Source organism: Triturus cristatus, chromosome 4_2, assembly GCF_964204655.1.
Source record: "Triturus cristatus chromosome 4_2, aTriCri1.1, whole genome shotgun sequence".
In the NCBI taxonomy this organism is placed as follows: domain Eukaryota; kingdom Metazoa; phylum Chordata; class Amphibia; order Caudata; family Salamandridae; genus Triturus; species Triturus cristatus.
The window spans coordinates 857,638,354-858,640,844 of record NC_140586.1 but is presented as its reverse complement, the minus strand read 5'-3'; the positions used below and the strand labels follow the sequence as shown (position 1 = coordinate 858,640,844).

Below are 1,002,491 nucleotides of genomic sequence, written 5' to 3'. Positions count from 1 at the left end.
CCTCTCTCCTCCACTTCTGAAATGCAAGGCTGCACCATATTTACAAGAATGTGGTGCAGGTTTGCTTTTCCCCCTGCAATGGCGCTAAATTTAGCAACTTAGCACCAATGCAGGCACCCTTGCACTATGGTGCAAGGGTGTCTGTGTGCAGGGGAGGATTGTTTATGTGTAGGAAGGTGACCCTTCCTGCTCATAAACAATCCTAGAAATGCCATCCTGTCACTTTCATGTGTGCTGCTTCATGCAGCACGCATGAAAGTGACAAAATATTTTTTTTTTTAAAGTTTGTTTATGTGCTGGAAGGGACACCTTCCTATACATAAACAAACAATGGCATTTTGCTTTTTCCGCAGAATGAAATAATGCATTTCTCGTTTCGCCATCTTAAGGCCAGTTTTTACCTGGTCTTAATTTTGGCGCTGCTTCCTATGTACTACACCCTTGTACATAGGGAGCAGCGTCAAAATGAATGAATGTTGCCGTGGAACGCCTACCACAACACCCACTGTCCACCTCTTTCACGCTAACCATAGCGTGAAAGGCAGCCTTATGTACAATGCAGCATTAAGCCATATTAAGTGCCTTAGCGCTGCCTTTTACAAAAGGTGCAGCCCCTATCGCCACCACAACGTCAACATAGATAATGTTGTGGTGGCGATAGGGACTTGTACATATGCCCCATTATGTGGAGAAAAAAATTGAATGCACTGGTTTCTTGGTATATTATACATCAGCTTCCTTTTCATAGTTATTGATTAGCAAAATGGGGGTTGAGGGCTGAACATATGGGTGCCTTTTCTCAATAAATTTAGATCAGTCCAGCCTTAATAGAAGGCTCTTTCGGGGATGTGTGTATGCTAATCCAACTCATTCAATAGGAAATTAATGTTAAACTAACATTGCACTATTTCAGTTAAAATTGGGCTTCCTGCTTTCTCATTCGCGATTTTATTGATCTGTATTTTAATTATCATAGAACAATAGTACAACTGGTAGGGTGCCGCCCATGACCCACTCCTAAAGAAACACTTTCCGATTGGCAGTAGCTATGAATCAAATCTGAGCTCCTCTACTCACGAAATGTTATAAGACTGGCCACGTGGATGAAGCCTCCTGAAGATTTCGAAGAAATTAGATAAGAATGCAGTGGTGGAGGTGAGACAAGTTCTTAGAAAGGTAGAGGTGAGAATGTAAAAAGTATAGATGTTTATAGAATATAATGGTGCTTGGTCAGATGTCTAGAGCCTCTGGAACTTAGGAGCAACCGGGCAACCCTTGTGACAACTACTGGCTGCTGTCTCTAAAACCATAGGAACCATAAACTCTCACGAACTTAATGAATCAATCAGTTCCTTCTGTTTTTAATCTTATTCATTTCTGGAAAGAGTTTGGCCTGCTTGCTCGTTGCAATATGAGGATGATATGTATGCCTAAACTAACTCAACTGGATTATCTCTGGGTCCCCAAAGGTGGGCAGATAAGTAATCCCCTGGGAATACATGCACTCACCCAGGAATGCACATTTAACTGAATGGGGTGCTATTATTTCAATTTAGCTCACATAGTTACTATACCGTATCACCTCAATTAGTAAGTGTTTCTCTATGAGTGGCCCATGGGTGGCATCCAACCAGATGGCTATTTTTCCTTGAAAAGTAAAATACAGATTGAAGAAATTGCAAATGAGAAGAAAGGAAAGATAATTTTTAATTACAGGATAACAAAAAAATGTGTTATGGTGACTACTGCTGCTCCTTTATTAGGTATGGGGCAGATTTTTTTGTGGCAGGTCAAAGATCCTGAAGTTATAAAGAACTAGATGCAGTTCATGGTTGGCAGTGTAAATAGCCTATGGTCTGTTGGAAATGAGCACTCCTTTTTTACCTCTTCCTCCCTTTCGGATGCCTGCCTGCTTGCTACTCACCAATAGGGTGCAGCAGTTGAAAGAAGAAAAAAAAAGCAGAGGAAAAATGCAGGATATTTTAAAAAGAAAGAGGTGAGATCCAATCCTGAATCACATAAAAAGTAAAAAATAGGTAAAAGCCATCATATAGATCCTGGACCTATCAACAGATCACATCTTATGTCTTGGGTTGGGGTTAGTAAAGGGGTGAGGAGCAACAAACCTATTAGTTGGAGATTTCACCAGAAGGTAGGCCACCTGAGTGTTCCATGTATTGGTTAATTTCCAGATTTAAAATCCTACAACCAGTCCGTTGGCTCCTAGATATCAATTCTAGAATTAGTGAGGTTATGTGAATTTTGTGAAAAGTCAACTGTCACCCTGGTACATATTATGTTTCATTGCATTTTAGTAAAAGAGCAGATGAACTATCACATCTTATACATTTTTAGGTCGAGCCCTGAGCCAGCGTGCAAGAGATGCTCTCGGGTTGTTAGGTCGAGCCTTGAGCCAGCGCGCAAGCGCTGCTCTGGGGTTGATCTGTGGTAGTTCACTACGTAAGGGAAGCCCCGCCCACTCCCACCGCCCAATCCCCCCACCCATCTTTTTCTTTGGCTTGTGTCTTTGTCCTTCCTAAATGCTGCCTTCCGATTGGTTTATAGGCTTGTTAGTCCCTCCTTATGACGGCCATGTCGTCATTTGTATCCTTCCATGGCTACTGGCCCCTTTACTTCGAGTGTTGTGTGGTATGTGTTCAGTGGCGTCACTATGGGGGTGCGGGGGGTGCGGACCGCACCGGGTGACACCCTCAAGTGGGGTGACACCAACAGGGCCTGTCAGGGGCCGGCTTTAGGGCGGTGCGACCGGGTGCTGGCTTCCTGGTGGCGCCGTGTTTCAAAGTTTATTACGCTTTTGAAGCACCTGCTGCAGCGTTTCTTTCCGCCAGCAATTACCAGGCCTCACATAAATGTCAAGAAAACTCGTGTGATTAATTATCTTCCTGGAGAGAGATCAGTGTTTTGTAAAGTTGAGGTTTTAACTTAGGTGAAGTTAGTGCAGAGGGTTAATATGCCTGCTGCAAAGAATGTGTGCCAAGTAGATTACAGAGTGCAGATCAGCAGGTTACTGCTTTCAAAAGAGACATCCTTTTGTTGCAATTTATAACTTAAAGTCCTAATATTCAACAGTGAGCTATTAACTTTCATCCTAGAACTGCATACACACCTCAAAATATACATTATTAGAACATTGATTAATGTTACAAAAAGGGTTAATTTGGCTAGAAATAGATTCTTATTATTAAAGAAAACTCCCAACTATGCTGTTTCTTTTTCGACTCTGCGTTTGTGCTTCTCCACACCAAGCACTATACTGCCTACCAGTATGGATGACATGTGACTCCTACACTTTCAGTCCTTTGGTTTATGCATCATTTCCTATACACGGATTTACACACCTATGATTGACTGTCTCTGTGTAATGTGTGTGTGATGCAAAGTGCTCGGACACCCTACACTGGTATGAGTGGCGCTATATAACTAATTCAATGCATCTGGGAGAGTGTGGTTATGGTGACTTGGTCACTGTTAAAGGGTGCTAGTGAGAGAATCCGTGGTGGAGGTGGTCATTGGGGGGGCGCCAACAAACATTGTCGCACAGGGCGCCACCAGCGCTAAAGCCGGCCCTGGGGCCCGTGTGCGCAGAGCAACCTAACCTTTTAGGAAGAGGACGTGCCTGTGCGCAGTGCACACTGTTTCCTCTCCTTTCTTTTATTTGCTTCCCTGTGAAATGGATCCAAAAAAGAAAATCACTTTTGCTGGAAATCAATGTCGTATTTTTCTGACATTTAATTCCAAAATGCAGCATCAGGAATAAAAGTTTAAAAATATGAAAAATAAATAACTAAATAAAGTAAGACAGAGTGGTAGCAAACTGTCCAGATTGATTTATATTCACACCCAAACACATTAGCGCCACTTTTACAGAGTTTGCCAGTGAAGCGCTATTTTTGTTGTCTTGGCTTTGTTTTCCCTGGGCTTGGAGCTAGTGCACCAATCCTGGAGGTACTGCAATGTGAGGATTGAAAAACAAAATTTGTACTGCTGCTCTGTATCTAGGGATGTTGTCTTTTTTTACCATACTGCTTACGTTTTGTGAGGATATAAGCAATGGTCATTGAAATGGGTCCATTCAGTGCCCTGTAGTCATGTCCTTAACTTTTCAGGCAAAAGCACTCACTGATTGATGAACAGTGAGTGTAAAAGCGTTAAGGTAACCATGTTGTTCCTGCTTACATTTCACATGGTTTGCAAAATGTTGCATTCCCTTTGATTGTTTGCTTTTTCCAGGATGCTGTCACTTTTTTTTGTAGGCCACATATTGCTCTTGCCCAGTGCGTAATTTAAATTGAGCCGCATCCAGGTGTTTATAGCTGGCAACAATTGGGTTGTAGTTGAAGGCAGTCTGAGTTTTTCTCAGTGGGGCAGTATGGTGTTCAGTGGGGGAGAGGATGTGGCACTATGGCCAGAGCTGCTGAATTTGGAACTGGGGAACCAGGTTCAGCCTTAATAACCAGTCCGCCAGACCACTCTCCTGAGAGAGCACTATCTCATGCTAGACCTTAGAAGGCTTCGCAAGACATTAGAAGCCCCGGTGTCGTAGCACCAGCAGGTGGACCCTAGCATGACAAGTGTAGGTTAACCTTCAAGGCTTGTCCACCACTATTCATACTGAAGTTCACCTCCAGTTTTGCGGCAGGCCTATGAAGCAGTACACCCTAGAACAGTGACCCTGTCACTGAGATCACAGGACCCTTGAGAAGGGCCAGCTCTAGGGCGGTGCAACCGGTGTGACCGCACCAGGTGCTCACTTTCGGTGGAGGCATCATTTTTGCAAGTATATTATGGTTTTAAAAGCGCTTGCTGCCTCTTTCCTGGCCTTCAGTAATTTTCAGTAACAATAAAAATGTCATGATGACTCTGGTGATTAATGTTCTTCCTAGAGAGAGATCGGAATTTTGTCTAATGGAAGATTTGACTCATGGAAAGGTAGCTCAGAGGGTTAATGTACCTGCTGCAAAGAACATGTACCATGCAGATCACAAAGTGCACATAATGTAAATAGGCCAGTGGGCTACTGCTTTTGTCAGACAGATCCTTTTGTTACTTGCAGTTTATAAGTTAAAATCCTAACATAGAACAGTGATCTATTAACTGTCATCTACTCCGCAGCAACACAAGTCAAATTTTTTATTAATTTTTGATACGTTTGAGCAACAAACAATTTATTAGTTTAAATGGTGAGATCATGCTGCAGATCTTGCATTATGAGGCATATATGGCAGAGCCATTATTATTTAGAAAACATTTGCAAACTAGGATTTTTAGCAATTCATGTTTGAACTGCTGTTTTGGTAAAGGGAGAAGTGCTGATGACAGAAACTCCATGGCTCGGAGACAAATGGCTTGTGCTTCCACATTTTATTGTATTTGGGTACATTCTGTGATTAGAAGCATATCCCACTTTGTGAACACATTTTACTGTCAATAACTCATTATAACCTTAAATAATCATGTGTATCCATCGGTTGATAAAACTGGGCAGTGAAACCAAACAAATACAAAAAATTGGGATGTTTGCGCATTCTGGCCACGCCTCTGGCTCTGCCCACTGATCCAATCCTTGGGTTATTCCCGCCCTTTGATTCTCCGCCCACAGTTCCCCTACTTTTTTTCCCCCACTTAGACCACTGATATATCGTGTTGATGGATAGTGGGAACACCACACCAGTAAAAAGTACCATACCTATGATATTATAAATTCCAATAAACTGTTGACTAGCAGGTGGCCCACTGTACAACCTGATTAATGAATCATTATCACGCTGTTGTTAACAGGCACATTTTGTAAATATAGGACCTACATTTACAAACGTTACTAAGGATTCTGTATGGTCCCGTTATTTGCCAACTGTGTCCACTGGCGGACTCGGGCGGAGGAGGTCCATGCGGTAAGTCGTGAGGGGGTGACACCATGAGTTACCCGCACCGGGTGACACCAACCCTAGTGACGCCACTGTATGTGTTATTTAGATTGTGAGCACTATTTTCTTTAATAAGGTTCTCTTACTGGCTTCTTCTCCCTGCCCCATGTCCGTGCCTTATCGCTCCCCCACTCCCATTGTTCGTGCCTTCTCGCCCCCCTGCCCCCAGCCTCCCTGCACTCCCATTTGCAATGCAATAGGTCTCGCGTAAATGCGAGTCCTACTGCATTGCAAATGATTGTTTTCTTTGTTTTAACATACCAAATAATGGCGGCCGCATGTCTTATTGGGCTCGGCTCGCTGAACTCGTTTTTCTTTTATCTCTGTCGGTGTTGCACAGCCCTTCTACCCGCACTTCCATGGTACTTGCCTGGGATGGGTGCTCTCGCTTTCCATTTCATACTATTCATGTGCCTCTGGGGCATCTGTCAGGGAATATGCACCATAACATTCAGGTGCTCCTGGAGCACCCGCCAGGCTGACTTTGCAGGTGTCTTGGGGGCACGGTGCAGGCTGGGCGCTGGGGCTGCTCCTGTGCCATGCGCCGTCGCTGCTGCGATGGCGGTGCTAACGGCTGTGTTGCCAAATCTTCCTTCACGAACCCAGCCATCATCTGCCCTCCATGCCCCCTCTCAGACTGCACTGCTGGTAAGCATGCCTCCGGAGCAGGGTCGTTGCCTCTCCTGGCCCTGCCCAGCCTTTCCTCGCTCAGCAGTGTCTAGCGACCAACTGCCACCGAAGAACACTACAAACTGCACATAGTCTGTGGTGCTCAATACACACCTGGAAAGAAATGAATACACACACGTGTTTTCTGTGAATGTACAGAGCAAAGTCATTGCTCTGAGAAGTGTGTCGTGTTTCACTTTGTCAAAAAAATATGTTTTTAACTTTGTTTTTCCACCCCACACTGAAATGGTCTGGGTTCTAAGCAGTTAATTTTACCTGTCCCTGGTATTATATTTAAGGATAAATGTTTTTACTTATGCTGAGTGAAAGAATGACGTTATATTTCCTGATCTTTTCTTGCATATCCTTTTATTTTGTCTTCATCAGGCAGTAAATTAACAATGCATTCGGTCGGACGGTCTCATGTTTTGTTTCGATTTTAAAAGCGCGAAAGCTAACTTTGGGGCATATGTGCAAGCCACTATCGCCACGAGATCGTCACTTTTTGTGATGCTCCTGTGGCGATAGGGGCCTTGCCTTATGTACAAGGCAGCGTTAAGCCACATAATGATTAGCGTGAAAGGGGTGTGCAGTGGGTGTCGTGGTGGGCATTCCACCGCAACACCCATTGTATTTGACGCTGCCCCCTATGTACAAGTGTGGCATACATAGCAGGCAGCATCAAAATTAAGACCAGAAACATCCTGGCCTTAAGTTGGCGAAACGAGGAGAAATGCATTATTTCTCCTCGGTTTTGCTTTTTCCATGTGTGCTGCCTTGTGCAGTAGAATGCAGCACGCATTGAAAGAGGAAGAAACGAGGAGAAATGAAAACATTTCTACTTGTTGCGCCTCGCTACGCCACCTCTAGGGTGGTGTAGCATTCAGACGCATCTCCAGATTTACGATTTCTCGTAAATCTGCAGATGTGTCTTGTTCCATGGGTATTGCGTGGGAACACCCAGAGCAACACCCATGGAACGCCCCTTCAAGGCAAAGTGCTGCGTGTGAAGGGGCCTTATTTACAAGGAGAGGAAAAGCCACGCAGGGTGGCTTTTCCTGTCCTTGTAAATATGGGGAGTCCCCTGCGCCACCAGTACGTCACAAAAAGTGACGTACTGGTGGCGTAGGGGGCTTGTAAATCTGCCCCATTGTTCTCAAAATGGAGGTTTCTGTATAAAAAGCGTTCTTGAGCAATCCAGTGAGACAATCACTGAGTCAATGCGATAACTACAGAAATCGGTGAATAATATGCAACCAACTGACTCAACTCAGCTTTTCATTCATTCGCTGTTGATAAAATGTGCATTATTGATTTGGTTCGTAGCAGTCTTCATTTAAAGCAACAGGTTTCGTACGTGGTTCACATACCAGAAGGTTCATGAACTCTTGGCCTTAAAGTTTGTCTTTTGCGCACAAACAGGTTCTTCCTCTTGCCCAATAATTACTCCTTGTGGTCCCAAAAGCCATAACTGGGACTTATAAAGACGATCATTTTTCCACAAATGCCCCCTAAACTATGGCCCCTAAGCTATAGAGGGCTCTCAGATGCTTATTCTCTGGCCCAAACCGAGCCGTTTTTAGACCAGCGAAAATTCTGTGTTTTAATAAAGATTTTTTGTTTTATTCGGGTTATAGATTCTGGCAAGTGTTGTTTTCGGGGTGGTTACATTTTATAGCACCAAGGGGCATATCAGCAACAACCGGCAATAATTATCGCTAAGCGCACTTAGCGCTAGGATAGCGCTAACTGCCTAACGTGAGATTATCGCTGGAAACCCAGCGATAATCTCACAAAATGTGGCGTTAGCTTGTTGATAGGGACTCACAAACTTAGCCATGATATCCACCTCCCATAGGATATCATGGCTAAATCAGTCCTGAAGCAGGCGTAAGGAAAGTAGCGATAACAGGGGTTATCAGTACTTTTCCTGCCGCTATGCTTCATAGCTGGGGCTTGATGTTAGGAGAAATGTCACTTAGCGACATTTCTCCTGTCATGTCAGGTCAGGAACGCCCACTTTGCATCTCATTAGAGATGCAAAGCTGGGCATTAAGAATACGTGCGCTAATGCAAGATTTTACACGTTATCGTGACCTTGCTAATTAGGCGATAAAATTATCGCCGCTTTTGCGGACGTTTTCTATCGCCGTCTTTTAAATATGCCCCTATGTTTGGTGCTTTGGCTACAAATAAATATAACAAATTAATAAATAATTGTTGCATCAGTGACCTTCATACCACATTAACTAAGCATCAGGCTCCCGCTGGCATCCTTTTACACACCCTGTTACTAAGAGCTGGAACCTAAAAATTAAAGGAAAGGCTGCTAATTATACTGCTTTCGATTCCATTGCTACTTTTTTTTTTTCACTATGGGGCATATCAGCAATGAGGCGATATAAAATTATCGCTGCTTTTGCGTCCGTTTTCAGGTGAAAAGCGGCGATAATTTTATCGCCTAATTAGCAAGGTCACGCTATCATGTGAAACCTTGCATTACCGACCGGATTCTTAACGCCCAGCTTTGCATCTCTAATGAGATGCAAAGTGGGCGTTCCTGACCTGACATGACTGGAGAAATGTCGGCAAGCGACATTTCTCCTATCATCAAGCCCCACGCTATGAAGCATAGCGGCAAGAAAAGTAGCAAAAACCCCTGTTATCTCTACTTTCCTTACACCTGCTTCAGGACTGACTTAGCCATGATATCCTATGGAAGGTGGATGTCATGGCTAAGTATGTGAGGCCCTATCAACAAGCTAACGCCCAACTTCGTGAGATTATTGCTGGGTTTCCAGCGATAATCTCACGTTTGGCAGTTAGTGCTAAGATTTTTATTGCTTTTGAGATAAGCGTTGCTAATAGCACGCTATCTCAGCGATAAAAATCCACGCTAGCCGGCGATAATTATCCTAGCGCTAAGTGCGCTTAGCGATAATTATTGCCGGTTGTTGCTGATATGCCCCAAAAAATGTACTGCTGCAGACTACTTTCAGCCAAGTTTGATCTCTGTAGTCAGGGCACACCTGCTCGCTTAGGGTTACTCACCGAGTCAAACAAAGAGTGGTGGGTAGATACTTGATTTAAACTCAGCCCCCGGTAAATACACAGAGCTACATTCCAGTCCATCATTTTTTTGCTAACTTTTCCACAAAAGGCATTGGTGAGCAATATTCTAATTAATACTCTCAGGGCCCCGCCCCACAAGGGACAAGCCCTCCTGAAGTGCTGGGCTTTTCTTTCCCGACACAACCGCAGTCACACGTGGGAGCATATGTACAAGAATTGGCGATAACTATCGCATAACACTAGTTCGCGGCAGTTTTTTTATCGCCGTGTACCGCAAAAAACTATCGCCATGTTAGCGGCGTATTTACAACAAGCCGCTAAATAGCAATAGTTTCCCTTACCAGGTGAACTTTCCGGCGTTAAGAACAGCGGCATGGCGAAAAAAATCCTGACGCTAACGTGGAAAAAGTGGCGATAGGCCAATTAGTGGCCAGAAACTGCACGCTAATTACTGTGAGGCCATTTTTTTCATGTTAGGCCGGAAAAACCATTATAAAACATCCGCTTTGTAGCCCAAACACACAAAAAAATAGAAGAACCATGGAGGAGGGTGGGCATAGTTGGCGGAGTACCACTACACAGAATTCTGTGGAATTGATCAAAAACTCTGTGAATTCCGCTCCGCAGCTCCATTTCCTCTCACCACAATTAATGAAACAGAAACCTCACATACCCTTGATAAAACTACAAGTAACTCTATTATTACATACTAAAATGCATATATCACCTCACAAAAGAGAAATAAAAAAATACAGCAAGCAGTGAGAGAGGTGATGATTTTGATGTCCTCACTAACCTAGAGAGAAAACCAAGCAGATGCCTTGAACACAAGGAGCACATCAACCTGAATGATTAGTGTTGGTCCCATCCTCCTAGGGCCACTCCAAGCAAAGTTATGGGCAAAAAATACAATCTCAACCAAAGGCCCTGCAAAGCATTATGGGACAATACTCTAGGGTGCAGTGAATATTATAGTATCCAGTATCAAAACACTCCTCAAGGGGCAGGCTCTCCGGCTCAGCTGAGAGCTAATACTATAATATTCACTAAACTCTAGAATCTCGCCCCATAATGCTTTGCCCTGCCTTTGGTTGGCATTGTATTTTTGCCCATAACTTTGCTTGGGGTGGTCCTAGGAGGATGGGGCCACCACCAAATTGTTCAGCATGATATGCTCTTTGTGTTCAAGGCATCTGCTTAAACTCCCCCTAGGCAAGGGGTGACCCCAAAATCATCACCTCTCTCATGGCCTGATGATTTTCAAAGTTCACTTTTGTGAATTGGTTATTTGCTTTTTTTTTGTATGTAAGAGGTAACTCCATTGCATAGCGAATCTCTGCAACTTTTGTTAGCGGAGCAAAGTTCAATGCCCAGGGTTAGAAGCTGGACCCAGTACCGAAGCAAACAATAACGCCCCCCAAACACCCACCAAATTGTTCAGCATGATATGCTCTTTGTGTTCAAGGCATCTGCTTACCCTCCCCCTAGGCAAGGGGTGACCCCAAAATCATCACCTCTCTCATGGCCTGATGATTTTCAAAGTTCACTTTTGTGAATTGGTTATTTGCTTTTTTTTTTGTATGTAAGAGGTAACTCCATTGCATAGCGAATCTCAGCAACTTTTGTTAGCGGAGCAAAGTTCAATGCCCAGGGTTGAAGCTGGACCCAGTACCGAAGCAAACAATAACGCCCCCCAAACACCCAGAAAGACCAGGCAGAGACCCTGGGGAAGGGCAAGGAGAAGAGGAAGATCCTGATTGAGTAGGTGACAGAAAAACAACAACAGCTTTTTGTCAGCTCCACAGTGTCATTAGGAACAAAAAATGCAATATGGCAGTCCGTCGCAGCCAAGCTGAATTCTGTCGGAGAGGTGAGGAGGACTGTGGATGATTGCAAAATGCGCTGTCATGAGGCTAAGCGCAAGACCAAGGGGAAATTTGCAGGCAATCTCAAAGCAGCAATACAGACTGGAGGTGGGAGTCCAGCGCCACAGGAGGAGCTGGATGCATTGGAGGAACAGGTGTCCGCTATCATCAGCGAGGAGACAGTGGTTGTAGTTCTGAGACAGGATACTGCTGAACATGACCAGACACATCAGCAACAGGGTGAGTAACAACCAGGTACTGGGGGGACAGGGGTGGATGGGCCCAATGGCACTCATGCCCAATTAAATACCTCTCAGTGCACACCCACAATGACTGCGGATCATGTCCCGGACACCGTTATCACTGGTGGCATAGACACATATCACCCTACTCAATCAATACATTGCAAGACACATATTGGTGGGCTCACAGGCTTGGAAATATGCACAGAAAAGTAACTAAAATATAGTCCAAGATTCACATCAGACCACAAAATAAGGGCAATATGAAATAGAAAAGGGCCACATTGACTGGAGATAAAGCAGGGTGTCAGACTGGACTATGGAAACACCCTACATATAGACAAGTCTGTGCTCTGCATACTCCAGACTATACAGGACACCACCGCCAAACTCGGCCTTGTGTTCTGTGTTCATACTTTTCTCATAGGTACAGACCCTCCATCGCACCTACTTGGTTCCCACCTCTCCCAGCATTTGTAAATGTGTTGCGGAGGGGCTGTGCCTTTGGGGATAGTCTGCAAGTCTAGCCCCAGTAACCGCAGTCACTTGGGTTGTTGTGTATGGTAGGTGGACATGTTACTAGGCATGTTGTATGAAATTTGCTAAATGTGCATTCTCACATTTGTGAGTTCCATGATTGTGGACTTGAGGTGTGTGGTGTGTTCAGTTAGCACTTACCAACAAGCAGTGCATTTCCATATGTGCCATCCTGAAACTGCTGGTTGATGATGGACTTGCAGGAGATATAAGAATCCTGCACACTCCCTGGGAACTTGGCTACAAAATTGGTGAACCAGCCCCGGTGGTCCACAATTGCCTGCACATGGATGGAATGTGTGTGGTTCCTGTTGCAGTATATGTGTGCAGTGTCCGCAGGGGGCACAAGTAGGACGTATGTGCAGTCAATTGCCCCCAACACCTGCGGGAAGCCAGCAATGGCATTAAAGCCTTGCTTGGCCTCAAGCTGTTCTTGCGCAGTGTTGGGGAAGTGTAGGTGCTGGGGTGTCAGGCTGATAATGCCATCCAAGACAGTTGGGAGGAACCTTGATAGGGATGACTGTGAGACTCTCCCGACTCTGGCAGTTGTTGGTTGGAAGATACCAGAGGCCAACATGTGCAATACTGCCAGCAGCTTTGTCTGCGGAGAGATGTTGGTTCTCTGCTCTGTTGGTGCCTGCAGCCTGGGGGCTATCTGTGTCAGGATGCAGAAGATGGATGACATTTTGAGCCTGTAGTGGGCGATCACATCCTCTGGCGTTAGGTCTGTGAGGGTGAGGCGTGGGCGATGGACCCGCTGTCTTCTTCGGTGCTATCTCTGTGGTGGTCCTGGGGGCGGTGGCAGTGGCGGTGGTTGTTGTGGCCTTCTTGGTTTTCCAAGCTGCATTAGTAGTACCTCCATGGCATCAGTGGGTCTTCAAATGAGGCTCTGGGCTAGTCTCCCTTATGTACTGTTCTTTTTTTTGTTTAACTTTGTTTTTATTATTTTTCAACCAATTTGCAATTTACAGTGCATTTTCTATTTTGCCATTGTGTATAATACAGTTCAGACCACAGCTTCATAGACACAGAGCCCTTATTGATAAACAACATTCTGGCCAGTTACATCTGTTATAGTCTGTCTGTTTCATTTACAAATCTAGCAACATAGCTCACTGTGAAAAAACGTACATATTGCTTGTATAACAACATACCATGGAACGTTGTACCATACACCTGAAACATTTACAGTAGAATTATACATTTCCTCGTGTGCCGCACCAGTGACTCCCCTTTCGACCACGTGCTAGACCTAGCATATCGTCGTATCTGTGGATTGTGTTGGCCCAGTCTCCCATTCTATGCAATGTGTATTAACTATAGTTCGGAGGGCATACCCTGTCGTTATGTGAGGGCTAAATATGTGCATGGGAGGGAGGGCAGAGAAGACATGCATGAACTCGCGCAGAGCAGTGGGACGAGGCGCCGAAGACCAACCCCATTCCCCATACTATGAGCCATCTGCACTCTCATGCCTGTCGACAGCCGTTGGTGTACCGGGAATCGACTGCGGGCAATCGCACCAGGCTTTGCGAAAGTCTGAGAGAATCGCATCCCATGCCGCAGCTATCGGTTGTTTACGCAGCCCTCTGGTGTCTTCCCGCTGAAGAGCTGCACCCTCTTCCTGCGCCCAGCATAGCATGGACTGGTACCAGGCTAAGACCACTGGGGGGGTAGGAGACTTCCATCGGCACATGAACAGCCGTTTGGCGACTATGAGTCCCAGATCTATGTACCTGGAAGTCACCTTGTGTCGTTTGGGTCTGGGGTACAGTATCAAGATGCATCTGCTCCCACGTTCAGTCCAGCCCCGTTCCATGCATTGAGATAAGCAGCTGGTGACCGCGCCCCAGTATGTTTCAATGGCGGCACAAGGTCACAGCATATGTATTAAGTCTGCTCCCACTGCATCACATCTCGCACATTTTACATCAGTGTGACCAAAATACTTATTTATACACTCCGGTGTCAAATACGCTATGTGAATGATATAATATTGAAAAAATCGGAATTGACCGTTCCGAGGAATGCGCACCGGACTTTAGAGAATATTCTACCAGTCCTGGTCGGAAGTAGGTTGCTGCCGGTCCGCGTCCCATTGGGTCCGGAGGGAGAGCAGCGGCGGCGCTGTGTGTGTTCGGAGAGATTCCACAAACCACTTTGTTAAATACCGGCCTGTGCCCAGTTCGTGTAAGTATTGTATAGTTAAAATGGGTAGCAGGCTCCCGCGTTATGTCTCCCCACAGTGCGCTTAGTGAATGGACTATTGCATTATGTAGCAGGAATTGACCCTGCGGCAAGTCCGAGTTCTCAGCTAATTCTGCAAACGGGAGGAGCAGCCTATCAGTATATAAATCAGCCAGCGTCTGTACCCCGGCTTCTTCCCAGTGAGCAAGCTCGGTGCCTGATACTGCCCGGAGCCTTCTTGGGGTACCTAATATCGGGAGTGATGGCGCGTACGGTATTACACGCTGTGTAATGTAAAGACTGTGCTGATAACATTGGTATGCCACCCCCACCAGGAGCTGTGTAGGTGGACTGCCCGTGCAGCCCGGGTGGAACAGGGTCACAATCTGGGTATGCGTGGCGTGCGCCAATCCAACAGACCACCCATTGGAGCTGTGCAGACTAAGTAATATTATTCCATGTGGGGCAATGAGAGACCGTCCTGGCTGGTCGGCGGGTACATTTTGGTTAGTGCCACTCTGCTGCACGTCCCATGCCATATGAAGTGCCTCATGTCTGTGTCCAGAGACTTAAAGAACGGAGGTCTGAGGTGCAATGGTAAATTTGTGAAGTAGTAAAGCAGGCACGGCAGCGCCACCATTTTTAACAATGCGATTCTGCCCATGACCGTCAACGGCAAAGTAGACCAAAATGACATCTGTGCTCTAAGCACTTGTTAGAAATTGGATTTCTGGTCGGCTAAGGCTTGCACCAAAGCCAGGCAGAAACCACCACTCTAGTCAGGGCAAGGGAGTTACACACTGATGATAACCCCTGCTCACCCCCTTGGTAGCTTGGCAGGAGCAGTCAGGCTTATCTCAGAGGCAATATGTAAAGCGTTTGCGCAACACACACACAGCAGAAACCCACTAGGCATACCATAAAAGGAACTCCACACAAGGTTATATAAAAATATAGCCTTCGTATTGTCATAAACACATTAGAAACATAATCACACATTTACACTGTGCCAACTGGCACTAGGCAATATTCACAGGGGATTATATACAGGACCGGGCCAATCAGGCCATGGTCAGAACCATCAGAAAAGGTAAGTAAGTGTAAACACAACTAGTTACTACTGGTGAAATTAGCAACTTAGCATCTTCCTGCAACATAAAACATAGGATGCACAAATCACCTTGCGCATGAATCATATTAGGCATAAAACTACATTAGGCCCAAACCTAGTTAGCATAAAACAATACGTACTAGGCATCACAGTAGGCATCACAAGCATAAATACATTATGCAATACCTGTAAGCATGAGCACCATCACATAAACACATTGGGCATCACATTAGGGCCTTCCGCCCTACCAATACTCACTGACCCCCGGGCCAACTGGCCTTCCAATGGGGCTCAAATGCCCTATGTCCAGAAATGTCAGGGCGTAGGTAGGGCTACTCAATTATCCCTAGGGCGGCAAAAAGCAGCAAAGCCAAGGTGCGCAATGGCACTGGGCATTCGGTGCTTCTCACCCCCTCATCATCAAAAGGGAGTGCCCCCGTGATGCAGCTGCCCGCTCTCTTTTGCGGTACAGCTAGAATTGGGCCTGGCACCACTGTGCCTCGCAAAGGAATGCCCCCAAGTCCCACTACGGGACTCCTAAAAGAATGCTCTGGCCCAAACATTACAGCGACCCGACCTTGCGGCGCTGCTGTGGGGACTGAGGCCAACAAGACTCTGGCCCGACTGGGCACGCTGGAGCCCCACTCCGGGCCTCCCAAAATGAAAGAGCCTAAATGTTGCAGCTGCCCGCTGTCAGACGGGGCAGCTGAAAAGACAGCACTGGGACCACAATGCCCCTTGAGCATACAAAAAATGCTTGCACCTCAGCCCCACTCACCGGGGCCCTGCAGGGGCTCCTCAAGGGCTCTTCAGGCTTTTGCGGCGTTTCCCCTTCAAATGCAGTGGGGGCAGGCAGCGACAATGTGCCTCGGGCCCCCTCCGCGGTAGTCACCAAATGCTGCTGCACTCAGAGCTCTCCCTCACGCAGGGGGGAGCTCCGTTCTTTCCACGGCCGCAACTTCCGGGTGGCTCAGCAGGGCCCGCCCACCTCCAGGCAAGGCTGCCTGGCTTCTGCGTCGCGGCTGCAGCGCTCCTTCTCCCCGGGCTGTGGCGGTGATTCCTTTGCTCGGCGGCAATGCGGGGTAGGCTCCCGCCTTACGGTACACCACAGAAGCGGGGTGGACACCCGCTAATAGAATTACCTCAGTGCTTCTGCAATCGCGGGGTGGGCTCCCGCTGAAGAATACAGACAATGCGGGGTGGGCTCCCGCTCGGCTCACAAAAATGCTGGGAAATCTCTACGCCGGGGATTCCCTGTTCATGATGAGCAGCTCAGTGCTGCAGAGCCCACGCGCTCCTCCGATAAGAAAAGCGCTCTTTAAAATAAAATCAAAGCTCTCCCAAGGCGCTAGAAGTGAAGTCCAAAGGGGCAAAGGCTGAATTCAAGAGTCTTTGGTGCTGGGGAGACCCCAGCAAAGCGCAGCCAGGCAGGCCAGCATGCAGGGATCACCAGGAAACAGCAGCTGGGTCCCGCGGCGGTTCCTCCTGGCAGAGTGTCCCCCCAGAGTCAGCACAAGCACACCATTTTCATGGGGTCACATCCCCTATATTTATACTAGCGTTTCCCTTTGTGTCACAGCGCAGGGCTTGGGGATACCAGTCAGAACTGGTTTAGGGAGGATTTGCAGCACTTTGTTTTTGAAGCTCCTCTTCCCCTTTGTCAGGTGGGGACTCTGTGATCAGACACACCACAGGGGACGGAGCCAGCATTGTACAGCCTGGGCTCAGTCCTATTCAGAGTCAGGGGATTACCCCTCCCACTACTCTTAGCCCAGGTGTCCCATTCAGCCTAGCGCTGACTCACCCTGCCCCTCCTGGAGCCACCCACACCCCTCACCTCCTGTCAATCACAAGCCAGACATGCAATTCACATAAGGCAGGCAGATACATAGCTCATAGAAATGCCAACTTCTAAAAGAAACAACAATCTCGGGTCTTGGCTCAAATGGCAGCAAGGCCTAGCCTAATAATATCAAAAAACAAAAAGTCTGCCAATACTGCACTTTAATCAGATCAGCTTCTCACAAAGTGTAATGACTGAAACACTAACACTGGTGACTACTTTTTCTGTCAAATTTAATCATGAATGACTCAAAATAATATCAACATTTTACACGAATTATACCACAAACCTAAAAACACATCTCATAGTGATGTCCCAAATATTTTTAGAACACATATTTATTTTTGTGTGTTTGAAACATCTCCTAACATTTTTCGACAATGACCAAATACAGGACAAACATTCAATCTATCACTCATACCCATTCACCCAACTCTTATTATTAGGACACATCCAAACTAACATGAATCATTTACATACAAATATAGAGACCATCAACATAAATTATATTAGTGGTTCTTTTTAACAATATGAACTCAGTTGAAACTCGTGGCTGATAGATTGGCCTCAGACAAAGGTCGACGCGTTTCAGATCCCTTTTCTTGGTGGGATCCTCATCAGGACCAGTATCAACTGAAAAAACAAAAAGAACTCTGTTTACCAAGTGACCTACCTACTTATTTGCCTCAACACTCTACCAATAGTTTGTATCGCTTACCTGCAACTCAATGCAGTGGCAATCAGGGGTGAAAAACATCCAGATCAAACCTAGAGGGTACAAATTAAAATCCAATCTTATTGCAAATGGCATTATTTAGAACTCTCTGCATACCCATTCTCAAGCTGTTAAGTCAAGATGTCAGTCAAATCGTCTTACTTGTAATGTCCGTGGAGGTTTGTGGACCCGAATCCGGGCGTGTTCTCAAATCCCTATCGAACAGAAGGGTGGTCACAGAAATATCAGTGCGATCGTGTGGGCGCCTTTGACAACAGCCGTCTTTTTTAGGAAGAGGCCAACAAAAACCACGGGCAGAATGAGATACAACAACCAGCCGTGGGAAATGTCAACAAGATGACACAACTACAAGAATTAAACAAATCACCGATTTACAATCTATCGGATAAAATCTTGACCGATGTCGAAATAAGCATCCTTGAAAACGGTTTGTCATTTGTTCCCTCAAGAGACACGAACTTCATTCAAATAAAAACAGAAGTCATTGAATTTTGTAGAAAAGTTCGCCTAATCACCTACTTCAAAGAGAATCCAGCTATAAACCAGGCTGAAACAACAGGACTTAGAAAGAAATCCGTGTTCTGTCCTCCACCAGGCAAAGTACCCAAGGAGGTCATCATGTTTGAAAAAGTAGTGCTATCTGCCATTTCAGAGTTTGTAAAAAAGCGAAAAAGAAACACCAAAGTAAACATCACAAAAGTACAAAAGGAGGCATTGATCGAGTTAAAAAATGATTCATCCATAACAATCAAACAAGCCGACAAGGGCGGATCAATTGTAATCTGGGGTACAGACCGCTACACAGCAGAAGCAAACAAACAACTTAGTAATGAACGCTGCTATAGAAAGATAGCATACGATCCTACTTGTGAGCTTCAGGGCAAATTATTCAACATTCTGCAAAAAGGTTTTGATCAAGGCTTCTTGGGCAAAAAAGAACACGACTTTTTAAGAAACAAACACCCTCGCACCCCAATATTCTATGTACTACCCAAAGTACATAAAGATCAATCTTGCCCCCCGGGAAGACCAATAGTTTCGGGCTGTGAATCTCTGTTACAACCAATCTCTAAGTTCGTTGACTTTTTCCTTAAACCATTTATCCAAGAGGTGAAATCTTTCCTGCAAGACACAACAGATTTCCTCAAAAAAATTTGAGAAAATGGATTTCGAAGAAGGAAACATTTTTTTAGTCACACTAGACGTAGTGTCATTGTACACAGAGATACCACAGGATGAGGGCCTAGCAGTTTTGGAAAGCTTTCTTAACAGCAGATCTAAACCAGAAAGAGTGCCTACACAATTCATCATGGAACTAGCCACCTTTCCACTAAAAAACAACTATTTCAGCTTTAACAACGAATTCTTTTTCCAAATAAAGGGCGTGGCATTGGGTTGTCCCTTCGCCCCTGAATTGCCAGTTCTCTTTATGTCAAAGTATGAAGAGACCTTTGTATACAACAACAATCCTTTTGCAGACAGGATCGGTAGCTGGGTCCGATACATAGATGATGTTTTTATGATTTGGACCGGTGAGGAAGACCAACTACAGCCTTTTGTCAACTGGCTCAATAACAGAACAGCGGACATTAAATTCAGTTTGAACTATTCAAGATCAAAAATGTCATTCTTGGACGTCGAAGTCTATGTTTACAGACGGGACGTTAGCGACAACACTCTTTAAGAAGAAGACAGATAGGAACAAAGCTTTACACTTTTCCAGCAATCATCCAAGGAGTCTTAAAGAGAATTTGCCCTATGGGCAATTCTTGCCAATAAGACGAAATTGTACATTCAAGGATGAATATTTTCCCATGCAGAGCTGCTTAAAAACAGTCTCATAGCTCGAGGATACCCTAAAAAGCTTCTTAAAAAGGCAATCAAGAGAGCATGGTGGACTCCACGTGATTCATTACTTGAGAGAAAAGTTAAAACCTAAACAGACAGAATTGTCTGCGTGTCAACTTTTGGCCCCACATCCAACTGGCTTAAAAAGACAATAAATCAAAATTGGCATTTGGTAAAAAACTTGGACCCAACACTCAAAGAAGTCCCTCTATTTGCTTTCAAAAAAGACAAAAGCATTGCCAATCAGATCGTGCGAGCTGCCCTACCAAAACCTAAAAACACGACAATCAGAAGTTTTCTCAACCTACTACCTATACAAGGACATCACAAATGTGGTACTTGTGTGTGTTGCGAGTCTACCATTGAAGGGGATCTCTTTACATACAAAGGAATCCATTGGAAACACGACATGTTTACAAATTGCAAATCCAAGTATGTAGCGTATGGGATATTGTGCCCATGTAACAAGCTATACATTGGCAAGACAAATCAGGAGATCAGGTCTAGAATTCAACAGCATAAATCTAGAATACGTAAAAATGTCCAGAATGCACCTTTGGTCAACCATTGGTCGGCCAATAACCATACTGAAAAAGATCTAAGATGGACCATTATTTCAAAAGTGGAACAAGATGCTAGAGGAGGCGATTGGGATTCGAAATTATTGAGACGGGAAGCAATGCTCATCATTAAATTCAATACATCAGTCGATGGACTGAATGAAGTATCTGAAATATATAATCTTTAGACATCTTTTATGTAAGAGCTTGATTCAATGGAGGTGTTTGCAGTAGATCATACATTTGAAAGCATGAGTATCACAAGTGCTTGCAAAAATGTCGGTGCATTAGCTAAAAAACTGACCAACTCTTCAGGATGGTTTCAACACGAAGCAATTTACCGCTAGCGTAATACGTTCTTCAATAAGAATATGAGTCAGAACAAACGATAAGGCTAGTATTGGTTGACATCTGTGTCCATGTTCGATTTAGACCTGTTAACGCATATTAAGTTTTTCTGGACAAAGACATAGAGCTTTTGTATCCATGTATTGATAACATCTCCATGAAAAGACATTGTCAATTCAATAAAGTTTTTCCAGCGCACTTTATTAAGCGGAGCTCCGCATTAGCAACTAGACTACAAGCAGGTTTCATTGAACTACAAATCCCAGAAGGATTAATTAGGCGCGCGCGACACACGTCACGCACATAGTAAAAACTGGAAAAGACGGACAACATTTGAAAGAAGCGGTGTAGTTGATACGTCGGACGACAATCAACCGAAGGTGAGGTCCTTAGGAGTACATAATAGATGTCGTATTAAAGGGAGGTGAGCCAACTCGCCGTGCTGCTTTCTAAACTATTTTCAGTGCAAAACTATAGGTCGATATACGTCCTCAATGGTGCATTTTTCTGTTGCGCTTACAGATAGTCGAGGAAAATTGAATTGGCAACACCGGCCACTACCTCTCCGACTGACTAAGCGTAATTACAAGGCTTCCCAGAGCTGTGAATTTTGGGGACAAAGGCGCCCACACGATCGCACTGATATTTCTGCGACCACCCTTCTGTTCGATAGGGATTTGAGAACACGCCCGGATTCGGGTCCACAAACCTCCACGGACATTACAAGTAAGACGATTTGACTGACATCTTGACTTAACAGCTTGAGAATGGGTATGCAGAGAGTTCTAAATAATGCCATTTGCAATAAGATTGGATTTTAATTTGTACCCTCTAGGTTTGATCTGGATGTTTTTCACCCCTGATTGCCACTGCATTGAGTTGCAGGTAAGCGATACAAACTATTGGTAGAGTGTTGAGGCAAATAAGTAGGTAGGTCACTTGGTAAACAGAGTTCTTTTTGTTTTTTCAGTTGATACTGGTCCTGATGAGGATCCCACCAAGAAAAGGGATCTGAAACGCGTAGACCTTTGTCTGAAGCCAATCTATCAGCCACTAGTTTCAACTGAGTTCATATTGTTAAAAAGAACCACTAATATCATTTATGTTGATGGTCTCTATATTTGTATGTAAATGATTCATGTTAGTTTAGATGTGTCCTAATAATAAGAGTTGGGTGAATGGGTATGAGTGATAGATTGAATGTTTGTCCTGTATTTGGTCATTGTCGAAAAATGTTAGGAGATGTTTCAAACACACAAAAATAAATATGTGTTCTAAAAATATTTGGGACATCACTATGAGATGTGTTTTTAGGTTTGTGGTATAATTTGTGTAAAATGTTGATATTATTTTGAGTCATTCATGATTAAATTTGACAGAAAAAGTAGTCACCAGTGTTAGTGTTTCAGTCATTACACTTTGTGAGAAGCTGATCTGATTAAAGTGCAGTATTGGCAGACTTTTTGTTTTTTGAACTTCTAAAAGAGGCATTTCTCCACCAGTCACCATAAATCTGTGCACACCATTGCGCAGCATTTATCCTCACGAGTTCATACATACTAAACTCGACCCTGCACTCCTCTCATACCAGAAATTACCATGGACACCTCTATCCCCATGCATTCCTATGGGAGGGCAGGCCAATCTCACCACACGCACTCAGAGAGCGCATGCACTTTACACTGTGCCACAGTGCTAAAGTGCCCAGATGCCTAAAACCACGACCACCATGTCAGAGTTTAAGGCAAAAAGTTCACGGGAAACCTGCCAAAAAGGGCCAAGTCCAACAGCGCTGTAACAGCTCGGGTCAGGTTTCCATCAAGGAGGTCCCGTGAGCTCCTATAGATCAGGATCCCCAGGTATCTAAACGCCTCGGTCTGCAAGTGGACCCCTGCCACTGAAGATCAGGTGCGGATCAGGGGAAGAGTCTGCGAATGGATATAAGCAGGACTTATCCCATTTCACCCTCAATCCTGACACTGCTGTGAATTCAAGGAGCGTTGTCTCAATCACTCGATGTGTTTGCCCCACATCTTTGAGATAGATCAGCAGATCGTCCGCATATAAGGAGACTGCATGTATACCGTCCCCAAGTGGTATTCCCAAGTCATCTTGCGTAAAACAGAGTGCCCTCGCCAATGTTTCAATGGCAAGCACAAATAAAAATGGGGAAAGCGGACATCCCTGCCTCGTACCCCGTTCCACGGGAACACTACCCGAAACATATGGGCCTGTCTTGACTCTGGCCGTGGGGCGCGTGTAAAGCAACTTGACCAGGCTCAAGAATACATCTCCCAGGCCATAACGTCGCAGTGCTGCAAACAGTAACTCTCATTCTAGGGTGTCAAAAGCTTTCTCGAGGTCTAACACCAGACACCCAGCTTGCGGCCAGTCATGCCCTGAATAATGTGCCACGCCAAAGACTCGACGCAGGTTTAACAAGGTACTCCGTGTTGGCATGAAACCATTCTGATCCGCATGTACCAGCTGCGGCACCAAGGGGTCCAACCTGCTTGCCAGTATTTTAGTGAGTATCTTATAGTCTGAGTTGAGTAGTGCTAATGGGTGATAGGACCCCATGAGTTCCACATTCCTGTGTGGCTTGGGCAGAGACACCTGCAGGGTTTCGCGAAGCGAGTTCGGGAGAATGCCTACCTCCTGCGCGTTTTTGGATAATGCGAGGAGATGCGGCACCAGGGCCTGTTGATAGACCTTATAATACTCAGCCGGGTAGCCGTCTGGCCCCGGGGCCTTTCCGGTAGCTAATGAGCTGATGGCCAGTCGCACTTCCTCCAGCGTGAGCGGTTCGCTTAGCTCGTCGCACTGGTCTGCCGTGACCTGCCGCAGGGGTTAGAAACACATCTATATCTGCTGGCGTTGCGCAGCTGATCGAATGGTATATTCTGGTGCAATGAACGATGAACGCGCTATGTATGTCATGCTGTGCAGTAAGCACCTCTCCCTCCGCAAATCGAATTCTCATTATGGGCGTCTGCGCGGTCTCCTGCCGAATCATGCGCGCCAGCAGCCTACCTGCCCTATCCGCCGCTGCATGCGTGCGCGCAGCATGTGATGCATAATTCAAGCAGCGCAGCCGCTCCATCACCTCAGCGTGTTTCGTTCGCTGCGCGTCTAAGTCTTGCTGCACCCCAAAGCCCCGCCCCAGGTCAGCCTCCAACCGCGTTAAGGTGTCTTCAATGCTCTTTACCTCTACATCCAGCTGTCTCCTAATGCTCCAACACAACCCCATGCTGTGGCCTCTCACTACCACCTTGCCCGCGTCCCAAAGTGCGCCCACATCAGCAACGGACCCCCCATTATTTTTTAAATATGTTTCTAGCGCTGCGTGCACTACCTCTTGGAAGGGCGGGTCTTCCAGTGCCAGGGGTTGAAGTCGCCACAGATGAGTGATGGGTCCCCCTGCCTCACCCTGCAGCGTCAGTACATGCGGGTTATTGTCCGAATGTGTCTTGCCCAGGTATGCTGCCTTGGTGCACTGTGGAAGCAGTGAGGCGCTTGCAGCGAAATGGTCACTGCGAACATGTAACCTATGCGGGTGCGAGTAGTGTGAATATCTACGTGTCTGTGGGTGGAGAGCCCTCCAAACGTCCGTCAGTCCCCACCTATGCAGCCATTCCCCCAGCAGTCTGGTGTTCATTTTCGCAATAGTCTGTGTTAGTGGCGGAAATGACCTATCTAGTGACGTGTTCAGAACCGCATTAAAATCCCCTCCCAGGAGCCAGGGAATATGACACCAGCGCGCTTCGCCTGTCAGAACGTGTGGATTTGGGCGGACTTCAGATCCCAGGGGGCCTGCTGCTATCGCCCGCACCTGGTGACACTTTGCCTTCCTGCCTGCGCAGTTAAAGCGCCTCGCCGCTCCCGCTGCCGCGGGAGCCGCTTCGCCTGTCAGAACGTGTGGATTTGGGCGGACTTCAGATCCCAGGGGGCCTGCTGCTATCGCCCGCACCTGGTGACACTTTGCCTTCCTGCCGGCGCAGTTAAAGCGCCTCGCCGCTCCCGCTGCCGCGGGAGCCGCTTCGCCTGTCAGAACGTGTGGATTTGGGCGGACTTCAGATCCCAGGGGGCCTGCTGCTATCGCCCGCACCTGGTGACACTTTGCCTTCCTGCCGGCGCAGTTAAAGCGCCTCGCCGCTCCCGCTGCCGCGGGAGCCGCTTCGCCTGTCAGAACGTGTGGATTTGGGCGGACTTCAGATCCCAGGGGGCCTGCTGCTATCGCCCGCACCTGGTGACACTTTGCCTTCCTGCCGGCGCAGTTAAAGCGCCTCGCCGCTCCCGCTGCCGCGGGAGCCGCTTCTCCTGTCAGAACGTGTGGATTTGGGCGGACTTCAGATCCCAGGGGGCCTGCTGCTATCGCCCGCACCTGGTGACACTTTGCCTTCCTGCCGGCGCAGTTAAAGCGCCTCGCCGCTTACGTGCAGCGGACGCGCGCGGACGTCGCCGGACGAAGCCCGGACTAAGGGCGGACAGTCTGTGACAGTCCGGGACAGGAGGGGGCAGGTGGGAGCAGCAGACTGGGCTATTAATAATCGTGTTATCTAATTCACCTTTTTTCATTCTTCTGTGTGTATAGATTGCCTAGTCATTGTTGATTACCGTTTAATGCTCATAGGTGTACGGAGGTCGTATGTGATAACCCATTGGGGAAACATTGGTATATTGTTGTTTGGTGTTTACAAGGAGAAATTTGTAGGGGGTGTGGGACCCTGATTTGCTAATTATGCCTAAAGCCAAGACAGCAGCCTCAACCACAACCATGGACAATTACCTGGTTAAGATGGTCGATAAAATTAATCAGGAACGTAGGAAATCTTTAGGTCGTCCAGGGTCACAGAGTTTGGTATCCCCCCCGCCTAATTGCTTGGCCTCTGAGCCCGCCCCTGTTCAGGGTCTTAATACTCCCTTATTACCCACTGATTGTATAACTGAGGGAGTTGTAACTGATATTATTAGTTTGGAAAGTGATACTCCTGAGTCCGCGAATGACCCTGAACCAGGCCAAGCTTTTATATCTGACGTACCTATCCCCAGCCAGTCTGTATCCAGACGCCAAAAATTTACACGCACCTGTAGGAACACCAGCAAACCTATACAGTCTAAGCGAGGAGGGAATCGCCTTGCCAGCAAAAAGGACACCCTCCCCCAGATTGATGTCCCAGCTCAATCTGTGTTAACGGAAGGAGCTAAGGTCATTTTAGATAAAGAACAGCTGGATCTTATAACCCAGGCTATAGTTGCCAAGTTTGACATATTTGTTAAACCTTTATTGACCAAACTTTCCACTCTAGCCGACGAAGTAGTCAGATTGGGAGGCATCTTGGATTCTTTTATCAAGGCTAGACCAGCCCCTAACAATATTGCTGGTACACAGGTGCCAGAGGAGACTTCTTCTTTAACTACATCTAATACAGCCCCAATGACGGTTGAGAACAGTAGTTCTGAATGTAGACCTGGGTGTGCCTTTGGAAAGACCGATGCGGTTCTCAATGTACCATATCAGCGGCAAGACAACACTAAACCATCCTCCGGTTCAGTACCGGGGGAATCGCTGGGCTATAATGTTAACACCCCTAGCTCTAGAAACCCCCAACCGGACCTGCCACCTACGTGCGCACCATTTGTAGCAGTTCTTATGAATGTCCCCCCTGTTAAGAGGTTTGATAGCAATCCTGCTAGTGTAGAATCACACTCGTCATTAAAGAACAAAACTGTGGACTGGCTCCACCGACAGTGTGATTTCCCTGTAGCACTATCTAGGGATATACTTAGTACCAGGAGAACTAACTGGGTTGGTAAATCCCGTAAGACTTGCGAAGGTGACTGTATAGTCATTAACTTTCGCAACCCCCAACTTACCTCCACAGTTTTAATTAAAGCCGCTTCTCTCCCTGCGAGTGAACATGGTATATCCTTGCGGCCGCTTGGGTACTTCTATAGAGATTTTGCAACCCAACCTGTTATTCAATCTGTTGATGAGCGCCATTGGTATAGGCCTAGAGTTCAGGATTTGTGTGCTACTCCCACTATCCCCACGTTTAATAGATTCCAGCCATTAAGTGGGCTTGATTACAATGATTGACTGGAGCCGACCATAGATGGTGTCAGGTCGGAGGACTTGGACCCGAGTAAAGTGAGCTTTAACTTGGCCCCTAGGATATCAACAATTATTACTAACAATATTGGTGTAAGCCAACCAGACTCTACTGTGGCATGCGACCACGAAAGTCTGGTTAACGTGAGAGGGGATAGGTTTTTGTCGAATCCTTCCACCTGCTTAGTTAACCTTGGTTCATGTGTCATAGCTTGTTGGAATGTTGCGGGACTTTCCCACAAGGATGAATGCTTAGGTTGGTTCGATTTTATCAATCTTTTTAATATCTTATGTTTCCAGGAAACCTGGAGTTTGGTCCCCATTAATTATAACGGGTTTGTCTCATATCAAATACCAGCAGTGGCTTCGAACTCAGGAAGAGCCAAGGGTGGCCTCCTGACACTGATTTCTGTTGACGCTCCGTTCGTAGTAAAGAAACATGTCCCGGTGGGGGACCATTCCCAGATCCTTTGGCTTTGTAAGGAGCAGGATAGGAATATCCTTTTAATCAATTTTTATAATAATGTTTTTGATAATTCTAGGCAACGGATAGCTTTTGCTTTGGAGGAAGCTTTGGTTAAAATTGTTACAGGAAATGAAATCGCTTTTGAATTTATCTGGTTGGGAGATTTTAATATCTCTACCTGTACGTCCTCTGCCCATAGGGTCTGTGGTTTCTTAAGCTCCCGAGGTGAGGGAGTCGCCCATTTTCCCCATAACCCATACGGGGATTCATTAAATAAAATCCTGATGACATATGATATGGAGATCATGGGGAACGCGAGGGGTGCCCTTGATGAAATTGTCCCCACCTTCACGGGCAGAAACGCTAACTCTGTCATTGATTTTATTTGTACTTCCTCTAGCCTTATTCCATGGTGTTCTGCCCCTTTGGTAGTAGATAATTTGATTAGTGACCACAACTGCCTGACCATGGAGATGGTTTTTTGGAAAACTAATATAGGTCCCAAACCAAGTATTGTGGATAACATTGAACCACATAGACCCAATGGTTTTAGAATTAGGTGGAAGGGGAGAAGGCAGACCTTTTGTCTAGTTCCATCATTGAGAACTGCTCTAAAGAAATTGAAACTATCTTAGTGAGTGAAGAACCGGCAGCTGTAATTTTGAATACATTTGTCGATATCAATCACTCTATAGAAGCAGTATTCACCAAACATTTTAAGGGCGATTCAAATCGGCAAAGGGGGTGGTTTGATCATGCCTGCACTGCTTCCCTTAAGAGCCTTAAAGAGGCATTGGCAGTAAAACAGAGGGACATTAATCTTATCAGGCATCTTAGGGCTACCTACAAGGCAGCAGTATCAGAAAGAAAGGCAGAACTTAAGCGTGAGGCCTGGGATAAGTTTGACCGGGCCGCCGAAACCTCTGATTCCTCGCTATTTTGGGCCACTGTCAACAGCCCTTTCTTAAGGGACGAGGTTACGCCTGTTCTGTCAGCTAACGTTAGCGTGGGAAGCTGGGTTTCCCACTTTTCCCTGATTTTTGATTCTGATAAACATATGGACAATGGAGGTGGGGTCTGGCCAATTCTTCCCTTAGATATCACACCTACCGAGGTTAAGAAATGTATCATTGCAAGTAAAGGTGGGAAGGCTCAGGGACCAGATGGTGTACCGGTGGATATTTATAAAAAAGAACCTGAAATCTGGGGCCCGTTATTGACTAAAGTATTTAATACTGCTGTGAGACATGGTGCACCGCCCACATGGGAGGAATCTATCATTATCCCCATCTATAAGAAGGGGGAGAAGGGTGATGCTAAGAACTATTGGCCTATCTCCCTTCTTGATTCGTCCGTGAAAATTATGAGCCGGGTGCTCCTTGTCAGACTAGAAGAATGGGCAGAAAATAATAACATCCTGGCCAATTCTCAATACGGATTCAGGAAGGGCAGAGGCACAGTAGAACAGTGTCTCAACCTAGAACTACTAATTGGGAAATATACTATGGCCAAGAAAGGTTCCCTCTTCCTCTGTTTCGCCGACCTTAGTAGTGCCTTCGATATGGTTAACCATCAGATTCTTTGGGAGACACTACTGGGAATGGGGGCACCGGAGGGTATTGTCTATTTCCTGGCCAGACTATATGCTAATCTTAGTTCTAGTGTTAGATATGGCCCGGGTGGGGAGTGTACTCCAAAGTTTCCTGTTAAGCGTGGCATTAGGCAGGGGTGTGTGCTAGCCCCCTTGCTTTTCACACTTTTTATTAACGAGGTAGACTCTGTCTTAAGGTCTGTGGGGGCGGATGCCCCAATCATTCTTGACTCCTATATCCCGGTCTTACTATATGCGGACGACGCAGTACTTCTTTCTAGGACCCCTGTCGGCCTCCAACGCCTCATGGACAGGTTTTCCTTGTTTATTGGGGAAAGGAAGCTGGTCATCAACAAAACAAAGACTTTTGTCATGGAATGCGGTAAGGGCCGTAAAAAACCTCATTCCTTCTTTATGGAAGGACAGAGGGTACAGACGGTAGATACATTTAATTACCTGGGTATCACCTTTTCCAAGACAGGTAGCTGGTCCAGCGAAGTTACCCACGTTAGAGCAAGAATGGCGAAATGTGCTCACGGGGTATTCACGTTCGCATCTAAGATCGGGGATAAACGGATCAGCGACATGCTGAAGATCTACCAGATGAGGTGCCTCTCAATCGCCCTTTATGGAGCAGGTGTCTGGGGACATGTTTCGGTTGGGAGTCTCCAAGTGGAGGAAAACCTGTTTTTAAAAAGATTACTTTGTTTGCCTACTTCAGCATCCACGCATCTGGTGCATAGGGAATTTGGAATATCCCATCTCCTAGATTCCATTGCCCATAGACCTTTAATGCTGTGGCGTGCTATCTGGGCTAAGGAGGAGACCTCCATGAACAGAGCTATTATTAAGGACTGTTTATCATTAGATAATTATTCGAAGATCCCCTGGGTAAATTTTGTTATGCACAGTTTTAAGGACATATATGGTCTTAATTTATACGAGGACTGCTATGCTGCCAACAGTATGTCCAAAAGCGAACTGAAGTCTGTTTGGTTGTCGGTAAAGTATGAGCAACATTTGAAGGCCAGTAGCAATTTATCCACCTGTAAGCTCTATGACAGCTGCTGTGAGTTGTCAGGTTATCAATCATATTTGAGCTTTGTTACTAGACCCTCTCATAGGTTCGTTTTAACTAGACTGCGCTTTGAAATTGTTCACCACCTGGTGGCGTTTCCTAATTCCAAAAAATACCCAATTGGTCCTTGCCCCTGTGATGGAACTACAGCTCAAAGGACAATGCACTTTCTATTGTTCTGCCCACTATATGGTAACTACCGTATTGCTTTCTTAAAACCCTTGTATAAGAAACTCGGTGTCAGAACAGTTAAGGATGTTATGAAACTGATATTTAACCCCTCTCCCGATGTTTGTTTCTTTACAGCCACATTCCTTTTAAAAGCTATTAAGGCTAGGCCTAGTATTATCATTTTTTAATATCGTTATTGCTGTTTTTACGTATTACCTGTTTTAACTCCATTGATGAAGTTTTTATGAATTATTCTCGCTATTAGTTTATGTGTATCATTGATGTTTTTTTTTCTTTTATGTATGATCTGCTTTTATGGACTTTGTTGTCAAGCTCCGAATAAAGCTTTATGAATTGAATTGAATTGACACCAGCGCGATAATAGGCCAGTCAGCGACTGCCAGAAGGGGCCCTGTTCGGATCATAAATGGAGCCCAGTATTACCTGTGTTCCATTCAACCGTCCTCTGACAACTACATACCTGCCATGAATGTCTATATAAGTGTCTTCAGATATGAAATGGGTACCCGGGCGTATCCATACCAGGGCTCCCCCGGCACATGCCGAGTAGCCGGTGGCAAAAATCTGCCCCTCCACCTCTGCTGTAGCCTACAAATGTCCGGTTGCGAAATGTGAATTTCCTGGAGGAGCGCCACATGCGAGGCATACGTGCCATATCTACGGGCCGGTGTGTAGAGCCCCTTAACATTCCAGGTGACTACATTTCTGGGAGACATAGGGTGTGTAGATGGTGGTCTAATTTACACGGGTCAGCCGCAGGAGCATAGGGGCGACCCAGGCAGGCTCTAGTCAGTACTGAGTGCGGTTATATCGACCAGAGGTGTAGGGATTTAAAACCTCGAACAGGGGGTAGGAAAGGAAACCTAGTCAGGGTTAACTGGGAGAGAGCAGATAAGCAATTTATACCCACCCAAACTAAGTAGAACGCCATGAGGCAACACACGGCTAGATACACCGCTTAGGTCTTACTGAACGGTGGGGTGAGCTTAAAGCTAGTCGTAAAGGGAGTGCATGTTGGGAGATCCGCTCTGTGTTTGCAGATGCGTGCGTAACCTTACTTTGTACATCGTGCCCCAATAGGTAGCCGTCTGGTATGTTACCCAATCTGCTAAGGCTCACCCAGTCATCGCGCTCCAACCAATGGCACAAGACTATCACCTCCTAAATCATATACGTGCTGCAAATGTCACATTAGTATTTAGCTTCTCTATCTGATACTTGCGTGTCCTGTAACTGCACAAGAATGTTGCATCAAGTCGTCCGCAGTCTGTGGCATTACATTTGGAAGCGGCTGTGAATCTTCATGTATCGGCCACCCCACATGCGAGCTATCCTCGCTGGGCGATTGCTCAGCCGATGCGTCAGTGTCCCTGTTACTCCTACGGTCACCCATGTCCGCCACTGCATGCAGTGCATCCCTCTTTTCACGTAGTACTTGTTCATGATCGGGACCCGCCGCCGACTGCACCAATGCTCCTGTCGGCTGCAGACCACGCCTGGCCCGCCGATCTCTGCGAGTGCCCGTCTGTGGGCCTGTACCCCCGTGTCTCTGGCTCGGCGAAGTGTTGTGACCTTTGGATTCAAGTCATTCCCATGCGTCTTCCGCCGTGTAGTAGAAGTGCGTGGATCCATCCGCTACTACTCGCACTCTAGCTGTGAAAATGAGAGAATATTTGAGGTTAAGCTCCCCCATTCGTCACTTGACAGTGAGGAAGGTATTCCGCTGCCGCTGCACACCTAGGGCATAGTCCGGGAAGAAGAGGACTTGCGAGTTATTCACTTTGATCACCTCCAATTTCCTGGCCTCACGGAGCGCCGCATCTCTATCCTTAAAATTATTGAGGCGAACCAGGAAAGGCTGCGTTCCAGCTCCCAGCAGCGGCCTGCGTGCCGGTGATGGAGATCAGGGTGTGTACAATATTCCCACTACCACGGATAGAGTAATCTTACAGTTACACGCACATGCATACATCATACGCTAGGGCCCATTTCACTAACATACGGTCAAAGACTCTACCAGTAATAAACCTGTGGAAGGAAAACACTCCTAAACACCCTGCATCTATATGGAGGTCGATAAGACCTGGTTTTTGTGACTGTCCCTAAGCATAGTCTATACAATATATACAACAATAATCATTAATGCAAACTCAATAATTGACAAGAAAGAATATCCAACACCATGTTTAAAATTATATTGCTTTATCTAAAATTAGTCAAGAAAATCAAGCAGAGTAAATCATTTCTCATAGTTACCTATTCTAGCTAAATGTCAGAACGGGTCAGGACAAGTCTCTTGGTAAATGTCTCTCAAGACGAAGTCCCTTCAGCATCAATCCTCAGCAACGCAGGTTCGATACACGGCAAAGGCAAAATGGCAAGTGGCAAAAGACCCTCTCTAGGCTAACATCTTATAATACTCTAAACAATAGAAAGATACATTGAGAACATAGAAAAAGCTGTAATGTCCGCCGGACTTGCTGAGCAGAGCGAGAAGGAAAGGATGTAACATTGCTACATTTGTGAATCTCCGCTCAGGAAAAATACACATAGCGAAAAACTACGGAACAGGAACCAAGAAAATAAAACATGTATCACAATTATCCTGCTTTTCCTCGGCCATCGAGCCACAGTTCAGAGCTTCTTTCTAAGGCTCCTTTGTTTCCCAAGGCTGCCAAGGACACTTTCACTTCTCTTGGAGAACTCCCAAAAACTGCTGCCGTCCTCATGGAAAGTTTTTCGACAAGGACCATGGTCAGTTAGCTTCAGGACCACTTCCAGCAGGCGTCTCCCTCGTCTCAGTTTTCAAATTATAATCACAGCCAGGCTCACTATTTAGCCATCTTTCTCAGGCCAACATAGGCCTTAATAGACCATCTTAATTAAAAGAGACAAAAAAACAACGTTACTACAGCATAGTGATTAAACAGTGTTAACCCCACTAATACCCTTATGTGTATGCATTTATCTAGCACTTGCAACATAGAAAAGCATTAATTCAAAAAGCGTTTTGTGCTCAAAAATAAACAGCAAATAGCAACGTTTAAACATGAAAACACATTTAACACACGCGTTATTATCAGTCAGCACATTTAAGCACACTCACGTGTAACTCTTTCTTGTTAAAACAAACGGATTGATTAATATAAACGCACTTGCACAAGACAAATAATTAATTATTAATTATTAATAAATTAATACAACGAATAGACATGCCAGAGCTTCAAAAGCCCCAGAATTTTCAAACTGAAAACTCTGCTCCAGCAATCCCCCCTTTGGTGATTTTATCACCAAATAAACCCAAAAAAAAATTAGTAAAAATTTAGTCCCATTTTAGGAGAAATCGGAAATGTCTTTTCCCCTTTACACAACATTAAACACCAGTCACTCTTTCATCATCCCTTTTTGTCTCTAAGTAAACACTCTCCCTCAATTCTTCTAGTTCAATTTCTTGAGGTTCTCTCTTCAACCTCTTGTTTTTCTTTTCTTTATTCAATTTCTTCCTCCCTCCCCTGTTTTTACAACACACACACACCAATCTTATTATTAATAAAGCCACAATTATACAAGACAAGGGAAACAATATTCTACCTATAATAGTACTACCTATCTTTGCAATAAAATCCTTAACAGCTATCATTTTATTAGCTATTTTAGTCCACAAACTCTCAGCTTCAAGTGGTACTAATTCTTCATGCAAATCAGTAATATTTTTGATATAGACCTTTAGGTCTCTGCTTTCGTCTAGAATGTAAGTGCAACAATGTTGAACTTTCAGCATTCCACAGACTCCACCCTCCTTGGCCAATAGAATATCAAGGGCAAGTCGATTTTGCATAGACATGGCACGTACGGCACTTAATTCCGTATTTACCAAAAGAAACCCTCCAGCGGTATTTGTCGATAAGCGATCAACCACTGTAGACAGTTTCCGAATTCCATAAGCATTCAAAGAAATTCACACTGCTGGAATCAAAACCCCAAAAATATCACCCACTATTTCAGACCAAGTTTCTCTCTTAAAACGCATTAGTAAGTTAACATCTTCTACATCTGTTACTTTATCTATATGAAAAATCTTTGGAAAAACTAGGCCCACATAACACGTGCCATACCAATGGTCAGGCAACTTGTAATAAGCCTTATTCCCACAAACATAATATACTCCTGGAAAAATCGTATCTTCTCCACATCTGAAACCCCAACCTGTTGCAATGAAGTATGTATCATGGCACTCACTAGTCCCAACAAAATATGTATCATATTGGGATTTCCTTCTTGTAATACAAAGTTTACCCTTCTGTGGTGCATCTAGAGCTAAAGTTGGACTAGCCCCATTCTTCAACTCTTTTCCCATCTCAATGTCCCAAATTGTCTCACTCACTTTATATTTCCCTGCTTTCTCATGCATGTTCAATCTCCTTTCTTCTACCATATCCAGGAAAGCTTTCTCCTCTCCTTTCAAACTGCAAGTTAAATTATTCTTAAAAATATAATCTAATGTTAATCCTTTTTCTTCAATAAAAATCTCACCAAAAGTGTTAGCTTCTTTAGCTGGATTCAGCTCTTTGTTCATTGGCAAGTGCCCAAAAATACTATCTCTGTTAGACATCTTATAATCTACTTTCCCTAACAAATAAAAAACATTACTTAAAATACTACAGGAAATACCATATGTAGCTGGTAAATGATGATAAGTAACACCCTCTGAGACGGATGCAGGTAATTGCATACAGACGTAGCAATCCCTTACTTCCATTGTCTTTACATATTCATATAACAGTTTCGAAAAAACATTACTAGAAAAATTATTAATTGACCTATCTTTGTGTGTGTAAGCATTACTAATTCTAATTGGAACTACTTTTTGTGAATTCTTCTCTACATTTGTCACATTCTCCGTATGCATCTCAAACTCTACTTTAAAAGTAACTAATAAAACTAAAACACCCCATAGAAGCATTAATAATCCAGTACAGCAGCAGCACATCCTACACCACCTCTTAAAGAAGGCACATCTATTTCTATTATCCTCTATGTTAGCCATTTTAGTTTAGCCTCTACTACTCCACTACTGTTTGAACTTCTTCAATTCTTCAGCAATTCTTCAGCTTTCAGTTTATCCAAATGATCTCTTCGTTCACTTGATCCAAGTGAATCCTTCTTTCACTCAGTTTGGATACTTGTCATTCTTCACTTCAATTTCTTCAACATCAAATTGTATCAGATCTCCAACATCAAAATCCTCAGTACTCGACTCTTCTCCAATGTCAGTCAAGAGTACTTTTAGAATTTCACCAGTATCTTCCTCAACCACTTCTCTCAAGATCTCTTCCGGATTATCTCGAGTCACTGCTTCTTCTTTTCCTCATTCAGACAGTGCCACATAAGACCATTCCGGTGATCTGTACTTTTGGTTGGGTCTTCTTACTCTTTTTATTTCCACTGGTTCGTTTGACTCCTTTAATTCTTCTCCTTCAGCTTTTGAACTTTGACTCGAAACTTCATTCACTTGTTCAGCTTTCGATGTATTTGCTCTTATTATTTTGTATCTCAGCCTCTTAACTCTGTTGTTAGGCCAACGATCTCCTCTTAACACTTTTTTCGGCTTTATTTCTTTATTATTTCTTTCTCCAATCCAAGTTCTCTTTCTCAGAACTCGACCCTCTGTTTGTTCATCTTCATCATCTGTTTCAAGTGCCTCTTGTTTCCGTTTTCCAGCAGCTCTCTTCTTCTCCACAGAATTTTTCACCACTGTTTGAGACTTCCCTACTCCTGTCCCTCCTCGGGTCTCCGACACGCAATCTTCTTGCTGTCTACTTGTCCCTTCACCTGACTCATCAAGAATGTTCCCTACACCTCCTCGGGGGTCTTCCGCAATCTGTCCCTCTCTATCTTTTTCTGACCCTACTTCTTCAAGTATAATCTCAAGTGGTTCTTCAATCTCCTCCTCTTCTGATTCAGGAGTAGTCTCTGTGTGATTTCTTTTTTCTTTTCTTTTTCCTTCGCTGCTGTTTGAAACTTCAGGCTCTCTTACAGAATTTGATCTCTTTTCTGATACTCGCAGTGGTTCATTCGAAGCTCTTCCTACTTCTTTCCCCACTGATTATGTATCTTCATCATCGCTGGAATCTGATTCTTCAAAATACTCTTTATCAGTCCCTTCTTTCGGGTTTGGAACTCTCAGAGTATGACTTGCATGTACCCAGTGCTTCACTCCAGCACACTTTACTGCAGTCGTCGTAGTCAGAATAACTTGTCTTGGCCTTCCCCACCTTGGAATCAAGCAATTTCTTCTTCTGTGAACTTTTATCCTCACCCAGTCTCCTGGACTCAGATCATGGGCTTGCTTCTTCTCAAGTGTGGTAGCTTCTTCTCCAACCTGGTGAAACACAGAATGAACTGCGTCAGCCAGGCCTTTACAGTAATCCAAAATCATGTCATCAGTTATTGTCACCAACTTATTGACAGGCACGAATGCATGGCGCATAGCACGTCCCATGATTATCTCGTGCGGACTTAAACCAGTAGTTCTATCTGGAGTAGATCTCATTGTCATCAGAACTAGAGGCAAAACATCTGGCCATTTCATGCCAGTGGCTAAGCACATTTTTCCAATTCTATTCTTGATTGTGCCATTAATCTGCTCAACTACACCAGAAGCCTCTGGTCGGTATGCACAATGTAGCTTCTGCTGTATTTTCAATGCTTCACAAATCAAACCCATCAGCTCATTTTGAAAGTGTCCACCTCTATCAGACTCAACTGTTACTGGAAACCCGTACCTAGGAATCAACTCCCTTAACAGTAACTTTGCCACTGTTAATCCATCATTTCTTCTAGTCGGGTAAGCTTCCACCCACCTTGAAAACAAACAGACTACCACTAGAACATACCTCAGTCTGTTTACTTGGGGCATTTCAATGAAATCAATCTGCATTCTTGTAAAAGGACCTCCTTCTCTGCCTATTGTTCCCAAACTCACCACTGTCTTTTTCCCAGTGTTAAATTGCTGACAAACTAAACACCTCTGACAGATGCTTTCTGCAATTGTCCTGAACTTTGCATTGTACCAGGTCTGCTTGAACGACCTAACCATCGCGTCCCTCCCCAAATGTCCCTGGCCATGATACATCCTTGCCATTGACGACAAGATGGAATTGGGCATTACTGGTCTGCCATCTCTGTAGACCCAAACATGGTCTGTTTCTCTTGGAGCACATCCTGCCTTAATCCAATCTTTTTTCTCTTCCTCTCCTGCCTCATCTTGCAACTGTTTCACTTCATCCCAGGTCTCTAGGACATTAGTAAACATCACAGAGAGAAAAGACATTTCCCCTTCTCTGTCCCTGTTGATGGACTGATTCGTCTTGGCACAGTATTGCGCAACATCGTTGGCATATCTGTTTCCAACCGTTATAAAATCCTCCCCTGGACCATGGGCAGCACATTTTACAACTGCTAACTCCTTAGGCAGCTGTATCGCCTCAAGCAATTTACCAATCATTTCAGCATTCTTTATTGGAGTTCCACTCGATGTCAAGAAACCTCTTTGTAGCCAAAGTTGGCCAAAATCATGCACCACTCCAAATCCATACTGACTATCAGTCAACACACTCGTCCTCAAATCTTTCCCAATTTCGCAAGCTTTTGTCAATGCTATCAATTTAGCAACTTGCGCAGATTTCACCCCTTTCAATGGTGATGCTTCCATGACCTCTGAAACTTTGCATACCGCATATGCTGCACATAGCACACCATCATCATTTCTCAAGCATGATCCATCCACAAACAACACATGATCACTCTCATTCAAGGGTAGATCTCTTATGTCTGGTCTTCGTTTTGTACAGTACTCAAGCACATCCAAACAATCATGATCATCTTCCATTTTCACACCCACATTTTCAATGTCTGGCAAAAGCGTCGCTGGATTCACATTCACACATCTCTCGAGAGTCACATTTGATGCTCCCAGTATCACTTTTTCATATTTGGTCAATCGACTATGTGACATGTACTGAGTTCTGCTTCTTGTCAAAAGAATTGCCACATTGTGAGGTACGAATACCCTTACAGGATATCCCATTATGATTCCCTCACTTTGTTCCAGACTTCTGCATGTTGCAGCCACAGATTTCAGACAACCTGGTAAACCCACAGCTACAGGGTCAAGTGTCGATGAGAAGTACGCAATAGGCCTTCTCAGTAATCCATGTTTCTGAATTAACACTGAAAGTGCACATCCATTTCTTTCACTGCAGTACAGCTCAAATTCTTTCTCATAGTCAGGCATACCCAAAGCTGGAGCCTCACACATTTTACTTTTAAGCTCTTCAAATGCTGCCATTTGTTCTGCATCTAGATCCAATGGATCTGTCATTTCACTTTTTGTCAGTTTAATCAGTGGCTTTGCTATCAGGGAAAAATTAATTATCCACTGACGACAATAACCCACCATACCCAGGAACATTCTCACTTCTCTCTGGGTCTTTGGACCTTTCATTTCTCTGATTATTCTAATTCTGTCAACAGTCACTTTTCTCAGACCTTTTTCAATATTGTGTCCAAGATAATGCACCTCTTTCTTGCAAAATTGCAATTTGGCTGGAGATACCTTTAACCCTCCATCTGCCAGATGATTCAGTAAAGCTATGGTATCTACTTCACAAGCTTCACGTGTCTTCGATGCCACCAGTAGGTCATCAATGTACTGCACTAGCACTGAACTTTCGGGCATGATCAAACTTTCCAACGATTTCTTCAATAACTGATTGAATATCGAAGGACTCTCCGTATACCCCTGTGGGATTCGACACCATGCTAAGATACGCTGGCCAAACCTAAATGCAAAAATCGGCTGGCTATCATGATGCAATGGAATTGAAAAGAACGCATGACACAAATCAATCACTGTATACCACTCAGCATCATGTGGAATTTGATACAGAATCACTGATGGATTTGGCACAATAGGACAACATGCCACCACAATTTGATTAACTTTTCTCAAATCCTGTACGATCCTAAATTTCCCATTGGGCTTTTTTAGTCCCATTATCGGTGAATTACACGGACTACTCAGTAGTTCTCTCAGGACTCCTTGCTGAATCATTTTCTCAATTATAGGAGTTATCCCTTCAATTATTTCTGGTGTCATTTTGTATTGAGGAATGTTAGGATATGTGATTCCCTCCTTTACTGCAATTTTCACTGGATCTACATTATTCATCAATCCCACATCCTCTCCAGTAAAATCCCAAACTGTCCTTTTCACTGTGTCTCTCAGCTCTTGAGGCAAATCCTCCGGATTAAACACAGCAAATGCACCAATTAACTCACTCTCTCTATTTTCTAGAGTCACTCGGTACAAAGCATCTTCATCTGGTGTCTCAAAGGCTATTCCATCCGGTGTACAAAACATTGTACAATTCATCTTGCACAACAAGTCCCTACCTAATAGGTTCACTGGACTCGTGTCACAGACAATGAATCTATGCATGTCTGAAAATTTCCCTATCTGTACTCTTACAGATTCAGTAAGACGTGTTTTGATTTGTGTATTGGCTACACCAACTACTTGGATTGCTTCATCCGAGAGAGGAAGATTTCTAACATCTGTTGACCTGACAGTTGATCTTGTCGCACCTGTGTCTACCAAAAAAGTAACACTCTCCTCATTTATTTTCCCATCCACAAATGGTCCTGCCTGGTCTATTTCTAGAGTTGCACCAAGTATGCACTCTTCTTCCTCTCCTCGGCACCGTCAATAATCACCCTCAGACTCACTCCCTTCACTCTTTAACAAGTACTGCTGTACTTTGTTAGAACGTCTTGGTTTGTTTACCTGCTCATCATTGTAGAATCCTGAATCCTGATTATACTTTTGTAACCCTCTATTCTGCGGCAAGGGCGGTTTTGGCTCTTGACTCTGCTGACTCACAACTTTCTGTTGTTGCTGTTGTTGATTATTTCCTTCGTTCTGGTTCTGCACCTGTTGATTTAAAGGTTTACTCTCATTACTCACTAATGGTGGATTAGGACACTCCGATCTCCAATGCCCCAATTGGCCACAGTTGTGACAAGGGAACTTTTTCTTCGCTTCCTCAAGACTTCCTTTTCCTTTTCCTGCATATCTTGGTCTATTTCCTGCATTATTTCCTGGATTATTCGCCTGTTCCACTAACTGTGCTTCCTGTCTCTCTGCAACTTTCACTTGTGCCCACATTGCTTTCTCTTTCAGCTTTCTTTGTTTTGCTTCAATTTCATCACTGAAGTATTTTGCATGTCTCAGGATCTCATCTACTTTCTTACTCTGCCAATCCACTGTGTGCTCACGAATTCTCTCACCAATTTCAGGTCTAAGGCCATATACAAATCTGTATACAAAGTGACTCAAATCTTTGTCACCCAGGTGTTCATCTCCACTGAATTGTTTAAATGCCAGTATCAGCCTCTCGTAAAAAGCATGAACTGATTCTTTCGCTTCCTGTTGTGTTCGATCTATCTTTACCCAGTCTGTCTCTTTTGCAGGTACTTTACTCTTCAGGTATACCATCACCTGATCATACTTTCTCATTACCTCTGGATCTGGTGCCCCTGTTCTTGGGTCTCTTGGGTATTCCTCAGTAGGCCAACTCACAACTATTTTACACTCAGTCCACAAGTCCGCTGGAACAATTATATCAAACAGACTATTCAGGTCAACCCACAGCACTTTTGACAATTTCACAAACCTATCTACCTGCCTATACCACTCGACGGGCTTTTCTCTCAATCGAGGGAAATCATTCGTAAATGATAAAATATCCTGTCTGGTCCATGGAACATGTACATATCCTCCTCCAGGTATTTCTCTCATGGGATAATTATCCACTGGTTTCTCCTTTTCTCTCACTGGAAATGCTGAATAAGTTGTTCTATCTTCAGTCTCATCTCTTTTCTTATACCACCTATCCTTCCACTTTTCAACATCACCCCATCTTCGTAATAATGCTACCATTTCCTTAATCTGTCCTGTTCTACCAGTAGCATTCAAATTTTCAATGTCCTTCTCTGTAAAATCCATCTTGTAAGTTCTCTGTAAAGCTTTCACTTTATCAATGTCAACTCCCTGTTCATTTGCTATTGCTCTTAGCCTGTCATGTGTATTCCTTGCTCTCCAGGTAACACTCTTGCACATAAACATTAGTTCACCATCATGATGACTCTTCAGAATTTCTGTTGGAACTGTTCCTGTAACAAGCTCTTCTAGTTCTACACGTAACTTAGCTACATCAATTACTTGTGAATCTTTATCTTTTTTCTGTAGAACCTTCATCCAATCATTCAAATCATCAACTGTTATTTCAGCAGTTTTTCTCACTGGAACCACTCTCTTTTGCGGTTCTAAAATCGGCATCCCTGAACAACTAGCTTCACTAGCATCCAATATTTCACTACATGTGTCATGTCTTGATTGTCTCAGGTCATTTCTTTCTGCTCTTTTGCCTGAATCTCCTGAAGGACCAACTGAATTTGTCAGATTATTCCCAACATATGGAATCACCAGTCCATTCTCACCTGCTCTCTGTTTGTCAAACACAGGCATAACTGGACCTATTGTTACAGGCACCGTAACAGCTTCTAGATTCTTCGTTAACTCCCTAATCTTCTCAGTCAACTCTGTTGTAGTTCTGGCTAATTGTCTGGCATTCTTATCAAGGTAATGATCACTTCTCACTTCAGGTGTCTCATTTTCTGTCTCACTAACACAAACGTATCTCTTATCGGAGAAACAACTGGTGTACTTTTGTCCGGTTCTGGTCTATATGGAGGTGGTCTTTTGTAAATCATGTCATTCAAGACCTCATCCTCATACTCATTAACTCCATATTTTCTTATTTCTGACTCAGGAACCCTTTCTGCTCCTCCTTCAACTGTTCTCATCGGATATAATCCCTCTGACATACTAACATCTCGCCACCTTTTCATTCGATCATGATGAGTTTCACGATCATGTCTCCTCCCAAACATGTACCTATAATACCCTCCTGATCTTTGTTTCTCTCTCTCATGTACTTCCTCTTCCCATTCCACTAAAGCCTCGAACTGTGCAGGTCTCGGTTTCGGGTCAAGACATAGCATCTTTTCCCGTAAGTTTCTCAACACGGCCAGATTAAATGAACCATGTTCTGGAAATGCTAGAACACCATCTTCTTTAGTATACCTAACCCAATTCTCCAACCATATACAGGTATGAAACCCATGTCTCGCAGCCATGAAGGATGCAGGTGTTTTCGGTGGAGGTAACAACTCGCCCTCTCTTGTTTTAACATCTTTATCCTTGCTAAACCACTTTTTAACTCTACCAAAAAATGTTTTCTTCTTCTTCTCTTCTTGATAATACATTTTATCGTTTACAAAGAACTCTCTACTCTTTCCGTATTATAAATATACAATACGAATTTTCAACCAATTGCAGCGCGACTCACACTAACGCACCAATCCTGGAACGTCTACGTCACTAGATAGCTCTTCCAATCCTTGCGCGGCTCACACTAACGCACCAATCCTAGCGCGAGCACTATTCTGATCTACCATCCAATCAGAGCGCGGTCTTTCTGACGTCAACAGTCGCTGCAGTTTGTCTCTGTCTTCTGTCACTCGTCTACCCCTCCTTTACAAAATCTTTTCAGTAGACTTCGTGTCAAAATTTCTACAAAATCTATTAGTTACAACATAAAAACATCTCCATTGTCTGCTTCGCTAACCACAGAATAGTAAAAAAGAGTCTATTTCATAAGAAACCTTTCATTGACACAGTAGCACTTCTTCTACTCTGCCCTACTAACATACATTCATTAACTGTTTCCTCTAGGACTTGTCCAAAGAGTCTTACAATCAACTAAATGTACAAACATTCACGCACATTCATACAAAGGAAATATAGTACATACGCACAGAATCCTGCTTCCCCAGAACAGACAATCTGCTCCACTACAGAATTATATCATACATCAACTAAGCAAGCTTTCTTTGCCCAGTTCTTCAAATAAGCTCAGAGAATACCTATTACTCCTCCCGCGATAAGCTTTAACGGAAATCCTTACGGATCCCTGGGACTTAAGACCAGAGTTTCACAGATAACCTTCACTATCATTCACACTCCTTATATACCAGAAATATCTAATAGTAACATACGACGATGTCACTGATTCCGAACCCAGACAATGTGACGCGCAACTTCAATTGTCACACGTTATTCCCCAATTCCGTCTTTCCCGAGAGCAGCATATACTTCCCTCTGCCCTACTACGGAACTGCTACAGCTTCCAAGTTCCAGAAGCACTACATATAACTCAACATTACGACTCCAACATATAGTATTAGTACATATACCAACATGAACCAATAATCAATAATCAATAAAACAATCTTATCTAATCAAGACAATCATCAAAAACCATCCTCTCTCTGCTACCAGGAAATTGATGGAGATCAGGGTGTGTACAATATTCCCACTACCACGGATAGAGTAATCTTACAGTTACACGCACATGCATACATCATACGCTAGGGCCCATTTCACTAACATACGCTCAAAGACTCTACCAGTAATAAACCTGTGGAAGGAAAACACTCCTAAACACCCTGCATCTATATCGAGGTCGATAAGACCTGGTTTTTGTGACTGTCCCTAAGCATAGTCTATACAATATATACAACAATAATCATTAATGCAAACTCAATAATTGACATGAAAGAATATCCAACACCATGTTTAAAATTATATTGCTTTATCTAAAATTAGTCAAGAAAATCAAGCAGAGTAAATCATTTCTCATAGTTACCTATTCTAGCTAAATGTCAGAACGGGTCAGGACAAGTCTCTTGGTAAATGTCTCTCAAGACGAAGTCCCTTCAGCATCAATCCTCAGCAACGCAGGTTCGATACGCGGCAAAGGCAAAATGGCAAGTGGCAAAAGACCCTCTCTAGGCTAACATCTTATAATACTCTAAACAATAGAAAGATACATTGAGAACATAGAAAAAGCTGTAATGTCCGCCGGACTTGCTGAGCAGAGCGAGAAGGAAAGGATGTAACATTGCTACATTTGTGAATCTCCGCTCAGGAAAAATACACATAGCGAAAAACTACGGAACAGGAACCAAGAAAATAAAACATGTATCACAATTATCCTGCTTCTCCTCGGCCATCGAGCCACAGTTCAGAGCTTCTTTCTAAGGCTCCTTTGTTTCCCAAGGCTGCCAAGGACACTTTCACTTCTCTTATAATCTTACAGTTACACGCACATGCATACATCATACGCTAGGGCCCATTTCACTAACATACGCTCAAAGACTCTACCAGTAATAAACCTGTGGAAGGAAAACACTCCTAAACACCCTGCATCTATATCGAGGTCGATAAGACCTGGTTTTTGTGACTGTCCCTAAGCATAGTCTATACAATATATACAACAATAATCATTAATGCAAACTCAATAATTGACAAGAAAGAATATCCAACACCATGTTTAAAATTATATTGCTTTATCTAAAATTAGTCAAGAAAATCAAGCAGAGTAAATCATTTCTCATAGTTACCTATTCTAGCTAAATGTCAGAACGGGTCAGGACAAGTCTCTTGGTAAATGTCTCTCAAGACGAAGTCCCTTCAGCATCAATCCTCAGCAACGCAGGTTCGATACGCGGCAAAGGCAAAATGGCAAGTGGCAAAAGACCCTCTCTAGGCTAACATCTTATAATACTCTAAACAATAGAAAGATACATTGAGAACATAGAAAAAGCTGTAATGTCCGCCGGACTTGCTGAGCAGAGCGAGAAGGAAAGGATGTAACATTGCTACATTTGTGAATCTCCGCTCAGGAAAAATACACATAGCGAAAAACTACGGAACAGGAACCAAGAAAATAAAACATGTATCACAATTATCCTGCTTCTCCTCGGCCATCGAGCCACAGTTCAGAGCTTCTTTCTAAGGCTCCTTTGTTTCCCAAGGCTGCCAAGGACACTCACTTCTCTTGGAGAACTCCCAAAAACTGCTGCCGTCCTCATGGAAAGTTTTTCGACAAGGACCATGGTCAGTTAGCTTCAGGACCACTTCCAGCAGGGGTCTCCCTCGTCTCAGTTTTCAAATTATAATCACAGCCAGGCTCACTATTTAGCCATCTTTCTCAGGCCAACATAGGCCTTAATAGGCCATCTTAATTAAAAGAGACAAAAAAACAACGTTACTACAGCATAGTGATTAAACAGTGTTAACCCCACTAATACCCTTATGTGTATGCATTTATCTAGCACTTGCAACATAGAAAAGCATTAATTCAAAAAGCGTTTTGTGCTCAAAAATAAACAGCACATAGCAACGTTTAAACATGAAAACACATTTAACACACGCGTTATCAGTCAGCACATTTAAGCACACTCACGTGTAACTCTTTCTTGTTAAAACAAACGGATTGATTAATATAAACGCACTTGCACAAGACAAATAATTAATTATTAATTATTAATAAATTAATACAACGAATAGACATGCCAGAGCTTCAAAAGCCCCAGAATTTTCAAACTGAAAACTCTGCTCCAGCACCGGCACCCTGTGTGCCCTTTTTACCATGAAAAAGGGCGAGAGCACACCCTCAGGCAGCAGCGACTTCAGCCGGTCTTCAGTATATGCAAATGCATCAGCACCTTCCTTGCCCTCCGGCAGGCCCACCCCGCATACGTTATTTCGCCGTGAGCAACCTTCTGCATCTTCCATTCTGCGCTCCAGGGAGTGAAGTCTGGCCGTGAGGTCACGTACTTCCTTGGACACCACGTTGGCCACCGGGGATATCTCTTTCACCTCTTTCTCCAGTTCGTGGACCTTGCCAGTTAATTTTCTGAGATCGGCGTGTAAAAGCGTGAAGTCCGATGTAACTTTATCAATGCCTTCCAGAGACATGCGGGTCTGAGTCAGCGCCTCACCGATCTTCATTACGGCCTGTAGTACTGAGTCTATCTTGGACTCCAAGCTTGCAGTTCTGGAGACATCCATCGACTCAGTCTCTTGATCCAACTGGGTGGGGCCTGATGTCGAGTGCATGGGCGCCGCCCCCACCCCTGTGCGTTGCCTGCCCATCCCAAAGTGAGTGCAAGTCTTCTGACACATGACAGATGGGGTAATGTTTCGTGCGTGACTCCCTCCTGCACACGCCAAGGCGACCAATCCCGTGCGGTCCGACAAGTAGCCACGTGCCCCGGTTGCTACCAGATCACCGAGTTAGCTCAGACTGTGTTGCAAGCCTGTGTATCTCTTAAGCCAGTCCAGGGCAAGCAAGCTGGTTTCGATCATACACGTGCTCTGGGGCCATGAATGCCCACAACGCCGTTTGCTGCGGGCTTGCCTGTAGTGTTCGGGCCTCCGACAGTGCACCAAGCGTTCCGCTTTCGATGAATGAATACCCACTTGGTGTCAAATTGTTGTGGCAGCGGGCTCACTCGCGGCAGGGGTCCATGCTATTCAGTACATTAACCATGCCTCACAGGATCGCATTGTCACCTACAGCACACAGACACTGTACTGCCAGTTATATTCAGACATCAATGCTGCTAACTCCTGTAAGGCTTTCAATCTGATTGCTGTATTTGTGGCGCCACAATTCAGGGCCTCAACCGCTTTCGGAGTACACAGGAAAAAACAAAAAAAGAGGGGCGGGCAGGTGGGGGAGGGAGGGGTAGAGAAGGCCCCGGAGTCTGAGATCACGTGCTTGATAGACAGGCAGTCAAGAACCCAGCGACTGCAGCTTCGCCTGCTCTCACCGCTCCCACACAATTGTAGCAAAGAGGGGGAAGGCACAGGCCATGACATCACCTGTTTCCTCAGTCTATAGCGGCACTCACTGCATACGCTGCGCTCGGGAACACCTCTGGGTGTCGACCGCTGATCTCCGGGGCAGCACCTCACATCACCATAGTATGCTGCCGGCATCCGATAGGAGGTCGCTGCCCCCGTACCGCGGCTCAGCCCAACCAGCGGCAGTGATATTCAGCACCTCACTCCACTGCTCAGGGGCCACGTTTGAAGTATACAGTCAGCTGCACACGATCAGGAAGCCTCAGTGCGTCCCGGACTGTCTGGACCCAGCTTCTGGGTGGTCCCGCGGGCCACTCCGGTTCCCCCAGCGGCTTTGCCGAAACTCGCCTCTGCGGGGGCTAGGGCCCGCACTAATTCATCCGGTTGCCAGCTGTTTCATGTCGCGGTCACATGCCGCCGCGCAGCTCCTCAGAAGGGCCCATTGCACAGCCCCAGAAGCCGGGTGTCTGGCAAGGCCGCACAGCACTCAGTCCAGGCCCCCACGTCGTTAACTCCTCGATGGCGGACCTAACAGGGCAAAAACAGCAGTGAGCCAGCTCAAACTCGCCGGCCGTGTTCTGCAGAGGATTTTCTCACAGGTAGGCGATAGTAACCGACACCATGGCATTGTTACGGGCAAGATAGATGTTGGATCTTCGGATCGTGGGATGAAGCCTCGCTAGAGTGAGTCCACCATATTGGCTAGCTAGCCACGCCCCCTCTTATGTACTGTTTTATGGTCTTAAGGCCCAGCCGCTAACGGGCATTAGCAGCTGTTTTCCGAACGTATGGCGGGCCCGGGCGATCATTGTAAATATCGTGAAGGTGGGTTAGCGTGCATTTTTGCACGGGAAGGCCTACCTTACATCTCATTAGCGATAGTTATCGCTAACATAAGTGGCGATGGTGAAAACGGATGGTTTCACCTGAAATCTGTTGGCAACGGCTGTTAGCGTTAGCTTGTGAATACGGCAATGAAAATATCGCCGCATTAGCGGCGGAAAAGTGCGGCTAACGCGGCGTTAACTCCTTGTACATATGCCCCTTGGTGCTATAAATAAAATGACAAGCTAAGCGCTTAGAGTCTGTTCGGCTCACAGTGTGTGCTACATGCAAGGCACACAATGTGTAGTATCTAAACCCGGCCCGTTCTGATGCACAGTTATCTGAATGCTGTCCAAATTTATTTATGTAGGTTTTTCATCGAGCACTGCGCATCTCCTTAAGGCACTCCAGTTATAACTTATTCACCAATTGTCTCAGTGTCCTGCCGCGCAGTTCTGAATCTCTTCCACGCCAGGGGTAACCTTCCGGTGGATTTTCCGAGGCCTGCAAAAAGGCCACAGTACAAAATCCCAAATTCATAGAAAAAAAGCATTTGTAATTCAATAGGTCTCACATTTGAAAGGGTTTGGGCTATTGGCATTTTAAGAGGCGCAGTTACTGCCAGCCTTGCTTGCCGTAAGCAAATATTAAAGTACAAAGTGTTTTCAAAACACATAAATAAAAAGGCATCGTCAATTACAATCTCAAGTGCTCAAACTCTCAAAATTGCCAGACCTATTACATTGCAAATGCTTGTTATACTTTGCGGTTGTGTAATGGGGAACACACTCGCAGTTTGAGGAATACAAAAAAACTTTTATTTTTATTTCAGGTTTTTGACTCACTGCTTAGGTTACCTCTTTGATGCTGACCGAGTTACCCTACCAGCATGGTTGTCCTGCCCTGCTAACACTTCCACTGAAGTGCATATTGATCTCGCTGAAGCTATTTGAACCATTCAAACTCCAGCTAAAGTAGAGAGGCTTTATACCGCGGCTCGGTACTTGAACACTTAAGGGAGAATTGGGGTGAAAGTATAGGCTTCCTCTCAGCATAACTTTTAAGAAGCAACGTCCCCAAAGGTTTTATACACCAGTGTCTTGCCCTCATTTTGGTGACATTTTTCTGAGATCATGCAGTTTATTCAAACATTACCTTCATCACAGCTTTTAAAAGTAGGCACCCGCTGTACTTTAAAGTCTGGCCTGAAGACAGCTTTAGCTGTTTTGAGAGCCTCATTGTTAGACCTGGCACCTTGGCGTGAGTTTCCCTTCCACTTTTTGATGGTGTGCCTCGACTGTTTTGCTGGTGTTGTCCGCTCAGGGCACTGCGCCACGGCTAATCCGTACCGCAGTGCAAGTGCTCCCTAAGTAAAGTGTACCTGTAATTGATGTCCCTGATTGGTTGATTGGATTCACTGTCAGTCCCCAGTAGAGTGCACCAGGGGTGCCAGGGCTTGTGAATGCCAATGCTGCTGGTGGGCTTGCAGCGCTGGTTGCGCCACCCACGGAAGCGGCCTTGTAAAGTGTGTCTAGGGCCTGCCACCGCAGACCCTGTGCGCGGTCCGGGACCGTCGCGCTGACTGCGCAAGTGCCCCCACTTGCCAGTCCCTAAACCTTCCCTTACCTACATATTAGCCACCCCTCTGGTAGGCCCAAGGGCAGGGTGCATTGTAGGCATAAGGTAAGACATGCCCTGGTGTGTGTGGCATGTCTTAGTAGTGAATTACAGCCCTTTCCGTTCTTCACTATTGAAGGCTACCTGCTCTCCATAGGCCAGAATGGGCTGCTGGAATCACGCCAACGCTGTGACCCCAGTGGACTCAGAGAGCATGGTAGAAGTGTCAAGTTTGGTATGCCTGAACTCAGAATAATAAAATACTTCTTGTAGTCAAGTTTATTTTAATATCCTGGGTTTGTAAATACTACTTTTAGAAAGTTAGTATTTACTGACCTGACCATCTCAGTCCGCCTCTGCTGTGTGTATGTGTTCTGCCTGGCAACAGTAAGGAGCAGGGTTGGGGAATCCCCAGAGACAGGTTGGCTGCCAGGTGGTGGGTAGAGAGATTACACCTGGATGGGTGGGAGGAGTACACCTTGACTCTTGAATAGACCTGTGCTCTGCCACCACAAAGCCGGCGCCACCCCCTGTGGGGCGGCTGATGTCTCTGCCCTGCTGCTGAAAGGAAAGAGCAGAGTCACCATAACAAAGTGCTCCAGAACTGGACTGAGCCAGGCCTAGGCCCCCTGGCGCTAAAGAACAAAAGAATCATGGTATAAAAGTAGGAGCCTGGCTCCTAAGAAATCAGAATCCTGTTTACCACAAAGAACCTCTGCCCGACTAGAAGGAGAAGAAGACGCTGGAGGAGCTGGCCTGCTGCTTGCCTTGCTGAGAAAGGAGAGGAAGAGACTTACGGAAAAGACTTTGCTACTTTGTGCTTGAACATTCTCCAAGGGCTTGATCTGAGCTTGCCCCCTGAACTGAACCCCAGGACCAGTGGGTTCTCTGTGCTTCTTGCTCATCCTCCAATTCGAGCCGTGTGTGCATCCCGCTGGAAAGAGACTGCGCCCCTCATCGCCCCTCCTAGGGCCGTGACACTCAGAAGCTCGCCTGCCTCCAACCCGTGAGAGCCCCGCTCCGTCCCGAGCCGCTCTCTGTTCCCGGGCCAGGCCGCCTGCATCCCTGTCACCGCCTGCCATTGGAGTGCGCTGAACGCGCTATCACCCCTCCTGCCGGAAGCCGTCCGACGACTGTGATCTACGCCGGGTCACCCAGCTGCACTAACTGTGCCCTGCGACCCCGCTTCACTACCCCCGGACACCTCAGGCCGCGCCGCCCCCGCTGTGGAGACCCTCCTGCACCGCCGTGCTAAAGGGTCGCGGGCCGCGCCTGCCTACGTGCCCACACCTGCTGATTGAGGACCCAAGAACACTTCCCAAGCTGAGAGTCGCACCGACCTGTGCCGACTCTCCACATCACGACAGAAGTTCCAGTATCGGGCTCGGGGCCCGCAACGCCTTATTTCCCCGTTCGCAGGAACCGATCTCTGTGAGTACTGGAGCTACAAGTAAAGAAACTACGAACCAAGAACATTTGCCTGCTGTATAACCCGGTGGCCTAGCGAAAACGTTATTGGTCTTGTGATAAGTCTGTTGAGATATATATACCTTATTTTTACATAAAGAATCGTATTTTTATATATATCCAAGGCTGGTGTCCGTTTCTGGGGGGATTGATGTATTTACTGTGTGTACGATTGTAAGTGCTTAACCAACAACGCCTGAGGAATCGCCTTGGCTGCTCACGCCACGCACCTAGAGGGTGAGCAAGGGTCATTCGCGAGGGGTTATCCTGCGCCCTGACGTGGAGGAGAGGGTTCCTGCTTGACACAAGGGCAACCTTGCGCCAACCAGAGATCCCCGACTCTAACATTGGTGGCAGCGGTTGGGATTTCGGATTTGCACTTGTAATTTGCATACAGTGAATTATTAATCACCAGATAGTGAGAGCAGACCAAATAACGCAGCCACAGGTTTTTAATTGTTGAGACATCTGCCATTACTGCAACCATGCCTGGCTCACACTCCGCTGGGAGAGCACGCTCTGTGATTTCTGGAATCGATGAGGTGGATTGGGAGAGACTGGAAGGTTACACAACGGAGCAATTGAAAGGCTACAGTGTAAAATTCAGAGTTCCCCATGCTGGATTCAGGAAGAAGAACCAGTACCTCAAGGCGCTGAGAGCCTGGAAGGAGTCACGAGACCCACGGAATGCGGGGGACATCGTTCCACCCGACAATCTCGAGGAGCCCAGCAGAGTCCGGTCGCCAGAGGAGCTGGCAGACCGGGCAGCCGACAGGGCGCATGCAATGGAGATGGCAAAGTTGGCAGGACAAATGGAAATGGAAAAGCAGAAGTTGGCCCTGGAGGCACAACAACGCCAAATGGATCATGATATCAGATTGAAGGAGTTGGAGCTGAAGGCGAAAAGTTTGGACACCACTCCTTCTGGTGGCAGCACTCCACCAGCGCAGGTAGAGTCCAAGGTATACATCCCCAAAGATGTAGTAAAGGAGTATTTTAGAAAGGATGACATAGGGCAGTGGTTTAGGGCCTACGAGGTGGCCATGTCCTCACACCGGGTCCCTGAGAAAGACTGGGGAGCGGGGTTGTGGGGAAGGTTCCTTGCTGAAGGGCGTGACACACTGTTAGATTTACCCTTAGATCTCCAAACCTCATACCCCCATATGAAGGAAGCTTTAATGACCAGGTATGGGTTAACTCCTGAGCTATATAGACAGAGGTTCAGGGAGACCAAGAAGATCCCTGAGAGTACGTATGTGGAATATGTGACCTTTTTCTGCAGAGCGCTGGATGGTTGGGTGAAGGGTAGCAAAGTGAATGATTATCAAGGGCTGCTTGATTTAATTGCATGGGAGCACTTGTCCAGTCAATGTTTTCCTGAGCTACGCCAGCACCTGATAGATAGCAAGCTGTCCAACCCGAGGAAGCTTGCTGAGGAGGCGGACCGCTGGCTCAGCACCAGGGTCCACAAGGGTCAAGTGGGAGACTCCGCCAAAGGTGGGCAGGGTCCCCAGCAGAAGAGTGGGGGGGACAAGGGTAAACAGAAGGGGTTCCAAAAAGGCCCCCAAAGTAATTCCCAAGGGAACCAGCAGAAGGGTTCTCAGCCTCCCCCACCCCCGCAGCAGAACGGGGCCCCGACAGGTAGACCTGTTCCAAAGGGGCCCTTCAATTGTTATAAGTGTGGTGATCCGGGTCACATTGCCTCTGATCCTAAGTGTCGCCTGTTTGGTAAGACCGCACCCACTGGTGCTCCACCCCGGCAAGTAGCTAGTGTTAACTTTGGGGAGGAAGTAGCAGTCCAGGAGGGTGGGGGTCCCGGGCAGATGACCCTAGTCTCGCTAGGAGACAGTGAGATGGTCCCTGTAACCTACCTGCCCTCTAACACTAAGAAATATGGGCAGGTGGTGACCATCAATGGAAAGAAGGTTGAGGCTCTTAGAGATACAGGAGCCAGCGTGACCTCGGTGAGGCAACACCTGGTGTCTCAAGAGCAAATTGTACCCAATGCCTACTGTAGGGTTGTCAATGCTGACAACGTAGAGAGTCGTTGTCCAATGGCTCAAGTTCCCTTTGAGTGGGGGGAGGTCTCTGGTACTCTACAAGTCGCTGTGAGAACTGACATGCCTGTAGACTGTCTGCTAGGGAACGACCTGGAGAGTTCCCCTTGGGAAAAGGTGGAGAAGACCACGCATCTGAGGATGGTGGGTCTACCCGACTGGGCGTGCGTGACCACCCGGTCCATGGCAGCCAGTAGGGGTGTTGAGAGGGTCCTGGAGCCTGAGGGAGAGGTCCAGGAACCGGCCTTAGGGAGAAGGCGCAGGAGGCGCGGGAAACCGGCCCCCGAAGTTCCCACGGCCCAGGAGGAAGTAGACCCTGAGGGGGATGCTCTGGAGCCTACCGGGGAACAGATTGCCGAGCTGGGAGATCTGCCTGAGCTGACCCATTGGCAGCAAGAAGGAGGTCCCTCCAGGGAGGAATTCTGCAGGGAGCAGAAAGAATGCCCTTCTCTCGTGGGTATGCGGCAACAGGCTGCAGACCAGGCCAATGGTGTTCAGGCCAAAACACACTACGTGTACTGGGAGAGTGACCTCCTGTATTCCGAGCCTAAGGCTGCTGAACCTGGGTCAGCCCGTGTGCTGGTGGTACCCCAGAAGTTCAGAACCTTCCTACTGGGGCTGGCTCATGATGTGCCTTTAGCAGGACATTTGGGGATGGACAAGACCTATGACAGGCTTGTCACCCACTTTTACTGGCCCCAAATGCACAAGAATTCCGATTCCTACTGCAGAACCTGTCAGACTTGCCAGGCAAGTGGTAAGAGCGGAGGGAAGCACAAGGCTCCTCTGCAACCTTTCCCTGTGGTCGGTACGCCATTCCAACGAGTGGGTATTGATATTGTGGGGCCGCTGGACCCCAAGACAGCCCTGGGCAACAGGTTCATCCTGGTCTTGGTGGACCATGCCACCCGGTACCCTGAAGCCATCCCTCTGAGGACAGTGACGGCCCCCGTGGTGGGACGGGCATTGATGGGAATTTTCTCCCGAGTGGGATTCCCTCTAGAGGTGGTGAGCGACAGGGGGACCAATTTCATATCCACGTATATGAAATCCCTGTGGAAGGAGTGTGGGGTAACTTACAAGTTCACCACTCCTTACCACCCCCAAGGAAATGGGTTGGTTGAGAGATTCAACCGAACCCTCAAAGGCATGATCATGGGCCTGGACGGTCCAATGAGGCGTAAGTGGGACGTCCTCTTGCCATGCCTGCTCTTCGCTTACCGAGAGGTGCCGCAGAAGTCTCTAGGGTTCAGCCCCTTTGAGCTTCTGTATGGTCACCCGGTAAGAGGACCTCTGAGTTTGGTAAAGGAAGGCTGGGAGCAATCTCCCAGGAAACCTCCCCAGAATGTATATAGTTACATGCTGGCCTTCCGAAACCAGACTCGGCGTTTCAGGCAACTTGCTGAGGCAAATCTGGAAGCCAGCCAGGAGGAGATGAAGCGGTGGTACGACCGGAATGCCACTCTGGTAGAGCTTCAACCTGGACAAAAGGTGTGGGTCTTGGCCCCAGTGGAGCCGTGTGCACTTCAGGATAAGTGGACAGGTCCATTTGAGGTTGTGGAGCGCAAAAGTCCTATCACCTACTTGGTGGACATGCAGACTCCCAGGAACCCTTTGAGGGTCCTACATGTTAACCGCCTTAAGCCCCACTTAGAGAGGACCGAAGTGGGCATGCTGCTGGCCACTGATGATGGAATGGAAGAGGAGACCGAGCCTCTTCCTGACCTCTTAGTGGCCTCTGAGAAAGATGGGTCAGTGGATGGAGTTAACCTCTCACCCACCCTGACGCCCGAACAACAGGAAGATTGCCGCCACTTGCTGGGACAGTTTTCCGACCGATTCTCCCTGGTTCCTGGTATCACAGATTGGTGCGTCCATGATGTGGACACAGGAGACAGCTTACCTGTAAAGCACAAGGCTTACCGGGTAACTGACAGGGTCAGAGCTTGCATTAAGGAGGAGGTCTCCAAAATGCTTGCGCTAGGGGTGGTTGAGTCCTCCAGCAGTCCTTGGTCCAGCCCCGTGGTCTTGGTCCCAAAGGCTGCTGCGCCGGGAGCCACACCTGAACTCCGGTTCTGTGTGGACTACAGAGGACTCAATTCAGTCACGAAGACTGACGCGCACCCCATCCCCAGAGCTGATGAGCTCATTGATCGGCTGGGGGCTGCCCGGTTCCTCAGTACGTTTGATTTAACGTCCGGGTACTGGCAGATCGCCTTGACCGATGGGGCCAAAGAGAGGTCCGCATTCTCTACACCAGATGGGCACTTCCAGTTCCGAGTCATGCCATTTGGGATGAAGAATGCCCCTACCACCTTTCAGAGGTTGGTCAACCAGGTACTGGTTGGGCTGGATGCGTTCAGTGCCGCCTACCTGGATGACATCGCAGTGTTCAGTGCCACCTGGCCTGAACACCTGCGCCACCTCTGGGAAGTGTTGATGGCGCTGCGCCGAGCAGGCCTCGCGATCAAGGCAAGCAAGTGCCAGATCGGGCAGGGTTCCGTGGTGTACTTTGGACACCAAGTGGGGAGTGGCAAGGTGGCACCCTTGCAACCCAAAATTGAGACCATCCTGGCTTGGGAACCCCCCAAGACGCAGACCGCAGTGAGGGCCTTCCTGGGGCTCACTGGGTACTACAGGAGGTTTGTCAAGGGCTATGGAACGATCGTTGCCCCCTTGACAGAGCTGACTTCGAAGAAGCAGCCCAGGAACGTGATTTGGACTGACACCTGTCAGAAAGCTTTCGACACCCTGAAGACTGCCATGTGCACGGCGCCCGTGCTCTTGGCCCCTGACTTCTCCAAGGAATTCCTAGTCCAGACAGACGCTTCAGAGCATGGTGTGGGGGCTGTTCTCTCACAGATGACTGAGGAGGGCTGGGACCAACCCGTAGCCTTCATCAGTAGGAGGTTACTTCCACGGGAAAGTAGGTGGAGTGCAATTGAGCGAGAAGCATTTGCTGTGGTCTGGGCGCTGAAGAAGCTAAGACCCTACTTGTTTGGGTCTCACTTCCGGGTTCAGACGGACCACAGGCCCCTCAGATGGTTGATGCAAATGAGGGGTGAAAACCCGAAGCTGTTGAGGTGGTCCATCTCCCTACAGGGTATGGACTTTACGGTGGAACACCGTCCTGGTACCGATCACGCCAACGCTGACGGTCTGTCCAGGTATTTCCGCCTTAGTGACGAGGAACCCCCTGGGCAAGGGTAGTTCTCCCCACATTTCAGCTGGAGGGGACACGTGTTAGACCTGGCACCTTGGCGTGAGTTTCCCTTCCACTTTTTGATGGTGTGCCTCGACTGTTTTGCTGGTGTTGTCCGCTCAGGGCACTGCGCCACGGCTAATCCGTACCGCAGTGCAAGTGCTCCCTCAGTAAAGTGTACCTGTAATTGATGTCCCTGATTGGTTGATTGGATTCACTGTCAGTCCCCAGTAGAGTGCACCAGGGGTGCCAGGGCTTGTGAATGCCAATGCTGCTGGTGGGCTTGCAGCGCTGGTTGCGCCACCCACGGAAGCGGCCTTGTAAAGTGTGTCTAGGGCCTGCCACCGCAGACCCTGTGCGCGGTCCGGGACCGTCGCGCTGACTGCGCAAGTGCCCCCACTTGCCAGTCCCTAAACCTTCCCTTACCTACATATTAGCCACCCCTCTGGTAGGCCCAAGGGCAGGGTGCATTGTAGGCATAAGGTAAGACATGCCCTGGTGTGTGTGGCATGTCTTAGTAGTGAATTACAGCCCTTTCCGTTCTTCACTATTGAAGGCTACCTGCTCTCCATAGGCCAGAATGGGCTGCTGGAATCACGCCAACGCTGTGACCCCAGTGGACTCAGAGAGCATGGTAGAAGTGTCAAGTTTGGTATGCCTGAACTCAGAATAATAAAATACTTCTTGTAGTCAAGTTTATTTTAATATCCTGGGTTTGTAAATACTACTTTTAGAAAGTTAGTATTTACTGACCTGACCATCTCAGTCCGCCTCTGCTGTGTGTATGTGTTCTGCCTGGCAACAGTAAGGAGCAGGGTTGGGGAATCCCCAGAGACAGGTTGGCTGCCAGGTGGTGGGTAGAGAGATTACACCTGGATGGGTGGGAGGAGTACACCTTGACTCTTGAATAGACCTGTGCTCTGCCACCACAAAGCCGGCGCCACCCCCTGTGGGGCGGCTGATGTCTCTGCCCTGCTGCTGAAAGGAAAGAGCAGAGTCACCATAACAAAGTGCTCCAGAACTGGACTGAGCCAGGCCTAGGCCCCCTGGCGCTAAAGAACAAAAGAATCATGGTATAAAAGTAGGAGCCTGGCTCCTAAGAAATCAGAATCCTGTTTACCACAAAGAACCTCTGCCCGACTAGAAGGAGAAGAAGACGCTGGAGGAGCTGGCCTGCTGCTTGCCTTGCTGAGAAAGGAGAGGAAGAGACTTACGGAAAAGACTTTGCTACTTTGTGCTTGAACATTCTCCAAGGGCTTGATCTGAGCTTGCCCCCTGAACTGAACCCCAGGACCAGTGGGTTCTCTGTGCTTCTTGCTCATCCTCCAATTCGAGCCGTGTGTGCATCCCGCTGGAAAGAGACTGCGCCCCTCATCGCCCCTCCTAGGGCCGTGACACTCAGAAGCTCGCCTGCCTCCAACCCGTGAGAGCCCCGCTCCGTCCCGAGCCGCTCTCTGTTCCCGGGCCAGGCCGCCTGCATCCCTGTCACCGCCTGCCATTGGAGTGCGCTGAACGCGCTATCACCCCTCCTGCCGGAAGCCGTCCGACGACTGTGATCTACGCCGGGTCACCCAGCTGCACTAACTGTGCCCTGCGACCCCGCTTCACTACCCCCGGACACCTCAGGCCGCGCCGCCCCCGCTGTGGAGACCCTCCTGCACCGCCGTGCTAAAGGGTCGCGGGCCGCGCCTGCCTACGTGCCCACACCTGCTGATTGAGGACCCAAGAACACTTCCCAAGCTGAGAGTCGCACCGACCTGTGCCGACTCTCCACATCACGACAGAAGTTCCAGTATCGGGCTCGGGGCCCGCAACGCCTTATTTCCCCGTTCGCAGGAACCGATCTCTGTGAGTACTGGAGCTACAAGTAAAGAAACTACGAACCAAGAACATTTGCCTGCTGTATAACCCGGTGGCCTAGCGAAAACGTTATTGGTCTTGTGATAAGTCTGTTGAGATATATATACCTTATTTTTACATAAAGAATCGTATTTTTATATATATCCAAGGCTGGTGTCCGTTTCTGGGGGGATTGATGTATTTACTGTGTGTACGATTGTAAGTGCTTAACCAACAACGCCTGAGGAATCGCCTTGGCTGCTCACGCTACGCACCTAGAGGGTGAGCAAGGGTCATTCGCGAGGGGTTATCCTGCGCCCTGACGTGGAGGAGAGGGTTCCTGCTTGACACAAGGGCAACCTTGCGCCAACCAGAGATCCCCGACTCTAACACTCATGTTTTCCAAAACATATAATACAACTGGAGCAGCACCCATTTGATGAATACTTGGCCGTGGTGAGGCCTCAGCCCCTCAGACCTATACGCTGGGACCTGGCACACGATCGTCCACTGATTGTCTCTATTGCACTCTATGTGCACTTGCCTGTCTGGAATGTGAAGAACTGCGAAGCGCTGAGACAGTGCATCTCTCTGTGAGTGACTGTCATTGCCCCTGCTGTTGCATATATCTGTTGGTACACAGTCTGTGCACCACATACCTGTTTCACCTCTACATAGATACGGCTGCTCCTGCTGCCGTGTCTGTTAGACTCAGAAGGGGCAAGCAAGCGGGTCCCCCTCCATGTCACTGCCATGCTACTGCTCACTCATTTTAGCCCACTAAGCTCACCAGGAACTCCTTCAGAGGGGATTTGAATGCGGCTTGGCCTATTGAGCACCTCTTTGCTTCTCCACTGATTCCTGTGCCTACTTACCTCTGCCATGACATTGGGGTCTTGGGGTTGCACATGCTGCCAATCTCCTTAACTCACTGAGGGTTGGCAAGCGGGCCCTCTGTGGTGAAGCGACATCGTATTGACCTGCAGAGTCACATTGTAGCAATATGGGTGACCCATGCACAGTCACACAAGGAGCGACTACAAAACCCACTACTGAGCGTGAAAACATTGGCTCACCAGAAGACACCACTCCCCTACTCTCCATTAGTGACAAACTAGACTCTGTCCTTGCAGCAGTTGAGAAGATTAGCACCACACTGGACTCCACACAGACATCACTGGAGACTAAGATAGATGTAGTGACAACAGACCTCACACTGCTACATGCGGATCACTGCAAACCTGCTGGTAGGGTCCATAACACTGAACGGAATTTAGAAGACCTTACAACGAAAAACAGCAACATGGGGTCCTTGATATGAATGTTATTAGTGTGTGTGGAGGTCCAAGAACACTGAGCGGAGGACACGGAGGGATGCTCATGCCACAAAAATGTGCGAGTGGTGGGCCTGCTGGAAGTGACGAAGGGATTGAATGATGTGGGATATGTAGAACAATGGCTGCAGCAGCTGTTGCCTCAAGATACTTTCTCATAGTTCTCTGCGGTGCAGTAAGCACACCATGTTCATGTACGCCGCCGACTGCCAGGCTCCAATCCCAGACCTTTTTTGGTTCATGTGCTCCATTATAGAGACAGAGGTTCTATTCTGCGTTAAACAGACAAACTGCGGGAGATCACTTAGACAATGCTAAAATAATGATTTTCTCTGATTACACTATAGAGGTGCAGAGACAGCGCAGCTCCTTTCTTGCAGTTAAACTCCAGCTGCGGGAAGTGAACATTTGCTATGCTCTCCTCTTTTCAGCTCGTCTAAGAATTGCAATGGGGTGAAAGACACAATTTTTTCGACTCCCCTGAAGATGTTTGGGACTGGCTGGAGGCAACAGAACACTCCACGACTGGCTGATCTGTAGTACTTGAACTCATAACTATAGACAGGCTGGCTAAGCACTGCAGTAGCAGGCAGCAATGAATGCAGTGCTCTTCTCAACTAAAAACTGTGTCGAACTTGTAGGAAATTATACACGAACTGCGAAAGGCCTTCCAAAATGCAGCAGAGATAGGAGAGCGTGGCCGGAACTCAGAGCCTGGAATGGACTCTGTCAGGTCATTCAGTGAGTAGGGTTCCTAGACCACATGGCCCTTCGGGTCAGATTCCTCCGCCTTGCCACAGATCACACCGCAGATTTCAGACAACATTATTTGACGCTTATTGTAGCTGTATTCTATCACCTGACGATTTGCCTATGGCTAAGCTACATGTTTAGCCTTTCTGCCCCTACTAGTTTGCACTATATTTGTGTTTGCTCTGTGTGGATGGGGGTTCAGTGTCTGGGAGCTGTCGCCTGGCCCAGGTGTTGGCTGCTAAACTTGTGACTGTTGTGGCAAACAGGTACTGCAGGTTTGTAACAAACACTGGGTCCCTTGGCATCCCTTTGCGCTATGTGGGGTGTGTTACTGCTGACTGCTTGGCTTTCCCACATCAGTTCTACGACTGATTAACTATTGCTGAGTTTATGTCTACTTGTTTGGGCGGAAGTATGTTGTGCCTCTGCTCTATTGGTATTTTTGTTAGAATGTTATTGTCTGTATTATTTTGTTCTTACCTGGGGCCCCATCGGACTCAACACTTCATTACACACTATTTGCTCAACACATGCCACTACACCCTCACTGTCACATGTGCCGTTTCCTGGAGGTTGAATGACATGCTCCACCACTAATGGTCCACTTTAATATACTTGCATCGAATGTGAGGAGTATGCACAGTCCTACAAGCTGCTACTCAATTTACCCTTACTTAAAACGTTGCTCAACACACATTGCGCTGCTGCAGGAAACTCATCTTAAACACACACATAGCATCAGATTGCAAAGATGCTTGCGAGGTCTGGTGTTTGTCACCAACTATTCCAGTTATGCCTGAGGGGTGTTGCTGTGGGCCAGGCCTGGGACCCTGTATGTATCAGAAGACACAATACTAGATCCAGAGGGGTGATAGGTCCTTGAGAGGGGATGATTGGATGGCTGACTTGTCCTATTGGCTCTATTTATGCCCCAAACACTTACTGGACCAACTTTTTTCACGCACTCTAAGGCACACTTTCTCAGTGGAGTAGTGTGCCGTGGCTCATTGAGTGGAGACTTTAATAGTGTATTGGATACCGCCCTTGATTGGCCCTCTCCCCTGTTAGCCCAAACAACTAATCAATCAATCAATCAGTCATTTATAAAGCGCACCACATACTGGTGAGGGTCTCAAGGCGCTGGGGGGAGGGGCGCTACTGGTCGAACAGCCAGGTCTCGTGCTCTAATGCACAGATGCTAACTGATTGGGTCCAGCAATGGCAATTAGTTGACACATGGCTATTCTGGAACCTAGACACGAGGGTTTATTCCTTCTACTCTGCCCCCCATAACCTACACATCCGCATCGACAGATTGGTGGCCACACCAATATCGCTCCCCTCCATTACATGTGTATAATACATGGAATGCACCCACCCTGAACACTATCCTCAATTATTGCAATTACAATAGGCGGTTGAGCTACCCACCCTTCCCACCTGGTGCTTTTAGCCTGCATTGCTGGAAGACCCCCCATGTAGAGCCACCCTGGGGAGAGCAATCACAGACTACTTTCACAACAATGCTGGCACGGCTTCCACTAAACTGGTGGAGTGGGGTGCCTTCAAAGTAACATTGCCAGGACACTGTCAGTACTGGGAAAGAGGACAGAATGGGGCAACTCCTGCTGTGGCTTATCTGCCAGGATCAACAGCAAAGGCCCATAATGGCACTGCGATCAGAAGCAGACTCCCTTCTCTACACACAGAACACTATCCACGAAGAGCTGACACAACAGTATACAAGGGTATACCAGTCTGTTGTGGAAACAAACTTGACCATATACTCTGCTTTCTTTACCGACGTCACTATACTCTGCATTCGCCTAGATTAGTGGATGGAATTAGATAAACCTGTTACATTAAACGAAGTTAAGAATGCAATTAGGGCACTAGCCATTGGCATGCCCTGGGACTTGATGGTTTGCTCGCAGAAATGTACAAGGTATGTACACCTCATATAGCCCCGCAGTTGGTTACTATGTACGAAGAAGCCCAATTCATCAGCGTGCTCTCTGCCTCCCAGAGAGAAGCGATGGTCATCTCCCTGCCCAAGCCCAACAGAGTCCCGGAGCCAGTTGGTTCTCATAGACCACTGGCATTACTAAACACTGACTACAAGATATTGGCAAAGGTACTTGCGGATCGTCTTGTGCCTTTGGTCCCGTCTCTGGTCCACCTGGATGAAAATGGTTTTGCCCCCACATGCAATACCTCCCTGACCTTTTGCTGCTTCTTTTGGATCCCAACTGACACCCCTTCTACCTCACCTCGCTCCGGGGTCTTGTCTTGGACCTTGAAAATGCCTTTGACTCCCTGGAGTAGGATTACCAGTTTTATGCACTGGCCATATACGGTTTAGGCATTCGCTTCCCTCATCTGGTGAAACTCTTATATACTGGCCCCCTATTCAGGTCACAACAGGGCCCCTCCTATCAGAAGCCTCCCTATTCACAGAGGTACTAGGCTGGGCTGGCCACTATTGCCCCTGCTGTTTTCTTTGGCGATTGAACCACTGGCATTGTGACACCAGGGCACCCAATGGGGCATTCCTTTAGGCGATTGGAACACGTCATGTCATCAGATGCAGATGATATGTTACTGTACACGAGAGACACTCATAACATTCCTGCAACGATTGCCTTCATTTTGTCGTGGTTGGCAGCTATTTCCAGGCTGTGGGTTAACTAGACGAAATCTTGCTTACACCCTTTTCTCCCAGATACCACAAACCCATGCTACTTGATAGGAAGGGCGCAATTTGATTGGCAACAGCATACCTTTAGATACCTAGGCATGAGGATCTATCACTCCATGACGCACCTGTTTGATGGGAATGTCACTCGGGCAGTAACGTCCCTATGTGCCCACATAGCCTTTTGGCAAACATTGACACTGAAGGTAGCAGGGAGAGTAGCTCTATCAACAATTGTGTTTCTGTCCGCCTCCTCTATTTCTTCGCTAATCTTTCTATCTACAGTGCAACTGCATTCTTTCAGGTGTTTGATCAACAAGTCAGGGACTTTGTTTAGAATAAGTCAAGATTTAGGGTGACACTGACAAATGACTGCTCATTCACAGAGAAGAGGGGCCTAGGTGGCTCATATTTTGAGCACTACTGCCTGGCTACCCAAAGCCAATGGATTGCGAAACAGCTAGCCGATTTGCACCTATTGTGATAGGCTGGCCATGAGATCACGCTGAACACAATATTTGCCAAACTTCCAATTTTTTTCTTAAAATATGGTAATTCACTCAGTCTTCTCCACATGGGAATATCTCCACACCAATGCATGTTTTGTTTTTCTGGTTTTATTGAGCATTGAAGTACTAGCCATGTATGGGTTTTCTTTGGGTTCAGAAAGCTCTCAGGTGATAAAATGAGTGTAGTGGACTTTGGATATCTAGAAAGCAGCTGCAAGCGAAAAGATGGGGTGTATGGGGACAGGCCACAATAATAAATTTTTCACATCTACACATCCTAAAGCTTTTCTATTCCTTGGTGACAGACCTGCTTCATTCTGATTGGTTGGCAGTGATGACCTATTGAGTGTCCAAGCCCATCAATGACTGAAGTAGCACTTAACATTTATAAGCCAGAAATCATACAGACTAATGGCAGAAGAGGGCTGATCCAAAGTCCCTCTCTTCAGAAGCATATATATGTGTGTGAGTATGTGAGTTTGGGGGTGTGTGTGTGTGTGCGTGTGTGTGTGTGTGTGTGTGTGTATATATGTGTATATATTTATGTATATATATATATATATATATATATATATATATATATATATATATATATATATATATATATATACACTTTCGCTACCGATTCCTGCTTTATACAAGGAAACCCGCACTCACGGGGTCAGATTGCAGCAAATATCCTTTATTTGGAACGCGCAACAAACAAACGCGTTTCGGAACTTGTCCTTCATCAGTGTTTGCAGTTGACGAATGCCGGCAACATGTTTTTAAGCGTCATGGGCATAAAAACAGAAGAGGGTTGATGCTCGTAAAAATACAAGCGCCATATTGTAATGGTATTTCAATAATAGCATTAAAGCCTTAATGTAATGTTTATACAAACGTTTGACAATTCATGGTGTATACAACTAATTTGTTTGTCATAATGATATTCATAAACATAATCAATATACCATTAAAATCAATTAATCTTGGGGGCGTGGCTTCACCGAGCTGCGAAATGGCCGCGCGTTAGAGCTGCTCCGCCAGCTGAGTTATATTAATCCGTCCGTAATCCGCAACTACTGCCCCAGGTGAGAGCCTGCTACGGAGCAAATGCCCTGTGAGTGAGGAGGATGAGCCGATGAGCGGAAATTCATAAAGCTGGAGCGCGAGGCGGAGTAATGGAGAGTGCGGCCTGCTGACACCTTCGAAGTGAGCAGCCGGGACCTCGAGTGGGCGAGGCCCGGGGAGTCCCTGTCTGGCGATCGGGGGAGCTGCGGTGACATGCCACAGATCACAGCTGGAGGGCCCGGGGACAAACTTGGAGGGAGATTGCGGACATCAGACGGCCGGAGCGGGCGTCGGAGTGTAGCCCCGGGCAGCGGCTGGAAGCGTGGACTGCGGAGCATCGCCTGAGCCGCGCTGAGGCCCAGAAAAGACAAAGAGGGTCGGCAGCGCTGGAGACGGCGCGGGACATCTCGCTAAGGGAAAATACCAGCACCACCATTCATAGTAAGTGCGCACAGCAGCGCTAAGTCCCCTTAGGTACTGGAATTTGCAGCCTTCACTGATGAGGCTCCGCTCGGAAAGCACGCTAAATGTCTGGATAAGTTGGTGACTGTGGACAACGAAGAGCCTGTGCTGGTGCACTGTGGCCGGGCTCTGCTGGTGCGTCGCTGAGGTGGTGGGCCCCATACCATAATTTAACACCCTCCAGAGCCAGAGGTGCCGGCGTGTGGCGGCGGCAGATATAGCGGTGCGGGTCTAGTGGATGGTCCGGACTAGGGTTCGCTGCCTGGTGCGGAGGTCCTGAGACCTCTGAGTGAGGACGGTGGGCTACTGACCCCAAAGTAGCAGCTCAGAGAGGGAGCTTTAGTGGAGGAAGTCATTGCTGGGAAGATGTGGAACAGGGCCTGCTCCTGCAGCTGAGCTGCGTCATAGGAAGTAGATGGCGTAAGAGGCTGCATTAAACAGATCACATTCCTGGGCATTGTCGGAGCCAGCGGACAGAGGAGGATACGGTGCATGTGGCGCTTTGACGCGGTCCGGAGAGACTGACACGAACTGCAGATCCGCAGGCAATGCCACGATAAGATAGACGGCGGTCTCCTGGTGGTGCGCTGTCGGGCTGTGTCTCCATGTTGACCCGCGGCACTGGAATGTACCTGGCACGATCGTGAAAGGTCGAGCCTTGCATTGTACTGAACGTCCTGCCCTGCTGATGTACTGGAGACTATCCCTGGCAACTAATAGTAGGATCTGATTCAGACTGCAAATCACGCCTGGAGGGGGACAGTCACACAAGCAGTTCACTAATCCATAGCCAATATCGCCACAAGACCTAAAAAAACGGCCAAGATGGGGAAGCCTGACACGAGGCAACCCCGGATCACATTTGAAAAAAATTCTAACAAAGCGATAGAGGGTGAGTCTAGCCAGCAGAGCCGAGAGGCGGAAGAAGGGGCTTCGGCGATGCCACCGGAAGAGGACATCCGCGCCATGCTCAAAGATCTGAAATCAAGCCTCCAGGGCCTCGACTCCAAGATGGATTCCCTTGCAGAAAGAATGGACAGGATAACACACAGAGTAGAAAAACAAGAAGGCCGTATGGTCATAATGGAAACTAGAGTAACGGAGGTAGAAGAGGTGCACACAAAATTGGACAAGAAACTGTGAAAAAATGAAGGGGGTGCTGCAACTCATTAAGCTAAAGAATGAGGATTTGGAAGCTAGGTCGAGGCGTAACAACGTACGCATCACGGGCATTGCATAAACCACGGACATACAAAATATGGATAAATACATAGAGACCATGATGAGAGAGCTCTTCGGCCCTGCCTTGTCCGCCATGTTCCTCATAGAACGGGCCCACAGAACGCTGGGTCCTAGGCCGCGGCCGGGGGCGCCGCCGAGACCCATACTGGCGAGAGTCCTCCACTATAGAGACCGGGACATGATCCTCAGAATGGCACGTGAAAAAGGGGACATACAGTACATCGGTAATAACATCGCCATGTATCCAGACTTCACGCTACAGGTGCAAGCGGCCCGCAGAGAGTTCATGCCAGCCAAAAAGATATTTCAACAGATTGGCACTAAGTATTCGTTGATCTACCCTGCCAAGCTGCGAATCCAGGGCCCTGGAAACCCCACCTCCTTTACAGATGCGAAAGCTGCTTTGGCATACGCAAAACTGATGGCCAATGAACAGAGACAGAGAATGCCATCGGAAGATCCTAATGCGGAAAACAACCTGAGTGATAATGACTGATAGACCCAACTCATAACGCCGAATGTTCAGATAAGTTCACTCATCTGAGTTACTGTATGGCCAGGTTGATGTTGATTATGATGTCTTCTGTCTGTATACTCATGTAGGGTTTCTATGCTAATATCCCTTTAGGTTCCTGACCTTTCAGGCGCACAGGTTTAAGTTGCTGATGGCACATAATGGCTCTGGTTTTAGTATCGGGGCAGTACGTGTAACACTCGGCCACCCTGCCACGAGTGCAGGGCTGTTATGCTGGTGGACCCACGTTCCCCATGGGATGATTCCCTTTGAGTTCCTCATATGGAGTTATTGTTCACAGTTGAGGGGAGTTGGGGGGGACATCACAACCTGTTTGGGGGGTTGGTGTGGGAGGGAATGGGGGAACCGGGTTTTTTTTTTTAGGAAACCTGCTAGATTACGAATGTACACCCAATAGTCGATGGAGGGTACGTTGTGTGGTGGTTTCTACAACTGGCCATAGAAACGTAAATGGCGCAGACAGCCAATAGCCGGAGGAATTGTTGACCGACCGTTAATCTGATGGGCCCTACGCCGCCTATAGGTTGTAAGCAAATCAAGTCTTGGCTCACACTATGACACAGCTGATATGTATCACATGGAACGTTCAAGGCCTTAATGACCGCCGTAAGTCGAGATTGGTGCATTCATACCTCTCTAGACATGGAGTGGACATATGTCTACTGCAAGAGACACACTAAACGGTAGGCACGGCGAGCATGCTCCGGAACAATAGATGGGGGAAGTGGTGGACGGGGGGTACTCCAACTACTCTCGGGGAGTGACTATATTGATACGCGGGGGCTTCAATGGCGAACGCATCATACAATGATAGACAGGGAGGGACGGTACATTCTATTGCAAGGTACACTGTATAACACACCCACGGTGATAATAAACACATATGGCCCAAACCCGAACGCACCCGACTTTTTTCAACATATCAGACACTCAGTCCAATCACTGACTAATACCACCGTTATTTTGGGTGGGGATTTTAACCGTGGTTCTCTCGGATGCGGAGGACAGGCAGGGTGCGACAAGGGAGCATCATCCGAGAGCGGCCGCAATACTACAAGACATAGTCTCGGACCTGCACTTAGTGGAGTCATGGAGAGCGTTGCATCCCACACTCCGAGAAGGCACCTGCATGACACATCACCGTAGTGCCTGGTCGAGGTCAGATTTTTGGGTAATATCTAAAGATATGCACGCCTGGGTTATAGCAGCCGAGCACCACCCACACACATTATCGGATCACTCACCAGCACTGCTGACATTCAAAATGCCAGGCCCATACATAACTCCGTTCAGCTGGACGTTCCCTTCAGGGGCACTACTAGATCAAGTCTTCAGGGAAGACCTATGGGGGAAAATAGAAGGTTATTTTACACTGACTGAGGGAACTGTGGAGTCACCCGGTATGCTATGGGAGGCTTTAGATATACGCACCACATTGCAGAAATTGGAACGAGAACTCGGTGAACTGGAGCGTACATGGGCAGACTCCTCATCCCCGGCCATTGCAGCACAGATTAGGTCTAAAATGTCAGAATTTCAGGCAGAGGCGGAGAGGGAAACAAGATACTTATACAAGCATGCACAGGCGCGGCGCTACGGGGAGGGGGACAGGGCTGGGAGGACATTAGCAGGAATGCTTAGGCCGCCAAAGGGGGCGGATTACATTACTGAGATGCACACAGCATATGGAGAGATGGTTAGAACGCAGCCAGAAATCTTACACACAATGTCATGATATTATGAAACACTATATGCTTCAAAGTCTAACCCTTCACAGTCAGATATAGTGGATTATCTGGACACCGTAGCTCTGGCATGGTTTAGCGACAGAGCTAGGCAATATATGGAGCTTCCCATTACAGTAGAAGACATTAAGTAGGTAATAAGTGGTATGCCGGCGGGGAAGGCTCCGGGGGCTGACGGGCTTACTGCGGCCTTCTACAAGGAGTACTCTGATCTGTTGGCTCCACGTCTGTTGCAGGTGTACCTAGAGGCAATTGAGATAGCTATTCTCCCTCCCACGCTACGAGAGGCTACTATAGTCGCTCTGTTGAAACCTGAAAAGGATCCGGCTGCGCCTGATTCCTACCGTCCACTCTCTCTAATAAATCTTGATGCTAAGATTTATGCTAAACTCATTGCCAACAGGCTGCAACCAATGCTGCCGCAGTTAGCATTGCCTGACCAGTCTGGTTTTATACCGGGTCGCCCAACCGCCCATAATTTAAGAACGCTCTTCGGACTTTTGCACTATCTAGCTCCACATGTGCAAGCAGTTGCTGCACTTTTAGACGCCACGGAGGCGTTTGACTCCTTGGAGTGGAGGTTTCTCTTTGTTCTGCTGTCCCGCATGGGGTTTAGCCCTTTGTTTCTCAAAGAGATTCAGCTGCTATACACGGATCCGGTGGCACGGGTCACAGTAAATGGGCAAATGTCGGAACCTTTTGCCATAACAAGGGGGACTAGGCAGGGATGTCCGCTTTCACCGCTGTAGTTCGCCATCGCAACGGAGCCATTGGTGGCCAGACTTCGCCAGCACCATACTCATAGGAGCATAGGGTTCACGTCCAGAGGGCTGTTGATCTCAATGTATGCGGATGATATGATAATATATTTAATAAATCCGAAGGAGAATTTTGTAGAAGTCATGCGAGAGGTAGTCAGTTATGGCGGACTCACAGGAATCCAGGTAAACTGGTCTAAATCCATGATATTTCCACCTACTGAAGACACCATTCAGGTTGACACGGAATTTCCAATACAGTGGGCTGTGGGGGAAGTTAGATATCTGGGAATACGGGTGAGCAGATCACTGCATGAAATTTGGCTGGCTAATTACGATACGCTGATGGACTGGATCGAAAGCAAAGTAAAGAAATGAAAACAGTTGCCATTGTCATTGATGGGACGAATAGCTATTACAAAAATGGTGATCCTGCCCAAACTTCTGTACTTCTTTGTAAACATACCGATGCCGCTTAATACGCACTTCTTTGGGAAACAAAGATCCCATATTCTCGAACTGGTTTGGGCGGGAAGACAGCCCAGAGTATCCTGGAAGCTGTAGATATTACCATTCACCCAGGGTGGCCTGGGGGCACCTGATTTCGTACTGTATGCCTACAGTGCTCAGGCGCAATTTTTGCATTTCTGGCAGCACCCCACACCCTTTCAACCACACGTGGCGGTCGAAATTGATAGAGTAGCTCCTCTTCCGCTGAACGTGGCACTATACCAGCCCTACAAAATACCACATTTAGAAATAGACACGGTAGAGACCATGAGGTGGGCCTGGAGAGGAATTGCACAGAGGGCCCATATCGGGGAATTGTATGCTCCATCCATGCCACTGGGGGGTAATCCATTGCTCAATCCTTTAACGGATAAAGCAATCGCATCACGATCTAAAGCACATGCGTTGGAAAAGGTTGGCAACTTATATCCAAACAACACATTCATAACCCTACAACAGATGTGTAAATCGCGTGCACCCACGGCCAGATACGTGTCCTTTCCACAGGTACCTGCTGCATTGCCAGCGCTGGAAAATGTTTTGGCAAGTCCATCACCTCGTAAACTGATCACGCGTATCTACAATATAACGCAAAAAGAATCGCCGGTCATTACATGCACATCAAGGGCAGAGTGGGAGAGTGAATTGAACCTGGTTATCACGGACAGGCAATGGCAATACTGCTGCTCGCAGTTACAAGAACTCTCACCTAATTACAGATTGCAGTTAATCCACTTTAACATCCTGCATAGGCTTTATCGCGCGCCCTCCCAGTTGCATCATATGGGTATCCACCCGGATGCGGGGTGTTGGAGATGTGGGGCCCTGGGCGCCACGTTTTCACACTTGGCATGGGACTGTGGACCGATGGCAAAATTCTGGGAGGAAGTCATTGAGCACGTCAGGAAAATTACTAACAATCAGCTACTGGCCGCCCCACTGACTGTACTATTGGGCGTTTATATCCGAAGTTCCAAAGAGCTCCAGGAAGCTCACGGCCATGTTGCTACTATTGGCTAAGAGACAGGTGGCAATTCATTGGAAGAAGCAGCAGCCCCCTACAATAGCTGCCTGGGTGAACACGTCATTTATTGTAAAGACCAGCTTTCGAACTAATGGGAGTTAATGCCTAGCAGATCCAGGCCTAAGGACATCTGGAAACCATTTGTAGCTTGGTTGGGAGCAGGGGGGTCGGACCTTCTAAGAACCTCAACGGCATAGAATCATTGACCACACCGTGCACTAGGGGTCATGGTCAACTAATAGCGCCTGAAGTGCGGAGTGAGGGGACGAAGAGGTGATTGGTCCGCAGAATTGTGCCATAGAGAAAAGAGTAAGAACGGCTGGGGCTAGATAGTCACACACATTACACGACAAATAGGGTGACACCATAGATCTTTGGGTAGAGCAGGAGGGGTGGGAGGGAGAGAGGGGGGGGAGTTATTAGAGTAAGATTTCTTGAGTACAGAATCATGTTATAAGCTGTAGTACTACTAACGGATCGAGAGGAGCACGGCATCTACGTACTTCAAAGCACTGCCGGCCCAATGGGTTGTAGGCAAAAAAGCTGTGTAATGATGCCAAGATATTACATAATATTAGCTGCCGGCCTCCGGGTTGTAGGCAAACAGCTGTGTTGATATAAATTGTCTAATAATAAAAAAAACAATTAATTCACGAGAAATTGATTGCCCGATCCCCCTCTGCAAATTATGCCGTGTATCGGCTTGTTTTCCAATATACATATTGTAACACAGATGAAAATTTCATTAAATCAAATATTCAAAAAATCATACAATTTGCTTAAAATCTGTTGGTCATCCCGCTGTCTAGGTCCCCAGATGTACTGTCAATTCTTCCCCACTGTTTAGCCCATAGGGGGTCTTTGTTTGGAGGTCAATAATGTAACGTGACTCTAATCTTCTTAATTTTAACACCTTATCTCCCCCTCTGATGTTCACTGGGACACAATTAATGCTAAAAAACTGTAATAGATCCCTATTAGTCTTGTGTTTAATAACGAAGTGCCTAGCAACTGGATAATTTAAATCCTTTTTTGCTATGGCACGCATATGTTCCGAAACCCATACTTTCACACAGTGTATGGTGCTGCCTATATACCTAAGGCCACATGGGCACTTTAGGCAATAGACAGCATGAGTAGTTTGACTGCTCATGACTTTATAGATTCTTTTTCCTGTTTTTAGTCCTTGTACTTCATAAGTGAGAACCCATTTACTAAAGGCACAGGCCTTGCACTTACCACATGGGTAAAACCCCTTCAACTCATTTAATGTTCCCTTACGTGCAGGTAAGTTTTCTAAGTGGCTATGAACCAGATTGTTTTTTAATGAGCGAGCTCTCTTAAAAGTGATTAATGGGGTTCTTGGAATGTCCCCTCAAATTATTGTGTCAGTTTTTAGTACATGCCAATTCCGTTTCATGATCTTTTTAAGACTATCTGCATCCTCTGAATAGGTTGTCACCATACGGAATTTGCCTTCTTGTTTTTTCTGTTCCAGTTTATTAAATAAACCCTCTCTTGGTAGTTGTTTTAATTTCTTTAAGGTATTTTCCAAGAGATCCTTTTGATACCCTCTGACTAAAAATCGATTAAAACTCTCTTCTGCTGCCATGTTGAAATCGCATTATCTTGAACAATTGCGTTTCAACCTGAGAAATTCCCCGTAAGGGATGCAACTTTTGAGTTTCGGTGGGTGATTACTTGTAGCATGCAATATACTATTGCCTGCTGTAGGCTTTCTGTAGAGGGCTGTTGTCAATTTCCCTGGGAAGCAGGTGCCCATCGCGGTCCCAGATACCTGCCTATATAGATCTCCCTGAAAGAGAAATATATTGTTTGACAAACAAAATTCAATCAATTCAAGTAGCATCCCATTATGTTCCACAAATTTCAATGATCTTTTCTGTAGGAAATATTTCACCGCATTCAAACCCTGCACATGATTTATACAGGTAGTCGACAAATGCGCATGCGCGGGCGGCCGTGCATGCGCATTTGTGAGGAAGTCGTCGGCGAGAGAAAGAAGAGGGAGCCCCCTGGACGCCGCAGCTCAGGTAAGTTATTTAATTTACTTAAACCTTGTTTTTTAAAAGTTTAACATTATTCTTAATATATTTTAAAAGCGGGCGGGAGGGAGTGGCGGTCAACTCTTCTCTGCCGTGGGTGTGCATAGTTTGCATGCCCTACGCCTACTTCGCGGATCGCGAAGTAGGCAAAGCTACGCACACTCCGCGGCCGGAGCGTAGCACTGTGCCCAGGGTTAATATATATACATATATAATTCATTTAATAATTATATACACACATGCACAAACACACACATATAGGTATTCAAAGATGAATGGGCGGTATTCTGCTGTGTGCTCCTAATTGTCGGTGGTGCTTTGCTGGACACACATCCTCCAATGTATCTTAAACAAGATACGTTCTCCTCCCCACATGCACGGACAAAGCAAGCACTTCAAATGCTGGCTCAAAAATCTTTTATTGTATTTCCATGGCTGAAGAATCATGAGATCAGGTGTTAACATGATGCAAAACAATACATCTATGAATGAGATGCTTTTTAAATTAAATGATTGTGTTCCAAGGGTAAGAAATTAAACATTTCCCTTGTGTTTAACTGGTTTACCAATTGGATTAAGTGTTAACTAAGGTGATTGTGGGTGAACCACTGTGATTTATTGTGGTGAACGATTACACTTGGAACACAATGAGTTTTTTCCTTTGGACACATGCATGTTTTGAAAAATCTGAAAGACTTCAGACAACTGACACGGGGATGACTCTATTTTTTCACCTGGTCATTACACTTTATCTCACAATTTGGTGTACTATGGGGCATATTTGCAAGAACCTCGTTAAAATTATCGCCGTTTTAGCGGCAGGAAACTGCTGCTAAAACAGCGATAATGGACTTGCAAATATGCGTTATAGAATTCCAATAGAAGCCCAGGTTAGATGTCCTGCACATCTAACCTGGGCTTCTATTGGAATTCTATAACACATATTAGCAAGCCCATTATCGCCGTTTTAGCGGCAGTTTCCTGCCGCTAAAACGGCGATAATTTTAATGAGGTTCTTGCTAATATGCCCCTATATCTTTTCATAAGCAGCATGAGACTTCCTCCCCATTTTTTGATCTGTGGGTGCACATATTAGTTTGTGTACTTTTTAACCCTATTTTTAGGTCTCGCCTGAGCCAGCATATGCGTTGCTCTGCAAGACATTTAGTATTGGGGTTTTCAAAGTGCTGCCAGACCTCGCTGGCCTAAAGCTTGTGTTCACTCGAGCGTGCACGCACGCAGCCGCCATCTGCCTCCATTCCAGCGCGATCACTAATGCGCGTGCACCACTCCCGTGCTTTTGAAAAAAAATTCCTTTTACTGCTTAGCGAGCGTGCTGGCGGCAGCACGCAATCACTTTCACTTTCGCGCGCACTACTCGCACACAACTCCCGGGCTTGTTTAATTTGTTCTTTCTCCCAGGGTCAGGTAAAGCTTGTTGGTGCAGTATTTTATGTCCCTTTCCGGGGTTTTATATTTTTTTTATGGTTATAGTTTTACAGTCTGTTAAAAGTGGACTTCCTATTTGAAGGCACTTCAGAACTTTGTCCGGGTTTATGCCATTACAATAGATGCCTCTTCTGCTTCCCCATTGGTTGTCACAATCCCTTCTGCCTGCCAGCCTTCTTGGTGGCCCTTCCCCTTGTCTTATATTATAATGAAAGTCCCATTTACTCTTACAGTTACGGTACTCTTTTTAATCTATGTCTTTCCTGTTAATATACTATAATCTTTAAAATATTTTGAACTGTAGAACGTACTTGGTAATTAAACAAGTATATATGGTACACCATAACGTTGTTTAGTGGTTAAATAAATGAGTTTTTGGCAGCTTCCTAAAACGTATCAGGGATAACTCCTACGATCCTATCTCAAGAAATATTGCAAAAAGCGTTCTAAGGTCTGTGTCAGTAAGAGCTCCGCCTCCAGCTAGCGCTGGGATACTCCGTAGGGAGTACGCTGTTTTTTGCGCTATTTAAATATCTGTAACATCACATACGTTTTTGCCACGGCAATAGAAAAAGCTACGATTCCGAAGGATACTTACTGTTGTTCAGTATTAGTACACTTGCAGACAAGAGAGGCAGATGGTGCATGGCGTCACCACAGGCTCAACTTGCATAGAGTCCTGCACATGTGAAACTTACATTGTACAAAAAAGTAATACAGACATTTGCTGCTCCAAACAAGTGGATATATAAGCACATGTTAGATTTACTCCTGCAGACAACCTGGCCATAAACTGAGGTATCCACAGCCATAACCAGAGGAGGTGCTGGAATGTGGGCATTACCAGGAAGTGCAGGGGGCATGCACAATATGGTAAACAACCACAAACCCATACATTTTATAAGCACTTACAAACATTTTGCAGCCTTTTTCCTACACTGCATAGGCACATAAATTTACTCCTGAGAAAGCTGGAGTAAGAGTGATAGGATGGGGCAGGGTGAGTACTTGCCCTAGAGCAGAGAAAGGCTTTCTTCCCTGGGAAAAAATATTTTCCTTATGGAATATTTTGACATTTATTGCGCTTTTGCACACTTCAGCCGTGTGTATACTCCAATGGAAGGCTAGGTAGTACACAAGGTAATCTATCATTTTCAAGATAATTAACATAATGTAAGCAGCCTTTCAGCCACTAATCTCAGCTCCAACATGAATGCTGTTAAGGCCTCTTCGTGAATCCCCGCACCTCCAACATTCCAGAACATACCAGAGTTGCATGCGGGAAGGGGAAAGAGAAGCAAGAGAAAGGAAAAGGGTATAGAAATAAACACTTCTTATTAAATTCAACTGTTCAAACCACGTCACATTTCCCTTCTTCAATAAAGCATGACTTGCTGTCGGCGGCGTCGAAGTCGAACTAGGACTCACCAAGCCTTGGCAAGCGGAAACCACGAAGAATGGAGGACTTGCTTCTGGTGCAGACCAGGAAGGTCTGGGGTGCTTCTCTTTTGCAGAGGAGCGGGAGCCAGTCTGGAGGAGCCAAACCAGCAGTGAAGATTCAAAGGTGTGTCGTCGCAAAGGCCGCTAGCCAACGGGCAAGCAACCGGACAGACGCGGCAAGCAGGAAAATGCAGAAGGGCCCCACGCAGGACTCGTGGAGTGTGGGGGGCTGATCTTCGGTGCAGATGGTGCTTGGGGTTGGGGCTTCTCAATCCCCAGTGCACAACTTCGAGGGTACCTCAGAAGCTGCGCTGGAAGATACTTGCCACTTTTCCCAGGTAGCCGGTCCCACGTCTCTCGTCACCTCCATGGATCTCAGCTCGGCTGTGGATGTGGATCAGGGTCGGAGAAGTCTGGAAGTCAAGGCTCTGGACTGGCTCTGCAGTCGGTCCCTCGTAGAACTTCAGCAAAGCAAAGGGTAAGTCTCTTGATGGTGCCTGTTTGCACAGGGTAGCCACTCCTTGGCCACAAGGGAGATTCTTCAGTCTCCTTCTTTCGTCGAATGTCGAAGGTCCAGAGTTTCTGTTCAAGTTGCAGGTTCAGGATAATCTAATCTACTGGTGCCCAGCTACCACTCTTATACTAATCTGGGGGGCTGGGTTGCCTGCTAGGTCACGCCTTATGGGTGGGACCTGGGAGGGGGGTGGTTACACCCCCTTCCCTTTGTCCAGTTTCGCACCAGGACTGGGGCTGGTGTGCCTCAGCACCGGTTTGAACTGGACTATGCATGGGACACCTTGTGTGCTCCAGGCAGTGTCTCGTTTCTTTCATCCCTCCCTGCCCCAATACACTAAGGACTGTCTGGGGTGGTGCTCGCACCTCCCAAGGCAGGAAACCTATTGTCCAAGCCTCCCGTGCCGGGATCACTCCCAGCAGCAGGAGGTCAGACTTGTGTCGTGGCAGCAGCATCCATTTTGTGATGCTGGGGCTCTGGTTATCTTTAACCGGGTAAGTAGGTTTCAACATGTCTTCTCCCTCTAGAAGGGAGGGATAATATCCTCATCACCAGAAATGGGATGGGGGTATTATTCCAAAGTGTTAGACACCTTACACAACATGTTTTGATAAAGCCAAACCATAGTTACCATAACCGTTTAAGATTATAAGGCACTTTAAGAGTATATGGTAGGCTATATCATAGAACAGCTGTAAGGACATGGTTCCGAAAGCTGCACACAGGCTCAGCTCATGCTAGAGCACCATCTCACATGTTACCAAGCACTCTGCCTCCAGGATTGTTAAGGCCTGCCATAGGAGTGGCTGATAGGTACACATGTGTCCATATATAAGATGGGTATAGGAATTCTACACCTAAGCAAGGGGTGATTACACGACCTTGCCCCAGCTGAGTGATCAGCCAGTTGTGTCATAATGGAAGGCCAGGCCAGGGGTGGCATAATACATGCTGCAGCCCCTGGCAGGCCTAGGGTACACCTATGCCCTGGGTACCTAAGGTACACTGTACAGGGGCCAATAAGGTGATCCTATCCAAATGGGTTATGCACCTAAAGTACATAGTATTAATTTAGAGAGAGAACAGCAGGGCTGTGGGTCTGATTAGCAGGCCCACAGCCACATCTAAGTCGAAAACCAGTAAAGCAAAAGCAAAAAGTGGGGGTGAACATAGAAAGCAGACCCTACTCTCCTACACACCCTTCATTGATCTTCATCACTCTAACAAGGCCAGGGAATCTGCTTCTACCTTTATTTACTCTCCTGGGATAACGAAGTTTGACAAAGTCTCCTATTTGAATGTTCATACTTTTGACCATATGGGAAACATCTTAATAGGCTTTGGATTTATGCTGATGTCTTCCTACTCGCAAGAGAGCAGTTTGTGTGATTTGTGGCGCACCCAGTACTAGTAAAATGGGAATTTATTTTTGAGCCACCATGGGCAAATGGCAGAGGCAGGCTCTCTTTCCTTCAATAACATCAAGCATTGGCATAGCCAATAGGTCTCGCTTTTGGGACCTTATACGTATTTAGTTATGCAGCATAATATCCTTGGTGCAACAACATTAACTGTTGCATGGTTAAACACTTATAAGGTCCCAAAGGCGAGACCTATTGGCTATGCCAATGCTTGTTGTATGTGGGGATTAATTAGGGTCTCATAGTGGAAATAGGATAATGGGGTAACATGAGTTTATGTTTGGATTGTGATATATTTTTTTATTTTATTTTTTTAAAGAAACCTTTATTTGACTTCAAAGAGTTACAGACATGGGCCTGCACCCACTTGGGCTGGCTGCTAATTAGTACGAGATGTGTTATTACACCGTTATACAGACATGTCGATCAAAAGATCCCGTCAGTCCATCAGCACTCCGAGTGAAGGCAGCGGTTGTAATCGAATAACAATATTAAAAACGGTTTCATCTTTCAATTTAAAGCTTATAAACATTTCACACAAACAAGGCAAAAAGAATTGTAAGTATCAGTACGTGCTCCCCGGGGTAGGAAATTCCACTTTATATAATAATCATGAATGGTCTGTGACAGGGGAGGGAGGGGAGCCTGGGAGCAGAGGAAAAGGCAAACTGTATCATACTCATAACATAGCAAATTAGGAATGTTCAGCTAGGGGGAGAAAGGAACATCCGATACTATTGCCAGAGGAGGGGTGCAGATGTCTCCGCGATAAGAATTCCACGGACCCCACACCCTAGTCCATTTCCTAGGCTTGCCTCTCGCCACATACACCGTCTTTTCTCTAAACATGCACCAGTCCATATTCTCCTTCCACACCGAGACCGTGGGTGACCTCTGGGAACCCCATAACTGTGCGATGTTGTGTTTAGCCACCATATTCCCCAAAGTCGCCCACTGCGTCTGTGCCACATTATAATCATTTGGCTCCCACACGTTCAGCAGACACCTCCTAGCTTCTGGAAACAGAGCAACATGTGTGACCTCTTCCATTACCGCATGCACCCGATTCCGAAAGTGAGCCACCTCAGGACATTCCCATAGGACGTGAAGGAAAGTGCCCAGCAAACCGCAGCCACGCTTACACAATCCATCCACGGAAAAACCCATGCGCATCAGGCAGGGTCCAGTGACATACACTCTATGGAGTATCTTTAGTTGTACGAGCCGAAGGCGGGCCAGAATTGCCACCTCCCTCGGGGAGGCTACTGCCGATACCCAGTCCTCATCATCTAATTCCAAACCGTCAGCTACCCAGACCTCCCTCAGGTGGGTCAGCAGGTCCGCCCGTTCGTTTATAAGCTTTTTATAAATCAAGGAGATTGTGCTGTCAGGCACGTAGCCATCGAGCTCCCTGTCCTCCAGTGGAGAATTTTCCGGGATAGCAGTAGCATCAGGGAAAACCGAGCACAACGCATGGCGGACCTGAGCATACCGGAAGTACTCCCTATCATTCAGCTTATATTCCACTTGCAGCATTTCGAACGTTTTAAACTTCCCTTTCACCCAAAAATCACTCACCTTACATATGCCAATCATATCCCATTTCTCAAATCCTTTAGTTTTCCACAAACAGCCCAGCCTTTCTGAAGCATACAGCGGAGTCGCTCGAGTCAGGCGGTCCTTCCATCCCATCGCAGCATTAGCAGCATGCCACACACGTACTGCGATCTTTTTTGGGCCTGTCAACTGCACACCGGGAGACTTCGAGTAGAGTGCCCTATTGTAATCCCCACCAGGCAATAACATTTAATCCATCTCAAACGCCGGGTTCAGGGCCGGTCCGTACATCCCGTGGTTCACCGCCGCCAATTGGGACGCCCAATACCCCCATCATACCAAGGGAGTGTAAATTTTGTGAGAGCGATTCGCGATCGCCCGTCCCAGAACAATTGCCTCTGCAAACTCTCCTCCTCACGGAAATAGCGGGCCAGTATGACGTCGAGTGTATTTTGTAGTGCATACAAGAATCGTGGTAGCGACATAATTTTAAACAACGCCGCACGTCCGAGCGGCGAAAGCGGAAGCCGTCGCCAACCCGAAACGTCGGCCTTTAGTCGTTGAAGTGGGGGGAGTAAGTTCCGCTCATAACGGGCCACCGGGTCTAATGTTATGAAGACTCCCAAGTATTTAAACCCCGACTGCGAAATCTGGATAGGGCAGCCACGGGGAAGGAGAGGAGCATCACCTGAAAGAACGTAAACGCATGACTTAGTCCAGTTAATGACCAAGGAGTTACGACCAAATGAGTTTAGAACATCAACTAATACAATTAAAGACTGCCAGGGAGATGTGAGGTACAGGAGAATGTCATCCGCATAAAGAGAGATGCGGTCCTCAAATTCAGGCGTCCACCTGATGCCTCGCAATGAGGGCTCCCATCGTAACCAGGCAGCCAGAGGTTCCAAGGCAAGTGCGAAGAGGAGGGGCGACAACGGACAACCCTGCCGTGTGCCTCTTCCCAACACAAAGGGTGTCGACACTCTTCCATTCACTACCACCTGAGCCAACGGTTCCTCATACAACAACTTTACCCAACCGATAAACCCGGGGCCAAAACCGAATTTCGCGAGCGCCGCCCAAAGATATGGCCATTCTAGAGTATCAAACGCCATTGTTGCATCCAAGGACGCCAAAATGGCCGGCTCACGTATGTACGCCGCTCTGGCGAGCACTCCATGAAGGCGCCTCAGGCTCAGAGCCGTGTTACGGTGAGGTATGAAACCGGACTGGTCCGGATGGATCAAGTCGCCAACGACCCTAACCAGACGAATAACTAAAACCTTAGCCAGAATTTTGGGCTCAGTGTTTAACAGTGAGATGGGTCTATAAGAAATACATCGATCCTGCGACTTCCCCTCCTTGTGAATAACGACTATTGTAGCAAGACGCTGATCATAGGGGAGGGAGCCCACGTCTTGTGCTTCAAGAAACATTTTGCATAGATGAGGCGCCATCTTGTCCGGGCGCAGTTTATACAGTTCGATGGGAAGGCCATTAGGACCCATGGCCTTGCCGGAAGCGACCGAGCGAATGGCCAAAGCAATCTCATCAGGCGACAACGTCGCATCCATCAGTATCCCATCCTCCTCCGACAAAGACGGCAACGCAATATCTCTCAGCAATAGATGAGAGTCATCCTCAAGGCAATCCGAGACTGGAGAATATACTTCGCGGAAATAAGCCGCAAAACATTCAACAATTTCCACAGGGTCAGTCACGCGCACGCCATCCGCTCTCTCGATAACCGGTACCACTCGACTCGCTCTCTCTTTCTTGTCCAACCATGCAATCAATTTTCCAGCCTTATCCCCCACATCGTATAAGCGCCCTTGTTGCTCTCTACTCATCACTTTGGCGGCATCGGTGACCAACGCTCTATAGTCAAGCTGCTTGAGACTGAGAACGTGCAACTTATCATTCGTAACACCCAGCTCCAGGTCCCCCTCCAACTCAGCTATTTCGTTTTCAAGGCGAACCACCTCCTCAGTCTTGCTTTTCTTGGTGTGGGAAATTAGAGAAAGAGCTTGCCCACGGATCACTGTTTTGAAGGCTTCCCACAACGAGACAGCAGATGATACTGACCCCACACTTTCATTGAAATAGTGTTCGAGAGACTTGACCAGTTCAGCCCGGATTTTAGGATTACGCAGGTACCAGGGGTTAATCGGTGCTACCCTCCCCTCAGCCCCGGGGGTGACCTCCATGTGCAACAGTAGTGGGGAGTGATCAGAAATACCCCGGGCCAGATGTCTTACTTCCCTAACCATCACAGCTTGGGCCGCCGGCATAAGGACATAATCAAGTCTCGATAGACTTCCATGAGCTCCTGAGTGGAAAGTGTATTGCGCCTGTCCCGGGTGCATTAATCTCCAGCAGTCTATCAGTCCGAGGGTATCTATAAACCCACTCAGCCAGGCCTGTGCCCCAGGGAGATCCCTGGGAGGGTGACGATCCGCTCTACCGGATACGACAGAATTAAAATCGCCCCCCATCACCAGAACCCCCCCCCGGGAGTCCCAAGACCATTCGCCCCAAATCAGCAAATGTTACAGTCTGCAATCCTGGTGGGACATAAACAGAAACTAGCGAGACGGTTCTGCCCTCCCATCTTCCTACGAGTGCAGCATACCGCCCTCTGTCATCAAGAATCATATCGTCCACCTCTAACGGGAGCGAGTCTCTAACCAAGATGCCCACCCCCCTCGAGCCAGAAGGGAAACCGGAATGGACAGTGAGACGATATCCCCGCCTATTCATAGCATGGTAAGAATTCCCAATTAGATGCGTTTCCTGCAGAAAGACAATGTCTGGCGAAAGTCGTTTCAAAAACTGCAGCACTACCCCACGTTTAATCCTGTCCCCCAATCCATTCACATTCCATGAGAGTACTCTCAATCCCCTACCCCCATCCCAACCCCGTGCACAACCCCCTCCCCCCAGAGAACACGACCCCGACCACCAGTCGTATAGCGTTATGTTGCCTTGTGAAACATTCAAACATTCCCCAACCCCCCCTCCCCACCAACGTTTCCGTTACAACTCCCCCCTCCCTGCACCCCTGCATGAGCCCATGTAGCCCCCCCAACTTGCAGTGTGCCTGTCGCCCAAGCATTAACTAATCTACAAAAAGAAACCCCAGAGGAGGAAAGAGCCTCACTAAGCACCCCACAACCCCCGGGCATTTAAGAATAAGGCACTGAATAGAAACATCGAACCAAAGTATGGAAGTGTCATCGCAATGTTCAGTCACCGGGAACCAAGAGTCTAGTCCTGCTCCGCCAAGCCCTGTCCGTTCTCCTCGGTCTGTCCCTCTCGACTTCGTCGCTGGGGCAGAGTATCAAGCCAATCTCCAACCACCTCCGGCCGATCGAAGAAATGTGTACGATCCTCAAACTCAACACGCAACCTGGCCGGAAAGAGCATCACATATTTCATCTCCATGTCTCTCAGTCGCCGTTTAACACCCATGAACCCCTGTCTCTGCTTTTGGACCGATTGTGTGAAGTCCGGGTAGAAGCTTATATTAGTGTTCTCAAACTTCGTCGGCCCACTCACCCTCGAGGCCTGCAGGATAGCGTCCCTGTCCCTAAAATTGAAAATTCTGGCAATGATAGGCCGCGGGGGAGCGCCCGTTTTCGGCCTACCACCCGGAACTCTATGGGCCCGCTCGACCGCAAAAAATTTACTCAATCCTTTGGGTGCGAGATGGTTGATCACGAGGTCTTCCACGAAGAGGTCGGCCGCAGGAACCTCCGATTTCTCCGGCACCCCTATTATGCGCACATTATTCCGCCGAGCCCTACTTTCAAAATCCTCCAGCCGACGGACAGATAAATCATTGGATGTCCGCAGATTATGGACCTCGGTTTGCAGGTCGGACACGTCCGTTATCAAGCTCGACGTTTTCAGACACAAGGATTTGACCTTTTCATTCGTTTGTGAAAGGTCCGCTCTGACTAGATTAACGTCGATCAAAACCGCGTCCAATTTATGGGCCAAGGTGTCGAATTGCTGACCAACCGCCGCTTTCATCTCATCGATGGCACCCATGACGTCCTGCAATGTTAACTCTGTGGACGATCCCGGGCCATCCTTGGATCTCTCCGGTGACTTATGCAGTCCACTAGGGGATCCTTTTGACTGGGCATAGCGGTCCATGTTATTAGCTCGGGTATAACCTCCCCGCCTAGTCGTCTTGGATTTTTGTTTATCTCCGTCCAATCTAGCCGCCATTGTCTGATGGCCACCAAGGTTGTCGTCCACCAAAACGATTAGTAAACCCCGGACATCCGATCTTGTGAGCCTCTGCGATAACGAAATGTAGTCCAGACTAGTGTCCAAGATCCAGGCAGGATTCCCAATCTTCCCACTATCGATGTGTCGCTGACAATCCAGGGCCCCTCAGCCAGTTTCAGCGAGGAGATTTGAAACCGAAAGCGAAAGTGTGGGGTACGCACCAGCCCTGGTCCTGCATGCCGTTGTTGTTCACTTTCTGCCCAGGCACCACGCCAACTCGAGTCTGGGGCAAGGTCAGGAGTAGGCCGCCAACTTAAAGTCGATGCTATCCCGGTTCCTGAAGTCCGATTTAAGTTTGGACAACGGGTATCACCTCCGCGTATGTTCGCCTGTAGAAGCCCGTCGATAGAATCAGGATATATTCAGGATAGACGTGGGAGGTTGCGGAGACCCTCGGGAGCCCTGTGCCTACGCGGCCATCTTGGTTGCGCGCTAGGCTCCTCCTCGGATTGTGATATTTGATGTTTCTTTTGCTTGTCGCCCTGAGTAAGTCGGTGGTGAACGTTGCCACATTGACGAAACACATGTTGGCTACTTTGTTTACTTCTATGAATATTTACACCTGTCGATACTTCTTTGGAACTAAAGAAAGAAAGAGAAAAATGAAAACTGCATACAGTGGACAATACAGTGGACAACTACAGGAATTGATATTTATTAAATCTTTAGGTGCTCAGGGAATTGTATATTTGTTTTCAGGAGTTCTTCTTCTCATGATAAAAGAATGAAGTGGTGGCCGCTTTTTCCCTTTGTAGCACTAGATATATGTGTGGTGAAATTAAGATATTGGGCACACACAAGGTTTGCACATCTGGACAACCGTGCCACCATTCCATTGTATCAAAATAATAGCACCTTAATTTAGAAACTGTGGCAAATGATTAAACGATTATTTACTCTGTATTAAATGGATTACTGCACAACACTTTTTCTTTATAAAAAGTGATGCATGATAATACAGTATAAACCTGGTGATGCCACCTTATGCATTGTAGGATCTTCATTGATAGTCTGAAATGCTAGAAAAATTCCCCGCTGCATGTGTGGATCCCAGAGCACTTTTCATAGATTTAGGGCCTTAATACAAGTTTGGCAGTCCAACCGCCATAGGACTGTGTCTGCCCCCAGCAGTAGCCCACAGTGCTGGCAGTCCAAAGACGGACTTGTTATGGGTTGACCACAGGGCTGGCTGTGTGAAGGCAGGGATCTTGCAGTGCTGGTGAGTACTATTACCGACTATATTGATACCTGTCTGCGCAGGGTTGTTGTCATCGGGGTGAAGATCCTGCTGTGAATGGAGGACCTTGAGAAAGGGATCCACGTTGGAATATGCCTGGAAGGAGAAGAAAGGAGTGAGTACGCACCCCAAATCCATCATGACCACCACCTTGAAGCTGACAGTTGGACCACCATGGTCCACTTGTGGAACAGGCAACTCGTGAAATGCATGGCAGTGCAGCTCCCCTCCAATGCTCTGCAAAGCTTTGTACCACAACTTATATATCTTAAGCTTTGTATGTGTTCATTAATGAAATTCTGTCAAATTAAGTAATTTTCTGCCTTTTCTGACAGATTATCACATCTGATATGCCTTCCCTTTTTGAGAAGTGTTCCACCTGTGAGAGAAAAAAGGCTGTCTCTGACAAGGTCTGCGTAGTGTTTCTGCAGGTCTCACACTCGTCAAAGTCTGTGAGATCTGTGAAAAAAGGTTCAAAAGGACTTTAAGAGACTGAAAAGGCATCATATTCAGAGGAATGATGCAGGACATAAGAGCAGAGGAAGAAAAGAAGAAGAAAATACTGAAGCAGTCATCGTTTTATGCATTCTCTGAAAAACTGCCTGCTTCTGAGAAGTACTCCCAAAGAGCAAGGATTCAGAGAAGGAAGATCTTCAGCATCTGCTCTGACCTGCTGTCTGTCAAAGTCAGTCTTGATATCTACTTTGCATCAACGTCATGGAGAGCAGGCCAAAGAAACACCCGCAGTCTGAAAACCTTACCCGTTGACGTCAAAGACCATTAATCTTTTGACATTGAAGGCTGTCCACCAATCAACATTGTCAAAGCCACCAGTGATATCAATGTCTAAATAGTCTTCAATTTTCAACGTCGGTAGGATACCCGTTACTGACATCAAAGACAGAACTGATCTACATCACACCTCTTGGCATCTCAAAACAGACACCATAGTACTCCTTCTAATTTAGAGCCTCCATTGATGTTGAAAAAGCTTAGACACGGGATCTCCAACCTTTTGATTAATAAGAGTTACTTATGTTAAATGAAAATCATTGCAAGCTACTAATATTATTAGTGTTGTAATAGTCAACACTATAGGGAAGATTACATTACTGACCACCATGTCCAAGATTATCAGCAGTAATCACCTCAGTGCATCAGTAGGGTGCAAATATATACTTCTACATCGCATGCGTTTACAACGCATGCGATTACAACTTGGTTGTTACAACGACTGCGTTGTTACATCGCAGTACCATTACTACGCACGCCATTGCAACGACTTGCTGTAGGGGGTGCTGGATGTTGGAATAGTATAATTTACTATTCCAACTCCAGTGTGTGCATCAGTAGGGAAGGTGTTGGAATAGTAAATTATACTATTCCTTATCTTAGAGTGCCCCCTACAGCATGTCGTTGTAACGACTTGCGTAGTAAAGATACTGCGATGTAACCACCGTGTTGTAATTGCATGCATTGTTACGCATGCGATGTAATGGCTGTTTCCCGTAGGGTGCCAGCAGTAACGTAAAACAGGCTTTGTCAGTTTGGAATGCCTATACTTAGGTAATACATGCCAGCAACAGCTGCAGTGCCCCTGGCACAAAAGTAATCATATTAGGAATACGTTTCTGCACATGATTTATCACTAAACAATCACCATTAAATATTTTTGGGAAATTCAAGCCATTTTTCTTCAAACATCAGTGTAGTAACTTAGTCCAGACGTGTAGAGGATCTTTAGATGTTTATTTGTAGTTGATTACAAGTCATCCAGTTCAATCCAATACAAGACCAGTACAAGACCCCACCAGGAGCAGCCAGCATGCTGCTCAGCCCTTCTTAACTGATATCTCTGGCTCCCAACATTCTGTAGCACATCATCGAATGAAGATTCCACTGGTAGAGCAAGAGATTGCATGAATACAAAAAAGTCAGGATATAGCATATCCCCTTTCCTTCCTTAAAAAAACAATAATAAATGAAAAGAGAAAGAAAACCACGTCAGAGGAAAGACAAAGGGTAAATGCGAAACATCGCAAACCAATGAGAGAAAAGAGCAACCAAAAGAAGATGCGAGAATACAAGTGAAGAAAACAGAGAAGAAAGACAAAAGGTGAGAATACCATTCTCCCTTCTACCCAACACCAGAAATGAAAAGAGAAAACACCAACGCGTACCTCAACATATACTTGCTGGACAGGCATGTATAAAAAGAGACAAGTCATACCAGACGCTGACAAAAGAAGAAGAAGAAAACCTCCAAAGGACAAAAGAGCATAACAGTTAGAGAAAAACAGAGAAGAACATAGAAGAAAAGAAACCAGAATCCACAGATGACACCAATAAGAGATATCACAATGAAAACTGGGCTGTAACAGGAAATAGTGAGACAATTAAAATAAATCACTCATACTTCCCATTAACTTAAAATCTGAATATAATAAATGATGACGTTGAATACCAATTGAAAGCTGTAAACAAAACACATTAAAATTGAGAAAAACACCAATTGGTATTCAGAACAAATACCCTGTGTGAAGGTAATATTAGGATAAACATGTGGTGAACGGGTGCACACCGTGCACTGAATAGATGAGACCAAACCCATCAAACAAACCACATAAAAGAATATTGTGCACTGTTGTGAAGGGGCAAAACTCATACGACACACCCTAAGTAGGGTAAAAACATAAAATTGTTGTGCACTGTTGAGAAAGAAATACCCTGGAGGTCATTTCCTGTGCACTGAACAAATGGCACTGTAACCCATGCTGTGCACCATAGAGAATGAGGATAACTCATGTGAGACATCTCCTGAGAGACAAAAAAAATTGTTGTGCACCGTAGAGGATGGGAATGTAACCCATGTGAGACACCTCATGTAGAGGTCAATGTTGTGCACGAGTAGAAGATGGGACTGTGACCCATGTGAGACACCTCATGGAGAGGTCAGTGTTGTGCACTAGTAAAAGATGGGAGTGTGGCCCATGTGACAATGTGCACTGTAAAGACGGGACTAAACCCTGTGAGACACCTCGTGTGGAGGTAACAACAATGTGCACTGTAATGACGGGATTAAAACCCCTGCGAGACACCTCGTGTTGAGGTAAAGATTGTGCACTGTGTGAAGGTAAAAACCTTAGACACCCTATATAGGGTAAAAATAAAAATAAACAGAACCCCTACCCCGTGTGGAGGAAGTGATATAGTGCATAGTGTGAGGTAACTGCAGAGTATTAGAGTATAAACATCCTCGATAGATGCAACAACGTTGTGTACTCAAGCAATGCGACAGGAACCCTCACGACACCCTAAGAAGGGTAAAGATAAGACATAAGTGTGGCATATGTCACTGTTTCTTTGAAGCTAAAACAAATCTGAACAGGTTAAACACATTAAGATTTTAGTAAAAATGGACTGAACCAGGGTGGTGAGTGAATCTGTCACATGACAGTGTAAGAGGCATGAAGAAACAGACCTTTAATGTGGTGCGGGACAGTCATATACCTCACAGTCCAGTTCAGCAGAGAAACACAAATCCAGGTATAAAAGTAAGGTCGAGAGTGCACCCATGTCGTCAGTTTAAGCTTCTTCATTCCTACTGATGTGTCGGTAGACACTGCGAAATACTTGCGTTGTCGCTAGATGTAATTCAATATCGCCGTAACTTTATTACTCAAGCACAACGTGGTTGTCAAAATAATGCAGGCAAAGAAAATAGTGTGACGCCAAATTCTAAATGGCGGCACGTTGCAGACAAAACGCCGGATGACTCCCGGCGCGTCTGTGCATACCCCCTTATGGCACTGCAAGCGTTGAATCACCATGATAGAAGGAGCCTCGTGGCAACGGCGCATCACCAATGCAGGTGAGATATTGCGCAGTATCGAACGCTCGTGCCCCAACAATTTTAAAATTTGAAATAGGCAGTTGAGACCGCGGACGTACGGTCCAAAGATGATACAAAAATAAAATTGACACGTCTGAGCTGACTTTAACCGAAGTTACTACTGCATACAAAAATGTGTCCAACACGTTCCCACACTTGTCACCACACAGTCGAAGGACAAAGTCAGGACCAAGAGTTGGGTCACTGCACTCGCAGCAAAGGTAGACCATCTTGTGGATGGGCACAAGCAGTCAAATTAAAAATGCAGGAAGCTTCACTTAGTGAAAAGCCAAACACGTAATGTCACCATGCACCATTCTGGCAGCCACAAGAAACTTACAATGTGATGTAGCGATGCTGTGTATATACACGTGTACATCGTATATTCGACAGGCAAGCTTTCCTTGTTAGCGTAGATTCTGTAGAAGTAGAGAAAAACTTGCAGGCATCTGGCGGAAGAAAAACGTTACTCCACACTAACTGTAACACTGTGTGCCCGTGAAGAAAACGCAGGATACCTAGGTTGAAGTAGACAAATTACGTTGTAATTGTCCAATTACCATGCACTGGTATAAATCTGTGCTAAATGCCCATTCATTGTAGAAAAAGCTTAAAGAAAACCTAGACACAGCACGGGAACAAACGTTGTTGAAAGTCAGATGCACTGGAACAACTGGCAGACAGAAATTACCCTGCTTGTTGAGGCTCTGTAGATACAAACGTAGGCAAGGAAACTTGATCTTGTGAGGCACATGCAGGAACAGGTTTGTGAAGATACAGATGTACAACACTGGTGACAACAAGCACAGGCAGCTGTTGATTCCCTTGCTTGTAGAGACACCGCAGACAAAGCAGGAACAGGCTTGGGCTGCGGTTGAAACAGACTTGCTTGTAGAGGTGCTGCATGCGTTGGAAAAACAGACCTTTTGAGACACTGTAGGAAGAGCAGTCAGAGACATGAGCTGCGTAGACACTGGAACTGGCACCTTTGCGTTGAGGGCGACCGGTGGGAGGTCACTGGTGGGGTCAAGGGTGCCAGTTGAAGGTAAAAACAGCTTCAGTTACTGTTAAGTCTGTAGTAGAGGTTGATTGAAGTTTGAAGAGGTGGAAGTAGCAGGTTCTTTAGAAGATCGTCGCCAAAAATTGTAATAACTTAGTCCAGACATGTAGAGGATCTTTAGATGTTTATTTGTAGTTGATTACAAGTCATCCAGTTCAATCCAATACAAGACCAGTACAAGACCCCACCAGAAGCAGCCAGCATGCTGCTCAGCCCTTCTCAACTGACATCTCTGGCTCCCAACATTCTGTAGCACATCATCTAATGAAGATTCCACTGGTAGAGCAAGAGATTGCATGAATACATAAAAGTCAGGATATAACAATCAGCTTATAGGTTCTGAAAATATACAATTGTCATTATGGATTACACAATTTTGTCTTACAAACATACATTTAACCAAGCAAAAAGATACAGTTTGGAAGGCTATGATGCACACTGGAGAGCTACTGACAGGTAGCTGGTGAGCCACCAGTACCTCAAGAGCTACTCGTTGGGGAAGCCTGGCTTAGACTGTCGCCATCAGCTATGATAATGATACCTATGCTGGGTACTCTTTCTAAGTTGATTATGACTTTGTCCTCAACATCACCTCTACATTTACTGTGACAGGCATTACCTTATCAACAAGGCATGTCCGGTCAGATGAAAACACGTTTTAACCTAGTATTTGACTTCGAAATAAATTGTAGAGTCTTTATATAAGCTTTCTCAAACTATGCATGATTGACATCTACTAGTGTTCAAATCAATAAGGCCAATAATGTCCTTTGAAGATCCACCTCAGGTTCCTTTACAACGCTTTCAGCTTCCTTTTTGATATAGGGCCTTATTTATGAAAAGCGACGCATCGCTGCGTGAAAACAGCGATGCAGCACTTTTCATTGCGCCCTCCTTGCGACATAATGGATGCGTCATGTTTACTGTATGGCGCATCATGTCGCAAGGAATTAGAGATACATTAGTTTTACTGATGTATCAGTAAGGCATAAATGACGCATTGCTGGAGTTGTGTCAGAAGCGTTACCCAACTCCACAATGCAGGGGGGCGTGCTATGAATATAGCACTGCGTCACCCTTACGCCTGCTATGAGGCAGGCGTACCGTTTTGACCAATTGGTGTCCTAGAAGTGGCGCAGCTAAATCTCATAGATTTCACTGCACCACTCCTAAGACCCTTTCTTGTGGGGGAATACCCACCCTGCAAACATTATACCTGACGCAGGTATAATGTAGCGCAGGGGTTTACGAAGTGACGCATCTGCCTAGGTGCGTCTCTTGTTAAATATGGCGCAACATGGCGCATTATTTACGCCGCAGCTGCGTCACTAAAAGTGATGCAACGGTAGAGCAAAAGTGACGCAGGCCTTCATAAGTAGGGCCCATAGAGTCCAACATCAATGTCTCTGCTGCTCTGATACTAATCCATCTTTATGTCAGCCACATCTCCAACTTGTGTCTCTGTCTTGGATAGCATCACAACCATCCACAAAGTTATAGCCAAGGGAGCGCCTAAACTGTACATTCCTTTGAGCGCACCACAACTGACAGTTTCTGTGATTTTAAAACTTTACATATGGGGGCAGCTCCGAAACCCTTGCTGCCTCTAGTACCAGCCTACATGGAAAAGCTCCTTACCCCTGCCACTATAAAAGCTGTCACTCCACATCAGTTGAAGAAATATAAGGTACCACAACAAAATCCTTAGTTTCTAAAAACTGAACAAAAACCTAATTCATTTTTGTAACCTTGATGAGAAGGAGGCATGATTCAGCTGGGGAAGCTAGGCTCCACCGGAGAAAGAAAGCAAACATCTAGATGCTACTGGCAGGAAAGTATATGGAACAGCAGCTAAAAATTTAGAAAAATGCCAGGATGGTGGCACTCCTCAGAAGGTATCCAATGGAAATTTACAACAGCATGCAAACCTTTATTGATGACCTGCTAAAACATCAGCAGGAAGACTTCGCTGAAATGCTGCATGAAAAATCACTGGACTCTAACCAAATTGTAAGTGCAGCAGTTGATTTGGCAGAATTGGCAGCTGAATCATATTGTCATGATGTATCTATTTGCAGATCCTCCTGGCTTCATCTTATACCTTATAGCTGGAGGCACAATTAAACCTATGGGGCATATTTACAAGCCCCTATCGCCACAGAAAGGTCACTTTTAGTGACGTTCCTCTGGTGATAAGCCCTTCTACAAGGTGGCATTAATCCACTTAACGTGGCTTAATGCCGCCTTGTAAATAAGGCACCCTTTCACGCTATACTTAGCGGGAAACGGGTGGGCAATGGGTGTTGTGCTGGGCGTTCTGCTGCAACACCCATTGATTTTGACGCTGCCACATATTTACAAGGGTGGCGTAAATATGGGGCAGCGCCAAAATTAAGACCATGGAAAACCTGGTCTTAACATGGCAATATAAGGAAAAATGCTGTATTTACCCCCGTTTTTGCTGTTTGTATGTGTGCTGCGTTGTGGAGCACACAAAGAGACAGCAAAACGCCATGAATGATTGTTTATATGCAAATGACAATTTGCTACTTCTATGTGTGCTTCACAAATGCAGCACACATAGAAGCTTCAAATTGCCATTTGTGATTGTTTATGTGTAGGAAGGGACACTTTCCTGCACATAAACAATCATTCTCTCAACGCCGGCTCCCTTGCACTATGGTGCAAGGGGGCCTGCGTTGACACTAGGAGGCTTAATTTAGCGCCAGCTCTAGGGAAAACGCAGGGATGGGCCGTATCTTTATAAATACGGCTTATCCCTGCATTTTCAGAATGGCAGAGCGTTACGTTGGCATTTTGTGCTTAATGCCACACTCTGCCATTCTATTGTGAATATGCCCCTATGAATCTCCAGTTTTCGTGATCCGATTTGTTTGGGCAACACACAGAGAAAGAGATGCTAAAGATGAAGAATGGAGTGGATCCTCTGACGGCCTTGGGCCTTAAAGAAAGAAAAAAGGTGCTTTAAACAGCTATTCATACAAAAATATAGGAGGGTTCAATTCCCTTGCTGATCTCTTCAAACTCAGCAACAGCAATACCAACAAGGCCAGAGGTGCTAATAAAAAAGTCACCAAAACCTAAATTTATCATAGTCAAAGCATCCCACTTACATAGGACAAGCTTCCTCTGATGATAGAATGCGATGATCTTATGCCCCCTTCTGTTTCTCACTCAAGTGTGGTAGCTGTTTCTTTGCATCTGGCAGAGTGGACTTCAATTAAAAGAGACAAATAGGTACTAGATATACTAGATATAGTAGCTCACAAATACTTTCAATGTTTCAGGTCCATTCTACTGGCAGTTTCTCCAAAGCAATACTGAAGCATCAGGTACCATCGTAAGGAAAGAAACCTCAATTCTATTGGAAAAAGGGGGTATCAAACGAGTGCCGGCTCAAGGGGCATATTATCAAGCCAGGCGATAAAATTATCACCGCTTTAGCGGCAGAAAACTGCCGCAAAAATGGTGATAATGGGCTTGATAATATGCTCTATGGAATTCCAGTTGAAGCTCAGGTTAGATGTCCTTCACATCTAACATGGGCTTCAATTGGAATTCCATAGAGCATATTATCAAGCCCATTATCATCGTTTTAGCGGCAGTTTTCTGCCGCTAAAGCGGCGATAATTTTATCGCCTGGCTTGATAATATGCCCCCAAGAGAGTAATGGGCATATCTACAACATGGCGATAGAAAATTATCGCAGCTTTTGCGGCCGTTTTTGGCCGAAAAGCGGCGATAATTTTATCGCCTAATTAGCAAGGTCACACTAACGCGTGAAACCTTGCATTAGCGCACGAATTCCTAACGCTCAGCTTTGCATCTCTAATGAGATGCAAAGTGGGCGTTCCTGACCTGACATGACAGGAGAAATGTCGCTAAGCAACATTTCTCCTATCATCAAGCCCCACGCTATAAAGCATAGGGGCAAGAAAAGTAGCGATAACCCCCGTTATCGCTACTTTCCTTACGCCTGCTTCAGGACTGACTTAGCCATGATATCCTATGGAAGGTGGATATCATGGCTAAGTTTGTGAGGCCCTATCAACAAGCTAACGCCACATCTTGTGAGATTATCGCTGGGTTTCCAGCAATAATCACACGTTAGGCAGTTAGCGCGAGGATTTTTACCGCTTTTGAGATAAGCGTTGCTAATAACACGCTATCTCAGTGATAAACATCCACGTTAGCCGGCGATAATTATCCTAGCACTAAGTGCGCTTAGCGATAATTATCGCCGGTTGTTGCTGATATGCCCCTATATGAGTTGACTCAAGGTATTTCCTGGTACAGATAAAAAGCCCAAATGAGGAATACAGAGTGATGTTCAGCCTATGGTTCGAAAACAAATTTATGATTAAAGAAAAATTTCAGATGCTAGCTTTGCATTAGCTCTATCCACACCTACAGCACAGGGAATAGATGTGCGACCTGGGGGCATATTATCAAGCCAGGCGATAAAATTATCGCCGCTTTAGCGGCAGAATACTGCCGCTAAAACGGCGATAATGGGCTTGATAATATGCTCTATGGAATTCCAATTGAAGCCCATGTTAGATGTGAAGGACATCTAACCTGAGCTTCAATTGGAATTCCATAGAGCATATTATAAAGCCCATTATCGCCGTTTTAGTGGCAGTTTTCTGCCGCTAAAGCGCCGATAATTTTATCGCCTGGCTTGATAATATGCCCCATAATTGCCAATGAGCAAGGTTTTTTACTTGCTTTGCCATGCTGTTTTACACTGCGCTGATCCATTTTACTAAATAGGAGGAAATTGATTCTTTTTTTAACCCCTCCTCTGCTATGCTCACCCCCCTACTAAGCCTCCCCCCGCCCGCTAAGCCTTTTTTGGGTTATTTGGGGTAGGTCGCGCTTCTGCCCCCATAACATTTTGTTCACATAAGGTATCAATGCCAAATTTGCATCCTTTTTTTCCAACATCCTGGGGATTCTAAATATATCCAGGGTTTGTGGATTTCCCTGGAAGAGACCAAGACATTAGCCAAAACACAGTTACATTTTGGGTTTTTGGAAAAAATGGGAAACAATTGCTACAGAATAAAGCGGCTGTGTATTTTCTCTCCAAATGACATCAACAAAGTGTTTGTGGTGCTAAAATCCTCATCTTCCCAGCTTTCAGGAACAGGTAGACTTGAATCAGAAAACCACATTTTCAACAGTTTTGGCATTTTATTGGGACATAGTCCATTTATTATATTTTTGTGCTTTCAGCCTCTTTCCAGTTAGTGGTAGAAATGAGTGCAAAACCAATTGGGGACATCGGACAGCTATACATTTCTGTAAAATAGACAAATTTCTGAATTCAGCAAAGGATCAGTTGTGTAGATCCTTTAAGCTATTCCTATGGAAAGTAATAGTTGAAATAAAAATAAATAATGAAATCAGAAAACATTGTACAGACATTTTCATCTGCAACTTCTTCTAGCTTTGGCAGATTTTTTAAACAATAGATCATTACGTCCGCTGGATCCTTCAGGTTGCAAGGATATGTAAGGCTTGAATATTCACCAGGAACACAAGGTAACCAGAGCAAATAACCGAGCGGCACCTTGCAATGGTTTTTCAGTGTGTACTGGGTATACAGGAATTAATTAGGTGAAATATGAAAAGTGAAAAGCAGGTATCGAGGAAACCTATTGTACTTCCGAAATAGGCACAAGATATGGAGTTTAGAAGCAGTGGTTATTTGCACATATCTGAATTTGTGGGTACCCATACTTGCATTTCAATTAGAGGGCATTTTTCAAAATAACTTATTTGTTAAACACTGTCTTACATTTGGAAGGCACAAATGCAGAGAAAGACAATTGGTAACAACAGTTGTTCTACTATTCTGTGCTCCCCTAAGTCTCCCAATATAGTACCTCACTTGTGTGGCTAGCTATAGTGCCCGCAACAGGAAACGGGCCAAAACTCACTGTGGGCACATAATATTTTTCCACTGAAAACTGACCCTGTTTTAGCAATGTTGGATTTTGGGCCCTAGCTCAGCTGGCACAAAAGGAAACCTAGCAAACCGGTACATTTTTTAAAACTAGACACCCGGGTAAATACAGGATGGGATGACTTGTATGTCTTTCATCAGGTTCTGTTAACCAGAATCCCTTGCAAACGTCAAAATTTGTTTATAAAAACAAATTTTCCTCACATTTCTGTGATGGAAAGTTCTGGAATCTGAGGGGAGTCACAAACTTCCTTCCACCCAGCATTCCCCTAAGTGTTCTGATAAAAAATGGTACCTCACTTATGTGGGTAGGCCTAGTGCCTGCAACAGGAAAAGGTGCAAAACGCAACATGGACACATGACATTTTTCCACTGAAAACTGACCCCTTTTTTGCAATGCGCTTAGCTGTGGATTTTGAGCCTTAGCCCAGCTGGCATCTAGGGAAACCTAGCAAACCTGTACAATTGTGAAAACTAGACACCTAGGGGAATTCAGGATGGAGTGACATGTGTGGCTTTCACCAGGTTATGTTACTCCAAATTTCTTTCAAACATCACAATGTGTCCAAAAAAACAAATTCTTCTCAAATTTCAGTGATGTAAGGTTATGGAATCTGCAGAGAAACACAAGCTTCCACACTCCCGCCATTCCCCCAAGTCTCTTGATAAAAATGGTGCCTCACTTTCCTGGGTTGGCCCAGTGCCCACGACAGGAAGCGACCCAGAACGTAACATGGACACATGATATTGTTCTACTGAAAACTGCCCCTTTTTTGCAACGTGCCTAGCAGTGGATTTTGGGCCCAAGCTCAGCTGGCTTCTATGGAAACCTAGCAAACCTGTACAATTTTGAAACCTGGACACCTTGGATAACATAGGATGGCTTGAATTGTGTGGCTCTCACCTGGTTCTGTTACCCAGAATCCCTTGCAAACCTCAAAATGCACCTGACAAAACACATTTTCCTCACATCTCTTTGATGGAACGTTATGGAATCTGCAGAGAATCAAAAACTTCTACCCACACAGGGTTTTTCCCAAGTCAGCTGATAAAAAACTGCACCTCACTTGTGTGAATAGGCTTAGTGGCCGCAACAGGAAACGGCATAAAACGCAACGCGGACACATGACATTTTTCCACTGAAAAATGACCCTTTTATTGCAATGTGTCGAGCTGTGGATTTTGGGCCCTAGCTCAGCCAGCATCTATGAAAACTTGGCAAAGCTGTACATTTTTTAAACCTATACATCTATGGTAATTTTAAATGGGGTGACATATGTGGCTTCCACCATGTTCTGTTACCCTAAGTCTCTTGCAAACCTCAAAGTGTCTAAACAAACACATTTCCTCATATTTCTGTGATGGAAATTTCTGTAGTCTGTGGGGAGATACAACCTTCCATGCTCCTGACATTCCTGCAAGTCTCTCAATAAAAATGGTACCTCACTTGTGTGGGTAGGCATGGTGCTCGTGATAGGAAATGGCCCAAAGCGCAACGTGGACACATGACATTTTATCACTGAATACTGACCCATTTTTGCAATATTTCTAGCTGTCGATTTTGGGCCCTAGCTTACCTGGCAGCTAGGGAAACCTCACAAACCTGTACATTTTTAAAAACTAGACACCTAGAGGAATCAAGGATGGGTTGACATTTGTTTGGCTCTCATCAGGTTCTATTACTCAGAATCCCGTGCAAACATCAGACTTTGTCTAAAAAACACATCTGTATCACCTTTCTACGATGGAAAGTTCTGGAATCTGTAGGAAGCCACAAACATCCACCCACCCAGCATTCCCCGAAGTCTCCCGATAAAAATGGCACCTCACTGGTGTGGGTAGGCCTAGTGCCGGTGAAAGGAAAAAGCCCAAAACGCAACTTAGACACATGACATTTTTCCACTGAAAGCTGACCCTTTTTTTACAATGTGCCTAGCTGTGGATTTTTGGGCACTTGCTCAGCTGACCCCCAGGGAAATCTAGCAAACTTGTACCTTTTTGAAAACTAGACACCTAGGAGTAACCCAAATAGGATTACTTGTTTGGCTCCCACCACGGTCTGTTACCTAGAATCCCTTTCGAGCCTAAAAATGTGCATGACACAACACATTTTCCTCACATTTCTGAGATCAACACTTCTGGAATCTGTGGGAAGCCACAAACTACCAAGCTCACTGCATTCCTCCAAGTCTCTCGATAAAAATGGTACCTCACTTGTGCGGGTAGACCTAGCGACCATGACAGGGAATGGCCCAAATCCCAACGTAGAAACATTACATTTTCCCACTGAAAACTGACCCTTTTTTTGCAATGTGTCTAGCTGTGGATTTCGGGCCCTAGTTCAGCCGGCATCTCAGGGTACCTCACAATCCTGTATATTTTTAAAAACTAGACACCTAGAGGATTGTGGTAAATATTTAAATTACCTGTACTATTTTTTATGCGGTAAAGTCTAGTAAGAATAACTCAGTAAAAATAAGAGGCAGAATCCGTGGTATTAGAGGTTCTGAAAGGCTTTATTCCTTACAAGGAATTATGGTTCGAACCATGGCATCTTATTCCATACCCACGAAGGTTCAGGAAGGGATAGGCAATACATTATTGACAAGTAATGACATATATAAGAAAAGCATTACATTGAGACAGATGCAGGAGGCGTAACAGCTGATAATACAGATAAGAATACACATACGTAATGAAAAAAGGCGTAACAATAGGCGTATACTAGAAACGTCATTAAAAATGATGTCACAAATGGGTGGATCCATAAGAGAATCCTGCAATGTCAGCAGAAATACTTGGCAGAGATGCGCGCGCAGTCGCATGACGTGTGATTGACGTGCAACTAGAGGGTGAAGGGGACTTGTCATTTAGCTCTACATGTGGAGACAGAAGTCTGGGGGGTTAGGTCAACCTAATCCCAAATCATATCTAATATCTTATGTTTAAGGAACTGTATTATCCAAAAGGAAAGGTCTCTCGGACAGAATCTATTCTATACTAACTGTTAGTGCGTGTACAAGCGTCTAAGTGTCTACATGAGATGCGAAGGGGCAGGAATCTTCCATGGTAACAGGGGCTATGAATTACTTGCATGAAGACAGTGAGGCCGAGCCCTTTGCTCGGTAGCTGGAAGGATGTTTACCTAAACTGCTAGACAGGAATGCATTGGATGAGGAGCGGAGCAGATAACTTGAAGGCTGAATACAGTTTTTGGCAGGCAACAGGCCGTGTCAGGCACCGTTAGCCGCGCAGGGAGTAGGACAAAGTTCATGGATACAGATGCGAGCTCAGGCTGGAGCTTTCAGAGGCAGAAGGCAGGAAAAGGCTTGATGGCAGAATTCAGGGCCTACTTGCCTGAACTGTAAAACGTGGAAAGTGAACCACACAAAGTCGGTGGCCAATCATACTTAGGAACGGAATATCAGACCCATTCATGGCGGATCTGAAAGAGGACATGTTGACGTTGGACGCACATGTATTTGCGTCTTCATAGCTGGAACTGGAGGGAACATACATGTACTTGTAGCATGTACATGGAGCCGTTGGGGTCTAAGATAGGGGACATAACTGATCATAAAATTCATATTTCCTCATTCCCTCCTTGTCCCCTACGGACCCTTCATGAAATATCGATCTTCAGTAATCCATCAATCTGTTCATATAGCATCATCTGTTCTTCTTTCTTCTTCCGGGATCTTGAATGAAAACTTGAAGGCGGGATACACGATGTGGCACACAGACCACAAATCGCTGGCCCACATTGTAGACACAAGCAGCAACTGAATAGTATGAGAAGGCCAATACCTAGGAAGGATAGGATCCTCCATCCCCAGGCTGACAACACGCTCCAGAACCAACCGGACCAAGTCCAGGTGCCTGGATTCTGGTGTATCTGGCTTACAATCTTATGAAGGCGAGTTATGGCCTTATATACTGACGGCGAGTTTTCTGGTATGAAAACGCAGCAACTTGATCCGATGACCCTACAAGCTCCGCCCCTATCGGCCAGGATGACGTCAAGGACAAGACGATTTTGAAGAACAACAATCCGCATCGCAGACTGCTCCTCTGTTAAGTTGCCTAGGGCGGAAGTAGTTTCATTCACTACTGCTTCAAGGGTTCTAGTTAATCTACGTATCAGCTTACTATTAGTGACTGTACCTATGTAGGGAAAGAAACCTTTATTGAAATCTGTGTATTGTTCCCATGCCGTTTCAGTGTAGTCGACAATTGGGAGATCTCTCTGCTGTCTATTGTGTACTAAATGGGTATTTCTGTGATAATCAGGAGGGGCTAGGAAAACAGGTGGCAGAAGGAATGCAATGTAACAGGTACCATCCCAATCTAGAGGTAAACGTATATATGCGGTCTGGCCACTTATGAAGTAGGAATGGCGCGAAGCTCTAAATGTAGACTTGCCTTGATCACTGAATTCGATTACAGTGGTACATTTACTATGGCCCATGTGTATTGAACCATTCTTTCTTACACATAATTCACCTTTAACTGGAAATACTGACATAGCGGGCAAGACTGGTACAGTTTCAGATTCAACATTCAGAATCATGAGGTTAAGTGTAAAGTTACCTAATCCATATACTTCATTTTCTAGATCAGTTCCTGTTCTTTTGGGAAGTTCCTCCTTGTTAGGGTAGCAGACTTTAAGTAAAACTAGGTTCAGGTTTCCCCTACCCAGTTGTCTTGATAAACTACTGAATTTGAATCTAGGGAATTAATCAAACTAAACCATGCTCCACAGGAGCCATTGTGTGTGAATGGATACGGAAAGAGAGGCAGAACTCCCTTGTAGTTCTGATAGGGAAGGAGTCGGCCACATATCCAACAATTTGTAGCATTGCTGGTCTGGTGGGAATGATGTAACATACTAATGAATGTGTTGTTGCGCAGGGCAAATCTATAGGACAACTCATGCAGGGGTAATTCGCTAAAAGAATGTTCGGCAGTAGCATTGAAAGCACGCTTAGAAATAGGGTAATACATGTGTAACAGTATACTTGCAGTGATGATCAGAAGACTTAGAAAAAACATAATTAGTAATGTCACTATGCAGTGACTACGAAGTGATTTACAATACGCATGTTTCTTGAGCTGTTTCTGTCTATTTCTCTCGCTATTTCGGTCTAGAGGATACATGTCAGAGACAAATTCAACCGATTCACCTTGGAGAGGACTTAAACAATCAAATTGTCTGACTTGCTAGACCTTAATTTCAGTTTATAAAGTTCACTCTCTGTCTGTTCGACCAAGGGGAGTTTTGAGTCAGTCTGTGAGGGAATGCAGGGCTGAATGTTCACGTCTGACGGTAGTCCATAAAATTTTTTGATATGGCTCGAGTGCAACCACCCTTTACGTCCCTCAATCTTCACGGCTGTCCTTGTGGTCAGTAAAACGAGCTTGGGAGACTGCCACCTAGGCTCCAGCTGGCTCCTCCTGTCGAAATTCCTCACAAGCACGAAGTCTCCGGGAACCACTTCATGCGGCTTCACCTCAGTGTTATCGGGAAAAGCTGCAGCTACCTGTGAACGACAAGATTGTAGTGCAGACATCAAGGAAGCCAGGTAATCTGTCAGCATATTACAATCAACATCAGTGATTTTACGAGGTATAGGCGTCCCCCACATATTTGGTGGTCTACCGAAGACCACCTCATATGGGGATAGCCCTGTTCGAGAGTGCGCTACCATTCTCATGTAAAAGAGTGCAACTGGTAAGGCTACTATCCAATCGACACCTTTTTCTCTACATACTTTGGACAGTCTAATTTTCAGAGTTTGATTATGCCGCTCCACGAGACCTGCTGCCTCGGGATGTCGGACACAGTGGAATTTCCATTGGTAGCCTAACAGAAGTGAAACGTGTTTCATTAGCTCGGATGAGAATGGCTGGCCGTTATCTGAGTACACAACACGGGGCAAACTGTACCGTGGGAAGAATTCTCAAACTAACTGTTTGGCAGTAGTCGGGGCAGTGTAATCTGAAACCGGGTAGGCTTCTGTCCAACGGGAAAGAGCACAGACAACTACGAGAACATATTTGAATCCTCGACATCGTTCCATCTGGATATAATCCATCTGGAGGACTTCAAAAGGGTGATCGGGAGGTTGAAATCCACCTTGCTCTACGGGAATGCTTTTACCTGGATTGAACTGACAACATATCATACAGGTACGTACTTTTTGTTTAGCTGCTGCTCGCAAGTGTTTGTTGAACCAAATGTGTTGAATACTATCTAGCATAGCTTTCTCTCCTAGGTGCGCTGGACTATGTATTGTGTTAATGATGACTTGAACCATGGAGTCGGGGAGAAACCATATAGATTTTCCCTTTGTCATCCATCCTTGATCCGTTTGGATCCCTCCTAATTCAGTCCATTTCTTTATTTCTTCTGGTGTAGCATGGGTCTGTATGTCAATTACATCAAGAGCGGGATCCTTAACTGTCATGCAGTGTGTTGGTGTCGGAACTATTGTCTTTGTCATGTCAGTTGTAGGAGTCTGATTCTGAGCAGTCTGTTTAGCTGTTCTGTCAGCTAGGTCGTTACCCTGGGAAATGATATCGGTAACTTTTGTATGGGCTTTGCATTTCATAATCGATATTGCAGTAGGTAGATGAATTGCGTCTAATAGAGCCTGAATGAGGGGTCCGTGTTGGATGTGGGCACCGTGAGAAGTTAAATAACCTCTCTCTCGCCATAGCACGCCGAAGTCATGGACGACTCCGAACGCATAACGTGAATCTGTGTATATATTGACTTTCTTATTTTTGGCTTGAATACAGGCTTGTGTCAGAGCGATGAGCTCTGCTGCTTGAGCTGACAAGGTGCTAATACAATTTGTTTCAATAACTTCAGTGTCTGTTGTGACTGCATAAGCGGCCACTAACTCTCCTGTACTTGTTCTCATGCATGAACCATCTACATACAATGTCAGGTCTGAATCTGTTAATGGAATATCTGTCAAGTCTTGTCTGGGTTTTGTCGTAATAGTAATGACTTCAATACAATCATGTGCTAATGGGTCTGTTCCACTTACTGGCAACAGTGTGGCAGGATTTAATGTACTACAACGTCTGATTTCTATGTGTGGCTGGAACAATGTCAATTCATAACCCGTCAGTCTTGCTATAGTCAAGTGTTGTGTTTGTGTTCGGTTCAAGAGAACCTCTACTGCGTGTGGTACTTGTACTGTCAATTGATGTCCTAACACTATGGCATCGCTTTGTCTGATTGCTAAAGCTGTTGCTGCCACTGATTTCAGGCACGCAGGAAGAGCCTGAGCTACGGGATCTAATGTACTGGAAAAATAAGCACATGGTTTGTGTGATCCTGCTTGTTCTTGAGTGAGTACTGACAAAGCAGTACCTTCGCGTTCTGTAACAAAAAGTGTAAAACGTTTGCTGTAACATGGTGTTGCTAAAACAGGTGCTTGACATAAAGCTTTCTTTAAGCTTTCAAAGGCTTGTGTATGTTCTTGAGTCCAAGGGAGGACAGTCGATGTGGCTGCCTCCTGTGTTGTCAACTGAATGAGTGGTTTTGCTAGAAATGCATATTGAGGGATCCACTGCCTACAGTACGAAGTGAGGCCTATGAAAGCCCGCACCTCCTTTTGTGTCTTGGGTGGCGGCATGTTAACAATTAACTGGATGCGGTCAGGTGTAAGCTGTCTTCCCCCCTTGGACAGCAAGTGCCCAAGGTACACAACTTGCTGGACACAGAATTGCAGCTTAGAAGGGGACACTTTGTGCCCCTTGTCGGCTAGGAATTGTAAAACCGTCAGTGATGCTTTTTCACATTCAGGTTCGCTTCGGGCGGTGATCAATAGATCATCGACATATTGAAGCAGGGCAGTGTTAGCTGGCATGTGGATACTGTCAAGTTCTCTTTTCAGTGCTTGGCTGTAGATGCTGGGGCTTTCTGTGAATCCTTGAGGTGCGCGTGCGAATTTAAAACTACGTCCATTTAAACTGAATCCCAACAAATATTGACTTTCCGGATCGATTGGGACGCTAAAGAAGGCGTTCTTGAGGTCAATTACAGTAAAGAACGTTGCTTCGGAATCAATAGCTGTTAGTAATGAAGAGATATATCTGGGACCACGGGGTATTGTGGTACAATGCATTTATTTAATTCGCGCAGATCAATAACTAATCGATATACTGGCGGTGCTTTTGGATCAGTTCGTTTAAGAATCGGAATTATCGGGGAATTACATACATTGAAGTCGGTTTCCACAACCACTCCTTCTGCAATGAGCTCGTCAATGATTTGCAGCAAAGCCACTACAGCATCTGGGGGTAACTTGTATTGTCGCATTCGTGGTAGTACCACTCCTGTTTTGAGTGTGACTCGATATGGTGTAATGTGCATGCAACCAACATCAGTGGGGCCTTGTGCCCATAAATGTGTAGGTAAATTCTGTAACCGGTGATCCATGTCTCTGGACACGTAGTGACCCTTAAAGTCACGTAAAAATAATCGTACTCCTTCCGGAGAACAACATATTATAGCTCCTAGAGCTTTCAGTGTTTTTATACCTAACAAGTTTTCTGGACATGATTTAGTAAGCAATAAATCTGTAGTTCGTGTCAATGGACCAACCGTAAGTGGAAGAGGTTGCGATACTTCATTAATAATAGGCTTTCCTGAGAATCCAAGGGAAATATTCTGTGAGCCTGAGAGGGGTGCCCCTGGAACTTCGCTGCGACTTATAGTTGTTCTGCTTGCCCCTGTATCAAGTAAACATTTTCTGTCTTTCCCTAATACTTGACTATGTACATAAGGTCCCTCCTGATCTACAGGAACCTCAATAAGGGGTAAGCCAACTTCCTTCTCTAGGCTATTTCATGTGTATCGCTGATAATCGGGATAGTCAGCTTGTGCATACTGGTACATCTGTTGTGTCGTTGTTTGTGTTGCAGCAATAGGCTGCGCCTGTGATGTTGCTACGGTCTGTTGTGGAGCTACCTGTTGTGGAGCTGGCATAGATTGTACATGCTGAGGGACTTGTTGTTGGATCTGATCCTGTCTAGGTGGACGTGGTCTCTCCTGGGTTTTACCCGTAGAGATATTATGTTTCAGAACTGCACAATCGTGTATGTAATGACCTGGCTTTTTACAATAGTTGCATGTCCCTTTTACAGGACCCGCTGAATCATTGGACTGTGGCATACCCTTTCTATGACCGTCAGCTGGAACTGACTGGGCAACAAGCATTTTCATTTTCGTGTCTTTCATACGTCTTTGTTCATGTTCTTGTTCTTCCCTGATTCTATTGTGGTGATATTGTAACATTTGTAACATCTGTGACGGGGTGTTACCTTGCCAGGTACTCTCGAATTTCAATAATCTATTCTTAACTTGGGGCAGGGAATTTTCAACTAATTTTGTCACAAACAGATGTGGATACGACTCGCTACTTGCTTTTATGCCACTATTAATACCAAAACATTTTTCAAATGGGGAATAGAAATCACTAGTGTCTTCATCTTGTTTTTGTTTGCAGGCTGAGATTGCACCCCAGTCTTCCTTTTTCGTAGTTAATAAACGTGGCAATACTTGCACTAGTAATCCTGGTAATGCTGTAGTCTTTTCCCCAAGCCCTGAACCTGCAGCTCGGGCCTTGTCTTCGTTTTCCAATGCTGTCCAATCTATCTTTTGGTCTCCCACCTCCCATTCCTTTTCTTTGAGCTTCTCATAAATACCGGCAGGCATTAATACTTTTAATATTTTCATAATGTCAGGGTAGGTATACTCTCCCATGAGTAACATGTCTTTTATCTCATGGTGGAAACCTGCTGGGTCTTTGTCATGGCTAGGTACTACTTTCTTCATTTCTAATAATTCAATTTTGGTTATGGGCGTGTACACAAACACACGTTTAAAATTATTGTCATCACCTTTTATTGGGTGTACTTCGCGTAAGGGATTCTGTCTGTCTATGTAATACGTTTTTCTTTCCTTGATGGGAACTGAAACATGTTCTGGGCATACGAAAACAATATACTGGTTTCGAAATTCTAGAATTTCTTTAATTAAATCAGTACCTGAACCTCTCCATTTATTCGTGAGTAATTCTGTCAATATGTCAGGTAGGGGACCAGGATCGGAGTGTTGGCTTCTATATAATATAAGGAGGTGTTGAATCATGTATATACCAGCTAAACGCTGTTCGTCTGGGGTAAGATTTAAAAACGTGTGTGCTAGCGCATCATCACTGTATTTTCCAGGACTGTCAGCCCATTGTACTGCCGACCTGGCTAATTCTTGTTCATCCATAGAATCGAGCATATGATACCCCCTTCGGTCTCGGAGTAATTTATCAGCAGCCTGGAATAAGTGTTCAGGAGATCTTGTATTTAACATAGGGGCTTGAAAATTTCTGTTACATTCTGGACGTATCGGACGTATTGGATCATTAAAGCATCTGGTATTATTAAAAGATCTTCCTTTACCTACATAAGCCATCGTTTCTAATTGTCCTGTGGGCAATTCTGATTCTTCCTCCTCCTCTCCCTCTGATTCAGGTTTGTCTGCCTCTAATCTGTCTTTATGTATTCGTTCTACTTCTTTGCGGATCTTTCGGTTCATAACTACTATACACGTCTGTTTATCATGTTTCCCATCTGATATATTCTGACCCCATCTGGTAAGGATTTGCATTTCATCCTGATCTACCCCAGGCCTATCTTGGTTTCTGATCACGCAGTTTATGAAGAAGCGTAACAGTTGTCTCTGTACATCCACTTTCTGGTATTCCATGGCTTCGTCAATACTTTCAGGGCCTCGCCCTGATTGGACAAAGTGATATATATTGTCTAGATGCTCAACCATTCCTGGTAGCGTCGTTAAATACATTGTAGCTCGTCGTATACGTAGTGATGACAGCAGCATTCTGTCCTGTTTACCGGGCACTGGATCATATCTACAATCCACAAGATGTTCCTTAAACAAGTCGGAAGTTGCTAGTTGGGGTGTACGTTGGCATGCTAAATCTCTAAGGGACAATTTATTTCCTCGCGGTGGTGTGGCAAAAATTGCTGTCGCACCGTCTGAGGTGCTAGGCACGAAAGGATTTGTTGGATGTAAGGTAGAAACTGTAGATGCAGGAAAAGCGGTAGAAACAGATGGACCTGTGGGAATGTGCGGAGCAGTTTGTTGTTGCGGAGGTAGGGACGGATGATCTTGGCGTTGAGCACCATCGACAGGCGGTGCGTGTGGTGGAACATTAACATATTCGGGAGCTACATCGTCTAAATAGGAAGAAAGGAAAACATCTTTTGCGGTCTTGGGATGTGCTTTTATCGGGAGTAATGGAGGTGGCAGATCTTTCGGTATTTCCGGGGTGGCCTTAGGTAAACCTTCGGCCAGAAGAGGATACATACCATTCATAAGAGTGTTTCGTTGTCTATCTACTTGTTCTGCTTTTACTCGGGTACCTTCCTCAATTAATAGATTTTCTCGGGCTTTATTTGAATTCTCCCTACTTTTCTCTTCTTGTCTGAGCGCTTTCTCTGTGCGTCTATGCGATTCTTTTCGCCATAATTCAATGGCATCTTTCTGTGACTGTCTGGCTTTCTTTTTCCATAATTCTTCTTCTACTCTCATGATGCAATCTGCATCCCATGTCCCAGCTGCGGGCCACCTCTGACTTTCTGCTAGATCCTTGGTGTAGTCCACCCATAAATCAAGAAACAATACGGCATCTAGGCCATGTTTATGGTACATAAAGTACCCTGGGGTGTCCCTAGGCGGAATGGGAACAGCTTCTTCGAGTACCCCTTTTCTAGTTTTGATCTGTCTTAATTTTGAAAAGAGCGGCATCTTTAAACCTTGCTACTTGACTTTGAACACAATTAATACAATAAACACAATAATGAACACTCATTCATACCACAATTTCTAGAACATATTAAAACATTTAACATTTAACATTTAACGAACAATGATAATTAGAAGAAAACTAGTTACTGACATAACACTAATACTAGAGAATACTGGATTATACACAAGACATACTAGATATACTGCTAAAACAGTACAGATACACTGCTGAAACAGTGCAGACCGGATCTGTGTACCCAAACCCGTCTTGACCGGCACAAACTAATGTGCACGTCTAAACGCCTCCCCAGCAACGGTACTCACCGGGTAGCACGGAACGGAAGGCCTCGGAACGGAACTGAACTGGACTGGGCCGGACTGGACTCGACTCGACTCGGAACTTCGGAACCTGGTGGGCCTCTGTATACCTCGGATCTTGCTCTCTCAGCTAGGCTCTGGTCGGGATACTTCGCACTTCTCACCGCCTCGTCTGGGTGTTGATCGCAGCCTCAGTCACCCCCGCTTGGCCGGAGGGAGATACAGGAAATCCTGCGGGTACGCGTAGTTGTCCGTCCAGCTGTGGCCGGGCCTGCAACGCACCTCCGGCGCGTGAGATGGGAAAGTGTCCCTGTTCGGGCGCCAATTTATGTGGTAAATATTTAAATTACCTGTACTATTTTTTATGCGGTAAAGTCTAGTAAGAATAACTCAGTAAAAATAAGAGGCAGAATCCGTGGTATTAGAGGTTCTGAAAGGCTTTATTCCTTACAAGGAATTATGGTTCGAACCATGGCATCTTATTCCATCACCACGAAGGTTCAGGAAGGGATAGGCAATACATTATTGACAAGTAATGACATATATAAGAAAAGCATTACATTGAGACAGATGCAGGAGGCGTAACAGCTGATAATACAGATAAGAATACACATACGTAATGAAAAAAGGCGTAACAATAGGCGTATACTAGAAACGTCATTAAAAATGATGTCACAAATGGGTGGATCCATAAGAGAATCCTGCAATGTCAGCAGAAATACTTGGCAGAGATGCGCGCGCAGTCGCATGACGTGTGATTGACGTGCAACTAGAGGGTGAAGGGGACTTGACATTTAGCTCTACATGTGGAGACAGAAGTCTGGGGGGTCAGGTCAACCTAATCCCAAATCATATCTAATATCTTATGTTTAAGGAACTGTATTATCCAAAAGGAAAGGTCTCTCGGACAGAATCTATTCTATACTAACTGTTAGTGCGTGTACAAGCGTCTAAGTGTCTACATGAGATGCGAAGGGGCAGGAATCTTCCATGGTAACAGGGGCTATGAATTACTTGCATGAAGACAGTGAGGCCGAGCCCTTTGCTCGGTAGCTGGAAGGATGTTTACCTAAACTGCTAGACAGGAATGCATTGGATGAGGAGCGGAGCAGATAACTTGAAGGCTGAATACAGTTTTTGGCAGGCAACAGGCCGTGTCAGGCACCGTTAGCCGCGCAGGGAGTAGGACAAAGTTCATGGATACAGATGCGAGCTCAGGCTGGAGCTTTCAGAGGCAGAAGGCAGGAAAAGGCTTGATGGCAGAATTCAGGGCCTACTTGCCTGAACTGTAAAACGTGGAAAGTGAACCACACAAAGTCGGTGGCCAATCATACTTAGGAACGGAATATCAGACCCATTCATGGCGGATCTGAAAGAGGACATGTTGACGTTGGACGCACATGTATTTGCGTCTTCATAGCTGGAACTGGAGGGAACATACATGTACTTGTAGCATGTACATGGAGCCGTTGGGGTCTAAGATAGGGGACATAGCTGATCATAAAATTCATATTTCCTCAGGATCTCAGGATGGGGTGACTTGTGTGGCTCTCGTCAGTTTCTATAACTCAGAATCCCTTGCAAACATTAAAATGTCTATATGAAACACATTTTTATCACCTTTCTATGATGGAAAATTCTGGAATCTGTTGGGAGTCGCAAACTTTCACACACGCAGTATTCCCAGAAGTCTCCAGATAAAAATGGCACCTCACTTGTTTGAGTAGGCCTAGTGCCCACGACAGGAAATAACCCAATCCATAACATGGAGACATGACATTTTTTCACTAAAAACTGACCATTTTTTGCAATGTGCCTAGCTGTGGATTTTAGGCCCTAGCTCACCCGGCACACTGAGAAACCTAGCTAACCTGTATAATTTTTAAAACTAGACACCCAGGGTAATCCAGAATAGGGTGACTTGTGTGGCTCTCACCAGGGAACGTTACCCAGAATCTGCGAACCTCAAAATGCGCCTGAACTAACACATTTTCCTCAAGTTTCTTTGATGTGAAGTTCTGGGCTCTGTAGGGAGCCACAAACTTTCACCCTCCCAACATTTTCCCAAGACTCCCGATGAAAATGGTACCTCACTTGTGTGGGTAGCCCTAGTGCCTGTGTCAGAAAATTGCCCAACACGCAATGTGGACACATGACATTTTTCTACTGAAAAGTGACCCTTTGTTTGCAATGTGCCCAGCTGTTGCTTTTGAGCCATAGCTCAGCCAGCATCTAGAGAAACATAGCAAAGCTGTACATTTTGTGACTCTAGACACCGATTAGAATTTAGAATGGGGTGACTTATGTGGTGCCCATCATGTTCAGTTACCCAGAATCCCTTGCAAACCTCAAAATGTGTCTCAAAAACACTCTCTCGAAAAAATTGGTACGTTACTTGTGTTTGTAGGCCTAGTGCCAGTGACAGGAAATTTTCCAAAATGCAACGTGGACACATGACATGTTTCCACTGAAACTGACCCTTTTTTTTGCAATTGTTGATTTTAGGACCTAGCTCAACTGGCACCTAGGGAAACCAAGCAAACCTGTACATTTTTAAATACTAGACAACTAGGGAATAATCCAGGATGGGGTGACTTGTGTAGCTCTCACCAGGTTTTGTTACTCAGAATCACTTGCAAACATAGAAATTTGTCTACAAAATATTTCTCACATTTCTGTATGGCAAGTTCTGGAATCTGTTGGCGTCACAAATTCCCACCCACCCGTCTAGGGTTCCTAGCAGACCAGTAATTTTTTTTTTTAAACTGGACACCTAGGGGAATCCAGGATGGGGTGCCTTGTGTGACTAACACCAGGTTCTGTTACTCAGAATCCCCTGCAAACCTACACATTTTTCTAAAATAACCAATTTTCTCACATTTATGCAATGGAACGCTCTAAAATCTGCGGGGAGCCACAAACTACCACCCACTCAGCATTTCCAGAAGTCCCCTGATGAAAATAGTACCTCACTTGTGTGGTTAGACCTAATGCCCGCAGCAGGAAAGGCCCAAAACGCAATGTGGACACATGACATTTTTCCACTGAAAACTAATCTCTTTGGGGGAATTTTCCTAGCTGTGGATTTTGGGCCGTAGCTCAACCGGCATCTATGGAAACCTAGCAAACCTGTACAATTTTTTCAAACTAGACACCTTGGGAATCCAGGATGGGTGACTTGTGTGGCTCTCACCAGGTTCTGTTACCCTGAATCCCTTGTAAACCTCAAACTTTGACTAAAAAACACATTTCACTTACATTTCTTTGCTGGAAAATTCTGGAATCTGTAAGGAGCCACAAACATCCATCCAACTGGATTCCCCCCAAGTCTCCCGATAAAAATGGTATCACACTTGTGTGGAGAAGTGGCAGGAAACAGCCCAAAACGCATTGTGGAAACATCAAAATTATCTATCACAAAATGACCTGGTTTTGCAAAGGGGTCACCTGCATTTTTGGTTCCGGGCTCAGCGGCCATCTTGAGAAAACTACAAAACCCAGAAAGTTCTGAAAACTAGATACCTGGCGAAGTCCAGAGAGGTGTGGCTTCCGTGGATCCCCTAATGTTTTCTTATCCACAATCCCCTGCAAACCTCAAATTTAGCTAAAAAATCAAATCCCACTTTCTTTACATTTCTATGTGGGAAAGTTGTAGAATCACTGGTTTGGCACACATTTCCTACCGCTTTGTTCGCCATAAGTTGGCAGGGTATGCTCAGACGTGAGTCCCTTGCTCACTTTGCCACTGGATTCAAGCAAGCCTGGCTGAAGACGGCTGAAATGCCAGAAACCGGTCCTAGGAAGCTTGTTTCCGGTCCAGGGAAGGCATGGCTTGGCAGTTCGGGCTGGACTGTTCCCATGAGGCACAGGGTCAGACTGATTTGCATATGGCCAAGTCTGAACTGGGGTGGCAGAGTGGGCTAAAGAACGGTGATGGATCAAACCCAGATCTGTTGACTGGGTGTGAGTGTTTGATTGGTTCTGATGCTCCGTCCATCACCACCCCCTTTTGTACCGCTTTGTTCACCATAAGTTGGCAGGGTATGCTCAGACGTGAGTCCCTTGCTCACTTTGCCAATGGATTCAAGCAAGCCTGGCTGAAGATGGCTGAAATGCCAGAAACCGGTCCTAGGAAGCTTGTTTCCGGTCCAGGGAAGGCATGTCTTGGCAGTTCGGGCTGGACTGTTTCCACGAGGCACAGGGTCAGACTGATTTGCATATGACCAAGTCCGAACTGGGGTGGCAGAGTGGGCTAAAGAACGGTGATGGATCAAACCCAGATCTGTTAACTGGGTGTGACTGTTTGATTGGTTCTGATGCTCCATCCATCACCACCCCCTTTTGTAACACATTTCCTAACACCCAGCATTGCCCCAGGTCTCCCGATAAAAAGACTACCTCACTTGTGTGTTTGGGCCAAGTGTCCATGACATGGAAGGGCTCAAAACGTATTGTGGAGGAATCAAAATTATCTACCACAAAAAGACCTGGTTTTGCAAGGGGGTCTAAATCAACAGTCGTATGCAGTTCCTAAGGAAGGGGAAGGTAGGGGCTCCTGATGTTAGAGGGAGGGGTGAAGGGGGAGGGATCAGGGGACCAGGTAGGAGAAGGACCTAAGAGGAGGGAGAGCTCTAATAAGGAGCAAAGGCCCTCACGCACGACGAGAAGTGTCATGCTTCATCATAGGACAGTTCTTCGTTGGGCCAGCACTCCTCCAATGCCCATTGGGCCCCGCAGAGGGGCTCTTTGCCGGTGGTTTTCTGTGTTGTAAGCCAGGAGACCCTATGTGTGGAGGTGGTGGGGCAAGAGGGTAGTGAGTAGAGTGGGTACAGTGAGTGTGTTTAAAAATAGATATGAGTGCCCTAGGGAACCTTTATTAGTTGGACACTAATGCTATGGTTAAAAAACGAGACTACAAGAGTGGTGGCTGGCAGGGGGAATTAGACCTGCTGCAGCTCAGTATGTGTGGTGACAGGTGCTGGTGATTAAAAGGTCGACAAGTTTCAGGCCTGTAAACTCCTAGTGGATGTGCAGAGTTTTTCAGGGGCGGGGGGGGGGGACCTGATCTACTCTTAAATATAGGGGACGGTAATAAGGTGTCCTAAAGCGTACCGTCCCTGTTAGTAGATTTCAATTAATCCAGATGGGGGACAAGCATGAAATGCAGAATAGTTCATCCTTCTAGCGAACCTCTGAGGGTATCTAGTGGAACTTCAGCCAGGACATCCAGAAGCATCCACAACAAAGGTGGAAGGGAGTTATCACCAACATGGTGCTCTCGCTCTTGGGGCCTACCCACGTCTGGACTCCTGGGCTCGTGTCTGGGAGGTCACCATCATTTTTGGTTCCTGGCTCGAAGACCATCCAGGGAAATCTACCAAACTCAGACATTTCTAAAAACGAGACACCTGGGGGAGTCCATGGATAAGCGACAGGAAACGGCCCAACACGTATTGTGGAGACATCAAAATAATATATCACAAAATGACCTGGTTTTGCAAAGAGGGCACTTGCATATTTGGTTCCGGGCTCAGTGGCAATCTATGGAAACCTACAAAACCTAGAAATTTCTGAAAACTAGATACCTGGCGAAGTCCGTAGAGGTGTGGATTGCATGGATCCCCTAACGTTTTCTTACCCACAATTCCCTGCAAACCTTAAATTTAGCTAAAACATCAAATCCCACTTTCTTCACATTTCTATGTGGGGAGGTTGTAGAATCACTGGGTTGGCACACATTTTCTACCACCCAGCATTTCCCCAGGGCTCCCGATAAAAACACTACCTTACTTGTGTGGGTGGGCCAAGTGTCCATTACAAGGAAGAGCCCCAAACGTATTGTGGAGGAATCAAAATTATCTACCACAAAACGACCTGCAGGGGTCACCTGCGTTTTTGGTTCCGGGCTCGGAGTCTGTCTGGAGAAACCTACCAAACCCAGAAATTTCTGAAAACTAGACACCTGGGGAGTTCAAGGAGTTGTGGCTAGCGTGGTTCCCCCAATGTTTTTTTACCCAAAATCCCCTGCAAGCCTCAAATATAGTTAGCAAATCATCCAGGCCTATTGATAAAAATGCTAGCTCACTTGTGTGGGTGGGACAAGTGCCCGAGACAGGGAAGGGACCAAAACATGTTGTGGAGGCATCATAATTATTGATCACAAAACAACCTGGATTCGCAAGGGGGTCACCTGAGTTTTTGATCCCGGACTAAGCGGCCATCTATGGAAACCTACCAAACCCAGGCATTTATGAAAACTAGACACCCAGGGGAGTCCAGGGAGGTGTGGTTTGCATGGATCTCCCAACGTTTTCTTACCCAGAATTGCCTGCAAACCTCACATTTAGCTAACAAAATTCACATTTTGGTCGCATTTCTGTGTAGGATCACCACACCAGCATAAATTTCCTACCACCCAGTGTTCCCTTTGGACTCCAGATAAAAGTGATAACTCTCCTGTGACACTAGGACAAGTGCCTGCGACAGGCGAAAATGTGTAGAGCTTGAGGGGCAACAAAAGAGGATCCAAAAGTGTTTTTTTTTAATACACTTTTAGCCTGCCTCTACTTTGGACACCAACACAAGTGAGATATCTTAAAAAGACATACACAATCAGGGTGATCTTGTGGCAACGCTGAAGCATTATCAACAAGATGCAGCATCCAAAGAAGAAGCAAATACTGATCACGACTAATGGTTGCAGGAAATATAGCCTTTGCCATCAAGGGACTTGAAGACCAAAATGAAGACAGCGGTGGCATCCTTATTAAGCCCACTAAAAAAGTTAAATCCAAGAATTTCTTCAACTCATCCAGATTTGTCCACCGGGTATCTCTAGAATGGGGCTTAAGTACGGGACTGTTGTTCCTCAAATTCTGTTCATTGTACAAATTAGTTTGGTCAACAATCTCCTCCCAAAATACATCGTTCATAAACAACTGAAAGAAATTTATATGAAAAAAATATCAATATTTACTCTACACCCTGCCACACCACTAAAGACAGGAAATGCCAGCTGCACCATGTTTGGACAACCCAGAGTTCAGTTCTTCCAACAGGAAGCCTTTTATCCCAGGCTGCAATTCAGATGCCTCCTACTGTGCCATTGTTATATTTCATATAGGTAGCCCGGTACAAGTCTGGGTATCACCATAACTCTTCACCTACAGTCAGTCCTATACTACATACATAACAGATTTGGAGGACTGACCTTTTATCCAGTTACAATGCTACACATAAGTACGTAGGGTTTTCCCCTGGACACTGGCCTCATAAATTGTGCATGAGTATTCTTAGTTTCTTGGAATCACAGCAGGACCATCATCTCCTGCATAATAACTGTGTATAAAGTTCATTCCCGACGTCATCCTAAGTCTGACACTGGCACAGCAAGGAAGAACCCCCTGGGGATACCTTAAGGTATATAAACACCACATCTTGCTGAGTTGGAGAGAGGAGATCACAACGTCCATGCTGACACACTGACGTGAGACGCTGAGTTTCCCGCATGCAGATACTCCAGCTCGTAGGGGTCTGACATCCCTTGTGGGGTGTTCAGCTCGAGACCAGACCAGGGTCCCCCAGTCTCACATAAGGTAATGGGGTTGGCTTTATCCTAGAGGGATTCTTGGCTTTACACATACTCACATGCTAGGTACACTTAGGTACATCTAGTTAGGGTGCATCGTAGGAGTATGGATTTTATTGCCATGTATTTTATATACCTGCCTATATTTATGGTTTTAGCAAAATGGTAGAAACCTACCATCTGTTTACTTTCTTAGGGGCATATTATCAAGAAACTGCGTTAAAATTATCGCCGCTTTAGCGGCAGAAAACTGCTGCTAAAGCGGCGATAATGGGCTTGATAATATGCCCTTGAGAATTCCCATAGAAGCCCATGTTCTGGTGTCAACATGGGCTTCTATTGGAATTCTCTGCGGCATATTATCAAGCCCATTATCGCCGCTTTAGCAGCAGTTTTCTGCCTCTAAAGCGGCAATAATTAACGCCGTGCTTGATAATATGCCCCCAAGTGCTGCTACTCATTTATCTATGCTTATAACAACAATAACAGTGGAGCCTTCAATTGACCAGCACCTAACCTAATATGACTCTCCCTGTACTAACCCTCTGTTTTAGGGAAAATCGTGTGCACACTCAGTAGCACCCACTGTTACAATGCCTATTCCCTTAGGAATCAAAGTATATGTCAACAAAAGAGAGGTGCACCACACGAGGAACTTAGGATCACAGAATTCATACGTAGTTATACATTTTCTTCAAAAATCATTTCTTATATTCATTTTATTTTCATTTCCATGATAATTCCAAGAGACATAACATTCAATTCATATGCCTCTACGAAAAGACCAGCCGACGCGTTTCGTCCTGAACAAGGACTTCTTCAGGGCTGTTAATCATAAGTAGAAAAGTACATATAAATAAAGCACATATAAAAATACATATACATATACAAAAAAAACACTTATACATATATAAAAACACCAAACAGACAGAACGACATTGTGTATTCGGGAAAAAGGAGGGAAAATTCCCCATTCTGCAATACATTTACAATTAATAGCTACAGTTTTCCTATGTTGAAAAACCAAGCAAGACATTCCATACATTATATTATATTTGGTGAAAAGTCCAACATAGTTATTTATATATTTTTTTGTATATTTGTATGAAATTATATATTTTTATAGTTTTCAGGGGCCAAGCGAGAGAGAAATGACTTGTGTTAATAACTAAAACCAAACAAACCACCTATAGAGGTTGTGTCATAAGGTAAGGAAGAGGAAAAAGAAGAGAAAAGTTAAACAGAAAAAGTAGAGAGAAGGTAGAGAGGTCTAACCTACCACTGAGATGTAACAGAGATCATAGAAGGAAGTATCTTTTTTTTTTTTTTTAAGTTTTATTGAAATTAGACAAATCAAATAATACAGAGTTTACGGCTGTGTGATCAACAAAAAGCAAATCAGTAGCAACATTGTGACACTTCCGGTCCTTACATGAACAATACCACATCATCATTGCAACCGACAACAAGACCCCAACTACCAATCCATCATCAACATTTGCCCGAGCCCGAACCAGGGGGATCTCTGACCCATGATCTGTCTCCAGGGTACTAAAGCCGTCCCCCTCCCCCGCTCCAATCTCTTAGCATGGGGAAACACCATTCGGCGAACAGTACCTGACCCCAAGAGCTGAATATCCCTGCGTCTGCACCCCCACAGGACCACTACATCTGCCTAACATTGGGTTGGTACGACCTACCCCACTCCAGTGGGAGCTATTCCGGGACTCGGGGATGGCGGGGTCGAGCCAGGCAAGCCCGCAATGTATGTTTTATAAGGGCCCCAGATGTCCCTAGGACGCGCTATCATGGGGAGGAGACTAGCGTAGATCTCGCTATTCGTGCTACAGAAAGCCATGGCCGTAAGCCACGTCTTGGACGTGGGGGCTGTCTTCCTCCCCCAGTGCCTTGCTATCTCCCTCTTGGCCAGCAGAAGCCCCAGAGAGGCGAGTTTACGGACATTCTTTGGGAAATTGACGGTATAACCCAACAGTGCGACCTCAGGAGTGGGAATCAGTGTAAGCCCTAGCATCTCTTCTAGGATCTTGTGAACCTGTGCCCAGAATGTCTGCAGTCTCGGGCATGTCCAGGACATGTGTGCAAAATCGGAATGTGGTGCAGCGCATTTCCAGCAGGTGTGTGGCCGCGCGGGATCAATCGCGTGGAGTCTAACAGGGGTCATATACCAACGGCGTAGGAATTTATAGTGTAGGAGTTTGTGACGACTGTTCAGTGATACCATGTCGGTGACCTTGCAACATGCCGTCCATTGTTCGTCCGTGATAGGCCTACCCAGGTCTGTCCCCCATTCCTCCCGCGCACGATCGTCCGCGCAGGAGACCCGTGCCGCGCACGCCTTGTACAGCTTGGAAACAATATGTGCCCCCGTATCGGTGTCAATCAGGGTGGTGAGGGGTTCCAAGGAGGCCGGCTCGAGGGGGAATCCCTGAATCTCCGCCCGGGCGGCGCAGTAGAGCCGGCGAAGAACGAACCGGTCCATGAATGTAGCGTCACTGAATCACGCATCCTCCGACGCTGATAAGATGTGCCCACCCGGGTATAAGTCCCCGATCTTGGTGAGGTCAAATTTCGTCAACGTACGTCGCACTAGTGCTTCATCCGTGCCCGGTAACAGCCCAGGGTTGGGTATCGGGAGGGAAGACGAATACAGCAGAGGCTGAGCCAGATAGCGCGAGAGCCTGCTCCACGCCCAGCTGGTGGTAGATACCGTTTGAATGTCCTTTGGGTCTCTGGGGACACCTTTGGGCAACACCGTCGACAAGCGACCCGGGAGGACAAAGTCCGCCTCTGGGCGAAGGAATGGGATCCGAGCATCAGGGTGGTACCAGGCATAGGCGTGCGCACACTGAGCGACTAGATAGTATAGATATAAGTCAGGCACTCCAAGGCCACCACGCTCCTGTGGGAGTATGAGAGTCGCCCAGCGGATCCGGGGGTGTTTCCCGCCCCAGACCAGTCTAATCATGAGGGACCGCAGGGTAGAGAAAAAGGCCCGGGTCAGGGGGATAGGGATGTTATTGAAGAGATACAAAAATTTGGGGAGCACTATCATTTTAAGAATAGCTATCCTAGCGGACATAGAGAGCGGGAGCCGCAGCCATCCATCCACCTGAGTCTCCAGTCGCGCAATCGCGCGGCCATAGTTGAGGCGGATAATTTCGTCCGTGTTCAAATGTATTTGTATGCCCAAGTACCGCACCGAGTCCGGGCACCACTCCAGAGGGAACTCACACTGCCATGGGGAGGTGCCGCTAGTCAGTGGGAAGATGATGGACTTATGCCAGTTTATGCCCAGGCCCGAATGGCTACCGAAACGAAGGATCTCATGTATCAAGGGGGCAAGGTTGGCCTGCGGCTCCCTGACATACAGGATTGTGTCATCGGCATAGAGAGAGGCCAGCAATGGGCCCGTCCGAAACTGGAGACCCCTGTGGAGGTGCCGCTCTTGGAAATGCCGAATCAGGGGGTCCATCGCCACAATAAACAGGAGCGGTGAAAGCGGGCAACCCTGCCGCGTACCGCGCGTGAGCGAGAATGGGCGAGATAGCGTGCCGTTGAGACGCAAACGGGCCGTAGGGCGACTAAAGAGGAGTCTGACAGTCGCTAGGAAGTTCGCAGGCATGCCCATGCGCTCCATGACGGAAAGAAAGAAAGGCCATTCTAAGGAATCGAACGCTTTTTCGGTGTCTAGTAGGATCGCTGCAGCCGGTGTGGACGGGTTAATTCTGTGCAGAACCGTGAAGAGCGTACGCAAATTCAGCGACGTTGATCGGCGGGGGACAAAGCCAGACTGTGCGGGCGATATAATGAATTCCATTAGCTGGGAAAGCCTGTTGGCCACTATTTTGGCCAAGATCTTATAGTCAGTGTTTAAGAGGGAGAGGGGCCTGTACGACCCACACAACGTCGGGTCCTTATTCGGCTTCGGGAGCAGCACAATGACCGCCTCACTCAGAGTGGACGGGAGGGAGCCACGCTCCAAGGCCTCCGCATACACCTCTATTAGCTTGGGCGCCAGCAGATCAGAAAAGGCCTTGTAAAAGTCAGCGGAGAAGCCATCAAGGCCCGGGGCCGAAGAGCCCCGAAGCACTTTGATCGCCCCCCGCACTTCCGCCACCGTGATAGGTTCCGCCATGAACTCCTGCATGCCCCTATCCAGGAACACAAGAGCAATTTCCGATAGATAGGCCGCACGAGCGGCCGCGAAGTCACCCAGCTTGGTGGTGTATAGATCTGTGTAGTAGGCCAGGAATTCGTCCCGGATCTCAGCGGGCGTTGTGCGGAGCTCCCCGTCCGTGCCCCGCACCTCGGCGATCAGGGATTTGCTGTATGGTTGTCGCAAGGCCTGCGCTAGCGTGCGCCCTGGTCTGTCCCCCTCTCCATACCTACGCGCAGCCTGGTATTTCCCTAGATAAAGGATCTCCCTGTCCGCGGCCTCCCGAAAGTCAGACAACAGGCGTAAGCACCTGGCAAATACCTCATCAGAAGGTGCCTGCTGCGCCTCAGTGTCTAGCGCGTCTAGCTGTGTCTCCAGTCATGCTATTGTGGCGCGCAACACTTTCAGGACCCCCGCGTGCTTAGCTATGCAGACCCCTCTAATATATGCCTTGAACCCATCCCAGAGTACTGCCCACGAGGCCACCGAGCCAGTATTTATGGTGAAGTAGTCCTCTATCGCCTCGGAAACTTCGTGCACAAAAAGGTCATCCAGTAGCGCCCTCCCAGGGAAGCGCCACTGCCGCTCAAACCCCTCAGGTCGAGGAACGTCTAAGTCAAGCAGGACCGGCGAGTGGTCCGAGTACGTCCTCGGGAACGTCCTCAACGCGCGGAACCAAGGGGACAGGCCCGGGGAGAGGAGCCAGTAGTCGATTCTGGTCCAAGTGTTGTGCTGCCCTGAAAAGTGTGTGTAGTCAGTAGTGGTCGGGTGTCGCCTGCGCCATATATCCGTCAGCGAGAACCGACGGCAAAGGTCCTGGAACGCGCGCCTTGCCCTAGGCTTAGAGTCTGGGGCCCCAGAGGTGCTATCCCGCCCCACATCCAGCAACATGTTTAGGTCGCCGCCTAGCAAGACGCCAGCCGGCGCTAGGGTTACCAGCTGGGCCGCAAGCGCGTTGAAAAAGTCCGGGGAATCAGTGTTGGGGGCATACACACAGACAAGAGTGACAACGTGGCCCATCAGGACCCCCTTTACAATACAGTAGCGCCCCTCCCTGTCTCCCAGGAACGTCTGGCACTGAAACGGGACTCTCTTATGGATCAGCACCGCAGTGCCTCTGGCGTAATTACTGAAATTGGCAAAGTATCGGTGAGCGCCCCAGGAAGCTGCAAAGCGGGAGGTCATTGGGGCGTGCAGATGAGTCTCCTGAAGAAAAGCAATGTCCACCCGGTGACGATTTAAGTAATGCAGTACATGTTTGCATTTGCTCCGGTTGTTCAGGCCCTGGACATTCCAAGTCATTAACGATAGATTGAGAGGAGCTTCATTCAGACCTATGTGGGCCATGGATGCCAGCCAGCAAGTGATGGGAGCAACAAAATCGGGATGTCACTGTGGATCAATAAAGTTCGTTCACACATAGCCATATTAGAAGAATCAAAATTGCTTACCCCTACCCCCCTCCCCCCACCCAGCCAAACCACGCAAACGTGAGGCAAACCCAATCCTGGAAAAAAAGAACATAGCTCTAGATAGTAATACCAAGTGTAACCAAACAGCAAAAAGCAGAGCATCGCAACAAAAAACGATCCCATCGGTTTCAACCAAAGGGGGGTGACAACGATCCGCAATCAACCCAGCGCTGCAGCACAAATATACTCCGAATGTTCATACGTCCTCAAAGAACCAAAGTCTAAACAGTGCAAAGTTCGGAGACGGGCGCCGACTCAGCCGACACCGGAGGTCGAGAACAGGTCCTGGCTGCCCGCAGACCCACTACCAGGGGGAGACCGTCCACCCTCATCCCCCCCCGGCGGGCCTCTGCGCGGCTTGTAGGTACGGCAAAAATCCTGCACCGCAGCGGGATTGTCAAATAGCCGAGTTCGGCCATCCACATCGACCCGGAGCCGGGCCGGATAGAGCATGCCATATTTAAGGCCCAGGTTCCGGAGCGCCGCCTTCACCCCCGCATACTTACGCCTGGCCTCCTGGACCATGGCGGTGAAGTCCGGGTAGAATGAAAGTCTTGAGCCTTGCCAAGTAATCTCGCCCTTCTCTCTGGCAAGCCGCAAGGCAGTGTCGCGGTCTCGGAAGTTCATAATGCGGGCAATCAGCGGGCGAGGCGGAAGCCCCGGGTTAGGCCTCAGCCCCAGGGAGCGGTGAGCACGCTCCACCACGAAGCCAGGCGTGAAGGAGTCTCTCCCAAAGATATCTGCCAACAGTTGTTCCACAAAAACATCCAGCCTGCCCGTGGCCGTGGACTCCGGAACCCCAATAATCCGCACATTGTTGCGCCGACTGCGCGATTCCAAATCCTCGTTTTTGCTGGCCACTTCCTTCAGTATGCGCTCCAATCTGTCCACCCTTTTGATCTCCTGCACCGATTTATCCTCCACTGCAGAGATCCGGGCCTCCGCCTCTCCCAAACGCTTGTCGTGGGCCTGGATTTTGGCCCCCATAGTTTCCAGCGTCTTATCTAGGGCATCAAAGCGACCATCCAGGGCCCTGAAGCCGGCCCGCATCTCCTGCAGCCAGTCCGGGGACGGGGCACGGGCCGTCGAGCCCCCGGTCGCCCCACCAGCCGGGTCCGGCATGTCAGGGGGGTTTTCCGCGGGCTGCTCAGACAGTTTCTCGAACTGCAGCGTTTTCTGTTTGGGGTCTTTACGACCCATGCCCACAACCGCCAGACGGCCACTCGCCAGTCGTGTGTAGAGCAGGGGAGGCGATGGAGCGATGGAGCGTCAGGCAAACGGCGCCGGCCAACCCTCAGCCAATCTGGTCTGGAACACTGGCGATGGGGGGCCCACCGGGCACCGGACAGATCTCGACGTCACCGTGCAGCAGGCAAGGGCCACAACTCCATGTAGCCAGCAGGGCCCCAAGGGAGCATCAAGTGCGCCAGCGCGATGTAGTCAGCAGCCGCTACTCGGCGCCTCCGGAAGGGGCAAGGTAGGATCGCACAAACCGGCCGTGGAGCACATGGCAAACCCCGAGAGGGCCCAATGAACGAGGCAGAGACAACCCGGGTACCGGGCCCAGCGCGGAGCCCCAACCGCCCCCCCCACCGCCAGCAGGCCGTCTCGCCACCCCCCCCCAGGCTCCCCGACCGAATTAGCCCGGGGCCCCCAGGGAGGAGATAACGAGCGAGGCCGCGGCCGGAGCGCCGGGCAACAGCCGAGCGCCCGGTCGTCCTCCGGTCCGCAACGGCGCAGGGAGAGAAGCGGGCCCCCGCCAGGCAGCACCACGGTGCTCAATGCCCCCCCCCCCTGTGCCCCCTGGGTACCTGTCTCTCGGCCGGCCGCTCTCCTCGCACTCGGGTCCCTCAATCCCGGATCAGCCCGCCATCTTAGGCCTCAGGATAGTGTGGTCGTCGCCGGGCGCCCCCGCGGCCCGGGAGGTCCGTTCTGCATCCCAGCGCACTCCGGGGCTGTAGCAGGGTCAGCGGAGGTGTCTGGCGTCCCGCGCCCGCATCAGGATGGCGAGGAAATCAGGGCTTGCGCCGGGTCGATGGCGGAGCTTCAACGCCGTGCGGCCATCTTAGCCCGCGGCTTGGCCACGCCCCCTAGAAGGAAGTATCTTCATATATTTTCACCAATCTTTTATATTTTCATACTGAAAGGCAGAGTTCCGTCCAATCAGCTCTATAGTAAAGACACAAACAAAGCGGGCACCTAACATTAATAATAAAACTAGAGTGTCAAAAAGTCATAAAAGAAGAGTGCTGACACAGTATTATATATGTATCGAACAAACTACATATAACTCACAAATTCACGCCAAAACTGCGTTATCACTGACAGGGCTGAGATCCAATGGGTTCACGTCACAAAGATTCCACATTCACAGGAACCAAACACCCTTTGGTACATGGGATGTAAACAATTGAAAACGTCCCAATATTCTAGAAGGAAATAGGAATATATATCTTAGATAGACTCATTTTTTTCTCAGAATATAAAAGGCTATACTAAAATATACATATTTCTTAGATCGAGTGATCATGATAACCTACAGCTTTACACAATAAGTAACTAGATAATGGGAAGAAAAAACGTTTCTAGACCGGGCAGCATCCAGACTCGATAAGTGGGGAAAGTGTCCAAATCAAAAAACGGGGCTACACACAGGTTGTTAAAAATAATATATGAATATATCTCTATACCCCCTGCCTCCCAGGTCGTTACTCCAAAATCCAAGGCGCACATAGAGTGTACAGTGCACATAAATATGAAAATAGGGTCGGACTCGGGGGCCCAATTACAGGGTTGGTCAGAATTCCATATCGAAGTGAGCACGAGGAAGGAAAAACGTGCTCATTGAACTTAAGAAATAAACGGCAAAGAAAAATGTGTCCCCATCTGTAAAGTGAAAAGCCTGCATAAGCCTTAGTAAGCGGGCGGTGTATCATTCAAAGCTTACCGCAATATGATAGTTGCAGGTCAGCGGAACAAACGAAAACTTCAACAAACGAATTAGAGGTCCAATACCTTGGCGCGAAACCTGACCCAATTGAACGCGGTCTTTAAATAATGCGCGTAACGGGTCCAGGTAAGGAAACCACGTGGGTAGTTTCCGTGGCAACTTATGTTGTAAAAGCCGACTCGTTAGTTACGGCAGCCATGTTAGTATTACCTATGCTCAGGGCAATAATATAATGAGCATTTGATATGTATCCAACAAAGCGAGAACAACCTAAATGTATCGTAAAATACTATTAATTTAGTCACTGCAAGTATAAGGCAGCCAGTTTTAGAAGCGGCACATCACCGAGTCGATGTACGGAAAAATGTGCGTTCCTCTAACACCAAGGTGGCGGCCATCTTAACATATTGAGTGCTATCTAGTCTGCAAGCATAAAATAGCCAGTTGTAGAAACGGCACTACACCGAATTAATGTACGCCAAAATAGGCGTTCTTCCATCACCATCTTAACATGTGGAACACTATCTAGTTTGTAATGGAAGTGTAACTAGGCATAAACTGAGGCATAATATAAGAAAGCATGAAAATCGCAATTTATTTACTCGCAGTATTTCCAAGTACAAATCTAATCCAAAGGTCATACTTATATGATAATAGGAATAGTGTCCCTCGGTAAGGAAGATTGTATATCTACCAGTATTAAAATCTCCCACCGCGGAAGACAAAGGGAGTCAGGGACAAAAAGGCATGCACCATGCTACGCATATAGATAGAACATTATTATTAATGGTGTTTATTAGAAAAGTGTCCAAAGAACCCCCTTCATGAACACATATTCCTCTATAGATAATCCTATTCTAATATGATAAAGTAGGAACCGCTATAAAACCATACGAAGGAGAAAAGATAAAGAACATAGAAGTTCACAAAGAACACATCTGCTTGGAAGAACTCCAAATAAGTTAAATCTCAGGTTCAGCGTTAGTAATACATTAAATATCCAGTCATTAATGATGGGAGTAGACACATAAAAAACATATGTATAACTAAACATCTAGAAGAAAGAGAAAAAAAAAAAAAAAGGAAATAGGAAGGAACCATATGATGAAAGTAGGTTCTTACCAACCTATGTATGATAGCAGCGGGGCTGGACACATGAGCGGTTATAATGGCAGAGTCCTCAGCTCACCTATTAGTAAACTGGATGTACCTTAATTTGATATAACATTAAAGGAAAACTAATAATGAAATATAATCTTTCAAAGTGGAGAAGAACAGTGAATAAGAGAAAGTTAAGACATAAAAAGAAAAGCATGTAGTGACTAGGATAGCATGGGTAAATGCCAAACACAATGTATTTACAAATTTCAAACAATCATAATGATTTCTTCAGCTTTGGTTATGCATGACAAGTTGCTTATTTCCAAACAGAGGAGTGAAAGCAGAAAATCAAGCCACTGATATTACAAAAAGTAATGCATTTCGTCATCGCTATATGTAAATTGATACTTGTATAGCGCACTACTCACCCGCAAGGGTCTCAAGGCGCTTGTATGAATACCGCTGTGGAACCCATCCTGGCTTTCCCTGTGAGGTGTCCACTCCTGGGCACCCCCAAGGTGGAGGCCAGGCATCCTTAGCGTTGTGAGGGACGTTGTGGAGATTAAGCAAGCTATTTCCCAGGGTTGCAGAGTGGGACTCCATGATTGGAATGGCACCGAGGCGAGAATTATCAGGTCCGTGGAATTTTTGAGCCCAAGACCCGCCGAGGCGGGGAATTGAACCCTGGTCCCGGGCTAGACCTCTGCATCAGGGTCTGCCGCTCTAATCATTGAGCCACACTTCTCCACAGCTATTGTATCCAAATTCCACACTACGTAATTTACAGATCCATCCTGCCTCATTTCTTCTCAGGGACAATTCCCGATCGCCACCCCTCAAGTTGGCAGGTATGTGATCTAATCCCATAAACCACAGTTTTTCTTCAGTTGTGTGATTTTCCTGCATGTGATAGGTGAATGGATATCTAAGATCACCATTACGACGGGCTCGAACATGCTCCTGAATTCTACTTTCAAAGTCCTTTTAGTGCTGCCCACATATATCTTATCACAGGGGCAGCCTAACACATACGTTACATATTTGGAATTGCAATTGATTAGATGGTTTATTGAATAGCTGCGTTTGGTGTTAAAACTAAAAATGTTGGTTTTGTTTTTCCCCAATTTGCAAACATTGCATTGATTGCATGTGTAAAAACCAGTCATCTTGGATTTGAGCCAGGTGTGTGGTTTCGGAGTGGTGACATAACTTGGGCATAAGATATTTCGTAAATTTTGCCCTCTTCTGTATGTAACCTTAGGTTTAGTTGGAATAATATCCTTCAGGCATGGTATCTCCGTCAACAAATGCCAATGTTTTCTTAGGATATTATATACCTTGTTGCTTCGATCGTCAAATTGAGTACCGAACGCAATAGGAGCTTTCTGGGATTCACTGATTGGCTTAGTTGTTAGAGTGTCCTGTCTCGAAATTTGCAATACCTTTGTATGAGCTTTTTTCAATACAGTTTCCGGATATCCCCTGTCCTGGAACCGTTTCTTGGTTTCTTCTACATTATGGGCAAATGTCTCATCCATGCTACAATTACGGCGCATACGGATCATTTCCCCATAGGGGATGTTAGAGATAACATGTTGGGGATGTGAGCTTTGGTAGTGCAATGTGCTATTACAAGCTGTGATCTTCCTGTGGGTACGGCTATGTATATGTTCATCCTAGATGAACAAAGTAATATCCAAGAAATCTATTTCCCGCTGACTGTAACTGATGGTAAGTCTCACGTTAAAAGGATTATCATTCAGATAGTCATGATAATCCATAAGTTTGGCGATGGGTCCATCCCACAGCACAATTACATCGATGTACCTACTCCAAAAGATTACATGCTCTATCCAGTTGGCCGCATGTCGGCCCCAGGCATGTTCCCGCTCAAACCAGCCCATAAAGAGCCCGGCGTAAGCGGGAGCAAACCTGGAACCCATGGCCGTACCCTGGATTTGATGAAACCATGTTGAATCATGCAGGAAGAAATTATTTGACAAGATAATGTCAGTCATTTCAAGTAAAACTTCATTATGAGAGTACTGATCAGTCGTTCTTTGTCCTAGGAAGGATTGTAATGCTTTCATCCCAAACTCCTTCTTGATGCAGGTGTATAAACTGGCAACGTCCATCGTCACAAAGACAAGGGACTCAGACCATTTAAATCCCTCAAACTTCCCCAAGATATCTTTCGTATCTTTGATATATGCAGGTAAATTTTGCACCAGTGGGTGAATATAAGAGTCAACATATTCGGAAAGTTTTTCCCTAGGTGAATTTACTCCAGATATAATGGGGCGGCCCGGTGGAAAATGGCCGCCCTTGTGTATTTTCGGAAGGATGTAAATGCACGGAAAGGTGGGTTCTGAAATTGTTAAGTACCTGCATTCTTCCTCACTTAGGAGACCAACTTCACACCATTCAGTGAGTCTCATGTTTATATGTGTGTTGAGAGCGTTGATAGGATTTGTCAAAAGTTTAGTGTAGCAGGATGTATCAGCGAGTTGGCGATCTATTTCCTTCATATAGTCTTGCTTTTCCATAATAACTACATTGCCCCCTTTGTCAGCCTCACGTATAACAATAGTAGAGTCTGATTTAAGATTTTTTAGAGCCGAATTTTCCATAGAAGTAAGATTGAATTTTCTATGATGCGAGGGTATGGGATGTTCCAATAGATGGTAAAAGCCTTGAGTAACTCTTTGTTTAAAGATGTCAATATTGGGGTGAGTACCAACATGGATGAATTTAGATTTTGGTTTTAGGCCACTATCAACAGACACATCTTCTACAATCTCAAGTTCATTTCTGACAAGCTCAATATTTATGGATGTTTCAAGTTCAACAGACATCATGCTTTGGATTGCATTTATTTCATGAACAGTGTGTATTGGATGCACAGTTTCAACATAAGGTCCATCACAGATAGACGGATTCCGTACAAAATGATCCTTGAGTTTCAACAGACGAATACATTTAAACAGATCAACAAATAAATCGAACTCCCCACTCACTTGATTGGGACAAAACCCAAGTCCCTTGCTTAGAACAGAAGTTTCATCATTAGATAGTGTCCTGGTTGACAAGTTGACAATAGTGAGCTCCTCATCTGCACTGCTTGCTACATTCTCCAGATGTGTTAGTTCTCTGTTTTCTTTGATCTGGTCATTCTGCTCACTGGTTCCGGTCTTGTCTCTTTGTTGATGTTTCTATTTGAGGTCCTGCCATCTCCTCCCACCCCTTCTGACTTTTGATCTTTTACTCCTGTTCTTGCTCCTAGTCTGAGTCGTTCCATTTCCAATAAAAAATTGTTATTGGGCCTGTTTTCAATTTCTGTACCTTCCACTAAGTCCTCTGTGGCCACAGAACTGGCCACTGATGACAGTGAATTTATGCTGCTAGATTAAGTCAATTCCAGGGTATCCTCCCTTGGTCTTTAACCCTCTCCTGGAATCTTAACATTGTCATACTTGTGGGAGAAGGTGTATACTCTCCCATCCTTGTAATCCTTATCATCTCTCCTAATCTTCTTTACTTTCTTGTCCCTCAAGTATGTTTAGTATCCCTCCAGTATCTCATCAAGTATCGCATAGTTTTTCTTTACTGTTTCCTTTAAATCAGAATTTGCTATTTCCTTCTCTAATTCTTCAATTTCCTGTTGTAATTTGAGTCCCTTTTTCTCTGCGTTTCTTGATCAAGATCCGCATCATGTTAATAGAGGCATTACGAAGGTTTCCCTCCCAATCCTCCAATTGTTCCTTGTCTAAGTCCTCAAACGTTGGAAAGATTAAAATTCGTAGGCCCCGTGGTATTTTATCATTCTCAATATATTTTTTCAGGGTGGTTCCGTCCCACCATCTGGACATTTCATGTTTTTTCAACTTTTCCAGTCTTTGAAACTTTAGTTTCAATCCCTCTACCTTGGGAACATTAGCATCTGAGCCTCTTGGTCTTAGACTTGTTGCAAAAAGGTCCTGAGCTAACTCCTGTCGTCTGTCTTTAAAACCCGGCATTGATCAACTCTAACCGTAATATCTGTGAGTGAGCTTATAATAATTAATTTACAAGAGTAGGTTAGTGCTAAGGAAGGGTCAATAAATTTATAACAACAATAGCAGTGGAGCCTTCAATTGACCAGCACCTAACCTAATATGACTCTCTCTGTACTAACCCTCTGTTTTAGGGAAAATCGTGTGCACACTCAGTAGCACCCACTGTTACAATGCCTATTCCCTTAGGAATCAAAGTATATGTCAACAAAAGAGAGGTGCACTACACGAGGAACTTAGGATCACAGAATTCATACGTAGTTATACATTTTCTTCAAAAATCATTTCTTATATTCATTTTATTTTCATTTCCATGATAATTCCAAGAGACATAACATTCAATTCATATGCCTCTACGAAAAGACCAGCCGACGCGTTTCGTCCTGAACAAGGACTTCTTCAGGGCTGTTAATCATAAGTAGAAAAGTACATATAAATAACGCACATATAAAAATACATATACATATATAAAAAACACTTATACATATATAAAAACACCAAACAGACAGAACAACATTGTGTATTCGGGAAAAAGGAGGGATAATTCCCCATTCTGCAATACATTTACAATTAATAGCTACAGTTTTCCTATGTTGAAAAACCAAGCAAGACATTCCATACATTATATTATATTTGGTGAAAAGTCCAACATAGTTATTTATATATTTTTTTGTATATTTGTATGAAATTATATATTTTTATAGTTTTCAGGGGCCAATCGAGAGAGAAATGACTTGTGTTAATAACTAAAACCAAACAAACCACCTATAGAGGTTGTGTCATAAGGTAAGGAAGAGGATAAAGAAGAGAAAAGTTAAACAGAAAAAGGAGAGAGAAGGTAGAGAGGTCTAACCTACCACTGAGATGTAACAGAGATCATAGAAGGAAGTATCTTCATATATTTTCACCAATCTTTTATATTTTCATACTGAAAGGCAGAGTTCCGTCCAATCAGCTCTATAGTAAAGACACAAACAAAGCGGGCACCTAACATTAATAATAAAACTAGAGTGTCAAAAAGTCATAAAAGAAGAGTGTGGACACAGTATTATATATGTATCGAACAAACTACATATAACTCACAAATTCACGCCAAAACTGCGTTATTACTGACAGGGCTGAGATCCAATGGGTTCACGTCACAAAGATTCCACATTCACAGGAACCATACACCCTTTGGTACATGGGATGTAAACAATTGAAAACGTCCCAATATTCTAGAAGGAAATAGGAATATATATCTTAGATAGACTCATTTTTTTCTCAGAATATAAAAGGCTACACTAAAATATACATATTTCTTAGATAGAGTGATCATGATAACCTACAGCTTTACACAATAAGTAACTAGATAATGGGAAGAAAAAACGTTTCTAGACCGGGCAGCATCCAGACTCGATAAGTCGGGAAAGTGTCCAAATCAAAAAACGGGGCTACACACAGGTTGTTAAAAATAATATATGAATATATCTCTATACCCCCTGCCTCCCAGGTCGTTACTCCAAAATCCAAGGCGCACATAGAGTGTACAGTGCACATAAATATGAAAATATGGTCGGACTCGGGGGCCCAATTACAGGGTTGGTCAGAATTCCATATCGAAGTGAGCACGAGGAAGGAAAAACGTGCTCATTGAACTTAAGAAATAAACGGCAAAGAAAAATGTGTCCCCAGCTGTAAAGTGAAAAGCCTGCATAAGCCTTAGTAAGCGGGCGGTGTATGATTCAAAGCTTACCGCAATATGATAGTTGCAGGTCAGCGGAACAAACGAAAACTTCAACAAACGAATTAGAGGTCCAATACCTTGGCGCGAAACCTGACCCAATTGAACGCGGTCTTTAAATAATGCGCGTAACGGGTCCAGGTAAGGAAACCATGTGGGTAGTTTCCATGGCAACTTATGTTGTAAAAGCCGACTCGTTAGTTACGGCAGCCATGTTAGTATTACCTATGCTGAGGGCAATAATATAATGAGCATTTGATATGTATCCAACAAAGCAAAAACAACCTAAATGTATCATAAAATACTATTAATTTAGTCACTGCAAGTATAAGGCAGCCAGTTTTAGAAGCGCCACATCACTGAGTTGATGTACGGAAAAATGTGCGTTCCTCTAACACCAAGGTGGCGGCCATCTTAACATATTGAGTGCTATCTAGTCTGCAAGCATAAAATAGCCAGTTGTCGAAACGGCACTACACCGAATTAATGTACGCCAAAATAGGCGTTCTTCCATCACCAAAGTGGCGGCCATCTTAACATGTGGAACACTATCTAGTTTGTAATGGAAGTGTAACTAGGCATAAACTGAGGCATAATATAAGAAAGCATGAAAATCACAATTTATTTACTCGCAGTATTTCCAAGTACAAATCTAATCCAAAGGTCATACTTATATGATAATAGAAATAGTGTCCCTTATCTATGCTACCGTCCACTGGTTATTTCAGTGCACTTATTTTATGCTAGAATAACGACTGTTCAATAAATACTTATGGAAAACGTCCCAGCCGTTTATTCTGTGTATCTCTCTGAGAACAAGCGAGCACGAGTGACTGTAAATTACCATTTCCACGGTCCTGAGGGATCAGGGTTGTCATGTTCGATAGTTGTCAAGAACTATTCTCTCCTTGCTAAGAGGAGGTTACAGTGGCATTGCAAACTAGCTGGTACAAAGGCCAACATACCCGGTGGGGGTGTCTGGAATCAGTCTGGACACCAGTCCTGCAGTGTATGTTGTCTAAACAATCAGATCTTCTATAGGTTGTATAGGAACTACACAACACTATCTGTGTCTTCCTCTGAAAGAGGCCCTTCCTCCGCATTGAGAGTGGTTTCATTATTAAATGATTCCTCTCAAACAGAAAATCCTGGACTTCCAACTCTGCCTCAGATGTAGAGTCAGTCTCAGAATCATGGTCAGAGGAAGATTCGGAAAGCATACTAACAGCCTGCTGAGCGGTATTCCTGTGGTTAGCCATAATCTTTACTCCCAAAAGTAACTTGACAGATCAGTCTACAATAACCAACACTGTGTAAATAAATTAATAAAACAAAATGTGGCAAATGTAACCAACTGGCTCAGTTTTTCGACACCAAAATACGGACCATCTTAGATAGCCTTCCCACCCCCTGTCCAGGAATTATGGCCATAACAGTCCCCGAAGAGGCGCCAGTTGGGAGTGGACTAGACACCATCTCTCCCATTACTAGGGAAGACTTCTGTAAGGAGCTTTCAGCGCTGAAGAGTGGCTCCCCTTCGGACCCCATGCCCATCCGGATCCTCAAACAAATCGCTGATCTCATTGCTGGTCCGGCAACTGACCTCCTGAATGCCTCCTTCACCTATGGCATAGTTCCACCTAGCTGGAAGCAGGCCACTGTCAAGGCTCTTTTGAAAAAGCCCGACCTTGACTCTGCTGATTTGGCAAACTACCGTCCCATCTCGCTTCTGCCTGGCCTGAATAAGATCGCTGAGAAGTTTGTCAACCACCAGCTTTCCTGTTTCCTAGAAGCTAACAACTTACTAGGTCGGACGCAGACTGGCTTTCGACCTGGCCAGGGAACCGATTCGGCTCTGATAGCAATGGTTGAAGAAGGCAGACGTATCTTGGATTCAGGAGGATCTGCTGCAATGGTCCTCCTGGACCTAAGCTCTGCTTTCGATACGGTGGACCACAACATCTTGATCCACCGTCTGGGAAAGTTGAGAATAGGAGGGTCGGCCCTCCAATGGCTTCAGTCTTATTTGAGTGATCGTTCTTATCAGGTCTGCGATGGCGATTTTAGATCTCTGCCTACCCCCCTCCTATGTGGAGTCCCGCAGGGCTCCTCATTGAGCCCTACGCTTTTTAACGTCTATATGGCTCCATTGGAAGAGGTGGTGGCCCCCTTGTCAATGGCAACCTTTGCAGACGACACTCAACTGATTGTATCTCTGTCCCCCTCGGAACACCAGGGGGCGAAGTTTGCGGCCTGCCTTACCAACATTATGGCATGGATGTCGGACTCCCGGCTAAAACTGAATGGGACGAAAACGGAGCTTATGCTCCTTGGTAATCTATGCTCATCATTGCCTAAAGGTATGTGGCCAGCTAGTCTAGGCGCCCCCCCAGCCCCTAAGGACACCATTAAAAGTCTAGGCGTATGGCTCGAACCAGAGCTGTCTATGATCACACAAGCCAAACGAGTGGCAGGGACATGTTATGGGCTGCTCCGGTCAGCCCGAAAAGTCCTGTCGCTTCTCCCTGACAATTTCAGGAAACTATTAGTTCAGGGATTGGTGCTTTCCAGGCTTGACTATAGCAACGCCCTTTTCTTGGCGGCACCTGAATACTCACTGAATGTTCTCCAAAGAGCTCAAAATGCAGCGGCACGGATGCTCACTGGTACTGCTAAATGCTCCTCAGCCCGGCCTGCCTTGAAGACCTTGCACTGGCTCCCTATCAGAGAACGCATTAAATTTAAATCTCTCTGCATAGTGTTCAAAGCCTTACATGGATCGGGTCCTCCCATTCTAAGAGATTTGGTTCTCCCCTATAAACCTATGCGAGCCCTTCGCTCTGAAGTTGGGAATCTAGTAATGATACCCAGAGCTAAAAAGGCGAGATCAGGTGGACGCCGGTTCTCCATTAATGCAGGCCAACTATGGAATGCTTTGCCGATGGACCTGCGTAAAGAACCCAACTTGGCAAAATTCCGCAAAGCTTTGAAGACTCACCTCTTTCCTCTGTAGGTCTCCCCTTGTGTCTTGGGGTAGTGGCTCAGTACATTGTCAGCGCTGGGACGCTCTAGGGCAGCCATGCGCTTTAGAAATCTCTTTTCATTTCATTTCATTTCATTTCAAATGGAAATTAAAACTACTTGTGATCTGAAAAGGAAAAGGCAATCAATACAAGCATACAAAAACCTATATATTGAAAACGATCCCACTCACTTGCCAGAGACAGCTAGAATCACCAGCACCTTTACTGCACAGACAAAGCAAGCAAGAAATGATATTCCATCAGAAAGGAAAAACAAAAGAAAATTACACACAAGACAACACAACACACATTGTGCACAAATCCAGGGAGAATTTCATGCACAGTAAAACAGAAGCTAAATATGCTCCTATCATTACAGCATTTACAAAAATCACATTCATGCAGGAAAATGATACTCATTTACAGTAAACAGTACAAAAACGTTTTCTTACCAAACACATGCAACTACACAAACTGCAGATCTACCAGTGGCAAACCACAAGCAGGAGTGGCAGCGAAGTAAATCAAAAGCTCTGCACTAAAATAAAAGGGAGAAATAAAACATTACAATCACAAATGCAAATGATGATTGTTAACATTATAAAACACTGTCTGCCCATCACCACCCAAATGCCAACCACACACATTGCCAGCCAGAAGCCAGTCGACACACAAAGCCATCAAAATTCCCAGTTCTAACACACCATTAGTCAAACGCCAGTGCACACACACACCACCATTCCAGCGCTAGTCCACACACACTGCCAGCCAAACAAACCACTAGCCAACGGCCAGTCCATGCCCACCACTAGCCAAGCTCCAGTTCATGCACACTGTCAAGCAAGCACCAGTCCACATACACCGTCAGCCAAGCACCAGTCCACACACGCCGCCAGCCAAACTCCAGTCTTCACACACTGCCAATCTAAACACACCGGCCAGCCAAGCGATAGCCCATACACACCAAGTACACTCACACTGTCTGCCGAACTTCAGTTCACACGCAGAAACGTTCCCTGGTGTCTACTAGTTTTCTGCCCCCCTTGGGGGCAGCGGTCCTACAAATTTGGCCGATCCGGTCTTGGGGGCGGGGAGAGAAAATGGTTCCCCAAAAAAGGGAAGTAACCCTTGCCCAAGGGGCCGCTCCCCAACATGTGAAAAACTACAATCCCTGGTGTCTAGTGGGCTTCCGCTCCAACTCCCCTCAGATGACAGATCAGCCTAAAAGCGGCCAATCTGCCGGGGGGAGGATGGAATTAATAAAAAGAAGTCCCAGAAGGGGAGTGACCCTTGCTCAAGAGGTCCCTCCCCCTAATCATTCTCATAAAATATATTCCTGGTTTCTAGTGTGTTTTAACCACCCCAGGGGAGCAGATCAGTGTAAAATGAGCAATTCAGCCCCCCAGAAAAAAATATAAACCCTTGGGAGCGGCACTTGCCTGAGGGATCGCTCCCCAAACAATACATAAAACACATCCCTGGTGTCTAGTGGTGTGGGTTCCTACTCCACAATTGTGCCCCCACCCGCAATCATGGAGCAGGAACCCACTCTATAGAGACGCAGGTGGAAGTTCTTAATTGGTCTGTTTTAACTTCGTTGTTTTAGATTTCAATTAATTATTTCCTGTGTATTTATTTTTGAATTTGATGAAATGATGGGCTGATTAGTTTGTTGACTGGTTTGTTGCACCTGCACTTTAAAGCACAAGGTATATTTTTGCTTAGAGCACCTCGGCAACTGGCAGACATTTTTACTACTACACAGACAGTATTAGTCTCCATCTTAGCCAATCAGCATTCTAGTGTTTAAAGTCTTTAAAGTAATGCCATTAGCAAAACCCTTTAAAAGTACTGCAATGGTGCGGTTGCAGCGGGCACACCGCTGGCGTGCATAATGGAAGCCCATCTGCAACTATCTGCTTCCCTCCCGCAGCCAGCGTCAGCCGTGCTGCCCATTGGGGCACAAACGTACACTGAATAGCCTATTCTGATGGGAGATTCCGAGGAGATGGGAAAGATATTAAGTTGTTGGAATACCTGACATGGCCATTCTATATTCCGGCCTATATGCTGTAGTAACTACCACAAACAAATCTCAATTGAGGAGAAAAGAAAAGTGGGTGCTTATAAGTACTCACCAGATTGCCTGAAAGCAACGTGCTCATGACATTAACAATTTGATTATATTCATTAAGCCAGATATCTTGTTTATCACCGAAACGTGGCTTAAAGAAGCCTCTCATCCTGGCATAGCATATGCTACGCCTGACAAATACTTAATCCTGGACAAAAAATTGAGAAAAGCTGAGTAACTAGCTTTTGTATTCTGGGATATCTATCAGTGTGCTTCATTTACCCTGGTGGGTTTGTCAGGTGCAGAAAGTTTAGGCTTCAGTTTGAAAACCTCACACCAAAGCGCCTTTTCAGGAGCTTTAATTTACAGAATTCCTGGTCTATCTATCCAATCTATTGAATCACTGGGAGAGGTCAAAGCCCAACACTGTGTTCAATTGACTTCATTCACAGTGCTGGGAGATTTTAACATCCAGTTAGATAATCTGAATGACTCCAATACACAATTCCTTCGAGACACATTCACAGTCTTAAATCTGAAGCAAATAGTCCAAGAACCCACACATCTAGCTAGACATACACTAATTTTAATTTGCTCCAACCAACATAATCTTAGAAAAAAAGAATTAACTGAAATGCCTTGGACTGACTACTGGTTGATACATTTCAGCTGGGTTCGCAGTAAATTCAATTTAGATACCAAAACTAATGCTAACTTTCAATTCTAAAGTGCAATCAAATAGATGATATGGATCTTATCCATAACTTTCAAACCTCAAGTCTCGTTCTCTCTTGGGACATTGAAGTGGATGCGCAAGCTGTATTTTCATGGTTGAACAACACCACGTGTAAATTAGTCCTGGCTGTCCATCGGACTATGTACAGGAATAGAGATAGGGCTCCCTGGTTTTCGACTGAGCTAGGACTGGAAAAAACAAGATGCAAAAATCTAGTAAAGAAATGGAGAAGGAATAATTGAATAGAAGTCATATATAAGGCAGCCCAAATCCTTTAGGAAATCAATTAAATTAGCTTAATCCAATTTCATTCCCTTGGAGATTAATACGTTCAAGAATGAGCCTTAGCAGATTTTTCGGGTGGCCAATCTGCTCTTGCTACCTGTTAAGGTTATACCCTAGTTAGAAAGTTGCCATAGTCTGTCAGATTTCCATAGTCTGTCAGATTTCTTCGAAGACAAATTTAAAAAAAAATTACAAGTCAGTTTCGACAATCAAGAATATGCAGACTCGTAACTCGATTCAATAAACTTTATTTCGATTCATAAGTAGAATCATAAAAGTATACACAGATTTAAAAAGATTACATACAATTATTTTAAAAAGAAAACATGTTATATATCCATATTAAATTTGCAATACATTTAGGCTAAAGGGGTCACATATATAAACATATTGTAAAGTGCTTGTGCATTCCATTAAAATACAAATCCACAAAGTAATCTATTACAATAGGTTTCCAATAATAATACTGTTAAATATCGATTTCTAATATTGAGTGCCAATCTAATAAAACTAAGCACAGCACTACATATTGCTGGAGATGACAAGGACAGTAAATACTCATAACCCTCTTTATAGTAACGGGATCCAAGGGTTAACAAAATAGGCTTAATAAACCGGTTTCTTGGATCTTTGTACAAAGCACAAAAGAGGATGAGGTGCACTGTGCTTTGTGAGGCCTTATCATTACAAGGGCAAGGGGGTAGTCTCTCACACCACCCCCCTTGTTTTGGGAAAGCAAAAAGAAAGTGCAAAGAGCTGAGACGGAACCTTGTCAAATAAAAATGCCATTGGGTATGCATGATATTCGATAGGTAAAACTGCTGCTGCAGCTTACCCCTATTATATAGTGCATGCTCACTATTTCTTAACATGCCTAACCTGGTGCAGTAAGCGTTTTTAATCATTAGCTTAGATTCCTTGCCAACCATTTCTGGATTTTCAAATATGTGTCCCATCCCAATCTTATAAAGGGTTTCCCTTACATACAACAGCCATGGGATCTCCATAGAATAATCAAGCTTAAGGCAGTCTTGTAAAATTTCCTTTCTGAGTTTCAATTCTTCAGACCGCCAAACCTTGCTCCATAGCAACAGAGGAGAGACATGGATAATATCACTCACAAAATCAATACCCACCTCAGTATGGCAGAATCTATTTGAAGTACCAGGTGGGACAGATAGAAGGCACTTTATAAATTTATTTTCCATAACTTGTCACAATTTTGTGTCCCCCACACTCCTGCACCATATGTGGCAACAGGGAGGCATTTTGCTTTATATAGAGTTTTTAGTTCTACAATCGGCTTTTGACCCAATTTACTAGAAAAACGAAAAAGGGCCTCTATAGATTGTGTAGCCTTTTGGGCGCGGGCTGCTATTAAAAAGTCCCAACTCAACGTTTTATTGAATAAATTCCCCAGATAATTAAAATTGTCCACTTTCGCAATAATTGAGTCATTCACCATAAACCTGCGAGATTTTACCCCTTTGGGACCACAGGTCATGGCAAAAGACTTTGTGAAGTTGACCCTAAGATCTAATCCTTCCATGAAAGTATCAAAGGCATTCAAACAAATTTGCATACTATTGGCAGTGAGGGTCATTAGCACAGTGTCATCTGCATAAGATAACATCGGTATCCGTGTGCCATTTACCTGGGGGAAATCTGCACCGCTGTCCAAGAGACGGAGCGTTTTCTCCGTCCGACTCATACCCGGGAAAAATACCTTACAAACATGCAAGTACGATTCGTACGCAAACACCATTTGCGTACGAATCGTAAAAACCACCGACCGACCTAAAAATACCCACAATTCCGATCCGGGACACCGCGGACGTGACGTCCGGACGGAGTCAGGCAGCGTTTCACGAACCAGCAAGTACGATTCGTGCCGACGTCACTCCGCACGGACAATATTTTACGGCAGCCAAAAACAGCCGGGAAATCAGGACGACGCGCAGAAGGAGCACCTGTACGCGACGGACAGCCATGGACCCCAACCTACGTGTCATCCCGGCCCTCATAGCAGTCCACCTGGTGTACAGGAATCGACGCAGACGCCGCAGAACGTCAGAACAACACCCAGGGGCAAAGGGGGGGGCAGGGGCAGGAAACATAACCCCCACCCAAGTCCAAAATCACACATGCCCTGTACATACCTGACTCCCAGGGCCTGGTCACTTCGGGGGTGGGGGCGTCTCCACCAAGGCCTGCGTCCGCCACAACGGAAGTCAACATGGACACGAACCGGCATCACAACTATTGTGGTACGCACCGTCCCCATGCCTTAAGAGCGTGGGTACGGGTCGTACCACGCTCACCCCTACGTCAGCCCAACAATGGCGGTACGGCCCGTACCCACGTCCCAAAAGCATGGGTACGGGCCGTACCGCCATTGTTGGGGTGACGTAGGGGTGGGCGTGGTACGACCCGTACCCACGCTCCTAAGGCGTGGGTACGGGCCGTACCCCTACGGCACCCCAACAATGGCGGTACGGCCCGTACCCACGTCCCAAAGGCATGGGTACGGGCCATACCGCCATTGTTGGGGTGACATAAGGGCACGAACCGTACCCACGCCTGAAGAGCGTGGGTACGGCCCGTACCACGCGTACCCCTACGTCACCGCCACAATGGTAGCACGGCCCGTACGCAGGCCCCCCGAGCGTGGGTACGGCCCGTACCACCATTGCAGTGGTGAAGTAGGGGTACGCATGGTACGGGCCGTACCCACGTCCTAAAGGCATGGGTACGGAACGTACCCCTACGGCACCCCAACTATGGGGGTATGACTCGTACCCACGTCCTAAAGGCCTGGGTATGGGCCGTACCTCTACGTCACCGCCACAATGGTGGTAAGGCCCATACCCACGTCCCACAGGCATGGGTACGGCCCGTACCACCATTGCAGTGGTGATGTAGGGGTACGCTTGGTACAAGCCGTACCCACGTCCTTAAGGCATGGGTACGGTACGTACCCCTACGGCACCCCAACAATGGGGGTACGACCCGTACCCACGTCCAAAAGGCATGGGTACGGGCCGTCCTGCCATTGTTGGGGTGTCGTAGGGGTAGGGCCCATACCCAGGCCGTAGGACGTGGGTACGGCTCGTACCACGCCAGTGGACAGACACATAGGGGGGTGTGGCCATCAGCCCCAGCAGTGCCCAGACATAGGAGGGTTGGGTGCCTATCACTCCCAGCAGTGCCCAGACATAGGAGGGGTGTGTGCAGAGTCCCCCCAGCAGTGCCCAGACATAGGAGGGGTGGGTGCAGAGTCCCCCCAGCAGTGCCCAGACATAGGAGGGGTGGGTGCCTATCACTCCCAGCAGTGCCCAGACATAGGAGGGGTGGGTGCAGAGTCCCCCCAGCAGTGCCCAGACATAGGAGGGGTGGGTGCCTATCACTCCCAGCAGTGCCCAGACATAGGAGGGGTGGGTGCAGAGTCCCCCCAGCAGTGCCCAGACATAGGAGGGGTGGGTGCAGAGTCCTCCCAGCAGTGCCCAGACATAGGAGGGATGGGTGCAGAGTCCCCCCAGCAGTGCCCAGACATAGGAGGGGTGGGTGCCTATCACTCCCAGCAGTGCCCAGACATAGGAGGGGTGGGTGCAGAGTCCCCCCCAGCAGGGCCCAGACATAGGAGGGGTGGGTGCAGAGTCCTCCCAGCAGTGCCCAGACATAGGAGGGGTGGGTGCAGAGTCCCCCCAGCAGTGCCCAGACATAGGAGGTGTGGGTGCTTATCACTCCCAGCAGTGCCCAGACATAGGAGGGGTGGGTGCCTATCACTCCCAGCAGTGCCCAGACATAGGAGGGGTGGGTGCAGAGTCCCCCCAGCAGTGCCCAGACATAGGAGGGGTGGGTGCAGAGTCCTCCCAGCAGTGCCCAGACATAGGAGGGGTGGGTGCAGAGTCCTCCCAGCAGTGCCCAGACATAGGAGGGGTGTGTGCAGAGTCCCTCCAGCAGTGCCCAGACATAGGAGGGGTGGGTGCCTATCACTCCCAGCAGTGCCCATACATAGGAGGGGTGGGTGCCTATCACTCCCAGCAGTGCCCAGACATAGGAGGGGTGGGCGCAGAGTCCCCCCAGCAGTGCCCAGACATAGGAGGGGTGGGTGCAGAGTCCTCCCAGCAGTGCCCAGACATAGGAGGGGTGGGTGCAGAGTCCTCCCAGCAGTGCTCAGACATAGGAGGGGTGGTTGCCTATCACTCCCAGCAGTGCCCAGACATAGGAGGGGTGGCTGCAGAGTCCCCCCAGCAGTGCCCAGACATAGGAGGGGTGGGTGCAGAGTCCTCCCAGCAGTGCCCAGACATAGGAGGGGTGGGTTCAGAGTCCCCCCAGCAGTGCCCAGACATAGGAGGGGTGGGTGCCTATCACTCCCAGCGATGCCCAGACATAGGAGGGGTGGGTGCCTATCACTCCCAGCAGTGCCCAGACATAGGAGGGGTGTGTGCAGAGTCCCCCCAGCAGTGCCCAGACATAGGAGGGGTGGGTGCAGAGTCCTCCCAGCAGTGGACAGAGATATGGTGGTGTGTACACCATCCTACAATTAGCAAAACACCATGGGTGCATGAAGGCATACACAAAGTGCGACAATATTGAGAGTGGCATGCCAACACATCACTGACAGCAGTGTCCCACTCCCATGAGGGTGGATGTCCATCCCCCACTGCATGACACACCACATGTGGGTGTGATGACAAATGACACATGCATTCCCACCCCTGGTGCTGGCAGCACAATACACACAATGAGAGCATGCAACAAGACTGTATACTCATGTGCCACCCTACTAAACTAAGAGACCCAAGGGGAACACACACTGTCACGCACATTCCAGGACTGATAGGAATGTACAGGTGCTGGGGCAGCCAACAAGTTGTTGCCTCCCATGGAAGGAAAAGGGTGGAGTACCCGCAGATACAATGCCCACAATTGTCAGTCAGGTGACCAAAGACCCTGCAAAACACGTAACACATGTGTGCGAGGCTGGGAGTACACACATGCATAGGGCGTAAAAAGGAACATGTCCACATTAAGTCATGTCAATATACTCCATACACTAGTACAGTGACCACCAAGCATGCCACAAATGATGCAGGTGGAGACATTGCTGAGCATGCATGGCCAAAGTTGAAGGGATCCGTCACACACCCAGGATATGTAGACACAGCTCAGCACAACAATTGGGAAACAGCCTGCAGGGAAGATGTCAGGGTCCACAGAGGAAGGAACACACCTTGGGACAAAATCACCATACAGTAAGAGCACACATGACCAAGGATTATTTGCAGAGCCCTTGTGATGGCACACAGATACCAGGGTCCACCCCATGAGCAGCACACTACAACATTTCCCAGACACCTAACACATTATCACCACCCCAAATCATGGAGCAGCACCACCAACAGCAAGTCCAGGAAAGCATTAGTGTGCAAAAGAAAAACAAAATGCTTTATTCAGCAGAAAATAATATTTGCTAAATGAATGTCCAGAATATAGAGGGCCCATAGGCCAGGCCATGTGAAAAGTCCTGGTGGGGGACACTTAGGGACGTGTCTCCCCTAGCTTGCCTGCACAGTTCACTGTTCCATTTCATCCACAGAAGGGGGGGCATCATGGGGGGGGGAAGGACCAGGCACCGCAGGGACAGGAGGGGCAAGGGTAGGTGTTGTGGGTGCAGGGACGGACGACTCCACCACAGGGGGTGGGGCAGCGCCAAAGGTGGTGGTGAGGATGGCGCTGCATACGGTGGCAAGGTCTCCCAGCGTCTCCCCTGCACCCGAATGAACCACAGGCCCCAAGGAGGGGGGGGGGGTCAGAGTGATGGGTTGCAGCGCTACTGGGGGAGGGTGTGGACAGGGGGGGGACTCAACTCCCCTGCCCGGGGACTCTCTCGACCGCTTGCGGGGTGGTGTCACACTGGGGCTGAGGGACAGGCTGGCCATGAAGGACTCCTTGTCCAAATGTTGGGCAGGGGAGCTAAGGGGAGTGGTTTTGGAGGAAGTGGGTCTTGAGGACTGCGGACTCCCACTGTGGCTGCGTGCCTGCCGTTTGCCCCCAGACCCAGTGGGTGTGCCTACTTCCCCCTGTGTGTGCATGACTGGAGGAGTGCGCTTGGCCTTCCCTGGTGGTGTGCTGCCTGTGTCTGGTGGGGTGCGTGCATGGGGACGTCTGGGTGTGCGTGGGACAGGCATGGGAGTGGGAAGTATGGATGGTGCAGGGGTAGGGGGGGACGGAGCGCTGCGGGAGATCCACTGCTGCAGTCAGTGACGAGTCTATGGACTTCAGCAACATCCATTGATCAGACATCGCTGCTGACATGCCCTCCATGTACGACACCATCTGTGTCAGCAGTCTGGTGTGGCCATGGAGGACATTAAGTACCGATGTCTGACCAACCTGCAACTGCCGCAGAATGTCCACAGACTCGGCATTGACGGCAGCAGGGGGGGGCAGGGGGTGCGGTGACTGGCCCGAAGGAGACCTGTTGGCACCTAGCACGGAGGGAAGGGACCCGAGCAAGTGGGAGGCCGGTGATGGGAATGGAGGGGGCGGCGACAGATGGAGTGCTGCTTTCAGCTCTGGGAGCAGCATCCGCCCCCTCTGGGAGTTCAGCCTCGGACCCGTCAGCGTCATAGTCGGTGGTGGGACTGGACAGGTCCTCCGCTTCACCCCCCTCGGCCTCCGTGCCACTCGCTGAGCCAGACTCGCCAGCACTGGTGGCACCGCTGCTGGATCCCTCCTCAAGGTCCGTGCCAGTGTCTCCCTTGGTTTCCCCCGACGATGCTGTGGGCAAGGTGAAGAGATAGGAAATAATCAGACACCTGTATACATATGACACATGATTCAAAACTACATAGGTCACAGTGCATAGCATGAAAAGCAACATGAGTAACATCTACAATACTACGCACATATGTAGGCCCTGCACCACACAGTTGGTTGACCCACCATGCCACTGAGAAACAATGGAGAGCATGACACAACAGCAAAGAACTTGATATCAAATTAGACAGAGGAGCTAGTCTCTGGGGACAGTCGAGTACTGCATCTGGACCACACACCGTAGCCAAAAAAGGGATGAGCAGGAACTATGGGGCCGATTCACAGAACTAACTTAAGACAAAATCCTAAACTTACTACTTTTGGTATTCACAGAAGTTAGGATTTTGTCTTAAGTTTGTCTTAAGACAAACTTAAGACAGACTTAAGACAGTCTTAAGACAGACTTAGGACAGTCTTAAGACAGACTTAAGACAAACTTAAGACAGACTTAAGACAGACTTAAGACAGACTTAAGACAAACTTAAGTCAAAATCCTAACTTAAGTCTGTCTTAAGTCTGTCTTAAGTCTGTCTTAAGTTTGTCTTAAGTCTGTCTTAAGTTTGTCTTAAGTCTGTCTTAAGACTGTCTTAAGTCTGTCTTAAGTTTGTTTTAAGACAAACTTAAGACAAAATCCTAACTTCTGTGAATACCAAAAGTAGTAAGTTTAGGATTTTGTCTTAAGTTAGTTCTGTGAATCGGGCCCTCCGTCTTTTAACTTTTATCACACATGCTGCTTAGCAAATACATTAAACCCTGCCCAACATGATTGGGTCACTGCATGTTGAGTGTATGTTCAGACAATCATCACACACAGGCCAGACCTGGCAAGGACACATACGGTTTGGACATGTAGGCCTTGCCCGCACAAACCCCCCCTACCTGAGACAATGTGAGTGACACAGAGGAAGTACTTACACCTCTTATTCGGGGATTACTAAAATGCCCTTCAATGAATCCTGAATGTACACGAACTAACCCTCGTGCGCCTGTCCACACATATAATTGACAAACAACCATCATCAGATAGTTGTACCAAAACACACAGGCACCGGCCACTGTGAGTATGCACAAGCCAAATTGGGTCACCCTGTACAGTGGACACATTTAGCACACTTAACGTTAATACAAATGAGGCCAGGGTACAATGCCACAGAGCCCAACCTATGCTGAAGACACAAAGAATGTCCACATCGTTGGATGACACACATGATACCTAGGAAAAGGTGCCCCAGGGGACTGTAGTGGCCACACTCCTCCATGGTCCTGGATGGATATGACTGCAACAGAAGCAAACGTCCCTGCACTATGCATATCTCCCACTCATGCACATCATGTCTGAGGGCACAACATTGGTCATACATGCTGTAAGGCAGTACACTTTTCAGACACACTCCTATGTTGGGACTCAGCATCAGTGTCAACTAACATGGACCCCACATTGACTGAACTGGCCAGGGCACAGGCAAGGACCCAACACATGTTACACACCACCCCCACACATGATGCTGCAAGCATTGGGCACTTGGATTAACTGGCAGCCTAGATAACCTTGTGCAAGAGTGACTACACACAGACCAGGGAACACATGTCAAGGAGGGGAAGGGAGGAAGAACAGCACCGGTTAACTGGGGGGAACAGGATATGTACTGCACATATGAACCCTGGCAGTGTATCCATGCAACTGCACACTTCCAAAAGCTGGTGACACACAACAAACACACATGTACCTACCCCCTTCCTGCTGCTGCTTCTCCGCTAAGCGCCTATCCAAGTCAGGGAAGACCACCGCCAGGACACGCTTCATCTGGTGGGTCAGACGCCGGCGCCCACGGTTCTTATGGCTCTCTGATGAGTCCCCCAGCAGGACCCGGGCGATCCTCCTGGTCCAGCACCGGATATCCTGCCAGCGTTTCCTCACCTGGGCCAGGCGCCGCGTCCGACCCTCCACCGACCTCACTGTACTGACGGCTTGCTTCCAGATCTCCCCCTTGGCATAGACGCCTACCTGTGAGGATGACAAAGTGAGACAACATCAATACACCTGCTCCATGTCACAGAGACACACATTTGAACAATTTGGCTGGTTGGAACAGGGCATAGTATGCAGCAAACTCATTGCACCTTTGTCATAGGGACATCATCCTCTGGGGACGGCCAAATGCACTACGTGGCATTGAAAGTACACAGGTGGAATGAGGGGTGCAACACAATCACTGATCCCGGCTCACACTGTGCATCACAAGCTACACCACAATTATGTACAGCACCTCAAAGCAGTCACATGCCCCTGGCCACTGACGCAACCTCAGCAGGGTACACAGACACACACAGGCACAGGACAATCACCTGCCATTGGCAACAGCGGGTACAAACATCACTCTGCACATGTGCCACTAGACTGGGGGGTGTCACAGGTGTGGGGCAGGCTCAGCACGTCAGACATACAGCACTGCTCCCTGCATACATCAGATGGGTAGGGTATATGCATCCCTCATGCAGCTGGGGTGCAACACTCCACATAGACACTCACCCACATGACAGGGGACTTACACGCACACCAATGTCCAGGGGACGAACACATCATTTGGACACTCTCACCACAGGTACACTCAACTCACACACATCTGTGGGTACAGTCACCTGTCACACTGGGGGGACCACAGAATCACATCAGGACTGTAGAAACAACATTCCCAAGAGGATTAGCCAGGCTGAATGTGGCATGCACCATGCAGTGATTGTCACAGTAAGCACTATGCAAGTGAGGAGTGCAGACATGCACTACAGCATGCTCTGCATGGGAGACATGAGGCATTCCCCCCCTGGGACCCACTCCAAAGAACATATGTTGGAAGGCGGACCCCGAGGAGTCGGCGAGACCACCAAGGGGGGCCCTCACACTGTACGAAGTAGCCGAGCGCTGCCGAGAAGTCTCCTGAGAGATCCTTCTCCTATCACGTACTAGCACAGTAACACCACCACACAGGACTCAAGGAGGTTGTCTCAAGACAAGCAATTCTTTATCAGCAATGAAAAGGTTACGAGGTCAATATTTACACGAAGGGATCGAGGGATCCACCAAAAGTCTCAGTGTCTCTTTGGAAGGGTAGGGGTAGCGGGACAGTCTTTGGCAGGGGTGCGGTACGAGGGTACCTGGGGCCCAGTTCTTCTCCTCAAGCTGGAGGGCCTCCGGATCTCGGAGGGGTCGAGCCGCGACGGCGTCCGCAGAGCTATGGCGTATGGTTCGTGGAGAGCCGCGATCAAATCAGCAGGGCTCTCAAGATGGTTTCTGCTCAGCTCGAGCCGCGACGTCGTCAGCAGGGCTCCGAGGGAGGCTTCAGCGAGGTTTGGGCCGCGACAGCGTCAGCAGGGCTCCGATGTTCCGGGTGGCTTCAAAGTGTTCACAAGAAGGAGCCGCGACGCAGTCAGCAGGGCTCGTGATGGTTCCGACAAAGGTTCTTCTCCGTGGGGTCAGCCGCGATTCAATCAGCAGGGCTCTCGACTCTGGGATACAACTGCCGGTCTGTGGCGGGGTCGCCCCAGATATAGGTCTGGAGCCCTTTGATGTCCGGACCCAGGCGCCTGGTGGGGGCGGAGGGGCCGGGTGGAGGTGGCCAGACGCCCAGCAGGAGAGGCGCCAGGCCCAAGAGATTTGCAGGGCGATCACACCTAGAGAGGGGAGGACAGTTGGGGGTCCCATCGATACTGTCCTCCGCCGGGGGCGATGAATGGTTCCTGCGGCACCCCCTGGCCAGTTCGTGGTGCCTCGATGTCGGGGCTTCGCTGGGGTCGAGGCCGTGTTGAGCGGGGTTGCACTGGCTGGTGCACAGTGTTACGTGGAGGCCAACAAGATGGCGGAGCCACGAGGGGTACGCGACCTCGTGCAGCTCAGGATGAGGGGTCTCGGTGCAGTTCAGAAGGGTGGCCCGTGAAGGCCGGGGCGGGGAACGGGCACAATCCACGGGGGTAAGGACCACGCCACGAGGCCGGGTCCAACAGGCGTCCCCCCCAGCCGAAGGCATGGAGAGTCACCCATCTCCTTGGGGATTCTCCTCGTCAAGGCGGAAGAAGCGGGACAGGCCGTCGGCGTTGGCGTGGTCATTACCGGGCCGGTGTTCAACGTCAAAGTCCATCCCTTGTAGCGAGATGGACCACCGCAGCAGCTTGGGGTTCTCGCCCCGCATTTGCATTAACCACCGCAGGGGCCGGTGGTCGGTCTGGACCCGGAAGTGGGTACCGAAGAGGTAGGGCCGGAGCTTCTTGAGGGCCCATACTACCGCGAAGGCTTTACGCTCGATGGTGCTCCATCGTTGCTCCCGGGGCAGTAGCCGTCGGCTGATGAAGGCCACTGGTCGGTCGAGCCCCTCTTCATCGGCCTGGGACAGGACGGCCCCGATCCCATACTCGGAGGCGTCCGTCTGTACCACAAACTCCTTATTGTAGTCAGGGGCCTGCAGCACCGGGGCAGTACACATTGCTGTCTTTAGGGTGTCGAAGGCTGTTTGGCAGCGGGGTGTCCAGTGCACCTTCTTGGGCTGCTTTTTGGACGTTAGCTCCGTGAGGGGGCCAACAATGCTCCCATAGTCCCGGATAAACCGCCGGTAGTATCCGGTGAGACCCAGGAAGGCCCGGACAGCGGTCTGGGTAGTGGGGGGTTCCCAGGCCTGGATGGCATCTATTTTTGGTTGGAGAGGGGCCACCTGCCCGCTCCCCACTTGATGGCCCAGGTAGGTCACGGATCCGTGGCCGATCTGGCATTTGCTGGCCTTGATCGTGAGCCCGGCCCGCTGGAGGGCGGCCAGGACGGCTTTGATGTGAAGGAGGTGCTCTGCCCAGTGGTTGCTGTACACGGCAATGTCATCTAGGTAGGCCGCGCTGAGCCCGGCCAAAACCTTGTTCACCAGTCTTTGGAAAGTGGCCGGGGCGTTCTTCATTCCGAAGGGCATTACCCGAAAGTGGTAATGCCCATCCGGGGTAGAAAAGGCGGATCTTTCTTGGGCGCTGGGGGTGAGCTGGATCTGCCAGTACCCGGCGGTGAGGTCCAGCGTGCTCAGGTAGCGAGCGGCCCCTAAGCGGTCGATGAGCTCGTCGGCCCGGGGTATAAGGTGGGCGTCCGTCTTGGTCACTGCATTCAGGGCTCGGTAGTCCACGCAGAATCGTAACTCCGGGGGGTGGCCGGGAGCTGCGGCCTTTGGCACCAGGACGACAGGGCTGGCCCACGGGCTGTCGGAGGGTTCGATGACCCCCAGGGCCAGCATCTTTGCTACTTCGGCCTGGATGCATGCCCGCACTCGGTCGGGTACCCGGTAGGCTCTGTGTCGCACGGGAGGGCTCTCCCCGGTGTCGACGTCGTGGACGCACCAGTGGGTCACCCCCGGGGTGAGGGAGAAGAGGGCTGCGTAGTCCTGCAGCAGTTGCTGGCAGTCGTTGCGCTGTTCCGGAGTCAGGGAAGAGGCGAGTTGGACACCTTTGATTGATCCATCATGGACGTTGGACTGCAAGAGGTCGGGCAGGGGCTCGGAGTCGTCCTCGCCCCCCTCGTCGGTCGCCAGCAGCAGGCTCAGTTCGGTCCGGGCAAAATGGGGTTTTAGCCTGTTAGCATGTAGGACCCGGAGGGGGTTCCGGGGGGACTCCAGGTCGACCAGGTAGGTGACGGGACTTTTCTTCTCCACTACCTTGAAGGGCCCCGTCCACTTGTCCTGGAGGGCGCCGGGTTCAACCGGGCCATGACCCATACTTTTTGACCTGGCTCGAATTCTATGGTAGAGGAGTTCCGATCGTACCACCGCTTCATGTCCTCCTGGCTGGCCTCGAGGTTGGCTTCGGCCATGGCTCGGAACTTGCGGGTCTGGTTTCGGAGGGTCAGGAGGTATCGGTAGACGTCAGGAGGGGCACCTTGGGGCTTCGTCTCCCAGCCCTCCTTGACCAGGCTGAGCGGTCCGCGGACCGGGTGTCCGTACAATAGTTAAAATGGGCTGAACCCCAGGGACTTCTGCGGGACCTCCCGATAGGCAAACAGGAGGCACGGCAGCAGAACATCCCATCTCCGCCTGAGGGGCTCTTCCAGGCCCTGGATCATTCCCTTTAATGTTCTGTTGAACCGCTCAACCAGTCCGTTCCCCTGAGGGTGATAGGGGGTCGTGAACTTGTACGTGACCCCGCACTGCTGCCACAGGGACCGCATGTACCTGGAAATAAAGTTCGTGCCTCTGTCGCTCACCACTTCGCGGGGAAATCCCACTCGGGAGAAGATCCCCATTAAGGCCCGGCCTACCACGGGGGCCGTTATTGTTCTCAGCGGGACCGCCTCCGGGTACCTGGTGGCGTGGTCCACGAGGACCAGGATGAAGCGGTGGCCCAGGGCGGTCTGGGGGTCCAGGGGCCCCACGATATCGATTCCGACCCGTTCGAACGGGGTGCTGACGGCTGGAAAGGGCTGTAGGGGGGCCTTGACCCGACCCCCCGTCTTCCCGCTGGCTTGGCAGGTCTGGCAGGACCGGCAGTGGTTGTCCACGTCTCTCCGCATCCGGGGCCAGTAGAAGTGGGTCACCAGACGGCTGTACGTTTTGTCTTGCCCCAAGTATCCGGCGAGGGGCACATCATGTGCCAGGTTGAGCAGGAACTCCCGGAAGCGGAGGGGGACCACCAACACTCGGCTGGCCCCGAGTTCTGCCACTTTTTGCTCACTGTATAGCAGGCCCTCGGCCCAGTAGACCCAGTGGGGGCCGGTCTGGTCTCCGTTGGTTTGGGCGGACGCTTGTTGGCGGCCCCCTTCGAGAGTGGGGCAGGACTGCTGCTCTTGTTGGAACTGCTCCCGGGTGGGGCCCCCTTCGTGTCGCCATTGGGTCAGCTCTGGTAGGGCGCACGGGGAAGCCATCTCCTCGGGGGAGGATTCACTAGGTCCAGGGTCGGTGTCCGCCCCCCCCTCGCTGATGGCGGGAGGGGGTGCGAGCCCCTCGGGCTGGGCGGCCCCGGAGGCCGAGGAGGAGCGGGGGGCCCGGGCGGTCATGGACCGGGTGATGGCGCAGGCCCAGTCGGATAGTCCCAGCATTCGGAGGTGCTCTCGTCGCTCTACTTGAGCCCAGGGGGAACTCTCCAAGTCGTTCCCCAGGAGGCAGTCGACGGGGGCGTCGTCGCGTACCGTCACCTTCAGCAGGCCCGTCACCCCTCCCCATTCGAAGGGGACCAGGGCCATCTGGCACAGGCTTTCGCTGTTGTCGGCCGTCCGGACGGGGCACAGCACATCCGGTAGGATCTGTTCGGGGGTCACCAGGTGGCAGCGGACAGCGGTGACACTGGCGCCGGTGTCACGAAGGGCTTCGGCCCGTTGTCCATTGACCGTGACCTGCTGCCGGTACTTCTGGGTGTTGCTTGGGATGGGGGTGCAGGGTACCATTTCTCGGCTACCCAGGCAGACCAGGGACATGGCTGTCGGCTCCCATTCAGTGGTCCCTTGGTCGAGGGTCTCCTCTTCCTCTTCTCCTTCTCCCAGGGCGGCGGCCGCCAGCTGTCGGGGCGGGGGCCTGCCGGCCCCGTTTCGTCGGTTCAGGGGGCAGACCGGATCGCTGGCATAGTGTCCGGCTTGTTGGCAGCCGTAGCACGTTACTGGTGGTCGAGGTCCGGGTCTGGCCGGGGGCGCCCCCCTTCGGGCTAGGCTCGGGGAGAGTTGTTGCTGCGGTGGCCCTCGAGGGGGGCTCCTGGGGGCCCCGGCGGGAGGGTCTCGGTTCCTGTTCGGCCCTCCCCCTCCACCGCGTTGGCGGGGGGGGTCCGGTGGGGTTCCTCTGGTACTCCCCCATTGAGTTCCGGGGGACTCGGGAGTTGACCCATCGATCTGCCTCGACGGCGAGTTTTCGCGGGTCGGTCATTTTGCTGTCGAGGAGGTGCTGTCTCAGTTCCACGAAGCAATTGTTGGAGAGATGTTCCCACACGATGAGGTCGACCAGCTGCCCGTAGGTTGTTACTTTGCTGCCTTTGATCCATCCTTCTAGGGCCCGACTGAAAAAGTCCACATACTCCACCCAGGTGGTACCCGGGATTTTCTTGCAGTCCCTGAACCGCTGGCGGTACATTTCCGCTGTTAGCCCGTAGCGGGTGAGCAGGGCCTCCTTCATGTGATCGTAGGAGGTCATCACCTCCTCCGGCACCTGGAGCAGTGTGTCTCGACCCTCACTCAGGAACCGCCCCCACAGGCCCGCGCCCCAGTCTTTTCGGGGCACCCGATGAGAGGTCATGGCCACCTCGTAGGCCTTGAACCATTGTTGGATGTCGTCATTCTTGTAGTACTCCCTGACGACCTCTTTCGGGATATGTACCTTGGTCTCGGAAGGCGGTAGGGTGTCTCTAGTACTGGGGGCGTTAGTCCCTCCGTTCTTGGCCTTGATTTCGAGCTCCTTGAGACTGCGCTCGTGCTCAAGGGTCAGTTTCTTTTCCTCCAACTCCCGGTGTCGTCTCTTCTCCTCTATCTCATCTTGAAGCCGTAGCTGCTCTAGGGCCAGTTTCTTTTCCGCCAGCTGGAGTTCGCCGTCCAGCCGTAGTCGTGCGAGCTCTAGCTCATGGTTCCGGACCTTCTCCCGCTCTCGTATTTCTTCTTCGGAGAGGCCGGTTTCTAGGCTCTTTCTTCCTCCGGTTGCCGGAGTCAGTGCGGTTGATGTGGTCTCAGTCAGGGGCAAGGGACCCTCTTCCTGGGAGGGGCCCGTCCCGGCCTCCAGCCATGTCCTCAGAGCTTTCTGCATCTCCTCTTTGGTACCTAGGCCGGTGGTTGTAATGCCTTTGTCTCTGCAGAACTGTTTTAACTCTTTGTGCGTATATTCTTCCAGCCGTTCGGGCTGGAACTCCATTGTCGCGTTGTTTTCCTGGCTGCTCATGATTACTGTTCGTTTGGATGGGTAGCTAGTGGGTACTGGCTGGTACGTACTGCGTTCGGCTCGGATCCCGTCGCTGGCCACCAAATGTTGGAAGGCGGACCCCGAGGAGTCGGCGAGACCACCAAGGGGGGCCCTCACACTGTACGAAGTAGCCGAGCGCTGCCGAGAAGTCTCCTGAGAGATCCTTCTCCTATCACGTACTAGCACAGTAACACCACCACACAGGACTCAAGGAGGTTGTCTCAAGACAAGCAATTCTTTATCAGCAATGAAAAGGTTACGAGGTCAATATTTACACGAAGGGATCGAGGGATCCACCAAAAGTCTCAGTGTCTCTTTGGAAGGGTAGGGGTAGCGGGACAGTCTTTGGCAGGGGTGCGGTACGAGGGTACCTGGGGCCCAGTTCTTCTCCTCAAGCTGGAGGGCCTCCGGATCTCGGAGGGGTCGAGCCGCGACGGCGTCCGCAGAGCTCTGGCGTATGGTTCGTGGAGAGCCGCGATCAAATCAGCAGGGCTCTCAAGATGGTTTCTGCTCAGCTCGAGCCGCGACGTCGTCAGCAGGGCTCCGAGGGAGGCTTCAGCGAGGTTTGGGCCGCGTCAGCGTCAGCAGGGCTCCGATGTTCCGGGTGGCTTCAAAGTGTTCACAAGAAGGAGCCGCGACGCAGTCAGCAGGGCTCGTGATGGTTCCGACAAAGGTTCTTCTCCGTGGGGTCAGCCGCGATTCAATCAGCAGGGCTCTCGACTCCGGGATACAACTGCCGGTCTGTGGCGGGGTCGCCCCAGATATAGGTCTGGAGCCCTTTGATGTCCGGACCCAGGCGCCCGGTGGGGGCGGAGGGGCCGGGTGGAGGTGGCCAGACGCCCAGCAGGAGAGGCGCCAGGCCCAAGAGATTTGCAGGGCGATCACACCTAGAGAGGGGAGGACAGTTGGGGGTCCCATCGATACTGTCCTCCGCCGGGGGCGATGAATGGTTCCTGCGGCACCCCCTGGCCAGTTCGTGGTGCCTCGATGTCGGGGCTTCGCTGGGGTCGAGGCCGGGTTGAGCGGGGTTGCACTGGCTGGTGCACAGTGTCACGTGGAGGCCAACAAGATGGCGGAGCCACGAGGGGTACGCGACCTCGTGCAGCTCAGGATGAGGGGTCTCGGTGCAGTTCAGAAGGGTGGCCCGTGAAGGCCGGGGCGGGGAACGGGCACAATCCACGGGGGTAAGGACCACGCCACGAGGCCGGGTCCAACAACATTGCATGTCTGTCACACCTGGACACAATGCCAGAAGTGACAGTCACAAAAAAGGGGCACAGTCTAAGCTAATGGAGTCAGCACTCACCTGCTCCCCTGGTCTCCCATACAGGCAAGGGTACTGTGGGAGGATCACATCCAGCAGGGCCTGGTTCTCCTCCTGGGTGAATGGCTGGGCCCTCTCCACAGACCTGGACATGGTGCCAGAGGAATCACGAGCAGCAGCAGTGGTGTGGAATGAAAGGTTGTGCAGGCAAGTGCTCTCTCATGGGGTCTGGCTGCCTTATATTTGCCTTGCTGGCCAGTTTCATTTACAGGAGTACAGAGTGATTGGTCAATCTCATTTGCATCCTACGTTTCCTCCAATCCCTTTAAACCTACCCCAGTGGGTGCCTTTGCATGTTTTAAATAATGAGCATGATGTCAAGTCAATAACCACTTTGCAACTTTGTATATTGTCTCCAACCGACTTCTGCTGGCCACCTGATGAAAACATTTGAACTTGAAACTGGGTCTCCATGACAACCAGCATGCATTTAGGCCCTTATAATTGTCCCTCATGTGTCCCCTATGTAATTTCAGTATACACACACAGGTACGGAGCGTTCCACGCCCCTAGGGCACCACTACTCCAGTGATACGGTCCGTACAGGCGTCTGTAGGGTCCGTATCACCATGGTTGTGTTGCCGTAGGCGTACGCCCTAGGGATACGGTCCGTACAGGCATCTGTAGGGTCCGTATCACCATGGTTGTGTCGCCGTAGGCGTATGCCCTAGGGATACGGTCCGTACACGTGTGTGTAGGGTCCGTACCACTATGGTTGTGTCGCCGTAGGCGTACGCCCTAGGGATACGGTCCGTATACACGTGTGTAGGGTCCGTATCACTATGGTTGTGTCGCCGTAGGCGTACGCCATAGTGATATGGACCCTACAGATGCCTGTACGGACCGTATCCCTATGGCGCACGCCTACGGCGACACAACCATAGTGGTATGGGTCCTACACACGCGTGTACGGACCGTATCCCTAGGGCGTACACCTACGGCTGCACTACCATAGGCCCTACACACGCGTGTACAGACCGTATCCCTAGGGCGTACGCCTACGGCTGCACTACCATAGGGATACGGACCCTACACACGCGTGTATGGACCGTATCCCCATGGCGTACGCCTACGGCGACACAACCATAGTGGTACGGACCCTACACACGTGTGTACGGACCGTATCCCTAGGGCGTACGCCTACGGCAATACAACCATAGTGGTACGGACCCTACACACGCCCTCAGAGCGTGTGTACGGTGCGTTTCACACCTTACACTGGTGACAGGCGGCACACAGAAAGGAATTGAGCTGTCATACTTGGCCGAGGCTGGACATCAAGTCATTGTCAGTGCAGTCCTACATGTCTCGGGCCTAGGTGTGTCAGGCTGTGATGTGGCACAAATCTCCTCATGTTTGAACCCAATGGATGTGTGATTAGCTGTGTACACATGTCATGTGTCAAGGTGCATATGTGCCACACATCCCCTTCACACCTTTGACATGTGTGCATGTAGTACAGACTTGTTGAGCACTGCGTCACTGGCATGGCACAGTCGCCAACACCCGCAACTGTCCCCTGATGCCAGGTACATTGGTATGTGTATTGACCTTCAGCCCGAAAGCCAACAAAGTCAAACAGATTATCTTGAGGAACTTGAGATTACTGGACCATCTAAATATTCCCAAGCCACTGTTCGCCTTCAGGCGTGGTAGGAACTTGAGAAACCAGCTTGTTAAAGCTTCTAGGCAAGCACCTATGCCCACAGATACTAGAGGTCTACTGGGGTTACCTAAAATTGTAGGACACTTCAAGTGTAACAATTGTGCTGTATGTGTACATACCAAGGATTCTAAAACAGTCACGATTCATGGTAAAATACATAGACAGCTGATGTTTTCAAATTGCAATACGAAAAATGTCGTATATTGCGTAACATGTCCGTGTGGGTGTTCTTATATAGGACAGACCACACAAGCAGTCAAAATGCGGATTATCCAACATAAATCCCGCATTCGGTGCAAGACCTTGGGGGCTCCCATGGTCCAACACTTTTTGGAAAAAGAACATGGTGAAAACGAGCTGGAGTGGACTGTCCTTGCAATAGTGAAGGCTACTACTAAAATACTACTACAGAAAAAACTTAATACTCTAGAAGCACGTCTTATTGAAAGATTTCAGACCTCTAGTAGTAGGGGGCTCAATGACCGCGATGAGGTTTGGTCGTTGATTGGAAATTAATCCTGCATAGATTTGATTTCCCCTAGGCAATTTCTGACTGGATTTGCTATATAATTGTCTAAGGGGGCTCCTGCTTTCGTAAGGTTCTGTATGCAATTTTATTCTTGGCCAAGACTATAAACTGACCGTTATATGACCTTGATGTACCAGATGGATGAGCCACCTGTAGGGCGCTTCTCCTCTCAGTTGTGGCTATGTACTTAGATTCTCTGTAAGTATATTTGTTTAGTGTAACTGTATATATTATACAGATCCTTTGTATATTATTGAGTGGTGGGGTCTCCCTGGTGTGTTAACCATGTTGTGCTCACAATGCCCACTCTAAATTTTCTTTTCTCTGTTCGAGGGACCGAGTTAGTAGCTGTAATGAGTGTATCTGAGAATTCTTTTTGCTATGGTGTTGTTATTTCAATATATCTTCATTGAATGGTTCTGTATATACTGTTGCCCCGTGTTTGTCTCCTACTTATGGAACTCGAAGACTCGAGATTTCTATGAGCCTGAGATTCCTTTCGCTATGGTGTCGTTATTTTAAATATTAGTTTAAATATACTTCCACTGAATGTTCCTGTATATATTGTTGCCCTATGTTGAATATAATCAGAGGAGTTTGTCTTCAACTCATGGAACTCGAAGACCCGAGATCGCTATGAGCCTTAGATGCCTTGTAGTCCCCTTTCTATATCCTTGTCTTCGTTGGCAGCGGGAGGGACCCATGTATAGCGCGAGTATTTAGTTCCGGGTTGGACGCGTCTGGCTCCGTTACTTCGGAACCCGCGTGTGTTTGGATTGGCGTGCCTTTGAGAATTCGAGTTAAAAAACTGCCCGTGTTTGACCTAGTAAGTGCCTCCCCCTCTCCCCGGACAGACCGCCTTAGAGAGGCTTGGTAAAAACGGAGCACACGTAATAGTTGTCTCCATTCTTATTTTAGAATCTGTTGGTGAAACGGTGCTTTGATCATTGTCGAAGGCAAAGTGGTGAAGCGCGATTCAGTCGGTGAAACGGTGTCCCGATCACTGCCGTAGGCAAAATCTTGAAGCGCAATTAAGTCTCTACTAGGTAGGTGCATTTTGATGTTTGTGACGATAGTATGCCCTGTGGACATTATACCTCCTCCCTAGCAGCCCTGCTGACACGTTGTTGCTCCTTTTTGACCTCTATTACAGAACGCTCCCATCGATTGCGAGTGAGCTTATTTTTGGATCTAAATTTGGAAGATACATGTGAGTGTATCTATGTTTTGTATGAGTAGGGATATAAGGTTTCTAATTGGGCACATATATACAGCACGCCAGGATGGTGGCTATATAAGAGATTTTATTGGAAGTTTTGTCTGCACTTTATTAATGCCTGTTCACACTAGGGTTAGGGTTGTTATTAGATATTCCCAGGCACCTTGCGTTGCATGACTAATATTTATCCCTTTCTTCTCTTTATAAATCATGTTGGCACACAGGGTGTCATCTGTTCTTTTGTTGGCTACTGGGCTTGTGCGCACGACTTGGGAACCACCCTTAGTTCCATATCTTTGTAAATATTTTAATGGTAAACCCCCCTCATATATATATATATATATATACATTTTTTTAGTTGCCATTTAACCCCTGTCCTGAAGAGGCCTGAAGTTCACTGTGGCTGAAACGTGGTCACGTCGACAGATATTGAATGGAGGAGTCACTTGAGTTTCAGTGATTTACAGACTGCCGCTGGGACACATCTAACAAAGTTCGGGTTATATTTGCCCACATTGCTTGTGTTCCCCATTATTCAGTTTGACTACCTCCGAGTGGTCCGCCTGATACCTCTTAAGGGGACACTCTCATAAAAATGTTTTTGTTTGGGTTAATTGTTTGTTGTTATATATTGTATTGATGGTATGTGATATATGTGTCTGTATCTTTCTTTGTATAAACGCCTGTTTCCTTGTGATATACTGTAAATGATGCCAGATGTATGCTATTATTATTTAATAATTTTGAAAGGGTAATTAAATGTGCTCTCTCTATGAATAATTGTACGTATTTTTTCCGTGATACTCCCTTTTCTATATATATAGGTACACGGATAATGACACCTGACATGTGACTACCGGCGTTGCACGATGTGAGTATGTCATGTGTGTGTCATGGTTTCCCATAAGCTTGCTGTTGGTGTTCCGTCAAATGTATCTGCAGTTGCTGCATCCAACATGTGCATGTGTGTGGATGGGCATGGCACACTATTATGCACACCAGGACACATGTGGAATCAGACGTAACGTGTGTATGTATGCATCGAACATGGACTTGCGAGACAAGGACATATCTGCGTAGTATCAATGTATGTGTGATCAGTTTTGACATGTACCCCTTCATGGCAAGGTGTGTGGTCTGTCCTTTTTTCAGGGACATGTGACCTGTGCCTCTAGTGTTCCGCAACCTGTCTGTATGATGAACATCCTTACTCTGCACACATGTGGATGTCTGTCACTCCTGTAATGCGTCTGCCTGTTCACTTACACTGGCCCACAGCTAGGTTCATGCCATGTCATGTAGAGCTTGTGAATCCACGTTTGTAGCTGGCTCTTGGTAGGAGTGTCACCTGCCTGGCATACGTGTCCAGGATATATTGCACAGACCTGACTCTGCATGTAGCATATGTGTATTGGCTGTTCAACATGTGCTCAGTACATTGACAGTGTTGTTGTACTGTACTCACTCTTTGTTGTCCCTTCCAAATTACTGCAGGGCTCCGCCTCTCCCCCGACCAATCCCAGACTTGGCTGCCCTGAGGGAACGTGACTGTATACGCCGCTACCGCTTAACCCAACGGTTGATTCTGAACTTGACAGCAAGGCTGGCACCACACCTCCAACCGCTACACAGGTATCCTACTGCACTGACACCCAAGATGAAGGTGATGGCAGCCCTACATTTCTTTGCCACGGGTACGTTTCAAGAGACCATAGCTCATGTTGGTGGCATGTCCCAGACCATGTTCAGCCGTGTCCTGCATGATTTTTTAGAGGCCATGTTGCTTCACCTGGATGAGTTCATTCATTTCCCAACTCCTGAGCAGTTGACAGGTGTCAAGGGTGACTTCTATGCCCTGGGAGGGATGCCCCATATCATTGGGTCTATTGATGGGACACATGTGGCTTTGGTACCACCACAGGCACAGGAGGTAGCCTATAGAAACAGGAAACATTACCACTCCATTAATGCCCTTGTGGTGTGTCTTGCTAACATGGTGATTTCCCATATCTGTGCTCGTTTTCCAGGATCAGCACACGATGCCTACATCATGAGGCGTAAAGCGTTACAACAAACAAATGATGGACGGAATGCTGACAATGCAGACATTCTCCCCCAGTCAAGAGATCTGGGTTAAATCCATCGTTCTTTTGCCCACTACACCACCCCAGTTTAGACATGGCCATATGCAAATCAGTCTTGACCCTGTGCCTCATGGGAACAGTCCAGCCCGAACTGCCAAGCCATGTCTTCCCTGGACCGGAATCAAGCATCCTAGGACCGGTTTCTGGCTATCAGCCGTCATCAGCCAGGATAGCTTGACTCCAGTGGCGTAGTGAGCACGGGTCCCACGTCTGGGAATACCCATCCCACTTAGGGCGAAAAGCGTTACAACAAACAAATGATGGACGGAATGCTGACAATGCAGACATTCTCCCCCAGTCAAGAGATCTGGGTTAAATCCATCGTTCTTTTGCCCACTACACCACCCCAGTTTAGACATGGCCATATGCAAATCAGTCTTGACCCTGTGCCTCATGGGAACAGTCCAGCCCGAACTGCCAAGCCATGTCTTCCCTGGACCGGAATCAAGCATCCTAGGACCGGTTTCTGGCTATCAGCCGTCATCAGCCAGGATAGCTTGACTCCAGTGGCGTAGTGAGCACGGGTCCCACGTCTGGGAATACCCATCCTGGTGCCAGGATTAAAAACAGAGCAAAATACAGTCTGAAATGATAACTGCATATGATGGACGCAAACAAGGTCAACATGTTTCAGCCTACAGGGGCCCTACAAGGTGTCATAGCTTTTGTCAGGACCAAAAGATAATTATGCTACTGTGTAGAAACATGCATAGTGATAAACAAAGAATTTAAATACAAAACCAGTAATCCCACAGTTGTTGTGTTCGATTTACTGGTTGTACCTGTGGAAGACAGAAGCAAAAACAGAGATCAAAAATGAATACGTCTCTTACAACATACATTGAGGCGTAGCAGGGTGCCTGAATTGATGCTGCAGCTGCGCAACGAACGAGCATGTCTTGTTGGTGGGTATACACTGTTACTCCTGTATTTAGCGTCATCTTTCTGTCTTACTGCTTCTCCTGACCCACTTCTGTTCATGATGTTTCCATGTAGGGGACTCTGGCTATCCCAACATGCCATGGCTGATCACGCCTCTCCGCAACCCCAGGACGGCTGCCGATCACCGGTACAACAACACCCATGGGCAGACCAGGCGAGTGATAGAGAGGACCTTTGGCCTCCTGAAGAGCCGATTCCGGTGCCTCCACAAGACCGGCGGCGCACTCCCATATGCACCGGTGAAGGTCTGCAAAATCTACCTTGTGTGCTGCATGCTGCACAACATGGCAGTGGAGAAAGCTGTGCCACTCCTCCTGGATCCGGATGAGCAGGAACATCCACCCGTGGAGGACGAGGGGCTTGGTGACGAGGCAAGTGATGTTGAGGAGGAGGAGGAAGAGGACATCCGGAGTCGGCTCATACGCAACTTCTTTGCTTAGTGGTGAGTTGCAGTGTCTGAGTGTGCACGCATTGAGCCTTGTGTGGCATGTGTTGCAATGTGTGGATCCATCTGCATGTATGGCAAGTGAGTCAGAGGTGTGTTTGGATGTGTCACTCGAGTGATGGTGTAATAACAGTAAGTCTTACCTGAGACACTATTTTCACCTAGCATGTTGACAACCTTTTACGTGTCGAGTACATGGCCATGCATGCGGATGTGCTTCTTTTGGCTCACTTCTTGTGTGTCTCTCATCCCCAGGTATTTGCGCATGCTGTCTGCTGGTGGCATTGTTGTGCTCCTGCTATTCCTCATGAATACAGCAACGTGTGCTGAATCAGCGTAACATGCACGGACATGTTGAAAAATCACCTTAGGGTAAGGGATGCACCACGGCTTTTTGGGTGTGCTATTTGTTTGGAATGTGTGTGCACTGCTCCTGTTCATGTTTGGTTACTTAGCATACATGTAGAATCACCATGGGTCACATGACATGGAGCTGGATTCACCTGCATTGATAGTCACACTTGGTGACAGTCATCTGTAATGTGATTGTGGATTGTGATGAAGGCATCAAAGTGTGTAACACTGCCCTTGGAAACATAAGGGATGCACCGGGTTGACATAGTGTGGGTAGTGTGGGACATCCCCATTAGTGGCTCAATGGTGAATTGCAGCCTCTCCGTGAGCAGCACGGGGTGTTTGCCTCAAACCCGTCACTTGTGTGCCAGTTCTATGGGTTTCCTGCATCTGTGGTGCAAAGGGGGGTGCCAGTGTAGGTTCCACATGTTCATCCACATGACCTGTGCATCTGTTAATATAGATGCATTTGCCTTCCGGCAAACATGACTAATAAAGGTGTCCCTCAGCCTCCAAGGTGCCTCATCTCTGTCAATGCAGGTCTCTTGCCACTGTGCATGCGGCATGTCTGGCATAGTTGTCACAGATTGTGCATATGAGTCTATGTGTAGAGTAGCAAGATGCAAGCTGTTTGTCAGGGATTATGATATGTATTGTGCATGATGTACATGGCTGTGTAGGTATTTTGGCATCTCAGTCCCCACAACGGCCACTTTGCTGCATGTGCATCCATTGTCTGTGTGTGTGCCATGTTGAACCAGACACTCCTCCCTTCTCATACATCTTTTGCGGTAGTCCTTTCTGACATGCTTGTGTTAGTGTGCAACTTGTGGCATGGTTTTCAGGACATGGCGCCTGCTGCTGCAGGCCCTGCAGCAAGGGCACACAGAGTTTCTATATTTGCCCTCACACACACGCCTCTAAGACGTACCCCCCTTCCTCCCTCCACCCATTCATTTTGGTGTAATCTGCTTGTGTGTGACACAGTTGCAGTGGGAAAGGCTGGACCGTTTGCACATGCTACGTGCACATTGCACGTGACTCATGTCCTTGCATGTGCCACATCACGCTACACCATGATGTTGAGGCCACCCACCAAGCACTCAGGCATTCACTCATCGCCCACACAACACCTTTGCATAATGAGTGTGCAACTCCAACTGCCTACACAGCGCTGGCACGCCTTCCAGGCCCTATCACACCAACCAGGTCATGTCCCTCTGACTCCCCACCGGCTCTGTACCCCAACATGGCCATGTGAGTGGTACTCCAGGCCTCTGCATGTAGTATGGTGTCGTTGTGGAACACATGGCAAAGGTATCATGTCTCAGCGTGTCAGTCTACAATGTGTCCAGGATCCCCCTCTACACCATGACATGCGCACTGCATCTCATCATCATCTGGTGTCTCATTGACAGACAGGTGCTCCTCACCCTCCCCAAAGACGCAGTCCTTGCCAGTTCTCATATTGAATAATGCATGGTATCCATTGGCAGATGGCTGCATGTTGGCCACCTGATGCTGGACTTGTACACGACTGAGGTGTTCATCTGCGGATTGTCCCCTTACAGCTGGGTCAACTGCTTGTGTCCCACCCACAAGGGCCCTGCACAGGCACACAGTGTCCACGCACACGAGCTGGTGTGCATCATGGAATGCTTGCTCACATGTGCTATGCTGATCACCAGCATCTGAACCTCAGGCTTCAGCACACTCTGCATTTTGCACAAGATCCACAGTTCGATCCACCTCAAGGCAAGACAGACCATCCCCCAGGTCAACTTCAACATCCGTGTCTAATCCTACCCTGCACTCTAGGGAGAAGTACGTTACAACTCCCATGAGACTTGTCCACATCCAGGGTGCATCTGCACAGCTCTGCTTCATCATCCGGCGACCCAGCCACATCACCGTCCAACAGAGATAGCTGCAATGGATCACTGTCAGCTGCAGGATGACCTTCACCATCCACACCCACACTCAGGATGCAGCCCACAACCACGCCCCCCAACACAACCTTGTGGCACTGTCATCCAAGACCCCATTGTGCCATCTCCATGCATCCAACCTTGGCCTGGCCACCATTCTCCACATCCACCTGAGTCCTGCTTGCAGGACATAGTTCTCCCACCTGGCTACACATACCTGGGACTCCCACCCCAGGACACTCCACATGATCCCTGACCTCTGTGCATGACTGTTGCTCTTCGAAATAGGTCTGTCCGCACAGTTGTGCAGGCACCCCCTCAGCTGGTTGGGCCCATCACGGGTGAGTATGGTGCTCCATGTCTGTATTTGATGATACATTGTGACCCATGTGTGTCCTGTGCCAGACTCAGACCCCAGGGTATGCATGGTTGGAGTTACTTCAAAACTCAGGCATGGTTTGACTTTCCAACACACACATGTTATGGAATAATGCAAAATGACGGCATCATCTCGTGATTTCTAAGATTTTAATTAGTGGTGGGGTACGTGTTTGGGGGGATGTAAAGTGGTGCTCGCCGGGTGTCTGTAATCCAAAGTTCACAGGGGGAGTTGGGATCCTTGCCATTGGAAGTCATCAGAGTCCATGCCACAGTCTTTGTCAACATTGGTCAGACAGTGACCAGCAAGTCCATGTGGCAGAGAATGTCATTGGATGAGGTGCTGCTGTTGCGCCAGAGGGCCAGGTGCCAGGCCAGGTGACCTGGGAGATGGTGATGGTCCGCTGACTCTCACGGTCTTTTGTGTGGACGACCCACCTTCCTCCGGGGACCCTCAGAAGCAGGCCGTGACGATGTCTGGGATGCTCCGTCGGACGAATCCTCCTCCTCCTGATCCCTCCCTGTGGCTGGTGGTGATCTACGCTTGGTGGCACAGGGAGGGTTGCCCATGTTCTCGGCAATCCGACGGAGTACACGGGTCATGCCCGTTTGCACCGCCACGAGCTCAGCCAGTCTTGCCTCCATCCGTCCTTGGTGTTGCTGTTGACTGGCATATTGCTCGACCTGCACATTCTTAATCTGATTGAGGGCCTCCACGGCCTGGCTGATGCCCCTGGTGTCACCCCGGTATGTGTCCAGGATGTTGCGGACGTGTGACATAACCGGTTCCTCAGCTGTCTGGTTAGGTTCGCGCCTCCACCGTCCTCCACTCCCACCACCCCTGCCCACTTGATCCTGGCCTGCCGTTGTGGGCACATCGGGTCTCTGGGACCCCTGAGGGATGGCATTTGCGGGGTCGCCTACCTCCTCCTGGGTGCCCGGGGTACCTTGTCCCTCCTGGTCAGACTGGCTGCGTTGTGTGTGAGCAGGGCTCCTGTGTGTATCCTGGGATGTGGCAGGAATGGGGGTGGTGGTTGGCACAGTTGTACCTGACGCAGGTGCTGCAGGTGCTTGGGCACCAGAGGGGCCAGGTTGGTCGGGGTCATCCATGGTGTGGTGAGAGTCGTCGCTGCCGGTGGGATCATCGTCACGCCGAGCCTGGTCCTGTGATTCTTCCCCCCCAGTGTTGGGGGAGATCGACGATGTTGCCCTGTGTGTGAGAGAGAGACAATGTTAATGGTGTTACATGCGTCATCCATGTTTCATACATATTCAAGTTGGCACAGTTCCTCTGGGTAGATGGATATGTCTAGCATTCCTCTCACAGTGCACTTGTGGACGGGTATGTTGTGGGGGACAGATTGATATGTACTCCTGGTTATTTGGCCTGTCTGATGAGTGTTGGGATGCTTATTTGGCTATGGATTGGTCTTGTTGTGTCACATATCCATTGTGGGAGTGCCAATTATCGTTGGCTGCCCCGGGGGTGTGTGCTTGTGTAAGGGGGGGTGTGTGTGACCGGGCATGCTGTTGGGTGTGGTGTGATTTGTCATTGGGTCTACCAGGTGATGTGTCTATCCCCTCATGGTGCCTGCTGGCATGACAGTGAATGTGAGTTCCTGTGGTAGGTAGGTGGCATGTGGAGTTGGTGTTTGAGTGTACAGTGGTCACAGGTTTGCCTTGTGCTGTCTACAGCAGGGCCAAGTGTCATCTACCTTGTCTGTACTTGGCAAGTCCCTGTGCATTGTGCATGGTGCATGGGTATGTCCCTTGGCCACAGCTGTCAACACTTTTCCTATGTGTGACACACTCTTTGTTGTTGCATCAGTTTTGAACGCAGTGAGCAGTGTAGCAAGCGTGCATAGCGAGCGCTGCAGAACCGACTTACGTGTTGCACTGTACGTGGCCAAATGTTGCTTTGTCATGTCTATTGGAGAATGCAGGTGGGTAACTTATGCATTTGTGACTGGGTTCTAACAAACACAGTGAGTGGGTATACTGGGTGTGAGGTTAGGTTTGTGCCTGCAGCAAGGATCGACTCGTGCACAGTTTGACACATGGCCCAGTTCTTTCCAAACGAATGAGGGGTGTTTCACGCACTGCCAGACCTTGTCAACATGCACACAGTCCACCTGCTGATGAGCGGACATGCCCACACCACCCAAGGGTGATTTTGTCTCCCTCTGTCTCCCTCTCTCCCTCCCTCTGTCACCCTCCTCCCTCTGTCGCCTTCTGTCTCCCTCCCTCCCTCTCCCTCTCCCTCCCTCTGTCTGTCTCCCTCTGTCGCCCTCTGTCTCCCTCACTCTCTCTCCCTCTCCCTCCCTCTGTCTGTCTGCATCTGTCGCCCTCTGTCACCCTCCCTCTCTCTCCTTCTCCCTCCATCTGTCTGCCACCCTCTGTCGCCCTCTGTTGCCCTCTGTCTCCCTCCCTCTCTCTCCCTCTCCCTCCCTCTGTCTGTCTCCCTCTGTCGGCCTCTGTCTCCCTCCCTCTCTCTCCCTCTCCCTCCCTCTGTCTGTCTCCCTCTGTCGCCCTCTGTCTCCCTCCCTCTCTCTCCCTCTCCCTCCCTCTGTCTGTCTCCATCTGTCGCCCTCTGTCACCCTCCCTCTCTCTCCCTCTCCCTCCCTCTGTCTGTCTCCATCTGTCGCCCTCTGTCGCCCTCTGTCGCCCTCTGTTTCCCTCCCTCTCTCTCCCTCTCCCTCCCTCTGTCACCCTCTGTCGCCCTCTGTCTCCCTCCCTGTCTCTCCCTCTCCCTCCCTCTGTCTGTCTCCCTCTGTCCCCCTCTGTCTCCCTCCCTCTCTCTCCCTCTCCCTCCCTCTGTCTGTCTCCCTCTGTCGCCCTCTGTCGCCCTCCCTCTCTCTCCCTCTCCCTCCCTCTGTCTGCATCTGTCGCCCTCTGTCGCCCTCCCTCTCTCTCCCTCTCCCTCCGTCTGTCTGTCGCCCTCTGTCGCCCTCTGTTTCCCTCCCTCTCTCTCCCTCTCCCTCCCTCTGTCGCCCTCTGTCGCCCTCTGTCTCCCTCCCTGTCTCTCCCTCTCCCTCCCTCTGTCTGTCTCCCTCTGTCCCCCTCTGTCTCCCTCCCTCTCTCTCCCTCTCCCTCCCTCTGTCTGTCTCCATCTGTTGCCCTCTGTCGCCCTCTGTCTCCCTACCTCTCTCTCCCTCCCTCTGTCTGTCTCCCTCTGTCGCCCTCCCTCTCTCTCCCTCTCCCTCTGTCTGTCTGCATCTGTCGCCCTCCCTCTCTCTCCCTCTCCCTCCCTCTGTCTGTCTCCATCTGTCACCCTCTGTCGCCCTCCCTCTCTCTCCCTCTCCCTCCGTCTGTCTGTCTCCCTCTGTCCCCCTCTGTCTCCCTCCCTCTCTCTCCCTCTCCCTCTGTCTGTCTGTCACCCTCTGTCACCTCAGCCCAGCTTCCTGGGCACACACACTTTGCAGGTCTTTCAATGGCCATTGGCTTGTTCATGTGGCTTTGTTTAGAATCTCCCGGACCCCATTGGGCAGAGTGTCTCTGAGTCTGCGCTGCAGCGGCGGTGTGTGCTGACACTCTTTCACAGTGATGCCTCTTCATTGGCTGCTGTTATGTGCAAATTGGGCCTTCATACCCATGTCATCCTGCGACGCGGCCGCCATTTGCAGGCGACACAGTACAGTGTCGGGACACTCTGTTTGTATAGCTGTGCCCTAGGCCATATGGGCTGAGGGCATTGGTGTCTGCTTCTGAGTTACACAATGTGATTTTGGAGGCCCCCCCTCCCGGCATCACGGACATCCTGTCTTGTGTTGGTGTTTTGTGTGGCCTGTGACTTGGCATGGCCTTGCTTGGTGCATGGGGCATGGAGCCGCTAGTGGCATGTGCGTGTTTTTGGAGTGTGGTTGTGTCCGGTGATGGCTTTGGGGTAGTTGCGTGCATTATTGTGAGTTGGGTTGTTGATGCGGTTCCCCCCATGTGGGGTGAGTTGTTTGTGTACTCACCAGGCTCGGCGACTCCTCCTACTCCGTGTACTCCCACCGGCGGCAGCGTGCGCATCACCTTCTCCTCCCAGGGATGGTAGTGTACCGGTCTGAGGGGCGGCCCACCTCCAGTGATGTTCCCCTGGTTGTATTCGTCTGTCATCTTGCGGCGGACCGTCCTCCGCAGATCGTACCACCTGGCTTGGCATTCATGCCTGGTCCTTCTGATGGGCGCAACAGCATTCACCCTCTCGATGATCCTCTGCCACATGACTGATTTAGCTGATACGCTGGTCTGTCTGACCAATGTTCCAAAGAGCTGTGGCTCGACTCGTTGATTTCGTTGACAAGGATCTCCAGCTCCGCTGTTGTGAACTTTGGATTCCTGTCTGTGGGCATGGTGTGGGGTGTGGGTGTGGATGGTTGTGGGTGTGTGTGTGTGGTTGTGAAGGTGTGTGTGTGAATGTGATGAGGGGGTGTTTGTAAAGGTGGTTGTGTGAAGGTGAGTATGGTGCTCCATGTCTGTATTTGATGATACATTGTGACCCATGTGTGTCCTGTGCCAGACTCAGACCCCAGGGTATGCATGGTTGGAGTTACTTCAAAACTCAGGCATGGTTTGACTTTCCAACACACACATGTTATGGAATAATGCAAAATGACGGCATCATCTCGTGATTTCTAAGATTTTTATTAGTGGTGGGGTACGTGTTTGGGGGGATGTAAAGTGGTGCTCGCCGGGTGTCTGTAATCCAAAGTTCACAGGGGGAGTTGGGATCCTTGCCATTGGAAGTCATCAGAGTCCATGCCACAGTCTTTGTCAACATTGGTCAGACAGTGACCAGCAAGTCCATGTGGCAAAGTGTAAGGTGTAGTAAAGGTTCAAGTTTGGTGCTGTGGGTTGTCTGTGGGGTCTGGCAGCAGTGGGTCTGTTGCAAAGGCTCATGGTTTGTGTGTGTGGGCCCTTTTTATTGGTCCATTTGTGGGTGTGGCTGTGTTTGAACTTTGGGTGGGTGTGTTATAAGGAGTGGTTGTGTTTGGGCCTCTGTTTACCTGTTTGGCTGTTGCAGGTCAGTGTATTGGATGTATTTGGGCTTGTTGGACGTCTTTTGTGGTGTTGTGCGATACGAATTGACTCTCCTTGTGGTGTTTTGCAGTGTCCTGGTTCTGTACGTGTGTTTTTCGCGTCTGTGAGGTGCGTACATCGGCCATGTTGTTGTACAGTGCTCACATTTGCTATGGCTTGGTACGACTCGTACATGCGCAAGGCTGGGTGAGGGTGCTGGTGTAGGGGCCTCGGGTAGGGTGCGTACAGGCACGGACAGGGTGTAGGGGCCTGGGGGTACATATCGTACATACGTGAACCGAGGGTACGGCGCGTACATGGGGGGGCTGGGGGTACGGCGCGTACATACGGGGTGCTGGGGGTGCGGTGTGTGCCCCCACCCCCGTATGGACGGTGCGTACCCCCACCTCCATATGGACGGTGCGTACCCCCACCTCCTTATGGATGGTGCGTACCCCCATCCCCCCATATGTACGCACAGTACCCCCAGCCCCCGTATGTACGCGCTGTACACCCGCCCCCCCTATGTACGTGCCATACCCCCAGCCCCCCCTATGGATGGTGCGTACCCCCACCCCACCCCGTAGGTACGGAGCGTACCCCCACCCCCCCGTAGGTACGGAGCGTACCACCACCCCCGTAGGTACGCTGTGGACCCCCCAGCACGTAACGCACCGTACATAGGGGGGGGTACGCTCCGTACCTATGGGGTGGGGGTATGCTCCGTACCTACGGGGTGGGGTGGGGGTACGGCGCAGACATGGGGGGGTGCTGGGGTACGGCACGTACGTGGGGGGGTGTGCTGGGGGGTGTTCGGCACGTATGCGGGCAACTATTTGGACGTCTCCATAGTTGCTATGGGAGTTCGCACCGTATGGTGTTTTTTCCATACGGTTGTGCATTCGGACAGACGGGACGGATCGTACTTGCGCGCTCGGACTTCAGTTTCCCGATTCGTAGGTAAAACTGTCTGGGAACGTGTCGGACACTTTTTCCGACCCGAGGACGTGTCGGGGAATTTTCCCAATGCGATTCGTATGGATTTTTTCACATACGAATCGTACTTGCCAGTTTGTACGGGACTTGTACGATTCGTACGGGAAAAAAACGGATACGATTTGTATGGGGAATATTTTTCACGGATCGGAATCGGCACCTAGGTGTCTCACACTTGAAAATGAGATAATACAATTGGAGGGTTGGGCGTCGGGCAGTGTCCCCAGGCAAAGGCTGATAAGCAATGTTTAAAGATGTGGCAAAACGAATTACGAGATCAGCAAGAGGACAATGCCAGGATACAAGCACCAGCTACACAACATAAATTATACAATGTAGGGGATAAGGCAAGCAAGCTGCTGGCCTGGCTAGACAAGAGTTGGATGAGTAGAGGATGGGTTCCCGGACTGGTAGATGAGGGGGGTAACAAATACGAAACTGGGGCTGAGGTAGCAGAGGAATTTGCCAAATGTTACGAAGGTGTTTGTACATCCCGCTCAACAAACACAGAGGACTGTGCAGATTTCTTGCGTGACATTTCGCCGTTGAGACTCACACAGGGGAGAGAGAGAGAGACGCTAGAGGTTGACCTCACTGTTGAGGAAATAAAAGTTGTTGCCTCCCGAGCAAAACAATGCTAGACATGACAGCAGAATATTTGCTGAATATGTTTGAACAAGCACAACAGGATAGCGTATTCCCTTTGGATCAAAGGAAGGCAGTCATAACGGTAATACAGAAAATAGGCAAACCTCCAACAGAATGCAGATCATACAGGCCAATCTCATTACTCAACTATGAGATTAAAGTGCTGGCCAAACTCCTGTCTAGAAGTTTGTCCGGTGTGATTACTAAACTCATACACCCTTACCAATCTGGCTTAATGTCCCCTCTGGGCACCAGATTGAATCTCCGCAGGCTGTTCGGTATACTTCATGTGTGTTAGACCCGGCCTCGTCCCTGTCCCCGCACCACATATCCTGACCCATGCACCTCATGCAGCCCCCGAGCACACGGCCTAGCCGATCCTCCCCACCAGAACACACACACACCCGACCCGGACTTCCCCGTCCGTGGCCTTCCTCCTTTCGGCCACACCGGGCCCGCGTGCCCACTTCATGCACCAAGATGGCCGCCCGGCCCCAGCGCGACCCTGGCCTAGAGGCGCCACTCCGGCTGGAGGACATTGCGCTCCCATTGGGATGAGAGAGGGAGGAGCAGTTTCCATCGCACCTCTGAGCTCCCCTGGGAAGGTGGGTTTCGATCGGCCCTCCGGCCTCCCCGATGGCTGGCTCCACGCCTGCTGTGTGTCTGGGACTCCTCCCAACCCGGCCCTGAAAGGATCAAAAGACAATGGCAGGAAACCCCGACAAGTGACCCCCCAGGTGACAAGACCCCTGCCTGCATGGACTCCGGACATCAAAGAGGAGTCGACCTATAACAAGGGGTGCTCTGGGACTATCCGGCAGATTCGCCTTTGGAAACACCTGAGCCCTGCTGAGTGACTCGCGGCTCCCTTAAGATCGTAAGACCTCCGAACTGGTGCTTGAGCCCTGCTGAGTGACTCGCGGCTCCCTGAAGATCGTAAGACCTCCGAACTTGTGCTTGAGCCCTGCTGAGTGACTCGCGGCTCCCTGAAGATCGTAAGACCTCCGAACTTGTGCTTGAGCCCTGCTGAGTGACTCGCGGCTCCCTGAAGATCGTAAGACCTCCGAACTTGTGCTTGAGCCCTGCTGAGTGACTCGCGGCTCCCACAGACTCTCCTGGTCCCGCCAGACGCCGACGACAACAAGCGTATCCCCCAGCTCGAGGATTGTGAGCTGTGCGCTGGGTACGCCCCTGCATTTGATCCATATCCCCAAAGACTGTCCCGCTACCTCCTACCCCCCCCCAGACTCTGTGAGCCCGTGCTCTACTTGTATATATTTGCCTTGCTGATCATAAAGATCCTACGACTCCGATTCGATAAAGATTTGTTCTTAAGAACTCACGGTGTGGCGTCTCTTTGTCGTGTGGTGCCGAGTGTACGATCCTAGATACGAGATTCCTCCCCTGAGGAGTCTCCCGCCAGTGCCCGGCTACGATACCTCGAGGGTTGGTCTCAGGATAGTCAGGGCCCCCTCCGGGCTTCTCTGAGGTCGCCTTCTAACAATGTGACTGAAAAATACCCAGACGACATATCAGCCCTCCTATCCCTGGGTGCTAGAATGGCATTCGACAGCGTGGAGTGGACTTACCTCTTCGAGGTTCTCCAACACTTGGGATTGGGCCCCAAATTCGTAAAATGGATTACTTTTGTTTATAAACATGCTTCCTTCACCCTGGACATTGCTATTGCCATCCCGGAATGATACAAGATCCAGAGGAAGGACCGCCCCAACCACTTGGGAGGAAGACTCACCATCACACACATAAAGTCACTCCACCTCGAGCAACACCTTCCCCGCACTTCTAGGTCCAGGCCAGCACCAACTCCACACTCCGTGTCCCCCTCGTCTACAGACTCCCTGGCCCGAGCCCTTTTCGCCGCCACCATCACCGACTTCATTGCCCCCACGCCATTGCCTCTATAGACTACACGCTCATCGGAGACTTGAACTTCCACTTCAACAACCCCAGCAACCCCAACTCCACCACCCTCCTGGGCAACCTCGCCTACATCGGACTGAAACAACTCATCACCACGCCGACCCATAAGAAGGACACACCCTCAACCCCATCTTCGCAGGAGGAAACAACATTCATTTCAGCCACACCACACAACCCCCATGGACTGACCACCACTGCGTACACTTACTCATCGACAAACCTACCCTGCCCAATTACACTCCATGCCCACCGCGAAGGAACTGGAGCAGAGTCACCGAGGAGCAGCTCAACTCCTTCCTCAACCACAACACCCCCACCGCCGCAACCGACGCCAATCTCCCAGACAGCGAATTTCAAACATGGATCTCCAACTGCGCAAACAAGCTTGCCCCGCTAGGTAACTCCGACAGACACCGCCATAAGAAAGCCACCTGGTTCACCACTGACCTCTAAGAAGCCAGACGCACATGCAGACGCCTGGAAAAACAGAAGGACACCAGAAAACCACACCACCTACAAGAATGCCAAGAGTGAGTACCACCAGCACATCAGAACCACCAGAAGAACCTTCATCCACAACAAAATCTGTGCCAACTCCAGCAACTCCATGGAACTCTTCAGCGTCATCCAGGAATTCACAAAGCCCCCCAGCGAAGCCACGGACATCACCCCTTCCCAGAACCTCTACGACAAGCTTGGATCCTACTTGCACCTGAAGATCAAAAACCTCTACGACAACTTCAACGACCAAACTCCGAACTCTGAATTCAGCAACCATCCTGCCCTCCGACAACACCAGACAGCCCACCATCTCCTCCTGGACCCCAGTCATGACTGAAGAGACAATGAAAGGCATCCTCTGAGGGGCCCCTACAGACCCGTCGCGCCAGAATTAAGATGCACCATCAACACCACCTTCGATACTGGCATCTTCCCCAATGACTGTAAGAGAGCAGAGGTCAAACCCCTGCTCAAGAAGCCCTCAGCAGACCCTACGAACCTTAAGAACTACCGGCCCATCTCGCTCCTCCCCTTTGTGGCAAAAGTCACTGAGAAGACCCTCAACGCACAACTAACTAGGTTCCTCGAAGACAACGCCATCCCCAACCCTTCTCAATCGGGGTTCCGCAGCAACCACAGCACCGAGACTGCCCTACTCGCTGCCACAGACGACATCTGCACCCTCCTCGACCAAGGCCACACTGCAGCCCTGATCCTACTCGACCTGTCAGCAGCATTCAACAGTGTCTCCCACCACACACTCGCCGCCACACTACACAATGCTGGCATACAAGGAACCGCTCTCAACTGGATCCGCTCGTTCCCCACCGGCAGAAGCCAAAGGATCAGACTGCCATTCTTTCTCTCCGAACCAACGGACATCAACTGTGGAGTGCCCCTGGGATCATCGCTCAGCCCTACCCTCTTCAACATCTACATGCCCCTCCTCGTCGTCATCGTCAGACAGCACAGCCTCAGCATAGTGTCCTGCACCGACGACACCCAGCTCATTCTCTCCCTCACCAAGGACCCCACCACCACCAGACGCAGTTTCCAGGAAGGACTGCAGGACATCGCATCCTGGATGAGCAACAGCTGCCTGAAGCTCAACTCGGAGAAGACAAAAGTCCTCATCCTTGGAACCACCCCGTCAGCATGGAACAACACCTGGTGGCCCATCGCCCTCGGCACCCCTCTAACCCCCACCAACCACGCCATAAATCTCAGCATCATACTTGACCCCTCCCTCTCCATGAACCGACAGGTCAGCGCCGTCACCTCCAACGCCTCAACACTCTCCACATCCTCCGCAAGACCTTCAAATGGATCCCCCTGAGTTAAGGAAGACAGTCACCCATGCACTCATAACTAGCAGACTCGAATTTGGAAACACCCTCTATGCCGGCATCAACAAGTCTCTACTCTGCAAGCTCCAGATGATACAGAACAATGCTACCAGACTTGTCCTTGGCATCCCTGACACAAATACATCAGCTAACACCTACAGAACCTCCACTTGCTCCCCATCGAGAAGAGAATCACCTTCAAAATACTCACCCACGCCTACAAATCCCTCCACAACACCGGACCCCAATACCTCAACGAGAGAATCACCTTCCACGTACCCAAGAAAACCCTCCGATCTGCCAACCACATGCATACGCGAAGCCAGAACAGGGGGAAGAGCATTCTCCTACATCGCGGCCAAGACCTGGAACTATCTCCTGATCAACATCAGACGTGCCCTCTCCCTGAACGTTTTCAGGAAGGCCCTCAAGACCTGGCTATTTGACTGAACAGAACTGCAGACCACACCCCCCCAGCACCTTGAGACCATCGCAGGTGAGTAGCACGCTTACAATTCCCTGATTGATTGATTGATTGAATGCCACGGTGTTCCGGGGGTTTGCTCTGAAAAGGGGAACTAGAAAAGGATGCCCGCTGTCCCAAATCTTGTTCGTGCTGGCAACTATGGAGGGAGTGGGAAGATCGAATTTCACTTTATGCGGACTACGCCTCTTCCGTACATATGGGGAATACTCGGGTATTGCATAAGTCGTTGCTATACCCCTTGTCAGGAGGTATGCCCATAGAAGAAAAAGGTTTTAGTCCACATAACGAGAGACGCCCAAGAATTCCACCAAAGGAATGTGGGCCGACAACTCGAAAGACTGATAACAGATGCCATGCCCCTGACCATGTTGGGTCGGCAGGCCATTTTAAAATGATGGCTCTCCCCTGACTACTGAACGCACTTCAAAATTCCCTTTATGAAGTGCCCGCATCGTTCTTAAAGCAGGTAAACACAGAACTCCGAGCGCTGCTGTGGAGTGGAGCGACCCCGCGAACAGAGCTGGCTAAACCACCACATGGGGACAGTAGTCAAAGCATAGAGAGCAACTACAAAATACCTGGGCTGGGAGGGCCGACACCCCTTTGGGTGGGCGACCACCTGAAGGGAATAAGCAAGCTAAGAAGCTTCGAAAAATGGGACCTATTGGGACTAGAGATGCTAAGAGATATATGGAGAGGGCAGGCATACATCATGTTTGCTGTCTTGCAGACGGAATATGACTTAGGCAATGAAGAATGGCTCAGATATATCCAATTAGGACATGCATTGAGGGAACACTTAAGAGAAGGTAATACTTTGGAGGCTTCCTCACCTCTGTAAGATAGGATCCTGACAGAACACATACAAGAAAAAACTATTACTCTTTTTAATAAAAAAATAACAAACTATGCCCGGACCTCCTTGGCATTCTAAGAGCAACATGGGAACAAGATGTAGGCCCCTTGGAAGAAGAGGAATGTGTGTAGGTGCTCCAGAGCCCAAGGGAAGTTGCAATACGGGCGCGATTCCGACTAATACAATTGAAAGTGATACACAGAGTATACTACCCTAGGTCTGCGTTACATCGAATGGGAAGATGAAAAAACACATTGTGCAATAGGGGGTGTAGGTCAGAGGGTACCATTTATCATCCTATTTAGGAGTGCCCGAATCTACAGATGTACAGGCAGAAAATCACCGAAACAATGGCGACAGTAGTGGGCATCGAGGTCCCACTAACGCCAAAATGGTTCCTGCTGGTAACTTGGCGGATTGACGAGTGACAGAGGCATGTAAAACAATGGATGGCACTGTCAACAGTGGTAGCAAAAAGGAATGTAGCAAGGAAATGGGGGTCAACCACTGTCCTGACACTGGAGGAGTGGAAAAAAGACTTAGACTGGTGTTGGCAAGCAGAATCGACGATATATAAGAGCAGAGGGGGCCCCAAGAAAGGGGAGAAAATCCAGGGGGCCTGGAAGACTTATCGAGGACAATAAGATTGACACTATGATGTAATGTGATTTTTTTTGTCATTTATGTTAAATGCAAAGTTAATAGAATGCAGAAATGTAAAACGGAACGAGGCAATGCTATGTTTGCTCCATGTTTGTACAATTATCATATAAGTACCAATAAAAAGAGTTTTAAAAATTCTCCCAGGCTGTCACCATCTTTGTAACGTTTACTGATCCTTGCTAAATGTTTGGTTTAAGAGAAATCTTATTTATTCAGAGTATAGCAGGAGCAGACAGGCAAACGTACTACAAGCTTCTCCTCAGTCAACTGTCCCACACCGTCCACGCGCTCTCCACCTACGAACCTCCATTCTACCCTCAACCACACATTCCATCCTGACACTAAATACATCAGATCCATAACAGGCCTATAGGTCCCTTCTGTGATTTATACCCTTGACTAGGGCTAACTGAACAAGAGACACCGACATAGCAACAGGAACATTCACAGTAGCGACTCATGAAGGGGGAGGTTACAGTTAATAAATGTTGGATAGAGGGACGGCAGATTTTTGATGTGTTGTGATAACAACTATGGAATATTATGGGCATCTAAAGAGAAAAGTCTATGTGTTTAGTACTGTGTTGTGCTTTAAAACTCAATAAAATTTGATTACAAAACAAAGTCAAGAAAGTGTACTTTAAAGGGGTTGGATTAACTTTTGCCTTTCCAACTCGAGCTACAGTAGGGAACATGTTGAACTTAGGAGAGGTCCAATTTGCTATTTCCACACCAATGTAAGGAAAAGATGGGAAAGTGTTGGACTTTGGAGGGGTCAGATTTAATATTCTCACTTCAACGTAAGCAATAGTGGGGAAAGTGTTGAACTCTGGAGTGGTCAGATTTGGGGCTTGGTTATGTTTTCTGGCGGTCTACGGGTCGCCAGACTCTCAGGGGCATGTGGGGGGGTGCCCTCCCGACCGCCATATTACAATTAGGGCAATCAGACCACCATTGCCCCACGCAGCTGCCAGAAAAACGCCTTTCCCTGGTTGTAGTGCAGCGATGTAGAGGTAGTAATATGCTTGGCGGGACCGCCGCGGTCCCACCAGGCATCCTACAAGTTTCTTCTCCGCCACGATTTTCATAGCGGTTTCTCCTCCATGAAAATCGTGGTGGAAAGTAAACAAAGGGGCCTTTATGCCCTGTGGTTGCACACAGGCGGGCACAATATGTGACCCCGTGTGTGCATGCACACCAGTTCCTGCATGGCATGGACTAAACAGGCCATGCCATGCACAAACTGTTTTTGGCGATCCCATTGCGGTGCCCATTTTTAAACGCACCACCGTGGGAACACCAAAAAAATGCCTGCCAGACAGGAGGAAACTAATCTGGCAGGCGACCCTACCATGGTTATGTTATGTTATGTTATGTTATGTTATGTTATAGCGTTCTTTTATAGCGCACGGCTACTCGAAAAGAGTGTCCCGGCGCTTTCCACCTGCATCTCAGAATAAAAATAACACAACACAGCAAAAGAATGAGAAAAAGAACTGAAACTGAAGCAATAAGAACAGCCTAAAGATTAAAAAGCCAGGTCTTCAGGCTCTTCCTGAACTGGAACAAATTGACAGTGCTGCGCAGCGAAAGAGGAAGCGAGTTCCACAGCTGTGGGGCTTTGCAGCTGAAAGAGCGCCCTCCCGTGCGGGCCTTCCTCACCCGAGGGACCACCGCTTTGTAAAGGGATTCCGAGCGCAAGGAGCGGACTGGTCGATAGAAGGCTAGTCTCCGCCGCAGGTATCCAGCCCCTGATCCAAACAGGGCTTTGTGCATCAGAGTCAGGGATTTAAACTGGATCCGCTTCCGGACAGGCAGCCAATGTAGCGCCTGAAGCAGCCCGGAAGCTCGGGCTCGTCTACGCAGGCCAAAGATAGCCCGGGCGGCAGAGTTCTGTACCACCTGTAGGCGCTGAACTAGGTAATCAGGGAGGCCAAGGAAGAGGGCATTAGCATAATCAAGCCTCGAACCGACGAGAGCCTGCACAGTAATACGCCTGTGCTCCTCAGACAGCAGGGGCAGGAATTTACGGAGCATTTTCAAAATTCCATAACAGGTGCCAGCCAGACCCAGAATGTGTGTTCGCAGCAATAGCTGGTTGTCCAGCTTGACACCCAGGTTTTTAGCCACCAAGGAAGACTGTGCAGGAGGGCTCATGTCGGACGGCCACCAATGCTGCCACTCCGGATCGACACCGCAACCAAAAAACAGAACCTCGGACTTGCTCGAGTTGGCCCTTAGACTGTTCCGTTGGAACCAGTCAAAGACCAATGTAAGACAGTCCCGAATTCTCCCTCCATCAAACTCCTGGTCTTTCCCGCATGTGAAGAGGAGTTGCGTGTCGTCGGCGTAAGAGATGATCTGGGCCCCATATGCTTCCACCAAGGCCGCCAAAGGGGACATAAAGATGTTAAACAACGTGGGGCTCAACACAGATCCCTGTGGAACCCCAACTCCCAATGGCGGCATCTCGGCAGAGCTCTGGGAAACCCAGACCGTCTGGCGGCGGCCTTCAAGGAAGGATGTAAACCACCTGAGCGCCGTCCCCCTAAGGCCGATGTCATAAAGCCTCGCTAAGAGCGCCCTGTGGGGGACGGTGTCGAAGGCCGCCGATAGATCTAACATGACCAGCATCGCCCTCCCGCCGACATCAAGAGTCTCCCTGATGATCTCAGTGACCTCTAGCAATGCCGTTTCCGTACTAAAATTAGGACGGAAACCGGATTGAGATGGATGGAGCAGATTGTTAGCTTCCAGAAAGCGCGACAGGACACCGTGGACGTGTTTTTCCGTAATCTTCGTGAGGGCCGGAAGAAGTGAAATTGGCCTATAATTGGCCAGAACCTCGACGTCGAGACCCGGTTTCTTTAGGAGGGGGATCACCATCGCTCTCTTCCAAGAGCTGGGGACCCTCCCCTCCCTCAGCGAGGCGTTGAGGATGGGATTAACCAGCGGATTCACCACCTCCGCCATCCCAGCCAAAAATTTGGCGGGGCAGGGGTCAAGTGGCGAGCCAGATTTCAAATTGGCCAACAGCTGCCTGGACACATCGCTGGAAACAGCAGGAAAATCAGACAGCACCGCCGTCGGTGTGTGCGGAAATCCGCACCCAGCCCCGGTGACGCCGCTTCCATCCTCCGGTCCTTCCACAAAGGAGGCCTGAATCGCCTTGATCTTATTAGTGAAGAAGCCGGCCAGATCACCTGCCCACGTATCTGAAGAAACTAGAGGGGGCGATTGGGAACTAGGGGTCGTGAACTCCTTCACAATGGTGAAGATCTCCTTACAGGAGTTCGCGGATGCCTCGATCCTCCTAGCCAAATAGTCCCTCTTAGCTCCCAGAATGTCCCGATGGTAGGCCTTCACCACCGCCCTGTAGGCGAGTTTAGCCTCCCCATCATACAAACATCGCCAGGCCCTCTCGGCCACCTTACATTGGCTGCGAGCCACACGAAGAGCCTCCGTAAACCATGGTGCAGATTGCCGTGCCACCGTGGATCGGAGGGCTACCTTGGGGGCCAGATCGTCCAGCCTATCAATGAGCCACCGCTGCAGAGCTGTGGCCGTGCTGTGGCGCTGCACCTTCAAACTTGTAATCATACCCTCCAGTCTTGGCAAAAGTAAGGAAAGTGTTGGACTCTAGAGGGGTAAAATTCACACTCTAATGTAAGCAAAAGTAGGGAAAGTGGTACACGCTGTACATATCAGATTTACTATTACCATTCCAATGTAGGTAAAAGTAGGGAAAGTGTTGGACTTTACACTGGTCAGATTTAGTATTCCCACTCCTATCTTTTCAACTACAACAGAGTACATTTATTCATAAAATATAAAATAAATGTACTAAAATTTTAAAAAAATGCTAATTATTCACCGAAAATAAAAATAATTGAAAATAAATTATTAAATATTTCAAATTAAAATACATCCTTCCCATGCCCTAAATTTGAACACTGACAAACCATTAAAAATAATTACATATAAAATTATAAAAACAAAAAAGGATTGATAAGAATTAATTGTCATATAAAAGGTATAGTTAATTAACACCAATTGATAATTAAATTACATGATTAACCAATTAAGAATAATTATACAATCAACAAATGAAGTATTTATTCATTATTCACATAACTGAATATCAATTTAAAAATTAAATTACATAAAAATAGTAATAAATGAAATATAATAATAAGCATTTTTAAAAATGTCTCACCCTAATCCCCTACAAACTGAACAATCCACTACTAAAGCAACAATTTCTAATTAAACAAAAAATAAATAACTTGCAAACTAAATACAATATTAAGGTAATTGTAATGATTCCGCAAATACCGTTATTGTACTTGGCGAAAGCTTTATTGCTGACAGTCACAAGAGTGAGGCTCCCTCGCCTGCTAATGGCCAACTGTTACTCTAGGCTCCCTGGAGTCTCATTCAACACCAAGATTCCACCAGGCACTTCAGGAACCACATTGGGCATGACGGTCAGCCATCAAGATTACAACAATAATACTAATAACTTATAATACTAAAATAACTAATACTTATCAAACCAGTTAAAAATGATACTTTATCATCATTTTTTTTTAAAGCAAAGATTGGCAATGAGTTCTCCATGTTTAAGTTTATTCAACTTTCTTCATTGGTTTATAGCCACCAAGGGGGAAGTGCCTGGAATTGGGAACTAGAGCTTTCTTTACAAGATATGAGACTTAAAAACAAGGAGGTCTCAAAGTGGTATGGGAAGCTTCTGAAGGCAGATGAAAAGGACTGTGCACCTCCTTGATCAGTTTGGAGTGGGTCCCCTTTTGATTGTAACATTAAGGTAATCTGGGACCAATCTTTGAGGCTCCTTTACAGCTCAGTGAAACTCTCCAATCTGAAGAAAATGTTTTTACTATCAATCGCTTATATTGGACCTCAGCAAAAATCGTAAACTTTGTCACCAGTCCCCCTCCACAGTGTCCAAGATGTGGATCGGAGCAATGGACCTTCACATTTACTTTGACTGTATGAAGTTGAGGGAATATTGGAGCGGGATTGAGATTGCGTTTAAGGGTATCTTTGGCAGAGAGAATTATTTCAATACTGCTCTCGTACTATTTGGAGGAGACGAAGAAGTATGTAAGCTGTTGGGCCACACTTACAGAGGGTTGTTACTCTATCTGATCCTGATTGCCAGAAGAGAAATTTGCATAAAATGGAGGGATCCCCTGCCCCCGAAGGTAAAAGACTGGGTTAGGACAGTCATTAGAGTAGCACGCCTATACTAGAGAGCGGAGAAGGGGATAACCCCTGTGATTCGGTCAGATTTTTTTTGTCTGGAGCAGATCCTTGGGTATCGACTTCTCAGTCCAATGATTACACCAAGGCACCGACAAAGGTGTTGGTCTGGTATGGTATTTAGACCAGAGCAATTGAAGTGGCTGCTGGGTGGACAGTTGCCGGAGCGGCTCTACAAAGTGTTGCAGACACTTTTTGGTGGTATGAGGAAAAAAAATACAAAAAATGATACTTTATATATCTATATTAAATAATACAATTTCATAAAAGGACTATATTTAAAAACTTTGGAAAATTAGGCAGCATGTTTATGTCTGGGTTGCATCGCTCTTGTCCCACAAAACGTGGTGCAAGTGCAACACAAGTTCGAAAGGCAATTTATGAAGCCACACAAGGCCACCTTGCGTGTCCCTGAGTGGCTTCATAAATCTGTAGTAGTGGCAACGCAGTGCAAATTGCTGTGTTGCATTACAATGCCCCAGGAAGGCGTTCCTCTCAGGATTGTTTTTGTGCAGAAAAGTACCCCTTCCTGCACAAAAGCAATTCTGTGTGCAACAGAGGCACCCTTGCTCCATGGTGCAAAGGGGCCTACGTTGGTGCGCTGGAAGCCAAACAGCACCAGCAAAGGGACAAAGGCAGGAATGTGCCAAATCCTTCTAAATACAGCGCATCCAGTCCTTTGCCTGTCACGCAGCGCAGCAAGGTGACTCTTTTGTACTGCACGACATTCTCATAAATATGCCCCTATATTCTTTTGTTCTATTGTCTGTTACGATCATTTTGACATCATAATATTCTTGACAGAATATTTTTGACCCACGAGATTTGTAACCCATGATGTTTTCAGGGGCAGCTCCTCCGTAAGAGCTGAGAAGAGTCGCCCTGCTAACCAAAATGCCCCCAGGCCCCAGAGATGAAAACTGAAACAGTAATAAAGGTTACTTATTACCATTTTATTCTTCACCTGCCGAGAGTCATTACGGGGCGGGCTTGTTAAGAACAGCAGCAGGGGGAGGGAGGGCTGCCGGGCACTTAATTTCAAAGAGTGCATGTCCCTTTGAAACCTCCATTCCAGCTGACGTAAGACTGGTGGGTTAAAGCAAGTGCAGGCATCCAGAGCCCTCGGGAACGCAGAATGCATGCAGCATGAGAGCAGCGCCAGAATTAGAGTACCAGAAAAACTATGATTTGGAGGCAGTTCGTTTACTTTTTTTCACCCCTGTGTGCAATAGAAAGGCATGCACTGTAAGAATACCAGATGTATCTGTCTATAGGAGTAATTACAATAATAATGATTTAGATAGCCCTTACTATTGTTTTTTCAATTTCTTTTATAACGCTATTCATTCGAAGGAAGTGTGTCTGGGTGTTTCACATCCGACACACATTATACGGAGACAAGGACACATACACGGGTTTAAATTAATGTACTAGAAATTTTAAATACCACAATCACATCATCCCTACTGGCAGGCATTATGGGCCAGATGTACCATGGATTTGTGCATGCGCAAATGGGTTTTAGACCCGTTTGCGCATGCAAAAAACCAGAGGGCCATGTACTAACCCTATTTTGCGAGTCCCAAACAATTTGCGACCAAAATAGGGTTTAGCGACTCGCTATTAAGAAGGGGCGTTCCCTTCCTAATAGTGCTCCAAAAGCCATGTAAGAATGTTTTGCGACTGCAATTGCGGTCGCAAAGCACTCGCAGTTTACCACCCTTCTCAGAAGGGTGGTAAAGCACTAGCAAACAGTGAATGCATGCACAAACATTTTTTAAGGGCAGGCAGTGGTCCCAGGGACCACTGGCTGCCCTTAAAAAAGGAAAATGAATAGTTACATTTTTATTTTTTAAAGACATCCTGTTTTCCTTTAAGGAAAACGGACTGCATTAAAAAAAAAAAGATTTATTTAAAAGCAGTCCCAGACATGGAAGTCTGCTGCCACAGCAGGCCACCATCCCTGGGAGTGCTGGCCATTCTCAATGGGGTCATATATTGCAACAGCCTCTTTAATATTCATGAGGCATGCAATTTGCGACCCCATTGGGAATCGCAAACAGTGTCTCAGATACTGTTGTACATTGGAAATTGCGACTCGCAATTAGTGGGTCACTATTTACAATGGTTGTACATCTGGTCCTATATGTTAAGAGTTCTTGGTCTGGAGAAACACAACGTTGGGGTATAGTATAGTGGAGCACTGAAATCATCTCTGTGACAAAAAACAGTAACGCACTGAGGTAGTGGCCTGAATGTTACATGGGTCAGCAGGCACTTTTTTTGGGGGGGGGGGTGGGGGGGGGAATGTGATTTATCGCCAACTTCACCCTAAGGTATTGGAGCGCTTTACATGAGCACCAGTTACGTTACAGAATTATACATTCATTATTATTTATTTTTTTGGGCACAGAGAGATTACACGATTTGCCCAGAATCACAGGATGTTGAGCCATTGTCGAGACTCAAACCTGGTTCCGAAGTCGGCGGCTCTGACTATTACGCCACATCAACCCTCGATGCTACTTTGCGAGGAGTCAAAACTGTGACTACTCAAAGCTTAGATGTCTCCAGCAAGCACATTAATAATCACAGCTAACCTACCCTTATTATTATTATCTCATGAAAATTGATGGGCACACAAAGATCTCAATAACATCAAAGGGAGGGAGAGGGAAGGTATCACTCTTACACCCCCTGGTAAACTATTCATAAACAACGGAAGAGTGACTAAGAAAAAGGAAAAAGGACAACAGCGTAGGCAAAACCAAACGGATGTAGTAGAAGAACCCTCACTCACCAACCTAGTTGGTGACCTGCTTCATCATCGGGTTCCCACCAAGGAGGCCGAGTGCCTCCTTGGTGTGCTGCGACGCCTGAGTTACAGCGGAGCTGGTTTTTGAGGGATAGGTGAGTGTGAATTTGAAAGGTAAATGGTTTGAACCGACCACAATTTTAATCAAGGCAAACCATTCACTATTAAAATCAATTGTGACGGACTAGAACTAGGTAGGTTATGATAACCAAAGAACGTCCGTTTTAAATTAGTGATCAGATGCCTAGCCCATAAGATATTTTTGAAATGCAACCTATTTCATATACGACAGAGCAGATTTACTTTCATGTGCATCCGTGTTGATAATTTCTTTGTGGTTGAGTTAAAAAATATATATGTATAAGATTAACACAATATCCCACTTGTTATAACTTTGCCCCTCCTTGTGACACCACTCACTTTCTGCTGCCACGCCTTGACCACAATGTATGGGATGTCAGAATATTTTTTTAATTTTCCAGGGCTGATTGTCAACATATTTCTACAACAATTTGGGATTCACTGACATTCACCTGGTCATAATTTCTAGGGCCAGATGTATCAAAGGGTTTTACCCATTCTGTCTATTGGAAAATGTGTTCGTACATATCGCCCCTAGTAAGGTAGGTGATACAAGGGCAAACTTTTGGGAGTCACAGGTAAAGATGAATGGGGTAAGAAGAGATAGTAGGAAAAGCGTCCCCTGCAAGTCTCAAGTAAAGGTTAGTATGGTAAGAGCCGGTAGGAGGGAGACAACTTTCTGTGAGTCACATCTAAAGGGAAGTGTGGTCGGAGACACCAAGCGGTACAGCTCCATCTGTGAGTTGCAGGCAGGGTTAAGAGACAGGGAGGCCTGAAGTAAACAAGCATTTGCAATGCAACTGGTCTTGCCGGTGGTACCTTATGTGTATTTAGCTATGCAGCACATTAGCCTGGGTGCTGAAACATCTACTGTTCTTTAACATGGAGGGAAAGTATGCACCAAACGGCATGATACGCCAGGTATGGGAACACATGGAGAGATATATAGCCTTTCAGCTGGAGATGGTATGGTCCAAAGCTCTGTTTTTATTATAAAATCAGGGTCTTCGGTGGTCATATCACTAAAAATCCAAGATTTAAAAAAAATATTATTGTCTACGGGTGCTCGTGGAAGACAATTTCTATGGACTGGAATCCAGAGAATGCTAAAGTGATTCTGGTATTTTACTAACGTCTATTGGTCGTTTTTTATCAAGACAGTTAAATCGAGGCATTTGAACAGAAAACATGACCTTAAGGGAAAGCATACAAGACGGGGCGTGGCTAGCTGCATAAGATGGCGGTCGGTCCTGGTAGAGCTCCGGACCCTTGGGGGGGACTTACTTCTTCTTCACCGCCTTCCTCGGTCTGCTGACGGTCGCGGACGCTGGTGCCTGTGTGCTGTGGTCCCCGGTGTGGACTGGTGCCTTTGTGGACTCCCTGAGCTGTGTTCCTGCGGGGCACTGGGGAGGGGCCTGCCTGCTGCTGGGGCCGAGCGGAAGCCGCGGACTTGCGTGGGACGTGGGCGGCCTTGCTCACCGTGAGTCTACCTCCTTAGCGGGCCTGGCGCCACCTGGTGAGACCCGCCGTCACATCTGCTGCCCGGCCTGCTCTGTGGTGCTGAGTGATGAGGGCAGTGACGGCTGCGTGAAGACCCTGGTGTGTGGCGGACGGGCCGGCGGGCCGCACAGAAGTGCCCAAGAGTTGCCTGCCGCGGGCCGTGCGTCGTTGGACTCGCTCCTGGTGGGGCTCAGATGCGGTGAGGACGCCCTGGGGGCGCCGGACTGGATTAGGTGCGGTGAGTCATTGTGCCTGTGCTGCGGGCTTCCTTTGCCCTCCGGTCCGGTGTTGCTAATACCCCCGCCCCTCCCCCGCGCTCTGGGACCCAGTGAGGCACTGGAGCTTTGGAGCAGGAATGTCTGCAGCCGGGGTGGGACTGGGAACGATAGACACTCTTGTCCCCTGGCTTCCTTGGACCCTCCCCCTCCCACCGGAGTCTACATCACTGCACTGGGGCCAGAGCCGTGAACAGATGTCCCCTTCTTTCCCCGCATTGCCTCGTGGTGGGCCTGGCTCTGCGATATCGTTGACGCGGCGCCTCAAGACTGCCTGAAGCGACCTGGCTGCACTGCCCTAAACGTCACCAATCTCTACACCTGCATAAGGGGAAGTGGCCGCTTGAGGTCGGTCAGCCTAATATATCTGCTTTCTCCCTCATGGCTGGGATAGACTGTACATGATCAGCACACCTCCTACAGTTGGCCCTGGCCTTCCCTGACTTTCTAAGCGCAGCAAAATCCCCTGCGTGCCACCCCTATTGCGGGATCTCCTCTGTTATCTGGTCCCCCACTGGATGAGCGGACCTGACAGGGAAATACGGGCACGTCCCTTGAGGTGACACCTGCGCGATCTCCCGGGGGCTGTTACTACTGCGAGTGTCCTCACCACATACGGATATTTAATTCTTGAGGTCCTACTGCAGGACTGGGGTGCTGCAGCGTGCAGTAGGCCCTCCTCTCCCATCTATCGTCCTGTCCGCCTGCCCTGAGTGATCAGAGCCTGCTACGCTGCATTGAGATCGACATACAGAATGGGCAGAGTCAGAGCAAAAACGAAAGATGGACACCAGAAGTCGGGCGCCCCGTCTTCTGTTCCGGGGCTCTCCGGCCGGCCCCCATCGACGGGGGCTGCATCTCTGGAGTCTAGCGAGGAAAACGCCCGATATGCTGGATTTATCCTGAAAGAAATCCGTGACTCTAGGGCGGCACTTGAATTGCAGATCGGCTCACTTACCTCAGGCCTTACCCTACTCAAGGCGGACCAGGGAAAATGGGCGGATTCCGTTAAGGAACATGGACGTGCCCTCGAAGACATGGACCCCCGAATAACTGAGAATACCTCAACTCTGCACCGGCTACAGCAGCAGGTGACTGGCCTTCTGGATCGGGAGGAGGACGCGGAAGGCAGGAACAGACGCAATAACATCCGCGTAATTGGTCTGCCGGAGCGCAGTGAGGTTACCAAGGCCGCGGAATTCATGGAGGCCTGGTTTAGAGACCATGTTGCACTAGAAGGACTATCTACTTACTTCTGTGTTGAGCGTGCCCACAGAATACCAACCGGGGCACCTAATCCCGAAGCACTACCTCGCCCCCTAATAGTTAAAATCCTGAACAATAGGGATCGCGACTTACTGCTCCACAAGGCAAGGGAAAAGGTGCTGATCCAATACGAGAACCATTGCATTTCGCTGTACCCCGACTATACCGTCATGGTCCAAAGGCAAAAATCGTCATATCAAGCAGTGAAAAAGAGACTCGAGAAAGCGCAACTCAAATACGCCCTCCTATACCCAGCGAGGCTGAAAGTCATGTACGACAGGAAACCCCATTTCTTTGAAAGCCCAGAGGACGCCGAGGAATGGCTTGAGGTCCTGGGCCTCGGCTCGAGCCAGAGCGGTCGCTCAGACGGCTCTTCGCAGGGCTCCGGCAGACTGCAGGGATTGGATCACCAGCGAGCCCAGAAGTCCACGCAGAATCAAGGCGGTACAGGGCCATCACGCGAAAAACAGCGACTCGACCAGGAAGAGGCTTTTGCCGTGGCTGAGACGATCAAAGAGGACTCCACTAGGATCCACACGGACTCTGAGGATAGCACCATACACTCGGACTCAGAACATAGCATTACTTTGTTCCCTACTATCACACCTCGAGCTGCAGATGACATACTGGACGACTGACTCTCGGAATGACCATGCAATGTTTTTCGAACAATACATGAACCGTAGTATTTTGAATTCTTGCACAGCGGATGCAGACCCCGGCTTCCAGTGACCATTGTATCCTTTTACATGTATTGACCATTAATATCAAGAGATATGTTTCCATTTATGTGCCTATGTAATATGTGTCGATCACCTATACCACTTATACTGTCAGACGACTTTTGTGCCCCAGTGGATTTATAACTGCTCTACCGAACCGCCGGCCGCGGCCTGTACTAGATCAGTAGGGCGGTAGGGATGTCTTGGACATGCTCATTGATACGCCCCCCCCTCTGGGTTCCGTAGAGCTGCCAGGGCTCCGACCTCAATACGGACTCGACAATGGTTGGAGGCAGCGACCAACCCTTGTAAGCGTATGCACCGTTATCTGTTTTCTGATTGTAGCAAATTGTTGTTGGGCCCAGCTTAGTTTAGGCGCCTCCGGTCTATTGGTTCCATCCACTATGGAGACCTACCCAGCTTGTTAGTGCATGCATAGACCCTCTACCATCTTAGGGTCTTATAACCTGCTAACATGGAATGTACGGGGGATGGGGGCGATTCAGAAGAGACACCGTATACACGTCTACCTCCTCAGGTGCAATGCCCATATAGTCTTTTTACAGGAATCCCATCTAACCGAGGCAGAAACACAAAAAACACGCAGAAAATGGTGAGGACAGATATACTCTACTAATTATTCGGCATTTGCTAGGGGTACGACCATTTGGTTGCGACATGGGGTTCCATTTATCGAAATGGAGCGCCGAGTCGACGACCAGGGACGCTTTATCCTACTGAAGGGCACACTAGATGGGTCATTGGTGATTCTGGGCAGTATCTATGCCCCTAATGGGACGGTATCCCATGGGTGTTGGGAGGTGATTGGAACGCTGTCCTCAACACAAACATCGATAGATCTCATCCTTCCCTTCATAGTACAAATGTCCGTAGGCTTACTGACATATTCAATACCTGGGCAGATGGTAGGGCGCTTTCTGATGCATGGTGACACCTACACCCTACACACCAAGAGTACTCCTTCTATTCCCCTGTACATACCCTACACACCAGGATTGATAGATTCTTCTGCTTCTCTTCCATTGTTACACAGGTCTGCCAGGCTACTTATCTGGCTAAAACCTTTTCGGACCACAATCCCCTAGAGCTGACACTAACATGGGGCAAGGTGCCAACCCCGGTACCCACCTGGACACTACACCCGCAATTACTAGAGGATGCTCCGTTTAAGACGTCACTTTCCACTACCAAAACAAATTACTTAGCAGAAAATTGGAACACAGTCTCTTCTAATTTAATAGAGTGGGATGCATTGAAGGTAGTAGTACAGGGGGCATCAATAGGGCAGATAGTAGGGGCCGGGGAGGAGATGCATCAACGCTTGCTCAGAGTGGAACAACAAATGACCACACTAGAACAGGAGGCAGTGACGGACCCAAATAAAAAGGGAGCACTGCAGACTGCTCGTATTGACCATGCGGAGATATTAGAATCCCTAAGGATTATTGATCATAGAGCATACATGCAGCGAAAACACTCAGAAGCGGATAGAACCGGTACGTTACTAGCGAGACAGTCCAGACCCACCGACGATAAACCAAATTCGTAAACCGGACGGCAGTATGGCCCACACACAGCAGGAGATTAATGTAGCCTTTTACACTCATCTTAGTACCCTCTATGCGGCACCCGCAATAGTGGAGAGCGCCTCTATCACAGAATTTTTACAGGATCTTACCTTCCCTGCACTACCAGATACCATACAAAAAGACATAAACGGCCCCATTACACAACAAGAAATTAGAACTGCAATAAAAGGGCTGAATCGTAATAAAGCACCCGGGCTTGATGCATTGTCGAATTCTATCAAGCGTATTCAGACACACTTGTACCCATATTAGAGACAGTATATAGGTCCGCCCTCGAAGCCGGCCATCTACCCCAATCCACTGTGCAAGCTTTGGTTACATCGCTGCCCAAGCCGGGACGGGACTGCCTTGATATGTCTAACTATAGACCCCTCTCCCTGCTGTCGACAGAATATAACATTCTGAGCAAGGCTCTGGCTCACCGCATTCAACCCTACCCTCATACATAGTGATCAATGCGGGTTCCTACCAAACCGTAGTACATCCCTTAATAGGAGACGGCTGAACTACGTTATGAGGGCTACCCCCTCGCTTACCAGTCTGCAGGATGCTTGGCTCTGGACCTCCGTCAGGCCTTTGATTCCCTCTCCTGGGACTTCATGTTTGCGACACTCCAGTAATTTGGGTTCCCAAACACTTAACTTAAATGGGTGCGCCTATTATACACTTCCCCCACCGCAAGGGCCTGTACAGGCAGACATATCTCGAGCCAGTATAAAATACATAGGGGCACCAGACAAGGGTGCCCGTTGTCTCCCCTACTATTCGTACTTGCACTAGAGCCCTTGCAAATAGCGCTTTGGCGGTCAGCAGACCGGTTCGGGATTCCCATTGATGGCATGACCCACCTCGTCTCAATTTATGCGGATGACATCCTTCAATATTTATGCGATCTGACGGCCAACAATTCTCCCCTCCCAGATATCTTTGCCCATTTCAAACGGGTCTCGGGCCTAGCTATAAATCCACGAAAATCTTTGGCCTACTTCTTCTAGGAACTACCTTACCCTGATGTCATACGGTTTGCCGCATATGAATTGTCAGTAGCCCCTACTACCTTTAAATAATTAGGCATTCAGGTCTATCGTACACAGAGTGACCAACTCGATGGCAACCTAGTGAAGGCCATAACAGCTCTCCGAAACAGTGTGGCTTTTTGGACCTCGCTGCCCCTATCGGTCATGGGGCGTATCGCCATCTCAAAGATGGTAATGCTCCCGCGCCTACTATACTAGTGGAGCTCATCTGGGGGACTGGCCGTAGGAGAGGAGTCTACAGAAACTCCAGTTAGAACCTCGATGTGGAGGTCTAGGGGTTCCTGGTTTCAGAGCCTATTACTACGCCAGCCAGCTCCAATGGCTATCTTATTGGACTGCCGGTAGGAATCTACAGGAAATTGGCTACTTGCCTAGGGACTTGGACCGGGGCGCACTACACTCCCTGCTCCTGCCCAAGGCTAAGATCCCAGTGGATAGACCGCCCCTACTGAAGACAGCGTTAATGTGCTGGAAGAAGGCACTGTCATACACTTCTACAGCGGCCCCATACTCGACGAACATTCCCTTGTTGGGTATTCCCACACCACAGGGTCACAGGGCAGACTTACAAGAACCAGGATCCGTGATTGGGTGGAGAATGGTGTGGAGGATGTGGGGGCTTTTTTCAGTGAAGGGGCTCTGCTTGATCATGACTCCTTTATACAGTCTACAGGCCCACCCACACATTTATACCTCTAACATGCTGCGGTCTCTCATTACATCAGGAACACATGGGCTCCGCAGCGTACCGAACCCTCACTACATACCCTGGTCCACCTCTTATATTACATGGGGAATGGGGGACACTTAGTCAGATGGTTATATACGGGAATACGGACACACGCTGCAATCACACTCACATCCCTTATAAAGAAATGGTCCGATGACTCCACTACTGAACTCTCAGATAAAGCCTGGAAGTGCATGCTTGAACACCCTAAAAGAGTGTCTCGTAACGCCAAACTGAAATTCATACAAACAATGGTTCTTCATAGGTCATACCTAACCCCAAAAAGGATCCACCGTATGTTCCCTGATGCACACCATAGCTTCCCTCGATGTAAAGGAGACGAGGCGGCTCCAGGACTACTGGAATGGCGTCCGCGGATCCCTGAGTGAGGTCACACACATTCCTGTCTCTGATAACGTTCTGGACTGCCTCATGGGCCTCCGCAGACGCACGAGCACACAGAAGGTGCAGCTGAGATTTGTAGACCTGGCCCTCATTCTAGCAGTTAGAGCCCTTACAATGAGATGGAAATCTCCTAGATGCCCAACGCTATCCAGCTGGCACGATGATATGATACAGTGGGGGAGAGCGGAGAGCATGGCCCTTCGGAGGGAAGAAGAGAAAGGGCTACGGAAACAACCCATTTCAATGGATTGGGATATCATGTTACACGACTTCGAACTTCTTGACCTCCTACCACCAAGGGGTACCCCAACACCATAGCCGGTTACACTGCTTAATGGGCACCTGAATGGAGGCTCCTGGACCCCAGTACCCCCCCACCCCCCCATTCTGTCATTTCAGGAAAACATAGACCCCCAGGAAACACCCGGCTAGACCCCCCTTTTAGGTACCTGTGGCAAAACCATAAACAGACCAGGAGCTCGGGTGGGAGGGTTAGGGCGGGGGGATAGTTGCTGGGATTGTTTATTTTAGTTAAACAGGAAATTTATGTTTTATGATATGGATGTTTTTATATCAAAGATGTTTCATTTCTGGAAACTGTTGCATTTCTCCGAAAGCAATTGCAGTACTCTTTCAATGCCTTGTACGTACCTCTGTAGAATGAACTCATATATTGTATCCTTTACGGCTGCCTTAAAAGGAAAAAAGACCTTCCGTACTAATTTTCTACAATGTTAAGAAGTCACGGTCCTCAATAAAGTTTGTTTAAAAAAAAAAGAAAAGGGAAAGCAGACAAATCCTAGGGCTGGTCTCCAGAGCCCACAAAGTACATACACATATAAGTATATAATACGTATATACTAAAGAAAATACTAGAGGTCTTGAATTGCCGACCTAAAAATGTAAATGAATAAAGATAGAGGCCTTTTGCACCTCCAAGTCAGGGGAGAATTAGGAGCAGATTCAGTGTTCTCCTGGACCATCTGACACAGTGAGTCTCTGGCCCATGAGTCATGTCCAGCCAATAAGGAAGGTCTCATTATATAAGATGCCAGAGGCTGTGGGTAACCAGACAGGCGTCATTGTTGGTCGCACTGGGCAGGGCCTCCAGAATAGCAGAGCAGCCCTCACCGCCCGAGTTCCATGACAAGGCATGGAATGTCTTGGAAAGAAGCTGCGTCTGCAGTTGCCTGGATACGGCAGACTCCACAGCTGCAGAGAGGGAAGGGAGGTTAGCCACAGAATGACAAAGAAATGGCATCTTCACATTCAAAGATGGCCTCTTCCACATAGGAATGCCCCGGGGAGCTGGCAGTCTATGAACGCTAGCGCGGTGACGCGTGACGTCCAGGTAAGAGTTGGGCCCACAAATGAAACCAAGACTGTCTAGTATAGATCGTAAAGAAAGTTCGGTTGGTAAACGCTAGTGATCGACTCACGCGCTTCTAAGCAGGGGCATGGGCACCGGGCAAGAGAGCTACATCGAATTTTCTGACCTCTTTCGTTTGATCAGACAGGGGGCGCCAACTGAGCTTTCTCAAAGTCCCTCTTTCCTGTGTCCGCATGGATCATCCGTAGCGTTTCCCACCCGCCACGTGCCCCTCGTTGTCTCTATTATTCCTTCATCCTTTCGGGCTTCGCCAGCCAGAGTTGTCTAAGGTTTCTGCCGATTAATCAAAATGTGGAGGCATAAACGAGATCGCACGCCTTTAGCCAACCAGCGGCACCACGTGACAACCTTATTGCTCTCCCCTTAACCACTGAAGACTTTAGCTGAGGGCCCCGCAGGAAGGGCAAGAGGGCAGACAGCAGAAAGTAAGTAGAGCTCGTAAAGGAGGATTTACTTCCTGTTCCTGTCGCTGCCGTCACCAAGCTTGAGATCAGGGTGGTAATGGCAGTGCACGGTGTGTCAAAGAGCAGGGTAGTACCACCTCTGGCCACGATCTGCATAGGAACTGGTGAAGTTACTAAAGGGAAGATAGGGCCTCGCCAGGTCCTGGGAGCTCCTTGCTGAAAATCCTCCATCCTAGCGGAAGGAAGGATGCCCTCTACAGGCAGCACTAGACCTTTTGCATGCATAAACACAGCCGCCTCTGTTGTCTGTCCTTCCTGCCCCTCAGGGCTCCTGGAGCAGGGCCGGTTCTAGAATTTTTGGGGCCCTGGGCTGAAAGGGGATGTGTGAGGGCCCTCTAATTTGCATAAATGACACCTTCTGCGCTCGGAAAGCTTCTTTGAGGAGACTCTCCTGGGCAGCAACTCCTCCTCTCAGCCACCTACAAGCACCTCTTTTACAGCCCATTCGGGCTGGAGGTGTGAGAATTGCTTGGGGGATGAGAGTTAAACCTGTGGGCGCTAAAGTGCTGACAATGAGCGTCCCACAGTGTCTCTGAATGGGCAGCGGGGCAAGAGGCCTTATTGCAGGACAGACCTGCAAAATGCGTCTCCTTGCAACTGGGACACCACCCCTAAGAGGCCCACGGAGGGCCCCCTTTCCTCCCTCTCATGGGCCCAGTTGCGAAGAGACGCGTTTCTTTCAATTGAATCAACCGTTGACGAGGGCTGTTGGTGTGTTAAACTGGTGCAGGGTCCCATGCTGGTGGGCTAAGTGCGAGGCCCTGGGCAGCTGCCCACACTGCCCATGCTTAGCACTGCCCTTGTCCTGGAGGGTATTGGAGAAGCGCTGGAAGGGGCAGCTTTACTTCTGGCTGTCCGGAGATCCAAGCTGCTATGCCCTCCAAAGGCAGACAGCGCTCACAGGAGCTACAGGAAATGTCACAGAGGCCTGAAAGGCTGGGGCACAAAGTATAAAAGCCAGCAGGCTTCAGAGAGGGATATTTTCTTGCCAGAAGGTTTCCTTCTTGCAGCTCTGGCAGAGGACGAGCAGACAGGGCAGTACTCCCTGTACTCAGAGTTCCGTCATCTTCAAAGCATGCACAGACTGGCTACACCTTACAGGCACAAGCCTACGTGTGCAAGGATTGTCATGGTTGAATAACGCATGTTCGTAAAAGTATAGCATCCATATTTTGGTTGACCGAAGAACATTTTGGCATGTGATTTTTATTCCCACCATTAATGATGACTGATTGTGGAGGCCACAGCACACACTGAATTGTCTACAAGTAGAAATTGAACAGTGCTCCAGTGAATCAGCACAATCATGCTCATTTGTGTAGTCTTTGACTTGCTGAAAGACTGAATAAGCCACTACAAATAAGCACTCCAATCAACAGGTAATCTTTATTAAAGCAGAGTGACAGCAGGACGAACTATGCAACATCCTCCTCCAATAATCCTCTTCCAATCTTCACTCCTTTGCCCCACCATTCCCTCACCAAGGGGACATGCACATTCCACAAGCTAGAATATCAGGATGTAAGAACCCAACACATCCTTCCCCTTATAGCTAACAAAAACAATTCCTCTAAAATGTAAGGTAATTCACAATGCACATTCAAAGTGCAATAATAGAAATAATAAATAACTATGAATATACATGATATATTGTAAATTTACATAATGCCACAAAAGAACCCATTTTAATTAAAGAATGTAATCCTGCAACTTGTTTGGCAGATTCCTCATCCTAGTGGACACTCTTAGCTCCACACTTCCTTCCTTAACCTCCTCACTCTCCTCAACCTTACCTCTCACACTCCTTCTGCTTCCACTGATGGCTGTGACAGTACTGAGACCGCCCTTCTGGCCCCATGACATCCACTCCCTCCTCGACCGGTGAGAAATGACAGCCCTCATCTTCCTGGACCTCTCGACCGCCTTTGACACCATCTCCCACCGCACCCTAAGCACGAGACTCCACGACTACGGAATTTGTGACAAAGCACTGGACTGGATTTGTTCCTTCATCACCGGTAGAACACAGCGTGTAAGACTACAACTGCTCCTCTCAGAACCCACAGAGAAAGGCTGTGGAGTCCCCTAGGGCTCCTGCCTGAGCCCCACCCTCTACATGGTCCCGCTTGCAGCCTTAGTCAGGAACGATGGACTCAACATCATCTCCTACGCCGAAGACACCCAGCTGACCCTCTCTCTCACCAATGATCCCACAATTGCCTGAAACAACTTCCACGACATGATGAAGGTCATTACTACCTAGATGAGAAACAGCTGCCTCAAGCTCAACTCAGACAAGACCGAAGTCCTCATCCTGGGGCCCAACATCTCCGCTTGGGATGACTCCTGGTGGCTTGCCACGTTAGGAACCCACCCCACACCCACTGATCACGCACGAAACCTCAACATCATCCTGAATTACTTGCTCACGATGAACCACCAGATCAACGCCATCTCCTCACCATGCCTCCCACACTTTGCCTGCTTCGAAAGACCTTCAGATGGATCTCCACTGAGACCAGAAAGACTGTCACCCATGCACTCATCAGCAGCAGGCTCGACTACAGAAATGCACTCTATGCATGCGCCACCCAGAAACTCTTCAGGAAACTGCAGAACGTTTGAACGCCACAGCCAGAGCTGTCCTCAATATCCCACACCGCAGCCACATCTCCGAACACCTGTGAGAACTCCACTGGCTCCCAGTCAACAAAAAAGTAATGTTCAAGCTCCTCACACACGTCTACAAAGCCCTCCACGACGCCGGACCATAATACCCGAACCACCACTTCTCATTCCACATACTCACCAGACACCGCCGCTCCACAGAACCGGCCCTTGCCACTATCCCTTGGATCCGCAAGGTCAGGACCAGAGGAAGATCCTTCTCCTACCTCACGTCCAAAACCTGAAACACCCTGCCTCTCCACCTCAGGCTATCCCGGTCGCTGACCCAATTCAGGAAGGATCTTAAGACCTGGCTCTTTACTGAACCTCAGCGCCCATCAGGACCTGCAGCCCCCCAGCGCCTTGAGACCCTCACAGGTGAGTAGCCGTGCTTAACATACCTTATCCTTGTTCCACCACTTGTCATTTTCCAGCTTCACAATGATTTTCTTACCTCCACCACCTTCTTGGGTGCAGTCCCCTGGGGCACTATCTTAGGAATCCTGATTCTCACAAAATCTCCTGCAACTACCCTAGACTCCCTTCTTTGCTTGCCCACATATCTATCCTGAGCTTGTACTCTTTTCCTACCGGCATCATCCGCCTTGTGCCTCCAAATGGCAAATTTACCCATCCGCTGTCTTGTCATTTTGGATGCAGGCGCTCTTCCTCTCAATAATACAAAGGCTGAAACCTTTGTGTCTGCATTGGGAGTAGTGCATACAGCCCACAATAACTTACTCAATTCCACCTTACAATTCAATACGTTGACTCTTGCTAGCTGTATATTACCCTTGATAACCCTGTTTACTCTCACAACGAGACCATTATTCCTTGGATCATATAACAAAGTATTGGTATGTTTAAAGCCTAAAAACTCCATGAACTCAGAAAATTGCTCAGACGTAAACTGACACCCATGGTCTGATAAAATCTCATAAGGAATACCTTCCTTATCAAAAATGGACTCCAAACACTCTATGACCTTTAAAATGTTGGGAGGTTTTAACAAACTTTACTTCTGGCCAACGACTATAAAAATCCACTATGACAATTCCACACTCCAATCTGCCACCAGACAGAACCATGGGACTGATGATGTGGATGGCCAAATTGCTCCAAGCCTTAATTTGCACTTCAATTACCTCCAGAGTACCAGGTACGGTGACTTGTGATTTGTCACTAATGGTACAATTGAGACAGTCTCTCCGTTAGTGTTCCACACTTGTGTCCAAACCAACCCACCAAAAATACTCTCATATCCTACTCTTCATCGCCCTCATCCCTGTGTGTCCCTCATGTGCCAAGACCATAATCCTGTTCCCAATCTCTTCAGGCACTACCAAGAAATTTGCATGGAACAACTGTCCTCTAACTATGGACAATTCCTCAAAGATATTCTTATACGCTTCACCCTTCTTCCCATTTGATTTCCATCTTGGCCACCCTTGAAGAACACTGTCTCTTGCTTCTTTCAATTGATCACACAAATCACATGCAGTGACCCATTCACTCTACGATATAGCACCATCACTATGACGTTCAACAGTTCATACCAAATCCACCTCCACCTCAACCTCATTCAAGATCACACAGTCTTCATTTTGATCACACGCTGAAGGGTGAGAAAGGCAATCTGCTAACACGTTCTTAGCTCCATGCACAAACTTCACCCAATAATCATATTCCTGAAGCCTATACTCCCATTTGGCAATTCTAGGAGTAGCAAGTTCCATAACTTTGGTTGTCAACAATTGTACCAGGGGCTTGTGATCGACTCGTACAATGAAGATCGCGTCCCATAGATACATTTTAAAATGGACAATGCCCCACCAACGCGCTAGAGCTTCTCTTTAGATAACAGAATAGGATGATTCTGCCCCCCTCAAACTCCCAGATGCAAATGCAACCACTTCATCTCTGCCATCTCTCCGTTGCATGAGAACAGCACCTAACCCCTTCCGACTAGCATCTGTCATGATTATGCTTTCGTCTTGAGTATCAAATGATTTCAAAGGAATAGCATGCATGAAGGCTTTTTTAATCAACTCGAACTCTTGATTACACTCTGCACTCCACACAATTCCCACATTCTTCTTCAAAAGATTCCTCATGTTATATGTTTTTATGCACACTTGGGGATGAACCAAGTGTTGAATTCAATCAGACCTAAGCAAGATCGTAATTAATCTTTATTTTCCAGAGGTTGGAAATCATCAATTGCCTTAACCAAATTAGCCTTGGTTTCTACTCCATTTGCAGATAAGTTGTATCATAAGTAATCAATGCTGTGAGAGTTTAATTTGCTTTTTTCTGTACTGAGTGTCACACCTCTTTCTTTCAAGATGGACAAACCCTGCTGCACCCTTCTGTCATGTTGTTCTTGATCCTTGCCGAATTTGGATGCAAATTAATTTGATGAAATGCCAAAGTCATATCAAACAAACTAAAAAATGTTTCCCCCCTTCAAGGTAGACAATATCTCTGTGATTTTGCGAAGGAAATGCTGGTCAATCCAAATTTGATCATTAAGATCGCGTAGGTCTGTGGTCATATGAACGCATCCATTATCCTTGTGAACTAAGTCAATCAGAACAACCCAATCTGAACACTTCATGGGTTCATTGACCACTTGCTCACACAAGGGCATATTATCAAGGACGACATTAAAATTATCGCAGCTTTAGCGGCAGGAAACTGCCGCTAAAAGCGGCGATAATGGGCTTGATAATATGCCGCAGAGAATTCCAATAGAAGCCCATGTTCTGGTGTGAACATGGGCTTCTATTGGAATTCTCAAGGGCATATTATCAAGCCCATTATCGCCGCTTTAGCTGTAGTTTCCTGACGCTAAAGCGGCGATAATTTTAACGCCGTCCTTGATAATATGCCCCATAGTTTCTTCAATTCCTTCCTTAATTCAGCGTGCAAGGCTAAATGCACCCTTCTAACTTTATGCACCGCTGGTCGTGCGCCTTCCATTACTCTTATTTTGTGTTTGTAACCCTTGAATATGCCCAACTTTTCTTGAAATATTTCAGGAGACTCCTGTGAGAAGTTGGCCTGATATGTAGTGCTCACTATTCTAGTGATCACTGTGTATCATTCCAAACGACCCTTATTGATGATTGGTTGTAAGTCAACCTTATAGACCAGCTATCCTAGTAGCGTGGATACGAGCAGTCTTAGGCTAAACTCTAGAGGGCGTGTTAAGCCAGCTGTTTACCATCACATATACCCCTTGAACACCAAGTGAAAGGACACCACACAAGTTGTTATGAAAATAAAAGGATATTTATTTATAACAAGACTACCCTGGCTCTTTATGAGTCAGGGAGCTAAGCACACTACAAAACTCTTAGGAAAATACTTCAGTTGCACAATTTACACAAATGCCCGAGGGGCACGAGAAACCATCTACACTAACAGTGAAATGCGAATGGTTAGAGTCTGGAGGTACTGATTCCGGAGTGTTCCGATCAGTGGGACTAAACGAAAAAGGAACTGGACACTTGTAGAGCGAACCTGCGATGGAGCACCGAAATGCTCGAGTTACCTAGCCCGGAGGCTGCGGCTGCGTGAAGTTCGGCAAGATGTCGGGAGTCCTCGTGTAGTCTCAGGAGCCTGAAAGAAGAAGTTGCTGGCAGGCGACCAGTGACGATGTTCAGAGCGATCCAAGCCTGGATCGGTGATGAAGGAAACCTGAAAGCAGAAGGGACTCAGTTCTCAACCGCTAGCCAGCGATCGTGTGGGTACCAGGGGGGTACCGACTGAAGTCACCTCGACCAGGTGAGTGGGTGACATCGGACTCGGCTGTTCCTCGGACCAGGAGGCGCGGCGGCGACCAGGATGGAGGGCGAGCTGTCCCACGAAGGTGTCTGCTGTCGATGATGCTGGGCCCAGGAAGGGGCAGCGGATCTTGGCAGTGGCAACCCAAGCGGGGGAGTCAAGATGGCGTCGGGAGTGGACCAGGAGGGTCCGTGGTACTGCTCTGTTGAAGGGGAGCAAGAGCCAGTCTGGAGCAACCAGACCGGTGATGCAAATAATCTTGGAGCGTCGTGAAGAGGGCCACAAGCCGGTCGGCAAGTGGTCGGACAACGCGGGGAACAGCAAGAAGCGGAAGGGCCCCCACGCAGATCTCGTGGATGCTGGGGAGACAGACTTCGATGCTGGAGCTGCTCAGGGTTAGGGCTTCTCAAACCCTAGGTGCACTCACTCGAGGGTCCCTCGGTGGGCGTGCTAGATAAGCGTCGTGCAGGTTCTGAAGATAGCCGGTCCCGCAGGTCTCGTCACACCTACGACTCTCAGCTGGGCTGATGAGGTAGGTAAAAGGTCAGAGATGGCAGGGAACTCGGGTCTCGTCGAGCTGGGTAGTCTTGATCCATAGGAGACGTACAGCAAACCGCAAGCGCTTAGGTGGTGCCTGCTGGTGCAGGGTGGCTACTCCTTAGCCACAAGGGAGAGTCTTCAGAAAATAGTCAAGAGTTCCTTTCGTGGAAAGTGGCTCGTGATTCGGAGTTATCCGATTATCTGATTATCCAATTTGGGAAGGGGACTCGCTCCTACCTTTATTCTAAGAAAAGGGGCTGGCCCGTGACTAGGTTCTACCTATGGGTGGAGCCAGGAGGGGGGTGGTTACACCCCTATCCTTTGTCCGGCTTCGCGCCAGCTCAGGGGCTGGTGTGCCCCCAAAACTGGTTTGAGCCGGGCTATGCACAGTGAGCACCGGGGTGCCACTTGCAATCACCTTCCTTTCAGCCCTGCCTACCTGGGATACACAAACCCTGTCTGGGATGGTGCTAACACCGCCCTCGACAGGAAACCCTTTGTCCAAGCTCCCCTTGCTGGAAGGTCCCCCAGCAGCAGGAGGTCAGACTTGTGTCTGGTGGCAGCATCCATTTTGTGATGCTGAGGCTTGAGTCAACTTTAACCGGGGTTCAAGGTTACTTCCATGTCGTGTCCCTCTAAAAGGGGGGAATGCTAACACCGTCGCCAGGACTGGCGAGGGGTTCGTATTCCCATTCGTATGACACCTTACTCGACATGTGTAGGTGATGCGATGCCAAAGTTAGCAAATAACCGCAAGGATTATAATGCATTAAAAGTAGTTGGCCCGCGTCACCATGGAACGGCTATTAGGACTTGGTTCCGCAAGCCGTCGACGGGCTCAGCTCGCGCCAGAGCACCGTCCCACATGATTCCCTGCACTCTGCCTTCAGGATTGATAAGGCCTGCTATAGGAGTGACTGATAGGAATCCATGTGTCCATTTTAGGGTTTAGGTGTAGGAATACTACACCTACAGCAACGGGTGATTACACCACGTGGCCCCAGCTGTCGTGCAGCCAGTTGTGTCAGATTTGGGCGGCCATTCCAGGGGTGGCATAATACATGCTTCAGCCCCTGGTAGGCCCTGGGTACACCGATGCCCTGGATACCTGTGGTATGCTGAGACAGGGACTGACAAGGCGGCCCAGTTCCAATTGGTGGATGCACCTAAGGTACATGTGCGTCAATTGTAGGGAGAGACAGCAGATAGGCTAGGGTCCTGGATAGCAGGATCCCAGCCAGACTAGTCAAAAACCACTCAAATACCAGGCAAAAAGTTGGGGGCAACCATTAGTCAGATTCCACTCTCCTACATAACCCCCCCCAAACGAAAGGAGATAAGGCTAACCTTGTCCAGATAAGCCTTTATTTCCTGAGTGGCCATATAAGGAAGAACCTGCACTAGCATGGTTGCTCCCTGTCTCATGGTCCACTTGGGAAATCTTACCCCAAGGGGTTCTAGAGGTTCTCCAAAGTCTAGGGAAATTACCTGTATTGGTTTTTGGGTCAGAGGTGGGCTGGTGGGGTGTCTGAGTCTGGAAGTGAGGCCCTACTTGGGTTGGTCTCAACCTCCTCAGATCACTGGCCACTATGGAAGCCTTTCTGCCCATGACTGTGTCATATCTGGCCCTAAGGGTCAACCTCTGGCTGCCTACAGCTAGGGGTCGTATCCCTTTGGCTGGAATAGTGGAGGGCACTGGAAGGTTTGGGGCACCTATGCCCCAGGTTTCCCTGTGCTCCACATCATCCACTTGAGGGGTGCCTATACCTAAGGGTAAGGGGGGTCCCTCAGTTTGTAGAGGAATATTCACCTGGCTGAAACTACTCTGCTGGGTGTCCCTAACCTGCTGATGAGGGGGTTCCTCTGGACAGGGGCCCTTTAAGGGTCCACTGACCTCCCTGACCTCCGCAGCCCTGGGCTGACTGAGGCAGGGTAGAGAGGGGCAGGATACCTGCTCCAGACTGGGTACCACCTTGGAAGGGTCCCCTGCCATCAGAGAGGTGGACAGGCCAGGCCGGTCCACTTCTGGGGCAGTTACTCCACAAGGGGCAGGATCAGTTCCCTGAGAAACTTGACCTTTACCTGTAGTCTGGTGGGGGGAGGACTGCTCCTCTTCCCCTATGCTCTCTGTTTGGGTAGAGTGATCCATAGTTTCAGGCTTCACTCGTTCTATTTCCTCCTGGGGTGAAGGTGAGGCCCTCAGGGTCTCATCCACTCTCTCAGGGATTCCTACCATTTTCAAATGGGCCTTGTGGTCGACCTCAGCCCAGGCTGAGGTTTCCAGATCATTCCCCAGTAGACAATCTACAGGCAAGTTTGGGGACACTGCCACTCTCTTTGGGCCAGTGACCCCTCCCCAGCTGAGATTTACCACTGCCATGGGGTGGTCTGTCCTGATTCCATCTATGTTGGTCACCTGGTAGCTAAACCCAGGTAAAAGCTGTTCTAGGGGCACTAGCCTCTTGGTCACCATGGTGACACTGGCCCCTGTGTCCTTATAGGCCACAGCCTTCTGACCATTGATCATGGGCTCTTGTCTGTACCTGCCCAGAATACTGGGGCTCATGGTAAAGTTGGCAAACCCCATGCCACCATCACAGACTAGAGTTGCTAATGCCGGGGACCTGGCTAGGCCAGAGTCCACTGGTGTTCCCAAAGAGCACCCAACTAAGTTTTTGGGTGCACTCCCACCACCTGGGGGATTACTACTAGTAGTAACAGGGGGTGTTGGAGTTGGTTTTGGAGGAACATTTTCTTTATTGCCATTCTTTGGACAGCTGAAGTCAGTTTTCCAGTGGCCAGGTTGCTTACACACATGGCAATAGGGTTTCTTGTTATTAGAGGAAGTATTTTGGGACCCACCCCCAGCACTGGGTTTTTGGGGCCCTTCAGAGGACTTTTCTTGTTTATCATCCCCACCTTTCTCTTTGGGCTTAGTGGAATCCTTCTTCTGGTCACCAACTTGGTTCTTAGGCCTAATCCTGGTTCTGACCCATTTGTCTGCCATCTTTCCCAATTCTTGGGGAGAGGTCAGATCAGAGTCCACCAGGTGCTGGTGTAAAAGTTGGTTCTGACAATTATTAAGAATCTGCTCCCTCATTATGAGATTATACAATCCTTGATAATCATTAACCTTGCTACCCAGCAACCAGCCTTCCAAAGCCTTAGTGGCACAATCGACAAAGTCAGCCCAATCCTGAGACTGAATTTTCTGGGTGTCCCGGAACAGCACCCGGTACTGTTCCGTGGTTAAGCCGAACCCATCAATCAGTGTGCTCTTCAGGACTTGGTAGTTGTTAGCATCCTCAGCTCTAGTAGTGAGGAGCTTGTCCCTTCCTTTACCTTCGAAGGAAAGCCACAGTATAGCTGCCCACTGACTTGGGGGGACGCACTGGACAGTGCAGGCCCTCTCCAAGGCAGTTATCCACTTGTGGATGTCGTCCCCTTGTTTAAAGGGGGGCACTATTTTACTCAGGTGTCTAGTGTCTATACCCCTGTCTTTCTCTCTATTGAGAATGCTGCCACCAGTGGGATCTAACCCACTTAATTTCTGCTCTCGGGCCAAGGCAAGTCTTTCTTTGGCGAGGGCAAGTTCTTCCCGCTCGATCCTCAGATTGACCTCCCGCATCTTCGCTTCATGCTCCCTCCTCTGAGGGGAAGTCATTCCTCTCTGAGAAGATGCCTGAGAGACATGTGTATGAACCGATCTGCCAGAGCCTCTGGAGAGAGACCTAGCTCGTCCGTTCCCAAGGTTAGGCCTGCTTGAGCGTGGGCCCGGGGCTCCCCCAGTTCCATTCTCATGCCTGCTTAAGTTGGTCCTTGTAAGCCTGCCGACTACCACTGGACCTTTGTCTGCCTCGTCTCCCGATAACTCGTCCTCGTCCTCCTCCTCTGTGTGGAGGTCGAGGTCGGGGTCACCGAGGGTTCCCTCTAAGGGAGGCATGTTCCCATCTGCACTGGGGGGACCTGGGTTAGAGGACCTCCTAGCATCGTACGCCTCTAAGAGACCTATCAGTATTGCGATGGTAGGGTTAGAACCCTGGTTTAGCTTCCTGGAGGCACACAGTTGTCTCATCTCCTTGAAGCTAAGAGTTGCATATCGTGACACGACCTGTGGAGGGTCACTGACCACTAAGGGAGTCCCTGCAGACTCTCCGTGGACCGACATGCTTTTCTAGTGAGGTGTAAGTGTTGCACCTACCTACACTATGGGTTTACCTACTGATCCCTTGCTAAGAGTTGTAGTCAGGGTGTGCTAAGCCCTGTTACACTACAACAGCCGGTTCAGTAGAACTCGGAGTATTCTAAGTTAAGTTATATGTACCTGGGTACTTAAGTGATCTTTCACTGCGATATTCTTAGGATACGTGTGTGGTAAAACAACAGCAAGCTCAAATCCCAACCGCTGCTCACCAATGTGAGAAGTTGGCCTGATATGTAGTGCTCACTATTCTAGTGATCACTGTGTATCATTCCAAACGACCCTTATTGATGATTGGTTGTAAGTCAACCTTATAGACCAGCTATCCTAGTAGCGTGGATACGAGCAGTCTTAGGCTAAACTCTAGAGGGCGTGTTAAGCCAGCTGTTTACCATCACATATACCCCTTGAACACCAAGTGAAAGGACACCACACAAGTTGTTATGAAAATAAAAGGATATTTATTTATAACAAGACTACCCTGGCTCTTTATGAGTCAGGGAGCTAAGCACACTACAAAACTCTTAGGAAAATACTTCAGTTGCACAATTTACACAAATGCCCGAGGGGCACGAGAAACCATCTACACTAACAGTGAAATGCGAATGGTTAGAGTCTGGAGGTACTGATTCCGGAGTGTTCCGATCAGTGGGACTAAACGAAAAAGGAACTGGACACTTGTAGAGCGAACCTGCGATGGAGCACCGAAATGCTCGAGTTACCTAGCCCGGAGGCTGCGGCTGCGTGAAGTTCGGCAAGATGTCGGGAGTCCTCGTGTAGTCTCAGGAGCCTGAAAGAAGAAGTTGCTGGCAGGCGACCAGTGACGATGTTCAGAGCGATCCAAGCCTGGATCGGTGATGAAGGAAACCTGAAAGCAGAAGGGACTCAGTTCTCAACCGCTAGCCAGCGATCGTGTGGGTACCAGGGGGGTACCGGCTGAAGTCACCTCGACCAGGTGAGTGGGTGACGTCGGACTCGGCTGTTCCTCGGACCAGGAGGCGCGGCGGCGACCAGGATGGAGGGCGAGCTGTCCCACGAAGGTGTCTGCTGTCGATGATGCTGGGCCCAGGAAGGGGCAGCGGATCTTGGCAGTGGCAACCCAAGCGGGGAGTCAAGATGGCGTCGGGAGTGGACCAGGAGGGTCCGTGGTACTCCTCTGTTAAAGGGGAGCAAGAGCCAGTCTGGAGCAACCAGACCGGTGATGCAAATAATCTTGGAGCGTCGTGAAGAGGGCCACAAGCCGGTCGGCAAGTGGTCGGACAACGCGGGGAACAGCAAGAAGCGGAAGGGCCCCCACGCAGATCTCGTGGATGCTGGGGAGACAGACTTCGATGCTGGAGCTGCTCAGGGTTAGGGCTTCTCAAACCCTAGGTGCATTCACTCGAGGGTCCCTCGGTGGGCGTGCTAGATAAGCGTCGTGCAGGTTCTGAAGATAGCCGGTCCCGCAGGTCTCGTCATACCTACGACTCTCAGCTGGGCTGATGAGGTAGGTAAAAGGTCAGAGATGGCAGGGAACTCGGGTCTCGTCGAGCTGGGCAGTCTTGATCCGTAGGAGACGTACAGCAAACCGCAAGCGCTTAGGTGGTGCCTGCTGGTGCAGGGTGGCTACTCCTTAGCCACAAGGGAGAGTCTTCAGAAAATAGTCAAGATTTCCTTTCGTGGAAAGTGGCTCGTGATTCGGAGTTATCCGATTATCTGATTATCCAATTTGGGAAGGGGACTCGCTCCTACCTTTATTCTAAGAAAAGGGGCTGGCCCGTGACTAGGTTCTACCTATGGGTGGAGCCAGGAGGGGGGTGGTTACACCCCTATCCTTTGTCCGGCTTCGCGCCAGCTCAGGGGCTGGTGTGCCCCCGAAACTGGTTTGAGCCGGGCTATGCACAGTGAGCACCGGGGTGCCACTTGCAATCACCTTCCTTTCAGCCCTGCCTACCTGGGATACACAAACCCTGTCTGGGATGGTGCTAACACCGCCCTCGACAGGAAACCCTTTGTCCAAGCTCCCCTTGCTGGAAGGTCCCCCAGCAGCAGGAGGTCAGACTTGTGTCTGGTGGCAGCATCCATTTTGTGATGCTGAGGCTTGAGTCAACTTTAACCGGGGTTCAAGGTTACTTCCATGTCGTGTCCCTCTAAAAGGGGGGAATGCTAACCCCGTCGCCAGGACTGGTGAGGGGTTCGTATTACCATTCGTATGACACCTTACTCGACATGTGTAGGTGATGCGATGCCAAAGTTAGCAAATAACCGCAAGGATTATAATGCATTAAAAGTAGTTGGCCCGCGTCACCATGGAACGGCTATTAGGACTTGGTTCCGCAAGCCGTCGACGGGCTCAGCTCGCGCCAGAGCACCGTCCCACATGATTCCCTGCACTCTGCCTTCAGGATTGATAAGGCCTGCTATAGGAGTGACTGATAGGAATCCATGTGTCCATTTTAGGGTTTAGGTGTAGGAATACTACACCTACAGCAACGGGTGATTACACCACGTGGCCCCAGCTGTCGTGCAGCCAGTTGTGTCAGATTTGGGCGGCCATTCCAGGGGTGGCATAATACATGCTTCAGCCCCTGGTAGGCCCTGGGTACACCGATGCCCTGGATACCTGTGGTATGCTGAGACAGGGACTGACAAGGCGGCCCAGTTCCAATTGGTGGATGCACCTAAGGTACATGTGCGTCAATTTTAGGGAGAGACAGCAGATAGGCTGGGGTCCTGGATAGCAGGATCCCAGCCAGACTAGTCAAAAACCACTCAAATACCAGGCAAAAAGTTGGGGGCAACCATTAGTCAGATTCCACTCTCCTACAACTCCTTCTTCCATACAATCTTCTCCTCTACTGGCAGAACTGGTATATACTCTTTCCTTAGTACAATTTAAGCCAGGTTGTTGAGATCTAACAGTATTACCAAGTTCTTCTGATCATGCCAACCCAATAAACAAGCATTAACAGTGGCTACATATACCACACCTCTCGTGATACTGTTCTTGGAATTAAATTCTGCCTCAAATTCTCCCACAATACCTATAACCTTGCCTCTGTAACCCACAGGTCGCATTCCAGACTTCCTCAATTGAATTGCCTCTAAGGCGCTTTTCCAAATTTTCGCATTTACCATTGTGAACGGGGACCTTGAGTCCACCATGACTTTTACATCAACACCATTGATGTTTAGTGTGCAGAAGGGTCTTTTTAACATGTTCACAGGGACCCCCACACAACCTCGATATTTTCATTCATGAATATATATCCTCAACCATTAATACCTCTTCTTCGTCACTCATGGAAACCTCATTCTCAGTACACTTGCTGTCATCCCCCCATGTATTTTACTTTGTTGCATTCTGGTTGACGATCTACAAACCTTGGTATAATGCCCCTTCCACATGCATTTTGCACACAACCATTCTTTGGCAGGACACACACTAGCGTTTTCTAAATGAGATGTGCTACCACACCTATAACAATCTAACTGTTTGAATGGTAGTTTTTTTTTGGTTTTGTTAGATACTTTTCCTATCTCCTCTTTGACTTTACCTTTCTTGTATTTGCTCTTCACCGCTAACACATCCGGAGACTGAGACTTCCCATCTTATACAGTTATTTGATTCCTAAATGAAATCGTACTCTCAATCCTTGTTGCTATCTCCACTGCTTTTCATAACTTCAGATTGGGTTTAGACAACAAGGCTTCTTCAACCTTTTTATTGTTAGTTTTCTCAACTAGTTGATCCCTGATAATTTTTTCCTCAAAATCCTTGTATTCACAGGAGACCACCAGAACTCTTAGAGCTCCAACATAAGTAGCAGCCGATTCACCTGAGATTTGTGCCCTCCTGAGAAACGTTTGTCTCTCCATGATGATATTCTTCTGTGCTTTAAATCTTACATCCAGGGATTTTATGGCTGATGCGTAATCATCAAAATTACCATCGACCTCACCATCAATTACCATGGCAACCTCTTTGGGAATATGTTTCAAGATCTTTCGACCTTCAGAGCTGCCCTAAACAGTGACAAAGGATGGCAAATTTATTTTTGTGGGTGAATCACCTTCTTAGGGATCCAGATATGCCTCAAAGGCTTCGTGTCATTGTTCCCAAACCAACTCAGGTGTGGTTGGACGCGAAGAGAAAGTTCGAGGTGGTAACAAGGCATGCTGCATTTTGACAATCTAAAAACGTTGAATTCCCAAATAGTACTAAAGGAGGACACAATGTAAAAATTGCAAGACACATTGTTAAGTGTGACTTAATGCAAGTGATTGCACAGAGACAACCAGGTATGCCTGTCACTGTGTGTACAGCTTCCTTCACAAATGTTAATACTGATGAGCTGAATGCAGAACGGAGTGAGCAGCCACTGTATATGTGCCTGAACATGCACATTGTACCTTAAGGATCTGGTGTGCCTCTCACCGTATGTGCAGGCTCCTTCAGCGTTATTTAAGAGATACGTGCAGACGAAATTCCGGCACCAATACCAATAAAATTAGTAAGTGTGTGTGTCACTGAGAGCACGCTAATAGTACAAGTAAAATCTAAAAGTGTGCGCACCGCTGAATGTGCTGTGATCAGTGGTCAAAGTGGGCGGGAACGGCAGGGCACAGCGTGCTCTACTTCTTTAATTCTATAGATACCGTTCCCCTACTTTTTTATTTTGAACATGCGTCCCGGGACGTAAGTAATATCCACGGCCTTGGAGAAGGCTCGGCATTAGTGGCAGTTCGGGGACGGGCGGGAAGCAGGGAAGGAAAAGGTCTCCGTCTCTTGCTTCCTGCCCAGACAAGACAATGAAGGTGTCCGCTTCTGCTCAGCCGCTGATAGCTGCCCCCCCTCTCTTTCTTACTCTTATTCCCTCTCTGTCTAACTCCTACTCACTTACAGAAAACCGTGACTCAAGAAATGGTTCTCACCCTCTCTTTCTTCCTGTCGTTCATTTGTTCCCCTGTGAAATGGATGCAAAAAAGAAAACCACTTTTGCTGGAAATGCCGTTTTGACATTTTTCTATTCCAAAGTGCAGCCTCGATAATAAAAGGTTCAAAATATGAAAAATCAATAAAGAAAGCAAAAAGGAGTGTTCTTAAAGTGGCCAGATCGGTTTTATTCAAACCCCAAAAACATTAGCGTCACTTTATCGAGTTTGCCAGTGAAGCGCTGTTTTCCCCCGGTGGGGAAGTGCGCCAAACCTGGAGGTACTGCAATACCTGGTTGATGGGTGGATTGGAAAACAAAATGTGTACGGTGGCTCTGTGTTCACGAAAGTGGTCTTTTTAAACCATACTGCTTACGTTTTGTAAGCATATAAGCAGTGGACATTGAAACGGGTCCTTTCTGGTCCTTGTAGTTTTCAGGCAGAAGTACTCACTGATTTCTGAATAGTGATTGTAAAATCGTTAAGTTCACCATGTTGTTCCTGCTTACATTTCACAAGCTTTATTTAATCTTTCATTCCCAATGAGTGTTTGCTTTTTCCAGGATGTTGTTACTTTTTCTTTTAGGCAGCATATTGCTCCCGCCTAGTGCGTAATTTGAATTGAGTTGCAACCAGTTATTTATAACAGGTCAAATTGGATTGTAGTTGAAGGCAGTGTGAATTTCTCCCAGTGGGGCAGTATGGTGTTCAGTGAGGGAGCGGATGTAGCACTGGGGGCAGAGCTGAAGAATTTAGAACTGGGGAGCCAGGTTCAGCCTTCATGAGCAGTCCCCCAGACCACTCTCCTGAGGGAGCACATTTCCATGCTAGACCTTAGAAGGCCCCGCAAAACTGGAAAAGCCCTGGTATCTTAGCACCAGCAGGTGGAACCTAGCAGTGGCAAGTGTGGGTTCACCTTGAAGGCTTGTCCACCACAATCCATACTGAAGTTCACCTCCAGTCTTGCAGGCAGGCCTACGAAGTAGCAGACCCTAGAGCAACAGTGAGGTCACAGGACCCCTCAGAAGAGCTGGTACTAGGGTGGTGCGACCGGTGTGACCGTAACAGATGCTGACTTTGAGTGGGGGTATTGTATATTATGGTTTTAAAAGCACCTCCTTCCTGGCATACAGCAATTGTCGGCAATAATTAAAATGTCATAATAACTCTGGTGAATAAACATCTTACTAGAGCGAGATCGGAGCATTGTCTAGTGGAAGGTTTGACTCATGGAAAGATAGCGCAGAGGGTTAATGTGCCTGCTGCTAAGAACATGTACCATGCCCATCACAAAGTGCACATATTGTAAATAGGTCAGTGGGTTGCTGATTTTGTCAGTAAGATCCTTTTGCTACTTGCAGTTTATAAGTTAAAATCCTAACAAAGAACAGTGAGCTATTAACTTTCATCTAAGAGCTGCATACAAACTGCAAGGTAATAAACTCTGAGTTTGTGTTTCTCGAGATCAATCACTATTAAACTATACTGCTCACTAATATGGTTGTCATGTGACTCCTACACCTTGTAATCCTTTGTCTTATGTAACATTTCCCATACAGTGATTTACACACGTAAAATTGATTGTCTCTGTGTATATTGCTGACAACAGAAAATCCATGGCTCAGAAACAAATGGCGTGTGCTTCCACTGTTAAGCATATTTGGGACATTCTGTGATTAGAAACATATCCCACTTTGTGAATACATTTTAATGTCAATAACTCATATTAATCGTTAAATAATCATGTGTATCCATTGGTTGTATTACATAACATAATAAACTGTAACCGGTCAGTGAAATGCCAAACAAATACTAAAGATTGGGATGTTTTGCCAATCCTGGCCACACCTCTAACTCCGCCCACTGATCCAATCCTCTGGGTATTCCCGCCCTCTGATTCTCTGCCCACAGTTCCCCTACTTTTTTTTCCCCACTTCGACCACTGGCTGTGATCAACAACTCTACCTACAACATCGCCGTGATGCATGCAGCATGCTTGAAACGTCATACCGTATGCGTGGCCAGACAGGGAATATTGTGTGCAGGCCAGACGGAAGATTCGAGTAATAATCGATTACGGAGACCCTTAGTTTAATAGTCACAAAAAGTGCAGTACCTCGCTACATACTAGAACACCAGGTTCCAGATGCTGCAGGCAATTACCCGTAGAGTCGATCGAGACTGCAACAGCTCACCACAGATTGAAATTGGCTGAACTTCAGGCAGAAACTGGCACAGACGAGTTCCTGAGGGTGGGTTAAATTCGTCCTGCTGAAAAACCCCAACTTGTTGCCAATACATAGAAGCACGTTGATCAGCAGGTAATCTTTATTAAAGCACCAGTTACAGCAGGACGAAATATGTAGCCTCCACCTCCAATGCTTTGATTCTAACCGTTGAACTTTCTCCCCAACATTCCCTCACCATGGAGCCTTGCACATTCAACACACTAGAATGTAAGGATGTCAGAACTCAACAGTCACCAGGATCGAAAGTGAATTGGTATATAGGGGCTTCCTCCCTTGTATATATTCATTGCTAACTTGGTGCCATACTTCAAACTTTACATAGAATGACTGCAAACAAGACATTACCATCATTTGTTTGCTTTGGTTCAATGAGTCATCAACATGATAAAATGATTTGAACAGGCGTTGAAAGGTGTATATATGGATATATATTCACTGAAAAAACCAAAGCTTTCAGGGGCGTTATAGTTAGGAATTGGCATTTAAAAAACCTTAGAAATTCACTGAAAAAACCATAGGTTTCAAGGGTGTTATAGTTAGCTGGACATTTCCCTCATGCAAAACCCTAGAAATTCCCCTGTTATAGTTAGTTCAGCTAACTATAACTTGCGCCCCCGCAATGCACTGCTGATGACGTCACATATTACATCACTCATGACATGGTCAGTGACATCACTGATTACATCACTGATGACATCTCAAATGACATCACTGATGACATCACTGATGACATCATCCATTGAGTACCCACCAACATCACACCACTGAACGAGCATAGAAGTGAAAACCACGCTGTATTCATACAGGATGTGTACAAAGGCCAGTCGTTGGTGTTGTGGGATGTCTGCGACCGTGGTCATCATGGATGAGATGCCCAGCATGTGGCACATGGTCGAGTTCACTGTGTGTTATGCTGCCAAACGGCTGCTCCTCCCTCCCACGAGCCCCCACACTTTTGTACAGTGCGCTGTTGTATCTCGTGCACTCGTACAGCACACCATTGTAATGCCTATTTGCGCATGTCCTGCTACATTCCAACGACACCATCACAGTGCCGTTTGGAGGTGGTGCATGCCACTTTACAACATTGACTGCTGCGGCTCTTGTAACAGGCCACACCAGAACACAGAGACACACTTACCGCACTTCCTGTACACGGACATGTCCGAGACACCCCGTTCCCCTTGCCGGATAGGCACACCCCTCCACTGACCTGTGAACCCCAGACCAGCACACGCCAGTTGTGCATGCAGGAGGATGCGTGCGTAGCTACACATCCAGGCTCACTGCCAACGCTGAGGTGACAGCACACTGTGATGTTGCAGGGCTCGTGCCTATCATGCTAAGACAATGACCACAGGGACACACTTACTAAGATGTGGGTTTGGGGGACATTGGTGGTCCTGGAGTTGTTGAGATAAGTCTTCTGGCCCTCATGGGTATCCCTGTATCATGCTCATTGACTCTATGGCACCTGTGGGTGTTCTGGTGTGGCTCTTGGCTGTGTTCCCTTTAATGGTGCAGGTAGTTGTCCTGCTTAACACCAGCAGAAAGCAGGTGTAAAATCCCTGGTGCTAACGTGTCTTATCGCCGGAATTTGTTTCGCATTGCAATTGGTGTGAAAGTTGTGATGTGATTTTTTTCGTGTGCACAACAATATACGAACTGAGCAGTGTATCTCTTCAAGATCCAGCACCTGACGCACTATTCCCAATCAATATAAATACAATGAGATTTCTTAATAGATTTTGTGTGTACACTGTAAGTGCAGCCAATACCTCGGTGCAATACAATACAGGATTTTAGTATTTAGAATAAATCGTAAAGGTGCACCTCGTGTCTTTTTGCACGGGAACGGCTACTCTCCATTTCATTATCAGCACTTTAACGGAAGTAAAGTTGAGATAAATCTAACACACTATTCAGAAGTTGGTGCAAACCGCAGATATCACCAGTATTCCAGCGATAAGTGCCCCAAAATTTAACACCATGGTGGACTCCATCAAATAACAGTAATAAGAACAAGAAAGAGTCACACAGCAGTTAAGAGAACAACCAAAAACATTATACATTTTTTTTTCAAACGTTATTTTTTATAATAATAAATATATAAACGATAAACTATTTTCAAACTTTATTTTTTTATTAACATAAATATAAACAATAAATTATTAAACAAAATGTAACAACAATAATACAAAACAACAAGGCGGAACACTCCTGTGGGAACCACGGATGTCGACGACAGACCTGGAAATTCAGAAAGATTGTTAAAAAAAAACCAACATGGTATTCTCAACAAAATACCACAAGAAACAAATCACAGATATATAAAATGCATATAGCTAACAAAATGTTATAAGTTTAACTTACAAAAACGGTAAATGTTGCCGCTTTAAAATATTTACCGAATCTGAGGAATTTTTTTTGCAGAAGGCACCACGCCCACAACGTTTTTCTTCAGTGGTGAGGACATTTTTTACTTTTTCCAAGGGGCAAACAAAGACCAATGCCACCTTCGTCACTCGCAAGATTTTCCAAAGAGTTCTGTTACAAGGGGATCCTAACAAAAAATACTCGTGCGGCACAGCAAGTATGATGAAACACCTAAGGACCCATCATCCAAACAATCTTGCACGAGAAGAGTGCAAACAGATGAGAAACACTCCTGTTCTGTATCTGTTAAAAAGAATCACAAATAAATGTATATTAATAACTTTCAAATTTATACTATTCGATTACTGTACAAACACATTTTATATAAAAACTGACTAAGAAACTATAGCCCTGAACCACAAGTGTGACGATCGTTAAAACACTACATGCATAGTACATACTACTTTGAAGCACTTCATGCCCTAAAGCCTACCTTACTAAAAGACTACATGCTAACTGACTAAATTATTACAGTACTATAAGGAGACACACTGGGTGAGTGACAGGGTGTTTGCTAGAAGAGTATGAATACTAACTAGGGAATTGAAGGTGTGAAACACAACTGTGTAGGTGATTTGAGGACTGCATCCAGACTGCATAGGCATTTAAAGCAGTCCATGTGCTAAGGCCTGGCTCACTGCATGACTACTTGGATACTGACTGAATGATTAGAGTACAGCAAGGAGAGTGCCTAGGTGAATTTATAATTGCTAGGCTTTTCGCACAGGGAATGGATTAGTATTTGGTACTGAATGGGTCACTAGAGGAGTGCAAAGGCAGTGACAAGTGCTGGACTGTATGGATACTGACTAGGAAATTGAAAGTGTGAAAGACAAGTGTCTAGGTGGTTAGAAGACTGCATGATTAGTGCATAGGGGTTTGAAGCAGTCCATGTACTAAGGCCTGGCTCAGTGTATGAATACTTAGACACTGACTGAATGATTAGAGTACTGCAAAGATAGTATCTTGGTGAATTTATAAGTGTTTGGGTTTTAGCACAGTGAATGGATTAGTACATGGTGCTGAATGGGTCACTAGAGGACTGCAAAGGGAGTGACAGGGTATTTCCTGGAAGTGTATGGATACTGACTAGGGAATTGAAGGTGTGAAAGACAAGTGTGTAGGTGGTTAGAGGACTGCATGCATAGTGGATAGGGGTTTGAAGAAGTCCATGTGCTAAGACCTGGTTCAGTGCATGAATACTTAGGCAGTGACTGAATCATTAGAGTACTGGAAAGAGAGTGTCTTGGTGAATTTATAAGTGTTTGGTTTTTGGCACAGTGAATGGATTAGTACATGCTGTTGAATGGGTCTCTAGAGGACTGCAAAGGAAGTGACAGGATGTTTCCTGGAAGTGTATGGATACTGACTAGGGAATTGAAGGTGTAAAAGACAAGTGTATAGTATGTTAGAACACTACATGCATACTGCATAGACATTTGAAGCAATCTATTTGGTACTTAGAAACTGACTAAATAATCAGACTACTTCTAGAACAGTGCTTAGGTAAAACTTTTAAATTTTCAGTTCTGCCACAGTGAACAGAATAGTACATGGTACTGCACCTTAGTGTCAAACCCTGACTCATTTTATCAATGCATAAGCAAAGACTAACTTCTAATGCTACTAAAACTTGACAACATGAGAGGTTTTAAATTAGTTATCTGTCAGCAAATACACGATGTTACCAAATGCTTCTCTCAAAATGGTTCTCAAATGCACACAGACTCACAGTGTGATTCTAGACAACAACGACTATACCTAGGAGTTTACCAAAAATCATTCACTACTGTGGAAGTGGTAAGGGAACTGCACACAATCTTCATATTTCAGGACTGCACTTTTATGTCAAAGCCTGACTGTCGGGTGTCAGCGGCTCAAGAAGGAATCAGAAACCACTAACCTCTGCGTAGCAGCCAGCAGGGACGATGTCGAGCTGAGTATGTTCCCTTCTCCACCGGACGCAGTCTCTCCCCAGAGTGTGATGTGATACAGCTATGAGGGAGCACATCCGGGGGAAAAGGAACAGAGAAGAAAACAAAAACTCCTGGGGCTCTTGCGTAGGGGGTCTGGTCTGAGAGTGAGTACCGGCTATCTGCAGGGAGTGCACAGAAACACATAAATCGTGGATTAATACGTCTGCCTAACCCCTCAATGACACTCTTCTTCACTTTTCCTGGTAACCTATATATATATACCTGAGTGTATTTGGGCTATGCCTTAATCACAGTTTTCCCGTTCCAGAGAGTTCACGACCTGTGCCTGTGGTCCCCACATTAGCATGACATATGCCCCTTCTGCGCTGTTTCCTCACAATGCACAGGAAAGTTCCTTGAATATGTTTTCCACCACTGTATTCACCCAGCATCAGTTGCGACTCTCTCTCTCTCTCTTCCAGGTTCCAGCACTCACTTAGATGAAAGCCTCTAAGTGCAGACTGGAATCCCCATACAAGCACAAGGTCTGGATCTCTATCGTAAAAATAAAAGGAAAAAGAAAGGGGATTCTTACATGCGTCTCGGGGGAGTAAAGTCACTCGGTACCTGTCTGTCCTGTGCTGGACACTGGAAACCGGTAAGCGTCACCCAACACGCCAGAAAAAGAACTTCGGATGGGCGTCCGTGGATTATGGCTGCTCTGCCATCGCCAAAAGTTTCAGGAGATGTGGAAATGTAGTAAACAGTGAAGTTCCCGTAGTACGAACACTTCTCTTCTGAAGTCCTCACAGGAACGTGACCCTTGGATGTGTTTCTTGTGAAGTCCTCTCGGGCTCGCTTAACACTGGTGAATTCAAGACGATGATCGGCTTTCTCCGATCCGCGGGAAGGAAAGCGTCCGCTCGCCGCCATCAATCGGAAAGGATTGTCAAGCGCCTCCCCCTCGCCCCGGAAGCGCTTTTGAAGGCAACCGCTTGCAACACGGGTCGCTACCGGGAAGCGGCCCTCGGCCTTCTGGGAGTTGTAATTTTGGAGGAGATTGCCTACGCTCTGTCGCTCGGGGAGGGAAGACGCAAGAAACGCGACTCTGCCTATGGCTCCATAAGTGAGGGAGCATGACACTGACTCATATAATCAAAGCATAAGCAAAGACTGGCTTCTAATGCTACTAAAACTTCACAACATGACCGGTTTTAAAACAGGTATCTGTCAGCAAATACGCGATGTTACCAAATGCTTCTCTCACAATCCTTACCCAAATGCACACAGACTCACAGTGTGATTTTAGACAAGCAACACTATCCTAGGAGTTTACCAAAACTCATTCACTAGTCTGGAAGAGTTAATGGTACTGCACACAATCTACATATTTAATTACACCACATCAGTGTCAAAGCATGACTCATTTAATCAACGCATAAGCAAAGACTGGATTCTAATCCTACTAAAACTTCACAACATGACAGGTTTTAAAACAGTCATCTGTCAGCAAATACATGATGTTACCAAATGCTTCTCTCACAGTGATCCCAAATACACACTAACTCACAGTGTGATTCTAGACAAGCACCACTATCCCTATTAGTTTACCAAAACTCATTCACTACAGTGCAAGTGGTAAGGGAACTGCACACAATCTACATATTTCACAACTGCAATTTACTGTCAATGCCTAACTCATATAATGAAAGCATAAGCCATAACTGTCTTCTAATGCTACTAAAACTTGACAACATGACATGTTTTACAACACTTACCTGTCAGCAAATACACAATGTTACCAAACACTTATCTCACAATGGTTCCCAAATGCACACAGACTCACAGTGTGATTCTAGACAAACAACACTATCCCTAGGAGTTTACCAAAACTCATTCACTACAGTGGAAGTGGTAAAGGAACTGCACACAATCTACATATTTCACGACTACACTTTAATGTCAATGCCTGACTAATTTAATCAACGCATAAGCAAAGACTGGCTTCTAATGCTACTAAAACTTGACAACATGACAGGTTTTAAAACAGTTATCTGTCAGTAAATACACGATGTTACCAAATGCTTTTCTCACAATCCTTACCCAAATGCACACAGACTCACAGTGTGATTTTAGACAATCAACACTATCCTAGGACTTTACCAAAACTCATTCACTACTGTGGAAGGGGTAAGGGGACTGCACACAATCTACATATTTAAGTACAGCACATCAGTGTCAACGCATGACTCATTTAATCAACATATAAGCAAAGACTGGATTCTAATGCTACTAAAACTTCACAACATGACAGGTTTTAAAACAGTTATCTGTCAGCAAATACATGATGTTACCAAATGATTCTCTCACATTGATCCCAAATACACACTAACTCACAGTGTGATTCTAGACAACACCACTATCCCTATGAATTTACCAAAACTCATGCACTACAGTGCAAGTGGTAAGGGAACTACACACAATCTACATATTTCGCGACTGCAATTTACTGTCAATGCCTGACTCATTTAATGAAAGCATAAGCCATAACTGTCTTCTAATGCTACTAAACCTTGGCAACATGACTGGTTTTAAAACAGTTATCTGTCAGCAAATACACGATGTTACCAAATGCTTCTCTCACAATCCTTACCCAAATGCACACAGACTCACAGTGTGGTTTTAGACAATCAACACTATCCTAGGAGTTTACCAAAACTCATTCACTAGTCTGGAAGAGTTAATGGTACTGAACACAATCTACATATTTAAGTACAGCACATCAGTGTCAAAGCATGACTCATTAAATCAACGCATAAGCAAAGACTGGATTCTAATGCTACTAAAACTTCACAACATGACAGGTTTTAAAAAAGTTATCTGTAAGCAAATACATGATATCACCAAATGCTTCTCTCACACTGATCCCAAATACACACTAACTCACACTGTGATTCTAGACATGCACCACTATCCCTAGGAGTTTACCAACACTCATTCACTACAGTGCAACTGGTAAGGGAACTGCACACAATCTACATATTTCAGGACTGCACTTTTCTGTCAAAGCCTGACTCATTTAATCAAATCATAAGCCATAACTGTCTTCTAATGCTACTAAAACTTCACAACATGACAAGTTAAAACAGTTATCTGTCAGCAAATACACTATGTTACCAAATGCTTCTCTCACAGTGGTTCCCAAATGCACACAGACTCACTGTGTGATTCTAGACAAACAACACTATCCCTTGCACTATACCAAAACACATTGCTTCATCTAGAAGTAGTATTACATTTTAGTATAGAAACATAACATAACTCATTTCACAAATTCATAAACAATGACTGGTTTCTAATTCTACCAAAATATAAAAACAGCACAGTTATCTGTCTACAAACACATGAAAAACACAATTTCTTATCACAGAATGGTTTCTACATGCACACACATTGTAGAGAAAAAAAGTACTCCCTAAACTTTAGCAGGAAAAATACATTAGTCTGATTAAAATAAAAATTGTCTACATACATCCCCTCACAATTAAATAACTCATCTTTTAAGTTCTTTTGTAGGTTAAGAAGTATATCAATCACTCACCATATTTTCTTTTACAGAATATCTGCACTGTGCACCTCTCAGCAAAAGCAAAGAATGGAAAAGTTTCCCTTTCATTTTCCACACATATACATGTAAACATCAAATCACAATCCTTCGCACATAAACTCAAAAGCAAACACACATTTTTATTGGTTAAACATTTCAACCCTTTCCAACTGAAATACATTTCAACCCTTCCCCCAATCTGCCTTCTGCCTGTTATCATAGAAACAGGTCATGGAACACTGCACTGAGCTCATAGGTCACAAGTTCAGCACACAATGTTCCTACACAAGACAGGAAGTGTGCTTGACTTTTCAACATATCAGCTTATCATATATAATGTTCCTTACAATCTGTTTTTGTTAATCAAGAACAATCATACCTTTAAAAACAGAAATATACACCCTACCTTTCAGTGTAGAAAGTTGTCATACAACCAATGATTTCTTGTAGTTTTTCAAAAAACGTTGCCGTGTATCCGCGCACCCACCGCGAGAGAATCCGTGCAACCAACGCGGTAGGATGCGCGCACCGTGCGCGCGTTTTTCCCCGGCTTTTTTTATTAAAAAGGGGGCCCCAGGGGGTCCTTCTGGGACCCCCTAAGCACCTCTAGAGGGTCAAAGTATTTCCACTCTGCCCCCTTTATATGTTTTACACACTTATTCCCCTTGCATCTTCAGCCTCGCTTCTACCGAGGCAGAAAATGGCCGCCAACAGTTCCTGGTTTCGAATGTAGAGAGACGCTCGACAGCCAATTAGCATTCAGCGCGCGATCGGGAGGGTGCGCGCTTGGTTCGGGAGGGTGCGCTTACGGTGCGGGTAGGGTCCGCGGATCCTCTCCGGCCATAGATATCACTAACTTTTTTACCCTCATTTTCTCAGGAACTACTGAACAGATTCACACCATATATACAAAAGGCACGAGTCCGAACTGAGTACTACCTCTTTGCCAAATTTGGTGTCATTCCGTTCAGCGGTTCGGGCTGTAGTTGCGACAACAGATCCTATGAGAAATTGCATGGGGAAAACGTGTTTTGGGACCCCCCTTTTTTCTCGGCCCCCGCTTGACGGATCACCGCAAAACTTTTAGGGTAGGAGCGGAGCGGAGCTGGCCAAAAGTTTGGAAAATTTCGCGAGGATTCATCAACCGGCGCCAACGTTATTCCAAATCGAATGTTACGGATTTCCTATGGAAAATAGGTCCTAACTATAACTATCTACTGGCGACCGCCAGTAGATAATATATATATATATATATATATATATATATATATATATTACCTACTGGCGGTCGCCAGTAGGTAGTTATAGTTAGGACCACGTTTCCATAGGAAATCCGCAACATTCTATTTTGAATAACTTTGGCGCCGGTCGACGAATCCTCGCGAATTTTTCAAAATAGGTGGGGCGCTACGCTCCGCTCCTACTCTGAAAGTCTCGGGGGGATTCGTCAAGCGGGGGCTGAGATAAAAGGGGGGTCCCAAAACGCGTTTTTCCCATGCATTTTTCCATAGGACCTTTAGACAGGGCTACAGCCCGAACGGCTGAACAGAATTACTTGAAATTTGGCAGAGAGGTAGTCTACAGGTCAAGGAAGTGCCTTTTGTAGGTTTGGTGTAAATCTGTTCAGTAGATTCTGAGAAAATAGCCTTTAAATCAATATATATATCTGAGCCAGCTTACGGTGCGCTTACGGTACGCTTACCGTACGCGTACGGTGGCGTGCGCGAGCGCGATTCTGATTGGCTCTTAGATCTTAGTAAACATTCGAATCGGCCGAAACCAGGAAGCGGCGGCCGCCATTTTCTCTCTCGCACTGAGAGTGATGATTAAAATACAAAGCTCAAAAACATGTAAAGGGGCTGTTTAGACAGCTCCCACACACATAGCCATGTTGAGGGAGTCCCCAAAGATCCCCCAAGGCCAAAAACTGAATTTTTTTTTTTCGCCAATTTCGCCGATTACGCTTACCGTACGCGTACGGTTAAAAAATATTAAAAAAAAAAAAATTATCGACACTCTCCCCACCCCGTGTGCAAATGGTGCCCGAAGGGCACCATTTGTGCATAGAATGTAATACATGCGAAAAACTAAAATATAAAAAAAAAAAATAGTAAAAAAAAAAATTATCCACACTCTCCCCACCCCGTGTGCAAATGGTGCCCGAAGAGCACCATTTGTGCATGGCTTATAACAAGCATGAAAAATTAAAATATTACCTTTCAAAACGAAGTGCATCATATGTCCTCCATGTGCGCATGGTGCGCGAAGCGCATCGTGCGTACATGGCCCATCTAGCGTAACGTGGGCACGCGGTGCGCGTAGCGCACCGCGTGCCCACCGTGCGTGCACGGCACTAACTGCGTAAAGTGGCCGCGCAGTGCGCAAAGCACACCGCGTGCTCACTGTGCGCGCACGGTGCGCGAAGCGCACCGTGCGCGCACGGAACGAACTGCGTTAAGTGGGCGTTCACGCCACGAATGGCGTAAAGTAACTTAGCATTTAAAAAACCGTACTAATTCACTGAAAAAACCATAGGTTTCACACACGTTATAGTTAGGAATTAGCATTTAAAAAACCTTGCAAATTCACTGAAAAAACCATAGGTTTCACACATGTTATAGTTAGCGGAAATTTTACTGATAAAAAAACCAATGAAATTCCCCCGTTATAGTTAGTGCAGGCAACTATAACTCACGCGACCGCAATCTTCTGCTGATGACATATGTGTCTTTATGAAAAAAAAATATTTGTAATATATGTATAGCTAAAAATGTATGGAAGAAGACATGGGCAAATAAGTGTCTAAATACAGTATTAGCATCAGCAGAGGATTGCGGTCGCGTGAGTTATAGTTGCCTGCACTAACTATAACGGGGGAATTTCATTGGTTTTTTATCAGTATGTGTGAAACCTATGTTTTTTTCAGTGAATATATATATATTCAACACAAGCAATTCTGAGAAAACCACATTATCATAGTCTAAGTGATGAAAAAATATACATCTTCTTTTGATGTTTTATTCTTATTTTCTTTGAAGTCAAATTTACAAGAGGTATCACAGTAATGCAAATATATATATATACTTGTTTAGCTGTAAATTTGAATATGAATATACTAGTATTTTGTATATGTATAACTACAATAAGTTGGTTTAATTTTTCTATGATTCTAAAGTATATTAATTTCTGTTTGTATGACAGTCCTGAAGAAGCGCAGTGTGCGCGAAACACGTGTTGGCATTACTGTGATACCTCTTGTAAATTTGACTTCAAAGAAAATAAGAATAAAACATCAAAAGACAAATGAATAAGATGTATATTGTGGTTTTCTCAGAATTGCTTGTGTTTATTATATATAAATAACACTGGTGGGGGACCAGTGTCTGAGATTGTGGGGCGCGCCGGGCAATTTACCTGTAACCCATCTTGTATTACAATATATATATATAGATATATATATATATATATATATATATATATATATATATATATATTCACTGAAAAAACCATAGGTTTCACACACGTTATAGTTAGGAATTAGCATTTAAAAAACCTTGCAAATTCACTTAAAAAACCATAGGTTTCACACATGTTATAGTTAGCTGTACATTTCACTCGTAAAAAAACAATGAAATTCCACGTTATAGTTAGATCAGGTAACTATAACTTGCGCGCCCACAATAAACTGCTGATGACGTCACATACTACATCACTCATGACATGGTCAGTGACATCACTCATCACATCAATGATGAGATCTGAAATGACACATTGTGGATTGCGGTCGCGCAAGTTATAGTTACCTGATCTAACTATAACGTGGAATTTCATTGTTTTTTTACGAGTGAAATGTACAGCTAACTATAACATGTGTGAAACCTATGTTTTTTTAAGTGAATTTGCAAGGTTTTTTAAATGCTAATTCCTAACTATAACGTGTGTGAAACCTATGGTTTTTTCAGTGAATTTGTACGTTTTTTTAAATGCTAAGTTATGTATTTTTTTTTTTTTTCTGGTTTTTCACCGTGCGCACACCCGAATGGCTGAACAGAATTACTTGAAATTTGGCAGAGAGGTAGTCCTCAGTTCAGGGATGTGCCTTTTGCAGGTCTGGTGTAAATCTGTTCATTAGTTCCTGAGAAAATTGCAGTTAAAAGCATATATATATCTATAAGCGCGCTCCGTGCGCTTACGGTAAGCATACCGTTTGCGCACGGTGACGTGCGCGAGCGCAATTCTGATTGGTTGTTAGATGTCAGTAAACATTCGAATCGGTCGAAATCAGGAAGTGTCGGCCGCCATTTTGTCTCTCGCAGTCTGAGGCAATGAAAAACAAAGGGGGAAAACGTGAGAAGGGGGCAGGATGGACAGGTCCTGACCCCCTAGCCTTTGTCAGGGGGTCACTGAAGGACCCCCGAGGGTAAAAAAAATAAATGTTTTTTTGCGAAAAATCGCGGGGTGCGCGCACCGTACGCGCATGGCACGAACAACGCATCGTGGGCGCTTGGTGCGTGAAGCGCACCAAGCGTCCACAGCACGCGCACGGTGCGCGAAGCGGTGAAAAACCTGAAAAAATTAAAATATTAATAAATACATAACTTAGCATTTAAAAAACCATAGGTTTCACACACGTTATAGTTAGGAATTAGCATTTAAAAAACCTTGCAAATTCACTTAAAAAACCATAGGTTTCACACATGTTATAGTTAGCTGGACATTTCCCTCGTAAAAAACCATTGAAATTCCCCCGTTATAGTTAGTGCAGGCAACTATAACTCACGCGACCGCAATCCTCTGCTGATGACGTCAGATATTACATCACTGATTACATATGTGTCTTTCTGAAAAAGAAATATTTGTAATATATGTATAGCTAAAGATTAATGGAAGAAGAAATGGGTAAATAGGTGATGTAATATCTGACGTCATCAGCAGAGGATTGCGGTCGCGTGAGTTATAGTTGCCTACGCTAACTATAACGGGGGAATTTCAATGGTTTTTTACGAGGGAAATGTCCAGCTAACTATAACATGTGTGAAACCTATGGTTTTTTAAGTGAATTTTATATATATATATATAAGATATATAAGACCTACTGCCACTCGCAAGTAGGTAGTTATAGTTAGGACCTAGGCATTATTTGACTTGCCTATAACTTTGAAGTCGTTTGATGAATCTTCGTGAAATTTTCTTTAAAAGGTTTCAAAGTAGGTTCTGTGTGTCATGGAAAGTTTGGGGGTGATTCGTGCAGTGGGGGCCAAGAAATAGGGGCACAAAGTAAGAGTGCGTATGTGATGTGAATTCCCTTAGGAATGTGTTTTCGAATCTACAGCTTTAACCGCTGGACGGAATTACACCAAATTTGGCAGAAAGGTAGATGTTGTTATGCAGATTGTGCTTTTAGTTATTTGGTGCAAGTCCATTCAGTAGATTTGTGAAATTAAAACTGATTTTGCTATCCAGATTGCGCTTTTAGTTATTTGGGTCAAATAGGTTCAGTAGTTTTTGTGAAGTTACAAAATAAAGTAATATCTCTGGTCGTGGATATTTTACAGCGGTTTTGCGGTGATCGCTGTGAAATCGTAATGTGTTCAAGGTAAATCGCAAAAGCACGCGCCAGCAAGGATGCTCTGATTGGCTGGCGTAACCTGAACAGAAAGTTGTGGTGGATTCGTGGTGATGGTGGTGAAATCACGATGTGTTTGAGATAAACCACGAAAGCACACCAGGGGGACTGCTGTGATTGGCTGAAAAGGAAGTTGCTGCCGCTATTTTATTGACCGGGAACAGTTCCTGGGTCTGAACATTTCTGTGAAAGTTAAGATAAGAGGTCAAGGTTGAGATATTCTGAACCCATCTTTGAGAAATGGGGGTATTAGTGACACAAGTTATGTGTCCAAAATATATATTTTTAAATTGGTACGATATTCTCGATGACGCTGCTACCACCCTCTGTGTACCATCGTGGGTTATATCATGAATATCGGTCACTGTCACAGACTCATGTACGCACTCAAGCTCACTCAGACACTTATACACCCATTCACATACCCACTCACACACTTATACATTCAGTCACATACTCACTCAGAACATAATGGACCCACTCACATACCCATTCAGGTACTCGTGCACCCACTTACAGATTCACTCGGGGAGGCACCCATGTACAGACCCATTCAGAGGGTCACACACCTACTTAGAGACCCATTCATAGACTAATGCGCACAGTCTCATACCCACTTAGAGACACTTACAGCCACTCACAGACCAACCTGGGCACTCATGCACCCACTCACAGACCCACTCAGATACTCATGTACTCACTTTGAAACTCACTGAGAGAGTCAGGTACCCACTCATAGATTTATGTGTCCACTTACAAACCTACTCACATACTCACATGCGTACTGACAGACCCATTGAGACACTCACACACCAACTGACATGCCCATTGAGACACTCATACAACCACTCACAGTTCCACTCAAACACTCATACACCCACTCACAGACCCACTCAAAGACTTATGCATCCAGTCACTGATACACTCAGAGACCCATGGGGCATATCAGCAACAACCGGCGATAATTATCGCTAAGCGCATTTAACGCAAGGATAATTATCGCTGGCTAGCGTGGATTTTTATCGCTGAGATAGCATGCTATTAGCATTATCTCAAAAGCGATATAAATCCTAGCGCTAACTGCCAAACGTGAGATTATCGCTGGAATGCCAGCGATAATCCCATGAAGTTTGGCGATAGCTTGCTGATAGGGCCTCAGATACTTAGCCATGATATCCACCTTACATAGGATATCATGGCTAAGTCAGTTTCAAAGCGGTACAAAAGGGGGTCGTGATGGACAGGAGCATCAGAACCAATCAAACACTCACACCCAGTCAACAGATCTGGGTTTGATCCATCACCGTTCTTTAGCCCACTCTGCCACCCCAGATCAGACATGGCCATATGCAAATCAGTCTGACCCTGTGCCTCATGGGAACAGTCCAGCCCGAACTGCCAAGCCATGCCTTCCCTGGACCGGAAACAAACTTCCTAGAACCGGTTTCTGGCATTTCAGCCGTCTTCAGCCAGGCTTGCTTGAATCCAGTGGCAAAGTGAGCAAGGGACTCACGTCTGAGCATACCCTGCCAACTTATGGCGAACAAAGCAGTACAAAAGGGGGTGGTGATGGACAGGAGCAGCAGAACCAATCAAACACTCACACCCAGTCAACAGATCTGGGTTTGATCCATCACCGTTCTTTAGCCCACTCTGCCACACCAGTTCAGACATGGCCATAAGCAAATCAGTTTGACCCTGTGCCTCATGGGAACAGTCCAGCCCGAACTGCCAAGCCATGCCTTAAGTCAGTTTCAAAGCAGGCGTAAGGAAAGTAGCGATAACCTCTGTTATCGCAACTTTTCTTGTCGCTATGCTGCTTTGCGTGAGGCTTGATAATAGGAGAAATGTCGCTTAGCGACATTTCTCCCGTTATTCTGGGGAGGAACGCCCACTTTGCATCTCAATAGAGATGCAAAGATGGGAGTTAGGAATTCAGGCGCTAAGGCAAGGTTTCACGCAATAGCGTGACCTTGCTGATATAGCGATAAAATTATCGCCGCTTTTCGGCTGAAAACAGCCGCAAAAGCGGCGATAATTTTATATCGCCGCCTTGTAGATATGCCCCCATGTATCCACTCACAGAACCACTCAGACACTCACGCTCCCAGTTATAGACCCACTGAGAGACTCATGCACTCACTCACAGACCTACTCAGACACTCATGCCCCCTCTCACAGATCAGAACCAGTCAGACAGTTATATACCTACTTAAAAATGTATAAAGGTACTCATGCACCTAATTTCTAATTTATAATTTAAAACATTTATAAAGCGCAGCGTGCACCGAACGGTTTCTTGGCGCTAATAGAGGGTAATGGCTACAGAGACAAAAGTGAGAACCGGTGGTAGAGCCGGGAAGGGAAGATTACGCATGGAAAGCCTGTTTAAAAAGGAACGTTTTTAGATCCTTACGGAAGGATACATAATGGGTAGCCGCACGAAGGTGGTCTGGGAGGGAGTTCCAAAAAGTGGGGGCCAAGGTGGAAAAGTTGGACCCACCCCACTTTTTGCATCTGAAGCGTGGGATTTGAAGGAGGGACTTGGTGGAGGAACGAAGTTCTCTGGGGGGAACATATTCTTTTAATAATGAGGAAATGAAGGCGGGGGCGGTGCCTTGACGGGCCTGGAATACCATGCAGGCGGTTTTAAACAGAGAACGTTCCTTAACAGGGAGCCAGTGGAGCTCCCTGAGGAGGGGTGTGGAGTGATGATAGCGTGGGAGACCAAAGACCAGCCGGGCGGCTTGGTTTTGAACCAGCTGTAGCCTCCTAAGACTGTATGCTGGTATGCCATTGTAGAGAGCGTTGGCATAATCCAGCCGTGATATCACTAAAGCGGCCATGATCATTTTGAGTGCCTGAGGGGAAAAGAAACGGGCGACAGTGCGAATAGTGCGGAGGGTGAGGAAGCAGGAAGAAACTACAGAGCTAATTTGAGAGTGAAGGGTGAGCTGATTATTCATTTTGACCCCCAGTGTTTTGACCGTGGTAGAAGGGGTGGGGGCGGGACCAAGGGTTGAGGGCCAGAAGAGAGAGTTCCAGGGACTGGAAGAGCCTCCGGTAAGAACCAACTCGGTTTTATCCGGGTTCAACTTGAGATGGTTATGGTTCATCCAGTCCCTGATGAATGTCATAGTGTGCTGGAAGCTGGAGACAGAGAGGGGAGAAGAGGATAGGTCAAAGATGAGCTGGAGGTCATCCGCGTAATTATACACGGTGACCTCCAGCTGCTGAAGAGCAAAGATGAGGGGGAAGATATAAAGATTAAATAGTAGAGGAGACAAGGAAGAACCCTGGGGGACACCACACGTCACGGGGAGTGGGGTGGTTGTGAAGTCCCCTAGTCGGACCGCCTGGGTGCGGTCCCTCAGGAAGGAGGAAAGCCACACCAGGGCTGATCCCTCAATTCCAGCCGCCTTGACACGGGACACAGATTGGCTGAGAGACTAATGCAATTAATCACAGACCCTTTGAGACACTGATGTATCCATTCATAGATGCACTGAGACTGTCACCAATTTCATTACAGAACTATTGATAGATTGATGCACCATCTCACAGTCCACTGAAATACTTATACTGTGAATGAGAAACTTACTGATACAGTGATGCATGCAGCTACAGATTCCACTGAAATAGTTATAAACTGTGTTATAGACATATTAAGGAAGTTATACATGCTATTATAGACTCTTTTAGATAGTAATGTGTTTAGTGTGTTGGTTATAATCTCTTTTGCAGTTATACGTTTTGTATGTGGTGGTGGCTATTGAATGTGTGCTTTTGATTTGTCATTTTTCGACGGATTCTGGGTAATCGTGGCTACCGATATCAGATATCGAAAAATCTGTTTTAAAGATGGTTTTTATACAAACGCTCTACAAAAATATGACTTTAAACAGTCCACTATTAAACCACTAATGTCTAAAATATTGTAAAATGTGTGCTTATATGTGTTTTACGCCCTCTTAAAAAAGGCGCGATTTTCGCGGTTATTGAAGGCATCGCACCACTCGGCATCATCGCGAAGACGGGTAGCAGGGTTCAAACACATTTTTTTTAAAACTTACTGGAAAAATATGCGTACAAACTAGGGGTGGGCGGAATTTGCGAAATTGACTTTCACAAATTATGGCGGGGAAATAATTCTCCAATTTGCCCATGCGGTCGCTAATGGGCGAGGCCATCTTGCTTGCGATGCTTATTTCCTGTTCCGGGTCGAATGACGTGTCCGCGAGATAGTGCGACCGGCTACGAACAATCCAACATCTCATGGAGCACGCGAACTGATAGGAAAAGTCATCGGCGAACGCAGGGAACCGGTAAGTCGTGACCACGCGCGCAGACCACGCGCGCAAGAAAGCATTTTTAAAGCGTGAACAAGAAAAATACTTCCGTTTCGCGGCAGATTGCGAAAGTTTTGACATTTTTGCGCTCTCCGCGGAACGCGAAAATGTCACAATATTGCAAATTCCGCGAGTGGAACGAAATTTACCGGCCAGGCCTAGTACAAACATGTTTTTTAATCAGTGATGTAGTTAGTAATATGTGTATTATAATAAAAGTCATTTTTAAAGTTAAAATCTTTGAAAGTGGTAGTGGTCGTTGAATGTCTTTTGTTTTGCGATTTCATGATGGGGTCACGATCATTGCGATGTTGTCGTGAATTAAATGTTTTTTAAAATAATTACTTAAACAGAAAAATGAAGTAAATTTTGGGCTTTTGGGTGGCTCTGACAAAAGTCTTTGTGTTGAGATTGTGTATAAGACAGCTACAGATAAGAATGTATGTGTAGTTTCAGGTTGCTTAGAAACACCCTGTTCCCGTCGTCTGTGAACTCCATCACTATAGATTCCATGCATGCTAAAACACAGGTTGTTGTTGTAGATAGAGCCCATGTTATGGTCTCTAAAGAAAGCAGAAACAGTTTTATTAACATCTTTCCTGGCTTTGTCAATATGTAGACAGAATTGATTTGACCACTTCCATTTCCTTCCTTGGAGTGTATTAGAGTGCACCAAGAAAGTGAGGGGGAAAAACGACATCAGTTTTGCAAAGGTATCCTTCATAAGGATGTGCAACCCTACCCCAGTCAATGTGCCTACGTCATTTCCACCACATTGCACAATCATGAGGTGTGGAGCTCGGCAATCCAGAATGGTTTTAACCAAAGCCTGCAACTGATGACACTTTTAACCCTCTCTGGCCACACCAAGTAATCTCTACATTTAGCAAACCCAAGTACCTGTCAATACCTCTCTTTTTTGCAGCCTCTTTAGCTTAATAGACATAGCTGTGGCCAATAATCCACACGCTAACCATTTTGAAGTGAAGAAGCCGTCTCAATTCAATTTTTATTATGATTTGGAACTCCAAGGAGTTCCACATAAGATATACAAAGAAAGCTCCTAAACAACAACTCATACAGTTCTTAATAGCAAAGTAAAATACGTTCTGGAACCTAACAATTAAAAATCTCAATATATAGTGCAAAATTCATAGCAGCAATGATCAAAGTAAAACATACTCCATGTATAGTTAAATTCCTGACGTACAGAATGCAAATGCGCCAGAACAACATATATTGTATTGTATTGTAATTGCATTTGTATAGTGCGTACTACTCCATACGATGCGTCGAAGCGCTTTCTTCTGCGAGTAGCACGCTACTCCGGGACCCATAGAGGATTAGTGTTGAATTAGTATTGTGAAACATGCAAGTACATTTTAAGTGGTGGATATGTTTGTCTGTTATTTGTATTCAGAAGGATAGCAGAAGGATAGGAAAGGAATAAAGGTTTGTATTTATATAGCGCTTGTTACCTCGAATGGGGTGTTAAAGCACACTACTGCAGAAACCCATGAAGGATTAGTGGTGAATTAGTATGGTGAAATATGAAAGTAATTTGAGTGGTGGGTATTAGTCAGTTATTTGGCGTGAGAAGGATTGCAGGGGGATAGAAGGGGAAGAAAGTTTGCATTCATATAGCACCTATTACCCTTGACGGGTGTTGAAGCCCTTTTCTGGCAAGTAGCACGCTACTCCGGAACCCATAAAGGATTAGTGTTGAAAATTAGTATAGTGAAATATGAAGTAATTTGAGTGGTGGATATGTTATTCAGTTATTTGGATAGAGAAGGGTAGGTGGCGGGATAGAAGAGGGAAAGGTTTGTATTTATATAGCACTTGCTACCCCTGATGGGGTTTTGAAGCACTTTTTTGGCGAGTAGCACGCTACTCTGGAACCCATAAGTATTAGTGTTGAATTAGTATGGTGAAACATGAAATTAATTTGAGTTGTGGATATGTTAGTCAGTTATTTGGATTGAGAAGGGTTGGGGAGGGGAAGAAAAGAGAAAAAAAGGTTTGCATTTATATAGCGCTTGTAACCCTGATGGGGTGTTGTAACGCTTTATTGGCGAGTTGCATGCTACTCTGGAACCCATAAAGGATTAGTGGTGAGCTAGTATAGTGGAATATGGAATTTGAGAGGTGAACATGTTAGTCTGTAATTTTGGTTGAAAAGGATAGTGGAGGGATAGAAGAGTGAACATTTTTATTTTTTTATTTTTAATTTTGTATTTCTTGTTTTAGGTGATATCAGTAGGAGGAGGCTTTTGGATGAGTAAAAAGGGTTTTTTAAGGGGAAGAGTCAGAGGGAAGAGTTTAAAGATGTTTGTTTTTGGGTTTCTGTATAGTAAAAGAGGTGTCAGATGATACAAGGAGGGGTAGGGTAGGAGAGTCTAGAAATTGTTCTTTTGGGGATCATAGTAGTGTTATGGTGTTTGGGATAAATGAGAGAGTGGATGTAGGGGATATATATTGATAGATATATAGGGTGAGAGATAGGGTTGTGCATTGGAAAGAGTTGTAGAAAGTAGTTTGAGATGTGTCAGAAAGTTGGGCTAGAAGATATATTGAGAGAAGTATAGGCTGAGAAATAGGGTAGTGCATTGAAAATGCCAAATTAGAAGAAAGTGATAAATATTATAGATCCATAAGTACATTGAAAGTATATAGATGCATAAAGCAGGTAAGTATATGTAGAGTAAATATAATGATAGAGGTAAAGGATGAGAAATAGGGTAGTGCATTGGATATGCTTTTTCAGTAGAAAAGTAACAGACACACAGATCGAAGTACAAGGAGGTACATAGATGCACAATGGAAGCAAGTACATGTAGACCAAAGATGACATAATTATTCTACATGTTTATACAAAGCAATACACAAAGATAGGTACATATCTATAGTGAAAATAAATGCTTATATACAGAGGGATATGCAGTACATTTCTGTTTGTGTATGGTGCTTGTGTGGGGAAGAGCCAATTCTGGAGTAGTTTTCTGTAATTAAGGTAGTTGTTGGTGGATCTTATGTTGGGGGGTAAAGAGTTCCATAGTTTGGCTGCTTGAACAGAGAAGGATGTGCCACCAATGGGTTTTTTCTTGTATCGTGGGATTTTGAGGAGAGATGCCCCTTTAGAGTGGAGGTTTCTTTGTTGAATGTGTTTGGTGATTTTATTCCTGATGAAGAGCGGCCCCATTCCATGTATTGCTTTGCGGGTGATACAAAGTAGCTTGAACATGGATCTTCTGGCAACCAGTAACCAATGCAGGGCTTTCAAGGCAGGTGAGATGTGGTCTCGTGGTTTGATATGCAAGTGTAGGCTGGCAGTAGAGTTCTGAATCCGTTGTAGTCTTTTCATGGTCGTTAAAGGAGATCCGTGGTAGAGGCTATTGGCGTAATCGAGTTTGGACAGAACAAGGGAGATGGTAGCTTGGACTTTGTGTGGAAATCCCAAATGAGGGAAAATTTGTTGCAGCGTTTTTATAGTGACAAAGCTTGATCTTGATAGTTTGTCCACTTGGGCATTCATCGACAGCTTGGAGTCCATGGTCATTCCGAGGGTCATAATGTTTCCAATCGCCACACGTGAGTATTTCCGTTTTTCGAAGCATTCAATTTGAGACGGCTCCAAGTCATCCACTGATCCACGGCTCTGAGACAATTGAAAATTGGGGATTTTTCCACTATATTTGGGGCATTCCAGTTGAAGGAGTATTTGCGTGTCATCTTCATAGTTATAGCACGTGAAGTGAAATTGATTGATCAGTTCCGGTAACGACTTCATGTAGATGTTGAAAAGCATGGGCGAGATGATAGAGCATTGAGGGACCCCTGCTTTTGTGGAGTATGGTTTGGACGAGAAAGGTGGGGTATGGATGACATTAGTTCTGTTTCGAAGGTAGGATGCGATCCAGTCTAGGGCAGTTCCCTCTAGGCCGGCTTCATAAAGTCTTTGTTTCAGAGTGTCATGGTCAACCGTGTCAAAGGCAGCCGAGAGGTCCAAGAGGAGTAGCGCAGCAACCCCGTTGCGGTCTACTGTACTCTTCAGGTCATCCCAGATGGCAAGGAGGGCAGATTCAGTGCCTCTTACCGGACGGACTCCTGTTTGGAAGTCTGAAAGTACGTCATTCTCTTCAATGAATTGTGACATCTGGGCGAATGCTGCTCTTTCTATCAGTTTGCCCAGGAGAGGTCCATTTGTAATGGGTCTGTAGTTGTCAGGGTTTAGCGGGTCCAAGATTATTTTCTTCAGTAAAGGGAGTATGTGTTACTTTTTGAGTTCTTCTATAAATAATCCAGTAGTTGAGGAATCGTTGATGAGTCTTCTTACTGGAGTGGCATCAGAGGTTGTTAAAAGAATTGTCTTGAAAGTTTGTGGTGGACAGGGGTCTGAAGGGCTGCCGGCAGGCCTGCTTGCTTTGATCAGGTCTATAAGTTCATTGTGTGAGATGTGTTGGAAGGAACGGAAAGGCTGAGTTAGAGTAATCCCCTCACAGCAGCATCACTCCCTGGACTCTAGCGCCATGAAACCGTTTGGTGTACGTGCGCTTTATAAGATTTTCTAACATAACATAACAAAAGTCCCTCTCTGATTGATTTGCTCCAAGTGAGTCACCCACTTCAATCTTATGTTAGTATAAACCCAAATGCGGGAATAATATCGGATCATAACTTTGTCGATGTTTAATAGTGCACAGTGGCTACATCAGCCGTCTGCGTTCTGTAGTTGGACCTTTGATCGGAAGCTGTATCTGGAGGAGGAATATACCAGTTATAAATAATAGCTTACGGGAATATCTATATATTAACTTTGGCTCAGCATCAAGAATTGCGGTCTGGGATGCACTTAAGGCCTTATGTAGAGGGCGAACGTTGACTTTCTATATATTATACCTTGTATATTAAACCTGGTACATAACGAAATTTTGAATGCGGCACTCTTACCTAGATCGAGGTCAGATTGACCCAAAGGATAATTGATCAAGATTGGCAAGAAGCCTTAGAAGTCTTGGAACAGTTGCTGAGTCTGCAAACAACTTTAAAGAAAACTATTTGAGACAGGGCTAACAATAGGATCCAGGCAAGGCAAATTTTATCTTTTGAGAATAGCGAGGAGATGGGCTGTTTACTTGCCTGTAAAGGTAAAGCAGTAATTGTGTAAAGTGGTAATCTAATTTATATGACTGTCAACAAATGGGGTGAGTCAACTGTTGGAGGAGTTTAGAAAAATCTACCAAATTCTCTACAAAGAGGAATAGGTTGCCCCTTTAGAAGACGTCAAAAATATATACAGAAATTTCACTATCGTAAATTAAGAAAATAACAGGTAGGTCAAAGCTATCACCAGTTGGACAATGTCCCTACCAGCAATATGAATTTATTATCTAGCAGCTTTTGTCTTCTGTCTTACTATGGTTTTGGGTAGGGAATTTTGGCCATTGGGATCAAGCTTCTCTGAATGCCTACCTTGGGGGCCGGACATTAAAGCATTTTCAGGCTTTATCAGTATGGTTTATTTCAAGAGGACAAGATTCAGGACACTACGGGCCTATAATCTGATATGGGCCTTTGCTCCTTATGATCAATATATGTTATTGTGGTATAATCCGAACTTGCAGTTATCGGTTTATCATAGTTCGCTTCGATGCTGGAGGAACTCAGAACATTTCACATCAGAACAATTGTTTGAGTACACAACTTTACTATCCTTCGAGGCGTTACAGCAGCAGCCACCTCTTCGTTTATGTTTTTAGGTCTCGCCTGGCGTTAGCAGCGCGCATGCATTGCTCTCGCCATGCAAGGGCCTTTTGGAATCGATACAGATTCTGAAATGACTTAAAGCCACGCCCTTGTTTTTAATTGGTGCGCGTCATAATTCATGTTAAACAGTGATGCGTGATTGGAAAACGGCCTTTGGGGTTACCGCTTAATCCACTTTTAGGACGGTCCATGTGGACAGGCCGACACCATCTTGGTTTTGCGTGTCGTTTGGAGGGTGTGCCGGTAGCTTGTTTACTGGCTACTCATTGGTAATCCTACCTGCTCCTCCCTTCCCTTCCCTTCCTCCCATCCCAAACCAAACTTCCCAAAGTTGCGCTGTTCATTTTGTAATCGGCTTCCCGAGGCGGAGGGCAAAGTTTGCTGCGCCGCTTGTTTATTTATTTAATTTACAGCGTGGTCTGCTGCCTTTAGCGGCCGCGCTACGTTAAATTATTTATTTAATTTAGCGCACGGGGTGAGGTGTAAGAGAAAGGCACTGTGATCCAGCGAGGAGGCGCTACACAAGGAAGTTGGCTAAAGAGGGTAAGGGTTAAAGAAAGGTACTGTGATGCAGATTTGAGGTGCCACCCTAGCAGAGCTTGAGGAGCATTACAGTTTCCACCGTCTTCACATGAGTAGACAAACTGGGCCTGCCTCGCACCTTTCACATGCTCGGTGAGGCGCTGAATTTGGGAAAATAAGGATTGTGGTCAAATATGAAATAATACACCCGCTCTAAGAGCAGAGGGTGAAGCGCCCTGACTCCTGACGTCAGAAGGGGCTCATCATAGTCAAACTCTATTTCCTGAACGCTGAACTGGGGTCACTGCTTGCACTGGAGGCAACGGCTGCTTTAAACCGGAATAAAAATGTGTGTGACTCATGTGCAGGTGAAAATCAGGCCGCAGTTCTTCCTCATTCTGCCAGCTTGGGGCCTCAGGGGTCAAAGGTCAGGCCGTGCACGGAGAGAAGCAAGACCATGTATTTTTTATGAATGAGCAGCGCGTTTTGGTAATAGCATAGCTCCAACGTCACGTCTAAGGCAGTAGGCGCTTTATAAATGCAATTACAATACACGGCAACACAATGAAATGTTTCATTAGTACAGAAGCACGTGCACGGTTGGGGGAGCCCTAAGCTTTTTGCAAGAACTGCTGGCTAATTAGGGGTTGCAGCTGCTATCCCTGGATAGCGATTTGGTACCCCTGGCATTGCTTTCAGAACACCAGGGCTCACAAAGGCCGCAATAAAAACAGAAAGTAAGCAGGGGTCTCAGAGTCCTGTTTCCTTTCTCTAGTTTCTGCTCCTTACCCAGGTCCCTCAATAGCAAATATATGTTAAGGAGCGGGAGATTAAATAAACAGTCAAAGGGTCAGTGATGTCACTTCTGCTACCTCTGCCACGTTGGTGAATCTATGTTACTGTTGACTACCTGGCATCCAATTACTTGAGATCCGTTCGCGAGGGCAAGATTGAGTCCAGAGGCCCGTGTTTTCTAATCAGGCGATTATGATGTTTTCTGATTTGTGCCTCATGACCAGATCTGGACAGGAAGGCTGGCTTTTTGCTCTATGCCTCTACACTCAACGATGATGACAGTTTCAAGTAAAAACACGCATTAAAAACGCAACAAGTCCTGCCCTCTACCAAGCCAAAGCCATCCGCCTTGCTATACAATACCATTAACAAAGCAAATGGCTTCAACCCAATCAAAGGCGAGACCCACTGCACCTTCAATGCTTGTTTTTGTAGATATCTCTAACTTCGTCAGTTCTTGTTGGGCTTGGAGGAAGAGGTAAATTGTGCACAAAATAACTCATGAGTTACTTATAGAATTGACTCGTAAGGGGAATATAAGCTTGTCCTATAAAACGATTCTTGCAGCTGAATTTGAGTGGGAAACAGACGTATTTCCAATTAGGGCTGAAAAATTGAGCGGTCACGTGGGGTCTGAGGCGACACCTCATGATACTGAGAGTAGAAACATTCTAGAACAGACAGTTTTGAATGTGCCTCAAGTCAAGGATCACCCTAAGGTTCTGAATGATTTGTACCATACACAGTATAGCTTACATAGCTTGAAGATAAGGCAGGACAGTCGATGTTTCTGATGTGGGGTGGATGGAATGGGAGCGGTGCATGTTAATGCTGTATGTATTTGTATATGTGGGTTTGCACTATCTTTCGAGAAACAAAATTGTCTTTTTTCCATTAAGCATTTATGGGACCATAATTTGATAATAGTTGGCCACTTTCCTCTTATTCAACCAGTAGTAACTGGGATATATTTCTTTCTGTCTCCCTGGCTAGACTGGCCTTGGCCAACCACTGGCTGCTAATCAAAGCACCCGACCCAAAGACACGGAGGCAAGAATTTTTAAATGTTTTCTCACTTGAAATGCCCATTTTAGATAATGTTAGGTGTCAAACGAGATTAAAATGTATTTGGCCCCCTTAAGCAGTGTGGATGTCAGAGGTATGGGATGGCATGAGTTGTCCCACGACACCATAGGGGCATATTATCAAGACAGGCGATAAAATTATTGCCGCTTTAGCGGCAGAAAACTGCTGCTAAAACGGCGATAATGGGCTTGATAATATGCCGCAGAGAATTCCAATAGAAGCCCAGGTTCACACCAGAACCTGGGCTTCTATGGGATTCTAAAGCGGCGATAATGGGCTTGATAATATGCCGCAGAGAATTCCCATAGAAGCCCATGTTCTGGTGTGAACCTGGGCTTCTATTGGAATTCTCAAGGGCATATTATCAAGCCCATTATCGCCGCTTTAGCGGCAGTTTTCTGCCGCAAAACGGGCGATAATTTTTAACGCTGTCCTTGATAATATGCCCCCAAAATACCAAGGGCCTCATTTACGAGAAGTGGCGCATCGCTGCGTGAAAGCAGCGATGCGCCATTTCTAAGTATGCCCTCCTTGCGACACCTATGATGCGTCATATTTACAATATGACCCATCATGTCGCAAGGAACGTCAGATATGTCAGTATAACTGACGTATCTGTCAGCGCAAAAAGTGACGCATTGCTGGATTTGTGTCAGAAGCCCGACGCAACTCCAGCAATGTTCCTTTCACATGGGGCAAGCCCCATGTGAAAGGGCCTGAGTCACCCTTACGCCTGCCATGAGGCAGGCGTAAGGTTGTGACGCATGGGCGTCCTAGAAGTGGCGCAGTGAAATCTCATAGATTTTGCTGCGCCACTCCTACGACCCTTTCTTGCGGGGGAACACCCACCCTGCATACATTATACCTGACGCAGGTATAATGTCGCGCAGGGGCTTACGAAGTGACGCATCTGCCTAGGTACGTCACTTCGTGAATATGGCTCAACATGGCGCATTATTTACGCCACCGCTGCGTCACTAAAAGTGACACAACGGCGGCGCAAATCTGGCACAAGGGACTCATAAATAAACCCCCAAAAATCTACTCCCATGGAAGGTCATAAACCTCAAGGTATAAATTTTGGAAGTCAGGGGCATATCAGCAAGAACCAGCGATAATTATCGCTAAGCGCACTTAACGCTAGGATAATTATCGCCGGCTAGCGTGGATATTTATCGCTGAGATAGCATGCTATTAGTAACGCTTATCTCAAAAGTGATAAAAATCCTAGCGCTAACTGCCAAACGTGAGATTATCGCTGGAAACCCAGCGATAATCCCACGTAGTTTGGCGATAGCTTGCTGATAGGGCCTCACATACTTAGCCCTGATATCCACCTTCCATAGGATATCATGGCTAAGTCAGTTTCAAAGCAGGCGTAAGGACAGTAGCGATAACATAGGTTATCGCTACTTTTCCTGTCGCTATGCTGCTTTGCGTGAGGCTTGATAATAGGAGAAATGTTGCTTAGCGACATTTCTCCCGTTATCCTGGGGAGGAACGCCCACTTTGCATCTCATTATAGATGCAAAGATGGGCGTTAAGGGAAATGGCAATAAGGCAAGGTTTCACGTGATAGCGTGACCTTGCAGATAAGGCGATAAAATTATCGCCGCTTTTCGTCCGAAAACGGACGCAAAAGCGGCCATAATTCTTTTTACCTGCTTGCTGATATGCCCCTCATTTGTAAATTGTCCCCAATGCATCCTGCCCAAAGTTATTGTCTCCAGTTTTTCTCTTTTGGTGTTAATGCTCAAGTATTCTTCTGCTCTAGTGTCCTTTCTTTTGACTTTTACTCCAGCGGGTCCCTATCGCCTACTCTCTCATAACCATGTCAGTCTCACCATGTTCCAGTACAGATATATTAATGTCCTTCTCTCAGTATCTCTCATTGTTAAAGCATTTGTCCCACCTTGTCCAAGTTTTACGGTTTTACTGTTCCAGTTGTAATGTCCCAGACCCCTGGTTTTCTCATTCTTGTGTATCCTGACACACCTCCACACCCTTCTGAGTCCCAAGTACTAGCGTTCATGCCTCATTGTCACAATTTCAGCATCCATCCTCTAGTGTGTATTTTACAGTACTAGTGTCAATATCACTATCTCCTCCTTAGTGGCCCCATGTAGTAAACTTGTGCTCCTCGTAACATGGTCACCTGTGGTCAATAGACCTTTCTTTGTGTTTCCACCTCCCACAATACCTGTGTGCCTTCTACATTCCTCTTGAGTGTTCTGTTCCTGTCAGTTGATGGTCTGGTCAGCTGACGAGGTGATGTGCTCTGCTGTGTCTTAATAAACCTATCTTGCAACTTAACTAGAAGTATCCTGTGATTCACCCACAACACCCCACCTCCCCCAAGCCTGGTGTCCTTATCTCCAGACCTCAGTGTCCTGCCAAGGAAATATATTTCAAGAATCAGTAGCTCTCAAACCCAGTGTAATGGGTAGGGAAGGTTGTCCTGGTGTCTGGGTCTCCATATCACAATCTCCATGCCTTATGGCATGCTCAAGTATTCATGCTTTCTTGATCCAGCTGAAGTATTTGATTCTAAGTGTCCCAGTTTCCCTGTGCAGTGTCTGAGTCTTTATGTGCCAGTGTCCAAGTACGGACCTGAAATATTTGCGAGATCCTGTCTCGGAGTCAATTTCCTTGCCTTGCTGCCCTTTCCCTTGTCCTAGTGCCCTGCTTTCTTTGATCTAGGCTGCGCATTTTCTTATCCTAGAGTCTCTGTTGCCTTCTTATCCCCTTCATGGTTCTCTCTATGTCCATGTTTCTCAGTTTTCATGGCTTTTCATTCCTGTGTCGTGTCTCCTATCCCAGTATCAATGTCAGGTTTGGCCCAGTGTCCAGGTCAGGCTGGTGTCAGGGTATCTGGTGTCTCTTTGAATATTTCTCCCTATTTGGGTGTCAGGGCTCCTTGTCCTGAGGCTCGTGTTTCCATTTCTGGGTCAGCCTGTCCCATTGTCAGTTCTGTCCGGTTCTACTGCCTAAGACTTGACTTATATTTTATTTCCTATAGTGCACCCACGATGGGGATTTTTACTTGGAGTGATTGATGCTGTTGGGAGGGATTCATGAAATGCTTTTCAGAGGGCCAAGCTTACCATGCCACCCGTACAAGCTACAACGACACACACAGAATAGGTACAAAGCGGCGCTGCAATCCTCCCTCATACACAGATCACAGACTTTTTGTTAAAATCCTACTCTTGACAATGAAAGCTTATTCTGTGCCTGTATTTTCTGCAGCGGATGCTTTCCACAGCAATCAGCAAGGCCACACATTGGTTACTTAGCAGTTGTGCCAGCCTCGTCACTGGCTCTCTCTTCAGCAGCTACCGCTGAGTGTATTCTCAGAACTCCTCGTTAACATCTACTGCTGATGTTACAGATCATTAAGAAACATTTTTTAAACTTGTCAAGAATAAAATAGAATAAAACAGCTGAAAAGTAAAATAAAATAAAGCTGCTGAGAATGTAACAAAAGCATTCAAGACAAATTTGCAGCTGAAGGTATGATCTTTTTACCCATTAACTTACACTGGACTGTCTATTCCTATTGCAAGTGGACTAATATCCCAATTGGCTTAGTCAGCATGGTAGAAGAGAAAAAGGTGGTGGAAAGACACAGTTCAGATGGAAAAAGTCACTTACTGCATCTTCTGGATCTCATCTTAGTCCACTTTCTGCTTTCCCTCTTTCTTCTCTTTTGTCTCCAGCTTTATCTTCTTTGCATCGGGATGCTTATCTGACGAGTCATCCCTTTCTTCACCTTCTACTGAGGTGTCTGCTGCTGCAGATGTGGAGGTAGATGGAACCACGGGGCAAATTATCAAGCACGGCATTAAAAGTATCGCCGCTTTAGCGGCAGAAAACTGCCACTAAAACGGCGATAATGGGCTTGACAATATGCTCTATGGAATTCCGATTGAAGCCCATGTTGACACCAGAAAATGGGCTTCTATGGAAATTCTCAAGGGCATATTATCAAGCCCATTATCGCCGCTTTAGCAGCTGTTTTCTGCCGCTAAAGTGGCGATAATTTTAATGCTGTTTCTTGATAATATGCCCCAACGTCTTCTGATGATGTGACATGAGAGGGCGGGGCTTCAGAAGACAATAGTGGCTTCTCATCGTTTTCTTCTATATGGGGACAATTGCGCAAATCAATTACAGGACAGTGCAAGGTCAGTGCCAGTGGCTTTAAACCATTTAAGTAGTCAAGTCAAGTCAACAGTAGCTTTATTCGATTTCTGTTTAGAGAATCATAAAATCACATAAAATCACATAGGTATTACACAAGATAGCACAGCAAAAAATGGAACATACGAATAAAATAGATATCATAGATTGAATCATGTAGTTCTCAGACGTATAGAGGTCACTTTTTTGAGTCCTCTTTACATAATTAGTTTTGGACAGTAAAACAGTCACATTGAAATCGATTTACTATATTTCACTATACTTTTTAAATACATTGATAAAAACGATACTGTATATTCATTTTCTAAAAACTGTAACACTAAAAAAGCAGGACGGGATTGTCTAAAACCTTGCTTTGTTAAAAAGGGGTAAAATCCATTTTTTCCTTTGCATATAATAAAATTTACATAATAAAACCAGGTGGAGTGATCGTCACAAGGACACAGTTGCATAACTCTCGACCAATCATTCATATTCGGGAAACTCATAAGTTTATGCAGTGTCTCTAGTCTAAATCTTATCAGAAGGAGTCTGTCTTATGTGCCGTAGACTAATGTGAGATATTGTTGAATGCTATGCATAGCTAAGATTATCTGGTTATGCAATACTGTAGGCTTTGATATTTCTACTCTTAGTCTGAGGGATTCGAGTAGGGTTAAGCTTTTCACTTTAGCGCTTTTCTTGTTGAAGAGTCCATTATACTCGGCTTAGTGTAGAACTCTGGGTGGCCTAGATCAGGCATAAAATCCCGCACATATTTTAGCCACGCAATTCTTAAAACACTATCCAGTTTAAAAATATCATTTAAAATATCCTTGTTAAGGTTGGTTTTATCCAGATGTCCATATCCTATGCCGTAACAAGATTGGTTCCACTTTTAATAAAATCTATAGTAGATGGAACCATTTAAGTATTCTAACAGCTTCAACAGTACAATTCATATTGCCCTGAGATTCTGCCATATTCAACATACTAGAGCTAAGCACGATGTAATAATCCTCTCCAAAAAATATTTAAAAATTGTTTAAAAAAGCAACATAAAAAAGAAAGTGCTAATTCAGAGGGAGGAGCCAAAAGACAATTCCGGGCCTCCACCGCTGTAGTGACGTTATGCTTTCAAAACATTTGTCTTAATAATCGACGTCTCAATGACTAGTGGGGGACAGACAAATAACACATAACTTAATCCTACACCCAGTTTCCACACAGGTCGCAACGTCTATCCTCTCTGGCTAATCCCTTCCATGCTCCTGCCATCATTCGCAAGGGGAGCAAATTCAGCCTTAGTAACTGGATGGTTCTACGCACTCAATGGGGAATGTTCCATGCGACATAAGGTTGAGGTTGTTTGTACATACTACTCTCCACTATTGTGTAATTCCTAAAATGCTTTAAACACAGTACAGTATCTCATTTGCAACTGGCTACATAAATAGTTTTTTTAATAGAGTTTTCAAGACCTGCTTTGGAAGAGGGCATTCTCCTCTTTGTCCAATTTCAAACAGGTCTAATGCTTTCTCTGCAGATCTCCTGTCTTAGCGCAGCCCATGTAGACCGTACATCCCTATTCAGTAAGACATTACCCCACCTTAGGCTTGCTGCTATGGCAAACACTCAGGTTGAAAGGAACCTGAATTCGAGCCGAAGGGCCGCGGGAGTGGCTGCATGATTCTGGTTACAGATTTGGCGCCAAATGCACCCTACCACCTTCTCAAAAAAGTCCCAGTACTATTAATCCACTGACTTGCAAGCGTAACTCAATGAAGGTGGGATTATAATTTTGTAAACCGATAAAACGTGCAAAATGTCTTTGCGCACAGCATTTATATAGCCTGCCAATTGCGGAGGCCTGAGATATTGCCTTACTTCTACACTGGTCAATGTGATCACTGCTAGAGCACTTGCTAGAAACAATTCTACCTAAATACGGGTACAGCTTCGCTGCATCTACCTTATCTTTCCCCAAAAAACTGTGCATATTTTTCCTAACCATACATTTCCAGGACCTAAAAAGCATGATTTTACAATTTGGAGATATTTATTTTCAAAAAATATTTGTCAGCATAATGCCTAGCTCATTAATATGTCGTTGTAAACCTATCAGGGGCACATCTAACAGGATGAAGTCATCCACATAAAGTAAACAGCTGAGTTCCATTGCTCCCAACTTCGGTGGGTCCTCTTTACAGTGTGCCACCCAACTAGGCATGTCATTGATATAAAGAGAAAAGAGAAGAGGTACCAGTAAGCATCCTTGCTTCAACTCATTATGGGTTTCTGCTTTACTCGACAGGCCCTCATTTCCTCCCATCAGGACCTGTGTCCAAGGTGAAGAATGCAATGCAATAACCCATCTAAGCAGATGTACAGGAATCCCCAAGCGACCAATTTCATCTACTGTGTTCTTCGGTTAACCTGGTCGACTGCCATGGAGAAATCTATAAAGACAGCATACAAGGCCATACCCTTGCTTATTGGATATTTTTCAAAGTTTGCAGTGCAGCAATGTTATCTAAGGTACCATTATATTGATGAATCCCCGCTTGCTCTCCATGTTTAAGACCATTACCAATGGCCAAGTCCTGAAGGTGAAGAAGTATACTCTAGGCAAAACAGTTTTCCGATTGCATCTAATAATGTGATCTGCCAGAAACTGGCAGGAGAGGTTTTGAGACCCTTTGTATATAATGGTACCACTATGCTTCCTTTCCAAGAGGACGGAATAGTCCCGTGTGCATAGCAGTACTAAAACACCGAATAAAGAAAAAGAGACCATGCAGAGCTATCTTGTTTAATAATAGTTTGTCCGGGCCCATTACACCAGAATAGCTTGCTCCTTTAATGAAGCACTCTATCTCCTTACAGGTGTGGGGGGGGGGGCATAAATACCCAAGGGAGACTCACTGATTGACTCCAAGTTAAACCCGGCCCTAGAATTTAATGCATATAACTGTGAGATATATAGAATCCATTTGGCATCAGTTAATAAAATGGCTTTAGCCTTAATTCTATAGTCACAGTATTCGGCTATTAGAGCCCAATATTTACGAGTCACCAGAATGTGCAACCTCTCTTAGTTTAATCTATTTTAAATCCTCCACTCCTCTATATTTGGATGCCTTCAATCTCGTTGTTACCCGCTTCGGTCTATTGATTTCCCTTTGTCTCATCAATCATGACTGCTTGAATTGGTCCCTTACTAAGGAATTCAGCTCCCGATTTAAATTTTGTACCTCCCTGAAGGTAGCCACTGAGCAGTTAGTACCATTAGCTTGTTTCCTACTTCCACATGATCTAAATAAAGCCAAGTGCTTATCAAATCAAACAATGGGATGACCAGAGTTTGCATTTTTAACAAGCCCCCCTAAGCATGTCTAATGTTTATTAGACCAAAAAGTACGGCCATTTGTTTTATTTTACATAATATTATCATCTCTAGGAATCCAGGGCTCAAGCATCTTGAGTTCCAAATTGATATTCACTGATAAAATGCTTTGGTCACTCAAATTTGTCTTCAGTACCTTAAATTGAGTACATTCTACAAAGAATTGATAAGATACCATGATGTAATCGATTGCTTTTTATTGGTTTTATTCCTCCTTCTCCTCTTGTACTGCTATTGTGCCCTTTTGCCTTCTGTACCCTCCGCCCGCTCTAACCTCCCACTTTCCTGCCCTGCTGTGATTGTGCATTCTTCTCTTGTGTTGTATTTGGTTTTATTCCCCCTTATTCCTTTTTTGTACTATTATTGTGCCCTTTTGTTACCTTCCGTATCCTTCGCCGCTCTACCCTCCCGCTTTCCTGCTGCTGCGTCCCCTGCGGCCCACCCCCCTGCTCACCCATTCGTCCGCTCCCACTTCCCAGCTGCTCCTCCCTCCCACCTCCCCTTCTTATGGCGGCCGTTGCCCGGTGAGGAGAGCGACTCTTGACCATTTTCCAGGCAGGTCTCTCCCCTCGCCGCACAGCACCACCTGTGTGTCCGTGTCCTTGAGCCTGCAGCTGACGGAAGTTCGAGGCCCTCCTCCACCCGCAGGCCACCACCTGCGCCTCATCCCTGGTGGCCAGTGGTAGGCTGTAGGTTTTGCTTTTGTATTGTATTGTAATTGCTTTTTATTGGTTTTATTCCTCCTTCTCCTCTTGTACATCTATTGTGCCCTTTTGTCTTCTGTACCCTCCGCCCGCTCTAACCTCCTGTTTTTCTGCCCTGCTGTGATTGTGCATTCTTCTCTTGTGTTGTATTTTGTTTTATTCCCCCTTATTCCTTTTTTGTACTATTATTGTGCCCTTTTGCTGCCTTCTGTATCCTTCGCCATTCTACCCTTCCGTTTTCCCGCCTCTGCATCCCCTGCGGCCCTGCCCCTCCTGCTCACCCATTCGTCCGCTCCCACCTCCCTGCTTCTGCTCCCTTCCACCTCCCCTTCTTATGGTGGCTACTGTGCAGCTGCTGACGCGCTTCTGGCACGCCAAATGCGTGCCTAAGGCAAGCCTTTCTGCGCCTGTCCGCACCTGTATCACGCCCAGCGCTAGAACCCCTGGCCCTCGCGAACGCCACAACACCCGACGCCGCTGCGATGCCAGCACCCTCCATGCACTGGACGTCGGCCGATTACACAGCTGCATCCGAGCCACCCCGAAGCGCACCCATGGACCCTACTCCTGCAGGAACTACACCAGCCTACAAACCACCACCACGCTCACCGGGGTAGGTCGCAACAGCCTCCGATGCCTTCTGCTCAATACCCACTCCGCCCGCAAACACACCATCGAACTCTGGGACCTTCTCGACTCCACCTCCCCAGACGTCGCCTTCCTGACGGAGACCTGGATGAACCGCTCCTCGGCACCCAACATCGCCATAGCCATCCCAGACGGCTACAAGATCACCCGCAGGGATGGCACCAACGGAACAGGAGGAGGAATCGCCATCGTCCACAGAAACACCCTCAGAATCTTGACCAGCACTGATGACACACTTATCACCGCTGAACACATGCGCTTCCAGATCCACACCGACCCCAACACCACCCTCAGAGGAACCCTCATCTACATACCTCGAGGCCCCGACCGCAGTTCAGCGACTCCATCGCCGACTTCGTCAGCGCGCACGCCCTTGCGTCCACGGAGTGTATCCTCCTCGGAGACCTGAACTTCCACCTCGAGAACAACAACAACAGCAACTTGCTTGACAACCTCTCCAACCTCGGACTCAAACAGCTCGTCACGACTCCCACCCACTCCGCCGGACACTCGCTCGACCCCATATTCTCAGCTAGCAACCATATCACCTTCAGCCACACCACCGAACTCCACTGGACCGACCACCGCTGCATACACTTCTCCTTTGAGAAGCCTACCATGCACCACTGCACACAACGGGCCCCCCACCGCAGCTAGGGCAAAGTCACCGAAGACCAGCTAGTCACCACCCTCGCCCAAAATCCGTCAACAGACACTACCGACACAGACTCCGCCGCCCTCAACCTCAGGCAATGGATCGACGACTGTGCCAACACTCTCGCCCCGATCAAGAAACCCTCGAACAGACGCACCGACAGAAAAGCCATCTGGTTCACCGCTGACCTCCAAGCATCCAAGCAGGCCTGCCGCAGGCTCGAGAAGAATTAGCACCAAGAACAGACACCGGACAGCAACACAGCCTACAAAAGCACCATCCGCAGACACCACCAACTCATCCAAACCGCCAAAAGGACCTCCTTCAAAGAACGCATCGACAACAACGCACACAACAGCAAAGAGCTCTTCAACATTGTGAAGGAACTCTCCAACCCCAGCTCCAACTCCAACGACATCCCGCCATCACAAGACCTCGGCGACGCCCTAGCCACCTTCTTCCACCGCAAGATCGCAAACATCCACGACAGCTTCAGCAACCAGGCCCCCCCGACAGACACAGAGACCTCAGACACCTCAGACTCACCGCCCCCAGCCACATTGACCCCCTGCTCTTCTGGACCCACCTCAACGACGTAGACACCAACAAAATCATGAACACTATCCACTCCGGTTCTCCATCTGACCTCTGCCCGCACCACATCTTCAACAAAGCAAGCTCCACCATCACACCCCATCTCTGCAAGACCATCAACAGCTCCTTCGAGACCGCGACCTTCCCGGAGAGCTGGAAGCCCGCCCAGATCAACGCCCTACTCAAGAAACCCAAAGCTGACCCCACGGACCTTAAGAACTTCCTGACCATCTCCCTCCTCCCGTTCCTAGCGAAAGTCATCGAGAAGATCGTCAACATGCAACTGACCTCCTTTCTCGAAAAGAACAACATCTTGGACCCGTCCCAATCCGGATTTCACAGCAACCACAGCACCGAAACAGCGCTCATCGCCGCCACCGATGACATCAGGGCCATGATGGACAACGGAGAAACCGTTGCCCTCATCCTCCTGGACCTCTTGGCCGCCTTCGACACTTTCTGCCACCACACCCTCCACACACGCCTCCACAACGCAGGGATCCGCATTAAAGCACTGGACTGGACCACCTCCCTCCTCACCGGCAGAACCCAGAGTGTCCACCCCCCTTTCCACTCTGAAGACACCAAGATCATCTGCGGCGTACCCCAAGGATTTTCCCTCAGTCCGACAACATCTACATGGCACCGCTTGCCAACATCGCCAGATCACACAACCTCAACATCGTCTCATACGCTGATGACACCCAGCTGATCCTCTCCCTCACCAAGGCCCCCACCACCACCAAATCCAACATCCACAAGGGAATGAAGGACATCGCTGAACGGATGAAGAACAGCCGCTTGAAACTGAACTCGAACAAGACGGAGGTCCTCATCATCGGATCTACCCCCTCCGCCTGGGACGACTCATGGTGGCCGGCCGCACTGGGAGCTGCACCGATGCCCACTAACCACGCACGCAACCTGGGAGTCATCCTGGACTCTGCGTTGCTAATGACCCAGCAAGTGAACGCCGTCTCCTACTCCTGCTTCAACACCCTCCGCATGCTCCGCAAGATCTACAGATGGATCCCCAGTGGTACCAGAAAGACAGTCACCCAGGCCCTCGTCAGCAGCAGAATGGACTACGGCAACGCCCTCTGCGCAGGAACCTCAGCCAAATTCCAGAAACGACTACAACGCATACAGAACGCCTCTGCACGCCTCATCCTCAATATCCCCCACCACAGCCACATCTCAGCCCACCTGAAAGACCTGCCCTGGCTCCCCGTCAACAAGAGAATCACCTTCAAGCTCCTCACCCACGCTCACAAAGCTCTTCACAACACCGTACTAGCATACCTCAACAAACGACTCACCTTCTACACCCCGAACTGCCAGCTTCTCTCTGCTGACCTCGTATCCGCATCCGCAGAGCGACCGCCGGCGGCAGATCATTCTCCCACCTCACCGCTAAAACCGGAAACACCCTCCCCATCCGCCTATGACAGACCCAGGACCTGCTGGCCTTCAGGAGACTCTTCAAGACCTGGCTGTTTGAGCAGTAGCAGCACCCCTGCACCCCCCCAGCGCCTTGAGACCCTCACGGGTAAGTAGTGCACTCTACAAATGTATTGGTTGACTTCTTGAATTAGTAACTGCCCCCGGGAAAAATGAAAAGTAGAGGAAGCTGAGGAGCGCTCTGTGGCGCTCCCATTTAAAATAACAAGATTATTAGTTCTCAGACAATCCAAAAAAGTCAACCCTCACCTATCTGATCTGATATTACTGGACAAGGTTGTTTCAGTGATGTTCCATACGTCTTCCAACTCCTGGTTACCTAAACCCAAAGAGGAGCAATTTGAGATTTTGCCATTAAAATCTCCAACCATAATTATCAACATGCATTCTTCTGAAGAACAAATTTTATGCACACAAGAGAAAATGGATTCAACAAGAGAGTCAGACGCCCTCCCAACGGGAATATATATGTTTACCAGCAAAAAAGTTGAGTACTGGCTTCCTATAACATTACCCAAAGTCAGTTTTATGCACAGAGATTTGAGGGATGGACAAGTACCAAAGGATTCCAATTTATACTGATGCTAAGTAAAATAGCTAGACCTCCATTTGCATGACCTTTTACTGAAGGTTTTGCTGCAGAAAACAAAATACTTCTCAAGGATAAAATCTGCACAACTCCATGTTTCCTGTAGGCAAATTATCTTTGGATGAAATATCAATAATGAGCTTAGCTTAGAGCATGGGTGTCCTAAACCTGCCATGTTCCAGGACAGACGTTTTCCCAGGGTGCTTCCTCTGCAGCATAGGGAGTTTTATGTTTTCTTTAGATGTGTTCAGAGAACCAGCTACCCAACTCCATTGGGTCAACTCTTCTTCCCCTCTGGATTTGCTGACCCTTTGGTCATAATATCCAGCAATATTAAACACTCTTTTCCCAGTGATACTGCCAACCTAGATTTAATATCTTTCGGAATTACAGCTCCCCTTTTATTGGATATAACTCTACCTGAGCCCTTGCAGTCTTTACTATGGGATTCTATCCGAGTAATAACTGGCTCCGCAAACGGGAGAACATCAATCCTATTTTTCCAAAAATGATCAACATTATCCAGGATTAGCATTTCAATTATCCCAGAGCTAAAAGTTTCTCTGGAATTCGAGAGTCCACTTCGAGGATCTAGGAATACGCGCTCAATATCTCTACTTGTTACCAATCTCAGATCCTCGATATCAGATAATAGTTTCAGTAGAAAACTTCTATTAAATGGACCCAATTCCCAATCGAACAGGAAAACAAAGATCAGAGTGTTGGATACTTGTCCTAATCCAAGGCCTGCAAATACCCTATTGCTCTGCCTTTGTTCAGCCCCAGATTCTAAAATGTGTCCTGATGGAGAAGTAAAACCAGCCCCCCATCATAAAACCTCCCTTGATTTGGATCAATCCTTCAGGGAGTGAATCCATACGAGAGAGGGTTATGGGAAATCTATCCACGGTCTGCCCTACCTCTGGCTGAACTTCACTTACTTTTACTGCTATATTCTCCAAATCAACCAGGTCTATATAAGGTTCCTCAGAGGCATTACGAAACCTCAATTTTTTTGTGTTACGTTTTGTAATGCACCAAAACATTTTCTTCTCCTTCGATACTTTAATCCCATTACAGTCTAAACAAGAGGCACCCTCCCCGGGGGGAACATCATCTAATTTGGCCCTTAAATGTTTGACAATGGGAAGGTCATTCAATGGGCTCTTAACACTAGACATACAGGTGATCCCTTTTTTAAAAATAGGGAAAATCTGCAGAGTATTCTTGAGTACAGATGCATTTACATTTTCCCCCTTGAACAACAAGATGATGATCCCCGGATATCTGATTTTGGGGGACGGAATGAAACATATTACCTTGCATAACAATGTCTTCAGACAGTTCAATTGAAAAGACCCCCGGGTCATCATAAGTTCCCACTTGAACTCTCATTTCATCACCCCAGATAACGTCACTATTGTAGTGTGGGTTGCCTGAGATTTCAATTTGATACTCGTTTCTGCCTTTCTTAAACAAGAACTAGCAGTGGTAAGGTGCTGCACTCCCATTAACATCGGGGACAGTGCATCCAACATATGATCAGAATTAGCAATTGATTTCCCTAACAGGGTTAAAATTGAGGCGAGAATCCTCTCTAACGCATAAAGAGTATCAGAGTTTGCCCTACCTCCCCCATTCCAGTTAACATCCTCATTAGGCCGTTGCCATAAAGCTTGGGCCCCTTTATTTGGGGATGCCTCTAGTTTTGATAATCCCAATTAGAGTGAAAAAGATACACTTGAAGGAGTACTGCTGTACAAAGCTGGCATAAGAGGGTAACTGATATGGCGGTCCGATGACAGTCTCAGAATCGTTTCTTGGGCAACCGGTGATTTTAAATTATGCTCAATAGGGATGTTTTGCATATGTATAGTATTGTCTGGCAATGAGAAATCCTCTAAATCCCCAGGAACAAAACTGCATTCATCCCCACGTTGCTCATTCGAGAAAGCTCTTTGTGAGAAGACATCACTGGTACTGATTCAGCAGCATTTAAGGGGGGGTTGTAGCCACCAGACTCATAGACTCCAGCGTAACCACAGACTCGGACATCAACTTAGTGCCAACGCTGTTTGTTTCTGGATCAACCTTAACATCCTCCACATCCATTTCCATTTCTTCAACTGCTTGAGCTGAAGGATATTGGTCAGTACAATGAATACAAAAAATGAATACAAAAAAGGGGGTCTCTACCTGTAGTTTTCCAAACATACACAGTATCGTTATTGAATAGATCAACACTAGGACTAAGACAAGGAAAGGGAACAAACAATTAAGTCAAAGCATAATCAAAGGAACAATTTTATAGATGTAATAATATTTTTTAATTTTTTAATTTTTTGTATATATTAAATCAATTTCAAATGAATGGATTCAGTGCATAATCAGATAAATAATTAAAGCTAAAGAATTTTCAGAATAACAATAAAGATACTGAACAAGGTCCCAGGCGTACTCAAAAACTCAACGACTTACACATTCATACCGGGATCAATCCACAACATCAACATTCAACATATACATTCACATATAAAAAGAATGCTCAATTAAAGAGCATGGCTCAGTATGTACACAAAATCAAATGAACATTCAAAATCGTATTAGGCGACATATGTTCAATTTTGAGGAATAGGAACTTGGGTGGGCCACATGTAGACGCCGACGCGCGTTTCGGTGAAAGCACCGAAATGTAGGTGTCACCTTCCTCAGGGCGAACAAAGCCTTGGTCCTAATATGATTAAGTGCTGGGACCTGAGAGATCACGTACGAGATAAATACAGGATAGCTCAGATGGAGGTCATTCAATGCTAGAGCTGGAATGCTTCTAATAATAATTTGACGAGCCACCTGAGCCTTGCGTTATTGCCTGAAGTCTTCTGGATCCCGCGCCAAGCATCTTTTTCTCGACACGTTAGCAGATTGGCCCATCTGAACAGCACCTGCCTTGCGTTTGCTTCTCGGACTGATCAATCCTTCCTGAACCCGTCGCTTCTGCCCGGAGCACGCCGGACTGACTACTCATTCTCGCTACACCAGCGCTATAGCCTAGTCGCTATAGCCCAGTCCCCTCTCATCACGAGGAGCTTTCCCGCGGTTTCCACAATGAAGACGCTATTTCATCCATCCTAGGCTCGTCAAATTCAATCTACTCAGGATCGGTAGATACCTCTTCCCGCACCCGGAATTCCTTTAATTAGGCTCTTGTACTTGATTTCGGGAACTCATCCTCGATTATTAGAAGCATTCCAGCTCTAGCATTGAATGACCACCATCTGAGCTATCCTGTATTTATCTCGTACGTGATCTCTCAGTTCCAGCACTTAATCATATTAAGACCAAGGCTTTGTTCGCCCTGAGGAAGGTGACACCTACATTTCGGTGCTTTCACCGAAACGCGCGTCGGCGTCTACATGTGGCCCACCCAAGTTCCTATTCCTCAAAATTGAACATATGTCGCCTAATACGATTTTGAATGTTCATTTGATTTTGTGTACATACTGAGCCATGCTCTTTAATTGAGCATTCTTTTTATATGTGAATGTATATGTTGAATGTTGATGTTGTGGATTGATCCCGGTATGAATGTGTAAGTCGTTGAGTTTTTGAGTACGCCTGGGACCTTGTTCAATATCTTTATTGTTATTCTGAAAATTCTTTAGCTTTAATTATTTATCTGATTATGCACTGAATCCATTCATTTGAAATTGATTTAATATATACAAAAAATTAAAAAATTAAAAAATATTATTACATCTATAAAATTGTTCCTTTGATTATGCTTTGACTTAATTGTTTGTTCCCTTTCCTTGTCTTAGTCCTAGTGTTGATCTATTCAATAACGATACTGTGTACGTTTGGAAAACTACAGGTAGAGACCCCCTTTTTTGTATTCATTTTGCCTTTTCCCCTGAATCTCTACCTTCATTCATGCTACAGGGGTTCCCCTCGTTGTATTGGATATTGGTCAGTAAACTGAGTTGGAAGAAAAGGTTCCGCAAGATTATGTGTAAGGCTTCCTGTTTCCGTTTTTACAGATTTTTACAGATAAATACAGACAGAAAACCATGTTTTTTCCTGTCTGTATTTATTTTTAAATGTGGTTGTTTTTGAGAGATTCTAAATGCTGTCAATCATGACTGCCAGGACAATTGCTGTGCGGATTGACAGGCAAGGGGATTAAACAAATATAGGTTGTTTTTTTAAAAACATTTTTATTGGCATTTTACAATGAACTAGAATCGGTACATTACAGTGTTATTCAATGGTGCATACATGGTGTGTCAAATTATTATACATGAGTTGTTTATCTTTCGCATTAGTCAGTAAGGTTTGCCTCTTATGCATTACTGTATAGCTGTAAAGGGTCACATTACACAGCACATTACCCTCTCTCTGGTCCTTTAGTCATGGACATCTGACAATGTTTCCTCTTGTGGGGGCTCACAGATATTACCCCGGAAAGCATTCCACCTGCCCCATACCCGAGTCGATTTTTTGAGGCAACTCCTGTGGACATAGACTGATTTCTCTATTATCATTGCATTATCCATGTCACGACACCATTGGCGATGGCTAGAAGTCTGGGTCTATTCCCAATACTGGGCTATATTCCGCTTTGCCAAGGCCATACCTAGTGTCGCCCAGTCTTGAGTCGTATGATTGAGGTCTGTAGGTTCCCAAATGTTAATTAGACATCTCTTCGGTTTCGGCGGAACCATAACTCCAGTAACTTGCGAAATTGTACTCATGACCGCCTCCCAATAAGGTATGATTTTCGGGCAGTGCCAGAGCGTGTGCAAGAATGTGCCTGATGCGCCACCCTGTCTCAGGCAGAGCGGTGTGTCGTAGTGCCTAATTTATGTAAAAGTAGGTGCGGTGCAGAATTTTCAATTGTATCAGTTTTAGTTTTGAGGGTATCGCTACCTCTTTTGGGGACACAATTGCCTCCTGCCAATCTGTTTCGTCCAGTGTTCCCACCTCTGTCTCCCATCGCTCCTTAAGGGCTGCCGTGGTGTCCGGCTGATTATTTATTTTCCGGTAGGTTTGGGAAATGGCTTTTTTACTCAAGTGGTCAGTCAGAAGCCTGTCCTCTAGTGGTGAGGCCTCTGGTAGTTGTGTGCCTAGTGAAATTACTCACATGAGTGTATGGCAGATCTACATATATCGGAAAGTTTCCGTCTGTGCAAGCCCGTAAGTGGTCTGTAACTAGGCAAACAGGACGACCTCTCCTTTCTTCCATACATCTCCCACCTTTGAGATGCCTATCAGATCCCACTGTCTAAATCCCTTGGTATTTCGCAGTTTACCTAGCCTTCGGGTTTCCCATAGGTGTGTGGCCTGCGTTATGACCCCCTCTCATCCCATCGTTCGTTGTGCCTCAAACCGGACTCGGATGGTGTGTGCCGTTGGACCTGTGAGTGCTGTCCTCCTAGATTTATTGTATAGTGTCCCCATAATCCCTTCAGCTGCTAGGAGGTGCCTATCCATGCGGAATGCTGGTTAGTCTTGGGGTGGGTGGCTACACGGAAGAGAGCGCCTACACTTCTACGAAGAATAGATCCCCGGAGCTTCCAAAGAAGTTCCTTGAGAGTGCACACGCCTCGTTTGCACGGGATTAGCTGTGGAAAGGATTTCCCTACACCTGGATTTTTTGCACGAACAAACCAGCGCTTTTGCTCCTCGCCTCCCTGAAGAGAAGGGATGGGGGAGACACAGCGCTACCCAACTGTTTAATTTTGACACGACTACTCCTTTGCCCTCATCTGACTGAAAGGTCGGGGCGAGAAAGAGCGTTTCGCCTGGAAGAATTTTGAGTACACATTCCAGTTTTTGCGCAGAGGCTGGTACAGTCACGTTCTCCCTGGAGTCTAAGGGAGGCGTTCTTGCAGATCAAGTGCCTCTACGTGGGTGAGCGACAACGTTGTTATATGGTCTTCCTCTTCAGGCAATATTGCCACTGTTAACCTATGGGTAGATGTGCAGCCGATATCTGAGTAAGTACCTACACATAAGATGGGAGGGAGAAGGAGTGTAAGGCATATGATGTACAAGTGTTAACGAATGTGTGGTCTCTCTTCCAGGGCACTCAGGGTAACAGATAAGACGTGAGAGAACCATTCCCTCCGAAGATTCCCTAGTCTGGAGGCTTCCCAGTGGCGCTCCAGTTTCTTTATCCCTTTCTTTTCTGTTGTTGTTGACGTGCCTCCACCTTTGCTGTTTCGTCACTTTCATTATTGCTTGCATGGTGAGGTCTTTCCTTGTCTCCTGTTCCAGTTCTTCCATTGATATCGTTGCCGGTGTGTTGTGTTTGAGTGCGAAGTTTAGGTATTCCTCCGCCATGGTTGTTACTTGAGATGTTTGTGGCAGGGGGTGCCTTAACACATAATCAGCCGGATTGTGTTCCTTCCATGGTTTGTGTATTATTTTGAAGTTGTAGTCCATTAGCCGTATCCCCCACCTCTCTATCCTGGGTGGTATTTTTGCATTTGGATTTCCGTATATTGTTATCAGTGCTTGGTGATCTGTTATTATTGTGAAAGGTTTTCCGTAAATGAACATGTGGTAGTGTTCACATGCCCATACTACCGCCAAGCTCTCTTTTTCTGGCTGGGAGTATCCTTTTTCGACATCTGCTTCCATAGGCTACTACATGTCTTGGGGAGTCTTTTCCTGGTTGATGTTGCGCCAGTATTGCCCCTAGCCCCACTGGGCTAGCATCTGCTGTCAGTTCAGTACACAGCCTCGAATCAAAGTATGCTAGGTGATCTACTGCCGTTACGGCGTTTCTTATCTCCTCAAAAGCTTTGCTGCATTTTTCAGTCCATGCGAAACTTTGTCCTTGTTTTGTTAATTCCCTCAGCGGTGCACTTACAGTGGCGAAGTCTTGAATGTACCTTGCACAGTAGCTGGCCAGGCCAAGAAATGACCTCACTTCTGCCATATCGCTTGATAGTCATGCTCTTTCCAGCGTTTTTACCTTGTTGCGATCCGGCCGCATTCCTTTCTTGGAGAAGATGTGGCCAAAGAATACTAGTTCGTCTCGCTCCAGCTCACATTTCTCTTTATTTAGTGTCAGACCCGCCTGCTCTAAGTGAGAGCATACCTCTCTTAGCGTTTTGTCGTGCTCCTCGTTTGACTTTCCAAACACCAGGATGTCATCGCTGTAATTCAGGCTGTTTTTTACCGGCCTTATTACTTGTCGTATTGTCTCTTGAAATATTTCCGCAGCCGACGATACACCAAAGCTCAAACGTTTGTATCTGAACAGGCCTAAGTGTGTGGAAAACGTCGTGATGTATTGAGACTGAGGATCTAGTTCTAGCTGGAGGTATCCCTTGCGCAGGTCTAGTTTAGAGAACCACCTCATGCCTGTTAGACAGCTGATCATATCATCAAGGTGCGGTCCGGGATGTCTCTCGCGTTCAATGGCTTTGTTTGGTATCCTCATGTCAACACAGATTCTTATTTTTGACGTATCTTTCTTTGGTACGGCCACGATCGGTGACACCCACGGCGTTGGTCCTTCTGCTCGTTCTATGATGTCTTGCTTTAGTAATGCATCCAATTCCTCTTCTACCTGCGGCTGCAGGTGTATTGGTACCCTCCGATGATGTTGCGCTACCGGTCTTACTGTTTCATCAATGTTTAGTGTTATTTGCCGCCCCTTTAGCTTCCCTAGTCCTTGCAGTAGTTTGGGGTATTCATTCAGGATGCTTCCTTTATCTGATACATTGTAAGTCATTTCAAAAAGACCCATCATCTGAGCCGTGATGTTGCTCAATAGGCATGGCGCTGGGATGTCACTCTTTAACACATGAATTTCTTCCATCGTCTTTTGGTCTTTGTATGTCAGTTCTTCTGTAAACTTCCCCATGTTTGTTACTGGCGTTCGGGACCCCCAGGTGAATACTTCAACTCGGGACGGCCTCAAGCTTGGCTTTATTTCCATTTTTTCGTATTCCGACACACACATGATGTTACATGTTGCGCCACTGTCCAGGACAAACTTTGCTTTGTGCAACCCTACACCTATTGTCACAGATTCTGTCCTTTTTATCTTGCTTTTGTCTACCAGACATATGCTTTCTCCGCTTTTACCCTCCTCAGCATGTTCGGTAGTGACATCCGACATGAGATATAGTCGTCCCGTCGGTGCCTCTTCTTTTTCTTCTTCTTCTTCAGATTCTATTGAGGAGCTCCTTATTCCTGTTTCAATGTGTCGGACATGTCTGCTTGCTGATGCTCGTGGTCTTCCTGTTCTCCCTCTATCGTTCCTGAATTGCATTCCTTGACACACACTGGCATAGTGATTTCTCCCATTGCATTTCCGACATGTCTGACCAAACGCCGGGCACAGACCTCGATGTGGAAATTCAAGTCCGCACCTGTAGCACGTTCCTTCTGGTCGTTTCTTCATTGTCTGGTCATTTCTCTCTTTTTTCCATCCACTTGTGCGGTTATTGTTTGTCATTCGGTGCACTTGGTCCACTGATCGTTCCTTTCCTCGTTCCATTTCCTTTGCTTGTGCTGTCGCTCTTGCTTCTGCTCTTGCTAGTGATAGGATGTTTTCTAACGACGTTGGTTCCTTTAGAATTCTTGCGCGAAATTCCGTGTCACGGCAGCCCTCAATGATGCGCAGTCTGATGGCTTGTTCGTTATCGAATTTGTCAAACTCACAGTGTGTTACGAGCTTTCGCAGTCTCGTTGCGAAATCAACCAGCGTTTCATCTTGTTGTTGGAAAGCAATCGTGAAGGTGTATCGCTCAAAATCGACATTTCTTTGTGGGTCAAATTTATTTGTCAGGCACGCCTTTAGTTTGTCGTAGGTGGTAGTCTCTTCTTTTGGCAGTGTCACTAGTAGGTCTTCAACCTCATCCCCTACTAGGTTTAGGAGTAGGCCTAGTTGCTTCTCTGCTGTCACATCGGTCGCTTCCGTGTACCTTTCAAAACGCCTGATCCATTTCTCCCACCGTATTCCTGCTTGTGGCTCTGATAGGTTAAATGGTAATGGTCTACGATATTGCGCACTTTGTCTTTCTGCCATCCTTTTCTTTTATTGCTGCCTCTTTATTTGCCTTTGCCAACGCTTGTTTTGTCACTTCTGGCCCTCTTTTTTGTTTTTTTTTGTCTTTGCCAATGCTTGTTTTTTCCTTGTACTTCTGGCCCTTTTATTTGCCTTTGCCAACGCTTTTTTTGTCACTTCTGGCCCTCTTTATTTCTTCCCTTTTTTTTTGTCTTTGCCAATGCTTGTTTTTTTCCTTTTACTTCTGGCCCTTTTATTTGTCTTTGCCAATGCTTGTTTTCTCTTTTCGGTGTTCTATTTGGCACTTTTTCCTTTGCCTGACCTCAAAATGGCCGTCGCGCTGTTCTGTCTTCTGATTGGTCTGTTTTGCCTGACCTCAAAATGGCCACCGGTGGTCTCGTGGTACTTTTTCTCCAATCGGGGCGCTGCCTGACTTAAAAATGGCCACCCGCTATTTCTAATGCTTATTGTCCCTCCTTCTGCCTGACTCCAAAGTGGCTGCCCCTCTTCTCGCGATATTTCGCGCTTCAAACTGCTCACAGCGTGCGTTTACTCGGCTTTCCAGTCTCCTTACCCGGTGGTGCAGGACAGTCTTTTTTTTGCTCGATGACGGTCGGGGTGGGCTCTCGCGCCGCGTCTCCTTGTGTGGCCGCACACACGAGCCAGGGTGGGCTCCTGGTCTCGATGACAGTGCCATAACGCGACGGACCACCGCTCTTCTTTCCTCTGCTGGGCACACGATCACGCACCTTCGTCGCCAGTTGTCGTGTTCCTGATCCCACAGAAGACACGAGAGACACAGGATCGTTCAGGTACTCTTTATTTCACATGGGCTTGTTCCGTTCCTCGTCCCCGACCTCTCGCCCTGAGGTCCTGCCCTCGACTCTTTCCTGTCCCCCTTGTCCCCTCTCCTTACCGGACCTGGTGTCCAGTGTCCTCTGCCCTTTGCCCCAGGGTCCTAGTGCCCCATGTCTGGTCAATACACCTCCCAGTCTAGGTTCCAATACCATTCTGGTGGTTGTGGATCATTTGACCAAAATGGGTCATTTCATCGCCCTTCCCAAACTTCCTACGACAGCGGAATTGGCCTCCATCTTTTTGCAACATATCGTTAAATTACATGGAATACCCGCTGTGATCATCACCGACCGAGGAACCCAGTTCACCTCCAAGTTTTGGACAGCGCTCTGTGAGAGTATGAAAATCGACGCCCGGTTATCTTCTAGTTATCATCCGCAAACGGATGGTAAAACAGAAAGACTCAACCAGACCCTCGAACAGTACTTGAGATGTTTTACATTGGCCCAGGCGGGAGAATGGAGTCAACTGTTATGGACTGCTGAATTCGCCTATAATAATGCGACACATGCCTCCTTGGGATGTTCTCCCTTCTTCTGTCTTCTAGGGTGGCATCCCAATATATTGCCCTTCGACCATCCTGCACCGCCCACTCTCCCATCCATACAAGAACACCATTCACAGCTCAAAACAGTTCTAGACACCGCCAAGACCCAATTATTAGAGGCACAAGACAAGAACAAGAAACAAGCAGACACAAAAAGAACATCTGAGCCAGTATATACCATAGGTGATAGAGTATGGCTCAGCACCCGATATCTGAAACTTAAAGGAAATACCAGGTTACAACCCAAGTTCATTGGTCCCTATACTGTAGACAAGGTCATCAATCCCGTAGCCATAAAACTCACCCGTCCTTCTTCTTGGAAAATCCATCCCGTATTCCACGTCTCTCTCCTTAAACCCTGTCTCCCAGGGACACGTCTACCGGTTAGACCCCTAGCTCTAGATATCACCGGAGAAGAGGAATATGAGGTTCAGGGAATACTAGATTCCAAATACCATAGGGGGAGGGTACATTATCTGATTGAATGGAAGGGATATTGCCCCGAAGAGAGATCCTGGGAACCCAAGGCCAATTTGCACTGCCCCGATCTCTTACAGAAATTTCACTCTCGATTCCCCACTAAGCCTGGAGGACTGCCGAGACGGCGGGCATTGCGAGGGGGTTCTGTCATAACTCGGCGGAGGTAGACCCCAGCCTGTAGGTGCGAGTAGGAAAAAACTACGAATCCCAGGCGCCCTAGAGGCGGAAACCGGACATTCCCCTCGGGTACAAAAGCTCCGCCCACGCTCCCAATGAGGCTTGTCACCTGAGTACGTGTTGCCTACCTTGGTGAACGCAGTACTCGTGCTGCCGCCACTTCGCCCTGAAGTACCCTGAAGATATTCGCTGGATATTTTCCCCGTGCTCCGCTCTTGGAGGTCTATCTGAGAAGCCACGATATTGGATTAGTGCCTGTCTCCAGTCCCAGCTAGGGATTGCTGGAGCTTCATCGTACGCGGAGAAGACCCCGCTGACTTAGGTGGCCACATCACTGCCTGCAGGCTGAGCGACGCGGCAGGATTCAGCTTGTCTCAGCCCGCGCCCTATACGGAAGAGAGCGCCTACACTTCTACGAAGAATAGATCCCCGGAGCTTCCAAAGAAGTTCCTTGAGAGTGCACACGCCTCGTTTGCACGGGATTAGCTGTGGAAAGGATTTCCCTACACCTGGATTTTTTGCACAAACAAACCAGCACTTTTGCTCCTAGCCTCCCTGAAGAGAAGGGATGGGGGAGACACAGCGCTAACCGACCGTTTAATTTTGACATGACTACTCCGTCGCCCCATCTGACTGAAAGGTTGGGGCGAGAAAGAGCGTTTCACCTGGAAGAATTTTGAGTACACATTCCAGTTTTTGCGCAGAGGCTGGTACAGTCACGTTCTCCCTGGAGTCTAAGGGAGGCGTTCTTGGAGATCAAGTGCCTCTACATGGGTGAGCGACAACGTTGTTATATGGTCTTCCTCTTCAGCCAATATTGCCACTGTTAACCTATGGGTAGATGTGCAGCCGATATCTGAGTAAGTACCTACACATAAGGTGGGAGGGAGAAGGAGTGTAAGGCATATGATGTACAAGTGTTAACGAATGTGTGGTCTCTCTTCCAGGGCACTCAGGGTAACAGATAAGATGTGAGAGAACCATTCCCTCCGAAGATTCCCTAGTCCGGAGGCTTCCCAGCGGCGCTCCAGTTTCTTTATCCCTTTCTTTTCCCTTTCCCCGATTAGAGATATGTCCTTGTAGTGTACTTCTAAATTACTCCCGGATATCTCTCCTTAGGGGAAGGGGCAAAATTGCGTCACCATCGTTCCCGCTGTATCCGGCTGTTGTTGGCAGGCTCTGCCTTCCTCTGTGTGACAAAGACATATAGAAATATGGGAAGCGCCATCATCTTAAAGAGGGCTGCCCTTCCTAGTAGCGTGAGCGGTAGCGATCGCCAGTGTTTGACATCACGGCAGAATCACGCCAGGGGCTGCGTGAGGTTTTCCGCGATAAACTGCGTGTTTTGATGCGTTATATATATGCCTAGATATTTGAATCCATCGGCTGCAATCTGTATTTCACAGTTACGCGGGAGCCTCGGCGGGGGACCGCGAAGTACATAGAGGAGCAATTTTGTCCAATTTATGGTGTAGCCTGAGATCTGCCCATATGCCTCACGAAGTATTGCTCTGTTGCTTTAATAGACCTTTCCCAATCTTACGGTTTTTGAGATATCCGGGGTAAAGCGGAAACAGACAGCGTCGTCCCGGGGTGTAGGATGCATACTTAACAAGCACTGGTGAATGGTCTGAGATGCCCCGTGGTAAGTGTGAGACCTCTATTACCCTTTATAACCCCGTTGTCAAAGTAAATATGTAGTTGATCCTTAAAAGACTATTATGAACGCTCGAGTGGAAAGTGTATTGTCGCTCTTGTGGATGTCTGGCACGCCAGATAACATTGAGACCAATTGCATCAGTGAATTCTACTAATTTAAGGTTTACACTGCTGTGGTCCCTAGGGGGCTTTCTATCAATGGATGCATCCATCGTAGCGTTGAAGTCGCCCCCCCACAATGAGTTCGCCCTGTGGGAGTAATAATAGGAATTTTCCCAGGGCCGGCAAGGTTGTCTGGGGTAGTGTCGGTGGGATATAGATAGATACCAGGTTATAAGACCGTCCCTTCTATTGACAAGCTATTGCTGCAAGTCGACCCTGGTCATCCGTCCAGGACCCTTTCAGTATCAGTGGAAAGCGTTTATTAGTTAAAATCCCTACACCCCGAGAACCGGAGATAAATTCAGAGTGCACCGCCATTTTGTAACCCCATCTATCCAGGGCCTTACACGCTTAGCCCACCAAGTGTGACTCTTGTATCAGTGCGATAGACGGGCTCTTACGTTTGATGTATTGGAGGACCAGTCCCCTTTTTGTTTTGTCACCCAGACCATTTACATTCCATGATATCACAGTGAAAGGAAGGTGTGATGTCCTAGAGGTTGATAACTGTGTGGTTGAGACGTCCGTCGGTGTGTCTATTCGCGTCGTGTGTGACATTCCGTATGTAGGAGTGAAGAGCGCCCTGTGATATGCGCGTCATGTTGTCACCATGTATGCCATCAAGTATCGTACCATGTTTCTGTACCAAAACAAACGATAACCCATTTAACTGATACCATCCCCCCGCCTCCCTGCAAAGCGGATTTAAAACTACCCGCCTCCCCAACTTAGCAGAGTGTTTATTTCCCATAACTGCATACTTGCGTAAGGGGGAGAGCTATGCAGCGATCTCCGTAAGTCATCCCCTTAAACTGCAGTCTATCGCAGCTAAATGTTCACATCAAGATGTCTCTGCCCCAACAGCGAATGTTTCTGGTGCCGCCATGCAGGATGTTTAGCGCAATCCATGTCAATGGATTTCCAGCAGTGAAATGTATTGGTGTCGGTTCCTCGCATCCCTGCCATTGGGTTGCCCCCGAGTTAGTCCTAAGGTCCCTTAGGTGTGATATTAGTCTGAGTTCTAATCAGCGTTCAGTTATGAGCCACCTGATGCTTCCATCTCCCTCCTTGCTGACGACGCCGATATCGTGGGTTGGTGCTTCTGTTTCTGTCCTTGCCTCCTGGGTCCTGCGGCAGGGTGCCATCCCTCCAGCCAGTCGTGGGCTTCTACCGGTGTCGAACCAGTCTTTTCCCTCTGCCTCTACCCTCAGTTTTGCCGGGAACAGCATTGCGTACTTAAGTTCTCGATTGCGCAATTCTTTCTTGATGTCTAGAAAATTGCGACGCTGCTTAGTCACAGCTATTGTGTAATCTGGATAGAGGGTTACAGTGCAATTGTCCACATGTAGTGGGGGGGGGCAATGCGCGCCGCCTGCAGAATCGTAGCCCGATCCCGTAAGTTGAATATGCGTGCCAGAATAGGTATGGGGGGACTCCCGGCCAGGGCCGTCCCCCATGTACTCGGTGGGCCCTCTCCACTGAGAAGAAGCTGGATAGTCGACGTGGCTGTAGTTGAGTTTTAATGAGGTCTTCTACAAAGAGATCCAGGGCCGGCCCCTTGACGCTCTCAGGTACCCCGACCAGGCGTATATTGTTGCACCTCGATCGGCCTTCCTGATCTTCAAGCTTGTTCGCCATTTGTTTATTTGTTCCAGTTGTCACACCTGCCGCTCCAAAGCTGCCGTATCTGTGGAGAGAGCTGCCGTGGTAGTTTCTACCTCTGGTATTCTTGTGCTCATTTTTGAAACATCGGCACGCAGTAGTGTAATGTCTGTGGAGATCGTACCAATAGATGTTTGTGCCTGATGCAGGGTGGTCATTATATCCTGCAGAGTGACCTCTTTAGGTTTTTCAGTCTGTGGACCACCTCCACTTTCTGCAAGCATAGCTGGTGGGTCCGGCTGTTCCTTGTGGAATGCATATATTTACAGCTTGTTGCTTTGGACCGTGCGTTGGCCTCAGCCTCCCATGGTGTCCCGTTCGCTGGGTGGCACGGCAGGTCACTGGGGGGGGCGAGTACAGTAGTTGCCGCTGCCTACCAGCGGGAGTATCCTCCACGTGCGTCCTTTCGGTTTTCCTGTTTCCCACTAACACTCCTCCAGGAGTGGGTACTATCATATGGGTTCTTCCCCAGCTCTGTCGTATGTTCAAGGCTGTACCTCCGTCTCCACTCGGTATCTCCTGCTGACTATATAGCGCCCGAGAGTTTATTGGGTTCCACCGTTGTCGCAATGCCCCCTGTTCCGTCGCCCTTCAATTGGGTTAGTATTTATCCCACCTCAGGTGTCGCGACGGTCCTTTACCCCAATGAAGAGCTAAAATCGAGTGCAGGTGGGAACCTCAGACCCGCAGAACTTTGCGTCACCCTTCAGTGCCCCCACAGGATGGACCAGGAGTTTATGGCTTAGAGGGTATGGGGTCCCACCGCCTTGGTGCTGTCAACTTCGAGGATATTCGCGCAGCAGCGCCTACATGTGCGGGCCTCTCTCTTCCACAGGCTCGTGCCCTCACTGTCTGTTCGGATATTCAATACTCGGGATTTGCTTCACTTGTGTGTGGCGGGTAGTCCGTGGCACAGCGGCGGTTTGAGGGCCTTCTGCCGGTCGAACAGTTACCCCCGGGATCCCGTCCACGTCCGAGTTGTGCTTGCGGTGCAGGTGACAACGCTTGGCCCTGGCCCGGGTCCCAGTGTGGTTCTCGAGTGCTGTTTACCCCCTCCGGCCCCTCCGGTGAGTTTGGTACCTGGATGTTGTGTCTGGTCTGGACCGCTGCTCCGGTGCCCCGCACTTTGTGCCATGAGCCCTGTCTCGCTGTGGCCAGTGTAGCTCTTCACATTTCCCGGATCCCATCAACAATTGCGGGGGACCAGGCTGATCCCGTCTCCACCGTGGGCGGTGCCTGATTCACGCCAGGCCCCGGCCTAGTTTCAGGTCATGGGCCGCGACTCCGCCCCGTGCTCTCAGTCGTCGCCGGTTGCTTGCACGAGGTCAAACTTGCTGCAGCCATGCCCCTGTTACTCCGGAGCTACCTTTATCGCTCTGCGTTGATGTTGCAGCCGGATTAATTACAGGATTATAGGGGAAAGTGCTGTCAATCGTGGAGCTCTCTCAGGCTGCGGGCATTTTTGTTGGCTGCTAGCCACGCCCCCAAATATAGGGATTTTAGTAAAGAGCTTTAAACAGTAGTAGATTTGCACAACCTTGATACTAAAATGTATATATTTTCTTACAAGTGCACGTTTTACCACCTGAGTGTGTATATATCATTGAAACCTGTCAGGCGTTCCGGCAGGAGTGCACCTTAACTGGTTAAATAAATGGAGAATAATACACATTTCAGCTTCATTGTTTCACAAAACTTAAAATAAATATGGATAAAAACAGGTAAAAATGTGCAAAAAATAAATATGGATAAATACAGACGGAAATGACAAAAATATAAATACCATAAAACTGGGAGCCCTAATTATGTATGATGAACTTAAGCTGATACCAGACTATATCCTGGGAAATTACACTAACTATTCCCAGCTCATCTTCATTAACTGCACCTGGAGGCATCCCCAGTTCCTTATTTCTTACCGCTGTACCCCTTTGTCCTTTAGAGAACATGGATAATATAGTAGTATTGAACTTCCGAAGGGACAGATGGACTTGGGGCTTCATGGCTTTTAGCAGTTTAGGGGAACTGATGTGGCTAATTGTAGATCCGGCTGAACCCGAAGGGGCAATTAATCGACCAGATCGCAGGCACCTATAGGGCATCTTCATCCTTCAGAAACTAAGAGGATCAGCCACAGACCTCCACCTTACTATGCACCCGCAGAAGCCACAGATGCCACTGATGTCCTCTGCCCATCACTCTGCAGCACTTCCCTTCTCCAGCAATAAATTCAACCTCTTCAAAGAGTGGAGCAGAGGCTCACAAATGTAGGAGGGAGAGGAACTTACAATAAATATGAACTGGGCGCAAACCCCTCCCAAGAGGCGCAAACCACACCAACCTAGTGCTGGCCACTTTCGCGCCACCAAGGAGATTGGTTGCGGCCTAGGCCTCCCCAGCGCACATAATGCACGGTGCATGGTATAAGTGTTGATATATGTCAATAACCAGCCTCCTTGTGACTGCTAAATTCTTACTCAATACCTGCTGCCACCTGCTGCTGCTTACTACTTGATGTTTACGGCTACTTGCTGCTTGCTTCTTGCCCGTCAAACCTTTATGTACTGTAATCAAGAGTCAGTATTTCATCTCCCCCGCTCTCTCAATTACAGGATGACTTTACTCACTTGGGATGAGACAGTGAGTCACAAGATGACGGAATGAAACAGACAGGATGATGTACTAGAGCCAAAGCCCTAGTAATGTTAATTTTTCAGCCCAAGCAAACAAGCCCTAGTAATGTCAATTTTTCAGCCCAAGCATACAGAGCTCTAACTCGCAACTTGCGATATATCTTGCAACATATCAAGGGCTAAATAGCCTAGGACCAGATGGCAGCTAATAGCAAGGCAGCTAATGGCAAGGTAGCTCCAGTGACCAAATAAAAAACAAAACGGAGCAGAGTCTCCCTCTTGTAAAGGAGTGATAAGAGCGGCAAAAAATTATATTAATTCAGCAGCGGGGTATGACGATGAGGCTGTAGGCAGAGGCAGAAGGCAAGAAACATGAGTTTACACTCCAAGGAGTGAGGACGGAGACTCATGCGCCCTCCAGCTCTTGTCTTCTCCACCACACTCTGCTCGGCAGCACACAGTCATCTGTCCATCCACCTCTTTACTCACACAAGTGAAGGAGCAATAGCAGTCAGGAGAAGACTAGAGCTGAATGAGGTAGTTTTCCAAATGAAAAGCAGTTAAAATGGAGGTGTTTTCTTTTTTTTTTTTTTTTTAAAGATATATTCGATTGGATGCTGTCAGCAGGTAAGTGAATAAAATTAGGTAGCGTGTTGAATGCAATACTTGGAAGTCCTATTGTTGGCTGTTGTTTAAAAAAAGAAATATAATACAGACATGGATATGTTTTTTAATCTGTGGAGTAGACCACTCCTACTGTATCTCTTTTTGAAGTAACATGTTCCTTCTAGAATGTGCTGTGACGTTGTGACCTACTGGATTCACTGGGTTGCTAGGTTCAGTGAGCTAAGAGTGTATTGGGGAAGGGTGTTAAAGAGACAGAACATTTTTTTAAAGCTGAGGAGTTATGACACCATTTAAGTATGGTAAACTTTAATTTCCAAATCAGGACTATGTAATAAACAGTTGTGCACTATTTAAATACAGAAACCTGAAGCTGAATATTGGTTTGGACTCCCAGATCACTCCACGATCATCACAAAGACCTGGAGACAGGAACTTTGGGGCATATCAGCAAGGAACGGCAATGAATAACGCAAAGCGCGCTTAGCGCTTTGTTATTCATCGCTGTCTATCTCTGGAATTTATCGCCCTGGTAGCGCGTTATCAACAACGCGTTGCTCCAGGGCGATAAAAATTCCAGAGATAGCGGTGGAAATCGCCGTTTTGCAGGGAACATCACTGGTTTTCCAGCAATGTTCCCTGCAAAAGGGCGATAACCTTGCTGATACGACCCTGTGGTCGTAGCAGCATAATCCACCCCCTATGTTAGGGATAGGTAAGTCGGGATTTTAGCAGACGTTAGTTTTGGGAGAAAACAGCGGTTTTCTCCAAAAACTAACGTCTGCTAAAATGCTGGGGCAGCCTTGTAAATATCAAGATGTGCACATCAGCGATATTTGCAAGGCTGTACAGTGACGCCCACTTTGCATCTCATTAGAGATGCAAAGGAAGGCATCGGGGAAAAAGGGTGCTAACATGCGATTATGCATGTTGGCACCCTCTTGTAAATAGGGCGATAGTTTTATCTCCCCTTTTTTGGCTTTTAAAGCCAAAAAAGGGGAGATAAAGCCCTTGTTAATATGCCCCTTCGTTTTCAAAGAGTCGGAAAGGGTTAATATATGCTAAACATTCACAAGTGGAGATGCAGTAGTCTAAAGTGAAATAGTGACAAGTTGAAGAGGTTGCTTTCTATGGGGCATATCAGCAACACCCGGTGATAATTATCGCTCAGCGCTCTTAGCGTGAGTATAATTATCGCCGGGTAACGTGGATTTTTATCGCTGAGATAGCGTGCTATTAGCAACACTTATCTCTTCAGCGATAAAAATCCTCACGCTAACTGCCTAACGTGAGATTATCGCTGGAAACCCAGCGATAATCTCACGCAATGTGGCGTTAGCTTGCTGATAGGAACTCACAAACTTAGCCATGATATCCATCTTATATAGGATATCATGGCTAAGTCAGTCCTGAAGCAGACGTAAGGAAAGTAGCGATAACAGGGGTTATCGCTACTTTTCCTGACGCTATGCTTCATAGCGTGGGGCTTGATGATAGGAGAAATGTCGCTTAGCGACATTTCTCCTGTCATGTTAGGTCAGGAACGCCCACTTTAGAGATGCAAAGCTGGGCGTTAGGAATCCCGACGCTAAAGCAAGGTTTCACGCGTTAGCGTGGCCTTGCTAATTAGGCGATACAATTATCGCCGCTTTTCGGCCGAAAACGGCCGCAAAAGCGGCGATAATTTTTTATCGCCTGCTTGTAAATATGCCCCCTCAAGAGTGCTGTACCATTCTTGTGCTTGGTGTTTACAAATTTTAACAGTGTCAAAACTATCCTGAAAGAAGCTAAAACAACAATATAATCCACAAACTCAATTCACTGGTGTGTATATAACTTTTTACTGATTTAAAATATGTACATTAGAAATGAAGATGTATATGGGAGTTTGATTAAAAAAAAGAATTTCACAGTGATGTGAAAAAGAATAATCAGATGAATTTAAGATGTTAGTACTGTTGATAGTTACCATGAGCAATGCCTTTAAAAATTACAATGTTTTAAATGGCTAAGCATTATATGCAGACCAGACAGATCTATGTTATTTGCATTCTGGGAACTGTAGTACTTTTAGTCACATTAATAAACATGAGTAGTGTAGTCATGAAAAAAACATAAGAAAATGTTCCATGCCTGTATATGAATGATATATTCAAAAAACAAGGGAGTTACCCCAATGTGACACTCACAGAGGGACGGGGTACTAGAATACAACAAAACACAGATGTCCCTAAAAAGAGAAGGCCTAAGGGATTGTCCCAAGCCAAGTGTCTAATATTCATCGATACTTCTCTCAAAAATAAAATACCCTTTGATCTGTAAGCAATAACTAGTATATGCACTAATAAAAGTCTATTAACAAAACTTATTCATAAAAGTCAGATTTCTTTATTATTAATAAACATCAAACATTGAATCATATTAGAATATCCTTCCCTCCCATATTGGGTTACAATCTTAAATGAATTTCATTAATAGCAATTTAAAATTTGATCAATATGAGCAAAAGTCATAACAATATAAAATTTGATCAATACAAGTAAAAGTCGACGCAGCGTTTCGGTGATTGCACCTTCTTCAGGACTAAAAACGATTTAAAGCGATTTCATCAAATCTAAAAAGAGGGAAAAGGTTTTTTCTTAAAACCAAAATTGACTATACAGTGCATATACAGTCCTACAGATCATTGTATCAACATCCATAGTAATTTTTTCAATTATGTTTCATTTCTAAACAAACCTTAAGTTTCCACAGTATTAAGAAGACACTTGACGTTACAAAGAGATAATCATTATTAACTCGTTTTTTAATGCAAGAAACAAGGACTACATTTATCATAGTTTTCTAATTCACTAAACATTCTTCAATAACCCAGAATAAACATACCTCATATATTTGAGAAATTAATGATGGATATTTTCATGGGTTATCCAGATAGAATCACCCTTCTAAAAAGAGGTATTTTCCTGCTGATAAATGAATCTATAATGAAAAGGAGGTATAAACATTTAACATTTCTTCTATTTCTATTCTTATATGTTAAACATTATTTAAGCTAAATTGCCATACCTTCTTAGTGGTAAAACTCAGTTAATTGTGTCCACAAGAGCCACCGTAAATGTGTCCATATGTCGAGACAAGTGCCTTTAAAACTTTGGCGACTGTTTTCTCTAAAAAGACAAAGGTTAGAGAAATTGCTCATTCGAACACTAAATTTTTCTCTCTCTCTATTAGACTCTTGGGTTTAGTGGATTCTAGCGTTATAAGGCTTGTGCTCACCGTATTAATCAGGTGCATATAAATCCTTTCTTCAATTATTTCCATATGATAAGGAAATTATATCAGACAGATCTGAAGTAGTGATTATTTTCAATTTTCCACTTTTTCACTTTCTTCTAGTCAGTCTTCTATGTGAAAAGATCGGAATTCATTATTACTATATTTATTCCACTATATTAGACATCTATTCAAGTAGCACGACAATATTTCAGTAATTAGGCATCATTTTATTACTATTCAGTGTTCATGATTCAATTTCCTAGACCGCAATATTTTATACTACTTCATTTGCTCACATCATTGTTATTAATACATCCTTTTCGTTTTCTTCCTTTTTCTATTAAGTTTGTGCCGCATTTGCATGCCTATTTAGTTCTGTATTGCTTAGAAAAACTACAATGGCGGATTTCGCTAGTAATTAGGCATCATTTTATTATTATTCAGTATTCTTGCTTCAATTTCCTAGACCGCAATATACTAGACTACTTCGTTTGCGCACACCATTGTTAATACTACATCCTTTTCGTTTTCTTTTCCTTTTTCTATTAAGTTTATGCCGCAATTATATGCTTATTTAGTTCTGTATTACTCAGAAAAACTACAATGGCGGTTTCCGCTAATAATGGAGACGGGGGTTACTCTCTACTAGAGTATAAAGGTACTACTCCCGGCGTAGTCAAAATCTTTTAGCAAACCTGAACTATCGTTACTTAAAAAGCGCTTTAAGCTGGAGCTGATATCGGGCTAAGAAGTAAATAGAGTTTCCATTCCCGCTTACCTTAATAGATCAGATCGGCCTCCCTGCTCTTGTGGACCCTTCGATATCGGCATATCAAAGGTTTGTCTTTTTGGTCTCGTTATAAATCTTACACGGCCGGAAATTGCCGATTACGCAGTTGTGTCATTTCCTGTTTAGGCTCGTATGTGAATCGAGCTTTCCACTAGTGTGACCGTGGTGGCCATCTTGGAAAGGTGTAAAGATTAAAGTTTTTCATAATATATTCTCACCGTATCTACATATCTTTATAAATAAGAACTAGTTTTATATCTTACTTATTAGGGTTTTTTTGTTTTTTTTATTTTTTGGAAGTTGTTCAAGGCTATAAATGTTTTTGTACAAGAGAATAATATATATGTTTGTCGAGAATACCACCTATGATACCAGGGCGGCCATCTTGAAACGGTGGAAAAAGTAATAAGCGTTCCATGCCTCTTGTGATGTAGGCTTATTTAGAGCCACTTAATTTACAAGTTATTCAGTGCAATGAGAGCTCTGCCTCAGAGTATGTGATGATTATGTGTTTCAAAGAGGCAGCAGTATAATACATAATTGTTGCATAGTTGCCGCGTGCATTGGCAAAAAAGGCCTAATTGATTAAATGTTGATCAGGCTCATACATATTGCCTAAAGAATGGGCGAGTATCTTTCTATCATATTATTGCAGTTTAGTGGACCTAAGGTTGGCTATTATTATCCAATCTGTAAAAGATACATAATGTGTCTACTACTCTGTCTAAATCTTACCTACAGACATCTTAAAACAGTGGCGTGTTAAACCATCTCAAAGCGGTCGACTTTTACTTGTATTGATCAAATTTTATATTGTTATGACTTTTGCTCATATTGATCAAATTTTAAATTGCTATTAATGAAATTCATTTAAGATTGTAACCCAATATGGGAGGGAAGGATATTCTAATATGATTCAATGTTTGATGTTTATTAATAATAAAGAAATCTGACTTTTATGAATAAGTTTTGTTAATAGACTTTTATTAGTGCATATACTAGTTATTGCTTACAGATCAAAGGGTATTTTATTTTTGAGAGAAGTATCGATGAATATTAGACACTTGGCTTGGGACAATCCCTTAGGCCTTCTCTTTTTAGGGACATCTGTGTTTTGTTGTATGAATGATATATAGTAATACATGTTTGATATGTATCGGGAAGTGTTTTTTAATGTGATATTAACTTATATGACTGGTTTGCATATGTTTAGATGGTGAGATATGGTTTTTCTGGTTGCAGACAGTTATATGTACGGTGAGACTCTTGAGTTTACTTAAAGATGTAGAGAACTATGGGCCTCATTTATGAGAAGTGACGCATCACTGCGTGAAAGGGCCTGCGTCAGTTTTACGCCTGCTGTGATGCAGGCGTAAGATATTGACGCATTTGCACCCTAGAAGTGGCGCAGTGACATCTCGTAGATTTCACTGCGTCACTTCTACGAGGCTTACTTACGTGGGAACGCCCACCCTGCATACATTATACCTCACGCAGGTATAATGTAGCGCAGGGGTTTACAAAGTGACGCATCTGCTTAGATGCGTCTGTTTGTAAATAGGGTGCAACAGGAGGCATGTTTTATGCTGCCGATGCGTCAGAAAAAGTGACGCAACAGTAGCGCAAAACTGTCGCAAGGCCTCATAAATAAGGCCCTATATATTTTTGGAAAGATGGCCTGTAGGTGTATATCTTTTTTAAAATCACAAATATGTTTAAATAGTGATCTATATTCTTTAAGGCTGTTGAAAACTTCATGTATATGGTGACGGTGTTGCATTTCTTTAAACAAGCTCTGTTGAAAATTTAGGAGGTTAATAATACAGAATATCTCTTGAGAGTTCTTGTGCTAGCTTCACTTTGTGTGTAACATTTCTTTGAGAAATGCTTAATATATGTTTTAAAGACACAAGAAATATTTGAGAAATAATGTAGGTATGCCAATAAGAAAAGGTTTTGTGCTTTGAAAAAGTGAGAATTGTTGTTTTTCAGTTTTAGAAACTTGCTGATGCATGTACATGCTGAATAAGAGTGATGTATGCTCCTAGAGAGCCATGTATCCAAATATATATCAAATGTGATATCTAGACTTCACTCACACATAGCTCAGTAGAAAAGGATAGATACACGAAAACGGGTAGTTTCATAGTGACAGGAGGACTTAATGAGTCATAGACATAGTCACAACTGTTATGTATCTAACAACAATGGAGGTACTTCCACAGTAAGCCAGGCACTCATCAAATCAGTCATTCACTACTAAGGCATTCTTTGAATCACTCATGCACTGTTTATGCACTAATTCAATTACCCAGGCACTACATATACACTCTTGCAATCACGCATGCACTAATTATGTAGTCATTGAACTATGCAGGCACTTTCAATGCATTCACTCAATCACCAAGCACTATTCATTCACTTATACAATCACCAAGGCTGTACCTATGCAGTCATTCAAACACCCAAACACAACCCATGCGCTCATCCAAACACCCAATTACAACCTATGCACTCATCGAAATACTGAGGAACAATCTATGCATTTATCCAATTACATAGGTAGTACCATTGCAGTGAACCTATCACCAATCTAGCATCTATGCATTAATTCAATTACTGAGGCAATACTGTTGCACTAATACAATCACCCCAGTAGTACTCTTGCTTTCATGCAATCAGTCAAACTTTAACAATTGACTCATGCAATCAATCAGACACTAGTCATGCACTCTAATCAGCCAGTCAGTACTGATGCACTCATTCAATTATCCAGGCACTACCCTTGTACTTATCTAAAAACTCAGGCACTACCTGTTCACTCAACCAAAAACACATCGACAGCAGCCATGTACTCATCCAATCACTGAAACACTACTCATGCACTCATCCAATCGGCTATGTGCTATGCATGCACCTAAAAAATCATGTATGCACTAGCCATCTACTCTCTAAATAACCTTTATAATATGCATGCACTTCTGCATTCATCCAGGCACTAGAGTCGCACTCTTTTAATCATCCAACCACTATCTCTGCATGTATTGAATTATTGAGGCATTAGTTATGCACTCATCTAATCATCCAGGCTCTACTCATGCACTCATCCAAACGCCCAGATAGTAGTGATATACTCAAGCAAACACGCAGGCAGTAACTATGCAGATATGGAACGACCCATGGCGTTCTCATATACTCAGGGAATCATTCCGCCACTACCTGTATCCTCAGATAATCAGCTAAGCACTATCTATGCAATGATTCAATCCTCCAGAGAGTACACATGTATTTGCAAGTTTTAGTGAGGGATATGTAGTCTTTTAGAATCATCTGGTGAATTATATAGGCAACCTGTCACACACTCTTTGCATGTACTCAGAGGAATTAGGGCCATATGTAGGTAACATACAATTTACCGATTCATAAATACCGAATTTTACCGAATTGGTAATTATGAATCGGTAAATAGTATGTAGGTAAACAATCGGAAAAAATTACCGAATCGGTAAAATTCGGTAAATGAATACCGAATCCAAAATACCGGGCGGAATCAGGATTCGGTATTTACCGAATCGGTAAATACCGAGGTGGTATTTACCGAATTGGTAAATACCGAATCGGAGTTTACCGAATCGGTAATTCAAATATACATCACTTGATGAATCAGCCAATCCAGTGCAAGGCCAACCCCACCCAACCAGGAAGTGGCCACACCCAGGCAGGTGCACACAATCAACAGACTCTGGAGAGCCTGGGAGTGCAGAGCAGAGCAAGGGAGCCAGTGCCTGATTGTGAGCCTCAAACTGACAATGTCCAGCCAGGAGACAGAGAGAGATGGAGGGGAAAGGAGGAGGGAACAAAAATTTAGCCCAAAGGAACTGCAGGTACTAGTGGAGGAGGTGGTCAAGCAGCACCAGAAGCTGTTTGGAAAGCAGTCCCTGCAAGTGCCTGAGTCGGAGAAGAGGAAAATCTGGCTGGGAATCCAGGCGCAGGTGAATGCAATCGGAGTGACCCCCAGGGACATAGACGTGCTGAAAAAGCGGTGGTATGACCTACGCATCGTCACCAAGAGGAAGATGGGGGAACTGCAGAAGGAGGCCAGCCGGACAGGAGGGGGAAGGAACAGGGCACCTGCCCTTACAGAACTGGAGGAGCTGGTGGAGTCCACAATAGAGCCCGAGAGTGTCATGGGGATTGGGGATGCCGACAGCTCTGCCAGAGCCGCCACCAAACAAGGTAAGACGCATGCACAGCAATGTGGCCCCCCCTACCCCTATCCCAACTCCCCAAGTGGGCAATGAGTATCCCACTCCAGTCCATGTGTTAGTGCATACTAGCAATGCATTATGGGAGATGTAGTCCGGGAAACCCCAACCATGAACTGAATAGCACAGAACAACAAGGCATGTTACACACATTAGCGAAAAGCAGGCAGAGGACAATGTGAGAGTGTTTCAGAATTGTATCGTGATGCTAGCAATGCAGGGCTTCAGGTACACTGAGCTGATGTTGCATTTCTGTCCACAGACGATACATTGCGCAGGACGGCACATGAGACGGGAGAGAGGGCGCACCGGAAAGACAGCTCAGGGAAGGCCACCACCAGTTCTGGCCAGAGATCAGCACCACATGCAGCCTCACCACCACAGCCAGCATCACCACCACAGCCAGCATCACCACCACAGCCAGCATCGCCACTCATGCTGGAGTCACCGGCATCATCACCGCCTGCATTGCTCAGGTCGAGGAGGCGTGCTGCTTCCAGGTTGCAAGTGCCGGAGTCCTCATCCGAAGACTGCAGGGGGCCGGAACCATCCACTGTGCCCCTGGATGGCAGCAATGTCAGTGTGCCCTCCGCCTCTGAGGGAGCACACAATGATGTCAGTGCAGCGGCAAATGCGGGGACTCCAAGATACATTTGTAAATATGGACAGGGGCATCAGCGCTATGGCTGAGGGAATGAGTGAGATGGCTGCGGGCATGCGGGACATGTCCCAGTCCGTCATGCTGCTGTGCAGTAAGTTTGATGCAGACAGAGCTGCACGGCGCAGGGAATGGCAGAGAAGATACAATCATACACGGGCAGTCAACCGGCTGGCAACTGCCACTTCGCTGCTCTGCAGGCGCTCTGTGGCAATGCAGGAGGGCCTGACGCACTGCAGCAATGACGTCTCAAGGGGGATGGTGAGGGTCACCAGTGCACTGGAAGTGCTACTGACAAGCCAATCGGCCACAACTGGTGCTGGGGATGCTGTGGACAGAGTAGAAACCACCAGCAGGAGCAGCAATACCCCCCCTGTCCCAGATACACGGAGGAGCAGCAGGCGGCATGGGGCTGCCACTAGCGAGGATGCACAATCAATGGCATCCCGCACTGTAGTGCGTGGGCGCAGACACTAATGCTGCCCAGTGTAGCATGAGACATTTGGGTGAAGTAACCCTTGATTTGCAACTGGTTATTGCACAATATTGAGAGCACATGGTGATTCGGTAATTAAGAAATCCATGAAATTCGGTAATTAAGAGTCGGTAATTAACACGGATTGAAAGCAGGTGGGAAGCATCAGCAGTGCATATAAGCAATCCCAAAATGCAACAGCGTGGACAACATGGCCGCTCTGTATGTCATTGCAAGGCGCCTACGTCTACAGGCAGCAGGTCTGAGGATTTGGAGACGGGAGGAACGCAATGGACCTGATCAGGGACCTGCACCCACTCCTGGACCAGCCAACAAGAAGGGCGCATGCCATACCACCACATGTGCAGGTGCTCTGCAGCCTACATCTACTAGCATCTGGCAGTTACCAGGGGGTGATAGCTGCGGTGGGCGGTGTATCCCAGAGTTGCCTGTCCCGTTTCTTCAGGAAGTTCCTGGATGCCATGATGCAGAGAATGCACCACTACATCAGCTTCCCAAACACACAGGCTGAACTGCAGAAAACTAAAACTGACTTTTATCACATGGGACAGTTCCCCCATGTCATTGGCTGTATTGATGGCACACACATCCCAATCTGCCCACCAGCTGCCACTGAGCACATCAACAGGAACAGAAAGTCCACCCACTCCATCAATGTGCAGGTAATCTGCGATGCAGGGAACATCATCACTGATATTGTAGCGAAGTTTCCTGGGAGCACCCACGTCTCCTACATCTTCCAGAACAGTGGGATCTACACACGACTGCTTTCTGGAGAATTTGGAGACGGATACCTGCTAGGTAAGTAACAGTGACGCCCCATGAGACTTGCAAATCATAGTGTATTGAGACATGTGACTGATGGTTCACTTTCACTCACCTAGGCGACAGTGCATATGCCGTGCGGTCATTCATCCTCACTCCCTACCTACACCTATCAACCCAGAGTGAGAGACGATATAACGTGGCACACAAATCTACACGCAACGTGGTGGAGCGCACGTTTGGACTATTGAAAAGCAGGTTCCGCTGCCTCCACAAAAGCGGAGGCGCACGCCAGTACACACCCATCATCTGTTGCAAGATCATTGCCACTTGTGCAATGCTGCACAACCTTGCCACAAAGAGAGGTGGAACTAACAGATTTTGAGGACAATGAGGATGATTCAGGTCAGCCAGAGGACAACGCTGCTGGAGTGCCAACAGCAACAGATGGGAGAGAGAGACGGGCAGAGATCACATGCAACTATTGTGCTCTATTGTGGCCTCCACCAGCTCCTCCAGTTCGGTGAGGGCAGGTGCCCTGTTGATTCCACCTCCAGTCTGGCTGGCCTCCTTCTGGATTTCCCCCATCTTCCTCTTTGTCACAATCCTCAGGTCGTACCAGCGCTTTTTGAGTACCTCAATGTCCCTGTGGGTCACTCCCACAGCATTGACCTGCGCCTGGATACCCAGCCATATAGTGCGCTTCTCAGACTCCGGCACTTGCAGGGACTGCCTCCCAAACAGCTTCTGGTGCTGCTTCACCACCTCCTCCACTAGCACCTGGAGTTCCTTGGGGCTGAATTTCATCTTCCTCCTCCTTTCCCCTCCATCTCTCTGTGTCCTCTGGCTGGACATGATGATTTTGAGCTGCACAAACAGGCACTGGCTCCCTGCCTCTCCTCTGCACTCCAAGCCTCTCCAGAGTCTGTTGATTGTGTGCACCTGCCTGGGTGTGGCCACTTCCTGGTTGGGTGGGGTGTGGTTGCACAGGATTGGCTGTTTCATCCAGTCATGTGATTTTCTTTTCCCGATTCGGTAAATACCGATTCGGTATTTACCGAATCGGTAAATACCACCTCGGTATTTACCGATTCGGTAAATACCACCGCGGTATTTACCGATTCGGTAAATTCCGATTCTTGAATACCGAATGTTACCGATTCGGTAAATATTACCGAATTATTACCTACATATAACTTACCGATTCTTAAATACCGAATCGGTACGGTTCGGTATTTAAGAATCGGTAAATTTTATTTACCTACATGAGGCCCTTAGTGAGCTATCTGCTCTAATATAGATGAATGTGAAGAATGTTATGTGCATCTTTTCCCAATATTTAAATGTGATACATTAAAGTAGAAAAGTACTGAGTTAATACCCAGTGGGATTCTACACCAAAGAAGGAACTTGACCACATAAAGAAACTAACTGTCCTCATGAAACAGGGATCGAGATGAACGCTTGACACAAGTCAATCACTGTAACCCACTCAGAGCGTGCCAGAATCTGAAACAATATTACTGTAGGATTCGGTATCATGGGACAGCAAGAAATCACTATATCATTTTTCAAGGCCCTGTACTATTCTCCAAATACTACTAGGTTTCTTTATTCCCATATTCGGAAAGTCACATGGGCTCCCTAATACATCTTTTTGAATTCCCAGAAACCACTTTATTAATAACAGGTGACATCCCTTCCCCTGCTTCACAAGTAAGCTTGTATTGAGAAGAATGGGAGTACACTACATTGCATTGAGGTTTACAGCTATCTCCACTGGTTCTGCCATTTTTATCATTCCCGTTTCTTTTCCTAAAAAAATCCCAAACCTCTTTGTTCCCATTATATCTTAAATCTAGAAGTTAGTCTTTAAATCTGGAGGTAAGTTTTCTTCTGTGAGAACTGAAAACATTTTAACTTTTGTTTTGTGTGATTTTTTTTTAAATTTGGAATCTTCATCATTTGTCTCAATGTTGACATCATTAGTTGTGCAGTAAACTACACATTTGAGTTTGCATAACATATCTCCTTGTCCTAACAAATTAACTGCACTTTTATTACTGGTTATGAAGTCATGATTTTTCCGATTTGGACCATTTCTTACCAGGACATTAGTAATAATTTATTAGCCCCTTGTTTAATTGAAATGCCTACAACCTGGACTTCTTTTCCAGAGTGTGGTAAGTTGGGAACCTCCACCGATCTTCCTGTGGAGCTGGTAGCATCTGTATCAATCAGAAATTATTAGCCATTCATGTCTCCTTCTGCAAAAGAGCTTCTGGTGCACCTCTAGGACTGCATCAAGCATGAAACCCTCTCCCTAGACACAGTCATTGTTTCAAACTCGGTCATGTAGGCACTCGGAGCGTTGCGGCAAATTGTGGAAAGTTATCATAAAACAGAATTTTGATGAAATCGGAAACTTTGTTGAAAATCCAGCATGTTATTTTTCATTGGCTGTCGCATATCTGGTGCTAAAAGTATGTTTCCATTGGACCATGTTAGAGTCTTCATGATCTGTATGCAGGTCAGTTGGGCTGCGGTAGAAACACGTTCCACTATTTGTGAATTGCTTCAATTCTATTTGGATGGAACCTACAATCTCGTTTCCAGTGATGCAATTTACCACAGGTATATTACAGGGGATTTTTCAGTTGCACATTATTAGTATTAGTGTTAGTAAATCATTTGCCTCCACAATGAGTGCCACTATTTTCAGCTTTCACAAAAAGGCCCATCATTGCAGTGCCAGAATACCAAAAGCAACACTTCAGCAACACTACCACTAAAACGAGGACTGAAACTGAACCTGACACTTGAATACCCCTTTTTGGGCTAAGTACAGGGGACTATTGTCTCTCATTTTCGATCTCTATAGCCTTTTGCCTCCCGCACTGTTAAAGCGCTTTTGCACATCTTTCTTGCACACTGGCGATATTTGCACAATACTCTTTTAAAGAAAAAGTATTTCGTGTTTATACTTTTAATTGTTTTTAGCTATTGTGTGTTTGTTACCTACCTTTGCTGCTGCGTGATAGTCCTGTTTCCATGCTGCTGCACCGGCGCACGACCCTAGCAGACCCGGAAGTTAGGCGGGTCCGCATTGCACCTGGGTTGACGCGTCAGTCTCTCTCGCCGCCGGATGCATACAAAAGGTGCGTTGGGGCGTCCGCGCCGAAGGCGCACCTAAGGCAAGCCCGTCTGCGCCCGTCCGTGCCCGGAGTGCCCCTGCCCCTTTTGAGGTACACAACTATTGTAGAGGACAGTTGATGGCTTTGGACAGAGCTTTGTGTAAAGCCCATGAGTTGGACTTATCTAATGGATATATTGAAAGGTGGGTCTGCAGCAAATGCACCTATCAGATTAGGCGGGATAGAGAGGGTGGGGGTATAGACAGCCTGTTAGATAGGACGGCCATAGCCTGTGCAGAGGATACTGCCAGATACAACTCTCAGATTGAGACTAAGGTCGGTCAGTCCCAAACCCTATGCTGTATTCTTTTAAACGTTCGTTGCCTATATAGAAACAAGTATCAAATTGCTGACATGATTGAAAATCTCTCCCCAGATCTAATTTTCTTGACCGAGACTTGGACCGACAGCACCTCTGGCCCGGACTGGAATACAGCTCTACCAAGTGGCTATGTGGTCACTACGCAAGATAGAATAGGCAAGAGGGGTGGAGGGATAGCGATTGTTCATCAAGCTCACTTAAAGCTACGAGTGGAAACGTATTTAGACCTACCTGTGGAAGCATTTTATTTCACCATCTATTTAGGGAATTCTTTCAAGTTTCAAGGTTTATTAGTCTATGGCCCACCCAGGCCTAAGTCTTCTTTTCCACTGAGGCTTATGAATCATCTAGAATCCCGGATGGATCCCCATCCCTTTATTCATCTTGGCGATTTCAATTACCACCTGAAACTTATCAATCATCCAGACTCAGCCCTGTTGGTTGAGAATCTGGCAGTTTTAGGCTTCAACCAAGTAGTTAATGGCTCAACCCACAGAATGGGCCATACTCTAGATGGCATATTTGTTAACAATATGGATCTTGAGGTGATTAATATCACCGCCCTTCCTTGGTCTGATCATAGCGCAATCCATTTCAATATCATGTCAGGATTATCAATAGCCCCTTCTTGCCCAAAGTTGGCAAAAATAAAAATCAGACAATGGTCTAAAGTTGATGCGGATAGGCTAACCATTGCACTGGGTCACTCACATCCTACTCCCAGTAAGGATAACTCGGAGGCTGCACTGTTCTTTAATAAATGGCTGACGTCAGCAGTCGACGAAGTAGCACCTGAGAAGTTGCTACCCATTAGGAGAGCTAAGCCATCCGCCCCCTGGTACAGTAGGGAACTTAAGGTCTTAAAGAGCACTTGCAGGAGGGCCGAGTGCCTTTGGAGGGTTGACTACAGTGCCGAAAACAAAATTAGGTATAATTGTTCTCTATCAGTATATAGAGATGCAATAATCGCAGCAAAAAGTTCATTCTATGCGACAAGGATCAGGGATGCAGGGAATTCGGCCAAGGAGCTCTTTAAAACAATAACTGCTCTTTCTAAGCCACCCCAGGACAATACATTCCGGCCTGATCAAGAAATGTGTGAAGAACTCGCCTCCTTTTTTCAGGATAAGGTCCAGTTAATTTACAAAGACTTTATAAATTTGTATCCGGATCCAGAGAACTGTGGGTAGTTGTTGACAAATAGAACTACGAGCCACCCCGGTCTTAGGAAATTTCCCCCTATTACGAGAGAAGAAACTCGCAGACTGATTATCTTAACTAAATCAGGGTCTCCTAAAGACCCCTGGCCCCCTTCAATCATGCATCTTGCGGCAGATGTGATTGCAGGAGAATTATCACCTTTAATTAACCAAGTACTCGAGTCTGGTAGCTACCCTTTAAGTTGGAAGACAGCTACAATCAGACCGCTGTTAAAGAAACCTGCATTGGACCCCCACATACCGAAGAACTACCGTCCTATTGCTGCATTACCTATTGCAGCCAAATTTTGGAGAGAGAGGTCAATAGATCACTGACAGAATATTTAGACTCCTATAATTTGCTGGACTCCACTCCGCACGGTTTCCGTGCACAACATTCAACGGAGTCAGCACTACATGTGGCAGCAGAGGAGATTCGTAGCATAGTGGATAGGGGAGGCAGGGCGATCCTTGTGATGTTAGATCTGTCGGCTGCCTCCGACACCGTGAACCATACGGTGCTGATTCAGAGACTTCAGGAGATTGGCATTGAGGGCTCAGCGCTGTCCCTTCTCTCCTCCTTCTTGGAAGGAAGGGAGCAAAGTCTATACTGGGACGCCCTACAGTCTGACAGCTTTCATCTGCCATGTGGGGTGCCGCAGGGTTCAGCGTTGTCACCTACGCTGTTTAATATCTACGTGACTCCTCTGGCCAAACTCATTGGGAAGCATGGCTTTACTCTAGTCTCATATGCTGACGATTCCCAGCTCGTAATTTCCACTGTTAAACAATCTAATGACACTGCTTTTAAATTTCACAACTGCCTGTCTGAAATTATGATCTGGATGCAGGAGAGCTTCCTGAAGATTAACACCTCGAAGACAGAGATCATCGAATTTGGCCAGGGGAACCCCCTGTGGAACAACTCATGGTGGCCTTTAAGGGCCGGGGAGTGCCCCTGCCCTGTGCCTAAGGTGAGAAACCTGGGCGTGCTGTTTTACTGCCAGTTAAACTTTTCAGCCCACGTTAATAACCTTGCATCATCCTGTTTTTTTTTAATAAGGACTCTGCGTAAGATTTTTCCCTTCATTATACCAGAGCTGTGCAAGACCGTTGTAGTAGCGCTCGTGTTATCCAAGTTGGATTATTGCAACGCTCTACTGTTAGGGATAAACAAGACGCAGCTTAAAAGGCTGCAGGCTTTGCAGAATGCTGCAGCGAGATTACTTCTAGACATCCCCAGAGACCAATCTGTCTCTGGGGGAATTAAAACCCTACATTGGCTCCCAGTCCAACAACGGATAGATTTTAAGGCCATATGCTTGGTTCATAAGGCTGTTTTTGGAGGTGGAGCCAAGGACATCCAGAAAATACTTATCCCCTACACTCCTGGCCGTGTGCTAAGGTCCAGCACCCGGAGCCTCATCAAGATCAGCAGGATTAGGAAAGTTAGGTGGGGAGGTAGAGCCTTCTCAGTCCGTGCTGCTGGACTCTGGAACAGGCTCCCCTGTTCACTAAAACTAGTAGACAATCACCAATCCTTTAGGAAACTGCTAAAGACCCGGCTCTTCCAAGAAGATCGCACCTGAGGACAATGTTCCCTCTGTACTTACCAGCGCCAAGACGCTCCGGCAATCGAGCGCTATATAAAATTATATCCTATCCTATCCTTATCATCTTTCTGAAAGAAGTTCGTCTGAGCCACCAACAATTTCTCTTTAGTATTTCTCTATTTGGCCTCACAATAATCACTACAATACTTCACATAGGGCAGGAATAAATCCAACGATTTGGCCTGGCAGCACATTATGCTTTGTTGAATATGCGGGCTAATTTATGGGCGCACTCCCAGCATAAAAACCGAAACAAATCCTGAAATGCCTTATTTCATGAAGTCTTCAACTCTCCTGTGCTGCCTATACATCTGCACCAATCTCTCATGGCAAGCATTCACTCACCTAATGCCACTATTGACAAAACGTACAGGAACACACGTATACATCCAAATGATTCCAGGACATGGGGATTAGGGGTAAAGTAGGGAATAGTGGGTGCTGTATTAATAATGTTAGTTTTATTAGAATTCTATTACAATTTCAATTAATGTTTCCAACATTGCTTTACAAAAAGTCTGTAGGTGCTTTACACAGAAAGCTCATTTATTTACCAGCGTGTAGTTTGCAAGACCTGGCTTTTGTGAGCCACTACAGACGACGTGCCAATAACTTGAATTCTAAATCAAACCTTTACAAGACAAAGATTCAAAACATTACAGAAGGCAAAAGATTGTGAGTTCATCTGGTAATTCAGCAATTCATAATAAGCAAGAGGTCTATAAAATATAAAAGCACTAAGTCAGCAAGAGGCTCAACATGAAGTCTGCCTCTGAAGAATAGGCAACAAGTACTGGCCCTTGTCCTATAAAGGACACTTTTGATTTTCAGACAGTAAAAGGCACATTCATGACATGTTAGAAATGAGGTAATAATGACTACACCCAGTAGATTTTCATAAGCATATGGGGCCGTATCTATCAAAGTTTATAGGATGTATAATTAATACTAACCCTCAACCCAAAGGAAGAGCAAGACGCATCATCTTTGCACCTATTACTATAAAACAGACCCTTCGGAGCCATCCACAGGAACCGGGACAGTCCTTGGTTTTGTTGCAAGAGCAAGTACGGTTAGGTCATAACTCTCACCAAAGCTACAAAAATGTATTTAATTTCAGCACAACACTACAAAATTGATCCTGTTTCTGTTATTTTCTGTTATTGGGAAGAACTCCAACAAGCCTTTTAACCATCAAGAATAACTAAGAGGCATGTTATCAAGGACGGCGTTAAAATTATCGCCGCTTTAAGCGGCGATAATGGGCTTGATGATATGCCGTAGAAAATTCCAATAAAAGTCCATGCTCTGGTGTGAACCTGGGCTTCTATGGGAATTCTCCAGGGTATATTATCAAGCCCATTATCGCCGCTTTTAGCGGCAGTTTCCTACCGCTAAAGCGGCGATCATTTTAAGGCCGTCCTTGATAATATGCCCCATTGTATTTCTTCTATGATTACAGAAGTGCATGTCATTACAGGCAGACTGTGAGCCAGTTATGCCAGCGCTAGGCCTGCTTATGCTAACTTAAAACGACAACTAATAAAACATGATTTTAATTAATAAATCTTCTCCAACAACACTCACAGAGAAGACTCAGGTTGACACTCATTTGTGCTTCAAAGTCCTTGGACTTCTGGTGGGTATTTTTCACTTCCGTGTTTTACTAGTTCAGGCTAGTATTACTAGTGTGTGGAAAAATAAAGGGCATTAAGGGGCATATTTACAAGCTCCTATCACCACCACAACGTCACTTTTAGTGACGTGATGGCGATAGGGGCTTCGCCTTATTTACAAGGCAGAGTTAAGCCACTTAATGCGGCTTAACCCTGCCTTGTAAGGCCCCCTTTTATGCTGTATTTAGCGTGAAAGGGGGGGCAATGGGTGTTGCTGTGGGTGTTCGACCGCAACACCCACTGATTTTGACTCTTCCTCCCATTTACAAGGGAAAAAACCTTGTCTTAAACAGTCAAAACGAGGAGAAATGCTTTTTTCTTCCTCGTTTTTGCTGTTTCCATGTGTGCTGCCTTGTGAAGCACACATAGAAACAGCAAATTGCCTATGATTGTTTATATGCAGGAAGGTCTTCCTTCCTGCACATAAACAATCATTTTGAAAAAATGCTATTTTGCAACTTCTATGCATTATGCAGCACATATAGAAGTTACAAAACGGCATTTAAAGATTGTTTATGTGCAGGAAGGGGGATCTTCCTGCACATAAACAATCTTTCCCTCAACACAGGCACCCTTGCACTATGGTGTAAGGGTGCCCTCATAGGCACTAGGCAGCTAAAGTTAGCACCAGCGCAGGGGGAAACGCAGGGCTGCACCATATTCTAGTAAATAAGTTGCAGCCCTGCATTTCTAAAGTGACGAAGCGTGTCGTTAGCCGTCTTGGCTTAACGGCGCGCTTCCCACTTTATCGTAAATATGCCCCTAAGTTTGGATCATCTGGGCACCAAACTGTTTTGAATTTTTTCTGGTTGCTTTCATGTTGTGTGAGTAATTTTGTTGGCTCATCATGATTGTTTGTTGTTTCCCTACTTTGATACATTTGTTATGGTACAATAGTTAGTGGCACAAACTTGTCCATTGTTACTCCAGCAGGTCACCTGTAAAATGGAAGATGTGGTACAGGAATTTTGAGAATTACTTGATTGCCAAAGACTTAAAGAAATATAATCTAGAGAGGAGAAAGCTTTTTATTTGGTTGTTTAGGAGCAGCTGGTCACGGAATATTTTATCACCTGCTTGAAACTGAACCACCACAGAAGAGTTTTGGATGGTGGGACGAATACCGTGGAGCTGTGGAAGTGCAATTCGGAGAGTAACCCTGCGCAGTGGTTGAGAGGTTTAGGTTCTTCTCAAGAAAATGTAGAAAGCATCAGTAGATTGAGGATCGTGGCTTCTTCCTGTGACTTTGATATTGATGTGGCCATGTATTTAAGAGAACACTTTGTTTTAGGTTGTTTTAGCAAGAAAGGTCAGGAGAGGTTATTATGTTCCTGTAGCCCTACTTTATCTGAATCTGCCTGCCTAGCCAAAGGGAGGGCCAGATGTGTGCTTTCAATAGAGCTTTGCAGAGCAACCACAGGGCAGCAGGAATGCCAACTATAGGTCAAATGGGGTGAAGCAAAGCTGGATTCATGTTTTTGATTTAGTTTACGTTCACATCTTGACAATGAAACTAACTGTCCTGCTGTGCACAAAAGGTACTTGAAAGGTTGTAATTGGGGCACTTTTCCAAGATTTTGCGAAGCTGAGGAGAGCAGTGGAGGCCAAACCAGAAGATTAGCCAATGTCTCTACTGTACAAGTGCAAGAGGATCCAGCGTTTGAAAAGAGTGAGGTGAAACTTCCTAATGAGAGTCGTAAAGGGGGGCCTTTTGCAAAGTACTTATTGGTTAGATTGAGGTGACAGTACTGCTTGATTCTGGTTCTCCAATCACAGTGTTGGCTGACCAGGCAAATACATCGTTAGGTATGATGTTGATTTGCAAATGTCTGAAGTGAATCCTAAAGCATATGGTGAATTTGAGATACAAATGTTGAGTTTCTTCCAAGATGCGTTAATGATAAGTGACATGTGTGTTCATAGGAACATTTATGTGTGGGGTCAATGAGAAGGATGTTTTTGATTGGCTTGACTAGGGAAGGTGGTGTGATGTATTTAGACTGGGTACTAAGTATCCTGTCACGTTACATCATGTTTGGAAGGGTGAAGTGCTGCCAGTTGAACACATTGGCAAACAGAATATTTGTAAGGAATCTTTGTTGAATATGGAGATATGTGTTGAACAAAACCTGGATTCTTTGTCGGATGAATGTGAGGAAGTATTCTCGAACAAGGTTGGTTGTGTCAAAGGATGCCCTCCCTCTTGCGCGTAAGGTCAAGGGTGTGCCCTATATGGTATGAAGTCTTGAGAAAGATGTTGTTTGTTTTGTGCAAAGATGGTATAATCAAGCCCCACTGTCCTGAATGGAGTTTGAGCATTGTTATCGCACAAAACAACTGGTGCGGTTAGGTGCTCAGTGGACTTCGGAGCCCTCAACATAATTATTGCGGCAGATTGTCATCCTCTGTCCAAAATAGATGAGATTGTGGTGCAAAAGGGTGGCACAAAGATTTTCAGCACTATCAACCTGAAAGCAGCTTTCTATCAGCTAATCTTACTAAATTCATCATCCCCTTTGGCTTGTTTAAGTCCCTTGTACTGCCATCTGGACTTGCATCAGTAAGCATGGGAATGGACACATTAGCCAAAGACATAAGGGGTGCACAGATATTTCGGGACAATAGGTTTGTAACTCCATAATGGTATTCTGTGGAACATTTTGGATATTTTGTGTGTCCACTAAGTTGGTCACTTAGGGTACTGTATCACAAAACTAGGCATTGAACCTACGGAAGACTTGGTTTGAGCTATTCAGGAGGCCCCTAATCTAGTGGACGAAGAAACTTTCCCTTCATTTTTAGACTTGAGCGAGTACTCTGCTTGTTTTGTTGATATGCTATGGTGTCTGAGCCATTAAACAACATGTTAAGAAAGAATAAAAAAAATAACTGGAAAGAGGAAATCTTAAAAGAAGTTAAAAAGTTGATTTTATTGGACAAAGCCTTAAAATTGTATGTCTATGGCCATATTTATGAAGTTATTGCGAATACAAGTTCAGTTGGTTTGGGACCTGTTTTGTGCCATTGGATTGATTGCGAGGGTGGTACTGTTCCATTTCTTTCTAGAATGCTAACAAGTACTGAGTTCAACTACAGCACCATCGAGATGGAAGCCCTTACTTGTACATATGTAAAACATGTATCTGTGGGGCCATAATCTCAGGCTATGTACTGATCATAAACCATTAGTTTTCCTAATGGGTGAATGTGGTAGTTAAGGCATCTAATCGCTTGATTTGGTTTCTATCGAAGTTACATGAATTTGATTTTGACATTTTTTACAGCCTTGGTAGCTCAAATGTTAAATTAGACTGTCTCTTATGTTTACCTGTTGTATAATCTCCTACTGAAAAAGAGCTTGAGATTTTCCATGATGATTGTGTGGTAGTTGTGCTTGATTATTCCACTAATGTGTGTTCTGGTGGTGTTTCACCAGAGGAATGGACAGAGGAGTGTAGCAATTTTCACATTTTCAGGAGCTGATTATGTTCATTAAAACTGTTTGGCCTAAACTGGTTAGGAATATTCCTAGTGCTTTAAGAGGTTAGCATCAGGTAAAATTTGAGTTGAGTTGAGTTCTAAGTCTGAAATAGTTTTTAGTGGGGCCTATTTGTTTCACCTGAGTCTTTGAAAATCAAAGTGCTGAGTACTTCTCCTGATGGACATCTGGTTGTTATCGCTACCAAGAAAATTCTTAGGAGCCAATATTGGTGGGTGGGTCTGCACTGTATGATAGGAAAATATGTTCATTTGTGCTATGAATACCTGCTGTTTGACAAACACTGGAGGGTTAACCAACCTCCTTGGAAGTACATACTTATGCCTGAAACACCGTCGGTCAAGATTTCTATTGACTTCTTAGGACCTTTGCGGGTGTTTGCCTTTGCATCAATGTTTCATAATTGTTGTTATTTATTGCTTCTCTAGATTGATTCATTGTATGATTGTGAGTAGGATTTCTACTGATGCTGCAATCACATTCTTGATGATAGTGTTCTCATTGGAAGGTATGTTTAGAATGTTGGTCCCTGATGATAGTGTGCAACCTATGGAGAAGATGAGGCATTTTCTGAAGCTCTTGGTGTAGTGCATTATACTGTTGCTTGGTATGCACCACAATCAAATGGTTTGGATACACTAGTGAAGAGTTGCATTAAATAAGTTGTGCACATTTCCATTGCAGAGGGTTTCCACATAGAGGAATAATTAAAGAATAACATTTGGAGTTTTGTAAATTCACCCCAGGCCCCCGCAGATGATAGGATATTTGAGTTGTTTGCTGTTAGAATGGCATGTACGAAAGGAGCCCCCAGTTGGCTGTCTGACAGATGTAAGTTTCAAGGTACTGACATGGATGCAGTGTTGTGAATACTGTGTCAGTTCCCATTTGAGCAACTCTTCTTTTTATTCTGTGCTGCCTTTCAGATTCAATGTCTATTTTTAGAAATGTTGGCATCAACTCTATTAACTATCAGGGCTAATATATATTATGGTTTTCAGTTATGAATGATGTCATAGCATTATGGACGCTCACTTTATTAACTGGCATGTTTTATTGTTTTAGGAGCATATAATCAATCTGTGAATCAAGATGACGCATTTATCACCATGTTTGTTCAGTCGTGTTGAATCTTTAGTGTCTGCAAGTGATGTTTTGTTTTATGAATATACGTTAAACTCAGCAGTCAGCTGGTATAAAACCCCATGTATCTGGCCACAGGGTGAATGGACTTCACACTAGGATTATCAAGCCAGGGTGACACTGGTTTATAGCGCCAACCAGTCTCAGTCGGAGGCGCTGCCGTGAGCAGTGCAGAGATGTGGCCTTAAGCCGAGCACTGTTTTTCACTGCCAGGGACAGTTGGTACAGGTAATAGCCAAATTGCTATTTTCCCAATGAAAACAGATATGCTTTGGATTCCATCTTAAGAAACTTGAACAACAGGCTTGTGAGTTACTGGTTCTGGTCCCATATTGCGTAGCACCTAGAAAGAGCTTTAGGTTGTTAGGATGCTAAGAACTCGTTAACCATGGTAGAAATGTTCTTGCTGTTTTTGCTGACCATGACATACATTGCTGCATTTCTTTTTGCTTTCTGTGTGATTACATTCATATTTTATGCACTAGGCTAGGATTTTAAAATAAACACTTTAAAGTATCTCTCTTATTTTAGTGCTATTTTAAGTGTGTTTTTCATAGACGAAAGAGAGTTTGGTGTTCCACAGTGTCCCTAAACAAATCTAATGGCACTTATCGTTACAAAACAAATTTCTTGCACAGTTTTGCCCAGTAGGCTGTTTATGGGTTGCAGTCCAATTGGATTTCTCATTCTTATTGGTGCATTGACTGACCCCTGCTGCTCTCGCGATTGGGATGCCCAGATCATATCACAGCTAGGGATAATGTTTAGAAAGGCAAAACAAATCTAAGGCATATTTCAATAAGAAATTCAGAACAGAAATACAAAGGAGCATGTTGGTGATTGGGTCATTTTAAAGAAAATGGGGTGGACTGTCAAAGGTCCTTCAAAATTCATGTGCCACAGCTGGTAATGTATTTTGAGAAATTTTGTCCTGGTCAAGGATAAAGGGTGATGAAGTTTTGATCGAATGATTCCTATTCTATATGATCAGCCAAAGATTTTGAATAAAGAGAGAGGGGCATATTCTCAAGCCCCTATCACCACGGGAACGTTACTTTTTCTGACGTTCCTGTGGCGATAGGGTCAGTGCCTTATTCTCAAGGCAGCATTAACCCACTTAACCCGTCTTTAAGCCATGTTAAGTGGCTTAACGCTGCCTTGAGAATAAGGCCTCTTTCACGCTAAATTCAGCGTGAAAGGGGTGTGCAGTGGGTGTTGCGGTGGGCGTTCTACCGCAACACCCATTGTGATCGACGCTGCCACCTATTATCAAGGGCGGCGATAATAGGTGGCAGTGCCGAACTTAAGACCAGAAAAATCCTGGTCTTAAGGTGGCGAAACGAGGAGAAATGCTTCATTTATCCTCGTTTTTGCTTTTTCCATGTGTGCTGCCTTGTGCAGCACACATGGAAAAAGCAAAATGCCATGGTTTGTTCATGCACAGGAAGGTGCCCTTCCTGTACATGAACAAACCTTTTCAGAAATGCCATTTTGTAACTTTGATGTGTGCTGCACGAAGCAGCACATATGGAAGTTACAAAATTGTATTTTAGGATTATTTATGTGCAGAAAGGGGCACCTTCCTGTACATAAACAACCCTCCCCTGCACAAAGACACCCTTGCACTCTGGTGCAAGGATGTCTGCGTTGGCGATAAGTCGTGAATCTTAGCACCATCGCAGGGGGAAACGCCAGGCTGCACCACATTCTTGAGAATAGGGTGCAGCCTTGCGTTTCCGAAGTGGCGGTGAGAGGCGTTAAGTCAAGGAGGCTAACGCCTCTCACCGTCACTTCCTTGAGAATATCCCCCAGAGTATTTGATGGGGATGGTAACTACCACCTGCTGCATGAGGTACCAGCTGACCTCTGAGCATAGTAGACAGCATGGTGGGTCAAAAAGAAAATAAGCTGATGGCACTGGAACAAATTAATCTGTGTTTAGTCCTGTGGTAGCCAAATTGAATTTAAGTAATGTATTTTCAGGACTGGATACCTTTGCTGATACTGGTACCTCCAAGGTGCATAGGACCACATGGAATAAGATTCCAATCAGGAAATGTCAGGATATTATTCTAGGGGAGTTTCTGGGTCAGGATTTGGTTCCTTTTTATAATGCATTGCACTTCACTCTGGATGCATACTTATCCTCTTGTGTTTATGGTATCATGCTTTCTCTGTCTCAGTGCCAGTCCTTGCTGATTGTTGTGCATTCTGGAATGTGGGGGTCAGGGTTTACGGATTGGACTGGAGGCTGCTTGAGATGGGCACCATCAGCAAGGGCTCCTTTACTTACATTAAAGAAGTTCTTTCTTTTCCATAACTATTGAATTCTAGGGAAGGTCCTTCAGACACAACACGCATACTCAAAAGCATTAAATGAGTTGGCAAAGAGATTGTATTTATAATGCAAATGAAAAGTGAAAAGTTTCAAAAGCTTGTCTCAAATAGCTGATTAACTCAAACATTGAAATGCTGTTTCTCAGTGGGTACGGGTCATTTTGTTATTGGACTTCTTAATATATAAAATCTTTTTTAATCTTTACTGCTAACTCATGTGCTGACTTGGTGCACTCCACACATTACAACACTAGAAAAAAACAGTTTAGTAGAATGAGGGAGTGTAAGAGGGCACTTGCTTGCATTTTGACTTATACAACCATCAACCTTCAAGCTGGAATGGCACTGGGTAACTTGGATAATTTTTCTATTGCAGAAATATGCAGTCTGATGGGTAATTGGGGGACAGAGATCCCGGGTACTCTTTGTCTAAGAAGGACAGGAACAGAGGCAGTGGCTGATGGGTAGAAAGGGTAAAGCTGCATATGAAGGATATGAGAAATGAAGGGAGTGCATGGTGTGTGGTGAATAGAAGCACTCTGACTCACAGCAGATATCTGACATGGGGTGCCTAGAAGCACTGATGATGTATATAGACCACATACACAGGGAGGCCTGATATGAGTATATTCAGTTTGGGGGAGCTCAGATTCGTAGGCACTGGAGGGCCTGGAACAGTACATGGAAATAGCACAGTGTAGTGATAAATGCATTTCCTTAGATTCAGCACAAGCACTATTCAGTAATAAATCCTGCCCTTAGCACTAAAAAGAGAAGAAGCCTGTGGCACAAAAAGGGCACTGACATTGCACAGCTGGTTCATTGTTTCTATTCCATACCATAGACAAAGGATTGTGTGGTTTGTTTTTCAATGCATTCCCTTCTAATAAGACTCGAAGCCACTCCAACCTCTGACAAGTCTACTTCTGTCTGACTTTCGTCCGCAGGACTCAGGAGTAGGAAAGACTGACCGAGATGCCAACCGAGCAGCACAGCCTGATCACTATGTAAGACTTTGTTATAATGGGAGGTGGGGAGAGGGCATCTCTCATTGTTGGAAAAATGTCACTAACAGATGCTGAAATCATAAACAAGTAGAAGTAGCCCATGTCACCTGTACCAGCGTATACAGTGCTGAAGTGTGAAAGAATGCAGCTTTTCAAAGCTAGTACAGTGAAGGAAAGTCCTGATTTTATTAAAGACATAGAGGCAAATATTATGCTTTCTTAACGTACTACATTTATTAGAGCAGCAACGAATCACATAAAACTTCTTCTTAGCAAACCCAGGTTCACAAACTATAGGTTGAGCGGTAGTGAAACCACCAATTCAGTCATGAATGTAGTCTATCTATAGAAGTCACTAGTACGTAATAGCCTCTTTTCTTGATTTAAAAACAAATTAAATTCCATAAATAAAATGTAAGAACAACATCAGAAGAAACTCAATAGAAACAAAACATCTTCATGAATCTCCAGGCACCTTGTCAGGAATATGAAGGAGTCTGGACACTTTATCTTCAGAGGTGTCCCATTAGAATGAAGTTTTGGAAGAACCACGAGTTGTGGGAATTGAAGCTGTAAGAAAGAATCAAGAACATTTGTAGAGTAGGAAATTTAATGGAGGGAAAAAAACATCTGACAAGGTATAGACAGTGTACACATGTCTTCAATAAACTTTCCTTCACTATTCTAACAAGTCAAATCTGCTATTTATTGCTAGACCGGAGAGTCATGTCATGCTAGTTGACAGCACATTCACTACTCCTAAATTGGCATGAGCCGCTGGTTTGCAATAATCCATCCTTAATGTTGATACTCTGGACCACTTAACAGCTCTAAGAATATTTTTTTAAACCTTTCTCAACCAAAAAGGTTCTGGGGGCCATATCTCCTCTAATGGGAAGAACCAACCCAAAAGGTGTTTGTATATATTTCAGCCAAAGACATAGCTTAAGTCCATCTGATCAGAGTAGAAAAAGATACTTTTGTGTGGTTTCTCTAAACGTATACAGGATATGCACATTTTCACAACATGGACTGTGGGATTGGTGTCCAGACTGATTCCAGACACCCCCACCGGGTATGTTTGGCTGTATACCAGCTAGCTCACAGTGGCACTAGAAACCCCTCTTACCAAGGCCCATTATCGCCGCTTTAGCGGCAGCGTTCTGCCGCTAAAGCGGCGATAATTTTAACGCCGTTTCTTGATAATATTCCCTTAGGTCTTTGTACTGCTAGGATGGAACTTGCCTTCCTGCATACGACCCGTCACAATTGCACATGCGGCGTTAGATTGTTGTTTACTTCCTACGGCCGGCTGAGCAGAACCGTCAGTGTAAATAATATATACATACTGAGCTAGAGTCATGATTTCATTCAGGAGAGGATATTCTTGTTCCTATTGCAGAAATGCTTGCATCTTAAGTGTAGAGTCAAATTTGTAATCTACAGCTGTTGTAGTGAGAGAATTAGCCCATTGTATCCATCTTTGATGTAAAGCTTTAGCATTTGGAATGCTTGCTTTTGTAACAGCCTCTAAAGCTGGTACTGGAGTTATGACAATAATTTGTTTCCCCTGAGCTAGTGCTCTTTCTCTCACTACAGCAGTCTGTCTGTACTGCTGTCAGAATTCTTTCTGTAGAAGCAAAACACATTTCAGCGTTTGTGTACAAGTGTGTTTTGTATGCTATGGGTACTGTTTCACCTTCATTGAAGATTAGGTAAGTATACCCAGATTGACCCGCTATAACACGGATCACCAAATTTGTGGTGTTGACACGTTTGTGTTGGTGTTTTGAAGCTATCATGTCAGCTTGAAAGGAACAAAGGATATCTGTGTGTTCCTGTGTTCAATGTCTAACTGAAAAATCAGGTCTTATTAGGTCGCATAAAGGTTTTACTTTTTCTGCGTAATCTAAAATGTTTGTTCAGCAAAAATTTAAGAATCCCAATATGGACTGTAAGTTTTTCAATGATTTAAGAGGTTGGAGCAGCGCACACTTTTGTAAAAAGTTAGCTGCCAGGCTTTTCCCTTCACTTGAAAGCTCATATCCCAAAAATAGGACATTGAGGTGGACTATTTTTGATTTTTTTGAAGTTGAATTTGTGGCCCTTAGAGGCGAATCCCAAAATGATGCTGCTCACCCTGATCACGTAAGCCTTCAAATCATCATCTGACAGATAAATATCATCTACCTAGGACAATGCCTCTTCATCCAAATTCTGAAGTAACTCTATTACCCTAGATGAGAACAACCCAGGGCTATTCTTATACCCTTAGGGTAGTCGACAAAATTGACACTAAGAATCAAGTGCTGAAAATGCTTTCAAATGTCTGCTTTCAGGCGCTATATTCTGGCAGAAAAATCCATTTGAGATATCTAGTGTTATTTTGTAGTTTTTTACTTACATTGTTATTCATTAATGCAGCACTATGTGCATTCTGTACTGCAAATGTTTTAGAGCATGTTTTCAAATGTCTGTAGTCTAAAACTAGATGGTATGAATTACCGGTTTTCATTATAAGAACCAAGGTTGAAGAAGTGCAAGTTTCAATTACACCCTGGTATTCAAGTTGATCTAAGATCTCCCTGACTTGTTTTTTCGCTTCTTGTTTTTTGGGTACAGTCTCTGTGGAGTTGAAGTAGTTTTTACTGGGATTTCATGGTGAGTTGACTCAGCATCCCACCCAACATGGTTGCAATATAATGCGGGAGCAAGTGCTATCGCCCACTCCTGCGCGTATGTATGTTTTAAGTATATTGGAATGAGGTTGGAAAAAGCTGGTAAAATTACTATTTCTCCCTTTGGGCAATCCATAACAATTTCAGGCGACCAATCTTTTTCAGCTAAAATGATGTCATATCTATAAGTCAGGTTCTCACAAAAGAAACCTTTAATTGTTCTGGGTTTGTCCCCCTCTATTTGAAGTGTTATTTCATGTAACTTATGTGGGACACTTACCCTTGTTACTGGTGTCTCCACTGTGATATGTTCATTCAACTCCACTCTCCTGAGAATTTACATCCGATTCTGGCGAGCTATTGTTACTTCTGCTGCACAGTCTACCATCGTCAGAGCCCATTCCCCGTTCAGAAGTTGAGTCCCCAGAATTTTGGGCATGTCTAACTTTAAGACCTGCTACTTTCTTCTTTTTAAATTGAAGTTTTGATTTTGGCTTCAATTTTTTTTTTGGAGCTGTAATCTGAAGTGTGTGGCGTGTCTCTGGACGTGGTACGCTCTTCTTGCCTGTGTTCTGATCCTCCTTCCCTCTCTGAGTTTTTTGATGAATCCTGAAAGGAACAAAAGGAACGTGAGGAGACCCACCCCTGGATTATGATCTATTCTCTCTAATCTTCTGTTCTTTACTGTTATACCATTTCTTCTTGGAAGAATCAGGTGCTTGCTTGGAGTTCCCTTTTTCAGGACCACCTTGAGTTGAGGTTTTGTTGCTTTAGCTCCCAAACTATCTCCACCTAATTCAGCATAGGTGTCTTTGATAATTCACATTCCTGTTGTAAAGTAGTGAAATCCCTCAGTCATTGGCATATTGCCACTGCTGCAGCCTCCCCTTTTATGTTTGCTAATTTAATAGTTGATACCTGGCAACATTTCCTAACAATTTCATCCCTAAGTTCAGAGCAGGTTCTGCTCCATACTGATTCTGTATCTGTCTTAATACATGTGGTATTACTACTATTGAAGGGATGCCATGAGTTCTGGTATAAATGGCAGTGAAAACTGTACCCCAAGAGATACAATCCTCTATCTGGGGAGCTATCCCCATTGGCAAGTGGATTGTTAGCATTCTGTGTTTTTCTTGAGGGCTTGTGTGTGGAAATACTGCTTCTAGCTGTGTTATGTTTTTAGCTGTCCAGAATGACATTTCCTCATGTCTAGTGGACATTTTACCCATAATAACGTGTAGCGTTTGTGGTGTTATTTTAGTTGTAGATTCCTGAATTTGTCCTGTAGATGTAGCCCTTGCTGGTTGAAGTGTGAGTGTTCTCATCACAAACTGTGTCAGGTTTCTGTAATGTTTTATTACTTCTTTATGAAGTGGATGTCAGTCTGCTACTGGCGTTGTGTCAATGTCTGGTTGTGGTATGTATGCTGCTAGGACTGGCCAAGTTGCTCCATCTCTTCCGAATGGACCGAGTCTCACTTTTTTTTGTGTGTGGGAGGGCGCCTTAAACCCAGTTTTTGTGCTCCTGGTAGGTGAGCGGAATTACAATGTCCTCATACGGACAGTATTCATTTAGTGTTTCATCTTTAGTATAAGAATGAAATGTATGTGTTTGTGCATCTGCTTGTGGGATGAATAGAATACCTCTGTTCCGTATAATTCATGTGCCTCAATCACGGATGTGACTGTCCCACCTCTAGCTGTGACTCCATAGTCTGCTAGTTTCAAAGTAAGGGTAGTTCTGACATTTTCTGAAATGTTTATTTAATCTTCTTCTTCCTCCCTTGCTGCAACTGCACGATGTGCTGGCGAAGCAGCGTCTTCCTCAGCCATTATTTTTTAGAAGGAAAAACTTTCAAGGTAACTGAGATAAGGTTTTATGCACAATAGGAACTATTAGTCCTTCAAGCTTGATGAACCTACAGCCAATACATAGTATATGCCTATTTAGAGCCTATTTAGAGCTCTCCCTAGTGAGAGACGCTAGGGCTGCGAGCGTTTTTACCTGGAACTTACTAGCTGGCATAGGTATCTGTGAAAATTGTGATTTAAAACTGCTAAAAGATCGTTTTTATAACTTTTTACCTGGGGGTTTTAAATTGAATAGTTAGCTGGGGAATTGAGTTAGGCACACTGACATTTCTCCAACACGCTGATCTTCCTCTCTCTGCCTCGCCCAGCCGTCTTGTGTTATTTGCTGTTGGAGGCGGTGGGCGCCATCTTAGGTAGGGCTGGGGGTGTGCTCTAGTCTCCCCGCCCTCCCAGGCTATTTAGAGTTGCTCTGTGAAGCCCTCGCTGCCTATTTAGAGCTCTCCCTAGTGAGAGACGCTAGGGCTGCGAGCGTTTTTACCTGGAACTTACTAGCTGGCATAGGTATCTGTGAAAATTGTGATTTAAAACTGCTAAAAGATCGTTTTTATAACTTTTTACCTGGGGGTTTTAAATTGAATAGTTAGCTGGGGAATTGAGTTAGGCACACTGACATTTCTCCAACACGCTGATCTTCCTCTCTCTGCCTCGCCCAGCCGTCTTGTGTTATTTGCTGTTGGAGGCGGTGGGCGCCATCTTAGGTAGGGCTGGGGGTGCGCTCTAGTCGCGCCGCCCTCCCACCCTCCTCACACCCTACATAATGTGCATCCCTGCCAGACGGCGCAGCGGGCTGGCGCAGCGGGCGCGCCGGATGCGCGCCAAAGCCAAGCCCGTCTGCGCCCGTCCGCGACCGGACACGGCCCAGGGCCCCAACCCCTGGCCCTGATCGTAAGCTGACCTGGAGTAGGAGTGACTTAGTAAGTTTATCCTCGATCGTGTGCACCCGAGGCCACCATAGTGTAAGGGTAGGGGAGAATGAAGGGTGTAGCTATTGTCAATTCCGCTTTAGCTCAGCCCTACCAGACACCAGGGCAAGCAATCCCTCGCTGTCCTGCGGCCTCGTTAATGTTAGGTCGCTTAGCCGTCACAAACATGACGTTTATGACCTTCTCACTGATAAACATTATGATCTGCTGTTTATTACCGAAACGTGGCTAGACGCCAATTCTGATCCTGATACCATTCAGGCTTTACCTGATGACTATCAGATGGTGTGCCTGGACAGACCGATAGGCAGAGGAGGCGGGATTGCGATTGCCTTTAAACAACAATGGCCATGCAAACTAGAACTAGTTGACCTGGCGGGATGCGAAGCGGGTGTTTTCACCATAGCAATTGATGGGAGCATGACTATAAAGGGCCTGATAATTTATCGCCCACCGGGACCTATGGCCAGTTTTAAAAGAAACCTCCTAGAGTGGGTCACAGAAACAGCGATCAGGAGGGACAAGTTTTTGCTGTTGGGAGATTTAAATATACACCTGCAAGACGCACTAGACAAAGGAGCAGTGGAGTTCCAGGAAGAACTTCACACCCTACAGCTAGAGCTAAAAGGTCAGCTGCCAACACACAACCGTGGGCACCTGCTCGACCCAATATTCGCCAATTGGGAGGGTGTTTTAGCCGCTCCCCCAGTGCCCTTGCCCTGGACAGATCATTTTCTCGTTCCGTTTACTATTTACTTGTCTAAGCATATAGCTAGCGCTCCCACCCCTCTTAACTACCCTCGACGTAGGTGGGCAAGATTCTCCCTGCGAGAGTTTAATAAGGCTCTTACCGTGGAAGGGCCCCCAGGAGGAAATGACGTGACAGCGGCTAATAAATTGCTGAATGACCGTATCACGGCTGCTCTGGACCACACAGCCCCATTGGGTTGGTCTAATAAAGCTGTCCACAGACAAAGAACTGCTCCCTGGTTCAGCGAGGCGCTGCGCTGTGCCAAAAGGGACTGCAAACGAGCAGAAAACAATGGAGAATGGCTTATGATGATCGGATGAAAGAGGCTTACCTCACAAAACGACGATCCTATCATAATAAAATCCGTATAGAAAAAGCCACCTACTATGCAGATAAAATTCACGTGGCAGAAAACTCGACTAGGGAATTGTTTAGCATATATAAATCCCTTTCCACCCCAATAACCGTTACTCGAGATGAAGATCACTCAGTAACAGCATGCAATCGCATTGCTAACTACTTCGGAGACAAAGTGCGCAAGATTTACTCTGCTTTTCCCGACACGCCACCCTTAGCGGAAGAACCTGCAGATTTAGCAGGAGCTGAAGCTGACTCAGATCTGCTACTTCATTTCACCACTCCCCTATCGGAGGATCTCGTTAAAATCTGCAGATCCGTCCGATCTGGCTCCCCACGCGATCCTGCTTCCCCAAAAAGGCTGAGTGACAGCATAGAGACACTGGAACCTTACATCAGGCATTTGCTAGATGTCTCCTTTCGATCCAGTTCTCTACCTGTGGACTGGAAACAGGCTGTGGTGCTTCCCCTCCGCAAGAAGCCTAACATTGGCCTCGATAAGCTGGATAACTTACGCCCCATCTCTCTCCTGCCATATTTTTCGAAGGTAGCAGAGAAGGTGGTAAATAAGCAGCTAATGAAATATGTGGAGGACAGTAACCTTCTTCATCCGACTCAATTCGGGTTCCGGCCACGCCACTCCACCGAGTCTGCCCTTCTTAGGGCCTCCGAAACTCTCAGGCAGGGTGCTGACGAGGGTCAAACCATGGCTCTCATCCTTTTAGACCTTGTGCTCCTTCGCAGGTCTAATATTGATTGTCTCAGCGTACCCATTCCTTCCAAATTGCCTTGCTGACTCGGCGCCAATCATTGGACCCCTATTTTTCGGATCCAATCCTTCCGATTCCGGTCAGTCTCCCTTGCCTTCCCTTCACCGTTCACGACGTCCGCAATTCACCACTAATTCTTCGGCTCACTGCCTCACTCTTAGCCATTGTCACGCCACTTAGTGACACTCCACTTAGTGACGTATGTTCATACTCACTCACAGCTTTCGTTACGCATCCGGTACCGCTGCAGATTTTTTGATATTCTGCATGCCTTCTGCATGGATTATTATCGGTAATTCACACCTCCGCATCTTTTTCCTCATAATCAAATTTCTTGTAACATGCCAACAGCACCAACTATTCATTATTAAAGATCACTGCGGCTCACTCCCCTTCACCCCCTCCTTGGCCTCACGACGAGTAAATACAAGACGATTATCCCTTCACGTAAGCAGAATCGCATAGTGGTCAGTCAGACCTTTACTTCATTGTTTTTCTCTTACTAATTAAACATTTTTTTCCTTTCCATCCCTTTTTTTCTCTCTCCACCTTAAATTCTCTCCTAATGCTCCTATAATTATTCAGGTCATATGCACAGGCTTTGATTATGTTGTCCTGATGATGATCCCAGTATTATGTGTGAGGATCGAAACGTCGTCGACAATTGCATATACCCTATATGTTCCTATTGACATCATACTATGTACATAAGGGTTTCTATGTAATGTTTGTTAATTTTATTCTCCAACCTTTTTCTCATTGCAACAAACATTTTTTCGCCTGAACAACTTCTTTTGTAAAAAACGTTCTTCCTTATCTGTTGTACGGTACACAGGCTTGTGTCCTACTTTGCGAATTCTTTTGTATTTTGTTGTTTACATTACCTTATTAGTAAAAATTTATGACCACTGTCCGGCTGGACAAGTCTCTGAAAATAAGAACTGATTGGGTCCTTATTTACTCCCCTTTTTACTCAACTCATGCCTAGGGACCCCTGTTGTTTATAAGTTCGACACTGTGGCACATTCCATCTTGCTACAGTGTCTGAGCAAAGGTGGGGTGAGAGGGGCAGCGTTGAAATGGATTTATTCATTTCTCGCAGGCCGAGGCTTCCAAGTGAGGCAGGGTGACTATTACTCTGAGCGAATTGCTCTGGACCAGGGGGTGCCGCAGGGCTCGTCCCTGAGCCCAACACTTTTTAATCTCTACGTAGCCCCGATTGCCTCCTTCGTAGAGAGCTACGGCCTCCGAATGGTTTCCTATGCCGACGACACGCAGTTGGTGATCTCCCTGTCGCGCGCACCCGATCTTTCGGCGGACATCTTCAGAGCCTGTATGCAAGACCTAGCTGCCTGGATGTCCGCAAACTGCCTTAAGCTTAACGGAAATAAGACCGAGGTGCTTGTCGTAGGGGGAGACCGATCGGCGTGGACGTCAGCATGGTGGCCTCCATGCCTTGGCTCAACACCTATCCCATGCCTGAAAGCAAAGAACTTGGGCATTTGGTTCGACTCCGACCTGACCTTCGGCCCTCAGATCAACCGGGTGGTCGGATCATGCTTTGGGACCCTCAAAAGTCTCAGGAAGGCATTGAAGTTTTTACCTGTAAAGGCCCGTCAAACCCTTGTGCATGCACTAGTCACCTCAAAGATGGACTATGGCAACCTCCTCTATCTAGGGACTCCGAAGAAGAATCTGAGCCGTATACAGGTCCTACAGAATGCCGCTGCTAGGCTAGTACTTAGACTACCCAGAAGAGCCGCATCCTCGGTGGCCCTTCGGTCCTTGCACTGGCTCCCGATCAGAAGTAGGGTTGATTTCAAAGCACTCTGCATGTGCCATCGGATCATCAACGGGAGGTCTCCTCTCCCTTTGAAAGGACTGCTGACACCTTATGAACCGTCCCGCTCCCTCAGATCTTCTGGCTCGGGACGCCTTGTTGTCCCCAAGGTGTCCAGAGCACGGATGGGCGGAAGATCCTTTAGGTACCTTGCAGCCGTCAGATGGAACACATTACCCTTAATATTGCGTCTCGAACCATCTGAACTAATCTTTAGAGCCAAGCTCAAAACTACACTATTCGAACAGTAAAGTATTCCACTTCTGTAGGTTCCAGTTAGCAGCCGCTCCTTAGCGCGGGGACACGCCGCTGTGCGTCACCAAGCGCTTTACAAAACTCCCTAAATAGAAATAGAAATGCCTACTCAAGAGTGTACCTTTCCCACTCCAGACGTCTCTGGGAAAATGCGACTAGAGGTCTCTGAGAACAGCATGACTGAACTACTCAGATTTGACCGTTAAATAAGTGCCAAACCAACGTTGGTGGCACTATGTCATCTAGTACCTATGAACCTACATAGGATCTGCGCATTTTGACAACATAGAGTGTGGGATTGGTGTCCAGACTGATTCCAGACACCCCCACCAGGTATGTTTGCCTGTATACCAGCTAGCTCACAGTGCCACTAGAAACCCCTCTTACCAAGGAGAGAATAGTTCTTGGCAACTATCGAACATGACAACTCTGTCCCATCAGGGATCTTGGAAGCAGTGCGATACTTTTCGCTCGGTCACTCATGCTCACTTTGTCTCAGAGAGATACACAGTATAAACCGTGGGGACTTTTTCAATAAGCATTTATTGAACCAGCATCATTCTAGTGGAAAATAGGTGTGCTGAAACAACCATAAGACAGAAACTGATATAAATGACTGTAAGCACCAATAGAGTAAAAGGATGGTACATTCCTACCATAGTGCTAAAACAATGAATACAGCCAGGTATAAAAATACATAACAGTAATAATGCGTACTCCCACGATGAGACCCTAACTAGATGTACCTAAGTGTACCTAGCACGTATGTAGGTGTAAAGCCAATAATCCCTCTAAGATAAAGTCAACCCTATTACCTGAAGTGAGAGACTGTGAGACCCCATCTTGGTCTCGAGATGGACATGCCGCGAGGGATGTCAGACCACTGCGGACTGGAGTGTATGCGATCAGGAACCTCAGCGTCTCGCATCAGTGTGTCAAAGTCCTTTTTCTCCTCTTCCTGTCTCAGCAAAGATATGGTGTTTATATACCCAAAGTGGTACCCCCAGGGGATCTACCTTGTTGTGTCATGTCGGACTTAGGCTGACGGAATGAATAACCCTTACACATAGCTATTGTGCAAGATAGTCCTGCTGAGTTTCCAAGAATCCTCATGCATAATGGATGAGGCTAGTTTTCAGGGAAAAACCCACGTCCTATAAGCAGTAACATAACTAGGTAAAAGGTCAGTCCCAAGAACCGTTATGTAGTGTAATGGCAGGGCAAAATATAGGTGAAACGTTAGGTTGCTACCTGAGCCTGTATTGGGGTACCTGTATGAAACATAACAATACAGGAGCATGAGTTTTACAGAAGCATTGACAAATACAGAGAGGACATTCTTAAATTAGTGGTCTTTAATTCATATTATCCAAGGTCACACTACACACAACTTTGGATGAGAAGGAAAATAAGGATAATCAACATTACTGGAGGCATTCTTCATGTATCTGGTAACGGAAATCAACACCACTGAAGAAAAATATTTTTGGGAGAAATGTCTGGTGCACTATTCCAAAAGAAAAATAGAAGAGTGGAAGTAAAAAAGTTTGTGGGTGACCATGCAGAGAGGGCCAAGCCCAATAGCTATCATTTGAGACTCTTTCAAAAGGAAAATAAGCACAATAGTTAGGTTTGACAAGGATAGGATGTCAATGTCAGGGCATCTTTAGAAAAACTGCAGAGTTAATGTACCATCCCTTGAAGTGGAATAACATTTGGAGTTACTGCCAACTGTAGATCAGGTGACGGTGAAATGGAAGCAATACAGGAAGATCTGTGGCCATTTTGAGGAGCAATCAAAACCAAGACTTTAATATCCAGAGTGGGAAAATTAGAACCTATGTCTTCTGTCTAGGAATTTGAGCCAGACACCTGCAGATCACTACAAAAGGAGGTAAAGCAGTGTACATGTGACCAGATTGCAGCAGATTGCAGCAGATTGCACCTGAAACAGAACCTCCCAGATTGCGAAGGTTAGGCAGCACTGAGTCTGTCAGAGTATTTTAGTAAAACCTTTTATGTGATTTTAAATATATAATTGTTCGTATTGACTCCTGCTGCTCACCCGTATCTCTGGTGTCCCCCTGGTCCGTTGCGCCTTTTGGCGATTGTGCGGAGGGGCAAAACACCAATTTCACAAAATACTCACTTCCTGTGTGAAATGCAAGGTCAGCGCCCCACACACTGCTTATGCGGCCCCGCCCACTCCCTGTTTAAAAGCGAGTGTGCAGAGCGGACGCGCGCAGCAGATTGCACCTGAAACAGAACCTCCCAGATTGCGAAGGTTAGGCAGCACTGACTCTGTCAGAGTATTTTAGTATAACCTTTTATGTGATTTTAAATATATAATTGTTCGTATTGACTCCTGCTGCTCACCCGTATCTCTGGTGTCCCCCTGGTCCGTCGCAGCTTGTGCCGATTGTGCGGAGGGGCAACACATCAATTTCACAAAATACTCCCTTCCTGTGTGAAACGCAAGGTCAGCGCCCCACACACTGCTGATGCGGTCCTGCCCACTCCCGGCTTAAAAGCGAGGGCGCAGAGCGGACACGCGCAGCGGCATGCCAAAGGCGCGCCAAAGGCAAGCCCGTCTGCGCCCGTCCGCGCCCGACCGTCGCCAGACGCCAGGCACTCTGTTCGTTTGCGCCCGGAATCCTTACCCTACATACCCCTAATGGCTGTTCTCAAATACTCAAGCCAGGAGCTCCACTCCTTGAACACAGGTCGCACAGCCTACAGTCCACCAGATAACACACCTGTCCTCTCCATCGATTGCTTCTCAGCCCAGCCTCCCTTCCTAAGCCGGTATCAAACGAAAGCGTTCAGCAGTATTAAATACCCCGAAAGTGAGTGCGCCCCTCCAACATCTAAGCTAGTAACATGCTTGTACTGCAATGCTCGGTCCCTCCCTAAGCACTCGCTAGAAATCTGGTCATTATTAGACTCAGATAAACCAGATATTTTCTTCATCACAGAAACTTGGCTCCTAGACTCATCATTACCTGACATTGCAGTAGCCCTCCCCCTGGACTATAAAATAACCAGATTGGACAGGACTGATAGAAGAGGAGGAGGAATTGCGATTGCCCACAGGTCTAACACTAAATTACATCTTATAGACACACATCTAGCAGACTGGGGTGAAATGTGCACCTTCACAATAACGCTGGGGAGTAAGGAGTCTTGGAAAGGCGCCCTCCTCTATAGGCCCCCGGAAATAAAACGAGTTTCGTCAATAAGCTCACTGAAACTATTGCACCACATGCTCTGTCCTCGGATAACTTTTTCCTATTAGGGGACTTCAATTACCACGCCGAATTACTACAGGACCCCCACACCAGTAACCTTATCACTAGCATGAATGCGCTAGGCCTAAATCAACTGGTGGCTGGCCCCACCCATACCGCGGGTCATACCCTTGATCTCCTATTCACAAACTCACATAAAGTGGAGATTGATCAGCTTTTACCAGTCCTCTGGTCTGATCACTATATAATCAAGTTCCACATCCACGTAAACTCAACTCTACTCCAACCTAGGAAGGACCTGAATCTGAGCAGACCTTGGAATAAGATCAGCCTAGAATCCTTTTCTACACATTTTTCCCCCTCCCCTATTAATTCGCTCACTGACCCGAACCAGGCAGCAATTGATTTAGATCTCGCGATTACCATAACCTTAGATACCATTGCCCCTAGCAAACTTACCAGATGTCCCAACAAACACCAGAATTATAAACAACCAAACTGGCTGTCAGGGCAGATGAACGCAAATGGCGACGCACCAAAAACTCAACGGATAGATTACAATACAAAAAATCTCACCGTCAATACATGAATGATATAGCCATAGCCAAAAAAGTTTATCTGGGGAACAGGATAGACCAGGCCGCAAACTCTCACAGAGAACTTTACAAAATAGTTAAGGAATTCTCAAACCCCCCTTCTTGCCAGCTGACAATAACTACATCCCAAGAATGGGTCAACACTCTTTCATCCTTTTTCTATAATAAAATCAACGACATCCATAAATCATTCCCTCAACCCACTGACACTAATCTATTATCTGAGCAGACAATTAATGCAACCCTAAAAAAATCCAATTGGCCGCACTCTGCTCGTCCTACCAGCATGTTACCCCAAGGAACTGTGGTCCATGTAGTGGCGACGGCGATTAAGCTTGTGCCAAAAGTATTCAAAGAAAGTAAGTGTTGCATTAGCCATCCCTGGACACGTGTTTCGAGGTAGTTGCCTCTCGTCAGCAGGGAGTAGGTGAGTGTGTGGGGTTGCCGCGTAGACTGCCAAAAAAGTATTATCAGGTAAAGTACCACTCATGGCACGCAGGTGCTGGTCCGGGGCTCGTCAGCCCAATGGCTCAAGGGAGCCTTAATACAAAAAATCCAATTGGCCCCACTCTGCTCGTCCTACCAGCAAGTTACCCCAAGGAACTGTGGTCCATGTAGTGGCGACGGCGATTACGCCTGTGCCAAAAGTATTCGAAGAAAGTAAGTGTCGCATTAGCCATCCCTGGACACGTGTTTCGAGGTAGTTGCCTCTCGTCAGCAGGGAGTAGGTGAGTGTGTGGGGTTTCCGCGTAGACTGCCAAAAAAGTATTATCAGGTAAAGTACCACTCATGGCGCGCAGGTGCTGGTCCGGGGCTCGTCAGCCCAATGGCTCAAGGGAGCCTTAATACAAAAAATCCAATTGGCCGCACTCTGCTCGTCCTACCAGCATGTTACCCCAAGGAACTGTGGTCCATGTAGTGGCGACAGCGATTACGCCTGTGCCAAAAGTATTCGCAGAAAGTAAGTGTTGCATTAGCCATCCCTGGACACGTGTTTCGAGGTAGTTGCCTCTCGTCAGCAGGGAGTAGATGAGTGTGTGGGGTTGCCGCGTAGACTGCCAAAAAAGTATTATCAGGTAAAGTACCACTCATGGCGCGCAGGTGCTGGTCCGGGGCTCGTCAGCCCAATGGCTCAAGGGAGCCTTAATACAAAAAATCCAATTGGCCGCACTCTACTCGTCCTACCAGCATGTTACCCCAAGGAACTGTGGTCCATGTAGTGGCGACGGCGATTACGCCTGTGCCAAAAATATTCGAAGAAAGTAAGTGTCGCATTAGCCATCCCTGGACACGTGTTTCGAGGTAGTTGCCTCTCATCAGCAGGGAGTAGGTGAGTGTGTGGGGTTGCCGCGTAGACTGCCAAAAAAGTATTATCAGGTAAAGTACCACTCATGGCACGCAGGTGCTGGTCCGGGCCTCGTCAGCCCAATGGCTCAAGGGAGCCTTAATACAAAAAATACAATTGGCCGCACTCTGCTCATCCTACCAGCATGTTACCCCAAGGAACTGTGGTCCATGTAGTGGCGACGGCGATTACGCCTGTGCCAAAAGTATTCGAAGAAAGTAAGTGTCGCATTAGCCATCCCTGGACACGTGTTTCGAGGTAGTTGCCTCTCGTCAGCAGGGAGTAGGTGAGTGTGTGGGGTTGCCGTGTAGACTGCCAAAAAAGTATTATCAGGTAAAGTACCACTCATGGCCCGCAGGTGCTGGTCCGGGGCTCGTCAGCCCAATGGCTCAAGGGAGCCTTAATACAAAAAATCCAATTGGCCGCACTCTGCTCGTCCTACCAGCATGTTACCCCAAGGAACTGTGGTCCATGTAGCTCTGAAGGAATTCCATACATTCACTGAAGACGAAGTAACCCTCACAATAAATAGAATTAAATCAGGATCCCCAGCCGACCCGGCATCATCTCAAATCCTATCCAAAATTGCGTCAGCCTTTATCCCCTACCTGACCAGAACCCTTAATCTTTCACTATCCCACTCCATGGTACCCTCACACTGGAAAGAGGCTATCATCAGACCTATTTTGAAAAAACCCTCTGGCGACCCAAAACAACCTTTAAACTATCGCCCAATCTCTCTCCTCCCATTGTTTGGTAAGGTCATGGAATCCCTGATAAACACCCAACTTTACAAACATCTAGAAGATAATAAGCTGCTAGACCCTTCCCAATCAGGATTTAGAGCGTTTCACAGCACTGAAACAGCCCTACTTGAAATGGTGGACAATATAAGACTGGCCCTTGATTCTAAACAATCCGCCATCCTGATTCTACTTGATTTGTCTGCTGCCTTCGACACCATCTCACATGCATTCTCCTAAAACGTCTGGCTGAGGTTAGTGTGGAAGGCCCAGCCCTACTATGGATTAAAAGCTACCTGACTGGGCAAATCTCTAAAGTCCAAATTGGAAAATTCTCCTCTAAAAATCAGGAAATCGATAAGGGTGTCCCCCAAGGATCGATACTAAGTCCTACGCTCTTTAACTTATACGTGTCCCCTCTAGCAAAGATAATCAAAGCACATGGCTTTGAAACCGTGTCTTATGCAGACGACACACAACTGTTAATCACCTTAGGACCTGATTCCACCAACATAAAATTTAGATTCCAACAATGTATGCTCGCAATAAAAGACTGGATGACAAACAACTATCTGCTACTCAATGCAGGCAAAACGGAGATACTGCTCTTTGGAAACGCACACAAGCACTGGACAGATGAATGGTGGCCGCCGGCTTTAGGACCCTGTCCCCCACCTAAATCTGCCGCCCGAAACCTAGGGATAATGTTGGATAACAAACTTTCCATGGCCGACCACATTAACAACATGGCACGCACCAGTTTCGGACTAATACGCAATCTTAAGAAAATCTTCAAATGTATTCCCCTTCCTGCCCGTCTGCCCCTAGTGCAGGGACTAATGATAAGCCGCTTGGACTATGGCAATGCACTTTTCGCCTCCATAAATGAAACCCTCCTAAATAAACTCCAGGTCCTGCAAAACACCGCGGCCAGGATGGCTCTCGACCTTCCCCCCCCCCGTCCCCCCTCTGCCCCCTGTCTGAGGTCGCTACACTGGCTCCCCATAAAAAAGCGCATTAAGTTTAAACTTTGCTGTCTGGTCCATAAAACTCTAAACGGCCAAGGTCCTATATACCTAGCTAAAAAGCTGATAGATTACCGCCCGACTAAAACGCTCAGATCTACTAGCAGGCACCTCCTCACCGTTCCCAAAGTACGCACAGTTAGAAACGGTGATAGATCCTTCTCTAAAATAGCCCCAGAAACCTGGAATACTCTACCCTTATCTATTAGGTTAGAACCTAATCACCAGAAGTTCCGAAGAAACCTAAAAACCCGGCTATTCTAGCACTGCCTGACTTCCTGTCTATCAATCTGAGTATCTGCTGGCGCTATGAAACCTAAGGGTGATTTATGCGCCTTACAAATACCAAATACAAATACCAGTTAATCAGTCTTGCAAGAACTTTTCTATGGCTAGCAGAAGATGGCACTGTAAAATCGGGGCAATTGTAAGTGCAAACATGAGACAAAGATTCTATTGGCAACAGGTCCCAAGGAGGATTCTGTGTTTGGATATCTACTGGATGAAGTCTCATCTCATGTAGGTGCCTCTAGCACCAACCTGCCACCATGTGTATGCTAGGAAGAAAATCTGCCCTACCTGATTTTTTGATGGGAAAAGAGCTAAAAAAATGACTTTGCCATTCCACTACGCACCTCCCAGGTGGTTTATTTATTCAATTGTGGAAGAGTTGTAGATCTGAAGAAATGGTACGCATTGACAATTCATTAAAGATTATGTCCCAACAATTGAGTACTAGACACTACAATTACCTCAGCTCCACACATTAGTATCTGACTCTAATGCAAGAACTGGGAATCTGGTGAAGATGGCAGACCATTGAAAGAAGCTCAATGGCCTTGCCACCATGTTATCTCTTCTCTTGTATCTTTGTCTAAGGGTACTTTGGGGCAGATTTACAAGCCCCTTACGCCTCATTTACGCCGTCGTTGCATCACTTTTGTGACGCAGCGGCTTCGGAAATCCTGTGCCATGGTGCGGGGTACTTACAACGTGACGCATCTGGAAGATGCGTCACGTTGTAAAGCCCTGCGCCTCATGCAGGCGTTCCTGCGCAGGGGGGGTGCATTCAGGCGCAGGAATGCCTCCTAAAAGTGGCTGAGTGAAATCTACAAGATTTCACTCAGTCACTTTTAGGCCCATGGTGCGTCAAAACCCTGCGCCTGCTTGAAGCAGCCGGAAGGATTGATGCAGCATTAACAAGATAGGGCCCCCCAGAGCAAGGCGCCACTTTTACAGCACAGATGCATCACGCATCTGAGCCGTTTTTGCTCCATGGTGCGCCGCAATGTAAATGCGGCGCATCCATGGTGGCGGAGCTGTGGCGCACAATAACTGGCGCATCCCTGCTGATATGCAGGGATGCACCAGTTATTGTAAATATGCCCCTTTGTCTCTACAGAGATACCCCTCTAAACATTTCTGATCTTAAGAGTTTAGCATGCATGAAAACAAAGGTGTTCTGCTAATATGTCCTAAATAGACAATGTCAAAAACGCTACGATTCTGGACAACAGCCTGAGAGATTTATGTAACATCATATTAAACTTCTTTTTGATAAGCATTATCTTGGACTCTTGAAATTGTACAATATGTTGGTAAACCTTGGTTTGCCAGTTAAATTAAAGGAACCTTCTGACCGGACAAATTGGAACAAAGAGGTAAAAGAACTTCAGTTCGGGCATCACCACTTCTAAGATATCAGGCCAGTACGGTCATAGGGACAGATGTCAGTGTACACTGTCTAGCCTAGGATTTGTAAGAGAAGCTTACCCTTCCAGAAAAAAGTCCTATGTCTACACAAAGACAAAAAAATCTCATGCTCTGGATGTGTGCTTTGCACATCAGCACACATGCAATGTGTGTTTTATTTTAGAAATGAACATATTTGTCCTTATTAATGCCACCTTGAAGGAAACCTAATTTTTTTACACAAAGACCAGGCTTTGCACCAATTCCTGTGGATGTTTGTGCTGATCTTTCCAAGCAGTACTCCAGTAACACATCCTTGACACAAAGAGATGCAAAGCAATGGAAAACGTGTTTGTGTTCGGAAAAGAGCACCTTTCGATTGGAAAATAAAGTATTTGCACTGGAAAGTAAACTCCAATGTGATGCTTTGCATCACTTTACAACAGCACAAACCCATCGTAAATGTGAGACCACATCTCTGCCTAGCAGCGTAGTTAAAGGTTTATTAAATGACGACTCTGCTTAGCAGTCTAGTTAGACATCTATCAGCCTGTCCTGCATTTAAAGTCTGTTGTACATGCACATCATAGTAAAAGCTGGTGATGATATACTTTTTAAATATACTTATTGGAATAACAAATATTTATTTATTTATTTATTTATACAACGCAACATTCATCGGTAAGGATATCAAAGCGCTAAGGAGAGTGCATCCTAAGTGAGGGAGGGCTTCTGAGAGACGATTTCTAGGTTTCTGGTCAGATCTTCGGAAACAGGTGTGTTTTACATTTTTTCCTGAATGCCAGGTAGTCGTCAGTAAGAATGCCAGGTAGTCGTCAGTAAGCCGAAGTTCTAATGGTAATTCATTCCAGTGGGTTTCTGCTAGGTGTGAAAAGGAGCAGCCCCACTGCCCTGGTCTTATTGATGCGTTTAGTTTTTGCCTGTGCCTGGTGGTACGACCTCAAGTTCCGTGTGGGTGCGTAGAATTCAACTCTATCCTGAACAATTCTGGGGCCAAGATGATGTAAGACTTTGTGCTCATGGCCTAACAGTTTGAATTTGGCCCTTTGTCGCGCAGGGAGCCAATGGAGCTAAAAAATATCTTCATGACTCTATGCCCTTTACTACATTCAGGAGTATGTTCACAAGAACGTGTGATAACTACCGCAAGAGTAGCCTAACGCAACTTCCAACATCGCAGGCCAATCCGAGAAAATTACACCATGCCAACCAAGTATTCGCAACGTGGCGGTAGCATGCGATAGTCACCAGATAACGCACCAAATGGCCGCGCAAAATCCAACGTCACACCGCAACGTTGCGAAACGCGAATGCAAAAAAACATGCGGCAAGGCCAATTGCGGTACAAACCAGCCACAGGCCTGCAAATACGCATCTGACGGGCAAATGCACCACCAAAAACACAGAAACAACACACCAGCAACAAGCCAAAGCACGTAGCAACATGGATGCAAACTGACCCAGCGCAGAGGCCAACGCGAACCCCACAACCTCCACAGACCACCAGCAAGGAACAACGGGGTCGGGAAGGCTAAGGAGAAGAGGGAGAGGAAGACGGGGTACAGACCGCAGGAAAACAAGACCAGTGTCATGGAGGTGACAGAACACTACCAGCAACTGACCCACAAGCAGACCACCTGGAATGCAGTCAGCGTGCCGAGGAGGCCAAGAGGCGCCGGCATGACGTGACAATCCGAAACCAGACACAAACCCGCTGCCAACAGGAAGGCATCAACGGTGACAGGAGGTGGCAGTCCAGCAACACAGGAGGAGCTGGGGGAAAGCGAGGCCACAGTCATCAGTGTGGAGACGGTGCAAGGAGTTGGGAGTACGGACACAGCTCGAGAGGACCTGACACCATCAACAGGGTGAGTAACGAACAGGGACTGGGGGGACGGGGGGTAGATGGGCACAATGGCACACAGGCACAACGAGGTGTAGCACACTGCACACCCACAATTACCCAGGATCATGTCCCTCAACCCCTTGGCACACTGCAGCACACACACATAGCAAGAACAGCACACCCACATTGACGACAGCGTGGTACAATGCGCATAGCCGACACTGCAGAACAGAGGACACAACTGGCTTCGCACATGCACAGCAACATGCCTACTACATCTGACAGAGCTGGAAACTGTGAAATGAAAATGTACGCGTACAACCGCACATCCATCATGTAGTCCAAATGTACACTGTCCCGCAGAAGAATCCAGCACCTCACAGTCACAATGTATATTGCCATACAGTCTGCATGTAAACCAGAACAATGCGCCAACATACATGTCATCACAATGTCAACATGCATCTCCCCTTCACATTTCAGAGGTGCACACAACACCTCCAGCAGAGCACAGAAGACAACACATCTGTGATGCCGGAGAGGACCACCACACCATCGACCCCCTACAACAGTCACAGAAACAAAAATGTATGTTATAAGATTAACTGACTTTTGACCTCTGTTTCTGAAAGCAATTGTGACAAGATAACAAGATTTAATGGCATTTGTATTGCTCTTTCACTTTGTGAGCAATAAAGATGCCTTTAAATCTTATCTTGTCACATTTGCTCTGCTTTCAGAGACAGAGGTCAAAAGTCAGTTTGTCTTCCCTGAAGCTAGAGGATTTTCAACTCAGAAAGGGCGAGTAGTCTCTAAAAATAGCTCGACCTGAATAAATCTTGTGCGACAATGCCAGTGGGCGAGTGGATTTTTCCAGCCCAGCAGTAGAACCGAAGTTATGAATTTTTAAAGTTTTAGGTTCAAAATAGCACCTAAATGATATATGCCCCAACCATGGACATATGGTCGCGCAAGACCAGTTCAAAGCCAAAAGTTAAGGCCACCCGCAATGGAGCGCAGTTTGGATGCAAGAAGTGAATTGGGCGCGGTCAGCACTTACCGGTCGAACTCACAAACATTTTGAGAGAAAAATGTCTGGAAAGGTAGAAGTTCAGCTTGACAAGGCTGCAGGAGTGTCCAAGGAGGGAGTGTCATCATCCGATGGCCGTGGAGTGAAGCTGTGGTGAAGACTTATACCTTTGGACTTAGTTGCTGAAAAGGAAATTGAAAATCTCCAGTGGGACGACGCAGAAGGCTGTAGCCAAAGACAATTCTACAAGGTTGGATACCCCTTTGGGAAGGACAGCTGAAAGAGATTTGATGCTGCGAAGAAAAACATAGTTTGAGAAGTCGCAAAGTCAATCTGACCAGTGATGTGCCTTCCGTGGATAGGTGAGCAGATTGGTCCCAGTCTCCACCTGGTTCTCTGAGTCCTTTTTGGCCAGTTTTGGGAAATGGGTACTTTTAGGGGTTCAAGACTTACTCATGCTGGGTCCAAGTAAGGATTCAAGATGGGGGCAATCTATTATGTCCCTGTGGCTCTGAATAGGAGTCAAGCACACTAGCCCTTGAAGTCACTTCTGGTAGTCCAGGGTGCAGGTGTAGATGCAGGGCTAAACAGCAGAGCTGGCCTCTGAGGATTCAATGCAAGCCCCAGGCAGCAGCACAGTCCTTCCAGGTACAGCAGGAGGCAGTCTTCTGAGAGTCCTTCTATAGGTCCAGTAGTGAACTGAAGTAAGGGTTATGAGTTCCATTTTTATTCCATGGTGCCCTGCTCTTTGAAGATGCCATGGCTTCAAGCTGGTTGCAGTGACAATACAGTGCTGTTAGGACTATTGTGATGAGACAGGACACAGCATATACAGGTGCAAGTGGAGGTGTGCTTAGCTCCACCCCCATCCTGCCAGATGATGGCCTATTTGAGGCTCAACTAATCCCACAAATATGTAACTTTCTGGGAAGAATTAGCAAAGTCTAACTCTCAGCTATACTCAGTCATGTGACCCAAGACAGGCAGCACAAAGGGCAGGAAAATGGCAACTTTCTAAAAGTGGCATTTTCAAAATTGTAATGAAATATCTGCCTTTATCATTAAAGAGGGGTTATCATTACAATTCTACGGGTACCAAATATTATATATCTACCTCCTCTCAATTAGGAATTACAGCTTATTAAATGTAATAAGGAATCCCCAATGATATTCTATGAAAATGGTAGGCCTCACAGTAGTGATAAACGAATTTGGAAGTTTTTAACTACCAGGAAATTTACAACTTAAAAGTACATGCCCTAACTTTTAATTACACAGCACCCTGCCCTATTTGTTACCTATGGCCTACCTTAGAGGTATACCACATTACAGGGGGCTTACAAGTAAATTAAACATGCCAATTAGATATATGTCAATCAGACCATGTTTAGGGGAGTGGGCACATGCACTTTAGTACTGGTTAGCAGTGATTAAGTGCACAGAGTCTTACGACCAACAGAAACATAAGTGTTGGGGAAGACCACCCTAAGGCTGACAGGTTTAACAGCTTTCATTAGCTAAGGGTTCTTCAGGCAGCCGCTTGCAATGGATAATAATTCAAAGTCACCTGCAAGATGGAGGGAGAGAGAAATGGATCAGTCTGTCATACTCCTAAAAAGACTTTGGGCTAGATATATCAAGGGATTGAATTTTCCTTGCGTCACACAGAGTGTTGCAAGGGCAACGCAATCTCTAAGTCACATTTACCAACGAATGCAAGGCCACCTTGCATGGCCCTGTGCTGTTTGGTAAATCTGGAGTAACACAACACAGCACAAGTCGCTGCCTTGCATTACTCTGCTCTAGGCAGGCATTCCATGGTTGTTCTCATGCATCTGCCCATGGATTGTGGCACATTTACAAATTTACCAACACTAGTAAACCTGGAAACTCGTCAAAGGCCTACACCTTCCTAGGGGTCACACCATCAGAATAAATGTCTTTATTTCTCCCTGTTGCTTCCTCTTTGTACATGTGCTGCAGAATGCAGCACATGTAGAAAGAGGAAAAAGCCTCAGAGGTTTTGTGTAGGAAAGTGCACCTTCCTGCATAAAAACAATTCTGCCTGCAGCGCACACACACTTGTACCATGGCACAAGGGTGCCTGCATTGGTGCTTGGAAGCAGATTGTGTGCCAGCGCAGGCAGAGAGCAGGCATGTGCCATATATTTGAAAATATGGCCCATTTCTTCCCTCTCCCTTTCATGCAGCTTTGAGCAACAAGTTGCCTTGCTGAATTCCGTTGTGTGAACTACTGATAAATTAGGCCCCTTATTTGTGGCATACTGGGGTTCGGTGTTAAGTAAGCAAATGAACCAAGGCTGCTTCAAGGATGATACCAGGGCTAGCATAAATACATCAGGTGAACAAAGAATTAATTTATTTAATTAACTCAATGTTTCATTTTCAAATGATGTAGTGCCCAACCTGACTGCTCTGGTTAGAAGTAAGAAGGCATCAAATGGGTTTCGAGTCACCGTTGCAGTGTAGGTTCATTGAGAGATCATTAATAATTGCTGTCTTGCGTTACCTTGCAATGCAAAGGCATTCCATGGGTGGAGCATGGGCATTCCCATGCATTCACTTGATAGATTTTGGCACAAATCCGATATTTTGAAATACATGTAAACCTGGCAATGCATCAAAAAGCTATGCCTCGAGGGGAGGAGCCTAGCGCGCAACCAAGATGGCCGCGTAGGTGCGAGGCTCCCGAGGACCTCCGCAACCTCCTACGACTATCCTGAATTTATCCTGTCTCGGATGAGGGGACTGTGTTGGTGAGCCTGAGCTGAGGTGGCACCCGTTTCCCGTTTTCAAATCGGACCTCGGACACCGGAGTGAGCACCGATTGAAGTTTGCGGCCTTCTCCTCGCCAGACCCCGGATTTGCGCTGAGGGGTGACCCAGTGACAAAGTGAACAACAGCGGCGGGCCGGGCCTGGCGAGTCGCGTGCCCCGCACTTTCGCTTTCGCTTTCGCACCCCCTTGCCGTCTCTGCAGGGTTGGGTCGCGGGGCTCTTTGTGTTGGTGTGGCCTCGCTGGGAGACCCTGCCTGCCCGCCGGCTGTGACCCACCCCGCCGATCTGGGGTGGCCCCCCCGGAGCTCGTGGCCCTGATTGCCTGCCCTTCACGACGTGGCTGGTGCGACTGGGAGACTGGTGGCCATGGCCACGAAACAAGATGGAGACCGGGCAAAGACCAAGTCGACCCGGCGTGGCACCGTCCATCAGGCCAACAGTATGGACCGCTATACCCTCCAGAAGGGATCTCCCGGCGGACCGCACAAGTCCCCTGAGGGCCCTCCTGATGCCCCGGACCTGCCCGCGGATCTGACTCTGCGGGATGTCATGGGCGCCATTGCCGAGATGAAGGCCTCGGTGGGCCAGCGGTTCGACACACTGGCACAGAAGATCGACTCGGTCCTCGTGGATGTTGGCCTGGTGAGGGCTGATCTTTCCAAGACCAACGACCGAGTTGATTCTTTGGCCCACACCGCATCGGGCCTCACGACTGAGGTGGCAGCACTGCAAACAGAGGTGCGCCGGCTTAGTCAGGCGAGCGCGCTTATGGATCGGCGCCTGGAGGACTCCGAGAGTCGGGCCAGGAGGAACAACATCCGCATCATCGGGGTGCCCGAGGGACGGGAGGAAGCGGCGGCGGACCTATTTGTGGAGGACCTGATCGCTACCCATCTCCAGCCACGGGGGCTGAGTAAATTCTTCGCTGTGGAGAGGGCCCACAGGGTTCCCGGGGGAAGGCCGAAGGTCGGAGCCCCTCCGCGACCTCTCATTGCCCGGATTTTCAACTTTCGGGACAGGGACGCTATCCTGCAAGCCTCCAGACTGCATGGGCCGGTTAAGCTTGACAATATGGAGGTGAACTTTTACCCTGATTTCACCCCAGCGGTCCAGAAGCAGAGACTGAGCTTCCTAGGCGTCAAACGCCGTCTTCGGGACCTAAACCTTAAATACGCTATGCTCTTCCCAGCCAAGCTGCGAGTGGAGGTAGAGGGTCGCACGCACTTTTTTGATCGTCCCGAAGCGGCCGGGGACTGGCTGGACACTCTGTCTGGGGATCGTGATCGAGGGGGCGGGGGGGGCGGCGGGGGGAGACGGCACACTGGATCGGGACTGAGGGGTTAATATTGGGCCTCACTCTGGACGAAAATGTTGCCACTTTCGATTAAGCGTCTGTCTGTATAATTTCCCCTCCTATGGAGGTTGTGTGGGGTCTACTGGGGGTTCTCCTTCCTCCTCTAGGGGGTTTAGCTAGTTTTACTATATATGGGGCGACAGGCACACTGCTCGTTGGGGGGGCTGTCCAGGCTCATGCAGGGGTGCAGGGAGGGGGGAGTTTTGTTGGGGCGGGTGGGTAGGGATGGGGTGTTGTTCGTTTTCACCACAAGGCAAAAGTATCATTGTGTTAGCTCTATAGTGCTCTCCGGGGGACAAATGATGGCTTCTGTCTATGATGGGGGGTAGGGAACTAACTTTGTTGTCCTGGAACGTGAATGGACTGGGGGACAGGATTAAACGAGGTGTGGTCCTGCAGTTCTTGAAGCGAATCTCGCCTGATATAGTTTTTCTGCAGGAGACGCACCTCATTGGCAACTCCTTCTGCGCCATGAATCGGCGGGGCTATCGCCTAGTGGCCCATTCGGGCTTCACGTCTGGCTCAAGGGGTGTGGGCATCATGGTTAAGAACTCGCTCCCGTTGGAGATTGATGAGGTGCTCCATGACGACAGGGGACGTTACACGGTCTTGGTGGGAAGAATGGAGGGCAAAGTGGTCGTTTTTGTATCAGTATACGTCCCGCCGGGGCTGCAGTCGACTACCGTTGTGGACCTGGGGTGCCTCCTCCTTGGCCTTCCAGGGGGGATTCTAGTGGTGGGGGGGGATTTCAATGCGGTGGTTTCCGGGACTGTGGATCGTCACCCCCCTAGGGACCTCCCCCGGGCCCAAGCGTGGCTATCTGGCCTCTTGGATACTTTGGGATTGGTGGATTGCTGGCGTTTAAAACATCCCACGCAGCTACAATATACCTTCCATTCGGGGGCCCATGGTAGTCTCTCACGACTAGATTATGTCCTGGTCCCGGCGGCCTATGTTGGGAGGGTGGGAGAGGTGCGCCATTTGGCACGGGGTATCTCGGACCACTCCCCGCTCTTGTTACACTTTGATATTTTTCCGAGGGGTGAGGGTAGGGTGGTCCCGATCAATCCCTGGTACCTGCGCGACCCCACCATTCGCGCTGAATTGATTAAATCCCTCCAGCGCTATTTTGATGAGAATGTGGGGTCCGTGCCTTCGGCTGTCTCACTGTGGGAGGCATTCAAGACAGTACTCCGAGGAGAGGCCCTGTCCCTTATTTCCCACACCCGGAGGCGCGAGCGGGAGGAGGTGACCCGGGTGGAAGCTGAGATACCCGAGTTGGAGGGTAATCTAGAATGTGGGGTGACGGATGCCGCATTACATGTTCTCCAACTCAAGCAAGCGGCCTATAGGGCCCTCGTCACGGAGGCGGCCAGGGGCCTCAGTAGAGAGCAACAGGGGAGACTGTATGATGTGGGTGATAAGGCTGGTAAATTGATTGCGTGGCTGGACAAAAAGGAGAGAGCGAGTCGTGTAGTCCCGCTGATTGAGAAAACGGATGGTGTGTGTGTCACTGAACCGGAAGAAATTGTCTCCTGCTTCGCGGATTATTTCCGTGGGGTGTATTCCCCGGTATCTTCCCGCTCTGAAGAGGATTCCCGTGCCCTGCTCAGGGATATCGCGCTGCCTTCCCTTTCGGAGGAGGACAGAGTGTCGTTGGACGCCGCTCCAACCTCCGACGAAATCGCCCTCGCCATACGTTCGGTCGCTTCCGGCAAGGCCATGGGTCCTAATGGTCTCCCCATCGAGTTGTACAAGTTGCGACCGGATACGCTGGCACCACATCTCCGAGCTATGTTCCTGGCGGCCCACTCGGTGGGCTCCCTCCCGCTGGACCAGCGTCTGGCTACAATCGTGGTTATCCACAAGGAGGGGAGACCTCGGGACCGGGTTACATCCTATCGGCCCATTTCGCTACTGAATGCGGAGCCCAAAATTCTCGCCAAGGTACTGGCCAATCGGCTGGTCGGCGTAGTGGGCGACTTGGTTCACCAGGACCAGTCCAGCTTTATTCCCCATCGCAACACAGCCCTTAACTTGCGGCGTTTGCATGGGGTGCTCGCACGTGTCCCGTTCATACGGGAGCCGGCCATTTTGGCGTCCTTGGACGCCACCATGGCGTTTGACACGCTTGAATGGCCATACATCTGGGCGATGCTTGCGAAGTTTGGATTTGGCGCAGGGTTCATCAGTTGGGTCAAATTGCTGTATTCGGGCCCATTGGCGCAGGTGGTGGTGAACGGTAGAGTATCGGCTCCGTTCGAGTTGGGCCGGGGCACGCGGCAGGGCTGCCCCTTATCGCCGCTCCTTTTTGCGCTTGCCTTGGAGCCCCTGGCGGAGTGGCTGCGGTGGCATCCTTCTATCCGTGGTCTCCGTTGGACCCCCGAGTATGAGGACCGCGTCTCCCTATACGCTGATGACATCCTCTTGTACCTAGCTTCCCCACGTAAATCACTGATAGTACTGGTTGATGTTTTGCATTCATTTGGTCGTAACTCCGGCCTTGTCATCAACTGGGCTAAATCGTGCGTGTATGTTCTCTCCGGGGAGGCTCCTATCCTCCCGCGGGGCTGTCCGATCCAGATTGCCCCGCAGGGATTTAGGTACCTGGGTGTCTTCATTACTCTGGACCCGGAGGCCCGGTATGATCGGAACTTGCTTCCCCCCCTCCAGCACCTGAAGGAGGATGTCGCGCGCTGGCGGCGCTTGCCGCTTTCGCCGCTCGGCCGGGCGGCATTGTTTAAGATGATGTCGCTGCCGCGTTTCCTGTACGCTTTGCAGAATACTATGGACCTCGTCCCAGCGCGCTACTTCCGTGAGGTGGAGAGTTTGCAACGCCGCCTGTTCTGGGACGGGAGGCCGCGTATCGCCCTGGCGAAGCTGACGCTCCCATGGTATGACGGAGGGATTGCCCTCCCGGATATCAAACAGTACTATTGGGCCTCCCAGCTGGCTGCGATTAATCACGGCCTATACGGGCCCGCCTTAAACCCGGCATTCGAAATGGATAAGATGCTACTCCCGGGTGGTGACTATAATCGAGCGCTCTACTCCAGCGCGCCCGACGCTCGGCTAACGGGCCCCACACGTGTCATGGTGCGAGTGTGGCACGCGGCTAATGTGGCGATGGGGTGGAAGGACCGTTTGACCCGGGCGTCACCACTATACGCGTCCGAGCAGTTGGGCTCCCTGTGGACCTCGAAGGGCTTCGAGAAGTGGGACATGATAGGCATCAGCAGAGTGGGGGATCTCTGGACGAGGGGAGGATTTAAAACGTTTGAGATGCTGCAGACGGAATTCCAGTTGCAGGACAGGGAGTACTTTCGGTATTTGCAGATCCGTCATGCACTATGCTCCGTCTTCCCGGACGTTGCCTCCATCCCGGAGTATTCCCCCCTGGAGGATAGAGTGCTGGATGGACACGTTCCGGACAGCACGATCTCACTGATCTACAAAAAACTGATCAATGACCGCTCGGGATTGCTGACTGCCCTTCGTGAGGCTTGGGTTGCCGATGGACTGGAGCTGGACGACGAGGACTGGACCTCTGCGGTGGCCTCCCCGAAAGAGGTGGCCATCCCGGCCCGCCTTCGCTTCGTCCAGCTCAAGATACTCCACAGGGTCTACATGACGGGGCCAAGGCTCCTGCGTATGGGCTATGCTGTGGACGGGTTGTGTAAGCGTGGGTGTGGTGCTTTGGGGACCTTCTGCATATCTTGTGGGAATGCCCGGAGGTGGAGCGATTCTGGCGTGGTGTGCATGAGGTCCTGCGAGTGGTTACGCATGTGGCGCTGCTGCCCGAAGCGAGGAGATGCCTGTTGAATGTGTGGGAACCTACCGACTATTCGGCGCCACAGACGTGGTGGGTGACTCTGGGATATATGGTGGCCAAGCGCGATATTGCTCAACTGTGGGGATCCCAGAGGTCCCCGACTGTCTCGGCCTGGAAGGAACATATGGATTGGTGCATGTTTCGGGAAAAAGTGGTGTATGTGGCGAGAGGTAAGCCTGGGACATGGGTGAAAGTATGGGGCCCCTGGAACGCCTACCGCGGGGGAATCTGTGCTCCGCCGTTATTGCCCGATCCGTCGCCTGCCCCGTCCCCTTAGCCGACTCATCTCCCCGGTACCGGGCATTGAGTTTACCCAGCCCTTGTCCTGATCTCTTCCCCTTCTTGATACTCCTATGGACTGGTAGGGTCCCCCTTCCAGGGGAGCACATGCTGCTATTTCCGATTGTGGATTGCCTTGTGGGTTTGTTTTTCTGGTTGTTCTTTACGTTTAAAATGAAACCGTACAGTGGGGTCCGGATGGTGTGGCTATCAACGCTGCTAACTCCTGTGCATCTTCCTCAGCCGCAACACGCGCTCTACAATGTGTATCATATGCTCCTTTTGTCTGCTAGCGGCCGGCCGGAAGGTTGTAGGCCCATCTTTGTATATTTTTTGAGTTTTGTAATAAACGGTTTCAAAAAAAAAAAAAAAAAAGCTATGCCTCCCTGAAGCAGGTGTAACACAGAGCAATATCTTAATTTCTTGTCGTTAATTCCTCTTTCTATCTGTGCCGCATTCTGTAGCAGGCATAGAAAAGGGAAAATGCCTTTAAGGATTGTTTTTGTGCAGAAAGATGTCCCTTCCTGCATAAGCGCAATCCTGCCTGTAACACAAGCACCAATGCACTATGGTGTGAGGGTGCCTGCGTTGGTGCTAGGCTACCACAAGTGCACCAGCACAGGGTGAGAGCTGAAGGGCATCATATCTTAGTAGATATGGCACCTTTCAGCTCTCTCCCATTCATGCAACGCAGCGCAACAACTTGTCTTATCTGCACTGCATTGCATGAATTTTAATTAAATTTACCCATATTGTTTTGGCAGAAGATGCACCTTAAAGTGGACATGCCTACAGGGATCACACATTAAAACCTGGTGGATCCTGATAGACTTGGCTCATCCCTGTGAGAAGTTGGCCTGATATATGATGTCACTAGTTCTAGTGTACACCTTGTATCAGTCCAAACAACCCTTATGGTGATTGGTTGTAAAGTCAGCCTTATAGACCAGCTATCCTAGTGGTAGCATGGACAAGAGCAGTCTTAGGCTAAACTCTGTATGGCATGTGAAGCCAGCTGTTATACCATTTGTAATCCCTTGAATACAAAATGAAAGGACACCACAACAGATATATAAAAATAGAATGCATTTATTCTAGTCAAAATACCCTCAGCACTCTTTATGAGATTCGAGGTAAGTACAACACAGTCTTATTTAAGCATACATTAAGTCACACAGGTAAGTAATACAGTTAGGCCCTGGGGCCACGCAAACCATATACTAAGTAAGTGGTATAAGAACCACTGTCACGAACACAGGATAGGCCTAGGCCTAGGGAATCGCTGGGGCTACACTATACTACCAAAGGTTAGGAAGTGGGAGGCCCACTGGTTTCAGGTGCAGATTGGAAACACTCACGTGTAATGCTTAAAAGTCAATAGAAATAGTAGTTATTAGAAAGTAAGAGTTTTAGGACACTTCTGGAATAGCTAGGAGTTCGAGACTTGGAAACTAGACCCTAGGATAGTCAATACCCTTGTGAGCACCGGAGTACTCAAGTTACCTAGCCCACGGGCTGCGGGTGCATAGGTGGGAACTTGTGTCGGGTTTCGTCGTTGACTCCAATGGATGCCTGAAGGAAAGTTGCTGACAGGCAGTCAGTGAAGAGTGTCCAGTGGATCCCAAGGATGGAATCAAGAAGGAAGGATACCTGCAAGCAGAAGGGACAGAGTCTAGGTCACCAGCCAGGAGCCGGGAAGGAACCAGGAAGGAACCAGGCGATGTCGTACAGATGCAGGTGAAGAGGTGAAGCTTGTCGCAGCAGCCACGGGTACCAGGAGAAGTCGAGGACGACCAGGACCAGGAGGCGAGCTGTCCCATGAAGGCTCTTGCTGTCGGCGGCGTCGATGTCGAGTTAGGACCCAACAAGCCTTGGCAAGCAGAACCCACGCAGAATGGAGGACTTGCTTCTGGTGCAGACCAGGAAGGTCTGGGGTGCTTCTCTTTCACAGAGGAGCGAGTGCCAGTCTGGAGGAGCCGGAGCAGCCAGGTGAAATCAAAGGTTCGTCGTCACAGAGGTCACTAGCCAACGGGCCAGCAACCGGACAACACGTCGAGCAACTCAGGTGCAGAAGGGCCCCACGCAGAACACGTGAAGTGTGGGGAGCTGATCTTCTTTGCAGATGGTGCTCGGGCTGGGGGCTTCTGAATTCCCCAAGCACAGCCTCGAGGAAGCCTCAGAAGTCGCGCTAGTCAGTTACTAGCCACTTTTCCCAAGTCGCCGGTCCCACGTCCCTCGTCACCTCCACGGGTCTCAGCTTTGCTGTAGAGGTGGATCTGGTTCAGAGGTGTCTGGAAGTCTCGGCACTGGTCAGTCTCTGCAGTCGTCCCTCGTAGGATCAGTCGCAAAGCAAGCAGCGGTCGCTGGATGGTGCCTGGTTGCCCAGGGTGGTCACTCCTTGGCCACAAGGGAGATTCTTCAGTCTTCTTCCTGAGGTCGAATGTCGAAGGTCCAGAGTTTCTGTCCAAGTTGCAGATTCAGGATAATCTAGTTCTGCAGGGCTCAGCTACCTACTGATATACTGGGCTAGTGGGCTGGGCTACCTGCAAGGTCCCTCCTATGGGTGGGACCAGGAAGGGGAGTGGTTACACCCCCTTTCCTTTGTCCAGTTTCATGCCAGAGTTGGGGCTGGAGTGCCCCAGCACCGGTTTGAACTGGACTATGCATGGAGCACCTTGTGTGCCCCAGGCATGTCTCATTCCTTTCAGCCCTCTCTGCCCCAATACACTAAAGTCTGTCTGGGGAGGTGCTAGCACCTCCCCAAGCAGGAAACCTATTATCCAGGCCTCCCTGGCTGGGAGGGCTCCCAGCTGCAGGAGGTCAGACTCGTGTCTGTGGCAGCAGCATCCATTTTGTGATGCTGGGGCTCTGGTTAACTTTAACCGGGTAAGTAGGTTACAACATGTCTTCTCCCTCTAGAAGGGAGGAATAATATCCTCATCACCAGAAATGGTATGGGGGTATTATTCCAAAGTTTTAGACACCTTACACGACATGTTTTGATAAAGCCAAACCATAGTTACCATAACCGTTTAAGATTATAAGGCACTTTAAGAGTATATGGTAGGCGATATCATAGAACAGCTATAAGGGCATGGTTCCGAAAGCTGCAGACAGGCTCAGCTCATGCTAGAGCACCATCTCACATGTTACCAAGCACTCTGCCTCCAGGATTGTTAAGGCCTGCCCTAGGAGTGGCTCACAGGTACACATGTGTCTATTTTAAGGGTAGATATAGGTATACTATATCTAAGCAAGGGGTGATTACACGACCTTGCCCCAGCTGAGTGATCAGCCAGTTGTGTCTGATTGGAAGGCCAGGCCAGAGGTGGCATAATACATGCTGCAGCCCCTGGGAGGCCTAGGGTACACCTATTCCCTGGGTACCTAGGGTACACTCTACAGGGTCCAATAAGGTGACCCTTACCAATTGGGTATGTACCCAGGGTACATGGAGTCCATTTTAAAGAGAGAGCAGAATGGCAGGATCTCAGGCCAACTAAGTCGAAAAACCAGCTAGACATTAGGCAAAAAGTTGGGGGTAACCATAGTCAGATATCCACCTTCCTACAATCACCACCAGCCTGAGTTATTTCTTTAGAGCAGGCCTAGTACCTTCTGTACAATGCTCCTGTAGTCCACTTAGGCAACCTTACAGTGACTTGGCATGAACAGCCATGTACCCCGCTAAACATTGACATCCCAAGATAGTCACTGAGTGCAAACAAAGACACTGTGTAGCAGCCACTCTTGACTGACTATGTCACAATTGACAAGTATAAAACCTGAATTCAAACACTCCAACATATACATATATTAGCACTGAAGATCAAAACTAGTGAAATGGACTGTTAAATATTCCCCAGACCCAGTGTGTGATCCTGGATGTGACAAAGTACTGCAGGCAGCTATTGAATGAGCCCTACAGATGTGTTTCAGAACCCATGGTGATTGTTTTTAGCCTGTTCAAAAACATTCCTCCCCCTGGTGTTTTTTCCAGGTCCACATTACAACTGGCGTGGAACTGACCCCAAGCTGGTCTCCTCTCACCCAGCTACTTGTTCTCTCTCTCACTAATGTCTTTCATTCACAAACAAACATGAAGCTCTCCATATTACATTGCTTTGCGCACAATATTACACCATGTTGATGTGCTTGTGTCTGATGATCTCCTTTGATCCTTTAACAGATTCTCTCTTTGGAACACCATGATGGGAACCTCCCTGCTCAGCATCCCGTGGGCCTTTTCACAGGTAAGTACAACCCTCTCCTCTTTGCATATGATGAACGGTGGATGAGGTGAGGCAAAAAGGCTGGGCTTCCTGCAAAATGTGCTCACCAGACCCTAAAATACCAGCATCCTACATATGCAAAGGCATTCAACTACGAAGAAGCCCCAGAATGTTGGAGCCTTTTACTGCTGGAGTGTTCCAGGAGTCTCACTTTAGTATTAGATGATAGCAATGTACATGAAAAACAGCTGCTCTGAGGGCTCATGGGCTACAACTGTAATGCTGTCAGTGAAAGGAGGCACATTAAAAACACTTTGTGCAAAAATAATCATCGAGACCCCAAAATCATAGCATTCTCTCTGCTTTCTGAACCTATAGGGTCAGCCACTGTAGATGGTCCAGTCATTGTCCCTGGGACAGTAGGCATACTTAGGTAACAATCCCCGGTGAACTGTTTCGGAAGCATGAGGATGGCAGTGGGGGAGGGATGCAGCAGTGGGCACTTGGTAAAGAGAGAAAGACATTGCTTTGGGTAAAAGATTTGAATTTGCCCAAAATGGAAATAAAGGCAAAACTGTGCAATATTACCACACAGGGAATTACCGATAATAAATGAATTACTTACCTGTAATCTTCATTACTGGTTGGTAATTAGTTAATTACTCCCAGGTAATTAGTTTATTACTTTCACGTCTATCCTTCTCATTATTGTTCTAACTCTGTGAGACACAATTATATGCTGCTTAAAAAACATACTGTATTTACAACAATTATCTCATTGCTATCTTTATAACAGAAATACTAAGGTGGTCAGTACCATTGGCAAACATGTCCAATTTATAATGAGAAAGAAAAATGTTCGCACACGTAGCAGCTCTACAAATTTCCTGAAGGAAAACCCCATCTGATGTTGCCACCGCTCTGGTTGAACTTGTCATCACATTACTAGATAGATCTAAACCCATTCAAGCATAAGACTGAGAAACTGCTTGTCTAACCCACCTCCTAATAGTTGAGTTTGAGGCTTAGTTCTCTCCAAATAGGCCAAACAGCTTTTTTTATGTGTAAAGTTCAATCAATCAATCAATCAATCAGGGTTCTTATAGTGTGCAACTACACACCTGTAAGGGTCTCAAGGTGCTGGAGGTGGGGGGTTCTGCAATTCAGTCGAAGAGCAAGGTCTTGAGGTCCTTCCTGAATTGAGGCAATGATGGTGATCGCAGGAGGTGCATAGGTAGGGAGTTTCAGGTCTTTGCAGCGAGATAGGAGAAGAAACTTCCTCCAGCAGTTGTCTTGTGGATCCGTGGGACTGTGGCCAGGGCCAGATGGGCAGAGCAGAGGTGTCTGGTCGGTGTGTAGAAGTAGAAGCAGTGTTTGAGGTATTCAGGTCTGGTGTTGTGCAGGGCTTTGTAGGCGTGTGCGAGGAGCTTGAACGTGGTTTGTTTGTTGATCGGGAGCCAGTGGAGGTCTTTCAAGTGACCGAAGATGTGGTTTTGGCAGGGGATGTCCAAGATAAGTCTGACGGAGCCATTCTGGATGTGCTGCAATTTCTTTTGGAGTTTTTGGGTCATGCCATCGTAGAGTTTGTTGCCATAGTCGAGCTTGCTGCTGACGAGCACCTGGGTGACTGTTCTCCTGGACTCTGTGGGGATCCAGTTGAAGATCTTTTGGAGTAGGCGGAGTGTGTGGAATCAGGAGGACAATATGGTGTTAATTTGGCAGTTCATAGAAAGCAAGGAGTCAAGGATGATGCTGAGGTTGCGTGCGTGGTCAGTGGTTGAGGGGGGTTACGAGTGCTGCTGGCCTACCGGAGTCATCCCACATGGACGGAGTAGAGCCCACGATGAGGAATTCCATTTTGTCGGAGTTGAGTTCCATGCAGCTCTTCTTCATCCAGTCGTGGCAGTTGCTCTTAGCGGCTGTAGATTTGTCGGTGAGGGAGAGGATCAGCTGTGTGTCGTCGGCGTAGGAGACGATGTTGAGTATGTGGTTTCTGACAATGGCTGCGAGTGGGGCCATGTAGATGTTGAAGAGGGTTGGGCTCTGGGAGGAGCCCCGGGGGACTCCGCAGCTGATCTCTGCAGCAATTAAAGATAATGGTGAGAGCCTGACTCTCTGGGGTCAGTCTGTGAGGAAGGAGTGGATATGGTCTAGCACTTTTCCCGCAATTGCTGGGTTCATGGAGTCTTGTGCAGAGGATTTGGTGGGTGACGGTGTCGATGGTGGCAGAGAGGATGAGGGCTGAGGTTTCGCCTCGGTTGAGGAGAGTGCAGATGCCATCAGTTGCAGCAAGGGGTGCAGTCTCAGTGCTGTGGTTGATCCTGAAGCCAGATTGGGAGGGGCCCAGGGTGTGGTTTGTTTCGATGAATTCTGTCAGTTGGGCGTTGATGGCCTTCCTGATGAATTTGGCTGGGAAGGGGAGCAAATAGATGAGTCTGTAGTTCTTGAGGTCCATTGTGTTGGCAGAGAATTTCTTCAGCAGAAGGTTGATCTCTGTGTGTTTCCAGTCTTCAAGGGAGGTGGCAGATTCAATGGAGCAGTTGATGTTGCAGCAGAGTTCGAGGAGATGATGGTACCTGCTCAGTTGAAAATGTGGTGGGGGCAGGAGTTCAAGGGGGCCCCAGAGTGGATGGTTTTCATGATCCTTAGGGTGTCGCCAGCAGTGAGGGTGGTCCAGTTGAGCAGTACCGGCTGGGATCTGGAGCCTGTGGTAGTTGCAGTTGGGGTGGGTGGGTCCTGGATTGCAAAGCTGTCAAAAATGTCAAAAATGTCTTGCAGTGGAAAAAAGTGCCAAGGTTGTCACAGAGATCTTGATGGGAGATGTCTGTGGTGTCTGTGCAAGTTTTGGTGAATATTTTGATCATGGTGACGAATTTTTTGCTGTTGTGTGCGTTGGTGTTGATGTGTTCCTGTATGGCAGTTTTATTGGTGGTCCTGAGGAGGTGGTGGTGTGCGGTGACCGCGGTCTTGAGGGCTGATTGGTCTGCCGAAGTCTTGCTGCTATTCCATCTTCTTTTGAGGTGCGCCTGGATTCTTGGAGGTTGGGAGAGAACCAGCTGGCTTTCTTGAAGTGCTGCTTGCTTAATGGGGGCCAGTGTGTCAGCGCAGTTGGAGATCCATCGGTGGATGTTGTGTGCTGAAGTGTTGGTGTCCGTAGTGGTCAACGGTGGGGCTTTGCTGAGGGAGGTGGTGAGTTGGTCTTATGAGATCCTGTTCCAACTCCTGTGTGGGCCGCTGTGGGCGCAGTGGTGTTCGGTGGGGATCCCTGACATAATATCGTCAGTCAAAATATCGAGGTACCAGAATATCGTCTCCAAAATATCGATGGACAAAATACAGACTTCCTATCTCCATAAAGGTAAGTACCAAAGTTGTACAAAAATATCGATTTTTTTTAATGTCTTAAAATTAATATAAAAATATTAAATTATAAATATAATTAAATTAAACGTTGTTAGAATTATTTAAAACATATTAAAATTAATAATAAATGTAATGTAAAAAATATTAAACATGCATAATTAAATTTTGTATGTTACTATTAACTTAATATTATTAATAAATAATGATTGCATTTAATTATAAACTGTTAAAAACATAAATTACATTATAATAACATATATATTTATATATATATATATATTTATTTTTTTCTATATAATAAATTAAATAATTAAAATTACTTTAAAAAAAAAATAGTATTTCACACTACATTAATTATAACAGTAGGGAAAACATTGCATATTGGAGGGGATAAAATGACTATTTCTACAGTAGGGAAAGCATTGGAAGCGGGAAGGTAAAAATTACTATTCCCGGGCCCGAACGGTCTCCCCCTGTCCTTCTATCGACTCCTCTTACCACAGCACCAGCCCCACCTATTGCGTCTTTTTAACTCATTTACTGACACTGCTGGACCGTCCCCCTCTATGGGGCTGGCGGAGATCAAGTGCTTGTAGATTGTAGAATCTTGTAGATTTCACTGCGTCACTTCTATGAGGCTTTTTTGAGTTGGAACGCCCACGCTGCATACATTATACCTGACGCAGGTATAATGTGACGCAGGGCTTTACAACGTGACGCATCTCCTTAGATGCGTCAAGTTGTAAATGGGCCGCATTTTTATGCTGCTGCTGCATCATGAAAAAGTGACGCAACAGCGGCGCAAAAATGACGCAAAGGGCTTGTAAATCTGCCCCCCAGAATTTTTAATGGGGCAGCTAGAACTGGATCTAAATGTATCTGAGTAGGTGACAAGATTGGGATTTGAAGGGGGCTTGGCTCCAACAGAAGAGGAAAAGAAGCATGAGTTGCTAATTAGGTCAACAAAGGGAATCATGGTCTTGTTGGCCAAAAAAGGAAATAGTAGGTGGAGTTACGAAGCGTTCTGTGATCTTTTCCTTCCAAATACTCTGTAGCACCTGACGGAGGAGGGGAAATTGAGGGAGCATGTACAGCAACTCATGAGACCAAGGAAGGGATAAGGTATCCACCCCCCATGCTTTGTGGAAGGGCCACTCCATGTAGAAACTGAGTATGTCGGCATTGACTGGAGATGCGAACAAATCCAGAGTCGGAATGTCAAAAGTTTATAAAACCAAATAAAAGGCTTGAACAACGAGATGGCATTAAATTGATGAGGGAATATTCTGACTCAGACTGTTTGCCTGCACATTGACCACTCCTGTAATGTACATAGCTCCAATTTTAGGAAGATTCTTTCCTGCCCAAGACAGAATGTTGTTGTCTATCACTGGCAAGTTTGGAGATTTTGTGGCCCCTTCCAAATTTATATAACATTTTGCAACTTGATTATCCATTCTTAACAGAACCGGTTTCCTGGACAGGAAAGTTGCAAAATCCCCTGGAGCTCTCACAATTGCTGCCAGCTCCCTACAACTGGATGAATTGAGGGATTCGATCTTAGACCAACTGCACTGTATCTTCTTGTCTCCTAGTGTGGCTCCCCAACCCTAAATGCTGGGGTCTGTAATTAATACTGATGGGAGGGATTCCATCATATGAAGCCCCTTATTCAGATTATGTCAGCCATTCTTGACCTGCGGCTGAAGTCTGTTGTAACAGAAGACAAAGATGCAGCTGCATATTCTATTCTCCCTCTTGTGGTAGGAATACCTTTGCTTTCTCTCAATCGAACAGTACCCCTATACGTGCCTTTGCTGAGTTCGTGTTGATTGAGACTTTTCTTCATTCAGGTGCCGATTCCGATCAGGTAAAACAAATTCCCGTACGACTCGTATCCGTATATTTTTACGTACGAATCGTACAAGTCCCGTCCCACCGGTGAAGTACGATTCGTACGTGAAAAATACATACGAATCGCTTCGGGAAAAGGTCTACGAGACGTACCCGGACAGTTTTACGTACAAATCGTAAAACGGAAGTCCGAGCGCACAAGTACGATCCGTACCGCCCTTCCGAATACACAAGCGTATGTAAAACGTCCCGTACAGAGCGAACTCTGTACCACTCGTATCCCAGGTAAACTTGTGCCCGGGATACGGGTCGTACAGCCCCCACCCGCGTATGTCCACATGTACCCCCGTATGTCAGCACCGTACCCCCCGTATGTCAGCACCATACCCCCCATGTCTGCACCGTACCCCAGCCCCACACTTGTACGCTCCGTACCCCAGCACCATACCCCTGCCCCGTACTTGTACGCACTGTACCCCAGCACCGTACCCCAGCCCCGTACTTGGACGCACCGTACCCCAGCACCGTACCCCAGCCCCATACTTGTACGCACCGTACCGCAGCACCATACCCCAGCCCCGTACTTGGACGCACCATACCCCAGCACCGTACACCAGCCCTGTACTTGGATGCACCGTACCCCAGCACCGAACACCAGCCCCGTACTTGGATGCACCGTACCCCAGCACCGTACCCCAGCCCCGTACTTGTACGCACCGTACCCCAGCCCTGTACTTGGACGCACCGTACCCCAGCACCGTACCCCAGCTCCGTACTTGGACGCACCGTACCCCAGCACCGTCCCCCAGCATCGCGTATGTACGGACCTTACAACAACCTTGCGTATGCTAGCACGGTACAACAACATCGCGTATGTACGCACCTTACATACGCGAAAACGACTCGTACTGAACCAGGACACTGTAAAACAGCACAAGGAGGGTCAATTTGACTCGCACAACACCACAAAACACGTCTACAGTAGAAATGACATCAAAATGACTGACCTGGCACATCCAAACAGGCAAACAGAGGCCCAAACTCACAACCACCTCTTATAACACACCCACAAACATTTCAAACTCAGGCACACCCACAAATGGACCAATAAAAAGGGCCCACACACACAAACCATGAGCCTTTGCAACAGACTCACTGCAGCTACAGAGCATACCCCAACAACTGCACCCATACACCTTAACATATACACCTTCACACACACTCCTTCACACATACCCCCTCTTCACATTCCCACACACACCTTCACATTCACACCCACACACCCACAACCATCCACACCCTCACCCCACACCATGCCCGCAGACAAGAATCCAAAGTTCACAAGGGAGGAGCTGGACATCCTTGTCAACGAAGTCATCAGAGTCGAGCCACAGCTCTTTGGAACATTGGTCAGACAGACCAGCATAGCCGAAAAATCACGCCTGAGGCAGAGGATCGTCGATAGGGTGAATGTTGTTGCGCCCATCAGAAGGACAAGGAATGGATGCCAAGCCAGGTGGTACGATCTGCGGAGGGCAGTCAAGCGGAAAATGAACGAGGACTACGCCCAGAGCAACATCACTGGAGGTGGGCTGCCCCGCAGACCGGTACATTACCATCCCTGGGAGGAGAAGGTGATGGCCCTGCTTCCGCCGGTGGGAGTAAACGGAGTCGAAGGAGTTGCAGAGCCTGGTGAGTACACAAACAACTTACGTAACATGGGGGTAATGGCATCCACACCCCAACTACACCAAATGCACGCAACTACCCCCAAGCCCTAACCGGACACAACCACACTCAAAAACAACGCTCATGCCACTAACATGTGTATGCCCCATTCACAAAGCAAGGCCATGCCATGTCACTGGCTACACGAACCACAAACCTAAGACTGGATGTCTGGGATGCTGGGAGGGTGGGGCTCACAAAACACATTGTTCAACTCAGAATCAGACACCATTGCCCTCAGTCCATATGGCCCAGGTACATACCCATGCATCATGCTCAATGCACAGGGACTGGCAAAGTACTGACAAGGTAGCTGACAGTTGGCCCTGCTGTAGGCAGTTTTATATCAAAAAAGAGTGGATCACTTGAACCTGTTGTCCAGGGTTTGGTGGTTATCCGGCCGTTCCTTAAAAAACCCTCATTCACGTTTTTAGGTGGATTGTCTGGCGGTATATCTTGGTTCTCCGCCTCGATAACGTGATTGCATCATCATCGGGTTTAGTGTTGTGCTACCTCCACCTGGAGGAAAACCACTGGATATTACAGTAGCGATCAGAGATCAAAAATGGACAGAGTGCTCATGTGTCGTGAAACAGTGGAAGTTAAAAAGGGATGTTTTCTCATGCTACCTGGACTTTAGTCTTTATTGTTGTCTGGTGCGTGGAAAAAGAATAAAAAACAGGGGAGATTGTACAGCAAGGGCAGTTAATGTGTCCGCTGTACAGTCAGTCCAATAGGTGGGTCGACATGTTTCAGCTCTTTACGTGCCCAGAAGGGTCAGGTGAGCTTTCATCAGGACCAGGGGGTGTTGTCTTAAAGAAGGATGTTGTCCACTTTAAGGGTGAGGAGTTCGGAATATTTTTCACTGATCTCCTAGAAAAAGGTTTAGTACCTATGGTGAAAAGGAGGACGAATAACAAATGATATGTTGGTGAAAATATAATTTCTTAAACAACTGATTCTTTCTTAGAGATTCTTTAAAAAAAAGGGGGTTTCTACCCAGAGTACATGACGAGAAACAAGCAACATGGCAATTCTTTATATACAGTAAGAGCTGCAAGGTGAGTTCGAACACGCCACTGGTTACATAGCAAGTATAGATGGCAAATCTTTGCAATGATATCTGTATGTGATGTCTGTTGGTTCAGCTGAGGGCATTTCAGAGGGGTAATTCTGGTTAATAGAGGAATATACTCTTATACGGAAAGTTATACGTAAGGTTATCTCAGAGATTCATTTTGAGTCCTCAACGTAAAACATAAATATCCATGTGATCTTTGTGTTAAGGGTCATTGTACAATGTGTAGCAAATTGCGGGCTATATGGGGTGCTGTGTTACGGAGAAATACTATGGTGGTTACAAAACAGCAGTGATGACTATGATTTGTCATGTGTACAGATGATAACCACTGGGAAGGGTCTATTGTCCATAAATATTTTAAACTCCATGACCACTGATAGTGTACCACTCACGTCGATTTTTAACAGAAAATATGGCGGCATACTCGAGCGTGCTCATTCATACATTCACTCGATCTGTAAACACACGTTTCTCTCGATATGAAAAAGAACCCGTTGTAGGGCTTCTGAGAACCTCTGTTATATTGCATGTTTTAGGCAGTACTTCGAGGCTCTATTAGGAACACAGAGAGAGACGACACACAGCATGCGCAAGTTATATAGACAGTCATTGCTTGGGTGGCCTTCGTACCTTAAAAGCTCGGATTTCGGGCTTCTTAGGAAGAATGGCAGCGTAGTGAGGCTGTGAGAGGAGGTCGGAGGAGAGGGGGGAGAACAAGGTGAGATTTAGAAAAAATAACCAAAGAAGTCTTGAATTAACGTTACGTGTCTCCGTCTCCAGGGTTTTCTCCATACCGGGAGTTCCGCTCTGCACGACTTGTGCTGACGCTGTCTTCCTGCTTGGTGGAGATTGCCCGGACTCGAACGTTTTTATGCAGTTAGGAGTGAAAAAAGACTATTAATTAGGGCAGCAGCATACAGGGCTGTCGGTTTTCACAGTCTTTACCTGTATAGGCCACTAAAAACAATGTTAAAAGTGTCGCAAGTATAAATTACCACTACACCTGTTTTGAAAAGACAGATTCTCAGGCAAGGCGTGATTAATGGTAATATTACCAAATTCATAATGAGGATTGTGTTGGCTTGGGTTTTTTTAAGAGATTGTTAATCATTAGGATGCCAATAAAGTTTGTTTGAAAATCGTTTAGGTATCATTATACGGAGCATCGTATTCTGGTCATAAGGTAAATTAGTCTTTGACATGTTCACGATACACTTAACCAGGGGATATCATCGTTCAAACCTGTTATATTTGTTTTTAGACGGTGTACCCATCTTTGTTCTTGTGTAAAGAGACGTTTCTCGACATTTTGTGACCCAGCCACCATAGACTCTATGACTATCCATTTGAGGTCATCAAGCGTATGTGGGTGGTTGATAAAGTGACTGCTCATTTTGGTGGTGTGACGTTTACATCTGACGTTGCTTCTATGTTCGCAGATTCGCTGTTTTATCTTGCGACACGTCATTCCAATGTATCTCAGATTACACGGGCAGGTAATCATGTAGATAACATGGGTGGTGTTACAGTTGGTATGTTGTCTCATCTTCCACATTAAGTCAGGTGTCAATTCAATGGATTTTGTTGTTTCTGTTAAATGACAGACGGAGCAGTGTCCACACGGGAAATGGCCTACCACTGGTGGCAGGTTCCATAAAGTACTTGTAGTTGTAAGTGTCTTTTTTTCGAAAGGACGAGTGTGTACTAGCATGTCCTTAAAATTCTGAGTCCTCCTGTTTGCGAAGCGTGGTTTTGGCCAATTTAGATCTCCCGAGGTCAGAATGCGCCAGTTTTTGTTGATTATTTTCTTGATTATGTTACTGGCTGTGTTATATGTTGTGACACATGTTACTTGATCAGATGGTAGTGTTTTAGGTATTACTTCTAGCAAGCTCTCTCTATGTTGATTTCTTGCTCTCTTTTGACAATTGTTTACAATTTTCGTAGGGTAATCGCGTTTGAGTAGTTTTATGCGCAAGTCTTCAGCTTGTTCTTTGTATTCACTCAGCTCACTGCAGTTCCTTTTTAGGCGCAGGAACTGACTGTAGGGTAAATTTTCTCTGAGTGGGCGGGGATGGAAGCTGTTGAAAGAGAGAAGGCTGTTCTTAGTCGTGGGTTTAAAAAAGGTTTTTGTTTTGATGGTATTATCGATTACATAAATATATAGATCAAGAAAATCCAGATGGTCCTTGTTTGAGTTGATGGTAAACTTTAGACATTCGTCTCGTGTGTTTAGCCAATTGTGAAAGTCTCTTAGATCTTCTTCTGTTCCTTCCCAGAACATGATGATGTCGTCAATATATCTCTTCCAGAAGGTGATCCTGGTGTGGAATGGATTGTTGACGTTCTGGATATGTGTCTTTTCAAAATTACTTACATATAGACCTGCCACGCTTGGCGCAAAGGTACTTCCCATGGAAGTACCATGGCACTGCTGGTAGAGAGTGTTGTTATATTCAAAATAATTCTCTGTCAGGGCCATTCTACAGCATTCTAGGATGAAGTGTCTGGGGGTGTGGTATTTGCCAGTCGTGTGCGAAGAGTAAGTCTTCCAGGGTGTTCAAAGTTTCTTGTTGAGGCAGGCTGGTATAGAGGCTTTCCACATCTAGTGAGACTAAGATCATGGTTTCACTTAGGAACGGTTGGTCTTGTAAAAGGTTGAGTAAATCTCGTGTGTCGACCCAGTACAGCAAAATGGCAGAGAACTTAGGACTAAGTTACTCTACTGACGAGATCAACGCAATTCTTTCCCTTCCATCCCTTCTGCAAGATGGTGAAATCACACAAACCCTGGCTCAGAATGAGGACTGGGAACAACTATCCGAGGACAAAAAGGAACAAGTGAGAACAGCCATTCATGGCATTATTATGACCGAATATTTACGTGGAAACGCTGCACCTAGAGGATTGTGGGTCCATAATGCACCTAGAATCTTTCTGAGAGACCTTGCATTTAGGAAAGACTGGTCAGCCATATCCTGGAAATGTACTAGAGACTACTTAGTCTTAATAATTAAAACTGCAACCAGACTAACAGAGGCACTCACAATTAAGATCCAATTGAGTGAAGCAAAATTAAAAAACATGGTATCTATCACTGTCTTCAAGAAAAAACTGGAAGAAATCAACCATGATATGAATGAGACAAGAGAATATCTAACACAGAGCAAAATCCAGAAACTAAGTAAGGATTTAAAAAAATTCTCCATGGAAAAAATGCACCCCTACAGTAAGGATGATTACGAGGTATCAGATCCCCAAACTGACAATGACTCCAGTGGTAACTCGTCTAACAACTCAGACTGGAGTGGGGATGACAACATGCAACGACGAAAATTCAGAGGGCAAAACAGACGACAACAACGACGAAGACCTAACACTTGGCGCAACCCTAATTACGGGGAACAACCTCCTCCACTCTTCCATCCCTTCACTCCAAACTATCAAGGCTGGATGAATCCATACCAGACAGCACCGCCACAACTAGGTCCCTACATGGGACAATATGTACAACAACCGACTTTTTTAGGGAGAGGCCGCACAAACCAACGAGGGAGGCGAAGGAATGTCACCTGGACAGATCAGGAGAGACAGATACTGACAAGGAGTATGGCCAACGCCACAAAAGAAAAACCCAGTACCAGCACGACCCACTAATTTTCAACCTGTCGAAAATTATTCTTTCAAAAGATCAGGAAGACGTCCTTAACAAAGGACTGGGCTTTGTACCAACACCACCACTGGACCTCTTCAAGACACAATGTGAAGTTGCCCAATTCTGTAGGACACTGAAATTAAAAGCATTTTTTCAGGGTACAGAGAATAACCCCAACTTTGGAGACACTGCCCTGAGACCCAAATCTACATTCTGCCCTCTGAACCATCAGGTACCAATAGAAATCCAGACCTTTGAACAGGCAGTCATGAGAGAGATAAATGAAATCAACAAGAAGACGACTAAATCCTTCATAAACATCTCCAATAAAGAAAAGAAAGCCCTGGAAGAACTAAGAACACATGACGACATCATCATAAAGCCAGCCGATAAAGGTGGAGGCATAGTTATCATGGACAAAGACCACTATAACGACCAGTGCCTGAGATTACTATCTGACGAAAAATTCTATAAAGTCATCAGAGAAGACCCAACTCCGAGGTTAAAAAGAACTATCAACCTAATGGTAGAGGAAGCAGAGACAAACAACTGTATCACTAAGAATGAGGCTTCATTCTTAAGAACTGACTCCCCACGCATACCATATTTTTATTCTTTACCTAAGGTACACAAAAACCAACGCCCACCACCTGGACGTCCAATTGTTTCCGGAATAGGCTCTCTCCTAGAACCTCTCTCTCAATTTGCAGACCAATACCTTAGACCTATGGTACAACAGACTCCAACTTACTTAAAAGACACACGAGATTTACTCAACCTTTTACAAGACCAACCGTTCCTAAGTGAAACCATGATCTTAGTCTCACTAGATGTGGAAAGCCTCTATACCAGCCTGCCTCAACAAGAAACTTTGAACACCCTGGAAGACTTACTCTTCGCACACGACTGGCAATACCACACCCCCAGACACTTCATCCTAGAATGCTGTAGAATGGCCCTGACAGAGAATTATTTTGAATATAACAACACTCTCTACCAGCAGTGCCATGGTACTTCCATGGGAAGTACCTTTGCGCCAAGCGTGGCAGGTCTATATGTAAGTAATTTTGAAAAGACACATATCCAGAACGTCAACAATCCATTCCACACCAGGATCACCTTCTGGAAGAGATATATTGACGACATCATCATGTTCTGGGAAGGAACAGAAGAAGATCTAAGAGACTTTCACAATTGGCTAAACACACGAGACGGATGTCTAAAGTTTACCATCAACTCAAACAAGGACCATCTGGATTTTCTTGATCTATATATTTATGTAATCGATAATACCATCAAAACAAAAACCTTTTTTAAACCCACGACTAAGAACAGCCTTCTCTCTTTCAACAGCTTCCATCCCCGCCCACTCAGAGAAAATTTACCCTACAGTCAGTTCCTGCGCCTAAAAAGGAACTGCAGTGAGCTGAGTGAATACAAAGAACAAGCTGAAGACTTGCGCATAAAACTACTCAAACGCGATTACCCTACGAAAATTGTAAACAATTGTCAAAAGAGAGCAAGAAATCAACATAGAGAGAGCTTGCTAGAAGTAATACCTAAAACACTACCATCTGATCAAGTAACATGTGTCACAACATATAACACAGCCAGTAACATAATCAAGAAAATAATCAACAAAAACTGGCGCATTCTGACCTCGGGAGATCTAAATTGGCCAAAACCACGCTTCGCAAACAGGAGAACTCAGAATTTTAAGGACATGCTAGTACACACTCGTCCTTTCGAAAAAAAGACACTTTCAACTACAAGTACTTTATGGAACCTGCCACCAGTGGTAGGCCATTTCCCGTGTGGACACTGCTCCGTCTGTCATTTAACAGAAACAACAAAATCCATTGAATTGACACCTGACTTAATGTGGAAGATGAGACAACATACCAACTGTAACACCACCCATGTTATCTACATGATTACCTGCCCGTGTAATCTGAGATACATTGGAATGACGTGTCGCAAGATAAAACAGCGAATCTGCGAACATAGAAGCAACGTCAGATGTAAACGTCACACCACCAAAATGAGCAGTCACTTTATCAACCACCCACATACGCTTGATGACCTCAAATGGATAGTCATAGAGTCTATGGTGGCTGGGTCACAAAATGTCGAGAAACGTCTCTTTACACAAGAACAAAGATGGGTACACCGTCTAAAAACAAATATAACAGGTTTGAACGATGATATCCCCTGGTTAAGTGTATCGTGAACATGTCAAAGACTAATTTACCTTATGACCAGAATACGATGCTCCGTATAATGATACCTAAACGATTTTCAAACAAACTTTATTGGCATCCTAATGATTAACAATCTCTTTAAAAAACCCAAGCCAACACAATCCTCATTATGAATTTGGTAATATTACCATTAATCACGCCTTGCCTGAGAATCTGTCTTTTCAAAACAGGTGTAGTGGTAATTTATACTTGCGACACTTTTAACATTGTTTTTAGTGGCCTATACAGGTAAAGACTGTGAAAACCGACAGCCCTGCATGCTGCTGCCCTAATTAATAGTCTTTTTTCACTCCTAACTGCATAAAAACGTTCGAGTCCGGGCAATCTCCACCAAGCAGGAAGACAGCGTCAGCACAAGTCGTGCAGAGCGGAACTCCCGGTATGGAGAAAACCCTGGAGACGGAGACACGTAACGTTAATTCAAGACTTCTTTGGTTATTTTTTCTAAATCTCACCTTGTTCTCCCCCCTCTCCTCCGACCTCCTCTCACAGCCTCACTACGCTGCCATTCTTCCTAAGAAGCCCGAAATCCGAGCTTTTAAGGTACGAAGGCCACCCAAGCAATGACTGTCTATATAACTTGCGCATGCTGTGTGTCGTCTCTCTCTGTGTTCCTAATAGAGCCTCGAAGTACTGCCTAAAACATGCAATATAACAGAGGTTCTCAGAAGCCCTACAACGGGTGCTTTTTCATATCGAGAGAAACGTGTGTTTACAGATCGAGTGAATGTATGAATGAGCACGCTCGAGTATGCCGCCATATTTTCTGTTAAAAATCGACGTGAGTGGTACACTATCAGTGGTCATGGAGTTTAAAATATTTATGGACAATAGACCCTTCCCAGTGGTTATCATCTGTACACATGACAAATCATAGTCATCACTGCTGTTTTGTAACCACCATAGTATTTCTCCGTAACACAGCACCCCATATAGCCCGCAATTTGCTACACATTGTACAATGACCCTTAACACAAAGATCACATGGATATTTATGTTTTACGTTGAGGACTCAAAATGAATCTCTGAGATAACCTTACGTATAACTTTCCGTATAAGAGTATATTCCTCTATTAACCAGAATTACCCCTCTGAAATGCCCTCAGCTGAACCAACAGACATCACATACAGATATCATTGCAAAGATTTGCCATCTATACTTGCTATGTAACCAGTGGCGTGTTCGAACTCACCTTGCAGCTCTTACTGTATATAAAGAATTGCCATGTTGCTTGTTTCTCGTCATGTACTCTGGGTAGAAACCCCCTTTTTTTTAAAGAATCTCTAAGAAAGAATCAGTTGTTTAAGAAATTATATTTTCACCAACATATCATTTGTTATTCGTCCTCCTTTTCACCATAGGTACTAAACCTTTTTCTAGGAGATCAGTGAAAAATATTCCGAACTCCTCACCCTTAAAGTGGACAACATCCTTCTTTAAGACAACACCCCCTGGTCCTGATGAAAGCTCACCTGACCCTTCTGGGCACGTAAAGAGCTGAAACATGTCGACCCACCTATTGGACTGACTGTACAGCGGACACATTAACTGCCCTTGCTGTACAATCTCCCCTGTTTTTTATTCTTTTTCCACGCACCAGACAACAATAAAGACTAAAGGCCAGGTAGCATGAGAAAACATCCCTTTTTAACTTCCACTGTTTCACGACACATGAGCACTCTGTCCATTTTTGATCTCTGATCGCTACTGTAATATCCAGTGGTTTTCCTCCAGGTGGAGGTAGCACAACACTAAACCCGATGATGATGCAATCACGTTATCGAGGCGGAGAACCAAGATATACCGCCAGACAATCCACCTAAAAACGTGAATGAGGGTTTTTTAAGGAACGGCCGGATAACCACCAAACCCTGGACAACAGGTTCAAGTGATCCACTCTTTTTTGATATAAAACTATTAATTGGAAGGCGACTGGATCACGTATCCTTCTTATTCCCTACCAACTGATTAGCCCTGCTGTAGGCAGCACAAGGCCCTCCTGTGACCACTGTAAACTCAAACACCAACACCACAAGGTCAGATATCTAGGACAGGAACTCACACTCACTGTCATGGCAGCATGCTCCATGAGGGGACAGATACATCACCTGGGAGACCCACTGCCAAATCACACTATATCCACCAGCAGCCCCGTCACACACACCACTTACACAAGCACACACCCCCGGGGCAGGCAATGGATTTACCCACTCTCACAATGGACATGTGACACAACAAGATTAATCCATAGCCAAAGAAGCATCCAAGCCAAAACTCTACATGTCAAACACTCAGGAGAACATATCAATCTGTCCCCCGCAACATACCTATCCACAAGTGAACATTGAGGGGAATGCTAGGCACATACAACTACCTGGAGGAACTGTGCCAACTTGAATATGTATGAAACATGGATGTCGCATGAAACAGCATTAACATTGTCTCTCTCTCACACACAGGGCAATGTCATGGATCTCCCCCCAACAATGGGGGGGGAGAATCACTGTCCCAGGCTCGGGAGGAACCTGATCCCACCGGCAGCGACGCCTCTCAACATTCCCCGGATGACCCCAACCCACCTGCACCCTCTGGTGTCCAAGCCCCTGCAGCACCTGCTTCAGGTACATCTGTGCCAACCACCACCCCCCATTCCTGCCACATCCCAGGAGACACCCAGGAGCTCCGCCCGCACTGAACAACTGAGCCAGTCTGACCTGGAGGGACAAGGTTCGCCGGTACCCAGGAGGAGGCAGACAACCCCGCAACGGCCATCCCTCAGGGGTCCCGTAGACCCGATGTGCCCACAACGGCAGGCCAGGCTCGTGTGGGCAAGAGTGGTGGGAGTGGAGGCAGGCGGAGGCGAGAACCTGACCAGCCAGCTGAAGGGACCGGTATGTCACACATACGCAACATCATGGACGCATACCGGCATGACACCAGGGCCATCAGCCAGGTAGTGGAGGCCCTCACAGAGATTAAGAACCAGCAGGCCGAGCAACACGTCAGTCAACAAGAACACCAAGGACGGATGGAGGCAAGACTGGCTGAGCTCCTGGCGGTGCAAACGGACATAAGCCATTCACTCCGTTGGATCGCCGACAACATGGTCAACCCTCCCTGTGCCACCAGGCGAAGACCAACACCAGCCACAGGGAGGAGGATTCGTCCGACGGAGTGTCCCAAACATCGTCAAGTCCTGCATCTGAGGGTCCCGCGAGGAAGGTGGGTTGTCCACGGAAAAGACCGTGAGAGGCAGCGGACCATCCACATCTCCCGGGTCACCTGGTCTGGCACCTGGCCTTCATGCGCAACAGCAGCACCTCATTCACTGACATTCTCTGCCACATGGACTTGCTGGTCACAGTCTGACCAATGATGACAAACACTGTGGACTGGACTCTGATGACTTCAAATGCCAAGGATGCCATCTCCCCCTGTGAACTTTGGATTCTAGGCACACTGTATAGCACCTATTTTTTCCCACAAAACACGCCCCCCACAGAGAATAAAACTAAATTTCTTTAATTAGATGTTGCAGTCATTTTGCATGAGTCCACAACATACGTGTGGGGAAATGTCAAACTATGCCTGAGTGTTGAACTAACTCCAGCCATCCATACCCTGGGATCTGAGTCCGGTACAGGACACACATGGGTCACAATGTATCATCCAATACAGACATGGAGCACAATACTCACCCGTGATGGCCTCAAGCTGCTGAGGGGGGGGCGCTTGCAATACTGTGCGCACCAATTTGGAAGAGTATCATTAAGGCGTAGAGGTCATGGCTCATGTGTAGGTTCCCGGGGAGGGAGTCCCAGGTATGTTTGGCCAGGTGGGAGAACTATGTCCTGCATGCTGGAGTTCGGTGGATGTGAAGAATGTTGGCCAGGGCAAGGTTGGATGCACGGAGTTGGACCAACGGGGTCTTGGATGACGGACGTCCAAGGTTGGTTTGGGGTCTGGGGTTGTGGACTGCCTCCTGAGTGTGGGTGAGGAGTGTGAAGGTCATCCTGCAGCAGACAGTGATCCATTGCAGCTATCTCAGGTGGACGGTGATGTGGCTGGGGCGCGGAATGTTGAAGCTGAGGTGTGCAGATGCACCCTGGATGTGGACAACTTTTCCAGGAGTTTGGCTGTACTTGCTCCATAGAGGGCGGGGCTGTAGTTGACACGGCTGGTGTCGTGGACCTGGGGGACGGTCTGTCTTGCCTTGGAGTGGATCTATCTGTGGATCATGTGCATCATGCGGAGGGTGTTGCAGTATGAGGTACAGATGCTGGTGAGTTGCATGGCAATTGTGAGCGACGAGTCCATGATGCACACCATCTTGTGTGCGTGGCCACTGGGTGCTGGTGCAGTGCCCTGGCGGGTGGGACACAAGGAGTTAACCCAGCTGTAAGGGGACAATCCTCAGATGATTACCTCAGTCCTGTACAAGTCCAGCCTCAGGTGGCTGATGTTCAGCCATTCATCAACGGACCTCATGCCTTCTTGAAGGTTGGAACTGGCAATGGCTGTGTCTTTGGTGAGGGTGAGGAGCAGAGGGCTGTCAATGGCATACGAGATGATGATGAGGTTGTGTACGCATGTGATGGTGGAGAGGGGGGTCCTGGAAACATTGAAGATTGACACGCTGAGAGATGAGCCCTGGGCCATGTGCCAGATGACGCCACTGTACTACATGCTGAAGGCTTGAGTCCCACTCCCATGGCCTTGCTGGTGAGCTATTTGGTGATTTCATCCTGGTCCATCCCCTGGATACCAGTGTTGGAGATGTGTGAGCTGACAGTGTGTGAGCACATCGTGCATAATGCTGTGGAGAGGTCAAGGGGGTTGTCTCACCATTGTTGAGCAGGGCAAAGTTGTCGGTGTTGGTGGCAATGATGACGGTTGCAGTGGGGTGATTACTGTGGAAGACGGTCTTGTGCAGGTTGCCTTGAGCTCTTTGCGTGGAGGAAGTTTGTCAGTTGCTCGTTGACTGTCTTCCTGATGACATTTGCTGGCTAGGGAAGCACGGTGATGTTCCTTGAGAGCCAGCGTTCCTGCCGTCCATTGTCTAAGAAGGGCCTGGGTCACTGCATGCCTCTATCTACCGTGGAATATGGCTAACTCCAATGATACATACATGACGTGCTGGACGTGGGCTACAAGGATGGGGAATGATGTGGTTGAGCTGTGTGGGAAGGGGCCTGATGGAGATCCCCAGGGGATGTTGCACATGAGCTGGGTGTTGTATCTGCTGATGATGGAAGTCCAAAACCTGAGGGTGGTTGGTCCCGCGTATAATAGTGCGTTCTGCCTCTGTGTGCCAAGGCTTGCGTGTATGTCTATGAGCTTGCAGTGGTAGAAAGTTGCAAGGGATTGGCTCAGCCTTGCAAGGGTGGGGTGTCTTTTGGATGGACAGCTGATGTCAGTGCACTCACGATGCTGATGAGCTCCTTGATGTTGTGCGTTTTTTTGGCCTCGGCCCCATCTGAAGGATCTCCAATTGTCCTTGCTGATGATATGGTGATGGCTATGTGTGCCGTTTTCCAGGGTTGTAAGGCCACTGATGGTTTTTTGTGTTGCATGCTGTGCACAAGAGTCCTGCTAGACGTGTATGAGTCCAGTAGGTCTGTCTTGTCCCAGGTGGCTTAATTGTTGATGTGCGTCACAGGAAAGTCCGTCAACGTGGCTAGATAGTTGGATCAGTTGCTGATCCAGTGTGTGAGGTTGCAGGGTGTGGCGGTGGTGTTGGTTCCAGTGTCCCACACAGCATGTCTCTGTGTTGACTTACATCAAGCATCTTTGGGGGATTGGTAGCGGGGTGTGTGGCAGTGTGTTGCTCGTTGGAGACGTGGATGCTAATGTGGATGGACCAATGATGGATGCTGGTGTGGTTCTCATCCAGCGGATTTGTGACCCTGAGTGCGTACTTGGGAATAGATATCAATTCATCCTCCGGGATTGTTAGTGCCATCCCTGCGGGTGCTCTTGTATCCGTCTGAGATGGCAATGAAGAAGTTGTGTGCTGAGGATGCTTTCATCCAGGTCACTGTCATGAAGGTGATGTGTGGGCCTGTTGTGTTGAGGAGGTAACAGAGTCCCATGGCGTGCTGGTGGACGGAGCCGATGTGGAGTAGGAGGGACATGACCTGGTTGGTGTGACAGGGTCTGGAAGGCGGGGCAGCGCTGTGTAGGCAGTTGGAGTTGCACACTCAGCATTCGAAGGTGTCGAGTGTGCGCTTAGGGTACACCTCAGAGCATGCGGTTGATTTTCAGTTGGACATTGCTTGGAGGGTGGCTGCAACATGAGACTGTTGTGTGATGTGGGTCATGCAAGGACATGAGGGTTATGCAATGTGCACGTTGCATGCGCTGACGGTCCTGCCTTTGGCACCGCGTTGCCGCAACAGTGGCACAGACAAGCTGATGACAGCCTAATGAATGGGTGGAGGGAGGAAGGGAGGAGCATCTTGGAGGCGTGTGGGTTACAGAATCCGGGAACTTGGTGGGCCCTTGCCGCAGGGGCTGCAGCAGCAGGCGGCATGTACTGGACACTAGGCCAAAAGTAGCACACAAAGACAAGGATGTCAGAAAGGACAACTGCAACAGGCGTATGTAGAGGAAGGAGTGTCAGGTTACTCATGGCTCACCCAGAGAAAATGGATGAACAATCACCAAAGATGACTGACACAGGATCAGGAAACAGAAGGCCGAGCTGCGCACAGGAGACACACCCTCAGCAGGCGTAGACGGCCCGTTGGGGGGAGCAACCTGCCCAAATACATACACAACCATGGACTTCATGCACAATAGAGATTATAAGCCATGAAGTACTGCATGCATGTTGCCAAACTACACATAGACTCATATGCACAATCTTTAACAACTATGCCAGAGATGAGGCATGCAAAGTGGCAAGAGACTTGCATTGACAGAGATGAGGCACTTTGGAGGGTGAGGAACACCTTTATTACTCAGGCTCACACTAAGGGAAATGCATCAATATGAACAGACTAACAGGTCATTTGACTGAACATGTGGGACCTACGCTGGACACCCCCTTCACAACACGGATGTTGTAAATCCAAATGAACTGGTACACAAGTTAAGGAGATGAGCCAAACACCTCCTGCTGCACACGGAGTGGCTGCAATTCCCCATTGAGACTGTTATTGGGATGTCCCACACTATGTCCACCCGTAGCATCCCATATGTTTCAGAGGGAAATTTTACACACATTGATGCCTTCATCAGAAGGGTGACTATCAATTCATGGGAGTCATGCTACATGTTATGTGCCCCATGGTGAGTCGACATGTATGCATGGTAACACAACATGCACAGAAGCACACGTTCCACACCCAAAATGCCTTGTTGCAATCCTTACCCAAAATGACATTTCCCCATTTCCGTGCATGGAACGCTGATTCAGCACACGTTGCAATACTCATGAGGAATAGCAGGAGGACAACGATGACACGAGCAGACAACATGCGCAAGAACCTGGGAATGACAGACACACAGAAGTCAGCTAAAATATTTTTCTCCGCATACATGGTCATTTACTAAACAGGAACAATGTTGTCCCCATGCTAATTTAAAATAAAGTGTCTCAGCTAAAATGTGTGGAATGACATCATCACTCGAGTGACACCTCAGAACACACATCTAAGTCACTTAGCATACAGTCAGCTGGACACACACATTGTAACACATGCCACTCAAAGCTACAAGCGTGCACACTCATACCCAGTGACTCACCATTATGAGAAGAAGTTGCGTATGAGCTGACTCCGGATATCCTCCTCCTCCTCCTCCTCCTCACTTGCCTCGTGACCAAGCCCTTCATCCTCCACGGGTGGATATTCCTGCTCATCCTGCTCCAGGATGAGTGGCACTGCCTTCTCCACTGCCATGTTGTGCAGCATGCAGCACACGAGGAAGATTTTGCAGACCTTCGCCGGTGCATATGGGAGGGACCCGCCTGTCTTGTGAAGGCACCAGAATCGGCTCTTCAGGAGGCCAAACGTCCTCTCAATCACTCGCCTGGTCTGCCCGTGTGCATTGTTGTACCGGTGATCTGCAGCTGATCTTGGGTTGCGGAGAGGCGTCATCAGCCATGTTGGGATAGCCCGAGTTCCCTACATGGAAACATCATGTAAATAAGTGGGTCAGGAGATGCTGTAAGAGCCAATGATACCGCAACACACAGGACAAACAGAGTATACCCACCAACAAGACATGCTCGTTCGTTGTGCAGCCGCAGCATCATTTGTGGCACCCTGCTACGCCTCATGATGTAGGCATCGTGTGCTGACCCTGGAAAACGTGCACAGACATGGGAAATCAGCATGTTAGCAAGACACACCACAAGGGCATTTATAGAGTGGTAATGTTTACGGTTGCGATAGGCTACCTCGTGTGCCTGCGGTGGTACCAAAGCCACATGTGTCCCATCAATGGACCCAATGGCATCCCTCCCAGGGCATAGAAATCACCCTTGACACCTTTCAACTCCTCAGGAGTCGGAAAATGGATGAATTCATCAAAGTGCTCCAACATGGCTGCCAAAACATCACGCAGGACACTGCTGAACATTGTCTGTGACATGCCACCAACATCAGCTATGGTGAATTGAAACGTACCTGTGGCAAAAAAATGTAGGGCTGCCATCACCTTCATCTTGGGGGTCAGCGCAGTAGGATACCTGTGTCGCGGTTGGAGGTGTGGTGCCACCTTGGCGGTCAAGTCCTCAATCAACTGTTGGGTGAATCTGTAACATCGGATGCAGGCACGTTCCCTCATGGCACCCAAGTCTGGCATTGGTCGGGGACAATTACATTACAAAATTGTAATGAATAACGAAGATTGAGAGCATAACCACATCAATGTCAATGAACAGAGCACATGCTCAACTGCTACTACACATCTGCTAAATACAGAGTCTGGTCTGTGCAATACATCCAGGACACATATGCCAGATTGGTGATACTCCTACGAAAAGCCAGATACACCCGTTGATTGGCAAGTCTACATGACATGCCCTGAAACGAGCTGGGGACAGTCTGAGTGAACAGCCAGAGACATCACAGGAATGACATACATCCACATAGCTGCATTTAAAGGATGTCATCTCATACAGACAGCTGACGGCAAGCTAGACGCACAGGTCACATGGAATGTCAAAGGTACAGATCACACACATTGCGATGAACGGGTACACGTGAAAACAGAAAACAAAGACATTGAGACAACGCAGATATGTCCTCATGTCAAAATATCATGTTCGATGCATACAGACCCTGCTTACGTGGGAATCCACATGTGGCATGGTGTGCGTAGATGTGTGCCATGCCCATCTCCACACAGACACATGTTGGATGCAGCAACAGCAGATGTAGTTGACGGAACACCAACAGCAAGCTCATGGGAACACATGACAAACACATGACATAGTCACATCGGGGCACGCTGATCGTGAAATGTCAGTTGTTAGTGTCCCTGTCCCTGGAATCAGGGGACAGTTGCGGGTGGTGGTGACTGTGCCATACCAGTGATGCTGTGCTTGACACGTTTGTACTACAGGCACACATGTGCAAAGTGTGAAGGGGAAGTGTGCCACATAGTGCCCCATCACACATGACATGTGTACACAGGTCATCACACATCAATTGTGCAACTACATGAGGAGACATGTGCAATATCACTGCCTGACACACCTAGGCCCTGCACATGAAAGTCTGCAATGACAATGACTTGATGTACAGCCTTGTGCGAGTTGGAGACCTCCATTCCTTTCGTGTGCGCCTCCTATCACCAGTGTAAGTGTGTGAAACACACCGTACACACGCTCTGAGAGCATGTGTACGGTCCGTATCACTATAGTAGTGGTGCCGTAGGAGTACGCGTGGTACGGACCGTACACACGTCGTGTGTACGGTCCGTATCACTATAGTAGTGGTGCCGTAGGAGTACGCGTGGTACGGACCGTACACACGTCGTGTGTACGGTCCGTATCGCTATAGTAGTGGTGCCGTAGGAGTACGCTGTGGTACTTTAAAATTTGGGAACGCGTAGGAGGCAGGGCCCTACCCTGCCTATTCCGGTATTTGCGAACCGCGAATGGCCAATGCGGTATGTACAAGTGCTTTGTATAACGTTTTATCGATAAATGCACTGTGTATACGATATTACACATTGGCTTCGTGGGTTCCATCTTGGAGCGGTGGCCATCTTATGGTTGCCCTCACATAGGCTACACACCAAGGACAAACACAGGCCTTCAGAACACATGTGCCTTCCATTGACTTCTCTGTGACCTATGCGAGTTGGCTCCGCTGCCCCAGGTCAGTCCGGTCCCACGAACTCCCCGTCCTACGGCCACCTGTGATTAGCATCAGGGTTTGACACACCATAAAGCCTTTTCATCCCACACAAGCCTCCGGCTAATCTCTTTCACACCTGACTCTTCCTGCTTTATGGCTTGTTTTACAAACAGGAGGTGCCCGTGTTTATTGGGGTCTGTTGATATCTGATGTGGGATCTGAGCCTCGCTGGGTAAATAATTGTGGGCTGGCTGAACTGGAATGTGGGATGGTCATCATGACTCTGCCTTTTCGTTTGTAATGAATACATATGAATGACCATATCGTAAAACGAGGAATGTGTGCCTGAAGCATGATATTTTGTATATAAGGAGAAGGCCGTTTCTGTAAGTTTAAGCAGTCTCCTGAGAACATACATTGTGTTGTACTTCTCGGATACCTGTAATTGGTCTGCAGCCAATAAACAAGATCTTTGACTTCACCTAGAAGACTCTTTGTTTCTGTGGGTCTGAAACAGGAAGAACTCGAAGTCTTAGGGTGTGTTCCCCTGCACCGCTGGGCTCTAAAAACCCAGTACTTCAACGCGTGGTACGGACCGTACACACACGCGTACTCCTACGGCACCACTACTATAGTGATACGGACCGTACACACGCTCTCAGAGCGTGTGTACGGTCCGTATCACTATTGTAGTGGTGCCGTACGTGTACGGGTACGTGTGAAACGCACCGTACATGTTTTTTTGGAATCAAAAATTACATAGGGGACAAGTATTATGCCCAAAATGCATGCTGGTTGTCATGGATACAGAGATTTCAGTTGCAATGTGGCCATCATGTGGGCTTGAAATGTCAGTTGGCCCAAAAATTACAATGTTGCAAAGTGGTGTTTGCCTTGCTATGATGCTCAAAATTTGAACCATGCAAATTTGTGTCATTGGTGTATGTTTAAAGGGATTGGAGGAAACGTAGGATGCAAATGAGTCTGACCAATCACTCTGTACTCCTGTAAATGAAAGCCCCCAGCAAGACAGATATAAGTCAGCCAGAACTCATGAGAGGGCACTTGCCTGCACAACTTTCCTGTTGACCACACTGCTGCTGTCTGTGCTTCCTCTGGCACCATGTCGCAGACTGTGTAGAGGGCCCAGCCATTCACACTTGAGGAGAATGAGGCATTGCTGAATGTTTTCCTCCCACAGTACCCCAGCCTGTATGGGAGACCAGGGGAGCAGGTGAGTGCTGACTCCACTACCTTTGACTGTGCACCTTTTTTGTGACTGTCACTTCTGGCATTGTGGCCAGGTGTGACAGACATGCAATGTGGTTTAGAGTGGGTCCCGGGGGGGGGAAAGGCTTATGTCTGTCATGCAGAGCATGATGTAGTTCCTGTGTGCACTCCTCACTTGCATTGTGCTTACTGTGACATTCACTGCATAGTGCATGACACATTCAGCCTGGCAAATCCTTTGTGGCATTTTTTGGCTATTGTCCTGAGGTGATTCAGTGGTCCCCCCGGTGTGACAGGTGACTGTACCCACAGATGTGTATGAGTTGAGTGGAGCTGTGGCGAGAGTGTCCAAGTGATGTGTACGCCCTCCTGGACATTGATGTGTGTGAAGGTTCCTTGTCATGTGGGTGAGTGTTTATTTGAAGTGTTGCACCACAGCTGCATGGAGGAGGCAACAGCTCTACCCAGCTGATGTGAGTAGTAAGCTGTGCTGTGTGTCTGACTTGCTGAGCTAGCCCAACACCTGTGACACCCCACAGGCAAGTGGCACATGTGCAGAGTGAGGTATGTATCCGCTGTTGCCAATGGCAGGTGATTGATCTGTGCCTGTGTGTGTCTGTGTACTCTGCTGAGGTTGCGTCAGTGGCCTGGGGCATGTAACTGCTTTGAGATGCTGTCCATCAGCCTGGTGTTGCATGTGATGTACAGTGTGTGCCATGATCAGGGAGTGTGTCGCACCCCTCCTGCCACCTGTGTACTTTCAATGCCATGTAGTGCATTGGGGCTTCCACAGAGGCCAATGTCTATATGGGTAAGATGCTATTCCTTGGCAGCATCCTATGCCCTGTTCAACATATCATCGATGTTCAAATGTGTGTCTCTGTGACATGAAGCAGGTGTAGTGATGTTGTCTCACTTTGTCATCCTCACAGGTAACTGCCTACGAGAAGGGGGGGGATGTGGAAGGAGATCGTCAGGGCCGTGAGAGTGGCGGGGGGTCGCAGTCGGCACCTAGCCCAAGTCCAAAAACGATGGCTGGACATCCGGTGCTGGACCCGGCGGATCGCCCGGGTCCAGCTGGGGTTCTCACCTCCACGCCCCCACGGCGGGCGCCGACGCCTGACCACCCACATGATGTGTGTCCTGGCAGTGGTCTTCCCTGACCTGGATAGGCAGTTACAGGAGGGACAACAGCAAGGAGGGGGTAGGTACATGTCTGTTTGTTGTGTTGTGTGTCCCCAGCTTTTGTAAGTGCTCTGTAGCCTGGATACACTGCCAGGGTTTATATGTGCAGTGCATATACTGTTCCCCAAAGTCAACCGTTGCTCTTATTCGTCCCTTCCCCTGCTTGACATGTGTCCCCTGGTCTGTGTGTAATCACAATTGCACATGGCCATCTAGCCTGCCAGTTGATCCAAGTGCACATTGCTTTCTGCATCATGTGGAAGGGTGGTCTGTGACATATGTTGGTACCTTGCCTGTGCCCTGTCCTGTTCACTCTGTTGGGGGTCCATATTTGTTGGCACTGATGATGAGTCTCAACATGGGAGTGTGAGGTTTCAAATGAACACACTTGCAGCATGCATGACCAATGTTGTGGCCTCAGACATGATGTGCATGAGTGGGAGATATGCATAGTGCCAGGACGGGTGCCCACTACAGTCCCCTACAGTCCCCTGAGATACCCTTGCCTCGTAATCATGTGTGTCATCCAACACTGTGTCCATTCTCAGTGTGTTCAACATATGTTTGCCTCTGTGGCATTGTTCCCTGGCCTCATTTGTTTTTATCCAAAGTGTGCTACCTGTGTCGACTGGACAGGGAGACCCCATTTGGCTTGTGCATACTCACACTGGGAAGTGCCTGTGTGTCTATTCACAACTATCAGTCGATGGTTGTTTGTCACAAATATGTGTTGGCAGCCTCACAAGGTGATGTGGAGTACATTTGGAAATTCTTTCTGCACATTTTTGTAAACCCTGATTAAGAGGTGTCACTTCTTGATCTGTCTCAATCACATTGTCTCAGGTATGGGGGATTTGTGCGGGCGAGGCCTACATGGCCAAACCTTATGTCTCCTTGCCAGGTCTGACCTGTGTGTGATAATTGGCTGGACAGAGACTCAACGTGCAGTGACCCAGTGATGTTGTGCAGGGTTTAATGTTTGTGCTTTGCAGCATGTGTCAATTGTTTAAATACATGATTCATGCTCATACATTTTTTGCACCAGTGTGTGGTCCAGATGCTATGTAGTTTGGTCTTTGTGTGCTGACATCTGTGTGGACATTCTGGCTTGCCATGGGGGTGTCTACTCAGTGAAGGTATGCCTTTTTACGACACAATTGCAGGCCCATTAGCTCATGCATTGTCCTGGGTTTGGACATGTGTGCCACTCCACATGACAGGCAGTGGGTCAGATGTGTTGGCAACTGTATCATCAGGTAACGGATGGCCATGTGACAACTGACATAATTCAAGTTGTTAGTCACAAGGTATTGTACCTTGGCACTCACAACACTTGTCAACAGGTCTTCATGTTTTAAATGCTTTAGTTTGATGTTTTGTTGTTAAGAACAATAATCTGCCTGCATGACAGATGTCTCCCAAGGAAGTGCACAACAAACCACCTTTACACTTTCAGGGAACACGCTGGCACAATTTAAAAGAAGGCACTGTTCTAATGAGACTGTTTTTCAGATTATACATATACATGTTCCCCCAGTGTTGTGGAAATTGGGTAAGTCCTTGGTTGTTAGTGATACCAACTTACGAGTGTCAAGTCATCAAGACCTCCGTGGGCCCATGTATATGTACTTTCTGCAACAACATTTCTTTCTAACAGTGGCTTCTTTAAAGAAGGCTGCCAGCTTCTTCAATGACTGGGTAAATGTAGTTTTGTGTGCACCTCCTTGGGAGCCATCTGTTATGAAGGCACATGTGTGTTCTGTTCACAAAATGGAGCATTCCCACATTCTGACCATGTCGATTGTGTAAAGTATTGTGATACCCAAGGGACCAACATTTGTTTGTTTTGTGTTCCAAAGTACTTACAGGTTTCTGAGTGTGGGGACACCTTTGGTATTGAGGTATGTTACTTTGCCTTGGGTGCACCACTACTGTTTCTTTCAGGGTAAACAAGAGGTGGCATGACTTCATTGTATTGCTATGCTCACCTGTTCCCAGACACTAGCTCCTCAGTGTATTTCTCATTCAAGTTTTGGGGTGGTGTGTCCTATTTTTCCTTGTGTCCAAGTGGCATGGTGGGTCTACCAACTGGGGAGTACAGGGCTTACATATGTGCGGAGTAATCTAGCTGTTACTCCTGATGCATTGCCTGATATGCACTGTGACCTATTGGTTTTGTACTCATGTGTCAGATGTATACAGGTGACTGATGTTTTTCTGTTTCTTCACCTTGCCCACAGCATCATCATTGGAAACCGAGGGAGACACCTGCACGGACCTGGATGAGGGACCCAGCACCAGTGCCACCAGTGCTGGCGAGTCTGCGGGAGCCAGTAGCACGAAGGGCGAGGGGAGTCAGTCGGAGGACCTGTCTGGTGGCGATTCCAACTACGACGCAGACGGGTCCGAGGCTGACTTTATCGAGGGGGCGGAGGCTGCTACAACACCTGGCAGCAGCCCAACATCTGTCCCCGCCTCCTCCATTCCCATCACCGCCCTCCCAGTTGCTCCCGTCCCTTCTGTCTGTGCAGGGCACCACCATGTGTCCTTCGGGACAGGCACCGCACCCCCTGCCCCTGTCACCCCTGCTGCCCTCAGTACAGAGTCTGTGGACATACTGCGGCAGTTGCAGGTTGGGCAGGCATCGGTGCTGACTGTCCTCCATGGCCACACCACACTGCTGACACAGATGGTGTCGTTCATGGAGGGCATGTCAGCAGCGATGTCTGAACAACGCAGGTTTCTGCAGTCCATGGACTCTTACCTGACGGCAGCAGTGAGTCTCCTGCAGCGCTTTGTCTTCCCCCTACCCCAGCCCCATCCACACTTCCCTCTCCCATACCTGTCCCATGCACACCCAGACATTCCCAAGCACGCACCCCACCAGACACAGGCAGAACACCACCAAGTAAGGGCAAGCGCACACCTCCTGGCACGCACACTCAGGGGGATGTAGGCACACCCACTGGGTCTGGGGCAAAAAGACATACACGCAGCCACAGTCTGAGTCCACAGGCCTCACAACCCAGTCCCTCCAAAAGCACTCCCCTTGGATCCCCTGCCAAACTGACACCCAAAGAGGTCGACATGGGTGATCTGCCCATCACCACCACTGTGACACCACCCCGCAAGCGGGCGAGGAAGTCTCCAGGCAGGGTAGTTGAGTCCCACCCCCTGTCCACCCCCTCCCCGAAGAGAGCTGCACCCCATCCCTTGGCCACCCCCCCACCTCCGTTAGCCCTGGGGTTTCTTCCGGTGCAGGGCTTACCCTGGACGCCCTGGCAGCAGTGTGCAGCGACGTGCTCACATCCACCTTTGGCGCTGCCCCACCCCCTGTGGTGGAGACGTCCACCCCTGCACCCACCACACCTGCCCTTCCCCCTCCTGTCCCTGCGGTGCCTGGTCCTTCCCCACATGATGCCCCCCCCACCCCGGTCGACGAACCTGAGGGTTCCACTGTGCAGGCAAGCTAGGGGAGACGCGTGCCCATGTGTCCCCCCAAGGACTTCTATTATGGACTGGCCATTGGCCTTTGTATATAGTGTCATTTCATTATTTGTTTTTAATGCTGAATAAAGCATTTTATTTTTATGGTTCTGAGAAATGTTCTAGTCTTATGGTCATGAGGTGGACCATGGTATCTGCGTGCCATCATAAGGTCTCTACAAAGAATCATTGGTAGTGTGTGTTATTTTGGTTTTGAGACATTGTCCCAAGGAGTGTTCCTTCCTCTGTGGCACCTGACATCTTCCCTGCAAAGAGTTGCACAATTGATGTGCTAACCTGTGTCTACATTTCCTTTGTTGGTGACGGATCCCTTCAACTATGGCCATGCCTGCTCAGCAATGTCTCCGGCTGCATCGTCTGTGCCATCCTTGCTAGTCACTGTACTTGTGTATTGAGTATGTCGAAATGCCTTCATGGAGAAATTCTCCCTTTTCAGCACTATGCATGTGTGTTCTCCCGGCCCAGCACACATATGGTACTTGTTCTGCAGGGTATTTGGGCACATGACTCACAATTGTGGGCATTGTATCTGTGGGAACTCCACCCAAGTCCTTCCATGAGAGACAACATCTTGGTGGCTGGCCCAGCACCTGAACATTCCTATCAGTCCTGGGATGTGCGTGACAGTGTGTGTTCCCATTGGCTCTCTTAGTTTAGTAGGCAGTGACATGACTATACAGTCTTGTGTCATGATCTCAGTGTGTGTATTGTGCTGCATCCGCCAGGAGTGGGTATGCATGTGTTATTTGTCCTCACACCCACATGTGGTGTGTCATGCAGTGGGGGAGAGACATCAATCCTCCTGGGAGTGGGACACTGCTGTCAGTGATGTGTTGTTATAGCACTATCATCATTGTCACATCATTGGTCACAGCACCGAATCAGCCATGGCGCATGTTGCAGACGACGCAATCAAAATCCTAGACCAGAATGAAGCCTGTCTTCTAATCCTACTCGACCTGTCATCAGCTTTTGACACCGTCAAACACGACAACCTACTTGACCTCCTAAAACACAGAATGGGTATCTCTGGAAAGGTTCTGAACTGGTTCACCTCCTTCCTCCAAAATAGATCCCAAAGATTCAAGATCAACAAATCCCTGTCCAACCCTACGCCAGTCACATTAGGAGTACCTCAAGGCTCCTCTCTCTCACCCACCTTGTTCAACCTCTTCATGGAACCTCTCACAGAACTTCTTCGCCTCACCAAGATTCTCTTCCACATGTACGCAGATGACACACAAATTTACATCAAGATACACTCACTAGAGGACATCAAATCGCTCAACACCACACTTCAAAAAACCCAAACATGGCTGGCAGAAAACCATCTGAAACTTAATTCTCTCAAAACGGAATTCCTTTTAATCGCCCCCCCTAACAAAACCCACACTATCCTGGACTGGAAGAAACACCTAACAGCTCTAAATGGTCACACGCACATAGTCGACTCAGCGAAATCTTTGGTAATAACGCTAGACAGCAACTTAAAGATGCAGAAACACATTAGCACCGCAACTAAAGGAGCCAACTTCCAACTAAAGACCCTAAGAAAACTGAAACCCTTTCTACCTGCACATGATTTCAAACAAGCAGTTCAAGCCCTAGTAATTCCCCGAGTGGAATATGGAGCAGTTACGCTATGCGGCCTCCCAAGATCCTCAACAGCACCGTTAAGAGCCACGATCAATGCAGCAGCGAGACTCATCACAGGCTTAAAAAGAAACGCTCACATCTCCCCCGACTTGAGAGCCCTCGACTGGCTTCCATTTGAAGCCAGAATTCACCTAAAAATTGCCTGCATGACACACAAGGCCCTCCACCACAAAACCCCACAATACCTTGCACAGAAACTGGTTCTCTCGGCGGGCAACAGAGCCTCTAGGAGTGCCAAAACGTTTCTCCTTCAACCTCAACGCTTGCCAAGAAAAAAACCTATAACCGTACCTTCTCAGGTATGGCTCCGAAGATATGGAACGCTTTACCCAGTGAAACAAGAATGAACCCTTCCACTTCTTCCTTCAAAAGAGAAGCGAAAGCGATCCTCATGGCTAAATTCACTTGAACTCTATATCTATTCACTGTGATTTTCTCTTATTGTCTGTTGTCTATGTATATTGTACTTTGCCTTCCTTCCTGTAAAGCGCTCTGATACTCGCAAGAGTCTTGTTCGCGCTATATAAAACTTTCAAAATAAATAAATAAATAAATAAATTGTCCAAAGTTAGGGATGCGTACATACACCCATGGAGTTGTGGTCATCTGATAATGATGTACACCCCCCCATGTCTCTGTCCACTGCTGGGTGTCCTCTGCACCCACCCATATATGTCTGTCCACTGCTGGGAGTCCTCTGCACCCACCCCCATGTCTCTGTCCACTGCTGGTGTTGATATGCACCCACCCCCATGTCTCTGTCCACTGCTGGGAGTCCTCTGCACCCACCCCCATGTCTCTGTCCACTGCTGGTGTTGATATGCACCCACCCCCATGTCTCTGTCCACTGTTGGGAGTCCTCTGTACCCACCCCCATGTCTCTGTCCACCGCTGGGAGTCCTCTGCACCCCCCCCCCCATGTCTCTGTCCACTGATGGTGTTGATATGCACCCACCCCATGTCTCTGTCCACTGCTGGGGGTCCTCTGCACCCACCCCTCACATGTCTGTCCACTGCTGGGAGTGATATGCACCCACCCCTCATATTGCAGGCCACTGCTGGGAGTCCTCTGCACCCACCCCCATGTCTCTGTCCACTGCTGGGAGTCCTCTGCACCCACCCCATGTCTCTGTCCACAGCTGGGAGTACTCTGCACCCACCCCGTTGTCTCTGTCCACTGCTGGGAGTCCTCTGCACCCACCCCCATGTCTCTGTCCACTGCTGGGAGTCCTCTGCACCCACACACATGTGTCTGTCCACTGCTGGGAGTCCTGTGCACCTACCCCTCACATGTCTGTCCACTGCTGGGAATCCTATGCAGCCACCCACCCACCCCCTTGGTGCAGTACACTGCTGTCCTGGGCCTACACACACACCAATATAAAGGTAATATGCTACACCAGGCCGTAGGCCAACATTCGTGGCGTGTGTACGCCTTGTATCCCAAATGTACTGGTGCCGTAGGGGTACGTGTGATACGGACCGTACCCCCGCATTCATAGGGTGTGTACGGTCCGTACCACGCGTACCCCTACGGACAAAATCCAATGGTGAAACGGCCCGTACCCACGCTATGTATGTGTGGGTGTGGTCGGTAACACTATAGTAGTGGTGCCGTAGGAGTACGCGTGGTACGGCCCGTACACACACTCTGAGAGCGTGTGTATGGTCCGTACCACGCGTACCCCTATGGCACCACTACAATGGTGATACGGACCGTACACACGCTCTGAGGGCGTGTGTACGGTCCGTACCACGCGTACCCCTACGGCACCACTACAATGGTGATATTGACCGTACACACGCTCTGAGGGCGTGTGTACGGTCCGTACCACGCGTACCCCTAAGGCAAAACCCAAGGGGGACAAAGTATGAGTAAATACTGGATTTAACAAGCTTTCAGCAACATTAATGCACAGTCTTAAAAACACTGGCATCTACTTAGAGCAGACAGATCCCTCAGTAACCACATCACAGACAGACCCACCATAACATATAGACGGGGCATGTCTCTGAGGAACATGCTGAGCCCAAGCTATCCTAGGCTAGAAAGAAAAGAAACCTGGCTGACACAACGAACTAAGGGTTTCCGTGGATGTAATAGTTGCAGTGCCTGTAAATGGGCATGCAACCACATAACAGAATTTGAGGGACCCGGGAACAAAACATACAAAATAGAATCCAATATCAACTGTCTGACCAAGTTTGTTGTCTACACATTAGAGTGTAGATGCAAAAGAAGATATGTTGGTAGCACGATCAGGACTTTACGTGAAAGAATGGGGGAGCACATAAGAGCAGTGAAGCAGGGTGACGTTAAATATCCGATTGCTGCACATGTAACACAATGTCCTGCCCAGACCACACACAAACGATTCGAATTTTTCGGCATCGAACAGACCTACAGACACCCGAGAGGAGGTAATAGGGAGCTGGCTCTTCGCAGACGCGAGGCACTTTGGATCCTCAGACTGCGTAGTACTGAACTAGGACTCAATGTTGACCATGAGCTTCATTACTTTCTGGGCGATTGAGTGCACATAGTTGCCACACTCTGTGCCACATTACACTGTCATGATCATAATGTTGACAAGCAAATAATTACTTCACAATGTACACACTCAATATAATTTGTATTATGATGTATACAGACTTAGAGACACATGCCACAATCTGGCGAAAATGTTTAATGTAGCCCTTATAATGTGATTTTCTCCTTTGCCCGATTTTTACAGTTGTTTTCATTTTTCTTTTCTTCTAATATAATGCATCCCTTGAGATGGAAGACTTAGAATACGTTAGATTCCACCCTAGCACGTTAATATACAACTCTAAGACACCTAATTATAACAGAGATGTGCACTCGCTTTCTTAGACTATCCCTATATCCCATTCACGTTTCAAACACTTTCAATAACTATATTTTCAAAATCAGAGGATCCAATCACTCTATATTGTGTCCATTAGTAAGAACCATGAGGGTTAGTAATTTGTGACCACTATGAATAGGAGTAGAATAAGTTGAATTTCTGATTGAAAATCATGTGTTTTAAAAACTTTTTCATCTTTATTTCTTGGCTTTGTGACCACTCTAATCCGTTCTCTATACCTTATGACCGTTCAAATATGGCCACCACACTGGGGATTTCGTGCCCATTTTGTTTTTCAGGCGGTCAGATCCTTTTCCGTCTTTTATTTTCATACCCTGTGCATCACGAGTCACCAATATGTATACGAGACCGCTCAGCACTAGCCTCGTATCTCGTACTCGGATAGGAATTGAAGGCGACGGTTGGACCCACGGAACACGACATATCGGTAAGGGGAGGCTAGTAGCTTTGTAGGGTTTTAGTCGCATACTCGTATGTCCCTAGAACTAAGGGCTTGGCGGTTGTTTTTGATATATAGAGTTCAAAATGTAAATGGGCACGAGAAGTGTTTACGGAGATAGCACGTTTTTGACTGACAATTGATATCTAGCATTAGACCTTAGCGCATTCGTAAGCGTCTCAGACACTTGGTAATGTTTGCCTAACATGTATATGACTAGGAGCTACCAGTGAGGAGAACGATTAGAGTTGTTACTGTCACATTTGATACTGCTAGCAATGCATGCGCAAAACGTATATGACTGGGAGCTGCCAGTAAGGAGAATGATTAGAGTTGACACTGTTACTTTTGATACTGCATGAGCTTGGTCTAGGGAGCTTTTGACGATAATTATACCCTTTCACGAGTGTCCCTGCAACTAGGGGCTCAGCGGGAAATTGTTTTTATCTATGCAGTTTTGGATACTAATAGACACGAGTAATGTTTATGTGGAAAGCGCTTTTACTGATTGACACCCGATATTTATCATGAGAATATAGCCCATCTGCTAACCATACGTTTTAGAGAGCGTGTTAGATACTTAGAGTTGGCTGCTGAATATGTAATTATTCATGAGCTAATTCGTGAGAAATACTATTAGAGATGTTAATTTTCCTTTGACATTGCATGAGCTTACAGTAATCCTTCGGCTTACTTCTGATTTAGGAAGAGTTACTTTGAATCTTGGGACATATTTGGATCCCTGCTACTGGATCACCACGAACGTCGCCTTTACTCTAGAACCCCTTTTGCGGGTTGGAATTATCACCGCAAATCAAGTAGGTAGCATTACCTCCCTACCTGTTAGACTACAGTTACTACTTATAAAGAGCAGCCGTTTCATTAAAGGCTCTTATATTCTTTACAGATTTGACTAAAGGAGAACATAGGTATTTATATGGTTATAGCCTTATAAGAATACATTTTCCACTTCATCTGCACATTGGGTATATAATGCGGAGGCACTTTCACATCACGCTCTGCCACATCAATTTTCTATTCACCTTTTAATTATGTTCACATGTGATGATTTTCCAGTCTTCACCTTGGACGGGCATAAACACCCGAATTCACTATTTATAATTGGTGACGCATCTTTTGTCTTCCATCCTTTGGGTACTATGGGTAACTTTTTACCCTTCAAAAAAACTTGGTTTTCTTCACCGCTTTTCGACCTTGTGCATGTGTGCATAGACCTCATTTCATAAACTTTCGAGGCATGTCAGTGACTATACTTATTATGATTATGTACATCGTGAATCAAATTAGGTGGTGCATTGCCTGCTTTTTGTTTTGTTTTATGTACAGCCTTGATAAAGTCGCGGGTGTAATACCCTGTGCAACGAAACACATGTCGGCTGTTGGATGAACAAAGGAATAAAAGAAAGAAAATCTCAAGAATCATCGCACTTTGTCTTACTTGATGCTCACAGCTTGCTATTTTAACTAATGTACTTGTTGCTCACGAGTGCTGGGGACATTATCTGTTCAAACTCTGTTTTGTAGCCATTCTGAACAACGTTCAGAACCCATTTGTCAGAAACCAGTTTTTGCCAACAACTGATATAATGGCGTATTCTTCAACCTACCATATTTATTCTGTTGCTGTTGGGATTGCAACAGTTGTGATCAGGATTCTCCTCCTGCTGTGTCTCCCCGACCTCAAACCCAAACTCGGAATGGCTGCGTCTTGTTAAACACTTCAGAGTAGTGTTTTTTTAACAAAGGATTTCTTTGCATTAAATGGTTTGAATGGTTGCAACACCTTTTTTAATTCTGCCTTCTTTTTAGGTCTCACCTAGCGTTGCAGCGTTGAATGCGCTGCCATCGCTTTGCGAGGCATGCAGTATACATTATAGTGTGAAAGATTTGTGGAAGCTCCGCCCACTCTCCGGCCCATCTTCTTCATTGGCTTGGGTTATAAATGCTTCCGATTGGTTTTAAGCTTGTTAGTCCCTCCCCATGACAGCCATGTCAGTCATTTGTATCCTTCCATGGCTACTGGCCCCTTTACTGCACAGACTACTTTCTTCCCGTCCCTCCCTACCCCCCTCCCGCAGTCCGTGACTTCTGGGGGCCCCCTCCCGCTCACTCCCGGTCGTGCTCGTGCCTTCTCGCGCTCGTCCGCACTCCCGTTTTCAATGCAATAGGTCTCGCGTAAATGCGAGTCCTATTGCATTGCCAATGCTTGTTTAGCACTTGTGCCCTGCACAGGTCCCACCAGCAACTTCCTGCCCGAAGCTGCAAGGTCTCCGAGATAGATCCACCTTTTGTGCTTCACTGCTGTTTATGAGAACAGCCACAGCCGACGCAGGACAGCCACAAGAAAACATAATACTGCGTATGAAAGATTCAGATTGTAAAACATCGCTCCCACCTGTTGCCTTCCCCTGAGCGTCGAATAATTAGTAGCTTTTACCAGCACCTCGGCAGTATCTTGGCGAGCGGCTCAGGGGCGCTTTGGGAAAGGCTGGCATCGCTGCAAGCTCCTTCTTCACGCCAAATTCCTGACTCATTGTGTAGTTCACTTTTACGGTTGCAAAGGAAAGCCATGAGAACCTGGACATCATGTTATTTATTGAATATAGTTTGTGTAACCTTGCGTTAATTTGTTAACATAGCACTGCTGGGAAGAAAAAGAGCATGCGTTGAAATAGCACATAATTCACAACCTTATCAGACACCAGAATAAGGTGAGCAATTCTTGCAGCAAATAACCTCCATTTGTCAAAAGGGGCCCCAATGACTCTGCAGACCAATGAAAGCCTTCCACGCCATGCAGTGTTTCTTCACTATCCATTACGCAAGAAGTTGAATGCAAACTGAAAACATGCAATTTAAGGCATTTTTTTCAAGCTTTAACAAAAGCCTTTGCCCTCGGAATCAAGGGTAAACTTTAATGAATGAAGCCTTGCAAGGTCTAGAACAGCCCGGAGGTGCGTGTGCTCAGGTTCATAGGTGACCTAGCCTGGCAGATCGAGCTGGACAGCCTCTTGGGGCTAAGGTCCAAGACTTATCTGCATGTAGCTGGCCCTATCTGTATTGGCGCTAATGAGGTAAAACACAATGGGACAAAATGCAGCCTAGAATGCAGTCTAGAGTAATTACCACAAATTTAAGTTTAATTCCACCCATCATTCTATGTGCTGCTAAATCGACTCGGCAAATAGCATGGCATTGTAGTGCTTTCCTCACCTGGATGCCTTTATTATATGATTCCAGTTTCTTACCTCTATGAATTCATTGTAAAGTAAAAATTCAAAAAGTAAAAATATCACAAAATTTCAAAAATCGACTTTTAATTACAAACTTACAAACAATATAAATATTCAAATATATATACTTTAATGTGGCTGTAAGATTTGCTGCTTTTTAAGGTCAAAGTGCTAATATTCGGGGGGAACATATTTACATTTCTAAATTTAGTACTACATTCATTGGGGAAAGTGCACATAATTGAGGAAGGTCACTTTTACCATTGCAACTGCAAACATAGTACCATAGTGGAAAGTGCTTATATTTTTGAGAGTCATATTGACTCCAGTCCTGCAAACATTGTTACAGTGCATGTACATTTTTAAGGTTCAGTGACTAAATATCGAGGGACAAAATATCGACTATACAAAAAAACCACACCAAAATATCGAGGGACAGAATATCGACTCCCTATCTACAAACAGGTAAGTACTAAAATATCGATTCCAAAATATAGACTGTCAAAATATAGTTAGCCAAAATATCGAATTTTTTAAATGTATTAAAAATAATATAAAATTAATTCAATATTAAAAACAATTAAATAAAACATACATAATATAATTTAAAAAAGCTTAAAATGTAAACATAATATAAGTAATTTAAAAAAGTCGAGATTTTGTTGGATACTGAGAGCGTAAAAATTACTATTCCCACTCCAGTGAGTGCAACAGTAGGGAAAGCGTTGGATAGCGTAGGGGTAAAAATTACTATTCCCACTCCAGTGAGTGCAACAGTAGGGAAAACGTTGGATAGCGTAGGGGTAAAAATTACTATTCCAACTCCAAACAGTGCAACAGTAGGGAAAGCGTTGGATAGCGGGAGGGTAACAATTACTATTCCCACTCCAGAGAGTGCAACACTAGGGAAAGCATTGGATAGCGCAGGGGTAAAAATTACTATTCCCACTCCAGTGAGTGCAACAGTAGGGAAAGCGTTGGATAGTGGGAGGGTAACAATTACTATTCCCACTCCAGAGAGTGCAACAGTAGGGAAAATGTTGGATAGCGAGAGGGTAACAATTACTATTCCCACTGCAGAGAGTGCAACAGCAGGGAAAGGGTTGGATAGCATAGGGGTAAAAATTACTATTCCCACTCCAGAGAGTGCAACAGTAGGGAAAGTGCTGGATAGCGTAGAGGTAAAAATTACTATTCCCACTCCAGAGAGTGCAACAGTAGGGAAAGCGTTGGATAGCGGGAGGGTAACAATTACTATTCCCACTCCGGAGAGTGCAACACTAGGGAAAACGTTGGATAGCGCAGGGGTAAAAATTACTATTCCCACTCCAGTGAGTGCAACAGTAGGGAAAGCGTTGGATAGCGGGAGGGTAAAAATTGCTATTCCCACTCCAAAGAGTCCAACAGTAGGGAAAGCGTTGGATAGCAGGAGGGTAAAAATTACTATTCCCACTCCAATGAGTGCACCAGTAGGGAAAGAGTTGGATAGCAAAGGGTAAAAAATACTATTCCCACTCCTGAGAGTGCAAAAGTAGGGAAAGTAATAATTTAAATTAAAAATATAATGACATTAATTATCAATACCGATAAAAAGTTAATTAAAAATAATTACCAATTAATAACAATTAATTACCATTTAAAAATATTAATTATCAATTGATAAAAATGTATTACCAATTAATAATAATTAATTACCAATTACAAATTAATTATCAATTATCAATACACATAAAAAAAATTATATTTACTTTATTACAATTAATTTACTTCCCACCCAATTCCCCTATAAACCCACAACCCACTCCCAATAATAAAAAATACAATTAACATTATTATCAATTAATCAATTAATAAAAATAATTTTGCAAATATTAAAAATTATTTAGCAATTCATACAAATTATTTACCCATTAATACAAATTAATTACCAATTATTAATTAATTATCAATTAATTATCAATACACATAAATAAAAAATTAATTGTTTACTTTATTACAATTAATTTACTTCCCACCCAATTCCCCTACAAACCCACAACCCGCTCCTATTAATAACAAATACAATTAACATAATTATCAATTAATATAAATTAATTACCAATTAATAAAAATAAATTACCAATTAATAATTAATTATCAATTAATTAATTATCAAAACATATAAATATAATTAACATTTAATTAACCATAATTAAATTACTTCCCACCCTATTCCCCTATAAACCCACAACTCACTACGGAATTAAATTACGCAATAATTAATTTACATAACATTCATTTGTTGAAATAAATTAAACATACATTACAAAAATAATACATACTTTTAACACATATACTACCATACATAACACACAAAAAAAATCGATATTATGGTAACCTATATTTTAAAATTCGATATTATGGTATTCGATATTTTTAAGGTCTATATTTTGGTAATCGATATTTTGTACCCCAATTTCGATATTCTGACCTATCTATATTTTGATGAGTCAATATTCTGTCCACTCTATATTTTAACTTCGATATTCTGGGCAGTCGATATTTTGGAATCGATATTTTGGGTGTTTACCCATTTTTAAGTCGAGCCTAGCGGCAGCGCGCACGCGCTCCTTGCTCTGTGAGACTGCTGTAGTAGAGTATGGGAGAGAAGCTGCACCCACTCTCCGCTGATATTTGTCATTGGCTTGTGTCATTGTCTTTCGTAAATGCTGCCTTCAGATTCATTAAAAGGCTTGTTAGTCCCTCCTTAGTACGGCCTTGTCGTCATTTGGAACCTCCCATGGCTACTGGCCCCTTGGCTGTTACACTCTACGTGTACTATTTCATTCATTGAGTTTTTCCTATGTTAGGCACGACAACGTGCTTTACTTACACTTTCGAAGCAGTCGCGACAAAGGCGGCCGCTTGTTTGTAATGCCATAGATCTCGCATTTAAATGCGAGAAATATTGCATTACCAATATTTTTTGTCCTCTGCAATCGCTGTGAATTGCGGGAGGATGTTTAGTTGCTTTGTAGTACGATCTGTGTTTACAGTACGTGATCACGTAGGCAAAATGCTTAAAAAGGGGCCAGCTTTTTCCCGACTTTCTCATTTTCTTGTAATGAGGTCTGATCACACGGCAGACGGCATACTGGCCTTGACATGGTGAGTTTCTGTTATCCATGCTTATTTTGCCATCAACTAAGCTGCTGCTTGGTGGGCCGGCAGCCACTCAGTGAGTTCTTAGGGCCTGAGTTTCACTGTGACACAAATTGCTTTACACCGTCACCCATACACGTGTTGGTTGCTCTTACTTTGCATGACCCATAGAATTGAGATGTTCAGGGCGGTTTAAGTGAGACGCTGAGATAATTACACTGTATCAGATTAATACATGCTGCCTAACAATGTTAATGGTCGGATTCAGTATTTATGACCTCGCGTATATCCATTACTATTGAATGAATGATGTCATAGACTAGTCTTCTTTAATTTATGCCACTTGAGGAATTTTCATGGTATTCTCAATTCACACACTCCAACACTTAAGCTGAATTATGATGATACATGTTGCCAAACACAAACTAACAGAGTTAATCTCTTGTGGCTGGATGCAAATAGCAACTTTAGGGGGGTCGCACAGCATGGGTTATATTTATTATTTTTTTATTTTGAGGCGATTTTTGGCATTCTTTATGTAAATAAAGGCAAATTCCAACCCTAACTTTTCATCATATCTGCTTACATTCTTGGCAAAGACCATGCATTTTCCACTAATGACGACACATGCAATGTAGACTCATTGCGTTATGTGACTCTGTTGGATCCTTCTTCCCTTTTTTCATTTTCGGCGTCTACAATTCCTTAGGCCCAGGATTTCTTTTACAGTTTTAATTTTTAGGCCTACATTTAGACACCCCTTATTTATATTTTCAGTGGGGTTGTTTGAAAAGTTGAAAAATTGTTTTCATTCTAATGTGCACTTGCTATATAGCTGATATTGCGAACGCAAAGTTTTGTATTTTTGAGTAATCGCTTACAAAGTATATGGCATATTCTTATGTTTCCTGATATTACATCAAGGTCCCCAATTATCAGAGGATCTCATCCTCTTTCAATTATCTTAGCGCAAGCGCAGTTACTTTGCAGCCGTTTATTAATGGGATTGGTAGTAATGCAACCTCAGATATGGGACAGACATGATATACATTTCCATGTTGTTTTTGAAGAAACCACTACCTAGTCATTAACTGGAGAAACAGGTATTAAACCAATGAATAGTTGAGTTGGGTGTTTGCCAATCCCCCATGTTTGTCTTTAAAAGAATTTGGCTTTCTCATGAGATGTGTTAATGTGTTTCCTATTTTATGTTCACTATTCTACTTAGGGATTTGATTTGAGACTTGGTCGGCGCTTTAGAAAGTTCAAAGATTTGTACGTACTGCTTGCACGTATTCCATCGAATATAGATTTATTTGGATATATGTAAATAAATGGATACTTTGTTCTTTTCACTTTGACTGCTTTATTGTGGCACCATTCACTGGTTCATGGATCTGCTTTTTGGATCTTTTGTCAGCATGAGTTTGAATTCATCTGTGTATGCCCACTATCTTTTTTTATCTTTAAAGTCTCTGGAGTCACTAATCTATTGTTCTCTTGACAACTTCACTGTTCATTCACAGTGCATTTGTTGGAATAGGTGGCAGTTGTATATGTCTCACACGTGGGTATTGTGTATTGTGTATTTGTGTTTAATTTTTCCCTCTATGAGTGTTATACTCACTGAATATCAGTAGTTTTTGTGGTGATGAGCTCGACTTCTCATCTTATTCACTGAATAACATTATTTTAATAAACTATACTGTTCATAAACTATACTGTTTTTAAATCTATGTTTTATTTTTCTCATACGTTATCAGCCTTTAAAAAGTCCCAATGTAAGGTCTAAACACGTGTTGGCTGAAATCGTCTAAGAAGTGACACTCTCAATGCATCTGTATTTGTTGTACAGTTGTATAGTTGTAACGATAGTGGTGATATGTTTGTAAACACCACATATATCCAATCCACACCTCACAATCCCACATCATGCCGCAAAATTCATCAGCACAAACATAATTAAACTGTACTACTTACCACTCCACAACACACAATCCCACTCCACATAATGCCACTACAACGAATACCACATAATTGCTAACCATATATTTCCACAGCACACCATGCCACATAATGCCACTACACAAATCCACTCCACATCACACAATTCCACACCACACAATTCCACAACTAACTTATCCAGTCCAACCCATATAGTTCCATTACACACCACATACATACACTCTATAACACATAAGATAAATACATTGCCATTTACACTGCAAATAACTCTCACTCAAACAAATGTGAGACCGATTGCATTTCCATTGCTTGTTTTAACAACTCATCTAGCTTAGATGAAGAAAGCTTATACCCAGTGAATGGTAGGCGTGGATTAGACCTTTTTGTGACTGATCCAATTTCCATGATTTAAACCACAAGTGCCTTCTGGCTGCACTTAAGGCTCCTGCTGATGCTTCTGAGGACCACAGAAAATCGAAAGAGACATCCAAAAACAACCGAGCTAAGAGTTCCATGTCTGCAAGAATCTATGTTAGATCTTTATTTTCCTGAAATGGTATCTGACAACGATGATTCTTGCCAAAGAGCGTGGTGTACACATGCTCATCAAGGAGGCCTTTTTTGAGGGGACTTTGAGGACATTTCTCTTCAAGTACCTCTAACAGGTACCATTGAAAGCAAACATGGAAAATGATGTTTGTCTATTTCCCTCTACTCTCTTAAAAACATCTCTGCAATGACCTCATGGATTGAGAAGATATCTGCCAGTGTGATTTTATATTGGGCAAAGAATTCATCAGTTTGAATGTTTCTGTTGTTGAAAACCCAACATAATTCTTATGTAATTAATCGTATCTTGAAGTTGTGCCCCTGGCACACATATCCCATTTGAAAACGTATCCCCTTCATCTTCATCTTTTAGCATAGTTTTAATTTTATTTTTTTGCAGTAGGCTGTCCCAAAGCTGTGGAGACAACATCATCAATTGAGGCTTGAAGATCTGCTCTGGACACAGAAATGGTTTCTTCTCCTGACTGCACAGCTGCCGACGTGCCCGGTTGGTCCTCCATTGTGAGCATGCATTACCCCCAGGTCCCTCCTGTCCTCGTCCCATTCCTGAACTAAGTGGAGATGACCATCTCCACGACAGAAAAAAAGAACAGGAGCATGCTGTACTGGGAGTACATAAGCAGAAATTCGCACTAGGGGGTTATAAAAATCGGAGTGAGTATCAGCATCCACACCACTACTCCAGAATATGATATTCACACAAAGTAATGGGACGCTGGTTCAAACAAAACCAAAATTATGCTTGTGTAAGGGGAAAAAAGGGGGGAGTCTTTGTCTTATAGACGAGAACCCTCACTCACCCAAGGGTGACATGCTTCATCATTGGGTCCCCTCTTGCACACTGTAACCGCAAGGTATACAGTGTGGGCTACAACTCTCCCTATGGAGAGGAGTGTGAGGTGTTTTATAATGTACCTAATTTAGGCGATTGGGGTGAGGGGTAGAGTGCAAAAAAACAGGAAAATGTATGTTAAAACTAGCTCCTGGGTGACTAAACTAAATTAATGCGTGTCCCCATAGACTAGGATTAAAAAAGCTAGTGATATATAGGACTGAAAAAAATTTCTATTCGTCAATGGTCAACATATTTCTGCCAGATGACTAAAAAGTTTGCGGCATTCATCAGGACCTTAAGCGATGTCACTCTGCGAAAGATTAGTGAAAAAAGTTGGGTTTTGTTTGAACCAGCGTCCCAGTACATAAGTGGTACCAGCCCAGCATGCAGCCTGTTCTTTTTTTCTGTCTTCCGACAGGATGCGACGTATCTGGATTTACCTGCTGGGATTCTTCACTGGACGTCTCGTCGTGGATGCTGGTCTGTCCTCGCCGTCCTCTTTCCGTGTTCTCCTTGCCTGCCGGGCTGGCCAGGCGCCGTTCCTCCCAGTCTTTTCCGGGTTGCAGTGCGCATCTCCCTGTGGCTTGGCTGCTCTGGGTGACGTGCAGCTGTGGATGTTTGGCGGGTCCTGGGGGTCTGCTGGGCGATTCTCCTGGGCTCCCTGCCTGGAGTTTGGTGTCCTGCTGGCCTCCTCTACTTCCTGGCGCCCCTGCTGTTTTTTTGGGACGGTGCTGGGGCGGGCCTTGCTGTGGCCTCGGAGGCTGTTTTCGAGGGGCTTCTCAGCCCCGCGCTGGTTTCCTGGATGGCACCTGCGCTAGCTATTGGGGGGGCAGTGAACTTTTGGTGCACTCATCCTGCCCCCTTGGTGAGTACCGCGTAGCGGTTCCATTTTTTTTAACATGCCATGGCAAGATTCAGTTGCACATCCAGCTGTTGTTTGAGTTTGAATCCGCCTAGATCTCTTTCTCCAGGGACCTTGGACCGTGCACTGGTCACGGCTGGTCTCCCTGCAGCCTTGCCATGTGGGGTCCTTGCTTTCTTTCAGGTGCTGTTGGATCCCGTCATCTTCAGGTCTCTCCCGGTGCTGGTGGTTTCCTGTTGGGGCTTTTCTGTGGAGGCTCCTGTTCCTGCGTGCTGACCCTCTGTACTTTGTTGGTTGCGTGAGGCGTGGGTCCGGGTGCTGTCTGGGTCCGGGTCCCTTGTTCTCTCCGGCCTGGTTCTCTGCCTCTGCTGCCCCATGCTCCCGGGGTCCTCTCGGCCCTTCAGCATCTTCGGCAGCCTGCCACGGCGGCTCCCCTGCCTTCGCTGTGGGTCCTCTGTCCTGTTTTGGGCCATGGTTTCCACTGTGTCGCTGCCTTTTTTGCGGGTTCTGCCTGGGGCAGGTCCTTCGGGGGCTTCCTCCACGGGTTGTGTGTTCCCAGGCCTTCTGGCTTTTCACTTGTTGCTGGTTGGCGTCTGGGCTGGGGGTCGGTCTCTGTGGGAGTTCTGTTGGCCTGTCCCCTTGGTGCGTGCCACCTGGCGGTTTCTTGCTTGCTGTGCTCTCCTGATGTGCTGGCCTGCAGCCTTGGCTTCTGTTCCTCCTGCTGCCCACTCTGTGGTTCGTCTGGGTCGGCCCTGGTTTGTCTCTGGTTTGGTGTCTGCTTGCTGGGCCGTGGGATGCTTTGGTGTGGTCTCTCCTGGGGATTGTAGGCTTCTTCTTGCGGCCTCTTTGCTCTGTCCTCTGGGCCTCCAGCCGTCCTGCCCTGCTGGCACTGTTCTCCCATTTTCGGCCCTGGTTGGTGCCTGGTTGGGGGTCTGCCTGGGTTTGCCTGTTGCTGTGGCCTGCTCTGGTCGTCACTGGCTTCTTGTGGGGCGTTTTTGCCCTTTTCGGGTCCGGGTGCCTTGTTGTTCTTTGGCTTCCTTCGGCTGCCTGCTGCCCATCCACCCGTTGGTTCCTGCCCTTTCTGTGGGTTCGGGCCTGGTGCATGGCTGTCTAGGTGCCTGCCTGCGGTTTTCGCTGTTGGGCGCTTCTTGCATCCTTCCGGGTGCTTTTGCTTGGCCCGTGCTCGGGGTGTCTGGCTTCTTACCCTTCTGCAGGTTCGCTGGGTCCTCCCCCTTGTTTTCCGTGGGTGGGGCGGTTGTTGTGCCCTCCCTCTGTCCTGGTGGGTCCTTGGCCTTGTTGGGCTGTTGGCTCCGGGGCAGTGCTGGTTGTGCCCCTGGTGGGTTCTGGCTGGAGTTGGGTTTGCTTCTCACCTGCTGCCGGGTGGTTTTGCCTGCTGGGGTTTGGTTTCCAGTTGTGGTTTCCTTCTCCTCCCTTGTGTTTCTCTTGGTGGCTTGGTGCGCTTTGGGCTTTGCATCTCGCCTGCCTCTCCCTTTGCCTCCTGTGGTGGCTGGGTGTCCTTGGTCTTCCTTGGCCTCTGCCTTGGGTGGCTCCTTGTTCTTCAGGTGTCCGGCTCCTGTTCCCCGCCCTGTCTGCTGTGCCCTTTCCCTGCTTTGTGGGGTTGGGTGTCGGCCTCCCCTGGTGTGTGGGCAGCTTTGCTGCTTCCCGCTCCTCTCTTTCCGCCTTAGGGTTGCGGTTGGCATTGCCTTGGGTCTGGGGCTCTGGCCTTTCCCCTTTGGGGGCCTGTCTTTGGGCCTGTGCTTTTTTCTCGCTCCTGTGTGGGCTGCTTTTGGCCTGTGGTGTCTGTGGCCCTTGCTAACTTGTTGGCTCTGAGGTGTTCGTTCTCCCCTTGTTTGAGTCATTTCCTGCACCCCTGGGGGGTGGTGCGCGTTTGGCTTCTCAGGGCTCCTCTCCTTTGTTTTCTGGTGCCTTGGTTGTTCCGGTGTGCTGTTGGGGCCTGGGCTCTGCCTCTGTTGGATTTGCCCTTGCGGTCCCTGTGTTTGGCCTCCCGTTCGCTTGTGGGTCGTTGGTGCACCTCTGGGCTTGGTTTTGTCAGGCTTTGTGCTGTGGTGCCCTTGATTGCTTTGGGGTCCTCTTTTGGTCCCTGCTTGGGTCCTTTCCTGGCCACTCGTTCTTTTGGGGTTCTTTCGGGCTCTTAGTGCCCGGTGGTTCTGGCCCCTGTGCCACTCCTTTGCGGCTGGCTGTTGCACTGGGCCGTTGTGTGGGTTGTCTGGTGTGGGTTGCTAAGCTCCCTCCCTGTCTTTCTGCTGCTTCTCCTCTCTGGGTGGCCTGGCTGTGGTTGACTGCTGTGCCTTTCCCTGTGCCCCTTCTTGGTTGGGTTTTTTTTTCCTCTCCTTCCGGGTCCTGGTGGCGCTGTGTTGGGGGCCTCCTGGCTGGCTGGCCTGCCGGTTTCTCCGGCTGGCTTCTTGGGCATTTGTGGGTCACCTGCGGGGTTTGGCTGTTGGCCTCCTTGTTGGTCTTTCCAGTTTAGCCCTTCTGCAGCTCCTCTTGGGGTTTGCCTTCGGTGGTTCCTTGGTATCCTCCTTTGTCCTCCTGACGTGTGGGTTGGCTCTTGGTTGGTGGAGGTTCCTCCTTCCCGGTTCTGGGGTTTGGTTTCCCCGGTTCCGTGTTCAGCCTCTGTTGTTGTCTTTCTTGGTTGTGCCCTGGTTTTGACCGGGTCTGCTTCGGGTTGCACTTCTTTTCTCTCCCTGGCCTCCGTTGGGCGGGTTGCTGGTTTTCGTGTCCCAGTGTTTCCTGCTTTGGGGGTGTGCCTCGGGCTTAGCCGCTTGGCTGGTTCCTGTGCCCCAGGCTGCCTTTTTTTCCTGCGGCTCTTCGGTGTCTCTGTTGGGGTTGGCCGCTGGTCATTCCTGCCCTGTGGCCTGGGCCTTCTGTGTGTTTCTGTGCCTCCGGGTTCCCTGTTGCTGCTGTTGTCGGCTGAGGGGGGGAGAGGCCTTACTTTGGTTCCCTGCCCCCTTTTCTTCCTGGCTGTTCCTCTGGGTTGGTGCCTGTTTTCTTGTCTGGTTCTGCCCTCTTTGGTCTTTGCGGCTCTGCTGGTGGCTTCCTCTGGTGTGTTGGGGTTGGTCCTGTGGTTGGTCGCATCTTTCCTTGCTCTCTTGCTTTGGTGTGCCTCTTTGGTTTTGTCTTCCTTCTCCTCCCTTTTTTGGGTCGCCTCCTTCCCTGTTCTGGGTGGTTCACTCTCTGTCTTGCCTCTGCTGCGTTCCTTCCTGGGCCTTTGGCCTTGCCACCCTGTGTGACCTGTTCTCTTCTGCTCTTGGCCATTGGGCAGAGTTGGCCTGTTTTGTCCCTGGTTGGGGGGCTGCCTGGTGGTGCCTGGGGCTGTGGGCTTCGTCCTTGGCGGTTTCTCCCTGATCGGTTGCCCTTCCTGGCTCGGTTGCTCCATTGGGGGGCTTCCGCTTCTCCTGGGCTCCCTTTGGTCATTCGGGTGGAGGGGCTTTGTTTTGGCCCCTCTGGTTGTTCCTTTGGGGTTGACTCTGCGTGCGGGACCTCCTTCTGGCTTGCCTGGGGGAGTTCTTGTGTTTTTTTGCTGGTCGTCCCCTGCTGGTTTTGGGGTCTAGGCTCTGCTTGGTTGGGGGCGCAGGTTGGTTGTGTTCTCCTGCCTGCGTTTATCTCCTTTCTTGTGGGCTCCTTTTGTTCCTGTGGGGTGCCACTTTTCGGTCTGGTGCACCTGGCGTTGGTGGGAATCTGGAAGGACGAGTTGTCTGCTTTGGTCCTCTCCAATTAGTTCAGGAATGGGACAAGGACAGGAGGGACCTGGGGGCAATGTCCGATTACTTACTGGTAATATTCATTACTCCTGGTCTCGTTGTCCTGGTCCCATTCCTAACGCACCTCCCTCCCTCCCTGGCGGCCGGCCTTCCAGTTGTTGGCTTGGTATTTTCAGGCTGCATGCTGGGCTGGTACCGCTTATGTACTCCCAGTGGGAGGGAGTGGGTTGGGTATCCCAGCATGCTCCTGTTCTTTTTTTCTGTCGCGGAGATGGTCATCTCCACTTATTTCAGTAATGGGACGAGGACAACGGGACAAGGAGTAATGAAGATTACCGGTAAGTAATAGGACATTTGTGCTAAATGAGCCACTTCCTTTCTGTAGGTATCCTTGACAACCGAGTCTCTTCTCGCGGAAAGAGGACCAGTGTCAGAGGTACCTCTGTGGGTGCCTACCGCGAGGCGAGAGCTCCAGGGGGAGCCTCGCGCACGATGACTCATGCTTTGGGAAGTTCCCACCCCACACAGTGCGCCTGGGCTGGTACGAGTGAGTGACTGTCAGCAGCTCCTGCTAATGCTATGGCAAAAGTGGACACGAAGGTAAACAAATTTAATGATTGACAAGTTTGACTTAACCTGTTTCTCGTAGGATCCTGCACGAAGGACAGACAGACAAGAAAAGAAAGCATCTTAGGAGTATGACGTGTTTTGGTTTAATGAAAACAAAAGAAAGCTTTTTAAGCGTTCTGTGGAGTTGAACAGCCTTCCAGAGTGAGAACTATGAGGAGGACAGACGGGAGGGTAATGCATGGTTTTATTTTCTACCCGTTTCAGTTTTACCCCATCAATACCAGTTTGGCAGTTTGGTATAGGGTGATGGACTAGTTTTGAATTTGTCCTCCACCCATGAGATACAACTTTGCTCTACGCAGCGTACAGCAGGTTTTCCAGGACTGGCTGACTCCCTGATGGTTGAATTTTGAGTCCCCCACCAAGAGACCAATCCTGATGGTGTATCATTTTATAGCAGTGTTGCACCATGGCCATGGACAAAGAAGTAGCACTAAAAGTTGCCCCATCCTGGGCATTAAAGGACTGCAGCAGTAAAAAGCACCAATGTAGAAGGACAACATCACGCATCCACAGACATATAAGGCAAGCTGTATTTGGACAAAATATCGAATTCTAAATATCGGGAAAAAATATTGCAATACAAAAATAACGTGAGCACAGTCCTGGGCACACGTGGTGAGCGTATTTCAAAGTTAGAACAGACGTGTTCAGGTATCAACAATGCGGAGGTCGACACCAGTGTAAGGTTTTGAGAAAGTTATTTATCACAAGGCAACGACTGTATTATACCAAACAACCAGCCGACACGTGTTTCGTCACATGGAATGGTCCTGTGACTCTTCAGGGCTGTTCCGTGTTTGGACACGATAGGAGAGCAGGTACCAAGTGACCGGCGATATTTCCAACCCGGTGTGGGGTGTATGCTGCGCAAGAGTGGATGAACCATGAAAGTGGTGCTAGTCTCTGGAGACTGTTGGAAGGTCCCGCGTCCAGGTGAGGATGCGGGTGCACCGACGGGGACCCTGGGAGGTATAGAAGCGTGGGCTGAGGCAACGGTAAGGTGAGCCGAGGCGTATGCGCCGTAACGGCAGATGGGTGTCTCGTACCCAAGGCTAAGTCTGTGTGAAGTCTAGTGTCTCAACGGGAGGTGAGGTAGGACGCCGGGTGTTAGCGATTATGCCAAACCAGGAACAAAGTTGGCGATCCACTAGGAGTTTGCGTCGGAGAGGCGGGTAAGCATTTAATCATCGGACGGGAGCAGTCAAAAGACGCTGGAATTGGAGTAGTCGGGTAGGGTGATGGACTAGTTTTGAATTTGTCCTCCACCCTTGAGATACAATTTTTCTCTACTCAGCGTACAGCAATTTTCCCAGGACTGGCTGACTTCCTGATGGTTGAATTTTGAGTCCCCCCCCAAGAGACCAATCCTGATGCGTGTATCATTTTACAGCAGTGTTGCACCATGGCCATGAACAAAGAAGTAGCACTAAAAGTTACCCCAACCCTGGGCAATAAAGGACTGCAGCAGTAGAAAGCACCAATGTAGAAACAGAAGGACTACATCACACATCCACAGACATGTAAATGTAAATGTATGTGTTATAAGGCAAACTGTATTTGGACAAAATATTGAGTTCTAAATATCGTGAAAAAATATCGCAATACAAAAATAACGTGATGCAGAAATATCATTGTCAAAAATATCAATTTCTTAAGGTACGTAATATCGTTGTTAAGAATATTGTTGTTGTTAATATCGTTTTCAATAATATAGTTATAAAAAACATTGTTGTTAATGTGAATGTGTTTTAGTTCATATGTTACTTTTATGTGTTTGTATAATTGTTAATATTTTTAAATACAGTTTGTACTTTCAAGTGATTCATATTTTTTTATTTAATTGATGATAGTGATTTATAGTGTTGTAGAGGACTGCTAGGTCTGTAGGTGTATTAGGTTGAAGTTAATTAAGTAATAATTAGCCATGATTTATTTTAGTATTTAATTGATTATTCATTATGTAAATTGTGTAATAATTTTTTTTTTTTAGGTATAGTTTAGGTGCGGGCTGCTGGGATTGTAGGTATATAGGATGGGAAGTTTAGCAATTAATTATTAATCTATCATTAATTTAATTGATTATTGTGTACATTTTGTAATAATTTTGGGGCTCATTATGATGGCGGATGGACTTCAGACCGCATCGTCTCCTATTTAGGACCGCCCGCCAACCGCGTGGCTGTCCCACAATAGGGATTACGATGCGACCGCCACAATGACTCACCTTTAACATTGCGGCGGGTGCTGCTTGATGCAGCACCCGCCGCAATGTTAAAAAGGGATGTTTTACATACCCTTGTACTACCTGAAGGCACCTTGCGGTGCTTGTCACTTGGTACAGGGATACGGTGCCCCCCAACACCCACAGGATTGGGACGGGGGAAGGAGGGCCCACTCAGGGCCCCCAAAGTCCATCCCTGCCAGCCTTTTCATGGCGGTTGAACCGGCATGGAAAGGCAGGTGGGGATGGATATCATAATCTGTCCGTCGGTGTTTACAAGGCACCGCCACCATTCGGGGTATTGCGAGCGGTCTGATTTTCCAACCGCCATCGTAATGTGGCGATCTGATCAGCCCTTAGAATAGGCAGGCAGACCACCACCAACGGGCTGAAGGTGGTGACCCCCTTTATATATTAGTTATATCTAAGGTGTGAGCTGTTGGGTTTGTAGGATATAGGATGGGAAGTGACTTAAGAAATTATCAATTATTTATTCGTTATTAATTATTTCATTGATAATTAATTATGTACATATGTAATACTGATTTATTGTAGTTATATTTTAGTTGCGGGTTGCTAGGTTTGTAGGTGTATAGGATGGGACGTTCATTAAGTAATAATTAATTAACAAATAATTGTTAATTAATTGATTATCAATTATGTAAATTGTGTTATACTTATTTATTTGTATTATATTTTAAGTGTTGGCTGCTAGGTTTGTGGGGTCATAGTGCGGGAAGTTCATTAAGTAATAAATAAATACATAATAACAATTTTGATTGATAATTAATTATTACATTATTTTATACTCATGTAAATTGTTTTTAATTTTTTATAGCTATAATTTTTTGGGGTTGAATAAAAATGTTCATATTAAGAGGTTTATATTTGTTCTAAATTTATAGGGTCTTTAAAATATGTAATGTGTTTAAAGTGAAGTACTTTCCCTACTGTTGCACAGACTGGAGTGGGAATTGTAAATATAACCCCTCAGAAGTCCAACGCTTTCCCTATTGTTGCACAGACTGTAGTAGGAATAATAAATCTTACCACCCCAAAGTCCATCCCTTACCCTTCTGTTGCACTGACTGGAGTGGAAATAGTAAATTTATCTCCTTTGAAGTATAACGTTTTCCCTACTGTTGCTGAGACTGCAGTGGGAATAGTAAATCTTACCCTCCGAAGTCCAACACTTTCTCTACTGTTGCAAAGACCTGGGGTGGAATAGTAAATCCTACCCCTGTTAAGTCCCATACTTTCCATACTGTTGACTTGTTTGGATTGGGAATAGTAAATGAAGCCACTCTGAAACCCTACACTTTCACTATTGTTGCATACATTCCCAGACTTCAATACTTTTTTCTGAATATTGTTTAAATATATCTATTATTATTTTTAGCTTAATATTACATTTATAATATTTGTGTATATATATATATATATATATATGTATATATATATATATTATCTACTGGCGGTCGCCAGTAGATAGTTATAGTTAGGACCGTGTTTCCATAGGAAATCTCAAAATTCTATTTTGAATAACTTTGGCGCCGGTTGATGAATCTTTGCGAAATTTTCAAAACTAATGGGGCGCTCCGCTCAGCTCCTACCCTGAAAGTCTCGGGGGGATTCGTCAAGCGGGGGCCGAGAAAAAAGGGGGTCCCAAAACGCAATTTTTCCCCTGCATTTTCCCATAGGACCTTTAGTCGAAGGTACAGCCCGAACGGCTGAACAGAATTACTTGAAATTTGGCAGAGAGGTAGTCCTCAGGTCAGGGATGTGCCCTTTGCATATATGGAGTCAATCTGTTCAGTAGTTCCTGAGAAAAATGCAGTTAAATGCACATACATATCTATAGCCGCGCACCGTGCGCGCACCGTGCGCGCACCCTTACGTGCGCGAGTGTAATTCTGATTGGTTGTTACATGTCAGTCAACATTCGAATCGGTAGAAATCAAGAAGTGTCGGCCGCCATTTTGTTTGTTTTCAGTGCGAGAGTGGAAAAGGAATGTGGCGAACGTGAAAAGGGGGCAGGGTAGAGAGTTTCTGACCCCCTAGCCTTGGTCAGGGGGTCCCTGAAGGACCCCGAAGGCAGAAAAAAACATTTAAATTTTTTTGTTTTTAAATCGCGGAGGTGCGCGCACGGTGAAAAACCATTAAAAAAAATAGTTTATTGAAAAATAAATATAGAAAAAAAATTATAATACATACATAACTTAGCATTTAAAAAAACGCACAAATTCACTGAAAAAACCATAGATTTCACACACGTTATAGTTAGGAATTAGCATTTAAAAAACCTTGCAAATTCACTTAAAAAACCAATGAAATTCCCCCGTTATAGTTAGTTAAGATAACTATAACTCGCGCGACCGCCACTCGATCACAAGGATGATGTCATCAGTGATGTCATGAGTGATGACACTGACCATGTCATGAGTGATGTACTATGTGACGTCATGAGCAGAGGATTGCGGGCGCGCGAGTTATAGTTATCTTAACTAACTATAACGGGGGAATTTCATTGGTTTTTTACGAGTGAAATATCCACCTAACTATAACATGTGTCAAAACTATGGTTTTTTCAGTGAATATATATATATATATATATATATTCACTGAAAAAACCATAGGTTTCAGGGGCGTTATAGTTAGCTGGACTTTTCACTCGTACAAAACCATTGAAATTCCCCTGTTATAGTTAGTTCAGCTAACTATAACTAGCGCGCCCGCAATGCACTGCTAATGACGCCACATATTACATCACTCATGACATGGTCAGTGACATCACTAATGACATCACTGATGACATCACTGATGACATCATCCAGTGAATGTGTGTTTTTCTGAAAATTAAATATGTTTTATATATGTATATCTCAAGGTCGATGGAAGAATAAATGGGTATATAAGTGTCTAAATGGATGTTTTTTTGGGGGAAAAATTGATTGTATAGCTGACTGATTAAGTGTATCTCAGTGAATACATGGCTTAGTGAGTAATGTTTAAATATGTAAATATTTGTATTAGTCTCTCACTTTGTGTATAAGTGGCTGCATGGGTTGGTGAGTAGCTACATAAGTGTCTATTTAGGTTATTAGTTGGTTTTTTGAGTATCAGTATGAGTGTCTGAGTGTCTGTATGGTTCGGTGGGGGGTATTACGTAGTGCATAGGTGCATCAATGAGTGACTGTTCGTATGTGTTGAAGACAGCATGTGTGCAGGACTGTATGGGTGGATGAGTGTGTGTATAGGTGGGTTAGTGAGTGAATGACTGTCTCAATAGTGTCTTTATGAGTAACTACATATGTTTTAAACTAGGATATGTGACTATTGGTGTATATAAGTGAGTATATGTGAGAGTGAGAGGTTGGAAGAGTTCCTGTATGAATAAGTATGTGTTTCTATAAGTGATTGTTTAAAAGACTAAGGTGCAGATCACGATCCGGTAAAAACCGGGTACGAACCGTCGGACGGAGCAAATTCTCCGTCCGACGCGTACCCGGTCGTCAATTTTTACAAACAAGGAATTACGATTCGCACGGGTACACCATTCCCGTACGATTCGTAAAAAAGCCCGACCGACCAAAAAAAACATACCAATGCGATCCGGGAAAGCGCCGACCTGACGTCGGGACTCTCGCAGCCAGCCATTCACGACCCAGGAATCACGATTCGCACCGACGTCATCCCGCACGGTGAATATTTTCCGGCTGCCAAAAACTGCCGGGAAATCAGGACGACGCGAACAAGGACTACCAGTACGCGACAGACAGACAGGACGACGCAAACAAGGAGGACCAGTACGCGACGGACACACAGGACGACGCGACCAAGGAGGACCCGTACGCGACAGGACGACACGATCAAGGAGTACCAGTACGCGACGGACAGACATGGACCCGAACCTACGAGTCATCCCTGCCCTCATAGCAGTCCACCTCCTCTACAGGTTCCGACGCAGACGCCGCAGAAGGTCAGAATAACTAAGGGAGGGGGGAAAGTGGGGTGGGGTGGGGGTGGCAGGACCAGGGCAGCCCACAAAACCCCCACCAAAGTCACACAGCACACATGGCCTGGACATACCTGACTCCCATGGCCTGGTCACTACGAGGGGGTGGGGGCGTGTCCTGATAAGCCAGCGACCGCCACAACGGAAGTCCGTCACGACGCGAACCGGCAACACAACCAGACAGGTACGTCCCGTACCCACGCCTGAAGAGCGTGGGTACGAGACGTACCACGCCCACACACACGTCACCCCAACAATGGCAGGACGGATCGTACCCACGTGGCAAAGGCCTGGGTACGGCCCGCACAAGCATCACATAGCGTGGGGACGGATATGTACGGACCCTACCCCCACCCCGTATGCAAGGAGCATACCCCCCACCCCAACAGTGTAAGTACGACCCGTACCCCCACCCGCGTATGCAAGGAGCGTACCCCCCATGCCAACAGTGTAAGTACGACCCGTACCCCCACCCGCGTATGCATGGAGCGTACCCCCCATGCCAACAGTGTAAGTACGACCCGTACCCCCACCCGCGTATGCATGGAGCGTACCCCCATGCCAACAGTGTAAGTACGACCCGTACCCTCACCCGCGGACGTACGGACCGTACCCCCACCCCCACCAGTGTAAGTACGACTCCTACCCCCACCCCGTATGCATGGAGCATACCCCCACCCCACCTGTCTAAGTACGACTCGTACCCTCACCCCGTATGCATGGAGCGTACCCCCCACCCCAACAGTGTAAGTACGACCCGTACCCCCACCCGCGTATGCATGGAGCGTACCCCACATGCCAACAGTGTAAGTACGACCCATACCCTCACCCGCGGACGTACGGACCGTACCCCCACCCCCACCAGTGTAAGTACGACTCCTACCCCCACCCCCGTATGCATGGAGCCTACCCCCACCCCACCTGTCTAAGTACGACTCGTACCCTCACCCCGTATGCATGGAGCGTACCCCCACCCCACCAGTGTAAGTACAACTCCTACCCCCACCCGCGGACTCACGGACCGTACCCCCACCCCCACCAGTGTAAGTACGACTCCTACCCCCACCCCCGTATGCATGGAGCCTACCCCCACCCCACCTGTCTAAGTACGACTCGTACCCTCACCCCGTATGCATGGAGCGTACCCCCACCCCACCAGTGTAAGTACAACTCCTACCCCCACCCGCGGACTCACGGACCGTACCCCCACCACACCAGTGTAAGTACGACTCGTACCCTCACCCGCGGACGTACGGACCGTACCCCCACCACACCAGTGTAACTAGACTCGTACCCTCACCTCGAATGCATGGAGCGTACCCCCACCGTGTACGTTCCAAGCGTACATATCCAGAAATAGGAGGTGTGTGTGCAGAGTCCACCCAGCAGTGCCCTGAGACAGGAGGGGTGTGTGCCTATCACTAATAGCAGTGCCCAGAGACAGGAGGGGTGGGTGTGGAGTACTCCCAGCAGTGCCCTGAGACAGGAGGGGTGTGTGCAGAGTCCTCCCAGCAGTGCCCAGAGACAGGAGGGGTGTGTGCCTATCACTCCCAGCAGTGCTCTGAGACAGGAGGGGTGTAACACATGTGTGTGAGGCTGGAATTACCCACATGCATACTGCCTACAAGGGAACATGTCCCCATGAACTCATGTCAACAGACTCCACACACAAGTACAGTGATCACCAAGGATGCCACGATTGTTGCAGGTGGAGACATGGCCCTGCATGCATGGCCAAAGTAGAAGGGCTCCGTCACACACACAGCTCATGTAGACACAGCTCTGCGCTAAACATTGGGAACACCCTGCAGGGAAGAAATCAGGGTACACAGAGGAAGGAATACACCCTGGGACAATTGCACCATGCAGTAACTGCTTACATGAACAAAGAAAGTTAGCCAACACCTTGTGATGGCACACAGATCCCAGGGCCCCCCAATGAGCAGCACACTACTACATATCCCACACACCCAAACCCTTAAACACCACCCAAAACCATGTAGCAGCCCCACCAACACCAATACCAGCATAGCAGTAGTGTGAGAATGAAAACAAAATTAAGCTTTATTCAGCATGAGCACAATGTCCGTGGATCGCAGCCAGTTCAATATTCACAAAGCCCATAGGGCAGTCAATGATTCTCAGCTGGATGGGGGACACAGTGGGATGCGTGTCCCCTACCTTGCCTGCACAGTCACATGGCATCGTCTTCCACACTGGTGAGGGCATCATGGGGGGGGGAAGCAACAGGCACCGCAGGGACATCAGGGCAAAGGGGCGGCGTTGTGGGTGCAGGGATGGAGGACTCCACCACAGGGGGTGGGTCAGGGCCAAAGGCGGAGGCCAGGATGGCACTACACACCTTAGCAAGGTCCTCCAGGGAGTCCCCTGCACCCGAAGGAACCTCAGGCCCCAAGGAGGGGGGGGGTCAGAGGGATGGGTCGCAGCGCCACCGGGGGAGGGTGGAGACAGGGGGGGAGAATCAACCACCCTGACCGAGGACTTCCTTGACCGCTTGCGTGGTGGTGTAACTGTGGGGCTCAGGGACAGAGCGGCCATGAAGGAGTCCTTGGGGGAGATGTGGCCAGGAGAGCTGAGGGGAGGGGATTTGGAGGCAGTGGACTGGGTGGAATGCGGACTCCCACCATGGCTGCGTGTCACACATTTGCCCCCCGACCCAGTGGGTGTGCCTACCTCACCCTGTGTGTGCGTGTCAGGAGGAGTGCGGTGGACCTTCCCTGCTGGTGTGGTGCCTGTGTCTGTTGATGTGGGTGCATGCCGACGTCTGGGTGTACGTGGGACAGGCATGGGAGTGGGAAGTGTGGATGGGGCAGGGGTAGGTGGGGGGAGGTCGCGCTGCAGGAGACCCACTGCTGCAGTCAGTGTGGAGTCTATGGACCTCAGCAAGTTGCGTTGGTCAGCCTGCGATGAATGAATGCCCTCCAAGTATGCCTCGATGTTGGTGAGGGTTTTGCCGTGGGCATGAAGGACATTAAGGATCGCAGCCTGACCAACCTGCAGTTGCCGCTGGATGTCCACAGACTCAGCATTGGCGGCAGCAGTGGAGACAGGGGCAGGGGGTGCGGTGCCTGGCAGGAAGGAGACATGTGGGGACCGGGCACGCTGGGAAGGGACACGAGCACGTGGGAGACGGCTGATGCCAATGGAGGGGGCGGTGCCAGATGTAGGGCTGCTGTCAGATGGTGGTGCAGCCACCGCCCACTCGGAGTGATCACCCTCGGACCCGTCAGCTTCATAGTCTGTTGTGCCAGTCAACAGGTCCCCGGGGTCACTCTCCACCGCCTCTGTCCCACTCGAAATGCCAGCACTGATGTCACCGCTGGCACTGGTGCTCGGTCCCTCCGCGCCGTTTGTGTCCATGTCTCCCTCCGTGTCCCCCGACGATGCTGTGGACAGGGTGAAGTAACAGGAAGTTATCATACACCTGTATACATAAGTCACATGAGTCAAATCTACGTAGGTAACAGTGCAGAGCCTGAAACAAAGGAAGAGTTATATCTACATCACAAGGTACATATGTAGGGCATGCAAGACACAGTTTTCTGACCCACCATGCCATTGAAAATCCATGGAGAGCATCACACAATAGCAAATGAGATGATATGGAATTGTGACTGAGGAGCATGGCCCTGGGGACAATCCAGCACTGCATCTGCACCACACAGCGTGGCAGGAAATTGGGATGAGCAAGGACAAAATCCAGGAACTAGAGGCACATGCAGCATAGGTAATACTGAGAACATGGCCACCCTGACTGGCACACTGCACCTTGAGTGTATGTCCATGCAAACATCACACACTGGGCAGTCCTAGCAAGGAGTTATCAGGTCTTGACATGTCGGACATGCCCGCACCACCCACCCCCTACATGAGACAAATCAATGGAGACACAGGAAGCACGTACATCTCTTAGTCTGGGTGAAATACACATGGGATGCTAAACTTCTATATTGCACACAAACTACCCAAGGTGCGGCAGTGCAAATTATCATGTACAAATGGGCAGCATCAGATGATTGCAACAAGACACAAAGGCAATGGCCACCGTGAGTATGTAATAGGAAAATCAGGTCAGGCTGTACAGTGGACACTTGTAATACATCTCACGTCAATAAACATGGTGCCAGGGGACAATGGCACAGAGCACAACCTATGCTGTAGACACAGAGATTGTCGACATATTCGGATTACACACATGATACCTAGGAAAATATGCCCCTGGGGACAGTAGTGGGCAGACAACTCCATGCTCCTGAATGGGAATGACTGCAACACACGCTAACATCCCTGCACAATGCGTAACGCACAATCATGCACATCATGTCACCGGCCACCACATGGGACATGCCTGCTGGAAGGCCTGCCACTCGAGAGATTAACTCCCATGTCTGGACACAGCATTAGTGCCAACTGACATGGAACCCACAAGTCCAGAACTTGACAGGGCACAGGCAAGGTCACACAACCTGTTACACACCACCCCCACACATGATGCTGCAGGCATTGTACACTTGGAGAAGGTGTCAGGCAACATAACCTTGTGATGGAGTGACTACACACAGACCAGGGAACACATTGCAAGGAGGGGAAGGGAGGCAGGAGAACACTGCAATACTGAGGGGAACATGATCTGCACAGCACCATAAACCCTTGAAGTGTATCCATGGAACAGTGCACAGACAAATGCTGGTGAAACACAACAAACACACACATGTACCTACCCCTTTCCGGCTGCTGCATCTCCCGTAGACGCCTGTCCAAATCAGGAAAGACCACCGCCAGCACACGTTTCTGGATGTGGGAGAGACGGCGGCGCCCGCGGTTCTTGTGGCTCTCAGGTGAGTCCCCCAGCAGGAGCCGTGCGATCCTCCACGTCCAGCACCGGATATCCTGCCAGCGTTTCCTCACCTGGGGCAGGCGCCGCTTCCGACCATCCGCACTCCTCACGGCGCTGACGGCGTCCAGCCATATCTTCTCCTTGGCAGAGGCGTCTACCTGTGAGGATGGACAAGTGACACTACATCAATACACCTGGCACATGTCACAGGGACACAGATTAGAACACATTCACTGTTTACAACAAGGCCTAGTATGCATCCAACGCATTGCACCTTTGTCATAGGGACATGATCCTCTGGGGGAAGGCCAAAAGCAGTATGTGCCATTGAAAGGACACAGGTGGAATGAGGGCAACTACACAATCAATGATCCAGGCTCACACTGTGCATCACACCCACCCCTCCTGTCTCAGGGCACTGCTGGGAGTGATAGGCCCCCACCCCTCCTGTCTCAGGGCACTGCTGGGAGTGTTAGGCCCCCACCCCTCCTGTCTCAGGGCACTGCTGGGAGTGATAGGCCCCCACCCCTCCTGTCTCAGGGCACTGCTGGGAGTGTTAGGCCCCCACCCCTCCTGTCTCAGGGCACTGCTGGGAGTGATAGGCCCCCACCCCTCCTGTCTCTGGGCACTGCTGGGAGGACTCTGCACACACCCCTCCTGTCTCTGTGCACTGCTGGGAGGACTCTGCACCCACCCCTCCTGTGTCTGGGCACTGCTGGGAGACATCAGGCATTCCCACCCCTGGGACCCCCCTACAGTACATAGCATGTGGGTCACACCTGGACACAATGCCAGAAGTCACAGTCACGAAAAAGGGGCACAGTCTGTGCCAGTGGACACTGCACTCACCTGATAACCTGGTCGCCCATACAGCATGGGGTACTGTGGGAGGATCACATCCACCAAAGCCATGTTCTCCTCCAGGGTGAATGGCTGTGACCTCTCCACAGCCCTTGACATGGTTCCAGGGAATCAGTAGCAGCAGCTGGGTCGTGGAATACAGAGATGTGCAGGCAAGTGCTCCCTCATGGGACCTGGCTGCCTTATATCTGCCTTGCTGGCCCATCTCATGCACAGGGGTACAGAGTGATTGGTCACTCACATTTGCATCCTATGTTTCCTCCAATCCCTTCAAACCTAGCAGTCTGTGGGTTCTCTATCGGTTTCATTCTCCTGCATGATGTCAGCCCCACAAACACATTGCAACAAAGTAGAAGATTTCCAACTGACTTCTGCTGTGCACCTTCCAGAACAATTTCGCAATTTGAACTTGGTCTCCATGACAACCAGCATGCATGTAAGCCTTAATACTTGTCCCCTATGTAATTTTCAGCGTCACACACAGGTACGGTGCGTTTCGGGGCCCAAGGGCACCACAAATGCATTGCAACGGCCCCTACACGCGTGCCTACGTTCACTATCATTATGGGTCTCCTCGCGTATTCGTACTCGTCGTGGTACGGGCCGTACACACGCCTGTACGCTCACTATCACTATGGATGGCCTCGCGTATGCGTACTCGTCGTGGTACGGGCCGTACACACGCCTGTACGCTCACTATCACTATGGATGGCCTCGCGTATGCGTACTCGTCGTGGTACGGGCCGTACACACGCCTGTACGCTCACTATCACTATGGATGGCCTCGCGTATGCGTACTCGTAGTGATAGTGAGCGTACAGGCGTGTGTACGGCCCGTACCACGACGAGTACGCATACGCGAGTCCACCCATAGTGATAGTGAGCGTACAGGCGTGTGTACGGCCCGTACCACGACGAGTACGCATACGCGAGGACACCCATAGTGATAGTGAGCGTACAGGCGTGTGTACGGCCCTATCACTATGGGTGGCCTCGCGTATGCGTAGTCGTAGTGGTACGGGCCGTACACACGTCTGTACGCTCGGCATCACGATGGGTACACATACGGCAGCACTCCCATAGTGATATGGGAACATACACAGGCCCTCTTCGCAGCAGTACAGCGGTTTTCACACATCACAGTGGTGACAGGCGGCACACAGGTAGGGATAGGGCGGACATACTTGTCCATGGATGGACATACTTGTCCATTAATTGACATCAAGGCATCATCTGTGCATTCCTACATGTGTGGGGCACAGGTGTGACGGCCTGTGATGTGGCACATGACTCCTGAGTGGAGAAGGCACCAGATGCATGATGAGATGTGTACAGATGTACCGTGTGATGGTGCAATGTGTGCCAGGCATGGCCTTGACTCCTTTGACATGTGTGCATGTCGTACTGCACACTTGGGGTTAGCGTCACTGGCATGGCACGGACACCAACACAAGGAAGTGTCCCCTGATGCCCGGTACAGGGGTTATGACACCTGACTTGTCACTACCCACGGTGCACAATGTGACTATGTCATGTATGTGTGGGGGCTTCCCATCAGGTTGATGTTGGAGCACCCTCAAACACTGCAGCTGTTGCAGCAACCAACATGTGTCTGTGTGTAGATTGTCATTGCACACTGTTCCGCACACCATGCCACATGTGGTATCGGATGTGAGGTGCACATGTATGCATGGGACACGGAGTAGCGTGACAAGGACATGTCAGCATCCTCACAAGGAATGTGTGGTGAGTCATTACATGTGCACCTTCATGGCAAGGTGTGTGGGCTGTCCTAGTGTAATGTCATGTGACCTGTGGCTCCAGTGTTCCGCTACCAGTCTCTGCAATCGGCATCCTACTGCTGCTGATGTGTGGGCGTATGTCACTCCTGTCTTGCGTCTGGCTGTTCACTTGCACTGGGACACAGCTATTCCCATGGCGTGGCATGGGGAGGTTCTCAATCTCCGTGTGTAGCTGGGTCTTGGAAGGAGTGCCACCTTGCATCCATACGTGTCCTGGCCATGTAGCACATACCTGACTCCCTATGTAGCATGTGTGTATTGCCAGATTAACATGTGCTCAGTACACATGAGTTGTTGTCGTAGTGCACTCACTCTTCCTTGTCACTTCCTAATTACTGCAGAGCGCCGCCTCTTGGCCGGATAATTCCAGACTTGGCTGCCATGCAGGAGAATGACAGCATCCGGCTCTACCGCTTCCCCCAACGGTTGATTCTGGAGTTGACGGCGAGACTGGCACCACACCTGCAACCGCTGCACAGGTATCCCACGGCACTGACACCCCAGCTGAAGGTAATGGCTGCCCTACATTTTCTTGCCACGGGTACCTTTCAATATACCATAGCTCATGTTGGTGGCATGTCCCAGAGCATGTTCAGCGGTGTGCTGCATGATTTCTTAGAGCCCATGTTGATTCACCTGGATGACTTCATCAAGTTCCCAACCCCTGAACAGATGACAGAGGTCAAGCGTGGATTCTATGCCCTGGGAGGGATGCCCCATGTCATTGGGTCCATAGATGGGACACATGTAGCTTTGGTACCACCACACGCACGGGAGGTGGCGTACCGCAATCGGAAGCACTACCACTCCATCAATGCCCTTGTGGTGTGTCTGTCCAACATGGTGATTTCACATGTCTGTGCTCGTTTTCCAGGATCAGCACACGATGCCTACATCACGAGGCGTAGCGGGATGCCTGATATGATGATGCAGCTGCGCAACGAACGTGCATGTGTTGTTGGTGGGTACAGTCTGTCTGTCCTGTATTCTGTATAGCCTACCAGCACGACCGCTTCACCACTTCTAACGATGACCATGTGCTTCCCATGTAGGGGACGCTGGCTATCCCAACATGCCTTGGCTGCTGACACCTCTCCGCAACCCCATCACGCCTGCCCAGCTCTGCTACAACACCGCCCATGGCCGGACAAGGCGAGTGATAGAGAGGACGTTTGGCATGCTGAAGAGCCAATTCCGGTGCCTCCACAAGACCGGCGGTGCACTCCCTTATGCCCCGGCGAAGGTCTGCAAGATCTTCATGGTCTGCTGCATGCTGCACAACATGGCAGTTGAAAGAGCTGTGCCACTCATCCTGGATCAACATGACGAGGACCATCCACCCGTGGAGGACGAAGGGCTTGGCAATGGGGCTAGTGATGTGGAGGATGTGGAGCCGCAAGAGGACATCCGGAATCGGCTCATACGCGACTTCTTTGCTTAGTGGTGAGTACCAGTGTCTGAGTGTGCACGCATTGGTCCCCGTGTGGCATGCGTTGTGATGTGTGTCTCCACCTGCATGTATGGCACGTGAGTCAGAGGTGTGTGTGGGTGTGTCACTGGAGTGATGGTGGCAGTGATGGTAGTATTTCCCCAGTCATAATTGTGACCTAGCATGTTGTCATCCATACATGTGTCGAGTAAATGCACATGCAAGTGGCTGTGCTTTTTGTGGCTGACTTCTTGTGTGTCTCTCTTCCCCAGGTACCTGCGCATGCCGTCTGCTGGTTGCATTGTTGTGGCACTGCTATTCCTCATGGACATGACATCGTGGGCTGACTCAGCGTTACAGGCACGGACACGTTTGGAAGTCTCCATGGGGTAAGGGATGCATCTGGGGTGTATTGGGTGTGGCAGTTGTTCACGATGTGTGCACACTGCCCCTGTCGGGGTTTGGTTCCTCTGCAGCCATGTCGCATCCCCATGGGACACGACATGCAGCTGTGTACACCTGAATAGATGGTCTGCCTGGTTGACAGACATCAGTGATGGGATAGGGGATTGTGATGATGGCATCAATGTGTGTGACACTGCCCTCGGACACATACGGTTAGCATTGGCTTGACATGGTGTGGGACTTCCACATCAGCGGATCTATGGTGTATGGCAGGCTCTCCGTGAGCAGCTGTGGGTGTTTAGCTGTTAGCCGACGCTTGTGTGCCAGTTCCATGGCTAACACGCATTTGTGCTGCAGAAGGGGGGTGCCAGTGTTGGACCCACATGTTACTACACATGATGTGTTCATGTGTACTTCGAGTTGCCTCTGCAATCCCGAATACATGACTGATAAAGGTGTCCCTATGCCTCCAAGGTGCCTCTTCTCAGTCAATGCTGGTGTGTTGCCACGGTGCATCCTGCTTGTCTGGCATGGTATTCCCTGATTGTGGCTATGTGTCAATGTGTCGAGTGGCAAGATGCAAGCTGTGTGTGTGGGCTGAGACTGTGTATTGTGCATGATGTCCATGACTGTGTGGGTATTGTGACATGTGCCATCCCCATGCATCAAACGTTGGCCAGGCCCCCATTCCCTGCATCCACTCAGCTTGCAGGACATGTTTCTGCCACCTGTCTACACATACCTGGGTGCCCCCCAGGACACTGGACTGGATCCCTGACCTCTGCGCATGACTGTTGCTGTACTCAATGTGTGTGTCAGCAAGGTTGTTCGGTAACCCCCTCAGCTGGTTGGGCCCATCACGGGTGTGTATGGTGCTTCATGTCTGTCTTGCCTAATACACTGTGACCCATGTGTCCTGTGCCAGACTCAGGCCCCAGGGTGTGGATGGTTGAAGACAATAGATGACTCAGGCATGTTTAGACTTTACAAGACACATGTTAGGTAATTATGCAACCAGCAGGCATCTATTGTTCATAATGTGATTTATTATTGGGGGGGGGGGGACAACAAAGTGAGTGTCTTTCCGTGAATTTGGAATCCAAAGTTCAGTAGGGGAGTTGGTGTCCTTGCCATTGGAAATCCTCAGAGTCCATGCCACAGTCTTTGTCAACATTGGTCAGCCAGTGACCAGCAGGGCCATGTGGCAGAGAATGTCTCTTGATGCTGTGATGCTGTTGCTCCAGTGGGCCAGGTGCCAGGCCAGGTGTCCTGGGAGATGGTGATGTAGCGCCGACCCTCACGGTCCTTTCCGTGGACGACCCGGCCTCCTGCGGGGAACCTCAGCAGCAGGCCGTGACGACGTCTGGGATGCTCCGTCGGATGTTTCCTCCTCCTCCTCCTGGACCCTCCCTGTGGGTGGTGATGTTCTCCGCCTTCTGGCACAGGGAGGGTCGGCCATGATGTCGGCCATCCGACGGAGTGTAGCGTGAATCCCCTGAAATGCCGTCACTTGCTCAGCCTGTCTGTCCTCCATCCTCCGTTGGTGTTCCAGTAGACAGGCATGTTGCTGGGCCTGCTGTGCCTTGATCCCCTCGAGGACGGACACAACCTGGGCCATGCCCGTGGTGTCCTCCCGGTATGTGTCCAGGATGTTACGGACATGGGACAATGCCGGATCCCCAGCCAACTGGTCAGGCTCGCGCCTCCGCCGTCCTCCACTCCCACCACCCCTGCCCACTTGCGCCTGGCCTGCCCTTGTGGGCACATGGGGTCTCCGGGACCCCTGAGGGGTGGCATTGGCGTTGTCGCCTGCCTCCTCCTGGGTGCCCGGGACACCGTGTCCCTCCTGGCGAGCCTGGCTGCATTGTGGTGTTGGGGCAGGGATCGTGGGTGTCTCCTGGGATGTGGCAGGAGTGGGGGTGGTGGTTGGCACAGTTGTACCTGACGCAGGTGCTGCAGGTGGTTGGACACCAGAGTGGCCAGGTCGGTCGGGGTCGTCCGCAGAGTGGTGAGAGTGGTCGCTGCCGGTGGGATCGGGCTCCTGCAGATCCAGGTCCTGTGAGTGTTCCCCCCCAGTGTTGGGGGGTGCACCACGACGTTGACCTGTGTGTGAGAGAGACAATGTTAATTTTGGTCCATGCAACATCCATGTTTCATCTGTTTCAAAGTTGGCACATTTCCTCTTGGAATTAGGATCTGTCTTGCATTCCACTCACAGTGCACTTGTGCATGGGTGTGTCCCTTGGGCACCACTTTGGCCCCTTTAACTATGTGTGGCACAGTCTTACTTGCTGCGTCAAGTGTGACTGCAGTCAGCAGTGGAGTGTGCAGGTGTGGCGAGCCATGCATTTGCGCCTTCCGTGTAGCACTGTACATGTGCACACGGAGTGGATCCACACACTTATATGATCCAGGTAGCTGTCCTTGTGCTCGTGTACAGGTTGTGACATGGCCCTGTGTTTTGCCATGGTGAAGAGGGGGGGTTCTGGCACTGGCCACCCTTGTCTACATGCACGCAGTCTACCTGCTGACGAGCAGCCATTCGCACACGCCACATGGCTGATTTGCTCTCCCTGTGTCTCGCTCCCTCTCTGTCCCCCTCTCCCTCCCTCTGTGTGTCAGCCTCCTCCCTCTGTCCGTCTCCCTGTGTCTCCCTCCCTCTCTGTCCCCCTCTCCCTCCCTCTCTGTCCCCCTCTCCCTCCCTCTGTGTGTCACCCTCTGTCACCTCAGCCCAGCTTCCTGGGCACACACTGTTAGCAGATCTTTGAGTGGCCCTTGGCTTGTTGATGTGTGTTTGTTTCTGATCTCCCGGCACCCATTGGGTGTGATGTGTGTCTGTGCGCTGCTGCTGTGGTGGTGTGTGCTGCCACTCTTTCACAATGTTGGCTGTTCATTAGCTGCTGTCATGTGCAAAACAGTGCCTTCACCCCCATGTGTTGATGCAAGGCGTCCGCCATTTGCTGGCAAGTCATTCCTGTGTTGGGACACACTGTTTGTCTGGCTGTGACCTAGGCCATATGGGCAGAGTGCATTGTTGTCTGCTTCGGAGTCGCACTATGTGATTTTTGGGGCCCAGCCTCCCGCCATCCGGGTTACCGTGTCATGTGTTGTTGTCTTCTGTGGCCTGTGACTTGACATTGTCCAGCTGGGTGCATGGGGCATGGTGGCAGCAGTGGCATGTGCCTGCTCATGGAGTGTGGTTGAGTCATGCGATGGCTTGTGGTGGTTGCGTGCCTGTTAGTGATTTTGGTTGTGGATGCAGTTCCCCCCATGTGAGGTGCGTTGTTTGTGTACTCACCCGGGTCTCGGAGTCCTTCTAATCCTTCGACTGCCTCCACCGGCAGTATGGCCATCACCCTCTCCTCCCAGGGATGGTACTGTACGGGTCTGCGGGAGGGCCCTCCTCCGGTGGCGTTGGCCTGGTCGTGTTCCTCCTGCCTCTTGGCTCTGACCCTCCTCCGCAGATCGTACCACCTGTTCTGGCATTCCTGCTTGGTCCTTCTGGTGTCCGCAACAGCATTCACAGCATCGACGATGGTCTGCCACATGGCTGTTTTTGCTGCCAGGCTGGTGCTTCTGACCAATGTTTCAAAGATCTGTGGCTCGACTCTGAGGATTTGATCAACAAGGACCTCCAACTCTCGGTTACTGAACTTTGGATTCTTGGCAGTGGGCATGGTGAGGGGTGTGGGTGGGGATGGTGGGGGGGGTGTGGATGTTGGGGGGGGGTGTGGATGGTTGTGGGTGTGTGTGTGTGAATGTGATGAGAGGGTGTTTGTGAGGGTGGTTGTGTGAAGGTGTGCAAGTGTAAGGTGTGGTGTAGCTTGTAGTATGGTTCTGTGGTGTCTGGCAGCAGTGAGTCTGTTGCAAAGGCTCATGGTTTGTGTGTGTGGGCCCTTTTTATTGGTCCATGGGTGGGTGTGGCAGTGTTTGAAGTTTGGGTGGGTGTGTTATAAGGAGTGGTGGTGTTTTGGGCCTCTGTTTGTCTTTGGCAGTTGCAGGTCAGTGAAGGTGTATTTGTAGTGTTTGTTGGCCATGTTTAGTGGCTTTGTGCCATTCGAATGGTGTATTCTTGTGTTGTTTTGTTTTGTCCTGGTTGTGTACGTGCGTTTTGAGCATGTGTACGGTGTGTACATGGGCCATTTGGTTGTACGGTGCTGTCCTTGTGTGTCGGTTGGTACGACTCGTACATGCGGTTGTGATGTTGGGGCCTGGGGTGCGCTCTATACTTAGGAGGTTGTGTTGGGGGTAGGACCGGAACGTACTGGGGTGTACATAGAAGGTGGTACGACACGTACTGGGGTGAGGGTAGGACTCGAACGTACTGGGGTGGGGGTACACGGTGGTGCGACACGTACAGGGGTGGGGGTATGACTCGAACGTACTGGGGTGTACATAGACGGTGGTGCGACACGTACAGGGGTGGGGGTATGACTCGAACGTACTGGGGTGTACATAGACGGTGGTACGACACGTACTGGGGTGGGGGTAGGACTCGAACGTACTGGGGTGTACATAGACGGTGGTACGACACGTACTGGGGTGGGGGTAGGACTCGAACGTACTGGGGTGTACATAGACGGTGGTGCGACACGTACTGGGGTGGGGGTACGACTCGAACGTACTGGGGTGTACATAGACGGTGGTGCGACACGTACAGGGGTGGGGGTGTGACTCGAACGTACTGGGGTGTACATAGACGGTGGTACGACACGTACTGGGGTGGGGGTACGACTGGAACGTACTGGGGTGTAGGTACACGGGGGTATGACACGTACAGGGGTGGGGGTAGGACTCGAACGTACTGGGGTGTACATAGACAGTGGTACGACACGTACTGGGGTGGGGGTATGACTGGAACGTACTGGGGTGTAGGTACACGGGGGTATGACACGTACAGGGGTGGGGGTACGACTCGAACTTACTGGGGTGTAGGTACACGGGGGTACGACACGTACAGGGGTGGGGGTATGACTCGAACGTACTGGGGTGTAGGTACACGGGGGTATGACACGTACAGGGGTGGGGGTACGACTCGAACGTACTGGGGTGTACATACACGGGTGGGGGTTCGACACGTACACGGGTGTAAATACGGGGGTACGACACGTACTGGGGTGGGGGTACGACTGGAACGTACTGGGGTGTAGGTACACGGGGGTATGACACGTACAGGGGTGGGGGTAGGACTCGAACGTACTGGGGTGTACATAGACGGTGGTGCGACACGTACTGGGGTGGGGGTACGACTGGAACGTACTGGGGTGTAGGTACACGGGGGTATGACACGTACAGGGGTGGGGGTAGGACTCGAACGTACTGGGGTGTACATAGACGGTGGTACGACACGTACTGGGGTGGGGGTACGACTGGAACGTACTGGGGTGTAGGTACACGGGGGTATGACACGTACAGGGGTGGGGGTAGGACTCGAACGTACTGGGGTGTACATAGACGGTGGTACGACACGTACTGGGGTGGGGGTACGACTGGAACGTACTGGGGTGTAGGTACACGGGGGTATGACACGTACAGGGGTGGGGGTACGACTCGAACTTACTGGGGTGTAGGTACACGGGGGTACGACACGTACAGGGGTGGGGGTATGACTCGAACGTACTGGGGTGTAGGTACACGGGGGTATGACACATACAGGGGTGGGGGTACGACTCGAACGTACTGGGGTGTACATACACGGGTGGGGGTTCGACACGTACACGGGTGTACATACGGGGGGGTGTACATTCACGGGGAGTACGACTCGAACGTATGGGTGCTGGGGGGAGTTTTGGGCGCGTATGCGGGCACATGTCTCCATGGTTTCAATGGGAGTTCGGTGCGGACGGTGTTTTTACCATATGGTTGTAACCTCGGACGCACGGGATGGATCGTGATTCCTCGGTCGGACTTCACCTTTCACATTTGTACGGTAAATCGTACGAGGACGTGTCGGACACATTTTCCGACCCAAGGACGTGTGGGGAATGATTCCCAATGCGGTTCGTATGGACTTTTTACCATGCGAATCGTGATTGCCAGTTCGTACGGCACTTGTACGATTCGTACGGTAAAAAGACCGGATACGAGTCGCACGGGGAAATTTTTTACCGGATCGTAATCGGCACCTAAGTATGTGTAAGTTTCTGTAGAAGTAAGTGTGGTGGTGTGTGTATAACTGTATGTGCAAGTAAATGGATGTTTGATTCTTTATTAGCATGAGTGACTATGTGTGTGAGTAACTCTATGGATGAGTGGCGTTGTGTAACAGGATGTATAGGTGTATGAGTACATATGATGAGTGAGTACATGTATGAGTGACTGTATAGGACTGTTGGTGAATGAGTGGATGTGTATGTGGATCTTAGAATTACTGAATAGGTTGTTGTAACTGGTATTGGTATGTCCATTGTTTTGAAAATGTTAGTTTCTATTTTTGAATGTGTGTATCAAAGGTTATATTAGGGGGAGAGGAGGTCTGCCACTCTATCACAAGGATGATGTCATCAGTGATGCCATCAGTGATGTCATTTGAGATGTCATCAGTGATGTCAATGACCATGACATGAGTGATGTAATATGTGATGTCATCAGCAGTGCATTGCGGGCGCTCGAGTTATAGTTAGCTGAACTAACTATAACGGGGGAATTTCAATGGTTTTGTATGAGTGAAAAGTCCAGCTAACTATAACGCCCCTGAAACCTATGGTTTTTTCAGTGAATTTCTAACTATGCCTACAGAGATGGGACATGTGAAGAAAGAAAAAAAAGAAATGCAGAAAGAAGCAACAGAAGTCCTCAAAGACGAAGAAAACTGCAGGAAGTAGGATAACGTGCAGAAAGAAACAGAAGAGCAGAAAAAAGCCTTGTTGCAAAATCATCCTGTACCCTCAACTTTTTCAGACGGATACTGGTGGTAACTGAGTCTGACTAACCAGTCCTAGAGCCAGTGGTATGTTAAAAGACACTTAGAATACAGTGAAAACACCTACATACACTAAGGAACACTATGCGTTGGGGTCCCCCTGTGATTAGCATGACCTCCTCTGTAAGCCCCTAGTATATTATAGGGCAGGGGGATTAAAACTACCTCTTGACACGTGCCACAGGGCGTGTTTGCACACGTCACCTTAGGCCCCATCCCCTACCTTCCCCACTGTGTAAACACGCCCTGTGGCCGTTTTATGTTGGGAGATTAAGTCCCCTTGAATCCTGAGGGTTCCTAGGGTCCAACTAGACCACTAGGTACCTCCAGTAAGCACCACAGAGCTGTGTTGCAGAGAGATGTAAAAAGGGGCACTGCCTAGACCACCTCTCTGCAATGCAGCGCAGTGGCGCTTACTGGAAGCACCTGGTGGGCTAGTTGGCCCCCAGGGTCCCTCAGGATTGAAGGTGAATTATTTCCCCAACTTAAAACGCGCCACAGGGAGTGTTTGCACACGTTCAGTCAGGCCCCGTCCCCTCCCTTCACCACTGTGTAAACAGTTGGGAGATTAAGTTCATTCGAATCCTGAGGGTCCCTAGGGTCCAACTAGCCCACTAGGTACCTCCAGTAAGTGCCACAGAGCTGCATTGCAGAGAGGTGTAAAAAGTGGCACGGCCTGGACCACCTCTCTGCAATGCAGCTCAGTGGCGCTTACTGGAAGCACCTGGTGGACTAGTTAGCCCCCAGGGGCCCTCAGGATTGAAGGGGAATTATATCCCCAACTTAAACGTGCCATAGGGCGTGTTTGCACACGTCACCTCAGGCCCCCCCCCCTCCCTTCCCCACTGTGTAAACACGCCCTGTGGCCGTTTTAAGTTGGGAGATTAAGTCTCCTTCAATCCTGAGGGTCCCTAGGGGCAAAATAGCCCACTAGGTACGTCCAGTAAGCGCCATTGCAAAGAGGTGTAAAAAGGGGCACGGCCTGCACCACCTCTGTGCAATGCAGCGCAGTGGTGCTTACTGGAAGCACCTGGTGGGCTAGTTGGCACCCAGGGTCCCTCAGGATTGAAAAGGAATTATTTCCCCAACTTAAAATACACCACAGGGCGTGTTTGCACACTTCACCTCAGGCCCCGTCACCTCCCCTCACAACTGTGTAAACGCGCCCTGTGGCCGTTCTAAGTTGAGAGATTAAGTCCCCTTGAATCCTAAGGGTCCCTAGGGTCAAACTAGCCCACTAGGTACCTCCAGTAAGCGCCACAGAGCTGCGTTGCAGATAGGTGTAAAAAGGGGCGTTGCCTCAGAACACCTGTCTGCAACCCAGCTCCCTGGCACATACTGGAGATACATGTTGGGCTAGTTGGCCCTCAAGGACCCTCGGTATTGAAGGGGAATTAATTCCCCAACTTAAAACTCGCCAGGGGGCGCACTTGTAGAGTGCTGCAAGGAGGCGGCATGGCCTCCGGCGCGATGCTGGTCTTTTATTTATTTTATTTTTTTAAGAAGGGGGGCTGTGTGGCCCCCCTTCTTTTTCTAATTTATTGGCCCTGGGGACCCCATCCCCCAGGGCCTGCCTCCTTTTTTTTATTTTTTTTTTTATAAATTTGGAAGGGAGCCGCGTGGCCCCCCTCCCAAGGCCTTAATCGGCCCCAGGGACCCCAACCCCCGGGGCATGGCCTTTTTTTTTTATTCTCTAGGAGGGGGGCTGCGTTGCCCCCCTCCTCAGGCCACTTATGGCCCCGGGGACACCATCCCCCGGGGACGGCCATTGTTTTTTATTATTTAAAAAATATATATTTATAGAAACACCTAAGACATGTTGGAAAAACCGTACGTACCTATCACCATGACGATTTGCGTGTTATTCATTAAAAGGCGACTATGCATACAATGAATCCACGTGGAATGTATTTACACCGCTAGTGAAGCTCTGACGTGTCTGACGCCCTACCGTGCCTAATCCCGGCGCCCCCGCCGGTGGGTGCTCTCCAAGTAGACACCCTTGTCGTTTATTTATACAAACATGGGTAGCTATTGACGGGCACATTTAATACACACGCACACTAAGCCATTCAAAGGGGATTCGACATAAATTCGACCAAAACTATGCAAGAAACCCCCCTCACGGTTAATAAAACACACATCCACCGCCGGATGTGTAATACTTTTTATTTTACTCTCTAGAAAGGAGATGAACCTCACTTGAGAGTCACAGTGCGCTCCTGGCTGAGCCCAATGCTGTGTTACACCCACCAGTGCCCGCCGAGTGCCACACACCTCTATGTTGTATTCCACCAGCTAGTGCGTATGCTATGACACTCTCTAGCCCATGTGCACTGTAACACCACCCCGTGAATATGTCATGCCACACTTGCCTTCGCACGGGTTATATTGCCCCATCTAACGTGCCTTCCTCGATGCCTATGTTATAACGCACAGCGCTATGCCATACATATTACAATCTGGGATCCATATCTTTGTCACAGTGCATATGCAACGTTACACTCCTCAGCACATATTTTATATTACAACTTTAGAGACTAGTTAGGTTACACAACACTGCCCTGTGCATATTACACTCCAAGGCGCATATCGCATAGCACGCGCTAGTGCCTGTGCTATCTTACGCTCTCCAATGAATCTGTCACTGCGCACAATGTATTGCATATTATATTTAACGCCCGGTTCATCTTATATCACACTTTTTGGTGCATACTTTATACCATATACTATATTTTCATTTTCAATCGTGCTCTCAGGACTATGTTGTATATAACACTGCGTTCACCTACCCTTTTCACGGGTATTACATTTTGCGATGAGGGGTGGAGGGTCAGGGTTTTTTTCTGCCAAGTGAGCCCGGAGTCACAGTCACAAATGTCCTCTTCTTCCTGGATAAAAGTGAGATTATGCTGCATATTTGTTCACATTTTAAGTAGTTCGCACAGACACACATTTTAAAAACAATAAAGTTCCTAATACCCACCTTCTCTGAACAGTTAGCTTGCTGCCGCATCCCCCTCCTCCCTATCCTCTGTTGTCTGAATCCATGAACTAGCCTCCTCCCTCCTGCCATGCATGGTCTGAAGTGCTGCCACTGCCTTCCATTTAGCATGATGTACCAGTCCACTCCTCCTGCCCTCCATTGCCCAATTCTATGCCCCATCATTGACCTCCTGCTTAGCCTCTGTGCTTAGCTTGCTGCCCCTATTCTCCTTCCCCCTGCCCTCCGATGTCTTTGTGCATGCCCCTGCTCCATCCTTTTTGCCCACCATGTTCCATGGACCTGCCACTCCTATCTACTCTGAGTGTTCTGTTGAGCTGCCACTCCCCTCCCACCTGCCTAGCATTGTCAGATGACTGTAACCTGTCCCTGCCACCTCCACCTTGCCTGTCCACATGCCATGCCCCTATCCCCTTCGTCCTGTCCTCCATGGTCCATTTTACTGCCACACCCTTCTGCCCTCCCTGGTCTGTTGTGCTGCAACTGCTCCCCCTGTCTGCCCCACGTGGTCTGTTGTGAGGCCCCTTCCCCTGAACTTTCTTGTCTGTGCCCAGGTCCTGACCCTCCCTTCTATCCTCCATGGTCCTTTGTGCATGCCTCTGCCCATGATAGCCACTGTGCTGCCACTAACCCTCCCACTTGCCATGCATGGTCTTCTGTGCTGCCACGGCCCCACCCACCTTCCCTGTGTGGCCAGCTAGCTGCCCCTGACCCCCTCCCACCTTCCCTCCATGGTCTGTGTGTATACCATCATAGTCTCACTGTTGCTCTCCATGGTGTGTCTTGCTTCTAGTGCCCATCCTGCCTGACCTCCATGGTCATCTTGCTGCTCCTGCCCTGCCCCCTTGTCCCCAGCCCACTGTTTCCATGTGCAGACCCCTATTCCCTCCCTACTGGCTTGTCTGTTCCATTGTAATGCCCCTGATCCGTCCCTCCTGCCCTTTATGGTCTGTTATGCTGCAGCTTTCTATCCTGTCTGTCTGTTATGGTCAGCCAGCTACCATTGCCTCTTTCCCCTCTGTTCTCTGTTGTCCATGTGCATGGTCCTGTCCACTCCCTATTGCTTTCTATGGATTGTTGTGCTGCACTCCCGTCCCGCATGCCCTGTGTGGTGTATTGTGCTGCTGCAAACCCTGATGCCTGCCCTGCAGGGTCAGTTTGGTGCACCTCTCCATGTCTCTCCTGTCCTCTGTTATCCAAGTCCATGTCCCTACCCCAATTCCTCCTGCCTTCCATGAACCAATGTACCATACTTGCAAACATTTTGAACTTGGTAAGAGGGAGATTTTGAAAAAGAACTGAGGTATTGATTCTTCCCTTTGAGTTACATTGAAAAAGAGGAGATTGTAGACAGGAGACAGATCAAATAAAGCCCATTTGAGCTTAAAAACATTGGACGTTTCCTGGCTGAATCTGGTCTGTTGGCATGTATGGTTGTACTACCACTGCCTCTTCCTTCTTCCCACAATGGTTTATTACATTGCCACAGCCTCTCTTGCCAGTCCTGTATTGTTGGTTTGTTGCCCCTGCCCCCTTTTCCACTGCCCTCCATAGTCTGTTGTGCTGCCACGGCCCTTCCTGCCTGCCCAGTGTGGTCAAATTGTTGCCTCTGCACCCTCCTACCTGCCTTCAATTTTCAGAGCCCGTGCCCCTGGCCTCTGCCTCTCAACAGTATCCTAATGAACAACTAGATTGCTAACATTCTATATTTATTACGAAAGTGTGGAACGCCTGACGTCATCTTGATGTAATCAAAACTGTAATACCTAGAGCATTTCCTTTAGAAATTACATATATGAGAGGGTCTTATTTGCATCAAAATTATGGTTAGTGCTCTAAAAAACTAAAGTGAGGATATATTTTCTGAGTTTTCAAATAGCGACAAAGCACTTTTAAATTATTTGTTATCTTTATGTTTTTTTTATCCAGTTGACCACTTGATTAAATATTGCACTTAGGGGAGAGGATGTGCTGTTACTTCCAGAGCTGCAGACTTTGCAACTGGGGAACCAGGTTGGAGTTTCTGCTTCAGCTCAACATTCTGTGATTCTGGTCAAATCACTTAATCTCTCCATGTCTACAACCAAAATGAATTTGTTCTTGTGTGATGTAACCAATGCTCATGTAAAGCACTCCAATACCTGACAGGTCTGCACTATATAAAACTGCAAAAACACAAAAAATAAGTGTTGTGCACACTTCTGTCATTGGGCTATACTTGGGCTACATCTGTGTGATATTTGGGCTACATTTGGGCTCTTTTGTCTCTGGTGGCCATCTTGGGAGACTTATTTGTTATGAAGTTTCCTAATTTCCTCATTTACTGCAGTCTCCTCAGTAGGAAATACTTTCAGTTTTTTACTTTGGTTTCATCAAGAAAGCATTCAGATGTGTCACACATTTGCCATAAATTCTGAATGGTAGCACTCTAGTTCCTCATTAGATCACTGTGGTAAAGCTACTGCTCACCAGGGAAGTCTGCTGCTGATATTCAAAGTGCATGTTTCAGTCTGCATTTCAGATTTTTTTAATGAAATGGAAGAGAATTTGAGAAGTCAAAATGTGCCCTAATTTTTCTTTCTGCAGCACTAATCATAATTTCTATGGCATAATGAACCCCCTCATTTAGTTCCTTTGCAAATTAAATGTTTTAAGTGTTACCACTTTATTCCAATCAAGATGGCTTCAGGTGTGCCATACGTTTGTCATAAGTAGGACTGTTAGCGCTCTAGTTGCTCATTAGATCACTGTAGTAAAGCTACTGCTCACCAGGGAAGTCTGCTGCTGGTATTGAAAGTGCATGTTTCAGTCTGCATGTCAGAATTTTTTAATGAAATAGAAGAGGACTTGAGGAGTCACTCAAAATGTGCCCTACATTTTCTTTCTGCAGCACTAATCATACTTTCTATGGCAAAATGACCCCCCTCATTTTGATCCTTTTTAAATGAAATGTTTTAAGAGTTACCACTTTATTCCAATCAAGATGGCTTCAGGTGTGCCATACGTTTGTCATAAGTAGGACTGTTAGCGCTCTAGTTGTTCTTTGGAACGCTCTGGGAAGCTGCAGTAGAACACAAAGGAATCAACTGGCAGTCTCTGCCCTTGTTGGATGTACATGTTTTACTGAGAATGTCTCACATGACTGAGAAAGATAATGTGAATTTACAGAAAATATGCTCTCAGTTTAGCTTATAGATCACCTTCCAAACCTCTGTGGGAAAAGCATGAGAAAATAGTTTTCTCTCAAACATGATTCATGATATCCCAGCAGAAGTCTTTTTCACATGGTAAAATCACCTTAGAACATACCACAATTCCTAAAATGAGTATGGTACCATCAACAAATGATTTATAATGTAACTAAAGTCTTAAAACCTTCTATTAACTGCCATGCTTTTTAATGAGGTGCTATCATGTATATTGGTCCCAAGATGGCTGCCAACACTTCTTGGATGAACTGCTGACAGCCAATCAGATCTCACGATGAGATGTGTGGTTAGGCTCCGCCCAGATATATATGTGATTTTACTTTTCATTCCCTCAGGAACTACTGAACGTATTTACACCATTTAAGCAAAAGGCATACGACTTGTATCCGGATTTTTTTCCGTACGAATCGTACAAGTCACGTCTGACCCGTGAAGTACGATTCATATGGGAAAAAAGTACATATGGATCGGCCCAATCCGTACGAATCGTATCGGGAAAAGTTGTATGAGACGGACCCAGACACTTTTCCGTACGAATCGTAAAAATACAGTCCGAGCGTACAAGTACGATCCGGACCGGCTTTCCGATTTACGATTCATACGGAAAATGTCCCGTACACGGGGAATGACTTTACCCGCTACGAAGCGAAGTTTGTACGACTCGTATCCCGGGAAAAGTTGTTCCCGGGGTGCGAGTCGTACAGGCCCCCCAGCGCGTATGTACGGTGCGTACCCCCAGCGCGTATGTACGCACCCTACCCCCAGCGCGTATGTGCACACCGTACCCCCAGCGCGTATGTATGCACCGTACCCCCAGCGCGTATGTACACCCCGTACCCCCAGCGTGTATGTACGGTACGTACCCCCAGCGCATATGTACGCACCGTAGCCCCAGCGCGTACACGCTGGGGGTACGGTGCGTACATACGCGCTGGGGGTACGGTGCGTACATACGCGCTGGGGGTACGGTGTGCACATATGCGCTGGGGGTACGGTGCGTACATGCGCGCTGGGGGTAAGCACCGTACATACGCGCTGGGGGCACGCACCGTACATACGCGCTGGGGGTACGGTCTGTACATATGCGTTGGGGGTACAGTGCGTACATATGCGCTGGGGGTACGGTGCGTACATACGCAACACAAGGGGGTGTATGCCTGTACGACTCGTACCCCTGGGGACTCAGCTTTTACGGCTGTTATTGGCTTCCGTAAAAAAACAGCCGTACGGAGTGACGTAGGGACGAACCGTACTTACTGGGCCGTAAAACGCTGCTTAAATACGTACGGACGTCGTGTACAGGCTGTTCCGGATCAGAATCGTAGTTTTTTTTTTACCCGTACGGTCTTTTGAAAGATTCGGACGGAAATAGGCTTTCTGTACGAATCGTACTTCCTAGGTTGTACGGACAGTTTACCGGGTACGAGTCGTACGGAGAAAGCGCTCCGTACGATGATTCGTATGGCCTTTTTCCAGGATTGGAATAGGCCCCTTGGTGTAATTCCGTTCACCAGTTTGGACTGTAGCCGCGGCTAAAGGTCCTATGGGAAATTGCATGGGGAAAACACGTTTTGGGACCCACCTTTTTTCTCAGCCCCCGCCTCACAAATCATCCTGAGACTTTCAGGATAGGAGTGGACCAGAGCTGGCCAAAAGTTTTGAAAATTTCGCGAAGATTCGTCAACGGGCGCCAAAGTTATTCCAAATAGAATGTTGCGGATTTCCTATGGAAATTAGGTCCTAACTATAACTACCTACTGGGGAACGCCAGTAGGTAATATCCAACCATACCACATGAATGCACCCTAAGGAACGATTGCCAGGCAAGTATTCGTACAAGAAAGATTTATTACTCCATAAATCCAATGTGACGCGTTTCGGCAGTCCTGCTGCCTTGTTCACCTGAACAAGGCAGCAGATGCTAGGTTTACAGGGTCCAGGGATCCCAATTCTGGATAGTATTGCCCAATAAATGATTTCAGGTGAACAAGGCAGCAGGACTGCCGAAACGCATCACGTTGGATTTATGGAGTAATAAATCTTTCTTATACGAATACTTGCCTGGCGATCATTCCTGAGTACCTGTTCATGTGGTATGGTTGGATTTACATGCCGGGTACTCCGCCGGCTTAACGCGCCACCCCCCATGGGTCCTAGCCTCCCAGAAGAGTTCTTGTTCTTGGTGATATAGATATGTTGCGGTCTGCCCTGGCCGCGAAGGCTGCCCCACTACAAACTAGTATTGCAGGTCCATATGCACGTGAATGGGTACGAGTGGAACAATGTGCCTGTTTGAATCGGACACAAGTGTGGCAGCAGCTCAGCGTCGCTGGAAGCAGCAACCCATTGGGATTTTGAGGAAAACTAAAGGAGTGTGCAGCGGCAATCACTATGGTTTTGAACTTACCTGAACTACTCATACCATGATGCAGTGCGCTCACAATGGGCGGGACTTACGTGACCTATCGCGAATGCGATCGAATCTGCACAGCTGTGTCTCCATGGTGTTGGCCAGTGAAAAAGAGATTTTTGAACCCGAAACGCGTTTGGCAGAGAACACTTGCTGTGAAGGCTTCGCTGGGTATGCTGCTGTCTGTTCAAATGAAAAGGTGAAATCTAGTTGCGTGTGGCGCCTTCTTCCTTCGGGCACTTTCGATTGGCACCTATATGTGCTTTTTACCGTAGTAAATTACAAAAATAACCCAAAAGATTTAATAAAATATAAAATATATTTTTGTAGGTGTTACATTATATATGTATATATAGACATACACACACATGTGTGTTTATACAAGTATACATTATATATAGTATTAAATAATATTTACATGTATTTACTTTACAATATGTTAGTGTTAAAATATTTAAGGTTTACTATTTTAAATAATATATTTAAAAACAATCATTTGTTTTTGTTTTTTAACAAAATTGAAATGAAAACAATATTTTTTCTCAATATTTTTGTACTTACTATTATAAGCATATGGACACAGATTTTCGGAAAGTGATACAAGGCACACTAGACAGAAGAAAGACAAAAAAGACCAGTGATTTGGAGGGTGTATTTGGATTTATAGCGATAATCGCACATTTGGCAGCTTGCGCCTGGAATTTTATCGCTTTTGAGATAAGCGTTGCTGATAGCACGCTATCTCAGCGATAAAATTCAGCGCTAGCCGGCGATAATTATCCTCGCGCGAAGCGCGCTGAGCGACATTTATCACCGGCCCTTGATGATATGCCCCTAACAGAGTGAGAGACTGCAGAAGAGTGGTAGTGGCACTGTGAGGACCTCTAACCTTTCCACAGACCTTACTAATCTATAATTCACATTCTCATGTTTACAGAATAGAACCATTTTCAATTCTTACTATTCACAACAAAACCGTTGTTCTTACCCATATATCCTATGTTGCTAATGTGGATTGAACTGGCTTGTTTTAGGGGTGAGTTTGTAGTTGTCAGTCTTGAAGCAATAGCAGAAAACTCACAGAAAGCACCAAATATTGGTCACGTGACATAATATGGCTAGCACAGGATTCTTGTTCAATCGATCAGGAGATTTACGAAAGCGCTACAGCTACAAGCAAGGAGTGTCTCTGCGCTAGGAGTCTGCCACAATTCACCCCCTACACAGAATAGATCCCCTCAAGAAGTCTGATCGACTAGCCAAGTATTCACTTCTTTCCTGAGGGGCTCTCTTCCCCAATCTTGCGGCAATCGAGCGCATGTGTCACATGTTTCAAGCGATGCTTATGGTTACATAGGTTAAATCTCCATTAAAGCAGTCCTAGTTATGGCACTTTGGCCACACCCCTGTCCTAGACCACCGGCCCCATCTTTTTCATCCCACTTACAGCACAGCCTTCTTATTGGTGTAAACACAAAGACCTGCCACAGGATTCCCACTTCACTCGTGCATCAAAGGCCACGCCAGGGGTAGTAGTCTTAACTGATTTCCATGCAGCAGGCCCGAACATCTGGACCTGCAGGTGCATTCCTTACAATCTCAGATTAAACTGCTGATTCCCTGTGCTGTAGGAGACGTAACTGCTGTGTGTCTGTGCTGATTGCAATGTATACCAAATGTCATGCCTGAGTTCCTAGTCTGTGAGAGCAGCGTAGCGTTGTCAAGGCCATCTGTACCTACCCTACATCACACAACAACCATTCTTTGTATCGAGTCACGAAATGCTGACCTCTCAAAGGGGAGGATATAGATTTATAAATCAGGTTATTAAAGGATACAGGACTCATGGAGGTCCAGATGTAGGTTTCTATAATTTACTTCATTTATCAGGTTAATGGCGGAAGCTCCACCAGAAGCTAGATTTATCTTACTCAACCTGCAGGCCTCTTCTGCCCCGACTAACTGGCACTGGTGGACCCCCAGGAGTGGAACACTCTGTGCACTAACATCACATATGCCCCTTGACTAACTGCCACTGCGGACCCCCAGGAGTGGAACACTCTGTGCACCGACATCACTCATGCCCCTTGACTAACTGGCACTGTGGACCCCCAGGAGTGGAACACTCTGTGCACTGACATCACACATGCCCCTTGACTAACTGGCACTGCGGACCCCCAGGAGTGGAACACTCTGTGCACTGACATCACATGCCCCTTGACTAACTGCCACTGCGGACCCCCAGGAGTGGAACACTCTGTGCACTGACATCACACATGCCCTTTGACTAACTGCCACTGCGGACCCCCAGGAGTGGAACACTCTGTGCACTGGTATCACACATGCCTCTTGACTAACTGCCACTGCGGACCCCCAGGAGTGGAACACTCTGTGCACCGACATCACTCATGCCCCTTGACGAACTGGCACTGTGGACCCCCAGGAGTAGAACATTCCGCACACTGACATCACACATGCCTCTTGACTAACCGCCACTGGTGGACCCCCAGGAGTGGAGCATTCCACGCACTGACTTCACACATGCCCCTTGACTAACCGCCACTGGTGCACCCCCAGGAGTGGAACACACTGTGCACTGACGTCACACATGCCCCTTGACTAACTGCCACTAGTGGACCCCCAGGACTGGAGCATTCCGCGCACTGACATCACACATGCCCCTTGACTAACTGCCACTGGTGCACCCCCAAGAGTGGAACACTCTGTGTACTGGTATCACACATGTCCCTTGACTAACCGCCACTGGTGGACCCCCAGGAGTGGAACACTCTGTGTACTGGTATCACACATGTCCCTTGACTAACCGCCACTGGTGGACCCCCAGGAGTGGAGCATTCCGCGCACTGACATCACCCATGCCCATTGACTAACTGCCACTGGTGGACCCCTAGGAGTGGAACACTCTGTGCACTGACATCACACATGCCCCTTGACTAACTGGCACTGTGGACCCCCAGGAGTGGAACATTCTGCGCACTGACGTCACACATGCCCCTTGACTAACTGGCACTGCGGACCCCCAGGAGTGGAACACTCTGTGCACTGACATCACATGCCCCTTGACTAACTGCCACTGCGGACCCCCAGGAGTGGAACACTCTGTGCACTGACATCACACATGCCCCTTGACTAACTGCCACTGCGGACCCCCAGGAGTGGAACACTCTGTGCACTGGTATCACACATGCCTCTTGACTAACTGCCACTGCGGACCCCCAGGAGTGGAACACTCTGTGCACCGACATCACTCATGCCCCTTGACGAACTGGCACTGTGGACCCCCAGGAGTAGAACATTCCGCACACTGACATCACACATGCCCCTTGACTAACCGCCACTGGTGGACCCCCAGGAGTGGAGCATTCCACGCACTGACTTCACACATGCCCCTTGACTAACCGCCACTGGTGCACCCCCAGGAGTGGAACACACTGTGCACTGACGTCACTCATGCCCCTTGACTAACTGCCACTAGTGGACCCCCAAGACTGGAGCATTCCGCGCACTGACATCACACATGCCCCTTGACTAACTGCCACTGGTGCACCCCCAAGAGTGGAACACTCTGTGTACTGGTATCACACATGTCCCTTGACAAACCGCCACTGGTGGACCCCCAGGAGTGGAACACTCTGTGTACTGGTATCACACATGTCCCTTGACTAACCGCCACTGGTGGACCCCCAGGAGTGGAGCATTCCGCGCACTGACATCACCCATGCCCATTGACTAACTGCCACTGGTGGACCCCTAGGAGTGGAACACTCTGTGCACTGACATCACACATGCCCCTTGACTAACTGGCACTGTGGACCCCCAGGAGTGGAACATTCTGCGCACTGACGTCTAATATGCCCCTTGACTAACCGCACTGGTGGACCCCCAGGAGTGGAACACTCTGTGCACTGACATCACATGCCCCTTGACTAACTGCCACTGCGGACCCCCAGGAGTGGAACACTCTGTGCACCGACATCACTCATGCCCCTTGACTAACTGCCACTGCGGACCCCCAGGAGTGGAACACTCTGTGCACTGGTATCACACATGCCTCTTGACTAACCGCCACTGGTGCACCCCCAAGAGTGGAACACTCTGTGTACTGGTATCACACATGTCCCTTGACTAACCGCCACTGGTGGACCCCCAGGAGTGGAACACTCTGTGTACTGGTATCACACATGTCCCTTGACTAACCGCCACTGGTGGACCCCCAGGAGTGGAGCATTCCGCGCACTGACATCACCCATGCCCATTGACTAACTGCCACTGGGGGACCCCTAGGAGTGGAACACTCTGTGCACTGACATCACACATGCCCCTTGACTAACTGGCACTGTGGACCCCCAGGAGTGGAACATTCTGCGCACTGACGTCACATATGCCCCTTGACTAACCGCACTGGTGGACCCCCAGGAGTGGAACACTCTGTGCACTGACATCACATGCCCCTTGACTAACTGCCACTGCGGACCCCCAGGAGTGGAACACTCTGTGCACCGACATCACTCATGCCCCTTGACTAACTGCCACTGCGGACCCCCAGGAGTGGAACACTCTGTGCACTGGTATCACACATGCCTCTTGACTAACTGGCACTGCGGACCCCCAGGAGTGGAACACTCTGTGCACCGACATCACTCATGCCCCTTGACTAACTGCCACTGGTGGACCCCCAGGAGTGGAACACTTTGTGCACTGACGTCACACATGCCCCTTGACTTACCGCCACTGGTTGTCCCCCAGGAGTGGAACACTCTGTGCAGTCGTATCACACATGCCCCTTGACTAACCGCCACTGGTAGACCCCCAGGAGTGGAACATTCCACGCACTGAGATCACACGTGCCCCTTGACTAACCGCACTGGTGGCCCCCCAGGACTGGAGCAGTCCGCACACTGGCATCACAGACACCATCAGAGCTCACTCATGCAGGAAATGGAGAAATGCAGGACACCACAGAGGGGCGGGCAGAAGGACAACTAGAAAGACGACTGACAGCCAGGAGCATCCACAGCCAATCGGATTATGACATTATTTACTTATTTATTCTAGTCCGGCTTCTCTCTGGGGATCCTGATGGCACTGCTGTTTGCGGCCATCGCCTTGTACAGCTGCTACCGTATTTTGAAATCACCCGAGAACATAGGTGAGTCCACTCTGTGCCTTCTGTGCACACTGTGTATTTATTTATGTGTTATGCAATGCATTGCTAGTTTTCTCTTTGTGATTTTCCATTTATGTGTGTTTTTCGACCTGGTAATTAATCAATGTAATAATTTATTAATTGATTATTATGATTGTATTTATTTTATGCTTCCTTTTCTGAGTGTATTTACAATGTTATCAATGCATGTATTCCTTTACTTATATCTGTTTATAGTCCTTATTTGTGAACATGCCATTCTTACAGTAAACACTTGTTTAGAAGTGAGTAAAGCTGTACATAAGGGATATCAGATTAGGCAGATAATAATATAAAGAAGGTTGTTGAGTTGGTGATGACAATGACAAGACAATAGATACAAAGTAAGGGCCAGATTTAGAGTTTGGCAGACATGCACTATGTCACAAACATAATGGAAATCCTCTCTGCTTTATCACATATAAAGCACTTGTGACCTTGTAGAATGCTGGATGGGATATCTGTCACATTTGCAACAGAGTATACGTCTTCCAACGAAGCACGTTTAAACCTTCTTTATTGGGAGAGAGCAACAATGCCAGCAGAAGCCCTCCCAGCTTGATCTTGCACCACTTGTCAAACACGTTTCAGGTAAAGTTCCCTTGCTCACTGGCCTGGTGTCAGGGGGAAACAGCTGCTGTGAATGAAATCGCACTCGCGATTGTAAGCCATCAGTCCCGCCTTTAGTAAGCGTGCTGCAGCTTTACATCTTGGTCTTTATAGTTCGTGCACAAGCAGGCATTGGGAGGGTTTCTTCCATCATACATTTATTTATGAAGATGCGTTTCAGCGATAAGCCTTCCTCAGTGCTTAACTGAAGTGGATCGAGGGGAGTGAGGTGGACTGGATTGGTCTTTGGTGGATAGGATTGAGTGGGTTGGGGTTGATTGGATTTGGTGGACTCTGTAGGGTGGATTGGCGTGGATTCGAGTGAGGTGGATTGGAATGGAGTTGGATGGATTGGGGTGTGCTGCACTACATAATTTAAAAAAAATGACACTTAAAGAAACAATGTTGCTTTGCACTATATAGATCAAGATAATCAGCATCTTTTGAGAACAGCGCCCACGAGCGAAAACAAAACAAAACATGAGTGCAAAGTGAGAAAAGAAGAATTGACAAAATAAAAGAAATGTAACTATAGAAAATAAAACATAGAAACTTTGTCCTGCTGGGCACATTTTTGCCAGTCAGATGCCTTCTGTTTGCAAGGCCCAAGAATTTAAAAAGAACAAAATAGTACCTCAATCACGTTGGCAGCAGTGGACAGGCACTGATTAAGCTGAATCAAGCAGCGCTTGGTCTATGCTCCACAGAGAGGAACGAAAAGGATGCTAGCCTGCAGTGACCAGTTACCAGGCTGTAAAGAAGAGTGCCACACAAGCCAACATATTGTATGAAACGGTCCTTTTTGTTAACAGTGTCTCGCAAGTGATTTGCATGCGCTAGTGCGTGCTCTAGGAGGCTCGACCCTGAAAAGCAAGTTGCTAAGCAGCAAGGTATTGAGCAGAAGAGGAATGAAATGTGGTAGGATTGTAATTTCAGTGAGAGCAATCCATCCTATCAGAGACCCATAACGGCAGATTTACTAAAGTGTCAACCAATGCAGGGCAGCAGCCAAAGCTGCTGCACTGTGCAGCGTGACAGGAAGGGAGCGGGAGAGCGTCGTATCTACAGAGATAAGGCACTCTCCTCCCCTCTCCCTGGTACCGGCACACAATCCGGCAGCCATGTGCCACGCACACAAATGTGCGGGGGGTGTGCGTGGGTCTAGCATAGGTTTTGTAGTGGAAGGATACCCTTCCAGTACATAATTGTATACCTTTCCAACTTTTCCAACTTTGTATTTGTACAGTACAGTGCAGCACACATGCAAAGTTGGAAATGAAAGGAGAAATTAACACATTTCTCCTTTTAACACCTGCTTTCAACTACGTTACCCTTTTCTCCCATTTTTGGTAGGGGCATATTTACAGGAACTGTGGCGCAGTGCATCAGGTTACCTTGCTGCACTGCCCTGCACCACAGTGAAAGGGCAGGAATGCACCATATTTTTCCAGTCCTTTCACACTGCGCTGGTGCTCTTTTGGCAGCTTAGCGCCAACACAGGCACCCTTGTACCATGGTGCAAGAGTGCCTGCATGACAGGCAGGATTGTTTTTGTGTAGGGAGGGGCACCTTCCTGCACATAAATAATCCTGAGAGGCTTTTTCCTCTTTCTATGCGTGCTGCAGAAAAAGGAAAAAACGAGGAGAAATAAACATATTTCTCCTTAGTACGCCTCACCTGGGCAGGTGTAAGATTTTGACGTATTCCCAGGTTTACAAGTCCTTGTAAATTTGGGAATGTGTCAAAAACCATGAAAGTTGTGGGTGAACACCCACTGCAATGCCAATGGAACGCCTTCCTTGTGCAGGGTAAGGCAGCACAGTGATTTGCGCTGCGTTACCTTACTCCATTCTAAGCCACGCAAAGTGGCCTTGCGCTGCTTCATAAATATGACTAAGAGTTTGACTGTGGGAACTTCTTCTCAAGCAGGGCATAGATGAAAACATTGTCTATTTTTTAGCAGATCTTCATAGAGATCTCTCTGCTACTGTTAGATTCGACAGATTGGGTAACTGCACAGGCAAGATCGGAATCTCAAATGGTGTCAGGCAGGGCTGTATCTTAGCCCCCCTGCTTTTTACACTTTATATCAACGACCTAGCCACTGCCTTAACTGAGTCATGTAAGGATATTCCCAGGGCAGGGAAGCACCATATTCCAGCATTATTATATGCAGACGATGCTGCACTGTTAGCGCGTACAGCAGTGGGGCTTCAAAGTCTTTTAGACACATTCGCCGATTTTATGAAAAGACTCGATTTAAGCGTGAATTTTGCCAAATCTCACGTTATGACTGTAGGTTGTAAACCCAAGAAAACCAAGACTATGCTCTGTGAGGGCCACGTCTTATCTAGAATCACCAGTTTTCCTTACCTGGGGGTTATTTTTGATGATAAGTCATCTTGGGTTCCTCAATTAGCTGCAAAACGAAATGCCTTTGCCAGATCAATTATAGGGGTGTTAGATTTTGCTCGCAAACTGGGGGTGAAACCCATGCAAGCTATATTGAACATTTATGCAGCTAAATGTATCTCTATAGCTATGTATGGTGCGGACCTGTGGGGATTTAAAAATGTGAAGGAACTTCAGGTGGTAGAGGATAAGTTCCTAAAATCTATCCTATCACTTCCCCAGGCAACCTCCGGTTACATTGTACATCAAGAATGTGGGGTTGGTTATTTAACTGACCGGATAGCACTAGCCCCCCTATTAAAATGGTTATCAATCTGGTAAAATCCGGAACTTGAGCTAAATCGTGAAATTATAATAGATTGCTTATCGCTCGAGTACGGAAAGGCTATTCCCTGGCTGCGCTACGTCAAGAACCTAAGTGACGATATAGGTCGTCCAGACTTATTTGATAATCCTAACAATATATCAAAGGGAGACTTTAAATGGGTCAAAGATACATACAAGCTTAGAATCACTTTAGCTAGAGAAGAAAAGGAGTTAACAAAACCTACAGTAAAGGCCCATCAGTTATTAATAACTACAGGCAGCATAGAACCCTATTTGACTATAGTGAATAACATGAATCATCGCTTTTTATTGACAAGGTTTAGACTGAACAAATACCATCTTTTGCTCACTGATTCTGATGGTTGGATGAAGGACAGGGACCTGGAGATCTGTTCTTGCGACAGATTCTCCCTCAAGGATACTGCTCACTTTCTTTTCTTTTGTAAACATTTATCCCCTCTCCGCAAAAAGTTCATCATCCCACTCATCAAGAACAAAGGATTTAGACAAGTCAAACCTGCTCTTTTGTATCTCCAGCTGCTAGGTACTACTTGGGAGATTTTTAATATAGCAAATTTTTTGGCTATTGCGATGAGATTAAGGAAAAAAATCAAGTGGACATAGTGTTGTTTAAATTAATTGTGAATTTTGACCAAACTTGACCTAGTCTTATTTTAAGTACTGTTTTAAAATTATGTGTAAATGTCTATTTTAAATGTTATTTATTGTATATATATGTGATGTTTTGCACTTTTATGGTTCTTGATCTGAGCCGAATAAAGTAATTTTGACTGACTGACTGACTGACTGACTAAGAGTTTTGCGTCATGCATGTACCACATTGTGCGGTGCAAGAATAACGCCAAGCCCTCATAAATATGCCCCAAGGGGTTTTGCGTCTAGAAGCATGGAAATTAGCTAAGTAACACTTTGCGTTACTTTTAGGCAATTTAATAAATAATCATATATAAGAAACAAAAATGGCTGGTTTGCATCAGTTTTGTGATGTAAACCCAGCGCAGAATGTTGGTAAATATTCCTCACAGTGGCAGCAGTTCAGCATAGTATTAATGTTTCAGAGGAAAGGACTATAATTAAGGTACTACAACTCATCTAACTTTTCGGAAAAATGTATTGCCAAATATATTTTACAATATGAAGAAATATGTTTCTGAACTACCAGTAGCCTATCAGCATCCTTTTAATAGCTCAAAAAGTACTTTACCTTCTCTGCCCGCCCCAAACATCGTAGAAAAGCTGCATAATATGCAGTCCGATCTAATCGGTGCACCCGGCTGACGGAACCAACCCTGACATTTCTATTTTCCAGAAATGAAAACATGGATCTGGGATCAAAACAACACAATCTCAATAGCATAAACTTTTTTAAAAACAAAAAACATTTTTATTGTTTTAACAACCTTGAAAGGTGTTGCATTATAACAACCTCCAGTTACACGGTATGGTCACAGACTTAGCACAACGCACAGTAAATAAAAGGGTGCAGCAGTAGTTATATGTCTACCAGTGGCGGCTGGTAACATTTGAAAGTGGCGAGGCGTAAAATTATTGTCATACTGAACGGCAGTGAGCGAGCATAGATAGCGGTGACTGGCACAGTCCAGACCGCCACAGGTAAGAAGTTGGCCACATACGGGGTGTGGTAAACTCCACCCCAGCTCATAAATGTGTTTTTGCAGGGGCTGGAAACCTCAAGCATAATCATAACCAAGGCCCAAAAGACACCAAGGTCTTAACAAAAGTGTAAAAACAAGCCAACCCCTGACCTCAACCATCACTGCGCCTCCCCCTGCCACCCACCCCATTCGTACAATCCTCTGCTGACGTAGTGCAGCTGTCTCTGCTCTCAAAAAACACACATTAAAAAAAACACTGGCAATTAAGTTTCATGTTTGCGGTTAGAATTCATTTGCATGTACAGGTAAGCTCACAACAAAGGTCAGCTTCGCAGTCGTGAGTTTAGAATTGCAGTCCAGTTCAAGGAAGAGCAGACCAACGAGTGACTTGCTGTTTTTCTCACACTTTTCGAAGAGGAGAGATAACCTAGAAAGTCAGCCCAGATTATCATTTGAATGTTCCCTGCTCCGCGTGTGCAGTTGGCGACCTTCCTGGGGGCATGGTGTTAGCACTCAAAAAACAGAAGTATGCATGCATGTTTAGATCTTTCCAGGGGCTTAGGCATACTTAAAATGAATAGCAATGGAATGGCTTATAAACAAGGCCACTGGAATAGGAATTGTTGTAAATAGACTGGGCACACCCAGTCGCGGCTGGAATTACGGGCGGGTGGGGGGTGGAAATGGGGTTGTCGCGGAGGAATGGTGGGAAGTGGGAGGGGTTTAATTAAATAAAAATATCAAATAAAAAAGTACTTACTCAGTTATGGATGGGTCCGACTCCGACTCCCGCCGTCCTACGTCAATTCCTGCAGCTCTCCTCGTGACCTCGTCATCAGGAAAGGCAGCCTCCCTCCCTCTGCCTCCGCCAATCACAATGCTGCTGAGGCGCAGGGGAGAGTGCCCCAGCCACGCCATTTACTCCTGCATAGAGAACAAGGGAGAGTGGGCAGTCGCCCTGGAGGGCAGGGGGGGAGTGGCGTACCCACTGTTGTGGGTACTGGCTGTTTGGTCGGCTCCAGGGGCCGACCAAACAGTCAGTCCCCACAACAGTGGGTAAGCCACTCCCCCCTGCCCTCAAGCACAACTGCCCACCCTCCCATCCCCAACCAGGCACTTCTGCTTTCTCGCAGTGCGAGAAACAGAAACATAAAATGGTAGTTTTTACCATTTTATTTTTCTGCCTTCTCGCACTGCGAGAAAGCAGTGGGGCGACGCCCAAACGCCCCTATGGAGGAGCCGCCGCTGTCCCATTCCACTACAACCAACAGCACTTTGGGGAGGTATGCCACCCGGGATGTTTGGGGGAGTGGTACGGTCCAGGCAAGTGTCATTAAGTTTTGGGCTATATTGGGTTGTAGCACCAGGTTATATTCCTAAGGTAGTTTGGGCTTTTGTCAGCTATTTTCTGGTAGGTGATCTGGTGGCTGGTAAGTGTTATGGGAAAGGAAACATTTTGTGAGGTATTGGTCATGTAGGGAGAGAGGGCGGTGCAGTAGCAGTGCTTTTTGCATGAAGCAGGGTGTCTGGGATGACTGGCAAGGAGCGTGGCTGCAGGCTCCGGCCGTCCTGCACAGAGAGCCCACTTTCCACCTCAGACCAGCTCCAAAAAGGGTGTGACTGGTGAAGGGCTTCCAAGGGGCTGCTCACAAGTGCAGCGAGTGGCCCTGATGGGGGTCCTGGGTGGGAGGGCGGCCCTGGGACTGGGTGGCACGTGCAGACGGGCCTGCAGGGAGGCCCGCAGTGGCGCATGGCCGAGGGGAAACAGTGTAAGGAGTACAGCGGCGCCCTCATGGGCGGGAGCCAATGGTGCTTTACCACATGTCGTGATTGTTTTTCAAAACACCTTCGTTGAATTTGTTTTAAGGGAATGGCATGTTACTGGGGCACAACATCCTAATTTAGTATTGCAGGATTTGTAAATGCGCTCAAATTCAACTGTGACGTAAAAATCATATCTTCCTTTTTAAACTTTAGAGGGGTATTTAAAAAAAAGAAAACGCATGCTTCATTGCCAAATTTAATGGTATTCGGTTTACCCTCATCGGGATGATGGAAATTCAAGTGTTTCTTGCTGGTATTCGAACTTGTGAGCAGCCGATCACCTCATGCTTAAACAGAAGCGTTCAGTGCACTGCAGAAGCATAATGTGTAACCTCAAGGCATTTGCGTTTGCTCGCATTAGGAAAGCAAGCATTGCTTTATTGCAAATGATGTAAATGTGATTGCTATTTGGTTTGAGAGCAAGACTTGAACAAAATGTGGAAGTGAAATAAACTCATACCTACTGCTGAATAACAAAAAAAAACTAACTAGCTGGCCTGCCCTGTACTTCAAGCAGAGTTCCACCCACCTCTGTGTGTAGGGGGATAGGAGAGATGGGTAGATTTGCAGATAGATGACGAAGGGGTAGAGAAGAGGGGGGTGGCTTCTATAGTTAGATAAATGACTAGCAAATTAATGCAGATAGACGAACGGATGGATAGCCTCAAGGAGGGAGGATCGACTGAAGGACGGAATAAAGGATATGAAGCGAGTGACAAAAGAGAGAATGTGTCTACGGAGGACTGAGAGAGAACAAATAGAGTGCTAGAGACAGTAGAGAGAAATCAAGAGACAGACACAGAATGAAAGAATGTGCAAAGAAGAGAAAGACAGACCTAAAGTATGGATGTAGATAGAGATAAAACGACAGAAAGAGATACAGGCCTAGAAAGAGAGAAACCAGATACTTGGAGATAGTCAATGGAAAGCAAAGAGAAAAGAGACACAGAATACACCTGTAAACCAAAATATCAGGCCTGGTGTGTAATGAAACTAAACTGGATGTAATTGATAACATAAGAGAGAGAATAGATTGATAAAGCAAGAGAGATGAAACGAAATTGAAAGAAAGATGAAGAGCCAGAATGGTAGAGAGTGAGAGTGTGTGTGTGGGAAAGAGAAGCAATGGATTGTTAGAGAGAACGAGAAAGAGGGGGTGAAACAGCGAGAGATGGAGCTAAGCAGAGCCAGAATGAGAGAGTGTGGCAGAAAGAGAGAGGGGTATAACGAGTATGTTAAGCTAGAGAGAGAAAAAGAAGACAGATATAGTTATGAGCATACCGACACAGTTATCTCTACTATAATCAGACACTGGAACAGACCATTGAATGTTGGAATGTAAAATCTTGCCCCACTTTGGGGGTAACTTAAAATTTTGTCTGCTACAGAAATTTTTTAATATGAGAGAATGTTAATTTGCTTTGGCAAGTCATGCATTGTAGACTGCACTTAGCCCACATGAAATGACACGTGGGAGGCCGGCTTTGGCAGTGAATTGGATCTGGAATTTCTGAGTTTGAGATGCATGGTCAATATTTATGTGTCCCTTTCATAGTTATTTAGACTGTGTTTCTGTTTTATACTGTTTCTGCCAATATGTAACCTTGACCCACAGTTTTGGTTAGTTTTAATTGCAGTGGCTCAGTTTATTTGGTGAGTCAAAATTCCAATCATGGGTAAAACATGGCTTGTTGAACATAGATGAGATGTACTTGCAAATTGTTGGATTGCATTTTAGGTTTTCAATTTGACCAATCTTTTGACTTCTTACCAATGAAATATGAGTGTCTTCCTGGCCGAGGAGGACCACACTGCTTTTTCTCTTATCAGTCTTGTATCAAGACCCTGATGGACTATGGGGTGAAAGAAAGCTTGAATAAGCAGCTCCCTTTGTTATATGACATCTCTTTATTAATGTAATAACTGCACTTTCTCAATTGCTTTATTAACCTTCCTGCTTTCTCAAATTTGCTTGAAAATGCACCATTTGTCCACTCTTTTTTCAAACTTTTCTCAGGGGGACAACCCCCCGAACCGTCCTTGGGTTGTTCGGGCTCGCTTGCTACGCTCGCTCGCTGCGGTGCAGTATGACAATCATTTTACGCCCACCACTTTCAAATGTCACCAGCCGCCCCTGGTGCTAGGTGATGTCGAGAAGCGCGTTAGTGCTGAGAGAGGACAGGATATGGCAGAGGACAGGTTGGGGGGTGGCAGGTGGAGGCGCTGGTGCTCCTGCTAAGGCGCATGACTTGTTCTCTTTAGAGAAGGCGGATGGTGGAGGCAGGGAGGTGGAGGCAGGAGTGCAGCAGATTGCGCTTAGGGCACTGACCGCACAGCAAGTTGTCGTGCGGAGAGGCAACCAGGGGTGGGTGGGGCATGGTTGGGGGCCAAGGGGAGACTGAAGGCATCCTTGGGGAAGAGAGCCTGGTTGAATCGAGGATCTGCTGGGGGCCCCACTGCATGTAAAGGGTCAGAGATGGGGGACGGTGGTGAGACAGTATTAGACAGTGTGCCGGCACCTTCCACCTGCTGGGTCCAGCATTTCCGGTGGTTGCAGCCTTGCTGGAATGTAGCGAAGATCAGAGGCGAACAAGGGACGCAAGGGGGTGGTTCTGCAAGAAGGAGTGTAGAGTGAGAGTGAGAGTGAGCCGCTGGAGAAATTGAGCCAGCCCATGAGAGGGCACACACGGACGGGGCGAGAGAAGATGGGGAGACTCTAGCATCTAATGGGGGGCATACAGGGAAGGGGTGGTCAGCAGGAGAAGCAGGTAGCTTGTCCGGGGAGGCTCTCACCCTGGGTGGTGAGTCACAGACAGAGATTGGGTCCCAAGTGGGTAAGGGTGCAAACTGCGGGAAGGGATTTTGGGTGCCAGAAGTAAGGTTGAGCATTAGGACAGGAGTTAGGGGGGGTACACCAGACCTATCTTTTACTTTTCAGGTTCCTGGTGTTAGTGAGGTGGCAGACTCGGGAGAGCACAGTGCAGCTCGGACACCCTGAGGTGAAGTGAAGGCAGGGCACGCAGTGGCCAGCTGGATGACGTCATGGGACATGGCTGTCAGAAGTTGGCCTGGTATATGCTGTCCACTAGTTATAGTGGGCACCCTGCACCTGTCCAACCCCTTATTGATGATAGGTTAAAGACTACCTTTATTAAAAGCTATCCTAGTGGTAGCTATGGAGAGCAGCCTTCTGGCTAAGTCTTGAAGGAATGTAAAGCAGCTTGTTTTACCAGTCTATAATCTCTTGAGTGGCTAAATGAAAGGAGACCACACCAGGTATATATATAAAATATATGTATTTATTCCTAAACACACCCCTCTAGTCTCTTAATGAGGCTAGAGGCAAAAGCACATAAGTTAAGTAAGTATGTTAGCACAATACACGTTAGGCCCTAAGGGGGCGGACCAAACCATATACTAAGAAAGTGCTACAAGAACAACAACTTAACTAGGCACACGGCCTAGAGCCTGTAGAATCGCTGGGACCCCAAGGAACCACCCAAAGTAGTAACACAGGGGACCCACGGGGGCCGTGTGCAGTGTGAGAACACAACAGCGAGCTCACGTTAGCTTCTATGGGGAAAGTTACAGTTAGATTTTTAAAGTTAAAGGACACTTAGAAGTGGACTAGGACGAAACCCTCTTGGACTTAGACAGTTCTAGGGTCAACACCCACAGGAGCACCGGAGTACTCGAGTTACCTCACCCAAGGAAGCCGGATGCATAGGTGTCAAATGGTGTCGGGTCGAGTCGTCGTTTTCAATGGCAGCTTGCAGAGAAGTGCTGCTGCCGGGAACATCCGAAGTGTCCGAGAAAATCCAAGCCTGAATCAGAGATGTGAAGAACCTGAAAGCAGAGGGGACAGAGTCGGGGTCACTTGCCAGTGACCAGGGGCACGATAGTCGAATGCCCACCGTTGTCGGGTGCTTCAGGTGAGATGAGGGGAAGCTTGACTCTTCAGCCACGAGGACCAGGAGCCATCGAGGACAACCAGGAGCTGGATTCGAGCTGTCCCACGAAGGATGTCGAGTGCTGCAGCGTCGGTGCCCGGATTGGACACAACAAGCTTTGGTAACAGCAACCCACGCAGGGCGGAGAAAGATGCTTCGATGCGGACCAGCAAGGTCCTGGGGACTCCCCAAGTGATGGAGGGTCAGGGCACATCTGGAGCAACCAGGGAAGTCCGATTGAAATAAGAGTTGCCTTCACAGGGACCCACCAGTCGACGGACCAAGGATTGCGAAGGTACCTCAAGCGGGAATGCAAAGAGCGGGCTCACGGAGCACTCAGGGCATGTAGGCCCACACACTTCAGTGCAAAAGTTAAAGGAAACTTAGAAGTGGACTAGGACCAAACCCTCTTGGACTTAGACAGATCTAGGGTCAACACCCACAGGAGCACCAGAGTACTCAAGTTACCTCACCCAAGGAAGCCGGGTGCATAGGTGTCAAATGGTGTTGGGTCGTGGCGTCGTTTTCAGTGGCAGCTTGCAGAGAAGTGCTGGATCGGAGATGTGAAGAACCTGAAAGCAGAGGGGACAGAGTCTGGGTCACTTGCCAGTGACTAGGGGCACAATAGTCGAATGCCCACCGATGTCGGGTGCTTCAGGTGAGATGAGGGGAAGCTTGACTCTTCAGCCACGAGGACCAGGAGGCATCGAGGATGACCAGGAGTTGGATTCGAGCTGTCCCACGAAGGACGTAGAGTGCTGCAGCATCGGTGCCCGGATTGGAAACAACAAGCCTTGGCAACAGCAGCCCACGCTGGAAGGAGAAAGATGCTTTGGTGCGGACCAGCAAGGTCCTGGGGACTTCCCAAGTGATGGAGAGTCAGGGCACATCTGGAGCAACAAGAGAAGCCCAAATGAAGTAAGAGTTGCCTTCACAGGGACCCACCAGTCAACAGACCAGGGATCCCGAAGGTACCCAGGAATGCAAAGAGCGGGCTCACGGAACACTCGGAGAGTGTAGGCCCACACTCTTCAGTACAAAAGTTGCTCGGGGTCTGGGCTACAAGTAACCCAATGCACAGCCTCGAGAGTCGTCGAGTACCTAATGCACTTGCAAATGTGCGCGGTGTCCACGGGTTCTGGTTCCACGGTACCCACGAGGGCTAAGGGTCTCAGCTTTGCTGGGGACTCGGTTCGGCCTCTGGGAAGTCTGGAAATCCACCTCTGGCATTGCAAAGTCTTCGTTGTCCGGCGGGAGCTTTGGAGATGCAGACCGGACAGATGCGTCTTTGGTACCTGCCAAGCAGGGGAGTAACTCCTTTTCTCCAAGGGAGATTCTTCAGTCATCTCGTGTTGAACAGATCATCGAAGGTCCAGGATTCAGTTGCGGAGTTTCATCCAGGAATATCTCAAGGTCTGGTTACAGAAGTTCCTTCTATATACCCATGGAAGGGGTTGGACTAACTCAGGGGACCCACCTCTGGGAGGGTTTGGAAAGAGGGGTGGCTAAACCCATTTCCTTTGTCCAGTTTTGCGCCAGAGCAGGGGCTGGTAGCCACTGCAACCGGTTTGAGCTGGACTATGCACAGGGACACCAAATGTACCCCAGTGCAGGACTTCAAAGCACTCCTGCAGTTCTCCCACCAAGCCCTAATCCACAAAGGCCTGTCTGGGAGGTGGTAACACCTCCCTGTGACAGGTACCCTGTTGTCCAGGCCTCCCCTGCCGGGGTTTCGGTCAGCAGCAGGAGGCCAGACTCGTGTCTGTGGCTGCAGCATCCATTTTGTGATGCCAGGGCTCTTTTAAGCTGGTACCGGGTATACCGGTGCTGTCATGTCTCTCCCTCTAGAAGGGTGGGATTATACTCCCACAGCAGTTACTGGTATAGGGGTATGCTTCTAAGGTGTTTGACACCAAACACGACATGTTTCCGTGCAGCCAGTCCAAAGTTAGCATTTACTGTTTACTTATAATGCACTTAAGAGTATATGGTCAGGCTGCGTCACAGACAACCCCAGAAAAGAGATTCCGGAAGCTGCAGAGGAGCTCTGCTCATGCATGGGCACCCTCTCACACAGAACCAAGCACCCTGCCTTCAGGATTGATCAGGCCTGCCATAGGGGTGACTGATAGGTGTATATGTGCAGTGATAGGTGAGATATAGTGAACCTATATCTCTGTAAGGGGTGCATGCACCACCTTGCTCAGGCTGCAGTAGCAGACCTGTGGTGTCATTTTGGAGGGCTTCCCAGGGGTGGCATAATACATGCTTCAGCCCCTGGTAGGCCTCTGGGGTACCTATGCCCTGGGTACAGAGTATACCATATATTAGGGACTTATAAGGGCACCTCAGAATCCAATCTGTTGTGTACCTAAGGTACTAGGAATCCATTTAGAGAGGAAGCAGCTAGACTGGGGTTCTGAATAGCAGGGCCCCAGCCAGACTAAAGTCGAAAAACAGTGTTACATCAGCAAAAGTGGGGGTAACCATAAAAAGCAGATCCTACTCTCCTACACAACACCCCCCCCCCCCCAAACGCAGGGACATTAAACTAACCTTGACCAGTTGAGTCTTAATGTTCTAAGTGGAAATATCTGGAGAGTCCATCTGCATTGGCATGGTTACTCCCAGCTCTATGTTCCACTGTATAGTCCATCCCCTGTAGGGAAATGGACCACCTTAGAAGTTTGGGGTTTTCACCCTTCATCTGTTTTAGCCATAAGAGGGGCTTATGGTCTGTCTGAACAATGACGTGAGTACCAAACAAGTATGGCCTCAACGTCTTCAGAGCCCAAACCACAGCAAAGGCCTCCCTCTCAATGGCTGACCAACGTTTCTCTCTGCGGGTCAGCCTTCTGCTTATGAAAGCTACTGACTGATCCTGACATTCATCATTCAACTGTGACAGTACAGCCCCTACCCCCAACTCATATGTATCTGTTTGCACAATGAACGTTTTGGAGTAATCAGGATTTTGCAGAATGGGAGCAGTGCACATGGCCTGCTTCAGGTCATCAAATGCCTTTTGACAGCTTGCTGTCTACTGAACCTTTTTGGGCATTTTTTTGGAAGTAAGGTCATTCAATGGAGTCACAATGGATCCATAACCTTTTACAAACCTTCTGTAATACCCAGTCAGGCCTAAAAAATGCTCTCACCTGAGTCTGGGTAGTGGGAGCAACCCAGTCCATTATGGTCTGGATTTTGCTCTGTGGTGGTTGAACCTGGCCTCCACCTACAAAGTGGCCCAGGTACACAACCTTACTCTGCCCTATCTGGCACTTAGTAGCCTTGATAGTTAGGCCCGCTTATTGCAGGGCCTCCAAAACATTCCTTAGGCGGACCAGGTGGTGCTAAAGACAGCAATATCATCTAGATATGCTGCAATATAGTCTTCCAGGCCCGTAAGGATTCACCAACCTTTGGAAAGTGGCAGATGCATTCTTCAGACCAAAGGGCATTACCACAAATTGATAATGCCCACTAGGGATAGAAAATGCTGTCTTTGACTTTGCATCATCAGCTAGTCTGATCTGCCAGTAGCCAGCTGTCAAGTGAAATATGCTTAGAAACTTGGCTCAGGCCAAAGTATCTATCAGCTCATCTGCCCTTGGGATGGAATGGGCATCAGTCTTAGTGACTGCATTGAGACCCCTGTAATCCACACAAAACCTCATCTCTCTCTTTCTATCTTTGGTGTGAGGTTTAGGCACAAGGACTACTGGACTAGTCCAGGGGCTATCTGAGGGTTCAATGACTCCCAAATCCAACATCTTTTGGACTTCTGTCCTGATACAGACCCTGACATGATCAGGTGGCCTGTAAATCTTATTTTTAACAGGCAAACTGCCCCCAGTGTCCACTTCATGAGTGCACCAGGTAGTCTGACTTGGAGTCAGAGAAAACATATGTCTGAACTGTCTGAGAACGTTTCTGCAGTCAGTTTGCTGCTGGAGAGTGAAGCTGCCTGCCAAGGCTACATAATCTACTGATCCATCATCAGGGTTCTGAGAGAGCAAGTCAGGGAGTGGGTCACTCTCTTCCTCCTGTCCCTCATCAGTAGCCATGAGCAAGCCCATGTCTGCCCTGTCAACATATGGTTTTAGTCTGTTGACATGAAGTACCCTATGGGGACTCCTGGGGGTTCCAAGGTCTACCAAGTAGGTAATCTCCCCCTTCTGTTCAACAATTGTATGGGGTCCACTCCATTTATCTTGGAGGGCTGCTGGGGCCACAGGTTCCAACACCCACACCTTCTGCCCTGGCTGGTAAACAGTCAGCACAGACTTTTGGTCATGCCAGGCCTTTTGCAATTCCTGGCTAGCCTCAAGGTTTTTAGTTGCCGTTTTCATATTCTCAGCCATCCTGGGACAGAGACCAAGTACATAGTCCACTATGTCCTGTTTAGGGGGTTTGAGAGGTAACTCCCATCCTTCCTTCACCAGACACAAAGGACCCCTAACAGGATAGCCAAACAAAAGTTCGAAAGGGCTGTAACCAACCCCCTTTTGTGGCACCTCCCTGTAGGCAAACAAAAGGCAGGGCAAAAGCATGTTCCATCTGCGCCTTAGCTTTTCTGGGAGACCTTTGATCATGCCCTTTAAGGTTTTGTTGAACCTTTCAACTAAACCATTGCATTGTGGGTGATAGGGTGTGGTGAATTTGTAATTCACTCCACACTCCTTCCACATTGCAGTCAAGTAGCTAGACATGAAGTTTGCATCCCTGTTGGATACTACCTCCTTAGGAAAACCAACTCTTGAGAAAATACCCAAGAGGGCCCTTGCCACCACAGGCGCTGTAGTCTTCCTAAGGGGAATGGCTTCTGGGTACCTAGTGGCATGGTCCACCACCACCAGGATAAATCTGTGCCCAGATGCTGTTTGAGGATCTATGGGACCAACTATGTCAATCCCAACCCTCTCAAAGGGAACCCCCACTACAGGTGATGGTATCAGGGGGGCCTTTGTGGGTCCACCTGCCTTGCCACTGGCTTGACAGGTTACACAGGAGCGACACAACACCTCAGTGTCTTCAGATATGTGGGGCCAATGAAAGTGAGGAACAATTCTGTCCCAAGTCTTGTTTTGGCCCAGGTGTCCTGCTAGGGGAATATCATGGGCTAGTTTCAGTAGGAAGCCCCTAAACTTCAAAGGTATTACCAGCCTCCTGGAAGCACCAGGCTTGAAGTCTCTACTCTCTGAATATAGGAGTCCATCATCCCAATACATTTCATGGGTGCCACTAGCATTCCCAGCAGCTTGCTTTCTGAGGGTTTCAAGAGAGGGGCAGCTTTGCTGCTCCTGGCTCAGATCTGCCCTGGAAGGGCTCCCTTTCCCCAAGAACTCAACCTGGTCAGGTTCAAGCTCCTCTGGGACAGTTCCTTCTTTAGGTCCAAGATCATCTCCCTCGGGAGGCTGATCTGTATTCTGAGTCAGGGGGAAGGCACTGCCTTAACCATACTGTTCCTCCTCTAAGGAGGCACCTGGTCCATTCCTCCAGAATCCAGGACCTGTTTAGTTTTAGACATGTTGGCCTGTGACCTGGTCACAGCAAATACATGTGCAGGGATCCCTAGCATTTCTGCATGTGTCCTGAGCTCCACTTCAGCCCAAGCTGAAGTTTCTAGATCATTGCCAAGCAAGCATTCAACAGGGAGGTCTGCACTTACCACAACCTTTTTGAGGCCAGTTACCCCTCCCCAGGAAAAATTAACAACTGCCAAGGAATGGTCTGTCCTGACATTGCTAGCATTGGTCACTTGGTACATTTTACCAAGTATAATCTGCCCAGGATCCACAAGATCTTTTGTCACCATTGTGACACTTGCTCCCGTCTCCCTGAATGCCAAAGCCTCTTTTCCATTAATCAAAGGCTGCTGTCTGTATTTGCCCAAGTTACTGTGACCCACAAAGGAGGACATGTCCATGCCTCCATCACAGATCAGGACAGCCTGAGTTGGAACTCTGACTAGGCCAGAGTCCATCTCAGAACCCAGGGTTAACCCTACTACACCCTTATTCTGAGTACTACCACCACCAATTGTAGCTGCACTAGGGGGAACAGTTGCCTTAGGGGCAATGGTGGCTGGAGTTGAGTCATTGGACTTGGTGCAATCACTAGTCCAATGTGTTTTCTCTTTACATATCTTGCACCATGGTTTCTTTTGGCCTTTTCCTTTGTTAGATTGGAACTCCCCCCCGAAGAAGATTGTTGGGGACCTTGTGAAGACTTCTGGTCTTTACCCTTCTCCCCACCCTTGTCAGAGTTCTTAGAATCTTGCTTCTTTGGGTCACCACCTTGATTCTGAACCATCTGCCTCACCCTGGTTCTGACCCATTTGTCTGCCTTCTTTCCCAATTCTTGGGGAGAGGTCAGATCAGAGCCCACCAGGTACTGATGCAACAGCTGATTTTGACAATTATTAAGGATCTGCTCCCTCATATTTAAGTTGTACAATCCTTTGAAATCACACACCTTGATGTCAAGCAACCAGCCCTCCAGAGCTTTAGTAGCACAATCTACAAAGTCCACCCAGACTTGATTCTGTGCCTTTTGGGTATCCCTGAACTTTAACCTATATTGTTCAGTGGTTAGGCCAAACCCATCAATCACTGCACTCTTCAAGCTTTGTTAATCATTAGCATCCTCTTCTCTTACAGTAAGGAGCTTATCTCTGCCTTTGTCTGCAAAGGAGAGCCACACGATTGCTGCCCACTACTCCTGGGGGACCCTCTGTACTTTACAGGCCCTTTCCAGTGCAGTAATCCATTTGTGGATGTCATCCCCACTCTGGTAGGGAGGGACACTCTTGTTTAGGTTTCTATGGTCATGAGACCTCTCCTCAACAATAGGGAAGTTGCTGCCACCATGGGACTCTAGTCCCATATTTTTTCTAGCTCTATAAAGCTCTAGGGACTTCCTTTCTAGGGCTATCTGCTCTCTTCTGATCCTAAGCTGAGCTTCCTCATACTGGAGCAGTCTCTCCTTTCTCTCTTGAGAGGTTTCCTTCCTATGAGAGAAAACAGAGGTCCCTATGGAGGTGTCAGAATGGTTAGACTCCTGGGAAGGAGATCTGGACCTTCTAGGCACACTCCCAACTCTTCCTGGTGGAGTAAAGAGAGGGCCATCATGGCCATCTTCCTCATCTTCAGGAGGAGTTGTATTAACCAGGTTAGGATCAGTGTCATCCTCCTGGCCAGCTCCAGAGGTCAGGTCAGGGGTGTCTGTACCCCTGGGCCCTTCCTCATCAGCTGCGCAACCAACTCTACCTACCCCATCAGACCCTGAGGTCTTTCTGAGATCATCTAGGAGGAGTACCTCTATGAGGCGTTGGGTGTTTGCACTTTTGCCTGTCTTTAACTTCCTAGTACTACACAATGCTCTCAATTCCAAGAATGGGAGTGTGTCATACTTGGAGGCTAGAAGCCCATTGGCTTCTGGCAGGGACCCACTGGTTCCTGGCCTTGAAGACATTACTAGTGAGGTGTGGTATATGCACTACCTACTCTAGTGTGGCCTACTAAACTCTCTTGAGTTGTAGAAAGGGTGTGCTAAGCCCTTGACACACAATTCTAAGTTCAGTAGAACTTACTGTATTTTAAGCTTGTATTATATCTACCTTAGGTACCTTTTGTGGTTTTCAGTTAGTCAATCACTTGAGATTATCTGGTAAAACAATAGCAAGCTGGAATCCCACACGCTGCACACCAATGTGAGAAGTTGGCCTGGTATATTCTGTCCACTAGTTAAAGTGGGCACCCTGCACCAGTCCAAACAACCCCTTATTGATGATAGGTTAAAGACAACCTTTATTGAAAGCTATCCTAGTGATAGCTATGGAGAGCAGCCTTCAGGCTAAGTCTTGAAGGAATGTAAAGCAGCTTGTTTTACCAGTCTATAATCTCTTGAGTGGCTAAATGAAAGGAGACCACACCAGGTATATATATAAAATATATGTATTTATTCCTAAACACACCCCTCTAGTCTCTTAATGAGGCTAGAGGCAAAAGCACATAAGTTAAGTAAGTATAGTAGCACAATACACGTTAGGCCCTAAGGGCGGACCAAACCATATACTAAGAAAGTGCTACAAGAACCACAACTTAACTAGGCACACGGCCTAGAGCCTGTAGAATCGCTGGGACCCCAAGTAACCACCCAAAGTAGTGACACAGGGGACCCACGGGGGCCGTGTGCAGTGTGAGAACACAGCAGCGAGCTCACGTTAGCTTCTATGGGGAAAGTCACTGTTAGATTTTTAAAGTTAAAGGACACTTAGAAGTGGACTAGGACGAAACCCTCTTGGACTTAGACAGTTCTAGGGTCAACACCCACAGGAGCACCGGAGTACTCGAGTTACCTCACCCAAGGAAGCCGGATGCATAGGTGTCAAATGGTGTCGGGTCGCGTCGTCGTTTTCAATGGCAGCTTGCAGAGAAGTGCTGCTGCCGGGAAGATCCGAAGTGTCCGAGAAAATCCAAGCCTGAATCAGAGATGTGAAGAACCTGAAAGCAGAGGGGACAGAGTCGGGGTCACTTGCCAGTGACCAGGGGCACGATAGTCGAATGCCCACCGTTGTCGGGTGCTTCAGGTGAGATGAGGGGAAGCTTGACTCTTCAGCCACGAGGACCAGGAGGCATCGAGGACAACCAGGAGCTGGATTCGAGCTGTCCCACGAAGGATGTCGAGTGCTGCAGCGTCGGTGCCCGGATTGGACACAACAAGCTTTGGCAACAGCAACCCACGCAGGGCGGAGAAAGATGCTTCGATGCGGACCAGCAAGGTCCTGGGGACTCCCCAAGTGATGGAGGGTCAGGGCACATCTGGAGCAACCGGGGAAGTCCGATTGAAATAAGAGTTGCCTTCACAGGGACCCACCAGTCGACGGACCAAGGATTGCGAAGGTACCTCAAGCGGGAATGCAAAGAGCGGGCTCACGGAGCACTCAGGGAATGTAGGCCCACACACTTCAGTGCAAAAGGTGCTCGGGGTCTGAGCTACAAGTAACTCAATGCACAGCCTCGAGAGTCGTTGGGAAGCTGATGCACTTGCAAATGTGCACGGTGTCCAGGGTTTCCGGTTCCACGGTACACACGAGGGCTACGGGTCTCAGCTTTGCTGGGGACTCGGTTCGGTCTCTGTGAAGTCTCGAAATCCACCTCTGGCGTTGCAAAGTATTTGGCGTCTGGCGGGAGCTGCGGAGAATCAGACCAGACAGATGCGTCTTTGGGCAATTAAGAAAACAACAGCTGACCAAGGTCAAGCACCTCAATTCCAATAATGGCGTATATCAAAAGTCAAGTGCAACAACTCCCCGCATCCGCTGTTGGGAGATGCCAATCAATGAATCAGTCCAAACAAAAAATGGAAGGTGCACTCTAATGGAAGTCAAACAGGAAATACATTCTCTTGTCCCGTAATTTCTTTTGGTTAATGCTTCTATTGCCCTTTATAAATTGCACGTTACATGTTATTGTGTTTTTTGTATCTTTTGCAATTTGCGTGTTAAATTTAGAAACGGGTTTTCTTCCCGCTTGTATTTTTACTCACTTTTTTATTTTGTGAAACTGACTTCTGCAATTGGATTACAGCTTTCTGGTCATATTTCAAATTGCTTCTTTATAAGAACAATTCTGTCTCACTGCGGACACTTATTTTTGCAAACCTCATTTATCAGTAACGTGATTGTCGCTCATACGTGCAGATGTGTACTTCTATTTATAACGTACTATTTGTAACATTGGCCTTAAAATTAGGATATTTAGGTCATGTTATCGCTGTTGTTGTTAGCACTTGTGACCAGAAACCCTTGGTAGCGCACTTTATTTTATGCCTTTACATTTGGTGTGCTAATGAATAAGGTTTTATTAAGGACTAAATAGTTTTAGAACTTTCCAAACAAGTCCCATCGGTTATCCTTTTATACAAGAATTGTCTATGTTTGGGATATACGGGTTTTATCAATTGGCCTTATCTTCCTTTCAGAAAGCTGATAGCGGGATCTAATGGTTCTCTATCATTATTACCTGTGTGAAATTACTGCTCCTGCATTGGCGACTCATTTTGTACCGTACTCCCCCTTCTTTAAGGTGAGGTTTTTTGTTCTGATTCTCATTTGCTCTTATCTTTGCGCCTTGGCTTATGCACATCTTGTGTATGAAACTAGCGTGTTGTCTTTATTACATATTGATTTTTAGGTAATTATGTAACTTAATTGTTTCAGGGATCTTTTCAGGTATTATACACATCCGCCTTCTTTGACTATTAGGAACGCTTACTTGATACGAGTTGAATATTCTCTTTCACTGGTTCTTTCTTCAGGTGAGGCATATTATATTGGGTTCTTCTATGTTCCCAACCAGGAGTATTTGCTATTTTCATCTCACTAGTCTCTTAATGATGACCAATATTGATATTTTTCCCCTTTTTTAGTGTTAATAACAAATACTAGTGCGTTTTGATGATATATCTTGTTAGGTTGACCATTAACCAGAACCCATTTGTACTTGTTTGTTTAATTTTAAGAATCTTTTTTCTTGCTCTTGGTACTTTCGTTTTCCTACATATATTATTATTGTTGCCATGATAATTAGCAATATAAATTTCTTTAGGAATACTTGGATTGGTTGAATCGAATTATCCGTAGTAGTGTTTGCATACACTATAAGCACTGAACCTGAATCTTGATGCTCACTCTGAAAGTGTTTTTGATATTCTTAGTAAGGTGAGATGCTCTCCTCTACTATTTTAAATGTTTTTTGATTCTGTCTAAGAACTCAAGATTTATTCCAATATCTTTTTCAGATGACTTTAGTTCTTTTTCTCTTTTTTGAGATTGGTCACATCTCTATCTCTGGCTTTTCGTATGGGTTATGATCCTTTGGCTTGTTTGTCTCTTGCTCTGTTTCTGCTTTTTGTTTTTCCTTTTTCACTTATAGGTTATTTTTCGATGTGTAATTTAATTTTGGTATTTAGGCTGATTTGTATCCAAATTGCACTATGATGAAAGTGACATCTATTTTCTTCTTCATTCTTTCTTCTTCTGCTTCTCTCTCTTATTTCTATGATGCTCCTTTCCTTTCTATCTCTTATCTGTATTATCTCCTGAGCATCACTTTTTGATCAATAAACATGAATATATGTTCTTTTCTTGTGAACTTGAAATATACAGTTTTGTTCACTATTTATAGTATGTCATTATTGTCAATAAGTTTTATCTTGGTTCTGGGCTAGTCATTCTTTGGTATTTTTGTTTCTTTGATATATATGTGTTTATGAATTTTTGTTGTTTTCATTTTTTCTCTCTTATTGTGTTGTACTGTGGATTGGTTGTCTTTATTGTGCTTTTTAATGTATATATATGTATATTTATGTGCAAAAAATGTCTTTGTGATTGTTACAGCCCTGACGAAGTTCCCGTGGCACTAGGGAACGAAACGCGTTGGCTGTGTGCCGTTTTTAGTAAAACAACTGCGAATAAAAGAAGAATCGTTTTGGACTTCAAGTGTATTTCCTGTTTGACTTCCATTAGAGTGCACCTTCCATTTTTTGTTTGGACTGATGCGTCTTTGGGGCCTGCCAAGCTGGGGAGTAACTCCTTTACCACAAGGGAGATTCTTCAGTCATCTGGCGTTGAACAGATCGTCGAAGGTCCAGGATTCAGTTGCAGAGTTTCATCCAGGAATATCTAAAGTTCTGGTTACAGAGGTTCCTTCTTTATACCCAAAGAAGGGGTTGGACTAACTCAGGGGACCCACCTATGGGAGGGTTTGGAAAGAGGGGTGGCTACACCCATTTCCTTTGTCCAGTTTTGCACCAGAGCAGGGGCTGGTAGCCCCTGCAACCGGTTTGAGCTGGTCTATGCACAGGGACACCAAATGTGCCCCCAGTGCAGGACTTCAAAGCACTCCTGGAGTGCTCCCACCCAGCCCTAATCCACTAAGGCCTGTCTGGGAGGTGGTAACACCACCCTGTGACAGGAAACCTATTATTCAGGCCGCCCCTGCTGGAGTTTTGGTCAGCAGCAGGAGACCAGACTTGTGTCTGTGGCTGCAGCATCCATTTTGTGATGCCAGGGCTCTTTTAAGCTGGTACCGGGTATACCGGTGCTGTCATGTCTCTCCCTCTAGAAGGGTGGGATCATACTCCCACACCAGTTACTGGTGTGGGGGTATGATTCCAAGGTGTTTGACACCAAACACAACATGTTTCCATGCAGCCAGTCCAAAGTTAGCATTTACCGTTTGGTTATAATGCACTTAAGAGTATACGGTCAGGCTGCATCACAGACAACCCCGGAGAAGAGATTCCGGAAGCTGCAGAGGGGCTCTGCTCATGCATGGGTACCCTCTCACACAAAACCAAGCACCCTGCCTTCAGGATTGATCAGGCCTTCCATAGGGGTGACTGATAGGTTTATATATGCAGTGATAGGTGAGATATAGTGAACCTATATCTCTGTAAGGGGTACATGCACCACCTTACTCAGGCTGTAGTAGCTGAGCTGTGGTGTCATTTTGGAGGGCTTCCCAGGGGTGGTATAATACATGCTTCAGCCCCTGTTAGGCCTCTGGGGTACCTATGCCCTGGGTACATAGTATACCATATACTAGGGACTTATAAGGGCACCTCAGAATCCAATCTGTTGTTTACCTAAGGTACTAGGAAATTATTTAGAGAGGAAGCAGCTAGACTGGGGTCCTGAATAGCAGGGCCCCAGTCAGACTAAAGTCGAAAAACAGTGTTACATCAGCAAAAAGTGGGGGTAACCATAAGAAGCAGATCCTACTCTCCTACAATGGCGCTCACTGACAGAGGAAGGTCCGGTGAGGGCTCATCAGTGCTGCAGGCGGAAAGTTTAGGAGCAGATTCCTGCAAATAGCCGTACAGGTTGCGTCAACCTGCTTTAACAGAGCAAACAGGATGGGCTGCGGCGTCCTTATGGGACAATGTTGAGCCTAGACCTAACGCCAAATATGGGGAGCCAGCAGTGGCACGAGCAGTCAGGGCCCAGTTGGAAGGTGGAAGATGAGGTTACAGGTCATACAATGTTAGACTATGATGACGATGGTTTGGAAGAAGGAGAGACAGTAGACAATGATGCACCTTTAGGGGTGGAAGCATGGTTGTGGAAGCCAAGTATGAAGGGAGTGGTAGGAGGTCTCATAACCTTTCCCTGCCTAGTGCATTGCAGGGCATGACTGACAGCAGGTGGCATCTAACAGGCAGTAATTGAAGAGGAGTGGCGGTCAACTGGTGTGGCAGCAGGCTTTGTATCAAGCTCTGACCTTGACGCCAGGTAAGAGGGGAGGGGTGGTGGAAAATGCCCGTACTATACCTGCTCAACCCCTCCAAAACAGAATTCCTTCTCATTTCTCCTGCGAATCACATCCCTTTGGATGAACCACCTCACTGCCTTCAACTGCTCCCCCATCATCATTGACAAAATCTCTCGGAATCACCCTGGACAAGCATCTGAACTTGAAAAATCATATCAGCAATGTGTGCAAGGGAGCTAATCACCAGATGAGGATACTCAGGAACATCAAACCTTTCCTTCCTCAAGCTGATTTCAAGCAGGTAGTCCAAGCGCTTGTTTTGCCAAGACTAGATTATGGCAGTGCTATGCTCTGCGGCCTCCCCAAATATACCTTTACCTCACTAAGGGCTTCACTGAACGCTGCTGCCAGATTGGTTACGGGTACCAAAAGAAGTGCACACATATCTCCAGTCCTAAAATCCCTTAAGTGGTTGCCCTACGAAACACAAATTCAGCTAAGGATCGCCTACCTGGCTCACAAAGCCCTCCATTTCAAAACCCCCAGAAATCTAGAGCAAAAGCTAGAACTATCCGGAGGTGGCAGACCCTCAAGAAGTGCTAACTCTTTCCTCCTGAAACCTAAGATCTTTCGCAAAAAGAGAACATGCTACTGAGAATTCTCCGGCGCTGCCCAGAAGATCAGGAACTCTCTTCCACCAGAAGTATGCAGAATCCCCTCCAAAGTTGCTTTCAAATTGGAAGCTAAAAGATTCTTTATGAACAAGTTCTTACCTTAAATAACTTTGGATCATCTGCTCTACGTCTTTGGACTTACAAACTGATAACATGCACTGAGTGATACTTTTCTTTTAATCTATCATTTGCTCCCCGCTTATGTACCATTTATTGTTTTACTCTTTATTGACCCCATGTGTGTTGTAACTGTTTGGTTTGTTGTTCATATTTGATGCCAGTACTGCAACTTATTACCTTCCTTCCCTCCTATTGTAAAGCACTCTGATATCCTTCAGGATCATGTTTGCGCTATATTAAACTTTCTGAATAAATAAATAAATAAATGGTGTCAACAGGTGTGGATGCATGACTTGGGCAGGAGAGTGAAGGCGCACGACTGCAAAAAGGATGGCATGTGAAGGACGCATGGGTTGGCACAAATGTACTGATGCGCGGTGCTGAAGCAAAGGGTTGCCTATGAGGGGAGGTGGGAAGGAAAGAGGCGGTAGAGGTGAGCGGAAGTACAGGGAAGAGTGAGGTGGTTGCAGCAGGGCATCCCTGGGACAGGTGAGGATATAGGGACCAGCAATGGCAAGTTAGAAGGAAGACAGGGATTTAAGACGGAGGGAAAAGAAAGTACAGAGCTGAAAATAAAAAGCTTCCCTATATTGGTATGACAAAGCCTTTTGGGGGCTCATCTGATACTGTCTACAAAAGAGAAGGTATGGAAAGGGAAATATGTAGAAGTGTTTAAATTGGTGCACATGAGCTGCTGGCTAGGTAGGGGGGCTAAAAAGAGGAGGAATAGGAGTAAGATAAGAAGCTCACGGACCAATGAGAAATGAAAATGGGACAGTGGCATTCCTAATGTATTATAGTGTGTATTGTGAGAAGTTTCTGGAGGGAGCGTTGCTCTGTTTAATTACATGAATGTGATCTGGAAGGCACAAATAACATATGAAGGGTATGCCCGGATGCAGTACAATGACGAGTTTCGATCTCATATGGTGCTGGAATTGGAGTCAAAGTGGGGAAAGATTGTTTAATACTTGTGGCAGCAAACGATGAGGCCATCAAAATTTGGGAAAAACATATTTACGGCTAGAGGTTTGCCCATAGTGTACCAGCCCTTTCAGGGACCCCCACCCATGGTGGGATGGGAACAACAGCAAAAGGCCCAGGGGACACGACTGGGGCATGCTGGGATTTTAACAAGGTGCTTTGCATGAGGGAGTACTGTAAGTTCAGGCATGAGAGCTCAAAATGTGCTGGGAGACACACCCTCATACAATGTGGTGAGGCTGGTGGAGGCTCGCAAGGGACACAAGTGGGTCACTGGCAACAGCACGAGGGCCTGGGGTCCATGCAGCCCATTGCAGTCTGGTTACAGAGGGGGACCAAGGGTTACCGGGATTTAGGGGTGTAAGAGCTCATACGCCGGAGAGTCTGGAAAGGCTAGAGTACTGTATACAGTTCTATGATCAAGAGGATGATGCCAAGGTGTTGAGGGACGGGTTTTCCTGCTTTCGTTGGGTGACTGGGGTATGAAGGACCTTGAGTGAGAAGGTGTATGGATAACCTAAAATCAATACGGGACCATAAATAGGTGGTACATGACACTCTAAACTCTAGAATCTCGCCCCATAATTCTTTGCTGGGCCTTTGGTTGGCATTGTATTGTTGCCCATAACTTTCCTAGGAGTATGGGACCACCACCGGATCGTTCAGCATGATATGCTCTTTGTGTTCAAGGCATCTGCTTGCCCTCCCCCTAGGTTAAGGGTGACCCCAAAATGATCACCTCTCTCATTGCCTGGTATTTTTCAAAGTTCACTTTTGTGAATTGGTTATATGCTTTTTCGCATGTAAAGGTAAAGTTGTTTTATCAATGGGTTGTTGGTACAGTTGGTAACTCCACTATGTAGCGGAGTCGGAATTATTGAACGAATTCCTTGTTTTCAATGAAATGTGTAGTTACCAAATCTCAACAACCTCCTCTAGCGGAGCGGAGTTCATTGCCCATGGTTAATGTGAAGTACCATTATTATTGAGTGATTGGGGAATAAGTGACAGCGGCGCAGAGTCACGTTGAATGTATATGTGTTTGTTGTTGGTGTCTATAGTGGTCTAGCCCTGGCTGGCGCAGGTGTAAAATTAATTTCCGAGCAAGGTGAATGGGTTCCATGTCGGTATTTTTGGAGGTCCTCTCTGCTTGTGCCCAATTTGTTAAATAATGGAGCCATGCCTCCCGCGATGGAGGACTTTTTCAACCACCTGGTGACCTTTGGCGACAATCAGGCCCAAGTCTATGAAGCGGGATGATGCCTTGCACATTTTGGACTTACGGAATAGGCCTAGGATGCACACCTCCCAAGTGTTTACCACTGTCTGGGAGGTGAGTGGTGATCGCTCGCCAGTAGGTAGCCAGAGCAGTGCAGCTCCACAACATATGGATGAGGTCAGCATTCACCGACTGGCAACGAGGGCATTGGGCATCTGTGCCGTGAAAGTATTTATTTATGTTCTCTGGTGTGGGAAATGCCCTGTCTGTTATGTAGAGTTGAATGAGGCAGAACCTTGCATTCCTGGGTACATTGACCAGCCCTTGCAAGATACTTTCCCACTCCTTGTCAGTGCTGAGGCGCTGTAGGGTAGCGTCCCAATGACCTCTAATAAAGTCAGACGATGCGCTGTGTGCGCTAGCAAAGAGTCGCCGAACCATTTAATAAGACGCCGCCACGTGCCCATGGTGTTGACGTATTGGACGGAATAAAGTGTTGCAACTTCGTGCAATAAATCACCCCACCGCGCCCTCAGCTCCACAATCAGAGAAGCATGAAGCAGAAACTGTCCTTGTGGCAGCCCGTCGCCTGACACAAGTTCTATGAATGGCATCAGTTGCCCATCTTTGTAAAGATTGCCTAAAGTTTGTAGTCCTGCTTCTTCCCAGGCAGGGAGATCCACATTTGTGACGCAGTCCTGTCCTCTCAGCACGCCTAGGATAGGCAAGACAGGTGCATACAGGGTACAGTCACTAATGAAAACTAATGTATGTTTAAAGCACCTATGGGCTACAGCCAACATCAGCTACTCGGGGGTCTTGTCCCGGCTCCCAGGGTGGAATAAGACAGGCACGACCAAGCTTGACGATGTGTGGCCGTGATCTCTATGTGTTGCCTGCTTATCCATCTGGCCAGCCATTGGAGTTTTGCTGCCAGGTAATAGTGTTCTATGTGAGGCAGTGCTAAGCCTTCCCGGTCTACCGGTAAATACAGCTTAGACAGCGCTACCAGGCAGCTAGTGCCCTTCCAAATGAAGTCGTGCATCATGCGCTCAAAGGAGCGGAACACGGGGTGGTTTTAAAGTGGCAGGATTGAAAAGGTGTATAGGAGCCTGGCCAGCACCACCATTTTCAGTAGGGCAATGCGGCCCATGACCGTCAAGCAAAGGCTCCACCACAAGGACATCTGTGACCGTATGACGGACACTGTACGCGTGACATTGCCATCCAATAGGTCATCAGGTTGGTGGTAGATCCTGATTTTAAGATAGCAAAAGACGGCGGGATGCCATCAAACACTCTGACCAGTGGTGGTTAGCTCAGGGTTGGTAGCGGATGGATTACATTGGTACAAGCATGATTTTGCCCACTTGACTCTGAGGCTAGATAACGACGCAAATTCAGTGAGTGTTTCAACAATATCGTCTTGGGGTGCCCTGATGTATCTGACATAGAGTAGGAGGTTATCCACGTAGAGCGATACTGAATGCATTCTGTCACCGAGCAGTATCCCCCACCCTGCACCTGATACCACTCTCAATGGACACTGGGCTGACAAGTAGGGTTCTGTTTTCACTCTTGCCTTGGGTAAGGTGTATAAAAGTTTTACCAGTTGAAGGTAACAGTCACCTAGGCCGTATCTGGAGAGGACAGCAGATAAATAATCCCATTCTAAAGTATTGAAAGCTTTCTCTAAATCGAGAAGCATGCACCCTGAGTGTGGCCATTGTTGCGGTGAGTACCTGGCCACTCGAAAGAAGCGGCCAGATTTAGAGACATACTGCGAGATAGAATAAACCCATTTTGGTCGGTGCAGACCAATGTAGGGACCAGAGGGGCCAAGCGTTCTGGCAAAATTTTGCCCAGGATTTTGAAGTCAGTGTTAAGAAGCGCTATGGAGTGATATGAGCCCAATGGTTCTGGGTCTCTCTCTGGTTTTGGCAGGGAGTCTAAAAGGGATTCCTGTAGCGACTGCGGCAATCTAGACACCTCTTGCGACACCTCATAAAGGGCTAATAAATGGGGGGCCAGGTTTGTGGCATAAGCCTTGTAGTACAGACCAGCTTTCCCAGTGGCCAGTGCTCCAGTGGCCTCCTGCACTTCGAAGAGTGTGATCGGTTCGTCTAGCTCGGCTTGTTGCTGCAGTGTGATAGTGGGCAAAAGGAGTGGGAGAGAAACTCCTCCAGAGTGCACGGGTCTGCAGTGAGGGGACCATACAATGCTGTGTAGTACTCTACAAACTCAGCGCGGATTTCCTTTTGAAATAATTGGCCAATACTTGATCGCAGTGCAATGACTGGCCGGTGCGGTTATTCGTGTCTGAGTAGCCATGCCAGCAAGCAGCTGGCCCGGTCCGAGGAGTGAGTGCGGGCTGAGTGGGCGGTGTAGTTTGGGCATCGAGCAGCTCTCTAGCAGCTCCACATGCTTGTGCCTTGCTATGGATACGTTTTGGGCACCCGTGGGGTCAGATATCACAGAAGATTCCAAGCGTAGGAGCGATCGTTCAATTTGCCTCACTTCCTTTTCAACTGTTTACGGATGCCCCAGCTGAGGCCCAGACTTTGGCCACTAATTACCGCCTAATGAGCCTCCCATTCTGGCCCAGCCTCCATACCAGAGCCAGTGTTAATGTCAGAAAAAGTACGTATGGCATCCCGCCAGAGCCCCGCCGATGGGTGGATTTTACATAGCCGCCGGTTGGAGGCGCCATAAGCGTGTAGTCTTGCGAGCCACCAGCCACCTGATCTGGAGATGTGGGTTGTGGTCGGAATGTGTATGTCCCAGGTAATCTATGTGGTGGCATCCAGGAAGTAATGCCGCTGAGCCTACAAAGCGCTCAATGTGGACATGCAAGTTGTGCGATGAAGAATAAAAGGAGTATATTTTAGTCTAAGGGTGTTGTGCACCCCAGATATCTGTTAAGTGCCAGTGGTTGAGCCAGTCCCCTAGCGCCTGAGCATTAGACATTGCTGTTGTGCGTGAGAAAGGGGGCAAGGACCTGTCCAGGGAAGTGTCAAGTACTGCATTGAAAACCCCTCCTATAAGCCATGGAAGGGAACTCCAGTGCACGAGTAATGGGGAGAGGAGATGGCCTAATGGCTAGGGCGCTCGACCTTGGACCTGGGGAACTGGGTTCGAGTCTCTGTAATGAGGCTGAACTTCCTGTGATTCTGGGCAAATCACTTAATCTCCCCGTGCCTAACAAAAAATGAATGTGTGTCCTCATGTAACGTAACTGGTGCTATGTAAAGCGCTCTGATACCTGATTGGATTCGGGTCAAGTTTGCGCTATATAAAACTCAGCAAAAAAAAAATGCTCGACAGGGAGTGCCAGTATGCTGCCTGCCGGTGTTAGGGGCATATATCGTATGCCGCCCATCTCTATGGCCACGGAAGGAGACTATCGACCTGCCAGTGATTCCTCAACATAGAGGGGGGTACCTGACCTCGCCCATGTCAGCACCGCTCTGGCGTGTGATGAGTATCCAGTGGCGTATACCTGTCCACGCCACCTGAACCGTACGGTGAGCCTTTGGCAGTGTGAGGTGCATTTCCAGTAGCAATGCAACGTGCACTGACTGACGTTGGAAGTAAGTGTATGTTACATAGTCAGCCGCGGTCGGTAGTAGGAGTAGCTGCAGGGCGGTGACGTGGGGAAGGGGAGGTGCAGTGTGGGGGGTAGTAAACTATGGAATACGGAGGTTTACAGGTAAATTAACATATAAATTAATAAAACGAATTTCGTTGCGTGCACTGCATCGCAAGTGACGCGAGGGGGTGCGCATACCCCTCACGTTCCAAAAGACTATGTTAATGGACAACATGGGTGACAGGGGCGCACATGGGTGTGTGCGTGGCCTGCATTGGGAAAGGACTGAAGTGGCAGACTGGGGAGCTGGCCAGGGACTGCACCAATTTAAGTTTGTATCGCTTGAGCGTGGGCAATCTCGTGCTGCAGGTTTTAGAACAAGTGTTGGAAATAGGAGGAGAGGGGAAGGGAGAATGATCGGGGGGAAATGGGGAAGCAAAACATGGGTTAACTGTATTAGAGCAGAGTGACAACATACATCCACCCAAACGGTGGGGTAAACGTCCCACTACAACAAGGGGCCGATTCTGCCGGAGGGGTTTGGCGATGTAGCGCGTTGAAGGTGTTGGGGCGCTCTATCGGTGCTTGTGCTGTAGCCCCCCATGTGACGTTGTGCTGCGCTCACAATATTGCATGTCGGTGGGGAAGTGGAGCGGAGCAGTGATTTTTGGGTGCCCATAAAGCACCATGGTAAGTGGAAATCTGGGACCGGTAGGCAGTTCGCAGTGAGGCATGAATGGTGTGCTGTGCGCCGGGTCGAGGCATGTGTTCACCGGCCGTGTGAGATGCATGTGTTGACCGGCCGTATGAGATGCATGTGTTCACCGGCCGTGTGAGATGCATGTGTTGACCGGCCGTGTGAGATGCATGTGTTCACCGGCCGTGTGAGGCGTGACCTTGGGAGCAGCCCAGTGTTCTCTCTGACCGGCCAAAGTCCCAGGGAACTGTCATCACTGGGAAAGGGGTCAGGAGAGGCAAGCCCGCAGCTATTGATACGGATCGTCGGGAGGTCATTAGGGAAAGGAGGAATATTTGTAGGGATTCAGATTTAGGTAGGATCGAGCAGGCCGATTTGAAGTATGACAATATTGCATTTTTTCACGGGGCGGAGTCCTTCTTCCCTGGTGCAGCATGGATCAGTATCTGTTACAGTTGTATGATGAAATGTTGGCAAGACAATGAGAATATTTCAATTGGTGGGGTTTGTGTGGGGGGGCAGAAAAAGTCAGATGGTTAAGGGCTTTTTCTGGCTGAGAAGTTTGCATGAGTTTAGATAATTTTATTGTTGTTGCCATCAGCGAACCAGGCAGACAGTGAGGGTGTGAACAAGCTGATAGTTGGACGAGGCTGGAAGTGAAAGATTACATTATAGGAAGTTAGTTTACTTACAGGTTAATAGATGCAGTGAGAAACAGTAGGGAGGTTAAAGGTCACAATTGCAGAAGTTAAGATATGGTAGGATGTAGATGTTACAGGTTTAGGTTAAGTGGAAGGGCATTTACGGGTGTGGTAGGATGACTTGTAGGTGACATTTTTGTATAGAGAAGCTTTAGTTTTGTGCGACAGAATTAGTGGGAAAATGTGTGATGTGCACCTGTTTCAATAAAAACGGCATTTTTCACTCAGAATCATGTGTCCGTGGTCTGTGCTATACCACCTTCACCTAATATCTTCTCAGCCTCAAATTTGAGTACACAAATTTGTTTTCATTGCAATCATCTTTTCACGAGCGAAGAGGAAATCAAAAGAACCTCCAGCCTTTGAACTAAGGCATGTGATAAATATACTAGGATTTGGACCGTGAGCATTTCTATCAAAAGTATAAGAACATTTTTCAATTATATAATGATTTTTTGGAGTAAAAAATTAACTGATACAGATTTATATGTTTATGTGGGATTTTTTTCAATTAATTAATATCCAAAATTGGGAATATTTTTGTTCACCAATTGATATATAAGATAATCAGAGTCACTGGAATTATGTGGCAGGGGAGGGCCAAATTAATACGGCAGAGTTGAGTAAATTATTTGGCAAGAAAAAGCAAATTATGTGGCGCAATGCTGCACTTTTTGTAATAGTATTACTTCATGATTTTTTCATTTTTTACTTCCTAATCACTGTGTGGGCATTGGTTGCTCCTCATTAGTACCAATTTAATATGCAAATACAGCAATAAGCAACAGAAAGGTGACCTGTCAACTTTTGCAAAGGGCCTTCCACTGTGCGGCAACATGTGTCACTGCGATTTTAGTAACTTTTGAACCGTTTGAGCTACAAGAAAAAATATTTTTTGTAAAAATCTGCAGATTATCATAAACATTTTTTTTTCAACCCTTTCGCTGCGGCGGGAATTCCGCCGCAGCGCTGGGGGGTGCGGGGGCAGCGCGGTGGCGCTGTGCTCATGACGGAGCCACTCCGTCATGAGCCACGGTTGAGCTGTGCTCATGACGGAGCGGTTCCGTCATGACTCCGCCCAGTTGCGTTGTCCCCCCGCACAGGCGGGGAAACAGCGCCGCGTGGGCGGAGCGGCCGCCAACGGTCGTGGCATGACGGAACCGCTCCGTCATGAGCACACGGCAACCGTGGCTCATGACGGAGCGGTTCCGTCATGAGCGGGGAAGGGGTTAAGTAACATGTTTTCTTCCTTTCAAAAAATGCCTTTATTTGCCATGATTTGTTTATTTGCATTAATTGATGCATGCATTAGGTGGTAACTATTATTTTGCCACAATTTGCATTTTGCTTTCCTCTTTAATGTAAATACAATCCAGGTTTTAGAACTCTTTGTTATATTTAGCCCTTTGATGTTTGTGAATGAATCTATTAGTTTAGGGCAATCCAAGATGTCATTGTCCCATATCGTTCCCAGATTATAGTGTGGTGCCCCCTCACTCGTCCTTAATTGATATGTGCTGTTACTCTTACTTAAAGCAAAGCATGATGTCACTCTCTCTCAGTGTGATATGTGATGACCATCTTCAAAGGAGTATTTTGTGCTGTCAGTCTCTTCTTAAACAATATAAAATGTAAGTATTGCTTACAGTAGGGTGTTATGTCTCTCCCTAATCCCAAATTATGTCACTCCTTCTCAGATCAGTGTGTTATAACATATGTTCATTATATGCTGTCACTCTTCCTTAGCACATGTGATGCCATCCTCCCACAGACCCGAGTCTGATGTCACCCTTGCTCTCCTTCCTTTCCCTAGGGAAGGATCTCTCCATCGAGTTCCAAGAAGTGTGTGAGTTTTACTTCGGCAGGATAGGCCGCTGGCTGTGTCTCTTCTTCTCCATGCTGGTCGTTGGTGGAGCCCTGGTTATTTACTGGGTCCTCATGGCCAACTTCCTCTACAACACCGGGGAGTTCATCTATGGTAAGAAAACCACCACTGTGACATGTAATATACAGGATACACACACCAACGGAACCAGCCAGGGAGAGGGGGCTGGGGGCGAGGGCTCACAAGAGTATATAGCACTGTCTCACTATGACGTGAGATAGATTTATGGGTTCCTTCCTCAGTCTCAAAAGACTCTGATATCAGAAGTGTGGGTCTCATTATGAGGCCCTTACACCACCATTGCGTCACTTTTTGTGACGCTGTAGCGGCATAAAAAATGCTCCACACTGCGCCATATTTACAAAGTAATGCTTCCAGGTAAATGCGTCACTTTGTAAACCCCTGCGCTACATTATACCTGTAACAGGTATAATGTATGCAGGATGGACGTTCCGACGCAGAAAAGGAATGGATGACGTTACAACGCAATCATTTACAGCGCATGTCTTTACAATGCAGTTTTTACATCACAACATCCTTTACAATGCATATTTTTACAACGCATGCCATCACATGCGACAGGTCAGGCAGAACTGACTCTGCCAGAACTTTTAAACTTTTAAAATTGTTGCACTGTTCACCTGTGTATTTTGTGCCCTCCTGGTACATAGCGGCTTGTGCCGATTCACGGACGGCACAATATTCCACATTTATAAAGCGCAAACAATCACCCGTAAGGGTCTCTAGGCGCTGGGGGCCGTAAGGAAGATTAAGCAAGCTATTGCCCAGAGTCACATGGTGCTGGGCTAATCTGCAGCCGGTGCCGGGGATCAAACCGTGATCCCCTGATTCGGGCACTGGCCGCACCATCTTTGTTTTTAAACCCACTTCCCCCTGACGCCAGGTCAGCGCTCCACTCACGCTGCTGCTGTCCCGCCCACTTCCTGCCTTAAAAGGAAGTGCATCGAGCGGACGCGCGCAGCTGCGTGCCAAAGGCGCGCCAATGGCAAGCCCGTCTGCGCCCGTCCATGCCTGACCGCCGCCAGACATCAGACACCCTGCCCATTTTACCCACGAAGTCCTCCCCACTAGCCTTAGATGGCTATTCTTCAATACACTAGTCAGGAACTCCGCTCCTTAAACAGAGAACTCCACAGCCAGCCAGGCAATACCCCCACTCCACTTATCACGGATCATACAGCACATGAGCTCCCTCGACTCAGTAGACAACGCGAAATAACCCACTGCAGTTCCAATTTATTCCAAAGAAAATCCATAACTTCGAAGTCTAAACACCTGATTTGCTTATACTGTAACGCACGCTCCCTCCCTAAACACGCATTAGAAATCTGGTCCTTACTGGATTCAGAAAAACCTGATTTATTCTTTATTGCAGAAACATGGCTCCAAGACTCGTCACTACCAGACATCGCTGTAGCCCTCCCCCCTGACTACCAGCTGACTAGACTAGATAGGAAAGACAGAAGAGGCGGGGGAGTAGCAATTGCTTTCAGGGCAAACACTAAAATACATACTATAGAATCCCATCAAGCAGAATGGGGCGAAATCTGTATCTTTACAATAGAGCACACTAGCAAAGAGTCCTGGAAAGGCGCTCTCCTCTATAGGCCCCCTGGAAACAAATCAAAGTTCACCAACAAACTAAGTGAGACGATCGCACCACATGTTCTGGCCGCGGGCAACTTTCTCCTACTAGGAGATTGTAACTATCACGCGGAAATACTATCGGAAGCCCATACAAACGACCTTATCACCAGCCTAAACGCATTGGGCCTAAAACAACTGGTGATAGGTCCTACACATACCGCTGGTCACTCCTTAGATCTTTTATTCACAAATTCGCCCAGCATAGTGATCGACCAGTTACTTCCAGTTCTATGGTCGGATCACCATGTGATTAGGTTTCTCATACATGGGAAACTGACTCAACCCCAATCCAGCAAAGAACATAAACTGAGTAGACCTTGGAACAAGATAAACTTAGAGGACCTCATTTATAAAAAGTGACGCATCGCTGCGAGAAAACAGCGATGCAACACTTTTCATTGCGACCTCCTTGCGACACCAATGATGCGTCATATTTAAAGTATGACGCATCATGTCGCAAGGAGTTACAGATACGTCAGTATCTGTAGGCGCAAAAATGACGCTTTGCTTGAGTTTGTCACAAAAGTGCAGCAACTCCAGCAATGGGTCATTACACATGGGCAAGTCCCATGTTAAATGTACTTGCGTTAGTCTTACGCCTGCCATGAGGCAGAGGTAAGATATTGACGCATTTGCGTCCTAGAAGTGGGGCCGTGAAATCTTATAGATTCCACTGCGTCACTTCTACGGCCCTTTTTTGCGTCGGAACGCCCCCCTGCATACATTATACCTGGCGCAAGTATAATGTGACGCAGGGGTTTACAAAGTGACGCATCTACCTAGATGTGTCACTTTGTAAATATGGCGCAACAAGGCATTGGTGCGTTATAAAAAGTTACGCACCAGCGATGCAAAAGTGACGCAAGGGCTCATAAATAAGCCCCAGAATCTTTTTCCACTCACTTTATTCCCCTCTCCCCTACGGAGATAACCCAGTCAAAGAAGGCAGCTATAGATCTGGAACTTGCAATCAATACGAACCTAGGCACAATCGCCCCAGGAAGCCAACTAGATGCCCAAATAAACTCTCCCCCTGGTACACCCCAGACCTAAAAATTGTCAAACACGCCGTCAGGAAAGCTGAACGCTAATGGCATCACTCAAAAAACATAACAGACAGACAGCACTACAAAACAATGCATCGGCTCTATATGGACCATATTGCCACAGCCAAAAAGTTTACTTGGGAAATAGAATAAACCTGGCTTCAATTTCACACAAAGAGCTGTACAAAATAGTAAAGGAATTCACCAATCCCCCTTCATGCCAGCAACCACTCACTGCGACCCAAGAGTGGGTCGATTCCCTCTCATCCTTTTCGTACACAAGATAAACGACATTCATAAACTGTTTCCCCAACCAAACAACACACCACCCAAACAGACAGCCAATAAGTCTCTTCCCTTGCACACAACTGCCCTCAATGAATTCCACACTATCACTGAGGAAGAAGTGGCCCTCTCTTTAACCAAGATTAAATCTGGATCACCAACTGATCCGGCCTCCTCTCAGACTCTATCCAAAATTGCACCCGCCCTCCGCCCTAATCAAAATTTTCAATCTCTCACTATCATAATCCACCGTACCCTCACACTGGAAAGAGGCCATAATCGACCAATCCTAAAAAAGCCGACAGCCGACCCCAAACAACTTGCTAACTAATGACCCATCTCTCTCCTGCCCCTATTTAGCAAAGTCATGGAATCGCTGGTCAACAATCAACTATATACACATCTAGAAAACAACAACCTGTTGGACCCATCCCAATCAGGGTTTTGGGCCTTTCATAGCATTGAAACGGCTTCACTCGAGATAGTTGACAACATCTGACTATCTCTTGACACAAGACAATCTGCCATCCTGATTTTACTTGACCTGTCGGCTGCCTTCGACACCATCTCACATGGCATCCTCTTGGAACGCCTGTTGGAGTTTGGTGTCGAGGGCCCAGCGTTAAACTGGATCAAGAGCTACCTGACAGATCGGTCCTCCAAGGTCCAAATTGAAAACTTTTCATCTAAAGCCAGAAAATTGATAAGGGAGTCCCCCAGGGATCCATATTAAGCCCCACACTTTTCAACCTATATGTGTCCCCATTGGCAAAAATAATCAAAGCACATGGGTTCAAAACAGTGTCATACGCTGATGACACACAGTTGCTAATCACCCTTGGACCAGATCCCACTGACACTAAAATTAGGTTCAAACAGTGCATGATGACCATAAATGATTGGATGACAAACAACCACATATTACTCAATGCAAGCAAAACTGAAATCATGCTCTTCGGTGATGCACAGAAACTGTGGACAGATGACTGGTGGCCGCCTGCCTTGGGACCCTGCCCCGCACCTAAGTCAGTAGCACGAAATCTGGGTATAATAATAGACAATAAACTCTCCATGGCGGACCACAATATTAATGTAGTACGTACCAGCTACGGTATAATGCGTAATCTCAAGAAAATCTTCAAATGGGTTCCTCTATCCTCGCGCATGCCCCTAGTACAGGGACTAATCATTAGCTGTCTTGACTACGAAATGCACTACTTACCTCCATAAATGAAGAGTATCTGACAAAACTTCAGGTCTTGCAGAACACTGCGGCCAGGCTAGTCCTAAACCTCCCTCCCCGCACTCCCTCCGCGCCCAGTTTGAAGACCCTACACTGGCTCCCCATCAAAAAGAGGATCAAATTCAAACTATGCTGTCTAGTCCATAAGACCCTTAATGGTAAAGGGCCAAAATATCTAGCTAATAAACTGATAAAATATCAACCAGTCAGAACCCTCCGCTCTACCAGTAAACAGCTCCTAACAGTACCAAAAGTTTGTACAGTAAGGAATGGGGGTAGATCTTTCTCCAAAATTGCCCCTGAAACATGGAACACCGTGCCTCTATATCTCCGATTGGCACCTGATCATAAGAGGTTCCGTAAAACCCTTAAAACCTGGCTTTTCTAGCTCTGCCGAATTCTGGTTTCTCGGAGTATCTGCTGGCGCTATGAGACCTATGGGTGACATACGCGTCTAACAAATACCAAATACATACATACATACACAACGCATTTTTAGGAACTATATTTACAATGCATTCCATTACAACGCATACTATTACAACGCATACCATTACAATGCATATTACGTTTAGGGCCACAGTAGGGTAAGTGTTGGATAGTGTAGGGGTAAAAAATTACTGTTCCCACTCCAGTGTGTGCAACAGTAGGGTAAGTGTTGGATAGTGTAGGGGTAAAAATTACTATTCCCACTCCAGTGAGTGCAACAGCAGGGTAAGTGTTGGATAATGTAGGGGTATAAATTACTATTCCCACTCCAGTGAGTGCAACAGTTAGGTAAGTGTTGGATGGTGTAGGGGTAAAAATTACTATTCCCCTTTACTTACCTCATAATGCGTTGAAATGGCATGCGTTGTAGTGACATGCGGTGTGTAATGACATGCGTTGTAGTGACATGCAATGTAATGGCTGCATTGTAATGGCCTGCGATGTAAAGGATGTTGCGTTGTAATGACTGCGTTGTAAACGTAGTGCGTTGTAATGACTGCATTGTAAAGGTTGTTTCCCGCAGAAAAGCCTTGTAGAAGTGGCGCTATGAAATTTATGAGATTTCACTGTGTCACTTCTACGGCGTCACTGCGTCAAATCCTTACGCCTGCTTGAAGCAGGCGGAAGGGGTGACGCAGGCCTTTTCACATGATCCTTGCCCAATGTGAAATGACACATTGCTGGAGATGTCTGTTTCGTGGCACACTCCAGCAAAGCGCCTTTTTTGAGCTGACAGATACGTCAGGATTCCTGAATAAGCAGGAGGAAAGAAAAATGCTAGATGGGTAAATAGAAGAGGGGAAGATGGAAGGAATATTGAATGGAAGGAAAGTTGAAAGGATATATGGATGAGTGGGTGTATAGCTAACTGGTTAGATGAATAAGTAAGTAGAAGGCTGAATGAATGAATAGGCTGATCAAAGGATGGCAGAGTAAAAGGATGATGGATGGATGAGTGAGTGAATGGATGGGTGGAAGGACAGGTGAAATGATGGCAGAGTAAAAGGATGGAAGGAAAGGTAGATGGACAGGTAAAATGATAGAATGGATAAGTGGGTAAATAGAAACATGAATAGATGGCAGAGTGGATGGACAAATACATGGATGAATCGGAGGATGGCAAAGTGGATGAATGCAAGATGAGTGGATGGCAGAATAAATGGATGGACGGCAGAATGGGTGGATGGATGGATGGCAGAGGGGATAGATGGATGGATGGTTGGCAGAGTGGATGGATAAGTGGATGGATGGTAGGGTGGATAGATCTGAGGAAGGATGTCAGAGTGAATGGATGGATGGATGCAGTGTGTCGTGAACCTCCCTCTTCAGCAGATTTAGCAGGGGTGGGGGTTCTTTATGGGCCTCTTCTGTCCTCAACTCGGAAGACAAAAGCTGATCAATACTGCTTTAAAAAAACACAGAGTCTATAAAAGAATAAGCAGGAGCAAGGAAGAGCGAAAGATGGGTAAATAGGAGGGAAAAAGATGGAAGGGATATTCATTGGAAGGAAGGGGGAAACGGTGTATGGATGAGTGGGTGAATGAGTGAGTGGCTGATAACCCCCACAGCAGCAGTCCCAGCAACGGCATCGCAATCTCTTCCGTGCAACACAGCCCAGTTGGCGATCTAGTAGCAGGGAAGCTATGTCCCACTGGTTTGGTGGTGAAGGCACGAAGCGGGCTGGCTGGCAGTCCACTGATTACTGGAGAGCGGCAGAGAGAGCACACAGTGCAGGACTGTCTGACTGTCTCGGTCCCCACCTAAAGCAGGAACCTTGCAGGAGCACCGCGGACCCTGGGACGCAGCTCAAAACTGAGGGGTCACCATGTTATGGAGGGCCATGTCGTGCACCATCACACCCATGACTTAAGCAAAGCGACCTGGCTGTGGACTACCTGGGGTCTGTGGAGAGCAGAGCGGACTAGGCATGCCCTAATATTTCTGTTCTGGGCACTGGAGGTCTGTTGGGAGACCTCTTAGGGGTAAATACTAAGGGTGAGCATAGTTGGCAGACTACCACTAAATGGAATTCTGTGGGATTGACAAAAACTCTACGCTCCGTTCCGTCTCATCCCAATTAATAAAACCTCACATACCCTTGATAAAATAAGAAATAAATCTATCTTCACATGCAAAAATGCATATAGACATCTCACAAAAGTTAAAATGAAGATACAGCAAGCAGTGAGAGAGGTGATGATTTTTGTGACCTTCCTAACCTTGGAAGAGAACCAAGCAGATGCCTTGAACACAAAAAGCACATCATGCTGAACTATTCGGTGGTGGTCCCATCCTCCAAGGACCACCCCAAACACAGTTATGGGCAAAAACACAATCTCAACCAAAGGACCTGCAAAGCATTATGGGACGAGATTCTAGAGGGCAGTGAATAACATCTCTCGCAGATTATAGGGCAATCAGCTCGAAATAGTGCACAGGGTGACTGGGAAGGGATCCTGAAAGTTGAATGGTGTAGCTGCGAAATACCACGAAATACCACATCAGCTTTTGTAGTGAAGACAGGGTTCTGCCTGCACACATTGCTATGTTAGCATAAGCGTTTTTTGGTTTAATTCCTTTATTACACACTGCGAAAAAGGCAAGTTCACAGTACCGATCAGTGCATTTTAAAGCCAAAAGCAACATAAAAGGAAAAAGGAACAAATACATTCCCACCCACCTCCCTAACAGACAGAAAAGAAAGTAGAAGGAATACCGGAAAAGAGCCACCCCCCACCCCTACCCGGTCCATATTAACAAAGTAGGGCCGTGTCAGGCAAATCAGTAGTCCTGCAGGTGAGCCTGCCTATGCAGGGATGTCTTGCGACGTGAGGCGTAGCAGGAAAAGGTATATCGGGCAATAAAGCTCATGAAATTCTTGCACGAGCAGTGAGAGGAAGGGCTGCCACAAGTCGCTGAAGGAGGAACCTTTCACAGGGAAATTTTTTCCATACCTAGCACGTGCCAAAGTCGTTGGTACCAGCTGGAGTGTGCGGGGATTAATATGGTCTGTACTGCTGTGCCCAGTGCTATAGCTATCTGCTTCCCTCGTCTAGATTTCAGTGGGCGGGTTAGGCACCCCGAAGAGGACATAGGCAGGGAACCTAGGGATTTCAGTGTTGAGGTGCTTGTCCACGTCGTCGAGAATGTGCTTCCAGTAGTCCTGCAGATGTTCGCAGTCCCATAATAGATGGGGCAGTGTGCCTCTCTTCCCACAACCCCGCCAGCAGTCTGGGCTTTGCGTCGGGTCAGTTCAGTGGAGCCTCATCGGAGTATAATACCAGTGATACACCAACTTGGTGAGGGTTTTAGTGAGGCCTAATGTGTGTTGCGTTATGGCAAGCACCCTCCCATTCTGCAAGACTAAGGGAATGACCCAGATCGTCCTCCCAGCGCGAACGGCCCACATGGTAAGTATGGGTATATCTGGACAGGAGCATCTTATAAAGGTCAGAAATTAACTTCTCGGAGGTCCGTGTGATGAGCCACCGTTCGAATGTGGTAAGGAGTCTAGTGGCCTGGGATCGATTGTCAGGGTGCATGGCCTAGTGTCGGACTTGTAAGTAGTGCAGGTGTTCGGATTCCGGGAGGCCGTAGTCTGCCCGAAGCTGCGGGAAGGGGATGATGTCGCCCCTGGCAAATAAAAGACCTAGTGCTCGACAGCCGGCATTCCGCCACAACCAGTAGGGCTGATGGCCCATTCTGGGGCCAAAGTCTGGGTTGTCCACCAAGGGTGTGAGCGGAGATGGGAAAGTTGTGAGACTATGACACATCCCGGTCGGTGAGAAGTGAGCGAGTCACTTCAGAGGCGTAAAGATTGGGAGGGCGGTGAGGAAGGAAGGAAGGGTATTTTCATGAGAGACGTGCCGGCTACGGCCCGGTCCTGAAAGAGCCAATGTCTTTCAGATTCAGCCCGGCTCCACTCCACCAAGTATCAGAGCTGTGCAGCGTAAAAATAAAGCGTGAGATCCGGGATTCCCAGACCCCCTTCGTGGGGCGGGAGAAATCCAACCGACCGTTTGAGATGCGGTTTGCGTCCTTGCCAGATAAACTGAGAAAGCTCCGACTACACCTTATGGAGCCAACCGGTTAGTGGCGGCAGGGGAAGCGCCTGAAATAAGTAGAGAATTTTGGGGAGTATTGTCATCTTAATAGCTGCCACTCGCCCCAACCAAGAGATCTGATCGTGTTTTCACCTCTGCAGCTCAGCGTGGATGTGAGAGTGAAGGAAAGAGTAGTTAGAGGTATGCATGGCTTGTAGGGTGGGAGCCAGTTATACACCCAGGTACGGGACAGTATCTGCGGACCAATGTAGGGGGTAGCGAGCCCGCAAGGCCTCCAGCTCCTGTGGTGACAGGGAAAGATTCATCGCTTTAGATTTGGACAGATTAACCTTAAACCCGGAAGCACTGGCAAAGGCGTCCAGTTTTTCCATAACAGCTCCCAGCGACTGCTCCGGATCCTTGAGGGTGATGAGCACATCGTCGGCGTAGAGGCTAATGGAATGTGTGTCCCCTCCGAAACGAATACCCGTAATCCGTGAGCACTCCCTCACCCTCTGGTCAGAGGCTCCATATTGAGCACGAATAGCAGGGGTGACAAAGAGGATCCCTGCTGCGTGCCTCTGTGGATAGTGAATGAGGTGGAGGTGTGCCCGTTGATCCGTACCGTGGCTGTGGGGGCTCTATAACAGTTAAAATTGTGCGTCTGCATCTTTTCCCCAAGGCCAAAGCGAACCAGCGTTTGTTTGAGAAACGGCCAGTAGACCCTGTCAAAGACCTTCTCCGCATCTATGGCCAGAAGCATATATTTTCCAGGGATGCATGAGACCTTCTCTATGAGGTGTGCGACGCGTTTTGTATTGTCGCTGGTCTGTCGCTGCGGGATAAACCCGGCCTGGTCGGGATCCACTATTCCCTGCATATAGGGGGTGAGCCTAGAAGCCAATATGCCAGTATAAAGTTTCAGGTCTACATTTAAGAGGGAGATTGGCCGATATGACCCACATTCTGACATGACTTTCCCAGGCTTAGGGAGAACAGCGATCGCCGCTTCTAACATAGGGGCTGGGATCGCGCTGGTCGTTGCAAAGGAGTTAAAAAGCCGGGTGAGTAAGGGGGCAAGGGTCATGCAGAACTGCTTATAGAAAGCACCGGTGTAACCGTCTGGGCCGGGGAATTTGCCCAATTTCAGACGGGAGATGGTCACGATAACCTCCTCAGGTCTAATATCCCTCTCTATGTGGGCCGCTTGGTCTGGTGTCAAGGTGGGGAGACGGGCATGATCGAGATAGGCCTCGATGTCATGCCCATCAAACAGTTGTGCATTGTAAAGTTGAGCGTAGAAATTACGAAAGGTCTCGGCACTAGCCGTGTCCTCCGAATGCAATTCCCCTGCGTCTTCTCGAATTTACCAGACCCCCTCCCGCAGTCTCACCTCCTGGAGTCTGTTTGCTAGAAGGCAGCCACATTTGTCCCCTCCTGTGTAGAAGGAATGTCGGAGTCGCATCTCTGCGTATTTCGCCATGTCGCAATCAATGGCTGTCAATTGTGCCCGGGCAGCCATCTGTTGCCGCCATATGCGGGGCACTCTGGTACGCTGGCGCATCTGCTCCAGTTCCCGTACTTTCTGGGTCAACTCCTCCCTCTTTGCCTTACGGTCCACATTATCTGCGGATGAGATGCCGATGACCTCGCCCCTAATAACTGCTTTGAGAGCCTCCCACCGCGTGGAAAGGGCAGTGTCTGGGTTGTCGTTGTGTGTGAGTCCTCTATGGCGTTCTGTAATTGGGCCACTGTGTCCGGTCTGTGCAGTAGAGCGTCACAAAAGCGCCAGTGTTGGGCTGGGCATTGAAGGTATGGGAGGGCGAGAATCACTTCCATGGGAGCATGATCGGAAAGGGCAGCCGTCAGAATGTCAGTAGAGAGCAGGGCGTCGCGCAGTGCGTTAGAACCCAGGAAATAATCTAACATAGCGTAAGTTTTGTGGGCGTTGGAATAGTATCTAACCTGGGGTGTTGGTGTCTCCAGAGGTCTGTGAGATCAAGGTCGTTGAGTCTGGCGAGAAAGAAGAGTAGAGCAAGAACCCACAAATGATAAGATCAAAAAACCAAGGCGCAACCGGTGCCATAAAGAGTCTGGAGTTCAGTCATTAGTCCCTCATCCAAGGATGACTAGTGGAGGAGTCTATGGGGATGTATAGTGGCCGATGGGGAACCTCAACCCCCTCTCCCCCAACCCGGACAGCAACAAACCACATAAAGGATACAGCATAGTGGCCAGACTCAGTCACTCGGTGATGTCTTCGCCAGAGCGCCCGACGGAGCCTCCAGGACAGCTTGCTGTTCTTGCTTGACCATCTGCGGGTTCGGCCGCCGGACTCCCTGCCGCCGCTGCTGCCACCATCCTGGCCTGTTGTCGTTGGAGCCGGTGTCTGTGCGTTCCTCATCCTCCGTGTCCTCCGGAAGAGGGATCCCCAATAGTTTGCTGGCCTCAGACAGAAAGCAAAGCTGAAATAAGGTCCCCTCATGTCGAAAGACGAGGTGGAATGATGTTGCATTGGCGCAGGGCCTCTGTGATGGGTCGGAATGTCCGGCGTTTCTTGAGTGTAATGGCCACCAGGTCTTGATAGAGGGCCAGTGATTGGTTGCGGAAGGTGATCGGCTGAAGCAATCTAGCTTTCCGTAGGATCTCCTCCTTGGTGCGAAAGTCCTGGACACAGACTAGGATATCTGCCGGATTTTGCCCTGGGTCCACCCTGTGTGCTCTATCCAGTTTCAAGTCAGAGTCCGGCGGATTGCCCAAGACGTGATTGAAGAGGGCTCGCACGTATCCGAAAATGTCTCCGGCTTCCTCTTCGGTGCCCACCCCCCAGATGCGTATGTTGTGGCGGCGGGAACGGTTCTCGAGGTCTTCTAGGTGGGATTGGACATCAACCTGCTACTCGTGGATACGGAGGACCCTCTGTTGCATGGCCGCCAATTCGGTGTCACGGGTGTTGCTTTTGTCCTCCAATGATGCTACCCTCTCACCAATGTCATCAAAATCCTTGCGGAGGTCCTTTATCTCAGCCGCGAGGTCTTGTTTAACCGTCTGGAGGTCCTCACGCAGAGCTGCAAACAGGGATTCCAGTAAGGCCTGTGTCACTGGCGCGTCTTCTGCATTAGCCATTCGTTCCGCCTCACCCTGCTGGCCGGGGATTGTCTGGCTGCCATTCTGCGCACGGGTGAAGAGGACCTTGAGGGAATTCTCCTTCGTAACCAATTTGTCCCTCCTGCCCCGGGATGATACCATACTGCTTTCCCCTTACCGCACTTGGCCCGGCAGCTGTGTAGCAGAGAGCGCGAGTAACTTCTAAGTCTGCTCCCCACCAATCAGGCTGCGAGGTGCCCAATGCAGCTCCATGGGGTCCCACCGCCGTAATGAAATGTCTCCCTTGCGCTCCCAGGACAGTGCAATATGTGGCCCGCTGCCACCAGAGTCCCAGGCCCTCTCCTAAGTAGGCCCCCCCCGGCGAGTTGCAAAATGGCACGGGGGGTACACAGGGTAGAGACGTACCAGGGCTCCGCAGAGTGCCACAAAGCAGGAGTTCCAGGAGCTTGTGGTGCGGGAGATGAGGGCCTCACCAAGCAGGGGCCCAGCCCCTCTGCAGCAATGCAAACAGGAGAGGTGGGCCTGCTCCGGGCCGATGCAGCCCCAAGTTCGCCGACTCCCACGGGCCGGCCGTCGCACAATCAAGGTCCTCTGGTGGCCGCGTGAGGCAGAAATCGCAGCCAGGTACTGGGGGCAGCCAGACTCATCGCCGCCGGGCCCAAGGTGTCCCACGGCACCAAGGGTCAGGAGAACTCCGGGTGCTCCGCAATGCGTGCCTCGGGGCTCGAGGCATTGCGGTTGCGGTCACGCTCCTCAGGCGCGTCTCGATTAGGCCTCCCCTCTGCACAGGACCCGGGCCACCGGGCCGCTACTGATCGCCGCCGCTGGTGTTCGTCGGCCCCGGACAGCGGGGCACACCCTGACAGCCGGGGCTCGGCTCTCGTCACCCCGCGGCCGCTCTGGGTGTAGCGCCGTCCGCTCCGGTCGCAACGGCCACGGCAGCACCTCCCTCAGTGTCTCGTCCTTGTCCGAGATGCAGGCCCAGTGCGGGCCGGGAATCGCAGAGACGGTCGCCGGGATTGCAGATGGCTCAGCCGAGGAGCCCCCGGGAATAGCCAGATGGTTTAGGGTTCAGTTGTGCCATCGCCGGTGCGAAATAAGGCCTATGCTGGTGCTTATGGTGCGACAGGTGGAGAAGAGAAGGCAGAACACGTCCTAACTTTCTGCCATCATGGCCACGCCCCCAGCATAAGCATTTTAGAAGTTAAACGCCATCTTGCCACTTTGCCGCTTTTGCACACAACACCACAGGTAACTGTTATAATAAGTAAAACTGCTTGCTTGCTTTTTCTTCACATGAGAACGGTCTGTTTTTCACATCCCTAGACTTACACCTCGACCTTAGTCTGAACACTGTGTGCAGAAGCCTTCAAGGTCAAATAACAATGTATGCTGTTGAATTCAGGTTGATCGGCCCGCGCTCTAGACACAACTAGCACACAGCTGCAAATATCTGAAACTCGGGTGCCTTTAATATTGCATTGCATGCATGATACTGGCACTTGGAGAAAGCCTTTCCATCTACAGAGAGCGTTGCTGATCCTGTGATGTGATTCAACTTAGCTGATCTTGGAGGTATGGGGTTCCCCATTCAAACCTAGAGACCTTTCATTATTATAAAACTAGCTTCTAGCCAGGGGAGGGTGGTACACAAGGCGCTATAAGACCTGTTTCCACTATCATTATAATATGATTTCTCCCTTTGTGTTTTATGGAATTGTATCAATGCTGATTGTTTTATTTCTAACCATTTGCCTGCTTATGTTAGCCAAAATACTGCACCTTAGAGCACGTAGTTAAAAATAAACATTTTAAACTTTTCTGTGTCTCTGATTACTCACGTTGTGGACTGATATGAGAATAAAAATGAAAGAGTGTTAAGTCGTTTGTTCTGGGTTGTCTAATTATTGGTAGCTTCGCTGTAGTACGGAGAACTAATGAGACACTGATGCTAGTCGGATTGGGGTTCTGGGTACCTAACGTTTGGTCTTTGGTCTTTTATTCGAGACGTTTTAGTAGTAGTGCTTATATTTGTCCACGACACCCTCACTCCTGTATCCGGTTGACAGAAGTGACGGATTAACCTACCTATATGAATAAATTATAGGTTCATTCATGCTTGATAATTAAAAAGGTTTCATTTTGAATTACAGCCCCTTTTTTGTGCTACAGGTTAGGATAGATTGTTTTTCTTCTCTGCGTCCTTATGGCTGAAGTTAATATAGCAGCGCATAGTCGCACACCACTCTGGCGTCATCTGACGCAGTTTGAGGTGCCCGACGATGGAATGTCAGTGATTTTCGTAGTGAGAGCCGATGCATTGTTCCCCTATGAGCTGTTCTACTCTTGGGTTACATTTCCTGAAGTGGATGCGGATGATAACAGGTTCCACTCTTACACTCCTACGGCAGTTCCTGCGAATTACACACCATATAGGATACAGGAGATTCCGATTTCCGCATGGCAGCATCGTATTTGCTTCAATGGCGCCCTCCCCCACACGTAACTCCGGTTCGGTTAGGTCCCTTATCCATCCCTGGGGCCACTTGGCCAGTCTTGGCCGGGTTCACACCTCATCCACGTTATTTACTAGCCCCGGTGGATGACTTACGTCAGCTACATACCGCCTTGATAGTGGTGCATAGGGCTTTGGTGCAATACGTCTCACGCTATCTCCAGGTGGGGACACCTGGAGTTGCGACGCAACCAGTTGGAACGGCCGGGATTTCTATTAGTCCCGTCATGGTTTATTCGGTAATGGGCAAGCGCCCCCAGAATAAGAACGATATGCCTTATTGGCTTGCTGAGAAATTTGACCAACTGGAAGCAGTATTCCCTAATACGACTCCTGTGGAGAAACACAGGATTCTTACAATTAGTTTGCAAAGTATTAGTACCCAAGGTGACCGATTGTGAGAATGGGATAAAGTATTTGCAGCAGTCTACGCAAAGTGCTTCGGCACACCGTCTATGACTGTACTGCCCTCCGTGATTAAGCGTGTTCAGGATGAGCACAGTCCGGAGGTGGCGGTTGAATTGGGAATGAGGCCACAAAGGAGTGCTGATGCTCAAACTTTCATCAGGGATTTGCGTGTCTTTGTGGGAATTTTTGCATGTGGTACCCTCCATTCGAAACAGGGTCTGGTGTTCGCCTCTAAGGCGTACAAAGAAGCCATGAGGTCTTTGGGGTCAAAGTCAAATTTTTGGCTCCATACCGGCCTGTGGGCAATTCTGTTGTGGAACGAATGAACCATGACTTAAAGCAATCCTTGACAGCTAGGGTTTTAGGTACTGTTAGAAACTGGTTGGCCCATTTTTGTGGCATACAACGTACACTTAATAATCTCCCTAGAAGGTCTCTGGGTGGGCGGACCCCATACGAAATGATCTTTGGCATAAAAATGTTTGTCCCGGACCTTGATGGTCTAGACATGGCTGCGTCGGCCGCACCCTTTGACGTAGATGATCATTCTGCTGTGTTACAGAATCTACAAGAGGCTCGAGACAGTCTTGCAAAGGAACACTTGCCCTCCACAAATGATGCTGCACTTCAGATTCTGATAGTTGGCTGGCTACCTCGAGTCGGTGACCTGGTCCGTGAGAAGGTGGAGAACAAAAAGGAGTTAAGCCCCTCTTATCTTGCACCTGTTCCGGTGCTTGGCGTGCAGGGTACAAGAACACTCATTTTACCTCCACTTCCTGGTCGCAAGGATAACAGGTACATCTCCATTGACAATGTCAAACTACGAGTGGCCGATTCTTCTTAGTATGACTCCAGTGGTCTCATGTCCAGCAATGCTGAGAAATTCTGTTTTGGCTCCGGCAAATACGAACAGGCCTGACATTGCCATTGAGATACATACAGTTACTAATCCTTTATTGACTCCACCAGCTGGTGGTCCCCATGAAGATACTATACCTATCCAACAGAAGTGTTGTTGCCTGGTGTGCAATTAAGTGCAGTCAACCAGTCACGTTTTTCATTTGACACTAACTCTACAACATCGAGTGCCCCATCAAAAATTTCGATTTTTGCTGTTTGGTTTAAAAGAAATTTTTTAATTCCCCTTTGGACGTACATTTGGCTGGTGCTCACAATTATTTTTTTGTTTATGTCGATTGGATTTGTGGTTGTCTTTTTTCGTCTAGTGAATGGACATTATCTTACCGAAAGATCTGCAATTAGATTAATTGATGGAACTTTGGCACTGCACTCCTCATCACATATCATGAAGAGGGGCCAGATTTTTGTTAATATTACTGCCTGGCCAGTGTTAGATGGGATTGTATGGGATACTGTAAAATTTCAAATTCATGGCCCTACAGAGATGAATAATGTCCCCAATGTACTTCATGTTTCTATGGGGGATGTTGTGTAATAAAACATACGCTTTGATGATTGGGGTGTCCAAACCGCTGAGGCTCTTTTTTCTGATTTGAAATATTATGCTGCTTTCGATGCTGAAGATTTGTACTTAGACTCAGTGAATTATGGACAGTTGTTTTGTTACCAGCACTATGGCAATCATTTCCTGCATAAAGCAAACACATTTAGAAATATCGTTAATTATACACAATGGGAACATTGCCTAGATCCCATTGAAGGTAGTTCGAAAACTCTGTTGAAAAAATTTACATATTATACAGATTTCAGTGAATCCAATCCTGAAGCCTTTTATTTCAAAATATCTGCTAAATCAACTTCCAAAGTTAGACTTACACATACTAAATTACTGTTTTCAAAGTCCTTTCTGGATGAATTGGCTATAGGGGGCTATGAGCTGTGGAAGGATACCATCGATCTTAAATCTGTTTGGAGTTCTAAAGGCTGGCAAGTGCAGGGCACCGAAGCTTTGCATCGTGCATGCCTTATCCCGAGCCACATTTTGTTTTTGAATTCTACTATTTTTCAAACCACTTGCTTTGGATTGGCTACTTCTAAAAAGATGAATGCCCCTACCATTCCTGATCTAGGTGCTTATCCTACCTGGGCCAATCACACATATTTGTCCCTTGATTAATTACAGTCACTAATTACTAATACAGCCTTCAATATTTCCAACTTAGATCCCCAAGGATGGTTATTATGGCACAAAACTTCAGATTCATGCCAACATTGTTTTCTGAGTCTGAGATCAGGCTATACACAGGTTAGGGTGGACCCCAAGTTTAAAACCTCCGATTCTGTTGCTACCTATTCAGTAGGCAAATTATGTCAAAACTGGCTTAAACATTCCACCTTAGCGTCAGTTAAACTTCATTTGTCCCAATTGACTGACAATGTTGATTTGAATGATTTTGTTAAAGGCCCTATAGGAGGCAGGACCAAGAGATGGGTATATGCTATTTACAACGAAGTTTGGAAATGATCTCAAATTGAAGCTGCTGCTAAATTTAGGGCTATTGATCAAGCTAATTTGGAAAAACTGCTTGCTGTCATTGATAATAGCATTAATACTCAATCTTCCAGAATTTACACATTAGATAATATTGTTTCATCTGTTGTGGATATTGTACAGGATGACATGTCTGTTTTATACCATGGTCAAAATCAATTGCATTCTATAATGCAGTTTGCACGGACTTTACAAACATTGGGGCATATCAGCAAGGGCCTGCGATAATTATCGCTCAGCGCTTTTAGCGTGAGGATAATTATCGCAGGCTAAAGCTGGACCCTATTGCGGAGATAGCATGCTATCAGCAACGCTTATCTCCCAAGCGATAGGAATCCATGCGTTAGCTGGAAAACAGTGTGATTATCACTGGAAATCCAGCGATAATTGCACTGCGACCAGCGATACCTTGCTGATAGGGCAGGGTGGTTTTAGCCATGTAATCCACCTCCCATTGGATTACATGGCTAAGCCAGATTACAAGCAGGCGTAAGGAAAGTAGCGATAACTGTGGTTAGCGCTACTTTTCTTATCGCTCTGCTTGTTTGCGTGCAGCTTGATAATTGGAGAAATGTCGCTTAGCGACATTCCTCCAGTTATTTTGACACAGAACGCCCACTTTGCATCTCATTAGAGATGCAAAGCTGGGCATTGTTGTAAGAGGCGCTAAATCAGCAAAACACGCGATATCGTGTCTTTGCTGATAAGGCGATGAAATTATCGCCGCTTTTCGGCAGAATACGGCCGCAAAAGCGGCAATAATTTTTTATCGCCGCCTTGTAGATATGCCCCATTGAAGGCTGAGAAAGTTCCCTGGGACTACATGAATACATCATCTTTGTTTATACCGTTTAATTTGACTGATAAACAACAGTTCATGTCCATGAAGGATGCTACATTTTCGCTATTGCATATTGAAAAGTTGGAACTTTTACCATTTTCTGTGGCCGAATCGAACTCGGCTGTGTGGCTTATTCATGGGTTAATCACACTACCTTTTCGTTTGTTTAAGTTCAGTTCATGTATAAAACATGATGCCTTGGGCAGATATGAACCATTGGGTAGCGCTTTTCTCCATGAGGTTTGGTTGCTCCCATTCACATACAGGTGCCTGAGAGAGGGTAAAGAGGTTTATTTAAAAGGAGAGGAGTGCACTTCTACACCTGATTACTCATTAGTTTGCAAGACTATACAATTGCATGGCACGTGCATCGTTCATGCACCAAATTTAGCTTGCATTTTAAAGGGAAATCCTGTGCCAGCTATTACACCAGCTTTCACATTACTGGCTAACGGTAGTTATTTGCTTTTAAATAATGAGGAGTGTTGCGGGATGCTAGCAGGGATTCCTTACATTGTAACTGTCTCACAACGTGTAGTCTGTTTTAAGAATGTGCTTTTCCCGCCCCCGCATTGCAGACTTGATATATCCATCTGGCTTTCCATACTAACCTTGGGGCATATCAACAAGGGCTTTATCTCTGCTTTTTTGGCTTTAAAAGCCAAAAAAGGAGAGATAAAACTAGCGCCCTATCAACAACAGGGTGCTAACATGAAAATTTGCATGTTAGCACCCTTTTACTCTACGCTTCCCGTTGCATCGCTAATGAGATGCAAAGGGGGCGTTCCAGAGTAAAATAATAGGAGAAATGTCGCTAAGCGACATTTCTCCTATTATCAAGAATGTCGCTAACCCTGTTAGAGACAAAAAAAGCAGCGCTAACCGCGGTTAACACTGCTTTTTTACGTCTGGTATTTTTCAGACTTAGCCATGATATCCTATGGAAGGAGGATATCATGGCTAAGTTTGCCTGTCCCTATCAACAAGGTAACGTGAGATTATCGCTGGGTTTCCAGAGATAATCTCACGTTAGCCTGTTAGTGTGAGGATTTTTATCGCTATTGAGATAAGCGTTGCTAATAGCACGCTATCTCAGCGATAAAAATTCACGCTAGCCGGCGATAATTATCCTAGCGCTAAGTGCGCTTAGAGATAATTATCGACGGTTGTTGTTGATATGCCCCCTTGAAAGCAGAGTTCAACAAGATGAGCAGAATAAGGGCTCTACTGTCCCAAAAAGAAGTTGCCCTAACTTGTGAAACATTTGTCCTTCACGTAGCTAACACCCATACCAAGGTGCATGTGCTTTTGAATACTGATCTCCCACTTCATTTCAGTGCTCTGATTCACACTATATTCAATGCCTCGTCAACAACTGGCTTGGTGCACTTTTTCAAAGTTGTGGGCTCCGGCCTTGTGACCTTGTTCCAAACTAAATTTGGTGTGATACCGGCATTTTTTCATTCTATTTTTTCCAGCGTCTTGGCGGGCTCCCATTAATCCTCGCCTTGACTGCTGGTGTGCTGCTGTTGATTTGTTTGCTCCGCAATGGCTGCACAATCTGTGTCACACGACAGCCTTCCCCGGCTGCTCCAACTTCGCAACCGGATGCTTTAATACTATGGAACACTAGCTCTGGCCACATTGAGTGTAGCCTATGGATGGTCCTCCCGGTTCTCATACTTTACTTGCGTGCAACCTGTTTTCCATTGCCTAGATTGTTCGTTTGAATGGGCCCTGGATTTGTGCCTCTCAAACACGGCGTCTCCTTCCCCAGATTATGATCGACTGATGAGTCCCTTAGTGGCTCATGAGTTGGACTGTTCTGGTATCGGGATTATGGCCTGTGCGGCTGCGCATGGAATCCTATGAAATTGGTATATATGTGCAGCGGCCCATGACTTCCTGGCAAGAAGTTATCTCGAAGAACACGCAAGTTTGCCTCTGATGGTGCTAGAGGCTCCGGCTATCGAAGAACATGTATGTTCATTTACTTTATTAGATTGGATGGCTGAATCCTTTACTGATGATTACAATGACTTCCTCTTGGAGGCTTTTGCAACATACTGACCCGCTGGAGAAGGATGGAAGCCCGGGGACGCTGCCGATAAGGTAAGGTTATTTAAAAATAGCTTTTTTAATGTATTTAATACTGCGGGCGGGAGGCGGGCGGCCAACTTCCGTTATGCCCGAGTGTGCGGAGATTTGCCTTGTTTCTCCGCCTATTATCGCGGAAGGCGGAAGGGCAAATCTCTGCACATTCCGTGGGCGGAACAGAGTTGTCTGCCCACCCTTAATTATCAAGGAACGGCGATAACATTATCGCCGCTTTAGCGGCAGGAAACTGCCGCTAAAGCGGTGATAATGGGATTGGTAATGTGCCTTTGAGAATTCCCATAGAAGCCCATGTTCACACCAGAACATGGACTTCTATTGGAATTCACAAGGGCACTTTATCAAGCTCATTATCGCCGCTATAGCGGCAGTTTCCTGCCGCTAAAGCGGCAATAATGTTATCGCATTCCTTGATAATATGGCCCAAACATTTTAAACTGTTCCGTGTCTCTGATTACTCACGTTGTGGACTGATATGAGAATAAAAACGAAAGAGTGTTCTTGATTCCCACCATTCCTGAGAGTAACCTAAGTCGCATGTTCTGGGTTGTCTAATCATTGGTAGCTTTGCTGTAGTACGGAGAACGAATGAGACACTGATGCTAGTCGGATAGGAGTTCTGGGCACTGAGGTGAGTTTTTTGGTACACCATAATTCACCGAGGTCCTGGTTTCCTGCGCATAGTTCTGTGCATGAGCAGAATCCCCGCAACACTTTGCTTCTGGAAAGTCTGCATGATAGATGCTTTGTCTGTAAAGAAGTGGACTTGCGTCAGGATGTCAGGGACTAAGTCAGCTCGCCCGGGTGCAGATGTCAGACAATGGGCCTTATCCAAGGCCAGGGTAGCCTCTTTATCTCCACTAATCGTCTGTAAGAGCTCAGCTGTAAAGGCAAAAATGTTGCTGCCCTCTGCTCCCCTGGGCACCCCTCTGATGTGTATGTTGTTTCCGTGACTCCTGTTTTCCAAGTCTTCCTGCTTTGTTTTTAGTTCTATTTGTTGGTCTTTGAGTGCCGCTACCCTGCGCCATAGCACCTCCTGGTCTTCTGAGCGAACATCCATTGTTCATTTCAGGTCATCCACATGCTGCTCTATCTCAGAGCCAAATGTCTTGGAATGCAAGCTTTAAAAGTCAGCTTTATGTGAGCCTATTTCAGAGGGGATTTCTTGGAGAAAATTATCCATATAGCATTGTGAGATAGGCACTAGGGTCACAGAGCCAGCCACGCTGGTAGAGGTCTCCACATCTATTGGGGGGACTTTGCTCCAGAGTGAGATTACTGGGTTGTCTTTGGTGGACCCAATTGGTGTGTCTTTGGTTGACTTGAAACAAGGCATAGTGTCCGAGTGCAGGGGTGCCAGGGAGAGATTCTAGATCGGTCCAAGATGGAACCCTTGCTCCATTGCAGAAGGTGCACTGACCGCCTCATACTGTACTCCAGTCAATTTGACGCAGTTGCGTAGAAGCAAGAGGGTCCCCAAAAGAATAAGGTTTTATCCTATTGTGGGGCCAAGAAGAGGGTCACAGAGGGCCTATGTCTATCCTTGCCACATCAAGGGTGCGGTCTCCCCCAGGCTCCCGTGGGATCCAACAAGGTAAGGGGGGTGGTGGAGCAGATAGAACTGTCATGCTTTAGTAACCAGTTTACAGCAGCCCCGGGTTGCACATACTACAAGACCTGGAGCCACTGACCCCTTGTCAGGCACACTCTCAAAACAGGTAGAAAGCTCCAATCGCACTCCCCAAGCCAGTCCCTGGGACTGGGAGATGGATACTCACTGTAACAGAGAGTCACAGAAGTCTTAGGAGGAAGCCAGACCACAACAATTGTAGGTGCAGGCAGTCCGATAGGTATCCCTGCAGAGGGGTCCAGATGACCGGTGTAACTGGGATAGATCCCGGCTCCAAGTGCAACCTGCAACCAACCAGCCACGCTGTGTGCATCAGTCTATCTATGTCTTAGGGTTGGGCCGCCTCATGGCCCATAGTCTCGGTAAAGGCCGGTGAGTATCCGCTGAAGCTGCTACAGATTGTGCCACTGTCGCAAGAGGAGTTTAGCAGGGGGGAGAGAGAGGCCCACTGGCATTCTGCAGCACACTCCCCTTCTCAGAACTCGGCCCCCTTAAGCTGCTCCCCCACTGGTAAGGTCATGAAGGGGCCAGGAGTATGAAGATGTGTGTGCTCATGTTCAACCAGTTCTCACCGCTGTGTACACACATCAGACTGCTCTCAGGTGACGAGTTGCAGAGTCACTAGGCCGGGTCCTACAGGCTGCGTGGTGCCCCCTTGCCAAGATGGCGGTGTACTCTCCTGTATTTACTAACCGTGGGCAGTGAACACCGCTCCCCTAGCGGAGATTTGTTAAATATGCATGCATTACATTGAAAACACGGAATCGATTTCCGACTCTACCACGTAGCGGAGTTAACTAGTACACCCACGACCCTTTGATAAATCTACTTTACCATTACATGCTAAAAAGCATATAATCAATTCACAAAAATGAACTTTGAAAAATATCAGGCAATGAGAGAGGTGATTGAACACTAAGAGCATATCATGCTGAAAGATTCAGTGGTGGTCCCATCCTCCTAGGACCACCGCAAGCAAAGTTATGGGCAAAAATACAATGCCAACGAAAGGCCCAGCAAAGCATTATGGGGCAAGATTCTAGAGTGCAGTAAATATAATAGTATAAGCTCTCAGCTGAGCCGGAGAGCCTGCCCCTTATGGAATGTTTTGATATTGGATACCATAATATTCACTGCACTCTTGAATATCGTCCCATAATGCTTTGCAGGGCCTGCGAGAGATAAATATTCTCTAATGCTTCTCCTGGCAGAGGCAAAACATTTTTTGGGGTTACCAGCCTATCCTCAGGACAGAGACACATTCCACCTCGCTCGCCTAATAAAGAAGGATTACGCACCATCTGGACTATCGTGCGGCCCCATCACCCGGACAAACACCGCAGGAAGCAGCATCCCAGGAGACCAAACGCAACATTATCCAATATTGTCAGAACATGAGGAAAGGTACCTCCCCAGCTTCTTCCACCTTTGGCTCCCTGTATTACTGAGACATACCGAGACTCAGACTAAAACACCGGGCCTGCCTCCCACGCTTCGCACTCTAAGAGGGTGACTTCTCATGCGGAATTTGTGCTTACCCATGCCAATCTCCGCAGGATGCAGAAGACTCTGGTGGACCTTGTTGGCTCACTATTTTTGGGTATCTTTGATTATTTTCCTTTTTTTGGTCAGCCACTAATGGAGTATGTCACTCCCATCACCTTTATTGGATAGTTGGCTACCTCAAGGGTCTACCAACCTGCATGTTTCTAACGCCAGGGGGAAGTGCGTGTTCTCAGTGGGGCCCGTTCCTTCCACCCAGGCCCAATCTTGCTGCTGCCCTACGTACATCATGATGCCATTGTACACTCACCTACATCACAGACCCAAACATGGGCACTAAGTTGCTTGCAATAAACGTTCGGGGGATCAACTCCCCTAGCAAGTGTAAACAGGTATGAGGATACATTTTTCAACATGACCCGGATGTGGTTCTCCTTAAGGAGACTCATCTTCTACGGGCTGACTGCCACTGGTTGGCACACCCGAAATACCCTCTGCGATACTGGGCACAAACATCCACTAAGATGCATGGGTGGGTATTCTGTGCAAGGCAGGTTTCTGCCCCATAAAGAGGGCTTCTACTTGAAAATGAGTATGCTTATGGGTAAAAAGCCAATCGCACGACTCAACGTATGTGCCCCCAACCATACACAGGACCTCTACCTCAGGCGCACAATATGGGACCAGCTGGAAAGGGAGAATGGCAACATCATAGTTGGCGGGGAGTTTAATTTAGTATATGACCCAGCCATGTACAGGTGTGAGGTCACCTACCAGGGCACTGGGGCTATGTCTGCTCAGCTCAAGCGTGAGATTGTTTACTGAGCTGGGCGTCATAGGCGGTTGGCATTACAAACATCCAGATTTATGTAATTACACCTTATATTCCCATGTCCATATATCATACTCATGCATCAACAATGTTTTCTTAACTCCCTCCCTCCTTGGTACCCTCGACATGGTGGACATCTCGGAAATCACCATTTCTGATCACGCTCATGTAGAATTGGTGTGGTCCAAAACCACCTCCTCTCGAAAGGCTCACAGCACTGGCGCTTCTGCGAGACTTGGTGGATGTGGCCAAGATCTGTAGGGGGATCACTGAGTACTTCGAAACTGAATGCCCTCTCGGATAGTTTGCTGCTTATGCTGTGGGACAGGTTTAAAGCGATCACAAGGGAGGTAATTTAGCTATAGCTTGGGGGAGAGAAGCTCGTTTAGTAGAGACAAATATGTCCACTGAGATTAAAGCTTTGGATGGCAGGACCAGGTGCCCCCAGTAGACGCAACAAACCGCTAGCCATTTTACTTGGCCAAATGCAAGCTCATAGAAATAATAGAGCTGAACGCTCCTCTTAGCGCTAAATCTATGCTATGAAGGGTGAAACAAGATGGGATCTCTGTTGGCTTGCAGACATTGTAAAACAACACAGTGGGGGTGAGGACCAGGCAATTTCTGAACAGGACAGTCAACGGGCGTTCCATGATTATTGTCAGGCACTTTACACATCTGATGAAATGTTCCCGACGTTGATGGAAGAGTACCTGAGCGCATACAACTGGGATCCCATCCATCCCCAGCACTCAGAGATCCTTGATGCTCCGATTGAACTCAAGGAGCTGCGTAGGGCAGTGCAATCGCTCCTGCTCAGTAAAACCCCAGGTCCTTATGGGCTTCTCTTTTTCATAGAATGTTTCTCCCTAATGTCCAGGACCACCTGTTAAATTTGTTTTACTCCTTTACACAGGATATGGGCCTCACACTCTCCGTGACAGCAACGTAAATATACCTTATACCCCAACTGGCGAAGGACCCAACCCACTGCTTGTCCTACCACCCCATAGCTCTTCTCAACACGGCCGCAAAAAATATTTACAAATATATCTGCCACTATGCTGGAACACTATCTCTCTGGTCTTATCGACCCTGACCAGGTGGGAATCATTCGCCACTGGCAAGGGGCAGACAATATGCGTCGGGTGGTACACTTGATGGAAAAAACTCAATGTCACAACATCTCAGCCTGCCTTCTTTCACTCTGCGCGGAGAAGGATTTCGACAGGGTGGACTGGTCCTTCCCCCTGGCGGTTCTGGGTAAGGTTGGCCTGGGAATGGGTATGATTACTAAAATGATGGCTTCATACGATGCCCCAATGGCTACCATCCATGTCAATGGGCAACACACGAATCCCATTGACATGTGAAGGGGCACCTGTAAGGGGTGTCCATTATCACCCCTTCTGTTCACCCTAGCCGTTGAACCCTTGGCCATTTCCATCCGGCACAACGCTCCTATTGCGGGTATTCCCTTCGGGGAACATGATCATCAGATTAGCTTGTTCGCAGATGATCTCTTGCTTACTATCTCCCAACCCACTACCTCTCTGCCAGCTATTGTAGACAGCCTTGCTGCATTTGAATCGGTCTCTGGCTTCAAAATCAATATGACTAAATCTTACACACTTAATCCTACTGTCACCGAATGGGAAATTTCTGGGCTGTAAACCCTGACACAATTCCAACGGGCCCCCACTATAATCCAATATCTCATTCTCAATCTAACTCCTACCCTGTCACCCTGGATACAGGCCAATTAACCACAACTCCAAAAGTCGATTCTGGCAGATCTTCAATGCTGGAAGCCCAATCACATCTCTTGGCTGGGCCCTATCAATGTAATAAAAATGAATGTCCTTCCTCGGACCCTGTACCTTTTCCAGTCCCTACCCACTCCAATCCCCCAAGATGAAATCACTTGCTTACAGCTAGATATTTGCTCCTTTATTTGGAATAGTAAGCGGCAGAGAATCTCCAGTTATTCACTGATGCAGCCCAAAGAGAGGGTGGACTAGCATGCTCTAATCTCCTTGAGTACTACTGAGTGGCCGACCTCCAATACATATTGGTCTGCGGGAGTGAGAAGCACTGGTTGCATATAGATCTGTCAGTGGCCTAATGCCCCCTCTAGGACCCAGCCTGGTTACCCAAGCTAGCCCGGCCGTGCAGTGCCTATATCGCTACCCCCACCAAGGCTGTGCTAGACATCTGGAACAGATTGTCACTGAGGAGTGGTTTCACCATCTCCGGCTCCCCCAAACACGCAATCCTCACTTTGCACCCACACTAACGTCACAATCATTTCCTAGATGGGCGGCCAGGGATTATAGGACTTTAAGGGACCTCTTAGTGGTAACCTCCATAAAATCATTGAAAAATGCAAGGCCAATTACTAACTCCCTGACATAACGAGGCTGCAGGACTGCCAGCTACTACATTGTCGTTACACTCCTCCAATTATTCTGAGGGCCTATACTTTCAAAAAATTGGTGAGAACATGTGATGGCTCTAAGGGGCTCATTTCCAATATATCTTGGACCCTCCAACTTTCCACACCCCATTAAATGCACACTTATCATGCTAACTAGCAGGTTACCACTACAGAGGGCATATCGCCCAAGCAATGGGACACCCTATGGCGCAACATACCTAAAACTTACAGAAGATTATCTCACTGGAAAATGGCTTATAAAAATATCTTTTAATGGTAGTACACACCGGCCCACCTCTCTAATGTGTCCCCTTCCATGTCTTCCCTCTGCTGGCGCTGCAGACATGTGGTTGAGGATTTTGTCACATCTGGTGGTCCTGCAGTCTCATTACCACATATTGGAATGGGATCTCGGGTCACATAAAACCCACCATAGGGTACCACCTCCTTCCCTTCTACATTACAGTTGTCCTGGGGCTTTGACCCCTTGCCTTGGAGGTGATGACCCACGCAGATGGGAAACCCATAAGCCACATGCTAAATGCTGCACAGCAACTTGTAGCATTAACATGGAAAAGACAACCGCTCCCTCCATCGCCCAATGGTTCACTTGTCTCTGGCACGTAATGGAGATGAAACAACTTTCACACAACCTAGCCAGGACAGAAACTAACCTTTAACATGGTTGGCAACCTCTAATTCAGTATTTGTCCTGCTTGGAGCTCACCTGCTTCAATCCACCAAAGCTCAGGGCACTGCAGCTCTTTGACTAACCTTTCCTCAGCACTTGACTTCACTATCAAACCCCTTTCCTCTCATCCGCTGTATGTGAAAACTACACATGTAAACGACATTGCTCACACTGTGTAATGCTGTGTGGATAACATTGACCTATATTTGTTGTAATTTGATGTTTCTATGTTTCTTTTTCATTATTAGGCGGCAGGACATGAAGTAGAAGATTTTCTTGCATATATTTCTGATACATGCTTTGTTTACTTCTGCACAATGTTCTTGGCTTCCAGTTATGCTTATCTACTGCACAATGACTTGTATCCTGTACTATCACAATTGCTTCTGGCGACACTGTTGCACTCTGTTGTATTTTGCCAAAAACCCTTAATAAAAAGATTATGAGTAAAATGTTTTAGTTCCAAGTAGGGGATATTTACATTTTCTGGCTACTCCCTTGTCTGAGAATACTATTGAGATACAATGATGTGTTGTGCATATAGTTGTCATGTGGGAAAGAGACAACTCTTGACTAATCTTCTGAAGGTAAGCTGGTCGCCAGTGGGACTTATGTGTATGTAGTGAATTCCATAATTTGGCTGCCTGAACAGAGAAAGATGCTACATCCATGTTTTTTCCTTGTATGTAGGACGTTGAGACTGGGAGACATTCTTGAGCGTAGGCTCCTTTGTTGCATGTATTCGTTGATTGTCTTCCTGATGAGGAGTGATCAACCAATTTGAGCTTCTAGGGAGACAATTTTATTTATCAATTATAAGACAATATTCATATCAAATCTTCAGTTATCTTTGTTGATTTTTTCTTGAAAAATATACATACAAAGAGTAATCTTACATGACACCTAAATCTTCTTATTGATAAAAAGTATTTTACATCCAAATATAGAGTATACAACATCAAAGAACTACTCAATTTTTGATTTAGTAGTTCATATTTGAGTTCAGTTAAAACCAAAACCATCATATCAAATATAGCCTGTTTTGCCATTGTATATGCCCTGTAGTGCTTGTGTGTGATACAAAATAGTTTTAAGGTAGCTCTTCTGACAACTGGTAATCAGTGTAGGGCCTGAAAGGCAGGGGAGATGTGTGCTTGTGTCTTTATATGTAGCAGTAATCCCGTTTGGACAGGACAAGAGATGGTAGCTTACACTATGTGAGGGAATCCTTGGTGTGGGAAGATGTGTCGTCATTTTTTCCTGGAGTAAAATAAAGAATTGCTACTTATCCACTTGTGCATTCATTGACAGCTTGGTGTCCATGGTAATTCCCTAGAAATGTTTGGCCGTGGTCTTGGATCATCAGGCTAGGCTCAGAGAGGATCATAGGTTTTCCAGTTCCCACAGGTGAGTATTTCATGTTTGCAGACATTAAATTTGAAGTGGCTCTATGTCATCCATTATTCAACATCCCAGAGACAACTGAAGTATTTTGATGTTTCAATGTGCTTTGGGATTTCCAATTTCAGAAATATCAGCATGTCATCTACATAGATATAGCAGGTGAAGTCAAAGGCATTGATCAGATCTGGCCATGATGTTTTTATATAAATGTTGAAAAGCACGAATTGAGCCTTAAGGGACTCCTGCTATAATGCTGTATGGTTCAGATGAGAATGGAGAAGTATGTATGGTATGTGTTCTATTGTGTAGGTACTATATGATCCAATTGAGAGCTGTGTCCTCTCTTCCTTCTTCCTCATGTCTGTTGATTAGTGTGTCATGATCCACTGTCAAAGGCTGCTGAAAAGTCCAAGAGAAATAGGGCAGCAACCCTGTTGTGGTCTTTTGTGTTTATAAGGTCATCCCAGGGAGAGATTAGAGCAGATTCTGTACCTCTTCTGGGGCGGAATCCAGTTTGGAAGTTGCAAAGTATGTAAGTGTCTTCAATAAATTGTGATATCTGGGCGAAAACTGCTTTTTCTAAAAGTTTGCCCATTTGCTATGGGTCTGTAGTTATCAGGGTCTTGATTTTCCAATCATGGGTGTACATATGCCTTTTTACATAGTTATCCTATTGTTGAGGAGTTGTTGATGAGTGTTCTGATTGGGATGGCTGCAGAAGCTGATTGTAGAATATTCTTAAAGATTTGAGGTGGCCTAGGGTGAGAGGAGGAGTCTGCTGACTTGCTCGCTTTGACAAGATCCAAAAGTTCTGTTGGCCATAGTTCTTTGAAGAAGTGAAGAGGCTGTGTTTGCCTTTCCCTAGAGGGTTTTGTAAGAAATGGGTTGGGTCTTTTGGCTTTTTTATTGTTTAAATAAGAATTCACCGTGTTTGCTTTAGCTGTGTAGTCATTTGCCAGTTTGTTACAAAATTCTTGAGAAACGGGGTAGGTAGCTTCTGTGCATTTTGACTTATGAATTTCTAAGAGTATTTTATAAAATTCCTTATTAGCATGCTTGGTATTGTAGATTTGATTGGAATAGTATGGGTTTTGCCTTTTTGATTGATGACTTGTATATTCTGTAGTGTCTGGGTAGGTATTTCTTGTCCTGAGAGTTGTTTGTTTCGAGTCAGTTTAGCAATTTGTTTTTTTAATCTTTTGTTCCACTTTGCATTTATCCAAGGGGTGTGTTTTCTTTTGTTTTGCATAGATGTTTTCAGAGGAATTAGAAGATCAAAAGCTTTCTGGAGCCAAATGTAGTGTCTATACTGAATTTATTGTGACCAGATATGTGTTGGAGGTTAGCAGGTTTTTTAGATCCTTTATATTCAACTTGTTCCAAGATTGATATGTTGTTGAGGATAAGATCATTTTAGTTGGGGTGAGTTTTGGTGGCTTGTGTTGGAAGGAAACCAGATAGTGGTTAGACCACATGACTGGAGTACCTCTCTTGTACGTGACTAGTTCTGCTTGGTGAATATCATACCTAATTTGTTTCCAGTGATCTCTGTGGGATTTGGAATGAGCTGTTGTAGGTTGTGTGTGCTTAGGCCATCGAGGATGGCAAAGGGGGTGTAGTATATTAAGTTTGTCAAATTATATGTTGACCTCACTAAGGATACATATGTTTGAGTACATTGTAAGGTTAGATATTAGAGGTTAGAGATTGGTTAGAGATTGTATCTAATGATAATCACTTTGGTTACAGCTGCAGCAGGTAGGTTATTTGAGGGCTCAATCCTTCCTTTGACCCTATTGTTATATTTCATATCGGTACCCTAATATAAGTCCAGGGAACATCGTACACTTTCCCAACATCAGCTCCCGTTATTTCATATGAACGAGCCTTATAAGGACATAACTCCAAATAAGGACAGAATGCCTTATAGGGACATCACGCCTTATAAGGACTGTAGCCTTTTATGGACTAAACCTTTCCCCTAGTTCCATGGCGAGGGTGGGTTTTTCCCAACGATATTGCTAAGACGTCATCCTTAGCATATATGAATAATTGATGAGTACACTCTCCAGGAGGCATACGTCAACTCTCCCATCGACGCACAAGGTTTAATCCCCAACGTCATACCTCATACTGAACAATGGGTAGCACACGTATATAGACTGTATAAATACAGCACCTCTTGTGATCAGAAGGCAGGAGGGAACCGACACTTCAAGACCGACACACTGACCAGAGACGCTGCAGCTCCGGCATGCCATAGCTCCAGCTGACAATGGTATGACGATCCCTTGGGGGGTATCCAGCTCAAGTCCAGGATGAAGTCCCACACTCTCACTATTCAGGTATGGGGGTTCGACTCAATCCTAGCGGGATTCTTGGCTCTTAGACATTAGGCTCTTGGGCTTACTAGCTCTTTCGCACCTACTTACATGCTCGGTACAATCACGGAACATCTAGTCAGGCATCTTAGGAGTAGCACTTTTATTTTATAAATGCTTTTCATATTTATGTATATGTTCGTAACTATTGAACAATGGTAGAACAATACTATTCATTTGTATTCACTGTACTGCTGGTTCTATATCTCTGCTACTGTGTTACAGTTGTAACAGTGCACTTATTCTACATGAGAAGAACTCCAGTACAATAAACTCTTATTGTAAAAATACTCAACTGTTTCTTCTCTGTATCTCTCTGAGAGCAAAACAAGCAAGCACGAGGGACAGGGTGAAAAGTAGTATATTGTTTCCAAGAGTCTGAGGTTATTGTGTTCTGAGGTTGACAAAATCTAATCTCTCTGATAGCAGGAGATTCTAGTGGCACTGTGAGCTAGCTAATGCAAACCATAGGCTAACATATGCGGTGGGGGTGCACGGAGTCTGTCTGCCACCAGACCCACAGTATATGTTATCCGCAAACAGCGTAGGTCCTGCATGACAGGGTACTATTAGGACTACACTACACTATCTTCTGGCTTCCACTCCACACTCCACACTAACATTCTATTGCATCATTCACTCTCAGCATTCCAGACACCAGCTTATACATACAGGGCATGGGGACACACAGGAAGTTTTACCACGGCCTGGTGCTGGCGTTTCCTCTGAAAGGCAGGGGCTGCAACAAGCCTATAGTGTAATGTCAACATTATTGGGCATATTTACATGCCACTATAGCCACCATAACATCACTTTGTGGGATGTTGTGGCGATACTGGCTTCGCCTTTTTTAAAAGGCAGCGTTAAGCCACCTGACGTGGCCTAACGCTGCCTTGTAAAGAAGGCACCCTTTCACGCTAAACTTGGCGTGAAAGTGGTGGGCAATGGGTATTGGCATGGGCATTCCACCGCAACACCCATTCATTTTGATGCTGCCCCATATTTACAAGGATGGCGTAAATATGGGGCAGCGCCAAAATTAAGACTAGGGAAAACTTAGGGGCAGATTTATGTTTGACTTGTGCCTCATTTACGCCGCCGTTGCGTCACTTTTGTGACGCAGCAGCGGCGCAAATCCTGCGCCATGGTGCGGGGTATTTACAACGTGACACATCTGGGAGTTGCGTCACGTTGTAAAGCCCTGCGCCACATGTAGGCGTTCCAGGGCAGGTGGGGGCGTTCCGGCGCAGGAATGCCTCCTAAAAGTGGCTGAGTGAAATCTACAAGATTTCACTCAGTCACGTTTGAGCCCATGCTGCGTCAAAACCCTGCACCTGCTTGAAGCAGGCGTAAGGATTGACGCAGCATTGTGCAGATAGGGCCCCCCAGAGCATTGCTGGAGCTGCGTCGCTCTTGCAGCGCAACTCCAGCAATGCGCCACTTTTACGGCACAGATGCGTGATGCATCTGTGCCGTTTTTGCCCCATGGTGCGCCGCATTATAAATGCGGCGCATCCATGGTGGCGGAGCTGGGGCGCAAAATAACTGGTGCATCCCTGCTGATATGCAGGGATGCGTCAGTTATTATAAATATGCCCCATAGTCTTAACATGGCGCGACAAGGACATTGACATTTTTATTGTTTTAGACCTCATTTGAAATCCACAATATAGTAAAATAACATGTACAAATTACCAATCTCTTTATATTACAATGTATCATAAAAACTTTAAAGCAAACTTGATTATTGTTCTTAGCTTGTATATCTCTAAAATAGCCGAAATAACACTTAAAAAAATTAAAAACTTTATAGCATACAAATTCATCAGGAGGGTTTCTTATGATCTCAATCAAATCCATATTTCTAAGAATAATATGTTTTGTACAGATAGGTTTTAAAAATCGTGAATGCGCCTCAACCAGACTACTATTTGGACAGACAAATAAAACATGTGCCAAGTCTTGGATTCCTCCATTACATAAGTCACATTTGCCTGTTTTATTAAAGTTGCCACTCCAATTTTTTGGTACATCTTCTAACCTTATGGTCCAGTGTGAAATTCAAATATTTTGGGGACTCTTTATACTCCACACTAGCTAATACCAACTTGTAGTGCGATAACTGATGACAGTAAAGTTTATCCATTTCGAAGCTCAACCTTGGGGTAGATTTTTTCAAAAAGAACTTTAGAAGTTCTGGGGACCGGCTCTGTAAACGGCTTTCTGAGCATTGAAAGTGTTGTAGAGCGAACTCTAAATTTTCCTTAAAAGTATATACTTCCGAGTCCGCCTTAAAAGTTTCCTGGCGTAAAATTGCTCTTAATGTAATGTTGGGTGCATGTAGTATATTATATGCCCATCTACCAAGATTTGCCATTTCTCTCACGTATGCACTCACCACCCCTAATTCCAGTCGAACTGCCTGAACCGGAGTGGCTTGGCTTGTAGTCGTAAGCATGCACAATAATTTTCCCTCGCTGAGATTTAAACAGCCCCAACGGCTTATTGGAATATACTCTAAACCATATGTTAGAATCGGGGTAATCTTTGTTTGATAAACTTCGAGGAGAGCTGAAAAATGTCGCCTCCCAGTGAAGTAGTAAAACTTTTTTATAGCACTTGTGTGGGATACTGGTTTTTTTCAATCTGCTGAAAGTGCGAGGCAGTACCAGTGTACTGAGAGAAAACTCTTCTCAAATAGATGTAAGTAGATGCTATTTCTATTATTCTTCCTCCTAGTTTCCAGGTAGAAGGTAAAGCTTTTTTCCTTCCCCTGAATGGTACTATTTTTGAAATATTTATTTTTAAAAAGTGACTCAGTATAATTAAAAAGAGCCTCCATGTTGCGCTGCAGTCCAATTGGGGTTAGACCGAATAAAACCACATCATAGGCATACATTAAAAGGTGAATTTTTTGTGATGATAACTGTGGTGGAAAATTATTTACCTCTTGGAAACAGTCTGGGAAATCAAAAAAGGAATAGTGAGAAAAGGAGAGGGGCAAGTAAACATCCTTGTTTAATACCATTTTGCGTGGATATCTCTTGGGATAAGCCCTTATCTCCTCCCATTTGTACCTTACACCATGTGGTTGTATGAAGTGCAACTATTATTCTTAGCAAACTTATAGACACGCCTAACTTCAGTAATTTCCTCCACAGGGAAGGCCTATCTGGAGGCCTGGAGGTCTTCGTTGACTCTACCCTCTCCATGACGAAGCAGGTCAGCGCCGTCTCCTCCTCCTGCTTCAATACCCTCCACATGCTTCGCAGGATCTCCAAGTGGATCCCCACCGAAACAAGAAGGACGGTCACCCAGGCCCTCGTCAGCAGTAGACTGGACTACGGAGACGCACTCTATGCAGGAGCCCTGGCCAAACTCCTGAAACGGTTTCAACGCATCCAGAACGCCTCCGCACGCCTGATCCTCGACATCCCTCGCTGCAGCCACATCACACCCCACCTGAGAGACCTGCACTGGCTCCCTGTCAACAAGAGGATAACCTTCAAGCTCCTCACCCACGCACACAAGGCACTCCACAACACCGGACCAAAGTACCTCAACAGCCGACTCAGCCTCTACACCCCCACCCGCCAGCTCTGCTCCGCAGACCGCGCCCTCGCCACCGTCCCCCGCATCCGAAGAGTGACCGCCGGCAGCTGATCATTCTCCCACCTCGCCGCCAAGACATGTAACACCCTCCCCATCCGCCTGCTGCAGACCGAAGACCTTCTGACCTTCAGAAGACTTCTCAAGACCTGGCTCGTCGAACAGTAGCAGCTTCCCCCCCCCCCCAGCGCCTTGAGACCCTCACGGATATGTAGTGCGCTTTACAAATGCCATGATTGATTGATTGATTGATCTACTTTGTCAAAAGCTGTAGAAAAATCTACAAATAAGCTGTAGACTACCTGAACTCTATTAATCACATATTTATCAATAATAGTTGAAGGGTGGCAATATTATGAATTACAGAATGTTTTTGAAGAAAACCTGCTTAACAGGGCGCGACGAGGAGAAATGCATTATTCTCCTTGTTTTGGCTGTTTGTATACGTGCGCATTGTGCAGCACACATAGAAACAGCAAAATGCCATGCATGATTGTTTATGTTCCTTCCTGCACATAAACAATTATTTAAAAAATGACGAGGTACAACTTCTATGTGTGCTGCACAAAGCAGCACAAATAGAAGTTACAAATCGCCATTTAAGATTGTTTATTTTTAGGAAGGGTGACCTTCCTGAACATAAACAATCATTCCCCACAACGCAGGCACCCTTGCACTATGGTGCAAGGGTGCCTCTGCTGGCGCTAGGCAGCTAAATTTAGCACCAGGTCAGTGGGAAACCCAGGGCTGCACCGTATTGTTGCAAATACGGTGCATCCCTGTGTTTCAGAAGTGGCGGAGTGCGGCGTTAAGCCAAGAAGGCTAAAGTCACGCTTAGTCCCTTCTTAGTAAATATGCCCCTGTGTTTGTTAAATGCAATGAAAATATTCTGCACCTAGAGCAGCCACACATTTTGGTAGCAAGGACAAAGTAAACAAAATGTGATGGATGAAAAGCTTGAAACAGTCTCAGCCACTGGTAATTACTTGGGGCCATATCCCAATCCACTGTTATTTTGCACATCATTTCACCTCAGTTTGGACTCGGCTATATCCGCACCAGTTTTTAACCTATTCCTTACAGGAGTCAAAACTGATTTGCACATAGCTGGGTTCAAACTGAGATGGTACGGGGTGCAAAATTACAATTGACTAAAAGTGTTACCATGTGACTCCACGTTGACATTGACAATACATTGACTTCACATGGTCACAGTTTGGTCTCATTTGTACTATTCCCACTTGTATGTTGTAATATATATAAGCTATATGGCATTAACATATTTTATAATTACTTAATAAATATGTACCATTTTTATATATTTTTAACATTAATTTATATCCAGCTATTTTAAATATTTAATTTAATATTGTTTCCTATGGGGTTTTATTTGAAGGCGCTTCCTTCATTATTTTCTATGAGAGGGTATTACAGTACTGGTTGTTGGCCATGTGTAGCACTAAACTTACAACAGTTTTTTTCCCAATAATAGTAATTTACACTGGGAGTTTGTGAATACTGAAAGTAGTAAACTTACTTGGGGGCATATTAACAACGGCCAGAGATAATTATCGCTGGCCGTGCTTAGCGATAATTATATTATCGCAGGCTATCTCTGGTATTTATCGCCCTGGTAGCGCGTTATTAAAAACGCGTTACTCCAGGGCGATAAAAATTCCAGAGATAGCGAGGTCATCGCCCTTTTGCAGGGAACATCGCTGGTTTTCCAGCAATGTTCCCTGCAAAGGGGCGATAACCTTGCTGATACGACCCACAGGGTCGTATCAGCAGAACCCACCCCCTATGTTAGGGATGGCTAAGTCAGGATTTTAGCAGACGTTAGGTTTTGGCGAAAACTGCAGTTTTCGCCAAAATCTAATGTGTGCTAAAATCATGTGGGCTGCCATGTAAATATCGCGATGTATATCAGAGATATTTGCAAGGTACTCCATCCGGGGTACGCCCAGTGACGCCCACTTTGCATTGCATTGGAGATGCAAAGTGAGGCGTTGGGAAAAAGGGTGCTAACATGCGATTATGCATGTTAGCACCCTCTTGTAAATAGGGCGCTGGTTTTATCTCCGCTTTTTTGGCTTTGTAAGCCAAAAAAGCGGAGATAAAGTCCTTGTAAATAGGCCCCTAAATTTGTAAACTTACTCAAAAGTATACATTACCTTTGTGAATCAGGCCTATGATATGTACTTAAATAAAGTACACTGCAATGCTGCAAGCTTTCATAATACTACAAACATTATTCTACAACCATATTGTGTTAACCTACCAAAGGTCAGAGGCAAAGGTCATAGTTCATCAGAGACTGCAGCAATACCAATCTGTTTTCCCGAACTCTGCCGTATTTAGCCTACCTCCTACATACATTTGATTACCTATGCTTTGTTTAACATGCACTTTTACTCCTGACAGGAATGGACTTAACTTTGTTCTTGGTCTCTCTGGCACCACTTCCCTCATCTCATTGCTTTCTCTCTTTTGGTAGTGTCGTGTGCCGCATCAGTGGATGCCCCGAATCAAGGCTACAATGATACACCTGTCATGTGCTTTCCACGCATTCCTTGCTATAACTTAACAGTCACCAGTGCCTGGACTCATTGGTGGCACCCACGTGACTCTGTTCCCTTCTACCTCATAATCCTGGTGCTGCCTTTGCTGAACTTCCGCTCTGCCACCTTCTTCACAAAGTTTAACAACTTGGGTAAGAATTGTTTCTTCCTCTCACATGTACATATGATTCTGTGACCACAGTCTGGGAATAAGGCTCCATGTTTCCATTTTGTCATCTTCAGTAATGTTAGACACATCGGTTTAGTGTTAAACTACAAATGCATCGAATTAAAACTACATGTTTCAGAATCGGGGAATTCCAGATAGTTTTATTTTTAACTACAAAAATATTTTTGGAAGAGATTTTCTCCCACAGAAATGCCAATGTGTAATGTTTTCCACAAGCAAGTTCAATCTCTGGTAAATTTTGTAGGAATATTCATTTATTTGTGCAGTTATCAAAACGGTAAATACATTGTAATAACTTTTAAAGAAAACGGAGATTTCGGTTCCAGGAAAATGAGTTGAGAGCCTGAACAAATCTTATTGTAAAAGATCACATGTTAACACAAAGCAATACATAAAAAACATTGGCAAAGCCAATAGGTCTTGCCTATACAAGATTTACTGGCTTTGGCGATGTGTTTTTGCCATGTTGCACACCAGTGTGGCTGCTGTTCAGCATGGCTAAGAGTTAGTGGTGTGGAGTGTGCTAGAGTGGAGTTTAGGGAGTTGAGTGTTATAGACTGGATTAGGTGGAGTAGAGTGTAGTAGAATGGATTAGGGGGAGTAGGGTTGAGTACAGGGGAGTAGAGTTCATTGATTCAGTGGCAGAGAGTGTTGTAGAGTTCAGTGTCATAGAGTGCAGTGTTGTAGAACGGAGTGATGTAGAGTGGAGTGGCATAGAGTGCAATAGGGTGGAGTGGATTGGAGTGGATTAAGGTAGTGGGGTGGATGGATTGGGATACAGCGGATTGGATTGAGTGGAGTTGGGTGGACCGAATGGGTTGGATTGGAGTGGGGTGGATTGAAATGGGATGAAGTGGATTGGATTGGGGTGGATTAAATTGGTTTTGGGTGGGGTAGATTGGATTGGGTTGGGGTGGATTGGATTAGAGTAGGGTGGTTTGCAGTAGCGTGAATTAGAGTAGAGTGGAGGGGGTGGATTGGACTGGACTGGAAGGGTTATATTAGATGGGAGTGCAGTGGGTTGGTGTGGGGTGGATTGGACAAGGGTGGATTGGACTGGAGTGGGGGTGAATTGAATTGGAGTGGGGTGGATTGGAGTGTGGTGGACTGGATGGATTGGATTTAGTGGGGTGGATTGAACTGAGGTGTGGTGTTGTGGACTGGGGTAGAGTGAGATGGATTTAATGAAGTAGATTAGATTGGAGTGGGGTGGATTGGAATATTGTGGATTTGGGTGTGGTGGACTCGCGAGGGGTGGGTGGATTGGAGAGAAGTGAAGTGGGGTGAAGTGCGGTGGGCTAGAGTTAGGTGGCTTGGATAGGAGCGAGTGTAGTAGGGTGGAATGGAGTGGGGAGGATTGTATTGGCATGGGGTGCAGTGGATTGGAGATGAATATATTGGATTTCTGTGGGGTGGATTGGATTGGAATGAGGTGGATTGGATTGACTGGGTTGGATTGGTGTGGTTTAGACTATGGTAGATTGGGGTGAGGTGTATTGAATTGAGATCGATTGGATTGGGGTTGGTTGGATAGGAGTGGGGTGGGGGGAGTATTGTAGTGAGGTAGATTCCATTTGGCTGGATTGGGCCGGATTGGATTGGTGTGGGGTATAGTGGATTGGACTGGGGTGAGGTGCATTGGAGTGGGGTGGATTGGAGTGTAATGGATTGGAGTGGGGCAGATTGTTCTGAATGAATGGTGCAGATCCGAGTGGGGTGAATTGAGATGTTATGTTGAATTGTATAGATCGCTTGGTTGCTCCAATCCGAGTGTCCCCCGCTAGGGATTCATACACCACAAAGGCCTGGAAATAAAGATCTTTAGTCTACCTTTACCTGAAAAGCCATGTGTAACTTTTTACGAAAGGCTAGTTCGGAGCCTTCCTGTCTTAGATCAAGAGGAAGAGTGTTTCACAGTTTGGAGGCCATGAAAATGAAGAAGCAACCTCCCAAGCATTCCTTTTTCACTCTTGGAACTATCATTAGCGCCACAGGTGAGATTGATGTCAACCCATATGCCGAGATTCTTGACTTTCTGTTTAGGTATTGGAAAAGGTCCCGATGCATCAGGCCACCATGCTGTGGACCAGATAGTGGGCTGTTTCCCCAACACTAGCACCTCAGGGTTCAGCTTGCAGCAACTATGATCCATCCGCTCAGTCAGTCCGACCAGGCAAGATCAGAAATGGGTAGCTGAAAAAATCTATTCCTGAGTTGGCGTAATAGCCAGCTGAATGTCATCAGCGTATGACACGATTTCAAAGCCAAAACTCACAATCACCAGCTAGGGGGCCCATATAAAGATTGAACAGTGTTGGTCTCAATGCTGAGCCCTGTGGCACCCCCTGTTGCAGCGGAAAAACCTCATATGAGAAGAGATGTTGTACTACCAAGAAGGTACCGTTCTGATGGAAGGAGGCCAGCCATCTCAGAGCTGTTCTAACAACACTGTATGACCACAGCCGTCCTAGCTGAAGGCCATGGGATATGGTGTTGAACTCTGCACTTTGGTCTAGCATCATCAGAGCCGTGGTGTTGCTTTAGTCTGCAGGACTCAGAGACTTACAGCAATGTAGATTCCATGCTGTACTGAGGTTGGAAAACAGATTGGGGGATATGTACAAGGAAGAGTAGAGAGGCGTTAGCCTTCGTGGCTTAACGCCTCTCTTCTCCACTTCTGAAACGCAAGGCTGCACCATATTTACAAGAATGTGGTGCAGCCTTGCGTTCCCCACTGCGATGGCTCTAAGTTTAGCAACTTAGCGCCAACGCAGGCACCTTTGCACCAGAGTGCAAAGGTGTCTGCATGCAGGGGAGGATTGTTTATGTCAACTGATGATTTGTATATTTCTGTTACTTTAGAAAACAGTGGGAGTAGAGTCTGACATTTTCCGGTTTGGCTTGATCTAGCGTGGGTTTTTTCAGGAGAGGGACGGCAGTGGTTTGTTTCCACTTCAGGGGAATCTGACCTGTCTTAAAGGACAGGTTTAAGCAGATCGCAAAGTCCCAGAAGAATAGCCTCCATGCCACGCTCCAGAATCATGGACGAGGCGGTATCAGTCGGTGCACCTGATTTTACTTTAGGGGCCACAGTGCGCAGTTCTGTCAGAGATTGCGTCTTAATCCTGGTGATGCCCTCCCTAGATTCAGAGGGAGTGAAACAAGATTATAAGCAGTCAACTTCTCTGTTTTCCCGAGGGAAAGTAGCATAGGTCTTAGCCACTTCATGAGAGAGAAGGAGTGGGTGGATTGGGGTGAGGGGGATTGGATTGGAGAGGGGTGAACTGGAGAGGGGCGGATTGAAGTAGATAAGAAGTAGACAAACCCTAAATTAATCTGTGCTCATCCTCTGGTTGCTTGGCACAGAGCAGTCAGGCTTAGAGGCAATGTGTGAAGTATTTGTGCAACACTTTGGACAGTAAAACAGTGAAAACACCATATAAAAAGATTCCACTCCATATTAGAAAAATACAGCATAGTTTAATAAACACAACAATATCAAAATGACTAAAATCCAATAAGTAGAACTTGAGATATACATTTTCAAAGAATAAACTGTGAAACAGTCCTTAGTAGCAATGAGTGTTTACTTAGGATAGCTGGTCGTGCCGGACTGGTACAAAGTCAAAGATTTAGGCCAGCCGCGATAGAGTGAGGCCGGATACAAAGACCCTTGCAGCATCAACGCCTATCATGCGGCATGCAGCCTAAGGAATTCTTCCATGTGGATCCCCGCAGCAGGGGCGATGCACTGGTCCTGATCCCCGCAGCAGTGACAATGCGTTAGCTCCGATGAGCGCAGAGATGCGATGCAGAGATTTGTCGTCGTCGAGGATGCCGTTGATGGAGACGCAGAGACCTGGTGCAGTGGTGGTTCAGAAGGCAATGCGTTATGGCTGATACACGCAGTTAAGGCAATACACCATTTCTGGTCGCACAACAGGAGTGATATGTTGGTCCCGATCCATGCAACAGGGGAAATGCAACCGTCCGGATCCACTCAAAAGGGGCGATGCACCGTTTCTTATTCATGCAATGGCACCAATGCACTGGTTTGACAGAGGAGGCGTGGATTTTGCTGAAGCAAACACCTTAAGCCTCCCATCCAAGGGTCCAGGACTGGAGTGGCACCACTTGGCTGGGCAGACTCACAGAGGTAGAGACCGGGTGAAGAGCACGTAAGTTGGAAGTCTTTTATTGTCCTGGAGACTTCAGATCAGGAGACCAACCAGCTAGCCCATGGAGTCACTCAGGGTTCAAGTGATGCAAGTCCAGTCCTTCTCACTCAGGCAGGCAAACAGCAGGGCAGCACAGCTGGGCAGGAGTCCAGCAAAGCAGCAGTCCAGCAGAGTGGCAATCCTTCAGTAGTACAGTAGTTCTTCTTCCTGGAAGGTCCAGAAGTGTACTGAAGTGGTGGTTTCTGAGGTCCAGTGCTTTTACCTAGTTGTACCTTTGAAGTGGGGGAGACTTCAAAGACAAGTCTTTGAAGTGTACAGAGGTCCTCTCTTCCTTCCCTGGCTCCAGACCCACTACAGGTTGGTATGCAACACTTTGTGTGGGAACAGGACACAGCCTGGCCCATCAGTTCCATTAAGATCCCATTGTGTGTGGCTGTCTAGGGGGACTATATAAAGGCCAGTTGCCCCCCACAGCCCCAGACGTGTACCAGAGACAGGCAGCAGGCACCAAATGTCTAAAGTAAAAAAAACGGCAACTTTATAAAAGAGTCTTTTTCAGAATTACAATTTAAAATTTCAACTTCACCATAAATTTGGATTTACAATTGTGATTCCAAAGACACATAACTCGAAAAGTATATCTATTCACAAATAGGACATACTCCTATAAAATGTAATAAGGTAGTCCCAATGTTATCCTATGGAAGAGATAGGCCTTGCAGTAGTGAAAAACAAACGTAAGTGTTTTTCACTATCAGGATATGTAAAGCTTAAAAGTGCATGTGCTGCCTTTTAAATACACTGCTCCCTGCCCCCTGCCCCCTGCCCCCTGCCCCGCCCCCTAGGTTGTCCAGAGCCTATCTTTGGGGTGACCTATATGTATAAAAAGGGAAGGTGTGGACCTGGCAAAAGGGTTATCCTGTCAAAACGGCATTATTGTTACTATTATCGATTACTCTTATAAAGCAATACTTTCACCTAAAAGGTATCCTGGCGCTGATCATAAACCCTTTCAGAATACTAATAACAGCTGCTTGAAAATACATCTTTAAATGAATCCCTTATTCATATTTTCCTGAAGCATAGCTAACTATTTAGGAAAAAGACAGAATTTCAAGTCCTTCCTAAATTTCAGGAGGCTCTTATTGGCTCTCATTGGGACAGGCAGCTTATTCCATAGCTGAGTTGCACTCACTAAGAATGCCTGGCCTCCTTGCCTCGTTTTCCAAAATTTCAGAATGTATAGAAGATTGGCAGAGTAGGAACGTAAATTCCTTCCTCAATTAATCAATCAATCAGGGTTTTTATAGCACAAGTACTCACCCGTGAGGGTCTCAAAGAGCTTGGGGAAAATGCGGCTCTGTTGTGTGCTGAGCCAGGTCTTTAGATCCTTCAGAATAGGGTCAGTGTGGGGGCTTGCCGGAGGCGCTGGGGGAGGTCATTGTAGGCCTTGGCTGCTAGGTAGGAGAAAGACCTTCCTCCTGTCCTGATCCTGTAGATGCATGGGACGGAGGTCAGAGCGAGGTCGGCTGGTCTGAGGTGTCTTTTGGGTGCAGGGAAGGAGAGGCGATTGTTCAGGTGTATTGGCCCGGTGCCTTATATGCGTGGGTGAGGAGCGTGAAGGCTATTCTTCTTTCGACTGGGAGCCAGTGGGAGTTTGTGGAGGTGTTGGGTGATGTGATGTGGCAGGGGATGCCGAGGATCAGTCTGGCTGCGGCGTTATGGACGGTCTGGAGTTTGTGAAGCAGTTTCTTGTTGACTCTGGCGAAGAGGGTATTGCTGTAGTCCAGTCTGCTGCTGAGGAATGTGTGTGACAGATTTTCTGGATTCGGAGGGGATCCATCTGAACGTCTTTCGTAGCATACAAAAGGTTTTGAAGCAGGTCGAGTAGACAACGTTGATCTGGCAATTCATTGTCAGGGATGAGCCTAGTATAATGCTGAGGTTTCCTACGTGGTCGGTCGAAGTGGGGAATTTCCGAGAGCGGGGGGCCACCAGGAGTTTTCCCATGCAGAGGTGGTGGAACCGAGGATGAGGACTTCTGTTTTATTACTGTTGAGTTTCAGGCAGCTGCTCTTCATCTATATGGCAACGGCTTTCATCCCTTTGTGTTTGGTTGTGTTGGGTTCGTTGGTAAGGAAGAGCATGAGCTGGGTGTCGTCGGCATAATAGACGATGTTGAGCGCATGGTTCCTGATAATGGCTGCGAGTGGGGCCATGTAGATGCTGAAGAGGGTGGATCTGAGGGAGGAGCCCTCAGGCACAACACAGGTGGTTTCTGTTGATTCCGAGAGGTAGTGAGAGAGTCTGACCCAATGAGTTCTGCTGGTGAGTAATGAGCATATCTAGTCAAGGGGTTTGCCGCGGATGCCGGCGTCGTGGAGCCTGGTCGTCAGGGTGCATTGGGAGACAGTGTCAAAGGCAGCAGAGAGGTCCAGGAGGATGAGGGCTGCCGTTTTGCTTCTGTCGAGGAGGGAGCAGATGTTGTGGGTGGCGGCAAGTAGGGAAGTCTTGTTGCTGTGGTTGCTGCTGAATCCTGGGATGTAATGTTGGAATTTTCTTTGTAACCCTCAAGGTGCTGTTTTCGGTAGTGCCTTATACACAATAAACATTGACTTAAAAACAATCCTCTCTTACACTGGATGCCAGTGTAGTTCCTTAATGGTGCCTGAGTTTAAACTGCACTTACAGGCTCTGTAATGGCAGACCTGAGCCATTGTTAGAGTGCTACTTAAGTCCATCATCTCCTTGTGTTTGCTTTGTTCGTCCTAAGTTGGCAAGGTGAGCCCAGATGTTGGTCCCTTGCTCAATTTGCCATTGGATTCAAACTAGCCTGTTTGTTTAGGGGTGTTACCCCGAAACCAGACCCATGATGCTTGTTTTCAGGCCAGTGAAGACCTGGCTTGGCAGTTCAGGCTAGAATGTTCCCATGAGGAACAGGGTCAAGACTGATTTGCATATGACTGTGTCTGAATTGGGGTGGCGAAGTGAACTAAAGAACAATGATGGATTCAACCCAGATCTGTGACTGGGGGTGATTGTCAGAAAACTTTTAGTGCTCCGTCCATCCTCTCCTTGTGTCTGCTTTGTTCGCCTAAGTTTGCAGGGTATGCCCAGATGTAGGCCCCTTCCTCACTTTGTCACTGGATTTAAGCTAGCCTGGCTGATGAGGGGTCTTACCCCGAAACCAGTCCCAGGATGCTTGTTTTCAGGCCAATGAAGACCTGGCTTGGCAGTTCAGGCTAGAATGTTCCAATGAGGAACAGGGTTAAGACTTATTTGCATATAGCTGGGTCGGAACTGGGGTGGCGAAGTGAGCTAAAAAATGATGATGCATTCAACACAGCTCTGTGACTGAGAGTGAGCATCTGAAAAGTTGTAGCGCTCTGTCCATCATCTCCTTGCGTTTCTATAAGTGGGTGGCACAATAAGTGCTGCAGGCCCACTAGTAGTATTTAATTTACAGGCTCTGGGCCCATGTAGTGCACTTTACTAGAGACTTATAAGTAAATTAAATATGCCAATTGCGGATGAGACAATATTACCATGTTTTAGGGGAGAGAGCACAATCATTTTAGCACTGATAAGTGGTGCTAAAGTGCACAGAGTCCGAAAGCCAGCAAAAATGCCGGCGGAAAAGTGGAGTAGAGAGGCAAAACGTTGAGGGGAAGACCACCCTAAGGCTGTCAGGTCTAACAATAACATAACATAACATAGCATAACATAACATTAGTATTTACAGGTAAATAGCACTTTAAGCAGGTCAGTTACATAAGCAGTTAAGAATGTCGATGGCTACTATGTATTTATGTTTCAGTTTGACCATGTAGGTAGTAGTATATTACAATTAAGGCTCCCGGTTTTCCGTGTTTAAAGAGTTTTATATAGATAAATACAGACAGAAAACAATGAGTTTTCTGTCTGTATTTATTTTTTAAAGTGGATAAATACAGCTTCTTTTCAAGGAGGCTCTAAGGGGCATATCAACAACAACCGGCGATAATTATCGCTCAGCGCTCTTAGCGTGAGGATAATTATCGCCGGCTAGCGTGAATTTTTATCGCTGAGATAGCGTGCTATTAGCAACGCTTATCTCAATAGCGATAAAAATCCTCCCGCTAACAGGCTAACGTGAGATTATCGCTGGAAACCCAGCGATAATCACACGTTACCTTGTTGATAGGGACAGGCAAACTTAGCCATGATATCCTCCTTCCATAGGATATCATGGCTAAGTCTGAAAATTAGCAGATGTAAAAAAGCAGCGTTAACCGCGGTTAGCGCTGCTTTTTTTGTCTCTAACAGGGTTAGCGACATTCTTGATAATAGGAGAAATGTCGCTTAGCGACATTTCTCCTATTATTTTACTCTGGAACGCCCCCTTTGCATCTCATTAGAGATGCAAGGGGAAGCGTAGAGTAAAAGGGTGCTAACATGCAAATTTGCGTGTTAGCACCCTGTTGTTGATAGGGCGCTAGTTTTATCTCTGCTTTTTTGGCTTTTAAAGCTAGTGATGAGGACAAACAAGACTCAAACGCGCTTGGCATCCTTCCAACTGGGACGCCGTCGGTATTTGTCAGCACACTGTTCTTCCACAGGCCATGATTTAGAGCTGGCCAGGAAATTCAGAGTAACACCAGAAATTGTTGAGTGCACTACCACACCCGATATTCATGTTACCCCAAATTTAGAGGCTGTCAAATGCGTTTTTTCGCTCTTAACGCTGCAGATTGGCACTGCTGGCACTAATGGGCATGCTGTCCCTGCGCTATGAGGTAGTGTTGAAATATTGATCAACTGCTAATACCAATTGTCTTTAAATCGCTAAGTTGTGGTACATATGTTCCTACCTGTAAGTAAAACCTTTGGGTGACGTTTTGCTTCTAAAGTCTCACACAACAACGTCCCTTCCTATGCTAGGCCTCCACTGCTTTCGCATGAGCAACGCAAATCTCCCTACATGCACCCTGCAATTCTTTTTATATAAAGTGTGAACTTGGCCCAAGGGCATTAGATTACTTCCATTACACAAGGTCATATTTTGTTTGTCTACAAGTCTGGGGTGTTCATGGCAGTGTCACCAAAAGCAGAAGACAGGACCGTGGTAAAAATAGGATCCGTGCTATGTCCAATCCAACAGAGCATTTCCCTCATTAAAGGAAAACTACACCCCAGATGCAGCAGTCGCTGTACATATTTACCAACACTGGGGATAGACTAACAAAGTCTGAATATGTAACGTGCAGCTGCAATTACGCAACCCTCCAAGGCACACCCACTAACCAGCCAAGGGAAGCCAAGTGATAGAAAGATAATTCAATGTACTTTCCAGCCTGGAAACCAAATCATTATCTCTTCCAGTGGTAGATCTAACTTGCATGAAACATCCTGGCCATAGGTACGGCCCCTTTAAACTGAAAGCTCAAATTAAGATGCTGACGTGACTGAACGGGGCTACTAAGTGGAGAGTCTAGCAAATAATATACCCTATCAGCTCTAAATCAAAAATGTAGACACTTGGAAAAAATGGTGATATGTGGGGCTCACTATGTGGCATATTATCAAGCCAGGCGATAAAATTATCGCCGCTTTAGCGACAGAAAACTGCCGCTAAAACGGCGATAATGGGCTTGATAATATGCTCTATGGAATTCCAATTGAAGCCCATGTTAGACATCCTTCACATCTAACATGGGCTTCAATTGGAATTCCATAGAGCATATTATCAAGCCCATTATCGCCAGTTTTAGCGGCAGTTTTCTGCCGCTAAAGAGGCGATAATTTTATCGCCTGGCTTGATAATATGCCCCTTCGAAACTTGTACCTAAAACACATTTATGGCAAGAACTGACAAAAACATAGTTTTGAGTATTATAAATTGTCTGCCACATTACATAAAATTAGTTAACTAATTGTGTCAACATACATTTATGGTGCAATGCTAACATTTACCAGTGGATGTTTTGTTATATAATATTTGGCAGCTGAAATAGCTAAAACAGACAGACATCAAAGTGTGAGTGCGCGTCTATCAGTTAAATAAATATGAAAATGTATAGTTTTACAACTTCATTTATCCGCAAAACCCAAAATAAATATGGATAAATATAGATAAAGCTGGCAAAAAATAAATATGGATAAATAATAAATACCATAAAACCGTGAGCTCTAATTACAATATTTACATTGTGTGCAGAGTAGACTGAAAAGTAACGCTCTAATCCAGTCAATCACTGCACTTACTGTTTTTCAAAAAAGTAAGAGTTTTCACATTCTTCATAAAAGTCAGAGAGGAGGGGTTGTGCAGATTTCTGGAGGTAGGTAGTTCCATATACTATGAGCAGGACCAGTAAAGGACAGAGAGTATGTAGTATGTAGTATGGAGCGACCATTGACCCTGTCTTCAGGCAGGTCGCTCCCCCCCACGCCGCACAGCACCACCTGTGTGTCGCTGCCCGCTGCTTCCGCTTGCTGTAGGTTCAAGGCCATCCCAGGCCGTTAGCTCTTGTGCTCGATCTGCCCCCTTTTTCCTCGCTAGCCCTGCTGTGTCTGGGCTGCCTGCCCTTGCACTGTTTTGCTGTATTTCACCTTATTGCACTGTTTTGCTGTATTTCACATTACTGCACTGTTTTGCTGTAATTCACCTATTACTTCCTTTTTGTACGGGATTACTTCCTTTTTTTGTACTTTTGTCCTACTAGTGTGCAATTGTTTTGTGTTCTGTATCCTTCGCCCCCTTGTTTTGCGTACGGTTCCCTCGCCCGCTCTACCCTTCGTTTTCCCGCTGCTGCGTCCCCTGCAGCCCTGCCCCTCTATGTGCCCATTCGCCACCCCGCTCCCACCTCCCAGCTGCTCCTCCGTCCCACCTTCCCTCATATGGTGGCTGCTGTGAGGCCGCGCCGCTGGCGCGCCGAAGACGCACCTAAGGCAAGACCGTCTGTGCCCGTCCGCGCCTGGACCGCGCCCAGCACCAGAACCCCTGGCCCCCGCGAACGCCACGACGCCTGTCTCCGCTACAAAGCCAGCACCCTCAACGCACTCAATACCGGACGATCACACACTCGCTTCCTGGCCGCTCCAAAGCGCACCCAAGGACCCTTCTCCTGCCGGAACTGCAGCTTCACCAGCATCCGACCCGCCAACCCACCCACCATGAAAGAACGCAACCATCTTAGATGCATCCTACTTAACACCCGATCAGCCCGCAAACATGCCGTCGAACTCTGGGAACTACTCGACTCAACCTTCCCAGACGTCGCCTTCCTGACAGAGACCTGGATGAACCCCTCCTCGGCACCTGACATCGCCATAGCCATCCCAGACGGCTACAAGATCATCCGCAGGGACCGCACCAATGGAACAGGAGGAGGAATCGCCATCTTCCACAGGAACACTCTCAGAGTCACGACCAGCACCAACGACACCCTCAGCACCACCGAACACCTGCACTTCCAGATCCAAACTGATCCCAACACCACCCTCAGAGGAACCCTTGTCTACAGACCCCGGCCACAGTTCAGCAACTCCATCGCCGACTCCGTCAGCACACACGCCCTCGACTCCACAGACTACATCCTCCTCGGGGACCTGAACTTCCACCTCGAGAACAACAAAGACACCAACTCCGCCACTTTGACTGACAACCTCGCCAACCTCAGTCTCAGACAGCTCGTCACAACACCCACCCACTCTGCCGGCCACCCGCAGACACCATCACCTCATCAGATCCGCCAAAAGGGCCTCCTTCTAAGTCCGACTAGACAACAACGCACACAACAGCAAAGAGCTCTTCAACATCGTGAAGGAACTCTCGAACCCCAGCTCCAACACCAACGACATCCCACCCTCGCAAGACCTGTGCGACTCCCTTGCCACCATCGCAAAATCGCAGACATCCACGACAGCTTCAACGCCACGACCGCCCCGACAGCCACTGAGACCTCCGACCCCATGGCCACCATCCGTACCGACCCCCTGCTCTCCTGGACCAACATAAACGACAATAACATCATCAAAGTCATGAACACCATCCACTCCGGCTCTCCGTCAGACCCATGCCCACACCACATCTTCAACAAAGCCAGCGCCACCATCGCACCCCATCTCCGCAAAGCCATCAACATCTCCTTCGAGACAGCGAACTTCCCAGAGAGCTGGAAGCACACCAAGATCAATGCCTTACTCAAAAAACCCAAGGCCGACCCTAAGGACTTCAAGAACTTCCGACCCATCTCCCTGCTCCCGTTCCCGGTGAAGGTCATCGAGAAGACCGTCAACAGACAGCTGACCCGCTACCTCAAAGAGAACTGCATCCTGGACCCGTCCCAGTCCGGGTTCCGAAGCAACCACAGCACCGAAACTGCCCTCATTTGCCGCCACCGACGACATCAGGGCCCTGCTGGACAGCGGCGAAACTGCAGCCCTCATCCTCCTGGACCTGTCTGCCTCCTTCGACACTGTCTGCCACCGCACCCTATGCACACGTCTCCACGACGCTGGGATCCGAGACTAGGCTCTGGAATGGACCACCTCCTTCCTCTCCAGCAGAACCCAGAGCGTCCGCCTCCCCCCTTTCCGTTCTGTAGCCACAGAGATCATCTGCAGCGTACCCCAGGGCTCATCCCTCAGCCCGACACTGTTCAACATCTACATGGCACCGCTCGCCCACGTCGCCCAACTGCACCACCTCAACATCATCTCCTACGCCGACGACACCCAGCTGATCCTTTCCCTCACCAAGGACCCCCTCACCGCCAAAACCAACCTCCACAAAGGAATGAAAGCCGAGTGGATGAAGAACAGCCGTCTGAAGCTGAACTCGGCCATACCGAAGTCCTCATCCTCTGTGCCACCAGCTCGGCCTGGGATGACTCCTGGTGGCCAACTGCACTGAGAACAGCACCAACACCCACGAGCACGCAAGCAACCTTGGGTTCATCCTCGACTCCACTCTCTCCATGACAAAGCAGGTCAACGCCGTCTCGTCCTCCTGCTTCAACACCCTCCACATGCTCTGCAAGATCTACAGGTGGATCCCCACCGAAACCGGAAAAACGGTCACCCAGGCCCTCGTCAGCAGCAGGCTGGACTACGGAAACGCCCTCTACGCAGGAGCCTCAGCCAAACTCCTGAAACTACTACAACGCATACAGAACGCCTCAGCACGCCTGATCCTCGACATCCCCACCGCAGCCACATCACACCCCACCTGAGAGACCTGCACTGGCTTCCCGTCAACAAGAGGATCACCTTCAAGCTCCTCACCCACGCACACAAGGCTCTCCACAACACCGGACCGGCATACCTCAACAGACGACTCACCTTCTACACCCCTAACCGCCAGCTCCGCTCTGCTGACCTTGCCCCCGCCACCGTCCCCCGTATCCGAAGAGCGACCGCCGGCAGCAGATCGTTCTCCCACCTCGCCGCCAAGACCTGGAACACCCTCTCCATCCTCCTATGGCAGACCCAGGACCTGCTAACCTTCAGGATACTACTAAGACCTAGCTATTCGAGCAGTAGCAGCATCCGCCGCCCCCCAGCGCCTTGAGACCCTCATGGGTGTGTAGTGCGCTTTAAAAATGCTATGATTGATTGATTGATCGTTTCTTTTTTGAATCTAGGAGGTTCTAGGAGTAGAGAGTTTGAGCTTTTCAGTGCATAGATTAAAGCAGGCAAGGTGAGTTTCTGTGCCAGATATTTTGGGGTTCAATAGTGGAGTGATTTATGTGTGATACAGGTTATCTTTAGGATGCAACATGCTACAATAAGTAACAATTTAAGAGCGATCAGAGATTAAGTGATGCGGTCATAGCGGCATGTTCTAGTTGCTAGTTATTGGGCATCATTGAGTGTAGACCTCAGTGTCGCATTATCATAATCTACTCTAGAGTTTACAAGGGCTTGTACCACATTTGGAAGTTGGGCAATGAAATGAATGGCTTGATATGCCTAAGAAGCCAGAGTTGATGTAGAGCAGCTTTTGTGGTGGAGTTGATGTAGGTGATCATGTTTAGGTGTTGGTCGAGGGAGATACCGAGAGATTGAAAGCAGTTGATGGCCTTCAGAATGCAGTCTGGTGCATTCAGGAGGTGAAGCCAGTTGTGTATTGGGAGTGTGCTGTGTGAGGGAGAGATGAGAAGGAAGGTAGTGATCATTGTGTTTAGTTTTAGGTGGTTGGTTGAGAATCAGGTTTGAATATTTGTCAGAGGTTGGTTGAAATTAATTATATCCTCTAGGGAGGTGATTTTGATGTGTCAGTTGAGTGTCATCATCGTAAAGGTGGTATTATGTTTCAGCCTGGGGGAGTATTGAATACTAATTAAATTGAGCATTCCCCAAAACATCAGGATCATTCAACAAAGAAATGAAACCTCTGCTTTTCTAAAAAAAAATCAACTAATATTAATAGAAGATTGCCTGTAAACAAAGTCTCCCGATTAGCATAGCGTCTGCTGTAATTTCTTTCTTAATTGAGGGATATTATACACACTAAACTTACAATGTTGAATATTTGTTAATCCTGATCCGCTGTTATGTAAAGCATACTGAGGGGCTGATTTAGAGTTCGGAGGACGGTGTATGCTTCATCAGGGTGGCAGAGTAATATACTCCATTGCCCTGATGGCATACCCGTCCTCCGAATCTAGAGATGTCCTTTAGCCCAGCGGACATCTCCTGTATTGGCAGGAGCCACCATAACAGCGGTTCCTGTCAATGTATTAAAATGTTAACGGAAGGCCCCGTCAACATGATAGTAGCCTCTGTCAAACTTGTAAACTTTTTTTATTTCAAATACAAAATCCTAATAAATGAAAATAAAAAATGCCCCGTCCCACCATGGGAGTTGCATTCTATGGTGAGGGGTTCATTATTAAAAGGTTTTGACTGCTCCTTACCACCAGGTTTTACATACCAGTCATGGACATACATGCCGTTGGCAGACAGTGAAAACTAGCCATTTGACCACCCACTCTAAATCAGGTGTGCAGTCAAATAAACAAAGCTATGACGGTCCTACTCTGTTAGACCCTTATAAGTGTACATCAGGGGGGGTAGGCGGAGTAGTCTCCATCTCTGACATACAGAAGTTCTGCCCAACTCTAAATGAGGCTGGAAGAACTTCACTTTGATGAGGAGATACTCTGTCACCTTTGCGACAGAGTACTCTCTCACCAAATCAGGTCGCTAGTCTTGTCTGCACTACATAAAACGGACAAATAAATAAATAACAAATAAATATTAAACATATGGGAATATTTTTCAACCATGGATAATTACCAGAAAAAGTTTCAAGCCCTTCTTTGACTTCAGAACATGCCCTGGCTCAGCTGAGACTAACGACCTCACCCAACTTGACCAATCAGAGCCCTCCCAGACTTTGCCACATCACGCCACCTCGTATACCCAACCAGGGATACAAAACAAATATTTTTGGCAGCAAAGTAGATACAGTTTCATTATTTTGGGTACCTTCTATTTCATAAGGAATCAATATATCCTCACATCTATTTCGGTACGTATAAAACATTAAATATCGTTGTATATTTGTAAAGATAGCTTGGGTTGTGTTTTATCACGGCAAAATAGGAGGATCCAATAAATTAGCAGGTTCTGTGTTTATCTTAAATATACCTAATTGAAGCTGTAAATTCAATCACTGCTGGGATCATTAAGTACATGTGAGTCTAGAAAACATCACGCATAGCATGAATATCCAAGTTTGCACTCAGAAATCCATTGTTAGTTGTTGGCATGCTAAAACCTGAGGGCCTCATTTATGAGAAGTGACGCATCGCTGCGTGAAAGCAGCGATGCGTCACTTCTCAGTGCGCCCTCCTTGCGACATGATGGATGCGTCATATTTACTCTATGATGCATCATGTCGCAAGTAGTTACAGATACGTCAGTATTTCTGACGTATCTGTAGGCACAAAAGTGATGCATTGCTGGAGTGTGCCACAAAAGTGACGCAACTCTAGCAATGTGTCCTTTCACATGGGGCAAGCCCCATGTGAATGGGCCTGCGTCAGTCTTACGCCTGCTGTGAGGCCGGCATAAGATACTGATGCATTTGCACCCTAGAAGTGGCACAGTGAAATCTCTACTTATGTGGAAATGCGCACCCTGCATACATTATACCTGACGAAGGTATAATGTAGCGCAGGGGTTTACAAAGTGACGCATATGTTTAAATGCGTCACTTTGTAAATAGGGCGCAACAGGAGGCATATTTTACGCCGCCGATGTGTCACAAAAAGTGACACAATGGAAGCGCAAAACTGCTGCCAGGCCTCATAAATAAGGCCCTGAGTTTCTGGAATTTGGTGAACTCATATCACACATTCCAACAATCATGGGTTATTTAATGAAAACATTAAATAAATGACTCAACGCCACTATACCTTATGAATACGTATGCCAAGTATGAAAGTTAATTAGCAGAAATTGGAAAACATGTAAAATAATTGCACATAAAGTCAAATCTAAAATGTACATTGTATTCATTTGAAAAGGAAGACTAGTTAATTAACTGAAGAAAAATATTACATATCAAAACACAATTAACACAGTAAAACAAATGTATTAGCTTTAAAAGTAGTTAAAAATGATGTATTTTGATCTAGTCATCCCAACTATTTTTACCATTTCTAAAACACTGAGAAAGCTTAGGAACAAAATAAACATAATGTTTTTTTACAAAATTATCAATTTTTTTTACAATATATTTAACTTTTACAAACTTTACAAAAGCTGGAAAGGACTGGCAAAAATATTGAATGCTTGTGTCACATTTTACAGGTCATTCAAACTCCATATTGAGTAAGGTCCATAAATTTGACACATGTTGAGAGGCGACGATAAAAGTGTTTTGAATAATCTTTAGAACTTGCTACCAAGCAAAACTAAGACTAAACTGACATCCATAGCTCTCAGCTACTAATCATGTTTTCTTAAAGGCATCCAAGAAGACCTGTGGTCAAGCTCGCCCGTTAGCAGCAAATCAGGGCTCTACCTGAATTTTCTGCTCTCCCTTTATCTCACATCCCTCAACCAGGAAGCAGGAGAGTGTGCTGATCACCACAACCACAAGACAGAAGGAGACCAGGCTGCCATTCACAGAACCTGGACTGCTTTCAAAGTGAAATGAGGAATACCCATATAAATAGAGCTTCTGACATGTCTCTTTCCTCTCTCTGCATTCAGGATCTCAAAGCATCCCAGAGAATAAATATTCGAATACCCACCTCATCACATGCCATGTTCTCAGGTGCTACAACCTCCCTGGAAATGCAAGCACAAAGGTGACAAGGGGCATACTCTCCAACCTTGACAATACTCAGGACATGAAATAGTTTAAAATACATTGGTTTGATAACAAAATCCACACCATAAACCTCATTCTCTGTGGTTCTCACGCCATCCACTGCATACCACCCATTCTCTTCAACTGGACTGACCATCTTGCCATGTCCTTCACACTTCTACATGTTCAGCCAACACACAAATGATGTCCTGTTTGAGAACTAAAAACCTTTCACTCCTTCAAGAACATGACCATTGACATCCTATGGCATAACATCAGATTTACCATCAACATCCTCTGGCAATATCTGATGTTAATTTTCTCATTGACAACCCTGAAGAACCTTGGTGATATCTATGCCCTGATGAAGACAAGTAACGGTAAACCCAAACGTTCTGCACCCTGGAATTCCCTAGAACTTATCAACATCAAGTGTATCATACGCATACATGAAAGAAAACAGAAATAAGCAACTCCCAAGATGAATGTTATCTTCTAAAATCTCTCTGCTCGACACACAGGAACTTCATTGTCAGCCAAAACTACCTACTACACTAACACCATCAATAAAGCGGCTAGTAGAAGTAGAAAACTCTCCAAGGCAATCAAGAACCACATCATCTCCCCAACAGTCCCACCTATCCAACATTCAGTAAACAAAATACCAGCAATCAACTTCTTCATCAGTGAAAATATACAGAAAATTTGACAACAGATCAACTGCACTAAACTGGAATCCAACACAAGCCTTAGCCCTCAGTATGCCTTCCCCAAATAGCTATCCTTCAAACTGTTCTCTCCAGACCTCCATAACATCCTAAAAGCCAACTTCTATAAAGATGATGCCATGTCTTCTTTAAAATCTTCTCTCTAGAGAAGCACTCCCAGCCTTCTTCAACATCATCAATACTTCACTCCCCAAACGCACATACCCAGAAGACAAGTCAGATCCTCACTTCCTATAAAAACTATTAAATATTGCCCATCAACCATTTTGCATTCATAAGTAAAATCATAAAAAGGCAACTTACAGTCAACTCCAATAACACAGGTGTGCCACCCATCTCTTCCATCAATTATGCTTCAGATCTTGCTGCAGTACTGAGCCCACCACCATACAGGTGAGAAGATATACCTCCTCACCGTGAATGAGAATGCTGCCTGCCTCCTGATATGCCTAGAACTCGCTACCATCTTCCGACCAGTGGGTCATCTCGTCCTCACCTACACCCTGTCCTGATGAATAGAACTCTCCAACACTGCCCTACACTGTCCTACATTAGTTCTTCTCCATCCTCTCCAATAGACACAACTCATTCAGAAGGGCTCCTCAAATTCCCAGAAGCTCACTGTCACCGAGCATTGCATCTTGTCCCCCATCATCTTCAGTTTGTACATGAAAGTCTTTGGAATACTGGTCACTGACAGCAACATCAATTTTCACCAATTGGCTGACACTCAGCTCTATCTAAAGGTCTACAGTGCTCCTGACTCTCCAGCAGATCAAAGGCTATCTGCACCTCCTCTTAACCTGGATGCTCAGCACCTACACGACACTTAACCCAACCAAAACCCTCCTCTTCAACAATAAAAGCAAAACGGACTCACCAAAATGAACCTGTATGACTTCAACCCTAAACTCACAACGAATGTAAAATCTGTCAGCTTCACCATCTATATTTCCAATGAAATTGAAAACAAAATCAAGACAAACAGCTCACCATCCTGAAAAAGACTTTCCTCCATGAAAATTACATCAAAACTGCTGTCCAAACGCTTGTTCTCTCTCATCTATATGGAGGTGACGCCATGCTTCATGGCTTCCCTGACACCACACTGGCTTGCGCAAAGGGTATTCTAAACGAAATTTGACCACATCAGCCCAGAACTCTACAAATCTCCATTACTTTCAAGACCAGTTGCATCACTTTCAAAACCCCATTCGGTTTGGTTCAGGCATTACCACTTGTAGCTTATTTTGTGATGTTGCTATGTGTGGCCTAAGTGGCTAAGGGTATGACCAGACGTGGGTCCATTGCTCGCTGTGCCACTGGATTCAAGCTAGCCTGGCTGAGGGGTGATACCCCCAAAACGGTCCCAGGATGCTTGTTTTTGGTACAGGGAGTTCAGATTGGACTATTCCGAAGGCGGGGGGGATCAAGATTGATTTGCATATGGCTGGCTCCCAAGTGGGGTGATGTGGCAAGCAAAAATAACAATGGATTAAACCCAGATATGTGACTAGGGGTGAATAAAATGTTTCAACACTCCGTCCATCATTTTATTTTATTTTGTTACCCATTTGTAGTAGGCCATGCCTCACCAGAAGTCAGGGCATAGCCAGACTGGAGATGAACTCATGAAAAAATATAGAGAAAACAAGGCTTATCTGTCTATGCATTCAGGGGCTTATTTACAAGCCTCTTGCATTGCCGGTGTGTCACCTGTTATAGCGTTCCGGTGGCGCAGAGTGCATACCCAGATCTACAAGTCCACACAAAGCCACTTTGCGTGGCTTTTCATTGCCTCATAAATAGGGTGTAAGGCAACACAGTACACGTCTCTGTGTTGCCATACACTATGTTACGGAGACTTTTCATGGGCATTGTAGTGGGTCTTCCCATGCAACGTCCATGGGTTTTGACGCATTCCAAGATTTACAAGGATCTGTAAACCTGAGAATGTGTCAAAACTGTATGTCTCCCCTGGGCAGGCATAACGAGGAGAAATATCTTTATTTCTCCTTGTTTTTCCTCTTTCCATGTGTGCTGCATTGTACAACACACATAGAAAGGGGAAAACGCCTCCATGTATTGTTTTTGTGCAGGAAGGTGCCCCTTCCTGCACAAAAACAATCCTGCCAACAACATAGGCACCCTCAAACTGGCACCGTTGGACCATGGTGCAAGGGGGCCTGCGTTGGACCGTTGGACCAAATTGTGTGCTGGCTGAAAGGACAGGAATGCATCGTATCTTGTAAATACAGTGCATTCCAACCCATTCGATTTGGCATGGGACAGTGCAGCAAAAAGACTTGTGGGGCTGCCCTATGCCAAATCATTGTAAATAAGGCACTCTGATATATTTACTAACTTTCCAGAGCTAAACTTGTTTAGCTATAGAAAATCACTCGAAAAAACCGGAAAGCAGCACACAGCACTGCTTTGCATTACTTAGCACCAAGGTTTCTGGCCCTAAGCCACATTTACTCAAAATGTAGACAGGGTTTAGCATGAAAAAACAGCCCCCTTTTCAAATACCCGCTATAAGGAGAAATTCTTTAATTTCTCCTTTCTTTTCTGACTTTGTATGGGTGCTGCACTGTACAGGACACATACAAAGTCAGAAAAGTTAGTATAAGCATGGTATCTGTGGTGCAAAGATGTGTCCATGGCGCACAGCATCATATTTCCGCGCCATTGCTAGGGAGAGGCGAGGAGAGAGCCATATTTCTGTAACACAGCACAGCATATACGGCTGCTGCACTGTGCTCCGTGTGAATCTAGTCAATCTGTCCCTCAGTGTCTGAAATGACATTCCCATCAACATATAAACTGTTTTGACCCTCTTTCTATTCAGGAAAGAATTCAAGACTTGTTTCTTGAAAAATACTGCGGCCTAGATTTTTAAAGTGATACAGAGAACAATGGTCCTTGACAAATAATTTAAGAGGAACTTATTTGGTTTAACACAATAATAAGTTTAAACATTTCAGAGCTAGCAAATGTCAGCTCACAGTTTATATTCAACTATTTGTATTTGCAAAAATATAGAAGATGTGCAACAGCCAATTTACAAAACAATTAATATCTATTCAATTGATAAAAGACACACCATGGTTCAGAAAAATGAAGAGGGTTGTAAAGGGAAACGTGTAAAGGAGTGCTCAAGGGTGTCCAAAAATTCAAAGTATAGGGGGACATAGAGTTTTTTAAGACTGTACATAGAACTGATACCAAATAAACAGTTTGTTGTAGCCTGGCCAATCACAAGATAAAGTTTGGCAATTCACATAAAAAAACAGAAGATTTTTTTCTTGGTTGGAATGGGGGTGACAGGAAATTATGGTCCAGGTACACATGGGAGGATTTTGTCGACGTTTCGATCCGACTTGACGGCAAAGAGGGGTAATTTAAACCTCAGCCATGCGGATCTTCCTCAGGACAGGGGGTGGGAGGGAGCGACCCTCATCAACCGTGTTAGGCGCCCGAAGCGTCCAGGGGGTGAGGCATCAACTATATTCTGTATATGACCTCAATCGCACTTGTGAATCATCACTTATTGAGGTTGTGGTGGGAATGGCATCAGTACCCGCAATAATGTCACGCTGAGCGCGCACAGGCAGCGGATCTGGTCGCTAAATTGGTTAGGGCCACAGCCTAATGAATAGAGCTTGTGGTGCTTCAAAAAAACAGCTTCCTCACTCCAAGACAGTCACAGCCCTGCCCAATTTAGCGACCAGATCTGCTGCCTGTGCGCACTCAGCGCAACATTATTGCGGGTACTGATGCCATTCCCACCACAACCTCAATCCCCCCATTCCAACCAAGAAAAAATCTTCTGGTTTTTTATGTGAATTGCCAAACTTTATCTTGTGATTGGCCAGGCTACAACAAACTGTTTATTCAGTATCATTTCTATGTACAGTCTTTAAAACTCTATGTCCACCTATACTTAGAATTTTTTGACACCCTTGAGCACTCCTTTACACGTTCCCCTTGGAACAATCTTTCTTCCTTTACGGCCCTCTCCATTTTTCTGAACCATGTTGTGTCTTTTATCAATTGAATAAATATTAATTGTTTTGTAAATTGGTTGTTGCACATCTTCTATATTTCCAAATGGTTGAATATAAACTGTGAGCTGATATTTGCTAGCTCCGAAATGTTTAAACTGACTATTGTGTTAAACAAAATAAGTTGCTTTTGAATTATTGGTCAAGGACCATTGTTCTCTGTATCAATTAATACCCAGGTCCAAAGACTTAATCGGGTTACCCCATTGTTTATAATGGTAGATTTATAAAGTATTTTTCAGAGTGTTCTGAAGCGCCATAAATAACCGCACTGATGAACTTATGAGCACAAACATTTTTGTAGCACTGAACGATGGCTCTTGCGCCTCACCAAACTGCTTTGCAGTGTGGATGGTGAACTCTATGCTAATTCATGCAAAGTGGGATGTCTGTAGCAAACATACACAAACTTCCCTTGGTTTTTTACCTAATTCCAGATCACGTATAATGACTGGACCTGGCTTTGTGTCACAACCTAGCTCCAAATGAAAACAGGTGCAATTGAATGGCAAGTGGTTGTTTATTTCGGCTATCTAAATGGTACATGTTGGACTTTGCCCTCTCTACAGGGTCAGCTCCAAACTTTTTCCCTTCACCCCTCCTGATTTTCCTAATTAGTTGTGGTTGGAATTAGGACTTGTGCTCTTCCCTAAAACATGGTAAAATTGGCCTACATCACTTATAAGTCCATGGTAAAGTGGTGCAGCATGTACCCAGGGCCTGTAAATTAAAAGCTACCAGTGGGCCTGCAGCATTTATTGTGCCACCCATTTAAGAAGCCTTTTAAAACATGACTCGGGCTTTCAATTGCTCTGTATGCAGTTTTACTCTACCATTTCGACCTGGCAAGCTAAACCTTTTGCCATGGACTAAACATCCTTTTTTAATACATATACGTCAACCCTAAGGTAGGCCCTAAACAGCCCATAGGCCAGGTCTCATTGTATTTAAAAAGTTGGACATGACATATAATTTTACATGTCCTGGTGGTGTAAAACTACTAATTTCATTTTTGGCTTCTGTGAGGCCTACCGCTCCGATAGGATAGCATTAGGTTACTTTTTTACATTTAATAAAATAAATAAACACATTTAATAAGTGATAGCCTTTGTTTAGGATCAGGTAGAGCTATCATTATTGGTCTCTAAAGAATTGTAATTTAAAAACCTCTTCAATAATAAAGTCAGATTTTAAATGACAATTCTGTAAAGGCCACTTTTAGAAAGTTGTCATGTTCTTGTTTTAACCATTTGGCGCCTTCGGCCCGTGTCCTGGGTCACACATCTGTGTTTAAGGTAACAATTGGCCTTTGTGTATTCCTCCCAAACAGTAGACTAAGGGGGACTAGATGTTGGCAGGATAGGCCATCCTGCCACAATATGTGGGGCAGAGCTGTTCCCTACCCCACTTATATTTCAAAGAAGCTGCCACAACACACAAAGTACTTCACACTAGCTTTTTGTCACCCCAGACTCCTTGGAGCTGGGCATGGAGGAAATTCCAGAACCATCGGTGTGGGAAAGATTCCACTTCAAAGCTAGCACCAGGTATAACAATAGGACAATCAGACCCACTCTTCAGGTAACTGCTGGACCTGCAGCGGACACTCAGAAAGCCTGCCCTGCACTTCAGTGAACTGCCCTGCTGCTCGCGGCCTGCTTTATACTTCACAATAAACCTGCCATGCTGCTGGAAGCCAGCCTTGATCCCTCAGAGGACTCCTTGCTGTTGGAGGACTGCCGTACTCCTTGAACCCAGGACTACCAGAGCGACTCGAAGAGCTAGTTGGCTGACCTCTTCTTATGAGCTACAGGGGCACAAAAAGCTCCAGTAACTTGAACCCTGCACCTGGACCCTGGCTGAAGTGAGTTCTACCCTCCAAATGGTGCGCACCTAGTCCTGGACCTTGGAAGTGGTGCTGAAGGTGCCAAAACAGCCTGAATCCAAGCCTGGAAAATATTGTCAACCTAAAAGAAAGGAGACTTGGACCTACCTGGTCGATGATCTGCCTAAGGTGCATTACCTATCAGCATGACTTTGCAGTAGCTCCCGCTACATTCTTCTCCGCAGCCTCAAATCCTGTTCAGAGGCTCCTAATGGAAGGGGTATCCCTCCTCGTGGAGCCCTCGTCTTCTACAGCTTGCAGCATCATGCCACTGGAGATTTTCGACTTCCAAAAAAAGAGACTTAAGGCTTGATTTAAATGTTGGCAGTACATACTGTTAGACCTGGCACCTTGGCGTGAGTCTCCCTTCCACTTTTTGTCGCTGTGCCTCATGTGTTCTTATGGTGTTGGCCGCTCAGAGCACTGTGCCACTGCCAACCAGTGCCACAGTGCAAGTGCTCCCTATGTAAAATGTATATGTTGGTTGGATTCCATGATTGGCTTATTTGGTTTACTATCAGACCCCAGTAAAGTGCACCAGGAGTGCCAGGGCGTGTAAATACAAATGCCGCTGGTGGGCTTGCAGCACTGGTTGTGCCACCCACAGAAGCGGCCTGGTAAAATGTGTCTAGGTCTGCCATTGCAGAACCTGTGTGCAGTCTGGTACTGACATGCTGACTGGCAAGTGCACCCACTTGCCAGTCCCTAAACACTCCCTTAACTTCATGTTAGTCACCCCTATGGTAGGCCCAAGGGCAGGGTGCTGTAGCATAAGGTAGGACAAGCCCTGATCTGTGTGGTATGTCCTAATAGTGAATTACAGCCATTTTCGTTTTTCACTATTGTAAGGCTACCTGTTCTCATAGGCCAGAATGGGCTGTTAAGATTGTTACATCCTATGATCAGAGAACATGGTAGAAAATCGAGTTTAGTATGTCTGAACTCAGAATAATAAGGTACATCTTGTAGTAAGGTTTATTTTAATATTCTGCGTTTGCAAATGCCACTTTTAGAAAGTTGGCCTTTGCTTGGCTAACCATTTCAGCCCGCCTCTGCGTGATGTGTATCTGCTGTTTGGCTTGTGTGAGTGACAGGGCTGGGAAAATCCAGATGGGCAGGGCTAGGTAGCCTGGTGGTGAATAGAGAGATTGACATATAGATGGGTGGGAGGAGTATACCTGGACTCAGAATAGGGCTGTGCTCTGCCACCAAAATGCTGGCTCCGCCCCCTGTGGAGCGTCTGATGGCTCTGCCCTGCACCCTGAAAGAAGAAGCCTGCATCGCATCAACAAAGTGCTCCAGAACTGGAATGAACTAGGCAAGGGCCCCCCTGGCCTGAGAGAACAAAGGATTTGTGGTATAAATGTAGGAGCCCTGCTCCTAAGAAACTAGATCCTGTCCTGCCAAGAAGAAACCTCTGTCCGACCTGAAGGAACTGGAAAAGCTGCATGGAGGAGTACTGTCCCTGACCTGGGGGATTGGCCTGCAGTGGTTGCCTTGCTGCTGAAGAAGAGGAAGAAAAGACTCAAGGAACTTTTATTTGACTTGTGCTGAGAGATCTCCAAGGGCTTGTGAGTGAGCTTGCCCCCTGAACGAAGTCCCAGGACCAGTGGACTTCACCGCCGTGAGATCGCCTTGGAAAACGGACCGTTTTCCCAGCATCTTCAACTCGAACTGCTGCGTACATCTCGCTGATTGCAGCGTACCCCCTGAAAGCTGGTATCCCGCTGTCCGGCCCGAACAACGTGACTAAGACCCCTCTACGAGCCGTAGCTCACACCGCAAAGGAAGGTATCGTCCGGCCTGAGCAACGCGACTAACAGGCCCCTACGAGCCGTTGCTCGCACCGTAACGCAAGGACTGTGAACCGTACTTGCTACTATCCCCTATGAACCGTACTGCCGGCGTATGCTCCTTTCCCCTGCTTTGGAAAGGCTGCGGTGCGTACGGTAGTCGCGTACGTCTCCCCTGTGCGAAGCGTACTGATCGCTTGTACCCAGCGCTTCCAATCAAGATTGCTGATCGCATGGTACGGCATGAACGCCGCGACGAATTTTGAATGCACCGTATCTACACACCGTCCCCTGAAGCCCTGCACGCCCAAGGTCTAACTTACCGTAGTAGGCATTGCACCAGGAGGACAACGCACCGTACATCGCACTTGATGTCAGCGCAGCATCCGTGACGAACTCACCAAGTAAAGGTACTGTGCCTGTGCGCAACGTAGGGTGTACGCTTCATCCCGAAGCGCCTACAGTGCGTGTGAGACCCATTCCCAAGCAGTTTGTACCGCGTACAAAGCGTACGGACAGGAACGAAGCGCACAGAACTTTAAAACTATGTTAAAACCAAGAACTCTTTGTCTAATAAGTATTGTGGGCTGTTTTTACGTTATCTGGTCTTGTGCTAAGCCTAAACTACATATATAAAGTATTATTTTTCTATATCCCAGTGTGGAGTCCATTTTTGGGGTTGTCACTGAGTTACTGTGTGTGTGTTCACAAATGCTGAACCTGAACGCTCTGAGATAGGCCTTGTCTGCTCGCACCAAGCTACCGAGAGGGTGAGCAGGGGTTATTGTTGGAGTGTACCCACCTACCCTGACTAGAGGAATGGTTCCCTGCTTGACACAAGTACCTACCTGTGTCAACCAGAGAACCCGGATTCTAACACATATCACCAATATGACTGTCCGCCTGCCCGATTTATCTGTTGCTGAACCTTTGGTTTGACTACTGTGTTGAATTCTATGGACAAAGGGCCATTGAAGAAATGGCTACATGTATCTGCCCACCCAATCAGGATGGGCGAACATGGAGCCACTTTATTTTACTGTTCGTATCGGCCAGACGAATCATAAAAAACAAATAATGCAACCCCCGCCATCATGATGACGCAGCTAGCACCAAACAGCGATACACATTGAAAGGAACTGCCATAAGGAGGGTTCCTGCCAATGTATTATAAATGACTGCATGTTTGTTCTTCATTTATAACTTTGACAGGCCATTCTTCCTGCATTTCCATTTGAATCCCATGCCAGAACAGTAGAAGCTAGTAGAAGTCCTGATCCATAGGTGGATGTGAGGCATCTACTGAATCCAGAATTAGTGTCTAACAGGAATATTACTGGAGATACCTGCACTATTGCAGCAAGTCTCCTTACCTGCACCTACCTAGGTTTTGAGCACATGTGTTTGTGGTCCCCAAGTGTTTGCTTTAGTACCTAGTGGACCTGTGATAAACCCCATTTATCTCTGCAGAATCCAGAGAGCTATCCCAAGTACCAATTTATAACATATAAGACATGCATGATTGGGTTACAGTTTAACAGAGACCTCTCCTTCAATGCCCATATCAATACAACCACCAAAAATATGTTATTACAACTGCAACATTTGCAGGTGGCGATGCCCCTTTAGGTTTTCCCACAACATCTCATAGTTAATGGGCTTGGTACTCTCCAGACTTGACTAATACAACATCATTTACACAGGGCACCCAAAAAATGCTGCCTGACTAATCTTTGGTCTGTAACAATGTAATGACATAATCTCAGCCTAGAAATGTCTATACTAGCTACCCATCAAGGCAGATCATAAGGTCCTAGCTGTACCCTACATCATCTCTTCCAATGCTGGCCACACAGAATGCACTTGCCATCTTTCCAACATATTTATACTGGGCTAGATCTCTTTACAAGTAGGGCTCATGACTTGAAACTTTATGCCTATGCATATGAGACTGAAGGTGGCTCACTAAAGTTTTTAAGGGGACTGAAAACACATCTCTTCCAAGTCGGATATAGATTGGAGGCCCATCAGTCACTCCAACTATTCCATATGTATATGCACTCCTAACCTATTTGTGTGTTCTTATTCTTCCAACGGGCAAGTCCAATTCTTGTTAAGTCACTGGCAATTCAGGGAGGTAGGCTGTGCAGAGGTAGCCTGACCAGCCCTAAGCTGAGTAGTTACCTGTGGGGGTGGGCCTGGCAGAGGTTGTCTGTGGTAAATCAGGAGTTTGAGTCATCTTATCATAGCTGTGTTATGAGGAAGACCAGCAGCAGGTTCCTTGCTTAATACTAGTGTATCTACATCCTGCAGGTCTCTTGAGAATGCATCATTGTGCGGATGACTGTACTATTGTACTTTACATGTTGCTGTTAGCCAGGTAGTGGCAGGACATTATCAAACATGGCTTCAGTAGATACCTGCTTTCACCTTTAGAAGGGATGTGTAAAGTTAGGAGTAGCTGGCAGTGTCTGTACATTTATACTGTGGTGTGAACTTTGGAATATATTAATCTATGTGAGCATCAGCATCTAGACTCCATTGGCACCTGGGATTGCAGCATCTTGGCACAACCAAGTGAAGCAGTTTGGGCATGCAGTGAAAAGAGATGAACATCACGTACTAACTGGATGTTGAGTCTGGTACATTACTCACAGTTGTAGAATATTAGTGGCATCTGGTGCCTTCTTAATGGGAAGGTGTGCACAGCCAATAGTCCAGTGGCGAGGTAGAAGTCACATCTGTCATAGGCATCTATCTTCCTCTGGGATGTCCTCTGGTGTGACCGGAAGGGTGATACAACATGGGGCCTGAGTACACCTATGACTTTCATCACTGGCTTCTAAAAATATGATTGTAAGATACAGAGTAGGGCTCTGGTGACTCCCTAAAGAGAACCTGTGGCAGAATATTGTAGTAGCCATATAAGCTTTGTCTATAGCATGAGGCGCCTTCAATGTCAGCGTGCCATGGCAAATTAAAAGTGAGTTTACCCGCTGGTTAACATTTTTCCCCTCGGAGTAAGTCCTGGAGTAAGTTCTGCATCCATGACGGGAGATGTCTCAAGGTAAAATAAAGAGACAGTGGGGCTGCCATTCTATAGCCACACGGGTGGGCCTGCAGTCACTCCTTTTAATTATGAAGACTGTACCCCGCTTGACCCCACCTCAAAAAGCAAAAGCAGCATTTACTTGTTTATGGACCTTTTTTCTTCTCCACTGCAGTTCTTGACATGGTGGAGTTTGTGGCACTAACCAACTACTCAGAGCGGCAGGGGAACCGAGAGAAGGGCGGTCTGAGCTGCCGCCAATTGTGGTGGCTGCTCATAGTAGTACATGATTACACCTAGACCCTCATTGCATGTGGTCCATAAATCCCAGTGAGGCTGACAACAGGAGTTTCAGTCCCGTCTGCGTTACAAGCTCCTCATGAACACCAAAGATTAGGAGTGTTGCACTCATGCATTCCAGATGTTAACATGAAATGGAGCGGTACATGCCACATGTAAAATTAGTGTTCACCTTAAACATATTTATTAATGAAAGACAATGGACATACTGTGATTTGCCAAAAGTTAAAAGATGGATGTCTTAGCACATGAAGACAGATGGAAATGGTGAAATACAGTGGGGCATATTATCAAGCACGGCGATAAAATTATCGCCGCTTTAGCCCAGGTTCTGGTGTGAACCTGGGCTTCTATGGGAATTCACAAGGGCATATTATCAAGCCCATTATCTAAAGCGGCGATAATGTTATCGCAGTTCCTTGATAATATGGCCCTGAATTCCCTGCTAGAGGAGTCTTGGCTGAAGGAGGATCCCTCACAGGAGTTACCTCCACTAGACAATCTCCATGTTGAGAAGGTAGCACTTATTCATCTACATGGCTGTGCTATTTTCAAGTAAAACTTATTAATATAGCACACTTGAATTCTTATTAGGCAACATATAGTTTGTGTGTTAGGTTAACATTGCTGGCCAGTGTTCTAACTAGGAGGGGAGTTAGTTACCTACACATGCCCCATTTTAGTTGTTGTAGCCTCATCACTACAAAGCTTCTGTGACTGAATTATCCTAGCAGCCTTTCTTGCACCTTCATAGGGCTTGCACATTGGGCTACATGGTCCTTTCTACAGCCACCCTCAACAGCTGCGTGCCTGCCATCTCCTCTGAATCTGCATAGTCTCACCTCCCAACCCTCATTGTTTCCCCTTTCTCTGTTACTCCTCACCCTGTGTAGGAATCGTGTCGGTTGCGTATCTCATTCTCTTGGTGTCCGTAAAAGCCGCCCAGTGGGGAGTCCAGATGAGGTTTTTCTGGTTCAAAGGCGACGACTTCTTCATTGCTGGTAAGAGTTTCCCATGCAGAATGATTTATACTGACGTTTGTTTCTCACACAATGTATGATGGGACACTCCTAGTAGTTCCTTACAGAAGACGCATGATTCCCACAACAAACTACATTTGACACCACTGGTGTTTCTTACTTTCACACAGTCCTGCATTTATGAATGTCTCTCACCTATCAGTAAAGGTGTACCCAGAAAAATAAGCTAACTATATGACTACCACTGAGTAAGGGATCCCGCAATCCTGATGCTTTCAAGGAGGGTCCTGAAGAACTGTTTCCTCTAGGAAAGCTAATTTCATTCCATTCATCCATCCATCCAGCCATTCATCCATCCTTCCTTCCTTCCTTCCTTCCTTCCTTCCTTCCTTCCTTCCTTCCTTCCTTCCTTCCTTCCTTCCTTCCTTCCTTCCTTCCTCCTTTCCCTCACTCCATTTGCTTTTCTTTCCTTACTTGAATTCCTATTTCCAGTCTTCTTTCTGAAATCACTCTATTTGTCTCTCACATTTTCATTGAGATATTCATCATTTCTCTGTCTCTCTTTAGGTATGTTTGGCTCTCTGACCACCTTTTGGCACCATCCCAAAATTGTTTTATGGTATTTTCTTTCAATTGTGTATTAGCTTCTGCTGCGGTCGTTCAAAAAAAAATCACAGTTCACAGTTAAGAAGAGCCATAAAATTAATTCAGTCTTTCTGTTTACACTTTGCTCAAGCTGGTATAATCGATGCTACACTACACCAAGGGTAAATGGACATAATATCGACTTTTTAATATCGACATGACATATTATCGAGTCAGTAATATCGAATGTCCCAAAATATCGTTAGTCAGTATATCGAATGGCTAAATATCGTTTTTTTTTTGTTATTTTAAATATCGAATGTGAAAATATCGAGTACAAAATATCGAAAGGACAAAATATAGTTATTTTGTTAAGGTAAGAAATATCGAATTTGATAATGTCGAATTATAGGAAAAATCAGAATTTCAAATTTGTTACATTTTACCAATGTTATAATAATACATTCTAAATAGTATATGTAATAATAGTTTATAAATATGTAAAAAAGTCTTAGTATAATAAATTTTAGGAGCGGGATGTTGGGTTATTAGGGGATAAGGGTGGGGAGTGTTTTAAAAATATATATATAAATATAATATGTAAATTATAAATTGTAATTGTTGAGAGTAAAAATATATTTATGAGATAATTATAATATATTAATTTTTCAGAAAGGTTATTCATAATATAAATAATAGGAGTGGGATGTTGGGTTATTAGGGGATAAGGGTGGGGAGTGTTTTAAAAATATAAAAATAAATAATATGTAAATTATAATTTGTAATTGTTGAGAGTAAATATATATTTATGAGATAATAATAATATATGAATTTTCTAGAAAGGTTATTTATAAAAACATAAATTGGAGTTGGATGTTGGGTTATTAGGGGATATGGGTGGGGAGTTAATTAAAAAAATATATATAAATAATATGTAATTTATAATGTGTCATTGTTGAGAGTAAATATATATTTATGAGATAATAATAATATAATAATAATTTATAAAGGTTATTTATATTATAAATAATTTGAGTGGGATGTTGGGTTATTAGGGGATAAGGGTGGGGAATTTTTAGAAAAAATAATATTTTATTAGATGTTAATATAAATTATTATTGTTGAGAGTAAATATATATTTATGAGATCATTATATTATTAATATATAATTATATTAGGAGTCATGATATATTTAGGAATGTGATGTTGTGTTATTAGTGGGTAAGGGTGTGTACTGTTATCAAAACTTCTAAATTTCGAATATGTTAATAATAAGTTCTATTTGTTGAGAGTTTATTTTATTTTTTATTAAATATTTTTATTGAACAGGCTGGTGAGTAAGACATACATTAATACATGCATTTGCTTACAAAAAGAGAGGAGGGAGAAAAAAGAGAAAAGAAAAAAAAAAAAAAAAAAAAAAGGGCCAACCCAATAAACAAAATTAAACACGAAGGGGGAGCAACACTATTCCATAAATGATCCCCAGTTCTTTTCGTGTTTCATCAAAGACCGAGTCCCCCTGAGATTAGCTAGTGCAGCCTCCATTGAGTAAGTCTCAGTTACCAGTGTCCACCAGTCCCAGACTGATGGCAGATCAGAGCAAGTCCAGGCTCTGGCCAAAGTTAGTTTAGCACAGGACATAAGAATTGAAGCCAGAGCAGCCTGGGGAAAAACGGTAGGATGAATATCTAGCAAAACAGAGGAGGCAGTGAATGGAGGGAGCTGGGTTAACCTGATTTCTAGAACCATGCGAATGTCAGACCAGTAATCCTTGAGGATAGGACAAGAAAACAGCATGTGTGCCAAATCGGCTGCGTGGGCAGAGCATTTGGGGCATTTAGTATAATCATTGATAGAGTTGTTGAGAGACCATCTAGAGATGATTTCCGGTGTATAATATAGCATGTGTCAAGAATTCCTGTCATACAAGGGAAACACGCCCTTATGTAAACAGGAGAGCTGTTACATAACTCAAGGGAAACACGCCCTTATGTAAACAGGAGAGCTGTTACATAACTCAAGGGAAACACGCCCTTATGTAAACAGGAGAGCTGTTACATAACTCAAGGGAAACACGCCCTTATGTAAACAGGAGAGCTGTTACATAACTCAGGGAAAACACGCCCTATAAAGGGAGGAACCGGGAGGTACAAGGCTGTCGGATATTGTGTTTACACCGACGTACCTGCTTTGTGAAGAGCAGTGTTCCGGAGTGGTGCTCCAGTAAGGCAAGAACGGAGGTAGGTCGAGTCGTTACTCCCTGGGCCGTGTCTTGCCCCATCGTCACCTGTGAAGGACCCGGAAGCTCTACCGGTCAACCATTGAGCTTCGCTTTTTGACTCGGCTGAGTCCAAGCGCAGTGGCGCTTTTGCTGGTTGGAGTCGTAACTCCCAGCCCGACCAGAGACACAGGGACTGCCAGCTGTAACGCACACCAGGAGGTGTTTGCCGCGTTACAGACTCGGAAGTCCACAGGATCGATCGAGCGGCTGCTCTCGGTTCAGTCTTCTTGCTTGTGATTGGGGTATCGGTGACGCATCACCAGGAGGTGACTCCGCGTCCCGGTGCAGTCTGAGGAAGAGGTTGAGCGGCTGCTCCCTTCAGGTAGAGACCCCGGCTGGGTGTTTCCCTGACTCCTCGATTCTCCCCAACACTCTTCGTGCCCCTCACAGCCTACCGATTGGCATTGTCGGCCATTTCATTTCTGCCCTCTGTTGGCATACGCCGGGATCGGCGTATATGCAGAGGACGGTTAGGACCATCCGTGCTGTGGGCTGGTAACGTACTTAGCCTGGAGGATTCCAGTGACTATAACTTTTGTTTGTTCTTTGTATTTTATTTGCCTTCATTAAAAGAACTAACCCTTCACAAGTGGTTGCGTCCTCATTGTCGTGTCTGTTAAACGATCCTGAGACGTTCAGGGCGTTACAAAATATCCGACCTTAATAACACTAACTGTCTCCCGGTCGATAACAGACATGGCAACACTTGATGATGTGCTGGCTGCTTTAGCGGCCATGCAAGTTGAAGTGGCTGCCTCTAGGCAAGAAACAGCCGATGTAAAAGCCAGACTGGATGCTATCCAATTGGACCCGCTCACGCCCAGCACCTCCCTCACGAACCAGACCCCTGCGGTAGTAGTGGAAATGCCGGTAGCCATCCCCTTGGCAACACCAGAGAGGTACAGTGGGGATCCTAACACAGTGCAGGTATTCCTCACACAAGTGGCGCTACATTTATCGTGCAAACCAAAGGCGTTCCCCACGAGTCAGGCTCGTGTGGCTTTCCTTATATCCTATTTGGCTGGAAACGCGGCACAATGGGCCGTACCTCTGGTGAGCAGGGACGACCCCCTCTTATGTGATTGGGGTGCTTTTCGCGAGGAATTCCTGAAGGTATTCGACAGAAGGGCTGACTCGTACACGGCGGACCGTGAAATGCTTGAGTTGAGACAGGGATCCAACGACCTGGTGCAGTATCTCAACGCGTTCCGAAGGCTGGTTGCGGAAACCAAGTGGCCTGTTGCTAAACAGACGGCGCTCTTCCATCAAGGGCTGTGCGATGAGCTCAAGGACGCCGTGGCTCATATTGACCCTCAACCCAAGACATGTGAGGGCCTTATCAACCTGGTATTACGGCTGGAACATAGGCTAAGTGAAAGAAAGGGGGATCATGGGAGAAAAGGAAAATCCCTTCCATCCTATGTGACGGTGGGAAGTCCTGAAACTTCCACCGCATCCAAGGGAGAACCCATGGACATCAGCGCAATACGAGCGAGCCTCACAGCCACGGAGAAAGAGTCACGCCGTAAACAAGGATTGTGCCTATATTGTGGCAAAAAAGGCCACTACGTACGTGAATGCCCTGCCAAACCGAAGACGTCACGTTATCGGGCCAACCGGTCGGTAACAGCCGTGGTGGACATACCGGCGGAAAACTAGAGGACTCCAAGACCAGAGAAGGGGCATCTCGGAGTCACTCATCCATCCCTTCACTTTCCAACTCGGTCACTAAGGGACAACGACACCTGTTTATCACGGTGCACGTGGGAGTGCATGACCAGTGGATACCCGTTGTGGCCATGGTGGATTCAGGGGCCACTGGCATGTTTATGGACCACAACGAGGCATGCAGGCTAGGGCTAGTGCTTCTTCCCAAAGCAGTACCCGAAGACGTCTATGCGGTAGACGGAAGGCGATTGGTGACGGGGCCCATCGGACAGCACACGGGGGTCCTTCCGATGAGATATGGGAGGAACCATTTGGAACAAATCGATTTTAACATCATCCGAGCGCCCCAATATGGCGTCATATTGGGATTGCCGTGGCTACAGAAACACAACCCCTTTGTGGATTGGCCAACACATCGCATCGAAATGACGTCACCGTATTGCATCCTGCATTGTGGAATAAGAACGGAATCCCTTGACGCAGATGAGAGCGGGAGTCAGACGGTGGCTACAGCGGCAGAAAAAGATGTGGCTCTCCCCCAGGCTTATCACAGTTTTGAGGATGTATTTGATGAGGTGAAGGCGGAAGTGCTACCACCACATAGACAGTTTGACTGCCAGATCGACCTGGTGCCAGGGGCCAGCATTCCCAGCGGCAGGCTGTATGCCCTGACGGAGCCTGAAAACGTGCATCTCCGGGGGTACCTGGATAAACTCCTCAAGCTAGGATTCATCCGCCCGTCCAAGTCTCCGGCCGCCTCGCCACTCTTCTTCATCCCGAAGGCTAATGGGGAGCTGAGAGCCTGTGTGGACTTTAGGGCATTAAATGCGATAACCATAAAAAATCGGTACCCCTTGCCTCTCATCAGTGTACTTCTGGAACAGGTCAAGAAAGCTCGTATCTACACCAAGTTGGATTTGAAAGGGGCATACCATCTGGTGCGCATGAGGGACGGAGACGAGTGGAAGACCGCCTTTAAGACCAGGTTCGGCCTTTTTGAGTACCTCGTCATGCCGTTCGGTCTGTGCAACGCCCCGGCAGCCTTTCAGTACTTTTTGAATGAGGTATTCAGAGAGGAGTTGGATATCTACGTGGTCGTATATATCGACGACATCCTCATCTATTCGTCCAGTGTGGAGGAGCACGTACACCACGTCAAAGCTGTGCTCCAAAAGCTGAGGGAAAACATGCTGTTTTGTAAACTCAGCAAGTGTGACTTCCACGTCACATCCATGGAATTCCTCGGAGTGATGCTGAGTCCAGAGGGACAGGAGATGGCAGAACGAAAGATCAAGGCGGTGAAGGAATGGCCGGTGCCCCAAAGCGTGAAGGACGTCCAAAGTTTCATTGGCTTCGCCAACTTTTACAGGCGGTTTATAGATGGATTTTCAGGAGTGGTGGCCCCAATCACCCAGCTACTGAGGAAGTCCAAGGAGTTTGTCTGGTCCCCTGAAGCGAACAAAGCCTTTGAGGCCCTGAAAAGCGCCTTTGGTAAGGCGCCGGTGTTGGCTCACCCCGATCCGGATCTCCCCTACGTGGTGGAAGCGGACGCGTCGGATGTGGCGCTGGGGGCTATCTTGTCCCAACGCAACCACGACACAGGGGTGCTTCATCCCGTTGCGTACATGTCCCGCAAACTCAACGACGCCGAACGCAACTACCATATTGCGGAGAAGGAGCTTCTCGCAATCAAGGACGCCTTCACCGAATGGAGGCATTGGTTGATGGGGGCAAGACATGTGGTATCGGTGTACACGGACCATCGGAACCTACAGTTCATGACGGCCACTAGACACCTTTCTCCCAGGCAGCTGCGGTGGATGATCTTCTTTGCGGGGTTCAACTTCCGCATCACATATCGGCCGGGGACGGAAAACCGGAAGGCGGACGCCCTGTCCCGTCAATCTGCAGTTAAGGAACCATTGCCTGCAACCGAGCGTTCCATCATTTCCCCGAGGATGGTATTGGGGGTTATCCAACCGGATACTTTCCTGAGGGGAATAAAGAGAGGGATCAGGTCATTCGCATGGCGGAGGTGGCTCCTCAGTCACAGAGAATGGCAGCTGAAGGACGGGATACCCCTGAAGGGCAGGTGCCTATTGATACCCACGCCTAGGCTAAGGAAACAAGCATTCATCTGGTGCCATGACTCTCCATGCGCAGGTCATTTGGGCTTTGAAAAAACGGTGGCTAGCATGGGACGGCATTTCTGGTGGCCAACCATGAGAGTGGATGTCAGGAGGTGCGGACAGGAGTGTCCTACGTGTGCTACCATGAAGGCCGACCATGGCCGAACCCAAGGGCTCTTACATCCACTTCCGACCCCGGATAGACCATGGGATAGCATATCACTGGACTTCGTGGTGGGCCTACCGGTAGACCAGGGGATGACGGCAATACTGGTGGTGGTGGATTACTTGACGAAAATGGGGCACTTCATCCCCTGCAAGAGAGTCCCTACGGCCGGGGAATTGGCGTCACTACTCCTAAAGAATGTGGTACGACTGCATGGATTACCTGGGGTGATCGTGTCGGACCGGGGGTCGCAGTTTACTGCGCAATTCTGGAAGACTTGGTGCACTGCGCTGCATGTTAAGACCGCCCTGTCCACCAGCTACCACCCTCAAACGGACGGCCAAACCGAGCGCCTGAACCAAACGCTCAAACAGTATCTGCGATGTTTTGTGGACCAGGGCAGGGAAGAATGGGTCGACTTGCTATGGGTTGCAGAGATAGCCTATAACAACGCCACTCACAGCTCCACACAGTCATCTCCGTTCTATAGCAACTATGGCCAACATCCCAGGTTCTTGCCATTTCTACATCCGTTCAGAGAGGACAGGATTCCCGCCACAGCGGACAGGGTGGCACACATAAAAGACACGTTGATGCGCTCAAGGGCTGTCCTAATAGAGGCCAAGAGAAGATACAAGGCTGCGGCAGATAGGAAGAGAAGGCCCGGGCCACTGTACCGCACTGGAGACTACGTCTGGATATCCACAAGAAACATGAGGTTTCGAAAGAACAGTGTGTTCCATCCCAAGTACATGGGCCCCTATCGAATTACCAAGTGTATGGGTCCCGTGAACGTGAAGGTGTGCTTGCCCCAGTCATTGCGGATACACCCTGTCTTTCATGTATCATTGCTCAAACCAGCACCCTCCAAGCCGTCTGGGACACCTAGGCCGGTATGCGTGGAGTCGGAGGTGGAGTATGAAGTGTCGGGCATACGGGCGTCCAAATGGCGCAGGGGGAAGCTGTGGTACCTGGTTGCGTGGAAAGGCTATGGCCCGGAGGAGCATTCATGGGAACCGGCTGAAGGGGTTCATGCTCCGCGCTTGGTCTCCTTGTTCCATCGGCGTTTTCCTGCCAGCGCTGGACCCGTGGGGAGCCGCTGAGAGGGAGGATGTACTGTCAAGAATTCCTGTCATACAAGGGAAACACGCCCTTATGTAAACAGGAGAGCTGTTACATAACTCAAGGGAAACACGCCCTTATGTAAACAGGAGAGCTGTTACATAACTCAAGGGAAACACGCCCTTATGTAAACAGGAGAGCTGTTACATAACTCAAGGGAAACACGCCCTTATGTAAACAGGAGAGCTGTTACATAACTCAGGGAAAACACGCCCTATAAAGGGAGGAACCGGGAGGTACAAGGCTGTCGGATATTGTGTTTACACCGACGTACCTGATTTGTGAAGAGCAGTGTTCCGGAGTGGTGCTCCAGTAAGGCAAGAACGGAGGTAGGTCGAGTCGTTACTCCCTGGGCCGTGTCTTGCCCCATCGTCACCTGTGAAGGACCCGGAAGCTCTACCGGTCAACCATTGAGCTTCGCTTTTTGACTCGGCTGAGTCCAAGCGCAGTGGCGCTTTTGCTGGTTGGAGTCGTAACTCCCAGCCCGACCAGAGACACAGGGACTGCCAGCTGTAACGCACACCAGGAGGTGTTTGCCGCGTTACAGACTCGGAAGTCCACAGGATCGATCGAGCGGCTGCTCTCGGTTCAGTCTTCTTGCTTGTGATTGGGGTATCGGTGACGCATCACCAGGAGGTGACTCCGCGTCCCGGTGCAGTCTGAGGAAGAGGTTGAGCGGCTGCTCCCTTCAGGTAGAGACCCCGGCTGGGTGTTTCCCTGACTCCTCGATTCTCCCCAACACTCTTCGTGCCCCTCACAGCCTACCGATTGGCATTGTCGGCCATTTCATTTCTGCCCTCTGTTGGCATACGCCGGGATCGGCGTATATGCAGAGGACGGTTAGGACCATCCGTGCTGTGGGCTGGTAACGTACTTAGCCTGGAGGATTCCAGTGACTATAACTTTTGTTTGTTCTTTGTATTTTATTTGCCTTCATTAAAAGAACTAACCCTTCACAAGTGGTTGCGTCCTCATTGTCGTGTCTGTTAAACGATCCTGAGACGTTCAGGGCGTTACAGCATGCAAGTCGTTCTAAATTGCTGTAGCCTCAAGCTGGAAGAATGAACGCTATTATTGATATTCGATAGGGAGTGTTCTATATCTTTCGATGTAACGTTTGTGTCTAATAGCCTGCCCCATTTGACAGCTAATTTAGAACAATCGTTTGGTTTAGAGTTAATTAAAAGGCTATAAATGTTACTAATTGCAGATTTAGTTGTTGAAGAGTAGAAATGTATCCAGATGTCGCAATCAGTAATCTCGAATAATCTTTTTTTATTCACTAGATAGTCATGTATCTGTCGGTGTTTAAATCTCATAGCTTCGGGGAGGTCATAAAGCAGTTTAAGTGTATTAAAGTCTAAAAAGCCTTGTGTACCATATAGGTCCCCTAGATGACTGATACCCCGTCTTGTCCAGATATGAGAATTTTTGTTGAGAGTTTATATAAAAAAAAAGTAAAGATTTTTTTTTTACTATATTCATACAGACATATGTATTTAAAATAGACAGAATATTGTGTAATTGAAAGTGGAGTGGGAATAGTAAATTATATGTATTTACTATCCATCACCTTCCCAAAAATAATACAGACTGGAGTTGGAATAGTAAATTATATTTATTTATTATCCAGCACCTTCCCTAAATTAATATTGACTGGAGTTGGAATAGTAAATTATATTTATTTACTATCCAGCACCTTCCCTACATTAATATTGACTGGAGTTGGAATAGTAAATTATATTTATTTACTATCCAGCACCTTCCCTAAATTAATATTGACTGGAGTTGGAATAGTAAATTATATTTATTTACTATCCAGCACTTTCCCTGATTTAATATTGATTGGAGTTGGAGTAGTAAATAATGTTTATTTACTATCCAGTACTTTATTTGATTTAATACTGAGTGGAGTTGGAATAGTCAATTATATTTAGTTACTATCCAGCACCTTCCCTAAATTAATATTGACTGGAGTTGGAATAGTAAAGTATATTTATTTACTATCCAGCACCTTCCCTAAATTAATATTGACTGGAGTTGGAATAGTAAATTATATTTATTTACTATCCAGCACCTTCCCTAAATTAATATTGACTGGAGTTGGAATAGTAAATTATATTTATTTACTATCCAGCACCTTCCCTAAATTAATATTGACTGGAGTTGGAATAGTAAATTATATTTATTTACTATCCAGCATCTTCCCTAAATTAATATTGACTGGAGTTGGAATAGTAAATTATATTTATTTACTATCCAGCACCTTCCCTGATTTAATATTGATTGGAGTTGGAGTAGTAAATCATGTTTATTTACTATCCAGTACTTTATTTGATTTAATACTGAGTGGAGTTGGAATAGTCAATTATATTTAGTTACTATCCAGCACCTTCCCAGATGTAATATTTATTGGAGTTGGAATAGTAAATTATATTTATTTACTATCCAGCACCTTCCCTAAATTAAGACTGACTGGAGTTGGAATAGTAAATTATATTTATTTACTATCCAGCACCTTGCTGATTTATTCTTGATTGGAGTTGGAGTAGTCAATTATATTTATGCACTATCCAGCAATTTCTTTAATTTAATACTGAGTGGAGTTGGAATAGAGAATTATATTTATTTACTATCTAGCAACTTTTATGATTTAATATTGATTTGAGTTGGAATAGTAAATTATATATATGTAAGAAATGATAATATTTTCATCTAACAGTTTAAATATATATATTTAATAGAGTATTAATATTATTAATAAGTGTATTATTAATAGTATTAATAAATAAATTGGTTATATTTTAATTATTGTTGTAAAAGGAATATTGCATTTTTATTTAATTGAAGTTAACAAAACATCATATAACTGTAATTGTATATTTTTTATACATAGTACATATGTTGAATTAATATTATTAATATTTTTTTTTAATAATGATAATATTTACATTATTTAAGTGTTTAGTATTTTGGTATCATCTTATGTATTTATTTTATATTTAGATATGTAGAGTTATTAATGCTATAGATTTTTAATAATAAAAATTAATATATGTGTTCTATTATTTATTATTAGTGTTGTACTAGTTTTAATAAATTTAGGGGAATTAATCATTTTTTTTTAACCTTTTAGAAATTATTTTGGTAAAAGTTTGGGTAAGTTTACTGTATGTTTTATAATATTTAAGTGTAGCATTTGTATTTATTTAATTCTTTTAGTTGAAGGGGACAATTTTTGTTACCGCTTAGTGTCGTTTTGGGTTATTTCGGCGGGATGAGCTCGCGGTTGGGAGCTGTGTCACTTGGAGGCAGGTAAGAGTTATTTATTATTGTTTAAATTAGGTTTAAAGGTAATTTGGATGTAGTTTGTTGGTTTGTACTGTATTTAGAGTTTGGTGGTTGTGTTTTTGGTGTAATTTAGGTGTGTGTTACGTTGTGGTAATTTTCGAGTAGGTTACGTGTTTTAGGACTCGTGTTTAGGTAGGAGTGTTTGTAGATATTTTTATGTGCATTGTTATTAAATGTTATCAAACCTTTTTAGAAGTTGTGTTAATGTGCTTTTTGTGTGGGTGGGTATGTTTACTTTTTGTTTTACAGGTTTCTCTTTAACGACGTCGCTTTTTAGAGAATGTTGCCATATTTTTTTTTAAGAGGTGTGTATTAGTTTAGTGAACTAATGTTTATTGAACACTCTCTTAATTTTTCGCGTTTTCATATAGTGTTTATAATTTTGTAAGCGTTTTCGGGTTTTTGAAGGGTTTGCCAATTGGATTTATCGCCAAATGATGTTTTTTTGGATCAGTTGCTGTTTTTTTTTTTGGAGAAGGTGTGTGTTCGTTTTGTAAGCTAATCTTTATTTAACACACTCTTTATTTTTGCCATTTTCTTGGAGCGTTTTTTACGTTTTATATATTTTCGGGTTTTTGATGACATTTTAAGTTGGATTCATGAATTCGAGGAATTGGTTAAGGACATGTTTGCATTTTTGCATTTTTTTGGGGGCTTTTTTAACGTTGTTTGGGATACATTGCACCTGGATGGACTTTGACCTTCTCTTTTATTGGATTTGGTGCTACAACAACTGTAAGTAATAGTTTTAATGGTATGTGGGAGGGAAATGTCATTTATTTCTGTTTTTCTATGTATTGTATTTTGTTAATTATTATTAATTTGTGAATATATTTTTTATATTTTATCAATTGTATATACTTGACAAATTAATAATGTTTCATGAAAGTATGGAAGGATTTTAATTATGCATATGTTGGGATTTATATGACAATGTTTTCATTTATGTTTACATTTGAATTAAAGGATGCTTTTTGCAATTAGGGATAAGTATTCTAAGCCTCGAGTTGTAGGATAGAGTGTAACTTGGCTTTGGAGAAGTTCATACATTTTATTTGTTTGCTTACTTACTTTAGGTTTAATTAGTGTAATGGATTGTTACATCCTTAGTTCTTGGTAGCTCTGCTCTTTTTGAATACTTTGTAGTAATTTTTGAAGTGTGGGTGTACCTCTCCCTGTTGTTGCCTGGAAGGCGTTATGCCATCCTTCAACGGCGTTGTTACTTTTGGCTTCTTTGTTTAGGGTGCTGAGGTACACGTTCCACCATGGTATGTGGAACTTTGGTAATCTTCTGTGGCCTGATCGGTGTAGTCTCCCTACCCATGTGTCCTCAAAGTAATCCAGTAGTGGACTTAACTTTTCTTCATTTCTTTTGTAGAATGGACTCTCTATTAGTAGGTTATAGTGTTCTGGTACGTCAGTGACAGGGACATAGGCTAGGGCTATTAGTTTTTTTATATTGTATGCTAAGGTGCTATCTGTCACGTATTCTACACAATGGTGCCGATTAGGATCCTGGAAAAAATGTCCCCAACCCAATTGAATCTGGACTTTTTTCCGTACAAATGGTAAAAGCGCCGTACAAACTGCCAAGTACGATTCGTATTGGGAAAAAGTCCATACGAATCGCATTGGGAAAATTCCCCCACACGTCATCGGGTCGGGAAAAGTCTCCGACACGTCCCCGGACATTTTTACGTACAAATGGGAAAACTGACGTCCCAATGCGCAATTACGATCCGTCCCATCAGTCCGATTGTACAACTGCATGGAAAAAAGACCGTCCGGAGCGAACTCCCATAGCATCCATGGAGATGTCCAAACAAGTGCCCGGTACGCGCCGTACCCCCCCCAGCCCCGTATGTACGGAGCGTACCCCCCAGCCCCCCGTATGTACGGGGCGTACCCCTGTACCCCCCAGCCCCCCGTATGTACGGAGCATACACCCCAGCCCCTGTATGTACGGGGCGTACCCCTGTACCCCCCAGCCCCCGTATGTATGGAGCGTACCCCCCAGCCCCCCGTATGTACGGGGCGTACCCCTGTACCCCCCAGCCCCCGTATGTACGGAGCATACACCCCAGCCCCCCGTATGTACGGGGCGTACCCCTGTACCCCCCAGCCCCCCGTATACATACGGGGGGCTGGGGGGGTACAGGGTACGCCCCGTACATACGGGGGGCTGGGGGGTACGCTCTGTACATACGGGGGGCTGGGGGGTACAGGGGTACGCCCCGTACATACTGGGGGCTGGGGGGTACGCCCCGTACATATGGGGGGCTGGGGGGTACGCTCCGTACATACGGGGGGCTGGGGGGTACAGGGGTACACCCCGTACATACGGGGGGCTGGGGGGTACGCTCCGTACATACAGGGGGCGTGGGGGGGTACGGCACGTACCGGGCCCCCTAATCAGCTCGCATCGCCGCGTACTTAGCTTTTCCGGCACTTTTTGGGTGCCGTAAAAATATTCCCATCCGGACTGCAGTCGGTGCGAATCGTAATTGCTGGTACGTAAAAACATGCCTAACTCCGTCCGGACGTCACGTCCGCGGTGTCCCGGATCACATTTGTATGTATTTTTCTGTCGGTTGGTCTTTTTTCCGATTCGTACGGAAATGGTGTTTCCGTACGAATCGTAATTGCATGATTGTAAAGTTTTACAACCCGGTACGAGTCGGACGGAGAAAACGCTCCAACCCACGGTTTGTACCGGGTTTTTCCAGGATCGTAATCGGCCTCTTTGATGCCAATTACGATCCGGTAAAATAAATTCCCGTACGACTCGTATCCGGTCTTTTTACCGTACGAATCGTACAAGTGCCGTACAAACTGGCAATCACGATTCGCATGGTAAAAAGTCCATACGAACCACCTTGGGAATTATTCCCCACACGTCCTCGGGTCGGAAAATGTGTCCGACACGTCCTCGGACGATTTACCATACAAACATGAAAAGCGAAGTCCGACCGGGGAATCACGATCCGTCCCGGGCGTCCGAATGTACAACCGTATGGTTAAAAGACCATCCGCACCGAACTCCAATAGCAACCATGGAGACGTCCAAACAGGTGCCCGGTACGCGCCGTACCCCCCCCCAGCCCCCGCTTGTACGTGCCGTACCCCCCCAGCCCCCGCATGTACGCGCCATACCCCCCCAGCCCCCGCATGTACGCGCCGTACCCCCGTGTATGTACACCCGAGTACGTGTCGAACCCCCCTGTGTATGTACACCCGAGTACGTGTCGAACCCCCCGTGTATGTACACCCGAGTACGTGTCGAACTGTACGCGCCGTACCCCCCGTGTATGTACACCCGAGTACGTGTCGAACCCCCCCGTGTATGTACACCCGTGTACGTTCGAGTCGTACCCCCACCCGTGTATGTACGGTGCGTACCCCCAGCGCTACGCGCTGGGGGTACGCACCGTACATGGATGGGTGGGAGTACGACTCAAATGTACACAGGTGTACATACACGGGGGGGTTCGACACGTACTCAGGTGTACATACACGGGGGGTTCGACATGTACTCGGGTGTACATACACGGGGGGTTCGACGCGTACTCGGGTGTACATACACGGGGGGGTTCGACACGTACTCAGGTGTACATACACGGGGGGTTCGACATGTACTCGGGTGTACATACACGGGGGGTTCGACACGTACTCGGGTGTACATACACGGGGGGGTTCGACACGTACTCGAGTGTACATACACGGGGGGTACGGCGCGTACATGCGGGGGCTGGGGGGGTACGGCGCGTACATGCGGGGGCTGGGGGGGTACGGCGCGTACATGCGGGGGCTGGGGGGGTACAGCGCGTACATGCGGGGGCTGGGGGGGGGGGTACGGCGCTTACCGGGCCACCTACTCTGGTCGTTTCGCGCCGTACTTCGCTTTTCCGTCACTTTTTGGGTGCCGTAAAAATATTGCCGTCCGGACTGCTGTCGGTTCGAATCGTAATTCCTGGGTCGTGAAACGCGGCCTGAGAGCGTCCCGACGTCACGTCGGCGCATTCCCTGGATCCCATTTGTATGTATCTTTTCGTCGGTCGGTGTTTTGTACGACTCGTACGGAAATGGTGTTTCCGTGCGAATCGTACTTGCATGTTTGTAAAGTTTTACGACCGGGTACGAGTCGGACGGAAAAAAGCCTCCGTCCGACGGTTCGTACCCGGTTTTTGCCGGATCGTAATCGGCACCCAAGTGTTGACTTTTGGAGAAATCTCCAGAGGCATTGATTAAAATGATAGTAGCATCCTTGTATAGATGTATGGGGGTATGTTTTTAAAATAGCATGAATCATGGCTATTTCAAAATCCATTATTATTTTATGTGGGAAGTAATCTGGAATTTCTGATTTTATTTTGTTGAGAATTTCTAGATAGGTACTTTGAGTTTTATTTGGGAGTAAGCAGTAGATGAAGGGAATGTTAGTGTTTTGGTACATAGCATGTACTGTGTACAGTTGATAAAATGGCTTAGGACATATTTTAAATGTCCCATCTATCATCCAGGTGTTGCATTGTTGGAGTTTAGTTAAGTTATTTGCAGTGGCAAACATTATAATACGTTTTTCAATGTTTTTATTGTCAAAGAAAATAAATGGCTCTTTATTATGGGTAATGCTTAGTTCTTGTGGGATGTTTACTTCTTGGAAAGTTTTAGGGATAGGTATGGGAGCTGTGGTTTTCTTTTTTTGTCTAATCATTTTTTTTAATGAATCAATGGATGGTAATTGTCCAGATGCATGTTGGGGTATTTGTAGTAGCTGTTCTTTTAATATTTCACTAGTGGGTTTTTCAGTGCTAGTGCTTGCTTCTTTGATATTTTCTATTGCTCCTCTAATTTCTATTTCAGTTATATTTGGAGGGTGGTTGTGCTCATTGACAGATAATACAGTAGTTTCTTGAGTTGTGGCTCTTCCGTAGCATTTGCTAGCATAGTACTTGCTACATTTCCAGAAGACTTTTACATCTCTCTGTCTTTCTTGCGTATAGACATAACCCATGTAACATAGGAGCATTTTTCCTTTTTGTGATTGGATGAATTCAGCGCCTTCAGTCATGGTGATGTCTTTATTTCTAAAGAAAATGTAGATATAATTACGTTAATATCATATCATGAAATAATGTGTTAGAAAGATATATATTTTTTGATATATACTTACAATTTTGATGTAGATGTTGAAAAGAATTTTCTTTTGGTGGTTGTTGGCTGTTAATTTTCATATAGAGTTGGTATATCTGTAGAAAAATAAAATGTAATGTTAATACATTTTCTATTATTTGTTGTAGGTGATAGGGGAATTGGGAAAGGGTTTGTTTTAATTAGTTATTATATCTATTTAGTTTAAAGTCATTAATAGAAATACTTACTTTGTTGATTAGCTTTATTTTTTCTGTTGTTGTAGATAATTTTGGAGATTGCTGGAAGTGTCTGTAGTGGAGATATAAATACATGAAAGCATTTAGTATTTTATTTTAATTTCATATTATTTCTTACGACTTTTTTCCATTATTAATGTTTCATAAAATAATAATTACTTTTGGATTAGCTGTCTTTCTTTATTTGTAGAGGAATTTTCTTGTGTTTGGAAGTATCTGTAGTGGAGATATAAGTAAATGAAAGTGTACTTTAGTTACATATAAATTGTATGCATTTTTTACAAATAGTTAGTAAATTTACGTTTTACCAAACATTATTTACTTACTTGTTTCTGTTAGAGGTTTTGTTTCTTTAGTATATCTTGTAGTTAGGAACCAATCTGGTAGCGTTTTTCTTCAGTTTTCTTTTACTTTTGAAGTGGAGAAGAGTAAATATATATTTTTTTATACTGTTGTATTAATTGGTTAATTCGTTTGATTGGTTGGGTTAGTTAGTCTTCGATTCTGATTTGTTGTTGTGTTCAGTTTGAATTTTTTTTTCTTCGTGTTTCCATATATGGAAGATGCTAATTAAGTAGTAGTCATGTATTTTAAGTATATTTCTTTGTTAGAATGTTTTTTATAAGTAATTAGATGTTGTATATGTTGGTGTTAGTTTAGTTTAGTATATATATTTATAATATTATAAGTTGTTTTATTAAAAGGTATTTTATTTGGTTTTCATGTGTTTCTAAAATGGATTTATATTAATTAATTATATGATGTATGTTTATGTTGGGAAAAAGTCAGTTTTATATGCATTTACATGTTGTAATGTGTCTTATAATTAGTCGATATTATGGTAGGGTCGATATTGTAGGCAGTCTATATTTTGATTTTCGATATTATGGTGCATTGTTAGTTAATTGTATGTATATCGATATTTGTATAATCTATATTTTGAGTTTCGATAATGTTAGAAACGATATTTTGTTTAGTCGATATAGTGGGTTCGATATTTTGGTGTATTATTAATTAAGTATTGGTGGTCGATATACTGGTATACGATATTTTGTCTTCGATATTGTGTGTAGTCGATATTCTGTCTCTCGATATTAAGTCACTGATCCCTACACCAAGACCCATACGTAAATATGTTTGATTTATAAATGATTGCAAACATCATACAGCACCCTTACACTCTGTTGTTAATAGCACCATTAACCAACAGTCCTGGGCATTGTTATACAGCTAGGAATAACTAAGACTCAGTGGGTGATCATCTGAAAGTAAAGAAGTTTTTTGAACGTGAGATATCTCACAAAAACAAGTCATGTTATGTTATGTTATATGATTTTCTAACGCGCACAGCTACTCCAAGGAGGATCCCGGCGCGAGCCCAGAGGGACTAAAAATCTCGCCAGCACTAAGCAAAGAGATAAGTTTTTAACAGTTATTTTAAAAACCACAGGATCTATGATGTTGCGAAGCGCAAACGGAAGGGCATTCCATGCCTGAGCAGCCATAACGGCCAGGGAACAGCCACCAAGCCTGTGCCGGAAGAAGCGGGGCACTTTCGCCAAAAGAAGAGCGTAGGACGTAAAAAGAAAAACGCTTCCGCAGATAAGTTAGCCCAAGACCATGCAGGGCACGACGGGTGATGGCAAGAGATTTGAATTTCACCCGGGCCGCCATGGGAAGCCAGTGAAGAGAACGAAGATGACCTCGCACACTGCTTCTTAAGGGGATCTCTAAAAGGAGCCGAGCCGCCACATTTTGCACCACCTGGAGTTTATTCAGGGAGTATGCCGGGATCCCCACATAAAGAGCATTAGCATAATCCAGGCGGGAAAGAATGAGCGCGCGGGCAACTGTCTCTTTCGCCGGCTGTGGGAGGAGAGGGAGAAATTATGGATGGATCTGGAGAAAAATATGTTACTTCAGTTCTGAAGAATCTAGGTGTAACCTTTCCTGCACTGCTTTGTGTTTCAGTCTATTTCTATCCAACTTACCCATCGTTTTGTGCGGTTATGTGCATTACAAATATTTTAAGATACCCTTTGTGTGGTTGTGCTAACATTGATACTTGATGTTCTGGTGGAGTAAGGGCACTTGATGTGTGATGCATATTTTTGTGGCAGGAATGCACTTTATTCCCCATGTATTGCTATTTATGCCAATCACTGAGAATTAGAACCAGTTTATGAACCATTGTAAGACAAGAACCACACCTATTGTTCGTCAGCAACCCCTGAACAAAAGAGGTTACACCTAATTCTTGCTGTCCAGCACTCCCACCAGGACAATTAACATCCACTAACAATGAAAAAAATATGCCATGTGCTCCTCCATAGTGTATTTTATGTATCTCCATAGAGTGTCCCAGACACAGAAAGATGTATGATACTTGACAAATAGAGAAACCCTGAAGTAAACATATAGGAGCTTCAACAATATGGTCTCAGTCCTCACCATCCAGAATCCACATTCTTCAAGCAGAAAAGTGGCTTCTAGCACCATCAACCAGCATATGTTGCAGGCTTCACCTCGCACGTAAGAGGCATACTCACCTGGGTTAATCCAAAATCAGGTCTCACATTGCAGGACAAGGAGATAGATCCTAATGGCAGGTTTGTCGTAACTAGGTGCCGAGGGATTTGAGGCAAGATTGGTGAACATATATCGTCCTAACTTTGATGACCTGCAATTTTATCATGCACTGGCGGTGTGTTTGCTCAAGGCAGATGACCTTCTGCAAATCGAGACCTCAATTGCATATTAGATTCCTCTAGCGACAGGTCTAGGGGCCAGCCCAGGCAGCCGGCAGCAGCGGCAGGAGCTATCATGGACTTGATGGACCATCTGGGGCTGGTCGATGTTTGGAGACAGCATCCCAACACCTCTCAAGAGTTTACACAGTATTCTGCACCTCATGACACTCACACTAGTGTTGACTACTGGTTGATAACAAGAAGTCTCCTCCCCCAGGTCACAGCTTGCGAGCCCCTTCCTAGGACCTAATCATATCACTCTCCGGTTCTGTTAGAATTAGAAATTCCTGCAGAACGCTTTGCACCATTCACATGGAGGTTCGCCCCTTACTCCTTGCTAGACCAGGTGTTTCGCGCAGAAATGGCAACAGCCATTGAGTCCTTTTTCAGGGAGAATATTGGTTCGATCACCTCCGTCTGGACAGTCTGGGAAGCCTTTAAGGTGTTTATAAGGGGGGAGGCTATATCAAATCATGCTGGTGTACTGCGTTCTATTCAGAATAGGCTCACAAGGCTAGAGACAGAAATAGCGTGTTTGGAACAGGAACACCAAAGGACTGGAGACAATGAGTGCTTAGACGACATTAAACAAACTGGTAGAAGAGTACCATGATACAGCAGATAGTGAGGTCAAATATCTGGGCAAAGATGCAACAGCACGAATATATGGGGAGGGCAAGCGCACTGGTGTCCTACTTGACAGCCTACAGCGCCCTCAAAGGGACACTCGAACAATTGTCAAGGTTGTTGGGGAGGATGGCAGACTGATCTACGACTCAACAGGAATTGCTGACAGATTCCGCAGATATTATGCCGAGCTGTATAGATCTCTCATAACCCATGACGATAAAGGAACAGGTGACTACTTAGCGCATATACAGATGGCATGGCTTAATGACTCACACAGAGAGTATCTAATTGCCCCTCTAGACCCTAGGGAAGTACAGGTGGCATTGATGTCAATGCGAGGTGGGGCGGCTCCGTGATCGGACGGACTGATTGTCTCTTTTTACAAAGCCTTCCAAGTTCTGCTTATACCGCATCTCGTCTCTGTGTTTGAGGAGATGGCAGAGCGCAAAGTGATGCCCCCCTCGATGAGAGAGGTTATAATAGTCACCCTTCTCAAGCCAAGGAAACCCCTTAGTGACTGCTCTTCCTACAGACCCCTATCTCTGTTAGATGTGGACACTTAGGTGGCGATCACGATCCGGTAAAAATTTTACCCGTACGACTCGTATCCGGTCTTTTTACCGTACGAATCGTACAAGTGCCGCACAAACTGCCAACTACGATTCGCATGGGAAAAAGACCATACGAATCGCATTGGGATTTATTCCCCACACGTCCTCGGGTCGGAAAATGTGTCCGACACGTCCTCGGACGATTTACCGTACAAATGTAAAAAGTGAAGTCCGACCGAGGAATCACGATCCATCCCGTGCGTCCGATGTTACAGCCGTATGGAAAAAACACCGTCCGCACCGAACTCCCATAGCAACCATGGAGACATGTGCCCGCATACGCGCCCAACACTCCCCCCAGACCCCTAACGTTCGAGACGTACCCCCCGTGTATGTACACCCCCACCCGTGTATGTACACCCGTGTACGTGTCGTACCCCCTGTGTATGTACACCCGTGTACGTGTGATACCCCCCGTGTATGTACCCCCGTGTACGTGTCGTACCCCCCCTGTATGTACACCCGTGTACGTGTCGTACCCCCACCCGTGTATATGCACCCATGTACATTAGAGTCGTACCCCCACCCGTGTATGTACACCCGTGTACGTGTCGTACCCCCCGTGTATGTACACCCCTGTACGTGTCGTACCCCCGTGTATGTACACCCGTGTACGTGTCGTACCCCCCGTGTATGTACACCCGTGTACGTGTCGTACCCCCCCTGTATGTACACCCGTGTACGTGTCGTACCCCCGTGTATGTACACCCATGTACGTGTCCTACCCCCGTGTATGTACACCCGTGTCCGTGTCGAACCCCCCCGTGTATGTACACCCGTGTACGTGTAGTACCCCCCCTGTATGTACACCCGTGTACGTGTCATACCCCCACCAGTGTATGTGCACCCGTGTACATTAGAGTCGTACCCCCACCCGTGTATGTACACCCGTGTACGTGTCGTACCCCCCGTGTATGTACCCCCGTGTATGTGTCCTACTCCCGTGTATGTATACCTGTGTACGTGTCGTACCCCCCGTGTATGTACACCCCTGTACGTGTCGTACCCCCTGTGTATGTACACCCCTGTACGTGTCGTACCCCCACCCATGTATGTGCACCCGTGTACATTAGAGTCGTACCCCCACCCGTGTATGTACACCCGTGTACGTGTCGTACCCCCCGTGTATGTACACCCCTGTACGTGTCGTACCCCCTGTGTATGTACACCCCTGTACGTGTCGTACCCCCCATGTATGTACACCCCTGTACGTGTCATAACCCCATGTATGTACACCCCTGTACGTGTCGTACCCCCACCCGTGTATGTACACCCCTGTACGTGTCGTACCCCCGTGTATGTACACCCCTGTACGTGTCGTACCCCCGTGTATATACACCTCTGTACGTGTTGTACCCCCGTGTATGTACACCCGTGTACGTGTCCTACCCCCCGTGTATGTACACCCCTGTACGTGTCGTACCCTCCGTGTATGTACACCCCTGTACGTGTCGTACCCCTCCGTGTATGTACACCCCTGTACGTGTCGTACCCCCCGTGTATTTATACCCCTGTACGTGTCGTACCCCCACCCGTGTATGTGCACCCGTGTACATTAGAGTCGTACCCCCACCCGTGTATGTACACCCGTGTACGTCAGAGTCGTACCCCCACCACAACCTCCTAAGTACGGAGCGCACCCCAGGCCCCAACATCACAACCGCATGTTCGAGTCGTACCAAGCCACACACAAGGACAGCACTGTACAACAAAATGGCCCATGTACACCCCGTACACACGCTAAAAACGCACGTACACAACCAGGACAAACCAAAACAACACAAGAATACACCATTCGAATGGCACAAAGCCACTAAACATGTCCAACAACCATTAAAACAACACATTCACTGACCTGCAACTGCCAAAAACAAACAGAGGCCCCAAACACCACCACTCCTTATAACACACCCACCCAAACTTCAAACACAGCCACACCCACCAATGGACCAATAAAAAGGGCCCACACACACAAACCATGAGCCTTTGCAACAGACTCACTGCTGCCAGACCCCACAGACAACCTACAGCACCAAACTAGAAGCTTCACCACACCTTACACTTGCACACCTTCACACAACCACCTTCACAAACACCCCCTCATCACATTCACACACACACCTGCACAACCACACCCACACACCCACACACCCACAACCATCCACACCCCCCCCACCATCCACACCTACACCCCTCACCATGCCCACTAACAAGAATCCAAAGTTCAGTAACCGAGAGTTGGAGGTCCTTGTCGATGAAATCCTCAGAGTCGAGCCACACCTCTTTGGAACATTGGTCAGACAGACCAGCATTTCAGAAAAAACAGCCATGTGGCAGACCATCGTCGATGCTGTGAATGCTGTTGCGGACACCAGAAGGAACAAGCAGGAATGCCAAGCCAGGTGGTACGATCTGCGGAGGAGGGTCCGAGCCAAGATGACGGATGAACACAACCAGGCCAACGTCACTGGAGGAGGGCCGTCCCGCAGACCCGTACACTACCATCCCTGGGAAGAGAGGGTGATGGCCATACTGCCGGTGGAGGCAGTCGAAGGATTAGGAGGACTCCGAGACCCGGGTGAGTACACAAACAACGCACCTCACATGGGGGGAACGTCATCCACAACCAAACTCACCAACAGGCACGCAACCACCCCAAGCTATCGCATGACTCAACCACACTCCATGAACATGCACATGCCACTGGCGCCACCATGCCCCATGCACCCAGCTGGACAATGTCAAGTCACAGGCCACAGAAGACACCAACACATGACACGGTAACCCGGATGGCGGGAGGGTGGGCCCAAAAAATCACATAGTGCAACTCAGAAGCAGACAACAATGCCCTCTGCCCGTATGGCCTAGGTCACAGCCAGACAAACAGTGTGTCCCCACACAGGAAAGATTCGCCAGCAAATGGCGGACGCCTTGCATTAACACATGGGGGTGAAGGCACTGTTTTGCACATGACAGCAGCTAATGAACAGCCAACACTGTGAAAGAGTGGCAGCACACACCACCACAGCAGCAGCGCAGAGACACACACTACACCCAATGGGTGCCTGGAGATCAGAAACAAACTCACATCAACAAGCCAAGGGCCATTCAAAGATCTGCTAACAGTGTGTGCCCAGGAAGCTGGGCTGAGGTGACAGAGGGTGACACACAGAGGGAGGGAGAGGGGGACAGAGAGGGAGGGAGAGGGGGACAGAGAGGGAGGGAGACACAGGGAGACGGACAGAGGGAGGAGGCTGACACACAGAGGGAGGGAGAGGGGGACAGAGAGGGAGGGAGAGGGGGACAGAGAGGGAGGGAGACACAGGGAGACGGACAGAGGGAGGAGGCTGACACACAGAGGGAGGGAGAGGGGGACAGAGAGGGAGGGAGAGGGGGACAGAGAGGGAGGGAGAGGGGGACAGAGAGGGAGGGAGACACAGGGAGAGCAAATCAGCCATGTGGTGTGTGGGAATGTCTGCTCGTCAGCAGGTGGACTACGTGCATGTCGACAAGGGTGGCCAGTGCCAACACCCCCCCTCTCCTCCATGGCAAAACACAGGGCCATGTCACAACCTGTGCACGAGCACAACGACAGCTACCTGCATCATATGAGTGTGTGTAACAACTTCATGTGCCCACGTACAGTGCAACACGGAAGGCGCCAATGCACGGCTCGCCACACCTGCCCACTCCACTGCTGACTGCAGTCACACTTGACGCAGCAAGTAAGACTGTGCCACACATAGTTAAAGGCGCCAAAGCTGTGCCCAAGGGACACACCCATGCACAAGTGCACTGTGAGTGGAATGCAAGACAGTTCCAAATTCCCAGAGGAAATGTTCCAACTTTGAAACTGATGAAACATGGATGTTGCATGGACCAAAATTAACATTGTCTCTCTCACACACAGGTCAACCTCGTGGTTCACCCCCCAACACTGGGGGGGAAGACTCACAGGACCCGGCTCTGCGGGGGGCCGATCCCACCGGCAGCGACGACTCTCACCACTCTGTGGACGACCCCGACCAACCTGGCCCCTCTGGTGTCCAACGACCTGCAGCACCTGCGTCAGGTACAACGGGGCCAACCACCACCCCCACTCCTGCCACATCCCAGGAGACACCCAGGATCACTGCCCCACCACCACAAAGCAGCCAGGCTGGCCAGGAGGGACACGTTGTCCCGGGCACCCAGGAGGAGGCAGGCGACAACGCCAATGCCACCCCTCAGGGGTCCCGGAGACCCGATGTGCCCACAAGGGCAGGCCAGGTGCAAGTGGGCAGGGGTGGTGGGAGTGGAGGACGGCGGAGGCGCCAGCCTGACCAGTTGGCTGGGATCCGGTATATTCCCATGTCCGAAACATCCTGGACACATACCGGCAGGACACCACGGGCCTGGCCCAGGTTGTGTCCGTCCTCGAGGGGATCAAGACCCAGCAGGCCCAGCAACATGCGGAGCTACATGCCTGTCTACTGCAACACCAACGGAGGATGGAGGACGGACAGGCTGAGCTTGTGACGGTGTACACGGGAATTCACACTACACTTCGTCGGCTGGCCGACAACATGGGCAACCCTCCCTGTGCCAGAAGGCGTAGAACATCACCACCCACAGGGAGGGATCAGGAGGAGGAGGAGGAAACATCCGATGGAGCATCCCAAACATCGTCACGGCCTGCTTCTGAGGGTCCCCGCAGGAGGGCGGGTCGTCCACGTAAAAGACCGTGAGGGTCGGCGCTACAGCACCATCTCCCAGGACACCAGGCCTGGCACCTGGCCCACTGGAGCAACAGCAGCACAGCATCAAAAGACATTCTCTGCCACATGGCCTTGCTGGTCACTGTCTGACCAATGTTGACAAAGACTGTGGCATGGACTCTGAGGATTTCAAATGGCAAGGACACCAACTCCCCTACTGAACTTTGGATTCCAAACACCCGGAAAGCCCTTCATGTCATACCCCCCCCCACCCCCCCACTAAAATAAAAAGTCACACCATGAAGAGAAGATGCCTGCTGGTTGCATTATTACCTTACATGTGTCTTGTAAAGTCTAAACATGCCTGAGTTCTCTTTTGACTTCAACCATCCACACCCTGGGGCCTGAGTCTGGCACAGGACACACGGGTCACAGTGTATTAGGCAAGACAGACATGGAGCACCATACACATACACACCCGTGATGGGCCCAACCAGCTGAGGGGGTGGCCGCACAACCGTGCCGACAGACATATTGAGTACAGCAACAGTCATGCGCAGAGGTCAGGGATCATGTCCATTGTCCTGGGGGGCACCCAGGTATGTGTAGACAGGTGGCAGAACCATGTCCTGCAAGCTTGAGTCCGGTGGATGCAGAGAATGGGGGCCTGGCCAACGTTGGATGCATGGGGATGGCACATGTCACAATACCCACACAGTCATGGACATCATGCACAATACACAGTCTCATCCCACACACACAGCTTGCATCTTGCTACTCGACACATAGACACATAGCCACTATCAGGGAAAACCATGCCAGACATGCTGGATGCACCGTGGCTACACACCAGCATTGACTGAGAAGAGGCACCTTGGAGGCATAGGGACACCTTTATTAGTCATGTTTTCGGGATTGCAGAGGCAACTTGAAGTACACATGAACACTTCATGTGGAGTAACATGTGGGTCCAACACTGGCACCCCCCTTCTGCAGCACAAATGCGTGATAGCCATGGAAGTGGCACACAAGTGTCGGCTAACAGCTAAACACCCACAGCTGCTCACGGAGAGCCTGCCATACACCATTGATCCGCTGATGTGGAAGTCCCACAGCATGTCAAGCCAATGCAAACCGTATGTGTCCGAGGGCAGTGTTACACACTTTGATGCCATCATCAGAATCCACTATCCCATCACTGATGACTGTCAACAAGTCTGACCATCTATTCAGGTGTACCCAGCTGCATGTCATGTGTACCATGGTGATGCAACATGTCTGCAGAGGAACCAAACATCGACAGGGGCAGTGTGCATACATCGTGAACAACTGCCACACCCAATACACCCCTGATGCATCCCTTACCCTAAGGAGACTTCCAAACGTGTCCGTGCCTGTAACGCTGAGTCAGCACACGATGATGTGTCCATGAGGAATAGCAGTGCCACAACAATGCAAGCAGCAGACGGCATGCGCAAGTACCTGGGGAAGAGAGACACACAAAAAGTCAGCCACAAAAAGCACAGCCACTTGCACGTGCATTTACTCGACACATGTATGGATGACAACATGCTAGGTCACAATTATGACTGGGGAAATACAACCATCACTGGCACCATCACTCCAGTGACACACCCACACACACCTCTGACTCACGTGCCATACATGCAGGTGGAGACACACATCGCAACACATGCCACACGTGGACCAATGCGTGCACACTCAGACACTGGTACTCACCACTAAGCAAAGAAGTCGCGTATGAGCCGAGTCCGGATGTCCTCTTGCGGCTCCACATCCTCCACATCACTAGCCCCATTGCCAAGACCTTCGTCCTCCACGGGTGGATGGTCCTGGTCATCTTGATCCAGGATGAGTGGCACAGCTTTCTCAACTGCCATGTTGTGCAGCATGCAGCAGACCATGAAGATTTTGCAGACCTTCGCCGGGGCATATGGGAGTGCGCCGCCGGTCTTGTGTAGGCACCTGAATCGGCTCTTCAGCAGGCCAAACGTCCTCTCTATCACTCGCCTTGTCCGGCCATGGGCGGTGTTGTAGCGGAGCTGGGCCGGCGTGATGGGGTTGCGAAGAGGTGTGATCAGCCATGGCATGTTGGGATAGCCAGCGTCCCCTACATGGGAAGCACATGGACATCGTTAGAACTGGATAGGCGGTCGTGCTGGAAGTCAACGCAAAATACAGGACAGACAGACTGTACCCACCAACAACACATGCTCGTTCGTTGTGCAGCTGCGTCATCATTTCAGGCACCCTGCTACGCCTCATGATGTAGGCATCGTGTGCTGATCCTGGAAAACGAGCACAGACATGTGAAATCACCATGTTGGACAGACACACCACAAGGGCATTGATGGAGTGGTAGTGCTTGCGATTCCGGTACGCTACCTTCTGTGCCTGTGGTGGTACCAAAGCAACATGTGTCCCATCTATGGACCCAATGACATGGGGCATCCCTCCCAGGGCATAGAATCCACGCTTGACCCCAGTCAACATTTCAGGGGTAGGAAAATGTATGAAGTCATCCAGGTGAATCAACATGGCCTCTAAGAAATCATGCAGCACACGGCAGAACATGCTCTGGGACATGCCACCAACATGAGCTATGGTATTTTGAAAGGTACCCGTGGCTAGAAAATGTAGGGCTGCCATTACCTTCAGCTTGGGTGTCAGTGCCGTAGGATACCTGTGCAGCGGTTGCAGGTGTGGTGCCAGTCTCGCCGTCAAATCCAGAATCAACCGTTGAGGGAAGCGGTAGCACCGGATGCAGTCATTCTCCCGCATGGCAGCCAAGTCCGGAATTGGTCGGGGAAGAGGCGGCGCTCTGCAGTAATTTGGAAGTGACAAGGAAGAGTGAGTGCACCACAACAACAATTAATTTGTACTGAGCACATGTTAATCTGTCTATACACATATGCTACATACAGAGTCAGGTATGTGCCACATGCCCTGGACACGTATGGCTGGCAGGTGACACTCCTACCAAGACCCAGCTACACACGGAGATTGAGAACCTCCACATGCCATGGCATGGGATTAGCTGTGTCCCAGTGCAAGTGAACAGCCAGACGCAAGACAGGAGTGACATACACCCACACATCAGCAGAAGTAGGATGTCGATTGCAGAGACTGGTAGCGGAACACTAGAGCCACAGGTCACATGACATTACACTAGGACAGCCCACACACCTTGCCATGAAGGTGCACATGTCATGACTCACCACATATTCATAGAGAGGATGCAGACATGTCCTTGTTACGCTACTCCGTGTCCCATGCATACATACGCACCTCACATCCGATACCACATGTGGCATGGTGTGCGGAACAGTGTGCAATGTCAATCTACACACAGACACATGTTGGTTGCTGCAACAGCTGCAGCTTTTGAGGGAGCTCCAACATCAACCTAATGGGAAACCCCCACACATACATGACATAGTCACATCGTGCACCGTGGGTAGTGACAAGTCAGGTATGGTAACCCCTGTACCGGGCATCAGGGGACACTTCCGTGTGTTGTTGTCCGTGCCATGCCAGTGTCGCTCATCCCAAGTGTGCAGTACGACATGCACACATGTCAAAGGAGTCAAGGGCATGCCTGGCACACATTGCACCGTCACACATTACATCTGTACACATCTCATCATACATCTGGTGCCTTCTGGACTCAGGAGTAATGTGCCACATCACAGCCTGTCACACCTGTGCCCCACACATGTAGTACTGCCCAGACAATGCCTTGATGTCCATCCATGGACAAGTATGTCCGCCCTATTCCTTCCTGTGCGCTGCCTGTCACCACTGTGATGTGTGAAAACCACCGTACTGCTGCTAAGAGGGCCTGTGTACGTTCCCATATCACTATGGGAGTGCTGCCGTATGTGTACTCATAGTGATGGTGAGCGTACAGGCATGTGTACGGTCAGTAAGTACGCATACGCGAGAACACCCATAGTGGTACGGCCCGTACACACGCCTGTACGTTCACTATCACCATGGGTGTCCTCGCGTATGCGTACTCGTACTGGTACGGCCCGTACACACGCCTGTACGTTCACTATCACCATGGGTGTCCTCGCGTACTCGTACTGGTACGGACCGTACACACGCCTGTACGTTCACTATCACTACGAGTACGCATACACGAGAATACCCATAGTGGCACGGCCCGTACACACGCCTGAACGTTCACTATCACCATGGGTGTCCTCGCGTATGCGTACTCGTACTGGTACGGCCCGTACACACGCCTGTACGTTCACTATCACTACGAGTACGCATACGCGAGAACACCCATAGTGGTACGGCCCGTACACACGCCTGTACGTTCACTATCACCATGGGTGTCCTCGCGTATGCGTACTCGTACTGGTACGGCCCGTACACACGCCTGTATGTTCACTATCACCAGGAGTACGCATACGCGAGAACACCCATAGTGGTACGGCCCGTACACACGCCTGTACGTTCACTATCACCATGGGTGTCCTCGCGTATGCGTATTCGTACTGGTACGGCCCGTACACACGCCTGTATGTTCACTATCACTACGAGTACGCATACGCGAGAACACCCATAGTGGTACGGCCCATACACACGACTGTACGTTCACTATCACCATGGGTGTCCTCGCATATGCGTACTCGTACTGGTATGGCCCGTACACACGCCTGTACGTTCACTATCACTACGAGTACGCATACGCGAGGACACCCATAGTGGTACGGCCCGTACACACGCCTGTACGTTCACTATCACCATGGGTGTCCTCGCGTATGCGTACTCGTACTGGTACGGCCCGTACACACGCCTGTACGTTCACTATCACTACGAGTACGCATACGCAAGGACACCCATAGTGGTACGGCCCGTACACACGCCTGTACGTTCACTATCACCATGGGTTTCCTCGTGTATGCGTACTCGTACTGGTACGGCCCGTACACATGCCTGTACGTTCACTATCACTACGAGTACGCATACGCGAAGACACCCATGGTGATAGTGAACGTACGCACGCGTGTACGGGCCGTTGCTATGCATTTGGGGTGCCCTAGGGGCCCGGAACGCACCGTACCTGTGGGTGAAGCTCAATTTTACATAGGGGACACATGAGGGACACGTATTAAGGCCTACATGCATGCTGGTCGTCATGGAGGCCAAGTTTTAAGTTTGAATTTGTTCTGGAAGGTGCACAGCAGAAGTCAGTTGGAATGAATCTACTTTGTTGCAATGTGTTTGTGGGGTTGACATCATGCTGAAGAAAAAAACACAATAAGAACCCACTGACTGTGCTAGGTTGGAAGGGATTGGAGGAAACATAGGATGCAAATGTGAGTGACCAATCACTCTGTACTCCTGTGCATGAAACAGGCCAGCAAGGCAGATATAAGGCAGCCAGGTCCCATGAGGAGCACTTGCCTGCACATATTTCGATTCTACCACACTGCTGCTGCTCCTGATTCCCGGGAACCATGTCAAGGTCTGTGGAGAGGTCACAGCCATTCACCCTGGAGGAGAACCTGGCATTGCTGGATGTGATCCTCCCACAGTACCCCCTGCTGTATGGGCGACCAGGGTATCAGGTGAGTGCAGAGCTACTAGCACAGACTGTGTCCCTTTTTTTCAGGTGTGACACACATGCTATGTACTGTAGGGGGGGGTCCCGGGGGGGGGAATGCCTGATGTCTCCCAGCAGTGCCCAGAGACAGGAGGGGTGGGTGCCTATCACTCCCAGCAGTGCCCAGAGACAGGAGGGGTGGGTGCCTATCACTCCCAGCAGTGCCCAGAGTCAGGAGGGGTGTGTGCAGAGTCCTCCCAGCAGTGCCCAGAGTCAGGAGGGGTGGGTGCCTAACACTCCCAGCAGTGCCCAGAGACAGGAGGGGTGGGTGCCTATCACTCCCAGAAGTGCCCAGAGACAGGAGGGGTGTGTGCAGAGTCCTCCCAGCAGTGCCCAGAGACAGGAGGGGTGTGTGCAGAGGCCTCCCAGCAGTGCCCAGAGACAGGAGGGGTGGGTGCCTATCACTCCCAGCAGTGCCCAGAGACAGGAGGGGTGGGTGCCTATCACTCCCAGCAGTGCCCAGAGACAGGAGGGGTGGGTGCCTATCACTCCCAGCAGTGCCCAGAGGCAGGAGGGGTGTGTGCAGAGTCCTCCCAGCAGTGCCCAGAGTCAGGAGGGGTGGGTGCCTATCACTCCCAGCAGTGCCCAGAGACAGGAGGGGTGGGTGCCTATCACTTCCAGCAGTGCCCAGAGGCAGGAGGGGTGTGTGCAGAGTCCTCCCAGCAGTGCCCAGAGTCAGGAGGGGTGGGTGTGATGCACAGTGTGAGCCTTGATAATTGATTGTGTCTTTGCCCTCATTCCACCTGTGTACTTTCACTGGCATGTACTGCTTTTGCCCTTCCCCAGAGGAGTATGTCCCTATGGCAAAGGTGCAATGCGTTGGCTGCATGACATGCCTTGTTGTAACCAGCTAATTTGTTCCCATATGTATCTCTGTGACATGTTGCAGGTGTATTGATGTAGTGTCACTTGTTCATCCTCACAGGTAGGCGCCTCTGCCAAGTAGCAGATCTGGCTGACCGCCGTCAGTGCCGTGAGGAGTGCGGATGGTCGCAAGCGGAGCCTGTCCCAGGTGAGGAAACGCTGGCAGGATATCCGGTGCTGGACGCGGAGGATCGCACGGGTCCTGCTGGGGGACTCACCTGAGAGCCATAAGAACCGCGGGCGCCGCCGTCTCTCCCACATCCACAAGCGTGTGCTGGCGGTGGTATTTCCAGACTTGGACAGGCGCTTACAGGAGATGCAGCAGCAGGAAGGGGGTAGGTACATGTGTGTTTGTTGTGTTTCACCAGCATTTGTAAGTGCACTGTTCCATGGATGCACTGCCAGGGTTTAATGGTGCTGTGCAGATCCTGTTACCCACAGTATTGCAGTGCTCTCCTGCCTCCCTTCCCCTCCTTGCAATGTGTTCCCTGGTCTGTGTGAAGTCACTCCGTCACAAGGTTATGTAGCCTGGCACCTTCTCCACGTGTACAATGCCTGCAGCATCATGTGCGGGGGTGGTGTGTAACAGGTTTTGGGACCTTGCCTGTGCCCTGTCCAGTTCTGGTCTTGTGGGTTCCATGTCAGTTGGCACTAATGCTGAGTCCAGACATGGGAGTTAGTCTCTCAAGTGTGAGGCCTTACAGCACGCATGTCCTATGTGGTGGCCTGTGACATGATGTGCATGAGTGTGCGGTACGCATAGTGCGGGGATGGTAGCGTGTGTTGCATTCATTCCCATTCAGGAGCATGGAGTTGTGTGGCCACTACTGTCCCCAGGGGCAGATTTTCCTAGGTATCATGTGTGTAATCCGAATATGTTGACAATCTCTGTGTCTACAGCATAGGTTGTGCTCTGTGCCATTGTCCCCTGGCCAAATGTATATTGACGTGAAATGTAGTACAAGTGTCCACTGTACAGACTGACCTGATTTTCCTTGTTCATACTCACGGTGGACATTGCCTGTGTGTCTTGTTACAATCATCTGATGATGCCCATTTGTACATGATTATTTGGACAGGCGCACCTTGGGTATTTTGTGTGCAACCTTGATTTGTTGCATCCCATGTGTATTTCACCCAGACTAAGGGATGTAAGTGCTTCCTGTGTCTCCAAATAATTGTCTCATGTAGGGGGTGGGTGGTGCGGGCATGGCCTTCATGTCACAACCTGATATCTCCTTGCTAGGACTGGCCAGTGTGTGATGTTTGTCTGGACATGCACTCAAGGTGCAGTGGGCCAGTCATGGTGGGCATGTTTTCAGTATAACCTATGCTGCATGTGCCTCTTGTTCCTGGATATGGTCCCTGCTCATCCCTATTTCCTGCCACGCTGTGTGGTGCAGATGCAGTGCTGGATTGTCCCCAGGGCCTTGCTCCTCAGTCAAAATTCCATTCCATCTCATTTGCTATTGTGTCATGCTCTCCATAGTTTTTCGGTGGCATGGTGGGTCAAACAACTGTGTCTTGCATGCCCTACATATGTACCTTGTTTTGTAGATGTAACTCTTCTTTTGTTTCAGGCTATGCACTGTGACCTATGTAGATTGGACTCATGTGACATATGTATACAGGTGTATGATTAATTTCTGTCTCTTCACCCTGTCCACAGCATCGTCGGGGGACACGGAGGGCGACATGGGCACTGACGGAGCAGAGGGACCGAGTACCAGTGCCAGCGGTGACATCGGGGCTGGCACATCAAGTGGGACTGAGGCGGAGGAGAGTGAAGCCGGGGACCTGTCGACTGGCACAACAGAGTATGAAGCTGACGGGTCCGAGGATGATCTCTCCGAGTGGGCGGCGGCTGCACCAGCAGCTGACAGCGGCACTACATCTCGCCCCGCCCCCTCCATTGCCATCAGCCACCTCCCACTTGCTCGTGTCCCTTCCCAACGTGCCCGGTCACCACATGTCTCCTTCCTGCCAGGCACCGCACCCCGTGCCCCTGTCTCCACTGCTGCCGCCAATGCCGAGTCTGTGGACATCCAGCGGCAGTTGCAGGTTGGTCAGGCTGCGATCCTTAATGTCCTCCATGGCCACAGCCAAGTGCTGCACAACATGGAGGCATACTTGGAGGGCATTCATTCATCGCAGGCTGACCAACGCAGCTTGCTGAGGTCGATAGACTCGACACTGACTGCAGCAGTGGGTCTCCTGCAGCGCTACGTCCCACCCCCTACCCCTGCCCCATCCACACTTCCCACTCCCATGCCTGTCCCACGTACACCCAGACGTCAGCATGCACCCACCACAACACACACGGGCACCACACCAGCAGGGAAGGTCCACCGCACACCTCCTGACACGCACACACAGGGTGAAGTAGGCACACCCACTGGGTCGGGGGGCAAACGTGTGACACGCAGCCAGAGTGGGAGTCCGCATTCCACCCAATCCACTCCCTCCAAATCCCCTCCCCTCAGCTCTCCTGGCCACATCTCCCCCAAAGACTCCTTCATGGCCGCTCTGTCCCTGAGCCCCACAGTGACGCCACCACGCAAGCGGTCAAGGAAGTCCTCGGTCAGGGTGGTTGATCCCCCCCCCCTGTCTACACCCTCCCCCAGTGGCGCTGCGACCCATCCCTCTGACTCCCCCCCCCTCCTTGGGGCCTGTGGTTCCTTCGGGTGCAGGGGATTCCCAGGAGGACCTTGCTAAGGTGTGCAGCGAGATCCTGGCCTCCGCCTTTGGCCCTGCCCCACCCCCTGTGGTGGAGTCCTCCATCCCTGCACCCACGACGCCTACCCTTCACCCTCCTGTCCCTGCGGTGCCTGTTTCTTCCCCCCCACATGATGCCCTCACCCCTGTGGAAGACGACCGAATGTAACTGTGCAGGCAAGCTAGGGGACACGCATCCCACTGTGTCCCCCATCCAGCTGTGACTTCTGGACTGCCCTATGGGCTTTGTAAATATTGAACTTTCTACGAACATACAATTTGTGATCATGCTGATTAAAGCCATTTTTGTTTCCTTTGAACACTACTGCTTTTCTGATATTGCTGTTGGTGGGGCTGCTACATGATTTTGGGTGGTGATCATGTGTTGGTTGTGTGGGAAATGTAGTAGTGTGCTGGTCATAGGGGGGACCCTGGGATCTGTGTGCCATCACACGGTGTTAGCTAGGTTTCTGTGTTCATGTAAGCAGTTGCTGCATGGTGAAATTGTCGAAAGGTGTATTCCTTCCTCTGTGTACCCTGACATCTTCCCTGCAGGGTGTTCCCAATATTTAGCGCAGAGCTGTGTGTACATTAGCTGGGTGTGTGACGGACACCTTCTACTTTGCACATGCATGCTGAGCGATGTCTCCACCTGCATCATTCGTGGCATTCTTGGTAGTCATTGTACTTGTGTATGTGGACTATTGACATGACTTCATGTGTACATGTTTTCTTTTCTGCGCTATGCATGCGTATACTCCCAGCCTCGCACACATGTGGTACATGTACTGCAGGGTCTTTGTGCACCTGACTGAAATTTGTGGGCATGGTATCTGTGGCTACTCCACCCTTTGCGTTTCATGGGCACTGCTGTGAGTGTTAAGCACACACCCCTCCTGTCTCTGGGCACTGCTGGGAGTGATAGGCACACACCCCTCCTGCCTCTGGGCACTGCTGGGAGGACTCTGCACACACCCCTCCTGACTCTGGGCACTGCTGGGAGGCCTCTGCACACACCCCTCCTGTCTCTGGGCACTGCTGTGAGTGTTAGGCACACACCCCTCCTGTCTCTGGGCACTGCTGTGAGTGTTAGGCACACACCCCTCCTGTCTCTGGGCACTGCTGGGAGGACTCTGCACACACCCCTCCTGACTCTGGGCACTGCTGGGAGTGATAGGCACCCACCCCTCCTGACTCTGGGCACTGCTGGGAGGCCTCTGCACACACCCCTCCTTACTCTGGGCACTGCTGGGAGTGATAGGCACACACCCCTCCTGACTCTGGGCACTGCTGGGAGCGATTGGCACACACCCCTCCTATTTAACAATATGTACGCTTAGTCCATACACGTGTGTGGGTTCGCTCCATGGGGGTACGGGTCGTACTTACACTGTTGGGGTGGGGGGTACGCTCCATACGTCTGCGGGTGAGGGTACGGGTCGTACTTACACTGTTGGGGTGGGGGGTACGCTCCATACGTCCGCGGGTGAGGGTACGGGTCGTACTTACACTGTTGGGGTGGGGGGTACGCTCCATACGTCCGCGGGTGAGGGTACGGGTCGTACTTACACTGTTGGGGTGGGGGGTACGCTCCATACGTCCGTGGGTGAGGGTACGGGTCGTACTTACACTGTTGGGGTGGAGGTACGCTCCATACGTACGCGGGTGGGGGTACGGGTTGTACTTACACTGTTGGGGTGGGGGTACGCTCCATACGTCCGTGGGTGAGGGTACGGGTCGTACTTACACTGTTGGGGTGGGGGGTATGCTCCATACGTCCGTGGGTGAGGGTATGGGTCGTACTTACACTGTTGGGGTGGAGGTACGCTCCATACGTACGCGGGTGGGGGTACGGGTCATACTTACACTGTTGGGGTGGGGGGTACGCTCCATGCATACGCGGGTGGGGGGACGTGTCGTACGTACACTGTTGGCATGGGGGTACGCTCCTTGCATACGCGGGTGGGGGTACGTGTCGTACTTACACTGTTGGGGTGGGGGTACGCTCCATACGTACGCGGGTGAGGGTACGGGTCGTACTTACACTGTTGGGGTGGGGGTACGCTCCATACGTCCGCGGGTGAGGGTACGGGTCATACTTACACTGTTGGGGTGGAGGAACGCTCCATACGTACGCGGGTGGGGGTACGGGTCATACTTACACTGTTGGGGTGGGGGGTACGCTCCATGCATACGCGGGTGGGGGGACGTGTCGTACGTACACTGTTGGCATGGGGGTACGCTCCTTGCATACGCGGGTGGGGGTACGTGTCGTACTTACACTGTTGGGGTGGGGGTACGCTCCTTGCATACGCGGGTGGGGGTACGTGTCGTACTTACACTGTTGGGGTTGGGGGTACGCTCCATACGTACGCGGGTGAGGGTACGGGTCGTACTTACACTGTTGGGGTGGGGGTACGCTCCATACGTCCGCGGGTGAGGGTACGGGTCATACTTACACTGTTGGGGTGGAGGAACGCTCCATACGTACGCGGGTGGGGGTACGGGTCGTACTTACACTGTTGGGGTGGGGGGTACGCTCCATGCATACGCGGGTGGGGGGACGTGTCGTACGTACACTGTTGGCATGGGGGTACGCTCCTTGCATACGCGGGTGGGGGTACGTGTCGTACTTACACTGTTGGGGTGGGGGTACGCTCCTTGCATACGCGGGTGGGGGTACGTGTCGTACTTACACTGTTGGGGTTGGGGGTACGCTCCATGCATACGGGGTGGGGGTACGGTCTGTACATATCCGTCCCCACGCTATGTGATGCTTGTGCGGGCCGTACCCAGGCCTTTGCCACGTGGGTACGAGCCGTCCCGCCATTGTTGGAGTGACGTAGGTGTGGGCGTGGTACGACTCGTACCCACGCTCTTAAGGCGTGGGTACGGGACGTACCTGTCTGGTTGTGTTGCCGGTTCGCGTCGTCAAGAACTTCTGTTGTGGCGGTTGCTGGCTTAGCTGGACACGCCCCCACCCCCTCGTAGTGACCAGGGTCTGAGGGTCAGGTATGTCCAGGGCATGTGTGCTGTGTGACTTTGGTGGGGGTTTTGTGGCCTGCCCTGGTCCTGCCACCCCCCCCCCTTTCCCCCCTCCCTTTGTTGTTCTGACCTTCTGCGGCGTCTGCGTCGGAACCTGTAGAGGAGGTCGACTGCTATGAGGGCCGGGATGACACGTAGGTTCGGGTCCATGTCTGTACGTCGCGTACGGGTACTCCTTGTTCGCATCGTCCTGTCTGTCCGTCGCGTACCGGTACTCCTTGTTCGCGTCGTCCTGATTTCCCGGCAGTTTTTGGCAGCCGAAAAATTTTCACCGTGCGGGATGACGTTGGTGCGAATCATAATTCCTGGTTCGTGAATGGCAGGCTGCGTGCGTCCCGACGTCACGTCGGCGCTTTCCCGGATCGCATTTGTACGTTTATTTTCGTCGGTCGGGGTTTTGTACGATTCGTACGGAAATGGTGTTTCCGTGCGATTCGTAATTCCATGTTTGTATATTTTGACGACCAGGTGCGCGTCGGACGGAGAATATGCTCCGTCCGACGGTTCGTACACGGTTTTTACCGGATCGTGATCGGCACCAAAACGTTTAGCTAAAATACTGGCCAATCAAATAGCACCCCTGATCCCTGATCCCTAACCTGGTGGGGTGGAGCAGGCTGGCTTCATTCCTAGGCGCAATTTAACATCAAATTCTAGAACCGTCTTTGGTGCGATTCAGAATATAAACCCGGAAGTCAAAGCAGCGGCTGTCTTTCTAGATGCTGAGAAAGCGTTTGACTCTCTGGAATGGCCCTTTATTGAAGCGTTCCTGAGACGTATTGGAGTGGGTGAGGTCTTTTTCAAAATATCCCCATACTACTTCCGACGCACATATTCTCCAAGATGAGATTGCTCTTGATCAAACAAGCCCGGGTCATATGGGAAATCCTCACTTTACCATACTCCATGGGAGGCCTCAACGCCTCGGACCTAGAATTATTTTATAGGGCAGCCCAGTGCTCGCATGTGCATGCATGGATGCATGGCCCAGAGTCCCTCCCGCACATACACATAGAGAAAATTGCTGATGACCCAGACACTCTGCCTCTAGTGTTATTTAAGATGCCTGCTAGAAAGCACAGCATACTGGAATCACTTAATCCTACTATCCATGCCTGGTGCAATCTACTTGATAGGCAAGCGGGTGCGCTTATGTACTCGCCTTCGATACCCCTAGAATGGTGCACCTGGCTCCTGACTGGCAAAGAAAGGGAAGTTTCTGATGCTTTGCATAGGGTAACCATCACAGAAGTAAGGGGTATCAAACGATTTTGTATTCGCAAACGCTGCGAATCGCTAAAAAACAGCGTTTGCGAATACAAAATCGCAAAACGCGATGTATGAGCCATTTTCACATCGCATTATTAAGGAATCGCTAATTTTGCGATTCCTTAATTTTGAGTAAGCATTTAAGGAATCGCAAATTACGATTCCTTAAATGCTATGTAACAAGCACCCAAGTTGTGCGATTTCTCCTTAAGAAATCGCAAATTACCACCAACTTCAAGTTGGTGGTAATTTGCGATTTCTTTGAAAAATGCACTTTTTGGCATTTTTCAAAGTGCCATGTGGCGCAGATACATGCCCTTATGGCATGTATGTGCGCCATATGCGCACACATGCTCATTTCAGGGGTGCATCAGGGTGTCATCATGACACCCTTGCACCTTTGAAATTATTCTCAATTTGCGATTAGCAAATTGCGATTCGCAATTGGAGAATGACTGCCCATTCATTCCTATGGGCCTCCTGGCAATTTGCTAATCGCAATCAAGGAATATTAAGAATTCACAAAATATGTGCGAATTTTTAAATACATCTTGTTTTGCAATTCTCAAATGAGAATCGCAAATATGGTTTTTGATACATATGCCCCCTGAAAGTCTGGTGGTTCAGGCTGCCTGCTCAAATAAGTCTTCTGGGGTCTTTCCACAGGTTCTAGTGACAGGGACTCTAAAAAGCATGACCAATCGGCCAAGAAAGTGTTCTCCTCGGCGAGTATGGCCTTAAAGTCAACAAATGCCACCTCTCTTTTGGGCCGTTATATCCACTCTCTCATGGATTCTGCGAAACAGCTGGCTCCTAAATTATCTGAGGAGGACAGGCAGAATTTTAATGAAGTCCTGTCAGACACTCAGGCGGCTGCACATCAGGTTATCCAGAGTGGCCTGGACACTGCGGACTCTGTTGCCAGGATCATGGGCTCCTCGGTCGCCACAAGGAGTGCTTGGCTCAAATCTTCAGAGATCTCCCCTGATGTGCAGGCAACGCTTCTGAACCCGCCTTTTGATGGTTCTGGGCTGTTTGGGAAAAAGGCGGATGCGGCCTTGAAAAGGTTCAAGGACAGCAAACCACGGCCAAGTCTCTGGGACTGCAGGCACAGCCTAGAGGTTCCTCTTATAGGGGGGACAGAGGTTTTGGGAGGTCGTCCTTTCGGACCTACAGGCAGCCCCAGCAGCAGCAGCAACAGCAGCAGCAGCAGCAGCAGCAGCAAAATACCCTGTATAAGAGCTACAGGGGCAGGAACAGGGGTCGTGCTCGAGGTCGTCAGCTCTCCTCCTTCTCCTCCTCTTCTTCCCTCCCTCCCACTACTGCAAAGCAGCTCTAGATCCACCATTCTGCATCATGTTGGTCCTGTGGGGGGTCGGCTTACCCATTTTCTGCAAGATTGGGAATCGGTCACTACAGATCTTTGGGTTCTAAATCTTGTAGAGAATGGGTATGCTCTTCCCTTTCAGGAATTCCCTCTGAATTATCCACCTTGCCAAGGTGCTTGCTCAGAGGACCACCTTCTTCTCCTGCAGGAGGAAGTCCTAACGTTACTGAAAAAAGGTGCGATAGAGGTGGTTCCAGAGCAGGAAAGGGGTCAGGGATGCTACTCCCGGTATTTCCTGATTCCGAAGAAGGACGGCAGGCTGCGTCCAATCCTGGACCTCAGGATCTTGAATCTTTTTCTGAAGCAGGAGAAGTTCAAGATGCTCATCCATGCGCAGGTTCTTCAAGCGCTGCAACAGGAGGACTGGATGGTGTCCATAGACTTTCAGGATGCGTATTTCCACATCCCCATCCTGAAGTCACACAGGAAGTATCTCTGTTTTACGGTAGGGTCGCAACATTATCAGTTTGAGGTACTTCCGTTTGGTCTTACTACTGCACCTCGAGTCTTCACTAAGGTGATGGCAGTGGTGACAGCCCATCTCAGAAGATCGGGGATTCCGGTTTTCCCCTATCTGGACGACTGGCTGATCAAAGCGGAGTCGCCAGAGAAGGTGCTTCATCATCTGCAGGTTACAATCCAGCTGTTGTACAAATTGGGTTACTTGATAAACGTGCCCAAATCTCACCTGGTGCCCTCTCAGCACAACCTGTTCATAGGTGCGGTACTAGACACTACTGTGTGTCGAGCATTCCCACCTCCACAAAGGATTCTCGACATACAGGAAATGATTCCCTTGTTTTACAATGAAGCGGTCGTTCCAGTCCTGAAGGTCCTTCATCTGCTCGGTCTGTTTGCTTCCTGCATTCTGTTGGTCAACCATGCACGCTGGCACTTGAGGGCGCTCCAGTGGTGCCTCCGCAGGCAGTGGTATCAGCACAATGGAGATCTCAGGGAGTCTGTGAGGATCTCCAGAGAAGCTGCAGCGGATCTATCTTGGTGGAGCGTGGAGGGCAATCTGTCTCAAGGAAAGCCCTTCCATCTACCTCCATTGGTGGCCACAGTGATAACGGATGCATCCACTTTAGGGAGGGGTGCGCATCTGGGGGATCTGGAGATCAAGGGTCTTTGGTCTCCAGAGGAAAAGTTGCTTAACATCAACCTTTTGGAGTTGCGGGCGATATGTTTGGCACTCAAGGCCTTCCTCCCTTCCCTTCGCGTTCAGTTGGTTCAAGTCCTGACGGACAACACTACCGCAATGTGTTGTGTCAACAAGCAGGGAGGAGTGGGGTCGCATTGTCTCTGCAGAGAGGCTGTGCGTCTCTGGTCCTGGGTTCAGGATCATCAGATTTGTCTGATGGCAAATCATCTGGCCGCAGTTCTGAACGTGCGTGCAGACAGTCTCAGTCGGCAGTTCACTGCCGACCACGAGTGGAGGATCCATCCGGAGGTGGTTCGTCACGTCTTTCGGACGTGGGGAACTTCTCGGGTGGACCTGTTTGCCACTCACGAGAACGCTCACTGCCCGTCATTCTGCAGTCTCCAGTATCCGATGCAGGGAGCTTTGGGGGACGCGTTTCAGTTGAGATGGGACTCTCATCTCCTTTACGCGTTTCCTCCCATACCCTTGATTCCTCCGGTTCTGAGGAATATTCACCAAGACGGGCCCAAGTCATATTGATCGCCTATTGGCCAAGAAGGGTGTGGTATACAGATCTTCTCCACCTCTCCTCGTGCCCTCCGCTCCGTCTCCCTTTCAGAGCAGACCTCCTCTCGCAGTCGGAGGGGCAGGTTCTACACCCCCACATCCAGAGCTTACACCTTCATGCCTGGAGATTGAACGGGGCAACCTGAATTCTTTTTCGCTCCCGCCTGACGTGGTGGATGTAATTTTGTCTGCCAGACGTCATTCCACCAAATCTATCTATTCCTATAGGTGGTCTAAAATTGTCCTTTGGTGCGGAGAGAAGTCTATTGACCCTTTGAGGGCTCGTTTATCCAACATCCTTCAGTTTGCTCTCTCTCTTGCTCAGCAGGGCTTTGCTGTAGCTACTGTGAAGGGTTATTTATCTGCTTTGTCGGCATTCCTTTGCTTGCCGGATCAGCCTTCTTTGTTTAAGTCACCTATTGTATTACGATCCATTAAGGGCTTGACCAACAAATTTCCGCCCACTCCATTTATTATGCCTCAATGGGACTTAATTCTTGTCTTAACTTACTTGATGGGTTCTCCCTTTGAACTCTTGCACAAGTGTCCCATAAGGCTATTGTCTTTCAAAACAGTTTTTCTCATTGCCATTACCTCGGCAAGCAGGGTAAGTGAGCTTGAAGCTCTGAGTTCGAAACCCCCGTTTTTGACCATTCATGCTGAAAGAATGGTACTCAGGACCATGGTTGCTTTTCTGGCAAAGGTGGTAACTCCTTTCCATCTGGGGCAGTCCAATACCCTTCCTACCTTCTATCCTCCCCCTCACCCTTCCAAGGAGGAGGAGCGGCTTCACCGCTTGGACCCTAAGAGGGCGGTGAGCTTTTACCTCGATAGGACTAAAGACTTTCGAGTGTATGACCAACTCTTCGTGGGCTTTGTTGGCTGCAGGAAAGGCAGAGCGATGCACAAGCGCACCCTTTCCAGATGGATTATCTTGTGCATTAAGATCTGTTACTCTTTGGCCGGTAAGGAACCTCCAGAGCATATCAGGGCTCATTCTACCAGGACAAAGTCTTCTACATCTGCCTTATCTAGAGGTGTTCCTGTGGAGGACATTTGTAGAGCGGCAACTTGGGCCTCCCTCCACACTTTCGCGAAGCATTACTGCTTGGATTCCGAGGTGAGGAGGGACGGACACTTTGCTCGTTCTGTCCTTCAAGACTTTCTGGTATAGAAGGGTGGATACCCTCCTCCGGGAGTGGGACTGCTGTGGGAATCTTTTCACAAGGTGAGGAATCCACTGGCAGATGTATCCATCAGAAGAACAAGTTACTTACCTTCGGTAACGCTTTTTCTGGTGCATACAGTATCTGCCTGTGGATTCCTCACTGACCTACCCGCCTCCCCGTTGTCCACCCTTGTATACGTACAATAGTGATGATGTGTCAAAATGTATTTATTACTGTCATAGGAAGTGTGTTATTTCTTTTGCCTTCCTGCATTGTCTTCACACTGTGTGTGTTTGTTTGTATATTATGTACTGTGTATACTGTATATATATTGTTGTCAGTCCGTCCGTGTGCCTCGAAGGCATGGAAAAAAGGGCGGAACTGACGTCATCATGCCGACAAGGTCCTCATTTGGATCCAGTGACGTCAGTGGAGCCGCGTGCGGAGCCGTGCTTCTGTAACGTCGTCCTCATCGGCGTGGAGAGTTTCAAAAGTTTCCGAATTTTGCAGGGGATATTCACATAGTGAGGAATCCACAGGCAGATACTGTATCCACCAGAAAAAGCATTACCGAAGGTAAGTAACTTGTTCGTTGGGGCTCATGATGCAGCAAATCCTGGCCAAGATGAGAGAGTTGAGAAGTGCCCAGGATAAAGCTTACTATGAAGTATAGATTCAGCTCAGTAGTGTCAGTCAGAACTTACTACAAGTCAATTCCTGACTGACGCAAGCTGAACAACGTATATCAGACTTAGAAGAATTTAAGAAGACCATTGTGCCCCAGGTAAGTAAAACTAAACAAGAATTGATCGAGATCAATTTGAAATTGGATGAGTTACAGAACAGTTGTAGAAACAAATCTGCGCTTTACAGGGATACCTGAAAATCAAGAGCTTGACCAAGACCCAATTAAATTAATTTCAAACCTAATTCATCAACATGTTCTTCCGAACAACCAGAATAAGCCGTAAGATCTCACCATCATGCAGACTTATTGTGTGCCCTTCACTCAGCTTTCAAACGGCAACTTTACATGTCCATTTCTGGTTACTTTTGGGGACTTTAGGGTAAAAGAAACGATCTTTAAGATCAAAAGGGTTCCAGATGGAAGATAAAAGTTGCTTTAACATTTATTCAGATGTGTCCGCGACTGCAGCCTGGCGGCAAAGATATTTCAAAGCAATGATGGAACCCTTTAAGAGGCAAGGAATTCAAGCAGTCTAGGTTCAGCAATCCAAATGAAAGATGCTGGTGGATGGTCGTTGTCATGTACTCAGCTCAATCGATCAGGCAAGTGAGATTCCCCAATGACAACAACAACAGCAACAGCGGTGGCAAAGAGAAGATCATTCTAAAAGAGGGGAATGAAGGGGAAAGAGAGTCACACAGGTGTAGACTGTTGTGGAAATATGGATTTTTCTGGTCAGTTATGTCCCCTATCTTGGACCCCAACGGTTACATGAGCATGTCACAAGTACATGTATGTTCCCTCCAGTTCCAGTTATGAAGACGCAAATACATGTGCGCCCACCGTCAACATGTCCTTTGTCAGATCCGCCGTGAATAGGCCGGATATTCCATTCCTAAATATGAAAGGCCACCGGCTTTATATGGTTCACTTATGCCACTTTACAGTCCAGGCAAGTAGGCCCTGATTCTGTCATCAAAACTCCTCTTGCCTCCTTCCTCTGAAAGCTCCAGTCCGAGCCTGCATCTGTGACCATGAACTTTGTCTCATTCTCTGCGCGGCTCACGAAGCCTGACATCAGCCTATTCTCTGCCAAGAACTGTATTTCACCTTCGAATTATCTGCCTCTCCCTCAGCCGATGCATTCCTGCCTAGTAGTTTAAGTAAACATTCTTCCAGTTACCAAGCAAAAAGGCCCATCTTCTCTGTCCTCATGCAAGTAATTCATAGCCCTGTTACTAGGGAATATTCCTACCCCCTCGCATTCAGTGTAGACACTTAGACGCTTGTACACGCACGCACAGTCAGTATAGAATAGATTCTGTCCGAGAGTCCTTCTTTTGTGGATAACATAGTTCTTTAAACATAGGATGTTAGATATGATTTGGGATTAGGTTGACTTGACCCCCCAGACTTCTCGTCTCCACATATAGAGCTAAATGTCAAGTCCTCGTCACCCCCTAGTTACACGTCAATTACACGTCATACTGCTGCGCGCGCATCTATGCCAAGTATTATCTTATAGATCCACCTATACATGACATCATAACCAATCATGTTCCTTTTTACTCATTATTACACCCATTTTCGGTTACGCAGACAAACGTCAATGTCCTTATCAATTGTCACGCCTACTGTATTCACTTCATTATAATGTATGTACTATAAAAGTTACTTTTCTGTCAATAAAGTATGTACTTCACTTCCTGAACCCCCGTGGTGATGGAACTTGAAGCATCCGATTATAATCGATTATTGGAATAAAGCCCATTCCGAAACTCTAATATCACGGATTCTGCCTCTCATTTTACTGAGCTATTTTATAATGTTTCTGTATCAAATTCAGTCCCGGTAAAGGAATTTTTATTTACCACATGATGGCGCCCGAACAGGGACACTTTCTCATCTCACGCGCCGGCGGTGAGTAGCAGGCCCGGTCTCCTGCCGCAGCTGGACGGACAATAACGCGTACCAGCAGGATTTCCTGTATCTCCCTCCGGTCAAGCGGAGGCGACTGAGACTGCGATCAACACCCAGACGAGGCGGTGAGAAGTGCGAAGTATCCCGACCAGAGCCTAGCTGAGAGAGCAAGATCCGAGGTATACAGAGACCCACCAGTTCGAAGTCAAGCCCAGTTTCCGACGAGGCGAGTCGAGTCCAGTCCGGTTCAAGTTCAAGTTACCGAGGCCTTCCGTTTCCGAAGCTACCCGGTGAGTACCATTACTGGGGAGGCATTTCTGACGTGCACATAGGTTGTGCCGGTCAAGACGGGTTTGGGTACACAAATCCGGTCTGCACTGTTTTAGCAGTGTATCTGTACTGTTTAGCAGTATATCAAGTATTCCGAAGTGTCTAGTAAGTGTCAAGAATTAAGCATGGTGATTTAGTTATGCAGACGATCATCATTGTTGTTCCAGTTAAAGGTTTAATGTTTTAATGTTTAATGTGTTAAACGTCCTGCATATTGTGGTATGAATGGAAATGAGTCGAAATTAAGACAGATCACTACTAGAAAAGGGGTACTTGAAGAAGCCGTCCCTATTCCTCCTAGGGATACTCCAGGGCACTTCATGTATCACAAACATGGCTTAGACGCTATATTGTTTCTTGATTTATGGGTAGATTACACCAAGGGATTACCAGAAAGTCAGAGATGGCCCGCAGCGGGAACCTGGGATGCAGAGTGCATCATGAAAGTCGAGGAAGAGTTATGGAAAAGGAAAGTCAGACAGTCACAGAAAAACGCCGTTGAGTTATGGCGTAAAGAATCTCATAGACGCACAGAAAAAGCACGTAGACAGGAAGAGAAGAGTAAAGAAAGTTCAAGCAAGGTTCAAGAAAATCTATTAATTGAGGAAGGTATCCGAGTGAAATCAGAACAAGTAGACAGACAAAGAAATGCCCTTATGAATGGTATGTATCCCCTTCTGGCCGAAGGATTACCTAAGGCTACTCCAGAGATACCGAAAGACTTGCCACCCCCATTATTTCCAATCAAGGTACATCCTAAGGGGCATCCTAGAACCGCAGAAGATGTTTTTCTTTCCTCATATTTAGATGACGCAGCTCCCGAGTATGCTAATTCCGCCCCACGTAGACCGCGTACCAGGGAGGTCCAACGCCAAGATCCAGCACCCGTATCCCTACAGCAACAAATCGAGTCACAAGTTCAGGCAAGCACATCTGTTTCTGCATCTGTTCCTACAGGTGCTTCCATAGCTGAGTCCACACCTATAGTTGCTGTGTCACGTTCGACGAATCCTTTCACACCCGACGCCCCAGATGGGGCCACGGGAGGTGCTACCAATATTTTTTCTACGCCACCTAGAATAAATAAACTTATTTTTCAAGAGTCAGCGCATTCACGTACACCCAAATTCGTAAGTGATCGTACGCTTAAGGAACTTCTTATAGATTGTAGATATGACCCGGTGCTCGGTAAAGAGGACGAAATGATCCTGGCATCATTACGTATCAGACGAGCCGGAGGGTATTTAGCAAAGCTACCAGGAATGACTGCGCATCTAGATAAAATATATCATTTTGTTCAAACAGGGCGAGATCCAGAATGTATTAACAGAGCTATGGAATACCAGAAAGTAGAGATACAGGGGGAACTGTTACGTTTCCTCATAAACTGTGTGATCAGAAATCAAGACCGACCGGGGGTAGATCCGGAAGTAATGAAAATTCTTACAAAATGGAGCCAGAATATATCAGAAGGGAGACACGATAAGCAAAATTGTATAATAGCCATGTGCCGAAAGATCCGTAAAGAAATAGAACGCCTACACGAGGAGAGATTAGAGACAGACGAGTTCGAACAAAGCGAGGAAGAAGGGTCAGGACTGCCCGCAGGACAGCCGGACACCATAGCCTATGTAGGTAGAGGAAGATCTTGAAATAGGAATCAGACTAGATGTCATACTGACTCAATACGTCCAATATGTCTAGATAATGACAGGAATTTCCAAATACCTATAATTAACATAAGGTCTAACGAGCATTCGTTCCAAACCGCCGACAAGCTACTCCGAGAACGAAGGGGTTATCATTTTCTCGATTCTATGGATGAACAAGATTTAGCAAGGGCAGCTGTCCATTGGGTGGACAGTCCCGGAAAATATAGTGATGAGACAGTAGTACGCACATTTTTGAATCTCACCCCAGATGAGCAGAGGTTAGCTGGGATTTATATGATTCAACAACTCATTATACTATATCAGAGTCAGCATTCGGACCCTGGTCCTTTACCTGACATATTAACTGAATTGCTTATGAATAAATGGAGAGGTCCAGGTACTAAGTTAATTAAAGAAATTCTAGTATCAAGAAAGCAGTATATTCTTTTTGTATGCTCAGAGCATGTCTCATTGCCTGTCAAGGAAAGAACAACGTATCACATGGATAGACAGAATCCCTTACGAGAAGTGCACCCAATAAAAGGCGAGGACGATCAATTTAAACGTGTATTTGTATATACGCCCATATCGAAAATAGAATTGTTAGAAATGAAGAAAGTGGTACCCAGTCATGACAAAGACCCAGCGGGTTTTCACCGAGAAATTAAAGACATGTTACTCATGGGAGAGTATACCTACCCCGACATTATGACAATATTAAAGGTGTTGATGCCTGCTGGCATTTATGAGAAACTCAAGGAAAAAGAGTGGGAGGTAGGAGATCAAAAGATAGAATGGTCAGCATTAGAAGCAGAAGAAAGGGCCCGAGGTCCAGGTTCGGGGCTTGGGGATAAAACTAAAGCACTACCAGGTTTACTAGTACAGGTACTGCCACGTTTATTAACTACGAAAAAGGAAGATTGGGGTACAATTTCAGCCTGTAAACAGAAGCAAGATGAAGACACTAGCGATTACTATGCCCGATTCGAGAAATGTTTTGGTATAAATAGTGGCATAAAAGCAAGTAGTGAATCATACCCGCATCTGTTTGTAACAAAATTAGTGGAAAATGCCCTGCCCCCAGTAAAGAATAGAGTATTAAAATTCGAGAGTACCTGGCAAGGTAACACTCCAACACAAATGTTACAAATGTTACAGTACCACCACAATAGAATTAAAGAGGAACAGGAACATGAACACAGACGCATGAAAGACACGAAAATGAAAATGCTAGTTTCCCAGACAGTTCCAGCTGAAGGACATAAAAAGGGTATGACACATTCCGATTCAACCGGACCTGTAAAAGGGACATGCAATTATTGTAAAAAGCCAGGTCATTACGTACACGATTGTCCAGTTTTAAAACATAATATCGCCATAGGTAAAACACAAGAAAGATCACGGCCACTAAGACAAGATCAGAATGAACAAGGAGCTATGCAGCATGCCCAGGCCATGCCAGCCGCACAACAGCCAATACAGTTTGTGCCAGCTGCACCACCGTTGCCCGCTGCTGCCACACAGACAACAACACGACAAATGTATCAGACTGCACAGTATGAATATCCTGAGTATCAACGTTACGCATGAACTAGCCTAGAGAGGGAAGTTGACTTACCCCTTATCGATATTCCTGTAGATCAAGAAGGACCTTATGTACATAGTGAATTATTAGGTCAAGATAGAAAATTTTTACTCGATACAGGGGCAAGTCGAACAACTATAAAACGTAGTGAAGTTCCAGGGGCACCCCTCTCAGGCTCTCAGAATATTTCCCTTGGTTTTTCAGGAAAACCTATTGTTAATGAAGTATCACAGCCTCTTCCACTTACGTTAGGACCTCTGACCCGAACTACAGATTTATTGCTTACTAAATCATGCCCAGAAAACTTGTTAGGAATAAAAACGTTGAAAGCTCTAGGAGCCATAATATGTTGTTCTCCGGAAGGAGTAAGGTTGTTTTTACGTGATTTTAAAGGTCACTATGTATCTAGAGACATGGATCCCCGACTGCAGACTTTACCTACACATCTATGGGCACAAGGCCCTACTGATGTTGGTTGCATGAATATTACACCATATCGAGTCACACTAAAGGCAGGAGTGGTGCTACCACGAATGCGACAATACAAGTTACCACCAGATGCTGTAGTGGCTTTACTACAAATCATTGACGAGCTTATTGCCCAAGGAGTAGTTGTAGAAACAGACTCCAATGTATGTAATTCACCGATAATTCCGATTCTTAAACGAACAGATCCTACAGCTCCGCCAGTATATCGATTGGTTATTGATCTGCGCGAGTTAAACAAATGCATTGTGCCACAATTTCCTGTGGTCCCAGATATCTCGTCATTATTGACAGCTATTGATTCCGAAGCAACATTCTTTACTGTAATTGACCTCAAGAATGCCTTTTTCAGTGTCCCAATAGATCCGGAAAGCCAATATTTGTTCGGATTTAGTTTAAATGGGCGTAGCTTTAAATTCTCCCGCGCACCTCAAGGATTTACAGAAAGCCCCAGCATCTATAGCCAAGCACTGAAACGAGAACTTGACAGTATCCACATGCCAGTTAACACTGCTCTGCTCCAATACGTCGATGATCTGCTGATCACCGCGAGAAGCGAACCGGAATGTGAAAAGGCATCACTGACAGTTTTACAATTTCTAGCCGAAAAGGGGCACAAGGTATCCCCTTCTAAGCTGCAATTCTGTGTCCAGCGAGTTATTTATCTTGGACACTCGCTGTCCAAGGAGGGAAGGCAGCTTACACCCGACCGCATTCAGTTAATAGCTAACATGCCAATACCCAAGACACAAAAGGAAGTACGAGCTTTCATAGGCCTCACTTCATATTGTAGGCAGTGGATCCCTCAATATGCATTTCTAGCAAAACCACTCATTCAGTTAACCACACAGGAGGCAGCCACATCGACTGTTCTCCCTTGGACTCAGGAACACACACAAGCTTTTGAAAACTTAAAGAAAGCTTTATGTCAAGCACCCGTTTTAGCAACGCCATGTTACAGAAAACAGTTTACACTCTTTGTTACAGAACGCGAAGGTACTGCCTTGTCAGTACTCACACAGGAACAAGCAGGAGCACACAAACCATGTGCTTATTTTTCTAGTACATTAGATCCCGTAGCTCAGGCTTTGCCTGCGTGCCTGAAATCAGTAGCAGCGACAGCTTTAGCAATCAGACAAAGCGATGCCATAGTGTTAGGACATCCATTGACAGTTCAAGTACCACACGCAGTAGAGGTTCTTGTAAATAGAACGCAAACACAACACTTGACTATAGCGCGACTTACAGGATACGAGCTTACATTGTTTCAGCCGCATATAGAAATCAGACGCTGTAACACCTTGAATCCTGCCACACTTTTACCTGTAATCGGAACAGACCCACTAGCTCACGACTGTATTGAAGTTATTACAATAACAACAAAACCCAGACAAGACTTAACCGATGTCCCATTGTCAGATCCAGACCTGACCTTGTATGTAGATGGTTCATGCATGAGAACAAGTACAGGAGAGTTAGTAGCTGCTTACGCAGTTACAACAGATACTGAAGTCATTGAAACTAATCGTATAAATACTTTGTCAGCTCAAGCCGCAGAACTTATCGCTCTGACACAAGCCTGTATTCAAGCCATGAATAAAAAAGTCAACATATACACTGACTCACGTTATGCATTCGGAGTTGTACATGACTTCGGCGTGCTGTGGCGAGAGAGAGGTTATTTAACCTCCCACGGTGCCCACATTCAGCACGGACCCCTCATTCATGCATTATTAGATGCAATACATCTACCCACTGAAATATCAATTATGAAATGTAAGGCCCATACGAAGGTTACTGATATCATTTCCCAAGGCAATGATCTAGCCGACAGAACAGCTAAACTGACCGCTCAAACTCAAACCCCCGACATGACAAAGACAATAGTCCTGACACCGACACATTGTATGACAGTTAAAGATCCTACTCTTGACGTAATTGACATACAGACACATGCTACACCAGACGAAATAAAGAAATGGACTGAATTAGGAGGGATCCAAACGGACCAAGGATGGATGATGAAGGAAAAGTCTGTATGGTTCCTTCCTGATTCAATGGTCCAAGTTATAATTAACACTATACATAGTCCAGCACATCTAGGAGAAAAAGCTATGCTAGACAGCATTCAACACATTTGGTTCAATAAACATTTACGAGCAGCAGCAAAACAAAAGGTCCGTACCTGTATGATCTGTTGTCAGTACAACCCAGGAAAAAGCGTCCCCGTAGAACAGGGTGGATTTCATACTCCTAATCATCCTTTTGAAGTACTCCAGATGGACTATATCCAGATGGAACGATGTCGAGGATTCAAATATGTTCTCGTAGTTGTTTGCGCTCTGTCCCGTTGGACGGAGGCATACCCGGTTTCAGATTACACTGCCCCGACTACTGCCAAACAGTTGGTTCGAGAATTTTTCCCACGATACGGTTTACCACGTGCTGTTTACTCAGATAACGGCCAGCCGTTCTCATCAGAATTAATGAAACATGTTTCACTTCTGTTAGGATATCAGTGGAAATTCCACTGTGTCCGACACCCCGAGGCAGCAGGTCTCGTAGAAAGACATAACCAGATACTGAAAATCAGAATGTCCAAAATATGCAGAGAGAAAGGTGTCGACTGGGTAGTAGCGTTACCAGTTGCACTATTTTACATGAGAATGGTAGCACACTCTCGAACAGGGCTATCCCCGTATGAGGTGATCTTCGGTAGACCACCAAATATGTGGGGGACGCCTATACCACGCAAAATAACTGATATTGACTGTAATATGCTGACAGATTACTTGGCTTCCTTGATGTCTGCACTACAATCTTCTCGTTCACAGGTAGCTGCAGCCTTTCCCGACAACACTGAGGTGAAACCCCATGACGTTGTTCCGGGTAATCTTGTCTTTGTGAGGAATTTCGACCGAAAGACTCAGCTGGAGCCCAGGTGGAAAGCACCCAAGTTGGTCCTGTTGACAACAAGAACAGCCGTGAAGATCGAGGGCCGCAAGGGCTGGATTCATTCAAGCCATATTAAGAAATTTCACGGACTATCCTCGGATATAGACACTGTGCCCTGCACTACCTCACAGACTGATACAAAGCTTCCTTTTGTTGAACCGAACAATTCTGAAAAGTACAAACTAAAGCTTAGGCCCAACCAGTCGAGCAATTTGATTGTTTAAGTCCTCTCCAAGGTGAAGCGGTTGAATTGTCTCTGACATGTATCCCTTGGACCTGAGTAGAGGAAATACCCGTAAAATGTTGAAACAACAGGCGTATTGTAAATCACTGCGTAGCCACTGTATAGTGACATTATTAATTTTGTTTTTACTGAGTCTTTTAATAATTATTACAAGTATGTTGTTGCACATATATTACCCTATTTCTAGACATGTTTATAATGTTGCTGCTGAACATTCTTTTAGTGACTTACCTCCGCATGAATTGTCTTATAGACTTGCGCTGCGCAATAACACTTTCATTAGTATGTTACATCATTCCCATCAGACTAGTAATGCCACCAATTGTTGGGTGTGTGGCCGACTCCCTCCCTATCAGAATTATGAAGGAGTCCTGCCTTTCTTTCCACATCCATTTACACATAATGGTTCCTGTGGAGCATGGTTTAGTTTAATCAATTCCATAGACTCAGATACAGCAGTTTACCAAGATCATTGGGTATGGGGAAACCTGAACCTAGTTTTACTCAAAGTCTGCTCTCCTGACAAGGAGGGTCGCCCCAAAAGAACAGGAACTGATCTAGAAAATGAAGTATATGGATTAGGAAATTTTACACCTAATCTCATGATTCTAAATGTCGTATCCGAAGTAGAATTAGTCTTACCCACCATGTCAGTATTCCCAGCGAGGGGTGAATTGTGTGTAAGAAAGGTTGGTTCCACACATATGGGCCATAGTAAATGCACTACTATAGTAGAATTCAGTGATCAAGGAAAATCTTCATTTAGAGCTTCTCGCCACTCCTACTTTATATGTGGTCAGACGGCATATATGCGTCTACCCCTAGATTGGGATGGTACCTGCTACATTGCATTCCTTTTGCCACCTGTTTTCCTAGCTCCTCCTGATTATTACAGAAATATTCATTTAGTACACAACAGAGAACGGAGAGATCTCCCCATTGTCGATTACACTGAGACGGCATGGGACAAGTATGTAGATTTTAATAAAGGCATCTTTCCCTATATAGGTACTGTTACTAATAGTAAGCTGATACGTAGATTAACTAGAACCCTTGAAGCAGTAGTGAATGAGACTATCTCCGCCTTAGGCAATTTAACGGAAGAGCAGTCTGCTATGCGGATTGTTGTGCTTCAAAATCGTCTTGTCCTTGACGTCATCCTGGCTGATAGGGGCGGAGCTTGTAGGGTCATCGGATCAAGCTGCTGCGTATTCATACCAGAAAATTCGCCATCTGTATATAAAGCCATCACTCGCCTTCATAAGATTGTAAGCCAGATACACCAGAACCCAGGCACTTGGACTTGGTCCAGTTGGTTTTGGAATGCGGTATCAGCCTGGGGATGGAGAGTTTTATCCTTCCTAGGTATTGGCCTCCTCATACTATTCAGTTGCTGTCTATGTCTACAATGTGGACCAGCGATTTGTGGTCTGTGTGCCACATCGTGCATTCCACATCAAGATTTTCATTCAAGATCCCGGAAGAAGAAAGAAGAACAAATGATGCTATATGAACAGATCAATGGATTGATGAAGATTGATATCTCTTGAAGGGCAAGTAGGGGACAAGGAGGGAATGTGGAAATATGGATTTTTCTGGTCAGTTATGTCCCCTATCTTGGACCCCAACGGTTACATGAGCATGTCACAAGTACATGTATGTTCCCTCCAGTTCCAGTTATGAAGACGCAAATACATGTGCGCCCACCGTCAACATGTCCTTTGTCAGATCCGCCGTGAATAGGCCGGATATTCCATTCCTAAATATGAAAGGCCACCGGCTTTATATGGTTCACTTATGCCACTTTACAGTCCAGGCAAGTAGGCCCTGATTCTGTCATCAAAACTCCTCTTGCCTCCTTCCTCTGAAAGCTCCAGTCCGAGCCTGCATCTGTGACCATGAACTTTGTCTCATTCTCTGCGCGGCTCACGAAGCCTGACATCAGCCTATTCTCTGCCAAGAACTGTATTTCACCTTCGAATTATCTGCCTCTCCCTCAGCCGATGCATTCCTGCCTAGTAGTTTAAGTAAACATTCTTCCAGTTACCAAGCAAAAAGGCCCATCTTCTCTGTCCTCATGCAAGTAATTCATAGCCCTGTTACTAGGGAATATTCCTACCCCCTCGCATTCAGTGTAGACACTTAGACGCTTGTACACGCACGCACAGTCAGTATAGAATAGATTCTGTCCGAGAGTCCTTCTTTTGTGGATAACATAGTTCTTTAAACATAGGATGTTAGATATGATTTGGGATTAGGTTGACTTGACCCCCCAGACTTCTCGTCTCCACATATAGAGCTAAATGTCAAGTCCTCGTCACCCCCTAGTTACACGTCAATTACACGTCATACTGCTGCGCGCGCATCTATGCCAAGTATTATCTTATAGATCCACCTATACATGACATCATAACCAATCATGTTCCTTTTTACTCATTATTACACCCATTTTCGGTTACGCAGACAAACGTCAATGTCCTTATCAATTGTCACGCCTACTGTATTCACTTCATTATAATGTATGTACTATAAAAGTTACTTTTCTGTCAATAAAGTATGTACTTCACTTCCTGAACCCCCGTGGTGATGGAACTTGAAGCATCCGATTATAATCGATTATTGGAATAAAGCCCATTCCGAAACTCTAATATCACGGATTCTGCCTCTCATTTTACTGAGCTATTTTATAATGTTTCTGTATCAAATTCAGTCCCGGTAAAGGAATTTTTATTTACCACACTGTGAATAAAATTAACTAAAACTATATATCAGTGATCTGAGGAGCTCTCAAATGAAATGCTCTAATTCCTTTAGCCCTTTTAAAAAAAAAATTATCGTGCCATTTCTGTTGGATCTTATTCTGTGTTCTTGGAGGATAGCTTCTGAGTGCCATTCCAAGGCAATCTATAAAAGGGAGTGTGGGTGGGGGGCACCCCTGAGAATCAGTGGGTAAGGACCTGAGATGCGAAGGGCCCTCCAGGATGGTCTATCACATGGGTAGGGTTAGGAAGGGAGGGTGGGTTAAGGAGGAGGGGAGGGGCATAAAAGCAAATTTAAAAAAAGATGTGGCAGCTAAGGTACAGTGCGGAATCTATGTTTGTTTATGGCACACAAGGTATCTATTTAATTTTTGGTATGCCTCATAAGTGTTTAAAAATGATTTCCTGCAATGTGAGCGGGTTTAATATTTGAGTGAAGCATCGATCTATGTTGTCCTGGTTTAAATCAACAAGCTAAAATAATCTCAATATAGGAGACACATTATAAGGAAGGAGCTTCACTTGGGAAAATTCAGGGATTTATGGACAACAAGTTCTATGCTTCATCTAATGCAGGTATTAGGGGTGTAGCTTTGTTAATAGTTAAAGATCTTAAATGTATGTAACATAACGATGGTTTATAGAGACCACAGTACTAGATGCTTATGGGTACAGATGAAGATATCAGAGCAGCTAATTAATTGGTGAGCTATTATGATCCCATTGAGGACTCACCCGAAACTTTGCAATCTCTTTACGATTTTGCAAAAGCGCAATCCGGTCTGCTACTGATAGGTGGTGACTTTAATATTTTGATTGATCCAACTTGAGACTCCTTGCGGGCTTACAAACCACAGACAAAGTCGAAAATGCTTTTGCAAACTTTTATGCGTGATTTTGCTCTGGTTGATTGCTGACGATGCGGATACCCAAGGGATAGGAAGTATACATGTCATTCTGGGCACTTTCACTCTTCTTCTCATATTGACTTCTTCCTTAATTCCCATTCACTTTTAAAGACCGAGTCAGAAATAATAGGGAACCCATTATCTGAACATGCAGTAATCACTGTCAATCTAAGAATCTCTACTCACCGAGAGGCGGAGACTAGATAGATTTTTGATAAATCCTTATTGGTCAATGAGCAGTGGATTATTCAGATGCTGCAGGAGCTAGATGAGTTTTTAGAACAAAATATTGATACAGCATCAACATTTTCAGTGTGTGGTGCCTTAAAGGCTTTTTTTAGAGGCAGAGTGATTGCTTTCAAGACTGACAAGAGAAGATTGAAAAAGAAGGCAGGCTGCAGTTACAAAAAGAAGGTAGTCAGGCAACAGAGAACTACTCAACCTCCCATACAGGAGGGTGCGCAGTCAAAATATAGAATTTTTTATATCGACCTACAATAATATTGAGTTTTTAATATCGTAGGGACAGAATATCGATGTCAAGAATATCGTTGACCAGAATATCAACCTTAAGGTAAGTAATATCGTTTTATTTTACATCGAAGTAAGTAATATCGTTAGCAAAAATACAGTTGTTAATAATATCGATATTTATATTAGTGTTATGTATTTTAGTATGTATTTTATATGTATGTTTAACATTTTTTGTAATGTATTTTCATTATTTTTAAATATATGTATTTTTTAAAGTAAGTTTTGCGTTTTAGTATCAGAGCGGATTGTGGGTTTATAGGGGAATAGGGTGGGAAGTAATTTAATTATAATGCATTAATTAATATGTTATTGTTTTTGATTATTAATTTATTGTTAATTAATTAATAATTGGTCATTAGATTTTATCAAGTGATTAATTTATCATTATATTAATTATAAATAATGTATTATAAATTTTTATTTATTGTTAATTAATTTATTGTTAATTAATTCAAGTCAAGTTATTCTTTATTCGGTTATTAGTACAAAATAACCATAAAAGTACAAAGACAAAATTACACTTATATAAAAATTACAATTATAGAGCCACATATAGTAAAAAACCGAGTAAGTTCAGATCTCAATTGTTTTCCGTAATTTAAAAACATTTTTAAGGAATGAGGAAATAAATACGACAGTTAAAATATTATCCAGTTTCTGTACAGCTAAAAAAGCAGGGCGACATCGATTAATTTCCATCATTTTAAGCAAAGGAACAACAAACATTTGTTTTGGTCTGGTATAAAATTTACAAAAGAAAAGTATATGCATATCTGATTGCACTGATAAATCATCGCAGGGACATTTACTCATGATTTTTGACCAATTATTCATAGCTGGAAAGCTGAGTGATCTAAATAGTAGATTAAATCTAAAACGTGTCAATAAAAACCTTTCATAATCACTCGTTTGTAGCTTTAAATATGGCTGTAAACTATTGCAAATTACAATTTGCTCATGAGCTACTACCGTAGATTTCTTAAACTCTATTTTAGCTCTGGTCTCTTGCAAATAGGTCATACATCTATCTTTTAAACATTTCCTAGAAATATTACAAAGAGAGGGCGGATCAGTATAATAATCCCCTAGTCCCAATAGCATGAGAAAATTTTTAATATAGTGCAGCCATCTAATTTTCCCACACTTCTCTAAGCCCATTGCATTTCCCATAATCATTCGGTATAAACCAGATTCATCTGCGGTCCATATTCTATGCCATAAAAGTACTGGTGCAGTTTTTATTGTGTCTTCTAAGTATGGTTCCCCTAGTTCAATATGGCAAGAATATGTTGACACACTCTGTGGGACGCCCAGGAGATATTTCATAAAATTGTTTTCGACAACTTGTAATATGCTGGCGTTTGCATATCCCCATAGGCCTGCTCCATAAGTGACGATAGCTACACAAGTTGCTTTGTAAACAGTCAATATTTCCTTAATTGGTTTCCTCCCTATTTTCCGACTAAAATTTTTTAAAGCCATGATAGATTTACAATACAACAGTTTCCTTGTCTTAATAGTATTGTTCCATAGCCCGGAGCTATCAATTAAGACCCCTAGATAGGGAAATGTTAAGGTGTCCTCTACTGGGGTAGTTCCAATATAGATTGCTTTTTTCTTCCTCTGCGCACCCGACCCACAGTGCATGGTGAATGTCTTAGAACAGTTTATGCTTAAATCAAGCTGATTCATGAAATCCGAAAAGGAAGTGACTACTCTTTGCATGGCCTGCGGTGTTCTAGCCATTAGTACCGCGTCATCTGCATATAACAGAATTGGGATTGATCTATTTCCTACCATTGGTACGTCCCTACACTCTGTTATCAGAGTCTTTTCCACGTTATTAATATAAAGTGTAAAAAGAAACGGCGCAAGGACACAGCCCTGTCTTACACCCCTTCTGATTGCAAAGGATCTAGTGCATTCACCATTTTTCCCATATCTTACTCGGGCCGATGCTCCTGCATAAAGGTCTCTCAGGAAGTCAATAATCTGCTTATCCACACCCAGTTTGTCCATTACTAACCAAAGTTTACAATGTGTTACTGAGTCGAATGCTGAGGTAAGATCCACAAAAGTTAAAAACATTTGTCCCTCTTTCACTTTGGTATATTTTTCGATTAAAATATGCAAATTCAAACACTGTTCGATAGTACCAAGACCTTTCCTAAAGCCATACTGCAGGTCACTTAAAATAATAGCTTCATTAGCCCATATATGTAACCTATCTAAGATTACCCTTCCTAGAATTTTAATAGTAGAATCCAGGAGTGATATTGGGCGATAACACTTGCAGTTTTCACGGTCGCCCTTTTTAAAAATTGGGACTATCAGGGATTCACACCACGATGGGAGGAGGCCTTTTTTCAGAGTGGCATTAAACAAACGTGTAAGGATTGGTGCCCAGAGTTCCTTGTTATTTTTAAATAAGTCAACAGGGACTCCATCAGGGCCTGGTGCTTTTCCCGCCAAACTTGCATCAATACATTTCTGCACCTCTGTTATTGTTATTTCAGGTTCAAGTTGGATACTCCTCTGTACATGGTCTCTCAATTGATTATCATCATGGGTACTAACCACATGATCCTGTACAATGGAATACAACTTAGTAAAATATTCGGCCCACTCACTCTCAGTGATTGCTACATTTAGTTGGTCCGTATCACTGAAATTTAAAAAGGGGGCATTGACAACTCTCCAGAATGAGGCAGAATCTTTACTTAACGAGGCGTCACATAAAGCATCCCATGCTTCTAGTTTTAGTGCATTTTTCCTGTTTTTAAGGGTCTGCTTATAGACACTCCTACACTTCCTGATTAGGTCAACATCCTTCTCAGTAGTATGTATAGCATGCTTTAGACTTCTGTAAGCCTTCGTACATTCAGAATCAAACCACCTCTTCTTCCTTGTGTTCCCTCCTTTTGTATCAACCCACAATAACTTCCTTGTTTGGGCAATGATCAATGAAAAATTACTAATAAAATCAAAATCATTGGCATTTACATCTGTACATACATAAAATTGAGGCAACATGCTTTTAATTAATTTCTCCTGGAAATCTATGGGGCAAATTTTTGTCCACTTCAGAGCATAGCCATTTTTACGGACCATAACAATGTCATCTATTATCACTTTAGATTTGGTCCCAGCACGATTTTTCTTACATCCCATGGTTATTTTAAAGCTTAATGGAAAATGATCACTAAGTGGGCAGTCCAGAATTCTATAATTCTGGATCATATCCCTATGTCTAGAGGTCATTAGGGCATAATCAATAGTTGTATTTGCCCCTCTGCCATTAAACGTTGGTAAAAAGGGGATTTCCGGACTAATCAACTTATTTACAAAGTCCAGATCATTTTCAAATATTAATTCATTTAAACAATCCCCTCGTCCAGAATGTTCAAAATGACTAGAGCCAATGTCTCTATCCAGTTTTATCCCACACAGCCCATTCTCACCACTCCTGCATATTTGGCAATTAAAGTCTCCTACCCAAATAATACAGATATCCTCTGTCCTCCGCCCAGTTGCCGAAGTGATGTTACTACCTAATAATCTAAAAACATCCATTGGGTCTTCTCCTTGGATGTTATCATAAAAATTAATCAAGATTATGGAAAACCCCTTGTTAACTCTGATCCTTATAATATGATAATATACATTATTAAAAACTAACTCAGTTTTAACTCCTACTAGGAGGTTCGAAACATACGTACACAAACCTCCTTTAGCCCTACCATAAGCTGAGCTGACCGCTGGGGAAAAGAATGTGTCAAATCCATTAATGTGTATAGGTTCAGTTGTCCATGTTTCCTGGAGGCTAATTACATCAAAATTGCCTACCAGTTTTTCCCAGTTTTCATTGCCCACTTTAGACCTCAGTCCTGCAATGTTCCAACTCATAAGGGACCAAGTTTCCCCACTAGATTGATCATCATCTAAATCATTACTACTATCAAGAGGTATTTCCTCACCACAAAATACCTCAATTTGTGGACTATCACTAATAGGGACCGCCTTAGCTATCTCTGTTTCGGCGGAGGTATTCCGAAGCCCTTGGTCCCTTGTCTTGTGACTTTTGAGAATATTCAAATCAGTGGGTCTGTTGTCTCCCTTGAGTCAGTCAATATCTTCTAGCCCCTGCAGGATCTGAAATCTATTTACTAAAGGGATTTTAAAATTTGGGCTAACATTACCTCTATGTCTGAACCTATAATCCCCAGAATACCAGGTATCATCTCTCCTTAAATCCAATAACGGGTAAAAGTAGGTTAGATCTAAAGTATGAATTCTGCCAGTATTATAGTTTGGTTCCCATTGACAAATAAAACTCACAGCTCTTCTGTCCCTCAAGTTTATGATAATACAATCTCCTGGAATATCTTTATGCCTCTGTCCAATCCAGTGTACCCTCCTAACATTTAGAATTTCTACACGAGTTTGTCCAGGCAGTGGCCTATTGTGATTCAGCCAATAAATTACCTTATTCTTGAGTTCCTGATAGTTTTCTACCTTTCCGTTACTCAACTCTGGTACCCCGGTCAGCACTACTGTATAGGGTAGTGACTGTGGAGGGAGGTCAATATGTATTTTCTTGTCCTTATCATTCTGTTTATAAATTTTTTGGTCTGCCATTCCCTCCTTCTCATCAAATCCCTTACCTTTCTCTTTTTCAATTCTTTTTTCACCAGTATCTATTTTATTCGACATATTTGCCCCCATAGGTAGAATAAGGGGTGCATCATCCTCCTTGCTCCTTTCAGGTAGAGTCGCAGCTGCTGATGTGTGCGGTACATTAATAGCAACATCATCTGTACTAATAGGGGCAGATCTATGTCGGAGATGCGCCACTTTTACGCCGCCGTTGCGTCACTTTTGTGACGCAGCGGCGGTGTAAACCCTGCGCCACGTTGCGCCATATTTACATCGTGACGCATCTATGGAGATGCGTCACGATGTAAAGCCCTGCGCCACGTAAAACCTGCGTCAGGTTTCACGTGGGTGTGTCGACATAGGGGGGGGCGTCCCGTCGCAGGAACGTCCCTGAAAAGTGACTCAGTCAAATCTATAAGATTTGACTGAGTCACTTTCCCAACGCTGATGCGCCAAAACCCTGCGCCTGCTTGAAGCAGGCGTAAGGCTTGACGCACCATGTTAGGGATAGGGTTGGTTGGAACAGTGCTGGAGTTGCGTCGCGCTTGCGACGCAACTGAAGCACTGCGCCAACCTTACGCCATTGGATGCGTCACGCATCTGTTTATTCCTGCGCCATGATGCGCCGCATTATAAATGCGGCGCATCATGTGTGGCGCAAGGGTAAACTTGCGTGACGCATCATTCCTGGCGCATCCTTGCTGATTTGCAGGGATGCGCCAGGCAACATAAATCTGCCCCATAGTACTTAATGCAGCTTTAGATTTAATCAATGCACCAAAATGTTCCAAAGTTTCTAAAGTACCTGCCCCTTGCTTTTCTAAGCCCTCAATTTTATCAAAAAGGGTCTTTAATCTTCCTACCACGGGCAATATCAGGGACTTCATTACCTGCTCTATTTCCATCATGAAATCTACCAAATCACTCAATGTAATGGCTTCTTGTAAGGTGGAGTTTTCTTCAATACTATTTAGTGACTTTCTTTTAACTCCATTCTCTTGGCGAGGGGGTAAAACAAATTTCCTATTTTTCCCTTTTGATTTCCCTTTCTTGCGCACAATCTGCGCCACTTTTGTTTTTGGTCTACTCTCCTGTAACTCCTGCAGGGAGGTTACACCAATTGTCGAACCCATAGTGTTCATATCTTCATTTTCACAAATAATTATCTCCTCCCTGTGATCGGGGACATTATTTGTATTAAATTGTCCCTCACTTGGTTCTAATCTAGGAGTTAGAGACAACCTGTTATCTCGATTCATAAAATCATCAGGAGGTGTACTTTGTGAGATTACAACACAGTTCGGGTCCTTGACCGGGAAGTCCGCATAAGAGGCCATTAATATAGATTCTTGTGATAATTGCATACTCAGCATAGCATTGGAGCGATCCTCTGTGTCCTGTTGCTGTTGCGCTAACAAACATAGACTAGGAGGTAGTGATAGCCGCCTCTCAGTGCTCTCAATAGCATTGGCGACTACTCCAATTGTTTTTTGCAACATCCTGTCTATTGCTGTTAGACTTGGAAGAGGGGTCTTGGCTGGGGCTTTAGTTTTGACAGATGAGCGAGTAGCCATCCGTGTAGTTTTCCCCATTATTCACAGTCAGCATACGCTCAGTATATACAGTTATCCACTTAGATTATGAGAGCAGCTAAATACCTGAAGTACGGATCAAGGGGGGTGGCCCAGCCCAGCCACGGTCTGCCCCGGACGGCCACAGACGGCCCGCCCTTTGTCCGGGCTTCGTCCGGCGCCCGCCCGCGCGCGTCCCGCGACGCGGAGGGAGCGTCGTTCTTTTGAGCGCCTCCGGGCGCTTGGGTGACGTCGATGGGGCGCTAGGGCGCCTGGGAGCTGTAGTCTCCTCTCACCGGGGCCGCAAGATGGCACAGCGACAGCAGCGACGGCAGGGTTAGAGTCAGCGGAACACCAGCGGAACTCCTAGGTAAGCGGGGGAGGGCAGAGCACCAGCAGTTTCCCCGTCGCAAACCAGGCTCTCAGCGATATCGGGACTCCAAATTCAAACTTCCCGCTCCACCGAGGGAGCGTCGTTCTTTTGAGCGCCTCCGGGCGCTTGGGTGACGTCGATGGGGCGCTAGGGCGCCTGGGAGCTGTAGTCTCCTCTCACCGGGGCCGCAAGATGGCACAGCGACAGCAGCGACGGCAGGGTTAGAGTCAGCGGAACACCAGCGGAACTCCTAGGTAAGCGGGGGAGGGCAGAGCACCAGCAGTTTCCCCGTCGCAAACCAGGCTCTCAGCGATATCGGGACTCCAAATTCAAACTTCTTGTTAATTAATTATTAATTGGTTATAAATTTGTATTAATTGATTAATTGATAATTAAATTAATTATGTTATTTTTTATGTGTAGCGGGTTGTGGGTTTATAGGGGAATAGGGTGGGATATAGGGGAATATGGTGGGAAATAATTTAATTATAATTAATTAATATGTTTTTATTTATTGTTGATTATTAATTTATTGTTAATTAAATATTAATTGGTAATTAAGTTTTATTAATTGGTTAATTTATAAATATATAAATTGTGTTATTCTTTATGTGTAGCGGGTTGTGGGTTTATAGGGGAATAGGGTGTGAAGTAATTTATTATCATTAAGTAAATATTAATTTAATTTTATTGGTATTTATTACTTTTGGTAATTAATTATTAATTTGTTATTTATTTTACAAAAATTATTAAATGAATAAGTATGTTAATTTAACTCCTATGCTATCCAAAACGTTCCCTACTGTTGCACTCACTGGAGTGGGAATAGTATTTTTTAGCCCTACGCTATCCAACACTTTCCCTACTGTTGCATTCACTGGAGTGGGAATAGTCATTTTTACCACTATGCTATCCAACACTTTCCCTACTGCACTGGATTGGGAATAGTAATTTTAACTGCTATGCTATCCAACACTTTCCCTACTGTTGCACTCACTGGAGTGGGAATAGTAATTTTTAACCCCTAGCTATCCAACACTTTCCCTACTGTTGCACTCACTGGAGTGGGAATAGTAATTTTTACCCCTACGCTATTCAACACTTTCACTACTGTTGCACTCACTGGAGTGGGAATAGTAATTTTTACCCCTACGCTATCCAACACTTTCCCTACTGTTGCACTCCCTGGAGTGGGAATAGTAATTTTAATCCCTATGCTATCCAACACTTTCCCTACTGTTGCACTCACTGGAGTGGGAATAGTATTTTTTACTCCTATGCTATCCAACACTTTCCCTACTGTTGCACTCACTGGAGTGGGAATAGTAAATTTTACCCCCCCGCTATCCAACACTTTCCCTACTGTTGCACTCACTGGAGTGGGAATAGTAATTTTTACCCCTCCGCTATCCAACACTTTCCCTACTGTTGCACTCACTGGAGTGGGAATAGTGATTTTTACCCCTACACTATCCAACACTTTCCCTACTGTTGCACTCACTGGAGTGTGAATAGTAATTTTTACACCTACGCTATCCAACACTTTCCCTACTGTTGCACTCCCTGGAGTGGGAATAGTAATTTTAAACCCTACGCTATCCAACACTATGGTGCCGATTCCGATCCGGTAAAAAAAATTACTGTACGACTCGTATCCGTATTTTTTTACGTACGAGTCGTACAAGTCCCGTACAAATGGCGAAGTACGATTCGTACTGTAAAAATACATACGAATCGTATCGGGAAAAGCCTACGAGACGTTCCCGGACAGTTTTACGTACGAGTCGTAAAACTGAAGTCCGAGCGCACAAGTCCGATCCGTACCGGCGTCCCGAATACCCAAGCATATGGAACACGTCCCGTACAGAGCAAACTTTGTACGACCCCTACCCCGGGTACACTTGGGCCCGGGGTACGAGTTGTATGGCCCCCCCACCCCACCCATGCATGTCCGCGCCATACCCCCACCCCAGCCCCGTATGTACGTGCCGTACCCCCACCCCAGCCCCGTATGTACGCGCCGCACCCCCACCCCAGCCCCGTATGTACGCACCATACCCCCACCCTAGCCCCGTATGTACGCGCTGTACCCCCACCCCAGCCCCGTATGTACGCGCTGTACCCCCAGCCCCATATGTGCGCACCGTACCCCCACCCCAGCCCCATATGTACGCGCCGTACCTCCAGCCCCATATGTACGCGCCATACCCCCAGCCCCGTATGTACGCACCGTACCCCCACCCCAGCCCTGTATGTACACGCCGTACCCCCAGCCCCGTATGTACACGCCGTACACCCACCCCAGCCCCGTATGTACGCGCCGTACCCCCAGCACATAGCTGGGGGTACGGTGCGTACATACGCGGGTGGGGTGGGGGGTATGGTCCGTACATATGGGGGGGTGGGGGGTACGGTCCGTACATATGCAATGTTGGGGTACGCACCGTACATGATGACACGTACGATGTGGGTGATGGCGTGTACGTCGCGTAGCGGGCCCCCTTTTCCTCGTGCATCGCGGCGTACTTAGCTTTTCCGGCACTTTTTGGCTCCCGTAAAAATATAGACGTGCGGAGTGCTGTGGGTACGAATCGTACTTGCTGGTCCGTAAAACGCTGCCTGACTCCGTGCGGACGTCGCGTACGCGCTGTCCAGGATCGGAATTGTATGTATTTTTTAGCCGTACGGTGTTTTTTACGATTCGTACGGAAATGGTATTTCTGTACGAATCGTACTTGCTGGTTTGTACGGTGGAATTCCCGGGTACGAGTCGTACGGAGAAAAAGCTCCGTACGACCATTTGTACCCGGGTTTTACAGGATCGGAATTGGCACCTTTATCTACTATTGCACTCTGTGGGGTGGGAATAGTCATTTTTACCCCTACGCTATCCAACATTTTCCCTACTGTTGCACTGTTTGGAGTTGGAATAGTAATTTTATTCCCTCCGCTATCTAATATTTCTTGTATTATTTTAGCTAATGTAGTAAATAATTAATTTTAAAAAGATGAAAAAGAATTTAATTTTTTTTAATTTGTTACATATATTTATTAAATTTTTATTTATATTATTGTTTTATGTGGATAGATGTATTTATAATGTATACGTTTTTTAAAACAATAAGTTATTAAAATAATTATTAAAACATGTTAATAAGTAAGTATATATTATATATTATATGCATATTTTTAAGTTGTTTTTACATTATGGGGCCGATTCCAATCCTGTATTTTTTTTCCCGTACGACTCATATCTGTAAATTTTTCCATACAAATCGTACAAGTCCCGTTCGACCCATGAAGTACGATTCGTACTGGAAAAATACATACAGATCGGCACGATCCGTAAAAATCGGATCCGGAAAAGTTGTACGAGACGGACCAGGACACTTTTCCGTACAAATCGTAAAAATGCAGTCCAACCGTACTAGTACGATCCGGACCGGCTTTCCAATTTACGATTTGTACGGAAAATGTCCCGTACCGGGGAATGCCATTACCTGCTACGGAGCGAACTTTGTACGACTCGTATCCCGGGAAAAGTTGTTCCCGGGGTGCGAGTCGTAAGGGGTACGAGTCGTACAGGCATACACCCCGTGCGTTGTGTATGTACTGTTCGTACCCCCAGTGCGCATGTATTGTGCGTACCCCCAGTGCGCAAGTACTGTACGTACCCCCAGTGCGCATACTGTGCCTACCCCCAGTGCACATGTACTGTGCGTACCCCCAGTGCGCATGTACTGTGCGTACCCTCAACATCGCGTACTCCAACATCCCGTATGTACGGTGCGTACATATGCGATGTTGGGGGTACGCACCGTACATACGCGATGTTGGGGGTTCGCACCGTACATACGGGATGTTGGGGTACGCACCGTACATACACAACGCACAGGGGTGTATGCCCGTACGACTCGTACCCCTGGGGACTCTGCTTTTACGACTGTTTTTGGCTCCCGTGAGAAAAGAGCCGTACGGAGTGCCGTAGGGACGAATCGTACTTGCTGGTCAGGAAACCGCTGCTTAAATACGTACGGACGTCGCGTACAAGCTGTTCCGGATCAGAATCGTTGGTTTATTTTAGCCGTATGGTCTTTTGTACGATTTGTACGGAAAAAGGCTTTCTGTACGAATTGTACTTTCTAGGTTGTAAGAAAAGTTTACCGGGTACGAGTCATACGGGAAAAACGCTCCATACAACGATTTGTACAGCCTTTTTCCAGGATTGTAATCGGCCCCTATATATATATATTACTTATCATTTTTGAACATTTTGTAATAATTTAAACTATGTTTATTTTAATTATATGTATTATGTACTTTATTTTACTTTTTTTTACTTAGATAAAATTATATTTTTAACAACGATATTTTTCACATCGATATTTTTTTCTCTCAATATTTTTGTACTTAACATAATGTAGATAGGATGTTGATATTCTTGACCTCGATATTCTTGCTGCGATACTTTTGTAGGTCGATATTCTGACCTTCGATATTCTGTCAGTGATTTGTACAGGAGAGGGTAAAACTAAATCAATTTGAGCCAAATATGATCTGCAGGACTATTTTACATCAAAAGAGATTTTGAATCATAACTCGGTCTTACAAAAAAGGTACGAGGAGAGTGATCATATAGGAAAATATCTGGCAAGGTCAGTAAAACGCAGGGTGAATGCTAATTGCAAAGATTTTTTTAAACCACTATAAGGAGCTATAGTCAGATTCATATAAGACCACTCTAGAGGAAGCTGAAAGGTAGCTGAGAGGGCTAAATATTACAACTTTGACTTCAGAACAGAGTGAGACTCTGACCTCTTCAATTACCCTTGTAGAAGTTATACAGGTGGTAAATACATCTCTTACTGCAAAAGCATGTGGGTTAGATGGAACACCTACAGAGATATATCACGTTTTTTTAATCCAAACTTAAGATATTTTCTGTGTCACTCTTTAATATGATTCATCAAGGTGGCTCAGTTCCCAACACTTTCGCTCAAGTTGCGGGGTTAGTTTAAATAAAAAAGACAAGTCTAAGGAAGATGCTCACTCCTACCAGCCTATAATCCTACTTAATTCAGAATATAAAATGTTTCCGAAGATTTTATCTAACCACCTTGCACAAGTACCTCCCTCAAGTATTAATCTGGATCAAAACGGCTTTTTGCAAGGCAGAACCCTTTCAATAAACACACACTACCGGACCCAGGCTATTGATTATTTTTCTATGAATAAAATTGAAGCAGCAATAAAAATGTTAGACGCAGGCCTAGCGGTCCAATATGGCGGACTCACTTTAGGCAAGCTCCAGTAGCCCAGTAAAATATCCTGCCTAAATCCTGTCACATCAATCTGATAATCAGCCCCCCTGCTCCTCTGATAGATGCTCCTAAACAGACAATATCAGCGAAGGTGTCGGGGACCGCTGATTTTGAACCAAGAGGCCCGGCGGAGACGTTGCTAGGGAGCTTGAGTGGGAGATCCTAGGCCCGCACTGCGATGAGGCAGCCCCTGCCCTACCTCGGCAAGTACGCGGTCAGCGACAATGGATCACAGTGCCAGTCTACCCAAGAGAGAGGCAGACCGACCGTGGGCCCAGGCTGCGAGAAGAGCTGCAGGATCGGGACGCACTAACTTGGCAGCAAGGCCTGCAGTGAGAGGTGTTTGGAGTCTGCGTATGCCGCGGTCTTGCCCACGGTCTGGCCTGGGGAAGACACCGCTGCAGAGCCCAGAGTGAATAATCTTGAATCCGTATTGCGGCGACAAGGTCACAGCCCTACCTTGACAAGTGAGTTGTCAGCGGTCGTGGGTCCAAGTGCCAATTTGTACGAGTGGGAGGCGCCATGGCCACGGGCTCAGGTTGTGTGAGGAGCTGCTGGGGCAGGACACTCTGTTTTAGTGCTGAGGCCTACGGCAAGAAGCGCGGCGGGCCTTTTCACATCCCACCTATGATATCGGCGCGATCGCGCAGCAAGGCGGCGGCTCACTGCACAGAAAGAGAGCGTCCCTTCCCAAATGCCTTCTGAGCTATAGTGAGGTATCCTGGTACCCCGTTGGCCTCCCAGTCATTCTCACACTCTGAGGACCTAGGCTACCGGAATTTGAGGCCCACGCTAGGCCTATTCACACTAGAGGGTGGCTTGAATATTTTCTGCACCAATCCTGGGAGTGAAGACGACCCTTGAGGTTGGGAGATTGTGGTGCTCTGTGAAGCCAGTAGAAGGACCTGGGGCTCAGTTTGAACTGTCCTGGAAGGTGTGGCTGGCGCTTTCTCACCGTGTGCCCCCCCAGAGTTGCCAAAACAGTTGGGGACTGCGGGTTGAGGCAGGTGAAACCAGGGCATAGGCACCCATTAAGGGGGTGGGTAGGTACCTGTACACGGAGGCAGCCAGGGCAGGCCTTGGCGCGGATTGTGTGTGTGTTGCCTTCCCTCTAGCCTTCAGGGACAGCCTGGGCCCCAGACAGATGAAACGGAGCCTCCCTTAAACATTGCTGCAACCGCCGGCCTATTCCAGATTGCATCGCCTGCAGGTCTGGTGGCCCCTCCCACAAGGACTAGCATTGAGGTCCCCTGTCACAGGAGCCCCCTTACACACACTAAAGATGACACGGGACTAGCTGCAGGGAACCAAGCAGAGCATGATGGACCAGTACACGGGCACTGGGGCTCCGGCTACAGATCTAATGAGTCAGTTCCAGACAACGTTGCACTGATGGCCGCTATTACGCAATCAAGAGATACCCTGGAAGGTCAGGGCAGTAGGGTCTGATGTTGTGTTGATCCGTCAAGACCTATGCAAGGCAGTAGATAGAATAAGAGAAGCCGAGACTAGAATATCGACTGTGGATGACACCGTTACACCCCTACAAAAGAAAGTGTCATCCCTGGAGTCTATTACAGGGGGCCTTGTGTCCAGGGTGGAAGATGTGGAGGGCAGCGCCCGCAGAAATAATCTCTGATTCATGGGCTTTCCGGAGGGCTGCGAGGGCAGCGATATGGAACAGTTCCTCATGAAATGGTTGACGGAATGGCTTACACCAAACTCCATGTCTCAATGCTTTATTATAGAACACGCACACCGGGCCCTACTAAAAAAAAAACAATAATCGCTTAGATCCTAAATTTCCATGACCGGGATACTATCCTGTAACAGATTGATGGACCAGCTCCGGTATGCCTCACACCACATCCTAATCTTTCCGGACTATATTAAAACGGTACAGAAACATCAGCAGTCATTCACGGCGGCCAAGGCCCACTTGAGAGACTTGAAAATCCCATATGCTTTGGTGTTCCTAGCCCGGTTGCGAGTCTCGTATCAGTCACGCTCGCTCTTCTTTGAATCACCAAAGGAGGTGTTTGCCTGGACCGACGAAACAGAGAAAACTAAACCACATACCCCACCGCGACATGACTCGGAGTCATCATCTGGAGAAGCAACACATCATCTTAATAAAACCAAAGGGAAATCGAACCACAGATCGAGGCGCCGTAAACCAAGGGGAAAATCCCAAAGTGTGTCTGCACCAATTTCTAAGGGCATACCTGCAAACTCCACAGTCCACGGCATAATGTGCCCCCAGTGAGGTACTCATGAGGAGGCCAGTAAGAGACCTGGTATCCGTCTGTTCGGAGTGGGCACCGGCTACACTCACCATAAAGGCGGTCCATTGGAAAAGAAAAAACACTAATGAAGGAGCAAGCAGGACAAGAAAAGCCCAGGAGCTGAACTTCAGACTATCAAGGGAGGAAGTACCGGACTCCATTTCAAACAGAGAAGTGGGAAGTAGTTGGAATCAAAGGAACTATGATCGTGGAGAAAAGAGGGAATGTCGTAGTGTCAGGAAACAGTTCCTGGTTAAAGAAGGTGGGGATCCAGGAAGGAGTGAGTGACCGGACGAGTGAAGAATCGAAATTTGACTAGCATCGTAACGGTAAGTTTCAATTCTATTAAGGACACGGAGGCGAGGATTATGCTTTTCTTTCTACTTTAATTAATATACAAAACTCACAGCAGCCCAAAAAGCAATAAACAATATTTTTCCACCAAAACATATGAAAAAATATTCAAATCTGATAGAGAAACCAACAACGTTCGAAACTCAGACTACAAATCCAATAAGTCCATAGGAGCCATTAGACAGTAAGTCCTTCCACATTGTCTATGACGTCCAGATAGCACCTCCATCTTAGCTGTCCCTCCTTTTTCTTCATGCGAGTCACGACACTTTACTGGTCCTGCTTCGAACCCTCGTTCCCTAAAACAAATGGAGACACTGTAAGCTGTCTCACGGCCCAAACCACCAAAGTATGGCTTTTGAATATCATGGCCAACAAACACACAAGTATACATGCGATCCAAGATGGACTACGCCAAGAAAGTGAAATATGTTACTTACATACATATGGGTGGGTTCGCACGAAAAGTTCTGCGGGAGGATTAAACCTCGCCTCCGTGTCCTTAATAGAATTGAAACATACTGCTCCGGCCCATTTTCGTATCCGCCAATTACCTACAAGAACCCACTCTGGTCGGATGGAACTTTTTACTTGCCCAATAGCGTGGAGGGAATAAACACAATTATCAAAGAATGCCGTCCACAAATTGTCATAATCAAGGACTCGAAACTTAACCTCTTGGCTCTCTGGCTTTTATTATCAACATAAAAATTTGAAGATACAAACTCCTCAATACGAGGCACAACAAGTACATAGGCACTAACACAAATGCTACTCTACGAAGAATCCGCATACGACTAAAAATAACTAAAAGCACAATTTCTAAAAGCATAAGGTAGAAAACTACCAAGCCAATGTCGATATTAGGGACACTGGACCATACCATCTCTGTCATCCATACTTAGCAATCCCTTGAGACCCTCAAATCGAGAAAAGGTGTCAGAGTGAAACTTCCTAAGAAGTCTTCACTTGGAGAGCTTGATATATAAAATGCACCCTCTAGCTCCTCGCCTAACTCTTCTCTGCTCTGGGCTGCTCTGTTCTGCCTCCACCCTCGGGGCGCTTTCCCTTATACAGAACCCCAAATCCCAGAACACGCCCTTTGCACCTCCTCTCCAGCCGGGTCGTCTTTCAGTAATTTTCCATTGAGCGCTGTCCAGTTCCATCGTCCATCAGCTTGGCCTTGAGTCCCAGACACCATCCGCACTAGGAGTTACGATTGGCACATTCCAATGCACTCCCATGTCTGGCTTTAACTACATAAGTCAATTCGTGAACAAAGAACTTTTCTACTAACGAAGCAACTGTCCTTGCACCTGGAGTGAGATCATGCAATGCAGACATACTTCACATCTTTTAACTTTGCAATTTACTACAGCCTAAAACCTCTACTGGAATAAATCCTTTTGGCCTATTGCCCTCGGCTAACATAAGAAAATAACAGGCCTTTCTCCTTAACGATATATGTGAATTCTGGCCACTACTTTGGTTACACAAACATGTCTAAATCACACTATTGACGTTTACGTCTTCCCTTTCATGTATGCCTTGCACAATCTACATGAACATTTTCTAGGTTACACGTTAACTTCACAGTGCGTTCATATATACTAAGCTCTATGCATTTCTCTAAAACATTCACGATATGCTCATACATTGCTAACACTTCTAAATTAAATCGATACAGCTTATACATCTCTTAATACATTTCGCACACAAAATTCCTGAGTACACATTTGATTATATGCGGGTGCCGACTAACAGTGAATATAACGCACCCCTACGATTTTCAATCTTTTAAACGCTACATCAGTTCCCCCCTTTGATGACATCTGTCATCACACCAGTACAATCTCCTTTCTTCAGAAACTGATTCAGACTGTACTTGTCATTACTCTGCCATGTCGAATTCCCTCCATTCTCTTAAGATTCTCATATTGTTGATCCTGAAATTTCGCCATTCTCTGCTCATTTGCTCTAAGAGCTCTTTCAACTTTGCCTCCTTGATACCACTTCCAAGCTTTCACACATCCCCACAAACAAATCACACAAACCACAGCAATGATAATTGGCTTCAATACCGATCCAAGAAATCCCCTCCCCAAATTCGCAAACCATGTTCCCACTCTACCAAATCCCTGTCCAATCTTTTCCCACACATTCTCCTCTGTCAAATCCATAATTTCCTTGTGAATAGTTGTGATGTTGTCTATGTACTTCCCCAACTCCTTCGTATTGTCTGGAATATATGTGCAGCATTCTTGAACCTTCAATAATTTGCAGACCCCGCCCTCTTTCGCTAATAACACGTCTAACGCAAGGCGATTCTGCATAAACATATTCCGTATCGACAACATCTCTCCATTCACCAACAACAACAACCTCGCCGTATTCATAGACAGCTCATCAACTACCGTCGCCAACCTTCTGATCTTCACGTCATTCAAAACCACACCCATACTAGGTATCATTGCCCCATACAGATCACCAATCACTGCGCCTGCATTTACAGTCCTACGTCTTCTAGAACGTTGTCTCGTCTCTAACAACTCCAAGTCCTCTGTGTGATAAATCTTCGGGAATATGATAGCCAAATAACATATGCCATAAAATTTGCGGGCAATCTTACATAAGCATTCTTCCCACATACATAATACACTGTTGGAATCACTTGTACGGCACCTTGCATAAAGTCCTTAACAGAAGTCTCCATAGTGAAGGTCTGGGAACAGGTGCTATGTCCTACTGCAACCTTCTCAGTAGCTGATTGAGGACGTCCAATACACAAATTCCCTTTCTGCGCTTCATCTAATGCAATTGGTCCATAGCTTCCCTTGGACTTGTGAGATTTCTCCTCATCAGTCCAATCTACTGAACTATCTCCGGTGTCTCGAGCCTGAGTCAACTTTCTATATCTGTCCTCTACCTGGTCAATGAATGTCTTCTCCGTCTCGGACAATGCACATGTCAGGTTATGCCTGTGAGCATGCGCAGTATCCAACTTCACAGTTGGTCTAAAATACTTCAGGAGTCTGTCCTCCTTCTTATAATAGTCGTACTTATTCAAATGCTTGATTGCTGGAACTTCAGGAAGTACCGTATCAAAATTTGAAAAGAAATACTCAAACTGCCTCCTGTCGTAAAATAAACTAAGCAACAAACTACAAGAAATCCCATACGTCAATGGGAGATGATGATACTTGATACCCTCATCTACTGAAGCAGGCAACTGCATACACACATAGCAATCCTTCACATCCATCGCATCAACATACTCGTACAACAGCTTCGCATAAGCATTGAGTTTAAAATCACCCTTCGACAAATCCATGTGGAGTCTACGATCCTCCTTTAACTTTAATGTTCTCTGATCTCTGATATTAACACCTCTCTGCCCTGGAGTAATAGGTGTAGGTGCTCCCTGAACCTCTCCCTCCTGTCTGTGGGCCACCATGTACGAACTTATCACTACTGCAAATATAGTGGCTATCACTACCCCTACCAATGTGCCTACTATTAATCTAGCCCTACGATGTGTGTTTCCTGGATTTGCCATCTTCGGAATATACTCAAGGTTCAATACAGTCTCTGGAATGGTAAGTCTCTTTCTCATTAATATCTCTTTACGAACTTTGGCAGACCTCCCTGACTTTTCTTCGTTCTACAACGGAAGGTCCCTAATTTTATTCTTCTTCCACTCGGGTCTAGGTTATCTTCTTTTTCCTGCTTTACAACACTCTTGAATCAGTCCAGAATAACTGCTGGTCCCAACAGTTCTAGGACCCCCTGCAATATTTCGAGCTTAAGAATGGTCAGTTCTTGGGGAGGTGTCACAACTGTGAACGTCGGGAAATCCAAGGTATCCAAAATCAGACCACGAATGACGCTTAGAAATGGTGGATTCGGGATGTTGATGGTCAGGATTCCATCGATCTCCAGTCCTGGAATTCTCAGCAACACCTCCACTCTCGGAAATGGAGCACTGCTGACCAATGTCATTGACCTCAATCTTCCCGTGCTCGGTAATCCTGGCATCAGTCACTGGATAGGCCCACTCCGGTGAGGCGTACTTCTGACTTGGCACTCTAGTTCTTCTTGACCTTCTCAGAGTACCTTGAGGATGCTCCTCGTCACTCGATTCTGCTTCCGGCCCCTCCGAAACTGGTGCGAGATCTGTGCTCGGTGCCAACCTCAGGTTTACCCGTTTCCGTCTCCCGGGCCAAACCCTTTCTGCTTCTGTGGCACCTCCGGTCTCCCCCACGATACCCTGTGCACTGATCTCCTCTTCCTCGGCAGAACTCGATTCAGTACTGCCCACTGCACCTCTTACTTCTTCCCCTGTTTCTGGTTCGGTGCTTCTCTCACGTTCTCCTTCGGCTTGATTCAGTGCACCACCAGCTGCTTCAGCAACCCTTACAGCTTGACTTACCCTCTCAGATGGCTCTGCCACCTCAGCTGGGTTTTCGTTCTCGAGAGGGGCTGTATCTTCCAAGGGTGCTGGAACTCTACGGGTATGGGAAGCATGCACCCAGTTCGGTAAACCTCCACACTTTACTGCTGTATTCGTGATGAGGATCACTTGAAACGGTCCTCGCCACCTAGCATCCAGGCAACTCTTCCTCACGTGCTTGCGGACCAGGACCCAATCGCCGGGACATAGGTCGTGCCACAGGTCACTCGCAGCTGGAACCGTTGCTGTCTGCACCTGCTGAGACACAGAACGGACCACGTCAGCAAGGCCTTTACAATAGTCCAAGATCATATCATCAGTGATATTTATCAGGGCAGTGGCAGGTATTGCAGGCAAACGCATCGCCCTCCCCATGAGGATCTCATGGGGTGACAATCCAGTCCTTCTATCAGGCACACTTCGGAGGCTCATGAGGACTAAAGGTAATGCGTCAGGCCATTTCATGGACGTCGACGAATACATTTTCGCCATTCGAGCCTTTAAAGTTCCATTTACTTGTTCCACTATCCCTGAAGCTTCTGGTCTATAACTACAATGTAACCTCTGATCTATATTTAGGGCGGCACAAAGCAACTTCATGACCTCACTGTGGAAATGAGTTCCTCTATCTGATTCAAAAGAGGTCGGGAAACCGTACCTCGGAATGAGTTCTCTCAATAATAGTTTGTCTACCGTGAGGGTGTCACATCTACGCGTAGGGTATGCCTCCACCCACCTGGAAAAGACACATACTATAACTAATATGTACCTCAACCCATTACACTTCGGCATTTCAACGAAATCCAGCTGCGTCCTATTGAAAGGTCCACCTGACCTCCCTATGTGACTCAATGTCACAGCTGTCCTCTTTCCTACATTCATCTGTTGACAAGTGACACACCTCTGGCACACGGTTTCGGCCACTGCCCGAAACTTCGGGTTGTACCAAGTTTGACGAAACACTCGCATCATTGCGTCTCTACCAAGATGCACAGCACCATGTATCAACCTCGCCATGGGACTCAACAAACATTCCGGCAACACCGCTCGTCCATCATTCGAAACCCATATATCCACATCTCCTTTCTCACATCCAGCTCGTATCCAGCTGTCTCGTTCCTGATCCGAAACTCCTTCCTGAAGCTGTTTCAGTTCCTCCCATGAGTCTGCCATTGCTAACATCTGATCATACACCGTTTTCTCCTCACTTTCCACAATGTGGTTCTCCGTGTAATTACATCCCTGCTCTGCACAAAACCGGGCAACCTCGTCAGCATAATTGTTGCCCAGTGAAACAAAATCATTTCCCTTCGTGTGCGCAGCACATTTAACAACAGCAATTTCATCAGGACCTTGCAATGCTTCAAGCAATTTTCGCACATAGTCACCATTTCTAATGGGTGAACCTGAAGACGTCATAAACCCTCTCTGAGACCATAGCTGTCCAAAGTCATGAACCACACCAAACCCATATTGGCTGTCCGTGTAAATAGTTACACGAATCTTATCAGCTGCCAAACAGGCACGAGTCAAAGCAATAAGCCCAGCCACCTGCGCGGAGTGTACTCCTTCTAGACAAGCGGCTTCAACCACCCCCGTGATGGTACATACAGCAAACGCTGCTCTCAATCGACCAACACTGTCTCTTAAACATGAACCGTCCACAAAGAAAATCTCATCTGAAACTGGGAGCGGTTCATCAACAATGTCTGGTCTCGGTTTGGTGCATAGTTCAGTCACATCGAGACAATCATGGTCCTCACAATCTTCATCATCATCTACATTTGGGACAGGTAACAATGTAGCAGGATTTAAAACAGCACACCTCTTCAATATCACATTATCGGCTGCAAGGATGACTTGCTCATAACGAGTCAGCCTATTATTCGTGAGGTGCTGGGTTTTAGTCCTAGTCATCAACAGTTCAACGGAATGGGGCACATGTACAGTAAGAGGATGATCCATCACAATGCTCTCACATCTCTCGATGCTGACACCTGTTGCAGCAACGGATCTGAGACATCCGGGCAACGCAGAAGCTACTGGATCTAAAGTAGCTGAAAAATAGGCAACTGGTCTACGGACACCTCCATGATTCTGAGTTAACACTGCTAATGCGCAACCTTCTCTTTTGCAGCAGAATAACGCGAATGCCTTGTTGTAATCCGGCATTCCCAACGCAGGAGCGCTACATAAGGCTTCTCTCAGCCTCAGAAATGATTTCAAACAGTCGTCGTCCCATGGTACCGGATCACTTACGTCCTTTAGCGTCAGCCGCTGTAAAGGCTTCGCTTCAAAGGAAAAGTTTGGGATACACTGGCGGCAATAGCCCACCATTCCCAAAAACATTCTAACTTCCCTCTGCGTCGAGGGAACTGGCATTCTCAAAATCGCATCAATGCGATCTGGAGACACCTTTCTTTTACCCTTCTCGATTCTGTGCCCCAAATACTGTACCTCATGTAAACAGTATTGCAGCTTATTTGGGGACACCTTGTGACCATTTTCTCCCAGGAAATTCAACAACGCAATCGTATCAATTCTGCAGGCGTCGTCTGTTTCCGACGCAACAAGCAGATCATCAATGTATTGCACTAAAACAGAATTTTGTGGCAACACGAGACTTTCAAGGTTTTTCTTCAAAAGTTGATTAAAAATCAATGGACTCTCCGTATACCCCTGTGGGATACGACACCACGTTAATACACGGTTCTCTAGTCTAAATGCAAAAAGAAATCTGCTCTCTTCATGTAGGGGAATCGAAAAAAATGCTTGACACAAGTCAATCACTGTGAACCATTCAGCTTCACATGGGATCTGAAACAGGATCACAGATGGATTCGGTACCACTGGACAACATGGGACAACTATGTCGTTTATTTTTTGCAAATCTTACACTATCCTAAACTTCCCACTTGGTTTCTGCAGTCCCATAATGGGCGAATTGCATGGACTACCCATGATTTCCATCAGTATTCCCTGCTTAATCATGGACTCGATCACAGGTTTAATCCCTGCAATCGTCTCAGGGGATAATTTATACTGAGGGTTTCTCGGGAATTCCGCATTTGGCTTGATCTGTATCCTCACTGGATCCACTCCCCTGACTAAGCCAATCTCCTCTCCACTTAGGTCCCACACATCGATGGACACTGAGTCCCTCAAATCAAGCGGAAGCTCCTCCACTGTCAAAGCTGGGTACATTTCCACACACACCCGCTGATTCGCAACCTTAAAGGTCGCGTCATCATCCCTTGTCTGTACCTCTACTCCTTTCGGGGTACAGTAAATTGTGCAATTGAGCTTGCACAACAAGTCTCTCCCCAATAAACAAACAGGACTAGAATCGCACACCACGAACTGGTGTCGATCCCTAAAATTTCCTATCCTAACTGGGATCGGTTCTGTCAAAGGGCTAACTAGCCTCTTGTTCGCCACCCCAACAACCTGTATACTTTCCCCAGAAAGGGCTACCCCCGGAACTACTGCCGATCTTATAGTCGACCTAGTAGCCCCCGTATCGACCAAAAAGGTAGTAGGGTGTCGGTCAAGCTCTGCTTCCACAAAGGGTCCTCTCTGATCTACCTCTAAGATGGCCCTAAGTATGCAGTCATCGTCTTGGCTTAAACTCAACCGGGCCAGCAAATCTGTATCCTTTTCCTCGCTTATTTCAAACATGGGCATCTGCAAATAAGTTTGAGCTCCCTGCTGTATGTTCTGTATCCTGGGTGGCTGGGGAACCTGCACCTGCGGGATGCCTGTCCCCCCTTTCATCATTCTCGGTGTAGTCACCGTCTGTACCTGCTCCGCCCCAGGGACCTGAGCTATTCCTCCCTCCATCTGTTGCTGGTTCCAGGGGTTCAGGGGACACTCGCGTCTCCAGTGTCCCACCTGGTGACACTGGTGATAAGCAGTCGTCTTTTTCAGTATCGCTACATCCATGCCAGTCCTAGGGTCTATATGCCTTGGCCTCCCCTGCCCCTGTACGTTCGGACTTCCTACTTGATAGTTTCCCTGTCTCCTTACCACTGGTCCCCCATTCGGCGGTCCCTGCGCGGCTTGCATCTGAATAAACAACAAATTGTCCTTTAGCTTTTTATGTTTCGATTCAATCTCGTCCGTGCAGTACCTGGCGTACCGTAAGATTTTATCCACGGGCTTATTCTGCCAACAGATCAAATGCTGCTGTATCATAAGACTAACCTCTGGCTTCAAACCCAACACAAAATTAGAAACAAACTGTCCCATATCTTTCGTCTCCAGCTCGTCTAGACCACTGTACTGCTTAAAAGCCTTCAAGAGTCTCTCATAAAACTCATGTACTGTCTCCTTTGGTTCCTGCACTGTCCTGTCTATTTTCACCCAATCGATGTCTTGGGGTGAAACCTTCGATTTCAACCAAGTAATTATTTTATCATACAGCCTCATCACCACTGGTGACGGACCATTTGTAATCGAGTTCCTATCGGGCTCATAGTCCGGCCAATCATCGGCAACCTTGCATGCGTTCCACAAATCTCCTGGAACCACGATATCAAATAAGGTATTCAGATCGATCCATAACACCTTCGAAATCTTAACAAAGCGCTCAACTTGCTTGTACCACTCTGCAGGCTTCTCCCTGAGCCTGGGAAAATCATTCGTAAAGCATGCCAAATCACCCCTGCTCCATGGTACATGCACATATCCTCCATTCGCCACTTCCCTCAAAGGGAAGGTCTTTGCCAGTAGCAACCCTCCACCCTGAGTTCCTCCTTCCGCTCCCTTAGAGCTCTTCTTCTTAGACCATCTCTCCTCCCATTTATCAAGCATCAGCCATACTCGCATGGCTAGAATCAGTTCTCTGGTATGTGACCTTAATCCAACAACCCTTTTCTCCTCTAACTCCCGCTCCGTATAATGCATCCTATGACTTCCTTGCAACGTCCTAGTTTTGGATAAATCCACATCATATTCCTTCGCCAATCCCCTCAATTTCTCGTGTGCAATTCGTGCTTTACGAGTCACATCTTTCGCTACAAAGAACAGCTCATCCGGGTTGTATGTTACTATTCTCTCAAGAGGTAGACTTCCATATATTATTTCATCTACCTCTGCCTTGAGCCTTACTATGTCTAACATCCCTGCTTTCAAGGCTCCTCTCAACACCTGACAACTTGCTCCATGTCTCTCGTCATATTCACATTCCGGTTCCTTCTCTCTACTCTCTTCTGGTGCTTCCATAAGAGCAGAACGACTCATGAAATTAGCCCGATCTCTCTCCGATTGGACCGCGTTTGGGTTCTGATGCCTCTCTGATGGTACCCACGACCTTAGATCTGATTTCGACTCCATCAGATTTCTCGGCCTCACTGGTCTCTGTTCCTCTTCGCCCCTAGATGTATCTGACACCGCTACCAATGGTGTACTCCATTGTACAGGGCTTGGAGGTCGGGCCGTTGCGCCCTCCGACCCACTTCCCTCGCTTTCCCTCCTCGTTCTTTCAGCTACCCGTTCGGACCTCTCCATTTCCTCCGATTCTGGACTATAAATTGACACAATTGGTCCAATGGTAACCGGTACCCTCAGTGCATCCGGTAGCCTCATCTCTCTCTCAATCCTCCCACTAGCCTCGGACTGACTCCGCGGACTCTCTGTTCCGAACGAGACCATCCCTTCTACTCGGGTCTCGGGTTGAATTGTTACCCTCCTAGTTTCCCCTCTCTTACCCCACCTGTCCTCTGACTCTTCTGGGTTGTAAGGAGGTGGTCTCTCCTCCAACATTCTTTCCAATACTCCATCATCAGAATCACTTTCCTCCGCCTGTGCCTTCACATGCCTTATCCCCGTCGAGTCTATCAATAAGGGATACAACTTCTCTTCCTCAATTGCCTGCACTCTCCATCTTTTCTCCGCTGCAACCCACTTAGCATCCTGGAATGCCCTGATCGATTTTCTCACCCTTTCCTGATTCCTTCCCTTTTCTTTATCATGCGCTGCTCTAATCCACGCATGTAGTGCTTCAAACTGTGTCGGCCTTGGCAAGGGTCTTAGGGACGCCATTACAGACTTCAATTGATACAGCACCGCTAGCCAAAAGGAGCCATACCTCGGGAAAGCTAGTTCCCCTTCACCTTGTGTGATCTTATGCAAATTCTTGATCCAAACTATGGTATGCAATCCCACATTCTTTGCCATGTAATGTGCTGGGGTATCCTCGGGAGGGGCTTCTTCTCCCTTCCGAGTAACCACATGCTTATCGCCTCTACACAATTCTCGCAAAACCCTAAGACACTTCATGACGAACAAGTTCAATCTCGCACTCTGTTTACTTCTTGCTCTTAACTCCTCCAATACCAGCGCGACTCACACCAACCAGCCTATCACAGCGCGACACTCTCTGACGTCACCTTCCTTTGTTCGCAGCAGTTCCCTTCACCAGACATGTTTCACGCCTACTCTCGTCCCATTCGTACACTGAAATAACCGATTAAGTTACTTCTCTGGCTGTCCGTCCACAGCCTCTGACTGTTCGTCTACAGTCTCTCGACCTTGTTGACCTCGCTTGGCGACCGTCTGCCCCCGTCCGGCCAGACAGATCACCACTGATAGGTTACTAACACTCCGATCCACACGCCACAACCCGCGACCAGCGTTAAGTTGCCATACACACACACGTTCGCTCCCCCTATCTCGGTCCAGGTGATCGATGGTACCTCACGATCTCCTTTGGGTGGTCAACAAAATCTATCTCAGGTGTCTTCTACACCACAACTCCCGGGCTGCGCGCGCTCACAGCCTGATCTCACAATCACTCGACATACACATCAACTCCGCAAGACATCACACAACAACTCAACACCGCAATCTACAACATCTCGTTTTGTTCATACTCACTCCTGGAACTGCTGCTTCCTGCCGCACTGCTACTCGCCGTCGATGCTCATCTGCCGCCGTCGTCTCCCGCTCACCATCTGATGATTCACCATCACTTATCGTCTATTGGCCTCAAGGATCACTTATCCTTATCTAATCTAATCGTCCCTCGCTATCGGAAGTAACCATCCGTCTCTGCTACCAACTGCTCCGGCCCATTTTCGTATCCGCCAATTATCTACAAGAACCCACTCTGGTCGGATGGAACTTTTTACTTGCCCAATAGCGTGGAGGGAATAAACACAATTATCAAAGAATGCCGTCCACAAATTGTCATAATCAAGGACTCGAAACTTAATCTCTTGGCTCTCTGGCTTTTATTATCAACATAAAAATTTGAAGATACAAACTCCTCAATACGAGGCACAACAAGTACATAGGCACTAACACAAATGCTACTCTACGAAGAATCCGCATACGACTAAAAATAACTAAAAGCACAATTTCTAAAAGCATGAGGTAGAAAACTACCAAGCCAATGTCGATATTAGGGACACTGGACCATACCATCTCTGTCCCTACTCTGTACTAGATGTCATCCATACTTAGCAATCCCTTGAGACCCTCAAATCGAGAAAAGGTGTCAGAGTGAAACTTCCTAAGAAGTCTTCACTTGGAGAGCTTGATCTATAAAATGCCCCCTCTAGCTCCTCGCCTAACTCTTCTCTGCTCTGGGCTGCTCTGTTCTAACTCCACCCTCGGGGCGCTTTCCCTAATACAGAACCCCAAATCCCAGAACACGCCCTTTGCACCTCCTCTCCAGCCGGGTCGTTTTTCAGTAATTTTCCATTGAGCGCTGTCCAGTTCCATCGTCCATCAGCTTGGCCTTGAGTCCAAGACACCATCCGCACTAGGAGTTACGATTGGCACATTGCAATGCACTCCCATGTCTGGCTTTAACTACATAAGTCAATTCGTGAACAAAGAACTTTTCTACTAACGAAGCAACTGTCCTTGCACCTGGAGTGAGATCATGCAATGCAGATATACTTCACATCTTTTAACTTTGCAATTTACTACAGCCTAAAACCTCTACTGGAATAAATCCTTTTGGCCTATTGCCCTCGGCTAACATAAGAAAATAACAGGCCTTTCTCCTTAACGATATATGTGAATTCTGGCCACTACTTTGGTTACACAAACATGTCTAAATCACACTATTGACGTTTATGTCTTCCCTTTCATGTATGCCTTGCACAATCTACATGAACGTTTTCTAGGTTACACGTTAACTTCACAGTGCGTTCATATATACTAAGCTCTATGCATTTCTCTAAAACATTCACGATATGCTCATACATTGCTAACACTTCTAAATTAAATCGATACAGCTTATGCATCTCTTAATACATTTCGCACACAAAATCCCTGAGTACACATTTGATTATATGCGGGTGCCGACTAACAGTGAATATAACGCACCCCTACGATTTTCAACCTTTTAAACGCTACATCAATACCGTTACAATGCTAGGCAAATTTGTATTCTATTTCAGGACCGGAGGCTCCGATTATGCTAGTTCAAAGCTTACTTACCACCAACTGTGCAACGTCCACAACCGGTTTGAAATAAAAACGCTTAAATGTCGAATCCGAAGACCAATCCGCAGCACGCATAAGGTCTTCCAAGCAGGCCCCCAGAGAGAACGATTTAAATGCCATTGCACCTCTGGTTAAATGAGCTCTGAACTGCTTTGTGTCAATGCCCACTTCCTGCATGACCCGCCACACCCATCTGGCTATAGTAGGTGAGGAGACTACTTTATGCGGCTTTCTTAAGGCAATAAGAAGCTGCCGTTTGCCCGGAGGGTGGAATTCTTGAGCCATATCCTCATATGCCTTGAGACAATTCACAACACACAACTTAGGGACATCCGAAAAAGCTGGGTATGAAATAGTCCTAGATAAGGACTTAGTGCAGCGGTCCACCGTAAACGCCACCCTGTCAGGGGAGGAAACCCTCGCTGATATGTCCAACGCCCAAACATCAAAAACCCTCCGACAGGAGACCAGGCACAGAAACATGGCCAACTTGGCCGAAATTTCTTTCAAAGATAGATACTGATTGGACTGCCAAGAGAGGAAAAGATTCAAGACAACATTAACGTCCCACAGAACGGAATAACGCGGTTCCAGGGGCAACGAAAGGCGAATACCCTGCAACAGCCTACAGACGAAAGGATGCTCCCCAACCGGGGCTCCCTCCACCAGGCAATGTGCTGCTGAAATTGCAGAACGCACTGCGTTAATAGAGCAGTACGCCAGACCGTCTGTCGCCAATTCCGCAAGAAAATTTAAGATGGGAACAACGCCTGCGACCATGAGATCCAAATTCCCTCGAAGACACCAATGCATCCACTTAGTCCAGGCAGAGCAATAACGCTTGGAGGTGCTGTTTGCCCAGGCCTTGGATAAGAGGACTTCAGCTGGTCTCGAAAGCCCGGGGAGCGACCAATGCTGCCTGAAAGCCACCATGCCATGAGGCGGAGAGAGCCCTGGGAAGCCAGGGGATGTTGATGTTCATCTGGATCCTGAAGGAGACGAGGGAACCGGGGGAGTAGGATTGGAGAATCCCAGGAAAGTTCCAGAAGAACTGGAAACCAAACTTGGGACCTCCAATGCGGCGTCACCATTACCACTTCTGCCTTCTGGTGGCGTATCTGAGCCGCCGTCTGCACTATCATAGAAAATGCGGGAAAAGCATAACCCTTCTCCAGACACCACTCCTGAAGGAAAGCATCCGTGGCCTCCGCAAGAGGATCCGGCCTCCAGCTGAAAGAATACGGGAGCTGATGATCCAGGCGGGATGCAAAAAGATCCCCCCCAAAACCAATTGAACACGTGGACATCCAGTTTCCACTGGCTGGAGTCCCTCAGATGCCTGGAGTGCCAGTCCGCTACCTGATTGGCTAGCCCTGGCAGATACTCCGCTGTCACGGAAATGTAATGAGCCAGGCAATAATCCCAAAACTCTTTCGCCAGATTTGCCAGAGCTCGGGAGCGAGGACCTTCCAGGTGGTTGACGTAACGGACCGCGGAGACATTGTCCATCTTCAAGAGGACACACAAACGTACTCCGTCCCTGGTCCAGCAACAAACGGCGAAGGAACCCGATAGGAGTTCCAAGCAATTGATGTTTAAAGCCTGTTTGTCTAATGACCAGGCACCGCCGGTGGATAACTCCCCACAGCGGGAGCTCCACCCTGACCTGCTGGCGTCAGATTCTATGAATAGGTCCGAAACCGACCCGAAGATGGCCCTGCCATTCCAGGCTTCCAAGTGAGTGAGCCACCAAGACATTTCCTCCTTCACCTCAGCTGAGAGGGGAACCATCTGGTGGTAGGATAGGCCTCTCCTGAGGTGATGCGCTTTTAAGCGCTGCAGGGCTCGATAGTGAAGGGACCCCGGGAAGATTGCCTTGATGGACGATGATAGAAGGCCCACGACCCGGGCAATCTTCCGGAGGTACGTGTGAGTCCTGGAGATGGTCTGCCTCAACTCATGCCGAATCTTGGCCATCTTCAGAGACGGCAGGTTTAAAGAACACCGAACGGAGTCCACGACGAAACCAAGGAAGACCATAGTCTGAGTAGGGCTGAGAATTGACTTGGTCTCGTTGATGACGAAGCCCAAACCCTGCAAGAGAGAAACCGCCTGCTGTAACTGACCTACCAATTCGGGGCATTGTGCCATGAGTAGGAGGTCGTCTGGCCTCAGAGGAACTCCACCGCAGGGTGGAGCACCTTCGTGAAGCACCAGGGTGCTGAAGAAAGACCGAACGGAAGGGCGGTAAACTCGTAAATTTGATCCTTCCACCAAAACTGCAGGAACCGCCGATGCGGTGGATGGATGGGAACCACCAGGTAGGCACCCTTGAGGTCCAGGCAGACCATCCAATCGGCTGGAAGTAGGACATCCCGAAGGAGATGAATCCCTTCCATCTTGAAATGCCGGTAAACTAACCACCCGTTGAATTCTTTGAGGTTGATTACCAGACGCCGCATCCCCCCCCATCCCCCTTGGGTTTGTCCCCCAAAAAGATTTTGCTGAGGAACCCATTGGGATGCAGAGCTGAAGGACAAATTGCTCCTTTGCGGAGCAGTTCGGATACCTATTCCTCGACCAGCTGTGCATCGGCAACGGAGAAGGTAATGGGATGAAGGTGGCCTAGCTGGCGGGGAAGATCGTAAAACTCGATGTGAAACCCCCAGACAGTCTGCAAGACCGAGGCATCAGTTGTGATAGCTGCCCAAGCACCCTGGAAGGCCGCTAGCCGACCTCCAATAAGGACCTACGACGCAGGCAAGACACTTACCATTAGAACCTCCACCGCCGGCATTGTCTTTGAAACCTCCACAACCTCAGAATCATTGTCCTCTGGTGGGGTAAAAATGTGTGTAGTTTGCTGTCGAATTATACTGTCCCCTTCTGGATCCTTGTCCCTTGCCAGGATTTTGCTGGCCACCACGGTCGGTTGAGCGGCTCCTGCCACGACCGGCCCCTTGGGAAAAACGGGGCTGGAAGACCCTTTTAATATTGGACTGGGCCTTGTCCAGAGAGGTGAATGTAGCTACGAATTTTCCCAATTCATTTATGAACGGCTCTCCAAAGAGGCCCCTCTTAGCCACCGCTTCCGCCTCCGAGGAGGCTAGATCACTCAATTTCGGATCCAATTTAATAATCAGGGAGTGACGGTGTTCCGTCGAAAGGTCACAATTGGCGTTGCCCTAAAAGATTGCGGCCTCTGAGCCCAATTTGAGAGCACCTCAGGGGATATGGTGGAATCTGTCACCTTAGACTCCTCCGCCATGTCTAATATCTTTGTGAGGGGACCTATCGCATCCAATAGCTTGTCTTGACAGGAGCGCCAAGAACGATATATGCCCTTCCTAGGGTACTTTATGTACTTTGCCAAAAAGGTGGCCATCTTGGAGTCCAGCTCCGGGATGAAGGCCATTTTATCCTCTAAAGTGGGCCTTGGACCGAGGATGAATTATTTCATCCGGGTCCAACATGCCCAAGCTATCCTGCGGTATCTCGGTGGAAGTACTGGCTGGGCGCCATGAGCTTGCAGGCAACTGCACAGACACCTTGGCAGTAGGAAACGCAGGGGGAGGAACAACCCCTTTAGTCAGAAAAGCACTTTTCAGGTGCTCAAATGTACCTTTGTCTACCCCTGTGCCTCCTCAGGGCCACCCTCCGAACAAGACTTCCTAGGGGGTGGGGTCGCTCCCCAGGGGCCAGAGTACTAGCAGGGACTGGGGGTACCAAGTGGGCTCGTGCCAATTTCGTGCACTCCTGCACTATGCAGTCTGACAGACGCTGCTCCATGGGCCCTACCACCTTATTCACGCACCTATAAATAAAGCTGTCGACCGCCTCAAAAAAATCATCATCATAAGGGAGGTATTCCTGGACCTCCTCTTCCACATAAATGTCATCCATGGAGACAAAAAAATAGAACACCATGCACTGTCAGGCCAAAAGCGAGTGGCAAACCCTCACTGCACCCAGAGGCGGTAGCTCCCCGCCTAACTCAAAGCCAAAGGCAAGCCTGGGGGACCCAGAGGCAATATGGGCAGACTGGAGGACTGCAAACAAATTAGCGCGGGCTAAATACCGCTATCGAGGGTGAACACGCCTCAGACGCGCGTAAGCCCTCAGCAAGACTGACCGGGGCTTCTACTGCCACCCAGCGCGTCAGAAACTGACACAGTGCACAGAGCGCCCGGAGGCGTAAACGCCGCCGAACCGCAATATGGACCCCCGCTGGGGCATGAAAACTGAAATAATCGCTGTGGTATACAGAAGGGCGTTCAGGTGTGGCAGCAGGGGGCAAGGCTCATGAACGGTCCAGCTCCCGCAGCGCGGCTCCTCAACTGAGGAGACGCGCTGTGGGACCAGCGAGACATGAGAGCTCCCCCTAGCGGGCTCACAGAACACCGCACAACAAAGGGAAAAACAGTCGCGTAAGGAGCGCAAACACTCCTGCGGCCACAGGGAATCTGAAAGAAATCAGTAAATGACATCACAAGCCCTCCCCCCCCCGTGGCGATAAACCAGCGCTCTGGGGCTACAATGCGCTAAACAAACACCACAACATCAGAGAGAAGTAAAAAAACAACTTAACTGGCTGCGAAGCAGCGAAGAAAGAGGAGGGACAGCTAAGATGGAGGTGCTATCTGGACGTCATGGACAATGTGGAAGGACTTAGTGTCTAATGGCTCCTATGGACTTATGGGATTTGTAGTCTGAGTTTCAGACTTTGTTGGTTTTTCTATTGGATTTGAATATTTTTTCATATGTTTTGGTGGATAAATATTGTTTATAGATTTTCGGGCTGTTGTTAGTTTTGTATCTTAATTAAAGCGGAGGAAGAAAAGCATAATCGGAGCCTCCGGTCCTGACATAGAATTAAGAGCTGAATGCTCCTGAAGGGCAGACACTGATCAAGACAGTCATGAAGGCGAGGAATATGAACCGGGCGATTTTGACCTGCCAGAACTGGGTCAGTCTACACAAAATACTCTGGAAGGGGCAGGTTGTGCTGAGGTAATGCTGGAGCGAGCATGAGGGCCTCCTTACCAGTTGAGACCTAGTCCTCGACCGAACCAACGGTTAAAAGACTTTGGGGCATATTCTCAAGGAGTTATCGCTGAGTTATCTGCACTTCATCGCTGCCAAAGTCACGATAAGTTCATCACCCCATTCACAAGCTGGTGCTAACAGCTCATAGCACCAGTTTACCTTCGATAGCAGCCGCAAAAAACATCGCCACAGATGACCCCAGCAACTATCGCTGATGAGATGAAGAGTAGGCGTTCCCGAGCAAAAAGCCACGTCAACACCACTTCGCAACATTCTCAACGACCAGCCAGATCGGCGATACGACCCCAAAATAGGCGCTATGGTGCGTTAGCAGCAGGAAATCAACACCTGCTCTGACCTGGTGCAAAGTCGGATGACAGCCTGCACCACAAAAGGGAGCCCGGCCCAGAGCTACACCTGAAGGGCAACAGATGCCATGAAGCCACTGATCATGCGGCCTGGACACCCAAGAGGGCCACAACACCCACCGCCACCAGCCCCATGACCCCCCTTCCTGCCCCTTCCGCGGTCAAAGACATGCCACATCAACTACACGGAACCATGTACCAAATAATCCGCCTGATGTCGCACAATCACATTTGGTGACATGCATGTGTCATCACAGAAATGAGCATCACAGATTCACCTTTGAATTAACAAATGAAAATGTATTCAAATGAACACAGAACAGAAATGAAGACACATGGCGGCTCCCCTCGGGACAATCTGTAGGTCACAGCCTGCAAGACAAAAATCATGATGAGAATGTGTGTCTTGCGCACATCAAAGGACAGAGAGAGGGCGAAGGAGAGAGAGAGATACAGAGAGAGAGAAAGAGAGAGATAGACGTACAGAGAGGGAGAGAGCGAAAGACGGACAGAGAGGGGGAGAGAGAGATAGATGCACAGAGAGGGAGAGAGAGCGAAAGACGGACAGAGAGGGAAAGAGAGAGATAGATGTACAGAGAGGGAGAGAGAGAGAGAGCGAAAGATGTACAGAGAGGGAGAGAGAGACACAAAGAAAAGTAGAGAGGGACAGGGAGAGAGAGTGCCTGACACTTCGCACCCAGGCATCACTGCTCACCTGCTGATGCCGGTGTGTCTCCAACCACGTGCCGGTATGTAGTGCAGTTCACCAGGTCCCACATCTGTTACAGATCCGTCATCTGAAACAGAGTCCAGATACATGAATGGCAGAGTACATACAATTGCACACAACATCATCGCCTGCCCACCCTTGCGCACCCCGGCAGCTGCACCCCAGCCCCTCCCGCCATCCAGCGGTGCATGTCCGCCCCTGCGCACCCAGGCCTCACTGCTCACCTTCCGCAACCGGCGTGTCGCAATGAGGGCCCACCACGTGCCGGTGCAAGCCCCTAGTCCGGGGCCCTCAAACATGGCACCCTCCACATCATGCAGCCCCGCTCTGCAGGCCACCAGGTCTCACATTTGATTCTGGGCCTTTATTTCGCCATGGCAGAGGACATACCAGTGCACCCGGCATCATCGCAGGCTGCACACCCGCCCAGCCCTTGAAGTGCCACTAACGCTGTGATCCGGGATTCAACGCCACGTGGCGGTAGGCCCGCGCTGCCCGCTTGCCTACACTGCGGTCCAGCAGGGCACACAAATCTTGAGCAGTCCAGACCGCCGGGACGGGGCATCATCGCAGGCTGCACATCCGCTCAGCACTTAAGGTGCCCCTACCTCACTGCACCCAAAGTCACCGTCCCGTGGCGGTGTGCCTGTGCTGGCCGCAATGTATCCGGTGCCACCAAGTCTGTGCCCCAAAGTCATGGACCCTGTATGATTGGGTATCGTGTTGTGGATGCCATCATGTCACCTCCAGTCCTGGGGAATGTGATGTTGTAGGGCCCGAGGCCCTCATGCCAACATTAACACCACACGGATGCACCCAGATAGAGAGTGGAAATGGCGTCGAGCAGGTGCGCCCTTTTTATTTGTAGGGTCCCATGTCCTGTGATGCGTGTGCTGGATGGGTGTGGTGTGGGTGTAAACCAGCCGTGAGGGAGGTGCTGTGGCATGCTGACAACTAGACCTGTGAGCAGCAGATCACTACAGGGAAGACCTGGGACATGTAGAGATCACTACAGGGAAGACCTGGGACATGTAGCGTTGCCGCCCCCCCGTGAGAGTAAGCGGAGTGGGCTGGCCTGGCGTATGCCAGTCCAGCGTAAGGGTTCATAAATTACCCCGGGCCCTGTGCGTGGTTCCGTACTGGGCTGGACAAGGAAGTAACTCATGCGTGTGTTCTTGTTGTTATGTCAGCGCCACCCGGACCGCATTTGGCAATGTGTCACCCTGTGACCCCTGTTCTAGGACATGAGCCACATGGACGAAAGAGGAGTCCAGTGAGCCTACATTCATCCATACTTCCACACTTGAAAGACTATAGACATGACACATCTGTGTGAATATGAATGTTTAATGCACATTCAGTGGAGTGTTGCATCTGGAGCAGTACACGGCCATGTAAACCCCACATGACGATGTTGGCCCGTCGAGGGCAAGCCAGAGTCCTTCAGGAAAGGACAAGTCCAAAGGAAGAGGAAGAGTTCAGTCCGCAGTCTGATTGCTGTGTCATTGGCGATCAAACAGCATATGGCAGTCCATGTCGAGGTCCAAGGTGAGTGTCACAGAGTGCATCGGGGGACAGTGGAAGGTGATGATGCAGAGGGCAGAACGAAGCCGGCCCTACGTCGGGGATGCATGCTACTGCGTCCTTCTCCCCACCAGGGCAGAATCATCCGCATCTTTGTCCTCTGCTGTTTCATGTGCCTCATGTGGTGGTGTTTTGTCTCCAGCATTGTGTGGCAGTGACACATCAGGGGCCGGAGGTGGAAGGTCTGCCACACTGTGTGGAACTAACACTTCAGGGGGCGGAGATGTGTATGGAGTGGTAGCAGCAGCATGCATCAGCGCCAGGCCTTGTGGCAGCAATGCCATGAGGATGGTCCTGAGGTCATTGAGGAACCCAGCTACCACTCGCTGGTGTGCAGCCGTGGCAGCCGCTCGTTCTGCATTTGCCCGCTCCGTGGTCACCATTAACCTCCGCATGTTTTCCAACTCCCGTGTGACATCGCTAGAGCCACTCTGACTGGACAGTTGTTCTATTCTCTGAATCAGGGCTCCAGCGATGTTAGCCATGGTTCGTTGGAGAGCATGGATCGGACTGTGCGTGTCCGTTAGGGACCGTGAGGGGTCCTTGATGGGACTTAGACCCCCACGTATGGCATCTAGTTTGTCTGCCATGTGGTCGAAGCCCACCCGCACCTGCTCCACCAGATTCTCCTGGCACCCCAACACACGGCGTTGGAAGGCCATGTGTTCTTCGTGGGGGTCCGGGGAGGCAGCTGTGGTGGTGGGTGCTGCCTGCTGCGTGGTCTGTGCAGGGGGTGGGGTCTCCTCATAACAGCTGGGCTGCCCAGCTCCTGGAAGTGGGCTGCGTAGGCTGTCCACAAGCTGTTGGAGGGTGTCTGAGTCGAAGCTGTGGTGGTCCTCTTCGTCATCAGAGAAGAGAGGGTCGGGCTGCTCTGCAGGAGGTGTTGATTCTCCCTCTGCAATGTGAAGGGGAGATGCAGTTTAACAATGTGTCCACATGTATGTTGTTGCATTATACATGTTGTACATGTTTTCATATGGACAGCATGACTGGGTACATTGTGGCTGTTTGGGAGGAGCTGACTATTTGATGGGGGACAGTGGATATTTCGACAACATCACGGATGTGTGTTTGTACTTGTACATCTTCAACTCACAGTTCCCTGCAATGCCAAATGTGATTGGCAAGTGTCTGCACCCAAGCGGCACCAGTTGTGTCCTGTGTTCTGTTGTAGGTGTTTTGCTGTTTGTACACCATTGTTGTCAGTGTTGGTGCGCTCTGCATGTTATATGTGTGTGCTGCATTTTGGGGTAGTCGCCACTGCAGCACTGATTTTGCTGCCCCTTATCCCTTTTATGCGGTGTGCCTTCGACTTCTGTGCTTGTACAGTGCTGACATGTTGCATACTTGGGTACATTGGTCTCTTGGTGGGAGTTGGTGGTCTGGGGCATGGTTTGTCCGCAGATATGCTATGCTTAATTGGGCATGTGTGCCATTGTGCCCATCTCCCCCGTCCCCCCAGTCCCCGGTCGTTACTCACCCTGTTGCTGTTGTGTCCGGTTCTGTTGAGCAGTGTCCGGGCCCTCAACTCCTACCACCATCTCTCCACTGATGACTGTGGACACCATTTCCTCCATCTCGTCCAGCTCCTCCTGTGGCGCTGGACTTCCACCTCCAGTCTGCATTGCTGCCTTCCGGTTGTTGGCGAGTTTCAGCTTGGTTTTGCGCTTGACATCATTCCAACACCTCTTGGCCTCTTGCATTGTCCTCTTCAGCACTCCGACTGCATTCACCTTGTCCACGATGGACTGCCAATGACACAGTGGAGGTGACGAACAGTTGTTGATGGTGCTCTACTACCTCTGTTATCAGGATCCTGTTTTCCTGCTGACTGAACCTTTTCTTCCTACTCTTCTTCTCCTTGGCCTTCACTGACCCCGAGGTCCCAGGCTGGTCCTCCGGGGGGCTTGCTCCTGCAACGTCCATTGTGCTTTGCTGTTGTTTGGCATTTGTTTGTCTGTTTTTTTCTACTTTTATAGTGATTGTTCCCACCTGACGCGTGTGAATTGCAGGCCTGTAGCTGGTTTTCGCTGATTTTTGTATTGCGATTGGCCTCATCGCAGCTTTTTTTGCATTTGTGTTTCGCATTTTTGCAGCGTGGTGTTGATTTTAACGCGGTCAGATGACACGTTATCTGGAGACTATCGCATGGTGTCACTGTGTTGTGAATACTTGGTTAACACGGCGTAAATTTCCCGTGTTAGACTGCGATGTTGAAGGTTGCGTTAAGTTACTTTTGCGATGGTTATCACACGTTCTTGAGAATATCCCTCTGTGTATGTTAAGAGCAGAAGGAAGATGCCCTGGTTGCAAGAGTGCACGGCTGGTGCAGAACTGTCAAGAATAAGGACTTGGGGGAGTGGGGGGGGGGGGGGGGTAACCCTGTCCTGTTATCTAAGCTTAGTTTGTGTGTGATGTTTCAGCCCTCAAGATTAGGAGGGATGTAATGAGCCAACCGGTGACTACCATACATTGTATACACTTGCACCTGAGGGGCCGGGGTCGGCTGCTCGGTTATAAATAAAGGGTGCAGGGTCGCCCATGACTCATGCACGGACTGTAACTGACTGACTCGTTACTGTGTCTGTCATACCGGTGTGAGAAGCCTTGCGTCACTCCTGCGGGCCACCCTAAACCCTGACAAAACACGTTCCAAAGTAGCATGGGAGGCTATGCAGCTTTCAGGGGAACGCAAGGAAGAAATCACTTATGGGGGCATATTAGCAAGGGCTTGATCGCCGATTTAGCTGCACTTTTTGCCGCTAAAGCTGCGATATTTCTATCGCCCTATCAGCAAGCTGTCGCTAACAGCAGTTAGCGACAGCTTTCAGGCGATAGCGACCAGTTTGGGACCCGCTTTGCATGTCAGCGATATTTATCGCTAATGACATGAAAAGTGGGCACACCCAAACTGTTAGCGACTGAAAGCAGTCGCTAACACAGCTATCGCCTATTAGCAACGCAGGCGAAGCGTTAAAAAAAGTTGCGCTAAGTGCGATTATCGTTAGTAATTAACACCTGCTTGAAACCTTACTTACCTGTATTCTCCAATGGGAGGTGGATTATCAGGCTAAGTCCACCATGGCGTTAATGCGTGAATATCGCTGGATTTCCAGCGATAATCAGGCATTTCGCCGCTAATGCTGGATATTTTAGCACAGTGGAGATAAACGTTGCTAATAGCATGTTTTCTCCGCTAAAATATCCAGCGATAGGCAGCGCTAAAAATGAACGCGCTAAGCGCGTTTTGCGATAAATATCGCAACTTCTTGCTAATATGCCCCGTAATTCGTGAAACTTTGCACACTAGCGGTAATTTGAGGAGGCTTTGCGTGCAGAAGCCGAACCATTGGTCCTTACTACAGTGCGTAAAAAATATACCAAACAGAAACAATACCTTATGTATCGTGGCCGTTGGGGCGTTTCCTCTATCTGAATCCTGTAGAAGTTTCCTGTAACTTGGAAGACTTCAGAAACATCCCCATAATCTTTCAGAAAGTGAAAGCTTCACAAAAAGAAGATGCTTCTTTAAAGTGGAAGTTTGAGAGTCTCGCGATGACATTAAAAATCATCGCCAAATGTAGTAACTGAAGATCGTACATGTGGAGGACTGATCCACTATGGAAGTTTATTCAAGTGTAAGCGACACATAGAAACGTCCTAGCCACCTCAATCGCAGCAGAGCAATCTGAGTTACTCATTCTAAACCCCCAAGAGACTTTCTACACACTAAGCATTGGCACAATATAATAAACCAGGATACCACACAATTTCTTATTTACATGGTTTTCATACTTCTGCTCTTTTACCTCCTTTTGTACACCTTTCCAGATATACAGTGGTCTAGAGCACAGTCGACGTGGTTCATGCGTTACCAAATACTAAAATACATAAAAAGATATATACATATATATGGAAATAATATATAAATAATGTGACAACGCAATTTTAATTATCGAATATAAATACTCATTTGAAAAACCGACACCAAGATATAATTCCATCTCCTGATAAAGTGATTGATAAAAAAGGAAAACGATAACAAAATTGCCTAACAAAGGGGCATATCTACAAGGTGGCGATAAAAAATTATCTTTTTGGCGATAATTTTATTGCTATATCAGCAAGGTCACGCTATCGCGTGAATCCTTGCCTAGGCGCCTGTTTTCTGAACGCCCACTTTGCATCTCTAATGAGATGCAAAGTGGGCGTTCCTTCCTGAAATAGCTGGAGAAATGTCGCTAACCAACATTTCTCCAATTATCAAGGGAATCAATCGCTAACAAGCATAGCGATAAGAAAAGTAGCACTAACCTCGGTTATCGCTACTTTCCTTATGCCTGCTTTTCAACTGACTCAGCCATGATATTCTATGGAAGGTGGATATCATGGCTAAGTCTGCCTTGCCCTATCAGCAAGCTTTCGCCAAACGTTGTGCGGTTATCGCTGGATTTCCAGCGATAATCGTACAGTTGGCAGCTTGCGTGTTGAATTCTATCACTTTGGAGATAAGCGTTGCTGATAGCACGCTATCTCCGCAATAAAATTCAGCATTGGCCGTCGATAATTATCCTCGCGCTAAGAGCGCTGAACGATATTTATCGGCCGGCCTTGATGATATGCCCCAAAATTTGGCGACGAGAGAGAAGAAAAGGATAAGCACATTATCAAGGCGGCGCTAGGAAATTATCGCTGCTTTTGCGTCCGTTTTCGGGTGAAAAGCGGCGATAATTTCATCGCCTTATCAACAAAGACACGCTATCGCGTGTTTTGCTGACTTAGCACCCATTTCCAGCATGCCTAACTTTGCATCGCTAATGAGATGCAAAGTAGGCGTGGCTGTGAAACCAACCAGGGAACATATCGCGAAGCCAGCTTCGCGATATTAACAAGGAAGGGTAGCGATTTTTTAAATCGCTTTAAGTATGCCTTAACGCAGGAATTTGTCTGTTAAATTCCTGACTAAGGCATACTTAACATGGGGGGTGGATTCTGTGGCTAAGACCACATGCCCTATCATCTAGGATATCGCCGTTTTCCACCATGGAACACGTCGATATCCACACTATCTCTGGAATTTTTATCGCCTCTGCGATGCGTGTTGTTGATAACGCGCTAACCGGGCGATAAATTCCAGAGGTAGCCGCAATAAATATGCAAGCGCTAAGCGCGCTTTGCGATATTTATCGCCGGCCCTTGTTAATATGCCCCGGAGTCCTTTAAGGAGACAGAAAAACAACACTTGAGATCACAGTCAAATATGTGAAATGTAATGCAAGGAACATGTGAAATCTGCTTCCATACTATAAAATTTGTAAATTCTGACTTGATGTACACAATATTACAACCGCTGTTCTCTGTAAATGTACAATAAGAACAACAAGTGGTCCCAAAGTTCCTCTTCAGACAAGCCAAAGAGGTTGTGACTTTTCTAATTTGGGGCCATATTATCAAGGAACGGCGATAACATTATTGCCGCTTTAGCAGCAGGAAATTGTCACTAAACCGGCGATAATGGGCTTGATAATATGCCCTTGTGAATTCCCATAGTAGCCCATGTTCACACCAGAACATGGGCTTCTATGGGAATTCACAAGGGCATATTATAAAGTCCATTATCGCCATTCCTTGATAATATGGCCCCTAATTTGCTCAGTCACTCAAAAGTGTCTCCACATAATAAGAGAGGAGGAGAGGAGTTAACCTAACGGATAGGGTGGTCGACCTCGATTCTGGGGAACTGGGTTCGAGTCTCGGCAATGACGCTGAACATCCTGTGATTCTGAGCAAATCGCTTAATCTCCCATGCCTAACAAAAATGAATGTGTCCTCATGTAATGCACCTGTTGCTATGTAAAGTGCTCTGAAACCCTAGTCGGGTCAAGTTCGCGCTATATAAAACCCTGTAAAAAAAATATTATAATAATTACACATGAGAGAAATAAATACTCTTCTGTATGCACCAAAAGAGAAGCAAAAAAAGGAAACAACCACTGTATTTTAGAAGAGAATTTCGGGGCATATTTACAAGGGCTTTATCTCCGCTTTTTTGACTTAAAAGCCAAAACAGCGGAGATAAAAATATCGGCCTATTTACAAGAGGGTGCTGTGAGAAGTTGGCCTGGTATATGATGTTCACTAATTAAAGTGACCACCTTGTACCATGCCAAGCAACCCTTATGGTGTGGTTGTAAGTCAACCTTTTCGGACCAGCTGCCATAGTGGTAGCGTAGGCTAAGCAGTCTTTCAGGCTAAACTCGTTTAGGCATGTGAAGCAAGCTGTTTTACCATATGCAACCCCCTTTTATACCAATGAAAGAACACCACACAGATATATATTCAAAATATATATGTATTTATTACTCAAAGTATCCCCTAGACTCTTTATGAGCACAGGAGCACAAATCGTTAAACAAGAAAGTATCACAATATACAAAAGTTGCACTTTATATGGATAGGTCCTGGTGGCTGCTCAAACCTTATACTAAAATAGTGGTATAAGTACCACGAACAGGAAAGGGAGAAGGCCTAGGGCCTCTAGAATCGCTGGGCCTACAAGGAGCTAACTTGAGTTAGTGACCAGGAGGTCCACGGGTCGCGTGTGCAGTGAGGAAAGTTACACGCGGGCGCCCATAGGTTTTCAATGGGTGCGTAAATGTTCAAAAGTTACTGCTAGAAGGGTCTTCTGGTTGGACTATGAACTCAAGACTTCAAACCAAGACATTAGAGATGTTACTCTACACTTGTGCACCGGAGTGCCAGCTTTACCTCACCCACAGGAAGCGGGTGCATAGGGCTCGAAGTGCGTCGGGTTTCGTCTATCTGTTCAATGGAGCCTGACGACAAAGATGCTGCAGGCGGTCGGTCCAGAAGAGATGCGGTGGATCCAAGGATGGATCGGAAGTGTAGAAGACCTGAAAGCAGAGGGGACAGTGTTCACAGTCACTAGCCAGTGACCGGCGTGGCACCAGGTAGGTACCAGGCGATGTCGGGTGCAAACAGGTGGAAAGGTGAAGCTTGTCTCTGCAGCCACGTGATCCCTGAAGGTCGACGACATCCAGGAGTCGGTTCACGAGCTGTCCCATGCAGGCTCTCGCTGTCAGCGACTCAGAAGAAGCAAACAAGCCTTGGCAAAAGCAGGAGTCGTAGAAAGTGAAGAAAGCTTGTAGCTCTGGCCAGCAAGGTCAGAGGGGCTGCTCCTTTGGAGGGCAGCAGGGGCTGTCTGGAGCAACCAGACCAGCGGTGTAGTTTTCAGAAAGGATCGCCAAGATGGCCACTAGCCAACGGGCCAGGGACCGGGTAGGCGCGTCAAAGTGCAGAGGGGCCCCACGCAGATCGTGGAGATGCTGGAGGGCTCACCTTTGGTGCAGATGCTGCTCGGATGTTGGGCTTCTCAGGACCAAAAGCACAACTCGGAGGGGGCCTCTGTTGTCGCGCTTGCAGCTTGTCGAGTGTCTTCCAAGATGGCTGGCTCCACGTGTCTCGGCGCCTCTACGGGTTCCTTCTTTTCAGGGACTGTGGATCGGGCTGTGAGAGGTCTGGAGGTCCAGTTCTTGTCGGTCTCTGGGCTCGGGCTCCGGCGGGAGGCGGCAGCAAAGCAGACGTCGATTCGCTGGTTGGTGCTTGCGTTAGCAAGATGGTCACTCCCTGACCATAGGGGAGATTTCCTTCAGTCTTCTGTGCAGCAGAACGTCGAAGTTCCCGTCTTCTTCTTAGTGTTAAGTTGATTCCAGGTTGTCTGAAGTCTTTGGACACAGCTCCTACCTTTAAGCGGATTCTAGGGACCGGACTACCTGCTAGGTCCCTCCCTAAGGGTGGGACCAGGAAGGGGGGTGGTTACACCCCCAATCCTTTGTCCAGCTCGCCCCAGGTCTGGGGCTGGTGTGCCCCAGGACCGGATTGAACTGGCAAATGCACTGAGGCTCCTTGTGAGCCTCAGGCATGTCTGTTTCTATTCAAGCCCTACCTGACCAATACACAAAATCCTGTCTGGGGTGGTGCTCGCACCTCCCCTGGCAGGAAACCCTTTGTCCACGTCTCCCAAGCTGGAAGGACTCCCAGCAGCAGGAGGGCAGACTTGTGTCTGTGGTGGCTGTGAGAAGTTGGCCTGATATGTAGTGCTCACTATTCTAGTGATCACTGTGTATCATTCCAAACGACCCTTATTGATGATTGGTTGTAAGTCAACCTTATAGACCAGCTATCCTAGTAGCGTGGATACGAGCAGTCTTAGGCTAAACTCTAGAGGGCGTGTTAAGCCAGCTGTTTACCATCACATATACCCCTTGAACACCAAGTGAAAGGACACCACACAAGTTGTTATGAAAATAAAGGATATTTATTTATAACAAGACTACCCTGGCTCTTTATGAGTCAGGGAGCTAAGCACAATACAAAACTCTTAGGAGAATACCTCTGGTTGCACAATTTACACAAATGCCGGAGGGCACGGAACCATTACACTGCAAGTGGAAGGGGAGGAGTGTAGAAAGTCTAAAGTGACTGATTCCGGAGTGATCCGATCAGTGGGACTAAACGTAAAAGGAACTGGACACTTGTAAAGCGAACCTGCGATGGAGCACCGAAATGCTCGAGTTACCTAGCCCAGAGGCTGCGGCTGTGGAAGGTTCGGCAAGATGTCGGACGTCCTCGTTGTAGTCTCAGGAGCCTGAAAGAAGAGTTGCTGGCAGGCGACCAGTGTCGATGTTCAGCGAGATCCAAACCTGGATCGGTGATGAAGGTAACCTGAAAGCAGAGGGGACTCAGTTCTCAACCGCTAGCCAGCGATCGCGGGGCACCAGGAGGGTACCGGCGGAAGTCACCTCGACCAGGTGAGTGGATGACGTCGGACTCGGCTGTTCCTCGGACCAGGAGGCGCGGCGGCGACCAGGATGGAGGGCGAGCTGTCCCACGCAGGTGTCTGCTGTCGATGATGCTGGGCCCAGGAATGGGGCAGCGGATCTTGGCAGTGGCAAGCCCACGCGGTGGAGTCAAGATGGCGTCTGGAGTGGACCAGGAGGGTCCGTGGTACTCCTCTGTTGAAGGGGAGCAAGAGCCAGTCTGGAGCAACCAGACTAGTGATGAAACAAACGTGGTGCGTCGTGAAGAGGGCCACAAGCCGGTCGGCAAGTGGTCGAACAACGCGGTGAACAGCAAGGAGCGGAAGGGCCCCCACGCAGATCTCGGGGATGCTGGGGAGGCAGACTTCGGTGCTGGAGCTGCTCAGGGTTAGGGCTTCTCAAACCCTAGGTGCACTCACTCGAGGGTCCCTCGGTGGGCGTGCTTAGATAAGCGTCGTGCAGGTTCTGAGGATAGCCGGTCCCGCAGGTCTCGTCACACCTACGACTCTCAGCTGAGCTGATGAGGGAGGTAAAAGGTCGGAGATGGCAGGGAACTCGGGTCTCGTCGAGCTGGGCAGTCTTGATCCGTAGGAGAGACTTACAGCAAACCGCAAGCGCTTAGGTGGTGCCTGCTGGTGCAGGGTGGCTACTCCTTAGCCACAAGGGAGAGTCTTCAGAAATAGTCAAGAGTTCCTTTCGTGGAAAGTAGTTCAAGATTCAGAATTATCCAATTTGGGAAGGGGACTCGCTCCTACCTTTATTCTAAGAAAAGGGGCTGGCCCGTGACTAGGTTCTACCTATGGGTGGAGCCAGGAGGGGGGTGGTTACACCCCTATCCTTTGTCCGGCTTCGCCCCAGCTCAGGGGCTGGTGTGCCCCCGAAACTGGTTTGAGCCGGGCTATGCACAGTGAGCACCGGGGTGCCACTGGCAATCACCTTCCTTTCAGCCCTGCCTACCTGGGATACACAAACCCTGTCTGGGATGGTGCTAACACCGCCCTCGACAGGAAACCCTTTGTCCAAGCTCCCCTCGCTGGAAGGTCTCCCAACAGCAGGAGGTCAGACTTGTGTCTGGTGGCAGCATCCATTTTGTGATGCTGAGGCTTGAGTCAACTTTAACCGGGGTTCAAGGTTACTTCCATGTCGTGCCCCTCTAAAAGGGGGGAATGCTAACCCTGTCGCCAGAACTGGCGAGGGGTTCGTATTCCAATTCGTATGACACCTTACTCGACATGTGTAGGTGATGCGATGCCAGAGTTAGCAAATAACCGCGAGGATTATAATGCATTTAAAAGTAGTTGGCCCGCGTCACCATGGAACGGCTATTAGGACTTGGTTCCGCAAGCCGTCGACGGGCTCAGCTCGCGCCAGAGCACCGTCCCACATGATTCCCTGCACTCTGCCTTCAGGATTGATAAGGCCTGCCATAGGAGTGACTGATAGGAATCCATGTGTCCATTTTAGGGTTAGGTGTAGGAATACTACACCTACAGCAACGGGTGATGACACCACGTTGCCCCAGCTGTCGTGCAGCCAGTTGTGTCAGATTTGGGCGGCCATTCCAGGGGTGGCATAATACATGCTGCAGCCCCTGGTAGGCCCTGGGTACACCGATGCCCAGGATACCTGTGGTATGCTGAGACAGGGACTGACAAGGCGGCCCAGTTCCAATTGGTGGATGCACCTAATGTACATGTGTGTAATTTCGAGAGAGAACAGCTAGGCTGTGGGTCTGATTGGCAGGCCCACAGCCGGGGAAAGTCATAAACCAATGAAGCAAAAGCAAAAAAATCTGGGCGATCATAGGATTGCAGACCCTACTCTCCTACAGTGGCAGCATCCATTTTGTGGAGCTGAGGCTATGTCTGATTTTACCCGGGTTTCAGGTACTGTACATGTCGTGTCCCTCTAGAAGGGTGGAATGCTAACCCCGTCGCCAGAATTGGCGAGGGGTTAGTATTCCAATTTGTATGACACCTTACTCGACATGCCATAAAGCCAAACCAAAGATAGCATTTAACCGCAAGGTTCATAATGCACTTAAGAGTATATGGTATGGCGATATCTGGAAACGGTAGAAGGAAGTTGGTCCGACTACTGCAGACAGGCTCAGCTCATGCCAGAGCACCATCTCACATGAAACCAAGCACTCTGCCTTCAGGATTGTTAAGGCCTGCCATAGGAGTGACTTATAGGTTAACATGTGTCCCATTTAAGGTTAGGTATAGGCATACTACACCTAAGTAAGAGGTGTATACACAAACTTACCCCAGCTGAGTGATCAGCCAGTTGTGTCAAATTGCTAGGCCAGGCCAGGGGTGGCACAATACATGCTTCAGCCCCTGGTAGGCCTTAGATACACCAATGCCCTGGGTACCTAGGGTACCCTCCTACAGGGGCTCACAGGGTGATCCAGTTCCAATTGGTCATGCACCTAAAGTGCATAGTGTCAATTTAGCAGAGAAAACAGCAGGCCGGGGGTCTGATTAGCAGGCTCACAGCCTCAGTATGTCGAAAACCAGTGAAGCAAAAAGCAAAAATTTGGGGTGACCATAGGATAGCAGACCCTACTCTCCTACACAACCCCCCCCAAACGCAGGGACATTAAGCTAGCCTTGACCAGTTGTGTCTTCATGTCCTAAGTGGAAGTACCTGGAGCGACCATCTGCATTCCCATGGTCTGTACCTGGCCGGTGCTCCACTGTAAAGTCCATCCCCTGTAGGGAAATGGACCACCTAAGCAGTTTGGGGTTTTCACCCTTCATCTGATTTAGCCACAAGAGGGGCTTATGGTCGGTCTGAATCTTGAAGTGAGTGCCAAACAAGTATGGCCTCAGCTTCTTCAGGGCCCACACCACAGCAAAGGCCTCCCTCTCAATAGCTGACCAATTCTTCTCTCTGGGTGTCAACCTTCTGCTAATGAAAGCAATGGGTTGGTCTTGACCATCTACATTAAGTTGTGACAGCACAGCTCCCACACCCAACTCAGAAGCATCTGTTTGGACAATAAACTCTTTGGAGTAGTCAGGACTTTTCAGGATAGGTGCAGAGCACATGGCCTTCTTCAGGTCATCAAATGCCTTTTGACAGCTTACTGTCCACTAAACATTTTTGGGCATCTTTTTGGATGTCAGATCATTAAGAGGAGTCACAATGGACCCATAGTTCTTAACAAACTTCCTGTAGTACCCAGTCAAGCCCAAGAAAGCTCGGACTTGAGTCTGGGTGGTGGGAGGAGACCTGTCCTTGATGGATTGTATCTTACTCTCCAGTGGTTGAACTTGGCCTCCACCTACAAGGTGGCCCAAGTACACAACCTTACTCTGCCCTATCTGGCACTTAGTAGCCTTGATAGTGAGGCCTGCCTTTTGCAGAGCCTCAAATACCTTGATCAGGTGATCCTCCCAGGTGGAGCTAAAGACAGCAATGTCATCAAGATATGCTGCACAAAAGTCATCCAACCCAGTAAGGACTTCATTCACCAACCTTTGGAAGGTGGCAGGTGCCTTTTTCAGACCAAAGGGCATCACCACAAATTGGTAGCGCCCTCCTGGGGTTGAAAATGCTGTTTTGGCCTTAGACTCCTCAGCTAACCTGATTTGCCAATAGCCAGCTGTCAAATCAAATGTGCTCAAAAACTTAGCAGAAGCCAGTTTATCTATGAGCTCATCTGCCCTTGGAATAGGATGTGCGTCTGTCCTAGTGACAGCATTGAGTCCTCTGTAATCCACACAGAACCTCATCTCTCTCTTGCCATCTTTGGTGTGAGGTTTGGGGACCAGAACCACTGGGCTAGCCCAGGGGCTCTCTGAGGGCTCAATGACACCCAATTCCAGCATCTTTTGTACCTCAGTCTTTATACAGTCCCTGACATGGTCAGGTTGCCTGTAAAGTTTGTTCTTCACAGGAAGACCGTCACCGGTGTCCACCACATGGGTACACCAATCAGTTTGACTAGGTATCAGTGAGAACATATGCTGAAATGATTGTAGAACTTGTCTACATTCAATTTGCTGATGCTCAGTGAGGTTGCCTCCAAGGGTCACTCCTTCAACTGAACCATCTTCAGGGTTCTGAGACAACAGGTCTGGGAGAGGGTCACTCTCTTCCTCCTGTCCCTAGTCTGTAGCCATGAGCAAGCCCATGTCTGCCCTGTCAACATATGCTTTTAAGCTGTTAACATGGAGTATCCTGTGGGGACTCCTGGGAGTGCCTAGGTCCACCAAGTAGGTAACCTCTCCCTTCTTTTCCAGGATTGTATGGGGTCCAGACCATTTGTCTTGGAGTGCTGCTGGGGCCACCGGCTCCAACACCCATACCTTCTGTCCTGGCTGAAACTCAACCAAGACAGCCTTTTGGTCATGCCAAGCTTTCTGTAAGGCCTGGCTTGCCTCAAGGTTTTTGGATGCCCTCTCCATGTACTCAGCCATCCTGGAGCGGAGACCAAGTACATAGTCCACTATGTCTTGCTTAGGCTTTTTGAGAGGTAACTCCCATCCTTCCCTCACCAGACATAGGGGTCCTCTTACAGGGTGCCCAAATACCAATTCAAAGGGGCTGTAACCAACTCCTTTTTGTGGGACCTCTCTGTAAGCAAACAGAAGGCAGGGTAGAAGGATGTCCCATCTTCGCCTGAGCTTTTCAGGTAATCCTTTGATCATACCCTTAAGGGTCTTGTTGAATCTCTCAACAAGCCCATTGCATTGTGGGTGATAAGGAGTGGTGAACTTGTAGTTGACACCACATTCCTTCCACATAGCTGTCAAGTATCCTGACATTAAGTTGGCACCCCTGTCAGATACTACCTCCTTAGGAAACCCCACTCTGGAGAAAACTCCCAGCAAGGCCCTGGCCACAACAGGAGCTGTTGTTGCCCTAAGGGGAATTGCCTCTGGATACCTGGTGGCATGATCCACTACCACCAGTATAAATCTGTGCCCAGATGCAGTGGGGGGATCCATGGGACCCACAATATCAATCCCCACTCTTTCAAAGGGAACCCCCACCACAGGTAATGGTATTAGGGGGGACTTTGTTGTGCCACCTGATTTGCCACTGGCTTGGCAGGTTACACAGGAGCGACAAAACTCCTTGGTATCTTCATTCATGTGAGGCCAGTGAAAGTGAGGGACAAGCCTGTCCCAAGTCTTGTTCTGCCCTAAGTGTCCTGCTAGAGGAATATCATGGGCCAAGGTAAGAAGGAAGCCCCTAAATTGCAGAGGTATAACCAACCTCCTGGTTGCACCAGGTTTTGGGTCTCTAGCCTCTGAATAAAGGAGCCCATCATCCCAATACACTTTATGGGTACCTTGAGCATTCCCAGCAGCCTCAGCAGCAGCCAGCTGTCTGAGGGGTTCAACAGATGGACAGGATAACGGAGCCTGCCCCAAGTCAGCCCTAGAAGGTCCCCCTGTCCCCAGAAACTCAACCTGGTCAGGTTCAAGCTCTTCAGGGACAGTTCCTTCAAGGTTCTCGAGATCATCTTCCTGGGAAGCCTGATCATCACTTGGAGGCAGGGGGGAAGGCACAGCCTTAACCCTCCTGTTCTTCTTCTTGGAAGGTGCTTGGTCCATTTTTCCAGGATCCAAGACCTGAGGTTCAGTAAGGCACTTTTTGGCCTGTGACCTGGTCACAGCAAGGACATGTGGTGATATACCTAACATCTCTGCATGTGTCCTGTACTCCACTTCTGACCATAGAGAACTCTCTAGGTCATTGCCCAACAAACATTCTACTGGGAGGTCTGCACTAACCACAACCCTTTTGAGGCCAGTTACCCCTCCCCACGAGAAGTTAACAACAGCCACACTGTGGGAAGTAGTGGCATTGCTGGCATTGGTCACCAGGTAATTCTCACCTGGTATGTACTGTCCAGGGTCCACAAAGCCTGGTGTCACCATAGTGACACTGGCACATGTGTCCCTGTAGGCGTGAGCCACTTTTGCATTGATTAAGGGAGTCTGTCTGTACTTGCCCAGGTTACTGGGGCTCACAGTCAGGGACAAATCCATGTCCCCATCACAGATCAAGACTGCCTGTGTAAGGGTTCTGTCTAGGTCAGAATCTCCTTCACTTCCCATAGTGATTCCCACTACACCCTTTGTCTGGGGACCAACACTGCTAACAGTACTACTGGGAGCAGGTGCCTTAGGGGCAACAGTGTTGGGGGCTCCACCCTTCTTACAATCACTAGTCCAGTGAGTTGTATTCTTGCAAGACTTGCACCAGGGTTTCTTTGGACCTTCTTTCTTCTTTCCTTTAGATTGTTGGGACCCACCTTCATTAGTACTAGTTTGGGGCCCTGTTGAAGACTTCTGGTCTTTGGATTTCTGATCACTACCCTTTTGGTCTGTTTTCTTCTGATCACCCCCTTGGCCCTGGTTCTGGTTCTTTTGCTTAACCCTGGTTCTGACCCATTTGTCTGCCTTCTTTCCCAATTCTTGGGGAGAGGTCAGATCTGAGTCAACTAAGTGTTGATGCATTTGCTGGTTTTGACAGTTATTTAGAATCTGTTCTCTCATCATCAAATTGTACAATCCTGTATAATCTGGAACCTTACTTCCCAGCAACCAACCCTCCAAAGCCTTAGTGGCACATTCAACATATTCAGACCAGTCCTGAGTCTGTGCCTTCTGGGTATCTCTGAACATTAACCTGTACTGTTCAGTGGTTAAGCCTGACCCATCAACCAGGACACTCTTCAGGACTCTGTAGTTTCTGACATCCTCTTCTCTAACAGTGAGGAGTCTATCTCGGCCTCTACCTTCAAAGGAGAGCCATAAGATTGCTGCCCACTGGTCCTCAGGAAACTGCTGCACTTTGCAGGCTCTCTCAAGAGCAGTCATCCATTTGTGGATATCATCCCCACTTTTGTAGGGGGGCACAACCTTGGACAGGTTCCTATTATCAAAGACCCTATCTTTGTCCCTTGGGACAGTGCTGCCACCAGTGGGTATAGACCCACTCTCTCTAGGTTGCCTAGCCTTGTTCAGTTTCTCTTCCATCAGGGCTACTTCTAGCTCCTGCTTCCTGATTCTCAGCTGAGCTTCCTGCATTCGGGCCTCATGCTCCCTTCTCTGAGAGCTGGTCATCCTTCTTCTGGACTGACCCTGAGAGCCTCTAGAGGCACGAGAGGCATTAGAGTCACCTGAGTGATTCCTCTGTCTCCCAGACCCCTGGTTAAGTCCACTGGGGAGACCCAATGGGGGGACCCCATTGTCTTTCCCAAATAGTCTTAAGTTAGCTGGGCCAGGTATAATACTTGGCACTGGGCTAGTTCTCCCTTCAGAATCACTACCACTATCAGTATCAGTACCCTTGTCACTCTCATCCTCTGTAGTCTGATTCTCATCTAAGGAGTGACTATTAGAAAGGGGTACTTCAGTAGCATCTTCAGAAGGAGGGCCTCCTGTTCCAGTCCCTGAGGGGCCTAACTGGGGGGCTTTCTTGAGAGCTCTCTGATCTTCATCAGCTTGTAAGAGTTCTCTAAGTTCAGCTGAGGTAGGGTTCTTGGGCTGTTTAAGGCCCCTAGAATTAGCCAACTGCCTGAGCTTATTCTGGTTTAGGGTAGCAAAGATGGATGGTGCCCTCTGGGGGTCACTCTCAACAGAGATGGGTACCTTGGACCCCTCTGCCCCAGCCATTGCTCTTAAGTGTGGGTGGAAGTGTTGCAACTACCTACACTTGGGTTTTCCTACTAAACCTATCTAGTAGTTGTAGTCAGGGTGTGCTACTCCCTTTGCTCTACAACAACTAAGTTCAGTAGAACTTAAGTATATAACTATCTTGTTTTATATGTACCTACAGGTACCTGTATGATCTTTCAATTGGTAACGAAGAGATTACAGAGGTAAAACAACAGCAAGCTCAAATCCCAACCGCTGCTCACCAATGTGAGAAGTTGGCCTGGTATATGATGTTCACTAATTAAAGTGACCACCTTGTACCATGCCAAGTAACCCTTATGGTGTGGTTGTAAGTCAACTTTTTCGGACCAGCTGCCCTAGTGGTAGCGTAGGCTAAGCAGTCTTTCAGGCTAAACTCGTTTAGGCATGTGAAGCAAGCTGTTTTACCATATGCAACCCCCTTTTATACCAATGAAAGGACACCACACAGATATATATTCAAAATATATATGTATTTATTACTCAAAGTATCCCCTAGACTCTTTATGAGCACAGGAGCACAAATCGTTAAACAAGAAAGTATCAGAATATACAAAAGTTGCACTTTATATGGATAGGCCCTGGTGGCTGCTCAAACCATATACTAAAATAGTGGTATAAGTACCACGAACAGGAAAGGGAGAAGGCCTAGGGCCTCTAGAATCGCTGGCCCTACAAGGAGCTAACTTGAGTTAGTGACCAGGAGGTCCACGGGTCGCGTGTGCAGTGAGGAAAGCTACACGCGCGCGCCCATAGGTTTTCAATGGGTGCGTAAATGTTCAAAAGTTACTGCTAGAAGGGTCTTCTGGTTGGACTACGAACTCAAGACTTCAAACCTAGACATTAGAGATGTTACTCTACACTTGTGCACCGGAGTGCCAGCTTTATCTCACCCACAGGAAGCGGGTGCATAGGGCTCGAAGTGCGTCGGGTTTCGTCTATCTGTTCAATGGAGCCTGACGACAAAGATGCTGCAGGCGGTCGGTCCAGAAGAGATGCGGTGGATCCAAGGATAGATCGGAAGTGTAGAAGACCTGAAAGCAGAGGGGACAGTGTTCACAGTCACTAGCCAGTGACCGGCGTGGCACCAGGTAGGTACCAGGCAATGTTGGGTGCAAACAGGTGGAAAGGTGAAGCTTGTCTCTGCAGCCACGTGATCCCTGAAGGTCAACGACGTCCAGGAGTCGGTTCACGAGCTGCCCCACGCAGGATCTCGCTGTCGGCGGTGTCGGCGACTCAGAAGAAGCAAATAAGCCTTGGCAAAAGCAGGAGTCGTAGAAAGTGAAGAAAGCTTGTAGCTCTGGCCAGCAAGGTCAGAGGGGCTGCTCCTTTGGAGGGCAGCAGGGGCCAGTCTGGAGCAACCAGACCAGTGGTGTAGTTTTCAAAAAGGATCGCCAAGATGGCCACTAGCCAACGGGCCAGGGACCGGGTAGGCGCTGTGTAGGAGAGTAGGGTCTGCTATCCTATGGTCACCCCAAATTTTTGCTTTTTGCTTCACTGGTTTTTGACATATTGAGGCTGTGGGCCTGCCAATCAGACCCCCAGCCTGCTGTTCTCTCTAACTAAATTGACACTATGCACCCTAGGTGCATAACCAATTGGAATTGGATCACCCTGTGAGCCCCTGTACCAGTGTACACTAGGTACCCAGGGCATTGGAGTGTCTAAGGCCTACCAGGGGCTGAAGCATGTATTATGCCACCCCTGGCCTGGCCTAGCAATTTGACACAACTGGCTGATCACTCACCTGGGGTAAGTTGGTGTAACCACCTCTTACTTAGGTGTAGTATACCTATACCTAGCCTTAAATGGGACACATGTTAACCTATAAGTCACTCCTATGGCAGGCCTTAACAATCCTGAAGGCAGAGTGCTTGGTTCCATGTGAGATGGTGCTCTGGCATGAGCTGAGCCTGTCTGCAGTGGTCGGAACAACTTCCTTCTACCGTTTCCAGATATCGTCATACCATATACTCTTAAGTGCATTATGAACCTTGCGGTTAAATGCTAACTTCGGTTTGGCTTTATCAAAACATGTCGAGTAAGGTGTCATACGAATTGGAATACTAACCCCTCGCCAATTCTGGCGACGGGGTTAGCATTCCACCCTTCTAGAGGGACACGACATGTACAGTACCTGAAACCCGGGTAAAATCAGACATAGCCTCAGCTCCACAAAATGGATGCTGCCACCCCAGACACAAGTCTACCCTCCTGCTGCTTGGAGTCCTTCCAGCTTGGGAGACGTGGACAAAGGGTTTCCTGCCAGGGGAGGTGCGTGCACCACCCCAGACAGGATTTTGTGTATTGGTCAGGTAGGGCTAGAATAGAATCAGACATGCCTGAGGCTCACAAGGAGCCTCGGTGCATATGCCAGTTCAAACCGGTCCTGGGGCACACCAGCCCCGGACCTGGGGCGAGCTGGACAAAGGATTGGGGGTGTAACCACCCCCCTTCCTGGTCCCACCCTGAGGGAGGGACCTAGCAGGTAGTCCGGCCCCTAGAATCCGCTTAAAGGTAGGAGCTGTGTCCTAAGACTTCAGACATTCTGGAATCAACTTGCTACAAAGAAGAAGACGAGAACTTCGACGCTCTGCTGCACAGAGGACAGAAGGAAATCTCCCCTATGGTCAAGGAGTGACCATCTTGCTAACGCAAGCACCAACCAGCTACTCGACGTCTGCTTTGCCCCTGCCTCCTGCCGGAGCCCGAGCCCAGAGCCCGACAAGACCTGGACCTCCAGACCTCTCACCAGCCCATCCACAGTCCCTGAAAAGAAGGAACCCGTGGAGGCACCAGCCATCTTGAAAGACCCACGACAAGCTGCAAGCGCGACAACAGAGGCTCCCTCCAAGTTGTGCTTTGGGTCCTGAGAAGACCAACATCCGAGCAGCATCTGCAACAAAGGTGAGCCCTCCAGCATCTCCACGATCTGCGTGGGGCCCCTCTGCACTTTGCATCTCGACGCGCCTGCCCGGTCCCTGGCCCGTTGGCTAGTGGCCATTTTGGCGATGAACCTTGAAAACTACGATGCTGGTCTGGTTGCTCCAGACTGGCCCCTGCTACCCTCCAAAGGAGCAGCCCCTCTGACCTTGCTGGTAAGAACAATCAGCTTTCTTCACTTTCCACGACTCCTGCCTTTGCCAAGGCTTGTTTGCTTCCTTCGAGTCGCCGACAGCGAGAGCCTGCGTGGGACAGCTCGTGACCCGACTCCTGGACGTCGTCGACCTTCAGGGACCACGTGGCTGCGGAGACAAGCTACACCTTATCACCTGTTTGCACCCGACATTGCCTGGTACCTACCTGGTGCCACGCCGGTCACTGGCTAGTGACTGTGAACACTGTCCCCTCTGCTTTCAGGTCTTCTACAACTCCGATCCACTCTTGGATCCACCGCATCTCTTCTGGACCGACCGCCTGCAGCATCTTTGTCATCAGGCTCAATTGAACAGATAGACGAAACCCGACGCACTTCGAGACCTATGCACCCGCTTCCTGTGGGTGAAGTAAAGCTGGCACTCCGGTGCCCAAGTGTAGAGAAACATCTCTAGTGTCTGTGTTTTAAGTCTTAAGTTCGTAGTCCATCCAGAAGACCCTTCTAGCACTAACTTTTGAACTTTTACGCACCCATTGAAAACCTATGGGAGCCCGCGTGTAACTTTCCTCACTGCACACGCGACCCGTGGACCTCCTGGTCACTAACTAACGTTAGCGCCTTGTAGGCCCAGCGATTCTAGAGGCCCTAGGCCTTTTCCCTTTCCTAGTCGTGGTACTTATACCACTATTTTAGTATATGGTTTGAGTGGCCACCAGGGCCCATCCATATAAAGTGCAACTTCTATATATTGTGATACTTTCTTGTTTAACGATTTGTGCTCCTGAGCTCATAAAGAGTCTAGGGGATACTTTGAGTAATAAATACATATATATTTTGAATATATATCTGTGTGGTGTCCTTTCATTGGTATAAAGGGGGGTTAAATATGGTAAAACAGCCTGCTTAACACGCGTTAACGAGTTTAGCCTCAAAGACTGCTTAGCCTACGCTACCACTAGGGCAGCTAGTCCGAAAAGGTTGACTTAAAACCACACCATAAGGGTTGCTTGGCATGGTACAAGGTGGTCACTTTAACTATTGAACATCATATACCAGGCCAACTTCTCACATTGGTGAGCAGCGGTTGGATTTGAGCTTGCTGTGTTTTACCGTTGTAATCTCTTGGTTACCAATTGAAAGATCACATAGGTACCTGTAGGTACATGTAAAACAAGATTAGATATACTTAAGTTCTACTGAACTTAGTTGTTGTAGAGCAAAGGGAGTAGCACACCCTGACTACAACTACTAGATAGGTTTAGTAGGAAAACCCAAGTGTAGGTAGTTGCAACACATCCACCCACACTTAAGCGCAATGGCTGGGGCAGAGGGGTCCAATGTACCCATCTCTGTCGAGAGTGACCCCCAGAGGGCACCAACCATCTTTGCTACCCTAAATAAGAATGAGCTCAGGCAGTTGGCAAATATCAGAGGCCTTAAACAGCCCAGGAACCCTACCTCTGCTGAACTCAGAGAACTCTTACAAGCTGATGAAGATCAGAGAGCTCTCAAGAAAGCCTCCCAGTTAGGCCCCTTAGGGACTGGAACAGGAGGCCCCCCTTCTGAAGATGCTACTGAGGTACCCCTTTCCAATAGTCACCCCTTAGATGAGAATCATACTACAGAGGATGAAAGTGATAAGGGTACTGATACAGATGGTAGTGGGTATGAAGGGAGAATTAGCCCAGTGCCAAGTGTTATACGTGGCCCAGCTAACTTAAGGCTACTGGGGACTGACAATGGGATCACCCCATTGGATCTCCCTAGTGGACGTAACCAGGGGCTTGGGAGGCAGAGGAATCACTCAGATGACTCTAATGCTTCTCATGCCTCTAGAGGCTCTCAAGGTCGCTCCAGAAGGGGGATGACCAGCCCTCAGAGGAGGGAGCATGAGGCCAAAATGAAGGAAGCTCAGCTGAGAATCAGGAGACAGGAGCTAGAAGTAGCCCTGATGGAAGAGAAACTGAGTAAGGCTAGGCAACCTAGAGAGAGTGGGTCTATACCCACTGGTGGCAGCATTGTCCCTAAGGACAAAGATAGGGTCTTTGACAATAGGAACCTGTCCATGGTTGTGCCCCCCTACAAAAGTGGGGATGATATCCACAAGTGGATGACTGCTCTTGAGAGAGCCTGCAAAGTGCAGCAGGTTCCTGAAGACCACTGGGCAGCAATCTTATGGCTCTCCTTTGAAGGAAGAGGCAGAGATAGACTCCTCACTGTTACGGAGGAGGATGTCAGAAACTACAGAGCCCTGAAGAGTGTCCTAGTTGATGGGTTAGGCTTAACCACTGAACAGTACAGGTTAATGTTCAGAGACACCCAGAAGACACAGACTCAGGACTGGTCTGAATACATTGAATGTGCCACTAAGGCTTTGGAGGGTTGGTTGCTGGGAAGTAAGGTATCTGATTTTACAGGATTGTACAATTTGATGATGAGAGAACAGATTTTAAATAACTGTCAGAACCAGCAACTGCATCAACACTTGGTTGACTCAGATCTGACCTCTCCCCCAGAATTGGGAAAGAAGGCAGAGAAATGGGTCAGAACCAGGGTTAAGCAAAAGAACAAGAACCAGGACCAAGGGGGTGATCAGAAGAAAACAGACCAAAAGAATGGAGATCAGAAATCTAAAGACCAGAAGTCTTCAGCAGGGCCCCAAACTAGTACTAACGAGGGTGGGTCCCAACAACGAAAAGGGAAGAAGAAATAAGGTCCAAAGAAACCCTGGTGCAAATCTTGCAAGAATACAACTCACTGGACTAGTGATTGTAAAAAGGGTGGAGCCCCCAACACTGTTGCCCCTAAGGCACCTGCTCCCAGTACTACTGTTAGCAGTGTTGGTCCCCAGACAAAGGGTGTAGTGGGAATCACTATGAGAACTGAAGGAGATTCTGACTTAGACAGAACCCTGACACAGGCAGTCTTGATCTGTGATGGGGACATGGATGTGTCCCTGACTGTGAGCCCCAGTAACCTGGGCAAGTACAGACAGACTCCTTTAATAAATGAAAAAGTGGCTCAAGCCTACAGGGACACATGTGCCAGTGTCACTATGGTGACACCAGGCTTTGTGGACCCTGGACAGTACATACCAGGTGAGAATTACCTGGTGACCAGCAATGCCAGCAATGCCACTACTTCACATAGTGTGGCTGTTGTTAACTTCTCATGGGGAGGGGTAACTGGCCTCAAAAGGGTTGTGGTTAGTGCAGACCTCCGAGTAGAATGTTTGTTGGGCAATGACCTAGAGTGTTCTCTATGGTCAGAAGTGGAGTACAGGACACATGCAGAGATGTTAGGTATATCACCACATGTCCTTGCTGTGACCAGGTTACAGGCCAAAAAGTGCCTTACTGAACCACAGGTCTTTGATCCTGGAACAATGGACCAAGCACCTACCAAGAAGAAGAACAGGAGGGTTAAGGCTGTGCCTTCCCCCCTGCCTCCAAGTGGTGATCAGTCTTCCCAGGAAGATGATCTTGAAAACCCTGAAGGAACTGTTCCTGAAGAGCTTGAACCTGACCAGGTTGAGTTTCTGGGGACAGGGGGACCTTTCAGGGCTGACTTGGGGCAGGCTCAGTTATCCTGTCCATCTCTTGAACCCCTCAGACAGCTGGCTGCTGCTGAGGCTGCTGAGAATGCTCAAGGTACCCATAAAGTGTATTGGGATGATGGGCTCCTTTATTCAGAGGCTAGAGACCCAAAACCTGGTGCAACCAGGAGGTTGGTTATACCTCTGCAATTTAGGGGCTTCCTTCTTACCTTGGCCCATGATATTCCTCTAGCAGGACACTTAGGCAAGAACAAGACCTGGGACAGGCTTGTCCCTCACTTTCACTGGCCTCACATGAATGAAGATACCAAGGAGTTTTGTCGCTCCTGTGTGACCTGCCAAGCCAGTGGCAAATCAGGTGGCACAACAAAGGCCCCCCTAATACTACTACCTGTGGTTGGAGTCCCCTTTGAAAGAGTGGGATTAGATATAGTGGGTCCCATGGATCCTCCCACTGCATCTGGGCACAGATTTATACTGGTGGTAGTGGATCATGCCACCAGGTATCCAGAGGCAATTCCCCTTAGGACCACTACAGCTCTTGTTGTGGCCAGGGCCCTATTGGGAGTATTCTCCAGAGTGGGGTTTCCTAAGGAGGTGGTTTCTGACAGAGGAACCAACTTCATGTCAGGATACTTGACAGCTATGTGGAAGGAATGTGGTGTCAACTACAAGTTCACCACTCCTTATCACCCACAATGCAATGGGCTTGTTGAGAGATTCAACAAGACCCTAAAGGGTATGATCAAAGGATTACCTGAAAAGCTCAGGCGAAGATGGGACATCCTTCTACCCTGCCTTCTGTTTGCTTACAGAGAGGTCTCACAAAAAGGAGTTGGCTACAGCCGCTTTGAATTGTTGTTTGGGCACCTTGTAAGAGGCCCACTGTGCTTAGTGAAGGAAGGATGGGAGTTACCTCTCAAAAAGCCTAAACAAGACATAGTGGACTATGTACTTGGTCTCCGCTCCAGGATGGCTGAGTATATGGAGAAGGCATCCAAAAACCTTGAGGCAAGCCAGGCCTTACAGAAAGCTTGGCATGACCAAAAGGCTGTCTTGGTTGAGTATCAGCCAGGACAGAAGGTATGAGTGTTGGAGCCAGTGGCCCCAGCAGCACTCCAAGACAAATGGTCTGGACCCCATACAATCCTGGAAAAGAAGGGAGAGGTTACCTACTTGGTGGACCTAGGAACTCCCAGGAGTCCCCACAGGGTACTCCATGTTAACAGGTTAAAAGCATATGTTGACAGGGCAGACATGGGCTTGCTCATGGCTACAGATGAGGGACAGGAGGAAGAGAGTGACCCTCTCCCAGACTTGTTGTCTCAGAACCCTGAAGATGGTTCAGTTGAAGGAGTGACCCTTGGAGGCAACCTCACTGATCATCAGCAGCTGGAATGTAGACAGGTTCTACAATCATTTCAACATATGTTCTCACTGATACCTAGTCAAACTGACTGATGTACCCATGTGGTGGACACTGGTGACAGTCTGCCTGTGAAGAACAAACTTTACAGACAACCTGACCACGTCAGGGACTGTATAAAGGCTGAGGTACACAAAATGCTGGAACTGGGTGTCATTGAACCCTCAGAGAGCCCCTGGGCTAGCCCAGTGGTTCTGCTCCCCAAACCTCACACCAAAGATGGCAAGAGAGAGATGAGGTTCTGTGTGGATTACAGAGGACTCAATGCTGTCACTAGGACAGATGCACATCCTATTCCAAGGGCAGATGAGCTCATAGATAAACTGGCTTCTGTTAAGTTTTTGAGCACATTTGATTTGACAGCTGGCTATTGGCAAATCAGGTTAGCTGAGGAGTCCAAGGCCAAAACAGCATTCTCAACCACAGGTGGGCATTATCAATTTTTGGTGATGCCCTTTGGTCTGAAGAATGCACCTGCCACCTTCCAAAGGTTGGTGAATCAAGTCCTTACTGGGTTGGATGACTTTTGTGCAGCATATCTTGATGACATTGCTGTCTTTAGCTCCACCTGGGAGGATCACCTGATCCACCTGAAGAAGGTACTTGAGGCTCTGCAAAAGGCAGGCCTCACTATCAAGGCTACTAAGTGCCAGATAGGGCAGAGTAAGGTTGTGTATTTGGGCCACCTTGTAGGTGGAGGCCAAGTTCAACCACTGGAGAGTAAGATACAATCCATCAAGGACTGGTCTCCTCCAACCACCCAGACTCAAGTTCGAGCTTTCTTGGGCTTGACTGGGTACTACAGGAAGTTTGTTAAGAACTATTGGTCCATTGTGACTCCTCTTAATGATCTGACATCCAAGAAGATGCCAAAAAAGGTTCAGTGGACAGTAAGCTGTCAAAAGGCATTTGATGACCTGAAGAAGGCCATGTGCTCTGCACCTATCCTGAAAAGTCCTGACTACTCCAAAGAGTTTATTGTCCAAACAGATGCTTCTGAGTTGGGTGTGGGAGCTGTGCTGTCACAACTTAATGTAGATGGTCAAGACCAACCCATTGCTTTTATTAGCAGAAGGTTGACCCCCAGAGAGAAGAATTGGTCAGCTATTGAGAGGGAGGCCTTTGCTGTGGTGTGGGCCCTGAAGAAGCTGAGGCCATACTTGTTTGGCACTCACTTCAAGATTCAGACCGACCATAAGCCCCTCTTGTGGCGAAATCAGATGAAGGGTGAAAACCCCAAACTGCTTAGGTGGTCCATTTCCCTACAGGGGATGGACTTTACAGTGGAGCACCGGCCAGGTACAGACCATGGGAATGCAGATGGTCTCTCCAGGTACTTCCACTTAGGACATGAAGACGAGACTGGTCAAGGCTAGTTTAATGTCCCTGCGTTTGGGGGGGGGGTTGTGTAGGAGAGTAGGGTCTGCTATCCTATGGTCACCCCAAATTTTTGCTTTTTGCTTCACTGGTTTTTGACATATTGAGGCTGTGGGCCTGCCAATCAGACCCCCAGCCTGCTGTTCTCTCTAACTAAATTGACACTATGCACCCTAGGTGCATAACCAATTGGAATTGGATCACCCTGTGAGCCCCTGTACCAGTGTACACTAGGTACCCAGGGCATTGGAGTGTCTAAGGCCTACCAGGGGCTGAAGCATGTATTATGCCACCCCTGGCCTGGCCTAGCAATTTGACACAACTGGCTGATCACTCAGCTGGGGTAAGTTGGTGTAACCACCTCTTACTTAGGTGTAGTATACCTATACCTAGCCTTAAATGGGACACATGTTAACCTATAAGTCACTCCTATGGCAGGCCTTAACAATCCTGAAGGCAGAGTGCTTGGTTCCATATGAGATGGTGCTCTGGCATGAGCTGAGCCTGTCTGCAGTGGTCGGAACAACTTCCTTCTACCGTTTCCAGATATCGTCATACCATATACTCTTAAGTGCATTATGAACCTCGCGGTTAAATGCTAACTTCGGTTTGGCTTTATCAAAACATGTCGAGTAAGGTGTCATATGAATTGGAATACTAACCCCTCGCCAATTCTGGTGATGGGGTTCGCATTCCACCCTTCTAGAGGGACACGACATGTACAGTACCTGAAACCCGGGTAAAATCAGACATAGCCTCAGCTCCACAAAATGGATGCTGCCACCAGACACAAGTCTGCCCTCCTGCTGCTGGGAGTCCTTCCAGCTTGGGAGACGTGGACAAAGGGTTTCCTGCCAGGGGAGGTGCGTGCACCACCCCAGACAGGATTTTGTGTATTGGTCAGGTAGGGCTTGAATAGAATCAGACATGCCTGAGGCTCACAAGGAGCCTCGGTGCATATGCCAGTTCAAACCGGTCCTGGGGCACACCAGCCCCGGACCTGGGGCGAGCTGGACAAAGGATTGGGGGTGTAACCACCCCCCTTCTTGGTCCCACCCTTAGGGAGGGACCTAGCAGGTAGTCCGGCCCCTAGAATCCGCTTAAAGGTAGGAGCTGTGTCCTCAGACTTCAGACATCCTGGAATCAACTTACTACAAAGAAGAAGACGGGAACTTCGACGCTCTGCTGCACAGAGGACAGAAGGAAATCTCCCCTATGGTCAGGGAGTGACCATCTTGCTAACGCAAGCACCAACCAGCTACTCGACGTCTGCTTTGCCGCCGCCTCCTGCCGGAGCCCGAGCCCAGAGCCCGACAAGACCTGGACCTCCAGACGTCTCACCGCCCGATCCACAGTCCCTGAAAAGAAGGAACCCGTGGAGGCACCGAGACACGTGGAGCCAGGCATCTTGAAAGACCCACGACAAGCTGCAAGCGCGACAACAGAGGCTCCCTCCAAGTTGTGCTTTGGGTCCTGAGAAGCCCAACATCCGAGCAGCATCTGCACCAAAGGTGAGCCCTCCAGCATCTCCACGATCTGCGTGGGGCCCCTCTGCACTTTGCATCTCGACGCGCCTGCCCGGTCCCTGGCCCGTTGGCTAGTGGCCATTTTGGCGATGAACCTTGAAAACTACGATGCTGGTCTGGTTGCTCCAGACTGGCCCCTGCTGCCCTCCAAAGGAGCAGCCCCTCTGACCTTGCTGGTCAGAACAATCAGCTTTCTTCACTTTCCACGACTCCTGCCTTTGCCAAGGCTTGTTTGCTTCCTTCGAGTCGCCGACAGCGAGAGCCTGCGTGGGACAGCTCGTGAACCGACTCCTGGATGTCGTCGACCTTCAGGGACCACGTGACTGCGGAGACAAGCTATACCTTATCACCTGTTGGCACCCGACATCGCCTGGTACCTACCTGGTGCCACGCCGGTCACTGGCTAGTGACTGTGAACACTGTCCCCTCTGCTTTCAGGTCTTCTACAACTCCGATCCACTCTTGGATCCACCGCATCTCTTCTGGACCGACCGCCTGCAGCATCTTTGTCATCAGGCTCCATTGAACAGATAGACGAAACCCGACGCACTTCGAGACCTATGCACCCGCTTCCTGTGGGTGAGGTAAAGCTGGCACTCCGGTGCCCAAGTGTAGAGAAACATCTCTAGTGTCTGTGTTTTAAGTCTTAAGTTCGTAGTCCATCCAGAAGACCCTTCTAGCAGTAACTTTTGAACTTTTACGCACCCATTGAAAACCTATGGGAGCCCGCGTGTAACTTTCCTCACTGCACACGCGACCCGTGGACCACCTGGTCACTAACTAACGTTAGCTCCTTGTAGGCCCAGCGATTCTAGAGGCCCTAGGCCTTTTCCCTTTCCTAGTCGTGGTACTTATACCACTATTTTAGTATATGGTTTGAGTGGCCACCAGGGCCCATCCATATAAAGTGCAACTTCTGTATATTGTAATACTTTCTTGTTTAACGATTTGTGCTCCTGAGCTCATAAAGAGTCTAGGGGATACTTTGAGTAATAAATACATATATATTTTGAATATATATCTGTGTGGTGTCCTTTCATTGGTATAAAGGGGGGTTACATATGGTAAAACTGCCTGCTTAACACGCGTTAACGAGTTTAGCCTCAAAGACTGCTTAGCCTACGCTACCACTAGGGCAGCTAGTCCGAAAAGGTTGACTTACAACCACACCATAAGGGTTGCTTGGCATGGTACAAGGTGGTCACTTTAACTAGTGAACATCATATACCAGGCCAACTTCTCACATTGGTGAGCAGCGGTTGGATATGAGCTTGCTCTGTTTTACCGTTGTAATCTCTTGGTTACCAATTGAAAGATCACATAGGTACCTGTAGGTACATATAAAACAAGATTAGATATACTTAAGTTCTACTGAACTTAGTTGTTGTAGAGCAAAGGGAGTAGCACACCCTGACAACAACTACTAGATAGGTTTAGTAGGAAAACCCAAGTGTAGGTAGTTGCAACACATCCACCCACACTTAAGAGCAATGGCTGGGGCAGAGGGGTCCAATGTACCCATCTCTGTCGAGAGTAACCCCCAGAGGGCACCAACCATCTTTGCTACCCTAAATCAGAATGAGCTCAGGCAGTTTGCAAATATCAGAGGCCTTAAACAGCCCAGGAACCCTACCTCTGCTGAACTCAGAGAACTCTTACAAGCTGATGAAAATCAGAGAGCTCTCAAGAAAGCCTCCCAGTTAGGCCCCTTAGGGACTGGAACAGGAGGCCCCCCTTCTGAAGATGCTACTGAGGTACCCCTTTCCAATAGTCACCCCTTAGATGAGAATCATACTACAGAGGATGAAAGTGATAAGGGTACTGATACAGATGGTAGTGGGTATGAAGGGAGAATTAGCCCAGTGCCAAGTGTTATACGTGGCCCAGCTAACTTAAGGCTACTGGGGACTGACAATGGGATCACCCCATTGGATCTCCCTAGTGGACTTAACCAGGGGCTTGGGAGGCAGAGGAATCACTCAGATGACTCTAATGCTTCTCATGCCTCTAGAGGCTCTCAAGGTCGCTCCAGAAGGGGGATGACCAGCCCTCAGAGGAGGGAGCATGAGGCCAGAATGAAGGAAGCTCAGCTGAGAATCAGGAGACAGGAGCTAGAAGTAGCCCTGATGGAAGAGAAACTGAGTAAGGCTAGCCAACCTAGAGAGAGTGGGTCTATACCCACTGGTGGTAGCATTGTCCCTAAGGACAAAGATAGGGTCTTTGACAATAGGAACCTGTCCAAGGTTGTGCCCCCCTACAAAAGTGGGGATGATATCCACAAGTGGATGACTGCTCTTGAGAGAGCCTGCAAAGTGCAGCAGGTTCCTGAAGACCAGTGGGCAGCAATCTTATGGCTCTCCTTTGAAGGAAGAGGCAGAGATAGACTCCTCACTGTTAGGGAGGAGGATGTCAGAAACTACAGAGCCCTGAAGAGTGTCCTAGTCGATGGGTTAGGCTTAACCAATGAACAGTACAGGTTAATGTTCAGAGACACCCAGAAGACACAGACTCAGGACTGGTCTGAATACATTGAATGTGCCACTAAGGCTTTGGAGGGTTGGTTGCTGGGAAGTAAGGTATCTGATTATACAGGATTGTACAATTTGATGATGAGAGAACAGATTTTAAATAACTGTCAGAACCAGCAACTGCATCATCACTTGGTTGACTCAGATCTGACCTCTCCCCCAGAATTGGTAAAGAAGGCAGACAAATGGGTCAGAACCAGGGTTAAGCAAAAGAACCAGAACCAGGGCCAAGGGGGTGATCAGAAGAAAACAGACCAAAAGGGTGGGGATCAGAAATCTAAAGACCAGAAGTCTTCAACAGGGCCCCAAACTAGTACTAACGAGGGTGGGTCCCAACAACCAAAAGGGAAGAAGAAAGAAGGTCCAAAGAAACCCTGGTGCAAATCTTGCAAGAATACAACTCACTGGACTAGTGATTGTAAAAAGGGTGGAGCCCCCAACACTGTTGCCCCTAAGGCACCTGCTCCCAGTACTACTGTTAGCAGTGTTGGTCCCCAGACAAAGGGTGTAGTGGGAATCACTATGGGAACTGAAGGAGATTCTCACTTAGACAGAACCCTGACACAGGCAGTCTTGATCTGTGATGGGGACATGGATTTGTCCCTGACTGTGAGCCCCAGTAACCTGGGCAAGTACAGACAGACTCCTTTAATAAATGAAAAAGTGGCTCAAGCCTACAGGGACACATGTGTCAGTGTCACTATGGTGACACCAGGCTTTGTGGACCCTGGACAGTACATACCAGGTGAGAATTACCTGGTGACCAGCAATGCCAGCAATGCCACTACTTCACATAGTGTGGCTGTTGTTAACTTCTCATGGGGAGGGGTAACTGGCCTCAAAAGGGTTGTGGTTAGTGCAGACCTCCCAGTAGAATGTTTGTTGGGCAATGACCTAGAGAGTTCTCTATGGTCAGAAGTGGAGTACAGGACACATGCAGAGATGTTAGGTATATCACCACATATCCTTGCTGTGACCAGGTCACAGGCCAAAAAGTGCCTTACTGAACCACAGGTCTTGGATCCTGGAACAATGGACCAAGCACCTAACAAGAAGAAGAACAGGAGGGTTAAGGCTGTGCCTTCCCCCCTGCCTCCAAGTGGTGATCAGTCTTCCCAGGAAGATGATCTTGAGAACCCCGAAGGAACTGTGCCTGAAGAGCTTGAACCTGACCAGGTTGAGTTTCTGGGCACAGGGGGACCTTCCAGGGCTGACTTGGGGCAGGCTCAGTTATCCTGTCCATCTGCAACTTCTGTATATTGTAATACTTTCTTGTTTAACGATTTGTGCTCCTGAGCTCATAAAGAGTCTAGGGGATACTTTGAGTAATAAATACATATATATTTTGAATATATATCCGTGTGGTGTCCTTTCATTGGTATAAAGGGGGGTTACATATGGTAAAACAGCCTACTTAACACGCGTTAACGAGTTTAGCCTCAAAGACTGCTTAGCCTACACTACCACTAGGGCAGCTAGTCCGAAAAGGTTGACTTACAACCACACCATAAGGGTTGCTTGGCATGGTACAAGGTGGTCACTTTAACTAGTGAACATCATATACCAGGCCAACTTCTCACACGCGTCGAGTCGCAAAGTGCAGAGAGGACCCACGCAGATCGTGGAGATGCTGGAGGGCTCACCTTTGGTGCAGATGCTGCTCGGATGTTGGGCTTCTCAGGACACAAAGCACAACTCGGAGGGAGCCTCTGTTGTCGCGCTTGCAGCTTGTCGAGTGTCTTCCAAGATGGCTGGCTCCACGTGTCTCGGCGCCTCCACGGGTTCCTTCTTTGCAGGGACTGTGGATCGGGCTGTGAGAGGTCTGGAGGTCCAGTTCTTGTCGGTCTCTGGGCTCGGGCTCCGGCGGGAGGCGGCGGCAAAGCAGACGTCGATTCGCTGGTTGGTGCTTGCGTTAGCAAGATGGTCACTCCCTGACCATAGGGGAGATTTCCTTCTGTCCTCTGTGCAGCAGAGCATCGAAGTTCCCGTCTTCTTCTTTGTAGTAAGTTGATTCCAGGATGTTTGAGGTCTTAGGACACAGCTCCTACCTTTAAGCGGATTCTAGGGGCCGGACTACCTGCTAGGTCCCTCCCTAAGGGTGGGACCATTAAGGGGGGTGGTTACACCCCCAATCCTTTGTCCAGCTCGCCCCAGGTCCGGGGCTGGTGTGGCCCAGGACCGGTTTGAACTGGCATATGCACCGAGACTCCTTGTGAGCCTCAGGCATGTCTGATTCCATTCAAGCCCTACCTGACCAATACACAAAATCCTGTCTGGGGTGGTGCACGCACCTCCCCTGGCAGGAAACCCTTTGTCCACGTCTCCCAAGCTGGAAGGACTCCCAGCAGCAGGAGGGCAGACTTGTGTCTGTGGTGGCAGCATCCATTTTGTGGAGCTGAGGCTATGTCTGATTTTACCCGGGTTTCAGGTACTGTACATGTCGTGTCCCTCTAGAAGGGTGGAATGCTAACCCCGTCGCCAGAATTGGCAAGGGGTTAGTATTCCAATTCGTATGACACCTTACTCGACATGTTTTGATAAAGCCAAACCAAAGATCGCATTTAACCGCGAGGTTCATAATGCACTTAAGAGTATATGGTATGACGATATCTGGAAACGGTAGAAGGAAGTTGTTCCGACCACTGCAGACAGGCTCAGCTCATGCCAGAGCACCATCTCACATGGAACCAAGCACTCTGCCTTCAGGATTGTTAAGGCCTGCCATAGGAGTGACTTATAGGTTAACATGTGTCCCATTTAAGGTTAGGTATAGGTATACTACATGTTGGACTTGGCCCTTTTTCCCTGATTTTTTTCATTTTTGTAATGTTAAGGTGCAGGTGCTTACTTCGCCCAAGATGGCTGCCACAGACCCCTGCTACTGCAGGGTGGTCGTTTTTCATAGTAGCACCCTAGCTGCCAGGAGCTGGCTGGGACCCACAACAATGTTGCAACACCAGCCCGCCTTTTTGTCCCATAGTTAGAGTGGGGAAGCTCCTGGAAGAAGCTGGAACCTTCTAGAAGGGAGGTGGGGTTTTACTTTTGCCGCCTTGGCTAGAGGTCACCTGACCTAGGGCTACTTAAGAGTGGGAGGGAAGCTTTTGTGGTGAGTTGGCCATTGGGGTGAAGCAGAGCTGGAAGAATCCACCAGGAGTGTAGGCGGTAGGGCCTAGCCAGGGACTTATGCCTCTGAGAGTGACAGGATTTAGGTACTGCCTCTTAAGTGAGTGAGGTGCCCTGTGAATCCCACTGATCTTGCCCAGTAGTAGGAGGACCCAGAGACTCTCTGCCAGCCTGACTAGGAAGGACCTAGTCGCCCTCTCCATCCCTACCCCTGTAACAGAACCCCTTAAGGGCGCCAGATACATCTGCGCCAAAAGACTTCATCTGTCAACTGAGAACTGAAACCTAACTTTAAGAACTGAGACTGCATGACAAGAGCGAGCTGTAAGCCTTGAATGCCAGAGCTGAGACTGCGTGTCCAAGCTACCCTAGTGAACAAAATACTAAGCCGATTGCCAAGCCACCGGGGATCGACCAGGTACTAGCGCTGTGACCCCCGCGCTCCCTGCCCTGGTCTGGGACCCCCGGCAGCGTGCTCCGCTGAGCACCATATCCCCATCCTTAATTTGAGCCCCCCCCCCTGCGACGACGAAGCCAGCGCGCTCACCGCCGCGGCCTGGAGGCCTGGGAGAGTGCCCTGCTGTGTCGCGAGGCCCAGGCGAAGTCCGGGGCCCCGTCGCTGCCGTCGCAGCCGTGTGAGGAGAAGCGCAAGGTCGGGGCCGAGTTCCCCCAACGTCTTGAGGACGGACGCCTGCTGACGCCGAGACGGAGGTAAGCCCGGAGGCCGAGATCCCCCCTGGTGCGCCCCCTGCTGGTCTGGAAACCACACCGCACTTGGCCCGGGTTGTCCCCTCCGTGGGAATCCCCTCCCCTGCCTGCGCGACGGAGAGACCCCGCCGAGGGATCCTGTCCGTGTCCTCCCTCCTGTGTTACTGAGCGCGGTGCTCTGTGAACTGCACCGGAGCATAGGGACTCGCTCCTCAAGTCCAGTAATCTTCCCCGCTGGAAGCCGTTCAAAGTACTGACAGACATTACTCTTGTGTGGCGCTTCACGCCACCGACTCTGCTTCCTCAGCCGGAGGGACCGGGACGGCGAGTAACCCCATGTGGTATATGCACTGCTCGAAAGTAACTATATGCCAAGGAATGCGAGTAGCGCATTGTGTTATATGCTCTGCTCGAAAGTAATTACATGCCAAGGAATGCGAGTAGCGCATTGTGTTATATGCTCTGCTCGAAAGTAATTACATGCCAAGGAATGCGAGTAGCGCATTGTGTTATATGCTCTGCTCGAAAGTAATTACATGCCAAGGAATGCGAGTAGTGCACTGTGTTACATGTTCTGCTCGAAAGTAATTACATGCCAAGGAATGGGAGTAGCGCATTGTGTTATATGCTCTGCTCGAAAGTAGTTACATGCCCAGGAATGCGAGTAGCGCACTGTGTTATATGCTCTGCTCAAAGGTAATGACATGCGACTGATTACGAGTCACGCGATGTATTAAATGTTCTACGCAAACGTATCCACATGCAACTGATTGCGCGTAGCGCAATGTTTATATGCCTTGCTTCACAGTACTAGGGGCCCTTGATCACGAGGAGCGCTCAGTTCTACAGGCGCCATGTTAGTGAACCCAATGTGTCCCCTTTCAGGTATTACGCTTAGTTAGACGGCCGGTTCAGGGAAAGACTTTACGTAAGCGCGCACGGCGCTAGAACAAGGTTAGGCACTGCATAGATATCACCCAGAGTGTCGAATGTAATGTCACAACGGTACTATGATTCATGTATTACCTTGTTATTTCCCGAACTGCATCTGACCAGCTATACTTGGATAAACTTGAAGTATTTGCATAATTTAAACGGTGTGGCGTCCCTTATTGTGTGTGACTCTAGTCCATGAGAAGCGTGTGGTGTATGGTTGCTTAACACATAGCCCTCTGGTTGCCCGACCGGCTCGCGCCACGCTACCGCCTATAGGGCCTGGTGACCACAGGTTCCTACATTGGTGGCAGCGGTGGGATCCTTGGGACTTGTGACCATACAGCACCCTTCCGTGAGGCTAAGGGCGCCACAATTAAACGCCTATCCTACATTTTTTTTGTTCCACAGCTCAAAAACCATTGTTGCTGGATCATTAGTTCCACTGTCCAGGTAGAGAGTGCAAGAAGCCTGGTTAGCTATTGACTGTTGCCTACACCCTAGGAATTTTCTCCTTAGTGTCTAGGTCCCCATTTGCCGGAATGGAATCCCGGTTAGCTGACCTCGAGGGGTACACAGCGAAGCAACTAAGGGAGTTCGCGCAGGAGTTGGGGGTGCCTGGGATGCGGAGGGCCAAAGGGCCGGAACTCCGTACCGCCATTAGGGCATGGGTAGAAGCCCACCCAGACGGGAGAGGGGATGAGGGACAGGAAGCACCAGAGGCACCTCAGGGGGAGAGCGCCCAGGAAGTCCTAGACATCTTGAATGTAGACACGTCTGAGAATGTGCCCCCAGGAAGACGTTCTGGGGCCAGTAGTTGGACAGGGTCCAGGAGGACAGGAGGGAAGAGAGGCAATTAAAATGGGAGCTGGCCAGATTGGAACAAGAAAGAGAGAATAAGAAATGGGCAATGGAGGAGAAGAGGATGGCGCACGAGCTTCGGATGAAGGAGTTGGAGCTGCGTGCCCTCCAGATGAGTGTGTCCAGTGAGGACACTGGTGGCAGCATACCGGAAGCTCCACAGGAGCTAGAAGTTTATTTACCCCAGGATTACATCACCAGGGTGTCTGAGGAGGCATTGGGGTGTGAACCTGAAGGGGGTGGTGCAGGGATCTCCCAACCCAGCGAGGTGGGAGAAGTGGCAGATAGCCCAGCTAGGTCCCAGGGAGAGAGGGTTGTAGGGCCTCACGACCTATCTGTAGGAAGGCGTGAGACGGGGAGGTGTCCCGAGGTGCCCCAACCGAAGTCTCAGGGCCTGGAGAGTTCCGCAAGGGAGCCCCGGGTTGGGAGCCTAGGCTGTCCCGATGTGCCATCCAGTGCAGGGGAGCCCCTAGTGTCAGGGGGACCCAGGGCGACTGTAACCAGCGCGCCTGAGGTTCTGGGGTTGGCCCAGTCGCAGGGTTTAGATCCTGTGCTGGGATGCCAGGCTCAGGGGTTGCCTGACCTGGCGGGTGGGACATCTGTTAACAGTGTCCCCCCAGAATTGACTTCTAGAGGTACTTCTCCAGGTGGGAGGGTGCGGAACTCTGGAAGGGGGTGCAGAGGGAGGAAGGTCTCACCTCGGGCACCGGCTCAGCCACAGGGCTTAGATCCTGGGTTGGGAGGCCAGGGATGGGTACTGCCTGACCTGGCGGGTGGGGCCTCTGCTAACAGGGTCCCCCCGAAATTGACTTCCAGGGGTACCTTTCCCGGTGGGAGGGTGCGTAACTCTGGGAGGGGGTGCAGTGGGAGGAAGGTCTCGCCTCGGGCACCGACTCAGCCTAAGGGTTTAGACCCTAGGTTGAGGAATCAGTTGAAGGGTCAAGGCCCTAGACTGAGGAGGAAGTGGTGGTCTGAGGGTGCCTCGCAGGGTAGGGTGAGGAACCCCAGAAGGAGAGTTAGGGGGAGGAGAGCCTCGCCCCGGAAGGCTGGTCAGCCTAAGGGTGTGAACCCCAGGAGGAAGGACCAGAGGCAGTTTAGGACTGCAAGGAGGAGGACCGGAGTGGTCAACGGGCACTACAGGCCTGGGGCTACTGCCCCCCACTCCGCGAGACCACCCGGGCCAGAGACATCTGGACGGCCCAGGGGCTGGTCCTGGCCACAACTAGCTAGGGAGCCCCAGTGGGGTGGTTTCGTTGGTCCAGGGAGGTTTGTTAGGGAACCATTGGGTTCCAGAGCGGCGGAGAACCTGCGGGTGCTCCTGCCGTTGCGGGCCTGCGTCCACCTTTTCTCGCCCCAAGCAGGGAAGACCATCAAGGCATTGATCGGTCTACCCTGGCTTTCGGCTGGAAGGGGGTTATGTTGGACTTGGCCCTTTTTCCCTGATTTTTTTCGTTTTTGTAATGTTAAGGTGCAGGTGCTTACTTCGCCCAAGATGGCTGCCACAGACCCCTGCTACTGCAGGGTGGTCGTTTTTCATAGTAGCACCCTAGCTGCCAGGAGCTGGCTGGGACCCACAACAATGTTGCGACACCAGCCCGCCTTTTTGTCTCATAGTTAGAGTGGGGAAGCTCCTGGAAGAAGCTGGAACCTTCTAGAAGGGAGGTGGGGTTTTACTTTTGCCGCCTTGGCTAGAGGTCACCTGACCTAGGGCTACTTAAGAGTGGGAGGGAAGCTTTTGTGGTGAGTTGGCCATTGGGGTGAAGCAGAGCTGGAAGAATCCACCAGGAGTGTAGGCGGTAGGGCCTAGCCAGGGACTTATGCCTCTGAGAGTGACAGGATTTAGGTACTGCCTCTTAAGTGAGTGAGGTGCCCTGTGAATCCCACTGATCTTGCCCAGTAGTAGGAGGACCCAGAGACTCTCTGCCAGCCTGACTAGGAAGGACCTAGTCGCCCTCTCCATCCCTACCCCTGTAACAGAACCCCTTAAGGGCGCCAGATACATCTGCGCCAAAAGACTTCATCTGTCAACTGAGAACTGAAACCTAACTTTAAGAACTGAGACTGCATGACAAGAGCGAGCTGTAAGCCTTGAATGCCAGAGCTGAGACTGCGTGTCCAAGCTACCCTAGTGAACAAAATACTAAGCCGATTGCCAAGCCACCGGGGATCGACCAGGTACTAGCGCTGTGACCCCCGCGCTCCCTGCCCTGGTCTGGGAACCCCAGCAGCGTGCTCCGCTGAGCACCATATCCCCATCCTTAATTTGAGCCCCCCTCCCTGCGACGACGAAGCCAGCGCGCTCACCGCCGCGGCCTGGAGGCCTGGGAGAGTGCCCTGCTGTGTCGCGAGGCCCAGGCGAAGTCCGGGGCCCCGTCGCTGCCGTCGCAGCCGTGTGAGGAGAAGCGCAAGGTCGGGGCCGAGTTCCCCCAACGTCGTGAGGACGGACGCCTGCTGACGCCGAGATGGAGGTAAGCCCGGAGGCCGAGATCCCCCCTGGTGCGCCCCCTGCTGGTCTGGAAACCACACCGCACTTGGCCCGGGTTGTCCCCTCCGTGGGAATCCCCTCCCCTGCCTGCGCGACGGAGAGACCCCGCCGAGGGATCCTGTCCGTGTCCCCCCTCCTGTGTTACTGAGCGCGGTGCTCTGTGAACTGCACCGGAGCATAGGGACTCGCTCCTCAAGTCCAGTAATCTTCCCCGCTGGAAGCCGTTCAAAGTACTGACAGACATTACTCTCGTGTGGCGCTTCACGCCACCGACTCTGCTTCCTCAGCCGGAGGGACCGGGACGGCGAGTAACCCCATGTGGTATATGCACTGCTCGAAAGTAACTATATGCCAAGGAATGCGAGTAGCGCATTGTGTTATATGCTCTGCTCGAAAGTAATTACATGCCAAGAAATGCGAGTAGCGCATTGTGTTATATGCTCTGCTCGAAAGTAATTACATGCCAAGGAATGCGAGTAGCGCATTGTGTTATATGCTCTGCTCGAAAGTAATTACATGCCAAGGAATGCGAGTAGCGCACTGTGTTACATGTTCTGCTCGAAAGTAATTACATGCCAACGAATGGGAGTAGCGCATTGTGTTATATGCTCTGCTCGAAAGTAGTTACATGCCCAGGAATGCGAGTAGCGCACTGTGTTATATGCTCTACTCAAAGGTAATGACATGCGACTGATTACGAGTCACGCGATGTATTAAATGTTCTACGCAAACGTATCCACATGCAACTGATTGCGCGTAGCGCTATGTTTATATGCCTTGCTTCACAGTACTAGGGGCCCTTGATCACGAGGAGCGCTCAGTTCTACAGGCGCCATGTTAGTGAACCCAATGTGTCCCCTTTCAGGTATTACGCTTAGTTAGATGGCCGGTTCAGGGAAAGACTTTACGTAAGCGCGCACGGCGCTAGAACAAGGTTAGGCACTGCATAGATATCACCCAGAGTGTCGAATGTAATGTCACAACGGTACTATGATTCATGTATTACCTTGCTATTTCCTGAACTGCATCTGACCAGCTATACTTGGATAAACTTGAAGTATTTGCATAATTTAAACGGTGTGGCGTCCCTTATTGTGTGTGACTCTAGTCCATGAGAAGCGTGTGGTGTATGGTTGCTTAACACATAGCCCTCTGGTTGCCCGACCGGCTCGCGCCACGCTACCGCCTATAGGGCTTGGTGACCCCAGGTTCCTACACTACACCTAAGTAAGAGCTGGTTACACCAACTTACCCCAGCTGAGTGATCAGCCAGTTGTGTCAAATTGCTAGGCCAGGCCAGGGGTGGCATAATACATGCTTCAGCCCCTGGTAGGCCTTAGATACACCAATGCCCTGGGTACCTAGTGTACACTGGTACATGGGCTCACAGGGTGATCCAATTCCAATTGGTTATGCACCTATAGTGCATAGTGTCAATTTAGTTAGAGAGAACAGCAGGCTGGGGGTCTGATTAGCAGGCCCACAGCCTCAATATGTCAAAAACCAGTGAAGCAAAAAGCAAAAATTTGGGGTGACCATAGGATAGCAGACCCTACTCTCCTACACAACCCCCCCCCCCAAACGCAGGGACATTAAACTAGCCTTGACCAGTCTCGTCTTCATGTCCTGAGTGGAAGTACCTGGAGAGACCATCTGCATTCCCGTGGTCTGTACCTGCCCGGTGCTCCACTGTAAAGTCCATCCCCTGTAGGGAAATGGACCACCTAAGCAGTTTGGGGTTTTCACCCTTCATCTGATTTAGCCACAAGAGGGGCTTATGGTCGGTCTGAATCTTGAAGTGAGTGCCAAACAAGTATGGCCTCAGCTTCTTCAGGGCCCACACCACAGCAAAGGCCTCCTTCTCAATAGCTGACCAATTCTTCTCTCTGGGGGTCAACCTTCTGCTAATAAAAGCCATGGGTTGGTCTTGACCATCTACATTAATTTGTGGCAGCACAGCTCCCACACCCAACTCAGAAGCATCTGTTTGGACAATAAACTCTTTGGAGTAGTCAGGACTTTTCAGGATAGGTGCAGAGCACATGGCCTTCTTCAGGTCATCAAATGCCTTTTGACAGCTTACTGTCCACTGAACCTTTTTGGGCATCTTCTTGGATGTCAGATCATTAAGAGGAGTCACAATGGACCCATAGTTCTTAACAAACTTCCTGTAGTACCCAGTCAAGCCCAAGAAAGCTCGAACTTGAGTCTGGGTGGTTGGAGGGGACCAGTCCTTAATGGATTGTATCTTACTCTCCAGTGGCTGAACTTGGCCTCCACCTACAAGGTGGCCCAAGTACACAACCTTTCTCTGCCCTATCTGGCACTTAGTAGCCTTGATAGTGAGGCCTGCCTTTTGCAGAGCCTCAAGTACCTGCTTCAGGTGGATCAGGTGATCCTCCCAGGTGGAGCTAAAGACAGCAATGTCATCAAGATATGCTGCACAAAAGTCATCCAACCCAGTAAGGACTTGATTCACCAACCTTTGGAAGGTGGCAGGTGCATTCTTCAGACCAAAGGGCATCACCAAAAATTGATAATGCCCACCTGGGGTTGAGAATGCTGTTTTGGCCTTGGACTCCTCAGCTAACCTGATTTGCCAATAGCCAGCTGTCAAATCAAATGTGCTCAAAAACTTAGCAGAAGCCAGTTTATCTATGAGCTCATCTGCCCTTGGAATAGGATGTGCATCTGTCCTAGTGACAGCATTGAGTCCTCTGTAATCCACACAGAACCTCATCTCTCTCTTGCCATCTTTGGTGTGAGGTTTGGGGACCAGACCCACTGGGCTAGCCCAGGGGCTCTCTGAGGGCTCAATGACACCCAGTTCCAGCATTTTGTGTACCTCAGCCTTTATACAGTCCCTGACGTGGTCAGGTTGTCTGTAAAGTTTGTTCTTGGTCAGGCAGACTGTCACCAGTGTCCACCACATGGGTACACCAGTCAGTTTGACTTGGTATCAGTGAAAACATATGCTGAAATGTTTGTAGAACCTGTCTACATTCAATCTGCTGATGATCAGTGAGGTTGCCTCCAAGGGTCACTCCTTCAACTGAACCATCTTCAGGGTTCTGAGACAACAGGTCTGGGAGAGGGTCACTCTCTTCCTCCTGTCCCTCATCTGTAGCCATGAGCAAGCCCATGTCTGCCCTGTCAACATATGCTTTTAACCTGTTAACATGGAGTACCCTGTGGGGAGTCCTGGGAGTTCCTAGGTCCACCAAGTAGGTAACCTCTCCCTTCTTTTCCAGGATTGTATGGGGTCCAGACCATTTGTCTTGGAGTGCTGCTGGGGCCACGGGCTCCAACACCCATACCTTCTGTCCTGGCTGATACTCAACCAAGACAGCCTTTTGGTCATGCCAAGCTTTCTGTAAGGCCTGGCTTGCCTCAAGGTTTTTGGATGCCTTCTCCATATACTCAGCCATCCTGGAGCGGAGACCAAGTACATAGTCCACTATGTCTTGTTTAGGCTTTTTGAGAGGTAACTCCCATCCTTCCTTCACTAAACACAGTGGGCCTCTTACAGGGTGCCCAAACAACAATTCAAAGGGGCTGTAGCCAACTCCTTTTTGTGGGACCTCTCTGTAAGCAAACAGAAGGCAGGGTAGAAGGATGTCCCATCTTCGCCTGAGCTTTTCAGGTAATCCTTTGATCATACCCTTTAGGGTCTTGTTGAATCTCTCAACAAGCCCATTGCATTGTGGGTGATAAGGGGTGGTGAACTTGTAGTTGACACCACATTCCTTCCACATAGCTGTCAAGTATCCTGACATGAAGTTGGTACCTCTGTCAGAAACCACCTCCTTAGGAAACCCCACTCTGGAGAATACTCCTAGCAGGGCCCTGGCCACAACAGGAGCTGTAGTGGTCCTAAGGGGATTTGCCTCTGGATACCTGGTGGCATGATCCACTACCACCAGTATAAATCTGTGCCCAGATGCAGTGGGAGGATCCATGGGACCCACTCTTTCAAAGGGAACCCCCACCACAGGTAGTGGTATTAGGGGGCCTTTGTTGTGCCACCTGATTTGCCACTGGCTTGGCAGGTTACACAGGAGCGACAAAACTCCTTGGTATCTTCATTCATGTGAGGCCAGTGAAAGTGAGGGACAAGCCTGTCCCAAGTCTTGTTCTGGCCTAGGTGTCCTGCTAGAGGAATATCATGGGCCAAGGTAAGAAGGAAGCCCCTAAATTGCAGAGGTATAACCAACCTCCTGGTTGCACCAGGTGTTGGGTCTCTAGCCTCTGAATAAAGGAGCCCATCATCCCAATACACTTTATGGGTACCTTGAGCATTCCCAGCAGCCTCAGCAGCAGCAAGCTGTCTGAGGGGTTCAAGAGATGGACAGGTTAACTGAGCCTGCCCCAAGTCAGCCCTGGAAGGCCCCCCTGTCCCCAGAAACTCAACCTGGTCAGGTTCAAGCTCTTCAGGAACAGTTCCTTCAGGGTTCTCTAGATCATCTTCCTGGGAAGGCTGATCATCACTTGGAGGCAGGGGGGAAGGCACAGCCTTAACCCTCCAGGATCCAAAACCTGTAGTTCAGTAAGGCACTTTTTGGCCTGTGACCTGGTCACAGCAATGACATGTGGTGATATACCTAACATCTCTGCATGTGTCCTGTACTCCACTTCTGACCATAGAGAACTCTCTAGGTCATTGCCCAACAAACATTCTACTGAGACGGCCTGCACTAACCACAACCCTTTTGAGGCCAGTTACCCCTCCCCACGAGAAGTTAACAACAGCCACACTATGGGAAGTAGTGGCATTGCTGGCATTGGTCACCAGGTAATTCTCACCTGGTATGTACTGTCCAGGGTCCACAAAGCCTGGTGTCACCATAGTGACACTGGCACATGTGTCCCTGTAGGCTTGAGCCACTTTTTCATTTATTAAAGGAGTCTGTCTGTACTTGCCCAGGTTACTGGGGCTCACAGTCAGGGACAAATCCATGTCCCCATCACAGATCAAGACTGCCTGTGTCAGGGTTCTGTCTAAGTGAGAATCTCCTTCAGTTCCCATAGTGATTCCCACTACACCCTTTGTCTGGGGACCAACACTGCTAACAGTAGTACTGGGAGCAGGTGCCTTAGGGGCAACAGTGTTGGGGGCTCCACCCTTCTTACAATCACTAGTCCAGTGAGTTGTATTCTTGCAAGATTTGCACCAGGGTTTCTTTGGACCTTCTTTCTTCTTCCCTTTAGGTTGTTGGGACCCACCCTCGTTAGTACTAGTTTGGGGCCCTGTTGAAGACTTCTGGTCTTTGGATTTCTGATCTCCACCCTTTTGGTCTGTTTTCTTCTGATCACCCCATTGGCCCTGGTTCTGGTTCTTTTGCTTAACCCTGGTTCTGACCCATTTGTCTGCCTTCTTTCCCAATTCTTGGGGAGAGGTCAGATCTGAGTCAACCAAGTGTTGGTGCAGTTGCTGGTTCTGACAGTTATTTAAAATCTGTTCTCTCATCATCAAATTGTAGGATCCTGTATAATCAGATACCTTACTTCCCAGCAACCAACCCTCCAAAGCCTTAGTGGCACATTCAATGTATTCAGACCAGTCCTGAGTCTGTGTCTTCTGGGTGTCTCTGAACATTAACCTGTACTGTTCAGTTGTTAAGCCTAACCCATCAACTAGGACACTCTTCAGGGCTCTGTAGTTCCTGACATCCTCCTCCCTAACAGTGAGGAGTCTATCTCTGCCTCTTCCTTCAAAGGAGAGCCATAAGATTGCTGCCCACTGGTCTTCAGGAACCTGCTGCACTTTGCAGGCTCTCTCAAGAGCAGTCATCCACTTGTGGATATCATCCCCACTTTTGTAGATGGGCACCACCTTGGACAGGTTCCTATTGTCAAAGACCCTATCTTTGTCCTTAGGGACAATGCTGCCACCAGTGGGTATAGACCCACTCTCTCTAGGTTGCCTAGCCTTACTCAGTTTCTCTTCCATCAGAGCTACTTCTAGCTCCTGTCTCCTGATTCTCAGCTGAGCATCCTTCATTCTGGCCTCATGCTCCCTCCTCTGAGGGCTGGTCATCCCCCTTCTGGAGCGACCTTGAGAGCCTCTAGAGGCATGAGAAGCATTAGAGTCACCTGAGTGATTCCTCTGCCTCCCAAACCCCTGGTTAAGTCCACTAGGGAGATCCAATGGGGTGAACCCATTATCAGTCCCCAGTAGCCTTAAGTTAGCTGAGCCAGGTCTGGCACCTGGCACTGGGCTATCTCTCCCATCTGAACTGCTACTACTGTCAGATTCACCCCCTTTGTCATCCCTGTCCCTATGCTGATTCTCATCATCTGTAGTCAGATTCTCAACTAAGGAGCGACTGTGGGAAAGGGGTACTTCAGTGGCATCTTCAGAAGGAGGGCCTCCTGTTCCTGTCCCTAAGGGGTCTAACTGGGAGGTTTTCATGAGAGCTCTCTGATCTTCATCAGCCTGTAAGAGTTCTCTGAGTTCAGCAGAGGTAGGGTTCCTGGGCTGTTTAAGGCCCCTGATATTTGCCAACTGCCTGAGCTCATTTTGATTTAGGGTAGCAAAGATGGTTGGTGCCCTCTGGGGGTCACTCTCGACAGAGATGGGTACATTGGACCCCTCTGCCCCAGCCATTGCTCTTAAGTGTGGGTGGATGTGTTGCAACTACCTACACTTGGGTTTTCCTACTAAACCTATCTAGTAGTTGTAGTCAGGGTGTGCTACTCCCTTTGCTCTACAACAACTAAGTTCAGTAGAACTTAAGTATATCTAATCTTGTTTTATATGTACCTAAAGGTACCTGTATGATCTTTCAATTGGTAACAAAGAGATTACAGAGGAAAAACACAGCAAGCTCAAATCCAACCGCTTCTCACCAATGTGAGAAGTTGGCCTGGTATATGCTGTTCACTAGTTAAAGTGACCACCTTGTACCATGCCAAGCAACCCTTATGGTGTGGTTGTAAGTCAACCTTTTCGGACTAGCTGCCCTAGTGGTAGCGTAGGCTAAGCAGTCTTTGAGGCTAAACTCGTTAAAGCGTGTTAAGCAAGCTGTTTTACCATATGTAACCCCCTTTTATACCAATGAAAGGACACCACACAGATATATATTCAAAATATATATGTATTTATTACTCAAAGTATCCCCTAGACTCTTTATGAGCACAGGAGCACAAATCGTTAAACAAGAAAGTATTACAATATACAGACGTTGCACTTTATATGGATAGGCCCTGGTGACCGATCAAACCATATACTAAAATAGTGGTATAAGTACCACGAACAGGAAAGGGAAAAGGCCTAGGGCCTCTAGAATCGCTGGGCCTACAAGGAGCTAACTTGAGTTAGTGACCAGGAGGTCCACGGGTCGCGTGTGCAGTGAGGAAAGTTACACGCGGGCTCCCATAGGTTTTCAATGGATGCGTAAAAGTTCAAAAGTTACTGCTAGAAGGGTCTTCTGGATGGACTACGAACTTGGGACTTAAAACACAGACACTAGAGATGTTTCTCTACACTTGGGCACCGGAGTGCCAGCTTTAACCTCACCCACAGGAAGCGGGTGCATAGGTCTCGAAGTGCGTCTGGTTTCGTCTATCGATTCAATTGAGCCTGATGACAAAGATGCTGCAGGCGGTCGGTCCAGAAGAGATGCGGTGGATCCAAGAGTGGATCGGAGTTGTAGAAGACCTGAAAGCAGAGGGGACAGTGTTCACAGTCACTAGCCAGTGACCGGCGTGGCACCAGGTAGGTACCAGGCGATGTCGGGTGCAAACAGGTGATGAGGTGTAGCTTGTCTCCGCAGCCACGTGGTCCCTGAAGGTTGACGACGTCCAGGAGTCGGTTCACAAGCTGTCCCACGCAGGCTCTCGCTGTTGGCGGTGTCGGCAACTCGAAGGAAGCAAACAAGCCTTGGCAAAAGCAGAAGTTGTGAAGAATAAAGAAAGCTGATTATTCTGACCAGCAAGGTCAGAGGGGCTGCTCCTTTGGAGAGCAGCTGGGGCCAGTCTGGAGCAACCAGACCAGCATCGTAGTTTTCAAGGTTCGTTGCCAAAATGGCCACTAGCCAACGGGCCAGGGACCGGGCAGGCGCGTCGAGGTGCAAAGTGCAGAGTGGCCCCACGCAGATCATGGAGATGCTGGAGGGCTCACCTTTGGTGCAGATGCTGCTTGGATGTTGGGCTTCTCAGGACCTAAAGCACAACTTGGAGGGAGCCTCTGTTGTCGCGCTTGGAGCTTGTCGTGGGTCTTTCAAGATGGCTGGCTCCACGGGTTCTTTCTTTGCAGGGACTGTGGATCGGGCTGTGAGAGGTGTGGAGGTCCAGGTCTTGTCGGGCTCTGGGCTCGGGCTCCGGCGGGAGGTGGCGGCAAAGCAGACGTCGAGTAGCTTGTTGGTGCTTGCGTTAGCAAGATGGTCACTCCCTGACCATAGGGGAGATTTCCTTCTGTCCTCTGTGCAGCAGAGCGTCGAAGTTCCCGTCTTCTTCTTGTAGTTAAGTTGATTCCAGGATGTCTGAAGTCTTAGGACACAGCTCCTACCTTTAAGCGGATTCTAGGGGCCGGACTACCTGCTAGGTCCCTCCCTAAGGGTGGGACCAGGAAGGGGGTGGTTACACCCCCAATCCTTTGTCCAGCTCGCCCCAGGTCCGGGGCTGGTGTGCCCCAGGACCGGTTTGAACTGGCATATGCACCGAGGCTCCTTGTGAGCCTCAGGCATGTCTGATTCCATTCAAGCCCTACCTGACCAATACACAAAATCCTGTCTGGGGTGGTGCACGCACCTCCCCTGGCAGGAAACCCTTTGTCCACGTCTCCCAAGCTGGAAGGATTCCCAGCAGCAGGAGGGCAGACTTGTGTCTGTGGTGGCAGCATCCATTTTGTGGAGCTGAGGCTATGTCTGATTTTACCCGGGTTTCAGGTACTGTACATGTCGTGTCCCTCTAGAAGGGTGGAATGCTAACCCCGTCGCCAGAATTGCAGACAGGCTCAGCTCATGCCAGAGCACCATCTCACATGGAACCAAGCACTCTGCCTTCAGGATTGTCAAGGCCTGCCATAGGAGTGACTTATAGGTTAACATGTGTCCCATTTAAGGTTAGGTATAGGTATACTACACCTAAGTAAGAGGTGGTTACACCAACTTACCCCAGCTGAGTGATCAGCCAGTTGTGTCAAATTGCTAGGCCAGGCCAGGAGTGGCATAATACATGCTTCAGCCCCTGGTAGGCCTTAGATACACCAATGCCCTGGGTACCTAGTGTACACTGGTACAGGGGCTCACAGGGTGATCCAATTCCAATTGGTTATGCACCTATAGTGCATAGTGTCAATTTAGTAGAGAGAACAGCAGGCTGGGGGTCTGATTAGCAGGCCCACAGCCTCAATATGTCAAAAACCAGTGAAGCAAAAAGCAAAAATTTGGGGTGACCATAGGATAGCAGACCCTACTCTCCTACAGGAGGTGTCGATGGGGTTGCTGAGGGAACAGTGATACATGGAGACACGTGTTTTTCTCAATCAGTGTCCAGGAGTGCTTGCTGTGATACTGCACACACCATGCATGGTGGCATTGACGCAGCACAAAGGAAATAGCTTAGTTGGCAGAGAGTCTGTTTCACAGTATGGCGTGCTCAAATATTCGAGTCCCAGCAGGTTCTTCCCAATATTCATGTCCTTTAGTTATGAATATAATGAAAACCATTTTGGTGTAATTAGTACAGGGCTTGAATACCACAGGGACAGGTCATGCGCCTTAAACAGAAACAGGGTGTTATAATAAACGTTACAGCAGTGTGCCGAGAAGTGACTCTGTTTACACTGTGAGCTACAGGCGGTGTGTTCCCTGTAATGCACATTGTTTGTTTGTGTTGTATGGTGCAGTGACAGCAAGGGTTGGTAATATGACTTTATTCCATCAACAGGGCAATATTTACTGCATTTCCAAGGCAGTCCGGATTGTTGATGAAAGTGTTAATCTACAAGACAGCTCTTCGTATAAACGTTTACACGGACATAGGAGCATATAATCTAGGGCTGGTGATAACTATCGCCGAGCGATCTTAGCGCGCTTTTCTTTATCACTAGCTATCGCTGGAATATCTCGCCAAGCTAGCGCGGTATTACCAACGCTCAGCATTGTGGCGATAAATATCCCACCGATTGCGGGGCAAATGGCCAAACATCGCCTAAAAAACAGCAATGTCCCACTCAAAATGGCGATGATCTTGGTGATAAGGCCCTGTGGCCTTAACCCCATAATCCACCTCCCATGTTAGGGATGTCTAACACAGGAATTTAGCAGACGTTGAATTCCTGCGTTAGGCCAGAGGTAGCACGATTATTATCATCGCTACCCCTCCTTGCTAATATTGTGAAGCTGCCTTCGCGATATTTTCCCATGATGTTTCTGTCAGCCACGCCTACTTTGCATCTCATCATCGATGCGTAGCGAGTGATGACAGAAACGGGAGATAAATCAAGGATACACGCGCTAGTGTGTCCTTGTTTATAATGCGCCAGCCCTAGATAATATGCCCCATAGTGTTTTCACTATGTCTGTGTAAACGTTTATACAAAGAGCCGCCTTTTAGATTAACACTTTCATCAACAATCGGAACAGCCTTGGGAATGTAGTCCCACCCAAGTCAAAACTTCCTCTTCATCAATCTCACGTGGATGAATTGACAACTGCGGCCTGTACTGTACAAACAGATCCCTGCAGGAGTGCAGAGCAGAAATATCGACTGAGAAATATAGTGGGACATTAATATCGCGGCAAAAATATTGTGAGGAAGAAATATCGACAACAAAAATATAGTTGACAAGAATATCGACTGACAGGTAAGTAATATCGATAACAAAAATATTGATGTAATAAATATCGTTTACAAAAATATAGTTGACAAAAATATTGAATTATTAATAATGGTATGTATTTTAGTGTTTTTAATGAGAATTGTTTTTCATTTTATTATATGTTCTAGAATGTTACTAGTTATTAATTTATTTTAAGTTTAATTCTGCGTTTTTAGTTCCGTAACGGGTTGCGGGTTTATAGGGGAATAGGGTGGGAAGTAATTTAATTATATAGATTTAAAGAATAATTTATAGTAGTTAATTTTGTTTTTTTAAATTTGAATTTTGTGTTTTTAGTTCCGTAGCGGGTTGTGGGTTTATAGGGGAATAGGGTGGCAAGTAATTTAAATATATAACATTTATTGAATAATTAATGTGTTCATTTATTAATTAATGATAGTTTAATAATTAGTTGTTAATTAATTTCAATTAGTCGAATATTAATTAACTATATTAATTGTATAATTAATTTTAGGTGTGTGTTGTGGTGTTTATATGTGTAAATTGTGTGAAGGGTGGTAAGTAATTAGTTTTTTATTGATTAATTATTACATATTTTTACATTAATTACCATTAATTAATTAGTAATTATTAATTGTAAATGTGTAATTAATTTTAGGTGTGTGTTGTGGTGTTTATATGTGTAAATGGTGTGAAAGGTGGTAAATAATTAATTTTTTATTGATTAATTAATAAATAATAATACATTAATTTTCATTCATTAATGAGTAATTATTACATGTAATTGTGTAATTAATTTTAGGTGTGTGTTTATCTTATAATAATATATTTAAATTTATATAATAATTATGTTAATATTGGAAATAAAATGTAATAATAGTTTTTTTATTGTTTTGGGATCCAGCGCTTTCCCTACTGTGGCACTCACTGGAGTGGGATTAGTAATTTTTCCCCCCCGGTATCCTACGCTTTCCCTACTGTTGCACTCATTGGAGTGGGAATAGTAATATTTACCCCTCTGCTACCCAGCGCTTTCCCTACTGATGCACTCACTGGAGTGGGAATAGTAATTTTTACCCTTACGCTATCCAACGCTTTTCCTACTCTTGCACTCATTGGAGTGGGAATAGTAATTTTTACCCCTCCACTATTCAGTGCTTTCCCTACTGTTGCACTCACTGGAGTGGGAATAGTAATTTTTAACCCTACGCTATCCAATGCATTCCCTGCTGTTGCACTCACTGGAGTGGGAATAGTAATTTTTACCCCTCCGCTATCCAACATTTTCCCTACTGTTGCACTCACTGGAGTCGGAATAGTAATATTTACCCCTACGCTATCCAGCGCTATCCCTACTGTTGCACTCACTGGAGTAGGAATAGTAAGTTTTTACCCCTCCGCTATCCAACGTTTTAACTATTAATGTTTTTATTTTGTTATTAAATGTATGTATTATTCTTTTTTAAATAGTTTAATGTGTTAATTAAATATAGAATATTTTATTTTAAATAATTTATATGTGTTTATTTTATTTTTATATAATTAAAAAAGTTTATAAATTAAATAAAGATAATAGTTAATAAAATTTATTTAAGTAAATATATGTATATGTACCCATTTTTTGTGTTTATATTTATTACATTTAAGTTTATTTGTTTTAATTAGTTAAAATATATATTACATTTAATTAATTTTTTAAATAATATTAATATTATTTAATTAATTTAATGTAAGTTATGTTATTTTTTAAAGTCGATATTTTTTACATGTATGTTTTTTACATCAATATTTTTGCATCGATATTATTGTACTTACCTGTTTAAGTATAGGAAGTTGATATTTTTGTTATCGATATTTTTTAATCGATATTGTTTTCATCTATATTTTTTACATTGATATTTAAACATGAAGCCCTCTGCAGGGCACCCCCAACCCACTCAGCCACCTTAACTTCACACAGAGGACTTGTATTACTGCCAGCAACAAGCAAGCAGGCCCACTCCTCCAACCCGCTGCCTGTCCACCAAAACATGCACGGAATTGATGCTGAGCACACACAGAGGGCTTTTCACAGCCAGTCACTTCATGTACGAAAACAGCAACTTCGTGTAATGGCAAAGTAAACAAGGACGGCCTTCAGGGGTCAGGCAGACACCTGTGACTTCCTAAGCGCCTTCTGCTGTGTATGTGGGCGCTGCCTGCACTGAGTGGCTCGCGGCCCAAGCACTGCAGCTTGCTAAAATCCAGCATTGCACTCTGATACTTGAAACATTTGGGGGAAGATTTATAACGGACTTGAGCCACTTTTACGCCGCCGTTGCGTCACTTTTGTGACGCAGCGGCGGCGTAAACCCTGCGCCATGTTGCGCCCCATTTACAACGTGACGCATCTAGGGAGATGCGTCACGTTGTAAAGCTTGCGCCACATGTGGGCGTACCCGCACAGGGGGGGGCGTTCCGGCGCAGGAACGCCTCCGAAAAGTGGCTGAGTGAAATCTACAAGATTTCCCTCAGTCACTTTTACGGCCATGCTGCGTCAAAACCCTGCGCCTGCTTGAAGCAGGCGTAAGGATTGACGCAGCATTGTAACAATAGGGCACCCCCGAGCCTTGCTGGAGCTGCGTCGCGTGACGCAACTCCAGCAATGCGCGAACCTTCCGCCATCAGATGCGTCACGCATCTGTTTATCCTTGCGCCACGATGCGCTGCATTGTAAATGCGGCGCATCTATTGTGGCGCAAGGGAAAACTTTTGTGACGCATCTTTCCTGGCTCATCCCTGCTGATTTGCAGGGATGCGCCAGGAAACATAAATCTGCCCCTTGGTTTGCATATGTGCCGCATTAAGGAAAGCACACCTCATATTTTAAAGACGGATATTCAACAAGACGGGGATTTGTACCTGCCGAACGGAAATAATGAGGAGCCTTGACTCTACGGACCCTCAGCTAAACTGCAAGCTTTTGACATTTTTACAATCACCTGATAAATCACTCAAACAGAGCTCCAAGGGCACAGATCTAGTACTAGAAACCGGGTCCGCATAATGACTAAACATTCAGATGGGTGTGAGTACAAGGCAGTTACATGACATTTAAAAAACATGGCACTCTGGCACTTTGCAGAAGTCAAAATAAAACTTAATTTGTCATCTTCATGCACACACACTTCATATCCATTGAGCTGAAAGTTACTGGACTAGAAGGAAATGAAATAATAACACATTTGAGACGCCAATAGTTTTAATATCTTGAATTGTTGAAATAACAACGTGAATATTTAAGAAATTGACAAACTAGAAAAGCAAAGTTTTTTATTTTAAACAGTTTTATTATTTTGTATTATTTTTAAAATATTGTGATGGTTTTTATTAACTTATAATAATAAAAACGAAAATGAAACTACTGGACAACTGCACAGCACAAAATGAATGGGGTTCAAGTACTTGGATGATGAGTGGTATTAATGTCACTTCCAATGGCATTCATCGCAGTGAACTCAGAATGATGAAAGGCTGAGTCGGACCCTGCTGCTTTTAACTGCTTAAACAGATGTCTAGAGCAGGCGCATCAAAAATAATGATAATAAAAAACTCCCAATCCATCCGTCCATCTTTTGTAGTGCTTACATGGGGCCACCAAGCAATAGAGCACTTAGGGGTCGATTCTGATCTTGCTTGGAAGGGCTCCGAACACAATCCGGTCGGAAAAAGTATGAGCCGTAGGCATGTTTACCAACCGACTCGTACAGCTGTATGAGCAAGCAAGTACGATGCGAGAAATGTGAAAACGCCGACCGACTCGTTTCCGGGTCCGAACCGCTCCGTACGTCTCGTCTGTAAGCAAACCATGCCGTGCAATGGAGGCGATTTCCGATCGAGCCAGTATGATGCACGCGTCAGACAGCCGGATCGAGCCAAAGGATCCGGCTCGCAAAATGTCCGAGAAGCTTCCTTCGGGGGTCCGCGTCGGAGCCCCGCCACCCGCAGCCTTACGACTCGGACACAGGGGGAGACTCAAGGGTCTCCCCAACACAGGCATGTATGGTGCGGATGGCGCCGACGCGTACCCACTGTAGGGGGGGCCCTTGTGCGAGACGTACCTATTCAGTCAATAGGAGCCCATGTACGCGTCGTACGACCGACTCCCATTGACTTTTATGGAAGTCCGACCGAACCGAGTCTGGCAGCTTGCGGCCGCATCGTACTCGCTCAGTCGGACTGCAGGAGTCCGGCTCGGTTGGAAAACACTCCGAATCTGGCTCGGTTGGAGAGCTTTCCGACCCAGATCGGAATCGGCCCCTAAGAAGAGAATGTTTGTACTGCAGTAGGACATCCAGGTCATGGGGAGGTGAAGCTCAAGAACTGGTGACACAGGCAGATGGGAGACAGTAATCGAGGCAGTGCTAGTCAGCATACCGCACAGTTGTGTTTCAACATCATCTACATTACAAATATTTACAATTTAAGGAACAGGGAGCTTAAATTATACCCAGAATCTCACATTATTTGCAAAGGACTGAAATTAAGATTAGAACCTAGGTCTCATGCATACACATCTAACAATACTCTCACTGCACCTAAGTTATTTCCGTGTCATTGCAAATATACTATATGCAGAGCCACTGGATTTATGGGACTTTGCAGCCCTGGCGGTGTTCACATGTTTATCAATTTGTCGCATTTTCCACTCAACCCATCAACTGCTGCATAATTTGCAGATTCTAACAAGAAAAATTGTTTCTAGCTCACACTGACCAAACATTACTAAAACTGCAGTGGCATGTTGGTTGACTGTTTACCTTTCAGTTGCATATTGCTATATTTGGGTGTCAAACTAGTACCAATAAGGTGAAAGTGTAAAAACAAGAAAATAATGAACTGATACTATCACAAAAAATGTGCTGCATTACGCCTCACAATTTGTATTTTCATGCTGCATAATTTAGTAAAGTCTGATGCATATTTTGGTCCTCCCTTGCTGCATTATTCCAGTGGCCCTGATATATTAAAGCATTTGCGCTGCTTAGGCGAATGTGCTGTCTGGAAGACTTGCTGTTATCATGAATGTAGTGTAATCCCACGTGCTGCTTGCCATTGATTCACTTGTGCATCATTCTTCTCTGCTGGCTCCTCATTGGTTGGCTCTCCTAATACATCACTCCTGTTTTTTGCTCAGGAGCACCAGCCAACTACTGCAGGTGTTTATGTGTTTCTTTGGGGACTACTTGTTTTATTTCCTACTCGTGTTACACTGTGGGTGCCTTTTTGTAGCACCTTGCGCCGTTTATTTCATCATCACAGCATGCGCTTCACGGGTCACCGCACACATAACTTTTATCTACACAGTTGCCGCGTTTCATGGTGCATCATGGCGCCTGATTCTATGTTTCTTATTTTGTATGTGTCCACTTCACTGCAAACCAAAACACATGGGTAGAAATTATTGTCATTCAGAACGCCAATAGCTCTAACTCTCGCAAATGCGAGACCTAGTGCATTGCAAATGCTTGTTATATAATCTCATATTATGAAAGTGGCAAATTCCTCACTATATATAACAGTATATCAATAGAAGCTCACTCTAGAAGAAGAGTGCAAAGAAAGGTGCTCGTGTGTGAAGTGAATAAGAAAGAAAGAGTTCAAATGAAGGCAATTTGGAAAATGCAGTTTCACAATTTATAATAAACACTGGCTGAAACGATGTTGGGAAAAATACACCAGTGCGAGTGGGCCTGTCTACAAGACAAAGTTAGTTCTTCATTCTTTTGTATCCATTTTTCATGATGATGCCAACATGATCAAAAATGTATCATCAAATATTGGTGGAGGGGTGGTACACCGTAGTACAGGCCCTGGATTGGGGGGTGTCGACGTTTCGAACGTAGAGGGTAACTTAAAAACTCAGCTTGCGGGTCTTCATCAGGGGAAAGGAGTACAGAAGAGACAACCAGATTCTGGCGCCTCTTATGGCAGGCCTGGTCACAGCTCCCGTGGCTGGTTATTCTGTAATATTCATCGTGATTAGAGAACTTCATATGGGGAAGAGAGAGTATAAGACACTCAATATGACATCCTTCAGAATAGAGACGTCGATTTTGCAGTGGGAATAAAACCTAAAGTGAATCTTTAAAAAGCGGCTTGGTCGCAAGAAATGCTCTTCTCCCGTCGGTGGCTGCCAGGAACTAACTTTGAAGCAATGAAAGGTGGACCTTGCTTTACTTGTCACAGAGTGGGATGGGGGTCAGTGAAACATGCTTACCCTATCCCACTACACTCTGTGATGAGGCGTGAGTGATGGACAGTCGACCCTGGGCACTTCTGGGCTTAAAATTAAAGCGCCCAGGTTCGTAACTATTGGTGATATGCTTCCTTGTCATGAAGAGGAGGAGGACTACACAGTACTTTGCCAGGCTGAGGAGGTCACGCTCTCAGAGCTGCCAAATCTTCAGCCTGGTAGAGTTTGGCTCAGGCTGCCAGGCACCTTTGCTTTTAGCTCATGTACAGGGCCTGGCTGCCTGACCCAAACATGAAGATTTTGCTCAGCCGAACATGACCTTTGCACAGCCTGGCAGATACTCTTGATGCTTTGAAAAAAGATGATGAGCAGGGCACCTCCGCCATTAACAATGTACTTGCAAATAATGTCTCTTTCTTGCTCTCCAGCTGCAGGGATTTGATCTCACTGATGTATAGAACATGTTACAAAACCAACCAATGACGAGTTAATTAAATTTCAACTTTAGATTTAAATAACAAGCTGTCACACAAAATTTGGCCTGGAGTGTGTAGAGTGTGATAGTATCCATTGACCTGGAATGACACATGTAAGCAACCTTACCCCACCCAGGATACTGTCCAGTAACAACTGATGTCCCAAGATCAGGAGAAAAGACCTCACAGAGCTTTTGGATTTATTGGATCTTGCATTATATTGTCTCATGATTGTAGATATGTCTTTTGTTAGCATTTAATTCTCAGATGATTTAGGGTGTAGTAGTTTCTGGTTGACTCTTAGGTTAAGGTGTCGTTGAGATCTCAAACTGAAAAGATGTAAGGTGACGGACCAATTGGATAGCACTTCACCATGACACTGCTAATACATTTTTGAAAATCATGCACACTTCTCCAGCACCTGTCACCTTTTGGTGCCATTGAGTACAGATTATAATACAAGTCAAACAAAAGGAGGTGCACCGAAGAAAGCAAATCTAGTCCATAATAATCTCTTCAAATCGTTTCTTTATTCCAAAGTTTCTAGCCAATCATAAAAACAGCCAACGCGTTTCATTCCCAAACTGAGAGACTTAACGAACTTCATCAAGGCTTGATAAAGTTGTGATCAGTTTCATACGGCGCCACGTATTGATACTTATTAAGGTGTCAAGCTTTTGGAGTTCACCTTTACTATAAGGCTGAATCAGCATTTCGAGACATCCCCTCACGGCGCAATAGATCACAACTTTTTTAGTGGTGAGTAAGGTGTTGGTGTAGTGTATTAGAATTAGATGTAGAAGATGGGGACATAAATTTGTTTTTTGTGAAGTGGAAAGTGCTTCAAGGAGCATCTTCACCTGTGTGTTAATTCATGTTGCCCGCACAGTGAGGGCCTGTAAGACTTTATGATCAGCTCTGGGTGGCATCGTAGTCAACCCTGTCTAAGGGGCAAGGGATTTAGACAAGTCATAGATGGTGGGGATTAACAGAGGAAATCTTGAGTATTGCTTTTGATGTGGTGACAGTGATATGTGAAATTAGAGGTTTAAAAAAAAATCAATTACAAAGATAGCCAACATCTCTTGGGCAATCAGACAAGGCACCAGGGCTGGGGATGTTAGGAATGACCCAGATCACAAGGTCAAGATAGAGATCATGTAGTGGTGGGTGTAAGAAGGTAGGATCCTTCTGCATGGTTACCCCCATGTTTTGCCTGGTGCTAAGCTGTTTTTGACTAGTCTGACTGGGATCCTGCTAATCAGGACCCCGGTCTCTCTGCTTTCTCCCTTAAATTGTTGTGTTCAGTGCTTAGGGACATTCCATATTGGATACTGGGGTACTCTTATCAGTCCCCAGTATATGGTACTAAGGCACCCAGGGCATAGGTGCCCCAGAGGTCCCCCAAGGGCTGAAGCATGCATTATGCCACCCATGGGCGACCATTCTAAATGAAACTACTGGCCTACCATTGCAGCCAGTGTAAGATGGTCTTAGCACTACTTACTAAAGATGTAGGCTTCCTATATCTAGGGTCACTGCACTTAAAACCTATAAGTTACTCCTGTAGCAGGTCTTCGTGATCCTGATGGCAGGGTGCTTGGTTCTAAGTGTGAGGGTGCCCCTGCATGAGCAGGACACCCCTACAGCCTACGGAGTCCATTCTCCCGGGTTGTAAGTGAAGCAGCCATATAGTATATAGAGTGGCACTGAGTAATTACGCGATGACCATCTCGAAATTGGCTGCAACTAATCCTATCATGCTTGGTGTTAAACATGTTGGAATCATACTCCCACACTGTGGGAGGTATGATTCCAAGCACTGGAAGAGCCCTTTGTTAGGCTCTCGGTGTTCCCGGTGCCAGCCTTCTAGACCCGGACAACAGAGCTCCTGACCAGAGACACACTTCTGCCCTCCTGCTGCTGAGCCAAGCTCGAGCAGGGGAAGGCAGAACAATAGGCATCCTGTCACAGGGAGATGTGACCACCTCCCAGACAGAATTTAGTGTATTGGGACTGGGGACTGCCACCAAGTCTACATGAGGGGCACATTTTGTGCCTCCATGCATAGTCCAGTTCCAACCAGGTCTGGGAGCTGTTGGCTCCCTCTCTGGGATGAAACTGGACAAAAGACATGGGTGTAACCTCCCCACTGTCCAGACCCTCCCCTGGGTGGGTCCCCTGAATCATCCCAATCCTTTCCTTAGGGTACTTAAGGGCTTACCTGTGGGTGGGTCCCTAGATTCGTTGCGGGACATGATTCAATTCAGAAACCACTACATCGTCTAACATCTGGGCATTCTGGACTTCGCTGGACTTTGTTTGGGATCGACTTCGTCCCCCTTTCAGTCTGCTGCATAGTCTGTGCCTGTGCACCATACAGGAACCTTCCAAGGCCTGCGGGCATCAAAGACACCTGGAGGAATCTCCCTTGAAGTGAAGGAGTCACTTCCCTGCATCTGCAGGCACCGCAACTAAGCTGACCAGTCTGCTGATCCTGAGCTCCTTCGGACTCTAAAAGGTTCTTCAACACAGGTGGTGGTACTTCTCAGCTCTCGAGGCCTGAGCTGCCCTCTCACCAAGTTCGAGTCCAGTAACTCTTGTGGGAGTTGCAGAAACTGAACCTCTGTGCACCGCGTCAACTTGTTGTTGCAAAGGTTTGTTGGCTTCCTTCCAAAAAGATCTTCGGGCTCTAAGTAGCCCCAACCTCGAGCATTTCCAGTGATCAGAATCTTTGGCCACACCGCATCGTTTGCATTGTGGCCTGCATCTTTTGGTGAGCTGCTTGAGGTTCTCTTGCGACTCCAGTGCCTCCGGTCCATTTGAGGGTCACTGTTGTTTCTTTTGTGCTCCCTGATTGCTCGGTCCTGCCCTAACTCCCCTGCTTGTGGTGAGTCCCCATGACCTTGCTGGTCCCGATATTGCACCTTCTTCGACTTCTGCAAGGGTTGCATTTGCCAAGGCATGTTGGTGCTGCCACCGGACACCGACCCCTCAGCACTCGACATCCAACGTGGTACAGCTCGTGCACAGCTCCTGGTCTTCCTCAGCATTGCCTGGTCCTCACAGCTGCAGAGTCAAGGTCCTCGTCAACTCTCCTGCACCTCCCGACATTGGTGGGCATTCATCTTCCAGATCTCCAGGTCACTCCTGAGTGACATAGATTTTGTCCCCTCTGCTTGCAGGTACCCCTCAACTAGAATCCACCTTCGAATTCCACCGAACACTTTCTGCTTCAGCAGCGGCACTTTCCTGAAGTCCGCCATTGGGTTTGACAGCTGTTTCCGACACCACTTCACACCTATGCACCCGGCTTCCCTGTTGTAGGTAACATGGGTACTAGGGTATATACGGGCGGAGTGGCTCTCCAACCTTCTGTCTTCCACAGAGTTTCCTCAGGGCCCATTGGGAAGGGTCCTTTTTCTTTAAAACTCCAACCGCGACTTACACGTTGATTTGTATAGAGCACGCGGTCGTGTTCCTACACTACACATGCTCTCCGTGGTGCTCCTAGTCACTTAACTTGGGTGGTTCCTTGGATTCTCAGCACTTCTATGTCCTCTCAACATTGTCTCGACTCGAGATGTGGTTCTTATACCACTTTCTTAGTATATGGTTTGGTCCCCCATGGGGCCCACTGTGCATTTAATACTATTTGCTTGATTTCTGTGCAAAGTATTGTGTGCATTGTGCATATCTCTGGGTAAGAGATATTTGTATGTGTTAGAGAGTATTATATAATAAATACATATTTTTATAAATACCTTGGGCCTCATTTATGAGAAGTGACGCATCGCTGCGTGAAAGCAGAGATGCGTCACTTCTCAGTGCGCCCTCCTTGCGACATGATGGATGCGTCATATTTACAGTATGACACATCATGTCGCAAGGAGTTACAGGTATGTCAGTATTTCTGACGTATCTGTAGGTGCAAAAGTGACGCATTGCTGGAGTGTGTCACAAAAAAGATGCAACTCCAGCAATGTGTCCTTTCACATGGGGCAAGCCCCATGTGAAAGGGCCTGCATCAGTCTTACGCCTGCTGTGAGGCAGGCGTAAGATATTGACGCATTTTCACCCTAGAAGTGGCGCAGTGAAATCTCGTAGATTTCACTGCGTCACTTCTACAATGCTTACTGACGTGGGAACGCCCACCCTGCATAGATTATACCTGACGCAGGTATAATGTAGCGCACGGGTTTACAAAGTGACACATCTACCTAGATGCATCACTTTGTAAATATGGTGCAACCAGGTTTAATTTTTATGCCGCTGTTGCGTCACAAAAAGTGATGCACCGGCGGCGCAAAAGTGACGCAAGGACTCATAAATGAGCCCCACCTTGTGTGGTTCTTTTTCACTTAATCGACACATATAAGATTGTGTTGTGGTACAACAAGCTGCTTTACACTCCTGCTAGACTAAGCCTGAAGGCTTTTTTCCACAGCTACCACATAGCTTTCTATGGTTGTCCAAGACCTCCTAAATCACCATTAGAGTGGTCTGCACTGGTGCAGGGTGTACACTTACATGAGTGTACATCATATACCAGGCCAGCTTCTCACAGTGGGTATACGATGGCTACCATACTACCTGAATCATTACCATGGTACATCTTATTGAGCTACTCTAGCAGCCTAACTCCAGTTATGACTATGTGGGAATTTTTCAAGAATTTTGTGAAATATCTAGAACACTCTATCTCAATTTACTATGATTTTAGCCTTTTGCAAAGGAGATGGAGCCAACTAGGAATATGGATGCAGGGGCTTTAGGTGGAGATCATGATAATGTAATGGCATTCTAAGGCTATATTAAAGAAATATTAGTCAATATTTCTTTCACTGTAAAATCTACTTAAACTGCTAACTGTAAAGAAGCTTCTGTGACTACTACTTTTGACCACAATAGCCACTCAGATCCAGTATGATGAAGTTCACAAAATGGCCTGCACAAGTCAAATGGCTAAAACTTGCTGTAAAACCACCTACATAGAGGGAGAGAAGAACAGGCTGGTCAAGCAGTGGATCTTTGTGGGAAGAGTAAGGGAGCAGCTCTTAGGTGCCATGACTAAAATTCCACTACTAAGTGAGTATAACATAGAGGTCTTGAGGACACATGGACCACTGCTATTGTACTAACACGTTCTGCTGTCTTCTCTCTCTGCAGAGTTTAACCAATCCTTTCCGGTCATGTGCGGCACCTTGATGCTGGCCTACTTCCTGCACAACTTCATCATCAATTTAATGAGGCATAATGATGCCACAAAAAACGTAAGTGCAAGAGACACCATGTCTATTAGTAAGGCATGTATAAAAGAGCATGGGATGCCTCATCAAAACACATGTGCAAACATGGGAATAACCTACCACATAATTGTACATCATACATCAGGGCACAGCTAACCACATAATAAACAAGCATTGGCATAACCAATAAGTCTCGCCTTTGGGACCTTATAAGTGTTTAGTTATCCAGCACAATATCCTTGGTGCAACAACATCAACTGTTGCATAGCTAAACACTTATAAGGTCCCAAAGGCGAGACCTATTGGCTATGCCAATGCTTGTTTGTTTTGAGAATCTGGTCGCCCTAACTTACAGGAGTGCAAACTCCTCCTCCCCTGCTTTGGCCTCACAGAGCCAGCCCAACCCCGACTCCCGCATAAAAAAAGAAAGTGATAGTAACGTCCTGTTATTATCATTTTCTTTTTCGCACTGCTGAAACATCAGTGGGCGAAGCTCCTTCGCCTTAACTGAGGAGCCACCACTGCAAGTTCTACTGCAGCCTTCTGAACGCCGACACGTGACTCCTACAGCCGCCTTCTGAACGCCGTCACGTGACTGTTCTTCTGCCGCCTTCAGAAATCCGTCATGTGACTGCTTCTCATGCCCGCGTGCCAGCCAAATCTCCTAGCCAATTCTATTCCACCACAGAATAAATACGAGCGAGCCCTTTGTACAGAGTAAACACTAAACCTACCTACACAGAATATTCAGAGACCACAAAACTATGAACTATTAAAAATAACATTCCAATAAAAAAAAATGTAGGGAGTCTACATTTCCGTCCGCATAGATGGAACAGATAAATGCGTTTGCACAGTTTAACTTTTCTTTTGTTTCTGCAGGGCAAAAATATCGTTGTATGTGGGCAAACCCATTCACTGACGTGCACCCTGACCAACTTTTTACACCCTAAAAACAGGGTTATCCTGATCTTTACGGGAGTAAATCTGCAACTATTTTCAGGGCATCACACTACTTGAAAAGGTTTCGTGAATACGCAAGCATTCAAGTTTATTGCGCTTTAATGCCCACGTGCGAAGTGCGCAAATTGCTTTGTTATGTTTGAAGATTGCTTCTTTTCATGATCACAGTTGTACAACCAAACACAGTTGTACAACCAAATCACAGTAACAGGTTGGTATTGTAAGGGAACTATACAAGATAGCACATGTTGCCTGAATAACGGGGCAGGGAAATGAAAACAAAAATTCATGCTACAGCACGTTATCTTTTTTCACCACTTGACTGTATTTACACCACAACTCCTCCTCCAAATATCCTATTTACCACACACCCTGGTGTGAGCCCAGTTACAAAGCTAAAATGTCCGTTGTGTGCGACATCTTCGGTCCGTCCTGGTATTTTGTTTTTTGCAGCATTTTTTATTATATTGCGCAAACTTGACCCGAAGGTATTGGATGGAGGGCTTTGCATGCGCACCAGTTATGTTCCATGAGGATACCGATACATTCATGTTTTGGTAGGCACGGGGAGATGAAGTGATTTGCCCAGAATCACAGGCTATTGAGCCGACGCCAAGATTCACACCTGGCTCCCCAGTTCCAAGGTCGGAGCTCTGAAGATCTTCGATCTCATCCATCAGCATCTCTTCCAGTCCCAATATTTCCCCGTTGAAATCGGGGACTCATAGTCTTCAGTTTTTGAGGGGACAGACAAACAGAACTACAAATACCAGAAAGCACAGTAGAAACTCGGACTGTGCTAACTACATTTATATCGAATAGAAAAGCATAAAGCTCTGTGACAAGGCAAAAAAAATGAAACACAAACGCGGCCCCGCAGCCGCGATAGTGAAACAGTACTCCGGCCTAACAAGTGGGAGGGGTGGGGGGAGGGCAAGAGAACACACAGCGAGTCCCTTGCGGGAGCAAGCCTTGGGCACCATGTGCTTGCAAGTTTTTACAAACATATGGTGTCAAGCTCGCTTCCACAAGTGAATCGCCACACGTGCAAGCGTTGCTATTGAAGGCAATGGAATGCGTGCACATTTTCGGCTGAAAAGCCGAAGCGATTGCAAAAGGTCTTTTTGCCTATGCAGCGCATGCGCACTGCGTAGGCGAGACCTAAAAGGGCAGGAACTACCAAGTAATTACACATTTGCACCACTATGGCACTGGCTACCTCCTAATTACACATGTCCACCACAGACAAAGAAAAAGGCTACCCCCATAAAAATACAAGTTCATAACAATGAGACAGTTGTATCCAACATCAAAAGGGTGTAGCATGGACACACAAAAGGGATGTAATGATATGTCTAAGTAATGGTGCTGATGTAATGGTATTACACCTATCTGCTGGAGACTTCTAGCTGCAGATTTCTTACCTTTGAATTTCCCAGGCGTCAGACTGGATCGAGAAACTATTGCGTAAGCAGTACCCCTGCACGCTGTTAGGCGGGTCCGTTTGGTTCCGCTTGGCATCGTCGGCATCATTGGCGCCAGATGTGATGTCGTGGTCACCTATACAGGCGCCACCCAACCATATGGACGGCAGTTATTTTCTTTCCGTGCCAGTTAGCGCTAATTCGGAGAAGGGCTACACCTCTGTCTCTTTTTGAGAGACTTTTTTCAATGTTTTGTCAAAGAATTTTGAAGTAGGGTTCAAGCCATGTGGTGCCTGTCATCGCGCCATGTCAGTTACCTACCCGCACCTTGTGTGCATATAGTGTCTCGAGCACGATCACAACTTGAAGTTGTGCTCGGACTGCCGAGCCATGGTGCTGAAGGTTTTGAGAGAGCAGTCCCTAAAGCTGCTTGGTGTCTGGCAGTCAATGCCATCTAGCGTGACTCCTGGGTGGTCTAGGTCCCGATCGAGGAAGAGAAGGTCGCGGGACCGCTCCAGGAGCCCCAAGTCTTTTTCATCACACTTGAGGTCCTCAGGACACTCAGGGAAGAAGCACAAAAAGCAGAAGTTTAGACTGACTTCAACTTCACCTTGTCCGTCGAGTATTGACAAGACGAGTGGGGAACATCGACGTTCCAAGCACGGTTCTGTGGAGCCGTTGCCAAGTCCGACTCCTCGCCTCCCCCCGTTTCCAGGAGCCAGAGCAACCCTTGGTCAAATAAAAGAGTTTTACGAGGTCATGCACCAAGTATTTGAGAGGGCCGACCGTAACAGTGCGCCATCGGGCTACGTGGGGTCAGAGGAAGTCCCATCAGGTTCTGCATCAATGGTTCCCGCCTAGGCTCTGATGGGGTCCCATGGCCCCATCTAGGATACATACCGGCACTGGTCATACCAACACGACCTGCTCCAGCGCTGGTCACAACTTCAATGCTCCTGGTACACCGGCATCCACCGGCGGCACCAACCCCTCTCTTATTTCTGACGATTTGGAGTCTGACCGGCGTCGATCAATGCTAATTCCAGTGCCGACGGAGTCCAGTTGCTCCAGGTCTTTGCGTGAGCACTTTGTGGAGCATCCAGGCATGGGGAAAGAGTGAGAGGGGTTACTGGACCATTTAGGACACCAGTTGTACACCCCTAATGAGAATTTGGACTGGTATGAAAATCTAGCAGAGGCAAGTGGACTGGACACCTTTCCAGATACTGGCATGCTCTCTCCACCTACTATGGGTACAGACGAGGGAGCGTCTTTTGCAATGTTGTGAAGAGGGCAGCGGAGGACCTTGACCTCGAAGTTCTCTCTGTGGCGGTCAAGACTAACCTCTTGACGGAGATGGATCAGCTTGGGGCTCCCTCCTCTGCACTCCTATTGACCTGTAACAAAGCACTGACTGACGTCCTTCTAGGAACTTGGTCCAAGCCTAGCACAGGGGCTCCTGTGAACAGGACAATTGCCTGTTGCCATCGCCCTGCCCCGGGTGATCCTAATTTCCTCAGCCAACACCCTACTCCTGAGAGCTTGGTAGTCCAAGCCTCAACTTCCCATGGTGCGTTCCCTGCTGCTCCCCCGGACAGAGAATCCAAGAGGCTGGCCGCACTTAGGAAGAAGATGTGTTTTCTTCCGCCAGCCTGGCTTTGCGGTCGGTGAACACCGCATGCCTTTTGAACCGTTACTCCCATACCCTATAGGAAACAGTTGCGCAAGTGCTGCCACTGGTTCCGGAGGAGGCCCCGGGCCATCCTCTCCCAAGCAGTGAAAGATGGGAAAGATTGCGCAGAGTTAACCATGAGGTGTGGTCTAGATATGACTGACTCGCTGGGCAGAGCGGTTTTGTCGATGGTGGTCTTTTGGCGCTGACAATATCTGGCTTTTTGGGGGCCGTCCAGGCTACTCTCATGGACATGCTCTTCGATGGGACTCATCTTTTCGGAGGGAAGGCAGAATCGGCGCTGGAGCACTTCAAGGAATAATGGGCTACGGCCAAGTCCCTGGGCCTCTCAGTGACACCTGAGCCCCAGTCTGCCTTTGACCCCTTTCGTGGCTACAGAAGTGGCATGCCACTGTGCCAACAATATCCCAGCCACCGTCCTGCGCAGGGTTTCCAAGTTTTGCGAGGAAACAGACAGAGTGCATTCTGAACTCTTACAAATGGTAGCTGTTAGACTTGGCATCTTTTGGTGTGTTTCCCCAGTCTTTTTGCTTTCTGACCTCCTGGTTTTGACTGGTTTGGTGTCTCTGCGCACTTTCTCACTGCTTTTCAGTGTTAAAGTACAAGTGCTCCTGTTGTGAATTGTTGTTATGGATTGGTGTTTCCATGATTGGCATATTTGATTTACTGGTAAGCCCCTAGTAAAGTGCACTCAGTGTGCCAGGGCCTGTCTATCAAATGGTACTAGTGGGCCTAGAGCACTGATTGTTCCACCCACACTAGTAGCCCTGAAAAGGTATCTCAGACATGCCACTGCAGGGTCTGCGTATAGTTTGTAACTTCCATGTCGACCTGGCAAGTGCACCCACTTGCCAGGCCCTAACCTTCCCATTTCTTACATATAAGTCACCCCTTAGGTAGGCCCAAGGTACCCCTGTGGGCAGGGTGCTGTGTATGTTAAAGGTAGGACATGTACTGGTGTGTGTGACATGTCCTGGTGGTGAATTACAGTGTATTTCGTTTTTCACCACTGTAAGGCTATCTGTCCTATAAGATGTTATAAGTTTTACTTATAACATCAACTCTTCAATTTTCAGAAGTAGATTTTTATTTTCTACTAATTGTATTCGCTGTACAGATATTACATTTCATATTCTTACATCCAGACCTGTTGATTCTGTGCAACTGTGATTACAAAAAAGCAAAGATATTTCAGAGGACTTAACAATAAACAAATGACAAATAAACACAACGTCATATACTTGGACAATCTTCACATAAAAGACAACAGTAATTCTGTATACTAGACACAAGGGATCTCCTCATACTATTTTAAACTACTACCAGGTTACTGGCAGATTGGCATGGCCCCAGGAACTGAAATAAATGTAGCATTCGCCACACCAGATGGGTATTATCAGTTTTTTGTTATGCCCTTTGGCTTAAAGAATGCCCCAGCCACCTTCCAAAGGTTGGTGAATCAAGTACTTTCCGGGTTGGAGGCCTTTCATACAGCATATCTTGATGACATAGCTGTCTTTAGCTCCTCCAGGCAGGATCACCTGGTCCACCTAGGGAAAGATTAACAGGCCCTGCTAGCTTCGGGCCTAATTACCAAGATGTCCAAATGCCAGGTAAGGTGGGGTACTGTTGCATACTTGGGCCACCTTGTAGGTGGAGGCCAAGTGTAACCCTTACAACCTGGGATCCAGACAATTCTGGACTGGGAAGCTCCAACCAGATCCAACTCAGGGCATTCCTTGGCTTGACAGGGTATTACAGGAGGTTTGTGAAGGGGTATGAATCCATTGTGACACCCCTCACAGAACTCACCTCCAAGAAGATGCCCAAGAAAGTAAACTGGACAGTTAGGGACATATTTACTAGAAACTGGTGGAGCGTGGTTTTACGGCAAAATTGGAAATGCTGTGCTCCGTCAGTTTGACAACGCAGGGACGTGCTGTATTTACAAGAATGCGACACACCCCTGCGTTTGCCCTAAGGCTGACGCTAAAGAAGCTGCCTAGTGCCACTGCAGGCACCCTTGCGCCATATTGTAAGGGTGCCTGGCCTGACGATTTGCTGTTTCTATGTGTGCTACAGCACATGTAAAAAAGAGGAAAATACGAAGAGAAATAAAACATTTCTCATCGTAGTGCCTGCTTAAGACCAGGTATTCCCTGGTTGTATTTTTGACACTGCCTCATACCTTGTAAATAGAGGTCAACGTAATAAAGCAGTGGGTGTTTGAGCAGAAAGCCCACTGCAACACCCATTGCATGCCCCTTTCACGCTGCGTGAATAGGCGCATTATTTACAAGGCAGCGTTACACAACATTAAGTGGCTTAATGCAGCCCTGTAAATAAGGCAAAGGACTAAATGCCAACAGAAAGTCAGAAAAAGTCACATTCTGGCGGTGTAAAATTTGACCCTGGTTTTCAAAATTCTTTTGACACCCTAAAAGAGGCAATGTGCTCAGCAACAATTCTCACAGCTCCAGACTACTCTAAGCAGGGCATTGTGCAAATTGACGCCTCTGATCTAGTGATAGGAGCAGTTCTATCCCAAACCACCGATAATGACCATGACCAGCCTGTTGCTTTTATTAGCAGGAGTTTACTCCCCAGGGAAGAGCGTTGGAGTGCCATTGAGAGGGAGGCCTTTGCTGTGGTCTGGTCCCTGAAGAAGTTGCCTCCATACCTGTTTGGTCCTCACTTCCTGATTCAATCTGACCTCAGACCGCTCAGATGGCTTATGCAGATGAAAGGTGAGAACCCAAAACATTTGAGGTGGTCCATCTCCCTACAGAGAATGGACTTTACAGTGGAACACAGACCTGGGACAGCCCATGCCAATGCAAATGGACTTCCCAGGTTCTTCCACTTAGACAATGAAGACTCTCTTGGGAAAGGTTAGTCTCATCCTCTTCCATTTGTAGGGAGGGTTGTGTAGGAAAGTGCCCCTATTTGCATGGTTAGTCCCACTTTTTTTCTGACATCTGATGCACTTTCCTGTGGCTGCCTGACCAATCCTCTTTATTTAAGTCCCCTATTGTAAATAGGTCTTAGGAAACCGGGTTATTGTGGCAGTACCCCCCTGCAGGAAAGTAACCCCTTTTGCATGGTTACCACTCACTTCTTGCCTGATATCTGATGCACTTTGACTGAGTGTGCAATGGGTCCCTCCCTATCAGGTTCCCACTGCCTGTGTTCTTTCCCAAAACTGTACCTTGTTTTCACAATTGGCACAGGTACCTGTTGTACCAAGAGCCTTGTGACCAGACAGGGTCTTTATGGACTGTAGCATGTATTATGCCACCCTCAAAGACTCCTCACCTAACACATAAACACAGTCATTGCAGATTGTGTGTTTGGTGCAGATAAAACTTAAGAGTCAACATGATACACATCTACGGACTAGAAAAGAAGGGAGCGCCATGTTGGAAGTACTACAAAAGCGGAAAAATATGCTAGGACTGGTGCGAATTGTAGACTGAATGCAAATACAACTGAGAATGGTTCCGAAAAAAGTGGAAATAGTCGTGGTGTGAAAATGATTAATGCATTAATCACTGAAAAACGCAAACAGCACGTGAGCATAATGGGCTCAATCATGAATCGTGCCACGAGATTAGGTCGTTGGTCAGTGTTGGAAATATTGAACTTATATAATTCAATCTGTTGTTCCAAAATCATGTATGGGAGTGAGGTTTGGGGATTCAGAAGCATGTCCACTGTACAATTAGAGGAAAATAAGTTTCTTAGGAGGATCTTGCAGGTTCCTCAAAGCATACCGGCCTATATTATTCATGAGGAGCTAGGGATTCCCTATATCTCCGACAGATTAAGTTTTAAGCCCTTACAGTGTTGGATTAAAATCTGGACCAACCCTGAAGCAAGTCTAAGCAGAGAAATATTAATAGACTGTATTAACAGGGACAAAGGTCATAAGATACCATGGCTTAAATATGTTCAGGATAAACTGGAGTGGTTGGGTTTTGCAAAATACTTTAAGGAACCAACGTCCCTAACTCCGCAGCTAAAGGTCATGTTGAAAGCAGAATATATGAGGCGGATAGCCTGTGCCCGAGAAGACAGCGAAATTCTGAAAGTGTCAGTGAGATCTCATATATTAACAAAATCTGTTGTAGGACTAGAACCCTATCTGGCACTGATCTACAACAAAAACGATAGGTTTTTAATGACCAGATTCAGACTGGATCTCTTACATCATATTTTAGCAGTTCCCGCAGGGTACACGAAAGATATTGGTTCAAAGGGTCCCTGTGGCTGCGATCTGGGATCTCCACAGGACACCCTACATTTTGTATTCTTTTGTCCACTATATGAATATCCGCGGGCTCTTTTTTTAAAAACCATCCTAAGAGTGAATAAATTCACCCAAGTTAGAGTAGCTCTTCTATACTTAAAACTCTCCGCGGAACCCTTTACCTTGTTCTGTACTGTAAATTTTTTAAGATTAGCCGTGAAATTGAGGAATTCTAGAAGGGAGGCGTAAGTTATTCTGTTTGCCGGATACTGTAGTTGAGGCACCCGGATTAAAGTCCACCCGTAAGATAGTTTTACACTTTACACAGAACAGGAGATAATATGTGGAGTTTTCGCAATTGCTGTCTCGCAATGTTTAGAGTACTTGGGATGTTAAAAGAAGTTTGTTTTATTAGGCTACGGCTTATTTTAAATTGATTGATCTTATGTAAACTACGATCTTGTATTTTAATCAATGTTTATGTGTTGGTATCCCCTCTCTGTATAGCTGTTAGCACACTGCACTTTATAAAAACTATGAATTTGCAATTTAGCACAAATCTTAGGCCCAACTCTGCTATTGAGATCTTGGAATGGCCCATTAGATATGTTTTATTTTAATGTTTTATGATGAACTGTTCATATTATTGTATATGAAATATGTAAATATATTGTTCTTTTCTGGATGTTTTAATATCCGAATAAAGATACTTTGATGATGATGACGTGAACGGACTGGATAGACAGAAATATAAAGAATAAATGTGAACGACAGTGGGTAGAAAAGTCCGCGATATGTCCATCGACTCTTTTGCTCCCTGACTTCTGCAGGATGTCCTTAATATTCGCCTCCTTTTTTGAGCGGTTGGATGCCATTTCGTGGGGATGAAAAGCCGACAGGCGAGATGGGCAGGCACCAGTAGTCTAACCGGCAGATAAATGTGTACCGGGCTATGGGAGGCCGCCCCCTTGCCAGTGTCCACTGTAATTACTGCCTGACGGGGCTCCACCTTGTGTCCTGGGGTGTCCTCCAACCCCGCTGTGTAGGCTCCTCTCTCTTGACCCCTTCCTGGCCTGACGGGCCCCCTGCCACCCGATCTGGGGTCCCAGCAACCGTTTTATGGCCTAGCTGTTGATGTGGGCTTTCTACCAGGACCTCCTGCAGGCCTAGCTGGCAGTGGGGGCATTCCTCCTGGCTCGGTTACCGCTCCTGGAGACATCCTCTAGTTTACCCCCAGGCCCTGTCCGCATCGCATCTGCGGGCCCGAGGGGTGCACCCAATCAGTCCTTCTGGCACCTGGTCGACTACCGAGGTTCTGACCTCAGCGCCGTCCTGCAATACCTTCCAAGTCAGCCGCAGCCCGGGCCACCCGCCAGCGCCCACCGGTCTCTTCCGAGGCCTCACTTGACTCTGGCTGTCACTTGGGGCCTCTGCTGCTTCCCTGTCCGGGGTTCCAGCCTGATTCTGCCGTTCGCCTGGGACCTCTGCTGCCGCCCCGTCAGGGATTCCGGCACCTCACAGCTGAAGCTCAGAGGTCGCTGCCTTGGAGGCCTTCTCGGGTCCTGCGGTGCCGCTTTCTATTGGGTGGGCGGCACTCGGACCATCAGGCGTCCCCATAGTCCTTGTCAGTACCACCTCCTCCACAGGCCACCAGCAGCCCGGGATGGCCACTGGACCCGCTGCTTTTCGGCCCTGTTCAGCGGAGGTCCACAAGATGGCTGCTACTCTGCCGCCATCTTGGCCAGGCCACCCCTCAGCCTCTCATTTTAAGGCCCACTGGTTATTCAACAGGACAGCCCCAGAATTCAGGGAAGCACACTGGTGAGCAACACATTTGACCTAGCTTAGATAAAGATGGAGAGCATTGTGGTCGCTGTCATGACACTCAACATCTAGCATGTCTATGACGGATGGCCAAATCGGAAGGGACAGGAATATATAATCAATGCAGCTCTTTTGTGATCCACACTTTAAAAAATAGGCACCACTGAGGTCCGACCGGGACCTACCCGTACAAGCCTCGAGGCCAAAGTGGAGAGTCAATTGATCAGTAATGGGAGAGCATCTTGTAGCAGGGCCCAGATCTATCTGAGGAACACCCAAAGCGGCATCTTCTTAATTAGTTTTAGAGGCTCAGGGCCATAGGGTTTGAAAGTAACATTGAAGTCTCCGGCAATAATTACCCTATCTTTGTATGAAAGGGGATCTAAGGCTTTTTCTAAAATACATAAGGTGTTAGACATTTTGTGTACTTCACTGGGCCTGTTGTAAACATAAAAAATATACCAAGAAGAAACAGCCACATAATTTATATCAAGCCTCGTAATATGGAGGGCTAGCAAATTTTTAATCCACATAATCAAGCCTCCAGCAGGCCGACCCATACCACCTAAAGATGTGGGGCAAGAATAGGTGGTGAACCCTGACCTATGTACTGGCTCCACACACCAAGGGCCTCATTCATGAGGTTTTGGCACAGGGCAGCGCTGCAAGGAATCCTGCTGAGCTGCCCTGCCTCAAAAGAAAAGGGCAGGAATGCGCCATATCTATTCCTGCACTTTTCCCCTGAGCTGGTGCACAATGGGCTGCAATACGCCAACGTAGTCACCCTTGCATCATGGTGCAAGGGGGCCTGCCTTGCCTGCATTGCGGGCCTGATTGGTGTTGTGCAGGAAGGGGCACATTCCTGCACAAAACCAATCAATTCAGGTGATTTCCTCTTTCTATGTGCACTGCAGAATGCAGCACGCATAGAAAAAGGAAAAAATGAGGAGAAATGGAAACATTTATCTTCGTTGCACCTCCCTAATGCCACCTCAGGATGGCGTTAGATTCTGACACATTCCCAGGTTTACGATTCCTCATAAATCTGAGAATGCTTCAGATTCCTTGAGTGTTGCGTGGGAACACCCCCAGCAACACCCATGAGGTGTCTAACTGCATTGTCACTAGAACTCTATTGACACTTGGTGAAACAATAACCCAGTCTGCCTCCTAGATCACTAATATGTGATACTGGAACAAGGGAACTGAGTGTTCTTCTTCTGGTGTCTCCGTGAGTGCCGAGTATCAGTGACATACATGAAAGTAAACCCTACAAAGCACAACTTTACTCTGCCGACCTGAGACCAAGGCGCCAAACCCCACTACAAAAACACCTGAATGAATGCAATGCACAGGTGCTGGAACCCATGCATGCATGCCCTGCTTGTGACTCTTGTCCTCTCTCCTCTCACATTTCAGGTACGAGATCTCAGCATTGGGTACCTCTTGGTGTGCCTGACTTACCTCTACGTAGGAATGATCTTCTACATCTCCTTCCCAATCGCCAAGAACTGTATTGCTCAGGTAAGTGACTCACAGCTGAGCCAGTGGACATGCTGCTATACCAGTACTAGAGGTTATCCTTACAACTACTATTTGTATCAGGTTACAGAGACTTTTTCAGATGTTTAAAGGTTCATAAATAATTGGTGTCAGAAGTTTAAGCGGCAATGGCTCATTGCTTGTGTGACATTAGCGAGAGTATGGGTTGTTCATCCTGTAGTTAACTTTTTTGAGCCAAATGTAGTCCTGTTATTTTTCTTGTTTTGATGTTGAAAGAAAAGTGATTAAATAGGTGTTTATGGGGGTCAATAATTGGATGCTATTGGTGACGTTGGTTATAAAGCACTTGCAGGTAAAGGCAAGTTGGCAGTAGTAAATCTGGCTATCGCTGGTTGAAACAGTCAGTTGAGGCATGAATTTCTAAATTGATTGGACAAGGGACTTCTTCTCTGCCTTCTCTCCTTAGATGCATATGGGAATATTGGGTGATGGCCTCCACCTCCCTATCTCCCGCTAAGTGGATGACATGTTGTTGTTTCTTCAAACCAAACACTCTGACGTAGAGGGTGCCTTTAAAGCTTCAGAGGACTTTGGTCACCTATTGGGCCTTAGCAGAATTGAAATAAGTCTAATGCGTTCCCAATACATGCCCCGGCAACACCAGAAATTCCACCCAAAGTAGGACATGAACTTCGTTTGGAGCCGGACACATTCCATACCTGGGCATTCGCATCCACCACACCATCGCTGACATCTTAGAGGGTAATATCAGGACAGCTCTAAACTCCGTATGGCATTCCATCCATTTCTGGTTGACTCTCCCACCATCTGGTATGGGCAGGGGTGCGCTCTACAAGATCATGTTCCTCCCACACCTTCTAAGGTATATTGCCGCACTCCCAGTTGTGCTCCCTAAATCCATCTTTCGCAAGACTGATAGTTTGCCGATTTATCTCATTTACGAAATGGGTGCTGTAGAACTGCCAGACCAAAGAACAACTTCCTACCGATGACGACAGGCTAGTGGTCCCTGATCTGGAATTGTACTATCTTGCCTCACATCTGAAAAGGGCAGCCTACTACAAGAATGGAGTACCTGCCGGGAACCAATTTGCCCCCATTGTGCTACTCTGCGGGCCCTACTCATAAGACCACATAGCTGAACGAAAGAGCACCACACTGGGCTCCTGCTTGATACCATCCATGTACATGTGCCGGGGCTTTGCAATGACTGCAGACAAGGGTCTCGTATGTGAAAGTTCTGTCGTCTCTATTACAGTTTCCGCAGTAGGGCAACTTGTCTGGATTGCATGACTGGAAGCAGAGAGGTATGACAGAGCTTGTGGGTTGGTATACAAATGAACTGCTATGGGATTTTGCAGATCTGGTCTAGGAGACTGTACTCCTCGCACAACACTTTCTATTGTACAGAGAGGTAACGGAAGCCATGCAGAGTGCATGGGGAAGAGACGGGCGGCCCAGGGCATGGATGTCTGTCAACTATATGCACTCATTTTAAGCAAGGAGGAGATAAGGGATTATAGCGCTCAAAACACAGTACACAAATATTTAAACATAAAGGCAAATTTGTGCGGTGCTTAAAAGAGGAGGGATGTCATCCCTGCATCCCTTGAATCCAAGAGGTTATATAATTAACACACGCCTCTAATCACATGCAATATTGTGCAAATAATAGTAATATAAGTCATCCAGAAATCTGTATATTCTCCATTTTTTTCTTTTATTGGTTCAAATTCTCTGCCAGCCAAAAGTGTTTAGTCAGTGGGTAATTCACCCCTCGGCTTTCTCAGGGCTGGAAAAATTAATAGCGCAACTTTTACATCCTTCTTATGTAAATATGTAAATATTAAAACATTTCACCCTGTGCCAATAGTGACTGATCCTGGTCTGGAATCACAAAGCACAGTGAGAGGTGGAAACCCGTGCAACTTAACTATTTATCAGAAAAGCCTCACTGCGCGATCAACATTTCACAACAAAGTATACAATAATTTCATAAACATATTTATTCCTTTCTTGTTTTCGATTGATTGCCACTACATCCAAAAATTAAACGCAATTAATTCAGTCAGTCAGTCAGTAGCTTTATTTCGGCCACTAGGACCATAAAAGTACATCATTACAAAAAATTACATCCGCGTTAAGAAAGATCAAAAGCGAATGCACTCACAATCATGTTTCTACAATCATTACAGATATAAAATAGTATCATTCCATTATCTTAAAATAAGTTAAGACGCTCGTCGAGTTGATTACAAGCTAAAATTATCAGTCTAAAAAACAGTAGATGAAGCAGAAGACTGGAACGAAGTTCCCTGTTAGCTAGACCCACATATTGCCTGTTAAAATAACATTTCATGGTACAACCCACTGCTAGTCACTGCTCAGTTTTACCTTTGTTCCCGATCACTTGCCTCTCCACTCGCGCTCGACCCTGGTGGTACCCGGATGTTAGCGGGCCCGCACTGCACACAGGGTTGGCGCACTAGTCTTTTTGCTTTTACTCCACGGAAGCTACATAAATCGCGCTGGGGCGGACGCGCAGCGGACGCGCGCAGCAGGCGCGCCGGCGGTGTGCTGAAGGCGCGCCAAAGGCAAGCCCGTCTGCGCCCATCAGCATCCATAACACGTCCAGCGCCATAACCCCTGGCCAAATACGCCCCGGAAAATATAGCAGGGAGCAGCTGTTATCTTGGGACCAAGGACCATGTAAGCCACATGATCTAACTCTTTTGAGTACAACGGAATGTACTAACTGTCTGTATTGTTTGGGAGGCTTGAGCAACGATAAAGTAGGAGGGAGGGAAGGTGGAATCATGGGAGCCCAATGGGATACCCAAAGTGGCTCCCCCTCCCGGTATACAGTGGCTGGTAATCACTTGTATATCCAGGAATTAAATTTGCAATGCGTATTACTTAATATTCGATCGTTAAGTAAACACAAATACCAGATAGAGGACATGATTCGAAGCATGAACGCTGACATAATCTTTTTCACTGAAACATGGGCAGATAATGCCTCATGTCCCGATTGGAACATAGCCCTGCCAAAAGGTTATACAGTGATCTCACAGGATAGAGAGGTGGGAAGAGGGGGGGGGGGGGGTAGCTATTGTTTATAGGGAACATATAAATCTGAGGGTAATTACCATTAAGGATCTCCCGGCAGAAGCCCTGCATTTCATTATTAGCATTAACAATATCATGAATGTTCAGGGCTTATTGCTCTATCGCCCCCCTGGTTCCAAAACGCCATTTGCTCAGTCCCTGATGACTTATTTAGAGTCTCAAACTGACTCTGGCCCGTTTATGTTACTCGGGGATTTTAATTTTCATCTGGATCTTACTGACAACTCTGACACTAAAAGACTATTTGATAATCTTGTCATTTTTGGATTCACTCAGCTTGTCACAGAGCCCACCCATCAGGCGGGTCATATTTTGGGTGGTATTTTTTCAAATAACTCTAAAATAACTATGGTAAAAGTCACTCCTTTCCCATGGACAGCTCATTATGCTGTCCATTTTAAGATCAAGGTCTCACCACCACCTTTGGGGAAACAAATAAAACCTACCAAAGTTATGGCCAGAAGGTGGAATAAAGTCAGCGCAGATGACTTGCTAGTAGCTCTAGGCAAAGACCCCCTGTCGCTGTCTAAAGATTGCAATGAGGCAGCTTCTGAAATTAACTACTGGCTTCAGACAGCAGCTGACCAGGTAGCCCCTGAAAAATGGTCTACCATTAGAAGACATAAGCCCACCTCCCCCTGGTATAATCTCCATCTGAAAGCGCTAAAGGTGAAATGTCGAACAGCCGAGCGAAAATGGCGGCAGGATTATGACTAGCCTACAAAAATGAATTATAATATTGCCCTTAAAGAATATAAGAAGGCAATTATAGAGGCAAACAAGTTGTTTTTTGTCACAAAAATTGAGGAAGCGGGAAATTCCTCTAGGGAGCTTTTTAAAACAGTAAATCTGCTCTCTAAATCCCAACTGGGCACTATCTTTCATCCCGACCAAGTCATGTGTGATAAGCTAGCAACTTTTCTCCAAAATAAAGTACAAGTTATCTATAATAACCTCTCTGAAGCCTGTCAGCTTTCAGATATAGTACAACATTCACAGGTGACAGTGGGACCATTTTTGAGGGAACTAACTAGTTTCCCAATGGTCAGTCGAGAGGAAGTTTGTAATTTGCTTCTTTCCATAAAATCTGGATCACCCAAAGACCCTTGCCCTGCTACGGTACTACACCTGGCTGCTAATAGGATTGGTGATGAATTGACACCATTGATCAATCAAGTTCTGGAGTCAGGCAGTTTTCCAGTAAGCTGAAAAATGGCCACGATCAGGCCTATTCTAAAAAAGCCTACGCTAGACCCAATAGATCCCAAGAACTGCCGATTGCCGGTTTGCCTATAATGGCTAAGATCTTGGAAAAATCAATGAACAGAACATTGACTGAATACCTCGACACCAATGAAATATTGGATTTAACTCAGCATGGTTTTCGATCTAACCACTCGACCGAATCTGCTTTGATCGTAGTTGCTGAGGAGATCCGCAGAATAATTGACCAAGGGGGAAATGCAGTTTTGGTTCTGCTTGATTTGTCGGCAGCCTTCGACACCGTAAATCATACGGTGTTGGTTCAGCGGCTTCGAGACGTGGGTATTGGGGGGTCAGCGTTGTCCCTCCTATCCTCTTTTTTGGATGGGAGAGTGCAGAGCCAATACTGGGATGGTCTGCAATCAGAGAGCTTCAATCTGCCCTGTGGGGTCCCCCAGGGTTTTGCATTATCACCCACTATTTTCAATATTTACATGTTGCGACTGGCCAGCTTGATTAGGAAGCATGGTTTAGAATTCACGTCATATGCTGATGACTCCCAGCTTATAATCTCCATGGCTAAGCATCCCGATAATACGGCTGTCAGGTTTCATGCTTGCTTGGAGAAGATTATAACTTGGATGAACCACAGCTTCCTAAAAATCAATACTGACAAGACAGAAGTTATGGAATTTGGCCAGGGGCAACCTCGATGGGACGCATCTTGGTGGCCAATGACAGCTGGGGAATGTCCCACTCCTGCATTAAAGTCATCTTTGACTGCAAATTAACTTTTTCTGCTCAAGTTAACAGTCTCACCTCTTCTTGTTTCTTTTTAATTAAAACCTTAAAGAAGATTTTTCCCTTCATTAGGAAGGAATTACAGAAGTCAGTGGTAGTAGCCCTTTTACTTTCTAAATTAGACTACTGTAATGGCCTACTATTGGGAATGAGCAGGCTTCAATCACTACAGAACGCTGCTGCTAGATTACTCCTTGACATACCCAGGGGAAAACCTACTTCTGCTGGTATTCGAACCTTGCATTTGCTTCCAATTCAGCGTCGAGTTGAATTCAAGGCCTTATGTCTGGTCCATAAAGCCTTTTATGGAGGAGGCGCTAAGGCCATGCATATATTCTTTAGACCTTATAACCCACCCGATCACTAAGGTCTAGTACTTTAGGTCTTCTACATTTGGACAGAATTAGGAAGGCAAGATGGGGTGGTAGAGCTTTTTCATATTGTGCAGCAAAGTTATGGAACTCACTGCCTACTGCCATGCGTCTCCAACCAAACAGACTAGTTTTCAGGAAGACCTGGCTGTTTGCTATAACATAGGCGACTGCTATTGGGCTTTAACACAGGTACTCACCTCCTAGCGCCAAGACACCACGGCATACGAGCGCTCTACAAACACATATCCTATCCTATCCTAAAATAACATTTCATGGTACAACCCACAATGTCACTTTAGAAAGCCCCTCCGCCTGTGCCACATGCTATTTAAAAAGCGCAATATAGCAAATACGATTGGGGGGTGGATATCATATTTTAGTATTCGATAGGCCTCTAAGCAGCGCCTAAACCCTAGGGGCCTCATTTATGAGAAGTGACGCATCGCTGCGTGAAAGCAGCGATGCGTCACTTCTCAGTGCGCCCTCCTTGCGACATGATGGATGCGTCACATTTACAGTGTGACGCATCATGTCGCAAGGAGTTACAGATACGTCAGTATTTCTGACATATCTGTAGGCGCAAAAGTGACGCATTGCTGGAGTGTGTCACAAAAGTGACGCAAGTCCAGCAATGTGTCCTTTCACATGGGGCAAGCCCCATGTGAAAGGGTCTGCGTCAGTCTTACGCCTGGTGTGAGGCAGGCGTAAGATATTGATGCATTTGCATCCTAGAAGTGGCGCAGTGAAATCTCTTAGATTTCACTGCATCACTTCTACGATGCTTACTTAGGTGGGAACACCCACCCTGCATACATTATACCTGACGCAGGTATAATGTAGTGCAGGGGTTTACAAAGTGACGCATCTACCTAGATGCGTCAGTTTGTAAATATGGTGCAACAAGGTCTACTTTTTACGCCGCTGGTGTGTCACAAAAAGTGACGCACCGGCGGCGCAAAAGTGACGCAAGGACTCATAAATGAGCCCCTAGATTTCTACATATTTGAATTAACCAACGTTTACTCAGCAGGTGGTATGCAGGGCAGAAAAACAATACGTGAATTTCAGACTCTACCCTGCAGTTGCACGCAGGACAATCTTCCTTGTTTTCTGTGGTCCATCTGCTGGTAAAACTCATTAGTGGAAGGTTCCCCAGTCTAAATTGCATATACAATTTCCTGGCCAGGGGGGTAAATCACATCCAGGAAGGATTCTTTACTATATACAGCCTTTACTTGGAGGAACTCTGCTGTCATCCGACCGCTAGTAGTACTTTCCTGGAGGGATGATAGGTTTAATTGCCTATAGTGCTGCACTAGATCTAGCCTGGATATTAATGGGCACGATGACTCGGGCGTTTTCCAGAGGTCCTGCCTTCCTAGCCTAACAGAGAGATCCCTTATGTGGGAACACCACGGTATTTTCTTATTAGTTGGATTAGAAAGGATCTCCCTGAGCTCGGCTCTGTAGCAGGACAATTCCATTGTCACCCATACCCTACACCAGAATGTAATGGGCCTGAGGGCAATCTCTTCATCAATGGGCCTCATGCCCAGGTCCATACGGAGGGGAACTAGGGGGGTTGCTACAAGGAAGTCCCAGTAACTGCCTCATGAAGTTGTTCTCTGTTTTCATGAGATTAGAGGAAGAACAGTGCCCCCACCGTTCAGCCCCATATGAGGTGGCCCCCCTTGCTTGGGCTTTATATATTTCAACAACGGGGGTGACTGGCTTGAACGTGGAGGTTCTGTACATTTTCATAATACCCCCACCGTCTGTGTTAACTTGAGTCTTGCCTTGGCCAGTTGGGAATCCCACTCAAAGTGTTCTGATAGTGTGATACCCAGGTACTTGAATATCCTCACCCTATCCAGAGGTGTACCATTTAGGGAGGGATTTGAGCGGTTGGTTTTGGGGGGATTGAAGACCATATATTTGGTCTTAGTTAAATTGATCTCCAAGCCCCTCATGTTACAGAACTCCGCAAAGCCGTCCAGGGTGCGTTGTATACCCGTTGGTGATTTGGACAATAACAAAGTATTGTCCGTAAACATCAACACGGGAACCTTCCCCGAAACTAGCTTTGGGGCGTCATTATCCTTGATGTTATTGAGATGGTCAATGAGCCCGTTAATATAGAGACAAAATCAAGTGGGGGGAGCACACATCCCTGGCGTACCCCCTTTTTGACAGGGAAGCGTGCAGAGAGTTCCCCATATTTTCCACATCTTACTTGTGTATGTAGCCTCACTAGCACATTAAGGAGGTATGGTGGAATCCTGAGGTCGTGTTGTACTTTCCAGAATTTCTCCCTTGGAACCAAGTCAAAGGCCGACTTCAGATCAACGAATATAAGGTAGAGGCTGCCACCCTCTATGGTCACCGTTTTCCAGAAAAGTAGTTGTAATCTGAATATCTGGTCAACGGTTGATGTATTCGTTCTGAAGCCGGCCTGATACGGGCTTAGGATCTCCTCCTCCTCTATCCAACCCTGTACTCGGTCCAAAAGGACCCGTCCCATCAGTTTTTGGGTGATGTCAATTAAACTGATGGGTCTATAGTTTGAGGGTAGGAGAGGGCAACCTTTTTTGTGTATGGGGACTATCTCTGCCCCGCGCCAGGTATCCAGGGGATCCATGCCCTTCAAGATGTCATTAAATAGGGCACACAGATAGGGAACCCAAATTTTGGGTTCCATCCGGAAGAGATCCCCGGGTAGTTTGTCTAAACCTGGCGCTTTATTACACTGCAATTTGTTAATAGCATTCCCCACTTCGGCCATGGTAATCTCCCACAGCCCCTCTTGATGGAACTGCTGGGATGGGCTCGGAGAGCCAGTGGTAACACCTACTACATCCTTCTCGTCATACAGTGCCCCAAAGTGTGTCTCCCAGACTTCGGGCGCTATGTTGGGCTCTAGGGCGGGTCACCCTTCCCTGTCCCCAGAACTTACTATTGCCCAGAATGATTTCAAATCTTTGTCGTTCAGGGTAGTCCTAAGGGCTTCCCAATTATCCGCTTCCCAGTTTTTCTTTTCCATTTGGATAGTCCTTTTGTACCTGGCCCTAAGCCGTTTAATTAGTGGCCTGTCCTTTGCCTTCACTGCATCTAATAGGTCCTGTTTAGCTATGCGACAACTTGCGTTAAACCAAGAGCATTTGGGGCGATTATTTTCCCTTGGAGTTATCACTGGGTAAAATAAGTCAAACAATTTTGCCGTTAACTGCTCATGAATTTTACATGCCCTAACTTGAGTCCCTGTATGAACCTCAGCCCGACCTACTGCCCACATTTCAGCTAACAACGGTAGTGCTAGCTGGTAAATATTAGCCAACTTAGATGGAGATTTCTGGATGTGGCTCCATCTAACCCTCCGTCTATTATTAGATAGCGTTATTGCATTGGTCTCCATGGTAGGAGGGGGTGGTGGGTTAGACATGCCCATGTTCCCTATTTTTAGAGTCACTATCAGGGCGTTGTGGTCACTGTCCTGTCTCGGGTGGACATAGAAGTCGAGGACCTTGTCCCAGAGTCTAGTTTCCAGCAGGATGTAATCGAGCAAGGAGGCCCGCCCTTCTCTGTTGAACGTCAACTGGCCCGGCTGATCAGATTTGGTCCTCCCATTGCATGCCCTCAATGAGAGGGCAAAAGTGAGCGAGTGGAGTTGCATAGCCAGTGGTGACCAAACTTTAATCTGTGTAATCTGTGGCTCAGGTATCGACCAGTGCTGATCTTCTTCAGTGGGCACACCTAGATTTAGATTAGTAAGTGGCTCGAATTGGCAATTAAAGTCGCCTCCTACGATCAGCAAAATCGCTGGATCCAGGGTTGGTATAAAGCGCCCCAACTGATCTATGACACCCGATTCCTGTCTGTTGTTCACAGGTCTAGAGTATACGTTAATTAAGGCTATTTTTAACTTTGTGGAGCAAAGACACATTGGATGTCATTGGAGGGAGATGTCGTCTGCTCGGCTTTAACGCCGAGATGTGTACCCACCCAGATAGTTAAACCACCAGAGGGTCTCCCCCTCGTAGTGGCCATAGTGTTGAAAGACGCAAAGCCCACCCTCTGGTATTCTTCCCTGGCCCATGTCTCTTGAAATATGCAGATGTCATGGTTATCCAGAAAACGACCCCATCTGGGCAGGATAATTTATTTTTAAGTCCTGCCAGGTTCCAGGACAAGATCCACAAGCCGCCGCCCGTTCTCTTGTCCTGCACTGTACCTCAGTGTTGGTGACGCATAGGGCCAAAGGATCACCAGGATGGGCTCCGACTAGGCTATCAGGTGCCCCACCCAATTCTCTTTTTCTACTTAGACCCCTTCGAGCTACTAAAGGTGGGGCAACCGAAACCCTTATTCACTGTGTGCTAACTAATGGCAGGCTAGTACACAGGGCAATGACCGAGCTACTCCCCCCTACAGGTCGAGACCCACTGGACTCTATTTCTGTCCTTTGTACCTGCCGCGGGGTTGTAGGGTAGTCCCCTTCCTGGGGCCCCTCCCCCAGTCAGTCCACCTCCTCTAGACCTTCATATCTGTTGTTCACCAAGATGTTAAATTGGGGGCGCCTGTTGTACATGTCCCATCTGCTCTCCTGTGCGGACCCAGGGCCCATCTTTTGAGCTACCGGTATTGCGCTATCTATTACAGTTGTTTGTTGGTGAGAATAGAAAAAGTCTAAGGGGCGGAGACTAATTCCTGTTGGAATGTTATGGCGGTTAGTGGTAGTGTGGAGTAGGTTTCTGACAGTGTTGGGATTGTTAAAATGAATGACAACACACTCCCCTGGGTCTGTTTTCCTACGAGTTCCCAACCACCCAACTCTTCGGACCATTATGATTTCCCGTACTCTAGCATGCTCAAAATGTTTGTATCTTGCAAGCCAGAACAGACATTTATTTCTGAGTTCAAGTTGGGTCTCCTTTGCATTGGGTGCAATTGGCGGGGTTCCTGTCAATATGACTACGTATGGAGCACATGCCGGGGGGAGATTTATATGGGGCAGGTGAGTATCGTCAGTCACATTCCTCGCTGCTTATGGCCTTGCTCTGGTTGCCTGCTCTTTTTACTGCTAGCATCCAAGCCTGGGGGGTAAGGATTGTCACTACTTCCGTCACCAAGGGGAATACTCTCAGCTCAAAGATAGTGACTAGAGCTGCCGTTTCTCTTCTCCTTTCTCCCGCTCGCTACCCCTACCTCATGCATGGTAGACGGTCCCTCCATGGTACACTCTCCCCCTGTTGTATGTGTGATGGTTGAAATGACCCCATGGCAACCTATTTCGTTCCCTCCCCTCACTAGATTGGTAGTGTGTTTGGGGTGTGCTTCAGGCCCTGCATCCCCTACTGCCAGTGCTTTCTCAAGTTTATATAGTCTGTTAATTAGAGGGGCTAGTTCTTCTCTGAGTGTGACTCTCACTTTATCATGGAGTGTCTCCATCAAGTTTCGTGCCCACGGTGGGTATGGAATATCTCCGTTGACAGATTGGTGGCTAACCTGTTCGGATTCTTGCTCTGTACCCCCCCTCCCCCGTGGTCAACTATGGTCTCCCCACAGAGTTTTTTTTTTCCTTGGGCCGGCCTCAGAGGTTAGTTTGCGTTTGCAGTTCTTGGGAATGTTTGTAAATGGTCTGCCCTTGCGCAATACCTTCTTTGGTGGAATGTCCAGGGTGGGTGTCGGGCTTCTTTCAGCCAGCTGTGGTTGGGTCGTAGTTGCCGGTGTAGACGGATCCGGCGTTTGTATAAAAATATCAGGTGTAATTGACAACTTCCGCTCCGTTAGCTCAATTTCAGTGTTCACCACCCCAATGGCTCTCTGCAGCATTTTATCTATTGATGTTTGGGACAGTGAAGAAGCACTAGTTGGTTTGTTTCTACTGAGACCTACCCTTTTCCCCATTTTTCCGCTACCTATCACTTGGTTCATACGCCCAGTTTGGTCTGGGAGTGGGCAGGGGGGATCACCCAACAACACAATTAGAACATTAATCAGTGTCCACAGCGGATCCCTATTTAAAGGTATCCCTCCTAAATCCGGGGATTTTGGTAGCTTTGTGGACCTGGCCCACTGCAATCTGAACAATGGGTGGAGCGATACTGTAATTGCCTATCACCATCTCAGTCACACAGCACTAGGTCGGACCAGTTGGTTAATGTCTCAGACTCTATGCCATCGGATCCATAGAGGTGGGAGTAGTGTTAAAAGTCTTACCCACTATCTTCTACGCGTCGCTGGAACCTGTGGAATCCGCCATGGGGGGGTGGCCCAGCCCGGCATCTGATGGGCGCGGACGGGCCCGCCCTTCGCCTGGGCTTCGCCCGGGCAGCTCCTGCGCTGCGGGAGTGCTTCGATGACGCCCTCAGCAGGCGGCCAGCAATGCATGCTGGGGCTTGGAGTCCAGCAATGCCGTTCCACTCATGGCGGGACCCAGTTGGCAGGGCAAACAGTCACCTAGCCATTTCCCTCACGGCCGGTGACAGGTCAGAAGGCAGAGCAAAGAATTGGTGAGCACGTCCCGCGCTGCGGGAGAGCCCCTCTCTAATTACCGCGCCTACTGGCGCTTCGATGACGCCCTCAGCAGGCGTCCAGGAATGCCTGCTGGGGCTTGGAGTCCAGCAATGCCGTTCCCCTCATGGCAGGACCCAGTTGACAGGGCAAACAGTCACCTAGCCGTTTCCCTCACGGCCGGTGACAGGTCAGAAGGCAGCGGGTGATGGCGTTGAGTAATGCCGTTCCCCTCACAGCAGAGCAAAGAACTGGTGAGCGCGTCCCGCGCTGTGGGAGGGCCGCTCTCAATTTACCATCCCTCTTGGCGCTTCGATGATGCCCTCAGCAGGCGTCCAGCAATGCCTGCTGGGGCTTGGAGTCCAGCAATGCCGTTCCCCTCAAGGCGGGATCCAGTTGGCAGGGCAAACAGTCACCTAGCCGTTTCTCTCACGGCCGGTGACAGGTCAGAAGGCAGCGGGTGATGGCGTTGAGGAATTCCGTTCCCCTCACAGCGGAGCAAAGAACTGGTGAGCAATTATTTTAAATAAGTGTAAGTTGTGCACCCGTTAAGGAATACGATACCATGAACCACTACATGCATGCCCCGTGACTCCATATCCAAGTGAAGCCCTAAGCTACCTAACCGTAAGTATCTGTCACCCGATATAAAGTTTAGAAGGTTCCTTTTTTGTTTGTATCAAATCTGTGAAGGACAAAATAAGTAAATCAGGGGCAGATTTACAAGCCCCTTGCGACAACTTTACGCTGCCGTTGCTTCACTTCTGTGACTCAGCGTCGTCGTAAACAGTGCGCCACTTTGCGACATAATTACAACGTGACTGTTGGAAAACGAGGCAGTATCTGTGAGGTCTCCACAAATAACATGTCACATTTGTCCTTCACTGGGGACCAAACACCCTATTGTAGCGCTTGACTCTCAGAGGGAACCGTTGCAGAGCAGTCTAAGGCTTACTCAAGGGAGGTGGTGTAGTCTAATAATAATCAAGAACAAAGGGAGAGCTAGGGACAACAAGGGGGGGTTGTGTCCATATCCCCTGGAATTAGATAAGCTTTGTCAGAAGAGGACACGCCCAGTGTGGTATGGTACGGTCAAATGAAGCAAATGTTTGGGAACCCACCAAGTGGGTTAAAAGACCCCTCACACACCAACCTGGTTGGTGTCATGCTTCATCATCGGGGCCCCAACCGGGTGGCCGAATGCCTCCCGGTTGTGCTGCGACGCCTGACTACAGCGGAGCTGGTGTAGTGCAAAAGTGTGATGTGGTGATAATTTAAAAAATACCACTGAGAATCCTTACCACAGAAAAATTTATTATTGGCGGCTCAGGGTATTGGTTAAAAGGATATGTGGTGCAACTAAATGGAGAAGTAATTATCTATTAGTTGACTATGTGGTGGGTCTACATGTTTCAGCTCTCTAGTAAAAGTAATGAGGAGCTTTCATCAGGACCAGTGAGAAGTGAGTGGCAAAAGGTGTAGTGCCACGTGGTGAAAAAAATAAAAATTGGGTTACCTACACACTCGCTAAGGTGTGTGGAACGCGGTGTCAACACATTAGCGGACACTTGGCGCAAACCTGTGGAAGAAAAAACAAGACAGCACACAATACACATTTAACATTGGTGCACTGGATGGCAGGCGACATACAGATAGTTTTAATGTGCCGTGAAATATCAAACCTGTCTTCAATGAGCGTACTGTGAGTGACACACATACCTATGAAGTGTATCATGCTGCTATGCAGAGGAGCGGAGGCAAGACCATTAGGAATGCTAGATGATGCGTAAAAACGTTCTGTGGACTAAGGGTGCCAAGTGGTAAATACCGCGGCACTATGTGGGGCTATATGTGAAAGTCATACGAACAGCCGCCAAGTGATATTGCTGGCAATGATTGCGGAACCTAGAAATGAGGTATGTACACAGTGAGGGGCCCAGGGTGCGCTAAAAGTGAGGGGCTGCATGGAGCCTCCAAGCGCTGTAGAAGGTTGCTGGGCACCGACTCAATAAGACAATGCGCAAAAGTAGCAAGTGGAAAGGTAATTACACTATGGCTGAGTGAAGGCCGCTCTTTTCGAAACTAAGACAGATCACTACAAGAAAAGGGGTACTCGAAGAAGCCGTTCCTATTCCTCCTAGGGACACTCCAGGGTACTTCATGTATCATAAACATGGCTTAGACGCTATATTATTTCTTGATTTATGGGTAGACTACACCAAGGAATTACCAGAAAGTCAGAGGTGGCCCACAGCGGGAACCTGGGATGCAGAGTGCATCATGAAAGTAGAAGAAGAGTTATGGAAAAGGAAAGTCAGACAGTCACAGAAAGACGCCGTTGAGTTATGGCGTAAAGAATCTCATAGACGTACAGAAAAAGCACTCCGACAGGAAGAAAAGAATAAAGAGAGTTCAAATAAAGTTCGAGAAAATTTATTAATTGAAGAAGGTATCCGAGTGAAATCAGAACAAGTAGACAGACAAAGAAATGCCCTTATGAATGGTATGTATCCCCTTCTGGCCGAAGGATTACCTAAAGCTACTCCAGAAATACCGAAAGACTTGCCACCCCCATTATTCCCAATAAAGGTACATCCTAAGGGGCATCCTAGAACCGCAGAAGATGTCTTTCTTTCCTCATATTTAGACGACGCAGCTCCCGAATATGCTAATTCCGCCCCACATAGACCGCATACCAGGGAGGTTCAACGCCAAGATCCAGTACCCGTATCCCTACAGCAACAGATCGTGTCACAAGTTCCGGCAAGCGCATCTGTTTCTACATCCGTTCCTACAGCTACTTCTATAGCTGTGTCCACGCCTATAGTTGCTGTGTCACGTTCAACGAATCCTTTCACACCCGACACCCCAGATGGGGCTACGGGAGGTGCTACCAATATTTTTTCTACGCCACCCAGAATAAATAAACTTACTTTTCAAGAGTCAGCACATTCACGTACCCCCAAACTCATAAATGCCCGTACGCTTAAGGAACTTCTTATAGATTGTAGATATGACCTTGTGCCCGGCAAAGAGGACGAAATGATCATGGCATCATTGCGTATCAGACGAGCCGCAGTGTATTTAGGGAAGTTACCAGGAATGACTGCGCATCTAGATAAAATATATCATTTTGTCCAAACAGGGCGAGATCCAGAATGTATTAACAGAGCTATGGAATACCAGAAAGTGGAGATACAGGGGGAACTGTTACGTTTCCTCATAAATTGTGTGATCAGAAATGAAGACCGACCGGGGGTAGACCCGGAAGCAATGCAAATTCTTACCAGATGGAGCCAGAATATATCAGAAGGTAGACATGATAAACAAAATTGTATAATAGCCATGTGCCGAAAGATCCGTAAAGAAATAGAACGCCTACACGAAGAAAGATTAGCGGTAGACGAGTTCGAACAAAGCGAGGAGGAAGGGTCAGGACTGCCCGCAGGACAGTCAGACACCATAGCCTATGTAGGTAGAGGAAGATCTTGTAATAGTAATAGATGTCCTATTGACCCGATACGTCCGATATGTCCAGATAATAACAGGAATTTCCAAATACCTATAATTAACATCAGGTCTAACGAGCATTCGTTCCAAGCCGCCGACAAACTACTCCGAGAACGAAGGGGTTATCATTTCCTCGATTCTATGGATGAACAAGATTTAGCTAGGGCAGCTGTCCATTGGGTGGACAGTCCCGGAAAATATAGTGATGATACAGTAGCACGCACATTTTTGAATCTCACCCCAGATGAACAGCGGTTAGCTGGGATTTATATGATTCAACAACTCATTATACTATATCAGAGTCAGCATTCGGACCCTGGTCCCTTACCTGACATATTGACTGAATTGCTTATGAATAGATGGAGAGGTTCAGGTACTAAATTAATTAAATAAATTCTAGAATCAAGAAAGCAGTATATTCTTTTTGTATGTTCAGACCGTGTCTCATTGCCCATCAAGGAAAGAACAACGTATTACTTGGATAGACAGAATCCCTTACGAGAAGTGCACCCAATAAAGGGCGAGGACAACGAGTTTAAGCGCGTATTTGTATATACGCCCATATCGAAAATAGAATTGTTAGAAATGAAGAAAGTGGTACCCAGTCATGACAAAGATCCAGCGGGTTTTCACCGAGAAATTAAAGACATGTTACTCATGGGAGAGTATACCTATCCCGACATTATGACAATATTAAAGGTATTGATGCCTGCTGGCATTTATGAGAAACTCAGGGAAAAAGAGTGGGAGGTAGGAGACCAAAAGATAGAATGGTCAGTATTAGAAGCGGAAGAAAAGGCCCGAACTGCAGGAGCAGGACTTGGGGATAAAACTAAAGCACTACCAGGTTTATTAGTACAGGTACTGCCACGTTTATTAACTACGAAAAAGGAAGATTGGGGTACAATTTCAGCCTGTAAGCAGAAGCAAGATGAAGACACTAGTGATTACTATGCCCGATTTGAAAAATGTTTTGGTATAAATAGTGGCCTAAAAGCAAGTAGCGAATCATACCCACATCTGTTTGTAACAAAATTAGTAGAAAATGCCCTGCCCCAAGTAAAGAATAGAGTATTAAAATTCGAGAGTACCTGGCAAGGTAACACTCCATCACAAATGTTACAAATGTTACAGTACCATCACAATAGAATTAGAGAGGAACAAGAACATGAACACAGACGCATGAAAGACACGAAAATGAAAATGCTAGTTTCTCAGACAGTTCCAGCTGAAGGACATAAAAAGGGTATGACACATTCCGGTGATTCAGCAGGACCTGTAAAAGGGACATGCAATTATTGTAAAAAACCAGGTCATTACGTACACGATTATCCAGTTTTGAAACATAATATCACCATAGGTAAAACACAAGAAAGACCACGGCCACCTAGACAGGACCAGAATGAACAAGGAGCTCCGCAGCATGCACAGTCCATGCCAGCTTCACAACAGTCTATACAGTTTGTGCCAGCTGCACCAGCGCTGCCTGTTGCTGCCACACAAACCACGACACGACAACTGTACCAGACCGCACAGTACGACTATCCTGATTATCAACGATACGCATGAACAAGCCTAGAGAGGGAAGTTGACTTACCCCTTATCGAGATCCCTGTAGATCAAGAAGGACCTTATGTACATAGTGAATTATTAGGCCAAGACAGAACATTTTTACTCGATACAGGGGCAAGTCGAACAACCATAAAACGTAGTGAAGTTCCAGGGGCACCCCTCTCAGGCTCACAGAATATTTCCCTTGGTTTTTCAGGAAAACCTATTGTTAATGAAGTGTCGCAGCCTTTCTTTTCACGTGGGCGCACTCCGCTGGTCTTTAGCAAGTAGCCCCATAGGATTGTGGATGATAGAGTAGCAGCGGCGAGTACACCTATGCTACAAAGTGTAATAATAAATGCCATCCCTGGACACGTGTTTCGAGGTAGTTGCCTCTCGTCAGCAGGGAGCAGGACTGTGTGGGGGGTGCCGTAGACTGCCAAAAAATATAAGGTTTAAGTACCTTTCGTGGCGGCGCGCGGGTGCAGACTCCAGGCTCGTCAGCCAATCGCTCATGGAGCTTCAAACATTCTTTTCACGTGGGCGCACTCCGCTGGTCTTTAGCAAGTAGCCCCATAGGATTGTGGATGATAGAGTAGCAGCGGCGAGTACACCTATGCTACAAAGTGTAATAATAAATGCCATCCCTGGACACGTGTTTCGAGGTAGTTGCCTCTCGTCAGCAGGGAGCAGGACTGTGTGGGGGGTGCCGTAGACTGCCAAAAAATATAAGGTTTAAGTACCTTTCGTGGCGGCGCGCGGGTGCAGACTCCAGGCTCGTCAGCCAATCGCTCATGGAGCTTCAAACATTCTTTTCACGTGGGCGCACTCCGCTGGTCTTTAGCAAGTAGCCCCATAGGATTGTGGATGATAGAGTAGCAGCGGCGAGTACACCTATGCTACAAAGTGTAATAATAAATGCCATCCCTGGACACGTGTTTCGAGGTAGTTGCCTCTCGTCAGCAGGGAGCAGGACTGTGTGGGGGGTGCCGTAGACTGCCAAAAAATATAAGGTTTAAGTACCTTTCGTGGCGGCGCGCGGGTGCAGACTCCAGGCTCGTCAGCCAATCGCTCATGGAGCTTCAAACATTCTTTTCACGTGGGCGCACTCCGCTGGTCTTTAGCAAGTAGCCCCATAGGATTGTGGATGATAGAGTAGCAGCGGCGAGTACACCTATGCTACAAAGTGTAATAATAAATGCCATCCCTGGACACGTGTTTCGAGGTAGTTGCCTCTCGTCAGCAGGGAGCAGGACTGTGTGGGGGGTGCCGTAGACTGCCAAAAAATATAAGGTTTAAGTACCTTTCGTGGCGGCGCGCGGGTGCAGACTCCAGGCTCGTCAGCCAATCGCTCATGGAGCTTCAAACATTCTTTTCACGTGGGCGCACTCCGCTGGTCTTTAGCAAGTAGCCCCATAGGATTGTGGATGATAGAGTAGCAGCGGCGAGTACACCTATGCTACAAAGTGTAATAATAAATGCCATCCCTGGACACGTGTTTCGAGGTAGTTGCCTCTCGTCAGCAGGGAGCAGGACTGTGTGGGGGGTGCCGTAGACTGCCAAAAAATATAAGGTTTAAGTACCTTTCGTGGCGGCGCGCGGGTGCAGACTCCAGGCTCGTCAGCCAATCGCTCATGGAGCTTCAAACATTCTTTTCACGTGGGCGCACTCCGCTGGTCTTTAGCAAGTAGCCCCATAGGATTGTGGATGATAGAGTAGCAGCGGCGAGTACACCTATGCTACAAAGTGTAATAATAAATGCCATCCCTGGAAACGTGTTTCGAGGTAGTTGCCTCTCGTCAGCAGGGAGCAGGACTGTGTGGGGGGTGCCGTAGACTGCCAAAAAATATAAGGTTTAAGTACCTTTCGTGGCGGCGCGCGGGTGCAGACTCCAGGCTCGTCAGCCAATCGCTCATGGAGCTTCAAACATTCTTTTCACGTGGGCGCACTCCGCTGGTCTTTAGCAAGTAGCCCCATAGGATTGTGGATGATAGAGTAGCAGCGGCGAGTACACCTATGCTACAAAGTGTAATAATAAATGCCATCCCTGGACACGTGTTTCGAGGTAGTTGCCTCTCGTCAGCAGGGAGCAGGACTGTGTGGGGGGTGCCGTAGACTGCCAAAAAATATAAGGTTTAAGTACCTTTCGTGGCGGCGCGCGGGTGCAGACTCCAGGCTCGTCAGCCAATCGCTCATGGAGCTTCAAACATTCTTTTCACGTGGGCGCACTCCGCTGGTCTTTAGCAAGTAGCCCCATAGGATTGTGGATGATAGAGTAGCAGCGGCGAGTACACCTATGCTACAAAGTGTAATAATAAATGCCATCCCTGGACACGTGTTTCGAGGTAGTTGCCTCTCGTCAGCAGGGAGCAGGACTGTGTGGGGGGTGCCGTAGACTGCCAAAAAATATAAGGTTTAAGTACCTTTCGTGGCGGCGCGCGGGTGCAGACTCCAGGCTCGTCAGCCAATCGCTCATGGAGCTTCAAACATTCTTTTCACGTGGGCGCACTCCGCTGGTCTTTAGCAAGTAGCCCCATAGGATTGTGGATGATAGAGTAGCAGCGGCGAGTACACCTATGCTACAAAGTGTAATAATAAATGCCATCCCTGGACACGTGTTTCGAGGTAGTTGCCTCTCGTCAGCAGGGAGCAGGACTGTGTGGGGGGTGCCGTAGACTGCCAAAAAATATAAGGTTTAAGTACCTTTCGTGGCGGCGCGCGGGTGCAGACTCCAGGCTCGTCAGCCAATCGCTCATGGAGCTTCAAACATTCTTTTCACGTGGGCGCACTCCGCTGGTCTTTAGCAAGTAGCCCCATAGGATTGTGGATGATAGAGTAGCAGCGGCGAGTACACCTATGCTACAAAGTGTAATAATAAATGCCATCCCTGGACACGTGTTTCGAGGTAGTTGCCTCTCGTCAGCAGGGAGCAGGACTGTGTGGGGGGTGCCGTAGACTGCCAAAAAATATAAGGTTTAAGTACCTTTCGTGGCGGCGCGCGGGTGCAGACTCCAGGCTCGTCAGCCAATCGCTCATGGAGCTTCAAACATTCTTTTCACGTGGGCGCACTCCGCTGGTCTTTAGCAAGTAGCCCCATAGGATTGTGGATGATAGAGTAGCAGCGGCGAGTACACCTATGCTACAAAGTGTAATAATAAATGCCATCCCTGGACACGTGTTTCGAGGTAGTTGCCTCTCGTCAGCAGGGAGCAGGACTGTGTGGGGGGTGCCGTAGACTGCCAAAAAATATAAGGTTTAAGTACCTTTCGTGGCGGCGCGCGGGTGCAGACTCCAGGCTCGTCAGCCAATCGCTCATGGAGCTTCAAACATTCTTTTCACGTGGGCGCACTCCGCTGGTCTTTAGCAAGTAGCCCCATAGGATTGTGGATGATAGAGTAGCAGCGGCGAGTACACCTATGCTACAAAGTGTAATAATAAATGCCATCCCTGGACACGTGTTTCGAGGTAGTTGCCTCTCGTCAGCAAGGAGCAGGACTGTGTGGGGGGTGCCGTAGACTGCCAAAAAATATAAGGTTTAAGTACCTTTCGTGGCGGCGCGCGGGTGCAGACTCCAGGCTCGTCAGCCAATCGCTCATGGAGCTTCAAACATTCTTTTCACGTGGGCGCACTCCGCTGGTCTTTAGCAAGTAGCCCCATAGGATTGTGGATGATAGAGTAGCAGCGGCGAGTACACCTATGCTACAAAGTGTAATAATAAATGCCATCCCTGGACACGTGTTTCGAGGTAGTTGCCTCTCGTCAGCAGGGAGCAGGACTGTGTGGGGGGTGCCGTAGACTGCCAAAAAATATAAGGTTTAAGTACCTTTCGTGGCGGCGCGCGGGTGCAGACTCCAGGCTCGTCAGCCAATCGCTCATGGAGCTTCAAACATTCTTTTCACGTGGGCGCACTCCGCTGGTCTTTAGCAAGTAGCCCCATAGGATTGTGGATGATAGAGTAGCAGCGGCGAGTACACCTATGCTACAAAGTGTAATAATAAATGCCATCCCTGGACACGTGTTTCGAGGTAGTTGCTTCTCGTCAGCAGGGAGCAGGACTGTGTGGGGGGTGCCGTAGACTGCCAAAAAATATAAGGTTTAAGTACCTTTCGTGGCGGCGCGCGGGTGCAGACTCCAGGCTCGTCAGCCAATCGCTCATGGAGCTTCAAACATTCTTTTCACGTGGGCGCACTCCGCTGGTCTTTAGCAAGTAGCCCCATAGGATTGTGGATGATAGAGTAGCAGCGGCGAGTACACCTATGCTACAAAGTGTAATAATAAATGCCATCCCTGGACACGTGTTTCGAGGTAGTTGCCTCTCGTCAGCAGGGAGCAGGACTGTGTGGGGGGTGCCGTAGACTGCCAAAAAATATAAGGTTTAAGTACCTTTCGTGGCGGCGCGCGGGTGCAGACTCCAGGCTCGTCAGCCAATCGCTCATGGAGCTTCAAACATTCTTTTCACGTGGGCGCACTCCGCTGGTCTTTAGCAAGTAGCCCCATAGGATTGTGGATGATAGAGTAGCAGCGGCGAGTACACCTATGCTACAAAGTGTAATAATAAATGCCATCCCTGGACACGTGTTTCGAGGTAGTTGCCTCTCGTCAGCAGGGAGCAGGACTGTGTGGGGGGTGCCGTAGACTGCCAAAAAATATAAGGTTTAAGTACCTTTCGTGGCGGCGCGCGGGTGCAGACTCCAGGCTCGTCAGCCAATCGCTCATGGAGCTTCAAACATTCTTTTCACGTGGGCGCACTCCGCTGGTCTTTAGCAAGTAGCCCCATAGGATTGTGGATGATAGAGTAGCAGCGGCGAGTACACCTATGCTACAAAGTGTAATAATAAATGCCATCCCTGGACACGTGTTTCGAGGTAGTTGCCTCTCGTCAGCAGGGAGCAGGACTGTGTGGGGGGTGCCGTAGACTGCCAAAAAATATAAGGTTTAAGTACCTTTCGTGGCGGCGCGCGGGTGCAGACTCCAGGCTCGTCAGCCAATCGCTCATGGAGCTTCAAACATTCTTTTCACGTGGGCGCACTCCGCTGGTCTTTAGCAAGTAGCCCCATAGGATTGTGGATGATAGAGTAGCAGCGGCGAGTACACCTATGCTACAAAGTGTAATAATAAATGCCATCCCTGGACACGTGTTTCGAGGTAGTTGCCTCTCGTCAGCAGGGAGCAGGACTGTGTGGGGGGTGCCGTAGACTGCCAAAAAATATAAGGTTTAAGTACCTTTCGTGGCGGCGCGCGGGTGCAGACTCCAGGCTCGTCAGCCAATCGCTCATGGAGCTTCAAACATTCTTTTCACGTGGGCGCACTCCGCTGGTCTTTAGCAAGTAGCCCCATAGGATTGTGGATGATAGAGTAGCAGCGGCGAGTACACCTATGCTACAAAGTGTAATAATAAATGCCATCCCTGGACACGTGTTTCGAGGTAGTTGCCTCTCGTCAGCAGGGAGCAGGACTGTGTGGGGGGTGCCGTAGACTGCCAAAAAATATAAGGTTTAAGTACCTTTCGTGGCGGCGCGCGGGTGCAGACTCCAGGCTCGTCAGCCAATCGCTCATGGAGCTTCAAACATTCTTTTCACGTGGGCGCACTCCGCTGGTCTTTAGCAAGTAGCCCCATAGGATTGTGGATGATAGAGTAGCAGCGGCGAGTACACCTATGCTACAAAGTGTAATAATAAATGCCATCCCTGGACACGTGTTTCGAGGTAGTTGCCTCTCGTCAGCAGGGAGCAGGACTGTGTGGGGGGTGCCGTAGACTGCCAAAAAATATAAGGTTTAAGTACCTTTCGTGGCGGCGCGCGGGTGCAGACTCCAGGCTCGTCAGCCAATCGCTCATGGAGCTTCAAACATTCTTTTCACGTGGGCGCACTCCGCTGGTCTTTAGCAAGTAGCCCCATAGGATTGTGGATGATAGAGTAGCAGCGGCGAGTACACCTATGCTACAAAGTGTAATAATAAATGCCATCCCTGGACACGTGTTTCGAGGTAGTTGCCTCTCGTCAGCAGGGAGCAGGACTGTGTGGGGGGTGCCGTAGACTGCCAAAAAATATAAGGTTTAAGTACCTTTCGTGGCGGCGCGCGGGTGCAGACTCCAGGCTCGTCAGCCAATCGCTCATGGAGCTTCAAACATTCTTTTCACGTGGGCGCACTCCGCTGGTCTTTAGCAAGTAGCCCCATAGGATTGTGGATGATAGAGTAGCAGCGGCGAGTACACCTATGCTACAAAGTGTAATAATAAATGCCATCCCTGGACACGTGTTTCGAGGTAGTTGCCTCTCGTCAGCAGGGAGCAGGACTGTGTGGGGGGTGCCGTAGACTGCCAAAAAATATAAGGTTTAAGTACCTTTCGTGGCGGCGCGCGGGTGCAGACTCCAGGCTCGTCAGCCAATCGCTCATGGAGCTTCAAACATTCTTTTCACGTGGGCGCACTCCGCTGGTCTTTAGCAAGTAGCCCCATAGGATTGTGGATGATAGAGTAGCAGCGGCGAGTACACCTATGCTACAAAGTGTAATAATAAATGCCATCCCTGGACACGTGTTTCGAGGTAGTTGCCTCTCGTCAGCAGGGAGCAGGACTGTGTGGGGGGTGCCGTAGACTGCCAAAAAATATAAGGTTTAAGTACCTTTCGTGGCGGCGCGCGGGTGCAGACTCCAGGCTCGTCAGCCAATCGCTCATGGAGCTTCAAACATTCTTTTCACGTGGGCGCACTCCGCTGGTCTTTAGCAAGTAGCCCCATAGGATTGTGGATGATAGAGTAGCAGCGGCGAGTACACCTATGCTACAAAGTGTAATAATAAATGCCATCCCTGGACACGTGTTTCGAGGTAGTTGCCTCTCGTCAGCAGGGAGCAGGACTGTGTGGGGGGTGCCGTAGACTGCCAAAAAATATAAGGCAGTCTACGGCACCCCCCACACAGTCCTGCTCCCTGCTGACGAGAGGCAACTACCTCGAAACACGTGTCCAGGGATGGCATTTATTATTACACTTTGTAGCATAGGTGTACTCGCCGCTGCTACTCTATCATCCACAATCCTATGGGGCTACTTGCTAAAGACCAGCGGAGTGCGCCCACGTGAAAAGAATGTTTGAAGCTCCATGAGCGATTGGCTGACGAGCCTGGAGTCTGCACCCGCGCGCCGCCACGAAAGGTACTTAAACCTCATATTTTTTGGCAGTCTACGGCACCCCCCACACAGTCCTGCTCCCTGCTGACGAGAGGCAACTACCTCGAAACACGTGTCCAGGGATGGCATTTATTATTACACTTTGTAGCATAGGTGTACTCGCCGCTGCTACTCTATCATCCAGAATCCTATGGGGCTACTTGCTAAAGACCAGCGGAGTGCGACCCACGTGAAAATAATGTTTGAAGCTCCCTGAGCGATTGGCTGACGAGCCTGGAGTCTGCACCCGCGCGCCGCCACGAAAGGTACTTAAACCTCATATTTTTTGGCAGTCTACGGCACCCCCCACACAGTCCTGCTCCCTGCTGACGAGAGGCAACTACCTCGAAACACGTGTCCAGGGATGGCATTTATTATTACACTTTGTAGCATAGGTGTACTCGCCGCTGCTACTCTATCATCCAGAATCCTATGGGGCTACTTGCTAAAGACCAGCGGAGTGCGACCCACGTGAAAATAATGTTTGAAGCTCCCTGAGCGATTGGCTGACGAGCCTGGAGTCTGCACCCGCGCGCCGCCACGAAAGGTACTTAAACCTCATATTTTTTGGCAGTCTACGGCACCCCCCACACAGTCCTGCTCCCTGCTGACGAGAGGCAACTACCTCGAAACACGTGTCCAGGGATGGCATTTATTATTACACTTTGTAGCATAGGTGTACTCGCCGCTGCTACTCTATCATCCAGAATCCTATGGGGCTACTTGCTAAAGACCAGCGGAGTGCGACCCACGTGAAAATAATGTTTGAAGCTCCCTGAGCGATTGGCTGACGAGCCTGGAGTCTGCACCCGCGCGCCGCCACGAAAGGTACTTAAACCTCATATTTTTTGGCAGTCTACGGCACCCCCCACACAGTCCTGCTCCCTGCTGACGAGAGGCAACTACCTCGAAACACGTGTCCAGGGATGGCATTTATTATTACACTTTGTAGCATAGGTGTACTCGCCGCTGCTACTCTATCATCCAGAATCCTATGGGGCTACTTGCTAAAGACCAGCGGAGTGCGACCCACGTGAAAATAATGTTTGAAGCTCCCTGAGCGATTGGCTGACGAGCCTGGAGTCTGCACCCGCGCGCCGCCACGAAAGGTACTTAAACCTCATATTTTTTGGCAGTCTACGGCACCCCCCACACAGTCCTGCTCCCTGCTGACGAGAGGCAACTACCTCGAAACACGTGTCCAGGGATGGCATTTATTATTACACTTTGTAGCATAGGTGTACTCGCCGCTGCTACTCTATCATCCAGAATCCTATGGGGCTACTTGCTAAAGACCAGCGGAGTGCGACCCACGTGAAAATAATGTTTGAAGCTCCCTGAGCGATTGGCTGACGAGCCTGGAGTCTGCACCCGCGCGCCGCCACGAAAGGTACTTAAACCTCATATTTTTTGGCAGTCTACGGCACCCCCCACACAGTCCTGCTCCCTGCTGACGAGAGGCAACTACCTCGAAACACGTGTCCAGGGATGGCATTTATTATTACACTTTGTAGCATAGGTGTACTCGCCGCTGCTACTCTATCATCCAGAATCCTATGGGGCTACTTGCTAAAGACCAGCGGAGTGCGACCCACGTGAAAATAATGTTTGAAGCTCCCTGAGCGATTGGCTGACGAGCCTGGAGTCTGCACCCGCGCGCCGCCACGAAAGGTACTTAAACCTCATATTTTTTGGCAGTCTACGGCACCCCCCACACAGTCCTGCTCCCTGCTGACGAGAGGCAACTACCTCGAAACACGTGTCCAGGGATGGCATTTATTATTACACTTTGTAGCATAGGTGTACTCGCCGCTGCTACTCTATCATCCAGAATCCTATGGGGCTACTTGCTAAAGACCAGCGGAGTGCGACCCACGTGAAAATAATGTTTGAAGCTCCCTAAGCGATTGGCTGACGAGCCTGGAGTCTGCACCCGCGCGCCGCCACGAAAGGTACTTAAACCTCATATTTTTTGGCAGTCTACGGCACCCCCCCACACAGTCCTGCTCCCTGCTGACGAGAGGCAACTACCTCGAAACACGTGTCCAGGGATGGCATTTATTATTACACTTTGTAGCATAGGTGTACTCGCCGCTGCTACTCTATCATCCAGAATCCTATGGGGCTACTTGCTAAAGACCAGCGGAGTGCGACCCACGTGAAAATAATGTTTGAAGCTCCCTGAGCGATTGGCTGACGAGCCTGGAGTCTGCACCCGCGCGCCGCCACGAAAGGTACTTAAACCTCATATTTTTTGGCAGTCTACGGCACCCCCCACACAGTCCTGCTCCCTGCTGACGAGAGGCAACTACCTCGAAACACGTGTCCAGGGATGGCATTTATTATTACACTTTGTAGCATAGGTGTACTCGCCGCTGCTACTCTATCATCCAGAATCCTATGGGGCTACTTGCTAAAGACCAGCGGAGTGCGACCCACGTGAAAATAATGTTTGAAGCTCCCTGAGCGATTGGCTGACGAGCCTGGAGTCTGCACCCGCGCGCCGCCACGAAAGGTACTTAAACCTCATATTTTTTGGCAGTCTACGGCACCCCCCACACAGTCCTGCTCCCTGCTGACGAGAGGCAACTACCTCGAAACACGTGTCCAGGGATGGCATTTATTATTACACTTTGTAGCATAGGTGTACTCGCCGCTGCTACTCTATCATCCAGAATCCTATGGGGCTACTTGCTAAAGACCAGCGGAGTGCGACCCACGTGAAAATAATGTTTGAAGCTCCCTGAGCGATTGGCTGACGAGCCTGGAGTCTGCACCCGCGCGCCGCCACGAAAGGTACTTAAACCTCATATTTTTTGGCAGTCTACGGCACCCCCCACACAGTCCTGCTCCCTGCTGACGAGAGGCAACTACCTCGAAACACGTGTCCAGGGATGGCATTTATTATTACACTTTGTAGCATAGGTGTACTCGCCGCTGCTACTCTATCATCCAGAATCCTATGGGGCTACTTGCTAAAGACCAGCGGAGTGCGACCCACGTGAAAATAATGTTTGAAGCTCCCTGAGCGATTGGCTGACGAGCCTGGAGTCTGCACCCGCGCGCCGCCACGAAAGGTACTTAAACCTCATATTTTTTGGCAGTCTACGGCACCCCCCACACAGTCCTGCTCCCTGCTGACGAGAGGCAACTACCTCGAAACACGTGTCCAGGGATGGCATTTATTATTACACTTTGTAGCATAGGTGTACTCGCCGCTGCTACTCTATCATCCAGAATCCTATGGGGCTACTTGCTAAAGACCAGCGGAGTGCGACCCACGTGAAAATAATGTTTGAAGCTCCCTGAGCGATTGGCTGACGAGCCTGGAGTCTGCACCCGCGCGCCGCCACGAAAGGTACTTAAACCTCATATTTTTTGGCAGTCTACGGCACCCCCCACACAGTCCTGCTCCCTGCTGACGAGAGGCAACTACCTCGAAACACGTGTCCAGGGATGGCATTTATTATTACACTTTGTAGCATAGGTGTACTCGCCGCTGCTACTCTATCATCCAGAATCCTATGGGGCTACTTGCTAAAGACCAGCGGAGTGCGACCCACGTGAAAATAATGTTTGAAGCTCCCTGAGCGATTGGCTGACGAGCCTGGAGTCTGCACCCGCGCGCCGCCACGAAAGGTACTTAAACCTCATATTTTTTGGCAGTCTACGGCACCCCCCACACAGTCCTGCTCCCTGCTGACGAGAGGCAACTACCTCGAAACACGTGTCCAGGGATGGCATTTATTATTACACTTTGTAGCATAGGTGTACTCGCCGCTGCTACTCTATCATCCAGAATCCTATGGGGCTACTTGCTAAAGACCAGCGGAGTGCGACCCACGTGAAAATAATGTTTGAAGCTCCCTGAGCGATTGGCTGACGAGCCTGGAGTCTGCACCCGCGCGCCGCCACGAAAGGTACTTAAACCTCATATTTTTTGGCAGTCTACGGCACCCCCCACACAGTCCTGCTCCCTGCTGACGAGAGGCAACTACCTCGAAACACGTGTCCAGGGATGGCATTTATTATTACACTTTGTAGCATAGGTGTACTCGCCGCTGCTACTCTATCATCCAGAATCCTATGGGGCTACTTGCTAAAGACCAGCGGAGTGCGACCCACGTGAAAATAATGTTTGAAGCTCCCTGAGCGATTGGCTGACGAGCCTGGAGTCTGCACCCGCGCGCCGCCACGAAAGGTACTTAAACCTCATATTTTTTGGCAGTCTACGGCACCCCCCACACAGTCCTGCTCCCTGCTGACGAGAGGCAACTACCTCGAAACACGTGTCCAGGGATGGCATTTATTATTACACTTTGTAGCATAGGTGTACTCGCCGCTGCTACTCTATCATCCACAATCCTATGGGGCTACTTGCTAAAGACCAGCGGAGTGCGACCCACGTGAAAATAATGTTTGAAGCTCCCTGAGCGATTGGCTGACGAGCCTGGAGTCTGCACCCGCGCGCCGCCACGAAAGGTACTTAAACCTCATATTTTTTGGCAGTCTACGGCACCCCCCACACAGTCCTGCTCCCTGCTGATGAGAGGCAACTACCTCGAAACACGTGTCCAGGGATGGCATTTATTATTACACTTTGTAGCATAGGTGTACTCGCCGCTGCTACTCTATCATCCAGAATCCTATGGGGCTACTTGCTAAAGACCAGCGGAGTGCGACCCACGTGAAAATAATGTTTGAAGCTCCCTGAGCGATTGGCTGACGAGCCTGGAGTCTGCACCCGCGCGCCGCCACGAAGGGTACTTAAACCTCATATTTTTTGGCAGTCTACGGCACCCCCCACACAGTCCTGCTCCCTGCTGACGAGAGGCAACTACCTCGAAACACGTGTCCAGGGATGGCATTTATTATTACACTTTGTAGCATAGGTGTACTCGCCGCTGCTACTCTATCATCCAGAATCCTATGGGGCTACTTGCTAAAGACCAGCGGAGTGCGACCCACGTGAAAATAATGTTTGAAGCTCCCTGAGCGATTGGCTGACGAGCCTGGAGTCTGCACCCGCGCGCCGCCACGAAAGGTACTTAAACCTCATATTTTTTGGCAGTCTACGGCACCCCCCACACAGTCCTGCTCCCTGCTGACGAGAGGCAACTACCTCGAAACACGTGTCCAGGGATGGCATTTATTATTACACTTTGTAGCATAGGTGTACTCGCCGCTGCTACTCTATCATCCAGAATCCTATGGGGCTACTTGCTAAAGACCAGCGGAGTGCGACCCACGTGAAAATAATGTTTGAAGCTCCCTGAGCGATTGGCTGACGAGCCTGGAGTCTGCACCCGCGCGCCGCCACGAAAGGTACTTAAACCTCATATTTTTTGGCAGTCTACGGCACCCCCCACACAGTCCTGCTCCCTGCTGACGAGAGGCAACTACCTCGAAACACGTGTCCAGGGATGGCATTTATTATTACACTTTGTAGCATAGGTGTACTCGCCGCTGCTACTCTATCATCCAGAATCCTATGGGGCTACTTGCTAAAGACCAGCGGAGTGCGACCCACGTGAAAATAATGTTTGAAGCTCCCTGAGCGATTGGCTGACGAGCCTGGAGTCTGCACCCGCGCGCCGCCACGAAAGGTACTTAAACCTCATATTTTTTGGCAGTCTACGGCACCCCCCACACAGTCCTGCTCCCTGCTGACGAGAGGCAACTACCTCGAAACACGTGTCCAGGGATGGCATTTATTATTACACTTTGTAGCATAGGTGTACTCGCCGCTGCTACTCTATCATCCAGAATCCTATGGGGCTACTTGCTAAAGACCAGCGGAGTGCGACCCACGTGAAAATAATGTTTGAAGCTCCCTGAGCGATTGGCTGACGAGCCTGGAGTCTGCACCCGCGCGCCGCCACGAAAGGTACTTAAACCTCATATTTTTTGGCAGTCTACGGCACCCCCCACACAGTCCTGCTCCCTGCTGACGAGAGGCAACTACCTCGAAACACGTGTTCAGGGATGGCATTTATTATTACACTTTGTAGCATAGGTGTACTCGCCGCTGCTACTCTATCATCCAGAATCCTATGGGGCTACTTGCTAAAGACCAGCGGAGTGCGACCCACGTGAAAATAAGTGTCGCAGCCTCTTCCCCTTACGATAGGACCTCTGACCCGTACTACAGATTTATTGCTTACTAAATCATGTCCAGAAAACTTGTTAGGAATAAAAACACTGAAAGCTCTAGGAGCTATAATATGTTGTTCTCCGGAAGGAGTAAGGTTGTTTTTACGTGATTTTAAAGGTCACTATGTGTCTAGAGACATGGATCCCCGACTGCAGACTTTACCTACACATCTATGGGCACAAGGCCCTACTGATGTTGGATGCATGAATATTACACCATATCGAGTCACATTAAAGGCAGGAGTGGTGCTACCACGAATGCGACAATATAAGTTACCACCAGATGCTGTAGTGGCTTTACTACAAATCATTGACGAGCTCATTACCCAAGGAGTAGTTGTGGAAACAGACTCCAATGTATGTAATTCACCGATAATTCCGATTCTTAAACGAACAGATCCAAAGGCCCCGCCAGTATATCGATTGGTTATTGATCTGCGCGAATTAAACAAATGCATTGTGCCACAATTTCCTGTGGTCCCAGATATCTCGTCATTACTGACAGCTATTGATTCCGAAGCGACATTCTTTACTGTAATCGATCTCAAGAATGCCTTTTTCAGCGTCCCAATAGATCCGGAAAGCCAATATTTGTTCGGATTTAGTTTAAATGGGCGTAGCTTTAAATTCTCACGCGCACCTCAAGGATTTACAGAAAGCCCCAGCATCTATAGCCAAGCACTGAAACGAGAACTCGACAGTATTCACATGCCAGTTAACACTGCTCTGCTTCAATACGTCGATGATCTGCTGATCACCGCGAGAAGCGAACCGGAATGTGAAAAAGCATCACTGACAGTTTTACAATTTCTAGCCGAAAAGGGGCACAAGGTGTCCCCTTCTAAGCTGCAATTCTGTGTCCAGCGAGTTATTTATCTTGGACACTCGCTGTCCAAGGAGGGAAGGCAGCTTACACCCGACCGCATTCAGTTAATAGCTAACATGCCAATACCCAAGACACAAAAGGAGGTGCGGGCTTTCATAGGCCTCACGTCATATTGCAGGCAGTGGATCCCTCAGTACGCATTTCTAGCAAAACCACTCATTCAGTTGACAACACAGGAGGCAGCCACATCGACTGTTCTCCCTTGGACTCAGGAACATACACAAGCTTTTGAAAGCCTAAAGAAAGCTTTATGTCAAGCACCTGTTTTAGCAACGCCATGTTACAGAAAACAGTTTACACTCTTTGTTACAGAACGCGAAGGTACTGCCTTGTCAGTACTCACACAGGAACAAGCAGGAGCACACAAACCATGTGCTTATTTTTCTAGTACATTAGATCCCGTAGCCCAGGCTTTGCCTGCATGCCTAAAATCAGTAGCAGCGACAGCTTTAGCAATAAGACAGAGCGACGCCATAGTGTTAGGACATCCATTGACAGTTCAAGTACCACACGCAGTAGAGGTTCTTGTAAATAGAACGCAAACACAACACTTGACTATTGCGCGACTCACTGGGTACGAACTAACATTGTTTCAGCCACATATAGAAATCAGACGCTGTAACACATTGAATCCTGCCACACTTTTGCCAGTAACCGGAACAGACCCACTAGCCCATGACTGTATTGAAGTTATTACAATAACGACGAAACCTAGACAAGACTTAACCGATGTCCCATTGTCAGACCCAGACCTGACATTGTATGTAGATGGTTCATGTATGAGAACAAATACAGGAGAGTTGGTGGCTGCTTACGCAGTCACAACAGACACTGAAATAATTGAAACTGATCGCATAAATATCTTGTCAGCTCAAGCCGCAGAGCTTATCGCTCTGACACAAGCCTGTATTCAAGCCACAAATAAAAAAGTCAACATATACACTGATTCACGTTATGCATTCGGAGTTGTACATGACTTCGGCGTGCTATGGCGAGAGAGAGGTTATTTAACTTCCCACGGTGCCCACATTCAGCACGGACCCCTCATTCATGCCTTATTAGATGCAATACATCTACCCACTGCAATATCAATTATGAAATGTAAGGCTCATACGAAGGTTACTGATATCATTTCTCAAGGCAATGATCTAGCCGACAGAACAGCTAAACAGACTGCTCAAACTCAAACCTCCGACATGACAAAGACAATAGTCCCGATGCCGACACATTGTATGACAGTTAAAGATCCTACCCTTGACGTAATTGACATACAGACACATGCTACACCAGACGAAATAAAGAAATGGACTGAATTAGGAGGGATCCAAACGGACCAAGGATGGATGATGAAGGAAAAGTCTGTGTGGTTCCTTCCTGATTCAATGGTCCAAGTTATAGTTAACACTATACATAGTCCAGCACATCTAGGAGAAAAAGCTATGCTAGACAGCATTCAACACATTTGGTTCAATAAACATTTACGAGCAGCAGCCAAACAAAAAGTTCGTACCTGTATGATCTGTTGCCAGTTCAACCCAGGAAAAAGCGTTCCCGTAGAACAAGGTGGATTTCATCCTCCTAATCACCCTTTTGAAGTACTTCAGATGGATTATATCCAGATGGAACGATGTCGAGGATTCAAATATGTTCTCGTAGTTGTCTGCGCTCTGTCCCGTTGGACGGAGGCATACCCGGTTTCAGATTACACTGCCCCGACTACTGCCAAACAGTTAGTTCGAGAATTCTTCCCACGATACGGTTTACCACGTGTTGTTCACTCAGATAACGGCCAGCCGTTCTCATCCGAACTAATGAAACATGTTTCACTTCTGTTAGGATATCAGTGGAAATTCCACTGTGTCCGACACCCCGAGGCAGCAGGTCTCGTAGAAAGACATAATCAGATACTGAAAATCAGATTGTCCAAAATATGCAGACAGAAAGGTGTCGACTGGGTAGTAGCGTTACCAGTTGCACTCTTTTACATGAGAATGGTAGCACACTCTCGAACAGGGCTATCCCCGTATGAGGTGATCTTCGGCAGACCACCAAATATGTGGGGGACGCCTATACCACGCAAAATAACTGATATTGACTGTAATATGCTGACAGATTACTTGGCTTCCTTGATGTCTGCACTACAATCTTGTCGTTCACAGGTAGCTGCAGCCTTTCCCGACAACACTGAGGTGAAACCCCATGACGTAGTTCCGGGGGACCTTGTGCTTGTGAGAAATTTCGACCGAAAGACTCAGCTGGAGCCCAGGTGGAAGACACCCCAGTTGGTCCTGCTGACCACAAGGACAGCCGTGAAGATTGAAGGCAGAAAAGGATGGATTCATTCAAGTCATATCAAGAAATTTCATGGACTTCCTGCAGATGTAAATAGCCCACCTCGTGTGTCTTCACCAATTGACTCAAAACTACCTCTGGCTGAGGCCGACAGTAAGGAACTCTATAAACTAAAACTAAGGCCTAGACCGTCGGACGATTTGATTGTTTAAGTCCTCTCCTAGGTGAAGCGGTTGAATCTGTCTCCGACATGTATCCCCTAGACCTGAATCATGGAAAACCGCGAAAAATGATGAAACGACAGGCGTATTGTAAATCACTGCGTAGCCATTGCATAGTGACATTATTAATCTTGTTTTTCTTAAGTCTTTTAATAATTACTGCAAGTATATTGTTGCACATATATTACCCTATTGCCAGAAACGTTTACAATGTTACTGCTGAACATTCTTTTAGTGACTTACCCCCGCATAAATTGTCCTATAGACTTGCGCTGCGCAATAACACTTTCATTAGTATGTTACATCATTCCCACCAGACTAGTAATGCTACTAATTGTTGGGTGTGTGGCCGGCTCCCTCCCTATCAGAATTATGAAGGAGTCCTGCCTTTCTTCCCACATCCGTTTACACATAATGGCTCCTGTGGAGCATGGTTTAGTTTAATCAATTCCATAGACTCAGACACAGCAGTTTATCAAGACCAGTGGGTATGGGGAAATCTGAACCTAGTTTTATTCAAAGTCTGTTACCCTGACAAGGAGGGTCGCCCCAAAGGAACAGGAACTGATCTAGAAAATGAAGTATATGGATTAGGTAACTTTACACCTAATCTCATGGTTCTAAATGTCGAATCCGAAGTTGAACTAGTTTTACCAACCATGTCAGTATTCCCAGCGAAGGGTGAATTGTGTGTAAGAAAGGTTGGTTCCATACATATGGGCCATAGTAAATGCACTACTATAGTAGAATTCAGTGATCAAGGCAAATCTTCATTTAGAGCTTATCGCCACTCCTACTTTATATGTGGTCAGACTGCATATATGCGTCTACCTCTAGATTGGGATGGGACCTGCTACATTGCATTCCTTTTGCCACCTGTTTTCCTAGCTCCTCCTGATTATTATAGAAATATTCATTTAGTACACAACAGAGAGCGGAGAGATCTCCCAATTGTCGATTATACTGAGACGGCATGGGACAAGTACGTAGATTTTAATAAAGGCATCTTTCCCTATATAGGTACTGTTACTAATAGTAAGCTGATACGTAGATTAACTAGAACCCTTGAAGCAGTAGTGAATGAAACTATTTCCGCCTTAGGCAATTTAACAGAAGAGCAGTCTGCTATGCGGATTGTTGTGCTTCAAAATCGTCTTGTCCTTGACGTCATCCTGGCTGATAGGGGCGGAGCTTGTAGGGTCATCGGATCAAGCTGCTGCGTATTCATACCAGAAAATTCGCCATCTGTATATAAAGCCATAACTCGCCTTCATAAGATTGTAAGCCAGATACACCAGAACCCAGGCACTTGGACTTGGTCCGGTTGGTTTTGGAGTGTGATATCAGCCTGGGGATGGAGAGTTCTATCCTTCCTAGGTATTGGCCTTCTCATACTATTCAGTTGCTGTCTATGTCTACAATGTGGAGCAGCGATCTGTGGCCTGTGTGCCACATCGTGTATTCCACCACCAAGATCTCATTCGTCACGGAAGAAGAAAGAAGAACAAATGATGTTATATGAACAGATCAATGGATTGATGAAGATTGATATCTCTTAACGGGCAAGTAGGGGACAAGGAGGGAATGTGGAAATATGGATTTTTCTGATCAGTTATGTCCCCTATCTTGGACCCCAACGGTTTCATGTATGAATCACAAGTACATGTATGTTCCCTCCAGTTCCAGTTATGAAGACGCAAACACATGTGCGTCCACCGTCAACATGTCCTCTGTCAGATCCGCCATGAATAGGCCGGATATTCCATTCCTAAGTATGAAAGGCCACCGGTTTTATATGGTTCACTTATGCCATTTTACAGTCCAGGCAAGTAGGCCCTGATTCTGTCATCAAACTCCTCTTGCCTTCTGCTTCTGAAAACTCCAGTCTGAGCCTGCATCTGTGACCATGAACTTTGTCTCATTCTCTGCGCGGCTCACGAAGCCTGACATCAGCCTATTCTCTGCCAAGAACTGTATTTCACCTTCGAGTTATCTGCTTCACTCCTTAGCCGATGCATTCCTGTTTAGTAGTTTAAGTAAACATCCTTCCAGCTACCAAGCAATGGCTCGGCTTCTCTGTCTCTATGCAAGTAATTCATAGTCCTGTTACCATGGAATATTCCTACCCCCTCGCATTTAGTGTAGACACTTAGACGCTTGTACACGCACGCACAGTCAGTATAGAATAGATTCTGTCCGAGAGTCCTTCTTTTGTGGATAACATAGTTCTTTAAACATAGGATGTTAGATATGATTTGGGATTAGGTTGACTTGACCCCCCAGACTTTTCGTCTCCACATGTAGAGCTAAATGTCAAGTCCCCTTCACCCCCTAGTTGCACGTCAATCACACGTCATGCTGCTGCGCGCGCATCTATGCCAAGTATTATCTTATAGATCCACCTATATATGACATCATAACCATTTATGTTCCTTTTTACTCCTTATTACACCCATTTTCGGTTACGCATATGAATCGTCATTTTCCTTATCAATTGTTACGCCTACCGCATTCGCTTCATTGTAATGTATGTTCTATAAAAATCATTTCTTGTCAATAAAGTATGTACTTCACTTCCTGAACCTCCGTGGTGATGGAACTTGGAGCAACCGATTATAATCGATCATTGGAATAAAGCCCATTCCGAACCTCTAATACCACGGATTCTGCCTCTTATTTTACTGAGCTATTTTATTATGTTTCTGTATCAAATTAAGTCCCGGTAATGAATTTTATTTACCACAGTGTGAGGGGTCTTTTAACCCACTTGGTGGGTTCCCAAACATTTGCTTCATTTGACCGTACCATACCACACTGGGCGTGTCCTCTTCTGACAAAGGTAGTCTAATAATAGCCATTTACCAGCAAGCAGAAATAGCACTCAATAATTGATTGTCCAGTCTGTACTTTGCTTTATAAAAGTAAGAGTACATTTATTAAACACACACAATACTCAATACTATGCACCACTTAAAAAATATACATAAGCTGTTGGAATTACTTTGTGACATTGCATAACATCTCCACCCCTCCTGCAGAGGGGCGGTTGGGATCTAGTACAACCAATCCCATGTATACACATCATCTTGCCCCCTAATGCAGTGGGTTGACACAACCTGGAGCAAGGGCCATATCAACTGGCCATATACACAATAAGGAGCTACAGAGGGAAAAAGAACCTAGGCCGCCCTCCTCTCAATCAATATCTGTCAACAAAGGCCTAGGGCTTGGAAGGTAGAGTGCTTTCTTCTTAGCTGTGGATCAAATCCTATTACTTTAGGTATATGATATTCCCCGCTTTTTGGGAAAAGGGTAGTCATCCACTACGCTAGCCACCTTCAATTTTAAAATGAGAATTTTACCTGTGGCAATCCCCTTGACAAACCTCAAGGTGCATGAATACACATAAACTACACCGAGTGTTATTTCAAATACAAATAGTAAAAGAAATATGAAAAAATGTGAAGGAGACGAGATGGCACCTCACGTGCGCAACACCAATTGAGCCTGCTGATTGGTACTCATCAGCTCTGCCCACTTTTATCATCATAGGTTGCCATCACGCTCCAAAAAATAATGAAGAAAGTGTCCAAAAATAAACCAAAACTGTTAATGTACGTGGTGAAGAAATCACATACCAAAAACGACTGAATAGTGAAGGTAAAAGGTTGAGGAGGATACACCCTCAATAGGTTCAAACTTTATTATTCCTTTGATGTGCACCCAAATCAACAATTAAAAAGGTTGCTTAATATGCATACCATTAAATAGTAGTGCCAACATGTTTCATCACCCAATCTTTTTTTGGCGATTTCGTCAGGGCTGCTCCAGTCGCTTGGCACAGACACAGGACACTGTTAGAGTTTTTTCTCTCGGGGACTGCCAAAGGTAAAAGGGGATAAAAACACACAAATCTCAGCTCATTCCACTACCCCTATTACATATACTAGTATATGCTTTTCATTTGAATATATCCATTACCCTTAGTGAGCCATGGCCTCGCGTACCAGCTCACTCCAATAGGTCTTACGCGGGCCCCTTAAGTGAGTCCTCGCAGTGATTTTGCACTCAGCTGTAATGCGAATCTACAAAGAGAGTATTTTTGATATATTCAAATTCCTCTTCGTCACCCAATCTTGTATTGGATGTAAAAACACACACTCTTGTATTCAATGTGAAAGCCAAGTAAAAACCAAGACCCCCTTATTTGATGGCTCTTTTTGAGGAGACCTAGCTGCATATTCGTCCATGCTACAAGTTCACATTAGAGGCAAGATACATATTCTATGTTCAGACTCGCTGTATTATCACCAATGGTACACCCCAGTACATACACACCAGAACACAAGGGGACTCTGCTTTTAACGGTGTCTGGGCTATTTATGAATTCCCTGTTGGTCTCATATATATATCTTGGGGAGACATCACTTAATTCTGTTACCCTAAGTGCAATGTTGGATTCCCTACCGCCTTCACCTTCCTATTCTTCATATATGGAAGATCACTAGTCCAAATCTACACCACGGAGTCATAACAACAATGGGTACTCAGCCTCACGTCTATATCCCCACTCCCTCTCGGTAACACCTCCTTACCGCCCAAAGCCTCACGGAGCTCCTTCTCTCCGCCGGTCACTCGTGGGCTGCCCCACTCGCTCTTTATATACAGGCAGCACCTGCTCTCTTGCGCGTCAATAATACGCGCCATCTTAGAATGGGGAGGTTCTTTATTTTCGATCTAGTTGTAACTAATACACAAACAAGCGTCTATTCGTAATTTATTGTTTCAATGACACCTGTTTGTGAGAAAAATGTGTGAGGGACCTCACGGGTGGAGTCATAGGTATCCTGTTTATATATATAAAAACCCCTACGTTGTAGAGCATAGCTTTGGGCGCCATCTTAGATAGGGGTATTGTTCATACTAGATTATATTCGAAATGGTATTAATCCCCTTCAAGCCAATATTTTTACGGACATTCTTATATCGTAGATATCCATTTCAGGAAAAGCAATGTGGGCACGGAAGTGGTTCATATTGGTTTTAAGTCCCTGCAGATCTCTGTCCCAGTCTAATATCACTATGAGCGCCATCTTTGAGTGGATATCAGGAAGATAGTGTTTATTTTGAAAGATAGTGTTTATTTTGAAAGGCTCAGGGCTTATAGATACCTAATAATAATTTTCTTTTTCAATGTGGTTCTATCTGTAGATGTTAGGTAGTCTGTAATGAAAACTTATCCTGGCCTATGAGTATAGATGATGTTATAATCTACATATGTCACTTTTTGTGACGCATCTAAGCAGATGCGTCACTTTGTAAAGCCCTGCACTACATTATACCTGCATCATGTATAATGTATGCAGGGTGGGCGTTCCCACACAGGAAAGCCTAGTAAAAGTGACACAGTGAAATCTACAAGATTTCACTGAGTCACTTTTACGATGCCACTGCGTCAAAACCTTGCGCCTGCTTGAAGCAGGCGTCAGGAGTGACTCAGCATGTTAGGAATAGGCATTCCTAACCATTGCTGGAGTTGCATCGTACTTGCGACACGACTCCAGCAATGCGCTGCCCTTGTGCCGAAAAGATGCGTTACGCATCAGTCGATCCTTGGGCCACGGTGCACCGCATTGTAAATGCAGCGCATCCATGGTTGCGCAAGGTTTATTTTACGTGTCGCAATTTAACTGGCACATCCCTGCTAATATGCAGGAATGCGCCAGTTCTTGTAAATCTGCCCTATAATGTTCAAGCATGTGTGCTCCATTTGTATGAGCAGTAGCCTGTGGCACAAAACAACAAGCCCTTAGTCTTGGCCAGTTAATACAGTGTCCACTGGCACATCAATCCTCTTCTGCTAACATTAATCAGAGCGGGCTAGGGGGACATGACCACACTCCCCAAATTATCCTCTCATATCCTTACATGTAATGTGGTCAGTATGCGTGGAACTTCTACCATGGCGAGTGCACCTGGTTCTGCACTATAAATGGACAAACCTGTGTGATCACACTCATTTAGAGACCTCTACTAGCCCAAACAAAGTGCACACTGACAGGACTGCTTTATGGTTGGTCTCCGGGCATAGGCCTGGAGCTCACAGATGGCAACTGGAATAATATTCTAACCGACACTCCTTGTACATATCGAAATTCTCTGTTCCATCTTATCCATTTATACTATATCCACAGGGTGTTCCTAACCATCGAAGCGCATCACTCTAATGTTCTCAATGACACAGACGACGGGGCAGATTTACAAGCCCCCTGCGCTACCAATACGTTACATTTTGTGACATACTGGTGGCGTATTTCACTGCTCCATATTTACAAGGACAGGAAAATCCACCCTGCGTGGCTTTTCCTGTCCTTGTAAATATTGCTCCTTTACATGCAGCACTTTGCATGAAAGGGGCATTCCATGGGTGTTGCTGTGGGTGTTACCACACAACACCCATGGAACCAGACACATTTCCAGATTTACGAGGAATCGTAAATCTGGAAATGTGTCAGTATGCTACGCCTCGTTTTTTCCTCTTTCAATGCGTGCTGCATTCTACAGCACGCATTGAAAGAGGAAAATGCTTGTAGTGATTGTTTTCTTGCAGGAAAGTGCCCCTTCCTGCACGAAAACAATCTCCCTATGATGCAGGCATCCTTGCACCATGGTGCAAGGGGGTCTGTGCCGTCGCATGGCAGCTGTTTGTTTGCCAGCGCAGGGGAGAGCACAGGAATACGACATATCATTGTAAATCTGCCACATTCCTGTGCTCTGAAAGGGACTCAGTGTGGCGCAGCCAAATGGCTTGCAGAATGCACTGAGTCAATTTCTCGTAAATCTGCCCCGACGTGTCCTTGATGCCGGGAAGAAGAGGCAGATTTCTACCATATGGTGTGGGATTGCACAGTCCTCACCCTCTACTTGGATATGGTGATACACCTCAACAATGCTGCTATGTTCCCTAAACCTAAATCCAACTAGATTACCCTGAGATTTGCAGACATAGGGCCGCATTTATGAAACTCCTTGCGCCTCCGGAACATCACTTTTTTTGACGTTCTGTGGCGCAGAAGCCTGCGTGATATTTATCAGGCAGCACTGGGCCACCTTTTTTGGCTTAATGCTGCCTGATAAATATCAGTCCCTTTAACGCAGTGTTCTGCATTAAAGGGGCGTGCAATGGGTGTTGCTGGGGGCGTCCCCAGCAACATCCATGGCCATTTGACACTGCTCCAGATTTACAAGAAATCGTAAATCTGAGGCAGCGCCAAAAGACGTAGGGGAGGCACAACGAGGAGAAATATCTTTCTTTCATTTTTCTATGCGTGCTGCCTCTTGTGATTATTTTTGTACAGAAAGGTTTCCCTTCCTCTACAAAGACAATCATCCCCGCAATGCAGGCACCCTTGCACCATGGTGCAAAGGTGCCTGCGTTGGTGCATCTCAGCCCCTTATGCGCCGGCGCAGGGGAAAGGACAGGAATACTCCATATCTGATAGATACAGCACATTACTGCCCTTTTCTTTTGCCGTAGCGAAGGCCTGCTGCGCTGCCCTACAGCAAAACCTCATAAATGAGGCCTGTATACTCATCCGACGGAAGTCACCCATGTGCTCAACTCTCCAGGTTTGGAGACAGGAATTGTCTACATGGACTACATATGAAGGTGCTCTATCGAAGGAAGGAACACTAAGGTCTACGCAGCCGTGACCATGGGCAGGCATGGGTCTTGAGCTGTAAGGTTGCCCACTCATAGATGACACAGGGTGAGTACTTCCGCTGTCGAACATAAACTCATCCGAGGAGAGATGAGCCAACACATTCTGGTCCATGAACACTCGAAGGCCATTTAGACGAGGCCAACACCATGATGCCATATCCCAGACTTTGATTAGCAAGTCAACGCTTCAAACAACTCCCACAGAACACGATGCATGTGTCACTTTAGCTTTGGCTAGCATTTCCTTACTCCCCCTTACCTAAATTTGTGTTTAACTGTCATGTTGTATTACTTTTACTTATTACCAGATGCTAATGTTCCAGTACAGTTTTCTCTTATACAGATTGTTTCTTAGAATATAACCATGCCATGTTCAGATGGGCAACGACCTATTCAATAGGTAACACTAACACTGCCATTGTTTTGAATCCATACATGTACCACATTGTTCCATTCTCAACAGTATGCTATGCCATAAACCTGAAAAAAAAGTGTGTTTAAAAAAAGATGCAGATGGCCATCATCCACATATGAGTGAAGTTAGTGACAGACGCTGAATTTCATCACTAAACAAAGCTACAGGTACTCAATAACTATGGAGACAGGGCCAATGGCGCTTGGGAAATTATTTGTGTGAACTTTGTCTGCTGTTTTATAATGGTTTAAGAATGAATATACAAACTGCTGTGTGGAGTATGCTGCAGCCATTTTGTATGCCAATGTTTTACTAACATGCTTGCCACTGATGCCCCGGGCATTGCTTCCTTGCTTGGCACTGCAGACGAGGGATTCTCAATTAAGCTTGTTCAGCCTCTAAAATCTTCACTGTTTTTCTCAAGGGCCTTTTTTGTTTTATTTAAAGGTATCACATGCACCTGTTGGTACAGTTCTCTAAAGCTTTACTTCCTGTCACCTGTATCCTGCTCCAACCACCTATGTGACAGTAATGAGCAACCGCTGGGGGCATTTGAAGAGGAGATAGCACAAGATGCTCACTTGCTTGGCGGTGTGAAACTCTACCTCTCTGGACTGCCATACTGTTGTATTTATGTTTATTTTGGCAGAGTAAACATAGTATAAACTTCAAGTGGGCGCCGAGCAATATTGTTCTGTCACATTTCTGAACAGTGTTTACCAAGAATAGCTCTTTGAATTGGAGCCTTTATAAAGCAGAGAATGAAGCCCGCTGCTGGTAATCCCGTCCCATCTCGCGAGGATTCTGAGCCAGGTGCCAGGTCTGTGGCATCAAACCTGGCTAGAGGTAAAAAATTTAAATAAAAAAAAGCTCACAAACATCACCTTGTTATCTTTGTGGCAGTTGGGATATTATTTCCAAGGTGATGAGATGGTGAAACCCTAAATAAGTAATGTTACGGAGCCCATTATCTGGAACATGTAGTTGGATTGAAGCCTTTCTGATGATTCACCACAGGAAAGGAAGGTTGAAATCCGGTTGGATATGGCCTGATTCATTTTGAAGTGCCCAGTCTCTTTCGTAAAGGATTCGGATAACACCGCAGTCTGTCTGTACTGATTTACAAGCGCTCAGATACGTTGGCTGTTGCAGGTTCAGAGGTTCTGAAATATCTCTGATTTCATTCAGTCAGGCACTCTAACAATTCACCAGCATCTTTAAGAATGTTTGTAGATAATCTACCATGCTAGTGGCTCCTTGTATGGATTAGCATTAACAGTGGCAGGGTGAGAGTATCCAAACCAGAATGTGGGGAAGCCTCACTGGAGTTGACACTAGTTGGCACCAAGACAGTGCACCCAGAAGATATCTGGGATGCTTGGCAATCAGGTGGAACAAAAACAGCATGTTATATATTCCAACAACACTCATTACTGAGAATTATAGCAGACCCAGAAGTTTTGATCACCCTCATAGGTTTTGCAAACTTGTGAACACTGAATTTGCTGAGGAGGTGTCTAATTCTTAAAAAATCCCAAACAGATATTTCACTGGAAGTTGCCGATTTCCTTAGATCGTGATACCGCTCCACCGTGGCTTGATTCCTTTTACTTCTGTTGCTCACGCTCACTTCTCTGCCATCATGAGTAGTAATGTCAATGGGATCTCTTGGTCCCCTCTTTTTGAACCAATGGAGCTGCAGCTTGGTGGAGGCATGTCTGCCTCCCAATAATTCATAGGGAGTTCTACCCAAAATATTATCGGTTGTGGTACAGTATGCCTAGAGGCAAGATCTTAATGCATTTTGGACTGGTAAGTTACCCCTAAGGGCCAATTGTAAGGTCTCGTTAATGATACGGTTAGTCGACTCAACTTAGGGATAGTACCACGACTCCTTGCGATGAGAGATGCTACAGAAATGAACTGGTAGCCTTTGCCACTTACTAATTGTAATTGTAAACCCTTCCTTGAAAACGGCTGTTTAATGAATTCAAGAAGGTTGCCCGTGGTGGGGAAGGTAGACAATTCCTTGTCAATGTGTTTGCTAAAATAATCTACTAAAACCTCAGCCTAACATATGGCTGTAGGTAGCTTATACATTGGTCTCATTCAATCATCAACCACTTTCTGCCAGGGTTCCAAGGGAGTGGAGTTTCAACATTTTGTCTGTTTCTCTACATAACACACTCTTTTACAAACAATTCCACATCACGGTCCATGGCGAGCCACCAATAGTTCATTCTCCGTTTTCTTTTTGTACCAGTGATACCAGGATTTCCTTTATGAGCCAAAGCAATGAGACATGGTCTCAACTGAACGAGGACCACCAGCACATCATTGTCTCAGAATGACTTCATCTTCAATTGACAACATCCTTTGCTTTTCAGTATGGCCTAAGGTTCTCATCTAACCCTTTCTTCTTGGGCCAACCCTTCACAATGAGTGAATGCTCTGAATCATCAGCAATTGCAGTAATCCAATCAGTTCTACTTAAAGAACTTTCACAAAAGGGCTCATCCAATGGATACGCAACTGCCACATCCTCATCACTTTATACACCTCATCATCAGCAAAGCAATCTCAAATGGCAAATGAGATAAATAATCAACAGGCACATTGAATTTACCTGGAATATGCTCAGGGTCAAACACATACTCATGCAATTTACACACTAGTTTCATAATGTTAGGAGATAACACCCTTACTCAAGATGCAAACTGAAGGTTTGTGGTCCATTTTGATCATAAATAGCTTTCTGCATAATAAACTTTAATTGGACCAGGGGCCACACACATGACAACAGCTGACACTCAATGACAGAGTACTTTGCTTTCTGAACCCTTTAACTTGCTAGAAGCAAAGGCGATGAAGCGATCCCCATCCTGTGCCGTTTGGCTAAAGACATCTCCTAGACCCATTTACCCGCATCAACAGCACAGAGAGCATCTATTTATCAAAGGTATTCAAGGATGGCACCCCTTGCAATTCTTCCTTCAAGAGGCACATACTGTCAGAGCTCTTCTTGTCCCAGACATAGTCAACATTTTTTTGGGCAAGGTGTTGCATGGGTTCCACCTTTCCCATGTAGTTTCTAATAAATTTGGAGTAAAACTCTCACAAAAAAGAAAAGCAGTTCATCCTTTTTGGTTGGTTGCCGTGATTGGACTGTCGTGGAGACGAGACTGGGTTTGAACACAGTAACCCAGGTGATAACCAAAGTATTCCACTTTGTCTTTGAAAACCTCATACTTCTCCTTTTTTGAGGGTCAAACCATTTGCTTGGACAGTTTTTCGGACCTCAATTAAAATGTCCAAATGACTCTTCTCATTCTCAGAAAACACAAGTACATCATCCTAAAAACCTTAACCCCCTTCATCTCATGAGACAGTCTGCTGATTATTTTCTGAAAGACTGCTGAGGTTGAAAAAGTCTGAAGGGCATTTTACAGAATCAGTAAGCTCTGCTAGGGGTGATAAAAGAAGTAAGATCACTGGAATCCTCGTGGAGTTCAAATTGATGGTAGGCGGGGTGAAGTCCAGAGTCAAAAGCACTTTAGCATTACCCAAGGTAGCCACCATTTCGTGCAAGTGAGGCAAGGGACGACTTTCAACTATCACTTCTCAATTCAACTGCTTCAAATGTATACACAGTCTGATCTCAACTTTCTTTTTCATCACTACTATGATGGGTGATAACCATGAGGACGTTGAGATTGGTTCAATCACCACTTCCTTCAACCAATTTTCCAATACATTTTCGACTTCCTTACTTGCGGGTAATGGAATGTTGCACACTTTCTGCTTTGTTGTTACAGCTTGGTCTTTCAATTTGTTGTGATGTTGGAATCCCTTAAGTTGACCTAACATTCCCAAAAAGACTGCTTCATATTCTTGCAAGACATCATTCAAGTTAGATTCTGAAAGACTCAATGTGTAGGGTACCTTGCACAGATTAATCAACATTTTAGACTCTGTTGCTTTGTCCATCCAAAAATGTTGACATCTTAGTCAATTGCATAAACTTTGACAGAAGCAGGCCTTCCTTCAAATGTTAGATTAGCCATGAACACACCCTGCAAGCTGAGTTTTGTCCCCCATAGTCATCTGGTGTGATACAACTTGATTACAATCTACTTTTATTTAGCAAGTAATTGTACTCTTCTTTGGCTATGATGGTAATTCATGAACTGTGTTCACCAGGATCATAAAGTTGTGCTGATTTACCTGTATACACTTTGGTTGGTCTATGGTGTGGCAGTTCTCCAGTATTATATCTTTCATAGATTCACATGCTTGAATCTACCCCGTCGTCATGATGGGAGTCCAACGGGACCAGTAATAGAAAGGCAATGCTAGTAGATAGGCCTTTGAAAACCCATTGAAAACAATAGAAATTGGTAACCTATTGACATTGTTGTAAAGCATCCAAACTTTAGCCAATAAGAGCAGAGACCCAGAAGCACTCTTCCCCTGCAGAGCCGCCATACCTCTGATTTCTTACTGCACGTCGTGCGATAGGGAGTCTGTCTGAGCTCCGCTCAGTCAGCTTTGACCTTTCAGCTATTCGTTGACTTTTTGAATCTCCATTTACTTTCGAGGTACAGTTTCAGAGATTACTTATCAAAACTTTGGATATGTCTAAGGGGTCCAGAAAAAGGCTTTTTAGGCCTTGTAAATCCTGTGGGAAATTCAGGCCGTATTCAGAAGATTCCCACAAAGAGTGCTTATACTGCCTGTAACCTCAACACAAATCAAAGGAATGTAAGTACTGCTGTATCTTTTCTGCAAAGGCGCTAAAAGACAGGAAGGCCAGACAATTTCTCTGGCTCCAGAGAAAGAAGAAGGTTCGGTTAGACTCTGATTCTGACAGTGAAAAAAAAGGACAAACATCCTCTAAAAGGTCCAAAAAAGAGGACTCCTGTGCCAAAGTTCCAAAGAGGGTGAAATTCCATTCCAGGGAAGTGCTGAGAGGTCAAGTGACAAGGATCCTCACAGACCATCTGCCTCTCTCAGAAGAGCTCCATCTGCTCCTCCTTCAGTTCCTGTGACACCCTTGAAGGATCCAGTGACTCTGAAAATGTGCCCATCTATGGATATGTCGACACCAACAACACTGTTGACGGCGGCTTCGTTATCGAGAGCGTAGATGATACAGACAGCCTTGACGCCAATAACCACAGCAGCGTCGACATAGTCGATGAGAACATTGATGACCAGATCCTCTTCAAAGGCTTCATCAATGGCAAGTACATCGTTGACGAAACCGTCGACTGCAGCCCACATATCACCAGTCAGATCTTCATCGTCGTCGTCCAACATCCCGTCAACAAAGACCACACCAACGCCGACCCCATTGACGACTCTCTACAGGTGGATAACTCTGGAGATGAAGGTCTGTTTAGCCTTGCGTATAGTCCTTCACAACTGAATGTGAGGTGCCAGGAAACAGAAGACGAAGAGGTGAATATTCTTTCCAGGGTAGGATGAAAGAGGTTGCCCGCAGGTATGATACATTTGAGGATCATTATCCCTACGAAAAATAAGAGAGGGAAATTCATCTACAAGGATCCTCTATGACAGTTACTGTGTCTCTGGTTAGAGATCACCGGTTAATGATAAATGACTATTACAAAAGATTCTGGATGCTAACCCATCAGCTCCACAAACTCCGAGATGTAAGGATAATCCTGAGTCTGCGACTCTTTAGCATTATCCCTTCATAATGAGAGACCTATTCCCACACCCATCACAATAAGGGATAGTCTAGTTGAAAGTGACAATGAATTCCATTTGATGCAGCTGTTGAAGATCCTGATGGGATGAGTACATCGTCCCTCTACCTGCTTCACCGACTCCACCTCCAGCTGACTCACCACCCGCAGATATAGATTTTTTTAATGCCCTGCTAGAGAGCGCATCTAAGCGTTTCAACCTACAGCTTCCAAATAAGCATACAGAAAGCTTCTTTTTAAAATTCTTTTTATTGAGAGTTCATAAAAACAGAATAAATGATATAAAGCACAATTGTAATAGAATTAATACGATACAATGCACAATTCAGATCATAATTGTAAAGTGCAGTGTGCAATTGTAAAGCGCAAAATGCATAATGAAAAACAATCTAGCAGACTATTATTTAAGATAATATAGTTAAAATTGAATGCTGTCAGAAAATACAATAGAAAAGACTACGTTTCAAACACACTCCATACCTTCTCATATTTCTTAAGTGCCCCTAATCTCAATGCGTATTTTCTTTCCCTGCCCTGGATTCGTAGTAATTTCGCCTTCCAAGCCTGGAAAGTTGGTACTTGGTCAGTTTTCCAGGACTGCAAAATAAGGATTTGGCTATTAAAGAGGCTATGAAAAAGGACTCGTCATATGGAGTATGGTTCACAGAGCAACCTAGTACAGGAATTAAGTCGTCAAATATAATAGTGGCTTTAAGTTCAAGGGAGAGATATTTTTCAATTTCCTTCCAAAATGGCTGGATTTTGGGACATTCCCAGACAATATGTTTCCAGTTTCCTTTATCCTCACACCGGAAACATTTATCAGCAACTAGGGGGAAGATGCTATGGAGATAGGAGGGAGTTCTATAAATCAACCATTTATTGTAAAATTGCATGCCTCTAAAATTCGCGCCGCGGAAATTTTTTTATTAAATGTATTTATCTTATCCCATACAAGCTTGTTGATTTCAATATTTTCCCTCTTTTTCCACCTCTCAATGATCCTACTGGAGGATACCTGCCCTTTGTCCTCTTTTAATAATTTAATCCAGATACTCATCTTTTTTTTTATTTTATTATTCAAAGCTGTCGAGATACTTTCTTTATGGTATAGATTTCCTATATCCAACTCTCTAATCCTTGGATTGAACATACAGAAAGACCAATGCAAGGTGGAATAAGAATGATGTACCTGCCTGGAGATTTCATCCCATGACTTCCACCTATTACCGGGGAGGAAGTCTTCAATCTTCACAAAGCCATTTTCTTTCCAGAGATTTAATATTTTACTATCCATACCTCCCTCTTCTCCAAAGTTAAAGTTGTTCAAATCCGTTGTATTACTTTTTCTAGGAATAGAGTAAAATTTCAAAAACTTGTAACAAACTTTCTTTGGGTCTTTGGTGATTCTAATCGGATCAATTATTTTTACTTCTGACAGCATCTTCTTCATAAAAAAATTGTCTGCCATATTAGTGTCTGAAAAAAAAAACTAAAACTGTATTGTGCAAAGGATGCATAATAATATTCTCTAATATTTGGAAGGGACAGCCCTCCTTGTGCAAAAAAGGGAGGTATAAAGTGTCGCGTGCAAGCCTAGGAGATTTTATAGCCCAGAGAAAAGAGGAAATCAGTGGGTCCACTTTATTAAAAAAGGAGACCTGGATTGCACAAGGTGCGGCGTCGAACAAAATATTTAAAAGAGCTAAAACCGACATTCGTATTGATGCTGCTCGCCCCATTAAGGACAGGGGTAGTAAATTCCAACGATCTAGAAGAGACCCAACCTTTTTTAACAGGGGTAAAAAGTTCAATAAAAACAGATCTTCCAAATTATCCGATATAAATATTCCCAAATACCTCTTTGGGGACGGGTTGTATATTTGCCTGAATTCTGGTATTAAAGTGTCTACAGTGCAGTTTACTAGAATAATTTCCGTCTTATTAACATTAATTTTATAACCCCCTAGTTTTTGGAAATCCGAGAATATTTTTAAAATTTTCAATTGACTAGAGGGTTTAGAGTCTAAAAAAAGGGCAATATCATCGGCATATAATTTTATATTAGTCATGCCAGCTACTGGGACTGTGTCGGTCCGTATTTTCCTAATCGCAATCGCCAAAGGTTCGATAAATAATGCAAATAAAATTGGCGACAGGGGGCAACCTTGTTGCGTGCCTCTAGTGACCAGGCATGTCCCAATATGAGAATTATTGATGATAATCTGTGCCCTAGAATCTATATATAGATGTTTTAAAAGAATAATAAAAGCCTCCGGGAAATTAAAACTGTGCAAAATAGCAAAAAGGCAGTCCCAAGACACTAGATCGAAGGCCTTCTCCGCGTCTAAAAGCCAGATTTGAGCCTTCACTTTATTAGTTTAAAAAAAATCTAGGGCCTCCAATACAAACTTCGTGTTTGAATGGAGATGCCTGCCTGCAATAAAGCCACACTGGTCATTAGCTACCAAACTTCCCACTATTTTATTCAATCGATTTGCTAAAAGTTTTGTAAAAATTTTATAATCTGTATTTAGGAGACTTATGGGAATGCTTCTTGTATGACTTTAAAGATGTGGCTCAGTGCTCAGTGAGGTCCATACCAATCGTGGACTATATTTGGCAGGAGGGACTCAAGTTAATAAAGACTCCAGCATCTGTGTGAGCAGTGGTGCTAATTGTAGTATCCGGTACGGGGAAGAAGCCGCTCGGTTCACGGAGGAACGGGCACTTAATGAAGGAGTTCTAGGCGGTACTTGGTTTCCTGGCCCCAGTGTTGTACGGGATAGGGGGCACTAGCGGGGATGACCTGATCCGGTCGTAGTTAAGGCAGGAGTCCACGAGAATCAATTGGCGTGTGTGGAGCGCGGTGGCTCGATCGACACCTTAAGACACCGTACACACCAACAATTTTATTATTATGTGTTATGGCTGTAGCCATTTATCACGCGTGTCGTATCTTTTATATTGGAGTACAAGCAACTTTTTCTGTTTCGCCTGTTTGCTTTATGTTTTCTTATTAAAAAATATGTTTTTGTAAATTGTCAATTGTCACCCTTTTGTTTATTTATGTGAAATTGGATACAGGACTGTATCCCACTGCTCATTAATTTTGTTTCTTGACAATATTTAATTATCTTTATTAAATCACACAATCCGGCTGGATAGCATATATATAGAATTGATTTCTTTCTATATTCATTTCGTGTTTCCTTAATTAACCTTAACAAGAACCACTGTTTTTTTCAAAAATTGATACCCTAGGTCCTTGGTTACCTTTTAGGGTTCCCTTGTCTTTAATCAAATCTGTTATAATGCAGGCAGCACAGAGGAAGGTTAAGAATCCATCTTCTCCATGTTTTGGCCATGGCGGCGACTCCAATAGGAGCCTATAATGCCCTAGCGATTCTAGGGAGATATGACCAGCAGATGTGGTCTGATATGTTTCCATTTATCGAGTATCTCCCTGATGACAACCAGAAAGAGGCAAGAGAGATACTTACAGCAGGTAAGAAAGCCTCTTCGGAGATTATTGACGCAGCAATGGATATCTCCTCCACTGCCCTCCGTCAGATGGCTGTGGCAGCAGTACTGAGGAACTAGGGCTGGCTCAAGGCTACATGTTCCTCCCTGAGGTGCAGTCGAAGATCTCGTACATGCCATTTGATAGCAAAATTATTTTCAGCAAACATGTGGACCAGGCTCTCCAGTCCATTAAATCAGATACCGAGACAACCCGCTCTTTGTGTTCACTCCAACAAATACGTTTTTGTTCCTTCCAAGGAGGATGGGGCAGGGTTCAGTTCACACCATGACCTATATACAAACAGGTCAGATAGCCTTACGCTCAGCAGGGATTTCATTCAACCTATACCTCACAGACAACCTACAAGGTGTCTTGAGGTTCCACCTATCCTCTACAAACAGCTCGAAGATGTCTCCCGGCTGGAGAGAAATCTCAAGATACCTCCAAGAGACAATGATATGTCCCTGGCACCGGCCATCTCTGTCCCATCTCACAAATTCAGCAATTTTCTTTCTAAATTCTTCAGTCATTGGAAAAACATCTCTTCCGACAAATGGGTGTTAGACTTTATCCAGCACGGCAACACCCTGGAATTTGTTCAGAAGCCTTCATATTATCCACTACGCAAAACATCTTACCAACACCTAGTTTCGCTGAAGCCAGAGATCAGTGTGCATCTCTCCAAAGATGCAATAGAAAAATTCCCACCAGATCAGTGCAGCAAAGGTTTCTATTCCAATTTATTCCTTCTCAGGAAGAAAACAGGTAAATGGAGACAGGTGATGGATTTACAGCTTCTAAACAATTTCATCAAGAAGCAGTCCTTCCAAATGCTTTCTTTGCAAGAAATTCTAGTGGAGCCAGGAGATTTCATGGCATCCCTAGATCTGCTGGATATGTATTGCCACATTCTCATCTACCCCAAACATCAAAAATCCCTTCGCTTCAAGGTGGCAGGGTGCCATTATCAGTTCAAGGTGCCTCCTTTTGGCCTTCGCTACGCCCCAAGAGTCTTCACAAAATGCATGGCTCCTGTGGCGGCTTTTCTGAAAAGATCAGGTCACCAGGTATTTCCCTACCTGAACAACTTGCTTTTAAAATGACTCACCTTTCTCTCAGCCGCAAACTCGACTTGTGCCTGTCTAAAACTGTTCCAATCTCTATTCTATTCTCAATTGAACAAAGAGAAGTTATCTCATACTCCTTCAACAGCAATCTTTCTAGGAGCAGTTATAGACACAAGGACCGCAAAGGCATGCCCTACTTCAGAGAGAATTCAACGACTCAAGACAACAACAAAACAACTGTCAACAAGAAATTCCACTTCAGTACGGAAGTACAAATCAATGTTGGGGGTGGTAATACCAAAATTACTGTTTACGAAGGCATCTGCTGCAGGAAGAGATGGACAAGCAGTGGGGGCAAAGTTGCGGGTCTTTCAAGGATTCCATCTCAATAACTCATCATGTGAAGTCTGAAATTTCCTCGTGGGTGGACATACAATATATCTTCCAGGGCCTCTCATTTATCTCTGTAAGGCCTCACATAGTGATGACAACAGATGCTTCTCTCAAAAGATAGAGAGCTCATTTTCAAGATCTGGATATCCACGGCATGTTGAACGTGCAGGAAGCTGCCTCCCACATCAATCTCTTGGAGTTGAAAGCAGTCTTCCTGGGTCTTCAGGCTTTCGTACCCAGGTTACGCAATTCCTTGGTGTTGGATCGAATACACAACACCACCACCTCCATGTTCTACCTGTCCAAGGAAGGGGGCAAATGATCAAAGCTTCTCTCAGCTCAAGCACAATAGATCTGGGAATGGGCGCTCAACAACAACATCACCTTAAAGGAAGTGCATGTCCCAGGAGAACAGAACGAATGGGCAGATGCCCTAAGCCGGACGGGCAAACAATGTCACGAGTGGGAGCTGAATCAATATTACCTGGCCAAAGTGTTCCGGCAATGGGGAACACCCAACTTATTTATTAATTTATTTAGGAGTTTTATATAGCGCTTGTTGGACCCAAGGGTATCAGAGCACTTTACAACATGTATCAAAGATGCAATCAAACAAAGAAGTGATCGTAGTTGAACATAATGATTTGTGACGCATAGGGTTCAAACATAAAGAGAAGCAAATATAATGTAAAAATATGCGGCGAGAACAGTTCACACACGAGTAGCCGATAGACTCCTCTTTCCGGTAGGAGGGAATGAGGTAGGGGTCCGGGAGGTGTAGGAGGTCGAGGTCATAGGACAAAGAGTCAGAGTTATGCGGTGTGCCGGCTAAAGCACTTCAGTGGATCCTATCGGTTCGCTAGCGAACGCTTGAGAAAAAGGTCTTTGAGCAGTCTTTTGAATTTTGCAAAAGAGGTGATAGTTCTGATGTGGGGGGGAATAGAGTTCCAGATTTTGGGCGCGTTACCAGCAAATGACCTGGCCTCGCTTTTTTGTTTGCGTGTTTTCAGCGGGATGAGTAGTAGAGTGTTGGAGCTCCTGAGGTTCCTGGACTGACCAGCTTTTTGAGTTTGGAAGCCAGGTATTCCGGTTTGCCTGTGTGAAGGGCTTTGTGCGTGTGACAGGCTGTTCTGAAGCTAGCCCGCATTTCAATTGGGAGCCATTTTAGTTCTCTGAGTGGGGGTGTGATGTGGTCAAATTACTTAACTCCGGTGACCATTCTGGCTGCTGCATTGAAAGTTGTTTTGAGGGGGTCAGGGTGAGATTTTGCTGTACCAGAGAGGACTGCGTTCCCATAGTCTAGTTTGGACAACACCAATGCTTGAGTGGCTTGTTGAAGGTCTTTGGGCGGGAGAAAGGGTTTTATTTTGTTAAGCAACTTCAAGTTGAGGAAGGCGCTCCTTGCGGAGTTCTTAATGTGTTTGGTGATGTCCAGTTTCCGGTCTAGGGTGATACCTAGAGATTTTACAGAGTCCGCCAGGGTGAGGTTACCGTTGAGCGCATCAAAAGCTTTAAGTCATTCCGCAATTTTGGGGTTCTCTTCTTTCTTGGAGATGAGGAGTATTTCCGTCTTCTCTTGATTGAGTTTTAGGTGGTTACTAGAGAGCCAGTGTTGGACCTCTCTTAGAGTGTTGTTTAGTCTCTGGATGTCATCGATGGAGGAGGTTTCCAGATAGATCTGCGTGTCGTCTGCATATAGGTGAAAGGGGATGTTGGATTTTTTTGTAGGGTAGTGAGGGGTTCAATGTAGATGTTGAAAAGTTGTGGGGAGAGCACTGACCCTTTTGGGGCACTCCTGCTTACGGGGTGCAGGTTGGATGCGAAACATTCGATTTTTATCCTTTGGGTGCGGTTATGGAGGAAGGAGGAGAACCAGTGTAGGACCACCTCATCTAGACCTGCCCTTTCTTGAAGAGCTTTAATGAGAAGTTTGTGGTTGACCGTGTCGAAGGCTGCCGATAGGTCTAGGAGAATGAGTAGGCAGCATTGGTCCGAGTCAAGTTACTTATATATATCATCAATGACGTTGAGGATCGCGGTTTCCGTGCTGCAACCTTTCCTGAAGCCTGATTGGTGGGGATCCAGACGGTTGATGCTGTCTAAGTGTTAAGTCAGTTGTTGGAGTACGCATCTTTCCAGGATTTTGGATAGAAGAGGTAAGTTAGAGACAGGTTTGAATTTGTTCAGATCTTTTGTGTCTAGGCCTGGTTTTTTCAGCAGTGGCATGACTTGTCCGACTTTGAGGCAGTCTGGTATGACTCCGGATCTGAGGGAGCTGTTTATGATCTTGCGCCAGGACGAGTTTCAGCTCTCTGGTCAGTTGAGGGGGTAGCTGATCGAGGACATGGGATGAGGGCTTGGTGGTGGAGATCCGTTTGACTATCTCTGCTTCCTGAATGAGATTGAAGGATGTCCAGGGTCTTGAAACAGTCTTGAATGTGATGTCTTTGGTTCCAAGCATCGGGCTCTTGGTGTGGGGGGGGGGTGTGGTTGGTGTCTAGTGAGATCTCAATCTTGGTTATTTTGTTGTTAAATAAATTTGCGAAGTTGTCGCATAGTTCTTTGGATGCTTGAGCTGAGGAAGCAGTGGGCTTGGAGGTTTGTTGCCTGATGATGTGAAAGAGCTCCTTGGGTCTGTTTATTGCTTTGTCCAGCGCAGTGCAGAAAAACAATGTTTTTTTGTTCTTGATGTCTTTTTTGTATTGCCTGCACGCTGCTTGGAGTTCTTCGCGTTGGATGATGGAAGGGTTGTTCCTCCAGAGTCTTTCTCTGGCTCTTAGTTGTCTCCTTTCGTCATTGATGTCAATGTGAAACCATGATCTGGATGGAATGTTCCAGGTTTTTTTTTTATTTCAGAGGGGCTAGTTGATCCAGGATGGATGTCATATTTGAGTTATAGTGAGAGGTGAGTTCAGTTGTGGAGAGATGATCAGTGGCGCTGGGAGGAGAGAGCTTATCTTTTCTTCTAGGTCAGCTAGGGGGATCTGAGTTATATTTCTAGTCCATTTGGGGGGGTCTTGCGAGGGGGGTTGGAATGGGACCATTTGGTTGATGTGGAATAAGATGATGTGGTGATCGGACCAGTCCATGGGGAGGATATGGTCAATCGTAACTGTCGCATTGGGCAATAATAGCATCTGTGATTGCTCCTCTGTGATGCGTTTCTTCTGAGCAGTGTTGTGTGAGATTGTTGTCATTGTTTTTTTTTTTTTTTCAAACCATTTTTATTGCAGGACCAAATATATTGTATAACACTCAGGATAAATGTCATTAATGCAGGTTTCTCGCCCCCCCCTTAGCCATTTATCCGTGCAGTATACACAGCCGTACTGCCCACATCCCGGGTGCCGGGCGGCACCACTTAACCATATGGTACGTGTGAGATTGTTGTCATGTAGGAGATTGTTCAGGGTTTGAATTAGCAAGTTGTTTACTTCATTCCAACGTAGGTTAAGGTCACCAAGAATTAAGTTGTTTGAGTCTTAACTTAGATCTGTTTGCTACCCTGCTTAACAAGAAATGCAATAAGTTTGGCAGCAGATATACCGAACCAGGATCCAGATGGAATGCCTTCAATCTGGCATGGGTGGGATGTTTGCATATGCCTTCCGGCCTTTATCTCTCATCCCCAGGATAATCAGGAAGATGAAGCTAGAACTGTGCAGCCTACTTCTAATAGCTCCAGAATGGCCAGGACTGTACTGGTACACTGAGCTTCTTCTCCACTCACATTCCCACCAGCGGAGGATCTCCTTTTATTGAGCCACGGTCAAAGTCTGCATCTGCAGATCCAATCCCTAAATTTGACTGCCTGACTCCTCACCATACTGAGTTCAAGTCAATAAATCTTCTGCAGCAAGCTTGACTAGAATCTACAAATAAATGTCATACCACAAACTAGAAAAGGTTTTGTCTTAGGTGCACTTCTCACTCTGTGCATCCTATCTCTTCAACAGTGAGATCTCAATCTTGGTGATTTTGCCCACATTCTGTTAAATGTTGTCTAACAATTGAGGTGAAATGACACCTAATTCACAAATGCTTTTTGAAGTTATGGGGCAGGACAGAAGTGAATGCCTGCTTGTGCCCCGGGGTAACTGCAAGGTGCGCGCTCGATCAGAGCTATGATTGCTTTTTTAATGCTTTTTGCTGGTGCTTGTAGTGTCTTTCAAAACACCATATGAAAAATGTAAATGCTATTTAAATAAAGAACACATTTGGTAGAGTTTGGACTGAATACAAATGCAGAGGAAAGTAGAAATAGTACCTCAGAGCACCGGAGGGACTCTAACTAAGTTGAATTAATCAGTACTTGAGCAGTGCTCCTCACAAGCCCCAGGAAGTGACACATCGTGAGTTGTGCCAAATTAAAAGGCAGTAAAGGAGAGTGATTATGCTGTCAACAACTGTTGTGGGTAGGGGGGCTAAAAGTCCCTTTTGAGTTTTTTTTATACACAACAGATAGTCGCTATAGCGACAGCGCATGTGCGCTGACCAGGCTTGACCTGAAAAAAGAATAACAATAAAGACATATAACAAAGGAAAAAAAAGAACCCTAAAAAAAACAAATATTCAACAATATAGTCTAGGGGGACAAATCACAATGGTAATCTGAGACAAAACTTTACGACTTTTGGTATTCACAGTGATCATTTACGAGTCGGCTCGGCTCGAGCCATACTCTCCGGCTCTGGCCCTAATTGAGTGTAATCAGTGGGCCAGAATGCAATTTTTACAAAAGGGAACATCAGGAACTTGTGATAAATGGTAGAGGAGGTCATGAAAATCAGTTTGGGCAGGGAAAGGGGTGTGGCTAGACACTACATCATATCCCAGTAAGGTTTGCTCCTTTGCATCATGGTACGCGCAGTGCACAATTTGCGCTCCCATCAGTGTTGACTGTAGTGTTAACACTACAGTCCGCACTAAGGGGTGCGCCCTTCGGGTTGCCTGTAGTGTTAACACTACAGCCAACAGTGAGGGGAGTGCAATTTGTACCATGATGCAAAGGAGCAAACTTTTCTGGGATATGATGTAGTGTCTAGCCACACCCTTTTCCCTGCTCAAACTGATTTTCATGACCTCCTCTAACAAATATCACACGTTCCTAATGGTCCTTTTTGTAAAAATTGCAATCTGGCCCATTGATTACACTTCATCCTGCTCAAGCCGGATAGTACGGCCCGGGTGCGAGGAGTACGTCCCATATGCAGAGATTCCGTCCCGACTACAGAGATTCCGTCCCATCTGTGGACGTAATTATGCAACTTGTAAATGAGCTCTGTGAATACCAAAAGTCATAAAGTTAGACTTTTGTCTCAGATTACCTTTGTGGATCGGCCCCCGTATCTTTACGTCTGCAGTCGGGCCGTGATCTCTGTACCCGGCCGTACTCTTCGCCCTCGGGCCGTACTCTCAGGCTCGGGCCGGATGAAGTGTAATCAATGGGCCAGAATGTAATTTATATAAAAGGGAATATTAGGAACATGTGATAAATGGTAAAGGAGGTCATGAAAATCAGTATGGGCAGGGAAAAAGGGTGTAGTCGGCACCACATTATATCCTAGAAAAGTTTGCTGCTTTGCATCATGGTACGTGCAGTGCACAATTTATGCTCCCCTCAGTGTTGACAGTAGTATCAACACTACAGTCAATGCTAAGGGGAGCTCTCTTTTCCCTGCCCAAACTGTTTTTCATGACCTCTACCATTTATCACATGTTCCTAATACACCTTTTTGTAAAAATTGCATTTGAGCCTATTGATTACACTTCATCTATTCCGAGCTGGAGACTGCGGCTTGAGCCAGAGAGTAAAGCCCGAGCCGGAGAGTGCGGCCCAGGTGCGGAGATTCCGGCTCAACTGCAAATGTAAAAATACGACTCGTAAATGACCTCTGTGAAAACCGAAAGCCGTAAATGACTTCTGTGAATACCAAAAGTCATAATTTTAGACTTTTGTCTCAGATTACCTTTGTGAATTGGCCCCTTCGACTTGGATATCATCACAACAATCATGATTATACCCAGGATCAGCAATTGACTGAAAAATATAAAATCAATTAACGTCTTAATTTGTGAAATCCCAGCTGAAACCTACCAAATTTGATCAAACTTTTTCAAGAGGAAGGATCCCTAGCTTTGTCCAAGGCCAGTTCAGACTCATAAATTTGTCTCATGAGAGCCCACCATTGAGATGCCTTTTCGGGGAGTAGCAGAGATCCGTGCCCTAGCGATTCATAACTGGGCACAGACTATCACCATTTTCATTAAACACTTGGGGGCATATCAGCAACACCCGGCGATAATTATCGCTCAGCGCTCTTAGCGTGAGGATAATTATCGCCGGGTAACGTGGATTTTTATCGCTGAGATAGCGTGCTATTAGCAACGCTTATCTCCTCAGCGATAAAAATCCTCATGCTAACTGCCTAACGTGAGATTATCGCTGGAAACCCAGCGATAATCTCACGTAGTGTGGCGTTAGCTTGCTGATAGGGACTCACAAACTTAGCCATGATATCCACCTTCCATAGGATATCATGGCTAAGTCAGTCCTGAAGCAGGCGTAAGTAAAGTAGCAATAACAGGGGTTATCGCTACTTTTCCTGACGCTATGCTTCATAGCGTGGGGCTTGATGATAGGAGAAATGTCGCTTAGCAACATTTCTCCTGTCATGTTAGGTCAAGAACGCCCACTTTGCATCTCATTAGAGATGCAAAGCTGGGCGTTAGGAATCCTCACGCTAAAGCAAGGTTTCACGCGTTAGCGTGGCCTTGCTACTTAGGCGATAAAATTAATGCCGCTTTTCGGCCCAAAACGGCCGCAAAAGCGGCGATAATTTCTTATCGCACGCTTGTAAATATGCCCCTTGGGGGCATATCGGCAAGGGCCGGAGATAATTATCGCTCAGCGCTTTTAGCAGGAGGATAATTATCGCTGGCTAGCGTGAATTTTTATTGCTGAGATAGCGTGCTATTAGCAACGCTTATCTCAAAAGCGATAAAAATCCTAGCGCTAACTGCCTAAAGTGAGATTATCACTGGAAACCCAGCGATAATCTCTCGAAATGTGGTGTTAGCTTGTTGATAGGGTCTCACAAACTTAGCCATGATATCCACCTTCCATAGGATATAATGGCTAAGTCAGTCCTGAAGCACGCGTAAGGAAAGTAGCGATAACAGGGGTTATCGCTACTTTTCCTTCCGCTATGCTTCATAGCGTGGGGCTTGATGATAGGAGAAATGTCGCTTAGCGACATTTCTCCTGTCAGGTCAGGAACGTCCACTTTGCATCTCATTAGAGAGGCAAAGCTGGGCGTTAAGAATAGGTGCGCTAATGCAAGGTTTCACGCATTAGCATGACCTTGCTAATTAGGCGATAAAATTATCGCCGCTTTTCGGCAGAAAACGGCCGCAAAAGCGGCGATAATTTTCTATTGCCGCCTGGTAAATATGCCCCTTGGTACCCCCATTGTACTCAAACTTGGCTCCCAACAATATCTCTTTAGGGGATAATAAAACTTGGAAGCCTGTGTCAGATGACATTAGTTTAGGTACCCTGACCCAAAAGTCTTGTAGGTTAGGGCATGTGGAAAACATATGTACAGTTTCTGAAATCAGCAGACTACATTTGGGGCATCTAATGTTATCCATAGAAACATTTGCACACCATATGGAAATTCTCTCTGGGGTATAATACAAAAGCAAAATAGTCTTGAACTGGTATATTTTTAGATTGCTCAGAGTCTACCAAGCACTCTGCTGTCTCTGATGCCCTCTGGATCTCCGAAACAAGAATATTGGAAATAGTAGCTAACTCCATATTGTTGCCAGTAGCCTCTATCATCGGTCCTTTTATACCATGCTTATCGACGGTCTCCTGCCTAGCTTACATAGATGTACCATTAGCTCTGTACCTTTCAAATTGACCGAGTATTTGCACCCTGAAAAAAAATAATCCCTCAGTTGTAAGTACTTGAAAAAAATTTGATTATGAAGCTCATATATAGCCTGTAATCCAGCAAATGAGCAGAAGCCATTCAAGTAATACAACTGCCCCATAGTCTGAACCCCGTATCGCTTCCAGGCCCTGCCAATTGTATCATGAAACACTGGTGGAAATTAGTATTATCAGAGTGGCGTTTCTTTCGTGGTTACCCGCTGGGATGCCCAAGGGTAACCACGCGCTATACAAGACTCAATAATAATAATAATAATAATAAATAATAATAATAATTAAAAAACTGAATAGTTATAAAAATTTCCTGCCAAATACGAATAGTATCCTTCACCATCTTAAACCATATCCTCTTGTAATAAATAGGATCCCCCAAACCAATAGAAAAAAGCCTGAACTCGGCCTGAGAGCTAGATGATAACCGAAAGCTGCTGTATCTGGATCAGCAGGGATTAATAAACTGCGCAGGTGCTCCACAAATACAGCCCGGAAATATAACTTAAAATCAGGGAGTTCAAGCCCCCCTTGCTTGTATGGAAGTTTCATAAGTTGAATTGCTCGTATCACCCGCTTATAACCCCAGATAAAGCTTCCAAACTTCCAGATGTCTAAAAAAAAATGCGGGATCTGTAGTGGGATCGCCCGAACAAATAAAGAAATTTTGTGATGTTCATCTTAATGATGTTACATAGACCAATAATACTAAGTGTGAGCTTATTTCCAGTCCCCAGCGACTTCTCAATTAAAGGAATTTATTCTGTTAAGTTTTGTTATGCTGCGACAATTCGTAACAAAACTTCACAGAATAAACTCCTATAATTGAGAAGTCGCTGGAGACTGGAAATTCAATTACACCGTCCAAAAAGCACCAGGATTTATTGACCTGTATCTTCTGATGATTATTTACTCCTAATAAAACTACAGAATGACGATTGATTTGACATATGCGTATCAATTGCATTCTATAATTCTTGAATGTTTGGAAACACCACTCAGGGGTCAACTGTTAAATTTATGATAGTCCTGAAGATGGTCTCATGGACAAATGCATAGAGACCGAAATGTCGACATATACACTCTCTTGTGGAAAATAATGTACAACGAGAAGAAGTGTTTACAATAGTGACATTGAAGGATTATATAACTGCATTTATTTTCCTCTTGTTACATTGTCTGTATAACTGCGGACTACCCTTAATAAATTTCAAAAGATAAAAGAGTTGTTTTATATATACACCCTTGTTTTGAATATTCATTGTTTTGTGATTAGTTTATTGGTTCTTATGTCCTCATAAGGAACAAAAATATTTCTTTGATAAAAAGCATTCGAATATTATCTCTTTGGTGAGTTTATTAATAATTCTTGCAGCTAAAAATATATATCAAAAGCAATAGAACAGAGTGTTTTAGATAAATCCCTTGAAGGCGCTTTCTACCCGTTCATTTGATTTGCCCAAGCCCTCAAGGATAGATTGGGTTTCCCATTATATTCAATTGCATTGAGGTTTAGGCAATGGCCTCTTGCCATATTATTGTATGCAGATGAACTGCTGCTCTATGTCTGTAACCCGGAAGAGCAGCTGAACCGATTGATAAGAGGATATATTGCATATTTTCGGCTCTCTGGGTTTAGTATAAATTGGGACAAATTGACTATCTTTCCCTTGACAACTAGCACGGTGCCTCATGATCTGGATTTCCCTCTCAAATGGTGCACTGAGACAGTCAAGTACCTGAGTGTCTGGATTCACAAAGATCGTGAGATTGTTCTCAAAGAGAACTTTGGCCACGCACTAGGACAATTAGAGGACCAAGTAGATAGATGGCTTAAACTACCTCTGTCACTAGCGGACAGAGTGGCAGTTATAAAAGATTTCTCTATCTAGTCACTAATGTACCCCTCAAACTGACTCAAGCATGTTTTGCTACATTACGATCCAACTTAATTAAATTAGTAGGGGTGGGGTAAAAACCTTGGTGTCAATGGGATGTACTTACCAGACCTTACACACAAGGTGGGTTTGGGGCTCCTTATCTGTACATGTATTATGTATTACCTATGTGCACAAACGCACTTTGCACACTATTGGTATTATCCCCCACCCTTTCTCCCCCATCTAGCAGTGGAAGCCAATGGTGCACATCCAACACCACTTAAAGCTATGTTACCACGGATGCAAACACTAAGGGCCATATGTAGGTAGCTAAATATTGGTCGGTAACTGACGAAATTCGGTAAATATCCCGTTACCGACCGGTATTTAGCTATGTGAGATGTAGGGGGCATATTTCAGGATTCGGTAATTTACCGAATCGGTAAAATTACCGAATCGGTAAAATTACCGATTCGGTAAATACCGAATCCTGAAATGATATGTAGGTAACACTCAAATGAGTGATGACTAGGAAAAAGAATTCGGTATTTACCACCAAATATAGGTTGGTGATAAATACCGAATACCTAGCAAAACGTGATATTTTGCTGATGTCAAAGTACCATGTGGCAGACATACATGCCCTTAGGGCATGTATGTGCGCCACATGTGCACACATGGACGAATCAGGGGTGCAACAGTGTGTCAATGTGACACCCTGCCACCCATGATACTGCCTCCCCATTACCGATTCGGTGTTTACCGATTCGGTAATGGTAACTGGCTTCCCATTCATTCCTATGGGCCTCCTGGCCCATAGGAATCAATGGGAAGGTATGCATCATTACTGAATCGGTAAATACCGATTCTAAATTACCGACCCTTTCCGAATCGGTAAATACTACCGATTGATTACCTACATCACATTTACCGATTCATAAATACCGAATCGGTAAAACTCGGTATTTATGAGTCGGTAAATGTGACCCTACCTACATATGGCCCTAAGTCTCAGAATGGAAATTAACACAAACAACTGTACTTGCAAGGCCTGGCAGACGCTAGCGGTCCTGGTGGGGAAATTGCCACTTTATGCCCCCACACTACCACTAGCTTACCATCCTGACATTTCCGTTACACAAGACCCTAAAGCGCTATCCATTCTGGCGGATATAGGAATCTTCAGTATGGGTGAAGCATACCCGGAAGGTACGTTGATTACCTTGGAGGAAATTAAGGCACGTACAACCTGCACTCCTCTGATGGTATTCACGCATCATAGATTAAAGGAAGCCCTCAGAACCTTAAACTCACTACACCCAGCTGCGCCACCGACACTGAAACCACTCCAAGTAATGCTAGCCAGCTCTTCCTGCACGAAACTGGTCAACCGATGTTATACTGCAATGCAAGCAGACACTTCCCCACAACATAGTAGAGGTATGGAGTGGTGGAATAGGGTACTTGACATTCCAATCACAGGATAGGACTCGGAATATTGTTGCGCTTCAACAAAACTCCTAACAGCTAACTGTAATCTGCGCTTTATTCATTTTAAATATATACAACAGCTATATTACACCCCAGTGCAGTTACATGGATATGGTCTAAGCGGATCTGCTGACTGTAAACGATGCAACATGCTGGATGCGGATCGTATACACCTGGCGTGGTATTGTGAGACAGTGCAAGGGTTTTGGGTACAGGTCACCCGGGTGCTATTTGATGCGGTGTTGGAGGCGGTGGGCTGTACCCGCGTTTATGCTTTCTGGGGCTTGTTGGACAGTTGCAACCACAGAATTGGAGACCGGTAGCAATTGCACTCCTACTAGCCAAAAAGTGGCCCGAAACTGGGGCGGCAGGAATACCCCAAAAGTTCAACAATGGTTAATGGATTTTAGGTACTGTAGAGACCAGCTGGCTCAATACACTGAACCCCCAGTCACGTCTCGACCTAAAGACATCTGGGCCCCCTTTAAAGCATACTTACTGACAAATCACAGTGAAAAGGTACCTGACAACCTTCCGGATGGGTGAACTATCCTTACTCTTCTCTGTCTCGTCTGAATAAATATACTATGCTGCATACAAAATGGTGTGATGGGTCGTTGGCCTGAAGTTAGCAAGAGCAATGTGATTGAACCTTTGTTTGTAATATGTTATTAAATGTGAAAATAAAAATTAAAAAATACAAATAACTGATGATAGTAAAGTTTCGTATTTCAGCTTGATTATATCCCCGACCTCTGAGCACAGTTTGGCACCAAGATATACAGCAGTCAGAGTTATCCCTGGAGTTGGAGCATCTGGCTTAAAATTCAATAGGACCTGTGTCTTGGAATTGTTCAGCTTATACCTCGAAAACATTCCAAAGCCAGCAGCCTTATTAACAACCTGTCTCAGCGCAGCCAACGGATTTAATGCAAAAACCGCCAAGTCATCCTGGTATGCAATAAGTTTGAGTTCATGACCACCAAACATTAAAGGCCGGATGCCCGTGTTCATATGTAGAGATTGTAGATATGGCTTGATATACAAAGCAAATAAAAGGGGAGACAGCGGACACCCCTAACGGGTACTGTGATAAATCTGAAATTAATTTTAATACCTCACAGAATATGCCACCCTGGCACATTGCCTGAACCAATTTATTAATTTATACCCTATGTCAAAGGCGCCTAGCGTAGCACATATACATTCCCAGGCCACGTGGTAGGAGGCCTTCTTGGCATCTAATAAAATCATACCTATTCTGGTGTTAGATTTCTCTGCAACATTGAACGCTGCAATTGCTATGTTAGTATGACTAGTTGTGTCCCTTTCTAGTACAAACCCATGCTTCTGTTAGAAAACTAGCATCGGAAGTAGAGGGTCAAGTCACATAGCTAAGATTTTAGCAAACCACTTAGCGTCCGAGATTATCAGGGAGATGGGCCAATAAGATCCCATGTCCTCCGAAGTCTTGCCTTTCTTCAAAAATACCATAATATTAGCTACATTCCAAGTATCTGGAACCTTCCCCCCTCGTAGATATATTGAGTCACCTTTAAAAATTTGCTAGCTATTATATCCTTGAATATTTTATAGAACTCCAGGATTATAGCGTCCTTACATGAAGCTTTACCTAAGGGGAGAGCCACAGGAGCAACCTCCATCCCACCCATGGATAACTCGGCCTGGTGTACACTGCCCTGATTTCCCTTAAATGGGGCTGCATGCACCGCTGCATATACTCCAAAAGGCCAGATTGATTAATTACTTGAAGCTGATTGTAAAACTCCTGATAAAACAGAGAAAACTGCTCCATGATAGGTTCAGGGTTCGCATGAACTGTACCATCCAAACTTTTAATAGATTGGATAGTAGATTTAGACTGTCGGAAATTTGATGAGCTAAGACTAGACCTATCCTTTCCCCGCACTCGTATTGCAGAGCTTTATTCTTGGCATACCTGGCTGTTATCTGCTCCTTTAACCCACAGCCAAGCAAAGATAACTTTTCAATTACTTGAAGAAAAATGACCTGCTCATCTGCCCCTCCTTAGACAATCTTCTGAGCGTGTAAGATTTCGAGCTGGAGGATAGCTTGATGCAATAAACGAGCGCCCTCCACAAGCAGCTCTGTTTTGCTTGACAAATAACTGCAGTATAATACCACAGATGTATGCCTTCATTGTATCCCAGACAACTGGAGGTGACGCAGTACCTGTATTGGTGAGGAGAAATTCCCTTAGCAGACCTGAGACATGCCTTCCATAGTCGTCATTAGACAGAAGATGGGCAGGAAGGAAAACTTAGACTGACTAGCTTAATAGGATCAAATGAGAATAAAATTCGATTATGGTCAGAAACAAAGCTGAGGCGAACTTCTATTTCTGCACTTTCTAATAAAGGACTCCCAGCAAAAACCATGTCAATCCTAGAGTAGTGTTTATGTGGGCATGAATAAAAAGTATACCTGGGTTTGGCCGGATATTAGGCCCTACATGCATCACAAAGCCTGTGTAGCTCGGTCAGGTCGTGAATTGATGACGTAGTCCTGGTCATATGAGGGGTAGTAGTGCGGTTAGTGGAATCAATGCAATAATTCATTACACAATTAAAATCACCCATGTTAATCAATTCTGACCCAATACAGCAGCTCCAGAGAAAGAATATCTAATACCTCCGGGTTAACAATATTTGGCCCACTACACATAAAACAAATTTCTGGGAGTAAAATACCAATAGTGTCAGTGCCCATCTCCTGTTTTGATCTGCTGCAGTTTTCAGAACTTTGCATTGAAAATTCTTTGCAGATAATACAGCCACCCCCAAATGGAAACAGATTGTGAGGTACAAAATAATTATGTCATAATCCAACTGCATGAGTAATAAATAATCCTTATGTGCCAGATGGGTTTCTGTTAAGGCCAGCAGTTAGGGTTTATACATCCCTATTTCCTCCTGAACAAACTGCTGCTTAGTTTGTGAATTTAAGCCACAAACATTTCAGTTATCCTAGCCATAACCCTGAGAAATTATGCTGGGCAACCATGCATGGTCTAGGCCACATTTTTTGATAGTCTAAAATAGGCAGTACATATGCCTTTGAAAAATTAAGACCGTTCTTATTCATTTTACCTCCCCACATCCTCCAAAAGAAACGCCATTCTCTTCATCTTAAGGCTATCTTGTGTGACCACCCCGCCCACCCCCTCCTATACCCCAAACCAGCCCCCCGTATCCTTGGGAAGGAATCATTCCCAACCCTCTCAGCTGTCATTAGATTTAGCCCTGTGAGATCGCAGCTCTCTGCTCCTTGCTCTGACCACCCATCGCCCACCAATCACAAAGACAGATAGAACAACATATGTTTCAACATATGGATAAAAAATAAAGAGATTACTATCTGATTAAAAGGAATAGATACCCAAAATGTGTAAGCCAGAAGCCAATAAAAAGAGAAGGGATGGGGAATAATTAGAAAACTGGAAAAATGTCTGGAAGCTATAGTTCTAAATGGTAGCATCCTTCAAGTTGCTCAGGGCCTGCGTAGCCTTCATCTTCGAATAGCAAACCTGAAACTGTCCATTCTTGATAATCTTAAACTGGGCCGGTTCTTGCAGAAATACTTGAGCTCCAACGACTTTTAGAAGGTCAATAAATTGGTCCATCTTCTACAGCCGAACCATAGTAGACTTGCAGAGATCTGAGCGAGCTACAATTACCATTGCATCGACCAAGACAGGCTTAGTTAAGCGTGCCTTTAGAGAAATCGCCTGCCTGAGGAGATAGTTCTCTACATAGATTAAAGATTAGGTGAGACTGCGTTGACTTGGAGTTACCCATATTGCGGTTAAGAGGAAGGCGATGGGCACGCTTGATTTGTGAGTCCCAGTCCCAATCCATCAAATTGAGGAAGGCTTTCCCAAACAGTTGCACAGTATGTTGCAGAGGGTTGGTCCCCCCTCCCCCCCCCCCCCCCGGTATTCCAAATATCCCGAGGTTTTTTCTCCTCTGGCAGTTTTCCAAATCTTTAACCTTAGTTTGGGGGCACTCCAACTGCTTATCATGGTTCCCAATGGATTTAACTTTGGCAGTTTCCACCTCCTCAACATTGGAAACTCTTTGTTGCAACTCAGTGATCTCCATTGTAAGATTAGTAATCTTTCCAGACACCTCAAATAGTGATAGCTGCATTTTCAGATTGTCTGGTCTTGAATGAGCATAATGTGACTATGCCTCAGTCCGCTGGGCCTTCAGTATCTGCAGGATTACCATCAAAGAGAGTTCTTGAGAGTTATCTTCTGTACAGATTGCTTGAAGGTCAGTGATGTGGAGTGATCAGAGGGAGTACCGCAAGATATATCCGAAGTTTAACAAAGGTGAGGGGTTGAGCCCTTAGGAGGAGAATGTTGTTCTATAGGCTGTTTATCTTTAGTTGCCCCAGAATGGACTGCCGATATACGAGACATAAGTGCTCTCACTTCTCCCACTGATGTAAACCACTTCCTTAACGGACTACTCTTAGCCCTAGAGTTGCTCATCTTGCTCGTCTGCCGCTGTTTCAGAGATTTGCCAGATTGGTGTGATCTAGATGGCTCCGTAAGCTCCCTCGTAGTATTGCCCCTTTCTTAGCAGAATGGCCTTCCTCCTCCTGAACACCAGTATTATAGCTGCCAAGGTTACCCTCTTTGTGAAGTCCAGAAACATGGGGAACGAGAGGGGGTTCAGCCCCAGGTATATACGTTAACTGTAAGTCAGGATCCTCTGTTTGCTGCACAGTCACCCAGGCATTAGGTTCCAGTGGGCTAGCTCTTGAGTTCCAGTTCACAGCCTCTATTAAGCCCCCTACTGTACCCTCCTGTTCCCCCAGAGTATCTGGCGCCGTAATCACTGTTTTTGTGATGCCATCCTAGTGTCTACTAAGGGAGACAATTCACCATCGTTTCCATGAGAAGATACAGCGAGTGGCTCCCTATGACGCCTGGGTTGGGTCTGGGAGCTAATACTTTATTGCATAACAGGTAGAGTCACGGAGTCTGTTAAAAAGTTACCAACATCTGTAGCCTGAGTAGGAGAGGAGGGGAGTGTCACTGTATTCCCTCCAGTCATAGCTTCCACTATTAAAGCCTCTACTAGGGAAGACTCCTCGCCAAAGACTGGTTGCATTTGGCTGCTGTTTGTATACAATCCTTAATGACACCAGATTGAAACAGCTTTAGTATAGGGTGCCAACTCCGTGACAATACAGAGGGGGGAGCCGTTGCCTGTGAGCTGTCCTCACCCTCCCCAATGAGTTGCCGTTCCTGAGTCTCAGCATTACCCCCCTTTGCTACGCCGCTGGCTCTTCGCCCTCCTCGGATCGTATATGCTTGCTGTGGCACCTTAGCTTAGGCACTAAAATTAAAGATGCAAGCCCGGAGACACAACACCACAAATCCGCACAGCCAGCCGGCAAGCCTCCAAAGGCTATGCAACCTCCTGCCACTGTAGAGAGCCACCGGGCCTCTTCCCTTCACAGCCACGGCCACTGCAGGTTAGAGCAGTGGGGCTGGCTGGGGGGGATTTCGAGAGACGACCACAAGGGAAAATTAAATAAATTATTAATTATTCCTTGTGGTCGTCTCTCGAGAGCCCCACTGCTCTTACCTGCAGCAGCCGCGGCTGCCCCTACATTGTGTCTGCCAGCACCCCTCGTGGCCGGGCTCGGCCTGAGGGTATATATGAAAGGGCTAGCTAAGGTCTCATGTGACCACTAGCCAAGCAGACACCAAGTTTTGTGTGCATTTGCACTGCTCGCCGCCAGGTACGTCTATGACTCCTGTCAGACCTTGCTTTCTACACTGGCGATGAGGGAGACACGGACCCTCTCCCTCCCTCCACACTCACCCGTAGCCGGTCCGCGCAACTACTAGGCCGCCACGAGCACCATCGTGGCAGCCTCTTAGGTTCTTGCCCCAGCAACTATACTGCTCTTCTGTTCGGTGGTGTGTGCCTGCTGTCTGCGTCCCACCTCCTTCCTGAATGCTGCTGCCAGTGCCCCGCTTTGTCAGTGCGACGTCCACAGCGTCAGTGAGCCAGCCTTCATCTGCGGCCTGTTTCCTGATCCTAGGCCCGTGTACACTACGCAGCACAGGGGCGTGGCTCTTCCAGCCCTCAACGCGGGACAGTGAATCTGCCCCCGCCTGGAAGGAAAGTGAAACTGATGGAAAAAACTATAAGGAAAATAAACATCTGAAAGTCAAGCACCACATTGAAGAGACGCCAGCAGTCTGCTTCCTGGGCCGTTAAAAGCCCTGTCATGATACGCAGAGCCTGCAGGACCAAGGGGGATCACCCTGCCGCACCCACACTCTGGACTGCTCGCGGAGGAAGGGAAGGAGAAATCTCCCTCACATTCCAGGACAGTCATTGGCTAAGCAAATAGCTGTGCAACAACAGCAGTTTACCTGCACTTGGGACACTGTACACCACACCTTGCCCAAGAAGCACACAGATCCATAGTTCTTCTGGACATGGGAGACCCTCCACCCCCACAGCAACCAATGCCTGTGCAGGGGCCACCTGCGCCTTTCTCTCATGCCTCAATTACGCCAATACTCCCCTTCAGCCAGCTTGCTGACCCTGCCACAGCCGCACCCAGGTAAAAGCTATGATTGGGATGCCTCAATCACTATTTCAGAGGCACGAGAGAGACAGATGGGGCGGTGAAGCGCTCTCTGCTGATGCCTTCGGGGGTGAAGAACTCTATGAACTTTTTGAGACGTTACAAGATACCGGGGATGGGAATGACTACGACGCGGTAGTCGCTGCCCTCAACAGGCATTTCAATAAACCCGGACTATGAAAAGTTAAAGCCGTGGCGAGCCAGGCAGACAGAGGTAGAGACAGTAGACATGTTCTACGCCAGGCTGAGGAGGCTTGCACGCTTGTGCACAAATATCGACCAACCGGAAGAGATCTGCGGGCAAATAATACAGGGTTGCAAGTCTGTCACGCTGAGATGCCAGATACTCCACCAACCAGGGATGTCCCTGGACGAGATCCTCATTTTGGCATGCTCTCATGGACTGTCCGACAGACGGGCAGAGGAAATGGAAGCCGAGAGAGTTCGAAGTAATGCCACTACCCCATCACCAAGGGAAATCCCCATTAAGGAAGAGACAGTGGATGCAGTGCAACTGCACTCTGGACCAGCACAAATGCAGACCACGCCCAGCAGACCTACAGGGAAATGCGAACACCGCAGTTTCGACCACAAGTCACAAGAACAATACCGGGCAAGAGGGCAGACTTCCTCCAAGTGCAGCGAGATTAATCACTACGCCAGTGTCTGCCGCGGAGGAGGAGGGCGGTCCAGAGGGGGCACATCAAGAGGTCGTACCATGATCCCACATCACCCTGGAGGACCCCACTCCCAGTGACACACCCTGGGTGTAAGGATCTGCTGCCCACTATGAAGATGATGACAACAACGTCTTCGTAATCTCGTTTTCTGGACTGTCTGGTCACAAGAAGGGTCCCCCACCCATGTGCACTGTGCAGGTTAATGATACCATGGTTCAAGCCCTGATAGACACAGGAGCATCAGTGAGAGTAATCGATTCAAGCCAGTACGAGAAACTGTCCCCTTGACCACCCTTCACTCACAGCTCGGCCAAGATATACACCTACAGTGGTACTGTACCTTTGTACGAAGTCAACGTCACCAGCGCTGAACACTCCATCAAAACTAAAGTCCACTTCACGGAAGGCCAGAAGAGGATGCTGCTCAGATGCCATACCGCTGAAGATTTGGATCTGGTATTTTTCGCAAAGCAAGTCCACAACACGCATGGAGAAGACATACTAAATCAGTTTCCGCATCTATTCCAGTTCCAGGGGCTTGGAAAACTCAAAGACCACATGGTGACGCTCCACATCGACAAAAACCATAAAGAAACGTCTCTCAGGCACAGGCGCGTCCCATTTCATCTTTGCCCCCTCGTGGAGAAGGAGCTGCAGGACCTAGAAAACCAAGGCGTCATAGAGAAGGTGTCAGGTCCCTCCCCTGGGTCTTCCCGCTGGTGATCGCACCAAAACCCAAGCAGCCGGGGGCCATCCGGTTATGCGTCGACATGAGGCTCCCCAACCAAACCATTCGTAGAGAGAGGCACGTGACCCCGATGATGGACGACATGGTAGCAGACTTAAATGGCACCCAGTGGTTTTCCAAATTAGACCTGAACTCGGGATACCACCAGCTGGAACTGGCGCCGGATAGTTGCTACATCACGACCTTCTCTACGCACGTGGGCCTCAGGCGGTACACCCGACTCAGCTTCGGCATTTCCTCAGGTGCTTCAGGATGTGATGAAAGAGACCCTTTCGGGCCTGGTAGGAGTAATGAACCTGAGCGACAACATCCTCATATATTCCCAGAGCCTCGAGGAACATCATATCTGGCTGAGAAGCCATGCTCCAATGCCTTGCGGACTGCAGCCTCCCTGCACCGAAAAAGTTCTCGTTCTACCAGGGGTCAATCGATTTCTTTGTCTACTTCTTTTCATGAGAAGGTCTCCCAGTCAATTCACAGAATTCAGAAGCATCCGCAATGCTCCGGTTCCCTAGAACCCAACAGAGCTTCCTCGGCATGGTAACATATTGTGCGAGATTCATCTACGGTCTGGCCACACTGTCAGAACAAAAGAAACAATTGATGGACAGAATGCTGGACAATGCAAACATTCACCCACATTCACAAGGATCTGGGTTAAAGCCATCATTCTTTTACTTACCATTCCACCCCAGTTTGGACCCAGCCATATGCAAATCAGTCTTGACCCTGTTCTTTGTGGGAACAGTCCAGCCCGAACTGCCAAGCCAGGTCCTTCCTGGACTGGAAACAAGCATTTGGGACAACAAACTGGGGCCGGTTTCAGGGCATCACCCTTCATCAGCCAGGCTAGTTTGAATCCAGTGGTGTAGTGAGCACGGGACCCAAGTCTGGGTATTCCCTTCCCACTTAGGGCGACATATGCAAACAAAACAATTTATGGACGGAATGCTGGACAATGCAAACATTCACCCCCAGTCACAAGGATCTGGGTTAAATCCATCATTCGTTTGCTCACCGCACCACCCCAGTTTGGACCCAGCCATATGCAAATCAGTCTTGACCCTGTTCCTTGTGGGAACAGTCCAGCCCGAACTGCCAAGCCAGGTCTTCCCTGGACTGGAAACAAGCATCCTGGGACCGGTTTCAGGGCATCACCCTTCATCAGCCAGGCTAGCTTGAATCCAGTGGTGTAGTGAGCACGGGACACACCAGGGAGGACCTGGCCTGGCAGTTCGGGCTGGATCGTTCCCATTGGGTGCAGGGTCAAGACTGATTTGCATATGGCTGGGTCCAAACTGCAATGGCCTGGTGAGCAAAAAAAGATGGAATTAGGCCCAGATTTCTGTACTGGGGTGAATGTATGACATTGTTCTGTATTCTGTCCATCAATTGTTCTTTTTGCATTTGTCACCCCAAGTGGGACGGGTATGCCCAGACGTGGGTCCCGTGCTCTCCATGCCACTGGAGTCAAGCTAATCTGGCTGATGAGGGCGGAAAGCCCAAAACCGGTCCTAGGGTGCTTGTTTCCAGTCCAGGGAGGACCTGTCCTGGCAGTTTTGGCTGGACTGTTCCCATTGGATGCAGGGTCAAGACTGATTCGCATATGGCCGGGTCCAAACTGGAATAGCATGGTGAGCAATAAAACGATGGATTTAGGTCCATATCTCTGTACTGGGGTGAATGTATGACATTGTTCTGCATTCTGTCCATCAATTGTTCTCTTTTCACACTGTCAGAACCCCTGCACCAGCTCACGAAGACCAGGGTACTGTGGGGATGGGGCCCTAAGGAGGAAGTTTCCTTCAACAGCATCAAGAAAGCACTGCTGGACCAAACCACCATGGCTTACTTTCATCCCAGGAAGAGAACGGAACTGGTCGTGGATGCCAGCCCCGTAGGACTCGGGCAGTACACCTGGAAGAGAATGCAAAGGGGGCCTTATGTTCCGGTCGCATATACTAGTCGGGCATTATGTCCCATGGAAACCCACTATGCACAGATAGAGCAGGAGGCTTTAGCCATCAGGTGGGCGTGCCAACTCTTCCACCTCTACCTTTGTGGCCACCAATTCTAAGTGGTAACCGACCACAAACAGCAGCTACTTTTGTTCAACGGGTCGTCTCGTCTGGCACCACTGAGGATAGAGAGATGGGCTGTTCAGCTCCAGGCATACTCTTTTCAGCTCGTCTACAGACCAGGAGCCAACAATCCTGCCAACTTCTTGTCACAACACCTGTCACCAGGCCACGCAGGAGGAATCACGATGGACAAAGAGTGCTTCATAAACATGGAGGACATAAGAAGCGCCACGGATGCGGACGATACCCTAGTAAAGTTTAAGGAGACTCTTGCTCAAGAGCAGTGGCACCGGTTCCTCAACAGATCCAAATCATTGGTGTCTGACAAACAGAACGTGCGCTGAAAGCCCTGGAGAGTGCAGCACCTGCAGGTCTGACTTAGTTCTGTGAGGCCAAAGGATAGTCGTCTCAAGAAGCCTCCGCAATCGAATGGTCATACTAGCTCATCAGGGCCACCAAAGAGCTGCAAAAACCAAGCTAAGACTCCACCGAAAGTGTGGTTCCCAGGCATGGATGAGCTAGTGGATGAAGAGATACAACGCTGTCATCCCTGTACAATCACCAGAAGCAATCCCGCTCCTGCGCCCATGCTGACGGAGGAACCATGTTTGATTCAATGGACAAAAGTCAGCATAGAGTTTGGGAGTTTCCCCAATGGGCGAAACACTGTAGTAATCATGGACTCGTTCTCCAAATTTCCGATAGTAGATCTAGTGCCATCCACCGCGTTTGTCCACATGCAGCCCGTAAGTGAAAAAACATTTGCACTGCTCGGACTCCCGGAAGAAATCAAGTCCGGCCAATGGACCCCTTTTCCAGGGGCAGGACTTTCATGATTTTCTAGCACAAAGGGCGATCAAACACTGTCAAATAAACCCCCAATGGCCCCAAGCCAATGGGGAGGTAGAGCGCTTCATCAGGACATTGAATCAAGCCCTCTGGATTGGAGTGGATCAACGCCAAGATGCCAAAGAGTGCCTGCATCAGTTCCTACTGGCATACAGACAAACCGCTCACTCCACGACCAGATGCGCCCCTGCCACTCTGCTGCTGAAACGGTCACCACTGGACATCATCCCAGAGGACACCGAGTGGGTGCTGCTCAGTCTTTATATAGAAAAAGCATAACAGAAATGACTGGCGACAAACGAGAAAGCCACCAAATATCGCCCAGCGAAGTCTCCGACGCTGCATGTAGGGAATCGTGTTGTGCTTAAAGTTTCGCACTCCCTATGAGTCAGAGGTTTGGACGGTGACACGGGTAGATGGCACGATGATAACTGCCCAGCGTGGTCGACACACGGTGGTGAGGAATGTGTCCTTGTTCAAAGCCATACCTGTCAATGCTGCCCATGCAAACACCCGAGGATGAGAAGAAAGTGGGCTGGAAAGTGGCAATGAATTTCCGAACATGGCAGACAGCCAGATTCCAACGCCTCCTTCGCAGCCAACGGGAGGAGTGATACCAGAATTCAGCAGGCAAGATGGAGTGCCCCTGGAGCTCCACAGGGGACCCTGGGGAATCGCCCCGGATGCCAATGTCAATGGTGAACGAGATCCAGTTGGAGAGATGAGAAATCAATGGAGAGCTGGGACTGTAAGAGTTGATGGAGAGATGTGCATAGATCAGTAACAGGTGGGGCTGTAAGAGTTGATGGTGGGCTTGTACATGGATTGGTAACAGCTGGGACTGTAAGAGTTGATGGAGAGAGACTATAAGTGTTGACTGATCAGTTGTACATGGATATTAAACAGAAGTGGTGGCAGCTGGCTCCATAAGCGGTGATGGGGAGCTTGTATATGGATATTAAACAGTGGCGTTTAACAGCGGGCTCAATAAGAGGTGATGCCTAGCAACCTGGGCCCATGGCTGGATAGTTATCCAAAGTTATACAACCAGCCTCTGCCAAAGCTACTTAGGAGTTGGGTTCACTAGGCGCACAAAAGAGAAATTCCTACGTCTACGGCTGGGCCAACTTCCAGTACAAAACCATCTTCCCCCATGGACAAGGCCCAAAGAAACAATCAACTGCCGAGTTTGTGGGAACTCAAAGGAAGATATCCTGCATCTACTATGCACCTGCAAAGGTCTGGACGCAGAGCGCAGATCCCTTCTAAAAAAGCACTTCAACAGGCTGGGCATAAGAACACGCCGGCAGGCAGTAAAGGCTTGCTTGGACGGAACGAACATTCAATTAGCAAGCCACGTCGTCAAATTCTTGGAGAAAGCAGAAAAGAAACAAGAATGACAGAGGGCCAAAATAGGCCGACGCCAACTAACGAAGTGAAATCCAAAATTGATAAGGAATCATCTCATTCGATATGGGTAATGGCCTTACACCCGAATGGTAAAATAGGACACAATAACACTGCAGGGGACTGTTATGATTCAACAAGACCCAGCAATAAATACCACAGCTCGGCCTAACACCCAGGCGCAAAACAACAGACAGTCCTTCTTTTAAATTCTATGCTCAGTCCGAAATAAGCAGAAATTTCTGTATTCATTATAACTATTCTCTTTTTATTACTCGAAGCTTATCTCGTTTTATATATATATTTGTCATCTCCTTTTTTAAACACCAATCGTAGTTAACTTATGGTTTTTACATGCTAACAATTGCAATGGTTTTAATTAACTGAGCAATAAAGACTTCTTCTTCTTAATAAGAGGTGATGAAGAGGTTGTACATGGAAATTATACAGATGCAGTGGCAATCAGGATCCTGGGAGCTCTCCACAGGTGGTAGTGATTAAAATAAAGATGCTTTTCACAAACACACTGCTTGACATTGCCCAGTCAGAAATGACTCACACCGTCTCTGTGCTTGGTCATACACCCTCCGCCACTTCCCTGATCCAGGACAGCAAAGATTGGTCGGAAGCTGCACAGAGTAGATAGCCATAGAAGTAAATCTTAGGGACAGGTTGGGGAAAAAAACGAAACGAGAAGGCTTTGAACCCCCTCGAAATAGCCGATCACAGGCTGCAGTTCTCTCAAGGAAGTGCAAGAGGGGAAGAATCCTCCTATGATGCCAGCCAACACTGCTATAATGTGAACAGACCAGAATGTCTAAATCAATCACCCAAGATCAAGGTGCCCAAAGATGACTCAGTGGTAAAACTCTTACAACAGCCGAATAAAGCAGTATTGAATAACCGTGGGCAATGAACTCCGCTACCGGAAGCTGCGGAGAAAACACAGAATTCATGCAATAATTCCAACTACGCCACGTAGCAGAGTTAGCAACTGCACCGACGACCCTTTGTTAAAACAACTATACCTTTACATGCTAAAAAGCATATAACCAATTCACAAAAGTGAACTCTGAAAAATACCAGGCAATGAGAGAGGTGCTGATATGGGGGTCACCCCTAACCTATGGGGAGGGCAAGCAGATGCCTTGAACACACAGAGCATATCATGCTGAACGGTTCGGTGGTCGTCCCATCCTCCTAGGACCACCTCAAGCAAAGTTATGGGCAAAAATACAATGCCAACAAAAGGCCCAGCAAAGCATTTGGGGGCGAGATTCTAGAGTGCAGTGAATATTATAGTATTAGCTCTCAGCTGAGCCCAAGAGCCTGCCCCTTGAGGAATGTTTTGATTTTAGATACTATAATATTCACTGCACTCTAGAATATTGTCCCATAATGGTTTGCAGGGCCTTTGGTTGGGAATTGTATTTTCTGCCCATAACTCTGCTTGGGGTGGTCCTTGGAGGATGGGACCACCACCAAATCATTTCAGCATGATGTGCTCTTTGTGTTCAAGGCATCTGCTTGGTTCTCACCCTAGGTTAGGGATGACAACAAAATCATCACCTCTCTCACTGCTTGCTGTATTTTCATTTTCACTTTTGTGAGATGACTATACGCATTTTAGCATATAAAGATAGAATTAATTATTGTTTAAATAAATGTACTGTTTGTTATGTTTTCATTTTTGTGAGATGACTATATGTGTTTTAGCATTTAAAAATAGTTATTTGAATTTATACTAAAGGTATGTGAAATTTTATTAATCCACAAGATTTTTGTTTTATTTGTATGCATAACACAGAATTCATGCAAAAACTCTGGCACAAGCTACTGCACCTGCAACCTTGATAAAACAACTTTACCTTTACATGCTAAATAGCATATAACCAATTCACAAAAGTGAGCTTTCAAAAATATCAGGCAATGTGAGAGGTGATGAGTTTGGGGTCCACCCTATCCTAGGGGGAGAACCAAGCAGATGCCTTGAACACAAAGAGCCTATCATGCTCAACGATTGTGGTGGTCCCATCCTCCTAGGACCACCCCAAGCAAAGTTATGGGCAGAAATATAATGCCAACCAAAGGCCCACCAAAGCATTATGTGGCGAGATTCCCCTTAAGTAATGTTTTGATCCAGATGGGAGGCAGATAGAGGCCAGCCTTGGACTGACAGGGAGTGGGACACTGTCTTAGCGGGCTCTAGATACATACAGAGGAACTCCAGGTTCAAACTCATCCAAGCATTCATTGTACAGAGGGCATACCTTTCACCTGATAAGATAAATAGATATTTTCATATTTCCATTTCTGCATGCCCGCGCTGTCAGCAGTTAGATGCAGACTTGCTTCGTATGGTATCGGCTTGCACATCTCTTCAACGTTATTGGCAGGCAGTGGTCGCGACCCTTGCCTTGTGTACAGACGCGTCTCTGCCATTGTCATGGGAAATTTGCCTGCTAGGACTTTATGTCCGATCAAAAAAAGACAAGGTCATCTTGAGGTTCCGGGATTTAGGTTTAATCACTGCGAAACGGTTGATAACTAAGAAATGGAAACATACAGATCCACCAGAAGTTATTAGCTGGAAGCGATCATTTCTCATATGGGCATAAGCGGAGAGTAGGGCATTACACAGAGAAGAGACAGCAGGGCTCCGCAAATATCCTTTTGCGCAGGGCTGGAATACACTGTTCATTGCCCTTCAACACAGGGATATTGTGAACGGAAACAATACCCCACCCGCTGATCCGTAATAGACACTTTAATGGCTCGACGCTCAGCTCAAGAGGAGCAAATACATTTAGAGACGTGCGGCGTGGGAAACCTGTACACCAGTTGGTCTGTCGTGGACGGCTGTCGGTGTTCTGTGTTCCTCAGGTATAAGATGCCCTTTGTTGTGTTGAGATTATATTTAGACATGCGCACTGATTCGATTCCTGACCGGGTGAGACGCTGGTTGACACTGTATTAAAAATGCACCTTCATACCCAGTTATGTAGGATTGACCCTACTTATATTTTACAGATGGCATTCCCCTATTATAAGTTTCAGTTTTGTTTGCTTGTTACAGGACAAATGTCTTATTGGTATTCTTCAATGGTCCCTTCTTCTCTTTTTGTACTTATGTGATTCTTCTTTTGCAGAACAGTGAACATTATTGTGGGCTGATAATTTTTGTAAGATCAGTTCGCATATACATTAGTTACGGTTATGTAAGTTCTGATTGGACAATCTACAACTATGTTATAAATAAGTATGGCCGCAATATATACATCATGATGTAGCAATACATGTGATAATGGCACGCAGGGACCTTAATAGCATATACCCGCATATGGTATGATTATTTGTAAGCGAAGAAAGCACACTAGCTATGTTAGTACGTGGTTAAAAAAGGCAAGGATGTTCTTTAAGTATGCTCCATGATATTGTTGCCAACTTTAGAATATTTTGTACATAAGCCGGATGACAGTCATGATAAAATCAGAAAATACCAATAAAGATAGTTAAACAAAAAAAGTAATGTTTTGATATTGGATACTATATATTCACTGCACTCTGGAATCTCGCCCCATAATGCTTTGCTGGGCCTTTGGTTGGGATTGTATTTTTGCCCATAACTGTGCTTGGGGCGGTCCTAGGAGGATGGGACCACCACCGAATCGTTCAGCATGATGTGCTCTTTGTGTTCAAGGCATCTACTTGGTTCTCTCCCTAGGTTAGGGAGGACACCAAAATCATCACCTCTCCCACTGCTTGCTGTATTTTCATTTTCACTTTTGTGAGATGATTATATGCATTTTAGCATGTAAAGATAGAGTTATTAGTTGTGTTATCAAGGGTTTGTGAGGTTTCTGTTGTGTTAATGGGATGAGATGGCACGGAGTTGTGGAGCAGAGTTCACTGTGTAGTGGTATTCCGTCAACTATAAAATTAACATCCTCAATAGAGAAAATATTTTAAAGCTGTGTTTGCACCTTCGGGGATTAGAAAATATAAAAACAACGGATATTGAAAGCATGTCTTTCGTCGCCCCTGAACAGGGCCAGACAAATGAGGCTACAGTAGTAACCTTCCAAATAATAAAAGACATGGCTTCTGCTCTAATGAAGAACAAAAATTGCCTAAGTGACTGGGGCATCCAGGTCAGTCTTGCGACCAAGGTCAAGTATCCTACATTCTTAAAGGATGGAGCTCTCAACCCCTTAACGGTCTCCGCCAACAAAAATGTGTCCAACAGCAATACAACCAGGCAGCCGCCTACCTCAGTTTTGTGTGGCTCTCTAGCAGGAACCAAAACAACGACCTGGAAAGAGAACTTGCTACCTAAAGTAGGAGGTCCATGTCAGTGTGCTTTCAAATGGCAGAACTCCCAAGACTGGTCCTGGCTCTCCCAGGCCCTAGGGTGAAGCACACAGCACCTCGGCTCAATATAAAATTAATAAGGACGCCGCTTACCAACTCAGAATCTGTTCCTGGGATATTCACGGACTAACCAAGGAAAAAGCTGAAAGGACAACTACCTTTTTCCTGAAGGACTACGACATCATTGCCTTTCAAGAAACTTGGGGCCATATTATCAAGGACGGTGTTAAAATTATCGCCGCTTTAGCTGCAGGAAACTGCCGCTAAAGCGGCGATAATGTGCTTGATAATATGCCCTTGTGAATTTCCAGAGAAGCCCATGTTCCGGTGTGGACATGGGCTTCTATTGGAATTCTCTGCGGCATATTATCAAGCCCATTATCGCCGCTTTAGCGGCCGTTTCCTGCCGCTAAAGCGGCGATAATTTTAACGCCGTCCTTGATAATATGGCCCTTGGTCCTTGCAAACTATCGCCTGGGAGGACTTCACCGTTTATGAATCCTATGCAACAGCATCTCAAGTAGGGGGCCAGGCATCCGGAGGAGTGTTAATCGCTGTGAAGAACAACCTCGCCTTAAAGGTTTCGCTACTCTGTAAATGGCAAGGAGATTACATCTTTATTAAAATCCAGACGCAGCTTCTGGAAAAAAACAACTTGAAACAACAAACAACGATCCTTGGCTGTATCTATCTACATCCCTCTAAAACCAAGCGAGAGGCAACCTTGAGCAAAATGCTCCCCGCCGTAAGAGACCTTTTCTCTCACTTCCAAAACGATATGTGACTAATAATGGGAGATTTTAATGCTAACTTAATGGAGACAGGCTCGGACTACTCTTTTCAATCTTCATTAGACAATCAAATGTGGGCCATCCCAGATATAAGGCATCAGTACCAACCGAATGATGGTCAAGGGACAAAGGTGGCAGCGTACTTAAACCAACTAGGCCTCAGCATTTTAAATGGAAGACTCAACTCGGACTCGCCTGCTGCTTACACCCATGCATCTCCCTTCAGAATGGCCACTCTGGACTACATATGGATTTCAGTTGCCCACTTTCATCTTGTGTAGGAATTTGCGGTAACTCCCTCACCGCAAAGTGATCATGCCGGTCTAATGTGCAAAGTTTCATCCCGACTGTGCTTCTGCCCAAAAAACCATCTGATTGGGAAAGAATCTAACTTGGAGCCTGTAAGAAAACTAGGGTGGATTTTGGACCATCAGGAAACAATTGAAGAGAAGGTGGACAACTTCTTGGACAAACTGAGCAAAGAGTCTAGTGACCAATTGACTGCATTATCATGGGAAATGGCAGTGGAGGACCTCAGAGAAAACTTAGCCACAAAGATAATTAAAAGGCCAAATAACTCCACTTCAAACACACTCCACTTCAGAGAGCACAAGCAAACTACAATGAATATTAAACAGAAATTAAATAACTTACTGCGCAGGCGCGTCTACAACAATATAGATTACAAATTCCTACGAGAGAAGATATCGATCACTCGCAAGGAGTACAGGAAGGCAACGTTCACCTCTCAGAGGATGAAAGAAGAACATCGCAGGACAATTGCCCACGAAATTATAAAATCAAAGGACCAAAGGGGATTTTGGAGCTGGGTAAACAAGGGTGTTAGATCTGCCCAACCACCTACTGTAACAAACATATCACCTGCTGAATGGGAGGCCCACATTGAAGCACTCTATGTAGAGCCCACTAGAAACAACTGACCTAGTCATTACAGCTCTAGCCACACTAACTCCTACATTGGATCGGAGCCGACCATCAAGATTACACCAAACCAAGTTGCACTTATTATAAAGAAAATGCCAAATGGCATACCAACAAAGATATATAAAGCATCTACTCACAATTGGGCCGTACTCTTGGTCCCCCTACTTGAGGCAAGCAGAATGGGTGGGCCTATACCTGACTTCTGGCGAGGCTCTCTCCTCGTCCCCATCCATAAAAAATGCCCGCGGTCCAATCCTGACAATTACCGGATGATTGCCCTCCTCGATGTTAAAGGGAAGGCCTATGCAAGTGTTCTACTACAAGAACTGACTACCTGGGTGGAAGACCGTAAATTAATAACCTTTACTCAAACCGGCTTCCAAAAGACAATTTGATCTGCCTAGCCCATATGATTGAGGGCACGCTCTCTACAAAAGGAAAATCGCTATATTTGGGATTCATCGATTTTTGAAAAGCTTTTGATAGCGTTGTTCGTCCCAGACTCTGTGAAAATTTAATGAAATGGGACATCCCGCAATCCCTACTGAATGCTCTCATCGCCCTGTATACTAACACCAGGGTAAAAATAAGAGTTTTCTCTGGATGGTCAACAACCACCAAAATCATGACCAGCAAAGGTTTAAAGCAGGGATGCATATTGGCCCCACTACTCTTTAATTTGTTTCTAGCAGACCTGCCCGAGTGGCTGGCTCTTTCTCTCAAGCATTTGCACCTAGAATCTCATCTACTAAAATTCAATCAATGCAATATGCAGACGATACAATTCTTCTCAATCAAACCCAGGTGGGCCTTCAAAGACTCCTCGATTCCCTGGCACTGTACTGTAAAACAAACGTTTTGGAGATCAACATCGCTAAAACCAAGGTGATGATAGTCTCGAGACTACGAGCAAGAAAGCGCTCGTATATTGAAGGGAAATGAATAGAGGTAGTGGCCGCATATAAGTATCTGGGAGTCTGGATAGATCACAGAGGGAGACCGGCTCCGCATATTGCTGCAATGCAAGAAGCCGCCCGCTGCCTGGAGGGGGCACTCCTAAGAACCAAGAAAGCCCTCCATTCTACAGATTTCTCGCCACTAATCAGAGGGATAGGTGCCAAACCTCTACCGACCAGAGCTTTTGGCGCCATAACCTTCAAAGATAAAATGTTCACCTGGCTAGATAGAGTGCAGTCAGCCTGTTTTCGCAGAGTGTTCCATCTACCCAATATGACCTCTCACGCCCAAATTTGAATGGAGTTTTGCTTGTCATCCCAGCCCTGGATTATGAAAGCAAGATTTGTTGCCTACTGCTTAAAACCTAAAATGGCTCGTGACTTCACACTATAGAGTTGCATATGGTCTCTGTTAAATAATCCTAGTACCTCCTGGAGTCAATTTTTAATATTCTATAGCACTAGAAGCTCAAGATATATGGGCAAGTTTGCTGCCCATAGGGGTGGTTGCAAAGGTCCTGACCAAACAAGCGAAGATCTTGTCAACGGAACATGATGCAGTGGCCGTGAAAAATCTCAGCCATGGTAGCTGGTCGTCAAAACTCTATGACCTTAAAACCCTACCACACTATCTGTCATCCCCCATGAAGCCACCAGTGAAACATCACCTAATGAGATTACGTTTTCTAATCCCCCTGATGGCATACAAGTACAGCCAGAGGTACAAGGCAGATACGCCCTCTCAGTGCCATTTTTGCAGCAATGGGGAAGAAAATGTTATTCATGACTTGTGCATCTGCAGAACCTTATTCCCCTTGCAAACCTTTTGGTTGCGTCCAATCTGGCGGATCCTCAACGTGCGGACATGTCAAGAAGCCCTAGAGGAGTGTATGAAGGGGGACTCAGCTCCGATGGCCGCCCGATTTGTAAAATTTATGTCTGAGATTAATTCTATTGTATCAGTAGACGACTGCCATGAATTTCTGGGATGTATGACGTTACAACGCACACTTTTACAACGCATGCACTTACAACGCATTTTTTACAACGCATAATCCATTACAACGCACTACACTTACAACGCATGACACTACAACGCATTTTTAAAAACTACCATTACAACGCATACCATTACAACGCATAATATTTAATTGCATTTAAGGTAAGTATTAGATAGTATAGGGGTAAAAATTACTTTTCTAACTCCAGGGGGTGCAACAGTAGGGTAAGTGTTGGATAGTATAGGGGTAAAAATTACTATTCTAACTCCAGGGGGTGCAACAGTAGGGTAAGTGTTGGATAGTATAGGGGTAAAAATTACTATTCTAACTCCAGGGGGTGCAACAGTAGGGTAAGTGTTGGATAGTATAGGGGTAAAAATTGCTATTCTAACTCCAGGGGGTGCAACAGTAGGGTAAGTGTTGGATAGTATAGGGGTAAAAATTGCTATTCTAACTCCAGGGGGTGCAACAGTAGGGTAAGTGTTGGATAGTATAGGGGTAAAAATTGCTATTCTAACTCCAGGGGGTGCAACAGTAGGGTAAGTGTTGGATAGTATAGGGGTAAAAATTGCTATTCTAACTCCAGGGGGTGCAACAGTAGGGTAAGTGTTGGATAGTATAGGGGTAAAAATTACTATTCTAACTCCAGGGGGTGCAACAGTAGGGTAAGTGTTGGATAGTATAGGGGTAAAAATTACTATTCTAACTCCAGGGGGTGCAACAGTAGGGTAAGTGTTGGATAATATAGGGGTAAAAATTACTATTCTAACTCCAGGGGGTGCAACAGTAGGTTAAGTGTTGGATAGTATAGGGGTAAAAATTACTATTCTAACTCCAGGGGGTGCAACAGTAGGGTAAGTGTTGGATAGTATAGGGGTAAAAATTACTATTCTAACTCCAGGGGGTGCAACAGTAGGGTAAGTGTTGGATAGTATAGGGGTAAAAATTACTATTCTAACTCCAGGGGGTGCAACAGTAGGGTAAGTGTTGGATAGTGTAGTGTAATATTATGCGTTGTAATGGTAGGCGTTGTAATGGTATGCGTTGTAAAGGTATTTTTTAAAAATGCGTTGTAGTGTCATGCGTTGTAAGTGTAGTGCGTTGTAATGGATTATGCGTTGTAAAAAATGCGTTGTAAGTGTAGTGCGTTGTAACAGTTGCGTTGTAAAGGTTGTTCCCCGAATTTCTGCCATGCTAGCTATGATCCCTTTTTTAACATGATCCCTTTTTTAATAGAGAACGGAAAGTGCTTTAAGTTTTCTTTTGTATGAATTGCAATGATTTTAATTAATTGTGCAACAAACAAATAAATTAAATTATCGGTCGGAAGCTGCAAAGACATCCAGACACATCAACCGGGCTCCCCTGTGGTCCAGAACAGAAGAAGCCTGGATGTCTATCACCGTTGTTTCGGTAACTCCCTATAATCAGACACTGACTGGTAAGCCCCAGTACATTCTGTTGTTTCAAAAAGACTTCTAGGTGGAAATTAGTTGCATTTTCCAGTAATTTGAACAACATTGACACATTATAGGTCGGTACTTGTAAACCTTATAGACTTTGTTGAATCTAAAATGCCTTTTATATCTGTGTAGTCATCCAAGGGTCTTTCAAATATTTATAATGGGTTCCACATGGAAGCAGTGAAGAGCATAATCTGTAGTAAAAAGTAACAACAGTTCATTAGTTCATTTGTGAGTGATGTTCGATAAGCCAGTGCCCCAGACAACTATTTCTCAACATGGGCGCTTGTCTTTACTAAGACCGCGACGGAGTTAGCTCCCGCCCCCTTCTACTTGCCCCTGGTGCCCCCTACTTCCACCCTACACGAGACTGCTGCCGGGAATTACTCGCTGTACAACTATAGCGTGCGCACAGTGACCGCTGCCACCGCAGTCTGAAACAACGCGCACGATGTCCGGCTGCGGGCCCGGACGGGAAGGCATGACCGCTCCCTCCCTGGCACAGAGGAGCACCCTATACATAGAGAAAATGGGTGCTGGCACCGACGCTATGGGATCCCAGCCTTCCTGACAGCCCCCTCCCCCCCCACCCCCCCCCATCTGGCCTGCTGCTTCCCGCGTATATCGCGTGGTCCCGCTGTGCCCCTCTCGACAGTTGATGCCCCCTCCCACTCCAACGCAGAATGATCTCCTCCTCCCTCCTCCCCCCTTCCCCTCGACCCCGCCTGAGTTTACGACCCTGACCTTGATTCCCCCTATCGCCGCACATGCACAGGGAACAGTTTGTTTGTTGGTTAAGTTCCCTGACCGGATCCCTACCTAACCGCAGATAACAGACGAAGGATGCGTCGTCCGGCGCCCCCGAGGCGCTACCCTACCTAGCGTGCCCCGCTTACTGACGATGAAGCAGCGATGGCGCACACTCCCTGCAAGGGATGGATACGCCCGGAAAGTGCAGAAAGATTTTACCCAGAGCGCACTGTGTTGCATACCAGGTGTGCCCCGACACTTAGCGGCTTGAGGGGCGCAGCGCTGGAGGGACGGATGTGCGCCACGTAGCACACACATAGCCTTGAACTGCGAAGCTGCAAGCTGGACTCGCCGGATATATGTGTTGCCATATATGCCACAGTGAGCTATACCGAACCGTCCTTGTCGCGCTCCAGCCTACACTATGAGCACGACGCTGGCGCTAAGCTGCCCGGAGGCCTTTGCACTTGGGGGTAACCACGGTGCCCTGTACGACTCAAGCTAAGGGCCTGGGTGGTAACCGAAATAACCGTGGTGTGGGCTGGAACACAGCGCCATCCTCTGTTTGCTGACAACGCGCATAAGGAACACCACAACAAAACACCGAAAAGCACCATAGGCCTACCTTTTAACAATGTACAATGTACCGGGTTGCCGGCTGAATGGCTGTGTCCTACCATCTGGAAACGTGTGCTTATTGTCTAACTGATTCGACACCTTGGATGGTGAATGTACATTGTAAGATGATGCAACTGCGAATAATAAAGGTTTTTAAAAAAAAAAAAAGCGCTTGTCTTTATTGTTACCATTTTGTCAACTACCTTTTTTTGCCTGGAACAAAGCTTCAGTCAGATATCTATGAATTCTGAGATGATTCAGCATTTGCCTGGCGTACCAAGCAGTTCGTTTGGCAGGCTGTGTTTGTGGGGAGCTGCAAGGAAAGACTTACCCTCACAGATTAGTGCATTCTTTAAAAAAATCAAAACCCTGTAAGGGACAGCGTGCCCACACAGGATAGTCCGGAGCTTCTCCCGTCCTGACCTCCACTCCACAGACATAAGAATAACAATAATCATCTCCATCACCATCATAATAATAATGATAAGAATATTCATCACTGTTTTTACTTTTAGATCCAAACATTCATAAGAATATTATATGATGGTTCAAAGTTGACTTTCCATAACAAATTCTTTTTATCATAATCAAAATGTATTTATTTTAAGTTGGTAACAACAAATAACAAATGTAATAAACAAAACCTGCCCATCTTCAGCATAGAATACCTCCAGTCTGGGGTAGTAAGCACAAATATTGTCACCTTAATCACTACTAAAGTCATTACAATAAATGTATTTAATTCTGGCCCCCTATGTGTTGCAGTGATGATGGAATATTTCAGGAACCATGAGACCTATATACTTCATTTTGTAGTCATAACTTAGGTTTTGGGGGTCAAGTAATCTTACTGAGACAGAAAATAACTCCTCAAAGCAACCCTTCCACCATTTTCCAAAATGGCATCTATATTAGAGGAAGAAGAGACATATAGAAATGAAACAAATAGTAATGGGTTTGTAATCCTTTTATGCATACACCAAACAATCTTTATGGTCTGATTATATAAAAAATGATATTTTTCACTCCTGTTTTAGACACATTTTCATAGTTCACTTTATTTGTCTCCGCAATCGCTCATGGTACATTTGCAGAGTGTTGAACATTTGAGAAAAGCATATCCACAGGGCCATCTTTTGGTAGCACAGGTTTTGCAAGTATATGTATGTGTAAGCTTTGTGAGTGGAGGCTTTTGTAATTTCGTAGGTTTTAACACCCATTCAATATCGTCCCAACCAAATTCACACCAATATTTCTCTACATATGCATGTATCCAAAACATTTACACATCTTCTGATCAAGTACAACACTCTTTTAATGTGTCCACACACAGAATATGATGTTGGTGTAAGGTCACTTAGAGAGACTGATCTCTTGAACTCACTGTACCGAAGATCGCCAAATGTGTGACAGTCAGAACTCATTTTCCACACACTCACAAGGTATTTTTCTACGTCTTTAAAGTCAGAGGGGAATATTATCAACTATTTGCGATAATTATCGCAAAGCGCGCTTAGCACAGTGTTTTTATCGCTGGATTACCACGTCGTGATATCGCTTTATTATCACCGTGTATCGCAAAGGCGATAGGTAATCCTGCGATTGCGTGTAAAACCAGCAATAGCGTGAGAATTCCAGCGATAAATTAACTGCGCTGATGAAAAGCTTGCTAAAAGGCAAGTGTGTACTTAACCTAACCATCCACCTCCCATTGACAAGATGGTTAAGTCAAGTTTTTTTCAGGTGTTAAATTCCAGCGATAAGAGCGGTTAGCGCAAGTTTTCTTATCGCTTCACGGGCATTGATAATAGAGGGAAGTTGTGTTTGCGACTTTTTCAATGGAGTTTAAATCAGGAAAGCCTACTTTGCATGTCATTAGCTATATATATCGCTGACATGCAAAGCGAAAAGGAAAACAGCTAATATCGTAGGAAAACAAGCGCTAAAGCTTGTTAGTGATTCCTTGTTAATGGTGCGATATATAAAAATCGCCACTTTATCACCAGGAAGTGCCGCTAAACTAGCGAAAACTCTCTTGATAATATGCCCCATAGTCTTCTTCTGTCTCAAAAAATCCTTTCAGAAACTTCACAGGTTCAGCAGTTAAATCTCCAAGCTTTGTTCCAATTTTGCTCACAGTGTCATCACCTGTAAGAATATGTGCCTTAATAAGAACACTGGGAATCTCTTGGTCAAGTTTCTTGTACAGAATATGAAGCGGGATTTAGTGTCTTTTCTCGCCTGTTCCATAATGTATCTATAACTCTGACAATCCTTGACTTATGAGCGTTGCAACAAATCTTAGTACCACAGGGCCTTGAGACCCTCACAGGTGATTAGCTGCGCTATACAAACCCATGGTTGATTGATTGATTGAATAATAACATATGCTTCAATTTTTAGAGAATGAATATCTTATATGGACATTATCCGTGTTTTAAAAAATGTAGTCAAATGCAGAAAAACTATTTTAATGTGAATTTCTTAAAATTAATTTTAACACTGTGTATTGCGGTTGTCGATTTAAATGATGTAAGGTATTGCCTGCTTATATGATTTTATTGGAAGAAATCGAAAAAAGCTTGTTTGAATGAATGAACATTTGCGTCATTTGACAGTACAATGACTCGATTTGAACCATTTCGAACAGCCCACTCAACATGTGGCACAACACGAAGGTCAGCTTCCTCCAATTTGCTGTTAAGTTCTTGAACAATATGGGCCGTACCTTTTGAATATATCTCTGCAGGCACCAACTCCTTATTGACAATCATTCCTCTTGCAATAATTGGAAATTCAGTGTTCATTGAAACATCAGCAATGTTTTAGCGAGTTAACATGTACAAGTTCATTTTGTTCGATGTTGATGGACAGAATTTACGAAGTTGCACAGGAATAGGTGTCAAATTTGTGATGTAGGCACAGTCACTTGTTCCATTTGTAGACATTCGTCTGATTCTTTCACATTTGTGCTAGATAGTTCAAGATAACTGTCAAAGACAATGTGCGTTCTTGCAAGGTGCACACTGACTTTGATTTCTGTAGAACAGTCTGAACGACCTCTCTGAAGTTTTGCCTGGATGAAATTTTGACCATTCTTAATTGTGACATACAGTCCACAACAACTGCCGTTTTCAATGAGGACACCTTTTTTAATTGAAATTCTTCAGGTCAAAGTTTTTTTTTTAGCTCTTGTATGAGTTTGTACCTTAGTGGTTTGGTTGCAGCATCAAATAATGCATTTGTTGGAAGAAGATCATGGGTCACAATGTCCTTAATAATTTCAGCCCTTTCTTTTGCTACAGCAATCTATAGTTTTTTTGTAACCTGTTTTGTAGTGGATGGTTGGACAAAACTCTTACTATGGCAATTAAAGCGTTGAAGTTTAGCTTTAGTGATTATGTCAGACAGCTTTTTCTCTTTCAATACAAATCTCCCCTGCTTCAGTTTTGATCCATGTTCCAGAACATCTTTATATCGTTATCCACATATTGTTTGGTCACGAAGTTGTGTAGTCACACAGGCTCAGTCATTATAAATGGGTTTCCTTGCTGCTTTATGAAATGAAGAAGGCTGTCAACATGTTTATTAAAGTGTTCCCCTCTCTTTCCCACACGTTCATGGTGAGGAACAGTTTCCCAATGGTCCATTAATTTTAAATTTGTTATCTCTCTGAAAACATTGCAAATAGAAAGGACTTCATGGTAAGCTAGCTGCCATTGAGCAACATATTCACTGTTACATGTCTGACCAGCAATTCCTTTGAAGCTTTTCTGTGATCACTGGTTAATCTGTTCCACTTTCATATCTCAAGTCACAGCATTGCACGTTCCCTCTCTGTCTTTTACTACAAAGTGTCTTTGGATGAATTTTCTGTAGAGGTACGGATTTTCCACCTCTAGCTTCTTCACATTTTCCAAATGACAAGACCCATATCTCAGGTAGTTTATGAAATCAAATTCGCAAAACACAGTATTCAGTGACTCAACAGTCTTCACATGCAGCTCCCAATCACTTGCATGTTGCAATTTTTCACTAGAGATATCATGTGTAAAACATTTCCCCAGTACTTGCGAAGTTCAGATTTGTCTTCACATTCTTTGACAAACTCTACAAACTTGGTTTTCAGTTTTTCTGATTTTGAACTGAGTGTATTGTACATTGCCTGGCTTTGCATTATGTATTTTGAATTAAGTGCACCCTGTGACTTGTTCACTTCTGAGATAAGATATGCATAACCTAATTTGTCATTCTTGTCTCCGAAAGCGTTCCAATGTAATGCTTCTGTAGGCTTGGATATGATGGGCATACAAATTCTGCTCAATACTGACTGGACAGTTTTGCTTCCAAAGATGTCAGCCTCAATAAGTGCATCATGTATGCCACATCCACAGAAATAACTTCCTGCACAGCTCAACTCAACTTTTGTCATGTGGAAAACACCCATCATTGGATAAAGATAAACAAATTCTACTGGATTGCTCATATAAATGTCATCTACAATACGGAAAACACCTTAATCGCAGAAAATTGCCAGGATAGGCTGGTCTTCAAGCTGAGCAAGCACCTTTTGGAGATTCTTTAGAGCTGTGTATACTGTTGCGTAGTTTGAAACTGGAAATGGCATTACTGGTATAAACCCAACCTTCTTCAGTGGGACTGTATTCTGGGAGATCAGAGCATGAATTTCAGCCCACGGTAAAACTAGCTTTTCTTCATCTGTTACTCCACACCACTTAAGTGATATGATAAATTCATTTAAATCAGCTTTGCGGACAGCAGCATCAGGTAAAAGAAGATCCATGTCCAGTTGGGTTATAAGTTTGCAGCTTAGTTTTTTTATGCCTACAGCAGACACAGCTTGTTTTCCAGCAGCTACTTCAATGGTACAGTCTTGAAAAAGCACCATGGCAGTACCATGTGTGCTGGATGTTCCAGACAAAGAAGAGCTGTCTTCAGAATCAAAATTATCTAGACAGTGGCGGCTCCTCCATAGGGGCGATTGGGCGTCGCGCCACTACTTTCTCGCAGGCGAGAAGCAGAAACATAAAATTGTCAAAACTACCATTTTATGTTTCTGCTTCTCGCACTGCGAGAAAGCAGAAGTGCCTGGTTGGGGGCGGGAGAGTGGGCGGGAGAGTGGGCGGTCCTGCTCGAGGACAGGGGGGGAGTGGCTTACCCACTGTTGTGGGTACTGACTGTTTAGTGGCCCCCTGGAGCCGACCGAACAGTCAGTACCCACAACAGTGGGTAAGCCAATCCCCCCCTGCCCTCGAGCACGACCGCCCACTCTCCCTTTCTCTCAATGTTGGAGAAAATGGCGCAGCTGGGGCGCTCTCCACTGTGCCTTCTGCGTTGTGATTGGCGAAGGGGAGAGAGGGAGGGAGGCTGCCTTTCCGGATCACGAGGAGAGCTGCAGGGCGGCGGGAGTCGGACCTATCTAGAAGCAGAGTAAGTTATTTGATATTTTTTTTCATTAAACCCCGTCCGCCTCCCCCGTGGCGATCACCATTTCCACCCCCCCCCCACCCGCCCGTAATGCCGTCCGCGACTGATTGTAAGATTCTTATTCTAGAAGTTGCAGTCCGTTGAAGTATTTGTCGTGCGCTTCACAAACGAATGCCTGTCGGTTGCACGCCATGTGCGTACTAGATTTTTGGAAAGTAAAATGCGCTGCTGTGTTCTTTTTTGGCAGGTCATTTTGGGTTAGTATGTCATGAAAAAAAGTATAATAGAGCGAGGAACAGACTCTCTGTAATTGTAGCCGAGTTTCTTTACTTTCCCTACATAGGTTCATATAACTGCTGAGTTGGGCCTGTTACTTTCGCCTTTTACTCTCTAAACACGGAGCCTGGTTGGTCATTGATTAACGAATTTGGCACCTCCGGAAAACTGAGCTGCTATGTTTGACGTGCTTATCTGGAAGAGAGTGGCTTCCATGTGCTTTGCAGACATGTGAAAAGTCTCTTTTACCGCCACATTGGGTAGCTCTGCACCAAAGCTCAACAATATTCAGGAACAGTGTGCATATAATACTAGCTGCTGTTCACACCTGCAAAGGAAAGCTGCTTCAGTGCATTTGAAATACGTGCATATTTGCTTTAAAGAAGCGGTGCAAAATGACTATTAAAAGAACGAACGAGAAGCGTTAGGTAAGGCCTTATTCCAGGATCCCTGTTCCATTCATGGGGAGAAGACCACGTTTGAAATGTGCGAAACCTTACACCAACTACCTTCCCACACTCGCAGATAGGAATGCAGTTGTTCTGGAACAGTTTTCCAGTGTTGCATCACTGAAGTCATAGTAATTGTGAAAAAGCATCACAAAACAGCAAGGACAGCAGTTGTATTCAGTGGACAGAGGTATGGTTGTAGTTAGCATGTAGCTTATGCTGGATTTTGGAGCACACCGTTGAAAATATATTACTAAAGCATCATGCGATGCGGTAGCACACTGTCATTTACAGAAGGCACATTTTCCGTTGAGGTGGCCGCGGGTTTGCGCAGGTACAGGTGTGCTGATGGGACTATGCAACACACAAATGATAATGTCTGGAAATGGGGATTCAGTGAATATTTAATCTGTGCATCATAAAGTAAAATGACTTTATTTGTTTTGATCCAATTGGAGTCTCTGCTTCCTTGGCATTTCAGAATTATGGAGATGTGCTTACATTTGTGCTTTCCTAACTGCTTATGCATTCTGGGATGTTTGTACAGTTCATTTGCAGCAGGATTCTGAATTCTGATTTTGTGACAAAAAATGGCATCCTACAACCTTTCCTTTTTTGTACCCAGCAAAATCGTCTTAGTTCACGTTACAAAATGCTCTCACTGCAATCAGAGAAAGAAAATGAAATACCAATCTCCCTTTTAAAACAATAGGCAGCAATTTGTCAAATGACTGAGTCTGACATTTGACCTCTTTGGGCGCACAGAAAATGTGAAAGGATAAAAACAAAATTTGAAGGCATCTTTATTGCGCCTTCATCTTCTAAACTGCAGCATTGTTATTTTGGGCATGGTGCAGCACCCCTGCAACCTTACTTCCAGCCAGCGCCTCTGCCAACACGCAAAGATTCAATAGAGTAGGCATAGAAATAAACTAAATGGTATATTTTGCACCTACCTTCTCAGTAAATTTGGTCATCCACATATCCATTTTTCCTACTCTCCATCCACCTTTCCTCACGTCATGCACCTTTCCATCCTTCTCTACCCCTATTTAATGATCTTCTTAAATCCATTCATTTCTCAATCCATCCACCCATCTCTCCAACAATCTCTCTTCCTTCGTTTCATTCATCCATCCATCTTTCTCCTGGTCAGAACTCCCAGTCCATCCATCTTTCTCTCCTTCCGTCCTTTGCTCCGCCCTTCTCTCCCTTTCTTCCATTTGTGTTGTCCTGATGCATTTGTTCCCCTAATCCACAGTTTCATTATACCATTCTCTTGCAGTGCTATTTATGATGGCTTTCCATCAAAGTCACTGAAGTCAAACAAAATGTGAAAGGTTTTTATCTTACACACTTCACAGAGACACCCTGCCCACTTACTCTGCTAAAGTGTGGGAAGGAGGGTTATGCCACTCTACCGAGTTAATGAGCGTCCGCTAGGTCCTGTATGGAAACAGGCCTGTATATCAGCATCTGGCACAAAACTATAGTTATAAAAGTCACCCAATACCTAATTACTAAATAGATGACACCTTCATACCAGAGGTTCTCACGTGTTGTAAAGGACAAACCTGTGAAACAATCTCTTAACTAGAGATGGAAAAAACATAGACCTCAAAGGGTCAGTTACCTCCTCTGGCCTGGGCAACATAGTTGAAAACCTGTCAAGTATTGAAGGTGCGGGTATCTGCCCCCCAAACCTCTGATCTAGGTACCTGGCATTGTGATTGGCGATAAACTAATTTGTCTACCTATATAATTATCATATGAAATCTCTTTATTGATGTCATAACTACAACTTCACAATTGCTTTCTCAAAATTGCTTGGAAATACACCATTTGCCCACTCTTTTTTCAAAACTTTCTCGGGGGAAGAAACCCTCCCCCCCCCCCCCCTTCCCCCCCCCAGAACCCACTTTTTGACGGTCAGACTCGCTTGCCACCGGCGACGGGACCCATCACAAACACCTTTACGCCTCACCACTCTCAAATATCACCAGCTACCACTGTATCTAGAGCATTAATTATACATCCTTTCCTAGTAAAGTGACTTGGAAGTGGTGTGCTGCCGGATTCACAAGTTTTTACAGCATGAGCTGCTAACAAGTTTCTGCTCCGTACTATGTCATTATAACTAGTTTATACATAGATCCTATTTATTGAAGTGATTAGCTCTCTACTTTTGCACTTGTCATAGACTGCGTGGGCAATCATCATGTGTAGCAGAGTTTTCATTTTGCCGTGATATAATTCATAAAACATAATTTGGAAAAGGCAGTACATTTGCACAGCATAAGCTTGTCGGTTCATGCGTTCTTTGCTTATATTTACAAAAAGCCGTCATCAATGTTGTCGGTTTCTGTTCTGAACGCAAGAATTTTAGTTTGTAACAGTTTTGCTTTGCTGAAATTAAACAATGATGTAAAAAATGTTAAGACAACATCAGGCATTCTTGTTGACTCCCAAAATCTAAATCTTTCAGGACTTGTCTTAAAATGGTTCCTGTTGATTTTACTGTATCCTGTGATCTTATTTTGGCAGCAAGAACTTCAGGCATCAGCTGAGAACACCATAATCAGCTTATTCATTTTGTTAGACTGACAAAAAATGAATTCTGTCATTGTACTTTCTCACCAGAAAAATCTTAATTTCTTTATTATGGATCAATACAGTTTCATCAATATTGATCTTTATTTCTCTGATCTCACTGAGTGTGAACCCATAGCCAGCACTAAAGAGTGACTTCAAAACTTCATTTGCTTTATCAAAGAATGCAAACTTAACTGAAGACTGGCAGTTACGTTGCTGCTTGGAGCTCATTGTACATTCATATTTTCAAATGTATGCATGCATGCAGTTCGCGTGGGCATACAAATCTGCTGCAAATACATTCACCTCGCTATTTAGATCAGCTATTGAGCTGTAAACTTCATCTTGGAAGAAACTAGCTGCAGATTAAAACATGTTTAGCCTTTGAGACTCAAATTCTCTGTACTTTGTTCTTTTGTCAATCCCTTTGGCTCTTATTCTGTTGAAACCACAGATAATACATTAAAGATCCTCTACTTTCTGATCAGTTGCTGGAGGTGGATGAGGGGTAGCCATTGATCTTCTAAGTGGATGGGCATTGGGTTTGGTTGTCATCGCTTTCTCAGAAGACTTGCCTAAAATGAATCATTCAGAGTTCGATCACTGGTAAACACTGCTCTATTATTGTGTTGCAGAATTTGTTGGATAACCTGCCCATCATCGATGTGTGGGGCATGATTGGTCGGCTGCTGATGCTCTTTCAGCTCATCACTGTCTACCCCCTCCTGGCATTCATCATCAGAGTCCAACTATTCCAGGAGCTCTTCAAAAATGTCTATCCCAGGTAAGGGTATAGAACGGTTGAAAGTAGAGTTTACTATCACTGGTAGAGGTTCTAAGACCTCATGTAAAGATACAAGCATGACAATCTCTTTGTGGGGCATCAGTGCCAGTAGAGGAATTGGAATAATGTGATCTTTTAGGAATTAGAGCATTGCACAGCCTTCACAGAGTAATTATCGGAGGTAAAAGAACGATTGACTTTTTGAAAGAGAAAATAGCCATCTGAAGCTCTACGGGAAGATTGACTATTACAGGAAAGAATAGGAGTCTTACAAAGACTGTGCAGCCCTCATATGAGAATAGCATTGGAAATATTTTACATCACGTGGGAACTTTCACAGATGCCCAGGAGATCATCATTAACCTTTTACAGAGAAACAATAGCTTGCTGTACTGATATGTTAGGGCCACCTCGCCTTCACATGGATTTGATTGAATCATGCCAAACCCAATAGGATTGCAGCCATGGAGCAGAGCCCGTCAATCATGTACTGCTCATAATTAGCACATATGCTCTTTGAGTCCTAGCAGCAGGTGGTGGTTAAACTTAATCCATCGGGGTCTGGAAATGACCTCCCTCACCTGCCAATTTAATATCCTCTAAAAATACAATTGTTACATGTGTAAAAGGTGTAAAACACAGTGAGGTCTGTTCACAAAGGTAAACTTACTTTTGAGAAAATCTTCACGTATATGTTTTCACTTACTTTAGCTCAACTACTACTTTTGGCTATTCACCACCTACAACTGTAATGTTTAAAAATAGCTTAGACTTGCATGTAATAATCAGGTTTAAGATAAGTTAATAGTTTAATGATAGTACTAAAACTTTTCCCATGTAAGTGAAGCTCTCTGCCACTGAGGCAGAAATCTCCATATGGTATAATATCGGAAACAGTGTAAAAGTTTATTAAGCTTTAAAAAATGGAAAGAAAATATCATTTAAAATATAAATGTATATACTTTTGTATGTATATTTAACTATTTAGAAACATTAAATTAAAGATAATTATTTCACAATTTTAATGATGTATTAAAATATTATTAAAAGTGATTTAATTATATTTAAAAAATGTTACCTACATTTTTAATATAAAAAATGATGTTCAAATTAATAAATGTTTTATTTTTAGATACTTTTTAAACATTCATTTAAATCTATTTATATTTTCTGAAAGTCTAATTCATGTAATTTAATTTACCATTATTCCCTACGGGAAATTATTTTAAATTCCTACCTTCATTACTTTTTATGAGAGGGTGTTGCAGTACCAGCGTTTGACCATGTGTGGTGTTGGATTTATTCCAGCTCTCAGTTTGAGTAGATTAACAACAGTTTTGGGTCCTTTCTGGCTTTAGTAACCTCAGAAGTGCAGTTTATGAATAGGAATTGGCTTACTCTTATGTGGGAGGGTGCATGTTCCTACCTAAACCCTTCTTTACTTCTCCCTTAACCCCTTTCATTTTGTAGTGTTTCCCATTTTCCAGCCACTCCCTTCTTTCCCTGCCTAATTTACTACTAATAGCATTTTGCAGTACGTTAAAAGTACTACTGAATTATTATATAATGTACTCAAAAATTCAGGATAAAGCAGCTTCTTTATGCACCAGAATAGCAAATAGGGACCAGAGTTTGTTCAAGTGTGCAGCATGTGTGGAAGCCAAGTATAGGCGAGTAAATAAGTAAACATTCAATGCTGAGTTGGACCACTATGCACCTCACACATTGGAATTAATGGGCAATGCAGCTTTATTAGCTAAATACATGTCCACATCCCGCCACATATTGAACAAATGTGATTTGGGAATTTGTATACATATGTGTAGGTTTCTATGTGTGCATAAAAAAATACACGTGGTTCGCTTGTAGGCCAATGCTTTGGGTTCCTTTCTTCAAGGTGCCTAAGTGGGAACCTCCATAGGAGGTACCAACAGAGCTCCTATGCCGCCCTTTACTCTATGCCGGCACATGCGCTTGGAGATGGTGTGGATACCTGGAACACTGTCAGCAATCGTATGTCACGCGCATAATTCATTGCTGAAGACAGATATCATATAGGAGATTGCCTAGCATAAATCAGAAAGAGAGGTACACATTGGGGACTAGCAGGAGAGTGCATGTTAGAAATACAGTGGCTATCGAGATTTAGTAAGCAGAGGGAAAAGCATTCCGAGCAGTATATTAACAAATTTTGTGCGGTGCTCGCTTAACGCACTTGTGCTTTGCAGGGCTTAATTTCAGCCAGTGGTTACTTAATTGTCAACACCACACATGACAGTCTTCCACAGGGTGGCAATGTTTGTCTAATTTAGGGATGAGCATAATCACAATTGATTGTTGATTCAATATACATTGAAAATGACTAATACCTGACACCCAAGTCATTCTTATAGCTTTGGGGGCCTATAATAGTCTCAAATGTTACTCTTGAAGGAGTGGGATGGTTAGGAGTTGTGTTGGTACTGACACAGGCTGTGCTGGCTGGGGTAGTGGGTGGTAAAATCTGCAGTGGCCTCCTGACGAGGGCCTTGGCACTCATGATTTTTACAGATTAAGCACTAGCTTAAAGTTATTATAACGAATTATGAATCTCTTGCAAGTTTTGCTTTGTAATGTGTCATGTGAGCACCTGTGTAAAATGTTTGTTAACATAGCCCTAGCTTTCAAGGGCTGTTTAAATTCCAGACGTCAGTGCAAATCACAAGAGTGTGCAAGTACCCCAAGGGTGTGAAGGATCCCCAGTGTGAGCAACAAAGTAGTGCATATCTTTATGGTTCTCATGTTAGCATAAAAAAGAAGTCTAAAGCATATGCATGCAAGAAACCTAGAACTGTGCAACAGAGAATCCTGGGCACTAGAAAATCCTAGTGCTTGCACACAACACAACCCTCCTTGGTTGGGGAATACATACTGTGAATTCATAAATGAAAATATATGCAAATTATATGAAACTTATCTGGATGTATCTTCTTGTTTGTTTTTAGTTTTTTCCATGTGTTAGCCCTTAACATTTTCCTGGTGGCCCTTGGCTCACTGATGGCAAAGTTCTACCCCAACATTGGAAGCATCATCAGGTGAGTGTAACCAATGAAGCATGTGTTTTGTGCAAGGTTCCTCTCCTCATGGGAGAGAAGCACTTGGCACTGATGATGGCTAATACTAAAGGATGTGTTTTTTGGAAATATATGTGCCCCTTAGATTCATGCATCTCACAAAGTCTGGCATCAACCTGCAGCATATGAAATACTGAGGTCCACGTTGAATCAGAGGCACTGGGCTTTGTCTGTAGACATCTGCTGGCAGCCACTCTTTTTCAACAGTCCTGAATGATGAAAAATATTCTTACGTCTAATAAGGAGATGGGAGCAAGGGCAGTAAATGAATTACTTTTTCTCAGAAATACTCTTTATTTCCTCCTCTACTCTGGTCTACTTTTTTCCTTTGGCTATCTGTCACCCAGGCTAGGACCTACCATTTATTACTCTACTTGACTTTGCAGATAGAGGTGTGAATCAGTCTAGATTTTCCTCTCCATCCTATCATATCCTGCAAATGAATAATATATACAGTGACTGTCCAGCCCCCAAACTCCGAGGGCCCATCTTACCCCAGAATAGATGTGTTGTCTAGCAGAAACATATCAGATCCTAATTGTAAACTTTATAGGACAGACATCAGGGTACAACATAAAAGAGGTCCAAATCAACCCCCCCCTAATACCGGAATCAGTCTGTCCCCACAAGACCTAGTCACCATCAATTTTCCACCCGCTAGTTGTCCTTATATGGCTGTTCTAGTCAACGTCCCGCCTCTAAAACCAGGGGTTAGGGAAACCACAGAATGTCTGACGAATAAGGTAGTTCATTGGCTTAGCAACAGACATTTATTTTCGCCTGGTAGAGCACATGAAATCTTGCTCACAAGGAGAGTAGGGTGGATTGGGCCTCTGGGAAAAACTCTTGGGGGCGACTGCGTTATAATTATTTTTAGGAGCCCTAGAACAGCCGGTGGTATCCTCAAAAAGACAGAGGCATTACCGTTGGAGATATCAGACGTGAGCATACTCTCATTGGGTTTTTTCTACCAACACCTGAGGGGCTTAGATCAATGCCACAGTGGTGTATCGAACTTTCCAATTGAGAGGGCTACCCAAAGCTTGTACCCGCCTCATGGCCCGGAATTTGCAATGCCCAAGAGATATGAAGCGCTGAGTAGATTAGATGACAACAAATGACTTTGCACTAAATCAAGCCGTGTGGGGGACTCCAGGGAGCACCAGTGTGGGTTTGACAAAAGCAATTCCATAGCCAACCAGATAAAGCAGCAATCCCCAAAAATGTGTGCACTTTCCATGCAGGTACCTGCCATCCAGGGGTTGGTAGTAGCCAATAGCGATAAGACTATCAGTGATAATAACCTTAGTAACCCGGAAAGTGTATCAACGACTTACCTGGTAGAACGTCCCCAGATAGAAGGGTTTGAGTTTGCAACATGGAACGTGAATGGACTAGCAAACAAGACTACAAATACTGATTGGGTTAACTCCATTTCTAGCTATGATATTATATGTCTACAAGAAACGTGGTGTGTTAGTCCGATACACGTGGAAGGATATTCCTCACATCTCTTAGTAGCTATAAGATCACAAGCCGGACGAGCAAAAAGGGGATTACAAACACTTATTTCCAATAAAATCTCCATCAATTTAAAAAAGGTTGCATCCGTGGGCCCTCACGCACAAATGTTGTGGCTAAGTAAAAAGGGGCGGGGGGATCTAATATTTGTACATTTCTACAACAATATTTTTGATTCTTCACAACGTAATGTGGTACCAGCTCTTGATCATGGCCTAGAAACTTTTTTATCCCCAATTAATACGAAGAACATCCTATTGTGGGCAGGAGATTTTAATCTACAGGTATGCGGAGTACCCAACAACAAGGCATGTGGCAACATATATGAGAATGGAGAGGGAATTGATCACTTTTGTTATAACGACTATGGGAAAGCACTAAATCAGATGATCGCTAAATATGATTTTTAACTTCTTAGGGGGGCTGTGGTCCAAATGGGGATTTAGCCACAACTTTTATAGGTAGAAATCTATACTCCATTATAGACCATTTATAAGTGTCTGCCCCTGCCGTTTGCATGTGTGGTAACCTTAGTGTTGTACCCTTATTATTCAGTGATCATAATCTGTTAAAACTAACTTTCTTCTTTTGGGGCAAAATGAATGATGTATTTGATTGAGCAAATCACATTAATCCGGTCAGGACAAATGGCGCTAGAATTAAATGGACAGATGTTGACCCATGCTTGAGTGTGAGGAAAATAGTAGTTTCTAATCATAGGGAAATAACATACTGTCTTCAGGATGAAATCATCCCGCTATTTGTGACCGAGAATTTCTGTACCATCACAAATTCCATTAAATCCCTTCTAACAAGGAACCCTGGGCCTCTATACAACAATTAAAAGGGGTGGTTCGACGGCGCTTTCACTAAAGCCCTACAGGTCTTAATGCATGCCCTGTCTAAATCACCAAAAGACTTATTAACCACCCAAACCCCACGGCGTGAGTAAAAAATAGCTATATCCGCTGGAGAAAGATACTTAAGGCTGAGGCATGGAAAAACTTGGTTATTTCTGCAAAAACCAAGTATAATAAACTTTTTGGGGATACAGTAAACGCTCCCCTTTCTGAAGAGTGATACAATCCCAGAATTCTGTTCTTTTGTCTCTTCAGATAACTGGGTGAAACACTTTTCAGAAATCTTTAACAATAATGGGGAGATGATGAGAGTGTCTGAATGGATGATAGGTGAGGGAAGACATCTCCCTCTGAATATCACCAACGAGGAAGTCCTCCAGGCAATCCAGGACCCCAGGCAGGCCCCAGGACCAGATGGTGTCCCAGCGGATGTTTTTAAAGCTGCCCCTATATTATGGGGACCCATCCTAACTCGGGTGTTTAATTCAGCTGCTACTGATATAATTCCAAAGACATGGGGAGAATCGATCATCATACCAATATTTTAAAAAGGGGATAAAACAGACCCTAGAAACTATCACCAAATCTCACTTTTAGATACTGCCTTGAAAGTGATGAGCAGGGTCCTGCTGCTAAGACTCGAGGAATGGGCATTGGAGTACTCGGTTTTAATCCCGGTGCAGTTTGGGTTCAGGAAATGACTAGAGACCATTGAGCAATGCACTAACTTAGAGCTACTTATCGGCAAGTATACCATGGCTAAGGCAGGCACCATATATTTATGCCTTGCCGATCTAAGTAGTGCATTTGAGCTGGTGGATCATAATTTACTCTGGCCAACCCTGATCTTCATGGGAGCACCAAGGGCGATTATTGGGTTTCTCTCGCGTTTGTACGATAATTTAACTAGCCAAGTTTGTTTCAGCCCCCTGGGGGAATGTTCATCCATATTCAAAGTGGGGCGGGGATACATCAAGGATGCGTGTTAGCACCAATATTATTCTCCCTTTTTATTAATAGGATAGATAATCATTTGCAGAAAATACAGGCCGATGCCCCCAGGGCAGCAGGTCGTCCGATGCCCGTTTAATTATACTCTTAGCAAGAACTTCGGTAGGTCTCCAGAGATTGATGGATGCATTTTCAGCATTCATGAACAAAGGAAAACGGTAATTAATAAGTCCAAAACATATACCATGATGTGTGGGCTAAAACCAAACCCCCCCCCCAAATTTTCTTTATTGAGAATAGCCCAATCAATACTGTTAATTATAACACTGGGCAACGAGTGCAGAAGTTGCGGAGATTTGATAACTACGCATTTTGTTAAACTCACTTAAATCACAGAAGTCTTTGTGTTACGCAATGGAGTTATCTACTGCATCCACAACCCTTTGGTAAATAAACTTTACCTTTACAAAAGCATATAACCAATTCACTAAAGTGAACTTTGAGAAAAAATCAGGCAATGAGAGAGGTGATGATTTTGGGGTCGCCCCTTGCCTAGGGGGAGGGCAAGCAGATACCTTGAACACAAAGAGCATATCTTGCTGAACGATTCAGTGGTGGTCCCATCCTCCTAGGACCACCCCAAGCAAAGTTATGGGCAAAAATCCAATGCCAACCAAAGGCCCAGCAAAGCATTATGGGGCAAGATTCTAGAGTTTAGTGTAATGTAATAAAAGAGGTGCTTGTTTTACCAAGGGTTAGTGAGGTTTCTGTTGTGGTGAGACGGAATGGAATTGCGGAGCGCAGAATTCCGTGTATATTTCCACACTTAGTTCATTCCTTTTGCTATTGTAGCATTTTATTTTCGAATAATGGCTCTTGGTCCCAACATATTTTTAATACCAGTGCTAAAATGTGCAGGGCAACACAGGGAATTTTTACATTTTCTTCTAAATTAGGGAATCATCCAATTAATGGGATGGTAGCTATATATAAAACTAAAGGAGCAAGTATAGCTCTTAATGGGGCAGGGCAAATCCTGAAACTTTTGTTATATTTACCGCCATCTTCTTCAAACACTATTGCACATCATGAGGTGGGTCTCCAGTTTTTAGTAGGTCTCTTATTGGTCAGACCACTGTTATTGTGGGGCTCCATTTGGAAAAGGGAAGAAACGGCTTTTACTAAATCGATTATTTTAGATTGTCTTAAACTGAACAATGCACTAAAAGTTACGTGGCTACACTATATTAATTCCTCTTTAGAACATTTGTACAAAATATCAGTATGGTCAGAGACATCAAAAATATTTTCCCATACAAAGGAGATCAGAGACTCCTATCTACAATATAGGTTGGATCCGAGATCAAAGGCTGAGAGAAATAAATTTACTTTTGTCTTTTACTTATCGTATGGCTTAGAGGAGGGTGCTAATAATTATTTGTCATATGTGAACTATGCCCAGCACCTTTTTGTGCTACTAAGATTGAGCTGTGGCATTATTCATCACCTTGTAGGATTTCCAAAACACAAATGAGGACTCATCCATCTGATGAGGTACCATGGGGCTTATTTATGAACCCTTGCATCACTTTTGCGCCGCCGGTGCGTCACTTTTTGTGACAAACCAGCGGTGTAAAAAGTGAGCCTTGTTGCACCATATTTACAAAGTGACGCATCTCCATAGATGCGTCTCTTTTGTAAACCCCTGCGTCACATTATACCTGCGCCAGGTATAATGAATGCAGGGAGGGGCGTTCCGACGCAAGAAAGGGTTGTAGAAGTGACGCAGTGAAATTTATAAGATTTCACTGCGCCACTTCTAGGACGCATATGCGTCAATAAGACTGATGCAGGCACATTTCACATGGGACTTGCCGATGTGTAAAGACCCATTGCTGGAGTTGCATCACTACAGATACGTCAGAAATACTGACGTATCTGTAACTCCTTGCGACATGATGCGTCATACAGTAAATATGGCGCATCATTGGTGTCGCAAGGAGAGCGCAATGAAAAGTGACGCATCGCTGTTTTCTCGCAGCGATGCGTCACTTTTCATATATGAGGCCCCATGTCCGTGCGATAAAAAAAGTAAACAGAGCACATTGGACTTTATGTTGTTTTGTAACGTTTATCAGAATTTTAGATGTTTTTATCTTAAATCATTGTTTGTCACCCATAACATTAGGTCACATAAAGTAGCAATGACATTTCTGGTGACACTAGGTGACCCCCTGATATGTTACAACATTGCCCTGTTCATTTGGAAATCAATCAATGAGAGGAAAAATATCAGAATAGAGTAGAAACGAATTGAATTGATTTATATAATTCTGTAGTTGATTTTCCTTTAAGCAATAATAATGCCATGTCTAATTTGAAGCCTATTAACATGTGAATGTGTCTTGATATAATATAAGAAATGAAATTATTTTAATAATTGTGATTGTATCTGTCTTTTGCAAACTGTTTTTTTTTAAATCTAATGTGATTGTACTTTTATGGCTACCTCTTTTGATAGTCAAGAAAAGATTTAAACTTAACTGACTGTTCAAACATGCATAGAATACTGCTGGAGTATTGGGTATGGGATCTAACATAAATAATATATGGCAATTTGAAGTAAAAATAATAGTTTTAGGCAAAATAACAGATAATATGAATAACAAAATGGGCTCTGCCCATGTAACCCGTTCAGATTTTTTGCTTTTGTATCACCTGTTTTTTGGCCTTTTTACTGTGGGTAAGCCTCCCAACTGGTGACTCACGCATGGTAAAAACATGGTAAATGAACTGTGCATGTGTGCACACGTGTGAGGGCTGCGCGTGTAAGGCTACTATTTTGTGCAGCCTAGTAGCTGCATACAGGTAGCCTGGCACAGAGGGCAATTTTTCCAGGTTTAGTTATTTTCCTGGGGTAGGACTTATAATGTTAGTGTACATTCATAGGGAAAGTTACTGTGGTTTACTGTCTTGTCTGCAGTGACATTTCATTATACACAGAGTGGGAAGACTGCCTTAGAGTGCAGTTTCGCTTCCCCTTTGGCCTACAAGGTCCAGTGATCAAAATGGAGTGAAATATGTACACCAAAAGCAAATCTGAGAGTTCTGAGAAGATATGTGTACAAGTTATGGGTCATCCAGAATTATCATAATCTCTGGCTCAGCTCAAGGTCAGAGCCCAGGCCTTTTGCCACCCTGCTGTGCCAAGTTTATTATATTTCTCTCCAGCAGCAGAAATAAAGGCCTCCTCACACAAAGGGAACAATTGTGCTTCATTATGCTCCTTAAGAGGAAAGGGGTGGAAAGAAGGATCTGCATCAGCCAGTTAGCTGTCACACTGTACAAAGAAGGGAACCCAGAGCCAACACAGGCGGGGACTCTTCTTTGAAGTCTTGGTGGGAAAGGCCCTGGCAGTGATGTCAGAGAGTAGCGGAGCTGAGGCCGCCAGAGGAGATGTGACTAGTGACCTGGGTGAATCCATCGTAAAATATCCCAGCATGCAGTGCAGGAAGGTTGGGACAGGGGCGGAGAGGTGATGTGGCACCCTTTGGATTGGGCAGGGGTGCCTGGCTTCTAGAACTTTCCGCCTTCACTTAAGAAGTCTAGCACAAGAAGAAGAGCTCTATTGTTGTGCTTTTTGTTGGAACTGGAAACTGAGACTAGAGGCAGCAACCATGGACATCTGGAAGGAGGAACCCCCTAATGACTAAGGACTCTGACTACAGTTGACCCCAGGACCAGTGGGTCTCTCCCCAGGACCAGGGGAGCTGGTCCCCTTAAACCCCATAAGGCAGGGGTCTCCAACCTTTGCAGTAGTTAGAACTACTTATGTACAAGCAAAACCATATTTGTAGCATATACATAACAAAAGATTATTTTAGTGACCACCCTATGCAGGATTACCAGCCATGATCAACTCAGTGCAGGATTATCAGCAATAATTTTAAAAAGGCTTTCAAAATTGTGGATGACTCTACAAGGTTAATGTATAATAGCCACAGCTGCAATGCCCCTGGCAACTAAGGTAATAATAGCAAGGTAATAATATTAGTTATAATTCTCCCAATGCTCTGCGATTTATCAGTCCAATATCAGCCGTAAATAAAGAATGGAAATTATCGGTATTGAAAATACACACATATATATTGATTCAACAAAGCAAAAAGCTTCTAGTGTAGTGGCCTGGAGTAGACACAGGCTCATAAGCTTCTCAAATCAAATCAAATCAAAAAAGCTACTCATTGGAGAAGCCTGCCTCAAGGACTAGTGATGGACTTTTGCACCAAGGAAAGAAGCACCAAAGTAGAAAAAGAAGAAAAGGCTGGCGCAGGGAGCCAGTGGAACCAGCTCCCTGCAAAGCGTGCCACTTTAGAGGCCAGAAGTCTTAAGGAAAGGGCTCCAAGTGGCTAGGGCTCCCCACCAGGAGTAAAATGAGCCAAAGATCGAACAAAATGGCCCTATGAGTCCTGAGATACAGTAGAACTAAGGGTTTGACCTTTGACCCCCAAGCGAGGCCCACAGCACGTGAAGCGCTGCAGTTTGAGGATTTCAAACCCCCAGGGTGGGCCAGGGCCCGTGGGCAGGCGCAAGGACTGGCATGAATTTTCCGACCCTGGGAGGGGGCGTGCATGGGGTCTCCATCCCTGATTTCAGATGGCTCGGGTATCTTAACCACAGGCTGGATCTCATTTATGGGGGCTTCGGACGCCAACTCCAGGCTCCCCACCACTGAAACCCATCAGGCTGAGCAAAAGCACAGACTGGACAATTATTTATTGTTTGTTATTATTGCTTGCCAGTTAATGGTGATTACTAGCCCAAACCACCTCCTCTCAGTAGACACTACTTTGCCACCCTGAGAAAGACAAGTGCTACAATGAGGTATTTGGTTCCCAGTGGAGGGCGAATGTGGACCCATTCTTTGTGCAGGCCACACAACTAATGGCCTGTTTCGTCACATAATGCACCTGCAGTGTGGCTAATATATGATTTGCGGACATTTCACCGTGGGGCATACACTGATGCTCCCTATGTGTGAGTTTGTGCACTGCTATGATCTCGATTTGTCTTTTTTATCTCCTTAGACATTTTTCCTGTATTCCTGTTTTGGTTCAGTTTGCAGCTCGTTCTTGTTGCTGCAGCATTTGATGCAGATCCGGAACTTTACTCTCTGAGGAACTTTGTCGCACCAAATTTATAATTTAAATGCAGTACAATATCTCCCCTCAAGAAGTCTGGGTTTAAACCATGTAGGGACTGTGAGAGACAGATGTCCATTATGGACCCCATGCCATCTTTCTATGGTTCCTTGGGGTCTGACCATGACTCGAAGACCTGCTCCTTGTGCCTCAGCATGCAGCCCAAGCCCATCAAAGAGCAGAAAGCCGAACTCTTCATGGCCCAAGAGAAGGATAAACACTGACCCTATAGTATAGTTGGCATTTTATATGGACATTTTATCTCACACAGGATCTAGTAAATTTACTTCTAGACAATATATATACATTTTTTTAAGTTTTAAATAATAGAACTTTCACAGATTGCTTAAACCGTTAGACAACATTTTATGTGCATTATAACTTTATTCAGATTTAAAAATATTGTAAAACGCATCGCTGAAAATTGGTATTTGATGGAATATTAAGTTTAATATATATATATATATTATTTTTTTTAATTAAAAAAAATGTAAATTGTAACGATTTTAAGTAATCATATACAATAAACTATTTGACTTGACTTGATAAACACTGACCCCAGAAGTACTCCTGGCTTGGTTCCTGCTCTCCATCTTCATCTTCGAGAAAAAAGAAGAGGAAGCATAGGAGGAAGGAGAAGAAATGTGCTAGAGGTAAGTCTTCTCATTGCTCTTTATCCCCCGCAGGACCTTCGTTCTTGGAGCTGGATCTTGTTGACTTGATGCTGATGGAACTTCCACACAGCCCTGCTCCTTCTGTGGACCCAGCACTGGACAGACCTCTTTTATCAGAGCCTTTGGCACCAGCACATCTGTCAAGCCTTAGATGCCGACTCCTGAATTCTCGACTCTGGGATTGGAACCAGCAGTGTTTTGGAATGTGATATATTTCCATTTTCACCAAAGCCTTGATACCATCCAGCGCACCTCCAGCCCCATCAAGTCTGCCACTCTTCATGATTTTTCAGCCGACAGCCTTCGGCACTGCAGCAGTGGAACATTGATTTGCCTTTGTCATATTGCTTTGGACTGGAGATCCGCCTCTTGGCGCCATCCACGGCACTGGGTATGTTGCTGAGAAACCCCTGCCTCCCATGCCGCCACAACCTCTGGCTCCAGACATGACACCTCCGGAGCTGCAGTTCGACGTTGAGCCTTAGATTCACTTTTGCAGAAAGGCCCGACGTTGCATGAAGAAGAGGCTTATAGAGCACACCTCCATTAAATATTTGGCAGAGATGCTAACTCTTTGTAGTATATCACTGGGGGTATACCTGATCAGGATCCCCTTGGATTTCAAGGCCTGTCTTCAGCCAGCGTTTAGACACCTGTTTAGACATCTCACCTGAGCTGGGTATGGACTTCCACACTGGAACACCAATGCCAGAGGTCGTGTCTTTGCACAAAGGCATGCTAAAGGCTGTATAGGTATTGGAATTATAGTTGCCAGTGATGGAGACAAAGACAAATGCTCTGAATGAGGTTCTCCTGCCCTCATTAAACTCTTCGGATCCTCGTCCCCCCTTCAGTGCGGCTTTTTTGTTACCCGTCATGGCAGCGTGGAAGAAGCCTTCCTCTCCTCTGGCGATCAATCAGCTTGTTGCTTTCCATTATGTTTCCACTCAGGGGCCTAATCGGGAGGTGCCTTCCCTTCAGCCCCCTCTGACAGAGAGTCAACATGCTTGGAAGCCTGCCTTCTCGATCGTTACATCACGACTTGTGGGACATGGTCCAAATGATTCTCCCACATGTTACCGTTGACATGAAATAGCATTTTCAGGAACTCATTGTGGATAGTTATAAAGCCTCCTGGAAAGTCTGTATTAAGAGTGACCCCAAAATTTCAGAGAACCTGTGGTAATGTAATATATTATGGAAAAACAGTGCTTCACTTGGGCATCAGTACCAGTAGAAAAACTGTCTTAAAAAATTGATAACAAAATCAATAATAATTGTTGACCCTGGTAAAGAAGAAACAGGCAGGTAATCAATACTGTATGACAATTTATTAATTCATTGCTTACATTTACCACTCTTATACTTTTTTGTGGTGTTTAAACGAGATCCAGTGGTCACACTTTAGTGAAGAGGGGTGTAGTGATGGACCGCTGGAGTGTACAAGTAGCTATGGTCTTATCAAAGGGTACTGGACATAATGCATGGCAGCCTATACTGGAAAAGGAATTCAATCAATACCCACATATTTGCCATTAGCTGTAGAGTCGATTAATGGGAATACTTAACACATAACTGAAAAACTATAACTGAAAAGCCAGGGCTAAAAAAAACAATTACAAAGAATTAAATCAAAATGAGTTCCCAAGACATAAATTGGACTGTGGACATGGGATGAAGGACACACATAGAAAAAGTAGTGCACATAGAAATAGTGCACATAGAAAAATTAAACTTCAGATTTTGCCAAAGTGGGCCATCCAGGTGGAAGATAAAAGGGAATGAATGAGTCTCTATATTAGGGTGCCATTGCCTATTGACTGGAATTTGGAATTCCATTTACATTCCAATCTGTTGGGCAGGTATTGGATGTTGATCATATGCCAAGAGAAGTCATTTTCTGTGTGTCTTTGCAATAGAAAATGATCCACCAGGGGTGCCGTGGTGACTTTGCAGAGAATTCTTCTTCTTTGTTGGGAGATCCTGGCCTTCACCTTTTGGGTCGCTTGTCCAATGTAGATCAGGCTGCAGGGGCAACAAATACAATTGATAATGTTACTTGAGTTACAATGGGAAAAGAAATTGAGATCTTGGTGGATGTTTGAATGGTTTAAAGTTTTAGTAATTGTTGTCAGATTGCACGCTAAGCAGTTACTACACTTGTTGTGACCATGTACTGGTGGAAGGTTCAAGAGAAGATGTATGGGTTTGTCGCTTCGTCTGTGTTTATATGCCCTCACTAGTGATTCTTTAATGTTACATCCTTGTTTAAATGAGAACAGTGGTGGCTCTAATGACAGGTTTGTCGTAGATAAGATGATAAACCCTTCTTCTTTTGCTGCTTTAATGAGGGTTGAATCCTGGCCTGTATTTCAGGTAAAGGGTTTTGGTTGAGGGGTTCATAGTGGTCAGTATTGCTCTGTTTGTGGGGAATCTTGTTATCATAGTTAGTTTTATCTTGGATAACTATACCACCTCCTTTGTCACATAGTTTAATCACAATTTCCTCATTAGCCTTGAGCTCCCTTAGGGTTTTCTTTTCTGGGAGACTAATGTTGTAAGGTATGAAAAGGAGATTGCTCTTAAGTGTCTCAAAGTCCTTTAGCACTAGCCTTTCAAAAGTGGTAATCTCTGGGGGCATCAGATTAGATGGTAGTTGGAAGGTAGATTAAGGATTTAGGGGCATATTAACAAGCCAGGCGATAAAATTATCGCCGCTTTAGCGGGAGAAAACTGCCGCTAAAACGGCGATAATGGGCTTGATAATATGCTCTATGGAATTCAAATTGAAGCCCATGTTAGACGTCCTTCACATCTAACATGGGTTTCATTTGGAATTCCATAGAGCATATTATCAAGCCCATTATCGCCGTTTTAGCGGCAGTTTTCTCCCGCTAAAGCGGCGATAATTTTATCGCCTGGCTTGTTAATATGCCCCATTATCCAGTAGTGTCCAGGGTCATAGCATTTTCTTTATTCATAAAAAAGTACTTCAATCAGATTTTTCTAAAAAATCGTAAGATTTCCATGGAGATGAACCAGTTTGGTTTTCTAGTGATCACAAACGGGAGGCCTTTACTGAGTAAGTATATTTCTGTTGAGTAAAGCTGGTGTTATGAGAGGTTAAAGATGGGTATCTGTTGTGAGAGGTTAAAGATGGGTATCTCAGTGGATTGGATGGTTAATTATGGGGGCGCCAGCGGTAGAATTTCCATCTCATTTGACGCTCCCTCGGGGGGGGGGGGGGAAGTTGTTCTTGTTCCTGCCTCTGTAACCGTGTTGACCTCTGGCAAACAAATTAGATGCTTGTTGAGCTTGTGTTGATTTGCTTGTCCCCTCCCTGTGATCAAAATTGTCCGATTCGGCTGAGGATTCGGAAAAAATGACCATCTATCGTTTTTTTAATCTGCCCTATGAGCCTGTGTAGTTTCTCTGTGGTGCCTGCGACGGGGTGGTGAAGTATTTGTCTAACAGATAAGGGTGTGTCTTATCTTTATCATAGTTTTTGATGTCACATGAAACTTTTGCCGATTTCTTTTTCTGTTGAAAATTTTTGAAAATCTGCTTTTGTTCTCTCAGGTTTTTCAAGCGCTTCTTTGGCATCAATCAATGTGTCTGATTATTGTATTATATTGCCCTTTTGAGTTCAAAAATGTCCTCTAATTCTCTTCTAATGGGTTCTAGAGCTGTGCAGTGCTTAATTTGTAAAATATTAAGTGCAGGTGCTCAAATTTTTTGAGGAGGCCACACCCACTTGTCCAGCTCTGCCCACTTCCTCCAGAGGCTCCACCCACTTCCTTTATTGGTTCCACCCATATCATCAAGCCACAATACATCTTAGCCACCTCCTCACATCTTGAGTTCTGCAAGAAGCTGAAGACCTGGCTCTTCACATAAGCACTTCGAGGACCTCCCACCTACACACCTGCCCAAGTGCCTGGATACCCTCTTGGGTGATTAGTGTGCTAATCAAATCAATACTGCAACATAACATAATGTAACATATGGGAAGCCTATGACAACAACTTAAAAGTTATCTCAAATAAGAGAATGTGTGCAAATCTGAAAATGCAGCTTTAGGAAAGGTCAATAGAGGACTTGAGGCAGTTTTGCAAACTAAAGAGAATGTGCTTGTACTGTGCTGTTTAAAAGAAAGGAAGGGATGAAGGAAGGAATTCATTAAAGAAGGCAGCATCAAATGTAGGGTGGAAGGGGGTACTGGAGTGAGGAAATAAGTAATGGATGAAAGAAGGAAGAAATAAGAAAATAATGTGAAAATAAGAAATTAAGGGATAGAAGGAGAAAGGAAATCAATGATGTGTGATAGAGGAATAGAAAGAAGAAAGGAAAGGAGGAAGAAACGCAGAAGGAAGGCATGGGGATAAGAAAGGAAGAAATTAAAGAAGGGATGAAGGAAATAGCAGGAAAAAAGAAAGTACGAAATGAATGTAGGAAGAAGGAGTAAATGCACCAAGGAAGGAAGGATGGGGAATGAATGAGGGTGTAAGGAAGGAAGAATGGAATGAGGGTATAAGGAAGCAAAAGACAACTGAAAGAAGGCATGGCTGGAGGTGCTGAGGGAGAGAAAAAAGGAAAAGAAAAAAGATGGAACGAAGGAAAGAAAGGAGGTCCGGGGAACGGATACGAGTATGAAAGTTACTGGGTCCAGGAGGTACAGAGAGAATAATGACAGTGCAATATTGCAAAGAAATTGAAAAAAAAAGATTGAAATACATTTCTGTCCTTAACATACCATGTATGTTTGTAAAGCACATATTCATCAAAAGAAGCCTTGACAATTAATTTAAAATGTTGTGATCCAGCTCAACTGCACACATTTTATAGACCTCAGAAAGATGAAAGACTGAGTTGCAACACCAAGATTTAAATTTATGACTCTGAGAACAAACACAGATTCCTGGAGTGGATATAAAAAATGTGCAAGAAGGAAAAACATAAAAAGTGGGAGTGAGGAAGGCGGAGAGGTCTGAAGGCAAAGATAGATACGGTAGACAAAAATTGTGAAGAGAAGTGAGGAAAGCAGAGATGGGGAGTGCGAGATTGGAGTGGAGCAGGATGAGAATGAAAAAAGGAAAGAGGAGAAAGGGAAGAAGAGCAGACTGTGGGGAGTGCGTGAAAAGAGAGTGGAAGGGAAAGAAGAGAAGGTGAAAAATGAAAAGCAATTAATGATGGGAGGTGGCGATTTAAGAAGATACGTGGACGTAGGGCAGAACGTGAAAGAAGAATGGAGAGAAGGGAAGGAGTAAGGTGTGAAGGGTAGGAAGAAACGCAAATACTGAGGAAAAGCAAGAAAAGAGTACACCTCTGCTTTATTAAATATACAGTAATTAATTATGTAATATCGAGGGGTGACAGGGCTATATCATTCTTGACCTGTCTCATCAATGCATAGCTGTGCTGTCCAAGACACACAATAGCAATTAAGGACACCATATCACTGAGTGCAAAGCTTGGGGGCACACCATTTGTGCATGCACTGTGAAAGCTCGTGCCATTGTTAGTTTTAAGGACTTGTTCTTTCAGAGTGTATGTGAACATGGTGGTCACCCCCACCTCCTCAAGCTTGGTGTACACTCTGCCAAAAGAGATTGTTGCATCAGGTGCCAGGAGCGCTAAAGCGGGCGCTGCCAACATGTTCACTTAGAAACTCATTAATTCATCCACTTACATTGACTTGAGTATTGAAAAATACATCACAAATTAACTCCATGTGAAGATAGAAACAATGTCATATTTTTAAATTACAGCTTCCGTCAACAATTTGTCCACTTCAGGCTTGTTTGCACAGGTCTTCCTGTAATGTATCCTAAACATTCTACATTTTAACAAGTGTGCACCGAATCATTTGCACAACATGAATGACTCTTAAGTCCTCAAGAGGCAACAGTGGTGGAAGAATGAAAAAGTCATATATGACTCTTTCAATTTAGCTCCTAAATGATAAATCTTTTTTCAAAACAGTTAACCCTTTCCATCTCATAATAAGCCAATTACATACAGAGTAGTGGGTCGAGGGAGGATTTTACCATAAGTGGATTTAATTAAGGAGACTGACAATGGTTTCCGGACAGTGGTTTCTGCAGCATACTATTGCTCATTTTGCTTTTGGGCACTTTAATCAACCAGCATGTATGTTTGGCTCAATAAGTTTCAACTGTTATGTTCATTCATCAAGTAATTGAATTTAGTGGAAATGAAATGAAAGGACACACTTGCTGACACAATGCAGCAAGTATGTGAAATTCAAACACACAAATACTTTCCTGCTATTAACTAACCTGCTTCAGCCCACTGCTAAACACATTTTAAATCACAAAGTGCATACACTTGTGATTCTGGATGAGAGTATCCTTTTTTGAAAGCGTTCTTTGTTTAGGGTTCTCGTTAGCCAGTCTTTTAAATTTGGTAAAGTCAAAAGCAACTTGTAGATTTAGAAACTGCCTTCTTTTCAGGTATCTGCTATTTCTTTCAGCTATTTCTTTTAACAAATGTGGACTTCTTATATCCCACAGCTGAGCTAGTGCAAACTATCTGTAGCAATGAAAACACTACAAAAATGCACAGAGTCCTCATTTTCAAGGCAAACACACAAATGACAAAATCAGCAATGGCCTTCCCAGCGCCGAAAATGATTTGCTCCAGTTACCTGATCTTTGAGGGATGACGGGCTAGTCACATTATGTTGCGTAACCTTGTGCTGACTGGGTTCAGAATGTCCTGCTATGCCTGCTGCCCGGCTGCTCCTCGTAATGCTGCCAGGTCCTGTGCCACGCAATTAGAGTGCTGGCAGTTACTACGTGCAGAGCAGCACGTGCACACTGTAGTTAGTCTTGGGCCATGAGTACTAAGTTCGAAAGCAGATTTACAGACAGCTCTCCAGGTCAGTGCTGATAAAAATGCATGCTACGGGTATGCATTCTTTTTTCATTTCAGAAAGGCAGGGCCGCAAAATAAATCTACAGAGGATTTCATAGCATCAGGCTATCAAACCCAAAATATGTGACTCAAGCGCAGCTTCTGACAATCATCAGTCGGATTTCACATGGCAATAAATCTGAAGCACAGGCCCTTAGCATGAAAGACATGAGATTAATAACGTGCCTTAATGCCGGATATGTATTTATTTTTTGTGCGGCTCTTGTTGCTTTTAATGTACTGTATTGTAATTGCATTTATATAGCGCGTACTACCCCTGACGAGGCGTCAAAGCGCTTTTTCGACGAGTAGCATGCTACTCCGGAACCCATAAAGGATTAGTGTTGAGTTAGTATAGTAAAATATGAAAGTAATTTGAGTGGTGGATAGATTAGTCAGTTTTCAGAAGGATAGCAGAAGGATAGAAGAGGGAAACAGGTTAGTATTTACATAGCGTTTTTTACCCCTGATGGGTTGTTAAAGCACTTTTTTCGGCGAGTAGCACGCTACTCCGGAACCCATAAGGATTAGTGATGAATTAGCATTGTGAAATATGAAAGTAATTTGAGTGGTGGATATTTATCAGTTATTTGGATTGAGAAGGATAGCGGAGGGATAGAAGAGGGAAAAGGTTTTCATTTATAAAGCACTGGTTATCCCTGATGGGGTGTTCAAGCGTTTTTTGGCGAGAAACTACTCCAGAGTCCTCATCTCGAAAAGGTACATACATCAACACTCTTCCCTGGGGTGACAGAAAGAGTGTAGTCAAATGGAATCCTAAGCCGCATATCAGCATTAAAGGTTTGGGCAAGCCTGAGCTCTCGTGGCCAGTATACAAAAGAGCTATGGTCCTCCAATACACCTGCAACCATTTCCTTTGTCTTGCTAGATTCAACTTTAGACAACTACAGTTCAAGAACTATTTCTCAATTTAAAAAGAAGAAAACATATTGGTAGCCACCACACACGTAGAAAATGTGTCACAGACCTTTCCTGTAATGTGTGCTTGAAAGTGGAGGCAGCGCAGCAAACTGAAATGTAAGGAAAAAGAAATGGCCCATGATAAACAATACTTGCATAGGCCTAGCTACCTCTAACATGGCGCAGGAGTAAGGCATGGGTAGTCTTAAATGGGGCCGATAGACCAGAAAGAACGACAGCGGACATGGGCAGCATTCAGAAGTGTCAGAACGGTCACTAGGCCAGATTCAGTTACTCAATGTGAATGTAATGTAATGTAAGGTGCACTTATATAGCGCGACTGTCACCCAGAGGGTATCCTGGCGCTTAGATTACCAGTCAACAAATATCAAAGCTAAGATAAACGAAAGTCTAGTCTCTGGGAAATAGTCTGTTTTTCAGTTCCTTCCTGAAGCGTGACAGAGTGTTCAATGGTCTGAGCTCCGGAGGTAGTGCATTCCAGAGTCTGGAAGCAGTGGAACTGAAAGATCTGCCCCCCATTCGAGCTTTGTAAACATGGGGGACACAGACCAGGTATGCAGAGGAGGAACGCAGGGATCTAACAGGAGAGTACCATACAAACTTCCTTTGTAGTACTTTAGGGCCCAGTGTTGTGTAGTGCCCTATAGACAACACAAAGTGCCTTGAATTGAACTCTTTGCACAACCGCAAGCCAATGTAAGTCTTTTAGGGCCAGTGTGGCAGAGGCTCTATAAGGTCGGTTTAATGCCAGCTTAGCTGCCATAGTCTGTATTCTTTGTAATTTCTTTATAATAGAGGCTGTGGCACCCAAAAGGAAAGCATTACAATAATCTATTCTACTCAAAACAATACTCCGTACAACTAAAGGTCTAACCTGAGTAGGTAGGAACGGGAGAATCTTCCGAAGAGCGCGGAGCAGAGATAGACAGGTGCTCACTGTTTTATTAACCTGGGAATCTAATTGTAGGTTACTATCCAGCAACACTCCTAAATTGTGCACTGTGTTAGCGGGCACTAAGGAATTCTTAGCCAAATCTGGCCAGAAATCTGCTGGAAGGGGACGCTGAATTTTACCTGCAGTACAGCACAGGACTTCAGTTTTTTCCCCATTAAATTGTAGGGAGTTCACCTTCAGCCATTCTGCTGTTCTATGCAGACAATTATGACATTTTTCCAGAGACACTGCGTTATTGCCTTCAGCAGCGAAGACAAGCTGAGAATCATCCGCATAGTTAATGACATCAATGTCAAAAGATTTTATTAAAGCAATAGGAGGGCGAAGATATAGGTTAAACAGAATTGGGCTAATGGCAGAGCCCTGTGGGACCCCTTGTTTAACATCCCTGTGCTGGGAGGTGAAAGGTGGCATAGTCACTGCCTGCTGTCTGTTTGAGAGATAAGATTGCAGCCAGTCTCGCGCCCTACCCACCACACCTACTTCCTCCAATCTCTTAATCAGAATCCGGTGGTCAACCGTATCGAATGCGGCCGACATGTCAAGCAGCACTAAAAAGGCTGCCTGACCACAGTCAGCCCGAATTCTCAGGTTATCCAAGACTGCTACCAAGGCAGTCTCGGTCCCATGTGCGGGATGAAACCCAAATTGGACTTCGTTCAGCAACTAATTTTCCTCAACATACCCTGAGAGAGATTTTGTCACTACCCTCTCCAAAATCTTAATTGGATAGGGCAGCAAAGAGATGGGTCTGTAATTGGAGGGGCACTGGGGATCCAACGTTTTCTTCTTTAGCAGAGGAGAGACAACTGCCTTTTTCCAGCAGTCCGGGACTATCGCTTTAGTTAAAGATAGACAGCAAATATGATATAGATCCGGAAAAAGTTTACCACCAAACAATTTCCAAAACTTGTGTGGGAGTGGGTCCATGGGGGAGCCATAGGAGATGCCAGCAGCAATTGCATTAAATTCCTCTTGTGTAGGATTCTGGAAATAATCCAGAACTGTTGTGTGTTCCCTAATGCTTATGCCACACTTTATTAAAGTGGCATCACCAGTGTACTTGTGCGCATCGGCATCTACAGAGGATTTAAGTCCAATTAAAATTTTATTGATTTTATCTTCAAAGAAAATTGCCAAGTCATCACATAATTCTTGTGAAGCCCAGAAAAGCATTTGCCTCAAAATCCCTTAAATTTTAAACTTATTGGAAATGTACTTTGCTGTCCAAACTGTTCAGAATGTCAGCCCAGGGTTCGGAACAGGGCTTCTGTAGTAATAAACCTACCTAGAAGCAACATTATTGAAACAAGATATAAGGTGTTATGATTAGCTGCAGGAAGCTAGAATAGCCATCCATTTTGACAGCAGAATGGCTTGCATGCACGCATTTTTGCTCTTTCTCCTGTCTTTGGATTGGACTGAATTACGTTTGCTTAATTCACACCAGAACATGGACTTCTATTGGAATTCTCAAGGGCATATTATCAAGCACATTATCGCCGTTTTAGCAGCAGTTTTCTGCCGCTAAACCGGCGATAATTTTCGACGTCGTTCTTGATGATATGCCCCAGAGTTACATAAACACTTCAACAAATATGTATTACGTATACAACATATAGGTGAGGTCATTATTACAATAATAATAATACTAACCCTTGCAGTTCAGCAACTGCACTTAATCTGTGTTAAAAACAAGGGCGATCCCCAACATTTTAGAGAACCTGGAGTAATGTAATCTATCACGAACAACAATAGTTCACTCTGGCACCAGAAGAAACCATACTGGCTTCAAAAATTGACAACAGATCAGATTTCACAGCGTCACTTTTAGGACGCCACTGCGTCAAAACCTTACGCCTGCTTGAAGCATGCGTAAGGAGTGACGCAGTGCAGTGGGAATAAGTCACAAAATGCATTGCTGGAGTTGCGTTGTGCTTGCGACACGACACCAGCAATACGTGACTTTTGCCCCAACAGATGCATCAGAGTTTCTGACGCATCTGTCAATCCCTCCGCCATGGCGCAAGCATTTTTTAGGGTGGCACAAGGAAAGTGACGCATCTCTGTAGATGCGTCACTTTCTTGTGAATCTGCCCCAGTATTTGGAGACCGGTAATACGAGCCCTTTCACGCAGCGTCTCCATCAATTAAGCGCCTCTTTGAACTCAGTCATTTCAATCCACAGCCTAGTTTTAATAAAGCTCCACTTGTATCTTCCAGTATTGACGTCCTCAGTTACGGGCATATTTATGCAGCCCTTGTCCTATCCGGTACTCCAGTACCTCCAGGCACGAGCACCCATGAGCACCAGGCTCTCTCGGCCTCCAGCAATTAACCATAATTAGATGGGTTCCCTTAGTGCTAAATACCTCTATCACGACTGTGGCTTTCTCTGCTACTTAAGGCTAACTTGGAAGCCCTTGATTTACCTTCCATTCTCTGTGAGGTGACACAGACAAGCGTTTTTGTTTGAAAATAGTAATAGGGCAGACTTTATTTGATAACTCATAGGAGCCTTAATTGCATCTAGGTGTATTCCTTGTTTTAATGAGAAGTAAATTGAAGCACAGGAATATAAGAGTTATTTTCCCATTTATGCACAATTTTGTTAAGCCTGAAGCTAGATTCGACCATGAGTCTCGCTATTCCAAAGTCTGTGAGATAGTAAAAGGACCTCAACCTTCTAAAATGAATCTGAATCACACATACACATATAATCATAGCACTATTGGTTTAAAAATAAAACAGAAGATATCTGTCGCATACGCTTAATATATAAAGACAATACAAACACACCTTAACATCCAAGAGAAAGGGGTCGACCCTTTATAGTGCATTGTGAGTCTTCCTCTGTATGCCAATATATTTGGTAGTTTACTATAGACCAACATAATAACCATCAAAACAGTGACTTGTGCATATACATGCTTCCAGAATTCTGTGAGAAAAAAGGAAAGATAACTGGATTCACTAGGCCCCACTGTGCAAAGAACCGAAAAGGACATCCTGGGATTTGAAAGAGCAGATAATCTGATAAAGTGTGCAAGCAAACCTGGCATTCGTGTCTATTGGATTATTGGAGCAGAAGAGCATTCCACGGGTAACCCAGTACTAGGGAGCGAGACACAAGCCTGCTTTATGGCTGATCGTTAAACAGTAAGCGGTCCGGGGATGAGGTGAACATGGTCTATGTCCACCCGATTTGGGTGCTATTTATACCCTGGAAGTCCGGAGGACCCTCGTCCTCCCTCGTGTTTCTTGCTGGCATATTTTTCCTTCTAGGAAAGTATAAAGTTGGTAAACAGCTAAGATGGCGGTAGAGCGGTAGCGAGCTAACGGAGCTCCGCTGCCTGCCATCTATTTAAGGCAACCGAGGGCTGCCCTTGGGCTGCCCTCGGGCTCCCTAGGCCCACAAAGAAACCGTAATGCGGCAGGAACTTACCGGAGCACCCGGCATGCGTGTCTGGAGTCAGAGGCTGGCGCGGAGGCACTGGGGAACCCCGGACGCCGTCGGAGGAAGAATAGCAACATGGCGCCAGTCTGCGACGTCCGAGAAATGGAGGACTGAGCCTGCCGAAAGACCCAGTAATCAGCCCAAATAGCAACAGTGACAGCAGACACAGCGGCTGCAGGTACGGAAGACTGACCTTGTGAGACTATTAACAACATTCCAGCCGCCCCAGGCACCAACAAGGGGGCCCGGGAACACACCATCATAGAAAGCGAGCCGCGGAGGGGCCCGGGGAAGATAGCGCGACGATGCAGCCACAAGTGCGTTCCTGCTCATACCACACGCGATGCCTGCAGTAAGCGGGGTGAGTCGAGCCCCTAATTAATGGGCCCGAGAGACGTTTGGGGAGGCTAAAAGAAGAGTAGAGCATGACACCAGAACAAAGATATAGACTTTGTCTGACCCCGAGATGGCGATCCTTTGGGAAAAACGAGCGAGAAGGGAGTGAATGATCACACAGGGAATGCGGATTTGACAGGCAGTATTTTGTGGTGGAAAGTGACGCATTGCAGTTGGCAGAGGAAAGCATGTGCGGGAGAGCAACCATAGAAGAGTAGGGCAGGAGCCTCTCGGGGAGGAACCCGCTTGACCCAAGATGGAGACCAGGGTCCACGAATCACTGACGATCTGCCGACGACTGTGCCAACTTCAGCGCTGACGATGCTTTGTGGAGATGTCTGGATGGCTATGGTACCGGGGAGTACTCAGTTTCAGGTCAGCAGGAGGGATGACTAGCTGTGGGCGACCGCCATACCGCACAGAGGGTATGAATACGTCAGCACCTATAGTGGACTTCGACCAGACCTTACTCATTTCCCCCACCCTCCACCCCATCTGACTCACCCATCATTACATTGAACCTGCGAATCTTGCCACCGACCGTGGAGACTTAGCATTTTGGACAATGCCCGGTGGAGCTACCTTGATAGCTATAGAGGAGATGGGCTGTGGACTTCCCCCTCGGCCGTCCCTTACCCAGCCGGACATTGGGAAACTTTTTCTTCTTCTCTCCGCGGTATCTCCCTCCTCGTTACCCTTTTACATTACCCCCCTTTACCCTTCCACATGCCCTAACCAACAGATGTAACTTGTAACTGATGTATCTTTTGAAACAATGTGTAACTTGTAACTGATGTAACTGTCCTCATGTAAAGCGCTCTGATACCTCCGAGTCTAGCCAACGCTATATAAAACTCAAATAAATAAAACAAATAAAGCCACATGATTGACAAAAAAGCAGGCAACCCATGGGTTCTGCTGCAGATTGAAAGGAGACGGTGGGCTCCTTGTCCTCTGTAGCTCTGGCTCCAAACAAACTGGCAGACAAGTAGAAGGCACAGTTGTTCAAGTAACTACCGTGCTGTAGTAGGGTTATAAATCCTACATAACAGTGCAGCTCAGAGCCATAAATAAATTGCGTTGATAAGAGCTGTTCGCTAGTCCCTCTAATATCCAAAAGTGCTAATTTGTTTCAGAAATCTGAAGGCAGTTGAGCTGGTTTGGGATGGCTTCCTTTATAAAGTATCTCTCTATGCAGTTCTGCAGACACACCCTTTGTGTGGGGTGATGCTCCTCACAGCAGCGTAGTCTCCAGCCTGGAGCACCCACAACAGAGGCACAAAGGTGGTGCACTATCTGCACCTGGATATGAATAGCCACAAAGACAGTGATCAGGAAAGAGACAAAAAGAGTGGGTTTACCTAAAAGAGCCTTCTAACTCTGAATAACAGGCTGTAGCTCTCTTAACCTCCCTGCCATTTACCAAATGGCAGTGCTACAGGAAGTAGCTAATCACATTTCTATTAGAGCCTTGTCTCCTTTGCCCTCACTTCACTGTCTAGGTCTCCTCCCTCCTTCATCCTGATACACTTTCACTGTCTGGGAAAACATCACCCCAATTTGTGCACAGGAACAGGCCTGGGACATCCAAAATGGAACACATAGGGCTTTATCACTCTGCTTCATACAATGCACATTTAATAGCCACAAACACTCACAACATACACTTGGATGGGATCAGGTGAGAAAACAGGGTACAAATCTGTTCCGCACTGATGAGAAACTCCCAGTCAGTGCCAAATAACTAATTTTTTGTGAGGTAGTGAAAAATCTTTCAATACAGAATATTGAGAGAAGATCTTTAAATGAGAGCTTTTCTTTTTTCTTCGTCAACTCCCCTTGCGCAGCATACAGACCCTGTACCAAATTTGGGATACTCCAGACTGTGTTTAAAAGAGCTATTCTACGCTTGTCACAACATGCTAGGGCTCTTAGGCCTACATGTACGAAAATTCAGAAATTGCGATTTCCAAATAGTGAATCTGTGGAAATCGCTTTTTGGGAATCACAAATTGGAATGTTCGTAACCTGTAATTTCCTAATAGCGATTCCTACAGATTCACATTAGCTAGTAAGAAATCGCAAATTAGGAAATTGCTAAATATTTGGCAGCTGAGCTTTCTGGAAGCAGGGTGATGATGACACAGCCCAGGTGGATAATTATAGGGTGCGGCCACAAGTCAAAGGCCTAAAAACCTTCTGGAAGCAGGATGATGATGTCACAGCCCAGGTGGACTATATTTAAAGGGTGTGTCCAAAATCCAGAGGCCTAAAAACCAACTGTAAGCAAGTAGTACCTCTGCATCACTGCTGCCTGTACAACACTTTGTCTCCAGTGAACACACTGGCTGCTGAGGAGGAGAAAAAGAACTTGGGAGCAGCAGGAAGAGAAAGGTGAAGTTTCGAGAGGGAGCTTGAGGTCCTGACGGATGAATGTACACCCAACGTGGACCAACTGTTTGGGAAGGCCTCCTTCTCAGTACCTGAGGCAAAAAAAAATGGATCTGGAATGGAATCCTGGACAAGGTGAACTCCCTAGGAGTAACACAGAGGCCCATCCTGGAGAGCCACAGGAGGTGGTGTGACCTGAGGTCCCGTACCAGGGAGAGGCTGGCCAGCAGGATGGCAGTGGGACGTGGGACAGGCAGAGGACCCTCACAACGGCCCCCTCTGACTTCCATGGAGATGCTCATTGAGGGGACCCTCGAACCTGAAAGTGTTGCAGGAGTTGGTGATATTGACACCTCCATTCCAACAGGCACCAGCCAGGCTTAGTGATCTTCTCTTTATGTAACATACATAACATAATGTTAGCCAGTCCACATATCATACATCACAGCATGAATTACTCCATTTAAAAGCTTGGCCCACCCAGGTAATACAGCATGGAAGTTGTAGTACACATCATTAGTATGCGCTACTGAGTGCTGATGACCATACCAAACATATGTGTACAACACAAACATGTCACATACACATGCAGCAGAGTCACAACAATATTGTGGCAAAACATTAACCATTCAATTACACTAACTATATACATGCAAATCCACAGATCACAGTCCGGAAGTGTCCGGACCCATGGCCGCCGAAGGGGCCACTGGCAGTGAGGTTGTCCTTGAGCCTAAGACACCACCATCTTCTCAGCTCATCACCCAAACTCCAACTGGCAAGAGAGGAACCATCTGCCCACAGCCAGTTTTAGGGCAGCGATGGGGAAAATCACAAAGCAGGGACCCCACAATATCTGATCCCAGGACAATGCGAAGGAACAGATGTCAAACCCCAGCAGGCTGTCCAGAGACTGACATTTCAGATGCACATCCCGTGTATGGTGGCCTGGAGATGTCGATCCTCAACACACCGCACCTGTGGACAAAGAAAATTGGCACAGTAAATATATGCAACTGCGGCGCATGGCAAAGTCTCTGCAAAACATGGAGAAATGACAGGAAAAGTGGCTAGCAACAATGGAGAGGGAACAACGTGTACAGCATCAGAGGCACAGGCAGTACCTGGCCCGGGTTGACACATTCACCTGGTCCATCAACCAGCTGACAGCTGCAACATCGACCCTTTCAAGGAGGACTGTCAATATCCAGACAGACATGGCACACTGCTGCCAGGACGTTGTACATGGGCTGGTGCAGGTCGCCCCTGCTCTGAGAACATCCTGACACACAACCTGTGCATCCTCAACATCCCAGCCCCACCTGAGAGAGAGGAGGGCTCCAGTCTAAGTGGCTTATCCATTCATGAGCCAGAAACTACCAGGCATTGATGCCGCAATCCGTCTGACAATGACTCATCCTCGGTCACACGACCTAGTGCTGCTGACAAAGCACCTAACCCAAGGTGCTATAAGACTCCCTAGACCCTCAGTGGGATGAGTTGCCATTGTTTATCATTCACCTTACTTGTGGTTCTTTTGTTTACAAGGTATCACCCACAAGAATGCAGTTGATCCTTGCTTGCTATAATGTTGTAGCCAGGAGTAAAGGTGGTCACTCAGTTGTGCACCAAAGACTACCATCATGTGTGATGTTCAATTTCAATGAAGTTCTGTAATCCCTTACCTCTGAAATATTTGTTAGTTATCTCTGAATTATGCATGTCCCTCTGCTGCAGGTGTACCCTCTTACTGCACCTGTAGGGGTCATAAGTGATCATCAGAGTCAAACTCGGGCTCTATGGGGATATCATGCAGATCCTTCTTCATGGCAATATTGCAAAGAATGGCACATGTGGCGATTATCTTGCAGCATGTATCCGGTCTGTACATTAGTGCTCCACTGGTCCTGTGGAGGCAGCGGAAGCATGACTTTAGGATGCCAAAGGTCCTCTTGAGGATTGAGCCCCGTGTCCCCTGTTGTTTTGCTTCTCACTTCTTGTCCTCATAGTCAGGTACAGTGTGAGTAGCCAGTGACGTAATGCAAACCTCTCTGTCACCTTAAGAAAATAAGTAGAGAAAGCATTAGGTCACATTAAACACCACATCCTGGCTACTGTATTAATTAGGTTTGCGATTATCTTACCAAGTAGGAAACCATCGCCAAATTCACCCTGTGCAAGTCACTTCTGTATTCCACTGTGGCGGAACTTGAATAAGTCATGTGTGCTGCCTGGGTATTGGGCCATAAGGTCTGTTATGATGCAGGAGACATCACACACTACCTGCACTGAGTGAGTGTAAGCTTTTCCTGTTGTTGTATATGCACTCAGTTGCTGCCGGGGTACATATGGCAAGATGTGCTCCATCAACACAACCAATGACATTGGGGAACTATGCTACACTGCAGAACATCAATCTGGTTTGTTGCAATGATTGGCGGGTATTGGGGAGTGATATATATTGATTGGTTTTGCTAACCATGATGTCCAGGAACCTGCGGAAGAACTGGGAAAATACATTTTGGAAAACCCCCCTGCCTCTGCCATGACCCCCTGGTAACTGCCCGAAGCTAGTAGGTGTAGGCAACAAAATACCTGCACATGTGTTGGGATTGCATTTATTCTGAGTGTTGAGGCTCCCAATAATTGCCTCCTCTTCTGTTCAAACAGGGTGACCCTCATCCTAAATATCCTCTCCTGTCTCCGCTTCCTTCTCTGCCTCTTTGAACAATCCTCATCCTCCTTGCCAGAATGACAAAGCCACCATTGTGGATGTTCCTGATGCATTTTGGGTGAATGGTTACTGCCAGTTCAGATTCAATGGAGATTGCATTTCCTAAATGCCCATTTTGCGACTAATTGCAATTAGGAAATGCTATGTACTTGTGTTTACCGAATCGCAAATAGGAAATCCCTATTTGCGATTTCCTATTTTGCAATTCGCAAAATGCTATTTCTACATGGTATAAATCACATAGGGATGCTGCATAGGCCTTTTGTACATACCACAAGGAAGTTTTGACTTCTTTAACGGCCCGAAATAGCAATTTGGACCATTAAGAAATGCAAAATTGGTTCGTACATATGGGCATTAATGTTTAAATGATGTTTACACCCGGAGTCGCATGTTTAAGCTGTCTGCCCCGGATATGGATCTCTATTCTTTCTACAGCTTAAATCCTCTGATTGCTTGCTATTTCTGAAAGCCTTCACCCACTATACTTGTGCATGAAAAATTGACCATGACATACTTCCGCTTGACTCCTTCTCCTTTCTTTCTTCAGAGTGACCCTCTTCTTACCTGCCCTCCTCTGCATGCCTCTATTTCCGAGTATACGATCCTCTCAGTCTCATGCCTGATTGTCTTAATCCTTATTTTAATTCTGCAATTGGCTGATAGCTCATTTCATAGATTCCAACCTCTCCTCTTTAAAACCCTATCCATGTAATCTAACATGACCTAATTGCTGCCAGCTAATCTACCTCACATACCATTCACCTGAAACTGCATAACCCCCACTAATGATCCCACCGAACTGATAATAGTATATCACACAGTCATGTTTTTTATTAGCAGTTTGGTTATCATACAGGTATACAAACATGATCTTTGAAGGGCACTTATTTGGCAATTCACACAGTTATGCAAGCGGTAAAGGAACAGCACATTTACTGCATAGGCACAGATCAATTGTACAAGAGGTCTTTGTAGGAAATCATCATCCTGAGCACAGTCAATCCCAGTTTATGAGAGCTTAGTTGGCTTATCTATGAAACAGTTAAACCAGCATCCGACAATTCACCAGCCTCTGCTGGGTTTTGCTCGGACACCCTCAACCAAGTGGTAAATGGCCCTCAAATTTCTTTGAGACGAGATGCAATAGGCATTTGTTCCCAAAAGGCAGGGAGCTGCTCTTGACAGAATGTTACATCATGAATCCAGTCTTTGATCAGCGGAGGTTTCGATCTACCCCACCTCATGGCTACCCTACATTTCGCTATTAACAACAACATAGCTAACAATCTGCAGACCTTCACAGGCACGTCCTTGACATACCCCAATAATCCCATTATTGCCCTTTGCTCTATGACCATCATGAGTATGTCACTTATTTTGTAAAAAATCTCTGTCCAAAAGCCTGCAATCTTGGGGCAGTCCCATGCCAGGTGCAGAACAGTTGTGTGATCCACGTGGCATCTCCAGCACTCTGCATTGGGGCTAATGCCCATACGGAACAATTGTAGGGGCGTCCTGTAGTATTGGTTTATGAAATTAAAGTGAATTAACCAGAGTTTATAGTTTGGAGACAGTTGCTCAAGTTGCACACAGCAAAAGTGCCATTCCTCTTCTGTGATCTGTGGGTTCAGCTCGGTATTCCATTGTTCTTTGTGTTTAGGTACTATCACTGGATAGTGTGTTTGCATAGATGAGTAGAGTTTAGTAATCAACTTGTGTGCTGATGGAGTGGTAAGTATGAGCCCCAGAGCCTCCATTACCGGAGGGGGGTCTGGGAATGTACTGTGTATCTGTCGACATACCGCTCTAATTAGGTAATATCGCATTGTATCAGAGAAATTAGGAGGTGGCGTGTCTGTTGGAGCTGGCGGTCACTTGAACCCCTCCTCACTGTATAGATCTGCTGAACTACTGATGCTGATCCTACTATTGCACCCTGCTCTTCTAAAGGGGGCATTTGAGGATTTTTGACCAAAACCACTGAGGGAGCAAATAGTATCTTCAGATTCGCTATTTTCCGTAGTCCCTCCCAGGCCCATCTCAGTGCTTCAGTGGTGTCTATGGTATGGCGGGGGCGTTTTTATGGTTGGTACAGTGACACTTCTAATGGGGTAGGTGCAGCTATGTCACCCTCAACCGCCACCTGGGGCTGGAAGGGGGTCAGGTGTACCCAAAAATGAAGGAATTGTGCTTGTGAGCAATACGCGTATAGCAAAAAATCGGGCGCCCCCAGTCCACCCTGGCTCTGTGGAAGTTTCAATATTTCCCAGGCTATTCTAGCCTGCCCTCCTGCCCACACCAACGATATCAGCAGCGAGCGCATAATGCAATAGAATGCTTGAGTGAGTATGAGAGGAACGTTTACAAAAATGTACAGAAATTTAGGTAGGACTACAATTTTTGCAATCGCAATTCGTCTTGCTATGGACAATGGCAATTTGGACCAAATTTAAATTTTCCCCTCAAGCCAGGTGACCGCGAAACCTATGTTCATGCCCCACAATTCCTGGGTGTACCGTGAAGGGTTATTTAGCTACCATGTCAGCTTTCCTCTGTCTGTGAGATCTGCCATCCAAGTTGTTATGTATTTTCTTAAGGGCCTAACCAAGGGGCATATCATCAAGGGGCGGCGATAATATTATCGCCGCTTTAGAGCCCGTTTTCGGGTGAAAAGCGGCGATAATATTATCGCATTATCATCAAGGGCACGCTAGCGCGTGATTTCTTGACCTATCGCCCCTTTTTCACACGCCTTGCTTCGCATCGATAATGAGATGCTAAAGAGGCGTGGCTGTGAAAACAACATGGGATAATATCGCAAAGGCAGCTTCGCGATATTATCAAGGAGGGTTAGCGATATATAAAATCACGTTAAGTATGCCTTAACGCAGGAATTTAACGTCTGTTAAATTCCTGACTAAGGCATACCTAACATGGGGGTGGATTGTGTGGCTAAGACCACAGGGCCTATCATCGAGGATATCGTCGTTTTCAACCATGGAAAACGGCGATATCCCAACTATCTCTGGAATTTTTATCGCCTCAGCGATGCACATTGTTAATAACACGCTAACCGGGCGATAAATTCCAGAGATAGCCGGCGATAAATATGCAAGCGCTAAGCGCGCTTTGCGATATTTATTGCCGGCACTTGATAATATGCCCCCACCTTTTTTCCTCCAACTCCCTTTGTGGTTCCTCATTGGAACCTAAATCTGGTTCTTTCTTTTTTGATGGGGACTACATTTGAGCTCCTTCACAGTCGTATCCTTCGTATGTTGACCCTCAAAACTGTATTTTTGTTTGCTATTACTTCTGCTAGAAGGGTCAGTAAGTTACCAGCCCTAAGCTGTTGCCCTCTTTTCTCTACCTTCATTCCAGATAGGGTAGTGTTGTGAACCAGGGCTACTTTCCTCCATGAGGTGGTGACTCTTTCCCATCTTGCCCAATCCATCACTCTTCTGACCTTCTACCCTCAACCTCACCCTACATGAGGAGGAACGGTTGCATCGGTTGGATCCTTGGCAGGTATTTAATTACTACCTGAACAGCACCAAAGAATTCCAATCGGATGACCAGTTCTTTGATGAGTACTGTGCTGCCAAAAAAGGTAAGGTGGTACAGAAGAGGACTTTCTCTTGATGGATCATCCTCTGTATCAAGACTGGCTACACCGTAACCAAGAAAGACCCCCCTGCAGGAATTAGAGCCCAGTCCACCTGGGTTAAATCGACCAGACCACTTCTGCACTTGCTTGGGGAAGCCCAACTGCAGAAATAGGCTTTCTTGCACACCTTTGCAAAACACTACTGTCTGGACTCAGAGGAGCGTACCATTCATCACCACTCCTCCTGCTGTGAAATCTGTTCTACAGGTGAGGAATCTGCAGGCAGAAGTAGCCATCCAAAGAAAAAGTTACTTAACTGTGGTAACAATCTTTCTGGTAGATACTCTATCTACCTGCTGATTACTCGCCGACTCACCCGCCTCCCCGTTTGATGGAAGTGTTATAGGGAACATTAATAAGATCCCATCTTGCATTATTCTGGTACTGCAACTTCCATTGATTTCAATCTGCCATCCCATTTCAAAGGCTTGAAAAAAATGGTGGGAATATTATTCGGATGCTCCGGTGAAGCACTTTATGGCCTCGGTGATATCGGCTGATGTCACTTTCAGTGCCCTCTACCAGCAACCTTGTTGCTTTGACTTTGAAGTTTTCTGGATACAGTCTGGCACCTGGGGATTGTTCTATAGGTGAGAAACCTGCAGGTAGATAGAGTATCCACCACAAAGATTGTTTCCGTAGGTAAGTAACTTTTTTTGTTTATTTCAATTGTCTCTGAAGAGATAGGGACCCTCAAGCTGTAATTACGTCCAATCTAAATGGTGAGCAATTTAAAATCCCTTCTGCTGTAGCTAGTTGACCACTGGGAGGAGATGAGATGAACCGTGGGCCTGTTTCACAAAGGTAAATTTACATGCATAGATTTACTTGTGTAAATATACTCCTGCGCCTATTTGTAAATATACACTTTTTGCTATTCACCAATCATAAGCATAGAGTAATGCCTAGATGTAGACTCACACGCCTCCACCCCATGGGGGGTCAAATCTTAATAAAGAGGCCTTCTGTATTTCAGCTCAGTATTGCCCAATCCTTAATGCCCAGCAATGAGAGCCAATGGAATTACCCACCACCTCCAGGTCCCCTCCTCTGAGAGAGGTTAAGGGGTGAGGCATATATCAGTGGCGTACCTGTCTGTTAGGACGGTCTACCTTAAGGATTAGATACTCCTCACACTCTAAAACCCTGGTCATTCCACGAAAATAGCACATTATCACTATTACTAGCATCAAGCACACCAACAGATTGAGGGTGTGTGAACACGTCTTGAAAACTAAACCCATGAATCTATATGAAAACACCAAAATGCTGCTGACGATGTCTGAATGAGAATTTGTTGTACTTTTTGGCAAGGACCTTTACAAAAAAGTAGGGGGTACTGCGATGGGCACCTGCATTGCCACCAGCAATGCAAATATCCTCATAGGCTGGTAAAAGGGGCAGGTGTCAAATGATTATGACCTGGAAAAAATAATGTCACAGACCATAATGTTGTTCCAGCTATAATAATCACATAGGGGCCACAAGACAACTCTCTTGCCTCATAGGTCACTAATAACATTGTTGTCCAGGCAGATGGTCAAGAGGGAGTTAATTCCTATTTCAAAATTCAAATTTAGAACTTATCACTTCCAATAAATACCACAGAGTACAGTGATATAGTCTAATATACTATAGTGAAGCAATCTCAAATGTTAAAGGAAGGAATATGCTACTTACCAGTTTGCATCTGTTCTTGGCATGTAGAGCTGCAGAGCCACACGCTTAGGATAGTAGATCGCCATCTGGTGTTGGGCTCGGATGCTTGCAGGTTGTTGTTGTCTTCGGAAGAAGTCTTTGGTCACGAGATAGGTGACTCCTCCCTTGGACTACAGTGTGCATGGGCATCAACTCCATCCTTAGATTGTTTTTTGCCATGATGGGAAATGATGGAGTTTGTAGAAAAGAGAGAGATGTTCATGTGTGATGTCTAAGTAAGACAATGCTGGAACAGATACAGGTCCCGGGGAGGTGGGTGGGCGTGTGTGACTCTGCAGCTCTACATGCCAAGAACAGATGCATACTGAAAAGTAGCATATTCCGTTCGAGGCATATGAGTTGCAGATCACACACTTAGGATAGACTATATAGCAGTGTCTCCCCTAGCGGTGGTCACCTGTATCAGTTGCAGCAGTTTGAAATAACGTTTTAAGGACAGCCTGACCCACAGAAGCTTGTTGCTTTGCTTGCACACAATAGTGTTTATTGAAGGTGTGTGTTGTAGACCATGTGGCTGCCTTACATATATCTTCTAAGGGAATGTTTCCTAAGAATGCCATGGAAGCCCCTATTATGCGTGTGGAATGCGCTCTAGGGGGAACTGTTAGTGTGCGTTTAGCCTTGTGGTAGCATATTTGGATACATTTAACTATCCACCTAGCTATCCCAGATTTGGAAATGGGGTTGCCTTTATGTGGTGAAGAGAAAGCAACAAACAATTGTTTTGTTTTGCGGAATTATTTGGTTCTGTCAATGTAGTAAAGAAGGGCTCTTTTAACGTCTAAGGTATGACAAGCTTTTTCAGCTACCGAGTCTAGATTTGGGAAGAACACTGGTAACTCTACTGATTGGTTAAGATGGAACGGAGATATGACTTTTGGAAGGAATTTCGGATTTGTTCTAAGAACCACGTTGTTGCGGTGTAAGAATGGTTCTTGTATGGTTAAAGCCTGGATTTCACTTACCCTTTTGAGGGATGTGATAGCGATAAGGAAGGCCACTTTCCATGTGAGGAACTGTAGTTCGCATTTATGCAGAGGTTCAAATGGGGGTCCCATGAGCCTTGTAAAAACAATGTTTAGATTCCACTCTGGAGAGGGTGGTAATCTGGGAGGAATTATCCTTTTAAGTCCTTCCATGAAGGCTTTGATCGCAGGTACTCTAAATAGTGACAAGTGTTGTCCATTTTGTAAGTAGGCTGCTAATGCTGCTAGGTGGAGATGTATGGATGAGTATGCCAAATTACATCTTTGCAAGTGCAGTAAGTAGCAATTGATATCTTGGATGGATGCATCCAACGGGTTTATATGATTGTTAGTGCAGTAAATGGCAAATCTCTTCCATTTTGCAGCATAGCATGCTTTAGTGGTAGGTCTTCTGGCCGCCTTTATAATATTCATGCAGTCTGGTGGCAGGTTTAGGTAACCTCACTCTAGGACTTCAGGAGCCAGATTGCTAGATTCATTTGACCTGGATCTGGGTGTCTGATTTCTCCATGGTTCTGGGTTAATAAGGACGGGGAGAGGTGCCGTTTTTGGTGTGGAACTAGCGAGAGTTCCAGTAGTGTTGTGAACCACGGCTGGCGTGCCCACGTAGGAGCTACTAGGATCAGTTTGAGAGACTGTTGCCTGAGCTTGCGTACCACTAATGGAATGAGTGGGAGAGGCGGAAAAGCGTACGCAAATCTGCCTGACCAGTTCATCCATATCGCATTGCCCTTTGACTCCGGGAGGGGAAAACTGGCGGCGAAGGTTGGGCATTTTGCGTTTTTGTGTGTGGCGAACAGATCTATGTCTGGTTGGCCCCATTGTTGGAAAAAGGGCAGTAGGACTTGTGGATGTAATTCCCATTCGTGGATCTGTTGAGTTTGTCGACTTAACAGATTGGCAATTTGATTGTGAACCTCTGGAAGGTGTTCTGCAAGTAGGTATATGTTCTGGGGAATGGCCCATCTCCAAATGTTCTGTGCGAGCTGGGACAGCTGGAGAGAATGTGTGCCTCCTTGTTTTTGTATGTAATACATGGCTGTCATGTTGTCCGTCCGGATGAGGACAGTTTTGTTCTGGAGATGTAGTTGGAATGATTTTAGTGCTAGGAACACTGCTAGCAGTTCCAGGTAAGTGATATGGAACCCTTTCTGTTGAGTGGTCCATTTGCCCTGAGTGGTGTGTCCGAGGAGATGGGCTCCCCATCCTGTGAGGGATGCGTCCGTTGTCAGCACAATCTGTGGAAGAGGCTCTAGGAACGGCCGCCCTTTGGACAGGTTTTTTATGTTCCACCATTTGAGAGAGCGATGTGTGTGGCTGTCCACCAACACCAGATCTGTAAGTTGTCCGTGAGCCTGGTTCCACTGACGTGCTAGACATTCTTGCAAGGGAGGCATTTGAAGTCTTGCATAAGGCACAATGAAGATGCATGACGCCATCATGCCTATGAGTTGCATGAACACTCTTGCTGGAAGAGAGTGTTGGGTTTGAAATTTTGCGATAAGAGCTTGTATATTCGCTATCCTGGCTGGGCTGGGATATGCTAGGGCTTTGGAGGTGTTTATGGTGGCTCCTAGATACTGATGTATGTGAGAGGGTTGGAGATGAGATTTGGGATAGTTTATTGTGAATCCCAAGTTGTGTAAGATTTGGATAGTTTGGTGAGTGTGTAGAACACATTTGTTGAATGACTTGGCTTTTATTAGCCAGTCGTCTAGATACGGGTAGACATGAATTTGTTGTCTTCTGAGATGTGCTGCTACTACTGCTAGACATTTGGTGAATACTCTGGGTGCGGTTGTTACTCTGAATGGAAGGACTGTAAACTGGTAGTGTTGTCCGTCCGCCACAAACCTTAGGTACTTCCTGTGAGCAGGATGTATGGGAATGTGGAAGTAGGCGTCCTTGAGATCTAGTGTGGCAAGGAAATCGCCTTGTTGTAGTATTGGGAGCACTCGTTGAAGAGTGATCATATGGAAATGATCTGAGTTTATCTACAGATTTAGGGGTCTGAGGTCGAGTATTGGTCTTAGAGTCCCGTCCTTTTTGGGGATTAGGAAGTATAGTGAGTATACCCCTGTACCCTGATGTTGTAAGGGAACTGGCTCTATTGCGTGTTTTTGAAGCAATGAGAGAACCTCTTGTTTGAGGAGCGTAAGATGGTCTGGTGACATGGAACGCTGTTTGGGTGGTATATGTGGGGGGGTAGTTGTGAGTTCCAGGCAGTAACCATACTGGATAATTTGTCTTACCCACTAGTCTGTTGTGATGGAATTCCAGACAGGTAGGAACTGTTTGAGTCTCCCCCCGACTGGAGTGGAATGGTCTGGGGGGAGTGGAGGAAAGTCACTGTTTTGTGGCAGGGTAGGTGCGAGTGTTGGTATTGCCTTGACCTTGTCCCTTGTTGTTTCCTCTATATCCTCCTATAAAATATCCTCTACTGGGGGATGTTTGTGTAGCGGGTTTGAACGTAGAGGCATATTCTGGGAGGCTCCTCTGTAGAAGGAGCGTCGAAAGGATCCACGTGGTTGTGGAGACTGTAATGCTCCCATGGACTTAGCAGTCTCGGTGTCTTTTATCATCTTTTCAAGGGCAGTGTCTACTGCTGGCCCAAATAGCTGTTCTTGGTTGAATGGCTGACTAAGTATGGTAGTTTGTACCTCTGGCTTAAAGCCTGAAATGCATTGCCAGGCATGTCGTCTAAGGAGCACACTTGTGTTTATTGCTCTAGAGGCGATGTCTGCGGCGTCAAGCACACATTTAATTGACACATTTGAAATAAGTTTTCCCTCCTGGATAAGGTCATTTGCCTGGGTTCTATATTGGTCTGGCAGATGTTGTAACAGATTCTCCAACTGGTCGTAGTGAGCCCTGTCATGGCGTGCTAGTGGGCTTGGGTGTTGGCAATACGCCAATGGTTAGCTGCTTGTGCTGCTACTCGTTTGCCAGAGGCTTCTAACAGTTTGGATTCTTTGTCGGGTGGTGGTGTATTTCCTGTGGTTTGGGAGTTGGCGCGTTTCCTAGCGTTGGAAACAACCAAGGAATCCAAAGGGAGCTGTCCTTTGATGTAACAAGGATCTTCAGGGGCAGGCCTATATTTCTTTTCTATTCTTGGGTTAAGAACCCTGGCACGGATGGGGTCTTTAAATACCTCTGGGGCGTGTTTTATGACTTCTTTAATCATAGGTAAAATTTGTACAGACTTTTGAGACTGCTCAAAAGTATCTAATAGGAAGTCTTCCTCAGGTGCGTCGGAGTGCATGGTGACGCCATGGTAAAGTGCTGCTCTATTTAATAATTGGCCAAACCCCAGGTGGTCATCTGGAGGGGATGGTTTGGAGGGATATGGTTGAGGGTCAGGCATGTCTGCTAGAGGGAATGCCCAATCATCCAGTGGTGCGGTATCTGGATCCGTGAATGGATCATTAGGATCACCCCCTCCCCCTAGGTCATCATCATCATCCTGTGGAGGTGGTGTATGTGATGGAGAGGGTAGAGGTAAGGGTAGTGTAGGCAGAGGGGGTGGGGTAGTAGATAGTATGGGAGAGGAAGGAGGAATAGGTGATGTTGCAGAGTCCTTCTTGTTTATAGGAACTGGGGCAGGTGGTGTGTCCAGTTTCCGTTTTTTACATGGCACTGCGGTGACATGTCCAGTCTTTGGATTAATATAGATCTTTTTCTGTCTTGGATCAATGGGATCTGGATGGAATAGTTCTTGTTCCTCTGGAACAAGTTTTGGCGCCGATTGTTTCGGTTCCAATCGAGGTTTTGGTTGATCGGTGGAGTTTTTGGCTTTAGGAGGTGTGTGAGAGTCCTAGCCGGTGGTTTTGGTGCCGATGATGGTTTCGGAGCCGAAGTTGTATCTTTCAGCTTGGGAACTTTCGGTGCCGGTTTATCTATGGGCCTCGATGTTTTCGGTGCCGAAGGCGTCGGAGCCGATTTCGGTGCCGAGAGGTCTTTTGTCTTCGGTGCCGAAGGTGCCGGTGGAACAATGACATGCGGCTTGCTCGGCCCCGAGCTATCGGAAGGCTTATGTTTCTTCGGAGCCGAGCCTGGAGGCGGGGCTTCTGAAGGATGTTTTCGGTCTCGACTGAGGCCAGCAGGCGAAGTCTTGACAAATGCCTTTGGTTTTGGAGGGGTTGGGGCAGGGGCAGTAGTACTCACGCGTTGCCCAGGAGTAATGGGGTCGTCTGAGCCGTCTGCTTCGGAGATGATTTGTAGATCCTCGGAATCTTCTTCCGGGACATCGGGACCCTCATCAAAGATGTTTTCTGCTTCCGGAGCTGGTCTCTGTGCCATGATGTGGCGTCGAGCCCTTCGATCTCGAATGGTCTTTTTGGATCGAAATGCTGCGCAGGCTGGACAGCTGGACTTGTAGTGTTCCGTTGATAGGCACAGGTTGCAGACTTTGTGGTAGTCACTGTGCGGAAATTTTGCTCCACACTGGGGCATTTTTTTTTAAAGGCGTCCTTTCCATGAGCCGTAGGCCTCACGGCGTGGATAGGCCCAGTGGCCCGCGTCGACGTCCGGAATCGAGCCGATGAAATCGATGTCGAGTGAAGGTGCTTCGATGGTTTTGTGGAAGTTTTTCACTTCGAAAAGCTTGGAATTGAGATTTCCAACCGGAGCGGAAAAGTTGCATCCGAACCCAATGGCGGAAAAAAACAATCTAAGGATGGAGTTGATGCCCATGCGCACTGTAGCCCAAGGGAGGAGTCACCTATCTAGTGACCAAAGACTTCTTCCGAAGACAACAGCAACCTGCAAGCATCTGAGCCCAACACCAGATGGCGATCTACTATCCTAAGTGTGTGATCTACAGCTCATATGCCTCGAACTAAAGTTTTTTCAATTGAGAAGAGCATTGATCATATTTTTTAATGACATTTAAAATGTATTTAGATTCCAAATATTTGGATGGCATAGCGTGTGCTCTGGCAGCCATGCCAGTCCCTTGGCTCCTGCCTGACTTTCCCTATTAATTTGCTGGCTTGCAAATGTATAAAGTTTTAGTGCAGAATCTTAGACATGAAGAAACAGCCACTACATTTCACTGAAAAATGTTGCACTGGCAACCATATACTAAGAACATGCATCATAATATTGAAGGTAGCATCCCTAGGTATATGCATTATGTTGTTAAAAAATGGTGACAACTTTAAGTAAATGCATCTTAATTTTCAAATACATTACGTGATAGATATTATGAGGTATCCACTGCATCCTCTCAACCCACCTTCATTCTTTGGGTGCCAACCTCTTTCCCATTACATTCCAATAAAAATAAAAAACAAAACATCAGGAACCCTAAAGTCGAACTAGTGTTTAATGCAAAATAGCAAGCAGCACAGACAAAGGATCAAAGACAATTTTCATTTCAACTGACCTGGATTCTCACTAGAAAAAGGTAAATTGGAGCTTAAGGCTAAACTAAATAGGTTGGGGACGTGGCCAAGATGGCAACCAAGGCAGATGCATGATAAAGAGCTCTGCGCGTGGCGCGCCACTAATATTGAAGAAATCATCGCCTCCTGCGGCACCAGTGTTGCACAGACTACTCCCATGTGCCTATGCAGCCCCCCATCTCAAAAAATCTGAGGATTGGGGGATGCTGGCCTCGGGGCCCATACTGATCCTGCGATCTTACCTGCGCTGGATGGCCGCTCCGGATTGCTGCTACGCCTGGTGAGGCACAGCAGACTGGGAGTATCTGCATACGGTGCTTGCCGATTTCGGGATAGGCCCCTGATTCTTAAAATGTATTTCCTTGCTGTACAAATCACCTACGGTGCGAGTTAGACGGGTTCCATAATTCTTAACACATTTGACATAGAGTGAGGCACCTGGCAGGGTTGACTCCTCACTAATCATCTTCGCGCTGGCGATGGAACCCCTAGCATGTGCACTGCGTCAACATGCTGCAGGCTGCGGTATTCGAGCATATGACCAATTACATGTGGTTTCACTGTATGCGGACGACGCACTGATTTACCTGCGCGGAACTACGACAATCTTGCCAGAGTTGATGACGCTGTTGGAATGATTTAGGCGGATGTCTGGGCTAAAGGTGAATTAGGACAAATCTCTCTTATCTCCTATGACACCCCTAACTCCCGAACAGATAAAGGACTTGCCACAGACCCCACTCCCCTGGTCCTAAAACACTTTTAAATGCCTGGGGGCTCAGATATATCACTTGACTGCGGACCTATTAGATGGGAACTTGGGTAGGATGAGGACCAATGCCAGATCCTCTTTACCATTTTGGATGGAGCCACCGCTCTCCCCGATGGGGCGTACAGCAATATCTAAAATGTTGCTCCTACCAGACTGTTGTATTTCTTTGCCGCTCTCCCCTTTTTATTGCCCCAAAAATTATGTTGCGATCTTGGTGCATTTCCCTTGCGAAGCTGTACGCCCCTCTGACCAAAGGGTGTTTGGGGTGCACCTAATTATTATTTTTTTTTTTTTTTTTTTTTTGAAAAAGTTTTTATTGAACAATAATTCGGTTACAAGTATGGGCCTACAACCACCCGGGCCGGCCGCTAGGTACATAAGGAAATATACACATATCAAGGCTGCAGTCAGTTCCCAGGGCACTGCCCCGCAGTGGCTCAAGATAGTTCTCGAAGAACAGCAAGTGTCAGTCCAACAAAAACAGAAACAAAAGGAAAAACAATAAAAACAAAAGGCGAGTTACGAGGGATACCAGTGCGGTTCAGGCTCCCCCCGGGAAACTCCAGTCAGAACATTTGAGCAATCCGCTAAAGAGAGGAGTACCGGGAGGCCGGGGACGGAGGGGGGGGGGAAGGGGGTCAAGGGAGATGAACGTCCATATGTAGTTGTTACAAAAAGCGCCAGGAGCCGTCAAGGGTCAGGGGGACATGGCGATATCAGTGTCTACCAGGGGGGGCGTACAGATGCCTCCGCGATACGCATTCCATTGACCCCAAATTCTACCCCATGCCCCCGGCTTGCCACGGGCCACATACACTGTCTTCTCCCGAAACATACACCAGTCCATATTCTCCTTCCATACTGACACGGTGGGCGGCCGTTGAGCGCCCCAAAGTTGCGCTATATCCCTCTTGGCAATCATGTTCCCTAGGGCCGCCCACCGAGTCTGAGCCGCGTTGTAGTCATTGGGCTCCCACACATTCAGGACACAGCGACGCACCTCCGGCAGCAGCACAACCCCGGTGACCTGTCCCATAACCGCGTGGACCCGGCGCCAGTAGTCCGCCACCTCGCGGCACTCCCAAAGGATATGAAGAAAGGTGGCGTTGAGCCCGCAGCCTCGTTTACAGAGCCCGTCGTCGGAAAATCCCATCGCGACCAAGCGCGGACCCGTAACATACACCCGGTGGAGAATCTTGAGCTGTACCAACCGGAGACGAGCCGGAATGGCAACCTCCTTGGGGGACGACAGTGCAGACTGCCAGTCTTCGTCGTCCAATTCGACCCATCCCCAGTCCAAGCCTCCCGAAGGCGCACCAGGAGATCCGCCCGGTGATTAATCAATTTGTGCACCTAATTATTAATACTATTTGCGGCCGCACAACTGCAATGGCCAATGCATTGGTTGGCTGGCCACAATGTTACGGAACTGGGAAGCTGTGCAACCGGGTTGCACCAACATACTGTGCTGGATGGGCTGCTAGGGTCGGAGACTATGATCCAGAAAATATCGGGGAACATCTTAATGACCACCGCCCGGTCCTGTTGGTATCGATACCTACCCAGGAAACAACCCTCTCCACTGTATGCCCCTGACTTGCCTCTCTGGGTACTTCCTGGCTGTGCATTAATGGCACCACGCCCTGACGTGACGGAATGGACCAGGGAGGGAATCACCTCGATTCCCTGTACGTTTGAGAGCCTGTCTGATGACTATGGGATACCGCATGGAACCTTTATATTATATGCATCTCTCACACGCCAAGTCCAAAAGATATGAGGCAGAACACATGACGAACCCATGACATCCAGACTACTCCAAACAGTACTCATACATGGCTCTGGCCGGCTGGCCATCACACTTATATACAACTCAATGAGGCTGGATACCGCGACCCCACTGATGGTGCTTCGGGTTAATTGGGATGTTGCACTTTCGACAACACTGACAGGCAAACAATGGGAACAATGCTTAGAGCATCTCGAGAGATGTTAGGCTCAAATACACCCAATTTAACTACCTTCATCATATGTATCATACCCCCTACAGGTTGGCGGGTATGTACCCGAGCTGCCCAGATATCTGCCCACGGTGCCATGGTCATGAGGCCATGTTTATACGCATGGTGTGGGACTGCCCAAGACTGCTCGAGTATTGGACGGCATTGGCAAACACACTCACAGAGGCCACGGGCACTACAATCGCATTGCATGGCCCACACTTTATGTTGCGTATCACATTGCAATCAGCAAAACGCAAAACCCTGATCACATTCCTGGACCAGCAATGGTATTAGCTTAGCGATGACTGGCCATGTCCTGGAAATCACACACAGCCCCTCCCACTCAAGCATGGCTAATGACCTGCGTAGGGCTCTAGTGTCTGAACTCAAGATATCTCGCGGTAACATACTGGTCCAATCAGTGACCCCCCCTGACTGGAATGCCTACCTCATTGTGATAGGGGCGAAACTAATAAATGTGCCTGCGAGACTCCCAAATCCGTAGGACCTCACAGATGACAGAGCAACCCAGGATAGGATGTATACTGCCTAGTCCCTCCCTCCATGTGGGCAGATCCACTATTTTCAGCCCATAAAGAACCCCCCCACCCCCAATCTAAGGTATAATCGTTTTTTGTTTTTTTTAGACCAACGCTTTGACGCCTTTATGTGACACCCACACCCTGCACAAACATTATGCAGGGACACATATAGATGTAAACAAATACAATGCTGTAAAACACACTCTCCTTTGCTTATTAAATGGAATGTTTCTTGACATGTGCTGCAGTAACTGCTATAGCAAATCTTGATCACTTATGACATGGACTACGTTGTGTTGCACTATAGTCTGCACTGCTACTGTAGGTGAGCTCCTACCAATATTTTCATGGAATTCTTTGGAAAGTATTGTCGATAAGCACAATGTATGCCCCCACTTTGTCTGAAGCTCTATATTAAAGAACTATTTAAAAAAATAACTAAATAGGTTTTAGACTAGTATACATAAATAATTTATCGATCAATGGAGCATAACCACGTGACAGAAACCTCTCTAATGACCAGGTGACAGTATGTTATCTCCAAATAAATAGAACTCTCTTGAGGAGAAGATATAATTCAAATACAATACTAGGGGGCATATTATCAAGCCAGGCGATAAAATTATTGCCGTTTTAGCGGCAGTTTTCTGCCGCTAAAGCGGCGATAATTTTATCGCCTGGCTTGATAATATGCCCCTAGTTTAATTATTCTCCTACAATCCTGCTTCCTTTTCTCAGGTTTAAAAAAGCGAGGTTGTTCTTTAAAGAAATGTGCTAATGTGCAATCTTAATTAACATGGCCTGTAGGTCTGCTTGAACCATGAAAATTAGTAAGCAAACTCACTGCTATCGGGAGCTTCAAACCACTATAAAATTGCAGCCATATCCCATTGTAAAATGTTGGTACATTATTGGTTATATTGGTAAACATTAACTGAGTAATGCATAGGCGTATATGAGCATAATACAAACAAGATTTAAGTTTTCACAATTCATCCTCCTAAAAAGCAGCATCTAAACCTCTTTGTAAACCGTCATCACCTCTAAACGTTTTATTTTCCCATCACTTTAATGGAAGCATGTAATGGGAGTTTCAACCTCAGGTGTAAGAGAAGTGGAAGACTGCAACGACCTCTGTGCTGCAGAGACCCCTGCAGCAGGACGGAGGCCCAGCTGAGCTCTCAACTGCTACAAGGCCTGTCTCTCCCCAGCAGACAGACAATGCCACCGCCCAGCATGTCCTGGCTAGGGCTAAGGTGACATGCACAGTAATACATGCCACGCTGGTGTCCTAACACCTGGTGCCCAAAGCTTGCCAGTAATCGGTGGGAGAGGGTAATGCTCAAAATACCCTTCACCCCTTAATCATGGTTTGTGTTTTGTCAATGAACACAGTCAGCCAAGTATGGTGAGGGTGCCAGGGCAATTGTACGTCCGGCACTGGCCCCACCTGCCAAACCCTCCACCAACAATGTCACTGGAATGGCATTGGACAGCTGAGAACAAGCCAGTCTTGCATGCTACTGGTTCAACTGAAGACCGGGGGGAAAGCTGATTTCCAAGTATGGTATTTAACATTGAATAAAGGCAGGAGCTTGAAGGGATAAGTGCAATCAGAAATCTGCTTTTCTTAGGTCATGGCCTTGACAAATGTTTTCCATTTGTCTCTTGTGAAAAGGTACAATTAGCTTTTCTTGTCAGATATTTACTGTATTTTCTCTACAAAGGGTTTGGGTATAAGCCACATGGTTTAACGTAACTGCCATCATTTTTCTTTCTTTCTCTTTCCTGACTTTTCAGTGGACTTCTTTTATAAGTTTACTTATTTGAAGGCAGAGAAACAGGTCTATGATTAATCTCTCTGCTGGCTAATCATGCGAGTATATAAGGGCCTGCTAAATAACCCATAAAGTAGACAGACTGTAGATTGGAATGTAGGGGACATCTCACTTGATGCTGTGGGTTCCCATGGGGTCTGCCCTAGTGCTCATGTTGTGATACACACATCTGGCTTAGTGAAGTTGATGAGAGAACTGTCTGGGCTCTACATCGTTGTTCAGCGTCTTTTAATGTCAGATATTTGCAGCATACAGTTTCTTATTTTTGTATTCAGAATTATCCTTCTTCAGAGCCCACCTTCTGCTCTTCAACTCATCTTGCACAGGGGGATCTTTCCCTTTTTTACTACCAAACCAAAGACACACAGCTAACTCACTAAGAACCTCAAAGCAATTGTCACTATACACATCCAAAGACCAGAGGATAATAAAAATGATGCAGGTGACTGACTTACTAACCGGAGTCTTTAGATACTGGCAGAGTCCTGCTGACTTACCTGTGCTCCACCATCGTCTTGTCTCCACCAACCCGCTATATTTACAGGCGTCTGCTGTGTTGGCTGAGATCTTTTTTGCGAAAGTGCTTCTTCTGACTCTGCAGAAACACTTCGAACAGAACCAACCGTGGCCTGTACAGGTAAGAGCGGTGGGGCCGGGTGGGGTAGATTTCGACAGATGACGATGAGGGAAAATTAAATAATTAATTTTCCCTTGTCGTCATCTCTCGAAATTCCCCCAAATCCCCTGACCCACCGCTCCACCGCTCTTGACTGCATGGGCCGCGGCTGAACAGAACTGTTAATGAAAGGTGGTGGGCTGGCGACTATAGATTAAAGTTCAAAGTTTCATATTTACAATAAAAAGCTATAGAAAAAAGAAATGATTCTGGCATGCAGGGAATTTTGTTTCCATGCTGGAGGGTCATTGTTATTTCCCCATCCTGGGTTTGCCATGCCCAGCACTGTGTTGGTACAGAAAAATGTGTGTTGGAAGGGCTGCTTTCAACAGAGTAGGCTTTCAACATACACTGACTGGCACCTCTGTGTCAGATGGGCAGCTATTGTAATGTTTCTGAGAGTGAAGCCAGCTAAGTCTCCACTATTGAAAACCTAGCTGTTCCCCACCTCTAGATAAGATTGTAAAATCACAAGATTGTAGGGTGGGAGACTCAGGGGCATATTATCAAGCGGCAGCGCTAATTATCGCTGGTCGTGTCTAGCGTGACTTTTTTTTCACCGGCTATCGCTGGAAATTATCACAATGCTAGCGCTGTATTAACAACGCATAGCGCAATGGCGATAATTATGCCAGCGATAGCAGTGTTTTCCATGGAACAGTGCTGATTTTCCAGCGATGTTCCATGGAAAACGGCGATAACCTTGCTGATACGACCCTGTGGTTGTATCAGCATAATCCACCCCAATGTTAAGTATACGTAAGTCAGCATTTTAGCAGATGTTAAACGTCTGCTAAAATGCATGGGCCTCCTTGTAAATATCGCGATGTGCACATCAGCAATAATTTACATGCAGTACTGCCCAGTGACGCCCACTTTGCATCTCATTAGAGATGCAAAGCGAGACATCGGGAAAACGGGTGCTAACATGCGCTAATACAAAATAGCACCCACTTGTAAATAGGGTGATAGTTTATCTCCGCTTTTTTGACTTTTCAAGCCCAAAAAGCAGAGATAAGGCCCTTGATAATATGCCCCTCAGGGATTTATATATTAACAAAATGGGGTGACCCTGTGTCCCTAGGAACCTGGGTATTTAATATATAAAGAACAATGGTTCCCTTGGGTAGAAACAATGTGTATTGTAGTTAGCCGTAGTTACTTCAGCATAACATATGATACATTTCTGAAAGCAAGAACATTTCTTGAACAAATAGGGGAAGGAACAAGAACACAGAAGGAGGGTTTTTCATTGATTTATGTATCAGAATTGATAGCATTCGTTATGCGAACCAAATTACATAAAACAAAAATACATTGCAAAAATTGTTGTACTTCCAAATTCATACAGTGATACACAATGGTGAGATAGTGGTGCTCAGTGGTGATGTAGATACACAGTGCAGTGAGGTGGTAGTGGGGGGAGGGGGGATGCGGTTTGTTTTGGAGGGCCAAATTCAAGAAGCAGTAACAAGTAAATAAACAAATTCTATAGTTGATAACGACTATGTCCTGCAATCTGTGCCAAAATAGATCGTCAACGTTTCAACCCTATGGGCGCTTTGTGGAGTGTCACAAGTGGGTCTTCATCAGGACTGTGGAGGAGGAGAGGCCGCCTATGGGAAGGAGTATTATAATAAAGAGTGTTCAAGTTCCCATTGTTCAAAAGTAATTCAATCAAAAATTGAATTGTATTATAGACTCACCCTAAAATTTCAAGGGCGGTCAAGGCAATTGATTGAAAGGGTTTGGTTTATTCTAGCAAGATGTCTGTGAAAAATAAAATGGTATTTGTAAGTGCTAACTCAGATGTGAGTAAAAACACACTAGCTTTGAATAATTCTAAAATCTTACCAACTGTGATATGAATTGTACAGAAGATCTAAAGGAAAACAAGATAAGGGGGAAATTAATCCCTAGAAACCGGAAAATGATTTGAGAGTGGTAAAATCAGGGGGCAATGGTAAAACTCACTAAAGAATGATTGTATTCTGGTAAAACGGAGTCCTCAAGAAACACTGCTTTCTGGTTGCAGAGCAAGTGAGAAATGAGCTCTTAAGTACTCTAGGCCAAAGCTCCAGCTGGGAGCTTGATGATGATTGACAGGTGTGTTCAAGGACAGCATCACAAGGCCTCACTGCCGAGTCAAAAGGGCTACAGCTGAACTGTAGCTAAAACAAACAATTAAGTACTGCCAGGTAAATGTGTGTGGACGAAGTTAAGCCGATTTGGATAGTTAAACCCAAATCGCTTTGGCGAATGTATTGGGTAAGGGAAAAAAGTATTCATGGTGATACTACCTTGTGTGAGAAGTTGGCCTGATATATGATGTCACTTATTCTAGTGTACACCTTATATCAGTCTAAACAACCCTTATGGTGATTGGTTGTAAAGTCAAGCTTATAGACCAGCTATCCTAGTGGTAGCATGGACAAGAGCAGTCTTAGGCTAAACTCTGAATGGCATGTGAAGCCAGCTGTTATACCATATGTAACCCCTTGAATACCAAATGAAAGGACACCACAACAGATATATATAAAAATAGAATGTATTTATTCTAGTCAAACCCTCACCACTCTTTATGAGATTCGAGGTAAGTACAACACAGTCTTATTTAAGCATACATTAAGTCACACAGGTAAGTAATACAGTTAGGCCCTAGGGGCCACGCAAACCATATACTAAGTAAGTGGTATAAGAACCACTGTCACAAACACAGGATAGGCCTAGGCCTAGGGAATCGCTGGGGCTACACTATACTAGCAAAGGTTAGGAAGTGGGAGGCCCACGGGATTCAGGTGCAGAGTGGAAACACTCACGCGTAATGCGTAAAAGTCGATAGAATTACTAGCAGTTAGAAATAAGCAGTTTTAGGACACTTCTGGTATAGCTAGAAAGTCGAGACTTGGAAACTAGACCCTAGCATAGTCAATACCCTTGTGAGCACCGGAGTACTCAAGTTACCTAGCCCACGGGCTGCGGGTGCATAGGGTTTCGTCGTGGACTTCTATGGATGCCTGAAGTAAAGTTGCTGACAGGCATCAGTGAAGAGTGTCCGGTGGATCCCAAGGAGGGGATCAAGAAGGAAGGAACCTGCAAGCAGAAGGGACAGAGTCTAGGTCACCAGCCAGGAGCCGGGAAGGAACCAGGAAGGAACCAGGCGATGTCGTGAAGATGCAGGTCAAGTGGTGAAGCTTGTCGCAGCAGCCACGGGTACCAGGAGACGTCGAGGATGACCAGGACCAGGAGGTGAGCTGTCCCACAAAGGCTCTTGCTGTCGGCGGCGTCGAAGTCGAGTCAGGACCCAACAAGCCTTGGCAAGCGGAACCCACACAGGATGGAGGACTTGCTTCTGGTGCAGACCAGGAAGGTCTGGGGTGCTTCTCTTTCACAGAGGAGCGGGTGCCAGTCTGGAGGAGCCGGACAAGCAAGATGAAAGTAAAGGTTCGTCGTCGCAGAGGCTACTAGCCAACGGGCCAGCAACCGGACAACACGTCGAGCAACACAGGTGCAGAAGGGCCCCACGCAGAACACTTGAGTGTGGGGAGCTGATCTTCTTTGCAGATGGTGCTCGGGAGTGGGGCTTCTCAATTCCCCAAGCACAGCCTCGAGGGAGCCTCGGAAGTCGCGCTAGTCAGTTACTAGCCACTTTTCCCAAGTCGCCGGTCCCACGTCCCTCGTCGCCTCCATGGGTCTCAGCTTTGCTGGAGATGTGGATCTGGTTCAGAGGTGTCTGGAAGTCTTGGCGCTGGTCAGTCTCTGCAGTCGTCCCTCGCAGGATTCAGTCGCAAAGCAAGCAGCGGTTGCTGGATGGCGCCTGGTTGCCCAGGGTGGTCACTCCTTGGCCACAAGGGAGATTTCTTCAGTCTTCTTCCTGAGGTCAAATGTCGAAGGTCCAGAGTTTCTGTTCAAGTTGCAGATTCAGGTTAATCTAATTTAGCAGGGCTCAGCTAGCTACTGATATACTGGGCTAGTGGGCTGGGCTACCTGCAAGGTCCCTACTATGGGTGGGACCAGGAAGGGGAGTGGCTACACCCCCTTTCCTTTGTCCAGTTTCGCGCCAGAGCTGGGGCTGGAGTGCCCCAGCACCGGTTTGAACTGGACTATGCATGGAGTACCTTGTGTGCCCCAGGCATGTATCATTCCTTTCAGCCCTCCCTGCCCCAATACACTAAAGTCTGTCTGGGGAGGTGCTAGCACCTCCCCAAGCAGGAAACCTATTGTCCAGGCCTCCCTGGCTGGGAGGGCTCCCAGCTGCAGGAGGTCAGGCTCGTGTCTGTGGCAGCAGCATCCATTTTGTGATGCTGAGGCTTTGGTGAGAGTTAAACAGCAAAATAGGATTTTAACATGTCTCTCCCTCTAGAAGGGAGGAATAATATCCTCAGCACCAGAAATGGTATGGGGGTATTATTCCAAAGTGTTAGACACCTTACACGACATGTTTTGATAAAGCCAAACCATAGTTACCATAACCGTTTAAGTTTATAAGGTACTTTAAGAGTATATGGTAGGCTATATCATAGAACAGCTATAAGGACATGTTTCCGAAAGCTGCAGACAGGCTCAGCTCATGCTAGAGCACCATCTCACATGTTACCAAGCACTCTGCCTCCAGGATTGTTAAGGCCTGCCATAGGAGTGGCTGATAGGTACACATGTGTCTATTTTAAGGGTAGATATAGGTATACTATATCTAAGCAAGGGGTGATTACACGGCCTTGCCCCAGCTGAGTGATCAGCCAGTTGTGTCTGATTGGAAGGCCAGACCAGGGGTGGCATAATACATGCTGAGGCCCCTGGGAGGCCTAGGGTACACCTATGCCCTGGGTACCTAGGGTACACTGTACAGGGTCCAATAAGGTGATCCTTACCAATTGGGTATGTACCTAGGGTACATGGAGTGCATTTTAAAGAGAGAGCAGACAGCCTGAGACCCTGAATGGCAGGATCTCAGGCCAACTAAGTAGAAAAACCAGCTAGACACTAGGCAAAAAGTTTGGGGGTAACCATAGTCAGATATTCACCTTCCTACACCACCCCCCTCCCCCCCAAACGAAAGGAGATAAGGCTGTCCTTGACAAGGTAAGCCTCTATTGCCTAAGTGGCCATATAAGGAAGAACCAGCACTGGCATGGTTACCCTCTGTCTCATGGTCCACTAAGCAATCCCTCACCCTAAAGGTATCATAGGGTCTCCACCATAGGGAATCTCTACCTTTGGTGTGTCTTTGCAAAGAAAAAGGCTGGTGTTGAGATGGAGTACTGAAGTGAGTGTCCTCAAAGTGAGACCTCAGCTTCCTCCAATCATCCTCCACCATGGATGCCTTTCTTTCTTTAACTGAGTTGCACTGTGCTCTCAGGGTCAGCCTCTGGCTACCTATAGCTGGAGGCTGGGTCCCTTTTGTGGGCTTACTGGAGGGACAGGTCAGGTTTGGGGCCCTAAGGTCCCATGTTTGCCTGTGCCCAACAGAATCCCCCTGGGGGAGGTCCCTAACTACCTGTAAAGGAGATCCCTCAGGAATGTTTTTAACCATCACCTGGCTAGGGCTACTAGCCAGGCAATCCTCATTCTTTTGATGGGGGAGTTCTTGTGGACAGGGGCCCTCTTGGGGTCCACTGGCCTCCCTGACCTCTGCAGCCCTGGGCTGACTAAGGCAGGGTAGAGAGAGGCAGGCTACCTGAACCAGACTGGGTCCCACCATGGAAGGGTCCACTGACATCGGAGGCTCTGCTAGGCCAGGCCTGGCTACCTCTGGGGCAGTTCCTTCACAAGGGGTGAGGTCAGATCCCTGAGGAGGCTGACCTTTTCCTAATGTCTGGGGAGAGGGAGACTTTTCTTCCTCCCCACTACTCTCTGTTTGTGTGGAGTGATCCATAGTTTCAGGCTTCACTACACCTATGTCAATCTGAGTATGGACTGAGACCATTACAGTCCTGCCAACCTTTTCAGGGAGGCACTCAGTTTGGGTTTGAGCTGTGACTGTCACAGCTCTGCCAATCTCTATAGGGAAGTATGTCTTTGCCTGGGCTGTGGCTTCCACTGCCCTTCCAACCTTTTCAGGGAGGAAATCTACTTGGACAGGGGTTGTGGCTGGCACAATCCCACTACCCTTTTGTGAAAGGCCTACCATTTTAGAATGGGTGTCTTGTTCAACTCCAGCCCAAGCTGAGAGTTCTAAGTCATTCCCCAGTAAGCAGTCTACAGGCAAGGTTGGGGACACTGCCACCCTTTTAGGGCCAGTGACACCTCCCCAGCTGAATCATACCTCTGCCATGGGATGACTGGTCTGTTTGCCATCAATGTTAGTTACCTGGTATGAGAAATCAGGCAAAAGCTGCTCAGAGGGAACTAGCCTATGTGCCACCATAGTGATGCTAGCTCCAGTGTCTCTGTAGGCCTAAGCTTTTCTACCATTGATGTAGGGCTCCTGTCTGTACCTACCCAAAGTGTTGGGACAGGCAGTGAAGTTGGCAAACCCCATGCCACCATCACAGACAAGAGTAGCTGCTGTAGGGGAATTGACTAAGCCAGGGTCCCCCTGTGTTCCCCAAGAAAACCCAACCAACTTTTTGGGGGTACTCCCACCACCTGGGGGATTACTGCTGACAGTAATAGGTGGTGTGACAGGAGTAATTGGAGGAACAGTTTTGTTTTTAGCCTTTGGGCAACTGCTGTCAGTTTTCCAATGCCCAGGAATTTTACATTCATGGCAGTAAGGCTTTTTAACTGTGGTAGAGGAGGGAGCTTGGGACCCATCACCCTGTGTGGAGTTTTGGGGCCCTGAGGAAGATTTCTCTTTTGTTTTATCCCCACCCTTCTCTTGAGGCTTGGTGGTATCTTTCTTTTGGTCACCACCCTGATTTTTAGGCCTAATCCTGGTCCTGACCCATTTATCTGCCCTCTTTCCCAATTCTTGGGGAGAGGTCAAATCTGAGTCTACCAGGTGTTGATGGAGAAGCTGGTTCTGACAATTACTAAGGATCTGCTCTCTCATAATCAAGTTGTACAATCCTGTATAGTCCTGCACCTTGCTGCCAATTAACCAACCCTCCAAAGCCTTAGTGGCACAATCCACAAAATCAGACCAGTCCTGTGTCTGTGTCTTCTGGGTGTCTCTGAACAACAACCTATATTGCTCAGTGGTTAAGCCAAACCCATCTATCATAGCACTCTTCAGGACTTTGTAATTGTTATAATCCTCATCACTGACTGTGAGGAGCTTGTCTCTACCTTTGTCAGAAAAGGAGAGCCACAAGATAGCTGCCCACTGACTCTGGGGTACCTGCTGTACTTTGCAGGCCCTCTCCAAAGCAGTCATCCACTTGTGGATGTCATCCCCATTCTGATATGGGGGGACTATCTTGCTTAGGTTTCTATGGTCATAAGACCTATCCCTATCTCTAGGAATGTTGCTGCCACCAGTGGGTTCTGACCCACACAATTTTTGCTCTCTGGCCATGTAGCCAAGGAGTGGCTACCTCTCCTACAGGTCAGAGCAAGCGGCCATAGCAAGCTTCTCTTTGGCAAGGGCAAGTTCTTCCCTTTCAATCCTCGGTTTGGCTTCCTTCATTCTGGCCTCATGCTCTCTCCTCTGGGGGGAAGTCATCCCCCTATGGGATGAAGCATTGGAGCTTCTTGAGTGATAGGAGTGGAGAGAGTCCCCTGAGGAGGGAGATCTACCCCTTCTATCTCTCTTTTTAAGATTACTTGGGGGCCTGTAAGGGAAGCTCCCATGCAAGCTCCCATGTAAGCTTAAGTTAGCCTGACTAAGTCTTCTGACTGGGGTCTTGCTACCTCCCTCTTCTTCTGAAGTCTCTTCTGTCTCATCTGTATCAGTTAAGTCAGGGGTCTCTTCTGTGGAGGGGAGGCACTTATCTACAGCTATGGCACCATACTTGGCAGGAATTTTACATTCATGGCAGTAAGGCTTTTTAACTGTGGTAGAGGAGGGAGCTTGGGACCCACCACCCTGTGTGGAGTTTTGGGGCCCTGAGGAAGATTTCTCTTTTGTTTTATCCCCACCCTTCTCTTGAGGCTTGGTGGTATCTTTCTTTTGGTCACCACCCTGATTTTTAGGCCTAATCCTGGTCCTGACCCATTTATCTGCCCTCTTTCCCAATTCTTGGGGAGAGGTCAAATCTGAGTCTACCAGGTGTTGATGGAGAAGCTGGTTCTGACAATTACTAAGGATCTGCTCCCTCATAATCAAGTTGTACAATCCTGTATAGTCCTGCACCTTGCTGCCAGTTAACCAACCCTCCAAAGCCTTAGTGGCACAATCCACAAAATCAGACCAGTCCTGTGTCTGTGTCTTCTGGGTGTCTCTGAACAACAACCTATATTGCTCAGTAGTTAAGCCAAACCCATCTATCAGAGCACTCTTCAGGACTTTGTAATTGTTATAATCCTCATCACTGACTGTGAGGAGCTTGTCTCTACCTTTGTCAGAAAAGGAGAGCCACAAGATAGCTGCCCACTGACTCTGGGGTACCTGCTGTAATTTGCAGGCCCTCTCCAAAGCAGTCATCCACTTGTGGATGTCATCCCCATTCTGATATGGGGGGACTATCTTGCTTAGGTTTCTATGGTCATAAGACCTATCCCTATCTCTAGGAATTTTGCTGCCACCAGTGGGTTCTGACCCACACAATTTTTGCTCTCTGGCCATGTAGCCAAGGAGTGGCTACCTCTCCTACTTGGCAGCTTTTTCAGCATCATAGGCCTCCAGAAGCTCCACTAGCTGTCTAAGGGTAGGGTTGGAACCCTGTTTTAATCTCCTGGAGGTACACAGTTGTTTCATCTACTGGAAAGTGAATGTATCATATCTAGAGGGGACTGTTTAGGATTCTCCTCTCCTGAGGGAGTATCAGTGTGATCTCCATTCAGGGACATGATTCTAGTGAGGGTGTGGTGTGTGCACCTACCTACACTAGTTGTATCTCCTAAACCTCTCTAGTAGTTGTAGTCAGGGTGTGCTAGGCCCTTCAACCTACAACAACTAATTCCAGTAGGACTTAAGTATTTATAATCTATGTTATATGTACCTAAACAATATCTGTGTGATCTTTCAATTTAGTATCTCAAGATTACAATGGTATTACAACAGCAAGCTCAGATCCCAACCGCTGCTCACCAATGTGAGAAGTTGGCCTGATATATGATGTCACTACTTCTAGTGTACACCTTGTATCAGTCCAAACAACCCTTATGGTGATTGGTTGTAAAGTCAACCTTATAGACCAGCTATCCAGTGGTAGCATGGACAAGAGCAGTCTTAGGCTAAACTCTGAATGGCATGTGAAGCCAGCTGTTATACCATATGTAATCACTTGAATACCAAATGAAAGGACACCACAACAGATATATATAAAAATACAATGTATTTATTCTAGTCAAAATACCCTCAGCACTCTTTATGAGATTCGAGGTAAGTACAACACAGTCTTATTTAAGCATACATTAAGTCACACAGGTAAGTAATAGAGTTAGGCCCTAGGGGCCAAGCAAACCATATACTAAGTAAGTGGTATAAGAACCACTGTCACGAACACAGGATAGGCCTAGGCCTAGGGAATCGCTGGGGCTACACTATACTAGCAAAGGTTAGGAAGTGGGAGGCCCACAGGATTCAGGTGCAGAGTGGAAACACTCACGCGTAATGCGTAAAAGTCGATAGAATTACTAGCCGTTAGAAATTAACAGTTTTAGGACACTTTTGGTATAGCTAGAAAGTCGAGACTCGGAAACTAGACCCTAGGATAGTCAATACCCTTGTGAGCACCGGAGTACTCAAGTTACCTAGCCCACGGGCTGCGGGTGCATAGGTGTGAACTTGCGTCGGGTTTCGTCGTGGACTTCTATGGATGCCTGAAGGAAAGTTGCTGACAGGCAGTCAGTGAAGAGTGTCCGGTGGATCCATAGGAGGGGATCAAGAAGGAAGGAACCTGCAAGCAGAAGGGACAGAGTCTAGGTCACCAGCCAGGAGCCGGGAAGGAACCAGGAAGGAACCAGGCGATGTCGTGAAGATGCAGGTGAAGAGGTGAAGCTTGTCGCAGCAGCCACTGGTACCAGGAGACGTCGAGGACGACCAGGACCAGGAGGTGAGCTGTCCCACGAAGGCTCTTGCTGTCGGCGGCGTCGAAGTCGAGTCAGGACCCAACAAGCCTTGGCAAGCAGAACCCACGCAGGATGGAGGACTTGCTTCTGGTGCAGACCAGGAAGGTCTGGGGTGCTTCTCTTTCACAGAGGAGCGGGTGCCAGTCTGGAGGAGCCGGACCAGCAAGATGAAAGTAAAGGTTCGTTGTCGCAGAGGCTACTAGCCAACGGGCCAGCAACCGGACAACACGTCAAGCAACACAGGTGCAGAAGGGCCCCACGCAGAACACGTGAAGTGTGGGGAGCTGATCTTCTTTGCAGATGGTGCTCGGGAGTGGGGCTTCTCAATTCCCCAAGCACAGCCTCGAGGGAGCATCAGAAGTTGCGCTAGTCAGTTACTAGCCACTTTTCCCAAGTCGCCGGTCCCACGTCCCTCGTCGCCTCCACGGGTCTCAGCTTCGCTGGAGATGTGGATCTGGTTCAGAGGTGTCTGGAAGTCTCGGCGCTGGTCAGTCTCTGCAGTCGTCCCTCGTAGGATTCAGTCGCAAAGCAAGCAGCGGTCGCTGGATGGTGCCTGGTTGCCCAGGGTGGTCACTCCTTGGCTACAAGGGAGATTTCTTCAGTCTTCTTCCTGAGGTCTAATGTCGAAGGTCCAGAGTTTCTGTTCAATTTGCAGATTCAGGTTAATCTAATTTAGCAGGGCTCAGCTAGCTACTGTATACTGGCCTAGTGGGCTGGGCTACCTGCAAGGTCCCTACTATGGGTGGGACCAGGAAGGGGAGTGGCTACACCCCCTTTCCTTTGTCCAGTTTCGCGCCAGAGCTGGGGCTGGAGTGCCCCAGCACCGGTTTGAACTGGACTATGCATGGAGCACCTTGTGTGCCCCAGGCATGTCTCATTTCTTTCAGCCCTCCCTGCCCCAATACACTAAAGTCTGTCAGGGGAGGTGCTAGCACCTCCCCAAGCAGGAAACCTATTGTCCAGGCCTCCCTGGCTGGGAGGGCTCCCAGGTGCAGGAGGTCAGACTCGTGTCTGTGGCAGCAGCATCCATTTTGTGATGCTGCGGCTTTGGTGAGAGTTAAACAGCAAAGTAGGATTTTAACATGTCTCTCCCTCTAGAAGGGAGGAATAATATCCTCATCACCAGAAATGGTATGGGGGTATTATTCCAAAGTGTTAGACACCATACACGACATGTTTTGATAAAGCCAAACCATAGTTACCATAACCGTTTAAGATTATAAGGTACTTTAACAGTATATGGTAGGCTATATCATAGAACAGCTATAAGGACATGTTTCCGAAAGCTGCAGACAGGCTCAGCTCATGCTAGAGCACCATCTCACATGTTACCAAGCACTCTGCCTCCAGGATTGTTAAGGCCTGCCATAGGAGTGGCTGATAGGTACAAATGTGTCTATTTTAAGGGTAGATATAGGTATACTATATCTAAGCAAGGGGTGATTATGACGACCTTGCCCCAGCTGAGTGATCAGCCATTTGTGTCTGATTGGAAGGCCAGACCAGGGGTGGCATAATACATGCTGCAGCCCCTGGGAGTCCTAGGGTACACCTATGCCCTGGGTACCTAGGGTACACTGTACAGGGTCCAATAAGGTGATCCTTACCAATTGGGTATGTACCTAGGGTACATGGAGTCCATTTTAAAGAGAGAGCAGACAGCCTGAGACCCTGAATGGCAGGATCTCAGGCAAACTAAGTCGAAAAACCAGCTAGACACTAGGCAAAAAGTTTTGGGGTAACCATAGTCAGATATTCACCTTCCTACACCTTGCATGGAAACAATTGATTGATTCTAAAGGAGTGGCCTACGCAGGCAAGCTGGGTTGGGCTCCCACCGTGAGCCTGATGATGATTGACAAGAGTGTTCAAAAGAAAGCAACCACAGGGTTTCACTAGCGCTGGGTGGGATTGTAGCTGAAAAAATCCAGCTGAAAGCGGCTGTAGTAAATCAATTGAACTTCTGCAAAGCAGATAAATGTATTGAGGGAGAAGCAGTTTTTATAAAAATGCACTTCATCGATTCTGAATGCGGGTGCTGATCATACAATCTTGCCTAAATTTAGAGGCTTAGAAAAGTATTCACTCTCAGTGATAAAGTGTGTTTTATGTAATGAAAACACAGTGATTCATGCAGGAGTAACAAGAATATCATGAAAAAGCACAATAAATGATAGAAACAACGGATCTAAAGCACTCCGAAAATACAATAGTATTAATAGTCATTAGATAATTATTTTTGTAAACAACGCTGTGGTTTTTTGGACATGAAAAAATAAACATTAAGTGCTAAGATCAGTTTAACATAACAAAGACATGTAATTTTAAAGGACATTTGTACTGTGGGGGGTTACTACATGTAGGTGGTTGAAAACATACAGTAAAAGTCCCATTATGTAATGTGTGTAATTGTCCTTAAAAAAGGAAGGGAGGCAGGAGACTGGGGAGAACTAAAGTTGGCCCATCTGTCTCAAAGTCTCTTCTTGTTCATTGTGCCCCTCGATTACTGAGTTAAGTGAATGTATCCATTTGCACTCTTTATGCCTGAGAGCTTGAACAATGGAACCACCCCTGGGACTGGGCAGTATCCTCTCAAGTATAAGCCATTTAAGACTTGTAGCTGTGTGCATTTTGTTCGAAAAATGTTCGACTAAGGGGGGCTCCTGGGACATTGCATCTCACCCTGCGGTAATCAACCTTTACGATGCAACTTTTACAACGCGATGCCATTACATCGCGGTTTTTACAACGCAAGCCGTTACAACGACTTGCGCTAGATGGTGCTCTAGGACAAGGAATAGTATAATTTACTATCCAACACCTTCCCTACTGTACGTAGACTGGAGTTGGAATAGTAAATTATACTACTCCTAAGTCCAGCGCCCTCCAACGCAAGTCGTTGTAACGACTTGCGTTGTAAAAACCGCGATGTAATGTACCGTGATGTAAATGTATGCGTTGTAACGTCGTACATCCCACCCTGCTCATATGTTGCAGTATCCTCGTTTTTACCTTCTGAGTTGTTTGACCCGCGTAAACTTTTTCACAGGGACATAAAATGGCATACACAACATTCATGCTGTTGTAATTGGTGAATGCTGGAAGTTTGTGGGTTTTGTGGTTGTGTGTAAAAGACACACCTTCGATGGTAAGGGGGCAGGCTTTGCAACTCCCACATTTGTGATGTCCTATCAGTGGCGGTAATCCCAACTGGTCCCTGATGTCTGGTGCTTTTGGAGTCTCCAAATAGGCTTTTACTAGATTATCTTTCAAGTTTCTGCCCCTCTTAAAAGCAAAGACTGGTTCAGAATTGGTAGGTAGATCACTGGCAACCAAATTCCAATACTTCTTTACAATTTTCTTGATGGCATTGCTTTTGAAGTTGAAATTCCGGCCTGGAGGCGGGGCTTCCGGGCCAGAGGCGGAGCTTCTGGCCCGGAGGTGGGGATTCCGGCCAGTGGCGGAGATTTAACCATGGCCAAAATCTCCACCTCTGGCCCGGAAGCCCCGCCTCCGGGCCGGAATTTCCGGCCCGAGTGCGGACGTAAAGTTAGTAGTCGTAAATCCATTCTGTGAATAGCAAAAGTAGTAAGTTTATTCTGTGAATCGCAAAAGTAGTAAGTTCATTCTGTGAATACCAGAAGTAGTAAGTGCAGTCTGTGAATACCAAAATGGTACTAAGTTTAGGATTTTGTCTTAAGTTTGTTCTGTGAATCGGGCCCACACTGTTCATGTTGTTTAGTTATTCAGTGACTCGTCTAGGGATTTCATCTGCATATTTCGTACGAGGACGTTTGGAATACATAACACCATGTTGTACTGTTTTCGGTTCAGTCAGCAACAGATATAACACGGAAGCCCAGCTGCAGGTTTGCAACACAATCGTTCTATCATATAAACTGTATTTTGGCCCTTTGTGGGCAGAGAGGAGAATTCTGGCAGAGAGACCTGTCCTGAAATGAACACACCCCAGGTATGGGGTCCATTGCTAATCCCAGAGATCACTAATATATCCCTTTGTTTACATAGTAAGAATAGGCCTAGACAGATAGATAATTTGCCATGGTTGGGTTGTTCATTGTATACAGTCTGTTAGTAATGTTGATTACTTTGCTTAGTTGTATTTATCTACTAATCGCAGCACACAATCTTCATAATAGCCCACAATAGTTTGATTAAATGGACTTTAAACCTCCATCATGTCTGTCCTTTCTTTACTAGGGCATGCATGAGTAAGATACAAAAAGTGATAGTCTCTTTTCATGGTTCCCTTGGGGACTAGCGGCCCATGTTCTAGGATTGCCAATATCACCTGCTACTCTGGGAAGGTTAGGAGTTCAGATGAAGCACTGTGAGCTAGCCCAGATTAGGGTTGCCAGGTACTGGTGTGGTAGAGAGATACAATCCCTAAATTCTGACAATGTTACCTCTTTAGTGTCCAACACCTTCTTAAAAATGGTTCAGATTGAAGTCTGAACACTGCTTGTTGCCCCATTAGTGCCCGACACCTTCCCCAGCATGGTTTAGATTGCGGTTGGAATAGTAACATTTCGCCCTTCAGTGTCCAACACCTTCCCCAAAATTGTTTAGATTGGAGTCAGAATGGTAAATGGCTCCCCTTTAGTATCAAACACCTTCCCCAAAATGGTTTACATTGGAGTAGGAATAGTAATTGTTACACTGTAAGTGTTCAAACACCTTCCCTCAAAATGGTTTAGATTGGAATAAAAATAGTAAATGTTGCCCCTTTTCCAAGATGGTTTTAATTGGAGTGGGAATAGTAACTGTCACCCCTTCATTGTCCAACACCTTCCCAAAAATGGCGTAAGTGGGAGTGGGAATAGAAAATGTTACTCCTTTAGGGCCCGATCCACAGAACTAATCTGAGACAAAATCCTAAACTTACTACTTTTGGTATTCACAGAAGGCATTTAGTAGTAGTAAAGTTAGGATTTTGTCTTAAGTATGACTTAAGACAAACTTAAGACAGACTTAAGACAGACTTAAGTCTGTCTTAAGTTTGTCTTAAGTTTGTCTCAAGACAGACTTAAGACAGACTTAAGACACAATCCTAACTTTACTACTACTAAATGCCTTCTGTGAATACCAAAAGTAGTAAGTTTAGGATCTTGTCTCAGACTAGTTCTGTGAATCGGGCCCAGTGTGTCTAACACCTTCTCCAAAATGGCTTACGTTGGAGAGGGAATACTTAATTTAACCCTTTTAGGGTTAAATTCCTTTGTTAAAAGGTATTTCTATGTAGTAAGAGTAGTTTATGTCATTAAAGTGGTATTGTTGATATGGATAAAGCGATAATCCCACAAAGTTTGGCGTTAGCTTGCTGATAGGGCCTCACATACTTGGCCATGATATCCACCTTCCATAGGATATCATGGCTAAGTAAGTTTCAAAGCAGGCGTAAGGAAAGTAGCGATAACCTCTGTTATCGCTCCTTTTCTTGTCGCTATGCTGCTTTGCGTGAGGCTTGATAATAGGAGAAATGTCGCTTAGCGACATTTCACCCGTTATCCTGGGGAGGAACGCCCACTTTGCATCTCATTAGAGATGCAAAGATGGGCGTTAGGAATTCAGGCGCTAAGGCAAGGTTTCACGCGATAGCGTGACACCTTGCTAATATAGAGATAAAATTATCGCCGCTTTTCGGCTGAAAACGACCGCTAATGCGGCGATAATTTAATATCTCCGCCTTGTAGATATGCCCCTTAATTTGTTGCCCATATAGAATTGATGCCTGATATTTTCTGTAAATAATTCATTGACTCCATAAAAGTAAATCTAAGTGACATTATAATTACACATTAAAAAATCTATTCAGTTAAAACAGGATTATTTTCTGACTCATTGTATATACAGATGTCTCATCAGATTTATGTATTTTGGCTTTAATTTCCTTTGAATTGCTTAAGCCAGAGTCTATCCATGTGCCATTTTTCAGTCAAAACAACCATTTAGCAACACATGTAATGTAATGGTGAATGTGTTCACCCTGGGTTATTCTTGAGGTCAGAATGACTTTATTATAATTTATCTGTCCAAATTGCCCAGTAAATGATATTTTTAATGAATTTATCAAAGGTTTTAATATGATTCATTGTATTATATACATTGGTTATTTACTTCACAAGCCAACATACTTGTTTTCTGAATAAATGTTCTTCATATGAGTGTTTTTGAAAAAATAGGTTGGATTAGTTTCTCTTTTTTCCTTTCTGTCTGCTCCAATAATATATTTCTAAACAAATACATTGATAGATCAAAAGTGACAAATACTATAAACCCAAATAGCTCATTTTGTATGAAGGTCAAGTAAACTATGTTTGCATGTGCAAATTAAGAATTGACCTTCAACGACTGTATGAACAAATAATTTTATTTTGGTTTGAAAACATACATGACACAATTATAAACAGTAAGAGGTTCTTTGATGCTGTGGGTTCATCACACTCTGAGCAGTGGCACGCCACTATCTGGCCAACATGGTTGGTGTTATAAGGCCAGCAATAAATCTACCTTCTCTCATTTCTAATTCCCATAATTATTTTTGATATAAGAGCATAGTATTTGCCCTTCTGCATAACACATATGCCATCTCAATTTTCATTACTCATATGAAGAAAAAAGCATCTTAGCCATCCACTAGTCTGACAAGATATATATATATTAATTTGAGTCTTTCACTTTAGGTTGGTTGTTTTATTTGTTATTAAATATGTAGGTACACATGAACAAATTACCCTTACTTACATTTCAACATTAATAACATTATTTAATACTTCACAATATGTAGGCCATGTAGCCCACCAAAATGTAGCCCATGTGCACGTTAGTTAAAACTGAGATCACATAAGCATCTCATTACATTGATAGGCACAACAAAAGAAGGATCAATGTAGGAAGTGTGGCTGGTGCATTTATAAACCCTAGCAAGCTATATGAAATTTATTTTTAAGAAGAGTATGCCTAGGGGCCCCAAAAATGTATTTTGTTGTATAAATATGTATTACAAGAACAGCTTCTCGTCCAACGAAGGGCCAGATTTCCCAAATTTTGCTACGCAAACCAGAAATACATTTTCTTTGTTATTTGGTTTCCATGGCAAACTTGCTTTGCGTTACTTAGCATCAAGGGGGAGTTACATAGGTGGTACATGGGCATTTCCATACAACCAACCATGCATTTTGTTGCAAAACCGTATCTACCAATAATTTGAGACAGGGTTTTGCCTCAAAAATACACGCCACTTGAAAGCAGGAGTTAAAAGGAGAAATGTTTTCATTTCTTGTTTCTTTTCCGACTTTGCATGTGTATAGCCCACATACTAAGTAGGAAAAGTATTAAAAGCATAGGGCCTCATTTATGAAGCTTTACCGTTAGGCAGTGCCGCAGGCCTCCCCGCTGCGCTGCCCTACGGTAAAAGAAAAGGACAGGAATGCGCCCTATCTATAAGATACCGCGCATTCATGTCCTTTTCCCCTGCGCACAATGTGCTGCTGTGCGCCAACAAAGGCACCTTAGAACCATGGTGCAAGGGTGCCTGCATTGATGGGATGATTGATTTTGCGCAGGAAGGGTAACCAGAATGCAGCACACATAGAAAAAGGAGAAATAAAGATAGTTCTCCTTGTTGTGCCTCCTTACGCCTCCCCTGGGGAGAGGTACGTTTTTGGCGCTGCCTCAGATTTACGATTTCTCGTAAATCTGGGGCGGTGTCAAAATGTCATGGATGTTGCTGGGAACGCCCCCAGCAACACCTATTGCACGCCCCTTTAATACAGAAAACTGCGTTAAAGGGGACAATATTACGAGGCAGCATTAGGCCAAAAAAAGTAGCTTAGTGCTGTCTCGTAAATATGAAGCAGGCTTCTGCGCCAGGGAACGTCACAAAAAGTGATGATTCGGTGGCACAAGGGGCCTCATAAATGAGGCACACAGTATTTTGCACTGGAAGGAAACCTTTCCAGTACAAAACCGTTGCTAGACTTACACACATACACCCTTGCACTATGGCACAAAGGTGTGCGTGAGGCGCTCAGCAGCAAAATTGTGTGCCGGCGCTGGGGAGAGGGGAGGAGAGAGCCATATATCTGTAGAAATGGCACTCTATTGCTCTTGACTTCTCACATAACGCAGCACAGCGTTTTTGGCTGCTACAATGCTTTGCATGAGAATTTTGTAAATCTGGCCCTAAATGTTTTAATGTTTATATGCGTTTATATATATGTTAAACAATAACTTAATCAAAATGCCCAAAGTTCATGTTGAATAATTATTTATCTACATTCTGTCGTACAGCTCTTGAATATTTGTGATTAATAGTCACAAAGCACATGAAATAGCCAGTGTCTGGTGTGTTTCATTTTAGTTTATCTGTAATGATGGCCAGATTGGCTGTGGACAGGCAAAATTATTTCTTAACAGAGGTGCCCTTCCTGTCACATGTAGATGTACAATGGATCCTAAGCTGGCACCTTCATTTATAATCACACTCATGCACCCCGAAAGAAAATATTTGAAAGAAGTACCACCAACGTTTTAGGACTGACCACAGAGGAGGGTGTGCTCATTACCTTACACCCACCTCTGTTTGGGTACACATGCTCATCACAAGGGTTAAATGTTGTATACCTCTTTCATTTAGTCATAGTGGGCCACACTGGTATTCAATAGGGCACACATGATAGTTTGACAAAGTGCATATGCTTAAACTTTTAAGTTTAGAGTATAATCATTATGTATGTGCAATAACTCACCACCGCCTACAAGTTTCTGTGAGGCATAAAACTGGCACACCGACACAATTTTTTGTCATCTGCTGTTATTAAACTTCAATGGCTGCACCTGCTCCCACTTGTACACAGTACAAAGAACTTCAATACCAAGGATATTTGCATGACCTCTGTTATAACTTGCATTCCTAGTTGGCTTAGGTATGCACACAGGCCAGGAAGGAATCTCGACTCTAGTCAGGGTAAGCTAAGTACTCTTGAAAAGATAGCCAGTGCTCGTCCTCTGGCAGATTGGCACAAAGCAGTCAGGCTTATCTACAGAGCCAATGTGTGAAGTATTTGTGCAACACATACACAGTAACACAATGAATACACCACAAAAAGACTCCACACAGGTTTTGAAAAATATATTATTATATTATGAGCAAAACAAGACCAAAATGACAAAAGTCCAATGTATAGAATTTGAGATATTGAATTTCAGAAGAATAAGTGAAAAATAGCACTTAGAAACAAATAGTGCTTTAGGGGTTACTTGAGGTCACGCAGTGCCATGGCAAAGTCAAAGTTCAGGCCTGGGTGAACAAAGTACCTTTCCTAGTTGCAACAGCGAGATGCGTCGTGAGCTGCATTGATGCGGGTCCCGCTAGTCGAGGATGCGTTGATATTCTCAATGCGCTGATGACGATGTGTCGATTCCGTAGACGGGTGCTGGAGTCGAGAGGCATTAATCAATGCTTCGGGTTTTCTCGTGCAGTTGAGTGGATGCCTCGGTCTCTCCAGGCTGCAGAGATGGCGAGCACTATCCGATGCGCCCATCTCAGGAGGCAAAGCACTGGTTCCGATGTGATGCACCAATTTTACTCCCACAATCAGGTCGATGCGCCGGACACACAGACATGTGATGCATCGAAATACGTGTTGTAAGTATCTGAGCCACTTCCTGTGAGCCAGGCACAGGAGGTAGAGACTTTGATATCCCTGAGTCTCAAGCAGCAGGAGGCAAGCCAACAAGCTCTTGGAGCCCACTTGAAGGGAAGGCAGAGTCCAGCTTTCCTTCATCAAAGTTAGAGAGTAGCAGGCAGCAGGGCAACAAGCAGAAAAGCAGGCCTTCCAGATCAGCAGTCCAGTTGAGTCCTTTAAGCAGCACAACAGTTCTTCTGGCAGAGCTTCTGTTACAAGTACCGTAGTGTCTGATTTCAGGGGGTCAGAGACCCAGTACTTATACCCAAAAGTGCCTTTGATGTAGGGGTGACTTCCAATCAGCTCCTTGAAGTGCACAGGCCCTCCTTTCAATCCAATCCTGCCAGGCTTTCTATGGGGTGTAAAGCAGCCCTTTGAGTGGGGACAGGCACTACCTAGTCAGTGAAGTGTTAGCCCCTCCCTTCCATCCTGCCCAGCATGGCCATCAGAATGCAGATGTATATAGATGGGTACTCAGACACACCTATCCTTCCTGTGTTTGTGGCTGTCTAGAGGGAATGCACAAAGTGTAGCTGTCACCCACCCCAGACGCGTATTGGAGACAGGCTGCAAGGCACAAAGAGCAGTAAGTGCAGAGAAATGTTAACTTTCTAATAGTGGCATTTCCAAAACAGTAATGTCAAATCAAACTTCAACAGTAAGGGAGATTTAACATTACTATGCCAAAGATATAAAACATGAACTAGATACTCCTTTCTGATCAGGAATTACCACTTAAAAGTTTATAAGGGAATTCTCAATCCTAACCCATGCAGGGAGTAGGCCTCCCAGTAGTGAAAAATTAATTTAGTTGTTTGTCACTACCAAGACATGCAAAACAAAAAAAGTATATGTCCTACCTTTTACTTACACATCATCCTGCCCACAGGGCTACCTATGGCCTACCTTTGGGGTGACAGATATGAAGTAAAAGGGGTGTTTAAAGCTTGGTAAGTAGTTTTAAATGCCAAGTCGCAGTGGCAGTAAACTGTACTCACAGGTCCTGCAATCTGCCATTGATCTGAGACAAGTGTGAAGGCTTACTTGTGACGGAGGCACACTCAGTGCTGTAGGTCCACTTGTAGCATTTAATTTACAGGCCCTGGGTATTTGTTATACCACTTTACTAGGGACTTACAGGTAAATTAAATATGCCAGTCATGTATACACCAATTACACACGTTTAGGGAAGAAGCACATACACTTTAGCACTGGACAACTGTGGTAAAATGCTCAGAGTCCTAAGTTCAACAAACAAATTCAGCAAAACTCATGGTAGGTTTCAGTTGAATGGCTGTGCATCAACCATGGAACAGCCTCATGATTCAAAGCAGGGCACAGCTAACATAGCATTATGGACAAATTTGTCATGGGCCGCGTCCGCTCCAGCTTGCAAGATGGACGCAAGCGAGTGAAGCTCCCGCCGCCGGGTGCCGTTCTCCTGCCTTTCTCCTTCTGGCTGGGCTTCTTTCAGGCGCTGGACGCCACCGGTAGCGGGGCCCGGGTCTCCTGCCGCCACACGCCGAGAGCTAGCCGGCGCAGCCGCTTACTACACCGGCCTCGCAGTGAGAAAGTTGGTGCCGGCGAGCGCGGTGCGTGGGGGGTGAGCCGCGGCTGGCTGCAGTGAGAAATTTAGCCCGTGGCTCACCACGAGGAGCCCAGGCTGTGCTGACTGGAGCGCTGGCGGTGGCGGTTGTGTGGCGCCGCCGGACCTTTACTGAAGTGGTGCCCTCAACCAGCGGCGACTGCGGGAGGCGAACCTGCCACGCTGTGAACTGCAGGGGATGCCCTGACTTCACGCGACGCCCTGGATACAGCGGTGAGGGCGCGGAGGCAGTTGCGATCTGCTGGTGGTGCCGCGGAGCGCACATATTGAAGGCGTAGTGGAGCAGCGGGCCCCCTGCAGACTCCCTGGGGTACTGCTGCAACCTTGGCATGACACTCGAGGTGCCCAGGTGAGAGGTCTGCCTGAGCACTTGGCGGAGATCCCCCGGAGGGGTTCCGCAGGCCTGACCACTGCGGTGACGTGACCGGGGAGGTGAGGCGGACCTCCCTACATGCCACGGTAGAGTGGTGGGCCTGACACTGGACAACGAGGTGGTCCTCACAGGGGTGGATTGCCCTGAGATCTACTGCGAAGGCGCGGAGTCCTGAAGCCTTGGGGATCTGCCGCCTACAGTCTGGTAGGTGATCAGTGGACGGCCTGGCACCGGACTACGAGGTGAGCGGCGGTGGTGGAGGGGGACGCCACCCAGCGCTGGCGTGAGGGGAGAACCTGGGCTCCTTACATATGCCGGAGGTGCTGACGCAAGGTGGTGGCGCATGGAACCCTTTACATGCAACGCGGCGCCGAGGGAGCAGGAGAGACGCGGACTGACCTACGGGGGCTGGCGGTGGCGCACGCCGCATGAAGTGCCCTGGCATAACTGGAGTTGGGGTGCCGCCTGGGGCGTGTCGCCACCTGTGCCGCGCCTGCAGCACCGGGGTGGTGCCCAGCAGTCAGTGATTGCGCAGGAACAGCTGCCGGAGGTAGAGGCGGCGGATATCCATCAGCCCTACTTAACAGAAGACCACCCTCAGAGGCACCCTGATCTACCGACCCCCTGGACCACGCACGCAATTCAGCGAGGACATCGCCGACTTCGTCAGCCCGCATGCCCTCCCCTCCGCTGACTACATCCTCCTGGGAGACCTCAACTTCCATCTGGAGAACAACAACGACCACAACACCAGCGCCCTGCTCGACAACCTCGCCAACCTGGGACTCAAGCAACTGGTGTCCACCCCCACCCACCTCGCCGGACACACACTCGACGCCGTCTTCTCATCCAGCACAGACATCGACTTCAGCCACGCCACAGAGCTTCATTGGACGGACCACAGCTGCGTCCACTTCACCTTCAAGAGAACGACGACCCACCAACACCAGCAACACACCGCCCGCAGAAGCTGGAACAAGATCACAGCAGACCAGCTCGCAACCTCCCTGAGCCAACACCCTCCGGCCAGCTCAGCGAACCCCAGCCAGGCCGCCGATAACATCACGAAGTGGATCAGCAACTGCGCGGACGAGCTCGCCCCGCTAAGGACCCCGCCCAACAGACCCGGCAGCAAGAAGGCCCCATGGTTCACCGACGAACTCAAGAGCTCCAAGAAGAACTGCCGAGCCCTCGAGAAAGTCTGGAAAAGGGACCCGACACCGGACAACAGGACCTCCTACAAACTGGCCACCCGGAAACACCACCAGCTGATCCGCGCCGCCAAAAGAACAGCATTCAAGGACCGGCTGGACAACAACGCACACAACAGCAAGGAACTCTTCAACATCGTGAAAGAGCTCTCCAACCCCAACGCAGGAAACAACGACATCACCCCATCACAAGACCTCTGCAACTCCCTCGCCTCATACTTCCACAACAAGATCACGGACATACACAGCAGTTTCAACAACCAACCAACGCACACCACGGCCGACCAGCCACCCCCCCCCACCACCACCCTCCACGCCTGGACCCCGATCAGCACAGAAGACACCATCCGCACGATGAACTCCATCCACTCCGGATCACCAACCGACCCCTGCCCTCACCACGTCTTCAACAAGGCCGACGCTGTCATCGCACCCCACCTGAGAGACATCATCAACACATCCTTCGACACCGCCATCTTCCCTGAAAGCTGGAAACACGCCGAACTCAGCGCTCTACTCAAGAAACCAACAGCGGACCCCACCGACCTCAAGAACTACCGCCCCATCTCGCTTCTCCCGTTTCCAGCCAAAGTCATCGAGAAGACCGTCAACAAGCAGATGGCCGCCTTCCTCGAGACGAACGGATCCCTCGACCCCTCACAGTCCGGCTTCCGAGCCAAACACAGCACCGAGACCGCCCTCATCGCCGCCACAGATGACATCCGAGCCCTGATGGACAACGGAGAAACAGCGGCCCTCATCCTCCTAGACCTCTCCGCGGCATTCGACACGGTCTGCCACCGCACCCTAATACGGCGCCTCAGCAACATCGGAATCCAGGACAAGGCGCTGGAATGGATCATCTCCTTCCTCAACGGAAGAACACAGCGAGTCCGCCTACCACCGTACAAGTCAGAGGCCTCCGAAGTCATCTGCGGCGTCCCCCAAGGATCATCCCTGAGCCCCACCCTCTTCAACGTCTACATGAGCCCCCTCGCGGCCATCGTACGCAAACACCACCTCAGCATCATCTCCTACGCCGACGACACACAGCTGATCATCTCCCTGACCAACGACCCCGCCGCCGCCAGAGCCAACCTGCACGAAGGGATGAAAGAGGTAGCCGAGTGGATGACGACCAGCCGCCTGAAACTGAACTCGGACAAGACGGAAGTCCTCATCCTGGGCCCTTCACCCTCCGCCTGGGACGACTCCTGGTGGCCCCCCGCCCTGGGCACCGCACCCAAACCAACTGACCATGCACGAAACCTGGGCTTCATCCTGGACTCCTCCCTCTCCATGACCAGACAAGTCAACAGCGTCTCCTCGGCGTGCTTCAACATCCTACGCATGCTACGGAAGATCTTCTGGTGGATCCCCACAGAGACCAGGAAGACCGTCACCCAGGCCCTCGTCACCAGCCGACTGGACTACGGCAACGCCCTCTACGCCGGGACCACCGCCAAGCTCCAGAAGAGACTCCAGCGGATCCAAAACGCCTCAGCCAGACTCATCCTCGACATCCCACGATCCAGCCACATCTCCGGACATCTGAGAGGCCTTCACTGGCTCCCCGTCAACAAGAGAATCACATTCCGCCTCCTCACCCACGCACACAAAGCCCTACACGACCAAGGCCCGAGCTACCTCAACAGCCGAGTCAACTTCTACGCTCCCAAACGCCACCTCCGATCAGCTAACCACGCCCTCGCCGCTGTCCCCCGCATCCGAAGAGCGACTACAGGAGGAAGATCCTTCTCCTACCTGGCCGCCAAGACCTGGAACTCCCTCCCGTCCGACCTGCGCCTGACCCAAGACCACCTCTCCTTCAGGAAGAAGCTGAAGACCTGGCTGTTCGAGCAGTAGCGGCACCACCCCTCCCCAGCGCCTTGAGACCCTACGGGTATGTAGCGCGCTCTATAAGTGTCACTGATTGATTGATTGATTGATTGAACAAGGGACGTCGGCGTCGAGATGGAAGAGGGGTGTCCAACGGGGGAGCCTGGTACATCGGGGGAGTGACGTGTGATGGCCCTGGGGGTCCACGAAACCCGTGAGTAACAGGAAGCTGGTACCTCCTGGTCGGTGGCTGCAGTCCCTGCGGGAGGGGCCTTGGCCTTCCCTCTCCTTCCTTCATCCTTGCCGCGTTGGCGGAGGGACTGTGGTGTCAACTCTCGCATGCTGTGGTGGACTGGGGGTCTGGGCCCGGTCCGCCTGCCTGGTGCCGGGGTTACCAGCGGATGCCTACGGCACAGCAACTGTTCATGGGCTGGCTACGAAATGCGTCAAAGGAGGGCCGGGCACCGGCGGCGGGCCCGGGCCCCACGCCGGGATGCCGCGGCGATAGCGTGGAGCCTCAGGCGGCGGTGCTTGCAACACAGCTGGACGCCGTGCTAGCTACAGTGGAGCGAATTGGCTCTACCCTGGAGCAGACGAAGTCCTCCCTAGAGTCCCGAATTTATAAAGTCACGGTGGACTTCACCCTTCTTCATGCGGACCACCTCAAGTTGGCGGACACAGTGGCCCAACAACGCCAAACGCTCCAGGATGTCCAACCAGTGGTGAACAATCACACTGCAGCCTTGGAGGACCTGATAGACCGCGTCCACACCCTGGAAGTTCGTGTTGAGGATGCCGAAGGGCGCTCCCGGCGCAGCAATATCAGAGTGGTGGGATTACCGGAGGGCGAGGAGGGACGACATCCAGAACAGTATGTTGAGAGGTGGCTTCGAGGCCTGCTCGCTCCGGGGGTACTCTCTCCGCAGTTCGTGGTGGAACGGGCCCACAGGGTCCCGGCGCAAAAGCCCAAGCCGGGGGCTCGGCCCCGTCTGTTCAAACTTCTCAATTACCGGGACAGGGATGTGGTGCTTCGCGAGACCAGGAAGTTGGGCGCAATCACAGTGGGAAGTGGGCAGGTGATGTTCTTCCCGGATTACACGGCGGTGGTGCAGAAGCGGAGGAGCAGCTACCTGGTGGTGAAGCGCCAATTGCGTGACCTGGAGATCCCCTACTCTCTGCTGTACCCGTCGCGCCTCAGAGTGGTCACGAAGGAGGGGACTCGCGTCTTCGATGCCCCGTCGGATGTCTGGGACTGGCTAGAGGAGATGGGGCAGTGTAGGGGACAGAGGCCTCCGGATCCTGGACTTGGCAGCCAGCGGGGGAGGAGATCAAGGCGGCGGCGGCAGAGGGGGTCCCGTAGAGATGCAGGGTTGGGCCTGGGGGTGGCACCTAGCCCGGAGAGGATGCGCCTTGAACGCCAAGGAGCGCTGAAAGCGGTGGCAACCCTTGGGTCTAAGAGCAGTCAGGGAGATGCGGACACTCACGGACATAGTGAGCGCGAGACCAGCAGATCATCTTCTCCGTCCACCATGTTCTCCGAGGACCAATTAATGCCACTAGTGACACCCCAGACTTCTGACCAGATCGTTTGAGCCAGTAGCGGCGAGATGACAGCGCCCACTGGCACGCAAGGCAGTAAGGGATGGACAATGAGTCATGGTGGCTGACTGCTTACAGATTCTGCTGTATGTTATGTTATAGTGCTGTGTGATGGCGCCGTTAAGTCTATTTGGTCGCTGCGTGTGTGCGGAGGGACGGGGGGCCCTGCCGTGGGGGGGATTGCGTGCCAAATGGAATTTGCGGCAGGTGGCGTAGATAGCTGCAGTTAGGTTATCCGCCCATGTTTGGCCAAGGCCATGCTATAGAAGGCACCTACAGCGCATACAGGGGCACCGCGGTAGGGTAGCTGCTCATGGTAGTTACAGCCACACTAAGCACCCGTTAGCCACTACCTGGCTTAGTTTCACTCCATAAGCGTTTAGCTTGCAGTTTGGACGAATGCCTGTACAGGGGTTTGCCCTGGTAGTTACACTGTTTTTGATTCCCAGTTCGCGTGCTTGGCAGCACATATATGTTTACTTGTTCTATTTATCGTTGCAGTGCACCGGCATGACATATAGAGCCCATGTTCCTCCCACTGGTCGACCGGATCCCAGTCCCGTCGCCTATGCATTCTTTAATTGCTTTAGATGGCCAACACCAACGTAATCACATGGATTATCCGGGGCATGCACACGCCAGCGCGTAGATATTCCACTTACGCTTATTTGCAGAGAAACAAGGCGGCCATAGCCCTCCTTCAGGAGACTCACATAACACAGTCAGAAATAGCCCGGTTGCACGCCCGCTGGAGGGGTCATATATTTGGAACTACATATTCTGCACACACCAGGGGCACGTTGATCTGGGTGAGGGCGGGCACTCCGTTCACATGCACGGAGGTAGTAGTCGACCCGGCTGGGCGATACACATTAGTGCGTGGGCGGCTTAATGGACAACACATATTACTAGGCTCATTGTACGCCCCGAACATTGAGCAATCGTCATTTCTTGCCCATCTGTCCACAGTGTTAGCACCGTACACAGGCCTCCCCTGGCTACTGGGCGGGGATTTTAACTCAGTCCTCGACGTGCGTCTTGACCGGTCCTTTCCGCCCCTCCGTAACACACAGGTGGTTTCAAACGCACGGACTCAGAATGACTGGATGTCGCGCTGGGCATTGGTCGATGTGTGGCGCAGTTTACACCCCGATGATCGCATCTACTCGTACTATTCGGCAGTGCACGACCTCCATGTGTGTCTTGACAGGGTGGTGGGCTCCTATTCTTTGCTTCCCCTGTTAGACCAAGCAGAATATTTAGGTCGGACGCACTCTGACCATAATCCTCTTAGATTGTGCCTCCGATGGAACCCCGGCCGTTCCACAATCCCCACATGGCGTCTCCAACCAGCGTCTCTGGAAGATGCAGAATTCCGTGCATCTTTAGGCACAGCGATCGAGCAGTTTTTCGATCTGAATGAGGGCACTACGAGCAGTGAGCTGACAGAGTGGGATGCCCATAAGTCCACCATCAGGGGGCATTGTTTAGGCGCGACATGGAATATTCGCAAGCAGCTTGCATTGTTGCTTGCCGGCTTGGAATCTCGCCTACTCTCATGCGAGCGACACGGGGAGGGCAGGTTTCGTGACTGGGCCCAGCTGATGCAGCTTCGGGTGCGCCATGCCGAGCTGCTGGAGCACCTGCGTTGCCACAATTATGCGGCTCACTCGGCTCGTGTCCATGCCACGTCGGACAGGGCAGGGAGGTTGCTGGCCTGGTTGCTCAGGCAGGAGACTGTTCACGCTCCGATAGGCGCTATACGCGGGCCCGACGGGTCACTTGTATACACGCAGTGGGAGATTCATCAGGTAATGACGACACACTACGCGTCTCTATACCGACCGACGGGACGTCGGAAGGCGTAGGACCTGGACCAGTTCTTGGAGGCTGTCTGTCTGCCCACGGTCCCAGATGAATATAAGGAGTCGTTCGAGAGCCCTCTCACTGCGGATGAGATCGGGGACGCGGTCGCCTCTCTGGCTTCTGGGAAGGCGCCGGGCCCTGATGGGCTCCCGGCGGAATATTATAAGACCTATCGGGAATCACTGGTACCCAAATTGCACACCCTCCATCCGGCCGCCCTCGAGGAGCGTACCTTACCCGACTCAATGCGAGAGGCCTATCTCGTATCTCTGCTCAAGCCCGGGCGGGATTCCACCCAATTGGGGTCCTACCGCCCCCTTGCTCTGCTTAATGCGGATTATAAAATTTTGGCTAAGGTGCTGGCGGAGCGCCTGGCGCCAGTGGTGCCGGCACTGGTACATGTCGACCAGAATGGCTTCGTGCCTAAACACGGCACCTCCCTTAACCTGTGGCGGTTCTTTAGAGTGGTGTCCAATAGTGTCCAACAATGGCCTAGGGCGGGCTGCCTGGAATGGGGATATCTGGTGGTGGCATTTTCGCACTACGGGCTGGGCCTCGGCTTCCTTCAACTGGCGGCCCTTCTGTACAAGGACCCTACGGTAAGAGTGAGAACCGGGCAGTACATCTCTGATGCTATCCCTATTGGCCGCGGCACTAGACAGGGGTGCCCACTCTCACCCCTCCTGTTCGCGCTCGCAATAGAGCCTCTGGCGGCCACACTCCACACGGAGCTGGCTGGCGGCACCCCTCTGGGCGATGCGACACATCAGGGATCGCTTTATGCAGATGACCTGTTGGTCTTTGTCAGGGATGTGTCTCACATCCCAGTTGACCTGGAGCGTATTCTATCTAGATTCGAGGCCCTCTCAGGGCTCCGGGTGAACGCTGCTAAGTCCTGCCTATACGCGTTTCGAGCCGACACTCAAGACCCGAGTTATCATCTTAGGGGTGTGCAGGTACAATGGCGACCGGATACTTTTCGTTATCTGGGTATCCAGATATATCGTCAGCCAGCGGATCTTGTGGAGGGCAACTTGGGCAGGGCCGTGTCCGCAGTCAAGGCTCAGATGCGGTTCTGGGGTGCGCTTCCCCTCTCGATCACGGACCGAATAGCCTTAGTCAAAATGGTGATTTGACCCCGTCTCCTGTACTATTTCGCCAACCTGCCCATTTATATCCCGGCGTCCTTCTTTGTGGTTCTGGCGCGGTCCCTCCGAGACTTTCTGTGGGGTACTACGCGTCACAGAGTCGCGTTGCCCAAGTTGTACCTTCCCACTGACCAGGGGGGTCTTGCAATGCCGTGTTTTGAACACTACTACCTGGCTGCCCAGCTACAATGGATAGCCCGATGGCTGGCAGACAGAGGCCGTGAGGATACTGCGACCACGGCACCCCCCCTCTCACTGGCTGACATCATTAAGCTTTTTCACCCGGCCGCAAAGGTATCGAGGCCTGTGCCTCTTCTGTTAGTGGTAGCCCACAAGTGCTACCGTCGGTGCCTCTACCCTACCCGTACCCAGACCCCTTATGCCCCGGCCATACCGCTCGAGGGCTCCACTAGTGGGCAGAGGGTGCTCAGTGCTTCGGAACTCGAGGACTGGGGCGCGGCAGACATACAAACACTGGGGGATCTTTATAGGGACAAGACCCTTCTTTCGTTTGCCGCCCTGGCGGAGGAGACGGGGTTGGCTCCCGGTCACTTTCTTCGTCATCGGTCTTTGGTGGCGACGCTCACAGGCTTTTGGGGAGACCTCAGGGAGGAGCCAGAACAACATCTCACGGTGCAATATCTCCATGTCATGGGGCTGGGGAGACATCTGATTAGGTGGTTCGCGGCGTCCTTGCGCACACATGCGGCGATCAGTTTGGCGCCACTAAGTTGTAAGTGGGAGGCGGACCTGGCCCGACCCGTGACTGACAGAGAGTGGGACAGGGTGCCGCAGTGCCCGATGAAAATCCACATGAACATGCGCTTGCACCAAATACAATCCTTCATCTTACACAGAGCATATCTCACGCCCGCCTCTATTAATAGATACTTCCACCGCGTGGACGCATGCTGCCCCCGCTGTGCGGAGCTGAACGTTGACCTAATTCATATGCTGTGGAGCTGTCCCGTACTGAGTTCATACTGGCAGGCAGTGCAGGGGGCGCTCTGCGAGTGTACAGGTCGCGATATCCCATTTGAGTGGCCAGCCTACCTATTACACCTCTTCCACAGAACTCCTTCCACAAAGGTTACTTCTCGGTTCATTGACTTGGAGCTAGTGGTGGCAAAGCGGCTACTCACCAAGTGCTGGAAGGCAACTGCTCCACCACACACGCGGGCATGGCGCGGTTCATTCTTGGTGTGGGCTAAGGCGGAGGGCACAGCCCTCTGGAGGGAGGAAATGCTAGGCCTCAGGAAGACGCCCATAGCAGCCCAGTGGGAGGCGCTTTTGCAGACAATGATGCGCTCAGAGGGGGATCCCGCAGAGGCCTGTCGGGACCGTAATGAGGACGCCATCCCGGGGGGTATGGAGTTAGTTTGCCCTGATGAGTGTCATGGCGTACAGTAGCGAGGGCATAGCCAGGTTGGCGGGACACAAGAGCGAGCGCGACACTATCTATGCAGTGGCCCGGGTGGGAGGCATGGGGCTGGGGGAGGACGACCTGCGGGACATGGGCAAGAAATACTTGACCAATAGCCGGACTTTGCTGCTGTTGCTGTACTGGTTGGGCGTTAGCTGTTTGGCCCCTGTTATTTTATGATTTGCTATCTGTTTATGGAGAAATCCTAGGAGAGAATGGGTGAAGTATTAGTACTCTTTCTCTGGGGTCGCCCCCTCCTGTGGTAGGATTCCAAAAGCGGCTTTATAGTTGTTGCCACAGTTGAGAGGACTTTTACGGTGACAGGAGACTAGGAGGTATACCAATTCTCCACAGACAAATGTATGCTCGTCCGGGTGCGTAACCATGGTATAAATGTTGCTGTACATTATTCTGTCTACATAATGTGATGTACACCTTTTCAAAAACAAAAAAACCTCAATAAACAGATTTATAAATTAAATGGGCAGCGTTCGCTCCGCCCTACGCTCCACCTTTTCATCCTTCCCAATTGAGTGGACCGCCTTCCCTCCTCTCACTATGACTCTCGAGAAGCCAGATAACACACATTTCATTTCAAAACTTTCTAAGGAATGCAGGGCACTGAAACCCATCAATGACAGCAAAAATACGGAGGGCTGGGGAGGTGATTTGGGAACGACAATTACAGATGAGCAATGGGCCAAATACTGCTCGGTTACACAAGATGTCTAGCTGAATAGTAGACACAAGCTCTTACACTTCAAATTTCTACGCCGCATATATTTCACTCCAGCATTGGCACACAAGATAGATTCTTCCAGGATGCACAACTGTCTTAAATGCCACGCCCCTCAGGCCGATTTCGCACATCTCACCTGGACATGGACATGTCCAAAACTGCAACAGTACTGAGAACGCATACATTCTACACTTGGGAAAATGATTAATCCTCCACTGACACCCATACCAGAAGTTCCCCACAAAGGTCAGATGGTTTGCATCACTAGGTTTGTTGTTGGGAGAACGAGTGGTGGCCATTCATTGGGGGCGTAATTCTGTTCCGACCATCCAAACCTGGCTACATAGTCTAGCGTATTGTAACGTCAACAGTAAAACGTGTGATGCCTAGCTCGTCCCGGCCCAAGGATATATGGAGCCCCTACCGGGAATACATTGAGGCCCTACGTCAAGACGACGATCAACAACTGGAAGAAGGCATAGTCCCAGAGGGAGTGGGGTAGTTGCGACTTTAAAGCTGTTGGTGTCCTATTGTATTATGACTGTTGAGACCACACCGAATATGTGCAAATTCCACATACACCAATCACGTACATTGAGGTTTTGAATCGGGCGTGGTGCTATCAGAAGGGGTACTTCTCCCTTTTAGCTTTAGAGCCGTACTGTGTATACAACAGCCGTTAACCACCTGGTAAAAATCTTGAGAACTGCGAACTGTATTATTTGTGAATATAATTGTGGCGCGACAATATGCAATGACTTACTGGTGAACGACTTACACTACCTTTTTTTGTATTGAAGAAAATGAAAAGAAAGTTATAAAACAATTGTTTTAAAAGACCACCCTAAGGATGACAGGTATAACAACATTATTTTTACATATTTTTATACTGATTTAAAAAAATCCAAATGTATACATTTTTTGTTCCAACCTAATGACCTAGTTATTGTATGTTATTACTTTTGTCTAGTTGAAATACATTAATTAAAACACTGATACAATAAAAAAGGTTTTTACACTATAGATGTGTCATGTGTATAGCTAAAATATATAGACCAAATGCACATACATATATAATAACATATATATCATATGTAGGTACACATGTATGAAACATTTGGTAATTTCATTCATATTGCATTATGTGAGTTTAATTGACATTTGTGTAAAGACGTATCAACCTTTACAGCACATTGTCTCACATCTATGTTTTGCATGGGAAAAGTCACGTAATGTGTCGCAAAACATCAGAACGCTACCAGGAAATGACGCAGAGGGTGTGATAACTTTTTCCTGTAGATGTTTTTTGTTGTTGGAGTGTGAGGAGGTGTTTTGATGGTGAGGCGAGTGTTTTGAGAGTTTGGAGGGGTTTTCAGTGGTAATAGTTTGTGCCTGTGTGTGTTGGTGTTGTAAAGTATTGTCAGAAGTTTTTCTTTTTGTCAGTCTTTTATTGTGGATGTGTTTTGGAGTTGTCTTTGTTTTTCTAATATTTGTATAGAAATGTTTAAAGGTTTGTTTATGTAGTTGGGGTTCCTTGTATGGACTACATTGTAAGGTAGCGGTAGACAGGAGAATTTTGAAGAGAGGTACGTAGGTGCTTTGATGTTATTAGATGTGAACCAGCTCCCACGTATGTTTGCTACTGGTGGGAGAGGGCTATCCACTGCAGCAGAGAAAATAATGTGGGTGAGAGCCAGACTGATAGAAGTGGGCAGCAGGTCCAATATCGCTGGGCGGATGTGGTGTCCTGAGAGGCAGACGTGCTGCACCATATTGGAAAAGAATTAGCAGGACAAGTTGATAAGTGTTTCAAAATTTTATGTAATATGTAATATTATAAAATGATTTGTTTTCTCATAACAGGTAATTTTGCATTCAAATTGAACATTTAGGGCCCGAATTACAAATGCTTTGTGTGGTGTTTGGATTGCCTTTGCAACACAAACCACCTGCAAACTTTTGGGGTGGGATTTAGTATCAAATACAAACCATGATGTCCGTTGAGAGTATCCACAAGTAACACTAATTTGGCTGTGCGCTGCTTTGAATCATGAGGCTGTTCCATGGTTTATGCACAGCCATTCACCTGACACCAACCATGAGTATATATGCTAATCCATAGCTACTAACATTTGGCAAAAGTGGCTCAGCTCAAAATCCTATGCCTCCTTGATGCAAGACTACAAAGGAGAAAGTATGCTTCAGACAAGCCACACACCCTTGGAATATGACACAAGCATGTGTGCATTGCCACATGGCAGTCAAAGGTTTGCCAGTGCGGGGAGAGAGTAGAACAGCCCACCATCCTAACAAACATGGACTGTTCTGCTCTCTCCCTTAACACAATGCAGCACAGATACTTGATTTGTTCTACTTTATTGTGCTATTTTTATGTAATTCTGACCCTTTATCTTTGTCAGTTATATGTGAATACATTTACATAATGAATATTATTTGCATATAATGCTGATGGTGTGTTAATGTTATTTCAGGTGGATGGCCTCTTTTAGAAGATGCAGAAATTTCTTCTTTCAATAATCCATCCACTGTTGGTGGGTGTTTCATTGAAGTATGCATTTATACACTGTTTACTTTGTATTTTGCTCTTTAGGATGATCACGGCAAACATGCAAATTGGTACATTGCTGGAATGTTTTATGCTGTATTAATCTGGCCTACATTTACTGAAGATTTGCTTTGTGTTTGGCAACACCAACGCAAAGTGGAAATGTTTCTTAACCTTTTTTGGTCAAACGTTTCAGCAATATTCATCAAACTTGTCAAAAGGCACCAAAGTTATTAGCAAGCTAAAACATCTATTTCCTATGAAAATCCGGTGCTAACTATACCTACACAGTGGCAACTGCTACTGTTTTTTAGGTCTCGCCTAGCGTTGCAGAGCGAATGCGCTGCCACACTTTGCGAGGCATGCCGTATATACTGTAGTGTGGAAGCTTCGTGGAAGCTCCGCCCACTCTCTGCCCATTGGCTTTTGTCTTAAATGCTGCCTTCCGATTGGTTTGATACTTGTTAGTCCCTCCTCATTCATCATTTGTATCCTTCCACGGCTATTGGTCCCTTTACTCCTAACACTATTTTCTTCCCTATCTCCCCACCCCACCGCCCCCTCCCTCAGTCTGTGACTTCTCACCCTCCCCTCGCCCCTCCACTCCAGTTTGTGTTTTCTAGCCTGACGACACTTCCGTTTTTATCTTTATTATTGCCACCTTGAAATATGCGAGTTCAAGATGCGTGCTGTAGAAAAACTTCTCGTGTTTAATGAACTAGATTTTAATGTTACTCTAAATATAATAAGACTCTAGGCAACATTCGGGGTATGCATGGCAACTGACGCTACTTAGTTCACAAATGGCATTGTTGTCGGGCGGGAGGAGCGGCAGTGTTTTAACTCATGCTTAAAATGAGCTCTTATAATAACTTCCTCTCAATTCAGTGCTATAATCTTGTGTACTGAGGTGACGCGCTAAAGAAATGCACAATTCTGAAGAGACATTCTCGCACATTTACATCTTGTTTACTGTATGATTAACATGCATTTTCAAGGCTCGCCCACTGGCTCGTATACGCTTAGCTCATCTCCGGCTGGCGCTACCTGTTAATTAATATATTGGCTCACGCAACTCTAACAAAGAGAGATGAATGGATACATGACAGTGAGCCTGGTAGATGGTAGAGAAATAGACTGGTGCAGACAAACAGACAAAGTCAGTCTCCATTGCCTCACATCAGAATCATCAGTTTCAATAACCTGGAAATCTGCCGGCAACTCCCGCATGCCCCAACCTCATCCCCCTCACCTATTCTTAGCAGAAGCGGCAGATTCTGAGCTGTGCCCTGCTGGTGCAGAGGAGCACGGCAGAGTCTGTAGAAGTGCTGGGATCCCTAGCCTCTCTGGGCGGGCACCTAAGCCTTCTGGGTGCCTTCACACTCAGGATAAATAAATACATTTTGTTCTGTGCTTTATTCGCCCCTCTGTGAGCACTGTCTGGTAGATGAAGCTCTATGTTAATAAACACATTCAGAGAGGTGGTTGTGTATAAACAAACAACAGCCACAATACCATACGTTTTGAACGTGTAGTTAAATACCTGCTCATCGAGTACCTCATTGGCTGATCATTCCATGGCACTACCAAAATCACATTTGGACACATTTTCTCTACTGTAAAACACTCCCTTCTATGGGTCATTTAACAACTTGGGCTTTGGGGTTAGGTAACCTACTTTGGATGCTGTGTAAAAGAGTAAATACAAAAATGAATGCAATGAAACTAAGCAACTAGTACTGTCTAAAACACTGTGAAAATTGACACGCATTCTGGCATTTTGTTTAGTTAATGTCGATTTTCTCATAGATGTGAGTAAAGTACTCTTAATATCTTAATGAAATCTGCACACTTTTAACTAATAGCACCAGCGACCTTTGACAACTAGGCAATGAATACATTTTCATGTACCCCCGAAGCCCCCCTGCCCCCGCCCCGTTGGCATACTTCATTGCCTTCCAGTGTTTGGGGATAACCAAGACGCAGGAGAGTGAGTCAAATAGTCTAGAAAATGAAAGAGAAGCCGGGATTCGGATTCACATGCTCCGATCCCAATTGCGTTGGTTAGTCTGTGGTAAATAAAATATTACGCTCTATGTATTTCAGAATATCAATAAGATCATGCATAAAGCAAGAGGCTGAGTCTGTGGTATCAGGTTCATAAAGGGATTTATTCCAATAACTCGAGTCAAAGGGAGAATATTTCCATCACCAAAATTGGATCTGGAAAGGGGCTCAAAAGTATTCTCAATATTCTCCAAACATTATTCACAGAGTACAGTATATATACATTTCTCAATTGTACGTAAGCAAAAGAGCAAGAGAGAATGAGATAAGAGCATGTGGGCGTGTAAGTAGGCGTGAAGGTGGGCGTCCATGTGGGCGTCCACTTGATGATAATGGGTAATTTGTCATGTGTGGGTGGATACCTGGAGGGGGTTGCGTGATCTGCTGGAATTGTACTGGAACTTTGCCTTACTTGTGCTCAACTCGAGCATGACGTGTAACTGACGTGGGGAGGGTTGCTATGCAACCGAACAAGTCTGGAAGTGAGGCCTTCAGTTAGTGAGGCCTTCAGTGTCAAGACGACCAGCACATCTTGTATTATCTGATATCCGATGTCTGGAGCAGGGACTGATTTGTGACATAGGTTGCTCATCACCAAGAGCCGATGTGGCATCTATTTCTTCATTTACTTCATTTACTGCAGAAGCCTTACATGGGGGCTATGGGCTTTTTACTGACGTGAGCTTTGCAATCTCACAAAGAGAGACAGTAGGGCTGGGCTCCCTCCTTGCAGATGGGCGCGTTCATTCCTCCTTCACCAGGCAAGAATGTGGTTTCAGTAAGAGTAAGCAGATAACCGTGCTCAATACTGTCTCAGTACCTTGTGACAGGGCCCCTTTGGCTGAGGCCCAAGTGTGCAAGGCCAAGGATACGTAGCTGTAGCTTTCAGAGCGTTCTGAGGCATGAAAACCTCTTTTTGGCTCTGGCTGAGCCATAAACATGAGCTTCATGAAAATGCAGGAAAACATGATGAAAAACGTGTAGGCCTCAATACAGATTTGTCGTTTCTCTCATGGGAGACTGGATGATGGCAGGCCACGTTATAGCATAAGCATCATGATAGAAAGGCCATGGAGGGGAAATACATAGGTTACATGTATGTGCACATAAGCGTTTGGGGGGGGGCACATGGGGACACATAGGCCTCATAGATTTTTATTTTCCTCATTCCCTCCTTGTACCTTAGTGAACCCCCTATGTAACGTCTATGTTCATGAGACAGTCGATCTGTTCTTGCAGCATTATTTTTCCATTTTCAATGCTTTGTAAATAGGGATGTGGAACACATGCAGTAGCACACAGGCCACAAATGGCCGGGCCACACTGCAGACATAGGCAACAACTGAATATCATTAATAGTATCAACCCACAGACGGTCAACACTTTCCATCCCCAAGCCGATATTAATCCCCAGAGCCAACCGGACCATGTCCACGTGCCTGGGTCTTGATGTATGTTTTGGGCAATCTTGTGGAGCCTTGTTATTGCTTTGTATACATATGGTGCCTTTATTAGGTATGATATGTAGTACGTCCCACCCCAGTCTAAGGGCAGTTGCACATAGGCTGTCTGGCCACAAATAAAGTAGGTGTGTCGTGATGCTCTGAAATAGGACTTTCCTTTGTCTTCGAATACTATTATAGTATCACACTCGCTGTGCCCCAAATGTACTGAGCCTTCTTTTCTGACACACAAGTTCCCTTTTACTGGCAGGACTGTAATTGAAGGCGGACCGGACATGTGTTGGGGCTTTACGTTCAACACTATGAAATCGAGGGTCGCATTTCCTTGCAGATACTCTTCATTTTCTAGATCTGTACCTTTCATTTGGGGAAGTCCCTCTTCATCTGGGAAACATGCTTTGTTCATGACTTTATTCAAGTTACCCCATACCCACTCGCCCCTACACTCCTTGTCTTGACATTCTTTGGCATCACCGTTGATGGATGTCATTAAGGCAAACCATGCTCCGCAAGAACCATTATGGGAGAACGGAAAAGGAAAAAGAGGCAAGACTCCCTTTACCTTCTGATACGGGGGAAGTCGGCCACAGACCCAGCAGTCTGTAGCATTGCTAACCTGATGGGAATGGTGCAGCATCTGAATAAAGGTATTGCTGCGTAAGGCAAGTCGATATGATAACTCATGGGATGGCAGATCACTAAATGTGTGCTTTATGGTATCATTAGTGGAGGAGTATAAGAGTGAAGCAATAGAAGGAAAAATAGCATGTAGTATTAAGCTGATACATATTATCGTGATGCACAGAAGAGATTGAAAAATTACAGTCACTATACATCTATTTGCTTCTTATCTTGCTCTCTTATTTTTGCTTTATGTTATTGTCCAAGATCTTATGCGAGCCAGAATACATGTTCAACCGCTTCACCACCTAGTGGACTTAATTGATCAAACGGGTTCTGACTTTTTAGATCTGAGTTTAACTCCTGCTGGGGAGTCTCCTCTAGAAAATGGTGTTCAAAATCCAAAATCCAAGTTCAAAGTCTTTTTCCTTTGTAAAAGAGTGGTGAAGGTGCACTTTGACTTTAACGGCCGTCCCCGTGGTCCAGAGCACTGACTTTGGCGCCTTCCATCCAGGAGCGATGGAGTATTCTTTGACCTGGGTGTTGTCAGGGAAGGCGGCAGCAACCTGCGAACAACAAGAGAGTAGTGCAGACATCAAGGAAGCCAGGTAATCTGTCAGCATCAGTAATCTTTTAGGCATTGGAGTGCCCACATATTTGGTGGTCTACCAAAGACCACTTCATAGGGAGATAAGCCTGTTCTAGAATGAGCTACCATTCGCATGTAAAAGAGGGCAACCGGCAGGGCTACCATCCAATCTACACCTTTGTCTGCGCAAATTTTTAATGTCTGATTATGTCTTTCTACAAGGCCTGCTGCTTCAGGATGTCGCACACAATGGAATTTCCAGGTATACCCTAACAGAAGGGACACCTGCTTCATTAGTACCAGGACATATTTGTAACCTCTACATCTGTTTATTTGGATATAATCCATTTGGAGCACTTCAAAAGGGTGGTCAGGTGGATGGAATCCACCTTGTTCCATCGGAATGCCTTTACCTGGATTGAATTGGCAACAGATCATACATGTTCTGACCTTTTGTTTCGCTGCTGCACGCAGGTGCTTGTTGAACCATATATTCTGTAAGCTATCTATCATTGCTTTCTCTCCTAAGTGTGCAGGACTATGTGCGGTATTTATAATCACTTGTACCATCGAATCAGGAAGAAACCATGTGGATTTGCCCTTATTCATCCAACCCTGATCAGTCAGTACCCCTCCTTGTTCCGACCATTTCTTTAATTCGTCCATCGTAGCATGTGTCTGTATGTCTTGTACATCCTTGGAAGGATCCCTAACTGTCATGGCTTTGGACACTTATTGAACCTGTAACTTTGTCATGTCTAGTGGGGTCTGAGCTGTCTGTTTAGCTGTTCGGTCTGCCAGATCATTGCCTTGGGAAATGGTATCTGTGGCTCTAGTATGTGCTTTACATTTTAGGATAGCTATGGCTGTTGGTAAATGTATTGCTTCCAGTAGGGCTTGAATATGGGGGCCATGCTGTATCTTGGCCCCATGAGAGGTCAAGAAACCTCTTTCTCGCCAGAGAATCGGTGTAAATGTTTACTCTCAGGTGCTTAGCTCTTATGCACGCTTGTGTCAGGGCGATGAGCTCTGCTGCTTGTGCTGACAATATGTCTATTCTTTTAGTCTCTATTATTACAGTATCAGTAGTCACTGCATATGCTGCCACTAATTCTCCCGCCCCTGTCCTCATGCATGAGCCGTCAACTTATAGTGTTAGGTCGGGGTCTGGGAGTGCAACGTCTGTCAAGTCTTGTCTTGGTTTAGTCACGGTATGTATTACTTCAACACAGTCGTGTGGTGAAACGCTTTCTGTACTGGAGGGCAAAAGGGTAGCAGGATTCAGTATGTTGCATCGTCTGATCTCTATGTGTGGTTGAAATAACGTTGGCTCATAGCCTGTCAGTCTAGCTACAGTCAGGTATTGTGTTTGTGTCCGGTTCAAGAGAACCTCTACTGCGTGTGGTACTTGTACTGTCAGAGGGTGGCCCAGCACTATCAAGTCACTTTGTCTTATGGCTAAGGCCGTTGCTGCAACTGATTTTTGGCACGCAGGCAAAGCCTGTGCTACTGGGTCTAATGTACTAGAAAAATAAGCACAGGGCTCGTGTTTTCCTGCATGATCTTGTGTTAGGACAGATAGTGCTGTTCCATCCCGCTCTGTCACAAAAAGCATAAACGATTTGTTGTAATCAGGGTTTGCTAAAACTGGTGCTTGACATAAAGCTCTCTTTAATTCTTCAAATGCCACAGTGTGTTCTTGTGTCCAAGGGAGGACTTTAGTAGAAGCTGTATTAGGGGCTTGGACTAATTCCCCTGAAAGATCACAATAAAACATGAGAAAAAGGGGAAAGCACCATACCTATTTCCTCGACTTAATTTCAAAGGGGGCTTATTTCTAAGGGGCTTAATTTCTTAAGGGGCTAGCGGGAAGCGAACCTCCTCAGGGGCCAGCAGAAAGCCAATATTCTCCTCCTTCCCCCCCCTTTTTGACAGGAGGAAATCTGAAACAGATTTCACTGCTGTCAAACACTATCAAACCCTGTGTCTTGTCAACACTATTAATCCCTGTGTGTAGCTACTGGGCGTAAGCAAAATTATAGGAGATACACAGCGTATTTGAAACGGCGAGAAATCCTTCAAATTAATGTACAAACCTCATTGTGTTAGCTCATAAGCTGGCCAAATGACATCTCATATGCAAATGTCCCTATTACATGAACCTACACCAACCTGAAGTCAATATTAATGCTAGTAGGCCCTAATAGGAATGCTAAATTACCTAAATATTCGGAAAACCAAGTTTAAGAACAGTTGTTAATGTTGATAATTAATAATTTATCTGCTAAAGAAATCAGTCATTTTGCAATAATTTCCACCTATACAATAAATAGCCTAATTTAAAAACAAGTCAACTTTTGGGGCCACCACTTACAAGAATGAGCTTACTAAAGCAAACTTTAAAAAGGAAATCCTGTCAGATATTTTCTCATTACCCTAAATACCGAGCCTCATTAGTCACTCTGTGGTGGCAGTCCTTATTTAAAACAGGCCTTTCAAGAGTTAAGATGCGAGTGCACAGATCATAATTGTTCCTTAATGTCCAATCTGGAAACATATGACCGAGGCTGCCTGTCTATAAGAGAAAGGCAGCCATGTGAAAAATATTTTAGTCTTGCATAATTTTTCCTTTTATTTCATTCATCTCCAACACCAATTAGACATACACTGATAACGTGTTGTCTGCTATTTTGACAGCATGATAAAGGTAATATCACGTCTGTGAAATTTAGTAATTGTGAACAAGTTCCAGCCAAGCGCTGTGCAAAGATCGCCGTCGTCACGACTATCTCTGTACTTGCACAGGAGAACTTGGTATTAAACGCTAAACAGACTGGTCAATACAACACAAAAACAAAACATATATAAAATACATATGCCAAGCCATCAGTATACCAAGCACAGAAAGCATAGACAATTGCACTAACATATATAAATGAGCAGCGATGCGCAATTACAGTACCTACAGCTCAGAGGCGAACATTCTGGCCTGCTTAATTTGTCAGGCTTATAATCAATAATTCATTTACCTGCCCTATACACCCCCATCTGAAATCACCGTGTCAAGTCTGACACACAGAATCAGCAATAATAATCAAAAACGAAGAACACACGAACCTGTTTGTTTTCTTTTATAAAAACAGAATCAGCAATAATAATCAAAAACGAAGAACACACGAACCTGTTTGTTTTCTTTTATAAAAATGAGCTATGCATCTTCGTCAACACAATGTACCCTAATGTCCCAGACGAAGACGCACCTCTCATCTCTCCTCACAGACTTTTAACCACTGTATCATTTATCCAATGCAACTGGTGGCAGCTTGTGGCCACAATTCAAAAATGTCTGAATTTGAAAATCGTTTCTATATAGGCACATAGCCCTTAAAATTCCAAGCAAGAGCAACATTTTACTTTCTGGCCAGAAGCAATATAACAATTGCTAAAAAATAAAACAAATCTTCTCCATAGACATTTCCCCGGGGCACTTGTTTAGCACAGAATAGACCAAGGGAATCTTTCTCGACTTACATTTCTCAGCTGCCCTGTCTTATCAGAGAAGCTAAAAATAGCCCCTCAGCGCGGCCTGAGCCTGGGCTGCCAGCCAACTTTTTTGTTGTTCCGGCTGCAGGCATTACACAGATGCGATGTCAGAGAAGCTTTCTAAGCAGTGCCTCTGTTCTGCTCCTCTCACCGGCCCCCACCTACACTGGCTACAAGGTCAGAATCTGTCTCCGATTTCTGTATCACATACTGCTCTACACAGCCCCCACCTTCTCCTCACTCTGAAGCTGTCAAAGACAAAAAGACTACTCAATTCCAGAAAAACTGCAATAATTCGCCCAATTGAAAAATTATTTTTATATACAATTTGCTCTCAGTGGGTCATAATCTTACCATCTTGACCCAGCACATTGGCTCACTGGACCACCAAGAACACAAACCTGGATTCTGGAACAATTTTGCAAATTCGAAATACCCACAATTTTTCTCAAGCTAAACTTTCCACTAATTATTTTTCATTAACACTTTGTACATTAGGGGTGTCATCAAATCACAGGTGTTGCTCCTTCTCCAGCTACACCCCTCTCAATGTTCATCTGACAACGTAATCAAATGTTGGACCATGAAAACACCAGCTATGCGCTGTTCGTTTGGTGGGAGGCTCAAGAACCTTTGGGCTACTATATCATTATTATATGTATCGTGGTACTTGCGGTGGCACTCTAACTGGACCTTCTACTGGAGCCACTCTTGCCAGGTCCTCTGAAAGGACGGGATAAATACCAGCAACGTCAGTATTTCTTTCTCTGTCAGCCAGCGCTCATGTTACCTGCTCCACTTACTCCTGTAACATCTGTTCCTTGGCTTTTCCAGACTCCAGTCAACTTCTCTCTGCTTCGTGAAACACTTACTCTGACCTCCTATGTGACTCCTTGCGCCAAAACTCAATGGCATCCTTCCAAGCTGGTCTACATTTTCTCTTTCATAAGAGTGTTTCGTTGTCTATCTACTTGTTCTGCTTGTACTCGGATACCTTCCTCAACTAACACGTTTTCTCGGGCTTGGTCTGAATCCTCCCTATTTTTCTCTTCTTTTCTGAGCGCTTACTCTGTGCGTCTATGCTATTCTTTACGCCATAATTCAATGGCATCTTTCTGTTACTGTCTGGCTATCTTTTTCCATAATTCTTCTTCTACTCTCATGATGCAATCTGCATCCCATGTCCCAACTGCGGGCCACCTCTGACTTTCTGGTAAATCCTTGGTGTAGTCCACCCATAAATCAAGAAATAATACGGCATCTAGGCCATGTTTATGATACATAAAGTACCCTGGAGTGTCCCTAGGTGAAATGGGAACAGCTTCTTCGAGTACCCCTTTTCTAGTTTTGATCTGTCTTAATTTTGAAAAGAGCGGCATTTTTAGACCTTATTACTTGAACACACTTAATACAATAAACACAATAATGAACAGTCATTCACACCACAATATGTAGAACGTATTTAAAACATTTAACATTTAACATTTAACGAACAACAATGGCCATTAGGGAACTAATCACTTAGCATAATACTCGACACTAACTAGATGATTCTGAATTATATACTAGACATACTAGATATACTGCTAAACAGTACAGATACACTGCTGAAACAGTGCAGACCGGATTTGTGTACCCAAACCCGTCTTGACCGGCACAACCTATGTGCACGTCAGAACGCCTCCCCGGCAATGGTACTCACCGGGTAGCTCGGAACGGAATGCCTCGGAACTGAACTGGACTGGACTGGACCGGACTGGACTCGACGCGGAACTTCGGAACTTCGGAATCTGGTGGGCCTCTGTATACCTCGGACACAGCTCTCTCGCAGGTGGGCTCTGGGTAGGACAATCTGCGTTCCTCACCGCCTCGTATGGATGCCTGGTCGCAGTCTGTCCCCTTCGTTGGCCTGAGGGAGTTGGCGGGAAGACCCGCGACGTGCGCGCTTGAAGTCCGTCACGGCTATGGAAGGGGGCAAAACTGGACCTTCATCTCCGGCGTGTGGGGAAAGAGATTAAACTGTTCGGGCGCCATTATGTGGTAAATAAAATATTACGCTCTATGTATTTCAGAATATCAATAAGATCATGCATAAAGCAAGAGGCTGAGTCTGTGGTATCAGGTTCATAAAGGGATTTATTCCAATAACTCGAGTCAAAGGGAGAATATTTCCATCACCAAAATTGGATCTGGAAAGGGGCTCAAAAGTATTCTCAATATTCTCCAAACATTATTCACAGAGTACAGTATATATACATTTCTCAATTGTACGTAAGCAAAAGAGCAAGAGAGAATGAGATAAGAGCATGTGGGCGTGTAAGTAGGCGTGAAGGTGGGCGTCCATGTGGGCGTCCACTTGATGATAATGGGTAATTTGTCATGTGTGGGTGGATACCTGGAGGGGGTTGCGTGATCTGCTGGAATTGTACTGGAACTTTGCCTTACTTGTGCTCAACTCGAGCATGACGTGTAACTGACGTGGGGAGGGTTGCTATGCAACCGAACAAGTCTGGAAGTGAGGCCTTCAGTTAGTGAGGCCTTCAGTGTCAAGACGACCAGCACATCTTGTATTATCTGATATCCGATGTCTGGAGCAGGGACTGATTTGTGACAAAGGTTGCTCATCACCAAGAGCCGATGTGGCATCTATTTCTTCATTTACTTCATTTACTGCAGAAGCCTTACATGGGGGCTATGGGCTTTTTACTGACGTGAGCTTTGCAATCTCACAAAGAGAGACAGTAGGGCTGGGCTCCCTCCTTGCAGATGGGCGCGTTCATTCCTCCTTCACCAGGCAAGAATGTGGTTTCAGTAAGAGTAAGCAGATAACCGTGCTCAATACTGTCTCAGTACCTTGTGACAGGGCCCCTTTGGCTGAGGCCCAAGTGTGCAAGGCCAAGGATACGTAGCTGTAGCTTTCAGAGCGTTCTGAGGCATGAAAACCTCTTTTTGGCTCTGGCTGAGCCATAAACATGAGCTTCATGAAAATGCAGGAAAACATGATGAAAAACGTGTAGGCCTCAATACAGATTTGTCGTTTCTCTCATGGGAGACTGGATGATGGCAGGCCACGTTATAGCATAAGCATCATGATAGAAAGGCCATGGAGGGGAAATACATAGGTTACATGTATGTGCACATAAGCGTTCGGGGGGGGGCACATGGGGACACATAGGCCTCATAGATTTTTATTTTCCTCAAGTCTGTAAGCACTACTTTTATGAATGAGTTTCGCATTAGTAAAGCACCACGGTGTGCATGTGTGGCAACCATGAGGTACGTGCCAAGCAATTGTTGACACAATCCACACTTTGCGTCTTTTTCAATATATTTATTACGAAGTGCAGGACCTTTCCAAGGGATTTTGCACCCTACATACATTCACTCCAAAAATAAAACGTGTAGGTAAAAAAAACATTGCCATTTACAATGTCAATAGCTCTAACTCACAAATGCGAGACCCATTTGCATTGCAAATGCTTGTTTTATATAGGTGTATGTGTGTGTTTGTGTGTGTGCGTGTGTGTGGGTGTGTGTGTGGGTGTGTGTGTGCGCGCGCAAATGCGTGTATAATTTTGTAAAAGGTACACATTCAATAAATACAAATATTACAAAAATTAGCAACATTGTACTAATTGTTGCTAGTAAATGTTTTAGTTAGACATAATAGAATTTATTTTTTCAAAAACCCTTTGAAAATTATTATCGTACCAACTAAGAAGGAATTGTCATACAGTCCAGTCTGGGGGTGATGATTTATTGTAGAGTGCCTGACAATGTAGGATTCATGTGCACTTGCAGGATATTTGGTAACTATATTCGTGAAATAGTACTGGCAATCCCCAATAGCTTGCTTATTTATAGAATATTTGTTCTTTCTGTTCCTATACATGTGTGCTGGTTGCAGCAGTGTGGGCCAATTGGCTACAGATGCAGGGGCAGATTTATCAAATATTCATGCAAGACAGTGCAGCAAGCCACCTTCCTGCCCTGCGTGAAATGGAGAGGGTGGGAATGCGCCTTATTTAACATTATACGGCCCATTTCTGCTCTCTGCCTGCACTGGTGTATGAACTGCTGTCTCGTGCCAAGGAAGGCACCTTTGCACCATGGAACAAGGGTGTCTGTGTTGTAGGCAGGATTGTTTTTCTGCAGGAAGGGACACTTTCCTGCACAAAACAATCCTCTGAGGCTTTTTCCTCTTTCTATGTATGGTGCAGAATGAGAGGAATTTTCTCCTTGCTACACCTCCCTTGGGGAAGCATAGCATTTTGACACATTCCAAAGTCTACCAATAATGGTAAATGTGGGAATGCAACAAAATCCATGGGTGGATACGTGGGAACGCCTCCCTGGGACAGAATAATGCAAGGCAGCAACTTTCAGATTTAGCAAGCACCACAAGGCCATGCGAGGTGGCCTTACCGTGTCTTGGTAAACTTTGGTTTGGTGTTGCGTTGCCCTTGCGCTTCCTTGAGTGATACAAGGGCAACGCAACACTTTGGTAAATCTGTCTTGCAGACTGTTGCTCGCAACACATGTGGAAACTGGGCTTTTGGTAAAGTCCTCACTTGATCTTAATTTGATCTTCCAAAGTATTCATAAAATGCAGATTCTGAGAGACAAAGATGATGATGGCAACTCGTACTGTAGGTGAAAATGAAGATAAAGTGCTTTGGCTGGATCCAGATGCCAACCAATGCAGTACTGACATTAGCTTCACGTGGTGGAATGCTGCATGTGAGCAACTAGTCTTGAATTGTAACATTAGTCAAATTTTGTACTGTAAAGCAAAGATGTTTTTTTTTTCAGTCAGTGGACATCCCCCTCTCTCAGATTAATAAAGGTGATTCTCTGTCAATAAATCTTCTCGTAAATAAATCACTTGATGGCTTAAAATAATTTTGTGAGGAAGTGTGTGGCACTTCTATATACTGAAGGCCATATTTATGACCCGGTTTGTGCTGCCCTAGCACAATGCAACGTGGTGCAAGAACCTTCAGTCAGATTTTTGAAGCCAAACAAAGCCACTTTGCCTGGCTTTGAATGCCTCTAAAAATCTGAAGTAATGCAACGCAGCACAAATCGCTGCATTGCATTACTCTGCCCTGGGTAGGCATTCCATGGGTGTTGCATGTGTGTTCCCACGCCGCTCCCATGGTTTTTGACGCATTTGCAGATGTACAAGACCTTGTAAACCTGGGAATGCGCAAAATTTTATACCTCCCTTCTTTCTTTTTTTTTTTTTTTTTTAAATATATTTATTAGTTTCACCATTACACAGTTAGCACAATATGTCGCATAATCTCCGATAGTAGATTAGATTCTCATAAAAAAAAAGATTTTTCATACAGTGAATTAATATCGATACAAAATTCCAATACCACATACAACAGATTTATCCGGACTTTCCCAGCATAACCCTTTTAACCAATACCCTCCTTCCATTTTATTATAGGGTCCCATATCCTTAGCCCCAATTTCCTTCCTGTTCTACCTTTCCGTGCATATATATTTTTCTCCAAATTGTAAGTGGACAATAAATTAGTAAGCCAAACTTGCATTGTAGGAGGGTTTTTATCCAGCCAGGCCCTGGCTATGCAGAGTCTAAAAACTGCCATTGCCACAAAAATAAAATCTCTCTGGATAATGTTAGTATCCGTAGCAATTCCTAGCAGTATTTCCGGGGGGTTTAAGGTAACTTGAATGTCCAGGGAGGCATCAAGAAATTTTTCTATATCTTTTAACACCGTTTGTAATTGCGGACAAGCCGCAAATATATGGATTTGATCTGCCTCAGGGGAACTACACCTTGGGCATGTAGTGCCGGCGGTGCCCCCCCCACTTTGCTATTTTTGCTGGAGTAAAATATAACGAGTAGAGAGTTTTATAGTGCTGTGATTGCAGCGGCGCTGAGCAGAGGAGAGTACGCCCTCGATCCAATGAATCTTTAAACCAACTGGGCTCCCCTGCCAGCTTGTCTGCCCACTTCGCCATCTGCTTATCCAAGTCATCTGGTTTACCTGCTAGGAGATTCGCATAAAAGCTCCTAATGGAGCAATCCCCCCCTAACCTTATTTTCTCCAATATTTCTACCTTTTCAAACCCATTCCTTCCACCCTTTTTATCACCCAGAAAACTTCTTAACTGCAAAAATTTGAAAAAATCCCTCCTGTCTAACCCAAAAGTATTTACTAAATCCTTAAATTGAATCATCACCTCCGAGTTCCTCAAATCTCCAAGCTGGACCACCCCCTTCTCCATCCAAACCGCCATTGTACTGTCCCAAAATATCTGCTTTGGGAAGGAGACATTTTTATACAGTCTGGTATATCTATTGTATCTGCCCAAGCCAAATTTTTTCCGCACTGCATTCCAAATCTTAATTGCTGCTTGTACCGTCTTGAACCTGGTTCTTTTATAGTATGCAAAATCAATACATTTAAGAAAGGAATTCTCCACCTCAGGTCCCAACACTATAGCGTATATTCTAGATGAATCATTACGTGTTCTGCCATCGAGGTCGCCCCCGCCTACTAACCCACGCATATATTGTAATGCAGCTGCCCAATAATACAATCTGAAATCAGGGGCTCCCCAGCCTCCTCTCTCTCTAGGCAGAGACATGAAGCGGTATGCCCTACGAGTCTTTCCATGGGCCCAAATAAATCTATTTAACATATTTTCAAGCTCATTAAACCATTTCATCTCAAGCCATAGCGGTATTGTCCTAAAAAAATATAAAAATTTTGGCAGTATTAACATTTTTATGACATTGATACAGCCCATTAAAGTCAGATGCAAGTTATTCATTCGACCCAAGTCCGTCTTAACTTTTAACATTAGGGGCGCCAAATTCTTCTGTACTAGTGACCCCAAATCTGCTGTAATTGCAACCCCCAGATATACCGCTGAGTCAGTGACTCTTTGATCGTTGAAGACTATATACTGGTTACATATTATTTGTGTTTTAGAGCTATTTAAGCTATACCCCGATACCTGCCCAAACCTTTGTGCTTCAGACTCAATTTCTCCTATGGCCATGCTAGGGTTGGGGGTCAAAATGGCCACATCATCAGCGTAGGCAAGGGTCTTCATTATACTTCCATTCAATCTAATTGGAGGGATCCTTACGTTATTATCTAAATTCCTTATCAAAGGGTCCAGGTAAAGTGCAAATAATAATGGGGAAGATGGACACCCCTGTCTGGTCCCTCTTCCAATACTAACTGCTGCTGATTTACCCCTATTGACTCTTATCCTTCCTGACGGGTTTTTGTACAAAGTCTGCATTGCGGTTGTAAAGCTATTCCCGAAACCATTCCACTTAAGTATTTGCCATAGATATTCCCAGGAGACCCTATCGAACGCCTTCTCAGCATCTAAGAAGAGCGCCGCCATAGGGTCCCCCAGGCCAGCCGCCGCATCAAAAGCTGTAATTACCTGTCTAATATGTTGTGTGGTACCTTTACCGGGAATAAACCCGTGCTGAGTATGGCTTACTAAACCCTCTATTACTTCTGCGAGTCTTATTGCTAATATCTTAGAATAGACTTTCGTGTCAGCGTTCATCAAAGTAATAGGCCTGTATGATCCTGGGAGCAGCGAATTTTTTCCTTTTTTTAAAATAACGATAATATCTGCTTCCCCCCATGATTCGGGAATCATATCCCCTGTCTGTGCTTCCAACATAACCTGTAACATATCTATTCCAAGAACTTCGTAAAATACTTTATAAAACTCGACCGGGAGCTGGTCAGGACCGGCTGCTTTACCTGATGGCAACATATTTAGTGCCATATGGAATTCCTCCAAGCTAAAGGGAGAATCCAATCTATCCTTTTCTTCCATAGATAAAACCGGAGGAATAATCTTACTAAGATAATTTTGAATCTCACTTATAGACGCTCCCCTGCCCCTCGTGTATAGCTCTTCGTAGAATTCCCTAAACACTTCCCTCACCCCGATTGATGCAGTGACGCTAGTTCCATTCCTATCCCTAATCTCCCGAATATCTGATGCTGCTAATTTCTGTCTCGTGCGTACTGCTAATAGACGGCCTACCTTATCGCTTAGCTCATAAGCAGCTTCCCTCTTAGTTAAGTAGTTCTCTACTGCTTTTTTTGAAGTGCATTCTGTCGCCTCTGCTCTGAGAACCGCTAGTTTTAATAAGTGTGCTTCTATTGATACCTTATCTCTTATATCCCTAACCAATTCCTCCTCTACTCTTAGTATCTTTTGGTAAACCTCCCTAATTTCCAGCCGTGTCTTTTTTTGTGATGAGAACACATAGCTCATCGTCTCGCCCCTTACTCCGGCCTTAAAGGCATCCCATACTATTCGTGATGGAGCCGTGCCTTTATTAATTTCCCAATACTCCTTAATCCAATTAGACATGTAAACCCTGTATCCCTCATCCCCCAGCAGGGCTCTGTCGAATGTCCATTGCGTATCCTTTCGCCTTACCTGCCCTATTCTAATCGTCAATATCAATGGACTATGGTCCGAGATGATACGAGGTTGCTTTTCTATCTGTGCCTCTGACATCAGGGAAGATGAAATCAAGAAATAATCTAATCTGACAAGAACCTTGTGAGGGGCTGAGTAATAGGTACTACCATCACTGCCTAAGTTTAGCTTAATCCATGGATCCCTTAATGAGTTGTTCGACACCATATCTGTGAGTGCCTTATGAGTTCTCTTTTTTCTCCCTGCGTATGTCCCTCCCGGATATAAAAATGAAGTACTGGGATCATGGATATTAAAATCACCACAGCATATAATTGGCTCGGGCCATAATGCCAACTCAATGTCCAGAAATTGAAAGAGTTCGGGATCATCCTCTGTTGAACCATACACAGAGACTATAGTGCATTTTTCCCCCTTAAATTTTATTTCGACGATTACCCACCTCTCCCATTGATCTTCCTTTTTCCTTATCACCTCCACGTCAGTGGATCTTCCTAGTATCGCCACCCCCCTATGCTTAGTCCCTTGTTTTGTATTTGCTAATACCGCAAAACCTAGGTGATCCAGTAGATAACCCTTGGATGCTTCAACATGAGTTTCTTGAAGACAAACCAAGTCCAGCTTAAGTGTCCTAAGTAATGCCGCCGCCCTAATCCTCTTCCCTGGGTCATTGAGTCCACAGATATTAATGGTAGCAATCCTACAACTCATTAGGACCCATCATAGGTTCGATCCAGCGTTGCATACCTTATTCTATCTATTGTTCTGTTGTGGCTTGTAAAGTATATCTGATGATTTTGATGATTTTGATTATCATTTAGACTCCACCTTATAACAAATCTATGTTGTGCGCTATGAGTTCCGTGCGCGAAACATTGTGCTCTCCTGTGTTGCTTCTTAAACACTACCTCCCCTTTTTTCCATTTTTTCCCCTCTTTTTACCTCCGACCTCCACCCTCCCCGCCCTCCCCACCCTCTGTCCTCTGTCCTCCAACCCCCTCCCCCCCTCCCTACATTTACTGGCAAATAGGTCCAGAGACCTATGTGCAGCCGCACTAGCTCGCGGCGAACGCTCCTCACTCTCCCCCCACACCTAACCCCTATTTCATCCTATTTCATCCTATACCCCACCTATGTGTTTTTTTAACCTAACTTATTTAATCTTTTGTGTGTGTTAACTCCTTAGTAGAACAAACCAAACTAGGAGATACCTGGGAAATACCTATATCTACAGTCTTCCTCTCCTAGTCTATATAAATCTCACCTAATGACTTTCAAGCCTTTAGCATTTAGCATTTGACATTTTTATCTTACAATTCTCAGCCCCCTTTCTGCGATTTAATTTCCTCTAAAAACTGTTGGGCCTTAATCTCAGAGAAAAAGACACTCATTCTGCCCCTGAAGACCACCTTTAGCCTTGCCGGAAATAAGAGGAACGCCTCAGACCCTAGAGCCTGGAACGGTTTGATAAGCTGTCTGAGTTTCCATCTTCTTTCTACCGTTACATGGCAAAAATCCGGTCTAGCAAAGAATGTGGTTCCCTCAAATGTTCTTCTCTTATCAGGTCTAGCCTTATTTATAATTTCCTCCCTGAGCAAGAAGTTCCCCACATATACCAAAATGGCTCTTGGAAGTGGGAGTAGGCCTGCCTGGCCCTTGGCCCCTTGGTTTTTCCTAACCGTGAAGGGGAATCTGTGGGCTCGTTGGATCTCTCTTTCCCATTCCCACTGTGATTAAGGGAAAGCTCCCCTAAACAAATTAACCACGAAATGCATAATGTTGTCCCCCTCTTTCCCTTCCACCACCCCCAAAATGCGAATGTTATTCCGCCTCTGACGGTTTTCGAAGTCTTCCAGTTTCCATTGCAAATCGCTAGACAGTTTTTCTTGTTCCTGTTTGAAATCCTGCAGACCCCCAAGATCATCCTCTATTTTTCCAGTCCGCTCCTCTACCTCAGTCACTCGCTGGGCAACCCCTTCATAGAGTTTATTGACCTTCTTAAGGGTGTTGTGGATTTTCTTTGTGGCTTGTCTGGCCCTCCGACTTTCCGACCTTGCCTCCCCTTGCATCTGTTTAAGTGTAGCACAAATCGTGTCAAAAGGGGCCAGGTACTGTGCAGGAATGAGAGTATTATCTAGGGGCTTGCCCTCCTCCGCATAAGACTGCGACGTTGCAGAATAGTCCCAGTCTAGCTTCTTCCCCTCTACTGTAGGTGATTCCAGTTTTCCGCCGTACCTCTTACCCCTTGCCTTTCTCTTTTTCTGTGTAGCCTCTTTCATAGAGAAGTTTGAATCAGAACTTATTTCTTCGTCCGATTCCCCCTCTTCTGATGTGTCATCAGTTGACTGGGAGATGTCTGTGTCCTCATTCAGCGAAAAGAAACATTCCCCATCGGCAGAAGCTCCCTCTTTTTTCTCTGGGCCCATATTTTTAACATCAATAGCCAACATAGGGTCTTTTCCTGTTGGGATACGGTCATTATTTGCTTCCTTGCCCCTTTTCCTGCCCATCTCAGCTTCTAATTGTATAAGTGCCTCTAACATGTCCGTACTTCCAGATACCCCAGGTACAGATGAACACTTACTAGAATCTGGCATCAAGTTGTTTTTAGGCCCCCTTGTTGCTTCCTCCTCACTGTCATTGGGGGATATAGGTTGTAATACCTTAGATTCTGTAATGCCTGCATTACCTTCTCCGCCGTCCCCGTAGCTGCCGGCGAGTGCTGCCGTCGAAGCGTGTGGTTGCTTAGCAACGGGCGCCTCCGGTGCGTCCTCGAGGACGCTCGTAGTCACGGTTCGCTCGATTTGCTCGGTGTCCGACTCAGGCTGCAGAAGGGGGCTTTTCCTGGCTGTGAAGACTTCCGTCAAGGTAGACTGCCTCAATGTTGCGTCTTTCCCCTTGTTCTCACCCTGGGTTACACTTGTGGATGTATCTTTACTGAAATCCTCCGGGACTTGTCTGGAGCGGGTTCGATCGAGGCTATTTGGCCCCGTTGAATCTGTTTTCCGCTGCACCTCGGCACACTCCGCTTTCTCCGTTGCCCGAGGTTTGAACACCTTTTCATTTTTCTTCATCCTTTGGGGTAATATTGTTTTCCGTATTGCACCTGACCCTCGCTGTTGTATTCCCGAGGGTGGATCGCTACTGCTTTTCTCATCTTCTCGCTGGGTCTTCGCTGGATCGGAATTTGAAGGATTTGTTTTATCTTTCTCTTTATCTTTGAGGGCTTTTACCAATCGCGCTGGCATCCTCGTCAATTGGCCCCGCACCGAGGTTTCCCACTTACTTAGTCTTAGAGCAAACTGCACGAGTTGGGTTTTAGACGTGGGATATTTTAACCAAAAGCTGGCTAGTCCTGCCTGTATCCAAACAACGAAATCCATAGGATAGGTATAGGATATACAATCTTCATCCACTAGCCATCAGGTGTATCGGGGGGGAGAGAACTGGAGCGTCTTCTCACCACAACCTCGCGGCGGCCATCTTGCCTCCCTTCTTTCTATGTGTGCTGCATCCTGCAGCTGACATAGAAAAAGGGAAGATGCCTCTCAGGATTGTCTTTGTGCAGGGATGGCTTAAATATGCCTCTGACTGAAGTGCAAAATTTGTTGCGCCTGCTAGGACCATGCGTAGGTTTTTGGTGCAATCTGACCTTGTGTTACACTGTGCGAGTCTGCATAACATACCATAATACCATTGCATTGGAATTGTGATGATTTTGTGTGAGAACACCCACCTTGCATACATAAAAAACACTTTGTAAGCAAAAGGACGCAAGCTTTCATCGCATTAGACCTGAAAGGTCTGGCAAAATGAATACTACACCACATTGAAAAAATGTCCCAAGGATTTTGCAGTGACCTGCCTGACTGGCAGAGATGACACAAGAGGTTTATAAATGTGGATCCACGTGTAATAAAATCCCAAATCTCTCTCCATGGTGATCCATTCCTCTATGTATTTCGGTGGCGATTCTTCACCCAAAGAGTTTATTGGCTTCTCCTGCTCACTCTTTTCGAAAGCCAAGGATACTCCCTACTTTGAACCCTCTATGAAGCATGATCTTTCTTTTGTTGATGACTCTGTTTTTATGGTTGTTATACTGAAAGCAGAGTCAGAGGCAAGGCACGACTAACCCTGTACTTTCCACTTGTAGGTACTCCGGCGCCATATGTGGCTTGGTCTTCATCTTCATCTTCCCCTTCCTGATTCACCTGATCGACCTGCAGCACAAAGGAAAGCGGACGGTCCTCACCACCATCTTTCACGTCTTCCTCATACTCCTGGGACTCGCCAACCTCATTGGGCAGTTTTTAGTTTAACCTAATTGGCCTCAACCATCCAGCATCACAGACATGACATCCGCGCCTTCTGGAAAAGGTCGGGCTGGGGATCTTATTGGTTCCTCTTTGTACTCATCGACTGCTGGACAGCTCCACAGAGTTAAGTTTCCCCTTGGATTACTGACTTGACCTGAGGAGTTAGCATGGTATTGAGTGTCTGCAAGGTGACAATGGTGCAATACATAAACATGGCATCTGGAAGCCCTTCTCCAGGAATTTTTTCCCCAGGAACTATAGTCACCAGTGACAGCCCGCTTGGGACCAACCGTGCGATCCTTTATGCTGCCATATGGGATTGGGTGCACATCTTTTAAAGAGACAAGAACTGTGGTGATGGTGACAAGCAGTGTGAGGACAGGAGGACTGGACTGGGGTCTGTCTGCAGCTCCCTTACAGGGCGTGACATCACCGAAGCACACTGAGTGAGGCATTCCACCCAGGAGTCCAGAATCCGCTCAGATCTCTCTTCTTCCGGTAGTCAGATGTTTGCTAAATATTGGAGTGACAAGCATCTACATCTTGGATGCTCTTTCATCTGTGGTCACCGGTGGCCAAATTGCCATTTCACGAGGGTTATCATTTGGTTCCCTTTCAGCCATTACTTTGTGAAAATGGAAAGTGAGTGTGCAGATGTGTTGTCTGATGCAGCAATTTCCATCATGTGAAACACAAAGCCCAACACTGCCCTGAGCATCAGACAATGATCCCAGAACAAGATGGCTGAAGACCCCTTCACAGGACCCTGGCAGGTGCTTAGTGTTCAGCTTATGCCTTCTGGGTGTCCCATCCGCGCTGCACCTTGCTGCTAGGCCTCTGCATCCCCTCTCAGGATGAGGTAGAGTGGCCTGACCTTAACTGTCATGGGATTAAAAAGCAGGATTTGTTTTTTTAAAGAAGAAGAGATTTTCCGACACGGTGTTCTCCCAGTTGTAGTCCTAGTACCCTGCTGTTACTCCTGCATTTCTCTATGTCTAGTGAACCTGGCCTCAATCCTTCCTCTGATTGAGTCATCATTAATGGGGTAAAGGTCATATTCTTTAATGGAGCCCAACATTTCAATGTTAATTCTTACAGAACTCCTGTGATCAACTGTGACATGCTGAGCAGAGACAGATGCCTTTAAAAGATGGACCATTAGGGTATTTACCCTGGAGAGCTACCCAGCACACCGGGGAAGATTTACAAACACTCTTATTTATGGAAACACTCCAGGATAACTGAAAGAATAAAAGTGTGTATTTGTGATATAATTCTGCTTTCCATCTGTTCCTCATCCTTCCGCTGATTTTACAGTTTCCTTAAAGGACTCATTTTCTTTCATAAAATTAGCTCTATCTATAATCTTGCTTTCTAATGTGTTTTTAAATGTAAATGTCAAAGCAAGGAGAGCAAAAATGTTACAAACAGAGGTATATATTTTTATTGTAGGTCTGTGCTCTTGTCAGTGTTCTGTAAAAATGTCAATTGAAAAGCATTGAGATGCCAAACATGGATTGAAAAATACGAACAAACCAAGTATATATCATATATTCAAATTGGAAACCCCTAGCTCGCCCTTGAGAACTAATGGCTTTGCTAATGTTTGTTTTGCCCAGATAACCACTGTGCATGCAGACACGTTGCAGTGGCCATCAGATAGTCGTTTGTTTTTCTTTGGGCATTAAAAGTATTCCAAGATGGCCACTGTCCTTGCACATGCATGTGTAGCGACAACTTGGAGTTTTCTTTAATACTTGATGAACCATTATGTTCTGTTATGCTATGTTATGTTACGTTATTTTAAGTTATAATATGCAGGTTTGTAGAGCACACTGTCACCCTGTAGGGTATCCGAAGGTCTCGGTACACCTAGGGCCGACTGGGACTACTCATAAAGCCATGTCTTCAGCTGATTATGGTATTCAAGCAGTGAGGAGGAGTCTCTTATATGTAGTGGTAGGTCGTTCCATGCTTTAGGAGGGCTGTAGGAGAAAGCTTAGCCGCTGGATCTGGTTTTCCATATTTCCGGGATCTGTTCAAGTTTGAGTCTGGATGAGCAGAGGTGTCAGGAAGGTTTGTGAAAGCATATTCCGGCCGTTGTTGAGATATGCTGGCCAGTGTTAGGTCCTGCCTTGAAAGTGTGGGTGAGAGGTTTGAATTATGCTCATTAGTGAATGGAGAGCCAATGGAGCTCCTTCAGGTGCGGTGTGATGTGAGTGCAGCGTGGGAGGTTGAAAGTGATTTGGCTGCCGAGTTCTGCATGGTCTTCAGCCTTCTAGTGAGTGTTTTATTGATCCTAACATAGAGGGTGTTCCCATAGTAAAGCTTGCTTGTGACCAGGGAGTGCGTGACAGTTTTCCAGGTGCTCATTATGAGTAACGCCGGGCGGGTAACTGCACTCCGCCAGCGGAGTTTAGTGTGTTTTGCCTACTCCGTGTAAACTTTGACTCCGTGGCCGAGCGGAGTTAGCCGACCCCTCCATCCGCAAGACGTACATTGTAGGTGTTTCCAATGGAGGAAGACGGCGAGGATGAGGAAGGAGAGCGGCCATGGCGAGGAGGAGGCAGCCACAGCAGGTAAGTGCCTTTTAAAAAAATTATAATTAATTAGGGAGGGTGCAGAGTTCCACTGAGGTTTTTTCCAACTCCGTGGAACTCGGCGAGGAGGCACTACGCCAGCTCCGCTCGGCCTTAATTATGAGTCATTTTAAAATGTTCCTCGGCATCTTCAAGGTATGGATGCATGAAGTGGTGACAGCATTGGCTTGGGCGGTCATGTGGAGTTTGCTATTGATGATGATTGTGAGGTCCTTGGCATAGGTATCAGACCCAGCTCTGTTGGCCACCAAGTAGAGTCCCATGGTGATGTGCTGTTCTCAAATATCAAATTTTCAGACTTGTCAGTGTTCAGCTTTAGACAATTGGCCTTCATCCAGTAAGCGATTTCAGTCATGCAGGCATTAGGGTAATGGGTGTCTTGTCTGTGAAGGAGACGTTGATATCACAAGAGTGGATGATTCTGCGTGTAGGGATCATGTATGCAGGTCATGGACATCTGAGGTGTATAGTGCCATGCTCACATAACATTGAAAACACGGAATTCATGCAAAAACTCCACCTCCGCCACATAGTTTTAGCTAATGCACCCACAACTCTTTGATAAAAAAACTTTACCTCTAAATGCTAAAAAAGCATTTAAACAATTCACAAAAGTGAACTTTGAAAGACATCAGGCTATAAGAGAGGTAATGATTTTGGGGTCACACCTAACCTAGGGGAAGGACTAAGCAGATGCCTTGAACACAAATAATATATCATGGTGAATGGCCCCATGGGCACAAGAAGGTATAATGACGATGGGAACGTTAATCATAGAGGGTACTCTAGCCGATCATGATAACTTTACTCGCGCTCAGGGGGTTCCCCCGACACTGTTTCTCCTCCACACCACAATTTCTCACTACATTAAACTCCGCTGGTCCCCTCCTGGTATCGAAACTCCTACCCATGAGCTCGTTTATGTAATATATCTGTTGGGAACAGGACGCCATCTTACCCACTGGTTATACAGGAGCATCAGGGCACACTCGAGAACACTGCTAACCCCACTCCGAGCCAAATGGTCAATGGAACATGACAAGGAACTGACGGATAAAGAGTGGGCCTCCATTTTAGAATTTCCCAAGAAAGTATCCTGCAACGCTAAATTCAAATATATACAATATATGATCTTACATAGGGCATATCTCACACCGCACCATCTTAACAGCATGTACCCGAATGCACAATTCTCTTGCCCTAGATGCCGGGCGGCAGATGCAGACCTACTCCATATGTTGTGGAAGTGCCTGCAACTGCGAGTATTTTGGCACACAGTCAGTTACAGAGTGCGAGAGGTTACCGGCACAGATGCCTGGACGACGGCAGATAGTTGTCTGTTGGGACTGCATAAACCCCCAAAGGGGCAGAAGGTCCAGTTTAGATTTGTGGACATGGCTATGCTTCTGGCGAAACGTGCCATCACCATGAGATGGAAATCTGCTTCTCCTCCTACCCCGCTTTCTTGGCACACAGAATTGACATGTTGGGGTACTGCAGAGAGGGCAATCATTAGGCAAGAAGAATTTTGTGGTCTGCTTAGAATCCCTATGTATATGGAGTGGGATCAGATGATGGTGGCATTTTAAGCTATTGACCCCTTGACTCCTCAGGCATCTCCAGTCAGGCCCATCCTACTCACACTGTCCGTATCTCTATTAGTTCACCCGACTCAACCTGTATCATGTTATATTATTGTTTTCTCATGCCTAGGGAATTATAAATGTGTATGCTTGGTATATATATTTGATTTTGCACAAGCGAGTACAAGTAGCTGTTATAGTCATGTACAATCAGGAATCAAGGGAACCAAGGGGTTGGGGGTAGTTTTTGTTTTATTGTAATAGGTTATAGACAACTATGTGAATACGAATTCTGCAATATTTGGCTGTTTATCTATATAAGCGATCCCAAAAAAAACCTACATCACATTGACCGCTATATCATCTGGAGTAATTATGTATAAGGAATCATATGTATGCTTATAACCTGACTGTACTATTTGTATGATGGACTGCTCTTTCAACACTGTTTCCTTCTTTGCCAAGCTATGTATTACATATACATTAAGAGATTTGAAAATTAAATAAAATTATGTTTTTAAAAAAAGAGTATATCATGCTGAATGATTTGGTGGTGGTCTCATCCTCCTAGGGCCACCCCAAGCAAAGCTATGGGCAAAAATATAATGCCAATCAAAGGCCCAGCAAAGCATTGTGGGGCGAGATTCTAGAGTGCAGTGAATATTATAGTATTAGCTGTCCGCTGAGCTGAGAGAGCCTGCCCTTTGAGGAATGTTTTGATATGTGATACTATAATATTCACTGTACTCTAGAATCTCGTCCCATAATGCTTTGCAGGGCCTTTGGTTGGGATTGTATTTTTGGCCATAACTGTGCTTGGGGTGGTTCTAGGAGGATGGGGCCACCACCGAATTGTTCAGCATGATGTGCTCTTTGTGTTCAAGGCATCTGCTTGGTTCTCTCCCTAGGTTAGGGAGGACCCCAAAATCATCATGTCTCTCACTGCTTGCTGTATTTTCACTTTCACTTTTGTGAGATGACTATATGCATTTTTGAATGTAGAGGTAGAGTTTCTTGTTGTTTTATCTAAGGTATGTGAGGTTTTTGTCTAAGTATAGTGTGAAAGGGTGCCTTATTCACAAGGTGACATTAAGCCACGTTAAGTGGCTTACTTCTGCCTTGTGAATAAGGTGAAGCCCCTCTTGCCACTACAACATAAAGAAAAGTGACATTGTGGTGGCGATAAGTAGCAACATGGATGCACCCTGAACCAGCGCAGAGGACAACGCGAACCCCACAACCCCCACCGACCACGAGCAAGGAACAACGGGCACGGGAAAGGCCAAGGAGAAAAGGGAGAGGAAGACGGGGTGCAGACCGCAGGAAAACAAAACCAGTGTCACTGAGGTGACAGAACACTACCAGCAACTGACCCACAAGCAGACTACCGTGAATGCAGCCGGAGTGTCGAGGAGGCCAATGGAGGAGGCCATGAGGCGCCGGCAGGACATGACAATCTAAACCAGGTACAAACCCGCTGCCAACAGGAAGGCAGCAACGGCGACAGGAGGTGGCAGTCCAGGGCCACAGGAGGAGCTGGAGGAAACCCAGGCCACAGTCATCAGTGTGGAGACGGTGCAAGGAGTAGGGAGTACGGCCACAAAACGAGAGGACCTGACAACATCAACAGGGAAAGTAAAAGACAGGGACTGGGTGGACGGAAGGAGGCAGGCACAATGACACACATGCACAACGAGGCGTAGCACATTGCACACCCACAATTACCCAGGATCATGTCCCACATCCCCTTGGCACACTGCAGCACACACACATAGCAAGAACAGCACACCCACACCGACGACATCGTGGTACAATGCGCATAGCTGACACTGCTGAACAGAGGACACAACTGGCTCCACACATGCACAGAAACATGCCTACCACATCTGACAGAGCAGGAAACTGTGAAATGGAAATGTACGTGTACGACCTCACATCCGTCATGTAGTCCAAATCTACTCTGTCCCGCAGAAGAATCCAGCACCTCACAGTCACAATGTACATTGCCAAACAGTCTGCATGTAAACCAGAACAATGAGCCAACATACATGTCAACACAATGTCAACATGCAGCTCCCCTTCACATTGCAGAGGGGCACACAACTCCTCTAGCATAGCACAGAAGACAACACATCTGTGATGCCGGAGAGGACCATCACACCATCGACACCAACGCCCTACAACAGCCCATGGATATCCCACGCAAACCACCACCAGGACCAGGGCAGAAAAGCTAATCAGAGGAGAACACAGCCCCTGCAACAGACCACACAGCAGGAAGCACACACAAGCACAGCTGGCACACAACACTTCATCCACCCACACATGGCACCCCAATGGCATGTGTCATCACGCCAAAAGGAGGTGGCCCAACAGGTGGGGGTCGGTGGCGAACCCATGGAAGGTGAGCTAGAACACATACGTTGGTGTCTATCACCCTCAGGTACCACCCACACCCCACATGTATATTCACAGTACAGAACCACGCCCATGGGCATGCAAATAGCAGTCACACACCCACGTTGGCTGGACGTACGATGGCCCTGGCCACTCCCCTTACGAATGGAGTGGGTGACGACAAAGCTACATGTCCAAGCTCCAATCCGCTGCCTGCAGTGACATGTCTGCATCCGATGTACACAGCACACTGTAATGTCCTAGGGCCCAAAGCCCTCATGCATACAACAAGACCACAGGGACACACGTAGATATCATGTCGAAATGGCTACGGGCACATGCGCCCGGCCCCTTTATTGGCAGGGCCACATGTACAGTAATGCCTGTGCTGGATGTGTGTGGGGTGAGTGTAAGCCAGTCCGCACGGAATGCTTGGTGCTGGCAACTACTTGAACATTGGACACCAGTGCAATGGAAACAGAAAATTAGGCCTGAGTTGTAATTTTGTATTCCACGGAGAATGCGGAATTGCCCACAATTCTGCATTCTGCGGCTCCGCGGAATTTTTTGCTTGTTTGCATTCTCAAAATTCGTGTTCCCGAGATATTTCCACCTGTGCACGCAAACGGCGTTCACGCACAGGAAAAAAGCACCGCGAACAAGCAATTCCGCGTGTTCGCAGAATTTCTGCGTGCTCGTGGAGATTTTTTAATGTTTCGCGGAGCTTTGCATAGCACGTCTACGCAAATTCCGCCCACCCCAACAGAAAACACATGCATAACAGAGTCAACTGCACAGCAACATGGAGGGAGCCGGAGTAAGGACAGAGGTCACCCAAAATTCAGTCTGGAGGTTCCGTGAGTTGCAGTGCACTGAGGTAGGGGCACTAGAGATGAGCGCGCTCATGTGAAGGAATTGCTAGGATTGTGTCCCTTCGGGTTAGTCCTGATGCAGATGCAGTGGGGTGTGTTACACCTGCATCAACTTCCTCATCAACATCCCAGGTCTCACAAACTGCCTGAGATGACAGTTGCGTCCGCAGTCCACAGCACAATAACCAGTAATGGTTCCGGGTGTGTAGCTTGACTACCACCTCCAGTCTGCATTCCTGCCTTGGGGATGTTGCCTCCTGCCCTCCAATTGTCTGTGCCATCTCCTGTACGCACACTTGACACATCTTCCCCATCATAGTCCCAGGTCTTCCCCACTGCATGAGGTGACATAGCTGCGCAACATCTCCACAGCACAAAACTCAATCACTAACGAACAATGGCTTGCGGTGCACTGAGTCACTGGCACCTGGAGTGCTGAGCAGGGTATCAGGCCGATGATGGCATCCACGACATGTCTGAGCAACTCCGTAGGTCTGTCAGGACCACTGTATCAACTCTGGCAGATGGCGGTTGGAGGTGGTCCTTGCGGTGGTGGCGTGTGCCTCCTGCGGTGATGCAACGTCCAGGCCGGTCAGGACCCGAATCTATGTGTGGGCCCTGGTGGCCCGCAGTTGAGGCCGGAGGCTGCGGACAGCACAGGGCCATAGACACATGGCGTTGATGACCCCAAGACCACTGTCACAGAGGTCATCCAATATATCAGAAGAAGGGGTCCCAGACCTGATCAGCACAGAGTCAGTGGCCCCGGATGCATTGCAGCCGGCACAGGCACCCTGCCACGGGACGGTGATTTGCAGTGCACTGAGGTAGGTCCACCCGCAGTGGGCAGGTCCTCATCGATGTCCAAGTTGAATGTGGCGTAGGCTTGCGGGGGACAGAGGAAGGTGTCCTCCAGGGCATGATGCGGAAGGCCTGATGTCATCAGGCAGCAGCAAATGGAGGAGTGGAAAGCACCAGCCTCGTTTTCACCACCAATTCGGTATCATCTACATGAAGATGAAAACAGCCCCTAGTCCATAGACTCAGACGCCACCAATGTACGACCAGAGTGTCCATGAATGTCAGGTAACAGACTTAGTGGCACAGGTGCTGAGCGGGGATGCAGTCTGCGATGATGCTGGTACACTAACATGAACTCCACCATTGCCAAATCAAGACTGTGACCTACTGGATCGCAGTGTAGGCCAGAGGCAGCGGTCAGCAGTGGTCCACAGCCATGGTCGTTGGCTGGTGAGGCACAGAGTTAGTGACACCAGGGCAGTTGTCGGTAGTGTTCGATCACCTCCGTAAAGATGATCCTGTTCCCTCCAGACAGCAACATGTCATCCTCTTAAGCCACTCCGTGCGTGCGTTGACATGTATTCTGCCTTTTGAATGACCGATGTTCAGTTCCAAATCTGTGACACACTCATGTGCAGCATAGGCCGAGGGCAGTAGTCTGCGTAGGCCCACAGACACGTGTGGTTGTGATGCCATGCACAGACTTTTTGGCACCACATCAAAGGGCTGACGTCCTATGCCTTAAATGGTGTTCAATGCCATGGTGTAATCAAGACTCAGTTCCAAATGTGTGACCTACCAGACCGTGGTATAGGCCTGAGGCAGCGGTCAGCACGGCCCATTCACTGAGTGTCGCCGGCATAGGTTGGATGGCCCCACCGGCCTGCGTAGTTCAGGTTCACTGGCACCACGTGTTCAGACACCTCCGTGTATGGACCTGGGTTTCGTCCGGACTGAGCCGCATCTTCCTCTTACTCCTCTTCGTGCGACCACTGATGTGGACTATGCCATTCGTGATTTACGCCCAGGTGCTGGATGTGGGACCTACTGGTCTGCAGGGTAGCCCTGATCCCTCATCCACCTGTCGCCCGCTGGCGTTGAACAGGGTTAGTAGCACCACATGTCGCCGGCTGGCGTTAAACAGGGTTAGTGGCACCACGTGTCGCCGACTGGCGTTGAACAGGGTTAGTGGCACCACGTGTTGCAAGAAGCCCATACGGAACTATGCCTCACTGATCTGGTGGGGCCTGGTGCTGTTGCCACTGGCCCGGATTTGGGGTCACTGCCATTCATGACTCAGGACACAGTTTCACATATGGGACCTACTGGGCCGAAGAGTAGGCCAGAGGCGGCAGTGGAGTACGTCAACGAAAAAGGACTAAAGCGGGCCTGAAAAGTGGAGGCCGTGATGGTCTGAGGAGGCTGCCAAGGTCGTGGGACTCTGGCCTGGAGCTTGCGCTGGAACATGATGGGCCCTCCTTGACACACGCCGGTGTTGGCAGGTGATCAGTGAGGCCTGGCTGCGCAGGGGCCGGTCTGACGGGTGCGTGGTCCAGCGTGCCAGGGTCCAGCAGGCGCACAGAATCACAGGCAACTCCGCTCAAGAGGACGGTGTCGGCCTCGTGGTGGGGTGAGAGGTGCCGCGCTGGCAAAGACGTTGGGCTTTCCGGAAGAGGACCACGCACAGGGCTATGTGCTTCTTATTCACACCCCTATGCTGGCATGGCGTACGCCGGGCCATACCACTCCGGTCACGCTTAAGGGGGGGGCGTACCAGGCAAGATTTCCACAAGGTCCCCCACTGGCTGTGGTGACATGGTTGCGTCCACTGTCCACTACACTCCATACACCAAAGGTGTATGTTGCCATGGATAAGGGTGTGTGCTGCATACTACGGTCTGTCCAGCACATCTCCGCCACTCTTGGCATTGTGTACTTCCCAATTATGGTACTACTGCATCCTTCACACATGCCTGTTTGCCACCTCTCCCCACATTCAGCTGTTGTGTGGCTGAGGTGCCATGCCGTTGATGGCTCATGTTCACGGCTTGGCCAGGTAACCGTTGTGAGTTGTTCTGTCGTATCTGGTGGGTGGGCATGTTGTTGTGTATGTTGGTTGTGATTTTGTGACGTGTGAATTGCCAGAGTTGTGATTTGCATGGTTGTGGAGTTGAGGTGAGTGGGCTGTTCATTTGGAACTTGCCAAGGGGCTGTGCATTTCCCTTGTTGCCATCCAGGGTACGCTGGTTGATGATGGACGGTCGGAGGATGTAGGAATCATGCACACTGACTGTGTATTTGAAGGTGACATTGTTGGAGGTTCCACGGTGTTCTGTTGTTGCCTGCACATTGGGGTGGGACATGTGCTTTCTGCTGCTGTGATTGTGTGCTGTGTCACCAGGGGTTACAACAAACAATTGATGGACGGAATGCTGACAATGCAGACATTCTCCCCCAGTCAAGAGATCTGGGTTAAATCCATTGTTCTTTTGCCCACTACACCACCCCAGTTTAGACATGGCCATATGCAAATCAGTCTTGACCCTGTGCCTCACGGGAACAGTCCAGCCCGAACTGCCAAGCCATGTCTTCCCTGGACCGGAATCAAGCATCCTAGGACCGGTTTCTGGCTATCAGCCGTCATCAGCCAGGATAGCTTGACTCCAGTGGCGTAGTGAGCACGGGTCCCACGTCTGGGAATACCCATCCCACTTAGGGCGAAAAGCGTTACAACAAACAAATGATGGACGGAATGCTGACAATGCAGACATTCTCCCCCAGTCAAGAGATCTGGGTTAAATCCATCGTTCTTTTGCCCACTACACCACCCCAGTTTAGACATGGCCATATGCAAATCAGTCTTGACCCTGTGCCTCATGGGAACAGTCCAGCCCGAACTGCCAAGCTATGTCTTCCCTGGACCGGAATCAAGCATCCTAGGACCGGTTTCTGGCTATCAGCCGTCATCAGCCAGGATAGCTTGACTCCAGTGGCGTAGTGAGCACGGGTCCCACGTCTGGGAATACCCATACCCACTTAGAGCGAAAAGCGTTACCAGGGGGCACAGGTAGGACAGGTGAGCTGTGGGTTGCCCCCAACACGTGCGTGCATTCTGCTATGGCGTATGGTCCTTGCATAGTCTCCAGCATGACCTGCGCATTGTGTTGGACGTATGGGGACTGAGGTACCAGGGTGATGGTGATGTCCAGGACAGGTGTGAGGGACTTGGATGTGGCTGGCTGTGAGGCTCCTCCAACTCTGGCGGTGTTTGCCAGGGGCCAACAGGTGCAGCCAAGCCTGCTGCTTAGTGTGGGGTGGGATGTTGGTTGTCTGCTGTTTTGGTGCTGTAGGCCTGTTAGGCGATGGCGGTTGGGATGCGTGGGATGGTTGTCCATTTCAGCCTGTGGTGGACGGTGACATTGTCAGAGGTTGGGTCTGTGCGACCAGTACGCTTCCCGGGGGGGTCCGCTGTCTTTGTTTGTGCTGCGTCTGTGGTGGTCAGGGGGGGTTCCGGGTGGGGGTTGTGGTGCTGAGGTGGTGTCCGTGGGTGTTGTGGCCCTCTTGGGTGTCCAGGCTGCATGATGGGTGGCTCCATGGCATCTGTTGCCCTCCCGATGTGGCCCTAGGCTGTGCTCCTTTTGTGGTGCAGGCTGCCCTCCGACTTTACACCAGGTCAGAGCAGGTGTAAATTTCCTGGTGCTAACGCGCCTTATCGCCTGTTTTGTGTTGTGTTTTTTTCGCAGTTCTGGCTGGTCGTTGAGAATGTTGAGCACTTGAGGTGTGATGTTGTCGCGGCTTTTGGCACGGGAACACCCACTCTGCACCTCATTAGTGTTAGTTGCGCGGGTCGTCTGTGGCGATATTTTTTTGCGGCTGCTGTTGCTGATTTACTGGTGCTGTGAGCTGTTAGCACTAACCCTGGGTGTAGTTTGCGTAATAGCGCTACGCTACGCAAAGTGCACTTCGGACTACACAAGCTACGCGTAGTTACGCAAGCGGCATAGTGCGGTAGGGAAAATGCTGTTCGCACTGATTGTACAGGGCCGATGCTTGTCCGCACTGCGCAATCATTGCAACCGGCATCTTGCACAGTGCAAGCGGTCGTTTTCTGCCGCTCGAGTAGATTTGTACTCGAGCTGCAGTTTTCTCAACGTGGACTGGTAGTTTCTCATTGTGAGCGGTCACGAGCATACGTGACCACTCGCAATGAGAAACCTCACCTCCCCGCTTTGAGAATCTCGCCGGGAGGTTTATTTTCCACGTTTGTGATCGGTAACTTGATGCTGCTGATCGCGAATGAGGAAAAAGTCTCGCCGGGATGTCATTTTGCTCGCAATTCGCATATCAGGAGAAGACATCCGCGTCCGTCAGTAACTCGGTATTTGCCGAGTTACTGACGGACGCGGACGTCTTCTCCTGATAATACCAATTCGTGGCGATCGTTACGACGGCACCAAATAATTTCCATTGGATTAAATAACTCCCAAGAACAGACGACTCAGAGGGGTGTCGGCTGACACCTTCTTGAATGAGATACAAGGAAGCCAAATAATACATTTCCTTGATACCAGGCTGTCATATCCCTTCTTGTCCTGATAAAGACCCGTTTTAGATGCTTACAAATCTGCACTACTTCCTAGGGTCGAAACGTCGACATTGCTTGCTCAACTTGTCCACGCAACTCCACAACTAGAATAAGGAATATTATATCCTGTTGTGGTCTATGTATTTGATTTTGGACTTTCTTTGTAAAACTGCGTACATCTTTGTAAATATGTGTTATATGTGTGAATCTGTGTTCAGCACCATGTCACCAAGCACGATCAGTCACTAATTGTTTCACAGTCAATGTGTTTTATTTTTGGACAGTCCTGTAAATATTTCGTTGATTTGCACAAAGAGTAAAAAGGAATTTATTTTCAGAATCTCTTGTATTGGAATGTGTGTGTTTTCGTCCCCTTCATTGAATGACCATTGAAACATTGACTACATCTATTAAGTACTTTATAAACAAAGGTTACGTGACTCCCAACAGAACCATTGTTTTTGTTTCACAAATACACCCAGGTTCTGAGGGTTACTGGGTTACCCCATTATCTTTAATGGGTAAAATGATAGGGGCAGATTTACAAGCCCCGTGCGCCACTTTTGCGCTGCCGTTGCGTCACTTCTGTGACGCAGTGGTGGCGTAAAGCTAGGGCCATGCTGCGGGGGATTTACAACGTGACGCATCTAGGGAGATGCGTCACATTGTAAAGCCCTGCGCCACATGAAACCTGCGTCGGGTTTCATGTGGGCGTTCCAGCGCAGGAACGCCTCTGAAAAGTGCCTGAGTGAAATCTACAAGATTTCACTGAGTCACTTTTCCGACCCCGCTGCGTCAAAACCCTGCGCCTACTTGAAGCAGGCGTAAGTTGTGACGCACCATGTGGAAGATGGGCCGGGTTGGCACAGTGCTGGAGTTGCGGCACGCCCGCAACACAACTCCAGCACTGCGCCAACCTTACGCCGTCAGATGCGACACGCATCTGCCTATCCTTGCGCCATGGTGCGCCGCATCTGTGGTGGTGCAAGGATGGCATTGCGTGTCGCATGTTTCTTGGCGCATCCCTGCTGATTTGCAGGGATGCGCCAGGAAACATAAATCTGCCCCTTAGTGTTTTGGTACCGGATTTCGGTTGCAGAACATTAATACATATCATAAAAAATTGGTATTTAGAAAGGACACACTTAACACACCCCTTCCAAATATGTATCATCTAATGGGCAAGCCATCGAATAATGAGCTAGGAATGGAGATTGAGCAGAAAGCCCTCAAATCATGAGCAAGGGCTGACCCAAAGAGCACTCTGTGTATTGCGTTGTTCACAATAGGTGTCAATAAGCGAAACCTAAAAAATGAGCGAACAAAATGTACTCACCAATATTGGCCCCTAGCACTTACTCTGTACTTCCAGTCAGACTCTGAACCTATCTCCCCTTCTGACTCTACACATCTAATTCCCATTTACACCCAACCCTGGTGCCTCTCTTGCAACATTCTTGGGGCCTCATTACGGTGTCGTTGGTCGGACCGCCGACAGACTGTCATTTCCAGTTCGACCGCCACCAGACCCTTTGTCCGACCGCCGTAAAACGATACTGGTGGTCAGACCCATAGAGGTTAGACGCAACGCCTCCGCCAGGATCATAGATCCCGATGGTGCAGCAATCGAACAAGCTTCCCAGTCTGGCGGCGGTGCAGAGGCAGGCACCTACGTCGGGATCGTGATATCCCTTTCCGCCAGGTAAACGTTGATGAAAAGAGATAGAACGGGCCCCAAGGAAGGCCCTCGGGCATCTGAGCCCAGAGTAAAATGTGCCAGGGGGCACGTGTAGTGCCCCTCTACATTCACACTGTCGTGTGTGCACCACGTGCGATGCATGACATGGTCCATGGCACACTGTGCACTGACGTGCTAAAGGCGCTGCACTGCGGCAGCGCTTTCCTGTGACCGTGGCATGCCCCCGCTGTGGTACTGCGGAGGTCCGACCGCCAGCCCGGCGGTCCTATCGAAATTCGGCTGTCGTATGCCGCATGCTTGTGGGGCGGTCTCCCGACTGCTGCAATAGCTGTCAGAGGCTCGAGCGCCCAGCATCGTAATGAGGCCCTTGAAACCCCCTTGGACACATTACAACTGCTTCTCTTCATGTAAAACGCTCCATTTCAAAGGCAAAATCATGAAATACCATTAACCACTGCATTGGGATTCTGGAACGACTGTCCTGAGAGGGACGAGATGAGCCTCTAGGAGGTGGAGAAGATCGGGATAGCAATGGGAATGGCAGTCTTCATCCATCATAAATACTAGTGTCTGGTAACTCAAACATATACCAAGCAGCGTAATGACTAATCAGTTGAACAGAGGTGGAAGTAGGAGGGATTGTTGGGAGCAGCCTTCCAAATATTTTCTAATAGCAAAACAGTTCCCATACTATTTAATAAAAATATACAATTTCTGAATGGTTTGTGCAAAATTTGAGTGGCCTCATGCTGAAAGGGAAGTAAGGGGCCTCCTTAATTGTGAAGTGTAAGAAGGGACAGATAGATAACAAATCTTTTCCATGGTGGCTGATACCTGAAAGAAATGTAAATGTGCAGCTTGGGAGAGGATGTAGCCTAACGGCTAGAGCGGTCTAACTCGAAGCTGGGGACCTGGGTTCAAGTCTCGGGATCGACGCTCAACATTCTGTGATTCTGAGCAAATCGCTTAATCTCCCCATGCACATGTCCATCTGTAAGAAAACAAGCGCTCTGATACCGGATGTCTCTGGTCTAGTTTGCGCGCTATATCAAACTTCAAAAAAGAAAATATAGCAGATCTAAAGGCTGCTGGAGAGCAAATATATCGCTTTAATCGATGGCACCCTTGAAGCATCATAGTGACAACGTTTTTCTTTTTAAGAGGTACTGTAAGGGTGTTACTAGTTCTGGAATGAGGTGCCCCAAATAGACAACCATGTTTCCACTAGGTACAGTCTGAGTGCATATTACTAAAATACAAGTTTTCAAAGCACTATAAACGCTTAATCATAATCTCTTCTCACATTTTGCAGCAGCCTTTTGTATACTGAATGGAACACATTTTTGAACTAATGACTTACATATTCACAGTGCTTTTTGTCACAGGCTGAAACCTCATAGCACTATAAATTAATGGCACTGTTCCCACGCACACCAACCGGGATTCAAATCAGTGACGCTTTGGTTACATCCACTGTCATCTAAACTGATCGCATTCACTAACTGGGTTTTCCTACCAAGAAAAAGCATTTTCCATAGGTTAGATTAACTTTAATGTATTATTGATTTATATTGTGTGCATTGTGTTTATATATAGTCACCTGTAGATGAAAGGCCAGCAAAATGTTACAAAATATTCTTTATAACTACTTCTCCGACCCGCCCTTATTGTACTCAGGCTCACACATACTTTATACTTTTTATGCACTTCAACCTTGCAATTGACACACAGCGGTGGCCAGCTCAGGTAAGCATGGTAGGGCGTGGCAGGGCGTGGCAGGTGGAAGCCGACAAACTGTGGAATAGGTATTATTTATTTATATAATTATACCTATTCCGTCGACTTCACCTCCCCTCCCACCCCGCCCCACCGCGTTTACCTGTGCCGGCTGCCGCTGCACACAGTGAATGTTCAACATTCTCATTTCCACGTACCCGATCTCATCAGGTTAGTCAGACATTAATTAGTAAATGGGCAAGGACAGCTCAATCACTAGGGAGAGGCAATACACTAGAGTCCATCGATCTGTTCTAGATACTATGCAACAGCATGAGCTGGCAGACATTTGGAGATCCAGCGAGGAGGACAACCAAGAATAGACACATTTCTAGCATATGCGACAAGAATTTTAGATTCTATTAAGGACAGTGAGGCGAGGATTATGCTTCTCAATCTTTACTACTCGTTTAAACAGCAGCCAATCGAAAAACAGTAAACATGAAAACACACTACAGGGCAGATTTACAACTTCTGGCTCATCCCTGCAAATCAGCAGGGATGCGCCAAGAAAGATGCGTCACGCAAAACTCACCCCGTGCGTCACCATGTATGCGCCACATTTACAATGCGGCATGCTATGGCGCACAGATAGGCAGATGCGTGACGTATCTGCCGGCGTAAGGTTGGCACAGTGCGAGAGTCGTGTCTCAGGCCCGACGCAACTCCAGCACTGTTCCAACCCAGCCTATCTCCAACATGCTGTGCCACGCCTTACGACTGCTTCTAGCAGGCGCAAGGTTATGACGCAGCGGCGTCGGAAAAGTGACTGAGTGAAATCTTTTAGATTTCACTGCGTCACTTTTCCGAAGCTTTCCTCCGACGGAACGCCCACACTGCGACGGAATGCCCACATGAAACCTGACGCAGCAATCATGTGGCGCAGTGCTTTACAACGTGACGCATCTACCTAGAAGCGTCACGTTGTAAATAAGTCGCAATGTGGTGCATGGTTTACGCCGCCGTTGCGCCACAAAAGTGACGCAACGGCGGCGTGAAGTGTCGCAAGGGGCTTGTAAATCTGCCCCTACATGTCCCATAAGGCTTTAAACCACGCCTCTCACACACCCTCCAAAAGCTTATCAACATCCAGTATAAAATAGAGAGGCACCATCTTCCTGCCTCTTTCTTTGCGAACAAGAAGTCAACTAATAATAAAAGAGTTGAAAATAGAACAAAGTACACATTTCCAAAGCCCTCAACGGAAAGTTACCACAGTCTCAAATGGAAATCCAGGCAGAATGATGAAATGCAAACAGAGCCACTGGAGCTGAAACACCAACCACTGGAAACAGCTAGGTCATAGGCATTAACTTTGTGTCAAATCCGATCCTGAAAGGAGAAAATATCTTGAATCCCATCTTAGCCTAAGTTTAAACAGAACGGTGGGATAAAAAATAACTGATTATATATATACCACATAGTACATTGACAGCAATGAGATCATAAATCTTACCTGTCCTAATGGGTGGGATAATCCTCGTCTCCGCGTCCTTAATAGAATCTAAAATTCTTGTCACAGATACTAGAACATTTCCTATTCTTGTCAGGAACAAAGGCTCCGATTATGCAGGTTCAAAGCTAACCAACAACAACAGAAGATACATGCACAATAAGGGGCATTTTTACTACGAAGTGGCGAAGCGCGGCGTTAGCCTTCTTGGCTTAACTCCGCAATCTGACACTTCTGAAATGCAGGGCTACACCATATTAGAACCATATGGTTCAGCCCTGCGTTTCCTCTTTCGCTGGTTCTAAATTTAGCATCCTAGCGCCAACGCAGACACCCTTGCACCATAGTGCAAGGGTGTCTGCGTTGAGGGTAAAATTGTTAATGTGGAGGAAAGTCTCCCTTCCTGCACATAAACCATCTTTAAATGGCGTTTTTGTAATTTATATGTGTGCTACTTAATGCAGCACATATATAGGTTGTGAAACACCATTTTTTTATTGATTGTTTATGTGTAGGAAGGGTCACCTTCCTGCACATAAACAATCAATGGCCTTTTGCTGTTTCTATCTCTGCTGCACAACGCAGCACACATAGTAACAGCACCAAGGAGAAATGTTTCATTTCTCCTTGTGCACCTGTTTAAGACCAGGTTTTCCCTGGTGATAAATTTGGCACGCCCCATATTTTCGCTGCCTTATAAATATGGAAAAGAAACAATTGATGGACGGAATGCTGGACACTGCAATCATTCACCCCCAGTCACAAGGAGCTGGGTTTAATCCATCATTCTTTTGCTCACCACACCACCCCAGTTTAGACCCAGCCATATGCAAATCAGTCTTGACCCTGTTCCTTATGGGAACAGCCCAGCCCGAACTGCCAAGCCAGATCCTCCCTGGACCTGAAACAAGCATCCTGGGACCGGTTTCAGAGCATCACCCTTCATCAGCCAGGCTAGCTTGAATCCAGTAGTGTAGTGAGCACGGGACCCAAGTCTGGGCATACCCTTCCCACTTAGGGCAACATGGAGTCAGGCTATCATGGCTGATGTGGGCTGAAAGCCCGAAACCGGTCCTAGGATGCTGGATTCCAGTCCTGGAAGGACCTGGCCTGGCAGTTCTGGCTGGACTGTTGCCATTGGAGAAGTGTGGCTCAATGGTTAGAGTGGCAGACCTCGATGCAGAGCACTGGTCAGGGACCAGGGTTCGATTCCCGTCACGGCAGGGTCTCGGGCTATAAATTCCGCGGACCGGATATTCTCGCCTCAGTGCCTATTCTAATCATGGGTCCCACGCTGCAACTCTGGGCAATAGCTTGCTTAATCTCCACAACAGCCCCAACAGCGCTGGGATGCCTGGCCTCACCATGGGGGTGCCCAGGAGTGGACACCTCACATGGAAAGCCAGGAAGGGTTCCACAGCGGTATGAGTAAAAGCGCCAGGATGCCCCCGTTGGGGGTGGCAGTGCGCTATACAAGTACAAACACATTTACATTTACATTGGGCGCAGGGTCAAGACTGATTTGCATATGGCTGGGTTAAAACTGGAATGGCATGGTGAGCAAAAAAACGATGGATTTAGGCCCAGATCTCTGTACTGGGGTGAATGTATGACATCATTGTTCTGCATTCTGTCCATCAATTGTTCTTTTTGCCTTGTAAATATGGGGCAGGGTCAAAATCAATGGGTGTTGCTGTGGAATGACCAATGCAACACCTATTGCCACCCCTTTCACACTAAGTATAGTGTGAAAGGGGGCCTTATTCACAAGGCAGCATTAAGCCACCTTAAGTAGCTTAACGTGGCCTTGTGAATAAGGCGAAGCCCCTATCGCTACTACAACGTCATTATAAGTGACTTTGTGGTGGCAATAAGGGCTTGTAAATATGCCCCTCAGGTTATAATTCAAAATCTTACACATGGAATCAGATGACCAATCAGCAGCACAAACAATATCTTCTAATCTAGAACCCACGGTGAAAGCTTTAGAAGCCATAGCACCTCTGACTGAGTGAGCACCATAAACTGAAATATCAATTCCTGCTGCAGACATGACCCAACGGACCCAAGGGGCAGTGTCGCAGCTGACACCAGGCAAAAAGACTTTTGGATAGCCAACAATAAAAGACCAAGAGGATTAGTTCTATGAGCCAAAGTACGTTCTTCATAAACTTTCAAAAACTTTACTACACAAACTTTTGCATTGTGAGGAAAAGCAGGATAATCAATTGACCCTGACATGGTCTTCGTTCTTTTTGAAATAAGAAATGAAACACCATCAGGAGAAAGAAACATAGCTACAAGGTCCAAAAGAGCGCCTACATCCAACACTCGTTTGCGCGAAATCAAGCATAACAGCATAGGCAATTTGGAAGAAATTAGTTTTAATGGCAAATCATTATTGTCAGGCTATGACTCTAATAAAGAGAAAATGTTTGTAACATCCCATAATTGAGGGTATTTAGGTTTTGGAGGACGAGCCACGGGTTTGCCATCAATAGGGTTATGTTCAGCAGACAATGCAGACCTAAAATTATTTACTGACCTGTAATACAAACCAGATTCAGCACACTCAGAAAGGAAGTTCAGAACATCTTTCAACTGTGATCCCACGTGATCCACCTCCCAATGAAGGCACCAACCCACCCAATGTTTCCATGCAGAAGAATATCATCTGCGGGTGGTAGGAGCCCAAGCTTGATATATAAATTCAGCAGCTGCCTCCGAAAGGCCTGCAATTTGGTCATGTCTCCTGATATCTTCTAGACCATGAGAGTCAACTGGTTTTCAAGAATCAGAGGATGCAACGAACCCACTGGGTCCAGGAGTAGCTGTTTGAAAACAGGGAGGAGAATGAGAAGAGCCGGAAACCACAATTATGTCTTCCACAGCAGGGTGGCCAAAACAAGGGTCACCAATTGACGTTTGGCTTGTACTGCCACACTCGGAATCATGGCAAATGGCAGGAAAGCATAATTCACCTGATCCTTCCATGACTGAAGAAAGGCATTCGTCCCCATGGCCATCGGATATGGCCTCTAACTGTAGAAACGTTTAAGTTGTGCATTGAGCCGGGAAGCAAACAGATATACTTGACACCGCCCCTGAGCCGACATTATCTTTTGAAAGATGCGAGGATGGTGTTTCCAGTCGCTGTAGCCCATCAGGAATCTAGAATTCCAATCCGCTACTAGATTGTATTTGCCAGGAAGGAATTCTGCCAGAACCGTAATCTTTTGAGAAAGGCAAAAGTGCCAGAACTCTCTGGTTATGTTCACCATCGGGCGTGATCTCGTTCCCCCCAGGCGGTTGATGTAACCTACTGCCAAAACACTGTCCCTCCGCAGAAGAAAGCAGCAGTTGCTCTTGATGGGAGAAATTGATTTGATGGCAAAAGATCCTGCCAGAAGTTCCAGTCAATTAATATGAAGTTGTAATTCTTCGGCTGACCAACGACCGCCGGTAGAAAAGTCTCCGCATCGTGCACCCCAGCCCCAGCGACTGGCTCTGACTCGATGACCACGTCTCTGCTGTTCCAAGCTTCCATATGGAGGAACCACTACTGAAGTTCTTCTTGGACTTCAGCCGACAATGGAATCAGGTGATCGGAATTGAAACCCTGTTGCAAGTATTGAATCATCAGATGTTGAAGAGCCCTGTAGTGCAGCAGGCCTGAGAAAATCGCTTGAATTGAAGACGCTAGCAACCCCACAATCCGGGCCAGGGATTTCAAAGACACCATCGGTTTTGACAGTCGATCTCAACTTCCTTTTGATGGACTTCACTTTCAAGGGAGGAAGTAGCAGTTGCGCATTTAGGGAATCCACCTGAAATATCAGAAATTCCACTTGCTGGGATGGAGTAATCATGGACCTTTTGGAATTTATCACAAACCCCAGATCCTGGAGAAGGGACATAGTCCAAGACAAATGAGGTAGTAGAAGAGATTTATCTTGAGCTAAGAGGAGCATGTCGTCCAAAATATATGATCAAGCGAACCCCCCAAAGGACCACCACTGGTTTCAGAAGTTTGGTGAATATCCAAGGGGCCGAGGATAGACTGAATGGAAGGGATTGATACTCGTACCATTGGCCTTTCCAGCGGAATTGCAGGTACCGATGGTGAGAGGACAAATGGGGACCAATAGATAGGCATCTTTGAGATTGAGATGAATCATCCAATCTCGTACTTGAAGAAGATCCCTCAGTAGATGGATGCCCTCCATCTTGAAGTGATGGTAAATCACAAAAGGGTTGAAATTTCAGTTTTAGAATTAACCTTTGACCCCCGCCTTTCTTCTGTACCAGAAACACGTTGCGCAGAAACCCCTTGGGTGAGGGTCCATCAGTAAAATTGACAATAGTTCTAGAAGCTCTGAGTCTATAAAAGACTCGTCTTGTTGGGAAAAAAGGAGAGGGGGAGAGAAAGAGTCCTGAAATGGTGCTTGAGGCACTTCTATTTGATAACCCTGAACACCATTGAGAACCCAACAATCGGAAGTGATCTTTGCCCAATTGTGTATGAAGTACCTTAGTCTGCCCCCCGGAGGAGGTGAGAAGGGAGAATGGCAACCATTACCTGCAGACTGGTTGTCGGAGTTACGGATCTACCTGTTGATTCCTCGATCAAAGCGACCTCGGAATCATCTGGATCTGGTAGGGTAGAACCCCGGTTGGGCTGGATCCTGGGCGTAACCTCTACGCCTGGTGTTGAACCCACAGGGAGGACCTTGATGGTTGAAGCAGCCGGTCGAGCGTACTCTGCCACGACCGGCTTTGCCAGAAAGGGGGTTGAAAACTCGTTTGAGCGAAGTTTGGGATTTGTCAAGAGAAGTAAATGTGTAAACGAATTTGGCTATATCTTTAACAAAGCATCGCCAAATAATTGGTTTTCAGCCAGGGGACCCGGTTCCACAGTAGCCAGTTCCACCAACTGTCGGTCAGTTTGAAGAAGCATGGACTTGCAGTGTTCAGAGGCCAGCTTGCAGTTAGCATTGTCCAAGAGGCAGATTGCCCACTGAGTCCAGCCAGTTCGCACCTCCGGGTGAATAGGCCCCCCTGTCTCTTGCGCATGTTAGGCCAATTCCAAGATCTTGGCTATGGGGCCAGAAACATCTAGGAGCTTATCTTGGCACACTCTTAGTGGGAGATTTACTAAAAAGTCACGCAGCGCAGCCCCCGCGAGGCTTCGCTGCGTTGTGTGACAGGGAGGGAGTAGGAGAGCGTCGTATCTTCAGAGATATGTCTCTCTCCTCCCCTTTCTCTTGCGCCGGTGCTGATTTAAGCTGCCGTGCGCCATGCACACACCTTAGCGCTGTAGCGCTAGAGTGTGTGCATGTGTGTAGCATAGTATTTTGTACAGGAAGGGTACACACGAGGGAAAGCTTTTCCCACTTTGTATGCATGCTGCACAGTGCAGCACGCATGCAGTCAGAAAAGGAAGGAGAAATACTTTCATTTCTCCTTCCTTTTCTGACTGCATGCCTAGATGAAAAGGGCACAGTTTTCTCACGCTAAACCCAATCTACTGTTTCTAGTAAATTGGGTTCAGCGTGAGAAACCTTGGGTTGTTTGCCTGGAACGCCCATGCGCCACCCTTGGTATGCCCCCATGGCGTAAAGTAACGCAATCCAAAATAGAGAAGCACTTATCTTGACTGCACCAAAGAAAGAGGCAGGAAGATGGTGCCTCTCTCTTTTGTACTTTGTCAATAAGCTTTTGTAAGGTTCATGAGAGTCGTGGTTCAAAGCCTCATGGGACATGTAGCGTGTTTTCAAAATTACTGTTTTTTGATTGCCTTTTGTTTAAAGGAGTAGTAAAGAGTAAGAAGCATAATTGGAGCCTCCGGTCCTGCCATAAAATACACTTTTCAATCATCAGGGCATGGAGGTTCCATGCAGATGATTGAAAAGTGTATTCTGTGGACCTTGGCCATGGGCGAACTGAGCCCAAGCCCAGGGCACCAAATTTTCGGAGGGGTGCAGCTGGGAGCTGCTTGACTTAATGTAATGTAAACAGCAGCTCGTCCATCTCAGTTAGGGACACATTTACAAGGAGTTAACGCCACCAGAATGCCACATTTTGCGACGTTCTTGTGGCGTTAAGTCCTTTGCTTTATTACAAGACGGTGTTGTAAATAATGTCCCTATTCCTGCATCACTTCGTGTGAAAGGGGCGGTCAATGGGTGTTACCTAGTCTTAAACAGGCAATACGAGGAGAAATGATTTATTTCTCTTCCAATATTGCCTAGAACCACACTCCGTGGCACCCTCGCCTACAGATCCCCCAGACCCCACACTTCGTTCGCCACTACCACCGCCGACCTTATCGCACCCCACGCCATTACCTCTATGGACAACCTACTCGTCGGAGACCTGAAGTTCCACCTCGACAATCCCAGCAACCCCAACTCCAGCACCCTCCTGGATAACCTCGCCAACATCGGACTGAAACAGCTTGTCACCACGCCCACCCAGAAGGCAGGACACACCCTCGACCCCATCTTCGCAGGAGGTAACAACATCCACTTACGCCACACCACACAACCCCCATGGATGGACCACCACTGTGTACATTTCTACAACGACAAACCCACCCCGCCCAAACCTGCACCACGCCCTTCACAAAGGAACTGGAGCAAAGTCACTGAGGAGCAGGTCAACTCCACCCTCAACTGCGACACCCCACCACCTTGACCGACACCAACCTGGCAGCCAAAGAACTCCACAGATGGATCATCAACTGCACAGACAAGCTCGCACCCCTACGTAACCCTGACAGACTGCGTCCTAGGCAGGCCACCTTGTTCACCGCCGACCTCCAAGAATCCAGACGCACCTGCAGACGTCTCGAGAAGAACTGGAGAAACAGCAAAACAACAGAAGATCGCACCACCTACAAGAACGCCATTAAGGAATACCACCAATGCATCAGACCCACCAAAAGGGCCTTCATCCAAAACAAGATCCTCGCAAACTCCAGCAACTCTTCAGTGTCATCCAGGAATTCACCAAGCCCCCCAGCAAAACCACGGACATCATCCCTTCCCAGGACCTCTGAAAATAGCACGGATCCTACTTCCATCTAAAAATCAAGGGCCTATTCGACAACTTCAACGACCAGACACCCAACTCCTAAACCACTTCCTTCTCCAGCAATGCCAGCCAGCCCACCATCTCCTCCTGGTCCCCAGTCCCCACCAAAGACACCACTTCGACCATGAAAGGCATCCACTCTGGAGCCCCCAAGGACCCTTGCCCCCGGCTTATTTTCCACAGAGCCGCCATCACTCCCGAACTATAACGCACCATCAACGCCACCTTCAAGACCAGCAACTTTCCCGACGACTAGAAACAAGCATCACCCAACATTATTTAGAGTCTTTTTAAAAATTCAGGTATTGCCTCATTAAAGTATTACCAATGTATTTAGAAGTGCCCTTGCAGTCCTATTAAAAGTCCCTTTAAAGTGGCATCCATTGCTACCTGTTCAGAAGAGACATTCATTGAATGTATTATATGTTTTATAAACAACCTAGGGGCATATCAGCAAGGTTAGGCGATAGAATTATCGCCGCTTTTGCGGCCGTTTTCGGCCGAAAAGCGGCGATAATTTTATCGCCTAGCTCGAGGATAATTATCGCCAGCTAACACTGAATCAGCAACGCTTATCTCAACAGCGATAAAATTTCAGGCGCAAGCTGCCAAATGTGCGATTATCGCTGGAAATCCATCGAGAATCGCACAACGTTTGGGGATAGCTTGCTGATAGGGCAGGGCAGACTCAGCCATGATATCCACCTTCCATTGGATATCATGGCTAAGTCAGACTGAGAGCAGGCGTAAGGAAAGTAGCGAAAACTGTAGTTAGCGCTACTTTTCTTATCGCTCTGCATGTTAGCGTGCAGCTTGATAATTGGAGAAATGTCGGTAGCGACATTTCTCAAGTTATTTTGGGGAGGAACGCCCACTTTGCATCTCATTAGAGATGCAAATCTGGGCATTAAGGGAAAGGGCGTTGAGGCATGGAAACACGCGTTAGCATGACCATGCTGATAGGGCGATAAAATTATCGCTGCTTTTCGTCCAAAAACGGACGCTAAAGCGGCAATAATTTTATCGCTGGCCCTTGCTGATATGCCCCCAAGATGTATCTACCACCCCCATTTGTAGCCAGGGGATTTTGTCATTAAGACCAGTATCCCATGAGCATAAACGAAAAACCCAGCGTTGTTCTCTTACAAAGAGAGGTCTTGTCATATCAGTTTTTTGTTTACTCATGACCTCCAGGACCACCCATCTTAAGTCAGTGTCTTTGTGGTTTGCTTCTAGGCAGTGTTTGGTTAATTTGGTGTTGGATTTCCTGTATCTGATAGTGCTGCGATGTTAGTTTATTCTGGTTTTTATTTTTCTAGTGGTCATACCCACATATCTAGGTAAACCACCCCCTCAGTATTGCAGTTGCTGAAGTGTTTTTAACCGCCATGGATTGCCTGTGCCTATATCCACTTTCTTGGTTGTGTACATCTGGGGGCACGCTACACAGTTTCCACATGGGAAATGTCCATAAGGTACTGGCTTGGCTGGCTCCAGAGTGTAAGCTGGTCTGTTGTTTCGTTCTGTTGTAACTGTGCCTGCACTAGATCATCGCGTAGACTCCTGCTGCGTTTGAACGCAAAAAGGGGGGCTGTCCAGCGTTTGTCTGTGCTGTTCAAAATGAGCCATTTCTTTCTGATAATGTTTTGGACTAAATTGGATACTGGTGTATAGGTAGTGACACAGACTATTCTATCTGTTTTTTCTTTGTTGGTCGTCGCCAGAAGTCCCTCCCGATGATTGTTCCTGGCTCTCTTTTTCACCTTCTTCACCATTTTTGCAGGGTAATTTCGATCCAGTAGTTTCTTCTCCAGTTGGTCAGCTTGTTCTTTGAACGTTTCTACCTTAGAGCAGTTCCTACGTGTTCAAAGGAATGGACCCACTGGGAGGTTTTGTCTTAGGGCCCTTGGGTGGTAGCTCTCGTATAACAACAAGCTATTCTTATCAGTTGGATTTTTGTGTACTTTGGTGCATATCCCTTCCGTGGTCATCGAGATATCCAAGTCTAGAAATTTGGCATGGTCTGTATCAATGGAGTGCGTAAACTTCAAGTGTTCATCCTTGGAGTTAATCCATTGTGTGAATAGTGTTGCTTCTTCCACGGTCCTGGAGGTCATGAGTAAACGCAAAACTGACATGACAAGAGCTCTCTTTGTAAGAGAACAACAAATGGGGCGGCATATACATCTTAATGATTTCATCACACCTCGGGTCCACAGCAGTGTGGATACTTAGCTGCTCCTGTAAATCACTGTATGGGCCTTACTCCCCAGTGCACGACTATGAGTTTCTCCTCATTTTATCCTGTAGGTATGCCCCGGATAAAAAGAGAATAATGGGGGCCTTTATGTGCTATCCTGAGTGCATGTTCATAACTAAATAATCTGTGAGCATCTAATATGTTCTCATTGTGAGGAAGGGTGGTTTCTGTGACACTCATTTTTATCAAAGCGATACCAAAGGGGATGATGGATGTAGCATTTGAGCAAATCAAACACTCACCCCCAGTCAACTGATCTGGGTTTAATCCATCATCATTCTTTAGCTCACTTTAGCTCACTCCACCACCCCAGTTCAGACATGGCCATATGCAAATCAGTCTGACCCTGTGCCTCATTAGAACAGTCTAGCCCCGCCTAACAATTTAGCCAATTAAGGATACTACTTATACTGCTGCCACCACTGGGTTCATTTATCACCGGGGAGGAGAGCAGAGTACTGCTAGGTGATGCCGTGGAAAGCGCACCTTGACGAAGTAAGGGAATTTGGTGTGAATGAACGATGGATGCATGGTTAGAAGGGATCTCCTTCCATTCTTTTACGTACTTTTTAATTTCGTGCTTCTCATATTGGCTACCTGTGCTTAACTTTCTAGGGTTTGACTGCAGGGGCTTTTCCCTTACTCCCCTCCCATGAAGCGCGTAGGGTGAAGACGTGGGAGTTATTTCTCCCCATGTTATATTACTTGTGTGTTCACGTATGACAGACACGTGTTACACATCTAACCACACGCGCTTAAAATATGTGGAGTGGTTCTTTCCTTTACATGAATGACCTAAATTTCTGACGGTTGTTTGGTGTGTTTCTTTTTCCTTTTTTCACAGGGTACTAACGACCCCCAGTTAGTGGAGAGTGACAAAGGTCACCCCACCGTTGGTTCTCTAAACATATTGTTGGTAAGAGTGGAGCCCTTTATAAAATACATTAAGGTCCTGATGAATGCCATGTACCACTGTTGACACTAGGCAGAAACATGTCGACCCAACTCTACACGGCGAGGGGTTAATAACCTTCCCCATTTCGCCGCTCACCTGTTTTTAAGTGAGGTAACTGTAATTTAATTTCACTCACTCACTTAGGGCCCCCACTTAGTTAGAAGTCCATCCCTGTCGTCAGGTGTATGCCCGCCCTCTATCAAACGATGGGACAGATTTACAAGCTCCTTTTGTGACTTTTGCACTGCAGTTACGTCACTTTTTTGACGCAACAGCGACGCAAACAATGCGGCCTATTTACAACGTGACGCAACTAGGGAGATGCGTCACGTTGTAAAGCCCTGCGTCACATTATACCTGCGTCAGGTATAATGTATGCAGGGTGGGCGTTCACGCGCAGAAAGGCCTCGTAAAAGTGACTCAGTGAAATCTACAAAATTTCACTGCGCCACTTTTAGGACGCCACTGCATCAAAACCTTACGCCTGCTTGAAGCAGGCGTAAGTAGTGATGCAGTGTAGTGGAAATAGGCCTCAACGCGCATTGCTGGAGTTGCGCCATGCTTGCGACACAACTCCAGCAATGCGTGACTTTTCTGCCAACAGATGCGTCAGAATTTCTGACGCATCTTTCAATCCTTGCGCCATAGTGCGCCGTATTGTAAATACAGCGGGGCAGATTTACAAGCCCCTAGCATGACTTTTGCGCTGCAGTTACGTCACTTTTTTGACGCAACAGCGACGCAAACAATGCAGCCTATTTACAACTTGACGCATCTAGGGAGATGCATTACGTTGTAAAGCCCTGCATCACATTATAGCTGCGTCAGGTATAATGTATGAAGGGTGGGCGTTCCCACGCAGAAAGGCCTCGTAAAAGTGACTCCGTGAAATCTACAAGATTTCACTGCACCACTTTTAGGACGCCACTGCGTCAAAACCTTACGCCTGCTTGAAGCAGGCGTAAGTAGTGACGCAGTGTAGTGGAAATAGGCCTCAACACGCATTGCTGGAGTTGCGTCATGCTTGCGACACGACTCCAGCAATGCGTGACTTTTCCGCCAACAGATGCGTCAGAATTTCTGATGTATCTGTCAATCCTTGCGCCATAGTGTGCCGTATTGTAAATACGGCGCATCTATGGTGGCGCAAGGGTTCTTTTGGGTGGCGCAGGGAAAGTGACGCAGATGCGTAACATTCTTGTAAATCTCCCCCCTAGTTTTTAGAGGGCGAGGACGGCCGATGATGAAGCATGACACCAGGTGGTGTGTGAGGCCAGTCCTAAACTTTTTGTGAGATGTCTGCACTCACATACACATAACACTCCTGAGCACCATTTAGGTCATTCTGATGGGAGTGGCCCTATTTGTGTATAACAATGTAGAGGCCTTGCCAACAGCCCCACGAAGGCTCCAATGATACGTCGGTTCTCTTTCAAGTGATGTGCTCCTGCAAGAGTGCTCAATGAGTTGTGACTGCTGATAACATCTAAATCAGAAGGTAAAATATTTGCCCAGGAGGAATCTGGTTGGTGATTCTGCATCCTACTTCCTCACAGCCGATTTCAAATTACATCTTGGTCCCAGTCTACTAAAACCATTGACTGTGCTTTTTGGTGCTATTTTTATTTAAAACTAAAAATTCCTATCTCTGGTTCCCCTTTTTAGATGTTGCTCGTTTTGGTGTCATAAATTGTATTCTGTTTCTCTACTTCAGTTTGTTATTTTTTGTGTTTTGCATTTTATTACTATATTTGGTCCTGCATAAATATTTTACACATTGCCCGAAGTTAAGCCTGTCTGCTCTGTGCCATAGCTATGAGGGAGTTGAGCTCAGGTTAATGTAGTGCCTTCCAGTGTTCGCTCGGGCAAGGGTTGTGATTACTCCTTATGGTGGGCAGTCACCCACCTCAAATAATAATCCAATTTCTTATAGAAAATACATTTGGATTAAGAAGTTGCCTTACATTTTGCTTTACAAAGCCATTAGGTGCAGACGTGATGGCAATAACATGGAAGGGGACAACATTGAGGTTTTCAAGCTGCTGCCCAGGGCAGTAAGGGCAAAAGAGGGTCGAGAGAGGAGGAGTACTGATTGACAAGAAGATTAAAGGTTCCAGTGACTGCAGAGAATTGAACTGCAGTATTTTTAATATATGCCAGTGTTACTGCCAAGATGTGTCGCACTCTTCAAGTACATTGACGTGATAAGGAAAGCCCATGTTACCTTTGGAGGTTACGCATGGGTGTACGTAAGGCAAAGAGTTTTGATTCGATAAAGGCTGGCAGAGGATGCGACAGAGAAATGGGGGGAGCTGAACTATGATCCCTGGATACAGTTGATGGTGCCCACTTGGTCGATACCCATTATGTACATGGCTAGTGGTCGGCCCGTGTTGTATCGCCCCTGTCAGTGGCATCCCCCCCAGGAAGGGGTGGGCCAAGCAGACATGGGGCAGCAAGATCAAGTGGACGGCTGCTGGACCTTCTGCAAAGGTGTCTGTGTTCAGGGGTACTGTAAATTCAGGAATACGTACTTGAGGCATGGGGCGAAGCATGCGCTCACACAATGTGGAGATAACCTCGGGAATGGGCAGGTGGACCTGGTTGTGCGTTGGCAGCAACAGAATCAGAGAGAAGGGGATGGTGGCAGGGGTCACTGGGAAAAAGATAATAGTTCACTAAGGTTACACAGACTAGATTATTGGTTGCAATTATTTGACAGCAGAGTGGATGCCCAGTTACTGTTAGCTGGTTTCAAACAAAGCTTTATGTGGGGATGGAAGGTCCATGAGGTAGAAGGCAGGTGGAGTTGTGCAGAAGTTGTGCTGAACAAGCTAGCGAAAGAAAATAGTGAGAGCAGGAATGCATGACCTTTCGAAGAATGGCTTTTGGATGAGGTGGTTGTGTCACTAAATGGTATGGTAACCAAAAAGGAGAGGGGAAGAGTTTTGTTAGCTCCAACATTTTGGCATGGACAGAGGGCAAGTCTGTGAATGAGTGCATTTTGGAAGCATCTACTCTTCAGTAGATGAAGCCACTGAGCTGGTGAGGTCGCTTTGGGTAGGTGCTACACTGGCCAAAAGAGACATCAAATCCACATTAAGACATCTTCCGGTACATCCACATGAATTTGAGCTGCTGCCGATGGGTTGCTCAGTGTCTTGTGCACTGTTTAAAAGATTTAGGGGCATATTTACAATGTATTGGAAGAGCGTGGGTTGGCTCCAAAATTGCTAATGCCGCTCTCCGTCAGTTCACAAATGTAGGGCTGTGCCATATTTAAAATGCTACGGCGCACGCCTGTGTTTACCCTAGCACTGGCGCTAAATTAAGCTCACTAGCGCAAACTTAGGCACTGTTGCACCATAGTGCAATGGTGCCTACATTGAGGGGAACGATTGTTTATGTGCAGGAAAATGTCCCTTTCTGCACATAAAGAATCCAGAATGGCAATGCAGCACACATAGAAGTTGCAAATTGTCATTTTTTTAATTATTGTTTATGTGCAGGAAGCCACACCTTCCTGCACATAAAAAATCATTCATGGTGCTATGCTGTTTTTTGTGTGCTGCACAATGCAGCAAACATAGAAACAGCAAAAACGAGGTGAAATTAATCATTTCTCCTCGTTTCGCCATGTTAAGACCAGGTTTTTTGTGGTCCTAATTTTGGCGCTGCCCCATATTTACGCCACCCTTGTAAATAGAGATGCTCACCGCAACACCCATTGCCCGCCCCTTTCACGCTAAGTGTTTCGTGAAAGGGGACCTTATTTACAAGGCGGCGTTAAGCCATGTTAAGTGGCTTAACACCACCTTGCAAATAAGGCGATGGACTTAAATAGTGACGTTCTGGTGGTGCTAAATCCTTGTACATATGCCCCTTGGGGCATATTTACTACAAAGTGGCGGAGCGTGGTGTTAGCCTTCCTGGCTTAACGCCGCACTCTGCCCCTTCTGAAACGCAGGTCTGCACCATATTTACAACAATATGGTGCAGCCCTGCGTTTACCCCTGCGCTGGCGCTAGAGCAGCCTAGCACCAAAGCAGGCACCCTTGCACCATAGTGCAAGGGTGTCTGCGTTGAGGGGAAGATTGTTTATGTACAGGAAGGTCTCCCTTCCTGCACATAAACAATCTTTAAACAGCTCTTTTTAACTTCTATGTGTGCTGCTTAATGCTGCCCTTGTAAATATGGGTGCTGCATCAAAATCAATGGGTATTGCAGTGGAACGCCTACCGCAACACCGGTTGCTCTCCCCTTTCACCCTAAGTATAGCGTGAAAGGGCGCCTTATTCACAAGGCTGTTCTAAGCCATGTTAAATGGCTTAACACTGCCTTGTGAATAAGGTGAAGCCCCTATCGCCACTACATCATCCTGAAAAGTTACGTTGTGGTGGCGATAGAGGCTTGTAAATATGCCCCTTAGTTCCTTTTTGCAGTGGCTGTTCATCTTTGTCATCACAGGAGTTATGCCTGTGACTCATTGTTGATTTGGACATTTCCTTGGTGGAGGAACAGCTAGAGGTGGGGCACACGATCTTTCCCTTCTAGGAATATAAAATTGATACAGCGAGGATGGCAGCTAAGTTGCTGAAGAACAGTAAGAGAGCAATGTTGTGGTTACTGGAAGGGATGTTGGCAAGAACTAAAGTACAGGTGAGAGATGTACAGGTGCTTCTTGGGCGTTTTAATTTTGCATGCAGGGTAGTGCGAGCTTCTTTTGCAGGAGTTTAGGGTTGTCATTGTCAGGTTTGTCACTTCCTCGCCGGGACTTGGGTATCAGCAGGTTTACAAGTGGATCTTACAATGTGGAGGACTTTTCTGGAACTCCGTAACAGAATATCATTGTGGGGCCTAGGTGAGGAGACAAGGTGGAACATTCAATTTTTTTGACGCAGCAGACAGCTAGTTTCAGATTATTTTGGCAGGGTAAGTTGGGCACATAGCAGTGGCCGGCAGCATGGTGGAAAGAAGGCTATATCATTGAAGTTTCTTCCACTGGTGGCTGGCTGCTTTGTCCTTTTGGTATGAGAAGTTCAAGAACAAGAAAGTTTTGTTTAAGGTTGACAATATGGCTGTGGTCAACATTGCTTCAGGGTTGTGTACCTGGCTGTTTGAACTGCAACATTATGTTCAGGACAAGGCACATCCTGGGATTTGACAATGAAATTGCAGATGCATTGTCTCGTTCACAGTATAGGAGGTTCTGTGGGCTTACACCGAGAGCAGATTAGGAGAAGACAGTGATGACTCAGGACTTTGGCGGGTAGGCTATTGAGGATACTGGCGTTGGTGTCGGGTTCCCTGGTGCAGTAGAGTCTATGTTCAGGCAAGGAAGGAGTTTATGGCGTTAAGGGCAGGAAAAAAAGATCGTGGACGATGATTGAGAAAGGTTGGTCTCCTATCGTGCTTGCTGGTAAGCTGACATGAATAGCTTTTTAGGGGAAGTTGTTGTGGGGCTATGCGCCATCTGTGGATGAGCTGGTGTGTTAGTTGGACCAGGGAAAAAGGGGAAGGGGAAGGCGGCCACTGTCGTGGTTGGTTCTGTAGAGAGTGCTGGCAGTGCCTGCTAGGCTCTGATTAGATGCCTCTGAGTTGGTGTTACTCTCCATATTGATGATGTGAATGTTCTTCTAGGCCTTTTAGAGCTATTGGGGCTCAGAGAATGGGAAGTGTAAGCAAGGTGGACACACTGAGTGCACATCGGTGGTGGTGGTAATACGGAGGCAGAGGTAAAATACATACTAGAAGGTGAAGGGAAGGAGAGTAATACTCAGGGTGTATCCTGTGGCAAGGTTGTGTCTAGTATACTGGTGGAGATGTTACATTGCTGAAGGTTTTGTAAAATTGGAGGACGTTTTTATGTATAGGGACTAGCCAGTGCTCACTTTTTTATTCGGCTGTTGTTGGTGCTCCATAAGGGATCGAACGAACTAAGGGGCATATTATCAAGCCAGGCGATAAAATTATCGCTGCTTTAGCGGCATAAAACTGCCGCTAAAACGGCGATAATGGGTTTGATAATATGCTCTATGGAATTCCAATTGAAGCCCATGTTACATCTAACCTGAGCTTCAATTGGAATTCCATAGAGCATATTATCAAGCCCCTTATCGCCTTTTTAGCGGCAGTTTCCTGCCGCTAAAGTGGCGATAATTTTATCGCCTGTCTTGATAATATGCCCCTAGGTCTGCGGGGTCTAAAGTATGGGAGCAGTGACAGAGGCTGGTAAAAGGAGCTAGTCGGGTAATAAGATTAGGCAGCTGGGCAAGTGGTTTCAAACAGCTACAGGAGAAATGTGTGTGGTGTATTTTTATATTATGGAATTTTTGTGATAATTATTGTATTGCTGGTTATTTGCAAGATCAGCTATAGGTTTCATTGAGACATTACACGTTCATATGGATTTTAGGTCATTCTTACATTAACTGGGCAGAGAGACAGGCAGCAGTAAGGAGACACGAGAGGCAGCTAGGTTTCAACCAGGCAAAGATGGGGATCAAGTGGCGCCAGACAGGGGGGTTGAGATGGCGTGAATTGTTGCCAGATTTGGGTAAGATGCTTATTATCGATTCTTGCCGGGACATTTTGGGCAAAACTAACTAGTGAAGTTAAAGGGTCTGTTGAGAATAAAAGAAACCTAAGATGCGGTATGATGGTCCTGTGGAACATGTTGCTGCCCAGAAGAGAGGGGCGTGGGGCAGAGAGGTCGACAGCAATTGGCTGAGTGAGAAGAAAGGCAAAGAGGGAGATTATGAACTTCTGCAGAGAATAGTGCACTCGAATATTAAATATGAGGTGGAACACTTTTGGAGTCCATTTTTGGCATGGATGGTTTTTGATGCAGCGTAGGGAAGAAGCCTCACGGAAGGCCCTGGAAGGGAAGATGTGGTGATTCTGCTGGCAGCTAAAAATGGTTGGTGGGGAGGAGGGGCAGAAAACCCCTGTTACAAAGGGTTTTTCTGGGTGGTGGGTTTTCAGGTTGTTTTAGGACCAAAAAGAGGCTGATTGCATTTTGAGGTGGGTGATTCAGCCATGAGGGAGGAAGAGGCGGGGCGGAGTTGGGGTTGTTTGGGAATGTTTATGGTTCGTTGGACATGAAGTTTAAGTCTTAGGGGGCAGACTTACAAGCCCCCTGCCCCATCACTACGTCACTTTTTGTGACGTACTGGTGGCGCAGGGGGCTGCTCCATATTAACAAGGACAGGAAAAGCCACTCTGCGTGGCTTTTCCTGTCCTCGTAAATACGGCCCCTTTACACGCCGCACTGTGCGTGGAAGGGGCGTTCCATGGTTGTTGCTGTGGGTGTTCCCACACAACACCCATGGAACCAGACACATCTCCAGATTTACGGGGAATCGTAAATCTGGAGATGCGTCTGAATGCTACGTCACCCTACAGGTGGCGTAGCGAGGCGCAACGAGGAGAAATGTTTTCATTTCTCTTCGTTTTTCCTCTTTCAATGCGTGCTGCATTCTACAGCACACATTGGAAGAGGAAAATGCCTGTAGTGATTGTTTTTGTGTGGTAAGGTGCCCCTTCCTGCACAAAAACAATCTCCCCATGACGCAGGCATCCTTGCACCATGGTGCAAGGGTGCCTGCACAGGCGCATGACAGCAGTTTGTGCGCCAGCGCAGGGGAGAGCACAGGAATGCGACATATTCTTGTAAATATGTCCCATTCCTGTGCTTCGGAAGTACTGCAGCGTGGCGCAGCCAAAGGGCTTGCGGTGCCACACAACAGTACTTCCTTGTAGATCTGCCCCTAGATGTTTAAAATGTTAAATAAAAGTTCAGTGATGTAGGGGATTAGTAAAGTCACGTGCAACTGATGTGGGTATTTTCTTTGGTGGTGAATTAGGGGCGGAGGTAAGTGAGGGCCCAGGTTACATTACCCGATTATGAGGTATTTATTTACTTTGTGCGGCTATGTGCCAAGGGTTCATTGGTTGTAATATGCTCCTACTTCTTTAAAGTAGATTTTTTTCACACATTTTTGATGGTCAGAGTAGTTGATGGAGTGGGCCTAAGAAGAGAAGCATGATTCTATATTTGTAGTCTCTGTGATCTGTCCCTGAGGTATAATTTGAACTACATGCAAAGCACTCTATCATTTTCACAATACTTTATTTAGGTCACAAACCATAAAAGTACAGGGAAAAAAATTATCCAGTATAATAAAACATTTTTAAAAATGTGCTGTAGCACACCATAAATACATAAAACCAACATTAAACACCATCATACAAATTTCTTTTATCAACCAATTTTTCCGACTCCATGTAAAAGTCACAAGGGGAAGACGAAGCACTCTTAGTCCGTGAATACATAGAGAACCCATACGTGTGGAAACAACAAGAGCTCGAAGCAGGCCCCAATCATTCCCTATATGTATAAATGTGGCATGAATTGTATTTTCACTAATTTTGGGCAATTATATTCTTGAGCCGGAGCATCACGAATTTCTCATGGCGCCGGTGTAATAGAATCATTAAAAGCCCCCAATGTTATCAATGCGACAGGCCCATTTTTGCTTTAAGGTCAAACTCCTGGTTCCTCCACCGCCAAGCGATAGCGAGAGACGGCGAAGACAATACATTGTCTTGTGTCGTATCTTAACATACAAAGAGCCTCTACATGCTTTCTCACTCCAAGTGTTCGACATAATGGGAGGATCCATTTTTTTCTCTGTTTAGCATAGGCAGGACAGAAGAATACAACATGCTCTACGGATTCCTTGCTACCACCACAAGCGAGGCAGTCCCATCTACCCTGCTCGTCTTGGCGAGCCCAGCCCGAGGTAAAGGAAAGCAAAGGAAGAGTTTCATAACGGAATAGCAGACATAGTTTCCTGGCTCCTGGTGGTTCGATCTCGTCAAGGAAGCCTTTATTGTTAAACTTGAATTTCGCTGCTAGGAAGGCATCAGATAGTGGGCCAAAGATGACTTGAGAGTGCATTAGATCCAATTTGTACTGGGAGTAAAGCAGTTTAATGGTGTTCTTGCTTATGGAGCCAGCTGTTGACAGGTCTTCCCACAGGGACCCTATACCCAACTTTTCTAAAGTATCTGTGATGTACCTAATCCATGGGATATTGACAGAGCCAGGGAGCCTCAGTATTTCCTCTAGCCCTTCACGGTAAGATTTGAGCTCAGGGGTTATCCAAAGTCTACTCCAGTACAGAATTGGCCTCAGTCCTGTCCCTTCTGCGATTTGTCTAATACCCATGTCTAATCTAAGAGGGAGTAGTGGGGTGCTGTCTGGGAGGCCTGCCAGTTGGCGTAAAAAAAAGATTTAACTATAGTGAGGGCCTTTGCATCTTTGTGCCCCCAGAGCTCCACCCCACAGAGGGCTGCTCCCTTGGCCTGTCGGTTGTAAATTTGTAGTGTCAGTGACACTTGGCGAAATTTTGACCTGCTCTGCGCCCTTATCAGCCCTCCGGTATGTTGTTCAAGTTTTAGTCTACATCTGTCGATGTGATGTCGATGTGATGTTGCCAGGCTAATTTCTCATTAAGAGTCAGACCTAGATACTCAAAGGTATGCACCCGCTCCAATGTGGATTCCTTGAGCTTGGGACTGGATCTCGTGGTGGGCCTGGGGTTAGGGACGGCGGGCCCGATTCACAGAACAAACTTAAGACTAAATCCTAAACTTACTACCATTCTGGTATTCACAGAATGCACCTACTACTTCTGGTATTCACAGAATGAACTTACTACTTTAGCTATTCACAGAATGAACTTAGAACTTTTGCTATTCACAGAATGGATTTACGACCACTAAACTTACGTCCGCACTCGGGCCGGAATTTCCGGCCCCGGAGCGGAATTTCCGGCCCGGAGCGGACTTCCCGCCCCGGAGCGGAATTTCCGCTGCCGGAGCAGATTATCCGCCTACGGGCCGGAAAGTCCGCCTACGGGCCGGAAAGTCCGCCTATGGGCCGGAAAGTCCACTCTTAGGCCGGAAATTCCGATTTTGGGCCAGAGTACATTAACTGTGGCCATTGATCATTTGAGCCAAGGGTAAACACCTGTCCAAGTCCCTACCATCCCCCACCATGCATCAGCTGACACACTCCAGCCAATCCTAGCTCGGCAGCACGTATAACTGCAGAGCAGACACACACACAAACCCTTACAACATGTCACTGAATGTGTTTGTTGCACTACTCCTTGCCATGCGGCAAAACCACTTGAGGAGGAGGAGGAGAGCAGAGAGGATCCACAGACAGAGGATCAACCTATTTGGAATTTCCAGTCAAGATGTAAGGGCCAGGTACCGTTTCCCTCCAGAAGTTATCTTGGATATGGTATGTGAGTGGGAGCAGGAACTTGACTCTGTGACCTGCTGCTCTCATGCAATCCCAGCATATCTCAAGATCCTCTCTGCGATCCATTTCTTTGCCACTGGCTCTTTCCAAAGGGTCTCCAGTGACCATGTGGGCATATCCCAGGCGAGCCAGTCGCGGTGCCTGCATCAGGTACTGAGAGGCATCACTGCAAGATCCCACAACCACATACAAATGCCACGTACACTGGCCCTGAGACTCTGAGGCTCTGTCCATCAATTGTTGTTTTTGCATTTGTCACCCCGAGTGGGAAGGGTATGCTCAGACGTGAGTCCCTTGCTCTCCATGCCACTGGAATCAGGCTATCCTGGCTGACGAGGGCTGAAAGCCCGAAACCGGTCCTAGGATGCTTGTTTCCAGTCCAGGGAGGACCTGGCTTGGCAGTTCGGGCTGGACTGTTCCCATGGGGCACAGGGTCAAGACTGATTTGCATATGGCTGGGTTCAAACTGGAATGGCATGGTGAGCAAAAAAACGATGGATTTAGGCCCAGATCTCTGTACTGGGGTGAATGTATGACATTGTTCTGCATTCTGTCCATCAATTGTTGTTTTTGCATTTGTCACCCCGAGTGGGAAGGGTATGCTCAGACGTGAGTCCCTTGCTCTCCATGGCACTGGAATCAGGCTATCCTGGCTGACGAGGGCTGAAAGCCCGAAACCGGTCCTAGGATGCTTGTTTCCAGTCCAGGGAGGACCTGGCTTGGCAGTTCGGGCTGGACTGTTCCCATGGGGCACAGGGTCAAGACTGATTTGCATATGGCTGGGTTCAAACTGGAATGGCATGGTGAGCAAAAAAACGATGGATTTAGGCCCAGATCTCTGTACTGGGGTGAATGTATGACATTGTTCTGCATTCTGTCCATCAATTGTTGTTTTTGCATTTGTCACCCCGAGTGGGAAGGGTATGCTCAGACGTGAGTCCCTTGCTCTCCATGCCACTGGAATCAGGCTATCCTGGCTGACGAGGGCTGAAAGCCCGAAACCGGTCCTAGGATGCTTGTTTCCTGTCCAGGGAGGACCTGGCTTGGCAGTTCGGGCTGGACTGTTCCCATGGGGCACAGGGTCAAGACTGATTTGCATATGGCTGGGTTCAAACTGGAATGGCATGGTGAGCAAAAAAACGATGGATTTAGGCCCAGATCTCTGTACTGGGGTGAATGTATGACATTGTTCTGCATTCTGTCCATCAATTGTTGTTTTTGCATTTGTCACCCCGAGTGGGAAGGGTATGCTCAGACGTGAGTCCCTTGCTCTCCATGCCACTGGAATCAGGCTATCCTGGCTGACGAGGGCTGAAAGCTCGAAACCGGTCCTAGGATGCTTGTTTCCAGTCCAGGGAGGACCTGGCTTGGCAGTTCGGGCTGGACTGTTCCCATGGGGCACAGGGTCAAGACTGATTTGCATATGGCTGGGTTCAAACTGGAATGGCATGGTGAGCAAAAAACGATGGATTTAGGCCCAGATCTCTGTACTGGGGTGAATGTATGACATTGTTCTGCATTCTGTCCATCAATTGTTGTTTTTGCATTTGTCACCTCGAGTGGGAAGGGTATGCTTAGACCTGAGTCCCTTGCTCTCCATGCCACTGGAATCAGGCTATCCTGGCTGACGAGGGCTGAAAGCCCGAAACCGGTCCTAGGATGCTTGTTTCCAGTCCAGGGAGGACCTGGCTTGGCAGTTCGGGCTGGACTGTTCCCATGGGGCACAGGGTCAAGACTGATTTGCATATGGCTGGGTTCAAACTGGAATGGCATGGTGAGCAAAAAAACGATGGATTTAGGCCCAGATCTCTGTACTGGGGTAAATGTATGACATTGTTCTGCATTCTGTCCATCAATTGTTGTTTTTGCATTTGTCACCCCGAGTGGGAAGGGTATGCTCAGACGTGAGTCCCTTGCTCTCCATGCCACTGGAATCAGGCTATCCTGGCTGACGAGGGCTGAAAGCCCGAAACCGGTCCTAGGATGCTTGTTTCCAGTCCAGGGAGGACCTGGCTTGGCAGTTCGGGCTGGACTGTTCCCATGGGGCACAGGGTCAAGACTGATTTGCATATGGCTGGGTTCAAACTGGAATGGCATGGTGAGCAAAAAAACGATGGATTTAGGCCCAGATCTCTGTACTGGGGTGAATGTATGACATTGTTCTGCATTCTGTCCATCAATTGTTGTTTTTGCATTTGTCACCCCGAGTGGGAAGGGTATGCTCATACGTGAGTCCCTTGCTCTCCATGCCACTGGAATCAGGCTATCCTGGCTGACGAGGGCTGAAAGCCCGAAACCGGTCCTAGGATGCTTGTTTCCAGTCCAGGGAGGACCTGGCTTGGCAGTTCGGGCTGGACTGTTCCCATGGGGCACAGGGTCAAGACTGATTTGCATATGGCTGGGTTCAAACTGGAATGGCATGGTGAGCAAAAAAACGATGGATTTAGGCCCAGATCTCTGTACTGGGGTGAATGTATGACATTGTTCTGCATTCTGTCCATCAATTGTTGTTTTTGCATTTGTCACCCCGAGTGGGAAGGGTATGCTCAGACGTGAGTCCCTTGCTCTCCATGCCACTGGAATCAGGCTATCCTGGCTGACGAGGGCTGAAAGCCCGAAACCGGTCCTAGGATGCTTGTTTCCTGTTCAGGGAGGACCTGGCTTGGCAGTTCGGGCTGGACTGTTCCCATGGGGCACAGGGTCAAGACTGATTTGCATATGGCTGGGTTCAAACTGGAATGGCATGGTGAGCAAAAAAACGATGGATTTAGGCCCAGATCTCTGTACTGGGGTGAATGTATGACATTGTTCTGCATTCTGTCCATCAATTGTTGTTTTTGCATTTGTCACCCCGAGTGGGAAGGGTATGCTCAGACGTGAGTCCCTTGCTCTCCATGCCACTGGAATCAGGCTATCCTGGCTGACGAGGGCTGAAAGCTCGAAACCGGTCCTAGGATGCTTGTTTCCAGTCCAGGGAGGACCTGGCTTGGCAGTTCGGGCTGGACTGTTCCCATGGGGCACAGGGTCAAGACTGATTTGCATATGGCTGGGTTCAAACTGGAATGGCATGGTGAGTAAAAACGATGGATTTAGGCCCAGATCTCTGTACTGGGGTGAATGTATGACATTTTTTCTGCATTCTGTCCATCAATTGTTGTTTTTGCATTTGTCACCTCGAGTGGGAAGGGTATGCTTAGACGTGAGTCCCTTGCTCTCCATGCCACTGGAATCAGGCTATCCTGGCTGACGAGGGCTGAAAGCCCGAAACCGGTCCTAGGATGCTTGTTTCCAGTCCAGGGAGGACCTGGCTTGGCAGTTCGGGCTGGACTGTTCCCATGGGGCACAGGGTCAAGACTGATTTGCATGTGGCTGGGTTCAAACTGGAATGGCATGGTGAGCAAAAAACGATGGATTTAGGCCCAGATCTCTGTACTGGGGTGAATGTATGACATTGTTCTGCATTCTGTCTATCAATTGTTGTTTTTGCATTTGTCACCCCGAGTGGGAAGGGTATGCTCAGACGTGAGTCCCTTGCTCTCCATGCCACTGGAATCAGGCTATCCTGGCTGACGAGGGCTGAAAGCCCGAAACCGGTCCTAGGATGCTTGTTTCCAGTCCAGGGAGGACCTGCCTTGGCAGTTCGGGCTGGACTGTTCCCATGGGGCACAGGGTCAAGACTGATTTGCATATGGCTGGGTTCAAACTGGAATGGCATGGTGAGCAAAAAACGATGGATTTAGGCCCAGATCTCTGTACTGGGGTGAATGTATGACATTGTTCTGCATTCTGTCTATCAATTGTTGTTTTTGCATTTGTCACCCCGAGTGGGAAGGGTATGCTCAGACGTGAGTCCCTTGCTCTCCATGCCACTGGAATCAGGCTATCCTGGCTGACGAGGGCTGAAAGCCCGAAACCGGTCCTAGGATGCTTGTTTCCAGTCCAGGGAGGACCTGCCTTGGCAGTTCGGGCTGGACTGTTCCCATGGGGCACAGGGTCAAGACTGATTTGCATATGGCTGGGTTCAAACTGGAATGGCATGGTGAGCAAAAAAACGATGGATTTAGGCCCAGATCTCTGTACTGGGGTGAATGTATGACATTGTTCTGCATTCTGTCCATCAATTGTTGTTTTTGCCTGAGACAAAGGGCAGCACGAAATTTCTATCTCATTGCACAATTCCCACGTGTGCTGGGTGCAATTGATTGTACCCATGTGGCCCTTCAGCCACCCCGCCACATTGCACACATCTTCTGCAACAGACACCGATGGCATTCCATCAACGTGCAAGCTGTCTGTGATGCCAGGGGGAGGTTCATCAATGTGCATGCGGTGTTCCCAGGCAGTACCCATGACAGCTTCATATTCCGCATGTCACCTCTTGCCCGGCGGATGGCAGCGGGAGAATTTGACAACATGTGGCTACTGGGTAAGTACCAAGCGTTAGAAATGAGGGAAATGTGTTTTGCAAATGTCTGAATGCCCCCCAACATTAACCATTGTACAATAAGAATCATAAAGCTACATACATGGCCCAACAGAAACTGCATGTAATACAGTATAGATCATGCCCTGTGCAAGTCAAAGAGGGAAATGTAACCAACTGCCCTTTCCCCTCTCCTCAGGTGACGCTGGGTATGCAGTCACCCCACAACTCCTCACCCCTTGCAGGCGTGCAAACACTGTACCACAGCGTAGGTACAATAGGGCACACATACGGACTCGAGCCATCATAGAGCGCACTTTTGGTCTGTTGAAGTCGCGATTCAGATGTCTCGACCGTACAGGGGGGGTGCTGCAGTACTCCCCAGAAGTCGTGTGCAAGATCATATTAGCCTGTTGTGTCTTGCACAACATTGCCTTAACGCATGGCTTACACATACCGCTGGAACCTCGGCTAGCTCTGAATCTGGGAAACCGGGCCATGGCACATAACCGAGGTCAGGGCATGCAAGTCCGTGAGCAGCTCGTTGCCACATTTTTCACACGAGCAACCTGTAGTGGAATGGACTAAATGTGGATTGCTGTCTGTTGCCAATGATGAAACTTGGATATACACGACTGTGTCAATAAATTCCTTCCTGAGACAACTTTGTAAGCCACACTAACTGCATGTTCATCACAGCTGGTGACAGTAGTCAAAAGGTTGAGCGTGCTTCAGCTCATGTGCCCATGTCAGCGATCAGTGTAGTGGATGTCCCAAAAGACTCTATTGACGCTGATGGAAAATGATACATGTACTGAGAGACCCAGCCGGACCTCATGAGGATGGGTCACTTTATCAGAAAAGGCCATAACCATAGCATTGTCGGGCCTGTGCCATCAACAGATGTGACTCACCCACAAAAGATGCGCCTACAACGTGAGTGATGTCATGGGTGAATCAGACACCATGGGGCAGATGAATACGCCCTGTGCACCACTTTTGAGCCGCCGTTGCGTCACTTTAGTGAGGCAGCGGCGGCACGAAGCCAGCGCCATGCTGCGGGCTATTTACAACGTGACGCATCTAGGGAGATGCATCACGTTGTCAAGCTTGCGCCACATGTGGGCGTACCTGCACAGGGGGGGCCTTCAGGCGCAGGAACGCCTCCGAAAAGTGGCTGAGTGAAATCCACAAGATTTCACTCAGTCACTTTTCTGGCCATGCTGCGTCAAAGCCCTGCGCCTGCTTGAAGCAGGCTTAAGGATTGACGCAGCATGTCAGGGATAGGGGCACCCTGAGCCTTGCTGGAGCTGCGTGGCGGTTGCGACGCAACTCCAGCAATGCGCCAACCTTACGCCGGCAGATGCGTCACGCATCTGCTTGTCCTTGCGCCACGATGCACGGCATTGTGAATGCGGCGCATCTGCGGTGGTGCAAGGGCAAACTTGCGTGACGCATCTCCCATGGCGCATCCCTGCTGATTTGCAGGGATGTGCCAGGGAACATAAATCTGCCCCCATGTGTCTGTGATATATCCACACTTCTCCACCCCCCTATGTTACGTAACACATCACACAACTCTGCTACTGAGCACCCAATATGGACTACATGTACCATGATGCAAAGCATGAGAAAGTGAAACAGGGGTTTGATGTTGTGTCAGCCCCCCCCCGCCCATAAGTGCAGAAATGTCTTTAAATGGTGTCTTCCCCCTCTTGTTACATTTTAATAATTCTCACATGCACTGTCTTTTTTTTTTATCCACAACAGAACAGCAGGATGGCAGTAGATTAGATTCATGATTGTGGATGGATCTGGATGAATACAAAATGGCTGCCAACTATTTCCTGTGATGTATTTCCTGCCTCCCACTCCCTGTCAAACATATCCTGTATAAAATAATATATTCCGGGTCATTTTCGGAGTTTACGGCACAAAAGCGGAAGTCCCGATTACGGAGCATACGGCGCGTGTGCGGACCCTCCGCTCCGGAACCGGAAACTGCGCTTACGGGCCGTAAACTCCGAAAATGACCCGGAACACATTATTTCATTCAGGAAATGTTTTACAGGAATTGGAGGCAGGAAATACATCACAGGAAATAGTTGGCAGCCATTTTGTGTTCATTCAGAGTCATCCTCACTCACAGATCAGATCCTCTGACATCCTGCTGCTCTCATCATTCTTATTATCCCCATAATGGCTGAGGGTTATGAAGAGAAGGCACCCCCTTTCACTGAAAGTGAGTTAGACATCTTGGCTGAGGGGGTGCTGGCCAAATATTCTCAGCTATATGGGGACCCTGAACACCAGCTGACCAATGCAGCCCGGGTCAGGCTGCGGGCCAACATCGGGGAGCGCTGCAGTGCAGTGGGAGTCCACACCAGGAGTGCGAGGGCATGTCGCAAGCGCTGGGAGGACCTGAAACGGTGGTCCCGGCACAAGGCTGAGGAGCTGGTGGGCCAGTCTTCCCAGCACCATGTGCATCGTCCTCGCCTATCCCCACTGTACAGGAGGGTCCTGCGAGCAGCTTGGCCGACCCTCCATGCTCAGCTGGAGGAGCATGAGCAGCAGGGACATGGTAAGTGCATGATATGCTAAATGTGTCTGGGAGTATGATGTGAGTGAAACAGTGCTGTACCATTGTGTGTCCGATGCCTCCATTCACAGAATCTGTGTCCATGCAGCAGTCACCAAGCATAAAAAGGCCCACTGTGGCATATGGACTGTACAGGGCAGAGTGCATTTTGGGAGTTGTAGTTTCGTCATGACAACTGGCTAAATGATTCTGATAGCTAGGGGTATACCCAACAATTACCCTACCATTACCTGGGTAAAGAGAACACAATATATGAAGAACCGTGGTATGGAGGAAAAGATATAACAATATTTGTGAACAAGGACACTTTTAATGATCCTTTCACATGTGATTAAATTCACTTCTCATTTTCTTTGTATTTGTGCTGAGCTTATACAAAAACATATATTTACAAAACATAACCTCTGCACATATAACACAAGTACGCTACTGTCCTAAACATTAATTTTCAATTGTGGGTCCACCCTTCACAGGGCATATACATTGCATGAGAAGTATCAATGTCCCCATAAATTCTAAGGCAATGCAATGCTAAGGCTACGCGAGTTTGTTCAGGAGAGCACTATCTGCAGTAATATGCTGCAGATAGTGCTCTCCTGAACAAACTCGCGTAGCGAGAGTTAGCACCGATAGATGCAGAAGAGCTATCAAGGAGAGGGTAGAGAGGCAAGCGTGTAATCACGACGGAAGAAATCTTGACTTTAGAACCAGAACAGGGGGCCCAGCTGACTTTGCAATAAAGAGATGGAATAGGGGGTGGATCCCCTAAGTCCGACTCCTGGCTATTGTACAGTACTTACGCTTGGTATCCTGAGTAGAGGGACCAGCCTAAGATTGCTGCTGTTTTCCTTGTCCTGAAGAGGCCAAAAGGAATTGCTTGGCTGAAACGCGACCGCGTCGACATTGTGGTTTTACAGAGGGACCCAAAATTTTTTGATTGTGTTGGGATTCAACAACCTTGCATTGCCTCAGAATTTATGGGGACATTGATACTTCTCATGCAATGTATATGCCCTGTGGGGTTGTCCACACTATTGAAGGGCGGACCCACAATTGAAAATGAATGTTTAGGACAGTAGCGTACTTGGGTTATATGTGCAGAGGTTATGTTTTGTAAATATATGTTTTTGTAAATGCTCAGCACAAATATAATACTGCTCTATCCACGGCAAAAGTCCTTTTGAAGGAGTTTCTGCCAAGATTTGGGTTACCAAGAGTTATCTAGAGTGACAACGGAAGTGAGTTTGTGGGTCAGATCATGCAGAAAGTATGTGCAGGCCTTGGCATTCAGCAAAAATTCCACGCAGCGAACCATCCTCAGTCAGCAGGTTTGGTGGAATGCTATAATGGCACCCTTAAGCTTAAGCTGGCGAAAATACAAGCCAGCACGGGTCTTGCCTGGCCTGATGCCTTGCCCTTGGCTCTCTTATCCACAAGAACAACCACCCATTCCCGTATGGGACTTAGTCCTTATGAGGTTGTCTTTGGACGCCCTGCAAATGTTTGGGGAGTCCCAAGGCCAAAGAAATACTCCGAGATAGAGCATCCATTATTGATTGACTATTTACATGATCTAACCACTAAGTTACGTGTCCTTCATCAACAGGTACAAGATACTTTGCCCCAGGCTTCAACGGATCCTGGTCACACCATACGGCCGGGAGACTGGGTCTGTGTCAAAAACTTCCAGAGGTCAAAGAACTTGGAACCTCGCTGGAGAGAGCCCCGTCAGGTGCTCCTGACGACGCGTACTGCAGTAAAGGTGGTCGGCAAAAAGAACTGGGTACATGGGGTACATTGCAAGAAAGTGCCCCTACCATTGCCTTATGATCAATGGGTTCATCAACAAATTAGTGACTCTGAATCCGGAAGAACACCAAAATTTGGACTATTCAGTGATGCACGCCTAGACTTTGCCGGAGCAGGACAAGACGACGACAAGGCCCTCCAGACAGCTATACCACCGGCAGTGAAATTGGACACTACTAAACCACATCTCCTTTTCCAAGAACAAACTGTACCTGGTTAACAGAGGTACGATTTGAGGCCCAGACTGAACAACATAACTCAATAGTGCTTCATTGATTTTTGTCTTTTTCCCGATTTCCACATGATTGCAGGGCTGTGATCGTAAGTCTCAGAATTGTGACCCAAATGTGGCTCTAGGCCTGTGAGACTTGTAGGGAAGTATTAAAAACTACAGACAATCACAGCTGAGTGAAGCAACCTCCTGTCACGGGCAATATTTAGAGCTGGAAATGACTGTTAACAAGGGAATGGACAAAATACAAACAATGAGCACGAAGCATTGTAAATTATTGCATAATCGTTTTATAGTGGCTTTAATGATATTGATTTTGATATGTATTATATTGTCTTGTATAGGATGGGGACTACACGTAATTTTTACACAGCCTACTCCCAAAATTACGGTTGAAATGCATACGCATGGCAGTCTACCACCTCATGTTGAGTCAAGAAGGAGTGAATTCCGCAACAACACATTTGTTTCCATGCTACACCAACATCAATTGGCCACTAATGCGACAAACTGTTGGGTTTGTGGTATTCTGCCAAGTTCAGTGAATACTGGAATGCCATACATTACCCTTCCTTTTTCATTTAATGGCTCTTGTAGTGCATGGTGGGAATTGAGCGCCAGTTGGGTCTTTTCTGGAGATGGGGATACACGAGAAGTAAGGAGCTTGGGAGTACATCTATACCATTTATGTTGGCGAGACAGAAAAAGGATATATGGGACGGATAGTGAGAAGTTAGAATATGCAGATCGCCAAACCAAATCTACGGATTTGTATTTTCTGCCCTCTAATAGAACCTCTCGAAAAGGGCAAACTTTTCTAGTGGTACCTGGACAAGCACCATTCTGTATTAGGAAAGGAGGGTTAGAATATAAAGGTACAAGCACTTGCCAACATATTGTGACCTTAAATGGGACAGATTGGCCTCGCATGGTTCCCTCACGTAACACATACTTCGTGTGTGGAAATAAGGCTTACACTTCTCTACCAGGTAATTGGAGAGGCACTTGTTACATCGATTGGTTGTTGCCCCCTACATATATAGCAGTTGCCAAGCATCATTTACAGAAAAGAGGGGTGGTGTCCGGCCAGGATACGTCAGGACAAGAAGTCGGGGATGTCTTGAAAGGACTCATTCCATTCTGGTGTTCAATAGCCAACAGTAGAGACATAAGACAACTAATTTGAGTTGTAGAAGCCACTGTCAATGAAACAGCAGGAGCTTTGAGTAACATCACTGCAGAACTCGCTGCTGACCGCCTTGTCACGCTTCAGAATAGGATGGTATTAGATATCATCCTTGCTGACTGTGGGGGCGTATGCAGATTGATTGGATCTAGCTGCTGCATTTTTATTCCAGACACCGCCCCTACAGTATACCAAGCCATCTCTAAGCTACATAAGATCGCTGAGTCCGTTCACCAGGATGAAGGGAATTCGTCTTTGATGGGATGGTTTGGGGGACTACTGTTTACATGGGGATGGAAGATTCTTACCTTTGTCGGAGCGACTTTGGCTATTCTCTTCTCATGTTGCCTTTGCCTACAATGTGGTCCAGCTATATGCGGACTCTGCCCCACCCTATGTGTTCCAAATCCGGTATCACAGAAAGCAGCAAACACAAAGATAATGCTGCAACAACAGCTTGTAGATTTCATGGCTATTGAAGTTGATTCAGATTAACACCAGCCTCTGGTTTCTTTGCCTGAGTAATGGCAAAAGGAGGTTCTGAGGAAATTCAAAGTATGGCTCGTCTTTGCTTGTAACGCCACCACGTTGTTGCCCTCACTCAGGCCCCTTGAACATTCATAGCGTTTCTTTCACGTTCTATACTGTTGCACATATTACACGACCTTTCCTGTTTCCCCGAGGTAAGTCCATTCTGAGACCCGGCTCGAAGCAACTAATCCCCCAGATAACCATCTATTGACCCTTGGTGACCGTTCTCGGCCTCTCCAGTTGTGTTACGAATCACCATCTTCAACACGCAAACACGTCCTGTCGTAAATTAATTCAACCTAGGAATGGCTATGCCACCTGACCTATAGGGTCGGGTAGAGAACACGACCTTAGGGAAGGAATTTCTATTGCCCATTATCCTGTATCTTGTACAAAGAATGTTTTCTTGTGGATGATTTGTATTTTTATTGCACCTTGTGGGGGTTGTTGCTTTAGGGGATTCAATCGCTACAAAAGAATGTGAGCCACAGATTGAAGTGGCAGTCTCCTGAGAACCTACCACCGATGTACTTCTAGGACAACTGTACTTAGCTGCAGCTAATAAATTGAAGTTCCTATGCCAGACAGAATGTTCCGTGTCTCTGTAATTTGGAAGGCGAACTCAGAAGATTTCAGGCGTACCCTGCGCCGCTGGGATTTAAAAGCACGGTTCTTCACATAGACACTGACAACTATAGAGTTGCATGACACAACCATAACATTAGGATTTTGCTTAGATTTCTGCAGGCACAGCTGGCGAAACGGAAGGGCAGCAGGACCAGGTCCGGAGCGCCAGGCCACCAGTGCGGCGGCGGCTACACCCTCTTTCCACCAGCGAGGAAGAGGAGGATGAGGAGGGACCCTCAACATCAAGAGGCAAGGGGATTGCGCCCACCAGGACTGACAAGGGACACCCTGATGCTGGTGCTATATCCCGGGTGGAGGCTGCAGACATTGAAGGGGGGGTGGTGAACTCTTCACCTGTGGGCCCTGAAGAGGTGTCCTCGGGGCAGGCCAACACACAACCTCGGCCTGCCATCAGCCCCTCCCTACCTCTAGAGTCCCCCATTCCATTGGGGGCTCCAGCTGCATCCCCTGCAACAAGTCCCCCTCATTGTCGCCGCCAGCTCCACAACATCATTGGCTCCGGCCCTCAGGCACCACATCCCTCCTGTCCCCCCCAGGCCCCTCCCGGTGTTGTTCCTCCTGTGGCTGTGCCAGTGGACTTGATGTGGATGTGTGAGGGTCAGCCAAACATGTCCGCTCGCATCATGCTACAAGTGTGTATGGAGGTACGCATGATGCGAGAGGACATGCTCTGATCTATGGCCACCCTCGACACCAGCATCAATTCACTGACCACAGCCATGTCATCTGTTGTCTCCCCAATCCCTTCCCATACCACCGTCAATGTCTCCCCCTGTCCGTTGCCCCACACTGTTTCCCCCCGTACTCCTCGTGTGTCACGAACACATGTGGTGCCTGTTACTGCACCTGCCAGACGTGTGCCTGCATCGGACTCAGAGGATCTGGACATTGTGGTCCTAGAGGATGACCAGAAGGACACTTGACTTTTGACGGAGACATTGACGTGAACAATTATTTCATTTTCCCCTTGTAAAGAGACTGTTTTCCCTGACGCTCCCTGACGTATTATATTTTTGTTGCCCCACCCCAATCCAGGTTCCCTTCTCCCTCTGCATCAAGACCATCATTTGTTTTCCTTCCTCCCTTCCAAACGGACGGTTGTTCTGTTCATACCTAAATATATTTGAGGAATTCTAATTACTTCTCCTTGTTTGACTTCATTTAGAATGTCGGGTCCTGAATAAGGACACATATTTGGTGAGTCATCTGCTATGCACATAATGGCTTGTTGCAATGATGGGTTACACTTGTAACTGTGTCACACACACACATACCTTCTCACATCTCGAGGCCACCTACATAGTTACACAGGACATGAGACACAACAGATGGGTTTGTTTTTAGGTCTTTATTTGGTGAACACACAATCACGTGGTGACATTGTCCTGGGTTCCTGTCACTGGTGATCGTGCCTGCGACATCGCAATTTGGGGGGGGGAGGACCGCTCGGAGGGCTCAGGTCTGGCTCACCGCCTACGTGGAGGTGGGTACTGTCCAAGGGACTGTCCAGGGTCATCTACATGTGCTGGGCCAGATGGTGTATGCACACTTGATGGTTGTGCCTGGACAAGGGCCGGTTGTGCACGTGGTGGGAGTGCCTGTACAGGGGTTGGTGGTGGTTGTGCAGGTGGTGGGAGTGCCTGTACAGGGGTTGGTGGTGGTTGTGCAGGTGGTGGCAGTGCCTGTACAGGGGTTGGTGGTGGTTGTGCAGGTGGTGGCAGTGCCTGAACAGGGGTTGGTGGTGGTTTTGCAGGTGGCGGGAGTGCCTGTGCAGGTGTTGGTGGTGATTGTGCAGGTGGCGGGAGTGCCTGTACAGGGGTTGGTGGTGGTTGTGCAGGTGGCAGGAGTGCCTGTACCGGGGTTGGTGGTGGTTGTGCAGGTGGCGGGAGTGCCTGTACAGGGGTTGGTGGTGGGAGTGCCAGTTCAGCCCGCTGGTGTGGATGTCTCCCTTTGCTCTGTTGCTGTGCAGTTGGTACAGGTGTGGGGATGTGCTGTCCTGGGGGCAGATATGATGGCTCCCCTCCCTGCGTTGACCGTGAAGGGAAAGGCTGGCTCACTCTCAATATGCCCTCCATCATCTTCATGGCCAAGGCATGGTGTCTTGCACCCTCTTCCCTTTGGATGGATAGCATGTCTCGCATATTTCTGGACATGTCCTGCCAAGTCCTATCCATCCTATCCAACACTTGGCTCAGCCTCTCCACCACCTGAGGGAAGTGGACCATGTCCTGCAGGGACTCCGACATGTCGGACAGGGTAGCCCCTATGGCACAAATGTCATGCCTCACATCGCTCTGCTGTTGGTAGAAGTCCTGGTCCCACTGGCCATCACAGCCAGGTGCAGGCCCTCTCTGCAGCTGTCTGCCATGGATGGGACGAGCAGGTCTTACAGCGGGGGGGGTGGCAGGTGGGAGCCTGTGTGGGCAGGTGAATGGTGCCCAGGAGATACCAGCAGCACAACAGGGCTGGTACTACCCCCAGATGGTAGAGAGGATGGCAGGGATACACTGTCTAGGGAAGAGCGGGTAGGGGAACCACCATGTTGGTCCTGGACGTGAGGACTGTGAGGGAGTGATGTCTGTGTTGTGATGCGTGGGTGCTGTGGCTGGTTTGCTCGAGGCTGGGGACAGGCCATGCTATGCTTGGGAGGAGGCTGACGAACGTTGCTTGGCAGAGGATGTGATGCCTTGACCGATTTAGCCAACCTGCACGATAGCGCGCATTGGCATCTTCATCGTCATCAGACATGTAGTCCTCATCATCCACCAAGTAGAGGTCCTCAGGAAATTCATCCTCCTCCTCTTGAGCAGTGCTTACTGCCGACATCACAGCTTGGAAGATCAGGGGATTCTCCCCTCTGATTCCCCGTCGCCCGCACTGGTCATAGGCCTGTCATCCTCGTCCTCAGCATCCCCTGGAACAGAGGTTGCAACCGTATTAGGGATTGACCTGGTATAACATGTGGTGCAACACAAGTGTTTGTATTAACTGTACTTTGCATCAACAGATGAGGATCATGTGACCTGTGTAGGGTACCACCACAAATGACAGCTCACACCATAGCACTGAGGTGTTACACAGATACAGGCAAACTCACCAGCTCCAGGTACAACTCTCTGTCCCTTGGTGTTCCCCCCTAGTGTCACCTGCTGGACCTGTCTCCTCACAGCTTTTGTAGGTATACTTGTCCCTGAACCAGCAGCTGTAGAGGGAAGTGACAACATTCTCAATGATCTGCATCACCAATTGACAGACAGGCACATGACACTCCTGATTTGTATTTCACTTTGTACACAACAACTGCTGATTACATGCAGAGGGGAATCAGGATCTCTGTCATGGCTTTGGAGTCGAAGCCAGTGACACACCTCATGCCAGAATTACCTGAAGGACAGGTGCGCAATGGTTTCAACGCTGCAGCCAGGCTGTCATGCAGTCCCCGGGATGGTGCACGCTGCTGTGGTGTCATCCTGTCAGCAGCTGTGATAAGACATACAGGTCTATATTTTTCAGCCACAGATGGTAGCTCTAAGCCAACATGTCATTCTCAATGACCATTTGTGGGTAATCCAGAACAATGTGCAGCATGTTTAGCTCCTGAACTTGACATTTGGGCACCTGCTCACATGCAGCAGTTGCCAGCCGTTTCCTCCACACAGCAGTGACATCAATAAGATGACACATCAACAGACACACCTCATGCTAGAATTACCTGAAGGACAGGTGCGCGATGGTTTCAACGCTGCAGCCAGGCTGTCATGCAGTCCCCGGGATGGTGCACGCTGCTGTGGTCTCATCCTGTCAGCAGCTGTGATAAGACATACAGGTCTATATTTTTCAACCACAGATGGTAGCTCTGAGCCAACATGTCATTCTCAATGACCATTTGTGGGTAATCCAGAACAATGTGCAGCATGTTTAGCTCATGAACTTTACATTTGGGCACCTGCTCACATGCAGCAGTTGCCAGCCGTTTCCTCCACACAGCAGTGACATCAATAAGATGACATATCAACAGACACACCTCATGCTAGAATTACCTGAAGGACAGGTGCATGAGGGTTGAACTGCTGCAGCCAGGATGTCATGCAGTCCCCGGGACGGTGTCCGCTGCTGTGGTGTCATCCTGTCAGCAGCTGTGATGAGCCATACAGGTCTATATTTTTCAACCACAGATGGTAGCTCTGAGCCAACATGTCATTCTCAATGACCATTTGTGGGTAATCCAGAACAATGTGCAGCATGTTTAGCTCCTGAACTTGACATTTGGGCACCTGCTCACATGCAGCAGTTGCCAGCCGTTTCCTCCACACAGCACTGACATCAATAAGATGACACATCAACAGACACACATGTATGAGAAGGTTACTGATAGGAAGGGATAAATGACCCGGACTCCTCCGCATTACACTGCTTTCACCTTTGCCATTCATACTTACATATTTCCAGAGTCTCATGTTGTTTGTTGACAAGTCAGAAAGGGGTTCATGTGCGAGATGTGCAATAGTCAGGGACATGATGTTACTCATTTGTGCTTCCCTACGCATGAAGTCACACAGCTCATTTTTGAATGAGAGAACACAGAATTCTTATGTCCATCCTTTGAGTGTCCTCTCTTTGGGTACTCTATTTCCAAGATCATAGTACTACTTAGCTGACGACGATTGGTGTCTTGTACAGCAGACATCCAAATCTCATATGTCAAACACTCACCTATACATGTGAATACGGTAGGAGAGGAGGCAAGCAGAATGTAACATTTGGTTATGCTCACACATTGCGGATAGGCTGAGAAGCTTTGATGCCTTCCGCCTGCACTGGATTAGCGTGTTGCTCTTCAGCCAAGTTATTTAGCAGGTGTCATTGCATGAAGATTCACCTTAGCAGCCCCTACATCCATCTCAAAGGTACACAACTGGCATCAGTGTTGGCCTCAGCCATGCTATTTTCATCATGGTGTTTCTGATCATTGAATTGCAAGCCGGTTGTGTTTTGGTCACTTCTTATGACTCATGGTACTATTGAATGTCCATTCTGCACTCACTTGGCGTACATTTTGTGTCATCCTTTAATTAGCCACCAGGGTCTGATCTTGCATGGGTTCAAATGCCATATGTGAGCATATTGTGATGCAGGACAACAGTGTTGTACAACACATACAACATACGGCGGACGTGAAAGGCACATTTAATGAGCAGTCAGCCTGATATATTATTGGGTTCCCCTCCCTTGGCCCAGCACCGGAACAGTGTGTGGGCCCTGAACAGATGTCACAGCTAACCTTGTAGCAGAAGTCAGTGTGTGTCTTTGATTCTGGGAGGACCTCGTTGTACCTACAATGATAAGTGTGTTTTGCTACTTAACATTCCGGCAGCCACATGTGATGCACTAGATTTCTGGCACAAAGGATGAGCACAAGCAGTTGTGGGCACCAGCGTTGCTGAAGTGTGTTATACGTAATATCATGATTGCTCCCACATAACTTCGAATGGGCCCACTACCTGGATGCAACCAATATCACAATGACATGTCTACGGATCCTGATGTGAGGTCCACTATCGTGTTTTGTTGATGGACAACACAAAAGCCAGACAATGTAAGTGGTACATGACCAGCTGTGTGGACTGGGAATTTGATCTATATTGGAAACATTCAAAGTTGGAGTGTATGCATTGTCAATACTAATGACCCTGGGATCTCACTTGTTCATCATTGCCATATTTCTGTTAATTAGATTTATTGATTACGTCTACAGACACCATTACAACATAGTGGGGGCACCCTTTTGAGTAGTTGTGGCACTCGATAACAGGATGGGATTGCCAGATCTGGGGCTGTTGCTGAAAAACATGTCATGTTCCGCAATTACGAAGGTTTGATGAGCCAAGGCATGTAATATATTGTCTTCAGCTGTTCACAATTATAATTGGCTAAAGGTGGATCTCCATTGACAACTCCAATGGTAATGCAGCTATTTGTTCATCTATGGTTGACTTTCATATGTGGGCACTATATGTCCCTCGGTCACTCCTGACAATTTATGCAAAGTGACCATCTCCTGGCCACTTTGACTTACCAGTCGGTGAGGGTGGTATGCCTGTCACTGTACGGTGGCGATTCCTCCCAGTGGATGGAGGGACCTCTGCTGCGGCAGTTGTCTGTGCTCTGGCTGAATGTGTCAATGGGTGAGAAGAGAGAAAACTAAACATATGGGATATGTGCTTGTGGAACATTTCTGTGATTTCCCCATTTCTTCTGCATGCTAACCGTGTTATGCAGTACTGCCGCAGACTGGGCAGGGAGGAGCAGTGGTGCATTGGGGACGTAATGGCGTTGCAGGGTGGGAAATGTACAACAGAATAGGTGTATGAATTTTTAGATCTGATGATTCTCTCACCTTCTGCTTTGTGCTTTAAGCTGGCACGGGGTGATTTACTTAGTTGATTTTTTGTGGCAGGTTTACACGCCCCTTGTGATACATTTACACCGCAGTTGCGTCACTTCTGTGACACAGCGGTGGGGTAATTCAGGTGACACATTTAGACTTATTCACAATGTTATGCATCTATGGGGATGCCTCACGTTGTGCGGTCCGGCGCAACATTAAACATGCATCAGCTGTGATGTAGGCAGGGTGTGCGTTTCTTTGGTTATGCCTCGTACAAGTGATGCATTGTAATCGACGGCATTTCACGTAGTCACTTTTCATAGGGTGGTGCTATGCAAACTAACGCCAGCTTGAGGCACATGTAATGAGTGGCCCAGAACGTTAGGTGTAGGCGGGCCATGGACATTGTTGGAGTTGCGTCACACTTGCGACACTACTCCAGCAGAGCACCCCCCTAATGCCATCAGTTGCGACACACATCTGTCTATCCCAGCGCCACAGTGCACCGCATTGTAAATGTGACGCATCCGCGGTTGCACAAGAGTTGGATTGCGTGTCGCATTGTTACTGGCGCTTCTCTGCTGATATTTGTCAATTGCTACTTAGCGGGCTGGTGTATTACTGCAACAGGACAGTGCCCATGTTTTCAAAAGTGGGGGAGGGATTTGCCATTTCCATCGCTAAGGATTGTGGGACTTGTAGTGCTACATACAGAGGGTGACACAGGAGTCTCTGACTAACGGATTTTTTTATACACTTTGGACTACTTCCTTAATCACAATGACAGTGCAACACAGACAATCTTTTCATGCACTTTTTCTTTTCATCACACTTACCTGGTACCATGTAGCGGACATCACTGACAGGCAGCCCATGGACAAAGTGGGGGTGTATCGTGGTCAGGATATCCTCCTCCAGTGGGGTGAGGCGGATGCGTGGTCCAGAGTATGCGGCTGGGAGGATCCGATGTAATTCAATCCGGGAGTATTTCTCCTTTACCCTCAGCCGCTCATCCTGCCATTTTTTTTTTAGGTCCTGGACTGTGCGCCTCTCCTCCCCCAATGCTGTGACAGCAGTGGATAATTGCTGCCACAGGGCTGCCTTCTGTGTCCCACTGGTGCAGTAGGGTGGGAGTCCATAGAGGCGTTTGTGGTGCCTGACAATGAACTCCACAAGCATGGTGGTCTTCTCTGCTGTGAAATTCCTCTTTCTTTTCAGTAGGTCCATTTTTCTCAGCCGGTGTCAGCTTGCAAAGACAAACTCTGTGTGGCCAAACCTGTTCCTTCACTGTGTGCTGCTTTTAAATGATTTTTGCTGCTGGTCAATGAGTGTTAATTGGCTTCAGCTGGATCATGGTGGGGGATGGTAGGCACTAGCAACATGATGGCTAACTGGAGCTGTTGGCTGGGATTGGCTGGAGTGTGTCAGCTGATGCATGGTGGGGATGGTAGGGACTTGGACAGGTGTTTACCCTTGGCTCAAATGATCAATGGCCACAGTTAATGTAGTCTGGCCCCAAATCTGACCTTCCGGCCCGAGAGCGGAAGTTCCGGCCCGAGACCGGAGTTTCCGGCCCGTTTGCGGACTTTCCGGCCTGTAGGCAGACTCTCTGCCCCCGGAGCGAACTTTCCGCTCCGAGTGCGGAATTTCCGCTCCGGTGGCGGAAATTCCGGCCCGAGTGCGGACGTAAGTTTAGTGGTCGTAAATGCATTCTGTGAATAGCAAAAGTTGTAAGTTCATTCTGTGAATGGCAAAAGTTGTAAGTTCATTCTGTGAATACCAGAAGTAGTAGGTGCATTCTGTGAATACCAGAATGGTAGTAAGTTTAGGATTTAGTCTTAAGTTTGTTCTGTGAATCGGGCCCCATGTATTTTGTCTTTGAGACATTGATCTCTAAACCCCTCTTGGAACAAAAAGTGTCAAAGCTGTCCAAGGTCGTCTGTAGCTCCGTGGGTGATTTGGAAATTAGTAGGGTGTCATCTGCAAACATAGGTGCAGGGACCCTGTGTCCAGCAAGTTGCGGAAAATCACCCATACACCCATTCAGGTGATCAATGAAATCATTAACATAAATTGCAAAGATGGTGGTACCTAAAACGCAGCCCTGCTTTACCACTCTGGTGACAGGGAAGCGGTCTGTCAACTCACCATGTTGACCGCTCCTGACCTGAGCATAGTTCTGCTCATGGAGTCCTATTATCTAATAGGCTTTTGGGGACACCCACGTCGGCCATTATTTGCCAGAGCTTCGTTCTCAGGACCAGGTTGAATGCTGATCGAAGGTCTACAAAACCTATGTACAGCCTGCCTCTTCCCAGGACCACTGTCTTCCAAAATAGCATTTGAAGGCGAAAGACCTGGTCCAGAGTGGACATGTACTGTCCATGAAGCCAGCCTGTAGGGGAGTGAGCACTTCCTTAGTTGCCAGTCATTCTTGGAGCTTTCCCAACAGAATTCTACTAAATATCTTTTGTAAACAGTCATTCAGGCTTATGGGCCTATAGTTAGCCGGGAGTGAAGGACAGCCTTTTTATGCAGGGGAACAATTTCTGCGCCTAGCCACGTGCAGGGGAATTGATGTCCCATTCAATATCCCATTAAAGACAGCTGTGAAGTATGGACCCCAGACATCCATCTCACTACGATAGAGGTCTCCCAGGATTTTGTCAGGGCCTGGTGCCTTATTTGGAACGATCTTAGAGATAGAGAATCTAACTTCTTGCAGCATAATGCTAAGTGGCTGTTCTTTTTCGTGCACATATGTTATGCCTACTGGTGTGTCGCAACCAGTAGCTGCCACAGTGAGCCTGGTTTCTTCAGTTTCAGTTGCAGAAAAAAGGCTAGAAAAATGGGTGACCCAATCACCACCGCCGGGACAATAGTTTTGACAATGCAATATCCATCGGCTGAGCCTGTGGATGCCAAGTTCCAGAAAGACCGCTGGTCCTCTTTACGTACTGCTTCTAGCAACCTGTCCCACTTTACTGCTTCCCACTCCCTTTTGGCTTGACGTATGATCTCAACACTAAATTATCTCATCAAGGGAACATTACGATCCGCCTAAGAGTAATGGACTACCATTTCCTAACAAACTTCAGCACTATCTGTCATAGGGAGACATTGAACAACCTACTGGCAGACAGTAACACTTTGTCCCCTTCATTTGGATCTCCTGCCTGTCTTGCAGCTTGATAGATTGCATCAGAGCAGCCCTCACCTTCCTACAGCAAGAGTTGTACCATGTTGGGGGATGGAACTTCCCTGCAGACATTTTAGCTTCTTCAAAGGAAAGACTATATAGCTCTCCACACATTTGGGTATAATCCCCCAACATGGTACAACTCTTCCAGTAGTAAGGCCCGGGCTGCTATGATGCAATAAGTCCAAATAAATAAATAAATACAGGAAAGAAAAGCACTCTATCAATACCCATCCGATTTTGAGAGTGTCCAGAAGCATGTCATGATGAACTGTATCAAAAGCCTCCGACAGGTCGAGTGGAATCAGGAGGCACGCGTTGCTTGAGTCGAGTACGGAAAGTGAATTGTCTATGATTCAGAGCACTGCTGTTTCAGCGCCACACTCTTGATTGAATCCTGAATGAAATCCATCTAAGTGATTATTGTCTTGGATGTGTTCAGCAAGTTGGTTCGCTATGACTTATGCAAGGAATGGGGTTTGGATACTGGAAGAACGTTGTTCAGGTCATTTGTGTCTGAAGAAGGTTTTTTAAACAGTGGGGTGACTTGACCATTCTTCAGGCAGTCAGGTATCACTTCCTGGGTGAGTGAGAGATTTGCTGGTTTTATCCAGTATGGCACAGAGTGCATGGAAATGTCTTTGTTTAATTGCTGAGAATTGGGTCCACTTAAAGTTTTGAGAGTTGGTCTTTGTAATGGCCTTTTAGTAGTTTGTCCTCCACTATTTCATCATGTAGATGCCAAGTGGTTTTAACTTTACAAGTGGTTGTCTGTTTGGATTGTTGCTTAGGATAGCTTGTCAGAGACTGATCAATCAATTTCACCTCAGAATCAATGAATTACACAAATGCTTCTGTTTTAGCAGCTGAGCCACCAAATTAAATTGACGTGGGGGATGCAAGCCAATTTAACCAGTTCAAAGAGCCTTTTGGTGCAATTCTTAGCTGAATAAATGAGCGATCTAAAGTGTATTTGAATTTGCACCGAAGATGTTTCTCTTACAGGTGGATCTTGAAATTCGGAGATAAGTGAGGTGGGGGTTGGTGATTGTCTGAATCACTTTTCTAGCAGTCTCAGCACTTTTCTTTCATTTAAGAGAAAGGGGAATATTTACAAGTCTCTTGCGACACTTTTGCACCGCCGTTGCATAACTTTTGTGACGCAGCGGCAGTGTAAAAAAAGCGGCCAATTTACAACGTGGCGCTTCTAGGGAGAGGCATCACGTTGTAAAGCCCTGCGTCACATTATACCCGAGTCAGGATGTATGCGGGGTAGTGTTCCCACGCAGGAAAGCCTCATAAAAGTGATGCAGTGAAATCCAAAAGATTTCACTGCGCCACTTCTAGGTCAAAACCTTACGCCTGCTTGAAGCAGGCATAAGGAGTGATGCAGTATAGTGAGAATAGGCCTCAACGTGCATTATTGGAGTTGTGTCGTGCTTGCGACACAACTCCAGCAATGCGTGACTTTTGCGTCAAAAGATGAGTCAGAATTTCTGACACATCTGTCAATCCTTGCACCATGGAGTGTAGTATTGTAAATATGGCACATCCATGGTGGCGCTAGGGTTTCGTAGGCTGGCGCAGGGAAACTGACGCATCTCTACAGATACGTCAGTTTCTTGTAAATCTGCCCCAAAACTTTTAAACTTGGAGCTGATGGTTACGGTCTTTATTATTGCTCTTAGGTGCGGCTTGAGCATTAAGCATTTCCAAAAGACCATCAAAATAGAGGACTGTGGAGAGGTTGATGATTGAGTAAGAATTTATTGGGTGTAGTACATTCTGCGCCCTGCTGGCCAGAATGTTGAGGTCTTGTTATTGTGAAACCATGCTAACTCTTTTTTGGGTTGGCCTGTGATAACGGAATGAGACAGCAACAAGGAGAAAGGAATGAGGTAAAGACCAGAACCATAAACAGTTATGGGATCTCCGACTATGAGCAGGTCAATCTTAGATATAATTAAGACTAGTGTTGATCCTTTTATGTGGGTAGAACTGAGGCTGTGTTGTATAAGATCATTTGTAGTGAGAAACGAGAAGAGGAGATTGACCGCAGGGTAATATTTGTTGCACAAATTCTATTGAGTCTCTGAGGAAAAAGGACTTTGTTACATTGAATTGACTGATTGGTAATGAGTTCTTTAGAAACCTCAATAAAAGCTGCATTTTAACCAGCAGAGTCATAAATGCAATTGAGTTGAAAAGGGGAGTTCTCTTGTTCTCGTATAGTACGTATCAAGCATTGGGAAGAAGAAAAACATCTATTTGGTATCTCTTTGCATTGCAAGGAGTTTCTGAAGATAACTGCAACACCTCCTCAAATTCTCTCTTCACAGTTGCATCTGATGATAGAGTGGCTCTGAGGGAGTAGATGGTCTATTATTGTTTGAGAGCTATCTATGAACCACGTTTCAGTAAGGACTAGAATATCAAGGTTCTAGTGTGAGATTAAGTCAGCAATTTCCAGTCTGTGTATCACTGCAGATCTTCAATTATGTTTCATGCCCCACAGGTAAGAGGATACCTATTTGGTGCAGAGAGTGTCAATTGGTTTCTGTCTGAATAGAAGTAATGTTCGCCAAGGTTTTTGTCTGGTCCTAAACAACAAAATAGTCAGTTATTTGGTCACAGTAAAACAACCAGTAGTTTTGATGTTACAAGTAGGGGCGGGCAGAACTCACAGTTTCACTCCGCAGAATTGCGTGGAGTTACATTAAAACACCGTGGGATTCCGCTGACTTCCGCGAGCCGGCAGAATCGGCATGTTGTGCTGATTTTTAGCGCTGGGAGCTTGTTCTGCGCTGCCAAAAAAGTGCGAACAACACCTGGCAGCACACCAGAGGATGCTACTTGTGTGGGATCTTTCTCAACACGAACCGCAGCTTTCTCACTGCAAACGGTTACAACTGCCTGCGACCACCCTCATGTAGAAAATCTCGGCAGGTGCTGGCCTAGCGTCCTAAATTTGCAAAATGGGACGCCAATTCCAGCTCGCCAACTAAACGCTGGTGAGCTGTGCGTGAGAAAAAACTTTGCCACACAGCGGTTGGCGGAGTTTTGCCAGAACTCAACATTACAAGCTAATGCGGAGTAGGCAAAACTCTGCAAACTCCGCTGGTGGAGCGGAATTTATCGGCCATCCCTAGTTACAAGGGGACAGCTTTACCTGGTCTTTATTTTGGCTGTGCCCTATATTTACGCCACCCTTGTAAATATGGGGCAGCATCAAAATCAATGAGTTTTGTGGTGGAACCCCCACCGCAACACCTGTTGCCCTACCCTTTCACGCTAAGTATAGCGTGAAAGTAGGCTTTATTTACAAGGCAGTGTTAAGCCACATTAAGGTGAAGCCCCTTTCGCCACCACAACATCACTGAAAGTGGCGAGCTTGCAAATATGTCCCTTTGTTTGGCGTGGTTTGCTTTTCCAGTGGGATGCAATCAGCCATTTAGCCATCATCACCTTGCTTGCAGCGCTATGGGTTCCAACAGGTATTTCATGCTGGCTTTATGAGAGGGTCTCGTGGCGTGGCTATCCTGATACATCGCAGGATCCCCTACACGCATGAACAGCAGTGGATTGATGGGCAGGGTCGCTACTTGTTTATCCGGGGTAGGGTCGGGGAGGATCCCCTGATTTTAGGTAGTGTATATGCCCCTCCTCTGTTGCCGGCATCTCCACCCTGGGTGATGTCCTGAGGGGCACGACACTAAAATCCTTTTGTGATCTCCAAGAGGTGTTCCATTTGCCTTCGGCTCAATTTTATCGTTATCTGCAGCTGCGCCATGCATTGTCCCCTAGTCTGCAGGGCCTGGAGTCCATACCTGAATTTAGTCCTGTTGAAGCGAAAGTTTTTATGGGGGACCTACAAGACAAAAAGTATTTATCGGTCTCTGGTCACGCATTGCTCCCCTACACTACAGAAACTCCGGGGGGACTGGGAGGCAGATGTGGGTGGGCTGGAGGAGGAGGACTGGACGGAGGTCCTGGCAGCCCCGCGGGGGGCGGCCATAGTGATGCGATTACTCCTAGTCCAATTCAAATACCTTCACAGAGTCTACTTTAACAGGTCACGATTGTGGCAGGCGGGGATGTCATGCCCCGCGGTCATGCCCCTACAGGCAGTGAGTATTTAAAGGACGAAGGGCGTGTAAACGCCGCTTCGCGTTCTTGCATTGAGCCCCATTTCCGTCCCGAGAGTTCTTGCCTGACTTCCTGTTGTTGTATTTCCGGTTTCCTGTTTCGAGTCGCGGACGATTCCCGGCTCCGGTGTTGGTCACGCTGTTGGTCCTGGTGAAGCGTGGCGCTGGCGGTGTTCTCTCTCCAGGAGCAACTGCGAGTGTTGCACCCGCTCCCTATGGTTGTTGTGGATGCAGACGAAGTACCATTCAAGTAAGATCTGCTGGGTAATAAGTTGTGCGGGGGTTTCCTGTCTCTCGTCGCTCCTTACTTGGGAGTTAGAAGTTGGTAGGTGGTTCGTGGATCCCCCTCGCCAGCGCTACATTTCTTGGTGACTTCAGACCAGCGCTACATTTCTTGGTGACTTCAGACCAGCGCTACATTTCTTGGTGACTTCAGCCCAGCGCTACATTTCTTGGTGAATTCAGACTGAAGCCTTATCAGGCCTGTGTGTAGTTGTGTTTTGCCTGCTGTTAAGGCGACTCCGAGGTTGTGAATTATTGGAGTCATTCCTTTGTGTTCTTACAACGCCCTAAGTATCGTTTACCTCCCTTTGCTTCCACCAAGTATAAGTCCCTCTGCTTCATATCCCTCCCCTACGTCCTCCTGAACAGATATCAGGAATCCGGTGGTGATTACTGCGAGGACCATTGAGCAGGGGGTTAGGTTTCCCATACTCCTTCACAAAAAGCATGGTACTTGTTCTTCCTAAACCTCTTCTATGAATGGGTGGCATATTATACCTCCTTTGTTCACGATCCCTGCCTATCTGTTCTCCGCAGCTGCCCGAAAAGGAACTACTTACCTAGAGTAATACCTACATATTCCCGCAGACTAATACCCAAGCAGCTGGCGATACTCCTGGTAGGTGCCAGGGGAGTGAAGATTAGAAAGACCAAGGGTAGCGATACATAGATACTCCTATAACCATCTTTGTATTACAGCTGGGAGGCCATCTTATTCTTCCTGCCAAGATCCATCACGCTCCTGCTGTTCCTCCTGCCGGAATCATCCATCAAGACCTACCTGTTCCCCCAACTATCATTGTTTTGTTTCCCTGTTTTCCCCAGCGGGTTCTCCGCACTCTAGAGTTTGATAGAGTCGGAGGAACGCGGGGGACGACTGTGGACTTTCTTCACGACTCCAGACGCTCCTGCAGAACATCCGCGATCCTTACAGGGGATGATCGCCACCCCGGAATGTCTTCGCTGTGGTCGGGCGGAGGGTACGTTTATACACACGGTTTGGCAATGCACATCGTTAGACCGCTTCTGGAGGGGGGTCTTTGCATGTCTCTCAGAGGTCCTGGAATGGGAGCTTATCCGCACACCAAAGCTGGCACTGTTACATGTTATGGAGAGGGTTGGGGGCAGTGTTTATAAACAACACCTCATGCTCCTAGGCCTGACTTTGGCGAAACAAGATATTGCTAAGGTCTGGATGGCGACGAGGGCTCCCTCCGTGGCGGCCTGAAAAAACAGCCTGGACTTTTGCATGGGTCTGCAGCATCCCGTCTTTGCGGCCAGGGGGTGCCCACGCAAACACTATAAAATATGGACGCGATGGGCAGGGTACCGAGGCCTTTGGCTGGAACCTCCGGTAATGGAGGAGCCTTCGATATCGGTTTAAGTCCGGGGTTCAACATAGGGGGAGGGGAGGGAAGGAGCAAGGGGGGTGGTGAGTCTGGATTAGGACCTGTTGATCTACTTTTCGATGTTGCAGATGAGAGGGTATGGACCAGTGCGATTTTTGGGGGGGGAGTGGGAGGAGGGAGTTGGGGGTGTGGTGCAATAACGTCAAATGCTCCTACGTATTGTATTGTTGTTCATGGGGGGGAGAAAAGTCATTTGCTGTAATGCTTGTCTTTGGTTCGCTTTGGCAGATGACTCTGGAGTGCAGAGCCCTGCGCAATAAATGCAAATTGACCAATAAAATTTGGTTTTTTTTTAAAACACACATGAATACATACACCTAACAAAGCCAAGCCCACCCCCACCCCCTAAAGAAGACAGCTTTAGCTACCTTGCCAGCCTCAGATTTTCCAGAAAATACATACAATAAAGAAGCGCATGTGTAGGATTTGAGTTACAATGTTTAAGCCAAACACACATGTATACAAACACCTAACAAAGCCAAGCCCCCCCCAGTGATACAGCTGCTTTATGTAAGAATATCAATGCTTTGGATTTTGACTCGTAAGGGACACCTAGCAGCCACTAGAAGAACTGCACCTTCCTGAAAGAATTTCAATGCTTTTGCATTTGACTCATGAGGGACACCTAGTAACCACTAGAGGAACTGCAGCTTCCTGAAAGAATTTCAATGCTTTTCATTTGACTCGTGAGGGACACCTAGTAACCACTAGAGGAACTGCAGCTTCCTAAAAGAATTTCAATGCTTTTGCATTTGATTTGTGACTAGGGACACTGTACCTTTACGTAAGAATGTCTGTGCTTTTACAATTGACTCTAGAGGGACAACTAATAATATCTTGTGGACCTGCACTTTTATGATAGAATTTCAATGCTTTTGCATTTGACTTGTGAGGGACACCTAGTGAGGACTAGTGGAACCAGAACTATGGCTTCATGAGACAATTACAATGCTTTTGCATTTGATTCCAGAGGGACACCTAGTAAGGACACAAATCACCCTAGCAAGTGCTTAAACCAACATCATTTCACTGCTATTATATCCCCGGACTTCTGGGGTGTACAATATTCTTTTCAGCGGGCGCTTTACCCTCATAAAATATTTTTATTTTTATATTGTCTGTAAACAAGGCAGAACAGCTTTGCTGTTACATTTGTCAGTAGGGGCAAACGTTTGTAAAACAGTCAGGCGCAGATTTACAATAACTGGCGCATCCCTGCATACATATCAGCAGGGATGTGCCAGTTATTGTGCGTCGCGGCTCCGCCACCATGGATGCACCGCATTTATAATGCGGCGCACCATGGGGCAAAAAACAGACAGATGCGTGACGCATCTGTGACGTAAAGGCAGCGCATTGCTGGAGTTGCGTCGCAAGCCTGACGCAGCTCCAGCAAGGCTTTGGGGTGCCCTATCGTTACAATGGGGCGTCAATCCTTACGCCTGCTTCAAGCAGGCGCAGGGTTTTGACGCAGCATGGGCTCAAAAGTGACTGAGTGAAATCTTGCAGATTTCACTCAGCCACATTTAGGAGGCGTTCCTGCGACGGAACGCCCCCCCTGCACAGGAACGCCTACTTCTGACGCAGGGCTTTACAACGTCCGCATCTCCCAGATGCGTCACGTTGTAAATACCCCGCAGCATGGCGCTGGTTTTGCGCCGTCGCTGCGTCACAAAAGTGACGCAACGGCAGCGTAAAAGAGGCGCAAGGGGCTTGTAAATCTGCCCCTCAGTCTCTGCATTTCCAGCACTGCTTGCCGTAGGGCATGTTCTGCAGCTCAGGAATGTAAGCACCATATATTCAGAGGTGAGACCAGAATTTTTAGAAATTAATCTTGTACACTGACAGCAGAAGTGTAAGTCAGTGCACACTAAAGCAGGTGCAGCGTGTACTCCCCCCCCCCACAGATGTGCCAGTACTGTGTGCGTCATAGTGACCGTACCCTCGGAGCCTCAAGCATGCTGAATAGCCCAACAGCAAGTGAAAGCACTTCAACAGACCGAAAACTCTTGAAGAGCCGGCCTTTGGCCTAAATACTAAACCACAGATAAGCAATAAACAAACAGGCAGGAGTGGCACACTTCCACAGCAGAGAGGCCTGACAAAATGTAATATTATGGGTAAATGCCGTCCGTTAACAAAAATATTCATGGGCAATGGGCATTCGTCCGGAATAACGACCATCTGGTCACCCTTGAGCCCTCACCTGCTGCCGAGGTCGCGGTTACTGTGAAAACCCTAGAGCTGGGGTTCTGCCACCGGAGGCAAGCAGGGAGACTCCACGCATTTGTTATAATTATTGGCAGCCCCCGACCCCCAATTCATCTCTCGGTAACTTGAAAAAACAAACTTGCTGTGCGCTCATTAGATACCACGGCTGCAGGCGCCTTTCTTTTTCCAACAACTGTAGGAGCTGCCAAACTCATGCATAGCCCTCTCCCTCAAGCTTGCTTTACCCAATTAGAAAGCCTAATTCACGGAGGCTAAAGGAGTGCTGCAATTGTTACCACCCACTGCACTGTGCGCCAGCCCTGCCCCTTCCCATTATTGTGAATGACACTCCATTGACCGCGCCCTGGGCCGCTTCCTAAACGCCCCATTTGAAATCCGTGCACTGGCGCTTTATGCGGCCACTCCCACAAGGCTGGTGTCACCCACCTCCTCCCTTGTGCCGAAAGGGCAAGGAAAAGTCCTCGCTCAGCTAGCACATGAGCAGGAAGACTTCGAGCACAAAAAAAGATTTACATCGTTTCACAGGGAGCACCAAGCAGTGAGCACTTCTTTTAAAACTGCTCCATGGTGTTCATTCTCTCACTTTTCCCCAATGCTGGTAGGTAGGGCAACGCCCCCTCCGCTCCTTAATACCAGCCGCCACTGCTTAAAATAGCTTCCTAGTGCCAACACCAAAGGGGATGATGGATTAAACCCAGATCAGTTGACTGGGGGTGAGTGCTTGCAATGTTCAACACTCCGTCCATCATCCCCTTTGGTTTTGCTTTGTTCGTCCTAAGTTGGCAGGGTATGCCCAGACGTGGGTCCCTTGCTCACTTTGTCACTGGATTCAAGCAAGCCTGGCTGATGGTGACTGATTAGCCAGAAACCGGTCCCAGGATGCTTGTTTCCGGTCCAGGGAAGACATGGCTTGGCAGTTCAGGCTGGACTGTTCACATGAGGCACAGGGTCAGACTAATTTGCATATGGCCATATCGGAACTGGGGTGGCGGAGTAAGCTAAAGAATGATGATGGATTAAACCCAGATCAGTTGACTGTGGGTGAGTGCTTGCAATGTTCAACATTCTGTGCATCATCCCCTTTGGTTTTGCTTTGTTCGCCCTAAGTTGGCAGGGTATGCTTAGACGTGGGTCCCTTGCTCACTTTGCCACTGGATTCAAGCTAGCCTGACTGATGACGGCTATTTAGCCAGAAACCGGTCCCAGGATGCTTCTTTCCGGTCCAGGAAAGACATGGCTTGGCAGTTCAGGCTGGACTGTTCCTATGAGGCCCGGGTTCAGACTGATTTGCATATGGCCATGTCTGAACTGGGGTGGCGGAGTAAGCTAAAGAATGATGATGGATTAAACCCAGATCAGTTGACTGTGGGTGAGTGCTTGCAATGTTCAACATTCTGTCCATCATCCCCTTTGGTTTTGCTTTGTTCGCCCTAAGTTGGCAGGGTATGCTTAGACGTGGGTCCCTTGCTCACTTTGCCACTGGATTCAAGCTAGCCTGACTGATGATGGCTATTTAGCCAGAAACCGGTCCCAGGATGCTTGTTTCCGGTCCAGGGAAAACATGGGTTGGCAGTTCAGGCTGGACTGTTCCCATGAGGCACAGGGTCAGACTGATTTGCATATGGCCATATCTGAACTGGGGTGGCGGAGTGAGCTAAAGAATGATGATGGATTAAACCAAGATCAGTTAACTGGGGATGAGAGCTTGAAATGTTCAACATTCCGTCCATCATCCCCTTTGGTTTTGCTTTGTTCGCTCTAAGTTGGCAGGGTATGCCCAGACGTGGGTCCCTTGCTCACTTAGCCACTGGATTCAAGCTAGACTGGCTGATGACAGCTGATTGGCCAGAAACCGGTCCCAGGATGCTTGTTTCTGGTCCAGGGAAGACATGGCTTGGCAGTTCAGGCTGGACTGTTCCTATGAGGCCCAGGTCCAGACTGAGTTGCATATGGCCATGTCTGAACTGGGGTGGCGGAGTGAGCTAAAGAATGATGATGGATTAAACCCAGATCAGTTGACTGGGGGATGAGTGCTTGCAATGTTCAACATTCCGTCCATCATCCCCTTTGGTTTTGCTTTGTTCGCCCTAAGTTGGCAGGGTATGCTTAGACGTGGGTCCCTTGCTCACTTTACCACTGGATTCAAGCTAGCCTGACTGATGACGGCTATTTAGCCAGAAACCGGTCCCAGGATGCTTGTTTCCGATCCAGGGAAAACATGGGTTGGCAGTCCTGGCTGGACTGTTCCTATGAGGCACAGGGTCAGACTGATTTGCATATGGCCATGTCTGAACTGGGGTGGCGGAGTAAGCTAAAGAATAATGATGGATTAAACCCAGATCAGTTGACTGGGGGTGAGTGCTTGCAATGTTCAACACTCCGTCGATCATCCCCTTTGGTTTTGCCTAATAAGTAAATTTAGCCACAAAGATCGCCAGCTTAAATAGGTCTAGTAAGGATCTATGCTTATCTTTCTAATTTATGTCTAGGACAGTGTGCCACTTCCTTCCCTGCCTGCGACTATACTGCCTCAGTTCTCCAAGTTTACTGGAAATTCAAGGGGCTGACTCTTTTCTTTTACTGAGGTAGTTGACCCTCAGAGGTGCTACTTTGTCTAAGGAAGCTTTCAGCCAGTTGGTGACAACTTCTGCCGGCCTGTCCGAGTTGCCTTTTGCCTATCTGCCGAGGTGCTGAGATCTACTTGAATCTCTTCACGGCTAATCTTATTCCCATTTCTGTGAGGTGCAAATTTATGGATCTGGTCAAAGTGAACAGGCTTGCTGGCAGCCCTTCTGACCCTTGTCCTCTACAAATATTCAAGAACATTCTTCTGACTAACTCTGCTTCCACACCAGTAAGAAGAATCATTAATAATTCCTTTTCAATTGGAATCTTTCCAGAACACCTAAAAAAACAGCATACATACGCCCATTATTAAAGAAAACTAACCTGGATCCGCTTGACCCCGACAACCACAGACTGAATACAAATAAAATTCTGCTGGGCAAACTGATAAAAAGAGCAGCATTTGCCCAGATGTCTCAATTGATTGAAGATAACTCCATACTTTCCGACTTCCAAATAGGATTCTTTACCAGAAGAGGCACAGAATCTGCCCTCATCGCCATATGGGATGGCCTTAAAAACACAGTAGACCACAAAGAGGATGCTTCACTAATTCTATTGGACCTCTCAGCGGCCTTTGACACAGTAGGCCACGAGACTCTAATCCAAAGACTCTACGAAGCGGGATAAAGGGGACTGCCCTCAACTGGATCACATCCTACCTTCAAAACAGAACAAATGTCATCCATTGTCCACCTTTCTCATCCAAACCGTACTTCATAAATGCAGGGGTCCCTCAAGGCTCTATCATTTCACCCATGATTTTCAACATCTACATCAAGTCATTACCGGCAATCAACAATATATTTCAGCTCACATGCTATAACCATGCAGATGACACACAAATAGTCCTGAAACTGGAAAGCCCCAACTCTTTAGTTGCATCAGAGCCATTGATCAGTGGATAATATGGAGCCATCTCAAATTGAATGCATCCAAAATGGAAATACTCACATCTGGCGACTGGAAAATGATGGCCCACTTTGTGCCTGGCCTGACTTTCTGGAACGACCTCCTAAATTATCTAAGGAAGTAAGAAACCTTGGAATTACCATGGTGTCCAAGTTATGAATATATTCCCAAGTGGCCAAATTAGCAAGATCAAGCTTCATTACTATGAAAACTCTGTGAAGCTTCTTTCCCCATCTGGGATTTCCACAAAGGGTAAAGCTACTATTTCTCATGTACTGTCTAAACTTGATTACGCCAACTCTGCTGCCAGACTGCCCCTACATTTAAAGCCCACATCTCCCCCTGCCATGAAGGCCCTACATTGGTTACAGGTTGCCAGAAGATCCACATTCAAGCTGCTTCGTATCACCCACAAAGCAATACATGGAACGGGACCGCTTTTCATCAGGAATAAAATCAGCAAATACATTCCACAAAGGGACCTCCGCTCCAGATTGTCACTGTAGGATCCGAATTTCAGAATATGGTTAGCACAGTGTAGCTAAAAACTAACTAGTTTGACTCGGCCCTGTAATAAGGCCTTTGTGTGCATCCATTGGTTAGTACGGCGGAAAGGGCCGAGAACAGAACCGCGGCCATTTTGGTCTTCGGCTTTCTGTCGTTCAAAGGAGCTACGGTCACGTGATTCCCTGAACCCATATTTTCCCTTGTTCAGCAGAAACTAGTTTTAGAAGACAGGCTGAATTGTATTTACGACCGAGAAGCAAGGTCACATCTGCTAAAAAGGGAGTACCAGGCAAATTCCTTCTGAACCTGGGACGAGAAGGGAGTCACCCGGTCGACCTTCTTCTCTTAAAGATAGTAGTCTTTTTGTATCATCGAAACTAGATATAGGATGAGCTCATTAGGAGCGCCTAGACTGGCTGGTACTTTTCCACTTATAAGGCTTTGTATGTTGCACTGTAATGTATAAAAGTGTGGTTTTGACGAGGAGCCTGCAGTCTTCCTCGGCGCACCCCTTGGGTGAGGATCGACGAGGCTCCTCTATGTAGAGTTTCCTGTTTGGCCAATAAACGCTTGAACCTTCTACGTTGCCAACTGCTCGTTATTTGACTTACATTGCGGGCCACTGGTAAGTGTGGCCCTTGAGACGACAATTTGGATACAACAGTCACCTCTCTTCAAAATCCCACCATACTAAAAGAAAACATTGGTGGCACATCTTTCTCTGTTCCTGTAGCCAAACTATGGAATTCATCAGCCCCAAACATAAGATCCACGGATAACTAACTATCTTATCTTCTGAAGACTACTCAAGAGTTGTCTCTTTCCTACATAACCACTATACTCAAACACAAATGTACAGCATATCCCTGTGTAATTAAACATTTAATTTGATTACATGCATGTATCTAGATATGTTAATTTTTTTATATAAATATGTACATATGTATCTATATATTTATAACCTTACTCCTACTGAAAAAAAAACTTTGACGCTCTCCACAGCACTATCCTATATTTCACCCTATTCCTCTCTCAATATATCCTCTACCTCCACTCTCTGACTCATTCCAAACATAATTTTACTTACTACTATGATCTCCAAAATAACCCTTTCTAAACTCTTCCCTCTTCTGTCCCTTCTTGGATCGCCCCAACCCTCATTTTAATACTATAACCTCCCAAACAAGCCTTCTAAATACTTCCCTCTCCAATCCCTCCTTTGACTCCCAAAACTGATTTTACTATTATGATTTCCCTAATCTACTTCTAGAGATTCTTCACTCCTCCATCTCTCCTTATACTCATCCCAAATCTTACTACTATGATCTCCCAATAAACACTTTCTATACTCTTGCCTCTTCTATCCCCTTCGCCATTTTCCTTTTCAATCCAACTAACTGACTCTCATGTGCATCGCTCAAATTAACAAGGTTTTCACTACACTAATCCACCACTTATTCTTTTTGGGTTCCGGAGTAGAGTGCTAGTCTTTGAAAAGCACTTTGATGCCTCATCAGGGGTAGTAAGCACTATATAAATACAATTACTATACAATACAACAACCTGTTAGGTGGGGAAAAAAACGATGTAACAAGAATTATATGATGGTCAAACCAGCCAATGGGAAGAGTATCCACAAGAACGCTCGTCGAATTGGCAAAAATGCAATCTAAGGTGTGGCCTGCGCTGTGTGGTGGTGTGAGCCAGTTGACTGAAACCAAAAATTGTCCATGAGTTCTAACAACATGATGTAGTCTTTATTTGAGGAATCCTCCACAGAAAAATTGAAGTAGTCCAATATGGTAAATTTGGGGTGCATGATGAACGGTTCCAGAACCTGTCCCCACGTATTGAAGAACTTCACCCGAGTGCGTGGTGGGCGATAGACCAGGAGGCCTGCCAAAGTAGCCTTAGAGTGTGGTTTGAGTCCAAAATGTGCTGCTTCACAAACTTCGTTAGGCAGGATTCCTATCTGCTCAAGCGTGCAGTCGAGGCGTTCTTTACTGATTATATCTAGGGAGCCACCTGTCCGGCCGGGTCAGTCTAGTCAAGCTATGATTAACCTCTTGATATGGCATCCACTAGATCCAGCCCAAGTCTTCTTTTGCCCAAATTTCCATGATAAAGAGACAGTCCAGGTCCAGATTTTGGGTTAGATCCATAACTTTGTGTCTGTACTAAATCAGCAAGCATGCATTAAGGGCACCAGCTATATCCAATGCGGCTTCCACCCTTCTAGAGGCAGTTCCACATTGCCTGTTGTTCTGAATACATGTGCAGCAGTTGGGACATGTATGGTGCATCGGAAATTCAGGTGATAACAGAAGGCAATATGTGGGCTTACCTACAGGTCGCGGAGCAACTAGCTGAGCTTGAGTGTAAGTGGTTCTCAAGGAAGCATAAAGATTTGACTTGGAACGGACAGCATCCCTGGCACCTAGCGCAGTCCAGGCGCAGACAGGCTTGTTTTTGGCACATCTTTGGCGTCCGTGCTGCAGCTGTGTTTTTGAGGGCAGCGCTCATCGGCTTGAGCGTCTGCACCTGCTTCCTGGTTTGAACCGGTTTGGTTTTTTTATGTTCAAAATATTTTATTTAAGAAATTTTCATAAATATGAAACACAATGCAAAAAATAATACTGAACCATAGAGGATAAAAAAAAACATACTACAATATATAAGAGAAAGTAGAATAGCAATACCAACATTGTATAATAGTACAAACATGATATAAATAATAAAATAAACATAAAAGGGCTACATTAAGCAAAGATTAATTATTACAAATGGAAAAACGTTTCCTAAATTGTAGAACATGTACTAATGTAGGAATCTAAACTAGACCACATACTAGACTTAGAAGAGGAGGAGTCTTTATGAGAGTGTGGATAAAAACATTGCCCACGTCTAAGAAAAATAATCCATTCCCACCATGCATTAACCAAAAGTGAAGTAGCGTCTTTCTAATTACAAGTAATAGATGTGAGTGCAGTAGAAATAAAGAAATCCAATAATTTACAATCCTTAGGGGATAAAATTAATGTAAAGAGTGAGGATCTGAAAATTAGAACCTGAAATGATAAAGCTGTTTGGATCTTAAGGATCTGTGTAATAAGATGCCATATTTGTAATAAAAACTGGTGTATGATAGGACTATTGAAAAATAAGTGCTGTAAATCACCAGTTACAGATTGACAGTGCCAACAGTTTGGGGTATCTAGGAGTTTAGCTTTAAATAATTTGTCAGGAGTCCAGAAACATTGATAAAGTAGGTAAATTTTAGATTGTATAAGGGTGGCCGGAAGATAATTAGCCGTGTTGGAATTCCAGATGTCCTTCCAAGATATGTTAAGTGTAAGAAGATTTAAGTGCGGGGACCATTTTTGAGTCAAATGTGCAAAGGAGGAATTTGAAGTGGTAAGTTTTTTATATACTCTAGATGCTGTATGTCCTGAACGGCTGAACACAGAAATACAAAATTCAATTCCAGAAGTCTGAGACATAGAAAGTAGTTGGGGATAAGCATTAAGAATCATATTACATAACAATGTATATTTAGGCAACTCAGACAATGGCAGCTTATAAGTGGCTTGAATAACAACAAGGGCTCGATTCTGATGCGGTTTGGAAAGCTTCCCGACACAATCGGTTTGGAAATGGTTTCCGACCCACTCGGATCGGGAGAGTCCGACCAACGGAGTACGATGCATCCGGATGCTTCCAGATACGATTTGGTTGAACTCCTATTGACTTCGTTTCGTTTCAGAAATCTTTATTTCGATCACAGATCATAAAAGATACATAGTAAAATATGGACAATTAAAAAAGTATTAAACATGATGTGATCCAATAAATTAAGACATTAAAATGCATTAAGAGAAAAAAGGAAATATGATGTACTGTACTAAAATCTGACAATAAGTCAATTTATACAAGTCTTTTCAGGACGCTACTGCGGGTAAACCACATGGAAGTTAAGAATTTCGCAACTGCAAAAACGACAATGGGAGAAAGGTCTGACTTTAAGACCCTATAGGCTGGTTGGAAGGATCTGAAGCCCAAGTTCCTAAGTAACGGGACTAACCAGCCTTTCCTGCTCCTCTTGTAGCCCTTGCAGAAAAAAACGGCGTGAACTTCGTCTTCTTTCGGATGAGCACAAATAGGGCAGGTTGCTGTGGTGGAGCATGGAGACCAAGACGCTGTGAAAAAAGCTAGAGGAAGGCATCCATATCTCCATTGAAAGAATAATTTCCTCGTTAGCAGGGGGGAGATCGCATCCAGAGTACTTTCAAGGCAGTAGGCGTCTTTTGCTTTCAGGAATAAGTGGGTCAAGGATCCTTCACGGCTCTCATTGATGGCTCTTGTGAGCATCAAATTGTAGTATGCTCTTGCGAGTGCCTTCTTTGAAATCTTTACACAGGATTTGGAAGGATCGGTCCATAGTTCCGGATAGCCCAGATCCTCAAACCTGCCCTTGACATAGGTCAGCCACGGAATCCTCGAGGCGTTCCGCAGCTGTAAGAATTCCTGAAGTTCCTCTCTATAAATTGAGAGATCGGAGCTACACCACAAACGCCTCCAAAAGGTTAGGGGTTTAAGACCTAGCTCCTCTGATATTGGTCTTACTCCCAGGTCTAATCTAAGGGGGAGTAATGGAGTGCTTTGAGGGAGGGCAGTTACCTGTCTCAGGAATTTGTTTTCGGTGGACTGTAACTTTGGGACATGAGTGTGACCCCAGATTTCACCCCCGTATGTAACACCCGCCTATTGACTTCAATGGGAGCATATGTTCCTAACCGCATCGTAATTGGGACTTCGGTCGGGAAGACACGTTGCCGATCCGATTTGAAAGGAGCAAATACCATTAGGAGGCCTTCTTAACGGCATCAGAAGCAGGCCCCAAATGTGCAAAACATATCATATTGGCAAATATCTGCAACAAAGAAAATACCACCAGCAATCCATAATTTCCAAAAATAAATATGTTTATGATATTGGAGTTTAGGATTGAACCAAAGAGTAACTTTTTTAGTGGAAGACAAAGTAATAGAAAAATAACTATCAAATGATAAAAGGGCAATTTTAGAGAGGGCAAGAATAGGAGAACACTTACCAAAAGAGCCATTGGACATGGTGAGAAAGGCAATTAAAGGGTATGGAGCCAAAATATTTTTTTCCAGGAGAAGTCATTTAGGTGCATTAGAGAGGGGAATAGTGTGGAACCATAAGGAACATTGAGCCACAAGGAATGCAAAATGATATGTTTTCAAATCTGGAAGACCAACCCCACCTTCATATTTAGGCAACTGTAAAGTCTTAAGACTAATGCGTGCGGGCTTATTATTCCAGAGGAATCTAGTAAATAATTTATATAATTTTGTATAAAAAGTGGACGGGAAGGAGAAGGGAACATAGACAGTAGATATAGAATTTGTGGAGTTATGGACATTTTAATTGCTGCAATGCATCCCCAACAGTTTAAATGCAGGTTAGACCATCTATCAAGTTTCTCTTTGGTATTTGGTAAAATAACAGCAATTGGTATCAACTGTATCTTTAACCGAACCAGTAACAATTATCCCTACATATTTGAGTTTTTTTGTAGACCAAATTATATCAGTATTTTCTAACATTCTAGAATTACAAAGGGCATTTTAAGGAAAACAATTCTGTCTTATTAGTATTCAGGGAGTAACCAGAAACCTCAGCATATTTATGAATAATGTCAAGGATAACAGGTATAGAGGTGGAAGGGTCAGTAACATATAACAATACATCATCAGCGTAGACCAAAGGTTTAATGGTAGTATCTTTCAAAACAACACCTGTATAAGTATCACTGTTACGAAGGGAACTTAGGAGGGGCTCTATTGCAATAAGAAAAAGTAAAGGAGAGAGAGGACATCCCTGCCGAGTGCCTCTAAATAACCGGAATGAAGTGGAACACAAACCTTTGACTAAAATAGAGGCTGATGGGGCTGAGTACAAAGCCTTAGTCATATTAATAAAAGTAGGACCAAAACGGAAAGCTTCTAAAGCTTTAAACAAAAATTGCCAATTAACCTTATCAAATGCCTTTTCTGCATCTAAGGCCATTACACCAATAGGTCCACGAGCTTCTTTGGCAAGAGATAAGGTATGACAGAGCAAACGGGTCTTATGAGCGGATAATCTACCTTTCATAAAGCCAGTTTGATCAGATTGTATAATTTTGGGTAGTAGGGGTGATAGTCTATTCGCTAAAACTTTTGCATATATCTTACAGTCTTGATTGATTAAAGATATGGGCTGAAAATCTGAGACTAAAGTATGATCCTTATTAGGTTTGGGAAGAACAATTATTGTGGCTTCATTAAAAGATCTCCCCATCATAAAAGTATGCTGAAGCTCCGTAAAAAGGGAAAGTAAAAAAGGGGATAATTGGTCCTGATAGCATTTATAGAATTTGCCTGGAATTCCATCCGGGCCAGGAGTTGTTTTGGAATTTAAAGTATTTATTGCTGTAAAAATGTCTTTGATGTCAATAGGGTTCTCTAAAGTAGCTCTATCATTATCAGAAATCTGAGGCAATCAACAGGAATGAAGGAATTCACTGATAACACTATTATTAGGTGTAAGAGGTTCATGATATAAAGAAGAGTAGAATGAAAGAAACTCTTTCAGTATGTCCTCAACCTCCGTCACCAATGTACCCTTATTCGTCTTGATGGCTGGAATTTGAACTCTTTCACGTTTGAGACGTAGATAATTAGATTGGAAACGACCCGATTTATTAAAATAAAAATGAATATTTGACTTTTCTTTTGAGATAAGTAAACCTGCTCTTTTACTAAGCATACAATTATATTCGTAACGGTATTTCTGAAGTTGGGATTTATACTGTGATCTCCAGATGTGATAAAAAGTTGCTCCACTGCTGCAATCTGTGTCTACAATTAATTGATCTGGGAATAAAAAGATTTATTTTCATGTGCCATAATAGAAATTGCAACTCCACGGATATATGCTTTAAAAGCATCCCAATGTATAATTTTAGAGGTGTCACAGGACTTGTTATTCGATAAATAATCAGAAATAGCCGAGGCCACTTTTTTAGGATTGGTGGGATTAAGAACTAGTTCTGAGTTCATTCTCCATCTTTTGTTAGAAATTGTAGGGTCGGAAATAGATAAAGAAAAATAAATTAAAGCATGGTCTGAAATCGTAATAGGGTGAATAACTGATTCACTAATCATGTGACATAAATTACGTGAGGATAATAAATAATCAATTCTAGAAAAAGAAGAGTGAGCATTAGAATAAAAAGTAAAATCTTTGTCTGTAGGGTGTTCCAGTCTCCAAAAATCTACCAATTTGGTAACAGAAAGAGGATTTCAAAGCAAAAAATGCCTTGTTAGGCCGGAATTTAAAAGCAGAGAGGACCGGTCCAACAAAGGGTCTCTGATAAGATTAAAATCACCGCCCATTATAAGGGATGCATTGCCAATTTTGAGTGCTTCATCAGAGACATAGGACCAAAAGGCAGAGTCATCAGAGGTAGGAGCATAAATATTAATCAGATTTAAAGTAAGTTTATCAATAAGAACTTAAGCAGTAACAAATCTACCATCTGCATCATGGTGATGTGGCCGAATTTGTGCACGAGTTTTGTTTGCGAAAAATATAGCTACTCCGTTTTTACATTTTGCAGCAGAAGATGGAACTATAGACCTTACCCAACCTTTAGACATAGTATGCAGTATTTTGTCATTAACATGAGTTTTTTTAACAAAACAGATATCAACCTAAGATTTGTGTAAATATTCAAACATTTTACGTCGCTTCACATTTAATGAAGCAACAATTAACTTTTGTAACCTAGAAAAAAGAAAGATAGTAGCCCATATAAAAAGATAAAACAAGACAAACATCATGAAACAAGGTCAGTCACCAAGACCTCATACCAATAGGACATTGGAGACGGAGGTTTGAAGCAAGAAAACCACCATTTATATGCACCTGCAATAACAAAATAACAATCTACAGTAAGGGGTAGAGAAATTAGCCAGCAGAACCAGAAGGCTGAGAATCCATGAGAATAGGATTATGCTGATTCAACAATCTGATTAAGTCTGCGGGAACTGAGAAAGACTTGGAGACACCATTTTCCAGATGCGCATTACAGCGGGGTCAAAAAGGCCATATTTTTAACCAGCTTCTCGAGGCCTCAATTCTGAATATTATCATCGCGTTTGAACTGTCTTCTTTGCAAAGTCCTGGTGTATAAAAACTTTGTTTCCTTCAATTAGGAGAGAAGGTATTTCTTGGACGGCCTTACGAATAAGGAAAAGGTGAAATACCTCAAAACTTTAACAATTATTTGTCTTGGTATGACTTGCTGAGGTTTACGAATTGAAGGAATTCTATGCGCTTTATCAACGTTCTGGAAATATGATATTCAATAACTTAGGGAGAAGATTTTCCAAGAATAGGCGACAACTCTGTCCCTCAACTCCCTCTGGAACATTGCATATGCGAAGGTTATATTGTCTATTTCTGTTTTCCAATTCAAGTAGGGAACGTTGGAGACAAGCAACCTGAGGAGTGAGTGGAGACATAGCTGTAATGGCTGCAGCATTATCACAAATTTTGATCTCGTTATCTATAACTCTCCTCGATAAGGAAGTCATATCTCTCTGAATATTCTTGATATCCGAAGAAATTGTGTCACTATTAATATGAATCGCCTGAATTTCCTGCAAGATGTTTGCCAATGATTCATCTAAGGACTCAAGAGCTTTGACTTTGGCAGGAGGAGGTGAAACAGTTTGCTTGCGCTTATTTGCCAGTATTTTAGACGCCATACTGGTAACAGGGAAAGGCAAATAGCAAAAAACAAATAAATTACACCACCAATAACAAGTTCTGTAGTGTAGTAAGGTATACTGACAAAATATTTAAAGACAGGCAGCAAGAAGCAGTTCCAGAAGGACTTAAAACACTGTATTAATAAAGTTGCACTAAATAATAAAAGGCAAAATCCCTTTAATGATTCAACAGAGGCAAAGGCTGTGGCTGCCAAGTGGCAGTACAACAATCTCTTTAAGATGAGAAGGCTCCGGAGGCATGGCTTGCCGCCGGAGATGGCAGACGCGGTCTGGTGAAGCTCCGGACCTTCGGGGGAACAATCCTGAAACTCGCCACAAATTGCACTCTGACTATCCCCGACACCCAAGCGCACTGCCAAGACAACCCGAAGCAGTGTGCGGCTGAGCCTGAGCGGAAAACAGCTACGGAGGGCGAGCCTGGAGGGCCGTGAGCAGCTGGGGCCTAACTGCGATGCGATTTGCAGGCCGCGATTCCTCCGGCCACCCGGGATTTGGCGTCCCTGAGCCCACCACGAGCCGGAGGCGGGACATAGCTGGCGCTAGGGAGATTCTGCCGGACCCGCGAAGAGGTGCGACTGAGCAGACCTGTGGCCCGGCGGTGAGTGCAGGGAACGGCGCCGGGGCCTGAGTGTGGAAAGGCCGGTCTCCCTTCCCCCTCCTGCGCCGCGGCGGTGCTGAGCGTTCGTTCACCCTCCCCTGCTGCAGCTATAAGAGTGAGGGGGCTGAATAACAGAGCCACAACTGTCGTGACGACAACTCCCACCCTGCCTGGAGGGCTACTGTGGAATACACACCCCCTTTGCTTGCCTCTGACGGCGGTGCTGCCTCTGAGGATGGAGCGTGTGATCACCCTGGGCTTCGGACTGTGGTGGCCCACTACTGCCATCATTGAACACTGGTTGCAGCCCTGTCCGCTCATATTGGGAGAGCACCCGGATGCCTTTGTTGGGGGGCCCCATGAACTACTAATGGAGGGCAACATCCATCCCTCCACCCTAATCACCGCCAAATTCTGAGGACTGGTGGGGGCCCATGAGAGACTCTTGCGCAGTGCACTGCAGAGCCAGTTGCGCCCGGAGCCGCACCCGAAGCTATAGCACTGCCTCCTCACCACACAGCTCCCGGACTGAGTTCTGTAGCGCTCACTGCCATCGGCGGCACATTGACGCTCCCACTCATATAACTCCACATCCTGACATGCCGGTGGGAGGACTGGTACCCAGCAACTTACCGTAATCCACACGCTGGGGTGTAGAACGCGGGGAACGCACAGGATGTACAGGCTCTTTCCCCCTCGGTACTACACATCTGCCTGACGCCGGGGGGGGGGGGGGTGATGGTCTTCAACATACGACATACCAGGCTCTCCAAGTAGACGAGAGAACCTACTATGGGGAGACCAAAGGGCAAGACTACGGATACTAACTCCAGTATGGGGGCCCCCCATGAGAATCTGACACCGCTGCTTGGTCCAAGTCACCGGATGCCTCATCCTCCGAATCCATTGAGTCTCCCCTAGACAAATTATACCTGATTCTTCAAGAGGTGAGAGATTCCCGTAGAGTGATAGAACAACAGATTGGCACCCTCACGAATGGCCTCACCCTCCTCCGAGTGGACCATGGGAAGCTCGCGGACACTGTCCGGGAACACGAGAAAGCCCTGACTCATATAGAACCTCAAATAACGGAGCACACTGCACAAATACAGCAACTGCAACAGCAAGTTAGTGGTCTCCAAGGTAGAGTCGAAGACGCACAAGGCAGACATCGCCGCAACAACATACGTGTGATTGGCCTTCCAGAGCGCAGCGAAGGTCCTAAACCTGCGGACTTTATGGAAACCTGGTTCAAAGATTATGTGGCCCGGACGGTTTATCACCCTATTTTTGCGTGGAGAGGGCACACAGAATTCCCACGGGAGCACCAAAGGCTGGGGCGCCTCCGCGACCTCTGATTGTTAAAGTCTTAAACTACAGGGACCGCGATGTGCTCCTGCAAAAAGTGAGAGAGAAATCACAAATCCAATTTGAGAACCAGTGGATCTCGCTCTACCCCGACTACACTATACTGGTACAGCGACAGCGTACTTCCTTTCAAGCTATCAAAAGGAAGCTCCGAGCGGCCCAGCTGAAATACTCTCTCCTATTCCCAGCCCGCCTGAAGGTGATCCACGACCGGAAAATGTATTTTTTCGATAGCCCCAGTGATGCGGAAGAGTGGCTAGAGGTGATGGGGCTGGAACTGAGCCAGGGCCAATCGCAGAGTTCATCCCGCCATGGCCCACAAAAACCAAAGACACCCGGAGCCCACCGGCGTACTAAAGGCACGCAAGACTCTGTAATGCTCGGCCCGTTGCAAGAACAGCAGCTGTCTGGCAGTGCAGAGGCACTGGCCGTGGCCGGCTCGTTCCATGAGAACCACGCCAAGATTTTGACTGATTCGGACGACAGCACCTTTCAGTCAGACTCAGATCACAGCATTACCCTGTTCCCTTCGGTGACGCTCCAGACCGTGAATGATTTGATAGACAGTTGAGGGGCATGGCCCGCTGACAGTTAGCAGTTTGCTGGATACATCCCTCACGCTCTATCGCTGGATTACCAACCGCAGCAGTTTTCTTTACAATGCTCTCGAAAGACACGCACTGTTATACACTCAGTCATATTTTTATGCTTTGTAATGTCATAACACTGTTTTTATTATAAGTGTAACCAGGACCTGTGTGTCCTGTAGCTGGACACTGGTTGTCGCCCCGTGGGCCCGTGGCCCCCCCTCGTCAAATTCCTTGCGCTCATATCTTGAGGCAAATTCCTGAACATACTAAATGTTTTATATATAACCCCCGAGTTCCGTTGAGCCACCAGAGCTATGTAACCAAGTAGACAAATATATGAGCGGCAGCACCAACTTCCCACAAAGCGATTGCACTGTTTTATGGTATTTGAATGTTGAGGATATTTGTTTGGCCCAGCATAGTTTAACGGCTGGGTCGAGTTTGTTTTGATTGAAGGGAATGGCGCACTCCTGGTCTGTCGCAGATACATGGCTCCGCCTTAGGGAGAGCTTTTCTTACAATCACAAGTCATGCCTAGCCGAACCACCACCCTAGGCTCCTATAACCTGCTGACCCAGAGAGGTTTGGGACCGGTACATAAAAGCACCGGCGGAAGGCGCATATCGTCTTCCTCCAGGAATCCCACCTCACAGACACAAAAGGGGCGAAGACCCGCAAAAAATGTCGGGGACACATATTCTCCACTAATTACTCAGCCTTTGCACGTGGGGCCTTTGCACATGGGGCGACCATATGGATCCGGCATGGGGTCCCGTTTACGGAGTCGGACCGCCGAGTGGATGATCAGGGCTGATACATATTGTTGAAGGGTACACTTGATGGGTTGCCAGTGGTATTGGGAAGTATTTATGCCTCTAATTTCGACCAGGATACGTTTTTTCAACGATTGGGTACGGCTCTGACGGGTTGGGACACCATCCCCTGGATACTGGGTGGCGATTGTAATGTGGTTCTCGATACTGACTTAGACAGGTCCCACCCCCCTCTCCAGAGCACTGGCGCTCGCAAACAGGCTGATCTCCTCAGCCTATGGCTGACTCGCTGGGGGCTGAGAGATGTTTGGAGACAGCTACACCCCACACATAAAGAATATTCTTTTTACTCACCAGTTCATCGACTCCACACCCGGATTGATAGGTTCATCTGTTCCCACACCATCTCCACGCAAATACACCAATCATCTTAGTTAGCTAAAACCTTCTTGGACCACAACCCCTTAGGGATGGCACTCTTATGGAGCAGAGTCCCCACCCCAGTTCCCACTTGGAGACTCTGGCCCCAGTTCCTTGAAGATAACCCATTCCGTGTCACACTATCTACAACCATTATAAACTATTTCTCTGAAAATTGGAACACAGCCTCCTCTCGCCTCATTGAGTGGGACGCGTTCAGAGTGGTGGTACGCGGCTCTGCAATTGGAGCTATAGTTGGGGCTAGACAAGAAATACACAAAAGCCTTAGTCGTATAGAGGACCAATTGACTGATTTGGAACAAGCAGCAGTGACAGACCCAGACAAATGGGACTCCCTGCGTGACGCTCGTATCAAACATGCTGAGACATTAGAGACTCTCCGAGTAATTGACCACCAGGCCTACACGCAATGGAAGCATGCTGAGGCCGACAAATCTGGTACGTTGCTAGCCCGGATCTTGTGAGACAGCCCGGAAACACCCGTCATTCCCTGTATAAATGCCCCAACTAAGGGCTTAGTACACACACAACTTGAAATGAACGAGGCCTTCTGTACCTACCTTAGCAATTTATATGCTATTATATATATTATTACGCAAGCCAGCTAAAGTGGCTCTCATTCTGGACAGCAGGCAGAAACCTAGATCGTGGAGCCCTGCACAGTCTCTTGCTTCCTCAAGCAAAAATCCCAGCAGATGGGGCCCCACTTCTCAAAGCTGCACTCCAGTGCTGGAAGAAGGCCTTACGGTATACCGCAAGCGCGGTCCCATATGCGAGTAATATACCCCTTGTGGGCCTGCCAACCCCCGGAGGTAGGCTCACAAGGACCCGGCTCCAGGATTGGGGAGAGGTTGGAGTGGACGAGGTCGGGTCTTTTTTCAGTGATGGCACCCTAATGAATCATGACACCTTCATGTAGAATACGGGTGCACCAGACCGCCTGTATTTATTACACGCAACCATAGCCCACTACACCCGGGTGACATGGGCACCCCAACATGCGGAACCCCAACAACACAAACTAGTGCGCATGCTTTATTACATGGGGGAGGGTGGCCACCTAGTTAAAAGGCTATACACTGGCATACGGGCACAGGCCTCTACTACACTTACTGAGCTTCGCACAAAATGGGCGGAAATGGTGGACTCAAGGATTACTGACAAAGCATGGGCGAGCATCCTAGAGCACCCCAAGCGAGTTTCTCGCAATGCCAAATTTTAATTCATACAAACCATGATACTTCATCGATCCTACCTAACCCCAAAGAGAATTTATCGCATGTTTCCGGAGCTCCAACACTGCTGTCCGCGATGCAGGACGGACGAGGCGGAATTCCTCCACATGATATGGGCCTGCCCTCACCTTACTGAATATTGGGGAAAGGTCTATGCTATGCTTGGGGACATCACGCACCTAACGATTCAAGAGAATGCCCTGGAGTGCCTGCTGAGTCTCCATAGGTGCACTAGCGCCCTGAGGGTCCAGCAATGTTTCCTTGACCTTGCCCTCATATTGGCTATGAGGGCCATCACCATGCGATGTAAATCGCCCAGGTCTCCCCCATTATCCAGATGGCAGGACGACATGCTTAGATGGGGCAGTGCCGAAAGCACAGCAATTAGACGGGAGGAGGCAAGAGGACTGCGTAACCATCCTGTATCTATGGACTGGGACATCATGCTGGAGGATTTTCAACAGAGAGACCTCCTACCCATACAAATTACTCCCTCTCCATGACTTACCTAGCAGCACGTAAAGGAATAGAAAAGCGGACGCTCCACCGAGCCTATTAACTTTCCAATGGCACGTTAACAATAATTACTAGACACGGATGATGCAAGAATGTATTAGGTTTTAAGTTATCTAAGAAAGGGCAGACCAGGAGGGAGCCACTGGAATAGTTTATAATTGAGTACTGCATTAGAACTTAGAGATACTACGACAGACCGATAAATATGAACCATTTGTTTAATAATAGTATCCACTACGTGTTCCTGTATGGACATAGGACCCTGACTGATTAGTCTGTATTACGAAATGATTTGTGCACGATTGCAAAATACAAAATGTCAATATCACAACATCCTCGATGAGACGCATGGTCGTCCTGATGTAATGTTCAATAAAGTTTGTTTTAAAGAAAAAGCTGAGAAGGCTTCTGAGGAGAGGAGGTGCTCAATAGATGAAGCCCGCCTCCATTATGAGGAAGACTGCCAGAGAATGCTGCAGAGAGCAGGAGCCCTCTGTGAGGATAAAGGCAAAACTCCTACCGCACTTCACACGGAGGTTGCAAACCTCTGAAATTCATCCAAACGCCTCCGCGAGGCATAAGGAGCAGCTGGGGCAAAAATGAAGTCTGGACGAAGCACCCTTCGTCGGAAAATATGTCGTTTGTGCAGGTGAGGAAACGGAGCTCACGGCGCAGTGGCCATCTTGGATCGTGTCCGCTGCCGTCTCCCCCCAAACCGGTTTGAATTATGTTAAAATCTTGTTACCGAATATATGACGTTACCACGCAAACAAATACAACGCATGCTTTTACAACGCAACTTTTACAACGCAACTGACATTACACCGCAAGTTTTTACAACCCATACCATTAAAATGCAAATATAGTATAATACATTGTAGAATCCATTGCAACGCACACTACCACAACGCACACTTTAACAACGCATTGTTTTATATTTGTATAATAAACCCCTGTAGCGGGATGCTGGGAAAATAGGGATTTTGTGTGGGGAAGTGTATTAAAACGTAGTTACTAAAAATAATACTCGTGTTTAATATTAATTATTTGTAATAGCGTATTTATATTAATATATTTTCTAATATTTCTTTAATAAACACTATTTTTTAACACAATATTTACTAAAATTACCAAAATGGAGAAAAAAAATCGAGTAACAAAATTACTACTGGGGTATTTTTTTAAACTAAATATACAATTTAAAAATTATATAATTATACTAAACATTACCCAAATATATAAAACACATATTAAATAAATGTAAAACTAAAGTCCTACAACTCTTTCATTGAAATTACTTTGACCCGTAAACAGCCAAAACGGATGTAAAACATACCAAAAGAAAAAGTTATGAAAGATAACATAATAAAATAAATATTTACATTCTTACACACCATTAAAAAGACAAAGAAAAATCGTATGCAAAACAGATTTTACTTTTCAATAACGTTCAACACAACAAACCCTATAAAAGGAGCCGTCTACCATGTTAAAAATTGTAGGGGCATATTAACAAGGGCCGGCGATAAATATCGCAAAGCGTGCTTAGCGCTTGCATATTTATCGCCTGCTATCTCTGGAATTTATCGCCTGGTGAAAAACGACGATATCCTAGATGATAGGGCATGTGGTCTTAGCCACAGAATCCACCCCCCCATGTTAAGTATGCCGTAGTCAGGAATTTAACAGACATTAAATTCCTGCGTTAAGGCATACTTAACGCGATTTAAATAATCGCTACCCTTCCTTGTTAATATCGCGAAGCTGCCTTAGCAATATTTTCCCTGGTTGGTTTCACAGCCACGACTACTTTGTATCTCCGTACCGATGCAAAGTTAGTCGTGCTGGAAACGGGCGCTAAGTCAGCAAAACACGAGATAGTGTGTCTTTGCTGATAAGGCGATAAAATGATCGCCGCTTTTCAGACGAAAAAAGCTGCAAAAGCGCTGATAATATTATAGCACCGCCTTGTTAATATGCCCCGTAGTTACCTGATTACAGAGACTGCACGCAGCATTACACACTCCAAAATATAATCGTCAAAGAAAACCATCCAAAACTCGAAGTAAGTACAAACTATAGAAATGTATATCTACTTAATAATATATAGAGACGCTAATATACTAAAATCAAACATATTATCTTTTTTTTCAGTTTGTTACAAACCTTTACAAACTCCAACAAAGTTTGCTAAATACTCTATTTGGGACAATATATATAAAGTAAGTGACAACATATTTATTTTCTTGTTTCTTAAGAAATATATAATAGTGGGTTTATACTACATATTTCTAAAACAAACGATACTTCACCAACAAAAATAATTATTATTATTCACTTTACAAAATATATTCCAAGTTAAAATAGTGTTTCTGTCTAAAAAATGTTATAAAGTGCGACTTTAAATGACTATATCTATGCAAAAACATGGTTTCCACAAGTAAAGTTCAGGATAGTGAAAGATTAAAATTACTATTCCTACTCCAAAAGGTGCTTGCCTCAGAAAAAATGCTAGATAGGGCTAAGGTTCAAATAACTATTCCAACTGCAAAAGATGCTTCCCTGAGAGCAAATGCTTGATATTGTTTAGGTTAAAATAACTATTCCAACTCCAAAAGGTGCTTGTTTTAGAAAAGGTGCAAGATAGTAGTATATTAAAATTACTATTCCTACTCCAAAGAGTGCTTGCTTCAAGGAAAATGCTGGATAGTGTTTAGGTTTAAATAACTATTCCAACTCCAAAAGGTGCTTGCTTTAGAAAAGGTGCAGGATAGTAGTATGTTAAAATTACTGTTCCTACTCCATAGAGTGCTTACCTCAGAGAAAATGCTGGATAGTGATGTGGTTTAAATAACTATTCTAAATCCAAAAGGTGCTTCTTTCCAAAAAACGTGCAGAATAGTTATATGTTAACATTACTATTGCTAAACAAAAGAGTGCATACCTCTAAAATAGTTTCAAATAGAGATAATATAAATCTTCCATTACTAATATAAATGATCTGTAAAACTGTAAAAATACTGTATATTTATAAAAGGTAAATTCATAAACCTTCTAATACATAAACCTATCTTTGTAAAACATGCTGTTGTATTTTTAACTATCTGATAAATGTCATCACATACTAAAGATATCTCGTGTGTTTTTTTGATATCAACAGATTACTACAAAATCCAACATCTAAAACAGAAACAACATTTGAACAGCGAAATATGTATATCCACTTAACATCATCAAAAGCATATACCAAGGAAATACCCTTAAATATAACCAACCAAAAATAAGTAAATAAATGAGAAAACATACAACACAAAAGAAACAAAATAAAACAAATCATCAACACAAATTATAAATAATTTTCAATTTTTTTTCTTTCCAGCTTTCAAACCTTCAAACAATCAGAAAAAAAGAAAAACATTACAAGGTAATTTCCACATCAATAAATTATTACATTCTAAATTGTACTTACATTATTGTAAAGAAAATGAAATTATTTCTCCCACAGAAAAAGACATATAACAGGTAAAAATATTGTTTGTGCTTGAATAAAACATGTTGACAAATAAACACGTTTATACTTGAATAAAACATGTTGACAAATAAACACAAATGTATCTCTTCGAATATAAAAGAAAAATTGTATAGAATTTTAAACATTAATGCGTTGTTCCTTAACCAAAAATATACTATTATATTTCAGAAAAAGTATGTAAGATATTTTTAATATATTAACAATAATTTTCTTCAAACTTTTTCAGACCACAAAACAACTCATAAATAGAAGAAATAAACCACCTAGACAATATTATAAAGGTAAGATTCCTAAAAGAAAAGCCAACAAAAAAAAATAACATTGGGCATCATCAGGACAAAGTCCGCCCGCCATATGACGGAAAACGGGACCGCCCACCATATGAGTGGCTGTCCCGTGGGGGATATTAGGATGTGCCCGCCACAGTGGTGGGCACATCACGCATTTTTAACATTGCGGCGGGCGGTGCTTTCAGCAGCACCCGCCGCAATAGTAAAACTGCATGTTGTGCATCTGTATGCACAAAGTGGCAGGCACCGCGCGGTGCCATAGGTACCCCCCATGTGCACCCCCCACCCCCAATACCCTGGGGCCCCCCGAAGTCACTGTCTGCATGCCTTTCCGTGGCGGGCAGGGAAGGATGTAGGGCGGATCGCCACCGCCATGCGGGCGGTGGCGGTCTGCCCTACATCCTAATGGGCCCTTATGTTTCTCTCCCTAGGAAGCTTCACCATTAAACCATATATATCTAATAAAACACAAAACATATTTTTATTTTCAGAAACACAGACAACAACAATTAAGTTTCCAAAACAAAACAACATTGCAACATCTAATTAAAAGGTAAGAAAAACTGAAATATTTTTCTATACTACTAATTAAACTTTTTTCTCTCCCAATAAAGCATCATTGTTTATGTTTACACACAAAAAAGATAGAGATACATCAAAATTAAAACATCAGACAGATTTAGAAAATGCATACATTGTAAACTGTGAAAAAAATTATGTAAAGCATACTGTAATTTTCCCTCTAAACAGGTATATATCACAAATATTTTAATAAATAACATTTTGTTTTCTTTCTTCTCTTTTCAGAAAATAAATGGCTACCCCATCCAAAGAAGCCAAGTACATACAATCAAAACGAGGGAACAGACTGCTAAACCATAGTGGGTATGTTTATTGTAAGGAGAACCTATCTGAACCCAGGTGTCATTGGAGGTGTGTGCAATATTACTCAACCCATTGTACAGGCAGAGCGGTTATTCTTGGTGATACTGTTTTAAGAACCACAGACCATAACCACTTCGCCTCTGCAATGGAGATTGAAGTTCGAGAAAGGATAAATGAAATCAAAGATATTGCAATCACCTCCAATGAACCCTGTGGTGCAGTTTTAAGGGAGGTATCCCAACACATTCCTCCACATGTTGCAAGTAGTATGCCCACAATACCTAATTTGAGAAGAATTATTCAACGTCAAAAACAGACAAGTAATCCACAATGAGTAACACCCCAAACATACTCTGACATAATAATTCAACCTGAACTCTCTGTTACTGTTTCTAATGAACCTTTCCTATTGCATGACAACCAAAACCCTCAAAAGAGAATCCTAATCTTTAGCACACCCCATAATCTAGTAAAGTTAGAAAACAATAATATTTGGATGATGGATGGAACATTTAAATCACGCCCCATCCATTCACCCAAATATACACTATTCACGCATACATTAACAATACAGTGGCTCCTTTAGTATACAGTTTACTCCCTGATAAACAATCCTCAACATACACTGAATTTTTATCAGTGATAAAATCTAAAACATCCAACAAGTCTGAGAAAAGTAATAATTGACTTTGAATTAACTATGATTAATACAATAACAAAAACATATCCAGAGACCCAAATTCAAGGATGTTTCTTTCACTTTTCTCAGGCATATTGGCGAAAACTTCAAAAAAACATCCTTAATTGAGGATTATATATCAGACAGTAAACTACAGTTTGAACTAAAACAACGAACTGCCCTTTGCTTTGTTCCTCCTGATAGTGTAGACGAGTACTACACTTCAATTACAGAATCAGAATATTTTACATCAAATGAAGATAAATTGGCACCTATACTAAATTATTTTGAAGACACGTGCATTGGCCCTCTAAGCAGGTCGGGTCACAGAAGGAGACCACGTTTACATGTGGACTGGTGGAACTGTTACTCGACCTGCTTCGAGGGAGGAGCAAAAACAAACAATGCCATAGAGGGATGGCACAACTCCTTCAACAAATTAATTGGCAAACCTCATCCTAATTTCCATAATTTTTTGAAATTCTGAAGAAGGAGCAAAGTTTCCAAGAAATGAGAATGTCACTATCATTAACAGGTAGTCTGAACCCACGTATTTCTACCAAAACTAAGGAAATGTCAGAAAGACTATTGGGTGTAATTCAACAATTTTCTTTGACAGTAGCTTCGGACTACCTTGATAATCTTGCACACATCCTACACTTTTAAAACGCTATTTTTTTACTTGTCTGTTTTGCCCTAATACAACTCCTACTAATTCAATTGATCATTTCTAAACATTTTTTAAGTTAATAATAAAAGTCGGGTCTTCTTACCTTCAGATGTTTTCTTTCTTCAACTCTTAGACTTACATTGCAACCATTACTTCACCAAGAGTCTTTTTTTTGTTAAATCCATAGTAAATAACAGAGAATCGATTTGAAAAATCCAGCTACCGATGAAAAAGATATTAATAAGCACACTAAAAACAGTGCATATGTCAAAAAACGCAGCCAATAAAAAAATTCTGAAAAATAAAGATATTATTCAAAAAAACGCAACAAATTCCAACGTTGCAATCCAATTCTCATCGAAATACAATCCCATTTTGATATCTGTAGAAATCTAAAATAAAGCGACCCAATAAAAAAATCCCCAAAAGATTTGTCTTTGTTTCTCGAAAAAACGCAACAAATTCCAAAAATTCAATTCATCTGGCCCAAAAATCATGTTGAAAAATAATCATGAACACATGCAAAATGTATCATTTAAATCACATTGTAAATACATCTAACCACGACGATCGTAAAAATATAATTTATTCTTAGAAAAGTGCGTCGCTAAACTAAAAAAACACATCTTTCAAAACACTTTTGTTTCATGAAGTGTTTAATATATATACCATTAACCACTTTATAAAACAAAAATAGTTTATGAAAATAAAGAGACCCGACGTGGGCCTACTACTGCAACATGTAACGGAGGAAATTAGTTGGTAAACACACGACTATTTTTATAAAATATGTTTATGTGTACTCTATTTTTGTATATAATTTTCTAAATGTATTGCAATTATTATAATATTTAAAATTATCAATAAAAATTTCGTATAAATACATTACGGTGCCGATTCCGTTAAAAAAAATTACCGTACGACTCGTATCCGTATTTTTTTGAAGTACGTATCGTACAAGTCCCGTACAAACGGTGAAGTACGATTCGTACGTTAAAAAATACATACGAATCGTCTCGGGAAAAGGTCTACAAGACGTCCCCGGACAGTTTTACGTACGAGTCGTAAACTGAAGTCCGAGCGCACAAGTCTGATCTGTACCGGCATTCCGAATACACAAGCGTATGGAAAACGTCCCGTACGGAGCGAACTTTGTACGACCCCTACCCCGGGTACACTTGTGCCTGGGGTACGAGTCATACGGCCCCCCCAGCTTCCCCCCACCCACGTATGTCTGCACCGTACCCCCCCACCTGCGTATGTCCGCACCGTACCCCCCCACCCACGTATGTCCGCACCGTACCCCAGGCGTACCCCAATCCTCGCATATGTACGGACCGTACATATGCGTGGATTGGGGTACGACTGAGGTACGATGCAGACATAAGTGGGTGGGGGGCTACGTCTGGGGTACGGTGCGGACATACATGGGTGGGGGGTATGCCTGGGGTACAGTGCGGACATACGTGGGTGGGGGTATTCCTGGGTACAGTGTGTGGGTGGGATGGTACGGTGCAGACATACGCGGGTGTGGGGGTACGGTGCGGACATACGCACCATTACATACGCACTGTTGGCCTATGTACGGTGCGTACCCCAACAGCGCGTATGTACGCACCGTACATATGCAATGTTGGGGTACGCACTGTACATGATGACACGTACGATGTGGTTGAGGGCGTGTATGTCGCGTACCGGGCCCCATTTTCGTCGTGCATCGCAGCGTACTTCGCTTTTCCGGCACATCTTGGCTCCCGTAAAAAAATAGCCGTGCGAAGTGCTGTAGGTACGAATCGTACTTGCTGGTCCGTATAACGCTGCCTGAGTCCGTGCGGAAGTCGCGTACGCGCTGTCCAGGATCAGAATAGTAGGTATTTTTTATCCGTACGGTGTTTTTCACGATTTGTCCGGAAATGGTATTTCTGTACGAATCGTACTTGCTGGTTTGTAAGGTGGATTTCCCGGGTACGAGTCGTGCGGAGAATACGCTCCGTACGACCATTCGTACCCGGGTTTTACAGGATCGGAATCGGCACCTACATATTTTGCATTTGTTTATACATGTTTATATATGTTTGTTAAAATTATAAAATAATGAATAATTTTTTGTTATTTTACACATTAAAATATATGGGGTTTTTTACATTAATTAATAATTTACATATACTTTACATTTAAATCTATGTATTATTGTTCACCAGTTATTCTTAACAATAATAATATTTAAACATCAAATTCCCTATCTTTTTATTTAAAAAATGTTCTGCATAAAATATTCAAATATATTTTATTACTTTATTATAATATTTCTATAAATTATTACATAACAAATACATTCTTGTAAATATTATTCATACCCGAGTATTAATTTACATAAAATTTAACCTAAACCTTAAAATAAACGAAATAAATATTATAATCAATATTAAGGGACCTAATAGCGGTGCTGGCACCGGCCGCCAGTGGTGCGGCAGTCCTGCACCGGCAATTAGGATGCCACCGCCACGGTGGCGGTGGCATCCCCCATCCACAACATTGTGGCGGGTGGTGCTCACAGCACCGCCTGCCACAATGCTGTGGATGCACCTTTTGCATTTGCATGCACAACGTGGCAGGCACAGCGTGGTGCCTGCCACGTTGTGCCTGCAAATGCCCATGTGCACTGCCCCCCCCCAACGCCCTGGGGGCCAGCAACAGGCCCCCCAGTCAGGAACCGCATGCCTTTCCATGGAAGGCACTTTCCCGCCCGCATTGTAATATGGATGGTGGTGTCTTGCAGACACCGCCACTATATACAGCCCCTTTTCCGCCCGGTCGACTCGTCAATTGGCGGAAAACCGTCAGACTGGCTTTCCGTCTGCCGGGGTCCCACCCCACCATCGTAATATGGCGGGGGAAATGGGATGCGGGCGGTTGGAAATGTCGGGCGTATGGCGGTGGCGATCCGCCCAACATACTAATAGACCCCTAAGTATTTAATAACAACATTAATACCTGAGTATTATTTTTTTAATCTTAAAATCAAAATATCATCTATAAATGTTTCCAAAATAATTTAAACAGTAGTATTAATATTCATACCTGAGTATTAATGTACTCAAAATTTATAACTATTCCATAAAATAATTATTATTATTATTGTTAACATAAATATTAACTCTTTGATGACAATATTAATACCTAAAAATTATAAACTATAATGAAATTATTTTCTTTCATAAATAAATATTACTTAAATTATTTAACATACATTATCAAACATTTTAACAAACACTTACCATACAATACTTATCAATGCGTTGTAAAAGCATGAGTTGTACTTGTATATGCGTTGTAATAGCATGTGTTATAAAATCATGCAATGTAAGTGTACCTGCGTTGTAACAGTTGCGTTGTAAAGAATGTCTCCCCTTGTGACCATACCTAATTATATTATCAATTTAACCATATTTGGATGAGAAACTACCGTTTTCAAGGCTACTCTCCCGCCTCCCGAATCTTGCATGTAAAAACCTGATTCCTCTGCTGGCTTCAGCCAACAGGGACTGGTCTTGTGTCATTCGGAGTATACACCGCCAGTAAGCTGCTCCTGCAGGCCAGTGCACAACATGTTTGTTACGCTTTCTCTGCCTGCCAGAGTGCTTTCTCTGTGCTACTGACAGGTAGGGAAAACATGTGTTTGCATTTCAGAGATCTGATCCTGCTGCAGCACACTTGCAAGTCCCATACATGCCAGTAGACCCAATTCAGGCCTTAATAGAAGTCAATGGAGAAAAATACATTCTGGTTACTATTTGTTTAAAATCTCCCAATTCCCTCTTCTAAAATGTTTGCATGTATGTTGTAAGGAGCAGAGCATGAACTCTCATTTGCAGGTGGTTTGAAAGGCTAACCACCTGCTCCAGACGGCACAGCAGCAGTTTCCTACAGAGTCTGGTCAATAACCAGATCCTTCTAATTCTTTTAGTAATGTTTTAGGTACCAATGTACTAGGAGGAAATTGTGATACCACATAGGAGAACCTTGCTGGATACCACGGGTCTAGCACTAAAATTGTGGTTCCGCGTGTCAGGTTGTGCTCATCCTGCCGCCTTATGTGCCCTTTTTCATTTTTTTTCAGGACTCGGGGCCATATGTAGGTAAATTACCGATTCTTAAATACCGAATTTTACCGATTCGGTATTTATGAATCGGTAAATGTAATGTAGGTAAAGAAATACCGATTCGGTAAGTGTCGGTATTTTAGAATCGGTATTTACCGATTCGGTAATGGTAACTTGTTTCCCATTGATCCCTATGGGCCAGGAGGCCCATAGGAATCAATGGGAAGCCAGTTACCATTACCGAATCGGTAAATACCGAATCGGTAATGGGGGGAGCACAATCAAGGGTGGCAGGGTGTCACAGTGACACCCTGTTGCACCCCTGATTCCTGCATGTGTGCACATGTGGCACACATACATGCCCTAAGGGCATGTATGTCTGCCACATTGCACACATCTAAGGGCCACATAATGCATTTACTCAGACATTCGTCCTTTACCACCAACTTTCAGTTGGTGGTAAATAACGAATCCACACTACACCCACACACTCCCCCTACATCTCATTTCAGGATTCGGTAATTTACCCCTACATACAGAAAGCATGAATACCGGTCGGTAACGTGATTTTTACCGAAAATCGGCCGTTACCGACCGGTATTGGGCTTCCTACATATGGCCCTCAGTCTCTTAGTCATGTATTGGCAGGCGCAATATTTCTGCCATGCTGCAATCAGCCAGTCACATAGTTTCAGTACTGCACTTCTTTCTATGGATCTGCAGTACCGAAAAGACTGATAGGAGTAAAATCAATAAATGTGTGTAAGTGCAACCAAACGAGTACACATTTGATACATCAGGCTCAAAGTAGGAGGACAGGACTAGTAAGAAGGAGTAGGAAAAAGAAGGGTCATATCCTGTGGTCCTGAAAAAAAGCCAAGTGGTCGTATAGGCAGTGATTAGGCTGAAACATGTAGACCTGGAGATGCTGGTGATAATAGGTTCCTCCAAGAGCATCGCCAGTTGTTTTTAAACTTACCAGGGAACCATTTTAAATAAAATATGGAAATTCTCTATAAATTGTACAGCTAGGTAATTTTCACTTCAAGATTCCTCCACAAGATAGTGAGTGCTACCTTAGAATCCAAGGTAGAGCCCACCCAATTTCCCAAGACAGCTGTGCATGCACTCAATGATTAAGCATTTCCCAACAAATTCTAGTGAGTGAGAGTCCTTTTAAAAATCTAGGAAGGATTCAAAAGTAGGTTTAGGGAAATAATGATATAACTGTTGAGCTGTGTTCCTCTTTAGTGGGATACTCTTGATCAGTTGGGAAGCAGAGTAACACAATGTGTCTTTTCTCACTCCTATCCTTTTTGGTTTAGACCATTAACAACTTACTGTAGAATTTTTCCAACTTTTGAAAGTTGGCAAAGAATAAAGAGCTGTGTTAGACCTAAACCCTTCAGGTAGCGTTTACCCAAATGTTTCGCGTTCTCCTCCCAGGTATTGCTGATTCTCTTGTTAAGGCCTTAGGGTCTGGGGCACTTTTCCACTGTAAATGCAGTGTGAAAGTGCATACACCCTTCCTGCACATGTTAGGAAGAGGTGCTTTCCCGGGGTTGCCAGCTAGTGTCCATCCTGCCATTGCAGGCTGGTGTGCGCATCCACACCGATGGCGCTCCTAAATTTGTGTCCAGCCTACCATTGCAGGCTGGTGTGCGTTTCGCATCAATGGTGCTGCTAAATACGTGTCAAGCCTGTCATTGCAGGCTGGTGTGTGCTGTGCACCGATGGTGTTCTTAACTACGTGCCCAGCCTTTCATTGCAGGCTGATCAGCTCAACTGCGCTTTTACTCAGTCTAGCCATCCTGGGAGGACCTTTCACTTCCACCCCAAGGGTATGTCCTATGGGGTGAAGGGAGTGGTAGGTGAAAGCCAGGGAAGGTAGATGTGTCCTTTGCCCAGGTAGTGAGGAATACCCATGCATGTTTTCACTGCATGTAAGGTTTGCTCTTCCCATAGGCTAACATGGGGAAATGGTTGGGATCACTTTAGGCTCCAATAGAGGATTGTAGTAGAGCAGCCTCATGATGTTTCCTATCATTGGATTCACAGCGACAACCCCTTGCCAGTGGTGCAGGTGGCTTTGTGGTAATTTATGCAGAAATGCCACTACTAGAAAGTGAACACAAGGAGATGATGGACGGAGCGCTGAAAATTTTCAGACACTCACAGATCTGGGTTGAATCCATCATCATTCTTTAGCTCACTTTGCCACCCCAGTTCAGACACAGCTATATGCAAATCAGTCTGACCCTGGGCCTCATGGGAACAGTCCAGCCCAAACTGCCAAGCTGTTGCAAGTTATGGCCACGGCAAGAAATTAGTTTCCTTTGACTCTAGGATTACCTATGCATCAATAGTTAATGACTCAGATAAAGATTATTTCTAGAAAAAATAAATATGATAAGGGGAATACTGTTTTAATCTTTATAAACAAGTTATGTACACTGATATTGTGGGGCTCTCTTTATGTGATGCCACTATATACATTGATGATGTCATCATGTATGAAGTTGTATATTGAATTTGACTATGTTCTCAATAAATCTTAAAATTGCTATACCATTGACAGCCTCATGCATCAACCCAAAATCCAGTCGGTAAAATACCGATTCGGTAATAGCTCCCGGTATTAAGTTAAAAATACCCAATCCCAATGCATCAACCCAAAAGCAGAAATCGCTATTTAAGGAATCCTTAAATAGCGATTCTTTAAATAGGGATTCCTTAAATACCGATTCCTTAAATAGGGATTCCTTAAATACCGATTCCTTAAATAGCGATTGCATTTAAGGAATCCCAAAGTGAGATTCCTTAAATGCAATGCATCAAAGTTAAAAAATTTGCGATTTCGCTAATAGGGGGAGCAAATTACCATGAAGATGAACTGCATGGTAATTTGCAAAAACTTTTAAAAATGCACTTTTGTGCATTTTTCAAAGTTTCATGTTGCGCACACACATGCCCTTAGAGCATGTGTGTGTGCAACATATGTGCACATATCATTTTCAGGGGTGCAACAGGGTGTCCTTTTGACACCCTGGCACCCTTGAAAGTGCTCCCGCTATTAGCGATTCGGTAATACCGAATCGCTAATACAGACTGGCTTTACATTCATTCCTATGGGCCTCCAAGCCCAAAGGAATGAATGGGTAGGTATTCCTTATTACCGATTCGGTATTACCGATTCGGTAATAAGGAATATGAAGGAATCGCTATTTGAATAGCGATTCCTACATGCATAGCCTTTTGCTATTCCTTATTAGCGATTCCTTATTTTTCGCTAATAAGGAATCGCAAATGGCATTGTTGATGCATAGGCCCCATAGTGAATTATGTGATATTTCAATGATTGATTACGTTTTATGTATGTTGTAAGTATGTTCATCATTGGTGTACAAAGTATATGGAGGCTATTCTGGTCACATAGAGCTTTTATGTGGTTGGTATTCATATGTGTTATACGTGTTCTGTTACCAGCCCTGAGGAAGCTTCATAGCTGCAAATGACATGTTGGCTATATAGAATTGTGAATACCGATGCAAATGCATGGCTCTCTCGTGGAAATTGATAGCAACACTTTTTAAAACACTTCATTATAAATACTGCATGAATAAGATTTTTTTCAATTCAAATTACCTGGTAAGGAATCTTAAATCAATTTATAAAACACATAGGGGCCTCATTTATGAGGCCCTTCCTACACTTTTACACTGCCGGAACGTCACTTATTTTACGTTCCGGTGGCGCGATGTGCCACTTGCATATTTATAAGGACACGTAAAGCCATGGTACGTGGCTTTTCATGGTCTTATAAATATATGCCCCTTCCACACAGAAAACTAGGTGAAAGGGGCATTCCATAGGTATTACTGGGTGTGTTCCCAGCAATTTCCATGGCTTTTTGACACAGCCCCAGATTGATGAGAAACTGTAAGTCTGAGGCAGCGCCCAAAACCTACGCCTCTCCAGGGGAGGCGTAAGTTAGACACAATGAGGAGAAATATCTTTATTTTTCCTCTTTTTTCCTCATTCTGCAGCACACATAGAAAGAGAAAAAAGTCTCTTGTGATTGTTTTTGTGTAGGACGGTTTCCCTTCCTTCAAAAAATACTCATCCCCGCAATGCAGGCACTTTTGCACCATGGTGCAAAGGTGCCTGCGTTGGTGCACGGCAGCCCATTGTGCGCCGGCGCAGGGAAAAAGGACAGGAATACCTATCTGACAGATACGGCGCATTCCTCCCCTTTTCTTTTGCCATAGGGCAGTGCAGAAGCAAGGCCTGATGCGCTGGCCTATGGCAAAAAAAACATAAATGAGGCCCATACATGTGCACTGGAGTGTAACCTGTGCTATAGGGAGGTCTAGCACCGGGCACATAACACACAAACAGGGTAACTGCTAAGAAGTTTGCTTGTTGATAATTGTGTTCCTAATTTATTTGCATATCTAATTGTGGGGGTGATGTAAAAAAATATAGATAAGAGGGAGGCATTGGCAACCAAAGTTTTTTCAGGTTTATAATGTGGTGGTCCCAATACCAAAAATAGGAATCAACCTAAAAGCATAAAATAGTTGTTCCTTAAATTAGATCATATTCAGAAAAGAGAGTCAATCAAGTGGTGGGAATCAATGATACTTAAGAAATACTTAGAAGTTGATAGTATACTCCGGGCCTCTGAATAAATATCATTCTAGTGCTAGAAGCCTAGGTAATGAAAGAGCAGAAAGATGGGAAAATCAAACATATTGGGATTTAATTGAGATGCTAATAGTTTCAGCAGTGTCTCAGATAAATAAAATAGTTAAAGACATAAATGAGATAAAAAATGATAGCGAGATATTCAATTGTGCCAAGAATACCAAAATCAACTATGAAATGTAGGATGCTATCATGGACAAGTATCAAGAGGAGTGTGAAGTAAACGGGGTAAGAAATCAACACTTACCTGAACAAAAAGATCGCCAACAGGCAACTCCCTCATCTCACTCACCATCAGCCAGAATGTAAAGCTTTTTCTCCTTGGTTTCGGAGTCCCTTATAGCAGAAATAGCAGACTGTAGAAAGCTGGAACAAAAATGGAGAAACACTAAGGGGCATATTAACAACACACAGCGATAATTATCGCTGAGCGCGATTAGCGCTATTTTTTATATCGCCGGCTATCACTGGATTAAATCACTAAGATAACGCGTTATCATCAACGTTTATCTCCACAGCGATAACAAATCCGGCGATAGCGGCAAAAGAAGGGGACATCGCTGGAAATCCAGCTATACAAATGCGGCGATAAGGGAATCCTTGGTAATAGGGAGATATGGACTTCGCCACAGAATCCACCTCCCATTATAAATATAGCTAAGTCTTACATTTTGCAGACGTTAGGTTATGGCGATAACTGCGCTTAGCGCAGCTTTTTTTATCGCTATGGGTGTCCTGGGCTGGCTTGGTAATATGGAGAAGTTCAGTTAGCGACATTTTCTGTGTTATTTTGAGATGAAACGCCCACTTTGCATCTCATTAGAGATACAAAGCGAGGCGTCGGTAACAAGGCTGCTAACATGCGCTAATGCATGTTAGCACTGCCTTGTTAATAGGGCGAAAACATTATCTCAGCTTTTTTGGCTTTTAAAGCCAAAAAAGCGGAGATAAGGCCCTTTATGATATGCCCCTAATTCTCTTGCTGAGACACTTACTTATAAAGCAGTTCTAGGAACCTATCATAAAAACCTAAGGGAAGCAAGAAAGACAACAATACAGGAAATTCAACAAAAGAATTCACTAAGCACTTTTGGGCTTATATACAAGCCCCTTGCACAGGCGCTGCATCACTTTTAACATGGGAAAAAGTGACATACCGGTGGCGCAAGGGGCTTGTAAATAAGCCCCTTTGTTTGTGCCTCTCCCATTCCAGCATCCCAGTCTCTTTGCGATGATCTCGCAGACCATTCTGAAGAAAAATATCTCCAAAATCTACCAGACCCTTTCAAATGGTTTCAAACAGCAAGGACTTGACACACTCACCTTCTTAGGCACACATTACCACGCCCTTCTGGAAAACTGTGATCCATAAACCCCTGAGCAAGCTCACCAGAGGATCCCTATCCTCTCTATATCATTTCTTTTTGTAAACAGACTTTATTGGGTTTTACCTATCCTCTCTATATCACGGTGATCCTGGCCCCAGCACTTCTCCCCATGATCGCAGGTCTGTCTAATCAGAATAAGTAAATGCATGATAAAAATTGCCCTCTGGATGTCGTCCAACTGCCTTCAAATGAACAGTTGAAAGACTGAGATACTGCTTTTCAACAAGGCTCGCACCTTTTGGTCCGAAGACTGGTGGACCCCAGAACTGGGTTTGGCCCCTACCCCTATGAAAAGGTAGTAAGAAATCTAGGCATCCTGATAGACGATAACCTGTCTTTGAAAGAAGAGGGGAGTGGACTGACGCTGATGGAGTTAACAGCACTGCTCTGAGCTCCGCTTGGCCAGACCTAAGCCAGAATCATCCTGTCAGTGAAGCCTGACCCTGGGCTCCCCTCAGCCCCTTCATTACTGCCCCCTCTCTTGGCAGTGATGAGGGAAAAAAGCCGACCGAACGGACCGCCAATGCCGATTCCTCCAGGGGTGTCCATGTGAAAGCGAGGCCGCGAATCAAGATGGCGGCTACCTCACGGTGAAGGAGGGGCTGTCTTCCAGGATGCCTTAGTTGCGGGCCCAGCTTGGAGGCGGTGCCTAGTGCGCCTGGCGGGCAGCTTGTTGGACCCGGCTGTCGGCCAGTGGAGCTGTGGCGACCTACCCGGACCAATCTGTGATCCTCGGTGGTCCCAGGGAGCAAAGGCGGCAGTGGAGTAGGTAGGCGGACGGCGGAGCGGAGAACCACGTCCTGCTCCGGCAGTGGTGCCCTTCCCGAGTGGTACATCCTGCCCGGGGAGCTCTCCCTGAGGCGTACGGAGCTCATGTGTGGCGGTCCTGAAATGGACATCCCGATCCGGGAGTAGGAAGTAGTGCTCTGCCTGCCCTGACAGGTTGCAAAGGGAGGTTGTTGTATTTTATGTTCATATCACTTTAAGTGCTAATACTACTGTATCAGTGGCATGCGCTTTGTTATCCTTCATAGTGCTTTCCAGGTTCTAGTGTAGAACTGTATATTTAGCTTTCTAGTAAAAGACTTAGTTGTTTGCGAGTCCGCAGCTGGAAGGATGTACTGCCGTGCTGTTTATCAATAAAGGAATTCAAGACTATCAATCATATTTGATTTTAATATTGGTGACGAGCTACTAATCTCTCCCGTCAAAAGAAGCACGGGAACGGAGAGTAAAAGAATCCACGGAAAAGAAGAGGAAAAGAGAAGCGAATAGTTCGTGCATTTTTTTTAAAAAAAAAGAAGAAAACGAACACTGGCATTCAGAAGTTGAGAACAGAAGTATTTGAAGAAAAGGAGAAATCAGCAATTCGTTAGTTCATCTGGGAATGAAGCGCGAGTTGAGGAGTGAAAGAAGTTAATTTTGGAAATGAATAAAGTTTACCGTCATTTTAAAGAACGTCTAGGAGGAACGATCGGCGTATCCTAGCACCTCTGTGGAGAACGCGGCAGAGGAAGGTACGTCATCGAGTGAAGATCGTCAGGACGCTGAACGCACGCTGACGTGCGGAGCGTTGTGGATGCATTCGCGTTGCTAAGCGATGAATGATCTCATCGGCAATTGTTACGCGTCAGTGCGAAGCAAGAGTGTTGTGGGAGTAATTTTAGGTTGCTAAGGCGACCGGTTCATGGAGCACGAAGCACGGAGCAACCACAGAGGAAAGTGGTGCGCATTTACAAGGAACAGTGGGCATCAAGAACAGAAGAGCAGTAATAAGATAACAAAAGGTGGGAAATTAATTTCATCACATTTTTTTTAAAACATTTTAAACTTGTTTTGGGAGGAAGTCAAGGAGTATATCTCTAAATCTTTGGGAAGCATCAGTTATTTGCTTTAAGGAAGACCTGCAAAACATTTGGGGCCATATGTAGGTAGCTAAATACCGGTCGGTAACTGCCGAAATGCGGTAAATTACCCGTTACCGACCGGTATTTAGCCCTTTGCGATGTAGGAGGCTGGATTTAATGATTCGGTAATGAACCGATTCGTTATTTTAAGGAATCGGTAAATTACCGAATCCTTAACTCCTATGTAGGGAGCACTCAAGTGAGTGCATTTTTGGTTTAAGGATTCGTTATTTACCACCAACTACAGGTTGGTGGTAAATACCGAATACCTTTTAAAAAGCAATTTTGTGCTTTTTTAAAAGTGCCATGTGGCAGACATACATGCCCTTAGGGCATGTATGTGCGCTACATGTGCACACATGCACGATCAGGGGTGCAACAGGGTGTCAATGTGACACCCTGCCATCCTTGAATATGCTCCTCCGGTATTTACCGAATCGATAATAGTGAATGGCTTCCCATTCATTCCTATGGGCCTCCAGGCCCATAGGAATGAATGGGAAGGTGATTCCTTATTACCGAATCGGTAATAACGAATATTACCGAATCGGTAAAATTTACCGATTTTTTCCTTACATTCTATTTACCGATTCTTAAATACTGAATCGGTAAAATTCGGTATTTAGAAATCGGTAAATAGAAATTAACTACATATGGCCCTTGGTTGGTATAAATAAAAAAATATTAAAAAGTATGCAATTTGATCCTCCTGGAAAGTTTTTACAGAATAAGGGAGATCCACCTCTACCATGGTTAAGGTGGAAAGAAGAGTTCTTAACATACATGAAGGCGATTGATGGAGAGCACATGGGGGCGGAAAGAAAGAAAAGCATTTTACTGCATTGTTTAGGTTTAGAAGGACAAGATATTTTCAGAGCGCTACCACAAGTAACACCTCAAGTTGGAGAAGAGAACTTGAACGTATATAACAAGGCATTACAGAGACTAGAAAAACGGTTCAAACCAACTACAAGCATTGCGTTGAACAGATTTAAGTTCTACACGAGGGCGCAGAAGGAGGATGAATCGGTCGATGACTTTTTGACTGCATTAAGATCCTTATGTTTGCATTGTAAATTTGGTATGATGGCTGGTGAGATGATAAGGGATCAGATAATTGTGCATGTGAGGAAAAAGAAAGTGCAAGAGAACTTAGGTTTGTGCTATAAAGAATAATACGAGAAGTAGTACGCAGGGTCAAAACAACAAGCCGGATATCGTACAAAAGAGGTATACAAGCAACAGGTACAACAGTGGAAATGCTTTTAGAAGTAATGGGAACCTGGGAGGTCAAAACATGTGGAACTAAAACACATTTGGCATCTTTTACAGGGTGTCCTGCTATAAACAGAGAATGCAGGAAGTATGGAAGGTTGGGTCATTTTAGTATGGTTTGCAGAGAAAATAGAAGGAGTAATCCTTCCACATCTACTTCTGGTTCAATTTCAACAGTTAGTGGTAATGAAGTGATTCACAATGAGACGAGAAGGGAAGAAACTTGTGTCAATACTGAGTGTGAGAGAGGTTTTGCTGTTTCCATTGTTAATAAAGGTGTAAGTGAGGGAAAGAAAAATTTACTAGAGTCTTCCAAATGTAGGGTCGAAGTGTTGGGTGTGTAATTACAGCTCATGGCTGATTCAGGATCGCCATGGACAATAATTTCAAAAGAATATTTTGAAGAAAAACTGCAGAATGTATGTAATGGGAACAAATTACATGCCAGCGATGTTATTGCTGAGAGTTTTGACGGCACAAGAATTGATATGGAAGGATATTTTAGTATTACTTTGTGGTTCAAAGGCAGAAGTGCAGAGATTAAATTGTACATCGCTGTAAAAGGTGTAAATGTGCTAGGATGGCATGATCAATGGAAGCTGGGTATTATTTTAAACCCACAAGCTGCAGAACCTGTAATTTTAGATCAATTTTCAAAAGGAAAAGTTGCAGTTTTAGATCCAAATGACAAAGGGAAGATCTTAGTAAACCAGTATAAAAATGTTTTCAGTGAAAAGTTGGGAAGGCTTAAGGATTTTGAACAAAAAATTGTTCTAAAATCTAATGCACGTCCGGTAGTACAAAAATTGAGAGGTGTACCCATTAATATGACAGAAGAGCTTAGAGAGATGTTGAAACAACTTACTAATGAAGGTACCATTGAGGAGATTGAGTCTTCGGAATGGCTTTCACCCATTGTTTTAGTACGCAGGGCTGATAAGAATTTGAGGGTGTGTGTTGATCTCAGATCTTTAAATTCCAACATTGTGATTGATTGCCATCCTCTCCCAAATATAAATGAAGTGGTATCTATGTTGGAAGGCGCAAAGGTATTTTCAACGTTAGACCTAGGGTCTGCATATCATCAGATCTGTCTGTCTGAAGAGTCAAAAAACCTAACGGCATTTATTACCCCACAAGGTCTGTATCGCTGCACCAGGATGCCGTTTGATTTGGCATCAGCCGCATTGGTTTTTCAAAGGGTTATGTTCAGAATCTTTTTGTAAAATGTTTTCAAGATGACATATTAGTCTTTTCAAAAAATGAGGAAGAACAAAATGTTCATCTTAAAGAGGTCTGCAGTAGGCTGGAAAAAAATGGTCTCACGCTCAAGGAAAGCAAATGTAAGTTGTACAGGAAATCGGTAGAGTACCTAGGACATACTCTCTCATGTGATGGTGTAGTCCCAAAGAAATCCAATGTGGATGCTATCATCAATGCTCCATCCCCTATAAACAAGGAACAGTTGTTGAGTTTTGCGGGGATGTGTGAGTATTATAGCAAATCTGTAAGTAATTTTGCAAGCAAAATGGAACATTTGAGAGAGTTACTTAGGCAGAATGCAGATTACATCTGGGGTAGTAGCCAACAAAAGGCGTTTGATAATATCAAGCAAGAAAAAGTGCGTGCACCCACTTTGAAGCCATTTTGTGTTAAAAAAGAGTGCATTATCACGGTCGATGCTAGCTTGTATGACATTGGAGGTGTTCTTTCGCAGAGGTATGGTAGAGAAGAATGGAATGTGGCCTTTGCTTCAAGAACCCTCAATGAGTCGGAGAGGAAGTATGCAGTTATTGAAAGAGAATTACTTGCGTGCGTTTGGGCCATCGAACATTTCAAGTTGTATGTTTGGGGTGGCAAATTCACGTTAAGAACAGACCACAAACCTTTAGTCAACATTTTCTCATCTGGTGGTGGGTGGAATTCTACCGCTAGAATTGCTAGGCTTTCATCTAGGCTTCAAGAGTATAATTTTAAAACAGAATACGTACCTGGGAAGAAGAATGTCACAGCTGATTTCCTATCAAGGTTACCATGTGTTCAAAGTGGTGTTAATGTTATAAAAGAGACTGATTTTGTCCTTAACATTAGTGACATTATGCCTGCACAGTTTCAGGATATTAGTGAGAACCTTTGGGAAGAATGTGTTAATAAGGATAAGGATTGGTTGGACATAAAAAAATATGTTATGGAAGGATGGCCTAACAAACATCTAATCAGACCTGAGTTATTACCTTTGTTCAAGGTCGCAGGTGATCTGAAATTTGAAGGGGATTTTCTTTTTAAGAATTGTAAGTGTATTCCCCCAAAAGGAATGCAAGATGTTATCCTTAAAATTGCTCACAAGACACATCCTGGCATTTCATCTATGAAATGCCTCATAAGAAATTTCTTTTGGTGGACAGGCATTGACAAATTCATTGAACGGGTAGTCAGGGAATGTGAGCTATGTGTTTCTAGTGAAAGGATGCTCAGTGTTAAAACTCCTCCTTTAAGAATGGTTGAATGGCCAAAGGAACCTTGGCAGAGGTTAGCCTTTGACATTTCAGGTCCTTTTAACATGCTTCCGGAAAAGTTTAAATTTGCCCTAGTGTTAGTAGATTACCATAGTAAGTGGCCGGAGGTAAAATTTGTGAACAAAATTACAGCAGATGTTGTTTTAAACTTTCTAAGAGAAATTTTTGCACGTGAAGGTTGTCCATCTTATCTTGTCACTGACAACGGTGTGCAATTTACTTCCTTAGAGATGAAAAATTTTGTATAAGAATGTGGAATAAAACATATTCTCACTTCCCTTTATGGACCGCATGAAAATGGTCAGGTTGAAAGGTTTAACAGAGTTTTGAAGGACTTTATAGTAGAATCTATAAAGCATGGGGAGGATTGGTTGAATATAGTGAGAGAGAAATTTTGGCTATACAGAATCACTCCTCACACTACAACTGAAGTTAGTCCGTTCAAATTGTTGAAAGGAAGAGAGCCAGCCTCTAAGATTTGTCCATGGTGGTTTCGAGAGAAGTGTGTGAAGCAAATTACGAGCAGTGAATGTGTTAAGGATATTGCTTCAAAGGTGAAGAACAAACAACAAAAAACTTGTTTGTGGTTTGATAAAAAGTGGAAAACTCAAATACCAACTTTTAGAGTTGGTCATTGGGTTAGAATTCTAAAGCCAGGAATCATCTGCAAGGGTGCTAGCAAATTTGGTAAAGCTATTCAAATTAAAAGAGTATTTAGGAACTTGGTTGCCACTCAAGATGGGAAAGTCTGGAATGTTAGAAGGGTTGCAAAGTGTCCTCTCAGTGTGAGGAGCAATTTTCCAACTTATGTTCCTGGTGAATCAAACCTTGTTAATGAAGGTAATGCTGGTACCTCTGGTGAATCCGGCAGTTTGAGGAAAGACAATTCCTTTTGTCCTAAGGCCAGAACCTCTAACCGTGTAAAGTATTTTCCTAAGAAGTTGAATGATTATGTCTAGTTTTCCTTTTCTTACCTTATGTTTTATTTATTTTTTAATTTTAGTTTTCTTTTTTCCTTCCTTCCTTTTCTTTATTTAAAGGAGGGGGATGTGTTGTATTTTATGTTCATATCACTTTAAGTGCTAATAGTACTGTATCAGTGGCATGCGCTTTGTTATCCTTCATAGTGCGTTCCAGGTTCTAGTGTAGAACTGTATACTTAGCTTTCCAGTAAAAGACTCAGTTGCTTGCGAGTCCGCAGCTGGAAGGATGTACTACTGTGCTGTTTATCAATAAAGGAATTCAAGACTATCAATCATCTTTGATTTTAACAGAGGTCCTGAGCTGTGGGTTGCGGCCCACGTTTTTTGCCCGTGTTGACAGTGCATTAGGGGGAGCTCTCGCTCTGAGCTAATCGGCCCGCATGTTGGTGTCCCCACCACTCCCCGCCATGTGATCCCCTTCCCTGAGATCCTGATGATCTGCAACTGATCACCTGCACGTGGTAGTGGAGATTGGGGGCTGTCTCTGTGGGCTGGAGGCCCAGGACTGTCGAGGAAAGGGCCCGCTGTGGCGTCCGACTGCATCTGGGAACAGATACCTCGCCCCCCTGCAAATCATCACTGACGTTTACTGGCTGACGCCCTATTCTGTGCTGCTAATGGGTGCGCCTGGAGTCTAGCTGTTGCTCAGAGGAATCTTGCACGCTCCCAAAGGAGACCCACGGCAGACTCACCCATGTGGAGTTTCACAACTGGTTGTGACAGCTACATATAGCGAACGTACCTACCTCTGTAGATCGCTCCCTTAGTCATGGGTAAGATCTCTAGGAAGCGTGACCTGGGTGCTGGCAATCAAGCTGGGACTGCCCTGACGGTTGATATGGCAGACGCTGCAAGACCTTCACCAACGGAGAGTCTATAGATTGAGCCCACTGTGTTGGATATCTTTCAGGCCAATACTGCGTCTAGAGGCCATTACTGCTTCTAGAGAGGCATTGGAATTGAAATGTGAGGGCTTGAGATCAAACTTTGGCATATTAAAAGATGACCACAACAGTTTGGCTGACAGTGTCCCGACAATGGAAAGAGAAATAAATGACTTTATTTTTTTATATTAGAGTGTTTTATAAAGCGCGCACATGACCCATGGGTATCAGAGTGCTATACATAGGGTTGAAAGAGTAAGATGAAAGGTATTGACAGATAATCAGAGTAAAAGAGTCGCAATGGGGTGTTGCAACAAATAGCACAATTATACAACAGTCGGTCCGTTAATATTCCATTAGTCTTCATTGCTCTATCCACTCCATGGTGGCTATTTGCTGCTGCTCTTAGACTCTTTGGATCCAGGTACCCCGAGGAGCCGAGCTTACGGGGGTTCTCCTTTAAATGACGTGTGTCTGATCCATCTAAAAGTTGCTGTCCTTGATGTGTCGTAGGACTTCGAAGATTGTGCAAGGAATCTATTCATTAGTATCTTTTTTACCTCTTTTTTGATCAAGAGGGTCGATGGGTTAGAGTGTAACTTGGGTGGGAATAAGTTACAGATCCTTGGTGCTGCCCCGGAGAAGGATCGTGTGTACGTTTTTTGTTTTCGGAATCTAGGAGGTTCAAGCCTGAGAGAATTAGCACTTCGTAGGTATCGGCTGCCACGTGAGATTCAAATCTTTTCTGCCAGGTAACTTGGTTCTTTGAAGTGTAATGCTTTATGTGTGAAGCAGCCATTTTTCAGTTGAGTTCTTGCCTCAATTGGAAGCCAGTTTAGATACCTAAGGGATGGGGTGATGTGGGCATAGCATCTAGTTCCTGTTACCAGTCTCGCTGCCGCACTAAGAGTTGATTTGAGTGGAGCTGTTCTCGCTTTGAGTAGCCCTGCCAGGGTTGCCGAGCCGTATTCTAGTCTGGAGACCACCAGTGCTTGTACTGCTTGTTTGAAGTCCGAAGGGGGTAAAAATGGTTTCAATTTCTTCAGTTTTCTGAGTTGAAATGTCGCACTGTGTGTGGTCGCACTGATGTGAGCTTTCATATTCAGATTCTTGTCCAGTGTTATTCCAAGGGATTTCGTGGAGTCGATGATGGTAGGTTTGCAATAGAGTGCACCTAGGTGCTTGAGCCAATCTTGGATGAGTGAGGAGCTGTTTTGTGGGGAGAAAATAAGGAATTCGGTTTTGAGAGAGTTCAGCTTGAGGTTGTTTTGAGAGAGCCACGACTGGGTTTAGTTGAATGACGTCGTCTGGGGAGGATATCTTTAAGTATAGTTGTGTGTCGTCTGCGTACATGTGGTATGCAATGTTCGGATGGTTGAGGATTTCAGTTAGTGGTTCCATATCATATAGGTTAAATAGTGTGGGGGAGATGGTCGACCCTTGGGGGACTCCACACCTCATTGGTGAGGGGTCAGAGAGTGAGTTGCCAAGTTTGATGCGTTGTGAGCGATTCTGTAGGAAGGAAGCAAACCAAGCAAGCACTTTCCTGGATAGCCCCATTCTTTTTTCTAGTACTTCTAGTAGGGTGTTGTGATTGACCGTGTCAAACGCCGATGAAAGGTCTAGGAGTATGAGTAAGCACGAGTTGTTGTTGTCTAATATCTTCAGGGTGTCATCCATTGTATGGACAATGGCCGATTCAGTGCTGTGTCCTGCTCTAAACCCTGATTGAAATTTGTTGAGTAGATTGAAATGTTCAATGTGCTGGCTCAATTGATTGTGCACACATTTTTCCAGCAATTTTGCTAGAAAGGGGATATTTGACACCAGCCAAAAGTTGCTCGGGATTGAAGGGTCAGCACCCACTTTTTTCAAGAGGGGTGTCACTTGACCAGTCTTAAGGCGTTCTGGGATGCTGCCTTGTTTTAGTGATGAGGTAACAATCTCCGTTAGTATAGGTGAGAAGATGTGACTTAGTTCCTTTAGTGTTATGGAAGGGATGGGATCATTGAAAAGGGAGGTTGGTTTCATAGATAGTAAAACCCTGAGGACCTCGTCCTCTGTTAGTCTTTTGAACTCGCTCCATGTGGCTTGATTTTTGGTCTTGTAAAGGTGGTTCATCTCTAGTTCCATCATCTGGTGCGTAGGGACATTGATGGGATAGTGATCAATGCCTATATTGTCTTGTGAACTGTGATTGACAGTTGCAATTTCCTTTCGATTTCTAAGATCTTTTCATTGAAAAATGAGGCAAACGATTCACATTTTTTCACTGAGTTATTACTGAACTTAGTAACCTTGTTCACCCCCGTTTGTTCGTTGACAATTTCAAACAGCCGTTTTGGGTGATTTTTTTGCATTGTCTAGTTGGGTTTTGAAGTACGATGCTTTGGTTTCCCAGATGTGTTTCTTGTAGTTTTTTCGTCATTCACATAGTTTGCTTAGAAGTAGCGTTGAGGGTTCCTGTCTCCATCTTCGCTCCGCCTGTCTAAGACTTCCCTTTTCCTCACTTAGGCTTTGAGAGTACCACGGCTGGGAAGGTTTTATTCTTTGCTTCTTGTGTCTTAGAGGTGCTACTGCCTCCATTATATTTGATAATGTTCGGTTGTAGTGTTCTGTTAATTCGGACCCACTTTTGTTGCAGGGGAAATTAGGTTTTTTTTGCCCCATTCTGTCATTTTCGCCTTGTCTATGTTATTAGTGTCTCTGACCCAGTATTTTTGTTTGGTTAGTTGCCCTTTGGTGTTCTGTGTGTTCATAATGATGTGGAATAATATTGTTTAATGATCCGACCAGTGATAGGGTTTGTGCACAGCAAAGAGCATGTCCCCTCTCATTGCACTAGTGGTCTTAGTAATAGCTCTCTTTTAAACATACTATTGAAAGCCTTTCTTGTTATATCAGCCCCCTCCCTAGGCTTCTGTGTATGTTGCTTAATGTATTCACAAGTTTGGATTTTTCTGTTTGATTGCACATTGGACCTTGCATTTACCAAGGCTTATTAAGAAAACCCCTCCCTAGGCCATGTGTTACTTCAACTCATTTGCTTCATAACTGAAGCTCTGCATCCCTTTCTAGAACATGGGCAGCAGGTGTTAATTCTACTCATTAGCATAATAACAGAAGCTCTGCACACCGGCATGTGAGAACCACACCCAGTTCTTTGAACCACACCCAGCTCTTCGAACCACACCCAGTCCTGTCTATAAAAGACAGCCCCTGAGCCTCATCCAGTGCTTGTGCTCGTCTACCTCCTGCTTACCCGAGGACGCATCCTTCGGCGCTGGCATTCCTGCTCTCTCCTGACCTTCATTGGCTTCAACGGGCGTGACTGCTGGCTCTTCCTTCTTCCGGTTTCCGGCTCCTTCCTGCCTCAGTCCCTCTTCTGCCCACTGCAATCAACCTGTAAAAGAGAAAGAGGACAAGGTTAGACTGATCAGTATCCCTTTCCAGCAACAAGTAAGTGCAAAACCTTTTATTACCTGAAAGAACTTTCACGGCGATTTCTGGATTCATGTATAGACAATTTGGAACAAGATAGCTCCCACGAACTTGTGGAAGAATACTTTGTGGAACTTAGTGAAATAAACATTGTTTTACTTGGATCTTTTGAAAATCGAACAGAGGAAATCATTGGCAGCAAGGCCAACAGTAAAGCAAGGACTTGAACTAATTACCTGCGTTATCTTGATGTAAAAGTACAGTATTTGTTTTATAAAAGTCTGGAAATGTGTGAAAAGTGAGTTTACAATTAAGAACTTCGGCTTTAGTTATATTAAGGTGAATGTTAGATGTTGATAACTCTGATAATGATATTCGTTTGATTTTTATAGGAATATAGGAATTTTACAGTAATAGAAAACACATCCCAGAACAGTAACACATACCAAACCTGGAAGCTAAAGACCAGGATCCAAGAGGTACTTGTAGAAGGGAATTAATAATAGAATAAGGGTTAGTCAGGAACACATGTAGGGATAGGTTGCACTTATCTGTTCTTTGTTTATATTCCAATAGGCACACGTTTCTACAGAAATCAAAGAGGGCCGCAGCTTGTAACGGCACTTCAACAGTGGAAACGCAAGAACGGTGTTGTCTCTCTCTTTTTTTTTCTTTTATCCACTTCCCCCCTTCCCTTGAGCTTCTGGTTCTTAGTGCACTGTTTACACTAGTGTGCTGGAACAAGCGGTTTCAGGGTGGGGTCGGACTGTCTTCAATCTCCATCAGAACTGAACAGAAACTCAGGTGAGCTGGGCTTTGACAGAAGCACAAGCCTTTAAAATATTCAGTTCTATTGGACGATGAACGCCGGGGAAGGAATAGAGGGCATTGACGCCACAGATATGGAGCAGGCCCTAAACGAGGACTTGACCCATAATGAATCTGTGTCTGGCATCTTACAACATATGCAAGAGGAAATAGAGAAATTAAAGTTGGAGAACACCTCTTTAAAACAGGATTTAAGCAGGTATAAACCTAGGGAATCTCAGTGGAACACAGCTTTTACGCCGTTGTTTAAACCCCCTTCAGAGACAGGGGCGCAATCTAGACATACAACTTTCCCTCCCCCAGTTGAGGTTACTGTTAATGTCCCTAATGCTGTGCCATTAGCAGCACCTGAGCGTTTTCATGGAGATAGTAACAAATTTCATGTTTTTATCAATCAATGTCAATTACACTTCGTTTGTAAACCACAACAGTTCCCCACAGACACTACGAAAGTGGCTTTCGTCTTGTCTTATTTGGGTGGTACAGCAGCCAATTGGTCAATTCCTTTTGTGGATAGAGATGATCCCATCCTCCATAATTGGAATCAATTTAAACGTACTATGACCGGCCTTTTTGCAAGACACACTTTTATGCAGGCAAGTGATAATGAGCTTTTAAATCTTAAGCAAGGTAACAAGGATTTATTGACCTATCTCACTAGTTTTAATCGTTTACTCACCGAGACACAGTGGCCAGAAGAAAAGCGTGTCTCCCTTTTTTATAAAGGTTTGAGAGACGAGTTAAAAGACGCGTTGGCTCATATCGTTGATTTGCCAGAAGACTATTCTAACTTTGTAGATTTAGTCGTGAAATTGGAACACAGACTTGGAGAAAGAAAGGGAGATAAATCTAAACTAGAATCACGGTTAACTTTTATTAGACATGAGGAGAAAGACACAGATCATAAACTCCCTGAACCTGAGCCTATGCAAATAGGAACACTCAGAGGACCACTCATGTCAGAGGAAAAAGAAAGAAGGAGAAAACTTCAATTATGTTTATATTGTGGCAAGGCAGGACATTTTGCCAGAGAATGTCCAGTAAAACCTAAAACTTCACGAAGGGGTACTGCTTCCTCTATCTCCTCAACTGAGTCAGGAAACGATTAAGCTCGACAAGGGGGGAGGTTACTTGGTCGAGTAAGCATCCTACTCAAACCTCTAATTCTGCAGCCTTCATGGTACCACACATACCTAGACATTTCATAATTCAGATCCTTTTAATTGTAACTACCCAAGTTAGACATTCTCTCCCTGTCCTACTGGACTCAGGAGCAACAGGAAATTTTGTGGACAATAAGTTAACTAAAACGTTAGGTCTTCCTATTTGTTTAAAGCCTTGTCCCGAAGCAGTATGTGCAGTGGATGGGTCAGAATTGACCTCAGGATTAATCACAAAACAAACAAGTCCACTTGTCATGGTCTGTCAAAACGGACATACAGAAATGATTAACTTTGATCTAATAGATACCCCTAATTTTGGCTTGATTCTGGGGGTACCCTGGTTAACAACTCATAACCCAAGAATTGACTGGGTGAACCGAACAGTTACTTTGGATTCCTCATTCTGTAGAACCAATTGCTATCAAGAAGCAGGTACAGAACAAAGCACGGTAATACACTGTGCTAGTGTTTCACAAGATGAACCAAGTCTCCCTCTTGAATATTCTGACTTTAAAGACGTTTTTGACCCAGTGAAGGCTAGTGTATTGCTCCCACATCGGTCATATGACTGCCGTATAGATCTTATCCCAGGGGCCCCTTTACCTAATAACAGAGTATATGCTTTGACTGACGAAGAGACCAAATATTTAAGAACCTATCTAGATGACCTACTGCTGTCTGGGTTCATCCGACATTCCACATCTCCAGTGTCATCTCCTCTTTTTTTTATCCCGAAGCCGGATAAATCTTTGCGCGCGTGTATCGACTATAGAAGATTAAATAAGGCTACAATAAAAAAAGTAAATATCCTCTTCCGCTAATACCTGTGTTGTTGGATCAATTAAGACATTCTACTGTATACACTAAACTTGATCTGCGGGGAGCTTACCACCTGGTCCGAATAAAAGAGGGGGATGAGTGGAAGACAGCTTTTAAAACTATGGGGCATATCAACAACAACCGGCGATAATTATCTCTAAGCGCACTTAGCGCTAGGATAATTATCGCCGGCTAGCGTGAATTTTTATCGCTGAGATAGCGTGCTATTAGCAACGCTTATCTCAATAGCGATAAAAATCCTCACGCTAACAGGCTAACATGAGATTATCGCTGGAAACCCAGCGATAATCTCACGTTACCTTGTTGATAGGGACAGGCAAACTTAGCCATGATATCCTCCTTCCATAGGATATCATGGCTAAGTCAGAAAATACCAGATGTAAAAAAGCAGCGTTAACCGCGGTTAGCGCTGCTTTTTTTGTCTCTAACAGGGTTAGCGACATTCTTGATAATAGGAGAAATGTCGCTTAGCGACATTTCTCCTATTATTTTACTCTGGAACGCCCCCTTTGCATCTCATTAGAGATGCAAGGGGAAGCGTAGAGTAAAAGGGTACTAACATGCAAATTTGCATGTTAGCACCCTGTTGTTGATAGGGCGCTAGTTTTATCTCTCCTTTTTTGGCTTTTAAAGCCAAAAAAGCAGAGATAAAGCCCTTGTTGATATGCCCCAAAGTTTGGTCTATTTGAGTACACAGTAATGCCCTTTGGGTTGTGTAATGCCCCTGCGGCTTTTCAATTCTTTATAAATGAGGTCCTACACGAATTCTTGGACGTTTGTGTCATAGTATACATAGACGACATCCTCATTTACTCTAAGAACCCGGAGGAACATACCCAACATGTTCGTGCAGTATTATCAAAGTTAAAAGAAAATCATCTCTTTGCAAAATTAGAAAAATGTACTTTTAATGTCAGCAAAGTGGCCTTTTTAGGATACTGCCTGTCACCTCAAGGAATAACTATGGATGTAAAGAAAATTAGTGCTATCACTGATTGGCCAGAACCATCATCTGTGAAAGATGTTCAGAAATTTCTGGGTTTCGCCAATTTTTATAGGAGATTTATTTCTCATTTTGCAGACATTGCGGCCCCAATAACCACCTTGTTGCGGAAAGGGCAACGATTTCTTTGGTCTGATGAGGCAGCACACGCCTTTCAACTCCTGAAACAAAAGTTCACTTCAGCCCCAATTCTGACACATCCTGATCCTGACTTGCCATTTTTTGTTGAAGCGGATGCTTCACAAGTAGCTTTAGGAGGAGTTCTCTTCAACGGAATGCTTTAGATGGCCAATTACATCCTATAGCATTCTATTCCAAAAAGTTATTACCAGCTGAACAAAATTACACTGTGGCTGAAAGAGAACTATTAGCTATCAAAGTAGCCTTTTCGTAGTGAAGGCACCATTTAATGGGAGCTAAGTACCCTGTTACCATCTTTTCTGACCATAAGAACCTACAGTTTTTCGGATCACTAAAAGCACTAACTCCACGGCAGATGCGCTGGTTATATTTTTTTAGTACTTTTGACTACCGTTATAACCTATAGACCAGGTGCACAACAAATTCAATCTGATGTGCTATCTAGATACGGACATACCTCAGACATGAAACAAGACAAAATAGGAGAACCCATTATTCCTCCCCAAAAGCTTTTGGCACCAGTACAACAGAAGGATTTCATCAAAGATCTATATAATGCACACATGCAAATAGCACCTCAAGATTGGTTAAGGGATTCCCATAACACAATACAACGAGGTTTATTTTATCACGACAACATGCTGTTAGTGCCCACCACAGAATTACAAACACAGGTAATAATTTGGCATCACGCCTCACCGTTGGCAGGTCATCCTGGCTGGGTACAAACTCTGGAAAATGTGCGAAAACACTTTTGGTGGGATAATATGAGTAAGGACATTAAGCAATTTGTCACTACCTGTCCAGTTTGTGCAAGGCATAAATCTTCTCATAAGGCCCCTGACGGTTTGTTAATAACAATGCCATCACCCAAACAACCTTGGCACACTGTGAGTGTAGACTTTATTGTAGGTTTACCACTAGTAAAATCCTTCACAACAGTGTTAGTGATAGTGGATTTTTTGTCTAAAATGGCATATTTTGTACCATTACGGAAATTGCCAACTGCGGCAGAATTTGCCGATATTTTTATAAGAGAAATTGTGCGTTTACATGGTTTGCCAAGTAAAGTGGTGTCAGACCGAGGTAGCCAGTTCAACTCTAGATTTTGGAAAACCATATGCAAAAAACTGAAAATAGATGTGGCTTTATCCACTGCTTTCCATCCGGAAACAGATGGACAAACTGAACGACTGAACCAAACCTTACTTCAAACGCTACGTTGTTTATTGGCTGATTATTCTAGTGAATGGTTTGAAGCTCTCCCAGTAGCGGAGTTTGTTTATAATAATACTGAACATGCAGCTCTACTTTGTTCACCATTCTATTTCATGCAGGGGTATCATCCAAGAGCTATACCCATTTTGTTAGAAGATTCCCTGTTGCCTACAGTCACAGATAGACTAACGAGATGAGGTGACATACAAGACAAGGCCAAGAAACATTTATTAAAGTACAAAGAAAACATGAAAAAACAAGCAGACAAACACAGATCTGAGGCCCCAATGTATAAAATCGGTGACAAAGTATGGCTCTCTACAAAGAACCTAAATATAGAGGGATCCCAAAAGCTGCAACCACGTTTCATTGGACCCTTTAGTGTAACTGCCATAGTAAACCCGGTAACAGTAAAATTGGATTTACCAAAAGAATACCCAGTACATGCTACTTTCCATGTGTCCTTGCGTAAGCCGTACAACCCAAAAACCCGACCTGAACCACCACCTCCACCCATACCAATTAAGGGAAATCTAGAATATGAAGTGAAAAGCATAAAAGACGCAAAAAGAATTCGGGGACGTCTGTTTTATTTAGTAGAATGGAAAGGTTATGATGAAACTGAGAATTCATGGGAACCAGCATCCTATGTACATGCCCCGCGGTTGATTAGACAGTTTTATCTAAAAAATCCAGGGAAACCCCGTCCAGTAGGAGGGCCTTAGAGGAGGGCGAATGTTAGGGTTTGTGCACAGCAAAGAGCATGTCCCCTCTCATTGCACTAGTGGTCTTAGTAATAGCTCTCTTTTAAACATACTATTGAAAGCCTTTCTTGTTATCTCAGCCCCCTCCCTAGGCTTCTGTGTATGTTGCTTAATGTATTCACAAGTTTGGATTTTTCTGTTTGATTGCACATTGGACCTTGCATTTATCAAGGCTTATTTAGAAAACCCCTCCCTAGGCCACGTGTTACTTCAACTCATTTGCTTAATAACTGAAGCCCTGCATCCCTTTCTAGAACATGGGCAGCAGGTGTTAATTCTACTCATTAGCATAATAACAGAAGCTCTGCACACCGGCATGTGAGAACCACACCCAGTTCTTCAAACCACACCCAGCTCTTCGAACCACACCCAGTCCTGTCTATAAAAGACAGCCCCTGAGCCTCATCCAGTGCTTGTGCTCGTCTACCTCCTGCTTACCCGAGGACGCATCCTTCGGCGCTGGCATTCCTGCTCTCTCCTGACCTTCATTGGCTTCAACGGGCGTGACTGCTGGCTCTTCCTTCTTCCGGTTTCCGGCTCCTTCCTGCCTCAGTCCCTCTTCTGCCCACTGCAATCAACCTGCAAAAGAGAAAGAGGACAAGGTTAGACTGATCAGTATCCCTTTCCAGCAACAAGTAAGTGCAAAACCTTTTATTACCTGAAAGAACTTTGACGGAGATTTCTGGATTCATGTATAGACAATTTGGAACAAGATAGCTCCCACGAACTTGTGGAAGAATACTTTGTGGAACTTAGTGAAATAAACATTGTTTTACTTGGAACTTTTGAAAATCGAACAGAGGAAATCATTGGCAGCAAGGCCAACAGTAAAGCAAGGACTTGAACTAATTACCTGCGTTATCTTGATGTAAAAGTACAGTATTTGTTTTATAAAAGTCTGGAAATGTGTGAAAAGTGAGTTTACAATTAAGAACTTCGGCTTTAGTTATATTAAGGTGAATGTTAGATGTTGATAACTCTGATAATGATATTCGTTTGATTTTTATAGGAATATAGGAATGTTACAGTAATAGAAAACACATACAGAACAGTAACACATACCAAACCTGGAAGCTAAAGACCAGGATCCAAGAGGTACTTGTAGAAGGGAAATTCTAATAGATTAAGGGTTAGTCAGGAACACATGTAGGGATAGGTTGCACTTATCTGTTCTTTGTTTATATTCCAATAGGCATCCATTTCTACAGAAATCAGAGAGGGCCGCCGCTTGTAACGGCACTTCAACAGTGGAAACGCAAGAACGGTGTTGTCTCTCTCTTTTTTTATTTTATCCACTTCCCCCCTTCCCTTGAGCTTCTGGTTCTTAGTGCACTGTTTACACTAGTGTGCTGGAACAAGCGGTTTCAGGACTGTCTTCAACCTCCATCAGAACTGAACAGAAACTCAGGTGAGCTGGGCTTTGACAGATCCGTTCCAATAAGTGATCCCTCCATCTTATTTAGCCTATTGGCAAGAAGTTTAGTGAAAATGTTATAGTCAGTGTTTAAAAGGCCTATTGGCCTATAAGAATTGACATTTTCACTATCTTTATCTTTTTTTAAAATACTAACCACTACTGCAGTGCGGAAAGATACTGGCAGGGCACCCCCTTGTAGTAGATAGTTTGCAAGTCTTAAAAATTTGGGGCAAAGAATTGTAGAAAATGCTTTAAAGAATTCCGCGGGAATGCCATCCCCTCCTGTAGCTTTACAGTTAGGCAAGGAGCTGATAACCACATCTCGTTCTTCCTTTGTGAATTCGGCTAGCAGCAGCTCCTTAAAATTATTTCCCAGAATTGGAATGGCCAATTCCTGTAAGAATTCATTAATTGTTTCTAAGGAGACCTGGTGAGATGTCTGATATCTTTATAGAAACACCTCGCCTATTAGTGACGTGGTCTTTAAGCGAGTTTTAGTTACTTTATCCTGAATGCATTCAACTCTGTTTCGAACTTGTTTCTCCTTTGCTTGCCAAGCTAGCAATCTTCCTGTATAATCGCTATCTTCATAACTTGTCTGAAGATATAACCTACTTGCCATATCCCCAAACTCATAATAGAATTAACTAATTCTTGTTTTTGCATTTAGTACTTCTTGCCTAGTGTCTGGAGTCCTATTTCTAAAACATTCTTGGTTCGCATAGGCCAGGCTATTTTCTATCGCCATTCTCTCCTGCTTTTTAGCCTTCTGTTTTGGTATCTCTTTTGAGGTGATTATGCCTCTCAATGTAGCCTTAAAAGCAGCCCATATTATGTTAATTGGGGCAAAGTCCTTTTTTATATTAAAAAAGAAACTAATCTTCT

The 1,002,491-nt window shown here is 46.6% G+C and overlaps 1 protein-coding gene and 1 long non-coding RNA gene across 4 annotated transcripts; one reads left to right on the top strand and one right to left on the bottom strand.

The window, feature by feature from the left end:
• Positions 1 to 363,100: 363,100 nt before the first annotated feature.
• LOC146835264 (neutral amino acid transporter 9-like) lies at positions 363,101 to 882,411 on the top strand. Of its 3 annotated transcripts, XM_085602847.1 has the most exons (12): positions 363,193 to 363,211; positions 363,929 to 364,041; positions 364,131 to 364,152; positions 414,418 to 414,511; positions 448,384 to 448,548; positions 485,674 to 485,889; positions 516,127 to 516,234; positions 669,441 to 669,544; positions 681,093 to 681,197; positions 777,891 to 778,039; positions 781,024 to 781,113; positions 880,886 to 882,411. In XM_085602847.1, the coding sequence occupies exons 4-12, from the start codon at positions 414,442 to 414,444 to the stop codon at positions 881,049 to 881,051; spliced, it is 1,173 nt and encodes a 390-aa protein (XP_085458973.1). In that variant the 5' UTR covers positions 363,193 to 363,211; positions 363,929 to 364,041; positions 364,131 to 364,152; positions 414,418 to 414,441; the 3' UTR covers positions 881,052 to 882,411. The 3 variants fall into 3 exon arrangements, with proteins under 3 accessions (XP_085458972.1, XP_085458971.1, XP_085458973.1); XM_085602845.1 differs by lacking the exon at positions 364,131 to 364,152 and having other exon boundaries at positions 363,116 to 363,211; XM_085602846.1 differs by lacking the exons at positions 363,929 to 364,041; positions 364,131 to 364,152 and having other exon boundaries at positions 363,101 to 363,211.
• Positions 791,673 to 1,000,718, bottom strand: LOC146835263 (uncharacterized). The gene is made up of 4 exons (XR_014960701.1): positions 1,000,628 to 1,000,718; positions 994,054 to 994,194; positions 982,131 to 982,204; positions 791,673 to 792,384 (listed from the first exon to the last, which is right to left on the bottom strand). It is a non-coding gene; the product is annotated as an uncharacterized LOC146835263 (long non-coding RNA).
• Positions 1,000,719 to 1,002,491: the final 1,773 nt, after the last annotated feature.

What these genes read in the sequence shown, in the direction of transcription:
- LOC146835264 (XM_085602845.1), top strand. Translation starts at nt 363,121, where the DNA reads ATGTATACGAGACCGCTCAGCACTAGCCTCGTATCTCGTACTCGGATA. An exon ending in CACCGGGGAGTTCATCTATG is followed by an intron (nt 448,549 to 485,673) that starts GTAAGAAAACCA and finishes CTCTTTTGGTAG; the next exon opens with TGTCGTGTGCCGCATCAGTG. An exon ending in CGACGACTTCTTCATTGCTG is followed by an intron (nt 516,235 to 669,440) that starts GTAAGAGTTTCC and finishes CTCTCTCTGCAG; the next exon opens with AGTTTAACCAATCCTTTCCG.